Source organism: Ambystoma mexicanum, chromosome 6q (assembly GCF_040938575.1).
Source record: "Ambystoma mexicanum isolate Mex_15411 chromosome 6q, UKY_AmexF1_1, whole genome shotgun sequence".
Taxonomy (NCBI): domain Eukaryota; kingdom Metazoa; phylum Chordata; class Amphibia; order Caudata; family Ambystomatidae; genus Ambystoma; species Ambystoma mexicanum.
The window spans coordinates 1673157639-1674311071 of record NC_090937.1 but is presented as its reverse complement, the minus strand read 5'-3'; the positions used below and the strand labels follow the sequence as shown (position 1 = coordinate 1674311071).

Sequence of the window (1153433 nt, the reverse complement as noted above, 5' to 3'; positions counted from 1 at the left end):
TAGTTGGTGTTCGTCTTCTTCTTGAAGTTGGAGTACTGGCAGTGCTATCAGGTCCCCCAGGGCCAACATCGCTAGTCCTGCCGGTAGCATTTTGGAGTGGGTGTGGTTGTGGGAGGGGGTTGGGTGTGCAATTTATGTGTTTTCAGGCAGTATAGCCTCCACCTGTGGTGATTCATTCCACCTGTGCAAGCTGCAATCCCCTTTGGGCGAGCACGTCCCGCACACAACGCTGCAATTTGACGCATGGCATCTTGCTATTACAATCATGTATTTAATCCCGATGGCAGTGAAATATTGGTTTATATGTTCATTCTGCTATGGTCCCATTGTTTCACATACTAACTTTGCAGTCGCGAACAAACTTGTGAAGGGTCAGTGGAATGTAGTACTCGATTAACGGTGGACCCTCATGCAGCACTGTACCGAGGTTCACCGACGGGCGGGGCGTCCCATTTGTGAGTGAAGCCAGTTGCCATTTTCACACACTGCCGCACTACATGGATGAATATGTGATTTCAAGCGGTCACAGATGCCTTTTCGACGTGATGTTGCAAATGAGGAATTCGAAGGACAGCGCTTTCGGTTTTCAGCTAGCGGCGAGGAGACGCCCACAGGTCTGACTGCAGATATAAAGTTCTATTGTTTAATGTCCTTCGGACAGGGGCCATGGCGAGAATGCAATGATTGATATGAATAGTATGGGATGCGCAATAGCGTAGTGGACGATAAGGCCGGACGTTCCCAAATACATGTTACTTCACGACACTGAAATTCCGGGCTGGAGCACAGTGGATTTTGCAGACTGCATTACGCACAGACTCAATGGAAATTTCACATGTTATGTGAGTAAATAATCAGGCGTTTTCATACCGGGATGAGGGAATGATGTATGGATGCATGGACAGATGATTTAATTGAGAGTTTGCCATGTACATGGCTTTTTGGAATCTATCCACTTCCCCTGCGCTATGTGATGCAGAGCTGCCATAGTGGGACCATCGTCTATCTGCCCTTGTTGAACCCTCCCTGTCTCGACGCGCCTTCAAACACTTGTGTCTATGCACGTTACTAATCCCATCTAATGGATTCTGTTTTAACAGACGCATGCACACAAAGACTCGTTTGTAATGGTGTTTTCACCTCGATTTATATAGTTATGATTCGCAAGTGATTTTTGGGTGGGAATAATCCTTTTGAGTGGGCTAGCATGCATATGGCTGTAGATTTAGTGTGATCATTGAAGTGAGTAATTCAAATGAGGTTCTGATGCCCATTCTATTCTTTTTCATTTCATTTGGGTGACAGGTATCTCCTCCCCTTTTGCCGCTGCCATCTGTATGCCACTCCTGCAGATGGCTTTTACTCCTGACACCTGCTGCTTCGTGTTAATCAGTGGAGCACCATTACGATCTTATGGGACGATCGCCAATGGGCCACATGCCCTTACGCAGTACTAGTGGCTAGGAGCAACATATCGACCTTTCAGCTGGACTAGTGCCTACCTAATGGGACGGCCCTGCGGTTCTAGGCGCTTCCATGTTGCCTTTTTGAACGTGAATGTAGCCCCTGTGTACCATGAGGGAACAGGGCGTCACACAAGAAGAAGCGGGTCATTTATTGCGGATGCAGCCCACAATAATGATATATATTTTGGAGTTCATGACCTAATAGCTGTATGGGCTTGATGATTTTGTTGTGCATTAAATTTTGATTATGATATTGACCGTGTAGCGTTATTCTTTGCAAGTAATGTAGCATATTCCTATTTGTGGAGCGATGTATTGTGAGAAGATCTGCATTGGGTTCCGGCTTCTGAGTATAGTTGCGTGGTACTGTACTGGGCGCGTTTGCCTACGAAGCCCAGTGAGGTCAGGGATAGGGGCTGCCATTATGATTGTTTTAATGATGTCATGCTCAGGGGCGGGGGATTAGCTTTTGTGTAACAGATGCCGGTCAGCCAGGTGGATTGGTGGAATGATGTGATTATCAGAATATGGCTGGTCACAGGTGCCTGTGTTTGCGTGCGTTTCTTGGAGGGAGACTGAGGTCATGTCCATTGGAATAGCTTCTGTATTCGTGCCATCTGTGCCCTGCAGCTCCCATTGGCCCCTCTTGAGATGAGCCTGGCTGCTCAGTCACTCTGCCAACTTGTGTGGTACATGCTTATGCTGATGGTTGGTTTGTTTACTGGCAAGAGTACAGGGCTGGTGCAGTCGCCCTCAGGATACTGCTTTGAATGTTGCCTTACACTGGTGTCAAACGATGGGGGCCTGTTGTTGTTTTGTCTCATATTTCAGTTCATATTGCTGTACTTGAACCTTCATATGCCTGTGCTGCATCAGTACGGCAATGGTGACATGCCAAATATGGATGGCCACTCACAAGGCACTTGGAGCCCCTACATTCATTTGTTCGTTGGCATGCATGGGTGACTTGTACATTTCACTGGTTGCATTGTGTGACTTCATTGCACCTACGAGGAGTTGTGCAATGTGGCCAGGAAGTGGTGTACAGGCACTCAGTAGGGCCATTTACGGTTGGTTCGCGTTGCCGTACTTCTCACCATGGCGGAATGGTACTTTCCGCCATGCTTGATGGCGTAAGGTAAATGTCCGCTAGGGTCAGAACTCGCGTACCGTTGCCCGCCATCGTTTTTCGATTTCCGCCAGGGTCGTAATGAGGGCCTATGTAAGTACGGACCTAGGCTTACCTTTCTGTCCTTTAAACGTTTACTGTGTATGGTTACCTTCTCCTTTCTGTTTCCCGTATCAGCTTTCCCTGCTTCCCAGTTACGGACCTGAAAGCGCATTGCCTTTTCGCACAAAGTAAACTTTCTCGCTCTTTGAGAATTCTTCCGGGTTTATCCCGCACTCCAAAATATTTCATCCCTCGGATCCAGCCGAGGTTCAAAGAGCAGAGTTGGTTTAACCTCTTTCATCCCTCTCGTTTTAGGAGTTGCTCTAATAATGTTTCCTCCTTTCTCAGCCAACCTTACGTTTCTGCAGCTCCCGGGAAACATCGGGTAACTTAACTGAGTCACAGCTCAGAAGTTGTTCCATTCCTCACTACAGGTATTTCTCGCCATAATAGGTACACACACTCTTTCACTCTTTATCTTCCGTTATAACTGTTATTTCTTGGTAGGAAATTTTTCCGAAACCTGAATTCACAAATCATCAAATTGTAATATTCTGGCAAGCTACAAGGTGTGGATCTCATCCTGTTTAATCTCCTTTTTCTCTGCTTTCTACTATCTAAACCTATACTCATTACAGCTCACTGTTTCCTTTTCATCTCTTATATTAGACACTCTGGTTGATACTATCTCGAAGCATAGCTACTCAGGAAGACATCCGAAGCGGACGAATTGACAGACTACACAGGGTTTTCTTCCCCCTGAGGGTTTCCCTGGGGTCTTCCTCTCCGTCCGAAGGGTTTATTGCCACGGAGGGGGAGGAAGGTTTCAGGGGAATTTCTATTAGCATCACCCATTCTGATCCACGAGTATAGACTGGTTCAAGGATTCTTCTCTGTTGGTGAGTCCATGCTAAAGATTCATTCCTTGTCATTGATACTGATATTATGTAATATTGTAAGCACATATCATTCAACTATTTGAATCTTACAGCAAGACAGGGTCATTTTAGGGACCTTGGTCCAGGATGTCCATCATGTCATCTTGTTGGAAATTTTGTGAAGCTCTACTCCTGCCCATGTACTCAGTGACCCTGTTCATCAGATTTCTATAACCTGAATCAGCATGGTCTGATGGGTCAGGTTTACTAAACTCCAACTCTGGGGATGTATGAAGACCGCTGGCAGAGTGGAGGGAGTCACAGAGATCTTTCAACTTAGACTCAGGATCTTCAGGCACTTCTCTAGTGCCAAACCTCACTTCTAATGGAGAACCATCCTCATCTGAAGCGCTATACTCCTCATAAATGGAGGAGATTGACTTAAAATCAGCCTTCTACGGTACAGGTTTGAATATTTTTTCTTGAACTGTTAAACGCTTCGATGGAATCGAAGACACCGTCAGCGGTGTCGAAGGCGTCTTCGAGAAATCTCTCGATTTCGGAGTCGACGCAAATGGCGTCGACAAAATCGTCGAAGGTTTCGACATTTTTTGTTTCTGTCAAGGATGGCACTCTATTTAGAGCGGCACAAGACACCCAGAAAGGGTTTGGGTGGTGTGCTAAATAAAGTGGACAGATAGGAACACACACAGTGGAAAGGAAAGGGAGCGAAGAGTGGGCAAGAGTAGCAAGGGAAAGGATACAGAATGAATACCCTCTTGGGGTGTATGCAGATGTAGGAAAAGAGTATTCCACGAACCTTGGAAATACTCTAGCCTTCTGCACAGTTTGCTATAACAGAGGCCCACGCTATTTGCTCATGACTTGGAACAGCAGCTATGGGTGTCTGTGATGTAGAAACGAGACAAGGGAAGGGGCAGAGGTTGACTGATGGGAACCAGCAGACAAGCTCTGTACAAAAGGGTCTACAAACAGTACAAGAGAAGATACAACAGACAAATCCAGGAAAGGAGATAATAGCAAAATAGCAGAAGGATATGAAGGGAAAGTCGAGTAACAGGATATGATGGCAGAGGACAGAAGGGTAGGTGGAGAGCTCAGAGGAGCAGGAAGGCAATGTGTAAGCCCACAGGAGTGGGACTGTAAGGTAGAAATATCAGAGGAAAAGGGCTTAGGGCAACAGAGTAAAGCAGACTGCACGGCAAGGATCCCAGAAGGGCCGGGCAGTAAGGAGTGAACCCTGAGGGGCAGGGCCGCCGAATGTAAAAGGTTGCAGAGGACTGTAGAGGGCTGCTAGGCCGAGGACCCAGCGGGAAAAAAGGTAGGGGGTAGGCAGCGGAGCGTGATAAGCTGCAAGTAGGAAGCCCAGAGGACAAGGGCTGTTGGCAGCCGGAGAAAGGTAGGCTGTAGAGCAGGGAGCCCAGAGGACAAGCGCAAAGGCAGCCGGAGAGAGGCAGGCTTTAGAGCAGGGAGCCCAGAGGACAAGGGCTACGGCAGCCGGAGTGAGGAAGGCTGCAGAGCAGGGAGCCCAGAGGACAAGGGCAAAGGCAGCCGGAGAGAGGCAGGCTGCAGAGCAGGGAGCCCTGAGGACAAGGGCTAAGGCAGCCGGTGTGAGGTAGGCTGCAGAGCAGGGAGCCCTGAGGACAAGGGCTAAGGCAGCCGGTGTGAGGTAGGCTGCAGAGCAGGGAGCCCAGAAGACGAGGGCTAAGGCTGGAAAGCAGCAGAGCGTGATCAGCTGCAATGTAGAGAGCCCGCAGGGCAAGGGCGGAGGCTGGAAGGCAGCAGAGCGTGGTCCACTGCAGTGTGGAGAGCCCGGCAGGGCAAGGGCGAAGGCTGGAAGGCAGCAGAGCGTGATCCGCTGCAATGTGGAGAGCCCGGCAGGGCAAGGGCGGAGACTGGAAGGCAGCAGAGCGAGATCAGCTGCAGTGTGGAGAGCCCAGAGGAGCAGGGCTGAGAGGCAGGGAGCCTGGAAGGCTATGGCTGGAGGCAGCAGGGTGGAGCAAGCAACAAGGCAGGGAGCCCAAAAGGCTAGGGCTGTAGGCAGCAGGGTGTAACAAGCTGCAAGGCAGGGTCCAAGCAGGAGTGAGGGTAAACAGCATACAAGGAACCGAAGACAGACGCGAAAGGTGGAGGAAGGACTCTCAATGCAAGAGGCTGAGCCACTGCAGGCAGCAGCCTTTATACTGCCTAGCCCAGCACAGAGGCAGGCTAATTGGTTTCACCTGGCGAATCACACCTGCAGGCAATCGGCCACCTCCCTTTCTGTTCCTGGGCTGGTGGAAGCAGGACCAGACTCTAAGGCTTCTGGGGGGTGTAGTTCCATAGAAAACCAATAGGAACGGCCAGGAAACAATGCTTGCGGCCAGGTGCATTATGGTATGCGTAGTTAGTTGACAATAATCATTAAGCAGCAAAGTCCAAATGGAGCATAAATGGATGTGCCCATGGCGCAGGCATGACAGTATGCCCCTCTCCAGGCCCCTCTCCAGGCTCCCTGAAGACCGACCTGTAGGAAGAGTGTCTTTTCCACAGTACAAGAGTCTTACTCCAAAAAGACACATCAGGAGGCACCAGAAACGAGTTGTAAGGTGAGAGTCTTGAATGACGGAGCCGGTACCAATGTTCTGAACCTTTGATGTAGAATTCAGAAAAGATGAAGTCTTTGGAACACCGACCCCAACTGTGTGTGCATGAAGAGAGGAACTGTGAAAAACTGCTGCAGGCTCCAAGATAGATTTTGCCTTGACGGGCAACAGTATGATGCTGGAAAGTGGAGCCATAGGTACAGCAGAGTTGGTATCTTTAGGATGGTTTTCCAAGACATCCGAAGTAGTAATGACAACATTAGGGTTAGCCATAGAGAGTTCAGAGGATACAGCAGCGGTGAGATCTTGGATGGCTGTAGGGGGTATCGATGCTGTAACAACTAGGTGTGAGGGAGCCATGAGAGAGCCAGCGGGCTGGAAAGCACCTGAGACTGGTAGAGTAGAGTCTGGCAGTCTTAGTGCTATAGATATACCAGCAGGAACACCTGGAGTAGTAGTTTCAGGATTCACAATAGCTATAGCAACCTCAAGATCTGTAGCAGGGACTTCAGGAGTCTCAAATGTGTCCGGGGGTTTAGGAACCACAGCAGCAGGCAGATCATGAATAGCAGTTGGAAGTTCGAGTGCTATAGCAGCTACAGACAGATCAGGTGTTGCAACTACTGGTAGATCGGGTACCACAACCACTGGCGATTCAGGGGGTATCGAAGAAACAGAAGATGTTAATTGCTCGAGAGTGATGTCTGATAGCACAGCCACACTTTGGCAAGCCCCGCTTGCCACTTCTGCATGCTCGGTGTGAACTGTGCCAGTCTCTTCAGCTGCCATTGTCATTGCAGAGGAGGTTGTAGGTGTGAGTACTGGACGATAGGCAAGGGTGAGGGCGGAATCATCCTTTGACTCAGAGGGATTTTCAATCATTAGACAACCCTTGTCTTGTGGTGTAATGACTGTGTGCGTGATTTGACCCACCGGAGGAGTTAATTCTTTTCTGTCAGTACAACAACCTGAGTTTCTGCGGCTGGAAGGGGAAAGAGCTGTGTCAATCTCTAGAAGGGATACATATGCTATATTTAGGTCTTCCATCTGCTTGGTAAAAGTCTGTATACTTTTCTGTATGGCAACTCCAGGCCTTATCATGTCGATCTCTAAAGATAAGATGTCAGGTGTTGAACATATTGTCAGAAGGTCTGGTGACTTGTGTCCCTTCATAAGATTCTTATAATACAAAGAAACAAAGTCGTCATAAAGGTCTTCGGTCTTTCTTTTAAGGCGTAGGAGTTGTTCGTGTAGCAGGTAAGTATCATTAGTTTGATCGAAAGCTTCAGAAGCTGGTGTGGCAGAAAATTTGGTTGTAGCAATGGGAAGACTGACCTTAGGGTTATCGTGGTTAGTAGATATTGTGGAAGTATTAAGACAACCGATGGTTAGTATAGGTCTTTTGTACCCAGAACCAGATGCACAAACCTCAGGGTAATGACTGCCTTGTCCTGTCAAATAAGGGTTTCCAGCATTCTGGGGAGCTTGCCAAGCTGAACTTGCGCATATTACACTGGCAACGGCGTATTCTGGTTTAGATTCTCTCACAATGAGTGATATGTCCTTAGCTGTTGCGGTGTTAGAAGGCTTATCAGAAGACGCAGGAGAGTTTTCCACTGTTTGGTCTAACAAGGTCTGTAAGAATTCATTATCTTGCTGTAGCTCTGCAACAGATAAGGACTGCGGATCATAGTCGCAAATGTCATAATAATTGTACATGGAAGAAGGGTCAGCTAGCCAGAGAGTATAGTATCGTGCTTGTAAATCTTTGTTTGCTAAGGCGAGTCTGTCCTTTAGACTAGGTTTCTTGTCTGCTGTCTTTAGGGAAACCATAGGTTTATGCAAAGGTTTCTTAACTCGAAAGGAAAGCATCTTAGGTCTGTGTGTGCCTTTCCGGCCAATGAAATAAGACATTTTTGGCTCTTGCATTCTGTCAAGGATGGCACTCTATTTAGAGCGGCACAGGACACCCAGAAAGGGTTTGGGTGGTGTGCTAAATAAAGTGGACAGATAGGAACACACACAGTGGAAAGGAAAGGGAGCGAAGAGTGGGCCAGAGTAGCAAGGGAAAGGATACAGAATGAATACCCTCTTGGGGTGTATGCAGATGTAGGAAAAGAGTATTCCACGAACCTTGGAAATACTCTAGCCTTCTGCACAGTTTGCTATAACAGAGGCCCACGCTATTTGCTCATGACTTGGAACAGCAGCTATGGGTGTCTGTGATGTAGAAACGAGACAAGGGAAGGGGCAGAGGTTGACTGATGGGAACCAGCAGAAAAACTCTGTACAAAAGGGTCTACAAACAGTACAAGAGAAGATACAACAGACAAATCCAGGAAAGGAGATGATAGCAAACTAGCAGAAGGATATGAAGGGAAAGTCGAGTAACAGGATATGATGGCAGAGGACAGAAGGGTAGGTGGAGAGCTCAGAGGAGCAGGAAGGCAATGTGTAAGCCCACAGGAGTGGGACTGTAAGGTAGAAATATCAGAGGAAAAGGGCTTAGGGCAACAGAGTAAAGCAGACTGCACGGCAAGGATCCCAGAAGGGCCGGGCAGTAAGGAGTGAACCCTGAGGGGCAGGGCCGCCGAATGTAAAAGGTTGCAGAGGACTGTAGAGGGCTGCTAGGCCGAGGACCCAGCGGGAAAAAAGGTAGGGGGTAGGCAGCGGAGCGTGATAAGCTGCAAGTAGGAAGCCCAGAGGACAAGGGCTGTTGGCAGCCGGAGAAAGGTAGGCTGTAGAGCAGGGAGCCCAGAGGACAAGGGCAAAGGCAGCCGGAGAGAGGCAGGCTTTAGAGCAGGGAGCCCAGAGGACAAGGGCTACGGCAGCCGGAGTGAGGAAGGCTGCAGAGCAGGGAGCCCAGAGGACAAGGGCAAAGGCAGCCGGAGAGAGGCAGGCTGCAGAGCAGGGAGCCCTGAGGACAAGGGCTAAGGCAGCCGGTGTGAGGTAGGCTGCAGAGCAGGGAGCCCTGAGGACAAGGGCTAAGGCAGCCGGTGTGAGGTAGGCTGCAGAGCAGGGAGCCCAGAAGACAAGGGCTAAGGCTGGAAAGCAGCAGAGTGTGATCAGCTGCAATGTAGAGAGCCCGCAGGGCAAGGGCGGAGGCTGGAAGGCAGCAGAGCGTGGTCCACTGCAGTGTGGAGAGCCCGGCAGGGCAAGGGCGAAGGCTGGAAGGCAGCAGAGCGTGATCCGCTGCAATGTGGAGAGCCCGGCAGGGCAAGGGCGGAGACTGGAAGGCAGCAGAGCGAGATCAGCTGCAGTGTGGAGAGCCCAGAGGAGCAGGGCTGAGAGGCAGGGAGCCTGGAAGGCTATGGCTGGAGGCAGCAGGGTGGAGCAAGCAACAAGGCAGGGAGCCCAAAAGGCTAGGGCTGTAGGCAGCAGGGTGTAACAAGCTGCAAGGCAGGGTCCAAGCAGGAGTGAGGGTAAACAGCATACAAGGAACCGAAGACAGACGCGAAAGGTGGAGGAAGGACTCTCAATGCAAGAGGCTGAGCCACTGCAGGCAGCAGCCTTTATACTGCCTAGCCCAGCACAGAGGCAGGCTAATTGGTTTCACCTGGCGAATCACACCTGCAGGCAATCGGCCACCTCCCTTTCTGTTCCTGGGCTGGTGGAAGCAGGACCAGACTCTAAGGCTTCTGGGGGGTGTAGTTCCATAGAAAACCAATAGGAACGGCCAGGAAACAATGCTTGCGGCCAGGTGCATTATGGTATGCGTAGTTAGTTGACAATAATCATTAAGCAGCAAAGTCCAAATGGAGCATAAATGGATGTGCCCATGGCGCAGGCATGACAGTTTCTTCCCCAGTGGAGTCGATTCACGCATCGATGCTTTCGACACCTTTTTGTCGGGTCGAGCATGTCGAAATTCTGATTTACTACCTTCCTGCGTCGTCCAACGGAGCGACCAGGGTCTGGCTTTTGCAAGACTGTTTTGAGGGGGTCAAGGCCACATTCTCAAAGATTTGCATCATCTCTTGCCTAAAGGCATTCCATTTACTGGGAGAATCCAACCTAGTCGGCCATCGTATAACCTCAGGAGAGGTACCCGATGATGAAGAGTGAGACCTGTGGTGTCTCTTTTAAGTCTTCTTGGAAGAAGACGATGAGGATTGTCTGGATTGACTCCTCGATCGGGACCTATTTGAATGTCCATGTCGAGTAGAGTCCTTCAGTTCCCCAGACTTTTTATATTTCTTTGAAGAAAACTTCAAAGCTTCCCTCCCCACTGCTAATTTACCTTTACGTTCCCGGAGGGCTTTCTCAGTCATAGACTGACACGACCTGCAGTCCTCGGTTTGGTGACTGGAATCCAAACACCAAAGGCAGTTACGGTGAGGATAAGTTATCGATATTTTCGCCCCGCAGTCGTGACATTTCTTTAAACCCGACTTTGGGGTCGAGTGGTCAAAGAAGAAGACATTTTTTCAGAAGAAGAAATGAAGCGCACCGTTATCTCGAAGCGAAGCTATCGGAAAGGTGAAACTGAAGCCAACAGGTGTGGTCCGAGCTACTTATAATACTGATGACGTTGACACGCTATGGCAGCCCTCGAGGGACATCGACGCCACGACATCATGCAAAGCCCCCTATGCCAAGAACATTTTTCCGAAGCAGCAAAGGGGAGTATTGATATGGGTGTCCCCAGGGATTCCCATACAGGTGGAACGCACACTGGGGGATACACAGTGGAGGACAATAGCCATAGTTGGACAATGGGATGGCCAGGACATCTGGGTGGTAAGTTCATATGCCCCGAATGTAGACAACAAGACTTACTGAAGGAATTAATGGGTTGCCATCGTACTGGGCTGTATATATAGGGAGGTTATTTTTATTGCAGCCAGGACCCAGAGTTGGATCGAACAGGGAGAGGGGGGCAACAAAACCACAGGCGCAGACAGTATTGCGGCAGGTAGCAGAGAAGCTTGATTTAGTGGAACTATGGAGGGAGACACACGGGTCTGAGAGGGGATATTCCTACCACTTGAGGGTTCACGGTTCATATTCCAGGCTGGACTACCTATTTGTGGGTAGGGATTGCTTTCACTGGTTCACTGACCCGCAACATTTGGATAGGACCCTGTCTGACCACTCCCCACTGGTTGCTAGGATGGAAAGCATGGAACATCAACCCGGATTGAGACTATGGAGGAGGAGGCAGGGGTCCATGGGAGATGCAGCTAATATGCATGCACTGACGGAGGCCAGTGCCTCTTTTTCGAACTAAACAAGGGTTCGGTGACAGATGTAGGGATACAATGCAAAGCGTTTAAGGGGAGTATGCATGTCCCAGGCGGTGGGGGATTAGGCGATCCCTAGATAATTCCATTAAAAAGCTGCAAGGGGAGATTAGACAGTTGGAGGTGGATCTGGCGGGAGAGCAGCAAGTGGGGGACTCATTGGAGAGAAAATAAGTGCCCATTGGGGGGCGTTAGAATCACTGGCACGGTTTGACCAAGGCAGGTATACAGAGCAGGTGCATGGGGAAGGGGATATGGCGGGCTGGCTTCTGGCATGGTTGATCAATCAAGAGAACACAAGTGGGACGATTACTCAGATCCGGAATCCGATGGGGAGCTTGGTATCATCACAGCAGATAAGATACATGAGGTATCTTGGGGTTATTATAGACAGCTGTACTCGACAAAAGGGACCTATGCGGATCAGAAGGCCTCAGAGAATTGATGATGTGTTCTTATCTAAAGACATGTTTGATAAAGACATGTTTGATAATTGCAGCCATTTTTCCATAGAATCGAATAAATGTAATGATCATGATATGCTTGTTGGGGTCTTTCGTAATCAAAAGCCAGGGACCATTAAGGCCCTCCCTGGATCCGTTTTAGATAATAGTACAGATTGGCCAGATTTGAAGGGGGTGTGGCTCTTAACTGAACGAGGGTCTATTAAGGTTACTAGGGAATGCCAATGTACCAGAATCTAAGCCTATCTACAATCCCCTTACATTTGTTAAACTTCTTTGGTCTATTAACCCACCGAAAATAGAGGGTGAACGCGGTAAAAGTAAAGTACACAAAATCGTTTATTGAGCCCACGAGCATCAGGAAGAGCTAGCTCAGGAGGGAAATAAGAATGCTGAAAAAGAAGACTTTAGGAACAAATTCAAAAAAGCACGGTTAAAACACAGGAATTGGTCTAAAACACAGAAATATCAGCGACTACAGCAGAACGGGAGCTAATGCTTCAAGCAGTGGACAGGGCAAACTCCATAAACTTCTGGTCTCTCATTAACTCTCCGGGCTTCTGGCAGGTACAGTGACCACCTTTATATACCCCATTGAGGTATTTCCCAGCTATACTGTGTGATAGAATAAAGTGGGAAATGAGTTGTGATCTGGACCATATAGAGGACATAATAAGGAAGTGCTTGGCTTCTAAAGCAGTGGCCGAATGGGCTGACAAATCAGATTCTAAAATCAAACTCAGGGCTGTGGTCCAAAATACTATTTAATCTTTTTAATAAGGTAATTCATTCTATGACCATCCCTGAGTTACGGCGAGAGGCTATAGTTATCCTGTTCGACAAGAAGGGTGATCGGGCAGATCCGATAAACTATCGCTCGATTTCCCTTCCATATGCAGATACTAAAATCTTTGCTGGCATAATATTGAGGGAACTGGAATTAAGGGCAGAAAAGGAGCATATTCTATCTAAATGCCAAACAGGGTTTAGGCGGGGCTTGTTAACCTCTTTGAATGGTTTAATTGTGAGTTCGGCCTCTAGCAGGTCTTTTGTGAAAGGGGTGCATCCTTTGTTTGGTGAATGTATTGATCTGTCACAGGCTTTTGACACTGTAAATAGAGTTCGCTTGTGGCAGAAACTCGGACAATGGGGCCTCCCGCCTCATCTTTAGACCGTTATAGTTGATCTCCGCAATCAATCCCATTTAATAGTAAGGCTGAACCTGCAGGGCCATCTGTCTGCACCTAACCCTTCTGGTAGGGGAGTTGGGCAGGGTTGCATAGTTGCCCCCTGCCTCTTTAACTTTTACATGGCTGATTTGGCAGCTCACTTAAATCAACATGGCTTAGTGACACCAAAGAATGGCTCAGGAAAATTAAGTTGGATCCCCTATGGGGATGATCTTGCCCTGTTTGATCATACTCCTTAGGCGGAGAGCACAGGGCAGAGGCTATCTCTCCCTGTATGCAAGTAGATTTAAGGGAGACTCCGGAGACAATGCTAGAAAATAACAGATTAAAGGTACATACCAAGCTGTTAGCTGAAACAGGTATTCTCAGGAACTGCAGGAGCAGGCTGTAAACAAAGAGACAGAGAAAAGGCAAAGACAAGCAAGTACACTGGGCAACACGGTACCAGCAGGTACCAGCAGATTACTCTTAAAAACAGTCATACAGCAACATCATGACTTGGGTGTGCCGAGGAAACTGTTGTACTCAGTGCAAGGGTAAAACTGAAAGACCATATACTGAGGCAGGTACGACTTCAACGGACTATGTGAAGGCAACAGAAGTCTTCCCTTATCTGATCTGAACGGAGACCAAACCAGGGTCAAACTGTAAAACGGATTCAAGTGGAGACACCACAGTGGACCAAGATGTATACAAGTAGAAAGCAGTGTTGAAAGAAATAACAGGTACAGGACAGGATAGTATATCAGAAGTTGGAACAGGCAGGAAGCAAGGCAAGGAGCCCAGAGGAACAAGGCAGAAGGCAGAGGAGTGTGGCAAGGCTGCCAGGCAGGGAAGTCCAGAGGAGAAGGGCAGAAGGCAGCGGAGTGCGGCAAAGCCGTCAGGCGGGAGCCCAGAGGAGCAGGGCGGAAGGCAGCGGAGTATGGCAGAGCCGTCAGGCGGGAGCCCAGAGGAGCAGGGAGGAAGGCAGCGTAGCGCGGCAGAGCCGTCAGGTGGGAGCCTAGAGGAGCAGGGCAGAAGGCAGCAGAGTGCGGCAGAGCCGCCAGGTGGGAGCCCAGAGGGACAGGGCGGAAGGCAGTGGAGTGCGGCAGAGCCGTCTGGTGGGAGCCCAGTGGAGCAGGGCGGAAGGCAGAGGAGTTTGGCAGAGCCGTCAGGTAGGAGCCCAGAGGAGCAGGGTGGAAGGTAGCGTAGTGCGGCAGAGATGTCAGGTGGGAGCCCAGAGGAACAGGGCAGAAGGCAGCAGAGTGCGGCAGAGCCGTCAGGTAGGAGTCCAGAGGAGCATGGCGGAAGGCAGCATAATGCGGCAGAGCCGTCAGGTGGGAGCCCAGAGGAGCTGGGCAGAAGGCAGCGGAGTGCAGCAGAGCCGTCAGGTGGGAGCCCAGAGGAGCAGGGCGGAAGGCAGCAGAAGAATGGAGAGGGAGCTCCAAGCATCAACAGCAACAGGAATCAAAAGGCCAAAAGAGGATTTCCAGGAAAGGTCAAAAACTGGTAACAGGAGCACCAGCACGAACTCCCAGTGGAAGCAGTTGATTGACAACTGCTTCTGTTCAAAGTGAACTTATAAGGGCCCTCCCAGCCAGCAGGCCAGCAGGGTGGAGCTGATTGCAGACTCTGGCAGCTGTTTTCAATTAAGTCCAGCCCTGGCTTCAGTAGCCTGCAGCAGTAGCAGCAGTGGATTCTAATCAAGTGCTCTCCAGCTCTCTGCAGCCGAGCCGGCAGTAGCTTGGAACAGGTGAAGGCAATCAGGCCCTCTGCAGCTTTTAGTAGCTTGCTGCAAACAAATGTATTTAGTATGCCTCCTCCAGCCCTCTGCCTTTTGGACAGCATACATGTCCCAGAATGCATCTGCTGGTTTAACCCAAAAGCCGGAATGGAACATGCAAATAGATTATTCCAAAACTGCAGCGGTAAAACAAGGAAATAAAGGAAGAGGCGCATGTAGCAGTGCTGGGTGGCAGGCGAGCAGGATCGTGACAGTAGGTCCCCAGGACCTGCTGAAAGCTCTCGAGTATTAAGCACAATTAAATGATCTAAAGATCAATCCAGCAAAATCTAAAATAGTCGTATTTAAACGACCACTGACAAAAACATCCTCCTATAACTGGTCGTTACCGGGGCATAAGATATCTGTGGAAAAGGAACTCACATTTCTAAGCTTCAATATAAGATCTTTTCCGTCCTTAAGCTTATTCAGGATAGCCATAGAAAGCAAGCTAGTGCAACATGGCTACCAGACGAAAAAACTCAGGTTTACTGTAGGTTCACATATACAGTGAGTACTCTAAGAAGGGAATCAAACTAACAAACTAAAGGGTCTGTCAGAATGTCTGTAACTAAAGAAAGCACCATCCTGAGTCAAAACCTTACCTCTATCCCTTACATTATAACCACAAAGTCGTAATAAAAAGTAAAGTTGTATGAATGAATCCCTTCTCCTGGTGTTTTAAAAGAAAGTCTCTTCAGGACTTCAATCAATACAAGGGGAATGACTCCCATCCCCTATGCTTGGCTCACACAGTCCCAGACGTGGTCAGGGGGAATTACTCCCTTCCCTGGCTTACCTGGTAACATTCAAGCTGGATCCAGCGGGATGACTCCCTTCCCCTGGCTTATTTGGTAACATTCAAGCTGGATCCAGCTTGAATGTTACCAGATCCCTTCCCCTGGTTTATCTGGTAACATTCAAACTGGATCCAGTGGGATGACTCCCTTCCCCTGGCTTATCTGGTAACATTCAAGCTGGATCCAGCGGGATGACTCCCTTCCCCTGGCTTATCTGGTAACATTCAAGCTGGATCCAGCGGGATGACTCCCTTACCCTGGCTTATCTGGTAACATTTAAGCTGGATCCAGCGGGATGACTCCCTTCCCCTGGCTTATCTGGTAACATTCAAGGTGGATCCAGGGGGATGACTCCCTTCCCCTGGCTTATCTGGTGACATTGAAGCTGGATCGAGTGGGATGACTCCCTTCGCCTGGTTAATGGTTTCAGTTATGATCAGGGGAATGGCTCTCTTCCCCCGTCTACTTAGGTAATGTTCGCAACAGTTCCAGGCTCTCCTTAGTCCGTCAGTGGTCTTTTCTCTACCACTGTTTCGACGGTTCCTTACTCTGATATTCACCTTGTACTTATTTGGGTCCCAGACCCTGTTCATTCCCTCTTTCTTGTCAGGCCCACTTGGTACACTCTCCTGCCAAGTACTGCAGCTTATTTGATGAAATCAGTTACTTTTGTTTGGGTCCCAGACCCTGGTTTCTATCGTTCTTTATTCAGGCCCACTTGGTTCACTGCCCTGCCAAGTACCCCCCATGACTCGTATCAACGTAGGCTTCACCTCTATTCGGGTCCTAGAACCTTGGTTTTTTCCCTTCTCACTAGACCCACTTGGATGACTCTTTTCGCAAGTACTGCCACGAAGAAGCGAAGAAGATGCTTTTTATCTTAATCCCCGTGCAGTTTGTCGCCCGCACCTCCAAGACCCTGCCGGTCCCTGTGAGGTGCTTGTTACCTTTGTTGGCTCTGAGACTCTGGACCAGTTCTTCCTGGGTTCTTGCGTCTTCTCGCCAGGCTACTCAGGTTTTTCTGGGTTCTACTGCTCTCGCTCTGCGTATCTTCTACCTGGTCTATCCACCAATGGTGTGGACAACGTTACTGGACCACTCGGTCTACCTCCCAGAGGTCGCACCACCGTCTGCCAGGCTTCAGTCATGTCCTTGACCTGCTCCACAACACCTGGCGAAGAACTCCCGTCGTCGGCCTCTTGCCTTTGCCAGTGCCCTGCTTTCGGCTTTCCCACGGTGTCCTCCGCATCTCCTCTTTTGTCAGCTTGCATGTATTTCTCAGGAAGTCTCCCCAGGAGAAGTCTATATCATTCCTGTATCTTCTCTGAGCCACTGTTCATGGCTCCTGGTGGCCACCTCATCTCAGTGCTGGCCTTGCTGGTAATCTTCATGCTTTGGGTGATCTTTTTCGTGGCAGTACTGGAGTTAGTCATCCTATCTGTATTGTTAGCAATCGTCTTTGTCTCAGTAGAAATAACTGGTATAATGTTACAATAAAAAATAAAAGTATTATCAAGGGGGTTTGGTGGAAGGATGTTAACAGTCTTATCTCCAGGAGTGGAGTCCCTCCCCATGAGGTCCTCCCGTATTAAACCACCCATAGGGGGAATATTGTGTCAAGCCTGTCAAATACTTGATCACTTGATCGACAGGTGTGTGGGGTCTTGACCGTTGAGCTGGTGCGTCGTGAAGCCAGGTTTTGAAAAGATGACTGTGCAGGAGAAACCAACCCCATGCTACCCTGAGATGTTGGTAATCAGGAATGACTGAGCATTGGCTTCCCACACCATGGGTTCACCTACTGGTATTTCAATAGTATGAAGACAGTTTGAACACTGAACTGGAAGGTAAAATGACTCTGGTGTGTATTCAATGTAGCTAAAAGAGCCAGAGCAAGAAACAAGAGTCAAAAGGCCAATAAGGTAGCAGGCCGTGCAACAAGAGAGGGTTGCTGAAGGAAACCAGGAGGGAAGGAAAATGAAAAAAAGAAGGAGCCAGGACTCAGGGAAAACAAGGCAGGAGTAGAAATCAGAATTGGCAGGAAAAAGAAACATAAGGCAGAGGCAGGGAGGGGGAGGCAGCAACGGACTGGAGGCACGGCCAGGAACAATCGGAGTGACCTGAATGGAGCATTAAGACGTGCCGTATTCCAGGCGTGTCAGGCTTTTATGGAGTTTGGTCTCCATGGCAACATCACAGGAACATAGTCAACGTCCCAGAGGCACAGAGTGCACAGCGTGACATGCTACGGAGTGGCCCCCACAATTGGCTAGCTGCCCGGCGACCCAAAAGACCATAGAACAGCCGCATGACGGGATCGGAAAGAGGAGCACCAAAGTGGGAGAGTGGGTACAAGCGCCTGGCCCCAGAGGGTAAGTGGTGACCTCTGGGTGTGACATATTGGGTAGCGGCCTCACCTCCCTAGCCTCATGAGAAGGAGCTCCCCCCTACAGAGAAGTGACGGGACCTAGTGAATCATCTCAGCATGCAGGAAGTCTCTCTTTTTCTCTCTGAGAGAGAGAGAACAAGAGCAATGCAATTAAGGTTCTTTAAGAAATCGGTGGACCCAGTAGCCTACTGACTATCACAGAGGAAGAATACAGCCCAGAATTCATATTGACCATAAATTGCAGCAGGACGAGAGGGCCATGGGAACAAATGAGGATAAACGACACAGAACTGAGCATGATGGTAGACACAGGCTTACCATATACAATTGGAGATACTGGCGCTTATACCACTGAACTCAAGGGCTGCATGGAGAATAGAAAACCCACAAATGTCAGATCAACTGTCTATGGGAAGAGTCAGACCACCATTTTGGGTTGCAAATGACTTCATTTAAGCCTCAAAGATAGGTGTACTTACTATTGCTAGGAATGGTTCCTCCATAGTTGGCTGGGAGGAGCAGTCATCCCTACAAATAAGGATACATCCTGGAGAGATGATCCCAGTATTGTGTGTTATTGCACAGGTCTTACCTTTCAAGGAAGGTCTGGCAAAAGCATTTCCACATGTCTTTAGCAACAAACCTAAGAGATTCAAACATTGATCGTCTTGAAGAGGGGTCCAAAATCATCATACCAATAGGGACGAAGGACACCCTACAAAAAGAGCATCACAAATTGTGTAATGGGGATATCACCGAACCCATCGAGAGATCCGAGTGACTTGCCCCGATAGTGATAGTTTGCCAACCTGACAACACCATCAGGATGTTTGTGGACCTGAGACACTTGAATGCCAGCATATGGGTTGATAGGCACCCCTTACCTGACATCAATTAAATGCTAATAACCATGAAACCGGCAAAAACCTTCATGACCCCACATTTGTCCTAATTTTACCACAAGGTTGTCTTGGATGAAGGATCAAAACATCTAACCTCGTTTGTGACACCTTTAGGAGCGTTTCTGTTTAAATGCATGCAATTTTTCCTGGCATCTGCGGCTGCTGTTTTCCAAAGGCTAGATGGTGTGTGCTACTTCCAAGATGGCATGCTGATAGCGGAGATGAGCAAAGAGGAACATGATGCCACGTTGCTAGATGTCTTACAGACGATCCTAGAGCGAGGCCTCAACCTGATGCTAGAGAAGTACAAGATCAGGGTGCCTGAGGTGACACATTTAGGACATGTCATCAACTACGATGGGATAAAACCGAAAGAAAAATTGGTGAAAACAATATCTGGTGTGCCTTCACCAGTCAACTAAGAACAGTTACCCTCCTTCCTAGGGATGACAGAATATTACTCTAAATGTATCCCACACAAACTGATAAAGCACAGAATATGAGCAGTCACCTAAAGAAGAATGCACCATTGATATGATCAGAACAATGTCAAAAAGAATGTGAAGAAATCTAAGGGTTTGAAATGGAATCATCACCTTCAAAATGTTCATGCCGGCGGCAGTCCGTGGTTGCCAGTAGCATGGGTTTAGGTAGTGTGTTTAAACAGATTCAAAAGGCAGTGATGTGACAATTGCATTTACTTCCTGTGTTCTTAATAAGTTGAAGCAACATTCCTCAACCATTGAAAAGGAGGCTGTGGGGGTACAGTTGGTGTTGCAACATTTCAGGACACTAATATGGGGCCTACCAGTTAAAACAGACTATAAGCCACTGGTTCACATTATGTGCTCCAGTCAGACCTTTTTTGACATCTCCCAGGATCAATAGATGGCTAGTTGACATCATGCAGTATGACGTGAAGGTGGCGTACACCCCAGCAAAACAGAATGTCGTAGCAGACTGTTTTTCAAGACTACCTTGTAGAAGTGGGAATGAAAATGTGAATATCATAGAAAGCGCAGACGAACTTGGAGAGGATGTTATAGCAAGAATTCGGCAATATCAAAGGAGGAGTGGATTGGTGCTTCAAAAGTGGGTATTCAAATGAATCGGCTACAACAGATGGTCTTGGATGGATGGATGATAGAGAAGGATACATTTCCAGGATATGTGCAAGTCTGCAATGAGATTGGGTAGAGTTCAGGGTACTTACTAAGAGATTTATGCCTAATACCGGCGGTGTGCCCATGGAATAAGATTCTGCAGCTAGTTCACAAGGGCCACTTGGGAAGGAATCACAGAAAACAGCGGCTGAGAGAAAAATATTGGTGGCCAGGGATGATGAGATGAGGCAGAGCAGGCAGTAAAAGAATGTCAAGCTTGCGCTAACAGTGACAAATCGACGAAAACTGGCAGAACTCATTTGCAGCCGTTTCAAATACCCAGCTCTGTGTGTAGTAAACTTGCAATGTATATTGTCAGGCCATTTGAGGCATTGGAGAGCTACTATTGGTAGAGTGGGTAGTTGTGCAAGAGACAGTTACTACCAGAAAAATGGTCAAATTCTTAGAGACTATGTTTAGCAAGGAAAGTGATCCTTAAGAGATTGTGACAGACAATGGGGTGCTGTTTGTCTCAGAAGAAATGCAGGGGTTTCGATAGATCGAGGAATAGGACACAGGCGTACTTCACTGTACCACCCTATAGAAAAGAGGTTAGTGGAGAGCATGAATGGATTTCTTAAATGCACTATACAAGTGGTGCTAGCAAATTCTTGCTGTGGAAGGACATGTTGAAAGAAACCTTGAAATGCAATCAAAGTGGCTCCTCATTCTTCCATAGATGTTGAAGCTTTTGTGATGATGAGGTGCAGAGCAGCTTGCAACCAGTTGATCCATCATGGTGAAGAGGGAAAACCCGAACGTCCCTTCCCTCCCTATGGGCCCCCCAACCGGAAGAAGCACCACCGACAGAATAACCACCGACCGTATGAGCTTGCACCAATCCCCACCGTTCCCACCACAGGCACGCACCACGAACGGTCACCGGCCAACTGACCATACAACCCTGCGGTGGTACGAACCCAACCCAGAGCAAGCGAGGATAAACAAGACCGAGCTGGAGACGATTGTATGGACTGAATTGACATCTCCACAAGCCATACCGCAAGTGGTTAGAGACTTCATGGCGATATAGATACGTTGGACAGTAAGCACACGTGCGATCCGCACATTCGGGACACTCACACACCATTCTACATGAAGAACACAAGTATACAGTTCTATGAGCTAGAGGACAGTGACATATACATACTGTCTGCATGTTTATTATTTTGCCACGTAGGCTCGCTACAACACTGCACAAATGCAAGATGCCAAAAGAGTTTGTGTATATGCTTGCAGATGTTACACGCTATTAACCCTATGGAGGGAAAGGAGCACTCAAGGGACCTGACCGACCATGACATGTCTCAACCTATGGATAATTATGCTGGATACACAATCAGAGCCAAAGTAGGCCTTCGAAATATCCAGCAAACCCGAATCATCTCGCAGAAACCACAAGCTGCAAGATGCTGTGCACGCAAAATAGCCCTAGCAGGGATTGCAGCAGCCAAGGCCATGATGTTGCAAGTGACATTCCTCACCCACCGCGCCAAAGGTGGCACCGGCGGTAGTACGGAATATTCCAAGCAAAATACAAATCAAATCAAAGTAATTCGGCCTCACCGGCGGTCGCCTCACACGTGACACGGCCGAACTAACGTAATGCCAAGGCTTGGAGGCTGAGAAGATGCAGCCATCCCACGTCTGGGACTGAGCTCGCAACAAATTGCAACAATCCAACTACGATATGCGCTGGGAATGGAACGCTCCCATTGCATTAGTAGTAGCACCCCATTGTTACAAACTGTCACATAGTCACACCTTACAGATACACAATGTACGTGACCAGGTGTCTTGCGGGCTGGGAGCAACGGTAGTCCCAGGCTTGGGGGCCCGTGCCCTGATGAATGAGGACACTGGGGGTTAGGGGCTGGCAGCGGGACCTACTAGCCAATCATCGGGTTCTCTAATGTAACACTTTTCAAGTAGCAATTTTTAGGGATGATCCAGGCACACCACCTGACACAGCAGTCACCACTAATGTCACACACTATATGTTCCTATACTGGACCTACCACTCTGAGAGCCAACCTGGAGTGGCGTTAGGTTCGGGGAAGGACCTTGCTGAGTGACGCTGATTGTGACATTACAGGTGCACAAAAGCGGCCTGCTAGCCAGAATTCGGCGAGATGTGCCTGGACTGGATAGCTCCAAGTGTATGATCTGTGCTTGTTTGATATAATAAAACGGCAGTAACCCTTGCTCCTTGTGTGGACCTTGACTCCTTTGGGACTCGAGGTACGGCTCTGCCGACCCCAGAATCTACCCTAACAAGTTGGAGGCACTGCTGAGATCGTTTGTGATGTCAGCTCAGCCAGGTGCTGTCCCCTCTGGCGTCGGACCTTGGAGGACTGCGGGACCCTCGGGAAGTGCGAGAGTACCGGACTGCACACCCGGAGATTGGTCATAAGGCACAACTTCAATATCATCCCGCCTGCTGTTGGCGAGTGTCCAGAAGCAGTCCAGAGGGGGCGAGACAAGCCAAGAGAGAGAGGGGAGTCAGTGGCCGAGCAGCACCGGCAGACGTCGAACTAAAAGTAAGGGTGGTCCATACAAACAGCAACAAACTATTGTGTGATTGGGGGGATGTGTAAATAAGATGGAGGGTAATGCAACATTGTAATAACCTTCGGTACCAAAGTGGTGTCTGGAACGTGCATAATTGTAGGGAACGGAGCAGAGGTAGTCCCTTATTTGTGTTAGTGAGCATTCCGGGGGCGGCGACAGACTCCCATGTGATAGGTCTAAACAGTGAACATATGTGTAGGGGTGCGGTTTTCCTATGAGTCGAACATTGTAGCTCAGTGAATAGATGTGGTTTTACTATGAGTTGAACGTTCTAGTTCAGTGAATAGATGTAGGATTCTCGTAAGAGTTAGTTGGAGCTATCTTAGAATCCGGAAGGTGATTGACTGGTTAAGTTTCCATGGTGAGAAAAGTATCACACGTCTGGCGACGCGACGGATGCAGCTTAATCACGAGACAAGTCGGTTGATGAAGTATACTCCACTCCAGGGCAGGTGGGAAGACAGCTGTGGGAATTGTGGATTATAGATGTGGGATTTAAATAGTGGGATTGTTGTGTAATACGTGCACTAATTGGTTGTTTTTGAAGTCTTAGCTTGGTGATGTCACCCATAGGCCATTGCATTGACACTGTGTTATCAACGAGCACAAGGATAGCGGCTCGGTGCTGAAAGTACTGGGCAGGTGGACAGGCGAACTTGTGCGGAGAGCGTCTGCGTAGGCATCGAAGGGGTGTGCCGGACAGCGGCAGCCCTAGTGAAGGCGGGTCAGTACAAAAGTACGCCCCGTGCAAGGTGTGAGGCCGCAGGGGGCCTTAGGCATCGAAGGGGTGTGCCAGACAGCAGCAGCCCTAGTGAAGGCGGGGCAGTACAGGAGTACTCTGCACAAGGTGTGAGGACGTAGAAGGCCATAGGTATCAACACCTGAAATCTTAACCTTAACTGTGTAATAAAATAAGTGTTTACCCTTGTACTGACAGCGGAACATCGAAATCCTCAACTCGAGGTCAGGTAAAGGTACAAGCAAACAATGATGTAACACGGGGCGGGGGAGGGACCTCATACAGCAGCCACGGGGCACTAATGACCCCGATTCAGCACATTTGTAAAACATTGCCCATTTATAAAGACAGAATAGTAAAATACAGTGTGGAATGGACTAAGGGTACGGATGGGAAGATAATGGTACCATGGCCGCCTAACGGCAGTTTCTCCAAGGACGTGCTGCAGTCATTACTTACCTACACAACACATACAAGGGGAAGAAGTTAGCTAACCGTATGGAAATATTTGAGTTCTGGCGCATGTCTCAGGGGTACTACCCAGGGATGATGAGTGTACAGGAGGTAAAAGAAGGAGGAGGGGAATTCTTGTGCTCCACCTCCTGCACCTCCCAGCGTTGTCTCAGACGATGCAGAGGAGGGGGAGGAGGAGGAGCAGGGATTATACGCAATTAGAGAACTAAGAGAGGTTGCGGAGCCTCGCCATTTGACAGCGGCTGAAGGTTACTCACATACAAATCATCCCCATATGCTCCAAAAGCACACACCCCCACCCCCCAAGCAAGATGGGGCGAGGGCAGAGGCAGACAGCTCAGGCCTTGAAGGAGACGGGCTGCAGCATGCGAAGAACAAATTTGCAGGTATTGGCCCAGGTGTATGGATAGCAGCACAAGTGCTCTTGAAGTTACAAGGGACCACTACAGGAGAGGCCGAACGGGTAACTAAGGCAATAGGGGAGTGGGAGCTGGGACAAAGATGCAGGGGGAAGTCAGTGCACGACGTAACAAAAGGTCATTTACGGGAAGAAGAGGAAGCAAAGCTTGAAGCGCAAATAGCGGAATTGAAAGAAAAAAGGAATGTGCTAGTAAATCAGCTAGAGCTAAAGGAACTGGAAAGGCAGGAGCAGTTGGAGCTGGAAAAGAAGGAGAAGGTAGAAAGGGAAAGAAGGGAACATGAGCCACTGATAGAAAGGGAACAGAGGCAAATAATAGAGAGGAACACGACGGAAGGGAAAAGCAAGGTGAGTACGGAGATGAGGGGAAATACAATAGAAGATGAGGAAAGAGATGAAGCTGAATGAGAAATGGCATTCTGGAGGCGGAAGATATTTTCAGAGAGAACACGTAAGTACAAAGAAAGCAAATTGAAGGAGTTAAGGTTGGCAAGAGCAGGGGAGCACAAAATCAGAGGGATGAAGACGAGAGCACCCCAACGGGTAAGCAAAGAAATAATGGTAGAACTGGATAGGAACAGGAGGGGCAAGACAGAACGGGAAGAGCAACAGAACAGGCAGGCATCAAAGGGATACATGGGGAATAGCACAAGACCAGTAGAGGTGCATACGAAGGGGTTCAATGTCCCAGGCGAGGGAGTAAGGAAAGAAGACAACACAGGTGTCACGACCCTTGCCCAAAACCCTCTCTGGCAAACCCATTGGCCAGGTGGAGTCAGGACTCGGGCCTCTAGAGCCTGGCATCCTCTTCAAAAGCCCTCATTGGGCCAGTCCTGGCACCTATGGCGCCAGGCTCATACACCATGAACAACAATGTGCTTGGGAACTACTTTATTGTATTGTCAGCCAACATGGAGGCATCCACATAGAACCAAGCTATGCGGTCTAGTGTTTTGGGTGTGGCAGGTCTGGAACTACTTTCCCTGGTACTACTTTACCTAGGCTATATAAACCACACCCTGACTGCAGAACATGCTTTGTGTAACTTTGCAGCTTGCAACGTGACGCTCACCGTGTCCAGCTATTCCCTCGAACCTCGGAGAAGCAGAACCTGCAAGGAGACAAAAGGAACATCATTAGCCGCAGCATCTTACCTGCAGTCTTCATCTTTAAACACTCGCAGCTACTGAGAACAGCTTCCTCGAATCTGCACGCCTCCCGGAGAGAACGACCTGAAAGAGGAAGATAGAGACAACATTAAAGAAAGCTGTAGAGACATTTACAAATTACGAACTGCTCAAAAGGCTTACCTGGCTGGTCGCCTCTTGGCTGGCACCACTCCGGACATTCCACTCGCGCTGAAGAACACGCGACCTACAAGGAAGGAAAACACAGGTTAGCAAAGGCAAGACTTTGCAGCGCTACGCATAGCGCTTACTTACCGCATCATAGCGCTCTTAATGCGCCATCATTTACCAGCAGGGCTCAACCAAGCCAGTTCGCCGCGCTGAAGCTCCGCATACCTAAGGGAGAAAAAAGAGACATTTTAAACAAAGAAAGGCATGCAGGATAGCAACAAAACTAAAGAACAGCAATAAGACCTACCTGAACAATTTCAAACGGGCCGGCGTCAGTGAAGTAACTGAACCGCACTCGCCCATGAAAGAGAACGCACTCCTGCAAAGAAGGCAGGACGGAGAGCACGCCTAATTCTACCACAAGGTGAGGAGAGGGCACCAGAGGGACTGAAAGCATACAGGGGTGGAGGGAGGATACTTACCCCAGTCGGTCAGTCTTGAACACAGTCCTGTATTTTCAGGCAGAACCTTCCCCGCAGACCACATCAGGGCAAAGCTGAGAAGCATACCAGCGAGTAACCCAGCTGGGTGGTGTCCCTGTGGATACCAGGTGAGCGTAACATATCACGAAACCTACCATAACAAATCCACCTGGGCACCATGGAAACATCAGAAATGGACCAATTAGCCCAATTACTAGGAGAGCATTCTGACCGACAAGAGACCTAATAGTGACCAAAGAACACACTGAAGAGATTAGCAGGCAATCAAAGGCAGGACAGATGCCTCTACCTGGAAGCAATCCAAAGATGCAAAACCCTGCCGTACCACCCACTCCGGTACATGTTACCTAGAACAGTGCCCCTGGCACCACCAGAAAGGTTCTCAGGCGATCCACTGAAGTATGCGGCATTCATCAATCAGTGCCGCCTTCATTTTCTTTGTAGGCCTGGAGCATTTCCAAACGACCAAGCTCAGGTAGCTTTTCTCTTATCATACCTGAGTGGTAGTGCAGCAGATTGGTCGGTGCCATTGGTAACCCATGACGATCCTCGATTAAATGACTTTATGGGGTTGCAGAGAGAAATGGAAAAACATTTTGCTCGCCATACCCAGGAACAAGCAGTAGACAATGAACTCTTGTCCCTCCGACAGGGGAATCAGGACTTGTTAACGTACATTGCTACCTTCAACAGACTGGTTGCCGAAGCTGGGTGGCCAGAAAACAAAAGAACCACGTTATTCCATCGAGGCTTATGAGGACGTCTTAACCCAGGTGGTTGATCCACTCAGAGACTGTGCAGAATTCATAAATCTGGTCATGCAGCTAGACCACCGGTTGCAGGACCGAAAGGCTGCCCGGTCTAAGACGGACCCTCGGACCGTGTATGTTCGACAACGTGAAAACACACCCCATGTACCTGAAAATGCTGTATAACCCATGCAGATTGGAGGGATACCGCCTCCATTAACAAAACAAAAGCGGGACAAAAGAAGACAACAACAGCTTTGTTTGTATTGCGGGAAACCAGGACATTTCCTGAAGGACTGTCTAGTAAAACCCCCAAGAAGAACAGTCGGGCCACAGAGAAGGATGAAGCTAAGGAATCGGTAAACTACCAAGCTCGACAAACGTAGAGGTCAGTTTCGTTGAGTGAGAAGAAAGAGTTGCTGACCTCGCACTTTGCAATACCAGTGATCTTAATTAACCACCAACAGTCGTCAAGAATGCATGCGGTTGAAGCATACATCGATAGCGAAGCAGTTGGAAATGATATTGATCAAGAACTGGCAGCAGAGATGGGGCTTCCTTTGTGTTCTAAGCCAACTATGGACAAGGTAACCACCGTGGATGGGACAGAAATCGCTTCCGGACCCGTAACCCAGTGCATAGCCATGGTAACCTTGCTGTGCCAGGATGGACATCGGGAGTCTATTTCATTTGATCTCATCAAGGCACCTCAGTTCAGGCTAATACTAGGGATGCCATGGTTGGTTGCTCACAACCCTTTGATAGACTGGCGGGCACGAAAATTAACCTTCCCCGGTGACTGCTCCCCTGCCTGCTATTACCAAGAGGAGAAACCCGACGTCTGTATCCCCATGACTCCCGGAGCGACAGTATCAACCCTGGGAGCAACTAATACCTTGCCAAGTGAATACCATGATTTCCAGGATGTTTTCTGAAAGGACCAAGCCAATACATTGCCGCCGCACAGGCCCTATGACTGTCAGATCGACGTTGTTCCTAGTGCACAAATCCCTTGCGACAGAATCTACGCTCTCACAGAACCAGAAAACCTTCATTTGAAATCTTATTTAGACCAGTACCTTGCAAACGGATTTATCCGTCCTTCGAAGTCCCCCGCAACCAGTCCTTTGTTCTTTGTACCGAAAAAGGAAGGAGACTTGAGAACCTGTATTGACTACCGTGCATTGAACCATATCACTGTGAAGAACCGCTACCCCTTGCCACTTATCCCTGAGATGCTAGACCAAGTTAAAGATGCCCAGATTTATACCAAATTGGGCCTTCGAGGAGCGTACCACCTGGTCCGAGTCAGAAAAGGAGATGAATGGAAAACCGCCTTTCGTACTAAGTATGGCTTGTTTGAATATCAAGTCATGCCTTTCGGGTTATGCAACACTCCTGCGGCATTCCAATATTTCATGAATGACTTCTTAAGGGAGTTAATTGATGTGTGCGCCTTAGTGTACATAGACGACATCTTAGTATACTCAGACTCGGAACAAGATCATGTCAGGCACGTTCGTTCAGTCTTCACCAAGCTCTGTCAACATCGCTTGTTTGCAAAGCTTGAAAAATGCTTTTTTCACATCACCGAAGTAGAATTTCTTGGTTTTATCCTTACTCCAGGAGGCATCACAATGGACGTGCACAAGGTAGATGCCATCTGAAATGGCCTTCACTGACGTCTCTGAAAGGGGTACAAAGCATGCTGGGCTTTGTGAACCTCTACCGCCGGTTCATCCCAGACTTCTCTCAGGTTTTGCACCCAATCACAGTACTATTAGGAAAAAACAATAAAAAGTTTGCTTGGACCGAAGAAGCAGAAGAAGCCTTCCAGGAACTTAAACAAAGGTTTACCTCTTCTCCAATCCTGCGACATCCTCATCCAGACCTCCCTTAAGTCGTTGAAACTGATGCGTCCAGTCTCGCAATGGGGGCTGTCCTTTCACAGAGAGACCCGGAAACCGGCCAGCTACATCCTGTGACCTTCTGGTCGAAAAAGTTCTCACCTCCAGAGATTAATTATGCGATCACGGACAAGGAACTCCTGGCTATCGAATCCACCTTTAAAGCCTGGAGGCACTACCTTCTGGGGGCCAGACACACCATTACAGTCATCACAGACCACCGAAACCTGCAATATCTCAAAACAGCCAAGGCCCAGTCCTTGCGCCAATTACGGTGGACCCTTTTCTTCACCGAAATGATTATGTAATCACATTTCGACCAGAAGTCAGAAACGGAAAGGCGGATGCCTTATCTCGCATGGGCATAGATGAAATAGTATATACAACTCCAGACCCAGTACCTATTACACCTGAAGACAAACTCTTGGGTATCACAACAGCCTTAACACAAGCAGAACTACGAAAAGAAATCCAATGGACAATGAATCCTGATGCCTACCTCGCATGGCAAACTCAAGGAGAACAATATACGATCAAGGACCACCTACCCTTTTTTAGGGATCGCCTGTATGTACCCAAGAAGGAATTACAACAGCATATTATTTCAAACTATTACGATTCACTTATTGAAGGGCATCCTGGGATCGCCAAAACCCTAGCTAAGGTGAAAGAGAACTTTTGGTGGCCTACCTAGCGTAAGGACATCATTCAGTATATTCAGTCCTGCGGTGTCTGCGCACAAAATAAATCATAGAAACAAAATCCATCTGGTCTCCTACAACCATTGGACGTTTCTCCAGTTCCATGGAACGCTCTTTCCCTTGACTTCATCACTGATCTACCTCCAAGCCAAGGGTTTAACACCATCATTGTAGTTGTGGACTTATTCTCGAAGATGGCCCATTTTATTCCTCTCAAAGGCCTCCTAGACGCAGCCACTTTAGCAAAAGTGTTCCTGGAGGGCGTGGTTAAGCTACATGGCTGTCAGGAATAAAGGCTGGTGCCGCCGGGGAGTAACTAAGTTTGCTTATTAAAGCATTGGTAAGAGACCTACATTTCCCAGCATTCCGGAGAGGACCTGTAGTTCAGCGCAAGTTGCCGCGCGTTGCCAGCTGCAAGTAATGAAAGGCAGCATAAAGCCAACACGCTGCCGCCCGCAGGTGTGGCTTATTTTGTGTTCCTGGATGGGTGCGGTCGGAGCGAGACGTGAGCGAAGCTTTCCTTACAGCCCGTAAGATTTTGGAGCAAGACGAAACTAGCGGACTGGCTGGCAGTTGATACAGCGTTTTCTTCAGACTCCGAGTGGTCCTGTGGGGCCGCTCGGAGATCAGATAAGTAACGGGCACATTACGCTGGTAAATACTGGGAAGCAGGATGAATGCAGGCGTGCTGGCTGACAGTGGTTACAGCATTTTCTTCAAACTCTGAGTGGTCCCGTGGGGCAGCTCAGAGCTCAGATAAGTACTGGGCACATTACGAATTTACAGCAAAGTGTGTGTTTTCAGTAAATCCTTGTTAAGGACTTCGATGCTTAATACTCGTGTGTTTAAGGGCACACGGCAGAGTGCGGACAATGTTTAGGGTTGCTAAATCAGTAACATACAGTACAGAACATTCAGGGTTAGGGGCTGTTGGGGCACAACAGTGATCTGGTGTCCTTGTCTGGGCATGTACATTATGGTTATATGTGTTCAGTGTTGCTTCAGCTTGCCCAACGGGCCATGTGTCATGTATTTCATGTATGGAATCTAATTCCATTGTTTGTGTTCATCTATGCTTGCTATATGTTTATCTTGTTACATGTTCACACGTATTAAGGTGTGTTTATACGATTTGGAGGTAGGCAGGAGACAAGATTGATATCGCATACCCTATGTGTTTGGTTGAGTACAAGAACTAGATAAGGAGGTTTTTCCCTGTGCTTCACCTTACCTATCCACCTTAGGAGTTCCCTAACCCTCTATCCGGTGTTCCTACATCCCTATCCTATCCACATCCTCTTCCTAACTCCTCTTCCCCCCATTGGCTGCCACGTGGTGTCCTGTGTATATATTCAGGCGCCTGTGCCAACCACGGGTGGAGGGTCGAATTCATTCGGCTTCTGTGGTTCGGGGGAGAGTGTCGATTTCTCTCCTCCATTATTGTGTGCATTCTGACATAATAAGCCACCCCCATATTGGGATACTAAAACCACCCAAGCCAAATGGATACGACTCCTCCGCCTTTAGCCGATGTGCTAAAGGCTCTTAAAGATATTCAGTTAGAATTAGCACAGACACGCCAAGAGTCAGACAATTTAAAAGTACAAGTACAAGGTTTGATGGCTCAGCGAACTCCCTTGGAGGGGGCTAGTGGGTCTAATGTTAGAGAACCATCTACTAGTCAAAATGCTACCGTTATTGCTCAATCTTCTAGTAATATACCGTTAGCAGCACCTGAACGGTTTTCTGGTGATCCTCGGAAGTATATGATGTTTCTTACACAATGTAGATTGCATTTTCTGTGTAAACCCATGGCATTTGAAACCATTCAGGCCAGAACGGCATTTGTAATATCATACTTGACAGGGGATGCGGCGGCCTGGGCAATGCCGTTGGTTCAAAAGGATGATCCTTTGCTGTATAGTTGGGATGGGTTTTTGGCAGAATTTGGAAGGTTGTTTGATCGGCGGGAAGTGTCTTTGGCCCAAGATAAAGAATTATTAGGGTTGAAGCAGGGTGCTAAAGATTTGGTAACGTATGTGACCCAATTTAATAGATTGGTGATTGAAACAGAATGGCCAGAGGCTAAACAAACAGTGTTATTTTATCAAGGATTGGAGGATGAACTAAAGGATGCCATTGCTCAAGTGGAGCCGCAACCTAGAACATGTACAGCTATGATAGATTTGGCATTAAGACTAGATCACAGATTGAACGAGAGAAGGGGTGAAAGAAAAAGACCGGAGGCCGTCTCGTTTGTGAGACTAGATAGAAGTAGAGGAGGAAGATTGAGTGAGGTGGAACCCATGCAGATTGGTAGTATCAGAGGACCTTTATCAACAGCGGAAAAAGAGCAGCGTAAAAGTAACAATCTATGTCTCTCTTGTGGACAAGCAGGGCATTTTATCCGCAATTGCACCTAATACTCCTCAGAAAGGGGGCGGGGGAGACAAGAGCAAGAAGGAAACGGTAAAAGAGATGGGCCGGCCTTAGGGGAACACAGGTGTCTGGCCCGAGTGAAGTAAGGTTCCCCACACGGTTGGAAGCAAAACCTCTCATTTTTATATATTGGTGACATTGGCCCTCATTACGACCCTGGCGGAAATCGAAAAACGATGGCGGAAATGCAATACCGCCATCGAATAGCGCTCGGTGCGATTATGACCCGTCACCGTAAAGTACGATGCCATTAGCGACACCGTAGTGAACGCCAACGCTAACTGCACCAAGTACGCGCTCGCGCGCCATGCAAAACCGTAATTACCACCATGGCGCAACGGTACGCGAATTCTGACCCTAGCGGACATTTACCTAACGCCATCAAGCATGGCGGAAAGTACCATTCCGCCATGGTGAGAATTACGGCATCGCGAACCAACCGTAAATGGCCCTACTGAGTGCCTGTACAACACTCCCTGCCCACATTGCACAACTCCTCGTAGGTGCAATGAAGTCACACAATGCAACCAGTGAAATGTACAAGTCACCCATGCATGCCAACGAACAAATGAATGTAGGGGCTCCAAGTGCCTTGTGAGTGGCCATCCATATTTGGCATGTCACCATTGCCGCACTGATGCAGCACAGGCATGTGAAGGTTCAAGTACAGCAATATGAACTGAAATATGAGACAAAACAACAACAGGCCCCCATCGCTTGACACCAGTGTAAGGCAACATTCAAAGCAGTATCCTGAGGGAGACTGCACCAGCCCTGTACTCTTGCCAGTAAACAAACCAACCATCAGCATAAGCATGTACCACACAAGTTGGCAGAGTGACTGAGCAGCCAGGCTCATCTCAAGAGGGGCCAATGGGAGCTGCAGGGCACAGATGGCACGAATACAGAAGCTATTCCAATGGACATGACCTCAGTCTCCCTCCAAGAAACGCACGCAAACACAGGCACCTGTGACCAGCCATATTCTGATAATCACATCATTCCACCAATCCACCTGGCTGACCGGCATCTGTTACACAAAAGCTAATCCCCCGCCCCTGAGCATGACAACATCAAAACAGTCATAATGGCAGCCCCTATCCCTGACCTCACTGGGCTTCGTAGGCAAACGCGGCCAGTACAGTACCACGCAACTATACTCAGAAGCCGGAACCCAATGCAGATCTTCTCACAATACATCGCTCCACAAATAGGAATATGCTACATTACCTGCAAAGAATAACGCTACACGGTCAATATCAGAATAAAAATTTAATGCACAACAAAATCACCAAGCCCATACAGCTATTAGGTCATGAACTCCAAAATATATTTCATCATTGTGGGCTGCATCCGCAATAAATGACCAGCTTCTTCTTGTGTGACGCCCTGTTCCTTCATGGTACACAGGGGCTACATTCACGTTCAAAAAGGCAACATGGAAGCGCCTAGAACCGCAGGGCCGTCCCATTAGGTAGGCACTAGTCCAGCTGAAAGGTCGATATGTTGCTCCTAGCCACTAGTACTGCGTAAGGGCATGTGGCCCATTGGCGATCGTCCCATAAGATCGTAATGGTGCTCCACTGATTAACTCGAAGCAGCAGGTGTCGGGAGTAAAAGCCATCTGCAGGAGTGGCATACAGATGGCAGCGGCAAAAGGGGAGGAGATACCTGTCACCCAAATGAAATGAAAAAGAATAGTATGGGCATCAGAACCTCATTTGAATTACTCACTTCAATGATCACACTAAATCTACAGCCATATGCATGCTAGGCCACTCAAAAGGATTATTCCCACCCAAAAATCACTTGCGAATCATAACTATATAAATCGAGGTGAAAACACTATTACAAACGAGTCTACGTGTGCATGCGTCTGTTAAAACAGAATCCATTAGATGGGATTAGTAACGTGCATAGACACAAGTGTTTGAAGGCGCGTCGAGACAGGGAGGGTTCAACAAGGGCAGATAGACGATGGTCCCACTATGGCAGCTCTGCATCACATAGCGCAGGGGAAGTGGATAGATTCCAAAAAGCCATGTACATGGCAAACTCTCAATTAAATCATCTGTCCATGCATCCATACATCATTCCCTCATCCCGGTATGAAAACGCCTGATTATTTACTCACATAACATGTGAAATTTCCATTGAGTCTGTGCGTAATGCAGTCTGCAAAATCCACTGTGCTCCAGCCCGGAATTCCAGTGTTGTGAAGTAACATGTATTTGGGAACGTCCTGCCTTATCGTCCACTACGCTATTGCGCATCCCATACTATTCATATCAATCATTGCATTCTCGCCATGGCCCCTGTCCGAAGGACATTAAACAATAGAACGTTATATTTGCAGTCAGACCTGTGGGCGTCTCCTCGCCGCTAGCTGAAAACCGAAAGCGCTGTCCTTCGAATTCCTCATTTGCAACATCACGTCGAAAAGGCATCTGTGACCGCTTGAAATCACAAATTCATCCATGTAGTGCGGCAGTGTGTGAAAATGGCAACTGGCTTCACTCACAAATGGGACGCCCCGCCCGTCGGTGAACCTCGGTACAGTGCTGCATGAGGGTCCACCGTTAATCGAGTACTACATTCCACTGACCCTTCACAAGTTTGTTCGCGACTGCAAAGATAGTATGTGAAACAATGGGACCATAGCAGAATGAACATATAAACCAATATTTCACTGCCATCGGGATTAAATACATGATTGTAATAGCAAGATGCCATGCATCAAATTGCAGCGTTGTGTGCGGGACGTGCTCGCCCAAAGGGGATTGCAGCTTGCACAGGTGGAATGAATCACCACAGGTGGAGGCTATACAGCCTGAAAACACATAAATTGCACACCCAACCCCCTCCCACAACCACACCCACTCCAAAATGCTACCGGCAGGACTAGCGATGTTGGCCCTGGGGGACCTGATAGCACTGCAAGTACTCCAACTTCAAGAAGAAGACGAACACCAACTACTACAACAACCGGCCGCACAGAGGAGACGCAGGAGGAGGAGGAGGGCAAGGCAGGGCCAGCAAGGCCCACCAGCACAGCCACTACCACCACGCAGGCAGCCCGCAATCCCACGCCTCCGAGCTCATCCGTTCAACCTCACTGATGAGCAGATCCACACCCTCTACCGTTTGGACCGGGACACCATAACCGCCATTGTGGACATGACTGACACACGCTGACCTTGTCAGCATGATAGATACCCCAACCGCCATCCCACCCCTACTGAAGGTGGTGTCTGTACTCCACTTCCTGGCCACAGGCGCCTACCAGCACACAGTCGGACAGTTGCATGGCATTTCACAGCCACTGTTGTCACGGACACTATTGCAAGTGCTCAATGCCCTCCTGAAGCACGCAGACGACTACATCTCTTTACCACGCTCGGAGCATGAGATTACAAACAAAAAAGTGGGATTCCATGCACTTGCCGGCATACCGGGTTGCATTGGTGCCATCGACTGCACCCATGTGGAATTGGTTGTCCCACATGCCATGGAGGTCCAGTACCGCAACCGAAAACAATATCATTCTCTTAATGTACAAATGGTGTGTGACTCCAACGGGATCATTACACATTGTTGTGCCCGATTTCCTGGATCAACCCATGATTCTATGGTCTTGAGGAACTTTACAATACCACGCTACATGGAGCGACACGCAGGGAACAGATCCTGGCTACTCGGTGAGTCTCATTTCATGAATGATAATGTGGGGTATGTGATGCGGCAATGACCTGGCAGGAAGGGGGGGGGATGCGTACATAGCAATGTCATTCCACAAGCATCCTTTATTGTCCACATACAGGTGATGCCGGGTATCCACTGAAGAGATGGCTCCTTACACCACTCCGGAACCCACAGAACCAGCATGAGGAGGACTACAACCATGCCCACTCACGTACCCGTGTAGTCATAGAACAGGCATTCGGCCTACTGAAGGCTCGTTTCCGCTGCCTCAGCAGGTCTGGCGGGGCACTCCTGTACCACCATGAGAAGGTTGCAAAGATGGTCATGGCATGTGTCATGCTACACAACATGTGCGTACGTAGAAATGTGCCCATGCCCCCTGACGCAGAACTGCAAGCACCTGAAGATGGTCATGATGAGGGTGGGGATGTGGCAGCACCTCAAGGAGTCCGCGAGGCACAGGAGGCCCATGGAATTCGTCAGGATATCATAGATTCATGCTTCTAGCACTCACGCCTGGTGGCTGATACATGGACACGGGACTTGTGGCACTGTGTGTGTCTGGAACATGCACAATATGGACTGTACGCCTATAAAGGCCTCGTACACAAAGATCAATGTCCACACATCTCATTGGAAAGATTGTGAAATGTTTATAGCATATGTGAAATTATGTTACACACCCCATCGACCCGCCACCCAAGAAAGCCCAACACACCCTCTCCACCCTCCTACCTCCCCCCCGAACACCAGTGTCCAAAGATGCTCATTGTCAGTGGGCAGACGCTATTGCAAGCCCCCTCTCCGGGTATCAGGGGCACCCCTGCCTGTGGAGCGCAGGTTCCTCCCAGATCTACGTTGGGGGCTGCCCTGGACGGAACTTGCAACGGATGATGTCTCTGCCTGCTCACGTCCATGCATGTCCCTAAGGGTTTGTGATAGCTCAGTGAGCACACGGCGCACAGCGGCAAGTTCAGCACATACGTCTTTGGACGTCGCATGCAGTTCCCCTCTCAGGCTCTCGGTGCTTCTCTCCATTTGTGCCCTTAGTGTCTCTGTACTTCTCTCCATTTCTGCCCTAAGTGTCTCAGTAGATGTTTCTATGGCTGCCTTAGTACCCCCACATTCATCAGCATGCTCCTTGAGGAGCGTGGGCAGTTGCTGCTGTTGCACGATCACCTGGTCGAGGGACTGTTGCCTCTGCTGGGCCATGCCCATTTGCGGTGGTGTCACAGAGGGGCTGATCACCTCATGTTGCCTTGCCACAGGGCTTGTGGGGGATGGCCAGTCGTCTTGTGGGTGCCACTGCGTGGTATCCTCATGGTGTACGGGATGAAACAAACAGGGGGATTGAGACAGGTCATAGATGGATCCTACATCGACAGCACCGTTTTCTGTGTCGGAGCATGCTGCCATTAATGCAGTGTCACCTATGGTGCTGCTGCCACCAGAAGCAGTGCCTTCTGTGGCATCCATTGGGGGGACCTGTGGTGCTGCTGTTGTGGGCATGCTGGCTGCTGGGGTGCCTGTTGAAGTCCCCTCCTGTGTGCTGCCACTTGATTTGTGCTGCTGCCGTGTCTTGATCCGTGCAACTGAGGTGGAGGGTCTTTGGCCGTTGGTCTTGGCCCTCTTTGCAGGTGTGCTGGTAGGGGTGTTCTGAAGCTCGTCGTTTGAATCGGACCCTGTGGTGAAGTAAAGGAGGGCGAGCGTTATTTATGGGTCTGTGGAAATTGGAATGGCAATGTATCACATGCATTGGGGTGGTACCTGAGGGTGATTTGGGTCAGGGCCTTGGAGGTGGTTTCATTTTTGTGTGGATTGAGGATGCAGTTATTTTGCAACCTGCAGTTAGGGTGTGCATGCTGCACGTGTAGAGGGTGTTTTTAGGATTTTTAATTATTTATGTATTTAATGTGACTTTTAAAGTGCGCTATCAGGCCAATGTATGTGGACGTTCTCCTGGACATGTGTTTCTGTTGCACTATGTGGACACATGGTACTTCGCATGATTGGACATTGTGGATTTAGCATTGTTTTATTTGGCCCACCTACCTGATTCTTCGGCTGTCTGCACTCCTTTCTCCATCCCTCCGACTCCCTCTATACTCTCCATTCCAATGGTGGAGGCACAGATTTCTTCCCAGGGGGTCAACTTGATGGGTGATTCCGATCCTCCCCCGGTAGCTGTGGCAATGTTACGGTTGGCTGATAGTATGCTCCGTACGCGTATCCGCAAGTCGTCCTGTCGCTTTCTGCATTGCTGTGGGTTGCGGGGTGCGGTCCCCACCGCACTTACCCACTGTGCCACCAGGGCCCATGTGGCCTTCTTGTTCGCAAGTGCCGTCCTGGTCATTTGCGTCGAGAAGACGACGGCAGCATTCTCCTGGAGGGTCTCTGTGAGCACGGTGAGTTCCTCATGGGAGAAGTGGACCTGCCGCTTGCGGTCGCACGCTTTTTTCGCAACTTTTCCCATTTTTATTGTTTTCACTAGGGTGGCTAACGGGTTGGGATGTGTCTCAGGGTAGGATTTTTAATGGTTGTGTTGGGATTCTGCTTTTGTAGGTGTACGGCGTGCTGTTTCCCGTTCTGGCCCCATGTTTTTGCTTCCGTTTCCGTATATTTACGGTCACCGTATTTTGCGATTACCGCTCATTACGGTGACCGCTATGATGGGTGGCGGAATTGCACCTAGGGCGCCATACAACGGCGGTGAGGGGCGTTTTGGGGACATTTCCGCCATCGCGGACTTTGCACTTCCGCCATGGCGTAGTGCTCGTGCCCGATGGGTCAGAATTAGCCGCACTTTACTCCGTCGTGCAATGGCGGAAACGCTATTTACGCTATGGCGGTCAGGTCAGTTACTTTCCGCCAGGGTCGTAATGAGGGCCATTATGTTTTGCGTTGTCCAAAAAAGAGGTATGGGCAAAGGTGGATTCGGGGGCTACGGGAAATTTTGTAGATATTACTTTGGCTGAACATTTAGGATTACCTGTGCAAGACAAGGAGAGGGTGGAAGGTGTGCAGTCAGTGGATGGGTCCCCATTGATATCCGGACCAATTCGGAAGCAGACTGAGTGATTGGAGATGATATGTGCAGCAGGTCAGAGAGAGGAAATCACATTTGATTTGATAGCAGCACCTCAGTTTGGTGCGATCCTGGGAATGCCTTGGTTGAAAGAACATAATCCAAGAATTGACTGGGTAAAGCAGAGGTTGTGGTTCGAGGAACAGGAGTGTAAGGAACATATGTTATCAGAATTGGGGCCGGCAGCATTGTTGGTGGAAAGGAAACTAGATGTGCCAGTAAAAGGAGCGGTGGAAACAGAGATCCCTGCCCAGTATATGGAATTTGCTAAAGCTTTTGACAAAAGAGGAGCGGAACAACTACCACCGCATCGACCTTATGATTGTGTTATCGAATTAGAGGAGGGGGCCAAGTTGCCTTGCAGTCGGATATATGCTCTCACTGAAACTGAAAACAAACATCTCAGAGAATATCTTGATGAGATGTTGACTAAAGGGTTTATCCGACATTCAACTTCCCCTGTTTCTTCCCCCCTATTTTTTGTTCCAAAAAAGGAAGGCACGTTACGAACATGCATTTATTATCGTGCACTAAACAACGTCACAATTAAGAATAGGTTTCCTTTACCTTTGATTTCTGTCTTGTTGGATCAAGTACGGTCCGCAAAGATTTACACTAAGTTTGATTTGAGAGGTGCCTATCACTTGATAAGAGTTAAGGAGGGTGATGAGTGGAAGACGGCCTTCAGAACTAAGTTTGGGTTGTTTGAGTACCTTGTAATGCCATTTGGCTTATGTAACGCTCCGGCGGCCTTTCAGTTTTTTTATGCAAGAAGTATTGCGAGATTTCATTGATATTTTTGTTATCGTTTACATTGACGACATTTTGATATACTCAGATTCCACAGAACAACATGTTGGACTTGTACAGGCCTTGGTGAAGCGTCTGCAGGAATACCAACTGAGTGTAAAATTGTAGAAATGTGTATTCCATGTAAAACAGGTTGAATTTTTAGGATTTATTTTGACTCCAGCAGGAGTGGTTATGGATCCCAAGAAAGTGCAGGCAGTAACTGAGTGGCCTTCCCCGCAGTGCATTAAAGATATCCAATCGTTCTTAGGGGTCGCCAATTTTTATCGGCATTTCATTAGTAATTTCTCCAAGATAGTCTCTCCTATCACACAATTACTTCGGAAGGCAGTAAGATTTGTTTGGAATTCTGAGGCAGAAAACGCTTTTAAAGAATTAAAGAAAGCCTTTACTACAGCACCCGTGTTAAGACATCCAAACACTGAGAAAGCTTTTCAGGTGGAGACAGATGCTAGCAATGTGGCCATAGGAGCTATACTGTCACAGAAAGAGGAGGATGGAGTATGGCATCCAGTGGCATTTTTCTCTAGGAAATTGACCGGTTGTGAGCAAAATTACTCCATTACTGATAAGGAATTGTTGGCCATTCGGGCAGCCTTTCTAGAATGGAGACATTATTTACTAGGGGCACGGCATCAGGTGGTGGTGGTAACGGATCACAAGCACTTGCAATATTTTAAAACTGCCCAAACCCTGAGTCAGAGACAACTGAGATGGTCCCAGTATTTTAATGAGTTTGATTTTGTGGTAACATTCAGACCACGAAGTAAAAATGGGAAGGCGGATGCTTTATCCCGACAACAAAATACAGACAATCTAGTAGAGGAAGTCAAAACAATTATTGCCCCAGAAAAAGTTATTGGAGCAGTCACTAAACATTTAACTGACCAAATAAAGAAGGTGTTGTCATCAAGTCAAATGCAGAAGTGGAAGAATATGGATGCAACACGAATGGTGCGGGAGGGGTTGCCTTACCATAATGGGCATTTGTATTTACCCACCAAAGAATTACAAGAAAAGGCATTGTATTGGTGCCATAATTCTCCTTTAGCAGGACATGCCGGGCACAGGAAAATGCAAATCATGTTAGAGAAGTACTTTTGGTGGCCTACATTAAGAAAAGATGTGGAGAAATATTTATTACATTGTGAAAATTGTGCGCGTAACAAGTCTGAGCATGTAAAAAAGAGAGGGATCTTACAACCATTGGCCACTCCTGAAAGAGCATGGACTCACCTGTCAATGGATTTCATTACTGACCTACCACCCGATAATCAGTTTAATACCATTTGGGTGGTGGTAGATTTTCTGTCCAAACAAGCCCATTTTGTTCCATGTGTTGGAATTCCGGGAGCAGGCAATTTGGCAGAGTTGTTTTTGCAACATGTAGTCAGATTGCATGGTCTGCCAAAGAGCATTGTGTCGGATAGGGGCTTGCAGTTTACATCCAGGTTTTGGCGTGCTTTCTGTCGGATGTTGGGAATCATTTGTGCTCTGTCCACTAGCTATCATCCACAAACCGATGGGCAGACCGAAAGAGTGAACCAGACATTGGAGCAATACCTGAGAGGTTACCTGGGGGATGGCAGAGAATCGTGGGTGCAGGCACTGTGGTTGGCGGAGTTTACATATAATAACACTTTTCACAGTTCTTTGGGAATGGCACCTAATGAATGTTTGTATGGGCATGAACAAAACATGATACCAGAACAACTACCAAACATGGAAAATATGCCAGCTTTGCAAGAGCGAAAACAGTTGCTTCTTCAAGTCAGACAGAGGGCACGCACAAATTTGGAGAGAGCCAAAGAAGCATATAAAAGACAGGCGGATAAACATCGACAAAAGAGTCCGTAGTATCAAGTGGGGGATCGAGTTTGGTTATCAACACGCAATCTTTCATTGGTAGGATCACGTAAATTTATGCCTCGGTTTATTGGTCCTTATGAAATATGTAAGTGTGTATCAAATACTGCTATGAAATTGCGTTTGCCAAAAACTGTGCCGGTACATTCGGTATTTCATGTATCTTTACTTAAACCTGCAGCTCCCGGAATGAAGACCAAACAGCCTCCACCCATTGTACAAGATGGACAAGAGGAATGCGAGGTTAAAAGGATTTTGGATGTGAAAAGGAAGAAGAAGCATCTATGGTATCTCATTCAATGGGTAGGTTACGGACCAGAAGACTGTTCATGGGAACCAGGAGAGGCCGTACATGCCCCCAGATTGGTGAAATTATTTCATTTGAGACATCCGGCAAAACCCGGTCCTGGAAAGAGGCCTGGAAGAGGAGGTAATGTCAGGAATAAGGGCTGGTGCCGCCGGGGAGTAACTAAGTTTGCTTCTTAAAGCATTGGTAAGAGAACTACATTTCCCAGCATTCCGGAGAAGACCTGTAGTTCAGCGCAAGTTGCCGCGCGTTGCCAGCTGCAAGTAATGAAAGGCAGCATAAAGCCAACACGCTCGCGCCCACAGGTGTGGCTTATTTTGTGTTCCTGGATGGGTGCGGTCAGAGCGAGACGTGAGCGAAGCTTTCCTTACAGCCTGTAAGATTTTGGAGCAAGACGAAGCTAGCGAACTGGCTGGCAGTTGATACAGCGTTTTCTTCAGACTCCGAGTGGTCCTGTGGGGCCGCTCGGAGATCAGATAAGTAACGGGCACATTACGCTGGTAAATACTGGGAAGCAGGATGAAGGCGGGCGGGCTGGCTGACAGTGGTTATGGCATTTTCTTCAAACTCTGAGTGGGCCCGTGGGGCCGCTCAGAGCTCAGATAAGTACTGGGCACATTACGAATTTACAGCAAAATGTGTGTTTTCAGTAAATCCTTGTTAAGGACTTCGATGCTTAATACTCGTCTGTTTAAGAGCACACGGCAGAGTGCGGACAATGTTTAGGGTTGCTAAATCAGTAACATACAGTACAGAACATTCAGGGTTAGGGGCTGTTGGGGCACAACAGTGATCTGGTGTCCTTGTCTGGGCATGTACATTATGGCTATATGTGTTCAGTGTTGCTTCAGCTTGCTCAACGGGCCATGTGTCATGTATTTCATGTATGGAATCTAATTCCATTGTTTGTCTTCATCTATACTTGCTATATGTTTATCTTGTTACATGTTAACACGTATTAAGGTGTGTTTATATGATTTGGAGGTAGGCAGGAGACAAGATTAATATCGCATACCCTATGTGTTTGGTTGAGTACAAGAACTAGATAAGGAGGTTTTTCCCTGCGCTTCCCCTTTCCTATCCACCTTAGGAGTTCCCTAACCCTCTATCCGGTGTTCCTACATCCCTATCCTATCCACAACCTCTTCCTAACTCCTCTTCCCCCCATTGGCTGCCACGTGGTGTCCTGTGTATATAATCAGGCGCCTGTGCCAACCACGGGTGGAGGGTCGAATTCATTCGGCTTCTGTGGTTCGGGGGAGAGTGTTGATTTCTCTCCTCCATTATTGTGTGCATTCTGACAATGGCTTCCCTTCGGTTCTTGTCTCTGATCGAGGCAGCCAGTTTGTTTCAAACTTCTGGAAAAAATGCTGTGCAATGGCGCAGATCGACGTTCGGCTATCTACCAGTCACCATCCCCAAACGGACGGCCAAACCGAGAGAACCAATCAGACACTCGAGCAATATTTACGTTGCATGCTGCACCACGAACAAAGGAATTGGAAAGACTTACTATGGATAGCTGAATATGCATATAACAATTCTTTGCATTCAAGCACGGGACAAACGCCCTTCTATACCCTTCATGGCAGACATCCACGTACCTCTGAACTAGACCTTCCAGCCAGCTTGGAAATGCCAGCAGTAAAGACTCTACACACAACCATTACTCAGGCTTTCAAAAGGGCAAAGGAATACCTTATTCATGCCAAAGAAAAACAAAAGATATTCGCCACCCAACACCGGAAAAAGGCCCCTGATTATCAAGTAGGAGACAAAGTTTGGTTAGCCGCTAAATTCGTACCCATCAAGGTTACCCGGACCTTTCATCCCAGATTCTTAGGACCCTATACCATTAAGGCAATTATCAACCCAGCAGCCGTGAAACTGGATTTACCACCTAATCTACACATTCACCCGGTATTCCATGTGTCCCTCCTGAAACCAATGCAACCCGACACACAGATTGGGACACCACCTGAGCCCATACTTGTTGACGGAGAACCAGAATTCGAAGTCAAAGATATCTTGGACTCTAAATACTCTAGGACCAAGCTATATTATCTCGTCGATTGGAAAGGATTTGGACCACAAGATAGATCCTGGGAGCCCAGTGGGAATATCCATGCACCACGTCTAATAAGGAAATTCCATCGGAACTTCCCAACCAGACCTGGGCCAGACAGAAAGAACACCATGGTAGGGGCCTTCGGTCGGAGTGCTGTCACGACCCTCGGCCAAAACCCCCTCTGGCAAACCCATTGGCCAGGTGGAGTCAGGGCTCTGCCCTCTAGAGCCTGGCATCCTCTTCAAAAGCCCTCATGGGGCCAGTCCTGATATGATATGATATGGTATTTGTAACGCGCCTATACACAGGTGTTTCAAGGCGCGACGAGGCAGGGAGGGGAGGAACAAGGGGAGACAAAACAAACGATCCTACTAGGCCAGGTGTCATTCAGATTGCGCAAGTGCAGGGGTGGGGGAGGGGGGAAAAGTGCAAGGGGAAGGGGAGGGGGGGAAGTGCAGTAAAGGTAAGTGGCGTAAGTAATAAATAAAAAAGGGCCAGCTAGTGGCAAGTGCAAGGTAAGTGCAGAGCAAGTGCTGGGGAAGGGGGGGGCTGTAGGGATACAGAGACAGTCCCGTAGTGCAGAGGGGTTCCAGGGGATCAGTGACTGGGATCAGGACTGAAGGCAGTTTAGAGTGGTCCAGTTGCAGGATCAGTGCAGTTTAGGGAAGAATTAATTAGCTGTTCAGCAGGGGAGAGGGAGAGAGAAAGCAGAAGCAAAGAGGAAGGTTTTGAGGTGCTTCCGGAACCGGAGGTGGTTCTCCTCAAGTTTCAGGGAGGCAGGAAGGCTGTTCCAGAGGGAGGCCCCTGCCGCGGAGAGAGATCTACCCCCAGCTCGTTGCTTCGAGAAGCGGCTGACCATGAGGGAGTTGGAGGCGGATGAGCGAAGGGCTCGGGGAGGAAGATATTTGGGAAGAGAGAGTTGAAGGTATTTAGGACCCAGGCCCCAGAAGGCCTTGTGGACAATGCAGAGGGTTTTGAACTTTATCCTCGCAGCCACTGGGAGCCAGTGTAGAGATTTCAGTCCTGGAGAGATACGGTCCCTGGGCTTGAGGCCAAGGACAAGTCTCGCAGTTCTGTTCTGGATGAGTTGCAGAGGGCGGAGAGTGGAGGCAGGCAGATTAAGATAGAGGCTGTTACAGTAATCCAGCTTCGAGAGAACCAGGGCTCGGGAGACAGTGAGCTTCTGGAGGAAGGAGAGGAAGGGAAGAATACCTCTGAGGAGGTGCAGCTGGTAGTGTGACCTCTTGGCGACGTCAGAAATATGAGGAGAGAAGGAGAGTGTGGAGTCGAAGATGACCCCAAGGTTTTTTGCCTTGCAGGTAGGAGCAGGGAGGGGGCCAAGGGAGGCAGGCCAGAGAGCTGCAGGGAAGGAGGGAGTGGGAGTACCGATGAGTAGAATCTCAGTCTTACTGGCATTAAGGCAGAGGTCATTGGCGGCACACCATTCTTGGATAGCAGACAGACAGAGATGAGGGAAGGAGAGGGGGAGGCTGAAAATGAGCTGGGTATCGTCCGCATAGCACTGGAAATTAGGGCAGAGAGCGGCGATGCGGTGGGCAAGGAGAGCCAGATACTGGTTGAACAGCCAGGGAGAGAGATTAGATCCCTGGGGGACACCACAGGTGGAGAAAAAGATGTCAGAGAGGAAGGACCCCAGTTGGACCTGGGAGGGTCGATTTGAAAGGAAAGAGGTCAGCCACGCCAGAGCCTGACCAGTGATACCCAGGTTTTCCCGGAGACGGTTGAGCAGGATGGCATGGTTGACAGTGTCAAAGGCAGAGGAGAGATCGAGCAGAATGAGAACACACGGAGTGTTGGAATCGAGGTTCAGGAGCAGGTCTTCACGGATGTTCAGAAGAGCAGTTTCCGTGCTTCTGGCAGCTCTGAAGCCAGATTGATGGTCATGAAGACTACCAACAGATTCAGCATGGAGGTTAAGCTGGGAGATGGCCAGTTTCTCCAGGAGCCTTCCCAGGAAGGGAGTGATGGAGATAGGGCGATAGTTAGCCGGGCAGGAGGGGTCGGAAGAGGGTTTCTTGAGAAGAGGGTGCCTATGGCGCCAGGCTCATACACCATGAACAACAATGTGCTTGGGAACTACTTTACTGTATTGTCAGCCAACATGGGGGCATCCACATAGCTTGGTTCATGAGAACCAAGCTATGCGGTCTAGTGTTTTGGGTGTGGCAGGCCTGGAACTACTTTACCTGGGCTATATAAACCACACCCTGACTGCAGAACATGCTTCGTGTTACTTTGCAGCCTGCAACGTGACGCTCACCATGTCCAGCTATTCCCTCGAACCTCGGGGAAGCAGAACCTGCAAGGAGACAAAAGGAACATCATTAGCAGCAGCATCTTACCTGCAGTCTTCATCTTTAAACACTCGCAGCTACTGAGAACAGCTTCCTGGAATCTGCACGCCTCCCGGACAGAACGACCTGAAAGAGGAAGATAGAGGCAACATTAAAGAAAGCTGTAGAGACATTTACAAATTACGAACTGCTCAGAAGGCTTACCTGGCTGGTCGCCTCTCGACTGGCACCACTCCGGACATTCCACTCGCGCTGAAGAACACCGCGACCTACAAGGAAGGAAAACACAGGTTAGCAAAGGCAAGTCTTTGCAGCGCTGCGCATGGACTTACTTATCGCATCATAGCGCTCTTAATGCGCCATCATTTACCAGCGGGCTCAACCATGCCAGTTCGCCGCGCTGAAGCTCTGCATACCTAAGGGAGAAAAAAGAGACATTTTAACCAAAGAAAGGCATGCAGCATAGCAACAAAACTAAAGAATAGCAATAAGACCTACCTGAACAATATCAAACGGGCCGGCGTCAGTGAAGTAACTGGACTGCACTCGCCCATGAAAGACAACGCGCCCCTGCAAAGAAGGCAGGACAGAGAGCACTCCTAATTCTACCACAAGATGAGGAGAGGGAGCCAGAGGGACTGAAAGCATACGGGGGTGGAGGGAGGATACTTACCCCAGTCGGTCAGTCTTGAACACAGTCCTCCTGTATTTTCAGGCAGAACCTTCCCCGCAAACCACATCAGGGCAAAGCTGAGAAGCATACCAGCGAGTAACCCAGCTGGGTGGTGTCCCTGTGGATACCAGGTGAGCGTAACAACAGGTGACCTCACAAAAATCGATCTTAAAAGTGTAACGGTGCGCTATCCACTCCCACACATACTAACATTCTCAGATGGATTTTGTAGTGAGAAAGAAGAAGACAGTGATGATGTAGAAAAGGAAGGGCTATGCAAGCTTTATATTACGCGAACAGGCACTGGAATGTCATGGGAATGTTGGACACAAGATGAGAGGGACGGGGACAACACATTAGCAGCATGACCAGGGACACAACTGTAGAAACAGCCCCACCCACACCCTACACTAACAGGCTCCGAGACCTCCCAGGGCACAGAAGAGACTAGGCAGCAGTAACACACAATAGTGGACACTCATGCCAGCGGGACGGGCACACGGGAACACGGGATGTCCCACACGGGTCACGCAATATCGACGTCACAGACATCATGGCAGACATGGAAGATGAGAGTAGGCCTGTCCAGATATGACAGTATAGATGCACACCTGAAGAAAGGGCTGAATACTCACAGATGCCACTATTAGAGGGTCAAGGCCCCAGTACGTACCCTGGAAACACACGGATAAAGAGAACATTAAATACAGGTTGCCATTTTTAAGTGGGGGAGCAGGGAAATGGATATACGAAATTGAGAAATTGATGGCAGGACACAGACTGGAAGTGGGTGATGTCAAGGGGTTGCTAGTATCCATATTGGGTGATGCAGCAGATGACATTTGGAGAAAGGCGGGGGTTCCGTTGGGTCACCACCACAAATACTACACATGACGGTTCACCATTTGCAGAATGCAGACATGCAGTATGGCAGGCACTAAGGACACAATACCCTGAGACATCAGACATAGGAGCAATTACGTCACGCAAGATGTGTGACAATGAGGATCCTGTTAGTTACATCCAAGAGATTCAAGAGCTTTGGCGCCTTGAGATCGGGAGCCGTGGGATAAAACACTAGCTATCTTCTATCATATTTTAATACAAGTATTACCAGAACCGGTGCAGAGACAACTGAAGAAACTGGTGGGGATGGAAAATAAAGCATGGTCGGAGATACAACTTACAATAGTACACCATTGTAGAGTATGACAGGAGAAAATTAAACAAATGGCAGAGGACAGAAAAGCAGATGAAGCTAAATTGGTCCAGAAGTAGCTATCAAAATATGCTCTAGAAGGGGCACTCATCACAAGGCCAGCCCCAAACTCAGACAGCAGTATCACAACCCCAATCTCAACTTCAGCAGCAGCAGCTATACAACCCAGCCCAGCAATACACACAACACATGGGGGGATATATGGGTACCCTTACTTTACTCCAAACAAGCACCTGTAAACATATTGGGATGTGACATGATGAGCAGACTGAACATGGCCATCTCCTTTACTGACAGGGGCGTAGTGTGCTCCACACCAGGCATCCACATGCTCACAACCAGACAAATACTTCAGGCTTATTACGGTAAAAGTGTACAGAGGGGCGAGCTAGTGTACCCCGAAATATTCCAGTACGGGACAGACATGGCATTGGCATGGCTGCCCGGGAATGCAGGGATGGTGTGGAGAAGGCCAGGTGAGTACCTCTTTAGGCCAGAGACACCAACGGACGAGAAGGAAGGAACATCTGTATCCATAGACATAGAAGGAATTGTAGCAAGGGAAGATTGGATTGCAGTGCACGTCCGAGACTCGGAAGGGTGTAGATTAACACAAGTATCAAACGAGGAACCTTTCTCGCAAGAAAAGTGTGAGAGTGAGATGATGCTGGGGATGAGTGTATATGTTTGGTTACGTTTGACATGCAGAGAAGTGGCGCAGAAAATGCCAACGGCACTGGAAGCACCCCTCCCTGCACCACCTCCCTTCTGCGAGGAAGATTTGGCAAAAGTACCCAGCTCACTATGGACCACAAGTCCCTATGATGTAGGGTGTATCAAAAGCAAAGGAGGAGTGAAAATAAAACTGAAAAAAGGAGCAATTCTGCCCAGAGTAAGACAATACCCCCTATTAAAAGAAGCAGTTGAGGGCATTTTTGAGACAATAAGTGCCCTCATAGAAAGAGGCATCCTAATGCCATCAGAATCCCCCTACACCGCTGCTGTGTACCCCATTTGCAAGGCAAATAGGGGTTTGTTGTGTTTTATATACGATTTATGACCTCTCACCCACATAGTAGAAGCAGAATACCCAGTAGTTGCGAACCCGGCCACAATACTTTGCGAATTCCAGCTGAGGCTACATGTTTTACCGTGATGTACCTAAAAAATGCCTTCTTCTCGATACCATTAAATCCAGAGTCACAGGATCTAACAAGCTTCATGTACCGCAACACAAAGTGGAAACACACTATACTGCCCCAAAGGTACTGTGACTCACCATCTATTTTTAATAGGGTGATTCAGATGGATCTAGGCAACATTGAGACAGAAAGTACGATTTTACAATACGTGGATGATATTCTCATCTGCAGCACAACAGAACCAGAGTGCCTCTAAAGGGCAGGAACATAGCACCGAAGAGAGGACAAGCAATACTCGACGCTCCCCAACCAAAAACAGTACGAGAGCTATAACAGTTCCTCGGCCTATGCAATTACTGTAGAGCATGGGTCTTTGACTACAGCACATACACATGTCCTCTACTTACAGCCCTCAAGGAAGCACAAAGGGGAGGGTAAAAGCTGGGATGGTCGCGGGAATTGACAGATGCATTCCATGAGCTGAAGGAGGCAATATCGATGGCCCCAGCCCTGGGCACCCCAGATTACAAAAAGGAGTTCTTCATCTTCTCACATTCTGATGGGATGGTCATGAAGGCAGTACTCACACAAAAAACAAGCATGGGTCACACACCAATTGCATACCACAGTAGACAACTAGACCTTTAATGACAGGACACTTCCCTTGGGAACAACATTTCTGCTGCAGCTTTCGCTGTAGAAAAAGCATCATCCATAACTATGGGGTGCTCCACCACACTTTATGTGGAACACGCCCTCTTTGCGATTCTGCACAAGCCAAAAAGCACACTGACAACACAGAGAGCAACAGGGTACGAAATATTCCTGTCACAAGCAGAACTAAAGATACTAAGGTGCAAAATCGTGAACCCAGCCCACTTCCTGGCAGAAGAATATGAAAAAGGAGGCTATATCCATGATTGCCCCTTACATTATTAAAAATCGTCTTAACACAACTACACACATACATCGAAAGAAGTGATTGCTGCACGCATTGGGAATCATGGTTCTGTCCATGTGTCCAACTTCATCGGTAATTGAATAACATGCCAACAAATCACTGCCGTCCACACACTAAGAGTGATAAGCGGAGTAATACCCCGGCCGTAAGGCCCATTTCTACACCTCCACATCGACTATGTTGACATGATCAACATATGTCAAGGCTACCGCTACATGATTGTGGTGGTCTGCCCCTTCTCAAGGTGGATAGAGGCTGGCGCGTGTTCCCATGCTGATGCGTTAAGGGCAGCCACATTTCTGATTAGGGAGGTATTCCCAAGGTGGGGCATCTGCGAGATCCTGCGATCTGACAATGGTCCTCACTTTGCAAATGAATTATTCCAACACATAAGCACCCTGCTAGGGATAAACACAAGTTCTCATGTGCACATCACCTGCAAGCGAATGGTGTCTGCGAACGCCTCAATGGACTTCTGAAAGAAAGCATAGCTAAAACACAACAAAGCACAAAGAAAAATTGTCGGTACTGCCTGCCTTTGGCTCTGTTCGAATTGCGGCACAAGCCACACTTCCTTCCCAGGCATAATGAGGGGTTAGGTGCTCGAGCGCCGTGCTGAACATCACTATTGTGACAACATCAAGAACAAAGTAGTGCGACAATAGAGTGAGCCAGGAGAACAAAAAAAAAACTTGAATACATAAGGGAGAAGGGAGTGCTGTGCTTACTTATCCTGGCTTCCATTCAAAATGTGCCTGCTCTGTGCCCTTTTCTTGCCACCTCGGCCAATCCCCCTATACCATGGGAGCAGTGGACTGGCTAGTTTCAGGTATATCTGAGGGCAATCGGTGGAGCCAAATTTAGTGATGACTGGAAAGAGGCCTGACCAGCAGGTGTCATGGTGGTTGGCAAAGACTTTTATTGAATTCAAAAACCTAGCTATCCCTAATTCTAAGAAGGGATTCCCTGCGTCAAACTAAAAAACGAAGGCTCTGTCAGAATGTCCGTAACTAAAGAAAGCACCGTCCTGAGTCAAAACCTTACCTCTATCCCTTACACTATGACCATAAAGTCTTAATCAAAAGTAAAGTTCTCTCACCAGCAGAACGACTGCCAATACCAGGGGATTGATTCCCTTCCCCTGGACCTAACCCTAACAGTTCCAGGCATAGCCAGGGGGAATAACCCCCTTCCCCTAGCCTCTCTGGTAATATATAAGCTGGATCCAGGGTGACTGACTCCCTTCTTCTGGAAGGGAGAATAGTTTCACTAAAGTTCCAATTGTGTCCAGGGCTAATGACGCCCTTCCCCTGAATGTCAGTAGCAACACATTTCTAATTGTGTCCAGTCATGATTCCCTTCCCCTGGATGTCAGTAACAACAATGCTCCTGTTGTGTTTAGCGGGGAATGACTCCCTTCCCATGGATGCCTAGAAGTTCCAGTTGAGATTAGGGAGAATGGCTGCCTTCCCCAGTCTTCTTAGGTAACTTTCATAACAGTTCCAGGCTCTCCTTAGCTAGTCAGTTGTCTTTTCTCTACCACTATTTAGAGGGTTCCTCCCTCCAATATTTCACTTGTACTTGTTTGGGTCCCAGACCTTATTCACACCCGCTTTCTTGTCAGGCCCACTTGGTTCCCTCTCCTGCCAAGTACTACCACGAAAAGGAGAACCTATGTGCTCAAATCGGTTACTATGGTTGGAACCCAGACCATGGTTCTATTCTTCTTTCTTCAGGCCCACTTGGTTCACTCCCCTGCCAAATAGTCCCATGAGGAAGATGGCCAGTATCAACATAGGCTTCACCTCTGTTCGGGTACCAGACCCTTGGTTTTCTTCCCTTCTCACTAAGCCCACTTGGGTGTCTCCCAAGTACTGCCATGAGGATGATGCTTCTTATCATGATAGACTTCACCTTGGTTTAGGTCCCAGACCATTTATTGTCTTTCCTTCTCACTGGGCCCACTTGGGTGACTCTCTTCCCAAGAACTGCGACAAAGAAGATGCTTCGTATCTTTATCCCCATGCAGTCTTTCTTTCTCCCGCACCTCCAAGCCCCTACTGGTCCCCGCAACATGCTTGTTACCTTTGTTGGCTCTGGGACTGCCAGCCGGCTCTTCCTGGGGCCTTGCGCTTTCTCACAGGGCTGCAGAGGCGTCTCTGACTTTTGGCGCTCTCGCTCCACGTACCTTCTTCCTGGTCTCTTCACCAATGGTGTGGGCGCCGTTACTGAACCGGTCGGTCCACCTCCCAGAGGTCGCGCTACCATCTGCCAGGCTCCAATCACGACCTTGACTTGCTCCACAAGACCAGCCAGGCGAAGTACTCCCATCATCAGCCTCTTGCCTTTGGGAGCGGACTCCTCATGGCTTTCCCACCGCGTCCTCCATGTCTCCTTCGAACCTCCAAGACTGGAATGTCATTCGTACTGGTATGCAGCACTCTTTCTCAAAGTCCTTTGTCAGTTTTTATGTTTTTTCAGGACTGCCCCACTGTCTTGAAAAGGGGAAAATCTTCCTCGGAACCAGCCCTTGAGAGCAAAAATTACCCAAATCAGCCCAAAATACAGGTTCTATTGTGCCGAGCAGTGAACTCATGCTAGTGACAAATGACACCTTCAAAATGTTTACCATTTATTAGAAAAAAGCATAAACAGTAAAATTTAGCAGCATCTTGGGATTCAAGTTAGAGAAGATTACAAAACATAAAACTTAGAGAAATACAAAATATAGAGAAACATAGAACTTAGAGAAACATAGAGAAACACAGTCTTACGCCCCTTCAATCAGCACTGGAAGACCCTGGCCCTCATAAGCTAGCTGTTGCCAGCCCCGCTCAGATGACAGCGCTGCAGGGTGCCGACAGAGCATCAGGTTCCGGACACTCGATCTTGCTCGAACCAAGTCCACGGATTGATCTCCCACCTGATCCATGTGGGCATGCATTTTTGTAATCTCGTGCTGTCAGTCCATGACGCACAGTTCCAGAACTTTCCCTGTGCAAAATATAGGCTTGCTCATGGAAAAACCCAACTCTCTCTGAGATGCTCCCTGCTCGCTCCTACCACTCCCTTGGAGCCCTCTCTGCGAAAGCACTGGAATGTCCTTATCAGCATGTGGGCAAGGCCGTACCAGGCCTTCTCAGGGACACAGGATTTTTTATGAAGCCATGCAGGGCTACAGTTAGAAAGGCAGAATATTCTAAGAGAAGCCGAGATGAATTAACCCCATGTGAGCAAGCTCTAAAAGGCATGCATTCATAGCTTAGTGTTCATAGCGCTTAAGATTGGCTATCTAAGCACTATATAGGTGCCATAATGCTCCAAACACTCCAATAATGTCTCTATTAGCTACAGAACTGGGGCCTCCACCCTGCCTGTCTATCTACAATGCATAATGTGACCTACCACCCCTACTAGGCCTGCATATTCCTTGTAGCTCACTACTGCGTAATGGAGGTGCTTCAACAGATTACTGTCAGCATTTAGCACATACTTTCAATAAACTATTGGCTTTCAGCGGCTAATGCTGTCATCTAAAGCCCTGATTGGCAAATTGTCACTTTTGTGTATCACGACACCCACAAAAGTCTATATTGTTCCTGTATCTTCTCTGAGCCATGTTTCATGGCTCCTGGTGGCCACCTCGTCTCACTACAGGCCTTGCTGGTAATCTTCATGCTTTGGGTGGTCTTTTTCGTTCCAGTATTGGAGTTAGTCATCCTATATGTATTGTTAGCGGCTTATAATTTCGCTCCCCCTGTGGAGGAATCCTCACCATACTTTGCAAAAAAAGTATATGGCCGGCTCTACATTTTTTCACCAAGTTGCGTGAGATTTCGTAGGGGGGGGAGAGTTGGTAAAGTTATAGGGGGGTCCCACATTTTTTCTACTTCCATAGACTGGGGAAAGACTTTGCGCACGGCTACAGCCCGAATGGCTGGATGGATTTTCACCACATTTACGGCAGGAACGGGGGCTTGGGTCAGAAAGCGCGCCTTTGTGTGTTTGGTGGAAATCTGACTAGTAATTTCTTTGCAAAATACTGAAATGCACATCCCAAAATATTAGTGATTCCCTGTTCAATCTGCGGACAGAAGTGTCATTGGAACGTGGTACGGCGTGGTGTCGGAGATCTTTGGACGCGGCCGGTGGTTGGCTGGAGGGAAGCGTGCTGTGCGTCAACATTTTTTGAGAAAGCCGCCATGGTGTATCAGCGGACAGTGCGGTGGCAGAAGGGTCTGGAAAATGTACTGTACGCATTGTGTTGACGGCAATAAGGGAGGGAACGACTGGGCAAGTGAGAAGTGGTTCATGTGACATATGTAGGCGAGTATTTTCTGTGGTGATTGGAGGAAGCTGTCGCAACGGTCCCATAGCTTCTGCCTTGACCTGTTTCTGGCGACCTCTTTTCGTGGTGAGTGATGGCAGGTCAATTGCAGATGGGGAGTGAATTGCACATGACATAGGTTGGGTGGGAGCGAGGGTGGCAGTCCTCTGCGGATGGAATGCGGGAGTTGGGCACATGAAGGCATGCATGGGTGATTGAAGGTGTGGTGGATCTGTGTGCATGTCCAAAGCCCGTAGGCCGTAGGCTGTAGGGCAAGCACTCAGGAGCTTAGGGCTGCAACATATGCACCGCACGAATGCATGTTTGTCTCTGCATCCGGTACACAGTGGTGCTTGCACAGTGCAGTGTGTGCAGATTGGTTGCAGTAGCATCAGTGCTGCAAACTGAATGTGGGTAGGTTGGCAGTGACACAGTACTTTGTGAATGGTAGTTGGTACCCCCATAGTATGTGGATGAAAGTGCATAGGGGTTTAGGAGAGAGTGTTTTGTTTGTACATTGTGTTAACTGTTGCAATTTTTTTCTGCATAGCTCCATGGTGGTGCGCAGGTTGGGTAGGACTGCTGGTGGTAGTGGTGTTTATGTGGATGGTCGTCGTTGGTGAAATGGTGACATGCATGGTGGCATTACGTTGCTGAAGGTGTATTCAAGGCCTATGCTGTGTGCAGATTTGTTGAAGTAGGCTGAATGTTGTGAAAGTGTTGTGGTTAGTAACACAATACTTTGTGAATGGCTGTGGTAAGAGGTGGTGGAGGATGTGGTATGTTTGTTTATTCTGGTAAGTGCAACCTGTTTTTGTGATTGGGTGTTTTATGGTGTACCTCCCATAGGGAGTTGGGGGAGTTGGGGTGAAGTGCTGCTACCTACGTATGGCACGTTTGTGCAAAATGTTAGCTGCCCACATGGCCATTATGTCAACTGTTGCAATTTGTTGCTACATAGCGCCATGGTGGTGTACAGGATGGGTAGGAGTGTTGGTGGCAGTGGTGTCTATGTGGATTGTCATAGTTGCTGATATGGAGACATGCATGGTGGCATTACTTTGCAGTGAGTGTGTTCAAGACCTAGACTATTGGATGAATGGCCGGAGGCCGTTGGCCATGCATTCAAGTGCCTAGGCCTTGAAGACACGCACAGCAGTAATGCATTTTTCAATGTGCATCAGTTAGAGGGTAGTGACATGTAAGGAATGGGTGTGGTGCACATTTAAGCCGTTATAGGCCACTGCTGCAAACAGATTGTGTATAGGTTGGCAGTGGCACAATACTTTGTGAATGGTAGTGGGTACGCCCATAGTATGTGATTGAAAGTGCACAGGGATGCAGTTGAGAGTGTCTTGTTTGTACATTATGGTAACTGTTGCAATTTGTTACTGCATAGCTCCATGGTGGTGCACTGTGGTTGGAGATGCTGCAGTAAAAAGTTATGCAGTGTGGGCACTGGGTGCAATGCTTGTATACTGTCAGTATGTTACAGGGTATGGTTGAAGGGCAGCTTATATGTGCTTGGATAGTGTGCTGTGTGCACAATGCTTGCAGTATGGGAAATGTTGTAAACATTTTGTGGTTACGTTGGCAGTGAAACAATCCATGGTGCCGGAGACAGTGTAATGTTTATACATTATGTTAACAGTTGTATGTAACGATGTCCATGCCCATTGCAGTGTGGTGGTTGGTTAGGAGTACTGGTGCCAGTGGTGCATATGTGCATAGTGGTAGTTGGTGACATGTTGGCATGTATGGTTGAATTACAGTGGGGGGAAAGTGTACAAGGAGCACACCCACTGGAGCAATGCAGGTTTGGCAGTGTATGAGGTACAGGGTGGTGATCTTTGGAGAATACGTGTGGAGCACATTGTCGACGTGCTACAGCAGGACAAGTGAGTTGCAAAGCTTGTATTGTGCATTCTATGGTTGTGGTGATAGTTGGAACATGCTACAGTATTTGGTGTGCGGCAAGAGATGGTGCAGTGAGAAGTTGTGTAGTGTGGCCACAGGGTGCAGTGCATACATAATGTGAGTATGGAAGTGGGTATGGTTGAAGGACAGCTTATATGTGGTTGTTTACTCTGCTGTGTGCAGATTTATAGAAGTAGGCCCAATGTTGTGAAGCTGTTGTGTATAGGTTGGCAGTGACACAATAGCTTGTGAATGGCAGTGCGTAGGGGTGGTGCAGGCTGCGCTATGTTTGTGGCTTCTGGTAAGTCTGACACGTTTTTGTGAATGGGTGTTTTATGGTGTAGGGAGTTGGCTAGAAGTGCCACTACGTATGTTAAAATTGGGCATAATGTAAGGTGCCCACATGGTCGCTTGCTTGGATGTATAGTCTTGTGGTGGGTGTGGAAAGGGTTGCAATGTTGTGTGCATGGCCAAAGGTGTGCTGGGTGCGTCTTAGGATGTTGCAGTGGATGCTGCAATCGTGCATTCTTTAGCATATGTTTCTGGTGGAGGTGCGTTTGCCGGAAGTGTTTAAAGGTAAATATGGAGTGGTGTATAGAAATGACAGTGTGCAATGCAGAGGTTTTTTATGTGATTGGTGCATGCGTGTTTTAAAATGTGACAGCACCCAATGGGGGAGTGTTGCAAAAGGTGACCGTGCAAAGGGAAGAAGTATTGCCTGAGCTTTACTGGGCTGTGGTCCTCACTGTAAATGGGAAAGCGCACGTGCACATCCTGCCATTATGAGCAGGGTGGAAATGGAAATGGAATTGTGGGAAATAGGCAATTAGGAGTTTAGGGCATACCATTTTCTCCCAATACTTGGTCGTGAGGGTGGTCGAGATGGAGAAATGCACAGTGCTTATCATCGGTGATACCTTTGTGCGCCATCTGCACAGGTGTTGCGTGCAAAGAGGCGTTGCTGGTAATTTTAGGTTGGAATGTAAGAGATATTCAATTCAACACTACAGCTAAGTCAACGCCTAGTCTGGAATACTGAATGAAAACCCTTATTGATATAACTTTATGTCCAGTTCATGAGTTCTGGATGACTACCCCTGTATAACACCCCTCTCTTAGAATCCCCCTGACCCCACTGAGCCAAGAAGTAGGTTTGTTTTGCAAATGTAAAAGATTTATTTGAAAAAATTAAACAATTTATAGATATATCACACTTTGATAATAAATTAATAATTGATAGCACACTTAGGCATATGAGCAGTAATTAGCAATGAGCAATCCTACAATAGCACAGTTCTGGTGACTTATGACTAGGAACAGGGGAATAAAGTATCAGAGAATGCTTTAGGGTTTCAATGAATTGCACAGATGAAAAAGAATGCAGCACAGAAATCGACTTGATAGGACTTCACTAAAAGACAATGTAATCACTTTTCTTTGAAAATTCACCCCCCCCCCTTTATGCAATATAAGGAGATGGAAAGGAGAGCACACAGTTCTCAGAAATGCAATCAATACAATACGAAATTCAGTTCCCCCCCAGCAAGCTTAGAGGAAAACAGGTCGGAGTTTTAAACACAGGCCCAAAATGCTTTGGAATGTGGTGGCAAGGAAGTGAAATGCGCCAAAAATGCCTTTAATTCCCTCTAGAGGTTCAGGGTAGGTGATGGCTACTTTATATTGTTCAGGCTCGGGTTAGCAATGCTCTATGGATGATTAGCAGATTGCAAACGAATTTTTTTAACGGAAGGCAAGCAGCTGCAGATTTTTACACGTGACTGAAATCAGGTCAAATCGTGAATCGCGGTAAATATTTCCGAGTGCGTGTCTCGTGATTACAGAACATCTATAAGGAGTAGCACTATCGTTTTCTGGAAAGCTTAGAATCTCAGCTTCAAAATGAAAGTTAAGTTTCGTTCCTAGCCCAAACGGTTCCGGAGTTATGAACGATTTAGTAAAGGTAGATATTCAGATTTAAAACAACTCAAAATGACAAGTGACAGCGTGCAACTTTGGAATTACAGATGACAGCTCGCAGCTTAAGAATGACAGGTGACAGGATCTCTAGGAGACAGTTCTACTTAAGTTAAAATAGCTTGCATTAGATTATTTTAACTAAGGGATCGGTTCTGCACAGTTCTGCTAGGTACTCACAATATAATTTTAAAAGGAATGGGCCTCCCCACGGATCTGGTCAGGTTTTGGACTGGACTCCGGTTCTGGTCTCGGCACTTCACAGTGATCTGGGTCAGCTCTCTGGTTCTGCTAACAGCGATCTGGGTCACTCTGGATCTCTGGCCTCTGGTTCTGGATACTGCTCTGCTTTCTCTGGGTACAGCACTGCTTCTGGATCTTTCTGCACAGCTTTCTCTGGACCCAGCGCTGATCGGCACGGCTCCTGGATGCTGCTACCGCTGTTAGGTCTGCTGGATGCTGAGGCCTACTGAGAAGAGTTCTCAGTTTGTGGGTTTAGGCCCTTGCTTTGAGTTCTGAATCAAGTTCTTTGGAGTTTTAAAGTCTAAGGGCCTCATTATGACCCAGGCGGTAAGTTACCGCCTGGGTCGTACCTTTACCACCATGGCGTAAACTATGTTTACGCCATGGTGGTTGGCGGACTTACCGCCCCATTCCGAGGTTGGCGGGGCGGTAAGTCCCCATTAACCCATTTACCCTTCCCCATTCCCATTTTTGCCCCATAGGGCATAATGGGAGTGGGGAAGGCGTTAATTACGCCACCGTAAATTACGGTGGCGTAATTAACAACAAGGTCCCTTAGCGCCATGGATTTTAACACCTGCTAAAAGCAGGTGTTAAATCCTCCATGGCGCTAAGGGACCTCGGAATCAGGCAGTAAGGGTCGGCGCTGTTTACGCCGCCGTAAACCCCTTACCGCCTGGGTCGTAATGAGGCCCTAAGTGTTGAATCTGGGATCTTCTGGATGTTGTTGTGACTGCGTAAGCTGTAGAACCCCTTCGTCTTCCCGTCCCTCCACACTCTCCTCACCTGAGTCTTCAGAGTTGCCTGCGTTCTGTAGATTGCGCCGGCTCAGGTAGTCCCGTTCTCTTTTAGGTAGCACTTGCCTGTCTCGGTGAGAAGCCACAGTGACAACTGAATATACAGCTGTCCTGGGGCCCCTTTACCGGGAACAGGCCGGACAAAAGGGAAAAAAACCCACACGTGGGAAAAACCCTTAGGATACTTCTGGCAATGAGGTAGGTGAAGATCCAAGCTTGTAACCAGTAGGACTGGAAGCAGATGCGAGGTCCACAGGGTTGAACACAGGAGGGAAGTCCAATGCAACACCAATAAGAGGTGAAGGAAGCCGAAGCCACAACCGGCCCAAAGACTGAACAGGCGCGGTAAGAAAGTAAAATACAGGAGAGAAAACAACGGACAGAGAAAAAAGGGAAAACTGGAGAGCCGCGAGTGAAAAGAGCGGCAAAGAGGAAAAAAAAAACGAGACTAGAAGGAGAAAGCGAAAAAGTGCCGAGGGATCGGCAAGGAAGAGGCTGCAGAAAAGAAGGCCACCGCTGAAACTTAAACGGCCGTCAGGTAAGTAGAAGGAACTTTATCCCAAGGAGAAGAGAAAAGCAAGCAGAGAAAACCCGCCGCACGCCGAGGCGAGCAGAGGGCAAACGCTGGAAGCGCAAAAACCAGAGCCGCTGGAGCGAGAACCAGCAATAGGTTGAAACGCAGCCACTGCCGGGCTTGAAGGGCAGATAAACTCCCGGCAGTGCTGTGATTGGCCATGACTTGATACCAGACACAAAGAAGGGACTAAACCTCTCTACCTGCCGGTTAGCCTCCAACGTGGAAGGAGCCGCCACCCGCGGTAGCGATTGCGGATGACAGTTGTATGGTCCGGCAGAGCGCGTTGCTGCAACTGGATTTGAATCCCTACCTGTCCCAGCAGTCTCTTTTTATGTGTTTTGAAAGTGGGTGGAGAGGCTAGCTTTCTAGGCCCAACCCCTTCAGAGTTCTGATAGGTTGGAGAATTCTTTGCGTTCTCACTGGAGAGCAGGATTGTTTGTCAGAATGATGTCATTTAATGGATTGCAGAAAGGACACTCCCCTGTCAAATTTCACACAAATCTATATTTGATCAAAATACACATTTCTCAAATACATAGTGGTTTGTCATTGCATGTACATATTACCTATCACATGAGGTATACTCTGTTCAAACTCTGCTCTTCCTGAGGGCTTGCATTCAAAAATGGCAACTTATTTTCGATTTTAGTGGGTTATGCAACCTTGGTTCTTCATTAAAAATTATACACATATACACGGCCTGTCCTTACATACTCCAGTAAATTCCCATGTCTCTAGCTTAAACACAGAGTCTGTAGTATCCATAAATAGCGGGGTTTTGCCCCAGAACATCACACAAATTGGAGTTTGGGCTTGAATCGAAGGTACATTTTTTAAATGAAGGCTCTCAAAGTTATACATTCCTGTCATTTGATTACAAAGAGTTATCAGTGTTTCTGTAAAATATATATTTTGCTTTCAATTCAGTTCTCAGAGTGTTGGAGTCCGCCTCCAAGACTTGGGTGGGTCAGTGATCACATGTGTCTTCTGGCAGGCAGGCCTTTGTTGACAGGAAAGAGTCAAAATCAACATATTCTATTCAAGTGCGAGAGCCTTTTGTGTGGTCTCCAGGAGGCTCCCAGCCAGTCTGCCTTCTATCAATCAAGAGGTCATGTGAGATTCTAACTCCTGGTGTGAATCTCTGGAGGTGAGAGGTTTCCCAGCCTTTGGCCTGTTAATTAAATCAGATTGTCTTCTGGGAACAGCATGTGGTTAAGATTTTAATTAACTCCCAGCCTTTGATGTAAAGGCCTCTCCTGCAACTCCTGACATGCAGTTTCCCTGTCAGAGTTTAGACCGCTAGCGCCGCCCTCAGTCAAAAGCGGATACTGCATGCATTTTTGGGATCTTTCTTGGATTAATGCATTCCAAACAGGAATGGTTCTTACATGGTAGTAAATAATCCTTGCTTAACATTGTTTTGATTGGGCTCCTGACAGTAAAATGGTTATGTGGAACCCCACAAAAGGGTTGAATCTTTAAAGTGATCCGATGAGCCACGATTTCAGCAACTTTTTGACATCAGTAACAGTGGATTTTGTTAACAAAGATCTTTCTTTACACTGGTGGGTGGCAAGTTAGGTAACCATTTTGGTGTGCGCACAAACTGCGTGGTTCTCCTGGATTCTGGCGCACATGTGGGCTTTTTGGCCATCTTGGATTTTCTAAGCCCACAGCACCAAATGTTGCAGCATGATAGCTCAAACGTGGGTCAGGACACCCAACAAAGCCCCCCCACCCGACTGCACTTTAAATCTGAGTCGATGGGGAGTCGGGTGCACAAAAGGTGATGACCCACGCACTGGTATGCCCGCATAGTCTTCTTCCAATTCTGCAAATGGCACAGTTCAGCATCTTTTCCTCCATCCGGTATTGATCGATCGGTTCTCCTCGCCGGTCCTCATGGGAATATTGGGCGGTACCCCGGGCCCCTTGCGTCTCTGCTCCCGGTCTCCGGATCGTCCTCCTTGGCCAGTCTCCACATTTTCTTTCTCCTAGGACGACAAAGGAAGAGCGGCAATACCTATTCATGGACATTTCTCCCCCACCATTGATATAGTGGGGTGGCATATATATTTTAGAACTCAACAGATATGAACATGCACATTTTTTTAAATTAAGAAACACAGAATTTGATAGGTTATATGTAGGATCTTTTAGGGTTGGAATTGAATTACTCTGGAGCGGTACCCTCTGGGATTGCAGAGGACTCCTCCAGTTGTTGCAGAGTGTGCCTGGGATGGCAACACTTCAACTGGTTGATGTGGACCCACTTGTCTTCCCCCTCTTCCAAACCGCCTTTGGGGAGGCGGATCTTGTAGGCCACAGGGGAGATCTTGTCTATAATCTCAAAGGGTCCTTTCCATGTAGGCAAACATTTCCTCTGTTTGGCCTGGTTCCTTTGGAAATTGTATAAATAGACCCGGTCCCCCACCTGATATTCCTTCCTGGAAGTTTTCAGGTCATAGTGGGTCTTCATACTCTCAGCTGATCTTTCTAGATTCCGCTGAGCATAAGCAAAAGCATGTTGAAGGTGTTTCCTTAAATTCTCCACAAACTCATGAGTTGTGGAGGCATTTATTAGTGTCTGCTCTTGGGTCCTGTAGAGCAAATGCTGCGGAAGCACCATCTTGCGTCCAGTCATCAACTCGAATGGTGACATTTTGGTTGCAGATGAAGGGGTAGATCTGATGGCCATTAGGACCAGAGGTAATCGGATATCCCAACTTGGCCCAGAATCTGCCACAATGGTTCGGTTATATCTCTCTACTGCCCCAGAAGAAGCTGGCCTGTAAGCAATGTGTAGCTTTCTCTTGACCCCCAGTATCTCCCACATCTTTGTAATTACTTCACTGGTGAAGTGGCTACCTCTGTCTGACTCAATCCTTTGAGGTAGACCAAAACGGGAAAAGATGTGGTTAATCATCAAGGCAGCTGCCGTTTCTGCCTTGCAGTTTGGGGCTGGGAGACATTCCACCCACTTGGTAAACAAGCATGTCACAGTCAACATGTACTTATTCCCCCTAGCAGAGCGAATCACTGGGCCTACAAAGTCGATTTGCAAATCTGACCATGGCAGTGTCATTCCCCTCTTTTGGAGGGGTGAACGGTGCGGGTGGGATGATGGCTGAAATTGTGCACACACAAGACACCCCTTCAAGTATTGGTCAAGGTCCTGCCCCATGTGTGGCCAGTATGCAACCTCTCTTAAGATTTCCAGTGTTGTGTGAAACCCCCTATGACCGGCGGTGGCCGCATCATGGGCGTGACTTAACATCAGGCTTCGGAATGAGGTAGGAACCACCCACTGATCGTGGCCAGCTTTGGATTTCCTTACCAGCAAACCGTCTTGGATTCGGAACATTTTTGGACATTTCATCAACACTCTTAGGTCCTCTTTCCCAATGTAATCGGTATCCGTCAGGGGAAAGTTCTCAGGGTCCTCAAGGTGTTGGTAAAACTTACCGATAATTGGATCCCCCTTCTGAGCTGTAATCAAATCAGCATCAGGGGTCTCCTTGCTCCATTGGGCAGTTGAAAGATCATTGTGAGCATTTGTCTGGGACCTAGTGATAACAGTGACCTGGATTTCCCCCAACAGGGACTCAATCTCAATTAGATCCCCTTGGATGGCCCCGGTTTTGGCCATCTGATCAGCTAAGTCATTTCCAGTTTTGTCTGGTCCCTCTACTTTGGAATGACCCTTGATCTTTTTCCAATAGATGGTCATCTCATTCGAGGTGACCAGATCATCAATGTTTTGGATCAACTTCCCATGTTTCAAGGGTTTGTTGTTAGCACATAACATGCCTCTGGTTTTCCAATTAACCAGGTGCTCCACAAACCCGTTCCGTACATCTGTGATTATGACCAGTTCGTTGAGTTGATGCTGGACAGCAGTGAGGATGGCCTGATGCACAGCCATCAACTCTGCCACCTGACTACTTCGGGGACCAATTTTGTATCCGGCGGAGGGTTCTGGGAACTCATTCACCCATGCATTCCCTACGCCGGCCACCAGTTCTTTCTCCCCGTTGTTGTCAACATGGTAAGAGCATCCATCCACATAGACAGTGGGCATTCCCTCACACTTGTCCTCTTCAAAGACTTTGTGTGGGGAATTAAGGTATGCCTCCGTGTTGTCCTTGATTTTTAGACTTTCGTCCTCGAGACTGTTTTCTCTGGCACAGTCACGCAAGTCAGCCAGACCTTGCGCGAGGGGACTCTTCTTGTTTTGGCCATATCTGACCTCCACAGGAAAGCCTTGCATTGACAGAATCCAGGAAGTAATTTGGGAATTACTCACATTTCCGGCCCGGATTCTGTCACTTTGGAGATATTGCAGAGGCTGGTGTGGAGTCTCCACTATGATGTGTTCCCCCTGGATAAACGGGCGGTAATTCTTCAATGCCCACACCGTTGCCAGGAGTGCCTTCTCACAGTCGTTGAATTTTTCCTCCACAGAGGATAAAGTTTTGCTCGCATAGGAGATTACTTTATTGACCTTGTCATGCTTTTGGTATAATACTGCCGTCAAGCACGTATTAGAGAACCCCGTCTCCAGGAAGAACTCCTTGTTTCTGACAGGGTAAGCTAGGCAGGGTGCTTGTGAGAGGCTTCTTTTGAGTTGTCTTACTGTCTCGGCTTGTTCTGGACCCCATTCCCACTTGACCCCCCCTTTCAGGAGATGAATCAGGGGTCCGGTGATCTCTGCGTAGCCCTCAATGAACTTCCTGCTGTAATTAGTCAGTCCAAGGAGGCTCCTTAGTTCCCGCAGAGTTGTGGGGTCTTTCAGTTTCTGAAGTGCTTCCACTTTCTTTTCCTGGGGACAGAGACCCTGAGGAGTAATCTCATGCCCCAAGAAATTAACACGGGTTCTACACCACTGTGCTTTCTGAAAGGAAAGTTTTGCTCGGCGGCCTTCAACTGGGTCAGAACATAACAAGTCTCTGCTATGTGTTCCTCCACAGATGAACTTTTGATGAGGACATCATCTACATAAGCCAGGTTACCCCTTGCACCCAGGTCGGGCATGGCCTTGTGTAGGAAAATGTTGAATTCATTGCCGGAGTTGAGGTATCCGAAAGGAGTCCGGGTCCATGTATACTGCTGGCCCCCAAAGGTAAAAGCCAGCTTGTATTGGTCCTCCCTACTGATCGGCACGGTCCAGTATCCATTGGTCAGGTCTATTGCAGTGAATACCTGTGACCCCTGAGGTCGGCGCAGAGCCTCCACTGGCCGTTTGGCTTCAATATTCCCAGCACCGGATTATTGAAGGTGCTGTGAACTGGACGGATTATTCCCCGGGACTCAAGGTTCTTAATTATTTCAGTAAGGGACTCCATGGATGCGAGAGGCAAGCAATATTGCTTCACAAACACTGGAGTCATGCCAGGGTCCGTGGGGATTGTTGTTGTGTGGATGTCGGTGCGACCACAGTCATATGAGTCTACCGCAAAGAGATCTTGGAAATCCAAGAAAACCTGTTTCAACTTTTGCTTTTCTTCCAGAGTCACACAGGCATCAGCTAGGTTGACTCTCTCTTCCACCATCTGCCTGAAGCCTGGAAAGACTTCTGGTTTGGCTATCTCAGCGGCCTCCTCCAGCTGGGTGGAGAAGTCCCTGGTCAGAGCGCTGATTTGGACTGGAGGCCCCAGGTGGGAAAGGCAGCCTTCATGAACCTGGAAAATCACCTCATCCCTCCTGAAGTCACAAGTCACATCTTCCTTACCATAAGGGCAGGAAGTGTACACCAGGAAGTTCCCCCCATGCCGGGTAAAAATCCTGTCTGGTGTTGTATTGTCCTCACTGTCACTGTCAAAACAGTCCTTGGGGATTGGTCCTAAGAGTTAATTTCCTAGATCAATGGAAAAATGTCGGTCATCAACCGCCATTCCAATAATGGTGCCTGCGGCTAGAGTAATACTCTTTAAGTCGCTGTTATCCACCTCTATTGGAATGGTGTCATGTTCTATGTTGACTAATGGAGTTGGGTTTACCCCCAACCCTTGCTGTTGGAGAGAAGCATTTAGATGAATATAAGCATCAGGGTTTTTCAAATAATGTCCTCTTTTAGCTTTCACTTCCAGGGAGAATTGCCGGGTCCTTTCTGGGATGGTGACTTCCTCTTTGATCTGAATTTCAACTGCATAAGGTAGCAATTGAGCTGACCTAAATGCTTTTTCTGGATCATCAAAGCCCATGGGATTATCCGCTAATCGGGACCAAGCTTTGAAGTTTATTAGGTCCAAACTAATGGCAAAGCGATTGAGAATGTCACTGCCTAAGTAAAAGGCGGCAGTGGCGTCTCGCACGACCCAACAATTATGGACTATGCTCTTGTTGCCAATGGAGATTTTGAGCATACACCTGCTTGGCAGGAGCTGTTTGGAATTAGGTGCTTCCAGGTCCATTTCCCATTTATCTATCAGTTTGAATGTGGGAATGGCTGGATCTTTTGGGAGTTGGCGGAACATGGCTTCGCTGATGAAGCTCCTACCGTTGTTCACACACACTCGAGCGAGAACAGAGTCCTTCCCATCATTTAACTGAACAGGGATGAACAACCGCTCTACAATTTGCTGAATATTAGCCAGGCTCTGAGCTGATTTCACATCTTTCTGGACTATAGCTGATTTCACATCTTTCTGGACTATAGGAGTGGGAGTTTCTGATTGTGGATTAGTAAAGAATTTCAAAGTGTTTCCTTCCAGCGTGGAGTACCACTTTAAACTGGAAGGAAGGTTGATTTTCAGAAACAGAGAGGACCCCCCATCACCAGTCTGCTGTCCTACTGCTATTACTGTCACGTCTGGAATCTGGTTGTTCTGGAAGTGAAATTCTACTTGGTCAGATTTTTGTTCAACCATGTGGCAGGTGCCGTTTAAACTAACATGGTTGACACTCTGTTTTAATTTTATTGGTCGGCTACTCTGGGTCCAGAGGACCTTGTTAACACAATCTATTAGAGGTGACAACCTTCTCAGGAGGTCATTCCCTAGTAAACAAGGGGTGCCCTCTGGAGTCACTACTATGACCGGGTGTTTCACCTTGTGTTGCCCAATTTTAATGTCCAAGTCTGCAGTCCCCTCAACGGGAATTACCTTCCCGTCAAAGTTCTGCAGTTGTCCAGGAAGAGAGGTGAGAGGAATACGGTAATTCTCTCCCCTTCCTGCATTTAGTTCATCAAAGGCCCTTTTGGACAGAAGGGTAGCTTGGGATCCAGTGTCCACCAGTGCCAAAATTGTACCATGCCCCTGTACTTGTACCGGGGCATAGTATCTTCCCTCCTTCTCCTCAAGGGGGCACAGATAATGCACATTTTTGGACAACTGGTGGGCTAACTTTCTGGTTTTGGACATTGCTAGCGAAGAGATTTGGGCAGAATTCTGTGGAGAGCCTTGGGAATCTGAAAGAAAAAGTTGGCAACTGGAGATCAGAGCCATCGTGGGTTCCCCTGGTTCTGGTTCTGGGCCGCCCCCCCCCCTCTTCTTGGAGGCAGTCACCAGGATGGGTTTGAACCAGGGGATTTCGGTATTGTGGGTTCTGGGATGAGATGATGGGCGGCGGTAGCTCAGTCTCCATATCTCCCCAGTCTGGATTGGAATCCCTTGGGACCCATTTTTCCTTGGGAGGAGTTCCCCCATCTCTGAAGGAGAAGGTCCTTTCCCCAGGATCCTCTGAGGATCCCTCTCCCTCAAATTGAAAGACCTGTACCTCCTCCACAAAGTGGGTCTGTTTGCATCCCTTGTTTCTCCTACCCCCCCTCTGCTCCTTGGGAGGCGGGCTTTCAGGGGCAGGAGATTTTGTTTCCGGTTCCTGTTTTTCCAGGGGATGTTTACAAGTTGGGAAGGAAGCTTCCTCCAAGGCTTTACACCCCCCTTCCCCTTGTGCCTCCTCCCTGGGAACCGGTGTGTTATCTGGGTGCTGCCCCCGTCATTGTTCTGGAGTACCAGGTCCAGAGTTTGGGGCATTCAGTGGTGGCACGCTCATCTGAGGGATCTGTTGAGCCCTCAGTATGTGACCCAGATCCCGAGCCATATTTTGGACCTGGCGCTCTAACTGGGAAACCCGCTCAGGCTGATACGGGGCTCTATTTTCTTCCCTGGGCTGATCCCGGGAAGGGTAGCTATCCCTTCTCTGGTAGTACCCCTGGTAGGGAAGATTTTGGTACCCCTCCACCCTTGGCCTCCCCTCTCCCGGATTAGGTTGTCTGGGCTCAGGGAATTGGGGAAAGAAGGGTGGAGGATTTTGGGGCTGGAAATTGGGCAGATACCTGGGGAAAAAGTTCTGCCCAGGATTTGGAGAATTTCTGCCCTCCTGGGGGAAGTTAGGAGGGAAGTTCCCCGGGTCAGGTGCTTGGCTGGACCCCCCCTTGGGCTGGAGGAGTCCACACATAACCCAGGATTGGTCGGTTTCCCTTGTAGCGGGGACTTACATAGTCAGGGGAGCGGGGGACCCCATTTGTGGGACTACCTCCTCGACTCCCTGTCTGTGACTGGCCCAAGGGCCTTCTGGGCTGTGAATTATTAGGTGCAGGTAGGTTTTTAGGCCCCCCCATCTCCAAATCCAAAACGGGGGTGACCTTTACCTCTGCCACCTTGGCAGCAGCAGGGGTGCTGTTGGTTTTGGGATTTTTCTGGGTATTGCTTTTATTTTCTATGGGCTTCTGCACCTCATAGATCCGGGTAGCCTGTTCAATGACCCAGTCTAAAGATCTTTTCTCATGAAAATCTCTCACGAGCTGGGTCATTATATATTTGGGCAAGGCATGGAAAAATGTATTGACAAATTCTCTGCTGTCTGTGCGCACCCTTCTGGTGGTCTGCGCAAAGGCACGTTTCAGTTCTTGCACGAATTCTTGTGGGGCCTGATCCTCCCCACATTGCAAATTGTAGGCTGCCTTGCGAGCCTCTTGAGGATTTCTGTGAACAGAAAATGTTTCAAGATGGCCGCCTTATAGGTGGAACATCTTAAATGATTTTGGTCCTCCAGCCCCGCAAAGAAACTGGAGTATTCTGGTGAGAAGGTCCACTTTACATATTGAATACAGCTTTGGCTGTCCTTCAAATGGAAAGTCTCCATCATTTGCTCGTAAAGCTCCAAGTGTTCCCAAACAGAATACTTGGCTTTCTTGTGATAAGGCGTGATGACACTCCTTATTGCCTTTATTTGCTTCAATGGGTCCTTAAGCAAGGCCCTTTTTTGCCTTATTGGCCTTTTTGGTTCGGGTAACCCTGGTCCATTCATCCTCTGACTCAGAGGCACTGCTCCCAGAGGTTCCTGTCTGATCTTCCAGGTTTTCCCGGATTCTGCGAGCCTGGGATTGGCTGGCAGAATGTGGGGACCTGGTCTCCTGTGTCCTGCGCCTTTCAGAGGAGTCTTCAGATTCCTCCTTGCTGCCAGGATTTGATGGGTACCCCCCCACTGACCTAACTGGGCAGAAGTTTTCAGGATGCCCTTAATGGGCCTATTCTCCTGGGGTTCCCCACTAAATTGCACTGTGCTTGGGTGCCCATACCCGGATGCCCGCCCATCCATTCCTGGGAGGTACTGGCCTATGAGCCCCATGCTTCTGGCTGGATAGTAATCTGCCATCCCTGTGGCCCGGTGCTCATGTGCGCCAGGGGACATGGGGGTGGCAGAGTCCAGGGACTGAGAGAGATAAAGGCCTCTGGTACTAGGGCTCCTGAGGTTATGCTCAGGAGTTTCCCTTTCCCAGCGAACCTGGTCTCTATCCGCCCCTGCTCCCTGTTGCAATGCAAGAGCCTGCGCTTTCAGTTCCTTAGTTAAGGCCTTACTAGACTCTATAAGTCGCTCCTGCATCGCTACCTGTTGTTGGAGCCTATCATTGTGCTGACAGAGAGCCTCATTTTCTCTCTGTGCCTCCTGATTGGTCCTGGAGTACTGGGCCAGTCTCTGCTGCAGGAGGGTTACCTCCTGAGCTGTGTCCCTATTGGCCTGCTCCTTTCTTGCCAGAGCATCCTCCACCCTCCTGGTGTGCTCTAACAAGTTCTGGTGTTCTTTTTGGAGGTCACCCAGTCCCTGGAGGGCTAGGTGATTTTCTTCCTTTCCTGACTAAGAGCCTGCATCTGTGCCGCCAGGTCGTCCCTTTGCCTTTGGAAGGCACCAGTTTTCTGGCGCTCTGGTCAAACTCTGCCTGGGTATCCAGGTCTTTCAAAATCAGTTTATTGCTCTCTGCCTTCTCCCTATCTAGGTGGCTTTGCAGGGTGACTACCTGCTCAGCACATGCCCTATTGAAGTCTAACTGTTGCTCCAGCTTTTTCTGGCTCTGCAGTAGGGAGTCCAAACCTTCTTGGTACTCCTTCTGCAAGGCCAGAAATCTGGTATCCTGGTCCACCTTTTCCTGTTGCAGCACATCCATATCCTCCTTTATTTTAGTGATGTACCGTCTGCTGTCATTTTCTGACTCCTGGCTCCTGAGCAGCCTCTGCTCAGAAGAGTCCAGATCAGATTGGGCCTTCTGTAGTGCCAGCAGTTGCCTACTCGCCAGATCTTGGCCTTCAGCACATTTGTCCTGCATGGCTCCCATATGTAAATATAAATATGCCGCTACCCTGGCAATCTTGTGGTGCTCATCCTTGGCCTTAGGGGCCATATATAGTTCACTCAGGGCCACATGTAGGGGACCCTGATCTCCCCATATATCTGACTCTGTTTCAGTTGACCTGTTGCGCGATTGCCTGCAACCAGACCGTTTGGTCCTGATGAGTCCACTCACCTCTCACAAATAGCTTATGTAAGAAGTGTTCTCTGGCTATTTTCATATCTACCAAGGTCGTCATTCTGGAATTTGAGTTCCTTCCTGACTTACAGAAGTTTGTATTTTATTTTTGCAAAACAGACCGTTTCCTTAGAGCTTTCCTTTGAGGAGTGCTTTACAGCGTAACACAGCGTGGTGATCCGACCGGATATGTGTATCTGGTCAGCTGGCACACTGTATTAATCTGCACAAGTGATAGATCTAACCCAAACGTCCGGCTCAAGCCCCCAATTTGTAAGAGATATTCATTTCAACACTACAGCTAAGTCAACGCCTAGTCTGGAATACTGAATGAAAACCCTTATTGATATAACTTTATGTCCAGTTCATGAGTTCTGGATGACTACCCCTGTATAACACCCCTCTCTTAGAATCCCCCTGACCCCACTGAGCCAAGAAGTAGGTTTGTTTTGCAAATTTAAAAGATTTATTTGAAAAAATTAAACAATTTATAGATATATCACACTTTGATAATAAATTAATAATTGATAGCACACTTAGGCATATGAGCAGTAATCAGCAATGAGCAATCCTACAATAGCACAGTTCTGGTGACTTATGACTAGGAACAGGGGAATAAAGTATCAGAGAATGCTTTAGGGTTTCAATGAATTGCACAGATGAAAAAGAATGCAGCACAGAAATCGACTTGATAGGACTTCACTAAAAGACAATGTAATCACTTTTCTTTGAAAATTCACCCCCCCCTTTATGCAATATAAGGAGATGGAAAGGAGAGCACACAGTTCTCAGGAATGCAATCAATACAATACGAAATTCAGTTCCCCCCCAGCAAGCTTAGAGGAAAACAGGTCGGAGTTTTAAACACAGGCCCAAAATGCTTTGGAATGTGGTGGCAAGGAAGTGAAGTGCGCCAAAAATGCCTTTAATTCCCTCTAGAGGTTCAGGGTAGGTGATGGCTACTTTATATTGTTCAGGCTCGGGTTAGCAATGCTCTATGGATGATTAGCAGATTGCAAACGAATTTTTTTAACGGAAGGCAAGCAGCTGCAGATTTTTACACGTGACTGAAATCAGGTCAAATCGCGAATCGCGGTAAATATTTCCGAGTGCGTGTCTCGTGATTACAGAACATCTATAAGGAGTAGCACTATCATTTTCTGGAAAGCTTAGAATCTCAGCTTCAAAATGAAAGTTAAATTTCGTTCCTAGCCCAAACGGTTCCGGAGTTATGAACGATTTAGTAAAGGTAGATATTCAGATTTAAAACAACTCAAAATGACAAGTGACAGCGTGCAACTTTGGAATTACAGATGACAGCTCGCAGCTTAAGAATGACAGGTGACAGGATCTCTAGGAGACAGTTCTACTTAAGTTAAAATAGCTTGCATTAGATTATTTTAACTAAGGGATCGGTTCTGCACAGTTCTGCTAGGTACTCACAATATAATTTTAAAAGGAATGGGCCTCCCCACGGATCTGGTCAGGTTTTGGACTGGACTCCGGTTCTGGTCTCGGCACTTCACAGTGATCTGGGTCAGCTCTCTGGTTCTGCTAACAGCGGTCTGGGTTACTCTGGATCTCTGGCCTCTGGTTCTGGATACTGCTCTGCTTTCTCTGGGTACAGCACTGCTTCTGGATCTTTCTGCACAGCTTTCTCTGGACCCAGCGCTGATCGGCACGGCTCCTGGATGCTGCTACCGCTGTTAGGTCTGCTGGATGCTGAGGCCTACTGAGAAGAGTTCTCAGTTTGTGGGTTTAGGCCCTTGCTTTGAGTTCTGAATCAAGTTCTTTGGAGTTTTAAAGTCTAAGTGTTGAATCTGGGATCTTCTGGATGTTGTATGGTCCGGCAGAGCGCGTTGCGGCAACTGGATTTGAATCCCTACCTGTCCCAGCAGTCTCTTTTTATGTGTTTTGAAAGTGGGTGGAGAGGCTAGCTTTCTAGGCCCAACCCCTTCAGAGTTCTAATAGGTTGGAGAATTCTTTGCGTTCTCACTGGAGAGCAGGATTGTGTGTCAGAATGATGTCATTTAATGGCTTGCAGAAAGGACACTCCCCTGTCAAATTGCACACAAATCTATATTTGATCAAAATAAACATTTCTCAAATACATAGTGGTTTGTCATTGCATGTATATATTACCTATCACATGAGGTATACTCTGTTCAAACTCTGCTCTTCCTGAGGGCTTGCATTCAAAAATGGCAACTTATTTTCGATTTTAGTGGGTTATGCAACCTTGGTTGTTCATTAAAAATTATACACATATACACGGCCTGTCCTTACATACTCCAGTAAATTCCCATGTCTCTAGCTTAAACACAGAGTCTGTAGTATCCATAAATAGCGGGGTTTTGCCCCAGAACATCACACAAATTGGAGTTTGGGCTTGAATCGAAGGTACATTTTTTAAATGAAGGCTCTCAAAGTTATACATTCCTGTCATTTGATTACAAAGAGTTATCAGTGTTTCTGTAAAATATATATTTTGCTTTCAATTCAGTTCTCAGAGTGTTGGAGTCCGCCTCCAAGACTTGGGTGGGTCAGTGATCACATGTGTCTTCTGGCAGACAGGCCTTTGTTGACAGGAAACAGTCAAAGTCAACATATTCTATTCAAGTGCAAGAGCCTATTGTGTGGTCTCCAGGAGGCTCCCAGCCAGTCTGCCTTCTATCAATCAAGAGGTCATGTGAGATTCTAACTCCTGGTGTGAATCTCTGGAGGTGAGAGGTTTCCCAGCCTTTGGCCTGTTAATTAAATCAGATTGTCTTCTGGGAACAGCATGTGGTTAAGATTTTAATTAACTGCCAGCCTTTGATGTAAAGGCCTCTCCTGCAACTCCTGACATGCAGTTTCCCTGTCAGGGTTTAGACCGCTAGCGCCGCCCTCAGTCTTAAAGGCAGGTACTACATGCATTTTTGGGTTCTTTCTTGGATTAATGCATTCCAAACAGGAATGGTTCTTACATGGTAGTAAATAATCCTTGCTTAACATTGTTTTGATGGGGCTCCTGACAGTAAAATGGTTATGTGGAACCCCACAAAAGGGTTGAATCTTTAAAGTGGTCCGATGAGCCACGATTTCAGCAACTTTTTGACATCAGTAACAGTGGATTTTGTTAACAAAGATCTTTCTTTACACTGATGGGTGGCAAGTTAGGTAACCATTTTGGTGTGCGCACAAACTGCGTGGTTCTCCTGGATTCTGGCACACATGTGGGCTTTTTGGCCATCTTGGATTTTCTAAGCCCACAGCACCAAATGTTGCAGCATGATAGCTCAAACGTGGGTCAGGACACCCAACAGGAAGGAGTGGACGCTTTCTGGGCCTGTCACGGTGACTGCAGTTTCGGCAGGATGGATCACCTTTACAGATATGTGGCGTCCGTCACGAACATGGACTTTGTCGTGGTGCACAATGAAAGGGTACATTTTGGTTACATGTCGGTTGGACGATTAATCCATCTCCTGAAGAGGTTGCTGACCGCAGTGATGCTTATTTTTCCTACTGCCAAGGTCGTTTTCTCATGCATAACACCAAGAGCAGTGTGGGTCCATGACGGTGTAATTTGTCCCCAGCCAGAGGTTGGAAGGTGTGCTATAAACAAAATTATGCGTCAGTTTATGTAGACTGCTGGCATGTTTTCCACCCACTATGATCTATCCCACTATGAGGTCGCAAAATATGCAGTGGTTCCATAGAAATGGTATTTATTTGAGCGCCATTGGCAATGCCGTTTTCTTTTACACTGTGCAAGAAGCATTAACCAGAATGTTGTACAAATGTGAGGAGAGGCAAACAGAAACGCATATGAAGAGAAAATACAAAAATAATTGCTCGCACGCATGTAACAAAAAGAAAAATAATTGCATTTATCCATCTACGCTGGAAGACTGAATCCCCTACCCAGTTTCATATTGTTTACCACCCCCCTCCAACTTCACTATCACGAAAAGGTAGTGGATTACGCTGTACTTTCAGGATTGCATGTGCCACATCCTGGGTGGCAATGTGGATGTATGCAGATGGAGAAATCGGGTATACTTTCATTGAACTTTATAGTGGACGTGCTTTGGAATGGCACGTCATTTGTAATGTAAATGTGTAACGGTACATTTCAACTGTTGTAGAGGAGTGACAATGTTCGATGATGGCGGCTTCAATGCGATTGGTGGATGCGTTTGTGCCTATTTACCCGTAACCCAATGAAGTAGAGCTGCAGAGAAGATAGGCAAAGGGAAGAAGGACTGCTCCAGTTTTACAGGTGTGTGGCCCACGCGCTACTTTGGAAGGCGCACGTGCCAAAATCTATCCTTTACACCACCATGCCCAATTGCCATGGAAGTGTGGGGTTTAGCCAATCAGGTAGTGTGGGTGTAGTTACCAGGAAGGGGAGGTGAAATGGTTGAACATTATACTCTGCGTACTGAGGATGGCTGACATGGCAAAACGTATTGTGTGGACTGTAGGTGATCCCTTTGTAATAGATCTGCACAACTATGCCCTGCAAAGACACTTTGACAGCAATTTTGGTTTGGAAGGAGTGGACGCATTGTGGAACGCTTTGTATGAGTGCAATTTCTTCGATATGCATGCACTTTGCAAAGACCTCGCCACGTTTCCAGTAGTAGATATTATCGGCATTCATTATGGCGGTATGCATATGGGTTACCTGCCTTGCTTAAATTTCTTCCGTAGACTGAGGAGGTTGCTGGATGTTGTGAGGATGCTTTTTACCGCCGCCAAGGTGCTTTTCTCATCTATAATACCGCAAAGAGTATGGCCCACTGCTCATGGATGTTGTTCCGAGCCAGACGCAGGAAGGTGTCTCATCAACAGATGCATGTACACTTTTTTATCCGCTCGTTCTTCTGCAACAATGACTTCACTACCTGTGGAAATGCTGAGTTTTTCCAAGAAAATGGCATTTTGTTGTCACCCATTGGCAATGCAGTTTTGTTTGCTCATCTACAGGATGCGGTGAAGAGTTTACTGAACTAATGTGTGCAGAAGAAAACACAAAAGCTACTAAAAACAGACAAAAAGGTGTTCCTTTAGAAGGATGAACACAAATAAAAACTCTTTTAAGAGTCACCCCTTACCACAAACTCCCCCTGCCCTGGTTTCAAGTTATTCCCCCATGCCCGCATGCAGCATGAAAGCCACATGCAGGGATTCTGCGGATGGCGGTTACGAAAATGGAACTGTGGGATTGTCCAATGAGTTGCTTAGGATGTGCGGCAATAGGAAGAGGGACTCCTGCTGCACTGGGGACTGGCCCTCAACATACTTGGGGACCCGCACGTGCCACATTTGACGCTCCTCACCATGCTAGCCTGTGGAAATGGGACTGTAGCGATTGTCCTATCAGGTGCTGCTCAGGGTGTGCGTCAGAGGAAAGTGCACCAATAGAAAGAAGGACTCCTCCTGCTTTACAGGGACGCGTCCCTGGCGGTACTTGGAGAAAGGCACATGCCACTTTCTGCGCTTGTGAGTATGCTGGCCAATAGAAATGGTACTATGGCCTTTGGCCAATCAGGTGCTTTGGGTGTGCGTCACAGAAAAGGGAGGCATTCACTTTCCTCATTACTTTGTGTACTGCGGCTGGCAAACATGGCAAGACATACAGTTTTCGTCATGGGTGATGGCTTTGTGGAAGATCTGTGCCTGTATGCCCTCCAAGAAGACATGTCTGGCAATTTCAGTTTGGAAGGAGTGGACGCTTTGTGGAGTAGTGTTGAATCGTGCTGTTTCGGCGGACTGCTTCTAGAATGTCGATGCATGGCCTCTTCGTCAACTGTACATGTAGCGATCGTGCACTGTGGAGCCTTCTTTATGGGTTACATGCCTTGTTCCCGTGTGTTCCGTTCACTGAGGATTATGATGAAAGCAGTGCAGCGCATTTTTCCTACTGCCAAGGTGTTTTTCTCAGGTATACCCCCGAGAATAGTGTTGAAGTATTCCAATGATTCCTGTCGCCAGTCAGAGGTCGGAAAGGATCTCGTCAACAGAAGCATGTGTGACTTCTTAAGTGCTGCTGGGATGTTCTACTGTGAGAATGAGAACATTGGTTCGTGATACATATACCTTTTCACCACAAATTGCATGTCTTTTTCGTACAGTGGCAATGAAATGTTGTTTTGCAATCTACAAACTGCACTGAAGAGCCTATTTTAAGAATGTGAGCTAACGTTGAAAACACACATTTACGTATGAAAACATCAAACACAGTGTTTCTAGGGAAGCACCTTTAAAAAGGTTTTTTAAAGAGCCACCACAGCTAACGACGTGCGCTCCCCGGGTTCAAAGTTATTCCCCAACTCCTGCACGCACCCAGCACGAAATGTCAGCGAATATCGCAATAATTGCAGGGTGGTACGTGTTACATACACCCCTTTTGCAGATGACGCCCATAGAAATGGGCCTACAGAGACTACGGGATTGGGTAACAAAGTTTGTGGGTGTGGCGTGTACAGACAGACTGTGCTACACGGTGTATTTGTGGACAGAAATGCAGAGGGTGCGGCTATAGCTGTGTGTTTCATGAGGCACAGCGTGCGGGTGTTAGGGGATTCCAACATACATTGACTGAAAGTGAATGGAAAACACTGTGCAGTGGCTACTCATTTTGCAATCTATGATGTGCATGTGTAGTGCTATGGAGTAGCTCCAATGAAGTACCTGATTTTGGTTTCTCTGTGCGACACTTTGGTGACAAGCAATCATGCCGATATTATTGTTGTTGATTGTGGAGGGAAAATTGCACAGCATGTTACATGAGTTTCATTGCCGTTTGTGATGAAGGAGGCACTTGCCCAGTTCTTGCGTTTATTTCCGATCTCTTCCATACATTTTTACTGCATTTTGCAGCCACCGATGTGGGAATGTCATTTTCTATTTGGTCCGTGAATGCAGACAGTGCGGGAACATTGCAAAGAAGTGTATTTCTGCCTTTCTTCGACATGTGCCAATGACATACTTCGCCCTTGGGAATATGACGTTTCACAGCATGAATACTTTTCGTCAGCAATAACGTTCATCTTAGTATGCCAACTATCCCGATTTTTGTACACCCCATCTACATTGGTTTTGTGCCCTTCTTGAAAGTATTCATATTTTTTTGTAGTTAGTGTTGCGCTGTGACTCTCTTGAAAACGCTCTGCAACATGTAAAAAAACCTATTTGTACAGCAAACCCCTTTCTAACGGATTCCACTGCAGTGTTTACCACACTGCCACACATCCAGCCCTGCATGCGTGCATTGGCAATTCCGTTGTTGATCTGTGAAAGGTGCTTTCTTTATTTACCTTTTGTTCCTTTCCCAGTTCATTTTCATTTATCATGCTGTTCTCACACACAACACAGAAGGAACAACAGCAAAGGTCAGGTACAGAAGGGACAGCACCTACCTGGATACTATAGGGGACATTCCGGGAGACAGAATTAATGGGAGGCCCTCACGTACATAGGCGCCAGTCATTGTAATGCTCTTGTAAGGACCATTCCCACGCACTTCGAAGTACCTTCCCTCTGTACAGTAGCACGCTTTAGTACATGCACACTACAATGCCCTTTGCTGTGTAAGGGTCTGTAGTGAGGCACATGGTTTGCTAAGGTTATTTTACTTGTTGCCCACAGCAGATGTGGGAAATGCTGTACATGAAAGTAGGCTACATAATTGTTGGAAGGGCACTAGCCTGCCCACTGGTCTCCTGTGCTTTCATTTCAGTTGTCATCACATGCAGTGTAAACACTTTATGCTACGCCATTAGTGTTAGGGGTAGCATTCACGGATATGCATACATTGTGGAATACAAGAATGTTTACAACAACGGGAAACACAGCTTCATTACGTGCAGCAGGAAGCCATTTATTGTGTGCGACCCATTCAGCTACAACGCTTTTCATCATGAGTGATGTCATGAATGAGATTTGTGATTCTATCTTTGATGTCATGGGTGTTAGTCCTTGCAGTGCACACTGGTGGCACGAATTATGGTTGCTTAGCTTACCATAACTGTCGAATTCCGTGGGTTTTTCGGTTTTACCTGTAACCATAACGTCCCTGTAAAAAACAAATAAATATATGAGAGAGAGAGCGAGAGAGAGAGAGAGAGAGAGAGAGAGAGGAATAAGAGCAACCAAATTAAGGCTCTTGAAAAAATCAGTGGACCCAGTAGCCTACTGACTATCACAGAGGAAGAATGCAGCTGTGAAATTATATTAACCAAAAATTGCAACAGGAAGACAGGAAGATAGGGCCATGGGAACAAATGAGGATAAACGACAAAGCATTGAGCATGATGGTAGGCACAGGCCACCATATACAATCGCAGATACTGGCAGATACTGGCACGTATACCAATGAACTCAAGGGCTGCATGGAGGATCTAAGACCCACAAATGTCAGAGCAACCGGCTATGGGAAGAGTCTGATCACCATTTTGTGTTACAAATGGGTTCATTTAAGATTCAAAGAGAGGTGTACTTTTTATTTATTTGTATTTATTAGGTGCATTATTATTTGGGTGTACTTACTGCAACTATTCATCGCAAAGAATTGGCCCTCCATAGTTGGCCGGGAGGAGCGGTCAGCCCTACAAATAAGGGGACATCCTGGAAGATGATCCCAATATTGTGTGTTATTGTAACGCTCACCTGATTCCCACAGAGTCGCTGACCCGAACTGGACTGCTACCGTTTCTTCTATCATGAGGCGCAGGGCCCGGAAGATGCTCTGGACGGGGCCTCCAAATTTGGATTGCCTGGCTTGTAGAGTAAGTTTTCTGCAGGTGGAAGAAAAGGGATTGATTACCAGCTGGGGTGGATATGTGTTCCCACCAATCTCCCGTTTCTCACTCTTCTTGACCCCAAACTTGGTTTCTGCGAGCTCTCACCTTAGGTATTGTAAAGATGAGCTCTCCATCCTGCTTCAGGTGCAGGGGTGCGTATAATCCAGTTACGTCACTGGATGGGAAATAGTTGCGGACACTGTTCCCATGACCTCTCTTGAGGCCTGTAACCCTTCCAGTCAATCAGGTAGAACAGCTTTGATCTGATGATCTTAGAGTCCAAAATGTTTTTAATCTCGAATTCAGGTTCTCCATTCACTTGAATTGGTTCTGGAGGTTTGGTTAGTCTGGTTACAGATTGCATGGGTTTCAAAAGCGATACGTGAAAAACAGGATGTATTCGCATATGAGCTGGCAATCCTAGTTTAACGGCCACTGGGTTTATTATGGCCGTAACTGGATATGGCCCCAGATATTTGGGATTAAAAGTGCGAGGTCCTTTGAGTGATAAGTGTTTGGTGAACAACCAGACCTGGTCCCCAATCTGGTATTGAGGGGCCTCGCTTCGGTGTTGATCTGCTCCTCTCTTGTACCTTTCTTTAGCTTGTTGTAAATGTGCAGCAGCTTCTTTGAAGGCTTTGGTAATAGCAGTGTGTAAACTGATCCACGGCGGGTGTTCCAAGATATTGAGGTGGATCGAGGTTGGAAGTTCGAGGATGAATTCCATACAAAGTGTAGAAGGGGCTTTGCCCGGTTCCAGAGTGAACGGAATTATTGTATGCATACTCAGCTATCCAAAGGATGTCCTTCCAGTTGCTCTCTGACTGTTGTAGCATGCATTGTAAATATTGTTCGAGAGTCTGGTTAGTTCTTTCAGTTTGACCATCGGTCTGGGGGTGATGGCTGGTTGAGAGTCTTACATCGATTTGAGCCAATTGACAGCAACTACGCCAAAAATGGGAAATAAACTGGCTTCCTCTATCTGAGATTAGTTTTGATGGAAATCTGTGTAACCGGACAATGTTTTCAAGGAATTCTCTGGCTAATACCGAAGCTGAGGGTAAGCCTTTTAACGGAATGAAGTTGGCCATCTTGGAAAACAAATCCACAATAACGAGAATAGTGTTGTTCCCGGAGCAGGAGGGTAAGTCTGTGATAAAATCCATAGAAAGTGTGTGCCAGGGAGATGGTGGAATGTCTAATGGTTGGAGAAGACCAGCCGGTCTTTTCTTTTGACCCTTGTTTTGAGCGCACACACCACAGGACATCACAAATTCTTTTATGTCTTTTCTCCACGAAGGCCACCAGAATTGTCTTCTCACTTTCTCTTCTGTTTTGGCAATTCCAGGGTGGCCCTCTATCAATGAATCGTGATAGCAGGAGATTACTTGCCTTTGCAAATCGGCATGTGGTAGGAATAATCGTCCTCAGAAATAAGGCAAGTCATTGTTTAAAGTGAAATCCATTCCTTTTTGTAGCCAGTTCTGCAAGTCTGTTGGGTTCAGAAATTGTTTAACTTTTGCCTCAATGTCCTCGATGGATTGTGAAGAAATCAGGCCCAAGATCTTTTGTTCAGGAATTATTGGTACAGGCTCTGGGTTGACAATGGTGTCTCCCATTCCAATCCGGGAAAGAGCATCTGCTTTGTAATTTTTGCTGCCGGGGCGGTAAGTGATCACAAAGTCAAATTCGGCAAAGAACAGGGCCCAGCGGAGCTGTCGAGAGGATTGAGCCTTGGCGGTTTTCAGATACTGGCCCTCATTACGACCCTGGCGGAAAGGGTTTTACGCCAGCGTAAAGCATGGCGTACCTTTCCGCCAGACTACGAGTTCCCGTAGCGCCATGGTGATTTTTTCGCCTGCTTTTCGCAGGCGGAAAAATCCATGGCGCTACGGGACTTGTTGTTAATTACGCCACCGTAATTTACGGTGGCGTAATTAACGCCTTCCCCACTCCCATTATACCCTATGGGGCAAAAATGGGAATGGGGAAGGGTAAATGGGGATTGGGGACTTACCGCCCCGCCAACCTCGGAATGGGGCGGTAAGTCCGCCAACCCCCATGGCGGAGTTGGCAGCTTTGCGCCATGGACCATGGTGCAAATTGCACCATGGTCCTCCGCCAGGGTCGTAATGAGGCCCACTGTAAATTCCGATGATCGGTGATCACCGTGATGGTGTGTCTGGCCCCAAGGAGATAATGACGCCAGGCCTTAAAGGCGGATTTAATAGCTAACAGTTCCTTGTCTGTGATGGCGTAGTTAACCTCAGGCGCTGAGAATTTTCGAGACCAGAACGCCACGGGATGTAATTGGTTAGTCTCTGGGTCTCTTTGTGAGAGGTCCGCTCCCATTGCTAAGCTGGATGCGTCGGTTTCGACGATATAAGGGAGATCTGGGCGTGGGTGCTTCAGTATTGGCGCAGAAGTAAACTTGGCTTTTAGCTCTTGGAAAGCTTGTTCAGCTTCTTCAGACCACTCAAAACGTTTATTCTTTCTTAAGAGAGCCGTGATGGGTTGTACCACTCGTGAAAACTCCGGAATGAATCTGCGATAAAAATTGGCAAAGCCTAACATGCTCTGAACGCCTTTTACAGAAGTAGGTGATGGCCATTTGAGAATAGCGTCCACCTTTCGCGAGTCCATGTGGACTCCTTTGGGTGTCAGGATAAAACCCAGAAATTCGACTTCAGTGGCATGGAAAACACATTTTTCAAGTTTGGCAAATAGTTTGTGTTGGCAAAGTTTTTCAAGTACTGTTCTAACATGATTTCGGTGATCTGCTTCCGAGGAGGAGTAAACAAGAATGTCATCTATGTAGACGACAAGACAGACGTCAATGAGCTCCCTGAGGACATCATTCATAAAATATTGGAAGGCGGCCGGTGCATTACATAGTCCGAAAGGCATCACTTGGTACTCAAATAACCCATATTTATTGCGAAACGCCGTCTTCCATTCATCGCCTTCCTTGATCCGTACCAAGTGATAAGCCCCCCGTAGGTCTAGTTTTGTATATATGCAAGCATCCTTCACCTGGTCAAGGAGTTCCGGGATCAGAGGCAAAGGGTATCTGTTTTTTACTGTTATCTGATTCAGAGCGCGGTAGTCTATACAGGTTCTGAGGTCACCTTCTTTTTTTGGCACGAAGAACAGAGCCGAGGATGCAGGGGACTTCGATGGACGAATAAAACCATTGGCCAAGTACTGGTCCAGGTACTGTCGCAGGTGAAGGTTCTCGGGCTCGGTAAGGGCGTAGATCCTGCTGCAAGGAGGAGTTGCACCGGGTAGTAGATCTATCTGGCAATCGTATGACCTGTGGGGCGGTAAGGTGTTAGCCTGTTCCTTTTGGAAAACATCTTGAAACTCTCGATACTCTAGCGGTAATTGCAAACTGTCGGCCGTTACTGACGCTAGGCCAATGTCTGACCGTAGATAGCAGGTTTGTGCACACTCTGGGAACGTTATCGTTTTTGCTCGCCAATCAATCTGAGGATTGTGTTTTTCCAACCAAGGGATTCCCAGAATTATTTGAAATTGCGGAGCCTTGATCACGTCGAACACTATCACCTCCCGATGCCCGTCTTGGCCTAGTAATGTCACTTCAGTAGTGGTATGGGTTACCGGCCCGGAGGCGATCTCAGTCCCATCCACAGTGGTGATGACATCTTTAACAGCTTTTGGGCAAAGAGGTAGGTTCATCCTGGAAGCCAACTCGCGGTCCACGTAATTTCCTATAGCTCCACTGTCCACGTATGCCTTAATTGCATGCAATCTTTCTGGCTGCTTCGGATTTACGAGGACCATTGGCATAATGAAGTGCGAGGTCAAAGAACTGGTTTTTAAGCTCGGCAAGTGGACCTCTACGCTTGTCGGGCAAGGTCGTTTCCCGGCTCAGACTTTTCGGAATTCTTGTCGGAAGCTCCTACGGTCTTCTTAGGTGGTTTTATAGGGCAGTCTCGAAGGAAATGTCCCGAGTTCCCACAATAGAGACACAGTTGTATTTGCCGTCTTCTGTCACGCTCTTTCTGGGTTAAAGGGCCCTTTAGAACCCCAATCTGCATAGGTTCGGTTCCATCGACACTTTTGGAGTTGCTCTGAGTCTTAGTGAAGATTCGGGTTTCAAACCTGGATCGATCCGCCTTCCTGTTTTGAAGCCTGTGATCTAATTGGACCACCAAATCAATATAATCCGAACAGTCCTGAGGTGGATTTACGACCTGGGCCAGGACGTCTTTGAGTTCGCCGCGTAGACCTCGGTGAAATAGCGTGATTCTTTTCTCCTCGGGCCATCCAGTTTCCACAACTAACCTATTGAAGGATGCAATGTAGGCTAAGAGATCCTGGTTGCCCTGTCGTAGGGAAAGGAGTTCATTGTCCAGGGCCTGCCCCTGGGAATGCCTTGCAAAAAGTCTTTCCATACTCGTCTGGAAGGCTTGGAAATTCCGAAGGATTGGATCATCTTGTGTAACCAGTGGAATTGACCAATCGGCGGCGCTGCCGCTAAGATACGAAAGTACAAATGCTACCTTGGTCTGGTCATTCGGGAAGGCCGCGGGCCTGCAGAGAAAGTGCAATCGGCATTGATTTATGAACACTACAAATCTTTTAGGGTCTCCAGCAAAACGTTCAGGTGGTGCCAGTGGCACATTTCTAGGTAGGTTGATTTGAACGGGATTGGTTGAAGTAACTGGGGTAAAATTCCCCCCTGGATTGGGCAGAGGGGTTTGCCCCGCTTGGCTCTGTAATAACTGTCTGGCAAGGTCGTCAGTTCGTTCCTTTGACACTATTAACTCTCTCCTGAGGGCGTTCGTCTCCTGGCGAGCAGCATGAACTTCAGCCCTTAATTGCCCCAGTAGCTGGGCCAGTTGATCTGTATAAGAAGTTTCCATAGCGCCTGGGTAGGAGATTATTGGTAGGCTTCGCGTTCTGTAACGCTCACCTGATTCCCACAGAGACGCTGACCCGAACTGGACTGCTACCGTTTCTTCTATCATGAGGCGCAGGGCCCGGAAGATGCTCTGGACGGGGCCTCCGAATTTGGATTGCCTGGCTTGTAGAGTAAGTTTTCTGCAGGTGGAAGAAAAGGGATTGATTACCACCTGGGGTGGATATGTGTTTCCACCAATCTCCCGTTTCTCACTCTTCTTGACCACCAACTTGGTTTCTGCGAGCTCTCATCTTAGGTATTGTAAAGATGAGCTCTCCATCCTGCTTCAGGTGCAGGGGTGCGTAGAATCCAGTTACGTCACTGGATGGGAAATAGTTGCGGACACTTTGTCCTTTCGTCTCTCCTGCGGTAGCCGTAAGTATGAGTGTCTTTTCTCCACAGGAGCCAGGGCCCAGAAACCTAAAGCAGGTAAGTCTCTTGGTGAGTATTTGTTCTCCGTGCTTAGTTAGTGCTCACCATGTATTCCTCTTATGCAGGTGCTGGGATGTAGCTGGCGTCGTGGCCGCGGTGGAGGAAGGTAAGTGAAAGAAAAGCGACTGCTTACTTCTAATGATTGTCTTTTTCTGCTTACAGGTGCCGAGATGCTGCCGGCGACACAGCCGCTGTCGCGCGTGATGAGGCACGTAAGTAAGTGGAAGAAATGTGGCCGCTTTAGAGCGGCCACCTCTAATGACTGTCTTTTTCTGTCTTTCAGGTGCCGAGATGATGCCGGCATCGTGGCCGCGGTGGAGTTCGGCGAGGCCACGGATGGGTGAGGCAAGGCGGCGCGGCTGCGAGCGTTTGAGAGCGCTGCTAATCTTGTAAGTTTCCTTTGCAGAATCTTCGGAGGTAGGATTGCTGAGGCCGGATTCCGGTAAGTATAATTTCTAATGCTCGCCTTCTCTTTTCTTGTCTGTTTGCAGGTGTTCCGGGTGCTGGCGGGCGTCTCAGGAGCCAGGATGCAGGAGCCAACTCGGTGAGTGTCCTGCTGCTGATGCAGAATAACGCGAAGCACGTGTATTCCATCGGGCGTGGTTTAAATAGCAGAGAAGTGCTTCAGGTGTGTGTTCTTCCACTGGCCCCACCCAGGTAAGAAAAGAGTTCCTGAATAGAGGAAATAGTTCCTCCCAGCCCTGATGGCTGGGGACTTCAGCCAGACTGGATTGTTCTGGGTAAGTATGCAGCATGGTCTGCCTCAGGTAAGTCCACCCAAGCATTATTACACAGTTTATCAATATGAGCCCAGCGCCTATGGCGCCGGGACTGAAGTCCTTTATGAGCCTGGCGCCAAAGGCGCCAGGACACGGTCCAAAGGGCCCCTGTAGGGGTCTGCTGGGTCCGGAGATGTGGAAGAAGGGTCTGCTTCCGGGGGCGCTGGGCCAGTCCTGGCTCCTCGGGAGTAGTGCTCATGACAGTCATGGCACAAGACCTACCATCTAAGGAGGGTCTGGCAAAAGCATTTCCAGATATCTTTATAGATATGACAACTCAAGAGTAAAGGGGCCAAAGCCACTATGCACAAAGTGAGTAACATATCAATAGGGACGAAAAACACCCTACAAAAGGAGCTAGACAAATTGTGTAAAGGGGATATCATTGAACCCATCGGGTCATCCAAGTGACTTGCCCGATAGTGATAGTACGCAAGCCTGACAAAACCATCAGGATGTGTGTGGACCTGAGAGACTTGAACACCAGCATATGGGTTGATAGGCACCCCTAACTAACATCAATGAAATGCTAACAACCATGAAACCGGCAAAAATCTTCACAACCCTACATTTGTTATCAGTTTACCAGAAGCTTGTGCTTGATGGAGGAACAAAACATCTTGGGGCTCCTTAAGGAGCGTTTAACTTTAAATGCATGCCATTTGGCCTTGCATCCGTGGCCGCTGTTGTCCAAAGGATAATGCAACAGCTGTTTGGAGGGCTAGATGGTGTGTACTACTTCCAAGATGACATACTGATAGCAGCAATGACCAAAGAGGAACATGATACCAAGTTACTAGGTCTCTTACAGACGATCCAGGAGAGAGGCCTCACCCTGAAGCTAGAGAAGTGCAAGATCAGGGTGGCTGAGGTGTCATATTTGGGACATGTCATAAACTACGACGGGATAAAACCGAAAGAAAAATTGGTCAAAACCATATCTGGTGTGCCTCTGCCGGTCAACAAAGAACAGTTACATTCCTTCCTTGGGATGGTAGAATATTTCTCGAAATGCATCCCACACTTTACTGTTAAAGCACAGAATATAAGGAGTTTCCTAAAGAAGAATCTGCCATTTATGTGATCGGAACAATGTAAAAAAGAATTTGAAGAAATCAAAGGGTGTGTTATGGAAGCACCACCTTCAACATGTTCACGCCTGCAGCACTCAGTTTGATAACAGTGGATGCCAGTAGCATGGGTTTAGGTAGTTTTCTTAAACAGATTCAAGAAGGCAGTGAAGTGACAATTGTGTTTGCTTCCTTTGTTCTTAATAAGTCGGAGCAACATTTCTCAACCATTGAAAAATAGGCTCTGGGGGTACAGTGGGCGCTGCAGCACTTCAGAACACTAATATGGGGCATACCAGTAATCATTAAAAAGGACCATAAGCCACTGGTCTACATCACATGCTCCACTAAGTCCTTTTTTGACATTTTACAGGATCAATAGATGGCTAGTCACCATCATGCAGTATGAAGTCAAGGTGGCTTACACCCCAGGGAAAGAGAATGTTGTACCAGACTGTTTTTCAGGAGGTGACCTGCGATGGAGTCCTTCCCATGGGAGGTGCCGAAAGGTGGGTCGGCATTTGGCAAGTGGGTTGGACACCTGGGAGGGGTCTAGCCCACAGTTGTACAGGCACCAGTGACAGGAGCCACTAGGAGACGGACCCGCACAGAAAACCAGCACCCTGGGGGAGTTATTAGTGAAGCACTGCTGGTGCTTGCGGCCTGATTCTCTCCCCCTAACAAAGCGGGCTGACAACAGGAGCCTGCCAGCAGTGGGCAAGGGACAACCTGCGGAGCAGTGAGAGAGAGCAGACTCAGCTCTCCCGTGCCTGCCTCAGCCGCAGATTGAGGAGACATCATCATAGGCACAGAGGAGCAGAGGAAGGTGCTGCGGGCTGAGGACATGTGCCGGGAGGAGAGGTAGCTGGAGGCCGCACACCCCTGCAGCCCCAGCATAGGGAGAGGGCAGACCCCCCGCTGTGTATAAAGGGGTCAATCCAAGCAAACGAGAAAGACAAAACTGCACAAGGTGCAAGGATAAACGAGGAGCAAGGTAGCAAGGTCCAGAACAGCCCACATGAACTATGGGGAGAGGGCTGGTGGCTGTAGAGAGCCCTCAGGCAGTGAAGTTGGAGGTGAGTGCCTGGGCGAGGGTCATTTAGGCCATAAGAAAAATATTGGGACCAAAACTACACAGAGATGGCCTGATGTGGAGGGAGAGCTGGTTGATGCCAAAAATGAAAGGGAAAACACCACTGGGGAGGCCAAACGAACCTCACTCACAGCCCCAAATGCGTAAAGCGAGCATGTGCTGTGCTCAGGAGATCCACTTTGTCCCGTGCTCAAAACATGGGGAAGGGAGACCCCTGCCAATCACATTCTGACTTATTTTTTGTGAACACTTCTTTCTTTATTGAGAACATTATCCCACACTTCTTTTTGTATTTAGAGTAAGGATTGGCATAGTATTTTTTAGTATAGGCCTTTTACTTTGACAAGATGCCACAAGGACTGCTTTTGTTTTCATTTGACGGTCGACGCTTGCTCTCATCTTAGATTTAGGTTTAGGTTAGGCGTTTTTCCACTCTGCATTTATTATTCAAGAAACACCCATGAAGTGTGATCACTTGTGTCTCTCTTTACTGTTGCCACCATGAGTTCCTTACAATACCCAGGAGCTTACCCAACCCTAATTTCGAACCCTGATATACATGTTTGTAGGTCATCTAGATAGGAGAACAACAGCTGGGATACAAAGGGTGTCACAATTACTTAAGGTTCAGCTTATGCAAATCATAGCAATCATCTTGAACTAGAGACAGTCATTATAATACTATAAACCACGTTCCTGGTAACAGAGATGTTCGACTTTCTAAAGAGCTTCGATCTAATGGTTTCTAGTTGTATCCTGTGGTTACCTTTAAGATGTAGTATTGGTGCGCACCCTTTGTAAGCCATATTCAGGTCTTCTTTTGGGGTGCCTTCTGGCTGGGTTTAGGAGGAGACAATGGGTAGGGTGGTAGGTTATGAAGGAAAAGAGAATGAGAGTAGGTTGGTGGGTGAGAGCATCTGAGGAAATGGCAACATGCCTGTCAAAACACACACTTACTTGGAGGAGAGAATCAACACTCTCCCCCGAACCACAGAAGCCGAATGAATTCGACCCTCCCACCGTGGTTGGCACAGGTGCCTGAAGTGTAACACAGGACACCACGTGGCAGCCAATGGGGGTAAGAGGAGTTAGGGAGAGGTTGTAGATGGCGAGGGGAAGTTAGGGAAACCGGGAAAAGGGTTAGGACAAAACCTAAGTTGGATAGGTAGGGGGAAGCACTGGGGAAAAACCCTTCCTTTCATATACCTGTATATCCTAGTTCCTGACACACTGTAACATTGACTACATGAATACCCAGTAACATAGATGAGGACACACCTTAATATGTATGCCCCTGACTTCAGAACAAACATAGACCACAAAACATGCACATGTAGTAGCAAGCGGGATGAACACAGGACAATGGAACTTTTCCCATCAATGAAGAACGAAACACATGGCCCGTAGGGCAAGCTTGCTGCTGCAATACATAAACACATAAATGCATGTCCTTGCGGTTTAACCAGACAAACTAATACACATCATCGCCCCTTGAGAGTGAATACTCTTGTCACCCTTAATGAGCTGTATTCGAGGAGAATATGCCCCAAAAATGTTCCATAATGTCCTTGTGTCTTATTACACAAAACCAATTGCTTTATCCCCAAATTCAGCCCTTCCGTGATTGCCAAGTATCAGCTTCATGCGAGAGAAAACATATGCATCATAAGCTCCCACCCCGCAATGCCTTCAGCACTTATCTGAGCTCCGAGGGCTCCGCGGGACTCCTCGGAGGATTAGTAGCACGCTGAAAATGCTGCTGCAGTTCCGCATGCAGCTCCGTGCGAGAGAACGCTCGAAACCTCGTGTAGCCTTAGGGCAGAGCTTCGCCGTCCATGGTTTCCTCAGCGTTTCGCCGACATGCTCCTCACGCCAACCGCTCCTGGATTCGTAATAAGCCACACCTGTTTCACTCGCCGTTGCTCTTTATGCTGTTTGTAATCACTGCAGCTGGCAAAGCGCACGTGACCTTCTTCCTGATTGTGCACAGAACTAGCAACCTCCCGTGGCTTGCTGGGAATTGTAGTCTTTGCCTCCAAAACTAGCCCAAAAGGATTAAGAGACAAAACGTGTGACTCCTGTGCGCTTCCAGCCCTTATTCCTCACATTACCTCCCCTCCCAGGCCTCTTTAAAGGACCAAGTTTTTGCGGATGTCTCTTATGAAAAAGTTTCAATAATTGCGGCGCATGCACCGCTTCTGCCGGTTCCCATGAGCAATCTTCCAATCCATAACCTTTCCACTGGATCAAGTACCATAGTTTTTGTTTTACTCTTTTAGCATTCAAAATGTGTTTCACCTCATACTCCAAATGTCCTTCTTTCACCATAGGAGGAGGGCGCTTTGTCTTTATTTCCGGAGCTGCAGGTTTAAGCAGAGATAGATGAAATACCAGATGTACCGGCAATGTTTTTGGCAAACTCAATTTCACGGCAGTATCTGATACACACTTAACGATGTCATAGGGACCAATGAATCTAGGCATACATTTCCTCGATCCAACCAAAGCTAAATACTGTGTTGAAAGCCACACTCTGTCCCCAATCTTATATCGTGGGCTCTCTTGCCTATGCTTATCAGCTTGTTTCTTTTAGGCTTTCTTGGCTTTTTCCAAATTTGTGCGTGCTCTCTGCCTAAATGCAAGAAGCAACTGTTTTCTGTCTTGTAACACTGGCATGGTTTCAACCTCGGGTAATTGTTCCAGGATCATATTTTGTTCCTGTCTATACAAACATTCATTAGGTGCCATTCCCAGTGAACTGTGAAAAGTATTATTGTAAGTAAATTCCGCCAACCACAGTGCCTGCACCCAGGACTCTTTACCATCTCCTAGATAACCTCTCAAATACTGTTCCAAAGTCTGATTAACTCTTTCAGTCTGACCATCAGTCTGGGGATGGTAACTGGTTGACAAAGCACAGTTGATTCCCAGCATTTGACAGAAATCACACGCCAAAATCTGGAGGTAAACTGTGATCCTCGATCTGAAACAATACTCTTTGGTAACCCATGTAACCTAACAACATTTTGTAGGAACAATTCAGCTAACTTGCCTGCCCCAGGAATACCAATGCATGGAACAAAATGAGCCTGTTTGGACAAGAAATCCACCACTACCCATATGGTATCAAACTGGTTATCTGGTGGTAAATCTGTGATAAAATCCATGGAAATGTGAGTCCACACTCTCTCTGGTGTAGGCAATGGCTGTAAGTACCCTCTCTTTTTGACATGCTTAGCCTTGTTCCTTGCACAATTTTCACACTGTAACAGATATTTAACCACATCCTGTCTTAGGGTAGGCCACCAAAAATACTTTTCCAACATTTTTCTCATCTTTCTCTGACCTGCATGCCCCGCCAAAGGAGATCCATGGCACCAAAACATCGCTTTTTCTTGCAACCTTTTGGTGGGTAAATACAAATGACGCTGATGATAGGGTAACCCGTGTCACACCGTACGTGCCGGATGACTGTCTTTCCATTGTTGCAATTGTCTAGATGAAACTGCATGCTTTATTTGGTCAATTAGTTGTTTAGTGATCGCCCCAATGACTTTCTCTGGAGAAATAATGGTCTTGACTTCCCCTATTGTTTTGTCTATGTGTTGTTGCCGGGATAATGCATCCGCCTTCCCATTTTTACTCCCTTGTCTGAATGTTACTACAAAATCAAATTCATTAAAGTACTGGGACCATCGGAGCTGTCTTTGACTCAAGGTGTGTGCTGTTTTGAAATATTGTAAGTTCTTATGGTCAGTTACCACCACCACCTGATCTCTCGCTCCCAATAGATAATGTCTCCATTCTAAGAATGCAGCTCGAATGGCCAACAATTCTTTGTCAGTAATTGAATAATTCTGTTCACAACCAGTTAATTTCCTTGAGAAAAAGGCTACTGGATGCCAAACCCCTTCCTCATCCTTTTGTGATAATATGGCTCCTATTGCGATATTACTTGCATCCGTTTCTACCTGAAACAGTTTTTCCGTGTTTGGATGCCTTAATACGGGAGCCGTAGTGAAGGCTTTTTTCAATTCCTTAAATGCCCTCTCTGCTTCTGGACTCCACACAAAACTGACTGCCTTCTTCAGCAATTGTGTAATGGGCGTAACTATTTTAGAAAAATTACTGATAAAGTGCCTATAGAAATTGGCAAATCCCAAAAAGGATTGGATGTCTTTGACACATTGTGGAGATGGCCAATCTTTGACTGCCTGTACCTTCTTAGGGTCCATGATCACACCAGATGGCATCAGCAGATATCCAAGAAACTCCACTTGCTTTACATGAAAAGCACATTTCTCCAATTTTACACATAAATGGTATTCTTGTAAACGCTGCAACACTGCCTGGACATGTTGTACATGTTGTTCAGGCGAATCTGAGAATATCAAAATGTCATCAATATAAACAATAACAAACATGTCAATAAAATCTCGCAATACTTCTTGCATAAAAAATTGAAAAGCTGCTGGGGCATTACACAAACCAAACGGCATCACCAGGTATTCAAACAACCCAAATTTGGTTCGGAAAGCCGTCTTCCACTCATCCCCCTCTTTCACTCTTATTAAATGATAAGCTCCTCTTAAATCAAACTTGGTGTAAATCTGGGCAGATCTCACTTGATCCAACAACACTGAAATTAATGGTAATGGGAAGCTATTTTTAACCGTAACTCTATTTAGAGCCCGATAATCAATGCAAGTTTGTAAGGTACCTTCCTTTTCAGGAACAAAAAATAAAGGCGAGGAGACCGGGGAGGTAGAATGCCGGATGAATCCCTTGGCCAACATTTCATCAAGATATTCCCTGAGATGTTTATTTTCAGACTCTGTGAGAGCATATATCCTGCTAGACAGTAATTTTGCCCCTTCCTCCAATTCAATTACACAGTCATAAGGACGATGAGGAGGTAATTTTTCTGCTCCTCCTTTATGGAAAACTTTTGCAAATTCTCTATACTGGACAGGGATGCCTACATCAACTGCTCCCACCACTTGCTCCGAGGATTCTCTTTCCGCCAACCAAGATGCAGATCCTACTTCCGATAACATATGAAACTGACAATGCTGACTCTCAAACCACACCATCTGTTTCACCCAATCAATTCGAGGATTATGTTTTCTTAACCAGGGCATTCCTAAGATTAACCCAAACTGAGGTGCTGCAATTAAGTCAAATGTAATCTCTTCTCTATGGCCGGAGGCACACACCATCTCCAGCTTCCCTGTTTGTTGCCGAATAGGTCCTGATATTAACGGCAATCCATCCACTGACTGTACTCCCTCCACCTTTTCCTTCTCCTGTATTGGTAATTTCTGTAACGCTCACCTGATTCCCGTAGAGGCGCCGGTCTTGACTGGGCGTATGCCGTATCTGCAAAGGTGATGTGTAACACACGGCTGGCTCTTTGGGCTGGACCTCTGTGCACTGTATGTCTGACTTGAAGGGTAAGATGTCTGTAGATAGAAAATATGGGATTAAGGAACTGGGTTATTGAATGTCTCTTTCTTCTTCCCTTTCTCTTCTCCTGTAGAACCCCAAAGGTTAACGCTCTCACCTTAGGTAAGTTAACGCCGTGCTCTCCATCTGCCTCGGGGCAGGGTGCTGTAACCAGTTTCTTCACTGGATAAGGGGAGCGGGCCTCTTGACTTCAGAGGACTGCTGTCCGTCGTTTACTGCACGAACGGTAAGTTTCGAGTAATTCTAATGTCTTTAAAGTCTTTAGTAATGATGTTTCTTGTTTTGCAGGGTTCTGGCGATGGCGGATGCCGGGCTGAAGTGAGTTGAAGATGGAGCCCGTGTGATGAATAGAAGCGCCTGGAAGCACGTAAGTAAGCGCTTGTTGCCTGCTTCACGATGCGCTCTAACTGTCTTTTTATTTTGCAGGTACAAGTTCGGAGCGGCTGCAGGGTGCCGGAATACCCACTGGGTTAGATGTGGAAAGGAGTAATGGCACGTGAGTATTAAAGTTCCCCAATGTCTTTAAACGCACCTTGTTTTGTCTTTCAGATGCGGGATGCAGCGCCGAAGGCCTCCGGAGCGTGCGAAGAGTTGGTAAGCTTTTGTCTTTCAGATGCCGGAATGCAGTGTGAAGACCTCCGGAGCGCACGAAGAGTAGGTAAGCCTTTGTCTTTCAGATGCCGGAATGCAGCGCGAGGCGTTGGTGACAGCCGATGGACCAGGTAAGTGAAGAGCTGTCACTGAAGACCGTAATGCTAACCTGTTCTTTCTTGTCTTTATAGGTGTTGCTGAAGACTGGATTCAGGATGGTAAGCCTTTTTCCTTAGGCCCAGGATCAGATGCAGAAGACACGATGAGCGTTCTGCTGCAGAGGATGCAGAATAACGCAAAGCAAGATTCATCCATCGGGTGTGGTTTAAATAGCCTCCTCTAGTGCTTAGGTGTCTCCTTCCACAGCCACGCCTAGGTAAGAAAAGAGTTCCTGCTTTCCAGAAGAGTTCCAGTGTTCTGAATCTAGGGAGTGGCTCCTGCCCCACCCAACAGGAAAAGTAGTTCCAAACAGAAGAGGATCAGAGGCTCAACTGGCAGGCAAGTAAGCAGCATGGTCTGCTGCAGGTAAGTCCACCCAAGCATTATGAGCCCGGCGCTTCCAGCGCTGGGACTGGGCATATTTATGAGCCTGGTGCCACTGGCGCCAGGACTGGGTCCAAAAGGTCCCAATTGGGACTGGTTGGCACTCGGAACCTGGGTTATGGATCTGCTTCCAAGAGAGTTGGGAAAACCCTGACCTTTTGGAAGCAGAGATCATGACAGTACCCCCCCTCAAGGCCCCTCCCAAACCGGGCTTCTCCGGGGGTTTTGGCTTGTCAGGAAATGTTCGGTGAAATCTTTTGATTAGGCGAGGAGCGTGGACATATTCAGCAGGTTCCCAGGATCTCTCTTGGGGGCCGTAGCCTTTCCAGTCAATTAGGTAAAATAGTTTAGATTTGGAGATCTTGGAGTCCAGAATGCTTTTGACTTCAAACTCGAGTTCGCCATCAACTAGGATAGGTTTTGGAGATTTAGTTAGTCGGGTTTGAGGTTGCACGGATTTTAATAGAGAGACGTGGAAGACCGGATGTATCTTCATGTGCGGGGGCAAGTCCAACTTGACCGCTACTGGGTTTACTATGGTAGTGATGGAATAGGGACCAAGGTATCTTGGGTTGAATGTGCGTGGCCCTTTTAGAGGTAGATATTTGGATGGATAACCAGACTTGATCCCCTACTTGATATTGAGGGGCTTCCTTCCGATGTTGATCTGCTCCTTTCTTGTATTGTTCTTTAGCCCTTTGAAGGTGAGAAACAGCTTCCTTAAAGGCTTGGGTGATTGTAGAATGCAGGTAGTCTACTGCTGGTGTTTCAAGATCTTGGAGGGGATCCAACTCCGAGGTTCGAGGGTGACTGCCGTACAAAAGAAAAAACGGGGTTTTCCCAGTTCCCGAATGGACAGAGTTATTGTAGGCATATTCGGCTATCCAAAGGATGTCTTTCCAAGTTTTTTCAGTTTGTTGCAGCATGCAGCGTAAATACTGTTCCAGAGTTTGATTGGTCCTCTCGGTTTGTCCGTCGGTCTGAGGGTGGTGACTGGTCGATAGTCTCACATCAATTTGAGCCGACCGACAGCAACTTCGCCAAAAATGAGAAATAAGTTGACTACCTCGATCCGAAATTAGAACCGAAGGAAAACCGTGCAGTCGGACGATGTTTTCGAGAAATTCTCGGGCCAGAGTTGCTGCTGTTGGCAAGCCTTTGAGCGGAATGAAATGCGCCATCTTGGAGAATAAGTCCACGATTACTAGAATCGTATTGTATCCGGAGCATGGAGGTAGATCGGTGATGAAGTCCATAGAAAGCGTATGCCAAGGGCGAGGTGGGATGTCAATAGGGCGTAAGAGGCCTGCTGGTCTTTCCTTTTGACTCTTGTTTTGGGCGCATACTCCACAGGACATTATAAAGTCTCTGATATCTTTTTTCCAAGACGGCCACCAGAAGTAGCGCTTGATCTTTTCTGAGGTCTTGACCATACCGGGATGTCCTTCCATTAAAGAATCGTGATAACAAGAGATTACTTTTTTCTGTAAATCTGTGCTGGGTAGGTATAATCGTTCTTGGAAATACAATAAGTTGTCCTTTACTGCAAAGTCCTTTCCCTGCAGATGCCAATTCTGTATGTCTGCTGGAGTTACAAGTTGCCTCGCCTTATCCTTAACTTCCTCTATGGATTCTGTGGCGATTACACCCAGAATTCTTTGTTCGGGAATGATTGGTACAGGTTTAGGGTTGATCAAGTGTTCTTCCACTCCCATCCGAGAAAGGGCATCAGCTTTACCGTTCTTTGTACCAGGTCGATAGGTAATTATGAAGTCAAACTCGGCAAAGAATAATGCCCAACGGAGTTGTCTAGAGGATTGGGCTTTTGCGGTTTTCAAATATTGCAGGTTTCGGTGATCCGTAATCACAGTAACGGTGTGTCGGGCCCCCAGCAGATAATGCCGCCAAGCCTTAAAGGCAGACTTGATAGCCAGAAGTTCCTTGTCAGTAATCGTGTAATTGATTTCAGGAGGCGAGAATTTGCGGGACCAAAATGCCACGGGATGCAACTGATTGGTTACCGGGTCCTTTTGTGATAGAACTGCCCCCATGGCAAGGCTTGAAGCATCAGTTTCCACGATGTAGGGGAGTTCGGGGCGGAGGTGTTTTAAGATTGGTGCAGAGATAAATTTAGTCTTCAAATCCTGGAAAGCTTGTTCCGCCTCGGTAGACCATTCAAAACGTTTGTTTTTCTTTAACAAGGCAGTGATGGGCTGGACTATTCGAGAGAATTCGGGGATAAACCTGCGGTAAAAGTTAGCGAAGCCTAACATGCTTTGCACACCTTTTACGGAGGATGGTGATGGCCATTTGAGAACTGCATCGACCTTCTTTGAATCCATACGCACTCCGCCAGGTGATAATATGAATCCCAAGAATTCAACTTCAGTCACGTTGAAAACACATTTTTCCAATTTAGCGAAAAGTTTGTGTTGGCGCAATCTTTCGAGGACCATTTTCACGTGTTTCCGATGTTCAGATTCCGATGAAGAATAAACGAGGATGTCGTCAATGTAAACAACAACACACACATCTATGAGCTCTCTGAGGACATCGTTCATAAAATATTGAAAGGCGGCCGGGGCATTGCAAAGTCCGAAGGGCATGACCTGATATTCAAATAGCCCATACTTGGTGCGGAAGGCCGTCTTCCATTCATCGCCCTCTTTTACTCGTACCAAGTGGTAAGCTCCTCTAAGATCCAGCTTTGTATATATGCATGCTTTTCTGACTTGGTCCAGGAGTTCAGGGATCAAAGGTAACGGATATCTATTCTTAACGGTGATCTGGTTCAGGGAGCGATAATCTATACAAGTTCTAAGGTCTCCTTCCTTTTTTGGAACGAAGAACAAAGCTGAAGAAGCAGGGGACTTGGAAGGACGAATAAACCCATTTGCCAGGTATTGATCCAGGTATTGTCGAAGTTGAAGGTTCTCAGGCTCGGTGAGGGCATAAATTCTACTACAAGGAGGAGTAGATCCAGGTATCAGGTCTATCTGGCAGTCATAAGACCTATGAGGAGGTAGAGCGTTAGCCTGATCCTTCCGGAAAACATCTTGGTATTCTATGTATTCGGGAGGTAACTGGGGAGTCTCTGAAGAAATTGCTGCCAGTGCAACACCAGGTGGGGGGTGACAAGTAGAGACACATTCTGGAAACTGGACCGTTCTTGCTCGCCAACCGATCAGAGGATTGTGTTTCTCTAACCAAGGTATTCCTAGAATATTCTGAAACTGAGGGGCCTTGATCACATCGAACACGATCTTCTCATGGTGTCCATCTTGACTTACTAGCGTCACCTCTTGAGTGGTATGCGTTACTGGCCCGGAGGCTATCTCCGTACCATCCACCGTAGTAATGACGTCCTTTAAAGCCTTGGGACAAAGAGTTAGATTCATCCTCAAAACCATTTCATGATCCACATAATTGCCGATGGCACCGCTGTCGACATAAGCTTCAATTGCATGTAATCGATCCGGATTATCAGGGCTAATGAGGACCATAGGTATCACGAAATGCGAGGTCACGGAACTGGTTTTCACGCTCGGCAAGAGGACCTCTATTCTTGTCGGGCGAGGTCGTTTCCCTGCTCAGAGTTTGTAACTTTGGTAACTGCAGCTCCTACTGCCTTCTTGGCAGGTTTCACCGGACAGTCTCGAAGAAAGTGCCCTGAGTTTCCGCAATAGAGGCATAATTGCAACTGTTTTCTCCTTTCCCGCTCCTTTTGTGTTAGAGGACCTTTCAGACCCCCTATTTGCATGGGTTCCCCGGAGTCTACTCCTTTGGAAGGAGTTGGCGGTTTGGAAAATACTCGAGCATCAAACTTGGAACGATCGGCCTTCCTGTTCTGCAGTCTGTGATCTATTTGAACGACTAAGTCTATATAGTCCGAACAATCTTGTGGGGGATTCACTACTTGGGCTAACACATCTTTGAGCTCTCCACGTAGACCTCTATAAAACAGCGTAATCCTTTTGTCCTCAGGCCATTGAGTTTCCACTATCAGTCTGTTGAATGACGCAATATAAGCCAAAAGGTCTTGATTACCTTGTCGCAACGAAAGAAGCTCATTGTCCAAGGCCTGCCCCTGTGAATGTCTTGCGAACAGTTTTTCCATACTGAGCTGAAAAGCTTGAAAATCATGGAGGACCGGATCATCTTGATTTACTAGAGGGATCGACCAGTCTGCCGCATTGCCACTAAGGTACGAAAGCACGAAAGCTACTTTAGCTTGATCAGTTGGAAAGGCTGCTGGCCGGCATAAGAAATGCAACCGGCACTGATTGATAAATACTGCAAACCTCTTTGGGTCACCAGAAAATCGTTCGGGCGGAGCCAGAGGTACATTCCCAGGTAGGTTGATCTGCACTGGATTCATAGAGGATGTAGAAGGAAGATTTCCCCCAGATGCGGGTAACGGGGTCTGTCCGGCTTGTGACTGTAGCAATTGTCTAGCGAGATCATCTGTTCGCTCCTTGGAAATAATCAGTTCCCTTCTTAGAGCGTTCGTTTCCTGACGGGCTGCATGCACTTCTGCCCTTAGTTCCCCAAGTAACTGGGCTAGCTGGTCGGTATCCGAGGTTTCCATAGCGCCTGGACGGGAGTTTTGTGGTAGGCTTTGCGTTCTGTAACGCTCACCTGATTCCCGTAGAGGCGCCGGTCTTGACTGGGCGTATGCCGTATCTGCAAAGGTGATGTGTAACACACGGCTGGCTCTTTGGGCTGGACCTCTGTGCACTGTATGTCTGACTTGAAGGCTAAGATGTCTTCAGATAGAAAATATGGGATTAAGGAACTGGGTTATTGAATGTCTCTTTCTTCTTCCCTTTCTCTTCTCCTGTAGAACCCCAAAGGTTAACGCTCTCACCTTAGGTAAGTTAACGCCGTGCTCTCCATCTGCCTCGGGGCAGGGTGCTGTAACCAGTTTCTTCACTGGATAAGGGGAGCGGGCCTCTTGACTTCAGAGGACTGCTGTCCGTCGTTTACTGCACGAACGGTAAGTTTCGAGTAATTCTAATGTCTTTAAAGTCTTTAGTAATGATGTTTCTTGTTTTGCAGGGTTCTGGCGATGGCGGATGCCGGGCTGAAGTGAGTTGAAGATGGAGCCCGTGTGATGAATAGAAGCGCCTGGAAGCACGTAAGTAAGCGCTTGTTGCCTGCTTCACGATGCACTCTAACTGTCTTTTTATTTTGCAGGTACAAGTTCGGAGCGGCTGCAGGGTGCCGGAATACCCACTGGGTTAGATGTGGAAAGGAGTAATGGACGTGAGTATTAAAGTTCCCCAATGTCTTTAAACGCACCTTGTTTTGTCTTTCAGATGCGGGATGCAGCGCCGAAGGCCTCCGGAGCGTGCGAAGAGTTGGTAAGCTTTTGTCTTTCAGATGCCGGAATGCAGTGTGAAGACCTCCGGAGCGCACGAAGAGTAGGTAAGCCTTTGTCTTTCAGATGCCGGAATGCAGCGCGAGGCGTTGGTGACAGCCGATGGACCAGGTAAGTGAAGAGCTGTCACTGAAGACCGTAATGCTAACCTGTTCTTTCTTGTCTTTATAGGTGTTGCTGAAGACTGGATTCAGGATGGTAAGCCTTTTTCCTTAGGCCCAGGATCAGATGCAGAAGACACAATGAGCGTTCTGCTGCAGAGGATGCAGAATAACGCAAAGCAAGATTCATCCATCGGGTGTGGTTTAAATAGCCTCCTCTAGTGCTTAGGTGTCTCCTTCCACAGCCACGCCTAGGTAAGAAAAGAGTTCCTGCTTTCCAGAAGAGTTCCAGTGTTCTGAATCTAGGGAGTGGCTCCTGCCCCACCCAACAGGAAAAGTAGTTCCAAACAGAAGAGGATCAGAGGCTCAACTGGCAGGCAAGTAAGCAGCATGGTCTGCTGCAGGTAAGTCCACCCAAGCATTATGAGCCCGGCGCTTCCAGCGCTGGGACTGGGCATATTTATGAGCCTGGTGCCACTGGCGCCAGGACTGGGTCCAAAAGGTCCCAATTGGGACTGGTTGGCACTCGGAACCTGGGTTATGGATCTGCTTCCAAGGGAGTTGGGAAAACCCTGACCTTTTGGAAGCAGAGATCATGACAATTTCCATTGTTCTGCTAACGCAATGTCTACAAAATTGCCCGTTGCACCAGAATCCACCATGGCCCATACTTCCTGTTTAGACATTGCAAAACACAGCGTCACCAAAATATACACATGTGAAGTCCTATTACCAATTGTGTTAGCTACCCATCTAGGGAACCTTAGGGGCCTGTCACCGGTGTTCCCCCTAAGGCCGGCCCGTCTCTTTTCCCGCTTCCTTCTTGTTCTTTTCACTTCCTACCCCTCTATTTGGTGTGTTGGGACAGGTACGTATAAAATATCCTGCCTGCCCACAGTACAAACATAATTTGTTCGCTTTACGCTGCTCTTTTTCTGCTACCGATAGGGGTCCTCTAACACTACCGATCTGCATGGGTTCCACTTCACTTCCCTTGCCTCCCTTCATCTTATCCAGTCTCACAAAAGAGGTCACTTCCAGTTTTTTCTTGTCTCCTCTTCTCTCATTCATTCTGTGATCCAATCTTAACGCCAAATCAGTCATAGCGGTACATGTCCCTGGTTGCGGTTCTACCTGAGCAATGGTATCCTTTAATTCATCCTTCAAACCCTGATAGAATAGAACCGTCTGTTTCTCCACATGCCACTCTGTCTCAATCACTAACCTATTAAACTGAGTCACATAAGTCACAAGATCTCTACTACCCTGTTTCAAATTCAACAATTCTTTATCCTGTGCCAAAGATACCTCCCGGCGATCAAATAATCTACCAAACTCTGCCAGGAACGCATCCCAATTATATAACAATGGGTCATCTTTTTGAACTAGTGGCATAGCCCAAGCCGCTGCGCCCCCGTTAAATAAGAGATCACAAATGCAGTTTCAAAGGCTGTAGATTTACAAAGAAAATGCAACCTACATTGAGTCAAGAACATCATGTACTTGCGAGGATCTCCTGAAAAACGTTCAGGGGCTGCCAATGGTACACTACTGGGAGGTTGCACGATTACTGTAGCATTCTGATTAGAAACTACTTCCCTGGGCCTTGCAGAAGAACCACTTGGCCCTTCCAAAGGGGTTTGCTGAGCCACTAAACCTTGTACTTGTGCCTTTAACGTGTCCGACTCTTGACGGGCATGTGCCAGTTCTACCTGAATATCCTGTAAGGCCTTTAGCACATCGGCCAAAGGCGGAGGTGTCAAATCCATTGGCTTGGATGGTTGTAAGTATCCCAATATGGGGGTGGCTTATTATGTCAAAACACACACTTACTTGGAGGAGAGAATCGACACTCTCCCCCGAACCACAGAAGCCAAATGAATTCGACCCTCCCACCGTGGTTGGCACAGGTGCCTGAAGTGTAACACAGGACACCACGTGGCAGCCAATGGGGGGAAGAGGAGTTAGGGAGAGGTTGTGGATGGGGAGGGGAAGTTAGGGAAACCGGGAAAATGGTTAGGACAAAACCTAAGTTGGATAGGTAGGGGGAAGCACTGGGGAAAAAACCCTTCCTTTCATATACCTGTATATCCTAGTTCCTGACACACTGTAACATTGACTACATGAATACCCAGTAACATAGATCAGGACACACCTTAATACGTATGCCCCTGACTTCAGAACAAACATAGAGCACAAAACATTCACATGTAGTGGCAAGCGGGATGAACACAGGACAATGGAACTTTTCCCATCAATGAAGAACGAAACACATGGCCCGTAGGGCAAGCTTGCTGCTGCAATACATAAACACATAAATGCATGCTTGCGGTTTAACCAGACAAACTAATACACATCATCGCCCCTTGAGAGTGAATACTCTTGTCACCCTTAATGAGCTGTATTCGAGGAGAACATGCCCCAAAAATGTTCCATAATATCCTTGTGTCTTATTACACAAAACCAATTGCTTTATCCCCAAATTCAGCCTTTCCGTGATTGCCAAGTATCAGCTTCATGCGAGAGAAAACATATGCATCATAAGCTCCCACCCCGCAATGCCTTCAGCACTTATCTGAGCTCCGAGGGCCCCGCGGGACTCCTCGGAGGATTAGTAGCGCGCTGAAAATGCTGCCGCAGTTCCGCATGCAGCTCCGTGCGAGAGAACGCTTGAAACCTCGCATAGCCTTAGGGCAACGCTTCGCCGTCCATGGTTTCCTCAGCGTTTCACCGACATGCTCCTCACGCCAACCGCTCCTAGATTCGTAATAAGCCACACCTGTTTCACGCGCCGTTGCTCTTTATGCTGTTTGTAATCACTGCAGCTGGCAAAGCGCACGTGACCTTCTTCCTGATTGTGCACAGAACTACCAAACTCCCGTGGCTTGCTGGGAATTGTAGTCTTTGCCTCCAAAACTAGCCCAAAAGGATTAAGAGACAAAACGTGTGACTCCTGTGCGCTTCCAGCCCTTATTCCTCACAATGCCTTACTGCGGGTGCTAGATTTGTGTCTACGACTAGGGTGTACATAGTCCATCCCTAAGTACGGAAGAGACTTAGTTGTGGGTTAGCTTGTGGTGTGCATATACTTTGATGTGTCAGTGAGGCTGAGGTCCTTGTATAATTATTGCTTATTCCCCCTTTTCCTTGCTGTAGTTGTAGTTAAGGAGGTCCAGATAGAAGCCTTTGATGTTTTAGGATTCCAGTCTCTGACAAAGTTGTATGGTTATTGTTGTGTTTGCGCTCGACGCATGTGGGTTAGGGCAGTGACACCCATTGCTTGTTCTTTCGTCCATTGAACATTCAGGTAGTATGATGTATGGTGTGGTGTTTGTACAGGGGTTTTTGGACCTCCATGTTTTGACCATTACTTAAGGTATCTGGTTAAATGGTCTTTAGGTAGTTTTCTAGTAGTTTCCAGATTTGTGTCAAGTTCTTGAGGGAGCTTGGGTCTCGGCATATTGTTTTGTCTATCCTTTGGGATCGGCATATCGATTTCCGCCACATTCTGCAGGAAGGCGGTTCTTGGTTTTCCCAGTGAGAGGTGATACATTGTTTGGCTGATGCTAACAATGTGTCTAGTAGATGAGTGGTCTTGAGGCTTAGTGGGCTGTCTTTATTAAGGGAGTTGATGCAAAGCTCCTTTAGTGTGGTATTCGGGCTCAGCTGAAGTATGTCCATGATGGACTGTGTTACCTCAGAATTTGGATAGACTACGGTGAAGAGGGATGGGGAAGACTGCCACCCTCTCCCCCTTCTACTAAATTCATGACAAGTAAAAAGACCCAGAAACACTGCAAGCACCCATTCTATTTCGGATCGATTCCCAGTGGTCCTATGTTTGGCGAGTACGTCGAGAGATAACCCCTCAGCCAGCCATACCCCCTCAACCAGTCCTACAGACCAGAGGCAGTGCAGATTTACCCTAGTGTTGATGAAGAGCCATAGGCCATGATCAAAGACACTTCAATTGACAGCCTGGACAAAGCACCAAGAAGCCATGTTGCTGACGTTGTTAGAGACACCACGACATAGCAGCGTTCGACATGAAGTACACGTGCCATCCGCACTTCGGGACACAAACACTTACACACTCAAATACATGAAAAACATGAGCATACAGTTCTATAATTAATGGACAGATACATATACATACTGGGCCTCATTACGACCCAGGCGGTAAGGGGTTTACGGCGCCGTAAACAGCGCCGACCCTTACCGCCTGAGTACGAGGTCCCTTAGCGCCATGGCGAATTTAACACCTGCTTTTAGCAGGTGTTAAAATCCATGGCGCTAAGGGACCATGGAGTTAATTACGCCACCGTAATTTACGGTGGCGTAATTAACGCCTTCCCCACTCCATTATGCCCTATGGGGCAAAAATGGGAATGGGGAAGGGTAAATGGGGATTGGGGACTTACCGCCCCGCCAAGGTCCGAATGGGGCGGTAAGTCCGCCAACCACCATGGCGTAAACGTAGTTTACGCCATGGTGGTAAAGTCACGGCCCAGGCGGTAACTTACCGCCTGGGTCGTGATGAGGCCCACTGTCATTGCTTTTATTATTTTGCCATTAGCCAAACCCAGCAGCGTAGAAACCACAAGAGACACGAGATCCTGAGCACAGCTTGCAGATGCTTACATGCAATGAACCCTATGGAACTGCAGGAGCACGCACAAGACCTGACAGAACCAAGTGTGACTAACCTATTGAAATGTACTATAGTATGGCCACTGTCTAAACCACATTATAAGGTTTAGGAAAAGTACAACAGGCCTAGGCCCCTCAGCAAGAGACGCACTGAGCTGAAATTCAGGTTGGCCAGAAAGCAGTAAATGTGAAACAGGACCCGCAGCCAAGGCCAAGAGATACAGATGACATTCCAATCCGCAGATGACAAGGTGACCAGCTGCAGAAACAGCTATTAAATCCTCATAATTCAGAGATGCACAGCTCAAATTCGTGGTCTCTGAACACGTGACGCGGCCGAGGCAGACAATGGACAGCGATCAGTGATCAGCGATGGGAAAGGAGCACTGGTCCCAGGCCGCTAGACACAGACATCGACAAGTCTGCAACAATGTGTAACAAGAGTTTCACTGATAAGGAGAGCACTCCCATGAGTTAAGGTGGTGTACACAAGTTACAATGCAGATATATAGTCATTCTTGTTACCTTGAAGAGGTACACAGAGAGTTGCAAACTCTTGCAGATCCCAGGCCTGTGGACCTCAGCTCTAGCCAATCACAGTCTAGTACCCTAGAGGTGGGTAGTAACGGTAAAGAACCAATGTTTAAGTCCACGACACTGCAACATTGTTATAGATAGTAACTTGAGGATGGACCAGGACAGCCACCTGACTATAGGTGGTATAATACTCAATACCCAATTGTGTGGCCTGATAGGTTTTCTGGTGAAGGGCCCAAGTTGTGATGTTAGGCTGCCAGAGCATGATGTGTATGGATTTTCCCTGTTCCCGTGCTCAGCCCTGTTGGTTTTGCCTGTAATAAACCACAGTTTGAACTTGCCGGTGACTGAGTCCTCTGTGTATCTTGGGAAGGAGGGAGTTGTGCTCTCCAAGTCCGCGGACTTCCAGTGTCCTTCTGGCATACCTGGGAGTTCGTCCCAACAATGGCAGTAAAAATGATGTGCTCCAGGGATCCTATTATTTCAGGATCTTTACATCTGCGGCACGATAGGTTGGGAATAATTTTGGCCTTGTGCATTCTTATAATTTATTTAATGGTAATTGTTTTAAAATAAACTTTAATAAAATAATACTACAATACATATAAACATTTCAAAAAAGACCTTCAATAACAGCATGTGCATATAAATAACATACATTTAAATCACATCACAACTACATTTCATAAACCGTTAAAAAACATATACAAGCGGAGTCAGAGCAGAGTCAGTTGCAGTCTCTGCAGGTCGGACTTTTCATTTGCTCCTCTACTTTCTGAGTCTGTTCTCACTGTCTACTACAGGAAGAAGAATACAAATACCCAGATACACCGCGGAGCGGCCGCGGAGTCAGAGCAGAGTCAGTTGCAGTCTCTGCAGGTCGGACTTTTCATTTGCTCCTCTACTTTCCGAGTCTGTTCTCACTGTCTACTACAGGAAGAAGAATACAAATACCCAGATACACCGCGGAGCGGCCGCGGAGTCAGAGCAGAGTCAGTTGCAGTCTCTGCAGGTCGGACTTTTCATTTGCTCCTCTACTTTCCGAGTCTGTTCTCACTGTCTACTACAGGAAGAAGAATACAAATACCCAAATACACCGCGGAGCGGCCGCGGAGTCAGAGCAGAGTCAGTTGCAGTCTCTGCAAGTCGGACTTTTCATTTGCTCCTCTACTTTCCGAGTCTGTTCTCACTGTCTACTACAGGAAGAAGAATACAAATACCCAGATACACCGCGGAGCGGCCGCGGAGTCAGAGCAGAGTCAGTTGCAGTCTCTGCAGTCCCTGCCAGGACTGGCAGAGACATGGCGACAACCTCTGACTTCCACCAACCAGGCACTTTAAATATTTCCAGCGAGGGCATAGAAGAAGAAGAAAACATGCGCCTTAGAAGCTCACGGAAACTCCAACTGTCCTCAAGTCCTCCGTTTTCCTCAAAACACCCGGTCAAACTCAGAACTCAGGCTTTATTGCCTATAAACACCACCTTGATGGGCACCTGCCCAACCATCACATCAGCCGGGTCTCAGCGTCAGAAAAAAGCGGCAGTGACCACTCAGAAATCACCTAAAAAGGGTCAATCATGTGTGGCTAAAACTCACATCCCCCTCACGGAAGTCACGAATCAACAAAAATCTAAAACCCGAGGAGTGAGTCATGAGGTCGAAGCTCTAGCCACAACGCAGCACATAACCGCCTCTCTGACCAAAGAGAACAACGCGGGAAGTGCTGAAAATGCGGGAAAGGTTCCGAATACTCAGCCCGAATACCCAGCCCAGCCCTTGCCAAGTTTCGTAGGCATCCCAGTGCGGCCAGTCGGAGGACCGACCGCGAGGTAAAAGTCTCCACAGGTGCATAGGCTCAACCAGGAAGAGGCTGTAGAGCAACAGGCAAAACCAACTAAACAACCCAAACAAACAAATTGCTGCATAACACAAGACCTCCCACTTACCGTGGAAGCTTGCACTGAGCAGGCGGCTCTTCGGGGTTTGGCGGGTTCCTCTTCCCACGACGCGGCTCAGGCGGGAAGGTCGGCGCCAGAGACGGAGGACCCGCCTCGATGCCGTGGTGGGGTGGCGGCACCCCAGCTGGCGGTGGGGATCCACGCACAGGTGCACGCGGGCGGCCTCGGGGACGGTGGTACCTCCGAGTCGATTCGCCCGAGGGGTGATTCTCCGGTCGGCTGCCCTTGCGCAGGCGCGTTCAGCGCCAGCCCGGACAGACTAGCTCCCCCGGAGTAGACTAGCGGCACTGCAGCCCAATCCGAGTGTTAGGGAGAATTCTCTGTTTAGGCTGAATTTCCTAACCTAGTGAGTCCCCCAGCAGCTTTGCTGGATTTTTGGGGTTTATTTTTTCTCCTGCCAGGAGTGAGACTCTTTTACCCTCACTCCTGGACATGACTTGAGAGTGTTTTCTGTGACTTGCTGTGTGCTTATGGGCTAGGGGGTAATTTTCCCCATAGGCCATCATTGGTTTTTGGAACGTGTGTTACACAGCACCCTCAGTGCAGTATCACAGGGGTGTCTTAGAGACCCCCAATCATAGACTCCACACCCTGGGACTGACTACTGTCTCCCTGGGTCAGTAAAGTTACCATTGACTTTACTAGTCTTAACTTAGGAACTTAACCAGTACAAACCATCTTACTGTGGAAGTACTGGTAGGGGCAATTAGATTGCCCCGGGGTCTGTTGTCGAGGGGGTACTGTCCCGTCCCCCCTCGCCGAGTTCTGGCTGGTGGCAGTGGATACCACGGAAATATTCCACCGGAATATTTCCCAATGGGATTTCCCATTGTTTTTAATGCACCACTTTTTGGTGCAATGTTATGATACCGCCGGTTTATTTATTTAATATAAATTCACTGGTTGGGATTCTTGCCAGAACTCGCCGCCAAAATGGCGTCTAGGTTCACTTCAGTAACCCTGAACCCGAGTCGAGCCTTTGTTCCACTTTTGGTGGGCTTCTGCACAGAAGCCCTCCAAAGTGGTGCCATTCTGTCTGGGTACCACAAGGGGTGTGGGAGGGGGTTTCGGCACCCTGGACTGAGTTGCCTTGCCAACTCATGTCGCACTCTAGTGTGATTGGCCCAAGTGGTGAGCCACCCCGCTCACCACTTAGCATGTTTGAGTGACAGCTAGGCTGCATGAATGGGGGTTTGCTGCATAAAAGCAGGGTTTTTGGGACTGGTTCTTCAGAAGTCGCCACAGGACCTAAGAAGCCGAAGAGGGAGAAGCCGAGCCGACCTGCCAAGACGACACCACCGGTGGAGCCCTGCGGAACCGTCTCACCACTTTCCCGACGACAGAGGAGATCTCCCGCCGGAGAGTCTTCTTCCCTTAACTGGTGGGGACAACCAGTTGCTGCCTTCTTTTCGCCGTCCCGAAGCATCTCGTGGCCGCCTTGCCTGTGCCAAGCACCCCGGCAACCGGGATACCACTTTTTACCTCAACCGCGAAAGAGGGGTAAAACCCTTTTTGTGCGGAAAACTCCACGGCTGGCCTCATCCCTGGTAGTGCAACGACCTTCAGCTGTCCTCCACGTCGAGATCACCTCTTCCTCTGGACGACGCCGCGACTTGCACCCACTACCAGGAACGACTACCACCGCTGGAGGATCCTTTCCACTTTTAAAGGTACTGTGTTCCGCCCGGCCTCCCTTGCCACCGATTGTACGGGGTAGATTTAGTCCTCGGCTCTCGAACCTGGGTAGGCCTGGGACACCCTAACTAAACTTTTCGGAAACGTAGTAAAACCTTTTCTACTCACCTGCAAAGACTTGTGACATTGTGTGATCTTGGGCATGTTTTCGCCTGGCTCCCTCTAAAGTGGGCCCCGAACTAATTTTCCTTGTTCCACAATTAACTGCCTTTTCTAACCTTATGTGAAAAGTGTTTTACCTTACTGCTCTCTTATTTCTGCCTTTTCCCTCCCTTTTTTTTAACTTGTTGGAGTACCATCTAACGTTAAGCGCTCACCTCTGCTTGGAAATAAGTGGTGTTAACTTAGAATTGTCCAACACATGATTAGGGATGTACATATGAGTAATAGTAACTGTGTTTTGACTTCCTTACCTTTTTCTGTGCTAGTGTAATTTATGAGTGTGTCTTTAATAAATAAGTTTATACTTTTACACCTAGCTCTGGTCAGTGTTTGCTTGTACTACTGGGCCTCTGTACCTATTGTGTATCCTCTGTATACTGTCTAACTCTTCTTGAGGGAAGTCTGACTGCTCAGCCACAGCTACCACAGTGAATCTGTGTGGTACAGACTGCTACCAAGTGGGTTTACTGCCAACACCTGTAGTCTTAAATCTTTTGCAGTGGTCCCAGAGGGAACTGCACAGGTTTCTGCCTAACACTGGTGTACAGCGGTGGGATTTGTATTGAGTATACACTTTAGAGTACTTTTGAGATACCTTAGTGCAACTAACCACAAAGCTTAAGCACAAGAAAGAAAAAGTCATTTTTAACCTGTCTACTATGGAAAGTTATAGTCAAGAGTCCCTTGCTACAAAAACTGCTGATTGTCTAAGACTTCTCTGTAAGCATAAGAATCTCATGACTAAAGGAAAGAAAATGGAGCTAATAGAAAGGTTGTTAGAAAACCAAAGTCTGGATGATGGTTCAGAGGAACTTATCACTCCAGCAAATGTAGAGAACAGCAATGAAATTGATATTGAACAAAGTATTGATGATCTTGGGTCAGAACCAGAAGAGGAGGATGAAACTGTTGTAGATGTTCCCTCCAGGCCTCTGTCTGCTCTACCAGCTGTACCTATTGGACCTTTGCCAGGTCCCACATTTAACCCTCAATACTTTGAACTAGAGAAAATGAAACTAGAATTAGAGCATAGAAGGATTAATGCTCAAACAGAACACAAACAACAAGAACTAAGGCTAAGGGAAATGGAGCTCAAGCATGAGTTAGAAATGAAGAAATTGTCTGTTGAGAATGCTTCTCTCTCTGGCTCCTCTAGAAGTTCCAGTCCTAAAAGACCCCGGATGCCTAAGGAATTGATTGGTATGTATGAGCCTAAATTGGATGTGTTGGATTGGTTGTCTCAGTTTGAATATAATCATGGGCTCCAGAATATCACAGGAAATGCTTTACTTACCTGGTTGTTCTCTAGGCTTCCCCCTGTTGCAACTGAGGTGGTAATGGAGTTGGGGGAGGAGGATAGGAAAGAGTATGAAAGTGTGAAACTAGCTTTAATAGCTAGGTTTGGGAAGACCCCTTCCCAGTATCTTAAGAGGTTTAGAAGCCTCAAAAAGCATGATGGTACCCCTTGGGCTACCTGGGTGTGTGAAGGGTTGAAAAACTTAGAGGGATGGATTAAGGGTTACAAAGTGAACACTTATGAAGGAATGAGAAATCTTGTAATGTTGGAGTCAATTTATGATGCCTGCTCTCCTGAGCTCAGACAGCACTTGGCTGATTCACAGGAATTAGATCCTAGGAAACTAGCTAAGGCTGCTGACTTGTGGGTTGCCAACAGGGCTACTCACAAGGATTCTGGGGTAACTCAGAAGAAGGATGAGGGAAGACAGCCTAAGAAATACTCCAAAGAGAATTCTAATAATTCTAATTCCAAAGAGGGCCCCAAACCAAACCATAAGGGTAAGCCACCGGGAAAACCACAGCAGAGTAGTATACCTTCTGGTGCAAAACCAGAAGGAGGTCAGAACAAGCCTCCATTTCAAAGGACCTTTGGGGCCTGTTATGTTTGTAAGGCTACTGACCATGTGAAAGGAGATCCCAGATGTAAGGGTACACCTTCAGGGGTCCAGCTTGTCTCCTTAGCCTTCGCTCCAGAGGAGGAAGTCACTATGGCAAGTGGAAACTTTCTGCTACTGGCTGATGAACCCACTGGAGTCTCAGCCAGTGTTTCTTTAGTCTCTCTGGGGTTGTGGGAACAACAGAATTTAGATGTGTATAATTCTATCCCAGATAATACTAAAGAGTATTATAAGGACAGTGTCCACGTGAATGGTCAGGAGACTCCTGCCATCAGGGACACTGGGGCCAGCATAACTGTGGTGGATGAATCATTTTTCAAGGCAGAGGATGTTGCTAAGGCACCCAAATGCCTCACCAAGTTAGCTGGAGGGCCTGTGCAGATGTGTCCCCAGTTACCAGTTCTCATCCAGTGTAATGATATGGCTGTGTAGATACCTGTCAGTATACAATGTGAGGTGCCAGGAAGGGTTCTGTTGGGAAATGACCTGAAAGCTCTTGGAGTTGTGTCACATACCCCCAGACCTCCTAGTAAAAGGTTACAGGAGCTCACCAAACCTGCAAGAGAGAAAACCCTGCGAGGTTTATCTCAGGAGATGATGACAGAAATCACTCCTCTCCCACTGGAGCAACTTACTGCAGTAACTACCAGATCAGGAGCAAAGGGGCAACCCAAGACTCCTAGAAAAAAACCTACAGCAAGCACTCCAGTGCTTCCAACAAGGACTTCCCCGAGGTTGTCCAAAGTTACACCTGTAACTCCACCTCCAGCTGAGGCTGAGAGGGAGGTACAACCCTGTGTGGTTGAACTAGACTCTGAAGAAGAGCTAGTAGGAGGCCCAGAACTTATTGGAGACCTGGACCCGGCTGACCATCCTGAGCTGCAGTCGTTACTGGCAGAAGGTGGACCCAGCAGGACAGCTTTCCGTAAGGGACAAAGAGAATGTCCAACTCTGGAGGGTCTCCGCCAGCAGGCAGCTTCTCAGGCTGATGGGCAAGAGCCTGGGAAGTATAGGTTACACTGGGAAGATGGCCTCTTCTACAGTGAACCAACTGAATCTGAACCTGGAGCCTACCAACGCCTGGTAGTGCCCCAAGAGAACAGACAACAGTTCTTGCAACTAGCCCACGAGATTCCTTTGGCTGGTCACTTGAGTTTCAAGAAGACCAAGGAAAGGCTCTCCCTCTACTTTTATTGGCCAAAGATGGGGGCTGAAGTAGATAGATATTGCAGGAGCTGCCATACCTGCCAGACTTCTGGTAAGGTTGGTTCCAAGAATGTGGCACCTTTAGTGCCCCTCCCAGTTGTGGGAGTCCCATTTGAGAGGGTAGGGATTGACATTGTTGGTCCCCTTGATCCCCCAACCTCCTCAGGCAACAGGTTTATCCTTGTTGTAGTAGACCATGCTACTAGGTACCCTGAGGCAATTCCTATGAGGACTGTTACAGCTCAGGCTGTGGCTAAGGCCCTCCTTGGTATCTTTACCAGGGTTGGGTTTCCTAAGGAGGTGATCTCTGACAGGGGGTCAAACTTTATGTCCAACTACATGAAAGCCATGTGGAAAACCTGCGGAGTCACCTACAAGTTCTCAACCGCCTACCACCCTCAGACAAACGGGTTGGTAGAAAGATTTAACAGAACCATGAAGAGCATGATAGGTGCTTTAGAGGAACCCCTTAAGAAGAAGTGGGACCTTCTACTGCCATGCCTTCTCTTTGCTTATAGAGAAGTCCCTCAGGAGGGAGTAGGTTATTCTCCCTTTGAACTTCTCTATGGCCATCCAGTCAGAGGCCCCTTGGCCCTGATTAAGGAGGGGTTGGAGAGTGCTCCTTCCCCCAAGCCAGTCAGAGTGACTGACTATGTGATAGGTCTCCGTAGGAGAATGTCACACATGATGGCAGAAGCAAGTGACAACTTGAAAGCTGGCCAAGCTCTGATCAAACATTGGCATGATCAGAAGGCTAACATGGTTGAGTTTACTCAAGACCAGCTAGTTTTAGTTATGCTTCCAACAAGGCAGAGGGCCTTGCAAGACAAATGGATGGGACCCTTCAAGGTTGTGGGAAAACTTGGAGAGGTCAACTATCTGGTGGATCTGGGCAAACCCAGGGAAGCTCCCCGAGTCTTCCACACCAACCGCCTCAAAGCCTATGTCTCTAGACCAGAAGTAGGAGCATTGCTTCTAGCTTCATCAGAAGAGGAGGAGGAGAGTGAAGCTCTACCTGACCTCCTGAGAGGCTTACCTTTGGACGAAAAGGTTGAAGGAGTTAATCTCTCTTCAGATCTGACCCCTGAGCAACAGGAGGAGTGCAAAGCTATGTTAAATCAGTTTGCCTCCCTGTTCTCACTTTCACCAGGCTTGACCCCTTGGGGACAGCATGAGATACTCACTGGTGACTGTCTGCCAGTCAAAAGCAGGGGGTATAGAATGTCAGAACATGTCAGAACCCACATCAAAGGTGAGGTCAAGAAGATGCTTGATCTCGGGGTAATAGAGCCCTCTACTAGTCCATGGTCTAGCCCAGTGGTGTTAGTACCAAAGGCAGGATCCAGAGAGTTGAGATTCTGTGTGGACTATAGAGCTCTTAATGCAGTCACCAAGACTGATGCCCACCCTTTGCCAAGGACAGATGAGTTGGTGGATAAACTTGGTGCAGCCAAGTACCTCAGCACACTGGACCTTACGTCAGGCTATTGGCAAATAGCCCTGACAGACCATGCCAAGGAGAAAACTGCATTTTCTACCCCAGTTGGCCTATACCAATTCAAGGTTATGCCTTTTGGACTGAAAAATGCACCTGCAACATTCCAAAGGATGGTGAACCAAGTTCTAGCTGGGATGGAGGACTTCTGCATGGCATACTTGGATGACATTGCAGTCTTCAGCCACTCCTGGGAGGAACATGTGACCCACTTAGGACATGTTTTGCAGGCTCTTGAGCAGGCCAATCTGACCATAAAGGCAAGCAAATGCCAAATTGGTCAGAGTAAAGTGGTCTACCTTGGACATGAGGTAGGAGGTGGAGAAATAAGGCCTTTGCTCAGCAAGATTGAAGCTGTGCAAAATTGGACAACACCTACTACTCAGACCCAGGTGAGAGCCTTCTTAGGCCTCACTGGGTACTACAGGAATTTTATTGAGAACTATGGGACCATAGCTTCTCCTCTGAATGTGATCTCCTCTCCAAAATTCCCAAAAAAGGTCAAATGGAATGAGGAATGCAATCAGGCCTTTGAAAACCTGAAGAAAGCTCTTTGCCAAGCTCCAGTACTCAGAGCTCCTGACTACCACCAAACTTTCATTGTACAAACTGATGCTTCCAATGTAGGTATAGGTGCAGTTCTTAGCCAACTGGATGAGAAGGGTAGGGAACACCCCATTTGCTTCATCAGTAGAAAACTGAAGGATCCTGAAACAAGGTGGGCAACAATCGAAAGAGAGTGCTTTGCTATTGTGTGGGCACTGAAGAAGTTTAGGCCATACTTGTATGGATCTACTTTTGTCATTCAGACTGACCACCAACCCTTGAGATGGTTAATGCAAATGAAAGGGGAAAATCCAAAACTATTGAGATGGTCAATCTGCCTCCAAGGGTTTGATTTCATCATTGAGCACAGGTCAGGGTGTCACCATCAAAATGCTGATGGACTCTCTAGGATGTATGTCATCGACTAGAGGTATGAGGTTCATCCAGGAGTGGATTAAATCCTCCTGTCCCTTAGTCTGGGGGGGGCGAGTGTTAGGGAGAATTCTCTGTTTAGGCTGAATTTCCTAACCTAGTGAGTCCCCCAGCAGCTTTGCTGGATTTTTGGGGTTTATTTTTTCTCCTGCCAGGAGTGAGACTCTTTTACCCTCACTCCTGGACATGACTTGAGAGTGTTTTCTGTGACTTGCTGTGTGCTTATGGGCTAGGGGGTAATTTTCCCCATAGGCCATCATTGGTTTTTGGAACGTGTGTTACACAGCACCCTCAGTGCAGTAACACAGGGGTGTCTTAGAGACCCCCAATCATAGACTCCACACCCTGGGACTGACTACTGTCTCCCTGGGTCAGTAAAGTTACCATTGACTTTACTAGTCTTAACTTAGGAACTTAACCAGTACAAACCATCTTACTGTGGAAGTACTGGTAGGGGCAATTAGATTGCCCCTGGGTCTGTTGTCGAGGGGGTACTGTCCCGTCCCCCCTCGCCGAGTTCTGGCTGGTGGCAGTGGATACCACGGAAATATTCCACCGGAATATTTCCCAATGGGATTTCCCATTGTTTTTAATGCACCACTTTTTGGTGCAATGTTAAGATACCGCCGGTTTATTTATTTAATATAAATTCACCGGTTGGGATTCTTGCCAGAACTCGCCGCCAAAATGGCGTCTAGGTTCACTTCAGTAACCCTGAACCCGAGTCGAGCCTTTGTTCCACTTTTGGCGGGCTTCTGCACAGAAGCCCTCCAAAGTGGTGCCATTCTGTCTGGGTACCACAGGGGGTGTGGGAGGGGGTTTCGGCACCCTGGACTGAGTTGCCTTGCCAACTCATGTCGCACTCTAGTGTGATTGGCCCAAGTGGTGAGCCACCCCGCTCACCACTTAGCATGTTTGAGTGACAGCTAGGCTGCATGATTGGGGGTTTGCTGCATAAAAGCAGGGTTTTTGGGACTGGTTCTTCAGAAGTCGCCACAGGACCTAAGAAGCCGAAGAGGGAGAAGCCGAGCCGACCTGCCAAGACGACACCACCGGTGGAGCCCTGCGGAACCGTCTCACCACTTTCCCGACGACAGAGGAGATCTCCCGCCGGAGAGTCTTCTTCCCTTAACTGGTGGGGACAACCAGTTGCTGCCTTCTTTTCGCCGTCCCGAAGCATCTCGTGGCCGCCTTGCCTGTGCCAAGCACCCCGGCAACCGGGATACCACTTTTTACCTCAACCGCGAAAGAGGGGTAAAACCCTTTGTGTGCGGAAAACTCCACGGCTGGCCTCATCCCTGGTAGTGCAACGACCTTCAGCTGTCCTCCACGTCGAGATCACCTCTTCCTCTGGACGACGCCGCAACTTGCACCCACTACCAGGAACGACTACCACCGCTGGAGGATCCTTTCCACTTTTAAAGGTACTGTGTTCCGCCCGGCCTCCCTTGCCACCGATTGTACGGGGTAGATTTAGTCCTCGGCTCTCGAACCTGGGTAGGCCTGGGACACCCTAACTAAACTTTTCGGAAACGTAGTAAAACCTTTTCTACTCACCTGCAAAGACTTGTGACATTGTGTGATCTTGGGCATGTTTTCGCCTGGCTCCCTCTAAAGTGGGCCCCGAACTAATTTTCCTTGTTCCACAATTAACTGCCTTTTCTAACCTTATGTGAAAAGTGTTTTACCTTACTGCTCTCTTATTTCTGCCTTTTCCCTCCCTTTTTTTTAACTTGTTGGAGTACCATCTAACGTTAAGCGCTCACCTCTGGTTGGAAATAAGTGGTGTTAACTTAGAATTGTCCAACAAATGATTAGGGATGTACATATGAGTAATAGTAACTGTGTTTTGACTTCCTTACCTTTTTCTGTGCTAGTGTAATTTATGAGTGTGTCTTTAATAAATAAGTTAATACTTTTACACCTAGCTCTGGTCAGTGTTTGCTTGTACTACTGGGCCTCTGTACCAATTGTGTATCCTCTGTATACTGTCTAACTCTTCTTGAGGGAAGTCTGACTGCTCAGCCACAGCTACCACAGTGAATCTGTGTGGTACAGACTGCTACCAAGTGGGTTTACTGCCAACACCTGTAGTCTTAAATCTTTTGCAGTGGTCCCAGAGGGAACTGCACAGGTTTCTGCCTAACACCGAGGACAAAACGCCTGACTCAGCTGAGGAATGGGAATTCATCCAAGACCCTAAACTTGGGCTTCTGACAAAGAAAAAGACAAGTTCCCAGAGACCCAATGGAGAGTCAAGTAACATCAAAAAACTACAAAAAAAAAAAACATAGGACAAATAAATGCCAAAAAAACTGGCCAAATGAATAAAACACAACAAAGAGCGCTTGAGGATGTTACCCCCAAAACCAGGATCTGCAACTCCATAAAAGAACTTTTCGCTAGACAAGGGAAAAGAAAGCACGATGTGCTTACGGAACTCACTGATGATGAGATACTTGATGCCCTGATCGATGTACAACCTGTAGTGAAAACAAGAAAGACTGCACCAATCCTAAAACCCAGCAGAACTCCGAAAATCACAGAAGAAAACTCAGCTGAAATATGCGCAAATGAGTCCGCGCCAAGCGAGATGAATGCTGAGAAGGGGTTGGTTGTACCCCCCCCTTTTTTGGGGCCTCCAACTACGACCCACCCACTCCAATCGCCCTTAAACAAGGACTGGGGAGCTGAAGTCACCGTCCCGCCACGGCCCAACGAATCAAAAAAAGTTGGTGAAAGCTTAGATTCCGCCTCCCTCAGCAATCAAATAACTTTTACGCCAGACCACCCGGAAGTCTTTATTAAATCTAAAGCCTCATTGTCCCACCATCCTAGAATATCCGCAGACGCAGATTGGCTGCTTTACGGCGCACATAGACCGGCAAGAAGATCTTCTCTCCCTCATTTCGTACGAGAGCCTCGAGAAACGAACCACCAGCAGGAACAGAGGGTTCCTCAAGACTCCTCCTTTGAGGTATCAAACAGAAACCAACCTGATTATTCTGGAAGGCAGAATGAATCCTTTACAAAAAAAACAGACCTAACGACGATAATGTCGGCTATAACAATTGGTTTATCACCATTTGGTAAACTTTACGAGTCTCTCAATGAGACAATGAGAGACCACACTACGTTATTAGCTATGTTGCACACGAAGCTGATTTTCATCGAGGGCTTCATCACTGCAAAAGAAAAGAGTCCCCAAACACCTAAAAATTGTTTCAACTTAGCAACTTCAAGTCCTAAAACGAACAATACAGCAAGGGCGGCTCCCAAACTAAAGATCGCTTGCGTTCATACACAAACTGATTCTCAACAAGGACCAGTTCAATTTGTATTTTCTGGCATTCAAGAAATCTCAGCCAACGAAGAAAACAGAAAACCACAGGCAGGTCCAAAAACCTCTGCTGTCGAACGAAGCCAAAATGATCAAACATGCATCATCATTGACCACTTAAATTCTCCTGATAACAGTATAAAAAGAGCTTCCAACGAAAAACAAAATTACCTGGCATTCGATCACCAGAAAAGTTCATCTAACTTTGGTGAAAAGTCTGCAAATAAAATAAAAAAAACTCCAAGAACTGCTGAAGATTTTTTAGCGGATCAAAGCGCAATGAATATTACCCTCCATCTTTCATCAGAAACACGAGATAAAATTCCCCCAAGAGCATGCAAACCAACATCGATATGCTATTTTGAAAAAGATAAACAATCAAAAAAACGCAGAAGAAAGAGTTCAACTAATACTACTCAAACTCTCTCGTGCTCAGACCTTCTCCAGAAAGAAGCTCCGCAAAAAAGTAAACTAGAACAATCATCCTTCAGGTATAGAATTTCTAAAGACAAACCGGAACCACAAGGGCCGGCAGAAATGAAAAAGCAAAGACATCAATCTCATCAAGACAAGATCAAAGACAACAGACCATGGGACAGAAACAGATTAGATCACAGTTCTCCCCGTAAGAGCAATAATGGAATAATTCTAAAACTGGAACAATCCGAAACAAACAGGGAATCTCTAACCTTGAATAGAAGCACTATTATGAAGATTCTGAAAAACACCAAAGACCTCAAACGTTTAACCCCGAAGGAAATCACGCTCGTGGAACCATACCACATTGCTAGAAAAGCTAAAGCTTTCATTCATATAAAGGAGTGCTCTAACGCTGCCTGAAGTGCCTTAAACCTGCCATTTTTCGCGGAGCGGTGAGCGGAGCGAGAGCAGAGGGAGAGCAGTCTTCTGCAGTCTTTCTACGCTTTCTACGCTGCCTGAAGTGCCTTAAACCTGCCATTTTTCGCGGAGCGGTGAGCGGAGCGAGAGCAGAGGGAGAGCAGTCTTCTGCAGTCCGCTGCTGACAGCTGAGGACAATGGAGGTGAAAGAGGTGAGAGAGACATTTAATCAGATTGAAATATCGGAGACTCAGTCTCACCAGTCTTAGCAACTCACTAATATCAACACTACGAACCTCCCTCCCCAGGAACAATTCCCTAGAATTCTACGAAGTTCTCTGAAATCAACCAAAAGTAATATCACAAACCTTAAATCTACGCTACCTATTCAAAAACATCAGCGTCTACCACCTAAAGCAACGATAGTTGTCTCTCCCGTTACTAAAACTTCAACAAATGCAGCGAATATTAATTTTTTCCCGACCCAAGCTCCAGGGATCACAGGGACCACAGGAATCAGTGAACAAAGACCTGAATATATCCACCGGCCTGTGGCCGGATTTGAGACAAGACTTCCAAGTACCTCGAACATTTCCTCTGAATCAATAGACTCGCAATCAACCCCCCTGACTGACACGTCTGTAAATGCTTCGGAAAATTCAGACTCAGAAGGGGACTCAAAAGTGAGACCAATAGAACTACACGCTCAAATCACTGAATCAAACAAAACCAAAAATATGTTACCAGACATACCTGTATCCCCGGTTTCTCCGGTGACATGGACTTGCAGGGGGAGACCCCAGGACGCATCGCTTTCCGATGGAGTACAGCTGCTTCTACCCTCTCACGCTGGCAATCGCAATCAGCCCCCTGCCCGGCAGGCTCTGCCTTCCCGTTTCGGAATCGAAACGAGTGGTGCTCGGGATTCTTCTGTCGGAGGACGGGCGACCCAGGCACCTGTGCACCCAGCCCTAGGCAGGGGGAGTGTGGCCGCGGGAAGCAGCACGAACGCTATCCATGCGGTGGATTCTCTGGGAAACCAGGACGCGAGTGTGGAGAAAATCGCGAGCTCAGAGCCCGCCCAGGACGATGTCGTCTCACTGCCGGTATCAAGGGGCCCCACTAAGGGATTCACAACGGACACACCGCTCATTACAAAAAATTCAACGTCAAGTACGGTGGCGGCCCAGTACCATGCCTCCCAAGACACATTTCTGAATAAAACAAACCCTCACTTGATCCCCCAAGAAATAGCCGGTGATAAGTGTCCCACACAGGGAACTGTGGTTGCAGAGGAGGTGTCGGTGTGTGGACTCCCAAAGAACTTGCCCACACATCAAAGCAATTCATGCGTAGTGCTGCTCATGGACTCGCTTTTGGATTTGACGAGTCCCCAAGTGGAGAAAGCCACGGCATCGGAACCGCAAACTAAACTCTCACAGGAACCTTCAAAACAAACCCAAAAGAGAAAGAGAACATACTCCTCAAATGTCAAAGTAAAAGGACACAGAACCAGAAAAACAGGGAAGTTAGCCCTACCGGCCCCTCTGTTGTCAAGTGCCCTGAAAGACTTTATAAATAAACAATTTAAAAAAAAACTAGAGCAAACAAAAGAACTATCAGATGCTGAAATGCTAGAGGCAATCCAGGATCTACCGCCGATGAGCAAATCACGGAAATTAACCAATGAAATGCCGGGTCTGCCAAATCAGGCACAGATACAAATAGTTGAAAGCATCCAATCGAGGGGGGAGAAAGAAGTCCTGGAACCCCCAAGAAACGAACGGTTAGCTGAAAGGGGTGAACCAAGTAAACAACTTAGGATTGATTCGAACAGTGAAAGAGGTGAAAATCTAAAAAGCACCAACCTAGAGGAGGTCACTGGTTCACCTATGGATAAACCACGCACGCCAGAGGTCAATCCGAAAGGGGCTTCTAAACCATCTAGCCCCAAAACCCTCGAACAGGACTTACAAACTTCGTCCACGCCTATAAAACTCCCAGACCGACAATCCAGTCCATACGTGATGTCTCCAGATATTTGTCCTCTGCCAGATCGTCGGTTTTCAGATGTGGAGACTTCTAATTCCGACGCTCTCCCGTATGTGATAAACCAACCACCCCAACAAACATCTCACCTTAGATCTCCCCCAAAAAATCGAAGACTGAGTGAAATTGCGACTCCAGGAAATAAAGACTCTCCTTCAAAAAAAACAGACCTCCCAATCATTATGTCAGCTATCACCATTGCTTTGGCCCCCTTTTGTAAGCTTTATGAAGCAATTAATGACTCATTGAAAGACAGTACGGTTTTAACCGCAATGATGCATAGTAAACTGATTTTTGTTGAAGGATTTATCACAGCACTAGACAAAAAAAATAAAGACCGTACCGATACTTGGGACGAAAAGCTGACCAGGATAGAAGACGTTTTGTCTCGTTTAAAACAAGCCTCTCCAGCTACAGTGGACAAGGAATCTCAGACTGATGGGCAAACTGTGCTTAGAGATCTGGCACCTGGCTTTATTAGGCAACCAGAAGAGCTTCCTCATATCACCACAACAGTGTCTAACCAACAGAAAATGAGTGAAATACTAAAATCAGTAACACCTGTAACTAAAAGTAAACCATTATTGAAAATTGTAAAGAGAAACGAACCGAGAAAAAGCGGAGATCAAACAATCTCGGCTCTGGACCCTCTGATGGTAAAAAGAAACAAACAAACAGAACGAGTCAAAGAAATCACGACTTTACCTGAGTCAACTGAAAGCGCAAATAACTCAGTAATTTGTACGTCTTCCTCTCCGAGATCGGTAGAAGAATTTATAAGCCAGAGCTCACTAATGGACCTAAGCCAGCACCTAGATGAAACTAAGATGATTCCAATGAACCCTAGGACAGCGAAAGGTGTTCATGTTCAAAATATCAAGCCTACTGATGTTTCTAATGCTCTGACACAAGAAAATAAACCCGAGGGAAAAAAAAAAAAAACAGAAAAAAAAAAATCCGAAGAAAAAGGACCGGAAAAAAAAAAATCTGAAGAAATGGACCCCATCGATGTTCCAGATTCGATAACTTGCAACATTCCAAAACAATCTACAGACTCAGTCCCTGACTCTTCTCGGAAAAAGAGTCCACTGAGAAACACCAGAGACGATCGTGCGAGACGGAGTGGTCCTTCCCTATCAAAGACACGTCTCTTTAAGATTGAGCAAACATCCTCAGCGGACCAGTATATGGTCTTAAACCGCAATATGGTGCTGAAGATACTCAAAAAGACTAAAACTCTGCAAAACTTAAAATCAGACGATTTCGTACTAATTGAACCTTACCACAGTAAGAAACTAGCAAAGGCGTACCTGCATATCAAACAACGAGTTTTGACAGATCTCTCTCAAGACGCCTATTTGGAACTAGCACACCTAGGTTTCAGTTTATCCGAGATCTCGACGTCGATCTAGAAAGATTCGGCAAGATACTCCCACAGGACTTCCCCAAAAAGGAACTATAGGTTCAAATCTAGAACCGAAGACCAATACAGACCTGGAAGAGGAGGCCAAAGTCCACAAACTCCAGCCCAGTGGCCGAATAAGTCAAGAAGAGACGAAAGATTTGACTACAGACAAGAGAGGAGACAAAACCATAAGTCTGTTCGAGATACAGATCAAGCCTCATTAGAACGCTTTCGCGACCAGGAAAGGAGACCACTACGGACTGAGTCTCCATTAGGAAGAAAAGCTACCAATCGAACCCACCATGAAACAGAAAATGAAACAAAGAAGGGTAAATGGAGCTGGTTCCGCAACATTTTAACACCAGGGCAAGCAAAATAGCAATCACCAAGGGATGCAAAGCCAATGTTAGCCGCATCCCATTCGTCTGTGACAACTCCAATAAGCAATACTCTAAGTATAGCATCTTGGAACACTAGGGGACATGTACACCTTACCAACTCCGAGAGCCATGATCTCAGCGAGTATGACATCATTTGCCTTCAAGAGACTTGGCTGTGCGAAAAACCGGCACTCGATGGCTACTCTATTGAAATATCACCGGCACACAAGGGACCACTTGGCCGCCCTTCATCGGGTCTACTTACAGCGACTAGAATTGGTTCCGGGGTAGCAATTATAAAGGTGATAAAGAGGACATACGAAATTCTGGCAGTCTTAACCGCATGGAATTCAAGAACTTCCAAGACTAAGCCCGAATCACAAGAGCTGGTAGCAATAATAAATGTGTACTGGAACCCCCAAAAGACTTCAACAGTAAACATGTGTGAAGAAGTAATTAATACAATTGACGAAATCTCTATCAACTACAAATCTTTCAACATCATGATCTGTGGCGATCTTAACTCCAACTGCGCGACGTCCAGTTCATATGAAAGAAATCGATCTACTAATTCAACCGCGCTAAACAGGGGTTTGGCCTGGAACAGAACCATGAAATCTCGCAATCTATACAATTCGGCTTCAGTGTCGATTTCGGAGTCCTTGCTACCGACCTGGGAACGGGTCGCATCTTCGGCAACTCTTGATTACATTTTCGTCTCCGACTCTCTACACCGCAACATTGTCTCCTTCAATGTCATCAAAACAAAGCACAGTGACCATAATTTATTACATCTCAAATGTAAACATCAGGAGACTCTTTCACAATTCTACGTGTCCGAAATTGAGACAAACTCACAACACACCCGTTTACGAATGATTGCCTCGGACGTCTCCAAACTTAACGACCAGTTCACAACTCTAACTTCAAATCCTATAGTGCAAGACGAAGTGGCTAGATCGAGCTACATTCCTCTCCTCTTGGCCTTTAAGAAACCAAGAAAAACTCCGAATATGATGTTCGTCGAGCATACCCACGAATACAATGCAACTGTGGTCACAAAACGCAGAACGTTAAGAAAACTAAGAAGGAAAGCAAAAAGTGCAAATTCACCATCATTGTGGGAAACTCTAAAAATAGAAACCAGAGACTACAAACAATGGCTGAAAAACTCAAGGAACCGTTTATATCAAGCTGACGCTGAACTAATGCTGAAAGCACTAGCTAACAAAAAAGCTCGTGCATTCTGGGCAGTGATAAATAAACCAAACAAGATCTCAAAATCACACATGATAAATCCAGTTTCAGAAGCAAACTGGATTACACACTTCTCAAATATGTTCCAAGAACCAGAAGCAAACAAGGAGGTTTTCATCAGAGCGGAGGACTCTTCATGGGTGGACTTGACAGATGTGAGGGATATCAACAACATAATAATGAAACTAAATTCATCAAGAGCAGCAGGACCGGACGGCCTAGCAAACTGTGACCTAAAGCAACATCCAGTCGAGTGGTCAAATCTTATAAGCGCGATCTTTAAACTCTGTATGGCAAAGAAAACAGTACCGGAATCATGGTCTCAAGCGTTGATCGTTCCCATTTATAAAAAAGGCTCCAGAGATGACCCTGTGAATTATAGGCCAATAGCTCTTCTGGACGTCATTGGGAAGATTTTCGCCTCTTCCCTTCTGTGTCACTTTCGGAAATGGGCGATCTCAGCAAACTGCTATGATCCTCTACAGACCAGCTTTCAGAAAAATGCAAGTACCAGCGCAAACATCATGTGTCTGACAATACTTAAAGAAAAAGTTCTGACAGGTGGCCCTCGAGTCTTCCTTGCTTTTGTTGATCTATCTCAAGCGTTTGATCGAGTGGATAGGCAGAAACTCTGGGCGAAACTGAAGACATGGGACTGTCCGAATACAATCTTAGAGCCCATAGTCAGCCTCCATAGAGATACCTCCATCAGAGTCCGCCTAAACAACGCTGGCCTCACATCGAAATACATCCAAACATGTCGAGGGGTAAAGCAAGGATGCCCCCTGGCCCCAGCTTTGTTTATATCATTCCTAGGAGATTTTAAGGACAGCCAAAACAAGATCAGATCATTTCCTCCCAAAATAGGTGCGACTCATATCCCAAGACTGCTGTATGCAGACGATTTAATCCTACTTGATCTGACCCAGGTTGGTCTCCAACGTCAATTGGATAATTTATCATCATATATTCAAGACAACAACTTGGAGATCAACAAATCTAAAACAAAGATAATGATTCTGCAAAAAAGGGCCATCAAAAAAAAGGAGCGGTTCCACTGGCATCTGAACGAGAAACAAATTGAAGTGGTGGATTCGTTCAGATACTTGGGAGTGTTCGTGGACAGCTCGAAGAAAGCGAGCAGTATGCAAGTCAATCTATGGTCAAAAACCAAATGTCTGACAGCACAGCTGAGAATGGTTGACCGAAAATACGGAAAGTTCTCCCTCCAACCGGCCATAAACTACTACAAGGCAAAGATTGTTCCATCACTGACTTATGGCATGGATGCCATACCCTCCATTCCTCCTCTAATTTGGCAAAAATTGGAAGGTTACATATGGAGAGCCGTCCTGGGTCTACCAAACTCAACTCCGATAGCCCCAATCAGGCGTGAACTTGGCCTTCTGTCATTGAAGGCAGTTGTGGACCATAGCTCTCTTCAGTTATATAGGAAAATTATCCACCCCGAAAGTTTGGAAATCTACCAAATAATGGCATCAGAACTGGAAAAGGGTTCTAATCAAACTATGAATAAGTGGGCTGAGGACCAAAAACAAAAATTACATCAAATTGTGTGTACAGAAGCAGAACTGAAAGACAACCCAACCAGGATAAAAACAAAACTGGAATGTTGGGACTGGATTAACACCATTGAGTCAGTATCCTCTTGCAAACTTCTTGAACACCTTCCCATGAACACCAACAAATTAAAAGAACCGATGGCGTATTGCAAGAAATATCCCGATAAATTACTGATGAGAACTTTTCTAAAAGCCCGTCTAAACGTCTTACCGACTGGAGAAATTTTAGCGATTAGAGCAGAGTCGGAGAAAACAAACTGTAGATTATGTACCAATCCCGAGGTCATTGAATCAATAAAACATCTGCTGATGTGCTGTCCTGCTCTTCATCACGCGAGGATTGCATATTTCTCCGCCTTGACGGCAACCTCCTTTGCAGGGAATGAAGATACCTGGTGGAAACGCCTAATAACGGGCGAAAAGACTCAATGGCACACGGCTGCCGCAAAACTTTTAAACTTGGCCTTGGAAAGAACAAAGGCGATTCCGGAGGTTGGCGCATGATTTCACCCACACTGAATCAAATTGGCAGGCATGCATTACTCACTACTTATCTAGCAAAACTAGGAGTGGACTCCCTTCAGTTGGACTGAAAAACGCTCTTGTAAAAATCTGTTTTCTTTATGATTAAATACAAGTAATAATAAAAAAAAAAAAATAGTTGTTTTTGAGGAGTTGTCAGACAGCCAAGTTGTTTCCACGATATTATGGTCACTTGCTTTTGCTCGTATCACGCTGAAAGATGTTAGGAGGTTTAGCAGGGGTTCAGAAGTAAAGATATAATCTATTGTGGCATTTTGATGAGCTCTTTTCCGTGTCGGTATTTGTTGCGCGTTTGTTGACTTTTGGGCTGCGTTGTATATGTGCCTCGAGTCCATCAATTTCACCCATTTTTGTCCTCTTGAGTCTCCCCGATGTGGCTCTTTTAGGTTGGTCGATGGTTTTTTCGGAACGGGACAAGACGCGTTTAGATCACCACAAATCGCAATCATCGTGATTTCTGTGTTTGCTTGAATGTCATCGATTTCAGCTTCGATCATCCTCAGGAATCTCTCGTCTGAGATTGCTTTCGGGTTCCAATATACCGTTATTACAGCCAATGTTGACTTTAAAGACTTTTTACTTGTCGGGTCTTTTCTTGACCATTCCACTTGAATAGATAGATGACTTTGGGAAAATGAGCGTTTTTTGGTTATCTCGAGGCCAAAGCCGCTTTTTACGTCACAGCGTAGAAAGCGTAGAAAGACTGCAGAAGACTGCTCTCCCTCTGCTCTCGCTCAACAACTATGGAAACAAGGGTCGAAATAAACAACCAAGGAAACCGGCTAAGGATGACAAAAGACCGAATTGTGGAACTTGCTGAATTTTACAGGCAAAAACTTGCTGGTGAAGAAAAAAACAAAAGCCAGCACACAATAGACTATCAACCCCTCTTGATCCCATATCAAAGTGACTATTCAAAAACAACCAGTAAAGCCCCACAAGGCTCACACCAATACAACAAACTCCTGGTTACAAAAAGAAGAGCACTTAGAAAACTCAAACGACAAGCCCAAAAGACAAACTCACAATCGCTGAGGAGGCAATTTAAAGAGGAGACCAAGAAATATAATGGATGGTTAAAATTCCACAGAGCTGACCTCTATCAGCAAGACGCCGAACTAATGTTAAAAAAGGTTAATGGAAAAAATTCTCGTGAGTTTTGGACCCTTGTAAAGGGGGCAGGAAATCCTTCAATCGCAGCAACAACAAATGCAGTAAGCGAAGAACGCTGGATACAACATTTTACTATGCTTTTCAAGAAACCTCTGACTCACTCGATTCAAACTTGTACCTACACCTGGAGTAGTACACTGTGGGAAGACTACTCGGACAAAGAGGACATCGAAAAAGCAATACAGACTTTAACCACTTCAAGAACGCCTGGTCCTGATGGGATATCAAATTTCGATCTAAAAACAAACCAAGAACCATGGGCATCTTTTATCAGCATACTCTTCAAAGAAATATGTCGTTCAAAATCGTTTCCTAGCTCATGGTCATCAGCAACGGTGGTAACAATTTTCAAGAAGGGAGAAAGATCCGATCCATCAAATTATCGACCGATCGCCCTATTAGATACAATAGGGAAAATCTACAGCTCATACCTGCTCACAAGTTTCCAAAAGTGGGCAAAAAATTCGTCATGTTATGACCCGTTGCAAGCAGGTTTCACAAAAAACGTTGGAACAACAATAAACATCATGCTCATAAGCATTTTAAAAAATCTGGCAAGGAAAAAAGATAAAAAGATCTATCTGGCATTTGTGGACCTGACTCAGGCTTTTGACATGATCGATCGAGACCTATTATGGGCGAAGCTAAAAAGATGGAAGTGCCCCGGCAAGATTCTTGAACCGATAATTGCACTACATGCAAAAACATCTATCAGAGTAAAGTTAAATCAGACCGGTACCCTGTCAGAAGAAATTACAACTGAAAGAGGCGTAAAGCAGGTTTGCCCTCTGGCTCCGGCCCTCTTCACGGCCTTCCTCACCGACCTAAAAGACTCCGAAGACCAGCCCAGAACTTTTCCACCAAAACTAGGGGGCACAGAAATTCCGAGGCTGCTTTATGCTGATGACATTATCCTGAGAGATCAGACCTCGATCGGTCTCCAACGGCAGTTGGATACTTTGAACACTTATGTAACTAAGAACAATTTGCTGATCAATAAAGAGAAAACCAAAATCCTGGTTCTTGAAAGAACAACTAAACCAAACCAAAAACCTAACCACTGGTCGATAGACTCCATAAAAGTGGACCAGGTAAAGGACTTTAAATACTTGGGGGTTTTGATTGACTCCTCCGAAAGAGAGACAAGTATGCAATCGAACCTATGGGAAAAGACACAGAAATTATCCTCCCAGGCAAAGGCCCTAGACAGAAAATTTGGCCGATTTTCTTTGTTGCCTGTAATAAAATATTACAAAGGAAAATTCGTTCCATCAATAACATATGGAGGAGAAGGTATGCCAACTATTCCGCCAAACATCTGGCCACAATTGGAAGCCTATTTCTGGCGAGAACTGCTACACCTTCCGAAATCGACATCCCTACCAGCAATTCGAAGGGAACTGGGACTGCTGTCACTGAAGGCAACTGTCGATTGGAATGAGATGGCCCTTTTTAGAAAAATCATTATGCCAGACTCCGCTCCACAATACAATATGCTTAAAGATAAAACAACTACAGGGAGAAGCGAAATCCTTGCAAAATGGGTGCTCAAACAGAAAGCCTCTCTGTTAAAGATCGTATGCGATGAGAATGATCTAACCCGAAATCCAATGCGGGTGAAGAAGAAGCTCCAAGAGCTTGACTGGATTGATACATTGGAAAAAGCAGCTGCCAATAAGCTCCTTGGCCATTTACCCATCCAACCCAAAAAACTATGAAATCTACCAAGTCTTCACATGCTTTCCGGACAAACGAAGAAGAAACATCTTCCTAAGGGCCAGGCTAAACCTCTTGCATACAAACGAGATACAAGCTTTAAGAGGGCTATCAAACACGAACAAGTGCCGTCTTTGCAAGAATACTGCTGAAATCGAAACAATAAGACATCTTTTGATGACATGCCCGAAAACCGTCTATCTCAGGAAAGCATACTTAACCCCGCTCCTGGAATCCTTTGTCCTCCGAGAGGAGGATACTTGGTGGTGCCGCCTCCTAAGTGGGAAAAAAACCCGCTGGACGATAGCAACAACTAAAATCCTAGAAGCTGCTTTGGAAAAATGCTTGAAAAACACAAATCCAACATCTTAAGGACAGAAGCAGACACAGCGACCGGAATACAGGAAAAAATAAAGAAGTAAAGTAACAAAGAAATAAAGAAAGAAATTATCAAATGAAAGTAATAAAGTATAAAGAACCAAGGAAATTAGAAACGGAACCACACACAACCACAAACAATAATGGACACAATTACGAATTAACAACCTTTGTAAAATCAATTTAATTTTGATAGCACACAAAGTAAAAAAAACAGTTCATAAACCTCACTTCCCCATTTGCATAAAACCCCAAGCAGATACAAATCTTAACACTGTGTGAAGGCACCCTGAAGCAAGACACAGACAACAGATTCAATCTTCAAATGAAAACACTTGCATTAAATTCGATGTCAGGATGGTGTAAGGCCTAACGTGCCCTATGCTAAGGTGGGATTTCCCTACCTTAAGAAACTAAGGATAGTGTGAGTTAGTAAGTTGCAATTGTTTATTCGTAATTGTAATTGTTTATTTCTAAAGCGCATATATACAAGTGAAATGCTTCAAAGCGCTTCAAGGCAGGAAGGGAACAAGGGGATATCATCGTCATTCTTAGGCCTTGAAGGATCCGAATGATCTAACAGCAATAACTAGCATATTAGGCTGGGGCATTTCTACTAGTATAAGTGCGTGACAAACAGTGAGGGATAAGGGTGGAGAGCGGGAGAGGAACATACAAGACAAAAAAGGTTGGTCATCAATGCACCTATGCATGCAGGGATAACCAGCTTGGGGGAAGGGGGGATAGAGGACAGGACAGACGAACATGCTAAGCCTAGTACATTCAAGGTCATGCAAGTGCACAGACAGAAGTGCGAGCGAGGGGGAGGGGGACAAGTGCAGCAGGGCCAGGGTAAAGTGCAGAGTGGGTGCCACTCTTATGGAATGTATTCCGAGTGCAGTAATGCAAGGCAGAGTGCGGAGGCCCGCTGACAAGTACAGGATTGGCAGGGGAGCCTGGGACCTGTGAGGCTCTGGAAGTGCACCACGTGACCAGTCAGCTGACTGAGCAGATTGGGGAAGGGAACGAGGGAGGGAAGTCAGGAGACAAGAGAAGGAGGTTAGCAAGGGAGAGGGAGAGAGAAAGAGGAAGAGAAGAGAAATGTCTTGAGGAGTTTCAGGAACTTAAGGAGGTCGGCTCAAGACAAAGAGAGGCAGGTAGGCTGTTCCTAAGGGAGGCACCTGCAAAGGATTAGGATCTACCTGCAAATCTCTGTTTGGAAAAACGGCTCACCCGCAGAAAGTTGGAGGATGCCGAGCAGAGGGCTCTGGAGGGAGAGCGTTGTAGGTAGTATTGACCCTGGCCCAGAAAGCTTGTGGACTATGCAGAGAGACTTGAACTTTATCCTTGCAGCCACGGGGAGCCAGTGGAGGGATTTCAGTGCTGGAGAGATGCAGTCCCTAGGCTTGAGGCCAAGGATAAGTCTCGTGGTTCTGTTCTGGAAAAGTTGAAGAAGTCGGAGAGTCGAGGTAGGAAGATTGAGAAAGAGACTGTTGAAGTAGTCTAGTCTGGAGAGAACAAGGGCTCTGGAGACAGTGAAACTCTGGGGGAAGGTGAGAAGAGAAGGAGAGAGTATAGTCAAAGATGACCCCCAGATGTTTTGCCTCACTAGTGGATGAGGGAGCAGGACCAAGGGTGGTCGGCCAGAGTGAAAGTGGGAAACCGGAGCAGGGGTCCCAATGAGGACAACGTCTGTCTTACTGGCAATAAGGCAGAGATCATTAGCAGCACACAGGACTGAATTTGCGCACAGACAGTCCGAGATGAGTGAGGAGGAGGAAGAGGCCAAGAGTAGCCTGAAGGAGAGCCCTGGGTCATCCGCATAACACTGAAAGTTGGAAGTAAAGGCAGAGATCATGTGGGCCAAAAGGGGCCATGTAGACATTGAAAAACCAACTTAAGTTCAACTTAAAAGTCTGTCTGTGTCCAAAAACTATACTTGCCCTTACAACTAAGCTAAACAATGTGTAGGGATGTCAGCACCAAAAGAAATAGTGTTCAAAATAAGGTTCTGAACTTCTTCCAGCTCTTCGCCTGTATTTCAGCCCCTTCCCCAAGTTCAACACAGTTCCAATAGGCCTCGGGTTTCCCTTCACCAAGTTCAACACAGCCATTTCCATTGGGCTTCAATAAGTGGCCCAAACCAACTTTGCAACCTTACAGGATTTTCAAAGGTTCACTTAACTTGTTCTCTTCATTACTTGATAGGTACAGCAGCTTCAGTAAATTAACTTCCTTGTTTCACTCCAAGTCGGGTTTACTCGGTCAAGGCGCAGTTGTCGGACCACGCAGTCCATCCACTGCAGGTCACACAACCGATAACCGTTGGAACTTTCCTATATTCACTTGCTCTTATTGGAATTCCTTGCTAACACAGGCTCCCTCTTTGAACCTGTGTCAATTGTCAAATTGCAGCTCTCTTGATCCTTGACAGCTTCTTGCCTCTGCCACAGCTTGACCTTCACACTGTTAATTTCTTGGGGTGCTTTCCTTGTCACCACCTTGCTTCCGCACATCACAACAGTGCATATCATTTGCTTTTCACGCCCTTGTTACTGGTTTTATTCGGTTCATACTTTCACATTGTCTATTAGTGCTTTTTTACTTGCTTTCTCTGTATTCAAAAATGCACCTTACTTTAATTTCTCTCAGGCAGTGTTTTAATATACTTTGCATAACTTTGCCTTAGTTCAGTATTCAATATTGCATAAAACAGTTTGCAGCTTGTTCGGTATTCCCAAAATGTTCCTTCAGTCTCTCGACCATCTTATCATGTGTTTTCATCTGATCGGCATCTCCTCATGCCCAAGCCCAGCCCCTGAAGTGCCCAAGTGTGACCATTCCCTTTCCATCTCTCACCGGTCTCTGTCAGCTCCTCCGGGTGCTTTCAGCTTTCTCGTCTGCGTGATCTTGCTCCCCGTTCACTCCGACAAGCAGCGCTCGTTGCTTCTGAACCTTCCTGCTGCTTTGGATGGCTCCCTGGAGTCTTTAGTGTTCCCCTGCTGCAGCGGGCAACACACGATACTGGATTCTGCAGGGCTCCCGACCTCCTCACGGGCTGACGCATCTCTCTTACTCTACTGCACCACTCAGTGATCCTTCCACCGGCACCTCTCCAGCCTGCTCCGTACCGGTTGTCGCGCCTCTCCCCCAGGCAGCTCTCTCACCCCAGGCAGCTCCCTCACCCCAGGCCACTCTCTCACACCAGGCAGATCTCTCGCCACAGGCAGCTCTCTTGCCACAGGCAGCTCTCTCTTTGCCATTTGCTGACCTCTCCTTATATACATCCCTAGTTTGAATCCAGTCCACTCACGCAAAGTCCAGTTTTACTTTCACCATGGTTAACAGTCCGTTCCGATGTTTCACCTAAAGTCCGTCTGAAATTGACTCAGCACCACATTTTCTTTGGTCCAATTTTCCAATTTGTCCAGAATTAGACCGACAAATATTTTAGTCTGCATCTAAAAGTGTGATTGGCCAATAATTGCTTGGTGACGATTCTAGAACTGTGAACACCAGGGACTGATTCAACACAGCTTGCAAAACGTCAGAAGGGGGGTGGGGAGAAGGCCCCCGAGGAAGGAGAAGATAAGATACTGGATCTGATAACTAAAGTGACCCTAGATGTTGCTGAGATCAAGGATAAGGTGTCTAAAGCCGAGGAGAGATATGTTGAGCTAACCTCAAATATCACAGAGTTGAAACTCACTTATCTGCGATGGATGATAAAGTGCTGAAAATGGAGGATCAGATAAGAGACTTACAAACCAAGAATGAAAGACTAGCTTAGAAGATTTCAGAGCAAGAAAATGTCTCTAGAAGAATCAATGTCAGAATTGCTGGCTTCCCAGAAAACATTGAAAGAGGCAAGTCTATGGACTTCATAGAGAAATCTTTGGTCACCTTGCTCAAGCTAGACCCGAAAATAAGATTGGAAATTGAAAGGGCACATAGAAGTTTAGGGTCAAGAACAGCAATTGGCCAGAGACCTAGACACTTTGTGGTCAAATTTCAGAGATTTCCTGCGAAGGAAATGATCCCAAGGAAGGCACGTGAGTTGAGTGATCTCTCTTGGGGTGGACACAGAGTTATGATTTTTGGAGACTTAAGCCGAGATGTTTTGGACAAGAGGAAAGAGTTTAACATAGCAAAAGAGAAGGCAAAAGTCAGTAATCTCAAGTATTATATGGTCTATCCACCGATATTCTGTGTTGTCATGGCTGGTCGACTATTTTCATTTAATGACAGTAAAAGCGCTGAAGCCTTCCTGAGTGATCTTGAGAAGGATCAGGAACCCATGGAAGCCATTGCATCTACTTCACAAAGGATTTTACCAAAAATAAGACAAGATAAAGGTTTTAACATTTGGATTACTGAAGTGTAGTGGTTTGGCTGATTTATCTACATTTTATTAGTCTGCATTTACTTTGTTTATTTTTATTTTTCATTCCTGTTCATTCCTGTTCTTGAACTACTTTCTTCAAATATGTAATATTATAGTTACCGGCATAGGCGTGCCGTGCGTACAGTTACAGCCGTTAATTTTGTTCCGGCTTGTTTACTTTTGCCCTGTAAACCCGGAACTATCAGAGGAAAGGCCCTAGCAGTGACGTGTGCTGCGTGCACAACGTTATCAGGAAGTAGTGTCATGATTTGATTTGGAAAAAGATAACAGATGGAGCGTCGTCATCTTGTGCCTTGCGCGGTCCGTAATCTAATACCGGTACATGTTTCGCCAAGAAGGGAACAAGCGAACAGTAAAAGGACGCGAAGCAGTTCATAATGATGGTAGCAGAGTATGTGGGGTGATGCAGGATTGTCTGACTTTGACCTGCGGTTGAGGGATGAGTGGCTCTGGGCGGCTCGGCTTCCGTCAGCTTTGGACCTGTGTGCGTGTATGCCAGCGCACATATTTCTGACAGCACCCCTGTCGGCCCACATCCCCTTGACGGGTAGTGGTGCCCCTCAGAGCACTCCTGACAGCTGACTGCCGGTCTGCCTGCCCTATGTTGCAGCAGATCTGAATTGGCAGCTACAAATGATTGATCGGCCCGGGTCCAAGGTCCGTATTTTTACATTTTCCCTGTACTGCTAAATCCACTTACTGAGGGAGAACAGCTACAAACCAGCCTTATTAGGAGTGATTAGATGGGCGCCTGCACATTGTCCATCATTAACCGTTGGGAGCTACTCGCTTCTTGGATCATGATCATGGTTGGACTAAAACGTGCTTCTGACCGCGCCTGTCTCAGATGCAGGCCCGATCTGTTATCCAATGTCCTGCTCTGTTGTATGGCCTCATCCTCATTTTGCATGTTGTTTCCAATTGTGATTGAATTGTCGGCTAGAATAAAATATGTTAGTGGCAATGACTGGGGTATGTTAGGCCATAGCGGGCTGAAGGTTAGATTATATGGTTATGGATGGCAGTGAGAATAGTAATGGTAGCATTTTCAAAGTAGGGATATGTGTGAGTTCTTGATAGTTATGCAATTCTGGACGATAATAATGACTTGTTGTGTTGGAGTAGGCAAGATACTAAAGGTAGGGATTGGATTTAATGCCACCAAGAAATGCATTCATGGTGGAATTCATTAAGTGGCAGTGGATGGGGGACAATGCATTTTTGTGCAGATAATGTCGAGTTCCAACGTGCTATGATGTTAGGATGATCAATTAATCATTTACAGGGGAACATGAAGTGATAGATTGAGGGGGTCAAATTAACATGTGCAAGATCATTGTAATAGGATATACAATGACTGCTATTGATGTAAGGTGAGGTGGATCGGAGGAGGGAGTAGTAATTGATAGGAGTTAAAATCTTATTATCCAAGCGAATGCTGGTTCGTCGACTACTACATACGTACGCAGAATCTGAAGACCTTATAAGATCCATTGTTTAATATCAGGCTGATGATGTGTCATACATTATGGGTAACTAAGGAGGATTATCAAAAAGAGAAGAGTGGGGGTAGACACTATCTTTGCAATGTACATATTTTTTTTAGGCACATCTTTGGAGCGATTGTAGTTTAAAACAGTAGTGATAATGTAAATATTGTAACTCAGAATCGCTCTGTTTGGATGCAGAGTGTTATGGTCAATTTATCTCTGATAGGTTTTATGAATATATGTGTAAGTGTCTATGTTTGGTGTTGTCTTGTGAGTATTGTGTATCCGTTATGTGAATCTCTGTATAGTCAAGAATGTACTATTAATTGGATACAAATGGCACTGCTTTCATTCCCCAAATTGAATTTGCAAGGGACATGATTCCAGGTGTGTTTTGCCAGGACAGTAAAGGAACATCTGGTGCTGGGTGTACAGCTTATGGAATTGGGAATACAGAAGGGAAAATGGGAAATATTAGGAAAACTGGCTACTAAATGGATGAATTGACGCTTTGTTCGTGGAACGTTAAGGGATTGAATAACCCCAGGAAAAGGAAGGAAGTTTTAATGAGACTAAAGAGGGAAAAGACGGATGGTGCCCGTCTGCAAGAGACCCACCTATTAGAGGAATCCAAAAATCTTATGAACAACACACTGTTTAATAAGACACTGTTAAACTGTTATGTTTCTAAATCAAGAGGAGTGGGAATACTATTTTGTAGAGGGTTAAACTTGAATGTGGAAAAGGTGGTTATGGATGATGAGGGGAGAGTGAATCTGGTTGCTGTAAAATATGAAGGTGGGGTAATTACAATAGGATCCATTTATGTGCTTGGGGGGATGTTTTTTTCACAAACATAATATCACTATTGCGGAATATGAATGGGGAACACACTATTTTGGGGGGAGATTTCAATTGTGCCCTTGATCGTAAGTTGGACCGCTCTGCACAATGTCGATATATGGCGGAGAGTACTAGCACAGCGTTTGGTGAACTTTTACATAGTCTGGATTTGGTGGATACATGGAGATCCTTGCACCCTGGAGAGAGCGAGTACTCTTTCTTTTCGCCGATTCATGACTTGTATTCCAGAATGGATTATTTTCTGACTTCTGAAAGACTTATCGAAAAGGTCACTAGTGTAAAGATAATGGAGAGGGGTGTCTCGGATCATTCTTTCATATTGCTGAAATTAGAACTGGGGGAGGAGCGGTCAGCAACATCACAATGGCATCTAAAAACATACATATTACAGGAACAGGAGGTACTTACATCTCTAGAGTCATTTATCAAGACCTTTTTTTAAATAAATATAGGATCCGCTTCTGAGCTAATGGTTTGGGATTGTTTTAAGGCAGCAATTAGGGGTGAAATTATAAATATTACAGCCCGCACAAGGAAAAGGGAAATTATGAAATTAAAGACGCTGGAGAGTAGATTGGGTAAATGCCAGAAAAAATATCAATTGACAAGAAGCAGTGAAGACAAAGTGGAGATGGATAGGGTAAGTGAGTCTCTGAAAAGTGAGATGGATATACAGAGTGAGAAAGGCATTTCCCTATGAAACAGAAATACTGGGAACAGGGGCACAAAGGTGATAGATTACTGCCCAACAAGTTGAAAGGTTTATTTGATAACTCCTATGTACAGAGGATAGTGACTGAAGGGGGAATAGCTAAGGTTAAAAAGGAGGAGATATGTGAATGTTTCAGAAAATGTTATGTATCACTGTACACAGAGGATTGGTTTCCGAAACCTGATGGATTGGAAGAATATTTTGGGAAGATCAACTTGCCAAAATTGTCAGTAGACCAAGCAATTGCTATTGATCAACCTATTGGCGAGGAGGAGATACTGAGTGCTATTGGCCAACTTAATACAGGTAAATTGCCGGGACTGGATGGGCTACCAGCAGGGACGTCTCTATAGGGGGGGCAAACGGGGCACGTGCCCCGGGCCCCCCATCCTGGTGGTCCTGAGGGGGCCCCCGGCCCCCAGTGCTGAACACGTTGTGTTTTTTATTTTTTATTTATGTGCGGGTGCGTGCAGACTGCACTGTAGCGCAGCCCCGGCCCCTGAATCAACATTGGGAATCGAAACCACGGCTTCACAGATCACAGAAGTGTGAAAATTCAGGAACAGGGCCCCTGTTCCTGAATCTTGACACTTCTGTGACCTGTGAAGCCGTGGTTTCGATTCCCAATGGCAATGTTGATTTTGACTGAACAACAAGTGGGGGAGGGGGAGGAGAACGACGCAGGACCACAAGCCGTGCGTTCCCCTCCCAGCCTCCCCCACCCCGCAGAGAATACGGCACGTGCCAGCCCAGTGGGAGTGCGCACTGGCACTGCTGCGCAGCTTGCAGCCTCCTATGTGTCTAGTATAACTGAGACGACGCACAAGACTGGTAGCGTTAGCAAGCAGAACCGAGGAAAGTGCCGTTGGTATCTTGTCCAGATACTGCTGATGTGAGTACAAATGTATTTCACTGCATAAGTGGTGGCAGTTAGGGTTGATTTCAATGACGGTTCAACTCTCCTCGTACTTGGTGGTCTTCCTGGCCCTCCGATTACACGTGTAGCAGTGGGAACGCCGGGCAATTGCTGTCATGCAGTTTGTTGCCTTTGCACCACAGTACGTTCCACTGCTTTGACTTGACTCTCTGGGATGACACCATCCACTTGATTTTTGATTCAGAGTTGGCAGTACTGTTGCAATGTTTTACTTAGTTATGCAGGTGCCGTAACTCAATTCCTTGTTTGCTTTGCTTTATTGTGTGTTGGTCCAGGCATGACTCGCTATGCTGAAGCTTCTCAAGCAGCCAAGCAGAGTTCCATTCCAAATGGTTAGACTCAGTCTTACACACAAGGCCAGGGGTAGGTAGGCTGTAGCACCTGCAGGACCGCCGGGCGCAGATTGCTAAAGTCGGGTGACATCTGCCAGGACAGTCTTGACATGACCCCCTCTTCAGCCGTTTTAAACCAACAATCGGGGTTCAACATTTTAAAATGCAGCGCCTAGATGACCCTGGGTTAGATGCGGTTGACGAATGCCCAAATAAATAAATAAAAATAAACAAATAAATAAAAGTTTTGGTGCAAAACTAAAGGTACAAATATTATTTCTAAATCGAACATGCCTTTGCCAAAGAAAGATGGACAGTGCATTGTCAGTTTGGGCCTGAAAGTGAGCTGCTGTAGTCTACAAATAATAGCGCCTTGAGAGTGGTCCAGAGCACAAGACAGGCAGCCATCAAAGAGTTTCTGAAACCAATCATACATGTTGTCTCACTTGACACATACGCGTGGCATGATCGTGACGTGCTTTGAGAGTAGAATGAATGTTCATGTTTCAAATATTTATTATAATAATCTTAGTCACCTAGGCACGTCCTGTTGTCAGTATTACATTTTCTGGTGTTGGATTTGTACAGCGCGTTCCCCAAAGCACTAAACAATGATGAGATTACAGTGCAAAGAAAAACTGGGGAAAATAGCATTAAATACAGTAAACATAACTCATGCGACCAGCACACAAATGAAAGATGAGGAGGATGGGGCGCTTTCAACGGAGGGTGGAAAACAGCGAGGGCGGGAGCAGGACAAGTGGGGAGTGGTAGCGCGTGCCAAAGGTGAGGAGTCAGAAGGCAAGAGGACAGAATATTTGAGGGGGTCTGAGAGAGACAAGCAGAGAAGAGTCGGGGAAAGTGGTCACCCGCAGTGTTAATTTGATTCTTTGCTTTGCCCTGTTTTGTCTTATTGAGTTGTTCACACATTCAGAATTGCAAATTTTGTTCCATTATGCATTTTAGTGCACTTATTTTTTTTTTCAGGAATAGACTGATAATGGTACGTGTTTATCCCATATTCAATCCGTTATGGAATGCTATTATATTATCTTGCCTTTGTGCGCAACTTCACGAATACTGCATTGCACCTGTATTCATCTTCGTTTCGTTATATTTACACTCGTTGTGTTGCCACTAATATGTTTGCACGTCTGCACATTTATATTCTGTACTTTTCGTCTTTATTTCTACGTTTATTTTATCGTATTTGCTTTCATTCTGTTCCCTTATAACATTTTGTTTAAACTGACACGTTGCGTCGTCATGACAACCTATGTTATTCGCCCAGGTTGTATCCAAATATGGCAGCACGTTATCTACTGCCCACCACGCATTCTATAAGGCGGCAGGTGCTGCATAGCGCTTGAAAGCGTAGCCGGCGCGCAACTGGGCCTGTGATGAATGGCGTAGTCTAGTGTTTGCTGAGCAGTCCAGAGCTTGCATGTCTGTGTGAGGAATGACTGCTATGGCGGGTCAGATGGCGGTGCTGCCGCGGATTGTCGGCACAGAGCCGCATTGACGTCTTCACGTGTGTACAGCCCGCCGTATAGAATGTAACTGGGTGTGCCAGTCAAGGGCGTGAAGCACTCCAATGTGCGTGCCAGCAGCCCCCTTGTATTTGTGTCACTTCCCTGCTATGAATGGCCGCTGTTAGAGTCAGTTCATAGAAATCATTCCATAAATCAGTAATAATAATTAGGCATTTATATAGCGCTACGAACCCTCAGGTATCTGAGCGCTGCTTATTATTACCCGGTGTGTGGTGCTCATTTATCGAGCTCGGAAGGAGTTAGCAGGCTCTGCACGGATGTCAAAGCGAGCGCTCTACTCGCTGTGCCACTTGACCGGCTATCCAAACAGGACTTATTTTTCATTTATAATTTATCCTCTCGCATACTACTGTGCCCAGAGTGAGGACTTTTGTAGCACAACAATAAGCAACCATTACATTCCCAAGGCCACAAATTCATATGACGGAATCGTCAATAAATGCATTTTAATATTTAAGAAGAAAAGGCACAGTGAATCAGAAAATCCAGACCTGCACAAGAAAAAATACTTCTGTGAAGCAGGATCATGTGTCCAATATTGTTACAACCAATTTAACTGAAAAAGTAACAGCCTCGTTAATTGGTGACCGTGCCTTCACTGGGGTCTAAAAACACAAATGCCGTTTGTATTAATTAATTAATGAATCATTACAGAACCAGAAACACTACGTTACTCAACAATCATTATTCAACCTCTACAGTTCATACACAATAAATACAACACATCAAAATAGAAACCATAACCTGTTGGCGCATACTTTAGGACATCCAGGATAAAACCTACACGTTTTAACTGGGGGGGAAGGGGGAGTTTCCACTAATAACAAACCCTTAAGCATAATAATAATTTGATAAAGGTGTAAACTCTAATAGACAGGGAACAGATGATATGGGTTCTCTGCTTTGGTCATAATCACACTTTTAAAACCCTTTTCTGCCTAGGGGTTGCTTGGGTACTGTGCACATGGAAAATACGCCCTACTTTATGTATAAAAATGCCGGGGAAACAGCAAGTTGTCACGGATGTAGGTGATTTTACCGAAAACAAGTGACGAAAGTGCAAAGTGTTCTAAAGGGACTATGGATAAGTGATCGAAAAGGTGATGTTTTTTAAATGATCCATAATGTGAAAAAAATAATTGTGTACTTATTTTTTAAATACTGAATTAATATTTTCGGGGGAAATCCTACATAACGTCCATGAATAGGCTGCGTTTAAGCCGTGTTGTAGCATACGTACTATCCGCTCGTCTATTACGCCGATACTAATGCATCTCGTGGATAGTTTGTCTTTTTCTCCTGCCCCATGTCTGTGATCCCGATCGATGAACAGTGTTGAAGACAACAACTGCTGTAACTCTGCAATTGTATACTGGGTGGAAATGATCGTCCTCGCCGACCGTGTGAGTGTATGCACACGTGGACAACATGTTAAAATTAAGAATATCGTTAGTGTATTCTCGTGTTCACCATGCAGTACGTTTTACGCTCTGTTAGAGAGTTGCTACGTGAGACGAAATAATGTGATGTTAATCTAATCTTGGTACACATTATGCGATGAGCACTGCAATTTTAAATTATGTTGGAGATCGCGTGTTATGTACACGAGTCAAAGTGACTGCGTACACCGTCAAGCTGCTTGCCCTTGAGCACCCACTGTCCCTATTGATAGCCCTGCTCTGGATTCTGCTAACAAGTAAGTAAGGGGTGGCACAAGGGCTAGCAACCTTATAGGATGGTTATTGATTGATGACTTTGAGTCACTAACGCCTGGTCCATATATGTCTTCGCAGGGAGGAAGCCTTAAGGTTTATTTAGACCCTCAGATCCATACCTATTGCAAATACAATGGGTGAGTGAGTTCAAATCACTGACAGTCTCACACAGTGTAAACAAAACCTACTGTAAATGTAACTCCTGAATCCAGAGTCACACACTACTGCTTCTCTACCTTCTTCCCACTTAATTACTCAGGCGCCACTCCATTTTCTTAACACTCCCTACATTTTGTATGCTTGCTTCCTTAAGAAAATCTCTGCCTCTCTGAAAGTTGCCTAGTACTGAAAACAAACGCCAACCACGTGTTCCCCTGAATATCTAATGTGGTCAAACTTCTTCAAAAGTGCAACGGTAGATCCACCTGGTCGATTCTCCCAGAATTCAAGCGATTCAAGTTTCTACCGAAAATATTTCCTTTGGCTTAGTGGCAACCCCTGCACACACCCCCCTCCAACCCCGCCCTGGACTGGAGTTTCTTGGAGATAAACTCCAAGCGTTTGGCCTCGAAAGCAAATGAGGTTTGGCTCTGGTTGCAATTCCGGCTGGGGCTCGCTGGCAGTAGTTCCTGGCAGCCTGTGTCAGCCAGCAGCATGTCAGCCAATGCACAGGGCTGGTACCTGCTTTAATAACAGATGTCCGCAGGTTCTGCCCTCACACCTTTGACCATCTAGCAATGCACGGAGGCAGGGCTCCCCTCCCTGTGCTCTGATGCACTGTCTACACTGCCTGTGGAGTGGACCCTCAGTAAAATGCATATACCACCACTTCATAGGTGTTGTAATGCTGGCTGTGCCACTGTACGCCAGTATTGCCATATTCTAATTCATGTCATGTTTTAAACTTCAAAGGTACAGTACTAAAATTATTTCCTTGTACTCTGCCTTTTCAGGTTCACAATCCACGAAAAGAGGATGCCACAAGCCAGCGGTTTTCAAGTCTATCTGAATGAAATGCTCTGAATGAAAGGCTCTGCTCCTGCTAAGTTAAGTTTTAGCAAAGAAAAAAAAGCCAATCAATACATGATCTCACAATGAGGCGTTCATATGAAAGTGGAGCTGCCAAAAGGAAAAAAGTAGAAAGAAAAGAGAAGCATGGTAATCAACAAAAACTGTCTTCCTTTTTCTCTGTACAGCCAAAACCATCTAGTAGTGATACTTCTATTGAGGAGCAACCACAAAGCGAAAGTGCGCACACTGAGGCTCATGCTGAGTCCATAGAAGAGTCCACTGAGGGGTTATTTGCTGCTCCCACTTCACCTAGCAGTGGACATCTACAAATAGTGGCTAAGCAACATTCCCCTGCACCAGGAGGAGAAGATGACGACAACCAGCCTGCAGAAATATTGGAAACTGCATCAGTGAGCAGTAGTGGTCATCTACAAATAGTGGCTGAGCAGCATTCCCCTGCACCAGGAGGAGAAGAAGATGACAACCAGCCTGCAGAAATATTGGAAACTGCATCAGTGAGCAGTAGTGGTCATCTACAAATAGTGGCTGAGCAGCATTCCCCTGCACCAGGAGGAGAAGAAGATGACAACCAGCCTGCAGAAATATTGGAGACTGCATCAGTGAGCAGTAGTGGTCATCTACAAATAGTGGCTGAGTGAATGGTTGCTATACTCCCCATCACAAGGTTCAGTTACTGCTTTGTCTGCCGTTTATTTTCTAGTACTGATTCCGCATTCAGTACAACTGGTTTTAATGACTGGAAGCATGCATCTTCCCGCATTCATGAACATGAACATGCTCCTGAACATGAAAGGTGCAATGTAATACTTTGGAAACGTCAAAAGGAAACTGGCCGCATTGACTCAGCATTAGCTGAACAGTTAAAACATGGACAAACCTACTGGCAGGATGTGCTTAAAAGAGTTGTAGCAGTTGTAAAGTTCATGTCATCGCGGGGTCTAGCATTCCGAGGAGACAATCAGATTATAGGATCACAGCACAATGGAAACTATTTAGGAATTTTGGAGCTGATCAGCCAATTTGATCCCTTCCTGGACGAACACATCAAAAAATATGGAAATGCTGGTAAGGGAAATCCATCCTATCTGTCAGCAAATATTTGTGAAGAATTCATCACACTGATGAGCAAAAAGGTTTTCTCTGCTATTATTTCAGAACTGAGAGAAGCAAAGTATTATTCACTTAGCGTCGACTCCACTCCAGATGTGTGTCACATCGACCAGTTGACTTTTACGGTGTGATATGTAAAGGATGATGCTCCAAAGGAGAGATTTCTGGAGTGTCTCCCAATTCATGGCCATGGAGCAGAGTACCTTGCAGATGTTGTCGTCCAGTTCTTGAAAGGGGCAGTGATCCCCATATCAGATTGCTGTGGCCAATCATACAATAATGCATCCAATATGGCAGGACAGTACTCAGGCTTGCAGGCAAGGATAAAAGAGATCAACAAATTTGCTGTTTATGTTCCCTGTGCAGGACATTCCTTGAATCTAGTTGGTGTCAAGGCTGCTGAGTGCAACATGCAGGTAGTATCTTATTTTGACTTTGTTCAACATTTGTACACCTTTTTTTCTGCTTCTACTCATCGCTGGAATGTGTTGGTGTCTTCTGTATGTCCAGCTCACAAAATTGTGAAGCGCTTGTCTGACACTAGATGGTCAGCTCATGCAGATGCAGTTAATGCTCTGTGTGATGGCTATGAAAGAATTCAAGCTGCTCTTGATTCACTGAGTAGTGATAAAACACAAACAAAAGACACCACACACGATGCACTAAGTCTTCTTAAAAAAATGGAGAAGCTGGAAACCATTTTTCTAACCATTGTTTGGAATGACATTCTGTTACGTTTCAATGAAACAAGCAAAACTGTTCAGAAAGAAGATATCAACCTCTCTGTTGCAGTTAATATCATCCAGTCATTGAAGTTGTATGTACAAGAAATAAGAGACATATTTAATGAATATGAAGTCAAGGCGAAGGCAAAAGCGCCAGAGGCAGATTACAGTGACCAAGGTAAACGTGTGAAACAGCAAAGCTCTCGTCTAACTGGCTTTGAAGGAGCTGCTAGTGACACGGTCCTTCAAGGACGGCAGAAGTTTCACACAGAAACATACTTGCCAATCATGGACTCAATAATTAATGAGTTAACAAGACGAGGTGACGCATACAAAGATATCAGCAATAGATTTGGTTTCCTCGTGAACCTGAGAGACATGGATGGAAAAGAAATGAGTGAACATTGTATAAAGCTGGCCTCTTACTGCCACCAAGATCTTGAGAAATCCAACCTAATTTCTGAATGCCAACAATTTAAGCATTATACATTTGAAAAGAAAGAAACCATGTCACTTTCGTGTATTTACAAGATAATAAACAATGATAAGCTTGGCACTGCATTTCCAAATCTAGAAATTGCATTAAGAATATTCCTCTCTATGATGGTGACAAATTGCAGTGGGGAGCGTTCATTTTCAAAATTGAAGTTGATAAAAAGTGAGCTACGAAATCGTATGCTTCAAGCCAGGCTGAATTCTTTGGCTCTGTTAAGCATTGAATCTGAAATGGTTCAAGAGATAGAATTTTCAGACATAATTAAGGATTTTGCAATACGCAAATCTAGAAGGAAACACATAGTTTAATGTGGGTGGTGTAGAAAGCACATCCTCACTGTCATCTCATTCTTTCTAGGATTACTTGAATGTGTTTGCTGTGCGGGCATGAACTGAAATCTCAAGTGAATTCTGATGTTTTGTTACATGCTTTTGTCATGCTTTTGTCATGCTTTTGTCATGCTTTTGTCATTTCTGTACTGCCTTATTTATTTCATGTTTTTCCAAGTGCTTTGGACACATTCATACAGGCAAAAAAGTTGATGTTGAACTGTTAGGTTTTCATTTTGTTTAATAAATGCTTGCTTAAAATCCTTTTCCTTTATTTTCTTACAAAATATATTATTCGAAACAAAAACAAAGTGAAATGTCCTTAATATAGCATCCTCTTGGGGAAACAGATCACAGATGTATAATGTTGATATTTTATTAACAACTAGATAATCCATTTAAAGCTTAGAGGAGTATCTGTTGAATTAGACTCGAGATATGGAGGGGGCATGGGTGTCGTGTCGCGGGGGCGACATGGGTTTGGAGGGGGGTGGGAGTAGGACATGGGTTTTGGGGGGCAACATCGGTTTTGGGTGTGTGGGGGGGCCCCAAGGGTGTCTGTGCCCCGGGCCCCCAAAACTGTTAAGATGGCCCTGGCTACCAGTCGAGTTCTACAGGGCACTAGGTCCTGAATTAACTCCATTATTATGTAGCGTGTATAATCATTTTATGACTGAAGGAATAATGCGCCCAATGATGCGAGAGACATGTGTCACAGTAATCGCTAGAGATCATAAAAAAATGAGAGAATTACAGGCCAATATCATTATTAAATGTGGACCTTAAAATATTTACTCGAATAATAGCGAATCGTTGGGACAGATAGATTGGTGGATTGATAGGACAGTCTCAGGTTGGGTTTATGCGTGGGAGATATGGTTATGATCACATCTGGACAATTATGGATGTAATGGGGCTTCCTGAGGAAGAGGTGAAGAACATGCTACTTATCTTTATGGATGCAGAGAAGGCTTTTGATCGTGTCAATTGGGCTTTCTTAGATCACACGCTTAGGAAGATGGGATTTGGGGAAACCTTTTTGAGAGTTATTAAAACTTTAAATTCATCCATTAGTGCAAAAATATGGGTTAATGGTGTACTCTCTTCTTCCTTTCCTTTAAGGGGTACGAGACAGGGCTGCCCTCTGTCGCCTTATCTTTCAACCTGGCATTAGAGCCTCTGATAGCTTATATTAGACAGGAGCAAGGCCTTCGGGGGCTTAGTGAGGTCAAAATACTATGTTATGCAGATGACATGACCATAATATTGACTAACCCAAAGGAGGGGGGATAAGCTAAAGTGCATGTTTGTGGAAGTGGGGTTCTTGTCTGGTCCTAAGATTAATTGGGATAAAACAATGGTTTTTCCTTTGGACGTTTCACAACCAAGGGGTGATTTAAATTCATGGAAATGTCAATGGAATGTAGGAACGATGAAGTATTTAGGTGTCCATCTGGTTCGTGATTTAAAGAGGATGGATACATCTAATGTATCAAAAATTATTGAGGTAAGGATGTATTAAAATAGGGCTGGTTAGTATTGTGGTTCTGGGCGAGGATCAATGCCATTAAAATGGTACTTTTGCCCAAGGTTCTCTATATCATTCAATCTATCCCACTAAGGTTCACTTAGAAGATTAATGGTCGCATTGATAAGTTTCTTTGGGGTGAAGGCAAGAGGCCTAAGATTCCAAGGTACGTCCTGATGCGAGCTGTGCAGGAGGGGGGCTTTGGGTACCCCAACCGGGAAAATTATTATAGAGAGTTTCTACTGAAGAAATCAACGCTTTATTTTGATGGGAGGGACAATGGCATACCTCTTAGGAAGATTATAGAGAGGGAATAATTCACGCTGCATGCTCTACAAGATGTTTATACGATGGGAAAGATGCCTAGTTTAACGTCTCGGGAGGATAGCTCAGCATCAACGTGTTTGTCTTGGAAGCAAAACGATAAAGAGCGACACAGGTTTGATTCCGGGTCCGCGCTCAGAAACTTCTGGGTATTAAGCGTGTTATAAATAACCTATCATATCATATCAAATTATAACTGCCAGATTGCCCACTATAGGAACTACTAGAGGGGCCCTGAGAACTTTTATGACCGCCAGGGGAGAAAATATTTGGATTCATTATGATGCCTCGGGAGGATAGCTCAGGGGCAACATGCTCACCTTGGAAACAAGACGACACTGAGCAACACAGGTTCGATCTCCGAGTCCGTGCTTAGAAACCTCTGGGTATTAAGCACGCTATAAATAACCTATCATATCATATAATATCATGCATCATTATGGCACAATATGGGGTTACAGATTGAAAATAAGACTTTGTGCTGGCGGAGCTGGGTTAAGAAAGGTATTTTTAGGATACGGGATGCGTGGAAAGATGGTCAAATGATTACTTTTGAGCAGCTCAGATGAACACTTGGGTTAGGGGGAAGAGAACGGAGGCATTATATGGACTTGAAGTCCCTTCTAGCTGAAAGACAGGGCATGTTGGATAGCCCAATGAGAGAGAGACCTATGGTTTGTAGCATCATTCAATCTTCTCTGTGTATGGTCTTGACTTATCTGAAACTGATGCAGATGGATAGTTCTTTTGTGAATGCATGGGAAAAACTGCGTCAGGCTTGGGTGAGGGGGCAAGGAAATACCTGTAAAGGAGTGGGATAACTTAATGAGAATTGGCAAACAATCAAAGATGGATTTTTGGCCTGAAATATGTGCAGCAAAGGATTCTATATGTGCGGCAAAGGATTCTATGTCGACTATACTGGACCTCTGTGCGGATGGCCAATTTAGGCTTGCCTGACGATGACATGTGCTGGGGCTGTGGTTTTATTGGGGGTACCTTATTTCACATGTTATGGGCATATCCAAGGGGGGTTGGGTTCTGGAATGATGTTTTGAGTAGATTGGATTTAATGCTGGGGAGTGCACTGTCAAGAACACCTTATTCAATCATTCTTTTGTCAAACAAAGAGAGAGGTGTAGTAGCTCAAGAATATGCTAAGTGGATCGACAGAGTGCTTGTGGGGGCGGCAAAGCACATTCTAAGGGTATGGAAGTCGAGGAAAAAAACGGAAGTGGAAGGATGGCTTTTGGACTTGCAAACATTTTCTGGTTATGAGAAAATCATGCTCAAAAAGCAGAAGCGAGAGGAAAATTACTCTAAGATTTGGGGATCTTTCAATGAGCTTTATGGCTAATATTGGCATTATCAACCGAATAAATGGATGTGACATGATGGGAGGAAGGTTTGCTAGGAAATGCTGTTATTTGTTATTTGTCGGTGTTTGTCAACAATGTGTCACCTGGTGTTGTTATACGTGTTAGATTGTTGTAGTAAAATAGAGGACTTGTACAGTAGATAAAGATAAGTATTGCAACTATCATTAATATCGCAATTAGACTGTTAGATACGGTATATCTGGTGTATTCCAAATGCTAACCTCTGATGTTATGAATAAGTTCATATTGTTTGTCTGATTTGTGTTTAAAATGATAAATAAAGTATTTTAAAAAAAAGATAAAGGGGATAACATGGACATTTTTCTATGATTTCAAGGTTTGTTTTTAGACAATATCCTTAAAAAGGATAAACAGTATGTTTGACCACGAATTTTTGAAAAAGCATTTGATAATAACTTTGCCCCCCCCGCTCCCCTGGATGCACTACAACAATTATTAATCCTTTCAATATCCTCAGATGTGAATTCAATAGACCATACAAAGCTTACCCAGTCCTGGCCCGCAAGAAAGACGTGAGCACAGTTACAATAAAGCAGTGAAAAATACTGTACCCATGCCGCCTGCGGGATAGGGTTGGTTTGAATCTCTACCTGGCTAGTCTCAGGGACTACATCCCTTCATCTGACCAAAATAGCCAACAGAATTTCTCTCTCCTGATAGAGTTCACTTTCTCTAGAGGTAAACTGAGAGTGCCCTGTAAAGTGTCTTACATAAATCCCAGAAATTCTATCGACTGGGCTGGGTTCAACTCTGATTTGTCCCAATTCTCTAGAAACCCTGGTTGTTGTAACAAGTCTGTCGTGCTCTTCACCTGCTCTGAAAGCCACTCTTTGTCCTGGCACATAATGTATCTATTGTCCAGGTATATGATCAGTCTGAAACCTTGCTGTCTGAGGTGTCCTACTACTGGCTTCATCAGCTTTGTAAAGTACCACAGCGCTTATGCTCGGCCGAACGGGAGGCATGAAAACTCTCATCTCCGACCTTTCCAAAGGAGTTGAAGGAATTGACATTGGCTCTGGTGTATGGTGACTGTCAGGTATGCATCTCTGAGGTCTATCCGAGCCAGCCAGTCCCCTTTCTGGAGTATGTCACTCAGTAGATGGATGCCCTCCATCTTGAAGTGTCTGTTTACTAGAAACATATTCAGTGTTCTGAGGTTGATCACTGGCTTGATCTTGCATTTGCCCTTCACTAAGAACATGTTGCTTACAAAGCCTCCTTGTTCTCCGACAACTGGTCTGATGGCTTCTCTATCTCACAATCTAGTAACAATTTGTCTTCCTTGCTGAGCCAGATCGGTCTTGGATGGTATTCTAGCATTCGTTATTGCCAAAAGTCTAAGAGGAAACCTTCTACAGTCTGTAAAACCCAGGAGTCTGAAGATATATCTCTCCACTTTTGTATATGCCATGACACCTTCCCCCCTACCAGCGGGATAAATGTGTTTTGTGTGTACTTTAGTGATAATTTATCTCTTACCCGTGGGGTTTTGTTGCTGATGCTTTGCGTTGCCTCTCCAGTGCCTGCCTCTACCCCTTCCTCTGAATGGGAAGAAGGGGTTGGCTTGTCGGTCGTCCTGTTCTCTCCAGTAACTTCTACCGCCAGAGAGCCCGTAGTGAGAGCAACGTCTGCCAGAGCGGCCTCTGCCTCTGCCAGCCCTGTCGAAAACCTTTGTCCCGAAGATCTTCTTTAGGGACGCTTGCACTTTATTTAGCGTGGCATATGAGCTAGCAAACTTCGCCATGTCTTTGAAGAATGTCTCACCGAACAATTTACCCCTGGCATCTGCTGCTGCTTCAGATGGGGCTAATTCTCCTAACTTGGAGTCGATCTTCATGACGATCGAGGGCCTTCTCTCCGTTGTGATAGAACTATTTGCATCACCCAAAAGGCAAATTGCCCTCTGCGTCCAGCCTGAGACGACTACTGTGTCGATATATTCCTTTCTCTTCTTGGCTTCCTCCGCCAGCTGCCATATCTTTGTGATTGGCCTTACTACATCGAGCAGTTTATCCCGGAACATCTTCCAGGAGCTGTCAATGCCTTTTTTATGGCTTTACAGTACCATCCCATGAAGGTCAGCATGCGGTCATCAATCTCCGGGGTCTCAGCCATCCCTTCCGGCACCCTGTGTCGGCGGCATTCCACCCTCATCTTGTTTCTTGCCTCTTTACTCAGTGGTACCCTCAGCCTACTCTTTAGATATGCTGTGATATTGTCTGGGGGTTCCCATTCAGAGGACCTCAGATGAATTAATGCATCTGGGTCAAATGTGTCCTTTTGAGGCTCCTCGCCAGTAGGCTTGCTCTTTTTCCTTCTGGGTCTTTCTGTATCCCCTGACATTGAGTCTTCTGACTCCTGTGTGCTCCTGTCCTCAGAATCGTTGCTGATTATGCAGCTCACCTCAGAGGATTCTGCTGAGCTATCCTGGCTGTGTTTGGCACATGACCTTACCTTTCTCTTGCCACCCCTTCTCCTATGTGGCGAACCCGGTGGGGTCTGGGCGCTATGTACCCTGCAGTTCTTCTTTCTTCCCACTTTTTCCCTGCGCTCCTCTCTCCTCAACTCTCCCATGCGCTGAGAGAAGGCCACAAGGTCTTCCATAATGTCCCTGCTCACTTGCATCGGGCCTCCATCGGCACTCATAACTCTCTGACAGCCTGGCTCATTCTGATGACACTTGTGTGAGGGACGGCAGAGTCCTCTTCAGAGTAATCCCTACTCATGCTGCTTGTCTGTGCCGTCTTTTGTTGCAGAATACTTGGGCTGCGCCTGTCTCTTTAATTGTCTTCGTAGCTAGGCAGGTCTGGTAGCAAGTACTTCCCAGTTGAACTTGGGGCTGTGCCCGTCTGTAGGGAGCTACTCCTCGGTCTTTGACCTCTGGAGTGATTGCAGTTTCTCCTGGGACTGCGCCCGTCACACGCACCTTCTTGGTTGCAGGATTAATAACCTCTGGTGTGCCCCTGCTACCAGCAGGTGGCATGCCCTAAATGAGGCTTTGTCGTAACTCTCTGCTGAGTCTTCTCTCGCCGCAGATTTTTCCGTCGTGACACTAATTGCACCAATAAATCATTCAATAGACTTTTCCCCTTTGAAGAGTAGCTTCCCGTGTCTACTTCCTCTGGCGGTTTTACGCAGAAGTAATGCTCCAGCACCGGAACCCCTTAGAGTCCTGTCGTGCTCTGAGCAAACTTCTGTGTTGTACCGCCTCTCATTGCCTGCTGAGTGCTGGAGCTGAGCCCCGTCACGCTCCTCATCTCTCGTGGATAAGCTCTGCTAACGGCCTTCATGCGCACTAATCTAAAAGCCTAAATAATGCGCACAGTCAATCATAAAACAATAAACATACGCATCAAAAGATAAAGTAAATTGACTTATCTCAGCTGTTCGAGCAGCAAAGAAAGAGGAAGAAGGAAAGAACCCAGGGTGTTTATATTGGACTCGAGGAACATGATTGGTCATTCTTCTATAAGGCTGTATGCCCACCAACATGGATTTAAAGGCTTTTGCAGGTTTACTGTCAGTTAGATGGGTTAAGGTTACTGCTATTCTCCTTTGTTGTTTTTTTCTGTATGTTTGCTTGTTTGCTGCTTTCTGCCTTTCTGCGCCTGACAGCACTGCCCCCGCTGCCACAGCTGGATGGGCAAGAGCCAGGGAAGCATAGGTTGTACTGGGAAGATGGCCTCTTCTACAGTGAACCGACTTGGTCTATCACAGGGGACTACAGAATACTTGTGGTGCCTCTTGAAAGCAGACTCCAGTTCCTACAGTTAGCCCATGAGATACCTTTGGCTGGTCACTTAAGTTTTAAGAAGACCAAGGAAAGGCTCTCTTTATATTTCTACTGGTCTAAATTGGGGTCTGATATAGATAAGTACTGTAGAAGCTGTCACTGTTGCCAAACCTCTGGCAAGAGAGCAGCCAAATTTGCGGCACCCTTGGTGCCACTCCCAGTGGTGGGAGTCGCTTTTGAGAGGCTAGGAATCGACATTGTTGGTCCTTTAGACCCTCCAAAATCTTCAGGAAACAGGTTTATCCTGGTTGTAGTAGACCATGCTACTAGGTATCCTGAAGGTATACTTATGAGGACTGTTACAGCGCAGGCTGTGGCTAAGGCCCTACTTGCTATTTTTACCAGAGTAGGCTTTCTTAAGGAAGTTATCTCTGACAGAGGATCCAATTTTATGTCCCACTACATGCAGGCCATGTGGAAAAACTGTTGAGTAATTTACAAGTTCTTAACTGCCTACCATCCTCAGATAAATGGATTGGTAGAGAGGTTCAACCGTACAATGAAGAGCATGATAGGTGCTTTAGAGGAACCCCTTAGAAGGTGGGATATTGCCATCCAGTTACAGGCTCCTTGGCCCTGATTAAGGAGGGGTTGGAAAGTGCTTCTTCCCCCAAGCCCGTGAGAGTCACTGACTATGTGATAGGTCTCCGGAGAATAATGTCACACATGATGGCAGAAGCCTCAGATAACTTGAAAGCAGGTCAGGCTCTAGTGAAGCATTGGCATGACCAGAAAGCCAACATGGTTGAGTTTTCTCAAGACCAGCTAGTTCTAGTTATGGTACCTACAAGGCAGAGGGCATTACAGGGCAAATGGATAGGACCCTTCAAGGTTGTGGGTAAACATGGAGATGTCAACTATCTGGTAGACTTAGCCAATCCTAAGGAGGCTCCCAGAGTCTTTCACACCAACCGTCTAAATGCTTATCTCTCAAGACCAGAAGTGGGAGCTTTGCTTCTAGCTTCAGCTCAAGAGGAGGAGGAGAGTGAACCTCTACCTTACCTACTCAGAGGCCAGCCTTTAGATGAGACCATAGAAGGAGTCAATCCCTCTTCTAATTTGACACCTGAACAACAGGATGAGTGCAAGTTACTGTTAAATCAGTTTGCCTCCCTGTTTTCACTATCACCAGGCTTGACCCCTTGGGGCCAGCATGACATTCTCACTGGTGACTGTTTACCTGTTAAAAGCAGAGGGTACAGGATATCAGATCACGTAAGATCCCACATAAAGGAGGAGGCCAACAAGATGCTTGATGCGGGGTAATAGAGCCCTCTACAAGTCCATGGTCTAGTCCAGTTGTTCTAGTACCAAAGGCAGGATCCAAGGAGTTGAGATTCTGTGTGGACTATAGAGCTCTTACTGCAGTCACCAAGACTGATGCCCACCAAGGACAGATGAACTGGTGGATAAACTTGGTTCAGCCAAGTACCTCAGTACATTTGATCTCACTTCAGGCTATTGGCAAATAGCACTGACAGACCATGCCAAGGAGAAAACTGCATTCTCCACCCCAGCAGGCCTTTACCAGTTTAAGGTAATGCCTTTTGGACTAAAGAATGCACCTGCTATATTCCAAAGGATGGTTAATCAAGTTCTAAATGGGATGGAGGACTTCTGCATGGCATACTTGGATGACATTGCAGTGTTCAGCCCTACTTGGAAAGAACATGTTGACCGCTTAGGATATGTCTTGCAGGCTCTTGAGCAGGCCCATCTGACCATAAAGGCAAGCAAATGTCAAATTGGTCAGAGCAAAGTGGTCTACCTTGGACATGAGGTAGGAGGAGGTGAAATCAGGTGATTGGCTTGCAATGTCCAAGCTGTACAAAACTGGGCCACCCCTACTACTCAAACCCAGGTCAGAGCCTTTCTAGGCCTCAATGGTTACTATAGGAACTTCATAGAGAACTATGGGACCATAGCCTCTCCCTTGAATGTGGTCTCCTCTCCCAAATTCCCTAAAAAGGTCAGGTGGAAAGAGGAGTGCACTCAAGCATTTGAAGGCCTAAAGAAAGCCCTTTGTCAAGCTCCAGTCTTAAGAGCTCCTGACTATAACCAAACCTTCATTGTGCAGACAGATGCCTCCAATATAGGTACAGGTGCAGTCCTGAATCAGCTGGATGAGAAAGGAAGGGAGCACCCCAATTGCTTCATCAGCAGGAAGCTGAATGAACCAGAAACTAGGTGGGCAACCATTGAGCATGAGTGCTTTGCTATTGTGTGGTCACTGTATGGATCTACTTTTGTGATTCAGACTGACCACCAACCCTTGAGATGGTTGATGCAAATGAAAGGGGAAAACGCTAAACTACTGAGATGGGCAATCAGCCTGCAAGGGTTTGATTTTACCATTGAACACAGGTCTGGGTGTCCCCACCAAAATGCTGATGGTCTCTCCAGGATGTTTGACCGACTGGAGAAAGGAGATTCACCCAGGAGTGGATTAAATCCTCCTGTCCCTTATTCTGGGGGGAGTGGGGGTGCGAGTGTTAGGGAGAGTTCTCAAAATGTGCTAATTTCCCTTACCTTTTGAGACCCACAGCACCTTTGCTGGATTTCTAGGATTTTATTTTTTTACCTGGGAAGAGTGTGAGCCTTGTTCCCCACTCTGTATTTTGATGTGTGTTTTACTGTTGTGTTCTTTGGTTATGGAGTTTTAAGACAACTCCATAGGCATCATCTTTTTCTGTGTGTCACACAGCACACAGCACCTTTCAGACTTCCCAAGGTTTAAATACCTTCTCTGGGACTAACTACGGTCTCCCAGAGCATGTAAAGTTAAATTGACTTTACTAGTCTCTTTAAATTTACAGACCCAGCACACACTATCTTCCAAGAGTGCTGGAGGGGTTGCCTAGCTTTCCCTGAGTCAAAAGACTCATGTAACAGACAAATGTTACCATTTCCTACTTTAAATGGCTGGTGGCAGTGGTTTAAATCAAACTACCATAATTTTTCCCGGCCGCTAACAATGTTAGCTAAAAATCAGGTCAGCCATGTTTTTCAATATGGCGCCCCAGACCTATCTGTAAAAACAGACTCTGGTCATCTTTTTTCGCCATTTCTTTTAGGAAAAGTCCTTTTTGTGTTTTTCTCTGCGCACCAAACCAGGTTTGGTCCCTTTGTTCATTGGCCTTTGGCGGGCTTCAGTGCTGAAGCCCTCCTCTGGCACCTGAGTGTCTAGGGTGGACAGGATGTGAGGGAGGTGCCCGAAACTCCATGTGCTTAGTCTCCTAGGAGACCTGAATGCACTCTGGCGTGATTGGCCGGCTGACTGTCCAGCAAAGACAGCCACCCTGCTGTGTGAGTGACAGCCAGGCTGGAATGAACGGGGGAAAACTGTTTAAAAGCAGGTCTCTGGGACTTGGAAAGCAGAGTATATTTTTTCAGGTAAAAAATATAAGTACATTTATTTTTAAACCATCTGTAAAACACAACACTTCTATCAATTCAAAATCACACGTAAAATATACTACAAACAACCAATTCTCTTGGCACAGACTAACTCAAGTACCTTCTGTTTTGGCGGACTGGTGTTGTGAAACAAAATACGTTACCGGGGATACACATGCGATCACTTTTTGACAGCTCAGTCGTATTAAAGAAACGCGTATCCGCGGCAAGAAATGTTACTGGGGCAAAAACACACTTAGCACCTGGGCTAACCAGAGAGTTGGGGGGAAAAATCATATGCAATACTTTTGTCAAGGCAGACAGAATCAGAGAACACTTGCTGACAGAAATTCAAAAGTCAATAGGCCGGAGCCAGTGTCAAGTGGAACCGGGTTCCTGTTGTCGAGGATCACACAGACAGTTCAAGATTCAACGTTGCCAGGAGTACTTAGATGTTGTCTTTAGAGGAAGCAAAAGTTATAAGAAGGAGAAAAGACCAGGGCAAGCCTTGGAAGAGGAGAAAAGGTATTCACCCTAGTTCCTCAAGCAGAACACAGTACCTTATTCAATGAAGAAGCTGGTGCCACGGAAGTTGTTCCTGTTGGTTTCCTGCAGACCCACGGTTCCCGGAGCTTCGGCAAGAAGGACGTCTGGAGGGGTCTGCACCACACAGGGATGAAGCCAGCACCAGCGACGGTGAATAAAAGGTGCGCTCCTTTAAAACAGGAGAGGCTCTTCACGATGGCTATCCGGACCACTACAGCAGTGTGCAGCGATTTCGACCACCAAGGGGATCCTCTAGCTGTGGAAGATGAGCTGGTTGACCCCACCAGGCTCAAGGGAAGAAGACTCCGGACTGGATCTTCTCTGGTCGTCGAAGGGTAGATAGCTCAGGACTGCAGCAGGGCTTCACCGGGACGGGGTAGTCGCTGCAGCTGACTTCTTCTCCGCTTCTCTTCCTTGTAGTTCCAGTGGTGACTCTTACTTCCAGCCCAAGAGTCCTGCCTTTTATGCGAAAATCCACCATTCACACTGCCTGGCTGTCAATCACGCAGCACGGGAGTTGTCCAGCCCGGACAACCACCTCAGCCAATCATGGTAAAGTGTGACTTGGGTTTCCTAGTATACCCTGTGCAGGGGGTAACTACACCCCTCCCTCACATTCAGCCCACCTAGACACCCAGGTGCCCAGAGGAGGGCTTCTTTGCAGAAGCCCGCCAAAAGACAGTGAACAAAGAAGGCAAACCTGGTTTGCTGCGCAAAGTAAAACACAAGAAGGACTTTAACAAAAAGAAATGGCGAATAAACCCAACCGGAGCCAAAAGAAAGAGTATTTGGTCAAGCGGGTTTATGTTCAAGGCTAATATAATAGCCTAAAACAATACCAAGTTTATATAGTATAATCGCGGTAGAAACGTTAGGGTAGATACCACTGCCACCAGCCAAGTCTAAATGTTAAGAGCAAAACAAGGCTCTAGGTGGTACAGATAAAAAAGGGCTAAGGATTAACCCTTTCCAGTACTCGATGTAAGATGGGGTGTACTGGATCTGTGGTTAAATGACTAGGTAAAGTTAATGGCAACTTTACCTTTTTCTGGGGGACAGTAGTCAGCCCCAGAAAATGGAGTTGGGGGGGAAGTCTAAAAGACAACCCTGTGTCACTGCACTGAAGGTGCTGTGTAACACCCAAAAGAAGGGGGCTACTGAAGTGGTGTACTCCAGAGTCCACAATCACAAAAACAGATGAAATACACATGGTAAAACATGGGTAAGAGTGGGGGAAAAGCTCACACTCTTACCAAGTGAAAATAAATAACTCAAGAAATCCAGCAAAGCTGCTGGGAGACTCACTAGGTGAGGGAAATTAGCCATAAAATGAAAATTCTCCCTAACAGGTGGGGAAAAACAACTTGCAAGCCACCTGGACACCGTCCCCATCTGGTTGAATTTTCATCCGAGTGCTGTTGAAAACCGGATAGCCAGAGGGAAGGAAACCAGCTTGTGCTCTTTAAGGCACTCACACCTTAAACCAACGTCTTGCTAAGCTTTTGGCCTCATCCCTGGGCAGTGCAGGAACCTCCCGACATCCTCCTTGTCCCCATGACTGAAGCTCAGGAACAGAGCGATCTGCAGGAACTGCCAGGAACAACTGCCTCACTGTGCAAACGCGGTCCGGAAATCTTTTCGCCATCGCAAAAGTTTGTGGAACTTTCCTCAACTTTGAAGGCTTGTCCTTCCCTCAACATTCGTCAAACTTTTCGCCTACCCAAATGTTTCTAAACGCCATGGCAAAGACTTAACCGTTTACCACTAGAACTGTGCTGTCCTATACAAAGACTCTGAACCATTGACTTTGGCCCAGGCCTATTGAGAATAATTGATGGTTGTAGTTAACTGAAACCCTTTGCCCTACCTATGAATGTATTTGGGCTGCCTATTCTTATAACCTTGTCTTTTTACCCCTTTATTAAGTATCTGAAGTGCCATTTTGCTCCCACTTAAGGGGAGCTAAACTTGTTCATTTACTTACCGGTTGTGTATTTGTGGTTTATTAGTGTGTGATATTGAGCTGCTTTTGCTAGTGTAATGTTTCCAAACTGACTGAGTAAATACATGTATATTCTTTTACCAAGAAACCTGGAGTGTTTGTTTGAATCACTGTATTGGTTGGTCCTTTGTGTAACTTGTTCTACTGCTCACTTAAACTCTTGAGATAAGTCTGGCTGCTCAGCCATCGCTACCATTTTACTGTGTAGAACAGGCTTGTACCAAAGGTGAAACTGTGCTTACACTTGTAGACTTAATTGCATGTAGTTTTCCCAAAGCGTACTGCATGTGATTCTGCCTAACAAACGTTCAACCCATATGGGAGCAAGCTGCCCAAGGCCAGGGACAATACCCCCGACTTTCCTGGAGCTCTGGCTGGCCTGCGTTACAGCTTCTCCCTCTGGGAAAGGTTGGGTACCCTGCCAAGGTTCCCTGGACCCTCTGCTGTGCTTGGGGATGGTCAAACCACATGGGAGACAACCGCCCAAATCCAGGGACATCACCCCTGACCTCCTGAAGCGCTGGCTGGGCTGAATTTCCCTCGGGGGAGGGAAGGGGACCCGGCCGGGGCTCCCTGGAGTTGCCGGTGTGCTTGGGGTGGTACACCCAAATGGTAAACAGATGTCCAAGGCCGGGAACATCACCTCCAACCGTCCTGGAGTTCTGGATGGCCGGTGCTACAGCATTTCCCCACCTCAGAGCCCTGGCAGTGTTCAGTTCCGACCCAGAAACTTTCCCATATTTGTCAATGAGAATCAGTACATGCCTTATCGAAGAGTCAGGTTTAGCGAGAAAGAGAATATCATCCATCCGTATAAGGAGCTAGTTTGAATTGTTGGTTTTGGACTTTGATGCCTGTGCTGTTCGTATCCAGCAAGGGTTTGAGTGCTAGGACATAGAGGAGTGGGTATTGCAGGCACCGTGTCTGGATCCTCTGCCGAAGGGAACAAGGAGGAGGTTCTGTTGTTGCTCGAGATTGAGGCAGTTGGGGTGTGGTATAGACATTTTACCAGATGTATAAAGGGGCTTCCGATGCCATTCCACCGCAGAGCCTGTAATAGTAAGTTCCATTCTAGGCGGTCAATGCTCGGCATCTAAAGCCATGATCAATCTTTTTTCTAGTTGGCGATTTGGGTGGGCCAGTATGTCCACTAAGAGTCTAATGTTTGCACTAGCTTGTCTCCCTTTTATAAAGCCTTGGTCATTTTTGATCATGTGTGGTAGTACTTTTTCCAGTCTGTTTGTTAGGATTTTGCCATATAGCTTGCAATCCATGTTAATTAGTGAGATAGGGCAGTAGTTTTTCGGCCTGGTAGGGTCTTTTTTTTCTTTCAGACAAAACAATGATATTAGCTTCTTCAAAAGAACCTTTTGGGGGCCATTTTTACTAAAGTGATCATATAGGTTTAGTAGTTTGGGTCTGAGGGAGGTTATGAAGGCTTGGTAGTACTCTAGTGGGTACCTGTCAGGGCCTGGAGATTTCCCTGTCTTCATGGTTGAGATTGCTTGCATAACCTCTGTGGTTGTTAGGGGGGTATTCAGGCTACTTAAGTCAATTTTCTCTGACCTAGCTCACAGGATGTTATCCAGGAAGTGAGCTATGTCTGCTTGTGCAGTGGGACAGTATGAGGTGCTTGAGGAGTATAGGGTGCAGTGAAAATCTGCAAAAGACTTGTGCTATCTCCCCATCTTTGGCTACAGTTTCCCACTTTTTATTTTTGATCGATTCTATATTTTTCCATTCTCTTTTGACTTTTAAGTGAGTTGCCAGGAGTTTGCCCGCTCTATTTGATCCTCTGTGTTACTTTGCCTTAATGTTTACCAGCGTTATATAGGCGGCCATAGTTGATTTGATATTGAATTTGAGCTTTAATAGGCTCTTAAGGGCTTTGTCTGAATTATCAGTTCAATATTTCCTCTCTGCCTGTTTGATTTTAGTGAGGCTGTTGGGAGTTCTATCTCCATTCACCTTTTCTTTGCTGAAACTTTATTTACCTCTGAGCGCAGCTTTGAAGGCGTCCCAGATAATTTTGGTGCTCATATTCTCCTTTTGATTAAGCGTGAAGAACTCTTCAATAAAGTTTAGTCATTTTTGTTGAATGCTGTGTCTTTGAGAAGTGATGTGTTGAGTCTCCATTTTTTGGGAGATTGGTTTGATGTTGTTATCTATCATGAGTATGATTAGTGTGTGTTGTTTCTTAAGTGGCTCCAGGGCAAAACATAATCAATTCTCGAGTAGGAGTGGCGTGTGTTATAGTAGACTGTGGAATTACATTCCTTCGGGTTCCAGAGTCTCTATATCTGTCAAATAACATGTGTTAATGTTAATGACTGTGATGAGGGATTTATGTGCTTCTCCCCCCCCCCTGAGAACCTTACATTAGATTTTCTATCTAGGATTGGGTCTACTGGGAGGTTCCAATCTCCTCCTGTTATTAAAAAAACAAGAAGGGGCGGTGTAGGCCTATTCTTAGATTGCTCTCAACAAAGGGTTCAATCTTTTTCCTTAATACTTTCCAGAAACCTGGCTCACTACATGTTCATTCTGTGATGTTCCTTCCCATTGATTGCAAGTAAGCGAAACGCCCATCTCCCTTTGGAGTCGGTTTCGGTGCATGTTATTTTTGCTTTAATTGCTGCTTTGATTAGTATTATAACTCTATTTATCTTTCCCTTTGTCTGAGAGAAAAGTCAGTATTCATATGGATTTGATATGAGTTATTTGGAGTTGGACAATATCAGCACATAGTTGTCTTTTGGTGGGGTTGTTTAGTCCCCTAATGTTTCATGAAACTATATTAAGACTCATTGGGTGATGTAAGAATGGCTGGGCCCGCTCCTCGCACCCCCACCATCAAGCGCTGCTTATTGCTGAAATCTGTCAAGCCTCTTCTCCTATCTTTGGTGTTCCTATGTTGCACACTACTGCTGAGTTTTGTTATATTGCTGTAGATTGCAGATTGTCCACAGGTAGTGTAGCTCTGTAGCAAAGCGCTCGTCTTGGAAGCAATATGACGCCGAGCAACACAGGCTCGAATCCCGCGTCCACGCTTAGAAACCTCTTTGGTATTAAGCGCGCTGTAAATCATCTATTAATAGATTGCACGTCTGACTGTGAGTATACCTGGGTTGTGGTTAGAATATCTGGACACAGGTTTACACTGCGGCTTGTCTCTACTACCTGCACAATGCACTCCCCGAGGTTAGTGATGGAATAGGATAGCCTTTGACTAGGACATAGACTAGTATCTAGATGTACTAGTGAAGGGGAACAATGGGATCATCAAGGTAGAAACATGTCAGCTTGCTGATACTCACGCAGGCTGTGAGAAACACAATTAACTTTGAGGGCACTAAAAGCCAAAAGACTGGAGCATTAGGGTGAGCGTCTCGACCTCAGCCTCAAACTGCTGAAGAAGGTTGCTTCACCCAAAAATCGTTTAATGAACTTGAGGGGATATAGTAAAGCAGTTTAGATATCTAATTGCACCTTGCAAGTGAGTAAGTATTGATCTTTGCTCTGTGGCTGTTAACTGCTGCTTCTGTCCTCTGACCCCTCCATGGCAAGCACTGGAGTATGGGCAGATAGATCTATGAAGCTTGTGTGGGATGGTCTGCTCAATATTCTCTATACACGGGTTGCATGCCTGTCTTTCTCGTGATTGTGGTAGGTTTAAGTGAGTTGTGGCAGTCGGAGTGTGTATATGTGAATGGAGTATGAATGGAGCGGAAACAACTGGTGTGTATTGTGTGTGCATGCTGCATGAAGAGTGAGAGTGACGGGTGTCTCTAGCTGATGAGTGATTTTGAAGTTAGAGTTAAAGGCACTCACAGTCCAAGCATTCACTCCTTGCCAGTCTTGTTCTTACCCCCCAAGATTATCTTTAATGAGCTCATTCCTAATGGGATACCTAAGAACTCGGACTGATTCCTTGAATCCCGTGAGCTTTTGAGTATTGTTACAAGTCTCAAACTGCTAGGAGAATTATCACAATTCTTAGTTCTTTTGAGCATGTAGTCCAAATGAGTTATTGTGGTGTCCTTAGATTCAGGGTTGGGCCTGGTTAGCTTCTGATAGGCCATGCTGGGTTTCCATGTTCTCTGGGTTTAGATTGTTCAGAAAGTGAGTCAAATATTGCGGGTCTTTCAATAGTCATTGGGGGTCATTACGAGGTAGGCGGTAAGGGGTTAACGGTGCCGGTAAAGGTGCCGGAGCTGTCAACCCCTTACCGCCTCATTACGAGTTCTGCTTGCGGGACCCGCGAGCAGCCCAGCATGCTAACAACGGGCCCGTTATTAATGGGCCCATTGTTAGCATCCTCCCCATTCACATTGAGCCCTATGGGGGCTCCAATGGGAATGGGGATGGGTTCCTTGAATGAGGAATTACCGGGCCTTCCAAGGTTGGAATGGCCCGGGAATTCCTCATTCAAGAAACCCGGGACCCGGTACCCAGTATGGGGGTAGCCATGCCGCTAATAGCGGCATGGTTACCTCCATACTTGGAATGACCCTGACTGTCTTGTCATTGTGAGTAGGGGTGTACTGAATAGTAAATTTACTATTTGTCCACATTTTGTATAGTTGGCCTGAGTATTCGGCTGGAGATGAATACGAGCCGAAAAGTAGGTTTTTGCTAGAAATGTGTCAATATATTCATAACAAGCCAAAACTGTTAACAGAACATAAGTGAAGGCCCAGCATAGAGCTTATAAATAGATCATAGCTGTAACTAAGATTTAGAAGGAAAGTTTTGGCACTGCTTGCTTTCATTGCCTAGTAAGAAATTCGGTAGGGAACTGTAGAAGTGTGGGAGTTTTCAATTGAAAATGTTCCAACACAACTCCAATTACTTAAACATTTGCATAATAGAATAGGCACTGCTGATAACAAAGAAACAACTTAAAAAGTAATTTCTTAACCTTTCCAAATCAATCCCTGTTCCATCAAGGAAAAGGTGAAGCCCACTGAGCGAAACAGTGTTCTATGCGAGCATGCTTGTCTCTCCTTGTGATGGTCCTTGAGGGAGACACTATTGTATTTGTATTGTATTGTATTTAGTTTTGTAGAGCGCCGGTAGCCCTCGGGCATCAGGGCGCTTAAACGTACACAACAGATACTATGTGACATACGACATTTAAAGGGTCTGCTAACCACCGGAAAGCCTCTAAGAGGCATCGTCACCCGATTTCTCATCTGAAAAGGTGAGTCTTCAGCACCTTCCTAAAGGTGGAGTGATTAGTTTCCAACCTCAGGGGTTCAGGGATGCTGTTCCACAATTTGGGAGCCAGTACAAGAAAAGATCTGCCCAGCCCGGTTTTCAGCTTAAACTTGGTCACGATCAATAGGCATTTGCCCCCTGATCGTAGATTTCTCCTGGGATTGTAGGGCACTACACTCGTTTTCAGGTAGGCGGGCGCTGTGCCATAGAGGCACTTGTGAACCAGGCAGAGAGCCTTGAACTTTATACGTTCTTCTACTCTCAGCCAGTGTAAAGAGAGCCTCTCTTCCGTAACATGATCTTTCCTCTTCAAATTTTTCACTAACCTGACCGCCTTGTTTTGGATCACCTGACAGCTAGAAAGATCCTTGGAAGAGGCCCCCAACAGCAGGGCATTCCCGTAGTCGAGTCTAGAGAGAATGATGGCTCTGGCTATCTTGCCCTATTTCCCTCATTCAGCAGTGGTTTGATGGCTTTCATCAGCCTGAGATAATAAGCTGTTTTTTTCTGGAGGAAACTGGTCTGGGCATGCGAGTCGACCGCAGCATCGACCATCATCCCTAGTGTCTTCACCTTAGGGACCACCTGAATTGTGGCGTTCTTGATTTGGAATGTGTTATACTCTGCCCCCAATTTTTTCAACTGACGACTGGAGCCAAACAACATCAATTCCGTTTTGGAGTCGTTCAAACACATCCAGTTTACCTGCATCCAGTCGTCAATGATCTTATAGACTCTGGTGATCACTTCACTGTCTGTGGTGTGATTCCTACCCCCTAACTCCAGTATGAGTTGGGTGTCGTCTGGGTAATTTGTGAACGACACTCCGGCTTGCACCATTAGGCTGCACAAGGTGCGCATATAGATGTTTAACAACATTGGTGATAAGCTGGCCCCTTGAGGTACTCCGAATAGGATATCACAAGGGTCGGAGAAACTGTTACCCCAGTGGACTCTCGCTTGGCGATTGGAAAGAAAGGACAGAAGCCAGTCAATGGCCCCCTTCGAGCAACCAACATTCTCTCTGAGAGCCTTGATAAGGAGGGGGTGATCCACCAGATCAAATGCGGCGCTAAGGTCCAGCAGCATCAACATCCCCAACTTGTTGTCATCCAGCATAGTCAACATCCGATTCTGTAAATCCAGCATGGCTGTTTCGGTGCCTTGGAATGCTCTGAAGCCAGATTGTTGCTGGTGCAGGATTTCCTGGTTCTCTACGAATTGTTGGAGTTGCTGAGTAGCTGCCTTATCCAACAGTTTAAGGATTATGGGGCGAAGGTTCCCGGGATCTTTGGGATCTAGGCCCGCTTTTTTTACCAGTGGAGTAATAGTGACTTTCTTCAGATCTTTAGGCACCATGCCCTCTTGAAATGAAGCGTTCACTATTCTCCGGAGGATGGGAGCAAAGATATCCTTGTGTTGGAGAATGATGCCGGGGGGCAGAATGTTTTCAGCGCAAGTGGTGGGTTTCATGTTGTTTAGCACCTCTAACATATCTGCCTCTGAGATGGGGTCGAAATTAAAGAGCTGCTCTCTGGCAGTAGTCTTAACTTCTATGAGGCAGTTCTCCTGTTTAGGAGAAGTTCTGGCCTTGATAATGTTTTGTCTCGCCTTTTCCGTTTTTGCTTCAAATGCATTTAGCACCGTATTACAGTCCTCCTCAGAAGGTGCGAAAGGGGGAGTAAGAGATGAAGGCTTTTCAATATTCTTCAAGATATTGAAGAGTTTACTTGTGTTGTTGTCAGCTTGCTCGATTTCTCTGTTAAAGAAATTAGCCTTAGCTGCCTTAATTTTGTCTTTATATTCCTTATCCTTCCCTTTCCAGCTCGCTTTACTCTCTGCCGATTTATCTGTGATCCATTTCCTTTCCAAAGTCCGTTTTTCCTTCTTCAGTGCAAGAAGCTCTGGAGTGTACCGTTTTTGGCTATTGCTAATTCTCCTAGTTAGCTTAGTGGTAAGCGGTGCCACGGATTCTACTAACTCAGATAAATGTTTATTATATTTGTCAAGCAGATCAATACAAGAGTCGTGATCCTGAAAGGAGCACATAATTTTGTCTAAGCAGGGCTTGAGCTGCCGCTCATTTACATTTTTGAAGTTTCTAATTGATACCTTGATATGGGGGTTATGCTTATGAGCATAACAGGGCAGTTTTAGGTTGGCCGAGATCAGGTGATGGTCACTCCAGATGCAGGGAGTTGTATTGCATTTTTGTATTATAATGTTGTGACCACACAGCCAGTCTAACTGGTTACCCTGAGGGGTGGTGGAGTCTTTATTAAAAACTGTGAAGTCGAGGTTATTCAGAGCTTTTTCCAGTGCTATGGCCCCTTTGTCCTTCTTATTGCCTCGCCAAAGGTTCCAATCTCCCATAACGACCGTTGACACATTTTCGGATCTCAATGTGCTTAGGTGAGAGCAGTATTCCAGAGAGAAGTCTGAGACCAATGATGGTGGTCTGTAGATAACTATCGAGTTAAGGCAATTGTTGGGAGAAAAAGTCAATTTGAGGTGCAATGCTTCGCACCCGCTGAATCCTACAGATACCTTGAAGAGTTTAAGGCTGTTCTTGGCAATAATAGCTACCCCGCCTCCCCTTCCCTGCACTCTATTATCATAGTAAATAGTGTAGTTTTCTGGAATGGCCTGCTCACATGTAGGTCCCACTGAGTCTTTGAGCCAGGTTTCAGTTATACACAGTATATCAAAATTGTGAGAGGATATCATGTCTTTTATATTGATAGCATGCTTGGTTAGGGAGCGTGTGTTAAGAAGCCCAATATTCAGGCTCATCCACTTCTCCAACTCCTCCCTGCGAGTATCGGTAAATGAGACCCCCTCCCCCTCGTGACTAGTGGCCTCCTCCCTCTCCCTCGGGCTTACTTGTGATTCTATGATTGGCGCCTGCATGTCCATCTCCCTGTTTACCTAGTCACAGGGTGCGCCGAGAGACCCTGAGAAACCCGTAGAGCAGGGTGGAAGTAAAGGTCCCTGCTCCGAGTAACACCAAACGTCCACACGTCCGGCCACGGACCGGCACAGACCGGCTTGCCCCTTTCACGCCGGCGCGTTCGCGCCGGGTTTGAACTAATGAGGCAGACAGAAACTACAAGGCTGCTGGGAAGTGTAGTTCCACTGCCCAGACAGCCCAAGTAGGGAAGTTGCAGTCAAACTGCGCAGAGTAAAATACAATTCAGTAATCACGTTATCAGCTTAAAATGAATGGCAACAATAACTATTAAAAAACAGTGTTAAAATTACCAGAAGCGGCAAAATACGGCGGATTTTAGAGTAGAAGGTTCTTGAAGAGTGAACTGGCTCAAGTGGTCTTTATAGACCGGCCAGACCGGCACAGACCGGCTTGCCCCTTTCGCGCCGGCGCGTTCGCGCCGGGTTTGAACTAATAAGGCAGACAGAAACTACAAGGCTGCTGGGAAGTGTAGTTCCACTGCCCAGACAGCACAAGTAGGGAAGTTGCAGTCAAACTGCGCAGAGTAAAATACAATTCAGTAATCACGTTATCAGCTTAAAATGAATGGCAATAATAACTATTAAAAAACAGTGTTAAAATTACCAGAAGCGGCAAAATATGGAGGATTTTAGAGTAGAAGGTTCTTGTGCACTGTGGGTTGTGGAGGGGGGAGGAGGGAGAGAGCGCTGCTTTCAGTGCAGTTACTGCAACTTAACCCTTTATGTGTACTGCTAGTAGTTGCAAAAACTCAATTACAGCCCTTTATCCCATATTTGCACGCTGGTTTGCACAGAGCCAAAGACCCACCACTGCTGGATTGACGTGTTTGTGTGTGCTGTGAATCACTCCATTCACAGAAATCCTTCAATTTGCTCTGTTAAGTTTGCTGTCCATAGATTCCACTGCCTGCAGTGAGCACAGGGGGCAGAGGAGCTGACTGTTCCTGGTTCCCGCTGTAGAAATCCTTCAAAGCTGCTGTGGTTTGCGCGGGAGCTTTCTGACTTCACTATCCAGCTCTCTTCAGACTTGACTCATCTGGGATCATTCCCAGGCCACCTTGTCGTTGTTTCAGAAATACATGCAGTAACATGTACTTCTTCTGGGATCTCTTCTGGGATCTTTGCTGACCCATGTTTCGTAGCATTGGACGGTCTGCACATCTGGTGGGGCAGCTTCCTGCATGCTTTGTCGGGTCATCCTGTGTCGATGAACTAGATTTCTAGGGTCAGAGAAGGAGAAACACATGACTCCTTCCACGGATGTCGGGGGCTCGGTGTGAGTGTTGTTTGTAGAGTGCAGAGTGCTCAGCGACGTCATGCGGAAACAGGGGCACATGTTGAGCTGCCTATTGTGTGATCGGGGCCAATCCAGTTTGGGTGTTTTTGTTGTTCACAACTTAAGCAAGTTTCTCAAAAAAAACCAGTCCCAAGCAGGAAGGGGGGGTCGGTATGTCAGCATCTTGATGTCCTTGTTTTTGTTTGGGAGGTGGGGGTGTTTTCTTGAGGTAATGTTGAGCATCCAGTACACTTTGTAAACCAGTTTCACCATTAGCCTAATGCTAATCTACTCACACGCCTCCATGTGTCCTTTGTGAAAAGGCCTTGTTTAGGGAAGTTACATTGCCAGCAAGTTCCTCCACCCGTCCTCCGTGTTATGTGACACTGGCAAGCAGTTATGGATTCTTTGCACACAGCATGTAATGTCCTACCTCTATTGTCATGCTTTGTTAGAGGTGTAGTCCTCTGTTTATTACTTTGTTGGTGGGCTGAAACCCACATGTGCAAGGACGCGGGGTTACCGCCTACAGTTCAGTTTGCGCCAGAATAGACAAGAGTTCAGGCGTACCCCGCTGTCTCCTGCTTCATTGAGTCAGTGCATCTCAGCTTTATTGTATATGCATGCTGCAGCGCGGCGCTTTGCAGAGTGACATTGATTGAAGTCATAACAATGGCGACGAGGACATATTAAAGCGGCACCGAGGCCCGGAGACAAACCAGCTGTTCCCATCCGTTGCATGCTGTGGAACGTCCGGATCGAGGCATCGAAGCTGCCAGAACTCATGCGTCATTAAGAAAACCCCAAGTAAGGAGCCACCGAGTTCACGGCAGACGCATTTGCACAGGGGCATATCCCTACCAGAACATGTGCTACGCGCATCGCATATTACACGCGGCAAAGAAAACAAATCAACACGCGTGCGTTCCGTTTGAGTCCAACAAACACAAAGACTCTAAAATGAATGCCCACAGGGCACACAGACATTTTGTAGCTGCCAAGCACGCTCCACAGAAAGCTTGTCAACAGGGCCCAACAAAATTTAGCCCAGCAAGCCACCAGAGCCACATTACCACACCAAGAAGATCACAAACATGTCTGAGCCCAACAATGACAGTGGAATCCTGAGCCCAACCTCCAGCTCCACACCACGCCACGCCACACCCCAGGAAGATAGTGGCTCAGAATCACTCCAACTACAAGCCCTGCTGGCATTTGACATGGCAGACACCAGCAGCCTAGCCCCCAGATGGGCTAGATGGCTCATGGAACTGCACATCTACATAGATGCATCAGGTGTAAGGGAAGAACGCCGGTTAAGAGGTATCTTACTACACTCGCTAGGCCCAGTAGTACGAGACATTGTGTTTGAAATGCCTGAATCCAACACAGACACATTTCAAGGTATTATTGACTCATTAAATGCCTACTTTGCACCGCTGGGAAATGTGGACGATGAACGGCACATCTTTCATACATCCACGCAAGAAAGTGGTGAAAACATGGACAACTTCGTGATGAGGTTAAGGAAAAGAGAGAAATATTGTGACTTTGACAGATATTCAACGGATGAAGCACTAAAATCTCAAACCAGAGCTGGCTGTGCATCGTACAAATTTAGAAAGAAACTACTTCAAAAGAGCAGAACGCTAGAAGAAATATTGCAACTCGCACGGGCTGACTCTGCTCTTGCACTACAGACGGAATCTCTAGGCAACATCAAAATTACACAGTCAGCCTCAACTGCATCTTTATGCCCCATCAGAACGACGAAGGACCCCATAGAGCAAAATAAATGCTATAGGTGTGGTTTCAAATTTCATGTCAGCCCATGCCCAGCCATCGGACACAACTGCGACAAATGCGGTGGAGAAAATCCCTTTCAGTCTGTCTGCAGGAACATCAACTTTTTCCAACCATCAGAATCAAGCAGGGACACGTGGAGGCAAGATCGCAATCCAAGGAGGGAAGGCTCAAGATCCTGCATGAGTCACTCGCCCGCTGCTTCCAGATATCAGTCTCAGAGCTCATCACGTGAACCACCACGAGAAGAGAAAAGGCGGGAAGGAAGAAGAGATTACACCAGCCACACCAGAACCAGACATAATTCACAAAAACGGCATTCCAGACAAAAGATTTGATATCTTGATGACTCCCCTCGCAGGAGACGTGAGTCGCAGTCATCTTCATCCAGTGGAGACCGGAAAAGGGGATATGTACATGCTATCCGAAACAGCGTAGATGCTGAATACAGCCCCACCCTGCTGCTACAAGTAAATGGACAAAACAGAGAATTCGTAATCGACACGGGACAAACCGCAAATGTAATAAATGATGAGATGTACAAATTACTCACCTACAAAAAATCGCTCAAAGAAGCAGACACGCTGATATATCCTTACAGGTCAAACAAGCCCTTAAATTGTCAAGTGTGTTCACAGCATACTGTCAATACAAGGACAAGAGTCAGAATTTCAAAATCTACGTCATAAAGGGCGAAGTGCCAGGTGGCAGCATTTGAAGTTTCAAGTCAGCAATCCAGATGGGACTTATTCAAATAATGTACCAAAAATGTCAGCATATACTACCAGCCCGAAAGGCATGGTGCAGAAAATGTTCCCCGCTCTCTTCACAGGCTTGGGAAAACTAAAGGACAAACAAGTCAAATTGCACATCAACCCGCAAATACCTCAGACGGTGCAGCATTACAGAGTCATACCTCTCAATATACAAAAACATGTTGAAGACGAAATCCAGTCACTACTGCAGCAGGACATCATAGAACCAGCGTCGGGACCAACCTCCTGGGTGTCTCCAATTGTACCAGTACCCAAGAAAGACAACAAGGACAGCATTCACATATGTGTTGACACGAGGGCTCCAAGCGTGGCCATAGAGCTAGAATGGCACCTTGCCCCAAGAATGACCGATATGATGCACCTACTTCACGGAACAAAAGTGTTTTCAAAGTTAGACCTAAATAAGGGATATCACCAGCTGGAGGTACACCCTGCCTCAAGATATATTACCACCTTCTCAACACACCTTGGCCTGTTCAGATATAAAAGACTCCATTTTGGGGTGTCTTCAGGTGCGGAAATCTTTCAAAATGAGATACACCAGGTAATAAAACACATCCCAATTTGCCTCAACTATTCCGACGACATTCTAATCTTCGGCACCACTCTAGACAGTCGTGATGATACCTTGAGGAGAGTCTGCATGGCTTTGGAAAACGCCCACCTCAGAGATCAGCAAATCCACCCTCAAATTCTTTGGACACATTTTCTCGAGAGATGGCCTAAAACCCGAACCCGAAAAAGTGCAAGCGCTAGTAGAGTCCCCCACACCCCCTTCAGTATCAGCAGTACGCTCATTCCTTGGCATGGCAAGCTACTGCCACACTAAATACAAGACTTTGCGTCGGTAAGCACGCCACTCCGACTTCTTACAGGAAAACGCCATGAGTTCCAATGGTCTAGCACATGTGAAGAAGCATTTCAAGAAATCAAAAACCGGATTGCCGCAGCTACGACCCCCACCTCGACACAGAACTAACAGTGGACGCAAGTCCCGTTGGGTTAGGAGCAATTCTAGCGCAATCCAAACCTGGAGCATCCCCAGATTCCCCGAGAAGAATTGTAGCATATGCAAGCCGCAGCTTGTCCACCACCGAATGCGCATACTCACAACCTGAAAAGGAGAGCCTGGCAGTAGTAGGGGCATGCAAAGATTACCACCTGTTCCTGTACGGGTGACCATTCACCATAATCACAGATCACCAGGCTCTCACCACCATCTCCGGCAAACCAACAGCCAAAATGCTGCCACGCATCGCCAGATGGGGATTGAGGCTACAGGAGTACTCTTTCAAAATAATTCATCACCCGTGTAAGGACAACGACCCAGCGGATTTCCTATTGCGGCATCCACTTCCAGCTCAAGATAAGCGACAATCAAATAAAGCAAATCAATACCTAAACTACCTGGTCTGCAGTGTACTACCAAAGTCCATCACCACAGCTCAGCTACTGGAGGCGACACAAAAAGACCAACTACTTCAGACAGTACAAGCGTGTCTGAGATCAAATCAATGGCAAAGCAAACGGAGAGATGAATACATCATACCTGCAAAGGAAGAACAACATTCCCGCACCTTCAAACTCATCCGCAACACTTTGTCCACGTCACCAGAGGGCCTGCTACTGAAGGAAAATAGAATTGTAATTTCTGCTGCCCTGCAAGACCAAATATTAGACATCGCACACGCAGAACACAGAGGCATCGTATCAACCAAACGACAACTCAGGACCAAGGTGTGGTTCCCATCAATGGATGAAAGAGTGGAGCAACTACTACGGAAAAGCCTAGCATGTCAGGCAGTGGCCCCACGCACCTTCCCCGAGCCCATCAAACCCTCTGAAATGCCCCTACAGGTGTGGGACGAAGTAGCAGTGAAATGTTCAGGCCTCTAACGAATGGCAAATACACCCTAGTGATCATTGACGAGATGTCACGATTCCCAGAAGTCCATCTGATCCACTCCACCAGCGCTCAGGCCGTCATACCCGCCTTAGATAAGACATTCGCCGACTATGGCATCCCTTCCATAGTCAAATCGGACAATGGACCTCCATTCAGTGGGTATGACTTTGCAATGTTCGCAGAACACCTAGGCTTCCAACACCGCAAGATTACACCGCTGTGGCCGCAAGCCAATGGAATGGTGGGGAGATTTATGGCAAATCTTAAACACATCCTCCAGATATGTTCCATCACAAATGGTTCATTTATGCAAACCTTTTCCACATTGCTACAGGAATATCGAGACACGCCCCACAGCTCGACAGGCGAATGCCCATCAGTCCTAATGTTCGGGCGTGTCATAAAAACAAGACTGTCACACAACCCACAAGCTAGGACAAACCCTGCCCACATTGAGGCCGCAAGGACCAAGGATCGAGAAAGCAAGGACAGGATGAAAAAATACGCAGACACCAAGAGACAAGCAAGACCAAGCTCAATACAGATAGGAGACCAAGTCTTGGTACGGCAAAACCAGATCACAAAGGATGCTCCTGTTTTCAAACCTGATCCGCTGACAGTAACCCATGTTCAGGGCTCCATGATAACGGCAGCGAGCCCTCAGGGCACAGTAACGAGGAACTCATCCTTTTTCAGGAAATTCCGAGGTGACAACACCAATGACAGCATCACAAGCACATCGGCAGATGACTCTTCAGACATAGACTCAGAATACCACGCAGAGGAAAGAGATGCCAATGACAGTGACAGCGATGGTGACGGGGCACGCACAAGGCTGTCCCCACCAGCTCACAGTCCATCCAAGAGGGTCATCAGAAGACCCACAAGATGGATTGAAGAACTCAATTAAACAAGTCCAGGTACATGTTAAAGTGACGGGGAGATGTAATGTCCTACCTTTATTGTTATGTTTTGTTAGAGGTGTAGTCCTCTGTTTATTACTTTGTTGGTGGCTGCGACCCACGTGTGGAAGGAGGCGGGGTTACCACCTACAGTTCAGTTCACCGTTAAAAATGACCTGTCACATTCTGACCATGAATTGACATGCTTTTTTGAAGCCCCACTGTGCCAACAACACCCCCTACCCGTACACACTAAACAGCAACCGCCCTCAGTAATGCACCGTGAATTCGCTTCTGCTTTTGGGAAGGGAAATCTCTCGGAGACGCTTTCTCTTTAAGGAGATGGGATTTTGAACTGGTACAGGTCTTTATAGTGGGTCGGTGGTGGGCTCTCGCCTACGACACGTGTCTAAGGCAGGGCCTCCCTTCGGAAGATGGTCATCCCCGGGGATGGGTAGGAGAGCAGTCTCGCTTTGAAAGAGTGTTTCCCCGAGGTTTGTGTGTTCACTCATAACCGCCTTTGCTATGGGAGTTAGAGAGTGCAGGAGAGGGGTCTTGCTAATGAGTGAGCATCCTCTGAGGTTTGAGTGCTAGACATTATGCTTAGATGGGGGCAGGCAGCCCGGGTAAGGTTCGCTCCAAATGCAGTGCTGTGGACAGTGCTGCAGTGCCCAGTCTCGGGATCAGGAGCACCCGGATCTCACAGACTGACACAAATTGAAACCAACGCAGGTGCAGGCTGAGATTTAAGGAGGTGCCAACCTATTTTCCCCTAGCATTGGCTTTCCCGCCAGTACACATTCACAGACCGGTGCACTCGAGAAGCCTGCTGCCATGCATGCGAGCACTTCAGCAGGTGGTATAGGGACTAGGGGAGTAACTTTGGCTTTGAGTAAGAATTCGAGTAAGTATTCGGCCAAAGCCGAATAGCTGTTTTCAGCCGAAATTTGGCCGAATGTTTACTGGAAGATGAAATTTGGTATACCCCTAGTTGTGAGTAATCTTGCCTTTTTCGGGGTGTATGATGCCATACCGGATTCCAAGCTGTTTCTTCGTTGGTCTCAGATCTTCCATTAAGTGTTTCAACTGACAGGAAGCCCCTTTCCACGCCCCCTGAATCCCTATAAATTTTTTGAACCCCCAACATTTTTATATACATTTGATAAGAGCCCTGATACTGGCTATATATACATATGATATATTGAACTCCCTTTAAATTTAATGGAACCCCACAAATGTTAATGGCACCCAAAATATGTTTATATACATTTATATTAATTGGATCTAAAATGGATCAGCCCATTGCCATAGGATATAAATAGATGATATCATGAAGCCCATGTGTTTGATTGCAATCGGAATAACCCTATACATTTGAATTAGCTTCATCACCCAGTAACATCAAATGTTCAGCCAAATTCTATCGAGTGGATTCATTCCTTCTTGACAGATAGGGTGTCTGCTATTCATTGGGGTGATGTCATCTCTGAGTATGCCCCCATAAGCTATGGGGTTCTGCAGGGGGCATGCATGGCACCTGCTGTGGCACACAGAGGTGTATATACAAGATAAGAGTACGTATTTTACACACTATGCTGATGGTACGCAGCTTTTGCTGAAATTGGAGGGAATATACGACCAGGATACGGCTATACTGAATGCTGTCTTTAAAACAATGGATGGCAAGCACTGGATGTGCCTAAATGGCGCTAAAACAGAGCTGTTCATATTTGGTTCAACACATATGAAAGATAATCTGGACACTAGACATGCGAAGCTCATGCGAAGCTCATGCGAGATGGGTGTAATATCAAAGCCCAAGTCCACGGGATAATACACAATGCGGACTAACACCTGGGGCGTCTGAAAAAATGAGACCTTTTATTTCTGCCAAAAACGCGGAAACATTCGCTCGAGGTACTATCTTATCGAGAATGGACTCCTGGAATGCTATCCGTATCATAAAACAAATAGCACGTGGTGAACACATTACTGTGCACTGAAAATCCCTTCAATGGCTTCCAATTATAGCTAGAAATATCTTTAAGACAGCTGTCTTAGTTCTTAAAGTGATGGATGGTTCAGCACCAGACTACTTGAAAAAGAGAATAACCATTAACCAGCCGAATAAAGCACTAGGATCCAGCAATATGAAGCTGGTGAACGGCTCCCGTCCCAGGAGGGCAAGGGCGAATGGCAATTCATTTCCTTGAGAATGGTCTCCCCCCAGCCCTGTGCATAGCGAGTGCTCTGCTATCATTCCGCAAGGTCCTGAAAGCACACGTGCTTGAACAATCTCTTGACAACCTACCCTCCAGGTCTCTCTAGTAGTCGTGTCCTGTGCTTTATGGTCTGTCTTTGGTGTACACCCTGCTGCCTTTTTGTGTTTTCGGCGTGTTATAAAATTAAATTATCAGCATGTATGAATAGATGACGGCAAAGAGCCCATACGTTTGATACCAACCAAAAATAATCTTATACATTTGAGTTAGCTTCTTTAACCATTAACATTAAACTTTGATATACATTTGATATAAAATGGACAAGGCCATGATTGGCGTGTGTAAATAGATGGTGTCATGAATCCCATGCGTTTGATTGCACCCACAAATAACTCTATAAATGTGAGTTAGCATTATCACCTAGTAACATCAAACGTTGCGGCCAGGCAATCATCCCGGCGGTATTAGATTCCCTGCTTCCCAGCTTTTGCACTTAAGATACTGTGTGATTGTGTGCAAATCCCCTTGTCTCCCGGGATCACTATTCTGCTCTCTTTCAAAACACAATGACCCAACAAGTAGGCTGTAAATGACCCAGAGGCACTACATTAATCTGGAAGTGGCCGCATACACATATATATTTTATATCCACTGAAAAAACATTGTTAAAGGGATGTTATGGTTAAGTTGCGCTACTAAAAACCTATGCAATTCAATGGAAAAACATTGTTACAGGGACGCTATGGTTACAGGTAAAACTGAAAACCCATTAGAAATTCGCCAGTTATGGTAAGCTAAGCAACCATAACTCGCACTACCACTGTGCACTGCACCCATGACATCAAATATGACATTACAATCACATGTGTGGCACCCTCTTTTTTTGTTCAGTGACATATGTACACCGGGTGCTTTTCTCCACTGGGAGTCAGGAACTAAAAATTGAAAAGGTACTATATTTGTTGACCTTACCTTTCTCATATGGTCTTCCACTGCTTCCCTCAGGGTTCACACACATGATAGGATACATATACATAGGGGAAGAAGCAAGCCTGAAACACAGCAATCACTTCTGTGCATGAAGATAATCAGGTAGGTTATGAACACTTTCTGCTAGTACTGTACTCTTGTGAAGCAAACAGCACAAAGGCATAGGGAGTACACCATAACGGAATGCACCAAGAAGTGCCGTCTGCCTTCAACAATCTTACCGCACTGCTACTTTACATGAGATCAAAGAACGAACAGGCAGAGTAAGGACAGGAAAGTACTAAGAGCAGAACATCAGTAGAATGTAGTAAGCACACTAAAGTGTGTCTGATAATTGCACAGGTGGTGCAGTATACAATAGTAGAGAAGCATAACGTTTCTTTTGTTACACAGCAATGGCAAGCACCTTAGAGTGGCTGGAAGAACATTTCCCTCATGACGCAATGACTTACGATACTAACCCTACTGGTACTCACAGTAGTGTGAAGCGTAAAGTATGTAATATATATTGCTACATGTACACCAAACACATTTTCTTTTCTGTAAGAGAACATATTGGAAAGGAAAGCAAGGCAGCACAAGCGGCACCCCTTCCACAACAGCATACGGCCATAGGAAAGGAAAGAAACTCTGTGCATAGCAAAATGGACAGCCTGGAAGCCAAAATGGAAGAATTGGTGAACAATTGTGCTGCCTTAAAGGTTGCGTACAAGGGAATATTATGGACAAAATAAAACAGCAATGGCAGACCTGCACATGTACCCATTCCCCATGTAAGAGCTCGCCATCCCCTCAAAATCTGTGTGATGGGAGACGTTATGGTGATACCTCAATCTCTTCCTCCCCTCACAACCAACTTGTGCAAATCCCCAATTCCTCACAATAAGTATCCACTTCTGCTACTCTTTCCCTTTCCTAATGGTGTGTATGAATATGTACAAGTAAACGTTAATAATTAAAATGTTGCTGAGTGTATATGTGGTATTGTTTTTTTTTTAAATGCCGTTCTGACTCAGCGGCCCACAGTCCTCAATGGAATGACCGCAATTAAGGAAAAGGTAGGTGTCCTACCGACACCGCAGCTGCCCGGCCTATCCACAATGACAATGGAGGCATCCGTACAACGCCAGCACGCTGCGCATGTCCATATGTGGTCCACCACCTACGATTAGGTGTGGGAGCGAATGTTTGCTTGTTGTGCAAGTACACGCATGTGTATCTGTTTCTCTGTGTCCTGGTAACACCGCCACTGTGCAGCATAGGCAAACGAATGTTAATTAGGTCGAGACGCCAACCCACGTCCTACAGGTAGCTATACAGATAAACATCCCACCTGCTATATCCTATAAACAGCCTGCGCCTCCCAAAATGGTCGGCGCATGTGTAGCGCACTATTATTCAGTAGATAAGTGGCAACTGTGTGCATAGGACACCTATGCACATGCGCACAACGTATTCTGCCCAAAACGCATCCGCCGGACAGCTGTCCAAAAGGAGAACAGTGGCGACGTCAACTATGAGACCGCACCCACACTGCACTTCGGCCCTTATTTCGGGGACACAATCCGGACCCTCGGACAGCGACAAAGTACAGTGTTGAGCAATGTACGGAGTGTTTTTCCAAAAGTGCACTCTTACAAACACATCACAATGTGCCGCTGTACATGTATGGATATTTTTTTTAAAATGTAGTAATTATATTAAGTCAAATATAGAGAAAAAAGAACAGAAAACAAAAGAGCATATAGTATCTGATTGCCAGTTCACTGCTAATCAATTATCGTAAACACCACTTTTTCATCTTACCAACAGAAATACAACATCAAAGACACCACAAACATCAAACCTCCCCTCCCACCACCCACCACCCACAGAATGGATTTTTTTGAACAATGTAGGCCTGTTTTCCGGGTGCAAGTTCTCCACAGCAGCCCTACAAAAGGCCACACCCAGAGCTGCTCCGCAATCTGTTTGCAGCTTTTCAGAATACAGTAGCAGGCCACATGAGTTTGCTTTGTAAGTGATGTTGGACCAGATCTGCTCTGCTACATTGCGTTTGCAACTAATAGCAACCATGTCAGTCCAGCTCAGTGTGCACAGTAATGGATAAAATTATGAACGGCCCTTCCTGTGACCCACACCCGCAGGTGCGATAGTCCCCACTGTCCCAATCTCATGTGTAGCATGCTGAAAACGGGAGTATGTGGTACATGTTTCCCCAAGGAGGGCGAGGGCCGTGCCCCAATAAAGCCAAAACATTCCTGTTAGGAAAGATTTCATAATTGTATACAATTTTCCAACCATGTGTACACTCCCAAACCTTTTGCTGCTGTTTACACACCATAGACTTTGCCAGAGCAGCACAGCCTTCAGCTGCACTCCTCTGGGCTTTCACACACTTTTAGTGGGGAGACTGACATGCCCTTAAGACAGTCAGTGCTGGGAGACTTTGTTTCCCTTAATATTTTCCAATGTTGTACTTTTTCTGCAACATGTAACAAGTACACAATGGGCCTCATTACGACCCTGGCGGTACGGAGTGAACAGCGCCGTGAAAGGTGCCGGTGCCGTTCACTCCATACCGCCGCATTACGAGTTCGTCTCGCGGGACACGGTAAGCACGCCTGGGAAAACCAGGCGTGCTTACCGGGTCCCGCGAGGGGAAGAGGGAGCAAACAACGGGACATCTCGTAATGGCCCGTTGTTTGCTCCCTCTCCCATTCCAATTCAGCCCTACGGGGGCTGAAATGGGGAAGGACCATGTCCGGGTCCTTGGAGGGACGAATTACCGGGCCTTCCGAACTCGGAATGGCCCGGTAAGTCCTCATTCCGAGGACCCAGACCCGACGCGATTTCGGTGTCAGCCATGCCGGCATGGTTACCGCTGAACTCGTAATGAGGGCCTATGTACCTTCCAGTACAGTGCACTTGGGTCTCATAGTCATTTTCCAAAGGCCCTAGATACTCTCGATGGACTTTTTGTGAGATGTGCAGATGTGTCATGGACAGGGCTGGTAGCAGCTACCTTTTCGCATTATTTTTAACCCTTTCCTGCCATGTTAACCACATTTGGCACAAATAGATGGCCTGGCTCCAAAATGGCCATGCCACGAGGTTCTTTGTCCTATCCTTTGACCATCTTGCCCCTTCACCTTCCCCAGGTCGAGTCGACCTGGTCAGTCCTTGTTTGGACATGCAGTTTCCTGCAAAACGCCAATCTTTCGCAGGCTTCTGCATGCCTTGTGTGTGCCTCCAGGATGTGGGCTGGGGTGTCTGTCCCCAATACACATCCTGGGTGCCAGAGAGTCTAGAGTGCTGTGAATGACTGGGACCACCGTGGTCCATGATTGGTCCATGTATGGAGTGTGTGTTTGTGCGCAGATCTCCCATTGGGTCCTCTCCGTTTTGGTGCAAAGGGAACTTTGGATGAGAGGAGGCTGCAAACACCCACACAATGTCGATCTCTGGATTTATCACTGAACGAAGGATAGGATCCAAGTATCCTGAAACTACGAAGCTGAGTCAAGAAACTGCTGGTGACCCACTGGAAGGTTTGGCACCCTGAGCCCGCTGTCGTCCCGTGAGACCCCTCTGCATCTGGTCATCCTAGAAGGTCTTTGACCCATTAGAATAGTGGGACCAACTATTCTCGCCACCTTCACCAAAACCTGCAAGTAAGCTTTCTCTGAGGTGTCCCTGGGCCAACCAGTGGACTGAACAGCTTACCCAGTTGTTTTGCTCTGTCACCGCCACTGTTTCGAGGAGGCCCTCGAAACTTAGTAAACTGCTAGACCTGTGTCCGTGGCAGATTCGCACCGAACTTCATACACTTGGCATTCCCAGGTCCGAAGTGAGACAAGTGCGCCTGGACCGGAGCATAGGCGGTTACCGTGTTGCCCTGCCGCAGCAACAACCTTTGCAAGTGCACTGCATTTGTGACCCTCTTGCCCTGAAGCCTGCTGCAGTGAAACCAGGTCGATTCATCCACGCAGAGCGGAGAAATTGCCACTATCCCGTTTGGGGATCCTCACTGTATCTCAGGAATTGAAAGCCGCAGAGACATCCTTTTTGTTGTGTTCGAACCTGCAAGCGAAGTGGACTGAACTGGTGAAGTTTGGGTCCGAGTGCGACTGGGTCCGGTGAGTACTTACAACACTAACTGGTGAGCGCTAGTGCCAAGACCCCTTTTTACGCACAAGTGGCCCTTGAGGGTCCCTCTCCTTTCCACTGCTAGTGTGAACTAGCGACTCTATCCCGCACTCTAGAACTGCCTCTGCCTTCAAGTGGAGGTCTTCCCTGAATAGTGGGAACTTATTCTTCATCGCCTCATCCACCTTCCTGAGCTGCTAGAGACCTCTAAAGAGACCCCATTTTGCCCATTGGAACAACCATGTGCGCTTGCATTGCATGTACTATCAAGCACACGGGTCCTCTCTTCTTAGGGCTTGGACTGCCTCTTAGTTAGGTGTGTTGTTTATGTCGAAGGGGCCAAAGACTATCTGCACTGCCTGTTTTCTTCCCATCTACGTTGTGGACATATTTCGGGCATTTAACCCTTTGGACCCTATTGGTCTTGTATATACATTGGGCCTCATTACGAGGTTGGCGGTAAGGCAAAAACGATGCCGGTATGGTAATACTGGCATCGTTTACCGCTCCGTTGTATTCCGACCCACAAACCCGGTATTAGAGGCACCCTAAATAACGGTGCCGCTAATAAGCGGCATAGGCACGTACACACGCCCCTTCAGGGAGCAAATACCGAGAAGCCGGTAATAGGGGGAAATCCCAACCCACGCAGACATGCAAATACCGGCATTGCGAAGCCGGTAATCACGGGTTGCACAATGCCGCCATACAGGCATCGCGGACCACCCGCAAACAGCAATCAGGATACAAGGCAACTGCCACAGGTGCACACAATCCCCACAGGTGGAATCAATGGAGGCTGGGCCAGTATAAAATGAGCACACCCACACACCACACCCCTTCCAACACCAAAATGCTACCACTAGCTGTTGCAATCATGGCGCTGGAGGGCATGCCCATCCTGCTACAACTACAGCAACAACAGTAACAACAACAACTACAGCAGCAACAACAGGTAGCACAGAGGAGACGCAGGAGGAGAAGGAGGGTGATACAGGCCCAGCAATTACCACCAGCGCAGGCAGCAGTGCCTCGTAGGCAACCACCAATCCCTCGCACCAGACCCAGCCCTTTCAACCTAACCAATGAGCAGATCCACACCCTGTACCAGTTGGACCGTGACACCATCACCACCATAGTGGACATGATACAAAACGACATTGCCAGCCTCATTGAAATACGCACTGCCATCCCCCCGCTACTAAATGTGGTGTCTGTGCTACACTTCCTGGCCACAGGCACCTACCAACACACAGTGGGCCAGCTGCATGGCATTTCACAGCCACTATTTTCACGCATGTTGAACCAAGTGCTGGATGCCCTCCTGAAGCATGCAAGCAGCCACATATCCCTACCACGGAATGCCCAGGAGATAGCAGACACCAATGTAGGCTTCCATGCACTGGCAGGCATGTCCAATTGTGTCGGTGCACTCAACTTCACCCATGTGGAATTGGTAGTCCCCCATGCCATAGAAGCGGTGTACCGCAATCGCAAGCAATACCACTCCATCAATGTGCAAATGGTATGTGACTCCAGCAAGATCGTCACACATTGCTGTGCCCGATTTCCTGGATCAACACATGATGCCATGGTACTGCGCAACTCCACGCTACCCCATCACATAGAGCGACATGCTGGACCACGTGCCTGGCTGCTTGGTGAGTTGCACAACCGTCCCATGGCAGTGCTTCGGGGCACTGATGTGTGGGGATTCATAAGGGGGGGAATACTGCACCTGGGTGGGAAAGGGGGGGGGAATACTGCACCTGGGTGGCAATAGACGGTGATTGGAGAATGCATGCAGAGCTAAACACTCCTGACCTGAAACATTAAACGGAACATGACACATCACTGGGCCACATATCACAAATAATGCATATCGATGTCAACAAGTAAGAGGCACAACCAGGCCACCATGGTGATGGCAAGCAATGCATGAATGAACAGGATGGCAACTGTGGCAATGTGGTCAGTGTGACCATGCATAGTGGAGAATGAACAGCATGCATTGGGGGCTAAACATGGTTGCTATAGCACTGCACATCTGCCTAAGCATGCATGATTACACCCTGCATCATCTATTGAACGCCATCCAGACTACCACACCTCATGACAGTATAGATTGCATCTAGGTATCATCTTTGCATGCGTACATGGACATGTGCATGCCCACACCAAATAGCTGTCGCCATGACTGTGCTCCCTGAAGGTGGCAGTTCAGAGTGACACACGCCTATTTATGTCTGCTTGCAGGTGATGGAGGATATCCCTTGAGGCCGTGGTTACTCACCCCTGTGCGGAACCCGCAGAACAGCCATGAGGGGGAGTACAATCATGTGCACACCCGTACCCGTGTTGTGATTGAGCAGACCTTTGGCCTGTTGAAGGCGCGGTTCTGCTGCCTCAGCAGGTCTGGTGGGGCACTCCTATACAGGCCTGAGAAGGTGGCAAAAATCATCATGGCCTGTGTCATGCTGCACAACATGTGCGTCCGGAGGAATGTACCACTGTCACCTGACATTGACATGCATGGGCCGGGTGAGGATGAAGGGGATGGAGACGGAGGCGAAGGAGCCCCCCCTGCCAGTACGTGATGCACGGAATGGCCATGCTGTATGCCAAGCACTAATCCACGAATACTTCTGAAACGCAAGGACCATGAAAGACATGTGCCAGTGACACAATGGCTGCATGTGGACATCCACACTTGTTTTGTTTGAAGTTCGCCACTGTACACCATCACACATTAAATGTACATGCACAAAATGAAGTATGTCCAGCCATTGATTTTCTTGCACATAACGGGTGTATTTGTCAGACACATAATAATGTAAACATTCCTTACAAACCCCAAAAATACCCCAATGAACTCCCTCACCCACCCTAGAAACCCCAAAAATACCCAAGTGAACTCCCTCACCCACCCTACAAACCCTGAAAAAAACCCAATGAACTCCCTCACCCACCCTAAAAAACCCCAAAAAGTACCCCAGTGAACTTCCTCACCCACCCTACAAACCCCAAATGTCCCCAAATGTACACCAACGATTGTTCCCTTGACCAACGTCTATTTGTCCAACGGCATTGTCTGGCCACTCTACTTCTTTGCCTTTTTGGGATCCAGGGGTGGCATGTCCAAGCGCCATGCACTCCTCTGGGTCATCCGCACGGGGCTTGAGGGGGCTGAGGTCGAAGGGGTCGTATCAGTGGACGTGTCAGTGGCCGGTCCCATGCCTGCTCCAAGGTGTGGGCGCTGCATTTGAGGCAGGTTGGACATCAGGGCTTGGTAACGGCCCCCAGACACTCCCTCATGGCAGTTGTGGACGCCTCAACAGCAGCAGTGTTAGCAGCGATGGCTGTAGCGATGGCCCTCATGGAGTCCTTCCCATCGGCAATATGTTGCCGCAGTAGGTCTAGCATCGACTCCTGTCGTGCCTCCACCCTCGACAGGCAAGCCTCAAAGGAGTCGTTGGTAGCGGAAGTGCTGGTGGCCGGGGTGGTGGTACCCAGGGTGGTGGTAGCCAGGGTGGTGGTAGCCAGGGTGGTGGATGGCGCTTGCGTGGGGCCCACGCCCAGGGAACTGTCCTCCTCGAAGGGGCATATGTCGGACTCTCCGAGGTCGGAGTCGTGGAGGCAGGGATCGTCGCTGCTGTCGGCCTCTGTATGGTGGGGAGGGTGGTCATGGGGCTTGGGGTGGGTGTGGTGGACACGACTGTGTCACCCTCGTTGTCCACATCAGCATCCGCAATGTCCGCGGTGGTTGGCGGTGCGGGAACGGAAACACCTCCCACTGTTGTGTGTGGCTGCTGCTGGACTCCATGTGTGTGGCCCACACTGGCTGCAGGTGTTTCCTGCTGGGTTTCTGCTCGGTCTGGCACACTGCCTGTTGGTCTGGGCAGTTTCTCGGGGTGGGGGGTGGGGGTGGCGGTGGTCCTTGTCCCTTGCCATGATGTAGATGCCCTTGCTCCCCTGTCCTGCCTGCCATCTTCCTCATCGGTGCCTGGGGGATAGAAGTGATTCAGGTCATCAGTGATGGTGTCATATGGCAGCGATATTCTATAGCGCTGTGATATGTTCATACATTCATGCATCCAATTATTACAGGGGGTGTGGCATTTGGTGTTCTGAGGGGCCATGTGGGCAATCAATGCATGGCTGGTGGCATGGCATTGGTATGGTGTCTGTGTGGTGAGTTACATGGGCACGGTCGAGTCATGTTGCACTTGTGTTGGGATTGGGATAAGCACTCAGCATGCATTTGTGTGTGGCAGGGTGTGGCACACATTCTTGACTGGATATGTTGATGTGGCCCTGGGACATGCATTGCCTTGCCTAGTCTCACTTCCACGTCACTTGTGCCACATCATGGTTTACCCTACAGGGATGTGATGGGTCACTCACCTTCTTCTGTGGATGATGCGGCGCCCATCTCCATCTCTCCGAATCCCTCTATAGACTCGGGATCTATGAATGAACTGGCTGTCTCCTCCCATGGCATCAGCTTCGCTGGTGAGTGTGGCCCCCCGCCTGTCGCCATGGCGGCCCTCCTGTTGACTGCCAGGATGTTCCTCACCCTGAGGCGGAGGTCGTCCCACCGCTTGCGACAGTCGCGCATTCCGTGGGGTGGTTCCCACAGCCGAAACCCTCTGGGCAACCTCCTGCCAGATTTGCTTCTTTTTCATCTGGCCAGCATGCTTCATGTCGTTAGACCTGATGATGTCTGCATGCTGGGCCAGGGTGTCTGCCAGCATATTAAGCTCAGCGTCAGAGAAGCGCTTTTTCCGCTTCCGGGGGGTCATCTTCCTGGTTGCCTTGGACATCCTGAGTATTTTCCGGCACAGCACAACAAAAATGGACTGGTGGTTGGCGGGGATGGCAATGGATTGTGTTTTTAAAGATGGCCGCCAGCCCATTTCCCGTTCCTGTGCGATGACGTAATTTCGGGGTCCGTTTTTTGCGAACACAGTATTACCATGGTGGTATTACCGTGCCGGTATTTAGGGGTTGGTATGAGGCGGTACCGTTATGGGCGGGTCCCGCGATGCCGGTATACAGAGGTTGGAGGGCCTTTAGCGGCATGGGGGAACGTGCGTGCTCACGCACTCATAATCACCCGCTATTAGCGGGTTCATACGAGCACGGACCTGCTCATTCCAGCATGCCAGTAATGAACCGGCTTTTACCGGGCTACTCGTAATGAGGCCCATTGTATTGATATTGTTGTGTTGGTTTAATTAGTATTGCTGTTGATTCGTTTACTATGGTCTGCGTTACAAAGGTCTTGTAATAAATGTGTCTATATTATTAATATAACACCTGTCTGGGGAGTAATTTGTCCTTTCTGTGTGTGCTCCTTGAGGTCTTTCAGTCACCCTCACCTCTCCTGAGACTTAGGGCCTCATTATGACTTTGGTGGTAAGGGCATGGCTGCCACCAAAACCGGGTCCGGGTTCCCTGAATGGGGAATTACAGGGCCATTCCGAGTTTGGAGGGCCCGGAAATTCCTCCTACAGGGAACCCAGGCCCGGACCTTCCCTATTCCCATTTGAGCCTCGCTAGGGCTCAATGGGAATGGGTGCGGGAGCTAACAACGGACCGATTACGACCAACCCGTTGTTAGCTCCCTGGTCCCCTTGCGGGACCCGGTAAGGACGTCTGGTAAAACCAGATGTCCACATCGGGTCCCACGAGGGAACCTCGTAATCTTGCGGAATGGGTTTAACGGGATTGCCACCATTAGCGGCTCCAGTTAACCCATTCCGGAAGGGGTTTTATTGAGGCCCTTAGTATTGACCGCCTGCAATAACTACCTTGATTGGTCTGGCTTGTATTTGTATTTGTATTTTATTGATTTATAAAGCGCCTTACGCCAAAGCGCTGTACAAAGAACAACATGATACATCAAACATGAACGATAAACTGTTGAAGCATAACAATATGAATCAATGAAACAACAAAACAAAGGAAAGAGGGGAGGTGGGAAAGGGTGATGGGACATGTTGGGGTGGATTGAAGGAGGAGGTGGGCAAGAGGGGGATAGGGAGGGAGGAAGAGGGGGGTAGAGGAGGGGAGGGGAGAGAGTCAGGGAAGGAGAGAAGAAGGGGGAAGTAGAAGGGGGTAGGGGATTCAGGGAGGAGGATGGAGAAGGAGAGATTTCAGAGAAGTGCGGAATGAAGGGAAGGTGGGGGAAGAACAGATGGCAAGAGCTAGGGAGTTCCAGTGTAAAGGAGCTAAGAGCTGGGAGGAGCGAAAACGGGAGGAGGCACAGGGAGGAGGAGGTGAAGTGAGAAGGGAATGGTCCTTGTCCATAGGTTAGCCTGTTCCAAGAAACTAGGCTGGCCTTCTGAACCTCTGCCCACCAGGTCAGAGTTCAGAAATCCATCTTAACAAATTGGTGTACAGCAGTGGGATAGGACTGAAGGTACTCGGTCATCCGATCCATGAAGCGCATGTCAGTTGAGGCTTTCGCTGACACCTTCTCGCCCCCCCCCCTTCGGCTGACTCCCACCCTGACACAGCCCTCTCCATGCTCTACTCTGCTATATCTGATACTCTTGATATCCTTGCCCCCGTCATGAGAATCCGCTTGAAGCCCAAAGCCAAATGTAACTCCTGGTATGACTCGGATCTCGTCACCCTAAAACGCAAGTGCAGGGTGGCAGAGAGGAAATGGCGTGCTTCATGTTCATCCTCTGACAAACTGGCCTTCCGCCTGCTCCAAAGGCAATACCGTCTCTCCGTTTTCACCAAGAAGAGAGCCCTTATCCAAGCCCGCATCTCTGCGGCATCTAACAACTCGGCCGAACTCTTTAAAATCTGCAAGGAGCTTGCCAACCCTGCTGCAGCCCTCTCTACCTCTCCTGTCCCCTCCCAGGCCTTCTGCACTGCACTGGCCTCTCACTTCATCTCTAAAACTCAGGACATCCTGTCCTCACTCTCCTCCTATCACCTCCCTCCCTCTCTTCCTCTTGCCCTTCTGCAGCCACTCCTCCTCCCTCCTTCTCTGCCTTTCCCCTTTTTTCTGCTGACGAGGTTTCCAGAAAGTCCGATCTATGAAAGTCTCGTCTAAACAGGTTCACCCCTGTTCTTCCAAAACTATCAAGGACCACATCGACTCCCTGGCTCCTGCCCTGGCTGACTTTTGCAACCACTAATTCGCCTCTGGAGTCTTCCCATCCCCCCTTAAGCACTCCCTTGTGCACCCTCTTCTTAAGAAACCCTCTTCTGACCCTTCCTGCCCGGCTAACTATCGCCCAATCTCCATCACTCCCTTCCTGGGCAAGCTCCTGGAGAAACTGGCCATCTCCCAGCTTAACCTCCATGCTGAATCTGTTGGTAGTCTTCATGACCATCAATCTGGCTTCAGAGCTGCCAGAAGCACGGAAACTGCTCTCCTGAACATCCGTGAGGACTTGCTCTTGAACCTCGACTCCAACTCTCCGTGTGTTCTCATTCTGCTCGATCTCTCTTCTGCCTTTGACACTGTCAACCATGCCATCCTGCTCAACCATCTCCGTGATAACCTGGGTATCACTGGTCAGGCTCTGGCGTGGCTGACATCTTTCCTCACCAATTGTCCCTCCCAGGTCCAACTGGGGTCCTTCCTCTCTGACATCTTTTTCTCCACCTGTGGTGTCCCCCAGGGATCCAATCTCTCTCCCGGGCTGTTCAACCGGTATCTGGCACTCCTTGCCCACTGCATCGCCCCTCTCTGCCCCAACTTTCAGTGCTATGCGGACGATACCCAGCTCATTTTCAGGCTACCCTCGGCCTCCTCCTCTCCTTCCCTCATCTCTGACTGTCTGTCTGCTATCCAGGAATGGTGTGCCGCCAATGACCTCTGCCTTAATGCCAGTAAGACTGAGATTCTACTCATCGGCACACCCACTCCCTCCTTCCCTGCAACTCTCTGGCCGGCCTCTCTTGGCCCTCTTCCTGCTCCTACCTGCAAGTCAAAAAACCTCGGGGTCATCTTTGACTCCACACTCTCCTTCTCTCCTCATATATCTGACGTCTCTAAGAAGTCACACTACCAGCTGCACCTCCTCAGAGGTATTCTTCCCTTCATCTCCTTCCCCCGGAAGCTCACTGTCTCCCGAGCCCTGGTTCTCTCAAAGCTGGACTACTGTAACAGCCTCTATCTTAATCTGCCTGCCTCCACTCTCCGCCCTCTGCAACTCATCCAGAACAGAACTGCGAGACTTGTCCTCGGCCTCAAGCCCAGAGACCGTATCTCTCCAGGACTAGAATCTCTACACTGGCTTCCAGTGGCTGGGAGGATAAAGTTCAAAACCCTCTGCATTGTCCACAAGGCCTTCTGGGGCCTGGGGCCTAAATACCTTCAACTCTCTCTTCCTAAATATCTTCCTCCCCGAGCCCTTCGCTCATCCGTCTCCAACTCCCTCAGGGTCAGCCGCTTCTCGAAGCAAGGAGCTGGTGGTAGATCTCTCTCCGCGGCAGGGGCCTCTCTCTGGAACAGCCTTCCTGCCTCCCTGAAATTTGAGGAGAACCATCTCCGGTTCCGGAAGCACCTCAAAACCTTCCTCTTTGCTTCTGCTTTCTCTCTCCCTCTCCCCTGCTAATTCTTCACTGAAACTGCACTGAATCTGCAACTGGACCACTCTCACCGACCTCGGTCCTGGGCCCAGCCACTCTCCACTTGCACTGCCTCCCTGGCAACCCCTGCACTGCGGGACTGTCTCTGTATCCCTACAGCCCCCCCTTCCCAGCACTTGTCTGCACTTACCCTGCACTTGCCACCAGCTGGCCCTTTTTTTTTTTTTTTCTACTTACTTGTACTGCACTTCCCCCCTCCCCTTCCGCTTGCACTTCTCCCTTCCCCCTACCCCTGCGCGATCTGAATGACACCTGGCCTAGTAGGATCGTTGTCTGTCCTCCCCTTGTTTCCCCCCTCCCTGCCTCGTCGCGCCTTGAAACACTTGTGTATAGGCGCGGTACAAATGCCATATCATATCATATCACATCATCCAGTGTTGCACACTAGTGAAGGAATTTCAAGTTATTCCTACCCAGGACACATAGTGAATTGTTGTAGTATAACTGAGAAAGGCCATAGACCTATCTAACATATGGAAACAAGTACCTTAATAACCTTAACTGCTTCTAAATCTGAAACATTAAGAAAGATGTGTGCTGAGAGGGGTTTACTTGCTCAAGGCACAAAAATGGAAATGAGTCAAAGAATCATGGAATGGCAAGAGTCCCAACTCAGTGCCATAGCTCCTGAGGAAAGTGCAGAAGGTGGTGGGGCTGCTCTCAATGGCAGAACTGAGAAATCTGTCGCTGCACTTATCCATGGGATCCATGAGGATTTAGATGATGTGTTGTCCAATGTTTCCTCTGCCAGTGCTGATGCTGAAGCCATGCTTGAATTCAATAAGCAAGAACTGCTGTTTAGGCAGAAGAACAAGTTACTTACCAACTGTAACGTTCTTTCGACTGGATGTTCCTTCCACGTATTCCTCATCTTATGATAAATCGTTATCTCCATCTTCGCTGGTTCGGAAAAAAAATTCTCGGCAGAGGGTGCTGTGTTCGAGGTTGTTGCGTCGATTGTCCCTCGACAGACTCCGTACTCTGTCGACGTCACTGATGGTATAAATAGCTCGAGCCGCGCCGGTTGCTTCAGTTCTGTTTTTTCAATGAACATATAGGAGGAACACCCAGGCGTGCCCCATGACAGATATATTCTTCGTAGGAGGAAAGTGTAAGAAAACGTAAACTGTACTGCGGGGTAGGATGGGAGGGTTGATGAGGAATACATGGGAGGAACATCCAGTCGAAAGAACGTTACAGTTGGTAAGTAACTTGTTCTTCGAATGGATTGTGTCCTCCCACATATTCCTCCTCTTATGATAGACTCCCATAGCAGTGGCAATTTTGGAGTTGGGAGTACTAATTACAGTTTTCATGGACAGAATGCAGAACTGCCTTGGCAAATAACCCCTCATTGGAGGAGACAGTATCCAAGCAGTAATGCTTGATAAAAGTATGCATTGTTTTCCAAGTTGCAGCTGAACAAATATCTGCTGCCGGGACTCCTCTCTTTAGAGCCGCAGAAGTAGCCATTCCCCTTGTAGAATGGGCTTGAAGCCCATCTGGTGGGTCTTTTCCCGCCAATCTGTAGCATTCAATTATGGCCAGAATGATCCAGCGGGATATGGTCTGTTTTGTTACTGATAAGCCCAGTTTATGACCAGTATAACCCCCAAACAGTTGGTCATCTTGTCGTACTTTAGACATCCTTGAGATGTAAAACCTAAGAGCCCTCTTGGGATCTAGTCTGTGCAGTCTCTCCTCTTCCTTGCCCACATGAGGAGGAGGATAAAATGTTGGTAGTACTATTTTTTGTGACAAATGGAAGTCCGAAACTACCTTTGGTAAAAAGAAAGGTTTAACCTTAAGGACTACCTTATCCAGTATATGGTGGTTTGCATGAGAGCCTGAAGTTCACTAACCCTGCGGGCTGATGATAGGGGCACAAGAAGGACAGTTTTTAGTGTTAAAAGCCTCAATGGACAGGAGTGCAGAGGCTCAAAAGGTATGCAAGTCAAGAATTTTAGTACTAAATTTAAATCCCAAGTTGAGACATGAAAAGGTACTGGAGGGTATACGTTAGTAAGCCCTTTTATGAATTGAATGATTAATGGTATTTTGAAATATGAAACCACTTCCGAGGTGCGCTTGAAAATGGACAGCGCAGTAAGGTATCCTTTTATTGTTCCTATCTGGAGCCCCAGATTGGCTAGATGTAATAGAAAAGAGAGCACTACTGGAGTGCCACATTGAAAAGGGTCCACATCCTTATCTTTGCACCAGTTACTAAACCTGTTCAGCGACATCGGTACAAAGATTTTGTTGCTGGCCTTCTGGCCGAAAGCAAGACTTCCATTACGTCATCCGGAAGATCCCAATCCTTGTATCTCAACCTCTCAGAAACCATGCGTGAAGGTTGAGTGTCTTGACCTCTGGATGGAGAACCCGACCTTCCTTTTGCGAGAGAAGATCCTCTCTTTGTGGAAGATGTATTGGAGAGCAGCTGGACATGTCTAGAAGGTCCGGGTACCACGTCCTCCTGGCCCAATCCGGAGCAATTAGGATCATGGTTTTCCTGAACTTTCTCATCCACATGATTACTTGGGGAATCACGGGGACTGGCGGAAACGCGTACAGCAGTGGAAAGTTCCACTCCACTATGAATGCATCACCACCCAGAGCTCCTCTTTGAGGAAATTCCCTTGAGCAGTACTGATCGCACTTCCTGTTGATCACGGTGGCGAACAGATCCACTTGAGGGGTTCCCCAAAGGGCGAAGATCTCTAGAAGGATTTCCTGAGCCAGCTCCCACTCGTGAGAGACCGTGCTCTGTCTGCTCAGAGCATCTGCCGCCGTGTTCTTCTCTCCGGCTAGGTGAATTGCCGATAGAGAGATTCCTTCTCATATTGCCCAACACCATAGCTGCATTGCCTCTCTGCACAGTGGTAGCGACCCTACTCCTCCTCTTTTGTTGAGGTAGTACATGGCCACCGTGTTGTCCGTCATTATCAGGACATTCTTTCCCTGTACAGAGGGCAGAAAGGCCTTCAGCGCTAGTCTGATTGCCCTCAGCTCCAAAAGGTTGATGTGAAGTTTGAACTCCGATGGAGACCAACGACCGCTGATTGTCAGATCCTTGGTGTGTGCCCCCCACCCCGTGAGTGAGGCGTCCGTCACTACTGTTATCTCCGGCCATAGTTGCCAAAAAGATTCTCCCTTGAGAATGTTGTTGTTGCAAGCCCACCATAGAAGATCCTGAGCAACTGCGCTCGGGACTTGCAGAAGATCTGACATATTCCCTGAGAACTGGGACCACTGAGTTCTGAGTGCCCATTGAAGGGATCTCATCCTCAACCTGACCTTTGGTACTAGGAAAATGCAGGATGCCATGAGGCCGAGCAACCTGAGAAAATCGAAGGCCGGTAGACGTTGGGCATTCTGGAACTTCGTTACCATCTGCTGGATGGGGAGAGCTCTCACTTCAGGAGGCGAGGCTTTTCCCGAGGAAGTATCCAAGACTGCTCTGATAAATTGGAGCTTTTGGGATGGTATCATATGGGACTTCTTGAAATGGAGGGAGGAGCCCAATTTGTGGAGGAAGTGGCAAGTGATCAAAAGATGTTCCTGAGCTTGTTTTGGAGAACTTGCTCTGATCAACCAGTCATCCAGGTAGGGGTAGATGTGAATACCCCCTCTCCTGAGACTCGCTGTCACAACTGCCAACAGTTTGGTGAAAACCCTCAGGGCGGAGGTCAACCCGAGTGGCAGAACCCGAAACTGATAATGAGAGTTGCCAATCGCGAACCTCAGGTACTTTCTGTGCTTTGGAAGGATTGGCACATTAAAGTAAGCATCCTGAAGGTCCAATGATACCAACCAATCTTGGGGTTGGAGAGCCTGAAGGATCTGAGAAAGAGTGACCATCTTGAACTTGTCCTTCCTGAGGAACATGTTCAAGTTTCTTAAATCCAATATGGGTCTCAGTCCTCCGTCCTTTTTTGGGATAATATGGGGAGTACCAACCCCTGTTCCTCTCCGCTACAGGAACCTGTTCTATGGCACATTTCTCTATCAGGGTTAAAATTTCCTGCAACAGGAGTGGGTCTGGAGTCTTTATGGAGTTGGCTCCCGGTGGATGATTCTGAGGCCTTTTTTGGAAGGGGAGACAGTAACCTTGAGCTACTGTTTCCAGTGCCCAAGCATCTGAGGTAATGCCCCGCCATTCCTTCAGATGCTGAGAGATCCTGCCTCCCAATGGTGTTTTGTGCAACAAGGTCTCAGAGATTTGGAGGCGGCTGCAGGAGTGGCTGAGGGTACAGATGCCGCTGCGGAGGCTGATTTTACACCTCTTCCTCGTGCTCCACGAGGGAAGTTTCTTTTGCCCCTTTGAGAAGCCTGTCCTCTTCCTCTATCAAATGAGGAGTAGTAACAAAAAGAATGACCCCTCCAGGAAGATGAGCCGGCATAGGGTTTTAGAGGCTGGCGCATGGAGGCACTAAGTGATTTATCTGCCGCTTTCGAGGTCTGAAGTTTTTCTAGGCTTTCATCAGCCTTACTGCCAAACAGCCTCGAGCCATAAAAGGGCATGTTGAGGAGTCTGGCTTGCATGTCTGGTGCAAACCCAGACTTCCTCAACCACGCAAACCTGCGTAGAACACTGCTTGCAGCCATGGATCTGCTGATACTATCAGCAGTATCCAGTCCAGACTGGAGACATTCCCCCATTGCCTCCTTCCCGTCTTTGACTATATTCAGGAAGCCTTCCCTTACCTCGCCTTCTGGAATATGCTCAGCCGCCGCCGAAATACAGTCCCACAGGGAATGGGTAAACCTGGCCAGAGTACAGGTGACATTTGTCGACTTAAGGGCCATACTGCCTGAAGTGAAAACATTACGTGCCCAAGCATCAACTTTTTTATCCTCTCGATCTGGAGGGATAGTGGGATATGCAGTTTGCTTTGATGTGGATGCTGCCTGAATAACTAGACTTTCTGGAGTCGGATGCTTGTTTAAGTATTCAGGATCCGTACCAGCTGGTCTGTATTTCTTGAGGAAATTACTATCTGCAGCAGCAATACTCTCGGGTTTTTCCCAGTTTTTCTCCACCCTCCTCTGAAGAGCCCTGTGAAAGGGGAGAACTGGATCTTTTTGAGGACCTCTGACAATTATATCCGTCATGTCATCTTGTTCAAAAACGGGTAAAGTGTTACCCCAACCCATATACTCAATTACTCTGGTCATAAGACTCCTGTACCCTGAGTGTGCATGTTCTGCAGGATCAGGTCTGGAAAACTCTAATTTCGGGAGGTGTCAATTCCACTGGCAGAATGTAGAGTGTCACTCAGGTCCCTCATTTTGGACTCTTGATCAATGAGTTCCTCAGGAACTTGTTTTGTGCCATATAAAACTCCAAAGGGAGTGACTTCCTCTTCCTCTGAGCCAGATTCCTCATAAATTGAGGACATGGACTTAAAAAAGTCTGACCTGGGCAACGGAGTAAATCTTCTTTCTTCCTCTACCATACGCGTCGAAGGAATGGAAAAATCCTTCGAAGATGTCGAAGGGATCTTCGATGACTTCGAAGATGACTTCGATACAGGCGTCGAGGTTATTTTTAGTTTCGATGCCGAAACGGTCGACGCCGATGGCGTCGATGAAGTCGTCGGAGCCTTTGATGATTTATGTTTTTTATATAGCACCAGAGAGGTGCTCGACTCTCGAAGAGTCCTCGACGACTTGTCGTCGACTCGAGTTTTACGAGTATCCTCGACACAACCGGTTTTTACCAAGGTAGTCTTAGACTTCCCTTTGTCATCCAATGGAGCGACCTTAGGGGTATGGCTCTTCCGAGGTTCACTCGAGGGGGTCGGGCTGCATTCTCGAATATCTCCATCATCTTTTTATGAAATTCTTCTCATTTTCTGGGAGAATCCGATTTTGTCAGACATCGAATTTCTTCGGTCGACTCGGAAGATGATGATGAGGGAGATCTATGTCTCCTCTTCATTCCTTTGGATGCGGAAGAAGAGTGTCTCTATCTACTCCTAGATCGAGATCTCTTTGAATGCCTATGGCATCCGATTCCTTCGAATCAGTCGCTTTCTTATGTTTTTTGGACATAGCCTTCTTAGAGGCTTCCCTCCCCACCGACAGTTTACCTCTCCTCTCACAAAGAGCTTTCTCGGTCATGGATTGGCAGGAACCACAATCGTCGGTTCGGTGACTGGAACCAAGACACCAGAGACAAACTCGGTGGGGATCCGTGATCGACATTTTCGACCCACAATCTACGCACTTCTTGAACCCAGTCTTGGGTGTCGAAGGAGTCGAAGAAGATGACATTTTCTTCACAGAAATCTCAAGCGCGCCGTTCTCGATAGCGAAGCGATCGGAAAAACGGAACTGAAGCAACGGGCGCGGCTCGAGCTATTTATACCATCGGTGACGTCGACAGAGTACGGAGTCCGTCGAGGGACAATCGACGCCACGACCTCGAGCACAGCGCCCTCTGCCGAGAACATTTTTTTCCGAAGCAGCGAAGCTGGAGATAACGATTTATCATAAAATGAGGAATACGTGGGAGGACACAATCCATTCGAAGAAGCTTGTATTTAACATGGCCAAGCTGAAGATAGAGCAGGCAGAAAAACAGAAGGAAAGGGATCACCAGTTGGAACTGGCCAAGCTTCAAGTTTATAATGGATCTAAGGGTCCTGGACATGGGTTTGGGTCCTCCTCTCATCCTCGGTTACCTAGAGATCTGCTCTGTGTGTATGATGAAAAGAATGACATTATGGACTGGCTGAATACTATTGAGAATGCATGTGAAGTTCAACAGGTTGACAATGCTGATAAAATTGCCTGGTTACTTAGCAGACTGCCCCATTCTGGCTGCAGTGACATTATGGAAATGTCAAAAGCTGAGAGAGCATATTTTGCAATGTTGAAGCAAACTCTCATCTTAAAGTTTGGAAAGACTCCTGCCCAATACTTAAAGAGATTCAGAGAGTACAAAAAGAAAGAAGGTGGTACTTGGGTGTCTTATGTAACTGAATCCTTAAAAAACTTGACTGGCTGGGTTGAAGGTTATAAGGGGTCCACTTTTGAAGGTGATATGCCGTGTCATGCTTGAACATATTTTTGCATCTTGTTCCCCTGAGCTTCAGCAGCATTTGGAAGATTCAAAGAAGATAGATCCTAAGAAGCTAGTCATAGCAGCAGATTTGTGGGTGTCACATAGAGTGCCCCATAAGGACAAGACTCATCCTGGTAAGCAGGAAAAGGGGAAAAAATCCAAAGATAAGGAGGGTCGGGAATCTGATAAAAGTTCCTCCCAGAAGGGCCACAAAAAGAAAAATAAGGGTAAGTCACAGGAGAACTCACAGGGTAGTGGAGGTCAGCCTCCAAGACAGAACTCTGGTTATAATAAGCCTCCCTATGTAAACAGACCCAGTGGATCTTGTTTTGCTTGTGGAGCAACTGACCATGTGAAGGGGGATCCCAGATGTAAGGTCAAAACCTTGGGGTCCACTCTGCTAATCTGGCCTTCTCCTCCTATAAGGAAGAAGAGATTACAGGAGCATCCTTCTCCCCAGATTCCTTCCCCAGTGGGATAGATTCTGAGGTAGATTTAGTGTGTCTGGGTTCCTGGGAGCCTAAAGTCCCAAAGGCTTATGCTAGGAGCCCAGATAATACCACACACTACTTTAAGGACAGTGTATTTATCAATGGAGTAGATACTTCAGCTCTCAGGGACAGTGGGTGTAGTCGAACTGTAGTAGACTCTACCTTGGTAGATCCAGAAGAAGTTGCCAGAGCTCCTCTGATGCCCACTAAGTTGGCTCATGTCCCACCTCTCCAGTTCCCAGTAATACCTGTAAATCTTACAATAAATGATACAGTATTTAGGATTCCAGTGAGCATTCAGAGAGGTGTCCCAGGAAAGGTCTTGCTGGGTAATGATCTCAGAGCTTTAGGGCTTGTTGGAGATATAGCTGAAAGACCCTGCACAATGTCTCAAACAAGGACAGCACTAGCCAAGACCACTGCAGTGCTCCAGCCAAAGGGGAAACCCAAGGATAAAGGAGTCAGAAAAACCAAAAGAGGGAAAGAGAATATTCCCCCAACTCACCTACCACTGAGGTGGAGGTAGTTGGTCAAACACCAGAACCTAATGAGGCAGAGGTGTTGCCTGAAGTATTTGATCTGAATAACCATCCTGAACTAAAAGACTTGTTAGTAGAAGGTGATCCTGACAGAGAAGAATTCAGTAAAGGCCAATGTGAGTGCCCATCTCTGGAAGGCCTAAGGAGACAGGCCTGCGCCCAGCTTGAGGATGAACCTCCTGGGACATATAGGATTAATTGGGGAGGTGGGCTCCTGTACAGTGAGCCTACAGAATGTACAGATGGAGACCGTAGGAGGTTGGTGGTTCCCCTTGCTGTAAGACCCTTCCTCCTGCAGCTGGCACATGAAGTGCCCCTTGCTGGTCACCTTGGAACCAAGAGAGCCAAGCAAAGGTTATCCATGCTCTTCTACTGGCCCAAGATGGGGGTGCAAGTAGAAAGTCACTGTTGGAGTTGTGCCACCTGCCAGTTATCTGGTAAGAGTGGATCGACAATCCAAGCTCCATTGGTACCACTCCCTGTGGTGGGTGTACCATTTGAGAGGCTAGGGATTGACATTGTTGGTCCCCTTGACCCCCAAACATCCTCAGGCAATAGGTTTATCCTGGTGCTGGTCAACCATGCCACGAGGTACCCTGAGGCCATCCCATTGAAGACTGTGACTGCCAAGTCAGTTGCAAAAGCTTTACTTGGCATATTTACTAGGGTTGGCTTCTCTAAAGAAGTTGTGTCTGATAGGGGCAGCAACTTTAAGTCAAAGTATATGCAGGCCATGTGGAAGGAATGTGGTGTAACCTATACGTTTTCATCCGCATATAACCACAGATGCATGGTCTAGTCGAAAGGTTTAACAGAACCTTGAAAAGCATGATTGGGGCTCTGGAAGAATCCCAAAGAAGGAAATGGGATCTTCTGTTACCATGCTTACTGTTTGCCTACAGAGAGGTAACACAAGAGGGTGTTGGCTTCAGCCCCTTTGAACTTCTGTTTGGTCACCCTGTAAGGGGACCCTTGGCCATAGTCAAGGAGGGATGGGAGATGCCCACTCCCCCTATTACTACCAACGCAGTAGACAATGTGCTAGGGATCAGAAAAAGGATGGTACTCCTGATGGGTCTGGCTAGTGAGAAGCTGAAGGCAGGGCAAGACTGGTGAAACATTGGTATGACCAGAAAGCTTCCCTCATCACTTTTACACCTGGTCAGAAAGTCCTGATCATGAATCCTATAAGGCCTAGAGCTTTGCAGGACAAATGGCCAGGCCCTTACACAGTGGTGGAGTCACTGGGTGAGGTCAACTAATTAGTGGACCTTGGAAGGGCTGGACAGGCTCCACAAGTGTTCCATGTGAATAGGCTGAAGGCTTTCATCCCAAAAGTTGAAATCGCTGCACTGCTACTGGCTTCAGATGTTGAGGAAGAGGAGTCAGAACCTCTCCCTGGCCTGTTCCAAAGTAGTCCTTCAGACACCTCCATTGAGGGTGTCTGTGTGGCCCCTCACCTGACTTCTGATCAGCAAGCAGAGGTGAAAAGTTTGCTTAGGTAGTTTTCCCCGTTGTTCTCACAGTCACCTGGTTTGACACTTTGGTGCAAACATGACATTGACACAGGAGACAGTGTACCTAACAAAAGTAGAGGATACAGAATGTCAGACAAAGTAAGGTTTTACATTAAGACAGAGGTCAACAAAATGCTGGATCTTGGGGTGATTGAACCCTCCAGTAGTCCTTGGTCCAGCCCAGTGGTTTTGGTTCCAAAAGCATGTACTTCTGAGTTGAGGTTCTGTGTGGATTACAGGGCTCTGGATGCTGTCACCAAGACAGATGCACACCCCTTGCCTAGAACAGTTGAGCTGGTGGATACTTTGGGTGCCTCCAAATACCTCAGCGCATTTGACCCCACTGCAGGCTATTGGCAAATAGCTCTTGCAGAACATGCCAACAGCTTTCTCAAGACCAGAGGGTCTTTACCATATGCAGGGAAATGCCTTTTGGGTTTAAGAATGCCCCTGCCACTTTCCAGAGGATTGTGAATCATGTGTTGAATGGGTTGGATGAATTCTGTCTTGCATATCTGGAAGATATAGCAGTTTTTAGTGCCACCTGGGAAGACCATGTGAAACACCCTAGGATTGTGTTACAGGCTCTTCAGAAGGCCCACTTGACCATAAAGGCCAGTAAGTGCCAGATTGGAAAAGGACCAGTGGTCTACCTTGGACATGAAGTAGGTGAAGGGAGGATACAGCCTCTTCCCAGTAAATGCCCAGTAAAGTACAAGTAGTAGAAGACTGGCCTACCCCCACTACTCAGACCCAAGTGAGAGCCTTTTTAGGACTCACTGGGTACTACAGAAATTTCATGGCAGACTATGGCACCATAGCAGCCCCTCTGACTGCTGTCACAACTCCAAAGAAACCCAAGAAGGTAACTTGGTCTGAAGAGTGTGATAAGGCCTTCAATGGCTTAAAAGACTCCTTGTGCCAGGCCCCTGTCCCCATGACTCCTGATTACCAAAGACCTTTCATTGTGCAGACAGATAATAATAATTAGGCTTTTATATAGCGCTACAAACCCTCAGGTATCTGAGCGCTGCTTATTATTACCCACGGTGTGTGGTGCTCATTTATCGACCTCGGAAGGATGAAAGGCTGAGATTGGCCCCGCCGGGATTCGAACCTGCGTTAGCAGGCTCTGCACGGATGTCAAAGCGAGCGCTCTACTCGCTGTGCCTCTGACACTGGGATCGGAGCTGCACTGTCACAGGTAGATGAGAAGGGTAAGGAACACCCTATTGGCTTCATTAGTCGCCAGCTTAAGGACAGGGAGTTCAGATGGTCCACCGTGGGAGAAACAATGTTTCTCTTTTTGTGGGCCCTAAGGAATCTGAGGCCCTACCTCTATGGGACCCACTTCACTGTGCAAACTGACCATAAGCCCTTAAAGTGGCTAATGTACATGAAGGGAGAGAATCCAAAGTTGCTTAGGTGGTCCATAAGTCTGCAAGGCTTTGACTTCATTATTGAGCATAGGCCAGGTGTCCAACATAGCAATGCTGATGGGTTGTCCAGAATGTTTAACCGACCTGAAAAAGAAACTCATCCAGGGGTAGATTAGTTCCCCCTGTCCTTAGTCTGAGAGGGGAGAGTGTTAGGAAAGTTGTCATAATTGTATGTAATTTTCCCTCCATGTGTACACCCCCAAACATGTTGCTGCTGTTTAAACACCATAGACTGACTTTGCCAGAGAAGCACAGCCTTCAGCTGCACTCCTCTGGGTTTTTGCTCACTTTTGATGGGCAAACTGACATGCCCTTAAGACAGTCAGTACTGGGAGACTTTGTTTCCCTTAGTCCTTTTCCAATGTTGCACCTTTTCTGCAACATGTAACAAGTACACAACATACCTTCCAGTACAGTGTACTTGGGATTGCAGTCAATTTCAAAAGGCCCTAGATTCTCTCGATGGACTTTTTGTGAGATGTGCAGATGTGTCATGGACAGGGCTGGTGGCAGCTATCTTTTCACATTATTTGTATCCCTTTCCTGCCATGTTACCGCGTTAACCGCGTTTGGCACAAATAGGTGGCTGGGCTCCAAAATGGCCATGCCACAAGGTTCTTTGTCCTGTTCTTTGGCCATCTTGCCCCTTCACCTTCCCCAGGTCAAGTCGACCCGGGTCAGTCCTTATTTGGACATGCAGTTTCCCGTGAAACACCAAGTTTTCATGGGTCCTGCATGCCTTTTGTGTGTGCCTCCAGATTGTGGGTTGGGGTGTCTGTCCCAAGGGTGCCAGAGAGTCTGGAGTGCTGTGAATGGCTGGGACCACCGTGGTCCATGATTGGTCCATGTATGGAGTGTGTGTTTGTGAGCACATCTCCCATTGGGTTCTCTCTGTTTTGGCACAAAGGGAACTGTGGATGAGAGGAGGCTGAAAACACTTATACTATGTCAATCTCTGGAGTTATCACTGAACGAAGGATAGGATTCAAGTATCCTGAAACTACGAAGCTAAGTCGAGGAACCTCTGGTGACCCGCTGAAAGGTTTGGCACCCTGAGCCCGCTGTCGTCCCAAGGGACCCCTCTGCATCTCGTCATCCTAGAAGTATGCGAAGATGCTTCGACCCATTGGAATAGTGGGACCAAATATTCTCGGCACCTTCACCAAAACCTGCAAGTAAGCTTTTTTGGAAGTGTCCCTGGGCCAACCAGTGGACTGACCAGTGTACACAGTTGCTTTGCTCTGTCACTGCCGTCATTTTGTGGAGGCCCTCGAAACTTGGTAAACTGCTAGCTCTTTGTCTGCGGCACCCTCACACTGAAATTTGTACACTTGGCATTCCCAGGTCTGAAGTGAGATGAGTGCGCCAGGACCAGAGCATACACGGTTACCGTGTTGCCCTGCCGCGGCAACAACCTTTGCAAGTGCACTGCATTTGTTACCCTCTTGCTCCTGAAGCCTGCTGTAGTGAAACCAGGTTGATTCATCCACCCAGAGTGGAGAAATCACCACTGTCCCGTTTGGGAATCCTCACTGTATCTCAGGAACTGAAAGTCGCAGAGACGTCCTTTTTGTCACATTCGAACCTGCAAGCGAAGTGGACTGAACTGGTGAAGTTTGGGTCTGAGTGTGCCTGGGACGGGTGAGTACTTACATCACTAACCGTTGACCCCTAGCGCCAAGGACCCTTTTTTACGCATGAGTGGCCCTTGAAGGTCCCTCTCCTTTCAACTGCTACTGCAAACTAGCGGCTCCATCCCTCACTCTGGAACTGCATCTGCCTTCAAGTGGAGGTCTTCCCTGAATAGTGGGAACTTGTTCTTCATTGCCTCATCCACCTTCCTGAGCTGCTAGAGACCTCTAAAGAGACCCTGTTTTGCCCATTGGAACAACCATGTGCGCTTGCATTGCATGTACTTTTGAGCACAAGGCTTCTCTCTTCCCATCTAGGTTGTAGACATATTTTGTGTATTTAACCCTTTGGACCCTATTGGTCTTGTATATGCATTGTATTGATATTATTGTGTTGGTTTACTTGGTATTGCTGTGATGCTTTTACTATGGTCGGAGTTACAAAGGCCTTGTAATAAATGTGTGTATATTTTTAATATAACATCTGTCTGGGAAGTAATTTGTAAGTGTCCTTGCTGTGTGTGCTCATTGAGGTCTTTCAGTCACCCTCACCCCTCCTGAGACTTAGTCTTGACCGCCTGCCATAGCTACCTTGATTGGTCTGGCTTGTCCAGAGGTTACCCTGTTCCAGGAAACTAGGCTGGCATTCTGAACCTCTGCCCACCAGGTCAGAGTTCAGAAATCAATCTTAACAATTCCTTTTTCCCTTTCCACTTTCTACTTTCCAGCATGCCGTCATTGCGTACTGTTACAAATGTCCACACGCATCCCCAATGACATTGAAGAGCTCTCCATGTAACAGTATCAGTTCTGTACAACAGTCCTCTGCTCACACACAACGCCCAGAAATGTTATTGCACAATCCCTCTGCCTCCACAGACCCATTTCCATGACCGCCATCCTGAAAATCCCTGGATGTGGCTTTCGTGTTGCGTGCGGGCGTGTGTCACACTCACTTGTGTCTCTGCAGGAGCGATGGACGAGCCTCCCTTGACCCAGAGTTTACACTTCCCCTGTTTCACCCGGAGGAATACCTGTCAAATACAAGGTGAACACTCAGACCTCAATTCACCCGATTCCCCAGGGCCCTTCCCTTCTCTTTACTGTGTGCTGTGATGTCCAAGTATGGGCTTACCTTGATCTTTAGTAGGGTGTGCATTCCATCCTGCATTTGCAGGGGCGCGATTCACTCATGTGATTGGTGCCAATGTCTGTAGGCTGAGATGCCAAATGCTCTTTTACCCCTTCACAGTGAGGCCGAGAGTTCAAGGTGGCAGTTTCTTCACTGGCTAGAAAGTCCTTCCCACAAGTGAACGTTGCGTGGAGAATGTTGAGTGTCCAAAATTGTCCGCATTGTCTTTGTTTGCCGGTATTTTTGTAGGTGTACTCGTAGGTGTTACTGATGTTGGCGTGTTAACGCTGTTCTTCTTTGTTCTTACAGGTGCCGTTGTAAGAGATAGCTGCGGCGTGGAGTAAGAACCAGGTAAGCTGAAGCTGAATGATCCGGAGCGGGTAAGCAGAAGTAGAATGATTCAGAGCAGGTAAGCAGAAGCAGGATGATCCGTAGCAGGTAAGCAGAAGCAGGATGATCCGGAGCAGGTAAGCAGAAACAGGATGATCCAGAGCACGGCAAGTGTGTTGCCGATACAGCTCACAGTAAGCAACACGAAGCACTGAGAGAATCTTGGTTGTGGTTTATTTGGCCAGCCACACCCAAACACTAGAGAGCTCATGAGTTATCATGCACTTCCTGTTTGGCAACCGGAAGTGGTAACCAGGAAGTTACTACAAACACTAGGAAGGAATGAAAGGAGGGATTTGTTATGGGTTCTTTGTGTGCCTATGCCAGGCCTGCCAAGCCTATACCCTGCTTGCCCCAACTACCTGCCTGATACCCATGACAGCGTGGGGGAATACATTGCTATCAGGGTAGGGGGAGTTTGATGTAAGGGGTGGCACTGAAAAGAGCCTTTTTTTGGTATTTTTTTAGATGCTTTTATTTGATTTTGTGTTTTCTTGTGCTCTGTGGGGATGGTCCCGAGGAGAACAACAAAGGAGACTGCCTAGTAGGGCACTCAGAGACCACAAGCCCTGGTGAGGCGGGGTCAGCGATTTCGGGTGCTAGGGAACACTATGAAGCAGAGGTATCACCTGCATGCAGTCCACCTATAAAGACAAGCTCAAAGAGCAATGCGCAAACAGGTATGGTGGACATGGTTCACAAGGGAAGCAACTCAGGGGCCGACTCAGTACATGTGGCCGCGGCATACAAATATCGTGAGAAGCCATCAGGCTCACGAACAGCACTGTATGCGGGAAGGACTACGGATCCCAGAATACAGGAGGGATGGGAGGAGAAAAGAGGAGGTTAAAAGCTGAGGAATGGTGGAGGACACTGCAGGATTCCAATGGTGATAGTAGGTCTGTGAGTTCCCGACCAAGAGGGCATCCATACTCCCGACCTGCTTTTGCCCGGAAAGCTACAAAGAAGATAGAACGCGTGGAGAAGTTTGTTTTGGACTGTGTTAAGGATCGTGCCTGGTCTACTGGCAATCTTGTAAATAATGGCGATTTTCTTTCATTTACTTTCTGGCTCTTGCGTGCTGCTTAACAGTGGTGGCTGCGGTGGGATGAGAAAACGCTGAAGGCAGATCCCACATCATGGAGGCGGTCATTAAAGCTTTATCTGAAGGTCAACAACAACTGCAGAAGCTACTCCAGGTGTAAGGGCATCAGGCCCAAATGGACAGAAAAGCACTTCAGCAGGCCCTGCAAATTCAAAGCGCTGCGCATGACCAAGGAAGAGAAGCGTTGAGGATCTTGGGGGAAGCTGTGGCTGCTAATTGAACACAACTTTCTATCCCACCTACTGTACTACAGAAGTACCAGGCTGGGGATGACCCTTGTTTTTTTTGTGAACCTAAACAAATTGCCTGTGCTGTACAATGGTCTCAGGAACAATGGGCTTTCTTTTTGGCACCATTACTAACTGGCGTGATGCAGGGGACCTATCAAGCTGCGAATACCACAGGGGACACGCCACACACTTAGCTGAAGAAGACAATCCCAGAGAGACTGGGCATGGATGATGAGTCATACCGGATAAGGTACTGGGAAACCCACCTCAAACCTGGGGAGAGCCCCAGACAGTTGTTTTATACGATTCAGGATCTAGCGGAGAAATGGTTGCAGCCCAGCACTGCCACCATAGAGCAAATTAAAGAGAAGATATTGCTGGAACAGTTTGTGGAAGCCCTACCTGTGCCAATACAAAGGTGGGTTAGACAGCACCATCGGCTGACTTTAAAAGAAGCCATAGACGTGGCAACAGCGTACCAAAAAGTTGCCGCACCTAGAACCTTTACGGTGCCAATGGGATGGTCAAGCAATGAAGGAACAGCCATACGCAACGGACCCTATAGAGCCACCTCTCCAGAACCCAGGGTCAGACCAGAGACCCGAACAGCCATAGGAAGTGGTCTGTCAAAAGCTCAGCCCCCACAATGCTTTGAGTGTGGGCAAGGGGGACACATTGCCAGATTCTACACCCGGAAACCAAGACCCGAACCCATGAAGATAGGGACAATTCTATCCCAGGAGTATAGAAGGAAGCGCCTGCCATACACAATCGAGGTTACGGTGGACGGACACCCGGCCCAGGCTATGATGGACAGTGGCAGCCGCCAGACAGAAATCCAGCCACATGTCGGGAGCCAAGAGGACAATAAAGTGAGGAGAATAGCAGTGAAATGTGTACATGGGGATGTTAAGGAGTATCCTTCCCGGGATATAACAGTGGGCATCCAAGGTGACCTAGTTCCAATAAGGGTGGCAGTTATCCCTTCACTCCTGGCACCCGTATTAATAGGAACTGACCTTCTGGGGTTTGAGAAATGGTTACAAGAAGCCCCCCTATGCAGGAACAAACATTTAAAGCACTTGTACACGAATTTACCCAACCCGAGCCCAGAAAAGGAAAACCAAGAAAATTGAGAGCGAGAACCTCTGCGACATCAGTTTAGTAGATTGGAGGGTAGAAGATCATATTCCCTCTTTTCGTACAGAAACTGGTTTAGATGAAATCTTGAAACGAGCCAGAGAACAAGCTCAAGAGGCAATAGATACCCCAAGGTCCACCCCGTATTTCAAAGAGAAACAAGGATTACTTTACAGGGTGACTAGAGATACAGACAACATGGAAATGGATCAGTTGTTAGTTCCGCAGTCCTACCAGAAAAACTTGGTTCAATTGGCCGGCCCATGACCACAACACGGGGGGTCATTTGGGAGAAAATATGACTTTGAAAAGGCTTCTACAACCTTTTTATTGGCCGGGAATATGTGCAGAGGTGATTAAATATTGCCAGGAATGTGCCACCTGTCAACGAACAAGTGCCCACATCCCAGCCAGGGCACTGTTGCAGTGAATGCCCATCATTAGAGAACCTTTCCAATGAACAGGGATGGGCATTGTCGGCCCCTTGGAGCCCAGTAGTAGAGGATACAAGTACATCTTGGTGGTCGTGGACTATGCTACCAGGTATCCCGAAGCCTTCCCGTTAAGGGGGACCTTCGGCCGGCAAATATGTGACGTTATGATTCCATACTTCGCTAGAGTAGGAATACCTCTCGAAATCATTTCAGATCTGGGAAGAAATTTCATGTCGGTGGTGATGAAGGAGATGTGTAAGACCCTAGGCATAACACATTTAAAAACCTCAGTGTACCACCCCAAATGGATGGGCTGGTGGAGCCATATAATCAAACAATAAAGCAAATGATACGACAACCTATGTGGCCCACAGGGTTGGGCTAGGACTGATTCATTCCGTGGGTTTTGATGATCCTACGAGACACTCCATAGTCATCTACAGGATGCTCCCCGTTTGAACTGTTATTCAGAAGACAACCAAGATCGATACTAGGAGAATTAAAGAATACATGGGAGGAGCAGGAGGAAGCTACCCTGACTGACTATGTAAGAACACCTTGGACACCTTCGAAATTATGGCCAAGAAAATCTCGGGCAAGCCCAAATACAACAAGAAAAGTATTATGATCAGGGATCCAGAATAAGGACCCTCATGGTCTGTGACAAAGTACTGGTCCTACTCCCCACCAGTAACAACAAGTAGCTGGCCCAATGGAAAAGACCCTATCGAATAACAGAAATACTAGCACCAGTAAACCATGAAGTAGAACAGCCGGATAGACAGGTAAAACGGCAGAATTACCACATCAATCTACTGAAATTATGGAAGGAGGATGCCACTACGGCGTAATGCTCCACCTTATTGCAGATGACGTTGTTGGAACAAATGACACCTAACGTGTCAAGCACATTACAGGACGTAATGTTGGGAGACCAACTAAGCCAAGAACAGATAACCAAGTTGTTCGCACATCTGGAACCAGTATCCAAGGTTTTGTTTGGGCTTCCCGGCCGCACTAATCTGGTATCCCATCATATCAGAACTTAACCAGGAAAAATGGTTTGTCTCAGAGCCCATTGAATACCGGAGGCCAAATGGAATGACAAAGTGCGTGAAGTAAATGAAATGCTGAAACTGGTCACTATAGTACCGTCTAAAAGCACCTGGTGTTCCATGGTGGCACAAACCGATGGACCCACAAGATTTTGTATGGATTTTAGCCAACTAAATGCTATATCTCAATATGAGGCATATCCCATGCATAGGATAGAAAAGTTAATTGAGAAACTAGGTTCTGCAGTATACCTAAGTACCCTGGATCTAAAGGCTACTGGCAGATACCCCTTAATCCGAAGGATCAAGAGAAGACCGCATTCACCACTCCACAGGGGCTTTTCCAATTCACAGTGTTACCCTTTGGATTCCATGGGGCTCTGGCCATGTTCCAGGCATTGATGGACCAGGTACTCAAACCGCACGGACAATATGCAGCAGCGTATCTGGATGACATAGTTATCTACAGCACAACTTGGGAGGGACACCTGGCCCATCTAATAAAGGCGATTAGAGCCCTACAAGAAGCAGGCCTGCGCATCAATCCAAAGAAATCTGGACTGGCTGCTGGAACACTCAAGTACCTGGGATATTCAGTGGGGGGAGGTGTGGTAAAGCCATTAATGGGCAAAGTGCAAGCTCTTCAGAAGCTACAAGTTCCTGAAACATGAAAAGGGATACAGGCGTTTCTGGGATTTGTGAAATACTACAGAAGGTCACTGCCACATTTCTCTTCTATTGCTGCACCCCTTACAGATGCCCTTAAAACCAACCGTCCCCTGGTAATCACGAAGGAGGTCATCCAGGCTTTCAAATCCTTAATTGACATGATCTCAAAACAACCTGTATTGGACTGTGCAGAATTTTCCAAGCATTTTTATTTACAGGCACATGCATCAGGATGTGGATTGGGGGCTGTCCTCTCACAAGGAACCGAATCCGACCTATACCCTGTTGCCTTCATTAGCGGGAAGCTCCTCCCGCATGAGCTACCGTATTCCACCTTGGAAAAGGAGTGCCTGGCCATCCAGTGGGCTGTGGAATCACGTAGATACTACGCGCTAACACTTCATAAACCCGGATAATAGCAAGTGGTGGCGACTACTTAACTCGTGCTTTGGACCAGCCCGGTCCCTTGAGGGGAGTATGTGGGGATGGTCCCGAGGGGAACAACAAGGGAGACTGCCGAGTAGCCGGTGAGGAGGGGTCAGCGAGTTCAGGTGCTTGGGAACACTATGAAGCAGAGGTATCACCTGCATGCAGTCCGCCAATAAAGACAAGCACAACAAGGAATGTGCAAACAGGTACGGCAGACACGGTTCACAAGGGAAGCAACTCAGGGCCGACTCAGTACATCTGGCCGCAGCATACAAATATCGTGAGCAGCCATCAGGCTGGCAAACAGAACTGTATGCAGGAAGGACTACGACTACGAAACTAACAAAAACCACTGGGCAGTAACAAACATTTCTGATCAAGGAAACACCTAATGCGGACACAAAAACCTGCCCAGCGAGGCAGTTCCCCAGCCTACCCGATGTGATCAATCGTACACACACACACAGGCATGATAAAAAAGATACCTGCAAGGCCCATGGGGGCCAGGAGGGGGAGGGAGAAGGGAAAGTCACGCCGAAGTCTCACTAGGCGGAGCTGGCTCTATTTAACAAATGTATGAACAGACAACTCGTTTGAAAAGCTTTGACTCTGTTCTGTGTTAATGTTTATGTAATGTGGTTTTCATGATGACTGGCATTGTCCAAAACTCAATAAAACTAAATAAAAAAAAAAGCAGCATTGAATGAATCAGTGTTGTTCTCTGTTTTCTCACGTTTGCACAGCCGGAGGACTCTGCAGGATTCAATGGGCATATTAGGGCATCCGTACTCCCGACCCGCTTCGGCCCGGAACGCTGCAAAGAAGATAGAACACATGGGGAAGTTTGTTTTGGACTGTGTTAAGGATCGTGCCTGGTCTACTGGCAATCTTGTAACCTGAAATAAAGACGATTTTCTTACATTTACTTCCTGGCTCTTGCATGCTGCTTAACATGCTCATATTGTTACAGTAATCTCTTCACCGCATCCTGTAGATGGGCAAACAAAACAGCATTACCAATGGGCGACAACAAAATGCCATTTGCTTGGGAAATCTCTGCATTTCCACAACTAATGAGGTCATTGTTGCAGAAAAACATCCCACCAGATGACAAAAAAGTATTCATGCTTGGGTTGATGAGACACCTTCCTGCCTCTGGCTCGGAACAAGATCCATGAACATTGTCCCATACTCTTTGTGGTGTTATGAATGAGAAAAGCACCTTCGCAGTGGGAAAAAGCCTCTTCACTACACTTAGCAACCTCTTCAGTTGACGGAACAAACCTAAACAAGCCACGTAACCCATATGCATGCCGCCGTAGTGGATGATGATAACATCGGCAGTCACAAAAGTGGCCAGGTCTTTGCAAAGTGCACGCATATCAGCAAAAGTGCGCTCATAGACAGCGTTCCACAATGCGTCCACTACTTCCAAAGCGAAATTGCCATCAAAGTGTCTTTCCAGGGCATATTTGTGCAGATCTATCACAGAGGTATCACCCAAAGTCAACACAATGCGTTTCGACATGCCAGCCAGCCTCACTTCGCAGAGTAATGTACAACAATATGACCGCCCCTTCCTCTGAACCACACCCACAGTACCTGATTGGATAATCCCCACAGTCCCTTGTCCAATGGCCAGCATGGTGAGAAGCGCAGATTGTGGCACGTGCGCTTCCCAAAGTATCGCATTGGGTATGGGTCAATAGGCACACATGAATCCACCAATGCCATCCAAGACGTTAGCATCTAACACTGTCAGTTCTGCACAACACTTCATAGGTACCGTTACAAATTCAGTTGCAAGTGTCCTGTCATTCGAAAGCACGTCCAGTAGATGGTTCAGTGAAAGATTGCAAGATTTGTGCATCCATATTCATCCCCATCACCACAGAATTGAGGTATGAAAACCTTTTCTGCAGTATGTTCACCACTGTGTTATAAGTGCCTTTGCGCACGGTATCTGTCACTGAGCGTCCATTACCTTCTTTAAAAGCATACTGTTTTTTTTCCCCCATCCCCTGCCATCAAATGGCACTTCAGTGGTATGTGCTTGCAATATTTTCATTTACCCATATCATACATTGTAATATCGAAACAGGAACTTTCTGCTTTCATTCTGACAATGTTACAAAATGTATTCCCCACTAACCCATCTCCTACATACATTTAAAAAATATGCCACCAAAAGCAGCACTGCATGTATCTTACCAACCTGAAGAAAGTTTCCAAAAGGTCACTGTCTGCACAGCTGTGCTTCTGTCTAGGCGGCACTATTGCAACAGGCTCTTTTTAAATCTGCCCGCTTCTACTTTCCGCCCTCTGCAACGCATCCAGAAGAGAACTGCGCGACTTGGGATGGTATCTCTCCTGCACTGAAATACCTGCAATAGTTCCCAGTGGCTTTGAGGAATAAGCTGAAAACCCTCTGCATTATGCACAAGGCCTTCTGGGCCCTGGGCCCTCAATGCCATCAACTCTCACTTTCTATATATCTCTGCGCTCGAGCTCATCCCTCATCCGCCCCCAACTCCCTCAGTGTCAGTCGCTTCTGCGAGCAACCAGTTGGTGGTAGATGTTTTTTTGCGGCTGGGGCCTCCCTCTGCAACAGCCTCCCTGCCTCCCTGAAACTTGAGGAGAACCATTGCCAGTTCCGGAAGCACCTCAAAGCTTTTCTCTTTGTGTCTGCTTTTTCTCCTCCTCTCCCCGGCTGACTGCCTGGCATACACTGATTCTGCACTGCTTACCTGGAGACTCTGTGATGTCGGGCCCATGCCACCTCCCCTCGCTAGGCAAACCCCTGCACTGCCTTTCTAGCAAACCCTGTACTTGGGGACTGGTTTCTGTATCCCTAACAGTTCCTCCACCACCTGATGTGTGCACTTAGCCTTACACTTGGCACAATCAGCCCACATTTTTACTTATTGTCATTTGTTCTTCTTCCCATGTACTGCACTTTCCCCTGCCCTCACCCATGCACTTGGGCGATCTAAGTCACACCTGGCCTAGTAGGTTTGTTGTCTCTGTCTCCCCTCTGTTCCCCCTCCCTTACCTCGTTGCGCTTTGCCAAACGTGTATATGTGCATTACGAATGCCATAGCAAACAAATGCACATCATATGATTTCATACACACAATGCTTTCATAACAGTAGGATGCCTGCCACTTACCTTGTACACTGCACAGGTTGTTTTTTTTTGGCAGTACCCCACTTACTTTACATTTCCACAAACGTTATTGAGCAGTGTCTTGTTCTTGACAGTTCCATTTCCATGGCTTCCATCCTGAAAACGGCTGGATGTGGCATGTGTAATCCTGAAACTACAGCGTAATCCACATATTTTTCATGCTAGGAAGAGGAGGGGGAGTGGGAAACAGGGTAGGCGATTGTGTCTTTAGTGGTCCCTCTGAAAAGGTTTTTTTTTCTTTGTTTTTTATGTGTTTTTGTTTCTGTTTGCTTCTCCTCCTTCAATTTTTACCAAATTATGGGCAACACTTCGTGCACAGTGTACAAGAAAAAGGGTATTGCCAATGGCGATCAAAGAAATGCCATTTACATGGAAGCAGTGTATATTTTGAAGATTCATGCTCTCATAGTGGGTGGAGAACATCAGTGCACATAAATTCAGGCATGCCTCCATTCATCAGACACCTTCCGAGCTGTGGCTGGGGACAAATTACACTGACATGGTCCCATACTCCTCTTGGGTGAATGGGTGAGAAAACGACCTTGGCAGTGGGAAAAATCTGCATCACTGCATTCATCAACTCCTTCAGGTGACGAAGCAAACGTCCACACGACATATAACCCAAATGTAGACCTCCATAATGCACCATGACAACTTCACCAGTAACGATAGAGGCCACATATCTGCAAAGGCGAACCATCCTGCCAAAACTGCATGCATTGAGACTGGCCCACAAAGTGTCCACTCCTTCAAACTGAAAATTAGCAGCAACACCTCTTTTCATGGCATACCTGTGCAGATCTTGTACAAATGTATCACCCACGATCAGCACTGTGCGTTTTTCCATGTCCACCAACCTCATTACACAGAGAGAATTGGGAGAAAGTAGTACCGCCCCTTCCTGTGAACCACACCTTTGACACCTGATTCCATAATGTCCAAAGTTCCATTTGCATGCCCATCATGCTGAGAATGGCATGATGTGGCGTGTGCGCTTTCCCCGCTACAGCGAGGGCTACACCCCCGTAAAGCAGAGTCAGTCCTTCTCCCCTCTCCACTGTTCTTTTTCCAGCACTCCCTCATTGGGGACTGTGAAATGTTCATGCATGCATGCAGCAATCACAGCTAAGAAGTCTGCATCCAACACTATCATTTCTGTACAGCACTCCATATTTACCGTTCAACACTCTGAGTACACATCGTGTGGGCTTCCAAAGCACCTTCCTTACAAAGGTGTGAAAAAAACCCACATCCAAAATTGTCCAGAGCGACACCCATCACGCCTTTGACCATGCACACAAGAGTCTACTGCTTGCCGACATCCACCCCGACATAATGGAGCCATGCATGAGAACATGTGGCCATAAACCACAATCCACTAACGTAACATAGCCAGCAGCACTTCTACCCAACTCCAGCACCATAACACAACGATGCAGGGAAACATGTAACAGTTAGCAGATTCCACAAACATACCACTGCCTCCGCCACCCCTACCCACTTCTATTCACAGAGTATTATATCACTGGCAACCAAACCGCACAATCTTCACAACATTGGGCCTACTCCCAGGAAGCTGCGCAAACCAGAATGTCCAAGCACATACAAGATTCACTTCAACCCTACCCTCTTTTATACTGACAGTGTTCCAACACTGCATCCAGTGGGCACACTGCAAGACTTTTCACTGCACAATCTGCAGCCATACACCGAAAACCGTTCTTACAAAGCCCGCACCCATGGAACCAACAATGTATGCATGTCAGCAGACTTCTGGTGCTCTATGAAGAGTAAAATGTGCTCCAAAACCATTCTGTGAAGGTGAACACCCTCTGAGAGATTCAGTCAAAACTGCATTGCTGTGGTGGGTGTGGTGTAGGCTTTGGCTTTTAGGTGCATGACCTATGGCCTTTAGCCATGCACCCAATAGTCTAGGCCTTGGCCACACCTACTGCAACGTAATCCAGCCATGCATGGCAACATGTCACCAAGTACCACAATCCACACACATACCCCAGCCACCGCACTCCTACCCAAGCTCTGCACTGTTATACAGCTATGCATAGAAAGATTCACCTTCTACCAGAATCTACAAACTTAACACAGCCTCCGGCACCCCTACCCACTTTCATTCACATACAATGGTGTTACTGCCAACCGAACCAACCAACAGTATATGCATGTCAGCTGACAGGTGCTCTATCAAGTCTACAATCTGTTCCACAACCATTCTGTAAATGTGAGGAGTCTCTGTCAGATGCAGTCTAAACTGCATTGCTTCAGTGGTGTGGGCAAGGCACAGACTATTGGGTGCATGGCTTAGGCCTACGGCCTTTGGCCATGCACCCAATAGTATAGGCCTTGCCCACACCCAGTGCAATGTAATGCAGCCATGCATGGCATCATGTGCTCACGTACCACACTGCACACATGTACCACAGCCACCGCCACTATTACCCAACCTCCACACCGTAATACAGCTATGCATGGAAACATAACACTGCCTCCGGCACCCATACCCACTTTCATTCACATGGTACATCTCCCAGCACTCTATTCAGTGCACAGAAGCAAAACGTCATACTGCAGTATAGTAGTCACCACTCTGTGCAATGCACACTATGTAATCTTATGCGATATGCAGTTTAGCCCGTATCCACTTTTATGCACACACTATTGAAGAATTGCGCCAACTACACACACTGCAGTATCCATGCACATAGAAGGTGCACTTCAACCCTACCCTCTTCGATACTGTTAGTATTACAACACTGCACTCAGTGGACTCACTACACAACTGTTCACTCCAGTAGCTGCAGCCCTGGAGTAAACACTGTAGGATGTGCTAAGAAGCACTGCACCCATGGAATCAACCATCTTTGCAATGCTGACGAACCACACACAGAAGGGAACAATGTGAAACCTAATTCCAACCACAGCACATAGTTGTCGCTGCAAGGCCTCCATCCATGTAACATACCGGAGAACACGCTATCTTACAATGTGCATGTCATGTGCAATGCACTCCCCTATTGCAATTGAGCTCCCATTAGTCACCACGGAAAGAGGTCTCTGCACCAGCTATCGAGCTGTAACAAGCCTGCCTGAATGCAGCACACAAGGTAGTCAGCTGTGCAGAGGATCGCGAATTGGCGCCTTATGCACAGACACTGCAGGAACATCAACATCTTCGTCCACCTATTGACATATCTCAGATGATTCACTTCTTACTCCCCCACCCTTTCCATCCCTTCTTCCCACCACCACATGGCGTAATATATGTTTTGCAATGCTATTCAGGTACCACCAGTCAGCATGGTAAGAGGTCGCAGCACAAGCTATTGTGCCGTAACGAAGGCTGCCTGCATTCACCACACATGGTAGTCGCCTGTCCAGGGACTAGCGAATTGGCGCAGTACACACGGATACTGTAGGCACACCGCCATATAATCCCATATCTTTGATGAACCACTTCTCTCTCCCCCATCCTTTCCATCCCTTCTTCCCATCACCACATGCCGTACATTATGTTTACCAGTCCCTTTCGGCACCACACTGGCAGCCAATGAGACTTTTGTCCGCGGAGCGAACAGGGAAATGGGTCAGCTGAGTGGAGCCAGATATCACAAATCTTTTTAGATGTACATTTCAGTTCTTTGCAACAAATGTGTGTTTTTGCTCATTGTGCTGCTTGAATGTTATATATAATTAAAAATCTTGACTGAGCGCTTTTACAAATTTGGTGTATAAGTCATATTTTCTTTAACAAAAAAATACCTAGAGTGTTTTTCTCTTTTACTATAACTTATTAGTGCCTTTTAGATGGATATATATATGATATATATGATAGTGTGCATGGGACGGGAGGGACCCATGCTAGGTTCCTTTTCTTACCCTTCTCATGTGGCCAGGGAAAGGCAGATGCTTCCTGATCCCAACCCTGGGGGTGGTGTACTGTGGGAGAATCACATGGGGGGGACAGGCCAGGAAGACTGGAAAACCCCCCTGTGTAACTATCCACATTATCCCACACTTCGACTGGGACGAGGAAGAGGACTGAAGAGTTATGCTGTAGCAGTAGTTGGTATTTAAGCCCAACAGCCCACACCTGAAGGAACCTGAGAGGCATAAAAAGCCCCTCAGGTGCAGGCAATTGGAAGGAGCTGGAACTGTGACTGGAGTGCGTGCAGTAGTAGCAGAGACAGAAAGAAGAAGCAACGGTGTTGGAAATACAGGCAGAAGTGGAAGAACCAGAGGGACGCCGGAACGTGGATGCAGCAGATTTCAACTGCTTGTTCTGAGAAGGTCCTGTTCCCCTGAACTCTGAGGTGCAGAGGCTGTGCAGCAGAAGCATGCAGGAAGGCTGCCTTTCTCCATGTGAGCCTAATTCCGGAGGTGCCATGCAAGAAACGTGTCGTAGACCGAGGCGAGGAGCTGTTGTAAAGCCGTGGGTCTCAGGAGCGAGAGGGGCTCCTCAATCAAGTTGCCGGGCATGATACACCTTCAACGAGAAGGGGTGTGGGTCCTAAGTGAAGCCAGAAGCAGTGAAAGTTGTGCAATACGTGGAGAGAACATCACAGAAGCCGGTGAGTCAAACCTGGCGTTCTGATCCCTTGCACCAGCACTGCTGGTAACAGTATCTAGGTTAAGATTCACTTGCGTATAAGCAGAAGCGAGTTGAAGTTCTTTGTTGAGTTCTTAACAAGGGGACAATTGAAAATCAGCACTTGTGTGTGATCGGCTAAATTCTCTTTCACTCGCATGAAGAGCAAACGCTGTGACAGATCAATGTTAAATCCTTAAACCTTGTAGACCTTATGAAGAAGTGATCGCGTGTGCCTAGTTTCACTTTTCAAGAGGAGAATAAACTTTCATCTGTATTCACGCAGACAACCATTAAACATGCTAGATGTAGTTGAAGCAAGAGCAAGCATTGCCCAAGCGAGAGTTTTGCCCTATTAAGACTAGAAAGCAGCCTTTTTCAAAGCCAGAAAACAATCTAACCAATTCTTTGAGCCCAATAGTAGTTCAACCTTGCATAATACAAGTATGCAAACATTACCTGAAGCCAAGAGAGTGGCACCAAGGCTTCTGGGTAATTATTTTGACTAACAGTTGGCAGAGATGTGAAGACAAAGTTGGAGAAGGGAGACTTGCTGCTTATAAATATTATTTGAAGTTGACACAACCTATGTTGCCTAAGGCTGTAAGAGAAAGAGAGATGAAAAGGCAAACTCAGGTTCTTGTGGCAGACAGACAAGAGAGGCAAAGAGGCAGCCCCTTTTGATGAGAGTGTGCAGTATCTCATGCGCAGAAAGGAATGACCTCAGACCCAAATAACCGGAAAGACTCAAAGAATATGGCAAAGTGCTACTTTATTGCCAGATCAAATAAAGTTGGGAAATCTGGCAAGCATAACAAGTCTCAGCTCACACAGACTTTATACTTCTATGTAGTCCAGCTATGATCTGAAGTAAAACAGATCCCCTTACTCTGCCCTCCATATTGAATTATGAGTGAAAACGTGTTCGCTGTTGTGACTCTGTGTTGATGTGGCCTCTTTGGTGCACTGTGTGACCTTATTGCCAAACTCTTTGTAATTTGAACCCATGAAATTTAAAATGTGCTGATATATTGTATATATTTTTCACATGTCTTTCTAGAATTCACCTCGTTGAATATTAAGTGGGGTATAAAGTCACTGATCGACTTGTGTGGAAGAAATTTGTGTCCTGAAAATGGCCCAAAGAATGAACACAAGGCACTAGGGATAGTGTCTGAATTTCCATAAGGCCGAAACATGTCGACATTTATCTGTAACACCCATATTAATTGAATGTGGGGTCACTAATGCAAACAAAGTAGTAACGACTGTACAGCTTGTTTGGCACACACCTTTTTTTGATTATGGTTGTTAGGTGCAATATACCCTGTTTGTCTAAAAGGTTTTAGAATATCCTTTTGAAAAAATTGTTTGTACTTGTGGCACTATGTGTTTTTTAATTATATACAATATACAATAAAACATGTTTTTGATTCTTCTTTTGTCTATTGGGTTCTGTATTTGTTTAAGTTTGTAAACACTGGTCTCTCTCAAACATTTGGGCATTGTAAAACGGGGGTAATCAGGCTTATCCTTAGTGTTATTTTTTCAGATTTAGTTCCCTTTAAGTTCTGATCCCACAAAACCAAAAAAGTGGGAACTTACCTGACTCAGGTTAGATGAGACATCAGCTATGATGTCATCATATGTGTTAAACAGTAAAACCTATCGAGGGGAGGGATATTTGCCAATGCTTGGCACTTGCAAAAATCTTCGCTTCTTTCTAATCTAAAAGAAATGTGCCCTTCATTCATAGCTTATCCTGGTTAACTCCCTTTGTACTTTTCAATTATGTCTTGCTGTGTCATCCTTAGTCTTAGAAAAACAGATATTCTTTGTTCCTCTCAGAAAGCTGTTTTCTGCAGCATTTCTGATTTTGTCATGTCCACCCGTGGCAATATTGGAAGCATTGGCGCCTCCATTATTGTGCCGTTATGTGTGTTCCACATAACACAGTGCGCGGTCTAGCTTATTTCTAAGGGTGTCCCGTCAAAGTTTCGAAAAAATAGTTTGGAAATACAATAATTTCGGAAGGAAAGCATTGAAAACTTTTTTAATGCATTTTTTTTAAATGTAATTTTTTTTTTTGGTTTTATATCGTAAAATTAGTGGTTTTTTCCCAAAAAACGGGGGTTTGGGGTGGGACCCCCCAAAAAAATAAAATAAAAAAAACATGCATTCGGAAAAAAAAATTCTGTTGCTTTTGAGTCGAAACTGTTATATTTCGACACTATGACTGTCGAAACTTTGACTATAAACCAAACGCCATTATTTACATGCCTCCGGGGCGTTTCTCGAGGCATTGCAACCGTTCCTGCATGCTGTTAAGCACGCTTGTAGGCTCGCCTCCCTAGCCCTTCATCCTCTTTGGATTCTTCCCTGCAATTCCTCTGGGCTACTTCTGCTGCTCTAATTTGGCTTCCCGACCACTCACGGTCAGTTTCTTTTTCTCGTGTACCGAAGCCTGCCGTTGTGCCTTCCTGCCTGTTAAGACTCTGGCTGGGCTTCTGTATCCATTTAGTGCTGCCACTGTTTGGCATTCATTCCTCTCTTCACTTGTGCTCTTACCTGTCAATACTTACCTTGGGCAATCCTGCTTCTTCCACTGTGCTTACTCTGTTGTCAGCAGTGGCAGCTCCTATTGATCACTGCACTCCCATCCTGGCTGCTGGAGGGGAATCTCCTCTCCTCCTTTCATCCACCATTAACCGGACACATCTACCCAGGAGCCGGAAATACTCCTTGAAGGTGGTTATACATAGCCCTCTGTTATCAACTACACTGGAAATCTGCAAGGAACCACCTCAGGTTTATTTAGACGCAAGGCTTTTTCCCTGGTTGTGGTCGGCTCCTCAGAGTCCTCCTGTGCCTGAGGTATCTACCACCTGGACAAGGTGGCCTCCGGGGGGTGCCCGCCCTTATCTCTTTGATAAGAAAGGAAAGAAGACCCAAAGACCAATGACTAGTAGAAGAAAGAAGAGTACTGAGTCTTCAGAAAGCGCATCCGAAGATCCAGGTGAGGAGGATCTGAGGGAAGGGTTCAGGGTTCCCATTTTGTGACAGATTACAACACCCCGAACCTTCAATGGCCTCCCTCGAACAATACCAGGATTTGGTAGCGGCATTAAAAAGGACTGACAGCTGAAGTCCAATCACTTAGAGCAGAGAATGTAGCTCTAAGGCAGCAGTTCGCTGCTCGAGATGAATCTCATGGCGACCTTCCTCCCTTGGCCTTCCCTTTCTGGAAGTATGATGGAAATCCAAGACAGCTGAAGGAATTCCTCAACGACTGTCTTGTATATTTCACCTTTCGGGCCAGAGGCTATGAGGGAAACCGAGCTATAGTTGGTTTTCTAATTTCCAAACTAGTTGGGAATGCATTGGCCTGGGACACTCAGTTCATTATCCAAGCGGATCCCTCTATGAACAACTACATATTGTTCACACAGCCCTTCAGGGCATGGTGTGATCGACTGGAGGTACAATACTCCACCTACGAAGTGTAGAGAAGGAGCCAAATAGCACCACCTCAAGCATTGCTCCCATGTTGCCTATATGTTAGGAACAAGAGTGTGAAATACGTGCAGTGCCCGTGAAGATACTAATACCAAGGAGAATCCTGGAAGAAAGGTTCCCATTGAGAAAACAATACCTGCATACACAACAATATGATGGCCATTTGAATGAAATCCCAGAAGAAGTGGGAAAAGTGAGCAAAAGGGAAGATTGGTGACGTCACATGAAGCAGGGCTGACGCACCCAGAAGAGATGAAGAGGAAAGAGAACATAAACATTAAATAGTTGTTAAGAAAGTGTCTAAGATAAGAAACATTTAGAGATCGAGATGAAGATGTTCATGCTACAAAAACGATGAAGATATCAAGTCCTTTTACACGTGTATAGATGCAAGAAATGCAAGCAGACAAAGTATTCTTAAGGCTAGCTATATAATGAATAGATTGCTGCATGCGTCAAATATATATATATAGGAGTGAATGAACTATGGATGATTCCACTACGCATTTTAGCAGAGCTGGACCCAGAGAAAGAAATGGTTTTCCAGTGTGTCGCAGTTGAAAAGCAATTGAATTACAGAGGTGAATCAAAGAAAGGCAAGGCTGGAACAGCACCAAGAAGCCAAGGCCGCTCTGGGCCTGAATGATCAGACAGTGGTTACAAGTGTGTGAAGAACAAACTCCTGTTAAAAAGACGGGCACGAGAACGACGAAGATGTCAGAGGTTCATTAAATAAGAGTATTTTAAATACAGCAGAACTCTAAAACATGGTCTTCAGTCACGTGGATGAGTGAACATAGATAATCATGACATACTACGCCAACTCCGGGAGACAGAGTATGCTATACTCCCTCTTTTTCTCAGGCACAAAGAACAAACTCAAGGCCAATCTTCAAAGGGCTAATTGAATGGCAGACAGCAGAGTGATGATGGATAGTAGGCTAATTGGTGGGAAGCTACTTTCAAGACCAACCCACTATCACCTGGGTGCCAGTCTGCGTGCTGCTGTCGTATGTGTACAAGTACTGACAAATACAATGATTATTGATGTTGGAATATCTTCTGCATCCCCATCCATCTCAAAGTATTGCTACCTCATCTTAAAGGGCTGGGTCGGTAACCCCAGTTAACATGGTAACAGAGAGGATGGTTAAAAATCTGTTGACCTAGTAAGCTTTGGGGTCTCGAAAATATTGGAAGTCCTCCACTATTTAGCTGGAAGGACGTGAAGCTCCCGGTAGAAAGCGGCAGTTAGTTTTCAAAAATCTTGCAAGTGCAGGTAGGACGGGCCCCTTGGTTTCAAATGGAATCCCTTCCCGATTTCCACAGGAAGCTGAGAGGACCGCAGGCTGAAGCGGCTGGTTGAGGAGGTGACGATCCCGAGAGTTGGAAGTCAGAAAACGTGAATGGTGAGTAGACTGAGTGAGGTGGCAAAATACGAATGGGTGTTGAGCAAGGGAAAGTGATAAGGGGAAATAAGTAACAGAGGGTTGGTTGGGGTAAAAAACTTGAGACGATGAGCGTCGAGTTATTAAGTCATTGACTTGAGATAAGGTGCGTCAAGTAATTAAGGTACATAGATAAAGGAAGATCTATATGATAAGCCAGAGACCTACATCAATGGATGTTTAGAAGGAGCTGTTTCAGAGTCCCAAGGTGGATGACGTAGATTACAAACAGAGTGTTCTGTTAAAGGGAACAGCTCACACTCCGTAGGAGTAATTTTAAGGACAAGAACAAGGAGGATGGACTAAGAGATATATGTGGGCAGGCCAAGTCTGTCAGTGTTGTATGTGTGTTTGAATGTTGTATGACATGTATGTGTTTAAAAAATAGTGAAAATTGAAGAAACGGGAAAGAAAGCACAGAGATTTGAAATTTAATTATTTATTTATTTAGTTGACTCATAGTGTTTAGTGAATAAAATAGATTGAAATAGAACGTGACATAAAAGGCTTGGAGCTGCGATAATTGGTGCACGCTCATATTGTATTATGTTTCTGAAAAGTATTTATGAAAGAGTAAAAACAACAGTGAGTATTGACAGTCAAGTGTGACTAGTCAAAATGGATGATATTATTCCACTTATACATCTGTGGACAAGTTGCCAAAACATGCACCAAAGCTTAAGCAGTACAGTGCACAATGGGTTAAGGGCACGGAAGATAAGATGTTCATGCCAGGGACATAAGGGGGATCACTAGCAAAAGCAGTTTTGCAACACATGACAAAATACTTGCATGCAGCATACACTGGAAACAAGTTAATAAAGAGGCCAGTGAGCTCAGAGCTCTGGAAAATGTACCAGGAGGAAAGAGAAGACCCACCTCCTGATCCAGTGCAAAGATTGGGTGAGGAGCCTTCAGCTCCCCTGCCGCGCCTAATGTAAATGGCGATAGTGTGAGACAGACAAACAATTCCTACCATGGTATAGCCCCGCGTGGGCGACCATACATCAGTCTTAGATAATCTTAGACAATCTCCTAGGGGGGTGTGGAACACTATACCCCCTGCTTTCGTATCTCAGGGCCTAGGTGCACTGTGTTACTCCTAGATTACTTACTCCTATGCTATGCAACATACTCCTATCTTACTCCTATGGACACAATAACATAAGACACAAAGAAAACACATGAATCGATACAATTATAACAATAGAATACATTTATTCATGCACAGCAAGGCATGATGCAAACAATAAGATAATGGAAATATTGAATTTGCACCTTTTATACTTTTGATGCAAATCTACCATGTAGTGAATAACTATAAGCCTTACAGGCTTCTAATGCAAGCCTGTGATTAGCTGGATCTATAATGTCTAATGCAATATACATATAGCAAGTGCCAGCATTCAGCATTCCTCTCCAATCCACACCATACTTCACTCTCTCTCTCAAGACAATCCCTGTCTGATTTCCCTTTCCCAAACCCAAAGCTATTTGTGAGTGTCTGTTCTAATCAATCAGTTTAGGCCATGAACCATACTTCCTATTGGAGCTTCCCATGGTCTCACCTCACCCTTCTCTCCCTTAATCAGCTCTCTTTTCCAAGTCTGGTCACTTGAACTGCCTCAAGCCTTTGCCAAGCTCTCGATCTCTCCCAAGCTGGTCTGTTAAGGCTGCATCAATGCCAACCAAACGCCTCTCTCAATCATCAAACTCAAACTCCAATGACCTCTTGCACCATCTAGCACCAGCAACTCCCCTCTCCCCGGGTTATACTGTGCAATGACGTATACAAATCCCTATGGTTACATTCGTTCTCTAAGCTAAAATGCCCCTCTGTCTATGTCAGCATTTCTAAATATGATCAATGCCTGAAAGTCTGTGTTTGCATGTACTTTCACTCTGTGTTTTGGTCATGTTCTTTGTCAATCTGACATTTCGGCCTATCTATATCATGGCCTTCTTCTGTCTGCCTGCAATACACCATCTACCATCTATTCCTCCATTCATTAACCATGAAATCCCTCTCTCCTTCTCGTGCATGCAAAGCTCTGTGTGCTGTTTATGGCGCTGCCTCCCACCTTTTCTGTCTCTGCGAAGCACACAAGCCATGCTGATAAGACCAGCATCCCTCTCCACTCAGACAAGGTTCATCTGTGCCTGCCAAGAAACTCTTTACAAATACTTTTCTTTCAGTGTACCATAACAACTTCGCACAGAACCAAATGGCGCTTCTTTGACTCCCTCCAGAAATGGCTTTATAATGCCAGCTAAATGCTTTCTAGCATTTGTTTTCTCTCACAAACCCAAGCGCTATCTATATGCTCAAAGCATATTCTAAGTGCAATGCATACGTCTCTCTCTACATGCATACATAAAACATAACAGTCTCTACATGTGTAACGTGTCAGTTCTTAACAGGCCTCATTCTATAAGCAAATGCAAATGCTACATAGTGGCAGAATAATGTGGATAGTGTAATGTTACTATTTCATGTACTAATCAGAATATATGATGGGTAACAATGTGCAATGTTCTCTAACAATAGGTAATGATGGGTAATGGTAACAAACCAGGCCTCACCATTCTATCAGGTTCTACAATAGTGTGAAGGATAACAGAGTGTACCCATTGCGAGAGCTTAAGGCAGCAATAGGGTACAGCAATGCGGCATGAGCCGTGTGTGCATAGAAGCGACGAAAGTCCAGAAAAGACTCCAGAAAGAGATGTGATTCCTAAGGTGAGAGATAAAAAGATGGAAAGGAGAGAAACATAAGGCTGATGAGGTAGTGCTCATACAGAACGAATAGATGGGCGGTCAGATTTTGCTCAAACTTGACGGTAAGAGCATTTAGGAAGTAAGACAAAAGGAAGATCAGAACGAACAAAATAAAAAAAGACAGTGAACGAGAGGAACGATTGAAAGAAGACAAGGCCAAAAGAAAGAAGAGACAAAGACGGGAACAGCTGTATCAAGATGAGCAGTTGAGAAAGAGCAGAGGAGCATAGGAAATATGATAACAGGCAGAGAGCAATAGAAGAACAGGATAAGCTAGAAAGAAAGAGGAGAGGAAGAACAGAAATTAAGAGATAAAAGAATACAAAGACGAAGGGATAAAGAAATACGTAGGGCAAATGAGAGAAGAGAGGTGAAAAGACAGGAAGAGGAAAGAGTAAGAGAGGAAGCCAGGAAACAAAGAGAGCTTGACGAAGAGATAGAACTCAAAAGGAGGCAAAGGGCACGCAACATTGATGCCATAGAGAAAGGGTTAATGGAACCGAATACAGTAGTAGCATGGGAAGACATAGTGGAATTCTTCCCGACGCGTGAACCAATGCCAGGTACGTCTAGAGCAAACCTAGAAGATAATTTTGACATAAGAAGCATTTGGGACAAAATCAATAAGGTCTATCATGATATGAGGACCAACAAAGAATCGAAATGAAAGGGAAAAAATTATCGATTTGAAAATATGCAGTCGCAAGGCAAAGAGAGAAGTTTGTATAATCTTGAACACAGAGCTTTGTCTTTGGACAGGCTAACTCTGAACAGGGATGAGAAAGAGGAAGTCACACAAGTTGGAGATAGGATATGTCAGATGAGGACAGAGAAACCTTCCGCGGGGAGGAGGGAGTTAATGCAAGTAGCCTTGATGGATGTTCTCCTACGGATAGAGAAGTAAGATGGTCAGACTTGGACCTACCCAAATTACGGACGTCAGAGTCTTTGATGCAGCCAGGTCGACCCAAAGGGCGATCCCACAGTGAGAGGGGGGACTCGCCACCTTACATGAGTAGGCTAAGGTCACTACCGGGAAGAAGACAGTGCAGAACCATTGTCCCTGCTATGGACAGGCAGACGATGGGGGATCAATGCGATTTTGGGATCCCACAGTTTCCTTTGTTAGAGAAAGGAGGGGCCAGACCACAGTATATACCTTGGCCACAGATGGATAAGGATCATTTAAAGTGTAAACTCCCTCGTTTGACTTCATGAATGGATACATGAATTAGAGAAAATGATAGGAGGAAACACGTTAGCCATAGGAGGCATTAAAAGTCTTCTAGCCGCTATCCTTGGGGAGAGAGCTGACAACATTTGGTCGAGAGCCGGATACGCAAGTGCCACTGCGCAGCACACTGCTCACGATAGAGCACCATTTAATAATTGTACAGCGGCAGTCTAGAAAGCGCTTAGAGTGAAATATCCAGATACGTCAGATATGGGATCTATAATGGCACGAAAGAAATGGGAACTGTGGGGGAAATTAATACCTGTATTTTACCATATATTTTGTCAAGAGCTGCCAGATCAAGTACAAAGACAGCTCAAGAAATTGGTGGGTATGGAGGTAAAACCCTGGTCAGAAATACAGCTGACCATTGCACATTATTGAGAAGAATTGAAGGAAGGATGACGTTAGGAAAGTTGAAGAAGCAAAGTTAGTGCAAAAGAAATTGTAAAAACACATCATAGTAGGGACGATGTTGACTAGTGGAGAAGGACCAAGATCACAGAAAACAGCAGGCATGCCACAGGGGAACAACCAGAGGCAGTTTGACTAAAGTAATAATAGATGCGTACCACAAGGTAGGGGAGGTTATCGAGAAAGAGGCTTCCAGAATAATCAGGGACATTTCCAGAATAACCAAGGTGGGTTTCAATATATGCAGAATGACAATAAGGGCATGCAGGAAGGACAAATTAGGAGACTCCCTCTTGCATATTGGACATGTGGAATGACAAGGCACCTAGCGCGAACATGTAGGAGCCAAGGGTTTGTGCAGAATGGGCAGTTATCAAGAGGGGGGACCGGTTTCCACCTGCATATAGCCAACAAAGTAGGGACGGGTTTGCTCGACAATGCAGCAAGCACAAGCACCGAGAAAGGAACAGGCTTTGCAACCACAGCATACACCGTTGAATCCCCTGCAAGGGCCGTCCCAACACTCACCCATGCAGATACAGCAGGGCCCAAACACATGATGGTTAATGAATCCTAGGATAGGGGGTGTTGCCATGGAGGGAGGGAATCCCTTCAAGGGCACGGGAATAAGCATGCACCCACAATAGGACAGCTCACTGGGTGACTTGATACGTTCAGTGCTATCTGTGACTCACAATCCTCAAGAGGAACTGAGGGTTCATATCACTATAGGAGTCACATTTTTTCTTTTTTGGTAGACACAGGTGCAACACACTCATATATACAGGAGGGGAAATGTATGTTTTTGGGAAATTCCATGAATGCTCAAGGTTTCACAGGAGCTGCAAGTAGATTGCCTTTTACTGAAAGACTATTAGTCTCTATAGGAGAATCTGATATGTCTGTGCCATTATTGTATTCAAGGCAGACACCAGTTAATATAGTGGGCTGAGATTTAATGACAAAGTTGAATATGACTATTTCTCTTTACTGATGAAGGCATAGTGTGTTCAACGCCAGGAACGCATTATTTCAACGTGAGTGAATTTATCATGGCATTTACAGGACGAATGGCCATACAAGGGGTACCGTTAGAACGAGAGGTCTTTTACTAGGGTTACGCATTTTGTTAACATGGCTACCTGGTTTAGTGGGCAAGACTGTGAGAATACCTGATAAATTTCTGTTCAGACCGAGGATACCTATGGATTAAGAGGGGAGACGAGTCTTTCCTTTAGAATTACAAGAAGCTACAGTGCGAGGAGAGTTAGCTATGCTTGGAGTTGATATTGATGGCAGGACACGGAGCACAGTGATTGCCATTGGAGAGGGTTACATGTTGACTGACGTCACTGACGAGGATATGTTCAGAGACCACCTGTCAGATGGTAAAGTAGTATTTGAAGTGAATATCACTTATTGGATGAATACAATAAGATGCAAAGTTCACCAGGAAATGATGATAGCACACCAACGTCCCACATTTTTTGATGAAGACATGGCGAAAGTGCCAGTTTCATTATGGACTACAGGCCCTTATGACGTAGGCCTATTAAAGAGGTTGGAGAAGTTAAGATTAAACTGAAGCCAGGAGCAATTTTGCCTCAAGCACGTCAGTATCCCATGTCTCGAGAGGCAGACAAGGGTATTTTTAAGACAATATCGGCCATGATGGATCAAGACATCTTAGGGTTGTCAGAGTCACCATGCAATACCGCAGTGTACCCCTGAAAAAATCGAAGAGTGGGTCGTGGCGTGTAGTGCAAGCCCTGCACCCAATTAATCAGATTGTAGAGGCTGAGTTCCCTCTATTTCCTAATCAACCAATGTTCTCATGTATTATCCCTGTTGAGGTGCAATATTTTACTGTGATTGACTTGAAAAATGAGTTCTTCTTAATCCCACTGCATGAAGATTCCCAAGATCTGACCTCATTTACGTTCAGCCAGACTAAGTTAAAAAGCACAAGATTACCCCAGGGGTACTGTCAGTCCTTATCAATTTTCAATAGAGTCCTGCAGATGGACTTGAGCAATATTGATTTGCAAAGTGTTGTGTTGCAATACGTAAATGACATTTTAGTCTGCAGCACATCAGAAGATGAGTGCAGACGTGACTCAGTTCAGCTAATGATTATTCTAGCAGAGAAGGGATATAAAGTGGACAAGGAGAAATTGCAGTATTGCCAAGAAGAGGTGTTATATATAGGGCAGTTAATTTTGCATAAAGTAAAGAAAGTTACACCTCAAAGGGCTGAGGCTATTTTGAAAATGGTGATGTTTATGTTTATTGAATTTATATAGCGCTTTCCGCCAAATCGCTTTACAGTTTAACAACATGTACCATAGTGAGAGAAGCATGTTTACAAACATGAAACAAGTCATTAGAACAATATGTAGAACAGTTTTCTACATTTGATGCCACACACGATAAATCACATGCAAAGGTTTTTGGAACTATGTAATTATGAATGGGTATTCAATTATAGTTCATATATCAAACCCTTGTTAAAGGCTCTGAAAAAGGCCCTGGCAACACAGTTAAAGTTGCCTGGACTGAGGAAATGGAGGAAGGGTTTGATGAGCTGAAAAAGGCAATTTGCACAGCTTCAGTCTTAGGGATTCCCAATTATGCTGAGGAATTCTTTTTGTTTTCACACACAAATGGCACAGTCATGACAGCAGTCATCACGCAGAGAACCACGTTGGGGTATAAGCCTCTAGCATACTACAGTGGGATCCTGGACCCAGTATTGAGGGGTCAATTCCCTTGTGAACAGTCTTTGGCAGCCACCGTGTTCGCCATAGAGAAAGCTGCCATCATAGTGATGGGGTGTTTCATGACGTTCATGATGTTATTTGTCGAACATGCTTAATTTGCTATTTTAGAGAAACCCAAAGGGTCTTCGACATCTTAAAGGGATTCTGCCTATAAGGTGGTCATATCGAATACAGCGATAAAAATAGTCAGATGCAAAATAGTATAACCTGCCATGTTTATAGCAGAACGACTGGCAGAAGACAAGCATGTACATGATTGCTCAAATTATGAGGAATTTTATGATCAGATCCCGAGAGTGAAGGAAAATGCTTTAGCAGCTGGGGAAATTCTCTTTATTGACAGTTCTTCAAAAATTGATCAAAATGATGGGCAGAGATATACAGGTGCCGCTGTGGTAAAACACAGGGCTAATGGGGAATTCAAAGTATTGATAAGTACACGACTACCGTCTCACTTTCAGCACAGACTGCAGAATTAGTGGCGATGATTGTTGCACTTGAGAAGCACGCATACCAGGAAGTAACGGTGTACAGTGAGTCCTCCTATGGGACATCGACAGTACACACAGGACTAGCACATTGGAAAAGGAGGGGCTACCTCCGAGTGGATGGCACTCCAGTGTAATACGCTGCATTATTGGACAGACTTATTAGAGCACTACAGCTCCCAGTAAGCATCACAGTCATCAAGTGCGCAGCGCACACTAAAGAAGCAGACTATATTTTGCACGGAAACCAAGCCGCAGATGAAGAAGCAAAACGAGTTGCATATTCAGTAGAAATAATGAGCTTTGACGCGCCTGATGTGAATGAAAGAATGGTGGTGATGATGAGTATGAACGAAAGTTTTAATAACTTGTCTAAAACCCAATTAATGGAAGTTCAGGGGGAAGCACCACAGGATGAGAAAGATCTGTGGACACAAAGGGGGTGTTTTTTAACCCCTTCCAAAGCATTGTGGCAACAGGAAAGCACTGGTAAACCGGTGATACCTGTAGCCTTATTAAGGGTGGCGTTGGAACAGCTGCACTACCCTGCGCATGTCACTAGAGAAAGCCTTGCAGCTACTATTGCAGAGGACTGGTTCATACCGAACCTGTTAGAGCATGTTGCATTTTATGTAGTAAATTGCATTGTATGTCGAAGGTTTACTACTGGGCACACGCTTTGCACAGTCATAGAAGTTATCCCGCGACCTAATGGTTCCTTCCAGCATTTACACATTGACTATGTCGATATGCTGCAGATCTGTAATGGATATAGATATATGGTAGTGGTAGTATGCCCATTATGTGAAGTATTAAGATCAGATAATGGCCCACATTTTGTAAATGATGTATTCGAGCAAATCAGTTCTCTTCAGCTTATCACCCGCAAGCCAATGAGATATGTGAGACATTCAACAGCCTACTTAAGGAAAGGATAGCTACATTGAAGCTTACATTGAAGAAAGGATGGTTACATTGCCTGCCTCTTGCATTATATGCATTGAGGAATCAGCCAGGCTCTGACCACCATCTTATTCCCCTTGTGATAGTGACAGGGAGGCGAATGAGGACTCCCCTCACTCCTCCATCGAGAACTAGAAGTGATGCCCAGACAACAGCAAAATTGTTAGGAAATTATTTACATGCCTACTTCACATGTATGACTTCAAGTGTCTCTGTCATTCCAGAACAGCTCAAACGGATGACTTGTCAGGCTCAGAACACAGATGAAGACCCTACAGCAACCAGACAAAAGGAAATATTATTACCACAGATTTTCCAAGGAGATCAAGTATTGATTAGGAACTTCGTCCGCAAGTGGCATGAGCCACGGTTTAACGGTCCTTTCGTTGTGGAAGACGTTACACCATCGGCAGTAAAAGTCTTGGGAAGACGAGCCTGGATATTCCTCGGCAACATGAAAGTCTACACCAGAGAGTCCCCCTCACCCCCACCCCATTCGGAAGCAAGCAATAGAGAAGCACTTCAGTACGTGCAGACTAGATCGATGAGGAGGAAGAAGGACGCAGAGACTGTTGAATAGACAGATAAAGAGTACATTGGACTATGGTTCTACCAAGACACTCTTTTTAAAGCTACTAAACAAGGAGTGAAAGAAAAAGCTATTGTTCTTGAGCCAAAGGAGCTTGCTAACATTTGACTGAGACACATTTAAGACTTGATCGAGAAGGGAAAGATGCCAGATCTGAAATTACTTTTCGACGACTGAAAGAGGGAAGAGTTCCTCGATTCCTTTCTCACTGAGTATATTTTTGGCGGCACCCATGGTAGTACCTGATGGCCACATTCACTGAATCATTCTTGCTGTTTTTCTCTTAATTCTTTGTCCATAGCCTGCGCTTGTTGGGAGAACTGTTAGCGTTCATCTGTTACTGCAAGATCCTAAAAATGCTACAATCCTGAGGAGATTGCTTGCAGCCATTATAGAGGAAGTTCCACAGCTTCCTGCGTATTGTTTAAAAATGCCCCTATCTTAGGAAAACGCTAATAGACTAGTTGGAAAGGTCTTTTATTTCTTGATTGAAGCATTCCCTCTTATTGTTAGAAGACAAACTGATGTTCTTACTTTTCTGAGAGATCCTAGGAATCTTGTGGCAATCAATCAATTGCTCTGTGACATCATAGAGCACGTACATTTATTTTCTGAGAGAACACAGAGAACATCCTGAATGAGGCTTTCAAGAGAATACATTCAGAACTTACTGTCCTTGGTCTTCTATTATTTATTGGAAATTGTTCCTCATTTTGTTTGGCATAAGGACGACTCCTTTGTGTTCATCAGGAACCCTATTAATTGTCCTGCAATCAGCCAGCTGCTTGAGGAGCTTGCGGAGCAGATCCAGCTACTACCAAAGTATTTTATGATGTTGTCCTATTAAAAATTGATTTTTCCTTCCTTAAAAAAGATTGAGAATGGGCAACATAGATAGTAATAACAACGTGGCCAACAACGAGAGTCCACCACGCAGAGCAATAAGCTATTTCTGCGTGAAGTGGGCCTACTGGTACATCATTTACACGTGTATCCTATTCATTGTGATTCTTCTCTCATTCACAGTACGTACTGTTTATTATATAGATCAAAGTAAAGCAAGGATCCCTGTGTATCTTCCTATGCAGAAGGAGGGTAGGATGTGGCAACTACAAGAAAACCGAGACTGTATGTAATTATCCCTACTCATGTAACTTATGTGAGGATACCTGATTCTATGGCAAGTGCCACTAGACATCCTTATTCAGGGAAGCGTCTTTTAGATATTGTTGCTGAGCAGCAGATAGAGATTCTTAGAGAAAGGCAAAGGAAGTGACCTATTGTTACTGTTTCTACACAAGTAGCACATGTAAAGACACCAAGTTCACTGACAAACGTTCCTATGATTCCCCCAGTAAAAAGGAATTATGCTGAGATACTTCATGAGATGATTAAAGAAACTCATGAGACCCAAGGCAAGTACTAGGGAGGATTGTCATAAACTGAATGATTACCTGGATAGTACAGCACATTTGGGAAACAACATGTGGTATCAACACATCAAAGAAGTTGGAAGGAGTACCTCAAAGGAGGTATGTGCACTCCTGCTTTATAATATGGGGAAGTCTAAGATTTTTATAGCTATTGAAATAGATGTCCAGACAGCACATTGTCTATCTCACATTGCACTCTGTTGAACAAGACATCAGTTCATGGGCCAAACAGCCTACCTAAAATGGGCAACTGAATGGACGGATCCAGAAGAAGATGACTATGTTCAAGACACACAGACAAGATTGAGAGCCCATACTAAAAATCATGTGATAAGATACGTACAGCCTGGAGTGAATGGAGCTGGAATCAGATGGGAAGTAAACAGAAGACTTGAGAGTCCAGGAAAAACTGCAGAAGATGTTCGAAGATGGAAGAATAGAGGCCAGATGCAGATTTTGGGATCAGTGCTTTCACCAGATGGCAGGGAGGAAGGTGTGGTCATCTGCAGAGCGTGGGTAGTCATGGGTTTCTACAAACCAACCATTGACATTGTACAGAATGGATGCAAACCTTTATGGCTGAGACTTGCTAAACTATTGACTTGGGTCGATGACAAAGGAGGACCTTTGCAGATAGTGCCTCTGGAAAGTGCAAAGCTGTGTTTCAGAAACAATGGCACAAGAAAAGTTGGAGAGAACCTGAATTGTGTTAGAATCTTTGACCTGCCAGGAATGAGCATTGGAACAGCAGCCAAAATGGATCACTACTGGGCTTGTGGATCCAGAGTTTACATGAAGCTTCCCACAGATTGGGGAGGACGTTGTTCTATAGTGAATGTTCATGTTCCAGCATTGGTGATTCCTAAAAGTAACTTAAACATTGGTGATTTTTCAAAAGCAGATGCTTGTCTGAGGAAGAAGAGATCTGTGGAGCTGCCAAATCGAATGAAGAGAGAAAACTGCTTCTCAACTAAGTCAATAGAAGCTTTTGACTCCATTCCATATGAGCACAGATTATTCAGAGAGACCTTGGCGATATTCACAATAATCTGCATGCCCAGGGTCCAGACATATGCGAATACTAAGTGGTTACCAATAACCAGATGGGCGCTGTTGCAGACAATCAACACTACCATGAAGTGATTTAATGCTATCATGGAAGAGCTGCGAGCCATACGACTGATGACTCTTCAGAACAGATACGTCTTGGACGTGATCATAGCCATAGATGGAGGTGTTTGTGCCAAAACTGGAGAATCATGTTGCACATTTATACCATCTCATGATGACAAAAATAGCATCTTGACAGAGGCCATAGAAATGCTGACCAAGCTACACGTCAAAATGGAAGATGAAGTGAAGACATTTCTGATGTTGGTTGGTTCGGATCATTCTTTTCGTGGGTTCCACAATGGATGGCAGATATGTTCAAGTTCCTTTGAACCCTGATAGTGATGCTGTTGCTTGGATTCTGTATAATCAGATTGGCTGTCTCACAATGCAAGAAGACTCCAAAGAAAGCTATAGGGATGAAAATCATAATTGATGTCGAATCAGGGTGGAAAACTAAAGAGCTAACAGATGAAGAAATCAGAGACTATGTATGTGAAGACCAGCATCCATGCACCTGAGGAAACAAAGTTTCTGTACTCAAAGAATCACAAGAAATATGTGGGGAAGTGGATCTACTGCAGTCCAAGTAGACAGTGCATGCTTATGACTTGGAACAAGGATGAGCATGTGAAATCAGCTGGATGCCTAAAAGGAGTGATACAAAATGGGTCCCAAAGAAGATTTTCTTCAGACAAGGATGTCAAGATGTGAAGGATGATGGGAGAGTGATCGATGAATCACCCATAGGGGGGAGTGTAGAGAAGGAGCCAAGTACCCCCACCTCAAGCACTGCTCCCATGTGACCTATATGTTAGGAACCAGAGTGTGAAATACGTGCAGTGCCAGTGAAGATACCAATACCAAGGAGAATCCTGGAAGCAAGGTTCCCATTGAGAAAACCATACCTGCATACATGACAATATGATGGCCATTTGAATGAAATCCCAGAAGAAGTGGGAAAAGTGAGCAAAAGGGAAGATTGGTGATGTCACATGAAGCAGGGCTGACGCACCCAGAAGAGATGAAGAGGCAAGAGAACATAAACATTCCCTAGGTGTTAAGAAAGTATCGAAGATAAGCAATATTTTGAGATCGAGATGAAGATGTTCATGCTACAGAAACGATGAAGATATCAAGTCCTTTTACACGTGTACAGATGTAAAAAACACAAGCAGACAAAGGGCCTCATTACACGGTAGGCGGTAAGGGTTTACCGGTACCAGTATTTTACCGGTACCGGTAAACCCTTACCGCCTTACTACGAGGTCCCTTTGCGGGTTGGAGAATTTAACGCCTATTTTTTGCAGGCGTTAAAAACCAACCCGTAAAGGGACCAGGGAGCTAATTACGGTACCGCAATTTGCGGTGCTGTAATTAGCACCTTCCCCATTCCCATTATGCCCTATGGGGAAAAATGGGAATGGGGAAGGGCAATGGGGGAAGGGGGAATTACCGCCCCACCAACCTTGGAATAGGGCAGTAATTCCCCTTTCCACCAAGGCGGTGCCGGTATTTTACCAGCATGGACCAAGGTGCTAATAGCACCTTGGTCCACCGCCGTCCGTGTAATGAGGCCCAAAGTATTCTTAAGGCTAGCTATGTAGTGAATAGATTGCGGCAAAGGCCAAACAAATATATATATATATATATATATATATATATATATATATATATATATATATATAGGAGTGAATGAACTATGGACGATTCCACTACGCATTTTAGCAGAGCTGGACCCAGAGAAAGAAAGACTTTTCCAGCGTGTCGCAGTTGAAAAGCAATTGAATTACAGAGGTGAATCAAACAAGGCGAGGCTGGACCAGCACCGAGAAGTCAAGGCCGATCTGGGCCTAAATGATGAGACAGTGGTAACAATTGTGTGAAAAGAGCAAACTCCTGTTCAGAAGACAGGCACGAGAACAATGAAGATGTCAGAGGTTCATTAAATAAGAGTATTTTAGAGGGGCCGCTAGAGAGCCCAACCGAGATAGCTGCAGGCCCATAAGCTGCATAACACCTAAATAAATCCGGTCTTCAATCTGGCGGTTTCCTAGCTGTGAACACCCTCAACAAAGAGGTGCCGTGAGATGAGCAGCCACTGCCTCGCAAAGAAGCAATCCTGAACGAAATTGGTGCAGCCTACGCTTGAAACGAGTGGTGAAACGCTAGCTGGGGGATCCCGTGGGTAACTCGAGATTGAGGAGGAGCTGCCTCGGACACATACTGTGCCTTCCCCTGCTGAACCATAAAGCCCTACCAACGGAGTGAAACATCTGCAACCTGACAATGGATTCCTGAGGACTACGGCTTGACCACAACACGTGAGGCATCGGAAGGAATGCAGTGGGCCCGGGCTGCTGGTGTGGGGCCTGGGAACGGTGTCGGGCAAGGACCGCTGGACCCCCCGTTGGATGCAGCACTGGGGCTGAGGCCAAACTTACTTTGACGGCACCCGGCCACAGCGGAGCGATTAATTGCCAACAGCACTCGCCAGAGTGACAGAGAGGCACAACATACCTGGTTGGGACCTGTACGGGCTAGTGAACAGCAGACCCATGGAATAGCAGCCCAACAAAAAGCGGGGACAACACCGGATGGAACAGAGGGCAACCCAGAGCCCCCGCTCTGACTCAGCTTGTTAAGGACTGACCAGCTGGAGACCCTGCAGCCCATCACACACCGTCGCCGCCTCAGCACCTCTCGGTGAAACCTTGATGGTACGACGGACCTAAGCCCAGCAATATGAGAGTGGCGGACCTGTGGAAGAACCCCCCAGGCACGTCCGAACTAACATATTCAGGCAAGAGGGTTCATGCGGGGGCCGGAACCTGACAACAACCAGGGTACGCAGGGCCGCAAGGAAGGAGGGAAAGGCGCAATGCAGTACCGGCCCGCCCTTGAGGGATCACTGAGGACAATCCCCTGCAGGGCTTGAACCAAACGCTGCATCGGTCCAACATGCTACATCACACTGGAGTCACCCTGGCATTCCTTGGCACGGCGGCACAGATCAATATGCAGGAGACACGATGGACCTGATCCAGCAAGCGAGAGGAGACGGCTGCAGGAGCGAACATCTGGACACAGGAGGACTGACATCCTCATCTACAATCAAGTAAGTCTGCAGGCGGGGGAACCCTTGTGAAAAGCTGGGACCTTAAGACACCCAGGGCATGCAGTACGGCGAGAAAGGTGGGAACTACGCCCGCATAATCAATCAAACCTGGTGGGTTACTGGGGAAACACCCTGTGAGGTCCGACTTGTTGGAGGCAGCTAACGCGAGGAGCGGTGAGAAGGAGGCAAGTGCTGGGCCCCATGGGCTGGCACATGTAATAGGGGCCACAACTCTGCTGGCGATATATACTGACCGACCTGTGGGAACCCAGATGCTGGGGGACAGTATTGATAATTAGCTACCGCTCTCATCACAGCCCGGTAAGGGAGCACTAGTGGAGGCAAGAGACACTCACACGGTCCAGGGGTGCAGCCTTGCGAGGAGGGCTAATACCAGGACTATCCCCCAGATTCAAGGGCTAAGGATCTTTGGAAGACATGCTGGCCACCCCTGAAACAGACTGCGGTAGGCATGAGGTGTGCAGCAACAACGGAACACACCGAGGAAAAGAGGGGCATGTAACTGGACATGGGAGGTGGGCAACTTACCCTTAAGGGCTAAGAAGCGTGGTATAACCATATTAGCGACCAACCTGCACTATTCGAAAATGCATGAACCTATCCGGCATGACGATCTTACGTGTGGTTGTCCCGCGGGGAAGCACCAGATCAACCCATAATCAACTGTTCTGAAAAATAAACCAGTGGAGGGGGGAACCACCCGAAGCCAGCAGGGGTGGGGCCACGTCACCTGTTGCTCATGACAGCAGTCCACTGGTACTAACCTCCTCACCATACAACCTGCCTGAGGTATGAATCCCTGACGAGGCGACGCCTAAAAGGAACACAACCCCATGCCTGGCAAACAACACGAGGACGCATAGCAAGGAACGGCTGACACCAAACATCTGCTGCCCCCAGGCCTCAAACCCATTCAGCTCCCCGGCTGAAAACTATGTCTTAGTCCGGGAAAGGGGGCAAGCCTGCACTTTTATACAACCTTGCAGGCCAAAACTAGCAAAGCAATGGAGGACTCCCCGGAATCTCGCCCACAGAAATGACCCCGAGATCCAGCTGTGGCATTTCAAGACATTAAGCAAATGTTCACCTAACTGCAGAATAGCATACAATCCCTGGATGGGAAGTTGGGCTCCCTCACCTGCAAGGTGGACCACATGCAGGTTCGCCTGGAAAAATAATGGCGAGAGGCTGGACGAGGCAGAAGGGAGAGTGGAGAGAGTAGAGGATGAGTCTGCCTCTGCTGCCAGGGAGATGACAGGGGTGAAGAGGGCGCTGAAAGAATTAAAGGACAAACAAGAAGACTTGGAGTCGAAGTCAAGGAGGAATAACATTAGAATCGTTGGACTGCCGGAATCGGCGGATCAGAAAAACATGGAGGTCCTGGCAGAAGACATATTATCGGAGGCACTATCACCTGAAGTATTCTCGACTCTATGCATTGTTAAAAGAGCACACAGGATACCAAGCGGGAGGAAACCAGTTCCAGGGGCACCGCCTCGCCCGCTAATAGTACGCCTGTTGAACTTCTGTGACAGGGACACAGCACTCTGCAAAACCTGCGAAAAAGTGACAGTCCTTTACAAGGGGGACACCATCAAATTCTTCCCTGACTTCTTAGACAAAGTACAGGCGTCCAGAAAGACTTTCATCAAAATCAAGAAAAGGTTGCGAGACAGAGGCATAAAATACGCCAAGATGTTCCCGGCTAAACTACGGGTCGAGCATGAAGGACAAGTGCACTTTTTCCAAACTCCAGAGGAAGCTGCTGCCTTTTTAGAAATGCTGCCAAGACCTCCTTGACTGCGAAAGAACAATGACTGATATAGCGTCCAGAGGGGTCCAATCTACCTACCTGCATGACACCATCTACGGAAAAGAGTCATAATTGATGGTCAAGGAAACCGTGAGTCTACGGAGATGTAAAGGAGGGTTGGTCCCACTATTACCCCTCAAGCGGAAGCTTCAGTTATATGTATAGGGTTGGGGGACAGCTGATTTGTTACACTTGTTGAGAAACTGTCTGGAAGTACACCGGTGCTGGCAGGGAAACAAACAACTCCGGCTCTAGACAGCGATAAGGCTGGGGTAAGGACCATTAATCCCTGCCATCAGACAAAATTGAAAGAGGCTTCACCTGTCACGCTGAAAGAATTAAAGGACAAACAAGAAGACTTGGAGTCGAAGTCAAGGAGGAATAACATTAGAATCGTTGGACTGCCGGAATCGGCGGATCAGAAAAACATGGAGGTCCTGGCAGAAGACATATTATCGGAGGCACTATCACCTGAAGTATTCTCGACTCTATGCATTGTTAAAAGAGCACACAGGATACCAAGCGGGAGGAAACCAGTTCCAGGGGCACCGCCTCGCCCGCTAATAGTACGCCTGTTGAACTTCTGTGACAGTGACACAGCACTCTGCAAAACCTGCGAAAAAGTGACAGTCCTTTACAAGGGGGACACCATCAAATTCTTCCCTGACTTCTTAGACAAAGTACAGGCGTCCAGAAAGACTTTCATCAAAATCAAGAAAAGGTTGCGAGACAAAGGCATAAAATACGCCAAGATGTTCCCGGCTAAACTACGGGTCGAGCATGAAGGACAAGTGCACTTTTTCCAAACTCCAGAGGAAGCTGCTGCCTTTTTAGAAATGCTGCCAAGACCTCCTTGACTGCAAAAGAACAATGACTGATATAGCGTCCAGAGGGGTCCAATCTACCTACCTGCATGACACCATCTACGGAAAAGAGTCATAATTGATGGTCAAGGAAACCGTGAGTCTACGGAGATGTAAAGGAGGGTTGGTCCCACTATTACCCCTCAAGCGGAAGCTTCAGTTATATGTATAGGGTTGGGGGACAGCTGATTTGTTACACTTGTTGAGAAACTGTCTGGAAGTACACCGGTGCTGGCAGGGAAACAAACAACTCCGGCTCTAGACAGCGATAAGGCTGGGGTAAGGACCGTTAATCCCTGCCATCAGACAAAATTGAAAGAGGCTTCACCTGTCACGGCTGGTTTGAGGGCTCACCTGTTTAGGCTTAGTAAGCTTCTTTCTTGTTGGATCTGGCAGCCCGCGTTTCCTGGAGGTGCGGGTCTCGTGGAGGTAAGGACAGGCTTCTTCAGACGCCACACTGTCCCTAGCAGTTAACCTAGAGTTCAGCGTTCAACTGATGAATTGTCTGGGCCGATGTGGCGGTCCGAAGGCAACTGTAGAAGTCCTGGAGGGAGAGCTGTGGAAGGTGGTGAGTCGCAGCTGCAGTCGAGGTCCGGAGGATTCTGGGAATCCTGGGTATTAGGTAAGGCAGTCCGAGGGCAACCGCGAGAGCAGTCCTGGATGAAGAGCCGCGGGAGGCGGTGAGTCGCAGCTGCAGTCGAGGTCCGGAAGTTTCCAGAAATCCTGGGTAGAGGTAAGGCAGTCCGAGGACAACCGCAAGAGCAGTCCAGGATGGGTAGCCATGGAGGACACGGTCACGGAGGTCCAGGAAGGCACAATGAGGTGTAGGAAATTCCTAGGAGCGAGCACGAGGAACAACACTCGAGCAAGGAATTGTGAGCGCATTGACACGCGCAGAACCGCAGGGGCATGGCGCTTATCTAGGCACGCTAGAAACTATACCGCTGATCAAGGAGCGGCATCCACCATGTTGAGAGGGTGTTGTGAGCATTCTGGCACATTGTTGAATGGACCAGGTGGTCCAAAGGGGGCGGTAGTGTGATTTCATGACATCACCAGCTAGCCGATTGATGGTGTTCAATATCCAGTTACTCGTCAAGACCTCCTCTGCCATTGAGGCACTAGCCATGCTAGACTACGGGGCAGCTGGACATTTTATGGACATCACATGGGCTAAGGAGAAGGGCATACCGCTACAGCCGAAGCCAGACCCTATACCGGTTGAGGGTGTAGATGGATCTCCATTAACCTCTGGTCCTATCATCCAGGAATCCTGCCCGCTTTTGGTGTTAATGTTTCATCATAAGAAACACATGTGCTTCAACTAGATTCATGCTGTCCACTTCGCTATCAATTTTGGGATACCATGGCTGAGACAACACAACCCAAACATCGATTGGTCTTCACACACCATCTGCTTTCAGTTCAGCTATTGCCACCAACACTGTCTCTCACAACCCATGGAAGACTCTCAGACAGGGGTACATGTATCCATGACCACCTCTGTGGTACCAACCATCCCCCTACAGTACCGAGATTGCACAGATGTATTTGAGGATGTCAACCCCGACTTTTACCACCACACCGAAGGGAGGATTGTGCCATTGAGCTATAGCCTGAAGCCACCATTCCCGTTGGAAGCATTTTTCTTTTGTCTCTACCCGAAAGAGGGGCATTGAAGGAATATCTGGACAGCAACCTTAAAACGGCCTGATAAGGGAGTCCATGGCCCTCATTAGGACCCCGGCGTTAAGCAATGGTACTATTAGCGCCATGGTTAACGCCGATAACTTACCGACTCCGCCATGGTTAAATGGGGAATTACCACCCCATTCCAAGGTTGGCGGGGCGGTAATTCCCCATTTACCATTCCCCATTCCCATTTTTGCCCCATAGGGCTCAATGGGAATGGGGAAGGCGGTAATTACGGTACCGCAAATTGCGGTACCATAATTACCTTCAAAGTCCCTTTGTGGGTCCCTACTTTAACGGCTGGTCCAGACCAGCCGTTAAGGTTGGGAGCCGCAAAGGGACCTCGTAGTAAGGCGTTAAGGGGTTAACGGCGCCGCAACCTTTTATGGCACCATTAACCCCTTAACGCCAGGGTCCTAATGAGGGCCCATGTCTCCTATGGGCGCCTCTCTAGTCTTCATCCCAAAGAAGGGGACAAGCGAACTCAGACCATGCATCGATTATCATGGCCTCAATAGTCAAACCATTTGCGACAGGTACCAGATGCTTTTTTATCATAGATGTATTGGAAGCGGTACAGGGAGCCAGTATTTTCCCCAATCTGGACCTCAGGGGTGCATACCACTTGCTAAGGATCCGAACAGAGGGCAAATGGAAGACCACGTTTTGGACCCTGTTAGGCCACTTTGAGTCCCAATTAATGCCATTCTGCTTGGTCAACGGCCCCTCTGTGTTCCAACGGTTCATGGACAAAGTGTTCGCCGAGCTACTTTTTTCTACAGCAGTGGTGTACTTGGACGATATCCTTGTCTACTCCTCCAACATCACTGAACACTGGCAGGACGTCCTTGAAGTATTATCTCGACTATGGACCCATCATCTGTTCGCCAAAGCAGAAAAATGTGTCTTTGAGGCCACCTCCGATATTTACTTTGGATTCATCCTCTCTAAAGAGGGTATACAGGTGGATCCTGGAAAGATCAAGGCCATACTGCAATGGCCCGAACCTAAGAACACCAAGGACATTCAAATGTTTTTAGGCCTAGAGAACTTCTATTGAAGATTTATTTCCAGGTTTTCGGAGTTAGTGATTACCATTACCTCTTTTTTAAAGAAGGGAGCCAAATTTGAACAGAACACTGAAGCCAGCTCTGCCTTTTGGAGGCTAAAGGAACTGTTTGTATCAGCACCCTTTCTGGTTCAGCGGATCAAGCACTCCCGTTTATCTTGTAAGCGGATGCATCAGGAGGTGCCATCGGAGTAGCCCTTCTACAAAAGGGAGCAGACGGATTTGAACATCCTGTGACAAACTATTCTTGCACCCTAAAACCCAGTGAGAAGAATTATGTGGTAATAGAAAAGGTACTTCTTGCTATCAAACAGGCCTGTGAAGAATGGCATCATCTCCTGCAAGGAAGCAGCCTTTCCATTCCGGGTAAGACCAGATCATCGTAACCTACAGGTTCTCAGTCAGATGGAGTGCAAACATTCCCGTCAAGTACGTTGGGTGTACTTCTTTACCCAATTCGACTTTGAAATAACCTACAGCCCGGGTAAGGAGAACACCGTGGTGAACGCCCTATCATGCAGTCTGAATGAAAGTGCCAATCATTACCAAGGACAAGAAAGGGTATTAGCAGGAAAGCGAGTCTTGGGGACTGTAAACACATTCCTACAGCAGGTCAAGATGACATCAGTGCCATCACCGAACCCACACCTTCCAGGACATCCATTGGTTGAAAGAAAAGGATTTTATTTCCACGAAGAGGCCCTGTTTCTACCGACGAAGGAGTTACATACGATGGCTATGTCCTGGTGCCATGACATAAGGGCCAGACTGCCACTACGGAATTGGTATCAAGACATTTCTGGTGGCTGTCTTGTCACAAGGATGTTAAGGCTTATGTAGCCACCTGTTTAGTATGTGCACGCAGCAAATGTTCTACAGCCAGACCAACGGGTTTACTACAACAAGATGAAACCCCTTTGGGACCTTGGCAACATATATCAATGGACTTTATTGTGGATTAGCCTCCATCTAAAAACCTGACTGCCATAATGGTAACCATCGACTTGTTCAGCAAGATGGTACACTTTTCACTTCTGAAAGGCCTTCCATCGACACCGGAGACAGCAGCCACCTATCTGAAGAACATAGTCCGTCTTCATGAGATACCCCTTACCGTCAGATAGAGGCACACAATGTACCTCTGTTTTCTGATCTATGCTTTGTAAACACCTTGGCATCCACCGAGCATTGTCCTCAAGGTACCACGCGCAAAGCAATGGGCAAACCAAATGCTTCAACGCCACCCTCTAACAATATTTAAGGTATTTTTGCAACCAGAAACAGGATGATTGGGCAGACCTGCTATCCCTAGCGGAATTCGCTTACAATAACACCAAACCCGCTGTGCTTGGGATGAGCCCCTTTTTTTGCACCTAAGGATATAACCCCAGACACATACCTGAGGCAGGTATTGCAACATCCAAAATCCCCTCAGTAGACCAATTGTTAGAAACAATCAAGAGCACTCACAAAGAAGTTATACAGAATTTGAAGACCAGTAAGGACACCTACAAACATTTCGTGGACAAGAAAAGAAGACCAAACCCTCAGTGGGAAAAAGGCACCAGGTGTGGTTCTCCACACGGTTTCTCCCCAGATGGATTAATGCAGGCATGTTTTCTGCTCAATTTATAGGGGCACTTCCCATTGAATCCAGGATAAACCCTGCAGCCTTCCACCTACTGTTACCACCAGAATTGAGAAGGATACATCCTGTGTTCCACACATCTCTTCTTAAAGAATATCTCCCAGATCCATATGCTCGCAGAATGAAAAGATAGACTCTTCCTGTGGACAAAGAACCAGAGGAGTACGAGGTCCCCAGACTCGTGGATTTAAGGTACAGGAAGAGAACTTTGCAATACCACGTACATTGGAAAGGATATTCAGCAGCCGAGATAATCTGGGAGCCTATACAGAACATTCATGCACCCCAGATGGTGCAGAGGTATCATAGACAACACCCCGGCAAACCCGGGAGAACCCTAATGAGGATGGGTTATACTGTCATGTTCCATCCGTGGCAATACTGGAAGCGTTGGCGCCTCCATTAATGTACTGTTACATGGGTTCCACGTAACTCAGTGAGCAGAGTAGCTAATTTCTAAAATAGCCACCACCATTATTTACATGCCTCCGGGCATTTACTTAAGGCGTAGCAACTGTTCCTGCATGCCGGTAAGCACGCTCATAGGCTCGCCTCCCTAGCCCTTCCTCCTATTTGGATTCTTTCTTGCAATTGCTCTGGGCTAATTCTGCTGCACTGACTCGGCTTCCCGACCACTCATGGTCAGTTTCTTTTTCTCTTGTACCGAAGCCTGCCGTTGTGCCTTCCTGCCTGTTTAGGCTCCAGCAGGGCTTCTGTATTCATTTAGTGCTGACACTGTTCGGCATTCATTCTTCTCTTCACTTGTACTCATACCTGTCAATACTTACCTTGGGCAAACCTGCTTCTCCCTCTGCGCTCATTCTGTTGTCAGCAGTGGAAGCTCCTATTGATCACTGCACTCCCATCCTGGTTGCTGGAGGGGAATCTCTTCTCCTCCTTCCATCCACCATTAACTGGACACATCTACCCAGGAGCCGGAAACACTCCTTGAAGGTGGTTATAGATTGTCTTCTGTTATAAACTATACTGGAAATCTGCAAGGAACCACCTCAGGGTTTTTTCAGCCTCAAGGCTTTTTTCCCTGTTTGGGGTTGGCTCCTCTGTGTCCTCCTGTGCCTGAGGTGTCTACCACCTGGATATGGTGGCCTCAGGGGGAGCCCACCCTTATCTCTTTGACAAGAAAGGAAAGAAGACCCGAAGACATACGACCAGTAGAAGAAAGAAGAAGACAGAGTCTTTCGAAAGATCATCCGAAGAACCACGTGAGGACGATCTGAGGCAAGGGTACCCAATTTGAGACAGATTTGCGGCCCTGGTTTGTCTCTGGGGTCGTTTTGACACGATCTGATGTCCATCTTTTCATCATGGCCGCTTTACTTACGTTATAGTTTCTGCTGCAGTAAGCTTCTATGTACCTCATCTACCTTGCGTTTCTGTATCTATACATTTGCTGAGCTTCATCTCACTTGTCTTCTCGGCATGGATGATTTCTCTTTATACTTGATTACTTTGTTACTTGGATTACACCTTCATTCTTTAAGTATTCTCATATAGTTTCTGTGCATCATCGTGTCTTACCTTTATGACGTCACTTTACTCTCATCTGTTTGCACTTACAGCTCTTCTATTCCTTAAGGTGTATGCTGAAATCCTTTCACCACTTCGAATTGAGGGTACACTCGATACCGTTGTCTGAGTGCATGACGTCTCTCGTACTCTCGGTGTGGTATTGGGAAGATACTTGGTACCATGCACTGAGTCATCCTGCTTTGCTTCCAGTATGACAGAGGTGAGGTAGCAGGCACTAGAGGTGATATCATCTGCTTTTCTACATTCCCCCCCCGGTCGAGTCCTCAACCACCTCCTCAATCTTCTTCACCTTCTCTTCACACTGTGCCTTCTTTGGGATCCATATCTTCGTCACCCCTCTTAAGAGACCTGCACTCTTTAGAAGCTCATCCATACTCCAACTCATATAGCAGCACTCGCTGGATGGTGGACAGAATACCCAATGTCCTATATATTTCTTTTATTCCTTATGATAATAGAAAACTTCATTCTCAGGGGCACCAGGGGACTTCATGGGTGCTGCTCTCGTTTTACATGTGTTCACCAGTTTGAGCATTTATATCGATTATTATCTTCATCCCGATAGCTTTCTTTGCTGTCTTTTGACATTGTCCAATGATGATTGCCATAATGAAGAAGCCTAGCAATACCAACACTAATACTGTTCCAGGTAGGTTGAAAGAATTCGCCATCCAGGTCGGAATCCATGAAAACATGGGCGAGAACCAGTCATCTCCTTCATTCTCTCTACTTCTTCAAGCATTTTCGTATGCAGGGTTGACAGCATAGTTATTGCTTCTGCCAGGGTACCATTTTCTCCATCATGGACAGGTATGTATGTACAGCATGAATGCATGATCAAGTATAAGACATACCTATTCTGGAGGGTAATCAATCCAATGGCACTTAATTCTTCTCGAATTGCATTGAATCCTTTTATAGTTGTGTTGATTGTCTGTAGCAGCTCCCATCTGGTTATTTGTAACCATTTGGCATTCACTGCAGTCTGAAGTCCTGGCATAAATATAGATGTAAGTATCATTGCTGTCTTGCCAAATAGTTTATGTTCTTCTGGATTACTGTCATAAACTTTTATTGATTTTGCTGAGAAATAATTCACTCTTTTCGGCCGAAAGAAGGTGACCTCTTCGTTCTCTGACGTGCATCCATTTTCGGAAAGCTTTCAATCTGAAGATCACATTGTGGAATTACTAATGCAGGAACCTGTATGATTACTGTTGAGCATATTCCTCCCCAATTTAGGCAGCTGCATATAAGCTGCATATATGCTCTGGTTCCACAGGCCCAATAGTGATCCATAAGTACAGCAGTTACACCATTCATTCCTGGTACTTTGAGTGTCTTTTTGCATCCTTAATATTCTACAACTAGAACTTTGCCTTTGTTCCTGAAGTATGTTGTTGCATTATTTATTTATTATGGACACCGGTCCTACTTCATTGTCAACCCATGTTAGAATATTTAGCCCATGACTTTAGGCATATGTTGTTTACTATTTGCACTATGCTTACTGATTCCTTCTTCAATAAGTGTGTAGTGCAAGATAACATTTCCTCTTCCCATCCTGTACTGGTAGCAACTCGTCCATATACCAATAGCGGAGGTCTCTCCCAGCATCTTGGTACTCCTTAATTTTCCAATTTGTCTCAACATTCCAGCCTCTTCATTTCAAAACTGGTGTTTATTCTCCATTCAGGGATGAATATATAAGCATCTTGCTTGATCAGCCTCTCTTTTACCATCTTTTGTGTTTTGACATAAGCATCTTCATATGGAAATAATCTCATTGATCGCCATCGTAGGGTTGCCCATCTTCCTTCAAATTGCTAGATGGCTGAGGCAGTTATCATGTGCAGCTATTTCTCTTGCAATTAATTTTCTGGCTGCGTTCATGGCATACAGGATGAGAGAACACACTTAAAAGCTTTCATCTGATGTTCTCTCTCCCACCTCCTTCATGTGCTCTCTCCCACCTCCTTCATGTGCTGATACCACATATTATTCTTTAAATACTCAGAAGCATCATGATATGAGTTTATATCCTCATTATCCTCTGCATCTCTCTTTGCTCGAACAATTCGTTCAGAAACATTAGGGAAAACATTGTCTACACCTTTAGTGGGGATAACCATAGAAGCATCATCACTTAATATTTCATCTCTATTATTAAGAGTCAACTGTCGAAAAGCTGTAATGAGAAAGAAAAGACAAATCATTGTACAAAATGACAATATAAGCGTCAATCCAAATGAACGTATTGGTCTTCTCATTGGAATGGTACCCCTCATACTCTGAAACATTCTCATTCTCTTTTTCTTTCAATGTGTTTTTATGTCACTTTTATCAAGTTCTTCTCTTTTTGCAACACATATAGCAGGATAATTGGAATGTGATAACTCTGAGAATGATAGGGCTGTTTTTAGGATTCTCAAATAATGTAACCGCATCCACTTCTTGTCTTACTAGAGCTGGGTAAGACTGAGAATATAGGTGAAAAGAGCATGCAAAAATGTACGCAATGTTACAGTTATATATATGCTTTGTTTCTTTAGCACATTGTTCCTTTTTCTTAACTAATAATTATTCTGAAATTGCTGTAACATTTCAGGTATTATAAAATATCTGTGCAATCTTTTTCTCTTGTTCTTGATTTATTATCTGTCTTTAGTTCAGCCCATTCACTTCATACTAAGCTTTAGGAAGTGTTAATTTGTTCCAGACGATTTTTTTGAATCTGTTGATTCTTTGTCCTTGCCTTTGGCAGCTGATCTGGACTGCATGCGCATAACTTCTTCTCTTGCTTCACAGTCAGCGGTTGTCGGAGGGGTCAGCTTCTCTCCTTTGTAGAGCTTTACGTCATTCAGGTGCAGCCAGTCCATTCTGTTATTTAGCAGAAATTAAGGATTTCAGACCCAACAGAATAGTGCTAGTCCTAGTAAATTTAAGATCTCACAAATATGTCATTACAGTCTTGGTCCATATTTAAATACTAAATCAACCAACATTCCAAATGAAAATCTATGCACCTTTCTCAGTTCATTCAACAGAAATGATATTATTCCAGTACTATCAAACACTACTCGGTCTTTATCGAGGCTTACACTGGGTTCAAGTAACTGTAATACGTACCCCAACATAATAAAAATATTTATTTATTTATATTTATATAGCGCGCAAGTAGCCCATGGGCATTGAGGCACTGTTACTTGCAAGAGCTTATTTACTGGAATAGAGGCATTCAGTGGTACATTATGAATTCCAAAAGGAATAGAGCAGATATTTTGGTTGGTACAGTTAGTCATTACAATACATTTTATGCATTAGGAACATATGATATGTATTCAACTGGTGCAATATATAATATTGTACCAAATGAAATGAAATAAATAAAATGAAATCATATACATCGAGCATGATAATAAATTCCATTGGTGTGGATATTGATTATAATCAAATAGTAGTTTTGGCCCCAAAATTACAAAACATTGAGCACAATTTCACACAAGGGACAAAAAAGCAACACAATGGCTTTCAGTCCAATATTGACGCATGTTCCTTAAATGCATGATTCTATTTAACATCCATGATCTTGTCTAATGTTGCCAGCATGAATTCTGGTTGCCACTCCATTCCCTCAAGAACTTGCAGAATCTGAGTGGAATCCCTGATGTAAGATGGTAGGACATGAACTTGTTCCCGGATTTTATTATCAATATATTCCCTTAATTGATCCCAACCTTTTCAACTCATTATAGAGTGCACTTATGGGAATCTGTCATATTCCTTATGTATTTTAGGCAGGGAATACATTGTTGGCATGGTTGGTTGTGTTCAGTTAAGGAACATGTTTTCCTCCTTAGTAAGGAGCCCCCTCATATGCCACTTCTGAGTTAATACAGTCAGTTTCTTGACCACTTCTTTGGACGGATTGCCCAGTAATTTAGCATAACATCCCAGTGTCTCAGAATTAGGTTTTTCCATATGTATGTAGTCCAATCTATTCAGAACAACTACATCCCACCTTTGTCTACCTCTTTGATAACAATGTGTTCATCCTGTGATATCGCGAGAAGCGATTGCCTCAGATTCTGACCTTTCTGTTAATATGTGTTCTCTGTTCTGTCCAAATGTTGATGTATTTCTAATGTAACTGCTTTATAAAAGGTATATATAACACTCTTGGGTGGTAATTGTGGATGGAATTTTGTTTTCAGTTTTAATTCTGAGATGTCCAGATTCCTTGGATATGCATTCAGTTCCTTACACATTTCCTCAGTGATTTGACCGTATCTTGACCTAGAGACATTAGCACAGCTGTATTCTCAATGTCAGAATTGCCAGGGTACTCTTAGGATTGTGTGTGACTGCTGGTTCATATGTCAATGCTTTATGATGAAAGTATTTCTTTAATTTCTGTTTCCTAATGAACTTGTAAAGATCAATTTGAAATTCCTTGAAGATAGTGCCTATAGTTGGTGCAAAGGATAATCCCTTGTTTAGTAAGGATAACTCGGTGTCAGTCATATTTCTTTCTGACAAATTGATCACAAGGTTCTGGCCTGCCCTCTTGTTGATTGCGTCCTGGTGCTGGATCTCGTCAGTCATTGCTTGTCTCTCCGATTACCCCCTTTGTGCCCATGAAGGAGTTGTTACTAGTGGCATACCTGGATCTAAATGGTCTTGAAACCTAACATGTTCAAGACTGTTCTCTGGTTTACCAGTTTAAACCTTTTCATCTCCTCAAGAGAGTCTTTTCTGGTGCGGTTGCTCCAAAGTGTGCACTCCCATTAACTGTACTGGGTACTGAAATGACCTGAGTGGGGATCCCCCTCATCTGAGCTTCCTGGTGAGAAGTGGGTGTACTGCTTCTAGAGGTACCCCTGCGATTTTCATCAAATTTAGATTGAAAAGACCCAATCCTTTAGGTAGTCACTGTCGTCCCTAAAATATTTACGGGACTTCCTAAGTTTCATCTAATCTTGATAATCTTTTAATATGGAGTACATTTTAGTATAATTCTCCCGTATCTATTAGAGCTTGGATCCTTCCATGTTCCGTTTCGGCATGCTGCACTAATAAGTACATCATTCTTTGCGTATTAGTTTGTCCTGCCATTTCTGGGCTAAATCCTGGTCCTCCGAATGGCTAAAATCTGGGAATATCAACACTCTCAAAGCCCCTGTTAGGCAGAGTTTCTATGCAGTACCCTTTGGGACCTCTACATACAACTAGGACTACAGGTGTAAGCAAAACCAACCTTTGGTATAAGTCTGTACAACATTTGTTTTGTGGTAGCATTACTGAGCAGCCAGGCTTATCTCAAGAGGGAATGTGAGCTGTAAGGATGTTAAACAGAGGTCTATAATTACAAGTATTCAAATAGACTCTTATACTCAAGGTTTCTTGATAAAACACTTATTAATTTATTTCAGAGTCAGTTAGAAAACATTCACTAGAAGGAGGCAATATATAGCACACAAAAATATACTTCAGTACTTCACAATATCAGGTTCTGAGGCATTTAAACTACTTTGAAGGAGGAGCAAAATGGCATTCAGAGCATTTGAAATAAGAGCAAAAAGGCATAAGTTAATAAAACGAATATTACAGTTACTCTTAAACAGTGCAAATAGTTTTAGTTCACCAGAGGAGTTGATTCAATGCAATAGGTTAGGCCAAAGTCAATGGGCTAAAGTCTTGTATAGGATAAACGGTTTGGGTTGTTAAACGGAAAAGTCTTTGCCAAAGTTCTTAGAAGTAATTAGTAAAAGAAAGGTTTACATGTTGGGTCACAAGCTGACTAGGCCTGCAAGTTGGCAAAGTTTCAAGCACTTTCGCAGTGAGAGGTAACAAGAGGGAGGACATTGGGGGATTCCTGCAAGGCACTGAGACTGTTAAAAAAAGCTGGCAAAGGCAAATCTTCAATTCCAGAAGCTGTATTCAAGCACACAAACTGGTGCACTTCTCCCTGACTATTAGGTTTCCTACAACACACTGAGGAAAATACAACCTGCTCCGAGAATGGTATCCAGCTGGCTTATGAGTTGATTGGTCCCACCAACTCAAAGGAGAAGTCGTCCTTGAAGGGCTTCTCAGTCGAGATGAACTTGGAGATTTGGACCGGCAGTAGGGCTTCACCGGGTAAACCAAGGGTCCAGGAGTTGCAGCAGCCGTCCTCTTCCAGCTTGTTAGGGAAGATTTCATAATTGAATGTAATTTTCCCTCCATGTGTCAACCCCCAAACTTTTTGCTACTGTTTTACACCCTGATCTAACCTTTGCCAGAGAAGCGCAGCCCTCAGCTGCACTCCTCTGGGCTTTCGCTCACTTCTTATGGGGAAACTGACATGCCCTTAAGACAGTCAGTACTGGGAGACTTTGTTTCCCTTAGTCCTTTCCTCATGTTTCAGCTTTTGTGTAACTTACTTTACCGCACCCTTGGGTCTCTAGTCATTCTAAAGGCCCTAGAAACTCTTGCTGGACTTTCTGGACTTTTATGAACTGTGCAGATGCGTCACGGACAGGACTGGTGGCAACTATCGTTTATCTTATGTTTTGAACCCTTTTTTACCATATTACCCGCGCTTACCGCGTTTGGCACAAATAGGTAGCCGGGATCCAAAATGGCCATGCCACGAGTTTCTTTGTCCTGTCCTTTGGCCATCTTGCCCCTTCACCTTCCCCAAATTGAGCCGATCCGGGTCAGTCCTTATTTGGTCATGCACTTTCCTGTGAAACCCAATGCTTTCGCTGGCTTCTGCATGCCTTGTGTGTGTGCCTCCAGATGTGGGCTGGGATGTCTGTTCCCAATACACATCCTGGGTGCCAGAGAGTCTGCAGTGTCCTGAATGCCTGGGACCACCGTGGTCCATGATCGGTCCACGTATAGAGTGAGTGTTTGTGAGCAGATCTCCCATTGGGACCTCTCCGTTTTGGCGCGAAGGGAATTTTGGATAAGAGGAGGCCAAGAACACCACTACCATGTCGATCTCCTGAGTTCACACGAACAAAGGATAAATATCCAAGTATCCTGCAACAAGAAACCGAGTCGAGGAGTTTGGCACCCTGAGCCTGCTGTCGTCCTGCGAGACCCCTCTGCATCTGATCGTCCTAGAAGGTCTGCAAAGACACTTCGACCCATTGGAATAGTGGGACCAAATATTCTCGGCACCTTCATAAAACCCTGCGAGTAAGCCTCTTCGGAAGTGTCCCTGGGCCAACCAGTGGGCTGACCAGCTTACGGAGGACGTTTGCTGTATCAGCGCCGTGGTTTTGAGGAAGCCCTCGAAACTTGGTATACTGCTTGCTCTTTGGCCACGGCACCCTCACCCCGAATTTCGTACACTTGGCATTCCCAGGTCTGAAGTGAGACGAGTGCGCCCGGACCGAAGTAAACGCGGTTACCGTGTTGCCCTGCTGTGGCAACGAACTGTGAAAGTTTGCTGCATTTGTGACCCCCTTGACCCGGAAGCCTGCTACCGCGGAAACTACACGGTGTCGAGACGTCCTGATTGTCGCATTCGAACCTGCCAGCGAAGTGGACTGTACTGGCGAAGTCTGGGTCTGCCTGCGTCGGCGACCGGTGAGTAGTCCATATCCCAACCGGTGGCCCCTAGTGCAGGAGCCCATTTTTACGCACAAAGGGGCCCACAAGGGCCCCTTTCCTTGCCACAGCTATTGCAAAATAGTGACTTCATCCCACACTCTCAACCTTCCTCTGCCCGCAAGTGGAGGTCCTGCTTAAATAGTGGGGACTTGTTCTTCATCGACCTTATCCACCTACCTGAGCTGCTAGTGACCCTCGAAGAGACCCTATTTTTGTCCATTGGCACAAGCGCGTGCCTGTACTATTGAGCATAAGGCTCCTCTCTTCGTAGGGCTTGAACTGACTCTTAGTTAGGTATATTCTTGATGTGGAACTGGGTCTAAAGATTACTTGCACTGCCTGTTTTTCTCCCCATCTAGGTGGTCTACATATTTCGTGCTTCTTAATCTGTTAGACCCCTCTGGTCTTGTATATGTATCGTGTTGATTGTGATGTGTTGGTTTACTTTAGTATTATTGTGATTCTTTGCTATGGTCTATATTGCAAAGGCCTTGTAATAAATGTGTCTCTATTTTTAATATAACACCTGTCTGGAGTAATTTGTAAGTGTCCTTGCTTTGTGTGCTCATTGAGGTCTTTCAGTCACCCTCACCCCTCTTGAGACTTAGTCTTGACCGCCTACCATAGCTACCCTGATTGGTCTGGCTTGTCCAGAGGTTACCCTGTTCCAAGAAACTAGGTTGGCCTTCTGAACCTCTGACCCTCCAGGTCAGAGTTCAGAAATCCCTCTTAACACAGCTCATCTTCTGTTCTTTCATTCTAGTGGTCAACTCTGCCTTCCAAGCCAAGAGACTCGTCTTTTATCCAGTTTCCTCCCATTGATTCCCGCCTAGCTGCCACTCACCCAGCAGAGTGGCTGTCTTTGCCGGACAGTCAGCCAGCCAATCACGCCAGAGTGCAAACCTGGTTTGGCGTGCAGAGACAAACTCTAGAAGGACCTTTCCAAAAAGAAATGTTGAAAAAAGAAGACAGTGACCTGTTTAAACAAAGGGGGCTCAGATGCCATCTTCAAAAACATGGCTCCCGCGATTTAACGCTACCGGTGTTCGCGGTCGGTAAAAATCATGGTAGTTTGTTGTAAAACCACTGCCACCAGCTATTTCGAGAGGAAAGGCCCTCTACTGTAAGATAGGGTGTGCTGGGTCTAGAATTTGAAAAGACTAGTAAAGTCAATTTCACTTTACTTTCTCTGGGAAACAGTAGTATATCCCAGAGAAGGTATTTAAACCTTGGGACAGCCTAAAAGGCTTCCCTGTGCCACTGCACTGAGGGTGCTGTGTGACGCAAATGAAAAGATGATGCCTATGGAATTGTCTAAAACGCCATAATCTAAGAACACAAGAGTAAAAACACATTCAAAATACATAAGAGAGTGGGAATAAAAAGCTCACACTCTCTCCAGTAAAAAAAATAATCAAGTCCTCAAAATCCAGCAAAGTTGCTCGGGGTCTCTAAGGTGAAGGGAATTAGCACATTTATGAAAATTATCCCTAACACTTGTCCCCCCCAGACTAAGGGACAGGAGGATTTAATCCACCCCTGGATGCATCTCCTTACTTCAGTCGGTCAAACATCCTGGAGAGACCATCAGCATTTTGGTGGTGACACCCTGACCTGTGCTCAATGGTGAAATCAAACCCCTGCAGGCTGAGTGACCATCTTAACAATTTAGGATGCTCCCCCTTCATCTGCATTAACCATCTCAAGGGTTGGTGGTCTGTCTGAATCACAAAAGTAGATCCATACAAGTCAGTATAAATTATTCAGAGACCACACAATGGCAAAACGCTCACGTTTTATGGTTGCCCACCTTATCTCAGTTTCCTTCAGCTTCCTGCTGATGAAGCAGATTGAATGTTCCCTACCTTTCTCATCCAGCTGGCTCAGAACTGCACCTATACCTGTATTAGAAGCATCTGTTTGCACAATTAAGGTTTGGCCTTAGTCAGGAGCTCTTAAGACTGGAGCTTGACAAAGGGCTTTCTTAAGTCCTTGAAATGCCTTAGTGCACTTCTCATTCCACCTGACCTTCTTGGGGAATTTGGGCGAGGAGACCACATTCAAGGGAGAAACTATGGTCCCATAATTCTCTATGAAGTTCCTAAAGTAACAAGTGAGGCCTAGGAAGGCTCTCACTTCGGTTTGAGTAGTAGGGGTGGCCCATTCTTATACAGCTTGTACTTTGCTAGGCAATGGCCTGATTTCACCTCCTCCTACCTCATGTCCAAGGTAGACCACTTTACTCTAACCAATTTGACATTTACTAGCCTTTATAGTCAGATGGGCCTGCTCAAGAGCCTGCAAAACATATCCTAAGTGGTCAACATGTTCTTTCCAAGTAGGACTGAACACTGCAATGTCATCCAAGTATTCCATGCAGAAGTCCTCCATCCCATTCAGAACTTGATTAACCATCCTTTGGAACGTTGCAGGTGCATTCTTTAATCCAAAAGGTATAACCTTAAACTGATAGAGCCTGCTGGGGTCGAAAATACAGTTTTCTCCTTGGCATGGTATGTCAGGGCTATTTGCCAATAGCCTGAAGTTGGGCCTCCTTACGACCCAGGCGGTAACCATGGCGCTAGTGCGGATCGAGGCAGACCGGAGGCAATCGTACCAAGGGCAACAAAAGAAACCTGCCTATATCTTACTTTAATAAAGAAAGATTTTCATAAATGAGAGAGATAATTATGAACAAAGGAATAATATATCAGAAATAATATCACAAAACACAGAATTTTGAATCTCTCCTGATGAACCACGTGTATTTCACGTGGGGAAACACGTGTTGAGAGGAAAGAATTATAAGGATGTGTACTGAGAGGAAATAATTATAAGGATAATTATAAGGATGTGTATCAATGTATAAAGAAGGAAACCGCATGATCTCAATGCAAAAAATAAATACTACTGAAAAAGTTATTTTGTTGGTGTGATAATACTGTTGGTGCCAGAAGCGTGCTCCATATAAGTGTTTTCAAAAAGCGCTATTTGTGCTATGTTTGCCTCCAAAACCTTACCGATTCCGCTATGGTGAATGGAGCAATTACTGCCCCATTCCAAGGTTGGCGGTAATTCCCCATTCACCATGGCCCTTCCCCATTCCCATTTGAGCCCCCATAGGGCTCAATGGGAATGGGGAAGGCGCTAATAACGGTACCGCTAATTGCTGTAACGTTATTAGCTCCAAAGTCCCTTTGCAGGACCTCTCCTTAACGCCTGGTAAAACCAGCCGTTAAGGGAGGACCCGCAAAAGAACCTCGGAATAGGGCGGTAAGGGATTACCGGCACCAGTGCCCTTACCGGTCATAATGAGGCCCGTTAAGTCAAATGTACTGAGGTACTTGGCTGAACCAAGTTTGTCCATCAGTTCATCTGTCCTAGGTAAAGGATGGGCATCAGTCTTGGTGACTGCATTAAGAGCTCTATAGTCCACAAAGAATCTCAACTCCTTGGATCCTTCCTTTGGCACTAGTACAACTGGAATAGACCATGGACTGGTAGATGGCTCTATTACCCCGAGATCAAGCATCTTGTTGACCTCTTCCTTTATGTGGGTTCTTACATGGTCTGACATCCTGTAACCTCTGCTTTAACAGGTAAAGAGTCACCAGTGAGAAAATCATGCTGGCCCAGAAGAGTCAAGCCCGGTGATAGTGAAAACAGGGTGGCAAACTGATTTAACAGAAACTTGGACTCCTCCTGTTGTTCCAGTGTCAGATTAGAAGAGAGATTAACTCCTTTTTTTAAAAAAATAAAATTTTATACAGTTTATTACAAACTTTTAAAAAGAAAGGTACACTGCAAAAGAAAATCCAATATTACAGGACGAGAGCCAAGTTGTATTATTTGAGTTCAGCTTGCACTTCTACAAGGCATATTTCATCTGTTGACATTCTTTTGGTTATTTGGATTATCATGTAATCCGCTATTCTTGGTTATACTGTAGCGCTGTCAGGGCTGTAGATGGTTAAGCCCCAAGATCAGTCCAGCACTGGTTTTATACTGAATTTTCCGTATTTGTTGTTGATCATTACACCCTGGGTGGTGAAGTGTTTGCATTTAGAGTGTATTACTTTTGCCATGGGATCATCATTGATACTTGAGCTTATCGTCACACCAAGGTATCGTGTCTGACTGACTCTCCTCAAGTTCCCAATGCCAATTTTCCATTGGAATTTGTCATGCAATCTTCTTTTTTGGCCACGTAAGTTTTTCAATTCCAGAATCTCTGTCTTTGAGATGTTGATTTTGGGACCATTTTTGATGATGTATTCTTGCAAAGCATGCAATTTTCGTTGTAGGCCTATCCGGGTTAAATCTGAGAGGACAATGTCGTCAGCATACAGGATCCAATTGACCAAGTTTCCATTAAGTCTAGGTGGAAACGATGTTGTGTTGCTGAGAGCATTACCAACCTCTGATGTAAAGAAGTTGAACAGTACGTAAGAGGCAACCCTGCTTGACACCTCGTTTGGTGTTTATTGGTTTTGACAGGGTGCCCTTGCTGTCAAGGCGAATTTTTATGTATGTGTCTGAGTACAACTCTCTTATAGTCTGAATAAGACCTTCAGGGCATTTTCTCTCCCTTAACTTTTTCCATAGCAGATCCCGGTTTACTGCATCAAAGGCGTGGGCTAGATCCACAAATGCTAAGTATATAGTTTGTCTTTTTTAATGGCCTCCATTTTTAGCATATTGATTATCATTAGGTTCAAGTTACAGCCCACACCCTTTATGAAACCGGTTCGTCTGACGTCATAGTTACCTGAAGCCTTGATCCATGCTATTAGTTGTTTTTGCAGCTGGGATGCAAACATTTTTCCGATTACATCCAATAGAGCGATCGGTCTATAGTTCCTTGGATCACTGCGTATTCCTTTTTAAAAAATGTGAACTATGACTACGCTCTTCCAGGATGCTGGTATTCTCTTTTCGTTTAAGATAATCCCAAATAACACTTCACAAAATTTTGCCCACTTCTCTGGGTTTTGTTTTAGTGTGCAGTTTGTCAGGCCATCCGGCCCAGGTGCCTTGAGGAGTTTAATCTTTTGATGTTCTCAATGATGTCATCTCTAGTTATGATGAGATTCCAAGGTTCGTCCTCATCAAAATGTATTTGAGCACAGATATTCTGTTTTTTAAAAAGATTAGTGTAATATGGGATCCATTGTGCTTCGTTTACCATGACGCTGGTTAGGGCTTGTTGTTGTGCTTCAGTTTTGTTTTTTATAGCCCAAAATTCTTTTGAGGTTTTATTCACCATACTTAATTGCATAAGCTCCGCGTCATTTTGGTACATAATTGCCTTGTGAGATTTCATCCAGTTGTTGTATCTTCTTTTCCGTTTTTTGATTTCATCTTTCATCAGGACGATGTTCTGAGTTTTTAGCACTCGGATGTTCCGACGTAGCTCGCGCTTCTTGGTTACGATTTCATGGTCAAAGCTGTGTAAGGGCTTAAATTGTTATTTTATGTTGGATGCCCTGATTTCTTTATATTGATCCAAAAATGGAATATAGTTCATATCAAAATTTCCTTCAATTATATATGTAATGTTGGATATTTTTTTTACCATTTAGTCGTAGTCTGTTCCGTCCCAGTTCAACTTCCACCTCGTGGTGATACAGTTAATTGGTGTTTAATTGAGCTGCATTTCTCATCGTAATGGTTACCAAGTTGTGATCGCTCTGTGTCATGTTAACTTCTTTTAATGATGATGCATTGTCAGCAATACAACTTGAGGCGAAGATGTAGTCCAGGACAGAAAGTTGTTTGTCACGATTCCACGTCGGTTGTGTGGGAATGTCACCAGGGGTGTTCCCATTTAGCATTCTCAGTTGCCTCATGCTCATTTCACGTTGCCAGTGGTCTGACATCATCTCAAGGTTATTTCGTTGAGTTCCTTGTTTCACCTTTTTGTTATCGTTCGAGCTTGGGGTCATATTCAAAAAGTCCAGGTTCCAATTGCCACATATGACAATTTGTGGTCCCTCGATCGTTGACATTAGTCTGTCTATGATTTCACATAGCCCGTCAATAAAAGCCCATGTCCCGGTGGCTTTGTGTTGCCAGTAGATGTTTATTATTAGCAGCCGTTGGTTCGGACCAATTTGACTGGTGTCCAGGGCTATAATTGTTACTTGAATGTAAGCTGATTTGTTATGAGTCTTTATTATTCAAAGTCCACTTTTTTTTTAACCAAGGTAAGCAACCCAGACTTGGGACGACCCTCATTTGGCTTAATGGCTATTTCATAGTCCGCAGTAATTGGTGTTGTTGTCAACCATGTTTCCTGTAGACACAGGATGTCCAGTTCAGTTAGATCCTTTGGTTGGTCTTGAAAAGGTGAAAGTGTCCCCTTGTGTTTCATGAGCCAATTTTTATGTACTCCTTATCAGCAATCATTGAACATTAACTGGTTTTATTTGAATTTAATGCTCCAGCTATCCAGTTCCAATTTTCTGCTAAATGGTTAGCTTTGTTCTGTGAGGTTTCTATGGTGATGTCATCTTCTTTATTATCACAAGGAATTGTGATTTTTATTTGTCTTTTTGGAGCTGACAATGGTTCCTCTTCTGTTTCATTTTCGTCAATAGACCTCTCAGGTCTGTTGTAGTGGGACACAGGGTATGTTGTGCCTTCGTCTTTTGTGATGTACATTTTTGTTCTCTTCCAGAATAACCTCTGCCATCTGAGTAGCTTTCTGCCAGATTTTGGAGTCCTGGTTTTGATTCTTTGTCCATAGCTATTTCAACAACTTTAAAGCCCAGCTGAATCAGAGTGATTGCCCCTTCAAGTATCTGTTCCTTGATGGCACCATCCTGAATATGCAATAGGACACGGTCGGTTTGGGTTTCATTTAAAAATTATATCATTTTTATGTCTTTCGATGCTACTGATTTCAGTCAGGCAATATGATGGAATAGGCCTATTACTTTGGTCCTATTTAAGATTAACCCAACGTCGGAGTGGTAGCTCTTCTCCAACATAATGCAATAATTGGAGATTGTCTTTTTTTCATGGGTCTTCTCATAGGATTTTGTTTGGTGAGTTACTGTTCGCGGATCTTCTCTCCAACTCATGTTGGAAGTTTTCAGAGGCTTCCGGAGTTCTCGTCATCGTGGCTTTTAATTGAAGAGCTTTTCTTTTATCTTCCATGGTAATAAACTTGATGGGGGCTCAGGCTTTGAGGCTGTTTCAGTTGTTTGTTTGGCTTTTTTAGGTTCAGGAGAAGCCTCCATTTCAACCAATCTTTGCGGTTGGGTTTTAGTGATCCTCAATGGCGTAAGACTTGAGGGCCCCACTGCATTCTTGGTGATTGGTCCAGGGGGGCACACTTGAGGCTCGATCTGAGAGTCCGACCTTTTGTCCTGTCCGGTTTATTCCTTGTCACTTATATCATAAGTCGATAAGTCCATCAACTCATCACTTATTTCTTTGTCATTTCCTAGAATTGAGTTGTTCCCCTTACTGATCGCAATTTTTGGGTTTTTTGCAGGCTCAGTGCTAGCTGTTATTGTTGTTCAACTTGTTGCACCACTTGTATGCATAACAAGGTTTAGCGATTTCAAGTTCCTTAGAAATGTCCACAATCCATTCCCATTTTGTCGTTTCGTGCATGTTAAGTTTTTAGTTTTCTTTTTGCACTTCCCTTCTTTTTGTTGGGAATCATGCTGTAGGATCTGTGAGACTTGATTTTTTTAAATAGAATATTGGATAGGATATTGAACTCTTCTCAACCGAAGTCCCTTCCACCGTGGCATCCGGGATCAGGGGGATTCATCTCTAGGCAGGTTCTCTGAAGCACTAATGTCCCCCGCAGTTTCCTTGAGTGTGGGGTCAACTTGGTTGTCGTCCACGTTTGTTATAACACTCGTTTCTTGTGGTTTTGTCATCACAACACTTTCGCACTCAACTGGTTTAATTACAACTATTTGCGTTGGAATAACAGGCTTACGCCAGTGTTGCTGCTCCAAGTTAGTCACTCTTGACACCGTGAATTCTATTGGAGAAGATACCCACTCCACGTTTGCAGGAGTCGTTAGGAGTCTGCCCTGGTCATTTGGGTCATTACAAGTGCATGCATCCACTCTTTCCCTCAAGCACACGCATGATCGTTTTCTTCCAGGACTACCGTTACTTGAGTAGCTTCCAATGGGCTAATTCCCTGTTGCTTTGGCAATGTTGTCAAAATGTGGTTTTTTTAGGATTGAAAGAGCTTCTCTTGGAACTCTGCTACTAATTTCTTGTCATCTGCGGGCAGCACAGTTGATCCTTTAGTAGGTCATTTGCTTTTTCCAGAGCTAAGAGATCATTATGCATCTGGATTTTCATTTCTCGCATTTCAAATTCAATATTAACTGTTTTTGAGTTAAGTAAGGCAATTAGGGTATTTTGATCTCGGTAGGTGTCATTAAATTGCTCATAGATTTTGATGAATGGAGCCGTTGCTATTGTAATGGCCGATGATATTTTGGGTGTCATTTCCGAACTAATCATCTCGGCTAGTGAGATTGTCGAGTGAGGGACATGCTTTGGTGGATGAGATATCCCACTGATTAATCTTCTGACTTTCGGGAAGACTCTTTCAGCAATTGAAGAGTCGGTCGAATTTTCCTCAGATGAGGAATCTCGTTCAAAGTCACTGTAGTGGGTGTAGTTATTCTCACCAGACTTCCTTACCTCTTCTCTGTCCCGATCATTTAGCATGTTATTATGCAATCTTTTTTGAGAGGACATTATGGGCCTCATCACGAGTTGGGCAGTAACACTGGCGCTATTAGCGCCGGCGCTAATAGTCCTACCGCCAAACCCCCGGCGCTATTAGCGCCGGATCACAGGTTTGGCGGAAGGGTTATTGCCCATTCCCCATTGGGCCCATTCGGGAATTCCTCACTCTCCATTGGGCCCAATGGGGAAAATTCGCGCTATTACCACTGGCGGATTTCCCACCGCCGGTAATTGCGCCGAAAATCGGCAATTATGTCGCAGATTTCCTCCCAGCTATGAGCTGGTGGAAATCCGTCAAAGCCATGATCAGGCGGACCCTTAAATGCAGCGGTAATAGCGCTACCGCCGCATTTAAGTGTTATCGCCAGACTCGTGATGAGGACCTATGTCTCTTTGAGCGCTCAGGTCCAAGGGCCTTCGTTTTCCTGTGCCACATGCAAACCCAATTTGTTCTGCTAGAGTCTGACTCAAGTTGTTAATGTCATAGTTGTAGTTTAGGGTGCTTGGATTGTTGCGCAGAACATTGTTGTCAGTATTCAACGATGTGTGTCTTTCAAGTGCTCCTCCATTTTGTACTTTTTCGTTGAGTTGCCTCAAATCTCGCAGTAGTTGATCTGCCACAGCCAATGAGTTCCTTCGTGTCTCTGCATGACTTCTGTTGTAAGATGAACGGCATTGGAGGTAGCAGTATTTTTTACCCATTCCAGTGAAGATGTATATCATTTTTCATTCAAGAAGACTTCATTTCGGTACTCATTTGGAGCTTGTGTTCTAACAGTTTCTTTGGAGGAATCACTAAGTGGCGTTCCTTTAGCCTCCTGTTGCAGAGTGCAGGGCTGTAAACAATCATATTGACTTATGTCTTTTCCTTTCCGAGCGTTTATGCCGGTCCACATGTGCCCTTTTGCACTATTTATTTCATTCTGGGCAGTTTCTGTCATGTTGTCATTAGAACATATTTTAGGCAAAATTGGGGCTGATCTCTTCTCGCTTTGAGAGGAATCCAATGACCGTGTTGCTAATTCAGTCAGCGAAGGCATTGACTTGAGGGGGAGTGCCAGGAGGTGTGCCTGCCTCTCGTCATGATCACAAGGCGGAGAAGATGGAGAGGACATGCAGACAATGATTGTGTTTCATTTACTTCATGTAATATAGAACATGAGCCTTAAAACTTGCTTAAGCTAATTGTGGAGAATTCAAAATGAAATGAGGACATAAATGTGGGTATAACTGAGTATTGTGATACATTTTGAGAATCAACCAGATATTGCTATACCTTTATAGCAAAACCTATAGATACTTATATCTGATTTATATGCATGTATATGAACAGATTATTTCTTGTCTCTTCTCTCCCACCTCCTATTAATCCTCCCCTATACCAACCCTGAATTTCTGTTTCTTATCATACTGCTGATTTGACTTTTATGTACATGATCATATGTTTTGGAATATGACTATTATTTTTTCAAATACTATATGTACACAGAGTTATCCTCTGCTGAAAATTACATACACAAATAAATGCCCTGATTTGAAAAACGCGGTTAACGTCGAAACACGTGTCATCATCAAGGGCGCTTTACATTACTTTTTCTATTAAACCCTGATGTGTGACACTAAGCTGGCGCAGATCCACATGAGTGTTTTTGTTAGCTTATACTTTTGGCGGATCTTGGGCTTTGTGACCGCCTCACTAAACAGGAGGCGGCAGTCAAGAAAGACTTTTTGAAGCAGGCTTCAGCCATTGGAAGTGGCATTCTAATTTGTTACGAAGTGAAAGGTGCCGCCAACGTAACCTGCTGTTAACAAAGCCAAAGTTTAAAGTAACGTTAGGCACCTGTTAAGAATGTACATCCTTTCTTCAATGCTGGCTGTTTGTTACAATGTTTGTTGGTAGTTCATGTTCATATTACAGTTTCTCTGGTTGCACGCATCATCACATGGACCTCGGAACCCGGCTGCTCACAGCTCGGGCGGTTCCCAGGTTCCATGAAGAGTCAGTTGGTGTGGGTATGCAGCTGGGGGTCGCTGTTTGATGAGACTTGGTTTACCTTGAACTTAATAAAGCCTTGTTCTAAAGTCACGACATGTACAGCATGTTTCTTCCCAAGAACTGAACATAACAGCACCCAATCGTAGAATGTGCTACCTGGAACAACACTACCCGGAACAACACTCACTAGGAGTTTCTGATCAGTAAAATCTCTTTTTTGCCCCAATCTGATGGGAAAAAACTAATAAAATATTTGCTGTCCATATTTTCAGTTTCATAGCGCAGTTAATTAAAGTTATTACATTTACAATGCAGAGTAACTCTTATTTTGGATCGACCTTAAAAGGATGAGGCCTACTTATTGGTTTTTTAACTCGAACATGCTTGTTGCATGCTCTTCCCAACAGTTCTGTGTAGAACTGCACACAGGCTAGACTTGCACGTTATTTTCCTGTGTTTTGTGAAACACGTGCACCCAAGAGTCATGAAAAGGTCTGGAACAGCGGCTCGTCTCAACCTAAATATAAGGAAAATCAGGCACCTCTTTCCTTTCAACACCGGCAAGCATCTCTTAAAGGGGTAGTTCAGTCAGAAATGTTATTGGCCCAATGGATCGGGCATGTATTTCAGAGCATACATCGATCATCCTTAAAATAAATTCCAATGCAACTTACCTGAGTTTTTCTCACTTTAACACATACGAAAAAAGGCTTGGATACCGCCATCTTGTGCTATTCTTATCAGTTGATCTGTTGCCCTAAGTTCAAGTTCCCTCGTGGCACTGATTCGGTTTGCCCGCCCCTAACGCTGACATCACTAGATGCTCAAGATGAGCTCCACCTATTTTAATGACGTTAGTGGCCAGGATAGCCAAGCGTACCCTGTCATCACCAACGTCATAACATTATCTCATGCAGAACCAGGAAATTAAACACACACATCGAACAATAAGCACAAAACTTTTGTTTTTTTAATAAAAATTATAGAAACATTTTAGTAGTAATAGTTAATTAAGTCCACGAAAACATGGTTAAGTTTTTCGAGCACAGTTCATAGCTAGCGAACTTTGCATCGTTCTAATTTTCACTTGCACACCTTTCTAGAAGCTTTAGGCTGCCATGTTGCCCCTTGTTATTGCAACCGCAAATGGACAGATTGTCGTCTGGCAATCGTCCAGGATGATCGTTATCACAGATGCGTTGTTGATGATATTGTCCAAATACTGTTAAAGAAGTGCTCGGCCAATAGGCTGTACCCATGACAAGGGCCCATCGGGATCATATAAATATGTAAACTCGAGAATGCAAAAATATATTTCAGTACCCACTTTATAGTTGAATATACACAATACATTTTTATGTTGGCTATAATTTTAAGTTACAATTAACATTTACAATGTGTATACTTTGCGTCATATTGAACATTCATCTGTCACAATGTTCATTATGTAGCACACAGCACACTTTCCAACCACACTTGCATACATATTATTTAAAATCTTGCTTACATTGTGTTTTGAGATTCCATTCTTCCGATTCGAAAAACAATTTTCTGAAATAGAACCTTTACTTTCCGGCACAAGCTTTCAGTATAGTGAATCTTATCACTTCTTTGTGGATTTTCGACCCATTTGGTCCTTCAAATTCTTAGTGCAGAGTAGTTAAGGACACATATGGGGTATTCAATGGGACCCTTCATCTAGCGTTCACAGCATGCCCGAGACTGTTTTGTTTTTGAAAATGCATGCCACAAAAATTAACAATATTAGTGGTGATCAGTGTACTGAAAAACAAGGAAATATTTAAAGTAAACCACATATGACAATATTTACTTCCATTTTAATGGTATCAACTCGCCTGCTCCCACTACATTTACGTTTTTCGTTTCAGAGATGACCATGACCAGAGGTGCGGTGCACACAGGCACGAATTTCCCTAAACGTCAATGGTGATCTGCCTCAGCTCTCCACTTGAAGAAGCGTTGCCCAGCAGAAAGTTGGAGTGAGAGGATCGAAGGTATCATGAAGGAGAGTAGTTTGTGAGAGAGAGCTGCAGGCAGTGTGTTCCCATGCCCCAGACAGCTTTGTGGATGATGCAAACCGTCTTGAATGTGATCCTTGAAGCAACCACAAAGGCATCATAGTTTGTCTGGCAGATTGGCTGGGGCCTGAAGGGATAATAGTGAGAGAGAGGTACAGGGATCACGGAAGAGTGTATAGGCACGAACAGTGGAATCGAGGTGCATGTTGAAGTCAACAAGGAGGAGTTGTTTGGAGGCAGAAGTCACAGGTGATGGTGTGACGTCATCCCATTCAGCAAGGAAGACAGACACTGGGCCAGGGGCTCTGCACATAGTGGCTAGGATGAGAGAGAGATTCAGAGAGACACCCAGCTTGTAGACAAGACTTTCAAAGGAGGAATAGCGCTGTGTGGGTATGAGAGATGCAGGGACCAACTCAGGGGAGATCAGGGCTACTCCACCGCCAGAAAGGTTGGGCAGAGGCTTGGAGAGGAGCTTGGAAACATAATTGAGGAGGGAGTGAAAACCAGTGACAGAGCTGGCATTAAACCACATCTCAGTGAGATCGAGGACGTTGAGATCAAAGTCTTCAAGAAGGAGGCAGATGTCAGTAGAGGCTTACTAGCTTCTCTGTAGATCTATTCCCGCAATCATATCAATTTCTGCATTGATGCAGGCATGCCTGGTTGTCCTCCACATGTGAGCCTCCACTGTAAGATGTAAATGTGCAAAGGCCACAAGTGCATGTCCATAATGCACATTGCCAATACATATTCCTTTGCCCGTTATTTCAATGTTGGCTACCACTGTGGCACATAAACCTTTGGTGTATAGCAATCTGCAGCCACATATCATGCTTCCTACTGTCCAGCGTGCTCAGACTTCATTTACTTGATTGAGACCAAAAAAGGGTGGGGGTCCAGGGAAGAAAACAACAATGATATGATCTGATAGGTCATTTATGACGCGTCTGTACACAGGTGTTTCTAGGTGCGACAAGACAAGGACGGGGAAGACAAAGGGGCACATAATAAACAATCTTACTAGGCATTGTGTCATTCAGATCGTGCAAGTGCAAGAGGAACGGAGAGGAGAAGTGCCAGTGGGAGGGGAGGGAAGATTGCAATAAGCAAGGTCGAGTAAGTGCTACCAGGGTGGATAGATCTAAGTAAGTGCAAGTAGGCAGGGGACTGTAGGTTTGCATATACAGTCCATAGTGTGCAGTGGGCCCGGAGGCAGTGCATGGGGCTATTGGTCATGAGGGAGCCTGGCCCCATAAGGTTCAGAGGGTGGCAGGGTAACCAGTTAGTGCAGAACATCAGCAGTGGAGAGAGAGAGAGAGAGAGAGAGAGAGAGAGAGAGAGAGAGAGAGAGAGAGAGAGAGAGAGAGAGAGAGAGAGAGAGAGAGAGAGAGAGAGAGAGAGAGAGAGAGAGAGAGAGAGAGAGAGAGAGAGAGAGAGAGAGAGAGAGAGAGAGAGAGAGAGAGAGAGAGAGAGAGAGAGAGAGAGAGAGAGAGAGAGAGAGAGAGAGAGAGAGAGAGAGAGAGAGAGAGAGAGAGAGAGAGAGAGAGAGAAAGCAGAAGCGTAAAGGAAGGTCTTCATTTGCTTCCGGAACCTGAGGTGTTCCTGCTCAAGTTTGAGAGGCAGGGAGGCTATTCCAGAAGGAGAAACCTGCTGAGGAGAGAGATATATCCCCCCCACTATCTGCCTGGAGAAGTACCTGACCCTCAGAGAGTTGGAGGTGGATAACCAGAGGGCTCGAGAAGGAAAGTGCTTAGGAGGAAACAGTTGGATGTAGTGCAGGCCCCGGCCCCAGAAAGCCTTGTGGACAATGCAAAGGGCCTTGAACTTGATCCTTGCAGCCACTGGGAGCCAGTGGAGAGTTTTCAGGGATGGAGACATACAGTCCCTGGGCTTGAGGCAAAGGATAAGTCTTGCAGTCCTGTTCTGGATTAGTTGCAGAGGGTGGGGAGTGGAGGAAAGCAGATTCAGAAAGAGAATATTGCAGTAGTCCAGCCTAGAGAGAACCAGGGCTCTGGAGACAGTGAGCATCTGGGGGAAAGTGAGAAAGGGAAGAGTCCCTTTGAGTAGATGCAGCTGGGAGTAGGGCTTCTTGGTGACATCCGAGATGTGATGAAGGTTTTTTGCCTCACAGGAAGGCGAAGGAAGAGGGCCCAAGGCGGGCGGCCAGAGAGAGACAGGGAAAGCAGGGGCAGGGGTCCCAATGAGAAGGATCTCCGTCTTACTGGCATTAAAGCAGAAATCGTTGGAGGCACTCCAATCCTGGATCATGGATAGACAGTCATGAATGGGCAAGAGAGGAGAGGACACTGAAGGGAGCCTGAAGGAAAGCTGAGTGCCATCCGCATAACACTGAAAGTTAGAGGAGAAGGTAGAGATCAGGTGGGCCAAAGGGACTGAATAGATGTTGAAAAACCAGGGTGAGAGGATAGAGCCCTGGGGAACGCCACAGGTAGAAAGAGAGGTGGCATGGAGAATGGGACCAAGTTGGACCTGGCAGGGGAGGTCCAAGAGGATGGAGGACAGCCACTCCAGGGTATGATCCGTGATACCCAGGTTCTCACAGAGTTCGTTGATCAGACTGTACTGAAAGCAAAGGAAAGATCAAGGAGGATGAGGACAGAAGGAAAGCTGGAATCAAGTATAGAGAGCAGATCTTCACGGGTGTTCAGAAGAGCAGTTTCTGTGCCTCTAGCAGCTCTGAAGCCTGACTGATGGTCATGGAGACAACCAACAGATTCAATGGGGAGAGTAAGCCTGGAAATGGCCAGCTTTTCCAAGAGTTTGCCCAGGAAAGGGGTGATGGAGACATAGCAATTCTCATAAGATGCTTCCCCCACCTTTTTCATGTGCTTATACCACATATTATTTCCCAGGTGATCTGAATTATCTAGACAGGTATTTATCCCCTGGTTATCTTCCTCTGCGTCCCTTTTATGTCATCTAGCATACCCATAAAGATCAAAGAATTTGTCATCATTTGTACTCACAGTACGGAAAACCATAGGAGCTCTTTCTTCAATGGGACCATTAGGATACTATAGACTGTGAAATGTAAAATGCAAAAAGATAAAGAGAATACACATGCAGATGTATATTATGCATACAAGACTGGAAACACATTTGTTGTGCCATCCCAACACTTGCTGTCTCTATAATCACATTATCCTCCTCACAAATCTTTTCCAATTTCTAATCAGGAACTGATGTTTCGGCATAATGCTGATGCAATGTTTATTTTCTTAATGAATTTCTAAAAGTTTGTTTTCAGCCTCTGGAATTTCTCTGCAAGTCTATGTACTTCCTGCTGAAACATATAAGGAGTGTCCACTGAATCCCAGTCTAAAAGAAATATGTGCTAATCACTTGCTGCTTTATCGTCCTTCTTCTTGGTCATCAATCAAGTCTGCACACATGGAAATTCTTCTTCTTGTCTTGCTGCTGGGTCAGCAACCGCTGGAGGGAGGGTCTCGCCTTTATAAACTTTCACATCACCTAAATGCAGCCAAGCTCGTCTTCCCGATGCCTTAACTGCAGAAGGGTAGACTTCCTCAACAATAAAGGGGCCATTAAACCTAGGTGCATGCCACTTTCTAGCAAAATGTTTAACGAGAATCAAGTCACCAACATATAACTTTGGTGGTAGCAATAGTTCACTGGGGTTGGTGGCTGTATTGTCCTCTTCCGTGTTCCTTGACCACTCCTGCCAATGTTTGATCTGATCTGAAATTAAAGAAACACTGGTAAGTAGTCATACATGTCAAATAATCATGCACCTCATCACCTAGAGTCTTCGCTACAGTCTGGGCATCACTCCTTACTCTAGATGGAGGTGTAAAAGGCATCCTCATGCAATGCCCTGTCACTAATACATGAGGGGTGAGGTGGTGGTCAGAACCTGGCTGATTCCGAAGGGCATATAAGGCTAGGGGTAGGCAATATAGCCTCCCTTCTTTAAAGTCAATTTGATCTTTGCAATCCTCTCTTTGCGAGGCTGTTGAGTCACTGACATATCCCGTTTGCTTGTGGATAATACGCAGAGGAAAAGTTGTGCTTTATGCTCAATAGAAGTCCTTTTTGTTCAAATTACTAATTTACAAAATGTCACCCATTGTTGGATCTCAGTACTTCGCAAAAAACGTTGCTGTACAAGTGGCATCGGGGTGTGTACATGGACCGGCTTTGGTCCACCCAGAAAAGGGACACACCACCAATCCATTATATGTCTGCAACCTATCGACATAATTGATATGTACATTCTGAAAAGTACCATTCGGTTGAGGTATTACTCCTCTGAGTGTATGCCCAGCAGTACACTTTTGACACACAATGCAATTCACCATGACCTGTGCAATGTGTTCCAGTAAATTGGGAACAAACCAGTCTCTGCAATGGTGGCAGCAAGACTTTCTCTGGTTATATGCTCGGGGTAATGCAGTTGTTCAAGTGCGACTTTCAATAATGCTGCTGGCATCACCGGCTTTCCAGTGCTTTCCTGTCGCCATAATGCTTCCTTGGGGGATAAAGAACACTACGTTTCCATAGTTCTTGCTCCTCTTGCCGGGCTCTACCCTTAATCTCTATTAGTTGTGTAATTGATAGCATATTAAACCCTTCTCATACCAACATGCTTCTAGTTAATAATTCTTTAGTATCTTAGTATCTTCAGTATCAAAACTTAAAGTGTCTGGGGAGTATGCAACCCTTGTTGCTTCTACGCCTGTGGCTTTGTTTCTGTGAGAAATTAAATCTGTTAGTTTAGTATGGGCTGAGCATTTTACGACCGCTCTGGCTACTGGGAGTTGTAGTGCCTTAATGAGCCTGTCCAATAAGGACGCATATTGCACTGGAGTGCTGTCCGCGTGGAGTAAGCCCCTCCTTTTCCAACGTGACAACCCTGCATGTATGGTTGACGTCACATAGGCAGAGTCATTGTACACCATCACTTCCTGCCCTTAATGGTTCTCGAGCGCAACAATAAGTGCTACCAATTATGCTGCTTGCGCTGAAAAGTGAGACGGCACACATTTGGGAAAGGGCATTGGAGAAGGGCTGTTGTGGCTGGCTGGATCCCTGCTCCCGAACTTTGCATTCTGTGTACTTGGAGATTGTACTGTGCTGGTTGTGCGGTTCATATCAGTGCTGCTCCCGTTTTCTTACGGCATTTTCGCACTGAACCCTGTAGTCCGTGTGTTGCTCCTGGCCAAATGCCACTTTGTTGACTGACATGCCCCCTCCAAAGGCTTTTATGGAAACCCTGTTTGCAAGTCACACCACACCAAGGCGTGCTCCTCAGGCTATTACTCTAACTTGTCAGAATAAACGTCCAATGCGCCATAGGTCAATATCTTTAACAACTGATATTCGAATATTCTATGCAGACAAAGTCTCTGATAGGTACAACTGCTCAAATTCAGGCGCCGCCGATAGATTTATGTACACCATCTGATTCTCTATTGGCAGCGTTCTCGGAGGTAAATCTTTTGGGTGATTTTGCGTTGCCATCCCAAAATCAACTCATAACTAAGGTGCAAGTACTTTCAGCTGTGGCCCCCTTCCTATTATCTCGATGTATGGAAAGGAAATATGGTTCTCATCATTATATTGAAGAGCAATCGGTTCTTCTCCCAGTAACACCAGGTAATGTATCGCCTAACACGAATGAATGTGATAATCCACCAGATTTTGAACATTTGTCACAATCACTGGTAATGTTTACGGAATCTCCACATACATTTTCAATATCATCAGTTTCCTATACACAGCCTACTCCGAGACGAGCTAGTCATGTACCTTCCCATATTAGTAACCCGGCGAGCGACAATATGAATGCAACAAGCATTCTGATTGGCTCTCGCCAGGTCCCTAACCGGCCGGGAATCCCTCCGTCGGGATTCCAGGGCCTTTGTCCCCGGCGGGGGGGCGTGGTAACCCCTCAGCCAATGAGGAGGCTCGAAGCGGGCCATCCCCGCTCCGAGCCTCCCCACGGCTGAGAGGCTGCCTTCGCCTCCCGCCGGGGACTCGGGTAAGTCTTTTTTTATTTTTTTTTAATTACCTTCCCGCCCGCCCACCCGCTCCCCCCAACTTACTTTCTTGATCCTGCGTCCCCGGTGGGGGACGAGGGAAGCCTTCAGCCAGGTCTCGTAGCGGGGCCATCCCCGCTCTGTGCCTCCACACGGCTGGGTTTTTTTTCCCCCCTCTTCCTCCCGCCCCACTCCCACCCTCCCAACCCCACTTACCTTCTTTTTGATCCTTTTTCGGGAGCGAACGCGCTGAGAACACTTGTGTTCCCAGCGCGTCCGCTCCCGATAGCCGCCATGGAAAGGGAAAACGGACTCCGTTTTCCCTTTCCATGGCGGTGGCCATTTTCTTTTTTTTTCTCCCGATACGCCGCAGCGCCCGAAATGGTGCAACGTTCCGGGACAAAAAAAAAAGATGAAAAAAAGCTTTGCTCGGGTCCTTCCCTATGGGCCCCGGGGCATTACCTGAGTCTTTAATGCCCCCGACGCTCGGGTTCTATTGCTTAAATAATGATCTAGCGACACATCCAATGGTTCTATCTGCAGAAACAACACTACAAGCTATGAATACAGCCTTGTTTTCACTGGCAAAATTGTATGAGACTCTCGACCCACGCTTGATAGACTAACATTTTTATTGAAAGAACTGTTAGAAACTTGCCGTTGGATTGCGTCATTATTGACGAAACTATCCATTCAGGTGAACCAATTGCTCTCCCTAAGTCTTTAGATGACAATTCTAATCCTATGAACTTAGGTATCTGTCCAATAAACCACTCATTTGCAAATACCAAAACCAATGGATGCATAATACAGCAGGGGAAAAATGAAGAAGTTATTACAGCCGATAATAGAATTCATTCAGCTGATCACTCGGTACTGGCCTCTGCTATAGCAACATGCAAAAAGCGGGGCCCTGCAGCATTTGCATCTTTGCTGATAAAAAATAATGGCAATCTAAAAAAACTATCATGACTGTAAAAAATTCCCCTATCTAAAAAACTAAAAATGAAAAATTTAAAAATTGCAAAAAACTAGATATACTCGGCAATTCGTGAAGCTGTTATCACTTCCTGACAGAGGCACCCAAGGAAGAGGTTCTGCCATTGTTAGGAAGTATGCTGCTCTTCCTAAGCACAAGAGCGCACTAAAACCATCAATCCAGCTATCCCAAAATACTGATGAACCTCTGCCTCATGTCTTGCAGTATGCCCCCTTGGATAATCTGGTTGATGCAATTTCTAAAGCAAGTGTTGCCCATACAATCCTGAAAAATGCACCTGCTTTGCAACTGAAAGCATTGAAAAACCCTTTTCATACTGACGTGACCCCCCTAACTGAGGCTTCTCCCGCATCTACCCTACAGTACAGTACAGTAGGCGCAACGCAAAGAAATCCAGAAATCTATAAGGTTATTGTTAAGAAGTGACTTGCAGGCTTTCTTGGTTACATCTTAGGTTTATTACAGGAACTTAAGGACACAGTTACATGAAGGATAAATACATGAGAGTATGGACTATATCAGCACTGGCCCCATCACCCAGGCAGGGGAGCTCTAACTGCCTCAGTATGGAACCTTCAGATAAACACTCCACCATCCACACAGTAACATTCCATGTGACATCACAGGGTCACAGCAAGACAGCATTACACAGACAGCCACTACATAACACATCTCCTTTCCTTACCAGACACACACACACAGAAGGTCACTACACAACACATCTCCTTTCCTTACCGGACATACACACAGAAGGTCATTACACAACACATCTCCTTGCCTTACCAAACACACCCACACACAGAGGCAAAACAATAAAGAGTTCCAAATTAGATGCAGCCTATCAGGTGTAACCAGATTAGTCGAAACGACCAAATACCACAGATCACATGGGACACTGGCCAGACATCCCAAGTCCATCCGCGTACCAGGCATTCGACCACTGATGACCCAAGACAGCATTACAAGAGTACTATGCCAAAAAGACTGTCTGGAGAAAACGCAGTCTTTGGCACAGCAAAATATAGGAATAATATCAAAAACAACGAAGGCGCTACCTCCTTTAATTATTTCTGGTAACAATCCAACGCGACACTAATCTACTATGTTACCAGCCCTAACCCGAAATGGCAGAGGCGCTACCTCTCGCACAACAGAATGTTCCACACGCTGAAGGCGCTACCTCCCTTGTGTACACTAGGGTCCATGCTCACCAGAGGCGCTACCTCTCTTCAATACAATTCTTCGCATACGAACCGGAGGCGCTACCTCCATCAAACACCCTTTTTGAGCCACACTCACCAGAGGCGCTACCTCTCTCACTCGTGACCCATATACCAGAGGCGCTACCTCTAGGTACTACTACAATGTCACTCAGACCAGAGGCGCTACCTCATGTTAATACCAATCGTGACACAGACACAACAGAGGCGCTACCTCTCACTATAATTATAGCGTCACACACAACAGAGGCGCTACCTGTCATTTTTCCCACAACGTCACTCACACCAAAGGCGCTACCTCTGGGTGACAACCTGCCTCATATTACCTTCATGCCCTTCTTTGTGCATCTATTACACAGTCAACCTTAAATCAGGCACAAAAACACTTTGCATTACACAGGTATTAAATGCATTGTTGTGACTGTAGCATAATGAAAATGCAACTCAATGTAGAACAAACATAAGCTTCAACATCTTTTCCCTACAAGTCCATGGCCAATTTTATGACCCTTAAAATGACCACATTAACCTAAAAGTCCATGTTGCTATAGAGTGACTAACATGCCTGAAAATCCTCAAAATGTTATGCTAGCTCATTCTTTCGTTAGAACTGCCAGCACACATCAATCACTACACACTTAGGTTTTAGCACGGCACACTTCAAACTGCATGTTAAAATAGCATAAACTTCCTAGGAGTCCATGGTCGAACACCCTTAACCTGCAAATCCTCCAACTGTAACTACTATCTCACACCATATGGCACAGCATTCACTAAAAATAAAAGCTACAACTCATGCAGGTTCGATACTAAACCACATTTCACTATGACATCTAAATGAACTTGTTCAAAGGATACATTTCTACTTATACGGTACTCAGAACCAGTTCCATATCTTCAACGCTTCAATCTTATCACTCGCCATGTTTTCCTCGCTGCATATGCAAACCATTCATTGTTGCGCGGAGAAACAGTTTGCTGGGAGAGACGCTTTTTTTTTAATACAGTAGACTTGTCATCCTACCACATCCGTTGGTTGCTACCAGACGCCCCGGAGAGAGAACGGCTTGATCTGTTGTGCGCAACAAGTTCATCCGATCCTTCTCCAGATACTGCTAGTCCACTCCATACGACAGCAAGACCCGCCGCCACGCCGCGCACCTGCGATGCTGCGAGTCCTCCCCCACGCGGAAAACACTGACTATAATCGCCTCCATTAATCACCACGAAATCCTGTGCGTCTTCCATACACACGGAACAGATTGATTACGATCCATACTGAACGCTGCCACGTGACACGTCACGCCATCCATTTCTGAACAGGTCCTTTACTCACAGCTCAACCGCTCATACCCATTCTGAGGATCTGAGCGTCGGACTGCTGGCGACTGCGCACCTTCTGACGACACCTTTGTTCTCACGAACTCAGATGGTGTTCCACAGCATCGGCAACTCCTTTGAGCCAGCTGTGACGTCATCACTACCTCAACAGGCAGATCACTTAACAGAGCTCCGTGGTCCCAACTGCCATCCATACACACGGTGAGGAGCCCTTACTTCTCGACTATTCCCTTTGTGTGAGACACAGCATGGGACATCTCGCACTTGAAAGGAGCATTTACCCCACGTAAACACACTGCCATTTCTCCTCTTAGACAACTTCCATTTCCACATGTCACTCTTCCTTATTTTAAGTCCGTTGTGATTCTTTCATTTAGGGAACTTAAGCAAATGGAATGACAGTGGCATGTTCCCCAAGTGACTGGCAAAGTTCCCTTTATACTACAGTATTCGTTAGCCCATGGAGTTTCCCTTCAATTAGGGAGCAGCGTGTGAAATGGCAGTCCCCATCTTCTCCAACCGCCTTATGACTTCCTTCTCCAACCGGCTTCTCACTTCAAGGGACCCTTAAGAGCCCAGCTCCTCCAGAGCTTCCTTCAATGGCCCTTCTTCTTTCTCCAGCCCCTCTTGATCCACCTCTCCCTCTGGCTAGTGGACAGCTGATCCCTCAGGATATGGGGCTTTCTTCCTCCTCCCCCCCATTAGCCCTGGGTGATGGGTCTTACTTGTCATGTGGGGGCAATGCTGATCTCTCTTTGTCCTCCTCTCTCCTGCACCCCCCGCAGCAGGCTCCTTCAAACTTCAGCTTCTTCTTGTGCGCAGATTCTTCTTTAAAGACTCCTCGTCGCCATTGTTACGAAGTGACTTGCAGGCTTTCTTGGTTACATCTTAGGTTTATTACAGGAACTTAAGGACACAGTTACATGAAGGATAAATACATGAGAGTATGGACTATATCAGCACTGGCCCCATCACCCAGGCAGGGGAGCTCTAACTGCCTCAGTATGGAACCTTCAGATAAACACTCCACCATCCACACAGTAACATTCCATGTGACATCACAGGGTCACAGCAAGACAGCATTACACAGACAGCCACTACATAACACATCTCCTTTCCTTACCAGACACACACACACAGAAGGTCACTACACAACAGTTATTTATGTCATGTCCCTCTTGTACCTTTCGGCAGCAAACAGAAGCCTTAACTGATATGTCTTGCCAAGCAGTGCCTAGCAAGTTGACGCAGACAATTACATGTCACCTCACCACTAAACATATGGGCCCAAAACATCTGCAATCTCGCCTAAATGCTGATGGTCTGCTCGGTAACAAATACTCTGAAACCAATAATCGCCCTAAAGGTAGACACAACAATTGCAATGACGGCACACATTTTAGTCTCATCCTACAATGTCGTGGTGGCAAGCATGGCTTTTTCAACCTTAACAGGTCAGCAGTCTTGAATATTCTAAACAACATTCCTTCCCTTCAAGATGTGTTATCTGCCGATATTGCTCAAATAGAGTTTATCCATGAATACGACAAGTCAGTGGTCAAAATATATATGTTGTCAGCTCTGGTTCGAAATTCCATTTGGCAAGCCGGACAGGAAATTTATCAGATGGGATTTATATTATTGAATTTAACTGAGGAGACTTTTGGAAATAAATCCCAATTGCAGAATACGAGAGCTGCCCATATGCAACCTTGGTTGACTACTCCCATGACCATCTCTTATTCTGCTGGGGAGAACAATCATTCATGTTCTGTGGCTTTTCCTCATGTTCATGCACAAGACAACCTTCAATAACAACCCAGGAACGCCCATAATTATACCTTTAAACTCACCTTGTGGAATACGCAAGGTCATAGGCATTTAACTTCATCCTCAGTGAGCCTTTTAGCCCATTACGATATGATACTATTGCACAAGCCTTCCCATATGGGAAAATCATCAACTCGTACTAATTCCATCCTCACATCCTTTGAGAGGCCGACCTATGGCGGGCTTACTTATTGCTATAAAGTCCTCTGCTAACTTCTGTATAGAATCTTGGGCTTCCCCCAACAGCAACTTGAAACTAGTCAATATCACTCACAATCACAAGTGTCTTGCTTGCCTTAACCTGTATTGGAAGCATCAGGCGATCAAAGACAATTGTTTTTATGAGGGTCTAGACATTTGTTTTGATCTCACTGCCAAAGATCCATCTATAGCCTATAAGATCATAGTTGGGGATCCTAACATGAACTGTTTCAAAGTGAAAGGAGGAAAGTTCAGTGAGTCCTCTAAGCGATGGACTCTCCTTATGAAGGAAAGAGGGTTCATTATGGTGAATGGTTCCATGAAGGATGATGTTCCGCCCAACTACACATGGCGACATGGCAATTATACCTCTTTGATTGACTATATATATATGTTGACAGTAATGTTTACTCGATCATAATATTTCGGAAATGACATGGGAATGGCCAGATAACGCCACCCAAGACTTGTCCCAGCGCTATGCTGTTGATTTGATGCTGTCCTCCAAGGGGAACCATTTTAGGTGGTCACTGTCGATCTTGGACGATCTCTTTTTGGCTGTAACATATCCTAAAGATATCCTAGGTCCTGAAATTATTTATCAAGAGGGGTCTTATGTGGCGGCCCTTCAGTAAAGAGTACCCCACAAACTACAACTAAGCAAAATCACATGCATGTGTATGATGAAGAGATCAGAGCTCACAAGGCGAATTTGAAATGAGAAATTCTGAATTTAACTTGTACTTCCCCTAAGGAAAAAATTAAACAAAGTAACAGTCTTAGAAACAAGTATAACAACTGGGTCAAACAACGTAAAGCTGCTATGCATCTCAATGATGCCAGGGTCATGTTACGCTCGATAGCATCCAAGAGTTCTGCCATGGTGTGGGGTCTGATAAAAACTGTAAATGTGAAATCTCAATCTGTGACTCAGATTAATGCAATCTCGGAAGAAGTGTGGTCACAATACTATTCCACACTATATGCAGACTCGCTTTGGGCTAATCATGTTCCTTTGCCACCTTTTGCCATGAACCCCTAGTTGATTATTAACGAAATCGATATTTTGGGTAATATAAAGAAACTAAGTGCTTCGAGAGCCCCGTGACTGGATGGGCTTTCAAACATTATCTTGAAGACCCTCTCTGAAGCCTGGGCCTGCCTTCTAAGAGTCATATTCTGCCAGACCATCTGCTCACAAAGAATTCCTCAGTCAACGCAGAAATCGATTCTCGTGCCTATATATAAGAAGGGAGACCAACTGAGCCCGCAGAATTATAGGCCTATAGCCTTATTGGATGCCCCTGGAAAGCTATTTGAGAGCTTAGTCTTGGATGACTTTAACAAATGGTCCAACTTGCTTAACATCAATGACCCGTTTCAAACTGGCTTCATACCGGGCCTAGGCACATCCATTAACCTGCATACTCTTCATGCCGTCAAAGAATATGAGATACAAATGAAGCAACCTTTGTTTTTGGCTTTTATTGATTTTGACTCTGTTTCTAGGCAACTTCTTTTCTCCAAATTAGTCACCAGTTCTTGTTCCATATATTTACAGCATTGGATAAGGGAATTTCATACTAACACTTCTATTCAGAACAGACTATCTATGGATAGCAACCTTACACACTGTATTAAAACATACAGAGGTCTGAAGCAGCACTGCCTGTTGGCATCATCTATATTCAACTATTTCATATCTGACATAGTGCATAGTTTTGCAGCGGTTACATCTGATTCTCCTCATCTGGGAGTCTGTGCAATCCCCTGGCTATTTTACACGGATGACCTTGTGTTGCTGGCGGAAACTCCCAGGGGGCTGCAGTCCCTGCTGGACACTTTGGGTGACTATGTGGACAAAAACAATTTAATAGTCAATACGAACAAATCTAAGATCATGATAGTTGCAACCCCACATGCAAAAAAAAAGGATTAATCGAGTCTTGTCCCTTCAACAGCGTCCTCTTGAAGTTGTAGAAGAATATAAATATCTGGGACTAAACTTTAATACCATGATATCTGATGCTCCTTACTGTGATGAAATTAAAGCAAAAATGAAGACTGTTTCTATGCAGGGCTCTAGATTACACCACAAGTAGGGCTCCTTTTCTTTGAAACCTTTCTTGATATACTATTGCCAGAAAGCGATGCCAACAGGGATTTATGGTGCGGAGACTAGGTCTTGGCGAGATTAATTCTTTTGGTCAATTATACCGAAAGCTATCTCTATATTTCTATTGAGATATGAATTGGGATTAACGTCTCTTTACACAATGTACATGTGGAAGCTATGCAGTTTATATCGGAAGTGCATCATGACCTCCAAAGAGAATACCATTTTAAATGTATTATCCAAATACAAAATGTAACCACTCATGTAACTATTTCAGTTTGGCGGACAAAAATCGAAGAGTTTCTGTTAGAGGCCGATGTTTCCAATGACTTATTGATATCCAATCCAAACCAAGCGAAAAACAAAATCAAGTTGTGGGATTGGATCAATACACGCTCACAATGTTTAGAACACAAGCATTCAAAAAGGGTTCCAGAATCTTATGTACTGTTATTCCTTGATTTTAAATATAGGGATCTTTTCATCAGGTTTAGATTCAATGTATGGCACACCAAGGATGTTCTTACTAAATGGAAACTAATGCCCAGTGCTGAGAATATCTGTCGCTTTTGTAAACATGCTGAAATGCCTGAAACCTTGCCTGATAGCTGCTTGTCCTGCGCTTCTTCAATCTAGGATTGTTCATTTTAAGCGTAATTTTGAAGCTTATAAGTTGTTGACAGCTACAAACTTTTGGATCATGGTATATAATACCGACATGAACAAAGTAAGAATTGCTGTTATCAACTTTTTACTGTCACTTAATCTTAAAGATGACATCTCTGAATTGTAACAAGTTTATTTTAAAGCATGGGATATAATAATTTGTAAAAAAATCTTGAAAAATGTATAGGTAAGAATTGTCCCTATATTATTTTTCTTTTTAATTTTGTTTTTAACTTTATGGTGTAATCAAATGGAAAAACTATTTAGATTTAAATGACAATTGTCAAAAATATTTTTTAGTTTTGATGATAATAGTTAACATTGTATGTTTGTAAATATATTGAAAAGTTGATTTATCAACTATAACAATAAAAAAAAGACGGTAGTCTTGCACTCGCCACTACCTCAAATTCATCATTTAACCTGTATCTTACAACTGCGGAGCATGAATGCCTCTTCCCACTAGCCTGGTCAATTTTCAAAGAACCATCAATAAAAAGAATTTCTCCTCCTGCCAAAGCATTCTCTTTCACACAGGGTATATCATCATATAATTCAACATATTTTGCACAGTCATGCACGTGGTCACCTTCTTCTACAGGTTCAGCCACAAACGTAGCTGGGTTCACTATTTTACAACTCACAATTTTAATGGCTGGATTGGAAATTATTAATTTATATGCCGAAGCTCTTTGTGATGTTAATGTGCCCTTGGGTTTTTCTAAAATGGCAAATAAAGCATGCTCCACGTAAAGAGTCATAGAACAGCCCATGAGTATACTTGTGGACTTATCAATTGCAAATGCGGACGCAGCCAAAGATGGTTGACACGGGAAGTGTCCCCTCATGACAGGATCCAAAATCCTGATGTAATATGCCAAAGGTTTGTAACCCAATGTTGTCCTTTGTGTGAGTACTGCTGTCATTACTGCCCCATTTGTGTGTAAAAACAAATAGAATTCCTCGCTGTAGTTGGGAATCCCTGGAGCTGTACAAATTGCTCTTTTCAACTCCTCAAATCATTCCTTCATTTCTTTCGTCCATTCTATTTTTTCCTTACCAACTTGTACTTTCTCTAATGCTTACAGAAGTGGCTTTGTATACGCGCTGTAATCAGAAACCCAGGCTCTGCAATAATTGCACAAGCCCAGAAACTGCTGCATGTGCCTCACTGTGGTTGGCTTTGGTGTCTTCATAATAGCCTCAGCGCTTCTAGGTGTCACTTTCTTTCCTACATGTGAAATCAACTGGCCTATGTACAAAACTTCTTCCTGACAATATTGTAACTTCACCTTGTCTACCTTGTATCCTGTATCCTACCCTGTACCCTTTGTTTGCTAATATAGTCATTAACTGAACAGAGTCTAGTTTCCATTCATCTTGCTCCTCTTGCATGGCTCTACACTTAATCTCTATTAGTTGCGTAATTGATAGCATATTAAACCCTTCTCGTACCAACACGCTTATAGTAGGACCCTGTTAAAGATTGACGGGACTCACAATACCATTGAGGTAAACAAGTATGTTTCAGTCTTTTCTCTAAACGTAAAGTAGGTCAGGTCTTGTGAGTCCTTATGCAGTGGGATCGACATAAAACACATTTTTCAAATCGATCACAGTGAAATACTTAGCTTCAACTTGTATACTACACAATATCATTGCACGATTAGGAACTAAAGGAAACTCTGCCTCTACAATCTGATTAAGAGGGTGTAAGAACTGGATAAATCTCCATGACCCCCTTTTACATTTTTTAATCGGATACACCGCAGTATTGCAAGATGATTCCGATGGTACTAAGATTCCCTGATTCATCAGTGCTGAAATAGTCTGGAATATGCCTTCTCGGGACATAGGGTATTGTTTTGCTCGGGGTAAAATTGTTCCTGGCTTAAGCTTAATTTTTACCTCCCCTATTTCCTTCAATAGACCTATGTTATAGGGGCCCGTGGTCCATAGTACACTTGGCACCTTTTCTAGATCTTCCTGGAAAAATGCTGTTCGTTGCCGCATTATCGCAATTCGCTGTGGGATTTCTCTTTTCTCAATCTTTTTCCAGTGTGTAATGCTCATAAACAACACCACTTTGTCAATATGTTCTTCTCTAAACATATCTTCATCTGCTATGTCAGTAAATCTGTATCCCTCTTCAAGAGCTAACACTGTTCACCATGATCTACCTTCGTCATCCATCTCTTCAATCATTGCTATCTCTCCTCGTACCGTAGCTGTTTCCAGTTCTATAGGAAAGGTCTGTCTGCCTTCCTCATCCATTGGGATTTGTGGTCTATATCAGAACTCATCAGGTATCCTCACACTCTTTCCTAGTAGCCCAGATAGCCATGCCAATAAGATGCTCACCCCATACAAGAAGACTTTCGGATCTACCGGTACTCCTCGTAGGGCCACTTGCCGTGTAAATGCCAGTATGAACTCTCATACGTTTAATAGGCCCCCCCTGGGCCTCATGGTTCACTTTTGCAGTTGTTATCCTGCGCTCTCAGTAACGTTGCTCCTTCCTCCACCCTCCGCACCCCGGCATCCATTTCACTGGTGTTCCATGTCTGGCGTTGAGCAGGTGATAGTTGCAGTGCAAGAGACCCTCCTAGGCCTCTTGTTTAATTTTTGCAGTTATCTTGCGCTCTCAGCGCTGTTGCTTCTTCCTCCTCCCTCCCCTCCCCAGCATCCATTTCCTTGTTGTTCCCTGTCCCTCCCACCTCCCAGCCCCCCCTCCTCCCCTGATCTTGCGCTCCTCCCCTGGTCTTCACTTTCCACCCGATGCAGAGCAGGTGAGATGATTCCACGCACTGAAGAACCCCTTGGGCCTTTTTGGTAATTTTCTGCAGTTGTCTGGCCCTTAGTCCCGCTGTTCACCCGTCTCCCTCCCAGTTCTCTTTACTTCCTTTCCCCAGTTAGTTTCCACCTCCATCCCACCTCCCAGCCTGCCCACCCTCACTGATTGGTCATTTCTCTGGTGTTAACTGACCCTCCCAGGCCAGCTCTCTACCAGGCAGACCTAAGGGTCCCAAGGCAAAGGGCGGCTCCAGCTAGTGTCTGCAGGTGTCAGGAGGGAAAACCAGTTGCCAGCCGTCAACCAGCAGTGACTTAGGAAGGTAGGACCGGCCCGGGTTAGGTTTAGGACATCACTCTACCCTGCAAACCTGACCATATAGCAGACTCTCAAATTCAGGTATGTTTTTCTCCTGTATGCAAAATTGCATTGTGAAGGTATTTAAAATTGCATTGTGAAACCTAGGCCTTTTCCCCCACTATTCACCACTCTCAAACGTAGGTGTGTTTTCTCCTGCTTTTAAAATTGCATTGTGAAAGTAATGCCGTTCTGTGGCTTTGCCCCCTAGCAAAAACACTCATCTAGTGAACCTTTCTACCACTATCTAAGCGCCTGTCGTCTTGTCCAATTGTCTCATCTCTGTCTCGTCTGTTTGCAACCTGCACTGTGTCCTTCCCTAGTGTTCTCTCCTACCCCTTCCCACTCCCTTCCTCTTCTCTCCCTACCTACTCTATGGTGATCTCTGGCTTTCCTATCTTTTCTAACTGCTTCTCTATCGACTATCCTGCCCTCCTCACTAAATCTGGTAGGAAGAAGTTTAAAAAGGACATCCTGGTCTACAACCCAGGCCTCCCTATCGCTGACACCTATACCAGTGCCTCCTCCAGGCAAACTTTCACTGACATCCTCTTTGTCGTTCTGTCACCAGACCTATGGACTCTAGATATGGTCTCTGTGCTCTCTCTCCCTTCTCTTCCTCTCCCATTAATGGTAGCACCCGGTGGAAGGCCCTCCTGGACCCCTTCTACTCCTCTAAGGTCATCATTAATGTTTACTTGAATGGTACTGTCTTGGTCCAAGGCCCTTAAGCCGACCTTCTCCTCTTTGATAGACGCTTCCCGTGCCTCATCAAATTCCTTTCTTCTCCTGCTGTCCCCTCTCTCCCCTCCACCTTCCTCGCCTCACCCTGCTGTCTCCTCCTTGGCTACCTTGCCCTCTCCTCCTTCCTCTTCTGCCCCCCCCCCCCTCGGGCTGCTGCTACACCTCTGCAGGGCATACTTCTGATTTGTACCCCTGCCCGGAAGTCTTTCAAGGACGGCAACCTTCTCCATATTGCCAATCTAAACTCTCGCTCAGATGTCAAACACTCCTCGGACATCTGCCGCCTCCTGGAGGAACTTGACCTCAATGTCCCCAGTCTCACTAAGACATGGATAACAGCCAGCTCTGTCACAAGCTTTGACACTCTCCTCCCTGATGGCTACAAGATCCTCTCCGTGCCCATATCCAACCGTTATGGAGGGGTTCTAGCCCTAATATTCCCTGAGTGGATTCCTGCCTCTGTCATTTCTACGCAGGCATACTCCTCTTTCGAATGCCTCGTCTGCAGGCTCTCTCTCTCCTGGCCACTCCTTTACTGTGGCTACCATCTTTCGGCCACCTGGTCAGATCTCCTCCTTCCACTCTGAGTGGGCGGACCTCTCCTCTTCCCTCCTGGTCTCAACCACTCAACTCCTGCTTTTTGGGGATTTCAACCTCCACCTGGATGCTTCCTGTCCTTCCACCTGACTCTTTTGTGACCTTTGCAACTCTCTCTCACTCTCTATTCTCCCCTCTGAACCGACTCACTCTGCAGGGCACATTCTGGATGTTCTGATCTCTTCAGACCTTCCCCTTTTTGGACCACTCTCACCACTCCTCTCTCCTGGAGTGACCACTTTCTCCTTTCCTCCCATCTCACACACTCTACCACTCAGGCCAAGCCAACTCCAGCATTGCCACGTACCTTCTCGGTTATCCGACCCATGAAGCGTGTGTCAGTTGAGGCTTTCGCCGCCACTTTCTCACACCCTCCCCCCTTGGTTGACTCACACCCTGACACAGCCCTATCCATGCCCCACTCTGCTATATCTGATACTCTTGATGTTCTAGCCCCTGTCATGAGGATCCGCTTGAAGCCCAAAGCCAGGTGCAACTCTTGGTACGACTCAGACCTTGTCACCCTTAAACGCAATTGCAGGGTGGCTGAGAGGAAATGGCGTACTTCTGGTAAATCCTCTGACAAACTGGCCTGCCACCTGCTCCAAAGGCGATACCGGCTCTCTGTCCGCACCAAGAAGAGAGCCCACATCGAAGCCAGCATCTCTGCGGCATGTAACAACTTGGCCAAACCCTCTGCCGATCCATCCTGCACGGCTAACTATCATCCAATCTCCATCACTCCTTTTGAGGACAAACTGCTGGAAAAGCTAGCCATCTCCCAGCTTAATCTTCACTCTGAAGCTGTTGGTTGTCTGCATGATTATCAGTCTGGCTTCAGAGCTGCCAGAAGCACGGAAACTGCTCTACTGAACACCTGTGAAGACCTGCTCTCCAAACTCAATTCCAACTCCACCTGTGTCCTCATCTTACTTGATCTCTCATCTGCCTTTGACACTGTCAACCATACCATCCTGCTCAACCGTCTCCGTGATAACCTGGGTACCCCCAATCAGGCCCTAACTAGGCTGACCTCCTTCCTCTCTGATCGACCCTCCCAGGTCCAACCTGGGTCCTTACTCTCCTCTATCTATATCTGTGGTGTTCCACAGGGGTCTAACCTCTCTCCCTGGCTGTTCAAACAATACCTGGCACTTCTTGCCCACTGCATTGCCGTTCTTGGCCCCAACTTCCAGTGCTATGCTGATGACACTCAGCTAATTTTCAGGCTCCCCACATCCACCTCTTCTCCCTCTCTCATCTCTGTCTGTCCGCCATACAGGAGTGGTGTGCCGCCAATGATCTCTGCCTTAATGCCAGTAAGACCGAGCTTCTTCTCATCAGCACACCTGCTCCCTCCTTTACTGTCACTCTCTGTCTGGCCTCTCTTGGCCCTCTTCCTGTTCCCACCTGTGAGGCTAAAACCCTTGGTGTCATCTTTGACTCCACACTTTCCTTCTCTCCTCACATCTCTGACGTCTCTAAGAAGTCACACTACCAGCTGCACCCCTCAGAGGTATTTTTCCTTTCCTCTCCTTCCCCCAGAAGCTCACTGTCTCCAGAGCTCTCGTTCTCTCTAGACTGGACTACTGCAAAAGCCTCTTCCTAAATCTGCCTGCTTCTACTCTATGGCCTCTGCAACTTATCCAGAGCAGGACTGCAAGACTTGTCCTTGGCCTCAAGCCCAGCGATCGTATCTCTACAGCTCTGAAATATCTGCATTGGCTCCCAATGGCGGTGAGGATTAGGTTGAAGGCACTCTGCATTGTCCACAAGGCCTTCTGATGCCTTCTGGGTCCTGGGTCCTTAATACCTCCAACTCTCTCTTCGTAAATACCTTCCTACTCGATCTCTTCACTCCTCCACCTCCATCAGGGTCATTCACTTCTCCAAGCAACTAGTTGGTGGTAGATCTCATTCTTCGGATGGGGCCTCCCTCTGGAACAGCCTCCCGGCCTCTCTGAAACTTGAGGAGAACCATCTCCGGTTCCGGAAGCTTCTCAAGACCTTCCTCTTTGCTTCTGCATTTTCTCTTCCTCTCCCCTGCTGATTTCCTGTTTGATACTGCACTGGTCACCTGGCTATCTTCTGATTTCGGTCCCAGGTCCCCGGCCGCCCAGTTACACACCTGCACTGCCTCCTGGCAACCCTTGCACTTAGGTCTGTATCTGTAACCCTACAGTCCCCCTACCTGCAGTTTTGGGCACCTGCTGTCTGCACTTACCCTTGCACATGCCACCTGCTGGCCACACTTCTTGTTATTGTTTTGATCCCATGTACAGCACTGCCCCATCTCCTTTCCCCTTGTACTTTTCCCCTCCCTTGCAATTGCACAATCTCAATGTCACTTGGCCTAGTAAGATCGTTGTCTCTGTCCTCCCTCTGTCCCCTCTCCCTTGCCTCGTCGCGCCTTGAAACGCTTGTGCATAGGCACGTTATGAATGCCATATCATATCATATCATATCACAACTCAAAGCAACTCACTGCCTACATCACACCATTCCTCCAATTCCAAATCCCAGCTACAAACCACTATCCACCTACGTCACACCATTCTCTGAGTCCCAAATCACAACTCTAACCCACTCACTGCCTACAGCACACCATTCCCTATGTCCCAACAACCCAACTCCAAGCCACACACACCCCTACGTCACACCATTCCCACTCCCAAATCCCAGCTCCGAGCCACTCACTACCTGCATCACACCATTTCGAGGTCCAAATCCCAACGCTAAGCCACTCACTGCCTACATCACACCATTCCGTTTCCCAAATCCCAACTCCAAGCCACACTCGGCCTACCTCACACCATTTCCTGAGTCCCAAATGCCAACTCCATGTAACACACTGCCTACATCAGACCATTCTAAGTCCCAGATCCCAACTCCAAGCCACCCACCGCCTGTGTGACACCATTCCCTCACTGCAAAATCCCTGCTCGAAGCCACTCACCATCTACATCACACCATTCCCTGTGTCACAAATTTCAACTCCGAACCACACACTGCATACCTCACACCATTCCCTGAGTGCCAAATTGCAAACTCCACATCACTGACTGTCACACCATGCTCCTGAACTTGACTTTGATAAGGCTGAAGAAAATAAAACATTTCCAAGATGGTGTTCTCATTCATGAAGACATGAAAACGTAATATGACCGCAGAGGAAGTACAGCAAACGTGAAAGAAATCGGAAACCTCTTTAAATAAATATCCACATCCTGCAGTATTCCACCTCAACAGCTGGGGTGGACTCGAAAAAGATCCTAGTGAAGAATTTAACACACGCACTTGAACCCCAAAACAAAGACTAGTGAACATCTTCCATGGGAATGGCAGAGTACTGCACACATTTAGGGAAAGTACTTTCTTTCAAGTAGGGGGATCCGAGTATTGCACTGTGTTAGGCAGAATCACATGCAGTACCCTTTGAGAACACTACACGCAATTAAGTCTACACGTGTAATCACAGTTTCACCTTTGGTACAAGCCCGTACTACACAGTAAAGTGGTAGCGATGGCTGAGCAGCCATACTTATCTAAAGAGTTTAAGTGAGCAGTAGAACAAGTTACACAAAGGACCAACTAATACAGTGATTAAAACAAACACTGACTCAAGGTTTCTTGGTAAAAGAATATATATTAATTTACTCAGTCAGTTTGAAAACATTACACTAGCACAAGCAGCTCAATATCCCATACTAATAAACCACAAATACACAACCGGTAAGTAGATGAACAAGTTTAGCTCCCCTGAAGTGGGAGCAAAATGGCACTTCAGATACTTAATAAAGGGGTAAAAAGACAAGGTTATAAGAATAGACAGCCCAAATACATTCATAGGCAGGGCAAAGGGTTTCAGTTAACTACAACCAGCAATTCAATTCGTAGGCCTGGGCCAAAGTCAATGGTTCAGAGTCTTTGTATAGGATAGCACAGTTCTGGTAGTAATGGTTAAGTCTTTGCCACAGAGTTTAGAAGAATTTGGCTAGGCGGATAGTTTGACAAATGTTTAGGGAAGGACAAGCCTTCGGAGTTGAGGAAAGTTCCACAAACTTTTGCGATGGCCGAAAAGATTTCCGGTCCGCGTTTGCAAAGTACCTTGTTAGTGAAGAAAAGCTGTAGCGGAGGCAGTGGTTCCTGGCAGTTCCTGCAGATCACGCTGTTCCTGAGCTTCAGTCGTGGGGACAAGAAGGAGGACATCGGGAGGTTCCTGCACTGCCCAGGGATGAGGCCAAAAGCTTTGCAAGACGTCAGTTTAAGGTGTGAGTGCCTTAAAGTCCACAAGCTGGTTTCCTTCCCTCTTGCTATCCAGTTTTCAACAGCACTCGGATGAAAATTCGACCAGATGGGGACGGTGTGCAGGTGGCTTGCAAGTTGGTTGTTCCCACCAATCTCAAGGGAAGAAGTTAACCTTGAAGGGCTTCTCTGTGGATGGAGTTTCAGGCAATTCGTACCTACAGCAGGGCTTCACCGGTCATCCAGGAGTTGCAGCAGGCCTCTTCCTTCAGCTCGTCTTTGGTTATTTCGTTCCAGTGGTCGACTCTATTTTCCAAGTCCCAGAGAGCTGTTTTTAAACAGTTTTCCCCCATTCATTCCAGCCTGGCTGTCACTCACACAGCAGGGTGGCTGTCCTTGCCGGACAGCCAGCCGGCCAATCACGCCAGAGTGCATTCAGATCTCCTAGGAGACTAAGCACAGGGATTTTCGGGCACCTACCTCACATCCTGTCTACCACAGACACTCAGGCACCAGAGGAGGGCTTCAGCACTGAAGCCCGCCAAAGGCGAACGAACAAAGAGACCAAACCTGGTTTGGCACGCATAGAAAAACACAAGAAGGTCTTTTCCTAAAAGAAATGGCAAAAAAAGTCGACTGGAATCTGTTTTTACAGATAGGTCTTGGGCGCCATATTGAAAAACATGGCTGACCCGATTTTAAGCCACCGTTGTTAGCGGTTGGGAAAAATCATTTAACTGTTACATGAGTGTTTTGACTCAGGGGAAGCTAGGCAACCCATCCAGCACTCTATTGGAAGATAGTGTGAGCTGGGTCTGTAAATTTAAAGAGACTAGTAAAGTCAATTTAACTTTACATGCTCTGGGAGACAGTAGTCTGTACCAGAGAAGATATTTAAACCTTGGGAAATCTAAAAGACATCCCTGTGTCACTGCACTGAAGGTGCTGTGTGACACACAGAAAAAGATGATGCCTATGGAGTTGTTTTAAAACTCCATAACCAAAGAACACAAAAGTAAAACACATGGAAGAGTGGGGAAAAAAGGCTCACACTCTTCCCAGGTAAAAAAAAATCAAAACCTAGAAATCCAGCAAAGCTGCTCGGGGTATCAAAAGATAATGGAAATTAGCACATTTTGAGAATTCTCCCTAACACACTCCACTTACACGTACATTCATTAATAACAAGGGACACCAGGCTGGCACGTCTTCTTTCTTTATTACTCATGCATTAACTGCTGGTTTCTTTTCTCTCCCCTCCCCTTTCCCTTCTCCAGCTCTCTCCCTCGCTTCCCAGTTCCCTCCCTCTTAAAGAGGCCATGGCCATTTCCACCATAACATCCCCCCTTCCTTATCACAGGAGTTCGTGGCCTACATCTGTTCGAAGAGGCATAGGGGCTGCGTATGGTTTGCTGGGGCAGATCCTGTGGTTCGCGGGCCTCCCCATCGGGCGCCCTCAGCGGCGGATCCTTGATTGGTTCCAGCCTGGGTTCCTCTTCTTCTTCCTCCATCGCGTATGTGTCTTTGTCAGAATCTTCTTGGAATAGCTTGCAGAAGAATGAAGCAATTCTGGTTATTTCTCCGCCTTCTAACAGGGCTGTAATTATTGGTCCTTCGACCTCGGTGTCCAGGAGCAGCTCAGGCCTATATCCTGTATCAGTCTTTCGTCGTTTTTTCTGTTTGACGAGTATGATCTCGCCTACTGGGAGTTGGTGTTCTTCCGTCTTTCACCTCCAATCTGTCCACTCCTTGGACTTCCTCCCTTTCTCTGCCCTTTTTCCCTGATCACTGCGTCTTCCGCAGGCGTGTAGTCTTCCAGCTGCGGTAGTCAGTTCCGTGGTTTGTATTTTCAGTAGGTGCTCATCCAGTTGTCTCATGCGGTGTGTTCCTGTAACTCCTTAACATTTGGGAGAAAGCAAGGAGCATGGACATCAAGCCTGCGGCTGCCTTCTGGCGTGTCCTCTTTATGGTAGCCATAAATCATTTCACCATGCCGTTGGCCTGCGGCCATAGTGGCGTGATCCTTTGGTGGTGGAATCCTAAGTGTGCTGCGAATTTCTGGAATTCTTGACCCTGGAACGGTGGGCTGTTGTCTGTTTTTACTGTGATGGGGACATCCCATTCGCTGAACAGCTCATCTATTACTGCCACTACGTGGTGGAAGGCTGTGGATGGAACATGCTTTACCAGGGGAAGCAGGAGTATTCGTCAATGGCTACCAGCAGATGGCCTTCTTCTTGGGGCTGTAGAAGTCCATTGCCACCCTTTGCCAGGGTCCTTCAGTTAGTGGAATTGTTTGGAATGGGTACAGGGGTCTGCTTGCTGCTGTTACTTGGCATGGTGTGCAGTTTTAGCGTGTCCTCTATTATTATGTCCATCTACGGAAACCTAACCTAGTTTCACAGAATTTTCTTTGTGTTGGTGACTCCCCGGTGGCCTTTGTGTGCTATGATGACTAATGCTTTCCTGAGGGTCTTGGGGGCACTAGTCGATTTCCTTGCAGCAGCATCCCTTGGTCTGTTGTGGCCAGTTCTCTTTGTATCTTCGCCATTCTCTGCAGGTGTCTTTTGTCCACCTCCCCATTCTGAAAGTGTTCTGTCGTCAGGTGTCGCCACCTGTTGGTATCTGTGAGCTGGATGGCCGCTTGGGTGGTGGGGTCAGTCCTGCACCTCTCGGCAAAGAGATACGTTGTGATGGCGGGGGGCAGGGCATTAAGAAATAAGTGCAGAATGGAGGCTTCTGCTTCAAGCTGCATACTGTTTTCTAGTGCGCTTACGGGGGTGCCGTGACAAGTAGTCCGCGTGGTTAGCCTCTCCTCAGATGCGTGGTGGCATCTTGATCTTGGGGTTATCGAAGAGGGAAAGGAGTGCCTGATGGTCCGTTATGAGGATGAATGTTCTTCCAAAAACGAAGTGGTGGAACGTCTTGCATGCCCAAACCGCAGCCAGGCTCTCACATTCATCCTGGAAGTAGGCTTGTTCGATGGTGGTGAGCGGTATGCTGGCGTACGCTACTACTCGCATGTCGGAGTTGTTGTTTGGGTCAGTTTCGGCTAGGATGGCGTCTAGTAAGACCGGACTGGCGTCAACTGTAATCTCAGTGACCCAATTCGGGTTGAAGGACACCAGTTGGAGGTTGCTTGCCAGTTCTCGTTTGATGGTGCCAAAAGCCTCTTGACATCTTCATCCCATGCAAAGTGGAGGTCCTTCTTGAGGAGCTGCCTGAGTGGGTTGATGAGTGTTGCATAGTGTGGTAGGTAACGGGGGCGCAGTACCCTGCCGTTCCCAGGAAGGACTGCAGTTCCGTCACATCCTTCGGAGCCTCCAGATTCACAATGGCACTGATCTTTTCAGGGTCTGCCTTAATTCCTTGGCTGGAGAATATGCGCCTGAAGAAGCACAGGCTGTGTCTGTTGACAGTGCATTTCAGACCATTGAGGGTGAGGCCAGCTTCCTGTAGGATGTTGCACACCTGCCTTAGCGAATCGTTGTGCTGGTTCTGGGTGATGCCAAACACTAAGATATCATTGTGACGGGTGCTATCAGCTGGCGTATTGTTTCCTGGAATATCTCGGCTGCCGACGGTATTCCAAAGTTGAGCCACTTGTAGCAGAACAGCCCCTCATGTGTTGTGAAGGTGCTTATGGGTCTTGAGGCGGGGTCGATGGCCAGCTGGTGGTATCCTTGGTTCAAATCGAGCTTGGAGAACCGGGGGGCCTGATTGAGTCTTACCAGCATGTACTCAATGTTGGGTCTGGGAAGTCTCTCCCTCTGTATTGCGGTATTGGGAATCCGCATGTCTACGCAGAGACGTAGGCATCTGTCAGATTTGGGAACTACCACCAGGGGGGACACCCATAGGGTGGGTCCATTAACTCTTTCAATTATGTCGTTTTCAAGGAGAAGTTGTAGTTCATGTGTCACTTTGGCCTGTAAATGAAACCCTATTCTCAGAGGGTGTTGTGGTACAAGGCCCACCGTGGGGTCGATATGGAGTCGGATGACGTTGTCCTTCAGCATGCCTATGTCCTTGAACAGTTCGGGGAACGTTGCTTTCAGTTCATCAAGGTCTAGTTCCCTTTGAGATAGAGCCTGCAGTCTGGGCATGTGGCGGGAGGCCCTGTATCATCTCGGATTGTTTGTATTAGATGTTAATAAACTGTAAATCGGTTGCCGTCTTGTAGCTGAGGAGACATCAACCCATCATAGGGCCATGTATGACGTGAATCATGGCGGTAACACATCGTCCTCTATGTACCAAGTCACAGCACAATTGGCCTTTGGATTGTAAAGGAAGTGTCGCTCCCCACTGGAAGATGCGAGCCTGGGACGGTTGCAGGCGGCAGGTGCTCCCCATGGTCTCGTATGTTATTTCGTTCATCACATTCACAGTGGCTCCTGTATCAATGAGGAACGGGGTGTGGAGTCCTCCTATTTGCACTGTCAGTTTCGGGACGGCACTGTCGTCGGAGGTGTCATAAATGAGCCAGACATATTCTTTGCTGTACCCGTCGTATTCGTAGTGTGGCTCCATAGTTGATGGTTCTTCTTCTACTGGGGGGTTTTCATATGGGTCATCTGTGGAATATTCTCGCCTGGATCTTTGGTCTTTCACCTGGCCTGGCTGTGTGTGTAAAAGGTGTTCTGGTGTCTCGGGGTGTCTGCAAGGTGTATCAACCTGTAGATTTTCGACAGCTCGCATGAACACAGATTGTGTTGCATATATCACTGTGTTTCTGTTGAGGTTGGTCTTCCCACTATCCCTCTGTGGGTATGGCTGTGAGTTGGGTGTTCTTGGTGAGTCATATCTCCTTTTGGGAATCGACTGTGAAGGTGTCTGTATGCCGGCAGCATTGGTGCTTTTTCCCAGCAGATAATTTGGAAGTGGTTCTCCTGACCGCACCTCATGCACATTTGGCCAATGGCTGGGCATTGCCCATTGTGGGGAAACTCAAACCTGTACCTGTACCATTGTCTTTCTGACGGGGCCCGGTGGTTGGTATTACACGTATCTTGGTGGGTTGCTGTACCCGGATATCGGGTTTGTACCTGTGGGCTGGTAACTATGGCGGCCACCGTGTCCGTTTTCTTGGGGTTTTCTATGTTGGCTGCTTGTGCGTCGACTCTTTCATACACCCTTTCAAGATCCGCTATCTCCTTCAGCGGGAGAGGTTTCTTTAGCAGGTGTTTACTGAGCTGCGACGATATGCACTCTTCTATCACCCTTAGTCTGATGACTTCATCATCATTGAAGTTAGCAAAGTCGCAGTATGTAATCTTCCTCTGGAGGCACAGTATGAATTGTCCAATTGTCTTGTGAGGTGCATGCGCACACTGGTTGAAAGTATATCTTTCGGAGTCCCTGTTGGGGAGGACTACCAATCGTCCTTTGATTGCGGCGGTGAGGAGTTGGTATGTGGACTTTTCTTGGGGAGGGATGGTTTTTATGATCCCTCCCTTTCTTTCCCTACACGATTCGTGAAGCTGTTCAGTTTGTTGGGTGGGTTTTGGTTCCCTACCGTTTTCATGAATTCTTCGAATTCCTCCATCCACTCCTGCCATCTCTGGCCTTGATCTTCTTGTGGTTCTAGGGTGAAAGGGTTGGGGTGGCGTAGGAATGTTACTGGGTTTCTGGGGTCTACACCAGCCACAATTTGTGCCGCCACGTCTGCTGCTCCTCCGTGGGTCATGGTGCCTGTTTCCTGGTGTGACTCTTCATGTTGTTGTGGAGTCTGTCACCCCTTTGTCTTAAAACTGTGTTGCCCAGCGTTGTCTTGCTTCCAAGACAAACGCGCTGCCCTGAGCTATCCACCCTCACAATCATACACTTTAATAAAACATGACCCCCCAAGATTCATTGGGTAGAGGATCAGGGCAGGGCAAGTGTGCTGGGGAGGGATTTAGAGGCCGCGATGCAAGGGGCAGGGTTAGGTGTGGAGTGCTTTGGGTGGGATCTGGGGCTATGATGGCAAGGTACTCTGGAGGTCACTAAAGCCGAGTGTCAATTAGAATGCATGCGGGATGGCATCATCATTGGGGGAATCTGGCGTTGCTCCCCTGGCATTCTAATCTAGATTCAAGCAGGGATGAGGAATAGCGTCTCATTCTCATAGGGCGAATACTCTTACCAGGGATACCACTAACATTGAACGGTTACTGTGAGGAATTTGTCCATCCGCATAGTGGGTGTGCACTTGCCTGTGCTTCTTTGATATTTTTTAAAGAAATCAAATGAAGCGAGATCAACTTCCGAAAATGTGTGGGGCTAAACTGCACACATTTTCCTATGCTCACCGCACAACAAACACTTAGATCTGTGTACTCTGGCAGGACACAGCCTACAGGTGCATACCTTCCTGTCATATTTATTTGGAATGTGACAGCCTGGAGTACATGAAAGCATCAAGAGGAGGAGGGCAACACCTTCCACCTGCCATGGCCAGCCTAATTAAATATCAAAGGCTCCATGGACCCGCCCTAGCCTTTGTTCGCCTGCTAGTGGTAGTGCATACTGATGAGAGTTAATTGAAGCAGGCCTGCAAGAGCCCTGGTTGCAGGACTGACAAAGGACAGGATTCCCAAAACCCTTTTGATGTGCATCTCTGCCAACTTGAATTCAGCTCCCACCCCTTCGGGTGAAGGGCAGTGAATGCCATGTCTGGGACAACTGTTTACAGTGGTCATCCCTTCAGGGGGACCCCATTCAGGAAGGTATGAGTATGTGATTTGATGGAGACAGAAAGTCTGTTCTCGCCATAACTTCAACTTCACTCCTTTACCTTTCCTGTTGAAAAGCACTCTAGTTATGATCTCACGCATAACAGAAGATTGTTGGTGGGGACCCAGCATTAGTTCATTAAGGTAGGCTCAGCCTTCACCAATCACTGGGGTCCATTTGGCTTTAAAAGAGGGTTGAGCCCCTCTCTTAGCAGATCATCTGAAGACTTCCTAAGGAGTAACAAGAAGAACTCATTTGGAATCTGGCTGAAGGTACAGACTACCATACAGCTTCTGCCAGTGAAGGAAGGCCGGGATTTCCAAGAGGGAAGCAAGATCCCTCACCCTAAACATCTCAGAGGGAACGGACAGAGAAACTGAATCCAGAGGATGCTCTAGCAGCTCCAGAACCAGTACCCTGCCAGCACACTGTGTGCCCTGCCAGGCTCTGCCAGGCTCTGCAAGCAAGCTTCCTAGGTGGTAAGTGCCAGAGAGTCTCTGAACCGAAAGAAGGACAGGGCTGTTGCCTGAAACACACCGACCGACCGCTTTAAAGGAAGACACAAGTCCAGGAAAGAAGCTAGGAGGAATGCACTGACAAAGTGTCCACTTTTAAGGACATTTTCAAGGCAGTTGAGCCCCTCGAGTTCCAACCGACTACACTGCTGACTTTTGTCATGTATGTGTGGCAAACAAGGGAACCTGCACACGGCCAACACACCTGAACTCACAGAAGGTGATGGGCACACACTTGTGATATCACCATAACATATGGGACCACAACAACCACAACATTTTCACCATCCTAAATTTGAACTTTGTTGTGCCCAGCTGCCATGTGTGTTTTCACCATCCTGTCTAAATTCGTACTTTGTTGCGCCCAGCTGCCATGTGTGTTTTCACCATCACCATCCTGCCTAAATTCAAACTTTGCTGTGTCCAGCTGCCATGTGTGTTTTCACCATCCTGCCTAAATTCGAACTTTGTTGTGCACAGCTGCCAAGTGTGTTTTCACCATCCTGCCTAAATTCAAACTTTGTTGTGCCCAGCTGCCATGTGTGTTTTCACCATCCTGCCTAAATTCGAACTTTGTTGTGACAGCTACCATGTGTGTTTTCACCATCCTGCCTAAATTCGAACTTTGTTGCGCCATCTGTAGCCTCCTCTTCCTTCATGTTTCTCCTACTTCTCCCCCCAGTCCACGCCTCTTCTATAATCCAGTTATATGTGTGTACTGTCACCCATCTGTTTTTTTTTCTTCTTTTTCCTACAGTGTTTTTCATGTTTTACCTGGCCCTGCCTAATTCGAATCTTGTTGTGCACAGTGTTTCATGTCTCCATCGGTCCATGCCTCATTTTGATGGGTATGCTGTCTGTGCCTCCTCTCCCGTCATGTCTCTCCCTCTCCCTCTCCTCTTCCCCCAAGGCCTCCCTCTCACACTCCCTACCCTTCTTCTATCCTCCTTGTTGCTCCTGGACACTTGAAACTCGTTGGCCTCACCATACCCATCCGATTCTCAGATCACCCCTACCTCTCTCTTTCCCTACCTACTTCTCCTCTTCTCCCCTCCCCCTCCATAGTCAATGCTCTTACACTATCAGAAATGTCATCAGGCCTAGTACGATAGTCTTCTGCTTGTTCCTCACCTTGCTACCCCTCTCCCCCTCATTTTTTGATCATGCTCTTGCACTATCTGAAATGTTGTCAGGCCTACTAAGAATGTCATTGTATTTTTCCTTTGCTCCCTTCCTCGCCTTGAAGCGCTGTGAAACACGGTGTGTATAGGCGCTATATAAATAAAATGTCATAAATATAAAAGAAAATACCATGAATGCCCCTTGTCTGTGTTGAAGTGCTGCTTCTCATCCTGACACCCATGAACAACCTCACCCAGGGCACCACACAGGAATGCAAAAACCTCCATGAAGTCCGCAGCTGACAAAAAACGGGTGGCGGCTCCCGAATATCGGGTGGGGGATCGAGTGTGGTTGTCCTCCCGCCACCTACACATCCCTGGCTGCCGCAAGTTGCTTCCCCGGTTTGTGGGTCCCTACCGTATAGTTAAAGTCCTGAACCCTGTGGCTCTACGGTTGTCTGTTCCTGCCACCTGGCGTATCCATCCGGTTTTTCATACCTCCTTGCTCAAACCCTGTCTAGGTCCTACCCGTCTCACTGCCCCTCCTGCCCCTGTCTCCTTGTCCTCTCCTGACATCTATGAGGTCAGTGCTATCTTGGGTTCCCGCCATATTCGGGGTCGCTTGCACTATCTCGTGGACTGGTTGGGTTACGGCCCTGAGGAACGTTCCTGGGTGCCCTCCAGGGATGTCCGGGCCCCCCAGTTGGTTGGCCAGTTCCATCGTGATCATCCATCCAGCCCACGGGGTCGTGGGCCGTTAGGGGGGGGCTCTGTCGTGTCTCCCAACATTCGCCACCATCAAGACTCACGTGGCCTACGTGTCCCTGCAGGCGAGCGGCGAGGGTCTCCTGCCAAACAGAGGAGACCCGTACATCACGGCCCGAGGGATCTTCGCCCTTTCCTTCACTGGCACCTCCCATGGAGGTTTTCACACAACTGGCGCTGCCGATTGGGCACACACAGAACCGCACGTCACGTGACAAGGCATCCACAACGGCCTTCGTCATCATCACGGGTCACGTGACACAGACTACTCACGTTCCCCTCCCGTGATGTGATCACGTGACCTTCCACACAAGCTAAAGGGAGCAGAGAAACACGGAAGCACCGCTTCACAGCTGCTTCCTTCACGGACTGCTTTGGCGTTTATTTGGATTTTGCTACCACGACTACTTGATCACGGAACTGTACACGGATTGCCTCATTCTTTATCCCGGATATCACGCTGTTTGTTTGCTACTGGTTACTTGACTCGGAATTGCTCACTGGACTGCCTACGGATATTCCCTTGAACACTGAACTTTGGTTATTGACCCCGGAACTGCCTATTGGACTGCTCACGGATTGTCCCACGTATTTGCCTCGGAGTTTTACATCACGAGTCCTGTCAGAGACACAATCGACCAGTGCCTGCTGTACCCCCACTACTCCACCACACATCTCAGGCCACCCTCTCCTTCACTTTCGGGTAAGCCCCTTTTTCTGCTATTCTATCATAAAGGCTTTGTTGTCCATTCCCTGTGTTGATTAACCCTCCGTTGCCTTACAGTGGTCAGGGGGTCTTTGGCGTTTCTGGTTCCTGATAAGACTACGTTCTCCACCTGTGGTTTCAAGCGCTGCACGGGCTGTGTTATTATTTCCTGCCTGGGTGGTGCTTGGGGTCGGAGGTGATAGGACTAATCTGCACGACCACCAAGGGCTAGACAGTTGGTTGGTCATACACATGGCCACCTGTTAGGCAGAAACCTGTGCAGTTCCCTCTGGGACCATTGCAAAAGATTTAGGACTACAGGTGTTTGGCAGTAAACCCACTTGGTAGCAGTCTGTACCACACAGATTCACTTGGTAGCTGTGGCTGAGCAGTCAAACTTCCCTCAAGAAGAGTTAGGCAGTATACAGAGTATTCACAATAGGTCAAGAGAACACAGTAGAACAAGTAAACACTGCCCAGGGCTTGGTGTAAAAGAGATATAATTATTTATTTAAAACCACATCTAGAAAAACACACAGGCACTAATAGTAAGCAATTCAAAAACACGGTCACTAAAAGATATACACTCCCTTAGAAGAATATTAGACAAGTCTTCAGTAAAGCCCCACTTATTTTCAGACAGCGGTGAGCGCTTAACGCAGATGGCACTCTAATAATTTGGTTTAAAAAGGGAGAGAAAAGCAGTGTATAAATTGAAACAGATCCCAACACTTTTTCACGAACACAACAAGAGAGGGAGGCAAAGTAACACTGTGAGTTTAGAGTCAGTAGGCCGGATCCACTTTAAGAGGATCAAAACGAAATGTGTCCAAGTTCACACGGTTGCAGTGCACGAGAGTCTTGTAAAGGTTCGAAAAGGATTTGGACCAAAGAAAAGGGACCAGTTAGAGGGTCAAGGCGGCCAGCCCAGTCCAGAAGGTTAAGGGGTTATTATTACCTTGTAGCAATCTTTAGAAAGGGAGGCCTGGAGGACACTGTACCTTAACGTGGTGAGAACACTCCAGCGGGGGCAGTTGTTCCTGGCAGCGGATGCAAGTCGGTGCTTCGTCCGGGGAAAGAGAGGATCTCGTCGGGGAGGAAGACAGGAGTCCGTTGCACTGCCAGGGAAGAAACCAGCTGCAGAGTTCTCAGGTAAAAGGATCGGCCCTTTTATTTGCGGTCCAGTGGTAAGTGGCTATCTGGTTGCCGGGGTGCTTGGCACGGGCAATTCGACCACGAGCCGGTCTGGGGTGCGAAGAGAAGAAGGTAAACTGGTTGTGCCCACCAGTCAGGGGAAGAAGCCTCTGCAGCCGGGAGATCTTCTCTGTCGTCGCGAAGTGGTGAGTCGGTTCCGCAGGGCTCCACCGGTGGTATCGTTGTGGTAGGTCGGCTCAGCTTCTCCCTCGTCGGACTCTCAGGTCCTGTGGCGACTTCTGAAGTTCCAGTCCCCAAAGCCCTGCTTTTATGCAGCACACCCCCATTCACTCAGCCTAGCTGTCAATCAAACATGCTAAGTGGTGAGCCGGCCGGCTCACCACTTGGGCCAATCACACAAGAGTGCGACTTGAGTTACCAAGGTAACTCAGTCCAGGGTGCCTAATCCCCCTCCCACACTCCCTGTGGTACCCAGACAGAGTGGCACCACTTTTGGAGGCTTCTGTGGAGAAGCCCGCCAAAAAGTGGAACAAAGGGCTCGACTTGGGTTGGAGTCACAGAAGAGAACACAAACGCCATTTTAGAATCGAGTCCTGGCAAAAAATACCAACCGGCGAATTAATATTAATTAAATAAACCGGCGGTATGTTCGAGGCTATGAGAATTAAATAATTAAAGTTGGTAGCCTCGAACAATGGGAAAATCCCGTAGGAATATATTTGCGGTCGAATATAAAAAGTAGTTTCCACTGTCACCAGCCAAAACTCGATCAGGGGGGACGGAGATGTGCCCCCTCGACTAACAGACCCCGGGGCAATCGAATTGCCCCGACCAGTACGTCCACAATATGATGGTTTGTACCGGTTTCTGTTAATAATTTGGGACTAGTAAAGCCAACAGTGACTTTACATGCCCTGGGAGACAGTAGTCAGTCCCAGGGTATGGAGTCTATGGTGGGGTGTCACTATGACACTCCTGTGTTACGGCACAGAGGGTGCTGTGTAACACACATAGGAAAAAACACATGAGACCCTATGGAGTAAAGGACCCCATAACCCATAAAACTGTCAGGCTGAGAGGTCCTGTATCCGCGGAAGCTGCTGAACCCCCGACAATCCCCCTGAGATGTATTTCCCAGAACTAGTTTTCAATACAGCTCTGTAAACTACACCCCAAAGGGAAAGGGGGAATGGGACAACAAAACAACACCAGGCAGACTGCGTCAAGGCTAATCAGTGCTGAACCTGCAGAGGATAAAGAATAACACATACACTTCCTTAATTCACTTACTTAACCTTATGAATGGGAAGTCATTAATCCGTAACTAATAATTGAGAATCCTATCTGGTTCTTCTCTTGAAATTTCTTAGAGAAGCGGATAAGAAGCTGAAAATCTCTCTTACTTGCGATACTTGAAATTCCCAGCAACTTCTTACATTAGGCAAAACTGGAAGTCTTAGTTCTTTATTTGTCTTTTTTCCAACATGCACTGGTAGTTCAATTAGATTGTCTTTAAAATGTTCTTTCTTGTCATTTCAAAACTTTTCAAACTATTTATAATTATCTTGAGTCTTTGAATCCTTGAAGAAAGAGGAAACACGTACTAACTGCACACGCAGGTTATTTCCATTAAAATTATCGATGAACTTCACATAGAAATCTTCCTGGTTGAAGAACACGCGCAAACGGATGAAGACGCGCGATCAAAATAATCCACGCGCGCAAAAAATCCACACGCGCAATAATTCACACGTGCAATAATCCACACGCGCAATAATGTTCTCCTGCGAGACACGCGAAATAAGAACACCCGTGCTATTGAGTTCAAACGCAACGAAGTGATTCTCACGCGCAAAATCACTCGCGATGGAAAAAACACACGCGCACTCTCATGGCACGCGACGAACAGATTCTCGCGCTTTGTACCCCCGCGCTAAAAATCACACGCGCTTTGTATTTCACACGCGCTTTGTGCACCCGCGCTTAAAATCACACGCGCTTTGTATTTCACACGCGCTTTGTACACTCGCGCTAAAAATCACACGCGCTTTGTATTTCACACGCGCTTTGTATTTCACACGCGCTTTGTAGTTCTCACGCAGCGTGTAGCTTTTCGCGCAAAGGATCACCCGCGCAATAAAACACACGCGCGTTTAAAATGGCACGAGACCAACCTCTACTCGCGCTCGGAATACACACGCTAGAAAGCACGCGCTCACTTGAATACGCACGCGACAGTCAAAATCTCGCGCTAAGGAACACCGCACTGGAAACACAAGCGCACTCGATAGTTCAATAGTTTTAGTAGAAACACTACTTTTAACGAATTTTCAAGGAGACTGTTATTAAGATGAACAGATTTACAGTAGAAATAAAGTCACTTATCTCCTGAGCGAATTCACAAAGATTTCCTGCTTTTCCTATCTTCAAAACGAATTCCTGCCAGCTGAAGACTTCTCCTGAACCCCCAAGAAAGTAGCCGCTCAACTGCTGAGATCTGAAGGATAAAATCCACCAGGCCTAATACTAAAGCAGGAGCAGCCACTGAACACGTCCTCTCAGATGGGGTTTTGATGATGAAAGGCACAGAGTGACAGTTTAGAATGTTCATTGTTGTTCAGCATTGTCTTCTAGCCAATCAGAGCTGTCACTGTGAGGCTCCATCTTGCCTTGGGTCAGAACCAGGATTCTGAATCAACAAGTTAAGGCCTAACCAACTATAATGGAAAACTTCCCACCCACACAAAGCTAATCTGAAAAGGATAATAATAAAAAGGAAACTTGAATAAGAGAAGGAAACCTGACAAAAACACATTAACAGTCAAAGGAACACCATAAATCATGTCCAAGAGTGGGAAAAAAAAGAGTCTCACTCTTGGCAGGAGAAACAAACAAACTCCAGAAATCCAGCAAAGCTGCTGGGGGACTCACTAGGTTAGGAAATTCAGCCTAAAGAGAGAATTCTCCCTAACACCACCTGACGTTTCTGTGCCCACACCATGGATGTGTGTGCCATGCTGCTTGCAAATGTCCATTGGCTGCCCTACTGACTACTCTGGATACCTGGGGTCGCTTGGGTGTACTGGTACAAAGGTGTAGTCGTGGGTGGCTGTGGTCGGTCACACCCACTGCACCCACTCATAGTGCCTGGCTGTCAGACATTCACACCGGGAATGGAGTGGTGGCCTAGTTACAATGCTATTTGCAAGGGGGGGGGGGTGACTCACCTGCAACCTCCTGGGCGCCAGTGTCTGCCTCCGCTTCTCCCACTCCCTCAATGGATGTCATGTCAATGAGGGTGGTGCACTGCTCCTCCCATGGTGTCAGCTATGGTGGTGGTCCTCCGCCAATCGCCATGGACTCACTCCTTTGCTGGGCCAGGAGCCCCGGACACGGACCAGCAGTTCATTGTTGTGCTTGCAGCAGTCCTCTCCATTCCTGAGGACACGGCTTGCCGCTGGGACTTTCTGTCTGATGGATGTCCAGATCTCGGTACACCGCTGTGAGCCCGTCTTTTTTCATTGTGGGCCATAGAGCTCCTCCTGGTGGGAAATGACCTCCTCCACCAGTGTTGCCAGTTCTGAGTTGGAAAATGTGGGTTTCCGCACTAGGTCCAGGGCAGACTTGCCCCTCACACGCTCCTGAGACATTTTTCATTTTTTTTGGTGTGGATGACTTCCAGGGGCTGCGATTTTGTGTGGCGTGAAAACTTTCAGGTCCCAGCACTCAAACCCAGCAGGAGCAGACAAAGAGTTCTCCACACACCTTAGTCCAGTCCTCCGAACAATCTTTAGATTACAACTGCTGAGGTGACCAGGCCGGGGGGAAGTGGACGTGGATAATAAAAAACAAGAACAGGTCCCTGTCGATAACCTCAGACTGCTGAAACCTTGCACCTTCAGGAACCTGACTAGCTCTGCTCAAGCTTGGAGGTAATTCTCAAGATCTGTGTGTGGATTTATGGCACAACTGTTTCTCTAGGTGTTCCAGAGCTAGGACTGTCATTAAAGTTTGTTTTTAAAACTACCTTTATAGATTGGTGCTTTCCACAAACAAACCGTTTGCTGCTAAAACAGTCTTTTAACTCCAGTGTTTTACTGAAGGAAGAATTCTTAATTAGCTCCTTCTTAGTAGATATTGAACTTAAGGTGCCCGTGATCCTTTGTTTCAAATATTGCTTTTTTCCTTTTGATAGTTTAAAGTTAAACGTTTTACTTTAGGAACTCCTTCTCAGATGCAATTCACAAGACACGTGACACTATTTTGATCCTTGTATTAAGTTGCTGCTTAACAATTTTCTGCTGGTTTATTTTCTCAGGAACCCGGACGAACTTTACCCTTTAACTCCTCCTTGCACGTTAACAACATCCAAAATGCTTTCTTTCAACTTTAGCGCTAGGTGCAACACTAGAAGACACATACCTCAGCTTGCTTCTGTCTTCCTTCACCCGACGTCTTAGACGCGACTAAACGTGCACCGTCTCTGCTTTCCGGTGAACTGCTGCTTCCTACTGTCTACCTCCTTAAGGAGCTTTGGACGCGACAATAGTCACAGGCACAACAAGCTCGGCCCTCCTCTGGCTCGCACACACTCTACATACGAATGGTTTTACACGGGTCATTTACTCAAAACCCACAGCAACGGATATAAGAACAAAGATAACTTGCGATTCTCTCTAAGCTCGTAACGTAAGCTGCTTGTCAAACCTTTTACCAGTACATTCTTGAAATGCTTTAAAACAGAATATACAGTTCAGAACCCATTTCATTTTCTTATTATACTGCTTCTTATGAAAAATAAATATTCTCTACTGACTGTACTGGCTGTACGCTCTGGCAATTGCTTTTCATCAGTGCTTCAGTTTTTCTGCAATTCTCCATTAGTTCAGGAGCTCTGGATGTGGTGACCTTCCTCAATCTTGATAGGAATGAAAGGCAGTTTAGAATCTTTTTCAAGATTCCAAATGACCTCATAAACACCTGTGAGCCTATCATTTCTGCTCTGGAAAACCACCATTTTGAGTTGGGGCAACTCCAATATCCTGAAAAGTGAATGTTAAGGAAAAGGTATACTAGCCCAATGGTAACTACACTTGCAAAACACTTCGATTCTGGCACCCTTTCTGCACAAAACACATTTGTTCCTCATTAGACATTTTCTTCTTGCAGATATACTAAATGGGAACCTGACAGACCCTGGATTCCCTTCTAATTAAATGCACAGGTAGAACACACACAACACGTTTAATACAGAGCAAGTGGGATCCCACTGGAGTGAGCCCCCACTTAGAGGACAGGCAATACCTAAACAGAGATATGTGTTTTCCTCCCTTGTCTCGGGAAGCTAATAGTTTTTCTGGCTATAAGGAGTCAAATTGTTTAATAAACTGCAATACCCTACACTGCAATGTCCTCAGCTTTACCAATCTTCATAGATTTTATAGATTTTAAATCCGCATTTGATGCAGTCGATCTGTACCTGCTGTGGGCTAAAATGCTCAAGACAAACTGTCTGGCGCACCTGCTAGAAATCAGAAAAGACCTCCATTGAGAAACAACAATGCAAATTCGTCTGAATCAACAAGGACTATTAACCCGACCGATCAAAACCACCCGAGGGCTAAAACAAGGATGTATACTGGTGGCACCTCTTTTCAACGCATTAATTAAAGATAGGGGCGCCCACTTGCAAAAGCAAGAGCATTCCCTCCTAAAGTAGCACATTTTCCCATCCAATGGCTACTTTATGCAGACAACCTTGATATGATATGGCATTTATAACGCACATATATATGCGTGTGTTTCAAGGCGCGACAAGGCAAGGGAGGGGGAACAAGGGGAGACAAGAGACAACGATCCTACTAGGCCAGGTGTCATTCAGATGACGCAAGTGCATGGGAGGGAGGAAGGGGGGGGAGTGCAGTACATGGGAAACAAATAAATACTGATATGTAAACGGCCAGCTGGTGGCAAGTGCAAGTGTAGGTGCGGACATCAGTTGGTAGAGGGATTGTTTGGGATACAGAAAAAGCAGTCCCCAAGTGCGAGTGTTGCCAGGAAGGCAGTGCAGGTGTGCAACTGGCGGGGGAGGGGACCTGGGCAAGCGATCAGAGGATGGCCAGGTAATCAGTGCAGAATCAGATAGGAAGTCAGCAGGGTAGAGGAAGAGAAAAAGCAGAAGCAAAGAGAAAGGTTTTGGGGTGCTATCGGAACCGGAGATGGTTCTCCTCAAGTTTCAAGGAGGCAGGGAGGCTGTTCCAGAGGGAAGCCCCAGCCCAAGAAAGAGATCTACCACCAACTCGTTGCTTGGAGAAGCGACTGACCCTGAAGGGAGTTGGAGGCAGATGACTGAAGAGATTGAGAGGGAAGATTTTTAGGAAAAAGGAAAAAAAGTATTGTCCTTATAGACCAAACACCAATACGTTTAAAGAGACAACTGAATGCATTACATAACTACTGCCAAATTAATAATCTTACAATTAATACTAACAAATCGAACATTATTATCTTCACACCGGGCAAGCGAAAGAAACTAAGACTTTACTAAACCTAACATCCAACTATAAATATCTCTGAATCTTAATAAATGCTACGCAAAATGACTCTCTATTTGAAGAAACCAGAAGAAAAACAATTAGAACTGCTACATCAGTTATTCCGACTCTTACCTATGGAATTGAAGCTAATATGTCTGGAGCAATAACAAATTGGAATTGATTAGAAGATATATTCTGGAAAAAATTACTAGCTGTTCCCAAAAGCAATCCTATTCAGATCTTAAGGTATGAACTTGGCCTACTATCTCTGCAAACGATAATTAAGCGGAAATCCCTGGCATTTTTTAGAATGATTATCTCTGGCCCGCAGGATTCTGTTTTAACCTATATGTCCTCTGCTTTTAAAAAAGAACTCCTCAATAGTATTGACTAATTGGAAGGCACAGTGTGAAATTTGGATGGATGAAATTAGTGCCTCCTGGCAAAGACTACTCAATAGACCTGACTCAGTGAAACTGAAGGAATGAAAACTTGACTGGTGTAGAACAATCGAAGAATGTCATAGATACAAAATCTTCACAAATTTTCTTTCGAAATAAAAGCTTTGAAAGAGATACCACGATAGGTACAGTATTTCCCGTGTCGTCACAACCGAAGGAACTTTTTAAGATTTCACTTGAACCTGTGGAAAACTAAAGAAGTTACAGCAAGAATAATTAATAACACAACCTCAATGCTCAACCTCTGCCGATTTTGTAATGCAGAAATTGAATCTCTACAACAATTGGTATTAGGATGTGTCAATTTAATCAAAGTGAGAAACACTTTTGTACAGAAACATTTAAAAGATTTTGATAATCCCTCAATGGACACAGTCTGGTCGCAGACTGCTGGAGGAGCACATACTTGTTTAATATTGGACACACTGAGATTTTTAGAATTTCTAGGGATCGAATCTTAACTCTAAATTTTAGTGGCGTCAGAATGTTATCATGAAAAAATTACTTTTTTAAAATCTATTGTATTTGATATATGTAATGTTTTATATTGATCTTATACATGTTTTTATATTTGCTATATCACATTTGCTTTTTTGTAAAAGGTTTTGAAACATAACCATATACACTAAATAAAAAGAAAAGAAAAGAAAAGCAATACACTATATTAATGTTTGGTATGGTATCCAAGCCTTTTCGGGCACTGTCATCAACTCAGACTGGCAAATGGGAAATAAGCTAATCTCCTGATTGAGTGGAAGACTTTCCCAATTAACATTGGACCTGGGAAGGAGAAAACTCCTTCTGAGAGGTGTGGAAAAGGGAAGTGAGCAGACAGGCAGCCAATCCAAGCCCACGGGAGGCTCGACAATCCTGCCAGCCCCAGTAGCAGAGAAACCTGGCCCACGATAATGTCCCGCAGTGGACTGCACCGGAATGGTAAAGGAGCAGCGCACCATGTACCTGATGCCAAAGCCCTGAAGGAAGAAAGCAGGATGGGACAATCCAATGCAGCCAAGGTGAACGCCTGCTCAGAGGAGCAACGCACAGAGACAGCAAGTATGCTGTCGCTCCAGGGAGCAGTGAGGAGGATGGAAATGCGAAACCATGCTCCACAAAGGGATAAAAGAAAAAATGCAAGTTAGGAGAAGCTAGACCATGTAATTGGGGGACAGAAACCAGACCCCAAAGCGGGGTACAAGAAACCGACCCCCATGGCGGTCTGTCAGAAGAGAGATCCCCAAGATGGGGCAACAGAAACCAAACCCTAGGGTGGGGTGAGAGTAACCTGAATACCTACATTTCACCAAATACCATTTCACTGAATGATAAATCTTCAAAGTTTTTTTTCTTTGAATTGGGTTGGGTAAGTGGTTACATTTTAAAACATTGATGAGGGTGGAGTAAGCATATAGGATAAGGTAGGGTAAAGTGTGGGGAATGGCGGTGGGTCTCCCGCACATAATAAAAAGAACATTGAAGGAAAGAAAATTGAAGATTTCACCATTAGGAGAATGGATTCGGTGAAACACATACATAGTAAGTAACCAAACCCCAAGGCAGGGTAATAGGAATCCAACCCCAAAGTGTTGAGGGTACAATCCAACCCTAAGGCGGGGTTAAAGAAAACAGAACCTAAGGTGGGCTGAGAGAAACCAGAGACCCGAGACCTCAGGAAGAGGTAACAACCAGAAGGTCGCTGAGTGGAGAAAGCACAACGAGATTTCCTTGTGGAGAGCCCAAAGAGAGTAATGTAGACTTATGGACTAGGGGGTACCCAAGGGTGAATGACGACCCAGGACTGAGACAAGTACATGGCAACCCAGGTAGAGACACACCAACGATAGACTGATACGCAACATGAGGAGGTGAAGGTGAAAGAGACCTGTGGTGCCTTGATTTGAACTCTGCAAAGGGGTTAGAAGGCAGCCATCATTCCTTTGTTTGGGCAAATACCCTTACTGTACCTTTTGTAAAAGTTAGGTTATTTTAGTTCAGTGTTAGGGAGAAGAATCAGGTCAGAACAGGTTTCTGGACAGTGGACATATTTGTAGAACATCCTGAGGAGCACTCTTTGAGACTCTGTTTCTTTTCTGTAAGAATAGGGTTAAGAAACATTGGTATAGCTTAAGATTTTGGTGTCAAAATGAAGAACTACTTAACACAAAAGGCCACCTTGTCTGTCCCCCGATTCTGACTTACCACAACAGTTGAATTCAAAGTCACACACACACACACACGCAGACGCACACACAAGTATGCACGCATGCTCACACGCACGTGTGCGCACACACACACACACACACACACACACAGATATAGACTGTAATCAACACAGTCATGTTTAGTGAAAGTCACTCATGCATGATAAGTGAAAGCTGCACCTATATATATTGAAAACACAATATGCAGGCGGGTTCAGAAAAGAATCATCCGATCCTTGAGGGCATTGTCGTTGGCCAGAGTCTACAGTTTATTGGTCTATACACAGACTACACATTCACAACATCAAGCATGTATTGGGGAGATACGTTGAGTATATCGGAATAAATGTTAGTGATTTAAGTGGTTGTTCTCTGACACTATACTTGATACTGGAGAATTACAAATGTTAAAACACACGTGCCCTATGTTAAATGCGATCTATGCAGCACTAGTGGTATTTAGAATGAATCAAATGTACAATGGAAATGTTTAGAATGTCTAATATTTTTTAGAATGGAATATTGTATGGAAAGAGTAAATGCTTGTATTGACTGATGTAGCAAGATTCATACAGGCAGTGTGATGACAAGGAATGAAGAGACTGAGCCAGTAGTGCAATAGTGGCTGCTATAGAGTGTTATCCATCTCTAACTCTAAGGGCGTTTCCCTACCTAAGGTAAAGAAACTCAGGTGCTAATCAGGAAGTCTGTGTGAGTCAAAACAAAAATGCACCACCCTGCTCACAAAGGCTCTTATTCTTTTCCTTTCACTACAACAAAACACCAGTATATAGTTTGAAAGTTCTGTAGATCAAGAAATAGCCACACCACCGCCCTTATGTTGTGCCCTGTTGAGCCATTTAATCTGATAGTTATCCAGCACCAGCAAGGGAAGACATACAGGTGGGTGTAAACCAAGACTCAGTAATAAAAAAGATATTAGAATCACTGGGTTGACTAAAATCATTTATAACAATAGCATTTTTAATTGCTGATCTAGCATTTATCATCTGCCTTCGTAACATCTGCAATGGTCACAGAATCACCAGGATAAATGTTTTGAAATCTAATTCTATTCAGAGCACGCTGTCGTGAGTCTCTAACATTTAGGCCTGTGCTGCAGTACCCGACCATCATAGAAGGAGTCAATAATACATGTTATCTGTCTTCCTGTAGGAACAGGTGTAAAGCAACTATACGCACCAGAGAAAAGACTGCGCGAAAGGAAAGGTTTATGGCGTACACCCGTATGCCACAGACTACCACACACCTGCTTGCCGATGTTGCATGGAATAAATATAGCATGAAGAACTACACCTCCCTCCCTTGGGAGTTGCAGTGCAATCCAAAGAAATGCATGCACCGTTCAAGCTTTCATATAACAAGTTGAGTTTATTTGGAAAATTCAAATCTAGGCGGGCAAACGTTCCGATACTAGAATGAAATGTTAAAACACCATTAAACTACTAGAGAGGCTTTTTAACATCCGAGGACGTCAATATCCTAAAACACAGTAATATAAATGAATATGCAATATTAAAATATCAGAACAATTTCAATTTAGTGCAAATACGATTTCAAGGCTCAAAACAAATTCTGTCTGTCAGCGCAATAGCATGCACGCTTTCAATTAACCACCAAACAGTTTGCAATTGCCTTAAATAGGCCACAGACCAGCTTGACGATGTTGCACCAGCGCTGTAGTGCCTGGTGGGCAAAAATATAGCAGGAAAAACTGCAACTCCCTTCCTTCCCTGTACAGAACGTCCAGCCACCACCTCTGTGGATCCTGTTCAGGTCTGTGTAGGTAGCTGTGTGAACGGATAGGGATAGCGGTTTCCGCGCAGTTGTTGGGCCATCCGGTCCACCCACTACAGGACATGCCAGCACGACTCAATCTCTGTCCTTCTGTAAGGTCGACTCTTGACCGACTGGTATGATGCTTTCCCTGCATCTTACAAACAATGTACTTCTGTTTAACAGGGGTGTTCTGCCACTACTTTTCTTGTTCAGCTTGCCACTCACCCACCAGCCACCAGTTTTCAATTGTATAGCGTTTGGTGTTCTGCTACCATGCGGGACACCTATTCTCTTCTACATTTCTGCTTTCCCCAAGGCCAACATCCCGTCGGACTGCGAGACCTCCTCATCACGTCTTGAAACAATTGTGTTCAGGCGCGTTTTAAATGACTTATCCTATCATATGAAATCATGAACCACACCATCAAAGTTTCTTGACCAAGCTTTTCGTGGCCTGCCTTTGAGTATTCTTTTTTGACTTTGATCTTTAATTCTCGATTTCTCTGTCCACCTCGACTGCTCTCTCTAGTACTCTCTCTGGTATCCTTTTCTGTACCCTTCCGCATTCGTTTGTTTCTGTCACACTGAAATATTAGGGTCAGCCCTGATGTAACACCCATTCCATTGAGTACAGATGCTCTGGTGTTTTTCCCTCTCGCTTGTAGCATTCTGGATTGATAAACTTTGCGGCCACCATATGGTGCATTGCAGCTATGCTCCAAGACTTGCTGATCATGACTCTAGATGTTGAAGAAGCATAGGATGCGAGCGTTACGTACAATGGGACAACATTTTTACCCTTCAGAAAGAACATTAAAGAAGGTAAATAATGTGTTCTCTTAAAATTGACTCCTTCATCCCACAGATTCCTGAACCGAGCAGTATGGAACTTGGAGGCAGAAGGAGAGTGTGGAACCAGCGCTAAACACTGCACAACCAAAATGGGTGACATGGCTGGCCAATGCATCCAGGCAATAACGTTCAGCAAACTCGTAGCCTGCCCAGTGTCAATTATAGGGATACCCCTTTGCAGAGCAGAGGTTGGCATCTGGCCTCTCCTAGAATGAGCCTGAAGTCTAGCAGACACTTCCTTGTTCATCAGAGCATAACACTCTGAAAGGCACAAAACAATTAACTTCTAAAGGGTTTGTTTGGTAAGGGCACTGGCCAGTCAAGTGTTAGCCTTTGGAGGAATGAGGAGTAGGATGACCTTCTTACTCAAAAAGGAGAACTCAGGAAGATTCACTGACAGGGCCTAGGGATCACTCGTGCACCTGGCAGAAGTAACCACAAGCAGGATGATCACCTTAAGGGTGAGCAAGCAGAGCAAAGATGACTGCATGAGCTTGAAAGGAGCCACCATCTAGAAGATAAGAACCATATTTAAATCCCATGCAGGAACGATTGGTGTGGTGGCAACATATTGGAGAAGCCTCTCAAAATCTACCAAGCAGTGGGACTATTAAAGAAAGGACCTTGTTCTGGGTCCTTTTGAAAACCCAAATGATATACAAGCATCCCTTAAATTAGCTAATCGGAAGGCCACGTTGAACCAACGAGAGTCGGAAATCAAGAACGGAAGTCAGACAAGCCAAAAGGTCCAGTCCTTCTCCAGACACGTGTTGTACTTACACCACGTACCGATGTAGAGAAACTGCATAGCTAGCCTCCTAGCCAACAAGAAAACATACAAGACCGTCTCAAAAAGTCCTACAACTGTCACTGTCTCTTGGTAGCCAAGGATGAAGCTGCTCAGGTTAGTGTGGAGGACCCTTGGTGGGAGGAACCGGGCAGATGAAAGGACAAGTGTAAAATGTCCAGGTACAATGGGGGGTCATTTCAAGTTTGGAGGTAGCCATGGTGCTGTTAGCACCATGGCTGCCTCCAAACCCGGGTCCGGGTGGCTGAATGGGGACTTACCGGGTCATTCCAACCTTGGAGGACCCGGTAAGTCCCCATTCAGTAAGCCATTCCCCATTTTCATTCGATCCCCTATAGAGCTCAATGGGAATGGGGAAGGCGCTAATTACTGGCCCGCAAATAGCGGGCCCGTTATTAGCTCCAAGGTCCCTTAGCGGGAGCCGCAAAGAACGTGTGGTCAAACCACACGTCATTTGCGGCTCCCGCTAAGGAACCTCGGAATTGGGTGGTAAGGGTTTACCGGCACCGGCATCATTACCGGTGACCGTTAACCCTTACCGCCCAACTCGGTATGAGGCCTAATGTCTTAATAGTACAATCTGCACAAAGGAAATCCATCATTGATAGAAACCTATAAACTTCATATATGAAGTCAACACTGATTCAAAGCTTAACAAAAATGTATGTGTGATACTGAAATGCCCAACATTAAAAAAACATACTTTAAAAAAAAGTGCATTGCTAGAAATTCCACCAAGAAAGTTGATTGAATAGAAATCTGAAAAGAAATGAAACTACACATATGCTGCACCCAACGTATTTCTTGACATAATGTTGGATGCACAAATTAATTTGAAAAGCAAACGTAATGAAAAACATTCCACACTGCTACACCCACATGGTTTTAAAACAGTAATTTATCGATTGACACAAGAATACCTGAGAACTCTACAGAAAATGTAAAGAAATTACTGGTAAACCAAATAAAAGAGAGTATAACAGCAATTGAATAAAAGCACGTGCAGCACCAGGTGATCCAAAGGAAGGCTTGCCTTGCTGACATCTGTAAAACATAAATAGAAGAACGTGAACCCTGTGCTTAGCATACAGAATGAAACAATTTACATATTGATTAAACTATTTTTCTACTGAATTCCACTGAAGGATTGCGCCGTAATATAAAGGTTACACGTTTCCTGGTCTCCATACTGGGACAGGACCGAAGTCTTTCATGCTGCCTGGCCTTGCCGCTCCAGGCTCCACCCCCTGTTCATTTCCCAGCCACCCTGGATTGGCCTAATGAATATCTACATTTTTCAGGGAAGATGGGAGGGGGTGTGATGGAAAAATATACAGCAGGTACACAATGTGACCGGGTCAGGGGCTTGATCTGTCAGAGGGGAACAGAGAGCCCTCACAACCTGGGGTAGATAGCCTAACAGGGCATAGGTCAGAGCCAGTACTACTCCAAAGTGTGCATTGCATATGGCTGCTGGTAGGGCTGTGCCTTTCACAATGCGTGCCAGCCTCTCTTCTGGCTAGAATGCTCTTGTCTGTTTCAGAACCGGTAACTTCCAGAATGCATCTAGGTGCAACAAGAAAAACCCAGACCGGAACAAGGGAAATTGAATCAAGAACCGAAATGGAATGGACTGTGGTTGTTCCTGCTAAAGAGAGAGGAGACACCCAACACTCGACCTACCACCACCAGACAGATCCAGGAGAAATGATGAGACAGCAAAAAGGCAAACTGAGAGTGAGAAGTGACAGCATGTGGTAGCTCTTTCCTTTCTCTTTTCTTGCAGCCAGGCCCAGTGGCCACTTTACCCCACAGCTGTTCCGAGGGCCACTGGCAATGCCAAATTTCCTGCGACAAGGCCTTTAATGTTGCCCCTGGTAAAGTTGCCATGCCCAGTTGACCGAATGTATCAACTGGGCATGGCAACTTTACCCCCATAATGGGGCAGCAGTTCTATTACATCTCTACTAGCACTCTACAACATAAATACCTGTACAATATGTTTGTTTGATGGGTAGTTTGGCATGATATACCTTGTGATGTCATCAGATGTCATCATTGTGCTCATTGTGCTCTCGTTTCCAATGATGTAATCAATGATGGAAAAACAGAGAATATATATATATATATATATATATATATATATATTATATATATATATATATTATATATATATATTTTTTTTTAATTCGGTTGATTTAGGAAACATTAAGTCCTTTCGAACAATTCCTTTTACACATTTCACATTGCCCAAAAGATCATCCAATCCCTCTATATATACAACGAAGATTACCCCTGCTAATAGCGCAGGGAGTCTTGATTCTATTAAAGACAAGGAGGTGAGCATTATGCTTCAACTTCTATTTATTCCTGTCTTCAGCGCAGTTTCAACAAAATCAAAACATTTCAACTTTTTATTTTCTTTTCAAACTACATTTCCCTTCCAACCATCCAACCATGTCTCTTCTGTAGTCCTTTCCGTGTCCCGTCATGTGACCATAGTCCTTCCTGTTCCTTCGTTCTGCCTCTTCCCTGCATGCTCTGAATTGCACTCTAACTTCATAAATTAATCCTGAACTTGCAGAAAACTACAGAGTCCTGTCCTTTGCTTCTGGGCTGTTCTGCCCTCCCTATGTCTGGATACAACCGTTCCTGCTGGTCCTTTTACTCCTGAGCTCTCGCTAGCATAGCTTAAATGTTCTTCTGGTCATCTCCTATCATCTTGTCCTTCGTGAAGACTCTGGTCACGAAGGATCCCACCAGCAGCTCTAGACAGTTTATGTGTAGTCAGAGTTCCTCCGCGCTCCATGTTCCTCCTGTGTCTAATTCTCTGCAGCGGCTCCTCAGCCCACCCTGCTGGCATATGGCTCTATTACCAGGTCGGGCAGGTTCCCAAATATGGCTTTCCCATTCCAGGCGTCCATATTCTGCAGCCATCATTTCAATTCTGTTTTGCACTTGCAGTCTAGGGGCACTGTCTGATGATATTTTAGCCCTTGCTGTAGGTGTTTTATTTTTAATCCCCAGAGAGCCCGATAGTTTACGGGCCCCAGAAATATTGCTTGAATAGGTGCTGCTAACAGACATACTATTCTCTCTAACGTCCTCAGAGACACCATGCTCTTGTCTAGGCATCCTCTGATCCCTCTCTTGATGTCTCTCACCTTCCTGGCTGATAATTTCAGCGTTGCTGTCCTGGTGTCTATAATGAAAACAAGGACGTCTATTCTCCTCGTCGGAGTTGTGTTGGAGTTCTCCTGATTCACTAGAAATCCCAGAGACGAGAGCAGATCCTTCACCCATCCTGTCTGATATTGGAGTCTTTCCTTGCTATCTGCTAGCAGCAGGATGTCGTCCAGGTATATAATCATGCAAATCCCTTTCCGCTATTGGTCTCATCCATTTCGTAAAGGCCAATGGTGCTGATGCTAGCAAAAAAGACATTGTTGTGAACTGACAGTATTGTTCTGCAAGGTGAATGCTAGAAAGGGTTGGTATTGCTCTTGTACTGGTATTGTGAGAGACGCGTCTTTTAGATCGATCCTTGTGAGCCAGTCACCTTGCCTTAGTGTATCCTGCAGCTGGTGTATCCCCTCCATCTTGAAATGGTGGTATGTCACCCAGCTGTTCAGCTCTTTTAAGTTTATCACAGGTATTACTTTTTCTGCATGGTTCGATAGCTCTCTTCTGCATGACGCGCTGAAGTTTGCTGTCTAGACTTACTCTCTCTGAATGGGCCATGTGTATCGGGTTGCGGAGGTGGGCTCTGGTGTGGCTCCTGTATAAATTCCAGCTGCAGCCCTTTAGCTGTCTGCAGCACCCAGGCATCGCTGGAAAGTGTGTGCCTGTTTCGCCAAAAGCGCTGTGCCCCTCCTCCCCAGTGGTGGGTGTGTAGTGTGTCTCACTTGATGGGAAGTTCTGTCCTCTTCCCGGCCCCCTTCCTCTGCGTCCTCTCGGGAATCGGCCCCTCGAGGGGAAAAGGGCATCTTATTATTTATTCTCCCAGTAGTGGGCTCTGCTCATTTGAGGACTTCCCGTGCCTTGGTAGTGACCGGCCGTTCGACCTCGATAACGGCCGGTCCTAGAAAAAACTCTGCTCGGAAATATTTTTCTAAAGGATTATTAGGCCTTCTCCAGGGAGGCGCACATTCAAACGAATCTCCCCATTTCTTTGCCAAACGTCTCCCCGAAGAGGACACCCTGGTCTGCCTCATCTGCCTCGTACGAGGCTAGATCTCCTAGTTTGGAGTCAATCTTAAATAAGAGGCCTCGCCTTCACTCCGAGGTGATGACGCAATTTGCGTTTCCCAGTAAACATACCGCTCTCTGAGCCCAATTCACTAGAATCAATCGGTCAACTTTTTCTTCTGTGTCTCGGGACCGTTCTGCTAGGTCCATCATTTTTGCCAGGTGTCCAGAGAGGTCGAGGACCTTGCCCTGGCAGCTTCTCCAGGACCTGTCTATTCTTTTGCGTGGGTATTTGGATGTCTTGGACATGAAGGCCAGCATTTCGGGATCTTACTCAGGTGCCTCTGCCACCTTTCCTGGTAGTTCTGGTCTTGGGCATTCCGCTCTCATGCGTTGCCTCACTTCTTTTTTGAGTGCTTTGCGCAGGCTCTGGGTCATGTACTTGGCTACCCATGGAGATGGTTGCCAGTCCGAAGATCTGGGATTTCTAATGTTCTCTGGTTCTAACATATCTGAGATCTCTTTGCTATCTTCTATGTTATACTCTTTTCTTAATTTCTTCTTTCTGGGGAGCTTCAAGTCACTCTCCTCTGTTCTATCCTTCTCGTCTTGCAAGGAGCGTTGGATCTCTGGCGACTCTTTCTGAGAGTCCAACCCTTCGTTTCTCATATTGTCTTCCCTTGGGTTGGGAGTCGTGAGGCTTGGCACCATGACTTATGCATGAATGCGTCCCTTCGTTTATGTAAGGTTAACCCGGGTCTCGGTACACCCTTTTGTTGACGTGCTCTCTGTATACTCAGTGCTCTTGTGTTTCTGGCTCAAGATGGTCTCTATGGTAGCCAGTCTTTCCTGCAGGGGTCTGACCCCTTGGGTCACTGCCTCCACTAGCGAGTTCCCAAGCACCTCTCTGAAAATGTGGGATAGGTTCTCTGCCTGCTCCTCCTCGCTCCACTCAAATTTTGACATCGTTTCTGTAGGTGGTTGTGCCTTTTACCTGTACTCAGGTCATGTGGCACGTCCACTGCTATGCTGTGGGGTCTTATTGTGTGGCCTGCACCTGTCTGGGTATGCTTATGGGAGCTTTCTCTCACTTTGTGAGAATCTGTAATGCAGCTTCTGCTGCCGGTCGGTGTACGGTCTGCGCCGTGTGTCTGGTCGTTGTAATTCTCCTCATTATGAGATATGCGGTCTCTCCCGTTCAGAGGGAGTTTTAATATATATATGATATGCGGTGCGCAATTCGGCACCAACATTAATTGGCAACCCGATATTTATTTGTATGCCTTTGTTATCTTAGTATCACTCAGTGACGAGCGTTGTGAATGCGGCCTGCCCCTCCAAGGGCGCTCTTTGGTGTCCGCATATGGCACTCGCTGCTGATACAGGCGTCAATGCCCTTCCAATGATGCTCGGAGCTGAGCGTTGTGACAGTGACACTGCCCTCCCAAGGGTGGGGCTGTTGCGTTTCCTAGCCTCCGCCACCCTGATGCACGGGGCCAATGTTACTCTCTGCGCAGAGGTCTGGCGTATCCCTGAACATTACAATAATACAGCACGGGACCACGCGGCCTTCGTTCCAATAATTATGAGCTTTCCCTATAAAATCTTGTTTGCAGTCTAGCGATGCCCTACGCCTTTAGGCTCCTCATGGCGTGCTGCAACCTTTGATGCACATGCTCAGCGCACATTCATAGTCGGTCACTCACACTGTTAACCTGCGTGCTCTCAGCTAAGAGAGAGAAGGAAAAGAAGAGGTAGAACGAAGGGACAGGAAGGACTATGGTCACATGACGGGACATGGAATGGACTACAGAAGGGACATGGTTGGAAGGGAAATGTAGTTTTAAAAAGAACAGTATTTGGGCAGTTGAAATGTTTTGATTTTGTTGAAACTGCTGAAGACAAGAAGTTGAAGCATAATGCTTGCCTCTGGTCTTGACATAGAATAATTTATAAAAAATGTATGCGTTGTCTTGAGTTTGAGCCATACATGGTAGGTAGAAGCCGAGATAACATATGATTCCCCACTATAGACCATGCTCCAAAACTGGTCAGAGCCATAATTTAAAAATTGTGCATATCTCTGTGTATAAAAAGCATTCAAAGCCTTACAGTCCGTAAGGACGTGTCACCCGGTTTCAACATGAACAAAACATGGCTGACAGTGGCACTCATCTCTATGAATCCCCCTCCATGCCCCTTTATTAGCCAAGAATGGCAGTAAATCAAATCGCAGGTGGAGTATGAATCTGATAAGGGCGGGAAGGTAAAGCATGACAAGATATTTTCGAGTAGAATTCACGAATAAACCTTGCTGGGAGTACACTGCATACTAACTCGGCGTCGCCAGTCTACTGAGACATGTAATACGATCATGGATATGAGACTTGCTACTCAACGCACTCAAATATATGGGGTCCTCATCCGTGTTAGAGCAAGGAAAATTGATATCTCGACAATGTGTACATCCCGGGATCTCCAATTCCTTGAACCAAGTGATTTTGGATCGTAGACTACTGTGGGCCAAAGTGGAGTATAGCAAGGAAGTTGTAGAGCTCCAATTATATTTGACAGAGGTTATATGTGATGTCATCAGTGTACTCATTGGCTGCATAATGGGGGCACAGAGTTATGGTCTTGTAGCCTCCCACGTTTGCCAAATTTCAATAGATTGTTTGTGTTGAGCCATCACCTTAATGTCACGTCAAACAAAGTTGTTTTACTGAATTTTAAAGTTTTTCTTTCACTACATCTCACACCACTGATTATAATATAGATTTTTCATATTAAAGAAGGTGACATACCAGCATGTTTCTAAGCTTTGCACCAAGGGATTTTCACCATTATGGGTCCAATAATGAGGGACTGGGACAGGAATGGGTGCAATATTCAATATTATTTAACGCACATTTCTAACAAGATTTTTTGTGAGTCCCTTTCATGAAAATCTTGTATTATTTTGTTGAACTTTTCTTGTGAGAATGCAGAAATGTTCCTGGTTTTCACAAAAAGCACTGTTGGAAACACTGAATGCCGCTAGTGCATGACTCTTGCAAATACGGTCAGTTATATTTGTTAGAATATAAAAAAGCATCAATGCATATGCCAAGCCCCCCACAACTTTTAATCTCCCCACATGCACCCTGAAGGCAAACATGCACTTCACTTCCTCCTAATATCATTGTAATTTCCCATCATTATGTCAATTGATATGTCATCTTTGATGTGCTAGTTGCTAGTCTGAGCAGTGCCTGGCGGGGCCACCAGTGGCCACCAGTTATGGTTGTGAAGCTTACTATAACTAGCAAATTTCTTTGGTTTTTCGATTTTGTTCTGCAACCAAAATGCCCCTTTCACGAAGAATGTTCACTTAATTTCAAAGGATTTCACAGGTATTTAGTCAAGCAACTTAACCAGAACATCCCTTAAGCAGAGCATTTTCACTGAATATATATAACACCAGGAAAGCTATGGTGAGTTTAAAAAGGCTTGAAGAAAAACCCTTGAACCCCCGTCCTCCATTTCAGAGCCAGATGGGAAATGCATTGTTGGCATGCAAACTTACACAAATGTCATGCTATTTTAAACATACCCTTCTAACATGAAATATGGATAGTTCTCAAAACTGCAGACAATTGCTTACTGGTTTCACCTTTATTAGGTATCAGCAGAAAAGTCTTCCGAACTGTCAATCTTGGGCTGGGAAATGCTCCCTACTCTAACAGGTCATATTTAAGTGCCTTTCTGAGATAGAGCCCAGAGGCATGGTCTTATCTCTTTGACTTCCTGCGTGAGCTAGAAGGGGAGTCTGGTCATCCTTGTTCGCCATCTCTTAACCATTCCTCTCTTGTCCACCCTCCTCTCTCTGCTTCCCTTCACACTCTGTCTCCTCGTCTTATCTATCTCTCTACCTTCTCCACCCTCATGATCTCCCCCTTCCCAGTACACTCCATCTCCGGGTTTTATCTCTCCCTCCATTCTCCTGTCTTGACCAGCTAGCCCCCTACTGGTCCTGTATGCTTCCCTTCAATTCTTACTCTCAACACTATCCTGGCTTTAGTTTCCTTCACCCTCCCGTCTCGCTTTCTTCTCCTCCCTCCTCCTACTCTCAACCTGCCTCCTACACTAACTCCAGAATTACCTCCAACTACTCGACCACTTACACTCTACCTACTTTCTACTCTCCCTCCAAAATTACTTCCAACCGCTCCTACCCCTAACACCTTACCTTTTCTCTCAAAAAACACTCCAACCTCTCCTCAAGAGATCCTCCAACTGCTAGACCCTCCTCTCCAGTCTACTGGCCCTTCTGTACCTGTTCTCTGACTGCCTAGAAGTTTCTGTTGGCTTTTTTCTAGCCCATCGCTTCCTGCCTAGAAGTTTCCTTCTGCTCTCATTGGCTTCCTGTGTCAGCAGCTCCCCTGGGTCAGTTATGGGGCCTCATTCCGAGATTGATGGTAGGTATGGCGCTATTTGCGCCATGACTGCCTCCAATAACGGGTCCGGCACGGGTGTTGTTCAATGGGGGCTTACCCCATAGGGCTCAATGGGGATGGGGAGGGCGCTAATAACGGGCTCGCGACTTGCAAGCCTGTTATTAGCGCCCTGGTCCCTTAGCGGGACCGTAAGGGACGTGTGCTTAGACCACACGTTCCTTACGGGTCCCCACCAAGGGACCTTGGAATAGGGCGGTTAGGGATTACCGGCACCGGTCTCCTTACCGGTGCCCGGTATCCCTTACCGCCCAGGTCGTAATGACCTCCTTGGTCTGAGCTATGGCTTTGATGGCCGTTACTTCCCATGTTGGTCTTCATAACTCCATTCATAGCCCAACTCCCTTTTCAGCCACCATCTTTGCCATGGGGTCCATTCGGTCACCAAGTTTGTTTGCTCTCTGTTCCCCTCCTGGATCAAGTATGTATTTGCCTATAGAGGTGTTCGGGAGTAGGAACTGTATTATATTCTGGAATGAAAAGGATGGCTGCTTTAACATTGCGTGATTCAAAGTTTAGTAAAATAGGACCTGTGAGTGAACCATCACGTGAGAGTGCCATGTAACTCATAACTTCTTTAACAAAGTTATTGCCAATATGTACAAGTGCATGGCCAAGTGTTAGACCTTTGGAATTGTAAGAGCGCATGCAAGAAAAACAGAGAAACAGCTGTGCAGAACATTTTATGAGTTTGTTCTCATTTGTTATTTTGACATTAAGAAACTGGTTATCATCTTGATTTGGATATGTCTTAATTGCTCCTCTCACTAACTCCATGTCCATGTCAAGGTTGCATCTTAAAATGACTCTGCAGTTGGGACGGAGAGTGAATATTTTTTCTAAACTGGCTGCGCTGGGTACCGATTAGTGCACTTGGTTTAGGCGTGTAGTGCCTTGCTGGCACATAGTCTACACACATGGCTGTATGTTGAAGCCCTTTGTCATTAAATGAGGTGCAGTCTTGAACGGTAGACATTAAACACACACACTGTTGATTTTGGTTTGTTAACTGGTCAATCGGTTGAAGACCTAATTTCTCCTTTCCATATAGTTTGTTGAAAAATCTAATATATATGAATGAATGAATGAATGAATGAATGAATGAATGAATGAATGAATGAATGAATGAATGAATGAATGAATGAATGAATGAATGAATGAATGAACGAACGAACGAACGAACGAACGTATATTCTGGTACGCAAAGCAAACCATAAAAACACAGCAATAATCAATCAACAACAATATTAAAAATAATCACAAATTTAAAAAATGTGTGCCACAGGCTTAAACCCAGTAAAAACAGCAACATGCGCAGATTTAAACCAACCTTAGTAAAACATTATGACAGCCCGCCACACCTGGACTGAGTCCGCCCATAACAGATAATAGAAGGATGACTTATAACATTGAAAACCTTGACCCTGCAAAACTGTTTTCAATGTACACGTTCTTATTAACAGAAAAATAAGACATGATTGATCCACCACCCCCTTGGACCAAAACAATACTGCTGCTCGCACATGAATACAATTGAAAAGGGCCCTGGTAACAACAATTTGCTTTGAGGGATTCTGAGCCCAACTCTGGTACTTCTGGAGACCAGGGGCCATAATCTTTTTGCTGCCCCCGTGGTCTGGAGTACACTGGTTTTCATGATTTTTACAACTTTAAAAGGTATAAGGACTGTCATATAAAAAAACTGGGCCACTCCCATACTTACCAACAAAGCCTTTACATACCTAAGCCATGGAATCCTCAGGTGGAGGTCTCTTGTGATCAGATAACTTATTAAGACTTGGGTCAAAAATACCTTTATATTGCCCTAAACTAAGCCTGTGATTTACAGGCAGAGAAGCAAGAAGGTCACCCAGAAACCATCATCCCAGTTCTTGGTGGGCTGCAAAGTCAGGTGTCGACCCGGGTAACCCCAACATACTCTTAAAATGAGTGTTCTCAACCACCTGTATAGACTCAGTCCTGCTGAAACAGTGCTCTGGGGACCCCTTTGCCTGCTAAAGCCAATTTAAATTTTCCACTCTAGGGATTTGCCTCCCCCCCCTTCCTAAATACAGCAGGACCCTTGGCGGATGCTTCCCCCTAGAGCAGACCATAACGTCTGCTTTCTTGACATTTATTCTTAGCCCCAGTCTGTCCATAAATTGGGATCTCATCTACAAGACACTCTAGGTTCATGCTAGCAAACCATATCATCTGCATAGGACAGTAAGGGCAAACAACAATTATCCAGCCTAGGAGTGTCTGGGGTGGATTTAAGTAAATGGTCATATAGACCAGGTATGTGCAAATAAAAAAGCAAAGTGGTTAGTACACAGCATTGATGCACCCCACCTTCTACATCGGAAAATGGAGTACAGTGTCCAGGGGCCTCAATCCTCGCACAAGACACTGTCGAGACATAAAGTCTCTCCATGAGATCCACCAAGATACCAGGGCAGTTCATTGATCTGAGCACACTCCACAACTTGCCACAATCGACCTTGTCGAAGGCAGTGCTCAGATCCATGAAGGCCAATAAAATAGGCTCCTCCTTAATAAATAAAGAATGTGCCGCCACCAAATATAGGTTCAGGGCCTGTTCTGCCATTCTGAGCCCGGTCTAAAACGTAGCTGGATAGGGGAGAGAGCCCTCCCCAAAATCTTAAAGATAGATTCTAGAAGAGAAATTGGTCTATACGACGATGGCAGGGCCCATGGCCCCTTTTTATATATTGGATTAATCACTGCGTGGGACCATGATATAGGTTGAGTACCACCTTCACAAATAGCATTGAACCCCCCAAAGTCAAAATTGGCGGTTCAGCCAAAAACAGATCGACATGTACATTATCCGGGCCAGTGGCCATTTTCCTAGCTTGACATTTCATAGCTGTCAAAATGTCCTCAACTGTGAAGATCATTTTATTTTCCCTCACAGAAGACACCTTTTTTGGACTGAGGGCTACTAACCGATCAATTTCCATCTCCTTCCATCTACCACTATATAAGAAAGAATAATGGCCCACCCAGTCCTGATCCTCAACCGTCACAAATGCGCCACTCTGCTTATATTCATAAAAGGGCCCATTGTTTACAATGTCCCTCTGCTCCCACGACTCTGCTTCAATTTCAGATTTTCTAACAGCGATGACTTTCTTGTAGGCCGCCCTGAAACACGCTTTGAAACACATTGGGCCTGATTCATGGAAGTGCTTTATAATGGCGCAATCCCATAGGAAAACGTTCCATGAATCAGACCCATTGTGTATAGGTGCTATACAAATAAACTATCATATTATAATTATATCATGATTAGTGGACAGAGGATTCTTCAGGGTTTTCAGCAGAAGGGACTTAGATTTCGTACAGGCTGCATTAAACTATCCAGGATGTAGCCTCCCCTACTTTCTACTAGCCTTCATGGTAAATGAACTGACCACAAAAGTGATGGGTGGAAGGTTTCGAATTAATCTAAACCACTGGCAATTGCTCTGGGCCAACCTTCCACACCACCGTTTTTTAGCCCGTCTGCGCCATTGCAAAAGGGGACCAGCCATGTGCAAATCAGTCAGCAGCTGCCGCCACCGAAGGTAGCAGCCCAGCCCGAACTGCTAGGCCAGGTCCCCTCTGCACAGAAAACCAAGCAACCCCAGACATGTTTCGGCCTTGTTGGACCTCCTCAGTGAGGTGCAGCCTGGTTCCCTGTGGCGCAGCGAGCAAGGGACCCACGTCTGGGCATACCCTCTCTCACAAGGAGAAACAAACTGACCACAAAAGTGATGGGTGGAAGGTTTCGAATTAATCTAAACCACTGGCAATTGCTCTGGGCCAACCTTCCACACCACCGTTTTTTAGCCCGTCTGCGCCATTGCAAAAGGGGACCAGCCATGTGCAAATCAGTCAGCAGCTGCCGCCACCGAAGGTAGAGGCAGAGAGATTAGTCAACAGTAGAAGAATTCAGACTGGATAACGCTCTGGTATGCATTGCTAGAAAGGATATTTTCAAATACCTGACTGTTGCTTACAACTATGTCCCTTTGCTGAGTCTCACGATCCGCTGTCTGCAATTTTACCCAACTCTCCCGGCCATTAGAGGAGGCCTCCGGCTTATAAGTGAACTATGTAAGGTTGCTTTAGCTACAGTGTTGAAGGCAAACACAGGCTAGTGGATGCTATATCTGGGTTTGCTTTCAGATTGGCCTGCAGGAGGCCGTTGGCATCAATTTATTCTGAGGTTGGGTAATTACGGCTTCTGCCTAGGAAATCAATGCCTTTGAACACTACTTGTAGATGGTGAGTAGTGGCTTCTTCATGGCATGTGTGAGGGAGAGAGTGATGAGCAAGTCAGTAAAGTCCCAAGGAAGGATGTGTTAGCGTTACGTGGCCTATATATTAGGTAGAATGTGGCCTCACCTATGGGAGAGAGGGGAAAGAGTCAAGAGAATGCTTTCAAATAGCTGATGGCGTCTACTTAGAGTCTGATGTAGGACCAGGATGACATGTGGAAGACGGCATGTCAAGTCAAATAAAAAATAATTTGTAAAAATCAAAAGCCTCCTGGCAAGTCCATTGAGGCCTGTCTCAAGTTGAATGCCTGAGCTGTTAGGGGCAAGAAAGTTCAGGACGTGGATATAAATGGGTGTCAGACAGGATTCAGGCTTCTTGTACCTATACGGTATAGGGTTGGTAATGATATTTATGTTAAGCCTGCATGTGAGATTGCTGAGTGGGTGTTGATGAGCATCGGCCTCTGTGTTCTTATAGGCAATGCTTTGGAGTTGGCATCTGAGGTTATGTTGGTGAGGTTGCAGTGGTGTGCATATTATCATTGTGGTGTGCATGATTGCATTTCCTTCTTGTGACCAGCACAGTATTTCTGTTAATCCTGATTTGTCTTTCTCAGGACTTCTTTACATCATGTATTCCCTATCCAATGTTCAAATTGTCTTTGCTGGTGTACTTCTCTACCAAGGCTTTCTTCTATGTACACACTTGCAACTGCCTGGTATACTCTCCTGCCAGGGCTTTTGTCAGGCAGAATTATATGCAGTACCCTTTGGGAACACTACACACAATTAGGACTACAAGAGGCAGCAACAATTCACCTCTGGTACAAGCCTGTACAACACAGTAAAGTGGTAGCAATGGCTGAGCAGCCAGACTTATCTCAAGAGCAAGTGAGCAGTATCAATAGTTACACAAAGGACCGCAATTACTATGATTCAAACACAGGTTTCTGAGTAAAAGAATATACATTTATTTACTTTTTAGTTGTATAACATTTCACTAAAGTAAAGCAGTTGAAAAATGACACACTTAATACACCACACCACTCCCAATAGTTTCTAGACAAGTTAAGCTCGCAAAATGAAGTGGGAGCAAAATGGCACTCTGTTAATTTAAAAGGGAGGGAAAGACAAAATTAGGCAGAAATGAAGCAGTACCAACAGGTAAGTAAGCAGGGCAATCTAGAAAGAGAAACTCCGGTGATAGGATCAAATCAAATAGGCTTACGGCCAAAGTCAATAGGACAAAAGTATTTTGCTCAAGATCACACGGTTCAAAGGAGTTCGCGGTTAAGTCTTTGCCAAGAGTTCCGGACGAAGTTGGTCGGCAAAGAGTAGAGAAAGACAAGCCCTCGGATTGGAGAAAGATTTCACACACTTTCGCCGCGGCTGAAGGAAGCAAACAACCATATTTTTAACAGTATCTTAAATGGAGAAGAAGCTGTAGCTGAGGCAGACGTTCCTGGTAGTTCCTGCAGGCTCACGGTTCCTTATAGTTCCTGCAGGCTCACGGTTCCTTAAGCGACTGTCGGACTGACACGAAGTAGGAAACTGGAGGGTCCTGCCCTACCCAGGGAAGAAACCAGCAGCAGAGCAAAATAACAAATAAAAGGTACGCTCCTTAAAACCCAAGCAGGGTCCGACCTTCCTGGCTATCCGGTCCACTGTAGCTCTGTACACCGAATTCGACCAGAGGAGGGAGTCCTGGCTTGCAGTTTGGGCTAATTGGTTGGTCCCACCTGCTCAAAGGAAGAAGATTCTTGGAAGATCCTCTCTGGCGTTGGAGTCTGAAGATTTGCACCGGCAGCAGGGCTTCACCGGGTAGTTCAGTCATTGTAGGGGTCCTCTTCTGTCAGCTCCTCTTCGGCTCTTTCGTTCCAGTGGCGACTCTGCTCTTCCAGATGCAGAGACCTGCTTTTTTATTTTTAAATTGTTTTTATTGCATTTTGTGAATAATACAAACATAAAACAGTGGGATTTGAACTGTGTCCCTCTCCCCGCCCTCCCTCCTCTTTCACTTCCCTCCCCTTCACTGGCTGCTTAATGATTATCACTGAATTGGTATGTCCTTCGCCTAGTCTCTCATGTGAACATGTCTAATATTCTGATTTTGTGTGGACACCATTGTTGCATATAGTCACTTTGTAGGTGCTCTAGCACCGGCCCCCAGTCTGTTCAGAAGTTTTGTCGGTCCCCTTGGATGTTATATGTTATCCGCTCCATTGCTATGAATTGCCATACCCTCTGCAGCCACTCTACCGTACCTTGCAGTGATTTCTGTTTCCATCTATGGGCTATTGTTACCCATGCTGCGATGAGGAGATCCCTAAAGTTCAACTTCTGTGTCTTCGTCAACGTCCTGTCTCTGGGGTCCGACATACCACACATCCACACCTCTTCGTTCAAGACTTCTGCCCCTTTAAATATCTCCTACATTTGGGTTTTTACCTCCATAAGTCTTTCAGTTTCGGGCATTCCCACCAGATATGTCTCCATGTGCCCGTCGACTCACAGTCCCGCCAGCATTTGTTTTGTTTCGTGTTGAACATTCTATGCAGTCTTTCTGACTTATAGTGCCATTGGATCATTATCTTCATCCATGCTTCTCTCTGTTGAATCGCTCGTGTCCATTTTGGGATTATTTGCCAGACATATTCCCATTGTGTTTTCATGATTTCTTTCCCCAGCGTTTTCTCCCATCTCTTCATATATTGCCATTTAGTGTCTTCCGTCTGGGCATTTATGAATTTATATAATGTTGACACACATTTGTTGTCTCCTGAATGTGTCATGATATAAGACTCGAATGGGGTTAGATCTCTCTTTGCAGCATGCGTTATTCTCGGGGTGGGGAGCCAATGATGGAGTTGTTCATATGTGTATCTGTCTTTTTCGGTTAGGCCTAATAGAGTGCTGCATTCCTCGAATGTTCTGATCTGTTGGTTTTCAAACATGTACCCCACCTTTATGCATTTGGCTTCTATCTACTTTCTGAAATTTTCTTTCTCTATGCCTGGTTTGAATTCCGGGTTCTCGAATAGCGGCATGAAGGGAGCCGGGAGCATTGTTAGAGTTTCTTTTTTTGTCGCCTTGTTCCATATTTCCAGCGCTGTTCCCATGATTTCACTAATTCTGAGATTTTTGTGTCTATGTTCGGGGTTGGTCCACAAACGTTGTTGTAGGCTTTTCCTTGCCACTGCCCTTGTGCTTCCCATATCTCTCTGAGTTGTTGGGAATCCATTCCTTCAGTACACAGAGTTGTGCTGCCTCGTAATATTTTCTAAAGTGTGGGAGCGCCATACCTCCCGCTTGTTTTGGGGCCGTTAGTGCTGTGTTGGAGATTCTTGGGGTTTTGTTCTGCCAGATGTATTTGTTTATCATTTGGGCTAGCATTTTGAAGAACGTGGGTGGGATTTTTATGGAGAGTGCCTGAAATTAGTATGACAGTCTGGGCAGTACTGTCATTTTTATCACTGTTATTCGGCCCCACCAAGAGATCGACAGTGGGTTCCAGCTGTCCAAGTCTTTTCTCACCTGTGTTATCAGATTCGGGAAGTTTCCTGCATACAGACCTTGTATTGTATTGGTGAGCGTGACCCCCAGGTATCTGATCCCTCCTTCCGCCATCCGGAGTTGTAGCTCCCCTGCTCGCTTCTGTATTTCCTGTTTGTCGCCCACCAGAACCATTAGCTCTGACTTTTGTCTATTTATCTTTAGGCCCGAGACACGGCTGAAGTTTTCTATCGTTGGTATGATAGGGAGTAGAGAGTTTTCCGGCTCTGCAGAGACATGCTTTTTATGCAGTTTTCCCCCATTCACACAGCCTGGCTGTCAATCACACAGCAGGGTGGCTGTCAATCACCTAGCTGTCAACACACCTAGCCAATCAAACAGGAGTCTGACTTGGGTTACCAAGGGAACCCATGGCATGGTTACTAACACCCCTCCCTCACATCCTGCCTGCCCAGACTTTCAGGCGCCTAAAGGAGGGCTTCTGTGCAGAAGGCTGCGAAAAGACGGTGAACAAAGGAACCAAACCTGGTTTGGCGCGTAGAAACGAACATGAGAAAGACTTTACCAAAAAGAAATGGCGACTAAACCCAGCCGGAACAATATTAAAATCGATATGGTCAAGTGGGTTTAAGTTCGAGGCTACGAAGATAGCCTGAAACAATACCATGGTTATTTAAGATAACCGCGGTAGGAAAAATCGGGTAGTTACCACTGCCACCAGCCAAGTCTTAATGGAAAGGGAGCAAAACAGGGCTCCAAGAGAAATAGACAAAAAGAGATAAGAATGAACCCTTTCCAATACTCCATGGAAGATGGGGAGTACTGGGTCTGTGGTTTAAAGAGACTACATTTAATGGTAACTTTACATGTTTCTGGGAGACAGTAGTCAGTCCCAGAAAAATGGGGTCAGTGGGAAGTCTGAAAGACAACCCTGTGTCACTGCACTGAAGGTGCTGTGTAACACATATTAAAAAGATGATGCTTATGGAGTTGGTGAGACTACATAGCTCAAGATTACACAAAAAGGTAAAACACACACAGCAAAACACAGGTAAGAGTGGGATAAAAGGCTCACACTCTTACCACGTGAAAAAAAAATCCTAGAAATCCAGCAAAGCTGCTGAGGGACTCAGTAGGTAAGGGAAATTAGCCATTTTGGAAAATTCTCCCTAACAGCTTTCTTCTATGCACACACTTGAAACTACCTGGTATACTCTCCTGCCAGGACTTTCTTAGATGCATACACTTGCAACTGCCTGGTATATTCTCCTCCAGGGCTTTCTCATTTATGTGTCCGTTAGGGAGAATTCTCCTTGTAGGGCTAATTTTCCTCACCTAGTGAGTCCCCCAGCAGCTTTGCTGGATTTCTGGAGTTTATCTTTTCCACCTGGTAAGAGTGTACATCTTTTTTTCCACTCTTACATGTGTTTTGGCCTATGTGTTGTTACTCATTGTGTGATCTTGGGCACTGGAGCACACCACTTCAAGTGCCCCTGTTCATGTATGGGTTACACCACACTTTTAGTGTAGTAACCCAGGGTCGTCTTTAAGACTTCCCCCCTGACTCCATTTCGCTGGGGCTGACTACTGTCCCCCAGAGAAATGTAAAGTTGCCATTTACTTTACATAGTCATTTTTACCACAGACCCAGTACACCCCATCTTACATGGAGTACTGGAAAGGGCTAATCTGTACACCTTTTCTGTCTGTAACTCCCTGAGCATTGTTTTGCTCTTTTAACATTTAGACTTGGCTGGTGGCAGTAGTATCTACCCTAACTTTTCTACCATGATTATATTAGATAAATGTGGTACTTTTCTTGGCTATTATATTAGCCTCGAACATAAACCCGCTTGACCAAATCGTCTTTCTTTTGGCTCCGGTTGGGTTTATTCGCCATTTCTTTTTGTTAAAGTCCTTCTTGTGTTTTACTTTGCGCAGCAAACTAGCTTTGCCTTCTTTGTTCACCGTCTTGTTGGCGGGCTTCTGCAGAGAAGCCCAACTCAAGGCGCCTGGGTGTCTAGGTGGGCTGAATGTGAGGGAGGAGTGTAGTCACCCCCTGCACAGGGTATCCTAGGAAACCCAAGATGCACTTTGCCATGATTGGCTGAGGTGGTTGTCCTGGCTGGACAACCCCCCCGCTGCGAGATTGACAGCCAGTCTGTGTGAATGGGGGTTTTGCGCATAAAAGGCAGGTCTCTTGGGCTAGATGTCAGAGTCGCCTCTGGAACTACAAGGAACCGAAGAGAAGCGGAGAGAACGACGCCTGCTGCAACTACCCCGTCCTGGTGAAGCCCTGCTGCAGTCCTGAGCTATCTACCCTTCGACGACTAAGAGAAGATCCAGTCCGGAGTCTTCTTCCCTTGAGCCTGGTGGGGATAACCAGCTCATCTTCTTCAGCCAGAGATCTCCGCCGTGGTCAAAATCGCTGCACACTGCTGTAGTGGTCCGGAGAGCCACCTGCTGAGCCTCTCCTGTTTTTAAGAAGCACACCTTTTCGTTGTCGCTGTTGCGGGCTTCATCCCTGTGTGGTGCAGACCCCCTTCAGACGTCCTCCTTCACAACGAAGCTCCAGGAATCGTGGGTCTGTGGGAAACCAACAGGAACAACTGCCAGGGCTCCAGCTGCATCGTGAAAATAAGGTACTGTGTTTTACTCGAGGAAACTGGGTGAACCCCTTTTCTTCATCTTCAAGGCTCGTCCTTGTCTTCCCTCCTTCTTATAACTTTTGCTTCCGAACATTGACAATATTCAAGTACTCTTGGGCTATACGGAATCGTGAACTGTCTAACGGTGTGATATTCGGCACAGGCCTCCGGTGTCATCTAAACCTGGCTCCGACATTCTGACTTTTGAACTCCTGTTTCTGAGTGTTTCTCGATACTGTCGGCCTAACCTATATATTGCCTGTGATTTTTGCCTCCAACTCCCTCTGGGTATCTCAGGTGCTAAGTGTGTTTTTGCCCCAGTAGCATTTCATGTCACGGATACGCGTTTATTTAGTAGACCAAACTGTCAAAAAGTGATCGCGACCGTATCCACGGTATCGTGTTTTGTTCATAACACTGGTTCATTCAAACACAGGGTATTTACCTTGAGACTTACTGTACAAAGTGAATTGTTTAGTTGTAGTACATTTAACGTATGGTTTTGTTTAAAGTTTAATAGAGGTGTTGGGTTTATAACTGATGGTTTAAAAATAAATGTACTTATATTTTTTACCTGAAACCTTGAGTCAGTGTTTGCTTGAGTCACAATAATTGTGGTCCCTTTGTGTAATCTCTGATACTGCTCATATACTTCTGAGATAAGCCTGGCTGCTCTGCTACTGCTACCACTATAAAGTAGTACGGGCTTGTACCAAAGGTAAAACCTGTATTGCCACCTGTGGTCATAATTGTGTGTAGTGGTCCCTAAGGGCACTGCACAGGATTCTGCCTAACAGTGTCCTTCTTACACTTTTGATATGATATGATATTTTATTTGTATTGCGCTCGTACAGAAGTGTTTCAGAGCACAACTAGGCATGGGAGGGGAACAGGGGAGAACACAACACACCAATAACATCGATCTTACTAGGCCCAGTGACATTGAGAACGCGCAAGTGCATGAGAATGGGAAAGGTAAAAAGTGCATAGAAGGGGAGAGTGGGAAGTGCGGAATAGAGGAGAGCAGACAAATAATAAATGAAAATAAATAGAAAATGGGGGCAATAAACAGTGGTGGTGCAGCCAGCAAGTGGCAAGTGCTGTGTTTAAGGTAGCAGACTGGGTAAGTCTGATAAGTGCAGAAAAATAAGAAAAAAGGGGGGACTGTAAGGGTACAGATACAGTCCCTAGTGCAAAGAGTGGCCAGGAGGCAGTGCGGGAGCGTGGTAGGGTGTGCAGGTACCTGGGCTTTTACTTTGCCTGGTATACCCCTACCAGGGCTTTTCACATGTGGGCACCCCACCAAAAGTGATAGTACCTCGATTATGCTTTATCTGCTTGGTATATTGTAGAGGAGCAGGTGAATGACTGCAGGAAATCCCGCCCCCCCACCTCCTATATGTTGGAAGCCTGAGACTGCATCATCTGGGATACCAACAGTTGTGCCAGTACTGCAGAAAATATTTGAAAGAAGGTACCCTCTGAGAAAACCCTATGTAATTCTGCATCTGCAAATGTATTCCCAAAGAAATGATAATCTGAGGGAGGAACTACCAGAAGGAATATGAGAAAGAGTAAAAGAGAAGCTGGTGACATCACGAAAGACGAGCATAACGCCCCAAGAATATTGGCTGAAGAGAATGCATGGATCTTATAGAAACTGATGACAAAGTTAAGAATCAAGTAAACTTTCATGTGTGAAAAAAAGATTGCATGTGTGTGAGGCACTGCAGAAAATGCAAGCCATTCAGTAAATGTACAGATGCAGCTAGCAAGTAGATTAAGTAATCTTAGAAGCTGGCTATACGTAGTTAATAGACTGCAGAAGTAGCCACCATTGTATAGAAGCTGGACATCAGTGTCATGCATTTAGTAAGCCAGGAACAATGGAGAGGAAAGGCTGAGAACTGTGTCGCAGCAAGAATTAGCTGAGATCGTGGATACGAATGGTGAGGCTGTCTGGCCTGGTAACAAAGCTGAAAAAACCAAGGCCTGTTATATGTTCTTCAAGGCAGTAATCGTGTGAAGCTGAATCATCCCTTGTTAAGGTGCAAAGATAGAACAACAAGCGTGCCAAGTTTTATTCATTTAAGACATTTAAATGCTGAAAAATGGACCACATGGTCTCCTGTCACATGAGCTTAGGAGGAAAGTAGAGTAGAGCTTAGAGTCCTAGAACAACGATAGTGCCTGCTCGCATTCCCTTATATTTCCAGAGACAAGAATACTCTGCAAGGCCAAGTTCAAAGACAATCTTCATGGCAGAAGGCATGGGTGATGAGAGACTTTAGGCTAATTGGGTGGGGAGGTAAAGTCAAGTCGACCTTCTGGCACCTGGGTCTGAGATTACGTGCTGCTAAGTGAACCGAATGTTCCAGACATGGCACAAGCGTGCGTACCAATTGTAGAAGGCCATATAAGGAAGGGCCTCATAGTTTGAGAGCCAATTATATACTGTGTACTTAATATTCTTGAAGATGACTTGTTTTAGAGGTAAGAATAAGTTGTCCACCTGACAGTAGATATCCAATCACAATCCCATCCCTTATAGAAAGTATACTTAGATGTTGCGCTTGTGCCTATCACATCCCCTCGTAGATTTTACTCATTTGCCACGTAGTGTGACGTCACTTATGATATTTTTGTATATAAATGTGTTTTTATAATAAATTCACTCAGAGCTTGAGCGAACTTCCGTTGATGTCCGTTGTAACTCCCCATTTTAGATAATTGATATTAAAACAGCAATCTTTGCCATCTTACTGAGTTGGTTCGATTATTTGGTGTCAGAGTTATTCTGCATCGCCATCCATTCAATTCATGTTATCCAAAGGGCTTTAAGCTCACGTGGTAGCACTGCAGATGGTTTAGAGATCGGGCATCCTCTGCCATTAGCCAGAAGATCACAGGGGTTTCATGTGGAGAGTGGCCGAATAGAAATAAACTTGCAAGAAGAACCAAGGCAGTGGGCAGGTCCCCCTTTGACGAAATCCATGCACGGGTTCCATGGCCGCTATGCGGCCAGAAGGTGAAGTGGTCGGATTGGAGGAGGAGTCGATACCGAAGGCCTCGAGTCAATTAACAAACAAATGGTGAGTAGACTAAGGGAAATGGCAAATGAAGGAAGTTGTGATCATTTTTGAGTAACGAGAAATATTGTGTGAAGAAGAGATAGTGCCTACAGTCCTAACTCAAGGGAGTTCAGAAGGAGACGTCTCAAACTCCAATGGAAGTAGAGTGAAATATATAACGCATGAACAGGTTCATGTAAGGTGATGTCTCAAACCCTGTATAGGGTATCAGTAAAGGCGAGAAAGAAAAAGGTGATCACAGTCTTTATTAATGTGTAAAAAGTTGACTAGTCTATATATTGTTTGTTGAGTAAAAATATTAGAGAGCGATAAAAGTTGTGAAGTCATTGAAAAAGGTTGAGGAGCTATGGTGACTACCTAGTGAAGAGGTTGGTACCAATCCAAAGCTAGAGATAGCTAATTAGGAAATTAGAGGCTTGAGCGACGATTGATGGTGGACACTCATATTTGTTTTTCAAGGCGTTGAAAAAGTGGTGATTTAAGCAAAAATATGACGTTTATTTAATAAGTCGAGTAAGTATTGACAGTGAATTGAGACTTTTCATTATGGGAGACACTCCTCTCATGCACCTATGCAAGACACTGCCAAAGCATATGCCCAAGCTTAAACAGTATAGTGCAGAATGGGTGAAAGGTACGACAGATAAGATGTTCATGCTGTGGCCACAAGGGGGATCATTGTCAAAAGCGGTATTGCAACACATGACCACATACTTGCACGCTTGCGTACATGGGGAAGAAATTAGAGAAAAGGTTAGCTATTCTAGAGCTCTGGAAAATGTATCAGGAAGTAATATTCTACTGAAGGACTGAATGCCAAAGCAGCTCTTCAGCCTTGTGGGAGTGTTTGCCGGGCTTTTAAAACGGCTTCTGACTTTGTTTAAAACTAGTGTGGCGACAGAAGAATTTTACATATAAAGGTTTCCCTTTTCTGCTTTTACTGGTGTTTACATATAAACAGACAAAACCCATACTGTTTATTGTCAGTATTAGTTTGTAAAGTCTGTTTGTCTCTCCAAACTGTTACTCACGCTTTGCAGCCGCACCAATGGTTCAAAACCAAGCTAGCAGGAGAAACAGGAGAAGCCATGTTTTAAGGTACAATTGGACGTTGGTTTGATGCGCAAGAACTACACATCACCAACATTCTTATTTTTTTTGCATTTCAATAAGTGGACATCATATTTTTACAGAGCAAAATATAAAATGTACCTAAAAATGGACACAATTGTGACAAAATATATGCATGGATACAAACAGAAATCTAGCAGAGAACCAGGAGCTTTGCATAGAATTGTCCTGACCTGCTCTTTCAGCAGCGTGGCCACCGGTTTCTGTGCCAGCGTGGCCGCCAGATGCACTTCCAGATGCGCTTCCTGTACCTGCAAGAAAGCACAAGGAGGTAAGTGCATGCATAAACACCTACCTTCAGCCTGTAGAAGACAGGTGTGAATACTGGACACCCTGATGCAGCCCTCCCTCCTTCTGAGGCCAATACTTTAAATACCATTAACATGTGTCATTATAACAAATATAAAAACATGATATATATATATATATATATATATATATATATATATATATATATATATATATATAATGGCAGCACTTGCACTTTCCAATAGGGTGCTGCACTCACAACAAGGTGATGTCGACATCACAGCCAGGACTGTAGCTTTACACTCACAGACATCTGCTTTCTGCTCACACCAAAAACGAATGCTGATAGCCCCCTGCCCACACATCTGCCAGCCAGAGGTTCAGCTTCATATTTGCTCTCCGGGTGCAGGAGTCTTTCTGTTATTGCCTGGCCCGGAAAGAGGGGCTGTGCATCTACATTTTTGTTGAAAAAACATGTTCGTGTTACATTATGTGGCAAAGAGAGGAAACAAATGACCCCTCTGCCCTGTTGGTGAGTGTGTGTTTGCTAGCTTATACCCGTCTATTTGGGACATGAAGCTGTCTTGTCTAGGTGCCTCCAAGGCTGGGAACATCATGCCATTGCAATGTGGCAAAGAGCTATACCTGGAAAGGGCCTTATACAATGAGAGAAGCTCAGATGGCACGCGTGTTATCATTGTTATAGTATATCTTTACAGTGTAACCCTAGCACAGGAGCAAGGGAGAGCAGTGCAGGCCAGAGCAAAACATTAGTAGCAAGAAGGTGACAAGCCGTCAAGGAACCATTAATTATCACTGTACAATATAGAGATTGGGGGAGTGTTCACAAACAACCATGTGTTCAATTCTTTCCTTAACTGAAGATTTCAGCAGTCCGTATTACCACCAGACTGCGTTTCCAGAGGACTGGAGCGTAGCATGAGAAGGACAGTTTCTCTTTGTAAGCTAGTCTACTTTTCACTCGATTGAGATGAAGTCTTTAATGTGGCCCTCAGGTAGGCTGGCGTACCAGCGCTAGTTGCTTCTAGATATGGGCTGAAGTTTCAGCATGTTTCCGCCTCGCCAACTGCATCGCCTGTATCCCCATCCTTCTCCTTAGCAGAGATGGGGAGCCCGTGTAATTCGCATGTGTGAGTGACGTGGTCAAATTTCCTAAAGCTGGTGATGGACCTGTTTGACCCAAATGAGGGTGAAGGTTTCCAGGTTCTCTCCCACATCGATGGGGGAAACACACTGCTATGTGGACTCTCACCCACAAATGTGGTGCCTTTCTAGGCTGTCCCCGCAGCCCACCTCACTGCAGGTTCCCACAAATATGACCACATCTCGGACTCCCTCTCCCCACCAGGATCCTATTCAAAACACCAACATATCTGCCAGCTAAACTCGCACCTCCTGCAGCAAATCCATCAAAGCTAGCCCAGAAGTTGTCCTTCTCCTGCCATGCCCAGACCCTCTGGAAACTTGATCGCACTGCATGTTCGGAATGCCCGCACCATCCTCTAGTTCTTTCATCAGCACCTCCCACACAGGATAAATCCACGTTTTTCTGCCCATCAGCCAGCAGTAATGCTCAAACCTGGGGTCCATATGCTGTACAGCGCTCTGATACTCTCAAGCACGTATGCACTATAAATGATAACATAAACTAAAAATAAGTGCCAAATATTTGTCCTTTTATTTTTACGCGGGTACCGCACGTGGCCATCACCCCGCCCTCCTGAGCTCCACCCCGCACCTCGCCCTTTAGTCCTTTTCTATCGCCAAATATGAGACCATTTAAGTAATAATAGAGGAAACTTATTAGAGGGGGCGGAGGGCGAGCATATGGCGAAAAGGGGACTATGGACTATGAGTAAGGTAATCACTACGGTGAGTAACTTTGTCATACCCCTACGTCCCGTCCCCTTTCCTCTATACTTGTGGGAGATTCCCAAGCACACTCCATAGGTAGTACGGGTGGATGGAAAACCCCTTCACAGGACCAAGTTCTTAAGAACAACCTAGCCAAATTGGGCATCAGCCCTGGAGCTCAGGTAAAGCCGTTGGGGAGACCCACAGAGCCGCCTTGGTGATGGACTCCCAAGGGACAGACTTTAGAAGGCAAAAGCAGTCGCTTTGCCATAGAGTAGATGAGCATGGATACTCTTCAGTGAAGAAGGCCTTGAATACTTTAGGCTACTGAAAAACAAGAGGCCATCCAGCGGGAAATAGTTGCTTTGGAAGCTGGTTTCCCCTTCAGGTTTCCGAATGTGAGAAAGAGTTGTGAGGAGCTTCTGAGCTTACTCGTTCTATCGAGGTAAAACTTCAGGGCTCGCCTGACGTGCAAGTTGTGTAAAACTCTCTCAGCATCAGATGCCAGTTCAGGAAAGAAGACAGGCTTGTTCAAATGAAAATCAGCAACCACCTTAGGCAGGAAGGAAGGATGAGAGCGAAGCACAACCTTATCCCTGTGGAAAGTGAGGAACGGATGTTTCTCAGAAAGAGCTTGAAGCTCACTTACCTCCTTGCTGATGTTATTGCGATCAGAAGGCAACCTTCCAAGAAAGGTGCTTAAGATCGATAGTGGCCATGGCCCTCATTACGACCCTGGCGGAAAGTGACTGACCGGACCGCCACAGCGTAAATAGCGTTTCCGCCATTGCACGATGGAGCAAAGTGCGGCCCATTCCGACCCATCGGGCACGAGCACCACGGCATGGCGGAAGTGCAAAGTCCGCGATGGCGGAAATGACCCCAAAACGGCCCACACTGCCGCCGTACGGCGCCCTAGGTGCAATACCGCCACCCATCTTAGCGGACAACGCAGTGAGCGCCAACCGGAAAGTACGGTGACCGTAAATATACGGAAACGGAAGTAAAAACATGGGCCCGGAACGGGAAACATCCCGCCGTACACCTATAAAACCACAAAATCCACACAACCACTAAAAACACTACCCTGAGACACACCCCAACCCGTCATCCACCCTAGCGAAACCAAGAAAAATGGGAAAAGTAGCGAAGAAAGCGTGCGACCGCAAGCGGCAGGTCCACTTCTCCCGTGAGGAACTCACCGTGCTAACAGAGACCCTCCAGGAGAATGCCGCCGCCGTCTTCTCCACGCAAATGACCAGGACGGCACTTGCGAACAAGAAGGCCATATGGGCTCTGGTGGCACAGCGGGTAAGTGCGGTGGGGACCGCACCCCGCAACCCACAGCAATGCAGAAAGCGATGGGACGACCTGCGGATACGCGTCCGTAGCATACTTTCTGCCAACCGCAACATTGCCACAGCCACCGGGGGAGGATCGGAATCACCCATCAAGTTGACCCCCTGGGAAGAAATCTGTGCCTCCACCATTGGAATGGAGAGCATAGAGGGAGTCGGAGGGATGGAGAAAGGAGTGCAGACATCCGAAGAATCAGGTAGGTGGCCCAAATGAAACAAAGCTAAATCCACAATGTCCAATCATGTGAAGTACCATGTGTCCACATAGTGCAACAGAAACACATCTCCAGGAGAACGTCCACACACATTGGCCTGATAGCGCACTTTAAAACTCACAATAAATACATAAATAATTAAAAACCCCAAAAACACCCACTACACGTGCAGCAGGCACACCCTAACTGCAGGCTGCCAAACAACTGCACCCTCACTCCACACACAAATGAAAGCACCTCCAAGGCCCCGACCCAAATCACCCTCAGGTACCACCCCAATGCATGTGATACAATGCCATTCCAATTCCCACAGACCCATTAATAACCCTCGAACAAGGGGAGACAGACAATGATCCTACTAGGCCAAGTGTCATTCAGATCGGGCAAGTGCAAGGGTAGAGGGGAAGGGAAAAGTGCAAGGGGAAAGGGAGAGGGAAAAGTGCAGTACAGGGTTAGTAAAATACACAATAAATAATAGGGCCAGCTGGTGGTAAGTGCAAGGTAAGTGCCTAGAGGAGGGGCTGCAGGATACAGAGACAGTCCCGTAGTGCAGGGAGGCAGTGCAGGGAAGAGTGGCTGGGCCAAGGGCCGGGGTCGGTGAGTGGCCCAGTTGCAGATTCAGTGCAGGTTCAGTGATCTTAGCAGTGGAGTGAGGGAGAGAAAGCAGAGGCAAAGAGGAAGGTTTTGAGGTGCTTCCGGAACCGGAGATGGTTCTCCTCAAGTTTCAGGGAGGCAGGAAGGCTGTTCCAGAGGGAGGCCCCTGCTGCGGAGAGAGATCTACCCCCAACTCGTTGTTTGGAGAAGCGGATGACCCTGAGGGAGTTGGAGGTGGATGAACGAAGAGCTCGAGAAGGAAGATATTTAGGAAGAGAGAGTTGAAGGTATTTTGGCCCAAGGCCCCAGAAGGCCTTGTGGACAATGCAGAGGGTTTTGAACTTAATCTTCGCAGCCACTGGGAGCCAGTGTAGTGATTTCAGTCCTGGAGAGATACGGTCCCCGGGCTTGAGGCCAAGGACAAGTCTCGCAGTCCTGTTCTGGATAAGTTGCAAAGGGCGGAGAGTAGAAGCAGGCAGATTTAGATAGAGGCTGTTACAGTAGTCCAGCTTCGAGATAACCAGGGCTCTAGAGACAGTGAGCTTCTGGGGAAGGAGAGGAAAGGATGAATACCTCTGAGGAGGTGTAGCTGGTAGTGTGACTTCTTAGAGACGTCAGAAATGTGAGGAGAGAAAGAGAGTGTGGAGTTGAAGATGACCCCGAGGTTTTTTGCCTTGCAGGTAGGAGCAGGAAGAGGGCCAAGGGAGGCCGGCCAGAGAGCTGCAGGGAAGGAGGGAGTGGGTGTGCCGATGAGTAGAATCTCAGTCTTACTGGCATTAAGTCAGAGGTCGTTGGCGGCACACCATTCATGGATAGCAGAAAGACAGTCAGAGATGAGGGAAGGGGAAGAGGAGGCCGAGGGTAGCCTGAAAATGAGCTGGGTATCATCCGCGTAGCACTGAAAGTTGGGACAGAGAGCAGCGATGCAGTGAGCAAGTAGTGCCAGATACTGGTTGAACTGCCAGGGGGAGAGGTTAGATCCCTGGGGGACACCACAGGTAGAGAAAAAGATGTCAAAGAGGAAGGACCCCAGTTGGACCTGGGAGGGTCGATTGGAGAGGAAGGAGGTAAGCCACGCCAGAGCCTGACCAGTGATACCCAGGTTATCACGGAGACGGTTGAGCAGGATGGTATGGTTGACAGTTTCAAAGGCAGAAGAGAGATCAAGCAAAATGAGAACACAAGGGGAGTTAGAGTCAAGGTTTGAGAGCAGGTCCTCACGTGGTGTGGAAAAGGCTACTCAGCCCTGAAAGGAATGTCCTTAGCACCAGACGTTGTGAAACATAGGTGTAAGAGAGGTAACTAAAATGGCCACCGTAGGCCATGCAGGCTGGGCCGCAATATTGTTGCCACCTGAAGAGAACTGCGTCACATGCGTAGCTGAGGCAATTGTCTCCTCAGGAGAGTCAGGGGACTTAAGTAACACTTAAGCCTTACAAGGATCCTCGGCAGAGCCGGTACTGGGTGGTCTCGGATGTTTAGTGGACATCTTTGAACCAGTCTCAAAATTAGCCTCCATGGAGGAACCTCGGACGAGTCGGTACCAGAGGGAATGCGGTCCGTGACCCCCCTCTTAGCCCCCTTGACAGAACCGGTACCACCACAAACCTGAGCGTGGGACGGTTGAGGGCAATACCGCACCGACAAGACCTTCTGAAAAGGCCTCCTGGATCTGTCGGTACAGACTTTAGCCTCCACAAGAGGAACCTCAGGTTTCAACCTGGTACATAAAGCTCCCTTGTTGGAACTCGGTACAGAAAGGGTACAGACCTTAGCATCCGCAAGAGGAACCTTAGGTTTCAACCTGGTACATAAAGCTCCCTTAAGAGGGGCCTCGAGTCGGGACTCGGCACAGAAAACTCCAGAAGAGGAGACCTCAGGGCATGCCCTGGTATCAGTGGGGAAAGCTCCAGATACGGAGACCTCTGTGCGAACCCTGGTATCCCAACACCCAGCCGAATTAAGCTTAACCTTAGCACTGTGAAGGTGAACCTCCGAATGATGTCCGGTACTGGCAGGTCCATCAGTACCCTCTGAGGAATCTCTGGTACGCCTGTTAGGCCATTGGGGCACCTCTGGGGAAATCCCTGGTGACAGAGCTACTAGAGCTTCTCCCGGCCGTAGAGGACCCCGGGAAGGAGTCCCCCTGCCGGGGTGCCCAGAAAAGTGAACTCACCGGGCGCTCCATCTCGTCGATGATAAGCCGCAAATGCGGTGGAGGAAAGTGCTGGAACACGACCTCCCACCGAAGAAGACGAGACTGGAGTGCCGGAACGGAGAGGGAGTCGCAGTAAAGGCACAAGTCCCAACGATGTTCCAGCCTAGACACTCCAGACAAACAGTATGAGGACCCGCCCCTGAGAAATGACGCTTGCACAAAGAACAGGAAATGAATTGCAGACGCTCCGGCATAGACAGAGGACTGGACACCGAGGAACCGGAGCAAGAAGGAAGGACAATGGGAGCCAAAAAGAAAAACTCCCAGCAAATCAAGTGCGCCCAGCCCCGACCGCGCCGAGAAAAAAACTGAAGGGTGATGCGAGGGGCGGAGCTCAGGAGGGTGGGTTTACGGCCACGTGCGGTACCCCGCGTAAAAATAAAAGAAGGACAAACATTTTATTTTTGATGCTTTTTGACAGAAGTGCTCTGATCCCGTCTCGAAGGACAGAATGTCCCACAAGTATGGAGGAAAGGGGACTTTGGACTAGGAGTAAGGTAGTCACTATGGTGACTAACTTTGTTATTCTAACAGTCCATCTTTGAATAAGTTGAAGAGAAATACATCTACCCTTAAAAATAACTAAATTGGTAAAAAAGATAATTTTGCCTAATGGGACTACACGCCCCATAATCCCATAAGTACTGGGATGAGGAAGAAGGCTGCAGTAGTCAGGCAATTGAGCCTAACAGCTCACACCTGAGAGAAACTTGGAGGCATAAAAGGCCCCCTCAAGTGCAGGCAATTGAAACAGCTCACACCTGAGAGAACCTTGCAGGCATAAAAAGGCCCCCTCAAGTGCAGGCATTTGAACAGAGAGAAAGGATCTGGACCTGTGACTGGAATACGCGCTGCAGCAGTAGTAGCAGAGGGAAGAAGGCACAAGGCTGGCAAACCAAGCAGAAGTGGGACAACAAGAGGGACGCCGGAATGTGGAGACAACAGATTTCACCTGCTTGTTCTGAGAGGGTCCTGTTACACCAAACTCTGAAGTGTAGAGGCTGCGCAGCGGAAGACACGCAGGAGAGATGTCTATCCCTATGTGTGCCTGATTGCCATGCTGGAGAACGAAGCGAAGAGCAGTTATCAAGAGGGGCTCCAAAAACATGTGGCCGGACCGGAGACACCTTTACAGAGGAAAGGTCTGGGTCCCTAAGAAGCCAGAAGCTGTATAAGTCATGGCAGAAGTCGTGGAAGAAGCGCGACACACAGACCAAGTGTTAAAGAAGCTTGTGAGTGAAGCACGATGCTCTAATATCTTGCGCAGGCATTGCCGGCAACAGTATCCAGTTCCTTATTCACTCATTTATGGTTTAAAGTGAGTAGAAGTTGTTGAATGAGGATGAAATACCTGAACAATGGAAATGTATCACTTGCGTATAATATTAAAGTTCCTTTCCTCACGTAGAAAGCAAATGCTGCTTATATCCATTGTTTTGCAAGACTGTTACATTTTTTTTTTTACAATTTTATTTGGTTTGGTTGCACATATGGGAAACAATACAATTTAACAAGAATAAATAGTGTTTGGATGGGTCAGCTGCTGCTGGTCCGCTTCCCTCTCCCTCCTCCTGCGCACCCAACCCTCCTCCCCTCCCACTTGTCCATCTCCGGCCCAGTGGCGGGTTGACCCCCTCTACACAAAACCAGGAGGTAGGAGCGTGGGTTTTGTGTAGAGAGGGGTCATTAATTCTCATTTCTCTTGTTTAGACATTTCCCCACTCCCGTTTGAGAATGGATCCCCCGACATTAAAAAATAGGGCGTTTATCTTTACTTAGAGATACCAGTGGCAGGTTGTCAGAAGTCTATTGTTCATAATCCAGGATAGGCATCCCCGACAACGTGACCCAGGGGAAGCACTGAGCAATAAACACAAGAACGAGAAGGAGGATCATGTGAATCAAACCATTGAATCAATCAACTGAATGAAATACTCATTAAGTGGGCGCTGGATGGGTAGATAGACCAGGTCAAGACGAATACATTTATTGATCAATTAATCTTTAATAATTTGCCTTTACTTACTTTCCATTTTTATATTTCTACCTTTTCTCTCCTCTTTGCCTTATTTTGGTTATGTAATTTTGGTTTTGAATATAGATTGGGCATTGATTAGAGATTCAAGCCGTCCTCTGATGCAATGTTTTCGAGTCATCTTATGCACAGTGTGTCCATTTTACACTTTAGGACGCCTACTAAACTTATATGCACTTTAATTGGATATGTGTTTTATGCTGTTTTTATCGTGATTTTTGTTGTATTATGTGTAATAGAATTGAATATGTGTTTATTAAAGATTAATTGATCAATAAATGTATTCGTCTTGACCTGGTCTAGCTACCCATCCGGCACCCACTTAATGAGTATTTCATTCGGTTGATTGATTCAATGGTTTGATTCACGTGAGCCTTGCAGAAGTCTATTGTTTAACATTGTTCCAGAGGGCCAACTGTGAGAAGCGGGGCTTGTGTGTTTGTGCTGGGAAGTTCCAGTCATACTCTAGTATTGGGGCCCATATGTTCGTGAACCTATGTAGTAGGCTTTCTCTGGCGGCAGTGACCTTTTCCGCCACCAGGATGTCCCAGATTTTGATCCACCATAGGGTCATCGATGGGCCCCCCGGGGTCTTGCATTTGCGGGCGATCGTGATTTTCTCTGCGAGGAGCAGTTGCGTGATGAGTTTAGCTGCTGTCCCTTTTCTTGGGTATGTCCCTTGAACTGGGGAGGCCAGAAGGACCACCTCTAAATGGGGATTGCAATTTGGGTGATGGATTCGATGGTGGAGAGACATTAGTCCCAGAAGGATTGGGTAATGGGGCAGTTCCACCACAAGTATAGGTAAGTGCCACGTAGTCCACATTTATGCCAGCATAGTGGGTCTAGTGTGTTCTGGAACTGGTGAAGACGCACTGGGGGTAATACCAGTGGAGGTGCAGCTTAAGGGCACATTGTCTATTCGTGATGCAAAGCGAGGAGAAGTGGCATCTTGTCCATATATCCACCCAGGTATGATCCTCAATCGATTGCCCCAGGTCTGTTTCCCATTGTGTCATGTAAGTGGGCCTGAGGGTTAGCATGTCCTCTTGCATTAACTTATAGAGGATGGATATCTTTCCTCATGCTGGTGGCCACTGCAAGATAAGTTCAATGGGGCTACGGGTGGCCCCCAGCCGGACCGGAAGGTGAATGTACCAATGGCAGAGTTGGGAATAGGAGAACCTATCTGTTTCAGCTAACTAGAAGGCTGTTTTACAGTTTTCGAACATGCAAGGATGTCCAATTTTAAACAATTGTGCTAGGGGTTTCAGCCAACCCCTCTTGCCCAGTTCCTAAAGTTCGTGGGGTGGGACAGTTGCTATTTGAAGGAGTGGTCGTGTGTCACTAATTAAGAGCAGTGAACGTTGCGAAGACAATTACCGAATACCTAACCTTGTTGATAGCATTGCTGAAACCTTTAACTTGTGAAAACTACATAAAGGAGTGGTTGCATGTACCTAATCGTGATTCACAAAGGAGGACTGAACTCTATCCTCCACTTTCACATGGGAATACAATGAAATGCCAATCTGTAAACTTTAAAAGCGACATCAAAGGGTGGTCGCATGTGCATAATTGTGATTCCTAAAGAAAGACTGGACTCTATTCTTTACTCTAACGTGGCATACCTTTCATATATAAGAAATCAAAGTGTATAAATTATTGAAGAAGAGAAAAACATTGCCCAAGCCAAGAGTCTCCCCATATTAATAGTGAAAACAGTCTTTCTCAGAGTTAAAAAACAATCTGACCGTACTGTGAAGTAATGTAACGCTCACCTGATTCCCGTAGAGCAGGGGTGCACAACTGATTTTGACAGAGGGCCGAAAGTACCTTACATGAGGGCTATAGTGGGCCGAAAAGTAAAAGTGGGCGGGGCGGTAGGCGGGACATGTCAGGAGGCTTTTTCAACCCCCAATTTGTATTAAACACATGGAAAAAGAATATGTTTTTGAGGGGTAACTATTTTTATTGCATTTCAAACTTACATTTTGTACTACACATTTTCCATTGTTATAATTTATTTCGATTTAGTTATTGCATGCAAACACTATGCCCCCTATCCCTCACCCCCCAAGCAAACACTATGCCCCCTGTCCCTCACCCCCCAAGCAAACACTATGCCCCCTGTCCCTCACCCCCCAAGCAAACACTATGCCCCCTGTCCCTCACCCCCAACCAAACACTATGCCCCCTGTCCCTCACCCCCCAAGCAAACACTATGCCCCCTGTCTCTCACCCCCCAAGCAAACACTATGCCCCCTGTCCCTCACCCCCCAAGCAAACACTATGCCCCCTGTCCCTCACCCCCAACCAAACATTATGCCCCCTGTCCCTCACCCCCAACCAAACACTATGCCCCCTGTCCCTCACCCACCAAGCAAACACTATGCCCCCTGTCCCTTACCCACCAAGCAAACACTATGCCCCCTATCCCTCACCCCCAACCAAACACTATGCCCCCTGTCCCTCACCCACCAAGCAAACACTATGCCCCCTGTCCCTTACCCACCAAGCAAACACTATGCCCCCTATCCCTCACCCCCAACCAAACACTATGCCCCCTGTCCCTCACCCCCCAAGCAAACACTATGCCCCCTGTCCCTCACCCCCAACCAAACACTATGCCCCCTGTCCCTCACCCCCAACCAAACACTATGCCCCCTGTCCCTCACCCACCAAGCAAACACTATGCCCCCTGTCCCTTACCCACCAAGCAAACACTATGCCCCCTATCCCTCACCCCCAACCAAACACTATGCCCCATGGCCCTGTCACCCCCAACCAAACACTATGCCCCCTGTCCCTCACCCCCAACCAAACACTATGCCCCCTGTCCCTCACCCACCAAGCAAACACTATGCCCCTATCCCTCACCCCCAACCAAACACTATGCCCCATGGCCCTGTCACCCGCAAGCAAACACTATGCCCCCTGTCCCTCACCCCCCAAGCAAACACTATGCCCCCTGTCCCTCACCCACCAAGCAAACACTATGCCCCCTATCCCTCACCCCCCAAGCAAACACTATGCCCCATGTCCCTCACCCCCCAACCAAACACTATGCCCCATGGCTCCCACCCCCAACTTAACACTATGCCCCCTGTCCCTCACCCACCAAGCAAACACTATGCCCCCTGTCCCTCACCCCCCAAGCAAACACTATGCCCCATGTCCCTCACCCCCCAACCAAACACTATGCCCCATGGCTCCCACCCCCAACTTAACACTATGCCCCCTGTCCCTCACCCACCAAGCAAACACTATGCCCCCTGTCCCTCACCCACCAAGCAAACACTATGCCCCCTATCCCTCACCCCCAACCAAACACTATGCCCCATGGCCCCCTCACCCAAACCAAACACTATGCCCCATGGCCCCCTCACCCCCAACCAAACACTATACCCCAAACACACTCTCAAGCATGCACCCATACAGACCCGAACCCCCCGCCCCCAACGCAGCACACACACATGCACCCATACAGACCCGAACCCCCCACCCCCCAACTCAGCACACACACATGCACCCATACAGACCTGAACCCCCCATCCCCCCCAACTCAGCACACACACATGCACCCATACAGACCTGAACTCCCCATCCCCTCCAACTCAGCACACAAAAAACATTCAAATACAAACATTCATACACATCCGACCCCCCCCACCCCCGCATCTCAACATGCACACAAAATACATTAAAATTCCAACATTCATACACATCCGACACACACCCCACCTCCGCATCTCAACATGCACACAAAATACATTAAAATTCCAACATTCATACACATCCGACACACCGCCCCCACCCCCGCATCTCAACATGCACACAAAATACATTAAAATTCCAACATTCATACACATCCGACACACACCCCACCTCCGCATCTCAACATGCGCACAAAATACATTAAAATTCCAACATTCATACACATCCGACACACCCCCACCCCCGCATCTCAACATGCACACAAAATACATTAAAATTCCAACATTCATACACATCCGACCCCGCCCCCACCCCCGCATCTCAACATGCACACAAAATACATTCCAACATTCATACACATCCGACACACACCCCACCTCCGCATCTCAACATGCACACAAAATACATTAAAATTCCAACATTCATACACATCCGACCCCGCCCCCACCCCCGCATCTCAACATGCACACAAAATACATTAAAATTCCAACATTCATACACATCCGACACACACCCCACCTCCGCATCTCAACATGCACACAAAATACATTAAAATTCCAACATTCATACACATCCGACCCCGCCCCCACCCCCGCATCTCAACATGCACACAAAATACATTAAAATTCCAACATTCATACACATCCGACACACACCCCACCTCCGCATCTCAACATGCACACAAAATACATTAAAATTCCAACATTCATACACATCCGACACACACCCCACCTCCGCATCTCAACATGCACACAAAATACATTAAAATTCCAACATTCATACACATCCGACACACACCCCACCTCCGCATCTCAACATGCACACAAAATACATTAAAATTCCAACATTCATACACATCCGACACACCGCCCCCACCCCCGCATCTCAACATGCACACAAAATACATTAAAATTCCAACATTCATACACATCCGACACACACCCCACCTCCGCATCTCAACAGGCGCACAAAATACATTAAAATTCCAACATTCATACACATCCGACACACCCCCACCCCCGCATCTCAACATGCACACAAAATACATTAAAATTCCAACATTCATACACATCCGACCCCGCCCCCACCCCCGCATCTCAACATGCACACAAAATACATTAAAATTCCAACATTCATACACATCCGACACACACCCCACCTCCGCATCTCAACATGCACACAAAATACATTAAAATTCCAACATTCATACACATCCGACCCCGCCCCCACCCCCGCATCTCAACATGCACACAAAATACATTAAAATTCCAACATTCATACACATCCGACCCCATCCCCATCGCAACATACACACACAAACATAAAGTAAAACAGACCCGACACACAAACACAAACAGACCACTTACCGGAGACGTGCTGGAACTGGAAGGCAGGTAAGCAGGAACGCTGGAATCGTACTACGGCTGGCGTGGTCCAAGGCTGAAATGCCTTCCGGCATCAAGCCTTATGGACCACGCCAGCCGTAGTGCTGGCCCTCCATTGGGTCAGCACACACACACTACGTGGCTCGTAGGAGCAACGTGGTGCATGTGTGCTGAGCGAATGACGGCCAGCGTTTTGTCCGGCCCGGAAGACAACAAAGACTTTCCTAATGGAGGGCGGCTGCGGGCCGCCCTCCATTAGGAAAGTCTTTGTGCCTCGCGGGCCGGACAAAAGAGCATGGCGGGCCGCAACTGGCCCGCGGGCCGTATGTTGTGCACCCATGCCGTAGAGGCACAGGTCTTGACTGGGCGTATACCGTATCTTCAAAGGTGATGTGTAACACACGGCTGGCTCTTTGGGCTGGACCTCTGTGCACTGTATGTCTGACTCGAAGGGTAAGATGTCTGCGGATAGAAAATATGGGATTAATGAACTGGGTTATTGAATGTCTCTCTCTTCTTCCCTTTCTCTTCTCCTGTAGAACCCCAAAGGTTAACGCTCTCACCTTAGGTAAGTGAACGCCGTGCTCTCCATCTGCCTCGGGGCAGGGTGCTGTAACCAGTTTCTTCACTGGATAAGGGGAGCAGGCCTCTTGACTTCAGAGGACTGCTGTCCGTCGTTTACTGCACGAACGGTAAGTTTCGAGTAATTCTAATGTCTTTAAAAGTCTTTAGTAATGATGTCTCTTGTTTTGCAGGGTTCCGGCGATGGCGGATGACGGGCTGAAGTGAATTGAAGATGGAGCCCGTGTGATGAATAGAAGCGCCTGGAAGCACGTAAGTAAGCGCTTGTTGCCTGCTTCACGATGCGCTCTAACTGTCTTTTTATTTTGCAGGTACAAGTTCGGAGCGGCTGCAGGGTGCCGGAATACCCACTGGGTTAGATGTGGAAAGGAGTAATGGCACGTGAGTATTAAAGTTCCCCAATGTCTTTAAACGCACCTTGTTTTGTCTTTCAGATGGGGGATGCAGCGCCGAAGGCCTCCGGAGCGTGCGAAGAGTTGGTACGCTTTTGTCTTTCAGATGCCGGAATGCAGTGCGAAGACCTCCGGAGCGCACGAAGAGTAGGTAAGCCTTTGTCTTTCAGATACCGGAATGCAGCGCGAGGCGTTGGTGACAGCCGATGGACCAGGTAAGTGAAGCGCTGTCACTGAAGACCGTAATGCTAACCTGTTCTTTCTTGTCTTTATAGGTGTTGTTGAAGACTGGATTCAGGATGGTAAGTCTTTTTCCTTAGGCCCAGGATCAGATGCAGAAGACACGATGAGCGTTCTGCTGCAGAGGATGCAGAATAACGCAAAGCAAGATTCATCCATCGGGTGTGGTTTAAATAGCCTCCTGTAGTGCTTAGGTGTCTCCTTCCACAGCCACGCCTAGGTAAGAAAAGAGTTCCTGCTTTCCAGAAGAGTTCCAGTGTTCTGAACCTAGGGAGTGGCTCCTGCCCCACCCAACAGAAAAAGTAGTTCCAAACAGAAGAGGATCAGAGGCTCAACTGGCAGGCAAGTAAGCAGCATGGTCTGCTGCAGGTAAGTCCACCCAAGCATTATGAGCCCGGCGCTTCCAGCGCTGGGACTGGGCATATTTATGAGCCTGGTGCCACTGGCGTCAGGACTGGGTCCAAAAGGTCCCAATTGGGACTGGTTGGCACTCGGAACCTGGGTTATGGATCTGCTTCCAAGGGAGTTGAGAAAACCCTGACCTTTTGGAAGCAGAGATCAAGACAGTACCCCCCCTCAAGGCCCCTCCCAAACCGGGCTTCTCCGGGGGTTTTGGCTTGTCAGGAAATGTTCAGTGAAATCTTTTGATTAGGCGAGGAGCGTGGACATATTCAGCAGGTTCCCAGGATCTCTCTTGGGGGCCGTAGCCTTTCCAGTCAATTAGGTAAAATAGTTTAGATTTGGAGATCTTGGAGTCCAGAATGCTTTTGACTTCAAACTCGAGTTCTCCATCAACTAGGATGGGTTTTGGAGATTTAGTTAGTCGGGTTTGAGGTTGCATGGGTTTTAATAGAGAGAGGTGGAAGACCGGATGTATCTTCATGTGCGGGGGCAAGTCCAACTTGACCGCTACTGGGTTTACTATGGTAGTGATGGAATAGGGACCAAGGTATCTTGGGTTGAATGTGCGTGGCCCTTTTAGAGGTAGATATTTGGTGGATAACCAGACTTGATCCCCTACTTGATATTGAGGGGCTTCCTTCCGATGTTGATCTGCTCCTTTCTTGTATTGTTCTTTAGCCCTTTGAAGGTGAGAAACAGCTTCCTTAAAGGCTTGGGTGATTGTAGAATGCAGGTAGTCTACTGCTGGTGTTTCAAGATCTTGGAGGGGATCCAACTCCGAGGTTCGAGGGTGACTGCCGTATAAAAGAAAAAACGGGGTTTTCCCAGTTCCCGAATGGACAGAGTTATTGTAGGCATATTCGGCTATCCAAAGGATGTCTTTCCAAGTTTTTTCAGTTTGTTGCAGCATGCAGCGTAAAAACTGTTCCAGAGTTTGATTGGTCCTCTCGGTTTGTCCGTCGGTCTGAGGGTGGTGACTGGTCGATAGTCTCACATCAATTTGAGCCGACCGACAGCAACTTCGCCAAAAATGAGAAATAAATTGACTACCTCGATCCGAAATTAGAACCGAAGGAAAACCGTGCAGTTGGACGATGTTTTCGAGAAATTCTCGGGCCAGAGTTGCTGCTGTTGGCAAGCCTTTGAGCGGAATGAAATGCGCCATCTTGGAGAATAAGTCCACGATTACCAGAATCGTATTGTATCCGGAGCATGGAGGTAGATCGGTGATGAAGTCCATAGAAAGCGTATGCCAAGGGCGAGGTGGGATGTCAATAGGGCGTAAGAGGCCTGCTGGTCTTTCCTTTTGACTCTTGTTTTGGGCGCATACTCCACAGGACATTATAAAGTCTCTGATATCTTTTTTCCAAGACGGCCACCAGAAGTAGCGCTTGATCTTTTCTGAGGTCTTGGCCATACCGGGGTGTCCTTCCATTAAAGAATCGTGATAACAAGAGATTACTTTTTTCTGTAAATCTGTGCTGGGCAGGTATAATCGTTCTTGGAAATACAATAAGTTGTCCTTTACTGCAAAGTCCTTTCCCTGCAGATGCCAATTCTGTATGTCTGCTGGAGTTACAAGTTGCCTGGCTTCATCCTTAACTTCCTCTATGGATTGTGTGGCGATTACACCCAGAATTCTTTGTTCGGGAATGATTGGTACAGGTTTAGGGTTGATCAAGTGTTCTTCCACTCCCATCCGAGAAAGGGCATCAGCTTTACCGTTTTTTGTACCAGGTCGATAGGTAATTATGAAGTCAAACTCGGCAAAGAATAATGCCCAACGGAGTTGTCTAGAGGATTGGGCTTTTGCGGTTTTCAGATATTGCAGGTTTCGGTGATCCGTAATCACAGTAACGGTGTGTCGGGCCCCCAGCAGATAATGCCGCCAAGCCTTAAAGGCAGACTTGATAGCCAGAAGTTCCTTGTCAGTAATCGTGTAATTGATTTCAGGAGGCGAGAATTTGCGGGACCAAAATGCCACGGGATGCAACTGATTGGTTACCGGGTCCTTTTGTGATAGAACTGCCCCCATGGCAAGGCTTGAAGCATCAGTTTCCACGATGTAGGGGAGTTCGGGGCGAGGGTGTTTTAAGATTGGTGCAGAGATAAATTTAGTCTTCAAATCCTGGAAAGCTTGTTCAGCCTCGGTAGACCATTCAAAACGTTTGTTTTTCTTTAACAAGGCAGTGATGGGCTGGACTATTCGAGAAAATTCGGGGATAAACCTGCGGTAAAAGTTAGCGAAGCCTAACATGCTTTGCACACCTTTTACGGAGGATGGTGATGGCCATTTGAGAACTGCATCGACCTTCTTTGAATCCATACGCACTCCGCTAGGTGATAATATGAATCCCAAGAATTCAACTTCAGTCACGTTGAAAACACATTTTTCCAACTTAGCGAAAAGTTTGTGTTGACGCAATCTTTCGAGGACCATTTTCACATGTTTCCGATGTTCAGATTCCGATGAAGAATAAACGAGGATGTCGTCAATGTAAACAACAACACACACGTCTATGAGCTCTCTGAGGACATCGTTCATAAAATATTGAAAGGCAGCCGGGGCATTGCAAAGTCCGAAGGGCATGACCTGATATTCAAATAGCCCATATTTGGTGCGGAAGGCCGTCTTCCATTCATCGCCCTCTTTTACTCGTACCAAGTGGTAGGCTCCTCTAAGATCCAGCTTTGTGTATATGCATGCTTTTCTGACCTGGTCCAGGAGTTCAGGGATCAAAGGTAACGGATATCTATTCTTGACGGTGATCTGGTTCAGGGAGCGATAATCTATACAAGTTCTAAGGTCTCCTTCCTTTTTTGGAACGAAGAACAAAGCTGAAGAAGCAGGGGACTTGGAAGGACGAATAAACCCATTTGCCAGGTATTGATCCAGGTATTGTCGAAGGTGAAGGTTCTCAGGCTCGGTGAGGGCATAAATTCTACTACAAGGAGGAGTAGATCCAGGTATCAGGACTATCTGGCAGTCATAAGACCTATGAGGAGGTAGAGAGATAGCCTGATCTTTCCGGAAAACATCTTGGTATTCTAGGTATTCGGGAGGTAACTGGGGAGTTTCTGAAGAAATTGCTGCCAGTGCAACACCAGGTGGAGGGTGACAAGTAGAGACACATTCTGGAAACTGGACCGTTCTTGCTCGCCAATCGATCAGAGGATTGTGTTTCTCTAACCAAGGTATTCCTAGAATAATCTGAAACTGAGGAGCCTTGATCACATCGAACACGATCTTCTCCTGGTGTCCATCTTGACTTACTAGCGTCACTTCTTGAGTGGTATGCGTTACTGGTCCGGAGGCTATCTCCGTTCCATCCACCGTAGTAATGACGTCCTTTACAGCCTTGGGACAAAGAGTTAGATTCATCCTCAAAACCATTTCATGATCCACATAATTGCCGATGGCACCGCTGTCGACGTAAGCTTCAATTGCATGTAATCGATCCGGATTATCAGGGCTAATGAGGACCATAGGTATCACGAAATGCGAGGTCACGGAACTGGTTTTCACGCTCGGCAAGAGGACCTCTATTCTTGTCGGGCGAGGTCGTTTCCCTGCTCAGAGTTTGTAACTTTGGTAACTGCAGCTCCTACTGCCTTCTTGGCAGGTTTCACCGGACAGTCTCGAAGAAAGTGCCCTGAGTTTCCGCAATAGAGGCATAATTGCAACTGTTTTCTCCTTTCCCGGTCCTTTTGTGTTAGAGGACCTTTCAGGCCCCCTATTTGGAAGGAGTTGGCGGTTTGGAAAATACTCGAGCATCAAACTTGGAACGATCGGCCTTCCTGTTCTGCAGTCTGTGATCTATTTGCACGACTAAGTCTATATAGTCCGAACAATCTTGTGGGGGATTCACTACTTGGGCTAACACATCTTTGAGCTCTCCACGTAGACCTCTATAAAACAGCGTAATCCTTTTATCCTCAGGCCATTGAGTTTCCACTATCAGTCTGTTGAAAGACGCAATATAAGCCAAAAGGTCTTGATTACCTTGTCGCAACGAAAGAAGCTCATTGTCCAAGGCCTGCCCCTGTGAATGTCTTGCGAACAGTTTTTCCATACTGAGCTGAAAAGCTTGAAAATCATGGAGGACCGGATCATCTTGATTTACTAGAGGGATCGACCAGTCTGCCGCATTGCCACTAAGGTACGAAAGCACGAAAGCTACTTTAGCTTGATCAGTTGGAAAGGCTGCTGGCCGGCATAAGAAATGCAACCGGCACTGATTGATAAATACTGCAAACCTCTTTGGGTCACCAGAAAATCGTTCGGGCGGAGCCAGAGGTACATTCCCAGGTAGGTTGATCTGCACTGGATTCATAGAGGATGTAGAAGGAAGATTTCCCCCAGATGCGGGTAACGGGGTCTGTCCGGCTTGAGACTGTAGCAATTGTCTAGCGAGATCATCGGTTCGCTCCTTGGAAATAATCAGTTCCCTTCTTAGAGCGTTCGTTTCCTGACGGGCTGCATGCACTTCTGCCCTTAGTTCCCCAAGTAACTGGGCTAGCTGGTTGGTATCCGAGGTTTCCATAGCGCCTGGACGGGAGTTTTGCGGTAGGCTTTGCGTTCTGTAACGCTCACCTGATTCCCGTAGAGGCGCCGGTCTTGACTGGCCGTATACCGTATCGTCAAAGGTGATGTGTAACACACGGCTGGCTCTTTGGGCTGGACCTCTGTGCACTGTAGGTCTGACTCGAAGGGTAAGATGTCTGCAGATAGAAAATATGGGATTAATGAACTGGGTTATTGAATGTCTCTCTCTTCTTCCCTTTCTCTTCTCCTGTAGAACCCCAAAGGTTAACGCTCTCACCTTAGGTAAGTGAACGCCGTGCTCTCCATCTGCCTCGGGGCAGGGTGCTGTAACCAGTTTCTTCACTGGATAAGGGGAGCAGGCCTCTTGACTTCAGATGACTGCTGTCCGTCGTTTACTGCACGAACGGTAAGTTTCGAGTAATTCTAATGTCTTTAAAAGTCTTTAGTAATGATGTCTCTTGTTTTGCAGGGTTCCGGCGATGGCGGATGACGGGCTGAAGTGAATTGAAGATGGAGCCCGTGTGATGAATAGAAGCGCCTGGAAGCACGTAAGTAAGCGCTTGTTGCCTGCTTCACGATGCGCTCTAACTGTCTTTTTATTTTGCAGGTACAAGTTCGGAGCAGCTGCAGGGTGCCGGAATACCCACTGGGTTAAATGTGGAAAGGAGTAATGGCACGTGAGTATTAAAGTTCCCCAATGTCTTTAAACGCACCTTGTTTTGTCTTTCAGATGGGGGATGCAGCGCCGAAGGCCTCCGGAGCGTGCGAAGAGTTGGTAAGCTTTTGTCTTTCAGATGCCGGAATGCAGTGCGAAGACCTCCGGAGCGCACGAAGAGTAGGTAAGCCTTTGTCTTTCAGATGCCGGAATGCAGCGCGAGGCGTTGGTGACAGCCGATGGACCAGGTAAGTGAAGCGCTGTCACTGAAGACCGTAATGCTAACCTGTTCTTTCTTGTCTTTATAGGTGTTGCTGAAGACTGGATTCAGGATGGTAAGTCTTTTTCCTTAGGCCCAGGATCAGATGCAGAAGACACGATGAGCGTTCTGCTGCAGAGGATGCAGAATAACGCAAAGCAAGATTCATCCATCGGGTGTGGTTTAAATAGCCTCCTGTAGTGGTTAGGTGTCTCCTTCCACAGCCATGCCTAGGTAAGAAAAGAGTTCCTGCTTTCCAGAAGAGTTCCAGTGTTCTGAACCTAGGGAGTGGCTCCTGCCCCACCCAACAGGAAAAGTAGTTCCAAACAGAAGAGGATCAGAGGCTCAACTGGCAGGCAAGTAAGCAGCATGGTCTGCTGCAGGTAAGTCCACCCAAGCATTATGAGCCCGGCGCTTCCAGCGCTGGGACTGGGCATATTTATGAGCCTGGTGCCACTGGCGCCAGGACTGGGTCCAAAAGGTCCCAATTGGGACTGGTTGGCACTCGGAACCTGGGTTATGGATCTGCTTCCAAGGGAGTTGAGAAAACCCTGACCTTTTGGAAGCAGAGATCATGACAAGTAATCTGACAGCAAGTGACAGTACCACATAATGCCTTACAGGCTCAAGCACTCATATACACACAGAGGGACAGCACATTTTTAGCTCAGCACACAGTGCCACATTACACGGGAGTGTCAGTGCTTGGGGGTAACCCGTTCCCATTTCCAGTGCCAAGCCAAAATGCCCAATAGGCCAGCCCAGAGAGGACATGTGTGTGCCAAATACTTTCGATAACTGAGGGCCCCAAAGAGGTACCCGAGGTAACAGTGAAGATTGGACAAAAATGTTTTTTAATTTTTGGTCGACACAGGATCCACCAAATCCTGCATTAAGGAGGGTGTCTTTCCCTTGTTGGACAAAGTAATGGACACACAGGGATTTTCTGGGGCTGTTGTAATGGTTCCTATTACAGAAGACTTGCCACAACAATAGGCACACAGCAAATAGGATACTTAAGACACACCAATCAACATATTAGGGAGAGACATAAGGAGCAAATTAAATATGACAATTTAATTCTCAGAGAAGGCCAGTGTATTCTCAACGCATGGCATTTTCTACGAGCTTGTTTGCAACAATAACACAAGCATTTTACACAGACAGCACCCTGCGAGGTTCACTGTGTCAACCTGAGTTATTCCTTTATGGGCTACAAGTTTTGCTAGGGTGGGTACCGAAGTCAGAAACACAAGGTATTTGGATTAGCCACAGAGTTTTTGTTTAAGCCAGCAGTACACAAAGAAACTGCGCCAGGAATGACACTCACAATATATTTGGAGGCAGCACTCACAAGTAAGGATATGGTAATTTTAAATAGTTTATGAGGCGGTCCGCATAAAACAGTTGTCCAAGGTTAAAAATCCCCATTGTCACAGGAAGCAGACAAGGGCGTATAATACGCACTCCACTCATTATGGTGACAGGGCATAATAAAAATGTCAGAATCCCCTTGCAATACGGCCATTTATCCTGTCAAGAAATCGAAAGGTGGGGCTTGGAGATTTATTCAAGATCTCTGCCCCTTGAACAATATAGTAGAAGCAGAGTTTCACTAGTACCAAATCCAGCCACCATTTTGTGTAATATCCCCACAGAAGTGATATGCTTCACAGTCATTGATCTGAACAATGCGTTCTTCTCCATTCTATTGCACCCAGATTCACAGTATCTCACCACGTTCGCAGACCCAGGTTCCAACACACCCGTTTATCACAAGGGTATTGCGAGTCACCTAGTGTGTTCAGCAGGGTGATCCAGATGGACCAAAGTAACTTGCAAATGCCCAGTACAGTCATCCAGTATGTGGATGACCTCCTGGTGTGCAGCACAATGGAGGACCAGTGCAGAAAAGACTCAGTGACACTCCTGACACTACTGGCAGGGAAAGGATACAAGGTAGACAAAGTTACAGTACTGCCAAAATTAAGAACAAGTTACTTACCCCTGGTAATGTTCTATCGACTGGATGTTCCTGCCATGTATTCCTCATCTTTGATATATTCAAGTCTGCGTGCAGCTTGCTTCGGAATTTTTTCATAGGGTCGGATGGCGTGCAGCGTCGAATGTTGGTCCTCGACGGCCTCTGTAGCATCCTTTGTGATGTTGATCCTGATTATATATTGGCATGCGCGCTGACCGCTACCTCAGTTCTTAGTTTTTACCCCTCCTAACATGCTGTGTTCCAGGTGGAGATAGTCTGGACGTTGCGAGAAAGGAAGGGGTAAAAAACAGCAATTCTAGGCTAGAGGGGATGGATGGGAGGGGGATGAGAAATACGTGGGAGGAACATCCAGTCGAAAGAACGTTCAATGTCTGTCCTGAGGAACTTGTTTAAGCATCTCTAGACCAAGATGGGTGGCACTCGTCCGTCCTTCTTTGGGATTAGAAAGTAAGGAGAGTACTAACCTTGCCTACAGGTACCAATTCTAAAACACCTTTCTCCAAAAGGGTGAACATCTCCCGTTGGAGGAGTGGATCTGGAACCAAGGTTGAGTTATTTTCAGGAATGGTAGGCAGTATCCGTCTGCTACTGTTTGTAATACCCATGCATGTATGCTTTGCAAACTCTGGACATGGTACGACAGTCTGCCCTCTAACACAGATTTGTGGTTGAAGGAGTCATTTTGCTGATCCACCTGCAGCTGAGGGTAACTCTGCAGGTGCTGAACGGAGAGTCCTTCCTCCTCTACCTTTTCAACGATAATTGACCTCTTTGAGGAAACTGACCTCTTCCTCTAGATATGGAGGAATAGAAACGAAAAGAACAACCTCTCTATCCTTGACCTGTAGATTGTGGTTGTCTGATTGCCGCCCCTAAAGATTTTGCAGCAGCTCTAGAAGCTTGAAGTTTTTCTAGACTGCTATTGGCCTTCTGCCCAAAAAGATAATGCCCGTCAAACGGCATGTCTAGCAGGCGTGCCTGAACATCCACTGAAAATCCAGATTTTCCAGTATAACCAGATATCACAACATTACAAATTCTATTTCTGGTGAGGTTTCCCAACTACTGCTTTCCTTTAATGTTTCCATAGGATTCTGCCTCTTATACTCATCTGAAATTAATTCTTCTGCAACATTTGGAGTTCTATACTCATACCCAAAAGGGGGCTCATCCTCTTGCTCCTCATCATCTTCAAAGATAGAACCCATCTACCTAAAGAAATCAGGTCTTGGAATGGGTTTGAGCTCAGGAATAGATTTTACAAACTTTACAAGCGAAGAATGCTGTGATGGGGTCGAAGGCGTTGAATTCTTTGATGGCTTATTCGAAACTGTCGACGAAAGCATTGACACCTTATGTTGCTTCGAAGGCTCAATATGAATTATATGCCTCGAAGGTTTAGGTGACAAACAAACATTTCGATTCCTTCGAAGAAGGCTTCAATGCTGTTAGTGAATGTTTCAAGGTAACAGACACCAGGTTTTGTTTGTGCGCTGAGGAAGATTCCTTCTGATTTATGTGGAGGAGCCTATCTTCTCTGGATCTTAGGCGCACAAGAAGGGGACACATTGGACTCCCTAACGGTCTCAATAGACGCCGAGGAGTGGCCAATTTTCTTGGACTCCTTTAGAGGAACACTCAGAAGAGTGTATTTTCTAAAAATGTCTAACATTTTTAAGCAGAAGTTTTCTAACTCTGCTGGAGTCTAATTCTTCTTTGGGAAACTAACACTTTCAGAAAAGGAAGATGAAGATGACGAAGACCTCCAATGCCATTTCTTATCATTTTTATGGGAAGAGGAAGACAAGCATCGTAAACCGGGCCTCGAACTATGTTTTGAATGTTTTTTAACAGGAGAGAAATCTCTTGAGTTAGAGGAAGATTTCCTCTTCGAAGTGGTAAGGGCCGGGGGATTTGGAGGAGGGCTTACATGAATCAGGTTTCCCATTCCTTTCCTGGAAGGCCTTAACCGTCATAGACTGACACGAGCCACAGTCACCGACCTTGTGGTCCAATCCCAAGCACCACACAAAAACATGGTGCAGGTCTGTAATCAACATCTTGGCCCCCATAGTCCAAACACCGCTTGAAGCCCGTCTTCAGTGTGGGGGCCATTCTCAAAGTAAAACGTAGTTGAATCGCTGAGGCGAATATCTCCCACGCACGCAGCAATACGGAATACACGGAACTGAGGTAACGGGTAGTGCGCGTGCCAATATATATCAGCGTCGACATCACAAAGGATGCCACGGAGACAGTCGAGGACCAAGATTGCACGACGCTTGACCCTATTAATATTTTTTCCGAAGCAAGCTACAAGCAGACTTGAATATATCAAAGATGAGGTATACGTGGGAGCACACAATCCATTCGAAATATGGATACAGACACACATTTCTCAAATTAAATACCAGGCAACCTGACCTGCTGTATGACCAGCTTGGCTGCCAATTTCCTTGCTAGATGGTGCTTTCTGATTAGTTCCTGTCCCTGCAAGAAAGCACAACGAGGTAAGGGCTTGCATAAACACCTACCTTGAGCCTGAAAAAGACAGGTGTGAATACTGGATGCTCTGATGCAGCTCTTCATCCTTCTGAGGTCAGTACTTTCAATACTATTAAATATGTCATTATTACAATCATAAAACAAGCATTGGCAATGCCAAAGGTTTGGGCTTTTGTGTAGGTATGGCACTTGCCAGGTACAGCCTTAGTGGTATTAGCTACCCATTGTTGGTAGCAGGTGCAAAATGGTGCAAGCACCTGGGCATCTAATAGCAGTACCTGGCAAAAGATTAAAATGTATGCACATGGCAAAAATGTTGGCCTTGCCAATACTTGTTTTTAACAGTACTTCAGTGAAGGACACACAGAGTGCTTATAAATTGAGTGGCTGAAGGCAGGTCTGGTAAGACATTTTTATTACACCAGCAGCGTGTTTACAGCTCCAATTAGTAATTGGCCTTCATTACAAGTTTACTGTTAAAAGGCCGGGGATTGCATCGCAACAGTATTACTGTTTTCGACAGTCCAACTGCCTGAATTATCGCCACATTACAGGTCCTCGAGTGCGCGTACACCGCCTGCCAGAAATGGTAATACCAGCACGACGGAATTACTGGCATCCACAGAAAATCACCAGTGTTTCTGGCAAAAATCTGCCCAAACTGCCATAATCACTGGCGCCGGAAATAGCATTATTGCAGGAACAGGAAGCTCACCGGCGGCCGTTTTGAAAACACAATTCACTTTAAATCCCTGCTGCCATCCACCAGAACTTGATGCCAAAATATGTCTGGGAGCAGGAAATCCTGAGTACCAGAGGTCCAGCTGGGGAAGCCGAAAGTTTACTGAGGCGGAGATGGTTGCACTTACAGGCATGGTGGTGCTGCACGCACAGGCCCTCTTGGGACTGGTAAGTGGAGGGCCAGTCAGAGGAGGAATCCAGCCATTTGTCAGGAGGTGGCAGACAAGTTCACAGCCATGGGGACTGTCCCACACCCACCACAGGACTGCCACAAGCGGTGGCACTTTTGGCTGAGGTAACAAAACCTCCTGGCCGCTCACAGGAGGGAATCTGCTGACGCAGGAGGGTCAATGGCACCCCTAATCCTCATGTCCTGGGCCGAGACGTGCAGCTCCATCATGCACATGGAGGGCATCGAGGGAGTCAGGGCAGCAGAGGCCGGAGCTGGGAGCCAAGGCGATGGTGGCAAGTAAAACAAACACTATGTACATACAAACGTTGAGTACAAATACATGCATCCCCAGGCAGACAAACACTGAATAGGGAAGGGAACAGGTCCAACACATGTCAGTCACAGCAAAAGGCCCAATCACACACACATAAAAGGGGATGCGGGCAGATGAGTGAAGGCACGCCCCTGAACGCTCACACCAGAAGGAAAAAAAACGCTAGGGTAAAAGGCCCAAGATACTCTTGCAAGGATAACAAGTATTTACTACTACAAAAATAGGAATGCACCAACAAAGAACCCTGCTGCCACAGAACGTTTTGGGGTTCATTGGCGTGGGAGATACATTATAACTAGGGTTTCCTGTTTTAGGGATTTATTGTATTTTACTTCGGGGGGTGTTTTTCCAGTGTTTTCAAAACATTTCAGCATCTGTATTTATCAGTGGTTTCCCATTTGCCCCCTTCAAAACATTATGGATAACTGTTTTATCCAGTGTAAACATACAAATATTCTTTTATCGTTTCATTATGAGCATAAGTAGAATAATGACACCCAGAGCACGATGTTATGAACACTTTCCGGAGAATAAAGATGAATGTGTTAATCCAGTAATATCTAACATTTCTGTAGTAAATCATGCAATTCATTTTCAGGGACTCTTTGCCCTTTCCTTTCTTCCTATGAAGACTTTGATTTGTGAAAACGACCTTCCCACATTCTAGAGACTTCTAACTTTAGCAGATAGGGCATAGTGTGCTAAAAGGATTTTCCCAGAAGCACTCACTTTGGTGGGGATAAGGATAATTTTGTCTGTCATACGAAATAAACTCCGAGCAGATAATAACTGTTTATCAAGTGCTGCTCACTACAAAATGAGAAGGGAGTCTCATTAATGTACCCCTTGAGACTTAACTGGAGGGGGTGAGCAGGCCAAAACAGTTTACCCAGTACAGGAATATCTGGGGATCCTATAGCAGAATGTTGCAAAGGCAACTCATCAGGTTAGGTGATTGTTGCTGAGATGTTACATATTTATACCTTCCTGTAATTCATATGGCTTCTTTCCTATTTCTGCTGCAGAATGTGTTGTTTTGACTGGGGATGAGCACGGCTCTCTCGCTTTACTCTGTGTGGGAACCTTTGTCCCCATAGCGAAAATCAAAAAGCTGGCACCCATGAATGTACGCACAGTAAGTGAACATATCTTAAAGTGAAATATGCATATTTAGTTCAATTGACCTTCCCCTTAGAAGAAAGGGATCTATACGATTACTGTGACCCCCATCACTGCAACCCCAAAATTGCGGACTTTTTTTATGTGGACACCCCTTTACACCACATATATATGCTGGGGAAGACCCCCTCACAGTCACCCCTAATTGCATTATATACCATTACCCCCCCATATATATGTGGAGTAAAGGGTAGTCTAAATTCGAAAGAGGTCGACATATTCGGAGATCGCAGTGATGGGGGCGCAGTAATGGTGTAATTCCAAAGAAAGTGTGTAGGACAAAAGAACATTGGACTTTAAAAAAAAGTAATGAACACGAGAAAAATAACCTCAGAGAAAATGTTACAATAAATATGCTGGCAAAGTATAAAAGGTGCTCACCTTTTAAACCCAGCAATTTGTAATGAAATATTCCCTGGAAAACAAAATCCAAATATGTGACAAGTGCTTTTTTTCTTGTGGGTTCACGTCTGCACTGGGAACTTGACAAACTGGGTAAAATCCTGGTAGCCAAATAATTGAGCAAACATGCCAACCTAAAAAAAAAACAATGGGTTGCGTCCGCCCTCTGAACAAAAGTTACACTGTCCACCCACATGTATCCTTTACTTGTGCCCTGAAAGCAGCCACAATCAGGGAAAAATAACTGCACCAGTCTCCAGGATTGGAACTCAGCAAACGGCAAACAATGGACTTTGGGTTTTGGAAGGCTTATAACAAAATGTAATATGTGAAAGGGTTACCCTCTTTGTGTTTGACAAATTCAGGGTTCATCTATGATGTGATGACAATATTACATTCTACCAAAAATTAACACATTTTGGTGTTAAATATGAACATCTGAAAATAATGTAGTTAGTTTAAAACTGTTCTGTGTGATATTGTCCTGATGGACGGAATATATTTAGGCAACTAACATGTGGTTTCTGAGTGCTTTCAGAATGAAATGTCCATTTGCATTTCTTCACACAGAAAGGTTAAGAGCATCTTGTCCAAAACAACCGTCCCTTAAATGATCCATCATTTATAAATAGCTACTAATTAAAAAACTCTCCTTGAAGAAACAAAAAGTGCTAAGCATCAGTTAAGGGGCCTGCAGCTTTTGATGGCCACTGGGTGCGGGTGCTCTAGAGAGCCACAGGAGGTTGGGAGGTGACCGTGGCACTGTGGCCTCACGCGAGCCTTGTACATGGAAGCCTCGCACAGCTTTCCTTTTAATGAAGACAGGCAGCTAAAACTTTTCAGCTCTTCTCCATACAGATACACATACACAGAGGATCTGTGGCCACAAACACTGAAAAATCCATGTTGAACCATTTTTTGTAAATAAAAATATTTGTCTGTGGTTAAGGGCTATTTTGAGGAATTTTAGCCAATTTTAAGATGTGAATCGGCAACCACAAAAATGGCTAAAATTTGTCTACAATTCCTCAAAATAGCTATGACCACATATGAATACAAATATTTTGTTTTACAAAGAAAACAATGTAACATTGAATGTGCAGTGTTTTTGAATGAGGACAGGGGACAAAAGGGGATGAAATGGGAGAAAGCAAATAAGCATACAAGAGGGAAGTAGGGCCCTGTTCCTATTGTCTGCCAAGCCCCCTCTCCAGCCACCCCTTCACTCCCAAAATTCCTCCCATTCCTGCTCACACTAAGGCACCACTGGGACAGGGGAAACAGTGTTTTTCAGTTTAAACCTAGGAGGCACTATTTCCTATGGGGGTCTTTTTCCGGTGTTTATCGAATTTCACTGAAAACAGGAAAGCCTAATTATAACCAAACACAGCATCCCTAGTGACGTCATCGTATTTAGTACAATTCTACAAAGTGGATTGGTGGCGGTCTATAGCTGTAGGGCTTGTTACATATGGGATGCCAGGTGATTGGTCCATCTTCATCTGTCCATCTTTGTTCACATGGGTGCTGCTGGGCTCGTCATCTGCAGTGAGCTGACCTAACAATGAATTAGCTACTCTGACACACAATGTTATTCATCTAATTGAAACAATGTACCTGGCAGATACAGTGATGGGCTAGGGGGAGAACTGAGGTCAGACTAACCTAAACACACTTCACTTGCTCCCAGACAGATCAGCAACCCACAAGGTCCTCCACCTTAGTTTTAGGCTAAATTTCTAATGCCACCCTGCACTTTGATGAACAAATCATGTGACTCATTTATGAAGGTGAGATAGCATTGCCTTCTGATCTTAGTGCTCGATTGAGGGGTGTAAAAGTTTCATGATCGGTGGTCTGGGATTGGATGGTGCCGTGGCATGCATAGGTCATGGGATGAAAGCATGGCAAAGCTGTATTTCTTGTGTGGGGATCATTGGGGACAGGAGGGCATTGCTATCTGTTCCGTGGGATGGTACTGCCAAGAGGCGCTCAGCTCAATTCTCATGACCTTGCAGGGCACATTCTTCCCAGGGCGCAATGGTCTGTAACTTTCTGAACAATGGAGGAGGATGTGGATTTCTCAGGCCTGGTCGGGGGGGGGGGGGGGATGTCTGCGCTCATGCAGCGATCCTAATACTAGCGCACAAGATAATGTACGCCAGGCTTGGGCTTAACTTCTAAGATGGCTGCTGCTTGACAAGATGGCGTTCACACTCACATCTACCATATAGTTTATAATTTGCAAAGGTAGCGGGCGCCCCTCTCCCGACAGAACAAGGCCTGATAACCTGTTCAGTGGTTATTAACCACTTGAGAGTTCGCAGCCACTGCTTTTACTCACTGTGCCTTTCACAGATGGGAAATATCCATTTGCATATCAGTCTTTGTCCTGCCCAGGGGCAGTCCAGCACCGAAATGCAATGGCAATTCCAACCTGAACGAGAGTACCACCAGCAACCCCATACACGTGTTTCACCCTTGTTGGGGATCATCAGTGAGGTGAAGCTGATGCCTCTCTAAGCACAGTGAGAGGGAGACCACGTCTGATTGCCCCCAGGAGACCTAGGGTTACCAATCCCAGGTTCCTTGAAATTTAGTTTGCAAAGGTAGCGGGCGCCCCTCTCCCGACAGAACAAGGCCTGATAACCTGTTCAGTGGTTATTAACCACTTGAGAGTTCGCAGCCACTGCTTTTACTCACTGTGCCTTTCACAGATGGGAAATATCCATTTGCATATCAGTCTTTGTCCTGCCCAGGGGCAGTCCAGCACCGAAATGCAATGGCAATTCCAACCTGAACGAGAGTACCACCAGCAACCCCATACACGTGTTTCACCCTTGTTGGGGATCATCAGTGAGGTGAAGCTGATGCCTCTCTAAGCACATAGTTTATATTACATGCACTAAGGTGATCGTGCACCCCTCTATATGTGCACTCCCTCCCCCTGCTCCATGGATGTGCTCTATTAGCGTCTGTTTCTTGTTCGTTATCGCCTATGGGAGTGGGACGACCCTCTCTCCTTCCCAACAGTAGCCATTCACAAGATAATATAACGCACTAGGCAAAAAAGGCCCAAGTCGATCTTGTAAGGATAACACATTTTAATCTCAAACACAGAGGAGAGCAACAGCAAAGTACTCTGCTGCTAAGAACGTTCTGCCCAAAAAGAGTACCAGCAGAGGCTTAAGAAGAGACACATCGTCATAGAAACGCAATGCCTAAAGTAAAACCCAGTGCGGCTGGTTGGTGTGCACCTCTACAGGGTCCGTGCCAGGTCATTGGTTCCAGCCGAGTCCGTCCGTCTTCCATCACGTGGGTGCTGCAGAGATCATCTTCTTCTCACCGATGAAGGTCAAAGAGCAAATGAACTACACTCCTAACATAATGCTACTTTATCATTATACTGTGCACCTGGCAGGTTTTAAGAATGGCAAACAAAGGAGGTTCTCGGGCACTCTAACCTCCACACACACATTTCACTCACTCCATATCGCGCCATCTGGCTCCAAGGTCTCCACCCTCGTTCTGAACTATAATTTATCCCTCCCAGCACCTCACAACACAAATCATATAATTGTAGCTCCAAGACGTGCAATGTCCGTCCTCTTTGAACATTTGAGGACTTGTTACTTTGGCGTTGGTGGTCAAAGGGCACCTGGTGCCATGGAATTCAGGGATCTTGAGGTTTAGTCAGTTATGTGGGCTATAACTCGTGGTTGCCTGGGGATGGGCCAGGTCATGCTTTTGCCAGTGTGAGATAACATGCACTCCAGGTGCCGGTCTATGATCGCGGCCTTGTAGGGCACATTCCTTGCAGATAGAAAAACATATTTGCAACACTTACACCAATGAATGAGCAATATGGCGGTCAGGGGTGTGGATTGTCCTCATGGGAGCTCGGGCATGGCTGGAGATTTACCTCGTCTCGCAATTAGTTCCTAGTGCATGAAATACAGCGTTCGCCGCGCCTTGTCTTCACCCTATGGTTACTAACATCTACACAAAATGAACTAACATTTATACAAAATGCACTAACGTCTATACAAAATGGCAGTCTCACTCGCGCATTGGGGTACTCTACGTGGGTTGATTATATAGTGGTGGGGTCCTACCAATTTGAGATGGCAAAAGGTGTCAAGGACTGAGTGGGCCTTAAAACAGCGGGAGCAAGCATTACACAAGGCAAGATGATGGTAAAAGGGGAGTAGCAGAGATTAGAGAGATTGCGACTGGCAGAGTGGACTGGGAGAGTGATAGGAGTAAACAGTGGGAACAGTAGAGGGCATTAGGACAGATAAAATGAGAGGAAAGGCTGTAAGTAGACAAAACAGTGGAAAAGCAAGCGGCAAGATGTTAGTAAAAATAATGTCAGAGAATGATAAGGCTAGTCGCCCACACAAGGGTGGAAGTACGGTGGATGGAAAACATTGGGCAAAGGGCATGCAGTGGGAGCAGGAACGAGACATAATGGCAATTAGTATGCCACAGAAAAGAAAGGAGTAGAATTTGCTCCCTTTTCAGGCAGCGTTGCAGGGACTTTGCCTCACTCCGCCAGGCTTTGTCCAGAACCATTTCTTCAAGTTCCGCGGGCCTGTGGCAGGGGGAGGGGTTAGTGACGATAGGCGGTTCAGGCACGGCTCCCACAGTGCTGCTTCGTAAGCTGCGGCAAGCGAGGGAAAGATCCATCAGATGTTAAGAAGCCCAATGGAGGACCCAGAGCAATCCTTGAGCAGCTGCAGCAGCGGCGGTTACTCGAGCCACAGCTCCCAGACTCCCTAGATCACAGCAGACAAGCACAGGAGTACAAGTCAAAAGATGACAGGCGGAATGAGATGAGGCCCCCTGCTGTCTACAGCTGCAGGCAGCATTGCAGGGATTATGTCCGACCTTACTGTCCAAATTACAACAGTTTGCCACACAATTTTACTCAAGGGCTGGATGCCAATGCCGCCCTTTATGGGAGTGTTTGCAAGACCTTTAAACTTGCTTCTTGCTTTGTTTAAAACTAGTGTAGCAACAGAAGACTTTTACATATAATTAAGGTTCCACTTTTACACTTTTACTGGTATTTACTGTAAGGAAGGCATGCTATCAACAGTAAGACAGACACAAGTGACCACAGTTCAAGGGTGTTTATTGAACTTCAAAAAGGGTTTGATAATCGCCTATCTAATCCTAAATCTATGAATTAGAGCCAGCTATGACCATCAAATAATAGAAAACGCTGTCCTAGTCAAGTCTTTCTAAAATAAAGATGGCCAATACTAGCCTCTAAATACAAATAGTGTGGGAAACAGTGTTAGCAAAAAGAAAAAGGTGTTAACAAAATAATATGTCAGGATGTTCAGGCCATTGGCCTCCCTTGCCCGTTACCAGCACGGCACAAGGCGGTACACTCGAGCATGGCACAATCTCTGGTTTCTGTAGCACGAAGATACAGTTCAAGAATTTTCATCAATGCCTTCTGTCCCCAAGTCTCTTTGCCTATCAAAGTCTCTTCATGCAGAGGGCCAGATGCAACAAAACAAACGATAAGTTCCTTTCTTCTTTCAGACTTTCAAAAGTACAGTTCTTTTCCTCTTTCAGATTTTGACAAGTACTTAATTCAGGTGATTCACAGTTCAAACTGGATCACCCTCAGCCGGGCTCAGATCTCTTTTAACACAATTAGTCTCCATCAGCTGAGCTCAGACCAACTTCAATTTACTTCAGAGGAAATTCTGTCTTCGGTAAATCATGGTTCACTCTGAATCCCCCTCAGACAGGCTCAGATCCATTTTAACACAATTAGTTCCCCCTCAGCCAGGATCGGACCAATTTCAATTTAATTCCACTATCGAAGACTTTCGAATGTGCACAGGGTTTGGCTTGACCCGTTGCAGGACCACTTTGATTTAAACATGTCTTCCCTTTAGTGTTTGTCACCTTTCAGTTGGATACCTAACAGAGACTTTCAACTGAGCACCTGCGTGGTGGCGGACCACTCTGTTCACGGTATACAATCTTAGCTTTAAAGTTCCGTCACTCATCTGCTGTTTTAATTATATTTGCATCGCCTGCCACATACGCTTCACACACTGTCCTCTTCAGTTTTCTCTATACAATGTTGCCGCTTAAAACCTTGGCTTCCACACAGGCCAGTCTGGTATCAGTCTCCCCAACTCACCAGCTGTGCTGACTTCACTAGAGAAAGTTTGTTGTAGGAGACAAGGACAGTACCACGGCGGCAAACGACCCAACGCAGGAGAGTTCCGTCTACCTCTGACAAACCAGGCAGGTTTCTTCAGCTTTGATTCCGGGTCTTTGTGTTTTTATTCTTGAAGAGACACAAAAGTAACAGTCTTTCTCTGAAAAGGTCAAGGGCACTTCCCTCCTTGCAACCCTCTTTGGTCTTGCCGTCTTTCTCCTTGTATCCATCTCAGAACTGCTGCTTCCTCGTGTGCTTTGTCTTGCTCAGAGTGTGCTTTTGTGCTCCGCCTTTTATCCCTGTGGGGAAGTGTGATGGGTGTCAGGTGTGTGTAATGATTAGTAATTGCCAGACCCTGCCTGACCATTGTATTGGGGCATGCCAGGTAAATGGCTTGGTTGTTAGTCCGTTTTCTCGCACAGTGCACTGTCCATGAGAAAGTGTTTGTGAGGGAAAAGGGGGTGGGGGCTGAGTTCCTAAGTATTCTATCTGGTAGGGTGGGGTAAAGGTGTTACATGGACATACTGTCATATATCGCCCATGGAAAGTATGGAGCAGATGGGCGCTATGGAAGAAGGACTAGACTCAGAGTCACTGCAAGGTGCGGTCTCTGCAAGGTGCGGTCTAGTCTTTCTGTTGTACTGCCTACAAGTACCTGAAAATGGAGAACACCTGTGCGTTGCAACTTTCTTGCTGCCTACGTGAGTACACCTCGCTTGTGCTCTGCCTCCAGTTGTTTCTCTGTGTTTCCTGAGCCTTCCTTCCCTGTTCGTCTGCCCGTGTCTTTCCGTTACCGCTGTTTGCGGTTTCCTCCTCCCGTTTATTCCGCTTACCTGTTTGTATTCTGCCTCCGCTGTTTATCCGCGCTCTGCGCTGCCTTCTAAATACTCACTCCTGCTTCAGCGTCTCTTCTGCCATCGGACGCTCTCTGCTGGGAACACTTCGTTGTTCAAGTTCTTTGGAGTACTGTACTGTTTGTGCTGTTCCGCACTGGATCGTTATTTCCTATTCACAAAGAACACTTACCAGTGCATGCTGGTTATTGAAGTACAGATACACGCCGACAACTTCCTGCCAACTACAGCTACACAAACTTCCAGGGTTTTTCGGCAAGGCTTTTCCCTGGTTTGGGGTGGGCTCCCCGGAGTCCCCGCTGCTGGGCTAATTGCTTATAGGCAAAGTGGCCTCCGGGGGAGCTCGCTCCTATTCCGTCAAACAGAAGAATAAGATCGTCAAGACAAAGACAGCCTGGAGGGAAAAGCCGGAAAGCTCATCAGACGAATCCGTAAAGACCCACACAGAATCATCAGGTGAGGAGTGGGCTAGTGGGAAGGAAAGTGTGAGTGATAAACCTACAGAATCTGAGACATACTGCATCTTGCCATCCGGTGTCCCACTTCCACTCTCGGGGGACCCCTCACCCAGGTGATCCCCCTGCACTGGTCCACCCCTGGGAACTGGATCCAAAAGTGATGGCCGTAACCTAGCCACCTGGATGACAGATCCCCGGGGACTAGCGGGTGAGGCACCTTCAGGTTTCTCAAATTGCGTATAAACAGACAAAAACCACACTGTCAGTATTAATTTGTAAAAAAGCAGATAAAAACGAAAATGAGCGTGGGCTTGTCTCTCCAAACTGTCAATCACGCCATGCAGCCCCATCAATTGTTCAATTCATTTTTCTTTTGAAGTGGTTTAAAAGAACAAGATAGCAGCAAAAACAGGCACAGCTAATGTTTTAAGATAAAATCGGAACTTGGTTTAATGCTCACAAACGATCCATCACCAAAACTCTTTTTTGCATTTGAATAAATGGCCGAAAACTAGTTGCATATCATATTTTATATGTGCCTAAGTATAGATAAAATTGTGACAAAACAAATGATAGAGACAAACATTTCTCAAATTAAATACCAGACAACCGGGAGGTTTGCATATAATTGTCCTGACCTGCTTTTTGGCTGCCAGTTTCCTTGCCAGATGGTGGGTTCGGCTTAGTTTCTGTCCCTACAAGAAAGCGCCACGAGGTAAGTACTTGCATAAACACAATACAGGACACTCTGATACAGCACTTCATCCTGAGGCCAATACTTTGAATACCATGAAATGTGTCATTATTACAAACATAAAACAAACATTGGCAATGCCAAAGGTTTAGGGTTGCGTGTAGGTATGGGAAAGGCACTAGCCAGGCACAGCCGTAGTGGTATTAACTACCCATTATTGGTAGCAGGTGTAAAATGGTGCGAGTACCTAGGCATCTAATAGCAGTGCCTGGCAAAAGCTTAAACCGTATGCACAAGACAGGAATATTGGTTTTGGTAATACTTGTTTTAAACAGTACTTCAGTGGCCTTGCCACTGCTTGTTTTAACAGGACTTCAGTGAAGGACACGCAGAGTGCTTACAAATCGTGTGGCTGAAGGCAGGCCTGATAAGGCCTATTTATTAAACCAGTAGCGTGTTTACTGCTACAATTAAGTCATTGGCCTTCATTACAAGTTTACTGTTAAAGTGGCAGTAATTCCGTTGCGCCGGTATTACCATTATGGGAGTCTGACTGCCGGAGACTGCCTGAATTAGCAGCACATTACAGATCCTCGAGCGCGCGCACACCCACTGCTGTAAACAGTACTACTGGCACAATGGAATTACCGGCATCCACAGCAAATCGCCAGTGTTTCCAGCGGAAATCTGATAGTAATAGTTTTAACTGCACCCAAACTGCTGGCAACACCAGCGCTGCAATTACCGTTGCTGGAAGTAAGATAATTGCAGGAACGGGAAGCTCGCCGGCATCATTTTGAAAACACAATCCACTTTAAATCCCCCACTTCATGCGGCCGTCCACCCAAACTGGATGCCAAAACATGTATGGGAGCAGGAAATTCCAAGCACCAGAGATCCGGCTGAGGAAGCCAAAGTTCAGGGCTGGTAACCGGAGGATCAGCCAGAGGAGAAAATTGGCCATCTGGCAGGAGGTGTCATACAAGTTCACGGACGGGGGGACAGTCCCGCGCAAACTACGTGGGATGACTTGCCGCTAGGGGTCCCAAACCTCCTGGCCACTCACAGCAGGGAATCTGCTACCATATGAGGAGGGACAGTGGCACCCCTGATCCTCATTCCCGAGGAGGAGACGTGCATCATGCACATGGAGGGCATCAAGGAAGTCAGGGCAGCAGAGGCCAGAGCTGGGACCAAAGGCGATGGTGGCAAGCAAAACAAACACCATGTACATGCAAATGTTGAGTCCAACTACATGCATCGCCAGGCAGAGAAAACTGAATAGGCAAGGGAACAGGTCCAACACGTGTCAGTCACAGCAAAAGACCCAATCACACACACACACATACCAGGGGATGCGGGCAGATGTAGCCATGCCTAAGCACCATAGTGAAAAAATCAGTGCTCCACAGCACCCCCAACAACATGCCACGGTCACGGTACTTGCCCCCAGACATCAGGAACAGACCAACCTGCCCAGGGTACTGGCCCCATGGGAACCTTTAAGGCCCCAAAGGATTCCATAAGTGCTTCCTGGACTCGGTCCTGGCGACGTTGGCACCAGGCTCATGCTGCCATCACAAGTAAGGCAGGTTTCAAAGGAAGAGAACCACATGCAGACCAGTGTGAGGCAGGCTGAAGGGAATACTTTACCTGAGGAACTACTTGCTAGGGTGTGGTTGGAGGGACTACTTTACCTGGGAACTACTTCTTGAAAGCTATATAAACCACGCCCCCTCAGAACAGAACACGCTTCGTGTTATTCTGCACTCCTGCAGCGTAACGCTCACCGTGTCTGTTAACTTCAGGCTTTTCTTCAGCCACACCCGTCCAGTTCTTCACGAGCTACCTGCAAAGGAAGGAAGAGAGAGAAGACAGAACAAAGCTCTTAATTGATGCTCCATCTCAATCGCTCTGGAGTTTCCGTTTCTGCTGAGCTGAAAAGGAAAAGACATCAGGTTAGCAGGTGCAGACCACATAAACTACATTGCTATCCTGTGCAACGCTAATACTCGCCAGAGGGCTGCTCATCCCAGCGATCCATCGAAGCACCATCACTTGATCGGCACCATCACTCAATCGCCGCTCCGGAGCTGCTGCACCTGTTGAACACAAAGAAAACATCGGGGAAAGGCCTCATTGGACATTTAACTCTTACGCAGCGCTTCTACTCACCTGAAGGCTGCATTTCCTTGCGGTCCCGCAAGGCATCACCATCAAGGCATCACTACGCAATCTCCGCCCCGGAGATACAGCACCTGCAGAATACAAAAGAACAGCAGGTTAGTTGCGCAGAAGAACAATATTGCATGTAAAGACTTTATCGCATAATGCTGGTGTGAAACTTACCTTGGAATCCAGCTCAACGTTCCTGGAAGAAGTTCGCTTCATCTTTTCGCACCAAGGGGAAACTTGTAAGAAAGGGGCACAGAGTGAACTTTTGGCAACTTGAACTCTTAAGCAATCCATACCATTGGTATAAAGACTTATCCCATTGAGTCACAGTTGTCTTGAACTCTGCCGGATCAGTGAAGCAACTAGATCCTTGAACTACTACGCACCCATGCATACAGTCGCAGGATGGAGAGTCTGCCATTCATAACGCTAAGGTGAGACATAGCAGAGGGTTGCACAAGAAGGCCACGGGAGGCGGGAGTTGGCCCACCTCCTTACGGTTGGGTAAAATTTCCTTTAACCTTTTAGGCAAACCTATTTACGTGACGGAAGAGGGAATCAGAGGGGGCACGAGGAGCCATTCAACATCGGACCGTCCAGTTCCTTTCGGCGTCCCTGTGGAGACCAGGTGAGCATAACAGCCACCTTGGCAGACCCACAGTCAATGTGCACTACCACCACCCACATGAAGGAGCATGCATCAGAGCAAAATAGACCAAAAAAAGAGCAGGACACACACAATGTAGCATGAGTGTAATGCAAGCACGCAGATATGACTCCCAGAAGACGAACAGCATGCTCATCATACAACAATAAGCACATTTTCTGACAGTGATGCGCCTGGACCGTCGTCAGCCCTAGCATGTGCAGGCGGACCTGTAACCACCACCACCTGCTGTACCAGCACCACCACTTCCTGCTGTGCCATCACCACCTCCTGCTCTGCCACCACCACAATAACCATCAGCTGTGCCACCAACACCAGGTGCCGCCAGCACCAACCCTTTAATCAGTGGCCCCACCGTCCCTCATGTGCCCTTCACACAACCATGGGCACACTAGCGACCAGTCCATCATGGCAGGTACAGAACAGAGGAGGAGGAGTACGGCGACCACACCTCCTACCCTACCCCGTTCAGCCCAGCAACACTGCACAGCCCCCCTTCTCTGCCCATGACCAGCATCTGGGTGCGTGACTATGTGATTGATTGATTGATATTGTATTTCTATCGCGCTCATACACAAGTGTTTCAGAGCGCGACAAAGCAAGGGAAAGGGAACAGGGGAGAACAAAAACAACGATCTTACTAGGCCCAGTGACATTGAGAACGTGCAAGAGCAGGGTAGAGGGAGAAGGGGGAGAAGTGCATGGAAGGGGGAACACAAGGAGAGTGCGGAGCGAGAAGGAAAAAACAAAAATAATAATAAAATAATAAATAAAAAGGCAACAAACAATGGGAGTGCAGCCAGCAAGTGGCAAGTGCTGGGTTTATGGCAGCAGGACGTGTAGGTCTGAAAGTGAAGGAAGAAAAGGGGAGGGCTGTATGGGTACAGATACAGTCCCCAGTGCAGGGGGTGGCCCGGAGGCAGTGTGTGAGGATGGCAAGATGAGGAGGTACCTGGGCCCAGAGGACAGAAGGTGGCCAGGTGCATGGTGCCGAGGGAGAGTAGAATGAACAGCGGACAGGGGAGGAAAAGGCAGAAGCAATGAGGAAGGTTTTGAGGTGCTTCCGGAACCGGAGATGGTTCTGCTCAAGTTTTAGAGTGGCAGGGAGGCTGTTCCAGAGGGAGGCCCCAGCCGAAGACAGAGATATACCCCCAGCTCGTTTCTTTGAGAAATGACTGACCCTGAGGAAGTTAGAGGTAGGAGGTAGAAGAGCGGAGTGCTCGAGATGGGAGGTATTTGCGGAGCGATAGCTGAAAGTATGTTGGACCCAGGCCCCAGAAAGCCTTGTGGACAATGCAGAGGGTTTTGAATTTAATCCTTGCATCCACTGGGAGCCAATGGAGAGATTTCAGAGCTGGAGAGATACGATCCCAGGGCTTGAGGCCAAGGACAAGTCTTGCAGTCCTGTTCTGGATAAGTTGTAAAGGGCGAAGAGTAGAGGCAGGTAGATTAAGAAAGAGGCTGTTGAAATAGTCAAACGTAGAGAGAACCAGAGCTTGGGAGACAGTGAGCTTCTGGGGGAATGAGAGGAAAGGAAGAATACCTCTGAGGAGGTGCAGTAGGTGGTTTGACTTTTTTGATACATCAGCGATGTGGCCTGAGAAGGAGAGTGTGGAATCAAAGGTGACACCAAGGTTCTTGGCCTTGCAGGTGGGGATAGGAGGAGGACCAAGGGAGGCCAGCCAGAGAGTGAGGGGAAAGGAAGTAGAAGGTGTGCCGATGAGGAGGATCTCTGTCTTGCTGGCATTAAGACAAAGATTGTTGGCGGCACACCAATCTTGGATGGCAGTTAGGCAATCAGTGATGAGGGAGGTGGAGGAGGTGGCCGAGGGCAGCCTGTAAATTAGTTGTGTCATCTGCGTAGCACTGGAAGTTTGAGCAGAAAATGGCAATACAGCAGGCGAGAGTTGCCAGGTATTGGTTGAAAAGCCAGGGCGAGAGGTTAGACCCCTGGGGAACACCACAGGTGGAGAGGAAGACAGATGATAGGAAGGACCCAAGTTGGACCTGGAAGGGTCAATCAGAGAGAGGTCAGCCAGGTCAGAGCCTGATCGATGATGCCCAAGTTATCCCGGAGACGGTTGAGCAGGATAGTATGGTTGACCGTGTCGAAGGCAGAGAAGAAATAAAGTAAGCTGAGAAGAGATGGAATGCTAGAGTCAAGGTTGGAAAGCAGATCTTCACGGATGTTCAGGAGTGCAGTTTCTGTGCTTCTGCCTGATCTGAAGCCAGACTGATGGTCATGGAGACAGCCAACAGAATCAGAATGAAGGTTTAGCTGAGAGATGGCCAGCTTTTCAAGGAGTTTGCCTAAGAAGGGGATAATGGAAATTGGGCGATAGTTGGCCAGACAAGAGGGATCCGCTGTGGGTTTCTTGAGGAGAGGATGCACAAGGGAGTGCTTAAGAGGGGAGGGGAAGGATCCTGAGGCAAAGGAGTGGTTGCAAATGTCGGCAAAGGCCCGAGCGAGGGTATCAATGTGGTCCTTGAGAGTTTTAGAGGAACAGGGAGGAACCTGTTTTGATGAGGCTTTCATAGATCGGACTTGTCTAGCGACCTCATCAGGGGAGAAGAGAGGAAAGGAAGAGAAGGAGGGTGGGGGGTGGCTGGAGGAGGGTCAGTGAGTACCGACGGAGAGAGGAGAGGGGGTGGAGGGGAGTGTGGACCGGATGTCCTGGGTTTTTGAGATAAAGTGTGAGGCCAGGGCATTGCAAAGAGCCTGAGAGGCAAGGGGAGGGGTAGAGACTGCAGCAGGGTTGGCCAGCTTCTTACAAATTTTAAAGAGTCCGGCCGAGCTGTTAGATGCCGCAGAGACACGGGCTTGAATGTGGATTCTCCTATTGGTACGGACAGAGAGACAGTATTGCCTTTGGAGAAGGCGACAGGCAAGTTTGTCAGAGGATGAGCAGGAATCCCTCCATTTTCTCTCAGCTGCTCTACACCTACGTTTAAGTGTAGCTAGGTCGGAGTCATACCAGGAAGTGCAATCGAGGACAGGCATGGGGCAATGACACACTTGCCCAGTAGCAGCTCACTGACTAGGAAGTGAAGGACTGACACCAGCTTCAGCAGCAGTGGTATGTTGTACTGATGCTGATCCTGCTCCCAATGTGCTCCTGGATGTGGTTCAGGATGTCATGCATGGTCCCCCTGTTTAGGCGGTACATGGTAAGTATCTGACTGTCATTGAAGGCCCACAGTGTTGCCCTTATGTGAGGGATGACGGCACGCCTCACCACCTGCATCACCTGCATCACCTGTATCCCCATCCTCCTCCTCCTCCTCCTATTCCTGGGATCCTGTTGCAACTGCTGCTGCTCCAGCACCGGCAGCTGTACATCAGCATTGAGCAGCTTTATGGTCCATGGTGGCGGCAATGACTGGCAGCATGGTTGTGTTGGAAAGTGTTCTTTGTAAAGGTGTGGCCCTTAAGTACTGTTCCTATGTATATTGGGTGCACCTCAGTGGAACGGGTGCAACTGTTTGGCCACAAATGGCCAAAATCTGCCGGCATTACCTGCACAGTTGTCCTGCATATTTTATTTATTTATTTATTCATTGGGTATTTATAAAGCGCCTATACACAATGTGTTTCAATGCGCAATGGTAACCGGTATTTACTTTGCCGGTATTACCAGATGAGATGAAATCCTAAATCTGAAGATGGGAGTTAGCTACGACTATCAAATAATAATAACAGAGTCCTAGAGGTGTCTTGTCAAAATAAAAAGGCCTTTACTAATAAACCTATTGCCAATCCTTACTTCTAAATACAAATAGTGTGGGAAACAATGTTATGCAAAAGAAAAGTGTTCAATAAGGGATATATATATATATATATATATATTATATATAAAACCAACCTATGCATCATCCAGGTATATATCTACCTATACATGCCTATACACAAGTACATATAACTGCAAACATATAAATATATAAATGTACATACATATCAATATATCTGCTTAAAATAAGTAAAGACCCTTATTGAAACAGATGGCGCAAGACTTCCCTTCCCATCTGTACATCATCCGCATGCTGCCGTTCGAGGCAGTAATGGCGGGCAAATGTGTGAGGCACCGACCATGCCGCCGCCTGGCAAATGTCCGTCAGCGGAATTCCTGCCAACAACACCGTCGAAGACGAAGTTGATCTTGTGGAATGAGCTCTCGGACGCCCTTGCAGCGGTTTTGCCGCCTTGGAATGACAAAAGGCAATCGTCGACGAGACCCATCGAGCCAGTCCTTGTTTTGAAATTGCCTTTTTCCCCCATGTGCAATGAAGAGTTGCTGCGTAGATCTGAGTTGCTGAGTCCGATGAAGATAACATTTTAGAGCTCTCTTCACGTCCAAGGTATGGAGGGCTTTCTCCGCAGGCGATGAGGGGGTCGCAAGAAAGCTAGGCAGGACAATTGACAAGTGTTTATGATAAGCAGTAGGAACCTTTGGATGTAATGAGGATTAGTCGACAGCACCACTTTGTCCTTAAAGAACCTTAGGTACGGCGGATCTACGACCAATGCTTGTAATTCTGAGAGCCGCCTAGCTGACGTAATAACTATTAGAAAAGCCAACTTCCACGATGAGAACTTCATCGACGAGGTAGCCATCGGTTCAAAGGGGGCTTTCATTAACCCTGCTAGCACCATGTTAAGACTCCACATTGGTGGAAAGCGCTTAATCGGCGGGATGTATGGAACAGACCCTTCATGTGGTGTTTTTTACCAGCCTGTCACTAAACAAGGGAGACGACTGCCTCTTCCTCGTGAACCTAGAGATGGCCGCCAGGTGTACCTTTATTGATGAAAAAGACAATCCGCTCTTCGCCAAGTGTAGCAGATATGGTAGAAGTTGTTCCGGAGTTACCCTTAGGGGTTGCACTCCCGGCTGACTTTGACACCACCCACAGAACCTTCTCCACTTACATGCATATGACTTGTTGGTGGAAGGGGCCCGTGCTGCCTGCAGGATTCTCCGACAATCCGACGAAATGCTCAGGGCACCAAATTCCGAAAAGTCAGGAGCCAAGCTGTGAGATTGAGACTGTCCGGATTGTGATGCCACACTGTCCCTTTGTTCCGGGACAGGAGGTTCGGAACCTTCGGAAATGTTATCGGTTGCTCTATTGACAGTTGAAGCAGGTCGCAAAACCACGGCTGCCTCGGCCAATACGGGGCCACTAGGATGAATCGACACCTGTACCTGCGTATCCACTGCAGGGTTCTCCGTATAAGAGGGAATGGGGGGAAGGCGTACAGAAACTTGTCCGTCCACGGGAAGGAGAACACTTCCCCCAAAAAACCCTCCTGTTGCCACCTTCTGGCGTACAGCTCGCACTTCTTGTTCACCTCCGTTGCGAAGAGATCCAGCGGAGGTTGCCCACACTTCTCGAAGACCTTCGATAACTGAATGCTGTCTATCTCCCATTCGTGTATTTGGTCCATTTTCCTGCTGAGGGAGTCCGCTTGCTCGTTCCTTACTCCAGGGAGATGGTGAGCTACGATGGTTATATCGTGCTTCAGAGCCCAATGCCACACCTTCTGAGCCTCGATGGAAAGGGTTCTGGACTGCGTGCCCCCTTGCTTCCTTAAGTAAAACATTGCTGTGGTGTAGTCTGTCAATATTCTCACTACTGACCCTTTGATGTGTGGTAGGAAAGACTTCAAGGCCCAGCCCACTGCTGTCAGCTCCAGAACGTTGATGTGCAGGAGTGACTCCCTCCGGGACCATCGACCTTGCGTTTGGAGAGTTCCCATGTGTGCTCCCCAACCAGTCAGGGACGCGTCCGTCACTATGGTCAGCCGAAACTCCGGCTCCTGTAGGGGTACCCCTCTGGATAGGTTCTGAAAGCTCTGCCACCATTGACGAACCTGCAGGAGCTCGTCGTCGAAGACGGTCAGCTTGTCCGACCAGAGCCCTTGGGCCTGCGTTCACCGGTCCGCCAGGAACTCTTCAACTGACCTCATGAACAGGCGGCAGTTGCTCACTAGAGGAATGCAAGACGCCATAGCGCCCAGAATCGACACATATCTTCTCACTGATACTCTGGTATTGATCCTCCACCGACTTGCTAACCGATTGAGTATGGTGATTCTGTCGACGGATGGCCTCAGTAACCCTGACTGGGTCTCAAACTGTGCGCCCAGGAACACTAAGCTTCTCGACAGCATCAACAAAGATTTCTCGAAGTTTACCGCAAACCCCAGCCGCCGTAAAAGGTGCATGGTGGCCTGCAAACTTGTGCGAGTTGACATAGGGTAGGACCCCCTCACCAACCAGTCATCGAGATATGGGTACACGTGATGGCCTTGCCTTCTCAACCTGGCTGCCACTGGAGCCAAACATTTTGTGAACGTTCTGGGAGAGGATTTTAGCCCAAAAGGAAGCACTGTGAACTGGTAGTGAGTCTGTCCTACCACAAACCTTAGGAACTTTCTGTGTCGTCGACGCATTGGTATGTGGAAGTACGCGTCCTGCAGGTCCAGAGACGCCAGAAAATCCCCTTCTTGAACGGACCGGATCACTTCCTAGAGCGTGAGCATCTTGAATTTTAGGCTTTTCAACGTCTTGTTGAGATCACGCAGGTCTAGAATGGGACGCCATTTTCTGTTTGGCTTTTTCACCACAAAGTATCGGGAATAAACCCCTTGATCCCTCTGCGATGCCGGAACCAATTCTATAGCACCTTTTTGTAGCATAAGTGCTACTTCCTGCTGCAACACGCTCAGATGGGGTTGAGCTAAAAACGCCGGTCGAACATTTGGAGGGTTGCTTTTGAATTGCAGGGAATGTCCATACCTTACTGTGTCCAACACCCACTGATCCGTTGTTATTTGCTCCCATTCGTCGACGCAGTGCGATACCCTGCCTCCCAGAACGTTTCGACACCCGTCATTGTTGGTCTTTGGTCTGCTTATCTCTCGTCGACAACGAGTAGCCTGTTCTCTTCCTGAAGGTCTGGTAGTCCCGGCGTCGTTTTGCCACCTGAGAAACCCGTCTGTACCCCTGCAAGGAGTACGCCGGCCTATTGAAAGATCTGTCTCTCGACGCTGAGAATTGGGAGTCCCCCGATGCTCCCCTAAAGGGACGAAAAGACCGAAAAATCCTTCCACTCTGGAGGGCCCCCAAGGAACACGCTGTGTCAGAGTCCTCCTTCATGCCCTTCAGGGCCTCATCCGCCTTTTCGCTGAACAGAAGGTCTCCCTCAAAAGGCATATCCAGCACCTTGTATTGCACCTCTGGTCTAAAGTTGGTGCATTTAAGCCACGCTTGTCTTCGTAGAACCACCCCATTGTTGACTTGATTAAACCCCAATTCCATGAGGTCCACAGCGATGTTTATAGCATGACTTGAGGCCTCCTCACCGTCCCGGATGAGTAACATTGCCGCCTTCCTATGCTCTTCCGGAAGATGCTCCAGCATAGGTGCCAGCCGGTGCCACATTTCTCTGTCATATCTGGCTACTATAGCCAGAGAGTTGGCCGCCTTCACTGTAGTTGCTCCTACCTACAACACCTTCTTGCGGAAGGCATCTTGTCTTCTGGCCTCATTTTCCAGGGGGGTCATGCATTTGTGCTGGGCCCTCGCTTTTCTCGCCGCCGCCGCTGACACCACCGAGTCAGGGGTTGGTTGGGAGGACAGACACTTGGGGGTGGATCCTGGGGCCTTAAATTTCTTCTCCAGCCGACCTTTTATTGCGGGTTCCGAGAAAGGGTGACGCATCGTCTTTAAACCCTCCTGCCACACATGATCCAGGATGGGTACTGAGAACACTGACCTCCACCTCTTTCCCATGTGGTCGAAAAGAAAACAGTCCTTTTTCTCTTCCTCCTGGACCAATCCAAATTCTGTACACGCTTTGCTCATCATGGCGTGAAATGACCCAATGTCGTCTGGGGGAGACGGCTGAGCTGGGCTCCTTGGGGCTTCTAATTCAGCCTCTGACTCCCAGGTTGGATCCCTGGAGGGGGATAATGAAACATTCGACAGGGTCCTTCTGTCCGAGTCTGAATCTAGCAGTTCTCCCTCCTCCTGGCGTGCACCTGTGAGGTCCTCACTTGCTGGTAACGTCGTAAGCACTGTCGGAGTTGGGCGACGGGACGGGCCCGGTTCGTCGATGTTCGATTTGGCCGGAGTTGCCACTTGAGGTAGTCTCTCGTCCAATGTTTTCAATAGGGTCTGCAACGTGGATAGAACCTCCAGCGATAAGATCGACTGCGGATTAAGAAGAGGGGTAGACACCGGAATGCTGGTTCCCCCGGAGAGAGGCTTGCCAATTCCTCGTAACTCGAGTTCTGCAGGGCCAGCTACCCTCTCACACTCTTCATCTCCCGAGGACACCGACAAGGCTGCCTCTTGCTGCAGCAAGGCCTCTGATAAAACCGGGTCGAATACTTCTGGTCGCCAGGCCTCCTGCGGAATCTCTGTCGACGTCGTTGTACCCAACTGCAGCCCAAGAATAGACGAGACCAACTGTGTCAATGGTAGATAAGGGGTCGAGGACTGCCCTGCCGTCAACGACGGTGGCGGTCGCGTAGGTCCCTGAGGCGTTCCCGCCTTTTCTGAACTTGACCTGCGTTTCTCCAATTCTCGGCTCGAGGCTGATCTATGGTGATCACCTGAGGAGGATTTCGACCTTTCCTTTCTCTCCTTCTTCGACGAAGATGATGATGACGAGGTTTTCTTTGACGATGACTCCTTTGCGGAATGGCTTCCAGACAATCCTTTCTCCGCCGGCCGTGGTTTCTTCACCGAGGGTTCCGCCGATTTCAAGCGGCGCAGGGCCCCATAGGATTTTGATGCTGAGGACACGCTGCGTGTGGAGCCTACCTCCGAAGGCGGGTATGCCCCGCTCCATCGCTCAACCATGCCACTAACCGCCGACTTTGGTCTTTAAGAGTCTTTTGGGAGAAGCCTTTACATATGTCGCACTTGTCTGCCGAATGGTGAGGATGTAGACAATATATGCAATCCATATGTCCGTCCCCCTCATACAATTTCTTCAACCTGCACGTAGCGCACGGGCGGAACAGAGCTTTTCCAGACATCAGGACGAAGCTCAACGACACAACCTTGACAAAACAGTAGACGACGCGAGGTGATCTCACTACTTTGGAGACGGTTGAAATCTGAAGGGAGCCGCGGGAGGGCGGGGGGGGCATTTATACCGCTACGTCCTATTGGGGCATGCGTAAGTGGCCCCTAAAAAGACGTAGATAGGACACAGAAGTGTCAGGAGTTTTTCCTATGGGAAACGGCTTTATAAGTGTACCGAGGGTTCCCAGTCTACAACAGGGAATATTCTAAGCATGTGAATCCATGAAAGATCCAATGCTGGAGAAATTATATGTCATGATATTCAGGCGGTTGGCCTCCCTTCGCCACGTTTTCAGCACGGGACAAGGTGACACACTCGAGCTTACCACAGTCTCTGGCACAAGGGAGCAGTTAAAACATTTGCATCAGGGCCTTCCATGCCCAAGTCTCTTTGCCTTTCAAAATCTCTCTTTCAGAGGGCCTGATGCGATAAACAAACAATCAGCTCTTTTCTTCTCAGGATTTCACACCCACTCAATTTCTCATGCATAATGCAGGATTCTTCAGCCTGGTTTCCTGGTCTTACGCTATCTATTCTAGAGGTTTCGTGGAAGTAACGGTTTCTTGTCAAAAAGGTCAAGGGCATTTCCCTCCTTGCGTTCCCCTTCTGTTTTGCCGTCTTTCGCCTCATGTTAAAATGCCATGAGGTGTGTGTGATGGTCAATAATTACCTGACCCTGCCTGACTATCGTATTGGGACATGACAGATATACGACTTGGGTGTTAGTCTGTTTTATCTCATAGCGAGCTGTCGGTGATATGGTGTTTGTGTTATGAAGGGGGTGGAGGGGAGTTACTAAGTATCCTACCTATTAGGATGAGATAAAGGTGTTACAGGGAACGGGATACTGCGCTCGCTCCACTGGTCCACTCTCAGGAACTGGATCCAAAAGCGATGGCCGTATCCTGGCCACCTGCATGAGAGATCCCTGGGGACTAGCGAGTGAGGCACCTTCAGGTTTCTCACAAGAGCGCTTTGAACAAACACTGGCAGGCTCTGAGTGCACAGTTTGATGGTAATGCTTGAATAAAGTGAACTCAAAGAGGTCCCACAAGGAGGTGTTTTGGGTGGGGAGGGGCAGGAACTTGGTGGGATTGACCATTGGGATTAGCTGGGCATGGGCAGTGAATGGGTGGGCAAATAACCAGCAATACCTACAAGCTTTGCATTCTTCCTCATGTGCCATTTCTCCCTAGCTGTACTCCAATGCCATCATTTTGGCATATAGGGCTCACAAGCAGCACCTAATAGCCCAAACTAAAAATGGTGTATATATAATGACAGCACTTGCACTTTCCAATAGGGTGCTGCACTCACAACAAGGTGATGTCTACTCATAGCCAGGACTGTAGCTTTACACTCACAGACATCTGCTTTCTGCTCACACCAAAAACGAATGCTAATAGCCCCCTGCCCACACATCTGCCAGCCAGAGGTTCAGCTTCATATTTGCTCTCCGGGTGCAGGAGTCTTTCTTTTATTACCTGGCCCGGAAAGAGTGGCTGTGCATCTACATTTTTGTTGAAAAAACATATTTGTGTTACATTATGCGGCAAAGAGAGGAAACAAATTACCCCTCTGCCCTGTTGGTGAGTGTGTGTTTGCTAGCTTATACCCGTCTATTTGGGACATGAAGCTGTCTTGTCTAGGTGCCTCCAAGGCTGGGAACATCATGCCATTACAATGTGGCAAAGAGCTATACCTGAAAAGGGCCTTATACAATGAGAGAAGCTCAGATGGCAAGCGTGTTATCATTATTATAGTATATCTTTACAGTGTAAGCCAGTGTAGGGGCCAGCTACCCTTGACCTAGGCAGGCGTGGGGACCGTGGCCGTGTGCTATCTGGCAAAACTATGTGGGAGCAGTCCATGTATGCTGTTGCACAACAACAGGCTGCTACACATGAGATGTTGGCTCAGGGCCTGGATAGGGTGGCAAATTCCATGATATCCCCAGCAAGACAGGTGGAGCACCAGCAGCAGGCATTGTGGTCCACATGCCGCTCACACAGGTGGCCAGCAACAGGAGCCGACGGGCGGAACTGAGGGCTCTGCATGCATCCTTGGCTGCAGAGGGCGGGCCAACAGTGAAGCCCTGAGGTCAGAGTATAGGTCCATCAGGACTACACTGGCTGCATATGAGATATGAGGCATCCAGCAGTAGACGGTCTGAACAGCAGATGCAACTGATGACTCGTGCCATCACAGAGGAACTGCGTGCATCCCATGAGGTGTTGAATGGAGACCTCCGGGACATCATGTTGCAGATGCAGATGCAAGCATCTCACTCCCGCATGGCAACTGTCATCGAGGACCAGACCAGGGCTATGCGTGGTTATCCACCCTTTCCACTACCACATTCTGATGCAGCACCAGATGGTAGCAACAGCAGCGATAGGCCTCCCACTCCATCATAGCCGTGTGGCCCATTATCCCATAGAGGGTTCTTTTTTGACATCCACACATGATGTGCCCCCTGCACCTTCTCCTTCCTGGGTGACCCCCCCCCCCCGCGGTCCCCTATGGGTCTTTTTTTTAATTCGTTTTTTGTCTATTTTGCATTTATGTGACAGTGTGTTGCTTTGTGTGGCCGCCAAGGGCATCCACTGTAAGTGCCAGCTGGTCCTGTAGAGGCTTGTCTCGTGTTGGTGTTTGTGCCTTGGGTATGATATGATATTATATGGCATTTGTGACGCGCCTATACACAAGTGTTTCAAGGCGCGACGAGGCAGGGAGGGGGGAACAAGGGGAAGACAGACAACGATCCTACTAGGCCAGGTGACATTTAGACTGCGCAAGTGCAGGGGTAGGGGGAAGGGAAAAAGTGCAAGGGGAAGGGGAGGGGGAAGTGCAGTACAAAGTAAGTAGAATAAAAAATAAATAAATAGGGCCAGCTGGTGGCAAGTGCAAGGTAAGTGCAGACAAGTGCTGGGAAGGAGGGGCTGTAGGGATACAGAGACAGTCCCACAGTGCAGGGGTTGCCAGGGAGGCAGTGCAAGTGGAGAGTGGCTGGGCCCAGGACCGAGGTCGGTGAGGGTGGCCCAGTTGCAGATTCAGTGCAGTTTCAGTGAAGAATTTAGCAGGGGTGAGGTAGAGAGAAAGCAGAAGCAAAGAGGAAGGTTTTGAGGTGCTTCCGGAACCGGAGATGGTTCTCCTCAAGTTTCAGGGAGGCAGGAAGGCTGTTGCAGAGGGAGGCCCCTGCCGCGGAGAGAGATCTACCCCCAGCTCGTTGCTTCGAGAAGCGGCTGACCCTGAGGGAGTTGGAGATGGATGAGCGAAGGGCTCGGGAAGGAAGATATTTAGGAAGAGAGAGTTGAAGGTATTTAGGCCCCAGGCCCCAGAAGGCCTTGTGGACAATGCAGAGGGTTTTGAACTTAATCCTCGCAGCCACTGGGAGCCAATGTAGAGATTTCAGTCCTGGAGATATACGGTCCCTGGGCTTGAGGCCAAGGACAAGTCTCGCAGTTCTGTTCTGGATGAGTTGCAGAGGGCGGAGAGTGGAGGCAAGCAGATTTAGATAGAGGCTGTTACAGTAGTCCAGCTTCAAGAGAACCAGGGCTCGGGAACAGTGAGCTTCTGGGGGAAGGAGAGGAAGGGAAGAATACCTCTGAGGAGGTGCAGCTGGTAGTGTGACTTCTTAGAGACGTCAGATATATGAGGAGAGAAGGAGAGTGTGGAGTCGAAGATGACCCCGAGGTTTTTTGCCTTGCAGGTAGGAGCAGGAAGAGGGCCAAGAGAGGCTGCCAGAGAGCTGCAGGGAAGGTGGGAGTGGGTGTGCCGATGAGTAGAATCTCAGTCTTACTGGCATTAAGGCAGAGGTCATTGGCGGCACACCATTCCTGGATAGCAGACAGACAGTCAGAGATGAGGGAAGGAGAGGAGGAGCCCGAGGGTAGCCTGAAAATGAGCTGAGTATCGTCCGCATAGCACTGAAAGTTGGGGCAGAGGCCGGCAATGCGGTGGGCAAGGAGTGCCACATACTGGTTGAACAGCCAGGGAGAGAGATTAGATCCCTGGGGAACACCACAGGTGGAGAAAAAGATGTCAGAGAGGAAGGACCCAAGTTTGACCTGGGAGGGTCGATTGGAAAAGAAAGAGGTCAGCCATACCAGAGCCTGACCAGTGATACCCAGGTTATCACGGAGAGGGTTGAGCAGTATGGCATGGTTGACAGTGTCAAAGGCAGAAGAGAGATCGAGCAGAATGAGAACACACGGAGTGTTGGAGTCGAGGTTCAAGAGCAGGTCCTCACGGATGTTCAGGAGAGCAGTTTCCGTGCTTCTGGCCGCTCTGAAGCCAGATTGATGGTCATGAAGACTACCAACAGATTCAGCATGGAGGATAAGCTGGGAGATGGCCAGTTTCTCCAGGAGCTTGCCCAGGAAGGGAGTGATGGAGATTGGGCGATAGTTAGCCGGGCAGGAGGGGTCGGAAGAGGGTTTCTTGAGAAGAGGGTTCACAAGGGAGTGCTTGAGGGGGGATGGGAAGACTCCAGAGGCGAAGGAGTGGTTGCAAAAGTCAGCCAGGGCAGGATCCAGGGAGTCAATGGGCCTCATTACACGGATGGCAGTAGGGATTTACCGGTACCGGTAAAATACCGGTACCGGTAAATCCTTACCGCCTTACTACGAGGTCCCTTTGCGGGTTGGGGGATTTAACGCCTGCTTTTTGCAGGCGTTAAAATCCAACCCGCTAAGGGACCTCGGAGCTAATTACGGCACTGCAAAATTGCGGTTCCGCAATTAGCGCCTTCCCCATTCCCATAGAGCCCTAGGGGGCAGAAATGGGAATGGGGAAGGGCAATGGTGGAAGGGGGATTTACCGCCCCTCCAACCTTGGAATGGGGCGGTAAATCCCCTTTCCGCCAAGGCGGTACCGGTATTTTACCGGCATGAGCCATGGCACTAATAGCGCCATGGCTCACCGCCTACCGTGTAATGAGGCCCAATGTGGTCCTTGATAGTTTTGGAGGAACAGGGGTGACCCTGTTTAGACGAGACTTTCATAGCTCGGACTTGTCTGGAAACCTCGTCAGCAGAAAAAAGGGGAAAGGCAGAGAAGGAGGGAGGCGGGGTGGCTGCAGAAGGGCCAGAGGAAGAGCCGGGAAGAGAGGGGGGGAGATGATAGGAGGAGAGTGAGGACAGGATGTCCTGAGTTTTAGAGATGAAGTGAGAGGCCAGTGCAGTGCAGAGGGCCTGGGAGGGGACAGGAGAGGTAGAGACTGCAGCAGGGTTGGCAAGCTCCTTGCAGATTTTAAAGAGTTCGGCCGAGTTGTTAGATGCTGCAGAGATGCGGGCTTGGATAAGGGCTCTCTTCTTGGTGAGAACGGAGAGACGGTATTGCCTTTGGAGCAGGCGGCAGGCCAGTTTGTCAGAGGATGAACATGAAGCACGCCATTTCCTCTCTGCCACCCTGCACTTGCGTTTTAGGGTGACGAGATCCGAGTCATACCAGGAGTTACATTTGGCTTTGGGCTTCAGGCGGATTCTCATGACAGGGGCAAGGATATCAAGAGTATCAGATATAGCAGAGTGGAGCATGGAGAGGGCTGTGTCAGGGTGGGAGTCAGCCGAAGGGGGAGGGGGGGCGAGAAGGTGGCAGCGAAAGCCTCAACTGACACACGCTTCATGGGTCGGATGACCGAGAAGGTGGGTGGCAGTGATGAGGGTGGCTTTGCCTGTGGGGTAGGGAGGGTGAGGTGGGAGGATAGGAGAAAGTGATCACTCCAGGAGAGAGGAGTAGAGAGAGGGACGGAGAGGGGAAGGTCAGAAGAGATCAGAGCATCAAGAGTGTGCCCTGCAGAATGAGTAGGCCCAGACGGGTGAATAGAGAGTGAGAGAGTCGCAGAGGTCACGAAAGAGTCCAGTCGGGGGACAGGAGGCATCCAGGTGGATGCTGAAGTCACCAAGAAGGAGGAGTTGAGTGGTAGAGGACAGGAGTGAGGAGGAGAGGTCAGCCCACTCAGAGAGGAAGGAGGAAATTTGACCAGGTGGCCGATAGATAGTAGCCACGGTAAGGGAATGGCTAGGAGAGAGAGAGAGTCGGCAGACAAGACATTCAAAAGAGGAGTAGTTCTGCATAGGAGTGACAGTGGCAGGAATCCACTCAGGGAAGATAAGGGCAACACCCCCCCCCTCCACGGTTGGGCCTGGGCACGGAGAGGATCTTGTAACCGTCAGGTAGGAGTGTGTCAAAGCTGGTGACAGAGCTGACCGTGAACCATGTCTCAGTGAGACCGAGGATGTCAAGGTTCAGTACCTCAAGAAGGTGACAGATGTCAGAGGAATGCTTGATGGCAGAGCGAGAGTTAAGAGTGGCAATGCGGAGAAGGTTGCCATCCTTGAAGGACTTCCGGGGAGGGGTACAGATTAGAGGTACGCCCTGCGGAGGTGTAGCAGAAGGAGGTGAAGAAGGAGCACAAGAGGGGGCAGGGAGGGAGGGTAGAGGCGAGGTAGCCGAGGACAGAGGAGGGGGGACAGCAGGAGAGGAAAGGAAGTTGATGAGGCGTGGGAAGCGTCTATCAAAGAGGTGAAGGTTGGCCTGAGGGCCTTGGACCAAGACGGTCCCATTAGCGTAGACATTAATGATGGCCTTAGAAGAGCGGAAGGGGGCCAAGAGGACATCCCAACGGGTGCCACCATTAATGGGAGAAGAGGAAAAAGGAGAGAGCACAGAGACCATATGAAGGGTCCATAGGTCAGACGAAGGCACGAAAAAGAGGATGTCAGTGAGAGTTTCCTTAGAGCAGGCACTAGTGTAGGTGTCAGCGATAGGGAGGCCTGGGTTGGAGACCAGGATGTCCTTTTTAAACTTTTTCCTACCAGATTTAGTGAGGAGAGCAGGATAGTCAATAGAGAAGCAGTTTCAGAAGATAGGCGAGATAGAGAGCACCATGGAGTAGGAGGGAGTGGGGGGGGGAAGACAGACGATGCGAGAGCACGCAGACAGGAAAGAGCGGCAAGTTTACCACATTTCAGAACAACAACAGTAATGCGTATTAGGTGCACAGTGAAGAGGCCACCTAAGTTTGGGAATCCTGCGAGGGGAGTAAAACCCTAGTTTACCACATTTCAGAACAACAACAGTAATGCGTATTAGGTGCACAGTGAAGAGTCCAGAAACATATGCCACTCCTAGTTTCCCCTTTCAATGGGCTTGCTAGGAGTGTAGCGTGTGAAAGTAACTTACACAGTGGCATTGTGCAGTCTCAAGTCGGACCTGTGTATACATCCCTAGTGGGATTCTTTATTGTTTGTTCAGTGCATGGTTGCCATAATTTTATGTTCGTACATTGAGATGCATCCTTTGTTCATGTTCGATCTTCATGTATTGCCTTGACTGTCTCCATTGTTGTTAGCCTTCATGCTGTATGGCCGTCCTGGGCCCCCTTTGGTTAGCGGTGTCACACAAATTTAGTTGGGTGGGATTTAGAAGGGTGGCATGTGCAAGTTACGACACATTGAGGCACATGTGCAGACAGGTTAACTCTCGGGTCCTGTGTTTCTGGTTTGTTGACCTGGCCAATTGATGTTCATGTGTACATGATTATATTGATGTGTGAGTTATTTGTGGAGTTTTAAGGTTGATTGTTGCACGCTTTATGACAGTAGTGTTGTGTGTTGGCCATTTATTTCTCTGTTTAGAGATTGCATGCCATGGCATGGTGTGTCAATGATAGGGAGAATTCTCTAGAATGGCTAATTTCCCTTACCTACTGAGTACCTCAGCAGCTTTGCTGGATTTCTAGGATTTATTTTTTTCACCTGGTAAGAGTGTGAGCCTTTTTTCCCACTCTTACATGTGTTTTGCTGTGTGTGTTTAACCTTTATGTGTTCATAGACTGTGGAGCCTCACCTACTCCATAGGCATCGTCGTTTTACTGTGTGTTACACAGCACCTTCAGTGCAGCGACACAGGGTTGTCTTTTTCAGACTTCCCAACTCTGACTTCGTTTACTGAGACTGACTACTGTCTCTCAGAACATGTAAAGTTGCCATTGACTTTCTTAGTCTTTCTAAACTCACAGACCCAGTACAAACTATCTTACATAGAGTTCTGGAAAGGGTTAATATGTATCCCTTTTTGTCTGTTTCTCATCAAACATTGTTTCGGTCCCTTTTCATTATGACTTGGCTGGTGGCAGTGGTAACTACCTTATTTTTCCTACTGCGGTTATATTATATAGCATTGGTATTGTTTTAGGCTATCTTGGTAGACTCAAACTTAAACCCGCTGGACCATATTTACTTTTATATGGTTCCGGCTGGGTTTATTCACCATGTCTTTTTAAAAAGGTCTTTCTCGTATTTTACTCTGCGCACCAAATCAGGTTTGGTTCCTTTGTTCGCCGTCCTTTCGCAGGCTTCTGCACAGAAGTCCTCCTTAGGCACCTGAATGTCTCGGGGGGACAGGATGTGTGGGAGGGATTTAGGACTCCCTGCACAGGGTCTCCTTGGAGACCCATGTCGCTCTTTGATCTGATTAGCTTTGTTGACTGTACCGGCGGTTCAGCCGCCCTGCTGTGAGATTGACAGCCAGGCTGTGTGAATGGGGGAGAACTGAATAAAAAGCAGGTCTATGGGGTTGGAAAGGCAGAGTCGCCACTGGATCAAGAGAACCGAAGAGAAGCTAACAGAAGAGGATCCCTACCATGACTGAACCTCCCTGTGAAGCTCTGCTGCGGGTCCAAATCTTCAACTTTGATGACAGGGAAGATCTGCAAGGAATCTTCTCCCATTGAGATGGTGGGAACAACCAGTTTACCAAACTGCTCGTAAGGCTTCCCTTCTCTGTTTGAATTTGCTGTACAGAGCTACAGTGAACCGGATAGCCAGGAGGAACAGACCCTGCTTGCGTTTTAAGGAACGCTCCTTTTATTTGTCGCTTTGCTTTGCTGCTGGTTTCTTCCCTGGGCAGTGCAGGACCCTCCAGTCTTCCTCCTACTTGTCAGTCTGACAGTCGCTTCAGGAACCGTGAGCCTGCAGGACATGCCAGGAATTTCTGCCTCAGCTACAGCATTCTTCTGCTTTAAAGGTACTGAGCTAATCCGGTTGTTCGTTTCGTCCAGCCGCTGTGAAAGTGTGTGAAATTTTTCGCCAATCCGAGGGCTTGTATGAACTGTGTGATACTCTGCAAAGACTTTGGTCCATTTACTTTGGGGCAAGCCCCTTTAATTTGATTTCCTCACTGTAGTTACTTTTTCAAGATTGCCCTGCTTACTGACTTGTTGGTGCTGCTCAATTTCTGTCTAACTTTGTCCTTCCCTCGCTTTTGAATTACTGGAGTGCCATTTGCTCACACTTCATTTTGAGCCTAACTTGTCCAGAATGTATTGGGTGTGGTGTAGTGTATTAGAATCGTGATTTTTCAACTGCTTAATAATAGTGAAATGTTTAATAACTGATGTGTAAATAAATGTATATTCTTTTACTCAGAAACCTTGAGTCATCAGTGTTTGTTTGAATCATAGTAATTGCTGTCCTTTGTGTAACTATTGATACTGCTCACTTTACTCTTGAAATAAGTCTGGCTGCTCAGCCATCACTACCACTTTACTGTGTAGTACAGGCTTGTACCAAAGGTGAATTTGTACTGTCACTTGCAGTCTTAATTGTGTGTGGTGTTCCCAAAGGGTACTGCATATAATTCTGCCTAACAAGTGACATGAAGTGTGAGAGGGTTTAGGTAACATACCAGCATTTAGATGTGTACTTTGTCATGCCGTTTCTGGCATACTCCATCTTCCATGTGTTCCTTTTGTGCACACCAGATTGAGATACTTTTAGTACTGAGGGATGCACACAATGTAGCACTTCCGAGGACACATTCTCAGGGTGTTAAGGTTGGCACAGATGACTGTCCCTTTGTAATCATCGATTGTCACCTGGAATGTGCCAGGTCTGTGTGCACTCTGCAGGGGTTGGATTTTAGGTGACAAATTGTGCCACAAGCTGGGTACGGGCAGCCTCGCCATGTGCCCTTTCCTCTCCCATGCGCAGCTGGCATGCATGTGGTTGGGGATGTGGGGGCACCACCATGTCCACCGGTACGCCACGTCATGTTGCAACGTTGTGCAGGACACATGCTGCCACAATGATCCTGCACACTACTGGGGGCACATTAGTAGCTCACCACCTGAGAAGTCAAGGGAGCAGAAGTGTGACTTTAGCACTCCGAATGTGTGCTCCACTATGCCTCTAGTTGTAATATTACCTGGGGTGGTGTGGTGGGGTTCTGTATTGGCGTCATAATGTATGTGCTTAGAGGGTAGTCACTGTCCCCTGTAGAGGTGAGCTAGGTTTCAGTAGTGGTGTGGTTTTATCTGTGTGAGACATGCATGCATTCGCAGGGCCATTTGTACTCACCAATGAGCCATGTGTTGCCATGCCTCCCAGCTTCCAGGGCCCGGTGTAGGGGTGACATTCTGAATATGAAACTATCATGGGTGGACCCCGGATAGTTGGCATAGACAGAGGGGATGATTCCCTTGGCATCACATACAACCTGCACGTTGATGGAATGCTAGTGCTTGCGATTAATAATAATAATAATAATAATTTGGCATTTATATAGCGCTACAAACCCTCAGGTATCTGAGCGCTGCTTATTATTACCCACGTGTGTGGTGCTCACAGATATGATAGATGTGCTCTGTAGCCCTAGGTGGACGTAGGGCCACATGGTTGCAATCAATTGAACCAAGCATTTTTGGGAAGTGAGCCACCCCGTAATTGTCCTCGACCACGGCCTGCCTTTCTGCGGGTGTTCTGTGCATGTATATGTGCCTGCAGACTGAGGGGCGTGCAGTCATGATTGCCAACACCTGGCATAGGCAGCGTGACTGCGTGGCCTGTGAAATGCCCCTGACAATGGCAGTGGTCCGCTGAAATGACCCAGTGGCCAGAAAATGCAGTACATTGAGCACCTTTTCCAAGGGGCTCAGTGCTTGGGAGCAAAGGGTGGGTGATGTGAGGTCATCTTCCCACACTATGACCTGGTGTAATATGATATGGGGGGAACCTATACCTGCCATAGACCTGGTCATCAGGCATCCCAAAAATGCTGGTCCTGGGTAGAAGAATGTATGCCATGGCTATCCTCCTCCTGCGGTGCCCCCCGATCACAGCTATATACGCGCATTTATGTTTTTGCGTGCTCTTTTTATGTATTGTTTTTGATGCGCAGTGATGCTTACGCCTGCTTTCCCTTGGCAGACGTGTTTCCGGGTTAGCGCGTCTTTTCCCACGTGCAGGAGAGCGCTGTTCAATTCCATGCATATGTGTTGTTAGCACGCGTGTGGGCGTTGCAAGAATTTTACTGTGGTACTTCCCACCTAATGCCCACATTTACGCTTGTTGTTCCCCATTCCACGCGTTCCGCTCCCTTTTTAGGTGACTGCGCTAGACGGTATGCGCCTTCGCTGGGCATCTCACGCAAGGCGTTCGGTGTGTCGCAGTGATGTGTTGGACCCGCATGGATTCAGCACAAGTCTCCGTTAAGCCACGCGCTAGGTGTTGCATGAATCAACACGTGCACGTGTTTTGCACGCTTGTGTCCGTTTTTTAATTCTATGAATCGGGCCCTTAGTATCTTTCAGAGGAATACACCCTGCAAGAGCGTGAGACAACACCAGGCTCCGTGCTGCGCCCATTCATCACCACTATGCTGCCAGGAGGCCTCTAACCCCCACCCAGCCAAGCCCAAAGCCAACCCCACAGCACTGACCCGACCCCCACACCCTTGCATTCCATGATCAGTGAGCGACCCGACTGTCCTAGCACAAATCAAATGTCCCTAAAAGATCTAAACATGCACAACTATTTCACCCCCAGCATGAAATATATCCTTTGTAACCCAAGGTACCGGGAGGGATATATTAAAAATCAAACCCAGGGTGGAGACTTGAGTGCGAGTGGTGCGGTATCAACAAACCCCAGAATGTGTGGGTCAGTGTGACTGTATTTCATCCTCTCTTCCCCCTGGCACCATTCCCCGCGCCGCTCAGGTCCATGCCACAGTGAAATAGTAAGTAGGCTTAGCATGTTAGTTTAGAGCCAAAGTGTATTTTATGAGTGCCCTGACCTTCACCAGCCTCCAGGATGGGCCCAGCTGACCCACGTGGAGCCTGACCGGCAGTGAAAGAACCAACCAATTGTAGCCTGGCATCCCCTATGGAGCAGGCCCATCTATATGATCTTGCCAATCAGTGATTACTGTTTTTACTGTATGTGATGACGCTACACAGCTTTGTAAGCTTCTGCTTGTTCTCAGATTAACCAGAACGTTCTTATGCAGCAGTGTCCTTTGATGATATTTGTATTCTGTACAATTAAATCTTTTTATCCTTGCAAAGCTTTCTCCAGTCGTATTTCCCTAGAGGGTTGTATTCACTCTGGAGTGTGCATAAAAAAAAGACTTGACTTCAACTCTCTGGGACGAGCTTCCCTGACACCCTCTCCCCACCAGAATCCTATTCAAAACACCAACATATCCGGCAGCTCAACTCCACACCTCTGGATGTTGTGGTATGTCAGAAGCAGGAGCTGAACACAAAGGGGGTATTTTGGCTATAGACTTATATTACATATAAAAACACCTAACTTGCCCTGGCTCTAAAGGGAAATACCTAGCTAAAGGAAAGATAACTAGGGGCTCATCGTCAGGATGAATGTCCAACCAAAATAACCTTCCTCTGTCCCCAAAATCCTCTTCTGTCCCTACCGCTAAGCAAATGAAATAACTAAGAAAGAAAGAAAGAAAGACAGGTCAGGAGGATGACTCCTTCCTACTGAAATAATGTGCCACAATCATGGATTAAATAACTAGAGAATAGTTGAATGTTAAAATGAAGGGCCAGGGGAATGACTCCTTTCTATTGAAATAGTGCACCACAATCATGGGGCAAATACCTACAGAATAGTTCAATGCTCAGATGAAAGGTCAGGAGGATGACTCCTTGCTACTGAAATAGTGCACTGCAATCATGGATCAAATAACTAGAGAATAGTTCAATGTTCAAATGAAGGCGAGGAGATCGACTCCTTCCTACTGAAATAGTCCCCAGAATCATGGATCAAGTAACTAGAGAATAGTTCAATGTTCAAATGAAAGTCCAGGAGGATGACTCCTTGCTACGGAAATAGTCACCAGATTCATGGATCAAGTAACTATAAAATAATTCAACATTCAAATGAAAGGCCAGGAGAACGACTCCTTCCCACTCAAATAGTGCACCGCAATCATGGATCAAATAACTAGAGAATAGTTCAACGCTCAGATGAAAGGTCAGGGGGATGACTCCTTCCTACTGAAATAGGACACTGCAATCATGGGACAAATAACTAGAGACTAGTTGAATGCTCAGATGAAAGGTCAGGAGAATGATTCCTTCTTACTGAAATAGGACACTGCAATCATGGGACAAATAACTAGAGAATAGTTCAATGTTCAAATGAAGGCCAGGAAAATTACTCCTTCCTACAGAAATAGTCACCAGAATCATGGATCAAGTAATTAGAGAATAGTTCAACGTTCAAGCCAGGAGAACGACTCCTTCCTACTGAAATAGTGCACCGCAATTATGGATCAGATAACTAGAGAATAGTTCAACGCTCAGATGAAAGATCAGGAAGATGACTCCTTCCCACTCAAATAGTGCACCGCAATCATGGATCAAATAACTAGAAAATAGTTCAATGCTCAGATGAAAGGTCAGGAGGATGACTCCTTCCTATTGAAATAGTGCACCACAATCATGGATCAAATAACTAGAGAATAGTTCAATGTTCAAATTAAAGGCCAAGAGGATGACTACTTCCTGCTGAAATAGTGCATCGCAGTAATGCGGAAAATAACTGGAAATAGCTCAATGTTCAAATGAAAGCCAGCAGAATGACTCCCTTATCCTGGTTCATCAAGTTTCAGCTGTGATGACAGTCCATAATACACTCTTCTGGTCGTGAACCTCCTTTCAGGCTTGACTCTGCATTCTGTTGCTTTAGTGTCTGTTTAAACAGCCAGGAGAATGACTTCCTTCTCCTGGTACAATGTTCTTAGAGATCTAACAATACTTTTCAATACTTTTCAAGAGCCCTTTTAGCTCCTTCTAAGCTCCTTTTAGGGAGATCCTGTTTATTCATATTCACACTTGAAGCACTTTGTTGTTAATCACAGAGACAAGGGAGATTACTCCTGAGGTTTTCAAGACATATAGTATTTCTGGATTTCTCACTGAGATGAGGGCATGTTAGGCAGTATCATCTAGAGTACCCTTTGGGAACACTCCACAAAATTAAGACTAAAAGTGTCAGTACAATTTCACCTTTGGTACAAGCCTGTACTACACAGTAATGTGATAGCAGTGGCTGAGCAGCCAGACTTATCTCAAGAGTAAAGTGAGCAGTACAAGAGGTTACACAAAGGTCTAGCAATCACAGTGATTCAAACAAACACTTACTCAAGGTTTCTTGGTAAAAGAATACACACTTATTTACAGTCAGTTGGAAAAACATTCCACTGGTAAGAGCAGCTCAATATCACAATCTAATATACTACAATACATGACCAATCAGTTTCTAAACAAGTTCAGCTCCCATGAAGTGGGAGCAAAATGGCACTTCAGTTACTTTAAAAAGGGGTAAAAAGACAAGGTTAAGAAGAATCAAAGCACAAATACATTCAGAGGTAGGGCAAATAGTTTCAGTTCACTGCAACTAGCAATTCAATTCAATAGGCCTGGGCCAAAGCCAATGTTTCAGAGTCTTGTATAGGATAGCACAGTTCTGGTAGCAAACGGTTAAGTCTTTGCCACGGTTGTTAGAAGTAGTTGGTCAGGCGAAAAGTTAGATGTTGGTTTAGGGAAGGACAAGCCTTCAAAGTTGGGAAAGTTTCACAAAATTTCACCGCGACCGAACGGAGTTTTGTACTGCACTTGCACAGTACCTTTTAAATGAAGAAAAGCTGTACCTGAGGCAGTTGTCCCTGGCAGTTCCTGCACATTTCGCTGTTCTTGAGTTTCAGTCATGGGGACAAGAAGGAGGACGTCGGGAGGTTCCTGCACTGCCCAGGGAAGAGACTACAAGCTTGGCAAAACGTCAGTTTAAGGTGTGAGTGCCTTAAAGACCACAAACTGGTATCCTTCCCACTGGCTATCCGGATTTCAACAGCACTCAGAAGAAAATTTGACCAATATAGGGACGGTGTCCAGGTGACTTGTGAGTTGGTTGCTCTCACCAAACTCAAGGGAAGAAGTTAACCTTGAAGGGCTTCTCTGTCGATGGAGTTTCAGGCAATTTGGACCTGCAGCAGGGCTTCACCGGGGGACCAGGAGTTGCAGCAGTCGTCTTCCTTCAGCTAGTCTTCGGTTCTTTCATACCAGTGGTCAACTCTGCTTTCCAAGTCCCAGAGACCTGCTTTTAAACCGTTTTTCCCCATTCATTCCAGCCTGGCTGCCACTCACACAGCAGGGTGGCTGTACTGGCAGGACAGCCAGCCGGCCAATCACGCCAGAGTGCAATCAGGTCTCCTAGGAAACTAAGCACAGGGAGTTTCGGGCACCTGCCTAACATCCTGTCCACCCCAGACACTCAGGCGCCAGAGGAGGGCTTCAGCACTGAAGCCCGCCAAAGGCCAACAGACAAAGGGACCAAACCTGGTTTGGCGCGCAGAATTAAACACAAGAAGGACCTTTCCTAAAAGAAACGGCGAAAAAAGTTGACCGGAGTCTGTTTTTACAGATAGGTCTTGGGCGCCATATTGGAAAACATGGCTGACCCGATTCTTAGCTACCAGTGATTGCGGTCGTGGAAAAATCATGGTCGTTTGTTAAAAACCACTGCCACCAGCCATTTCAAGTAGAAAAGGGTAACAATCCCTAAGACACTTATTAATGGAGTGCGAAGGAACCTGGGAAGTCAGACTGTTGTTGCTTAGGAGATTTGTGTCCAAAGAAGAGGGCCTAATATCAGTGATTATTTTTAGATGAGATCATGCTAACTGCAACAATAGTGGAAGTTTTGAAAAAATAATGCTCCACTCTCTCGTAAAAGGAAGACATCTGCCATTTGAAAGAGTGTTGTCTTGTTGTGACTGGTCCCCTTTGTAGCAATTTTGGCTTTTCTTGCTTTCTTTTTTTTCTCTTACCTGTTTGTTTTAAACATAGTTCTCTTTTTTAATGAGATTAATTTGTGAAAAAGCTTTTTTCTTTCTCTTTTGTAAATGTTTTTTCTTTTTAAAAACCAAAACAAATAAATAATAATATAAAAAAGGGTAACATTTGACTTTTACATGAGTGTTTAGACTCAGGGGATGCTAGGCAACCCCTCCAGCACTCTATAGAAAGATAGTGTGGGCTGGGTCTGTAAATTTAAAGAGACTAGTAAAGACAATTTAACTTTATATGCTCTGGGAGACAGTAGTCAGTCCCAGAGAAGGTATTTAAACCTTCGGAAGTCTGAAAATCATCCCTGTGTCACTGCACTGAAGGTGCTGTGTGACACACAAGAAAAAGATGATGCATATCGAGTTGTTTTAAAACTCAATATCCAAAGAACACAAAAGTAAAACACACATCAAAGCACATGAAAGACTAGGTAAAAAGGCTCAAACTCTTTCCAGGTAAAAATTCAAAAACTAGAAATCCAGCAAAGTTGCTGGGGGTCTCAAAAGATAAGGGAAATTAGCACAATCTTGACAGTTCTCCCAAACAGGGAGACTACTCCCCGTACACTATCCCCTTTTTGTAGCTTTGGTTTGATTACTCAGGCAAGGACGATCACTTTGGATGCTGCTTTTAGCTGGCCCCACTCTCATATCGGGTCTTCTGTGTTCCCTGTGTTTGTAGCGGGACACTTCACCATTTCTTCGAGGGACAGTGGAACACTGTGCCAGCCTCTGACTCCTTTCCTCGCTCTGTTGCGTCCCATGGTGACTCTGCATGCACCTTTGCAAAGGTGTCAGTACCCCTCTTGGACCAGCTGGTCTACTTCCACAAGGTCACGCCATTGTTAAATCCTCGCTCATTCGGGCTGCAGTGACCTCCTTCAGTTTACCCCTGGCGTCCACAGCAGTATGGATCAGCTTCCCCATTTTTCCCATCTTCTCGCCCCATTTCAAATCTATCCTGCTCTCCAGACTTCACACCTGGTGCTTCTTATTTCATGTAGTCCATCGCTTTTACAAATAAGCTGGGTCATCCCCCATGTAAGTCACAGTCCTTCGCCCATTTCTTTTGGCCCATCTTCATCCTTCCTAGTATCCTCCTTGTCTAAGTACTTAGTTGATGTACACTCAATATGCTTCCTTCAGTGCTCGTTCCAATAGTTTCAAGAAAGACTTGTAAATGCCCAGGACTTTTAAAGATTTTACTGTGCTCAACCTCTGAGTAAATATAGGTTGAAGAATCACAATACATAACAATAGTGCTTTCATATGGGCTGATAATACTTTGATGAGGTCGCAGGGGTGAGAGTGTAAAGGGGTTCATGAATGGAAAGGGAATCCCTATCCCAAGAAGGGGAGTCTCTCCCTGTGTGGTTCTCCCCTTTTTACCACCCCTATAGGGGTTACTGTGGAGCTGCCTCAAATCGACAGCCTCACAGGGAAGGGCTCTCCTCTGGGGAGAATTGACAAGATCCTGTGAATCATCATATACCCTTCCCCTCATGGGATTGCCTTTCCCATCTTCAGTTAGCGGAAAACCTAGACAAAAAAATCTACATTCCCTTGTTCCCTACCTTTTCTATGCTCTACTCTAAAATAAAATGGTTGGAGATCGAAAAAACAATGCATAATATAGGGTTTAGTGTCTTTTCTAAGGCTTAACCATGTATGACATGTTACCAGGCAAAAATGGTTCCCGTGAGATAATATTTCAAATAAGTTAAAGCCCATTTAATAGCCAGGGTCTCTAGCTCAATGGTGGCATAATTCACTGCATGAGGGAAGAGTTTCTACTTATATATAGAACTTGGTGTTCAACTCCTTTACCCTCTTGTGAGAGGAATGCACCAAGGCCTACTTTCGACAAATCTGTCTGGAGGATAAACTCTTTACTGAAGTCAGGGGGTCTAAGAACAGGCTTGTTGCATAACATGTGTTTCAAAAGGTCAAAGCTGGCTTGATCTTGTTTTTCCCACCGGAATCTCTGATGCTCTGTATTTTTCAGTTTATCTGTTAGAGCAGAAGTTACCCGGGATAAACGGACAATATTAACCGGTGAGCCCAGAGGCCTTGGAATTCCCTTTTTGTCTTCTTTGGAGATGTTCCCTGGATGGCGTTTTCGTCGTGGGTCTGGACTAAGCCATTCCCTACAAAATATTGCAGATATTTAACAGCAGACTGTGCCAAATGACACATTTTGGGATTAACGGTTAGTCCAGCTTTTTTCAGGGCCATCACGATTTCATAAAGGTGGCAAAGTTGTTCCGCCCACGTCTCCCTGTGGATTAGAATATCATTAAGCCGCAAAATAAAACAATGGGTCGCAATAGCTCATCCATCAGCCTTTGAAAGGTGGCAGCAGGCCCATGTAGTCCAAAAGGCAGGACTTTAAATTGAGACATCCCCTAGGAGTAGAAAAAGCAGTATTTTCTCTATCAAAGGGGTCCAAAGGCACATGCCCATATACCTTGGTTAAATCGATTGTGGACATGTCTTAGCTCATCCCAGTCTGTCAATGAAATTATCAATACTACGCATAGGATAATTGTCAAACTGGCCGATTAAATGCAGCTTACGAAAATCTATACTAATTCTCCACAACCCATCAGGTTTTGCTACCACGGCTATTGGCGATCAACAAGGACTCTCAGAGGGCTCGATAATATCCGCCCATGCTATCTACTTCTTGTGGGATTGTTCCTTTTCTGGCCTCCGGAATACGAAATGGTCTTAAATTAACCACCTGTCCTTGTGGGGTATGAATATGGTGCAAAAAATAAATGTTTGACCCTCTTGGGGTTGATAACAAAAGAGGAGTGTGCTCAAGGGGCCAATTGTAATGGCCTGTTGGCTTTAGAGTGGCAGAAGGATATTGTAGATTAAACCCATCTTGAAATGCCTTGTTTGGATATGGACTTTGCTTTTTTGGATCAACCAAAGGCTACAAAGAGTTGCCTAGAGGATCTGATCCAAGCAATATTTCAATGCCCTTTTGACATCCAGAGAATGCAAAGCCTCAAAGCCTTTCCTGCTGGTGAAGTGGCATTTTGAAAGAAATGTAGGTAGAGTGATGTTAGCATTCTTATGAAATTCAGATGGTACTTTAGGAATGAAATGCGGGTTAGTGGAGAGAACTACCTTGTCTCTCATAAAGTGCAGATACGGAGCATCAATAACCAAGGCTTGGAGCTCCGAAACACGCCTAGATGACGTGATGGCCACCAAAAAAGCCACTTTCCAATTTAGAAACTTGATGTGGGTTGTAGACATCGGTTCAAATGGAGGCTTCATCAGACCTGCTTAGACTAGGTTCAGGCTCCATACAGGTGGAATCTTTTTTTGTGGTAAAAGGTGCGGCAAAGGCCTTTTAAGAATGTTTGATTAGCCTGTCACTGTATAGCAGGGAAGATCTTTTTCGTGTAAATCTGGAGATTGCTGATAAATGTACTTTGATAGAAGAGACCGCCAAACCTTTTGTAGCTAATTTCAGCAGACAAGGAAGGAGCTGGTGACGTGTTATAGCTAGCGGGTGCAGACCAGGTTGTAGTGCCTGGTCCAATACAGGGCTATCAAGATTGTTTGGTTCTTCTTATGAGAGTAAAGGGAGGAAATGTGTAAGCGAACACTCTGTTGGAATCGTGCTGGCAAATTTTTGGCATTGTCTGTTGTTGGGGGTGGCGAAGAGGTCCAGAGTGGGGTGACCCCACTTTGAGAAAATTCTGGTTATCTGGATTTTGTACCTGCTGAGGGTATCTGCTTGCTTGTTCTATATCCCTGGTAAGTGGAAGTTCTGAATGGAACAAGTTACTTACCTGTAACTGTTGTTCTCCAGCATGGGTCTGGCATGGATTCACATGCTCATGAATATTCCCCGTCGTCAGGCCGGGAATCCTCGGTATAGAAAAAATCAGTATCAGTTTTGTTTCTGATCTGTCTTTCTCAGTAGTAACCAATCACTGGTCTCTGGGTCATACTGCCCCCCCCAGCCAATGACTGCCCTCTCCCTAAGCCCCACCCCTGGCAGCCATCCTCAGATTTGGTAGCACGTGAAGTGGCAGTATGACCAAGTGAAGAGCCGCAGAGGGGTAGGCGGGAGGGTTCGCATGTGAATCCATGCCAGACCCATGCTGGAGAACAACAGTTACAGGTAAGTAACGTGTTCCTTCTCCAGCATGGGGTCTGGCATGGATTCACATGCTCATGAATATAAGAATACATAGCAGTACACACATGCACAACCACGGGAGGTGGCACAAGGCTCAATATCAAGCAATACAACAACTCAACATTAAGCAACTCTTACCTCCTCACCAGGCTCACCTTAGGCGAACAGGTTGCACAGCACTGCCTGGCCGACTCTGGACTTATCCCTGGAATCCCGGTCGACGCAGTAGAATCTCGTGAAGGTGTGCGTCGGCCTCCACGTAGCAGCCCTGCAGATGTCACAGGTCCAAAGTTCACAAACAGCTGTGATGTCTTCCGGAAACTCTTTGTGCGGTCCACGTAGAACTTCAGCGCTCTAACTACATCTAGCAAGTGCAGAGTCCTCTCAGTCGGCGACGAAGGCGACGGGAAGAAAACTGGCAACATCAAGGGCTCGTTGAGGTGGAAGTCCGACTGCACCTTGGGCATGAAGGAGGGGTGCGTCCTCAGCACCACCCTTGTGTCGTGAAAAGTCAAGTATGGAGGCTTGCAAGACAGGGCCTGGATCTCTCCCACTCGTCGTGTAGAGGTGATGGCCACAAGGAATGCTGTCTTCCACGACAGAAACTTCAACGGCACTGAATGCATAGGCTCGAATGGGGCCCCCATGAGCCTAGTTAGTACCACGTTGAGCTCCCCGCCGTGGCAGGGGCCTTCACCGGCGGGAATGATCGGAACAGTCTTTCATAAATTCCTTCACCAGACGATGAGACCACAAGGACGCCCGTCCTGTAGTTCTGGTGTAACGTGAGACGGCAGCCAGATGTACCTTGATGGAAGCGTGGGATAGGCCAGCCTTGGCCAAAGACAGTAGGTACGGCAATACTTGAGGGGCCGTAATCCGCAGAGGGTTAATCTTCTATGCCCGGCACCAGACAGAGAACCTCTTCCATTTGTGTCCGTAGCACTTGAGAGTTGAGGATGCCCTGGCCTTTGCAAGAACCTCTCTGCAGTCGGCTGGGATGTCGTATCCTCCAAACTCTAGTGCTGCAGGAGCCAGGCCTGCAAGTTCAGCGCCTGGAGAGAAGATCCGCATCCGTCGGCAGCTTGACTGGTGTGGACTCTGACAAGTCCAGAAGGTCCGGGAACCAGATCTGCCTCGGCCACGCCGGTGCGACGAGGATCATCCTGCACCGGGACCTCTTGAGCTGGTTGACGAGCCGAAGTAGCAACGGCGGGAATGCATAAAGGAACAGGCCGTCCCAGGGGAATGAGAAAGCATCGCCCATGCTCCTCGGTTGGGGAAACCTGCTAGCGAACCTCCGGCACTTGGAGTTCGCCGCCGTCGCGAAGAGATCGATCTGGGGTTCGCCCCATAGTCGGAAGAGTCGGTCCACTTGATCCTGGCGCAGTTCCCACTCGTGGCACGAGCGCAGCTCCCTGCTGAGTGAGTCAGCGATGGTGTTTTTTATCCCTGCCAGATGAAAGGATACCAGAAACATCCCTTGGGCGATGGCCCAATGCCACAGATCCTGGGCTTCCTTGGACAGGGCAGGGTATCTGGTCCCGCCCTGCTTCTGAATGTAAAACATCGTGGTGGTGTTGTCGGTGAAGATCCTCACCACCCTGCCCTTGAGGGACGGAAGGAAGGACCTGAGGGCCCAGAACACTGCGCGGAGCTCCAAGATGTTGATGTGGAGAGTCTTCTCCTCCGAGCACCAAAGGCCTCTCGCGTGGAGGCCCCCGGTGTGCGCTCCCCAACCTTCCAGGGAGGCATCCGTCGTCACCGTCACCTGGTGGGCCGGGGCTAGGAAGCCTGTTCCCGCTGTCAGATGAGCGCGGACACCCCACCATCGTATTGCCTGACGGAACGTTTCGTCGAGCAAGATCCTGTCCTCGAAGCTGCCCGTCGTCTGGATCCAGTGGGCGTCGAGGAATTTTTGCAAGGGCCGCATCCGAAGTCTGCAATGGGGCACCAGATAAATGCAGGAGGACATCATTCCGAGGAGGGACTTGATAGACTCACTCTGGCCACGTCCGTGGCTAGTAGACGTTGCACCTTTCCTAGGATGGTCCTTATCCTTTCCTCCGACGGTGAGGCCTGCCGCGCCACTGTGTCGAGCTGTGCTCCCAGAAACAGGGCGACTTGCGACGGGACCAGGTGGGATTTTGGAAAGTTGATGGAGAACCCCAGGTCCGTGAGCAGCTGGGCGGACTTCGCAGTGTGTTCCACGGCGAGCTCCCTTGTCCTTGCCCGTATGAGCCAGTCGTCCAGGTAGGGGCAGACGTGGATCCCCTGCAGGCGCAGCCGCGCCGCCACCGGTGCTAGGCACTTGGTGAACACCCTGGGCGCTGATTTTAATCCGAACGGGAGGGCCTTGAACTGGTAGTGCCGCCCTTTGACCACGAACCTGAGGAACTTTCGGTGCCTCTTTAGAATAGGGATTTGGAAGTAAGCATCCTCCAAGTCCAACGACAACAGGAAATCGCCCTCCTCCAGCTGTCCCAGCACGTGCTGGAGGGTGACCATCCGGAACTTCTGTGCCTTGATGTATTTGTTTAGTCGTCGCAGGTCCAGGATGGGACGCCATCCTCCTGTCTTCTTCCTCACGAGGAAGTATCTTGAGTAAACTCCGGAGCCCCGAAGCCTCTTCGGGACGAGCTCGATGGCACCTTTCCGAGGGACGTGATTTTCCTTCCTGGCCACGGGAGGAATGCGGGGGCACCTCTTCTGGAACTCGAGGGCGTGCCCCAGGGACTTGGCATCCAGCACCCAACGGTCGGTGGAGATGGACTCCCACACGCCGACGAACTTCGTCAGCTGGCCTCCCACCGGGGTGATTCGGCGGGGGCCCGACCCAACGGACGGTTCAATCTTGCTTGGAGGCCGCTTTGCCTCCTTGGCGACGACAGCGGGATCTACCTGACTTGCCGCGTCCCCTGTAGGCCTCCTGCGACGAAGACCTTGCCGCTTGACGGTAAGTAGAGGAGCTGCTGCCGGCTCCCTTGGAGGCACCCTGTCTGCCTCCGGAGCTCCGAAAGGACGGCCGTCGCTGTTGGAGCACACCCAGTGCACGGGCCGTCTCCGTGTCCGTCTTGATCGCCGGAAGGGATTCATCAACCGCCTTGCCAAAAAGGCTGTTCCCATCGAAGGGCATGTCCAAAACCTCAGTCTGAACGTCCTGGCGGAAATCCATCGCCCAGAGCCATCCTCGTCGTCTCAGGCAAAAGCTGTTGCCCAACTGACGGAAACCGGTGTCGGTGATGTCCGTAGCCACCGTAATGGCGTGGTCCGAGGCAATCTCACCTTCTTGCAAGATTTCCAGGGCCTCAGCCCTCTTGGCATCCGGAAGGAAGTCCAACAGAGGGGCGATCTTGAAGCACGACTCCCTGTCGTAGCGGGATACGATGGCCAGGGCGTTGGCCGCCTTGATGGTCGTCGCTGCAGATGAGATGACCCATCGCACCCAGTTTCCTACCCTCGCCGTCCGGAGGGGAGGTTGAAGTCGAGGCCGATGCCCCCCCCGCTTTCTTCTTGGCCGCCGCCGAAATGACCGAGTCCGTGGTAGGTTGCACCCTAAGGCACAAGGGGGCAGCGTCAGGGACCCGGTATTTCTTCTTGTACCGGTCCCTCTTCGCAGGAGCCGTGGCAGGGTTCTTGAGGGGGGCGAGCCCCTCATCCCAGATGTCATCAAGAAGCGATACGGCGAGGACCGTCTTCCTTTTAGCCTTGCGCCGCTGGTAAAGGAACCCCTCCTTCTTCTTTTCCTCGGGGCAGAGCTGGAAGAGCTTGGATGCCCTGGAGATCATTGCATGGAAGGATCCAATCTCGTCGGGTGGGGACGCCCGGGCAGGGGGCGACGGGGGGCACGTTCCGTCGTCGCCTCCGTCGTCATCCGTACCCGTCGTAGTCGTGTCCATGCCTGTATCATCCCCGTGGGTAGTGGACCGGGGGGAAGGCAGAGAAGGCCGCAGAGGCGGGAGAGGAGGCCTAGGATGCGTCCTCCTCCTCTTAGGCGGTGGGCTCCCCGAAGGTCCTGGCTCCGGATCCTCCGTCGGGTCTGGCTCAGGCTCCTCTGTCGGGGGAAGGGGAAACCTAGTCCTTATCTCCGAGCATAAGGACTAGATGGCTGACAAAATGGCCGCCGAGGTGTCCTGCGGCGCCGGAAACGACGGGCGCGAGGGCTCTTGAGGAGCCTCGTCTGCGTCACCATCACCCTCGTCGTCGCCCTCGTCGGGATCCTTCCCGATGGGCTGGGTCTCCTCCACGACTTGGATGAGCTCCTCTTCAGAGGTCGTGTCCGTATCCACGACGGCCACCACCCCCCCCTTTCCAACGAGGACTTCGTGGGGGTCTTCTTGATGGGCCTGAAAGACGACTCCCTCCGGGGTGGCAGGGAGACTCTGGTACCTGAGGGCGCCTCCACTGGTGTAGCCTCCACAGGCTGAGCCAGGGCCGCGGCGACATCCTCAATCGAGGTCCTAGCAGGGTGAATCATGGCCAACGTCACCTTCTGTAGCCTGGGGCCTTCACCTTCAGGGGAGGGTCCGAGCCTCGCTCCCCCTCTGCCGGAGTCTTCGAGATCGACCGGGGCCTCTCCAGAAGCTTCGCCGTGTTCTCGGACTTCCTCTTACCCGAGCCAGAGCGTTGGCTCGTGGTCACTGGCGCCGGGGAGGGTGCGCCCTGCCTGGCAGCCAAGGAGCCCGACTGTTCGGCGCTCCCGGTGCCCGCGGACTCGCAGTGCTTAGCCTTTTGTTGGGCCCCCATCGCCGGAGCACCCTCACAGGACTTAGAAGACCGCTCGGACTTCTTCTTCTTCTCGCCTGGCGGGCTCTTACCTTCCAGCCAGTTGGTGAGACGGAGGTGGCGATCCGACATTTTTCCACAAAACGCGCAGTCCTTTTTCCTTGTGCGTCTTGTCCTCAAGGAGACAGTAGAGGCATAACGAATGCTCGTCCTCCTTGAAAACGTTCTGAAGCTGGCATCCAGGGCAGGTCCTGAATAGCTCCCTTTCTCCTGGGCCATGTCCGGGGTAGGCCTCGGAACTTCTGGAATCCTCCAAAAGCGTAACTCGACGAAATCTTCACCCTTGAGGGGCATAGAAAACTCAGAAATGGATCCCCGTTGATCGGAAGTAGAAACGGTGGAGCTTGAGGTTTTTTTAACCAAAAAAAATGAGAAAATCTCCTGAAAAAAGCGCAAAAACGCAGCAAAAGCTCAAGAGCTAAGCACGAGGACTCCCAACACTTGAACGTGCGGTAAAAATCTGAGGATGGCTGCCAGGGGTGGGGCTTAGGGAGAGGGCAGAGACCAGTGATTGGTTACTACTGAGAAAGACAGATCAGAAACGAAACTGATACTGATTTTTTCTATACCGAGGATTCCTGGCCTGACGACGGGGAATATTCATGAGCATGTGAATCCATGCCAGACCCCATGCTGGAGAACAGGATGTTGTTCGGATGGCCCAGCGCCAGATGGTTTGTGCTTCCTGGGATAAGGTGTCTGAACGAGTCCCACCTTGTTTCCATAGGTAAAACATTGCGGTCGTGTTGTTGGTGAGGACACGTACCACTGAGTTCTCAATAAGGGGCAGAAAGGATTTGAGAGCCCAGTGTATTGCCCGCAACTCTAGTACATTGATGTGCAGTAAGGTTTCTTTGGGTGACCAGAGACCTTTGACCTGGTGCTGGTCTAAATGTGCACCACATCCCACTTGGGAGTCATCGGTCACAGTGGTCAGTTGGAAATTTGGCTATACTAGTGGCATTCCTTTCGTGATGTTAGAGGGGTGTGTCCACCATTTCAGATTTTCTGACAGAGCCCGGGAGATCTTTACCTTGTCTGACCAGGAACCATGGATTTGGGACCATCTGGTTGCGAGGAATATTTGCGCTGGACGCATATGAAGGCAACAGTGGGGAATGACAGGAATGCAAAAGGACATGGTTCCCAGAAGAGCCATGTAAGAGCAGACCGTTTAGTTTAGTTTATTTGCTTGTATAGCGCACTGAACCCTCAGGTATCTGGGCGCTTTTGCTTGAATATACAACAATTGTTAAAAAATGGTAATATTATTACCAAGAATGGATGAACACGTACATTGGCAGTAAAGTGCGGTAAAGAACATGCAGGAAAATTGACTTGTGTTACAGATCAAGTCACCTATCTTCAATTTAAAAGGAGAGAAATATATACAGTAATATACAATGTTGTAAACAGTTGTGCATAGAAATATAGGGTGCGACCATCGCAGGCGGACACCTAGAGTTACATAGCTAGTCATGCGTCCTTTTTTGCGCATATAGAATGGGCATCTGTAAAGAGACTGAGGTGTAGTGGCATCATTAATTAAGCTGGGAGAAGAGCCAAGATTTTACCTTGTATTTGAAGGATGGAAAGGATGGTTCGACTCTTAATGCAGGGGGCTGAGCGTTCCAAGTCTTGGCTGCCAGGTTTGGGAAACTGGACCCTGCGGCTTTGAGCAGCTTGGATTTGGGGATATTAAGGCAGTGTCGGTAGTTGGATTGTAGGTCTAGAAGATTTTTCTTGAGAATTAATCAACTTGGTACTTAGGGGCCACGTTTGCCAGACATTTGTGGGTGATCATTAAGGTTCTGAATGTGATCATGTCTTGTATTGGTAGCCCATTGGTGTTACGTCTGGCTTGTGAAATGTGGTTGGAGCGAGGAATGTTTAGGGCCGATCTGAGGGCGTTGTTTTGCAACACTTGCAATTTGTTTAAGTTTCACTGGCTGGTGCCTAGGTATAAAGAGTTGTAGTAGTCCAGTTTAGAGAGTATAAGTGGTCTTGCCAGTGTGATACAACTGTTGGTTGAAAAGAAGGGTGTGCATGCGTTTATTAGTTTATAAGTGTATGCCGTTGCTGAGGCTGTTGCATTTGTTGTCTAGAGAGAGAGTGGAGTGCAGGCAGACTCCTAGCGTTTTGGCATGCTTAGCCACTGAGCAGTAGCTCGGTCTTATCGTCATTGAGACAAAGACCATGCTTGGCCATCCAAGCTTGAATTCTGCTGTATATTTCGTTTATGAGTGTAGTGTCTTTGTCATAGGAGCCTGAGAGGGTGATGAGCATTTGCGTATCATCCGTATAATTTGTGTATGATACGCCCAAGTCGTCAAAATGGTTGAACAAAAACTTTGTCAAGATATTGTGAAGGTTTGGGGAGACACAAGAGCCCTGCAGGACTCCACATGTGATTGGATAAGGCTCTGCTGATGCTGAGGAAGCAAACACCCTCATGGTTCTGTCAGAGAGGAAGGATTGGACCCATGCCGCAGCTTTGTGGGAGAAGGAGGCTGCTGTAGTTAGATGAGTAGCTAGGATGTTGTGGTCTTCTAAGTGGAAAGCTGCCGATAGGTGAGCAAGAGGAGTATGGGCGGCTTTCCACTGCCTTTATCTTCATCCATCTAGATTTAAAAATCCAGACGGGCTGTCTCTACCATGTCTGGGTCTGAACCCGGATTGCCGGAGGCCCAGTAGATTATTGGCTTCGAGATGGTTATGTATTTGGATGTAGGCTGCTTTACCTAGTATTTTCAAAAGGCACGGTTGTTATGGGTCTGTAGTTAGTAGGAATGCTAGGGCCAAGATTAGGTTTTTTGATGAGAGGCATGACCCATGCATCTTTGAGGTGATAAATGGAGCAAATTCCTTCCTTTATATTTGTGGCAGGGCAGATGTTGCCTTGGCATCAAGATGGCTTAAGGCTCACGATGATGGTTTCCACCTCTTTAGGCGTGACTGGGGTGAATTCAAAAAGATTGCACAGGTTGGAGGGCAAAGAGTGGGGTTCGCTTGGTTTGGCAATTGAAGCAAGGCTGAATCTTTTTGCTTCAATTTTCACTTGCAATAATGCAATTTTGTCTAAAAGGGCCTTTTGGATGTTGGCACATCAGAGGACGTCTTTGTTGGACAAGTCTGGTGGGGAGATAGGTGACTCCAGCTCTTTGTGGATGGAGAAAAGCTCTTTGGAGCTGGACTTGACATTTAGAATTCTATTATTGAAAGAGTCCCTTTTGGTTTTCAAAATAGCAGCTTTGTAGGCATTGGAGGCAATGTTGACGTTTCCCTTACTCAGGGCCAAGGTTTCTTTTTGTTCCAACTGGCTTCTGTACTTCTTTTAGTTTTTTGAAAAACGTTCAAGTCTGGTGAGAACCATTTGGTTAAGTGTGCTGGATGCTTAGCTTTTCTCCTTTTGTGTGGTGCTAATTGGTCTAGAGCTTGAAGTAGGTTCTGGTTATAAAGGTTCACCATCCGTATCTAAATTCTTGTGTGGGTTGGTGATATGCTGGCGTAAGGGGGAGTATATTCTCCAAGGTGATCAGGTGGTTATTTCTTGTTAAGGTGGGGGGAGCCTGTTGGTCAATATGTGGTGATCGACTGATGTCCTGGAACTAGAAGGATATGAAGTGGTTATTTGACCAAGCGCACAGCGAGTTTGAAAGAATGTATTTGTTGCAGTTAAGATCAGCTACCCGATCCAAGGTTCTGCCTTTGGAGTGTGTTGGAGCAGAGACATGATGTGAGAAACCAGGTTCTGTGAGAGAATTTTCTAAGGCAATGGCATTCGTATCTAAGCTCTCGTGTAAGCCAAGATTTAGATCACCTAATAGCAAGATTTGGGAGCTGAGTTTAGTGTTCTGGGTGAGGAGGTGTGTAACGTCTTCCTAGGAGGATATAGGGCTGGGTAGTCTATACGCAAGGTTTATAAGCAATGTACAAGGAGTTGATGGGGGTGTTTCAAGGAGAGGAGTTCTCCAGATGAGATAGGTTGACTATCAAATTCTCTAATGCCAAGTATGTTTTTGGCAATGATAGCAACCCCACCACCTAGACTGGTGGTTCTGTTGGCTCTGATGAGGTACTGCTAGCATGAGGGAAGGTCCAGCTGCTGGATGTAGCCACGTTTCTGTGAGTGTTAAGAGGTCTAGTTGATTGGCTAAAATAAGGTCTGCTATATCTACTGCATGAGCGATCAAAGACCTGGTCTTGATGAGGGATCCTTTGATATGAGAGTCTTCAATGGGCAAAGGAGATACTGAGAGGAAGGGCTTAGAAGCCTGTGCTGGCATAGTAATGTTTGTGCTAGTGAGGTCAGTATTGACTAAAGTATGTTTAGTCAATGGGGTCTTGTAGCGTTGGGTGTTCTTGATGGTGGTATGGGAGCCAAGTCTCGCAATTCTGTAAATGGTGGAACAAGATGTGTTAGGGGTGGGCCTTGTGGCATAGGGCAGTAGCCATCGAATCGGAGTGAGGGGGTAGTTGCTACTCTCTAAGTCTTTTGACTCTTGTTGCAGAAGGTTTGGCCAGATTGTGGTTTGTAAGGAATTGGGCTCCCAGAAAAAACAAGTTCTTCGAGGGAGCTGTACAGGCTTTTTGTATAGTTGATGGCAAAGCCCAATCGTTGTAGAAGTATATCTGTTTTGTTGAGAGATAATAAGGTTTGTTGGTACGTGGCTCCACGAATTAACCAATCCACCAACTATGGGCAAACATGATGGACTTGCTTTTGGAGGAAGGCTGCTACTAGAGCCAGGCTTCGTGAATGTCGTGGTTGCCGATTTTAGGCCGAATGGCAGAACCCGAAATTGATAATGGCTTTCGCTTACTGCGAACCAGAGGTATTTCTGATGCTTTGGTTGTATTGGCACATGTAAGTACGCATCCTTGATGTCGAGGGCCACGAGAAACTCCTTCGGCTGCACGGCTCTTATTACCTCTTGAAGCATTACCATTTTGAATTTTAGTTTTTTATGTTTTTGTACTGTAGCTATAGGTCCAAAATCGCACCATTTGCCATCTGGTTTTTTGACCACGAAGTACCTTGAGTACACGCCCGTTCCTCTCGCTGAGAGAGGAACCTTTTCGAATGGTCTTTTCCTTACCATGTGGCGTTACTAGTGCCGTAATGCATGATGGTGTGAGTGAGATACATTTATTGGGGTAATTGTGAACTGCGGGCGCGTGAACTCCAACAAGTGCTGCACTGGATAGCTTCTAGCACCCATCTGTCCGTAGTTATAGATTGCCACTCGTTAAGGTGGAACGCCACATTTCCTCCTATTTGACTGTCTTTGCGACAGTCATTGTTGTGTCTTACTCCAACAACCTCTCTGGGAGGTGGAAGATCTGCGCTTACTTTGCCCTTGGAAAACTCTATTGCGCTGTGAAGAATGGTAATCGTGCTTGTAGCCCTGAGAATAATATCCAGGTCTACTGTAGCCCTTGCTGTCTCTGGTGCTTGAGAATTTTGAGTTGCCTGAGACTCCTCGAAAGGAACGAAAGGGGTGAAAGGATTTCCTGTTTTGCAGAGCTGTTGGATATTTAGCGGTGTCTGAATCTGCCATCATGGCCTTAAGGGCTTCATCAATTTTGTCGCCAAATAGATTCCCACCTTCGCACGACATATCAACAACTTTGTGCTGTACTTCTTGGCGAAAATCTGTACAGTGAAGCCAAGCCTGGCGTCTGAGGACTACCCCATTGTTGATCTGTCTAAAGACGGTGTTGGCCAGATCAGCAGCTATATTGATGCTGTGATTTGATATCTCCTCTCCTTCTCGCCCCAACAGCATAGCTTCTTGTCTTTGTTGTTCTGGCAGGTGTTCTAATAAATCAGTGCCACATTTCATGATCGTATCATGTGACAATAGCCAGGGAATTAGTCAATTCAACTAAAGTGGCTCCATTGGTGAGAACTTTCTTAGCAAATGCAATCAATTGTCTATTGTCATTGTCAGGAGGAGTGGCACACTTGTGTTGTGTTCTAGCTTTGCGGCTTGCAGCAGCTGAGACCACTGACTCTGGCGTTGGTTGTGACGTAAGGCATTTTGGAGTGGCATCTGGAGCTTTACATTTCTTTTCCAATCTCCCTTTCACCGCTGGCTCCCTAAAGAGAGTTTCATGCTACGGAGTCCTTCCTGCCATACAGGATCGAGAATAGGAATGGAAAAAAAATGCATAGGATCCTTCTTTTCCGCATAGGATCTAAGAGGAAGAAATCCTTCTTCTCTTCTTCCGGAACTAGGCCAAACCCCTGGCAGGCTTTCGCTATCATGGACTGAAATCTCTGCACTGGCTCCCAGTGGCTGTGAGGATTATGTTCAAAACCATCTGCATTGTCCATAAGGCCTCCCAGGGGCTGGGGCCTCAATACCTTCAACTCTGTCTTCCTAAATATCTTCCTTCTCGAGCTCTTCACTCTTCCGCCTCCAACTCTCTCAGGAGCAGTCGCTTCTCCAAGCAGCGAGTTGGTGATAGATCTCTTTCCTCTGCTGGGGCCTCCCTCTGGAACAGCCTCCCTGCCTCTCTGAAACTTGAGGAGAACCATCTCTGGTTCCGGAAGCACCTCAAGACTTTGCTTCTGCTTTCTCTCCCCTGCTGATCTCATGGCTGAATCTGAAACTGCACTGGTTACCTGGCTACCCTCTGATCTCGGGCCCAGGGCCCCTCCCCACTAGTTGCACACCTGCACTGCCCCCCTGACAACCCTTGCCCTTGACAACCCTTGCACTCTGGGACTGTTTCTGCATCCCTACAGCACCTTCTAGCACTTGACACCTGTTGTCTGCACTTACCCTTGCACCGGACACCAGCTGGCTGCACTTTTATTTATTGTCTTTATTTATTTTACTGTTATCCTATGTACTACACTGCCTCCCCCTTTCTCCCTGCACTTTCCCTTTCCTCTGCACTTGCGCAATCTTAATGTCACCTGGCCTAGTAAGAGCGTTTCTCTGTCTTCCCTCTGTTTCCCCTCCCTTCCTCAACGCGCCTTGAAACACTTGTGTATAGGCGCGTTATAAATGCCAGATCATATCATGGAGTGAAATGCTGTCGTCCGGGGGTGATGGTTGAGCCGGGCTACCCGGTGTCTTGGTACGGATCCGTATCCCATGCGTCAGCTCTCCTAGGAGATGAGGAGGCAGTGGAAGTCGTATCTCGAGGGTCTGTGTCCTGGTCCGTGTCGACTAATTGACCCTCTTCTTGTTCCCTCCTTCATGGACTAAATGCATGCAGAGATGGGGTAGGAGGTCTAGGGGGAGATTGCCTTCTAGGGCATGTGCCCTGGTCTTGAAAGGGGTAAGATGCCTCTACTTGTGTAGGGATAACCTGTGGGTCTCCATAAGGATGGTTTGTTGGAGCCCGAGGTAGAGAAAGTCTGGCGTCAAGCTAACCCAGTAGAGATTGGAGGGTGGAAAGAACCTGCATGGATAGTAGGGATTGAGGATTTATGAGAGAGTATTGGGTTTGCATACCTACTGTTCCTGCCGATGTAGAAGGTAGAGAGGTGTCTGAGACCTTAAAGGTAAGTCCATAACCGTAGATGGTCCATGAATCGGAACCTCTGACATTTCTTCCTCAGGATTCGATTCAAACACCCCTTAGCATTCATACATTCATATGGAGGGGGCTCGAAGTCAGACGTGATCTTGTGCTGCAGAATAAGTTCTGGCATGACAATTGGGGACATTTCCAGGGAAGGCTGGTCGTGCTGTTTCGCGGTCCCAGATGAGGTTTTTAATATACCTTTATAGGACAATATATTGGTTTCTCAGCTGGTGATTTTTTCCTTGTCATGGATGGGGTGGTCGTTGACGGGATGGTCGTCATCGAGGTGGTGGTCGATGAGGTAGTCACCTTCGAGGAGGTCGTCGACTTCAGACGAGGCGTAGACAGTGACGGAAATGCTGCTGTGGTCGATGCCGTCGTAGACGGTATTGACGATGGTTTGGATGACTATCTAGTCAATGCGTGATGTCTTGAAGAGGACTCATGGCTGGAGGATGATCTGTGTGATCCTGACGAAGAAATATGTTATTTAGTGCTCGTTGTGGTAGATTTTTTTCACTGACGAGGTTGAGGAGGATGTCGTAGGCGCTCCAGTTTTCTGCTTGTCCGTTGACGACAGAGATTTCCGCGACGAGTCTGCAGATTTCGAAGATGGGTGCGAGCCCTTCTCTCTTGGCTTGTCTGACAGAGACTTTGACATAGTACTCTTAGAAAGTGCTTGGACCCTGTGTGGGACTTGTCACCACTAGACAGTGGTTTCTTAAGAGGCAAAGAGTGTTTGGCCTTGTCATGGCTCAAAGACGATTTAGCCTCACCTGTCCTCTGCTTTTTCGCAACCGGCTCCTCGGACTTAGACCTCTGTCGTGACAGCGATATCTTGTCAGAGGGAGTGACCAACAGAAGGACTGAGGTACAGATCCCTCTGTCGTTTTTGATCAGGCCACAATCTAGAAAGCTGATAAAACAAAGTTTATTCACAATTAATAAAACAACACATCTACATGTATCTGCCGGCATAACTAATATGCTCAGTCTCAATCTCACAGCGGATAACAACATTAACCGAAATAAGGTGTGGATAGTAGCAAATGTGATTAAGTGGACTATATTAATTATCAGCACATTTCATTGGTCGACACATTTGTGTTTCCAGCTCGGGGGTGACTCAAAGAAGTTTCAGTCTGAATGTGTAATCTATCCTCCAGGCTTTCTTCTGGACACTAATGCTTACAGCGATGTGATCTTATTGTGAAATCCCTTGGGAGTGGAGAGATTCCTCAAGTCTAGATAAAAACAAATAAAATATGGTGTCAGAACAAGACGTACATATAAATGAAAACTGTTCAAAAGAAGAGCGTAATGTTGGGCTCTTATGGCTGTGGATCACTACCCACCTACAATTGATACTTTGTGTCTTGGGCTATTTGATGTAGAACTGTTTCCAGTACAGTGGTGTGCCTTTGTTATTCTCTGATAGTTACTGCAGAGAGGGGCGAGACTGGACAGCATCCTCTCTGTTACTTATTGGCCAGTCTGCATGGTTTTGTTACATTGTCAATACACAGATTAGAGAACTAGTTGAATAGTACCTGATAGCGTAGTTGACCAGACAGTGCAATGAATTGCTGTGGCTGCAGTGGGTTGGCGATCTTTACACAGAATGTATTGTATTTATTTCATTTATTTATTACATTTGATTATACGCCCACACCTGGGGGGTATCACGGCGTAGGTTAAGAGGTTACTGTAAAGCTTTCTGATTACAAGATGTCAGGTGATAGTAATGACAGTGACATGGTAGTTACAGAATGAGGACAAGTTAGAATTTGTTGAATGGCCAGGTTTTTTGCAGTTCCTTAAAGTGAGTGTGGGAAGGCTCATTACTTATGTTCGATGGAAGAAAATTCCATATTCTAGGAGCTGCTACAGGGAAGCTGGAACCTCCTGTTCTTGAGTTATTGAAGCAGGGGATGAGTAGGTGGGTGCTAAAGCTAGATCTGAGAGATCTAGTTGATGTTTTGCGAATGAGGGATTGACTAAGGTAGGTAGGGGCGTTTTGGCTGATGCATTTGTGTGCGGTAGTGAGTGTTTTAGTAGTATCCTAGCTTGTATAGGTAGCCAGTGTACCTCTCTCCTAGTGTGTGAGATGTGGTCCCTTTTCCTGATTCCAAGCGCTGATCTTAGTGCTTTATTTTGCAATAATTGCAGTTTGGTTAAAGTTTTCTTAGTGGTACCTAGCAGGAGTATGATACAATAGTCTAACTAAGACAGAATAAGGGCTCTTGCTAGGGTGATGCAGTTCTGTGTAGTGAGAAATTGGCGACTAAGGGCAATGAGTTTAGCTGTGTACGGAGTAGATGAGGCAAGTGAGTTGACATGTTTACTCATGGTGAGACTAGAGTCTAGGTATACACCTAAAGTTATTTGTTATTTCAGAACAAGTTGTACAAAAGAAAGCTAACATCAACATATCCATTACATCAGGGATTTGCACTCAAATTACACAAAGCATATATTTATCAAACAATCAAATATAACAGCGTTAAGATTCATAATATAAAGTCCTTAATAAACTACTAAAAATCTCTATCCCACAGTAAATATCTTAAATCCAACTACAACAGATAATACAACATCAATAAACACAATACACAACACCATAAAGAAATCTCAACAATCCCTGACTATGTCATATAGAAAATGAGGCATGTGATTAAGAGTATTCGCTGTATAATTCATTAAAAGAACCCCAGAGTCGAAGATAATGCTCCTCTTGCTTCTGTTTCATTAACATTACTTTCTCATAGCAAGACAAAGTATGGACATCTAACAGCCAATCATCTACATTTGGCTTTTTCCTTGATTTCCAAACGTTTAATATTTGCTTAGTTACCACCACCAGTACCCTATTGATCCAATCTGGTCTTACTTTGGCCTTATCTCCTCTCTCTCTGCTTGATAAAAAACGTGTCAAATAATATGTACGCGCTAGCTGGTCCTCCAGTATAATGTCCAATCTACTAAAGACTTCACTCCAAAAGGTGGATACCCTAGAGCATGTCCATAGCATATGGGACAAGGTACCCCCATTAAGACCACTACCTCAACAGACATAATTATCCAATAGTCCTAATCCCATTCTTCACTTGAAATGTCCTTACCCGGGTACTCCACCCAAGCCTGGCGAAGTTTTTCCCACGCTTCAATATGTGAGTCTTCTATCGGCATAAGTCTCATGTACGTTGACACTGTACATGGAAGAGAGTGGATAACGGCACAGATCGCGGGTCTCTCCCTCATGGGATCCCCTAGCATTCCCTGCCGTTCCAACAAAAGAATGTTTAGTTCCCTATAACGTGCACGTTCCCTACCCCCAATCCCAAAGTATGCCCTAAGACGTTCAAAGGAAATCATATGACCACCTTCCCAGACATCACGTATCCACAATATACTTTTTTTGATCCAGCTTTGCCAACTTAAGGTCTTGTTAGATATCTGCAACTCTGCGGTATGCCATAGAGATGCATCGTAGTGCATCCAAATGTTTTCCCCTCTGGCTGCCATAACATTTTGTAAGGCTCCTCTGGTGATACGCATGGTCAGTAATCCCAATTTAGAGTTTGGCATCTTAGACATAGAGAACATGTCTCGTAGAGCATAAGGTGAGAATTGTTCGCTCTCGATAATCTGCCAGTAGGGGATATATTCGCTAACTTCAGAGAAACAGAAAGTTGATTTTTTTAGAACAAATCCAGCGCAATAAATCACTAGATTAGGGTGTGAAAGACATTATCAATACTACCGATGACCTTCTTAGCGAATTTCAGAGGTATGGATTGTATAATGTAAAGCACTTTCGGTAGAAGAACCATTTTAATGGCGTACATTTTTTCCCAAAGTCCCAACATTAAGCAACCCCATTTTGATATGTCTCCCCGGATTTTCTCCACAATTTGTGAACTATTGTATTCTGCCATCTTTTTCAGGTCATGAACCAAGTAAATTCCCAAATATTTCATTTTTCCCATCTCCCACTGGCAATTCCAAGAACCCATATCACTCCATGGATGTCCGACATCCAGAGGTTAGACCACTGTCTTTTTCCAGTTAATCTTGTGGCCAGACAATGGCCAGACAATGCTCCCACTTCCTCAAACATGCATTTCAACTTCTCGCACCCTTCCAGCGGGTTTGTCAAAATAATAGTCATATCGTCTGCATAACATAAGATTTTAATTCACTATCCCCAAATTTAAGTCCACGGAAGCTCTGTTCTTGCTTTATATATGCAATCAATGGTTCTATTGCTAAGTTAAATAGATATGGGGACAATGGACAGCCTTGTCTAGTACCTCTTGACAGGAAAAATGGAGAAGACATAACCCTATTGACCCAGACTCTAGCATTAATAGATGAGTTCTGTCATGATGTCTGCTCCCGGGGAGCCGGTTCAAGCCCTGCGTCCCCGAAAGCGGAGATCCAGTCCCCAAGGAAGGACCCAGCAACTCCATATAGGGGCCCTTTGGACAGTGTCCTGGTGCCTATGGCGCCAGGCTCATAAAAGACATCAGTCCTGGCGCCATAGGCGCCAGGCTCATTATGGAAGTGCTTGGGTGCACTTACCTGATGCAGACCATGCCCATCAAAGTCCCCGGCATCCTCGGCTTTGTTCTTCGTGCCCAAAAAAGAAGGCGACCTTAGAACTTGTATCGATTACCGCGCATTGAACCAGATAACGGTTAAAAACCGTTATCCTCTGCCTCTGATCCCTGAACTCCTTGACCAGGTGAAGGACGCTTGCATATACACCAAGTTAGATCTCCGGGGGGCTTATCATCTGGTACGAGTTAAAGAAGGCGACGAATGGAAAACTGCCTTCCGTACTAAATACGGATTATTCGAGTACCAGGTGATGCCTTTCGGATTGTGTAACGCGCCGGCTGCCTTCCAATACTTCATGAATGATATCCTTCGGGAACTCATCGATGTTTGTGTTGTCGTATATATCGATGACATTCTGGTGTACTCCTCTTCGGAATCTGATCACAGAAAACACGTCAGGGCAGTACTTGAAAAACTGCGCCAACACAAACTATTTGCTAAATTGGAGAAATGTGTTTTCCATACCACAGAAGTCGAGTTTCTAGGTTTCATCCTGACACCCAAAGGAGTCCGAATGACTGAAGAAAAGTGGATGCCATCCTCAAATGGCCATCACCTAGCTCTGTAAAAGGGGTTCAAAGCATGCTCGGCTTTGCCAATTTCTATCGCAGGTTTATCCCGGAATTTTCACGCGTGGTACAACCCATTACTGCGCTCTTGAGGAAAAATAAACGTTTTGAATGGTCTGAAGAAGCCGAGCAGGCCTTTCAGGATTTAAAAGCTAAGTTTACCTCCGCACCTATATTGAAACACCCGCGTCCAGATCTCCCTTATGTCGTCGAGACTGACGCATCCAGCCTAGCCATGGGAGCTGTCCTGTCCCAAAGAGATCCCGAAAACCAACCAACTGCATCCCGTAGCATTTTGGTCCAGAAAATTCTCGGCACCCGAGGTTAATTATGCAATCACGGACAAAAAACTGTTAGCCATTAAGTCCGCGTTTAATGCCTGGCGGCATTATCTGCTTGGCGCTCGACATACCATCACAGTGATCACTGATCACCGGAATTTACAGTATTTGAAAACCGCCAAGGCTCAGTCATCACGGCAGCTCCGATGGGCTTTGTTTTTCGCTGAATTTGATTTCGTGATTACCTATCGACCTGGCTGCAAGAATGGCAAAGCAGACGCCTTATCCCGAATTGGAATGGGAGAATCTGATACAAACTCAGAACCTGTACCAATAATTCCCGAACAGAGGATTCTAGGCATGACTTCGTTACAGACGCTTGAAGACATTCAAGCCAGAGTGAAACAACTCCTGGACCCTACAACCTTACAGGATTGGATACAAAAGGGATCAGACTTTACCATAGATAATGGTTTACCTTATTTCCAAGGACGCTTATTCCTGCCACATAAGGAATTACACGAACTAGTTATTACCGGTTATCATGATGCATTAATAGAGGGACACCCCGGTATTGCCAAGACAGAGGAAAAGGTGAAACGACAATTTTGGTGGCCCTCTTAGCGAAAAGATGTTAAATCTTTTGTGATGTCCTGTGGTGTTTGCGCCCAAAATAAAAGTCAAAAGAAAAGACCAGCCGGTCTCCTTCAACCTCTAGACATACCGCCAGAACCCTGGCACACCCTATCAATGGATTTTGTTACGGACCTGCCTCCTTGTTCGGGGTACAATACTATTCTGGTAATTGTGGATTCCAAAATGGCCCACTTTATTCCTTTGAAAGGTTTACCTTCAGCTTCTGTCCTAGCCAAAGAATTCCTCGAAAATATTGTTCGGCAACATGGATTCCCATCTGTACTAATCTCTGACCGCGGAAGCCAATTCATTTCCCACTTCTGGCGCAAATGTTGTCAAATGGCGCAGATCGACGTAAGATTATCGACCAGCCACCACCCTCAGACCGATGGTCAGACCGAGAGGACAAATCAGACCCTTGAGCAATACTTACGGTGTATGTTACAGCAATCTGAAAGCAACTGGAAAGACATTCTTTGGATAGCCGAATACGCATATAATAATTCGGTACACTCTGGAACTGGCCACAGTCCTTTTTATACTTTGTTTGGGCATCACCCTCGAACCTCAAACCTTGACTCACCTCAGAACCTCGGAATGCCTGCAGTAGAACTTCTGCATTCTACAATTACCCAAGCCTTCAAAGAGGCAACTACGCATTTACAACAAGCCAAGAGAAAATACAAGGAGAATGCTGATCTACATCGGAGTGAAGCACCTCCGTATCAGATTGGGGATCAAGTGTGGTTAGCTACCAGACATTTACCACTCAAAGGGCCTCGAACTTTTAACCCAAAATATCTGGGACCTTATTCTATTACGGCAATAATTAACCCAGTGGCTGTTAAACTTGATTTACCAGCTAGTATGCGAATTCATCCTGTTTTTCATGTGTCACTTCTGAAACCAGTGGTACCCGGAACCCGACTACTCAAACCTCCAGAACCTATTCTAATAGATGGGGAGCCTGAATTCGAAGTGAAGAACATTTTAGACTCAAAAATGTTTAGATCAAAACTGTTCTACCTAATTGATTGGAAGGGGTACGGACCTCAGGAGTGGTCGTGGGAACCCAGCGTCCATGTGCATGCACCTCGATTAGTCAGGAAATTCCACCGACTCTTCCCAGACAAACCAAAATCCCCGGAGGGAACAACCTTGGGAGGGGCCTTGGGGGGGAGTGCTGTCATGATGCCCGCTCCCGGGGAGCCGGTTCAAGCCCTGCGTCCTCGAAAGCGGACATCCAGTCCCCAAGGAAGGACCCAGCAACCCCATATAGGGGCCCTTTGGACAGTGTCCTGGCGCCTATGGCGCCAGGCTCATAAAAGACATCAGTCCTGGCGCCATAGGCGCCTGGCTCATTATGGAAGTGCTGGGGTGCACTTACCGGATGCAGACCATGCTGCAGGATCCCGGCCTCCTTGAGGCCTGAAAGGAACTACTTTACCTGTGGGACTAATTTACCATCCGGGCGTAGTCGGGGAAGGATACATACCTGATTGGAGGAAGGATACATACCTGGAACTTCTTCCAAGGCTATTTAAACCCCACCCGAACAGCCACACGTGCTTCGCGTTGTTCTGCATCTAGCAGCTGGACGCTCACCGTGTCTGCTCCTGCATCCTGACTTCTGCCACGCCTGCCAGCATCCTGGATCACCTGCAAAGGAAGAGAAGAAGAGAACAGAAGAAGGAAAAGTCCTTACCTGCTAAATCCGCATCCCGGAGACATCTCGCCGACAATCCTGAAAAGGAAGACTTTTATTTAAAAGCTCATCGCGTCGATCGCTGCAGCGCCGCATTCCACTCACCTTTACAGGGCGCCTCCATGTTCAGCAGCGATCATCCGGATTCGCAGTCACGCCCCAGCGCCTAGGGAGAAAAAGACCAGAACAAAAAGTGAGAGAGAGAAGGGAATAAGGAAAGCTAAATCTCCATGTTAAGACTTACCTGTTGATTCATTCCCTCTTCATTTCGGGTCCGCGCCGCATCCTGGCATTTCCCGACCCCAGCCCCTAAGGGGAAAAAGAGACATCAGCGTTAATGAGCGAATGAAAAGACATTACCAAAAAACGCTCATTAAAGACTTACCTGATTTCTACAAGGATTTCACCTCTCATCTCGGGTCGGTGCCTGTTCCCCAGCATTCCGTACCCCGGCCCCTATGGGGAAAAAGACACTAGCATTAGTACATTAATGCATGGACACAAGGGGAACCTCTTATCAAAAAACGTACCTGGAAGCCAAGCAAGTTTGGTTCTTACCAATCCGAAAATCCAGTGAAGTAACTGGATACCAACGCGCCCCTGCATCAGAAGCAGGATGGAGAGCTCGTCCTTCCAGACCCTAAGGTGAGACGCTACGAGGAATCACAGAAGGGTTTCGAGGAGGGTGAGAAGGGAAAGTGGGAGGCTGATTGCATTACCCCGCAGACAGTTAATCCCCTATTTTCGCCTACAGAAGGATACTTCTGCGAGCCAGACAAGCCAGATTTGGGGGCCCAGTCCAGTCCGTCTTCCGAACCCTGCGCATCACCTTTGAAGAGGTCACGGCAGCGCGAACCAGGCCAGCGCCTCAGTGGGAGTCAGGTGAGCGTTACAAGTTCAGCATTTTAATCAAAGGCCTTTTCCGCGTCCATGAAAATTAGAGGTGCATTTCGAACATTTTTCTTCGGGAGTCCCATAACATCTATTAGTTTCCTCACATGTCCTGGGAGGATAGCTCAGCTGTAACGTGCGTGCCTTGGAAGCAAGACGACACGAAGCAACACAGGTTCAATCCCCGGGTCTGCGCTTAGAAACCTCTGGGTGTTTCAGCGTGTTATAAATACGCAACTAAGACAAAAAAAACAATTACGCAACTAAATAAACAAAACAATTTCCTGTGACAGCGCCTTGATTCACGCAGGCTGTGTGAGCACTTTCAATATGAAAATTATTTTTTTTTAAAAACATGATCATACCCATATCTGCCCTGCATAAAGCCAACTTTGGAGTGACTAATCAGGTCTCCAATACACTTGTCCAGCCAGTTAGTCATTATTCTAGTGAATATTTTGAAATCAACGTTTAATAACGATATCGGCCTATGATTTTCACATTTTTTATGGTCTTTACCTGGTTTCTGGATCACCACAATGCAAGCTTCTTTCATTGTAGGGCATGCAATCCCCTCGGACATAAATCCATTATATAGAGTACACAAAAACGGTGCCAATACATGACCCAGTGCCCGGTAAAACTCAACCGGAAGACCGTCTAAGCCTGGTGATCTACCTGTATTAAGCTGTATGATGGCCATCATAATTTCTTCCCCCGTGATGGGTCCATCAACAGTTGTGGTCATTTGACAACCTTGGCAGAGTAATTTTATCAAAAAACCTATCCATGTCTTCAAACGCTGGGAGTTGATCGTCCCTAAATAGTGGCTCATAAAATTTCCTAAAACTCTCATTCATCTCACTTTTCTTAATTTGATTCTCTCGCCCATCACCTCTACTTTCCGAACAAAGGAGATGCCAGTTCAACCACGCAGCCTATTTGCTAATAGTTTACCGATCTTTTCTCCTTGTTCCCAAAATGTCTGCCTCATGAAAAACATGCCTCTCTCGTACTGGGAATCCATCTCCCGTTTAAGGCGTTACTTTAATCTCTCTACATCAGCCTTGTCCTTACTACTCCTTGTCATTTGGTATTTCTTCTGACAGGTATTTAACTCACTTTCAAGCCTCCTAAATTCAAACATTCCCTTTTTCCTTGTACAGGGTGTGATGTTCATCAGTTCCCCCCTAATCACTGCCTTAAAGCTATCCCAGACCATTAAGTTAGATGTAGAACCAACATTTATGTTACAAAAATTCGTAGTAAACTCTTGTAGAGACTCAATCACTCCCTGTTCCTGTAATATATAAGGCTTCGGGCGCCACTTAGGAGTTCCAGACCTTTCCATTCCCATATTTAGTCGCATCATCCTTATGGAGTGACCAGAAATGACTCTTTCCTTAATTTCTATATTGGAGACCTTTTCAACAAGTCTGTCCGAAATCAGGAAATAATCGATCCCTGAGTATGAATCATGGACTAGTGAAAAAAAGGAAAATTCTTTCACCCCACGATGCATAAATCTCCAAACATTAACTAAGTCTAGACTATGCAAGAACTCATTGAACACTTTGCTCGTGCTCTCCGCTGTGTATCTGCAATGGGCAGAGCGGTCCATTTTTCCATCCAGAACACAATTAAAGTCGCCTCCCAAGACCATGTACTCCCCATTCATCTTAAAGAAGTCACCCCCTCCAGTACACAGACCATAAATAGACCCTATTGTGATTAATCTGCCTTCATATTTGAAATCTATCAGAATTACCTTCTCATCCTCATCCATTACTGCTTTCTCCATGCTCAAATTCAGACCCTTACGTAATAATATTCCAACTCCCCTTGATTTAGAACTATGACAGTATAATAATGATCTAGTAAATAGACTGTTCTTAAGGCGATGCTTGTGCTCTTCCAATAGATGAGTTTCCTGGTCAAGGGCAATACCAATATTTTCCCTTTTTAATCTAGCCAGAACTTCCCTCCTCTTCCTAGGAATGTTAAGGCCCTTAACATTCCACAAACATATGTTTAAGTCACCCGTCTAATGACACTCTCCAAAACGTATCTAGCCACTAATCATAAAACAAAAAAGGGACTCATGTGGATAAACACCTGTCGTTACCCCCTGATTACGTTTGTCACACAATGAAACCACAGGTGTATACAATTCACAGTTATTTCACAATTGTACCCTTCGTGTAGCCTCATTCTAGCTTGCCCTCCAACATATCTAGCTAACTCCTATTGTTTTTCTACTCCTAGCCAGCGCTGGTGGATCGCTTATCTAGGGTGAAGGGATAGTAGATAAGGAAAACTTGCCCTATGCCTAACTAGTTACCAAGACGTAAGCAAGTGTTCCTTTCAAATTTCTTAAGAACGCTAACTCAGTGGGGGTCATTCCGAGTAGGGCGGTAAGGGTTAACGGTCACCGGTAACGAGACCGGTGCCGTTAAACCCTTAGCGCCCTATTCCGAGTTCCCTTTGCGGGTTGGTACTTAACGTCTGCTTTTTGCAGGTGTTAAAAAACCAACCCGCAAAGGGACCTAGGAGCTAATTACGGCACCGTAATTTACGGTGCCGTAATTAGCGACTTCCCCATTCCCACTGAGCCCTATGGGCCAAAAATGGGAATGGGGAAGGGCCCATGGTGAATGGGGAATTACCCCCCCGCCAACCTTGGAGTGGGGCGGTAATTCCGCCATTCACCATGGCGGAGTCGAAAAGATAACGGCGTCAACCAAGGCGCTAATAGCGCCTTGGTTAACGCCAGGGTCGGAATGAAGCCCAGTGTGTATAATCTGCTTCGCAAATGGAATTCTTCATAGTTTCATGTTTTACTTTGTTTCGCAGTACCACACTTTTGTATAAAAACAAAATCGGGGCCTTGTTGGCTCCTATTTTAAAATTGACTCAAAAAAGAAAAGAAAAAAGAATAAAGTTGTTGGTATTACACAGGACAAGTCTGCATCCATACTTTCTAGTCCGGTGTAATTTGACACTCACAGCCACTTTCTAACCACCAGGGAAAGAAAATGAGCAGATGTAACACAATTATTTCTTTTAATCAAAAATGCCCCTTAGTGCTATCTTTTTATGCAAAGAGGTCACTTATTGGCTGACCGGTTTCAGTGGTTACAGCTGGTTTCCCACTTTCTTCTGGGCCACAGCATGTGTTAGCATGCTGTTGTGATAGAAGGAATATCTTCATTTGCTACTGCTACTGTATTCAGCCCACCTGCAGATGGTACACAAGAATGGGGGGGGAGAGCTGAGAGACAGTCTACTTAGGTTGAGTATCTGGACTCTGAATAACATTAGTGTAATAATTCTAAAATCCCATTGTTGGGTAAGTGCCATGACTTACCCTCATTTGGCTTTAGTCTGCATCCAGGATTGTTGGTGATTAATAATGGGGATGCGTGGTAATTGCTGCATTCACGTGCAATCTCAAACAATGGGCCTTATTCCGAGTCCGGCGCTAACCAATGGCGGTAGTAGCGCCTTGGTCGGCACCGGACCCGTACCGGCACCGCCCTGGTGGAATGGGAAATTACCGCCCTATTCCGAGTTGACCAGGGCAGTAATTTCCCATTCCCCAGGGCTCTTCCCCATTCCCAAATGAGCCCCCATAGGACTCAATGGGAATGGGGAAATTGCAAATAACTAAAAGCAGGCATTAAGGACGAGGGCGCAAAGGGAACTCGGAATGTAGCGGTAAGGGATTACCGGCACTGGTCTCGTTAACGGTGACCCGTATCCCTTACCGCCATACTCGGAATGAGGCCCAATGTAATTTTTTTTTAATCAGGGCACAAAAGATCAGAATTCGAAGTCTTTAGAGGTCTAACTTTCACACGGCATGTATGCATGATGTTTTGTTATTTAATTTTGTTCATAATCTAGTGTTATTGTTGTATAGCATCGAGTCCCATGGGCTCGTAATGCTTAAGAAACATCATGGCATGCATACCGACATACATCGATCTAGTCTGCATCGATCTAGTCTTACCTGTATAATCAGTTTGCCTCTTGAACAGTGTTTCCAAAACCCTTGTAGTGTTCTTATGCAGAGTTTGTGTTTGGATTCCCTAGATACGACCCCCACGCATGCGCAAAGGGACGCAATCGATTAAAGGAAAGACTCCCACTTGGTAGTACCGCGTGGGTGCCATCTTGTAGCATCAGCTGAGTGTCTCAGTACGTTTACTTATATGGTATAAAATACCTTGAGAGTGCGTGATGCAAATGCCATATTGGGCGCACAGTGTGTGATCTGCCTGTGAGCATCTTTTTCAATTAATTCCGATCTCCTCCAGATCGGGACACTACAGGTCTCTCTATAATGGACATGTGTGGGGTCATAATTGTTTACGTTTGCGTTTAATATGGCCCACGCGCATGCACAATAGATGACATATAAATGGAGAGAGCCTACAGGTGTAAGCCATCCATGGGTGGTGTGATGTGGACACCTTCTAATCATATGAAAAAGCACCTGTATTTATAGTATATAGATTACATGCAATGACCCCTCGTGCTTACAGTGTCTTCTCGGATGCAAATGTATGCAAATGCCGGTCCCTGTTCATATGTACGGCAAAACTCAGAAGGAGTTTCAAGGGGTTTGTATACCCGGGACTTGCCCTGTGTATGTGTGCAGGACGTCTGTCTCGTGGGGCTATTCTCACTGTGATGGATCCTGTAAGTGTCAATAAGATGCTAGTGGAAACAGCTGCCATCATGTGAAAGTAGTATATGCCGATTTACTTATATGTTTGCTAGGATCTGCCAGTTGGTTTGTTCATTCAAGCCTTGTTTATCAGTTTGCAGGCGCATCACCCACAATTGTTCATGTTTGTATAGCATGGTGTGTATATTCCCACCTCTTTTCGGAATAGGTAATTTTTCAATAATAGTCCAGGTGAAGGACGTGGGGCTATGTTGTTTAACAATGAAATGTTTCACCAGAGGGGCATTTAGTTATTTTTTTTGGATGCACGATCTATGTTCTGCCATCCGCACTCTGATTGGGCGAGTGGTCTACCCACGTAACCTAAATTGCATGGACATTTGATTAAATAGATTACATTACTGTTGTTGCAGTTAGTGTTTTTTGTGTCCATGGGTATTTCCAACCAATATCTATGGTCGTTGTCCTGGCTGTACTAGGACATGCGCTGCATTGTCCACATGGGGTGTGTCCAATCAGAGAGGTTTGGTTCCATATAGTGTTGGTCGTTTGTTCTCTACGTTCTTTATAGGTTTTTTATCAATGTGTCCCATAGGTTCCTCCTTCTTTTCATGGCACAATGGGGTTTCTCAAGTGTTATTTCTCCCACATTCACAATGGGCCACAGTTTCAGGATCTCTTTTTTAAGTTTATTTGCCATCGGTGAGAAGCTGAGTACAGCAGTGATTTAGTCATTTGATTCTTTTCTTCTATTTTGCTGTTCCAAGGTGGTATCCCTTGATATATTTCTAGCTCTCTTTCTGACTTGTTTTATGGTTCGTCTTATTTAGCCACAGGCTTTTAGTTTCTCAGCAAGGTGTCTGGATTGTGCATCATAGTCCAAGGAGTTAGAGCAGTTCCTGCGGTAGCATAGGAATTGTCCAAAAGGTAAATTGGTCCTTAAGGTGACTAGGTGATAGCTCCCAAAGAGGAGCAACACATTTCTATCCGTTGGTTTGTTGAATACCTTGCTGGTTATCATGTCATCCTTGATCTGTAGGAAGAGATGCAAGACGTCAATGGAGTCCTGACTGTGAGTTTCACTCAAGGCTAAAAAATCTGTTCTGTTCATTAAGCCATGACAGAAAGTTTTTAAGTTCGATTTCATTGCCATTGAACACCATGAAGACATCATCGATATACCTGGTCCAAACTGCTATCCTGTCTGTCCAGATGTTGGGGATTCCATTCATGTTTTTTTCTTCAAAAGCCGCCACATATAGGTTGGCGAGACTGGGTGCGAATGTGGCCCCCATGGCGGTCCCTGATGTTTGCTCAAAAAAGGAGTCTTCATAGAGGAAGACATTATTGGTCAAGGCAATCTCTGCGAGTTGCATGATAAGGGTCACTGGTGTTTCTATCAATGGGGTTTTGTTCATAAGGACCCTTTCGACTACTTTGCAATGTTTCCATCTGTGATATCTTCATATAAAGTGACTCTAGAGTCACCAGATGTTGCAAGTCTCGATTGAAGGCTAGATCCTTAATGAGGTTAAGTACTGTAGTGGTGTCCTTTAAGTATGATTTCATTTAGCATACTTCTGGTTTGAGAAACTAGTTGACAAATTGAGACAATGGTTCCAATATGGACCCCATCCCTGCAACGATGGGTCTACCCGGTGGTGGTCTTGTGCATTTGTGTATTTTCGGCAACGCGTAAAATGCGGGTTTCCTAGGTGTTCTTTGGATTGAGAAATTCATATACATAACTGTGAATTGTATAAACCTGTCTAACCACCAATCTCCATCTTACCCCTTCGAGAAAGGACATAAGGAGTTGGGTAGTCTTCAGAAGCATTAAAGGAGGTTATCATGATAACCTTCCCAAAGAAGTAAGCCTAATTGGAGGTGCCTCTGCGTAACTATGCCCAGCCTTAAAAGAGCATTGACACATTAGAGGATTGTGCATCACAACAGTATATATAAAACAACACACAACTATTGTCAGGTTTCGTGGGATTTGGATGAATGAGGATATGATTAACATAGTATGGTTTGGGCCTTAACTTTCTGTGCAGAGTGTGGAGAGCTTCCCAAGTCAAAATGGAGAATTCCAAAAGGATCAGTGATTGGCCAGAAGTAAAAGAAAGGCATTGTCGGAACATTCTAAACCGCCTTTCATTGTCAGAAGCCCAGCTGGAAGGTCTTATGTTTGAAGCTCTTAAGTTTTAGAAAACTTTAGTTAGGCCTTTGTGCCTATTATTAGTTATTTGGACCAGGAAAGTGTTGGAGATTTTAAAAAAGAAACTTAGAAAACGTTCCGGTGAAAGAAAGAAGCAAGCTAAGTGATTTCATTATTTTTTATGGAATTTTATGATATTCAAGCAGGAGTTAAATATCAAAACTATTAATTAACTTGTTGCTGTTTTTTCTTAGTTTTTGTTTATATAGTAATTCTTTTTGTTCTTTCAAGTATTTATTTTTGAACTTCTAGAACTGTATTTAAATTAATTGAACTGCGTCACATTTTTTGCACCTGGCAAATTGGAGTGTGGAGGTCAGCTATTCATTTTAGCGTCGTGTGTTTTTTCGGCCGTATAGAAGTTTATTGAGTACTGTACCTTTTGTTCGGTAGCAGTGCTTTTTCTTAGCGTCGGACTAGCGTTAGAAATCTTACACTGTCTGCGCAAGTGACAGTGTGGTAGCCACGTGACTCCAAGACTTTATGTTTAATTTACTAACATTCTAACTAACCTGGCGCGTGATCTTCACTGGGCTGTCTCTTCAAGGATTAGTCTCTGGAACTGAGGAATTACTCCTTTCCTGTTTGGAGCAATTCATATTAAGAAGAGTGGAAGACTGTTCCTTTACGCATGCGCCCAAGCCAGTTTCATTTTTGAACTCAATTCCTTGTTCATGTGCGCTTCCATTTTAGAAGGAGTAAACAATATTTTCACGCATGCGCATATTCTGGTAAAAGGAACGCTTCTTTAACGAGCGATTTTCTTTGCAAGCAAAAGATCCAATTAATGAACACTTTTACACATTCAGAAAACAAACAATTTTAAATTGAATAGTTAGTGTCATTCTTGGAATTGTGTGGAAGATAGACACCAATACAAACTACATATATAATATTTCCAGCGGGTTGTTTTAGGCAAAAGACAGTTGAACTGCTTGAAGACAAACTCCTTAAACTGAGAGAGATAGCAGTTTTCTGCAAAACCAAATTGAAGAAATCAGTAAGAGCATCTAAGACTCTATTTTTATGTTTTCTTCAGTAGAATACATACACGTCCTCTACGTTATTCACAGAGGATAATCAGGTATGGTGGCGTGTTTATTTACTTAAATTTATAAAGAGAAGTCAGAGCCAAGGAATTCAAAGGTTAGTGACTAAAGTGAATTGTTGTTATTTTCACCAACAGGTTGGCAGATAAAGAAGCTGAGCAAAACCTGAAGTTTATTATTTTGTCCCATTTTCCCCCTTTCCCTTGGGGGTGCTCTCAACTGAACTGTTTGTTACCAGTTAAGAGGTTAGCATCCAAAGGGGACTGCGGGGGTTCAGCAGCTTCCGGGGACAACATCAGATTTGAGAAAGCCTGACAACTATGACATACACAGATAAACCACACTGACACATCACAACAGTATATATAAAACAACACACAACTATGACATACACAGATAAACCACACTGACACACCAATTGTATGTAAAGCACTACAGATTGCAACCCAGCAAAGTGATTCTTAGCTACAATATATACAAAATCATCACTATTCTGAACTATAATGACTCGAAAGCCTGCACCTAGAATTCCCTAACCCCAAAAGTATGTATCCCCCCATTATTAATAACAGTTCCTTAAGATGACCAGAATATCATAACCAAGCTATTCAACCTTTGGTGTTCTACTTTTCCTTGTATAATACATGGCGCAATTCTATATAAACTTGCATTATCTCATTGTAGATTGTTCGATTTCGCCAAAAGGTTAGTACAGCAATTCACCCACTGTATGCATAAATTAGATTCTCTCAACACCCCCATAACAGGAAGGCCGTATCTACCTAGCAAATCTGCAGATTTATTTCAGCATACAACACAGTGTTGCGCATTACCCCTCACCCTATGGCTGGCACATGCAGCCATTTAGACAATTAAATATATACACACTGAACCCACCGAAATCAACCCATCAACCTGGGACTAATTTCATATCAGTGCTAAACATCATTTGGTAACATGCACCAATAAAAGCGCATCTCCCAGCCTGCGGTTTCTCATTTTAGGTTGTGTGTAAGGGTATTATACCATATTCCACATCAAAATGAACATGACCCAACAAATAACATACATGACTAAGAGCAGTTAGTGCCAAGCCAAGCAGCCAGAATCCAATCCCATAGTAACAACGCACTTCAAAATTCTCTTAACGTTTCAAAGCCAGCATGAACTATATCTGTAAACTGACTCAGACAAGATGTGTGTTTTCAGCAGTCTGAGGCCGAGACATTTAAACATTTGGCAACGCTGGTCCCATCGGTTCCTCCAGTCAAGGAGAAAGCTGAAAAAACATGCAACAGCTGAATTGCTAATGCACAGTCATTCACAATATCAGTACAGTTCAGTTTTACTCACCATCACTGTGCCATGAATTCATTAGAAGGGCACGTTGCGGAGCCCGCTTTTCGGTTTTCACATCTCCTCCGCTTAATGATGCCAGGTAGAGGAATCATCTTAAAATGTACTCCGGTGAAGAGTGAAAACCAAACCCAAATATACACTGTACATGGAGAAACATGACTGAAGAGAAAAATGAGCCGTCATAAACATCAACTCAAACCTGTGACAGAGAGCATCATTTTCAAATGCCCAACCCGGTCAGCACAGTCACAGTTCCAGCACTATGTTCATGCAGTGAATATTGAATTTCCCCATTCTCAGCCGACCCGCGACTACCACGGGAGGGAAGGGGATCCCACCCCCATGGAACTCAGCCCTCTTACCACTCACATCACGCCATGCAGGCGACGTCCTGACCGCTTGGCATTTGCCTGTTCGCAAGCCAAGCTCGGCCACCTCAGCTCCAATTGTTCCAATCATACGCGTACATGCGTAGCTACATCCTCCTTCCTTCCAGCTGCATATCATCCGCTTGGATGTTGCTTGGGCCCTTCATCTAAGGTGCCCGTGCTAAAAAGTTTTGTCGGAAAACACGGAAAACGAAAATAACGGCTGCAATACTACGTAAAGGAAAACCAAACAAGTTTAACCTAGAAAAACATGAAAACATGTCGAATAAAAAGAAAAAAGAAAGTTAAATGGTTAAAAATAATCAATTTTATCTTGCTTATTTTTTCTTTTTTGAAAATTAAGTCTTTTGTGATACAGATGTAGTGGGCTCCATAGGTTATTGATCTTTTTTTTGGTTAGAAATAGAAATGTAGTGCTGGTGTAAACATTTCAATCAGGCTGGAGAGCCTACAATAAGGATCTCAGTCTTTTCGCCATTGAGGCATAGATTGTTTGTTGCCATCCAATTTTGGATGATAGAGTATATTATATTAATGAGAATAGAATCCTGTTCTTGATTGTCAGTGATTAGAATGAGCATCTGAGTATCATCTGCAAAATTGGTATAGATTACTCCCATGTCATCTAATGCTTCAAAAAGAAGTTTTGTGTAAGCATTGTAGAGAGTGGGGGAAAGCATTATCCTTGTGGTACGTTTAGAGATACTGGTATAGGGTCGGCCGCCTCCTAGCCGATGGCTTCTCTGGACGTGCATTTGTATTTTTTGTTAAAGAAATGTGTAAAGCACAGCTGAGCCCTGCGGCAAGTGGGCGCTAATCTTACAAGTTACACAGGCATGAATATACAGTCATTACATATGGTCATAGATGTGGTTCACAAATTACAAACAGATATTTACAAGTAGTACATATATACAGGAGCACTAATAACGAGGGTACAACAAGCATTAACACTTAAATAGCTAAATGAATGTTATGCAGTTCGCTTTATAGAGCGGACGGGTTGAGGTCCTGCTCATGGAACCAATCTTTGACCTTAATGCGGAATCGTGAGAAGCATGGTTCCTCTCTTATGGAGATAGGGAGTGCATTCCATTTCTTTGCAGCAAGGACTGGGAAACTGACTCCACCTGCACGTTGTTGGTTAAATTGTGGGATGGAAACAGTGCATTTGCGCAGTTCTAGTAGGTCGCATCGATGTATGACGTGAGAAGGTGTCAGATAGGTATATAGGCGCATGGTTGTATAGGCACTTGTGAGTGAAGGATAGTGACTTCAGATCTATTCTTTGCTTAATATTAAGCCACTTTATGGTCTGTCTAGTTGTTGTGATATGTTGTTTCCTAGGAATGTTGCATGCCAATCTCATGGCGTTATTGTGCATAACTTGCATTTTGTTGATGTTTTGTTGGGATGTGCCCAGGCACAGCGCATTGCAATAATCAAGCTTTGATAAGACTAATGCTCTTGCTACTGAGATGCTATTAGTTGTAGTCAGGTAGGGGCGGCAGGCTGTGATGAGCTTGCATGTATAAGCTGTGAAGGATGCTAAGGCATTAGTTTGTCTCGTAAGTGAGAGTGCTGAGTCAATATAGATCCCTAGGTTTTTTACATCATTGGCAACTTTAATAATATTGCTGTCGATGTTAAAAGAGGTAAATAAGGTCCCTAGTTTGTTCAATTTGGTTCGAGATCCAAGAAAGAGTAGTTCAGTCTTTTCGACGTTTAGACATAGACCATGCTTTGCCATCCAAATTTTTTTGGTGCTGTATATATCGTTAAGTGTCTTACTGTCTACAGTGTGGTCACTAGTGACTGGTATGAGTATCTTGGTATCTTCTGCAGAATTGGTGTACGTGATACCCAGATAATGAAGTATATCAAAGAAAGGCTTAGTGAACACATTGAAGAGAGTTGGGGAAACACAGGATCTTTGAGGAATCCCACAAGTTACTGGCGATGGTGGGGCAGATGCAGAGGGTGCAAAGATCCTCATGGACCTGTTGCTAAGGAAGGATTCAATACAAGCGTTTGCTTGGTCCGAGATAGAATTTTATGGTTCACTAAGTCAAATGCAGCTGATAGGTCAAGTAGTAAGAGTAAGGCAGATTTACCCTTACTTTTTAAGATCTGAATTTGTGTCTTCAAGTCAATGAGCGCCGTCTCTGTCCTATGTCTGGGTCTAAATCCTGATTGTCTCAGTGTCCTTCTTGGCCGATTCCACTAACTCCCGTTCCTCCCCACTCTCCTCACCTGATTCAAAGTCCTCTGGTTGTAGTTGCCTGTGAGAGAGATAGTCCTTCTCCTTTTTGTGTTGAAAGTATCTGTCTCGAGAGGAAACCACAGTGAGTGCTAAAGTATAGCAAACCTGGGGCCCCCTTCCCGAGATCAGACAATACGAAGGGAAAGAGCCTGTTCAGGCAGAAAAAACCCTCCGAGGAGTGCAGCGGTTTGAGAGGATCTGGAGCAAGCAGTGGTAGTGGAGTTCTTGAGGCAAGTAGCTGATGGGAGCAGGCGAAGCCGGACATCCAAAGCAAAGAAGGCTCCGGAGAGAAAGGGAGCCACCGGAAAGGGTACCAGGGCGGCTGAATGACAACGCAGCCGAAAGGTAAGGCAGAGGAGGCGGGCGTGGAAAACAGCGCACCGTAGAGCTGAGAAAAGAGGCGAGGCGAGGGAAGGAAGAGAGAGAGAGAGGTAGTCCGGGGAAGGCGGACCGAAAGTACAGATAAGTGACCGAGGCGGTCAAGGCTGGAAAACTAGCGTGTAAACCCAAAGGAGAGAGCTAGCGCAGTAAAGGGGGGTTGCAACGCGGCGATAGCTGGGAGAGGAGGAAAGAAATACTAACCAGCGGCGCCATGTTGGAAAACCACTAGACCGTAGGGTGCGTAACAGAGAAATCACGTAGCGGAACCTCCGCTCGCCCTTCCAGCGCGTAACCGCCAACGCGGATACAAACGCCAAACAGGACGGCGAATGACAGTATGCCCCCTCCTAGAGCGTAGGACCCCCGGCTTAAAGGGGAAGCGGGCATGAAACTGAGCCAACAACCGAGGGGCATGAATGTTGGAAGCCGGTTCCCACGAGTCCTCCGACCTAGGGTAACCCTTCCAGGACACCAAATACTCCAACCTACCACGGTAGTGGCGGGAGTCACGTAAAGTAGAGACCTCATATTCCATAGAGGAATCCACCTGAGGAAAAGGCTGGTCGGGAACAGCTCTCTGGTGGACGTCCGGAATGAAAGGTTTGAGAAGAGAGGCATGGAAGACAGGATGAATGCGGCGGAGGTAAGGAGGTAGTTTAAGTCGAAAGGAAACAGGATTTATTTTGGAAAGAATGGGAAAAGGACCCAAAAAGCGAGGAGAGAGTTTAGAAGGGTGAACCCATCGCGGCAAGAACCTGGTGGACAGCCAGACCTTGTCCCCTTCCTTCCATTCAGGGCAAGGCCTGCGATGTTTGTCCGCTTGGGTTTTGTTGTATTGACGACTCTTCTCCAAACACCTTCTGGCAGTGACGTGTGCATCAGAAATAGACTGCAGTACCTCTTCAGCTGTCGGGGAATTGGTGGGCGACGGAATGTAGGGAAGAAGAGATCTTGGGTGTACCCCATAGGTGCAAAAGAAAGGAGAGAGTCCAATGGCTGTATGAAATGAGTTATTATAAGTAAACTCTGCCGTAGGAAGCAAAGAAACCCAATTGTCCTGAAGACGATTGCTGTAGCATCTAAGGTACTGTTCCAATGTGGCGTTAAGGCGCTCAGTTTGACCGTTGGTCTGAGGGTGGAAACCAGACGACAGAGCGCGTTCCATACCAAGGCGAGAACAAAGAGCCTTCCAAAACTTCGAAACGAATTGGCTGCCACGATCCGAGATGATCTTGTCAGGGAGACCATGAAGACGGAAGATATCCTGGGCGAAAACCTCAGCCATCTCGGTAGCAGTAGGAAGACCAGGCAATGGGGAAAAATGAGCCAGTTTGGTCATGGTGTCAACTGTAACCATAATACATGAGCAGGAGTTGGAAACCGGAAGTTCTACAATGAAATCCGTAGAAAGCAAACCCCAAGGGCGAGAGGGTACCTCAGGTTGGGTGAGAAGACCCAAGGGTTTGCCAGTAATGGACTTAGTCATGGCACAAACCGGGCAACTGAGTATGTAGTCCTCTACATCTTTTTTGAGTTCCGGCCAAAAAAAAGAACGAGTGATAGATTCTGTGGTATTTAGCTTCCCACAATGACCTGCAGTGAGTGAATCATGACACCAAATTATGATCTTCAGACTTAGTGGACCGGAAGGTATGTATAAACGATGGTTGAGGTATAGCAAACCCTCCTTGTTGGTGTAGGATGTCTCTCCTCTGAGTAGCGGAACAGTACCTTCCGAAGCAACACCAGCTCGAACCTCTTCCAAAAAGGTTTTAGCAACTGTTAAGATCCTATTCCTGTGGAACATCGGCTCTGGGGTATGTCTTTTCTCCTCACATTTGGGACCCTTCCGAGAGAGTGCATCCGCAAGAGTATTGTTGGTACCAGGCAAGTAGGTAATTTGCAAATCATATTGGGCAAAGAAATATGCCCAGCGAGCCTGCCTGGAGTTGACACATTCCATATTCTGAAGGACCTTGAGATTCTTATGGTCCGTTCTGATGATAACGGTCTGCCTTGCTCCCATCAATAGATGTCGCCAGGTCTCACATACTTGTTTTATAGCCAGAAATTCTTTTTCCAGTACGGAGTAGTTGAGTTGGCTGGGAGTCAACGTCTTGGAGAGGTAGCAAATGGGGTGCTCTCGTTCCTCGAACACTTGTAGCAGAACCGCTCCAATGGCCATGGCCGAGGCGTCAGTTTCGACGATGAACTGTCTATTCTGGTCAGGATGGCGCAAAATGGGAGCAGTACAAAAGAGATTCTTGAGATTGTGAAAACTCAGTTCTGCTTCGGAAGTCCAGCTAAAGGGATTGTTGGCCTTCTTGAGTAAAGAAGTAATAGGGAGAACTGCTTCAGAGAAGTTTGGGATGAATGAGCGATAGAAATTAGAGAGCCCGAGAAACCTTTGGACCTCTTTGATCGAAGTCGGGGAAGGCCAGTCCAGAATAGCTGATACTTTGCTGGGATCCATGGCGATACCTCTTTCAGAAAGATGATACCCTAGATAGGGCACTGAAGTAGCAGCAAAAACACACTTCTCTGGTTTGACAAGGAGTTGGTTGTCTTTAAGTCTTTCCAGAACTTTTTGGACATGGGTTTTGTGATCCTCTAGAGTGCCGGAATATATCAGGATGTCGTCCACTATATGATCATGGAGGCAGACAATAAGTCTGAAAACATCCGATCCATAAACCGTTGAAACACAGCAGGAGCATTCACCAAACCAAAGGGCATTACTCGGTACTCAAATAAGCCGAAAGGAGTGCGAAAAGCGGTCTTCCATTCATCTCCTTTGGCGATGCGTAACAAATGGTAGGCATTTCTGAGGTCTAATTTGGTGAACCAACGTGCACCTTGAACAGCTTCAATGATCTCATGTATTAATGGCATAGGATACCGATCCCGGATGGTAACCTTGTTGAGGCCTCGGTAATCGATACAAGGGCGGAAGTCAGTAGAGTCCCTCTTCTTGACAAAGAACAAAGAAGCTCCGGCAGGAGACTTGGAAGGTTGAATGAGCCCATTCTGAACATTGGCATCAAGATAATCTTTAAGAACCCTTCTTTCCGCTTGAGTTAAAGAGAACATCCTACAGAAGGGAACCAAAGCATTAGGTTCTAAGTCAATGGTACAATCTTCTGGCCTATGGGGAGGCAAGGTCGCTGGCTTTCTTTCGACGAACACCTCCGAGTAAGGGGAACAGTACAGAGGTAGAGCATGAACCCCAGCCAGTTGTTTGGTAGACCCTGTAACAATCAGAGGAATACCGTCGTCAGAAAAACAGTTGAGCTTCCAGTAGGAGGAACAAAATTGTAGTTGATTGTCCGCCCAATTGACATGAGGGTTATGTTTTCTGAGCCATGTGATGCCAAGAATAACCGGAAAATGGGCAGCTCGAATGATGTCGAACCGGATTGTCTCGGAATGTTGAAATATGGTAACCGATAGGTCCTCGGTGGTGTGAGTAATGGGTCCTGAAGAGAGAGGAGAACCGTCGACCCCTTCTACCTTTTGATCTTCTTTGCGAGGCAAGGTACGGAGACCCATTCTTTTGGTCCAGATGATGTCGACAAAGTTTCCGGCGGCTCCGCATTCCAGAAGTGCGAGACACTCGACTGCTCTGCCGTTGACCTTTATAATAACAGGCAGAACCATAAGCCTGGAATCCTCAGGAATGTATGGAGCCGAAATAGAGAGAGAGACATAGGGACTGGTGGATGAATCAGAAGCCCCTCGGAACCAGGTCCCTACTGGCGCCGAGGGAAACCGTTTCCCTGATGTTTCTGAGGAAGTTCAGTACATTCCTTGAGGAGATGTTGATCCTATCCACAATAGGCACATAGACCTTTCTCCTTCCTTCTTCTTCTTTCAGCTGCGGAAAGAGGTCCTCTAGTAGCTCCAATCTGCATGGGTTCGTCTGAAGTATGGGAAGGAGAGGAGGAGACGGTGGAATCGGAAAAATGAACGGTTGTTCGTTGTTTTCGGCGTTCTGACCTTCGTTCCTGCAGTCTATATTCAATTTGTAAGGCTGCGGAAAGCAAATCCGGAAAAGATGGCGGCCTGGATGCTCTGGCAAGTTTGTCCTTAATTTCCTCCTTAAGGCCTCGCCGGAATATGGCAAATTGTGCCTGTTCAGACCACCCAGCACCCGAAGCCAATCTCTTGAATTCTGATATGTACGATAGAACATCCGATGACCCTTGTCGGATATCCAACAGGTCCTCGCAGGCGGTGTAAGTGAGTTCGGGTCTCTCAAAGGTTTGCTTCAACAGGGTCTGAAAACCAGCGAAATCATGTAAGATGGGATTAGCCCCGGTAACTAGCGGAGTGACCCATGCCAGGGCATTGCCGATCATGTTCGAAATCATGAACCCGATCTTTGTCTGGTCAGTGGCAAACAGCCGGGGCCTGAAAGTAAAATATACTAAGCAGGCCTCCAAAAACTCTTTGACCTTTTTAGGAGTTCCATTGAACTTCCCTGCCGAAAGAGCCATGACAGGAAGTTCTGGAGATTGTGGTTCGCGGGCAGTAATAATTTGTTTCAAGACTACATTCTCTGCCTTAACAGTTTGTAACTCTTGGGATATTCCCTGAATGGCCTTCCATAATTCTTGTATCTGCTCTTCTGCCGACATCTCTTCTGATTGGCGTTGCAATCTGTCCTTCTTGGCCGATTCCGCTAACTCCCGTTCCTCCCCACTCTCCTCACCTGATTCAAAGTCCTCTGGTTGTAGTTGCCTGTGAGAGAGATAGTCCTTCTCCTTTTTGTGTTGAAAGTATCTGTCTCGAGAGGAAGCCACAGTGAGTGCTAAAGTATAGCAAACCTGGGGCCCCCTTCCCGAGACCAGACAATACGAAGGGAAAAAGCCTGTTCAGGCAGAAAAAACCCTCCGAGGAGTGCAGCGGTTTGAGAGGATCTGGAGCAAGCAGTTGTAGTGGAGTTCTTGAGGCAAGTAGCTGATGGGAGCAGGCGAAGCCGGACATCCAAAGCAAAGAAGGCTCCGGAGAGAAAGGGAGCCACCGGAAAGGGTACCAGGGCGGCTGAATGACAACGCAGCCGAAAGGTAAGGCAGAGGAGGCGGGCGTGGAAAACAGCGCACCGTAGAGCTGAGAAAAGAGGCGAGGCGAGGGAAGGAAGAGAGAGAGAGAGAGAGAGGTAGTCCGGGGAAGGCGGACCGAAAGTACAGATAAGTGACCGAGGCGGTCAAGGCTGGAAAACTAGCGTGTAAACGCAAAGGAGAGAGCTAGCGCAGTAAAGGGGGGTTGCAACGCGGCGATAGCTGGGAGAGGAGGAAAGAAATACTAACCAGCGGCGCCATGTTGGAAAACCACTAGACCGTAGGGTGCGTAACAGAGAAATCACGTAGCGGAACCTCCGCTCGCCCTTCCAGCGCGTAATCGCCAACGCGGATACAAACGCCAAACAGGACGGCGAATGACACTCAGTCCCAACAGATTGTTTGGTTCCAGATACTGCTGTATCTGGAGGTAGGCTGCACGGTCCAGAATCTTTTGCAAAAAAGGGACCGTAGTAATGGATCTGTAGTTTGAGGGGTTGTTGGGGTCTAGGGAAGGTTTTTTTAATAGTGGGAGTACCCATGCGTCTTTCAGATTATTGGGTACGGTGCTTGAGCAAAATGAGGCATTAATGAAGGATGTAATGAAGGGGACAAGTTCATTGGCCGCCTCCTTGATCGCTTTTATTTAAGAGCAAGGTCATTTTATCTTGGAGAGCATTCTGTATGTTAGTGCACCATAAGGTGTCTTGGTACAGGTATCGGGTGCTGGGGAAGGAGATTCAAGTTCTTTCAGAATGTTAAATAATTCCTTTGTACTGGAATTGGCTTTTAATATGCGATCATTGAAATTGTCTTTTTTCGCCTGGACATTGACTGTCTTATAATTGAATGAGGCAGCAGTGAAGTTGTCCTTGTTAGACTCCGAAGGGGAGTTTTTCCAGGCAGATTCTGCCTTTCTTTTAACTTGCCTCAGAGTCTCAAGGTGGGGGGTGTACCACTTATTAATGTGAACGTGAGGTTTAGATTTCTGAAGTTTAAGTGGTGCTATGGTGTTGATGGCCTTGAGGATGGTTTCACTATATATGTCCACTAGAACTGATGGGTCTGATAAGAACAATTTGACCCATGTGGTGGCATCGTTAGAGAAGTGAACGTTTTTTGATAATACTAGGCATAATTTGTCATGGTCCACTAAGTTGAACGCAGCAGACAGGACGAGTAATAGCAGGATGCATGGGTTCCCTGAGTCTCTGATGACGTCCATCTGGATTTTTTTAGGTCAAGTAATGCTGTCTAAAACCAGATTGTCTATCGCCTAACAGGTGATTGTTTTCTAAGTGTGTTTGTATTTGGGTATATGCTATTTTGTTGATTATTTTGAGGAAGGACGGGGACAGTGTTAATGGGTCTGTAGTTGGTGGGAATAGTAAGATCCAGAGTGTTTTGTTTAGTAGTGGTATGGCCCAGGCTTCTTTAATGTCAGGGGGGATGGAGTTGGTACTGAAGGATGAGTTTATGCATTTGGTAATAATGGGTGCTAGAGTGGGAGCGCAGGTCTTAATTAGTTTGGCAGGAAAGCGGTCCCCTTTGCAATTAGATGGTTTGAGGGAGGCGATAGTCTTAAGCACTTGGTTTTGGGTAACCAGGGTGAAGTTAAACTGGAACGCTGATGCTTCGTTATCATTCGGGTAAATGGGGGTGGTCTCAGCAGTGTGAGCCAGTAATTTTCTTTTCATTACAATTTTGTCTTGGAGGGAATTGATTTTGGTGGCTAGGGCGTTCTGTATGGTGGTACACCAAGCTTTACTGGTGATAGCGGGGCTAGGAGGTGGGATGGGTGTTTCCAATTCTCTAAGAATTGAGAACAGTTATTTACTGTAGGAGGCAGCATTGGTAATGCGTACATTAAGGGTACTAGGTTTATGGGTGATGACTGCGAGTTTATATTTTTGAGAGATTATCTGGAGCTCTTTTTTGGACTCATTGGAGGGGTTTCTTCTAGTTAGATATTCTAATGCGCTTTTATTTCTTCTGAGTTCAATAAGTTCATCATTGTACCAGGAGTTGCTTTGTTTAGATCTATGTAGTTAAGACTGTCGTGGAGCTACTTCGTAATAGCAGTTTTCAAGCAGATGTGGTAGTGAAGGGAGATACTATCAGGATTCGTATTTGTTATGGGCTGTGCTTCTAGTAGTTCATTGATAACTGCGGTCAGGTTTTTTGAATAGGTGGTGGTGACGGTGAACCTTGGGCTTTTGTAGTTGATACGTTGAAGCGAATTAGAAAGTGATCTGATTAGGAGATTTTTAGGATGTCTTCAAGGGATACTTTAGTATTTAGGGTTAGAATCCAATCTAGGATTCTACCTTTAATATGTGTGGGTGTGTTACAAATTTGGGAGAAACTGCATTTCTTGTAGTGCAGTGTCGAAGGCTGTGGCTTTATGGTCACGGGAGTCGTTGAAGCCTAAGTCGATGTCTCCTAATAGGATGAATTTAGTCTTGGGTTTGAGGAGAGGGGTAATAAGTAATGGGATATCTAGATCCGGGTGATTCGAGGAGTTGGGTGCTCAGTAGACTATGAGGAAGTTAATGGTTGTTTTTGGGTCAGTAGATAGTTTAATGGCTAAGAGCTCGTAGCCGCTTATTGTATCTGTTCTGCAGGCTCTGAACTCTAACAAGGCTTTGGCGATAATGGCTACTCCTCCTCCCGTAGCATCTGAGTGGTCAGCTCTACGAATGGTGTAGTATGGTGGGATGGCTAGAGTCAATAAGGGAGCTGAGGCTGGGTGGAACCAGGTTTCAGTCGTAACTAGAAAGTCTAGTTGATGTTCCAATATGAGGTTGTGTTTGTTGATGGCATGTGCACCAAGTGACCGCACATTTAGTAGCGCACCTTTAAGGTGCATATTGGGAGAGGTGTTGTGTAGAATGGGTGTGGAAAGTATATCTGTACGAATTGTAGTCAAACGTAGTAGGACTGTGAAAGGTAGTTTCTCTACAAAGGAGAGGAAACAAATTATTATTCATATATTCATGTAACCACTCTGTGTGTTACATATTGCATATAGAAGTTTGATATGCCAAAAGGCCTGTGTACATTAACCGGCATGAACATTAATCAAGGGCTCTCACCAACACACAAGGCAAATTTCAATATATGTTGCAGAACACAACTGCAGAAAGAACAGGCAATTGCACTATAGACTAAATATTCAGTGAAACATGGCTACCAATTGGCAAAACTGCAATTACTCAATTGGATTTTGCAAAGTGTCTGTATAATGGGACAAAGATAGCTCATTTGCTTTGTGAGCTGGCTCGATTAGTATGGCTCGATTAGTATTCCAAGTGCTGGGCAGCAGTTGCTAAGCAACATGCATGCCTCTGTGGTTTCACAAGCCCGCTTGCGTGTGTTGAACAAGCACAAGCATTATGACCAAAAGGGTCTCGCCGGGAAGGGAGAAAATTCTCAATACCACTTGCGGGATACAGGTGTGTAGTTAGCCAGAAAATACATGAACAGCTGGCTCGTCGGGCAAGATCATCACTTACTTGGTCTACCGCTACATGTAGTGACTTGATCTGGTCTGGCAACTCGCATGCGTATTGGCAAATTAGCGGCTGGGTTTCTTTTTAGAAAATGCTTTATATACAGCGCTTGTGCTGGGCATAGGTTGCTAAGCAATGTGAACGCCTCAGTGAGGTCATGAAAGCAAAGTGTAGGTTTTGAAAAAAACAGGGCATTTTGAGGAATAAACCTGATTTGGAAGGGAAAAGAAGGGAAAGAATCTCAAAAACATGCAGAAGGTATGGCTTGTTTAGCTTGTAGAGCAAGCTTTATTGACAATGCTTGTGCAGGGAGGAGGTTGCCGAGCAAGGTGCAAAGCCTCAGCGAACTCGTCAAATGTATATTTTGAAAAAGGGCATGTCTGGGAATAAACCCGACTTGTAAAGGAAACAAATCTCGAATGGCATACAAATGGTGCCAGAACTTGGCCTTTGAATGTCAGATTATATGTCCCTGGTAGAGGGAATACTACAAATGTGAGGGGAAGGTCACACAAAGGGATTTTTTGCTTTAAAGTGGGACACCATAGGTTTGTTGGCTACTTAGTTTTTTAAGCATGATATAAAGGATTACATTAGCCTTGAAACAAGGATCCTGGGCCGAGTCGGTGCTGGTATATCTAGGATGTTTACTGAACTTCTTAGGAACTGTCCCAGAATTAGCCTCCAGTGGAGGAACCTCGGCAGAGCCGGTACTGGAAGTATGCTACCGACAGGACCCTCAGAGGATCCCTTGACTCCGTCGGTACTGGATTTATCCCCAAGAAGAAGAACCTCAGGTTTTAACCCGGGAGGAATAGCTCCCTCAAGAGGGGCCTCGAATCTTGGCTCGGTTTGAAAACTCCAGAAATTGAGACCTCAGGGCGTACACCGGTATCAGTGTGGAAAGCTCCAGAAATGGAGACCTAAGGCGAACCCCGGTATCCAGAGCCACAGATGAACTGGGATGAACCTTAGCACCGAAATGGTGCACCTCAGAATGACGTCCTGTTTTGGCAGGTCCTCTGGAGGAACCCTCGGAGAACACTCCATTGCGCGTATTAGGCCCTTGGGGCACCTCAGGGGAATCCCTTGTAACAGAGCTACACAAGCCCCACCCGATCATGGAATGCTCTCACCGAGCGTGGATGCTTATCGCTGTCCTGATCCGCTTGAAGCTCATCCAACGAGGCGGTAACAGACGACTGGTCCCCCACGTCTACACCTCCAGGTTTTAAAGTATTGTCCCAGTCCACCGGTGTCTTCTCTATAAAAAACAATGGGGCAGAGAAGGAAGAGATGGAGGAGGTCCAGAAGGAAGCGTCGGAGGGAGTGGCACAACCGGAGCCGGAATCAGAACAGCCGATGCCGTGGGTGGAACAGGAGGCTCAGTGTACATTTCCCTTATGAGATGCTTGAAATACGTCCTCATAGGCACAGAATGCATGAGCATCTGAAACTTCCCAAAAAACTCATCCTCAGCCGAGGGCTTAGGTGTTGGAAGAGGAAGAGGCCGCTCGTAAGGGGCATACCCACGAGCGCAGAAAGGATGGTTGCCAGAAGGGTCCACCACCAGCCAGGTCCACATAGATCAGTGAAGCAGAAACAGGAGGGGGCAAGACAGTATCAGGCAGCGTAGCCTGTGCACGCCAGTCGATGGAAGGGCGGAACAGGTTTTTGTTGTCCACGTGGCGTGGAAAAGGCTGCAGAGCCCAAAAGGAATACTCCCAGCACCAGACATTGTGAAAGCAGGTGTAAGGGAGGTATCCAAAATGGCCACCGTGGACCACGAAGGTTGGGCCGCCATTTTGTCCACACCTTTAGAGAACTGTGTCACATGTGGAGATGAGGCAATTGTCTCCTCAGGAAAGTCAGGGGACTTAAGTAACAAAAGGATCCTCGGCAGAGCCAGTACTAGGTGGGCTCAGATGTTTACTGGACATTTTAGAACCAGCCCCAAAGTTAACCCCCGATGGAGGAACTTCAGCAGAGCCGGTATTATTGGAATAATGGTCTGTGACTGCCCTCTTTGCCCCCTTGACAGAACCAGTACCACCACGACCCTGAGTGTGGGACGGTTGAGGAATATACCTCACCGACAAGATGTTCAAAGAGTGTCTCTCGGATCTGTCGGTGCAGATCTTAGCCTCAACAACAGGAACCTCAGGCCTAGACCCCCCCGGGCCTAGACACTGCACAAAGAGAGTAGGAGTCGCCCTCGCGAAACGACGTTCGCATGAAGAACAGGACACAAATCCCAGACGCTCCGGCATAGATGGAGGACTAGATGACCGAGGAACTGGAGCAGGAGGAAGGACAAAGGGAATAAATATAAAAATTCCCAGTGATGCTAGTGCGACCAGTCCCGACCGTGCGGAGAAAAAGACTGAAGGGCGATGTGCGGGGTGGAGCTCAGTAGGGCGGGGTTATACAATTTTCGATGCTTTTTGGCAAAAGTGCTCCGGTCCCGTCCCGAAGGACGGAATGTCCCACAAGTATGGAGGAAAGGGGATGTAGGAGTATATAGATTTCTAGGTCCAGGAATGGGATACGGCCCATGTCGCTGTGCATCGTGAATTTGATAGAATGGTTCTGGGTGTTCAACCATTTCAGGAACTTATTGAGCGATTCTAGGAAGCCCCTCCAGACCAGGAACACATCATCGATGTAGCAGTGACAACACCTGGGATGAGTATTGAAGATATTATTATCGTCATATATTGATTTAGCCTCTAGATTGTCAATGAAAAGGTTGGCTATTTCTGGTGCAAAAGTGGCTCCCATGCGTGTTCCATGGCACGGTTTATAGAACTTATCCTGGTATAGGAAAACATTCTTCATGAGAGATAGACTGCACTCTAGAATGAAGACTGTTGGTACTTCAACATTGCCCTTTTTGTTTAAATATGTCCTTAGGACCTCAATTAATTCCTCTTGGGGCATGCTAGTGTAGAGTGACTCAACTTCGAGGGTGACGAAGATGTCTTCTGTCTCAATGGTCACGTTTGCCAATATCTGTATCATTACCGTAGTATCTTGGACAAATGATCACATTTTGCCCACGAAAGGACAGAAGAATAAGACATTGTTGACAGATACCTGGCAGGAGAATATACCAGGTGGTCTGTAAGAAACAGATGAAAATAAGTCCTGGCAGTTCAAGCACCAGGAAAGTAGTAGTTAGATAAGCACTTTGACACTGTGGGAAGATACCAGGCAGGAGAGTAAATCAGGGGATCTACTAAAAGATTAATGGCAGGGGAGTATACCAAGAAGGCCATTGAAGTCACAGAAAGAAATGTACTTACTTACTTTTGCGGCACATGGCAAAACAAACTAATCAAAAACTCTAAGAAACCAGGCAAGTGGAAACTGTGAAATTGAACAAACAACCTTTTCCCTGTTAAAATCAAAATTCCTGGCGGAAAGATATAAGGAGTGTACAAAATAGCTCACAGGAGGATTTCTGATGGAAAAATACATCAGACAGTCTGATAAATATCAAATAGGTTTATACAAGAACCCTAGATGTAACATCTCATTGTGAATAATACCACTTTATGTAAACTCAGTGCCAAGAAACCTAGAAAGGGCTGAATGGTGTGGGACATATTCTTTGTTCAGAAACCTGCTGAATCACGTATAAGGAACCAAAGAAGTGGTTGGTTGACAGAGATATGTTTGCCATCCTTAAAAAGTGGTTGCTTGAACGAGACACTTTTGCCATCCTGAAGATGTAGTTGCTTGATAGAGACATTTTTGCCATCTTTAAAGAGGTACTGTTTCAAAAGACACTTTTGCCATCCTACCTGAGACATCCAGGGGAAGGGAATCCCCACTCTGGATCCTAGGATTGTTTATGTTGAACGTATCTACTTGTTTTTTAACACTTTTTACCAAACTACAGAAGAGACACTTTCCTTACATCCTTAGTTGTTCACTTCTAGTGTGAGGGTCAGATTAGTATATTTGGACACAAGGACCGTGTATTTAATTTTGACGATGAGACACAGACTGACCTTTAGTTTTAGTTTCCTAGGTGTAGTGCGTGTGCGAAATGAGCAAGAAAACATTGCGCCGATGCACGGCCATCTTGGATATTCTCTTCCATTCACTGCAATGAAACAGCAATGCAAGCCTACGTTTTCGTGGGCTCAGCAAGTAAACATGTGTTTGTGCAGCAAAAGACAAGGTCACATATTTATGTCAGATGGCCAAGCCAGGGAGAATAGGTATTGTATTGTCCACTGAAGGATATGCCAGAGAGGGAGCCGGAGTGCTCTGCAGGTACAGTGATAAGGGGTAATGCAAATGAAAGCAGGGAGAGAAGCTGGGGTTTTCTGTTTCTAGCTGGAATAGTCCACTGTTTTCACACCTCATGCTTATTGTCTGCTCTTCGGCCGAGGGCAGCATGGTAACACATGAGGGGCGGAGATCGAAAGTACCCCCATAAAGAGAAGAGGTTTTCCTCTTGTAAAAGCAGTTAGAAATGTGCACCCTGGGTGATGCAGTCTCGCTAAGAGGGAGGACGCTGTGCTCCAGATCCCGTTAGAATGAGCAATCTTTTTTCCTACCTGTTCTGGGACTAAGCAGTGTTATCGTGGCCGAGATGAAGGTGTCTTCAGCAACTATCTTAATAGTGATGCTTTTTTATCTTTTATGTATAACTGATTATGTTCATTTTCCTTCATGTATGTTATGATTGAATAAAGGGCCTATAATGCGCCATTATTATAAAAACTATAAACAACGTTGAAAGTGTACATTTTTGCCTACCTGAGTCCAATAACTGGTTTTCCAAGGGTCAGGGGAGCATAAGCGTGAGGTGTCACCACGTGGCCATGCTAAAGCAAAACAACTGGCGCTGTGAGCAGGGCCTAAGTGCTGACACTGATGCCAAAGATCCCTGCCAATATTATATACGCAAAAGATATTGGACTCTTGAGAGGCAAAGGTTTGGGAAGTGAGTACTGTGTGGTAAGGTATTAACGATAGGGACGTGTAATATCCATTTGGTAATGAAGGATAGGTCGTAATCTCAAAAATCCTGGAGGAGGGTGTAGGGGAGGACTGGTCCTAGACGACCCCCCTCGCCTGCACTTTCTCCCCAGGTGAGGACTATGGCTCTCTTGGGCGTCCCCTCATGCCACCCGGGCCCAGGTGGTGGAGGGCTCACCCACTGGAGACATTGCCCGCACGTATTAATTGCCCACACGTATTAAAATTTAGCTAGGCCTAGACACCATTTTGTCTGGTAAAGATGGTGTGAGCTCAGCGCACTGTAGCGCGGCCCCCACCCTTGGAGGGTTTCAGTCATCCTTGTTGCCGCAGCACCCTGGTAGATCCGCTGCGAGCCCGTTCCCACGAACCAGAAGGATATGAGCTAGTGTAATACACTAACATTGTAACAGTTCACCTCCCGCAGTGTATCGTATCATCGCTCCCAGCATGACCCGGCCAGCAGGCCTAGGCAAAATGAAATGAACAGTAAAATGGTCGTCACAGGCCTGACAATCCTCGTATATTAATGTTTAGACTACTTGCAAAGGATGCTTTCCTCTCATAAAATCCTTTATATTATAAAAGCCTGTAAGATGTATAATTAAAAGAGATCATGCCCCCATGATATAAGCAATGATGAGCATATACCATTGCAGTTGGATGCTAATAATAAAGGAACGCACCAGGAATCTATTTGTTACGTGTATTACTGAGAAACTTACATCCCATGGGCTCGCGCCATAACTGAACTAATGCTGCTAGAGTACACGAGAAAACGAATGTAACCAGACTGTGGAACTCATGTGAAGGATGCGCAAGAAATGCACTTGTTATGTGTGTATGTCTAAGCTTCTTATGTGCCACCACCGTCACGTACAGTGGCGAGTCATTTCCTATGTATTCCACCAACCCGACTACTACCTCACTTACTGCAAATATATATGCATATAATTAAATACTGTAGTTGTTAAAACATAGTGTACGAATACGGTGTTCAGACTGGGTATAATCGAGACACATCCAGCAAAGTTGAAATGCATGTTTTAAAAGGATTTGAATAAGTATTATAGAATGTTCAAATGTTTGATGTTTATACCTAACTCAGCAACACACGAGGGAGATACCTTTGTGAAATACTTGCAAGGCCATTCCCCCTCCCACCCTGTGAAGGCTGCCAAAGGCATGAGAGCAGAGACCGCGCCGCGCTGCTTTACCTCCCCCAACCAGACTGGAGCCGCTTCAAAGATTTGTAACCCCCTCTGTAGCACCCAAGGCCACCACCCGCCACCTGCATTATTTACAACACAGCAGTAAACCTCTGCCTGAACACACGCGCCCCCTCGTAAACCTCACAACCCACCGGACCACCTCAGACTTATGGCCCTGTGCAATCAAGACACCCAACACTTTGACAACACACAGCGGAACATCCATAACAACTTCTAACAAGGCAGAAAGACATGTACCGCCCGTGCCAGGCCCTGAAGCTTAGCCCCTCGACCTATGGCCCCGGTCAACAGGACACTGGTAACCATGCCCTGACGTATTGCCTCCAGTCCCCTCACAAGGTGCATTCCTCCTGTGTTGCATTAACCTGTTGTATAACCTATTGTAAGATTTACTGAAGAAGATAATGCTAAAAATGCTCGAATGACTGCGGTGTGCATGGCATAGGGCTAATAAGTCAGGAAGAGACATTCATCTCTGCCACTGGCCACGATGGCCCCACAACACCGCCTGGATGAACTCCGCCACCCGGCCAGGCCCAGCCCAACCCACGAGGCTGCCCAATGACGTCTTCCAGCCAAAGCCAACCACATCACAGCAGCACCTATAGTTAGTCGTCGCCACCCAATCCCCATGAACTTGTGCCCCCTATAGTGTGTAGGTTCTTATGACGTTTTTTTGTAAATATATACGCCTGTCTTTGCTATTGTCAGACAGAGCGCTCTCGGAGTTTGCAGAGTTCTTTGCATGCCCTATTCTGATTGATAAACTCCCATTTACGCTCACCCGCACTCTGTCTTGGCTTTATTCCCATCTTGGGAGAGTCCTTCATTGTCTCTCATTGCGGGGAGGATCGTGCTGTTTGGGGACGCTTGCCTTCAAGGGTAGTGAATATGACTGCACTTGAGGACTGTTCACAGCAAGAAATTGGGGAAAAAGTTAACAGATTGAAGCAGGGGGCCAGAGAACCCTTGCTAGCCTGGATGGTCAGGTTACTTGATGGGGGGCGGCGGCTCTTTATGTGGATGCGACAGACTCTCGCCATTTCTTACCGTTGATGCAGGAAGTCCAAATACAGGAAAGAAGCCCTCCTATGTTTAGGCCCTGCGTGAGAGGCTAAAGGGGGAGAGTCTCAAATGGCCTTGCTGCAATTAGCAACCCATGGATGTAATCGCAAGTATCCGATCGTCTCAGATTGGCCGACCGAGGATAAGAAACGGTATACGCTGAAAGAGGCTATCCAAAGAGTGAGGGAACATGCCATGAAGGAAGCAATCCATTTAGATGATCCCGAGCATATGGGGTTAGTAGCGTTATCTTTTTCAGACAGAAATACTATTATTCAAACTGCCCCCTGGCATATAAGAATGTTATAATGACCCTATTTGTGGGAATGACTGGCAAAATCATGGATATGGTAGTGGATGTTATCAGCCAATTGGCGGATTTAGGAGAATGGGAAAAGACAGAGGAAAGACCTCAAGACCGAGAGAGGGAGGGGCGAAGTGAAAGACGCACTCCTGGGAAGAGGATATGTTTTTAGTATTATTGAAAGATGGGGTGCCACAGGGAAATATTGATGGAATTGAAACAGAGGTAATGTATCAACTATACAAAAAGCAGGGTTTGGATGGGAAAGAGCGTTATAAATAGGCAAAATGGCAAGAAGTACATAAACCAGAGAGGTAGGAGGATGCTTTTGTAGTGTCTCTGTAGAAGGGAGATAATGTGTCACCAGGCATGTCTACACAAGCTTAGCCGACATATGCTGACTTGAGGAAAATGGTGAGTGCGATGGTGGAGATGGAATCAAGAAACATGCACTCAAAATACAAATAGGATGATGGTCAAACTCTGGTAACAAATGTCCAAATTAAGGTAGACATGTGAAAGTAAAATTATTTTGGCCATCAGGAAATGTACAGGAGGTTTACGCCTTGATTGATACCGTGGCAGAGGCCTCATTAATACATGGGACTCCTTCAAGGTTTAAGGTGTGACATTTCACGATTACAGGGTTGTGGGGCAAAGAGACCTCTGCCGTACAAACAAACATGGAGATGAAAATCGGACGTTTGAAAAGGGACACTTATCCAGTACCGGTGGTCCCAATTCCCGAATACATTATTGTATTTGATATTTTAGAAGGATTAACGCTCGGATTAGGAGGTAAACTTTATCAGTTTGGGGTCAGTGCGTTCACTTGTACCCATGTGTTGGTGGGACAATTAAAGAGGCCCCCAGTGCAGGTTTCCGATAGCCACTAAAATAGTCTCCATGAAACAATATCGGATTCCGGGGGGATAAAAAGAGATTTCAGAAAACATTAAAGGGTATGTGGAAGCTGGTGTGTTGCGTTCCGTAACCACGGCTTGGAACAATCCGATCTGGCCTGTTAAGAAACCAGATGGAAGCTACAGGATGACTGTTGATTATCGTGAGTTAAATAAACATACTCCTCTGCTAATACCAGAAGTCCCTGATGCTGTAACTGTTAGGGAGAATTCTCTCCAAATTGCTAAATTCCCTCTACCTTAGAGCCCTCCAGCTCTTTTGCTAAACTTTGGGGCTTTGAACTTTTCAATTCAGTTTGTTTTCTGTGTTTATTTCTTTGGATATGGAGTTTTAGACAACTCCATAGGCATCATCTTTTTCTTGTGTGACACAAGGATGTCTTTCAGACTTCCCAAGGTTTAAATACTTTCTCTGGGGCTGACTACTGTCTGCCAGAGCATGTAAAATTAAATTGACTTTGCTAGTCTTTTTAAAATCATAGACCCAGCACACCTTATCTTCCAATAGAGTGCTGCAGGGGTTGCCTAGAATCCCCTATGTCTGAACACTCATGTAACAGTCAAATGTTACCCTTTCCTCTTGAAATGGCTGGTGGTAGTGGTTTTAGAACAAACTACCATGATTTTCCCCGACCGCAAACACCGGTGGCTAAAAATCGGGTCAGCCATGTTTTTCAATATAGCGCCCAAGACCCCTCTGTAAAAACAGATCCTTTTAGTGTTTGTCTCTGCACGCCAAACTAGGTTTGGTCCCTTTGTTCGATGGCCTTTGGCGGGCTTCAGTGCTGAAGCCCTCCTCTGGTGCCTGAATGTCTGTCTGGGGTGGACAGGATGTGAGGGAGGTGCCCGTAACTCCCTGAGCTTAGTATCCTAGGAGACCTCTGTGGATAAAAAGGGGGGAGGGGTTTGAGGTAGCCTGTGTGCTAGATAATCTACCTCAAATTATTAATTAAAGTGTGGGCCTGCTGCGTGCTTCACCCCTGGAGCCTACCCTTCCAAAGCTCTGCAGAAATTTAAAGGTACAATTGATGCAGGGATGAGATCTGACGCGCAAGGGCCCTTTAATGCTAAATATTATTTCACAGACTGGACATAGATGCAACAGACAAGAATGACATGGATGAGAAATGTGTTTTAATCTTTTGGTGCACAGCCGACACGTGTTTCGACCCCCCCCAAAACAAAAAGGTCGTCTTCAAGGCGAAATTAAAATGGAATTGTAGTTGCCTGGATAGCCCAAATGTCGTGTGATTCATGAAGTCTAGTCAATACATGACTAAAGGCTGATGTCACTGGTTAGAGTTCGGAAGGTGTAGGGCGAATATATACGGTCTCACTAATAATGGAACAGTGAAATAGGCAATAAGCAACAGAGCAATAGCTTGAAAAATACGTTTGGATAAGGAAAAATTGAATAATCCCAGAATGCCGCGTAAGCCTTCTAGTTATCAAGCCTTCAAGCGTAATCAGATGTGTAAAGAAGTAAAGGGGTTAGATCCTGATTGATTCTCGCGAGGAGACCTAGGAGCACCCTGCTGGGTGAGTGACAGATAGGCTAGAATGAATGGGAGAACATTCTTTAAAAGCAGGTCTCTGGGACCTGGAAGGCAGAGTTGACCACTGGAACAAAAGAACCAAAGACGAGCTGAAGGAAGACGACTGCTGCAACTCCTGGACCATTGGTTTGCCGGTGAAGACCTGCTGCAGGTCCGAATTGCCTGAAACTCCCTTGACAGAGAAACCCCTTCAAGGACGGCTTCTTCCCTTGAGCTGGTGGGAAAAACTAGCTCGCAAGTCACCTGGACAACTTCTCCATACTGGTCGTATTTTCTTCAGAGTGCTGTTGAAAACCGGATAGCCAGTAAGAAGGATACCAGTTTGTGGACTTTAAGGCAGTCACACCTTAAAACTGACGTTTAGCCAAGCTTGTGGCTTCTTCCCTGGGCAGTGCAGGAACCTCACAATGTCCTCCTTCTTGTCCCCATGACTGAAGCTCAGGAACAGCGAGATCTGCAGATACTGCCAAGAGCAACTGCCTCAGCTACAGCTTTTCTTCATCCATAAGGTTCTGTGCAAACGCGGTGTGGAAATCCTTTCTGCCAAGGTGAAAGTTTGTGAAACTTTCCCAACTTTGGAGTCTTGTTCACTCCTAATCCGACAGATAACTCTTTTTCTGGCAAACTCATTCTAAGAACATTGGCAAAGACTTAACCATTTATTACGAGAACTGTGCTATCCTATCCAAGACATTGAACCATTGACTTTGGCCAAGGCCTATTGAACTGAATTGCCTCTTGTAGTGAACTGAAACTATTTTCCCTGCCTCTGAAAGTAATTGTGTTTTGATTCTTATAACATTTGTTTTTCTACCCCTTTTGAAAGTTACTGAAGTGCCATTTTGCTCCCACTTCAGGGGAACCTAACTTGTTCAGAAACTTATTGGTTGTGTACTGTGTTATAGTGTGATATTGAGCTGCGTCTTGCTAGTGGAATGTTTTCTAACTAAATGTGTAAATAAATATATATTCTTTTACCAAAAAACCATGATTAAGTGTTTGTTTGAACTACTGTGATTGCAAGTCCTTTGTGTAACATCTTGTACTGCTCACATCCTTCTTGAGATAAGTCTGGCTGCTCAGTCACTGCTACCACATAACTGTGTAGTACAAGCCAAAGCTGAGAGTGTGCTTACACCTAACAGTAACTCTGATAGAAAATGGATGGTTTACGGAAGGAAGGGTGGGAAATGAATCAACTAAAACCCAAGGTCTGGCAAAGACAGTGATTTTTCTGGGAATTCAATGGCATAATGGACATCGTGAAATGGTGCAAAAAGTCAAACAAAAGATCCTCAAGTTTCAACCCTGAGGACTAAAAAACAAGCACAGCAGTTTATTGGGCTATTTGGATTCTGGAGACAACATACACCACACTTGGGGCAGATTTTGGCGCCCCTTTACAAAGTAACACGCAAGAAATTCAATTTTGAATGGGGGTGAGGAGCAAGATGAGGTGTTCCAGTTAGCCAAAGACACCATTCAGAAAGTACTTCATTTATGGCCGTTGAGGGACAGAGAGGTGGAACTAAATGTATCCTTACAAAATGCATATGACAACTGGAGTTTATGGCAAAAACAGGACAGGATACGGTTGTCCATATGGATTTGGAGTCGGAAGTTGCCTGAAGCTGGTGACAGATATACTCCCTTTGAGAAGCAATTGTTAGCTTGTTATTGGACACTTGTGGATACAGAACAAATGACGGTGGGTCATGATGTATTGATCCGACAGGAAATCCCTATTATTCAATGGGTACTGAGTTCCCCTAAAACACACCGGATTGGGCGCGCACAAGAGGCAAGTACATTCAAGACCGTGCCAAGACAGGACAGGGTGGAGTAGCCAAATTACACAAACACGTGGCACGGGCTCTGTTAGACTTGGAACCCAAGGGGGAAGTGACCAGTAAAGAATCCCCTGTTAAATGAGGAAACCCATATCAAGAGCTATCGAGTGAACAAGTTGAACATGCATGGTTTACTGATGGCTCAGCCAAGTATTTGTGAGTAGAGCGACACTGGAAAGCTTTAGTTTATAATCCCAAAATAATGAAAAGGGTGTTAACTACCTCTGGCAAGCGGAAGAGTAGCCAATTCATGGAATTATATGCTGTATTTCAGGCTCTGAAACAGGAGACACCCGGAAGCTCTTACATTTATACAGACTCATGGTCTGTTGCCAATGGGTTGGTGATGTGGTTGCCTACTTGGCAGAAGAATGGATGGAAGATTCATGCTAAAGAAGTATGGGGAAAGGAATTGTGGCAAGACATTGCTGAGATGCTAATGTATACCACAGTAACTGCATATCAGGAAGACGCACATTGTGCAACAGATTCATTAGAACAGTGTTTCAATTCTATTGCAGACGAACATGTAAAAATGTCGATCATGGACACGAGAGCTGAGGAGGAGGATTTGGAAGGGATTGCTAAATGGGCCCACCAGAAGAGCGGACATCTTGGAGAGAAAGCTACTATTTGGTGGACACAAGATAGAGGAATTAACATTCCGTTAGAGATTGTGAAAACAATAATCCTACTGTTTCTCATGTGTCAACTTCAGAAGCAACAATTCCTCACATAGTTCAAGGCACATTGAAGCAAGGTAAATTGCCTGGTCAGATTTGGCAAATCGATTACATCGATCCCATGCCCATTAGTCGGTGATGTCAATACACATCTAGCATGATATTTGTATTTATTTTATTTATATAGCGTGCCTGGCCCTGGGGCATCGGGGCGCATTACTTAAAGGTTACAGGTTGCAAAGTATGCAGATCACATTAAGACATTGGGGGTCATTCCGAGTAGGGCAGTAAGGGTTAACGGTCACCGGTAACGAGACCGGTGCCGTTAAACCCTTACCGCCCTATTCCGAGTTCCCTTTGCGGGTTGGTACTTAACGCCTGCTTTTTGCAGGCGTTAAAAAACCAACCCGCAAAGGGACCTAGGGGCTAATTACGGCACCATAATTTACGGTGCTGTAATTAGCGCCTTCCCCATTCCCATTGAGCCCTATGGGCCAAAAATGGGAATGGGGAAGGGCCCATGGTGAATGGGGAATTACCGCCCCCGCCAACCTTGGAATGGGGCGGTAATTCCGCCATTCACCATGGCGGAGTCGGAAAGATAACGGCGCTAATAGCGCCTTGGTTAACGCCAGGGTCGGAATGAGGCCCATTGCATATTACAGACAACTAACATAATATGTACACAGTAATTACATGGGTACAGGTAAGATCAACATGGTACATTTACAGTGTATTATGCAGGATAATTTATACAAAATGTACAAAGTGATGGTCTAGTCGGCAAAGCAAGCCGTCCCAGCAAGTCAAGCAACTGGCAAGCAACGTGGTTAGCCTGGTATTTATGTGTGAGTGCTAGTGTTTTGAGTGAAATTCTTTGGGAAACCGGGAGCCAGTGTAGACTTCGCCAGGTGTCGGAGATGTGCTGTTTCCTGGGAATATTTAAAGCTGCCCTAATGGCATTGTTCTGGGTTACCTGTAACTTGTTAAGGTTCCTTTGACTAGTCCCTAAATATAGGGCATTACAATAGTCCATTTTGGACAAGATGAGGGTTCTAGCAAGGATGATGCAGTTAGAGGAGGTAAGGAATGATCGGCATGCTGTAATAAGTTTGCATGTGTAGGCTGCCGCCGAGACAATGGCATTGGTTTGTCTCGTGAAAGACAGGGTGGAATCCAGATAGATGCCTAGAGTTTTCATGTCATTAGATACATTGATGGTATTGCCATCAATGATGAATATTTGAAGGCTGGATCCAGTCTATTGAGTCTATGGTGGGAGCCGAAGATGAGTAGCTCTGTCTTCTCATCATTAAGACAGAGCCGTTGTTGAGCCTTCCAGGCTTGGATGACCAGGTAGACATCGTTTAATGCTTTAGAATCAACCAAATGATCACCAGTGATGGGAATGAGTATTTGAGTGTCATCTGCGTAGTTGGTATAGGTGACACTGACACCCAAATAGTCAAGAATACTGAAAAGTGGCTTTGTGAACACATTATAGAGTGTCTGTGAAACACTGGAACCCTAAGGGACACCACACAGTACTGGCAACGGTTCAGCAGAAGCTGATGGGGAGAAGACCCTCAAGTATCTGTTTGCCAGAAAGGACCTTATCCATGAAGTGGCTTCTTCGGGAGAAGTGGGCAGCAGATTGGAGGTGATGACATAGAATTTGATGGTTGACCAGATCAAATGCTACCGATAAGTCAAGCAAAAGTAAAAGGGCCAACTTGCCATTATCTTTTAGGTCTTCAATTTGGGTTTTTAAATCGATGAGGGCAGTTTCTGTTCCATGCCTATGTCGGAAGCCAGATCTTCTAAGGCCGAGGAGTTTATTATTAGAGCCTAGATATTCCTGTATTTGTAAGTAGGCTGCTTGGTCCAAGTTTTTAAGTAAAAAGGGTACTGTGGCAATAGGCCTGTAGTTGGAAGAGTTGCTTGGGTCTAAGGACAGTTTTTTGATTAGGGGGATAACCCACGCATCCTTATTTGAAGGAGGCATTTGTGAGAGTGAAGATGAACAGTGCTAATTCACGGGCAGCCTCCTTAATGATGGGGGCTGGGCAAGAATCACCTTGGAAATTAGAGGGTTTACTGATGATGTTTTACACCTCCGTGATGGAGAGAGGCGAGAAACTAAAAGGTTTAAAGGAGTGTGCGGGCGAGATGGTTTCGTCAGGGGGAGTGCTGTGCTGAGAGTCAGTGAGTAGGCTACATTTTTTGGCATTGATTTTGGTTTGTAGAGTGGAGATTTTATCAAGGAGCACTTTTTGGATATTAGTACACCATGTGCTGTCATTGCTACTGGTGTCAGGTGGGGCTAATGGTGATTCTAGTTCTTTAAGTATCTTAAAGAGCTCTTTGGTGTTGGATTCTGCCTGCAGGATGTGCTTGTTATAGGTGTCTTTTTTGGCTTGGAGTATTGCCTCTTTGTAGTTGAGGGAGGCTATGATAAGGGTGTTTTTATTCACATCAAAAGGATAACTTTTCCATTGGGCCCCAGCGTTTCTCTTTTCCTTGCGTAATGCTCTCAGGTGTGGTGTGAAACACAAGTTGAGGTGTGCACAAGGTTTAGATTTCCGTAGTATCATAGGGACGATGATGTTCAAAGCTTTCAGAATGGTCTGATTGAAGGTGTCGACTAAGGCAGCGGGGTCAGTACATGATACCGAAGCGTTGTTTAGAATGGGAAGGATTAAGGGGAGCAGTTGTTTCTCCCTTGTTATGTCCTTCTTATTTCTAGTGCAATGTTCTGATTAGAACATTGGTTGTTAGCTTTGATGCTGAAGGTTATCTTGTGATGATCTGACCGGGCACAAGGTGTGTTTGACACAATGTTAATGCTACAGTTCAGGTTGGCCAACCAATCAAGAGTTCTTCCTTTGATGTGAGTAGGTTCCTGGATACGATGGGCAAATCACAGATCCGTTAGTGTGCTGGCAAGGTCAAGAGCTTTAAGGTCGTAAGGGTCTTGGCAGCCCAGATTAAGATCCCCTATTAGGATAATTTGTGAATTGGGCTTGGTGTTTGCTGCAAGGAGGGATGTAATGTCATCCGCAAAGGTGGAGCTATGTCCTGTAGGCCTGTAGATGAGGTGTAGAGTGGCGGTTTGATTAGGTGAGATGGGCAGTTTGACAGAAAGTAACTCTGCAGAGGGGATCGGCTGATTAGGGATGATTCTGAGTTCGAGGCCCCCCCTTTGTATTGGTTGGAATGGCGGTCGCATCTAATGATGGATTATCCATTAGGGATAGCCAAGGACAGTATAGGTCCTGCTGCTGCATGTAACCAAGTTTCTGTGATAGCTAGGAAATCAAGGTCTTGGGTTACGACGAAGTCCACAATATCAAGTGAGTTAGAAAGGCGGGACCTGGCATTGACAAGGGCCCCTTTGATCAAGGTATCTTTGGCGATAGTGAGGTTACTGTCATTGGGAGTTGAGTCGACTTTGGGATTGGAATAGTTGGTGCCTAAGGACTCAGGTTTCGTTATGGGGTTGTCATGGGAGGAGCGTCTTTGTACTAGTCAAGTGATGTGAGCTTTGGGCTATATGATGAAATCTGTAGCCTAATCTAGGGTTACTAAAATGTAGAGTGCATGGTTGGCTGGGGGTAGATTTAGCTGAAAGGTTTTCCAACCATAAGGCAGGGGAGTTCACATATAGGTTGGGGGTTGCCTTATGGTCAGAGAACGTGATGTTGATAGTGTGAAGGGGCGTACAGATGGGAGAGTGGGGGGATAGGTGCTCATTAGCGGTGGTGTATTAGTGCTAGAGCTGCGTGGTGAGCAAGACATAGTGTGCAGTGACTTCGGCTTGGATTGGGGTTGGGGAGGGGTGCACGAGTTAGAGGTGGACCTGGCGGGAGATATTGTTGTGTGGAATGGCAGAAGTGTACAACATGAAAATGAGAAGTAATGCAAGTACATAGTGAGATAGAAAGCTTAGCCTGTGGGCAAAGCACCAATATAGGGGGCAATGTTCAAACAGATGAGATGCAAGAGGGCCTAGTTAGAAATCTTAGAATAGGCGAGTATAAGAGTACGGTGTATACAATGATAAGACTACAAGATACAGCGTTTATCCATTTACCAGTAATGGCAGCAGTATGAGTAACAACACATGCACAACAATATATGGATGGCAATGAGAGTTACTGAAGGTGTTGGCCAGGTATGGCTAGTGTTAAGACGGATTTCTGAACTCTGACGTGGTGGGCAGGGGTTCAGAAGGCCAGCCTAGTTTCTCGGAACAGGGTAACCTCTGGACAAGCCAAACCAATCAAGGTAGCTGTGGCAGGCGGTCAAGACTAAGGGGGTCATTACGAGGTTGGAGGTAATGGAAAAACGATGCCGGTAAAGGACTACCGGCATCGCATTCCGCTCCGGGCTATTCTGACCTAAGAACCCGGTATTAGAGGCACGGCTAATAACGGTGCCTCTAATAACAGCAAGGGTGCGGGCACGCGGGCCTTCAGGTCGGCAATACCGGGATGCCGCTAAAAGGAGGACATCACAAGTCAGGCAGACATGCAAATACGGGCATCATGAAGAAACTAATAGGGGATACCGGCATGCCGGCATCGCGAAGCACCCGTAAACTGCTATGTGCAGTGTTCCCAACTGCCACAGGTGCACACAATCAGCACAGGTGGAGTCAATGGAGTCTGGACCAGCACAAAAGGAGCACACCAACACACCACACCCCTTCCCACACCAAAATGATTCCACTAGTAGTAGCAATACTGGGGATGGTGGACATGCTTGCATTGCTACACCAGCAACAACAACAACAACAGCAGGCACCACAGAGGAGACGCAGGAGAAGGAGGGTGAGACAGGCCCAGCAAGTCCCACCAGTGCAGCCCCCAATCCCTCACATCAGAGCCAGTCCATTCAACCTAACCCCTGAGCATATCCACACCCTGTACCGTCTGGAACGGGACACCATCACCACCATCGTGGACATGATACACGACAACGTTGTCAGCCTCATTGAAATACGCACCGCCATCCCCCCTCTACTGAAGGTAGTGTCGATGCTCCACTTCCTTTCCACAGGCACCTACTAGCACACAGTGAGGCACATGCATGGCAAATCAAAACCCTTATTTTCTCGCATCCTGAACCAAGTGCTGGATGCCCTCCTGAAGCACACAAGGGACTACATATTCCTACCACGGACTCACCAGGAGATTTTGATACAAAGGTCGGCTTCCATGCACTGGCAGGCATGCCAAATTGTATAGGTTCCCTCAACTGCACCCACGTGGAGTTGGTGGTCCCGCATGCCATGGAGGTGGTGTACCTCAACCGCAAGCAATACCACTCCATCAATATACAGATGGTATGTGGCGCCAGCAAGATCATCACACATTGTTGTGCCGGATATCCTGGATCAACACATGACTCAATGGTCCTGCGGAATTCCACGCTACATGGAGCGACATGCAGGACGACGTGCCTGGTTGCTTGGTAAGTTGCATGACAGGCACATGGCAGTGAAATGGGGGGAGAGATGCACACACCACCATGGTGTCATTGTTGATGTGACAGCACTATGTCCACATCCCATAACACTGTGCCCCAAAGCATCCCAACAATTCCATAGCAATGAAGTAAGCTGGACACCTATCACAACATGCCAAACTTAAAAACACCCCACATCCCACCACACGTCCACCACCCATCATCGTACCTCACCCTCCGTAACACAATCCAGCAAAATGCTGTGAATATTCACTATGTAAATGTCTGCAGCAAATCACTACACAGGACAAGCATCCATGGGAGTACACTGAACAAAATCACCAAGGTAATCCACAGCTTGTCACAGGGCCGCCACCACCACAGAAGTGGAGCATATCACCATCGTAATAATCAGCGCTGAATACCTAATATTGCAGAGCCTACTGCCAACGCTGCCAGTTAGAAAATCACACAGAACACAACACATCACAAACACAGCGGTATACATCCACAATGCATGAGCAACATGAAGGGCAGAGTACACCGTGTATCATCTTGGAGATGCAACCCACACCATAGGTCCATGGCACAGAACACATTGAGGGCATTAAAATTGTGTGCATACAACCAGGGACATGTGCATGTGACCTACGATAATCTGCAGGCATGTGTGACTAGTACAGCTGTCCATCATGAATCGACAAACATATACCTTTTATTGCCTCTCATGCAGGTGATAGTGGCTATCCCTTGAAGCTGTGACTCCTCACCCCTGTCCGAAACCCACAGAACAGGCACGAGGAGGACTACAATCGTTCCCATACCCGTACCTGTGTGGTCATCAAGCAGACCTTTGGCCTGTTGAAGGCACGGTTTTGCTGCCTTAGCGGGTCGGGTGAGGCACTCCACTACAAGCATGAGAAGGTGGCCAAGATCATCATGGCATGTGTCATGCTGCACAACATGTGTATCCGACGGAACGTGCCCCTGCCCCCTGACATTGAACTGCAACCACCTGGTGAGGGTGCCCCTCTCCCTCCCCCCGCAACTCCCCCACACATGGTATCCAAGTTAATGCTTAATGTGTCAGTTGCCTTCATCAGGCTTCCCTGTCTACATCCTTCCACTTGGTGGCGGTTATGCCCCAGCGGCGCAGGGTGCTCGGTGACCTGCGTAGGTCGCGGGTTTGGGTGGAGCTTGATGAAGAAGGGGTGGCCGCTTGCTCCATTCTGGGGGCTGGATGTTCAGCCTCCATGGAATCTGCAATGCGGGTGATGACCTGCCTCAGGGCAGACATCTCCACGCATAATCTATTGGTGCTTTCCACACTGACGTGCCTCATGGACGCAGTGTTGTCGCGTCCCTCCTGCCTTGCTTGGGCACTGTCTGTGACGAACTGCCTCACTAGGGCAATGAGCTCCTCCTGGTGCTGTGATGCGTGTTCTGCCTGCTGCACCCCCGCCTGTACACTAGTGGAGGGTGCATGTGTGACATGGACAAATCCATTTGGGTCCTCCGTGGGACTCATGCTCCCTTGTACAGACTCCCCCCCCCAGACTGCTGCGGGGTGGTGTCCTGGTAGGAGTCGACAGGTGTGAACTCGGGGATGGGGCGGGACTTGGTGTTGCAGGTAGGTCCGAGGAGTCGTCCTCGACAGGCACACACACCTGGCCCCGCACGTCATCATCTGTCAGGGGTGCTGTAGCTGCCGCCTCCCCAACTGAGCTGTTCTCTGCAGATTGTGCCCTATCAACTGTCTCCTGTGCAGGTGTCACAGGTGCTGTGGGGACTCTGGTGATGGGCCTTTGCGGCACCAGTGCTGTGGCATCCTGGGCTGTTTTGGTCTTCATTGCCTGTCTTGGCTTCTCTGGGCCTTTGTAAGTGGAAGGCCTGTTGCCTTCAACCCTGGCCCTCTTCCGGGGTTTAGTCGCCTGTGTGTGCCTCTCTGTCAGGATCTGAGCCTGTGGGGGACCAAGAGAGGGATGGCATGAGTGATGGTTTGACAAGCATCATGCATACATGTGTATTATTGCTTTTCTACACATTAGAGGGGATTAGGCAGTGGAGTTTTGATGATCACGTTGCCTGCTATATGGGTGGAGCATGCAGGCATCCGTCGGGGTCACTCATGTTGGGGCGGGCGTATGCTATATGACATGCATTTCTGTTGTGGCCTGCGTGCAGTGTGACCTATGCCATTTTCATATATGTGTGGTGTGTGTCAGGTATGGCATTGCCATGCTGCGTGCATGTGCATGTGTCTGTGCTGCGGACGACATCTAGGCAGGGAATGTGTATGTATATGGTCATGAATTGCCTCTTTAGACAGACAAATTGGCAGACTATCATCATAATTTGCATTACAGTGTTTCCTTAGGACACTCACCTCCTTCTGCCAATGAGGTGGCACCACGCTCCATCTCGCCCACACCTTCAATGGCCTCTATGCCAATCGTGCTGGCGCAGATCTCCTCCCACCAGCTTAGCTTTATTGATGAGCTTGGTCCTCCACCAGTTGCCATGACCTGGGTCCTGTTTGCGGGCAGGATGTTCCTGACTCGCAAGCATCGGTCATCCCATCTCTTCCAGACATCCTTTATTGTGCGGGGGGTGTTGCATACCACGCTGACTCTTTGGGCAACAAGTTCCCAGATTTCTTTTTTCTTTAACACTGCCTTTCTCTTTAGGCTGTTTGCGAAAACAACCTTGGCATTGTCAGCCAGGGTCTCAGCCAGCATGGCGAGTTCATCCTCATTAAAGCGCTCTTTGCACTGGCGGGAGGCGCCTTTTCTAACTGCCTTAGGCATGATTTTCTTGTGGGATGTCTGTAGTCAGCAATATGCTCCAGGTCCTGAGTGCTGACAATGGCAATGGATTGTGTTTTTCAAGATGGCCGCCGTGCTCTTTCCCATTCCTGTGCGATGACGCTACTTCGGTTCCGCTGGTAGTGCTGTCTGTGCTTTCCATGATGCCGCTAAGGGCCCTTTTTTGGACTTTAACGGCATGCCGGTAATGTCGTCACCGGCATGGCGCAAAGCTTGTGCACGCGAACTCGTAATAGCCCTCTATTAGCGGGCTCTTTACTACACGGACGCAGTATTTGCTCCATGCAGGTAAGGACGTTCACTTACCTCCATCCTTGTAATGGCCCCCTAAGTCTCAGGAGGGGCGAGGGTGACTGAAAGACCTCAATGAGCACACAGAGCAAGGACACTTACAAATTACTCCCAGACAGGTGTATATATCAAAAATATAAACACATGTATTACAAGGCCTTTGTAACAACACACAGTAAAAGAATCACAGCAATCCTACTAAACCAACACAACACAATCAATACAAGATATATACAACACCATTGGGGTCTAAAGGCTTAAAGGCAGGGGTGTTGCTAGGTCTGGAAAAGACCCGGGGCTACGCTAATGTCAGAACTGTTGGGACTGTGGCTAACTGGCCCTTTTGTTTGTAGCTCCTGAGATTCTATCCAGGGCTACAACCAAAAGACCAGGGGCTATAGCCCACATAGCCACCCCCTAGCAACGCCTCTATTTAAAGGCACGAAATATGTTCACAACCTAGAGGGGAAGGAAAATAGGCAGTGCAGGTAGTCTTTAGTTCGCTTCAACATCAAACACACACCTAACTAAGAGGCAGTCCAAACCCTAAGAAGAGAGGAGTCTTGTGCTCAATAGTACATGTAGTGCAGGCGCACACGGTTGTTCCAATGGGCAAAACAGGGTCTCTTCAGGGGTCTCTAGCAGCTCAGGAAGGTGGGTGAGGTGATGAAGAATAGATTCCCACTATTCGAGGAGGGCCTCCACTTGAAGGCAGCAGTGATTCCAAGGTTCGGGAAAAGTTTGTTAGTTCACACTAGCAGGGGGAAAGGAGAGGGACTATCGGGCCACTCGTGCGTAGTAATGGATGGAGCCGCTAGGGGCCACCGGTGAAGGTTAGGGTTACTCACTGGCCCCAGGCGCTCTCCTGACTAAACTTCAACAGTTGAATCCACTTCTGTTGCGGGTTCTACTGCGGCAATATGACGGCTCTGCGGCTTTCAGTTCCGAAGATACAGTTAGGATTCCCAAACGGGACAGTGGCGATTTCTCCACTCCTGATGGATGGATCAGGCCTGTTTCACTGCAGCAGACTTCAGGGACAAGAGGGTCACCAATGCAGCGCACTTGCAACGATCGTTGCCGCGGCTGGCCAACACTGTAACCACATTTACTCTGGTCCTGGCGCACTCGTCTCACTCAGACCTGGAAATGCCAAGTGTTCGAAATTCGATGAGCCGGTGGCACAGAGCTAGCAGTATACTAAGTTTCGAGGGCCTCCTCGAAACGACGGCGGAGACAGTGCAAAGGTCCTGCGTAAGCTGGTCAGCCCACTGGTTGGCCCAGGGACACTTCTGGGAAGGCTTACTTGCAGGTTTTGTTGAAGGTGCCGAGAATAGTTGGTCCCGCTATTCTAATGGGTCGAAGCGTCTTCCCAGACCTTCTAGGATGACCAGATGCAGAGGGGTCCCACGGGACAACAGCGGGCTCAGGGTGCCAAACCTTCCAACGGTTCACCAGCGGTTCCTCGACTCGGCTTCTTAGTTTCAGGATACTTGGATTCTATCCTTCGTTCAGTGAGAACTCCAGAGATCGACCTGGCATGGGTGTTTTCAGCCTCCTCTTATCCAAAATGGAGAGGACCCAATGGGAGATCTGCTCACAAACACACACTCCATATGTGGATCAATCATGGACCACGGTGGTCCCAGTCACTCACAGCACTCCAGACTCTCTGGCACCCAGGATTTGTATTGGGGACAGACACCCCAGCCCACATCCTGGAGGCACACACACAAGCTTGGTTTTTCACGGGAAACTGCATATCCAAATAAGGACTGACCTGGGTCGACTCGATCTGGGGAAGCCAAAGGGGCAAGATGGACTAAGGACAGGAGGAAGAACCTCGTGGCATGGCCATTTTGGAGCCACGCCACCTATTCGTGCCAAACGCAGTTAACACAGTTTAAATGGCAGAAAAGGGTTAAAATTATATGAAAAGATAAGCTGCAACCAGCCCTGTCCATGACACATCTGCACTTCTCCAAGAGTATCAGAGGGTCTATGTAATTGACTAGGAGACCCAAGTGCACTGTACTGTAATATACATTGTGCACTTGTTACATGTTGCAGAAAAGTTGCAACATTGGAAAAGGACTAAGGGAAACAAAGTCTCCCAGTACTGACTTGTCTTAAGGGCATGTCAGTTTCCCCATAAAAAGTGAGCGAAAGCCCAGAGGAGTGCAGCTGAAGGCTGTGCTCCCCTGGCAAAATCAGACTAAGGTTTATGAAACAGCAGCAACATTTTTGGGGGTGTACAACTGGAGGGAAAATTACATACTAAATGAAATCTTTCATAACAGCTAGACAGAGACAACACAGGTAGGTCCAACTGTTAGTAACCTTCTGATGCATGCGTTAACGTGGGTCATGGGTGGGGAGATATGTTCACTGAGGAACCATAAGAGGATAAAAGTGACGAGTCTGGCCAAATGCCAAACTAGATGGCTAAAGATAGAGACATAGCAGTTGAGTAGTCGATACAATTAGGTGTCCAAAGTACAAATATGGTACAGCACAGTACAAAGTACAGTATTCAGGTTACTTGACGGTGTTACCATGTAAAAGAGCCACACAATTGAAAACAATCAAATTGTTAGATCAGGTAGCTGTGTTCTATGGTATTCCCTTGCAAATCCAAAGAGACAATGGTCCCGCTTGAAGGGGAAGTTGGATTCAGATTATTTTCAAGAAAAAGGAATCAAATGGATCGATCATGTTCCCTATCCCCCCGAGGCTTCAGGGTTAATTGAGAGAATGAATGAATTATTGAAAGCACAGTTGTGCAAAACTGGTGAGGGTACCTTGAAAGGGTGGCGAGAACGTGTTTCAGATGCTGCTCAAATACTTAACAACCATCCCATTGCGAACGGTGAGACTCCATTAATGCGCATGTTAACGCCAGCCTTACAATTCAGAATCAATAAAGTGGTGCAAACTCTATAATACTGAGAAATGTCTCCTGAAGCGTTGGCACCTTATCGTGCCACTCCTGATTCTGCTGGGGTGGATTTGTATGTAAGGGAAGAAATCCGACTTGAACCCAGAGGCATTGTTGTGATTGATACAGGAAACAGGGTGCAGATTCCGTTAGAACATATGGGATTAATTGCTCATAGATCTGGACCAGCCATGAAAGGCATTCAAGTGTTGGGAGGGATCGTGAATGCCGATTATCAGTGATAAATCAAAGTTATCCTCATAAACAGTGGAGAAAACATATTGCCTGTTTATAAGGGAGACCGAGTGGCCCAATTGATATTAGTGCCTGTGAAGTTATCCATGGTGAGGAATAGAGATCCACCCACAGTATTGACCATTCATGGGGATAAGGGTTTTGGCTCGTCAGACACAATGGTGCCAGGTGAAAAGGTATAGGTTGAAAAACCTAATGGTCCGCCCGTTCAGCAGGGAGGATCAAGTGGTTGTTGTGATGGAACCTGGAAAAAGAAAATTGACTCATATTCCCGCTGACAAATGTTATTTACGTGAGTGGTGTACTCCACTGATATCTTGTGTTTGAATTCTGATTTATAGATCCTGCGTATGCTGAGTGCTTGTGTGAGGCCCGATGGAGTGTCTTCGGGATCGTCCTGGGACATGCTGGAGGAAGTGGTAAATGTCTCCATTCTGGAGGGGATTTGGATCAAGACTGATGTACCTATCACTACTATTGAGCCAATGATGCATCCATTGCGGCATATCGCAGTGCTTTGAGGAAACAACCAGGACGAAAGCTCGATACTTTGCACCGTCTGCTCCTTCTACATCCTTGGCGCAGAATAATTATCCAACACTCGTCAGGCAGCCTGACTATATATGGGTTTACCTGGATCGACGAGTGTTGAACGTCTCACATTTTTGCATGTCGGATGTACATGACTCTGATACTCTGGTTTCCACCTGCCTCGTTGCGATACCAACGCCTGTTCCGGTGCTACAGAATGTTTTGGGAATTTTGCATAAGGATTCCTTGGTTGAGAATTCCGATGTGCAAAGTTCCTTTTCAGTGTATGAATATTGTACATTTTGTGCAGACACGGACCGCAAATGGAGAAATGTGGCAAGTATTATTACTCACAATATCTCCCCTGCCGATGTCTGTTATCAAATGACTTGTGATCCAAACTTTGTTGGCAAATGTCAACAGCTGAATATAGACCATGAGGAGAAAAGGACGGATTTCGAGCAGCGCCTGTGGGCTCGACTGACTTCTGTTTGCATTAATGTTTCCAATAGTATGTGGTGTAACTTCACTATTCTAACAGCCAGCCACCTGAGCCGTGTGAAACCTCCTGCTGGTTGGTTATTTTCCTGTGGGAACCAAACCTATTCATCTATTCCTGCTAATATTACAGGTTGTCCTTTCACTTTAACATGCCTCGGCTTAATGCTATTTCCTTTGTGCCCTGCTATTCGGAGGTCTACGCAATCCGCCTCCTATATCGCCCTATCTCTTGATTTTAATTCTGATGTACATCTGTTGCCTGAAACTGAATTGTTAGCATTTGCTGTTTCCTTAGTGGGGATTTGAGGGCTGGCAGCTGGGGGATAGAAATCTACGATCAGATTGGCTTGCCTGGTAGTTAAAGGGCTTAACAAGACTTTGCAGGCTTTCACTGAACTGTTGTTAGATGATAAAAACTTTAGGAAAGCTGTATTGCAGAATAGGGCAGTTATTGAGTATCTGTTATTAAAGCATAATCTGGGTTGTAACGCTGTAGAGGGGATGTGTTCTTTTGACTTGGAAGATCGTTCCCGTTCTATTGAAGACCATACTAAAGATTTGCGGTAAGATTTGAGCCTATAGCATTTGTCTACATACATGAGGAGGTAATTCTCCACGTCAAGTTCCAACAGCTCATGGAGCCAGGTCAATACAAAGCCTATCAGATCCTCCCCTTCTACACCCCTGGGGAGACACAAAATGCGCAGTTGTGAGGCTGCTTGATTGCAATTGGCCACCTTCTCTGTCAACTTGTCCATCTTACCCTCCAGCCGGGTCATCGATTGCTCTATTCGCCCCAGTGCTGCCATGACAGGGTCCTCGGATACAGACTTGTCCATGTTGCTTTGCCCACTGTTGGGGCAAAGAAATCGTTATATTCCACCACACTTTTCTATTTCCCTTTGCCAGAAGCCATTTTTCTCTGCCTCTTTCACATGTGGAAGCACCTAGGCTGTTTCCATGGATATTCCTGCCCACACACTTCGTTCAAACACCCCCAACCACATGGTGCAGGTGAGGGTGAACAAAACGAAGGATCTCCCCCAGTCTGCCGTGAGGTCCAGCTTCCAAACACACTTCTTCCTTTCCTTGGCTGGACGCTGTGCATGCTTAACTCCCTTACGTGCCGTTCACTTTGCTATGCCTTCCAGTCAAAATCCTACCGGCATGCTGACAGCCTAGCGCCGCACTCGACCACTGCCACATCCTGGGGCACTCAATCGACACCTTAGTTTGGCCGCTACTGCACCACAGTCTCAGCCGCCCCCAGAGGAAAATTCAACCTTTTTATTTTAATATAGATATCTGATGTTGAAAACACTACCACATTGTGTCTGCCTCTCATTTATAACCCCTCACACTCCTACACGGGCTAAATCCATGTTTTTCCACCCTGATGCCAGCAGTAATGCTCAAAGCTGGGATCCACATGCTGTACAGCGCTCTGATACTCTTGAGCAGGTATGCACTATAAATGATAAAAAAACAAAATTAAAATAACTTTCAAATTATATATGCTTCAGCATTGGGCTCCAGCGACTCTGATGGGGTCAGAGGCCTCGTCGGTGCTAATGAATAAGAGAAAACATACTTATTCATACTTGTCATTTGGCACCATCCAAATGACATATGGGTAGATACCTATTTCAGCAACAGAACCTGGAGTAGTGGGTTTTTAATTGCTTTGTTTGTAGCTCTTCCGTCGACATCTTGTGCTGAAGGTAGAGTATATTGCAGAACGGCCAGTCCAAGGAAGGTGCAGTTCCTCTGGTTGAAGGTTGCAGCATTTAGGAAACGAGGCAAACCTCAGAACGTGGACACCGTGGGTGGGTAGTTTCATTTCGAGGTTTGCTTTATACTCTTAGGCAGCTTTATCTTTCTCTATTCAGCTACCAGTTTGTCGGAATACCTGTGCTCTCATCTCTTTGTGGTCCAACAAAACCACCTCAGGGCACACAGGTCAAAGCTTGTGATAAGGCTGGTCCAGCCATGTCAAAAAGAGTGAGCATCATCATTGATTTCATCAGGTAGCAATGGGTCTGGATGTTACAGTCCTGGGACGTCAAAGAGTTTCCATCCGGTGTGTCTTGGAAAGTTGCTTGTTCCAGTACAGCTTGCGGACATCTGGTCTTACGGTCAGCATCTTCTTCTTTCTCTATAGATTTTACAAAGACCCTCCTAATTCATTGACATTTAGGGCTCAGGTTGTATTCCAATTTCCAGTTCTTCAGAGGGTTGCATTAATTCAAATATTCATTCAATCATATTATGATCCACCAATCGGTGGGTAGAGGGGGCGCCAAATTCAAATGCAACACTCATCACACTCTACATTTGGACTCAACCCTAAATGCAGCCTTGGAACTGCAAAGCCTGCAGAGGGAGAGACATTTTAAGCAACATGAGATGCCCAAACCATGACAGAGATCATGTGGTTTGTCATTGTAATACAGAAGACACAAGTATGCCCACCAGTTACAGTCTTTCATCTTTTTAATGACCTTTGATCCCTTAATCTGGTTCTTGATGTAGTTTGTAGTAATCTGCTTTCAGTGTGTGACATCACCTCTTGGAATGTTTAGGTGGAATGTTGGTGTGCAGGGTTCTGTGAGTGACGGTTGGAAGTGAGAGCGAGAAAAGGAGTTGAGAAGATGGGTGTGGGGGTGAGCCCGGTGTTTTCCCTTGTCATCTTGTGTCCCCTACCATCCCTGTGTCTTGAGGAAGAGTACTGGACATGGACAATAAAGGAACCTGTAACTTACCTGAAGTACTGGAGGTCCACTTTGTTACACTGGCGACGAGGATGGGATGGTAGGTGGACTTGGCGCTGCTGGGGGGGGGTGCAGCCTTCCGAAACACCGCCCCCGTGATTCCCCCCACACCCAGGGGGCCTGCATCCAGTTGGCCCGTGGTATTCCTTCATATGGAATGTAGCCCTTCATATGGCGAGTGTCAGCGCAGTTAGTAGCCAGGACGGGCAGTTCTGCTGTAGGATGGCGGCGGTGAGAAGTTAGCTGTCAACCTGGCTGGCGCTCCCCTGGCTCTACGGGGTTGAGCGCGGTTTCTGCACTTCCAGCCAGGGTGGCGCTGCGTGTCCCGGATGGACGGAGGTCCTGCACTGCTGTGACGGAAGGTGGGCCAGAGCTGTTGTTGACTGTGCTCTTGCACCCCACCTGTGGGCTCAGAGGCGGGTGTCGGTACGGAGAGCATGTCCGTTGTGCAGAAGGAATGGGAGGCGCTGCGGATGTTTACTTTTGTTTCCGACCCCGTGCCGAGGGAAGGCAGCATTGCCCGGATTGGCATCTGCTCTTGGCGCAGCTTTCGTGTTGCTCGTTGGGCATCCCAGGGAGTAGTGGTGACGTCGTGGCGGCCTGGCAGGTCTCTGGCCAGTCGGGAGCCGGCCGTTGGAATATCCATGGTGCGCCTTGTGGGCGTGGCGTAACCATGGAGTTTCTTCACTCTGACAGTGAGGCGGATCAAGGCATGACCGAGTCGACGAAATGTATCAGCTGTTTGGGGAATTTCGTGTGTTTTTCCTGAGGAGTTTAGACTGGCATTACTGGCCGCGGTGCTCGGTAGGTGGAAGTGCCGGTTCGGAAGGAGTTAACTTTAGCTCTGTGATGTGTTTGGACGGCGGCTACAGTTTTACTGGCGACGTCACATCTGGAAGAGGCGTTGCTAGCAAGTCATGTGTGCAGTGAACGCGCAGGGAACGTTGTCTTCCTTCGTGTCTCCCAGTCCTCAGCCATCCAATTAAACATCCGTCGTATTGCGAACATGGACAAGCTCACGTGACAGGAACTTTATGTTTCCTGCGTTCCTGGCCTCGTTTCTGTGTGTCAGGACCTCAGTACGAGGACAGAGCATGCATCGAGAGTAAACCACTGGGTTTGGTGTGGTTTTGTTGAATGGCAAGTTCTTTACCTGTCATTCTTTTGGAACTGCAGCGGTTGGAGAAAATGTCTTTCAGCAGCTTTCTTTGATACTGTACTGGGCAACAATAAGTTTGGAATGTGCCTGGTGTACGGCTTGACATGGGACTTTGGTCAGGTTAGTGTATCGGGCCGTGTGAGTGAGCATGGTTGCAGATTACATGTTGTGGCCCAATTTTCTTAGAGGTACCAAGCGCCCTTAGATTAAGTCTTGTGGGGGTCCCCTTAGTTAGTATGTTATTGAGGCCGTTGTTTGTTTCCTGTGGTGTCACTGTGTTGTGGCCCTGTGGGAAATCTGTACCCTAGCATAGGGCGCTCGGGGTGGTCCCTTTCTGAAATTGAAGGGTTGGTGTGGGAGGTTTGTAATTAAATGCTCCTCGGAAGTGTACTGATTAACCACTTTTGTGATTGTAAATGCCAGTGCTATATTAATGTTTCGCCTGCTGGATGGAACGTTAATGGGACTTATGTTAAACCCTAGTAGTATAGATTGGGTTGCATTCTTACTTAGTAAGTAAATTGTGGGGTTTTGAATTCTCATGGACTTGAGGGTGGTGGTCCATTTGTCAACTTTCATTGGGAACTCTGATTTCAAGCAAGCAACAGTGACATTGTCTATGCACATATTTTTAGTGCTATTTTACATCTGAGGACTTTGCAGGGGAGGTCATCATTAATCTATTAACATGTTGTGTACAATGTTTTCAACATGTGTTATGCAATGTTTTCAATCTTGAAATGTATTTTATGATGCCTGCATTAATGCTTATTGCTATGTCATGTTGTGTATGGTTAATGTTATCAGTGTTTGGTCCGAGAGTGCACGGTATGGGTGCGTGCAAGTGTTCTGGCGCATCTGAGGTCATGTGTTTTCAACTGCATTTGGTTCTTAGTGCCTGGCATTGGTTGTGCTAGGGTTGGTCACTATGTTTGCGTGGTTGTTGATCTTTTGACCTTTGGTTGCATCTACCTGTGTGGTTTCAGGTTAGGTGTATTGGAGTGAGGTGTGATTATGGTCTTTGGTGCCTGGTCTGTCCAGGGTGGGTCACTTTAGATGTTCTTAAGTGCCTGGTCTTTCCAGGGTAGGTCACTTTAGATTTAGTATCTCCCTCATTACTGTGGTTATGAGTGCCTGATAGTTCAGGTTTGGTCACTATGGCCTGTATGTTGTGGTCATTAGTGCCTGGGCTTTAATCAGGGTAAGTCACCTTTGGCGGAGTCTTATTCTCAGGACAGTTGTTGCTGTAGTGATACATAGCGTTGTTATCTATGATTTGATCGCTATGCCTGAGTGAGTGGAGTTTTTCTTACTGTCCATAGTGTTATCATATTGGACGAGGTGGTGTTCTATATTTTGCTTTGCCAGTGTGCTTCCTGATTCCGTGTCTGGTATGTCAGGTTGTCTCCTGGTGTGTTTGAAATGGATTTTGTGGATAGAGGGAATGGCCAACGGTTTTATGCAGAGTAGCAGGGTGGTGTTGTGGTTCTTCCCCATAATGTTGTCAAAGTTGTTTAAGTGGTCCCTCGGTTTGTTGGGCAATTGTTGTTGCTTCTTTTGGGGCGGTTGGTTAGCGCTTGGAGGGGCAGCTCTGAGACTTTGGGGTGGCAGACCGAAGTGGAAGGTGATTTGTGCTAAGGTGGCTAAGTTGGTTAGGTGTTAGTTGTGTTAGTGTTCGCTAACAATAGTTTTGGCTAGGGGTGGCAGCCCTAGGTCCTGAGGGGCAGCTCGGGACTGGCGTAAGTGCTTGATTTTTTGTTTTGTGGCCTCGAGGAGTGACCGAGGGGGTGGTGTTGTCTTGTTTTGGTTGCATTTCCTTCTTGGTCCGTTGGTGTCCAGTTAATGCTGTCCTTTTGTTGGATTTCCGTTTTGGTTTTGCCAGAGGTTCTACACATAGGCGGCCGCTGTGTTGTGGCATTTCTGGTAGCGTGGTGTCTTGGGGTGTTAAGGTCCCGTGCTGGTCACAATACCTTGTCATTCCTTTTTGTCTTCCCTGGAAAGCGTTGGCGTAGTATTTGGCTTTTGTGTTTCTAAGGGGGGGGAGATGTGTAGTAATCTGCTTTCAGTGTGTGACATCACCTCTTGGAATGTTTAGGTGGAATGTTGGTGTGCAGGGTTCTGTGAGTGACGGTTGGAAGTGAGAGCGAGAAGAGGAGTTGAGAAGATGGGTGTGGGGTGAGCCCGGTGTTTTCCCTTGTCATCTTGTGTCCCCTACCATCCCTGTGTCTTGAGGAAGAGTACTGGACATGGACAATAAAGGAACCTGTAACTTACCTGAAGTACTGGAGGTCCACTTTGTTACATAGTTCTTCTTCACCTGGACTTGGGACATTGGAAACCACCACCACTGAATAACTGACTCTCAATGTCACCATTTTCAATATCGAAGATGGTGGCGAAATTGAGGATTTCATCGTCAGTGACCATATCACTGGGTTTATTTTAAATGTAGAGGTGTTAAAATGATGATGGTCCAGAAGCAGCAACAGAGGTGACGTGTCACACTACTGTTTCTTGTGGGGAGGGCGGCTGCTCATTAGGAAAATACAGATGCCCAGTGCGCTTGGTGGAGGCTTGTTTGGCATTCAGCCCGATGCTAGATGATGTGTCAGGATTCCTATGCTATGCAAAACTACCTCACAAACTCTAGGCCCGGGCTACTCCATCTTTGCCCCGCCTGTGATGTCACACTGCACAATGCACATGGCACCACTGACATGTCCCGGCCCGGCCTGACAGAACAACAAGACCCCCCGCAACTGCTACAAGGACACGTTATATCCTCCACCTGTGCCTACTTGATTTCAGCCAATAGAACAGTGTGGCATTTGTTGATCAATGGACACAGTTGGCAGACATTACAGGGATTCTGGCAGGGATAAGATGAGGGAACCAGAAAATGGGGAATAATAAGTTAAAACAACCTTGCCTCCTCTCAAAACCTTTAGAAAATGAAGGAAAAGCCGACACATTTAATACAAAAATCTGATTTAATTACATTTTTAGAATTGAAAACTAGCTTCAAAAGACATAGCTGTGTCCAGAGATCCTTGCTCATACTAAGGGATCAACTCTCACTGCATGATTAGAAAACACCTCTCAGGTGAGCTGGTGCCAATGAAATACACTTTGAGTATACTCTTCGGACGAGCTTGAGCCTGAATGAAAGCAATTTGTATTGAAAATGCACGTTGCCTACCACAAATCTCAGGCATGTGTAATGATTTTGGCAAGTGGGATGTGAAAAAAGGAATCCTGGAGGTCCAGAGAACACATCTAGTACTTGTCCCCTAGATGCAGTGTTGGATGCCAAGAAGTGACACACAGGAGTTGGATGAGATTAGATGCAAAGGAAAGGATAACTGAAAATATGGAAGTTACCAGAGTGACTCCTGTACACCGAGGCCAAGGCCGCTTTCCTCCATACCGGAGAGGTGACCCTGCATGAGATAGAGAAGCTGGTGCACATGAGCAGTGCTGAACACTGCCCCAGCATTAGCTACCATCCCCCAAACCAGGACACATCTATGTTTAGAGGTGAAGCTGAGTCGAACTTATAGCGGAAAGGGGACTATAGACTGGGAGTAAAGTGGTCACTATGGTTTCACATACTTCCACATCCCATCCCCTTTATAAAGCACATAGTTTAACAGGTGGTTGATAAGTACTGCCTGATGTGGCATGCAAGAAGAAAGACTCGGACCAGAAGACATACTTTACTGCAGATTATTTAAATCAAAGAAAATGTCTTACTGACCCTATAGCTAATAGTTCCCTACCTAACAAACTAAGGGTGCCCGTCAACAGCATCCAGAGCCAGGACTCTTCCCATTCCTCCTGTATCTGTGGAGTAGAGTACTCTGAGGAACCTCTGCAATGGTGGCTCCTCTTCTTCTCCTTTGAGAAGTTGCTTTATCTGCGTGGGACCTGCTTCTTGTTCTATGGATGGGCATTATGACCTAGGGGTAAACCCTAGGTAAAAGAACTACAGAATATAGCAGGACAAGCTCTACATGCACAGTACCTTTATTGTATGTGTATCATGGCTTCCAGTGTAGTATAACCACATGAAGTCCTCAGCTTAAAATGTATACTGTCACTGAACAAGAACAACCACCCCAGGTGTGTGATGTCATCACTGATGTCATTGATGATGTCATGTGTGAAGTCATCTTTGATGTCCTGGGTGGTATTGTTAGCAGTGCATGGAAGTGGTGCGAATTATGGTTACATAGCTTAGCACAAGTGGCACATTTATTGGGTTTCTCGGTTTACTTGTAACCATAACGTCCCATTAACAACGTGTTTTCCCTGTGTTTGATATTTTTATTAGTGAAATTTAACAATAACGTCCCTTTAACAAACTTTTTCAGTGAATATATTTGTGTGTATATATATATATATATATATATATATTCTTTGAAAACATTTGTTAAAGGGATGTTATGTTTAAGTTGCACTAATAGAAACCTATGAAATTCACTGAAAAAGCTTTGGTAAAGGGGCGTTATTGTTACAAGTAAAACCGAAAAACCTTGCAATTCGCAGTTATGGTAAGCTAAGCAACCATAACTCGTGCCACCATCGTGCACTGCTAAGACTAACACCCATGACATCAAAGATGACATCACAAATGTCATTGATGACATAACATATGAAATTAATAATGATGAAAAGTCGGTAGAAGAGGTTGTATGTGGATGATTGGGGACCTCTCATGAACTATATATTGTATTAAAAAATGTATAATTTAAAGAAAATGTTCTTGTTAATAAAACAAACTAATAATAGATACACATAGGAAATGGGTGCAGCGTGCACCACAGAAGGGAATAGTTTCTTACCTGTAACTCCATTTCTCCAGCATTGGTATCTTTCATGGATTCACATGCTTAGAATGTTCCCTGTCGTCAGGCCGGGAACCCTCGGTCACTTTATAAATACGTTTTCCATAGGAAAAATGTCGACATTTCTGTGTCCTATCTACGTCGTTTTGGGCCGCTTACGCATGCCCCAATAGGACATAGCGGTATATAAGCCCCGCCCCCGCGGCTCTCATCAGATTTTAACCCCCCAAAGTAGGATGGGGTACATATAGTTTGCATGTAGGGGAGGCCGGCGGTCGCATGTGAATCCATGAAAGATACCAATGCTGGAGAAATGGAGTTACAGGTAAGAAACAATTCCCTTCTCCAGCATTGGATCTTTCATGGATTCACATGCTTAGAATAGATTGTATAGCAGTACTCCTGATTTTGGCGGTGTGAATGCAAACCAATAACATCCCAACCACATATTTTCTCTTTTTTTTTTAATTAAACTTCATCGGTTACACGCTAGCTTGAAAAGAATAACAACAACCATTATATATATATATATATATATATATATATATATATATGATACATTACTCACCGGAATCGTATTTCTGATGCTTGTATCTGCTGCTTAGATTCACATGCTGTGCATAGGCCGACATCTAGTGGAAGCTGCGGAGTATTACAGTTTGTTTTTCGAAACTCGAAAAGGGGCGTCGACACAGGGCGTGCCAGTAATACTATCCCTAGTGTGACGTCCACTGTACCCATGATCCCTCACGCGTCTAGGACCCTCAGATTGTATTTGTTCTGACATGAGGTAGCATGAGGAGTAGCGCGAGTACAGATAATCCAAGCAGATAGATACATAGATAGATAAGACTACAAGCATCCATGCGCCGTCTCTCAGAGGGGAGGAAGGGTGGGTCGCATGTGAATCTAAGCAGATACAAGCATCAGAAATACGATTAAGGTGAGTAATGTATCTCTTCTGAGGCTTGTGGAATCTGCTTAGATCACATGCTGTGCATAGATTAGCGAGCAGTGTCAGAAGAAGGAGGTGGGATGTGAGAAGGGTCATGAGCAAATAAATGTCTTAGAACCGCTTGTCCCACTTGAGTATCTGTCTTGGAATGGGTGTCAATGCAGTAGTGCTGAGTAAAAGTGTGAATAGAGCTCCAAGTAGCTGCTTTGCAAATGGTGTCAAGGGGTACTTGCAATGAAAGCCAGATTGGCCCCAATGCCTCTTGTAGCGTGGGCTCTTGGCGTGAAAGGCAGAGTTTTGTCAGAAAGAGAGTAACACAGCTGGATACAGTTAACAATCCACTTAGAGGTGGCACCCTTAGAGACGCGATCTCCCTCTCTGTCTGTAGCTAGGGAGACAAACAGCTGATCTGTTTTCATTCGCGGTCTGGTAGAGGACCGCCCTACGCACATCTAGGGTGTGTAGTTTCACCTCAGCCGAGCTTTGTGGGTCTTGGAAGAAAGCCGGAAGCTGGATGGACTGGTTCACGTGGAATTTAGAAATAAACTTAGGTGAGAACCTAGGGTGTGTAAGTAAAACCAGTTTATCTTTATGAACTGTAAAGAATGGATCCTGCTCTGACAGAGCCTGAATTTCACTGACCCTTCTTATAGATGTTATAGCTACTAAGAAGGCCGTCTTCTAAGTCAGGTGTTTGAGACTGCTTTTATGCATGGGTTTGAATGGGGGGCCCATGAGTTTAGATAGCACCATGTTAAGGTCCTATCCTGGTGGTGGGTTTGAAATAGGAGGGTGAAGTCTCTTTACTCCTTCCATGAAAGCTTCAACCACTGGTATCTTCCACCACAACACCTTGTTATGGGATGTGGTGTATGCTGACAGCACTGCCAGGTGTACCTTCAGGTGAGTTAAATACCAGTCCTGCATCCAGCAGGTGGAGCATGTATGTGACAACTGTGGAAGGAGTGCAATCAACTGGGTTGATTTGCTTATTCTGGTACCAGATAACAAATCGTTTCCATTTGTCAACGTAGCAGTGCCTCGTGTTTGGCTTCCTAGATTCTTTTAGGGTGTCCATACATCTCTGTGGTAATTTGAGATGCCCGAACTCTATGACCTCAGGAGCCATGCTGCTAGGTTCATTGAGTTGGGTTGAGGATGCACTGTTTGACCTTGGTGCTGGGGCAGTAGGTTGTACCAGCCCGGGAGTTTGATGGGTTCGCACACCGCTAGCCTGCGTAGGTGTGGGAACCACGGTTGTCTCGCCCACATGGGAGCAACTAGGACGAGCGCCATTGATTCTCTGTTCATCTTGTTGACCACATTCCTGATGAGAGGTGTTGGTGGAAAAGCGTACACAAACATCCCTTACCAGTTCATCCACAGGGCGTTCCCCTGGAAGTCTGGCTGGGGGAACCTGGATGCAAATCCTTGGCACTGTCTGTTTTTGCTTGTGGCGAATACGTCTATGGTGGGGAAACCCCACTGAGAGAAGATATCTTCTATGATTTCTCTGTGTAGACACCATTCGTGTTCCTCTGGGAGTGGATCTCTGCTCAAAGCATCCGCCAGAGAATTGAGATCCTTTGGAACATGTCGAGATGACAGGAAGATCTTCCGTCTGAGTGCCCATATCCAAATTTTCTGGGCAAGCTTGGACAGATTTGGCGAACCAGTCCCTCCTTGCTTTTTTAGGTAAAACATGGCTGTAGTACTGTCCGTCCGGATCTGCACTGACAGATTCAGCAGGTAGGGCTCGAATGCTTGAATCGCTCTGAATACTGCCAGAAGCTCTAGCAGGTTGATGTGATTCTGGGCCACTGACTGAGGCCAGAGACCCTGAGCTGTGTGGTGGAGGTGGTGAGCTCCCCACCCTGTCAGGCATGCATCGGTTGTGACTACCGCCTGTATCTCGGAATCGTAAAAGGGTTTCCCCTTGGACAGATTTTCTCTTGTCCACCAGTGAAGGCTTAGTACCAGTGTTGGCGAAACGACCACTAGATCGTCCCACTGACCACTTGCCTGAGACCACTGTTTCGCCAACCATTCTTGCATGGGACGCATGTGCAGGCGCGCGTGTGGGACCAGGTAAATACATGACGCCATCATGCCCAGCAAACGCATTGCTTTGCGTACCGTTATCTGGCGACCGGCCTGATATTGCAGAATTTGCAGCAGTATATTCTGAATTCTTTCCTCTGATGGAAAGGTCAACCCCTCCCGCGTGTCTAGGATAGCTCCTAGGAACTGTTTGGAGGTGCTTGGCACCAGTCTCGTTTATTGAGAAGCCTAATTCGAAGAGGAGGTCGATCGTCCTTTGAATGTTTGTTCTGCAAATTACTGGGGTCTCCCCCGTGATGAGCCAGTCGTCCAGGTAAGGGTACACCGGGATTGCCTCCCTGCGTAGGTGTGCTGCCGCCACCGCCAGTACCTTGGTGAATACCCTTGGAGCCGAGGCTATCCCGAAGGGCAGTACCTTGAACTGGTAGTGCCGACTATCCACCTTGAAGCACAAGTACTTTCTGTGCGCTGGGAACATGGAAATATGAAAATAGGCATCTTTCATGTCCAATGTTGCCATGTAATCCCCTTTTTTAGGAGGGGGATTACCTCTTGGAGAGTAGTCATGCGAAATATTTGGGGCTTGACATACTTGTTTGCAGGCCGTAAATCCAATACTGGGCGCATTGTTAAATTTTTTTTGGCACAAGGAAGTAAGTTGAATAAATACCCTTGTTTACCTGGTGTCCCGGGAAGAGTTCTATCACGTCCTTTGCTAGAAGATTGATGATCTCCTCAAGGAGGATCTTCTGGTGGTCCAAAGAATGTATTCTTTGTCGTGGAGGGTGGTTTTGGGGACGCTCTTAACTGTTCTATGCAGCATCCTGCGGACACTGTGGACAGCACCCATCTGTCTGACGTGATCCCTTCCCAAGCTTGGGTGAAGTTGGAAATGCGTCCCCCTACTGGGGATGTGTGAGAAGGGACCCTGAACAGAACGTCACTGTTTTGGTGGAGGCGTACCGCCGCCTCTACTGGGGCTGCCTCTACTCTTACCACGCCCTCTCTTATTACCCCTGTCATAACCCTGGGTAGACTGCTGGCTGTTGTTGTTCTATTGTGTACCCTGCCCCTGGGAATAGTTAGACCCTTTCTGGGAATTTTGTCCGTGTGGGCGACAGAAATTGCCATTCCCTCTCTGGTTTGGGGGTTTATTGGTTAGCTGGCCTAGGGATTTGAGTGTCTCATACTTGTCCTTGGCATTTTTCAGCGCATCCTCGACCGCCTTTCCAAACAATAGATCCGTCTCCACCGGTTTGTCTATCAATGAAGCCTGGGTTTCGGCTTTGAACCCAGACTGTCGCAACCAAGCATGCCTTTTGATAACAGTACCTTCTGCTATCAATCTGCCGGCGTTATCCGCGGCATCAAAGGTTGCTTTTAATATGCAACCGGACACAGCTCTTCCTTCTGCCGAAACTCGTGCCAATTGGCTTTTTAAGGGTTCTGGGGCGGAATCTATGAGTGCCGCAACTTCTTCCCACTGGTGGCAGTTGTAACTCGCCAGCAGGGTGGTTGAGTTGGCAATCCTTGCCTGCTAGGCGAAAGTGGAGGCTACTTTCCTGCCCAAGCCATAAATCTTCTTGCTCTCCTTGTCGGGAGGAGCTTCCGACGATGACAAGGGTTCCCGCCCTCTTACGGGTGTTTGTAACTACCAAGGAGTCCGGTTTCAGATGCCCTCTTATGTACACTGGGTCTGTTTGGGCTGCCCTGAAAAGCTTCTCAACTCTGGGGTTTACCGCCCTAGTGAGATAGGGATTAACAAGGGAAGGGTCTATCCTCCTTTGTATTGACTTAAGGATAGGGATGGCCTGGGCAACAGGTCTCCTTTCTCCCACTAACTCCTCGGCAAAGTCCCTCACTTCCTGAGCACCCTGGGTGTCAATGTGGAAGTGACTGCCGCTCTGGACAGCACTTCATTCAAGAGAGGCTGGTAATCGACAGGGGAGTCAGAAACCGGGGGTTCTTTATTTACCGGAGAATCTAGCCAGTAGGTTTCTGGGTTGTCCTCCTCCCCTTGGTCCTAGTCATCCCCATAGTAGCCCGTCCCAGTTTGTTCTTCCAACATGCCCAAATCTGGATCCTCATAAAGGGATGGATCTCCCTGATATTGAGAATAGGGCTGTATACTGAAGGGGTCTGAAGTAGGAGCTTCAACCCGGGACTTCTTACTTGGCGGTATAGGATCCTTAGTGCCTGAGGGAGTTGACCCGTCGGGGGTAAAAGAGAGAAAGTGTTCAGGGTTTTCGGCGTAGAAATCTGCCAATGATGACATCCTTGACATGACTCTGTCTATGTCATCAGTAGACCATTCTCTTGAACTGGGAATGATTCTTTCTTGAAGGCCTTTCCCTGTCTTATCTAGACTAGACCTACTGGTTCCAACAGGGGTCTTTGGGATAACAGAAGACCGAGACACTGTTTATGTGGGTTAGAATGTTTTTGAGGTGTGGAAGGAGGCTGAGACTGCTTCCTCTGTTGTTTTTCCCCTTCCCCGTGTGTGGAAGAGTGTTTATCCTGTTTTTTCGCCCCTCCGGAGCCTTTCGACGCCTGGCGCCAAGGTTCGGGGGTAGTGTCCCTATCTCTGGATAGTGGAGGTTGGGACTCGGGAGCAGCCATTGCGCGGCCTGTTGATGCCAACACCTGGAGTGCAGACTGGGGATAGAGGTCGGTTTCGTCTTCTGACGATCGAACCTCCATTACCTTGGGGAGTGAGGCACTTCTGGCAACAGTGGATGGTTGCCTGGAGTCATGCGGCGATCTAGATCGAGAACGCTGAGAGGACACCGATTCGGACCGTTCTCTATGTGCCTCTTTCCGAGTACTCGACGTGCGCATCGAGTCTCAGTTGGACTTCATGTGTTTTGTGGAAGTGCTGTGGGTAGCGCTTGTCGCCGGGGGTCTTCCCCATAGCCGCCCTGCCGGACGACCTTCCGAGGTCGGGGACTTGCGCTTGGCTGTCAAATGATGCCACATTGCCCTCGCCGTCCGAAAGCAGGGCGTCGCTGCCATCGCTGAAGGCGCCCTCCGCTGCCAGGGCCTCTTGACGCCTGGCGTGGTGGGCCCAACGCTTGATCGAACGGTCCTTGAGTGTTTTCGGTTTGAACCTACTACACGCTCTGCAGTTAGCCTTGGGGTGGTCCCTCGGTAAGCAGAGATTGCACGTGGCGTGCCTGTCAACCCAAGGGTACTTGCGGTTGCACTTGGGGCAAAATTGGAAAGGGGTACCCTCCATATGCACCTTGCGGCAGCGGGCTAATAAGTGTAGGAATATATAAGAATGTACCTATATACCAAAAGAGTGTAGAGTATGTCCACCCCCCACTCTCCCTACTTGCAGGGCTGAGGCCAGAGGCCTTCCGAGGCCCAAATCCATCGTGCAGCTCTCGACGTTCGATTCTTTCTCCGGGCCGGCGTCGAGTGTGGATGTGACTCGACGTTGGGGTGGAGAAATGGGGAAATATAAAATATTTTACCAAAAGTATGGCTAAGGCCAGGGAACTCTGCGGAATGTTTCTGACCAGTATGGCTGAAAAAAACAATCTGAGGGTGCTAGACGCATGAGGGATCATGGGTACAGTGGACGTCACACTAGGGATAGTATTACTGGCACGCCCTGTGTCGACGCCCATTTTCGAGTTTCGAAAAACAAACTGTAATACTCTGCAGCTTCCACTAGATGTCGGCCTATGCACAGCATGTGATCTAAGCAGATTCCACTAGCCTCAGAAATATATATATATATATATATATATATATATATATATATATATATATATATATATATATATACATAGATTAAAGGACATTCCCCTGAACAGGGCTTACCTCACTGAAACAGATGACGTAGGACTGTTCGTCCCATCTGTACATCGTCTGCATGCTGCCGTTCGAGGCAATAATGGCGGATAAATGTATGTGGCACCGACCAGGATGTCGCCTGACGGATATCTCCCAGCAGAATCCCGGCCCACAACGCCACCGAAGATGAAGTTGATCTCGTGGAATGGGCTCTCGGACGCCTTTCCAGCGGCTTCCCTGCTTTCGAGTGACAAAAGGCAGTCGTCGACGAGACCCATCGAGCTAGTCCTTGTTTTGAGATCGCCTTTCCTTTTGTCGATGGTCCATAGGCCACAAACAGTTGTTTTGTATTTCTAAATTGCTGAGTAAGATGAAGGTAAAACTTTAGAGCTCTTTTCACATCTAGTGTATGGAGAGATTTTTCCGCGACCGATGAAGGAGTCGCGAAAAATGTAGGTAGTACAATCTACGAATGTTTATGAAAGACAGTAGGAATTTTCGGTATGAAATGAGGGTTGGTCGCCAGCACCACTTTGTCCTTAAAGAATCTCAAGTATGGAGGATCTATGGCTAATGCTTGTATCTCCGAGAGTCTTCGTGCTGAAGTGATAGCCATCAAAAAACCAACTTCCACGATAAGAATTTCATAGATGAAGAAGCCATAGGTTAAACGGGAGCTTTCATTAGTTGCGTCAACACTAGGTTAAGACTCCTGTTTGGAGAAAACTTTTTAATTGGTGGAAATGTGCGGAATAAATCTTTCATGAAGTGCTGTATCAGCCTATCACTAAACAATGGTAACGAATGTCTTCTCCGTGTGAATCTTGAAATGGCTGCCAGGTGAACCTTTATCCATGAAAACGATAACCCACTCTCCGCTAAATGCAGCAAATACGGCAGAAGCTGTCCGGAGTTATATTCAGGGGCTCTAACCCTGGCAGATCTTCACACCAAATGCAGAACCTCCTCCACTTGCATGCATATGAAGTGTTTGTGGACAGAGCTCGTGGGGCTTGCAGAATTCAACGGCAATCCGATGAAATAGTCATGGTACCAAACTTCGAGAAGTCAGGAGCCATGCCGTCAGGTTGAGACTGTCCGGATCGTGATGCCACACTGTTCCCTTGTCCCGGGTCAGGAGGTTCGGAACCTTCTGAAACCTTACGGACCGTTGTTAGGCAGAAACCTGTGCAGTTCCCTCTGGGACCACTGCAAAAGATTTAGGACTACAGGTGTTTGGCAGTAAACCCACGTGGTAGCAGTCTGTACCACACAGATTCACTTGGTAGCTGTGGCTGAGCAGTCAGACTTCCCTCAAGAACAGTTAGGCAGTATACAGAGTATTCACAATAGGTCAAGAGCACACAATAGAACAAGTAAACACTGACCAGGGCTTGGTGTAAAAGAGATGAACAAGTTACTCCTTACCTGGTAACGTTCTTTCGATGGGATGTTCCTCCGACGTATTCCTTATCTATGATATTTGTATCTCCAGCTTGCTGGCCTCAGAACATTTTTTTCCCAGTAGAGGGCGCTGTGCGTCGACATCCATCGAGTAGGTGTTCTTCGACAGCCACCGTATCAACGCCGACGTCATCATGCCTATAAAAGCCCACGCGCAGCGTCCGTTGCTCAGTTCCGTTTTGTAGAGTAAGGTAGCTATTGCATAACTGGTTACTACCCTTGAAGAAGCGTAAGCTGCAACCACAAGGGAAATGTTACTGCGGGGATGGATGGGAGGGGCGATAAGGAATACGTCGGAGGAACATCCCATTGAAAGAACATTACCAGGTAAGGAGTAACTTGTTCCTCGAAGGGATCCTTATCTATGATAGACTCCCATAGCAGTGGTATGTGATTGGAGGCGGGAGTAAGAGATGCCATATTACTCTTTAAGAATGAACAGAGTGTAACACAGCTTTGCCAAATCTAGTCTCTTGATTAGAGGAGGAATCCAGGCTATAAAATTTGGTAAAGGTATGTGCGGACGACCATGTGGCAGCCGCACATATGTCTCGAATTGGTACCCCTCTTTGAAGAGCTGAGGAGGCAGCGATACCCCTGGTCGAATGAGCCCTTAGAATTTGAGGGGGCTCTTTCCCTGCCAGTTTGTAGCATTCCAGAATGGCTAAAATAATCCATCTGGAGATGGTTTGTTTGGTTATTGGTAATCCCAACTTATGTCCTGTGTAACCTACAAAGAGTTGGTCTGCTTGTCTAATTTTAGCAAGTCTACTGATATAAAAACTCAAGGCTCGCTTAGGGTCCAGCCTGTGTAGTCTCTCTTCCTCTTTCCCCGGATGGGGAGGAGGATAGAATGAAGGTAAAGTAATCTTCTGATTAATGTGAAAATCAGAAACTACCTTTGGGAGGAAGTTAGGCTTCACCTGTAGAACGACTTTGTCCTTGTGAAAAATTGTATGAGGAGGTTTACAAGATAGGGCTTGTATCTCGCTAACCCTTCTAGCAGATGTTAATGCTACCAATAAAACAGTTTTGAGGGTGAGAAACTTCAATGAACAAGAGTGGAGTCGTTCAAATGGAGCACCCTTTAGGAAGTTTAAAACTAGATTTAAGTCCCATATGGGAACTTGGAATGGTCTTGGAGGGTAAACGTTAGTTAGCCTTTTCATGTATTGTATTACCAATGGAATTTTGAAATATGAAGGCTCCTCTGCAGTGCACTTAAAGATCGATAGTGCTGCGAGATAGCCCTTAATAGTGCCAACTTGAAGGCCTGAATTTGCCAAATAAAGTAAGAAGGATAACACCGCAGGTGTACCACATGAAAAGGGTTTGATATTCTTTTCTCTGCACCGACTGCAAAATGTATTCCAACGGCAGCGCTATAGAGTTTTAGTTGCTGGCCTTCTGGCCAAAAGCAACACCTCCATGATGTCATCTGGAAGGTCCCAATCCTTGTACCTCAACCTTTCAGATACCAAGTGTGAAGGTTGAGGGTCTCGATGGCTGGATGGAGAACCTGACCTCCCTTCTGCGAGAGAAGATCCTCTCTGTATGGTAGACGAATTAGAGGGTGGATGGACATGTCCAGAAGGTCCGGGTACCACGTTCTCCTGGCCCAATCCGGGGCAATTAGGATCATGGTCTTCCGAAACCTTCTCAACCTCCTGATCATTTGAGGAATGACAAGGACCGGAGGAAACGCGTACAGAAGTGGCAACTCCCAGTCCACTACGAACACGTCTCCTAGAGCTCCTCTCGGGGGGAAATTCCCTTGAGCAAAATCTGTTGCACTTGCTGTTGATACTGGTGGCAAACAGATCCACTTGAGGTGTTCCCCAAAGTGCGAAGATCTCTTGAAGGACTTCCTGAGCTATCTCCCACTCGTGGGAGACTGTGCTCTGCCTGCTCAGAGCGTCCGCTGTCAATCTTATCTCTGGCTAGGTGTACTGCCGATAGAGAGATTCCTTCCTGAATTGCCCAAAACCAGAGCTGCATCGCCTCTCTGCACAGTGGCAGTGACCCTACGCCTCCTCTTGTTGAGGTAGTGCATGGCCATCGTGTTGTCTGTCCTGATAATGACATTTCTCCCCTGTACTGATGGCAGGAAAGCTTTCAGCGCTAGTCTGATCGCTCTCAGCTCCAATAGGTTGATGTGTAGTCTAGACTCCGATGGAGACCAACGACGCTGATGGTCAAGTCGTTGGCATGGGCTCCCCATCCCGTGAGTTAGGCATCTGTGACTACAGTTATCTCTGGCCAGGGTTGCCAAAACAGTTCTCCTTTCAAGATGTTCTCTGAATAGGCCCACAATTGAAGGTCGTGGGCTACCTTGTCCGGAATCCGGAGGAGATCTGTCATCCTCCCTGAGAATTGTGACCACTGAGTCCTCAGTGCCCACTGAAGGGATCTCATTCTCAGGCGAGCCTCTGGCACAAGGGATATGCAGGATGCCATGAGGCCTAGCAACCTCAAAAAGTCATAGGCTGGGAGACGCTGGGCATTTTGAAACCTGGTGACCATCTGCAGAATATCTTGAGCCCTCACCTCTGGTGGCAACGCTTTTCCCAGGGACGTGTCCAGGACTGCTCCAATTAACTGGAGTCTCTGTGATGGTATCATCTGTAACTTCTTTAAATTGAGGGAGAAACCCAGCTTGTGAAGGAAGTGGCAGACATAATCTAGTTGGATCCGAGGTTGTTCCGAAGAAACTGCTCTGATCAACCAATCGTCCAGGTAGGAATCGCTTCCCTCCTTAGACTTGCAGCCACAACCGACATTAGCTTGGTGAAGACCCTCGGGCGGAGGTCAGCCCAAATGGCAGAACTCGAAATTGATAATGAGATTTGCCAATTGCGAACCTCAGGTACTTCCTGTGCCTGGGATGGATTGGCACATGGAAATAAGCATCCTGAAGGTCCAGAGATACCAACCAGTCCTGAGGCTGGAGGGCCTGAAGGATCTGAGAGAGAGTTACCATCTTGAAATTGTCCTTCCTGAGGAACTTGTTCAATTCTCATAAGTCCAGGATGGGTCTCAGTCCTCCGTCTTTCTTTGGTATGAGAAAGTAGGGGGAGTACCAGCCCTTGTTCCTGTCCGCTACAGGTACCTGTTCTATGGCACCTTTCTCTAGCAGGTCTACAATTCCCTGCAAGAGGAGCGGATCCAGCACTTTCAGAGAGCTGTTCCCCGGTGGATGGCTCTGAGGGATGCGTAGAAAAGGCAGGCGGTAACCTTGGGCAACTGTCTCCAATGCCCAAGCATCTGACGTAATAGCCTGCCATTCCATCAGATGGTGAGTTAACCTGCTCCCTACAGGTGTCTTGTGATGGGAGACCTCAGAGTGGTTTGGGAGCGGCTGATGCAGTTGCCGAAGGTAAAGCTGCTCCTGCTGATGAGGCTTTCTTTCCTCTACCCCGTCCACCACGGGTAAATTTTCCTTGGCCTCTTTGAGCCGGCCGTCCTCTGCCTCTTCCATATGAGGAATAATAGCGAAAGGACCTTCCTCTCCAAGAGGATCCTGAGGGACGAAAATTAGTTTGGCGGATTGCAGCTCTTAGTGACTTGGCTGCTGCTTTTGATGTTTGCAGTTTTTCCAAACTGTCATCCGCCTTTTTACCAAACAGGGAAGAGCCGTCAAAGGGCATATTTAAAAGTCTGGCCTGTACGTCAGAAGCAAAGCCGGACTTTCTCAACCACGCATGCCTGCGGATTGTGGTACTTGCCGCCATGGCCCTGCTGATACTGTCAGCAGAATCAATGCCAGTTTGAAGGGACTCACACATTACATCTTTACCATCTCTGATGATATTTAAAAATACGTCCCTTTCTTCTCTTTCCTGGAGGCAATCAGCCGCTGATGAAGCACACTCCAAAAGAGTGTGGCTGAACCTAGCGAGCGTACAAGTCGCATTAATAGATTTTAAAGCCATGCTACAGGCCGAGAAGACTTTCTTAGCCATGGCATCATATTTTTTATCATCCCTATCCTGTGGAGCAGTGGGGTATGCAGATGTACTGCCTGATGAAGTTGCAGTCTGGACCACCAGACTCTCTGGAGTAGAGTGTTTAGATAGGTATTCAGGGTCAGCAGCAGATACCCTATATTTAGCTGACAACTTCTTGTTAACCGCAGGGATAACTTCAGGAGTTTCCCAGTTAGTTAAAATCTTTCTCTGTAAGGCAGAGTGAAATGGAACCACAGGATCCTCCTGTGGACCTTTATCCAAAATGTCAGTGAGGTCATCCTGCTGAAAAACAGGTGAAGGTGCAGACCAACCCATGAATTCTATGATTCTTGACATAAGGTTTCTATAAGGGGTTTCAGCATGTTCCCCTGGGTCTAATTTGACAAATCCACTTCAGGGGAAGTGTCTAAACCACGTGTTTCCTTTAATACATCCTGAAGGTCTTTCAACCTTCTTTCCTCAGGGTCAAAAGTCTCTGGTTCAGGTGATGAGGTCCTCTGCAGGTCAAAAGGCCTTTCTTGATCTGAGTCTTCCCTTTCCTCATAAATTGGGGTTAAAGGGGGGTGTTCTGAGTGAAAAGTGACAAAACTCATTTCTAAAGCAGAAGGAGCCATCATCACTGGCCTTGAAAAGGTCGATGTCGTCGACACTGATGTGAAAATCCTTGAAGGCGCCGTCAAAGGCGTCGAGAAAACTGGAAGAGTCCCTGTAAAACTCGAAAGGATCGGAACCCTGCTCGAGGATGTCGACGACGCTCTCGGCATCGTGTCGGAGGCTCTTGGCCTAACCGTTGGCTGTGGAGTAGCCGTGGTTTTTTCTTTTATCGGCGTCAACGTCGGCGTCGACGCCGGTGTCGACTCAATCGACAGCTGCGTCGAAGAACCCTTCGATAACGGCGTTGATGGCGCCGATCTATGCTTCGAAGGGGCTTTCGACGATGGCGTCGAAGATGCTTTACTTCCCGATGGCTCATGGCGCTTTCGGGTCGCCTCTTTCGCCCGGTGCTTCGACTCGCGGCGTTTATATTTTTTGGGCTTTTCACCCAGGGTATCACCCTCAGCTGAGGGGCTCGAAGATGCTTAGCATCTTTTTTCTGAATTCCACCCACTCAGCCTGAGAGCTGTGTTTTGTGGGGCAATGGACTCTTTCCGGGGAACTAGAAGACGACGACGAAGGAGATCTTCTCCGTCTCTTTTTCGAGTGTCTAGACCTCGACGAGTGGTAGGAGCCACTTCGAGACCTAGACCGAGAATGCTTTCGATGGTGAGGAGACAAATGTATCGACTCTACCGCGGAAACTTTCGAGGAAGTTAAAACTGACTTACCTCTCTCGAGCTTCCCCTTACGCTCCTTCAAGGCTTTCGCCGTCAAGGATAGGCATTCCTCACACTCCGAACACTGGTGTTCGATTCCCAGACACCACAAACAGATCCTGTGAGGATCCGTCAATGACATTTTCTTCCCACAGTCTCGTCATTTTTTGAAACCGGACCGAGGAGTCGTCGGGTTGGAGGAGGAAGCCATTGAGTACGAGTCAGTATTCTCGAGGAAATATGAATATATTTCGACTGACGAACTGAGCAACGGTATTCCGAGGCACACGCAGCGCGGAAAAACGGAACTGAGCAACGGATGCTGCGCGTGGCCATTTATAGGCATGATGACGTCAGCGTCGATACGGTGGCTGTCGAGGAACACCTGCTCGACGGACGTCGACGCACAGCGCCCTCTACTGGGAAAAAATGTTTTCCGAGGCCAGCAAGCTGGAGATACAAATATTATAGATAAGGAATACGTCAGAGGACACAATCCCTTCGAAATAATTATTTATTTAAAACCACACCTAGAGAAACACACAGGCACTAATAGTAAGCAATTCAAAAACATGGTCACTAAAAGATATACACTCCCTTAAAAGAATATTAGACAAGTCTTAAGTAAAGCCCCACTTATTTTCAGACAGCTGTGAGCGCTTAACGCAGATGGCACTCTAATAGTTCGTTTTAAAAAGGGAGAGAAAAGCAGAGAACAAATTGAAACAGATCCCAACACTTTTACAAGAACATAACAAGAGAGGAAGGCAAAGTAAAAACTGTGAATTCAGAGTCAGTAGTCCGGATCCGCTTTAAGAGGATCAAAACGAAATGTGTCCAAGGTCACACGGTTGCAGTGCACAAAAGTCTTGTAATGGTTCAAAAAGGAGTTGGATCAGAGAAAGGGACCAGTTAGAGGGTCAAGGCGGCCAGCCCAGTCCAGAAGGTTAAGGAGTTATTATTACCTTGTTGCAATCTTTAGAAAAGGAGGCCTGGCGGACATGGTACCTTAAAGTGGTGAGAACGCTCCTGCGGAGGCAGTTGTTCCTGGCAGCGGATGCAAGTTGGTGCTTCGTCCGGGGGAAGAGAGGATCTCGTCTTAGAGGAAGACAGGAGTCTGTTGCACTGCCAGGGAAGAAACCAGCTGCGGAGTTTCTCAGGTACAAGGAGCGGTCCGGTGATTCGCGGTTCAGTGGTGAGTGGCTATCCGGCCGCCGGGGTGCTTGGCACGGGCAGTTTGACCACAAACCAGGCTGGGGTGCGAAGAAAGAAAGGTAAACTGGTTGTGCCCACTAGTCAGGGGAAGAAGCCTCTCCAGCTGGGAGATCTTCTCTGTCGTCGGGAAGTGGTGAGTCGGTTCTGCAGGGCTCCACTGGTGGTGTTGTCGTGGTAGGTCGGTACAGATTCTCCCTCGTCAGATTCTCAGGTCCTGTGGCGACTTCTGAAGTTCCAGTCCCCAAAGCCCTGCTTTTATGCAGCACACCCCCATTCACTCAGCCTAGCTGTCACTCAAACATGCTAAGTGGTGAGCCGGCCGGCTCACCACTTGGGCCAATCGCACAAGAGTGCGACTTGAGTTACCAAGGTAACTCAGTTCAGGGTGCCTAAACCCCCTCCCACACCCCCTGTGGTACCCAGACAGAGTGGCACCACTTTTGGAGGCTTCTGTGGAGAAGGCCGCCAAAAAGTGGAAGAAAGGGCTCGACTTGGGTTGGAGTCACAGAAGAGAACACAAACGGCATTTTAGAATCGAGTCTTGGCAAAAAATACCAACCGGAGAATTAATATTAATTAAATAAACCAGCGGTATGTTCGAGGCTATGAGAATTAAATAGAGATTTTCTCTTCCCCTAGATGACGACGCGATTTGCACCCACTGCCAGGAACAATTGCCACCACTGGAGGATCCTTCCCACTTAAGGTACCGTGTCCCGCCTCGCTTCCCTTGCTACCGACTGTACGGGGTAGATTTAGCCCCCGGCTTTCGAACCTGGGTTAGCCTGGGACACCCTGGCTAAACTTTCCTAAGCCTCTCTAAACTCTTTTTGGAACTCTCTGCAAGACTTTCTAAGCCTAGTGTAACTGTGTGATCTTGGGCGCATTTGTGCTCTGCTCTTTATAAGAGTGGGCCCAGCCTTTGGACTTTGGCTCACCAGTGACTTTTTGCTCTTCTGCCTTGCTAACAGTGTTCCTGAATCTTAGAGTGATGTACCTTTCCATATTCTGTCTTTTTCCCTCCCTTTCATCAGTAGAAGAGTGAAAAAGCTCCTTACCATCAAATGGAAGGTCCAGAACCTTGTCTTGCACCTCCTTCGAGAACTTAGTGGCATGTAGCCATGCTTGCCACGAGGTATCAACCCCAAGCATCAGACCCCGAGCCGAGGTGTCTACGTGATGAGCCGCAGCCTCCAGGAGATCCTGGGCCAGGACCTTGGCATTGGAAAGGCCTCCTCTAAAATCCTCCAGCTTCTCGACCGGAATGTGCTCCTCAAACTCTGACAGACCTCTCCACATCCGCATGTTAGCTCCCGCCAAAATCAATTCTGCATTGGCCTGCCTGAGCTGCAAGGCCGAATTGGCAAATATGTTCCTCCCTAGGGAGTGCAGGAGCTTGTCCTCCTTTCCCAAGACCTGAGTAGCCGCCGCGGAGGAGGATGCTGCAGGTCTGGATTGCAATGTGGCCACAGCCACCACTGTGGAGGAGGGAGGCGGACAAGACGACAAGGCCACTTCTTCCGAGGAATGTAGTCTGTACCTCGCGTCAATCTTTTTATTGACAAAAAGTCCAGAGTGTGGCTTTTCCCAAACTCTCCCGACCTCGGCCAGAACATCCTTCTGCAAGAACAGGCCGGTACGCTCCAAAGGAGACAAGGTGAACGCCCCAGAAAGCACGCCCTCCTGCGGAGCAGGTGCCTCGGGCACCGGAACATCTAAGAAGCTCATCATGTCCAGTACCCGGTCATGGACAGCTCTGGTAGAGCGGGGCAGGTCCTCGTTGTCCTGATAGCCTTGAGGGTCATCTGACAGGTCAGGATCCTGCTGAACCGTGTCAGGCACTGCCTTGTCCACTGGAACAATGGTGGCACAGGCGGAAGCGCAGGCGGAGGCACCACGGGCAATGGAGTCGCAGGCGGAACCACCGTCGGAAGGGGCGGAGCCGGAGGCGCGGGTGGACATATCTCCTTGAAAAGCCCTTCGAACTATTCCCTCATGGGGTCGGTGCGCATAAGCGCTTGAAAATTACAGAAAAAAGCGTCCTCAGGAGATTGTTTTGGAACCTGAGGAGGCTTCTCATGAGGTGGACAAATGGAGGGACGTAATGGGGAAGGGTGCCACACCGGCCCCTCTGCCGACGTATCCACATAAATCAAGGGAGCTGCCCCCGTGGGCAACGAAACGTTGTGCGGAAGAGGCATCCGGTCGTTCCAATCATAACTCGGCCGGTAAGGATGCACACAAGGGACCTTGGGTTCACCCGAAGGACCAAACCCTACACCAGGGGCTGATGGCGTAGTTGTAGGGGTAGTACCTAAAATGGCTGCCATGGTCGTGGCGGGAACGGCCACCATTTTGTCCTCATCTGACGGGAACGGCGGCACGTGAGGAAGTGAGGCAGGGGTCACCGTAGATGGATCAGGGGTCTTAATTTTAGCCTTAACGTAAGGAACCTCGGCAGAGCCGGTACTATGAGGCCTGGAATGTTTCTGCGACATACCAACCACCAACTGAGCCTTCGAAGGAAGAGCCTCAGCACTGCTGGTAAAATAAGAAACTTTCTTCTTTGCCCCCTCAACAGATCTGGTGTCACCACAAGAGCGGGAACGATGCGCTGTCACCGACAGGGCCTTACCCGGCCCCTCAGAACTGTTGGTTTCCTTAGCCTCTGTACGAGGGACCTCGGTCCAGGTCCCGGTAGAAGCCTTATCGGCACGGGCCTCGAACATCCGTTCGGTAACCTCAATGCCAACCAAGACCTCGGGCGTACCCTGGTTTTGTTTTTGAGGGAAGCCGAAAGAGCCGCCTCAGAGCAAGCTCCGGTACCCCACGACTCAGTAGAACTGGGTCTACAAACAGCCCCCACAGGAGAGGCCTCTGAGCGTACTCCGGTGTTCACAGGTCCCTTACGGAGACCCTCGGAGAAAACTCCAGTAGAATTATTACGCACGACAGGCACCTCAGGGCGAACCCCGGTAACAGAGCAATCATCGCCCCTCCCGGCTCGAGAGGAACCCGGGAAGGTATCCCCCGGTCGGGGTGCTCTGAAAATTAAAGAACTTACCAGGCGTTTTTTCTTCTCGTCGATGAACGCCTGAAAATGCGAAGGAGGAGTTTGTCCGAACACCTCCTCCCACCGCTCCAACCGACGTTGAAGTGCCCGGACCGAAAGGGAGTCACAGTAAAAACTGGAGTACCAACGGTGTTCCGGACCCAAACACTCTAAACAAACAGGATGGGGATCCGCCCTCGCGAAGAGATGGTGACACGATGAACAGTCTGGAAAATCTAGTTTAAAAGACATAGGGGGTCATTCCGAGTAGGGCAGTAAGGGTTAACGGTCACCGGTAACGAGACCGGTGCCGTTAAACCCTTACCGCCCTATTCCGAGTTCCCTTTGCGGGTTGGTACTTAACGCCTGCTTTTTGCAGGCGCTAAAAAACGAACCCGCAAAGGGACGTTGGAGGTAATTACGGTACCGTAATTTACGGTACCGTAATTACCTCCTTCCCCATTCCCATTGAGCCCTATGGGGGCAAAAATGGGAATGGGGAAGGGCCCACGGTGAATGGGGAATTACCGCCCCACCAACGTTGGAATGGGGCGGTAATCCTGCCATTCACCATGGCGGAGTTGGAAAAATACCGGCATCAATCAAGGCGCTAATAGCCAGGGTCGAAATGAGGCCCATAGACAGACTACTAAACGAACGCTAGCGAGAGCCCGAGAGGGAAAAAAGGGAAGAAAATCTTTCGAGGATGCAAGTGCGTCCGACCGCGATCGTGCGGAGAAAAGGACTGATGGCCGATGCACGAGGCGGAGCCAAGGTGGGCGGGGTTACGGCCGCGTGCCGGTCCCCACGCAGGAAAGAGAGTAGGGACAAATTTTTGAAAAAAAAATGTGGATGCTTCTTACAAAAGTGCTCCGGTCCCGTCCCACAGGACGGAGAGATGTCCCATAAGTATGGAGGAAAGGGGACGGGACGTAGGAGTAAGATCTTTTCCAGACATTAAGGAAAAGACGAAGAAACAACCTAGCAAAAATAGTAGATGACGCAAGGTGATCCCACAACTTTGGAAGACTGTTGAAATCTGATGGGAGCCGCGGGGGCGCGGCTTATATACCACTGCGTCCTATTAGGGCATGCATAAGCGCCCCAAAACGACATAGATAGGACACAGAAGTGTCGAAATGTTTCCTATGGAAAACGTCTTTATAAAGGTACCGAGGGTTCCCAGCCTGGCGACGGGGAATATTACAAGCATGTGAATCCATGAAAGATCCAATGCTGGAGAAGTACAATATTTGTAATCTGGTAATATTGGTCAGTAAAATAATGAATGCAAGGCTATCACAATGTTGTCTAATGTTAAACTTGAAATTAATAGCTAACAATACAAGATGTACTACATATTGTTAGTACAAACAATACATATGAAGAGACACAATGCATTGGAATCTGAGGCACATAAAGGTAAACTCCAGTAAGGAGAAAAGAAAGAGTATCACTAGAAAATGACAATAAGATTAGAGGTTATTAGAGGTTATTATCATGTATACAAATGAATTGTGTTTGTTTTTTTTTTTGTTTGTTTATTTGATAATGCGCTTCAAGCCCTTGGGCAGCTGGGCGCAACAATACAAGTAGACTCGAAACTTAGTTACAATGCCTGACACAGGCTATTACAAAACAGTGGTAACTTACAACAAATGATACAGGTGATACAGTACATAGTGTGTTTGAGGCATGCGTATGTATATGCACCATCAGCTGAGGCCAAACCCGAAAGTACTTTAACAACATAGGGCAAGGTTAACGTCCAGATATAAAGCATCTTTTCAATTTTAAAATTCTTACTATCAGTGAAGAAAGCCACCAAGCCTAGATATGTCAGTGAACAAAAACAAGTGGCCTAGATATGTGATGTTATCAGTGATGTCATCAATGACATCTCCTTAGGTTTTTCAGTTTTACTTGTAACCATAACGTCCCGTAAACAAAGTGTTTTCAATGAATTTGATGGGTTTTTATTAGTGCAACTTAAACATAACGTCTCTTTTAACAACGCTTTTTCAATCAATTTCATGACTTTTTACCAAAGCACCCTAATATGCTATAACTTCCCAATGTAATACATACCCCCAATGTAGCAACATTTTTAACACTTCTGTACAGTGTTTGCAACATTTCCCACTGTTTTAGTGTTCACCGATGTTCGCAAACAGTTCCGCACTGTATTTTTAGCTGAACTGGGAAGTTTTAAAGTGAAACTTAACCCTTGCACAGCTCCTAGACTTATTTTTCTCCATCTGCAATGCAGGAGAAAGCACATCCTTCGAAGAATATAAGCAAAAGCGCAATGAAACAAAACAGAACAGAATTCTTCGGGATCAGAAATTCTTCGGGTTGCACCATTTGTAAAAACTGTGAAAACAGTTGAACCAAATAAAAAAAAAAAAAAATAAATAAAAAAAAACTGCTATTTACCTTCAAAAATCCATCAGCTATTGCCATCCCTTCTCCCCAGGAGCCATCACCACCACCACCACCACCACCATCAGCTGGAGGGCCAACACAACGAAAGAAGCACAATGATGCAGAAAACAATCAAGAGGACTAGGAATATGTAGAGGAATTGGCTACCTCTAGCACCTAGAAACAATCATGGGTGTGGCAGTTCTTTACCACCGTTGGGGGAGTACCAAAGGCTAAGGCTACCAAGGTGAAATGCAATGAGTTCATTCGCGGATAACCTGGACAGTACTCCTATGGGACCCCCTCCATGCGCCGCCACGCTAAATCCAACCACTTAGATGCTCAGACAAAGGCTGTTCCTTTCTCAGGAAGTAATAAGATGTCTTCCATCTTCCTCAACCAATCCTACCACCACACAGGCTACTCCTTTGGGGCAGAAAATCCCACCATCTACCTTGCAAGCCATAAACGTAGTTGTTGATCCATACCTTTCCAAAACAACAGTACTGTGTATATACTGCAACACACCACTCTGCACAGGGGAGGAATTTCGAAGTGCTTTTGAGGCTGTAATCAAGGAACATGAGGAACACTTCCCCTACCTTAAAACTAATACACACCCAAGATCTTCCCCTGTCTAACTTCCTCTTAATATCTGTGGTCGGTGTCCCTTCACTTGTTTCCCTCCCCCACCTTACTTCCTAACTCTCCTGCAAACAAACAAAAAACACAAAATGAAAAAAAACCCAAAAAAGGTTCCTTTACCAACTTTCACAGTGCAAAAATAGAAGTACAAAAAATAAGCTTATAGAGGCCATCAACTTTAACTTTTTCAATAAAGTAGTTTGACTCAATAAGATTTGCCCACATTTCCATTAACATTTTGTATTAGGCTAATGGAAGTAATGGACAATGGTATACTAGAGAAAAAGTAAAAAGCACCGAAAATGTTTCTGTCCCAAATACTTAATAACTATCCACAGCCCTGAAGTCCCCTTTACAGACTAGGGATCATTGAAACACCTGTATAGCACGTTTACACCATCGCGCACAAGACAGCCCTTCTACCCTCATTGCCTGCTTTCAAACAGTCACAGATCCATCCAGCAATGGCTTCCAAAAACTCTACATGTAACCCTATGAACAAATTAAACTTCCACACACCAATTGCCACTTTACAATGTTCTACAAATATTTTCCATCTGCATTTCCGTTACTTATAGAATACAATTCTATACATTGTGCAGTAAGATAAGTGTATTAATGAAAGGGGGAGTAGGGATGAACAAGTACTCATGCAAGGTCAGGAACGAAGAGCCAATGTGGGAGGGCACTACCTAACTGCTTGGCCAGAAGAGTCCCAAGGGAGGGGTGCACAGCCTCCAGACAGTTGACCTGCAAGGCAAGCGCAGGGGAGGTACTGCTCTCAACTAGGTGTAGTGCCTTGAACGCATAATGTTAATGAGGCACCAGGCCACCAGTCTCAGTGGCAGTGGGACATATTAGTAGAGAAACGACAAAAGGAAAGAGGCAGACAGAAGCAGAATTTTGAAACGGTTTTCAGAACTTAAGAAAGTCTGGTTCAAAGTCTAAAACTGGCAGGAACACTGTTCCAAAGGAAGGCACTAGCTAAACAGAGAGTTCTACCTCCCCGTCTCTGCCTGGAGAAGCGTTTCACAAACAGACAATTGGACTTAAAGAAGCAGAAGGCTCTGGCAGGAGAATATTTAGGGACAGAAACTTGGAAATAGCGTGGTCCCAGTCGTCAAAAAGCCTTGTGGATGATGCAGAGGGTCTTCAATGTCATCCTTACAGCCACCAGAAGCAAGTGTAGAAATTGTAGGGCTGCTGAGATACGATCCCTAGCCCTCAGGCCCAGCATAACTCTGGACGCCATATTCTAGATTAGCTAAAGGGGGAGGTTGACGAAGAGGCTTTTACAGTAGTGCAGCCTACAGAAGAGCAAGGCGCTTGAAACATTCACTGTGTAAGGGAATGCAAAGAAACGTAGGCTTCCTGCAAAGATGTGAATCTCAAAATGGCCCTTCTTCAAAAGGTCCAACTTGTGAGGAGTCAAGGAAAGGGAGCAGTTAAAGATAACCCCAAAGTTTTTGGCCTAACAGAATGGTGAGGATATAGAGCCCAAGGACAGCGGCCAGAAAGTAGAAAGGAAACAGGGCACAAGTGTCCCAATAACAAAAGTCTCTGTCTTACTGGCATTGGTTATAGGTCAAAGGATCGACTGCAACGTGTCGATTGACAAAAGGTTCGAGTCAATAGTCATTTTTTTGTTTTTTTTAATATATTGTTTTTTTTTGGGGGGGTTCCACCTCCAAACCCTGTTTTTGTGGTAAAAACCACTTTTTCTTACCTACACGGAAACCCAAAAATAAATATATAAATACAATTGTTTTTCGAACCTTTGGTTTTTGACCCTATTGACTCACACCCTTTGCATTCAAGCCTTTTGTAATCGATCCTTTGACTGGACACCACTGGCATTCACACAGAGATTGTTAGCCGCACACCATGCCTGGATGGGGGTAGACAATTGGGGATCAGAGAGGCCGATAAGAAAGAAGTAGAGGAAGGTTTCAAGCAAAGTTATGTATCATCAGCCTAAAACTGCAAATTAGGAGAGAAGGAGCAGACGAGGTGAGCCAGAGGGACGTGATACATATTAAAAAGCCACACCGATAGGATAGAACCCTGGGAGACAATGCAGGTAGAAAGTGAGGTGGTGCTGGACAAACAGATCAGTTGCAGCTGGAAAGATCAGTTAGCCAGGAAAGAGGTCCGCCAGTCCACTGCCCGGTCTGTGATACCAAAGGTATCATGGAGGCGTTAAATAAACAAAGAATGGTTCACTGTATCAAAGGCGTAGGACAGATCAATAAGCACTATCCTCAATTGTTGTACTACAATCAAAAATACCATATACACTTCAATTACAAAATTACACCATATTACAAATACTGTATACTCCCCTTATGCTACCTATAATACCTATACACATATTACTATAGTGCATGTGCCCCCCTGAAATCTGGCCACTGGCCACAACCACCACATTACAATTAAACCATGTAACAAGTATATCTTTCGAGGAACTCTTTCGGTGGGGTTGTCCTGTTGCTGGACCTCAGCGCCCTTGGTTATATTGCTGGTATGACTTTTCAGGGTCGCATGGAAAAATAACAACGGAGTCCTTGGTTCCTCTCCTCCGTTTGGAAAAATGAAACTCTTTAGGGTGTTACATTGGCTCTTTTTTATAGATGAAGAAAAGCTGTGTAGGTGATGGCGTGTGTGCTTTGAATTTTTGTGTCCATGGACGTTATTGGAATTGGTGGCGGATGGGTGGTCTGGGTGAGTTTTGTTATTCAAAGGTGTATTGTACATACTCTTTAGGGTGTTACATTGGCTTATTCCCAAGCGCCCACAAATAACTGAAAAGGATGACAAATAACTCCCTTTACAGTGTTCAGAAACTCCACATCTTGTGGTTTATTATGAGATATTCTGGTGCCCTTTGTGATTACACGTGTTTCGATGACTAAATCATCTTTTTCAAATCAGGGCTAGTTGCACTGTTTCCCACTAGTATTCTCAAAATGACATTTTGGCACGGGACGCAGTGAAGGAAAGCTGGATCTGGAATTTAACCCATGAAATTATTCACAATTCACAAGACATTAAGAATACTAGTGGGAAACAGTGCAACTAGCCCTGATTTGAAAAAGATGATTTAGCCCCAGTACACATTTGTCATTGCTCGGGGCCAGGCCCATTGTCCAGGCACCAAAGTTATATCACCATTTTCTGTACTTATATTTTAACACTTCCGGAAAAAAAAAGACAGGAAATAGTCATATAAGTTAGCCCCTACTCAAAAAAATCCATTTAGACTATCCACAAACATTCAAGGTTGGGTCTATAATGTTTGTGCAGATTCGTCAAATGGCAACAAAGTTATAAGCCATATAGAAATGTTCAGAACCCCGCTGTTATTTTGGCCCCCATTGACAAAACCCCACAAAACTTTGCAAAAACATCATCAAATCTTTTTGCAAATGTTTGTGCAGATTCGTCAAACGGCACCACATTTTTAAGCCTTTAAAAAATGTTGGAACCCCCACTCTAATTTCGCTCCCTCTTGGCAAAACAGCACCAAACTTTAGGGAACTATTCAGGGACAAAATTATGTTGCAAAGATTCATGCAGTTTCATTGAGTGGCGCCAAAGTAACAAGCCATCCAGAAACTGCTTTTCACCAACCCTGCAATGCAAAATATGTATGCATACCCCCGGGGGCGTGGCTAGCTGGCCATGTAGGAGGCTGGGAGACTCCGGAGCTCCTGTTGATCCAGCATATATCCTACTGACACCTGCCTTCCCTGCCGCAAAATCCTGGCCCCAAACACAGGATTGTGCGGGGGAAGACAAGCGGCGCGCAATGCATGCATCAAGTACATAAACGGCATTTGATTGGGAAAGATATTCCAGGATCTCACTTTCAGTGGACCCGAGGTGCGCCACTTAAAATGGCTGCTGAGCCCCATGACAAAGGCTCTGGAAGCGGGACAGCAGAGATGAGGACGCAGAGGTGCCCTGCAGCCACCGACTGAGGACCTGACAAGAAGGAAGACTCCCGCACTGGGACTGCACTGCGCTAAATAGGCAGTGCGCACGAGAGAGGGAGAGCGGGCGCCAGTGACACTTTCGTGCCCGAAGCATCCCGGGTGGAGGAGGAGGGACGGAGACGGGCGGTGCTGTGGCAAGGGCGGCGGGCGCTGCCTGCCCCTGCAGCTGGAACTCCTGGGCGGGTGCGGCCCGAAGACAATGCCGGGACTCTGCTGCTTGCCGCACGCATCCCCTCACTTTGGACGCGGGGCGTCCAAGAGGCTTGCTGCCGTGCCCGGCAGGGCAAGCGGGCGCCAGAGACTGCTGGAAGGAGGAGTGGCGTGGGGGCAGTGCCAGCGGCCCGCCCAAGTATAGGTGGGCCGCGGAGTGCCGGCGCGACCCAAGACCCGAAACCTGGGGCCCCAGATTGAGGCATTGTACGGAGCCCAGAACCCCCCCCCCCCTGCTGGGAGCAGGGGGAGATTTAAGGTGCCTCTGGTGAAGCCCCGGGTGTCCCCGCAGTGCGGGCACCCACAGAAGAAGCAGAAGAGGGGCTGACCCTCCCGGGACATCATTGCTGGTGTCACACAAGGGCTGAGCTCAGCAACCCTCTAGCCCATAAGGGAGCATCCAGCCCCCACAAGGGGCGGCTACGGCAGGCAAAGGCAAGCAGGACTGGTGATACTGTAGCACTGGCTGCGGGCACGCAGCAGTTGGCACAAGGAAGCCTCAGGAGTTAGTAGCCGGGAAGCTACAGTAGTCCAAGAGGCCACAAGGCGGTAGGAGCTGGGGCACTGAAGCACGCCCGGGGGACCACGATCTGTGCCAGCCGGGCCAGGACCAGTGACAGATCTTGCACCTACACGGTTCAGAGCCCCACCATGCAAGGGAGAGGCCCAAATGTACGCAGATCACATGGGTATTGCACGGGGTTGCCCCACAGAGTGACACCGCCAGGGCGGATAGCAATTGAAGATCACTGCCCTGGAGGCGGACTACCTAACTGCCCACTCTCACGAAGCTGAGCCCCTGACTGTCATGCGACGGAGCAAGTGGCGTATCTGGGACCGCTGGAAGAATGACCACCTTTAGATGTTCCGGTACGTTGTTTTGCAACGCGCCTTGCCGGTCTAGTCGTTGTAGTCGCGTCAACCCCCGGAAGTATTTAGCCTTGTACTTCCGTCCTTCTGACGCATTGCAACGTTAGGCTTTCCTCTGTTGGTAACGCTCCCTTGTGATTTCCCTTGCGGTTACTACCGCCATTCTTTCCGCTACCTTCTAGTCTCTCTCTCTCTCTCTCTCCATTCTACCGTTTTGCTGGCTTTCCCTTGCCCTTCTTGTCTATTCGCCTTTCTCCTGTGTTTTCGCTGTTGCCCTTTTCATGGTTTACACTTATTCGCCATTCTACTTACCGTGGAACTCTGTTTGCTCTCTGTCTTCTTGCTGAGCGGTCCACTTCCGGATTTCCTCCATCGGACGTACCCTTCCTGATTTCGGAGTCTCCATTCAACTGCATCTCATTGGAACCGTCTACGATTACATCCGATCCTGGGTAGGGGTTTTTTATGCCTCCGGCTTTTCCCCCTTAACAGACATGCACAGGGATCCGTCCACAGCCCACTATTCTAGTGGCACTGTGGCGTCCTTCCGAGCCCGTCCTTATCTTCTAAAAAAAAAGAGAGAAGCCATCCTTGAGGAGCAAGAAGAAGAGAGATTCCAAACCGAAGTTTAAAGTTGAGGAGGAAGGGGAAGGAGGGGAGACGGAGCTTACTTCCGAGAAAGAGGATATTACTGAACATTGTGATACTGACATTGGCATTACACCGCAACGCCCGAAGCAGGAAGTTTGTTTACCCAGCGGAGCGCTAGACATGGCGAACAAGCCCAACAAAACCATAGGGAACAGGCCACGATGGAGGACTACACCAAGAGCCTGCAACCAATGGAGGGTGCTCGAGGCAAGGACGGAAGCGCCCGGCAAACCGTATCACCAGCAAGGAAAGATCGGCATATCCTGGAGGCTATTGCAGACATGAAAGCTACGTGGGAGACTAAATTGGAGGCCGCCATGACCACATTGAAGGTGGCGCTGGAAACAAAAATAGATGCAATGCAAATAGACCTGAACCTCCTCTGACAAGATGTAAGTACAATAGCGGACCGCACAGGAGAACTGGAAAAGGGAGTAGAGGCCAACACAGCGGCTTGTGCTTCACACGCCTTAGAGATCCACGCGTTGCAACAGCAAGTGGGCAACCTGGAGAGCAGAGCTGAGGAAGCGGGGGGAAGAGCGCGAAGGAACAACGGATGCATTGTGGGGCTTCCCAAAGGAGAGGTGGGAGCGAACCCCACAGAGTACGTTGAATCCTTGTTCCTGCAAGAGATTGAAGGGGGCAAACTGACTCAGGGATTTGCGGGGCAGAGGGTGCACAGAGCCCTGTTACGGAGACCCCCCCCCAAGACTCATCATCGCTAAAATATTAAACTACCGCGACAGGGAACGGATACTGGAACACTTCCGCAAGGGAGGAACAATCCAGAGGGCATCCACCTCCATAACAGCATACCCTGACTATACTCTCCAGATACAACGAAGGAGATAACATTTTGGTGCAGTTAAGAGGAGGCTACGGGAATCGGCCACAGGTACATGCTGATGTACCCAGCTAGACTGAAGATATTTCACAAGAACAGAACACTGTTTTTCGACACCCCAGAGGAGGCGTCGGAATGGCTGGATGCACAAAATTGGAAGGAAGGGAAGACCAGAAAGGAAGCAGTGTGGAGAAATGACGCAGCGACCCGGCGAGTGAGGTGCTGTATAAAGATGCATCAATGGGACTTGATTATAGTCGTGCTAGATAATGGGAAGGCAGAGTATGATGACGCATGACAGGGAGAAGAGCACCCGACCTCAGGCCCCCTGAGATAGGTTAGTTTAGTTACCAATAGTGCAGTAACCTCCTGCTGGGTGCCCGCTACCGGTGTAGCCCTGTTGCAAGAGACCCACCTTATGAAGGAGAAACAGGAGGTAATTAAGAAAAAGTGGAAGGGCACTAGTGTGGGTGCCACCTACTCATGCCAGGGGGTGATTATATGGGTTGCACCTCAGGTGCCTCTTCAGATACTACAGACTGTGGTGGAGCCAGATGGGAGGATGGTGGTGCTTCAGGGACTCTTGGAGAACAGGGAAAGCATCATAAATACATACGTCCCCCTAATCCAGATACTGTGACTTACTACAAAACGCTATATAGGAAGATTAGTCCCCGCGCGAACAAGATGGTCATTTGAGGGGGATTTTAACTGCACGTTAGACCCTAAATTAGATAGATCTGACAAAAAATGTGATAAACCCACACCCGCAGCGAGAGCACTACGGGCTCTCATGAGGGATTTTGGGCTCGAAGACACATGAAGGCAGCAGCACCCGACAGCAAGACACTATTTCCACTACGCAGCCCCACATAATCTATACACAAGGTTGGATTACATGTTCACCACCCCCGGAATAACTAGGGAGGTGGTGGGCTCAGAATACAAAGCCAGGATACTGTCGGACCACTCCCCCATGGTCCTGGAGTGGAGGCATCAGCCCCCTAGAGCCAGAATTCCCACATGGAGACTCAGAGTTGAGGCCCTGAGAGATGCTTCATTCCGAGAGGACCTTCGGGAGGAGATAATTAGCTATTTTGAACTTAACACAGGGAGCGTGGAACCGGAAGGGACCCTGTGGGAGGCCCTCAAGGTGGTAATCAGGGGGGTGGCCATGTCCAAATCTAAAGGGCTCCAGAGAGATATAGTGCAGGAGTTGCAGGATATTGAAAAGAGAGTGGAAATAATAATGGAGAAAGAGGGGGCCTTGCAAGAACACGCGGAAGGGGCGAGCCAGCTGCAATTGGCGGGCGGAGAGCTATGGGACAGGCTCAGTAACCTGAATTATAAGAAATATATTGAACGGCAAAATGCTGGCGGGGACCAGAGGTGTTGCTAGGGGGGGCTAAGGGGGCTATAGCCCCTGGTCTTTTGGTTGTAGCCCCGGATAGAATCTCAGGAGCTACAACCAAAAGGCTAGCTAGCCCCCAATCCCAACAGTGCCAACATCAGCGTAGCCCTGGGTCTTTTCCAGACCTAGCAACACCCCTGGCGGGAACAAACCAGGGAGGCTGCTAGTGTGGCTATATAAAAACGAGGAACAAAGGCCTGCAATTATGGAGATAGTGGGGGAGGCGGGAGAGGTCTGCAATACCCAGGAAAAGGTGAACGAGAGATTCCTCGAATTTTACAAACATCTCTACGCAGACGTGGGGGAGGACATGGAAAGCACAACTCACAAGGTCCTAGAGGACATAGGATTGCCCCAACTAAGCACAGAAGATAGAGAGAACTTAGAAGCCCCAGTTACGCTGGAGGAATTAGAGGCAGTGGTGATGCATCTACCCACGTGCAAAGCCCCTGGCATGGACGGGCTCCCCATCGAGTTTTATAAAACATACAAACAAGAGATCCTTCCCCCGTTGCTGGCCATGTTGAACGAGGCATATGAGAATGGAAGACTGCCAGAATCCCTGAGAGAGGCGATGATCATTCCCCTCTTTAAGCCAGGCAAGCCCAGTGCGGACTGTGGGTCGTACAGACCACTGTCCATGCTGAACCAAAACATTAAGATCCTTACGACAGTAATCGCTAAACAGACTTAAGCCAATGATAAATAAACAAATACACCCAGACCAAACTGGATATGTTCCGGGTAGGAGCATATCCGACAACCACAGGAGGCTCCATCATATCATAGAGCAGACAGAGGGTGACCCAGACGAAATGGCAGTAGTCTCACTGGATGCAGTCAAGGCATTTGACTTGGTCCGATGACCATGGCTGATGGCGGCTCTAAAGGGATTCGGGATGGGACCTGGGTACTTGCGGTGGGTGAAAATTACCAGGTTACTCACCGTAGTGACCACCTTACTCCTAGTCCATAGTCCCCTTTCCTCCATATTTATGGGACATCTCTCCGTCCTGTGGGACGGGACCGGAGCACTTTGTAAAAAGCATCCAAATTCTTTTAAAAAATGTGTCTCTCTTCTCTTTCCTGCGTAGGCCCGGCACGCGGGCATAACCCCGCCCACCTTGGCTCCGCCCCACGCATCGCCCCTCAGTCCTTTTCTATCGCAGGGTCAAAGACCCATTAGCAATAACAGAGGAACCTTATTAGAGGGGACGGTGGGCGGGCGTATGGAGGAAAGGGGACTATGGACTAGGAGTAAGGTGGTCACTACGGTGAGTAACCTGGTAATACTCCTACGTCCCGTCCCCTTTCCTCCATACTTATGGGAGATTCCCAAGCACTCCTTACAGGAACTATGGGTGGATGGAAATACCCCTTACTGAAACAGGTTCTTCAGCACAGCCTGGCTGAACTGAGCGTCAGCTCTAGAGTTCATATCGAGGCAGTAATGCTTACAGAAAGCAGATGGGGAGGCCCAAGTAGCCGCTTTAGCGATGGACTCCCAGGGAAGATACTTCTGAAAAGCAACCGCGGCTGCCTTGCCTCGCACCTGGTGTGCATGGATATCTTTAGGAGGTTTCAGCTTTTGGACGGTGAAAGATTCCATGATACAGGCGGTAATCCATCTGGAAATAGATGCCTTAGACGCCGGCCTGCCCTGAGGCTTACCGAAGGTTGCAAACAGTTGGGAAGAGCTCCGAAGCTCAGAAGTCCTGTCCAGGTAGAACCTAAGAGCTCTTTGGACATCCAGGCAGTGTAGAACCCTTTCCGCCTCCGAGGCAGGGTTCAGAAGGGAAATCAACTGATTCAGATGGAATTCGGTCACTACCTTTGGTAGGAAAGCTGGGTTCGTCCGAAGGCTTGTGAAAGACCAAGAAAGGGTGCTCCACCGACAATGCCTGGAGCTCACTCACTCCCCTCGCTGTCGTGACGGCTACCAGAAAGGACACGTAGTTGAGGTCAACCGTAGCCATTGGCTCAAAGGGTTTATGGCACAGCGCCGTCAGGACTACATTTAGGTCCCGAGGCGGGTGCGGACTACGAACCAGAGGGTAGAGGAGTGTCAAGCCTGCAAAATGCCTCTTAACCACTGGGTTACTCAGAGAATAAGAGCATTGGTCTATAGCGAGATAAGCGGAAACCGCTGAAAGGTAAGTTCTGCATGACAGAATGTAAACACCCGACTCTGCTAGGGAGGACACGAAGGACAGCGCCTTGTCAATCGTAGCCACCCTTGGATCCAACTGCTTTTCCAAACACCAACGACAGAACCTGAGCCATTTACTCCTGTATTGAGATCTGGTCGAGGGTTCCCTGGCTGCCTGGATAATGCGCATGTTATCCGCAGACAAACCCAAATGCTCTAGAGCCGTGAACTCAGGCACCATGCCGCCAAGCTGAGCGATTGTGGGGAGGGGTGCCACATCTGCTGTTCCCTTTGATGAAGAAGATCTGGGGTTACTGGCAACCTGATCAGCAGAAACACTGACAGGTGTTGAAGTTCTGAGAACCAAAAACTGGCCGGCCACCACAGGGCCATGAGCAGAAGGGAACAGTTCACAGAGTTCTTCAGCTTCCCAATTGCTCGATGAACTAGAGGCGGGAAGGCGTAAGCTCTCATGTTGTGCCATGGAATCTCGAGAGCATCCCCCAGAGAGGAGGCTTTCAGCCCCTGTCTGGAGGCATACCGAGGAAGCTTCTTGTTTACCACCGTAGCAAAGAGGTCCACCTCCGATGTGCCCCAACGCAAGAAAATCCATAACAGGATCTCCGCCTTCAACTCCCACTCGTAGCTGACCACTGTCCGCCGGCTGAGGGCATCCGCTGTGACATTCAGCTGGCCCGGGATGTGCACCTCAAGCAGCCAGACGCCATGAAGCATGGCCCACTCCTATATCTGGATGGACAGATCAACCAAAGGTGCCCACCCCGCAGGCAACAAAAAATTGTGCGGAAGGGGTATCCAAGCATTCCGGTCATAAACTGACCGATAAGGATGCGCACAAGGCCGAGAAACCAGCCCTACACCTGAGGCCGATGGCACAGCTGTAGGGGTAGCGTTCAAAATGGCCGCCGCAGTCGTGGCAGGAACGGGCGCCATTTTGTCATCACCTGAGGGGAACTGCGGCACGTGAGGAAGTGAGGCAGAATGTTTCTGCGACATACCAACCGCCAAATTAGCCTTCTCAGGAAGGACCTCGGCGCTGCCTGTAAAAGAAGAATTTCCCTTCTTTGCCCCCCTCAACAGATCTGGTGTTGCCGCAAGAGCAGGAACGGTGAGAAACAACCTTCACCGATAAGGCCTTGCCAGACCCTCAGAAATGTTGGTAACTTTAGCCTCTGTACGAGGGACCTCGGACCCAGGTCTGGTAACAGCCTTACTCGCGCGGGCCTCGAACATCCGTTCGGTAGCACCAAGCCCCACCAAGGCCAGAGAGGGAAAAAAGGGAAGAAAATCTTCCGAGGATGCAAGTGCTTCCGGCCCCGATCGTGCAGAGAAAAGGACTGGTGGGTGATGCGCGGGGTGGAGCCAAGGTGGGCGGGGCTACGGCCGCATGCCCAGCCCCATGCAGGAAAGAGAAGAGGGACACATTTTTGAAAAAAATGTGGATGCTTTTTACAAAGTGCTCCGGTCCCGTCCCACAGGACGGAGAGATGTCCCATAAGTATGGAGGAAAGGGGACGGGACGTAGGAGTATGCTTTATAGCTCCCCCACAGCCAGAGTAAGAAGGGGGAAGATCATATCGGAGAGTTGGCAATTGAGCAGAGGTACGAGGCAGGGCTGTCCATGGTCACCAATGTTGTATATACTAGCACTTGAGCCCCTGGCTCTCTACCTCAGCCAACAGTACGGCGAGATAGGGGTGCGCACCAAAGGGGGACTGCACCTAATATCGCTATATGCAGATGATATGCTTATATACCTGCGCTACCCAGAGGAGAACCTGCAATACATCTTAGAAGTGATGGAACGCTCTGCGGCCTTCTCCGGCATAACGGTCAACCCCAATAAATCAACCATGTTTCCCTTGGGAAGATACAAAGGCATTCCACAGACAAACCTGCCCACTCTCGAGATAGCTTGACAGACCGAAACGTTTAGATACCTGGGGATTAACATCTATCATACGGCAGAAGCTGAGCACAAACACAACACAGAGAAAGCTGTGGAGGGCGTTAAAAATAGCATGGAATTTTGGGTCAAACTACCCATGGCTATGATAGGGAGGGTGGCCCTGCTGAAGATGGTGGTCCTGCCCAGGCTACTGCACTTCTTTACAAACATCCCATACATGGTGCCCAAGCTCTTCTTTACTAAACTGCACAGCCTGTGCAGGGGCTTCCTGTGGCATAACACAAGAAACAAAGTGGCCCTGTGGAAACTACAGAACACATATGATAGAGGGGGATTAAGTTACCAAACTTCGAGATATACCACTTAGCGGCGCAACTACAATATGTAGCCAGGTGGCTGGCGGAAGACGAGACGGCACAATCCAGGCTGCTGAAGGAGGAGAGTGCCCCTTATTTTTTACGAGAACTAATATGGCTTCCCAAACCAGAGATGCGGGGGAGAGCAAGATTGCTGACACTGGGCTGCGAGGTCTGGCACAAAGCCTGCCGGTCCATGGGTGTCCCGGCCCCGTGCTCCCCGCAGGCGCCACTTATGGCGCTATGCGGAGAAGACGTCCAACTCTGAAGAATGATCCGGAAATACTGGGAGCCAGTGGGCCTAGCCACCCTGGGGGACATCTGGCAGGAGGGGGAGGCCATAGATTTCCAAACAATAGTAGATGGAACCAGGGTACAGCTAGGACAGCACATCACATATAACAGAATTGTCAAAAAAGTGAAAGAAACATGGCCTGAAATAGAGCTAGCGGAGGTTCCGGATATGGCTATCGAAACTATATATGACATCTCGGAGGGGGGGCATGAAATATCCAGGATACATGAACTAGCTATGTCGAGAGTGGGAAAAGAGCTGCTCGAACTAAGGCGGGACTAGGAAGAGGAGGCAGGAGAAGCCATGCAAGACGGGCAATGGGAGAGGGCCCTAAAATATCACAAGAAGTCGTCTAGAAATGCCAGGTTACAACAAATTCAACTATATGTCACTCATAGAGCATATATGACCCCCCATATGATAGCGAAATTTGGAAATGCAGAGGCACAAAAATGCCCTAAGTGTGGAGAGGAGAGAGCCGGGATGATCCACATGTTCTGGGCATGCTCGGAGGTCGGGAAGTTTTGGGGGGGAAGTTAAACTCAAGCTGTCCGAGAAGGGGATTAAATTAGACACAGAATCCATTTGGGCATGCATGCTAAGGGGATTTACCAGGCCACGTAATTTGAAACATGTTTGCAAACTCAAAGACTTACCATACATCCTGGGCAAGAAAGCCGCTCACGGACCTAGAGTGGAGAGGTGGTGGGAGGACCTCCTTAAGTGGGCAGACGCGGAGACAATGGCATGGTACGAGGCGGCTAGCAAAGGGGAGGGTGAAGAAGCGGGACCACTGATGGAATGGAGACAAATGATAGCCTCGCTACATGGTTGCACCCGAAGTGACCCCAGTGACGAGGACCTGCTCGAGGACCATGAAGAGGACTTACCCTGAGCAACAGATACCGGAGGTACAAGGGGGAGTGCTCGAGTTTTTGGGGGAGGGAGGGGAGAAGACATTATAGAGACAAACATGTAATGCATATTGTGATACACATGTAACTGCAAATGTCGGGAGTAGAAGTCATATGTTGTTTGTGGAAAATCAATAAAACCTTTAAAAAAAAGAAAAATGTATGCATGCCCCCAAACATCTGAAATGTCTGCAGACATCGCAGGTCAGCCCCAGACAGCTGAACTGTTCGCGGACACCTGTTTTTTTGGCTTTTCAATCCTCATTACCCCTCACCTCTCCAGAGATTGTTTCATTAGTTTAACAAGTGCAATGTTGTGTTTTTTAATGTTTTTACTGCGCTATCTGCGGACACCGGAGGATATGCGCAAATTCAACATGGCGGGCGTTTCTGAAAATATGACGCACCTCATGTTTTTACTGAGCAATCAGTGGGCACGTTCGATGTCACCCGCCTGGACCAATCGGAGGCCTGTCCGCAAACCGAAATGGAAAGGGAGTCCACGGACCAAACCCAGATATCACAAATTGTATTGGACCTACTTTTTAGGCATTTAAAAAAGAAATGCTGGACTGATTCAGACCAAATTTACAAAAGCATGCTTTTGTGACTAAGCCCCCGCTCTTGCCGCAAATTTGGTGAAAATTCATCCAGCGGTTTGTGTGAGCAAAATCTTTTCTCTATTTCGTCTATGGGAACAACCACACATTTTAGGACCCCACCTATAGCTTTAAGGGATGAAACTTCACAGACTTTGCAAAATCAATCTGACGGGGCCATATACATTGTTTGCATAGTTTCATGAGGATTTGTCTGAGAGGCGAAGTTATAAGCCGCCCAAAAAGTACTCTTCCTATGGGTTGAGCAACTTAATCATAACTACAGGGCCGCTACTGCAGGTCTTGTTATATATATATATATATATATATATATATATATATATATATATATATATATATATATATATATATATATATATATATATATATATATATATATATATATATATATATATATATATATATATATATATATATATATATATATATATTCAGTAAAAAAGACTTTGCTAAAGTGACATTATGGTTAGGTTGCGATACTAAAAACCTATGGAATTCACTAAAAAAAGTTGTTAACGGGACGTTATGGTTCCAAGTAAAACCGAAAAACCCTTGAAATTCTTTTGAAAATTTTTCTTAGGGCAACTGAACCATAACGTCCCTTTAACTACGTTTTTATCACTGAATTTGATAGCTTTTTAGTAGGGTAACTAAACAATAACGTCCCTTAAATAACCTTTTTTCACTGAATTTGATAGGTCGTCAGTAGCGCAACATAACCATAACGTCCCTTTAACAACGTTTTTTCACTGAATTTCATAGGTTTTTACCAGGATACCCTTAGTTTGTAAACATGTGCTGTATAAAACATACTGAACCCGCGGGCACCATGTTAATGCGCAGAGCCGTCGCAGAGTATGCGTCTGGTCGCGGCAATGGGTGGCATCCAACCTGCTTAAATCGGCACAGATTCTCGTACATGGTGGTACCATTCAGCAAACACAAGGAACATATACAAACAGCAACATGTAAGTGAATTGCAAGGGAAAATAGAGTAGGTCCACAAACGGTGTACTTATGAAATAAACAGCACAAAGACATAGAGAGTACACCATAACGGAACGCACCAACAAGAAAAGGGACATCTGCATTCAACAATCTTACTGCACTGCTGCTTTACATAGGAACAAAGAACGAATGGCCACAGTAAGGACTGGAAAGTATTATGACCGGAACGTCACTACAACGTAGTAAGCACAAAAAGGTGTGTCTGATAATTGCACAGGTGGTGCAGTATACAATGGTAGATAAGCATAATGTTTCTATTTGTACACTGCAATGGCAAGCACATTAGAGTTGCTGGAAAAGAATTTCCCTCATGACGAAATCACTTACGATAGTAACCCCATTGGTACTCACCACAGTCTGAAATGTGAAATATTTAATATCTATTGCTTCATGTACACCTAACAGATTTTGCTTTTTCTTTAAGAGAACATATTGGAAAGGAAAGCAATGCAGTACAAGCAGCACCCCTTCCACAACAGCATACGGACACAGGAAAGGAAAGAAACTCTGTAAATAGCAAACTGTACAGCCTGGAAGCCAAAATGGAAGATATGGTGAACATTTTTGCTGCCTTCAAATATTATGTACAAGGACATATTATGGACAAAATAAAATAACACTGCTCGAAATGCACATGTACCATTTCCCCATTTCATAGCTCGCCATCCCCTCAAAATCTGTGTGATCATAGACGTTACAATGATACCTCAATCCCTTCCTCCCCTCACCACCAACTTGTACAGATCCCCAATTCCCCAAAATATTGATCCACTTCTGCTACCCGTTCCTTTTCCTAATAGTATCTATGAATGTGTGGAAATGAAGGTTGATATGTAAATTGTTCCTGAAGGTATACGTGGCTTTTCCTTTGTTTTAAAAATTTGCGAAAATGTGCTTTTGTGCGTTTGGTGGGAATCCGAGCAGCATTTTTGTTGCAAAGAACTGAAATGTACGTCTCTAAAAATGAGTGACATCTGGGTCCACTCCGTGGACTCATTTCCCTGTTCGCTCCGTGGACAGAAGTGTCATCGGCTTGCGGTACGGTGTGCTGTCAGAGGACTTTGGAGGCAACCAGTGGTTGGCTGGAGGGAAGCATGCTGTGCGTCAACATTTTTTGGCAGACACTGCCATGGTGTATCGGAGGAAAGGGCAGCGGTGGCAGGGTCTGTAAAATATACCCTACGCCATGTGTTGGCTGCAAGAAGGGATGGAAAGGGTGGGGGAGTGTGAAGTGTTTCATGCGACATATGTAATTAGGTGGAAGAAGACGGAGGTGTGCCTGCAGTATTCGTGCAATTTGCACCAATTCACGGGTACCTGGACAGGCTGCTACTTTGTGTGGTGAATGGAGGCAGCTGTCGTAATGACTCGATAGCTTGTGCCATGACATGTTTGCGGGGACCTCTTTCCGTGGTGAGTGGTGGCAGGTGAATTTCAGAAGGGGAGTGAATTGCACATGACATAGGTTTGGTGGGTGCGCGAGTAGCTGTCCTATGTGGATGGATTGCGGTAGTTGGGCACATGGTGGCATGCATGGTTGCATAAAGTTGCGGTGGGTGTGTTGAAGGACTAGACTAGTGGGTGCATGGCCGAAGGCCGTAGGCCATGCACTCAAGAGCCTAGGGCTTGAGAACACCCACCGCTTCAATGCATGTTTGACTCTGCATCAGGTAGAGGGTGGTGCTTGCATAGTGTGGTGTGTGCAGATTGGTTGGAGTAGGGCCAATGTTGTGAACATTATGTGGTTAGGTTGGCATTGACACAATACTTAGTAAATGGAAGTGGGTTCGACAATAGTATGTGAATGAAAGGGCAAAGGGGTGCCAAAGACAGTGTTTTCTTTGTAGATTTTGCTAACCGTTGTATTTTTTGCTGCATAGCTCCACTGCGATGCGCAGCTTGGGTAGGAGTGCTGGTGACAGTGGTGTGTATGTGGATTGTGTTCGTTGGTGACATGATGCCATGCATGGTGGCATTATGTTGCAGTGGGTGTGTTCAAGGCCTAGACTATTGGGTGAAAGGCCAAAGGCTGTAGGCCATAGGTCATGCACTCAAGAGCCTAGGGCTTGAGCACACCCATGGCAGTAATGCAATTTTGACTCTGCATCAGTTAGAGGGTGGGGACCTGTAAAGAATGGTTGTGGAGTACATTTCAGACGCCACAGAGCAGCGGATGTGAGCTGCCATGCGCGTATGTTTGGTTTCATAGGTGAGGTCACTGTTAGAACATGGGACAGTTTTTGATGTGTGGTTGGAGATGGTGCAGTGAAACGTCACACAGTGTGGGCTCGGGGTGCAGTGTTTGCATACTGTCAGTATGGAAGAGGGTATGGTTGAAGTACAGCTTATATGTGCTTGGATAGTGTGCTGTGTGCAGATTGGCTGGAGTGGGGGCAATGTGAACATTTTGTGGTTAGGTTGGCCATGACACAATACTTTCTAAATAGAAGTGGGTAAGACCACAGTATGTGAATGAAAGTGCATCGAGGTGCCGGAGACAGTGTTATGTTTGTAGATTATGGTAACTGTTGCATTTTACGCTGTATAGCTCCATTGCGGTGCAGAGGTTGGGTAGGAGTGCTGATGGCAGTGGTGCGTATGTGGATTGTGGTAGTTGGTGACATGCTGACATGCACTGTTGCATTACGCTGCGGTGAATGTGTGCAAGGAGCACACCCACTGCAGCAATGCAGTTTTGACAGTGCACCAGGCACAGGGTGGTGATCTTTGGAGAATGGGTGAGGAGCACATTGTAGACGTGCTACAGCAGCAGAAGTGAGTTAAAAAGTGTGTATTGTGCGTTCCATGGTTGTGGTGATAGTTGAAATATGCTACAGTATTTGGTGTACAGCAGGAGATGTTGCAGTGAGAAGGTGTGCAGTGTGGCCACAGGGTGCAGTGTTTCTATACTGTGAGTATGGAAGAGGGTATGGTTGAGGTGCAGCTTATATGTGCTAGGATACTCTGCTGTGTGCAAATATGTTGAGGTAGGCCCAATGTTGTGAAGATGTTGTGGTTAGGTTGGCAGTGACACAATACTTTGTGAATGGCAGTGGGTAGGGGTGGTCGAGGCTGTGGTATGTTTGTGAATTCTGATAATTGTGACATGTTTGTTTTCGTGAATGGGTGTTTTATGGTGTGCGGGAGTTGGGTAGAAGTGCTGCTACGTATGTTACATTTGTGCATAATGTTAGCTGCCCACATGGTCGCATGCATGGATCCATAGTGTTGTGCTGGGTGTGGGCAAGGGCTGCACTGTTGTGTGCATGGCCAAAGGTGTGCTGGGTGCGGCTCAGCATCTTTGTGGATGCTGAAATCGTGCATTCTTTAGCAGAAGAATGTGCACTGAGAGTGTTTAATGGTAAATATGGAGTGGTGTACAGAAATGATAGTGTGCAATGCAGAGGTTTTGTATGTGATTGGTACATGCATGTTTGAAAATATCACAGAACCCAATGAGGGAGTGCTGGTAAAATTCCAGTGCAAAGGGAAGAATTATTGTGTCTGATTTACTGGGGCATGACCGTCGCTTTAACTTGGAAAGCGCACGTGCCACACCCTGCTATTATGAGCATGGTGTGGTTGACAGGAAGGGGCGGTAGCATTTTTTCCCAATACTGTGTTGTGATGTTGGTTGAGATGGAGAGACACACAGTGCTTATCGTCAGTGATCCCTTTTTCGAGTTGGAAGGAGTGGACACTTTCTGGGGCTATCAGTATCACTGTAGTTTCAGCGGGATGGTTCGCCTTTGCAGATATGTGGCCTCCGTCACAAACGTTGATTTTGTCGTGGTGCACTATGGAAGTCTACATTTGGGTTACATGTCGTGTGGACGTTTAATCCGTCACCTGAAGAGGTAGCTGAATGCAGTGATGCAGATTTTTCCTACTGTGAAGGTTGTTTTCTCATGCATAATACCAAGAGGGGTATGGGCCCATGCTGGTGTAATTTGTCGCCAGGCAGAGCTCGGAAGGTGTGTTATAAACAGAAGCATGTGTAAATTTATGCAGACTGCTGGGATGTTCTCCACCCACTATGAGATCATTGTATTGTATTGTATTGTTTATTTGTATAGCGCGCCGGCCGTCAGGCATCATGAGGTCGAAAATATGCAGTGGTTCCGTAGAAATGGCATTTATTTGAGCGCCATTGACAATGCTGTTTTCTTTTACACTGTACAAGAAGCGTTGATCAGAATTTGGTAAAAATGTGAGGAGAGGCAAACAGAAAGGCATATAAAGAGAAAAAACAAATAAAAGTTGCTTGCAAGCACATAAAAAAAATAGGAAAAAAATAATAATTGCTACAGCCACGATGGAAGACCCAATCCCCTCCCCTACCCTGCTTGTAATTGCTTCCTCTGACCCCCACCCCACCCCCACCCCTCACTATCACTAAAAGGTAGCGGATTCCACTGTACTTTCAGGATTACACGTGCCACATCCTGCATGGGCATGTGGATGTATGTGGATGGAGAAATCGTGCATACTTTTACGGAACATTGCTTTGGCATGGCACGACACTTGTAGTGTGAATGTGTAACGGTACATTTGAAGTGTTGTGCGGGAGTGACATTGTTTAATGGTGGCGGCTTGGATGCGATTGGTGGATGCATGTGTCACTATTCAATAGTAGCCAATGAGGTGAATGGCAGTGGGTAGCGGGAAGGACTACTCCTGCTTTGCTGGTGCGTGGACCTCGCAGTATTTCAGAAAGTGCACGTGCCACATTCTGCTCTTCTCACCATGCTGTCCAATGGAAATGGGACTGTGGGAATTGTCCAATCAGGTGCTTGGGGTGTGCATCACAGGAAAGGGCGGCACATTTTTTTCCCATTACACTGTGCAGTGAGGGTGGCAGGCAGAGATGGACAGATGCACTGTTTTGGTAGTCGGTGATGAGTTTGTGGAAGATCTATTTCAGTATGCCGTCGAAAAAGGCTTTCATTGTGATTTCGATTTGGAGGCAGTGGATGCTTTGTGGTGCTGTTGCGAATTTTGGCGGTCTACATGCTGAATGTCGACAGGTGGCCATTTTTGCAACTGTGTATGCTGTGGTCGTGCAATATGGAGCATTGCGGTTGGGTTCCATGGCTTGTTCCTGTGTGTACCGTCAACTCAAGAAATTGATGAGAGCAGTGAAGCACTTTTTTCCCACTGCCAAGGTGCTTTTCTCATGTATACTATCACGAATAGTGTGAGACTATTCCAAAGATTGTTGTCGCCAGCCAGTAGTCGGAAGGGGTCTAATCAACCGAAGCATGTGTGACTTCTTGAGTGCTGCTGGGATGTTCTCATGTGAGAACGACAACATTGGTTCTCCATATATACACCTTTTCAAAGCTAATGGAATTTCTTTGTCGACCAGTGGCAATTATATTTTGTTTTCCAACACATAGGCTGCATTGAAGAGTCTACTGTAAGCATGTGAGCTGAACTTGTTGCGCTCTAAAACACTTGCGTACGAGCGCAATATAAATCAAATATCAATTCAATTCAACTACAAAACACAAAAATACTTAGGAAAATCACAAAAAATTGTGTTTCTGAGGAAGCAACTAAAAAAAAAAAAAAGGCATATTTCAGAGCTGCCACTACTAATGAGGTCTCCTACCCTGATTGAAATGTATTCCCCCACTCCTGCACGCGCAAACCTGGAAAAGTCTGCGTACATCGCGAGTGTTGCAGGTTTGCACGTGTGACATATGCCCCTTTTGCAGATGGCAGCCATAGAATTGGCCCTGTGGAGGACACAGGATTGGTCAATAATGTTTGAGTGTGGATTGCGCACACAGACTGTGGTAGATGGTTTACTGGTCGTGCAAAATGCAGAGGGTGCGTTTATGGCTGTGTGTTGCATGAGCCACGGCGTATGCGTTGTGGTGGAGTTCTAAATACATTGATTGACAGTGAATGGAAAACAGAGTCCAGTGGGAGCTCATTGTGGATTGTATCATGTGGATTTGCACTCGTATAGAGTACTTAAATTAAGTGATTGATTTTGGTGTGAGACATTGGTGACGCGCGATCATGATGATATTATCGTTGTTCATTTTGGAAGGAAAAGTGCACAACATGTAACATGATTTGAAGTGCCGTTTGCGCAGAAGGAGGCACTTGGCCAGGTCATGCGTCTGTTTCCGATCTCCTCCATAATTATTTATTGCATTACGCAGACACCCATGTCGCTGTGTTTTTTTTCATTTGGTGCAGAAATGGAGAAAGTGCAGTACATTGTGAAGAAGTCTATTTGTGCCTTTTTGACGACTTGTGCCAATGTCGTACTTTACAAATGGGATTCTGACGTTTCACAGCACAAAGAGGATTCCCCACAAATAGCGTTCCTCTTAATATTAGTGCATTTCCGATTTCTGCACGTGCTACACAAATTGCCTTGCTGCCCTTTTTGGAAGTATAGGAAAAATGTTTGTGCTAGGTGTTGCGCACTTGAGCTCTTGAATATGCATTGCAACACGTAAAACAATCCCTTTCAACAGCGAGCTATTTCTGCCCGATTCGACTGCAGTGTTTTCCACAGAACCACAGCTCTGTTTATTTAGCGCTCAATCTGTGGAGGGTATACGATGTGCAGCGCCCTGCCTGCCTTCATTGCCATGTACATTGTTGTGATATGATATGATAGGTTATTTATAACGCGCTTAATACCCAGAGGTTTCTAAGCGTGGACCCGGGGTTCGAACCTGTGTTGCTCTGTGTCGTCTTGCTTCGAAGGCGAGCACGTTGCCCCTGAGCTATCCTCCCAAGACAGTTGTTGGGAGTTGGCTTGTTGAACTCTGAAAGGAGCTTTCTTTACTTAACTTTTTTCCTTTTCCAGTTCATTTCTATTTCTTTTAGTCTTGTAACACACGCCACCGGAGGAACGAAAGGCAAGGGCCGGAACGGAGGGGCCAGCACCTACAGGGATACCATAAGGGACGTGCAGAGAGAGGGTAATGTTGGGTGGCACTCACATATGTAGCCGCCACTCATTGTCATGCTCCCGGACTGACTCTTCCCAAGCACTTTAAAGTAACTTCCCTCTGTAGAGTACTGCGTTGCAGTACATGTGCACTACAATGCCCTTTGGCAGGTAAGGGTGATGAGTGCAGCATATGGTCTACAAGGGTGTTTTAAAGCTCCAGTGCTGTACAGGAGTGCCCCTGTTGTAGGCCGCAGCCTATGTGGTGAATGCTGTACATGAAATTACCCTACTGCATTTTTGGCAGGGTAGTAACCTGCCCACTGGTGCCTTATGCTTGCATTGCTGTTCTCGTCACATGCAGTACGGACAGTTAATGGTACACCATTAACCGTAGGACTAGCATGCATGGAGATGAATTGTGAAATACAACAATGCTTACAACAAGGAGAAACGCAGTTTCAATACGTGCAGGAGGAAGATATTTAATAAGCGCAACCCATGAGGTTACAGTACTGTTCTAACCACCATTGATGTTCTTTGCTCTCCGAAGAATCTGCTGTTTGCTTACTTCTCTTAACATGCACTACTATGTTACTGACCAAGCCGCACCAGCTTTGCCATTTTGCAGACTCACTACAAACTGTCACACATGCAGTTAAATGTTATCTCCAACTCTACGACCCGCAGGCAAACCCTTGACACTTTCCGCGCAGTGCTCATTGCAGAGACAGTGTGTATGGTTCACGGGTCATGGAAAGGCAAGCAGCACATCAATCAAACTATTGTGACATTTAGCTCGCCCACCGTACACTCGAGATTGCTGTTGCTTGTTTTCCAGTGGGCCTCATACAGGCAGGCGTGATGCAGTGACAAATTGGTTTGTTTGCAGAGCAACCCACGTAGTCGTGAGCAGTACTTGAAATCTGGTAGCCTACCGTATCAATCCATAGGGCTGGTGACAGGGGAGCTCTTACCAGCACACAGAGGATGCCCCAAGCATGGACATAGTTGTACAATGGATAGACGTGCGCTCCCACAAGTAATTAAAAGTGCTTTAGAACATGGGGCCATGTGGTCAGTACTGCAGTCCTACGGATACCTGCATTGTGATTGCACATACGCTGGCCAGCTGAAGTCTGCATAGGAAACATCCACATTGCTTACCTGCAGCTATCTCGACTAGTAATGTGCAGCACAGATTCACCATGCTATGTTAACACAAAAAGAAACACCACTCTCAGTCTCACCAATACTTAACATGCACACCTTTCATTTGTAAGATACACTGGGCCTCATTACGAGTCCAGCGGTAGCCATGCCGGAAAAACCAGCAGGCTGCCGCTGGATCGGTGATACCATTCCGCCTCCGTGATTGCTGAATCACCGGGGCATTACACCCCGGTGACCCGGTAATTCTGGAGGCGGAATTCTGTAAATCCCCATTCCCATGGAGTCCCACAGGACTCCATGGGGATGGAGACCATGGAAACACTGGTTCCATCTATGACAGAGCCATTGTTTCCATGTCCGCCTGCAGGCGGGTGGTGTTACTCCCGCCAGGTCAGACCTGGTGGGAGTGACACCTCCCGCCTGCAGGACTCGGAATCAGCTGATCTGGAAACAACTGTGACGGCGGATTTACCAGTCCGGCTCACTTGTACTGAGGCCCACTGACACTATTAGGCAAGGGAAGGGGTAGCACAAATGGATAGATACACAGGGGAATTTGGGCTTGCCAAAAGTTTGTGAGGAGGGCAGACAAGCTATCAGTGACAAAACGTTCTTAACGGGACGTTATGGTTCTGTTGCGGTACCAAAAACTATCACCTTTACAGAGAACACTATGCTAAAGCAACATTCCAGTTACAGTGCCCTACTAAAAACATATGAAAATCACTAACAAAAAACATTGCTAAAGGGACGTTATAGTGAAGTTGCTGTACTACAAACATATCACCTTTACTGCAAACACTATGCTAAAGCAACGTTCCCCTTACAGTGCCCTACTGAAAACCTATGAAATTCACTAACAAAAAACACTGTTAAAGGGACGTTATGGTTAAGTTGCGCTACTAAAAACATATCCCTTTTACTGAAAAAACTAGGATACAGGAAGGTTCTGCTCACAGTGCCCTACTAAAATCCTATCAACATCACTGGAAAAACGTTGGTAAAGGGACGTTATGCTTCCATTGCCCTACCAACAACCTAGCGATTTCAGTGCAAAAACGTTTGTTATAGGGACGTTAAAGTTCCTTTACACTAACCACAACCTATCTATAGTATGGCTACAAGTAAAACCGAAAAACCCCACAAATTCGCCAGTTATAGTAAGATGACCAACCATAAATCGCGCCAGCACTGTGCTCTGCTAAGACTAACACCCATGACATCAAAGATGACATCAAAAATGTCATTGATGACATCACTGATGACATCACATGTGCATTTGCTTTTCATCAAAAGCCTGCACAAGGGATTCTCAATGTAATGTTGCCAGAAAACTATCAGAGGTCATTGAAGAACTATCATGAGATGGATAATTCATTACACAATGCATTGCTATAAACAGAGTTCTTTCCAGTGTAAGAGGCAACATATGCAGAAACGTAGGCATTGCCTGCAGCATCCACCATAGAGGAGCAATATTCATTTTTTTGCCACGTTGGATAGTAAAATGATGAATTCTCTTGTGTCAGAGTTTTGCGTAATGTGAAACATGTAATACGTAGCTACTAACGCCTCACTTACGACATATCTGTACTACTACACACACTCCATAAAGAGACTACAGCACACACAAATGCGCCCATATAGAGGGAAAGCGCAGTTGGCAAAAAAGCAGGAGTACTACCAGAAAGTGTTCATAACCTAACTGATTATCTTCATGCACAGGAATGATTGCTGTGTTTCAGGCTTACTTCTTCCCTTATGTATCTGTAGCACATGCTGTGACTGAACCCTTAGAAAAGCAGTGTAAGAACATATGAGAAGGGTAAGCTCTGCAAAAATAGTACCTTTTCTATGTTTCGTTCCTGACTCCCAGTGAAGAAAACCACCAGCCCTATATATGTCAGTGAACAAAAAAAGAGGAAGCCAGGCATGTGATGTCATCAGTGATGTCATCAATGACAAATGGGGATGTTGGGAATCTTTGATGTCATGGGTCTTAGTCTTAGCAGAGCACAGTGCGGGCGCGAGTTATGGTTGCTTATCTTACCATAACTGGCAAATTTGTGGGGTTTTTCGATTTTACTTGTAACCATATTACAGATAGGTTGTGGTTAGTGCAAAAGAGCTGTAACGTCCCTGTACCAAAAGTTTTTGCACTGAAATCGCTAGGTTGTTGGTAGGGCAACGGAAGCATAACGTCCCTTTACCAACGTTTTACCAGTGATGTTGATAGGTTTTTAGTAGGGCACTGTGAGCAGAACCTTCCTGTAGCATAGTTTTTCAGTAAAGGGGATATGTTTTTAGTAGCGCAACTTAACCATAACTTCCCTTTAACAATGTTTTTTGTTATATATATATATATACACATATACATTATATGCATTCATACATATACATATCTACATCTCACCCACCCTCAGGAAACCAGCACACAATGTTTTTTCGCCCCTTGGAAACAAAATAATACTACTTGCAAACATACATCCTTCACTTTAAATTACCAATACCAATATCATGACCACATTCTGAAAGCAACTGGCAAGGCTGGGCACGTGAAACATTTAAACCCTACTCTGTACTTCTTTCCCGACTTCAGCCATGGAGTACAGAAGGCCAGAAAACAATACACAAAATCAGTTACTCTATGCAATATCCATCGATGCTCCTTTCTCAGCGATCCATATGAGGTGATGCAATTTGCCCACATATAATCTGAAGCCGGCTCTTCACCAAAGAAACCGGACACCAGTCTGTGAACATATTTGCCTAATTGCAGTGGATAGCAATACTTTCCCAGTTGATATGTTTGTTGATAAGATGGAACTTGTAGGATGTTAATTAGAATCTTTGAATATTCAACACTGATAATCCTAGAACCACTTGAGCAGGTAATTTTGGTGAAGAGACCCACCGAATCTCTGCACCATGGAGTGGCTTCAACTGAAAGAGGTCTGACAGTCCATAATGGCCTATCCTTTGATGGCAGCCCCAGTAATATCCCCAGAACCTCACAGCTGACCTCTGTTAAAATACCACTATTAAAGCTCTGTAGGGTCTCGAGGAACATTATGTACACACACGCATATTACATACAAAGCTCTGCAGGGGTCTCAATGAACATTATATACACACACATATTACATACATTCATACATGTACCTATGTACATCTCACTCACCCTCAGGAAACCAGGACACAATGTTTTTTTCGCCCCTTGGAAAACATACCTCCTTTAGCTTTTTTATCTGTAGGTGTGAACGGCAGCCTGTCCATTGTATCACGTGTAGGATTTCCTAAGAAAGAAGAAAAGGAAAGACTTAGTACAATTCAATGATACTGCATTCTCAATTCGAAGCTATTCAGTTTCAAAGGTATTATCTCATCTGTACAGGTCTTGCCTCAGAGCAAGAGGTGACCTAACTGCAAAGGTAGATCATGGGCCTTATTACTAGTCCTTGAAAGCCCACCGATGAAGACTTCTACCCCGCATGGAGACGGGAGCCTGAGCAGACCTGGTGCACATGCATGAAGCAGAGCCCCGGCTACGCCCACCAGTCTGTTGCTAGCACCTAGGCAGGGGCAAGGAACATTGGGGATGGCGGGACTGGGAGTACAAGTAGCCACTACAGTGAGTCATTTTTAGATACACCTACATGCCAACCTCTTTCCTCCATACTGATAGGAGAGCTATAAAGCACATACATGAACTATTCACCTGGCTATTGACACTTTCAGGGCCATTTCTCCCTACATTTGGGCCAGATATGTGACAAAAGGCTTCTGTGTATACCCAACACGACTTGTCCTCTGTGAGTAAAATTGAGAGTTCTAAAACAAAGACAAAGCTGGGTTCTTTCCACATCAGACTGAGGGCCCGAAAGAAAGTTGGAACACAACTTTCTTGGATGATGTGATAATCAGAAACTATTTTGGCTCCCTATCAGAAAGGGCTTGCAACACGCTGCTTCTCCATGCAGAAGCAATTTCCAGGATGAATGCTGTTGACAAGGAGGTTACATTAATTTCTACAAAGCCATGGGTGCCAAAGATCTGCAGGCCAACGTGTTCAAGGCCATATTCAAATCGAAGGATGAGTGTGGAGGCCTGACGGGAGGATATAAGGTCATGCAGCTCTCAATATACTTTTTGATGAAGAGATTAGCAAAAGAAACTTCACACTTGTAGATTTGTAGACCAACGGAGTGCACTACTGAGTGCTGTTGGCTACCTGTTACCTGCTGTGGACTGTCGTGCTTGTGATACTGTTGTAAAGAGACCATTGAAAACTAACTTTTTGGGCTCATTTGTGTTTGCTGTGCTTGGCTCTGCCCCCTTTCCTAACAAACTGCTATAAAACAGGCAGGCCGCGTGCACCTGCGCGCGCACACCAACGGAGTGCACTGCTGAGTGCAGTTGGATACATGTTGCCTGCTGTGGACTGTCATGGGTATGCTTGTGATCCTGCTGTAAAGAGGTATACACTAAGGGACACCTTAAAGGGACTTACTACAGACCGGAGACGGAGGGACTAATAACTTAACAACAATATTTTCCTCTTTTTCCTCATTGTAGACTATTGAAAACTGACTTTTTGGGCTCATGTGTGTTTGACGTACTTGGCTCCAGCCCCTTTCTGCCATACCGCTATGAAATAGGCAGGCCGCGCGCACCATCAGAGTGCACTGATGAGTCATGTTTGCTGTTGGGTGGCTGGGCGGTGAGGGTGGGACGGCCACTTTACTTTGAACTGGTGACAATTCAAGTTGTTTTGAATCTTCCTGGTGTCTCTATGTCATCCGCCTATACTTTAAAACCGGCAATGCCGGGAGAGAGGACCTGCAGTGATGTAATGGTCTGAAGGTCACGTTGGAAACACTGAAAGAGCTAAGTAAGGGCAAGTTACCCGTTTTGGCTGGAAAGAAGGACCAGAGGCAGCAAGCTAAATCGCTAACACAGGACAAACGGGCCTCTGGACTAAACCTATGGGCCAATTATGGCGGGAAACACTCCAGCAATACCTGTTGATCAAAGTCAAAAGCTGCCAATGGACTGTACTGACATACCGGATATGTGCATCGCAGCAGTACTGTCGCAAACGGATAAGGACGTTCACTCGGAGCTAACAAAGAGTATGATTCCCCGGGTGGCTCTAACCACGGCAGGAGTCCCTCTTGGGGACCTGGTAAGTACACTAAAGCCCAGATTCACTGTGGGGGTGGTGAGGGGGTGGGATTGACTACTCCCCGCAGATGTTTGAATCGACACACAAAACAGCTGATACGCAGCAGAACAAAGTATCTATAGACAGGGAACAGGGTCAGGAGCTAAATGGAACTGTGGTAGCAGATTTAGTGAAAACGGCTGTGCCTCCCTCCCTTGTGGAAAGCAACTTGGCTTTTAGCGTGCAGCAGGGGTCAGAAGGGGGCTGAGTCCCCGAGCCCTCGCCCTCCTACCAGACAGAACCTCTCGCAGTCTTCAATTTTGTACCCAGAATCAACAGCATCCTCCCCCTCAGAACTGTCTGTGTCATTAATCAGCCCTAAACCCAGAAGACCATTGGATAAAGGCAAGGTAATGCACTAGCAGCTGATCTGATGCTAGTAGCTATGAATACTGCTCTGCTGGTACTGACCAAGTTATATGAAGGCTTGGATAAAACATGTGAGCAACAGCTGGGAATTACAAAAGAGATACTGATAAAAATTACCCAAAACCAAGAGTGCTTAATAAGGAAAGCAACAGGGGTAAAAAAAAGGGGGTGGTGGGGCACAAGTCTCGAGAGGAGAAAAGTGGATACCTACCAGATCCACCATTCACGGATGAACGCCACGAATGTGTACAACATCTCCCCAGTGGACGAGATCAAAGAATGCAGTAGCATAGGGCAAGATCCTATGGCGTAGGTACCAGCAGCGGTGCTAACTCCTGATCAGCTGCGATCCCCTTCAGCTCCTTTATCCCGCAAGCAGTAGGGCTCAAGCATCACATCTGCCCCACCAACTCCTACCACTGTACCGTCACTTGTTTGTAACTTGTCTTACCTTCTCCGGCCTGTTGCCCCGTTGCCCCTTCCCTCTCTCCTGCCCCCCTTCTCCTACTCTTCTAATCTTCAACCAACTGCAACTCAAACTGCACAGTTTCCAAATTTTAACATAAAGACAGGTGGGGCTAAACCACTACAACTTGCTAAGAAACCCAAAAACTAAAGGCTACCTAAGAAATCTGTGGCTTTTCTGCACAACTTGTCTACCCCGCCGAAAGAGAACGACCGAGTGAACACGCAGGGGGTAAGGGTCCATGATAGAAGGGCCGTCAACCACATGGAGGAAAGGTTGGTGTCCCATGACGAGGTTGAGGATTCAACAGAGGGGGCAACAAACGTTACGGTTTCAGGGGAAGAGTTAGGAGTGGACGGCCTATTAAGGGAGGAGGCCCTGCTTGACCTGACGGCTCACCCAGATCAAGATATATTGCACATTGACACAGACTCGCTGGAACATGACCAAACGAGAGATCAAGGGGAATCTGAGGAGACTGATATGGATGAGAGGGATTCAACTACAAACGAAGAATCTGGGGGAGTGGATGTGAACAGGAGAGAGCTAGATTACCATAGACGAAAATCAAAGAAGACGATTAAACTAAAGAGTGATGAAATCCAAAAGAGTAAACAATGGGGTAGGCAAGATTCAAACTAATGATAGCTCAAACATAGGGTAACTAGAAAGAGAAAAGTTGATATTGAGAGTACCAGGGGTAGAAGAGAGAATGATCAGATTTGATCACACTGAGTCATAGGGTATAACAATCACATTTTGTTTATCCTGGGTTGTAGAAAAGGACCTTTCCCCCAATATACCATGAACAAGTCAAGAGTCCTTAACCTTCTTTCTGATATACAGGGCTTAGAGGACATTCAATCTGTTGATACTGCCCAGGTAGAATTCCTGAGTGAGAAGAACCTGGCAAGGGCGAGACTGATCTTGCAGTCCATACTGGTATCAAATACCATGTGTAAAGCCAAACAAAGCCTCATTAAACAGGGCTTTGTGTTAGAACAAGAATATGATCAAGAGAGATCAATGAGTAGGAGGGGTAATGTCGCAGGGATTGAAGGAAGGGAGTAAATATACATCAAGGTTTGAGGGGGTCGATGAATGGGATGAACATGGAAGACAGGCTCTGTGGTTGACCTCTATAAAAAAGACAGGAAACAGCATGAGAGAAGTAGAAGAGGCCAGGAGAACGCTCAGGAAAGTTTTGATTATTGTGACCAGCTGAGGGGGTCACAGGAAACCAATCTATGGAAACTGGGAGGCCGGAATACTAGACGGTTCAAGCACCTCCTCAGTACCAAGTGTTAGGAAGAATTTTCTTTTTAGTGCTTAATTCCTCCCACCTTAAAGACCCCCAGCTCTTTTGCTGGACTTTAGGACTTTTTAATTTTAACCCTGTAGTGATTGAAACCTTTTTCTCACTCTCTGATGTGTTGTGACCTGATTTGTATGGTGACACACTGCACTGAAATACCTTTTCATGTGTGAACTACTGTTCCCAAGAATGGTAAAGTGAAATTGACTTGACTTAACTTTTCTCTTAGTAGGTCCAGCACACCCCATCTTATGTGAAGTGCTGGGTGGGGGGGTTACCTAGAAGCCCCTTATCCTACATTCTCATGTAACATTTTTTATGTTACCCTCACTACGTTAAATGGCTGGTGGCAGTGGTTGAATTTTTCCTACTATTGTGCTTTTCTACCGCAGGCTGAATCCTCCGCTGCAGTACAGCACCCATGGGTGACCATTTTGTTAAAATGGCCCTGACATCTTTTTTCACCATTTTCTGTTTGTGAGGTCTTTCTTGGGTTTTACTCTGTGCGTCGAAACAGATGAGTCCCTTTGTTTGTCTTGCCTTTGGCGGGCTTCAGCCCTGAAGCCTGCATCTGGCTCCATTGTGTCTGGAAGGACAGGATGTGAAGGATCCCAAAACTCCCCTATCCTTTGTCTCTAGGAATACCTGAATGCAACCAGTCCTGATTGGCTGGCTGGCTGTACTTTCAGGACAGCCATCCTGCTGTATGATTGACAGCCTAGGCTGTGCATGAATGGGAGAAACCTGCTTAAAAGGCAAGGGTTTTGGGACTAGAGGCAGAGTCGACAACTGGGAGAAAAAACCGACAAAGAACCCGTGAACGAAGCTTGCTGCATCCTCCTGGACCTTTAAATTGACGGTGAATCGCTGCTGCTGTGCTGAAACTCCTTTTTCAATTCAACAGAGAAGCTCTGGAAGGGACGACTTCTTGCCTTGGGTTAGTGGGACTACCTAACTAAGAGACAAAATTCACTGGACCATATTGCTATGATATGATATAGTTTGATATGATATATGATGATATGATATGATAGTTTATTTATATAGTGCCTATACACAATGTGTTTCAAAGCGCTTCAAGGCAAGGGAGGGAACAAGGGGAATAAAATGACATTCTTACAGGCCATGAAGAGTAAGGATGTGAAATTAGCTATCGTACTCGGCCTGACGACATTTCAGATAGTGCAAGAGCTAAGACATAGATAAGGAAGGGTGGGAAGGAAATGGAAACAGACAGGCGACTACCATACTACGCCTGACAACATTTCTGATGCCGGAGATTAACAAAAGCTGAGGGAGAGGGGTGCAGAAAGGGAGGGGAGGAACAAAATAAGTGACTAATGTACTAGGCCAGACGACATTTCAGAAAGTGCTGGAGAGGGGCAAGGGGGAGGTTTGAGAAAACAAGTGGGGGAGGGGATGGAGACAAACAAGGTTGCTATCATACTGGGTCAGGGACAATTCCGATACAGTACATGCATAGAAAACAGTAAGGGGAGGTGGGGACGAGGTAGGAAAAGGGAGAAAGTGAGGGAGGGGAGGAGAGAACAGAGAGTAAGCAGTGAAAATACAAATGCAGAAGTCAGTAGTAACACATAATGTTGTGAGAACAGCAAATACAAGCCAGGAATCAAGATGAAAACGGAAACAGCATGATTCAGGGCCACCATGAGTACAAGATGCAGGGGAAGTCCAGCATGAGAATTGAGAGAGGGTGACACACCGTGAGTCTATGAAGTCCATACAAGTCAAATCAAAGCATTGGCAAAAGGCGTTGATAGTGAAACCAGAATGTACCAGGACTGACTCCTGCAGAGGTAGGATGTAGGAGAGGGGAAGAGGGCTGGAGGGGGAGGGGAAGCAGGGTAGAAGAATCAAGCAAAACAGGCAACTCCTGAGAAGGGGGGCACAACAGAACATCACAGGGGGACCAGAGGTGGGGATGTCCTGTGGGGACAGATGGAGTAAACACATGTTGGTGCATGCTTACCTGCTGTCTGGGCAGGGGTTGGGGCCCTGGGTCCTCCTGGTCCGAACAGGCCCAAACAGGAATTGCCCTTTTATTCGTCTGCCCTTTGCTTCGAACACCCGGGCAAAAGACGCCCTAGATCTAAGAGTTAAGAGCACAAGGAAGAGGCAGGGCTAAGAAGGTGAGCAGGGCTCATGCAAGGTGACATAGATACCTTGCACCTGCTCCCCATCTGCAAAGGAAAAGATGCTGGAGGGCTGCTAAAGTAAGGAAAAAGAGCAGCAACCAGGAAGGCACCAGGTGGGCAGTGCCTTTCCTGACTGGCTGTACTTCTTTGCTGCGGCAAGAACCGAGTGGCAGGGGTTGAGAAATCCATAGTCGAGTGCAAGGTCTGAAATCCTACTAGAAGTTCCTGGAGTCTCCTAAGGACCCTCCAGAAGCAGGACAACCAGAATTCGAGTCCCCTCACCAGAGTGCAGGACCCAAGGAGCGAATGAAGCCCAACTGGAATCCGAGATCCGCCATGGTACTATTTACTAATCGCCACTGAACCGAAAAGAACCCGTAGCTGCAGATGACCTCCAAAGTGCCACCGCAGGAGCCCTCGAAACGTCCTCCCTCTTGTCCCCACGACTGAGGCTCAGGAACCCAGGGACGGCATCGCTCGGACAGAATCCAGCTGGCCCACTCTTCTTCAAACCAGAGATACTGTTTAGACTTGGGGTATTTACCTCATTGTTTTTTTAGCTGTGCTCTTCTCAGTTGGGAATTGCTTACTTTTAGAGTTGATTCCAACTCTCCTTTCACAGGCTGTCCTGGCTCCCTGCAGACTCTTCTTGCCCATTGACTTAGATATCGTTTGCTACTCATAGGTGGTAACTTGTTTTAGACTGGTACTGCAGGGAAAGGCTTGTCTAGATTTCATTGGAAGATTTAAGTGTCCTCACATTTATTGAGAAACTGTTTAACCTTTTTCCTTCCTCAAACCTTTCCTTTCTGCAACCTCAGAATCTGCAAAGTATAACTAGTGTGATATATAAATGCCATTACTGTCTTTGTGACTTTAGTCACCTCAGGGTGTAGGAATTGTGTTTGAAGCATATCCAAAGATTATCCACTAACTTGTTATGATCCTGAAAAGTGGTTTTAAAGTATATTTACATTGTTACATGAATTGCCTTAATAAAGCATGCTTATTTAAAACTGGATATTAACTAAATAAATAATTATTTATAACTGAAACCTTGAGTGTAAATGTTACTTGGCTACGTGTATTTTCGGATTCCAATTGTACATCTCTACATCTCACATTTACCCCTCTTGAGATAGGTCTGGCTGTTCAATCAGACTTATACCAAAGGGGTTACCTAATACCAAGCAGATAAATGTTGTGTAGTCTCACTCAGTGTGACTACATCAATTCTTACTTTTTTTTTTTAAACTCTTTTTATTAGGCAGCGTGGCAGCAGAACAACAGGCGAAACAGCGCCCAGCAGGTACAACTTGACATTACATATCATGATACAGTCATGCGGAGATTACACATTAAATGATTTGAAAAGCAGAGTTTACAAACGACATGTGGGGAGGGGAGGCCGACCAAAGTAATATGGGAAGTGCTCGCAGACTAGTGAGGTGAAGCAGGTGGAGGAGAAGTGACCGGAGTCATGTCAAGGTCGGACAAGTAGGAGCGAAATCTAAGCCAGATGTCCCTGGGCCTGAAATGGGTAGGTTGCATGCGGGACCACATTTCCTCGGAATCAGAGGCCCAAGTAACCGCTTTTAACCATTGGGCATGTGTAGGGGGGAAGGGGCGAAGCCAGCAGAGCAGGATGGACCGAACCGCTAAAAGCATGCAGAGGCCAGTCAATTTTTTGGAGTCACGAGGGAGACCAGGGAGGTCATGGAAGAGACACAGTGCAGGAGAAGGGTCAATGGGGTGATCAATCACAGCAGATACCGTTGAGCAAACCGCCCCCCAGAACTGTGAGAGGCGGGGGCAGGACCAGATCATGTGGATGTAGTCCGCGTCATCTTGCCCGCATCGAGGGCAGCTGGATGGGTGCTCACTGGACATGCGATGCAATCTAACCGGAGTGTAGTGGAACCTATGCAGAACTTTTAACTGAATGAGCTTAAATCGGGAATTAAAGGACACCCGGTGCGTGCGATCGCAGATATGTGCCCAGCGGTCATCCGACATTTCCACCCCCAAGTCCCTCTCCCAAGACCCCCTGAGTTTGGAAAATTCTGGAAAGGATCTGGACTGCAGCATGGAGTATAGCCTGGAGATTTTACCTTTCATGGGTGAGGGGGAAGTGAGTTCCTCAATGGCCGGGTCATCCGGAGGTAGCGCAGGGAATGTTGGATAATTACGCTTAAGGGTCTTACGGAGGGACACGTACTGGAGCCAGACTCCCCGGTCACTCCTCAGGGGTAGGGGAAGATCCGACCACTCGATGAATATGCCCTGATCAAACACGTCCCGTAGTAGCTCATAGCCCGCCTCGGCCCAACGGCGAACAGAGAGCGGTGTGACCTGGGGGACCCCCGGGAGGAAGTTCCAGAGGGGGAGGTTGCCGTGGAAGGCGCGGGCCACTCCAAGCAGCCTCCATGTCTTGGCTAATGCGAGGGATGTACAGGCGACCGGACTCTGCGAGTCCAGTACCTGGGGAGCGGGTTGCACAACCAGAGAGCGGATATCGCGATCGAAGACTGCAAGTTTCTCGAGTCGGACATGGGGGGGGGGTCAGCTGTATTAAACCAATGGGAGACATATTGGATCTGGGATACTAGCCAATATTTGTGGAAGTCAGGGGCGCCAAAGCCCCCCCCGGCCATGGGGGTGGATAGGGTCTCGTATTTAAGGCGGACCGCTCCCGAGTGCCAAAGGAAGGAGTTAATTGTACGAGTCAGGACACGAAAAAAATCTGCACCTGGCCACAGGGGTACGTTGGCAAACTTATAGAGCAGCTGAGGTAACACCACCATTTTTAATAGGCCCATTCTGCCCGCAAGAGAAATCGGGAGCTTGTCCCAAGCTAGGACCTTGGCGGACAGAAGTGTAAGGTATTTCCGGAAGTTCTCTTCAAGGGTTAGTGCCTGTTGGCGCGTTACTGCTATCCCTAGGTACGTGAATGTGGATTGGGCCCATGTGAATCCCAGAGTATCAGGGGGGGGGGGAAGTGCATTCCGTGAGTGGGAAGAGGGTGGATTTCGAACAATTTACCCTGAGGCCCGAGACCCGGCCAAAATAAATGATGTCCTCCAGCACCGGGGGCAGGTTGAGGGATGGAGAGCGAATGAACAACAACGCGTCGTCCGCATATTGGGAAACTATGTCCGCTCTCCCGGCTGTACGGAGGCCTCTGTGGGCGTGGCGATGGCGAAGCATGTCCGCGAAGGGTTCTATGGCAATTGCAAAGACCAACGGAGAGAATGGGCACCCCTGCCTTGTCCCCCTGGCAATCCCGAAAGTAGGAGAGCAATGGTCACCTGTGCGGACCCTAGCCGCGGGAGACGAGTAAAGTAGCTTGACCCAAGAGAGAAAGGCGGACCCAAACTTACAGCCCTCGAGAACCCGCCAAAGGAACTGCCATGAGACCGAATCGAAGGCCTTTTGCATGTCCAGCGTAGCCGCCACGGCCTGAGTCTCTGGGCTAATCCTGTCCATTATATTAAATATGCGTCTTAAGTTCAGGGAGGTGGACCTCCCCGGGACAAAGCCCGCTTGATCGGGATGAATGATGGCCGGAAGGATGGGAGCCAGCCTGAGAGCCAGGGCCTTTGCGTATATTTTGGCATCGCAGTTTATAAGGGAAAGCGGGCGATACGATCCACAATGCGAGGGAGGTTTGCCGGCCTTTAGCAATACTGTGATCGTGGCCTCACGCAGTGAAGGGGGGAACACACCTGTCTCGACCGACTCCTCCCACACAGCCAACAGGTGGGGGAGGAGAAGTGACTTATAGGATTTGTAAAATTCGACTGGGATACCGTCAGAGCCGGGAGCTTTCCCGGAGGATAGGGAATCGATAGCATCGGACAGCTCTTCCAGTGTGAGTGGGGAATCAAGAGAGCCCGCCGCTTCAGGGGATAGAGTCGACAGGGGAAGAGATTCGAGAAAGGAGTCGATTTCTTCCACTAATACCTCATCCGAGTTGGAATATAGGGACTTGTAAAAGTCAAAGAATTCCGTGTTGATGTCCCGGGAGGTGACGGCTAAGGAGCCATCCAGTCTCTGGATCCCGAGAATGTGTGGGGAACCCGTCTCGCGTCGGATCAACCTCGCGAGGAATCGACCAGGGCGCTCGCCCTCCCCGTATTTCCGCGCAATACCTGGGTTGTCCAGAAACTTCTGCTCGCGATCAGCCAGGGAGCGGAATGCATCCAACTCCACCCCAATGGCCGCTAGGGTACCCGGAGAAGAGTGAAGTGAACATGCAGCCTCCAGGGTCGAAAGCCTGGACTCACTCTCGGCTAGGTCTCTCCTGATCGATTTGAGGACTCCGTTTTCCTTGGAGATCGCAATCCCTCTAATATAGGCCTTGAAGGATTCCCATAGTATGGCTATTGTTGGTACCGAGCCTGCGTTTATCTCGAAGAACTCCTCAATAGAGTCCTCGAGTTCGGAGTGAAACTCTGGGTCAAGAAGGGCGAGGGGTTTCAGTTTCCAACAGCGGGACCGGTCTGGATCAGGGGCCCAACTAACGGTGATGGTCACTGGGGAGTGGTCCGACAAGGTTCTGGGTAAAATCATTAACTGTTTCACGTCTTTAACCAGGACATTGGAGATCACCCAGCGATCAATTCGGGAATATGAATCGTGGACTGAAGAGTAAAATGAGTAAATGCGAGAATCGGGATAAAAGAACCTCCATGCGTCCACCATGGCCAACCGGGGCAGAGATGATAATGTCGCGTAGGCTGCCCTGGAGAGATGACGGGGCTTGGTCCCAGACCTATCAAGGGCCACATCGAAAATAGTATTGAAGTCCCCCCCCCAGAGAATTGGAACCAGGGGGAAACCATCTAGAAGGGACGTGATCTGTCTATAGAACTCGGGATCATCAAGGTTGGGACCATAAATATTCAGCAACACCACTTCTTTCCCTTGGAGTGTGGAATGTAACAGCACATACCTGCCCAGGGGGTCAATATGTGAGGAGATGAGGGTGAACCGGAGACTCTTGTGAATAAGGGTCATGACCCCCCGACTCTGCGTAGAAAATTCAGTGAAGAATCTATGGGGGCCCCAGGTTTTGGCAAAACGTAAACATTGTTCCAGGCGAGCATGTGTCTCCTGCAGAAAAAGGATCTTGGAGCCGTGGCGCTCAGCCTGCAGCTGGAGCTGCCTCATCTTTCTATAGTTTCCCAGCCCCCGGACATTCCAACTCATAAAGGTTAAGTTCCCCTCCGCCATAGACGTGGTAGTGGTTTAGTCAAGAAAGGTGTCCAGGACCATTGGGTGAGTGCTGCACCCCCGTCCGCCCTCGCCGCCAGTGCCATTTTTCTGAGAATAACACCCCAACCATGTCCCACCCACACCCACATCCCCCTCCCAAACAGAGGAATGACAATCCCAAACCCCTTCAACCAAAACCAAACTAGAGGCATCAGCGCCTGGGGGCCTGTAGGCCGGGCTGACCGCTGCACTCCGGGCCGCAGCGGGACCAGTAGAGCTCAAGGTGCAACTGCAAACTTTGAATGTAACTTGGAGAGGGTGTCTTGCACTCAGCAGTATGGCACATCATTGAGATGAAGGGAGAACTTTGAGCAAGCCGAATCCGGGAAAGAGGATCGATGCGGTGCCGGTGTCGGGGAAGGGCCAAACTAGGCCGCCCCCTGCAGGGCCCGAGGGGGAAACTGCTGAGTGATGTATAGGAGAAGCACGTCAGCCCGGGAAGTGTTCGTCAATAAACTTGGAGGCCTCTTCCGGGATTGTGAAAAAGAACACCTGATTAGCATGTTCTATGCGCAGTTTGGCGGGGTAGAGCATAGCGTATTTAATGGAGTGATCTCGCAGTCGCCTCTTCACATCTTGGAAGGTCTTGCGTTCACGTTGGACGGCGGCCGAGAAGTCGGGGTAGAGATGAATCCTCGCACCCCCCAATAAGAGTTCGCCCTTGTCTCTTGCAGCTCTGAGTAGAGTGTCGCGATCCCGGTAGTTCAGGACCCGGGCAATGATGGGACGAGGCGGAGCCCCGGGTCTGGGTTTTGCGGTAAGGGCACGGTGCGCCCGCTCAATAGTGAAGTGGGGGGAGAGCTTGGGCGAATCAAGGAGAGACATTAATGTGTGTTCAACGAAGACCTCCATTGGCTCGTGCACCTCGTTCTCAGGAACCCCGATGATGCGAAGGTTATTGCGTCGTGAGCGGGACTCCAAGTCCTCGTTCTTCTTTTCCACCTCGAGGACTCGATTCGAGAGAGCGACAACTTCGGAACGCAGTACCCCAAGTGCGTCCTCGGCGGAACCAACCCGTGTCTCGACCTCAGACACGCGGCTATCGGTCCTCTCGATGTGGGCTTTAATTGAGGATATTGTGCCGTTCATATCGTCCAATTTCGAGTGTAGGGCAGTGAAACCCTCCCTGATAAAGTCCATCATGCCCTGGGTCTCGGGCGCCACCGCGGATGAGGACGCCACGGGGGCCCGCTCAATGGGGTCCTCTGGGGATCTCGTAGCTGCTTTCGCAAACATGTTGATGGAGCACTGTTTTTTTGCGCCCCCCCTGGTCATCCCGGCAGTGGTGATGGATGAGTAGGGTGAAGGGGAGCCTCCAGCGGTGCCAAGAGGAAGACAGGGGGGATCCCAGGTCTTGCAAAACAATAATCCAGGTAGGGTGTGTGACAAGCAGAGCAGGGGGTATCGTGGCCACGAGGCTATGCCGGAGAGATGTAGGCTGCAGGCTTCCGGCTGAACAGGAGTGTGTGGAGGATATTGACGGGCCCCTTCTGCAGAGTATCACTACGGGCAGAGCGGCAATAGCCTCAAGAGAAGTGAGAGGGGGGAAGGCCAGTTCCCAGTAGGGCCAAACAGAACGAGGGATTCCAGCCGAGGTAGACACAGTATGTGGCTGGTATGAGGCCCCCCAAGGGGGGGGGAGAGCAGGAGCTGAGGTCCGGGGCAGGAGGGCCAGAAGGGCAGAGCCCACCGGGCAGAGCCGGTCGTCGTTGCTTGTGGGTTTCAGATCCCCTCACCGCAGAGAGCAAGAACCACCATGGGGGGGCGGCCCCCGAGATCCGGGGCAGGGTGGCAGCAGGTCCGGTAGGTCAGTGGGGCCTCCCGGCTCGCACCCGAGGGCCACGCCGCTCCGGCAGCATGGGGTGCGCAAGTATTGGGGGGAAAGGTCCCCACGATCCTCCTGCAGGGTCTCCCGGAAGAAGAGTAGAGGATTCCCGAGCCGGGCTGAGGGTTCAGTCCGGCAGTCCACCAGGCATGGCAGGGGCGGCGCACCCCAGCCCGCCCAGCACCAGGGGGGATGAGTGCCTGGTCCCCCCAGCTGATCGAGGCAGTAGGCGGAGTTCGGCACGGCCCCAAGACGGACCGCCCGGCCGTGGAACAGAAGATCGCCTCCACAAGGGGGCAGCGCCGCTCGTATCCGGCCTCCGGTGGGGGAGAGGCTCCAGTGACCCCCCCACAGACCGAGGAGGGCCCCAGGTATATTATGCAGCAGGGGGGGGGGGGGGAAGTGTCACAGGTCCGACGTCCCTCCGGGGACACGGGAGCAGCCCGCTACAGACCCCCCCGTTCAGGTCTGAGCAGCCGCTAGGCCGGCGGGACACAATCCCGGCCCACGATGGCCCGCCGCCGAGGGGGATGAGGCACACCGGCCCCCGCCGATGTCCGGCAGATGCTGGAGGTGGCGCCGCAGGACCCCGGGCGGGTACGGCCACCCACCGCCCGGGCCCAGTCCTAGGCGCGTGGGAGCTCCGCAGGCGGGGGGATGGGTATTACGGAGTCGGGGATTGCCTTTCCCGACTCCGATTCGAGACAGGATCAGGGTCGCAGGATCCACGGAACCGCAGCAACAGGATCGTGTACCCCGTACACGGCTGCAATTAGGAAAGGTGCCGAGTGTCAGGAGTATAAGGTCCGCTCGCCGCAGAGCTCACGGATCAGGCGGCCATCTTGCTCGGCGCACAACAGCGCCCCCCTACATCAATTCTTACTTAACACCAACCAAAATCCGTTGATAGGCCTTGATATGGTGGTCTTACAGGAAACATAGCTGGTAGACCAGCCAGTATGGGATGGCTACATATTAACGGTAGTTCCTGCAATTAAAGCAAGCAAAGGCCGACCAACGGCAGCCTACTAACAGCATATAGGAAGTTTCCTGGATGCCCTTAATACTGTGGACATCACCAAAACCTTTTACACAGCCATCTAAACTAATAGTTGATAATGGGCAAGTGGTGATCCTTAATTTGTATTGGAACCATACGCCCAATTTATAGAGGGGGTGGATTATGCCTTGGATTTCATCTGCGAGGACAGAATTACCAGGTTACTCACCGTAGTGACCACCTTACTCCTAGTCCATAGTCCCCTTTCCTCCATACTTATGGACATCTCTCAGTCCTGTGGGACGGGACCGGAGCACTTTGTAAAAAGCATCCACATTTTTCCAAAAATATGTCCTTCCTCTCTTTCCTGTGCAGGGCCCGGCACGCGGCCGTAACCCCGCCCACCTTGCCTCTGCCCCGCGCATCGCCCATCAGTCCTTTTCTATCGCCGGGTCAAATACCCATTAGCAATAACAGAGGAACCTTAATATAGGGGGCAGCGGGCAGGCGTATGGAGGAAAGGGGACTATGGACTAGAAGTAAGGTGGTCACTACGGTGAGTAACCTGGTAATACTCCTACGTCCCGTACCCTTTCCTCCATACTTATGGGAGATTCCCAAGCACTCCTTACAGGAACTATGGGTGGATGGAAATACCCCTTACTGAAAAAGGTTCTTCAGCACAGCCTGAGCAAAGTGAGCATCAGCTCTTGAGCTCATGTTGAGACAATAATGCTTACAGAAAGCAGATGGGGAGCCCCAAGTAGCTGCCCTAGCAATGGACTCCCAGGGGACATATTTCTGAAAAGCAACCGCGGATGCCTTACCCCGCACCTGGTGTGCCTGAATACCCTTAGGAGGTTTCAGCCTTGGACGGTGAAAGACTCCATGATGCAGGCAGTGATCTACCTAGAAATAGTTGCCTTAGACGCCAAGGTCACAAAAAGCTGAGAAGAATTCCTAAGCTCAGACGTCCTGTCCAGGTAGAACTTAAGAGCTCTTCGGACATCAAGACAGTGTAGAACCCACTCAGACTCAGAGGCAGGGTTCGTAAAAAAGACCGGTAGGGAGATCGACTGATTCAGATGGAATTCGGTCACCACCTTCGGTAGAAAGGCCGGGTTTGTCCGAAGGACTAGTGAAAGACCAAGAAAGGATGCTCCACCGACAATGCCTGGAGCTCACTCACTCTCCTTGCTGACGTAACAGCGACCAAAAAGGACACTTTCCAAGACAAGTACTTGAGGTCCACCGTAGCCATTGGTTCAAAGGGTTTATGGCACAGCGCCGTCAGGACTACATTTAGGTCCCACGGCGGGTGCGGACTACGAACCGGAGGGTAGAGGCATGTCAACCCTGCAAAATGCCTCTTAACCACTGGGTTACTCAGAGAATAAGAGCACTGGTCTGTAGAAAGATAAGCGGAAACTGCTGAAAGGTAAGTCCTGCATGACAGAACATGAACCCCTGACTCTGCTAGGGAGGACACGAAGGACAGCACCGTGTCAATCGTGGCCACCCTTGGATCCAACTTCTTCTCCAAACACCAATGACAGAACCTGAGCCATTCACTCTTGTACTGAGATCTGGGCGAGGGTTTCCTGGCTGCCTGGATAATGCGCATGTTATCCGTAGACAAATTCAGATGCTCTAAAGACTTGAACTCAGGCACCATGCCGCCAAGCTGAGCGATTGTGGTGAGGGGTGCCACATCTGCTGTTCCCCTTGGTGAAGAAGATCAGGAGTTACTGGTAACCTGATCGGCGGATACACCGACAAGTGTTGAAGTTCTGAGAACAAAAACCTGGCCGGCCACCACAGAGCTATGAGTAGAAGAGAACAGTTCACAGAGTTCTTCAACTTCCCAATTGCACGGTGAACTAGAGGCAGAGGCGGGAAGGCGTAAGATCTCATCTTGTGCCATGGAATCTCGAGAGCATCCCCCAGAGAGGAGGCTCCCAGCCCCGCTCTGGAGGCATACTGAGGAAGCTTCTTGTTCACCCCCGCTACGAAGAGGTCCACCTCTGGTGTGCCCCAACTTAGGAAAATCCATGAGAGGACCTCCGCCTTCAATTCCCACTCATAGCTGACCACTGTCCGCCGGCTGAGGGCATCCACTTTGACATTCAGCTGGCCCGGGATGTGCACTGCAAGCAGCCAGACACCATGAAGCACGGCCCACTCCCAAATCTGGATAGACAGGTCCACGAGGGGGGGAGACTTTGTTCCCCCTTGCTTGTTGATGTAATACATTGACATCACATTGTCCGTTCTTAGGCGGACCACCTTGTCGACAATGAGAGGTCTGAACGCCCTGAGCGCTAGGAAGATCGCCAGAAGCTTCAGATGATTTATGTGGAGGAGCCTGTCCTGTGGCGACCAGAGGTCCGAGACCTGAAGAAGATCTAACTTCGCACCCCACCCTAGAAGGTGGGATACCCTGGAGTCTGTCGTGATTGTCACCGTGGGGACCGGGTCCTGAAATCCCACGCCCCCAGACAGGTTGCTGAGAGATAACCACCAATCCAGGTCCACTCTCATGGAATCCGGAATCATTATCAGCTTGGAATCCGGATCCACTGCCTGACGCCATGAACTCCGAAGATCCATCTGGGTCCGTCTCATTTTGAGACGAGGAAGAGCCAGTACACACGAGGCCATGAGGCCCAGAAGCCTCTGGAACCACCAGGCCGACATGCTCTCCGACTGCGCAAACATCTGACAAGTGGCTAACAGATCCGCCATTCTGTCCGCGTTCAGATACACTCTGCAGTCGATCGTGTTCCAACGCAAACCCAGGAAAATCAGGTCACGTGAGACCGTCATGGAGGATTTCTGCCAGTTCACCGACAGCCCAAGATGGAACAGGAGCTGAAGGAGAGACTGGAGATTGCCCGCTGCCGTCAGCGGACAATGGCTGCATAAGAGCCAGTCATCCAAATATTGATACACATGGATACCCTGGAGACGAAGATAGGCCGCAATCACCGACATCATCTTCGTGAAGACACGCGGCGCCGAGCTGAGGCCAAAAGGAAGCACCCGAAACTAGAAGTGCTCCTCTTCCACGAGAAGCGGAGGTACCTTGTGTGTGGATTCCAAATCAGGATATGCATGTACGCGTCCTGAAGATCCACAATGCTGAGCCAATCGCCCGTCTGTAAGGAAGAGCGTACCTGGCTGGGCGTGATCATCTTGAATTTCTCTTGGGGTAGGAAAAGATTGAACTGGGAAAGGTCTAGGATGGTGCGCAGGCCAGCCTGGTTGGGTTTGGGCACTGTAAACAGTCGGGAGTAGAAGCCCTCCCCTCGCTCCCCAAGGAGAACGAGTTCCACAGCTCTGAGGTCCAGAAGTTTCTGAACTTCGGCCTTGAGGGAGGGTGAGCCCGACAGCTGAAAAGGAGGGTTGAGGGGTGGGGTAGGGGGTAAAGATAAGCGGAAGCCCGCTCGAGCGACTGACAAGACCCATCTGTCTTCTGTGATGGTCTGCCACGCCTCCCACCGGGGTCTCGTGCGAGCGCAGAAAACACTCATTTGGAAGGCTTATCGGTGGCGGTGCCACCTGAACCTGATGAGGAGGCTGAGGAGCGGGAGAAAAACCGTGTGCGCTGTTGTCTACAGTGGTTATTCCCCGCAGGAGTATCCACTCTGCGAGATTTGCGGTCGAGGAAGCCCTTAAAACCAGAGGAGGGTTGACTTTGAGACAACGGTCTCTGGGATTTGAAAGGAGCTTTGACCAGAACAGACAATGATTTAGCCGTCTGAGTGCTATCCTTGGTCTTGGTGAGCTCTACATCAGTAGTAGAATGAAAAAGCTCCTTACCATCGAATGGAGGGTCCAACACCTTGTCTTGCACTTCCTTAGAAAATTTAGTGGCATGCAGCCACGCCTGCCGTGAGGTATCAAGCCCCAGCATCAGACCCCGAGCCGAGGTGTCTACGTGATGAGCCGCAGCCTCCAGGAGATCCTGGGCCAAGACCCTGGCGTCGGAAAGGCCTCCTTTAAAGTCTTCCAACTATAGGGAGTCAAGGAGCATGTCCTCCTTTCCCAAGACCTGAGTAGCCGTCGTGGAAGAGAATGCTGCAGGTCTGGATTGCAAAGTAGCCGCAGCCACCACTGTGGAGGAGGGTGGGGGACAAGACGACAGGGCCACCTCTTCCGAAGAATGTAGCCTGTACCTCGCGTCAATCTTCTTATTGACAAAATGTCCCTATTGTGGCGTTTCCCAGACTCTTCGGACCTCGGCCAGAACGTCCTTCTGCAGGAACAGGCCGGTACGCTCCAAGGGAGACAGGGTGAATGCCCCAGAAATCTTGCGCTCCTGTGGAGCGGGTGCCTCGGCACCGGAACATCTAAGAAACTCATCATGTCCAGTACCCGGTCATGAAAGGCTCTGATTGAGCGGGGAAGGTCCTCGTTGCCCTGATCGCCTTCAGGATCATCTGACAGTTCAGTATCCTGCTGAGCCATGTCAGGCACTGCCTTGTCCACTGGGGACAATGGAGGCAAAGGCGGAAGAGCCGGGGGAGGCACCACGAGCAAGGAAGGCGCCGGCGGAATCACCAGAGGAACGGGTGGAGCCAGAGGCGCGGGTGGACATATCTCCTTGAAAAGCCCTTTGAAATATTCCCTCATGGGGTCGGTGCGCATAAGCGCTTGAAATTTACCGAAAAAAGGCGTCCTCCGGAGACCTCTCATGAGGTGGACAAATCCAGGGACGTAACGGGGAAGGGTATCACACCGGCCCCTCCTCCGACGTATCCACATAAATCAAAGGTGCCGCCCCCGCGGGCAACAACACATTGTGCGGAAGAGGCATCCGGGCATTCCAATCATAAACCGGCCGGTAAGGATGCGCATAAGGGACTTTAGGTTCACCCAAGGGACCAAGCCCTACACCAGAGGCTGATGGCGTAGTTGTAGGGCTAGCACCTAAAATGGCCGCCGTGGTCGTGGCCGGAACGGGTGCCATTTTGTCCTCATCTGAGGGGAACTGCGGCACATGAGGAAGTGAGGCAGGGGTCTTAATCTTAGCCTTAACATAAGGCACCTCGGCAGAGCCGGTACTATGAGGCCTGGAATGTTTTTGAGACATACCAACCGCCAACTGAGCCTTCGAAGGAAGGACCTCGGCACTGCCGGTAAAAGAAGAACTTTGCTTCTTTGCCCCCTCAACAGGTCTGGTGTCACCACAAGAGCGGGAACAGTGAGCAACCACTTTCACCGACAAAGCCTTGACTGGCCTCTCAGAACTGTTGGTAGCTTTAGACTCTGAACGAGGGACCTCGGACCCAGGCCCGGTAACAGCCTTATCTGCGCGGGCCTCGAACATCCGTTCGGTAACAACAAGCCCAGCCAAGGCCTCGGGGCGCACCCCGGTCTTGTTGTTGAGGGAAGCCGACAGAGAGGCCTCAGAGCGAGCTCCGGTACCCCACGATTCAGTAGAACTGGGTCTACAAACAGCCCCCACAGGAGGGGCCTCAGAGCGTACTCTGGTATTCACAGGCCCCTTACGAAGACCCTCCGAGAAAACTCTGGTAGAATTATTAGGCCCAACGGGCACCTCAGGGCGAACCCCGGTGACAGAGCGATCAACACCCCTCCCGGACCGAGAGGAACCCGGGAAGGTATCCCCCGGCTGGGATGCTCTGAAAAGTAAAGAATTTACCGGGCGTTTCTTCTTCTCATGGATGAACGCCTGAAAATGCGAAGGAGGAGTTCGTCGGAACACCTCCTCCCACCGCTCCAACCGATGTTGAAGTGCCCGGACCGAAAGGGAGTCACGGTAAAAACAGGAGTCCCAAAGCTGTTCCGGACCCAAACACTCTAAACAAAGAGGATGGGGATCTGCTGTCGCAAAGCGACGGTGACACAATGAACAATCTGGAAAGTCTAACTTGAAAGACATAGACAGACTAGTAAACGAACGCTAGCGAGAGCCAGAGAGGAAAAATGGAAGAAAATCTTCTGAGGATGCAAGTGCATCTGGCCCCGATCGAGCGCAGAAAAGGACTGATGGGCGATGCGTGGGGCGGAGCCAAGGTGGGCGGGGTTACGCCGCATGCCGGGCCCCGCGCAAGAAAGAGAGGAAGGACACATTTTTGGAAAAATCTGGATGCTATTTACAAAGTGCTCTGGTCCCGTCCCACAGGACAGAGAGATGTTCCATAAGTATGGAGGAAAGAGGACAGGACGTAGGAGTATGACCACTTCAACACTCATTATGGGGTGATTTGAATATTCAGGCAGTCGAGTCCATAGATAGGAGCTGCTGTGTGCAATTAATGGAAGAGCGTAGTTTTGCTATGCTTAACAGCACTTTAAAGGGAGATGTGCCGATGAAACCTACATGGTCCTGTAAGAAGCAGTTGTCAACAATAGATTATATCTACGTGGATTTTGGGAGCTTCTTGAAGGCCAGGAGACGGCAGGTACTACCGCAGATTCACAGTGACTATAACTATGACTTGCAGATCATGGGGGCCCAAATAGGTTCAGATGGACAACTTCATCACTGAATGAACTTAATGCCTGCATTAGTAGAACAGGCCTGTTGGAAGACCCAGGTCGGGAGGAAGATGAAGTCTCTTATGAGGCAGCCTTAGCTCTATTTAAGGAAAATAATTCAGGGGGTAGCAAACAAAGCTTTAAAAATAGACATGTTTACCAATCTTATGCGAACAGGTTTCGTAGAACTGCCTGGCCAACTCTAGAGTGCTCTGCGGAATCCCTGTCGACGCAGTAAAATCTGGTGAATGTGTGCACCGATCTCCAGCTGGCTGCGCAGTAGATGTCAGGCAGCAGGATCCTGGGGAGAAATGCAGGGGTCGCGGCCGCTGCTCTAGTGGAATGCGCCCGGGGTCTGCCCAGGAGCGGTGTACCCACTTGCTGGTGGCAGAATTAATTGCAGGCCGCAATCCATCTCGCAATTGAAGATTTGGAGACAGCCTTGCCGGGCACTGTAGGTTCAAATGCAATAAACAATTGATCCAATAAACAGAATGACTTTGTGCAGGCCATATAGTACTTGAGGTCATGCACCACATTCAGCGTGTGCAGGGTGCGCTCTGCTAGACAGCGTTGTCATTGTGGAACGTCAAATAAGGAGGTTTTGAAGGAAATGCCTCTATCCCTCCCACCAGTCTCGCCACCAAAAAAGACGTCTTACACAACAGGTGCTTGATGTCACAGGAGAAAAGGTCCCAGGCCCCAGATCTCCGGCTCAGAATGTCCAAGTTCTTTGATGCTGAGCTCACCGTATTGGTGGACACAGTAGTTGAGCATGCAGAACTTGTCGGGCGCAGTAAGAGGAGAACTAGCACCCAGGGTATGAGTGACACACACACACGCACGCAGGCACGCATGCGCGCGCACACACACACACGTCAGTGGATGTTGTTGAACCTACCATTGCATATGCATGCAGACTGAACACATTTGGCAAGTACCACCAACACCACATACATGCATGGGCACCCATCAGAGCAAGAGCACCCAGGTACAGGGGGAGCTCAGGGCCCCAAGGGGTTACAAAGCGTGGCGCTTTAACCTACTTGCCATCGCACTCCATGCCCCCCTCAGCCCCATGCATCTCCTGGGGTGTTGATACCTCGGCCACCCTAACAACTCCTCCTTACTGCAGCAATACCGCACTGAACCTCTGCAGGGCGCCCGATAACGCCACACTTCTGCCGGGATTTGTGGGCCCAGCCATGGCCTCTAATCAAGAGCTGTGGATCCTCAGCTCCCTATGGTGTCACCACACCCCCCCGGCAAGCCAACCTGGGCAGAAATTCAGAATAATTCTGGGGTGATCCAGAACTGCACTTGAAAAACTAAGGGTATAGACTGGGGCTACCCTGGCACCCCAGTGAGGCTAACCATCGCAGATTTCACCTAGTCAGATTCACTCTGTGATTGTGCATTATTACACTTGCAGTAATCGTTTGTAAACAATCCAGACACGTGGGCATAGGGGAGAAAGAAAGCCCCTTGGGGTAACAAGGTAGCATTAGCCGCAAGACCTGGAACCTCAATCCAACCCCTGGCACGATCGCTGTATATCCTGGGCCCAACACCACCCCAGAAGGAGGGGTTAATGCTAAGACTATCATCACAACCCCCATACACGGTGGCTGCACGGCACAGGAATCCTACTGCGTGCCTCTCACTACTGCACTGCTGCGTCAACTCACAGGGCCTACCAAGGCCACAAGCCAAGAAATAAGAGAGCCCAGAGGCATCACTCCATTGGCCCAAGCACGCGGTCACAAAGCTACCCCTCGCTGCCAGTAACTCTGACAACCAAAAACTGCATCAACACGGCAGCCCTGGCGCACTTGAGGGCCCACGTCCAGCGGAAAGATACTGCCCCTGGCCGTCCCCCACACCGGGGGCATTTCTAAGAACCTTCTCAAACCAACTAAACACTGGAAGGATCCAGGAACACAACAACTAATAAACCCCTACCACTCAACCACAGCCACAAACCCCACACCACAGAATACCAACCCCATATCGGTCTTCTCCCCCTTCACCACGCTGCCTGGACACGGGGCGACATAATTCTACGAAAAAGCATTGGCGAGAGGGGTGAGCAAGATTCCTTAACCTGAAAAAGAACACCCTGTACTGCCTGCTTCGAGATAGCTCTCCAACAACAACCAGCGGAGATCGAACTACAGCGGGGGCCCCCCTCAGAGGTGCCGCAATCTCCAGAAGGTATTGCCATGGACAACCCCAAGAAGCAGGCAAGGATGGACCAATTTGCGCGGACAGACACGCCCCAACAACCACCATCTCCAAGCCAAAACCAAACATAAGCTCAGATTGATGTAGCAGCCCTAAACCAGACACTGCTGGCTTTAAAAAGCAGTACCGACAACCTTGGGGCAAAATTAGATGCAACCTATAAAGTGGACATTTCGGCCGTACAAAGAGACAAAGTGTGCGGACGTATGACGGTGGCAAAACAGCGGCTAGGGGAAGGAGAGGATAAAGTCGCCACACTGCAACGAGAAATGGCAGAAATACAAAAAACGGTCAAGAAGGTACTCGTTAAAAACGAAGACCTGGAAGGGTGCTCCAGCCGGAACAATATACGAGTAATGGGCATACCCAAATCCACCCCATTGATAATATGGAAAAGTTCATTGAGACCCTGCTGGGAGACATCCTTGACAACCCCCCCGCTCACCTCAATGTTTATGGTGGAACAGGAGCACCGATCACTCGCAGCGGGACCGATCCAAGGCGCCCCCAAACGGTCGATCATAGCCCGGATTTTCTGCTACAGAGACCGAGACACCCTCCTTAGAGCAGCCAGAGAAAAGGGAGAACTGAGATGGGGGTCCTCCACGATTCGGCAGTTCCTGGATTTCAGCCCGAGTGTCCAAGACCAACGCAAGACGTTCCAAAATGCGAAAAACATTCTGTGGAAAAAAGAGGAGTGACATACGCTATGCTATACCCGGCCAAACCTCGTGTTCAGCACGGAGGGTCCACTCTCTTCACCTCGCCAGAATCAGCAGAGCGGTTTTCCGGGAACCTCCTGGATCCAGTAGGATCGCCGGACCGCTCTCCACACCATTCCTGAAAGACCCCTACATGGAGATGGCGTGCAACGAACCCCGGATTCAGATACACCGATAGCTGGGGGTGGGGGCTGGGAGTGGGACCCAAGTGCTGCATTACTAGCCACAGCCACTGGGAGCGAATAAGCCCCCCCTAGTGCCCCAATACCCGCAGCCACTGCAGACTGTCAAATTGTTCAGAATGTTCAAAGTTAGTTTTGAAAGCAGGGAAAGGGAACTGGTAGGTTTATGTATCTGGCGTGGTTGGGTTGGGGGGTGTTAGGGAGAATTCTCATTCATTGGCTAATTTCCCTCACCTAGTGAGTAATCTATGCTAGATTTCTGGAGTTTATTTTTTTTCACTTGGTAAGAGTGTGAGCTTTTCCCCCACTCTTACCCATGTTTTGCCATGTGTCTGTTACCTGTTTTTGTGATTGTGGACACTGGAGTATAGCCCTCTTCTTTTGTGTGTCACACAGCACCCTCAGTGCAGTGACACAGGGTTGTCTTTTAGACTTTCCGCCGACTCCATTTCTGGCGCTGACTACTGTCCACCAGAAAAGGGTAAAGTTGCCATTAACTTTACATAGGGCCTCATTACGACCCAGGCGGTAAGTTACCGCCTGGGCCGTGACTTCACAACCATGGCGTAAACTACGTTTACTCCATGGTGGTTGGCGGACTTACCGCCCCATTCCGACCTTGGCGGGGCGGTAAGTCCCCAATCCCCATTTACCCTTCCCCATTCCCATTTTTGCCCCATAGGGCATAATGGGAGTGGGGAAGGTGTTAATTACGCCACCGTAAATTACGGTGGCGTAATTAACTCCATGGTCCCTTAGCGCCATGGATTTTAACACCTGCTAAAAGCAGGTGTTAAGTCCGCCATGGCGCTAAGGGACCTCGTACTCAGGCGGTAAGGGTCGGCGCTGTTTACGCCGCCGTAAAACCCTTACCGCCTGGGTCGTAATGAGGCCCATAGTCATTTAACCACAGATCCAGTACACCCCATCTTACATGGAGTATTGGAAAGGGTTAATTCTTAGCCTTTTTTATCTGTACCTCCCAGAGCTTTGTGTTGCTCTTTTAACATTTAGAATTGGCTGGTGGCAGTGGTATCTACCCTAACTTTTCTACCGCGTTTATACTATATAAACGTGGTACTGTTTTAGGCTATTATATTAGCCTCAAACATAAACCCGCTTGACCAAAAACTTTTTCTTTTGGCCCCGGTCGGGTTTATTCACCATTTCGTTTTGTTAAAGTCCTTCTTGTGTTTTACTTTGCGCGGCAAACCAGGTTTGCCTTCTTTGTTCACTGTCTTTTGGCGGGCTTCTGCCAAGAAGCCCTCCTCTAGACGCCTGGGTGTCTAGGTGGGCTGAATGTGAGGGAGGGGTGTAGTCACCCCTTGCACATGGTATCCTAGGAAACCCAAGTCACACTTTGCCATGATTGGCTAAGGTGGTTGTCCCTGCATGACAACCCCCCTGCTGCGTGATTGACAGCCAGGCTATGTGAATGGGGGATTTTCGCATAAAAGGCAGGACTCTTGGGCTAGAAGTCAGAGTTGCCACTGGAACTTCAAGGAACCGAAGAGAAGTGGAGAAGAAGATGGCTGCTGCAACTACCCAGTCCTGGTGAAGCCCTGCTGAAGTCCTGAGCTATCTACCATTCGACGACCAGAGAAAATCCAGTCCGGAGTCTTCTTCCCTTGAGCCTGGTGGGGTCAACCAGCTCATCTTACACAGCCAGAGGATCTGCAGAGCCTCTCCTGTTTTACGGAGCGCACCTTTTATTTACCGTCGCTGCTGCTGGCTTCATCCCTGTGTGGTGCAGACCCCTCCAGACGTCCTCCTTCTTGCCAAAGCTCCAGGAACCGTGGGTCTGCAGGAAACTACCACGAACAACTGCAGTGGCACCAGCTTCTTCATTGAATAAGGTACTGTGTTCTGCTTCGAGGAGCTAGGGTGAATCCCTTTCTCCTCCTCCAAGGCTTGCCCTTGTCTTCCCTCCTTCTTATAACTTTTGCTTCCTCTGTTTACAATATCTAAGTACTCCTGGCAACGTTGAATCTTGAACTGTCAGACTGTGTGATCCTCGACAACAGGAACCCAGTTCCACTTCACACTGGCTCCGGCCTATTGACTCTTGTATTTCTGTCAACGAATGTTCTCTGATTCTGTCTGCCCTGAAAAAAGTATTGCCTAGGATTTTTGCCCCCAACTCTCTCTGGTTAACTCAGGTGCTACGTGTGTTTTTGCCCCGGGAACATTTCTTGCCGTGGATACGCGTATCTTTAGTAAGACCAAACTGTCATTACTGTCAAAAAGTGATCGTATCTGTTTTCCTGGTAATGTCTTTTGTTTCACAACACCGGTCCGTTAAAACATAGGGTACTTACCTTGAGTTATACAGTACCAAGTGAATTGGTTGTGTGTAGTGTATTTTTCGTGTGGTTTTGAACTAATAGAAGTGTTGTGTTTTATAACAGTTGTTTTATAAATAAATGTGCTTATTATTTTTTACCTGAAACCTTGAGTCAGTGTTTGCTTGAATCACAGTAATTGTGGTCCCTTTGTGTAATCTCTGCTACTGCTCATATACTCTTGAGATAAGCCTGGCTTCTCCGCTACTGCTATCACTTTAACATAGTAGTACAGGCTTGTACCAAAGGTGAACTTGTATTACCACTTGTAGTCGTAATTGTGTGCAGTGGTCCTTAAGGGCACTGCACAGGATTCTGCCTAACACTGGTGTACAGGGGTGAGGATTTGTAAGTAGAGTGATTAGACGTGCTGCTATTGCTTGGGTTCAACTAATCACAAGGCTAAACACCACTAATTCTATTTAACTGAGAAATCATGTCAAATATGGAAAGCTACACTGAAGAGGGTCTCTTAAACTACACTGCTGAGGTTTTGAGAACCATGTGTAGGGAGAGGAGTCTCTCTGGTAAAGGAAAGAAATCTGAATTGATTGCAAAGTTAATGGGAAAACAAAGTCTGGAGAGTGGGTCAGAAGGGCCTACCCCTCCAGCAAATGTGGATACTGATGTTTCTGATTCTGAGAGTGTTAATTTAGAAGAAGTAGATGATTCCTTGTTAGGAAACCCTACCACTCCTTTGCCTGCTCAGAAAGCACAACCTCTGTCCACAGGGAACCCCACAGGTACTACACTTACTCCTGAGTTTATTGCACTTGAGAAAATGAGACTTGAATTGGAAGTGAAATGTATTGATGCACAAACTGCCATGAAACATCAGGAGTTAAGGCTCAGAGAAATGGAGCTGAATCATGAACTAGAAATGAAGAAATTGTCTTTAGAAAATGCTTCTCTCCCAGAGTCTTCTAGGTCTTCCAGCCCTAAGAGACCCCATATGCCAAAGGAAATGATTGGTATGTATGAGACTAAACTTGATATTTTGGATTGGTTAGCAATGTTTGAGTACAATCATGGGATTCAAGGTATCTCAGGGAATCAGCTGATTCCCTGGCATTTCTCTAGGCTTCCCCCTGTTGCAAGTGATGCTGTAATGGAGTTGGGGGAGGAGGAAAAACAGGATTATGAGTGTGTGAAGCTAGCATTAATAGCTAGATTTGGGAAGACCCCTTCCTAGTATCTTAAGAGGTTTAGAACCCTCAAAAAGCATGATGGTACCCCTTGGGCTACCTGGGTGAGTGAAAGTTTGAAAAACTTAGAGGGATGGGTTAAGGGTTACAGAGTGAACACTTATGAAGGTTTGAGGAATCTTGTAATGTTGGAGTCTATTTTTGATGTCTGCTCTCCTGAGCTTAGACAGCACTTGGCTGATTCAAAGGAGATAGATCCTAAGAAATGAGCTAAGGCTGCTGATTTGTGGGTTGCCAACACGGCTACTCACAAGGATTCTGGGGTAACTCAGAAAAATGGATGAGGGAAAGCAGCCAAGGAAAGACAGCAAAGAGAATTCCAATAATTCCAATCCAAAAGAGGGCCACAAACATAACCAGGGTAAGCCACAAGCAGAACCGAATCAGGCTATTGCTACCATCTGGTCCCAAACCAGATGGAGGTCAGAACAAGCCCCCATTCCAGAGAGCATTTGGAAAATGCTTTGTTGGTTAACTGACCATGTGAAAGGGGATCCCCGATGTAAGGGTAAACCTTCAGGGGTCCACACTGTCTCCTTAGCCTTCTCCCAGGTGGATGAAGTACCTATAGCCAGTGTAAACTTTCAGTTACTAGCTGATGAGCCCATGAGAGTCTCAGCTAGTGTTTCTTTAGTGTCCTTAGGTCTTTGGGAACAACAGAACTTAGATGTCTATAACTCAATCCCAGATAATACTAAAGAGTATTACAAAGATAGTGTTCTTGTGAATGGTCAGGAATCCCCTGCCATCAGAGACACTGGAGCCAGCATAACTGTGGTTGATGAATGTTTTTTCAAGGTGGAGGATGTTGCTAAGGTACCCAAACACCTAACCAAGTTGGCTGGAGGCCCTGTGCAAATGGTTCCCCAGTTACCAGCTCTCATCCAGGGTAATGACATGACTGTCAGATTACCTGTAAGTGTGCAGAATAACGTGCCTGGGAGGGTCCTGCTGGGTAATGACCTTAAAACTCTTGGAGTTGTGTTTAGTACCCCCCAGGCCCCCCAGCAGAAGGAAGCAGGAGCTCACAAGTTCTGCAAGGGAGAGAAACTTGAGAGGCTCTCCTGGGGACATGATAGAGGAAACTATCACCCCAAGTCCACAGGACTTACTTACTGCTATTGAAGGTCAGAAAGAGACACAGGGGAAACCCAAGTCTGCCAGCAAGAAACCAGCAAGCACTCCTATGCCCAGAAAGACATCTCCAAGACTGTCCAAAGTCACATCTGTGACTCCTCCACCAGCTGAGGGTGAGTGTGAGGTTCAACCCTGAATGGTTCAGCTAGATACTGAGGAATCAGATCTAGAAGATCTTACTCTGGTAGGAGATCTTGACCCTGTTGACCATCCTGAGCTGCAGTCTTTACTGGCAGAAGGTGGACCCAGCAGGGCATATTTCAGCAAAGGACAAAGAGAGTGTTCTACCCTGGAAGGTCTTTGCCTACAGGCAGCTTCTCAGCTCAATGGGACTGAGCCTGGGAAATATAGGTTGCACTGGGAAGATGGCCTCTTCTACAGTGAACTGACTGAGTCAACCCCTGGAGACTGCAAAAGACTTGTAGTACCTCTAGTGAACCGACTCTAGTTTCTGCAGTTAGCCCACGAGATACCTTTGGCTGGTCACTTAAGTTTTAAGAAAACCAAGGAAAGGCTCTCTCTCTACTTCTACTGTATGTATGTATGTATGTATTTAGTTTTTGTAGAGCGCCGGCAGCCCACGGGCATCAGGGCGCTTAAACATAAGCAACAGATACTACGTGACATACATTTAAAAGGGTCTACTAACCACCAGAAGGCCTCTGAGAGGCATCGTCACCCGATTTCTCATCTGAAAAGGTGAGTCTTCAGCACCTTCCTAAAGGTGGAGTGATTAGTTTCCAACCTCAGGGGTTCAGGGATGCTGTTCCACAATTTGGGAGCCAGTACAAGAAAAGATCTGCCCAGCCCGGTTTTCAGCTTAAACTTGGGCACGATCAATAGGCATTTGCCCCCTGATCGTAGATTTCTCCTGGGATTGTAGGGCACTACACTCGTTTTCAGGTAGGCGGGCGCTGTGCCATAGAGGCACTTGTGAACCAGGCAGAGAGCCTTGAACTTTATACGTTCTTCTACTCTCAGCCAGTGTAAAGAGAGCCTCTCTTCCGTAACATGATCTTTCCTCTTCAAATTTTTCACTAACCTGACCGCCTTGTTTTGGATCACCTGACAGCTGGAAAGATCCTTGGAAGAGGCTCCCAACAGCAGGGCATTCCCGTAGTCGAGTCTAGAGAGGATGATGGCTCTGGCTATCTTGCCCAATTTCCCTCATTCAGCAGTGGTTTGATGGCTTTCATCAGCCTGAGATAATAAGCTGTGTTTTTCTGGAGGAAACTGGTCTGGGCATGCGAGTCGACCGCAGCATCGACCATCATCCCTAGTGTCTTCACCTTAGGGACCACTTGAATTGTGACGTTCTTGATTTGGAATGTGTTATACTCTGCCCCCAATTTTTCCAGCTGACGACTGGAGCCAAACAACATCAGTTCAGTTTTGGAGTCGTTCAAGCACATCCAGTTTACCTGCATCCAGTCGTCAATGATCTTATAAACCCTGGTGATCACTTCACTGTCTGTGGTGTGATTCCTACCCCCTAACTCCAGTATGAGTTGGGTGTCATCTGCGTAGTTTGTAAACGACACTCCGGCTTTCACCAATACGCTACACAAGGTGCGCATATAGATGTTGAACAACATTGGTGATAAGCTGGCCCCTTGAGGTACTCCGAATAGGATATAACAAGGGTCGGAGAAACTGTTACCCCAGTGTAATCTCGCTTGGCGGTTGGAAAGAAAGGACAGAAGCCAGTCAATGGCCCCCTCCGAGCAACCAACATTCTCTCTGAGAGCCTTGATAAGGAGGGGGTGATCCACCAGATCAAATGCGGCGCTAAGGTCTAGCAGCATCAACATCCCCAACTTGTTGTCATCCAGCATAGTCAACAACCGATTCTGCAAATCCAGCATGGCTGTTTCGGTGCTGTGGAATGCTCTGAAGCCAGATTGTTGCTGGTGCAGGATTTCCTGGTTCTCTACGAATTGTTGGAGTTGCTGAGTAGCTGCCTTATCCAACAGTTTAAGAATGAAGTTTGAATTGGTTATGGGGCGGAGGTTCCCGGGATCTTTGGGATCTAGGCCCGCTTTTTTAACCAGTGGAGTAATAGTGACTTTCTTCAGATCTTTAGGCACCATGCCCTCGTGGAAGATGGGTTCAGAATTAGACAAATTCTGTAGGAGCTGTCTCACTTGCCAAACCTCCGGCAAGAGTGGAGCCAAGAATGTGGCACCCTTGTTGCCTCTCCCAGTTGTGGGAGTTCCTTTTGAGAGGGTCAGGATTGACATTGTTGGTCCTCTTGACCCTCCAACATCTTCAGGCAACAGGTTTATCCTGGTTGTAGTGGATCAGGCCACTAGATATCCTGAAGCCATACATAGGAGGACTGTTACGGCTCCGGCTGTGGCTAAGGCCCTACTTGGTATTTTCACCAGAGTAGGTTTTCCTAAGGAGGTGATATCTGTCAGGGGATCACATTTTATGTCCCACTACATGCAAGCCATGTGGAAAAGCTCTGGAGTCACCTACAAGTTCTCAACTGCTTAACATCCCCAAACCAATGGGTTGGTGGAGAGGTTTAACAGAACTATGAAGAGCATGATAGGTGCTTTAGAAGAACCCCTTAAAAGAAAGTGGGACCTTTTACTGCCATGCCTTCTCATTGCATATAGAGAAGTCCCTCAGGAGGGAGTTGGTTACAGTCTCTTCGAACTTCTCTATGGCCATCCAGTTAGAGGTCCATTGGCCCTGATTAAGGAGGGGTTTGAGAGTGCTCCTTCCACCAAGCCAGTCAGAGTGACTGACTATGTAATAGGTCTCCGGAGGATAATGACACACATGATGGCAGAGGCAAGTGATAACTTGAAAGCTGGACAAGCTCTGGTCAAACATTGGCATGACCAGAAGGCTAACTTGGTTGATTTTACTTAAGACCAGATTGTTCTTGTTATGGTCCCGACAAGGCAGAGGGCCTTGCAGGACAAATGGATAGGACCCTTCAAAGCTGTAGGTAAACTTGTAGAGGTGAACTGTTAGGGAGAATTCTCTTATAAGGCTAATTTCCCAAAACTAGTGAGTCCCCCAGCAGCTTTGCTGGATTTTTGGGGTTTGTTTTTTTCTCCTGCTAAGAGTGAGACTCTTTTACTCCCACTCTTAGACATGATTTGAGGTATGTCTTTGACTTGTTGTGTGCTTATGGGCTATGGGGTTTCTTTTTACTCCATAGGGTATCATCTGTTTTGCTGTATGTGTGGTACACAGCACCCTCAGTGCAGTACCACAGGGGTGTGTCACAGTGACCCCCAAACATAGACTCCATACCCAGGGACTGACTACTGTCTCCCAGGGCATGTAAAGTCACCATTGGCTTCACTAGTCCAAAATTGTGAACAGAACCAGTACAAACCATCATATTGTGGAAGTACTGGTAAGGGGTAATTCGATTTCCCCTCGGTCTGTTTTTCGAGGGGGCACTGTCCCGTCCCCCCTCGTCGAGTTTCTGGCTGGTGGCAGTGGTTACCACGTGAAACATTCCACCGGAATATTCTCTATGGGATTTTCCCATTGATTTTAAACGCACTATTTTTTGGTGCAGATACCGCCGGTTTATTTATTTAATATTAAATCACCGGTTGGGTCTTTTTGCCAGAACTCGATTCTAAAATGGCGTTTGTGTCCGTCTCTGTAACTCTGACCAAGGTCGAACCCTTTGTTCCACTATTTTGGCGGGCTTCTCCACAGAAGCCCTCCAAATGGTGCCACTCTGTCTGGGTTCCATAGGAAGGGTAGAGGGGGGAATTGGCACCCTGGACTGTGTTGCCTTAGCAACCCAAGTCGCACCCTACTCTGATTGGCCCAGTGGTGAGCCGCCCGGCTCACCACTTAGCATGTGTGATTGACAGTTAGGCTGATGAATGGGGGCTTTTCTGCATAAAAGCAGGGCCTTTGGGATAGGAACTTCAGAAGTCACCACAGGACCTAAGAATCCGAAGAGGGAAGAAGCTGAGCCATCTGCAGCGACGACACCACCGGTGACGCTCTGCTACAACTACCTCACCACTTTTCCGACTACAAGAGAAGATCTTTTGCTAGACGAGTCTTCTTCCCTTGAGCTGGTGGGATCAACCAGTTCGCTCTTTTCGCCTTCCAAAGAGGTCTCTTGGTTGAATCGCCCGTGCTAAGCACCCCGGCGGGCGGATAGCCAAGCTCAGCAGTTTTGACCGCGAATAAAAGGACTGCACCTTTTAATCGGAAACTCCGCAGCTGGTTTTATCCCTGTGCAGTGCAACGACTCCACGTCCCCTCCTCGACAAGATCTTCTCTTCCCCTGATCGGAACCATGAACTTCAACCACTGCCAGGAACAACTGCCCTCACTGCAGCTTCCTTTCTCTTTAAGGTACTGTGTCCTGCCTGGCCTCCCTTTCTACAGATTGCTAAAGGTGACCCTTAAATCCTTGGCTTCTAAACTGGGCTGGCTCCAGGCCTACTAACTATATCTTTTGAATCACCCCAACCTCTTTTGAACACTCTGCAAAGACTTTCAGTGCACTTTAAACCGTGTGATCCTGGGCACATTTCGCTTTGTTCCATTTAAAGTGGGCCTGGCCTATGAACTTTGGCTCTACAGTACAACCTGCCTTTCTCCCCTTGCTCTGAACTCTTACAAGTGTTGGGAACTGTTTTATTCTTCTGCTCTGCCTTTTTCTCGCCCTTTAACTACATTATGAGAGTGCCATCTTGGTTAAGCACTCACCTCTGTTCTAACAAATGGTAGTGTTTTAACCCTGACTTGTCTGATAACTATTAAGGGAGGTGTGTATACTTTACCTAACTGTGTTTTAACTTGCTTTTGATTGAGAGTGCAAAAATATGCCATGAAGTGCGTTTTAAATAAATAATTATATACTTTTTATACAAAGCTTCGGTCAGTGTTTGTTTGCTCTACTGTGTTTTGGCCCTATTGTGTATACTCTGCATACTGCCCTACTCTTCTTGAGAGAAGTCTGACTGCTCAGCCACAGCTACCAGGTAAATCTGGGTGGTGCAGACTGCTACCAATTGGGTTTACTGCTTACTCCTGTAGTCTTAATCTTTTTGCAGTGTTCCCCAAGGGAACTGCACAGGATTCTGCCTAACATGAACTATCTGGTGGACTTAGGCAATCCTAAGGAGGTTCCCAGAGTCTTTCACAACAACCATTTGAAGGCTTATGTCTCTAGACTTAACATAGGAACTTTGCTTCTAGCTTCAGGTCAGGAGGACCTGCCTGACCTCCTCAGAGGCTTACCTTTAGATGAGCAAGTGGAAGGAGTTAATCTCTCTTCCAGTCTCATATCTGACCAGCAGGATGAGTGCAAATTACTGTAAAATCAGTTTGCCTCCCTGTTCTCACTTTCACCAGGCTTAACCCCTTGGGGCCAGCATAATATACTCACTGGCGACTGTTTGCCTGTCAAAAGCAGGGGGTACATAATGTCAGACAATGTAAGAACCCATATAAGGGATGAGGTCAACAAGATGCTTGATCTCGGGGTTATAGAGCCCTCTACTAGCCCATGGTCTAGCCCAGTTGTGCTTGTACCAAAGGCAGGATCCAAGGAGTTGAGATTCTGCATGGACTATAGAGCTCTAAATGCAGTCACAAAGACTGATGCCCATCCTTTACCTAGGACAGATGAGCTGGTGGACAAACTTGGAGCAGCCAAGTACCTGAGAACATTTGACCTAACGTCAGGCTATTGGCAAATAGCCCTGATAGACCATGTGAAGGAGGAAACTGCATTCTCCACCCCAGCTGGCCTCTACCAATTCAAGGTAATGCCTTTTGGACTAAAGAATGCACCGGCTACCTTTCAGAGGATGGTCAATCAAGTTCTGAATGGGATGGAGGACTTCTGCATGGCATACTTGGATGACATTGCAGTGTTCAGCCCTACATGGAAAGAACATATTGAACACCTAGGCAATGCATTGCAGGCTCTGGAACAGGCCCATCTGACCATAAAGGCAAGCAAATGTCAAATTGGTCAGAATACAGTGGTCTACCTTGGACATGAGGTAGGAGGAGGTGAAATAAGGCCATTGCCTAGCAAAGTACAAGCTGTACAAAACTGGGCCACCCCTACTACTGAAACCCAAGTGAGAGCCTCCTTAGGTCTCACCGGGTATTACAGGAACTTCATAGAGAACTATGGGACCATAGCTTCTCCCTTGAATGTCATCTCCACTCCCAAGTTCCCTAAGAAGGTCAAGTGGAATGAGGAGTGCAATCAAGCTTTTGAAGGTCTGAAGAAAGCCCTTTGTCAAGCTCCAGTCCTAAGAGCTCCTGACTACCACCAACCCTTCATTGTACAAACTGATGCTTCTAATGTAGGTATATGTGCAGTCCTTAGTCAACTGGATGAGAAGGGTACGGAGCACCCCATTTGCTTCATCAGCCATAAGCTCAAGGATTCCTGAGACAAGGTGGGCAACAATTGAAAGAGAATGTTTTGCTATTGTGTGGGCACTGAAGAAGTTTAGGCCATACTTGTATGGTTCTACTTTTGTCATTCAGACTGACCACCAACCCTTGAGATGGTTAATGCAAATGAAAGGGGAAAACCCAAAACTACTGAGATGGTCAATCTGCTTTCAAGGGTTTGATTTCACCATTGAGCACAGGTCAGGGTGTCACCACCAAAATACTGATGGACTCTCTAGGATGTATATCATCAACTAGAGGTATGTGTAACGCTCACCTGAATCCCTCGGAGGCGCGGGTCTGGTCTGGGCGTTCTCCGAACCTTCCAGAGTCACTCGCAGGTCTTTGGCACCACCCTGGAAGGGCCCCCTCCTTACTGTGATCTTAATCCGGAGAGTGAGATGTCTGCGGGCAGAGAGGAAACGGGTTAACGTCTGCCTGACGGGGTTTCGGCCGTTTCCCCTTCCTGACACTCCTACGACTCCCCTAGGCCTCACGTGCTCACCTTAGGTAAGTAAATGCGGCGCTCTCCATCCTGCGTCTGTGCAGGGGCGCTGTAGCCAGTTACTTCACTGGACGATAGTACAGCCTTTTATTGCGGAGGTAGAGTCCAGAAGGCAAGACCGTCGTTAGCTGCACGAACGGTAAATGCCTTATTTGAGTCTTTTATTGTCCTTTCAGAATCTTGCCTCTTTGCAGGTCCGGTATGTTGATCCGGTAAGTGGAAAAGTCCGGAGTTTTTTGCAGGCAAGCAAAAGGTTCATCTGAAGTTAAATGCACTTTTAAATGTCTTTTTCCCCTTTTCTTTCAGGTCGCGGTGCAACCGGCGATGAAGACTGATGCCGAAGGATCGTGCCGGAGGACCACTTGAGGCACGTGAGTAGAAATGGAGTCCTGAGCTCTAATAATGTCCTTCTTGTATTTTACAGGTGCGGTCAAATGGCGCAGAACGGAGCTCGCGGAGACCGTGGCACAGGTAAGCAGATATCATGGAGTTATCGCTAACCTGTATTCTTTGTTGTTGCAGATGGCTGGAGAACGAAGAATCGCGGCACGGGGCCTTGGAAGGCGCAGACGGGTGGTAAGAGCAGCTCTGGTATTTTCTCGTGCTACTCTAATGTTTTCGTTTTCCTTTTCAGATGTCACGGAAGGCTGGAGCTGGATTTCAGGAAGGTAAGTTGAAGATTGTCCTGTTTTCAGGTGCAGAAGAAGAAGATCAGCTGGAGCCGACACGGTGAGCGTCCTGCTGCTATTGCAGAATAACGCGAAGCACGTGAAACCAATCGGGTGTGGTTTAAATAGCCTTCAGTAGTGCTTAGGCGTCTTCTTCCACAGCCTCCAGAGGTAAGAAAAGAGTTCCAGTATGTGGTTCTTGGGAGTGGTGCTGGCCCCACCCAGCAGTTAAAGTAGTCCCAGCAGGATTGGATGAAGAGTTCATCCTGCAGGTAGGAAGGCAGCATGGTCTGCAGCAGGTAAGTCCACCCAAGCACCAATCCCTTTTATATGAGCCCGGCGCTTCCAGTGCCGGGACTGGGTCCCTTTATGAGCATGAGCCTGGCGCCACTGGCGCCAGGACAAGGTCCAAAAGGCCCCTACGGGGGCCGGCTGGTGCCTGGAATGAGGATCATGACCCTGCTTCCAAGGATGTTGGGCTAGGTCTGACACCTTGGGGCCAGTGGTCATGACAGCACCCCCCCTCAAGGCCCCTCCCAAATTGGTCTTCCCCGGAGGCTTTGGTTTGTTGGGGAAGGTCCGATTAAATGTTCTGATTAGACGAGGAGCATGGACATTTTCTGAAGGTTCCCAAGATCTCTCCTGGGGGCCATACCCTTTCCAATCAATCAGGTAATACAGTTTTGACTTGAAAAATTTAGAATCCAAGATGTTCTGAACCTCGTATTCGGTTTCTCCGTCTACTTGGATTGGCTCTGGAGGTTTAGTCAGACGGGTTCCGGGTTGCATAGGTTTCAGGAGTGAAACATGGAATACAGGGTGTATTTTCATCCGAGTGGGCAATTCTAATTTAACTGCCACAGGATTTATCACAGCCGTGATCGCGTAGGGTCCTAAGTACTTTGGGTTAAAGGTGCGTGGTCCTTTTAGAGATAGATGTTTAGTAGACAGCCAGACTTGGTCTCCTACTTGGTACTGAGGGGCCTCTTTCCGATGTTGATCAGCACCTTTCTTATAAGATTCTTTGGCTCGTTGAAGGTGTGCGATGGCTTCCTTAAATGTTTGAGTTATGGTCGCATGAAGATGGTCCACAGCGGGTGTTCCTAGATCTTGAGGCGGATCTAAATTAGAGGTCCGAGGATGAACCCCATACAACAGGAAGAAAGGGGTTTTACCTGTTCCGGTATGTAGTGAGTTGTTGTACGCATATTCAGCAATCCAAAGAATGTCCCTCCAAGTACCCTCTGATTGTTGTAACATGCAACGAAGATACTGTTCCAGAGTTTGGTTAGTCCTCTCAGTCTGTCCGTCAGTTTGAGGGTGGTGGCTGGTAGAGAGTCGCACGTCAATTTGTGCAAGACGACAACAACTCCTCCAGAAATGGGAAATGAATTGGCTCCCTCGATCAGAGATTAAGACTGAAGGGAACCCGTGCAAGCGAACAATGTTTTCAAGGAATTCTCGGGCTAGAATGGAGGCTGTGGGTAATCCTTTCAGTGGAACAAAATGAGCCATCTTTGAAAAAAGATCGACAATTACTAGAATTGTATTATATCCGGAACGGAACAAGGGGGTAAATCCGTGATAAAATCCATTGAGAGGGTGTGCCAAGGGCACGGTGGAATGTCTATCGGATGCAGTAGCCCGGCTGGTTTTTCTATCTGGCTCTTGTTTTGTGCACAAATGCCGCATGAGGCCACAAAGTCTTTGATATCCTTTCTCCAGGACGGCCACCAGAAATGTCTTTTAATTTTTTCGGAGGTTTTGGCTACACCCGGATGTCCCTCTATTAAGGAATCATGATAGCAGGTGATGACCTGTTTCTGTAAATCATCACACGGTAAATCAAGTTTGCCTTGGAAGTATAATAGATCTTGTTCTATCGTAAAATCCTTTCCTTTCTGCAGCCAAGTCAAGGAATCTTCGGGAGTTATTACTTGCTTGATCTTCTTTTTTATGTCGTCAAGAGACATTGTGTTGATGACTCCCAAAATCTTTTGTTCGGGGATTATGGGTACTGGTTCTGGATTAGCTGCGAGTTCGTTAACACCTATTCGTGAAAGGGCATCTGCTTTTCCGTTTTTGACGCCCGGCCGAAACGTTATCACAAAATCATATTCCACGAAAAATAACGCCCAACGGAGTTGTCTTGAAGATTGGGCCTTGGCTGACTTCAAATATTGGAGATTACGATGATCAGTAATTACAGTGACAGTGTGCCGGGCTCCTAGGAGATAATGCCGCCAGGCCTTAAAGGCGGACTTGATTGTCAGAAGTTCCTTGTCCGTGATTGTGTAATTGATTTCCGGGGCCGAAAATTTGCGGGACCAAAACGCCACAGGGTGTAATTGGTGTGTTTCAGGATCTCTTTGTGACAAAACTGCCCCCATTGCAAGGCTAGATGCGTCGGTCTCGACGATATAAGGAAGGTCTGGACGAGGATGTTTCAGGACTGGAGCAGAAATAAATTTGGCTTTCAAATCTTGGAAGGCTTGTTCGGCCTCTGGAGTCCACTTGAATTTTTTGTTCTTTTTTAGGAGAGCCGTGATAGGTTGGACTATTCGAGAGAATTCGGGGATAAACCTTCGGTAAAAATTAGCGAAGCCCAACATGCTCTGTACTCCTTTTACCGAAGTCGGAGACGGCCATTTGGTGATACTATCCACTTTTCTTGTGTCCATGTGAACACCGTTGGGTGATAAAATGAACCCCAAAAATTCGACTTCCTTTACATGAAAGGTACACTTTTCCAACTTAGCAAATAAACGATGGTGGCGAAGCCTCTGCAAAACTGCGGTGACATGTTGTCGGTGTTCAGCTTCTGAGGAGGAGTATACCAAGATGTCATCAATGTAGACAACTACACAAACATCAATAAGCTCTCGGAGAACGTCATTCATAAAGAACTGGAAGGCGGCCGGTGCATTACATAGTCCAAAAGGCATTACTTGATACTCGAATAATCCGTATTTTGTGCGAAAGGCTGTCTTCCATTCGTCCCCCTCCCTGATTCGTACCAAGTGGTAGGCTCCTCTGAGATCTAGTTTTGTGTAAATGCAGGCGCCCTTTACTTGGTCCAATAGTTCGGGAATCAGAGGCAGCGGGTACCTGTTTTTGACTGTAATCTGGTTGAGGGCGCGATAATCTATACACGTTCTCAGGTCACCTTCCTTTTTCGGGACGGAGAACAAAGCTGAAGAAGCTGGAGATTTTGAGGGACGAATAAATCCGTTAGCCAGGTACTGGTCCAAGTATTGTCTGAGGTGAAGATTTTCTGGCTCAGTAAGAGCATATATTCTACTGCACGGTGGAGTGGATCCGGGTATCAGGTCTATCTGGCAGTCGTATGACCTGTGCGGAGGCAAGGTGTTGGCCTGTTCTTTCTGGAAGACATCACTAAACTCTTGATATTCAGGAGGCAATTGGAGGTTCTCGGAAGCGATGGCTGCCAGCCTGATGTCGGGCCGAGAATAACAAGTTTGGGCGCACTCTGGAAACCGGATTACCTTGGCTCGCCAGTCGATCTGAGGATTGTGTTTTTCCAACCAAGGAACTCCTAGAATTACTTGAAACTGCGGGGCCTTGATTACGTCAAACACGATTCCTTCCCGATGTCCGTCCTGGCAGAGCAGCGTCACTTCCACGGTGGTGTGAGAGACTGGTCCGGAAAATATTTCTGTACCATCCACTGTAGTGATTACATCTTTTACCAATTTAGGACACAAAGGAAGATTCATCCTAGCTGCCATATCTTGATCCACGTAGTTACCGATTGATCCGCTATCAATGAATGCCTTAATAGCATGCATACGATCTGGTTGGTCGGGGTTATGAGGACCATAGGCAGTACGAAATGCGAGGTCAAGGAACTGTTTTTTACGCTCGGCAAGCGGACCTCTACGCTTGCCGGGCGAGGTCGTTTCCCGATTCTTGTTGTTTTGCATCCTTTTCGGAAGCTCCCAAGGCGTTCTTGACCGGTTTCACTGAACAATCTCGAAGGAAGTGTCCAGACTTCCCACAGTAGAGGCATAGCTGTAACTGTCTTCGCCTTTCTCGTTCCTTTTGAGTTAAAGGTCCTTTCACGATGCCTATCTGCATGGGTTCCACGGAATCATTTCCTTTAGCAGGGTTTTGAGTCTTTGAGAACCCCCTGGTTTCAAATCTGGAGCGATCGGCCTTTCTATTCTGTAGTTGATACTCTAATTGAACTACTAAGTCGATATAATCGGAGCACTCTTGCGGAGGATTTACCACCTGTGCTAAGACATCTTTAAGTTCTCCACGTAGCCCCCTGTGGAAAAGCGTGATCCTCTTGTCTTCAGGCCACCTGGTTTCAACCACCAGTCTGTTAAAAGATGCTATGTACGCCAGGAGATCTTGGTTACCTTGTCTTAGCGATAGGAGTTCATTGTCCAAGGCCTGCCCTTGTGAATGCCGTGCGAACAACTTTTCCATACTGGCCTGAAAGTCTTGGAAGTTTTGGAGGATCGGATCATCCTGTGTCACTAAAGGAATGGACCAATCAGCCGCATTGCCACTAAGATAAGAAAGTACGAACGCTACTTTAGCTTGGTCAGTTGGGAATGCAGCGGGTCTACACAAAAAGTGCAAGCGGCATTGGTTGATGAATACTGCGTAGCGTCTAGGATCACCTGAAAAACGTTCTGGTGGAGCCAGGGGCACGATCCCTGGCAGATTAATCTGCACCGGATTGCTTGAGGTTGTATGTGGATAATTCCCTCCCGAGGTAGGCAAAGGTGCTTGCCCAGCTTGAATTTGTAGCAATTGCCTGGCCAGGTCGTCCGCTCGCTCTTTGGAAACGACCAATTCCCTTCGTAAGGCATTTGTTTCTTGACGAGATGCATGTACCTCGGCCCTCAGCTCCCCAAGCAATTGGGCCAATTGGTCTGTATCCGAGGTTTCCATTGCGCCTGGGTGGGATATTTGTGGTAGGCTTCGCGTTCTGTAACGCTCACCTGAATCCCTCGGAGGCGCGGGTCTGGTCTGGGCGTTCTCCGAACCTTCCAGAGTCACTCGCAGGTCTTTGGCACCACCCTGGAAGGGCCCCCTCCTTACTGTGATCTTAATCCGGAGAGTGAGATGTCTGCGGGCAGAGAGGAAACAGGGGTTAACGTCTGCCTGACAGGGTTTCGGCCCTTTCCCCTTCCTGACACTCCTACGACTCCCCTAGGCCGCACGTGCTCACCTTAGGTAAGTAAATGCGGCGCTCTCCATCCTGCGTCTGTGCAGGGGCGCTGTAGCCAGTTACTTCACTGGACGATAGTTCAGCCTTTTATTGCGGAGGTAGAGTCCAGAAGGCAAGACAGTCGTTAGCTGCATGAACGGTAAGTTCCTTATTTGAGTCTTTTATTGTCCTTTCAGAATCTTGCCTCTTTGCAGGTCCGGTATGTTGATCCGGTAAGTGGAAAAGTCCGGAGTTTTTTGCAGGCAAGCAAAAGGTTCATCTGAAGTTAAATGCACTTTTAAATGTCTTTTTCCCCTTTTCTTTCAGGTCGCGGTGCAACCGGCTATGAAAACTGATGCCGAAGGATCGTGCAGGAGGACCACTTGAGGCACGTGAGTAGAAATGGAGTCCTGAGCTCTAATAATGTCCTTCTTGTATTTTACAGGTGCGGTCAAATGGCGCAAGTTATCGCTAACCTGTATTCTTTGTTGTTGCAGATGGCTGGAGAACGAAGAATCGCGGCACGGGGCCTTGGAAGGCGCCGACGGGTGGTAAGAGCAGCTCTGGTATTTTCTCGTGCTACTCTAATGTTCTCGTTTTCCTTTTCAGATGTCACGGAAGGCTGGAGCTGGATTTCAGGAAGGTAAGTTGAAGATTGTCCTGTTTTCAGGTGCAGAAGAAGAAGATCAGCTGGAGCCGACACGGTGAGCGTCCTGCTGCTATTGCAGAATAACGCGAAGCACGTGAAACCAATCGGGTGTGGTTTAAATAGCCTTCAGTAGTGCTTAGGCGTCTTCTTCCACAGCCTCCAGAGGTAAGAAAAGAGTTCCAGTATGCGGTTCTTGGGAGTGGTGCTGGCCCCACCCAGCAGTTAAAGTAGTCCCAGCAGGATTGGATGAAGAGTTCATCCTGCAGGTAGGAAGGCAGCATGGTCTGCAGCAGGTAAGTCCACCCAAGCACCAATCCCTTTTATATGAGCCCGGCGCTTCCAGTGCCGGGACTGGGTCCCTTTATGAGTATGAGCCTGGCGCCACTGTAGGTACAGAGATACAGTAGCACAAGCAAACATTTACCAGAGCTTTGGTGTAAAAGTATATAATTATTTATTTAAAGACACACTTGTGAATTACACTAGTACAAAGAGAGGTAAATAAATTCAACACACAGTCACTATTATATATATACAACCCTGATTACTTATTAGACAAGTCTTAATGAAAAACACCACTTATTTTCAGACAGAGGTGAGCACTTAACATAAGATGGCACTCTAATAAGTTATTAAAAAGGGTGGGAAAAAGGCAGAGTTATGAAAGTACACAAATTTCAATACTTTTCAAAGAACCACAGTGAGGCAGGTTAGGCAAAGTCTACTGGAGAGCAAGGAAGTTCAAATGCCAGGCCCACACTTAGAGAGAGCAAGCGAAATGTGTCCAGGATCGCACAGTGGGGTTATGCCCAAAGAGTCTTTGTAAATAGTTCACAAAAAGATTGAGATCAAGTCAGGAAAAGTTAGTTAACAGGTCCCAGGCTAACCCAGGTTAGAAAGTCGAGGATTTACTGTCACCCCGGACGATCTGTCGCAAGGGAAGCCAGGCGGGACACAGTACCTGAAAATGAGAAGAACGCTCCAGCGGGGGCAGTTGTTCCTGGCAGCGGGTGCAAGTCGGTGTTTCGTCCGGAGGAAGAGGAGGTCTCGACGTGGAGGAAAGCTGAAGGTCGTTGCGCTGCCAGGGAAGAAACCAGCCACAGAGTTTCCCGGTTACAAGGTACCACACTTTTCTTCGCGGTAGTGGTAAACCGTGGTATTCCGGTTGCCGGGGTGCTTGGCACGGGCAAGGCGGCCACGAGATGGTCCAGGAAGGCAAAAAGATGGGCAAACTGGTTATCCCCACCAGTCAAAGGAAGAAGACTCTCCGGTCTGGAGAACTCCTCTGTCGTCGGGAAAAGTGGTGAGACGGTTCAGCAGGGCTCCACCGGTGGTGTCGTCGTTGCAGGTCGGCTCGGCTTCTCCCTCCTCGGATTCTTTAGGTCCTGTGGCGACTTCTGAAGTTCCAGTCCCCAAAGCCCTGCTTTTATGCAGAAAATCCCCATTCATTCAGCCTAGCTGTCAATCAAACATGCTAAGTGGTGAGCCGGGCGGCTCACCACTTGGGCCAATCACACAAGAGTGCGACTTGAGTTGCCGAGGCAACTCAGTCCAGGGTGCCTAAACCCCCTCCCACACACCCTGTGGTACCCAGACAGAGTGGCACCACTTTTGGAGGCTTCTGTGGAGAAGCCCGCTAAAAAGTGGACCAAAGGGCTCGACTTGGGTTGGAGTCACAGAAGCGAACACAAATGCCATTTTGGAACCAAGTTTCGGCAAAAAATACCAACCGGTGAATTTATATTAATTTAATAAACCAGCGGTATGTTCGAGGCTACTTTAAAAAGTGGTAGCCTCGAACAATGGGAAAATCCCATAGGAATATATTCACGGTCGAATATAAAAAGTAGTATCCACTGCCACCAGCCAAAACTCGGTCGGGGGGATTGGACAGTCCAGTTGGCTAAGGACTGCACCTATACCTACATTAGAAGAATCTGTCTGCACAATGAAAGTTTGGTGGTAGTCAGGAGCTCTCAATACTGGTGCTTGGCAAAGCGCTTTCTTCAGGTTTTCAAAGGCCTGATTGCATTCCTCATTCCATTTGACCTTCTTAGGGAATTTCGGAGAAGAGATTACATTCATTGGAGAAGCTATGGTCCCATAGTTCTCTATGAAATTCCTGTAATACCCAGTGAGGCCTAGGAAGGCTCTCACCTGCATTTGAGTAGTAGGTGTTGTCCAATTTTGCACAGCTTCAATCTTACTGACCAAAGGCCTTATTTCACCACCTCCTACCTCATGCCCAAGATAGACCACCTTACTCTGACCAATTTGGCATTTACTTGCCTTTATGGTCAGATTGGCCTGTCCAAGAGCCTGCAAAACCTGTCCTAGGTGGTTAACATGTTCTTCCCAGGATTGGCTAAAGACTGCAATGTCATCCAAGTATGCCATGCAGAAATCCTCCATCCCAGCCAGAACCTGATTTACCATTCTTTGGAATGTTGCAGGTGCATTTTTCAATCCAAAAGGCATAACCTTAAATTGGTATAAGCCAACTGGGGTAGAGAATGCAGTCTTCTCCTTGGCATGGTCTGTCAGGGCTATTTGCCAATAGCCTGACGTAAGGTCAAATGTGCTGAGGAACTTGGCTGAACCAAGTCTATCCACCAACTCATCTGTCCTTGGCAAAGGGTGGGCATCAGTCTTGGTGACTGCATTAAGAGCTCTATAGTCCACACAGAATCTCAATTCTTTGGATCCTGCCTTTGGTACTAACACAACTGGGCTAGACCATGAGCTAGTAGAGGGCTCTATTACCCCGAGATCAAGCATCTTCTTGACCTCCCCTTTGATGTGGGTCCTTACATTTTCTGACATTCTACATCCTCTGCTTTTGACTGGCAGACAGTCACCAGTGAGTATATCATGCTGTCCCCAAGGGGTCAAGCCTGGTGAAAGTGAGAACAGAGAGACAAACTGATTTAACATGGTTTTGCACTCTTCTTGTTGCTCAGGTGTCAGATTTGAAGAGAGATTTACTCCTTCAATCTTTTCATCCAAGGGTAAGCCTCTGAGGAGATCAGGGAGAGCTTCGCTCTCTTCTTCCTCTTCTGTTGAAGCTAGAAGCAAGGCTCCTACTTCAGGCCTGGAGACATACGCCTTTAGTCGGTTGGTGTGGAAGACTCTGGGAGCCTCCTTGGGATTGCCCAAGTCCACCAGATAGTTTGCCTCTCCAAAATTACCCACAACCTTGAAGGGTCCCATCCATTTATCTTGCAAGGCCCTCTGCCTTGCTGGGATCATAACTAGAACTAGCTGGTCTTGAGTGAACTCAACCATGTTAGCCTTTTGGTCATGCCAATGCTTGACCAAAGCTTGTCCAGCTTTCAGGTTATCACTTGCTTCTGCCATCATTTGTGACATTCTCCTCCGGAGACCTATCACATAGTCAGTCACTCTGACTGGCTTGGGGGAAGGGGCACTCTCCAACCCCTCCTTAATCAGGGCCAATGGACCTCTGACTGGATGGCCATAAAGAAGTTCAAAGGGAGAATAACCTACTCCCTCCTGAGGGACTTCTCTATAAGCAAAGAGAAGGCATGGCAATAGAAGGTCCCACTTTCTTTTAAGGGGATCCTCTAAAGCACCTATCATGCTCTTCATGGTTCTGTTGAACCTTTCTACCAACCCATTTGTCTGAGGGTGGTAGGCGGTAGAGAACTTGTAAGTAACTCCACAGGTTTTCCACATGGCTTTCATGTAGTGGGACATAAAATTTGACCCCCTGTCAGAGATAACTTCCTTAGGAAACCCAACCCTGGTAAAAATACCAAGGAGGGCCTAAGCCACAGCCTGAGCTGTAACAGTCCTCATAGGAATTGCCTCAGGGTACCTAGTGGCATGGTCTACTACAACAAGGATAGACCTGTTGCCTGAGGAGGTTGGGGGATCAAGGGGACCAACATTGTCAATCCCTACCCTCTCAAATGGGACTCCCACAACTGGGAGAGGCACTAAATGTGCCACATTCTTGGACCCAACTTTACCAGAAGTCTGGCAGGTATGGCAGCTCTTGCAAAACTTATCTATCTCAGCCCCCATCTTTGGCCAATAAAAGTAGAGTGAGAGCGTTTCCTTGGTCTCCTTGAAACTCAAGTGACCAGCCAAAGGAATCTCATGGGCCAGTTGCAAGAACTGTTGTCAGTTTTCTTGAGGTACTACACGCCGCTTGTAGTCTCCAGGTGCAGACTCAGTTGGTTCACTGTAGAAGAGGCCATCTTCCCAGTGCAACCTATACTTTCCAGGCTCTTGCCCATCAGCCTGAGAAGCTGCCTGTTGGCGAAGACCTTCCACAGTTAGACATTCTCTCTGTCCCTTACTGAAGTCTGCCCTGTTGGGTCCAACTTCTGCCAGTAAAGACTGCAGCTCATAATGGCCAACAGGATCCAGATCTCCAATGAGTTCTTGGCCTTCCACTAGCTCTTCTTCAGAGTCTGGCTCCACCATACAGGGTTGTACCTCCCTCTCAGCCTCAGCTGGAGGTGGAGTTACAGGTGTAACTTTGGACAACCTAGGGGAAGTCCTTGTTGGAAGCACTGGAGTGCTTGCTGTTGGCTGTTTCTTGGAAGTCTTGGGTTTCCCCTTTGCTTCTTTTTGTTCAGTATTAGCAAGTTGTGATTCCAGTAGAGTAGGAGTGATATCTTTCTTCATCATCTCCTTGGGAGTACCTCTCATGGTTCTCTCCCTTGCAGGTCTGGTGAGCTCCTGTAACCTTTTACTAGGAGGTCTGGGGGTATGTGACACTACTGCAAGAGTTTTCAGGTCATTACCCAACATAACCCTTCCTGGTACCTCACTTTGTATGCTGACAGGTATCTTCACAGTCATGTCATTACACTGGATGAGAACTGGTCATTGGGGAAGCATCTGCACAGGCCCTCCAGCTAACTTGGTGAGGCGTTTGGGTGCCTTAGCAACATCCTCAGCCTGAAAAAAAGATTTATCCACCACAGTTATGCTGGCCCAAGTGTCCCTAATGGCAGGCGTCTCCTGACCATTCACCTGGACACTGTCCTTATAATACTCTTTAGTATTATCTGGGATAGAGTTATAGACATCTAAATTCTGTTGTTCTCACAGACCCAGAGACACTAAAGAAACACTGGCTGAGACTCCAATGGGTTCATCAGCCATCAGTAGAAAGTTTCCACTTGCCATTTGTACTTCTTCCTCTGGAGCGAAGGCTAAGGAGACAAGCTGGACCCCTGAAGTTTACCCTTACATCTGGGATCTCCTTTCACATGGTCAGGCAAACCACAAACATAGCATTTACCAAATGCTTCTTTCTGGAATGGTGGCTTGCTCTGACCTCCTTCTGGTTTACCACCAGAGGGTACACTACTCTGACTTGGTTTCCCTTGTGGCTTACCCTTATTGTTCTGTTTGGGGCCCTCTTTGGGATTGGAATTATTAGAATTCTCTTTGGAGTCCTTTTTTGGCTGTTTCCCCTCATCCTTTTTCCGAGTTACCCCAGAGTCCTTGTGAGTAGCCCTGTTGGCAACCCACAAGTCAGCAGCCTTAGCTAGTTTCCTGGAATCTAATTCCTTCGAATCAGCCAAGTGCTGTCTGAGCTCAGGAGAGCAGGCATCATAAATTGACTCCAACATCACAAGATTCTTCATTCCCTCATAAGTGATCACTTTGTAACCCTTAATCCATCCCTCTAAGTTCTTCAAACTTTCACTCACCCAGGTAGCCCAAGGGGTACCATCATGCTTTTTGAGGGTCCTAAACCTCTTAAGGTACTGGGAAGGGGTCTTCCCAAATCTAGCTATCAAAGCTAGTTTCACACATTCATAATCCTTCTTATCCTCCTCCCCCAACTCCATTACCACATCAGTTGCAACAGGGGGGAGCCTAGAGAACAACCAGGAAAGTAACTAATTTCCTGTAATGTTCTGGAGCCCATGATTATATTCAAACAAACTCAACCAATCCAACACATCCAATTTAGGCTCATACATACCCACCAACTCCTTAGGCATCCTTAGGCATCCGGGGTCTTTTGGGACTGGAACTCCTAGAGGATTCGGAGAGTCCTCCCAGTCTGTACCACCCAGATTTACCTGGTAGCTGTGGCTGAGCAGTCAGACTTCTCTCAAGATGAGTTAGGCAGTACATAGAGTATACACAATAGGTAGAGATACAGTAGCACAAGCAAACACTGACCAGAGCTTTGGTGTAAAAGTATATAATTATTTATTTAAAGACACACTTGTACATTACACTAGCACAAAGAGAGGTAGATAAATTCAACACACAGTCACTATTATATATATACAACCCTGATTACTTATTAGACAAGTCTTAATGAGAAACACCACTTATTTTCAGACAGAGGTGAGCGCTTAACATAAGATGGCACTCTAATAAGTTATTAAAAAGGGTGGGAAAAAGGCAGAGTTATGAAAGTACACAAATTTCAATACTTTTCAAAGAACCACAGTGAGGCAGGTTAGGCAAAGTCTACTGGAGAGCAAGGAAGTTCAAATGCCAGGCCCACACTTAGAGAGAGCAAGCGAAATGTGTCCAGGATCACACAGTGGGGTTATGCCCAAAGAGTCTTTGTAAATAGTTCACAAAAAGATTGAGATCAAGGCAGGAAAAGTTAGTTAACAGGTCCCAGGCTAACCCAGGTTAGAAAGTCAAGGATTTACTGTCACCCCGGACGATCTGTCGCAAGGGAAGCCAGGCGGGAAACAGTACCTGAAAATGAGAAGAACGCTCCAGCGGGGGCAGTTGTTCCTGGCAACGGGTGCAAGTCGGTGTTTCGTCCAGAGGAAGAGGAGGTCTCAACGTGGAGGAAAGCTGAAGGTCGTTGCGCTGCCAGGGAAGAAACCAGCCGCGGAGTTTCCCGGTTACAAGGTACCAACCTTTTCTTTGCGGTAGTGGTAAACCGTGGTATTCCGGTTGCCGGGGTGCTTGGCACGGGCAATGCGGCCACTAGATGGTCCAGGAAGGCGAAAAGACGGGCAAACTGGTTATCCCCACCAGTCAAAGGAAGAAGACTCTCTGGGCTGGAGATCTCCTCTGTCGTCGGGAAAAGTGGTGAGACGGTTCAGCAGGGCTCCACCGGTGGTGTCGTCGTTGCAGGTCGGCTCGGCTTCTCCCTCATCGGATTCTTTAGGTCCTGTGGCGACTTCTGAAGTTGCAGTCCCCAAAGCCCTGCTTTTATGCAGAAAACCCCCATTCATTCAGCCTAGCTGTCACTCAAACATGCTAAGTGGTGAGCCGGGCGGCTCACCACTTGGGCCAATCACACAAGAGTGGGACTTGAGTTGCCGAGGCAACTCAGTCCAGGGTGCCTAAACCCCTCCCACACCCCCTGTGGTACCCAGACAGAGTGGCACCACTTTTGGAGGCTTCTGTGGAGAAGCCTGCCAAAAAGTGAAACAAAGGGCTCGACTTGAGTTGGAGTCACAGAAGCGAACACAAACGCCATTTTGGAACCAAGTTTCGGCAAGAAATACCAACTGGTGAATTTATATTAATTTAATAAACCAGCGGTATGTTCGGGGCTATTTTAAAAAGTGGTAGCCGCGAACAATGGGAAAATCCCATAGGAATATATTTGCGGTCGAATACAAAAAGTAGTATCCACTGCCACCAGCCAAAGCTCGGTCGGGGGGGACTGGACAGTGCCCCCTTCGAACAACAGACCCCGGGGCAATCGAATTGCCCGACCAGTACGTCCACAATAGGATGGTTTGTACTTGTTCTGTTCACAATTTGAGACTAGTTAAGCCAATGGTGACTTTACATGCCCTGGGAGACAGTAGTCAGTCCCAGGGTATGGAGTCTATGTTTGGGGGTCGCTACGACACCCCTGGATTACGGCACGGAGGGTGCTGTGTAACCCACATACCAAAAACACATGAAGCCCTATGGGGTAAAGAACCCCATAGCCCATAAAACACATACAAAGTCAAAGGAACACCTCAAATCATGTCTAAGAGTGGGAGGAAAAGAGTCTCACTCTTAGCAGGAGAAAAAAATAAACCCCAAAAATCCAGCAAAGCTGCTGGGGGACTACATAGGTTTGGGAATTCTCCCTAACAAGAACCGACTAGAGGTATGAGAACCATCCAGGAGTGGATTAAATCCTCCTGTCCCTTAGTCTGGGGGAGGCGAGTGTTAGGGAGAATTCTCATTCAACGGCTAATTTCCCTCACTTTCACTTAGTAAGAGTGTGAGCTTTTCCCCCACTCTTACCCATGTTTTGCCATGTGTCTGTTCCCTGTTTTTGTGATTGTGGACTCTGGAGTACACCACTTCAGTAGCCCCCTTCTTTTGTGTGTTACACAGCACCTTCAGTGCAGTGACACATGGCTGTATTTTAGACTTCCCACCGACTCCATTTCTGGGGCTGACTACTGTCCCCCAGAAAAGGGTAAAGTTGCCATTAACTTTACATAGTCATTTAACCACAGATCCAGTACACCCCATCTTAAATGGAGTACTGGAAAGGGTTCATTCTAAGCCCTTTTTATCTGTACCTCCTAGAGCTTGGTTTTGCTCTTTTAACATTTAGGGCCTCATTACGACCCTGGCGCTAATGGTTTAACGGTGCCGTAAAGCGCGTCAGCGCCGTTAAACCTTTAGCACCTGATTACAAGTCCCTTAGCGGGTTGGAGGCTTTAATGCCTGCTTTTTGCAGGCGTTAAAATCCAACCCGCTAAGGGACCTTGGAGCTAATTACGGCAACCGTAATTTACGGTGCCGTAATTAGCGCCTTCCTCATCCCCATTATGCCCTATGGGGCAAAATGGGAATGGGGAAGGGCAAATGGTGAATGGGGAATTACCGCCCTCGCCAACCTTGTGATGGGGGTTGTAATTCCGCCATCCACCATGCCGGAGACCGGCATGGACCATGGTGCTAATAGCACCATGGTCCAGCGCCTGGGTCGTAATGAGGCCCTTAGACTTGGCTGGTGGAAGTGGTATCTACCCTAACTTTTCTACAGCGTTTATACCATATAAACGTGGTACTGTTTTAGGCTATTATATTAGCCTCAAATATAAACCCGCTTGACCAAATACTTTTTCTTTTGGCCCTGGTTGGGTTTATTCGACATTTCTTTTTGTTAAAGTCGTTAAAGTCCTTCCTGTGTTTTACTTTGCGCGGCAAACCAGGATTGCCTTCTTTGTTCACTGTCTTTTGGCAGGCTTCTGACAAAAAGCCCTCCTCTAGGCACCTGGGTGTCTAGGTGGGCTGAATGTGAGGGAGGGGTGTAGTCACCCCCTGCACAGGGTATCCTAGGAAACCCAAGTCGCACTTTGCCATGATTGGCTGAGGTGGTTGTCCAGGCTGGACAACCCCCCTGTTGTGTGATTGACAGCCAGGCTGTGTGAATGGGGGATTTTCGCATAAAAGGCAGGACTCTTGGGCTGCCATGGCACCAGCTTCTTCCTTGTATAAGGTACTGTGTTCTGCTTCGAGGAGCTAGTGTGAATCCCTTTCTCCTCCTCCAAGGCTTGCCCTTGTCTTCCCTCCTTCTTATAACTTTTGCTTCCTCTGTTGTCAATATTTAAGTACTCCTGGCAACGTTGAATCTTGAAGTGTCCGACTGTGTGATCCTCAACAACAGGAACCCGGTTCCAGTTGATACTGGCTCCGGCCTATTGACTTGTATTTCTGTCAACAAGTGTTCTCTGATTCTGTCTACCCTGTCAAAAGTATTGCCTAGAATTTTTGCGCCCAACTCTCTCTGGTTAACTCAGGTGCTAAGTCTGTTTTTGCCCCGGTAACATTTCTTGCCGCGGATATGCGTATCTTTAGTAAGACCGAACTGTCATTACTGTCAAAAAGTGATCGTATCTGTATTCCCGGTAATGTCTTTTGTTTCACAACACCGGTCCGTTACTTACCTTGAGTTATACAGTACCAAGTGAATTGGTTGTGTGTAGTATATTTTTCGTGTGGTTTTGAACTAATAGAAGTGTTGTGTTTTATAAAAGATGGTTTAAAAAGAAATGTGCTTATCATTTTTTACCTAAAACCTTGAGTCAGTGTTTGCTTGAATCACAGTAATTGTGGTCCCTTTGTGTAATCTCTGCTACTGCTCATATACTCTTGAGATAAGCCTGGCTTCTCCGCTACTGCTACCACTTTGCCATAGTAGTACAGGCTTGTACCAAAGGTTAACTTGTATTACCATTTGTATTCTTAATTGTGTATAGTGGTCCCTAAGGGCACTGCACAGGATTCTGCCTAACAGGGGGGAAGTGTAATTGGGCATTGAGGTGACAATCATGTCCTTGAGGGCTCTTATGACTCGCACAGGTATACCAGAGTTGACAGATATCAATACCACAGCACATGTCCACACTATACGAATTACGATGTCCTCCAACAGGCTAATACTGGTTAAATGGCTACACCCATAGCAAGCAGGAGACCCGGGGCATCACTGGCTATTCTGTCCTGCAATGTTAGGGGACTGACCAACCAGAAGAAATCACGCATGATTGCCAACTATAGCAGAAATCATGGGGCGAATATTCTTTGTCTGAAAGCGACACACCTTACCAGGGACGACCCACTCCCTAGACGAGCTGGCTGGGGCATGCACAGGTACGACTCCTCCTACTTGTCACCTCCAGAGGAGTTGCACCTACATCCACAGAACCTTACAATATAGGCTGCACAATACAGATCCGAGATGAGGAGGGGAGATACCTAATACTGGCTGGTGAGATGTTCGGAGTCAAACTTTCATAAACATCTACATGCCCAACACTGACTCTCCTGAGTTCTTTCACTGTTGCGCTAAGCACATTCACAAATTCACTGGGTATGAGACGATATAGGCTGGAGACTTTAATCTGGCTCTCACTTTAGATATGGACCGATCTGTGACATCACAATTGACCCCCCTCAAGCGGCTAAAGCATGGGCTACCCTCTCACAAACCCACGACCTGATTAATGTATGGCGCAGCCTTCACCCTAAAGATAGGGAGTTCACTTTTTTTTCCAGGGTGCACGGGAGCTCTTCCAGGATTGACTATGTTATGGTCACAACCCCCATACTCAGAGCTGTCACGGAGGCAACCATTCTCCCACGATCCTTGTCTGACCATTCACCGGTAGTGGTCCGCTTTGTGCCTGCCACGCGCCCCCCTAACTTACTCCGCTAGCGCTTCAGGGCCACCGCCCTTGAGGACGTGGCGTTTAGGTCAGAAATGGAACAAGATATAGACACATACTTCCAAACCAACGAGGGCTCAGTCCCTGACCAAGGCACAATCAGGGAAAGTATATATATGGGGGTGCTGCATATCAAAAGAGGGTGGGGTACTGAAAGCGATCAGGAACTCCATGCAAGTCTTAGAAAACACTATACGGGAGGGGAAGAAAGGGCAAAATGTCTCGGACACCCCCAAGCTCTGCCATGAGCTTCGGGAGTATATGGAGAAACTCCTTGACATGGCAAACAGCGAGGAGAGGTTCCTGGGAGACCCGATACTGGCGGAGAGATACGGGGAGGGAGATACACCTAGTAAGACCCTAGCCTGGGCTATCCAAAGAGAATGGCCGACCACCAGCATAGCCGAAATAGAGGACCAGAATGGAACTGGTACGAGGGACCTGCAGGGGATCAACGATGAATTCAGAGTGTTTTACGAACGTTTGTATGCATCGCGTCCCACTCTTGGGCATGATGCATTAATACAAAACCTGGACGAAATCGCCCTGGGCTGGTTAAACCCAGACCAGGGGAATGCCCTCAATGACCCTATCACTGAGGAAGAGGTAGGAAACACAATAAAAGCACTACCTAACCGAAAGGCACCTGGCATGGATGGAATAACTGCAGAATTTTACAAGGCCTACGCCAACCAGGTGGTCCCCCACCTGCTGGCTATGTATGACAACGCCATGTCCAGCAGCACCCTCCCAGAGTCAACTAGATCAGCGCTGATAACAGTCCTACTAAAACCTGGAAATAGTTGCCAAGATACTTACAGACCATATACTTCCACACATTCCATCCCTAGTCCTACCAGACCAGGCGGGATTCATTCCCAGACGCTCCACCCAGAATAACTTAAGACGCCTGTTCACCCTTATGCATAATGTTGACCCAGAAACACCAATGGAGGCCTTGGACGCCGAAAAGGCATTCGACTCTGTCGAATGGCCTTTCCTATTCAAAGTGCTAAGGCGATCAGGTTTACATGGGTTAAACTACTATACACAGCTCACAGACAATCCGTATACACAAATGGCTCGACCTCCACGCACATATACCTCACACGGGGCACCTGGCAGGAAGGCCCCTTCTCCCCAGTCCTATTTGCCCTCACAATGGAACCCCTAGCTTGCCACGTGCGGGAGCTACACGCTCAGCGTGGGATCCGTGTACACACACACACCTCTCCATCATATACCTGTACGCGATTGTCATCCTCCTTTATGTTAAACACCCCCGCCAAAACTTACTGCCATTAATACAAGAAGTGGTCAGATTTAGGGAACTATCTGTACTCAGGATTAACTGCGGGAAATCTGAGGTCCTAGCCCTGACCTCAGTGGTGCAAAGGGCTGTTGTGGGCAACGATTTTCATTTGAGTCCACAACGACTACGCTACCTGGGCATTATAGTCTCTACCGCTAAACACAATGTATACAAAGACAACTATATCATGCCATTAGAGACACCAGAGCAAAAGGTAGAAGCATAGATTCTACTCCCAGTCTATGAGGCCGCCCGCATTGCTCTTGCAAAAATGGTAATACTCCCCAAACTACTGTACATATATAACAATGTACCGATATGGCCCCCTGCTTGCTACTGGACCCGTATTAAGAGACTGATGACGAGACTTGTCTGGGCAGGTAAGCAGCCCAGGATAGCCTATGACACCATGGCCCGGCCGTACGAACTAGGCGGTCTACAGTACCCTGACATATACCTCTATTACCTCGCGGCCCAAGCACAGTACATATCTAGATGGAACCCTCCCAGCCCCTATGCCCCACATGCTCTGCTGGCCAAAGCCATCGCCTACCCTAACCCCCTGATGGGCATGATCTGGGGTGACAGAGGGATGCCCAGAGGAGCGAGATTCATCCCATAGCAACGTCGTGCAAGGCTTGGGACCGGATAAACCAAATACTACAAACCACCCCCCACCTTTTACCTGAATTACCAGTGTATAACATAATAGGAATTCCACTCACACACGAAAGGTCCTTTGGAGAAAGGTTTCAAGCTCTGGGAGTACTCTCCCTAGGGGATCTTGTACAGGAAGGACGTTTTGTGCTATGGGAGGAGTTAAGCCCCAGGGTCGAGCATGATGCAGTAACCCTACTAAAATACTATAGGCTGCGGTACACTCTTAGAGTTAGAGTCAAATGGCCTGACTTTCCTCGAGCCCCATCACCTCACCTGGCACAGTGCAACGTGGTCAACCCCACATCTGCCTGGAAGCTGGGCGTCCTCCATCCATAAACTAGTCATAAGTGGGAGAGAGGTACAAAACCACATGGGAATCATCTCTAGATAAGACATTGAGTGAGGAACAGTGGAAGGCCATGTGCATCCAAACCCGCTACATATCTCTGAACTGCCGGTACAGACTAATCCACTACAAATACATTCATCAAACCTACTACTCCCCTCTCAATCTAAACAGATTATTCCCTGAGAGCCCATCCACATGTAGAAGATGTGGTGCTGATCGAGCGGACTTCTATCACGTAAGCTGGAGCTGCCCGAGAGTCAGAAACCTCTGAGCAAACATAGAGGGGGCAATGTCAGAGATGCTAACCAAGACATGGTTAGACCTGGTTAGACCTGGACCTGGACTCTGGCTCCTGGCCCTGACCAAAGGGGGTACCTTTACTGAAAAGAAGCTACTGGGCATGGCTTCGGCAATAGCTAGATACCTGGTGACAAGAACATGGGGGAAGGCCAACCCTCCCACATTCATGATATGGCTGGAATGCATGTACATCTGCGAACGTAGGGTAACCAAATATGAATCATCTCTTCCTAGCACCAGTCGCCCATTTGACTATTGGCCCCCTCTCAGTACCAAATGGACAAGGCTCAAGCGGAACAGTCCCCAGACTCCTCCCCGAGTCACTAATGCTGGAGACTGCCAAATGGAAAACCCGACGTTGAGTGAAAGGAACTTTATAAAGGTCACACCAGTCAACGTGAGAGTCTGATGGGGTGATACCTACACGATATGGGCGACGAAAGTTAATATTGGTTGCAGTGTTGTGAGTCATGGGAGCAGGGGGGGGGGCGAAGGGATACGTTGGGGAAGCCATGCACCCAGTTGGGTTATTGTACTTCATAAAAAATAATAAAGAAAGTTATACAAAAAATAAAAACAACAGTCTTACTAGGCCCAGTGATATTAAGAACGCGCAAGTGCATGGAAAAGGCATTAAGGGGGAAAGTGCGAGGAAGGGGCAGAAGTGGAAAATGGGCACAAAGGAGAGAAGGGAATAAATAATAAGTACAATAAATAAATGCAATAAATAAATAAATAAATACAGGCAGAGGCAAGTGCGTGATTTGCCAGATAGGCTATATCTGATAAGTGCAGAAGAACAAAAAGGGGGGGACTGTATGGGTATAGATACAGATTCCAGTGCAAGGGGTGGCTCGGAGACAGTGCCGGAGGAACAGCAGGTACCTGTGCCCGCTGAAGAATGGCGCCAAGAGAGAAAACAGATCTACAAGGGGGAAGAGGGGCAAAAGCAGAAGCGAAGAAGAAGGTCTTGAGGTGCTTCTAGAACCGGAGATGGTTCTCCTCAAGTTTCAAAGTGGCCGGGAGGCTGTTCCAAAGGGAGGCCCCGGCAGAAGAGAGGGATCTGCCCTCAGCTCGTTTCTTTGAAAAACGACTGACCCTGAGGGAGTTAGAAGTAGAGGAGCGAAGGGCTTGAGATGGGGGTTATTTACAGAGGGATAGTTGAAGGGATTTTGGACCCAGGCCCTAGAAAGCCTTGTGGACAATACAGAGGGTTTTACATTTAATCCTTGAGTCCACTGGGAGCCAATGAAGGGATTTCAGAGCTGGAGAGATATGATCGCAAGGCTTGAGGCCAAGGACAAGTCTCGCAGTCCTGTTCTGGATTAGTTGTAAAGGGCGGAGAGTGGAGGCAGGTAGCTTTAGAAAGAGGGTGTTACAGTAGTCCACCCTAGAGAGAACAAGAGCTTGGGAGACAGTGAGCTCTAAGGAGGTGCTGTAGGAAGTTTGACTTTTTAGAGACGTCAGAGATGTGTGCAGAGGAAGGAAAGTGTGGAGTCAAAGATGACCCTGCGATTCTTAGCTTTGCAGGAAGGGGTAGGAGGAAGGCCAAGGGAGGCCGGCAAGAGAGTGAGGGGAAAGGATGGTGCAGGTGTACCAATGAGGAGGATATCAGTCTCGTTGGCATTTAGACTAAGATCGTTGGCGGCACACCGATTTTGAATGGAAATTGGGCAATCAGAGATGAGGGAAGGAGAGGAGGTGTCTGAGGGAAGCCTGAAAATGAGTTGGGTGTCATCAGCATAGCACTGGAAGCTTGAGCAGAAAATGGAAATGCAGTAGGCGAGAGTAGCTAGGTATTGGTTGAAAAGCCAGAGCGAGAGGTTAGACCCCTGGAGAACACTGTAAGTAGACAGGGAGATAGAGGAAAGTTGCACCTGGGAAGGTCGATCAAAAAGGAAAGAGGTCAGCCAGGCCAGAGCCTGATCAGTGATACCCAGGTTGTTACAGAGCCGATTGAGCAGGATGGTATGGTTGACCGTGTCGAAAGCAGCGGAGAGATTGAGTAGGATGAGGACAGAGGGAATGTTAGAGTCAAGGTTGCAGAGCAGGTGTTCACAGCTGTTTAGGAGAGCAGTTACCATGCTTCTGGCAGCTCTGAAACCAGATTCGTGGTCATGGAGAGAGCCAACTGAGTCTGAATGAAGATTGAGCTGTGAGATGGCCAACTTTTCAAGGAGCTTCCCCAAAAAGGGAGTAATGGAAATGAGGCGATAGCTATCTGGACAGGAGGGATCAGCTGTAGGTTTCTTGACGAGAGGATGCACAAGGGAGTGCTTGAGAGGGGAGGGGAAAGATCCAGAGGTAAAGGAATTGTTACAGAAATTGGCAAGGGCTGGAGCAAGGGTATAGATGTGGTCCTTAATAGTTTTAGAAGAACAGGGATGAACCTATTTTGATTAGGATTTCATAGATTGGACTTGTCTAGCAACCTCAACCGGGGAGAAAAAAGGAAGGGAGGAGAAAGAAGGGGGTCGGGGCGGTCTGAGGGAGGGTCAGTTGGCTGTGAAGGAGAGGGAAGAGGAGGGGGGGCGGAGGAAAGGGAGGACAAGATGTCCTGATTTTAAGAATTAAAGTTAGAGGCAAGGGATTTGCAAAGAGCATGGGAGGCAAGAGGAGGAGTGGAGACTGCAACAGGGTTGGCCAGCTCCTTGCAGATTTTAAAGAGTTTGATGAAGGCTTGAATGTGGCCTCTCTTCTTAGAGCGGAAAGAGATACGGTATTGCCTTTGGAGCAGGCGACAGCCAGTTTGTCAGAGGATGAGCAGGAAGCCCTGCATTTCCTCTCAGCCGCCCCACACTTACGCTTAGGTGTAGCTAGGTCAGAGTCATACCAGGAATAAAACTTGCCTTTGAACTTCAAACAGATCCTCATGGCAGGGGCAAGAACATCAAGAGTAGCCGAAATAGAGGAATAGAGCAGGGACAGGGCTGTGTCAGGGTGTGAGTCAGCCTGAGATGGAGAAGGTGGGGAGAAGGTGGCATCGAAAGCCTCTATTGACACACACTTCATGGGCCGGATGTCCGAGAAGGTGGGTGGCAATCTTGGGGTAGGCTTGGCTTGGGGGGAGGAGATGGAAAGATGAGAGGAGAGGAGGCAATGATCACTCCAGGAGAGAGGAGTGGTGAGGGGAGTAGAAGGGTGGAGGCCTGAAGAGATCAAGACATCCAGTGTGTGACCGGCAGAATGTGTAGGGCCAGAGGGGAGGATAGAGAGGGATAGTGAATCGCAGAGGTCACAAAAGAGCGCAGATGAGGAACAGGGAGAATCAAGATGGATGTTGAGGTCACCAAAGAGGATGAGTTGAGTGGTTGAAAACAGGAGGGAGGAGAGGTCTACCCAATCAGAGAGAAAAGAGGTAATTTGACCAGAGGGGCAGCAGAGAGTAGCAACAGTGAGAGAGTGGCTAAGAGAGAGGGAGAGCCTGCTGACAAGGCATTTGAAAGAAGAGTAAGTCTGAGTGGGATTGATAGAGGCAGGAATCCACTCAAGAATCCAATGGCTTCTCACCCCTGGATCCCCCTCTTCTGGGCTCAGATCCTTCTCAAATGTTAGCCCTGTCGGTTTCACTACAGCTTTTATTCCAAATGGTTTCAACTGTAGCTTTCACAAATCATTGTGTCTTTTTAAACAGTTCACTGAGGACCTCCCTCCGTCAGGTTCACTCGTTTCAACACAATGTTCGTTGAGGCATCATGCTTCACCCTGTTATGCAGGCATCCCACCATCGGGTTCACATTTGCCAGCCACACAGTTTCTTTTACTTTCTCACTATGCAGGATTCACTTCCCTTAGCTTTACACACTGGTCAAAGACTTTCCACTGTACAGGAGATTTTGCGAGACCACTGTATGACCACTTTAACCTCTTCCCTTGCGGCTCTCCTACGGCCTTCTGGTATCGGTAGTTTCAACAATAGAGTAATCAACCAGAGTCTCTTGAGTGAACATCCACACTGTGCCGGACCCCTCTGCAGCTGGTTTTCCCTTAATGTGCCAATTGCAATTTTCGTTCAACACAATTTGGATTCTTATTGGTTCTCCCCTCTACACTCACGCGGTGCCGGACCCCTCTGCAGCTGATTTTCCCTTAATATGCCATTTGCAACTTTTGCTCAACACAATTTGGATTCTTATCAGTTCTCCCCCTCTACTAACCGGCTGTGATGAGCTGCTTGGCCTTTCTTGTCTCTGGAGGCAAGGATGGTACCACGGTAGCAAGCTTCTCATGGTGGAGGGCTCTGTGTGCCATTGACAACTGCTGCAACACACACTGGCTATTGTTCGCGGTCTTATGATTCCTTTCACAGAGGCTTCATGGGTCTGGGTCTGAAAGTGCAAAGTCGCTTCTCTTCTTTACACCCCTTCAATTCTCGACACCTTTCTCCTCTTGAACTGCCGTCTTGGGATAGCTGTGTTGCTGTGCGGTCTGCTTTGCTAGTAGTGTGCTCTCATGTTCCACCTTTTATCCCTGTAGGAAAGGAAAGGGCTGTCAGGTGTTTGTGTGATTCTGGTCAATTGCCTGACCCTTATGTTGGGACATGTCAGGTACACAGCTCTGGTTTTAGTCTGTTGTCTTTCGTGGTGTGCAAAAGTGTTTGTGTCGGAAAAGGGTGGGTGTTGAGTTTCTGAGTATCGTACGTGGTAGGATGGGGAAATGGTGTTATAACGAAGGGAGTGGTTGGTCAACTCCGAAAGGTGATATTTAAGGTTCATGAAATGAATAGGGGGATTATGGGAATGGTAGTGTTTTATCAAAGTATACTGGGAGTTTAGAAAAGAATAATCAGAGAGACATGGAGGAGAATGACTGGAAGTATTCGGGTAGGACACAGGAAAACAGGGATTCTGGGAGAGATAGTTTATGAGTGCAACAGGGTTTGGGTACCTTGAGGATGTCATGCATTACTTAGCTTAATAGCATTGGAGGTAGGAGTGGTACAGCCTACAAAGGTCTCAGGGATCTCATCCTCCTCTCCTTCTTCCCCGGTATAATACAGTGTCTCACCTGGGGTATTTCCCTGAGCGCAATGCGGGGCTCCCCCATCTACGTGATCCTCTCTCGCTTGTTCACCCCGAGAGTTGGGGTCTGAGAGAGCCTCCCTTCCCAGGCCACCTACATAAGGGATTCTCGAGGTCTGCTTCAGAGGATACCTTCAGGTTTCTCACACAGGGTATGTCGCATACAACATGGCCAATTTACAGATATTGCAAAACAAAGCTCTGTGTGAGGCTTTGGGTCTCCGCAGGTCTGACCACATCTCTATAAGTCGTCGTTAGGTCAACTGGCTCTTGATAAAAGCCCAGATTGACTTTAAAACCCTGCCTATCATGGACCACTGCATCCATAAAGAAGCCCCCCAGTACTTCAGAACAAATGCTTCGCAAGGAAAAAGCACTGCTGGTCTATCTGCTCTTCTAACCATTTCACCCCTGTCCTATGGGACCATAACCCTACCGGTCTATTAAATACTGTAGATGCCTCCTAATCTTTATTAAATCTAAAATAGTTTTTACTTCATACTCTTCCCCATTATCCCGAGTAATTACTGGAGGTGGGCTTTTCCAATTCGTGTTCGAAAAGTGGGATGTGCCTTAATAAGAGGTGGGAGTTTTAACCTAACGGTTACTGGATTGAAGACCTTCTCTATGTCACATGAACCAACAAATCGAGGGCTAAACTTAGCTCTCCCATTTAAATGCAGATGTTTGGTAGATAACCACACTTTCTCCCCAACTTGATACTGTGGTCTCGTCCTCTGTTTATGGTCAGCAAACTTTATATTTCAACTTGCTTTTTTCTCAATACTATGAATGCTTCAGCTATGTTTTTCCTCAAGGTATCCAACCTACCCCCTTCCTAAGGGCTAGAATGTTTTGCCTGGACAATTTTCCATTAAGAAATGTAAACACATAGCAAAAGAAGGATGATAACGTAGTTGAATCTTTTACAGAATTATTGCAGCTGAATTCAACAACCAAAGAAGATCCACCCAATGTCATGATCTCTGCTTCCAAAAGGTCAGGGTTTTCCCAACTCCCTTGGAAGCAGATCCATAACCCAGGTTCCGATTGCCAACCAGTCCCAATTGGGACCTTTTGGACCCAGTCCTGGCGCCAGTGGCACCAGGCTCATAAATATGCCCAGTCCCAGCGCTGGAAGCGCCGGGCTCATAATGCTTGGGTGGACTTACCTGCAGCAGACCATGCTGCTTACTTGCCTGCCAGTTGAGCCTCTGATTCTCTTCTGTTTGGAACTACTTTTCCTGTTGGGTGGGGCAGGAGCCACTCCCTAGGTTCAGAACACTGGAACTCTTCTGGAAAGCAGGAACTCTTTTCTTACCTAGGCGTGGCTGTGGAAGGAGACACCTAAGCACTACAGGAGGCTATTTAAACCACACCCGATGGATGAATCTTGCTTTGCGTTATTCTGCATCCTCTGCAGCAGAACGCTCATGGTGTCTTCTGCATCTGATCCTGGGCCTAAGGAAAAAGGCTTACCATCCTGAATCCAGTCTTCAGCAACACCTATAAAGACAAGAAAGAACAGGTTAGCATTACGGTCTTCAGTGACAGCGCTTCACTTACCTGGTCCATCGGCTGTCACCAACGCCTCGCGCTGCATTCCGGCATCTGAAAGACAAAGGCTTACCTACTCTTCGTGCGCTCCGAAGGTCTTCGCACAGCATTCCGGCTTCTGAAAGAATAAAGCTTACCAACTCTTTGCACGCTCCGGAGGCCTTCGGCGCTGCATCCCGCATCTGAAAGATAAAACAAGGTGCGTTTAAAGACATTGGGGAACTTTAATACTCACGTGCCATTACTCCTTTCCACATCTAACCCAGTGGGTATTCCGGCACCCTGCAGCCGCTCCGAACTTGGACCTGCTAAATAAAAAGACAGTTAGAGCGCATCGTGAAGCAGGCAACAAGCGCTTACTTACGTGCTTCCAGGCGCTTCTATTCATCACACGGGCTCCATCTTCAACTCACTTCAGCCCGTCATCCGCCATCGCCGGAACCCTGCAAAACAAGAGACATCATTACTAAAGACTTTTAAAGACATTAGAATTACTCGAAACTTACCGTTCGTGCAGTAAACGACGGACAGCAGTCCTCTGAAGTCAAGAGGCCTGCTCCCCTTTTCCAGTGAAGAAACTGGTTACAGCACCCTGCCCCGAGGCAGATGGAGAGCACGGCGTTCACTTACCTAAGGTGAGAGCGTTAACCTTTGGGGTTCTACAGGAGAAGAGAAAGGGAAGAAGAGAGAGACATTCAATAACCCAGTTCATTAATCCCATATTTTCTATCTGCAGACATCTTACCCTCCGAGTCAGACATACAGTGCACAGAGGTCCAGCCCAAAGAGCCAGCCGTGTGTTACACATCACCTTTGAAGATACGGTATACGCCCAGTCAAGACCGGCGCCTCTACGGGAATCAGGTGAGCGTTACACCCAACTACTCTAAGCCTGCAAATAACATCTTAAGATAATTCTCCAACTCCTGGTTGATCCTTTCAATCTGCCCATTAGTCTGATGATGATACCCAGATGATACCCAACTGGGGCCCTTCCAATCCTCTATCTTCCTCTCTATATGTGGTGTTCCCCAGGGGTCTAACCTCTCGCCCTGGCTTTTCAACCAATACCTGGCCTCTCTCGTCCACTGCATTGCCATTCTATGTTCAAACTTCCAGTGCTACACTGACGACACTCAACTCATTTTCGGGCTGCTCTCAGCCACCTCCTCTGTCTCTCTCATCTCTGACTGCCTAACTGCCATCCAAGATTGGTGTGCCGCCAATGATATTTGTCTGAATTCCAGCAAGACAGAGATCCTCCTCCTCGGCACACCTTCTCCATCCTAGAACCTCAGGGTCATCTTTGACTCCACACTTTCCTTCTCGGCACACATCTCTGAGGTCTCTAAAAAGTCAAACTTCCTACTGCACCTTCTCAGAGGTACTCTTCCTTTCCTCTCCTTCCCCCAGAAGCTCACTGTCTCCCAAGCTCTGGTTCTCTCTAGGTTGGACTATTATAACAGCCTCTTTCTAAATCTACCATCCTCTACTGTACGCCCTCTGCAACTAATCCAGAACAGGACTTTGAGACGTGTCCTTGGCCTCAAGCTCTGGGATCGTATCTCTTCAGCTCCAAAATCTCTCCATTGGCTCTCAGTGGATGGAAGGATTACATTTAAAACCCTCTGCATTGTCCACAAGGCTTACTAGGCCTGGGTCCAAAATACCTTCAGCTATCCCTCTCCAAATACCTCCCCTCTTGAGATCTTCGCTCCTCTACCTCTAACTCCCTTAGGGTCAATCATTTTTCAAAGAAAGAAGCTGGGGGTAGATCTCTGTCTTCAGCCGGGGCCTCCCTCTGGATCAGCCTCCCTACCACTCTAACATTTGAGGAGAACCATCTCCGGTTCCGTAAGCACCTCAAGATCTACCTCTTTGCATCTGCCTTTGCTCCCCCTCTCCCTTGCTGATCTGCTCTCTCTTGGCACTGTGCACCTGGCCACCCTCTGTCCCCTGGGTCCAGGCATCTGCTCAAACTGCCACCCTTCTGCACTGCCTCCTAGCCATCCCTTGCATTGGGGACTGTATCTGTACCCCTACATTCCCCCAGCTCCCATTTTCTTCTTTTTATGCACTTATTAGACTTACCCAGTTCTGCTGCCGTAATCACAGCACTTGCCACTTGCTGGCTGCACTACCCCTGTTTATTGCTCCATTATCTATTTTAATTATTAATATTTTTCTGATTCTCCTCTGCTCCGCACTTTCCACTCTCCCCCTTTCATGAACTTTTTCCCCTTTCCCTTGCACATGCACGTTCTCAATGTCACTGGGCCTAGTAAAATCGTTGTTTTGTTCTCCCCTGTTCCCCTCCCTTGCCTTGTCGCGCTCTGAAACACTTGTGTACGAGCGCAATACAAAAATAAAATATCATATCATATCATGTCATGACAATTGGACCTCTATCCCCAACTTCTTACAGAAGGCCCTACAAATGTGTAGATAAAATGTGATCTTCTTTCATAAACTATCTTTCAAGGTAATCCATGTAGTCGAACCACCCCTGTAGAAAACTTGCTGCTAAGTTTTTAGCAGTCACTTCCCCCTTGACCTGCCTTATCAACAAATCCACTATCAATAAAATTGCAGAACAACTCTAACCCGTGGGGAGATCAACAATGAAGTCAGTAGCAACCATATGGCCCTTTTAAAGGAGTAAGTAGCCTTGAAGGCTTCACACTATCTTTCTTGTAACAGGCACACATTTCAAAGGTCTTGTGTTTTTCAATTTAAATGGCCCTTTTTCCTTTTTGTATCTCTCTTTTATATCTATTTTTAGCTTATCCATTTATTCATATTTATTCTTTTATCTTCTCCTAGTTGGGGGTAGGGCACACACAGCTTCTCGATTAGCTCACATTTCCATATCAGACTATATTCACTACCACCAGTTCATAATTATTTCCACATTACCACGCATTGGATGTTTAAATGTATAGTTAATACATATTGGCATTCACTACCCGGATAGAATTTTAGGCGTATCTCCCATAAAGGTTGAAACACCTTTTTCTCATCATTTAGACACACGCACATACAGGTAAACAAACAAAATGGCCGCGGTGTGAGGTCACCCGCGACTGCTCTCACATCATCAAAACCAATCAGACACCAGGGCCGCTGTGTGACGTCATCACGTGCATGCGCGGGTGACGTCACCCGCGACTATAAATACTCGATCCACTCCGATTTTTCACTAGGAAGCGGATGGAGAGTCTCGGGTAACAACTACATCTGGGAAACCTGCTTTTCTGCTTTTCTTCATCTCAACTTGTAAGTATGGCTACTCAGCAACCACATTGACCCTCACAGCCAATGTTCTCCCTTTTTCTTAATACACCTTGCTTTCTCTTTTCTTAAATTACTAGATTGGGGCATCCTATCCACAGTGAAGCCTTAGATGACTGCCTGTGGAGTCCTACATTTCTTTTACACGTCAGATCTATTCTATTATCTCTTGCACTAATAAATCCTATTATACCACCCTTACTTTAATATTTATCACATAATCTATATACTCTATTACAACCTATGGATACTTTTTCTACCCTTTTTTTAAGTAAGTGCCTTTAGTATATCAGCACTTAGCCCAGTAGATCAGAACTATTTTATACAACCTTTCAGGTTAGTATTCAAGCCACCATCCAAAATGTTGCTATTATTAGGAAGTAATGGCATATTTAGGATAAGATCGGTTTGTCCTTTATCTTAATAGGCTCCCAGCATTAGCTAATCTCTTAATACATTTTTCTTTTGAGCAATGTAACTGATCCTGAAATTAAAGAATGAAGTAATGATGTACATAGACATATATATATGTGCTTCTAACTGGTTATTGAAGAACCCTGTTTTCTGCCTTAAATGTACATATGAATATTAGATTATTAATTAAAAAAAAAAATTCAGTGTTTATACTTAATGTAAAGAATACAGAACAGATTGCCCCTGATGAAGAGTGAAAATTGATACTCGAAACGCGTTGGGCCAGATTATACTTTGAATGTTTTTTGTTAAAAATCTGAATAAATTACTGTTTTTTTGATAAACAGATGAATTGTCAAGTATTCATTCAGACACTTCAGAATATTTTGTAGTCATAGCAAAGCTCAGAAACTTACTAAACCTAAGAGCCAAACCCTGTAAAAAACAATAAGGTTACTAGTTGTACCCTTAAAAACTCTATCCGGGCCACGGCCCTTGTTGATAGTGTGCAGGGGACGCGGGTTTCCTCAATCAGGAAACCATTTGTTCAATGTATTTTTCCAGCCTAGATACCAAGGCTGAGCACATCTCCCCTGCACCTCTCCCCTGCACTCGACTGTTCAACTAATTACTCAGAGCTATTCTCCTATACGAGGACTAGGTGTGCATGGTGATTATCAATCTTTTCATTCCTACATATCTGCCTAAGGGGAATATGCTTGGTATTTTAGGCTTAACTGTTATGCCAGACTGCATTGCATACCTCTCCATAACCTCCAGGATATATTGTAGATTTTCCTCTGGATACTTCAGGTATAACAGCATGTCACCTGCATACATCGATATAAGGTGTTGCTCTCCCTTAGTGTTGATTCCTAACTCCCCATATTGCTGCCTTAAGTACGCCACTAAGGGCTCCAGCGCCAAAATGAAAAGCATCAGGGACCATGGACATCCCTGCCTCGTACCTCTCCATAGTTGCCATTGTTCTGAAATGGTCGCTCCTGTCTTCACTCGCGTCATTGGTTTGCTTTATAGCAATTGCACCCACTTCAGGTAAGCGGGCCCAATGCCATACTCCTTCAAAACCGCCAACAGCCAGGGCCATTTAACCGAGTCAAAGGCTTTCACTGCATCTAGTGAAATGATTGCTATCTCCTGGGAGCTTCCTCTGTCCGTTCAATGATATGATGGAATCTTCTAAGGTTGTCTGAGATATTCGTGCAGGGAACATACCCGGTCTGATCCGGATGCATAGGTTTATTTATGATCAGCCTTAGTCTATTTGCCATCACCGCTGTAAGTATTTTACTATCCTGATTGAGCATGGAGAGCTGTCTATAAGACCCACAGTCCTTGCTCCATTTATCGGGTTTAAGGAGCGGGATGATGATCGCCTCCCTGAGGGATCCCGGCAATGTACCCGTATTAAACGCTTCATTCAGCATCTCCAGCATTGGGGGGGAGTAGGTCCTTGATACATGTTTTGTAGAACTCATTTGGGAGCCCATCTGCCCCTGGGGTCTTACTGGTAGGCAGGAGCTTGATGACGTATTCTAGCTCCAACCTCTGCATACAGTTTCCGGTACTAGTCAAGGAAACACTCATTAACCACCTCTTGGGTATTCCATGTCTGGCCATCCTCTCCCTTCACTTCTCTTATCGGTTGTCTGGGGTGTTCACTTCTCTACAACCAGGCAAGAAGCCTACCCGGTTTATCCCCTTCCGCATGCTGCCTCTCGACATATTTCCTATAGTTCAGATTACATAGTCTCTCCCAGTGGTCCCTACATTCTCGCTGCAGTTGGCGTGTATCTCATACTCGCATGTTAGATTCCAATTTCCTCTCTGCAGTCTGCAATTCACATATGATACCATCCTACAAACCTTGTGACTTTGATATTGCCGTTCCTCTCACCACCACCTTAAATGCTTCCTACAGTGTCCCAGCTGATTTCACGATGCCAGTATTGTATTTAAAATATTCATTTATTTCCGTTCTCAGATCCTCCCTGAACACTGTATCCTTCAACGCTTCAGCCCTCAGTCTCCAGGTCGGAATCCTCGCTCTAGGCAGTGAATGCTGCCATGCTACTATCAATGGTGCATGGCTTGAAAGGACTATAGCTTTGTATTCCGCCCGCATCATTTTCCCGGCCAGTTCTGTTCCTGTAAATATGTAATCTAACCTGTTATACAGGTTTTGTGGAGCAGAGTAGTGTGAATATTCCCGATCCTGTGGGTGGTACATCCTCCATACATCCACTAACTGACACCATCCTCCCATCTGTATCTACGTGTCACACCTGCGGTACAATCCGCACTACGCCATTTGCCTTATCCTTCTATGCAGGAGCAAAGACGGCGGAGAACGGCTCCCTTCTGGCAACGCTGGAGGTTGCTAGGGAAACAAAGGTTGTCGTCACGTAGTCACTTGACTGATCAGCTGACCGCTATGTTGCCAGCTGATAGTACAACACGCCCTTTCAGTTCCCATTTACCTTCCTTTAAAGGTGCCCGTAACGCCACACTAGGAGCTTCTGATTAGCGTTACTACTTTCATTCCTTACTGGCAAACTCCTTTGTGAAACTGACCTCGGATATCCTTTTTGACTACTCTTCTCGTCTCTCCCTTGTTACCTGGCTTTTGACTTGTTGGCTTCAGACCCGGACCGTTCCGACTACGATTCAGCACTCCACTCCTGGAGTTCTTCAAGGCGATCTCCGCCTGCCATCCTGCCTGCCCAGCGCAAATCCCATCTTCGAGCTAAGCAGTCCCACGTACCCAGCTGTCTCACAGAAAGTCATACCCTCGCCTGATCAACTATCCTGATTGGCTAAGACTTCTCCTCACCTGGTAAGATTGAAACTGTATCTTTTCTCTCTGAGAATTCTCCACACCCTGTGTCCGCTGTATCCACTAACTCTCAATACCCTACTGGCGATCGTTCACCATCAACATACTTGTACAATACATACCATCCTTATTTATGTTCTACGTTGGAAACTTACCTGAAGATCAGTGCAATAATTTGAACGCTCTGCTGAAAACATTGTACCAACCCGTACCTAGTATCGGCCCTCGTTTCGCCCGGGGAGTTCCCCATACTAACCTTCCTCTTTTCTTATTTTATCCTGCCGTTGTTTACCAATATCTGGAACATTAATTTAGGATACAGAGGGTAGGAAAAGGCAATTCCCTTATTATTCCTCTGAAAGCCTTTCTTCCTGGCCCTGGCTAATATAATGCTCCATTCTCTTTCTCATAGATTCTACCAATCACCTATCACCTGTATTTCAGGTATTAAGTCCTATCAGCAGATCTGTATTACATTCCTTCTTCCCATTTTTGGTTCTAATATTTTGTCCTTTCTTTGCAGCTTGGTGAAAGCGGTGTGGTTATCCCCGCTCTTTTGGGTAATTTATCATCTTGGCTGTTATCTAAACAGCGGGAAGGTCCATTACCAAAAAGAGTTCCCTCAGTGAGAGGGGGTCCGGTCTGGGTATTTTCCTTTCTGGGAATAACACCAGCAGTGACTGAAGATTCAAGACTCATTGAACAGCTCTCGTCTGGTCCTGAGCCAACACCCCGGCCAGTCTGCACGGTGGTGAGTCTAACACTACGGTGGACTGTAACAACTTAAACAGGACATGTGGCGCTAGCCATGTTATAACCCCTCTGGTGTATGCAGAGTACGCTGCCCCCAGGGTAGTGCCTTTCCAATTCTTAGCTACCACCTCCTGCTTCTCTTTAGTCAGGTGAGTTTCCTGCCGCAGAGCCACGTCTATTTTTTGTCTTTTCAGATACATCATAACCTTATTCCGCTTAATATAAATATTTAGTCCCCTGACATTCCAGGTCATTATCCTCACGTCTCCCATCCTATCCTATTCCCACTCTGCCCGCCTCCATTCTCACCCTCCTTCTCTTCACTCATGGTTTGTGATTGTGGGCCCGCTCTCCCTCCTACCACCTCCTTCCTTCACTACCTATCCCAACTCCGCTCTAATCCCCCACCCCCGACTTCCCCAAACTGTTTCCAAGCTCCATCCCTGGATCTCAGGCTACCCTGCATCTAGCCCCTTTCTCAGTGTCACTGATACTCAGTACTCAGCAGGGGGATTCCGCTCTATCAGTATCCCAACTAAACTACCTCCGAGGGGGATGATAGCATATCTCCTGGTGTCGCTAATCTACAGCCACACCTGCGTCTCCTGTTATAAGCTAACAGCATGTTGCAGTGTAAGAACATGTAAGCTCCCCTACAAATCTTCTGTACAATCTGAGAATCTTCTCATTTATAATCTAGCCCCAGTGTCAATATACATGCTGTACTTATCTCTTATATTATCTCTTTGTCCCACAGTGCAGAACTGAAAAAATACTGGTTCACTTCTCAGTACCAATCTCCGTCTGGTCATCCGCTACTGACGGGCAGTATATCGCATCCAGCCATGCAGTCACATCCTCTGTGATTAAAAAAAAAGTGCCTTTTTCTTATGGAACACTTTCATCTTTGCCGGGTACAGCAGCATATATCTGTAGCCCGCCTCCCATAACCGCCTCTTAACTGCCACATAATTCAGCCGCTGCCTATGCACCAAGAAAGTATAGTCCGGGTGCGCAGTGATGGTGGCTGATGCCCTGCATATTGTCCCTCCTTTGCAGAAATGCTCAAGACCTTCTCTCTGTCTTTGTAGTTCAAGATCTTGGCGATGATTGCCCCTGGCTAAGTGCTCCGCCCGATATCTCTTGCAGTAGCATATTCTCAACATTATTCGTCGGGTCTGATCCTTCTTCGCCTTCCAGAAGCCCCACAATGCGTATGTTATTTCGGCACGCACGCGGCATGCCCTTCCGCTTTTTCAGCTCTATTCCCAAGATTGCGCACCTGTTGTTGCAGCGCGTGGACCTCCTTTGCATTAGTCCTGCATGTGCTTGTATTGGCTTTCACTTCCATTCCAAGGCTTCGTTCTATCTACAATAGTTGGCAGAGCATCCTTCAGTTCTTCTCTAAGACTCTGATAAAACAAAGAGGCTTGCTTTTCTTGTAAGAATGAGGATTTGAACTGTGTGATGTAACTTACTAAATCCTTCTGTCATTGCCTTAATTCAAGCAATTCCCTGCCTACCTCTTATGGAAGTTGACCTCTGTCAAATTATCTTTTAAATTCTGGTCCGAGTTTTTCTTCAGGCTTGCCACAGGATGCAAGTTAAAAAGGTAGTTATATTAGGAATAGCTGGCAAAGTAGAGAAAAAAGACATATGTTCAACACAAAGATCTTGCACAAATCATTAGGTCTCTTGCAGGACTCTTTTACAGTTACTCACAGTCCTTTCAATATGCCTTTTGTAAGTACCTAAGTACAATAATTTCTTGATGAAGCAGAGATTTGATAACAGGTATTAATTACCCAATAGTCAGTCTTTTTCATAGGATATTTGATGATACATTGAAAAGGTTTAACTTAAGTGTGATGTGCATAGATTCTGCATCCAGTATGCATCCTGCCGTAGTTGCATGCATGAACCATAACTGCAGAGGAACTTATCTTCCCGCTGTTCTTCCGTTTAATTTGGAGACTCTTCCAACACAACCAAATTTCCAATTGTCTAGGCACACTGATGTCCAAATAAATATCATCAGGGAAACAATAAAGTATGCAACTCATTTTGCATAGCAGATCTAATCCTTAAATTATCACAGGATTAGAAGGCCAAAGTAAGAAAGCATGAAGTTCAAAAAGAGGGCCACAGTTAGAAGCAAACATCTTGGAGCAGGGTGAGGTCTAGATTGATCTCCGAAAACTCGCCTCATTTACAAATTCATTTGAGTGGGGAATTCAAGGGAATTCTGAAGCTTTTAGTGTTATTGAGATGTTTTGGTGTTAACTAAATAAGAGACCTTCTTGCCACTAACAGAGCGTTTTACATAAGGAGAAGATGGTTCAAGCAGATTCAATGGTACAATACTGTTACTCTCCCTCCGGCTATACTATTGTGGATTTAAGAAAGTAGGTGATGGAGATGGCGAAAGTAAATGAGAAAAGGGAAGAGGAGTAGATTTCTGGAGTGACAAGGCCAAGTCCTTGACCTTCCCTGCAGAAGGAGAGAACAGCTCGTTATGGTCGGTGAGAGGTACTGGGAAAGATTGAGAGCCAGCACTAGAGATGGGGATGCATTCCACAATCAGGACACACATACCTGTTCCCAGCCTTGTCTTGCCAGCATGTATCAGTGCGGAACCATGTCTGCAGCCTTGCCTCTGAGGACATCTACTCCCCAGTGTTCTTTTTCCATTGCAGATGCTGGCATTGAAACAAGAAGGGGGACCAAGAATTGTCACCAACCAAACAATGCTCCATTGCCATAAAGACCGGAGCACGGCGGCAGAGTCAACTGTGAGAAAGAGAAGCTGAGAGCAGCTGCATGGAGCGGAAGCAGAGCGTGAGGGACTGGCAAAGCTTGCTGGTAAACCTGCAACTAAAAAGGACAATCCACTAGACCACCATAGACTTGCAAAGTAAAGGTTCCCCGAACTTACCCAAGGGGTTAACGCCAATTGGCTACAAAACACAAATCTTGATATGGCTTTTCCAGCGCCACAAAATCTACAAGCCAGGGTGAATGGAGGGTGTGAGGGAACTAGAATGTGTGTCTGCATTTTGGCAGTATGACGGTGGGTAGGGTGGCTAATCCCTGCTAGCGACCCATGGTGATCTGGCCTGTGTAAGGGTGTTGTGGAGAGCTGTCGGGATAGTATGCTATTCAAGGAGATGGACTATGTGCTCAGCTAGACCACATTTCTGCTCCTTCTTGTGCTTTGCCTTTCTCAAGAGTGTGTCCCAGTGCTCCATCTTTTATCTGTGTGGGGAAAGTCAATAGGTATCAGGTGTATGCAATTGTAGTCAATTGTCTGACTCTGCCTGACTGTACTAACAAGACATATCCGTTGTAATGTTTGAGCGTTAGTCTTTCTTCGCTCAGACTTTCCCTTCCTCGGCTCAGTGTTTGTGCAGGAAAGGGAGGGGAGGTGGAAAATTGGAATATCCTAAAAAATAGGGTAAAGGTGTTGGAAAGGGAGGAATACTGTGTCTCACCATTGGGTATCTCACCTCCACTCCCAGAGGACCCAGGTGACCCACCCGCACTGTTCCACCCCCAGTGTCTGGATTCAAAGGCGATGGCCGTGCCCTGGCCATCTGAGCAAGAGAACCCTGGGCACTAGATGGTGAGACACCCTCTGGTTTCTCACATGCCCTTCCCCTAAGCGATGTGGACCTTCCTGTTCTTATCTAAGATTTCACTTTAATGTCCCGGAGAGAACAGGTAGATAGAGTATCCAGGGCCCATCACATAGGTTTTGCGTGCGTGATTGGCCCAAGTGGTGAGCCGCCCAGCTCACCACTTAGCATGTTTGAGTGACAGCTAGGCTGAATGAATAGGGGTTTTCTGCATAAAAGCAGGGCTTTGGGGACTGGAACTTCAGAAGTCGCCACAGGACCTAAAGAATCTGAGGAGGGAGAAGCTGAGCCGACCTGCAACGACGACACCACCGGTGGAGTCCTGCTGAACCGTCTCACCACTTTTCCCGACGACAGAGGAGATCTCCAGCCCGGAGAGTCTTCTTCCTTTGACTGGTGGGGATAACCAGTTTGCCCGTATTTTCGCCTTCCTGGACCATCTCGTGGCCGCCTTGCCTGTGCCAAGCACCCTGGCAACCGGAATACCGCGGTTTACCACTACAGCGAAGAAAACGGTGGTACCTTGTAACCGGGAAACTCAGCGGCTGGTTTCTTCCCTGGTAGTGCAACGACCTTCAGCTTTCCTACACATCGAGACCTCCTCTTCCTCTGGACGAAACACCGACTTACACCCGCTGCCAGGAACAACTGCATCCACTGGAGCGTTCTTCCCACTTTCAGGTACTGTGTCCCGCCTGGCTTCCCTTGCGACAGATCGTTCGGGGTGACAGTAAATCCTCGACTTTCTAACCTGGGTTAGCCTGGGACCTGTTAACTAAGTTTTCCTGACTTGATCTCAATCTTTTTGTGAACTATTTACAAAGACTCTTTGGGCATAACCCCACTGTGTGATCCTGGACACATTTCGCTTGCTCTATCTAAGAGTGGGCCTGGCATTTGACCTTCCTTGCTCCCCAGTAGACGTTTCCTAACCTGCATCACTGTGGTTCTTTGAAAAGTATTGAAATGTGTGTGCTTTCATAACTCTGTCTTTTCCCTCCCTTTTTAAAAACTTATTAGAGTGCCAACTTATGTTAAGCGGTCACCTCTGTCTGAAAATAAGTGGTGTTTCTCATTTAGACTTGTCTAATAAGTAATCAGGGTTGTATCTATATAATAGTGACTGTGTGTTGAATTTACTTACCTCTCTTTGTGCTAGTGTAATTTACAAGTATGTCTTTATATAAATAATTATATACTTTTACACCAAAGCTGTGGTCAGTGTTTGCTTGTGCTACTGTATCTCTGTACCTACTGTGTATTCTCTATATACTGCCTAACTCATCTTGAGAGAAGTCTGACTGCTCAGCCACAGCTACTAGGTAAATCTGGGTGGTACAGACTGCTACCAGTTGGGTTTACTGCCAAACACCTGTAGCCCTAAATCTTTTGCAGTGGTCCCTAAGGGAACTGCACAGGTTTCTGCCTAACAGAAGCATTCTTCCGATGAGCGCTTGAAGATGGAAATCGCTGCAAGGTAACCTTTTATTGTTCCGATATTCAGACCTCTATGCGCTAGGGTCAGAAGGAAAGATAGTACTTCTGGAATAGAACATAGAAAAGGATTAACATTCTTTTCCCTGCACCAGTTGCAAAACTTTTTCCAACGGCAACGGTACCGAGACTTTGTTGCTGGCCTTCTTGCCGAAAGCAACACCTCCATAACATCATCTGGAAGGTTCCAATCCCTGTATCTCAGCCTTTCAGATACCAAGCATGAAGGTTGAGTGTTCTGAACTCTGGGTGGAGAACCTGACCTTCCATTTGAGAGAGAAGGTTCTCTCTCTGAGGAAGGTGTACTGGAGGACAAATGGACATATCTAGAAGGTCCGGATACCACGTTCTCCTGGCCCAATCCGGAGCAATCAGGATCATGCGGTTCCCGAAGCGTCTCAGCCTCCTGATGACCTGAGGAATGACGGGAATCAGAGGGGACGTGTACAATAGTGGGAAATTCCAATCCACCACGAACGCGTCCCCCAGGGCTCCTCTCAGGGGAAATTCCCTTGAGCAATACCTTTCGCATTTTCGGTTGGTACTGGTTGCGAATCGGTCTATCTGAGGGGTTCCCCAAAGGGTGAAGATCTCTTGAATGCTCAGAGCATCTGCCGTCATATTCTCTTCCCCGGATAGATGAAATGCCGTTAAAGAGATTCCCTCTTGAATCGCCCAATACCAGAGCTGCATTGCCTCTCTGCACAGAGGTAGTGACCCCACACCTCCTCTTTTGTTTAGGTATTGCATGGCCACTGTGTTGTCCGTCATTATCAGGACATTCTTTCCCCTGACAGATGGCAGGAAGGCCTTCAGCGCTAGTCTGATTGCCCTCAGCTCCAAAAGGTTGTTATGTAGTTTGGATTCCGATGGAGACCAGCGACCGTTTATTGTCAAATCGTTGGCATGTGCTCCCCACCCCAGGAGTGAGGCGTCCGTCACTACTGTGATCTCCGGCCATGGTTGCCAAAAAGGGTTCTCCCTTTAAGATGTTCTCTGCACAGGTCCACCATAGAAGGTCTTGTCTGACCTTGTTCGTAATCTGAAGAAGATCCGTCATTTGACCCGAGAACCGGGACCACTGAGTCTTTAGGGCCCATTGAAGGGATCTCATCCTCAAGCGTGCCTCTGGCACCAAAAAATGCAGGATGCCATGAGGCCGAACAACCATAGAAAGTCGTAAGCCTGGAGATTTTGGGCATTTTGGAATTTTGAAACCATCTGAAGAATGTCTTGAGCCCTCGTCTTGGGAGGCAAGCTCTTTCCCAAGGACGTGTCTAATACAGCTCCTATGTATTGAAGCTGTTGTGAAGGTGTCATTTGAGACTTCTTTAAGTTGAGGGAGAAGCGCAGTTTGTGGAGGAAGTGTCAGGTGACTTTCAGATGATCCAAAGCTTGCTCGGCAGAGAGCGCTCTGATCAGCCAGTCGTCCAGGTAGGGGTAGACATGAATCCCCCCTCTCCTGAGGTGCGCTGCCACCACTACCATTAACTTGGTGAAGACCCTCGGGTGGAGGTCAACCCGAATGGCAGGAATTGAAACTGATAGTGTGAGTCGCCAACAACGAACCTCAGGTATTTTCTGTGCTTGAGATGAATCGGCACATGAAAATAAGCATCCTGGAGGTCCAATGACACCAACCAGTCCTGGAGTTGAAGGGCCTGAAGGATCTGAGAAAGAGTAACCATCTTGAACTTGTCCTTCCTGAGGAACTTGTTCAAGCTTCTTACGTCCAAGATGGGTCTCAGTCCTCCGTCCTTTTTGGGGATCAAAAAATACGGGGAGCACCAACCCTTATTCCTCTCCACTGCAGGTACCGATTCTATGGCACCTTTCTCCAGCAGGGATAGAACTTCCTGCTGTAGGAGCGGATTTGAAAGCTTCAAGGGGTATCTCCCTGGTGGATTGCTTTGAGGTTGCTTTAGAAAAGGAAGGCAATAGCCTTGGGCTATTATTTCTAGAGCCCAAACATCTGAAGTAATGGCTCGCCATTCTTGCAGATGCTGCGACAACCTGCCTCCTACAGGTGTTTTGTGATGCAAGTCCTCAAAGTGGTTTTGTGGCAGATGTTGCAGCCGCTGGTGGCAAAGAGGCTGCAGCTGGAGCTGGCTTAGCACGTTTTCCTCATCCACCACGAGTGGCTTTTCTTTGGCCCCTTTGACTGGCCATTCCTCTCGTCGTCCCGTATGAGGTATAATAACGATAGGATCGTCCCCTCCATGATTGTCCTTGCGCACGAAAAGGCTGAGGTTGCCTAATAGCAGCTCCTAAAGATTTGGCTGCTGCTTTTGAGGTCTGCAACCTCTCAAGGCTCTCGTCCGCCTTGTTGCCAAAAAGGTGAGACCCGTCAAAAGGCATGTTCAGGAGGCGGTTCTGTACGTCCGGTGCAAAACCCGACTTCCGTAACCACGCAAACCTGCGCATTACCGTGCTATTGCCCATGGGCCTGCTTACACTATCCGCAGTGTCCAATCCAGATTGAAGGGATTCCTGCATGGCTTCCTTTCCATCTCTAACGATGGCTAGGAAACCTTCCCTTTCTTCCCCTTCAGAGTGTACCAAGGCACATGTGGAGTTGGCAGATTTTAATGCCATGCTCCCGGCTGAAAATACCTTCCGTGCCCAACCATCCACACGCTTATCGTCCCTGTCTGGAGGGATAGACGGGTACGCAAGTTTGTTGGAAGCTGTGGCTGCCTGTATGACCAAACTCTCGGGAGTTGGATGTTTTGACAGATAGCCGGGATCGCTACTGGCTGGGCGGTATTTTGATGCTAGGGATTTATTTACCGGAGGAATAGAATCCGGAGTTTCCCAATTCTTGGCCACCCTGTTTTGTAAGGCTACATAAAAAGGTAAAACTGGGTCTTCAATGGGACCATGGTCCAATATGTCTGTCAAATCGTCCTGGATGAATTGGGCTGTTGGTTTAGCCCATCCCAAGTAGTCTACCACCTTTGTCATTAATTTACGATAAGATGGAATGGCATGCTCTCCTGGATCTGGTCTACCAAAATCATTCTCAGGAGAGGTGTCAATGCCACTTGCATTATGTAAGGACTCCACCAAATCCTTCATCCTGCTTTCATTCTGATATTAAGCATTCTGGGACACTTTGGGTGCCATATTCCAACCCAAAAGGTACATCTTCCTCTTCGGATCTCTCCTGACCCTCAAAAATTGAGGTCAAGGATTTGAAAAACTCCTTCCTAGGGAGAGGCTTGAAAACCTTCTCTGGGAGAGGTGGAGGAGGAGGTGTAATACTAGATTTTGAAGAAGATACATGTCTTGCAGTTTTCTCCTTCTCCTTTTCTAGCTGCCCTGGCTTGGTTGGAGCCTTTGGCGCCAATGTTTTCAGCGTCGACGTCGATAAAGGTGTTGACGGCGTCGATGACATCGTGGTCGTCGCCAGGGTCTGCTTCGAGGGCGTCAAGGCGGCCTTCGACAGTTTCCCCTTCGAGGTGTGGAAGGTCTCGGCGGCGTCTGTGACCTTAAACGGTCGATTCGACTCTTTTGCTCGGCGTCCTGCAAGGTCCTCTATCCTTCCTTTTACGATCACCTGGGCATCCGAAGAAGGCGCGGCCCGAGGCTTTGCTTTCTCAAACACCTCCATCATTTTGACCCTAAATGCTTCCCACTCTTCGGAAGACAAATGTTTTGTGGGGCATTTCATTTTTGGAGACTCGTCTGACGACGAGGTTGAGGGAGATCTATGGCGTAGTTTCTTCGACTTTTTCGACGAAGACGACGAGCGATGAGAATCGCTTTGAGATCTGGATCTATGCCTTTCACGTCGAGGAGATTTTTCCCCATGTGGTCTCGACTCAACGCTAGAGGCTTTCCGATCCTTCCGACCTACCTGTAGCTTTCCTCTCCTTTCTCGCAAGGCCTTTCCTGCCATCGCCTGACACTTCGAACAGGCCTCCATGTCGTGGCCTTCCCCGAGACACCACAAACACTCGCGGTGCGGGTCCGTGATCGACATTTTTGAGCCGTACGATTTGCATTTCTTAAAACACGATCTCGGGGTCATGGTCGGCGTCGATGACGAGGACATCATTTCTTCTCGTAATATTATATTTCCTGACAGAAATCGAGGCGCGCCGAATGTCCGAAGCAACGTACTGTGGAAAAACGGAACTGAGGCCAACGGGCACCGCACGTGCTACTTAAACACCCGATGACGTCACCCTCGACGGAGGCCCTCGAGGGACTATTGACTCGACGACATCGACGCACAGCGCCTCTGCCGAAAAAAATTACGAAGAGCAGCAAAGCTGGATGGAATACATCCGAAGAGCAGCAAAGCTGGATGGAATACATCTAAGATGAGGAATACGTTGGAGGACACAATCCACTCGAAAGTCTATCTACTGGACTTGTTGTTACATGGTTTATTTTGCTTTTGCTTGTAAAAACGGAACAAACCAACGGTTCTAACACCAATCTTTCAAATTAATTTATATTTGTTCCATCGAACTTGACAGGCCACATCTGGGACCCTGTTGTGTTTTACTCCGTCAATAATGCTTTTGTTTGTCGCCTTGATCTGTAACGTCAATTGTATACTTTTTGACAATTCGGTTGACCACTGTGATTATATGTCATACATGTAACGTTCGACTAAGATATGCGCCTGGTTGCCCTTGGGCCTGGTCTGCACTATACAAATAAAACAAATACAAATAACAGGCTGTATTAAGTGGCAAAGGATGTATATACCAACCCATTCCTCTTTCCCCGTGTTGGGGTAAATGGGAACACACCCAACAATTGGACCTATTCAAGATAGCATGAGTCATATTCATAATCAATAGCAATGTATTATTATCATACCCTTTTCTATGTTTCACTTCTTGTGAGGGGAGAGTACAAGAGAGCCCATGCACTGTGCTGCTCGTAGTAGGAGCATCGGTAGCAGTCAAAAGAGATTTCAAAGGATGTACAGTTTCTAGATACCAAAATATTGGGATCATTGTAATCAAAATGCAAAGCGGTATCATAATCATTAGCATATTATTCTTTCCGAACCAAGTCTTTCTAGGAACAGGGTTAGTCTCTATTTCTATATCATCAACAGCATTGGTGCAGGAGGGAGCAGAAGCGAAAATAGGCATTGTTTGTAATGTTTATCTCAGGAAAGAAAATTTCAATTCCGTCGAGGAAAAGTTCTACACCGCAACACACGATAGCAGCAAAGCGTTCAGGCCAGTTCAGGCTAGCCTGATTAAAGCTGATGTGAATTTGTACAGAGCTCCAAAAAGGCAGGAGCAAGTATCAATTTGTTTGTGTCGGTACAATTGCCCCCGCTTCTCTGTGAAAGGTTGCAACAGTCCTTCACTTTTCAATGGTAGCACTGGGAAAGCGCGTGTCAGAGCTTTCAATTTGATCCTGCTTCATACAGCTCATGCGCTCCTTTTCCCTAGGCCTCCGTTCCCACTTCATCCATGCTGGGAACAAAGGCAAAACACTTCCGATTTTTTGAACGTAGATTGTACCTTAAAGCTCCAGGTACAGTATAATCGATGAACAATGCACTCTCATTTCCAGATGCAAGATCAGTGCCAGCTTGCAATGCAATGAGTGATGATGAAGCAGCAATCGGACAAAGTTGAGGCACCTCTGGCCTTTCGATCTTTATTGCATCTCCCCAGGCCCTTTCTCTGGCTTAGGAAGCACTTCTGGCAGAGAGCTGGCGATGATATCTTTGTGATCAGGTGCAGCTGTCTTTCCTTCGATGTCAGGATCATCAAGATCTTTTTCATGTGGCAAAGGAAACCAAACTCTTTTTGTGTGTGTTGCGTGGATCCAGTGCTTGCGTCCATTCACTCAGACTGCAGTCTGCGTAGCCAGCAGTACCTGGAAGGGTCCCACCCACTGCGGTGCAAGTGAAGATTTTCTTTCACAATTCTTGATCAACGTCCAGTACCCAGCCGTTTCCGCCGAGGGGCATTCCAAACATTAGCTGGTCTCCCCATCAAGATTTTGTAAGGGGAGAGGTCAGTCCTCGCCTGTACAGTTGTGCCCATTGACAATAAAGCTAGCGGTAATGCGTCAAGCCATTTCAAATTGATCCCCGCACAGATTTTACTTATTTTATTTTTCAAGATACCGTTCTGATGTTCTACCAAACCGGCACTCATCGGGTGTCTGGCTGAATGGAATTGTTTATCTATCTGGAGACCTGTGCAAATTTGAAATATCACGGTCGCAATAAAGTGCGGGTCGTTATCTGACCATATGACACGGGGTAGGCCGAAACGGGGAAAGTATTCCTTTAGCATGGCTTTAGCTGTGGATATAGCTGTACAATCTTTCAGGGTATAGGCCTCTACCCAATTGCTAAATGCGCAGACCACCACAAGAACGTACTTATAGTTTTGACACCTTTCCATTTCTATGAAATCAAAATGTATGACTTCAAATGGCATCGAGGGGGGGGCAAAACTTCCTACTGGCGTCGCTGTTCCCTTTCCAATGTTATGTTGTAAACAAGTCATACATTTTGAATCAATCTTTCAGCAGTTCTTCTAATGTGCGGATTCTGCCATACAGAATCCGGGTGTTGTATCATTTTTCTCACACATATGTGTGTTGGACTGTGAGCCATGGTGATCATTGCCAGCACATAGGCATTTGGTAACATGAATCTGTTATTCTTCTGGTCCACCCAACAACCTTCAGAATCTAATTCTGCTGTACCCTCAGACCAGTTTTTTATTTCATCTACGGTAGCTTTTGATTGCATTTCCTTCACTGTTGCAATTCCATTTTCTATCATGCAAGGTACGTCTTCTAATCTTTTAATATACATTTTTGTGTGTAAATCAGTGGCAGTTTGTTTCGCAATTTTGTCTGCAAATGTGTTTCCCTTTGCAACATCACATGTTACTTTTTTATGCGCTTCACATTTCATTATTGCTAATTGGTTGGGAAGCGCAAGTGCTGACAATAGTTTCACTATCAAAGTGCCATGTTGGATTTTGGTTCCGTGTGATGTCAGGAAACCCCTTTCAACCCATAATCGACCAAAATTGTGTACCACCTGAAAGGCATACTGACTGTCAATGTATATGTTTACATTATTTTCGTGCACAAATAACTGAAACTCTTGTCGTAATTTGGTGTGCCCAAAACTGGAGCCGAACATAATACAGCTTTAAGCAGGTCAAATGCTTCTTGACATTCCATATTCCATGGCAAAGGTAAGGTAACATCTTTCCTTGTCAATGGCACTATTGTTTTCACGAACATAGAAGAATTAGCGATCCACTGCCTACAATATGTAACCATGCCAATTAAAGACCTGACTTCTTTCTGCGTATTTGGAATAGGCATATCAGAGATGCTTTCTATTCTTTCTGGTGTCAATCTCCTTCCCTCCTTCGAAAGAAGGTAGCCCAAATAGGCCAATGGGCAATACAGGAATTTCTGTAGCGAAGCTTTGTGTCCATGTGCTGCTAAATGTGTTAATAATGCAACTGTACTTTCTTTACATATTTCTTCTGTGTCTGCTGCTATCAACAAATTGTGGATGTATTGTAATAATACACAGCCTGTCGGTAGTTCTAGCATATCCAATTGTTCTTTTAATGCTCTACTGTAAATACTTGGCCTTTCAGTGTAGCCCTGTGGAATTTGTGTGAATGTAAATGAACGTCCTCCTAAAGTAAAAGCAAATAAATAACTGCTATTGGGGTGCACTAGGATACTAAAAAAAGCATTCTTCAGGTCAATGACACTAAAATACGAAGCGGAAGCTGGAATCATAGTCAAAATTGTAGTCACATCCAGGACTAATGGAAATTGCGGATCAATCACTTTATTCACTCCGTGCAAATCAATTATAAAACAGTACAATATGTCGTTACCTCCTTTCTAGTAAACCGGAAGAATCGGTCTATTGCAAGTACTACCAGAAGTTTCTTCAAATACGTTTCTTTTAATCAAATCTGATACAATGCATTTCAATGCTTTTTCTCATTCGGCCAAACTTTTATATTGCGGAATACGCGGCAATGTAATTCCTTCTTTCAAAACAATTTTCACTGCCTCTACTTTCAAACAACCAACATCATTGTTGTTTACTGTCCATATACAAGCCGGTACTTTACTGAATTCAGTCGGTAGTGGCTTAGATACAAATTGCGGTACAGGAGTCTTTTACACTCCATCCGGAGAACAATAAATGACTGCATTCAATTTCTTCAACAAATTTAAACCCAACAAATTTTCGCCACAATTTTTCGTCAAAAGAAATGGGTAAACTCTATGAATGGACCTAAAGTTATAGGTATTGGTTGTGACACTGGACTAATTACTGGTGTTCCTGAGAACCCTACTGAGACATTTTTATGCCCTGACAGTGGTATATCTGGAACTCGCTGATGGTCAATCGAACATTTTTGTGCACCTGTGTCCACCCAAAAAATGTGTTCCCTATTCCCAACCTTCATTCTACATAGGCCCCTTTCTGGTCTACGGGAATAGATACTGGTTCCAACCCCTGTCTCGGGCTGTCCTAGTAAAACAATACATCGTCAGATGTGAAGTCGCCAGAGTAATATGCATTGGTCTGTGTTATGCAGAAACCTGTGCAGTTCCCTCTGGGACCACTGCAAAAGATTTAAGACTACAGGTGTTTGGCAGTAAACCCACTTGGTAGCAGTCTGTACCACACAGATTCACTTGGTAGCTGTGGCTGAGCAGTCAGACTTCCCTCAAGAAGAGTTCGGCAGTATACAGGGTATTCACAATAGGTCAGAAGAACACAGTAGAACATGTAAACACTGACCAGAGCTTGGTGTAAAAGAGAAATAATTATTTATTTAAAACCACATCTAGTAAAACACACAGGCACTAATGTTAAGCAATCAAAAAAACATGGTCACTAAAAGATATACACTCCCTTAAAAGAATATTAGACAATTCTTAAGTAAAGCCCCACTTATTTTCAGACAGCGGTGAGCGCTTAACGCAGATGGCACTCTAATAATTTGTTTTAAAAGGGAGAGAAAAGCAGAGTATAATTTGAAACAGATCCCAACACTTTCACAAGAACACAACAAGAGATGAAGGCAAAGTAAAACCGTGAAGTTAGAGTTCAGAATGCCGGATCCACTTTAAGAGGATCAGAACGAAATGTGTCCAAGGTCACACGGTTGCAGTGCACAAAAGTCTTGAAAGGGTTCAAAAAAAGAGTTGGACCAAATAAAGGGACCAGTTAGATAGTCAAGGCGGCCAGCCAAGTCCAGAAGGTTAAGGGATTATTATTACCTTGTAGCAATCTTTAGAAAGGGAGGCCTGGTGGACACGGTACCTTAAAGTGGTGAGAATACTCCAGTGGGGGCAGTTGTTCCTGGCAGCAGATGCAAGTCGGTGCTTCCTCCGGGGGAAGAGAGGATCTCGTCGGGGAGGAAGACAGGAGTCCGTTGCACTGCCAGGGAAGAAACCAGCCGCAGAGTTCTCAGGTAAAAGGAGCGGTCCTTTTATTTGCGGTCCAGTGGTAAGTGGCTATCCGGTTGCCGGGGTGCTTTGCACGGGCAATTCGACCACAAGATGTCCTGGGATGCGAGGAAAAGAAGGTAAACTGGTTGTGCCCACCAGTCAGGGGAAGAAGCCTCTCCAGCCGGGAGATCTTCTCTGTCGTCGGGAAGTGGTGAGTCGGATCCGCAGGACTCCACAGGTGGTGTCGTCGTGGTAGGTCGGCTCAGCTTCTCCCTCGTCGGATTCTCAGGTCCTGTGGCGACTTCTGAAGTTCCAGTCCCCAAAGCCCTGCTTCTATGCAGCACAGCCCCATTCACTCAGCCTAGCTGTCAATCAAACATGCTAAGCGGTGAGCCGGCTGGCTCACCACTTGGGCCAATCACACAAGAGTGTGACTTGAGTTACCAAGGCAACTCAGTCCAGGGTGCCTAAACCCCCTCCTACACCCCCTGTGGTACCCAGACAGAGTGGCACCACTTTTAGAGGCTTCTGTGGAGAAGCCCGCCAAAATGTGGAACAAAGTGCTCGACTTGGGTTGGAGTCACAGAAGAGAACACAAATGCCGTTTTAGAATCGAGTCCTGGCAAAAAATACCAACCGGCGAATTAATATTAATAATAAACCGGCAGTATGTTTGAGGCTATGAGAATTAAATAATTAAAGTTGGTAGCCTCGAACAATGGGAAAATCCCATAGGGATATATTAGCGGTCGAATATAAAAAGTAGTATCCACTGCCACCAGACAAAACTCAATCAGGGGGGACGGAGACGCGCCCCCTCGACTAACAGACCCCGGGGCAATCGAATTGCCCCGACCAGTACGTCCACAATATGATGGTTGGTACCGGTTTTTGTTAATAATTTGGGACTAGTAAAGCCAATGGTAACTTTACATGCCCTGGGAGACAGTAGTCAGTCCCAGGGTATGGAGTCTATGGTGGGGTGTCACTATGACACCCCTGTGTCACTGCACGGAGGGTGCTGTGTGACACACATAGTAAAAACACATGAGACCCTATGGTGTAAAGGACCCCATAGCCCATAAAACACTTTAACAGTCAAAGGAACACCATAAATCATGTCCAAGAGGGGGAGGAAAAGAGTCTCACTCTTGGCAGGAGAAAAAAACAAACTCCAGAAATCCAGTAAAGCTGCTGGGGGACTCACTAGGTTAGGAAATTCAGCCTAAAGAGAGAATTCTCCCTAACAGTCTGATTATCAAAAACATTCCCACCATTTGTATTGTTTCGCTTTTGGTTCTGATTCTGGTTCGGATTACCTGTTAGGCGATCCTCTGCACACCAGTCCACTCCACATCAGAACACTGCGCACATTCCCCCAACATCTCCTCCCACGGTTCGAGGCTCAAGTGATTCGGTGAACCCAAAGAACCGAAAACACCGTACCAGCCTTGGTGTACGGGCTCGATTGCAACCCTTTCTGCATTGGCAATTACCTTGGAGAACATATAGCAGAAGGGGCGGCGTTACGTCTTCACGTCGGTCACGTGATCCAGTGTGGCGTTCCTCATGTGACCTTGGTGGACGTCACATGACCCAGAGACGTCACATGACCCAGAGACACACAGTATAAAGGTCTGAGAGACAGAATGCTCATTGCTTCTCAGCTGTCTTCAGACCCTGTTTGGCGTTACGAATTGCTCCTTGTTACTCTGATCACGGAACTCTACCTCGGACTCCTTCGGACACCCCTTTGTACCTTTGCTTGGAACTGTTTACCTGTTGCCGGATTTTGGACTTCACCTCGACTTGTCTTTGGATTATCCCTTGATACCTTGCTGAACTTCTACGCCATTTTCCCTTCTTGGGATTCAAGTCAAGCCCTCTCTCCTACAGGTGGCTAACCCTACATCCACGCTCACCTGCAGTTCTACTATTCCAGGGACCGCCGCATCATCTGAGTCTCGAACCTCCCTACTAGGTTACCTGTGTTTCCCCAACACCAGATAGGTAAGACTCTTTAGTTCCTATTGTTTACCTGATTGTATTGTAATTGCCTGGTACTTAACCTTGTTCCCTTTTGACAGCAGCATCGGTGTTCCAGAGGTTCCGTGGATCTGGGAAGACATCTCCCACCTGTGGCCTCAAAGGTCGCACAGCGGGTTTCTATTAGTTCCCCTGTGCGTCACTTGGGGACGGAGGTCTCATCGGTCTACACGACTCTCAAGTCAGAACATTACCCTAGTTATCTTGAAATTGTAGCGCTCTTTGATTTCTATTCTGTCTTTGTATCCCCGGACGACCTCTATTTTGTCTTCTCGGTAAGGTCCCATTTATATTCTGTATATGTGGGCACTGTGCTCGCCAATGGCCTTCATGTCTACAATAGGCACATTGATTAATCCCTATTGGACCCCCTTGCATATTGGACGTTAATGCAAATTGGACTCTGGACGGTGCATTCCCACCGCCCCTATTATTGTTTGCTACTTGCTGTAACAATACTCTTGGCTTCAAATTCCCTGTTTCCCTTTGTTCCTTATCCTTCTCTGAATTCACCCTGTTCTCATAATACTGGGCCATATGTAATACTTCACTTTGTGTTTTTGCTTGCCATGCACTTTCAGATGTCATTATTAAACTTTGAACCATCTATTTATCCAATAAACGACTACACACCAAAACCTTCAGAAAAGAAACTGAAGTAAATTCGACACTGTATCAAATCCTAAAAGAATATCAAGATGATATTAAACTGAGAAAACTAGGAAAATATTATCGTGATGACAGAGATTATCAAGAGGATCGAGTATACACGTTTCAAGCGAAATATAATTAACTCAGTAACAGACATCAAAAGAGAGTACTCCCAACACTTCACCATCAAGCTCTGAGGCGGAGGAAGAAACAAAAGCGAATGTTGAAACAACACCAGGAACGAGTAAACCAAAAGGACAGGGATTTCTGAATCAAATCAAACGGTACAAAAAAGGAAATAGAAATATTGCGACCAAACAGGTCCGTTTTCAGATCAACAAGGCACCAGACACCTCACAGAAAACAGTCGGAGCAGAGGTAGGAGAGGATCAGGAGGATCTAGAAAACCCAGACGGCCTAGACGCCTATTGACGTTTGACGCGAGCAGCAACGAAAGAAGCAGCCAAAAAACAAAAATAAATAATTTGGTGATGAACATATCCAATCAAGCACTAACTGAAGATTAAATCAGTGTACTTAACAAAGGCCTGTCATTTGCTCCAACAACAGAGTTTGAACCCATTGAAATTCACGTGGATCTTTTCAAATTCGTAAGAAAATTAAAACTTAAAAAATTCTTCGCAAAGCAAGTTGAAAAAAGCAAGGTTACATCTGAAACCATAACCAGGAGTGAGATAACCATTGAAGAACTAAACAACATTCACCTACTAAGATCCCTACAAGAACCAGGGGACTACCCAATGCACCAAACAATTCAAGAGTTAGGAATTCAACCAAAATGCCTAACATCTGAAGAATTGAAACCGAAATCCAGGTTCACACCACAACTATCACCGGACAACATGGTAGACGCATTCTACAAAGCCGTGACAGAAGATTTACATAAACTAAGAATGACAATTTCTACAAAATGAAATAATTTTCCCAAAAATCTTACAGTAAATGAAATTCTAGCAACACGCAAGTTACAAGCAAATAAAGAATTGGTCATTAAGGAGGCAGACAAAGGTGGCAACATCATAGTAATGAACAGATTGGATTACATTAAGATGGCCATGAACCACCTGGAAAATTCCAAATGCTATGAACAATTAACAACCAATCCGACAGCGAATATAATACAAGACTTGACAAGCCACATAAATGCCTGGCATCAACAAGGACTAATAACAGACGAAGAGAAAATGCACCTACGTGTAACTAAACCAACAATCCCAACCATATACTTTCTCCCGAAAGTTCACAAAAAATATGAAACCATTCCAGAAGGGAGGGCCATAGTAAGTGGCATAGGATGGGCAACGGAACCAATAGCACAATATTTTGACAATATAATAAGACCTGAAGTTACTAAGATTAAAGCGTATTTGAAAGACACAACAGCGACTATCAAAATTTTCGAAGAAATTCAATGGCAGGATACCTACTTGCTAGCAACATAGGATGTTAAAGCCCTGTATACATCTATTGAATACAAATTGGGCCTTGAGGCAATTGACCACACGTTTAAGAACAGATCTGCGTCCCACTTTAACTATGCATGTATGCTTAAGGAAATGCTTATGGCAACATTGGAGAATAATATCTTCATTTTTGACAATCAATTCTTTCGCCAAATTAGGGGGGTTGCAATGGGTGTTAAATACGCCCCGGCCCTCGCAAACATCGTGATGGGAATGTTTGAAGATTTATTCATATACCAACTACCGGACTTTCAGAACAAGGCAATCAAATGGCTAAGATACATCGATGATGTACTGATTATTTGGGATGGAACAACAGATGAACTAGAATCTCTATTACACCTAGTAAATGACAACCAATTTGGCCTGGAGTTCATTGGACAAAGTAGCAGGTCAGAAATCAATTTTTTGGATCTAACGATCTATGTATCCAATAAACGACTACACACCAAAACCTTCAGAAAAGAAACAGAAGTAAATTTGACACTCTATGCAACAAGTTGCCACCACAAACCAGTTATTCACAACATTCTCAAAGGGGAATTCATTAGAGCAAGACGAAATTGCACAGATGCATCCAATTTTGAGAGCGAATGTCAACTAGTATCAGATAGATTCAAAATTAGAGGATATTCAAAAAAATCAATCATTACTGCAAGAAAAAAGGCTAGAAGTATGACAAGACAATCAACATTGTCTCAAGAAAACAAGACTACACAACCAGACAACACCATTCACTTCATTACTGCTTTTTGTTCAAACAACAAAGAAATCAAGAAAATCTTAAAGAGAAATTGGTATTTACTAAAATTAGACCCACATGTATGTAAATATATACAAGATCATCCAACGATAATCTACAGGAAAGCAAAAACTTTGAAGAGCATGTTGAGTCCGTCCATGCTACCAGAATTAGAGAAAGAAACTTTGAGACCACAGGCTTTGCTGAAACAACCACAGTCAGGCTTCAGGAAATGCGGCTTTTGTTCAATGTGCCAATATGCGGCACAGGAAACTGATGTTTTTACAAACCAAGAAGGTGTGAAAATCAAAATTAAAGAGCAAATAAACTGTAGATCCAAATATGTGATCTATGCGGTGATATGTGTGTGCAATCTGGTATACATTGGGAGCACCATTCGAGAGCTACAAACCAGAATCAGGGAACACATTTCGGCTATTGGAAGTCAAGATAAAAACCTCCCACTGTCCGTCCATTGGCAGAAACAGCATCAAATGCAAAATAAAAAGACATAAGGTTTATTGGGCTGAAAAAAGTGAAGATGGGCAAACGTGGAGGCAATCAAGAACTATGCCTACGCCAGCAAGAAGCCAGATTTATCTGTCATTTCAAAACAGTGGAACGAGGACTAAATTCGGACAACAAAATGATTCGTTTTCTGTGATGAAACAGAAAAGAGTAACAAAAATCAGAACAACAACTGCATTTAACATAGACTATTTGTAAGGAAATTGTTTTCTTTATCATATTGTTGTTGTAATTTCTCAGGTGAGCTGTTGTCTATGAAGACTAATATTGTACTGAAACTGTTTTATCTATTACATTGTTGTTGCAATCTCTCAAGCGAGATGGCTTTATGCAGATGAATACTGAATGTTTTCATCAAGGTACAATCAGACAGAGGACAGTCTAAATTATCGATAAACAATTAAGGATTTAGATGACATAAATATATTGATCCTTTGGCTCATGTAGAGATCCCCCCAGACCAATAATTCAATTTAGACTTAAAAGACATGGAGAGGGTAATTGTAAATTTGATCTCTTGTTAATTCTAGAGATCTCCCCGATAAAGAAGACTACCTTAACCACAATGCACCACTCTCAACACTCCCAACACGGAGGTTTGCTAATACAAACAGATCCTAGAGAGGGATCAAACTTGTAACACCGCTTCCCACCCTCCTTACCGAATCATTTTTGATACAAATAGAAGAGATATCATAGCTTTCCAATTAATTATAAGAATCGGCAACTACTATGATCTGGTATATTATAAATAAACGTACGTAATCTTGAGCTGACGCGTTTACATAGCAAAGTCTAGGGATTAGCCCAAAATATGGCCGCCAAATACTAAAATACAGAAAGCGAAGAAGGACCACAGGTCTAAGGCTCCATATGAACAAGGAGCTGGTTCCAACTAAGACGGGACCCCCGACGCGTGAGTCGTGATAGAGATAATTTGCAGGTAAGCCCTAAGACCACCTGGATTAACAGAACAAGCACGTCTCCCACAGAGGCGAGCATGCTTCCTATCGTGTGACTTAAACAAACACGTTTGTTTTTGGGTAAACAAACTCACGGAAGTGGGCACAACCGTAAACATGACAATATAATCAATTGTTTGCGCTTTCACTCCCTTAAGAAGAGGGAGGACTATAACTTTCATGGTTATTGCCACCAATTTTATAATGAATATTCCAAAAAGTGTGAAATCGATGGAGTAGGTGTGCCTTTCTCCAGGAGCCGAAGGGAAAGACACATGTCCCATATTATTGCCATCACGTGTTGAATTAAGTGTGAAATAAATAGCGCTGACTTGGATTTTCCTCAGCAATGGAATACCGCACTATTATTAGAACACAGAGTGCAATGCAAGTACTAAATTAAAATGTAGGCATGAAACCGTGAGAAACATATTTACAACAAGAGATGGATAATGATGAGATAAATGGTCTTATCCCAGCTAACATCAGTATAAATGGAACATTTGTTTTTTTTCTATTTAGGAGGGATCAAACCCTAGGACTACAGTTACGTAATTCGATTATAAAAAAATATTTCCCGGAAGGGGGACTTCAAACTAGATAAGCAAGGGTAAGAGATTAATTTTGAATGTGTTTCATTTTGGATATATAAGCCAATACGGGTCTAACCTACTTTTTCGGCGACGCATTTAATTGTTTGACTTTTTCTTTTGCTTCACTATTACACGAGGTATCAATTGCTTGTCGCTTTACAGGTGTCTGTCACATTGAGGGATGTTTTTATAAGGCTCACAATAACAACCAGGTTCACTATCTCGTGTACACAACGTGTAATTAATTAAAAGATAGCAATCAGGTCACATGCTACTCAAAATGGTATTTTATTTCAACATTTTTTTTGTGTTTATGTTTTTATATGAAAACAGCCCGGATTTGATAAAGGCGCTAGTTAAACGCTGAAACACGTGTCATCCAAAAAGGGCAGAAACCATACCAAATAAACCAAAGATTATTCATATCAAGCAATTTGACTTTTGTGAATTTAATTTGCTACGTAAGGAGTTTGGCGCAATTAGGTGTGGGCACAAACAAACTTTTTCTCTTATTTTCAAAGTATTCTCAGTCGGCCGACTGGGTCTCAACGCCTCACGATGTGTGTTCCCAGACCTCGTGAGATGCGAGAGAGAGAGCAACGCTCAAGCAGCAGCATACATACATTACATATAATCTTTATGAAGGCAATTTAATCCGCCCACAAACACGTCATTCAGGCTAGGGTTCGGTGATTGACAATCATGACAATTATGACACGTTATGACAAGTCTTCATTCAGTATAAACATAGTTATTCTAGTAATGGCAGCAGAGACAGCTTTCTGTTATTGGGAACATAGAGCTATTGGTTCGGCAAAGATATCTTTGTTCTTAACAGAGAAACATTCCTTAGTACGTTATCTGTGTGTCTCGGTTCATGAGCTAAGGGTCAGACAGTTCTGAACCAGAAAATACCATTCTCCGCGAAGGAGCACCGCTAGGAGAATATAATTCACGGTTTAACTGCCTTTTACTACAGCGTTTGCAAGACAGGCCGGCACCTGGATTACTGATGGGATGCGGCTTCTGCTCGGCTTCAAGAACTTAGTGAGAGAGAAAAACAATGTATTTCTGCATAGTTTGACATTTCTGTCTGTGTTAGTGTTTCAGCGTTCAAGCTGTGGCATTGCACTGTGTGCGAGTTGGGAGCATAGAATACATTTGCAAAGCGTTTTGACAGAAAGGAAAAAAGCAAATGGCCGACATTTCACAAAATGGACGCCCTCTGGTTACACTGACGATTCTCTGACTGTAATGTGTGACACATGATGCGATTGGTTTCAGGCATACATACTATACATACTATAGGGTTGTTTCTGGTCTAACATCCTTACATAAGAAGCAGATAGGTGGTGAGTGTTGGCTCTTCTCTTTGTATTTATTCTTCAATTCTAGGTTCTGATCTTTTTATATCTAACCTACCCCTCATCGCCCACTCTTTGGGTTTAGAAAGTCCTCCCCCTAGTTCTGGTATATGTAGGGTAGAGCGGTAGGTTTATCTCTGATGCTTTCTATCTTCACCCCTCTCAGAGCTGCGCACTGCAGCTGGAAGACAGAAGACACATTAGACTCACACAAGCTATGAGAGCAAGCTGACCCCACAGGAAGAATCGGCAAAGCCAATCCATCAGAATGGAAGTAACGGAGCGGCGGGAGGAATATGAGGGGAATGCGGCAGGAAGACTAATCATACTCGTCACAGTGGTTGTGAACACCTTAAAGAAAGCAAAGAGTACAAAGGGACTCATCATCATCCTCCAAGGAGTTGTGAATACCTTAAAGAAGGTTAAGGACAGTTCATTAAGTCCACAGAGTGGTTGAAGTGTGATCCAAAGAAAGAAAGACATCTAGAGACACTGAAAATATCTGAAAGACATAAGGGTCAAAACCCTTTTGTGAGAAACCAAGGAACTGTATTGAAAGCCTTAAAGGGGAAGCAGAAATGGTGGAAAAATCCCCTAGAAGAATTTTATTCATATGGTTACCAAGAACTACATGAAAATAGACTTATATGGCTGGAAGAAGCCTGTCCACTAGAAGCACGCCATTCTCTTGGACACTTTTCTTTTCTTTTGATATATAACTAGCGGTTGGGTTTGAATAGGATAGCTTTTGGACGGAGGATGGATCATTGTTTTGGACTGCCGTACTGACTTCATGGCCCATAGCTCTTTTTTTTGTTAGGTATGGCAAAACTTTGTGATAGGACAGAGCTGCTTTGCCTCTCTGAAAAGGGGAAGGGACTGCACACCTCCTTGCTTGTTTAGGTAGTTCATGGCCACTGTATTGTCCGCTGTGATCAGCACATGCTTCCCTTTGAGAGAAGGCACAAAAGCCATCAGGGCTTGCCTGATTACCCACAGATCCAGCCTGTTGATATGCCACGGCTCTCCATTTGAGACCAAAGGCTGCTCACCTGCAGATCCCCACAGTGAGCACCCCAACCTTTCAGAGACGCATCCGTTAGCAACTTGGCTTGCGGCCACAGACGTCAGAAAGGTTCCCACGCCATCATGTTGTCTCTGCTGGCCCACCAATCTAGATCGTTGGCCACTGACCCTGACATCCTGAGAATATCCTTGATGGCACTAAAACACGGGGACCATTGCAGCCACTGCAGAGATCATATTTGTAACCTGGCCTCTGGCACCATAAAAATGCAGGGAGCCATGAGGCCTAAGGGGTGGAGGAAGGAGGCTGCTGGTAAGCTGTTGTGGATCTGGAAGAGTATGACAATTTTTCTGACACTGGCAACTCTCTCCTTGGGGTGTGGGGGAGAATCCATCCCTGCCCAAGTTTCCAGGACCGCTTTGATGAATGAGAGCCTCTGTGTTGGTGCAGTGTTGGACATCTAGAGGTTAAGGGAGAAGTCCAAACTGTGTAGCAGCGAGCAAGGGTCCTTGAGGTGAGTCGATACCTGCTTCGACAACTTCCCCCGGATCATTCAGTCATGGGAATACGTGGATGTCGGTTCTCCTGATGTGTGCCACCATCACTGTAATCAGCTTGGTGAAGACCTGGCATGGAGGTTAATCCAAAGGCGAGCTCCCTGAATAGTATTGGGCATCCACTATGAGGAATCTCAGGAGCCGTCTGTGCCTCTGGTGGATGGGCACATGAAAGTATTTTTCTTGCAGATCCAACAACACCAAACAGCCCTGGAGCGGAAGAGCGTGGAGAACGCCTGACCGTTTTGAATTTGTCCTTCTCAGGAACTTGTTTAAGAACATAAGATCCAAAATGGGATGAAGTCCTCCCCCTTTCTTAGGTACCAGGAAATACTAGGAATACCAGCCGATTTTCTCTGTTCGTGAGGTAACTTTTGTAAGGAAAGAATGGTACCAAATAGTAAGACAGACACAAGTGATTATAGTTCATGGGTTTTATTGAACTTCAATTGGGTTTGAAAAACACCTATCTAATCCTAAGTCTAAAGATGGGCTACGATCATCAAATAATAATAACGCAGTCCTAGTAGAGTCTTGTCAAAATAAAAGGGTCTATACTAATAAACACATTGGGCCTCATTACGACCCTGGCGGAGTGGGTTTACGCCAGCGTTATTCGCGGCGGACCCGTCCGCCCTACTACGAGTTCCCGTAGCGCTATGGAGCGTTTTCCGCCTGGTTTTTCCGGGCGGAGAAATCCATGGCGCTACGGGACCTTGTTGTTAATTACGCCACCGTATTTTACGGTGGCGTAATTAACGCCTTCCCCACTCCCATTATACCCTATGGGGCAAAAATGGGAATGGGGAAGGGTAAAATGGGGGATGGGGATTTACCGCCCCGCCAAGGTCGGAATGGGGCGGAAAATCCGCCAACCCCCATGGCGCTATCGGCAGCTTTCCGCCGTGCTCCATGGTGCATTTTGCACCGCGATTTCCGCCAGGGTCGTAATGAGGCCCATTGCCAATCCTTACTTCTAAACACAAATAGAGCGGGACATAATATTATACAAAAGAAAAGTGTTCAAGAAATTTATGTCAAGATATTCGAGCCGTTTTCAGCACGGGACAAGGCGGCACACACAAGCTTAGCACACTCTCTGGCTTCTCTAGCACGAGGAGATGCATATCAAAAACTCAACATCAGTGCCTTCTGTGCCAAGGTCTCTTTGCCATTCAAAGTCTCTTATTCCAGAGGGCCTGATGCGACACAACAAACAGTAAAGTTCCTTTCTTGTGAGGATTTCACATGTACAACTTCTCAGGTGATTTATTGTTCACCCCGGGTGTCCCTCTGCCGGGCTCAAGCCCACTTTAACACAAACCCTTCAATTAGTCTGCCTCCGCTGGGCTCGGACCAAATATATCTACTTTTCCAAACTTTCTTTACTTCAACAAAATGAAAGACCTTCGAATGGGCGCAGGATTTAATGACCCATTGCAGGACCACTTCAATTCACAATTCTTTGTTCTCTTCTTAACAGAACCCTTTTAACTTTCACTTCTGCCACCTCTCAGCTGGATTACTTACAGAGACCTTCGATTGAGCACCCACACAGTGCCGGACCACTCTGTGAAAGGTATTGTATCTTGGTTTTAAAATTCAATCACTCATTAGCAGCTCAACTTTACTTTAATTCTGGTGTCTCCAGGATTTAGTTTCCCTTCCCTTGAACTGTTTCTGGAAAAGGAATTTTAAATACTCTGTTTCACCAAAGTGATAATGAAAATGTATCTTTCCTGGGTATTCATTCCCCTTAAGATGAGAAGGCAAATGTTCTTTTTACAATATGGGTTGAAATATATTGAAAGGCAGTCTTTTATAGTTTTTAGGATGGACAAAGCAAACATTTTCAGTTGTAACAAAGGTTTGGTATAACAAAGATTTTTTTTCACCAAAACATTGGATTTTCTTGTGTACTCATCTGCCAGGAACTCCTCCACTGAAATATCCAATTTCTACAATGTCTTCATAGGACAGCTCCTTTTCAACACAACACTGAATTTCCTGGTACACTCCCCTGCCAGTAATATCCTCCTTTTGCCTCACGCAGATCTCCTGTTGTACTCTCCTGCCAAGTATCTCTTTCAAAAAGGTTTCACTACCTGATGCTCATATCAGGCATCTCTGCAACATTCACATTTATCTTAAATGTTCTCACAATTGCACCTTCTCAGTGGTACAAAATTATTGACTTCAGTTAGCACTTGCACCAATTTCCCCCATTATGGCATCCCTTATATGAGGAGTTGTTGAAGCTCCTTCTTTCAACCTCTCTTACAGTGTCTCTTGGCCATGCTGGTTCCAGGTTTCCTGCAACTGGCATCTCACGTCAGGCGAATGGTACAACTTCTGCCTCTTTGTGTCTCTTATAGTATCTTTTGGTTTATGGCAATGTTGGTTCCAGGTTTCCCCCAACTGACATCTCTCATCAGGAGATTTCCACTGTGTTTGTCCTCTTGTTCTGTCTATAATGTCTATAATGTATTTTATCTATTATTTTATTTATTTAATATACCTTCAGCCGAATGGCTTTGTATATACAACAATTAAAACCAAGTGAACATTGGGAGACCACCAAGGGGCGCAGACAGCATGGAAGCCTGAAGACCCCTGTGAACCTCCACCAAAGAGCGAATTTCCGATGCCTGCCCAGCCCGCACACTACCGAAACTCGCCACAAAGCAGGAAGAAAGGGTTAAAACCACTTAACCAAAGTCTGGTCTAAAACCAAACGAACCTTCAACACAAACACTGACTTGGCTGTGGTCCCCCCCCACCGAGAGCAAAGGGGACTCTGACACAGAAGCGCGGTGTCTGCCGCGAAACAGTAGAGGGCATCTTGCTTCATGCAGAGAGTGCACGGAAAGCCCGAGCATAGAGTTTGTAGAGCCACAGACCACGACAAACATCCAGCAACAGCACATGACAATGTCTCCCACCCCCAGAGCGGACCCCTGCTATCATTGCCGCTTCCTTCCCCGTTCGTAAAAACCAGGGCAGAGCCTACTGAAGAGACTCCTTCCTTTGCCAACGTGAGCCCGGGAAGAGCCATCGGAGAGAGAGACAGAGCACTCCCCAAGCGCAAACCGGCAAGACCTGGCACCAATAAGAACGTCCGCTCACGGCACAGAACACCCACCAGAGGCAAACACTGCAGCAGCAGCTTAATTGAATGCGGTAGCATATCAACGGTCCCAACAACCCAGCACGCCCCCCCTCCTTTTCCGGCATCTGAAGCTCCGCGCGGGCACACCATACTAAAAAAATGAAAGCCTCCCCTCGACTGAGGCCCCCTTGGCCCAGCACTGAATAAGGCGAAGAAGGTACAAAGAGGCGAGCCCCAGAGCCTCTAATATCAACAGAGTTCAGAACAAAGCCGCGTGAGTTCCAGGTGCCGCAAGTTGTAAGGGCCTGGAAGCGAGCCTTGGAGCAACGAGAAGCACACAAAGGGCTTCCCGAACCACCCTGCCTGCTCCGGTACCTCACAGAAGCCACATAAGGTAAGGAGAGAGGGGGGAGCCTGGGCCTAATAGAGACTTTTGCTAACCAGTCATCCACCCCAGAGCCTCCACCCCGCCAACACCGTCCTTTTGCCGTCACATAACTCGGCAGGCACAGACCAACCCTTCCACTCGCTGGCCTTCCCCTCCTCCCCAGCGAACCCCCCTCCAAGTTAAACATTTAGTCACGTTGCTGCTAGCAAGGGTCTCCACCTTTGAGCCCCAGAGGCGGCGAAGCCACAACAGATGGTCAAACAACCAAGGAGCATCAGAGGGGGAATTAGCTATCGAACAACCCACCCTCACAGGCACTAAAAGAAGAGGAGTGAAACCTACACGCACTCCACAGTATTGTATCACGGCCCCCCCATCCATGGGCCAGAGCCGGGGGGGTGAAAACCTGGACTGAGACACATTAAGGGATCGCACAGCCAGCCAGCATTCAGTACGCGTGACCCTCAATAAGTGGTCCACACGAAAAGCCAAGCAACGCAGTGCCCCGAGCACACAGAAAAAGTGGTAGTTTGACTGTCCACCAGACCCTCATTAATCACCCCGGAGAAAAAGCCAGCTGCTATCCAACAACCACATTGGTGGTTATCGAATCCAATCTTCCCAAGGAGTCGCATAGAGGGGTCCACAACAGCAACCACACTAAGCAGCCTAGGTAACCTGTCAAGATAAGCCTGGTCTGAGACCACGCGAAGTGGGAAACAAATAAGAGCACAGGTCTGGCACATAGACAACACAGCCGTCGCACCCCAGAGATACCAAAGGGAAGACACGCTGCATGCAAATCAAAGCCCCAAGACTATACAAAAACTGCAGAAGTACCGCAGAGATGACACAATTATGACTTCCCCCACGACCCAGGAAGACCCCCTAAACCCAGGGAGAGATCAAGAGGTCTCAACTAAAGCGGATATCCGTCTCCTATTCAGCAAATTCGAGCATTCAGAACCAGCATGACAGCCACAGTTACTGTGCTTCAAGACAAAATACATAAAGTGGAGGACAGAGTAGAGGCTCTAGAAAACTACCAGCAGTCTGCTGATATAACAGATGAGAAAGGAGAGTCGATGCCAAGAACTTGAACCAAGAAACCGTGACCTGGAAGCAAAAATAGACAACCTCGAAAATAGGGAGAGGAGGGCGAACATAAGGATCCAAGGCCTTAAGGAAATTCCCAATGAACGCCTGCATCACTGGAGATGAGAGTTAAAGACCTGAAAGCCTCCATTCTCCCCTGCCCAATTATACCATCACTGGAATTTGAAAGGGTTCATCGTGCAGGCGCCCCCCAGGCGGTCCCAGATCAATTTTAGCAAGATGCCATCATTACAACCACAAAGTGGACATTGCCACAAACTGAACTAAAGAGAGGAGGATTTCAATCCCCTCTCCCGAACTACAGAAGCAGAATGGATCGACCCCTCCCACTGTGGTTGGCACGGGCGCCTGGATGTTCGAATTACAGGTAGCCACATTGCAGCCAATGGGGGGAAGAAGGAGTTAGGGAAAGGGGATGGACAAATAAAGGGAAGGAAGGGAAGACAACAAGACAAACAAAACCCTACAATTCCTGACTTAGTAGCGCAAAACTCCTACAACCTGACCTGACTCTTCCTTCAGAAATTAGTAGAACATCACATTATTTTCATACTATACATAAGGGACTAAACATGACCTCTTGTATGTTAACAAACATGACTTAAAGCCACAACAAACAGATAGTGAGCAGAGAACACTGAGACACACACATGCCTCGAAAACATGGATTGTCACAAAATCACTGTACATAGAACAGCGCTTTTCTCCATGTGGGAAAAGCAATATGACTGGTAAATGCAGATTAGCAGGGTTGTTTTTCCTCTGTACGGAGCTTGTGCCTACAACTAGACCGGCGTTCAGTGGCCAAACCTTATCACATTAGACATAGACAGATAGAAGCCCCCATGCACCCATACTAGCATGATGAGGGCACACTTAACTCATGGTCCGGACATTTCCTTATTATGTCCGGACGTTAAAGAAAGAAGCGTTTGCTTTGTGTCACCGCCGCAGCCCGGCAAGAACAAATACACACATGAACACTTAACTGATGGACCGGGAGCCTCCTGCGGCTGACCCGGACCGGTAGTACATCGAGCTAATTAGGAAGTGTTCACCCCACCACGGCCCAGGGAAGACAGCTGCCTTGATGCCGAGCCAGCGTGACTCCTTCGCGCTACCCACGCCTCTCATGTTGCTGCTCCGCTACTGCTGCTGCCGCCGCCGCCCGTGCTCTTCAACATTAATCATCAGCAACTGAGCATGGGCGGGTGGCCGTTAAGAGCCAAAGCTTTAATTGCCAAGTGCCTGCAGCTGGGTACCAGCGGGCCCAAGAGACTACACATTCCCCATTCCTGCTGGGAATTGTAGTTTATGTACGCCGTACCCGCTTCCTCCTGCACCACAACCCTTGATTCCTGACAGACATCCTCCGAATAACGAGGGAACTAGACTCAATAGACTTTGATAACTCGAAGGTTAGAATTTTTCAAGACCTTTCAGCCATCACCCTGGCCCAGAGAAAAGCATGACGCCCCCTCACCCTGTGGCTGAGAGAGAAAGGTGTAAGATATAGGTGGAATCAACAGTTTGCCCTGGTCTTTAGCCACAAAGATGAGAAATACAGAGTAACTTCTGGAGAAGAAGCCAAGGGGGTGCTTACACACTTGCAATCAGGAATAAACACAAACGACGGTGAGGAAGTACCATACTCATCGGAACCCACACGACAGCCATCAGGCTCCGGGCGGCAGAAAATCAAATCTCGAGAAGGCAAAAAGTTCCAAAGACTGAACAGTCCATGACCGGAAAATACAAGAAGAAGGAAACACAGCAAGACGATATAAAGAAACAATAGCCAGGCTGGACACCAGAAAATGTAGACATTAAGATTTCGCATATGATCGACAGATGAAAAAGAGCCGACGCTTGGAGGGTTCAGGGGGTGGTACCCGTTGTGTGGCCCTATGTTTACCCTCAGGGCGTCTCCGCAGTTACTAGGCGTTTGTTTTCTCCTTTCCTTATTCTTTCCACTCACTTTCCATTTATATGTCTCACACTGGGGGGGGGGGGGGGGGGGCGGCGGGTGAGGGAACACATAGGTCTGACCGCAACACACCAACCATTAGCGACGCATTGGGCGGGTCTGAGAAGCCAATGCAACAAGGAAACTCATGGCGTACTGAGGTACTAGGAGCAGGCATAAAAACAAGTGAGAATGAGGGTTGATGCCATTAGGATTGGGTCCCTTAATGTCAAGGGGTTAAATTCACCACAGAAAAGGTCCATGTTGCAACGAACCTTCAAACATTCCAATCTCAATATTATTTTCCTCCAGGAAACTAAACTTAAACAGGGAAGTTTGATTTAAAAGGCGGCAACCTGGGAGGTTCTATATGGGCCTCAGGACCCGAAAAGAAAGGGGGAGTGAGCATTTTGGATCGCTCATCTTTGGGACTCCAGATATCAAGTGTTCGCAGAGACTCAAAGGAGAGGTTCCTAATAGTATAAGGATCCATTGGACTCACAATGGTCACGTTATGTGCAGTCTACGCTCCAAACACCCAACAAACTCCCTTCTGTGAGGAGCTCATGGCCAGTTTGGAAGAGGAAAGAATGGGACCCTTGATCTGTGGGGGAGATTTTAATCAGATAACTGACCCAACACTAGACTGGAAAGCATACCATCCAGGCGCTCTCACCCCCTGACCACCAATACCTTCCGACATCTCATCGCATCACACCACCTTATTGACGCATGGAGGGTAGTACACCCACTAGACAAAGCCTACACATTCTACTTCCTGCCACACCAAAGTACTCTCGCATAGATTGCATATTCATGGAAGAACACTTAGAGCACCTTATTACACAGGCCGACATCGAGGTGGTGGGGTGGCCTGACCATGACATGGCCACAGTCAATATTGACTTAGGGAGTAACGTAATGACAGATAAACGATGGACATGCAGGCTCTTCAGAGAAAACTTAGACGGAGAAATACAAGACTTCTTCACAAGAAACAACACTGGGGAAATCTCCCTTCTCCATATCTGGGATGCGCCAAGACTACAATAAGGGGTCTAATCATAGCCTAGGGCTCCTGGGTCAAAATAATAAAGCTCTTAAGAGAAACCCAGGTCAAACAAGCAATAGCAGAAAACGAAGGAAAAGCCCTTGCCAAAGACGAAGGAGACCCAGAAAAACACAGCCTTGAATTCAGAGACCTTAGACAGGAACTAAAAGAAATATGGGAAGGGAAAGCCCCGACCAGCTTAAAGTTTGTTAAACAAAAATACTTCGAAAGGGGAGATAAGGAGCACACACTCTTAGCAGCCAGGCTCCGAAAGGAGAGAGCCAATAGAGCGGTTCCAAAGATTAGGACCCCCCCAGACACAATCCTGGTTAACCCAATAGAAATTACGGCCCGATTTGCACAATATTATGAACAGCTCTACACCTTGGACACGCCTCCCTCCGCAGAAATCGCAGCAGCCTTCATGTCCAAAGTCACATTCCCGCCACTGCCAGAAGCAGACCAATACCAGCTTAATGACCAAATAACCACAGAAGAGGTTGATCAATTTCACACCTTAAGGCGGGTTCTACACCAGGCTCGGATGGATTGACCACCGCCTACTACAAGCGATTCAAGGGCGCTTTGGTGCCGTTCCTTGCTCCCCTCTTCAACAATATAATAGAGACCGGCGCAGCTCCTCCTTCCTTTACAGAGGCAAGGATCATAGTGATACCCAAAGAAGGGAAAAACAGACTAGATTGCGGGTCATATAGACCAATTTCTTTGCTGAACGTCGACGTCAAAATCTATGCCCGAATTCTAGCCAAGCGACTAGGCAGGGTTGTCCCCCGGCTGATACACAGCAACCAAGCTGGATATGTCACAGAAAGGCAGGGGGCAGAAAATGTACGCAAGACACTAGACCTTATAGCGTCCATCCCAGCGTCAGAGCCTGGGCCCACATTAATCTCGGTCGATGCAGAAAAAGCCTTCGACCGAGTAGAGTGGAGGTTCATGTCCGGGGTACTGCACAAAGCAGGCTTAGGGTCAAACTGGATCAGGGGAGCCCATGCGCTTTATATCAGAATACCCAAGCTAAAGTGGTCATTAACGGAATCGCATCTAAACAGTTTCAGCTCACAAGAGGGACTAGGCAGTGGTGCCCTCCTCTCTACATAAGTCTATGTTCTGGTTATGGAACCACTAGCCCAAAACATCAGACAGAACACCAGAATTAAAGGGCTTAACAGATATGACACAGAATACAAACTCGCTCTGTTCGCAGATGACGTTTTAGCATACGTCACGCATGCCGAGCAATCAATCCCTGCACTCCTGCAAGAAATAGAGGAATATGGTGCACAATCAGGGTTTCGTGTAAATAAAAGCAAAACGACAGTCCTCCTACTCAAGAGACCTGAGACTCCACCGTCACACCGACACTGTCTTGGGGCCTCCAAGTCACACAATTAGGCGTAAGGTATTTGAGGGTCACCATCACAACAAATCTCCAGGCGCTGTACCAAGCCAATTAAACACCTCTTTGGTCCGCAATCCAGCAGGACCTCGGCAGATGGAGCAAGCTGAAACTCTCCTGGCCGGGCAGGCTTACCACAATTAAAATGAATATTCTCCCTCAACTCCTCTTCCGTTTTCAATCCCTTCCGGTCCAGCTCCCGAGCACTTTCCTAAACATAGCAAAGAAAACCCAGCTAGCTTTCCTCTGGGACAATGGAAAACCGTGCATCGCCTACAAAACTCTGATCTTAGCTAAGGAGAAGGGCGGCCTCGTATACCCAGACATCCACAAGTACTACGCTGCCACCCAACTGCCTATTCCAGTGGATCACATTCAAGAATACAAAATCAAACAGTGGGTAGCCCTAGAAAACGGCCTCTTTGCCCCAGTAACACTGGGCAAATGGTTGTGGGCCCCCCTGAACGCCATCCTGCACAGAGAGAGGGAACACCTGGTACTGAAAGTGTTCAGGGCGATATGGAACAAAAGAAACCCAGGCATAAACAGAGTGATGACATGGCCATCCCCGCTAAGCTGCATATGGGCCCCCCCAGTAAGGGACTCCATTTCAGGACCCCTCTGATTCCAGCCACAGTACAAACTGGGTTTTGTTAGAGCAGGACAGATGTGGAGGGATGGATCCTTTCTAACAAAGACAAACTCGAGAACGCACAGCAGAGCCTAAGCATCAAACCCTTGCAATATTTACAGCTAAAATGAGTCCTTAGGGACTGTAAATGGAACGGTCAGCTACAACACCCCCTCACCCCATTTGAAAAAATAGTAGACCGACGCACAAGCACTAAAGGTCTTATATCGAGCATGTAGAGCGCTCTAATGGACAGGGGTCATCTTCCACCACCAAGCAGCAAGATAAGATGGAACATCGAATTGGGCTGGGTTGACACTCAAGCTGGTTGGGACGCCATATATAGAGCAGTATGGAAATCTTCCATTGCAATGCAATACAAAATGCAAAACAGTTGGCAAAAATGTATGAGGGTATCTCCCCCTACTGCTGGAAAGGGTGTGGGCTAATTTGCACCTATTGACACCAATGGTGGGGCTGCACACAAATACAGCGATACTGGAAGGAGATCCTGGGGTGGATCCACGACATAGAAGGCATCCATAGGGAGCTCTCCCCTCTCCTGGTACTTTTTGGAGTGGAAATGATTGAGGACAGGTACCTACTCCTCCCCCACATGCCCATAACTTTGTTAACGGCAGCTCATGTCTGTGTTACTAGTAAACGGAAGGCCTTTTCACCACCCGCAAAAGAGGAACGGCTGAGGGAAAGCAAAAGAAATATATGACATGGAAAGCCTAACCACACTCCTAATGGAGACACAAACCCACATTGACCAGCAATGGCTCCCGTTCTTACAATATCTCAGAGAAAAGCAGAAAACTGCAGAGTGAGCACTTGCCCGGTACCCCAATGGTGAAACACGAACCCAGCCGGAGGCAACCCCACACCCGAAGGGCTGTAAACTGACCATTCAGACACCCCTAAGTCACCAACACACGGTACAAACTACTGCAACCCACATGTGACAAACCAGCGTTTCGCGATCAGACCCTGAGTGAGGGAGGAGGGGGAATGGGGCTCTGTCTTTTCTGTTTCTTTTTTCTACCTCGGCTCTTCTAGCCTCTCTCCCGCCATCTACTACCGATCTTTTTAAGTGGTTAGGGCTGTTCTTCTCTTTTTCTATACTCTTTTATTCTAAAATGTATAACTGTGATGGCTAAAGTTTGCACTGTTAACTGTCGGAAGCATTTCGGCAGATGAATCTGTAAATCACAATAAAAATATATTAAAAAAAAACAAAGTGAACATTTACAGATATATGCAATGACTCTGCACATTAAAATGTAAATGACTGGATAAAATCACTAGCATAGAACAATTTCCTTGTTTGTCTTGAAAAGCACCCAAATTGTACATAATAAAAATTAAAACAATGTTCTTAGAAAAACCTCACATCTACACATAAATTCAAATGTTTACAAATTTACACACAGTAAGTTGAAGGTGGATCAACAGGTAACTCATTTTATTATAAACATACATTTCCAATAAAATTTAACAATGTAAAATATCAAATTGTTCCATATCTCGCTGATGTTCTCCAATTTGATACCATTATTATATGCGTTCAGGTAAGTTGTTCTCAATTTATGAAGGCTCTCACAAACTATTAGCAATGTTCAGCATCTCCTGTGCCACAAAGCCTGCAGCATCACGCATTGCGCGACATACCTAGATGCGCACCTTGATACATTAATGCTATACTGATATTACATTTAAGTCGCAGGTATTGTTTTACTATTAAGCTGCTTGGAAAGGCGGTTAAATAGGTTGGCGTTACTACTCGAGCCAAGATGTATTCACAGAATGAGGTACTATTACTCCCTGAGAATAAATTCACTAGATGTTCTTTTTCCTGAGCCACCGTAATTTTGATTTTAGGCAAGCCTTAATCACATAGACTGTCCCATAAGGCCACAACACCTGTCTTGCCATTTATTACAGAGTGTGAGCATCTGGCCAAAAATCACTATTGTATTGCAACTGTCGATTTCACAAAAAGCTTCTGCGAAGTGCCCCATCATAGTGCCATTCTCTAGTTTTAACAATTTATCACAAAACACAACTGACTACACAATTACATCAGCCAATATAGCATCAATACCAATTTCCAGGTACATATATTCTATAGGTAATGACGGTTGCATACAGAGGAGTTTGTGTGGTATAGCTGCCTCAAATCGTTTGAGTACCACTCCATATTTATGTCCCCATATTAAACCACATAGAACAAAATAGACTGCACTTTTGTCTGGTATAAGAGAAGGATTGTCTCGATGGAGATACCGCTTTGTTTTCCCATAAATTGGCGGATAATGCTCACTGCTCCGTTAAATTTGATTTTAGTTTCCTGCCAATGAGTATCCCACTTCATGTTGCTTTGTAGGTAGAGACCCAAATGCTTGTAAGTTGCGACACGCTCAAGTTGCAAGCCATTAAGTTTTAGCTTATGGCAATGCTGGTTCCAGGTTTCCCCCAACTGACATCTCTTAGAAGTCTGTCTACCTGTCAGAATGACCCGGGGTTCCCATATCTACTGGACCAACTCACTGGTATCTCCTGGAGTCTATGACCCGTAGTACTTTGCAGAGGCATAGTCTCAGCACCGCTGCTGGCATCATGGTTCCTTGCTGGTAAGGATTGTTTAGTTTGACAGCGAGTGGACAGCCTTTCTGCGGCTGCTGATGCCTTTGCAGTACTTCCCTGGTCCCTGTCAGTCTCCGTTCGGGTCTCCCACCACTCCAGTACATTTCAGTTCACGTGGCAGTCAGGGACCACCTCTTTCGTTCAGCAGGTTCACTCCCATGCGTCTGCCCCTCTTTGCGGCGTCGCTTCCCTCTCCGCAGCCCGAATCGACTTCTCCTTCAACTTTTCTCTTGTCTGCAGGTGTTTCTCTGATTTTTTTTTCCCACGCGGTTGAATGAATGAATAACCCGCATTTACCCCTGTTAGTACTGTTGATCTTCATGTATTCCTTACTGCTCTTCTTCGTCCTAGTACTTAAAGCTCTCTGGGAATTACCAAAGGATTACCATTGTGTTTTGCGTTCTTTTGTTGAACGCTTTTATCTACATAACCATCATCATCAACGTCAGATGTCAAATGAGTTTTGGAAGGGTTATGCACATGTAAAGGATGAATAAAGTTCTGCTTAAGATGTTTAAGTAGGGTTTAAGACATCACAATTAAAGGGTTCTGAATAAGGACAGCAGGCATTAGAAACTCTGGGGTTCGGGTTTCTTCTTAACAATCAAGGGAAGAATATTGCATCTCCCCTGTCAAAGCCATCACCTCCATCCCGGCAGCCATTGCCTCCCATGTGATCCAACCCCAGAATACCACCTCCAGGGACAGGATCAGGTAGCAAGTGCCTTCCCCTGGCCACATGGGAGGAGACTTCAGGCTGGGGGTCAGTGATGACTCAGCAGGATTCATCACACCGCCTGTACAACCAGTGCCTCACGTGTAGGGTTGCCTGAAAGAAAAGGTAGGTCCCCCCATGCTGGTTTGTATATTTTAATGAACTGTGAGTTCAATAGAGAGGTGGATCAATGCTTCTGCCTTAAGACAGAGATGTGGTTGCCTATGGCCGCATTAAAAAGCAGTCCCCTTAACTTGGTGGCCATCTGTCCAAAATGTCAGTCAGCTCATAAGCTGACAGGGTTTTAGCCAGGACACACAAGCCTACGGCATCGACCACCCTGTCGACCATAATGCGGTTTTGGGCACTAGCATGTCCATAAGGGCGAGCCTGTTGAGTGTCTATGTCGGGTGACATATCCAGCCTACTAGCGAAGGAAATCAAATTGGCCTGATCAGTGAAGAAAGTACTTGTATAAGGCCCTGCCTCTACGGGCTTGAAGCCAAATGGCACCTGACCCCCATTGTCATCAAAGATCGACTGCATCATCTCAAAAAAAGATAACCGAGATTGTGGGACAAAGAATGTACAGCTATCTGCACCAAAGCCAACAGACCGATACCCAAGGGTGCCGAAAGCAACGGCTTCAATGAAACAGTTGTTAAATCAATGGTCGGAGTTGAGCCCAAGATCCCGGACCCAACACGGTCTTCTTGCAGCTGGAAACCACTGGCCACGACTGGAGCCTAAGGGGCCTGCTGCATTGAGGTTCGCACCATACGAGCGGTGGCCATTTTGACCATTTGTTGCATTTTATCTTTGAAAGGCTCCCACTCAACCCTCAACTCACTTGGACTCAGTTGGTACTTACCCCGTACTTCCAAGGAGTCCAAGCCGTGCTGCTTTCTTGTGGGAAGAGGAGGATGAAGAGTGGCATCTCTTCTTTTTCTTTTGGCGCCTGTCCTCCTTTTTGGGAGTAGGCCCCTCCATCTTGTGCTCTGACGATCTGGTGGTCGTTCGAGCCAGAGATTTCGACAATATAGCCCCATCGCGAACTTCGTCAGCCGATCCCTCAGCTATTTAGAAGAACAAGTTCCTTACTAACTGTAACGTTCTTTCGACTGGATGCTCCTCCCACGTATTCCTCATCTTATGATAAATCGTTATCTCCAGCTTTGCTACTTCGGAAAAGAATTTTCTCGGCAGAGGGCCCTGTGCTCGAGGTTGCAGCGTCGACTGTCCCTCGACGGGCTCCGTACTCTGCCGACGTCACTGATGGTATAAATAGCTTGAGCCGCTCCCATTGTTTCAGTTCTGTTTTTTTGATGAAACAATAGGAGGAACACCCAGGCATGCCTCATGACTGATGCACTCTTCGTGAGAGGAAAGTGTAAGAAAACGTAAACTGTACTGCGGGGTAGGATGGGAGGGTCGATGAGGAATACGTGGGAGGAACATCCAGTCGAAAGAACGTTACAGTTGGTAAGTAACTTGTTCTTCGAATGGATTGTGTCCTCCCACGTATTCCTCATCTTATAATAGTCTCCCATAGCAGTGTCAATTTTGGAGGTGGGAGTACTAAATACTGTTTTCATGGACTGAGTGAAGTACCGCCTTGGCAAACAGCCCCTCATTGGAGGAAGCAGTATCTAAACAGTAATGCTTGATGAAAGTATGCATTGATTTCCAAGTTGCAGCTGAACAAATGTCTGCTGCATGAACTCCCCTCTTTAGAGCCGCAGAAGTAGCCATTCCCCTTGTAGAATGGGCTCGAAGCCCATCTGGTGGGTCTTTTGCCGGTAATTTGTAGCATTCCAGTATCGCTAAAATGATCCAGCAGGATATGGTCTGTTTTGTCACTGATAAACCCAGTTTATGACCAGTATAACCCACAAAAAGCTGGTAAGGCCACGAGAAGAACAGTCTTTAATGTTAGAAGTCTCAATGGACAGGAGTGTAGAGGCTCAAAAGGTATACAAGTCAGAAACCTAAGTACCAAATTTAAATCCCAAGCTGGGACATGAAAAGGTACTGGAGGGTATACGTTAGTAAATCCTTTTAGGAATTGTATTATTAATGAAATTTTGAAGTATGAAACCTCTTCCGAGGTGCGCTTGAAAATGGACAGCGCAGCAAGATATCCTTTAATCTGGAGGCCCAGATTGGCTAGATGCAATAGAAAAGAAAGCACCATTGGGGTGTCACATTGAAAAGGGTCCACATCCTTATCCTTGCACCATTTACTGAACTTATTCCAGCGACATCGGTACAAAGACTTTGTTGCTGGCCTTCTGGCCGAAAGCAAGATCTCCATTACGTCATCCAGAAGATCCCAATCCTTGTATCTCAACCTCTCAGAAACCATGTGTGAAGGTTGAGTGTCTTGACCTCTGGACGGAGAACCCGACCTTCCTCTTGCGAGAGAAGATCCTCTCTTTGTGGAAGACCTGTTGGAGGGCAGATGGACATGTCTAGAAGGTCTGGGTACCACGTCCTCCTGGCCCAATCCGGGGCAATTAGGATCATGGTTTTCCTGAACTTTCTCAACCTCCTGATTACTTGAGGAATCACGGGGACTGGAAAAATGCGTACAGAAGTGGAAACTTACACTCCACTACGAATGCGTCTCCCAGAGCTCCTCTTTGATAAAATTCCCTTGAGCAGTACTGATCGCACTTCCAGTTGATCGCGTTGGGGAACAGATCCACTTGAGGGGTTCCCCAGAGGGTGAAGATCTCCAGAAGGACTTCCTGAGCTAGCTCCCACTCGTGGGAGATTGTGCTCTGCCTGCTCAGAGCGTCTGCCGCCGTGTTCTGCTCTCCGGCTAGGTGAATTGCCGATAGAGAGATTCCTTCTCGTATTGCCCAGAACTAGAGCGCATTGCCTCTCTGCACAGGGTTAGTGACCCTACACCTCCTCTCTTGTTGAGATAATACATGGCCACTGTGTTGTCCGTCATTATCAGAATTTTTTTTTCCCTGTACAGAGGGCAGAAAGGCCTTCAGCGCTAGTGTGATTGCCCTCAGCTCCAATAGGTTGATGTGTAGTTTGGACTCCGATGGAGACCAACGACCGCTGATTGTCAGATCGTTGGTGTGTGCTCCCCACCCCGTGAGTGAGGCGTCTGTCACTCCTGTTATCTCCGGCCATGGTTGCCAAAAAGATTCTCCTTTGAGGATATTGTCGTTGCAAGCCCACCATAGAAGATCCTGAGCAACTGCGCTCAGGACTTGCAGAAGATCCAACATATTCCCTGAGAACTGGGACCACTGAGTTCTGAGTGCCCATTGAAGGGATCTCATTCTCAATCTGGCTTCTGGCACTAGGAAAATGCAGGATGCCATGAGGCCGAGCAACCTCAGAAAATCGAAGGCCGGTAGATGTTGGGCATTCGGGAACGTTGTCACCATCTGGAGAATGTGAGAGCTGTCACCTCGGAAGGCGAGGCTTTTCCCGAGGAAGTATCCAAGACTACTCCGATAAACTGGAGCTTTTGGGATGGTATCATGTGGGACTTCTTGAAAATGAGGGAGAAGCCCCATTTGTGAAGGAAGTGGCAGGTGATCGAAAGATGTTCCTGAGCTTGTTCGGGAGAACGTGCTCTGATGAACCAGTCGTCCAGGTAGGGGTAGACGTGAATCCCCCCTCTCCTGAGACTCGCTGCCACTACCGCCATCAGCTTGGTGAAAACCCTCGGGCGGAGGTCAACCCGAATGGCAGAACTCGAAACTGATAATGAGAGTTGCCAATCGTGAACCTCAGGTACTTTTCTGTGCTTGGGATGGATTGGCACATGAAAGTAAGCATCCTGAAGGTCCAATGGTACCAACCAGTCTTGGAGTTGTAGAGCCTGAAGGATATGAGAAAGGGTCACCATCTTGAACTTGTCCTTCCTGAGGAACTTGTTCAAGTTTCTTAAGTCCAAGATGGGTCTCAATCCTCCGTCCTTTTTTGGGATGAGAAAATATGGGGAGTACCAACCCCTGTTCCTCCCCGCTACAGGTACCTGTTCTATAGCACCTTTTAAAATTTCCTGCAACAGGAGCAGGTCTGGAATTTTGACAGAGTTGGCTCCCGGTGGATGATTCTGAGGACTTTTTTGGAAGGGGAGACAGTAACCTTGAGCTACTGTTTCCAGTGCCCAAGCATCTGAGGTAATGCCCCGCCATTCCTTCAGATGCTGAGAGATCCTGCCTCCCACTGGGGTTTTGTGTAACAAGGTCTCAGAGTGATTTGGAGGCGGCTGCAGGAGCGGCTGAGGGCAAAGATGCCGCTCCTGAGGCTGGTTTCGCACCTCTTCCTCGTGCTCCACGAGGGACATTTCTTTTGCCTCTTTGAAAAGCCTGTCCTCTTCCTCTACCAAAAGAGGAGTAGTATCGAAAAGAACGACCCCTCCAGGAAGATGAGCCAGAATAGGGTTTCTGAGGCTGGCGCATGGAGGCACTAAGAGATTTAGCTGCCGCTTTTGAGGTCTGGTGTTTTTCTAGGCTTTCATCAGCCTTACTGTCAAACAGCCTCGAGCCATCAAAGGGCATGTTGAGAAGTCTGGCCTGCACATCTGGTGCAAACCCCGACTTCCTCAACCACACAAATCTGCGTAGAACCGTGCTTGCAGCCATGGATCTGCTGATACTATCAACAGTATCCAGTCCAGACTGGAAACATTCCCCCATTGCCTCCTTCCTGTCTTTGACTATATTCAGGAAGCCTTCCCTTTCCTCGCCTTCCGGAATATGATCAGCTGCCGCCGAAATACAGTCCCACAGGGTATGGGTGAACCTGGCCAGGGTACAGGTGACATTGGTTGATTTAAGGGCCATGCTGCCTGAAGTGAAAACGTTACAGACCCAAGCATCCATTTTTTTATCCTCTCTATCCGGAGGAATAGTGGGATATGCTGTTTGTTTTGATGTAGATGCTGCCTGAACAACTAGACTTTCTGGAGTCGGATGCCTGTTTAAGTATTCAGGATCAGAACCAGCTGGTCTATATTTCCTGGGAAAATTACTGTTTGTAGCAGCAATACTTTCCGGATTTTCCCAGTTTTTTTCCACTGTCCTCTGAAGAGCCCTATGGAAAGGGAGAACTGGATCTTTTTGAGGACCTCTGACAATTATATCTGTCATATCATCCTGTTCGAAAACGGGTGAAGTGTTACCCCAACCCATATATTCAATTACTCTAGTCATAAGACTCCTGTACCCTGAGTCTGCGTGTTCTGCAGGATCAGGTCTGGCAAATTCTGATTCTGGTGACGTGTCAATGCCACTGGCAGAATGCAAAGTATCCCTCAGGTCTCTCATTTTAGACTCTGGATCTATAAGTTCCACTGGAACTTGCTTTGTGCCATATTCAACTCCAAAAGGAGAGTTTTCCTCATCCTCTGAGGCAGATTCCTCATAAATTGAGGACATAGACTTGAAGTCTGGGTAAAGAAGTAAACCTCCTCTCTTCCTCCACAATACTTGTCGAAGGAATAGAAAAATCCTTCGAAGTTGTCGAAGGAATCTTCGATGACTTCGATGAAGACTTCGACACAGGCGTCGAAGATGCTTTTGGCTTTGATGCCGAAGCGATCGAAGCCGATGGCGTCGATAAAGTCATGGAATCCTTCGACGACTTATGTTTTTTATGTGGCACCGGAGAGGTACTCGACTCTCGAAGAGTCTTCGACGCCTTGGCGTCGACTCGAGTTTTTCGAGTATCCTCGACACTACACGCTTTAAACATAGTAGTTTTCGACTTCCCTTTGTCTTCCAATGGAGCAACTTTAGGGGTATGGCTCTTCTGAGGTTTATTCGAGGGGGTCGGGCCGCATTCTCCAATACCTCCATCATCTTTTTTCGAAATTCCTCCCATTTTCTGGGGGAATCCGATTTTGTCGGACATCGAATTTCTTCGGTCGATGACTCGGAAGATGATGAAGGAGACATATGTCTCCTCTTCAGTTTTTTAGACGGGGAAGATGACGAGCGTCTCAACCTGCTACGAGATAGAGATCTCTTGGAATGTTTACGGCGATCCGACTCCTTCGAATCGGTTGATTTTTTATGTTTTTTGGACACAGCCTTAGCTTTAGAAGCTTCCCTCCCCACTGACAGTTTACCTCTCCTCTCACGAAGGGCCTTCTCCGTCATAGACTGACAGGAGCCACAGTCGTCGGTTCGATGACTTGAACCGAGGCACCAGAGACAAACTCAGTGAGGATCCGTAATCAACATTTTCGATCCACATCGATGCACTTCTTAAACCCAGTCTTGGGTGTCGAAGGTGTAGAAGAAGATGACATTTTTCTCTCAGAAAAACTTGAAGCGCGCCGTTCTCGATAGCGAAGCGATCGGAAAAACGGAACTGAAGCTGCGGGCGCGGCTCGAGATATTTATACCATCAGTGACGTCGACAGAGTACAGAGCCAGTCGAGGGACAGTCGACGCTGCAACCTCGAGCACAGCGCCCTCTGCCGAGAACATTTTTTTCCGAAGCAGAAAAGCTGGAGATAACGATTTATCATAAGATGAGGAATACGTGGGAGGACACAATCCATTCGAAATAATTTTCTGACAGGAACTGCAATCCACTGTGACATGGTCTGCACTGAGACACCACACGCAGATACTGTGTGGGTCAGTAATCGACATTTTCGAATTGCAGAACTCACATCTTTTGAATCCTGATGCTTTGGGAGTGGACATCTTGACAAAGCAAGTCGATTTTAGTAAAAAATATCGAATCTAAATTCTCTTGATGAAAGTTGTTCCAACGAGCAGCATGCTGAGCACACGTACAAAGGAACTGCAGTACAGGGCGTAGTGACATAGTATACATACGGCGGCCGACGTCATGTCCGAAGTAGACAAGAACCACGTTGAGACAAGATGGATGACAACCGAGTTGAGATGCACTTTGCCCCATGTCGAAACATATATACACATCTTAAGAGGTTTGTTTGTTTGTTTATTTATTTATAATGCGCTCCAGACCCAAAGGTTACCGGGCGCAGCAGAAATTATATGCAAAACTTACCATGTTATGTGAATAAAATTTACAATGAATAGAATTTACAGTATAGAATAAAATGTACAATATTACATAAATGTATAGTTACAAACTTACAGTATGTTTAAGTAGTTACCATGTACACTCAGGAATGTGGAGGAGTAATGATATAACAGTTATAGGTATAATGAAGGTAGCTGATGATCTCTATATGCAGTTGAGAGAGGTTAGGCATACAGTGGAATGGAGTCATATACAGTGTGGAATGGAGTCAAATACAGTGTCTAGACATTGTTAGCATTGATGTGTTTAATGAAGTTCCTTCTGAAGTGTGAGAAAGCTTGGTCTGCTCTTAGGTTAGGTGGCAAAGCATTCCACAGGTTGGCAGCTTTCACCGGGAAGCTGGTACCACCAATTTTGGCAAGTCTGAATCTGGGTACTACCAGGCAGTTGGAGTTAAGCATTCTTGTAGGTCTGTTGGACGTTTTTATTTTTATTTTGTCCGTCAGGTAACTGGGGGCTGCATTGTTGAGAGCCTTATGAGTTAAGGAGATAATTTTTAGATAGATGTTATTGTCGGTAGAGAGCCATTTGTGTTGCCGCCTAATAGAGGAGATATGCTCCCTTTTCTTCATGCCGAGTGCAGCTCTAAGAGCATTATTTTGTAATGTTTGGAGTCTTTGGGTAGTGGCTTTGTTGGCACCACTATAGAGGGCATTGCAATAATCGAGTTGGGAAAGTATTAGGGCGCTCGCCAGGATTAGACAGCTGTTATTGGATAAGAAGGGCTTGCCTGCTCTTATCAGTTTGCAGGTGTAGGCTGTGGTAGAGGCAAGGGAGTTAACCTGTTTAGTGAGGGACATGGTAGAATCGAGGTAGAAACCAAGTGTTTTTACTTCCCTCGAGACTTTAATCACATTTCCATCAATACTGAAAGCAGACTAGTCCGGGCCCAGTTTGTTGATGTTGGCTTGTGTTCCCAAAATGATCAGCTCTGTCTTATCATCATTCAGGCAGAGACCATCGGTTGCCATCCATGCCTGAATGATAAGATACACTCTGTTCACCAACTCCCTATCCTTGCTATGATCCCCAGAAAGCGGGAAGAGAATCTGTGTATCATCTGCATAGTTAGTGTAGGTGATACCTAGATTATCCAGATTGTCGAACAGAGGTTTGGTGAAGATATTATATAGAGTAGGGGAGACGCAGGATCCCTGAGGGACTCCGCATTTGATAAGTATGGGGACTGCAGCTGCCGATGGGGAGAACACTCCCATAGTTCTCTCACTCAGAAAGGATTCTATCCAACTGATGGCTTGGGTGGAGAAATGAGCGGCAGTGTCCAAATGTTTACAGAGGACCTTATGGTCGACAAGATCGAAAGCAGCTGATAGATCTAGTAAGAGGAGGAGAGCTGTTTTGCTCAGTTCGCTTATTTGGGTTGTTAAATCGATAAGGGCAGTTTCCGTTCCGTGTAATGGGAGGAAGCCCGATTGTCTGGCTCCTAGTAGCTTATGCAGTTCAAGGTATTTTTGAATCTGCGTATAGGCCACTTTGTCCAAGATCTTCAGAAGAAATGAAACTGTGGTAATTGGACGGTAATTAGTAGGGATAAGAGGGTCTGTCTGCTTTTTGAGCAGCGGGAGCACCCAAGATTGTTTTAGGTTGGCAGGGATAATGCCTGTGGAGAAGGACGCGTTAACAAGTCTGGAGATAAAAAGGTGATAGATCTCTGGCAGCGTCTTTTATTAGCTGTGCTGGGCAGATGTCACCTTTGCAGTTGGATGGTTTGAGGGCGAGGATGATTTTCTCTACCTCTAGTGTAGTGGTTTTGGTGAAGGAGAATTTCCTAGTTTGGGGATTGTGGATGTCATTAGTTGGTGGCATAGGCAGATTTGCGAGGTTAATCGAGTCTTTTTTTAGTTGGATTTTGTTTTGGAGGGTATTTATTTTGTTAGCTAGGGCATGTTGAATATCTGTGCACCAGGTCTGGTCCTTAGTGCAAGTGTCTGGTATGGCAATGGGTGATTCAAGTTCCTTCAGTATGGAGAAGAGTTCCTTCATGCTTGAATTAGAATTGGCAATACGATCGTTATAAGAGTTCCTCTTTGCCAGGCAAACGTCCTTTTTGTAAAGGCGTGAGATGGATGTTAGGTTGGCCTTGTTCTCATTGGTTGGGCATAGTTTCCAGTTAGATTCACATCTTAGTAAGGCATAGGGCCTTAAGTTCAGGTGTAAACCATTTGTTTTGGTGGGCTTTGGGTTTACTTGTGCACATTTTAAGTGGAGCAATTTTGTTCATAGTCTCAGTCATTATTTTGTTATACTCATGAACGAGAGTACTGGGGTCTGAGTTGACAGGTAATGCATTCAATGTGGGGAGGATGGCAGGTATGACATTATCTACTGTCATGTTCTTCTTGTTTCTGGTCAAGCACGATGGTGCCGTTGGAGCAGCTATGGGGGATGGTTGGGAAGGTAACAGGTTGAAGGACACTAGTGAGTGTTCGGTCCATGATAAAGGCGAGATAGACGAGATGGCTACTGTACAGTTAGAGTTGGCGACCCAATCTAATATTCTGCCCTTCGTGTGGGTAGGATTGTTGACTTTTTTGGGAAAGTCCTAGGGAGTTAATGGCGTTGGCAATCGTCAAGGCGTGCGTGTCCGCTTGGTCGTCAAATCCTAGGTTGAAGTCCCCTAGTACCAGCAGTTGTGAATTAGTTTTAGCATTGTTGGTTAGTAGCATATGCAGATCCTCTTCAAAGGTCCCAAGCGGGCCTTGGGATCTGTAGATTAGGTGAATGATTAAGGATTGAGTATTATTTATGATGAGTTTTGCAGTGAGGGCTTCACAAGATTGATAGGTTTGGGAAGGGGCTAGCCTTAGTGATAGATTTGATTTGGAAATAATGGCAATTCCACCTCTGCGGGTGCCCTCTCGGTCTTGCTTGCATATGGTATAGCCATTAGGGATGGCCAACATGAGTGACGGGCCTGCTGCCTTGTGTAGCCAGGTCTCAGTTATTGCAATGAAGTCCAAATTCGCCTCAGTGATTAAATCAGCTATGTCGAGGGCATGGGTGACTAATGACCTAGCATTGAGAAGTGCTCCTTTGTAGGAGTGATCCTTGGTTTCTGCTTTGAGTTGTGTAATATTTGTAATACTCTTGGCACTAGATTTTGTCTTAGATTTAGGTATTTGTAGTTTGGTTATGGCTGAGGTGGTATTGGAAACAATACAATCCTTGTCAATGTAGGGTTTCATTTCACGTTTTGGAGGAGGGAGGAGCCGTCTAGGTATCTCGTGAAGTTTGTTGAGTCTAGCTCGTAGTTTATTATTTCTATCGTTTGTGGAGCTAGGCTGGGAGTCATAGGCTGGCATAGCCTAGTGTTTAGGATCAGAGTGGACAGGGGTGTTGGTGGTAGTGTCAGTCGATAGGAGCGGGAAAGGTACTGGTCCGCCTAGGGGGACCCCTGTATGGCTGACCTGATTACTAGAGACACGGAGTATGGCAGTGGCCATGATGCAGTAGATACTAAGTAGACTTGACATTATTCAGGGCTGTCACTTAATTGGGACGGTAGGAGACGTGCAAGGTAGGAATTTCTATAGTGGGGAGAGGCAACCTAGTTGTTAGGTTAGGCTATGTAGGCAGGTAGGTGGAGGCAGGGCCGGACTTGTTAGTGATAATCTGACCAATCTGAGGCGACTATTCACCTATGTGCTAGACAAGGCAAAGGTGGTACTGACTAAACACATTAGATCAGGCTAAAAGCGACTGTGCACCTAGAAAAGGCAAAGGTAATACTGACTAAACACATTAGATCAGGCTGAAAGCGACTGTGCACCTAGAAAAGGCAAAGGTAATACTGACTAAACACATTAGATCAGGCTAAAAGCGACTGTGCACCTAGAAAAGGCAAAGGTAATACTGACTAAACACATTAGATCAGGCTGAAAGCGACTGTGCACCTAGACAAGGCAAAGGTAATACTGACTAAACACATGAGATCAGGCTGAAAGCGACTGTGCACCTAGACAAGGCAAAGGTAATACTGACTAAACACATGAGATCAGGCTGAAAGCGACTATGCACCTATGTACTTGAGACAGCTGCAGTAACAGGGCTTTCCGTGTGCACAATAAGGCTTCTAGGGACAGTATAGAAGTCAATGGGTAGTCCAGTGTAGCAGTCAGGGCGTCATGGAAGACCTGTAGCCTTATGGGTGTTTACAGCATCGGTATTCAGGTGTGGGCGATAGGCTGTGGGAAGACTTGTAGGATGTGAACTTTGGGCAGTACACATACCTCTTAATCACAGAGACAAAAGGGTGTGGGCAGCAGGGCACGTCTCAGCGCGTAACAGCTGCAGAACAGGCCTTGTCCTCGAGGGCCTTCTCAGAGGGGGGCCGGCTTCCGACTTCCGGCGGGGGCCTCGTGAATATGATTAGGAGCAGTTGCTTAGCAGCAACAAAGGCAGCCTCGTTTCCATGCCGAAACGGAGGATGGCCATTTTGAGATCAGGCACTCGGCACGGAAGGTAGAAGAAAACAGCTGATCATATGCTACACGCATCGGCAGTGCTGTAGCTCACCTGATTCAGCCGGGCAGCCTCTTCATGTACTGCGGCTGCGGTCGGGCCTCTGATTCTGGTAGTTAAGGTCGTCAGGGAGTGCTGGTACACAAGGTGGCACAAGGTGATGTGGTGGCTTCTGTTGAAGGGAGCTGAGGAGGGGCTCCTGTCCGCTCAAAGGGATCGTATGGAGTGAAGGGGGAGGGCGCAGAACAGGCCTTGTCCTTGAGGGCCTTCTCAGATGGGGGTCGGCTTCCGCCTTCCGGCAGGGACCTCGTGAATATGATTAGGAGCAGTTGCTTAGCAGCAACAAAGGCAGCCTCGTTTCCATGCTGAAACGGAGGATGGCCATTTTGAGATCAGGCACTCGGCACGGAAGGTAGAAGAAGAACCTTCTTGTTGAAATGAGCACCAGGTCTTGTCAGTGGTTCTGAACCAGATTTCCCTTGTCTGGAGAACTGTTAATGGCTTCCAGAGGGACATGTGGCTGTCTGGAGTTTTTCTTTTATGAATCTTTTTTTTCTTGGCCACATCCTGCTTTGCCAGATGACCCTGAGCCCCACCTGATGATCCTGCCTCAAAACGAAGCTGCCTGGGTCTGCAACACCCAGGACTATGCCTGCAAGTGTGGCAGCCATCTGGGTCACTTTGTATGACTCCCAGAGGGACTGCCTCCTTATTCATACACCCTTGGGCGTCCAGCCCGGGTGTCTGCAGCGAAGGGCCAAAAGCAGTAAGTGGCAGCTCCCTGCTGGGTCCGGAAAGGGCCTAGGGTCAGAACCCCTCCTCAAACCAGGGCTTCACCAAGCTCACCTTTTAGCTGACTTCTGCTTTCACACATAGGGATCCTTCTACCCATTGACTATCCATTCACCACAGAGCTTCTATTACCTCACAGGACGAAGGAACATTGTTGTTCTGGGCTCTTAACTTTCCTTTGGTAACCTAGAGCCACATTCTAGCCCAATTCAAAACTTATACATGTTTCTTCTCAGCCAACCATCCACCCTTTGCCTTTGCCCTTACTGTGACCTTTCTTCATTGTCTGCACTTGACTAGGTCTTCTCCCTTTCTTCATGCATCTTGACCTCCCTCCATTTCTCCTTCTACTCACTCTTCTCCTTCCTTCAGGCTCAACTTGGTGTAGCTTCTGCATCACTCTCTAGCCTCCACACCCTTTCTTCTTCCCCCTACATCCACACCCCTCAAATGAGACAAATTTTGCTCCCAGAATCTCCAACCTTGTTTATCCCACTTGCTCACTGCATAATACCTGCTCCTCTTCCACACGTCCTATCACTCTTTCATTTGGGCTTTGGAATGCACAATCCTTCTGCAACAAGTCTTTCTACATCACTGAACACTTTCATTCTTATCATCCTCAACTTTCACTTCTACCCTCATGACTCTGTTACACTTGCAGCTCTCCACAGTGGCTCTGCTACCTTCTTCCACCCTCCCCGCCCTGTTATCAATAAACACTGCCCCTCTGCCTCCTTCTGACATAAATTATTCTTCTTTTAAATACGCCACCATTCAATTGGTCCCTCCTGCTCCTCTCACTTTTCTGGTTCTCTATTTTCACCCTGGTCTTCTCAATCCCTTCCCTGACCTGACTTTTTTCTATTTGAATCACTTTCTGCCAACATTTCCATTGCCATGCTAGGGAACGTTAAGCTCCCAAAGCACTCTGCAGCCACCTGCCTTGAACTACACAAATACAAGAGCGTGGTATGACATGAGCCTGGGTTGATCTTAAACAGGCGGCAACTAATTGTGACTAGTCAGCATTTTGGAAGCATTTAACTTATGGGGATGATAATGTCTGCATGCATATATATCTTGAATATATGGACCATAACTCTGTGCAGACTATTCGAAGTATCTTAGTGTTTTTGACCCATGGGGTTGCACTTGCTCTAAATGCACACACAAAAATCAGGGAAGATGCCAGTTCCCGACGCACTCTCGACTGACTTGTTTAAACACGAACCCTTAACATGTGTTCCGATACTAAGTGCTATGTTTAACTATCATTCTTAATAACATTCCATCAAAATCTTGGCGAACAGCAGAAATCTTCCCTATTTATAAAAAGAGCTATCAGAGTGACCCGGTTAATTATCAACCCATATACCTCTTGGATATCCTAAAAAATACATTTTCAAAGGTTCTTGAAAATTGAGTAAATTTGTGGGCTGCCGAAAGCTGTGTTGTAAGTCATGTGCAACCTGGCTCCCGCAAAGGACAGGGGACAATTGAGCAGGCCTTTAGGCTATCTTGGTCGCACACAAATATATCATGCAGAAACGTGTGTCCCTTTACTTATTTGTCGACCTGAAATCGGCATTTGCCAATGTTAACTGGGACTTGCTGCTGTGGGGTGCACTTGATCACCAATGGCAATGGGGATTTACCACCACCTGCAATGATCCGGCGAGTTGCAGTAGCGCTATTTGCTCTGGGTGGTATCCCAGGGTAATACCAGCATGTGATGAGGGAAGACACCAACAGAGGTGAATATGGGTTCATCAGACACTGAAATGCCACCACTTGAGGAAGAAGAGGAAGATGAGGAGCAGCTCAACAAAACTTAGAGAAGCCCAGCACCAGGGTGAGCAAACCATGGTTACACCCGCTGCCCAACATGCACTACAGGTACAATCTGAGGACCATGACCCCGACACAGACACACAGCCTGGACAACCAGACACACCAACCCCTGCAATAAACAACAGCTCCCGCAATATACCATACACCAGCTGGGGAGAAAAATGCATCAGTACCAGCTGTGCACCCAACTAACCTCTATGCACGCACGCTGGGAGCTGGAGTACCCGCGGTGCACCCAACTAACATCTACGCACGCACGCTGGGAGCTGGAGTACCCGCGGTGCACCCAACTAACCTCTACGCACGCACGCTGGGAGCTGGAGTACCCGCTGGGCACCCAACTAACCTCTACGCACGCACGCTGGGAGCTGGAGTACCCGCTGGGCACCCAACTAACCTCTACGCACGGACGCTAGGAGCTGGAGTACCCGCGGTGCACCCAACTAACCTCTACGCACGGACGCTGGGAGCTGGAGGACCTGCGGTGCACCCAACTAACCTCTACGCACGCACACTGGGAGCTGGAGGACCCGCTGAGCACCCAACTAACCTCTACGCACGCACACTGGGAGCTGGAGGACCCGCTGGGCACCCAACTAACCTCTACGCACGCACACTGGGAGCTGGAGGACCCGCTGGGTACCCAACTAACCTCTACGCACGCACACTGGGAGCTGGAGGACCCGCTGGGCTCCCAACTAACCTCTACGCACGCACACTGGGAGCTGGAGGACCCGCTGGGCACCCAACTAACCTCTACGCACGCACACTGGGAGCTGGAGTACCCGCTGGGCACCCAACTAACCTCTACGCAAGCACACTGGGAGCTGGAGTACCCGCTGGGCACCCAACTAACCTCTGCGCACGCACACTGGGAGCTGGAGTACCCTTTGGGCACCCAACTAACCTCTGCGCACGCACACTGGGAGCTGGAGTACCCTTTGGTCACCCAACTAACCTCTGCGCACGCACACTGGGAGCTGGAGTACCCGTGGTGCACCCAACTAACCGCTACGCACGCACACTGGGAGCTGGAGTACCCGCGGTGGACCCAACTAACCACTACGCACGCACACTGGGAGCTGGAGTACCCGCGGTGGACCCAACTAACCTCTACGCACGCACTCTGGGAGCTGGAGTACCCGCTGGGTACCCAACTAACCTCTACAAACGCACACTGGGAGCTGGAGTACCCGCTGGGCACCCAACTAACCTCTACGCACGCACACTGGGAGCTGGAGTACCCGCTGGGCACCCAACTAACCTCTACGCACGCACACTGGGAGCTGGAGTACCCGCTGGGCGCCCAACTAACCTCTACGCACGCACACTGGGAGCTGGAGTACCCGCTGTGCGCCCAACTAACCTCTACGCACGCACACTGGGAGCTGGAGTACCCGCTGTGCGCCCAACTAACCTCTACGCACGCACACTGGGAGCTGGAGTACCCGCTGTGCGCCCAACTAACCTCTACGCACGCACACTGGGAGCTGGAGTACCCGCGGTGCACCCAACTAACCTCTACGCACGCACACTGGGAGCTGGAGTACCCGCGGTGCACCCAACTAACCTCTACGCACGCACACTGGGAGCTGGAGTACCCGCTGTGCACCCAACTAACCTCTACGCACGCACACTGGGAGCTGGAGTACCCGCTGTGCACCCAACTAACCTCTACGCACGCACACTGGGAGCTGGAGTACCCGCTGTGCACCCAACTAACCTCTACGCACGCACACTGGGAGCTGGAGTACCCGCTGTGCACCCAACTAACCTCTATGCACGCACACTGGGGGCTGGAGTACACGCTGTGCACCCAACTAACCTCTACGCACGCACACTGGGAGCTGGAGTACCCGCGGTGCACCCAACTAACCGCTACGCACGCACACTGGGAGCTGGAGTACCCGCGGTGCACCCAACTAACCTCTACGCAGGCACACTGGGAGCTGGAGTACCCGCGGTGCACCCAACTAACCTCTACGCACGCACACTGGGAGCTGGAGTACCCGCGGTGCACCCAACTAACCTCTACGCACGCACACTGGGAGCTGGAGTACCCGCGGTGCACCCAACTAACCTCTACGCACGCACACTGGGAGCTGGAGTACCCGCGGTGCACCCAACTAACCTCTACGCACGCACACTTGGAGCTGGAGTACCCGCGGTGCACCCAACTAACCTCTACGCACGCACAATGGGAGCTGGAGTACCCGCAGTGCACACAACTAACCTCTATGCACGCACACTGGGATCTATGCACGCACACTGGGAGCTGGATTGTCAAAGGAGCTTGCAGACGGTTGCAATGTAATAGCACAGCAAGCAAGGGCCACCAGAGATGTGGTGAGAGCATTCAGTGATGCATTGGGATGTAGGGAAATCTATTGAAAAGAATGCAAATGAAAATGCCACATTTAAAAATAAATATATGAATTGCATTCTGTGCTAAACATTTAAAAGAAACACATGTGAGAAAATATTGTGATGTCAGCAGCCCATGTTTAACAAAGGTGTATTGGCCCACAGTAAATAACAAGGCCCAGAATACATTTTTTAGTTGCATGAAATGTGATAGGTCAGAATCAGGACTCGGACAACAGGCCATGTTTTAAGAGTTGTATTTTTCTCTCAAAGTGAAACTTAACTCTATAGCTCAAACCCTATCCTATAACAGCAGCAAATCAAAATGTGTGCTCCTCAGGAGGTCAAGATGTCTCAAATTGAATAAAGTACTCTGTTCTGAATTCCACTCTAGCCTAAACACTTTCCCTGTCCCCTAACAGAAAACAATAAAACAACAAATCAAAGGCTTTAGGGAACTACCCAAGGAAAGGAATGACTGATGGCTTCTGATCCCCACCATTTCCTTCCAAGTGATACAGTTCTCAGTGGCTGGAATGTTATGCAGGTCTGCCAGCCCAGGCCTCTTCATCTTGTCCCCCTCAGGGTTTCTTGTAGTCTGTCTCCACTCTGGAGCCTTCCTCCTTAGTCCCCGCTCTGGGTTTCTCTCTCTCTGTTCTTTCCACTCCTAGATGTCTCCTGTCTCTCCCCACTACAGGGTTTTCTGCCGTCTCACTCTCCACCCTGGACATTTTGTAAATGTCTCTCTTTGCTCTCCTCACCCCACAGAGGGGTTTCTCTTTCTCACTCCCCATCCTGGGATGTGTTCTTTCTTCCCCCACTCTAAGGCTTTCTTTCTTCTTATTCCTCATTCTGGAGTTCAACTCTTTCTCACTCCCCACTCTGGGTTGTTATAGCCTCGCCGCACACTGAAGTTCTTTCAACATCTTCCCCACTCTAGCCACTGTGTATCTGATTGTTGAAGGGCCCACAGATTAATCACGTCTCAGTTCTTTCCATCAATATCCACCAATTTCCTAAGGAAATTGTTTTAAAGTCTGATTAAAATGCTCCACTAGGCTGTCTGCTTTTGGATGGTACCTGGAGGTTGATAGGGATTTTATGTTGTGCAGTTGTTTCACTTCCTGCAAAAGGCGGGGCATGAAGGTGATGCCCTGTTTGGTAAGAATTTCCCAAGGGAAACCCACCATTGATAGAAAGGGAACTAGATGTTTCAGAATATGCTGGGAAGTGTTGTTTTTCATTGGAAAGGCCTCTGGGTACTGGGAAGCATAGCAAGGATCAATAGAATAGATGTATTCACCAATTTGGAAGGTTCTAGAGGTCGTACAATGTCATTGCCCTTTGAGAAAAAGGGAGATCATTTACAGAGAAGTGCTGCAAGGGGCTCACGGTAGCGAGCAGGTGAGGTCTTCGGACAAATTTGGCATGAGGCAGCATAGGCTTTCACATCGGTGTAGATACCGGGCCAATGATATTTAACAAGAACCTGACCCTGGGTTTTCTCTATTCCTTGATGTCCTGTGGGTAAATGGGAATGGGCTAGCTTTACCCTATGAAAAAAAAAATCAGAAGCAAGCTGCAAGCAGACTTGAATGTCAAAGATGAGGAATACATCAGAGGATTCAATCCATTCGAAGGATCCCTTTTGCTGAGCCCCATTGTCTTCAGATATTGCTCTTCAAAGGCTTCAGCTACATTTTGATAATTTCTCTGGTGAAAGACCAAACTTATGGTATAATCCCAATCTATTCGGAATAGAGGGTTTAGGGTCTTACCAACCTGCCCAAAACGTAGGTTACCTCTTGGAGAGGTCTCCACTTCTTGTAGGCGAGGGGTCACAGCTCGCTCTAGGGTCCCTGAGCTATGGGATAGGCAGGTTTTATTTTGAAGCTTTGGGGCCCCGCATTGTATAACACTGTCTTCACTTCTCCACCTATAGTCTGGGTCGATGACACCAGCCGCTACATCTAGGGAGTGTTTCCAGCACAACTCAGAGCTTAGCTGTCAAACTGATATGGGTCCCTAAAGGTGGAGGAATAGCCAAGTCTACAGATATTAATATCTTTTCCCTGGGCGGCGGTCTCTCCACTACTTCCAGGCTAAAGAGGTCCAAGCCAATAGATTGAGTACCTATGTCAGGGAGTCTACCTATAGGGTCTCATTTTGTTATTAACATGTATGTCCACCCTGCTCATCCCACACTGACACAGACAAAGGAGGCATGATTCTTATACGTTTTACTCTCTCTTCTAGGTCTGTGTTTCTAATCCCTACTCTATACAAAGGAAAGTCAAATGAGATGCTTGCTGTGATATCATGATGGCGAAACAGACATGCAGTCCTGTAATCCAATTCTAACAACATTTCTTCCCCTAATACTCAAAAAAGAAAACATAAAACAACATAGACAAACTAAAAGGAGATAAAGGAGTTGCTGCTGGCTTCTGCCCCTACCCTTGTGTCTCTTTACCATAGGCCCTTGCCTATGTGAACAGTCCCAAGTGTACAGTCGTGTCCTGCAGGAGAGTTGTCCCGGTGTTCCAGCGAGTTCTTCCCATCTCTCTCAAATCAGTCCGTTTCTCCTCACTCCTGGGTTCCTTTCATTTTCATTCCCCTCCCTGGGGTTTCTTTCTTATATCCCCTCTCTGGGGCTCCACTCTGGGCTTTCTTGGTCCTCTCAACGCACTGGGGTGTATCTCAGCCTCTCTCTCCAACCTGAGGTTCTTCTATACTTGTTCCACTCTGGGGTTTCTGGCTCTTTCCCCACTCTGGGGCAGCTTGGTGTTCTCCCCAGTATGGTGCTTGTCTCAAGCTCTCCCCGCTCTGGTGTGTCTCAGATCTGTCCCTGATCCGGGACATTTCTCACTCCCTTTCCCCACTCTGGGGCTTCTCTGTGTTCTCCCCTATCCAGGCTTTTCTCACTCTTTCTCCCCACTCTTGGGCTTCTTGGGAGGCTTGTGTGATGTGTGTGGAACTCCTCTCGACACTGAGCCGTTTAACCAACTCATCTGCTCAAATCCTCATTGATCAGTGACTCCTCTTCCTTCCCGGTCTCTTGCTGCCGAGACCGGTGGCCAGTTTCAATGTAGGGCCTTTCCACAGGCCATCCAATACTCTCTTCTCTTGTTTGTTTTGCAATGCGGGCTGTCTCCAGCCACCCGTCTGCAAGGCCCTGCTGCAGTCGCTCCAGTGCACACCTCTGCCTGGAAAACCTCCTATGGCTTTTGCTCTCTCCTGCCGGCCACAACCCCTGTGTGGATGCAGACGCAGATCCTCCGATTTGATCGGTCCATTCACTTATGTGCCTCCAGGAAGTTGTGCTGTTTCCGCTTTGCTGTAGTTTCCCATAAGGATTGAGTAAAATGTGGGTCAGAAGCTATGCTAGCCATTAGAAGGGTCCTAGGTTTACCATACATCTTAGTTTCAATATTCGCCATAAAGGTGTTAGTGTCTGGGGAGAGGAGTATTGTTTTAAGTCCAGCTCTTGGTCGTTTTCTGTTCCCTAAGGCGGAGTTACCTCCAGAGGGATACCGCTCACCCTGTCCCCTTGGGCATGTTCAGTGGAACAGGATCACCTCCCTGGTCTCAAAGGCGGTGGTTCTCCATTGTGTAGGGATGACAAACATCATAGAATGTTGAATAAAATGCAATTCCAAGAAAAAAAATCAAATGATGGGGAATATATACCAATTCAACAGATCTAGGCCTTACTGTCAGTGAGCCAGCTTGATATAGTTAGACTCCTTTTTGTAACACGTGCATGCTTGCTGTCAGAATGTAGCTTTGAAACCTGGCTCACAGAAACCTTATTTACTTGCACCTAGCTAGCTCTAGACTCTACATATGTAATGTGATATGATAGAAATATGAATGATAGCATGTGCCACACTTAGATGAGACGGTGAACCTTTACCGGCGCCACACTTAGATGGAATTGTGAATTTTAGCCTGCGTCACACTTAGAAGAAATTGTGAACCTTAGCATGCGCCGCACTTAGATGGAACCGTGAACAGTAGCCTGCGTCACATCTAGATAGAAATGTGAATAATAGCATGTGCCACACTTAGATGAAATTGTAAATGTTAGCATGTGCCACACTTAGATGAAATTGTGAGCCTAGCCTGCGCCACACTTGGATGGAATTGTGAATTTTAGCCTGCATCACAGCCGGATAGAAATGTGAATAATAGCATGTGCCTCACTTAGATGAAATTGTAAATGTTAGCATGTGCCTCACTTAGATGAAATTGTGAACCTAGCCTGTGCCACACTTGGATGGAATTGTGAATTTAGCCTGCATCACAGCTGTACAGAAATGTGAATGATAGCATGTGCCAAACTTAGATGAGACTGTGAACCTTTGCCTGTGCCTCATTTAGATGGAATTTTGAACTTTAGCCTGCGTCACATCTAGATAGAATTGGGAATGCTAGCCCGCCCCACACCATGATGAAATTGTGAACTTTAGCCTCCGTCACATCTAGATAGAAATGTAAATGATAGCATGTGCCACACTTAGATTAAATTGTAAATGCTGGCATGCGCCACACTTGGATGGAAACGTGAGCACTGTTCTGCGTCCAATCTCGATGGAATTGGGAATGCCAGATTGTGCCACATTTAGGTGAAATCACAAACTTTGGCCTGTGTCGCATCTAGATAGAAATGTGAATGATAGGATGTGCCACATTTAGATGGAAACGTGAACCTTAGCCTGCGACAAACTTGGGGGAAATTGTGAACTTTGGCGTGCGTCACATCTGGATAGAAATGTGGATGATAGCATGTGCCACACATACATGAAATTGTGAACTTTGGCATGTACCACTCTTAGATGAAATTATGAGTGCTAGCCAGTACCGAATCTAGATAGAAATGTAAGACCATTCACGCCAACGGTGTTAACCAAGCTGAGGCTGCCAGCAGCACGTCGCTGCTCTCTTGCACTTTCCAGCTCGTTCCCACTGGCTCACCCACCCTCCCTTTCGGAGCCGCCAGGAGACCACTCTGGTGGTGATGGTGCGCGGTGCAGGTGTCCTTTAGCATTAACATTAGCCTACGTCAGACCCACACGGAATTGTGATTGTTAGCAATGCTTCAACTACTTAGAATTGCAGACATTAGCGTATGCCAGACCCACACAGAAAATGAATATTAGCGATGCTTCGCCTGCTCACAATTGTGGACATTAGCCTACGCCAGACCCACACAGAATTGTGAATGTTGGCTGTGCCTCTCCTGCTCAGAAATGTAGACATTAGGCTATGCCAGACCCAGATAGGTTTGTGAATGTTAGCTATGCCTCTCTTACCTAGAATTGTGAACATTAGCCTGATTGAGTAGACGAAGCAGAAAATGGACGGAGTGGACTGAATGAATGGGGCGGAATGGAACGAGTGGAACCTGCTGTAACTGCCCACACGTTGTATCACATTACACTTGTTCCCCATGTTGTTGCCATATGTCTGTATCCCCTATATATGCTATCTATCTGTATCCCCATATATATATATATATATATATATATATATATATATATATATATATATATATATATATATATATATATAAATATCCCATATATACCTGTATCCACCCTGTCGCTGCATATATGTATGTCACTATGTACGTCCCCACGGGCCAGCTCACGTGCCTGGTCTCAGGAGCTTTTACTGGTAACCACCATATCACACCACTACGCTTAGTCTCTACTATACACCATCATTCAACTAGAACACAGCTATATTCCTGATAATTCGGCCTAGCTGTTTACATACGAACACGACCCCATGAACACCTCATCACCCTAATAAAACGCAGCTAGCTGAGCACATTCCGGCCTAGCAGCTCACATAGGTGTTCCTCAGGCCTAACGCAGCCAGATCCCAGTTTGGGTGTCCACCCACCAGACAGCACACATCCAACTGATTTCCTCAGCACCACACCTATCGCTAGGAAGCAGCTATCATCCAACAACTTCACCAGCTGCACACATATCCGGTGTACACACGCACCGTACAACTCTCTCTCTATCTACTGACTTGAACTACGGTTCCCGAGGGCGTTCAACCTACCAGCACTTTGAGGTCATACCAATGATATATAAGGCGCTATATAAATGCCAAGTAACATAACATGTTTACAAAACCTGCTTGTCTTGCCACGAGGATTTGTGTGTATCGGGTGAATCGTCTTGAAACAACTATTGGTAAGACAATGTGCACTTACATTTAATAATGAGAGCACATCCGTGCTGATATGTCTTGAAGGCTGTAGGAGAGACTTGGCAATATGGCAGAAAGGCAACATTTGAAAAAGCAATATTTATTATGTTAATATACTACTAAATACGAGAGTTCTATCCCTACATTTGTTAAGTGTTCCAGGTTCCACTACACAAGCAGAGCTATCTAATATGTTGGAAAGGAGAAGATCCTAACCCACCCCCGCTCGGTAACTAAACCAAGTGGTAGCTAAAGGGGAGAGACACCCACACCCCCACGGCCCTTATCTGCATGATAAAACATAAGCAATCACATGAATAACATACCATGTGTCCCTGCCTGGAGACACCATTTTCTATTGAACTAAACGCCATCTTTGTTACTAGGCCCACAAATCATTCCTCTGTAAAACTCAGCTCTCCCATCCCCAGCTCTTCGAACAGAGACCCTGCCAGCTCCGCGTGAGCCTTGTTCTCATGCAAGTCCAGCCATTTATTGGTGTAATTGTTTAGTATCACTTCCACCGAATGTGCTCTCTGCAGAGCGTGAGACCGAAACAGGCCTCAGCCGAAGTGCCCATCCATATCCACTAAACTGCCCATGTCCCCGCAACCTCCACACCTCTAAGCTTGTGCCCACTAGCCCCGACCCCCCAATCCCTTTCATGCTGATACACATCCGTCCCCCTCGCACTGACCATTCCAGAACACCCACCATAGACTTAATCTTGTGCTGCAGTTTATTGCCCCAAAAGCAACAGACGTCTGTCCGTATCATGAGGCACCAGGAAAGGCAGACTGTAGATCAGGCCGCTGGGGTGCGCAAAGATGAACCCAGCTGACCACGTGCACCATGATCGACTGAGAAGCAACAGAAGCAACAACCAATGGAGCCCAGGCATCCCATATGAAACTGGGTTTGGTATATGTTCCCAGCCAGTCAACTGTTCTTTGCTGGCATTTTTACTATTATATGAACTTTGTCATCCTTGCAACTCATCTCTTGGTCTCATTCCCTGATGGGGTGTGTTATCTTTATTTTTGCATTGTTATGAGGACACGTGTATTGATGTTAATACATATAAATGACGATGAAATGGTGGGCAGCATATTATCTATACTTACTGCACAGTTTGTTCTCACACTTATCCCCAGCGGGACATGCAGTGCACGATGCGCCAGACGTATAGGGCTGGTGTGGATAATTTCCGCTGTAATTAAGAGAAAGAGTACAACTGTAAGAGATTACTCTGTCTTTTATGTAAGAAACAGTTACTCACCGTTCAACAGTAGAGATTACTTCTAGTGCATATTCCCCTTTTCCCCATAATCATGGGGCGTCCCGTGGAACGGGGGCAGGAGTTGAGATAGCACCCTGGCAGCAATTAATGATTTCTATATTTCTATGCACTTCCCTCGCCTAGGCATTCGTGCACAGGCAATGCCCCACATGGCTCCACTCTGCCAACCATCAGTCCCTTTATCTAATCATACTTGGTAACCTTTTAAGCAGGGAAAGAGGGAGGCAGTATGGAGGAAAGGGAAATATGGACTGTGATGATTCATCAGATATAGTCACTTCTCCCCAGGGGGATGCCATTTCCCCTGAAGCTAGGGAGGTGTGGCTGCTACCCAATAGCCCACCTAGGGGTGGTTTAATGCAGGAGGACCTCATGGGGAGGGACGATCACCTAGGTTACAGACAATTGAACATCACAAACCAACCTTTGCTAACCCCCTCCTCCATTCCAAGCCACTTCTTTGAAAGTAGTCCCATGCATTATTGTAGTACATGGGATACAGCCAAAACAGAAAGTACTGGGTGAAGAAGAGCACAGAAGACATGATTGTTGACTGTGCTAGTACTGGTACGAAGTGGCCCAGAGGAAGCATGAAGATCAAGGTGTCAAAAGAAACAAAGGACTTTGAAAATCCACCAGGGCGGGACAGGCAACAATGTATAAGAAGAGACGATGAACTAAAGACCTTGGGCCTCATCACAAGTTCGGCAGTAACGCGGGCGGTATTACCGCCGGCGGTATGAGCCCTACCGCCAAACCCCCCGGCGCTATTAGCGCCGGATCACAGGTTTGGCGGTAATGGAATTCCCCATTCCCCACTGAGCCCATTCGGGAATGCCCCATTCCCCATTGGGCTCAATGGGGAATTTTCGCGTTCTTACCGCCGGCGGATTTCCCGCCGGCGGTAATAGCGCGAATTACTGGCGGATTTCCCCCCAGCTCAGAGCTGGGGAGAAATCCGCCAAAGCCCTGATTTGGCAGACCCTTAAATCTGGCGGTAATAGCGCGACCGCCGGATTTAAGGGTTACCGCCAAACTCGTGATAAGGCCCCTTGTCAAGTCCAGTTGGGAGTGATGAAGACACGCCCACAAACTCCTGGCAGAAAAAATACAACCCGCTAGGGAAGAAAGGCCAAGAGATTCTTGCAAGGTTAACAAGTTTTAATCACACAAAAGGTAAATATGCCAGCAACGAACTCTGCTATTCCAGAACGTTCGGCCAAAAAATAGTACAAGCAGAATGTTATGAGGAAACACATTGTCACTAATGATGTTACATATATAGTATAAACCTGTGTGGCTGGTTGGTGAGACCCTATACATGGGTGGCCTGCTCCATAGGGGATACAAGGCTGCAATTGGCCCCAGTCGTTTCCGTCCGTCATTCATCACGTGGGGTCTGCTTGGCTTATCTATCCAGGGACTGAAGGTCGCGTTCCTCATAAGTTACTACTGTAAGACAATGCTACTCTATCATTATGGCCTGCACCTGGGAAACTCAGGGACTGGCACAGGACGAGGCTTAAGATCATGCTGATCCACACATGTTTCACTCAGTCCATATCACACTCTCTGCACCAAAGGCTTCCACCCTCACTTTGGACTATCATTTATTAGACCCTGTACCTCGTACTACAACATTTGTCATTATGAAATAAAGTTGTGTTCTTTTAGATATTTTATGAACACAGGGCATATGATTGGTGGTCTGAGGTCACCTACTAATGCGGAATTCAGGGATCTTGGACTGGGACAGTTGTGGGTGTCATAACTCATGGTGGGCTGGGTGTGGGTTGGAGGTCTGCTTTTGTCCATGCTGTGATAAACGTGCATTGCAAGGCACCTGATACTGTCTTGCGGCCTTGCAGGTCACATTCCTTCTTGGGATAATACGTATTGGCAACAGTTATAGAACAGAGGAACGTGTTTGTAGGAGCTAGCAGTGTGGGTCTCTCTATCATCAGCGCTTGGGCCTGTATTTACCACGCAGCCATGCAGGGGCGTAAGTTTCTACAAAAACTACAAAAATGGCACTTATATGTGTGCACTAAATCTATGCATTTGTAATATTGTGTTGTGCAGGGTTTCTTAGCACGCCCCCCCTAACCCCTGGTACATTGCAAGTGTAGTTATGGGATTTGCCTTACTCTAAAGCGCCTGGGGGGGAAGCGGTTAATCTCACTTCCCCCAGTGGCTCACTGTCTACAGAGCCCTAGTTCTCTCTAGGCTGGACTATTGCAACAGGCTCTTCCTCAACCTCCATTCTTCTTCCCTACTTCCATTCTTCTTCTGCAACTCATCCAGAACAGAACCGCAAGACTTACCCTTGGCTTAAAGCCCAGGGACTGCATCTCTCCGGCACTGAAATCCTTTCACTGGCTCCCCGTGGCTGCAAGGATCAAGTTCAAGACCCACTGCATTGTTCACAAGGCTTTCTGAGGACTGGGACCTACGTACTTACAACATTACCTACCTAAATACTGTCCTTCATGACCCCTCCGCTAATCTACCTCCAACCTTCTACGAGTGAGCCGGTTCTCCAAGCAGAGATTTGGAGGGAGTTCTGTATCCTCAGCAGGTTCCTCCCTCTGGAATAGCCTCCCGGCCGCCCTCTGTCTTGAGCCTGATCTTATTAAGTTCCGGAAACTCCTCAAGACCATCCTCTACTCCTCTTCCTTTGCTCTCCCTCTACCCTGCTAACTTTGCTCTCTGCTTTTTCCCCTTTCTCCAACCTCTTCCTTAGTTTGCTGTCTGGCCGCCTGGTGCACCTCAGAGTCTCACAGGTCCCCGGTACCCATGCCAGTCCTCTTTTGTACTTGCCTCACACACACTCACTGGACTTGAGAATTAACCCATGACAGTGGCTCTCTCTGCACTTACCCCATCCTCCACCGAGCGGGTGTACTTGGACCACCCCGCCTCTGTGACTGCCGTACGCACCATGCCTGAAGATCATCTGTCTGTTCTCCCTTGTCTTCACCCCTTAATTGCACTGGTAAAATGGCAGAATCGCTGTCAGGCCTATTTGCTGTATCTCAAACTGTTAAATGAAGTTTACGCACTTACTCTGCCTGTGCAGACTATTATCGTCTCCGAATTTTAAGGGCTCTGAGCGACTGTTGTTTTCCCCCTTATTCGCACCCCCCTTGAGCGCTTTGAAACATGTGCCCGTGTGTAGGCACTTTATAAATAAACAATACCATTCCAATACCAATTTCCTTCCCAACATTCCCCCCTTTTGTTACTTGTACAGTAACTCTGCAAACTTGCCCAAATTTTCTTTTCTTTCTGCGGCCTCATTAGGTGGAGTTCCTTTTATTGGCATCCAAGCTCTACATACTGATCGCAAACGTTCTCCTGCTTGTGCATATTTTTCGGGTGTGCATGTCATATAAATACTTCCCCCCATCCCCAGCTAGATCTACCCAAACTTCATTAAAATGTTCAGGGTCGGGTGGTGGGACAATGCTGGTGTGGTATAGGCGATCTACTTCATCTCCATAGTAAATAGGGAGAATTTGGGGAATGGCATGATCAGTATGTACTTCAAATTCAATTGTATTACGAGGTACTTTTGAAACGCCAATTGAAACCATGATCATTGCGCTATTAGACACTGCTTTGGCACAACATCATAGATCCACTTGCACGTGCGGAAGATGACCAGGATGAACAGGATAACAGGTACCAGCATCTTCATGGCTGCTCCCAGCCAGGATTGAGCCCAAGCGAGGTGATGTCAAACCAATCTCCCCCTTTGATAACAGCTTCTTTTTTCATGCAACCTCCCAGACCATGTACTGCCGCTATTATGTAAGACAAGGATCCGTTCTCTGCATCTTGTGAATCAATACGTCACAGATTTTGAAGAAAAAAAGATCTACCATGAGGATAACCCTTGGAACACCAAGATAGAACTATGGTCAAGATATATCGATGATGTACTGCTAATTTTTGTAGGCAATGAAACAGAACTCAAGTCCTTTATGAACTGGCTCAATGAACAAAACCCTTTCTTGAACTTCACTGATACACATAGCAAGAGTGCTATGCACTTCCGAGATCTAAATCTGGAAATACGAAATGAGACGATTGTAAGCACAGTCTTCAACAAACCAACAGACAGGAACTCGCTCCAGGCATTCAACAGTTACCACCCTGCCAGCCTTAGGAACAACCTACCTTTCGGTCGTTCCTGAGATATCGTAGGAATTGCTCCAACCTCAAAGATTATGACCAACAATCTAACCAGCTGACAACTAAGCTACTGAATCAAGGATATCCCAAACGCTTAGTGAACCAAGCCCGCAAGAGAGCTAAGAACTTACCAAAAGATGTGACACTGGAACACCACGGCAAATGGAAAGATACCAACTAAAAAATAACAGCCATTTTCAGCTCCTCTCCCCTAGCGAACAGAATCAAAAAAGAAGTCCTTAAATTATGGCACATCCTCAATATAGGAGAACAGACACTCAACACTCCAAGGTTCGCTATGAAAAGGAGGTGCAATCTATGAGACTCCCTCGTTCACACCTACAAAGAAACAGAACCAAAACAGAACACTCTGTGGAACCAAATTACGGCAGTGGGTCATACACCCTGTGACGCATGCAGTGCCTGTGCTACCACTAAAAGATCTACAAGCATCGATATAGGATGACACTACCCGTGGAACCAGAAGAATTTAACAAACTGCAACAGCAGTAATGTCATCTATATCATCTAATGACCTTGTCAAAAATTCTATGTAGGCATGTGTGGAATTATGCTCGGAGACAGGTGGATGCTGAAACAATGTTTTATTCACTGTTTGAAGGATAGCGTTATGTTTAAGGGAATTATTCTCAAGTCCTCCCGGTTGACTTCACCGGTGTCTTGGCCTTCCAAAATATAACGAGGTTAGTCCTGGTCTGGTCTTATCTTGAGGTGTCCGGATAGGCCCACCACTCTGGTTCTCCCCTCTCTCCTTTCTCCGTATCCTGTGGAATGAGAGCAACCCATTAGTTTGGTTTGGCGCCCTTTTATCATAACAGGAGGGTTCAAACCCCCTCCAATCACTAGGAGCCTGGGCTAACCCCCGTCTCATTGGTTCCTGGGACGTTGTCCCGCCTCCCTTAAAGGTTGCCGCCCCGGGCTGTCGCCCTTCCCGTTCCCCTTGAGGTGGTGAGGGTTCACGTTGGCCATCCAGCCGTGGCCACGTGGTGTAAGGACGCATCCGGACGATGGGCGTCCTTCTCCAGCCACATGAAGTCCCGGCTCTATCAGAAGGAGCACGGAGGCAGCGATCCGGTCGCTGCTCTCCTGCGTCCCGGCACCACCGCAAGCATGGCTCCCCGTTCCCCGGACCGGAGTGGAACCCGGGTGAGTGTTCCGCGGGCCCGCCGCGGCTGTCCGCAGCGGCTTCTCTCACGGCTTCGCCGCGGCTGTCTATAGCGGCTCTTACCGCAGCGCCGCCGCGGCCGCCAGCAACGCGGCTGTCCGCGGCGGCTTCCCCCTTCCTTGATACACCGGGAAGGGCGGGCATGCCTCCAGGGTGTCCAGCGTCTCCGGGCCCGTGCGGGCTGAGTGCACGCCGCGGCACCACCAGAGGCATGACTCCACACATCCCCACCCCGATCCCAGGCCGTTCGGGCCAGGGTGAGCATCTAGACAGATAATCTGCCACTAGCTGGAATCTGGCAGGTCTGTGCAACGTGATGAAGTCGAAAGGCTGAAGGGAGAGAAACCAGCGGAGAACACTCTGGTTAGTGTCCTTATGCTGAGCCAGCCACTGGAGGGGGGCATGGTCGGTATACAGGGTGAACCGGCGACCCAGCAGATAATACCGGAGCGAGTCAACGGCCCACTTGATGGCCAAGCACTCCTTCTCAATGGTCGAGTAAGCCGCCTCGTGGGGCAACAGTTTCCGACTGATGAAGCACACTGGTTGTAGATCCCCTCTGGTCTCCTGTGACAGTACAGCTCCTAATCCCTGGTTGGAGGCGTCTGTCTGTAAAAAGAAATGTTTCTGGAAGTCCGGACAGCAGAGGACCGGGTTTGACGTGATCCGTCGCTTCAGGTCCGCTATGGCGTTCAAGGCACTTGGGTTGTTGGTCAGATTGGGATTCCCCTTGAGTCGTAACGCGTCTGTCAAAGGTGCGGCCACCGAGGAGAAGTCAGGGATGAACCTCCTGTAATACCCGATCAACCCCAGGAATGCTCGTATTTGTTTCCTGTTGGTGGGAGTCGGTATATCGCGTATAGCCTGGGTTTTGGACAACTGAGGTTTAAGCACTCCTCCACCCACTATGTGGCCCAGATATTTGGTTTCGTGGGTTCCCATCGTAGTCTTCTTGGGGTTGATATGTAACCCTGCCCTCTGTAAATCAGCTACTACTAGTTCCAGATGGTCCAGATGCGACCCCCAGGATTGGCTGTACACGACAATGTCGTCCAGGTAAGCAGCAGCGTATCCAGCATGCGGTCTTAGTATGATGTCCATCAGCCTCTGGAACGTGGCGGGGGCCCCATGGAGTCCAAAGGGTAGAACCTTGTATTCGTATAAGCCTTGTGGGGTGGAAAAGGCAGTTTTCTCCCTATCCTTGGTGCGTAGGGGTATCTGCCAATAGCCCTTGGTTAAATCCAGAGTACTTAAGAATTGGGCTGCTCCAAGGCCCTCCAGTAGTTCGTCCATCCGAGGCATTGGATAGGCTTCGTATCGGGACACCGCATTTAACTGTCTGTAGTCCATAGAGAAACGGACCGAAACGTCTGGTTTAGGAACGAGCACTATGGGGGACGACCAAACGCTGACAGATGGCTCGATGATATCCATCCGTAACATTTCATCCACCTCGGATTTAATGATGTTCCGCCTGGCTTCGGGTATCCGGTACGGTCTAAGCCTCACGGGTGGTCCAGGGTCCGTTTTGATTACATGTTCAAGCACGTTGGTTCGTCCAGGTAAGGAGGAAAAGGCATCAGCATAAGGGAACAGTCTGTTCCTAATGTCCGTCTTCATTTCGGGGGAAAGGGTGTCACCCCAGTTGACTGCATCCAGGGTATGGGGAACAGTGTTCAGGATTTCTTCCGATTCGGGTTCCTCGATGCTCACAAAGGCGCCCAGAAGAGGCTCGTTCCATTTTTTTAGAAGGTTGATGTGATAGACCTTTTCTGGGGTAGTCCGATCGGGTTGTTGTACCCGGTAGGTCACTGGGCTTAGCACATCAATGATCTTGTAGGGCCCTCTCCATCTGGCTAAGAGCTTGTTGGTGCTGGTAGGTAGGAGTACCAATACCTGGTCCCCTGGGCTGAAGGCTCTCATCCGGCTCCCCTTGTTATAATTTCTTTCTTGAGTTGTTTGGGCATGACCAAGGTTGTTCTGGGCCAGTGTACGTAATGCGGTTAGGTGTTCCTTTAATTCCTCTGTATACTCGGTTAAGGACACCTCTGCCGTGGATTCCCACTCCTCCTTAACCAGGTCCAGTATCGTCCGAGGTTGTCTCCCAAACAAGAGCTCGAAGGGAGAAAAACCGGTGGAAGACTGTGGGGTGTCTCTTAACACCATTAACACCAGGGGGATCGCCCGATCCCAGTTTTTCCCGGTTGGTCCCGTCACCCTTCTTAGCATTTTTTTGATCGTCTGGTTATAACGTTCTACCAGCCCATCAGTTTGGGGATGGTATACTGAGGTTCTCAATTGTTTGATCTGTAGCTGTCCACATATTTGTTTTAGGAGGGTTGACATGAAATTAGTGCCCTGGTCGGTGATTATCTCGGAGGGTATTCCCACTCGGGCAAAGAACGGGATTAGTTGGTCGCATAATACCCGGGCCGATGTTCCCTTTAGGGGAAAGGCCTCTGGGTAGCGGGTGGCGTAGTCGACTACGACCAATAAGTATTTATAACCGCGGCTGGCTGGTTCCAGGGGTCCCACTATGTCCATACCGATCCTCTGGAATGGGATCGAAATGAGGGGCATTTTCTGTAGTGGTGCCTTGGCGGGTAGTACCCCGCTGGTAAGCTGGCAGGTGGAACAATTCTTGCATGTCGGGCTACCTCGCCGTAAATGCCAGGCCAGAAAAACCTCTTTAGAAGATTTTGTTGGGTCTTAAGGGAGGCCATGTGACCCCCACAGGGATGATTATGGGCCAGTTGTAGTACTATAAGACGGTGACTCTTCGGTAACACCAATTGTTCTTTTACGGCGCCATCGTCACCCTTATACCTCCGGTATAGGAGACCATTGCGTAGAAGGAACCCTGGGCCACTGGCTAGGTTGGGTTCCCCTTCCCGGGCTGCCCTTTCCCTGGCCACACGTAGGGTTGGGTCGGTTAGGGTCTCTCCCCTTATGGTGTCCTTGTTATCTTCAAGCTTCCAATCGATGGGTCAGGTCATATAACTGGCCTGACACCATGCCATCCGGGTCCGCCTTTTCCGCCCTGGTAGGGGTTCCCGGGAAACAGGGTCCGTTCCCGCAACATTGGGTTCGGGCGGGTTCTTCTCTTCCCTTAGGTCCCTTAAGGTTTGGTTGAAGTGGGGAAGGTCAGTCCCGATTACCACTGGGGTGGGAAGACTAGGTAGGACGGCAACCCTCAAGGGAGTGGAGGTTTCTTTTAAGTCAATTACTACATCCTTCATTGGGTAACACTTGGTGTCCCCGTGAATGCATCGAATAGGTACCGTTACATTAGACAAGCAGGGAGAGTTACTCACGGTTGGTGATATGGCCGTCTGCCTGCTGCCGCTGTCCAAGAGTGCACGTGATGGTCGGCCGTCGACACGAATGTCCACCACATAGGGTCCCAGGGCGCCCTCCTCGTCTATTGGGTTCAGGTAACCGATGTCCATGGGTTCAACCGGTCTTCTCCTGGGACAAAAACGGGCTATGTGGCCCCACTCGTTGCACTCATAACACTGCGGTTGCTTGTAACCAGGTGTCGGCATCGGGGCCTTCTCTTCGCTTCCTGGTCTCTTGTCCTCTGAGGGTTTCCACCTGAAGGGTAGGACTCGGCTACCCCTGATCACATGGGGGTCGGAAACCGGGATGGCAATGCGGGCTGATACTCCTGTGGGTGGTAGCCGGAAGTGACCTGCCTTCTGATACGCCGACGCTATGTCCACTGCTTCGGTTAGGGTGGGCCGATGGTGCTGCCTGACCCATTTCTGCATTTGCCCGGGCAGGGCTTCTATGAACTGTTCCAGTATGATTTTATCGAGCAGGGGTTGGTTAGCGGGGTTTGGAGCCAGCAACCACTTCTCGGCTAGGTCTTTTATCCTATAATACAGCTGGCGTGGGCTTTCCCCAGCCCTGAGTCTGGCTTCCCTTAGCTGGATCCGGTATGCTTCATCGTCCAGTCCTAAACGGTCTAGTACTGCGGCCTTGATCTCTCCGTACGGCGTATTGCCGTTGGGGTTTACCGCCTGGTAGGCGCCCTGCATCACCCCAGATAGTAGGGGGGCGACATATTGACCCCACCGGTCTGGAGGCCATTGCGCGTTCCTGGCTATGCGTTCGAAACTGGTAAAGAAAAAGGCAGGGTCCTCCCCGTCCCTATACTTCTGCAGGAGGGCCGAGGGCACCAGTGGTTGGTTTCTCGTATTGGCTACTGCATCTGTGAGACGGGTTATGGTCTCATGCTGTTTGTCCTGCGCAGTGGTCTGTATAGTACCCTGCAGCTGGATGGCCTGTTGAAAGGCTTGCCGATCCGCAGCTGCTTGTTGTGACTGGAGCTGCACCATCTGTTGCAATTGCTGTTGACCCTCGGTCAGGGTCTTTATCAATGCCTCCATAGCGCTGTCAGAATCCCACCTTCGTCGCCAGTGTGGAATTATGCTCGGAGACAGGTGGATGCTGAAACAATGTTTTATTCACTGTTTGAAGGATAGCGTTATGTTTAAGGGAATTATTCTCAAGTCCTCCCGGTTGACTTCACCGGTGTCTTGGCCTTCCAAAATATAACGAGGTTAGTCCTGGTCTGGTCTTATCTTGAGGTGTCCGGATAGGCCCACCACTCTGGTTCTCCCCTCTCTCCTTTCTCCGTATCCTGTGGAATGAGAGCAACCCATTAGTTTGGTTTGGTGCCCTTTTATCATAACAGGAGGGTTCAAACCCCCTCCAATCACTAGGAGCCTGGGCTAACCCCCTTCTCATTGGTTCCTGGGACGTTGTCCCGCCTCCCTTAAAGGTTGCCGCCCCGGGCTGTCGCCCTTCCCGTTCCCCTTGAGGTGGTGAGGGTTCACGTTGGCCATGCAGCCGTGGCCGCGTGGTGTAAGGACGCATCCGGACGATGGGCGTCCTTCTCCAGCCACATGAAGTCCCGGCTCTATCAGAAGGAGCACGGAGGCGGCGATCCGGTCGCTGCTCTCCTGCGTCCCGGCACCCCCGCAAGCATGGCTCCCCGTTCCCCGGACCGGAGTGGAACCCGGGTGAGTGTTCCGCGGGCCCGCCGCGGCTGTCCGCAGCGGCTTCTCTCACGGCTTCGCCGCGGCTGTCTATAGCGGCTCTTACCGCAGCGCCGCCGCGGCCGCCAGCAACGCGGCTGTCCGCGGCGGCTTCCCCCTTCCTTGATACACCGGGAAGGGCGGGCATGCCTCCAGGGTGTCCAGCGTCTCCGGGCCCGTGCGGGCTGAGTGCACGCCGCGGCACCACCAGAGGCATGACTCCACAGCATGACTACACGTCCAATAACGACAAGACTTGCAGAACACAGATCGTGCATACGCACCAAAAAATTGACTGCCCCGATGGTGAAACAATTTATATCTAATCAACTTGACCCATCGGACTTCACATGGTCAATCATTGAAAAGATGTCAATACCTAAAAGAGAAGGCAATATCCAGAATCTCCTTTACAGAAGAGAACAGCTATATATATTCCGTCTGAAGATAGATACAACCGGCCTGAATGAACCCACAAGCTGGCAAACTCTGGCGACCATGTAACCTAAGGTTGCCCAACCCATGACACACAACCATAAGAATTGAGACTGTGTGACACACTACTATACCTAATGCATACATGGCTTTGAAATTCATAATGTCTAACAGATTTCTATTTTCAGGTTATTACATGGATGAAATAACACACAGAGCACAAGCTCACCCCTATGCAATACAAGGGCCTACCAGCACATCTACAGAGACAATCAATACACGTAATGTATGGTACACTACACAGACTAGAAGAGTTGGGCTCTGCTACAGTGCACCTGGTATTAATCAGGCACACCCCATGTCATTTGTGTTTAATTTACAGAGAATATCATTATCTGTAGTTCGGAGTATCTTCTATTTGGTACGTTGCTGCATATGTGCTCTGAAATTCTATAATCCCTGGGGGCAGAATACCGCACACACAGGCTGCAAGTAGGGCCCGGATGCAACATTATTTAGACACTTTAAGATGGCGGCCTCAGCTCACCCGCCGGGCCGCCATCTTTGCTCTACTCTCGTGATGCCCTGAGCGTCATGGCAACAAGGATACAACTGATCTGACGAGCCGCCTCATTTTAAGACCATACGCAGCTCACCAGATCCTGCATACACTTTGTTGCAGAAGGTAAGACCTCCTTGCAGCCTCGCGCGTGCCCTCTCACTCTCCCACCTGCGGGGTCGAGCGAGAGAGACACCCGCCCACGGGAGAGCAGGCTTAATTATAATAAACAAGACTTATCGTAGCGGATCAGGTCTTGTTGTGTTGGTTCTTGGATGTATTTCATAAACGAGTCCACACAACTAGGGCCAAAAGCAGACCTGAAGCAGCATGTAGGCAGGTTTCCGTGGTGGCGATAAAGTCAAGATTTTGGGAAGTGATGAGGTCTGCGATATCGAGAGCATGGGCTGAAGGGATCTAGCATTGATGAGGGCTCCCTTTAACTCTGTGTTATGGAGGGCCGCTTTCTGGTCAGGTTGGGCCTGCGTAGGTGGGGGCGTGTTGGTAATGAGGTGTAGGGGTGTAATACAATGAGCGCGCGGAGCGTGCAGGAGTCTCGTTCTAAGTCTAAAATTCCTAAGTTGAAGTGAGCAAGGTTGATTCGGTGTGGGCTTGGTGGTGAAGCCACAAGGCAGGTGCATTGAGATAAGGGTTGGTGGAGTGGTTGATGTGAGAGTTAGCCATGATGTTATGAGTGGGCGTGCTGGATGTGGTAGAGTGAGTCGGAGGTATGGTAATATGGAGCATGATGGTGGGTGGCGAGCAGAAGTGATGTAAGGTGGGCACGAGTGTGGTAATGTGTGTTACACGGTGAGAGCAGGTTGTCGGCGTGACTGCGACTAGGTTTGCAAGGAGGAGGCTGGCAAGGAGGCGCAGCGGCATGTTGAGGCACTTGGCAAAATGTTATTGACAACAGTATCACGGCAGTACAGCAATTCAAGCAGCAAGAATTTTAGCAGTGTAATTAGCACTATAGATGTGAATACAGTATGAATACAATACGTAGTTTAGAATTTGAGGTATAAATGCAAATAAGGATATAGTAGTGTAACAATGGGGTGGTAAGTATGCACCATGGAACACAGCAGTAAGTTAAATACGTTAGTTGAATAGCCGTTACAGTCAATAGGTGTCATTAATGACTAGTGGAGAGTGGACGGTAGTAAATACTTTTTACAGGTCTGGTAAGCACAGAGGAGTGTTTAGTCAGTGGGCGTGCATTTCAATGATAAGAGCCACGTAGCATACTTGGGCAATTAGAAATGTTTTTTCAGTCTTACCAGACAGATGTAGAGGACGAAATGTTCAGGCCAGATAGTACTCGGCATCAGGCGTGTTTGGATCAGGCAACATATGCGCGTTAAGGAGCTTGTAACGGAGAGGGCATGGTGGGGGGGGAGTTAAAGATATTGAAAATGGAAATCTGCAGAGCAGCGTCCAGCGCCATGCCGCAGGTGCGGACAGGGGCAGACAGGAAGGGACCTTTGCCTAAGTGGGCCTTAGGCGTAGTGGGCCGGCTTCCACCTGGCCTCGCCGCTTAAGGCAGTGATATGGATGGTTGCTAGGCAACCACAGGCGATGCCGAATAAGCGTTAGGAGTGGCGGCCATCTTAGATAAAGGTGTTTAGCTGGAGAAGTCCTCGTGGGTCGGGTGAGTGAGGAGGACAAAAATTGCCAATCAGGCAGTGTGGCACTAATGGCAAAGCCACAGTGCCACAGTGCACCTCTTTACTGGCCCTAGATTCTTGGGTAGACATGGATGCAGGGCCCGTGCGGCTGCGATCAGTTGGATTCCAGCTGCTCCTGCAGCACGGTGTGACGCCGGCACCAGGGAGCAGAGCAGAGCTGCTGTTGCAGGGCTCTTGCCCTGATGAGTGGTGGGCTGAGGGGCAGACAGGGAGGGGCCTTTATCCCAGAGGGATACTCCATCATCAGAAATGACCGCATATCCAACCTCTCCAAAGGTGGCGGCGTCGCCTTTATCCACAGAGATAACGTTAACATGAGACCTATTCCCAACATTCAACTAAACTCTGCAGAATCTCTATCAGTCAAACTCTCTCTATCACCCACGAATACTGCATTACTGCACCTTATCTACAGACCACCAGGCCCTCTCACCTCCTTCTCGGATGACATTACATCTATCCTCACTGACAACACCAAACCTAACTCCCAAGTCTTACTACTGGGCGACCTCAATCTTGGCCTATCAGACCCCAAGGTTCCCCAGGCTGACGAGATTGAGGTGGAAGCTGTTTCTACCAGCTGTTTCTACAGCTGTTTCTACCAGAGACCTGCTCGGCGTTACTTATCTCTTCTTGCTACAGTTTGGATCTCGACCACGGAACGTTGCTTTGGACTTGTATTGGATTTTCCTCTGGACTCGACGTATCTTCTGGACCCTTGGAACTCTTGACTTCCCTTTCTGGCCCTGGTACTGCTCTGGATTACCCTTTTGTCTTGGCGAACTACGAACCACACAATTCCTATTTATCACGCTTTTGCCTCCTGAACCACTTGGGGTTCACTGACTATTGTGCACACTACCTGGACCTTGGATTGGCTCACTAACTGGTCACGTTCTTGCTGCAGGTGTGGGTTGGAGGAACTGCAGTACATCCCAGCCTGCTGTTTGTCTTCCCTTGCTGCCCATTCAGGTTTCCAACCAGTTCGACCATCGACGGGGTAAGCTTTGTCATTTTACCTTGTTTGCTTGCACTGCCATTCCTTTTAAAGTATACCTGATCCTTTGCTTTACAGCACTCAGGGGTCCTTCCGGTGTTACTGGTATCAGACTGACAGCGCCACTCCACACCTGTGGCCTCAAAGATTGCTAGGGCAGTATTCTATACCTGCTCGAGCGGTACTTGGGGACGGAGGTAGTTTATAGCTGCACGACCATCAAGGCTGACCACCAAGATCAGAACATCACCCCACAACTGAGAGTTCTGTGCAAAGAAAAATGCAATGCCGAAGCTCTTTGGAAAAGTCTCCCATGCGAGACTAACAAAGGCAACCTTCTCATAGCATCACTGAATTACAAGGAAGCTATTGTACAAGCAAAAAAAGAAACATACAACCTACGCATTGCGCAGGCAAAATCAAACACAAAGGAGCTATTCAAAATTCTTAAAGAACTAATATCCCCTTTGCCCATCTCTGATACTTGTAGTAAAGACAGCACTTGGTGCAACAATAGTCAAAAAGCCCTCCTCACCAAAATAACTACTCTACAATCTAAAATCAATGCTAAACAACATTTTTTACTAACCACCTCCCAAACACCACACCGGCATTTAAGACAGCCACCCCTTGCTTTACTCATACCCCGTTCAGCTTTGCGCCTCTCAGCATCCTAGAGGTTGAAAATATCATCAGTAAATTAAAATCTTCAAACTGCCAGGGCGAGTCCTGCCCTGACCCCATCATTAAGGAATCCCTGCATGATCTTGCCCCTTTCATCACCACCTTCATTAATTCCTCATTTCAATCGGGCATCGTCCCGGATACTCTCAGGGACTCCTGGGTTATCCCATTGTTGAAAACACCCACCCTTGACCCCTGTATACCATCTAACTATAGTCCCATCACCACTGTCCCTTTTCTACTAAAAATATTAGACTGAGCAGCCTACTTACATATCCAGAGATACCTAGAAACCAACAATCTACTTGGTAGCAGACAATCTGGATTTAGACCTAAACATGGGACAGAAACAGCCCTACTAGATCTCAAAACTCAAGTTGAGGATCTAAAAGACAATGGCAAATTGGCACTCCTACTACTTCTTGACCTATCAGCAGCTTTTGATTTTTGATTTGATCATCAAATCCTCCGCCGCCACTTGAACACAGCTGCCCACGTCTCGGAAAAAGCCACCAAGTGGATCAGGTCCTTCGTAGACAACAGACACATGAGAGTATTCTCACCTACCTCATCCGCAGATCCCACCCTGGTGCCGTGTGGAGTGCCACAAGGCTCTTGTGTTTCACCAACACTTTACAATGTTTTTACCAAACCATTGTTCTATGTACTTGATTATCTGGGTGTCACCTACACCAACTATGTTGATGACACCCAGATACTCATTCCCATCACTGGTGACTACTTGACTGATGCCAAAGCCTTGAATGACATATATCAAGTCATCCAAGCATGGATGGCCCAACATGAGCTCTGTCTTAATGATGACAAGAGAGAGCTCATCATCCTGGGTACCCAACAGAGACTGGACAAGCTCGCCCCACTATTCACATCCTTTGATATTGATGGCAACTCTATCTAAAGACACCAAAACACTAGGAATCTATCTTGACTCCACGCTCTCCCCCAACAGACAAATCAATGCAGTTGTCGCTGCCTCCGCTTACACATGGAAGCTTATTACAACCTGCCCACCCTTCCTCTCTACACAGAACTGCATTACTCTGGCCAGGACATTGGTTATGTCTAAACTTGATTACTGTAACGCACTATATCAAGGGACTAACCAACGTAACCTCAACAAACGCCAGGTCACCCAAAATAATGCTATTAGAGCGGCCCTCAACATCTCCAGATCTGCACACATCTCTGAAACTAGGAAGTGTCTACACTGGCTCTCAGTTACCCAACGGATTGCACTCAAATCCCTTGCACTCACACACAAATGCTTAAATAATCAGGCCCCCATCTACCTAGCCTCTCGATTCTCACAGTATGCACCCATCCGGTCACTAAGATCAGCCCAAACACATTGCCTAACCATTCTCAGATACAAAGCCGGTGGTGTAAGTTTCCCAGTTCTAGCCTCTAAGCTATGGAACTTACTTCCAATTACCACCAGAACCATATCTTCTCCAACCTTATTCAAAAAAAGAGCCAAGCTCTGGATATCTACCACACTTGACTAACTGCTACTCACCACTTTATTCTACACTCCTCTTCTTACTCATTGACAACTACCACCGGCCTACTGCATTCCCATGTACTTTATTTTTTGCATCACTCTGTACATGTATACTGCCTTTATGCCATTGTAACATTCATCATGCCTGTACTCCAATGTAATCTTGCCTAATCGCAACTACAACCACTGCCTTTAACTGTACCTGCTATTCCTTGTTGCTCTAAGATACGCGCCAGGATGCCTTCGAGCCTGGTGCACTATACAAATAAATAAAATACAAATACACTACACAGCGGGGCTTGGAAAAGATAAAAAACAATGCAAAACTGGTGCATAGATAAATACGCATAAATTATTTAATGTCTTGCCTGAATTTATATGGCATATATACCTGACTGATGTCTGGTTTCTGGCCCCTAGGTTACAGGGTATGCCAAGTTTCCATGTATCCTGTGGCTATGCCCACCATTGACCCTACCCAGAGTTAAGGTACCATGGTAATGGTAAGCCGCTATCCTGTTACTTTTGGCACAGTATAGCAGCTTGGCAGTTTATGATTGGAGATACTTTAAAAGGTATTTGTATCTTCTCCCCCCCTCCTGTCATCCCTGCAGATGGGCACAGTGTCAACAACTGCAGACAACGCTGCATGCAAAACAGATAAGGCATGAAGTTTGGCACCTTTTTGATAGCCCTGAAGAAAGTGGTACACTAGCAGCATTCCACTGAAACCGGTCGGCTGATAAACAATCCAGTCTAGTGAGAAGCAAATAATGTCACAGCTGAGGATTGTCTCTTTCGAATGGATTGTGTCCTCCCACGTATTACTCATCTTGTGATAATTTGTTTCGCCAGCTTCGCTGCATCGGAAAAGAAATTTCGGCAGAGGGCCCTGTGCTCGAGGTTGTGGCGTTGAATGTCCCTCAACGGGCTTCGTACCGTGTCGACGTCACCGATGGTATAAATGGCTCGAGCCGCGCCCGTTGGCTTCAGTTCCGTTTTTCCGATTGCTTCGCTCTCATGAACGGTGCGCTTCGAGATTTTCTGTCAAGAAAATGTCTTCTTCTTCGACCGCTTCGACTCCCAAGACGGGGTTTAAGAAGTGTAATGACTGTGGATCGAAGAAGTCCATCACCGATCCCCACCGTATCTGTTTTTGGTGTCTGGGCTCAGACCATCGGACCGGCGACTGTGGCTCCTGTCTGTCTATGACGGAGAAGGCCCTCCGTGAGAGGAAAAGTAAGTTAGCGGTGGGGCGGGAGGCGTCGAAGGGCTCTTCGAAAGCCTTATCAAAAAAACATAAAAAGTCGTCTGATTCTAAGGAATCGGAACAACACAAAAAACAATAGAAGAGATCCTGATCTCATAGCAGGTCGAGACGATCTTCTTCGTCTTCCTCAAAAAAGCTCAAGAGGAGACATAGGTCTCCATCATCATCGTCCGATTTGTCAACAGAATTGGTTCGATGTCTGACTAGGTCGGATTCCCCTTCAAATTGGGAGAGAATGTTGCAGGTCTTTGAGAACGCAGCCTTGACCCCCTCGAAGAAACCTCAGAAAAACCAGACCCCAGTTGCTCCTTTGGACGATGCAGGGAAGTCGGGAACTACAACGGTTAAACCTAGTAGTACCCATAGATCTCGAGCCGACAAGTCATCGAGAGATCCTCGAGGATCGAGTGCCTCTGCGATCCCTCATAAGAAACAAAAATTGTCGTTGTCGGGTGCAATTTAATCGACGCCATCGGTGCCGACAGCTCCGATGCCAAAGCCTGGTTCATCGTCGACGCCTCTGTCGAAGGCTTTGTCGAGTGTGTCGAAGGTTCCTTTGACTCCTTCGAAGACTACCTCGAAGAAAACACTGATTTCTTCGACAAATTATGAGGAGGAAGAGAGAAGGTTTACACCCTTACCAAGATCGGACTTCTTTAAGTCCATGTCTTCAATTTTTGAAGAATCTGGTTCAGATGATGAGGAGATCACTCCTCTTGGAGTAAAATATGGAACTAGACAAGTTCCAGAGGAACTCATAAATCCTGAGACAAAAAAGAGAGACCTATCTGAAACTCTGCCTTCTGCTAGTGGTGTAGACACATCACCCGAATTGGAGTTTGCTTCAACTGACCCTGCAGAGCATGCAGACTCAGGGTATAGGAATTTGATGAGTAGAATGATTGAGTATTTGGGTTGGGGAAGAGCTTCCCCTACATTTGAACAAGATGATATGACGGATATTATAGTCAGAGGACCCCGGAAAGATCCAGTTCTCCCCTTTCACAGGGCATTACAAAGAACAGTTGAGAAAAACTGGGAAAAACCTGATAGCATTGCTGCAGAAGACAGCAATCTCCCAAAAAAGTACAGAACTTTGACTTCTGACCCAGAATACCTAAGTAGACACCCTACTCCAGAAAGCTTGGTTATTCAGGCAGCTACTACATCCAGGCAGGCAGCATACCCAAACATACCTCCGGACAGGGAGGATAAAAAGGTTGATGCCTGGGCTCGTAAGGTTTTTACTTCGGGTAGCATGGCCTTGAAATCTACCAATGTCACCTGTACCCTGGCCAGGTTCACACATACCCTGTGGGAATGCATTTCGGCGGCGGCTGAGCATATTCCGGAAGGCGAAGAAAGGGAAGGCTTCCTGAATATAGTCAATGGCGGTAAAGAGGCAATGGGGGAATGCCTCCAGTCTGGACTGGATACTGCTGCTAGTATTAGCAGATCCATGGCATCAAGCAAAGTGCTACGCAGATTTGCGTGGTTGAGAAAGTCAGGGTTTGCATCAGATGTACAGACCAGGCTTCTCAACATGCCCTTTGATGGCTCGAGGCTGTTTGGTAGTAAGGCTGATGAGAGCCTGGAAAAACTACAGACCTCGAAAGCGGCAGCAAAGTCCCTTAGTCCCTTAGTGCCTCCATGCGACAGCCTCAGAAACCCTATTCGGGCTCATCATCCTGGAGGGGTCGTCCTTTTTGACACTACTCCTCTGTGGGTAGAGGAAGAGGACAGGCTTTTCAGAGGGGCAAAAGAAATGTCACTCGGGTGGACGAGCAAAGACTACAAAGCCATCTTCAGGAACAGCATCTATGCCCTCAGCCGCTCCTGCAGCCGCCTCCAAATCATTCTGAGGTCTTATCATACAAAACACCAGTGGGAGGCAGGATCTCTCAGCATCTGAAAGAATGGCGAGGCATTACTTCAGATGCTTGGCCACTGGAGACAGTAGCCCAAGGTTACTGCCTTCCCTTCCTAAAAAGACTTCACAATCATCCACCAGGAGCCAGTTCTACCAAGATTCCAGACCCGCTCCTTTGGCAGGAAGTTATAACCCTGCTAGAGAAAGGTGCAATAGAACATGTACCTGTAGCGGAGAGGAACAAAGCTGGTACTCCCCCTATTTTGTCATCCCCAAAAAGGACGGAGGATTGAGACCCATCTTGGACTTGAGAAAATTAAACAAATTCCTCAGGAAGGACAAGTTCAAGATGGTAACCCTTTCTCAGATCCTTCAGGCTCTCCAGCTTCAAGACTGGTTGGAATCATTGGACCTTCAGGATGCTTATTTTCATGTGCCGATCCATGCCAAGCACAGAAAATACCTGAGGTTCGCAGTTGGCGGTTCTCGCTATCAGTTTCGAGTTCTGTCATTCGGGCTGACCTCCGCTCCGAGAGTTTTCACCAAGCTGATGGCGATGGTGGCAGCGAGTCTCAGGAGAAGGGGGATTCACGTATACCCCTACCTAGACGATTGGCTAATCAGAGCACGCTCCCCAGAACAAGCTCAGGAACACTTGTCTATCACCTGCCACTTCCTCCACAACCTGGGCTTCTCCCTCAATTTCAAGAAGTCCCACATGACCATCCCAACAGCTCCAGTTTATCAGAGCAGTCTTGGACACTTCCTCGGGGAAAGCTTCGCCGCCCGAGGTGAGAGCTCTCCACATCCAGCAGATGGTGACAAAATTCCAAAAAGCCCAGCATCTGCCGGCCTTGGATTTCCTCAGGTTGCTCGGCCTCATGGCATCCTGCATTTTTCTGGTGCCAGAGGCCAGATTGAGGATGAGATCCCTCCAATGGGCCCTCAGAACTCAGTGGTCCCAGTTCTCGGGGAATATGTCAGATCTTCTGCAAGTCCCGAGCGCAGTTGCTCAGGATCTTTCATGGTGGGCTTGCAACAACAACATCCTCAAGGGAGAATCCTTTTGGCAACCATGGCCGGTGATAACAGTAGTGACGGATGCCTCACTCACAGGGTGGGGAGCACACACCAACGATCTGACAATCAGCAGACGTTGGTCTCCATCGGAGTCCAGACTACACATCAATCTTTTGGAGCTGAGGGCAATCAGACTAGCTCTGAAGGCCTTCCTGCCCTCCGTACAGATAAAGAATGTCCTGATAATGACGAAAAACACAGTGGCCATGTACTACCTCAACAAAAGAGGAGGCGCAAGAGCACTACCTCTGTGCAGAGAGGCGAAGCAGCTCTGGTTCTGTGCAATACAAGAGGGAATCTGTCTATGGGCAGTTCACCTAGCCGGAGAGCAGAACACGGCGGCAGACGCTCTGAACAGGCAGAGCACAGTCTCCCATGAGTGGGAGTTAGCTCAGGAAGTCCTTCTGGAGATCTTCACCCTTTGGGGAACCCCTCAAGTGGATCTGTTCGCAACCTCGGTAAACCGGAAGTGCGATCAGTATTGCTCAAGGGAAGTTCTTCCGAGAGGAGCTCTAGGAGATGCGTTTGTAGTGGATTGGGATTTTCCCCTGCTGTACCGTTTTCTCCAGTCCCTGTGATTCCTCAAATAACCAGGAGGTTGAGAAAGTTCAGGAAAACCATTATCCTAATTGCCCTGGATTGGGCCAGGAGAACATGGTACCCGGACCTTCTGGACATGTCCATCTGCCCAACAGTACGTCTTCCACAAAGAGAGGATCTTCTCTCTCAAGAGGAAGGTCAGGTTCTCCATCCAGAGGTCAACACGCTCAACCTTCATGCATGGTTTCTGAGAGGTTGAGATACAAGGATTGGGATCTTACGGATGACGTAATGGAGATTTTGCTTTCAGCCAGGAGGCCAGCAACAAAGTCCTTGTACTGGTGTCGTTGGAATACATTCAGTAACTGGTCAAGGATAGTGATGTGGACCCTTTTCAATGTGGCACCCAAATGGTGCTTTCTTTCCTGTTACATCTAGCCAATCTGGGCCTCCAGATAGGAGCAATTAAAGGATACCTTGCTGCGCTTTCCATTTTTAAGCGCTCCTCGGAAGAGGTTTCTTACTTCAAGATACCATTAATAATACAGTTCCTGAAAGGACTTAAAAATGTATATCCACCAATACCATTTCATGTTCCAACTTGGGATTTGAATTTAGTTCTAAAATTCTTAACATGTATACTATTTGAGCCTCTGCACTCATGTCCATTGAGGCTTTTAACACTAAAAACTGTCCTTCTTGTGGCATTAACATCAGCCCACAGGGTTAGTGAACTACAGACTCTCTCATATAAACCTCCATACACCACATTTTACAAGGACAAAGTAGTTCTGAAAGTTAAACCATCTTTCTTAACGAAGGTAGTTTCCGACTTCCATTTGTCGCAGAAAATTGTTTTACCAACATTCTATCCTCCTCCTCATTTGGGAAAAGAAGAGGAGAGATCACATAGACTAGACCCTAAAAGGGCCCTCAGCTTTTACATTGCAAGAATGGCAAAATTACGCCAAGACAACCAACTTTTTGTGGGCTACACAGGTCGTAAATTAGGGTTTGCGGTGGCAAAACAAACCATATCCCGCTGGATTATTCTACCTATATTGGAATGTTACAGATTAGCAAGAAAAGATCGACTGGATGGGCTACGCGCTCACTCCACAAGGGGAATGGCCACATCTGCAGCTTTGAAGAGGGGAGTCCCGGCAAAAGTATTTGCTCAGCTGCAACACGGACATCAATGCATACCTTTATCAAGCATTATTGTTTAGATACCTCATCCTGAAGTGAGGGATTATTTGCCAGAGCAGTACTTCACTCATGAAAACAAGAACTAGTACTCCCACCTCCAAATTGATCACTGCTATGGGAGTCTATCACAAACTGAGGAATACGTGGGAGGACACAATCCATTCGAAAAACAAGTTACTTAGCAACTGTAACGTTCTTTCGACTGGATGTTCCTCCCACGTATTCCTCATTGACTCTCCCAACCTACCCCGCAGTATAGTTTATACTTACAATTTCCTCTCACGATGCGCCTATCAATCACAGCATACACCTAGATGTTCCACGAGTATTTCCTCAAAAAAACAGAACTGAAGCCAACTGGCGCGGCTCGAGCCATTTATACCATCGATGACGTCGACACGGTACAGAGCCCGTCGAGGGACATTCGACGCCACGACCTCGAGCACAGCGCTCTCTGCCGAAACCTTTTTTCCGGTGCAGCGAAGCTGGCGAAACAAATTATCAGAAGATGAGGAATACGTGGGAGGAACATCCAGTCGAAAGAACGTTACAGTTGGTAAGTAACTTGTTCTTCTCTTTATATCTCTCTCAAAAAAAACTGACATAGATACATTATGAACAGCACGAACACTAAACAGAGTGACGTAATGTTTGTAAGAATCTCTGGTGGTTAAATGGGGTGCTCACTCTACTAACTGAAACAAATTATATAAACTGCAAGTATTTTTCACAGCAGTGATTCCTCTGCAAAGGTGTACAAAGTATCAACTTACACCAGATGAGAGGATGATTTTTCCATCCTTTTTAGACAACCTTTCTGTAAATTTTGTTCTTTTCTTTAGATTTTTAACTGCCTCTGCTAGACATAGGGCCTCATTACGACCCAGGCGTTAAGGGTTAACGCCGTCGTTAACCCTTAACGCCTATTCTGATTTTAACGGCTGCTTTTAGCAGCCGTTAAAATCCATGGCGCTAACCTGCCATGATGCTAATTACGCCACCGTAATTTACGGTGGCGTAATTAGCGCCTTCCCCACTCCCATTATGCCCTATGGGGCAAAAATGGGAATGGGGAAGGGAAAATGGGAAATGGGGATTTACCGTCCCACTCACCTTGGAATGGGGCGGTAAATCCGCCATCCACCATGGTGTAAACGTAGTTTACACCATGGTGGTAAAGTTGGCGCAATTAGCGCCTGGGTTGTAATGACCCCCATAGAACCTAAAATAAAAATTGAAACAATTCATTTGAATAGCAGATGACACATGCCTAGTTCTTTAACTCAGCATGCGCCTTTTATCAAAATACTGTTAATACAGGCAAGATAGAGATAATGACAACACATGTTGGTACATTTCAACTTGCAGAAAGGATTAACCTGTGTGTTTTTTTTTGGTGTGACAATATAAATACTTCCCCCATCCCCAGCTAGATCTACCCAAACTTCATTCAAATTTTCAGGGTCGCGGGGGTGGGACAATGATGGAGAGATATAGGCGATCTCCCTCATCTCCATAGTAAATAGGGAGCATTTGGGGAATGGCATGATCAGTATGTACTTCAAATTCAATTGTATTACGAGGTACTTTTGAAACGCCAATTGAAACCATGATCATTGCGCTATTAGGCACTGCTTTGGCACAACATCATAGTTCCACTAGCACGTGCGGAAGATGACCAGGATGAACACGAGAACAGGTACCAGCATCTTCATGATTGCTCCCAACCAGGATTGAGCCCAAGCGAGATGATGTCAAACCAATCTTCCCCTTTGATAACAGCACATTTTTCATTCAACCTCCTAGACCGTGTACTGCCGCTACTATGTTAGACAAGGATCCGTTCTCTGCATCTTAAGGAGGCAGGAATGTGCAACATTAATCCCTGATTTTTTGGCACATGCTTCCTTCCATTGCCGTCAGCATATTGAGGATGTATCGGTTTTGCATTGTCATCAACCTTAGGGCACGCAGCTCGACCTTTATGATGTTGAACCCATGCTCGGTGTTGTTTGCCAACTGGACCAGTTCCCAGCATAATATTTGCAGCCATTGTGCATCAGAGCTAATCAATCGATATTCTGCAGGTATCTACCCAAGCAGTGTGGTTCAGTTTGATGCTCTCTTCTGTCTTCCCAGTTTATCATATTGACTCTTCCTGGGTAGGATGCAAAATTCTGGTGGCGGCATTGGGTTTTGGTCTTCGAACAATGGGGAAACTGTTGCGGTTGTGTCAGGTATTGGCCCCCCTTTCAAGTGTTCTTCTGGAACTACTAGTAACACTGAGTGCAGCGTGGCCAGTGAACCATACCCCTCCATGATGGCGGGAGGCACAAGTATGCTTGTTGGCCGCAGACCCAGCAGTAATCCATCACAGCTGCCGTGCCTCTCTTCAGGTCTGGGATCAGGGGGGTCCTCTTGCATTTATCATTGAAACCGATAAAGATAGTTCCTTCACTGATAAAGCATAGTTCATAACTCTCCTCTCTGTACACTTTCACTGGCTTCTCCACTGCCACAATCCATGTCAATTTTGTGATGTGTTCTATCCATATGTGTGCACATGTTCTTTTCACAAACATCACCATTTCTTCTTCGACCTCAAGAGACCTTTAGCTAGGCAGCTGAGTGTTGTTTCTTGCCACTTGTTGTTTACGTACTTTAGTCCATCAATTACTAAATATGTTTGTTGCAATTGAGGTTTTTGGGTTGTTGCTGCATTGCAGGGCGTCTGGGTCCACAAGCTCTAGTTGCATGCTGTGTGCCTTGAAGGTGCCTTTTACACTACATAGCGCATGATGAACCAGGCATTGTGACTCTATAATTGGAACTTCTTGGAATCCAAGTGATTTGATCGAATGTCAAATTATCAAAAATGAAATGACCGAAAACAAAGTGTTCGAATGACCAAAAGTTCGGGTAATTTCAGACCCGATAATTCCGAAAAACACACATTCTCAAACACACACACACACAACATACCCATAACACTCCCACCCCCACCCCCTGTCCACACCCTCAGCACACCCCCACCCACACCACCAACATAAACAAACCCCACTTACCTTCTTCTTCACGCTGGTTCCTGCAGCACCAGTTCCCTTTCACTTCCGTGATCGGGAACCAGCGCTGCAGGGTCCTTTTTTTATTTATTTTTTTTAACACGGACGGCTGCAGGGGTGTCCCCCGCAGCCCCCGCTCACTATACCATAAAGTATAGTGAGCAGGGGAATGCAGGGGACACCCCCGCAGCCCCCGTTTGTTTTTCTTTTTTTTTTCACACCGACGGCTGCGGGGGTGTCCCCGCAGTCCCCGCAGCCCCCGCTCACTATACCATAAAGTATAGTGAGCGGGGCAATGCGGGCGACACCCCTGCAGCCCCCGTTTTTATTAAATGCTACCACCAAAGGATCGAACTTTTTTTGTTCAATCCTTTGGTGGCAGCATTTTTCGAACTTTTGGTCATTTCGCCCTTTTTTTTTTAGATCATTTCAACCTAAACCAACTTCCTGTGGTACTAAAACCTTGGGTGCCCCCAGTGCGTGCGGTATCAATGAGCATACATAGCAGTTACCCTTTGTTGTTTGCCCACTGCACTCAGGTCGGACTAACAGCTATTGGAGTGCTCGGAATGTCTAATATCTTCAATACCATCCAGGACTAGCCCATGGTATGCATCATATTTGGGTCTATGCGCTTGCCTTCTCATTCTATCATACTGTGATATATATCTCTTTGTTACTTTACTAATGCTAACATTGCTACTAATATTTGCGTTACAAATTTATTTTCTAGAAATGGTAGGAAATAAGATTAACATTTTGCTCATGCTCACACTCATTCTGCCAGCTGTGTTTGCTTGTGTGTGTGTGCTGACCTTGTTATTGCTTGTCTGGGAAGTATTATACATATGTACAGTACGGTTGCTAGTTCTGTTTAGCAGTGCCAGTGCACTTCCCTTTACGTTCCCACTCTCCCCCTCTTTTAGATGGCTTGCCCATATAAAAGATGTACCCCAATACATTTCTAGCTTAAACATCAATTTAGTAAATAAGAGAGCCGTAAAGTGAAGGCCATCTTGAATTCACAGTATATATATATTTTTTTTATTATTTTTATACGTTTTTTACAAACCTTTAAAAAGAAAAGAACATTTTAACATACATACATCCACCCTCCTCATCACACTGTATTCAGGATCGCCATCGCCATCTAACTTTCCCACATTTCATCAACTTTCTAGATGGTCAATGGTCCCCTATACATTTCCAAGTCGTCAGTAATCGAGATCAACTGGGAATCAATTATTGCTAAAAATTGAGTTAGCGGAATGAGCAATTTTGAATCAATGCCATTGAACATATGTCCCCACCATTCTTCCGCACACAATGAAGGGTGTTTAACCCCCCAAGGGCTCAATAACAATGATCTGTTGTTCCGAAAGCGGTTACAAAATAGCACTAAATGTTTCAAGGTCTCTGGTGCTTTAGAACAGAATCTACATCCAAGATTTATTTTTTTGTTACAGTTCCATGTTTTCAAACGCTCTTTCGTTTTAAACAAATTTAAGCGAAATAGCATAAAGCGTCTTCGAGCCTTAGGGTCTGGAAACAACTTGATGTATCCCTGAGGCGTATTGAAGGAAAGAACTTCCAATGGAACACTCGACATCAATTTTGCCATCGATCTTTCAATGCAGGTTTTCTCCCAGTCCATGCGCCAAATTTTCGTTTTTAGCAGCGACCGGGTTTTCATGCAGCAGACTGAGCTTAATGTCAAATTCCACCAGCAGACTTTCACATCTGTGCATCCACAAGGCCACCAAGTTCTGACCCTGCGACGAAGCAGTCTGGAGAAGTTCGAATTGCAGGATGTGTTCCCGCACTTGAGTTTTTCGATATAGGTTCAGCAAGTTCCATATAATCCTTGCATGTAATGAGATCAGGGATAACTCATATCTAATGCACGAGGTCGACGTCCCTCTCGGACGACTCAGCGCCTTTGTCCAAAAGAGGTTCTCCAAAGAGGACCATAACTCATGGGCACATCCCAGAGCGTTTTCTGCTCCGTACATAAGTACCGGGACGACTTTTTGCTGGTAAAACAACCGGACCGGCTCCAATGAGAATTTCCCAAATTTCTTTTTCATTAGCAGAGCTTGATTTGCTAACAGAGTGCATTTCCTTTTGGTATCTGCCACCCACGGGGCATCATTAATACAGGAACTTAACGTCATTCCCAGGTATTTGACCTTTTGTGATATTGACATTGTAATCCCACTCATGTACCATTTGAGTTTTTTTGCTTTCATTGAAGTGGCCCCTTTTAAATCTTTGAATATTAGGACTCCGCATTTCTTTGCGTTGATCAGCAAGCGATTCTCACCCACGTAGGCTTGAATTGCATTTAGTTTACGTTGCAAGCCGATCGGTGTTGGGTCCATGATCACCAGATCATCGGCATATAAAAGCCAGCTTACATGCGTGTTGTTTATCTTTGGTGGATAAGAAGTTACTGCATCCAAGGAGAGCCCCACGTCCGATATATACAGACTAAATATTGCTGCGGCAAGCGGGCACCCTTGTTTGACTCCCTTGTGTGTCCTAATAGTCGTCGACAAGGACCCAGTTTGATCAAGTCGGATCTTGACAGAGGTGTCTGTGTGTAGTTCTTGAATTGCCGCTACTAACTCTTCTGGACACCCCCACCTGCGGAGTTTCACCCATAATAAGTTGCGGTCAACAGTGTCGAATGCACTGGAAAAGTCAATAAAAGCCAGGTAGATAGCAGTATTTGATTTCAAGACTTCCATTTTTAACAGGTTAAGTACCAATAGATTCAGAGAACAACCCACCTGTTTTACAAACCCTGCTTGACGGGCATCAACATGCCCCGTCTCAGTAGCCCATGTTACCAGTTTTTGTTGCAATACAGTGGCATAGATCTTACCCAGGACATCCAATAGAGCCACTGGTCGATAATTTCCGGGTTTGTTCTGTCTCCCTTTTTAAATATTGGTACTATGACCGCCGATTTCCAAGATTCAGGGGATACTCCAGAGTTATTTATTCTTTTGAATAGAGTTATGCACAACTCGGCCCAGATCTCAGGATGTTGTTTGATTGTATAGTTATTTAAACCGTCTGGACCAGGCGCTCTCGAGTTGTTCGACTTCATGATTATAGAAATAATATCTTCCTTAGAGTATTCGATTGATCGCGGAGGAAACCTCAAAACGAGATTACTATCGGCCATCGTGTGGCCCTTGTATAGTTCCTCACAGTGGGAGATCCAATCCTTCTCCAACACCGGACACATTTGCAGGGCCTTTTGTGGAGCTTGCATGGTGTTAATGAGCCTCCAAAAGTCTCCTGAGTTTTTATTCTTAAGTGCTGTCAGCATGGATTCCGCATCATTTTGGATGGTCAGATGTTCATGGCCTTTCAACCAGTTTCTGTACTTCTGTTTGGCCAATCTAATGGTATCAATTCGGGAACACTGGTCCCTCAGGCGGGCCTGGCGAATTGCTTGTCTCATCTGCCTTTTGTGGATCTGTATCTCCTGATCAAACCAGTGTTTATGCACCATGTTTGGATGTTTGAGTCCAACGTTCTTGCTCTTAAATTTGAGCAAAAGTTGTGCGTATTCTGTTTTGGTGCTGCTGACAGTAAGCTGTTGCCAACTTAGTTACCTCGCGCATCTCTAATCGAAGTCTCACCCTATTCGATGTAACTAAGATCTTATGATTCCACCTTGAGGGGTCCTCTTTTGATTTCATAACAAAGCTTGTTGTCAGCATGTTATGATCACTATGAGTTTGAATCCTGACTTTAAAGGACTTTATTCGAGCGTGTATATTTCTCGAAGCAAATATGTAATCAATTATGGATGAGGACTCGGCTCTGTGCCATGTTGATGTTGGTCTCAGATCTCCAGTCGTGTTCCCATTTAACATTTGCATATCTCTGGCTTTCATTTCTTCCAACCAGCTCTCGCTCAACACCTTTAAGTTGTCAGTAGTAGCATTAAAGAGATCAATATTCAGATCACCACAAACCAGGATGTTCGCATGCTCCTTGAGCACAAACAGAGAGTCAAGAATCTCGGCATTTGGTCTATAAATTCTTTTTTCCCGGCCCTCAGATGATTCCAGTACACATTTAGAAGGATCATCTCGTCTGAAGCTTCGGGGCATCCATTGTCTCTTGTGATCGTGATTTCCTGTATGAAGGGAGACTGATTGATCGATTCTCCAATCCTAAAGCCCAAGGCCTTCTTAACTAAAGTTAATAGACCCGCCATAGGCCGTCCCTTTTCTAACTTCATGGCCGGATTGAACGCAACCTCATATTCACTTACAAGGGGCTTCTCACATAGCCATGTCTCTTGCAGACACACAATCGATAGTCCTTCTAACCAGTTCGTATTAAAAAGGTGCATGAAACCTCAGGTGTTCCATGAGGCCATTAAATACTCTTCTTGGCATTATTGTTGACTTTTTGTGTTGAGCGTTGATGCAACCCAAGCCTACTAGCAAGTTGAGTTCTTAGGACCCAGGCCATTAACATCCTTAGGTGGTGTTGGTCTTGGGTTTAGGCCTCCACGTATCGTGATACTTATGCCTGATTTTGAAGCCGCCAGAATGCTTACATTTTCCGCATGTTTGGATTTAGGATCTCCTTTTGCAGGTGTTTTTGATAGGTCTCCCGTTAATCCGGTATCGCGACTATTGGCTTTCTCCCCATCTCGTTGTTCTCTAAACAACACTCTGCTGTCTGATTAAGGCGTCGTAGTATGGTTGTTTGTTGTAGACACCTTGAAATGTCGCCGTTGCCTCTTTCTGCTCTATCAGTGTGATTCGCACTCTGTGCAGCCAACTCATATACTTCCAACCCTAATGAGAACAGCGCAACATTCGCTTCCATAATGGATTTAGCTATTAACGACAAGGTCACATGGAGAATTACCTTATCGTTCCGTTTTTCATTCGGAAATTCGACAATTTTCACGTCACTTGACTTGATGGCACGTAAACTTGGGAGCAGGTCAAATAAGTGAATGATGTTTGCGCGATTTAGAATCAGCTTATCCACAGGGTCGAGCCTCTCAATCAATAACTTAAAGACTGACATTGCTCCTTTAGCTTTTGTCGTTAGGTCTTTGTTCCTTTCGCGAGCATCCTCTCGTGAGATGACTTTTACAAGGGGTGGTTTTTCGACCCTCTGGGGGAACTCTCACCAGCTGATTCCATACGACCTGAGACAAGGCCAAAGTCCAGATCAACTTTTCCCAGCATATCTACGCTGGTTACATTCGATGAGGTAACGTTTACACCTTCTTGTTTAGAGCATAATTTCCGTCTTCTTTCGTGCATAGTCACAAATGGTGGACTTGTCGGGGCAGTTAGATCTATTGTCAAATTCTCTTGATCGTTGACAAACGGACAAATTCTAAAGTTCTTATCACGAGTAATTAGTGGAACGGCCTCTTGAAGCACTTTCCTTGGACTCAGATGCGTCCATGTTGGCGAGTTCATCACCTTCGGATCCTGAGCTACTATGGACGGGTTTAATTGGGTCGATCTAGAAGGAGCTTTAGGACCCATTTTGAGACCTTGAGAGTTTTGCCCACCCTCAGTAGACGAAGCCACCTGCACAGAACGTTGAGGAGCTGGAATTACTGAGCCTTCGTTTAGCAGCCTCTGGGCGCCTGGCAGCTCCGCCTCGAGGGCATCAGACTCGTCGTGGACATATTCAGGAGCTCTTCCGGAATGCTCTTTAGTGTCTCTTCATTCTCATCCATTGATTGCAGGGAGGTGCCTTTTTCAGGCTGTACCACTTTTATAGACTTTGAGTCCGTTTTTTTACAATTTTCCGTCACAATTTGTACAATCTTGATGTTCCTCAAGAATTTTCTGGCTCCAGTATTCTTGTTGTTTTTTCTTACCGGCATATTTTTAGATTTGTAGCTTTGAGTTTTGGCTCTGCTGGTTTCAGATTACTTGAAATGCCACCATAAATGGAGAATGTGTTGCGTTTTCCTTCACCGTGGGTGGTCATAGCCCCATTTACATCCGAAACATGTGGAGCTTCCAAGTTCGATGTAGTAGGAGTTTGCTCCTGAATAGCTAGCCGTTTTTAACAAGCTCTCGCTTGTTCAAATGCTGTGTTAAAAGAAATGTCAGCTATTGAATCACACTCCTGAGCAGCACTAACATCTTCGGCTTGTGAATTGGGTCTAAAGCCCGTCCTAGCCAAATTAGGGAAGGGTTCAGTATCTACACTTTTAACACCCAGGGAAACCCTTATATCATCCTGTATTATACATTGCCCCACTACAGGAATGAGGACCATGTTTGTCGATCCACAAGGCTCACCACCTACTGGAGTTGTAACCGTTTGTGGGCTAGGTTCCAACGACCCAGCCGTACGTTGTTTTGTTAAACGTTCTGAACTGTTGGTGTTCTGAAATATGGCCAATGCTTCGCGGGCAACTTCTGCTAGTAGTTTCTTGTCGGTTGCATCATTTTTTTTTTGTTCACTTGATATTTCAAGTGAGGTGTCTAAAGTTTTCAGAACTTCGAGCACCTTTCCTGAGGACTGGCAACATATTTGTTCCACATGAGAAACTTTAGAGTTCAATAAAGCAGTCAATGTTGTGAGATCTTTCAAGGAATCATTCAAGTTTTCATAAAGTTTCATATATGGGGCCAAAGAAATCGCTATTGATGAAATTAAGGCTGAGTGCAATTCAGAGGTTAACCCCAGATTCCTATTTTCCAACATATTAGCCCCGGAGGAGCGTTTTGTTGATTTCTGGGTCCTTTGAACTCTTCTCCTCCTTATTTTGGGAAAGGGGCGCTCGATGAATGAAGAGTCGGACAGGTCACAAGACCCTGATGTGATGAACTATGTTGTAGTACAGAACGTGTACTTTGATGTGTTGAGTTCAGTTGCACATGTTTTTGATTAGGTATCCTTTTTTGAGAATGCATCTGATTAAACGAGAAGTCATTCAAAAGGATTGGGCTTCCGCTTTGCATTGGGTTATGGCCAGGTGATTTCCTACGTTTATAAGAGACATTAGACCATACATCTTTAGTAGAGTCAAAAAGCTGCTCATTATGCCTTTTATGAGCAGATTTTTGGGTTAGCCCATGTTGTGAAGGCAAGTCTTTTCCTGCAGTATTTTGAGCCTTGTTCATTGAGATGAGATTGAGTAGTATATTATTTGCGTCTCTCGCGAACAGTCAAATACAGCCCGTTGACTGAGACTCCACACGACTCCGCCTCTGGAGTGTTGAGGAGATTCATCTTCTCGTGCATAGCCTCGCCGTCTGCAAAGTTGGTCAGCCTTCCCCCACTCCCACTCTCACCTGGCTTGGGGGTGTCCGTCAGCACGCCTGAGGAAGGAGAACAAGGGCACATGACAGCTCCGTCTTCCTCCGGCAACTTTGCAGGAGAGGCCGGCATGGGCCCCGGAAGCTGCTCCGCGACCTGCGTTCCGTCGCCGACCTGAGCAGCCACCCGCAGCACAGCGCCCCCTCAACACCCGGTCGTCATCAGACCGCGACTGCGACGCAGTCCCTCCTCTGCCATCACACACCCGAGAGTCGGCAGCAGAGCCGTCCGTGAGCTCGTCCAGCAGACCTGCGGAGCACGCCCCCGCACACAGAGCTCCACCTGCAGCATCACTCGCGGCCACCGGAGCCGGAGTCCTCACAGTCGCACCAGGTGAGTGAACCTTCCACAATCCAACTTATTTGTGGATCCCACTATTGCCCACTTTGAGGACTGGCGCACAAATTGGGGCGTATGTAGTCATTGATTCAGTATTATAGTTCAGGGTTACGGGGTAACCATTATTATTACACAAGCACTGGCGTGAATGCGCCATACTACCCCCACTTTCCTTCTCAAACACATGATCATCCCCAGAAATGTTTGTTTGTGTTTATGTCCCCTCCCTTCAATCCTTCAAAAATAGAGCAAAACAATGGCTTTATGAGCAAGACGAAGCTTCAGCCTCCTTTTTGTAAACACTCACTGCACGCTGTACCAATTCTATCATTTCTGTATATATTGGGTCGACTAACTACCTTGTAAATATATGTATATTTCTTTGCCTTATGTATATTTATACTTTGTAATATGTAACTGCCTTCCTGTAACTGCCTTTCTGTAACTTCTCATTGTAACCCTTCCAAACATGCGCCCTGATGCCCGTGGGCAGGCTGCGCAATATAAATAAATAAAACAAATAAATAAATAAATAAAATAAATAAATATGTTGGTATTATCGTCGTCGCATGTAGAAACACATGTGAAAAAATGACTTGCTTTCCTTGTTGTGGATTGTTTGGTAATATCAGCATCACATCCACCTGGTCTCTCGCGTCTTCTTTGGGCCCGTGTTCCGACTGCTTGCATGCTGTTGTCCGCCATCCCTGCCAGCACTCACCAAACAGCCTAACAGGCAATGAAGTCCAGTCCTTTCTCCACAGGGCTTACGTCACAAGGGCGAAAGAGGTGTCCTTTTAAGGTCAGCTGTCTGGGGTCCCTTAAAGGCACACGCACCTCTGTGTTGTAGGTAGAAACTCTCCGCTCTCTCTCCACTCGCCACAGCCTAAAAGGCAATGAAGTCCAGCCCTTTCTCCACAGGGCTTACACCACAAGGGCGAAAGAGTCGGCCTTTTAAGGTCAGCTGTCTGGGGTCCCTTAAAGGCACACGCACCTCTGTGTTGTAGGTAGAAACTCTCCGCTCTCTCTCCACTCGCCACAGCCTAACAGGCAATGAAGTCCAGCCCTTTCTCCACAGGGCTTATGCCACAAGGGCGAAAGAGGCGGCCTTTTAAGGTCAGCTGTCTGGGGTCCCTTAAAGGCACATGCACCTCTGTCTTGTAGGTAGAAACTCTCCGCTCTCTCTCCACTAGCCACAGCCTAACAGGCAATGAAGTCCAGCCCTTTCTCCACAGGGCTTACGCCCAAGGGCGTAAGAGGCGGCCTTTTAAGGTCAGCTGTCTGGGGTCCCTTAAAGGCACACGCACCTCTGTGTTGTAGGTAGAAACTCTCTGCTCTCTCTCCACTCGCCACAGCCTAACAGGCAATGAAGTCCAGCCCTTTCTCCACAGGGCTTACGCCACAAGGGCGAAAGAGGCGGCCTTTTAAGTTCAGCTGTCTGGGGTCCCTTAAAGGCACACGCACCTCTGTGTTGTAGGTAGAAACTCTCCGCTCTCTCTCCACTCGCCACAGCCTAACAGGCAATGAAGTCCAGCCCTTTCTCCACAGGGCTTACGCCACAAGGGCGAAAGAGGCAGCCTTTTAAGGTCAGCTGTCTGGGGTCCCTTAAAGGCACATGCACCTCTGTGTTGTAGGTAGAAACTCTCCGCTCTCTCTCCACTCACCACAGCCTAACAGGCAATGAAGTCCAGCCCTTTCTCCACAGGGTTTACGCCACAAGGGCGAAAGAGGCAGCCTTTTAAGGTCAGCTGTCTGGGATTCCTTAAAGGCACACGCACCTCTGTGTTGTAGGTAGAAACTCTCCGCTCTCTCTCTACTAGCCACAGCCTAACAGGCAATGAAGTCCAACCCTTTCTCCACAGGACGTAACAGTATATTTATGTACTTTATTAATATACAATGAATCATGTGACGTTGAAGGTTCCATTTCCATCACTCCTTTAGAGGAAGCAAAAATGGGGGTGGGGGAGAGAGCGAGAGAGATAGCAATATAGTAGAGAGAGAAAGAGAGAGAGAGTCGAGAGAGTAGAGAGGGAAGAGAGAGAAAGAGTTTTTCTTTTACTTAAAAGTGATTATGCTTTTAGCAGAAATGCATGTTTATTGTCTGAAGCATGTAGTCAAGTTGTTAATTCTGAGCTAGTTACTTTGAGGGAAGCTGGTATTTTCTCTAGGGTTCTGGTGTGGTATTTTGGGGTGCCCTACAAACATCAGAGAGGTGAATCCAATATCGAAGCCCCTTCACTTTTACTGCGAGAGGGGTGGAAAACACTACTTCATAGAGGCCAACTTTCAGTGCTATGCGGATGGCACTCAGCTCATTTTCATGCTACCTTTGTCAGGTCTGCCTGAAGAATCCTGCAGGAGTGACGATGGCCAACCAGACCCCCTAAGCCTGCCGGCCCAACAATCCTGTTATTATACAACTATTAGACTGGCAAACCCAAGGGGAATGGAGAAAATAATAAACGCAGAATCTTCTACTGTCTTTGTCTTCTGACTGTCTGACAAGATTTGGCCTGGTCAGTAGAGGACCTCCCCTTTTTAAGAACCACTACCACTGCCCTCAACTCTCTTCCCATACCTGCAGCCTAAGCCTTATTGCTTTTAGTCTCTTGATAATTGTTTGACTGTGTAACTGCTGTGAGAATATTAGATCAGACACGTTTGGCTCTGAACAACACTGTCTTTTCTGAACTCCTCTAGTGGCTTCTTCTGCTCTCACTCTCTCTCTCTTTAACCTTCAATTGAATTAGTTTAAAGTTAATTGTTTTTTCTACTCAGTTATCACTTCGTATATTCACCAATTACTCTTTTAAAACTACTATGTCAGTAGATCCTCATGCGGCTGAGCGCAGTGTCTTTTTTTTTTAGTCCACTTACTATGGATTTTCGGTCGGAGGAATTTCACTCGCTTTAGCCAGGAGTCTGAATTCCAGATACGTTTTTAGAATACGACTCTTTGATCTATTCGCACTTCTCACAAGACTGCCGCGGCCACACTGATGTTAACTGTTCTTCCGCAAAATGGCTGCGATGCACGTGTCACGTTGCAGGGTCCTTTACTCTAGCTCATGCTCAGACCGAAAAGCTTTGCCTCGCGCCAGCCCCGAACAAACTCTACAGTATCGCTGCCCGAAGCAACAGTTAGTAGAACTCAATGTTAATTACAATTAGTTACGCAACGGCACTCATTCGCTCGCTTAGTTAATATATTACACGCGCTTGGATAGTGAGTAAAAATACACTCTCTCTGCTCCCTCCACTGAATACAGCGCTTCCTATCAAGCAACTACTGTCGCTCCTCTCTGAATAACTTTACAGTTTTAAAATTAACAGTTTTCCTTTTACAAATCACTCACAACTTCATAATAGTTTTAAAATCTCTCAGTTAAGAGTTGCTTGGCACACAGCTTGATATAGATTTCTGCTGTCTCTGTAGATCTGCTTTCTCTTCCACTCTAGTATCTTCAAATGATCTCTGCGGCTGACTTCTTCTTATACCTTAAAAATCAGGTTGTGCTTAAAACCTACCACTAAAACAAATGGTCTAAAGACTTTCTATGGAACTTTAAAACTCTTTATTTACTGGAGCTAATAAAGGCATGCCCTTCTCTAATGAAAACTTAAATGAAAGGCAGTTTAGAACTCCACTGAGGATTCCAATGACAACACAATTGCCTGAGCCAATTACTGCTGTAATGTTGAGCCTCCATCTTGGCCTGGGAACACATAGGGCCTCATTACACGGATGGCGGTAAGGGTTTACCGGTACCGGTATTTTATCGGTACCGGTAAACCCTTACCGCCTTACTACGAGGTCCCCTGCGGGTTGGGGAATTTAACGCCTGCTTTTTGCAGCTGTTAAAAACCAACCCGCAAAGGGACCAGGGAGCTAATTACGGTACCGCAATTTGCGGTACCGTAATTAGCACCTTCCCCATTCCCATAGAGCCCTATGGGGCAAAAATGGCAATGGGGAAGGGGGAATTACCGCCCCACCAACCTTTGAATAGGGCAGTAATTCCCCTTTCCACCAAGGCGGTGCCGGTATTTTACCGGCATGGACCAAGGTGCTAATAGCACCTTGGTCCACCGCCATCCGTGTAATGAGGCCCATAGGCTTCCTGACATAAGGAATTAAGGAAAACACACTACAGCCCAATTCAGCCACCCAAAGTAAAGCTCACCCCAGAACAAGTTTAATATTTAGACAGACCTCCTTTACTACACCTCCTCAACCAGTGCCTGAACCGCCAGCTGTTACCTGAACCCCAAACAAAGTGATGAACAAAGTGTGGAACCCTGACAACCTTCAGCCACCTCTTCTCCTTCTCTCATCTCTGACTGTCTGTTTGCTATCCAAGAGTGGTGTGCCGCCAATGATCTCTACCTTAATTCCAGTAAGACTGAGATTCTACTCACCGGCACACCCGCTCCCTCCTTTCCTGTCACTCTCTGGCCGGCCTCTTTTGGCCCTCTTTTTGTTCCCACCTGCGAGGCTAAAATTCTTGGGGTCATCTTTGATTCCACACTGTCCATCTCTCCTCACATCTCTGACATCTCTAAGAAATCACACTACCAGCAACACCTCCTCAGAGGTATTCTTCCTTTCCTTTCCTTCCCCCAGAAGCTTACTGTCTCCTGAGCTCTGGTTCTCTCTAGGCTGGACTACTGCAACAGCCTCTTTCTATATCTGCCTGCTTCTACTCTGCCCCTCTGAAACTCATCCAGAACAGGACTGCAAGACTTGTCCTTGGCCTCAAGTCCAGGGATCGTATCTCTCCAGGACTGAAATCTCTGCACTGGCTCCCAGTGGCTGTGAGGATTAAATTAAAAACCCCCTGCATTGTCCACAAGCCCTTGTAAGGGAGGAAGGGTCGATTTACCCCCCCAGGTACATTCGGCACAAAAGAGACTTAATACTCATGCAATAGCGGGGAGATGTCCTGCTTGCCCTTCCCTGATTACAGTGGAAGCAGGGCTACTGCAAGACACATCAGGACTCCATTTTGTGCATAACTCAACAACATTCTTGGACTAGGCCGCACCCCGAGCCCTGCAAAGCCTTCTCTCCCCTTTTGCAGCGCTGCGCACTGCGTACACAGATAGCACCCACCCCCTCCCGTGTCTGAGCCACGCAGGCTTCTTTCTCACGGATGCTCTACCATGAATTGTGGCAAACCTCTGAGCTCATTGCCCTTTGTGTGACCGGAGATGAATTTCAATTGTGGCCCATTCGTCTCCACAAACCTGCTCTTGCTCATCTCACCCCCACCTTTGGAAGTTATTGCCGGCTCAACCTTTTGCCTCTCATTAATTTCTTTGATGTAGCAGATGTGTGACCCTTCCCCACTGACCATCTAGAGATAACTGGTCTCATGTCATCATATATCCTGCCTAAAACCAGAACATATCAATTCACTCACTGAAGCACTGGGGCGCCATGGCAAATAAATCTTAGATCAAGGCCACTGATAATGCACCTTGGGGGCAAGGACCTCGTACCCCTCACGACTACAAAGACCTGAGACTGGAATGTGTAAATATGTGTCTTCAATTTATAGATGTCCCCACATACTAGTACATGGTTTATATTCTGTATTATTAATTGCATGTCAGGAGATAGCATGTAGCTGAGCTAATTAGACAGAAGAACAAGTTACTTACCAACTGGTAACGTTCTTTCGATTGGATGTTCCTCCAACGTATTCCTCATCTTAGATGTATTCCGTCCAGCTTTGCTGTCTTCGGAACTTTTTTCGGCAGAGGGTGCCGTGCGTCGATGTTGTCGAGTCGATGGTCCCTCGAAGGCCTCCGTTGAGGGTGACGTCATCGGGTGTATAAGTAGCACGCGCGGCGCCCGTTGGCCTCAGTTCTGTTTTTCCCCCTTTTTTTGTCTGTGACCTTGTACTGTATAGATTGTGCTGGCAGACAGGTATCAGCCTTGCGAGATTTGAGATGGCAATAACCCGGAAAAATCTACAGAGGGGTAGGCTGGGAGGGCTATGAGGAATACGTTGGAGGAACATCCAATCGAAAGAACGTTACCAGTTGGTAAGTAACTTTTTCTTTGAGTGGATTGTGTCCTCCAATGTATTCCTCATCTTAGATAGACTCCCAAAGCAGTATTTTGTATATTTTATCTGGAGGAGGGGTCAGATTTTTTCTTTTTTTGTATATTTGCCTTTATATGGCAGAATAAAGCACTGCTTATCCAAAAGTTAGCTCCCTATACTGGGAAGCATCCAGGTTATAGAATTTTGAGAAGGTGTGTAGCGAAGACCAAGTTGCTGATTCGCAAATGGACCTTATTGGAACACCTCTTTGAAGGGCTGTGGAGGAGGCGATGCCTCTGGTGGAATGAGCCCTTAACCCTTCCGGAGTGTCTTTCTGGGCTAGTCTGTAGCATTCTGAAATGCAAAGTACAATCCAGCGTGAAATTGTCTGTTTTGTTACCGATTGACCCAGTTTCCTTCCTGTGTAACCTATAAACAGCTGGTTGTCCACTCTAAGTCTGGAAAGTCTAGGGATGTAAAAGCTTAAAGCTCTTTTCGGATCCAACCTGTGTAATCTTTCCTCCTCCTTCGAAGGATGGGGTGGAGGATAGAATGCTGGTAAAACAATCTTCTGACTTAAATGAAACTCAGATATTACTTTTGGGAAAAATGATGATTTAACCCTCAATACAATTCTGTCCTTATGGAACACAGTATAGGGTGGCCCAGAAGACAGTGCCTGCAATTCGCTCACTCTTCTTGCTGATGTTAGAGCAACCAAGAAGGCTGTTTTCCACATTAGTAATCTTAATGGACACGTGTGCATAGGCTCAAAACGAGCACACATTAAGAATTTTAGGACTGAATTTAGATCCCATATCGGTACTTTAAATGGGTGAGGAGGAAACACATTAGTGAGTGCTTTTAAGAATTGTATTATCAAAGGAATTTTGAAGTAGGAGCATTCTTCCGATGAGCGCTTGAAAATGGAAAGCGCCGCAAGGTAACCTTTTATTGTTCCGATATTCAGACCTCTGTGTGCTAGGGTCAGAAGGAAAGATAATACTTCCGGAATAGAACATAGAAAAGGATCGACTTTCAGATGATCCAGTGCTTGCTCGGCAGAATGCGCTCTGATCAACCAATCGTCCAGGTAGGGGTAGACATGAATCCCCCCTCTTCTGAGGTGCGCTGCCACCACTACCATTAACTTGGTGAAGACCCTCGGGACGGAGGTCAACCCGAATGGCAGGAATCGAAACTGATAGTGTGAGTCGCCAACAACGAACCTCAGGTATTTTCTGTGCTTGAGATGAATCGGCACATGAAAATAAGCATCCTGGAGGTCCAATGACACCAACCAGTCATGGAGTTGAAGGGCCTGAAGGATCTGAGAAAGGGTAACCATCTTTAACTTGTCCTTTCTGAGGAACTTGTTCAAGTTTCTTAAGTCCAAGATAGGTCTCAGTCCTCCGTCCTTTTTGGGGATCAAAAAATACGGGGAGTACCATCCCTTGTTCCTCTCCACTGCAGGTACTGGTTCTATAGCACCTTTCTCCAGCAGGGTTAAAACTTCCTGCTGTAGGAGCGGGTTTGAAGACTTCAACGGGTGTCTCCCTGGTGGATTGCTTTGAGGTTGCGTTAGAAAAGGAAGGCAGTAACCTTGGGCTATTATTTCTAGAGCCCAAACATCTGAAGTAATGGCTCGCCATTCTTGCAGATGCTGTGATAGCCTGCCCCCTACAGGTGTTTTGTGATGCAAGTCCTCAAAGCGGTTTTGTGGCGGATTTTGCAGCCGCTGATGGCAGAGAGGCTGCAGCTGGAGCTGGTTTAGCACTTTTCCCTCGTCCACCACGAGTGGCCTTTTTCTGGCCCCTTTGACTGGCCATTCCTCTCACCTTTCCATATGAGGTGTAGTAACGATAGGATCGTCCCCTCCATGACTGTCCTTGCGCACGAAAAGGCTGAGGTTGCCTAATAGCAGTTCCTAAAGATTAGGCAGCTGCTTTTGAGGTCTGCAACCTCTCAAGGCTCTCGTCAGCCTTGTTGCCAAAAAGGTGAGACTCGTCAAAAGGGATGTTCAGAAGGCGGTTCTGTACGTCCGGTGCGAAACCCGACTTCCGTAACCACGCAAATCTGCGCATTACTGTGCTAGTGCCCATGGACCTGCTTACACTATCTGCAGTGTCCAATCCAGATTGAAGGGATTCCTGCATGGCTTCCTTTCCATCTCTAACGATGGCTGGGAACCTTTCCCTTTCTTCCCCTTCTAGTATGTGCTCTGTCGCCATTGCAATGCACTCCCAAAGAGTGTACGAAAATTTTGCCAAGGCACATGTGGAGTTGGCAGATTTGAATGTCATGCTCCCGGCTTAAAATACCTTCCGTGCCCAACCATCCACACGCTTATCGTCCCTGTCTGGAGGGATAGACGGGTATGCAAGTTTGTTGGAATCTGTGGCTGCCTGTATGACCAGACTCTCGGGAGTTGGATGTTTTAACAGATAGCCGGAGTCGCTACTGGCTGGGCGGTATTTTGATGCGAGGGACTTATTTACCGGAGGAATATAATCCGGAGTTTGCCCTGTTTTGTAAGGCTACATGAAAGGGAAGTACTGGGTCTTCAGTAGGACCATTGTACAATATGTCTGTTAAATAATCTTGGACGAATTGGGCTGGTGGTTTTGCCCATCCCAAGTAATCTACCACTTTGGTCATTAACTGACGGTAAGATGGACTGGCATGCTCTCGCCCATCCCAAGTAATCTACCACTTGGTCATTAACTGATGGTAAGATGGACTGGCATGCTCTCCTGGATCTGGTCTACCAAAGTCATTCTCAGTAGAAGTGTCAATGCCACTTGCATTGTGTAAAGATTCCACCAAATCTCTCATTCTGCTTTCCTCTGAGATCAAGCATTCCGGGACATTTGGGGGACCATATTCTAGCCCAAAAGGTACATCTTCCTCATCAGATCTCTCCTGTTCCTCAAAAATTGAGGTCAGGGATTTGAAAAACTCCTTTTTGGGGAGAGGCTTCAAAACCTTCTCTGGGAGAGGAGGAGGAAGAGGTCTATTACATGGCTCTCAGGACAATACAGGTTTTGTAACCTTTTCCTTCTCTTTTACTGGCTTCCCTGGCTTGGCTGGAGCCTTTGGCGCTGAGGGTTTTGGCGTCGACGTCGATAACAGCGTCGACGGCGTCAATGACACTGTAGTCGTCGACAGGGTCTGCTTCAAGGGCGTCAAGGCGACCTTCGAAGATTTTCCCTTCGAGGTGTGATGGGTCTCAGAAGGCGTCGGTGACCTGGAGCGGTCGACTCGACTCGAGCGTTTTTCACTCGGCGTCCTGGAAGGTTCCCTATCCTTCCTTTTTCGATCACCCGGGCTCGAGGACGTGAGTGTCGGAGCGATGACGCTCCCGGCCGGCTTCCGAAGAAGGCGCGGACCGAGGCTTGGCTTTTTCAAACACCTCCATCATTTTGACCCTGAATGCTTCCCACTCTTCGGCAGAAAAATGTTTTGTGGGGCATTTCATCTTTTTTGGAGACTCGTCTGACGACGAGGTGGAGGGAGACCTGTGGCGTCGTTTCTTCGATCTTTTTGACAAAGACGACGAGCGATGGGAATTGCTACGGGACCTAGATCGATGCCTTTCGCGTCGGGGAGAATTCTCCTCACGGGATCTCGACTCGACGCTAGAGGTTTTACGATCGGTTTTTTGACCTACCTGTAGCTTTCCTCTACTCTCTCGCAAGGCCTTCCCCGTCATCGCCTGACACTTCGTACAGGCCTCAATGTTGTGGCCTTCTCCGAGGCACCACAAACACTCTCGATGCGGGTCCGTGATCGACATTTTTGACCCACATGATTTGCACTTTTTGAATCCTGATTTCGGGGTCGTGGTCGGTGTCAATGACAAGGACATATTTCGTTATTATATATTCTCACAGAACACGAGGCGCGCCGAATGTCCGAAGCAACGTATACTGCGGAAAAACGGAACTGAGGCCAACGGGTGCCGCGCGTCCTACTTATACACCCGATGACGTCACCCTCGACGGAGGCCTTCGAGGGACCATCAGCTCGACGACATCGAGGCAAGGCGCCCTCTGCCGAAAAAATTTCCGAAGACAGCAAAGCTGGATGGAATACATCAAAGATGAGGAATACGTTGGAGGACACAATCCACTCGAATGACCTCTTCTCGTAAAACCGACCTTCACACCACACAGATGAGCCCAGCAGACCACGTGCTGCTCGAAGTAACAGCCCTGCACCAGCCAATCACGTGGAGCCAGCCCATATACTGCCATACTGTATCTATGTTGTCCGCCAATCCCAATGCGACTTGATGTACCTATAGGGAATCGTCACTAGTGACGATTCTAAAGCATATAATGTACTGTATTCTGTATTGTGGTCATAGCGCTCTCAATGCAGCAGAGTCCTCTGCATGCATATACCTTTATAAAAACTACTTTCCTCACAACCATTCTCCTGGTCTCATTTGTTACTCGGGTGTGTCCTTATTACTTGTCTACAATTGGATTTTGAGGGCTGAGCACCTTCACTTGGAGACCCCGGCTACGTGATTGTGGGTGCCCCGATGAGACCCTTGTGCCGTGCAGCGAGATCCTGGGCGCCCCCATCAAGACGACTGCCACCTACAGATGACCAGTAGAGCGTACGCACCAGAGAGGTTCCAAGGTTCCCGGCTTTTGCAAAAACCCGACTGCTCGCCGGCCACAGCTTGATTGGGGGGCAACAGCCTGGTTGTGGATAGACCGTGAACGGAGGCTCTCGGATCACCTCGGACACGTGAGATTGGTTGCGAGAAAAATTAAAGGAAGGGAAATTAAAGGGGGTAAGGTTAAGTGTGTATGGGATTGTATGAGTGTTGTTTGGTGTGCTTTTCTTCTTCTTTCCTTCACATGGCCATTAGGTTTTTTTATAGAGGTAACGGAATAAAGAAGAGAATACCGGAACATAGCTCCGAAAGGGGGTGTAAGGCGGCGCCGCGTAGTACTGTCTCGACCAGTACAGGGATAAAAGTCTTGTATATTGAGTAGACTCCGGAGATATTAGCAAACTCTTTTTCTTGTACGACAACTTTGTTAGAGGTCGGCCCAGAAGGGGCCCAGGGAGAGGTGAGTGTGAAGGACGAATGTGGGGGAAGAATCTACCAAATTTCGTAAAGGGGTAGGGCTAAGAAACAAAAGTGTTACAGATATCTGTTTTATGTTTCATGTTGTTAGTGAAGTACGTCAGTCCGTCTAGGAGGTGTATCTGTTAAATGGTTTATGTTTCTTTGGTTTTGATGATTTCCATGAAGTCTTCCAAATTGAGCAAGGTGTAAGTGAAATGTTTTAAAAATGGTGATGTTATAGGTTTTTTGCCAAGTTTTATAAGCAACCTAAGGCCTGCCGCCATACTTTCTAGTGTTACTACCACACACGCATGCAAGTAGTGAGCAAGGTAGAATCGTGGGCGCAAATACACCTTTGATGCATATTTGTCAACACCTCCCTCTGAACACTGAATAGATAAAAAAAAGTATCATGACCAGTAGCTCACAGAGATTAAGGACGAGGGGTCGTCCCAAGTATAGCCGGAAGGGGGATCATTTGACAAAAGGGTACTAGATCTTGTGACAACATATTTGTTGACAAAAATGAAAGGGGAAACAACTCCAAAATACGAGGTCCTAGATCTCTGCAGGTGTCATGATTCCTGCCCCTCATGTCCCCAGCCCTCCAAGATGTCTGTCACGATTCTGCTTGCCTGCCTCCCAGCACCTTTACATGCCCCTAATCCTTTATTTCCTTGTTTTACCGCATTCTGGACTAATCTAATTGCATGTTCCATTCAGGATTTTGGATTAAACCAGCAGATGCATTCTGGGACATGTAGGCTGTCCAAAAGGCAGAGGGCTGGAGGAGGCATATTAAATACATTTGTTTGCAGCAAGTTACTAAGAGCTGTAGAGGGCCTGATTGCATTCACCTGTTCCAAGCTACTGCAGGCTCGGCTGCAGAGAGCTGGAGAGCGCTTGATTAGAATCCACTGCTGCTACTGCTGCAGGCTACTGAAGCCAGGGCTGGACTTAATTGAACACAGCTGCCAGAGTCTGCAATCAGCTCCACCCTGCTGGCCCGCTGGCTGGGAGGGCCTTTATAAGCTCACTCTGAACAGAAGCAGTTGTCAGTCAACTGCTTTCTCTGGGAGTTAGTGCTGGTGCTCCTGTTACCAGTTTTTGACCTTTCCAGGAAATCCTCTTTTGGCCTTTTGATTCCTGTTGCTGTTGATGCTTGCAGCTCCCTCTCCATTCTGCTGCAGCCTTTTGCCCTGCTCCCCTGGGCTCCCACCTGACGGCTCTGCCGTACTCTGCTGCCTTCCGCCCTGCTCCTCTGGGCTCCGCCTGACGGCTCTGCCACACTCTGCTGCTTTCCGCCCTGCTCCTCTGGGCTCTCACCTGACGGCTCTGCCGTACTCTGCTGCCTTCCGCCCTGCTCCTCTGGGCTCCCACCTGCTCTGCCGTACTCCGCTGCCTTCCGCCCTGCTCCTCTGGGCTCCTACCTGACGGCTCTGCCGTACTCCGCTGCCGTCCGCCCTGCTCCTCTGGGCTCCCACCTGGCGGCTCTGTCGCACTCCGCTGCCTTCTGCCATTCTCCTCTGGGCTTCCTTGCCTGGCAGCCTTACCACATACCTTTGCCTTCCGCTCTGTTCCTCTGGGCTCCTTGCCTTGCTTCCTGTCTGTTCTAACTTCTGATATCCTATCCTGTCCTGTACCTGGTTATTTCTTCCAACACTGCTTTCTACTTGTATACATCTTGGTCCACTGAAGTATCTCCACTTGAATCCATTTTACATTGTGACCCTGGGTTGGTCTCCATTCAGATCAGATAAGGGAAGACTTCTGTTGCCTTCAAGTAGTCCGTTGAAGTCGTACCTGCCTCAGTATATGGTCTTTCAGTTTTACCCTTGCACTGAGTACAACAGTTTCCTCGGTACGCACAAGTCATGATGTTGCTGTATGACTGTTGTTAAGAGTAATCTGCTGGTACCTATCCCAAGGGCTTTCCTTAATCCCTGGAGACCCCTTATCATATTCCAGTACACCCTTATTTCTGATCAATCCGTGTTGCCCAGTATACTTGCTTGTCTTTGCCTTTTCTCTGTCTCTTTGTTTACAGCCTGCTCTTGCAGTTCCTGTGAATTCCTGTTTCAACTAACAGCTTGGTATGTACCTTTAATCTGATATTTGCTAGCATTGTCGCCAGAATCTTCCTTAAATCTACTTGCATACAGCGAGAGATAGCCTCTGCCCTGTGCTCTCCGTCTAGACTTCTGAGAATGTCAGGCTGGAGCCAGGCCACGATCACCTACATGGCCCTCAAGGGCCTCTCCATCCCTCCAAAGACCCACTTGGAGTCAGACTTGGCGCTTGTGGCACCAGACTCACTCACTCCCATAGGATAACATTGGGTATTGGACTTGTAGTACAGTGATGGGGACAAGATGGATGCCTGCATATATTTCGGTTCCCAGAACTGCATGTGCAGTCTAGTCTTTTGGGTGTGGTTCAGCCCAAAGACATCTGGGATACCCAGAGACTATTTAAGACACGCCCAGACTGAAAAACATGCTTTGTGTTTTCTGCACCTGCAGCATGACACTCACCGTGTTCGGATCGGTCTCCAGTAGGCCTGCATCTTTCTTCTGCGCTCAGCTCCTGCAAGAACAAGAACACTGTTAAGAACAGCCTTACCTTGCGGCGCTTCTGCCCATCATTCATCGCTCCTTCTGTTCTGCGGGCATCTTCGGCGGTGTCATTCCCATCCCGGCACGCCGCTTCCTAAGGAAAAAGGAAAAGAACAGAAAAAAGGCATTAGTAAGCATTCAGCAAATCTTCGCTTATTTTTTAAAGACTGTACGAGCTTCAAACGCTTAACTGAATCCCTGCCGCTCTGGAGGAACTCTGTCTCCGGAACTTCTCATCCATCTGCAAGAGGGAAAAGACACTCCAGGTTAGCGTGGAAACATCTAGAGGCGCCGCATACCGCACTTACTCACCGCATTTCTTCTTCATAACTGGCATCCACGCTGAAAACGTTGCGGTACCTATAAGACACAGAAAAAGAACTCTGTTCAATACAAATACGAAAGGGTCGCATCACGCATCGTGCTCTCACTCACCTTCAGCGCTACTCATCTCAGCAGCACATCGCCGGCCATCATCTAAAAAAGGAAAGGAACGAAGTTAGAGAACTGTTCAAAAGCCTCATTATACTTACCTGTCGGACTCTTGCCAGTGAATTAACTAGGTAGCAAGGAGCCTGCATCAATCAACGCGCTCCTGCGCTGAAAGCAGAAGGGAGAGCACACTTTCCAAGAAAACAAGGTGAGCTGTGGATCAAAGGGAGGGGTTCAACCCCGGGGAAGAAGGGGTTCAAGCACACAGAGACAATAGGGAGTTTAACTCTGCCAATCCTGTGTTTCAGGCCCAGTCTCCAGTCGAGTAGACTCCAGGGAAGGGTTCGAGGTCGTCCAAGGGTTCGAGGAACAGGCTGAGCGACGTCCCCGTGGATACCAGTTGAGCGTTACAGAACACAAAGCCTCACATCAAAATCCATCTGGGCGTCATGGAAACGTCAGAAACCGACCAGTTAGCCCACATGTTGGGGCAGCTACGTTCCAAAGTACATGCAGCCAGGCAGGAGACCAACACCCTGAGGAGAGAGCTGATAGTAGCCAAAGAACGCACTGATGATTTAAGCCGGCAACTTCTCCAGTCACAAGCAGGGCATGCACCATTGCCGGGAAGTGTGCCCTCGATGCCAGCACCATCAGCCAATCCCGTTCAGATTACCCTTCCTGGGTTCCCTTGTCCCCGCCCGAACAATTTACGGGGGATCCCAAGAGGTTTGCAACGTTCATGAATCAGTGCCGCCTGCACTTCCTTTGTAGACCAGGGGCCTTTCTGAATGACCAATCACGGGTCGCTTTTGTGCTATCCTACCTGAGTGGTAGCGCCACGGACTGGTCTGTACCCTTTGTGGCCCAAGACGATCCTTTGCTGCATGACTTCAGGGGCTTTCGGCAGGAGATGGAAAAGCTGTTCGCCCGTCGTACTCATGGGCAGGCATTAGACAACAAACTTCTGTCCCTACGCCAAGGGAATCAAGACCTATTAACATACATAGCCACGTTCAATAGACTCGTAGTTTAAGCAGAATGGCCAGTGGAGAAGAGAACCACGTTATTTCATAATGGGTTGTGGGGGGAGCTCAAGGATGTTCTTGCACAAGTAGTGAACCCCCCGAAAGACTGCTCAGAATTCATTGAGCTTGTTGTTCAACTGGATCATAGGTTGCAGGACCGAAGAGCAGATCGAACCAGACCGCTGTAACGCTCACCTGATTCCCGTAGAGGCGCCGGTCTTGACTGGGCCTATACCGTATCTTCAAAGGTGATGTGTAACACACGGCTGGCTCTTTGGGCTGGACCACTGTGCACTGTATGTCGGACTCGAAGGGTAAGATGTCTTAGGTAAGTGAACGCCGTGCTCTCCATCTGCCTCGGGGCAGGGTGCTGTAACCAGTTTCTTCAGTGGATAAGGGGAGCAGGCCTCTTGACTTCAGAGGACTGCTGTCCGTCGTTTACTGCACGAACGGTAAGTTTTGAGTAATTCTAATGTCTTTAAAAGTCTTTAGTAATGATGTCTCTTGTTTTGCAGGGTTCCGGCGATGGCGGATGACGGGCTGAAGTGAGTTGAAGATGGAGCCCGTGTGATGAATAGAAGCGCCTGGAAGCACGTAAGTAAGCGCTTGTTGCCTGCTTCACGATGCGCTCTAACTGTCTTTTTATTTTGCAGGTACAAGTTCGGAGCGGCTGCAGGGTGCCGGAATACCCACTGGGTTAGATGTGGAAAGGAGTAATGGCACGTGAGTATTAAAGTTCCCCAATGTCTTTAAACGCACCTTGTTTTGTCTTTCAGATGCGGGATGCAGCGCCGAAGGCCTCCGGAGCGTGGGAAGAGTTGGTAAGCTTTTGTCTTTCAGATGCCGGAATGCAGTGCGAAGACCTCCGGAGCGCACGAAGAGTAGGTAAGCCTTTGTCTTTCAGATACCGGAATGCAGCGCGAGGCGTTGGTGACAGCCGGTGGACCAGGTAAGTGAAGCGCTGTCACTGAAGACCGTAATGCTAACCTGTTCTTTCTTGTCTTTATAGGTGTTGCTGAAGACTGGATTCAGGATGGTAAGCCTTTTTCCTTAGGCCCAGGATCAGATGCAGAAGACACGATGAGCGTTCTGCTGCAGAGGATGCAGAATAACGCAAAGCAAGATTCATCCATCGGGTGTGGTTTAAATAGCCTCCTGTAGTGCTTAGGTGACTCCTTCCACAGCCACGCCTAGGTAAGAAAAGAGTTCCTGCTTTCCAGAAGAGTTCCAGTGTTCTGAACCTAGGGAGTGGCTCCTGCCCCACCCAACAGGAAAAGTAGTTCCAAACAGAAGAGGATCAGAGGCTCAACTGGCAGGCAAGTAAGCAGCATGGTCTGCTGCAGGTAAGTCCACCCAAGCATTATGAGCCCGGCGCTTCCAGCGCTGGGACTGGGCATATTTATGAGCCTGGTGCCACTGGCGCCAGGACTGGGTCCAAAAGGTCCCAATTGGGACTGGTTGGCACTCTGAACCTGGGTTATGGATCTGCTTCCAAGGGAGTTGGGAAAACCCTGACCTTTTGGAAGCAGAGATCATGACAGTACCCCCCCTCAAGGCCCCTTCCAAACCGGGCTGCTCCGGGGGTTTTGGCTTGTCAGGAAATGTTCGGTGAAATCTTTTGATTAGGCGAGGAGCGTGGACATATTCAGCAGGTTCCCAGGATCTCTCTTGGGGGCCGTAGCCTTTCCAGTCAATTAGGTAAAATAGTTTAGATTTGGAGATCTTGGAGTCCAGAATGCTTTTGACTTCAAACTCGAGTTCTCCATCAACTAGGATGGGTTTTGGAGATTTAGTTAGTCGGGTTTGAGGTTGCACGGGTTTTAATAGAGAGACGTGGAAGCCCGGATGTATCTTCATGTGCGGGGGCAAGTCCAACTTGACCGCTACTGGGTTTACTATGGTAGTGATGGAATAGGGACCAAGGTATCTTGGGTTGAATGTGCGTGGCCCTTTTAGAGGTAGGTATTTGGTGGATAACCAGACTTGATCCCCTACTTGATATTGAGGGGCTTCCTTCCGATGTTGATCTGCCCCTTTCTTGTATTGTTCTTTAGCCCTTTGAAGGTGAGAAACAGCTTCCTTAAAGGCTTGGGTGATTGTAGAATGCAGGTAGTCTACTGCTGGTGTTTCAAGATCTTGGAGGGGATCCAACTCCGAGGTTCGAGGGTGACTGCCGTATAAAAGAAAAAACGGGGTTTTCCCAGTTCCCGAATGGACAGAGTTATTGTAGGCATATTCGGCTATCCAAAGGATGTCTTTCCAAGTTTTTTCAGTTTGTTGTAGCATGCAGCGTAAATACTGTTCCAGAGTTTAATTGGTCCTCTCGGTTTGTCCGTCGGTCTGAGGGTGGTGACTGGTCGATAGTCTCACATCAATTTGAGCCGACCGACAGCAACTTCGCCAAAAATGAGAAATAAATTGACTACCTCGATCCAAAATTAGAACCGAAGGAAAACCGTGCAGTCGGACGATGTTTTCGAGAAATTCTCGTGCCAGAGTTGCTGCTGTTGGCAAGCCTTTGAGCGGAATGAAATACGCCATCTTGGAGAATAAGTCCACGATTACTAGAATCGTATTGTATCCGGAGCATGGAGGTAGATCGGTGATGAAGTCCATAGAAAGCGTATGCCAAGGGCGAGGTGGGATGTCAATAGGGCGTAAGAGGCCTGCTGGTCTTTCCTTTTGACTCTTGTTTTGGGCGCATACTCCCCAGGACATTATAAAGTCTCTGATATCTTTTTTCCAAGACGGCCACCAGAAGTAGCGCTTGATCTTTTCTGAGGTCTTGGCCATACCGGGATGTCCTTCCATTAAAGAATCGTGATAATAAGAGATTACTTTTTTCTGTAAATCTGTACTGGGCAGGTATAATCGTTCTTGGAAATACAATAAGTTGTCCTTTACTGCAAAGTCCTTTCCCTGCAGATGCCAATTCTGTATGTCTGCTGGAGTTACAAGTTGCCTGGCTTTATCCTTAACTTCCTCTATGGATTGTGTGGCGATTACACCCAGAATTCTTTGTTCGGGAATGATTGGTACAGGTTTAGGGTTGATCAAGTGTTCTTCCACTCCCATCCGAGAAAGGGCATCAGCTTTACCGTTTTTTGTACCAGGTCGATAGGTAATTATGAAGTCAAACTCGGCAAAGAATAATGCCCAACGGAGTTGTCTAGAGGATTGGGCTTTTGCGGTTTTCAAATATTGCAGGTTTCGGTGATCCGTAATCACAGTAACGGTGTGTCGGGCCCCCAGCAGATAATGCCGCCAAGCCTTAAAGGCAGACTTGATAGCCAGAAGTTCCTTGTCAGTAATCGTGTAATTGATTTCAGGAGGCGAGAATTTGCGGGACCAAAATGCCACGGGATGCAACTGATTGGTTACCGGGTCCTTTTGTGATAGAACTGCCCCCATGGCAAGGCTTGAAGCATCAGTTTCCACGATGTAGGGGAGTTCGGGGCGAGGGTGTTTTAAGATTGGTGCAGAGATAAATTTAGTCTTCAAATCCTGGAAAGCTTGTTCCGCCTCGGTAGACCATTCAAAACGTTTGTTTTTCTTTAACAAGGCAGTGATGGGCTGGACTATTCGAGAGAATTCGGGGATAAACCTGCGGTAAAAGTTAGCGAAGCCTAACATGCTTTGCACACCTTTTACGGAGGATGGTGATGGCCATTTGAGAACTGCATCGACCTTCTTTGAATCCATACGCACTCCGCTAGGTGATAATATGAATCCCAAGAATTCAACTTCAGTCACGTTGAAAACACATTTTTCCAACTTAGCGAAAAGTTTGTGTTGACGCAATCTTTCGAGGACCATTTTCACGTGTTTCCGATGTTCAGATTCCGATGAAGAATAAACGAGGATGTCGTCAATGTAAACAACAACACATACATCTATGAGCTCTCTGAGGACATCGTTCATAAAATATTGAAAGGCGGCCGGGGCATTGCAAAGTCCGAAGGGCATGACCTGATATTCAAATAGCCCATATTTGGTGCGGAAGGCCGTCTTCCATTCATCGCCCTCTTTTACTCGTACCAAGTGGTAGGCTCCTCTAAGATCCAGCTTTGTATATATGCATGCTTTTCTGACTTGGTCCAGGAGTTCAGGGATCAAAGGTAACGGATATCTATTCTTGACGGTGATCTGGTTCAGGGAGCGATAATCTATACAAGTTCTAAGGTCTCCTTCCTTTTTTGGAACGAAGAACAAAGCTGAAGAAGCAGGGGACTTGGAAGGACGAATAAACCCATTTGCCAGGTATTGATCCAGGTATTGTCGAAGGTGAAGGTTCTCAGGCTCGGTGAGGGCATAAATTCTACTACAAGGAGGAGTAGATCGTGGTATCAGGTCTATCTGGCAGTCATAAGACCTATGAGGAGGTAGAGAGTTAGCCTGATCCTTCCGGAAAACATCTTGGTATTCTAGGTATTCGGGAGGTAACTGGGGAGTCTCTGAAGAAATTGCTGCCAGTGCAACACCAGGTGGAGGGTGACAAGTAGAGACACATTCTGGAAACTGGACCGTTCTTGCTCGCCAATCGATCAGAGGATTGTGTTTCTCTAACCAAGGTATTCCTAGAATAATCTGAAACTGAGGAGCCTTGATCACATCGAACACGATCTTCTCATGGTGTCCATCTTGACTTACTAGCGTCACTTCTTGAGTGGTATGCGTTACTGGTCCGGAGGCTATCTCCGTTCCATCCACAGTAGTAATGACGTCCTTTACAGCCTTGGGACAAAGAGTTAGATTCATCCTCAAAACCATTTCATGATCCACATAATTGCCGATGGCACCGCTGTCGACGTAAGCTTCAATTGCATGTAATCGATCCGGATTATCAGGGCTAATGAGGACCATAGGTATCACGAAATGCGAGGTCACGGAACTGGTTTTCACGCTCGGCAAGAGGACCTCTATTCTTGTCGGGCGAGGTTGTTTCCCTGCTCAGAGTTTGTAACTTTGGTAACTGCAGCTCCTACTGCCTTCTTGGCAGGTTTCACCGGACAGTCTCGAAGAAAGTGCCCTGAGTTTCCGCAATAGAGGCATAATTGCAACTGTTTTCTCCTTTCCCGCTCCTTTTGTGTTAGAGGACCTTTCAGGCCCCCTATTTGCATGGGTTCCCCGGAGTCTACTCCTTTGGAAGGAGTCGGCGGTTTGGAAAATACTCTAGCATCAAACTTGGAACGATCGGCCTTCCTGTTCTGCAGTCTGTGATCTATTTGAACGACTAAGTCTATATAGTCCGAACAATCTTGTGGGGGATTCACTACTTGGGCTAACACATCTTTGAGCTCTCCACGTAGACCTCTATAAAACAGCGTAATCCTTTTGTCCTCAGGCCATTGAGTTTCCACTATCAGTCTGTTGAAAGACGCAATATAAGCCAAAAGGTCTTGATTACCTTGTCGCAACGAAAGAAGCTCATTGTCCAAGGCCTGCCCCTGTGAATGTCTTGCGAACAGTTTTTCCATACTGAGCTGAAAAGCTTGAAAATCATGGAGGACCGGATCATCTTGATTTACTAGAGGGATCGACCAGTCTGCCGCATTGCCACTAAGGTACGAAAGCACGAAAGCTACTTTAGCTTGATCAGTTGGAAAGGCTGCTGGCCGGCATAAGAAATGCAACCGGCACTGATTGATAAATACGGCAAACCTCTTTGGGTCACCAGAAAATCGTTCGGGCGGAGCCAGAGGTACATTCCCAGGTAGGTTGATCTGCACTGGATTCATAGAGGATGTAGAAGGAAGATTTCCCCCAGATGCGGGTAACGGGGTCTGTCCGGCTTGTGACTGTAGCAATTGTCTAGCGAGATCATCTGTTCGCTCCTTGGAAATAATCAGTTCCCTTCTTAGAGCGTTCGTTTCCTGACGGGCTGCATGCACTTCTGCCCTTAGTTGCCCAAGTAACTGGGCTAGCTGGTCGGTATCCGAGGTTTCCATAGCGCCTGGACGGGAGTTTTGCGGTAGGCTTTGCGTTCTGTAACGCTCACCTGATTCCCGTAGAGGCGCCGGTCTTGACTGGGCGTATACCGTATCTTCAAAGATGATGTGTAACACACGGCTGGCTCTTTGGGCTGGACCTCTGTGCACTGTATGTCGGACTCGAAGGGTAAGATGTCTTAGGTAAGTGAACGCCGTGCTCTCCATCTGCCTCGGGGCAGGGTGCTGTAACCAGTTTCTTCACTGGATAAGGGGAGCAGGCCTCTTGACTTCAGAGGACTGCTGTCCGTCGTTTACTGCACGAACGGTAAGTTTCGAGTAATTCTAATGTCTTTAAAAGTCTTTAGTAATGATGTCTCTTGTTTTGCAGGGTTCCGGCGATGGCGGATGACGGGCTGAAGTGAGTTAAAGATGGAGCCCGTGTGATGAATAGAAGCGCCTGGAAGCATGTAAGTAAGCGCTTGTTGCCTGCTTCACAATGCGCTCTAACTGTCTTTTTATTTTGCAGGTACAAGTTCGGAGCGGCTGCAGGGTGCCGGAATACCCACTGGGTTAGATGTGGAAAGGAGTAATGGCACGTGAGTATTAAAGTTCCCCAATGTCTTTAAACACACCTTGTTTTGTCTTTCAGATGCGGGATGCAGCGCCGAAGGCCTCCGGAGCGTGCGAAGAGTTGGTAAGCTTTTGTCTTTCAGATGCCGGAATGCAGTGCGAAGACCTCCGGAGCGCACGAAGAGTAGGTAAGCCTTTGTCTTTCAGATACCGGAATGCAGAGCGAGGCGTTGGTGACAGCCGATGGACCAGGTAAGTGAAGCGCTGTCACTGAAGACCGTAATGCTAACCTGTTCTTTCTTGTCTTTATAGGTGTTGCTGAAGACTGGATTCAGGATGGTAAGCCTTTTTCCTTAGGCCCAGGATCAGATGCAGAAGACACGATGAGCGTTCTGCTGCAGAGGATGCAGAATAACGCAAAGCAAGATTCATCCATCGGGTGTGGTTTAAATAGCCTCCTGTAGTGCTTAGGTGACTCCTTCCACAGCCACGCCTAGGTAAGAAAAGAGTTCCTGCTTTCCAGAAGAGTTCCAGTGTTCTGAACCTAGGGAGTGGCTCCTGCCCCACCCAACAGGAAAAGTAGTTCCAAACAGAAGAGGATCAGAGGCTCAACTGGCAGGCAAGTAAGCAGCATGGTCTGCTGCAGGTAAGTCCACCCAAGCATTATGAGCCCGGCGCTTCCAGCGCTGGGACTGGGCATATTTATGAGCCTGGTGCCACTGGCGCCAGGACTGGGTCCAAAAGGTCCCAATTGGGACTGGTTGGCACTCGGAACCTGGGTTATGGATCTGCTTCCAAGGGAGTTGGGAAAACCCTGACCTTTTGGAAGCAGAGATCATGACAACCGGTCCCTCGCCCTATCTATGTGCGTTCAAAGGACAATATTGCCTGCACACCAGAAGGTTTAGGAGAACCAATGCAAATCGGGAGGGTCAGAAGCCCCTTGACTAAAGCGGAAAGGGATAAAAGGAGACAGCAACAGTTATGTCTACTGTGGAAGGTCAGATCATTTCCTTAAAGAGTGCCCTGTGAAGCCACCGAGGAGGACGGTACGGGCCACGGACAAGGAAGATACCATAAAGGAATCGGAAAACTCCCCAGCCCGGCAAGTGTAGGGGTCCACTTGTCGAACAAAGGAAGCGAACTACAGATCTCCCATTTTGCACTATCTGTGGTCTTGATCAATCACCAACAACCATCTCGGATGCACGCAGTAAGAGGATACATTGACAGTGGAGCCGTTGAGAATTACATCGACCAGGATCTTGCGGCAAAGATGGGGCTTCCGTTACACCCTAAATCAACCACCAACACTGTTACCACTGTCGACGGCACGGAAATAGCTTCTGGTTAAGTATCCCAATGTACTGCAGCTTTAACCCTTTTGTGCCAGGATGGACACCAAGAATCTATCGTTTTCGACCTCATTAAGGCACCACAGTTCCGGTTGATTTTGGGAATGCCATGGTTGGTAGCTCACAATCCTCAAATTGATTGGCGAGCAAAAGAATTGGCCTTTCCCGAGACTTGCGCCCACACATGTTATCGCCAAGAGAAACAACCAATAGACACCAGAACCTCCACGCTTGCAACTGTGGCAATCGGCACCCTACCAAGTGAATACTAGGACTTTCAAGATGTCTTTCAGAAAGAACAGGCTAATACCCTGCCACCACATAGACCATACGATTGCCCAATCGACCTGATACCCGGCGCACAAATCCATTGTGGGCGAATTTACGCACTCACAAAACCAGAAAACCAGCACCTGAAGGCCTATCTTTACAAATACCTGGCCAACGGGTTCATTCGTCCTTTGAAGTTTCCAGCAGCCAGTCCTCTATTCTTCGTACCGAAAAAGGAGGGGGACTTGAGAACGTGCAGACTATCGCCAACTGAAGCAGATTACCGTAAAAAAACGCTACCCCCTGCCACTGATACCTGAATTGCTTGATCAAGTCAAAGATGCTGTAACGCTCACCTGACTCCCACGGAGGCGCTGGCCTGGTTCGCGCTGCTGTGACCTCTTCTAAGGTGATGCGCAGGGTTCGGAAGACGGTCTGGACCGGGCCCCCAAATCTGGCTTGTCTGGCTCGCAGAAGTATCCTTCTGTAGGCGAAAATAGGGGATTAACTGTCTGCGGGGTAATGCAATCGGCTTCCCACTTTCCCCTCTCACCCTCCTCGAAACCCTTCTGTGATTCCTCGTAGCGTCTCACCTTAGGGTCTGGAAGGACGAGCTCTCCATCCTGCTTCTGATGCAGGGGCGCGTTGGTATCAAGTTACTTCACTGGATTTTCGGATTGGTGAGAACCAAACTTGCTTGGCTTCCAGGTACGTTTTTTTGATAAGAGGTTCCCCTTGTGTCCATGCATTAATGTACTAATGCTAGTGTCTTTTTCCCCATAGGGTCCGGGGTATGGAATGCCGGGGAACAGGCACCAACCCGAGATGAGAGGTGAAATCCTTGTAGAAATCAGGTAAGTCTTTAATTAGCGTTCTTTGGTAATGTCTTTTCATTCGCTCATTAACGCTGATGTCTCTTTTTCCCCTTAGGGGCCAGGGTCCGGAAATGCCAGGATGCGGCGCGGACCCGAAATGGAGAGGGAATGAATCAACAGGTAAGTCTTAACATGGAGATTTAGCTTTCCTTATTCCCTTCTCTCTCTCACCTTTTGTTCTGGTCTTTTTCTCCCTAGGCGCTGGGGCGTGACTGCGAATCCGGATGATCGCTGCTGAACATGGAGGCGCCCTGTAAAGGTGAGTGGAATGCGGCGCTGCAGCGATCGACGCGATGAGATTTTAAATAAAAGTCTTCCTTTTCAGGATTGTCGGCGAGATGTCTCCGGGATGCGGTTTTAGCAGGTAAGGACTTTTCCTTCTTCTGTTCTCTTCTTCTCTTCCTTTGCAGGTGATTCAGGATGCTGGCAGGCATGGCAGAAGTCAGGATGCAGGAGCAGACACGGTGAGCGTCCAGCTGCTAGATGCAGAACAATGCGAAGCACGTGTGGCTGTTCGGGTGGGGTTTAAATAGCCTTGGAAGAAGTTCCAGGTATGTATCCTTCCTCCAATCAGGTATGTATCCTTCCCCGACCACGCCCGGATGGTAAATTAGTCCCACAGGTAAATTAGTTCCTTTCAGGCCTCAAGGAGGCCGGGATACTGCAGCATGGTCTGCATCAGGTAAGTGCACCCAAGCACTCCCATAATGAGCCTGGCGCCTATGGCGCCAGGACTGACGTCTTTTATGAGCCTGGCGCCATAGGCGCCAGGACACTGTCCAAAGGGCCCCTACATGGGGTTGCTGGGTCTTTCCTTGGGGACTGGATGTCCGCTTTCGGGGACGCAGGGCTTGAACCGGCTCCCCGGGAGCGGGCATCATGACAGATGCCCAAATCTACACAAAACTAGACCTGAGGGGGACATATCACCTTGTGCGCGTAAAATAGGGGGACGAATGGAAAACCGCTTTTCGCACCAAAATACAGCTTGTACCAATATCAAGTAATGCCCTTTGGCCTTGGCAACGCGCCTGCAGAATTTCAATACTTCATGAACGATGTCCTACGGTTATTGATTGATGTCTGTGCTCTAGTGTACATCAACGATATTCTAGTATATTCCGCATCAAAGCAGGACCACGTTAAACACGTCCGATCTTTTTTTGGGGAAACTCCGTCAACACCAGCTTTACGCCAAGCTCGAAAATTGCTCATTCCACGTCTCTGAGGTGGAATTCCTGGGCTTTATTCTCAGCCCGAATGGAATCCAAATGGATGTACACAAGGTAGATACTATCCTGAACTGGCCATCCCCAAATTATTCAAGGGGGTTCAAAGTATGCTGGGTTTTGCAAACTTCTACCGCCGGTTCATCCCAGGATTTTCACAAATCATGCATCCCATCACGTTATTGCTAAGGAAAAGCAACAAAAAGTTCCAGTGGACAACAGAAGCTGAGGAAGCTTTCCAGGAACTTAAAGCAAGATTCACATCTGCCCCAATCTTACGCCACCCTCGCCCTGATCTCCCAAACCTCGGTGGAAACGGACGCCTCAAGCGTGGCTATGGGAACCGTCCTCTCACAAAAGGACACCAAAACGGGCCAGTTACACCATGTTGCCTTCTAGTCGTGTAAATTCACACCCCCTGAACTCAATTATGCTATCACAGACAAAGAATTCCTGGCCATTAAGTCAGCCTTTAAGGCATGGCAGCACAACCTCTTGGGCGCCAGACACACAATCGCTGTAATAACTGACCACCGGAACCTCCAGTACTTAAAAACGGCAAAGGCCCAATCCTCACGACAACTACGTTGGGCTCTTTTTTTTGCTGAATATGACTATGTGATTACATTTCGACCAAGGGGTGAAAAACGGGATGGCCGATGCCCTTTCCCGTATGGGGGTGGAAGAGCAAGGGTATCAGACTCCTGACCCAATAGCAATCATCCCGAGTGACAAGCTCCTAGGAATCACAGCAACCAGAAACTCAGAAAGAATTACATGAAGAAATCCAAAACCTGATGAGTCCGGAGCAATTACAAGTGTGGAAGGAGAACATTACATGATAAAAGATCAGTTGCCCTACTTCAGGAATCGTTTATTCTTACCAAACCAAGAACCACGAGAACAAGTTGTGACAATGAGACAAACAGCCGGTGTTAAAGTGAAAATTAAAGCTTGTCTTTATTCAGACTCAATAAGTTTGACAGCCAAGTCAATAACTCAAAGTCCTTTCTAAATAATTTCCTTCTTGAAGTTCTACTTGTTGACCAAAGTTTTCTGTTTCTCCTGTAGGGCACAGCATAAGGACCTCTTTCAAACCTTTTCTTCTTAGTCCTCATATGCCCAGGTGCTTCCTTTAGCTCCTGACTCCATGTCTGGTCCAATCTGTGAAGAGAACAAGAATGAGCACACTTTGTCATACTTTCAGGCTCCTTATATAGGCAGCACTTAACTGTCCAATCGGCGTCTACTTCCGGCCACAGACCATAAGAACCCTCCCAAGCCCTGTTCCCCTTTTCCTGGGAGTATGGCGTCTGATGTGTTTCTGCGGCTGGGTCTAGTGACCCCCTCCCGTTGCACCGGGAAGTATAGAGTGAGGGAAGGTATGGTTTGTATTTCCTTGTTTTTTTAAGATCTTTATGTTTTATGCTCCTTTGTGGCCGGCCATCAGAACTGTGTGCTTCCTCACTGCATAGCGGTCTCCCCTCGACCGCTCAGCGGTCGGAAATCCTGCCGCCATACAGTGTTTTCGTGGCTCGGCCTTCAGCTCGAGCCTCCCCCTCCCTCCGTCCTCCAGGGTCTGTGTTCAACACGCGGCTTCCCCCCAACCGCGACCGGCAGACCGCTTCCTCATGCCGGGAGCCCTGGAACACCCCTCGGCATGTATGCTTGCAGAGCCGCGGAGCCGCCACTCGGCACTGCATCGACTTCTCGCGGATGCAATATTCACCCCACGGCGTTCCCCGCCCAAACTCCCCCTCCCTCACGGTTACGTCAGGAACTGGTCTCTCCATGGGCTGCCCCTGCCATTCCTCCAAGGAAAGCTCTGTCATGCTCCTCTGGCCATGGCAAACTGGGTCTCGGTTTGGTGGGCTCCCCCATCCCTTCACTGCGCTGGCCGCTAAACGTTCCTTTTCTCTTTTTTCTTTGGGTGTTGTAGCCTCGTCTCCACCATCCTTGCGTTTTTCAAAAGGGAATAAGCTGTCTTCTCCACTGTCCATGGAAGTTACACAAGGGTATGGGTTGTTCAGGTCTTCACACAAGTCATGTCCGGTTATCATGATTCCTTGATCGAGGGCCACCCCGGAATCGCTAAAACCCCAGCTAAGGTAAAACGAAATTATTGGTGGCCCACGTGGCGTAAAGACATTAATTATCCAATTCATCCTATCTTGTGGAGTGTGTGCTCAAAACAAGTCATCCAAGCAGAAACCAACTGGGCTATTACAACCATTGGAAATGCCACCAGCACCCTGGCACACGTTGTCCCTCGATTTTGTTACTGACTTACCACCCAGTCAAGGGTTTAACACTATTCTTGTGGTCGTGGACCTATTTTCAAAAATGGTACATTTCATTCCTCTTAAGGGGCTCCCAAATGCTTCCACTCCGGCGAAGGTATTTCTTGAAGGCATCGTACGGCTCCATGGGTTTCTCTCAGTTTTGGTCTCAGACCGAGGTACTCAATTTGTATTCAATTCAACTTCTGGAGAAAATGCTGCTCTATGGCCCAGATCGACATACTGCTATCCACCAGTCACCATCCCCAAACGGATGGTCAATCTGAAAGGACAAATCAGACGCTCGAGCAATATCTGCGTTGCATGTTACACCAAGCTGAAGGAAGGTGATTCGACCTATTATGGATAGCTGAATATGCTTATAATAATTCCCTACACACCAGCACTGTGCAGACACCCTTTCATACCATGTATGACAGGCACCCACGTACTACTGAGTTGGATGTTCCTACAACCCTGGAAATGCCAGCAGTCAAAACCTTGCACACGACCATTTCTCAAACCTTTAAAAGGGCAGCTGAACACATACTTCAATCTAAGAATTGTCAAAAGAAGTTTGCTGATCAACACCGAGCAAAGGCCCCCAACTACCAAGTGGGAGCCAAAGTCGGGCTGGCGTCTAAACACGTGTCCATTAAAGGAACCCCAACTTTCCGTCCCAGATATCTGGGTCCATTCACCGTCACCTCTGTGATAAATTCTGTGGCAGTCAGACTAGCTTTGCCATCAAACATGCAGATTCATCCTCTGTTCCACGTGTCTCTCCTTAAACCTGTTCAACCTGGGACCCGGGTAGCAATGCCACCGCAGCCAGTGGTAGTCGCCGGGGAGCCAGAATTCGAGGGTCAAGGACATCCTGAATTCAAAGTACGTCAGATCCAAATTATACTACCTAGTAGACTGGAAGGGGTATGGTCCACAAGACAGGACATGAGAGCCTTGTGAGTACATCCATGAACCTTGCTTGCTTAGACGATTTCATCAAAACCATCCAAACAAACCAGGACCAGACAGAAGAGCCCCCTTGAGAGGGGCCTTGGTGGGGAGTGCTGTCATGATTCCTGCCCCTCATGTCTCCAGCCCCCCAAGATGTCAGGCTGGAGCCAGGCCACGATCACCTACATGGCCCTCAAGGGCCTCTCATCCCTCCAAAGACCCACTTGGAGTCAGACTTGGCGCTTGTGGCACCAGACTCACTCACTCCCATAGGATATCATTGGGGATTGGACTTGTAGTGCATTGATGGGGACAAGATGGATGCCCCCACATATTTCAGTTCCCAGAACTGCATGTGCAGTCTAGTCTTTTGGGTGTGGTTCAGCCCAGAGACACCTGGGATACCCAGAGACTATTTAAGCCACGCCCAGGCTGAGAAACATGCTTTGAGTTTTCTGCACCTGCAGCGTGACACTCACCACGCTCGGATCGGTCTCCAGTAGGCCTGCATCTTTCTTCTGCGCTCAGCTCCTGCAAGGACAAAAACACTGTTAGGAACAGCCTTACCTTGCGGCGCTTCTGCCCATAATTCATCGCTCCTTCTGTTCTGCGGGCATCTTCGGCGGTGTCATTCCCATCCAGGCACGCCGCTTCCTAAGGAAAAGGGAAAAGAACAGAAAAAAGGCATTAGTAAGCATTCAGCAAATCTTCGCTTATTTTTTAAAGACTGTACGATCTTCAAACGCTTACCTGAATCCCAGCCGCTCTGGGGGAACTCTGTCTCTGGAACTTCTCATCCATCTGCAAGAGGGAAAAGATACTCCAGGTTAGCATGGAAACATCTAGAAGCGCTGCATACCGCGCTTACTCACTGCACTTCTTCTTCATAACCGGCATCCACGCTGAAAATGTCACGGTATCTAAAAGACACAGAAAAAGAACTCTGTTCAATACAAATACGAAATGGTCGCATCGCGCTCTCACTCACCGTCAGCACTACTCATCTCAGCAGCACGTTGTCATTCCCGGACGCCAGCCATAATCTAAAGAAGGAAATGAACGAAGTTAGAGAACTGTTTAAAAGACTCATTATATTTATCTCTCGGACTCTTGCCAGTGAAGTAACTAGGCAGCAACGAGCCCACATCAATCAACGCGCCCCTGCGCTGAAAGCAGGATGCAGAGCACACTTTCCAAGAAAACAAGGTGAGCTGTGGGAGGGGTTGGACCCCGGGAAGAAGGGGTTCAAGCGCACAGAGACAATAGGGAGGTAAACTGTGCCTATCCTGTGTTTCAGGCCCGGTCTCCAGTCGAGTAGACTCCAGGGAAGGGTTTGAGGTCGTAAGAGGTCAGAACAGGCTGAGTGACATCCCCGTGGATACCAGGTGAGCGTTACAGGAAGATGTTCGAAGAAGTGCCTCCTGCAAATAGCACAGAAAAGGAAGCGCCACCTGAGGCAGTATCTGGCCCGACAGTAGGGGGGGAGAAAGCAAAGGAGGGGAGCCAAAAATATTGTACCCCCTGCTAACTAGACCTGCTGAAGGATATAGTGACCCCTCATATTTACCACAGCCAAGCACGCCCACAACACCCACGACAGCACCCCTGCCCCCTTATAATCCTAGAGGTTTGTATGGTCCCACATGCGCACCATCAGTAAGCCATCACCGAGCCATGAACAGTAGAAGACATGCAGGAACAAGAACATGATTGTGCCACATACAAGGGGGAGGGGGACGACATTCCCAAGGCAAGTGAAAACGCCCTAGGGGAAGGTGAGGTGTACTTTGTCGACGGGTCAGCATCGATTGACCCAGAAACAGGTGAGAAACATGTTGGTGCAGCAGTAGTGAGGTTGGAGGGAGAAGAATTTGAGATCATAGTGCAAAAACGACTCCCCGTACACTATTCAGCACAAAGGCAGAATTGATAATGCTACTTCAAGTTTTACAGACAGCCAAAGGATGCGCAGCAACAATCTTTTCAGACTCAGCGCATGTGACAACCATGGTACACGGCACGTTATCTCGATGGCGGAGAAGGGGTTTCGTGAGGGCAGACAGATCCATGACCTAATAGAAGCATTAGCAGAGCCCTCAGTAATTGTTCTGGTTAAATGCCAGTCCCATACGAATATTATGACATCATCTGATGCCGGCGCTGCTGCAAAACAGGCAGCATACTTTCGCAAACCCCAAGCAGTAGAGTGAATACTTAAAAAAAAGAAGGAAGAGGGGTATAACTCAGTGCCCATTTCACATATAATTGAGCTACAAAAATGTGCACCAAATGATGAGCAAGAGATATGGATAAAAAGAGGCTGTAAACCATCACCAACTGATCTCCTCTGACAGCAAGAAATAACAGGAAAAGTCGTAATGCCTGTAGAGCTATTACACATAGCATTCCAGCAGCTCCACTTCCCGGAACACACCTCAAAAGAACATATAGCCGCAGACATCCAAGAAGAGTGGTCTGTCCCAAACGTTTAGAAACACCTAACAAAAATGACAATAGAGTATATCACTTGCCAAACGTACAACTCAGGGATGACACTCAGAACCCTGCGGGGCACACTCCCTCGCCCCAGTGAACCTTTCCGGGAACTACACATAGATTACGCAGACATGGGGGAAAGGTGTAACGAGGTGAGGTACCTCAAAGCAGTGGTTTGTCCTTTTTCTCGCTGTGTGGAAGCAGGTCCTTGTGCATACCCAAATGCAAAATGTGCCGCCATATTTTTGGTAAGAGAAGGATTTCCACGGTGGGGCATTTGACTCATACGGTCGGATAATGGGAACCATTTTGTAAATGACCTTTTCAAGGAAATAACCTTCCTGTTAGGAATAAAACAAAAATGATGTTCAATTTACCACCTGCACGCAAACTGAATGTTCGAGACAATAAATGGCCTCCTTAAGAGTAGACTGTCTAAAATGTGCCACACCCTAAAGAGAAATTGGGTGTATTGCCTGCCCCTGTCTCTGTTCCAACTGAGAACTCAACCAAGCAAGGACCATCATTTCACCAGCACGAAATCGTGACCGGGAGACGCATACAAACACCACTGTCCCCAGTAAGAAGAGCGTCTGATGCTCAGAGAGCAGCCACAGTGCTGGTAAACAAGTTCAAAGAATATCTGAAACAACTCACAAGGGCAGTACGAAGTATAGCAAAACAGATAACGCCTTCATTCACACGTGAAGGGGAAACAGACACCAATACACCAGCGCCAGACAGTCCGACTTCACAGCTAATGCCCGGAGAAATCGTATATATTTGCAGTTTTGTGCTGAGATGGAACTCTCCAAGATTTCAAGGACCTTATGAAGTAATATACTGCATACCTTCTGCAGTAAAGGTTAAGGGCATGAAATATTGGATACACCTCTCTGAAGTGAGAAAAGCACATGGCAGCACAACGCCTGAGGGTGAACGGACACAAGAACAAGACAAGGCTGTACCATAATAGGGAAATGTTATTAGAATAAGTACAGAAGAGAAAATCAGTGATAGGGAGAAAGAAAAATAAAATTGTAAATACTATTACAAATGTAAAGCTTCTTAAGCATAAAAGGCAAAAAAGTAATTGAATGTGCATCTCTCTCTCTCTCTCTCTCTCTCCCCCCTCCCTCTCTATCTCTCTCTATATATATCCCTCTCTGTCCCCACTTCTATTAACTCTACTGCATAAAAAGAAAAGTATGAGGTATTTTATGCCTGTATGTGTACTTAACCCATTGTATTGCCCTCCATAAAAAGAAAAGTATGAGGTCTTTTATGCTTGTATGTGTACTTAACCCATTGTATTGCCCTCTTCAGGTTCAAATATGGCAGAAACGAGGGCCCTCAATGACAGCGCCACAGGCGTAAATAGCAGTAGGGGACATGTTAGCGTTACTAGAGCATACAGCTACGATTGCATTCTGTATTTCGCTGCGATAGTGTTTTCTATAATGTTATTCTGTTTAGGGTTGTACTGGAGCTTGACTTTTATTCTTGACGGGATAAAAGAGGGGTGGGATGGGGTAAAACTGGTGCAAGAGCGAACACACCTCATTTGGAAAGGTTTTAAAGTAATATGGGCCTATAATGCCTCCACAGATCTTAATCTTACCTCTTTGTACAAGAATCACACCATTAGAGCCCCATTGGTTACCTATTCTGGAATGAATTATGATAAAATGCCTTGAATGATTATAATGCTGAGAATTCAATGTTTGATGTACCAGTCCCGCCATATGTACACACGCAAACAACCAACAAACCTACCTCAAATGGTGAGCACACGTACTTTATGCCCCAAACCCAAACCCCACAAATGTATTCTATGTCACAACATTGGCAGAGCACTGTCCAACCTAATGATGAAATATGGTCAGGCATTTTTCCCATCCGGTATCAAAGATTGATGAAGTTGAACAATGATCTGGGGGGAATAGAAGGCAGAAAAGGAGGGTGGAACGTAAAAGGTACAACACTTACCATGGCCTGGGATTAGACGCAGTAGAGGACCCCCGCCACACTGATCAGTCCAACAAATGGTACTCTGATATGAGTCCCATTGCTAAACAGGCAACAAATGAAAGTTGCTATGTCTGCTCTTTGATACCCCACGCATCTGGGACGCCCAAGGTCCTCATCCAATGTCTTGTTCATCTGACTCTTTGTAGAATTTAAAGTACCTTCCAAGCGCACACAGGTTGGGAAAATTAAACCACAAAGTCAGCCTGTTAGCATAACATGTTACCAGAGGGATTTAAAGGTTGCCAGGTAGCCGGAGTATGCAATACATTGTGAAAGGAAACTCTCAGGATGGCATGTCATGCATTCCGGGACGTATACTTTACCACTTAGGATGGGTACGTGGAAAACACAGGGTACGCTGATAGCGCAACAATTTCCCAGAGGGTTTACAGGTTGGCAGGTAATCTGATAATGCAACCAGTTTTGTAAAGCAACTCTATAAGAAATTATTACTGTAAACTTTAAAATTCACCTATTTTGAGTCAAAGGGGTAAGACGGCTGGTCAAGAAGAAAGATTTAAGTGTATATGCGGCAGAGATCAAATCTATAACTTGGGCCTGACGGACAGCATAAAACCAACACCCACCAGGTGCTATGTCCAGCTCCAGAGGCCAACTAGTGCAGTACAAACATACCCATTCAACATAAAATAAGGTCAAGTTATGTGATGTTATGAATGATATATACCACGTGCAGCTACCACACAGGAGCAGGGAGAAGTAGACTGTGGTATGATCAGTTGCAGCGCCTTGGATGTAGCGCCTTATAAACCATGTATGTTTTACAGGCCCTTTTATCTTGAAGAAGACACTACCAGGACTGCGTTATCTTTGTTTTGAAGGTCGTAGCTTGCTCCCATCCTTAGATTTAGGTTTAGACAGACAATTTTCCAAACCCCTCTGAAATTCAATAAACAACCTTTAACTGTGATCACTTGTGTCTGTCTTACTGGTTAATATCATGTCTTCCTTATAATGCCCATAGGGGTTTTCTTTTATAACTTGTCTGCAGCTGGAGTTCGCTATAGTGCCTGATATTGGTTTGGGAATATGAGTAAACTGCACCCCCCAAAGGATGTGAGAATGATGATGCCAATTATCTCTGCATGTAGAATACAGTTCCTCACACTACCAACCCAGGCAGACTAAGGGGAAGCAAATATAATTTGGAGCCCCACACATAACATCGTAAATGATATATGTGCAGACATCGTACCTAAACCACAAGCGTCACTCATGTATACGAAACTCATAGGGAACCTTGCTGTGAATGCAACTGGAAGTATTCTCATCAGCGCATACATCCTGTCCAGTTAGAAATGCTGATGCCTGCCTGAAAAATCCTTTAATTCAAACACTATCAGCCACTGCAAGAGCAAGATCTGCTGTTGTGTAACTAATGCTGAGAACAAGAGGCACAAACGACTGCTTTATGAGTGTGCTCAAGATGATGATAAGCTTTTAAAATATGTTTAATGACCTTCAGCCAGGAATCTGTTAAGGAAGAATCACTGAAAGTACAGTGGTTTTAACTAGATTAGTCAAGAGGGCATTATCGTACATTCGGGATGCATAGTTTACCACTTAGGATGGGAAAATTATACCACAAAGTCAGCCTGTTAGCATAACATGTTACCAGAGGGATTTAAAGGTTGCCAGGTAGCTGGAGTATGCAACACATTGTGAAAGGAAACTCTCAGGATGGCATGTCATGCATTCTGGGACGTATAGTTTACCACTTAGGATGGGTACGTGGAAAACACAGGGTACCCTGATAGCGCAACAATTTTCCAGAGGGTTTACAGGTTGGCAGGTAACCTGATAATGCAACCAGTTTTGTAAAGTAACTCTAGAAGACATTTGGCCTCATTACGAGTTTGGTGGTAAAAATCTGTCATTACCGGCATGGCGATATGAATGTGTCGAAGTAGCCTTGATGCCACAAAAAGCGGCTGATTACAAGTCCTTGTGTACGTGCGTACCGGCATACAGGTAACGGAAGTACCGCCATGCCGGTAACATCCCACAAACCCCCTGATAGCGGCATCATGAAATGCGCTGATACTTCCTCCTCCATCGACATCCCCTAAATAACGGCACCGCTAATACCATCACCTTTATTACCGGGCCCGTCATTACCGGAACTGGATGGAATGTCATCCCGCAGGAACAGAAAATGCACCGACGACCATCTTCAAAAACACAATCCATTGCAATCCTCTGCAGACATGACCTGTGCAGGCAAAACCCCAAACACCTCTGGAAAAAGATGTCCAAAGCTACCCAGAAAGCCGCAGCTTGCTTGCGTAAACCGAGATTTAGCGATGAGGAGCTAAATATGTTGTCCGACACACTAGTGGAGCAGGCCGACATAGTATTTTGTGCTGACCTGAGGCAGATATGGGAGGATATAGCGCGAAAGTTGAGTGCGGTTGGCACCACCGCACACATCGTCAAGGACTGCAAGAAGCGGTGGGATGACCTGCGTCTGCGAGTACACAAAATTGAGTCGGCCAATCAAAGCCAGGGGCGGGCAAAAGGCGGGGTGTACACTCCCCCATAAAGTTAACAAGGTGGGAAGAGACCTGCAGCTCGCCAATTGATATTGAGGCCATTGAAGGAGTGGGCAGAGTATGGCGTGCCATCATCCGCTGATGAAGGTGAGTGACCCTTTTACGCACAACACAAAGTACAATGTTGTCCAACAAATGTGAATCTGATGAGAGCCACCATATGGCCCACCATACACACAGTCACATATCCCTGTCTAGATGCTGGCCCCACTACTGTCACATCAAAATGCATGCTGCATGCCGCTCCTATACCTAATACACACCCGATACACAGAATAACAGAGCGTCCGCAGCACGCAAGCCACAACACACCTGTAGGCCAAACAGCAACACCATGGTAAACATGTCAACACCTGAGGGATGCCAATACTACCCCCCTAATCTTGCATGCACCCTGTAAACCACAATAACAAGCGTGCAACGATCCACATGGCACAAACTGCACAAACACCAATGCATGCATGATGCAAGTACTCCCATCACTGATGCCCTGCCTCTCTCTGTACTCCACAGGCACGGATGCAGACAGTGACGGGCATGATGCTGCTGCACAGACCAGGACACCAGCCAAAATGTCCAGGGGTCAGGACGATGGCACCAGGACATCCACATCCAGGGCCTCAAGGTTGATCCAAGTGCCACACAAGACACACACCTGTGCCCAACCAGCTGCACAGCCCCCAACACATGACCAGCAAGCACCTACCTCTGCACCCCTGGAGACACGTCTCACAGGATGAGCCCACATCTGTGGAGACCGAGCATGACGGCTCACAGTCGGCAGCCACTAGTTCTGTCAGGGAGGCAGCTGCATACACACCACATAGTGCCGATGAGAACGATGGGCATGCAGAGTACACCCATGAAGGAAGCATCTTGTCGGGGGATGTTGTACGAACACCCAGCCTGCAGGACACACCACAGGACACCCCACAGGGCACCCCTCAACACGACCCTGAAGGCAAGGGCAGACATGAAGAGTGGGTTCCATCAGAGGACAGCTCCGTATTGGCCACATGAACGTCATGCAATGAACCATCCACCTCCACCGCAATACGGGATCTCGAGGGACGTTTGTCAAGGATGGAGGGCCGCCAATAGGAAATGCACAAACTTGTAAAACAATATGTTGCTGATGGGGGGGAACAAGCCGTGCCATGAGGGAGAACACTGTGGCCATTATCAAGGCCGTTAACTGTCATGATCATGGGTCATGCCCCTAGAGTTACCTCTAGAGGTGCTTGGGCCACAGTTTTCCATGCTTGGGCAGTGAGTAGGGAAAAGCCATGTCTAGGCTATGTAGCAGGAGACACTTCCTCATTACTCAATATGGCGCCCTAGTGGTCTTATGGGAAGTGACAGCGAAGGTCTAGTGGTTCATACTCTGCACATATAGCCCCTCCCTGTTTCTGCTCTGCGCTTCGCGTCGTTTGCTGTGCAGTGTACGCTTACTGCGGTGCCGGCTCCAGACTACAGTTCCCTCAGAATCATTCAGTGAACCCCTTTATCGCAGTGTTAATTCATAGTTTTGTTCCCTCTGTAGTTTCCTTTACCTCCCCAATCCCTGATGCAGCTTTCCAGTAGTGTATTTTCCCTCGTAATTCCTGTCAGCAGTTTAGGCTTTCGCCTTCTTCTCCTGTCCGCGGCTCTGGTGTTGCGTGCATTCCTGTCAGCTGTATCCTCATTTCGTTCCATTCCGGTCAAACTGTCGGGAGTTCGTCTTCCTGCCTGACAGCATTCCTCACACCGCAAGTATCGGCATTGGCGCGCGCACATTTTTGTTGTGTTTTCTATTGAAGGTGTGGCGCTCAATGGTTGCCGATGTAATTTCTTGATGAGAAGTTTTGTTGCAAGTTGTTATATTAATGAGGTGCGAGTTCAAGTATTCCAGAGTCTCTGCCATAGGGACTGCTATTTGTTGGCATTTCCTTTACAGAACACTCTGACATGTTATCTTTAGTATTGGGTTCCATGGCTCATGTGTTCCCCTTAGACAAGTTGTCTTAGAACTAGGGAGACAGTTGTCATCCTTAGTTGGGAAGGTATTCTATAATAGATAATTGCATTTCCTTGCAATACAAATCTTCCCTGTAGTATTTATAAATACATGGGTGTTTCCTCATAGTGACTAGTAAGAGTTAGGAGTTCCTTCCTCTGCTTGCGCGACTAGTAAGAAAGCTCACTTAAAGTGCTATTCCTGTTACTGGGAGGGTTTCTTTTCTCCCTTCCTTCCTCTATAGGACCTTATCACTTACCACTCTTACAGGATATAGTCTCAACTCCATCTACAGCAACAATATCATACATCGCCATTCTCCAGAACAAGTGCCCTTGCGTAGAAGCAGGATGGAGAGCCCACCAACAAATAATCAAAGGTAAAAACGCAAGAGTGTTAGGGAAGCAATATCCTAATAGGTAATCATTTGGAAAAGCATATTAAAGAATTGCTGCATGATTTCCTAGATTAATGGTGACAGAATTTGATGAACAGAGAGAGAGAGTGAGAGAGTGAACAACGCAAACTAAGAAGAGTACTAGGCTGACGTTCCAGAGAGGTGCTCCCGCAGAGTTTAGGAGGTAAGCATTACAGAACACGAAGCCGTGCTGAAACATACTCTGCCTGAGCATTCATGGAAACCACTGAGATGGATCAGTTAACTCAACTTTTGGGGGAACTAAGAGCCGAAGTCCATGCAGCTCGGACTGAGACCAGTGCCCTTAGAAGGGAGTTAGGGGTAAACAAGGATCGAACAGAAGAATTGGCTCGTCAACTATTACAGGCTCAAGTGGGACAGGTACCGCTACCATTAGGCAATTCCCAGGCTTCCGCTCCTACAGCGCCCCAGGTTCCCGTCCAAGTGGTGTTTCTTGGAAATATTCCCTTGGCACCTCCTGAGCGCTTTACAGGAGACCCAAAGAAATTTGCCGTATTTTTGAATCAATGCAGACTACATTTTTTGTGCAGACCTGGAGTGTTTCCCACAGACCAATCAAAGGTGGCTTTTATGTTATCTTATTTGGGCGGCTATGCGGCTAATTGGTCCATGGCCCTTGTAAATAGAGACGATCCAGTGTTGCAGAATTTTCAGGAATTTCAAAGAGAGTTGGAAAAACTTTTCGCTCAACACACTCAAGGACAGGCATTGAACAACGAGTTGCTGTCATTGAAACAAGGCAACAAAGAATTGTTGGCATATTTGGCCACCTTTAATAGGCTGTCGGCTAAAACTAATTGGCCAACGGAAAAAAGAACGACATTGTTTTATCATGGGTTGCGCAGCAAGCTGAAGGACGTTTTAGAACAAGTAGTAAACCCGCCAGAAAATATCACTGACTTCATTGATTTGACCATTCAGTTAGACCACCCGTTACAAGACAGTAGAACCGATCGTGCTCGCCAAGAAAATCGAGTGTATTTGGTACGCCCAAGAGAACCAGTTCCAAGACCAGGACCAGAAAACCACCCGGAACCCATGCAGTTGGGGGGTATTCGAGGCCCAATTTCTCAAACGGAAAGAGAGAAAAGACGTAAACTACAGTTATGTTTGTATTGTGGTAAGGCGGGTCACTTCTTAAAAGACTGCCCAGTGAAACCGGCAAGGAAACCTTTGGTCCTTCTTGTCTTGACTCATTCCTCCCAGACTTCGGAAAACTCCAGTGCCCGGCAAGTTTAGAGGTCAGCTTGTAGAGCATGGATAGGGTTTGAGTGACCTCACACTTTGTGTTTCCAATCATCCTTATTAGTCATGAGATTCCAACTAAAGGGCATGAATTGAATGCTTATATTGACAGTGGGGCAATTGGCAATTATATGGATCTTCATCTGGCTAGCAAATTGGGATTCCCCTTAATGGACAAGTTAGAAGCCGAGAATGTATCCGGGGTTGACAGCACTCCATTAGTGTCGGGCCCTGTAACACAGTGCACTAACAACCTGATTATGCTCTGCCAGGAAGGACACTGGGAGAGGATCTCTTTTGACCTGATTCGAGCTCCACAGTTCCAGATTATCTTGGGAATACCATGGTTGGAAAAGCATAACCCATTGATCAATTGGCGAACCAGAACCTTGGCCTTTGCTTCCGACTGTCAGGACTCATGCAGTTCTATGGAAGGTTCTGTGGAGATAGTGCAACACGAGCTGTCTACGGAAAACACTTTAGGTCTTATAGGCTCCTTGCCACATGACTACCAGAAATTCCAAGATGTATTCCAAGAGGAAAAACAAGCCGAAGTATTTCCCCCACACAGACCCTATGATTGCCAAATTGATCTAATTCCTGGATCCCAGCTTCCGTGCAGTCGAATATATGCATTGACAGAAAAGGAAAATGTCCATTTGAAATCTTATCTGGATCAGTATCTGGCCAACGTTTTTATCAGACCATCTAAATCCCCAGCAGCATCACCTCTATTTTTTGTACCCAAAAAAGAAGGAGAATTAAGAACGTGTATAGACTACCGAGCTCTAAATCAAATCACTGTGAAAAATCGATATCCTCTCCCACTCATCTCAACATTGTTGGACCAGGTTAAACAGGCGCAAATTTTCACTTAGCTTGACCTCAGAGGTGCATACCATTTAATTGACATAAAAGAGGGAGACGAGTGGAAAACTGCCTTTCGAACACGTTATGGGTTTTTTGAATACCAGGTTATGCCCTTCAGGCTGTGTAATGCTCCCGCTGCCTTTCAATCCTTTATGAATGACATTTTCAGAGATATGCTAGACATTTGTGTGGTAGTCTACGTAGATGACATTCTAATCTTTTCTGCTAACCCTTTGGAACATGTAAGGCATGTAACCGCAGTTCTCCAAAGACTCAAGGAAAACACCCTGAATGTAAAATTGGAGAAATGTCACTTCCATGTTTCTGAGGTTGAGTTCTTGGGGTTAATTTTGTCTGCACAAGGAGTCAAGATGGATAATAGAAAGGTTGATGCAATTCTCACCTTGCCTGCACCCACGTCTGTCAAAGGAATTCAAAGTTTTGTAGGATTTGCAAATTTCTTTCGACAGTTTGTGTCTCATTTTTTCAGGTTGGTTCATCCAATTACGTCATTGCTCAGAAACAATAGAAAATTTGATTGGATCACGGAGGCAGATGAGGCCTTTAAAAAATTAAAGGAAAGATTGACTGCAGCCGTAGTCCTACAGCATCCCCAACCAGATTTTCCGTTTGTGGTGGAAACAGATGCTTTGAATGTGGCTATGGGGGCAGTACTATCGTAGCGCAATCCAGACTCCCAATAATTGCATCCAGTGGCATTTTGGTCTAAGAAATTCTCCTCTGCAGAGCTCAACTATACTATTACAGATAAGGAGTTGCTGGCCGGGGGTACAAAATGGAAAGGCTGATGCCCTATCTCGTATTGGAAAAGGAGAAGAAGCTTATGTGCCCCCCATTCCTGTGGACATTTTTTTCTGGGGAAAAGCACTTGGAGTCATGGGTTCAATAGATTTGTCATTTGGGGAACTGAGGGAAGAAGTTAAAACCAGTATGACCTCCGCTGAATTGCAGCAATGGGAATCAAAAGGTGAAAACTTCTGTATACTGGATGGGTTACCATACTATCAAAATCGCCTGTACTTGCCCACACTGAGGCTGCAAGCTCAAGTGATCTCCAGCTACCATGGAGCCTTGCTGGAGGGTCATCCTGGAGTCACCAAAACCATGGAGAAGGTGAAGAGATCATATTGGTGGCCCACTTGGCGAAAAGATATACTTCAATTCTTGAAAACCTGTGGAAACTGTGCCCAAAATAAAAATCAAAAGAGTAAACCTGCGGGCCTTCTTCAACCGTTGAGTATGCCACCTGTGCCCTGGCATACTCTCTCTATGGACTTCATCACCACCCTACCCAAATGTGACGGGTATGATACCATTTTGGTGGTGGTGGTTCTTTTTTCAAAGATGGCACATTTTGTGGCATTGAAAGGACTACCTACAGCTTCGGATCTGGCTAGAGCATTTTTGGAGAACGTAGTAAGGCTACATCGTTTCCCTTCAATAGTAGTTTCCGATCGAGGAAGCCAGTTTGTTTCTAAATTCTGGAAGAAATGCTGCGAGCTGGCAAAGGTGGAGGTGCGCCAGTCATCATCCACAAACTGACGGACAAACCGAGAGAACAAATCAAACTTTGGAACAGTACCTCAGATGCATGTTACATCAGTCTGAAGACACCTGGTTAAATGTCCTGTGGGTAGCTGAATATGCCTACAATAACTCTGTACATGCCTCCACAGGTTTAAGTCCATTTTCTACCTTACATGGTCAGCATCCCCGGACGTCTGTTTATGATCCTCCCGAATCATTAGAAATGCCAGCAGTCAAAACTCTTCACGAAAAAAATGCCACTGCCCTTGTCAAGGCACGAGAACAATTGTTTGTTGCAAAAGAGGCCCAGAAGAAATTTGCTGATCTTAAAAGAAAGGACACTCCGGAATATAAGGTGGGAGAATTAGCGTGGCTGGCTACCAAAAACGTAGCATTGAAAGGGTCACGAAAATTCCTTCCAAGGTATCTGGGACCATTCACCATCAAAAGAATAATTAATCCAGTGGCCATGAAATTGACACTTCCCAAGAACATGAAAATCCACCCTGTATTTTATGTGTCTTTGTTGAAACCAGTCAGTCCAAATACCCGAATTCAAGAAACACCAGCTCCTGTGGAGGTTGAGACTGATCAGCCAGAATATGAAGTCAAGGCTATTCTGGACTCTAAGGTGGTGCGCAAGAAGTTGTTTTATTTGGTGGATTGGAAGGGATATGGTCCTCAGGATAGAACGTGGGAACCCCAAGAGAACATTCATGCACCTAGATTGATAAGGGCCTTTCATAGGAATAACCCATGCAAACCTAGAATAGGGAAATTCTGTTTTAGGAGGGGTTTTGGGGGGGAATACTGTCATGATCATGGGTCATTCCCCTAGAGTTACCCCTAAAGGTGCGTGGGCCACAGTTTACCATACTTGGGCAGTGAGTAGGGAAAAGCCATGACTAGGCTATGTAGCAGGAGACACTTCCTCATTACCCGATATGCTGGCTTAGTGGTCTTAGGGGAAGTGACAGCGAAGGTCTGGTGGTTCATACTCTGCACATATAAGCCCCTCCCTGTTTCTGCTCCGCGCTTTGCGTCGTCTGCTGTGCAGTGTACGCATACCACGGTGCCGGCTCCAGACTACAGTTCCCTCAGAATCATTCAGTGAACCCCTTTATCGCAGTGTTACTTCATAGTTTTGTTCCCTCTGTAGTTTCCTTTACCTCCCCAGTCCCTGTCGCAGTTTTCCAGTAGTGTATTTTCCCTCGTAATTCCTGTCAGCAGTTTAGGCTTTCGCCTTCTCCTGCCAGCGGCTCTGGTGTTGCGTGCATTCCTGTCAGCTGTATCCTCATTTTGTTTAATTCTGGTCAAGCTGTCGGGAGTTCGTCTTCCTGCCTGACAGCATTCCTCACACCGCAAGTATCGGCAGCTTATGTTGGCGCGCGCACATTTTTGTTGTGTTTTGTATTAAAGGTGTTGCGCTCAATGGTTGCCGATGTAATTTCTTGAGGAGAAGTTTTGTTGCAAGTTGGTACATTAATGAGGTGCGAGTTCAAGTATTCCAGAGTCGCTGCCATAGGGACTGCTATTTGTTGGCATTTCCTTTATAGAACACTCTGACATGTTATCTTTAGTATTGAGTTCCATGGCTCATGTGTTCCCCTTAGACAGATTGTCTTAGAACTAGGGAGACAGTTGTTAGCCTTAGTTGGGAAGGTATTCTATAGTAGTTAATTTAATTTCCTTGCAATACAAATCTTCCCTATAGTATTTATAAATACATGGGTGTTTCCTCATAGTGACTAGTAAGAGTTAGGAGTTCCTTCCTCTACTTGCACGCCTAGTAAGAAAGCTCACTTAAAGTGCTATTCCTGTTACTAGGAGGGTTTCTTTTCTCCCTTCCTTCCTCTATAGGACCTTATCACTTACCACTCTTACAGGATAGTCTCAACTCCATCTACAGCAACAATATCATACATCTCCATTCTTCAGAACAAGTGCCCTTGCGTAGAAGCAGGATGGAGAGCCCACCAACAAATAATCAAAGGTAAAAACGCAAGAGTGTTAGGGAAGCAATATCCTAATAAGTAATCATTTGGAAAAGCATATTAAAGAATTGCTGCATGTTTTCCTAGATTAATGGTGATAGAATTTGATGAACAGAGAGCGAGAGTGAGAGCGTGAACAACGCAAACTAAGAGTACTAGGCTGACATTCCAGAGTGGTGCTCCCACAGAGTTTAGGAGGTAAGCGTTACATTAACAGAAACTCCAAGCCGGTCCATGAGGGCTTTGCTACTGTTGCCCAGATTCTTGCAAGAATGGCCAACACCATGAAGCAGCTGTGTCCAGCGGCATCTGAGCCACAGCCATCAACCTCCTCCACTGCCAGACCTGCCAGCTCCACGCAGACCAGCCCTGTGCGCAGGTCCCTGCATAGCATGTAGCAAACTGACACACAACCCACTCCTCCGAAGAGGGGGTGGCAGTAGCAGGATTACCCTGCACGTGTTCACTGGCAGTGCATCTGGACACATGTTGTGCACTTGATGTGTGGGTGTGTTGGGGGAGGTGGGAAAGGAGAGGATGGAGGGTGTGTGGGGGTGTTGAGGGGGACGGGGAAGGCTGGAGGGGGAGTATGGGGGTGTTGGGGGGTAGGGGTGAGGCTGGAGGGTATGTGTGGGGGTGTTGGGGGAGGGGAGAAGGGGGAGGCGAGAGGGTGTGTGTGGGGGTGTTGGGGGCACAGGGGGGGAGAGGTGGAGGGTGGATGGTTCATTCATGTGGTAAATACCATCGACACAATACACCTGTTGTGTTAAAAAAATCACATGACTGGACATTGCTTCTTCAGCGTGTGTCAATTTATTGAATGACTGTGTACAGTGCAAATTCATCCCCAAACCCAGTGCCCATATTCCCCCTGTCACAGTGCCCAGGGTCCCACATCCATGTCACCCTCTGCATCCAGAGCAGCAGAAAGGAACAAGTTACTTACCTGTAACTGTTGATCTCCAGCATGGGTCTGGCATGGATTCACATGCTCATGAATATTCCCCGTCGTCAGGCTGGGAATCCTCGGTAAAGAAAAAATCAGTATCAGTTTTGTTTCTGATCTGTCTTTCTTAGTAGTAACCAATCACTGATCTCTGGGTCATACTGCCCCCAGCCAGTGACTGCTCTCTCCCTAAGCCCCGGCTCTGGCAGCCATCCTCAGATTTGGTAGCACGCCAAGTGGCAGTATGACCAAGTGAAGAGCCGCAGATGGGTAGGTGAGAGGGTTTGCATGTGAATCCATGCCAGACCCATGCTGGAGAACAACAGTTACAGGTAAGTAACTTGTCCTTCTCCAGCATGGGGTCTGACATGGATTCACATGCTCATGAATAAAAGAATACATAGCAGTATACACATGCACAACCACGGGAGGTGGCAAAAGGCTCAACATTAAGCAATACAAGAAACTCAACATTAAGCATCTCTTACCTCCTCACCAGGCTCACCTTAAGCAAACAGGTTGCGCAGCACTGCGTGGTCGACCCCGGACTCCTCCCTGGAGTCCCGATCGACGCAGTAGAATCTTGTGAAGGTGTGCGAGCTCCACGTAGCAGCCCTGCAGATGTCCATCAGGGGCACACCAGACAGGAACGCCATGGTGGCAGCGATCACTCTGGTCGAATGGGCTCTCGGACGGCCGGAGAGCGGTCGGTTTGCCAACCGGTGACAATGCATGATGCAGCCGGAGAGCCATCTGGAAATGGAAGTCTTCGAGAGAGCCTTCCCTTGATTCACAGACCCCAAGTTCACGAACAGTTGTGACGTCTTCCGAAAACTCTTCGTGCGGTCCACGTAGAACTTCAGCGCTCTAGCTACGTCCAGCGAGTGCAGAGTCCTTTCAGCCGGCGACAAAGGCGACGGGAAGAAAACTGGCAACACCAAGGGCTCATTGAGGTGGAAGTCCGACGGCACCTTGGGCATGAAGGAGGGGTGCGTCCTCAGCACTACCCTCGTGTCATGAAAAGTCAAGTATGGAGGTTTGCAAGATAGGGCCTGAATCTCTCCCACTCGTCGTGCAGAGGTGATGGCCACGAGGAACGCTGTCTTCCATGACAGGAACTTCAAAGGCGCCGAATGCATAGGCTCGAATGGGGCTCCTGTTAGGGAGTATTTTCTTTTTAGGCTGAATTAACTAACCTAGTGAGTCCCCCAGCAGCTTTGCTGGATTTTTGGGGTTTATTTATTTTCTCCTGCCAAGAGTGAGACTCTTTTACCCTTACCCTTGGGCATGATTTGAGTGTGTTTCTTTGACTCTAGATGTGTTTTATGGGCTATGGGGTCCTTTACTCCATAGGGTCTCATGTGTTTTTACTATGTGTGTTACACAGCACCCTCCGTGCAGTAACACAGGGGTGTCATAGTGACACCCCACCCTGGGACTGACTACTGTCTCCCAGGGCATGTAAAGTCACCATTGGCTTTACTAGTCCCAAATTGTTAACAGAAACCAGTACAAACCATCATATTGTGGACGTACTGGTCGGGGCAATTCGATTGCCCCGGGGTCTGTTAGTCGAGGGGGCACGTCTCAGTCCCCCCTGATCGAGTTTTGGCTGGTGGCAGTGGAAACTACTTTTTATATTCAACCGCAAATATTTTCCTATGGGATTTTCCCATTGTTCGAGTCTACCAACTTTAATTATTTAATGCTCATAGCCTCGAACATACCGCTGGTTTATTTAATTAATATTAATTCTCCGGTTGGTATTTTTTGCCAAGACTCGATTCTAAAATGGCGTCTGTGTTCTCTTCTGTGACTCCAACGCAAGTCGAGCCCTTTGTTCCACTTTTTGGCGGGCTTCTCCACAGAAGCCTCCAAAAGTGGTGCCACTCTGTCTGGGTACCGCAGGGGGTGAGGGAGGGGGTTTAGGCACCCTGGACTGAGTTACCTTGGTAACTCAAGTCGCACTCTTGTGTGATTGGCCCAAGTGGTGAGCCGGCCGGCTCACCACTTACCATGTTTGATTGACAGCTAGGCTGAATGAATGAGGGTATGCTGCATAAAAGCAGGGCTTTGGGGACTGGAACTTCAGAAGTCGCCACAGGACCTAAGAATCCGACGAGGGAGAACCTGAGCCGACCTGCTACGACGACACCACCGGTGGAACCCTGTTGAACCGTCTCACCACTTTTCCCAACGACAGAAGAGATCTCCAGCCCGGAGAGTCTTCTTCCTTCGACTGGTGGGGATAACCAGTCTGCTTCCTTTTTCGCTTCATGGAGCATCTCATGGACGCCTTGCCTGTGCCAAGCACCCCAGAAACCGGGATACCACGTTTTACCACTACCGCGAATCAAAGGGTAGTACCTTTTACCGAAAAACTCCACGGCTGGTTTCTTCCCTGGCAGTGCAACGACCTTCATCTTTCCTCCACGTCAAGATCTTCTCTTCCTCTGGACGTCGCCGCGACTTACACCCGCTGCCAGGAACAACTGCCCCCGCTGGAGGATCCTTTCCACATATGGTACCGTGTTCCGCCTGGCTTCCCTTGCAACCGACTGTATGGGGTAGATTTAGCCCCCGGCATTCGAACCTGGGTTAGCCTGGGACACCCTGGCTAAACTTTTCTGAGCCTAACTAAAACCTTTCTGAACTCCCTGCAAGACTTTTTAAGCCTGTCGTCATTGTGTGATCTTGGGTGCATTTGTGCCCTGCTCTATCCAAGAGGGGGCCCGGCCTATGGACTTTGGCTCACAATTCACTTTTGACTTTCCTGCCTTGCTTAAGAGTTCCTAAGTATTAGTGTGGTGTATTTTCTGACATTCTGCCTTCTTCCCTCCCTTTTACGTTAACTTATTGGAGTGCCATCTATAGTTAAGCGCTCACATCTGTCTGGAAATAAGTGGTGTTAACTAAGACTTGTCTGATAAGGAATAAGGGGTGTATATATAATAATAGTAACTGTGTTTAGAGTGATTTACAATAATAGTGCTGGAGTGTTTCAATCAGTGTGTTTTTAAATAAATAATTATATACCTTGATACCAAAGCAATGGTCAGTGTTTGCTTGTGCTATTGCATCTGAGTGCCTATTATGTATACTTTGCATACTGCCTAACTCTTCTTGAGGGAAGTCTGACTGCTCAGCCACAGCTACCAGGTAAGTCTGGGTGGTACAGACTGCTACCAAGTGGGTTTACTGCTAACACCTGTAGTCCTAAATCTTTTGCAGTGTTCCCAAAGGGAACTGCACAGGTTTCTGCCTAACACTGGTGTACAGCGGTGGGATTTGTATTGAGTATACATTTTAGAGTGCTTTAAGAGACCTTAGTGCAACTAACCACAAAGCTTAGCACTGAAAAAGTAATCTTTCTAACATGTCAACTATGGAAAATTATAGTCAAGAGTCCCTTGCTACAAAAACTGCTGATTGTTTAAGAATTCTCTGTAAGCATAAGAATCTCCTGACTAAAGGCAAGAAAATGGAGCTAATAGAAAGGTTGTTAGCTAACCAAAGCCTGGATGATGGTTCAGAGGAACCTACCACTCCAGCAACTGTAGATAACAGTATTGAGATTGAAACTGAACAAAATGTTGATGATCTTGAAGAAGAGTCAGAAGAGAAAGGTGAGGCTGCTGTGACTGTCCCCCCTAGGCCTCGGTCTGCCCTACCTGCTGTACCTACTGGACCTTTACCAGGTCCCACATTTAGTCCTCAATACTTTGAACTGGAGAGAATGAAACTAGAATTGGAGTATAAGAAACTTAATGCTCAAACTGAAAAAGAACTAAGGCTAAGGGAAATGGAGCTCAAGCATGAGCTAGAAATGAAGAAATGATCTGTTGAGAATGCTTCTCTCTCTGGCTCCTCTAGAAGTTCCAGTCCTAAAAGACCCTGGATGCCTAAAGAATTGGTTGGTATGTATGAGCCTTAGTTGGATGTGTTGGATTGGTTGTCTCTGTTTGAATATAATCATGGGCTCCAGAACATCACAGTAAATGACTTACTCACCTGGTTGTTCTCTAGGCTTCCCCCTGTTGCAACTGATGTGGTAATGGAGTTGGGGGAGGAGGATAGGAAAGAGTATGAATGTGTGAAACTAGCTCTGATAGCTAGATTTGGGAAGACCCCTTCCCAGTATCTTAAGAGGTTTAGAACCCTCAAAAAGCACAATGGTACCCCTTGGGCTACCTGGGTGAGTGAAGGGTTGAAAAACTTAGAGGTATGGATTAAGGGTTACAAGGTGAACACTTATGAAGGTATGAAACATCTTTTTATGTTGGAGTCAATTTATGATGCCTGCTCTCCTGAGCTCAGACAGCACTTGGCTGATTCAAAGGAATTAGATTCCAGAAAGCTAGCTAAGGCTGCTGACTTGTGGGTTGCCAACAGGGCCACTCACAAGGATTCTGGGGTAACTCAGAAGAAGGATGAGGGGAAACAGCCTAAAAAGGACTCCAAAGAGAATTCTAATACTGCAAATTCCAAAGAGGGCCCCAAACAAAACCATAAGGGTAAGCCACAAGGCAATCCACATGTCAAATCCTGAGGGCCACGTGGATTAGTATACCTCCGTCCCCAAGCACCAGTCAGAGAGGGGCAAAGTACTCGCTGACCGGTTATTGGAGCCACAGGTGGGGAAAACAGGAAACTCCAGGTCCCGGGTGGCTGCAAAGAAAATACCAGGTTAGCTAATGGCTACACGGTATTCACAACAAGCATAAACAAATAATAAGAAAGACCTACCCTGGAGGTAAATGATGAGTGACTTGAATCTAAGTGAGTTTTCTCCAAGGGTCAGATGAGTAGTCCAGAGGGGATAACGGGACCACAGGATCTAAAGGGAGAGGAGAGGGCTTGATTGTAGGTGCACAGTTCTTGACAAAGTTCCAAGAGGTAACTGAAGGTTTATCAAGCGCCAAATCCAAAGGTCAATCCACAAACAATCCAGGAAAACAGTTCAAAGTTCAGATAATCCAAAGTTCCAAGAGGTAACTGAAGGTTTATCAAGCGCCAAATCCAAAGGTCAATCCACAAACAATCCAGGAAAACAGTTCAAAGTTCAGATAATCCAGTAATACAGGTCAGAAGAAATCCAAGCGCCAAAATTTGAGGGTAATCCAGAAGAAAAACGAAGTCCAAAATCCAAGAAATTCGATAAGCATGAAGTTCAAAACACAGGAAACCGCTAAACGCCGAGAGATCAGCTGAGAAGCAATGTGTGGAAAGGCCAAGCCCCTTTTATTGCAGTCTTCCTGATTCGTTGGCCAATCGGGGACGGTTTCCTGGTCACATGATCTTTCACTTGGTCGCGTGATCCATTTTCCTGGTCACGTGATCTTTCACTTGGTCACATGATCCATTTTCCTGGTCACCTGATCTTTCACTTGGTCACATGATCCAGTGGTTCATTTGATGCCTGTTTCCTGGAAGCCATGTCACATGAACCCTTCTTCGTGACGAATCGCGTCGAGCGGGGGACCGCAGTATGGAGTGGTGATCTCCTCCGCGCTTGCAATCTCCAAGGCAAACCCCACTGCAGGCGTGGAAATCGACGCCAGGGATGCCTCAGAGTGTAGCGTCCCACTAACGATCGAGCAGAGGTGATCGCGGGAGGGGTCCATGTTTCTCTCCGCCGCCTGCTTATCACCCGGTCGTGATTGGGTGAGTCTGAAAGCATGACAGAACCCCCCCTCAAAGGCACACGTCCTCGTGGGCTATGGGGATTGTTCTTATGAAACCGGGCAACTAGAAGTGGGGCATGTACTTGATCAGCAGGTTCCCACGATCTTTCTTCCGGGCCGTAACCCAACCAGTCCACTAGATAATAAAGACGGCCCTTCGTGAGACGGGATCCAAGAATATCATTGACCTCGTACTCTTCAGAAGTACCTTTCATTACAGGGGAAGGAGGTAGAATGATACGAGTGGAGAGAGGACATGGTTTGAGAAGGAAAGTGTGGAACACAGGATGTATTCGCCAAGTGGTTGGCAGGGAAACCTTGTAGGCTACTGGATTGATGACTTTGGTAATACGATATGGCCCCACGAAGCGAGGATGCAGTTTACGACATCCGGGTACAGGTAGGTGTCTGGTGGAAAGCCATACCCGATCCCCAACTGCATAAGTGGGGGCTGTAGTCCGTTTCTTATCAGCAGCACGACACATAGAAGCCTGTGCTTACTGAAGATGTGATATGACCTGGCCATGGATGTCTTTAAGATGCTGTACACATGAGGAAACAGAAGGAGAGAGTAGGGGAGGTACATCTGGAATAGGAAGTGTGCGAGGATGCGGCCCATACAAGGAATAAAAAGGTGAATAGCCTGTGGATGAGTGGGGTGCATTATTGTAGGCAAATTCAGCTAAATGCAGTAGTTTGTGCCAGGATTGTTGATGTTGTAAGGAGAGACAACGGAGATATTGCTCCATGGTTTGGTTGACACGTTCGGTCTGCCCGTCAGTTTCGGGATGGTAGGAGGACGAGAAGCGTGTGTCAATACCTAGTTGTCTCGTAAGGGACTGCCAAAATCGGGAAGTAAACTGGGAGCCCCTATCAGAAATGACAATAGCAGGTAACCCAAAAAAACAAAAGACATGGCGGAAGAAGAGGTCAGCCAGGGCAGGTGCTGTAGGTATACCGGTGCAGGGAATGAATCGGGCCATCTTCGTGAAGGAATCAATCACTACCCAAATAGTATCAAACCCACTAACTTTAGGTAAGTCAGTGACGAAATCCATCGTAATTGTATGCCAGGGTTTAACTGGGAGAGGCAATGGTTGGAATAGGCCTAGAGGACGACCTTTTCTGTTTTTGCATTGGGCACAAATCGAACAGGAAGACACATAAGCCATTGTATCTCTGTTCATGGAAGGCCACCAACACCAACGTTGGAGCAAGGCCAGTGTGCGCTTCTGGCCGGGATGACCATTTATGGGAGCATCATGAGACCATTCTAATGCGATAGAGCGAGTATCTGGTGTTGGTAAGTATAATCTGCCCTGTATATATGGTAGGCCTTCATACAATTCTATCTCCCACTCCCGTAGTTGTTCTGGATGTAACTTGACCCATTGTCGAACTAAGGTTAGTAAGTCTTTAGTTAGCGTACAGAGACAGATGATGTGTTTGGTGTCCAGAAGTGTCTCCGGAAAGACAGGCAAAGAGACGCCCCCAGGAAGGCGGGAGAGAGCGTCCGCTTTGCCGTGGGCTATGCCCGGTCGGCGCTTAATGACAAAGTCATATGCTGCAAAGAATAAATGCCAGCGGACTTGGCGGCTATTGGTGCACTTGAATGTGGCCAAATCCTGAAGATTGCGATGGTCAGTATAAACCGTGACCTGATGTTTTGCCCCAAGTAAATGGTGACGCCAGACTTGGAAGGCATCTTTAATGGAGAGAAGTTCTTTCTCTGTGACTGTGTAATGGATTTCAGCCTGTGTGAATTTTCGAGAATGAAAGGGCAACCGGATGTAGGAGACCTGTGGAGGGGCATGATTGAGACAAGACAGCTCCCAGAGCATAGGAAGAGGCATCAGCTTCAAGAATAAAGGGGAGATCTGGATTGGGATGCTGTAAAATAGGGGCTGTGGTAAAAGCCGTTTTGAGAGCTGAAAAAGCATCTTGTTGAGAAGAAGACCAAACAAACGGGGTACGGGGGCTAGTGAGTTGAGTTAATGGGGAAGCCAAAGCTGAAAACCCTGCAATGAATCGCCTGTAGAAGTTGGCGAAGCCAAGGAATGACTGCACTTCTTTGACATTTTGTGGAATGGGCCAATCTGCGACTACACGGATCTTGGTTGAATTCATAGCCAAACCGCCAGACGTGATGTGAAAACCTAGGAAGTCTACTTCCTTGGCGTGAAATAGGCATTTTTCTGGTTTAGCGTAAAGGGAGTGTGTGCGCAGCCGATTCAGGACTTCTCGTACATGAGTGACGTGATCTTGGTGCGATTGAGAAAATACCAAAATATCATCCAGATATACCACCACGTAGTTATCTATGATGTCGTGGAATATTTCATTCATAAACCTCTGGAAGGTTGCAGGTGCGTTACATAGCCCAAAGGGCATGACGGTATATTCGAAGAGGCCGTATTTGGTACAAAAAGCTGTTTTCCATTCATCCCCTTTTCGGATGCGTATGAGATTATACGCTCCTCGCAGATCAAGCTTGGTAAAAATAGTGGCATGTGTGAGACGATCTAGTAGTGGAGTGATAAGGGGTATGAGGTATCTATTCTTGATCGTGATGTTGTTCCAACGGCGATAATCAATGCAGGGGCGAAGATCGCCTTCCCTCTTGGGTACAAAGAAAATAGGACTAGCTGCAGGAGACTGTGAGGGCCTGATGTGGCCTAAACGTAAAGAATGTTGTATGTACTCTTTAAGAATCAGGTCTTCAGATGCTGAAAGGGAGTATATGCGTCCGTGGGGCACAGGGACCCCTGGTTCCAGATCTATCGGACAATCAAAGGGACGATGCGGGGGTAAGTGTTCAGATGATTTTTTATCAAACACTTCCAAGAAGTCATGATATTGTGAGGGTATCTGGGCCGAAACCGAACCTACCACATGCCTAGGAGGGTCAACCTCCATCTGTGATTCTTGTAAAGATAAATGAGCTAATGCCCCGAGCGCTTGTGCTGGCGTCGTTGCCTGCTCTGGGGATAACAAACAATGTTCCTGACAATACAAGCATTCGAAAGAAATGGAGCTTAAGGACCAGTTAAAGAGCGGATTATGTGTGCGTAAACAGGGGATACCAAGGATAATACCGTATTGAGGGGTAGTTATCAAGTCAAAACTAAGGGTTTACTGGTGTGTGTCCTGCAATATGAGAGTAATGGGTGCCGTCTGTTGCCTGATAGGGCCCGAAATCAACGGAGAACCATCAACCGCTTGTACAGGTTCTGGATGTTTTTTATTTTGTAAAGGGAGATTTAGGGACGCGGCCAAAGCACTGTCAACGTAGTTACCTATTGCCCCTGAATCGATGACCAAGTGTACCTGGTGTTTAACGTTGTCAGAGGAAAACAAAAGTGCCGGAAGAAACAAAGGCCGGGTTGAATCCGACAATGAAGGGGGTATGTACGATTGTACTGGTAGGCTCGTCCGCGCCCCCTTATCTAAGGACGAGCCTTCAGAGAACCTGTTGTCTTTTGTTTGGGTCTTCGGGGACATTCCTTGACAAAATGACCTGACACTCCGCAGTAAAAACAAGCATTAGCCTGGCTGCGTCGTTCTCTCTGTAAGGGTGATATGGGACTGCGTATTCCCCCTATTTTCATGGGTTCGCTTGTTTGTTCTGTAGAGTTCGAGCTTAGGGAAAATACCGGATTCGTTCTCTTTGTTTCAGTCTTTCTTTCATTGAACCGGGCATCAACTTGTAAGACCAAGTCAACCAATTCAGGGTATTGAGTAGGTAAGATAGGTATGACGGAGAGGGCGTCCTTCAAACGTTCGCTGAGACCTTTATAGAACACAACTGCCTTTTTTTCTTCTGGCCAGGCAGTTTCGACAGACAGTTGGTTGAAGCTTGTTATGTATTCTATTAATGTGGTTTTTCCTTGGGTCAAATCTAGGAATTCAAGGTCCCGTGTTTGCGCTTTACGTCGTGTGTCAAAAACCTTAGTCATTTCTGCCACTAGTCTATCAAAATCATACAAAACGGGACTATTATTCTCCAACAGGGGATTCGCCCATGTAGCAGCAATGCCGCTTAAATGAGACAAAGTGAAGGCTGCCTTAGTAGTCGAATCAGGGAAGGCCTGTGGTCGACATAAAAAATGTAGCTTACACTGATTTAGGAAAGTGCGAAATTTACGTGGGACACCCTGGAATTTCTCGGGGGCCGCCAAAGGAAATGGGGTGGGGACATAGACTGGGGCTGGTGCCACTGCCCCTACAGCCGGTGCAGCCTGTTCGGGTGCATCTCCAAACTCCTCATCTGGTGGCCCTTAAGACAGTGATTGCTTGTACAAGCGCAGCCACCGGATCCCGGGTGGAGGTATCCATAATCCAGTGGTATACGTCTTCTCAGTCTGTCAAATCCTGAGGGCCACGTGGATTAGTATACCTCCGTCCCCAAGCACCAGTCAGAGAGGGGCAAAGTACTCGCTGACCGGTTATTGGAGCCACAGGTGGGGAAAACAGGAAACTCCAGGTCCCGGGTGGCTGCAAAGAAAATACCAGGTTAGCTAATGGCTACACGGTATTCACAACAAGCATAAACAAATAATAAGAAAGACCTACCCTGGAGGTAAATGATGAGTGACTTGAATCTAAGTGAGTTTTCCCCAAGGGTCAGATGAGTAGTCCAGAGGGGATAACGGGACCACGGGATCTAAAGGGAGAGGAGAGGGCTTGATTGTAGGTGCACAGTTCTTGACAAAGTTCCAAGAGGTAACTGAAGGTTTATCAAGCGCCAAATCCAAAGGTCAATCCACAAACAATCCAGGAAAACAGTTCAAAGTTCAGATAATCCAGTAATACAGGTCAGAAGAAATCCAAGCGCCAAAATTTGAGGGTAATCCAGAAGAAAAACAAAGTCCAAAATCCAAGAAATTCGATAAGCATGAAGTTCAAAACACAGGAAACCGCTAAACGCCGAGAGATCAGCTGAGAAGCAATGTGTGCAAAGGCCAAGCCCCTTTTATTGCAGTCTTCCTGATTCGTTGGCCAATCGGGGACGGTTTCCTGGTCACATGATCTTTCACTTGGTCACGTGATCCATTTTCCTGGTCACGTGATCTTTCACTTGGTCACATGATCCAGTGGTTCATTTGATGCCTGTTTCCTGGAAGCCATGTCACATGACCCCTTCTTCGTGACGAATCGCGTCGAGCGGGGGACCGCAGTATGGAGTGGTGATCTCCTCCGCGCTTGCAATCTCCAAGGCAATCCCCACTGCAGGCGTGGAAATCGACGCCAGGGATGCCTCAGAGTGTAGCGTCCCACTAACGATCGAGCAGAGGTGATCGCGGGAGGGGTCCATGTTTCTCTCCGCCGCCTGCATATCACCCGGTCTGGATTGGGTGAGTCTGAAAGCATGACACCACAGCAGAATAGTGTACCTTCTGGTGCCAAACCAGAGGGAGGCCAGAACAAGCCACCATTCCAAAAAGCATTTGGTAAATGCTTTGTTTGTGGCTCTACTGACCATGTAAAAGGAGATCCCAGATGCAACGGTAAACCTTCAGGGATCCAGCTTGCCTCCTTAGCCTTTGCTCCAGAAGAGGAAGTCCCAATGGTAAGTGGAAACTTTCCACTGCTGGCTGATGAACCCATTGGTGTCTCAGCCAGTGTTTCTTTAGTCTCTCTGGGGTTTTGGGAACAACAGAATTTAGATGTGTATAATTCTATCCCAGATAATACTAAAGAGTATTATAAAGACAGTGTCCAGGTGAATGGTCAGGAGACTCCTGCCATTAGGGACACTGGGGCCAGCATAACTGTGGTGGATGAATCATTTTTCAAGGCAGAGGATGTTGCTAAGGCACCCAAATGCCTCACCAAGTTAGCTGGAGGGCCTGTGCAGATGTGTCCCCAGTTACCAGTTCTCATCCAGTGTAATGATATGGCTGTAAAGATACCTGTCAGTATACAATGTGAAGTACCTGGTAGGGTTCTGTTGGGCAAGGACCTGAAAGCTCTTGGAGTTGTGTCAGATACCCCCAGACCTCCTAGTAAAAGGTTACAGAGCTCACAAAACCTGCAAGAGAGAAAACCCTGCAAGGGTTATCTCAAGAGGTGATGACAGAGATCACTACTCTCCCACTGGAGCAACTTACTGCAGTAACTACCAGATCAGGAGCAATGGGGCAACCCAAGACTCCTAGGAAAAAGCCAGCAGAAAGCACTCCAGTGCTTCCAACAAGGACTTCCCCTCGAATGTCCACAGTTACACCTGTAACTCCACCTCCAGTTGAGGCTGAGATGGAGGTGCAACCCTGTATGGTTGAACTAGACTCTGAAGAAGGGCTAGTGGGAGGCCAAGAACTTATTGGAGATCTAGACCCGGAGGACCATCCTGAGCTGCAGTCTTTACTGGCAGAAGGTGGGCCCAGCAGGGCAGCTTTCCGTAAGATACAAAGAGAATGTCCAACTCTGGAGGGTCTCTGCCACCAGGCAGCTGCTCAGGCTGATGGGCAAGAGCCTGGGAAGTATAGGTTACACTGGGAAGATGGCCTCTTCTACAGTGAACCCACTGAGCCTGAACCTGAAGACTACAAGCGCCTTGTAGTACCTCAAGAAAACAGACAACAGTTCTTGCACTTAGCCCACGAGATTCCTTTGGCTGGTCACTTGAGTTTCAAGAAGACCAAGGAAAGACTCTCACTCTACTTCTATTGGCCAAAAATGGGGGCAGAAGTAGATAAGTTTTGCAAGAGCTGCCATACCTGCCAAACTTCTGGTAAGGTTGGCTCCAAGAATGTGGCACCATTAGTGCCTCTCCCAGTTGTGGGAGTCCCATTTGAGAGGGTAGGGATTGACATTGTTGGTCCCCTTGATCCCCCTACCTCCTCAGGCAACAGGTTTATCCTTGTTGTAGTAGACCATGCTACTAGATACCCTGAGGCAATTCCTATGAGGACTGTTACAGCTCCGGCTGTGGCTAAGGCCCTCCTTGGTATTTTTACCAGGGTTGGGTTTCCTAAGGAAGTAATATCCGACAGGAGGTCAAACTTTATGTCCCACTACATGAAAGCCATGTGGAAAACCTGTGGAGTTACTTACAAGTTCTCAACTGCATACCACCCCCAGACAAATGGGTTGGTAGAAAGGTTTAACAGAACTATGAAGAGCATGATAGGTGCTTTAGAGGAACCCCTGAAAAGAAAGTGGGACCTTCTACTGCCATTGCCTTCTCTTTGCTTATAGAGAAGTCCCTCAGGAGGGAGTCGGTTATTCTCCCTTTGAACTTCTCTATGGCCATCCAGTCAGAGGTCCGTTGGCCCTGATTAAGCAGGGATTGGAAGGTGCTCCTCCCCTCAAGCCAGTCAGAGTGACTGACTATGTGATAGGTCTCCGGAGGAGGATGTCACACATGATGGCAGAAGCTAGTGATAACCTGAAAGCTGAACAAGCTTTGGTCAAGCATTGGCATGATCAAAAGGCTAACATGGTTGAGTTCACTCAAGACCAGCTAGTTCTCGTTAAACTCCCAACAAGGCAGAGGGCCTTGCAAGACAAATGGATGGGACCCTTCAAAGTTGTGGGAAAACTTGGGGAGGTCAACTATCTGGTGGATCTGGGCCGACCCAGGGAAGCTCCTAGGGTCTTCCACATCAATCGACTGAAAGCGTATGTCTCCAGACCTGAAGTAGGAGCCTTGCTTCTAGCTTCAGCAGCAGAGGAAGAAGAGAGTGAATCTCTCCCTGATCTCCTCAGAGGTGTACCTTTAGATGAAAAAATTGAAGCAGTCAATCTCTCCTCAGATCTGACACCTGAGCAACAAGAGGAGTGCAAATCTATGTTAAATCAGTTTGCCTCCCTGTTCTCACTGTCACCAGGCTTGACCCTTTGGGGACAGCATGATATTCTCACTGGTGACTGTCTGCCAGTCAAAAGCAGAGGATACAGAATGTCAGAAAATGTAAGAACCCATATCAAAGGGGAGGCCAAGAAGATGCTTGATCTCGGGGTAATAGAGCCCTCTACTAGTCCATGGTCTAGCCCAGTTGTGTTAGTACCAAAGGCAAGATCCAAAGACTTGAGATTCTGTGTGGACTATAGAGCTCTTAATGCAGTCACTAAGACTGATGCCCACCCTTTGCCAAGGACAGATGAGTTGGTGGATAACATTGGTGCAGCCAAGTACCTCAGCACATTTGACCTTATGTCAGGCTATTGGCAAATATCCTTGACAGACCATGCCAAGGAGAAAACTGCATTTTCAACCCCAGTTGGCTTGTACCAGTTTAAGGTAATGCCTTTTGGATTAAAAAATGCACCTGCTACATTCCAAAGGATGGTGAACCAAGTTCTAGCTGGGATGGAGGACTTCTGCATGGCATACTTGGATGACATTGCAGTCTTCAGCCACTCCTGGGAGGACCATGTGAACCACATAGGGCATGTTTTGCAGGCTCTTGAACAGGCCAATTTGACAATCAAGGCAAGTAAATGCCAGATTGGTCAAAGTAAAGTGGTCTACCTTGGACATGAGGTAGGAGGTGGAGAAATAAGGCCTTAGCTCAGCAAAATTGAAGCTGTGCAAAATGGGACAACACCTACTACTCAAACCCAGGTGAGAGCCTTCCTAGGCCTCACTGGGTATTACCGGAATTTCATTGAGAACTATGGGACCATAGCTTCTCCACTGAATGTAATCTCCTCCCCAAAATTCCCAAAAAAGGTCAAATGGAATGAGGAGTGCAATCAGGCCTTTGAAAAACTGAAGAAAGCTCTTTGCCAAGCTCCAGTATTGAGAGCTCCTGACTACCACCAAACTTTCGTTGTGCAAACTGATGCTTCCAATATAGGTATAGGTGCAGTTCTAAGCCAACTGGATGAGAAGGGTAGGGAGCACCCCATTTGCTTCATCAGCCGTAAGCTGAAGGATCCTGAGACAAGGTGGGCAACAATCGAAAGAGAATGCTTTGCTATTGTGTGGGCACTGAAGAAGTTTAGGCCATACTTGTATGGTTCTACTTTTGTCATTCAGACTAACCACCAACCCTTGAGATGGTTAATGCAAATGAAGGGAGAAAATCCAAAACTATTGAGATGGTCAATCTGCCTGCAAGGGTTTGATTTCACCATTGAGCACAGGTCAGGGTGTCACCATCAAAATGCTGATGGACTCTCTAGGATGTATGTCATCGACTAGAGGTATGAGGTTCATCCAGGAGTGGATTAAATCCTCCTGTCCCCTATTCTAGGGGGGCGAGTGTTAGGGAGAATTCTCTGTTTAGGCTGAATTTCCTAACCTAGTGAGTCCCCCAGCAGCTTTGCTGGATTTTTGGGGTTTATTTTTTTTCTCCTGCCAAGAGTGAGACTCTTTTACCCTCACTCTTGGGCATGATTTGAGTGTGTTTCTTTGAATCTAGATGTGTTTAATGGGCTATGGGGTCTTTTACTCCATAGGGCTTCATATGTTTTGTGATATGTGTTACACAGCACCCTCAGTGCAGTGACAAGGGGTGTCATAGTGACCCCCCAGTATAGACTCCATACCCTGGGACTGACTACTGTCTCCCAGGGCATGTAAAGTCACCATTGACTTTACTAGCCTTAAATTCTGAACAGAACCAGTACAAACCATCATATTGTGGGCGTACTGGCTGGGGCAATTCAATTGCCCTGGGGTCTGTTAGTCGAGGGGGCACGTCTCCGTCCCCCCTGATCGAGTTTTGGCTGGTGGCAGTGGATACTACTTTTTATATTCAAACGCAAATATTTTCCTATGGGATTTCCCATTGTTTTAGACTACTACCTTTATTTAATTATTTACGGTAGCCTCGAACATACCGCCGGTTTATTTAATTAATATTAATTCTCCGGTTGGTATTTTTTGCCAAAACTTGATTCTAAAATGGCGTTTGTGTTCTCTTCTGTGACTCCAACCCAAGTCGAGCCCTTTGTTCCACTTTTTGGCGGGCTTCTCCACAGAAGCCCTCCAAAGTGGTGCCACTCTGTCTGGGGTACTTAGGAGGGGTGGAGGGGGATGTAGGCACCCTGGACTGAGTTGCATAGGCAACTCAAGTCGCACTCCGTCCTGATTGGCCCAAGTGGTGAGCTTGCCAGCTCACCACTTAGCACGTTTGAGTGACAGCTAGGCTGATTGAATGGGGGTATTCTGCATAAAGCAGGGCTTTGGGGACTGGAACTTCAGAAGTCGCCACAGGACCTAAGAATCCGACGAGGGAGAAGCTGAGCCGACCTGCTATGACGACACCACCGGTGGAGCCCTGCGGGACCGTCTCACCACTTTTCCCAACGACAGAGGAGATCTCCAGCCGGAGAGTCTTCTTCATTTGACTGGTGGGGATAACCAGTTTCACTGTCTTTTCGCCTTCCTGACGTACCTCGTGGCCGCCTTGCCTGTGCCAAGCACCCCAGCAACCGGAATACCACGTTTTACCACGACCACGAAACAAAGGTACCACCTTTAACCGGAAAACTCTGCGGCTGGTTTCTTCCCTGGTAGTGCAACGACCTTCATCTTTCCTCCAAGTCGAGATCTTCTCTTCCCCTAGACAACAGCGCGACTTGCACCCACTGCCAGGAACAACTGCCACCGCTGGAGGATCCTTCCCACTTAAGGTACCGTGTACCGCCCCGCTTTCCCTTGCTACCGACTGTATGGGGTAGATTTAGCCCCTGGCTTTCGAACCTGGGATAGCCTGGGACACCCTGGCTAAACTTTCCTAAAGCCTCTCTAAACTCTTTTTGAACCCTTTGCAAGACTTTCAAAGCCTAGTATAATTGTGTGATCTTGGGCGCATTTGTGCTCTGCTCTCTCCAAGAGTGGGCCCACACTTTGGACTTTGGCTCACCAGTGACTTTTGCTTTTCTGCCTTGCTAACAGTGTTCCTGAATCTTAGAGTGGTGTACCTTTCCATATTCTGTCTTTTTACCTCCCTTTCTCACAACCTTATTGGAGTGCCATCTAGTTAAGCGCTCACCTCTGTATGAAAATAAGTGGTGTTTTACTGTGACTTATCTGATAAGGAAAAAGGGGTGTATATATTATAATAGTAACTGTGTTTAGAATCTTTTACAATAAGAGTCCTGGAGTGTTTCAAACAGTGTGTTTTTAAATAAATAATTATATACTTTGATACCAAAGCTCTGGTCAGTGTTTGCTTGTATTGGTGTGTCTGGGTGCCTATTGTGTATACTTTGCATAATGCCTAACTCTTCTTGAGAGAAGTCTGACTGGTCAGCCACAGCTACCAGGTAAATTTGGGTGGTACAGACTGCTACCAAGTGGGTTTACTGCCAACACCTGTAGTCCTAAATCTTTTGCAGTGTTCCCTAAAGGAACTGCACAGGTTTCTGCCTAACACCCAAGTAGCCGTGAACCCACTCAGGTGTGGCAGCCTGGCCCTGGAAGGAAACTGCCATCAAGAAGAGGAGTGCTCACCAGCCAAGTCACAGGTCCCAAAAACACGGACCTGGGAGCCCACGCTGGGGGCACCATGTGAGCAAAGAATGGCAACTCCCAGTTCTTTGCCCAAGTGCCCAAAAGTACAGAACTAAGAAAACACTGCACAGTTGTTTGTTGGGGGATACCCATAATAGTAAGTTATGTTTTTATAAGTATGTTTATTAAAAAAACAGCCTTTTAATTGCCACCACAAAACTAGTTTCTGTGTATTGTTTTATGTATTTACTGTGTAGAATGTATGACCCTTAGGACTAGAGATTCCACAGCTTATGAAGACAAGGAAATAAACAACATTTCATCTGCGATGCAAGGATTACACACTTACAAGGACCAGCAATGAATAAGGATTGGATGTAGCGAACAGCCTCCCTTGCAATACAAGATGTTTTCAGACTTCAGAACCACACACTAGCAGAGAAGAGAGACCCAGATTCATGCAGGTAATAACTCCAGGGCTTCTAATGGATGGGAGTGTGACGCAAGACTGGCCTACAGTCTTTCTGAAAATGAGCATGACAGAAGTCCTCAGGTCAGTCACTTTCCAAACCACATTACTCTTAACATAGGTCCAAATCACAGACAAGCACTGATGTCCCCAAAACCAGTAACTAGTGCCCAAGGAAAGATGGACCCTGCTATGGAATACAGCCAACTTGGCCTGGCAGTGTGGGAATTTTGAGTGTCATTTGAAGGAAGGTGTTTGGTCGAGAGTGGTGAGAGGAGTAATGAAGGCTGGAGGTTGGAGGGAGAGAGTCTGGAGACGTTTGGAGCATTGTTAAAGGTGGAGGAAAGTTAGAGGAGAGTTGTTGGAAAAGGTTAGAGCAGAGAAAGCTGTTTGCAAAAGTGGAAGAGCTGTTAATGGATGGAGGACGGTGGATAAGGTGACAAGTGTCAATAGGAGGTGAGATGTTGGGGTGTGGAGGAGGCAAACCATCAGAGAGAGATTAAGAGAGGGTACAGCTAGAGGAGATATATTGGTACAGGACTCAACAAGAGTAGGAGCCCAAATATCTAAAGGAAGTGACGTCAGAAAGCCAAATTGCTCAATGGCAGAAGGCAGTAAGTGATGGTGCAGTCGCCAGCAGTCTCAGAGAGCTTATGCTATAGAGGGTTGGCGAGGAAGTGTCCGGTGGACTAGTACCTCAGAGAAGGCAGGTGATCATATGACAGAGTACCCCAGACCTAATTCCCAAACCCCAATTCAGTGAGGTACTGCTGAAAACCCTGGTCTATTGCCTGGCCTTGCTGAAGGAGGCCTGCAAAGGTGACCTACCCCAAAGGACACCGGCCACAGAAGGCCCACATCCACCTACTCAACTGACTAGTGTTCAGGAACTCCTGAAACCAGAAGTAATAGAAAACCTTCATACCAGCAACTATTGTGAGAAACGTTTTTGGAATCCTGAACACAGGCACTATCAACGTGTTGTACAATAAATCCATTGCTGTAACTGCACATGCTATACTATATCAGCCTTTTGTGAGTCCCATCCAGCTACCCTGTCAAAGATGACAGAAAGGTACAGTCTAAGCCACACCTAGGTCCTTGTGGACTTCTTCTGGCCTGTGCATGGTGGGGATCACCTGGGGATCCTCTGCAGTCCGGCTCCGAGCCCAGCATCATGGCACGAGTCATGCCAACCAGAAAGATTGACGAGCCCAACCATCACAACCCAGGGAAAGACCCCAATCGTTTGCATTGAGTTGTATGTTGATATGATATGATAGGTTATTTATAACACGCTTAATACCCAGAGGTTTCTAAGCGTGGTACCGGGGATCGAACCTGTGTTGCTTCGTGTTGTCTTGCTTCCAAAGCAAGCACGTTTCTGCTGAGCTATCCTCCCGAGCTGTTAAATCCCATATTTAACAGCTGCATCAGTGAGTAGTCATGTAAATTAAGCATCTTTGCACTCATTTACAGCTGACTTAATCTGTGTCAAACATTATGGCATCTTATGTGGCAAGGTACTTAGCCTGAGCCCTGCTGGTTGTGAAGGAAACCATTCAGAATGATGGGCAACTGAGAAAGGTGGTTGGGGGACAATAAGGCAAGACTCATGTCTGTGGGGACAATGGACCTCCTCACAAGTTGGGCAGTGTGGTAAACATGAAGAAGTAATAGCGTTACCACTGCATTACCGCACCACCCAATCACGGGTTTTGGGGAAAAGTGAGAGGATTCACCTCCAGCGCTGAGCTGAAGGGGAATCCGTTGACTTCTCAGAACTTTTTGGTGCAATTACTGCAGTGCAAATTCTGCTTCAGTTATTGCGCTGAAAAATACCCCACTGAGTCCTAAGGACTAAAAAGCAAATAGAACTTCCACAGCCACTTGTAACCTGGCAGTAATAACACCGGAGCAAGTGACAGTAACGGTAATTGCACTGGGCAGTATCCCAGCGGATTAACCGCTGGGATACCGCCCAGCTCCTGATGAGGCCCAATGTCAGCTACTAAAAGGAGAATGAGAGATTAGTAGAGGAAAATATAGCATATTCATGAAAATATGAAACTTACGCTGGTCCATAGTTGCATAAAACTATCATATAATATTCACCATCAAAGCCCTTAACTGAGTCACATACATGAGCAGCGCATCCAAGTTTGTAAGTATTGCCCCAAACAACCTGCAAAAAAAAAAAAAGTTTAAATCACATAAAGAAGACATAGTGGTACACCTGAAAATGGTTGGTGCTAAATATTTGGTTCACAATCATACATTAGTATAAAGTCCTAACAGAAGAATAAGTTACTTACCACCTGGTAGCGTTCTTTCGACTGGATGTTCCTCCCACATATTCCTCATCTTTGATCTTTGATATTTGTATCATAAGCTTTGCTGCTTCGGAAAAATAAATTCCACACCAGAGGGTGCTGTGCTCAATGTCATGGCACCGATGTCCCTCGAGGGCTAACTTAAGAGCATCAACGTCATCCGCAGTACAAATAGCTTGAGCCGTGCCCGTTGGCTTCAGTTCTGTTTCTTCAATATCCTCAACTGAGACGTTGACCAGGCGTACCCTTAGACCATAAGCTCTCGAGGAACCCAGAGTGTAATTTACGTAAATTGTACGGCAGGGTAGGGTGGGAGGTCGATGAGAAATACGTGGGAGGAACATCCAGTCAAAAGAACATTACCAGTTGGTAAGTAACTTGTTCTTCGAATGGATTGTGTGCTCCTATGTATTCCTCATCTTTGATAGACTCCCAAAGCAGTGAAAATTTGGAGGAGGGAGTACCAATTAACCCTAATTATGGACCGTATGAAGAACGGCCTTAGCAAAAAGATCTCCTTGGGATGAGGTTGAATCTAAACAATAATGTTTCACAAATGTATGCATAGATGACCAGGTGGCCGCTTCACAGATATCCTGCACCGGGACCCCCCTTTGAAGAGCTGTCGAAGTTGCCATGCCCCTAGTGGAGTGACCTCTTAGCCCATCCGGAGGTTCTTTCAATTCTCCGATTGCCAAAATTATATATCTGGATAAGGTTTGTTTTGTTACTGTCAGGCCCAATTTGTGGCTGGTATATCCAATAAAAAGTTGGTCACTTTGTCGAAACTTTGCAAGTCTAGAAATATAAAAGCTGAGAGGCCTTTTTGGGTCCAGCCTGTGAAGCCTTTCTTCCTCCTTACCTGCATGAGGGGGAGGTTTGAAAGATGGCAAAGTAATTTTCTGAGACAAATGAAAGTCACAGACTACCTTGGGTAGGAATGAAGGTTTGACTTTGAGTATTACTTTATCTTTATGGAAAATGGTGTGAGGATGCTTATAAGAGAGAACCTGTAACTCACTCACCCTGCGGGCTGATATGATAGCCACTAGTAGGACTGTTTTTAATGTGATGAGTCTTAGAGGACAAGAATGCAAAGGCTTGCACGGAATGCATGTAAGGAATTTCAATACTAAATTTAGATCTCAAACAGGGACATGGAATGGGACTGAGGGGTACACAGTAGTGAGACCCTTCAAAAATTGGAAAATCAATGGTATCTTGAAATAAGACACTCCTTCAGAGGAGTGCTTAAAAATAGAAAGCGCTGCTAGATATTCTTTTATTGTACCAGTCTGAAGCTCCAGATTGGCTAAATGTAAAAGGAAAGAAAGCACCATAAGTGTGCCACATAGGAATGGATCCACATTCTTATCCTTGCACCAGTTACTGAACTTATTCCAACGACATCTGTACAAGGATTTTGTTGCTGGCCTCCTGGCCGAAAGCAAAATCTCCATTACGTCGTCCGGGAGGTCCCAATCCTTAGATCTCAGACTCTCAGAAACCATGCGTGAAGGCCGAGTGTCTTGACCTCTAAATGGAGAACCTGACCTTCCTCTTGCAAGAGAAGATTCTCTCGTTGTGGAAGACGTATTGGAGGGCAGATGGACATGTCCAGAAGGTCCGAATACCACATCCTCCTGGCCCAATCTCGGGCAATTAGGATCATGGATTTCCTGAACTTTCCCAACCTCCTGATTATGTGAGGAATCACAGCGACTGGAGGAAACAAGTCCAGGAGTGGAAATTCCAAGTTCAATACGAACGCGTCCCCTAGAGCGTCTCTTGGAGGAAATTCCCTTGCGCAGTACTGAATGCACTTTCAATTGACCTTGGTCACAAACAGATTCACTTAGGGGTTCCCCAAAGGGTGAAGATCTCTTGAAGGACTTCCTGAGCTAGTTCCCACTTGTGGGAGACTGTGCTCTGCCTGCTCAGAGCATCAGCCACTGTGTTCTTCTTTCCGTCTAGGTGAACTGCCAATAGAGAGATTTCTTATTGTATTTCCCAGACCCAGAGATGCATTGCCTCTCTGCACAGTGGTAGTGTCCCTACGCCTCCTCTCTTGTTGAGGTAGTACATTGCCATTGTGTTGTCCGTCATTATCAGGATATTCTTTCGCCGTACAGAGGGCAGAAAGACCTTCAGCGCTAGTCTGATTGCCCTCAGCTCCAAAAGGTTGATGTGTAGTTTGGACTCTGATGGAGACCAATGACCTCTGATTGTCAGATCGCTGGTGTGGGCTCCCCCACCCAGTGAGTGAGGCCTCCGTCACTACTGTTATCTCCGGCCATGGTTGCCAAAAAGATTCTCTCTTGAGAATATTGTCCCTGCAAGCCCACCATAGAAGAGCCCCTGTGGTCGGAACTTGCAGTCTGACATATTCCTGAAAACTGGGACCACTGAGTCTTGAGGGCCCATTTAAGGGATCTCATTCTCAATCTGGCCTCTGGCACCAGAAAAATGCATGATGAGTCCGAGTAACCTCAGAAAATCAAAGGCTTCTCTGAGGAAGTATCCAGGGCTGCTCCGATGAATTGGAGTCTTTGGAATGGTGTCATATGAGACTTCTTGTAATTGAGGGAGAATCCCAGTCTGTGTAGGAAGTGGCAGTTAATTCTCAGATGTTCCTGGGACTGTTCGGGTGAACAAGCCCTGATTAACCAATCGTCCAGGTAGGGGTAGACGTGAATCCCCCCTCCCCTGAGACTTGCCGCCACTACCGCTATCAGTTTGGTTAAAACCCCCGGGGCGGAGGTCAGCCTGAATGGCAGAACTCGAAATTGAAAATGAGAACTGCCAACCGCAAACCTCAGGTACTTTCTGTGCTTGAGATAGATTGGCACATGAAAGTGTTGTGCCGGAAAGCCCACGCACAATTAGGACGTGACTCCGGAGCTGCAGTCACACGTCTTCTTTATTCAACAATCTTACACGTACTGCCTTTCCTTCCTCCTCCCCGCTCCCACGTCATCCCACACGTGTTCTTGTCAACTGTTTCTTCTCCCCGTTGGGTATACTGATTGAACATATAACTAACATATAACATTTCTAGTCACAATTAGGCTCAATCACAAGTTTCTTGTTGAGGACGATGATCAGTGATGCAAAGTCCGGTTGGTCCTACGGGGGGATCGTCTTGATGAGCGTCTTGACTTCACCAATTTGCCAAATTCTCCTCACCAGCCGCCTTGATGCAGTTGTTAAAATCATCGAGCCAGTCTACCCACCTTAGGCCTTTATCCGCCAGCGGTGTCATGGAGAATGGTGGTGGCAACCGCCATGCAGTGACCGTGGTTCTTGCAGGGGGGTCTGGCATGGTAGGAGGTTGTAGAACAGGTGCAGCCGGTACGGCCGGTGCACTCATGATGGTACGTGTGACGGTTGAGGAACTTGTGTGTCATTAAGTCAGGCCCCGCTCGAGCAGCGGCTGGCAGGCGAGGATAATCCTCGAGTGGGTGGTCTCTGTCTATGCCCTATGCTAGATGCGGTTTGTTTCAGGTGTCCATAGGCCTGGCTGGGGCCAGTATGCAGTCCTTGTCTGCTGTCTTGGGCTGGTTGGGCTTTTTTTTTTCTTCTCCACACGCCGTACACTGCACATGGTGCACTTATGCCCCTGTATGGGATGTGCAATTAGGCCTGTAGCTGCCCTGGGTCTGGATGAAAGCACTGCTGTGGGAGCGTGCCACGTGGTTTTCCTCTTTGTTTTTTTTTCTATTCCCCTTTTGTTTTGCTTCCGTTGGTGGGGCCCACAAAGGGGATCCGGCCCGTCTGTGGGAGCGGTCCGGCCGATTGTGGCAATGCTTGCAGCAGAGGAGGCTCTGCTTTGTTTCCGTGGGGAGGGGGAGGCACCCACTTGCTGAATCCACGCTTGCTGCCGTGCTCCTGAACATGGCGCGACGCTGGACCGGCTGCTGATGGATTGCTGCGCAGCTTGGGGTAGCTGTCACCCTTGACAGGCACCAAGCGAGGAGTGTTCAGTCTGCTCCCTCACTGGGAAGCAATACCAGGATCTGGAACACGGCAGGGTCTCCGACTGTGAGGAGTGCACTCTGGGGGCACTCTCTTGTGGGACCATTAGATCAGCGGACCGCCTGGTGGGATCACCGCCGGCGTGGAGGAAGGACTATGAGTCACGAAAAACCGCCTCATCGCAAGTTGTTGGTCCAGATGGCCCACGCACAATAAGGACACGACACCGGAGCAGCAGTCACACGTCTTCTTTATTCAACAATCTTACACGCACTGCCTATCCTTCCTCCTCCCCGCTCCCACGTCATTCCACACATGTTCTCTGTCCCTGTCTCAAAGGGACAGAGTCCTCTAACAGAAAGGAAGCATCCTGAAGGTCCAATGATACCAACCAGTCTTGGAGTTGGAGAGCTTGAAGGATCTGAGAAAGGGTTAGCATCTTGAACTTGTTCTTCTTGAGGAATTTATTCAAATTTCTTAAGTCCAAGATGGGTCTCAATCCTCCGTCTTCTCAGGATTGAGAAAGTAAGGGGAATACCTACTGCAGGTAAATGTTCTATTGCACCTTTCACTAGCAGGGTTAAAATTTCCTGCTCAAGGAGCGGATCCAGAATTTTGACAGAGTTGTATCCCGGTGGGGATGATCCTGAGGCCTTTTCTGAAAAGGAAGTCAGTAACCCTGGGCTACTGTTTCCAGTGCCCAAGCATCTGAAGTAATGCCCCGCCATTCGTGCAGATAGTGAGAGATTCTGCCTCCCACCGGGGTCTTGTGGGTCCAGACCTTAGAGTGGCTTAGAGGCGGCTGCAGCAGCGGCTGAGGGGACAGTTGCCGCTGCTGTGGCTGATCTAGTACCCTTTCCTTGTCCACCACGAGGGAATCTTTTTTGTCCTCTTTGACTAGCCTGTCCTCTTCCCCTTCCAAATCAGCAATAGAAAGGAAAAGGACGACCTCTCCAGGAAGGTGAGCCTGAGTAGGAGTGTTGCTGAGGTTGTCATATAGACGCGCTAAGTGACTTAGCCGCCGCCTTGGAGGTCTGCAGCTTCTCTAGACTCTCATCCGCCTTGCTGCCGAGCAACCTCAAGCCATGAAATGGCATATTGAGTAGCCTGGCCTGCACATCCGGTGCAAAGCCCGGATTTCCCCGCCACGCAAACCTAGAAGCCATGGACCTGCTGATGCTGTCAGCAGTGTCCAGTCCTGACTGGAGACATTCCCCCATTGCTTCCTTTCCATCCTTCACAATAGCCAGGAAGCCGTCTCTTTCCTCGCCTTCCAGAATGTGCTGAGCCGCCATGCTAACACAATCCCAGAGGCTGTATACCTTGAAAGAGTACAAGTAACATTGGTTGACTTTAAAGCCATACTGCTCGAAGAAAAAATCTTGCGAGCCCAGGCATTAATTCTCTATCTGGGGGACTACAGGGATAAGCAGACTGCCTGGTGGATGTAGCTACTTGGACCACTAAGCTTTCAGGCATAGGGTGCTTAGTTAAATAGTCTGGATCAGAGGATGAAGGTCTATATTTTCTGGCAGAATCTTTGATTACCGCAGGTCCAGATTCTGGAGATTCCCAGTTAGACATGGCCTTCTTTTGATCTGTCATGTCATCTTGTTCGTAGGTAGAATTCCTGCTCAAGCATATTAGCTCCACAACCCAATTCATAATATTCCTGTATGCTGAATCAGCATGGTCAGCTGGGTAAGGTTTGTCAAACTCCAATTCAAGCGAAGTGTCTATACCACTAGCTGATTGAAGGCAGTCATAAAGATCAGACATCTTTGATTCTGGGTCAACCAGCTCCTCAGGAGCATTCTTTGTTCCTTTTCAACCCAAATGGGAAAGAATCCTCCTCAGATGATTGCTCCTCCTCATAAATAGAAGTCATAGACTTGAAAAGGTCTCTCCTTGGCAAATAGGCATAAGCCTTACCTGTGGGTTGAGGCCATGAATGCATAGGCATTGGTTTTGCCAATGGCATCGATGACGCTACTGCAATCGACGCTGTCTTCGATCGGAGAAGTTTCTCTAGACAGTACCCTCAGTGATTTCTCGCTGGATTTAGAGCATTTAGTAGTCTCTGACTTGCCTTTGTCATCTGAAGGATGAGCTGGGGCATGGTCTTTGCGTGCGTTCTTCAAGGGGCTAAGGCCGCATTCTCAAAGATTTGCATCATTGAGGTTCTGAAAATCTCCCATTTTCTACTGGGATCATGTTGAGTTGGACCTGTGATAACCCTTGTAGAGTCAGAAGGCGAAGAAGAAGATGGAGATCGGAGACGTCTCTTCTTAGCATTCTTCACAGAAGATGAAGATTTTCTCGACCGACTCCTTGATCGATGATCAAGACTTTTTCGACTTACGCCGGGACGAGTCCCTAGACTCCCCAGAGTCTTATTCCTCTTTGAAGAAGTCTTCAAAGTTTCCCTCCCCTCTGCCAATTTACCTCATTGTTCCTTGATAGCTTTTCCTATCATGGCCTGACAGGATCCGCAGTCATCGGTCTGATGGTCGGGACCCAGGCACCACAGGCAGACGCGATGGGAATCAGTGATGGACATTTTCTTCCCGCAATCCTGGCATTTTTTAAACCAGTTTTTGGGGTTGAAGGATTAGAAGATGAAGACATCTTGACGAAAAACTGAAGCACCATTTCAAATACACAAAGCTTTCGGAAAAACAGGACTGATGCCAACTGGCGAGACTAAAGCTATTTGTACTGCGGATTATGTCGATGCTCTATGGCAGCCATCGAGGGACATCGACGCCACGACATCGAGCACAGCACCCTCTAGTGTGGAAAAATGTTTTCCGAAGCAGCATTGCTGATGATACGAATATCAAAGATCAAAGATGAGAAATACATGGGAGGACACAATCCATTCGAAGTAAATAATTTGGTTCATGCAACTGTGATCATGAACAAACATGTAGAATGTTATATTGTAATCATAATTATTTTCTTTAAAATACATTAGAAATATGGCTTGTGCACCGCTTGAGCATCAACAGAATACCAAAGCTCTTAGGATATAATTGAAACACTTACTGATTTCTGACAGCTTTCAACAAAGTGTGCTACACACAAAGCCTGTTTCTGGGGCGCTTTCAGATTTCTTATTATTCGGCAGTAGCCCCTGACTGTATATCTCATTCCACTCAGGAAAGAGAGGTAAATGACCCCTTCAGTCAGTTCTAGGGGGCGGTGAGACTGTGTAATCTTCCTCTACACTCTCACAACCTTACCACCCCAACTATGCTCTGAGAGTCAATTCAATTGGTAGATGATATATGATTTACCAACTGAGAAAATGGAAAGCAGCACGCTTGAACAGAAAAGAAAAGGAATAGTGTTACTAAAGAACTATCCCAGTGGCTTGGTGTCTTCCCCCATTCTACCTCATTGTGGCTGCCTTGCTTTGATAAATTACATAAGAGTGATATGCAGCTGTGGTGTGGGAATTTGAAGTTTAAGGGAAGAGTGGATGGCATTGAGACAACAGATGTTCACTGATCCCACTTCACCCAAAATGGACAAGAAGGTCAGTGCTTTTAACAAAGTGAATAGGACTGTAGCCAAATCATCACGGTAGTAGTCACAGAGTGATTTGGCTTGTGTGTGGGTGTTTCCAGACCAGAGTCTCCCAATGGAAAAGGAGCAGGGGCAAGATCAGCTGATGCGAAAGAGGAAAAAGGAATTAAGGATGGAGCGTGGAGGAAGGTTTCATGACAGCAGGAGTGCCTGTCAGTCCTGTTAGGTGGGCCACAGATATAAGTGTGAGATCTGAGGAACAGTTACTTGCGTGCAGTGCTATTTATCCATCATGGTTACTTAGAGTGGACCAAATAGTGTATTTCGGGTTCAGCCGAATACCCAACAGTGGGTCAAGTATTCATCCAAACCCAAATATGGGTCCAAATTGATGCTTTATTTAACACATGTTTCAAACTTTAAAAACACACTTTTTGATATAGAACAACCACTATTTTTCAATTATTTCTCTTTATTTTAATCGACATATCACCTTTATTTAAAGAGGACAAGTCGGGTAAGAATAGATTAACAAAATAGCAGGATGTTGCATGTACCTGAACAATGAAGCAAGTTACTCAAAATGGCAGGTTACAAAAATACAAAGTGTTAAATTACAATGAAAAAAATGGATATTACAATTTTCAATTAACATTGCCAATCATTCAGTTGCAAGGTAGTTTTGGTGTGAACTGAGTATCAAACCTTCCTTACAGACCACTTATAAATATAAAGTATTTGTCCACTCATGATATGATAATAATATGATATGATTTGGTATTCATATGGCACCTGTACACATGTGTTTCTAGAAGCGACAAGACAAGGGAGGGGAGACCGAGGGAGGACAAGACAAACAATCTTACTAGGCCTTTTGTCATTCAGATTGTGCAAGTGCGAGAAAGAGAATTGTAGGGGAAAAGGGGGAGGTGGGAGATGCCAGGGAGAGGGAAGGGGAAACAGGGCAGCAATTGCTCTAAGTTCTACCAGGGCAGCGCAGCTCTGGGTAAGTGCAACGAGGCAGGGACTGCAGAGGTTACAGTTACAGCCCATAAGTGCGTGGTCGGCCCGGAGGCAGTGCAGGGGTGACCAATCAAGTGAGAGCCTGATACCTGAGGGTAGCCAAAAAAAAAAACAGTCAGTCCAGCAGACAGGTGGTCAGGAAGGTCTGCATGGCAGGGAGAGAGAGAAAGCAGAGGAGAAGAGGAAAGTTTTCAGCTGCTTCCGGAACTTCAGGTGGTCCGGCTCAAGTTTGAGAGGGGCAAGGAGACCATTCCAGAGGGAGGCACCTGCAGTGGAGAGAGATCTACCCCCACTCTCTGCCTGGAGTAGCGTCTGACCCTAAGAGAGTTGGAGGTAGCTTAGCTAAGGGATCGAGAAGAACAAGTTACTTACACAATGTAACGTTCTTTCAAATGGATGTTCCTCCCACGTATTCCTTGGTTTATAGTGATAATGTAGAAAGACAAAATGTAGAAAGTCAAAATGTCAAAAAATAAATGTAGAAAAAAAATGTCGAATTTTATTTTATGACGTTTTTTATTCGAAATGGGAGGGTTCCCCCAAAACCCCCCCCCTTTTTTCTTTTTTTTTGTTTTACCCATTTTTTTTTATTCCCGGAACCCAAAATAAATATATATATATTTTTCGACATTATTGTCATTCTACATTTTATTTTCGACATTTTGACTGACCACCGTATTCCTCATCTTAGATATTGTCTGCCAGCCTTGCTGCTTCTATGACATTTTTTTGCCAGAGGGCGCTGTCCTCAAGGCCGCCGTTGAATGTCGACATCATCCGTCGTATAAAGGACTCGAGCTGTGCCCGTTGGTCTCAGTTGTCTTATAGCAGCGCTAAGTGATTTTGCTGCCGCTTTTGAGGTCTGCAGCTTCTCCAAGCTCTCGTCCGCCTTGCTTCCTAACAGCCTCAAGCCGTCAAAGGGCATATTGAGTAACCTGGACTGTACATCAGATGCAAACCCAGATTTTCTCAGCCTGTGTAAAACCGTGCTAGCCCCATAGACCTGCTCACAGTATCAGCAGTGTCCAGTCCTGATTTGAGGCACTCCTCCATAGACTTCTTTCCATCTCTTACTATCGACAGGAAACCATCCCGTTCCTCACCCTCCGGGATGTGTTCAACCGCTGCATTCAAGCAGTGCCACAAGGTGTATATAAATCTAGCTAAAGTATAAGTTACATTAGTAGATTTAAGGGGCATACTGCCCTAAGTAAAGACTTTCCTCGCCCAAGCATCAATCTTCTTGTCGTCCTTGTCAGGTGGCATGGAAGGGTAAGCTGACTGCCTATTTTCGGTCGGAGCTTGAATCACCAAGCTCTCAGGTGAGAGATGCTTAGACAGATATTCTGGATCTGAAGATGAAGGTGTGTACTTTCCCACAAATCTTTTATTGACAGCTGGTAAAGATTCTGGATTTTCCCAATTCGCCATTACTCTTTTTTGAAGAGCTTTGTGGAAAGGAAGGATCGGGTCCTTCTGTGGCCCTTCATCAATAATATCTGTCATGTCATCCTGGTCGTAACTCGGGGATACTGTATTCCACTCCATGAAGTCGATAACCCTTCCCATACCCAGGTTCAGCATGGTCTGCAGGGTCTAGTCTTTCAAATTCTACCTCAAGGGAGGTATCTAGGCCACTGGCTGATTGAAGTCAGTCATAAAGGTCAGCTATTTTGGTATTAGGGTCTATTAGTTCCTCAGGAACTTCTCTTGTTCCAAATTTAACACCAGCTGATGTAATATCCTCATCAGAAGAGTGATCCTCAAAGATAGAGGACATAGATCTAAAGAATTCCTGCCTGGGCTGAGATGGAAGATGTTATCTGGTAAAGCTGGTGGCATTGATCTAGATTTAGCCATAGGTGTCGCTGTGGGTATTGGTATTAAAGATTTCTTCGACGTAGTCGTCGAAGGACGCGTCGAGTCGATGTTCGACTTCAACGATGACACCATTATGTCCTCTGTTAACCTCGATTTATGCACCAGAGGTTTTTGTTTTCTTTCATGAGGCGCTGGAGAATCTTCCTCCGAGGATGCCCTCGACTTTATATCGGATATTGCGTGTTTAGTTTTATATTTCCCTCTGTCACTCTTGGAGTGGACAGGGGCATGCTCTTCACATTACTTTTTTGAAGGGGTCGGGCCGCCTTCTCAAATTATTTTAGCATTAAACGCCTCCCATTTTTTAGGGGAATCATGCTTAGAAGGACATGAAATAAAACTTCTCTCAGGCGAGGAGGAAGAAGAGGACGAAGATCTGTGACGTTGCTTCTTCGATTTTTTAGATGAAGAGGACGAGGATTTCCTCGAGCAACTCTTCGATCGCCTTGACTCGTGTCGAGATTTTCTACTCGACTCTCCCGAGTCTTTTTGTCTTTTTGAAGACTTAAACCTAGCTTACCTTGGCGTTCCTTAAGAGCCTTATTCGACATCGCCTGACAGGAACCGCACTCATCAACCCGATGGTCAGGGCTGAGGCACCAAAGGCAGTTGCGGTAAGGATCGGTAATGGACATCTTCCTTCCACACTTCAGACATGTCATGGGTATGGCAGGAGTTGAAGATGAAGAAATTCAATGAAAGAACTGACGCTCTGTTTCGAAACACGAAGCAGAAGCTCGGAAAAACGGAACTGAGAACAGCGGGCGCGGCTCCAGTCCTTTATATGACGGATGATGTCGACAATCTACGGCGGCCCTCGAGGGACTACAACTCTGCGGCCTCAAGCACAGCGCCCTGTGGTGAACATTTTTACGAAGAAGCAGCAAGGCTGGGCGACAATATCTAAGATGAAGAATACGTGGGAGGACACAATCCATTCGAAGGAAGGTATTTTATAAGAGCGTTGGGTGTAGTGTGGGCACCGGCCCCAGAAAGCCTTGTGGATAATGCAAAGGGTCTTGAACTTGATCCTTGAAGCCACTGGGAGCCACTGGAGAGATGTCATGGCTGGAGAGATACAGACGCTGGGCTTGAGGCCAAAGATAAGTCTTGCAGTCCTGTTCTGGATTAGTTGCAGAGGGAGGAGAGTAGAGGAAGGCAGGTTGAGAAAGAGGCTATTGCAGTATTCCAGCCTAGAGAGAACCAGGGCTCTGGAGACAGTGAGCTTCTGGGGAAGGTGAGAAAAGGAAGAGTACCTTTGAGGAGGTGCAGCTGTTAGTGGGACGTGTTGCTGATGGCCGAGATGTGAGGAAAAAAGAGAGAGTGGAATCGAAGATGACACCAAGGTTTTTAGCCTCACAGGAAGGCGAAAGAAGAGGGCACAAGGAGGGCAGCACAGAGTGAGAGAGGGAAAGTGGGAGCAGGAGTCCCAAAGAGAAGGATGAGCCAAGCCTACTGGTATGAAGGCAGAGATCATTGGAGGCTCACCAATCCTGAATTGCGGATAGACAGTCAGGAATGAGCGCGAGAGGAGAGAAGGATGAGGGGAACCTGAATGAAAGCTGAGTGTCATCCGCATAACACTGAAAGTTAGAGGAGAAGGTAGAGATCAGGTGGGCCAAAGGGGCCAAGGAGAGGTTGAAAAACCAGGGTGAGGGGATATAGCCCACGGGAACACCATATGTGGAGAGAGAGGTGGCAGAGAGAAAGGAACCAAGTTTGACATGGGAGTGTCGGTCCAAGAGGAAGGAGGTCAACCACTCCAGGGCCTGATCCTTGATGCCCAGGTTCTCACAGAGTCGATTGATCAGGATGGTGTGGTTGACCATGTCAAAGGCAGAGGAAAGATCAAGGAGGATGAGGACAGAAGGAATGTTGGAGTCAAGGTTAGAGAGCAGATCATCATAGGTGTTCAGGAGAGCAATTTCCGGGCCTCTGGCAGCTCTGAAGCCAGACTGATGGCAATAGAGACAACCAACAGAATCAGTGTGCAGAGTAAGCTGGGAGATGGCCAGCTTTTCCACGAGTTTGGCCAGGAAAGGGGTGATAGAGCTCAGGCAATAGTTTGCCGGACAGGTAGGATCAGCAGATGCCTTCTTGAGAAGGGGGTACACAAGGGAGTGCTTGAAGAGAGAGGGGAAAGTTCCACTGGTGAAAGAGTGATTACAGAAACCGACCAAGGCTGGAGCGAGGGGAGCACCTGTTTGAATGGCACTTCATTGATCAGACTTGTCTAGAAACCTTGTCAGGTGTCAGAGAGAAAGAGGAGAAAGGAGGAGGAGAGGGAGAGTTGGCCAAAGGAGTGCAGAGAGAGGAGGAGGGATAGGAAGAGGAAGAGGAGATAGAGGACAGGCCGTCTTGAGTTTTAGCTGTGAAGTGAGAGGCCAGAGCTGTACAGAGGGCCTGGGAAGGAACAGGAGAGGAAGAGACTGCAGAAGGATTGTCCAGTTCCTTGCCGATTTTAAAGAGTTTGGGTGTGTTGTTACAGGCCGCAGAGAGACGCAGGCTTGTATATGGGCTCTCTTCTTGGACAGGACAGAGAGTCTGTATTGCCTTTGGAGCAGGCGCCAGGTTCAATTTTCAGAGGATGCCCCCAAGCCCTCCACTTCCTCTCAGCGACCCTGCGCTTGGAGGTAGGATTCAGTCGGATTCTCATGACAGGGGCAAGGATGTCCAGAGTAGGTAGAGCGCTCGCTTTGACACCCGTGCAGAGCCTGTTAACGCAGGTTCGAATCCCGGCGGGGCCAAACTCAGCCTTTCATCCTTCCGAGGTCGATAAATGAGCACCACACACCGTGGGTAATAATAAGCAGCGCTCGGATACCTGAGGGTTTGTAGCGCTATATAAAAGCCTAATTATTATTATTATTATTATTATTAGAGTGGTGGAGATAGAAAGATGCAGATTAGAGAGGGCTGTGTCAGAGTGAGGCAGCCGCAGGAGTAGGAGGAACAGAGGAAGTAGAGGCAAAGGTATCCACTGACACACACTTCATGGCGCCGAATGACCGCAAAGGTAGGTGGCAGTGATGAGGCGGGCTTTGCCTGAGAGATAGTTTCAAGTAACAGGAGGGTAGAAATTGCTCAGTCCAAGAGAGAGGAGTGGTGAGATGGTTAGAGAGGAGGATGTCTGGGGAGATGCGAACATCCAAAGTATTTCCGGCAGAGTGAGTCTGACCAAAGGAAAGAATGGAGAGTGAAAGTGTTTTGCAGAGGTTGCGGAAAAGCCCAGAGGTGGGTTTAGAAGCATCCAGGTGGATGTCAAGGTCTCCAAGGGGGAGAAGGTGAGAGGTAGAGGCAAGGAGCGAAGAGGAGAGATCAGCCCACTCTGAAAGGAAGAGGGAAATCTGGTCAGGCGGCCAAAGTCAAAGAGGCCAGCAGAGATGGAGAGGCCTGAGTAGGATGGACAGAAGCAGGGAGCCACCCAGTAAAGATCAGAGCTACTCCACCTCCGGGCTGGTTGGTTCGGGGCTCTGAGAGGATCTCGTAGCGGTCAGCCACACCCAGGTCAAGTTCTTCGAGGTGGTGACAGATGTCAGAGGAGTGTTTGACAGCATAGCGGAAGTTGAGAGTAGCTACATGGAGTAGGTTGCCTCATTTGAAGGACTTCTGGGTGGAGTAAAGCCTTGTGGTGCACCCAACAGAAGTGGAACAGAGGCCAGAGAGTGGGCAGAGAAGTAAGCAAGGGTCGGCAGAGGAACTATTAGGAGTAGCGGGAGAAGGAAGGAAATTGATAAGAAGTGGGAGATGCCTATCAAATAGGAGGAGATTGGGCTACAGGCCTTGGACCAAGACGCTGCCATTCAGATAGACATTAATGATGACTTTGGAGGAGTGGAAGGAGGCCAAGAGGGTCTCCCACCGAGTGCCACCATTAATCGGAGAGGATGAGAGAGAGAGAACCAAGATCATATGGGGGGTCCATAGGTCTGGTAAAGGGAAGACAAAGAGGATGTCGGTGAGAGTCTGTCTGGAGGAAGCACTAGTGTAGGTATCAGTGATAGGGAGGCCTGGGTTGGAGACCAGGATGTCCCTCTTGCACTTCTTCATTCCAGACTTAGTGAGAGGGATAGGACAGGAGATAGAGTAGCAGTTAGAGACGATGAAAGAAACGAAAAGCACCATAGAGGGTGTGAGAAGTGAGAAGAGAAGAACAAGTTACTTACCAACTGTAACGTTCTTTCGATTGGATGTTCCTCCCACGTATTCCTCATTTTAGATATATCCTTGCTGCTTCGGAAAAAATGTTTCTCTCCACCAGAGGCCGCTCTGCTCGATACTGCGGCGTTGATGTCGCTCGGAGGCATCTGTCGAGAGCCAACGTCATCCGCTGTATAAATGCCTCGAGCCGCAACCATTGGCCTCAGTTCAGTGTAATAGACTCGCAGAAAGACTCAGAGGGAAGAGCCCTATTGGTGAGGGGGATAATCACGGGAAAGGAAGTAGTAATTGTGAACTCTTACGCACCGAATACCGATGGTCCAAACAACTTTAACTGGGCGATGTCCCAACTGGGAAAAACCAATGCGGCAACCATTATATGGGGAGCAGATCTCAACACACCAATTGATCCCAGACTAGACAAATCACACAACACAGCGGGGAACCCGTCCAAAGCCAGTGCTCAAGTTCAAGAGATCTGCCAGACATTTGGTCTGACACCTGGAGCCAGCATAATCGTGACGCAAAGGACTATACTTTCCACTCTGTCGTCCACAACACCAGTTCCAGGATTGATTATATCTTGGCATCCTCCCACAGCCCATTCGTCTGGGGGACGACCCAAATCTGGCCACGCACCCTGTCTGACCACTCAATGGTCACACTCGAAGTCTCCCTAGCAAGCGCAACAGTTCCTGGACTCAACTGGAGATTCAAACATGGCTCTCTCGCCGACACAGTCTTTGCAGATGAACTACGCAACGAAATAGTGGCCTTTATCGAGACAAACGCTGGTTCTGTCGATTCCCCCAGCACCATCTGGGAAGCTCTAAAATGCTTATGCCTGGCCAAAGAAAACAGCATACTAAGACTGATCCGGAGAGAGCTCTCAAGTAGTGAGAAGCGTTTGAAAGATCTAGAGCGTCAAGTTCTCACTGCTCCAAATTCTCACACTCAAGCTGACCTAAAGGAGAAACTTCTGAAGTTCAGGCAAACGGCCGAACGGGAGATAAAATTCCTGGGTCATGGTCACCAGATCCGGCAATATGGGGAGGGACAGAAACCATGCACCTTGTTGGCCCGCCTACTGTCAATGGATAAAACCCCGACATGAGTTGAATGTGTCAAAGACGCTCAAGAACAACGGGTATATACTGAGGAGGAAATCGCTCTCACATTCCTGAATTTCTATCAGAACCTGTACAGTTCCAAAGGTAACTCAGATCCGAACTTTATACAGGAGTATCTTAACAACACTGAGCTATACTGAGTGGAAGCAGACATGCGAGAACCACTAAACGCTCCGATAACAGAGGAAGAAATTCTGAAACCAATAAAATCCCTTCCTAACTCCAAAGCGCCAGGACCAGACGGGCTCATTGGAGAGTTTTACAAAGCCCACGCATCCACCGTCGCCCCACTCCTGCTCCACGTCTATGAAGAAACAGTTGAGCACGGAAGCCTTCCCCCCACACTGCGCAAAGCCAATGTTCTGGTTTAGTTTAGTTTAGTTTATTATTTGTATAGCGCCGCATGGCCCTAGGGCATCCAGGCGCTTGCGATGAATACAACAAGAATAATACAACAGAAATGTACAAACCGATTACATATTTACAAATTTACAGTCTTGGTGCATGCTAGTAAGGTAGGGCTAAGCAGTTTACGTTTCTTTGGATAGAAGCCAAATTTTGGTGTTGTGTCTAAATCTGTGAAAGGAAGGTTCTGATCTCAGCTCGAGTGGAAGTGAATTCCAAAGTTTGGAGGCAAGCACGGGGAAGCTGGAGCCACCTGCTTTTTGGAGCTTAAATCTTGGGATATTTAAGCAATGTGTTTGAGCTGATCTGGTAGGGCGCGCTGGGGTGTGGTGATTGAGATTGTCGGATAGGTATCTGGGTGCTTGGTTAGCTAGGCATTTGTGTGTGAGTGAGATGGTTTTATATTCAATTCTTTGTGGTATGGATAGCCAATGGCAGGTGCGTCTGGCGTCCGAAATGTGTTCATGTTTGGGTATGTTCAGGGCTGCTCGCAAGGCGTTGTTTTGTATGACTTGTAGTTTGTTGATGTTTTTCTGACTGGTTCCCAAGTATAACGCATTGCAGTAGTCAACTTTGGAAAGGACTAGCGCTCTGGCTAAGGTGATGCAGTTGGATGGTGAGAGGTAAGGTCTGCTGGCATTGATGAGTTTACAGGTGTAAGCAGTGGCTGATGATATGGAATTGATCTGTCTTGTCAGTGTGAGGGAGGAGTCGAGGTAGATTCCTAGGGTTTTGACGCTGTTAGAGACGATGATGTTATTGCCGTCTATAGTGAATGCTTGATAGAGTTTGTCGAGTTTATTAAGTCTGGGTTGGGAACCTAGGAGAAGAAGTTCGGTCTTGTCGTCATTGAGGCATAGGCCATGCTTGGCCATCCATTCTTGGATAATGGAATAAATGTTGTTGAGAGGTACTACATAAAGCCGGCAAACCCGCAGATGAATGCGCATCTTACAGGCCGATCTCCTTAATCAACTTGGACAACAAAATTCTTGCCAAAATACTTGCAACACGGCTACTCCCGCTCATGCCCACCCTGGTGATTGGAGACCAAGCTGGATTCATTCCAGGACTCAGTACCACATACGGCATCAGAAGACTGTTTGTTGTCATGGAGGCCATAGATTCAACACAACAGGCGATTGCGGTACTCCTTGACGCCGAGAAGGCGTTCAACTCTGTTGAATGGCCATTCATGATGGCAGCGCTTAAACAGATGGGCTTTGGGAATTTCTTTATCAAGCTAGTGTCTCTGTTATATAACGACCCATGGTCATAGGTCACACTGGGTAACACTAGATCCACGAGCATATCACTAGAGCGTGGAACAAGACAAGGCTGCCCGCTTTCAGCACTGATATTCGCCCTTATCATGGAGCCTTTAGCTTCGAGATTACGAGAAAACCAACTGCACAGAGGGCTTAAACTAGGTTCTCACAGATTGATTGTTTCTCTTTACGCTGATGACGTCATATTGTATGTCAGTGACCCCCAAGAGAATCTTAACCCTGTAATGCGCGAAGTGATGAGATTCGGCCAAATGTCTGGGCTAAAAATCAATCATTCCAAATCAGTAGTGTTTCCCTTGACCCCCAATACAACTGAATTTATTGACGATCACGGCTTTAAATGGGAGCACTTAAAGGTGCGCTATCTGGGCATTTACATGTCACGGAACCATCATGAGATTTACAAAGATAATTATGTCACCACGCTAAACTCTATGCAAGAACGTATCCATAGGTGGAAATCATTACCGTTAACGATATTGGGCAGAGTACCCTTGATCAAGATGGTCATTCTTCCTAAACTTCTGTATTTATTTATAAACATCCTTCCCAAATCCTTTCTCCAGAAAATCAAGACAGCAGTTCTAAAGCTCATTTGGGCGGGTAAACCACTCGCGTCGCGTATAACACTCTGGTGTTGCCAACATCCAAGGTGGGTCTGGCGCTCCTAGATATAGAAAAATACTATTGGGCGCCCCAGGCTCACTTCCTGAGCTACTGGTACGCAGATCATTTCGTTCGCCCACACGTGCAAGTGGAACGAGCCCTGCCCTCACCCGACCTGCTAAGTGCTGTCATTATAAGCCAAATCCCAGTCCCATATAACACGCTTAACACAGTCCTATCTACATACGCAATCTGGAAAAAGATGGCGACCAAATACGGAGTAGACGTGAGATTCTCCCCTCCACTTCCAATCAGATTTATTCCCAGCATTCCCCTCACAAACGAAAAGTATTTCTAATATGGGCTGACGAGGTCAATGTCCACTCACTCGGAGACCTGTTCCCTGAGGGCACCTTTCTAACCCCACAAATGGCCAAAGATGGGGGGCGTAATACTTCCCTAGATGTTTTCCTCTATTTTAGATTACGCCATACCTTACACAAGTTATTTCCCTCATTTCCTAAAGAACCCCCCACCTGGGAGTTACTACATAACACAATTCAAGCGCAGGGGGAAGGGAGACAGGTTTCGCTGTTATATAAATCCATGGTAGCCAATATTGGGAAACCCAACACTAAAACCCAGCAAAATTGGGAAACTGCCTTTCAGGAGACGATATCCACAGAAGATTGGTCCTATATCCTAAACCAAACCCAAAAGGTTGCACTGAATTCTTGTTACAAATTAATACATTTTAACTTTGTACACCAAATATACTATACCCCAGTTAAGAAGCACAAACATCATCCAGACACATCGCCCCAATGCGAAAGATGCGCAGCTGCTCGTGCAGACTTCCTCCCCTACAACGTTTCTGGAACTCAGTCGTACAGATAACTGCTGACATCATAGGCGAACAGGTGACCCCGCTTCCGCTGGGGCCACTGCTGGGTCTCACTAAATACCTTCCAGCTGCATCACGTAAATTAGCAGCCCTTCTTCTGGTGCTGGCCCGGAGGAGGATTGCCATGTCTTGGGGCAGAGGCCCACTACCCAAACTTGATGACTGGAAAAGAGACATAACATACTGCCAGAATGTGGAAAGCGAATTTATAAGAACCCTACCGTTGCATGCACGCCCCCCAGACATCTGGGGACCATATATCGCATATCTGCTAAACAGTAATGAATCTGTAGGCTCTGATTCGTCTGGCATCTGAAAGGAGACTATGGAACTGAGATCCTCCACATCCCTCTGAACTTTAAATTTCGGACACTGACGAAGAATTAAATTGGGCTCTAATTTCATGCAGGGGTGGGAGGGGAAGGGGCGGCTTCGGGGGGGGAACAGTTAATGGGTAATATGAATTTATTTATTTTTTCTTTCTGTCTTCCCTTCGTTTTCTCCCAACCCTACTCCTTTTACACCTCCCCATTTGCTTTTCCTCAAGTTTTGATCGTGCACCTTGTTGGTGCGATTGTATTTCAAGGGTATGTAAAATTCCAAAATAAAGTTTTTTTAAAAAAAAGAATTAGTCACACTGAAGTAATTTTGCCAGTCTTGAAATATAGAAACTAAGAGCCCTCCCAGGGTCTAATCTATGTAGGCTTTCCTCTTCTTTACTTGCGTGAGGGGGAGGGTAAAAAGCAGGCAGTGTTATTTTTTGTGACAGATGAAAATCTGAGACAATTTTTGGCAAAAAAGAGGGGTTGACCCTAAGAACAACCTTATCTTTGTAAAAGACGGTGTGAGGAGGTCTGCTAGAAAGTGCCTGCAACTCACCCTGCGGGCTGATGTAATTGCCACTAGAAGTATGGTTTTTAAAGTAAGGAGCCTTAACGACAAGGATGTAAAGCCTCAAACGGGATGCATGTGAGGAACTTTAATACTAGGTTTAAGTCCCACACAGGCACTTCAAAAGGTATTTGAGGAAACACATTATTAAGACCTTTTAAGAATTGTGTAATCAAGGGTATTTTGAAATAAGATTCTTCTTCTGAGGAGCGCTCAAAAATGGATAGCGCTGCTAAATAACCCTTTATCATGCCAACCTGGAGCCCAGATTGGCCAAGTGTAGCAGAAAAGACAATATTGTGGGAATATTACACTGAAAAGGGTCCATATTCTTATATCTGCACTAGTTACTGAACTTGTTCCAACAAAAACCGGTGCAGATATTTAGTTGAGGTCTTCAGGCAAAAAGCAAAATCTGCATAATGTCAAACCAGAAGGTCCCAATCCTTGTATCTCAGCCTCTCAGAAGCCATGCGTGAAGGTTGAGTGTTTTGACCTCTGGATGGAGAACCCAACCTTCCTGTCTTGAGAGCAGGTTCTCTCTTTGTGGTAGATGTTTTGGAGGGCAGATGGACATGTCTAGAAGGTCCAGGTACCACGTTCTCTTGGCCCAATCGGGGGCAATTAGGATCATGGTTTTGCTGAACCTCCTTAGCCTCCTGATTACTTGAGGGATCACAGGGACTTGAGGAAACGTGTACAGGAGTGGAAATTCCCAGTCCACCACAAATGTGTCTCCTAGAGCTCCTCTCGGAGCAAATTCCCTTGAGCAGTACAGTTTGCACTTCCTGTCGACACTGTTCGCAAACAGATCCACTTGAGGGGTTCCCCAAAGGGCGAAGATCTCTTGAACGATTTCCTGAGCTAGTTCCCACTCGTGGGAGACTGTGCTCTGCCTGCTCAAAGCGTCCGCTGCTGTGTTTTGCTCTCCGGCTAGATGAACTGCCGACAGAGAGATCCCTTCTTGTATTGACCAGAACCAGAGCTGCATTGCTTCTCTGCACAGTGGTAGTAACCATACTCCTCCTCTCTTGTTGAGGTACATGGCCACCGTGTTGTCCGTCATTATAAAGACATTCTTTCCCCGTACAGCGGACAGGAAGGCCTTCAGCGCTAGTCTGATTGCCCTCAGCTCCAATAGGTTGATGTGTAGTCTGGACTCCGATGGAGACCAACAACAACTGATTGTCAACTCGTTGGTGTGGGCTCCCCACCCTGTGAGTGAGGCGTCCGTCACTACCGTTATCTCCGGCCATGGTTGCCAAAAAGATTCTCTCTTGAGGATATGTTCTCTGCAGGCCCCTCCATCGAAGATCCTGTGCTACTCTGGCTGGAACATGCAAAAGATCTTACATTTCCCTTGAAAATTGGGACCATTGAGTCCTGAGGGCCCATTGAAGGGATCTCATCCTCAATCTGGCTTCTGACACCAGAAAAATGCAGGATGCCATAAGACTGAGCAACCTGAGAAAATTGAAGGCCGGAAGATGTTGGGCATTCTGGAATGTTGTTACCATCTGCAGAATGCGGTGAGCTCCCTCTTCGGGAGGTGAGGCTTTGCCCGAGCAAGTACCCAGGACTGCTCTGTTAACTGGAGTTTCTGTGATGATATCATGTTCGACTTTTTTAAGTTCAGAGAAAAGGCCAGTCTGTAAAGGAAGTGGCAGGTCTTGGATAGATGCTCCTGGGCTTCTTCGGGAGAATGTGCCCTGATCATCCAATCGTCCAGGTAGGGGTAGACGTGAATTCCCCCTCTCCTGAGACTCGCTGCCACCACCACCATCAACTTGGTGAAAACTCTCGGGCGGAGGTCAACCCGAAAGAGCGAACTCAAAACTGATAGTGAGAATTGTCAATCGCGAACAGGTACTTCCTGTGTTTACAATGTATTGGCACATGAAAGTAAACATCCTGAAGGTCAAATGATATCAACCAGTCTTGGAGTTGGAGACCCTGAAGGATCTGAGAGAGTGTGACCATATTTAACTTGTCCTTCCTGAGGAACTTGTTCAAGTTTCTCAAGTCTAAGATGGGTCTCAATCCTCCGTCCTTCTTTGGTATAAGGAAATATGGGGAATACCAACCCTTGTTCTCCTCCGCTACAGGTACATGTTCTATTGCACCTTTCTGTAGCAGGGTTAAGATTTGCTGCAACAGGAGCGGGTCTGGATGTTTGGCAGAGTTGTATCCCGGCGGGTGATTCTGAGGTTTCTTTTGAAAAGGAAGGCAGACACCTTGGGATACTGTTTCCAGTGCCCAATCATCTGAAGTAATGCCCTGCCATTCTTCCAGATGCTGCAAGATCCTGCCTCCCACCGGGGTCTTGTGGGTCAAAACCTCAGCGTGGCTTTGGGGCAGCTGTAGCAGCGGCTGAAGGGGCCGTTGCTGGGGCAGGTCTAGTACCTTTTCCTCGCCCCGAGGAAATTTCCTTTGTTCCCTTTGACTGGCCTGTCCCCTTCCTTTTCCAAATGAGGAATAGAATCGAAAGGCACGACGCCTCCAAGAAGATGAGCCTGTGTTGGGGCATTGTTGAGTTTGTCGTATAGCAGCACTGAGTGATTTTGCTGCCGCTTTGGAGGTCTGCAGCTTCTCCAAACTTTCATCCGCCTTGCTGCCAAACAACCTCGAGCCGTCAAATGGCATATTGAGAAGACTTGCCTGCACATCCGGTGCAAAACCTGACTTCCTCAGCCAAGCAAACCTACGTAGCACAGTACTAGACTCCATGGACTTGCTGATGCTGTCAGCCCTGTCCAAACCTGATTGAAGGCATTCCCCCATAGCCACCTTTCCATTCCTTACTATGGTCAGGAAACCTTCCCGTTCCTCACCTTCAGGGATGTGTTCAGCTGCCGCGGTAATACAGTCCCACAGGGTGTATGTAAATCTTGCAAGGGTGCAAGTTTCGTTTGTATATTTTAATGCCATGCTCCCGAAGAAAAAATCTTTCGGTACCATGCATCGATCTTCTTATCATCCCTATCTGGGGGAATTGTAGGTTATGCCGCATTCCTAGTAGAAGTAGCTGCCTGAACTACAAGACTCTCAGGTGATGGGTGTTTACTCAAATATTCAGGATCTGAAGAACAGGGCCTGTATTTTGAAACTTATTTTTTATTTACTGCCGGAGTAGACTCAGCGTTTTCCCATGCAGTCGTCACCTTCCTTTGTAGAGCTATGTAAAAAGGAAGTATGGGGTCTTGTGGAGGTCTCCTCGAAAGGATATCAGTCACATCATCCTCCTGATAAATAGGTGAATTTCTGCTCCACCCCATCAATTCAGTTACCCTGTTCATTAACTTTCTGTATAATGCATCAGCATGCTCAGCAGGGTCAGGCTTTTCAAATTCATATTCTGGAGATGTGTCCAGACCACTTGCTGACTGTAAGCACTCATATGTCTTCATTCTTATATTGAGGGTCAATCAACTCCTCACGGACCTGTTTTGTACCAAATTTCACACCACCTGGTGAAACATCTTCTGATGAACCTCCCTCATAAATGGAAGACATGGTTTTAAATGTTTGCAACAGGAATGAACGAAGACGTCGACAAGGGCGTCGATTGCGTCGATGTTATAGGTATCGCCTTCGATACCGTCGAGGTAACCTTTGACACTTTTGAAGGAATTGTCAACACCGTTGAAGGAACTGGCAATGCCGTCAAAGGTACTTTCGACACCGTTGACTCTGCACTCGACGTAACCTTCCTGGAATGGCCTGTCGACACCCTGTGCTCGATCTCCTTCAACAGAGGCTTCGAGAAAGTCTTCGACGAGAATTTTAATGGCGGATGAGTATCTGATGCCATTTTATCGAGTACTACCCCCTCTCTCGCCGGATTTTCTTGTCTTAGATCTTCCCCTGTCACTCTTTGTATGAGCAGGGGCATGGCCTTCGCTAGACTTCTTTGAGGCGGTCTGGGCCGCATTCTCAGAGATCTTTAGCATAGATGTTCTGAAGGCTTCCCACTTTTTTGAGGAATAATGTTTTGCCAGGCATGTGATAACTTCCTCAGACGACTTCGAGGAAGAGGAAGAGAGAGACCGGTGTCGTCTTTTTGTTGCCTTTTTTGTTGGACTTCCTGGATCTACTCCTCGACCTAGACTTTTTGGGTTTGTGACGTCTTAAAGCAGACTCGTCTGAGTCTTTTTTCCTCCCTCGAAGAAAACTTTGAGGACTCCTCGCCCACGACCAATTTACCTCTCCGTTCCTTTAATGCTTTATGGGTCATCGATTGACAGGAACCGCATTCGTCTATACGGTGGTCGAAACTGAGGCACCAGAGGTAATTCTGATGGGGGTCAGTCAGCGACATCTTCCTCCCACATTTCTGGCATTTTTTTAATCCAGTCTTTGGCGTGGAAGGATTTGATGATGATGACATTTTCACGAACTGAAGCGCCTTTTTCGCTATCCGAAGCAAAGCTAACGGAAAACGGAACTGTAACCATCGGGCACGGCTCGAGGCATTTATACAGCGGATGACGTCGGCGCTCAACAGATGGAGCCGAGGGACATCGACGCGGCAGCCTCGAGCAGAGCTCCCTCTTGGAGAGAAATGTTTTTTCCGAAGCAGCAAAGCTGAAGGTAAGGATATATCTAAGATGAGGAATACGTGGGAAGACACAATCCATTGGAAAGGAGAGCCGCGGGGGCGCTGTTGAGCAGCCCAGAAGATGGCTGCTTCAGCTGGGAGGAGCTCCGGTCCCATAAAAACCTTCTGCTAAATAAACTCAGTTTTATACCACCGATTTGGCGCTAAAAGGTCTCCACATGCAGTAGAAGGACTGACAATCCTGTGGCTCCAAATTCGAACAGAACTGCTCATTAGGGTCGGTGCAGCACATCGCTGAAGGCTGAGGTGGCGGAGGGAGGAGCGAAGTCCGTCCAACAAATCCAGTTGAGCCAGCAGCCGGAGCCGTGCAGATTTGATGCAGGAACCCACCGGAGCACTCAGCACGGCAGTCAGCGAATTGGACGGGAGCCTGGTATCCACACCGAGACTCCGCTTCCTTTGACCCACTGCCGGATCACAGCAACGTAACCTGTGAGGGTTTCAAACACCCAAGCCCTTTTTAAAATGCGTAGGCATTTTCCCTGTAACGTGTAGCCGCCAATACGCGTGCCGAGGCAGCCCAGAGCCACCGTCAAACTGCCCAGATAGCAGATTACCTCTGAGCGGCCAAGAGCAACTGCATGCGTTACACTACGGGCTTGTTTGTAGTGCTTCTTATCACCCGACAGCCTCATTGAAATTCCAGCCAAGGGAATACGCGGCCCCCGCCCATTCGGGTGCTGCGTGGAAATCTCCCGAGTTGGCCGGGTTCCCACCCGTGTGTAGCCAGGCTGATATATGTGGACAGAGCCGGGCACCTGTGAAACAGCAACCTTCTCGACACGATGCTCAGGGCTGACCTACCTTGTATCACATGCGGTAGGAGCAGATACGGGATCCAGCGACACCAACATAAATCACACGCATGTTGAGTCGGGGTAGGCCCCATAATGGAAGTGGCCCACACCAAGAGCCAGCGTGTCACACGTGCTGGTGGGAAATCAGGCCCTGCGGCCCGCGCTTGCTATGGCCTCAGAGCACCCCCTTCAACCACTGTGCTGTATGCAGCATTTTCTTCCCTGCCGCTCTCCAGCGCACAGACTAATCATCCACTGAGACTGGGCAACAACCTATGCACAGCGAGCAACCATCGGTGATCCCTCCAGCTTGGAGACATGACTCCACAGCTGACCCCCATCCGTCAAGCGAAGCGTGGCCCCAGTTCACCTGATTCTCAGTAGCGCTCCATGTGTCAAAATACTGTAGATTCAAAGCAAGCAATCTCCCGACTACAGACCTTCTGCAACATCACCCTCCAATTCTGTCACCCTTCTCAACAGTCCATCAATCCCACCAAGTGAGTGTACCCACAAGGCACCATCCATCCCAATACGTCTAGAAGAAAACATGATGAAAGGGTCCGGTGGGAAGAAAAAAGGACCAATGGACAAATTCATCAACACCCCCACGAAGGCCTTTGGGTCTACAGATCTGACACCTATTAGCAAACATGCCTCAGCTTCTGGAGATACCTGCGACGCTCATTTATTAGCGGCAATGCAAAGTGGGTTCATGGCTGTCAACGTGAAGCTCAATGACATTGTGTCCACCATTGGTTCACTTCAATCTAAACGGGAGAAAGTAAGTGCCCGCATAAACGAGGCAGAGGCAAGGATTGGCGACACAGAAGACAAGGTTGACAGGCATGATCGGGATATTAATCAATTGAAGCTGGAGGTCAACAAAATACATAACAAATGCGAGGACATAGAGTCGTGCTCGAGACGAAACAATATTCGCATAATCATGATAACCAAGGCAGCCTGCAAAGGTCCTATGGAAACGTTTGTAGAAGATTTGCAAAAATCTTTGTTCAACCACACAAAGTTCTCCCCACAATTTGTAGTCGAGGGCGCACATCACGTCTTGGCTCCTGTCCCTAAACCAGGTGCCCCTCCATGCACTACTGTGGCAAGATTGCTCAATTACCGAGACAGAGAACTAATACTACGACTGGCTAGGGAGAAAGGCATGCTCCACCACGAGGCCTCAGACATCCATATTTACCCAGACTTATCTGCTAATCTACAAGCCCTACGGAAATAACATGATCCTGTTAAGAAACTATTGCGAATCGGACAAGTTCCTTATGCATTAATGTTTCCCGCCAAGTTCTGGATTCAACATGGTGGCCGTGCACATTTCTTCAAGAACCCATCTGAGGCTACTGCATACATAGAGGCGTCATTCTCTATTCCCCGTCCGCGGCGCGACTGCGACCATAACCACAGCCCGAGTCCACATAGCAACGAATTAGACAATGTGGATAATGACTGACCAACGCTGAAATCAACCAAAGCTCTCCTGTCATAAGATCGTACAAAGATATACAATACTAGTATAATTGGCACCGGCTGTAGACACTGCAACTAGCTGCAGGATAGTCACTGTTCACAGCGCACAACAGGAAATTTCTACTGATTTTTTGGGCTACATCGTCAAGTTGGGGGTGATGATGAGGAAGGTGGGGAGGATGTCTGTCGAGTTGGGGTTAGCGACGTACATGTACACTAAAAGTTAATGGGGTTGAAAAGGTCTGATGTTATATTTTTATGTTCTTTGAAAATTAGTGCAGACTGCCTCCCTAGTACACACTGTAACAAAATCTCTTTTATTCATGCAAGTGAGATATTCATTATGTAGCACATAAAGGACACTATAGGTGACAAGATCTCCTTCCTAACATGGAATGTTCGGGGCCTTAACAACCCTATGAAGGCAAGGACAGTATTGGTATATATTAATCGCCACTGACCAAAGGTGGTCATTATGCAGTGAGGACACTCGCTGAGAGATCTGCACCCAACTGGGGGATCCAGCGGGGCTACATGGAGTGCTCGTCTCAAATCTAGGGGGGTGTTGACCCATACACATTGTTCACTCCCATTCCAAGAAACCAAGCGCTGTATAAAGCCTCAGGGAAGGTTTGTTTGTTTGTTTGTTTATTTATTCATATGGCGCACCGGACCAGAAGGTATGAGGGTGCAAGCATTACAGGTATATTCTCAACTTAGTTACAATACTGTACATTATTTACATTATTATAGAAGGGTGCAGTGAGTAGAAGCAGTTACAAGGATACAGGGTAAAATTACAACAGAGTTACAGGTTGAACAATGTTGTAGTAGTTGCATGGTGCCATTATTGGTCTTTGTTCTTAAGCCACTGGATGTAGTTACGCCTAAATTGGTGGTAGGTTTGAGGTGCTCTGATGGAGGATGGTAGTGTGTTCCAGTGTTGGGCTGCTTTCACCTGGAAGCTGTTGCCGCCCATTTTCGTACGCTTGAATCTGGGAACAGTGAGCAGGTTAGCATTACTATTTCTGGTGTGTCTGTTGGGTGTGTATCTGATTATTCTGTCTGAGAAATATCGGGGAGCTGCGTTGTTAAGGCATTTGTGGGTGAGGGAGGCTACCTTAAGCAGGATTTTGTCCGAGGTAGTGAGCCAGTTGTGGGTTCTCCTAGTATTCGAGATTTGTTCTCTTTTAGGGAGGCTAAGCGCTGCTCTGAGAGCATTGTTCTGTAGGATCTGGATTTTATTGGTAATCTGTTTGTTGGTGCCTACATAGAGGGAGTTACAATAGTCCAGTTTAGATAGTATGAGAGCCCTGGCTAGAGTAATGCAGCTTTGGGTGGAGAGGAAGGGTTTGGCCGAGTGTACAAGCTTGCACGTGTAGACTGTAGTGGATGCCATGGAGCTGACCCGTTTATGGAAGGAGAGGGTGGAATCGAGATAGATGCCTAGGGTTTTCACTTCCTTAGCTACCTTTACAGGTTTGCCATCTATGGTGAAGCTGGAGTAGTTGAGGTCCAGTTTGTTTGGGTTTATGGCTAATCCCAGGATGATGAGTTTGGTCTTGTCATCGTTCAGGCATAGACTATGGGAGGCCATCCATGCCTTGATGATGAGGTACACCTTGTTCACCAAGGCCAAATCCTTGTTGTAATCTCCCGTCAACGGGATGAGGATTTGGGTATCATCAGCATAGTTAGTGTAGGTGATACCCAAACTGTCGAGTTCATCAAACAGGGGCTTAGTGAACACGTTGTACAGTGTGGGGGAGACACATGACCCCTGAGGGACCCTGCATATGATGGGAATGGGGTCAGCGGAGGCCATGGTGGAGAAGACGCACATGGATCTATTGCTTAGGAATGATGTGATCCAGCCTATAGCTTCTTGGGAAAAGTGGGCCGCCGAGTCTAAGTGGCTACATAGGATTTTATGATCAACAAGATCAAAGGCTGCCGAGAGGTCTAAGAGGAGCAATAAGGCAGTTTTCCCATTATCTCTGAGAGTGTCAATTTGGGCCTTGAGGTCGATGAGTGCGGTTTCTGTGCCGTGTTGGGGTCTAAATCCTGATTGCCGGACTCCTAGGAGGTGGTTTTGTTAAAGGAATTTTTGAATTTGTAGGTAGGCTGTCTTGTCGAGGATTTTTAGTAGGAAGGGGACGGTGGTGATGGGTCTGTAGTTAGTGGGTATGGCTGGATCGAGTGTGGTTTTTTTTAGTAGGGGGAGGACCCAGGATTATTTGAGGTTGTTGGGGATGGTACCAGAAGAGAAGGAGGCGTTGATGAGTTTGGTGATGAATAGAGATAGGTCTCTGGCCGTGTCTTTGATGATTTGAGGTGGGCATAGGTCGCCTTGGCAGTTAGAGGGCTTGAGGCCGAGTATGATTTTTTCCACTTCTAGCGTGGAGACTTTGGAAAAGCTGAAGTGAGTGGGGGGTTAGGGGGAGGGTGTTGAGGGATGGTGCGTGTGGGGGTGTTGTTAGGTTTGGCATTGGATAAAGTCTCTTGCTTGTTGTTAATTCTGATTTGGAGGCCTGCGACTTTATTGGAAAGTACATTTTGGATGCTGGTGCACTATTGTTTGTCTTTCTTGCAGGTGTCTGGGACCGGGATGAGTGTCTCCAGCTCTTTTAAAATGGTGAACAATGCTTTAGTGCTGGATTTGGCATGCAGTATTCTCAGACTAAGATTCTTGTTTGGCGAGGATTTCTTTTTTGTAGGTAGAGACTATTTTGTTGAGAATCAGCTTGTTGCTGTCAGTGGGAGTTTGTCTCCAAATTTGTTCCTTTTTTCATTTCTCTAATCTGAGGGCTTTTGGGTGGGGCGTGAATCAGGTATTCAAGTGTTTTATCGGCTTGGGTTTTCTCAGCTTTAGTGGTGCGATGGCATCTACGGCTAGGCGCATGCTATTGTTTAGCTTTCAACTAAGAGGTGGGGGTTGGAGTTGGCAGGGAGTTGGTTCAGTGTAGGTAGAAAGAGAGGGATGAGTTTTCCCGCAGTTATGTTTTTCTTGCTTCTAGTCGGGATGGCTGTGGCTAGGGAGATGTTAGCGATAGGGCTGGCCGCTTCGAGTGTGAAGGAGAGGAGGTGGTGGTCAGACCAAGGTTGCGGGGTGATGGCGGTGATGGAGATCGTGCAGTTGTGGTCTGCTATCCAGTCAAGAGTTCTCCCTTTGTTATGAGTGGGGGTTGACATTCTTTGGGTGAAGCCTAGTTCTGATAGTGAGTTATTAATGGCGGACGCTTGGGTGTCTTAGAGTCATTGTAGCCAAGGTTAAAGTCTCCTAAGAGGAGGTATTCTTTAGGTTGTTGGAGAGGATGGAGTTAAGGTCTTCCTCGAAGGAGCCTAGGGGTCCTGAGGGTCTGTATAGTAGGTGGATGGTGATGGTTTGGGAGTTGGTGGTGGGGAGTTTGGCTGTGAGCAATTCACAGGATGAGTAGTGATCGGTAGTGTCAGCTTTAAGGTTGAGGTGGGTTTTGGCGATTATGGCGAGGCCACCGCCTCTAGAGTCAATTCTGTCTGCTCGGAGGATGGAGAAATTCTCAGGGATGGCTAGCGCAAGGGCTGGGCCAGCTGCTGCATGAAGCCAGGTCTCAGAGATGGCTAAGAAGTCTAGTTCTTCCATTAGGATGAGGTGTGCTATGTCTGTTGCGTGGGCTACTACAGATCTCGCATTGGTTAACGCCCCTCTTATGGGTGTAGTGGCATGTTTACTCGTGGTAGGTGTAGAGGTATGTGATTCTATGGGGTAAGCTATCCAGTATAGATACAACGTTAGTCAATACATATGGCCCTAACTTGAATGACCCTGAATTCTATGGGCAAGTGATGGGAATCCTAATCGGGGGATGTCACTCCTGGATTATATGGGGAGGCGACTTTAATACAATCCTGGACTGTGCAGTTGAATGATCGCGAGTTACCCAATGTGATTTGACAAATGCTGGCTGCATGATATCGCAAATTGAGCAACACGCGGAATTGGTCGATGTACGGAGGGACTGAAACCCCGGCTTACGTGAATGTACCTATTATTCGTCAGTACACGGCGCACAGTCCAGGATTGACTACTGGTTGGTCCCAGTGGTGCTGATGGTGAGTGTGAAGAAATGCAAGATATATCGTAGAACCATTTCCAATCATTCACCGGTTTCAATGACAATAATATGGGATGGCCCCGGTACCACTCCCTCCCCCCAACTTGGAGAATGCCTCCCTCATGTCTACTAGACTCGATGTTTCTTGAGACATTGATGGACGGAGTCATAGGGCCTCATTACAACCTGCCAGTCCGGGACCGTGCAAAATCCGTGATGGCGGTAAAAACGTTTCCGTGTCCGCAAGGGTGCGGAAAAACCGCCCGATTACATGCTGTCGGTAGCGCGCACCACACGGACTCGGAGACGTTGTTACCGCCATCACGGAATACCCCACGGAAATGGAAATAACGAAGACACAAGTGGCGCAAAACCCGTTTCCGCCTCCGCCGCCACGGACACGGAACCGGAAATACCATGATCGCCAAAACAGGAAACAGAGAGGCGGCCATCATATAAAAGCACAATCCATTGCCATCCAGAGCCAGCACAAGCACAATCCTGACTCTGAGAAGCCAAAAGGGACCACAAGCATGTCTGCCAGGATTCCTGCTCAGAGGCAGCGCAAACAGCGCTTCAGCGAGGCGGAGCTAACCGTCTTGGTGGAGCACATTGTGGACAATGCTGAGATGCTGTTCAGCGCCGACCAACGGCGTGCCACACAGCAGCGGAGGAAGGAGGTGTGGGCCGAAGCTGCACGCAAGTGCACCGCTGTGGGCGTGGCGGTGAGGAGCGTGAAGGACTGCCACAAGCGTTGGGACGACCTGAGGCTGAGGGTACGCAACCTCATTTCCACGCACCGCCAACGCAGCAGTGGGACAGGCGGAGGACCCCCTTCCCCACTGAGGCTGCAAGCATGGGAGGAGCGTTGCAGCAGCGTCCTCCACCTAGAGGGAATCCATGGGATTGGGCAGGCTGAGGCAGGAGTGAGCCCACCTGCAGATGCCGGTAAGTGCCCAAACATGAATGCCACATGTAAATATGCAGTTGTGAGTACTGGGCCAAAGGACCCATTAACAATCCCCCCCCCAGGCAGTGCATGTGTGGGCCAAAGGACCCATCAACAATCCCCCCCCCCAGGCAGTGCATGTGTGGGCCAAAGGACCCATCACCAATCCCCCCCCCCCAGGCAGTGCATGTGTGGGCCAAAGGACCCATCAACAATCCCCCCCCCCCCAGGCAGTGCATGTGTGGGCCAAAGGACCCATTATGATCCGTATGGCAACCAATATCACTGAATGCAGACACCAGCAATCAGATGCATGTGACTAACACTATTCAATGTACAATCTTAATGACGCATGTGATGCACCCATCTGCCACCACAACAACACTAATTGCATGCCCTTTGTGTCCCCACAGCTGTTTCAAGTGACAGTGATACTGCACAACAGGCCAGCCAATCAGCATCGGCAAGTACACTAGCCACCGCCACCACACAGGAGGATGCTGCCGGCAGTTCTGCACCACTGGCCACATTACCAGCCACAACAGATGTGCAGCACACCACCACCAACATCCCCACCATCTCCACACTGGCTGAGTCCAGACAGGTGCCACAGGAACCTATCATGGCCACCCAACACAACACCGAAGGCAGCAGCACTGCAGAGGGGGCGGCCTGCAGTGATAACAGTGCCCCGCAAGAGCACTCGGAAACGGGGCCACAGGGGGAGATGCCCACATTGGAAGACCTGGGCTCCTTCCATGAGCTGGGGTTCAGCCCCACTTCACTGGGGAGTCCCATGAGGTCGCCCACCCCATCCATGGCCGAACTGAATGCCCGCATGCAGCGGATGGAGGACCAGCAGGCTACCCTCACCCAGCTGGTGGAGAGGCAGCTAGAGGAATCCAGGCTGCAGAGGGAGAGCTACAGCGCCTCAGTGCGTCGCCTGTCGAGGTCCATAGGACGCTTTGCGAGCACCATAGTGACCCTTGCACGCCATGTGCGGGAGGGCAATGACCACACCTCCAGGCTTGTGGAGGCCATGTTGGTTGGCCAACAGGCAAATCTGGCACGGATGCCCTCAATCCCTGATTCTGGCCAATCAAACACTACCACCCCATCCAGCTCCACTACTGCCAGTCCAAGGAGGCGCTCGAGTAGGCTAACGGGTCCCTTGGGCAAGGTTGCACAGAAGCGCACACGGAAGTGATGGCATGTGTGTGGGGCAGTGCAGGACACATGTGGACTACAAGGGTGTGAGAGGGGTGGACACGTTTGGGTGGTGGGGTAGGTAGTTTTGGGGGTTTGGACAATGGGCTCTGGGTGGGGGTGGGCACGTTTGGGTGGTGGGTGGCCCCGGGTGTACAGCTTCCCTAACCAATGCACCTTCTTCCCTGTTGTGATTACATCAATACATCACCATTTCAAATCAAGACATACATGTGTGGACATTGATCATTTATTTTGCAGTGCAACTATTAATTCATTGTCGTCACCATGTTTGTGCATTACTGTGAATGTGCTGTGACTCAAAAGTAAATGCGAATCAGGGCATCCCGTGCTCTCTGGCCATCATGTGCACCCCCAGGGGGAGGCGGTGCCATGCCATCCCCATCTCCATCTCCATCTCCATCCCCATCTCCATCCACATCCCCATCCCCATCCCCATCTCCATCCCCATCCCCATCTTCCTCATCTGCGTCTGGTGGCATTGGGATGTTCCTGCGCAGGCATATGTTGTGCAGCATGGCACATACCAGCGTGATTTTGCCCGTCTTCACTGGGCTGTACAGCAGTGATCCGCCAGATCTGCTCAGACAGCGGAAACGGGCCTTCAGCAGTCCAAATGTCCTCTCAATCATTCCACGTGTGCGGATATGTGCCCTATTGTATGCCTCTTCATGCCTGTTCCTTGGTCTCCGTACAGGTGTCATCAACCATGGCGTGAGTGCATATCCCGCATCACCTACATGGGATGTAGATGGGGGAACATGTCAGTGTTTGTGGCATCATGTCCTCATCTGCTGCTGTGCATTCTTGTATCATCATTCATTCATGCATATGAACCATGCAGTGTCTGGAGGTATGTTTTGGCCATCACGAGGAATGTCGCTGACTGCATATGGGCCTACACATTAACTTGCATGTTTGCTGTGCCCTGCGGGTGACATTTGATTGTGTGCATGTCATGGTGCGGTGCTGTCCACACATGGCAGAGTGACTCCACTGTACGGAAGTAGTAAATACTCGTCGTACCATTTGCACGCCTCTCGTGCTTTTTGGGGCAGTGTTTCAATTGAGGGTGGGTGTCTGCAGTGGCACAGGGTTCATGGGACAGTGACGGGATTGGCTGTGGCAGCGTGTGCACGGGCACATTGTGGTGCCCTGTCATGTCTTCCTTCATGATGTTTGGCATCCGCTGTGTAATTGGTAGATGGAAGGGGGGTGATGCATGTGCGGTCACAGCGGCACACTCACAATGCTCATTGCCTGGACACACACACACCACTCCGACAGGGTTGTAGCATCGTCAGCTGTACTCACCCAATAGCCATGTGCTTTGTCCGGCATAGCGTTCCATGTACCGTGGCAACGTGGAATTCCGCAGTACCATTGAGTCATGTGATGAGCCTGGGAAACGTGCGCAGCAGTGTGTAATCAGTTGCATGGCATCACAAACCATCTGGACATTCAAAGAGTGATACTGTTTCCTATTGCGGAACACCGCCTCAATTGCATGTGGTACTGTCAGCTCGACGTGGGTGCAGTCAACTGCGCCTATGCAATTTGGCATGCCTGCCATGGCATGGAAGGCCAACTTGGTGGCAATGACCTCGGGGAGGGTGCGGGGTAGGGCTATGTGTTCCGACACATGGCGCAACAGGGCATCCAGTACCTGTACCAGGACTTTTGAGAAACACGGTTGTGAAATGCCGTGCAGCTCACCAACCGTGTGTTGATAGGTGCCAGTGCCAAGGAAATGCAGAACTGAGACAACCTTCAAGAGGGGGGGGGGATGGCGGTGGGGGTGTCAATTAGGCTGCTGATGTTGTCCTCAATCATGGCGGTGATGTGCATGATTGTTGCACGGTCCAGCCGGTATAGGGTGTGGATCTGTCCTGGGGTGAGGTTCCAGGGTGAGGCCCTGATGCGTGGTATTGGTGGCTAGCGGCGGGGTCGGGCTGGCTGGGCAATGGGGTTTGCCATAGCTGCAGGGTTGGCTGGTTGCCGCCTGCGCCTCCTCCGCCTACGCCTCCTCCTCTGCGCCATTGCTGCCACCATGTGCAGTACTGCCTGTTGGTTGAGTAGGCCCAGTCCCAGTGCTACTAGCCCTGCTGCCTGCATGGTTCTGTGTTGTGTTGGGCTGGGTGTGGCCCTTTTGTAGGCTCCCAGTGGCCTGCTAGGTCCAGCTGGGCTGATTTGGTGCACCTGTGCCCTGATTCAGTTCAGCCGGCAGTGTATAACGCCATGTTCGCGGTGGCGGCGGTTCCGCCACCGTGATCACGGTATTTCCGCCATTTTTTTCCCGGTATTTCCGTGTCCGCGCTAGTTGTGATGCTCACAGTGTTTCGTGTTGCCGGTAACGGAGGGGTTTCCGTGCAGGCGGAATTAAGGGGAACCCTATTTCCGCGGTGGCGGTTTAGGGTGGTGCTATTACCGGGGCCGCGGGTCATGATTGCGCGGACATGCAAACGGTGCCGGTATGGTTTTACCGGCAGTGTTAATTCCGGACCGGAGTACTTGTAATGAGGCCCATAGACTTCTTCCAGAGAAACAAAAGATTAATTCCTCAATATTCTACTGTCTGGGAAAACATTTAAGGTATGGTTGAGGGGCAAGGTGATTTCAGTCTCCACTGGAAGTCTAAAAGAAACGAGAAGAGAATTAGGCAGGGTAGAAATAGACCTGAGACGGCTTGAAAATGAATATGGTACATCACACACGAGGGTGATGTTAGGCCTCATTAAAGGAAACCTGCTGAAATGTACAGAATTGGCGGACAGAGAAGTGCACTTGATGAAACAGCCCATTCAGGCAAGGCGATACATGGAAGCAGATAGACTGGGCCGCTTCCTCACAGGCGCAATCAGGTCAGAGAAAGGAGCACACCACATTACTGGGATTAAGGGACAGAGAGGTAACATACTCACCACACCTGAAGAAATCAACAGTGAGTTCCACCAATACTATAAGGCCATATACGCCAGGAAACACAACTAGTACTCAACCGACCACTCACACTCGATGAAGTTGCTGAAGCAATGATGGCCCTTCCGTCTGGAAAGGCCCCTGGCTCCGATGGAATAGGAATCAAACTATATAAAGAGCTCCGACTTATCCTGGCACCCAAGCTTCTGAATGTCTGGGAAGAGTCCCTTCAATCTGGTCAATTACCACCTACACTTTCAGAAGCCGGAATTACTGTACTGCTAAAAATGTACAGACCAGCCACCGAAATTTCCTCGTATTGACCATTATCTCTAGTCAACACTGCTACCAACAATTTTTGCCAAACCTTTCTCCGTCCGTCTCCTATCTTTCATGTCAACACTGGTTCATCCAGACCAATCTGGGTTAATCCTTGGATGCTCTACAGCATTTAATTTGCGCAGACTCTTCTGCATCATGTCCCAAATAGACCCAAAGGCCAAGGCCGTAGCTGCCCTTCTATTCTGTCTCTTGGCGGTTTCTCTTCGCAGTACTTCGACAGGTGTGATTGGGGGATCACTTCACACAATTTTTACGACTGTTATACACTAGCCCAACAGCCAGAGTTTGCACTTGTGGCACACTCTCACCCAACTTCCACATGGGCAGTGATACAAGACAGGGCTTCCCATAACCCACTTTACTCTGTGCATTGACGATTGAGCCCCTTGCACGTATAATATGATATAAACATAGTTATAGGGGTCTCCACATAGCGAGCCCACCACAAATGATATCCCTCTATGCCGACGATGCACTGTTATATATTCGTAACCCGGCACAAAACATCGACTACTGTAACGCCCTCTACCTTGGGACTAGCCAAAGAAATCTGGACAAACTCCAGGTCACACAAAACAACGCCATAAGGGCAGCACTCAACTTACCTAGACGGAATCACATCTCCAATATTAGACGTAACATCCAGTGGTTACCTATCTCGCACCGCATATCACTCAAATCACTTTTGCTCACACACAAGGCACAGAACAATGCAGCTCCTGCCTACTTAGTATCACGCTTCTCGCAACACACAACCGCTAGACCCTTGAGAGCCGTCCAGGTGCACACACTGGATATCCCCAGATTCAAACTACGTTCGGCAGGAGGGTCGAGTTTTCCGGTCCTTGCTGCCAAGCTCTGGAACTCACTTCCCAATGCCCTAAGGAACATTCCGCAATGCCACGCATTCAAAGCCAAAGCTAAACTTTGGTTCCTGGAACAAGACAGCTTGTAACTTATAACTGCACACAGCTCGTACCCCTATTTTGTAACCTCCGGGTACTGCTACTTTGTTGTTACAATCTATGTTACTTGCATCTGTAATGGTATACTGTATCACCCTGTTCTGTAACTTGAAACGTCCTCTCTGTAACTTGCTACTGCCTACCAAACATACGCCCGCAAGCCTTTGGGCAAGGAGCGCAATACAAATAAATAAAATACAAAATACAAATGACTCAATTGTTGGAAGAGATCTGCAAATTCACAACACATTCCGGATACCGAATTAACGAGGCAAATTCAGAATTGTTCCCATTGACCGACGCTACACACATCCCGACGGTCTTAATGGGAATCAGATGAGTCTGACACAAATTTAAATACTTGGGCATACTGGTCTCTCAATCACACTGGTTAATACTTGCAGTTAACCACAAGGCTTACTTAGACACACTGGCCACTAAACTGCAGCTATGGGCATAAGTTTCCTGTATCGTTATACGGCAGGCTCTCAATACTTAAAATGATTGTAGTTTCCAAACGGCTGTTTTATTTTTGCAATGTTCCGGTATGGCCGGGACATACTTTCTTTGATAAACTACGCTCCCTGGTAATTAAGTACACATGTGGAGTAGGTGTCCCACGAATTAAATGGAAGGGTTTGACCAAACTGTTTGATGATACCCCAATACACTTAGCCCTGGAAACATATAGTGCTTTGCCCACAAACTTAAAATGATTTATCCTTGCGGATCAGCACACTGACTCTTGTTCATTTGACCCGGTCCATACAACAGTAAATGCCTGGTTGAGACTGTTAAGAGACTAGGGGTGATAACACCATACTGAGAATTGGTTCCCCTGTGGAAATTCCCTGCACTCCCCCAACTTACGACAAAGATATCCAAAGTATGTGGGACGCTGGAGAAGAGCTGTCTCTACATGATCTCTTCTCCGACGGGACATATGTCACACTTGAAGACTTCATGGCCAAACTGGGCAATAACCCAATAAGATCTCTTCAATATTTTAGAATGAGGGCGCCGTTTCGTAGCCGTCGGCCCTTGTTCCCCCAAGAACCATGCGCCTGCAAGCCACTAGAAATTTTGGTGAACAGTAAAGACCCTAAGAGACTCAAGTCCAGACTATGCAAAACATGCTAGGACAATCAAACACCCATCAATAGAGCCAAAGAGAAATGGGAAAGAGATTTGGGTATAACAATACACGATGAGCAGTGGTTGCCCTGGTACTGCTTGACAAAAGGGATCTACCTAAATGCCTAATTTAGGCTAATACAATTTAAGATACGCAATCAATTACACTACATGCCTGCGCGTGTCTCGAGATTTGTGCCAGTGGCTAATGACGAATGCACAAAATGTGGCGCAGCAGCCGCAGACTCCCTACATATGTATTGGCCCACGGATTGCCCAGTTCTGGCAGTCTGTGGCTGAGACCCTATACGATATTCCTGAAATCCCCCCTACACTTTCACCCGAAAAATACCTGCCTGGGGACATTGGGAAGGTAACTGTGAAAATCTGTAGACTTTTCAATTTAGGTTGCTTAATTGCCAAAAAATGTATATTGAAATATTGGAAATCCAAACTTGCCCCCAGTGTCAATGAATGGTTTAGGAAATTGACCTATGCTAACGAAAGGGATGAAGGCTGCATTTCTTCGTCTGTACTCGGTTGTAAGCCCAAGGCCATATGAGAGCCAATTCGTAAATAGCTGCAGAAAACGAATGTCGATCAGTGAATTACGTTGTGATATACAAAAATGCATGCTTTGATACTAGCCCTCTGAAACTGGTACTGACAATTTAGGCTGATGCAATACCATGTCGTAATACTCTCGCTTAAGTATGTGTTTTGACGTTGCAAGTCTGACACTGTACTAAATATAGTTTTTAAAAAGAAAGAGAGGAGAGACGCACAGCCCCACGTCGCAACGCAGGAAGTACAACGGAGAGGGGCTGAGGGAGTAACGGGAGCTGCCACACCAGGGGTCGCAACAGAGAGCAGACAGGTGGCACACAACAATAACCACAGTTGGCAGGGACCTAGGTGATGGAGAGAGCCAATGGGACACAGATTCACAGATACACAGTAGAAGGGGACCTAGAAGTGGGAGAGAAGCCTAAAGGAGTACAGATTCACAGAATCAGCAGTAATAGACGGGGACCTAATCGAGGGAGAGAAGCCTAGTGGGGCAAAGAATCACAGATCAACAGTAACACAGTACAAGAGGACCTAGAAGTGGGAGAGAAGCCTAATGGGGCACGGATTCACAGATCAACAGTAATAGAGTAGAAGGGGACCTTGAAGTGGGAGAGAAGCCTAGTCGGAACAGAATCACAGAGTAACGATAACACAGAAGAAGAGCGGGAGATGCACATAAACAGTACGGCCAACCGCTAATGAGGGAAGAGCCTACGTTCGTATAAAGACAGAGTAAGAAATGTGAACAGGATTAAGGGAAGTATGCACGAAGGCTGCGTAGTTTAGTAGGGAGCAGCAGTGGCTTCACACCCTTCCCGCACCTTCCTTACCTTTCGGTCGCTGATGGTCGATGACTGCGTCGCATACCCGCACTCTGGACGACTGCGTTGCGTACTCGCACACTGCAACGCAACCCTTAGTCGCCAAACACCTGCAGCGCTCAACACCGCGCCTTGGCTTTCACAGGCTTTGCCATAGAAGGTTTAGTTGGCCCGTTTTAAAGGCCTGATGGCGTCAACGTCGTGTCATAGGATAGCGTGGTGTAATCGTAGCGAGCATCGATCAGGCAGCGTAACCCCCAGCGCTCAACACCGCGCCTTGGCGTTTGCAGGCTTTGCCACAGAGAGTTCAGTAGGCCGGGTTTAAAGGCCTGATGGTGTCAAAATCGTGGCGTAGGATACCGTGGCTTGACTGGATCCTTACCAACAATGTATCCCTCAAAATCTCCTCCATCTCATCTGTCACATGGTCCAACCACTGTCTCATTGAATTTGCCTTCCACATCATTTTCCCCACTCCTCCACCACACCAGCTCCCAGCCCAATCCTGGTCTACAATACTCGAAAACTCACGCATTAACTGCTCATGCCCACCCTTTCACCCTTGCTATCAATCTCACCTACAGCGAAGGTGAACCCAGAAGTCTTAGCTAACCATTACCACGAAAATCTCCTCCTTATGATTGACCATCATGCCCCACTCAAATCAAAGACACCTAAACCGCACAAAACCTTGAACCACTGGTTTTCGGCCGAACTTGTTTCACTTTGTTGAATTAAAAGATCCTCCGAACATCGCTACTGCAAAAAACCCACCCAAATCAACTTTATCTCTGCCTCCAAGACCTAGAAAAAAGCAGTTTTCTCCAACAAGGCCAACTCCTACAACACTTGGATTACTAACACAAGCTCTTCTTCATCCTACAAGAACTAGAAAACCCGGCCAATCCCAACTCCATCGCTAGATCTGACAAAGATTGGTGCACTACCATTCATAATGCTCTTGCCAACAAGTTCAACCTACTACATAACAAAATTAACGACAAGAAAACACAACTTACTTTCAGATCACCCACCCCTGCTAACAGCCCTACCTCCAACCCCCCTCCCACCCATGATAGCACCCCCTTCTACTTCACTCAAGTGTCAGAAGAGCATATGCTCAAATATATCTTAGCCCTCAAGCCATCAAACTGCAAGGGGGATGCCGGACCACCCCACATTATAAAACCTTGTGTGTCCACGATCTCTCCAATCATTACCAACTTTGTGGATGCCTCATTTAAGACCAACACCGTTCCTTACTGCATCAAGTCTGCCTGGATCAACCCTCTCATAAAAAAAACACACTTAACCCTGCCATACCCACTAGCTACCGCCCCATCACAACAGTACCCTCCCTGCTCAGAATCCTCAACCATATTGTGTACACCCAAGTCCAACACTTCCTAGAAGCTAATCACCTTCTTGGCTCAAGACAATCAGGTTTCCAACCAAACCACAACACTGAAACCGCCCTCCTGGACCTTAAAATACAGTTAGACAGTATCCGAGATTCAGGAAACCTTGCCATTTTCCTCCTCCTCAGCCAGTCTGTTGGCAGAGCATGTCTTCTTTTTTTTCAATCACGACATGCTCTGCCAACACCTGGGTTCCCACTTCCTCTCTTCTCTGCTGACGCCATTGCCTGGGTTAAACTCTTCCTTCGAGAACACACTTGTAGGATCTGCATTAGAAACTCGCCTGCCGACCCAATCCCAGCTCCTCCGGGAGTCCCCCAAAGCTCCTGCCTTTCTCCCACTCTTTACAACACCGATACCAGCCGCTCTTTGAAATCTTGGACTCTCTCAATATCACATACACTAACTTTGCCGACGATACCCAAATACTCATCCCCATTTGCAGCAAATACCTCGAGTACTCCATCATCATCAATAAGATCTACGCTACCATCCAAAACTGGATGGCATCCGACAATCTCTGTCTTAATTATGATAGGACTGAACTTCTCATTCTGGGCTCCCCCTACAGCCTCAGCAAGCTTTCGTACTCCTTTTCCTCCATTTGCATTGATGGTATCTCCATCCCTGTCCTGAAATAAGTGAAAATACTGGGGATCTACCTGGACACAGAACTTAACATGTCCAAACACATCAATGCTTTGGCTTCATCTACGGCATAATCGGCAAAGTTCATGTCCCTGTGCAGACACTTCCTTTCTCCACCGAACTGCCTTACCCTTACTAGAGCGCTCATTCTCAGAAATATTGACTATTGCAATGTCCTCCTCATAGGCACTTCTTCAACAAACCTATCTAAACTGCAACTCCTCCAGAATAAAGCCCTCTGCACAGAAATGGGACTGCACCGTTCTAGCCACATCATGGCCTCCAGACGTGAAGCCCACTGGCTTCCCATAAAAGCTTGCATCTAGTTTAAAACTGTGACTCTGGCACATCGATGCATTTGTAATGCCCCCCCCCCCTCAACCTGCATCTCACTGAAACACCATGCACATACTCTCTGCTCCTCGCACAGAACCTTGCTTTGCTACTCCAAGATTTAACAAATCCAAAGCTGGTGGCACTAGCTTTGTTGTCACAAGCCCTACACTCTGGAATGCTCTTCCACCTCGAATCAGGGATGAAACCTTTTACGCCACTTCCAAGAAACTTACCAAAACGTGGCTTTTCAACAAATATGAGTAATTACTTTGTCTCCTCTTATCACTCCCTCGCTCACCATATGATTGTGAAATGTCTTTTTTTTTCTCTTTTTCTCACTGCTTCATTGTACAAACGCTGTGATACCCCTGGGGCTGGGCGTTACAAAAATGTTATAAATAAATTAAATACATTTGTGTTACAACAGAGGTAATCACAAATAGGAAAGCCTGACATGATAAATTGCCCAAACCCCCCATAGCCCAAGAAGATCCAAATCTCAATCCTTGTCCATTAAACCCACCGCCTTCCCACCACAATAGAGGCTGTATGGGCAGTGGCCTCTATCCCTCTGTCAGCTCATCTATCACACTGTTCTTGCTAGTCTAGAATGGCCTGTAATGTTATAAACAGGTTCTAACAAGAGGCCAATAGACTGGTGTCCAACCCTATTGACCTATAAGAGGCAACGCAACTGTTGGGAAGTCTAATGATTTCCAAACATTCCTCCTACCCAATTCACTAACGGAGCATTGCTTTTGGACTATGTCACACAAAGCAAGGCATAAATTCGTTTTCAAAAATTGATTAGCAGAGTTTGCTAATTAACATTTTCTTGGTTAGCAAACCAACCCATTTGATTAGCAATGCTGTACCAATATTTTGAATGTCAACCGACATTATGTGTACCCAAAACATGAAATGAGCATCAATATAGCATTTCAGTCTACCGCTGAAGACATTAGTGAGATGAGCCAGGCCTGGCAAATTCTTAAAAATTCTGTTAGACCTGCAGCTCAAAGTAACTTAGTTTACCTACTAGACTAAAGAGAAATGCACCTGACCCATGACAACGGATGACAAATATGTAAATGAGCTTTCTGTAAAATGGTCATGTCACCACAAACCCACTTTATGTTTGGCACACTGCTGCCATCCAGAGGCCAGCCATTCACAGTGAAACTTTTATTTGACATTTACTGCTACCAAAGTAAATGTTAAATAAATGTTTCCAACTTCCCCAGCAAATGGTACTCGCACTTCATTAAAACTACTCGACTGGGCAAGTAGACTTTGCAAGCCCTGGATGAAAGTCTGTAAAATGTAAAATGTTAGCTGCATGAATAGACAAAATAAATAGATATGATAAAAAGGCTTTGAAAACTGTTTGGCCAGCTCTCCAACTCAGGTGTGAACATATAATGTAATCATGATCATTGAGCAAAGCGAGCTCTGGAGGCTAACTACGATGTATGGTATAGCAGTAGATCTGCAGATGTACAGTCTGGATGGAACTATTGCTCACTACTTTGCGGAAACATCTAGTTAGCTTGTGTATTCATTATGTAAGAGGAAAGAAAGTAAGAGACTAAGCAGAGTGGAAAGCATAGGAGGCAGAGAACTGGAAAAGCTATGTGGAATATTGCAGCTTTCGGCCATCTCACTTTCAGAGTAGCTGGTATAAAGCTACAGGGTGATAAGATAGAACTGCAACTAGTATGGGATCAGCTCATGGGTTGAGCACCAGTAACACAGATGTATGCAATGAGCACAGACCTAGGTTTCTACCAAGGCATTTGGCTGTGTGATCATGTACATTTTCAAAAGTGGTCACTCGTCAATGTGATGCATCCTCCGCAATTAAATGAAACCTAGTTGAAACTATGAGATTTTGATGCACTAACCTACATTTCTCTGTAAGGATTCGAGACAAAACCGTGTTTCAAAGTAGCAATACTGTAATTATACATTATGCAACAACTTACATTTTAAGGAATGGAATTACAGGACAGTCTTTAAAAAAAAGAAAGCTAGCACATCCTGGCCTTTGCCAAACACGATATAGTATCATGCCAATTATTTCTAGGTAATTATTTGAAAAAGAAAACAAAATCCTGTCTAGCACTCTCACACAGGCCTTTGACGCCTAAGATTGGAGGATCAGGTTACTGCTACCTTCCTTCTCCATTAGCACCATTTAAGTTACAGTGAACAAAGGAAAGAGGGTGGAGAGAGACCAGGGCAAGCGAGGAAAGCAGGGTGAGCTGTGCTTTCATTGAACAAAGTAACTTAAATAGCTAGCTTTGCTACACAAGTGTCTATTTAATTAGCAAACATACATAACTGTATAATAAATTGCTATGTGACACTGCTTATTTTATGCCCTGCAAAGTCCTAGCGCCTACCTCTCTAGACTCCCTCAGGGGAACTGAAGGGCTTTCCCCAAATGAAGTTCCTCTGAGAGTCCACTTAGGCAAGGGATGTCACTCCCATTACCGACATATAGATGAAACCTCCCTCATCCATGCCACTTCTCTCCAGTACACACACCACTGCAGTCTGATATTAAAGCAGAAATGCTGTCATTCAATGTTTAATTCCAGTACCTTTTGTAATCTGCACTACACATGCTCTTCCCTAAGATTTTGCATTGAATACAAACTATAAGGGCCACATTACAAGATTGGCACTGCAGGAAAAAAGTGGAGGTAATTCTTTTCCTGCACCGCCAAATTATAATTCTTTTGCGGGTTTACCGGTGGTGTAATTACTGTGCAGTAATCCTCCACTTTCCCTTCAAAAATCTGCAGTTTGCAACACAGTAATTTCTACAGCGGTAAATCCATCAAAAATCCCCATGGCGTCCTATAGACTCCAAATATGGAAATGACTTCCATGTGTTATTACATGGTAACTCCACAGGACCAAATGGCGGTAACTGTAATTGAGTTTACAACCGGAATACCACCAAATGCGTAATGAGGCCTGAAGTATTTGTCGCTTTTTCAGTCAGAATTCAGTCGACTACATATCCGAGGCCGATGCTCTGCACACCCCTTAAGGGCACCTTCATTAATATCCACCTGTGTGAGGGATCATAGAACACACATATATGTCAAGCACAGAAAGAAGTAAGCTAAACTGACTATTTGTGAAATACTGTAAAATAGATGCTGATTCCCAACTGATTAATAATTATTTACAATGAAAAGAGACTCTATTAAAATCATGTTGAATGATATTACACTGATAGGCAAAAGTGTAAAGAAGAAAAAGGTCAGCCTTCATTGGCATGCAATCATGTGGTGCAGGGACAGAGGAGGGTAGGTCGATGATTAATACTAATGAAGCTACCCCTGATGGAAAAGTAGGATTATCATCAAGTAATGTTTGGACAGAATAGCAAGCAGAACCCTACCCTGGAAGTGTAATACCTCTACCTCAGTACTCTCTGATCAAGGATGGGTGCCCCACCTGAGCCTCTTGAATAGAATAGCAGGCATAACTATACCCTGGATTGGTAATACCTCTATCTCAGTACTCTGATCAACACAAAAAATAATATCAACTCCATCAATTATCTCTTTCCAGAGGTCCTGAACCCTTGAGCAGACCTAAAGTAGATGCAGAAAGGTACCTCTGTCACTTCCACAGCTCCAACATAGGTAATCCGTCCTCAAATTCAATTTGTGCATCTTGACTGGTGTCCAATAACCTCTGCCAACTATTTTCTGTTTTATCAAACGCAAAGTTAAATCCACTCCTAAGTTGCTACTCACCTTAAGTATATCTTTCCAATCCTTATCTGTAAAATGTGTATTTACATCCATTGACCATGTAACGTTTAGTTTTTCTCATGCTGTAATATGCCCAGTTGCCATTGGCATGAAATTCATGTATGTACGCACATTGTACTCCTGTCCCACTAGCAGATGGCACATCTCTGGCTTATTACCAAATGAATCATTTGCCATACTTATCCTTTGACTAATTAGCGAAGTTAGTTCTACATACTTAGCCCGTTCTCATCCGCTTAGATTGTATTTACTCTGCAACTCTTTAACCTCTTAAATGCCACCGACGAGCCGGCTCGTCGGTAAAAACCGCTCCAGGTTGCCACCGACGAGCCGGCTCGTCGGTGGCACTTAAGGGGTTAATGACGGGGGAAATGTTGGGCGGGTTTTGCGGTGGGTACCGCGATTTTAAAAAAAAAACAGTGGCACTGGGGGGGGGACAACAATGGCACTTAAAGGGTTAAATTGCAACAGTCGGTTTCCATCCAGTATATCACTTAACGTCAATATACCTTTTTTGACCCAACTCTGCCAAAACAAGCTTTTATTATTAAACTGTAATGCCTCATTATGCCAAATAGATGCATCTGCGCTGAATCCATAATTTTGCCCATTCTCTTTAAACCACAACACTTGTGTGGTTGCCATTATCGGCCGTAATTTTTACTTCTTATTCACCAGCTTCCCCATAGTATATAAACCACTCAGATGATACGAGCGCACATTTCTTTTCCCATGTGTAACAAAACTGGTCCCCTAAAATTTTCATCTTTATAATAATACGAACTCTTTTTGAGCAGAAAAGCCTTACAGTATTTCACCAAGTCTGGGTAGCTGAAACCACCTTCTTCAACGTTCTGCATTAATATATATCTTGGAATTCGAGGTCTTTTTCCAACACCCCATAAGAAAGACTGAAAAATGTTGTCTACCTTCAGTAGCTGTTTTTTACTAATCAGCAATGGCATCGACAGGATAATGTATAATATTTTGGGCAACAGGACCATCTTAATTGCATTAATTTTTGCCCAAAATTTAAGTTCAACCTTTCCCACCTTTTTATAGAGATCATGAATTTTATCCATTACCTTATCCATATTATGTTGAATAATTTTATTCAAGTCACCAATTATGTATATTCCCATGTATTTAACACCTTCAGGGGACCATTTACAATTCCATTATTGTATGATGTCTCTGTTTATGTCCAGATAACCTTCCCACTTCCTCAAACATCTGCTTCAGCAGTGAACCACATATATCTGGATTCGACAGCAGAACCACCATATCATCCGCATAGGACAAAACTTTCATCTCTATTTTCCCAACTCATAGCCCTTTCATTTCTTCACATTGTCTGATGTATGCAGCCAGTGGCTCCAGTGCCAAGTTGAACAACAGTTATTAGAAACACAATATACTATTGGCTCTCAAACTATAAGGCCCTTTGTTATATGGTTATATGGTTATACAGTTGGTTGACACGCTTGTACCCTTCTGGAACATTAGTTTCTCTGGCAGCACATAAGCTGGTACCCAGGTGCTGGTTATGTGGACTTGAGTGCACCGCCCCACCCAATTAGCCCAATCTTTCGCATCACTCATGCCATCTGCCATTCAGATTGTCTTTGAGCTTGGCCTTGTAGTTGCTTCTCATCTCTGGGACTATAAGGGAGTGTGAGCATGTTGTTATCAAGGTTCAAGTCTGCATGCCTACTTCATTTTTCATCTTGGACTCACGTGATCGTAGACCGTGAATCGGCCCATTTTATAGAATTTAATTGTCTCGAATAAAGAACTTGGCACTCATGGTGTTCTCTCTTTGCAACTTAACAAGGGGGCCTCAGTGTTCTCATGTTCACTGTTCTTCAAGGACTGATAACCAGTTTTGGCTGCCCTAGCCTTTGACACCCAGCCAAGCAGTTTTCCCTTGGTCCGTCTTCACACTTCGGCTTATTTCTTTGCTGCTACCCACACAACTAGTAATCCTCCTATCTCCACGGGTCGAGCTTACTAAAGTTATGGCATCACATATCCAGATTCTATATACATATATATATATATATTTGTGGCACCGCCTGCAGTCTATTCACTACGTATAGCCAGCCTTAGTCTACTTGCGTTACTGCATCTGTACAGTTATAAAACAACTTGTATTTTCTGCAGTGCTTCTCAGATGTGCAATCTTCATTCCACACATGAACGTCTTCCTTACTTCGCCATCAGGTTCCATAAGGTCTATGACATTTGTTCTTTGACCATCCTTCTCAGTGCGTCACGCTCACCTCTTGTGACGTCACTAGTCTCTTCTTTTCACATCTTCACACTCTTTGGAGTCCTTCCTCAGGAGGCCACCATCTCTTCTAGGATACATCACATTGAGTTTTCTCAGTGGATACCTTGTCTCAAAGGTTTTTCGTGTAATGAGTACCATTACTGGAGTTGCACATGTCGCAATTTCTGGTTTCCAACATATAGGCAGAATAGGGGCGGGACTTCCTGCAGAGGCATTCAGCTGCTCCTCTACAAAGCATTACCCTACCCTGGATTGGTAATACATCTACTTCAGTACTCTTACTGAGACCCCACCTGGGCCTCTTCAATAGAATAGCAAGCGTAACCCTACCCTGCACTGGTAAAAATCTCTACCTCGGTACTCTTATCAAGGCACCACCCAGGCCTCTGGTTTAGCATCTGCATCCAGGCAGTAATGTCGACCAAATGTGTGGATGGATTTGCCTTCAGTCAAATGAGCACCAGGCCTGTGGAGGAAAGTCTTATTTGATTTCCTATAGCAGAGTACAATGCAAGATACAAACCATCAGGACATGGGTTGTTTCAAGGAGACAACCCCTTATTCATAAGGCTCTAATTGATGAACAATTGCTTCGACTTCCTTATGTCTTTTGTGTTTTTTCCATATAGTGACAGAGACCCCCATCTATCATCTAGTGTATAGACAGACCTTCCTACCTGACAGGACAAACTAGGAAAAAACACCAGCAGAGATCTGGTTTGTTTGAGTTGGAAATCCCAAATCAACATGGTGGGGGAGAATATGCATGGTTCCTAACTTGTCCCTATGGAAAACAGCGAATGGCTCATGGGAACAGAGTGCCTGGATCTTGCTCACCCTTCTAGCTGATGTGATGGCTATGAGAAAAGCTACTTCCTATGCTAGATTTGCGTCGGTCAGCCTTATGCAGGTGCTGAAAAGAAGGGCTCAAGTGTTTGGCGAGGACAATATTCAGCCCCTAAGTGAGAGAAGGTCACATCACTGGAAATTCACCTTCCTAAGACATTAAAGGAAATACGTAAAGTAATGGATAAAAGGAATGATTGTGAAGGAGATAGTCTATATGCAGTTGTAGCTACTAGATGCACTTGTAAAGAGGTTCAAAAATAGATCTCTCCAGATGTAGGAGCTAAGGCAGTACCTTCTCAACTGGGCCAGCAACTAGATTGTGACCCAGACAGTGGCTCCACAGGAAGAAGTATTTCCACTTGATAGTGTAGGAAGCCCCGGTGGAAGGCTTCATTGCTTCTTGCTTTCAAATGATTTAAATAATTATCTGGAAGGCCCAATGTTGGCAGACTGATAAAAAGTATTGCCAATTAGTCTGGGGACAAGGTTTTCAGGTCCCAGCTATCAGGTCCTGCAGAGATGGATGAAGATAACCCACCAGGCCCCCTAGGCTTGCTAGTAAAACAATTCTATGGCATGGCAGGAGGCTTCCTATTATGCATTACAATCTTTACTTCTGAAACCACAGCAGCAAAGAAAAAACTTTTACAAACAAAAGGTTAAAATAACAGAACTAAATACAGTTCACAGTCAATGCAAGAGAAGCTCCCCAATCCAAGATGGAGGACAGGTTATGCCCTGCAGGTGACCAATGGCAGGGACCCTCCTCTATATATGTCCTTTACTTTAATCCCAACTCTTTGCTGCTGACACCACAGCTAAGTCACTCCTTACAGTTGTGCTTTACATGCTAGTCAGTTGTTGGCATAATACTTTCTATATATTATATTGTACATCATTATATGGTGTAGAGTAGTGTTTTATTTGGTGGGAACGTTTTTTACTGCTTTCATTTCTATAAAATTCTTATTGTTATTATTGAGGGCCACGTGTGACCGCCGCTTTGTTCTGCGAAGTTTTGTTTCCTTTATTTTACAACTCCACCTTCGACGGAGTTGGTTTTCCTCTGTTCCGTCTGCCTAAACCGCGCAGGCTGGGTGGAAGCTTTTGAGCTTCAGGCCTGTCACGTGAGAGGTTGAGTGGAGGAGCAGGGCGCCCGCCCTCTCCGTGCCCAACACACGCAGGCATGTTGAAAGCTTTGCTCCAGGCCAGACGAGGGTTGGGGGGAGGGCCCTCTCACGTTAGTGAGGGGGATAGCCATTGTCAACCGACACTTCTGTCTGTAAGTCTTGTTACTGAACAATGTAATTGAATGAAACAATTTTGCAATTGGCCATATTTGCATGCTTACTAATTTATAGATAGGTCGGGCACAGTGGCACGTGCCTGTAATCCCCAGCACTAGGATGGGGATTTTGGTTTATATTACTTAATTTGTTATTTTTTTATTATGTTTTTCATCATGAATATGTTTAAGATTTAGGCGTACCACCTACCCCTGCCCCAGGTGCAAGCCTTTCAGAAGCTTTGCTTCAGGTTTCGCACATAGGGTGCGGTGGGGGCTTCTAAGGGCAATGTTGGTCTTGGAAGCAATACCACACAGAACAACAGGGGTGCAAGTACAGTGCCCGCACTAGAAACCCAAATCGTTTGGATTTTAAGTGCATTTTAAGATAATAATAAATGTATTTATGGCATTATGGCATTTTTCTAAGAAATATTGGCACAGCTGTTCGCCTTGCGATAAGGCACACCACGACCTGCAATACCCCTTGTGTGCTGCTGAGTGCCACACCCTGCTAGGGTGAGCAGCTTGGATGTGCGCTTGCGCAATATGTTTTTTCTCATGTTTCCTATGTTACAGCGAGAATATAAGACGTGTTTGAGGAACATTAACACTTGCCTGCTCAGTTTGTGGTTATATTAAGTGCAATCAATGAAACATTTTTTCCTTCTAATAAAAGTGAGAGTTAGGATCCAGCCATTGGTACCGCAGTCAGTCTTCTTTGGACACTGTTTGGTCAATCCTTATTTCCTCACTAGTCTCAGCTCTAGAGGCCTAAAAGATAGACCTTCCAACTAGTTTGTTCTTCTTGCCAGATCTTCCCTGTTACGGTACATTAGTATATCCATTTCGGTTACCGGACCACTCAGTCCATCCCTCCTCACCCCGCCCCCTCCCCACACTCCCACCACTGCCCATGGTAAGGGGTCAGAGAATTGAGTAGGAGTAATACTGTCAGTCCCAGTCTGTCCCGTCTTGGACTGGTAGCTGTTTACCGCAGTTCCTATTTCTTCTATTGATAACCCAGTGGTCTGGGGTTTGCCTCCGGAGAGGAGCAAGATAAACTTAGATCTCCCATTTCCTCCACAAAAAAGAGGGGTAACATCCTTCATCATATTTTTTCTTTATAAGGTGGCAATCTTCCAGGAATAGACCTCTTCATGGTATCTTTTTGGTCCCAAATAAAGGCGAAAGGCCCCAGAAAGGGGGTAGATAAACCCTGGAGGGGTTGTCAAGGCAAGTTATAGAATGTGTTGGGTCAGGTGACCCAGACTTTGCCTGTTGATGTGCGGGTCCTGAGGGGCTGGACTCTAAGATCGGTTTGCCTGCTCGGCATCGCTAAACGCCTTCATGTCTGCAGGATGACGTTCAGTCCTTTCCCATGTGACTTCATACCAATTTGTTGTTAGACAGGTGGCTTTCATTAAGATCTTGGCCCATCAGGAGAATAGAGCCCGATCCTTTGGCTGTTTTTCCCAGGACTCTACCCATCCTAGACAAGTCGCACCAAGAGGTGCGCACAATTACTCCTCTGCTCGAGGGGCTTGAGCCCAATTTTTGGTTAATTTGGAGAGGTTGTGCCGACAGGGGTCCTGCTAGACCTAGGGTGTCTCCTGTAATGCCTAAAGTGCGGGCCAGGTTTTTTCTCTATGGGCCGTTCACCTCAAACCCCCGGGGATTGTCGTAAGTTAAGGAGGGTTCATTTTGAGTACTTCCTCTGTCAGTTTTCCCTTGCCTCCTTCCCCAATGTTCGCCAAGGCAAGCAGAATTTGATAGTGTGGGGGTCAGTGGGGTTTCACCCAATAATTAACTTGCAAGTGCTAACATCTATTTGTGGCATCTTAGTTAGACCTGTGCCAGAGGGTTCCTGTTTTAATCCTTATCAGGAGTTTTTTCCTCTTCGGTTCCACTGATGGGTTTGTACTTAACAATGTCCCTCCTTTTCAGTTTGGCCTTTCCCATCAGCCCTCCCTGGTGCTTCTCCGAGTTAATGAAACTGATGGTATCTCAAGTTAGTTCCAAGGGGTTTCGGTTTCTTTTTTATTTGACAACAATTAGCAGTGTCCCTTCTACAATCATGGGGTTGTTTTTTGTTTTAAATACAATAGATTAAACCTCTGCATCTTTATCCTTCCGGATGGCAAACTCTCCTTCGTAGGGAAGTAATCCATCTTCTCCTCTTGAAAGGGATGTTTTATCCTTCAGTTAGCTAGCCTGGATGGGCAGATGGTCAGTTGCATCCGAGTAATAGTCCCAAACATCTTCACAAGAATGGGTTTTTCTCACAGTTAGGTCCTTCAGTGGCTCAGCTCTTTTTTTGTCCCCTCTCCGGGTGTCTTTCTGGGGTCAGATACCAGCAGATTGGGCTGGGGATGCCAGGATTGAGGTTTTTAACAGGCAGAGGCGGTCCACTTTAGTGAGGAAACTGCATTACAGCCTTCTGGAGTTGTTAACGGACTCTCTTGCAGTCAAGAGCCTTTCTCTAGGATCAATGCCAGACATCTCCAGGACAGGAGCAACATAATGTTAGAGGATTCTCTTTGCCAAGTTCTGGTTCTTTTGGGTTCCAATTAGGGGTTCTCTTTCCCTTGTGCCTTATTTGCTAGGATCCCCGCCTCTGCAGTTAGAATGTGGATCCCAGTGCACTACCTTTAGACTGTTTCCTCCGGGGTTGGTCGGTTCCATTTCGGTATGTTTTTCCTCCTTTGCCATGATAGCAAGTTTTTCTGATTCAACTGTGCATACAGTCGACAAAGCTAGTGTGGGCCTTCGCGGGGGTGGTTCCCAGCCCTATAGGAATTTATGGTGGGTATTACTGGCATCGTCCCTCTGCTCCCGTGGCCTATCTCTGTCCGACAGTTTTCTCTTATGAGCGGGTCCTTTGGGGAGCCGTCTCTCTTATTTATTTGAGCTTTTTTCATCTCTTCCTGGTGCTTCCAGAAGCTTTCACAGGACTCTATCTGGGTCATCAAGGACTTTGGGGCAACCGTTACTAAGCAAAGGTACCTTTCAGCTTGCAACCACTGGGTTAGTAGATGTGTGGCTCAAAATGTTCAGTTCCGTCTCTCACTTACAGTAGAGATAGGTAGCTTCTGGTGGAGTTGTTTTGAAGGGGTAACATTACAGGTAGATGAATGCATTTAACTGCCATTGTAATGCCACTATATCAACGAAACATGGTGCCTTTAAGGGGGACAACAGTGGCTAGGCAGTGCTTGGTGCGCAGGGCCTTCAGGCCCGTTGGCATTGGGGTTCCACCTAAGCTAGGTATTTTCTTGTAGGGGACCTTTACATCGTATACTCGCCTGTCTTTAATAGAATCTAAACCCCCCTCTCACGTTAGTGAGGGGGATTAGCCATTCTATATTACAAATGTTGTGTAGGGGAGGCCACCAGGGGGTGTGCAGATCTGACCAGCCTCAGCTGGATGCTCCTGTCCGAGGAACCAACAAATTGGGATTAGCCCCCTGTTTCTGCCACCCCCATATGTCCTACGGCCCGTGTGGTGTGACGAGGGACCCCCTGTGGCACCCAGAGGTGGAAAAAAAGTACAGAATCTGACCCATTTCGTGCAAAGAGCAGCTTCGGCGTCAGAGCTGAAACCAGTGAGGAGAGAAGACAGTATGCCGAAAATCAGACATCATTCGGAGGGAAGAGGGGCAGACCGGGAGAGGTGAGTCTGTGTCCCTCCGTGCCCCTGACATACTCTTGAAGCGAACAGTGCCGAGGTGCGAGCCCCCCCCTACCTGCCAGCTGGGCAGTCGGCGTTGGGTAGGGGAGACACTGAATGCTCTAGCAGGCAGCGTGTGAGCAGGAGGACACTCAGTGGAGAGTGGAGAGTGTAGGAGGACCACTCAGGTCCCGTCGAGGATGCCATGAGGGAGGAGGGAGAATCTGGGTGAAGGGCCACCAGCACCGAGGATCGGCTGCAGGGCTTAATTAGATAATTAGATAATCAGTTCCGGGGAATATCACACAGAGAGAAAGCGGCTCAGCAGTGGCTGGGAATAGGAGAGGCACTACAGAGACTGGGGAAACAAACACAAAGGAGGAGGAGGAGGAGGTAGCCGGAGTAGTGAGGCCTCAGAAAAGGGAGGTTCAAGGCCCCAATAAACGTGGCCTACTGCATTTGAAATTGTGCCCCGCCAGGGTTAGAAGAACCAGCACACAGGCTGGGGGGTGAAGCCTCCCAGCCGCACCATAGGAGAGGCTACCAAGAAGGGAACGCCATCTGCAGAGAGTTTTTTTATTTTGTTATTTTATTTTGTGAAAAAGAGTTATTTACACCTTTACAAATGTACATCTGTTGTAGGGCACTGCATACCCCATGCGATGTTCCGTGAGCCCCCAACCCCCCCGCTACAGACTCACACACAGAGACGTCAGCTCGGTTCGGGCTCCCCGGTCAGCAGTTGTTTAGCATTCTCCATTCAATTCTATCAGCAAGTGAGTCTAGACCCAGTTTGTGAATTAAGATAGGATTTAGAACATGGTTTTCTACACTTTTCTTGGATTTTATTCAGTGAGGGACCTAGGTCCAGCAAACACAAGTCCAATCCATACAGTAGAGTTGGCCCCCCCTTGAACAGATAATAATGGAGTAGAGAAAACTTACAATGACGATGGTATATCAATTTCATCTGCGCTATTAGTTGCACCACTTTAGTGTTGTTTGCCGCTTAATAAGTGAGTTACTATTTGAGAGTTGATAGCCCAGATGAACAAGTTACTTCTTACCTAGTAACGTTCTTTCGATGGGATGTTCCTCCGACGTATTCCTTATCTTGATAGATCATCTCCAGCTTGCTGGCCTTGGAATTTTTTTTTCAGTTGAGGGCGCCGCGCGTCGACGTCCCTCGAGCCAATGTCCCTCGACAGCCTCCATATCGGCGCCGACGTCCTCATGCGTATAAATAGACTCGCGCAGCGTCCGTTGCTCAGTTCCATTTTGACGTTTAACAATAGCTTTACATTAATTGGTTATTGACCCTGAAGGAGCGTAAGCTGTAACCACAAGGGAAGTTTTACTGAGGGGATGGATGGGAGGGGCGATAAGGAATACGTCGGAGGAACATCCCATCGAAAGAACGTTACCAGGTAAGAAGTAACTTGTTCTTTGAAGGGATTGTGTCCTCCGACGTATTCCTTATATTGATAGACTCCCATAGCAGTGGTGTGTAACTGGAGGTGGGAGTAAAAATTGCAATGTTTCCCTTTAAGAATGAACAGAGTGTAATACAGCTTTGCCAAATCTAGTCTCTTGGCGAGAGGAGGAATCCAGGTTGTAAAATTTTGTGAAGGTATGTGCAGACGACCATGTGGCAGCCGCACATATGTCTCGAATTGGTACCCCTCTTTGGAGGGCCGAAGAGGCTGCGATACCCCTGGTTGAATGAGCCCTAAGATTTTGAGGAGGCTCTTTCCCTGCCAGTTTGTAACATTCCAGAATGGCTAACATAATCCATCTGGAAATGGTCTGTTTTGTTATCTGTAATCCCAATTTGTGCCCTGAGTAACCTACGAACAGTTGGTCTGCTTGCCTAACCTAGCAAGTCTGCTAATGTAAAAGCTCAAAGCCTGATTTGGGTCCAGCCTATGTAGCCTTTCTTCCTCTTTCCCCAGGTGGGGAGGATGATAGAATGAAGGTAAGGTAATCTTCTGAGTGATGTGGAATTCAGAAACCACCTTTGGGAGGAAATTAGGCTTCACTTGTAGGACAACTTTGTCTTTATGAAAAATTGTATGAGGGGGTTTACAAGATAGAGCTTGTAATTCGCTCACCCTCCTAGCAGATGTCAATGGCACTAATAAGACAGTTTCAAGGGTGAGAAATCTTAATGAACAAGAGTGGAGTGGTTCAAAAGGAATACCCATCAGGAAATTTAAGACTAAATTTAAGTCCCATAAGGGAACTTGGAATGGTCTTGGAGGATAGACATTGGTTAATCCCTTCAGAAATTGTATTACTAAGGGTAACTTGAAATACGATGGCTCCTCTGCAGTGCGCTTGAAGATCGATAGCGATGCGAGATAGCCCTTGATAGTGCCAACCTGAATGCCCAAATTTGCAAAATAGAGTAGAAAAGATAACATCGTTGGTGTACCACATGAAAAGGGATCGATATTCTTTTCTCTACACCAGCTGCAAAATTTGTTCCAACGGCAGCGGTATAAAGTCTTTGTTGCTGGCCTTCTGGCCGAAAGCAACACCTCCATGACGTCATCTGGGAAGTCCCAATCCTTGTATCTCAACCTTTCAGATACCAAGCGTGAAGGTTGAGGGTTCTGATGTCTGGATGGAGAACCTGACCTCCCTTCTGCGAGAGAAGATTCTCCTTGAGTGGAAGATGAATTGGAGGGCAGATGAACATGTCCAGAAGGTCCGGGTACCACGTTCTCCTGGCCCAGTCCGGGGCAATTAGGATCATGGCTTTCCGGAACCTTCTCAACCTCCTGATCATTTAAGGAATGACAGGGACTGGAGGAAATGCGTACAGAAGTGGAAACTCCCAGTCCACTACGAACGCGTCCCCTAGAGCTCCTCTCGGGGGAAATTCCCTTGAACAAAACTGATCGCACTTCCTGTTGATGCTGGAGGTGAACAGACCCACTTGAGGGGTTACCCAAAGGGTGAAGATCTGTTGAAGGACTTCCTGAGCTAGTTCCCACTCGTGGGAGACTGTGCTCTGCCTGCTCAGAGCATCTGCCGTCAAGTTCTTCTCTCCGGCTAAGTGAACTGACGAGAGAGAGATTCCTGCTTGGATTGCCCAAAACCAGAGCTGCATCGCCTCTCTGCACAGAGGCAGTGATCCTACGCCTCCTCTTTTGTTGAGGTAGTGCATGGCCACTGTGTTGTCCGTCATTATCAGGACATTTTTCCCCTGTACAGATGGCAGAAAAGCCTTCAGTGCTAGTCTGATTGCTCTCAACTCTAACAGGTTGATATGTCGTCTGGACTCCGATGGAGACCAACGACCGCTGATGGTCAAGTCGTTGGCATGGGCTCCCCACCCTGTGAGTGAGGCATCCGTGACTACTGTTATCTCCAGCCATGGTTGCCAAAACAGTTCTCCTTTCAAAATGTTCTCCTGACAGGCCCACCGCTGAAGGTCTCGAGCCACCTTGTCCGGAACCTGAAGGAGATCTGTCATTCTCCCTGAGAATTGCGACCACTGAGTTCTTAGTGCCCACTGAAGAGATCTCATTCTCAGGCGAGCCTCTGGCACAAGGGAGATGCAGGATGCCATGAGGCCTAGAAACCTCAAAAAGTCGAAGGCTGGGAGACGCTGGGCATTTTGAAACTTGGTGACCATCTGCAGAATATCTTGAGCCCTCACCACTGGTGGCAAGGCTTTTCCCAGGGAAGTGTCCAGGACCGCTCCGATGAACTGGAGTCTCTGTGATGGTATCATCTGTGACTTCTTTAAATTGAGGGAGAAGCCCAGTTTGTGAAGTAAGTGGCAGACATAATCTAGCTGGATCTGAGCTTGTTCCGGAGATACAGCTCTGATTAGCCAATCGTCCAGGTAGGGGTAGACGTGAATCCCTTCCCTCCTTAGACTTGCAGCCACTACCGACATTAGCTTGGTGAAGACCCTCGGGGCGGAGGTCAGCCCAAATGGCAGAACTCGAAATTGATAATGAGAGCCGCCAATTGCGAACCTCAGGTATTTCCTGCGTTTGAGATGGATTGGCACATGGAAATAAGCATCATGAAGGTCCAGAGATACCAGCCAGTCCTGGAGCTGGAGGGCCTGAAGGATCTGAGAGAGAGTTACCATCTTGAACTTCTCCTTCCTGAGGAACTTGTTCAATTCTTGTAAGTCCAAGATAGGTCTCAGTCCTCCGTCCTTCTTCGGTATTAGGAAGTAGGGGGAGTACCAGCCTTTGTTCCTCTCCGCTACAGGTACTGGTTCTATGGCACCTTTCTCCAGCAGGTCTACAATTTCCTGCAAGAGGAGCGGATCTGGAACTTTCGGAGAGCTGTTCCCCGGTGGAGGACTCTGAGGAATGCATAGAAAAGGCGAGTAGTAACCTTGGCCAACTGTCTCCAATGCCCATGCATCTGACGTAATAGCCTGCCATTCCGTCAGATGTTGAGTTAGCCTGCCCCCTACTGGTGTCTTGGGAGGAGAGTCCTCAGAGTGATTTAGAGGTGGCAGATGCCGAGGGTAAAGAGGCACCTGCTGCTGCTGCTGCGGCTTTTGTATTTTTAACCCGTCCACCTCGGGTGAATCTTTTTTGACCTCTTTGAACCGACTGTCCTCTGCCTTTTCCGAATGCGGAATAAAAGCGAAAGGACTTACCTCTCCAAGAGGTTCCTTAGGGGCGATTTGGGTTTGACGGATTGCAGCTCCCAGGGATTTTGCTGCTGCTTTGGATGTCTGTAATTTTTCTAGGCTGTCATCCGCCTTCTTACCAAACAAAGAAGAGCCGTCAAAGGGCATATTTAAAAGTCTGGCTTGTACATCTGAAGCAAACCCAGACTTTCGCAACCACGCAAATCTGCGGGTTGTCGTACTTGCCGCCATGGCCCTACTGATACTGCCAGCAGAATCAATGTCAGTTTGAAGGGATTCGCACATTGCGTCTTTACCATCCTTAATGATGTTTAGAAACGCTTCCCTTTCTTCTCCCTCTGGGAGGCAGTCAGCCGCTGATGAAGCACACTCCCAAAGTGTATGGCTGAACCTTGCGAGTGTACAAGTAGCGTTAATAGATTTCAACGCCATGCTACATGCAGAAAAGACTTTCTTAGCCATAGAGTCGTATCTTTTGTCATCCCTGTCCTGTGAAACAGTAGGGTATGCCGATCTACTGCCTGATGCAGTTGCTGCTTGAACAACCAGACTCTCTGGAGTTGGATATTTAGACAACAATTCAGGGTAAGTAGCAGATACCCTATATTTGGCTGATAATTCTTGTTAACCGCCGGGATAACCTCAGGAGTTTCCCAGTTAGCCAATATTTTTCTTTGTAAAGCAGCGTGAAATGGAACCACATGATCCTCCTGTGGGCCTTTAACTAAAATGTCTGTAAGGTCATCCCGTTGAAATGCAGGTGAAGGTGTAGACCAACCCATGAATTCTTTAATCCTTGCCATTAAAATTCTGTAAGGGGTCTCGGCATGTTCCCCTGGGTCTGGTTTGGCAAATTCTACTTCTGGGGAAGTATCTAACCCACTTGCCTCATGTAAGGATTCTCGAAGGTCCTTCAACCTATTTACCTCAGAGGTAAATTCCTCTGGTTCAGATGTTGTGGTTCTCTGCAACCCAAAGGGTCTTTCTTGATCCGAATCCTCCCCTTCTTCATAAATTGAAGACAAGGGTCTGAAATAATCAAATCTTGGAAATGGCTTAAATCCAATTTCCATAGCAGAAGGGGCCAAATTTGTCGTAATTGGTTGAGAAAACGTCGACATCGTCGACGCGGACGTTAAAGGCTTCGAAGACACTGAAAAAGGTGTTGAGAAGATCGGAAGAGGCCTCGAAGAGCTCGAGAGGATCGGAATCCTACTCGAGGTTGACGATGACATTCTCAAGGTCGTGTTAGAGGTCCTGGGTTTGACCACTGGCTGAGTGGTAGTGACGGCTGTGGGTTTGTTCTTTATCGGCGCTGACGTCGGCGTCGAAGACGGCGTTGATTCAATGGACCTATGCGTCGATGAGCCCTTCTATAATGGTGTCGATGATGCAGATTTATACGTCGAAGGGACTTTCGACAATGGCGTCGATGGCACAGTGACTTTACTCAAGGGTTTGTGATGCTCTCAAGTAGTTTCTTTCGCCGGGTGCAGCAACTCACGGCGTTTCAATTTTTTCGGGTCTTTCACCCAGGGTATCACCCTCAGCTGTCTTCGAGGGGGTTGAGGCCGCTTTCTCAAAGACGCTAAGCATCCTTTTAAGGAATTCCTCCCACTCAGCCTGAGAGCTATGTTTTTTTGGGGCAGGTGAATCTTTCCGGGGAAACGGAAGAAGACAAGGAAGGGGATCTTTGACGTCTCTTACTCGAATGCTTGGATCTCGAAGAGTGCTGGGAACTGCTTCGACACCTAGAACGAGAATGTTTCCTGTGTCGGCGAGGAGACAAATGTCTCGACTCTGCCAAGGAAACTATCGAAGGAGTTCTAACTGTCTTACCTCTCTCAAGCTTCCCCTTACGCTCCTTCAAGGCTTTCACCGTCATGGACATGCAGTCCTCGCACTCCAAACATTGGTGCTCTGATCCCAGGCACCACAAACAGATCCTGTGAGGATCTGTCAACGACATTTTCTTTCCACAGTCTCGACATTTTTTGAAGCCGGACCGTGGAGTCATCGGTTCGGATGAGGAAGCCATCGAGTAAGTGTTGGTATTCTCGAGGAATAATGAAGAATATATCTGACTAACGAACTGAGCAACGCGATTCCGAGGCCACGAAGCACGGAAAAACAGAACTGAGTAACGGACGCTGCGCAAGTCTATTTATACGCATGATGATGTTGGCGCTGATACGGAGGCTGTCGAGGGACATCGGCTCGAGGGACATCGACGCGCAGCGCCCTCTATTGAAAAAAGAATTCTGATGCCAGCAAGCTGGAGATGATCTATCAAGATAAGGAATACTTCGGAGGACACAATCCCTTTGAAATGTCATCTCTCTTAATAGTTATCTGCTTAGTATTGACGTACCATCTAAAGCTAGGCAAATTCCTCTTCACTGTAAAGACTAGGCTGTTCGATATTTTCTGAATAAATAGTCAAATTATTAGACAGACAATATTGATGGAAGTAGTCCAGCTTATTTTGCAGCCCAAAAGGTGTTCTGTCAAAGAGGATGACATTGTCTGCAAAAGCCAACCAATTTATGCATTTGACAGGGAAGATGTCGTTCGCGTCCCTAATGGTGTCAATGTCTGCAAGGTACAAGTTGAGGAGTACCGCAGCGGGGTCACATCCTTGCTTAACGCCGACTTTGGTAGAAATAGGCCGGTAGAGTTTATACGAACCCTGTAGGAGGTCTTCTTATGCAGGAGCGCAATCAGCGCTACTATATGGGCCGGAATTCCATATGCCAGCATTTTCTTCCATAAGCAATTTCAAAGAACACTATCGAACGCTGATGAAAGATCCAGTGAGGCCATATATATATGGGCCCGTTGGATGAATTGCGCAATGACATCAATAGGTGTGCAAGGATAGTCGCATTCAAGGAGGTGCCCATTGCCTTGCGGAACCCAACTTGTACTTTTGATAAAATTGTCATAAAGGCTTCAAGATTGTTTAGTACGAGACGAGAAAATATTTTTGCAGCTACGACGATTTAGGCGATAGGCCTAAAGTTGGCAGGATTGTCCAAGGGTCCCTTTTTGTGAATAGGGATAATTATGGCAGTCAGCCATGAGGGAGGAATTACTCCAGAACTAAACTTCAGTTCAAAGCGGGTGAGCAAGTGCTTTGCCCAAAAATGCGGGTCATCCTTGATGACGCATGTTGGAAGCCCGTCTGGACCGGCTGTTAGGGAGAATTCTCTGTTTAGGCTGAATTTCCCTACCTAGTGAGTCCCCCAGCAGCTTTGCTGGATTTCTGGGGTTTAATTTTTCTCCTGCCAAGAGTGAGACTCTTTTACCCTCACTCCTGGACATGTTGAACTGTGTTATCTTGGACAAACCTTGTGTTGAATGGGCTATGGGGTCTTTTACTCCATAGGGCCTCATGTATTTTTGTGATGTGGGTTACACAGCACCCTCTGTGCCGTGACCCAGGGGTGTCCTAGGGACTCCCCAACATAGACTCCATACCCTGGGACTGACTACTGTCTCCCAGGGCATGTAAAGTCACCAAAGACTTTGCTAGTCTTGAATCCTGAACAGAACCAGTACAAACCATCCTATTGTGGACGTACTGGCTGGGGCAATTCGATTGCCCCAGGGTCTGTTAGTCGAGGGGGCACGTCTCTGTCCCCCCTGATCGAGTTTTGGCTGGTGGCAGTGGAAACTACGTTTTATATTCGACCGCGAATATTTTCCTATGGGATTTCCCATTGTTTTAGGCTAACACATTTAATTATTTATTTACGGTAGCCTTAAACATACCGCCGGTTTATATATTTATTTTTATAACTCCGGTTGGGACTTTTTGCCAAAACTTGATTCTAAAATGGCGTTGGTGTTCGCCTCTGTAACTCTGACCCAAAGTGGAGCCCTTTGTTCCACTTTTGGCGGGCTTCTCCACAGAAGCCCTCCAAAGTGGTGCCACTCTGTCTGGGGTACTTAGGAGGGGTGGAGGGGGATTTAGGCACCCTGGACTGAGTTACCTTGGTAACTCAAGTCGCACTCCGTCCTGATTGGCCCAAGTGGTGAGCCGCCCGGCTCACCACTTAGCATGTTTGAGTGACAGCTAGGCTGGGTGAATGGGGGTTTGCTGCATAAAAGCAGGGCTTTGGGGACTGGGACTTCAGAAGTCGCCACAGGACCAAGAATCCGACGAGGGAAGGGCTGAGCCGACCTGCTTCGACGACACCACCCGGTGGAGCCCTGCTGAACCGTCTCACCACTTTTCCCGACGACCGAGGAGAACTCTTAACGGAGTGGCTCCTTCCCTTGACTGGTGGGGACAACCAGTTTTCGCCTTCTTTTCGCTTCTCGAGGTATCTCGTGGCCGCCTTGCCAGTGCCAAGCACCCCGGCAACCGGAACCCCACCACTTTTACCCCAACCACGAAAGTCGGTACGACCCTTTAACCGGAGGACTCCGCGGCTGGTTTCTTCCCGGGCAGTGCAACGACCCTCTTCTTCTGCTCTTCAGCGAGAACTTCTTCTCCCCTGACCGACGTCGAGCCCTGCTGCCACTGCCTGGAACAACTGCCACCGCTGGAGGATCCTTTCCGCTTAAGGTACCGTGTTCCGCCTGGCTTCCCTTGCTACCGACTGTACGGGGTAGATTTAGCCCCCGGCTTTCGAACCTGGGAGTGCCTGGGACACCCTGGCTAAACTTTCTAAGCCACTCTACACTCTTGTCTAACTCTTTGCAAGACTTTGAATCCCTAATAACAGTGTGATCTTGGGCACATTTTCGCTCCGGCTACTCTAAGAGTAGGCCCTGCCTAGTGGCTTTTGCTCACCTGTGACGTTGTGCTTCTTTGAGCCTATTGCAAGTGTTCTGGACCTTAGAGTGGTGTGTTTAACCCATTTCTGCTTTTTCTCTCCCTTTCTTGGAAACTACTAGAGTGTCATCTAACGTTAAGCACTCACCTCTGTTTTAATTAAGTGGTGTTAACCTAGAATTGTCTAGATAGGAGAAAGGATTGAATCTACTTTCTTTGTAACTGTGTTTGAAGTGTTTACTATATTTTGCTAGAGTGTTTTTAACTTATGTGTATTTTAAATAAATAACTATATACTTTTGAAACCAAGCTCTGGTCAGTGTTTGCTTGTGCTATTGTATGTTGGTACATATTGTGTATACTTTGCATACTGCCTAACTCTTCTTGAGAGAAGTCTGACTGCTCAGCCACAGCTACCAGGTAAATCTGGGTGGTACAGACTGCTACCAAAGGGGTTTACTGCTCTACCTGTAGTCTTAAATCTTTTGCAGTGTTCCCCAAGGGAACTGCACAGGTTTCTGCCTAACACTGGTGTACAGCGGTGGGATTTGTATTGAGTATACATTTTATTGTGCTTTAGATACCTTAGTGCAACTAACCACAAAGCTTAGCACTGAAAAAGTAAAACCTCTAACATGTCAGTTATAGAAAGCTATAGTCAAGAGTCCCTTGCAGCCAAAACTGCTGATTGTTTAAGAGTGCTCTGTAAACATAAGGATCTCCTGACTAAGGGCAAGAAAATGGAGCTGATTGAAAGATTGTTAGCTAACCAAAGTCTGGGTGATGGTTCAGAGGAACCTACCACTCCAGCAACTGTAGATGACAGTGTTGAAATTAACATGGAGCAAAATGTTGATGATTCTGAGGAAGAGTCAGAAGAGGAGGGTGAGGCTGTTGTAACTGTCCCCCCTAGGCCTCTGCCTGCTCTACCTGCTGTGCCTACTGGACCTTTACCAGGTCCCACATTTAGTCCTCAGTACTTTGAACTGGAGAAAATGAAGCTAGAATTGGAGTATAAGAAACTTAATGCTCAAACTGACAAAGAACTAAGGCTAAGGGAAATGGAGCTCAAGTATGACTTAGAAATGAAGAAATTATCTGTTGAGAATGTTTCTCTCTCTGGCTCCTCTAGAAGTTCCAGTCCTAAAAGACCCCGGATGCCTAAAGAATTGGTTGGTATGTATGAGCCTAAGTTGGATGTGTTGGATTGGTTGTCTCTGTTTGAATATAATCATGGGCTCCAGAACATCACAGGAAATGACTTACTCACCTGGTTGTTCTCTAGGCTTCCCCCTGTTGCAACTGATGTGGTAATGGAGATGGGGGAGGAGGATAGGAAGGACTATGAATGTGTGAAACTAGCTTTGATAGCTAGGTTTGGGAAGACCCCTTCCCAGTATCTTAAGAGGTTTAGGAACCTCAAAAAGCATGATGGTACCCCTTGGGCTACCTGGGTGAGTGAATGTTTGAAAAACTTAGAGGGATGGATTAAGGGTTACAAGGTGAACACTTATGAAGGTATGAAGAATTTGTTTATGTTGGAGACTATTTATGATGCCTGCTCTCCTGAGCTCAGACAACACTTGGCTGATTCCAGGGAATTGGATTCCCGGAAACTAGCTAAGGCTGCTGACTTGTGGGTTGCCAACAGGGCCACTCACAAGGATTCTGGGGTAACTCAGAAGAAGGATGGGGAAAAACAGTCTAAGAAGGACTCCAAAGAGAATTCTAATACTACAAATTCCAAAGAGGGCCCCAAACAAAACTATAAGGGTAAGCCACAAGGGAAACCAAATCAGGCTAGTGTACCTTCTGGTCCCAGACCAGAAGGAGGTCAGAACAAGCCTCCATTCCAGCGAGCCTTTGGCTCATGCTTTGTTTGTAAGGCTACTGACCATGTGAAAGGAGATCCCAGATGTAAGGGTAAACCTTCAGGGGTCCAGCTTGCCTGGACCCCTGAAGGTCCAGGCAAGCTGGACCTGAAGAGGAAGTACATATGGCAAGTGGAAACTTTCTATTACTAGCTGATGAACCCACTGGAGTCTCAGCTAGTGTTTCTTTAGTCTCTCTGGGGTTGTGGGAGCAACAGAATTTAGATGTCTATAACTCTATCCCAGATAATACTAAAGAGTATTATAAGGACAGTGTCCAGGTGAATGGTCAGGAGACTCCTGCCATTAGGGACACTGGAGCCAGCATAACTGTGGTGGATGAATCATTTTTCAAGGCAGAGGATGTTGCTAAGGCACCCAAATGCCTCACCAAGTTAGCTGGTGGGCCTGTGCAGATGTGTCCCCAGTTACCAGTTCTCATCCAATGTAATGATATGGCTGTAAAAATACCTGTCAGTGTACAATGTGAAGTGCCAGGTAGGGTTCTGTTGGGTAATGACCTCAAAGCTCTTGGAGTTGTATCTCATACCCCCAGACCTCCTAGCAAAAGGTTCCAGGAACTCACAAAACCTGCAAGGGAGAAAACCCTGAGAGGGTTATCTCAGGAGATGATGACAGAAATCACTCCTCTACCACTGGAGCAACTTACTGCAGTAACTACCAGATCAGGAGCAAAGGGGCAACCCAAGACTCCTAGGAAAAAGCCAGCAGCAAGCACTCCAGTGCTTCCAACAAGGACTTCCCCTAGGTTGTCCAAAGTTACACCTGTAACTCCACCTCCAGCTGAGGCTGAGAGGGAGGTACAACCCTGTGTGGTTGAGCTAGACTCTGAGGAAGAGCTAGAAGGAGGCCCCAACCTTATTGGAGATTTGGACCCTGAGGACCATCCTGAGCTGCAGTCTTTACTGGCAGAAGGTGGGCCTAGCAGGGCAGCTTTTCGTAAGGGGCAAAGAGAATGTCCAACTCTGGAAGGTCTCCGCCACCAGGCAGCTTCTCAAGCTGATGGGCAAGAGCCTGGGAAGTATAGGTTGCACTGGGAAGATGGCCTCTTCTACAGTGAACCCACTGAGTCTGAACCTGGAGACTACAAACGCCTTGTAGTCCCACAAGAAAACAGACAACAGTTCTTACAACTAGCCCATGAGATACCTTTGGCTGGCCACTTGAGTTTCAAGAAGACCAAGGAAAGGCTCTCACTCTACTTTTATTGGCCAAAGATGGGGGCCGAAGTAGATAGATATTGTAAGAGCTGCCATACCTGCCAGACTTCTGGTAAGGTTGGTTCCAAGAATGTGGCACCTTTAGTGCCTCTCCCAGTTGTGGGAGTCCCATTTGAGAGGGTAGGGATTGACATTGTTGGTCCCCTTGATCCTCCAACCTCCTCAGGCAACAGGTTTATCCTTGTTGTAGTAGACCATGCTACTAGGTACCCTGAGGCCATTCCTATGAGGACTGTTACAGCTCCGGCTGTGGCTAAGGCCCTCCTTGGTATTTTTACCAGGGTTGGGTTTCCTAAGGAGGTAATCTCTGACAGGGGGTCAAACTTTATGTCCCACTACATGAAGGCCATGTGGAAAACCTGTGGAGTTACCTACAAGTTCTCAACCGCCTACCACCCTCAGACAAACGGGTTGGTTGAAAGGTTTAACAGAACCATGAAGAGCATGATAGGTGCTTTGGAAGAACCCCTTAAGAAAAAGTGGGACCTTCTACTGCCATGCCTTCTCTTTGCTTATAGAGAAGTCCCTCAGGAGGGAGTAGGTTATTCTCCCTTTGAGCTTCTCTATGGCCATCCAGTCAGAGGTCCATTGGCCCTGATTAAGGAAGGGTTGGAAGGTGCTCCTCCCCTCAAGCCAGTCAGAGTGACTGACTATGTGATAGGTCTCCGGAGGAGAATGTCACACATGATGGCAGAAGCAAGTGACAACTTGAAAGCTGGTCAAGCCCTGGTCAAACATTGGCACGACCAGAAGGCTAACATGGTTGAGTTTACTCAAGACCAGCTAGTTCTAGTTATGCTCCCAACAAGGCAGAGGGCCTTGCAAGACAAATGGATGGGACCCTTCAAGGTTGTGGGAAAACTTGGAGAGGTCAACTATCTGGTGGATCTGGGCAGACCCAGGGAAGCTCCTAGAGTCTTCCACACCAACCGACTAAAAGCCTACATCTCCAGACCTGATGTAGGAGCCTTGCTTCTAGCTTCAGCTGCAGAGGAGGAAGAGAGTGAATCTCTCCCTGATCTCCTCAGAGGTGTACCTTTAGATGAAAAAGTTGAAGGAGTCAATCTCTCTTCAGACCTGACACCTGAGCAACAAGAGGAGTGCAAATCTATGTTAAATCAGTTTGCCTCCCTGTTCTCACTGTCACCAGGCTTGACCCCTTGGGGCCAGCATGAGATACTCACTGGTGACTGTCTGCCAGTCAAAAGCAGAGGATACAGAATGTCAGAACATATCAGAGCCCACATCAAAGGAGAGGTCAAGAAGATGCTTGATCTCGGGGTAATAGAGCCCTCTACTAGTCCATGGTCTAGCCCAGTTGTGTTAGTACCAAAGGCAGGATCCAAAGACTTGAGATTCTGTGTGGACTATAGAGCTCTAAATGCAGTCACCAAGACTGATGCCCACCCTTTGCCCAGGACAGATGAGTTGGTGGATAAACTTGGTGCAGCCAAGTACCTCAGCACATTTGACCTGACGTCAGGCTATTGGCAAATAGCCCTGACAGACCATGCCAAGGAGAAAACTGCATTTTCGACCCCAGTTGGCTTGTACCAGTTTAAGGTCATGCCTTTTGGACTAAAAAATGCACCTGCCACATTCCAAAGGATGGTGAACCAAGTTCTGGCTGGGATGGAAGATTTCTGCATGGCATACTTGGATGACATTGCAGTCTTCAGCCACTCCTGGGAAGAACATGTGAACCACCTAGGACATGTGTTGCAGGCTCTGGAACAGGCCCAGTTGACAATCAAAGCCAGTAAGTGCCAGATTGGTCAAAGTAAAGTGGTCTACCTTGGACATGAGGTAGGAGGTGGAGAAATAAGGCCTTTGCCCAGCAAGATTGAAGCTGTGCAAAATTGGACAACACCAACTACTCAAACCCAAGTGAGAGCTTTTCTAGGCCTCACTGGATATTACAGGAATTTCATTGAGAACTATGGGACCATAGCTTCTCCACTGAATGTAATCTCCTCTCCCAAATTCCCTAAAAAGGTAAAATGGAATGAGGAGTGCAATCAGGCCTTTGAAAAACTGAAGAGAGCTCTTTGCCAAGCTCCAGTGTTGAGAGCTCCTGACTACCACCAACCTTTCATTGTACAAACTGATGCTTCCAATGTAGGTATAGGTGCAGTTCTAAGCCAACTGGATGAGAAGGGTAGGGAGCACCCCATTTGCTTCATCAGTAGGAAACTGAAGGATCCTGAGACAAGGTGGGCAACTATCGAAAGAGAATGCTTTGCTATTGTGTGGGCACTGAAGAAGTTTAGGCCATACTTGTATGGTTCTACTTTTGTTATTCAGACTGACCACCAACCCTTGAGATGGTTAATGCAAATGAAAGGGGAAAATCCAAAACTATTGAGATGGTCAATCTGCCTGCAAGGGTTTGATTTCACCATTGAGCACAGGTCAGGGTGTCACCATCAAAATGCTGATGGACTCTCTAGGATGTATATCATCGACTAGAGGTATGAGGTTCATCCAGGAGTGGATTAAATCCTCCTGTCCCTTAGTCTGGGGGGGGCGAGTGTTAGGGAGAATTCTCTGTTTAGGCTGAATTTCCCTACCTAGTGAGTCCCCCAGCAGCTTTGCTGGATTTCTGGGGTTTAATTTTTCTCCTGCCAAGAGTGAGACTCTTTTACCCTCACTCCTGGACATGTTGAACTGTGTTATCTTGGACAAACCTTGTGTTGAATGGGCTATGGGGTCTTTTACTCCATAGGGCCTCATGTATTTTTGTGATGTGGGTTACACAGCACCCTCTGTGCCGTGACCCAGGGGTGTCCTAGGGACTCCCCAACATAGACTCCATACCCTGGGACTGACTACTGTCTCCCAGGGCATGTAAAGTCACCAAAGACTTTGCTAGTCTTGAATCCTGAACAGAACCAGTACAAACCATCCTATTGTGGACGTACTGGCTGGGGCAATTCGATTGCCCCAGGGTCTGTTAGTCGAGGGGGCACGTCTCCGTCCCCCCTGATCGAGTTTTGGCTGGTGGCAGTGGAAACTACGTTTTATATTCGACCGCGAATATTTTCCTATGGGATTTCCCATTGTTTTAGGCTAACACATTTAATTATTTATTTACGGTAGCCTTAAACATACCGCCGGTTTATATATTTATTTTTATAACTCCGGTTGGGACTTTTTGCCAAAACTTGATTCTAAAATGGCGTTGGTGTTCGCCTCTGTAACTCTGACCCAAAGTGGAGCCCTTTGTTCCACTTTTGGCGGGCTTCTCCACAGAAGCCCTCCAAAGTGGTGCCACTCTGTCTGGGGTACTTAGGAGGGGTGGAGGGGGATTTAGGCACCCTGGACTGAGTTACCTTGGTAACTCAAGTCGCACTCCGTCCTGATTGGCCCAAGTGGTGAGCCGCCCGGCTCACCACTTAGCATGTTTGAGTGACAGCTAGGCTGGGTGAATGGGGGTTTGCTGCATAAAAGCAGGGCTTTGGGGACTGGGACTTCAGAAGTCGCCACAGGACCAAGAATCCGACGAGGGAAGGGCTGAGCCGACCTGCTTCGACGACACCACCCGGTGGAGCCCTGCTGAACCGTCTCACCACTTTTCCCGACGACCGAGGAGAACTCTTAACGGAGTGGCTCCTTCCCTTGACTGGTGGGGACAACCAGTTTTCGCCTTCTTTTCGCTTCTCGAGGTATCTCGTGGCCGCCTTGCCAGTGCCAAGCACCCCGGCAACCGGAACCCCACCACTTTTACCCCAACCACGAAAGTCGGTACGACCCTTTAACCGGAGGACTCCGCGGCTGGTTTCTTCCCGGGCAGTGCAACGACCCTCTTCTTCTGCTCTTCAGCGAGAACTTCTTCTCCCCTGACCGACGTCGAGCCCTGCTGCCACTGCCTGGAACAACTGCCACCGCTGGAGGATCCTTTCCGCTTAAGGTACCGTGTTCCGCCTGGCTTCCCTTGCTACCGACTGTACGGGGTAGATTTAGCCCCCGGCTTTCGAACCTGGGAGTGCCTGGGACACCCTGGCTAAACTTTCTAAGCCACTCTACACTCTTGTCTAACTCTTTGCAAGACTTTGAATCCCTAATAACAGTGTGATCTTGGGCACATTTTCGCTCCGGCTACTCTAAGAGTAGGCCCTGCCTAGTGGCTTTTGCTCACCTGTGACGTTGTGCTTCTTTGAGCCTATTGCAAGTGTTCTGGACCTTAGAGTGGTGTGTTTAACCCATTTCTGCTTTTTCTCTCCCTTTCTTGGAAACTACTAGAGTGTCATCTAACGTTAAGCACTCACCTCTGTTTTAATTAAGTGGTGTTAACCTAGAATTGTCTAGATAGGAGAAAGGATTGAATCTACTTTCTTTGTAACTGTGTTTGAAGTGTTTACTATATTTTGCTAGAGTGTTTTTAACTTATGTGTATTTTAAATAAATAACTATATACTTTTGAAACCAAGCTCTGGTCAGTGTTTGCTTGTGCTATTGTATGTTGGTACATATTGTGTATACTTTGCATACTGCCTAACTCTTCTTGAGAGAAGTCTGACTGCTCAGCCACAGCTACCAGGTAAATCTGGGTGGTACAGACTGCTACCAAAGGGGTTTACTGCTCTACCTGTAGTCTTAAATCTTTTGCAGTGTTCCCCAAGGGAACTGCACAGGTTTCTGCCTAACACCGGCCGATTTGGAGAACGTTAATTTGGAGATTGCCCAAATTAAATCCTTCAATGTCCAGGTGCATGTGGATACAATGGTCATGTGGGGGACGTCGGTTTCCTGTTCCAGTTGCCATGGAGGCAAGGCATATTTCTCCTTGAAGTAAACTTGCCAAGTGTCCCCATTTATAGCTGTGACCAAACAATTTGCTGGCATACACAAGGGATTTCTTCGAATCACCCATATTTCCCTTACGTTATGTTTGCATAATAACTCAATCATCTTCTGATTATCAAGACTATGGCGCGCATAACGTATTACTTTCAGTTTTGTCTTGTACGCAGCCAATATAAGGTTTTTAGATGATGTATGTGAAGCAGCAGTTAATTGCAAACGTTTCACAGCTCTAAGGTCGTGATTTTTTATGCGTTTCAGGACTGATATTTTGTGCAAGTATTTCAAGGAAACATGAGAGGTCGAATGCTTACAGGCAGTTTGGATAGCGTTATAAGATGTTCTTGAATCATCTTTAGGTTGATGGCAGTAACCTTTTCTATATATGATAATGATTCCATATTGTCTGCACTGATCAAGCTGTTCCTATTTCCTACATGTGCTTGGATTCCAACGGACAGAGAGGGCATATCTGTCACTTTCGACAAGGGCTGTTTGAGCCAGAGTATTGAGATGCTTCAATTGTCAGATTTCTTACAACTTCATTTGCATCTTTAACAGAAAATGAGGGCATGACCTGGTCAGGAATGATTTTAGGGGAGGTAGGCCCTTCCCTGTGTTCAGGTGGAATTACAGGAGCCAGAGTCAAATCCCCCTCTGTGACTGGGAGGCTTGACGCTGGAAGAATAAGTACTGACATAGATAGCAAGGAATTTTTGCTTGGAGGAAGCAATGGGAGTGTGACGTTTGAGAGTTTGCTGGCCATGTATTTAGATGGACCAGTAGGGGCTTCGCATATGCGGTTAGCACTTCGGAAATTGCGCCTCATGGTCAAGGTGATCCAATACAAGTTAGGTCGACACAAATGTCTTCGCGCCAGGGGGATAGGCTCGAGTTAGAATTTGAGCGAGCAGTTTTGAGGAATATCTATGCAATAGGTGTGTGCTTGAGTTTAAGGGGCATAAATCAGGACCTGACAGAACGTTAGGCACCCATTGACTGCTCAGTGGCCCAACGGTGAGCTACAAGAGTGTTTTGGCAGCAGTGGGAGAAAGCATGCAAAACAGATCAAAGACAACCCCCCCCCAAACTACAAGGACAGTGCCCCTTCAACCAGATTTGCCTACAATCAGGCACACTAAACACTTTTACAGAACTAACTGCAGATTTCTAGCAAATCCCGCGTCCATTTCAAAAGGGACTGAGACTGAAAAAAAAACACACCCGCCCTTACGGTAAATGGTCAAAAGGGCTAAAGGTCAACATCCCTCCTAATGAACGTTAGCCCAGTATGATTTAAAGCTTCAGGGCCAACAGTCACTCCCCAAAGGCTGGAACTGAGTGGACAAAAGAAAAACAAGAATCCTCTGTGAGATCAGGTTCCAGGGCACAAGTGCGAACAAACTCTCTTTGTAGCAGGATTTCAAGCAGAGATTTCTAATGGGGTAGAAGTGGGATCCCGGATAGAAACGGTCTCCCCTTCTTCGCCCAAAGAGGCAATTCCCAGGGGGGGCAATTACCCAAGGGGCTCCCCACCTCCTAACGGGGTTCAAAGGATCCATGGCCCACAGTCACCCACTAGGGCGAGAGCCAAGATAAGGTATACGGGGGGCGCTACATCTGGGGACAAACCGATGCACAGACCGGCAGTCACTCTCACTCAGGTAGAGGGAAAAGATTTCAATTAGGCAAGCACCAGGCTGCTCCTTCTCAACCTTTTGGGGTTCAGAGGCTCCAAGGCCTGCAGTCACCCCCTCAGTTGATATCCTTGCAAAAGCATTTATTGAAGGCTATACGGAAACAGCATAAGCACAAGGTCTACACTCACAGGTGCTAATTTCCACAGTCAGCCGCACTCAAGTGGAAGCGACAGTTTTCAGTCTACAAAACGCCTGACATCTGCTTCTCTACCTTCTGGGGTTCAAAGGCTCCGAGGCCCGCAGTCACCCCCTGAGATAGTGGCATTGCAGGAACATATAGGTGAGGCTATGGGTGCACAACTAGAACACAATGACCAAATTCACAGATACTCAAACAAACAGTCAACCACACTTCAATGAAGGCAACAGTTATCAGTTTTCCAAACACGTGACTAAATGTATACAACCTTCTCGGGTTCAAAGGCTCCAGGGCCCGTAGTCACCCCCTTCAAAGATATCCCTGCAGGTGCATACAAGACTGGCTGTAGGTGGCCGATGTAGACACAAAATCCAAGGTCACCATTTGGGGCTGGGTCTACCAACATGGCAGACCTAATAAGTGGCTTAACGCAGTTCACGGGCTGATCCTAGGTCCAACCACTAATGCAAATAGGGGCACGTATACTGTACTTGTGGTAGATGTCAGAAGGGTCCAGAGAAAGGCACACCACGTAATGAGGCGCCAATGGTTCAAAAGGTCATTAAGTCACTGTTAAGGTCGCCGCACTTTCCGTGGAGAGTACAAGCTTAACAGCAATACGGAGAGCTTAAGAGCCGGGAACAACAAACAGCGTATGGTGGCAAGGATTTGTTGAGCGTGTGCCATCAATGACATTCCCTTGGTAGTGAAGACAACGTTATGTGCAGCTGTGTAGCCGGGGCGTTTCAGGAAGCCAACACGTTATTAGAGGAACACCATGGAAAAGGTTCCACAGTTAAAGTACAGTGGTGAACACGTGCAGGAGCTGGTAGGCTTAAGATATACAATTAAGAGCTGGCTGACTTTTAAACGTAACAGGGCTGCTCCTAATGAGTCATCAACTATGCAACAGACGCGTATTGCGGGGGGAGGCAGGAGCGTAGAGCTTTGAACGAGGAGTCAGCTCACGTGTCATGTGGAAGCACAGCAAGTCCTATTAGCAAGTTCCAAGTAAGGGCGATCTTACCAGGCACTCCAAAAGCTGCAAAGAGGGTGGCCGCCACAGCCACGTCTCCACTCTCTCACCGAACACCTAACATACCGATGGGCACACCGGGCAGCACTCCGCGCATGCACAGTGTGTAAATAGGCTGGAGCTCCGGGCAGGCGAAATAGTAGAAGGACTAGAACGCAGTCTCAGAGTAGAGCGTAGCAAACATGCAGACAAAATGAGCAGCTCCTTCCACCTCGCTTCCACCTAACACACTGCTGGGCACACCGCAGTGGTGAGTCAGAAGACGAATTGGGGGATCCAGAGTGCCCATCTCCACCTGGGAAGGATCTGCAGAGGTGTGGGTGCCCAGGTCCATGCCTGGGGCGTGTGCCCGCCCCGTAGAGGACTCCATAAAAGGCCAATGGCAAAGGAGGACACCCACTGAAAGAGCATAGTACAAGGCAGAACGCAGAGAAGAGAGAGGGCCGGTGGGGCGTCCGACCTCCCCTCCTGAACCAGGGAGCCTTGGCGGTGTGAAGTGTAAAGGGCTAAGGTGAGGGCCCCCAGGGCTTCGCCTGGTACATGTGCCCACCTTGGCGAAGACCCAAGCCACAGAGAGACGAAGGCAAGTAGGGGATTGCAGAGATAGTTAAAAGCAGAGATAGACAAAAGTCGCCCCGCTTGATAGGGGGAGGGAGGGGAGTGTTCAACAGTCCGATCACCCCTCTCCACCACAGGCACCCACACAGCCAGACTCGCAGGAGCAAGCAAGAAAAGAGAAAGGAGTCAACTGAGGATGCCCGTGAACGGGGAGCAAAATTAGGTCAAGGAAGCAAATGAATGGAGGGGGAACTGACCCAGGAAACGATCCACCTGTTTAAAAGTGGTGCTGGGACACTTTGAATACCAGGAATTAGGGCAGGGAAGCAAAACTTCTAATCCCATCATGGCGGAAGAGGGGAGCGATGCCATGTCAACTAAGAGGGATATTGCATCTCTTCTGGAAGAGATTTGAGGAATGAGGGCAGACATCGTCAGCAAAGTAGATAGAATCAATGTTTGAATTGATAGCATGGACGAGAGGCTTCAGGCAGTGGAGACCTCCCTCGAAACGTTGAAATCACAGATGGATATGAAGCTGGCAGAACTTGAGAGAAGGGAAGGTGAGGTAGCCTTAAAGATGGATGATTTTGAAAACTGGGAGAGGAGAAACAACCTACGTTTCTTTGGAATCCCTGAGAAAGATGGTGAAACGGAAGCGGACCTTCGGAGAACCATCCATGAGGTGGTGAAGGTGGTATTCAGCGATGAGAACATGGATGAGCCCAAACTGGAGAGAGTACACAGAGCAGGAGCAACTGGGAGCAGCCAACGATCGGTCCTTTCACGTTTCCATAATTACCCAGTCAGACAAAAGGGTAAAGGGCTTGGCGCCCCTGGAAAGTGCGAAGGTGGCCATCTACCAGGACTTGTCGGCACTAACACTGGCGAAGAGGAGAATGTGTGCTCCCCTCACGAAGTGGCTCAGGGAGAAGGGAGAAGAGCGTGAGGTACCGTTGGGGGATCCCCTTCTCTAAATCCTTTGAAGTCGAGGGATACAACTACAAACTGGTAACCGAGGAGGGTATCATGAGGGTCATGGAGGAGCTGATGGAAGGCGATGGGGGGAAAATGGACGACAGTGGAAAGGGCCAAGAAGATAGACGGTGGTGCATAAAGGGTCCAAATAGACGTAAAGTCCCTGACTCCAGAAAATGTAGGAAACTGGGATCACCTACGGCGGGTCCTTCCTGAGCATTGGGATCTGCCGGTGACTATCAGTATTGAGTTTCATGATGTGTGAGACTGGGGGGTGGGTGACTTTATGATTGAATTGTATGTTGATTAGAGTAGGAAAGAGGGGGAGTTCGAAATAGTGATTTTGGCTGAGCCGGTCCACTGGTGATTCAATCTCATATGGGGAAATGACTCTGGGCAGGGTTGGAGGCCGATGTGGCGTGGGGGGAGGAGGGAAGGGGTGGGGAAAAGGGGACTTATATTCAGGGTGTGAAAGTTGTAATTCATTGGTGTGGTGCAAGGATCCGGTAAAGAGGGTCCAAACCTTGGAAGTGTCTCGGAGGAGTGGGAAGTAGTGTGTTCATTAGGGTGAAAGGATAGGTCTGGCCAGGATGATATGAGGATAGGCTCCCTAAATGTCCGGGGCCTGAACTCATCTTCCAAAAGATATATGGTGATATGTGAGTTCAAGAGGTCCAATCTGGACAGGTTGTCTCTACATGAAACAAACTGGAAGAAGGGGGGAACCCAGACTGCGATCCTGGGGGTTGGGGAAGTTGATCATGGCCTCCGATGTAAAAAAGAGGCACAAGTGGCAGTCTTGATATCAACCTGGGTGAGCTTTACAATAGATACAGTATTAACTGATCCCAATGGGAGATGTGTGTTTGCAAAGGGCCACCTACAAGGGGTTAAGTTAACAATTGGCTCAGTATACGCTCTGAATGTGCATCAATGCGAATTCTGGGAGAAGGTTCGAGACAAACTGATGCAATTTGTCGAAGGTCATTTGGTGGTGGGTGGGGATTTTAACATGGTTTTAGATCTGCAGAGAGATCGTAAGAGGATGGGAGAGGAACAACTGAGGAGGGGTTCCCCGAATTACTCGGAGCGGTTGAAAGGGGTGAACGAGGTCCTAGGTTTATGTGATTCCCTCTACCCGATTCCGGAAGGGGACATGCCTTTCAATTTCTATTATGCTGTCCACGGCTTGTTCTCCCGCATAGATCTGATCCTAGTGGATATGACTCTAAAACCTCAAGTCCTACAATCCCGGGTAGTGCCGATCCCGTGGTCGGACCACAACATGGTGACTATTCGGCTTGAAAGGGGAGGGAGCTAAAGTCACAGAGGGACCTGGAAATGTAATGATTTGCTGCTAAAGGACAAAGCTGTGCAACAAGAACTACTCAGGGGAAAAAAAGAGTACTTCCTCTATAAAGATACAGGGGAAGTGGGGATTCAGTCGGTATGGGATGGCTTTAAAGCAACCATACGAGGTACCCTGATTAGGATAGGTGCTGAGAAAAAGAGAGGGAGGAGAGGGAGGTCAAACTTCATAGGGAAATAGATGAGATTCAATCGGGAGGTGCCCATGGGCAATATATGTAACCCGCCAAGACAAGAGAACTCTGACGTTACAAGCCACAATTCAACACTATATTGATGCAGGAGACAGAAGAAACTCTTGTTCTTGAAACAGAAGTATCATGAGAAGGGGGACTGAGCAGATAGGATGCTCGCCTGGAGATTGAGGGATGAAAAATTACCAGGTTACTCACCGTAGTGACCACCTTACTCCTAGTCCATAGTCCCCTTTCCTCCATATTTGTGGGACATCTCTCCGTCCTGTGGGACGGGAGCGGAGCACTTTGTAAAGAGCATCCACATTTTTTTCAAAAATGTGTCCCCCCTCTCTTTCCTGCGCTGAGCCTGGCACGCGGCCGTAACCCCGCCCACCTTGGTTCCGTCCCGCGCATCGCCCATCAGTCCTTTTCTATCGCCAGGTCAAAGACCCATTAGCAATAACAGAGGAACCTTATTAGAGGGGACGGAGGGCGGGCGTATGGAGGAAAGGGGACTATGGACTAGGAGTAAGGTGGTCACTAATGGTCACTACGGTGAGTAACCTGGTAATACTCCTACGTCCCATCCCCTTTCCCCCATACTTGTGGGAGATTCCCAAGCACTCCTTACAGGAACTACGGGTGGATGGAAACAGGTTCTTCAGCACAGCCTGACCAAACTGAGCGTCAGCTCTTGAGCTCATGTCGAGACAGTAATGCTTACAGAAAGCAGATGGGGAGGCCCAAGTAGCTGCCCTCGCGATGGACTCCCAGGGGACATACTTCTGAAAAGCAATCGCGGCTGCCATGCCCCGCACCAGGTGTGCATGGATACCCTTAGGAGGTTTCAGCCCTTGCACAGTGAAAGACGCCGTGATGCAGGCGGCGATCCACCTAGAAATAGTTGCCTTAGACGCCGGCTTGCCCTGAGGGTCCCAAAAAGTTGAGAAGAACTTCTAAGCTCGGAAGTCCTGTCCAGGTAGAACTTAAGAGCTCTTCGGACATCAAGACAGTGTAGAACCCTTTCAGCCTCTGAGGCAGGGTTCGGAAAAAAGACCGGAAGGGAGATCGACTGATTCAGATGGAATTCGGTCACCACCTTCGGTAGAAAGGCCGGGTTTGTCCGAAAGACCAAGAAAGGATGCTCCACCGACAATGCCTGGAGCTCCCTCACTCTCCTCGCAGACGTAACGGCGACCAGAAAGAACACTTTCCAAGACAAAAAATTCCAAAACTGTAAATTTGCTGTACATACCCGATGTTCTTTTGTCTCTACTTGTCTACAGCACTGTAACCATAGCTGTACCCCTGTTTATTTGCAACATGTAACCTAAGTTTAACAATCCTCTTACTGCCTTTGCGCCAGCATACCCCCGGGTCTGGTGCGCAATATAAATAAACAAACAAACAAACAAACAAACAAGTACTTGAGGTCCACCGTAGCCATTGGTTCAAAGGGTTTATGGCACAGCGCCATCAGGACTACATTTAGGTCCCATGGCGGGTGCAGCTTACGAACCGGAGGGTAGAGGCGTGTCAAGCCAGCAAAATGCCTCTTCGCCACTGGGTTAGTTAGAGAATAAGAACACAGGTCTGTAGAAAGGTAAGCGGAAATCGCTGAGAGATAAGTCCTGCATGACCGAACATGAACCCCTGACTCTGCTAGGGAGGACACGAAGGACAGCACCGTGTCAATCGTGGCCACCCTTGGATCTAACTTCTTCTCCAAACACCAATGACAGAACCTGAGCCATTTATTCTTGTATTGAGATCTGGTTGAGGATTTCCTGGCTGCCTGGATAATTTGCATGTTATCCGCGGACAAACTCGGATGCTCTAAAGACTTGAACTCGGGCACCATGCCACCAAGCTGAGCGATTGTGGGGAGGGTTCAGGAGGGGTGCAACATCTGTTGTTCCCCTTGGTGAAGAAGATCGGGAGTTACTGGTAACCTGATCAGCGGATACACCGACAATTGTTGAAGTTCTGAGAACCAAAACCTGGCCGGCCACCATGGGGCTATGAGTAGCAAGGAACAGTTTGCCGAGTTCCTCAAGTTCCAAATTGCACGATGAACTAGAGGCAGAGGTGGGAAGGCGTAAGCTCTCATGTTGTGCCATGGAATCTCAAGAGCATCCCCCAGAGAGGAGGCTCCCAGCGCCCCTCTGGAGGCATACTGAGAAAGCTTTTTGTTCACTGCCGTAGCGACGAGGTCCACTTCCGGTGTGCCCCAACGCGAGAAAATCCATGAGAGGACCTCCGCCTTCAATTTCCACTCGTAGCTGACCACTGTCGGCCGGCTGAGGGCATCCGCTGTGACATTCAGCTGGCCCGGGATGTGCACTGCAAGCAGCCAGACACCATGAAGCACGGCCCACTCCCAAATCTGGATAGACAGGTGCATTGCTTGTTTATGTAATACATTGACACCACATTGTCCGTTCTTATGCGGACCACGGACCACCTTGTTGACAATGAGCGGTCTGAACGCCCTGAGGCTAGGAAGATCGCCAGAAGCTCCGAATGATTTATGTGCAGGAGCTTGTCCTGAGGCGACCAGAGGTCCGAGACCTGAAGGAGATCTACGTCGCACCCCACCCTAGAAGGGAGGAGTCCATCGTGATTGTCACCGCGGGGACCGGGTCCTGAAATCCCGCACCTCCAGACAGATTGCTGAAAGATGACCACCAATCCAAGTCCACTCTCATGGAATCAGGAATCATAATCCGCATGGAATCTGGATCCACTGCCTGACGCCATGAACTCCGAAGAGCCATCTGGGTCAGTCTCATTTTAAGACGAGCAAGAGGAAGAGCCAGTACACACGAGGCCATGAGGCCCAGAAGCCTCTGGAACCACCAGGCCGACATGCTCTCCGACTGCGCAAACATCTGACATGTGGCTAAGTGATCCGCCATTCTGTCACCGGTCAGATACATTCTGCAATCGATCGTGTTCCAACGAAAACCCAGGAAGATCAGGTCCTGTGAGACTGTCATGGAGGATTTCCACCAGTTCACCGACAGCCCAAGATGGAACAGGAGCTGAAGGAGAGACTGGAGGTTGCCCGCTGCTGCCAGCGGACAAGGGCTGCGTAAGAGCCAGTCGTCCAAATAAGGATACACATGGATACCTTGGAGACGAAGATAGGCCGCAATCACCGACATCATCTTCGTGAAGACACGCGGCGCCGAGCTGAGGCCAAAAGGAAGCACCCAAAACTGGAAGTGCTCCTCCCCCAAAGAGAAGCGGAGATATCTCCTGTGTGGATTCCAAATCAGGATATGCATATAGGCATCCTGAAGATCCACAACGCTAAGCCAATCGCCCATCTGCAAGGAGGAATTTCTCTTGGGGTAGGAAAAGATTGAACTTGGAAAGGTCTAGGATGGTGCGCAGGCCAGCCTAGTTGGATTTGGGCACCGTAAACAGCCGGGAGTAGAAGCCTTCCCCTCGCTCCCCAAGGGGAACGGGTTCCACAATTCTGAGGTCCAGAACTTTCTGAACTTCGGCCTTGACGGAGGGTGAGCCCGACAGCTGAAAAGGAGGGTTGAGGGGTGGGGTAGGGGGTAAAGGTAAGCGGAAGCCCGCTCGAGCGACTGACAAGACCCATCTGTCTTCTGTGATGGTCTGCCATGCCTCCCAATGAGACGCAATGCATCCTCCCACCGGGGTCTCGTGCGAGCGCGGAAAACCCTCATTTGGCAGGCTTATCGGTGGCAGTGCCACCTGAACCTGATGAGGAGGCTGAGGAGTGGGAGAAAACTCTGTGCGTTGATGTCTACGGTGCTTATTCCCCGCAGGAGTATCCACTCTGCGAGTTTTCCGGTCGAGGAAGCTCCTAAAACCAGAGGAGGGTCGACTGTGCAACAACGGTCTCTGGGATTTGAAAGGAGCTTTGACCAGAACAGACAATGATTTAGCCGTCTAAGTGCTATCCTTGGTCTTGGTGAGCTCTACATCAGTAGAAGAATAAAAAAGCTCCTTACCATCGAAAGGAAGGTCCAACACCTTGTCTTGCACTTCCTTAGAAAATTTAGTGGCATGCTGCCACGCCTGCCGTGAGGTATCAACCCCAAGCATCAGGCCCTGAGCCAAGGTGTCTACGTGATGAGCCGCAGCCTCCAGGAGATCCTGGGCCAAGACCCTGGCATCGGAAAGGTCCCCTTTGAAGTCTTCCAACTTCTCGACTGGGATGTGCTCCTCAAACTCCGACAGACCTTTCCACATCCGCATGTTAGCTCCCGCCAATATCAACTCAGCGTTGGCCTGCCTGAGCTGCAAGGCTGAGTTGACAAAGATTTTCCTCCCTAGGGAGTCCAGGAGCTTGTCCTCCTTTCCCAAGACCTGAGTAGTCATCGTGAAAGAGGATGCTGCAGGTCTGGATTGCAACATAGCCGCAGCCACCACTGTGGAGGAGGGAGGCGGACAAGATGACAGGGCCACCTCTTCCGAAGAATGCAGCCTGTACCTCGCGTCAATCTTTTTATTGACAAAAAGTCCCGAGTGTGGCTTTTCCCAGACTCCTCGGACCTCGGCCAGAATGTCCTTCTGCAGGAACAGGCCGGTACGCTCCAAGGCAGACAGGGTGAACGCCCCAGAAAGCACGCCCTCCTGCGGAGCGGGTGCCTCGGGCACTGGAACATCTAAGAAACTCATCATGTCCAGTACCCGGTCATGAAAGGCTCTGATAGAGCGGGGAAGGTCCTCGTTGTCCTGATCGCCTTGAGGGTCATCTGACATGTCAGGATCCTGCTGAGCCATGTCAGGCACTGCCTTGTCCACTGGGGACAATGGAGGCAAAGGCGGAAGAGCAGGGGGAGGCACCACGGGCAAGGGAGGTGCCGGTGGAACCACCGGCGGAACCACCGGAGGAACGGGTGGGGCCGGAGGCGCAGGTGGGCATATCTCCTTGAAAAGCCCTTTGAAATATTCCCTCATGGGGTTGGTGCGCATAAACGCTTGAAATTTACCAAAAAAGGCGTCCTCAGGAAATTGTTTCGGGACCTGAGTAGGCCTCTCATGAGGTGGACAAATCCAGGGACGTAACGGGGAAGGGTGTGCCACACCGGCCCCTCCACCAACATATCCCCATAAATCAAAGGAGCCACCCCCGCTGGCAACAAAACATTGTGCGGAAGAGGCATCCGGGCGTTCCAATCATAAACCGGTCGGTAAGGATGCGCACAAGGGACCTTGGGTTCACCCAAAGGACCGAGCCCTACACCAGAGGCTGATGGCATAGTTGTAGGGGTAGCCCCTAAAATGGCTGCCGTGGTCGTGGCGGGAACAGGTGCCATTTTGTCCTCATCTGAGGGGAACTGCGGCACATGAGGCAGTGAGGCAGGGGTCCCCGTCGATGGATCAGGGGTCTTAATCTTAGCCTTAACATAAGGAACCTCGGCAGAGCCGGTACTATGAGGCCTGGAATGTTTTTGTGACATACCAACCACCAACTGAGCCTTCGAAGGAAGGACCTCGGCACTGCCGGTAAAAGAAGAACTTTGCTTCTTTGCCCCCTCAAAAGATCTGGTGTCGCCGCAAGAGTGGGAATGGTGAGAAACAGTCTTCACCGATAAGGCCTTCCCAGGCCTCTCAGAAATGTTAGTAACTTTAGCCTCTGAAAGAGGGACCTCGGACCCACGTCCGGTGACAGTCTTATCTGCGCAGGCCTCGAACATACGTTCGGTAACAGCAAGCCCCACCAAGGCCTCGGGGCGTACCCCGGTCTTATTTTTGAGGGAAGCCGACAGAGAGGCCTCAGAGCGAGCTCCGGTACCCCTCGACTCAGTAGAACTGGGTCTACAAACAGCCCCCACAGGAGGGGCCACGGAGCATACTCCGGTATCCACAGGCCCCTTATGGAGACTCTCGGAGAAAACTCTGGTACAATTATTAGGCCCAACGGGCACCTCAGGGCGAACCCCGGTGGCAGAGCGATCAACGCACCTCCCTGGCCCGAGAGGAATCCCGGAAAGGTATCCCCCGGCCGGGGTGCTCTGAAAAGTAAAAAACTTACCGGGCGTTTCTTCTTCTCGTCGATGAACGCCTGAAAATGCGAAGGAGGAGTTCGTCGGAACACCTCCTCCCACCGCTCCAACCGACGTTGAAGTGCCCAGACCGAAAGGGAGTCACAGTAAAAACAGGAGTCCCAACGGTGTTCCGGACCCAAACACTCTAAACAGAGAGGATGGGGATCCACCCTCGCGAAGCAACGGTGACACGATGAACAATCTGGAAAGTGTAACTTGAAAGACATAGACAGATTAGTAAATGAACGCTGTGCAGGAAAGAGAGGAGGGACACATTTCTGAAAGAAATTTGGATGCTTTTTACAAAGTGCTCCGGTCCAGTCCCACAGGACGGAGAGATGTCCCACAAGTATGGAGGAAAGGGGACGGGACGTAGGAGTAAAGAGGAGGACCATCGGGGCGGAGGATAATGGGAGCTTAAACGACGCCCAGAGTATAGGGAGTGAATTTGTAGAGTGTTATAGGACCCTCTATTCATCGGAGTGGGCAGGGGACGAGTCCCAAATTGAGGAATTCCTGGATAGGCTACCGGTCCTGGGGCTCCCTGAGGATATTGCAAAAGCACTGGAGAATCCCATACCGTAGAAGAAGTAATGCAGGCCATTGCGGACATGAAGATTGTGACAGTCCCGGGGGAAGATTGGTTTACAATAAAGTTTTATAAATTATTCAGGTCCCTGCTAGCCCAGCGTTTGGTGAAGGTGTTTATGGCATGCTTAAAGGGGGATCACTTCCCCACACGATGATGGCAGCAATTATTGTTGCAATCCCGAAGGAGGGGAAGGATTCTACCAGATGCTCATCTTATAGACCGATTTGACTCCTAAATGGGGATGTGAAGATTTTAACAAAAGTATTAGGAGCGAGACTGGAGAGAGGTATGCCATTGCTAGTGCATGGGTGTTAGGGAGAATTCTCATTGTATGGCTAATTTCCCTTACCTAGTGAGTCCCTCAGCAGCTTTGCTGGATTTCTCAAGTTTATTTTTTCCATTTGGTAAGAGTGTGAGCTTTTCCCCCACTCTTACCTGTGTTTTGCCATGTGTATTTCAGCTTTTTTTGTGATTGTGGACTCTGGAGCACACTACTTCAGTAGCCGCACTCTTCTGTGTGTTACAAAGCACCTTCAGTGCAGTGACACAAGGTTGTCCTTTAGACATCCCACCGACTCCATTTCTGGGGCTGACTACTGTCCCCCAAAAAAGGGTAAAGTTGCCATTAACTTTACATCGTCATTGAACCACAGATCCAGTACACCCCATCTTACATGGAGTATTGGAAAGGGTTAATCCTTAGCCCTTTTTATCTGTACCTCCTAGAGCATTGTTTTGCTCTTTTAACATTTAGACTTGGCTGGTGGCAGTGGTATGTACCCTAACTTTTCTACCGCGTTTAATATTATATAAACATGGTATTGTTTTAGGCTATTATATTAGCCTCGAACATAAACCCACTTGACCAAATACTCTTTATCTTGGCTCCGGTCGGGTCTATTCGCCATTTCTTTTTGTTAAAGATCTTCTTGTGTTTTACTTTGCGCGGCAAACCAGGTTTGTCTTCTTTGTTCACCGTCTTTTGGCAGGCTTCTGCCAAGAAGCCCTCCTCTAGGTGCCTGGGTGTCTAGGTGGGCTGAATGTGAGGGAGGGGTGTAGTCACCCCCTGCACAGGGTATCCTAGGGAACCCAAGTCGCACTTTGCCATGATTGGCTGAGGTGGTTGTCCGAGCCGGACAACCCCCTGCTGCGTGATTGACAGCTAGGCTGTGTGAATGGGGGATTTTCGCATAAAAGGCAGGACTCTTGGGCAGGAAGTTAGAGTCACCACTGGAACTATAAGGACCGAAGAGAAGCGGAGAAGAAGACCGTCCCGATGAAGCCCTGGTGCAGTCCTAAGCTATCTACCCTTCGACGACCACAGAAGATCCAGTCTGGAGTCTTCTTCCCTTGAGCCTGGTGGGGTCAACCAACTCACCTTCCACAGCCAGAGGATTCTCTTTGTGGTCGAAAGCGCTGCACACTGCCATCTGAAGAGCCTCTCCTGTTTTAAAGGAGCGCACCTTTTACTCACTGTTGATGCTGCTGGCTTCATCCCTGAGTAGTTCAGGCCCCTTCAGACTTCCTCCTTCTTACCGAAGCTCCAGGAATCGTGGGTCTGCAGGAAACTACCAGAAACAACTGCCGTGGCACCAGCTTCTTCATTGAATAAGGTACTGTGTCCAGCTTCGAGGAACTAGGGTGAATCCCTTTTCTCCTTATCCAAGGCTTGCCCTTGTTTTCGCTCCTTCTTATACCTTTTGCTTCCTCTGTTGACAATATCCAAGTACTCCTGGCAACGTTGAATCTTGAACTATCTGACTGTGTGATCCTCAACAACAGGAACCCGGTTCCACTTGACACTGGCTCCAGCCTATTGACTTTTGTTTTCCTGTCAGCAAGTGTTCTCTGATTCTGTCTGCCTTGACAAAAGTATTGCCTACGATTTTTGCCCTCAACTCTCTTTGGTTAACTCAGGTGCTAAGTGTGTTTTTGCCCCGGTAACATTTCTTTCCGCGGATACGCGTATCTTTCGTAAGACCAAACTGTCATTACTGTCAAAAAGTGATTGCATATTTATTCCCGGTAACATCTTTTGTTTCACAACATCGGTCCGCTAAAATATAGGGCACTTACCTTGAGTTGTTCAGTGCCAAGAGAATTGTTTGTGTGTAGTGTATTTTCATGTGGTTTTAATTTAATAGAAGTGAAGTGTTTTACAAACAGATGGTTTAGAAATAAATGTATTTTTACTTTTCAACCAAAAACCTTGAGTCAGTGTTTGTTTGAGTCACAGTAATTGTGGTCCTTTGTGTAATCTCTACTACTGCTCATTTGCTCTTGAGATAAGTCTGGCTGCTCCACTACTGTTACCACTTTAGCATAGTAGAACAGGCTTGTACCAAAGGTGAACTTGTATTACCACTTGTGGTCTTAATTGTGTGTAGTGGTCCCTAAGGGCAGTGAACAGGATTCTGCCTAACAATGGGGATAAGGTGGGATTTATTATGGGGGAGGCAAGGCTCAGACAACATTAGGAGGACTATCGACCTGATGCATGGGGCACATGTGGAAGGCCTGGACGCATGTTTAGTGACACTGGATTCGGAAAAGGCTGTTGACAGTGTCAGAGGCGCTCTGGCTCCTGTAGTTTATCCGTGAAGTTCTTCCTGCTAATATACCACACTGATTGAACTAACAACCAGAATAGTGGATTAGCGGAAAGATGGAATGCCAAACGATTTCCCGGAAGAGCAGGGCAGAGGCAGATGCAACATGAAGCGTCTCAGAAGTACTGGTAGAGACACACATCCACTGCAAGAAAAGCAATAGTAAGAACAAAGCAATCCTTGGCAGGATGTATCTATAAACCCATTGAACACACCTCTAACCTGGTACTGATTGACAGTTCACTGGTATTAACGAAAATATGTAGGCAGCCGGGTTTGAATCTGAAATAAACCCAAGAAGGGGTCAAATAACCACCTGATAGAATGGTAATACAAGAGGTGTATTTTACAAGAAGCTTACCGTATTGGCAGTCCTTATGACAATGGAAGTTCCAGACGAGTGCTTGTGAGCAGGGTAGTTGATCCAGAAGATAGAACATCCACAAGTCCAAAAGCACCCTAACCCGACGGCACGAGGACGCCTATGCATACTATTAGGTAGTCTCTAGTCCGTGTACGCTCTGGTAGTAGTAAAGTTCCAAAGTCCAACAAATCCTAACAATTGGCAAGGTCCGTGAACAAAACACAACGAGGTCCCTAGAGCTAAATCATAGGCGAAGGCAGATCCTTGTACAGTCCATGGTCGAAGACAGGAGCGGGCAGCAAAGTACAATAGGAGATGGCAAAGCAGGTTTTTGAGCGGTCCAAGTTCCAAAACACAAACAGGCATTGAAGTTCAAAGGAATTGGCAGAGCAGGTTGTGAGGCGGTCCGTGGTCGAGTGGCCAGGTATTCATAAATGCAGGAAGGGCGATAAGCGAAGCAAAGCCAAAAAACAATCTGGGTCAATACACAGGAGAGCAGGACGAGGATAAAGGGAAAAAGAGCAAGGTACGAGGAGTCAAAGATAGTGCCACCAGAATACAAGATTCAGAAGCATCGGCTCACTGAAGAGGAGGAGCTTAAAAAGGCCAGTCACATGATGCAAGCAGGACGTAACTCAGCGTGCAAGCCGAGACCAGGAAGCACCGGCAGGACGCCAGCGTTTCCATGACAATTTCCAAGCTCCTGGCAACAGACGCCTTAAAGGGCCAGAGCTACATCTTCTTCTGTATGCATGTGAAGTGACAATAGCATTTTTATTAGACGTTCGATGCCCCGAAATTATACAATGCTGCCGAAGCCTGACAGCATCCTCCCCCAAAGAAGCCCTCACCTCTGGAGGACCACAAATGAGCCAATAACACAGGGGCATCAATGTTCCCTGCAGGTTCCCAAGTGCGGTCCTTTGGACTGTAACACTTCCAGTCCACAAAATAATATCTTCTGCCATTACGCACCTTGGTGTCCAGGATAGCACGAACCTCATATTCCTCAGAACCCCGCACCTTCACAGGCGGAGAGCGAGAAGGAAGTCAGGTAACAGGGAGGCATGGCTTTATCAGAGAGACGTGAAAAACTGGGTGAATCTTCCACGCTCTCTGGAGAACCAGGCAAACCACAGCCGGATTGATAACCTGTGAAACTTTGTAAGGACCCACAAAATGGGGAAGCAAGGGTTTCCGACCAGGCAAACGGAAATTCTGTGTCGACAACCATACTTTCATACCAGGATGGTATACAGGAGCCGGTGAGCGGCGGAGATCAGCATAAGATTTGGTCCGCAACTGGGCTTCCTGCCAGATGCCTTTTGACTTGAGCATGGGTGCCAGACACATCTCAGATGCAGGCAAGAGCTGCAAGATTATGTACCGGCAGATCTGGAGCCAGTACTGAAACCCAATCATCCTGCCGTTAAAAAGTGAGACAACGTAAATACTGCTCCATAGTGGCATTCAAACGCTCAGTTTGGCTGTTGGTCTGGGGATGATAGGCACTAGAATATCTACCATCGATACCCAATGAAGCGGACAAGGCCCTCCAGAAACGAGAGGTAAATTGTGCACCGCGATCCGAAACTACGATAGAGGGGAGACTAAACCTCTAAAAGACATGCCTCAGGAAGAGATCCACCAAACCGGGAGCCGTGGGAATTCCCCGACAAGGTACAAAAACCGCCATCTTAGTGAAGTAATCGATGACAACACAAATGGTATCAAAACTATGGTATAAAAATTATCTAACAAGGGCAACTCAACAATGAAGTCAATGGAAATGAACGAACAGGGACGTTTAGGTATTGGCATGGGTTGTAACAAACTAACGGGTTTGCAGGGTGGAGTCTTCAACTGAGCACAAACAGCGCAGGTGGCTACGTATTCTGCAACGTCCTTAGTCAGGACACCTTCTCTTCAGTACATCTGTAGTTTTACTGACACCAGGATGGGCAGCCAAGGAAGAATCACGGCACCACTGCATCGCAGTGCAACAAATGGCTGAATCAGGTAAATAGATTTTCCCCTGTTTGTAGGGTAAAGAGCGTACTATTTCCAGATCGTAAGCAGCCTCAAGCGAAGGACATAAAGTACCACCACACACAATCTGTGTAGGCAACAAGGGAGAACCAGTGATGTGGGTGTGTTCCTAAGGTCCATGAAGACGAGAGAGAGCATCCGCCTTGAAATTTTGGGAACCAGGGTGATAAGTAATAGTAAAATCAAACATTGAAAAGAATTCCAGAACGCCTTGTGGACAATGCAGAGGGTTTTGAACTTAATCCTTGCAGCCACTGGGAGCCAGTGTAGTGATATCAGTCCTGGAGAGATACGGTCCCTGGGCTTGAGGCCAAGGACAAGTCTCGCAGTCCTGTTCTGGATGAGTTGCAAAGGGCGGAGATTAGAGGCAGGAAGATTTAGATAGAGGCTGTTACAGTAGTCCAGCCTAGAGAGAACCAGAGCTCTGGAGACAGCGAGCTTCTGGGGGAAGGAGAGGAAAGGAAGGATACCTCTGAGGAGGTGTCGCTGGTAGTGTGACTTCTTAGACACGTCAGAGATGTGAGGAGAGAAGGAGAGTGTGGAGTCGAAGATGACCCTGAGGTTTTTTGCCGTGCAGGTAGGAGCAGGAAGAGGGCCAAGGGAGGCCGGCCAGAGAGCTGCAGGGAAGGAGGGAGTGGGTGTGCCGATAAGTAGAATCTCAGTCTTACTGGCATTAAGACAGAGGTTGTTGGCGGCACACCATTCATGGATAGCAGAAAGTCAGTCAGAGATGAGGGAAGTGGAAGAGGAGGCCGAGGGTAGCCTGAAAATGAGCTGGGTATCATCCGCATAGCACTAAAATTTGGGACAGAGGGCGGCGATGCGGTGAGCAAGAAGTGCCAGATACTGGTTGAACAACCAGGGGGAGAGGTTAGATCCACGGGGGACACCACAGGTAGAGAAAAAGATGTCAGAGAGGAAGGATCCCAGTTGGACCTGGGAGGGTCGATTGGACAGGAAGGAGGACAGCCACGCCAGAGCTTGACCAGTGATACCCAGGTTATCACGGAGACGGTTGAGCAGGACGGTGTGGTTAACAGTGTCAAAGGCAGAAGAGAGGTCGAGCAAGATGAGAACACAAGGGGTGCTAGAGTCAAGGTTTGAGAGCAGGTCCTCACAGATGTTCAGGAGAGCAGTTTCCGTGCTTCTGGCAGCTCTGAACCTGGCCTAGTAGGATCGTTGTCCATCACCCTTGTCCACCACCCTTGCCTCATCGTGCCTTGAAACACTTGTGTATAGGCGTGTTATAAATGCCATATCATATCATGTTTGCACCAAGGTGTCAAACCAGGGGACTGTGAAAATAAGCGGGAAAACTGCCTAAGCACATTTTTCACCTCTGCTTGTTGATCAGAAGTCAGGTGAGGAGCCACTTGGACGCCCTCAATGGAGCTGTCTGAAGGGCTGCCTTGGAACAGGTCAGGGAGAGGTTCTGACTCCTCTTCCTCAACATCTGAAGCCAGTAGCAGTGCAGCGATTTCAACTCTTGGCATGAAAGTTTTCAGTCTATTCACATGGAACACTTTTGGAGCCTGTCTACTCCTTCCAAGGTCCACTAAATAGTTGACCTCACCCAGTGACTCCAGAACTGTGTAAGGGCCTGACCATTTGTCCTGCAAAGTTCTAGGCCTTATAGGATTCATGATCAGGACTTTCTGACCCAGTGTGAAAGTGATGAGGGAAGCTTTCTCATCATACCAATGTTTCACCAGTGCTTCAGCTTCTCACTAGCCAGACCCATCAGGAGTACCATCCTTTTTCTGAGCCCTAGCACATAGTCCACTGCGTTGGTAGTAATAGGGGGAGTGGGCATCTCCCATCCCTCCTTGACTATGGCCAAGGGTCCCCTTACAGGGTGACCAAACAGAGGTTCAAATGGGCAGAAGCCAACACCCTCTTGAGGTACCTCTCTGTAGGAAAACAGTAAGCATGGTAACAGAAGATCCCATGTTCTTCTTTGGGGTTCTTCCAGAGCCCCAATCATGCCTTTAAAAGTCATGTTAAACCTATCTACTAGACCATTGGTTTGTGGGTGGTATGCAGATGAAAACTTATAGGTGACACCACATTCTTTCCACATAGCTTGCATATACTTTGACATAAAGTTGCTACCCCTATCAGACACAACTTCTTTAGGGAAGCCAATGCTAGTAAAGATGGCAAGTAAAGATTTGGCAACTGACTTGGCAGTCACCGTTTTTAATGGGATGGCCACAGGATATCTGGTGGCATGGTCGACCAGCACCAGGATAAACCTATTGCCTGAGGATGTTTGGGGATCAAGGGGACCAGCAATGTCAATCCCTACCATCTCAAACGGTACACCCACAACTGGGAGGGGTACCAATGGAGCTTGGATTGGTGAGCCACTTTTACCAGATAACTGGCAGGTGGCACATCTCCTGCAGTGAGTGTCTACTTGCACCCCTATCTTGGGGCAGTAGAAGTCCACAGATAACCTTTGCTTGGCTCTCTTGATTCCAAGGTGACCAGCAAGGGGTACTTCATGCGCCAGCTGCAGGAGGAAGGGTCTTGCAGCAAGGGGAAACACCAACCTCCTATAGTCTCCTTCTGTAGATTGTGTAGGCTCACTTTACAGAAGCCCACCTTCCCAATAAATCCTATGTGCCCGAGGAGGTTGACCCTCAAGCTGGGCACAGGCCTGTCTCCTTAGGCCTTCCAGAGATGGGCACTCACATTGGCCTTTACTGAATTCTTCTCTGTCAAGACCACCTTCTACTAACAAGTCTTTTAGTTCAGGATGGTCATTTGGATCAAATACAGGCAACACCTCTACCTCGTCAGGTTCTGGTGTCTGACCAACTACCTCCACCTCAGTGGTAGGTGAGTTAGGGGGAATATTTTCTTTCTCTCTTTTGTTTTCCCTGACTCCTTTAGCCTTGGGATTTCCCTTTGCTTGTGCCCTGCAGTGGTCTTGGACTGTGCTGCCCTTGTTTGAGACCTTGTGCAGGGTCTTTTAGCTGTATCTCCCACAAGCCCTAATGCTCTGAGATCATTTTCCAGCAAGACCTTTTCTGGGACATCTCTCTGAATGCTCACTGGAATCACGACTACTGTACCATTTAAAGTAAGATTTATGGGTATTACTGGAAACTGGAGTGGTGGGCCATGAGCCAACTTCGTGGGCATCAGAGGAGCTCTAGCAATGTCCTCTGGGTCTACAAAGGTAGAGTCCACTACAGTTCAACTACACCCACTGTCCCTAAGAGCAGGAGTATCAACTCCACTGATAAGCACACTGTATTTAAAGTAGTGCTTGGTATTGTCTGGAATCCTAGCATTAGCCTCTGAGACTTTAGGCTCCCAGGAACCCAGGGAAACTAAAACGACCTCAGATTCTGTCCCACTGGGGAAGAAATCTGAGGAGAAGGATGCTCCTGTAATCTCTTCTTCCTCATAGGAGGAGAAGGCCAGATTAGCAGAGTGGACCCTGAAGGTTTTGACCTTACATCTGGCATCTCCCTTCACAGGGTCACTTGCTCCACAAGCCACACAAGATCCACTGGGTCTGGTAAAATAGGGAGGCTTATTGTAACCTGAGTTCTGTTTTGGAGGATAACCTCCACTACCCTGTGAGTTCTCTTGTGACTTACCCTTATTTATCTTTTTGTGGACCTTTTGGGAGGAAGTTTTATCAGATTCCCCCACCCTCCTTATCTTTGGGCTTTTTCCCCTCCTCCTTATCAGGATGAGTCTTGTCCTTATGGGACACTCTATGTGACACCCACAAATATGCTGCTATGGCTAGCCTCTTAGGATCTAACTCCTTTGAATCTGCCAAATCCTGCTTAAGCTCAGGGGAACAAGATGCAAAAATATGTTCACGCATGAAAAGAAATGTCATACTCTCAAAGGTGGAGACCTTATAACCTTCAACCCAGCCAGTCAAGTTTTATAAGGACTCAGTTACATAAGACACCCAAGTACTTCCTTCTTTCTTTTTGTACTCTCTGAATCTCTTCAAGTATTGGGCAGGAGTTTTTAAGATGAGAGTTTAAGATGAGAGTTTGCTTCAACATTGCAAAGTCTGCTCTCTCAGCCTTTGATGTTTCCATAATGGCACTGCAGCCAGAATGGGGCAGTCTGCTAAGTAACCATGCAATTTTATCAGCATTGTCAATCTGTTAAACTTCACATGCATGATAAAGAGAAATGGGCCAACTAGACCAAATATGACAGCTAACTATTATTTAAATCATAATAGCTTTCTGTTTATTGTACACATACATATCAGGTTATGCAAAAATATATATGTTTGTGTTCATATAAAATGTAGCTCCATATACCAAACACAGCACATCCCTCCATACACAACTCATTCACACCTTTTTCATGCATTCATCATATTCACAAAAGATAGAAAACAGGAGTGATGTCTTGCTCATATCACAGTGGTAGGTGAAACAATTGTAATATTGAGTATCATATAGAATTGCCTGAAGGGCCATAGACAGTAATCAGGCTTCCCTTATTATTCGAACTTCACATGCATACTCAAAAGTATTCAGCCAGTCCATAATGTCATTCTTCTCATCATACACACTGAGCAGATCTTTAGGAAACCTTGGATGATAGGAGGACCCAGACCCATGCCCAGGGCTCTAAGATCCATTGCAAACTTGAAGCTTGGCCAGTTACAACTGGTGATCCCTGTCCTTCTGTTTTTCTGCCTGCTCTATCTTCAGCTTGGCCTCAGCATCAGCACTGACAGAGGAAACATTGGACATAACATCAGCTAAGTCCTCATGGGTCCCATGGATAAGTGCAGTGACAGATTTCTCAGTTCTGCCAGTGAGAGCAGCCCCACCACCTTCTGCACTTCCCTCAGGAGCTATGGCATCAAGTTGTGACTCTTGCCATTCCATGATTCTTTTACTAATTTCCATTTTTGTGCCTTGAGTAGGTAAACCCCTCTCAGCACACATCTTTATTAATGTTTCAGATTTAGAAGCAGTTAAGGTTAACAGGGTACTTGTTTCCATTTTGTTAGATTGGTCTATGGCCTTTTTCAGTTATGCTACAACAATTCACTATGTGTCCTGGGTAAGAATAACTCGAAATGACTTCACTAGTTTGCAACACTAGATACCTTCAGTCCTATCCCACCGCTGTACACCAATTTGTTAAGACAGATTTCTGAACTCTGACTTGGTGGGCAGAAGTTCAGAAGGCCTGCCTAGTTTCTTGGAACAGGGTAACCTCTGGACAAGCCAGACCAATCAAGGTAGCTATGGTCTGCGGTCAAGACTTAGTCTCAGGTGAGGGGAGGGTGACTGAAGGACCTCAATGAGCACACAGAGCAAGGACACTTACAAATTACTCCCAGACAGGTGTATATATCTAAAATATGAACACATTTATTACAAGGCCTTTGTAACTCAACACACAGTAGAAGAATCACAGCAGTACTAACAAACCAACACAACACAATCAATACAAGATATATACAAGACCATTGGGGTCTAAAGGGTTAAAGGCACAAATTATGTACACAAACTAGAGAAGGAAAATAGGCAGCGCAGATAGTCTTTACTCCCCTTCAACACCGAACACACAGCTAACTAAGAGGCAGTCCAAACCCTAAGAAGAGAGGATCCTTATGCTTAACAGTACATGTAGTGCAGGCGCACGCGGTTGTTCGAATGGGCAAAACGGGGTCTCTTCAGGGGTCTCTAGCAGCTCGGGAAGATGGATGAGACGATGAAGAATAGATTCCCACTATTCTAGGAGGGTCTCCACTTGAAGGCAGAGGTGATTCCAAGGTTCAGGAATAGAGTGCTAGCTCACACTAGCAGTGGAAAGGAGAGTGACCCCCAGGGGCCACTTGTGCGTAAAAACAGATGGAGGCGCTAGGAGCCACCGGTTACGGTTAAGGTTACTCACTGGCCCCAGGCGCACTTCAGACCAAACTTCGCCAGTTGGGTCCACTGCGGCTGCAGATTCGAATGCAACAAAAGGACGTCTCTCTGCAGCTTTCAGTTCCGGCGATACAGCGATGATTCCCAAATGGGACAGTGGCGATTTCTCCGCTCCTGGTGGAGGGATCAGGCCAGTTTCACTGCAGCAGGCTTCAGGGGCCAGAGGGTCACAGATGCAGCGTACCTGGAAAGCCTGCAAAGCTCGTTGCCACATCTGGGCAACACGGTAATGTTTACTCCGGTCCTGGCGCACTCGTCCCACTTCCGACATGGGAATGCTAAGTGTTTGAAATTCAGCCTCCTCGAAACGACGGCGGAGACAGAGCAAAGGTCCTGCGTAAGCTGGTCAGCCCACTGGTTGTCCCAGGGACACTTCTGAGAAGGCTTACTTGTAGGTTTTGTTGAAGGTGCAGAGAATAGTTGGTCCCACTATTCCAATGGGTCAAAACGTCTTCGCAGACCTTCTAGGATGACCAGATGCAGAGGGGTCCCACGGGACGACAGCAGGCTCAGGTTGCCAAACCTTCCAGTGGTTCAACAGAGGTTCCTCGACTCGCTTCTTATTTTCATGATACTTGGATCCTATCCTTCATTCAGTGAGAACTCCAGAGATCGACATGGTATGGGTGGTTTCAGCCTCCTCTTATCCAAAGTTCCCTTTGCACCGAAATGGAGAGGATCCAATGGGAGATCTGCTCACAAACACACACTCCATAAGTGGACCAATCATGGACCACGGTGGTCCCAGGCATTCACAGCACTCCAGACTCTCTGGCACCCAGGATGAGTATTGGAGACAGACACCCCAGCCCACATCCTGTAGGCACACACACACACACACAGGGCATGCAGAAGCCTGCGAAAGCTTGGCGTTTCGTGGGAAACTGCATGACCAAATAAGGACTGACCCGGGTCGACTCGACCTGGGGAAGGCAAAGGGGCAAGATGGCCAAAGGACAGGACAAAGAACCTCGTGACATGGGCATTTTGGAGCAAGGCCACCTATTTGTGCCAAACGCAGTAAGCATGTTTAAAATGTCAGGAAAGGGTTAAAATGACATGAAAAAATAGGCTGCCGCCAGCCCTGTCCATGACACATCTGCACATCTCCCAAAAAATCCTTCGAGAGTATCTAGGGTCTATAGAAATGACTATTCAACCCAAGTGCACTGTACTGTAATATACATTGTGCACTTGTTACATGTTGCAGAAAATTAGCAACCTTGGAAAGGACAAAAGGAAACAAAGCCTCCCAGTACTGACTGTTTTAAGGTTCAACTGTTGTCAGTTTCCCCGTAAGAAGTGAGCGAAAGTCCAATGGAGTGCAGCAGAAGGTTGTGCTTCTCTGGCAAAGTCAGACTAAGGTGTTTAAACAGCAGCAAAAGGTTTAGGGGTGTACAACTGGAGGGAAAATTACATATAAAAATGAAATCTTTCCTATCACACCCACTATAGAAGATATACCCAATTTAGGAGGACAATTCGATTTTATGACCATGCGGGGGAGGAGATCAGAAATGTACAGATTGTAGAGCATAGGGGCTGCCACACACCTCTGCTTTACCTCCAGATTTATATGTATAGAATCAGATAACGCCCCCTCATTGTTCCAACTACCCTTGCCGCTGTGCCGCAGTGTAGCAGTTTCAAAATGTGCATGATCCAGCTAGGGCAGTTCATAGCTCCAAGTTTGGCCCACAAGATCTCCCTATTCACCTGATCAAAAGCGCTGCGGAAGTTGATGAAAACAATATACAAAGTAGCATCCTTCCTACTGAGCGACGTATTGATCAAATGGTCCAGCACTCTTAGGATGTGTGTCGTGCTCGAACCAGGACTAAACCCTGGTTGAGCAAAGTTGAGCACCTAATTAATCCTATCCCAGTCTTCCAGTTCCTAAGTATTAGTGACATGAAGATCTTGCCCGTGACGTCCAACATGGACAGCAGCTGGTAGTTGGAGACATTACCCCGATCGCCCCTTTTATACACGAGTATAGAGACCGACAGCCGCCATGTCGACGGCACAGAGCAAGACCTGCAGGCATGGGAAAAAAGGGTTAATAACACCTGAGCCCAACTGTTAGGCTCCTTTTTGAGAACTGTGTTGGCCAGGCCATTCGGGCCCGGAGCATTTGATGACCTGAGTTTCGGTATAGCCTGTTTAATGATTCTGTGGCTCAGTGGTAAAGGCCAGGGTGCAAGGGGGAAATCGGTCACAGATGGGCAAAAAACATCACTGGAAAATGTATCCCTTATGTGCTTTACCCATTGCTCCCCAGCTATGGGGTTAAGAATTCCCGGCATCTGTTTCCCTCTGACTTGGGAAAGTAAACACCAGATCTTATGACTATCCCTACAGCGCATTACCCCAATAAACCTCTGCAACGATGCTCTCTGCTGAGACTGCTGATAATGTTGCAGCCAAGCACGAAATTTCAGCCTTACAGCTTTTATATCAGCCAAGATCTTAGTCATATTAACAGTATGGACAGCCGATAGCCTATGAGTTCTAATGGCACGTCTCATGGCGCGCTTTGATCTTGAATATTGATGTCGAAGGTATTACCGCCTCCCGCCTTCAACCTTATCTTCACGGGGGTTCCCCTCTTGAAAACTGTATGTTAGAAACTGTAACCAATCCTCAATTTCCTCAGGGCCTTTACCCCTCAGAGCCTGGGCTACACTAAAGTCTGTCGGGAAGGTGATAGTGACCATTCTTTCGATGTTTTTCTCGGTCCACCGAATCCTGTTCCCTGAGTGGGAGGGGATCATATCTCTGCAGGATCTAGGGTCATCGCCCCCCGTACCACTCACCCTCAAAGTCAGGGAAGCATGGTCACTATAGGTATTAAGGGAGATCTGCAGCTGCTGGACCTGCTTCTGTAGACACTCCGATGCTGCTATGTAATCCAGCGTAGCACTCTTCCCCCCCACTGACCATGTCACCTTCCCCTGTTGATCTCATTTGGTGCACCCATATAGCATTGAACAATTCCATTCTTTCAGGAAGTCCAGCCACAACTTTCCCTTATCATTAGATGTGCCCATGCGCATAACATAATGATCAAAACCATTGCCATGTGACCCACACCCAGCTAGATCCCTACATTTGGCATTGCAGTTGCTATAGAGAATTACAAGGATGCCCTTAACTCCCGCATATCGTGTGGACAATATGGAGTCTAACTGGTTACATATAACGACATTAAGGAGAGACCCCGGAGGGTCGTAGACATTGATTAACAATATTTCCTTATGGTCACCCCTGCCGCTCGGAGGAGAAAATTCTATGGGTAATATGTTACTTCCCAGATCGCCTTGGTGTACTATTTTAGTGTTACAAAAAGACCTAACACCAGTCAATAGGCCCCCAGCGGGGCGGCATCGCTCACTCTTGGTGGCCATAGTCTGAAATACTACATAACCATCCATTTTAATGTCAAATGTGACCCATGTCTCTTGCAGGGCAAAAACTTTGCTTGCAGTTATCACTTCATGTGTACATCCCTAATTTATCCAGTGGTTGAACCCCCTCTTGTTCCAGCTTAAAATGGACACAGGTCACTCTGAGGGCTTCCTTTGTGGTAGCTTTCGTTTCAACTATTCCCATCCTTCGTCATCACTAAACCTTTAGTGTATTTAAGGACTTAAGGGATTCCCTCAGGTTATTATCCAGAGTCCAATAGATGTTAACCATCTGATCCAGTAATACAGCTAGGCACCATTTCGACACATTGAAGCTTTTAATTACTTTCAGATTGATGTTGGGCCTAATTGCCAACATGATTCCCCCCCAAGGCACTCCCTCTCAGACCTTTTTCTGCTGGTTCTGAATACACTGTAAATCCATCTAGGGCAAAGGGCGCAGTAAGCCAGACTTCCTGAATACATAACAACGAACAGCTAGCTAATGTGGTACATGATTCAACTGAGATCCTAAGGAACCAGGACCCTCTGGAATTCCAGGACAAAAGGAAAAATCTGGCAGCCTGGCTAAAGATTGGATTTTAGTCCCTGCAATTTAGAAATGGACTCCCGAAGTCTCAAGGCTAGCCACCTCAGATCCGGGTCATTGTTCACCCCTGACCCCTGAGACAAGCTGCGCCTCCCCTGAGATTCCTCGATATTTCCTCCTCTACGCCCCTCTGGCAGTCATTGAGCGCGAGGATTCAAGAAACCCAGACTATAATTTAAGATATCATAGCCGAATGTATTGAAGGACTCTACTACCAGTAATACGTCATCGTAAACAGCACAAGAGGAGAAATATATGCGCAAACAATCCACCAATTTGATATCCCCTGATGAAATGAGGGCGAGGCGGGTGATTTCATTAAACAGAGCCAGAATTCTCCAATGATTTAATGAGTCCGGCACCCCATACATGAACATGTAGTAAAGTAAAACGTTAAGATCATCTGGATAGTGTGGTTGTCACCACAACACATCATCAAACTCTCTGTTATGGATGAATTTGACTGCTCTCACTGCCTCCCCCATGAGGGCTCCCACCCCAGGCTGCCCCCCCTGCCATTACCATCACATGGCCCCTCCACCTCACCCTGGGTTAGATTGTTACATGTTCTGCACCCTGCAACCCCTCCCCCCAAGGTGGACAGAGGAGGCCACAGCATTTTCTGTAAGCACAGTGGGGTTCCGGACTCTGCCCCCTATTTCCCCCTGAGTAGTAATGTTACATAGTCTGCCCACTGGTGCCCCTCAGACTGAGCCGAAGAAGCCAATTTGTTTACTGGTAGCACAGTGCAGTTCCAAACTCTGCCCACTGGGTCCCCTTTGTTCACATCGGGTGGAGAGGTTTACTGGCTGACAACGAGGCATCTAACCCTAACCCCCCCTCCTCTTGATCTCTCAGAATTCCACTCATAAGCAGTTCAATCTCTGTTGGCGCTTCGTTTGAAGGAATTTGCAGCAAGTTAAACAGTGACTGTCTGATCAGGGTTTCAAGATCCTCTGTAGGGGAGGGTTTTCCATTATTTATTTATTTATTCGCATTTGTTGAGCGCACAGCAGACCGAAGGCATTGTGACGCTTGTTGCAGTGTTTCTTAAACTTGGTTACATACAAATACTGCCCGTGGTTACATTGGACAATGATTGTGCTTTAATGATATACATACATTGAGCACGAGAGAGGTCCGGTGAACATGTTAGTTGAAGAGGGCTGTTTTAAGTTGTTTCCGGAAGGAGAGTAGTGATTTTTCAGCTCTGAGGGTTGTGGGTAGCGTGTTCCAGAGCTTGGGTGCAAGGTAGGGGAAGCATATACCTCCAGCCTTGGTTCTATAGATGCGTGGTATGGTAAGTAGGTTGGTGTATGTGGATCTGATAGTTCTTGTGGATTGCGATCTATACACGGTTTCGGATAGGTAGGAAGGTGCTATGTGGTTAATGCATTTATACGTGGTGGTGAGAATTTTCAAGGCGATCCTGTCTTTGACTGGGAGCCAGTGGACTGCCTTCCTAGCTTGAGTGATGTGCTCTCTTTTTGGTATGCTGAGGGCTACTCTGAGAGCGTTGTTTTGAGTGGTTTGGAGCCTGGAAAGGTTATTCTTGGAGGTGCCTGCTAGGAGAGCATTACAGTAATCCAGTTAAGCTCCTATGGTGGCTCTCGCGATGGACAGGCAGTTATCGTTCGTTAGGAAGGGTTTTATTGCGTTGATGAGTTTAGTGCTTAGTGCCGAAGCTGAGACTATGGCGCTAACTTGTTTATCCATGGATAGGGTGGCGTCTATGTGTACTCCTAGTGTTTTGACTGAGGATAAGACTGGGATGATGCAGTTATCTATGTTAAAGTTGATATATAGTGGGTCGAGGTTGGAGATGGTGGGTTTCTGACCTAGGATGAGGATTTCGGTTTTGTCCCCATTCAAGCCAAGGCCGTTGGTGGCCATCCAGGCTTGAATGGCGGAGTAGATTAGTTGAAAGGCAGAGGAGTCTTGATGGTAGTTTCCTGTCAAGGGAAGAAGTATCTGCGTGTCGTCGGTGTAATTAGTGTAGGTGATCCCCATGGTGTCTAGCTTGTCAAATAGCGGCTTGGTAAAAAGGTTATATAGAGTGGGGGCAGTACAGGACCCTTGTGGGACCCCACAGTGGATGATGGAAGGTGCTGCATGAGCTGTGTTGGAGAACATGTTCATCGCTCTGCCTTGTAGGAAGGAGGTTACCCAGGATGCAGCGTCCTTGGAGAAGTGTGCTGCATGCGTCAGGTGGCTAGTGAGTGTGCTGTGATCTACTAGATCAAATGCCGCTGAGAGGTCGAGGAGAAGGAGGAGTGCGGGCTTTCCTTTGTCCAAGATGTTTGTGATTTCGTTCTTAAGATCTAGAAGGGCGGTTTCAGTTCTGTGTCCCTTACTGAACCCAGATTGTCTCTTACCTAAGATTGCATTTGATTCAAGGTAGTGTTGGATCTGTATGTGGGCGGCCTTGTCAAGTAATTTTAGAAGGAATGGGACTGTGGTTATGGGTCGATAGTTGTTGGGGTTAGCGGGGTCTAGCGTGGGCTTTTTTAGGAGGGGGCGCACCCAAGCCTCTTTGAGGCTGTCTGGGACTATGCCTGACTTGAATGAAGCATTGATGAATGCTGTGAGGAAAGGGGCGAGCTGCTCTGCACAATCTTTGACGATTTTTGGGGGGCATACATCACCCTTACATTGTGAGGGTTTGAGATGTCTGAGGATGTTAATGACCTTGGTTTCAGAAATTTCAGAGAAGGTGCATTTGGGTCAGTTGCTATCTTTAACACTATGTTTCATCTGGGCGTGTGTATTCTGCTTGGGTAGAGTGTTGTAGTGGTGTGATATCTTTTTTTGGAGGAGGTTCATTTTTCTAGCATAGCTGATTGTATGGCTGTGCACCGTGCCTCGTCTTTGATGATCTCATCAGGGAACATTGGTGGTACCGTTAGTGCTTTAAAGATACTGAAGAGTTCTTTAGATTGGGAGTTAGCAGCAGTGATGCGGTGGTTGTAGGCTTCGGATTTTGCAAGGAAGATGGCATCTTTGTATGTTTTGGTTATGGCTTTGAATATCTCTTTTGTGTTATCACAGGGTTTACGTTGCCAATTTTTGAGCGCTTGGCGTTTGTCTGTACGCAGAGATTGGAGATCCTCTGTGAACCAGGAGTTGGAGTGGAAGGATTTTTTCTCTTTTTTGTTTTCTAAGGGGGCAGCGGTGTTGACGGCCCTTGTGATGGAGTCTTTGAATATTTCAGCAAGGATGTAAGGGTCTGATGAGAACGGAGGTTTTAGGCAGGGCACATTGAGGAGTGCGCTGATATTGGCTGCTGTGAGTTTTTTGGTGCTTCTAGCTAGGGTTGCTGCAGCTATAGTGGGCACTTTAGAGCACGAGGTGACAGGGATATCCAATAGGATGAGGTTGTGGACTGTCCATGGGAGGCTAGTGTTGGCGTTGATTGCTATGTTGCAATTGTGGTCTGTAATCCAGTCTAGGTTGCGTCCTTTGGCGTGTGTGGGTGCTGTGACTTTTTGAGAGAAGCCTAGGTTATGGAGGTCTTTGGCTAGGGATATAGCAGCTTTGTCCTTCGGGCCGTTGAGTCCTAGGTTAAGATATCCTATGAGGAGTGATTTAGTGGATTTTTTAATATTGTTTCCTAGGAGGTGATTAATTTGACCTTGGAAGTTTGTGGAGGGGCCAGGTGGACAGTATATTGTGTGAATATTTATGGTGCTGTTAGGCGAGAGAGCTAGCTTAATAGATAGAATGTCAACATTTCCTTCCTCTTGGTGGGCTAGGGTTCTGATAGATAAGGTTTCTTTATGGATCAGGGCAACCCTCCCTCCTGCAATCCTGTCTTGTCTGATGATAGCAAACCCTGGGGGTAGGGCTAGTGTGATGGCTGGGCCGGACGCTTTGTGAAGCCATGTATCGGTAATGGCTAGTATGTCTAGGTCATGTGTGGTTAGTAGGTCATGTACTTCTATGGCGTGTTCATTGAGGGATCTTACATTGATAAGTGTGCACTTGTATGGCGTAAGGCAGGAGTTCTTTGGGCCTAAGGTATGAGAGTTTAGTTTGGGTGTAGCGGTGCAGGGAGAGCAGGGGTTGATGCTTGGTGTGGTATATGTGGGCTTGCTGCTCTTGCACGAGGTAGTGTTCTTTCGATGGTGGGTGCATGAGCTAAGTCTGAAATTTCTGTGTGGTGTGTGTAGCGTGGTGGCCTGGTATTGGATGGGAGCAGTGAGGGCTCTGAGTCTGTCTAGTCTGAGGCTAGGGTTGGGTGTAAGTGTGGTGATTTCTAGTGCATGTGAAGGGGTAAGCAAGAGGTCCATTGTAGATGGGTGACTCTGTGTGATTTGGTAGTGGAGGTGAGGCTATCGGTTGTCAATGAGTGGTGTGTTTATGAGTGTTAGTATCGCACTTAATAGGCAGGTGAGGAGGAGCGGGGAGAACATACTGGGCTGGAGTTAGTTGGGCTATGCAAGTTAACACAAGACTGGCCCAAGTGGCGCTAAGCAAGTTAACACAAGACTGGCCCAAGAGCGCTATGCAAGTTAACACAAGACTGGCCCAAGTGGCACTAAGCAAGTTAACTCAAGACTGGCCCAAGGGCCGCTATGCAGTGGTTATAGTGGGTATCTAAGCAATTTAATCTGGTTTTGCCTTATGGGGAACAAGGCGGCTTGCATGTGCCATGAGTCCTTAACATTTAGCTGAACTTCTATGTGAGGTTGGGGTCATATGTTAGACCTAGTTCATAGGTGGGCGTGACTTACTGTCATTGTAGTGACTGGGAGCGTGTGTTCGCGGGAATCTTGGGTAGCAGGAGTCGTCTGGTCAGTCGCAGTTGTCGACCATGAGTGTCCCTTAGATCCGGTGTCGGCACGATAGATGCGGGCTCTCATAGCTCTGTGATAGTGATAAGGATGATTTATCAAAGCATGGGGGGTTAGGGGAACACAGAGCAGCGTCCTGCGCCGTAGCGCAGTGGCAGACAGGTGATGGCCTTTGGCTCACGGGCCTTCGGCTGTTGAGGGCCGGTTTCCGCCTCCGGTCCTCGTTGCCGGGGTAAATGCTGATTTGGTTGCTAGGCAACCGACGTGGACGCTTCGCGATCGTCGATCATGTCGGCCATCTTAGGGCAGCGCGGCTCTATGGAAGCCGTTGTTCAAGGAGCTGGGATAAATATGCACGAAGGTGCTAGCACAGCGGTGCGGGCACGATGAGGTAGGTATTTCAGCAAAGAAGACTGGATGTGCTGAAAGATGATCGGGCAGGCTGGCGGCTAACAGCTGGGTGCTGCGCTTCGCTCTAGACTGCTCCTGCAGCCTAGTGTGACGCCGGCATGCGGGTCTGCGTCAGTGATGAACCATTGTTCGCAACCACCCCTACAGCTTCAACATCAGCAGAATCTGATTCAACAACTAGAGATTAATCGTTTACAGAGGCTGTGATGGAGCTGGAGACAGAAGTATCTTCCACAACAACTTCCCCAGCCAGCAAGGAGTCCCCACCCATTAAGCTGATATACACTGGTGCCCCGTTTGACACCTGGTACTGGGGGGACCACAATAATATCTTTTATGCCCTTGTTCATATTATTTTTTTAGTTTGTTATTTTGCCTTTATGTTTCATGGCCTCGTTAACAGGAGACTGGAGCAGAGCCATACCCATCTCGTGGCACAGGCATGCCAACTTCTAAGGGCTCCACTACATCTTCCACTATGATCACATCCGCCTCCAGATCCTGAGTAGCCGCAACCTCTTTGTTAATCAAGTTTCACCAGGATCTGCTCCAAAGTCTTTTCACTCCTTTCTCAATTAGCGGCTTATATTTTTATTTTTTTTATTTCTGCCTTTCCTTGGCGGAGCCTGGCTCAAAGATGGAGTCTCGTTCGTAGAAGAAGGGATCCTCTGCTCTTCCTGCACTGATGTAGCAAGTTTGAGCTTCAACTTGACCTCAATGGATGCCGGCTGCCAGGGATAGCCGAAGAAAAATGAAATGTTCTTCCAGTACCTCCAAGGCCAATGCTGGACTCTCCTCACGCCCCTGGTTAGGTCGACAATCCTTATCGTACAAATTACAAGGGGGGGGTTGCTATTACAAAGTGTAAGCTCTCCTACATTCTGTACTTTTAGCAGGACTGACAAGATTGATCTAAAACACAGGATATTCTCCCTCACCTCATTCAGGATACTCTGCCCAATTCCACAGCCCTCCGCCACCTCCCCCATAGTCCCTTCAACTACTTGTATCTGGGCCCATGAAACAGTATCCTCCTCGTCCCCCATCTGATAAACAACATACTGGGAGAGTGCCATGAGGGAGATTACCCCCTCCGAGAAAATCAGTGGCATGTCTAAAAAATAATTATCCGTCACTATATCAATGGGCACGTTGACAACCGAACCCTCACCAAATACGCTCTCGACCTGCCTTGACCATGTAAAACCTTGTATGCAGACAAAAGTGGAATCTAGAAATTGTGAATGTGGAAAAAGAGTATGGGTGATGAAGCACCAGCTCTGCCTCAAAAGCTAAGGGATGCTTGCTAAAAAAACATGTTGGAGGAGCATGAACAAGACCAATCTTACCTGTGACCCCAGATTTGTTGGGAAAAAAAATACACTTGTGAGCAAAATGTGTTCTGCGACGGGCTGCATACTTTGCCTTATAGGCGTTATTATGGGCAGTGCATGCAGACTTGTCAGTAATGGAAAGAGAAGACCACAGGCAGCGCCAGTGGTTCTTATGTTTTAGTTCTGGTGTCTGGTACAAGGCACGAGCAGTGGCAGAGAACAAAGAGGAGACATGCATATCTATTTCGTCTCCAGGTGACTGTTCACCGGACCGGAAGTGTGGATAATATGACTGGTCTGGACAGGGTTGGGGAGGGAGACTATTAAGGTAGACAGGGAAAGAGAAAATATATCTGTCCAGTGCAGGGGAGCAATTACTTCATCCCTGTCTACAAACAAATCCAATGGATCCTCTGCAATATGTTAAGGAGCACCAAAGAGTGGATACAAAGTCACTTGCCATTCAGCCAATCAAAATGAACGAGAAGACGATGAGGACCTGGTGACGGACGGAGGTTTTAGCATAAAAGAAGCAATTCAGTGAAAGATTCTTTTGTAATATGCAGAAGCCTTATGTATTTTGATAAGGACCAGGATGGAACCAGTCATGATTTATATTTGGGCACAGTTGAATGTGCAGCATACAAACTACATTCAGGATATTTAAAGAAACTATTATATTAACATATCACAGATCTAATACACATTTGAATAATGCGATAAATCGAAAGATTGATTATACAATAACTATTGGATTAAAGAAACTGTTCTTCACTGTGAAATTTCCATACCTGTTTGTAGTGGCCGCATTCGTTGGTGCATGCTTGAGTAGAATAAGTGTAAAATTTGGTCTCATTATACCATGACTCAGTAGCAACAATTGTTGCTCCAGGATTCCCAAGCCAAAGGTTCTCCCCAACAACTCTAAAAACAGGGTGCAACACATGCGGATTGTCCAGGTCTGGATTGTGGGTAAAAATGCATTTTTCTATATATGTTTTGGCAATTTCTGATAGCTTTACGTCCCAGGTCTGAAAATGTGAAAAGAAAAATGAACAATGATATTCCATTTTATATTTAATGTCAGGTTTGCAGAGGAGTATTTCCACTTACACGTTGAGAATGTTGAATGGAAGAAACTTTACTTACTTGCAACAGAGGCAGCTGGACACAACCTGAAGAAAAGAGACGTGACACTTTAAGGCTGCTCCACTATTACCTCATTAAGCGTGGTGACAGTTCCCCCTCTCTATTATTTTCCAGGAGGGAGAATATACCAGGGAGGAAATACCATGGTAACTAGTGACTGTGCTCCTCGGCACGATGCTCAGTGGCTGGATAGGTGCTAAAAACACCCTGACTCCCATCATCCATGAATACATCAATCCATCCATCCAACCTCACAACTTCTTTGAAACTTTTTTGATATTAAAATTCCCTTTTTACAAAAAAAAAAATCCTCTTTCACTTGACATCTTTTGCTGGGTGTTACCTAGTAGTGGGTGTTTTGTTTAGCACTTTCAAATAAGTTTCACAATATATTTTTGCCAGGTCACGAACACACAGTTAAGGAAAAAGCCTCCACAATGCTGAATACACTTTCAACCCCAGGTTTTCTTAATAACTTGGTAACAAGTTGGAGCAGAGCTTCATAAAAAATGTGCAAGGATTTGCATCTTTTTTTCAGGAAAACATTGACGAAATGTGTAAAACCATAATAGATTAAACTAAAGTACATGATAGTTGTGATGTTTTGCCCCCTTTAAGAACAACATAGCTCAAATGCTCTGACCTGGTTTCCAGTTTATTTTCAGACGAGATGGCACACATTATCGCTACACACAACCTAGAGACACGCAGGTATAAGACCACGCTGTGTATCTGGACAGACCACTTCAGAGTATCATTCACCCTGTCCATGATATACCCCCAACAGAAAAGCACAAATGAGCAGAAGAGATTGCAAAGCAGAAACTATAAGAAAATAGAAAAGTCACATTTAGAACAGTGCATTGATAAAATTATGAGGGAGCACAAAGAGGAGGATTCCTGTGAGGCTCTCATCATAAGCTACTTAGCTACTTACATCAGATGGTGGATACAAATCTGTAAGAACAAACAGAAACCACCAAAAGTGATTCAACACTGAATTAACAGTGCTGAAGAAAGAAAAAAGGAGGAGAGAAAGCAAATAGCAGAAGAATCCTTCGCTGGCCAACAAGGAAAGTTGGAGAGAAATTAAGAAGACTTATAAAAAGAGAATTTGTGAGGCAAAAAAAATTACTTTAACGATCAGATTAGGTCTGTGACAAATTCCACCAGTAAAGTATTTAAAATTCTTAAATCTATCGAAAAGCCAAAAGCATTAGCCTCCACATTTACACCATCCCAGGAAGATTGTGATAAGGTCCAGGCAGCCTTTGCAAACAAGATTAAAAAGGCTAGGGATGCGAACGCAGATGCACCAATAACAACTAAGGCCCAAATAGATCCGCCCAGCATAAGAAAAACATCAAATCACTAGGAAACCTTCAGTTTCCATAAAATCTCAATTGAAGATATGATAGAAACTCTGTCCTCAATGAAACCGACTTCTTGCGCTGAGAATGCCCTGCCACCAAAAATGATCGTGGAGGATATAGATATCTTCGCCCCACTGTTTACAAAGATGGTCAATGCATCTTTTCGTGACAAATCAGTGCCAACAAGTATTGTAACCATAACACCCCTGGTGAAGAAACCAGATTTAGATCAAAGAGAACCAGGAAATCTAAGACCAATAACTAACTGCAATTTCCTACTCAAGGTGATGGTTAAGGTTGCCACGGACCAGCTGCAGTCCTACGTTGAAGTGAACGAGATTCTACATCACCAACAGTCAGGCTTCCGTGCAGCGCATAGCACGGAAACTGCAATGCTAGACCTACAAACACACATGCTGAGTATAATAGATCAGGGGAATACAGGGCTTCTCATTCCCCTAGAACTAAAGGCAGCTGCAATGAGCACTAGAGAAAGGGGCTCATTGCTCTGAAGAAGCTACCTGGTGGTTGACATCCTTCCCAACAGACAGGAAATCTAAGGTGCATTGGTGAGATAAATTCTCCTAGAAAACCACCATTTTTTGTGGCATACCTCAAGGAGCAAGCTTATCACTGCTCCTCTTTAATCTATATCTAAGGTTCCTCTGTGTAGTTCTAGATAACATCAGTGCTTACTTTACCAACTACGCTAATGATACTCAGCTGGTGATAGCGTTGAGTGGTGACTACACACAGGATATGACCAAAGTGAAGACAATTTATAACAGAATTGAATCCTGAATGAACAACAATTGGATGTGTCTAAATAGCAATAAATGAGAGCTGATGGTTTTCGGTTGCCACCAAACCCAGGCCCAACTGACTCCCCAATACGAGTCCTTCTACATCAAAGACTCCACATTTCAGGTAGTGGGTAAGGTGAAGACTCTAGGTATGTTTTTGGAATCCTCAATGAGTGCAGAAGCACAGGTTATAAATGTAAGTAAGAACTGTTCCAGCTTCTCAGAGCAATTAAACCCTATCTGAGTGAGGTAAACTGCGCAACTATCACTAGAGCAACTATACTGTCATGGCTGGACTACGGACACGCGCTACTGTTAGGGGTGAACAAACGGTGCACAGCAAAATGCCAGATAATCCAGAATAACGCAGTCAGCATAGTGAGACCGAAATCAAAGAAAGAGCATATTAGCAATGACAGAGGAGATCTGCACTGGATGAGTGTGGAAGACAGGATACAGTTCAAGGCTATGACACTGGTCCACCGATGTCTACATAGAAAAGCACCAGCGTACCTCAAGACAAAACTCACCCAATATGTACTGAGACGAGCCTTGAGATCCGAAGCACATGGCCAGATCACTGTTGCACCATACAAGAGATCAAATGGCTTAGGCAAAGCCTTCCCCACAGCTGCTGCAACCAAATGGAACAATTTTATGTTACATTTAAGACTTGAGTCCAAATACACCGCCTTTAGGAAAAAACTCAAAACCCACTTTTTAAGTGAAATCTGATCAGTTAGTTAGGCAGCTTTCTGGCATGGCCATGCCATGTGTCCTGTCACCCCGTAAATCAACTGCCATATGCCTCAATGTTGTGCCCGATGCCTGCAGGCTTACGGCGCGGTACAAGAAAGCAAACAAGCAAGCAAGCAAGCAAGCAAGCAAATAAATAAATAAATAAATAAATGCCTCATTTCAAAGTGGGATCTGACCAGCCCAGTTGAAAGAGGCTCAAGTTTCACCACTATTGAAAAAGGCCCATCTGCAACTAGCATTTCCTATTAATTTTAGGCCACTATCTTGTGTTCCATTTTTAAGTAAAATTATAGAAAAAGAAGCTACCTCCCAGCTATTACGCTTCTTGCAAAAGGGGTCCATTTTAGTCAACGTCCAATCAGGTTTTTGCACCATGCATTCTCTGCACTCGGGACAAACTGCTGGAACTCAAGGGCAATCCAGCACCTTAGATTTTATTAGACCTTTCTGCAACGTCTGATACTTTTAATCACAATATTTTAATTCAACGCTTAAACACAGTGATGAATATCACAGACTCCCCACTGCGCTGGTTGGAATCCTTTCTGAAAGGTAGGAATAAGGCTTTGCTTATAACCATCTTCCTTCTCGGGAACCACAGGGCTCAGCATTGTCCCGCTTGAGATAGAGACTTTTTTTTTTAAATTGTTTTGGTTTATTGGAAAAAAAAACCTTTACAATTCTTTTTCATGGAAAAATAGAAAGTTACATTTTGACATTAAGTTTTAAAAGAATAAAAACCACACATAAGGACCAGTCCCACCTTAAGCAAGTAAACACTTTACACATTACATTACAGTACGAGGAATCAAGTTCATGCAAATCAACAAAATAACATGCCACAAATCTGAGCTTATCACATGGCTGGTGAAACTGCTAAATACAATTAAGATAGCATTGTACAAACGAGATATTGGATTCATAAGGGAAACATCGGATTCCAGTCCTGAGGATTTAAGGAGCACAATCTGATTACAATGATCACATTTGTACATAACTATGGAACAACACAGTTTGTAATGTTCTCCACATTGCCCTTTAACAAAGGAAACGTTTGGATTGAATTCTATCTATTACCAGAGTATTACGTACTGATGAGATGTTACACAATTTACATAAAAGGCGATACTTCTGCCAATTTGGTCTCTATAATTCCAAGCAGATTTGTTAGATTAAGAATGTGTTTTTGGCTATGCCCTTCCATGCAGTGTTTCCATAAAAATTCCTTTGCAATATCTGAATTCGAATAATAGTACTCAAAGATTTGGGCGCAGGATTTCTCAAAGAACGGATAATCGATCACAAGATGTTTCAACGTTTCAGGCGCTTCAATGTTTTCACAGATGCAACACATTACTGCTTCTATACTTTTCGAATTACTAGCCCATTGTGTAGTTCGATCACGCGCTACGAATTGGTTTAGACGAAATGGCATATACGTTTTTCTTGCTTTAGCGGACGGGAATTGGATCAGATATTTTAATCTGCATTCCCATTTACCTCGAACACAATTATATTCCTTATAGGATGAATAAGTGGCCATTTCGTCCAGCATTTTACACCAATAAAATCTTTGGCATTTTTGTTTTGGCCACATGCACATAGAAGCCAGAGTTTTGTTAAAAGAAGATAGGATATTGGTTAATTTTGAGGAAACGCTGTTAAGCGATTTAATATGCGACTCGCCCAATAATTTATTCAATTCTATATAGAGCATGTTTTTAGGTGGATTAAACATTTTTATATAGTTGGTGATACCTCGCCAGATATGCATTACCGATAGAGGTAATAAGTTTAACTCATGCATCATTACATTTGGGATAGAGAGTGCCTAACCCAGAGCAGTTTTCCAGAGTTTACCCTGGAGGATGTTTAGAAAATCATCAAGGTCATAACAACAAATATCTAGGGAGTAGAGAATGATAGGTTCTATTTTTTTAAGGTAAAATTGCATTAAAGGTAAAAGAGAAAACATCCAATATTTGTGGAAAATAATTTTCATTTGAGAGGATAGGATTTTTACTTTTTGGTTGAGATAGTTTTTCCACATTTTTAAAGAAAATAAATCAGTCAGGGGATAACCCAAGTAACACATCATGGGAGTGTATTCTACTTTAGTGCCATTTAAGGACCAAGAGAAACGGTAAGGCTTGAGTTTTCCATCAGAGAAAATCAGGATGAAGGTTTGGCAGGATTAGGAGAGAGATTGTGAATGGACGCAAAGTCTGCGAATAGATCTAATTTTCTTTGAAGGCGAAAAGTGGTTCTATCAAAAAATAGCAGATCGTCCTCAAATCCCACCCAGTCTAGCTTGAGAGAACCAAGCTTTACTGGGAAACATTCTCCAGTCTGCCAGTTATCGTCTAGTCCCAGCAAATATAGGTTGAACAACACCGCTGCCATATTACAACCCTGTTTTACACCCATTTCGGTTGGAATTGGGTCAGTCAACGCTCTCTACTTGGTAAGGCGAAAACGGTAGTTAGTTTTTTTGTGTAGAAGGGCAATCAAAGCGACTAGTTGTCGGGGGATACCCATAGCTAGCATTTTCTTCCACAATATCTCATGTATAACGCAGTCGAAAGCTGCGGTCAAATCTAAGCTAACCATGTAAACCGCGCCAGATTTGGAGACAGAAGTTTGGGCCTGAAGATGACATAGAATAGTGGCATTTAACGGACAGCCAATAGGTTTTCTAAAGCCTACTTGATAGATGGACAGAAGGTTATGATCATTAATGTATGTTTGTAGTTGTTGAAGCAGAAGGAGAGAATTTTTTTTCGATGAAGTATCAGTGAGCGCTATCAGACGATAATTAGAAGGACAGTCAGGGGGACCCTTTTTGTAGATAGGAATAACTAAAGCAGAAGACCAAGAAGGAGGAATACTGCCAGAAAGCAAAATAAAGTCAAATTTAATTCTATGAGCCCAAAATACGGGGTTTGACTTGTAGACACAGGGAGGGACACCATCTGGGCCAGGAGCCTTGGAATGGTTAAGTTTACCAATGGTTCCGATGATATCTCGAATCGACCATCTATCATGTGTGCCTAGACACAACCAAGGCTCTCCCCCCTTTAACGTACAGAAACACTCAGGCATGTGATATTTGGTCTTAAAATAGGAGACCCAACTTTCTGCATTAATCACAGACTCTATTGTATTAACAGAATCAGAGGGAATGGAGCGCAAGGTACTCCAGATTTGCCTAGAGTCATGTTTCAGCAGATGATAGATAACGTTTTGGTTGTCTTCATAATGTAGTTGGTCCTTCAACCATTTTAACTTATTTTGGTAGCATTGTCCAACAGATTTAATTTGTTCAGTATGGTTTTCAGAAGGACAGGTTGCTTTAATAAGTTTTCTAACCTCAGAATATTTCTGCGCTTTTAAACATGAAACTTGAAGATCACATTTATGGACATGAGTGGAAATAACTTGCTCATTCTTTTTGGATTTATTATTTAGTTTGTGTAAATGAAATTGGATTCTAGAGGAATTTTGGTTATCCAGGTGAAAAAGAGAGGGATCCCCTGGGACAGAAAGCAAGGAGATTTCAGGGTTGCATTCATGGTGCTGTGTGAAGATGGAGCATACTCTAGGATTCCATCTCACTGTTAATGAATGCCGATCAGGTTCTACCAGAGATAGAAAAAGGTTATCATCAAAGCGAGCCATTGGGATGTTCAGGGTCAAGGAGATCATCATGTGATCTCCTAGATTCGGGTTGATTATCATTAGAGCATCAATAATAGAATATAACCTAGATGAAATAAAAAAAATGGTTGTTTAAAGATTTGCAGCCTGCTCTAGCCCAAGTATACTGGTAAGGATCCACGTGATAGCGAGGCGTCTGCATGTCCCAATCAAGAAAGAAGGTACTCCTCATTAGCCCATATTTCTTCGAGGTAGACGAATGGTTATTCCACATTACACTATTATAAGCACTTTTATTTTAGCAATAGCAATTCAAATCACCACCAGCGATAATTCTGGCTGAAGGAAATACAATCAGACCCTTTTCTATTACATCATTCATTTCATCTAGAATGATCTCAATTGGAGTAATTAGTTTGTATCAGAACTGGCAATATTGGCTACGGGTTTAGCTAGGTGATCGGCTATATCTTCGTCTTCACTCGATTTGTAACCCTCCCCTGTCTCTTCCTCCTCACCTGAATAGTCCAGTTTCTTCCGGCGGGTAAGTCCTGTGTACGGCTTCTTCTTTTTTAGAAGATATGGTCTACCTCGGAAAGAAGCCACCGTGACTCTCAGACAAAGAAACCCCACGGTGACTCCCCTCCGCGACAGCCAGAGGGGAAAAAGCCACTGGAACGGCAAAACGTGACGATTCTGGACGCAGTCAGCGCAGTCGTAGGTTGAATGATCCTTTGCCGAAGACCCAGATGATAGGTAAGGTTGGCGATACCGCTGATCGAGGGAATAGGAGATGGTAGATTTCAGGTAGGCACCCCTCAGGGTGGAGGACAAGAGTGAACGGAGTAATCCGAGGGCAGTGTCTCTAGAGCAAGAAATTCTCAGCAGAGATTCAACACGAGAACAGAAACACAGGAGAAGGCAAACAGGATACAGAGGAAGGGGGGACCCGTAAGGAACGGGAGGTGGAGAAAACAACAGAAAAAATAGCAAGTAGACTATCCGAAGGGAAAACTAGCGCAAGCAACAGGGTGATGAGTAAACACAGTTGCAACGCGCCGAACCGCCGGCAGCCGAGTGGTATATGTACAAACGGCGGCGGCCATCTTGGAAACAACTAGACCGCGTCTGATAGACGAGGAGGAACGTAATGGAACATTTTAATGGCGTCCTCGCGTCCACCTTCGCCACAAACGCCAGTCGCCGGCGGCCGTGACAGTATGCCCCCTCCGAAGGCATCTCCCACCCGGCCTTTCTGGATGTAGTCGGTGGAACTTGTGTAACAGTTGAGGAGAGTGAATATGGAACTGTGGTTCCCAGGTGTCTTCTGAGGAAGGATATCCTTTCCAATGAACGAGATACTCAAGACGTCCCCGATGATAACGGGAGTCCCGTATCCGAGAAACTTCATATTCCTCGGAAGCTGGAACTGGCAAAGTACCCAGTTTGGGGGATGCTTGTTTCCGGGTATCTGGCACAAAGGGGCGTAAGAGTGATGAGTGAAACACGGGATGTATTCGCCTGAGTACCTTTGGCAACTTGAGGCGGAAGGCCACCGGATTAACCTTTGAAGTTATCTCAAAGGGTCCAATGTAGCGGGGTGACAGCTTAGAAGGCCGAACCCATCGAGGAAGGAACTTGGTGGACAGCATGACCTTGGACCCTGTGTCCCAGGTAGGAACTTGACTTCGGTGTTTGTCCGTTTGCTCTTTGTAATGACTGCTAGCCTTAGAGAGGCTCTGACTGGCTGTGTTATGGGCCTCCTTGATCTGCGCAAGGGTATTCTCCAAAGTAGGAACGTTAGTTTCCTCCCAGAAACACGGAACTATGGACTGCGGGTTGTATCCGTAGGTACAAAAGAATGGGCTAGTACCTGTAGCCGTGTGGATAGCATTATTGTATGCAAACTCTGCTGTGGGAAGCAGGTCCACCCAGTTGTCTTGCTGTTTATTTATGAAACACCTTAAGTATTGCTCTAAGGTACCGTTTAACCTCTCGGTTTGTCCATTTGTCTGGGGATGAAACCCCGACGAAAGAGCTCTCTCCACGCCCAATGAATTGCACAATGCTGCCCAGAATCTGGAGGTATACTGGCTGCCCCCGTCTGATATTATCTTTTGAGGAAGCCCATGTAACCTAAAAATGTCCTTTAGGAATACGTCAGCCATGACCGAGGCGGATGGGATCTTTGTTAATGGAGAAAAATGTGCAAGTTTCGAGAAAGTGTCTACTGTTACCATAATGCAGGTACAGCCTCGGGATACCGGCAACTCCACAATAAAATCCGTAGAAATGCATTTCCAGGGGCCAAGCGGAACCGGCTCCTGTTGTAACAGCCCCATAGGTTTCGAGGTGGAATATTTGCTTTGTAAGCATACCATACAGGATTTAACATAGACTTGTGTGTCAGCCTTCATGTTCGGCCAGATGAACGCCCTTTGGAGAAGTTCCAGAGTACCTCGTACTCCTCGGTGACCAGCGGTCTTGGAATCGTGGCACCACTGAGTGACTCGTCTTCTAAGATTACTGGAAGGAATAAACAGTCTTCCGTGGATAAAGTGCAACCCGTCCTTAGTGGTGACCGGTTGGTTTCCCATAGTGAGAGCAGGTTCTTGGAGGCAGGCTCCTCGTACTTCATCCAAAAAGTTAGACACTGTAGATATGATCCGGGTACGAGGAAACATAAACTCCTTTCTGTAAGGGACGATAACATCGTCTCTGCGGGAGAGAGCATCAGCAACTAGGTTTTGAGAGCCAGGGATGAATGTGATGACAAAATCAAACTGGGCGAAAAAATGAGCCCATCTGGCCTGGCGGGTGTTGTAACACTCTTGCTGCTTGAGTATTTGCAGATTTTTATGGTCTGTACGTATCTGGAACGGGTGTAGGCTTCCTTGGAGCAAATGCCTCCATTCCACACAAGCCAATTTCATAGCAAGTAATTCCTTCTCTATGACTGAGTAGTTTCGTTGGCTAGGATTTAGAGTTTTTGAGAAATACGCCACCGGATGCTCTAGGTCCTCGACTCTCTGAAGAAGAACCGCACCTACGGCTGCTGCAGAAGCGTCAGTTTCCAGGATAAAGGGTAGTAGCTGATCTGGTTGTTTCAAAATAGGAGCTGCACAGAACTTGTGCTTTAAGCTGAGGAAGCTTTCTTCAGCCTCACTAGACCAGATGAAAGGGCCTGTGGATTTCTTGAGAAGGGATGTAATAGGAAGAGTGAGTAAGGAAAAACTTGGAATGAACTTCCTATAGAAATTCGCCAGCCCTAGGAAACGTTGAATGTCCTTCACCGAAGAAGGCGATGGCCATGACAAGATGGCATCCACCTTCCTGGGGTCCATAGTAACCCCCTTGTCGAATAGAATAAATCCCAAGTAAGACAATGAGGATTGAGCAAATGCACATTTCTCAGGTTTTACCAGAAGACAGTGACGTTGTAGTCTGCGCAAAACTTCCTTGACATGTCGGGTATGTTTCTCCTGGCTCCGTGAGAAGACCAAAATGTCATCCAGGTAAACCACTGTGTTAAGGTTAAGAAGGTCGGAAAACAATCGGTCCATGAATCTCTGAAAAATAGATGGTGCATTGACTAGGCCAAACGGCATGACTTGGTACTCAAACAACCCATAGGGGGTGCGAAACGCCGTCTTCCACTCATCTCCTGTTCTTATGCGGAGTAGATACGCATTCCGTAGATCAAGTTTAGTAAACACCACAGAGCCTTGGACAGCCTCTAGGATCTCTGATATAATGGGCATAGGGTATCGGTCTTTTATGGTCACTCTGTTTAACCCCCGATAGTCGATACAGGGCCGCAGCTCCTTGGTGTCCCGTTTGGGTATGAAAAACAGAGAGGCCCCAGCGGGGGATTTGGAAGGTCTTATGAGTCCGTTGGCTAAATTATCATCAAGGTAGCATCGGAGTACAGCCTTCTCCGATACTGAGAGGGAGTACATCTTTCCAAAGGGGACCAATGCTTGTGGCACTAGGTCGATACCACAATCCTCTGGGCGATGTGGAGGGAGTCTAATGGGGGTCTGCTCCTGAAAGACTTCGTTGTATTCTGAAAGACATCTTGGGATGCAATGGATTGTACTGCCTTCAACAGCAGACATGGTCTTTACAGTGGTGAATGTTGGTTCTGGAAGACATTCTCTTAGGCAAAAGGCGGAATGGAAACTTAGTAGGTTCTTAGACCAATCCACCGTTGGGTTGTGTTTCCTGAGCCAGCCTATTCCTAAAATGACAGGGAAATGGGCCACCCGTATAATATCAAACTTGATGATTTCAGAATGCTGGTGTATGGACACCTGTATCTCCTCAGTGGTGTGGGTAATGAGTCCTGAACATAAGGGTGTACCATCCACTCCTTCAACCTTTTGGTCCTCCTTTTTCTCAAGTCTTAGCAGATCCATCTTGTCGGCCCAATAAGTGTCAAGGAAGTTTCCAGCCGCACCACAATCCAGTAGGGCCTGCGTCTCTACCTCTCTATTCCGGAAGCGGAGTTTGATGGCTATCACCATGAGACGCACATCTTCGCTCATCTGAGAAGAGGCCACAGAAAGTGTAGTGTAGGAACAAGGCGTAGCCCCTCGATAGTCCGTTCCACTGACTATCGAGGGCGTTCGTTTCCTGATCTCCTTGGGGGCACATCGGGACAGTCTCTCAGCAAATGGTTGGCTCCTCCACAATATAAACAAAGGTTCCCTTCACGTCTCCTCTTCTTTTCTTCAGCAGTCAACGGAGATCTGGTGCTTCCGATCTGCATGGGTTCCTCTCTGGCGTGGCGCGATACAGGCGAGGAGGAGGCGAGGGGTATATCCAAGAAAGATTGTGGACCTCGGACCTTCTTCCTTTCGTTTCTTCGTTCCAACAGGCGGAAATCGATTCTTAGAACTGCAGTTTGAAGATCCAGAAAGGTGTCTGGGCGCGGGATCCGGGCAAGCTCATCCTTGAGCTCTTCTCGCAAGCCCCGGCGGAATATGGTATACTGGGCCTGCTCTTGCCAACCTGCCTCTGCAGCAAGTTTCTTGAACGTGGAGATATAGGATAGTAAGTCGGTACTCCCTTGACGTAAATCCAGCAGGTCTTCGCTAGCCACGTGTGAGCATTCGGTTCGCAAAAAGGTGTGTCGCAGCAGTTCCTTAAAGGCCGCGTAGTCCTGCAACACTGGGTCCGATAGGGATACCAATGGAGTAGCCCATGCCAAGGCGTTTCCCGTCATGTGCGTGATCATGAAACCCACCTTGGAATGATCTGTGGAAAAGGCGTTTCTGCGGAAGGTGAAGTGAATATTACAGGCCTCCAGGAATTCCTTAACCTTTCTTTCCGAGCCGTCGAATTTACCTGACACCAGGGGTAGTGGAGGTAAATCGGTTGTCTGTTGTTCTCTTGCAGCTACTCTTTGTTGGAGCGCCACGTTGTCAGCCTTTAGTGTTTGGACTTCTACGTTGAGGGTCTGGACAGCTGTCACCAGCTCTTGCAGTTGTTGTGGCGTAGCCATGTTTTCTGTTGGGCGTTGCAAACTATCAGAACTGGCAATATTGGCTACGGGTTTAGCTAGGTGATCGGCTATATCTTCGTCTTCACTCGATTTGTAACCCTCCCCTGTCTCTTCCTCCTCACCTGAATAGTCCAGTTTCTTCCGGCGGGTAAGTCCTGTGTACGGCTTCTTCTTTTTTAGAAGATATGGTCTACCTCGGAAAGAAGCCATCGTGACTCTCAGACAAAGAAACCCCACGGTGACTCCCCTCCGCGACAGCCAGAGGGGAAAAAGCCACTGGAACGGCAAAAAACCCCTGGATCCAATATAGACGTGAAGATTGTGGACGCAGTCAGCGCAGTCGTAGGTTGAATGATCCTTTGCCGAAGACCCAGATGATAGGTAAGGTTGGCGATACCGCTGATCGAGGGAATAGGAGATGGTAGATTTCAGGTAGGCACCCCTCAGGGTGGAGGACAAGAGTGAACGGAGTAATCCGAGGGCAGTGTCTCTAGAGCAAGAAATTCTCAGCAGAGATTCAACACGAGAACAGAAACACAGGAGAAGGCAAACAGGATACAGAGGAAGGGGGGACCCGTAAGGAACGGGAGGTGGAGAAAACAACAGAAAAAATAGCAAGTAGACTATCCGAAGGGAAAACTAGCGCAAGCAACAGGGCGATGAGTAAACACAGTTGCAACGCGCCGAACCGCCGGCAGCCGAGTGGTATATGTACAAACGGCGGCGGCCATCTTGGAAACAACTAGACCGCGTCTGATAGACGAGGAGGAACGTAATGGAACATTTTAATGGCGTCCTCACGTCCACCTTCGCCACAAACGCCAGTCGCTGGCGGCCGTGACAGTTTGTTCCAATAAATACAGATCAATAGAAGAATAATGGAGGAATCCTCATTATCTTTTAATGCAATAGCTAGGATTGATTCGGAGCTACTAATCTTTTTTGTGGAACACTTGTATGGGGTATTAATTAGTATCGCAAGGCCACCCGTAGGTCTTCCCCAGAGACCCCGCCTAGTGACCTGGATGAATGCAAAATAGCCCTCTATAATAAAGTTGTTTTGGTTCATAGATTCTTGAATAAAAATAATATCAGGTCTTTGAAAATAATTTAGGCTATACCATTTTTTGAAGTTGTTTAAACCGCATGGGTTCCACGAAATTATATGAAATTTGACCACGCTAAGAGTCTCTCATCCCTTTTGATTGATTTGGGGGTTGATCAATATTAGGATCCCTCCATGACATCTCCTTTAGTGCTGATACAAATGCCATAAACTGTTTCATGGTGCCAGCATCAAGATTAGATGGAACACCCTGAGTAGAAAAAGAAGACATACTTTCAACTACGGGAGGCATGGTTTCCAAATAATTCTTTGCTTCCTCGAGCGAGAAAAAAATGCAGATGGTTAAGCCAATGGATGCTAGATCTTCTCTATGTTCCCATAGCAGCTTCAAGATAAAAGGAGACATACATTTACAGACCATTCTGTTATTATTTATAGCTGCTAATTTCACCCAATCTGTCATTTGAACGTATAATCCGCAGGGCGGAATATCTTGAAAGACGGTCATCATAAAAGTACGATTCAGGCGAGCCTTGCTGTGACGTACTGGCTCGCTTTCCCACCCCATTACTGTAGCAGATTGTATGTCAATGAGATTATCTATTACTGAGGAGCCTTGCTGCCCCATTATTGTGGCAGCTTTTATCTCAGTGGGGTTAGAGTTTGCTAGTGGGCATTGTGGCATCAAATTCGACGAATTTGAAATGGGTATTATTTGCTCCACATCTTGTTCTCCTTCATTGGCAGACTTACATCGAATACACCATGTAAAGCAGATGCTTTTGAATCAGGCATGTTTGACCTCGAACCATTGGACATAGGAGTTTGTCTTTCCTAGCTTCTTTGCACAGTTGGCATGTTTAGTAGCCCTTTGCCCGTTATCTATACCAAGAATCACTTTCTCAGTCTTTTTTATGTTCAACATAGGATAAAAGTTGGGAAGAACAGATTGTTTTTGATTTAAGGACTCAGTATGAGGATTTAATTCCAAGTCTAGGTTTGCAGGTCCTTCATCCACGCAGACTGCCTCTTCCATTGCTTTCGTTTGAAGCTTCTTTGGGTTCTTTTTAAGCTGGTTCTGCTTTAAGGTCATCCATCACCTTGGATTCCAAGGCTTTTTTCTTTTCATGAGGATATTTTTTGATTGGTTGGGCAGTCGGATTGGATTCCGGAAGATTCAACAATGCCTTAGATTCTTCATTCAATTGGTTTAAATCGATTATGTTATCTCCCCCAGATAAATTGCAAATATCTCTCATGTGTGTATTGTGTTTGTCTATTTTGTCACATACTTGATTTTTTTGTTTTTTTTTTCTTGTTTTCCTTTCGTGTTTTCATTGAAAATACTGCGCTTTTCAGCACGAGCCAAGGCCCTTCTTTGTTTTTTGGTTTGGGGCATTGATGATGGTTCGGCGTGCTGTTGATCATCAGTAGTCTTTTTTTTCCTGTACCCTTTGACATAAGGCCCTCTCCACTTATATCGATAAGGTCAGTCAGTGCCGAGGGACTATCTGGGCATGCATCATCGTTGCCCATCATGGGCGGGTTGGCCTCATTAGTAGTTGGCATAGAGAGAGTTGCAAGAGTGGTTGCAATCTCAGTTACTAGGATGGTCAGAGCCGCAATGTTTGATGCATTGGTGTCCTCTGATTTTACAATCGGTAAGATAGTGTCCTTCTCTGTAGCGGGTTTGGGTGACAGCCCTTCAGTCACAGCCTCAGCGAAAGACTTGGTTTGAGTGGCAATGTGTTGGGAATTTGGCATCAAGTCTTTCTTATGAATGAAGGCGGAAAACATATTACATGAAAACAACATGCCCTCCATTTTACAGAGCTTACTTATAAGGTCAGACATTTGCATCTGTAAGATTTTTATTTCCTCATGTGTTTGCTAGTGACCTTTGTCTAATAAATTTAGGATCCGAGTCAAGACAGGGAAAGTTTCAAGGCATTGTTGTTGTTCATCTCTACATTTTTGTTGTTCTGTAAGGCCATGATTCAGCCGTGGCACATTTCCATGGTTTGTGGACTCATTGAAGTCAAAATGAGAAGCCCCAAGACCTTCAAGGCTATGTGAAAGTTGGCGTACCTTGGATCATTGATTTTTCTGAAATGGGAGAGCTGTTTATCTGAGTAGGGAGCCCTGCCGCACTAGCTATTCTCGGAGGAAGATTACCCCCTAACATTTGTGCCTCTTTTTGAGCACTGAAGTGGGGAGGCACAGAGTACGAATAAAATGGGGGATTGTTAAATAAAAAAACATTTTCAATCCCATATTTACTTTTATTGACTGGGGTGGAAGGTTCATGTGACAGTCTTACACGCTTTCCCAGTTCAAACTCTATTGCAGGTGCTAGCATGGTGAAGTCAGCGGTGTGGGTACCAAACTGCTCAAGTCCCATTTTTTTCTTGATCGCATCTCTGTCTAGACTGAGATCTAGGTTAGACTCTTCATTGTCCCAGCCTCTAGGGGAGATTGTATTGGCTTCTTTGATGGATAGAGACCCAAGTGCTGTTTTGAAATCTGTGGTTTTTCTGGCCAGTTTAGGAGTAGGAACCTCCCAAGCAGTATTCAAAGTGAGATTTTTATGCAAAGATTTTTCTTTAGAAGCCTCAATGGCTATATCTGCATGGACCCCTATTTTAGGTGGCATAAAATCACATTTTTCACTGACAACCGGCAAGGTACTTGACAATGGGAGAACTATTCCATCAGATACATGGAGAATACACAAGCCTTTTTCCTTAGCGCGCTCAGGGGAGGCTGGCACGATAATGCCTTTTAAAGCAGAATCGTTTTCTACCAACAAAGCCCCCTCATTTTGTGTCTTAGGGGGGCCATTCACATTTCCTAACTGGCGTAAATTTTCATGTGACTGATCAAAGGAAAGATATGTTTCCATGTCCTATTCCCGAACAGGCGGGATAGAAGGCATATCTGGATGTAATTTGGCCTCAATTTGATCAGCTTTTTTTTAGATTGTGTAGGTTTGCTTTTTTAACGCTGCGCAACCCCTCCGCCATGATTAATGGGCTTGAATGCGCACACAAATAGCTCACCTTACAGACGAAAAGCAGTCAAACCAAAAAACACAATTCAGGCACACAAGAGGAGGGTGCCCCAACAGGTAAGCGTAAATGGGGAACACCAAATTATCAATTGCGCCGGCCGCCCCAGCCGCCTCACCGCCTAACAGCCCAACAGCCCACTTAGGAAGCACTTTGGATGCGCACGCGCGATGCGCGCGCACCAGTGCTAATGTAGGAAGTGGGAAGTGGACAGCAGTGGGCGGGAGTGAGGGGGGCGGGTACAGAGGCGGGCCGGAGGCGGGAGCGGGAAGCGCTGCAGAAGAAGCAGAAAAAATGTAGGTAAGAATTGTGAAGAGGTGGGGAGGAGCAATACAAGCCGCGGCGAAGCGGCACAAATGCAAAAGCACCAGAGATAATAACACGGGAGCACAAAGTCAGTATTTACTTGGCAATGTCCAATGGCAAGTCCAATGTTCAAGCACAACGTGTTACAAAGTGCAAACACTCTTCCTCTTGGCAACTACTATTGCCGGCGCAGGCACAGGAGGAACATAGCGAGCAGCCTCTCCAGCCCAACAGCCCACTTAGGAAGCACTTCGGATAGAGACATTTGGGTTTGTGTGTCAATTATATGAAGATGACACAAATTCTGAATGACCTTCATAGACAGCCTAGTAGAGGCAGGAAGGTAACGGATTGTTTAGGAGCCATGCAGAGCTGGATACAGAATCGATTTTTATAACTAAATAGAAAAAAGACAGAAATGATCTTACCACGCCATAATAGAGAATCAGTTGCTCCATTTCCATTGCCTACCAGTGAAGGCGGTCTGAAGTTTAGGTGGATGCGGGAGTTAAAGCAGATCACTATCATCTATTTAATATCAATAGATGCAGGCATTTTCTTGAGATAGACCACCTGAAAGCCTTAGTCCAGGCAGTGGCTCTTTCCAGAGTGAAGTACAAAATAAAGCTATCCACTCCATCTTTGGCATGAAAAAATATGACCATATTTCTCAGGGGCGCAAAGAGCGGGGCTGGGTACAGATTGAGGATATGGTCAAGGACAATAGTGAAGGGAGCCACAGCAGACTATTTATCGTATATGGTGAAAGCCTATCAGCCAATTCCTGCACTGCTTGTGGTAGGAAAACCAAATAAAACATCTTTGGGCAGCAAGAGTTTGGCAGTCCTCGCTGTAGTTTGTGAAATAACCTACCAACTACACCAATACACAAAACAGCTTCGAACATCGTTTCGAACAATATTCCAGGTCTTCTAAAGTACCATAAACATTGAATCTTGTGTTCTAATGTGTTGCTTCATATTGCTCTTTTATGTTATTTATATTGTCTGTAGTTAGTATTTTGTTTTATATCTTAGCGCATTGAAACTAGTTCCACTGTTAATTGCTTTTGCACTGTGGAAAGATTGTTCACATTGTCACTTGCAATTTCTTGAAAGGGCATCCCAGGCCATAACCATACACCATACTGGATCCAATTTCCAATATTAGATAATATTAAGTGAAAGAAGATGCTAAAGGATTGAAGACGATTGAACTGATAGTCCTTCTATAGCGACATGGGGAAAAGATAAGATCCGTCATTCCAATGTGTTGCAAATTGGCCTTTTGCAGCAGAGTATCATTCCAAACCAGGAGCGACCACCACACACTGGGAGATGGTGAGCAGAAGAATGGTTCACTTAATTTGAGCAATTTGAGCAAAGTGCGGTCAAGGGGGAGCTGATGCGCACAGAGCGACTTGCAAGCCTCTGTGTGAGCTGCGTAGGCAATTTGGAGGGTCCAGCGTAATATTTGCATTAAAACGATCCAGTTTGCCACCAGAATATGCAGATAGCAGTATGAAGTTGCAAAGCACATCCTGATCGAGGATCAAGACTTCTGCTTCACATACAGAGAAAAACGACAAAACAAACATGCCCCCCGGGGCGGGTATTGTGCGGCTCTCAGAGTGGGCGGGAATAGCCGTGCAGTGGAAGTTGCAGCTGATTCTCGGAGGCCGTAATGGATTGGGGACATGAAAGCGGCTTCCCTGACCCGCCAACAAGACTCTCTGCGGTCCCAAGATGAGCCCCCACAATATTCTCCATTCCGGAAGAGCAGAGCGGACCCCCCGCCTCGAGGATATGGTGAGGCTGGAATAGCTCCAGTGGACAAGTGGGGGAGCGGCACTCACCTGAGGGTACCGGTCTCCCTCCGTACATCGCTCGCGGAGGGAAAAGTCATCTGCTCCAGAGAAGCGCTTTGCGGCGTGAAAGCAAAACTGTTCCACAGGCCTCGTCCATTCGGCACACTCGGCTTCATGAGGTGCACACAGAGACAAACAGCCTGGTACTAGAGGTGAGGTGTTGTCAGCACGGAGGGGGAGGTGTGGCATGCCTCGGCCACATTGAACTACAAACCCCCCCCCCATGCTGGCAGGTGGCAGGGCCCAGATTTATTTGCTATCTAAGGGCGGGGCAGGAGGAGTCAGCGGGCGCAGCAGCTCATCAACTGTTACGCTCACCTGGCTCCCACAGAGGCGTTGATCGGAACTGGACAGCTGAGGTCTCCACCAATGTGACGCGTAGGGCCGAGATGACGGACTGGACTGGCCCACCTAGCTTCGTTCGCTTGGCCCGCAGGAACACTCCTCTGCAAATGGAGAAAGGGAATCAACCACCCGTGGAGTTGAGCGTTAATCCCCCCACCCCCGCTGTTCTCCCCACAGATCGCCTTTGATGTCCCCTCTTATAGTCTCACCTGATGGTTTGAAAAGATGAGCTCTCCATCCTGCATTGAGCGCAGGGGCGAGTTGATAACCAGTTGCTTCACTGGCTCGAAGGAATTGGTGAGTTCCAGAACAATATTGACTCAGAGATTCCCGGCAAGATGCCGTAAGTATAAAGTTCGTAAGAGTTCAAATGCCTGACTTTCACTCTTGTCCGATTCCTTGCAGGTTGCAGCTTGACCCTAATGAAGAGTTCCTCGTGGCAACCAGTAGTAATCTGGTAAGGATTTGCATTTTCCAACACAGTTCGATAAAATAATGTCAATATGGAACACGTTGCTTTCTGAGCTGAGAGAAAGCATGAAGACTTGGGGAATAATACCTCCGGCGTAAAATATGGTAAGTCTTTTGTGGTGAGGAGGGTTCCCCTTGTTAGTCCCTTTGTTTCACCTTGCTGTCCTTTTGTTTCACCTTAGGGGCCGGGGTTCGGCGAAGAGGCAGTGGAAGCTGCGCCGACCCGTGAAGAGGAATAGTACCCCCAGTGGTAAAATCAGGTAAGTCTATGGGGGGGGGTAACTAATATTCCTTTGTGTATTCCCTTGGCTCACCTTGCTGTTCTTTTCTTCTCCTCAGGTGCCGGAGTACGGCGGGAACATGCAGGAGGATGCGGTGGAATGTGAAGATGCTGCGAAGGCCGGTGAGTTCAGCGCAGCGCTGCAGCAGGGGAGGCGACGCGCATAAAATAACTTCTTTCTTCCAGCTCGAAGGCGCGATGGATCGGGAATTCAGGTAATGATTAAAGGTATTGCTCTTGTTCTAACCTTTTCTCCTTCTTTCTCCCTTTTTCTAGGAGCTCCAAACTCGAGGCGGGCGTGGCAGAAGGCTGGATGCAGACTTGCAGGCACGGTGAGCGTTACGCTGCTCGTTGCAGAATAACGCAAAGCGTGTGCTGCTCTTCGGGCGTGGTTTAAATAGCCTCCAAAGTAGTCCCAGGTAAGTATTCCTCCCCAGCCCCGCCCGAGTAAAAAATAGTCCCTAAGTAAAGTAGTCCCTTCCAAGCCTATTTTGGCTTGGAGCTCTTGCAGCATGGTCTGCATCAGGTACGTTTTAATCTATGAGCCTGGCGCCTATGGCGTGGTTTGGGTCCCCGGGGGTAGGCATCATGATACCAACGCCTGCAGGGCCACGGACTCATCCTTCCAGAACGCAGCGTCCTGCCTCCCCTCCCCAGTTGCCACAACAGTTCCCCGAACCTTGAAATCCTTATCTCTGGCCCTCCGGAGAGGAAAGAAGTCTTCCGCCTTGAAGAGACTACTGCTACAGCAAGCGGTGGGGTGCATGGTGTCTCCCAATCGTAGGTCACGCAATCCAAGATAGTAGGCCAACACAAGGAGTACTGCTGGTGGAGAGTGCCTGCGCTCTCGTGGGGGCAGTTACAGATTGGAGGTGCCACCAGCTGTCTGGGCAACGAGGCCCGTGGTGAATGGAGACATCATGCACACAGCAAAGAATTACACAGTGACGCTCTCTGCTGATTGGCGCGGCAGCACGAGATATAACACCAACAACTCTGCGGCGCCCACGGACCACGGATGTACTTAAGGAACCCTGCACAGCGCAGAGTGTAGAACCACGCGCCGACTCACATGAGAGTGGGGTAAAACACAGACCTACATTGGTGACGCAGTCAGTTACATCCAAGGAGCAAGTCACAAGACGGGAGCTACTGATGCCATGGTGAGGAGACGCGCCTCCCATAAAAAAGCCGGGACGCACTGCCCCCTCTGCCATGTACGGTCCTCCAGCGCTCCAGATCAGATACTCGCAAGCAAGTCACTAAAACAGGATTCTCTGGCCCAAGGCCCCGACAATTGACACATCACCTCAGAGAGAGGGCGCACCGAAGAACAGCGAGCTGCACAGCGTCTGGGTGCTACCAGGCTTTCACAACTCTTGTGTCTCAACACCCCCTGGACACCTTCTGCTCACGAAACTGGCCTACATGTGGCGAGACCTCCCTGCAGCGCAGGATAATGCCTAAAGGCCCCCAAACAAAAAAGGGGGAACAACAGAAACATTTACTAAGCACACAGTCACAGGCAGGCAAGAGATGGCGATGACAATACCTCCCGTTGATCTGCAAGGAGTCATCACGGCCATGCAACAAGGGTTTGCCGCGATGAACAAAATGTTGGATGGCATCAATATCAACATCAACATAATGCAGACACAAATGGAAAAAAGCAACAGCATATTACTAAGGCTGAAACACGGATAAGCACAGTGGAAGACACCGTCGAAACCCTGGAAAACACTGTGACAATCAATAGCGAAAAGACTTGGGCACCATTAAGCTAAAGTATGTAGATTTAGAGGGGAGGTTGAGAAGAAACAACATATGCATCATGGGGGTCCCGGAGGATGCCTTGAAAGGCCCCATGGAACGAGCAGTGGAGGAGTTCTTGAAGGACATGCTGGGAGATCCATGATGTTTGTCATTGAGCGGGCGCACAAATCACTTGCACAGCACGATATGTATTTTTCTGGACTACACACTGCCGGTACAGCAAGAGAGACAAACATTTGTAGGGGTAAAGAAACTGCTGAGAGAACGTCAAATTCCTTACGCTATGTTATATCCAGCGAGGCTGCACATGCAGTTCAAAAACAAGACTTATTTTTTCACATTTCCGGAAGAGGCGGTCTCGTTCGTAGTGTCATGATCCATCGATCACGCCCCTTTTGGTCCTCCTGGTCCCTGGCACGTCGGTGGTTATTCGCTGTAGTACACCCAACATGGCCAAATTCACAGAACTCGGTCTATTGACCTTTACGTCCATGCAGCACGTTCCATAGAGGAACCACGCCCGAGGCTCCGCGCGTCTCAACGCTATCGTTTGCTGAGGCTAGACGTGTGTCGCAGTTCGTGCTCCTGGAACGGAGTTGCTACTCGAATTCCCGGACCCTTTCATTCTCCTTCTCCTTCCGCCCCCTTGTACCTGTATTCCATCAGCGTTCCGCGCAGACCGCTCTTGTGTGCGGCCTTCCTTCCTGGTCTTCCTGGAGTTCCGTGGTCCCGGACGAAGAAGCTGAACGAATCCTGGAATCCGACGACGGCTGAGCGGGCTTATACAAGACCCGAGCAGCACCGAAGAAAACCCCGGCGAAGGATCCCGCAAGGCAGCAAAAACAGGTGAGACAAAAGGAAACCTGTGACAGGTTGAGACGCCAACTGATTGAATTCGACACAGACATGGAAGCGGCCATCCAGGACCTTATGCGTGGCATGCAAGAGCTGACGACCGAAGTCAAAATTTAAAGGCAGAGAACGCTGCCTTAAAGCAATTGGTATTGTCCCGTGAATCTGCTACGAAAGAGAGTGTAATCCTGGGCGGCGTTGTTGATAAATATGATGGTTCCGCAAAGAGCCTTTGTGGATTCCTTGACTCATGTTTGGTCCACTTTACTTTCAAGCCTTATTATTTTTCTACGCCCAGGGCTAAGGTGGGCTTTATTATTTCGCATTTTTTGAGAAATGCCTTGACCTGGGCCACCCCACTGTTTAACTCTGGGGATTCTCTCCTGGATGATTTAAGAAGGCTTCATACAGGCCCTTATGACCATGTTTGACCGCCCAGAGCAGGTCTACAGTGCCCAGGAACGTCTACTCGACTTTCAACAAGGTTCCCAGGATATGCTCACGTATGTTACACGCTTCAAACAGTTGGCTAAAGAAGCGGATTGGTCCTCTGAAGCTTGTTGTACCCTATTTCGAAGGGGGCTAAACAAAGACATCAAGGATGAACTAGCCAGAGTGGCACTCCCAAGTTTTTATCAGGCCCTGATGGACCTTGCTCTGCAGATTGACTTTCGCATTCAGGAGAGAAAGGCAGAGAAAAAGAAAAGCAAGCTACCGCTCCAGAATAACTCCATTGGAATAACCTCGAGCCCTGAAGGTATTTCCACTTCGAGTAACGAGCCTGAACCTATGCAGCTAGGGGCATTCCGTGGACCCATATCCTCCCAAGAAAGAATGCGTAGGATCCATACCGGGTTGTGTTTGTATTGTGCATCAGACAAACATTTAGTAAGAGAGTGCCCAATAGCCCCCCCACGGCGCTCGGGAAACGCCAGCTCCCGATCCTAGATGGAGCACAGGTTCGGGAGAGAGATGCCTGCTCCACATCAATTCCATCCTTGAACTCTCCTGGACAAAATTCTTTGGTGATCTTACAGGCCTTTTTATGGCCATCCAAGAAGGAAACGTATCCCATCCTGGCACTGGTGGACTGTGGAGCTATGGGGATTTTCATAGACCATGAATGGGTTCTTAAACACCATATTCCTTACGAATCCCAGACTATTATGCAACCTGTAGAAGCAATTGATGGAATGCCCCTTTTTTCAGGACCCATAACCTTTCAGACCAAGGACGTCGAACTTGCCATAAACCACCATCGAGAAAGGATAAAATTTGACATCATCAAGTCGGCCCATTACCCAATGGTATTGGGAATGCCCTGGCTTCAAAAACACAATCCGTACATCAATTGGACAGCAGGTTCCTTGTTCCTGGGCTCAGAATTTTGTATGTCCCACTGCATAATATCAGACCTCGCTCCGACACCATCAGAAGGACCTCCTACGAATCACCAAGGTACAATCTCAGTCTCAAACATTATCCGGGTCCTGGAGATATACCAGGAATATTCTGATGTTTTCTCTTCTGCCATTGTCCAGGTGTTACCTCCCCATAGACCAGAAGACTGTGCTATAGAAACTGACCCTTCCGCTGTGATTCCCTTTTGAAGGATGTTCATCTTGTCCGAACCTGAAAAGAAAGCCCTTCGAGAATACCTGGATACTAATCTTGCAAATGGCACCATACGACCCTCTAAATCCACAGCAGGGGCCTCACTGTTCGCTATCCGTTACCCTTGATCTCGGACATTCTGGAGGCAGTAAGGGGCGCAGTTGTTTTCACCAAGTTGGATCTCAGGGGTGCCTACCATCTGATTCGTATTAGGGCAGGCGTGTTAGGGAGAATTCTCTGTTCAGGCTGAATTTCCTAACCTAGTGAGTCCCCCAGCAGCTTTGCTGGATTTTTTGGGTTTATTTATTTCTCCTGCCAAGAGTGAGACTCTTTTACCCTCACTCTTGGACATGATTTGAGTGTGTTTCCTTGATTCTAGATGTGTTTAATGGGCTATGGGGTCTTTTACTCCATAGGGCTTCATGTGTTTTTGTGATGTGTGTTACACAGCACCCTCAGTGCAGTAACACTGGGGTGTCATAGTGACCCCCCAGTATAGACTCCATACCCTGGGACTGACTACTGTCTCCCAGGGCATGTAAAGTCACCATTGACTTTACTAGTCTTAAATTCTGAACAGAACCAGTACAAACCATCATATTGTGGACGTACTGGCTGGGGCAATTCAATTTCCCCGGGGTCTGTTAGTCGAGGGGGCACGTCTCCGTCCCCCCTGATCGAGTTTTGGCTGGTGGCAGTGGATACTACTTTTTATATTCAATCGCAAATATTTCTCTATGGGATTTTCCCATTATTCGAGGCTACTATCTTTATTTATTTAATTACGATAGCCTCGAACATACCGCTGGTTTATTTAATTAATATTAATTCTCCGGTTGGTATTTTTTGCCAAAACTCGGTTCTAAAATGGCGTTTGTGTTCTCTTCTGTAACTCCAACCCAAGTCGAGCCCTTTGTTCCACTTTTTGGCGGGCTTCTCCACAGAAGCCCTCCAAAGTGGTGCCACTCTGTCTGGGGTACTTAGAAGGGGTGGAGGGGGATTTAGGCACCCTGGACTGAGTTGCCTAGGCAACTGAAGTCGCACTCCGTCCTGATTGGCCCAAGTGGTGAGCCGCCCGGCTCACCACTTAGCATGTTTGAGTGACAGCTAGGCTGAGTGAATGGGGGTTTTCTGCATAAAAGCAGGGCTTTGGGGACTGGAACTTCAGAAGTCGCCACAGGACCTAAGAATCCGACGAGGGAGAAGTTGAGCCAACCTGCCACGACAACACCACCGGTGGAGCCCTGCTGGACCGTCTCACTACTTTTCCCAAAGACAGAGGAGATCTCCCGCCAGAGAGTCTTCTTCCTTTAATTGGTGGGGATAACCAGTTTCACCGTCTTTTCGCCTTCCCGACGCATCTCGTGGCCGCCTTGCCTGTGCCAAGCACCCCGGCAACCGGAATACCACGTTTTACCACGACCGCGAAATAAAGGATACTACCTTTAACCGGAAAACTCTGCGGCTGGTTTCTTCCCTGGCAGTGCAACGACCTTCAGCTTTCCTCCAAGTCGAGGTCTTCTCTTCCCCTGGACGACGCCGAGACTTGCAATCACTGCCACGAACAACTGCCACTGCTGGAGGATCCTTCCCACTTAAGGTACCACTTAAGGTACCGTGTTCCGCCCGGCTTCCCTTGCCACCGATTGTACGGGGTAGATTTAGCCCGGCTTTCGAACCTGGGTTAGCCTGGGACACCCTGGCTAAACTTTTCTAAGCCTCCCTAAACTCTTTTCGAACTCTCTGCAAGCCTAGTGTAACTGTGTGATCTTGGGCGCATTTGTGCTCTGCTCTCTCTAAGAGTGGGCCCAGCCTATGGACTTTGGCTCACAAGTGACTTTTGCTCTTCTGCCTTGCTAATAGTGTTCCTAAATCTTAGAGTGGTGTACCTTTTCATATTCTGTCTTTTTCCCTCCCCTTCTTCATAAACTTATTGGAGTGCCATCATAGTTAAGCGCTCACCTCTGTATGAAAATAAGTGGTGTTAACTAATACTTATCTGATAAGGAATAAGGGGTGTGTATATTATAATAGTAACTGTGTTTAGAGTGTTTTACAATAAGAGTGCTGGAGTGTTTCAAACAGTGTGTTTTTAAATAAATAATTATATACTTTGATACCAAAGCGCTGGTCAGTGTTTGCTTGTATTATTGTGCCTGAGTGCCTATTGTGTATACTCTGCATACTGCCTAACTCTTCTTGAGGGAAGTCTGACTGCTCAGCCACAGCTACCAGGTAAATCTGGGTGGTACAGACTGCTACCAAGTGGGTTTACTGCTAACACCTGTAGTCCTAAATCTTTTGAAGTGGTCCCTAAGGGAACTGCACAGGTTTCTGCCTAACAAGGAGATGAGTGGAAAACAGCATTTGGAACACCCTTCGGTCATTATGAATACTTGGTCATGCCCTTTGGACTTGCTAATTGTAACGCTCACCTGACTCCCACAGAGGTGCTGGCCTGGTTCGCGCTGCTGTGACCTCTTCTAAGGTGATGCACAGGGTTCGGAAGACGGACTGGACCGGGCCCCCCAAATCTGGCTTGTCTGGCTCGCTGAAGTATCCTTATGTAGGCAAAAATAGGGGATTAACTGTCTGCGGGGTAATGCAATCGGCCTCCCACATTCCCCTCTCACCCTCCTCGAAACCCTTCTGTGATTCCTCGTAGCGTCTCACCTTAGGGTCTGGAAGGACGAGCTCTCCATCCTGCTTCTGATACAGGGGCGCGTTGGTATCCAGTTACTTCACTGGATTTTCGTATTGGTGAGGTTCCCCTTGTGTCCATGCATTAATGTACTAATGCTAGTGTCTTTTTGCCCATAGGGGCCGGGGTACGGAATGCCGGGGAACAGGCACCGACCGGAGATGAGAGGTGAAATCCTTGTAGAAATCAGGTAAGTCTTTAATGAGCGTTTTTTGGTAATGTCTTTTCATTCGCTCATTAACGCTGATGTCTCTTTTTCCCCTTAGGGGCCGGGGTCCGGAAATGCCAGGATGCCGCGCGGACCCGAAATGAAGAGGGAATGAATCAACAGATAAGTCTTAACATGGAGATTTAGCTTTCCTTATTCCCTTCTCTCTCTCACCTTTTGTTCTGGTCTTTTTCTCCCTAGGCGCTGGGGCATGACTGCGAATCCGGATGATCGCTGCTGAACATGGAGGCGCCCTGTAAAGGTGAGTGGAATGCGGCGCTGCAGCGATCGAAGCAATTAGCTTTTAAATAAAAGTCTTCCTTTCCAGGATTGTCGGCGAGATGTCTCCGGGATGCGGATTTAGCAGGTAAGGACTTTTCCTTCTTCTGTTCTCTTCTTCTCTTCCTTTGCAGGTGATCCAGGATGCTGGCAGGCGTGGCATAAGTCAGGATGCAGGAGCAGACACGGTGAGCGTCCAGCTGCTAGATGCAGAACAACGCGAAGCACGTGTGGCTGTTCGGGTGGGGTTTAAATAGCCTTGGAAGAAGTTCCAGGTATGTATCCTTCCTCCAATCAGGTATGTATCCTTCCCCGACCACGCCCGGATGATAAATTAGTCCCACAGGTAAAGTAGTTCCTTTCAGGCCTCAAGGAGGCCGGGATCCTGCAGCATGGTCTGCATCAGGTAAGTGCACCCAAGCACTCCCATAATGAGCCTGGCGCCTATGGCACCAGGACTGATGTCTTTTATGAGCCTGGCGCCATAGGCGCCAGGACACTGTCCAAAGGGCCCCTATATGGGGTTGCTGGGTCCTTCCTTGGGGACTGGATGTCCGCTTTCGGGGACGCAGGGCTTGAACCGGCTCCCCGGGAGTGGGCATCATGACAGCACTCCCCCCGATGAATGGAAGACCGCTTTCAGAAAACCATTCGGGCACTACCAATATCAAGTGATGCCATTTGTCTTTCCAATGCCCCTGCCATATTCCAGCGATTTATGGACCATTTATTTGCGGATCTACTTTTACACACAGTTATCGTATACCTGGATGACATCTTGGTTTTCTCTTTATCCTTGCAAGAACATTTCCATCACGTCAGTGAAGTATTAACGAGACTCCAACAGAATCATTTGTTTTACAAACTAGAAAAGTGTTAGTTCCATCAGTCTCAAGTAGTGTATCTTGGTTATGTAATATCAGCCAAGGGAATCGCCATGGATCTGGAGAAGGTATCTGCAGCGAGAGACTGGCCTATTCCCAAGTGAGGAAAAGATATTCAAAGATTTGTTGTATTCGCATATTTTTATAGGAAGTTCATCCTGAATTTCTCTTCCCTTACACAGCCACTAACCAATCTCCTGAAAAAGGGGAAACCATTCCAATGGGGTCAGCTGTTACGCTCACCTGACTTCCACCGAGGCGCTGGCCTGGTTCGCGCTGCTGACCTCTTCTAAGGTGATGCGCAGGGTTTGGAAGACGGACTGGACTGGGCCCCCAAATCTGGCTTGTCTGGCTCGCAGAAGTATCCTTCTGTAGGTGAAAATAGGGGATTAACTGTCTGCGGGGTAATGCAATCGGCCTCCCACTTTCCCCTCTCACCCTCCTCGAAACCCTTCTGTGCTTCCTCGTAGCGTCTCACCTTAGGGTCTGGAAGGACGAGCTCTCCATCCTGCTTCTGATGCAGGGGCGCGTTGGTATCCAGTTACTTCACTGGATTTTCGGATTGGTGAGAACCAAACTTGCTTGGCTTCCAGGTAAGTTTTTTGATAAGAGGTTCCCCTTGTGTCCATGCATTAATGTACTAATGCTAGTGTCTTTTTCCCCATAGGGGCCGGGGTACGGAATGCGAGGATGCTGCGCGGACCCGAAATGAAGAGGGAATGAATCAACAGGTAAGTCTTAACATGGAGATTTAGCTTTCCTTATTCCCTTCTCTCTCTCACCTTTTGTTCTGGTCTTTTTCTCCCTAGGCGCTGGGGCGTGACTGCGAATCCGGATGATCGCTGCTGAACATGGAGGCGCCCTGTAAAGGTGAGTGGAATGTGGCGCTGCAGCGATCGACGCGATGAGCTTTTAAATAAAAGTTTTCCTTTTCAGGGTTGTCGGCGAGATGTCTCCGGGATGCGGATTTAGCAGGTAAGGACTTTTCCTTCTTCTGTTCTCTTCTTCTCTTCCTTTGCAGGTGATCCAGGATGCTGGCAGGCGTGGCAGAAGTCAGGATGCAGGAGCAGACACGGTGAGCATCCAGCTGCTAGATGCAGCACAACGCGAAGCACGTGTGGCTGTTCGGGTGGGGTTTAAATAGCCTTGGAAGAAGTTCCAGGTATGTATCCTTCCCCGACCACGCCCGGATGGTAAATTAGTCCCACAGGTAAAGTAGTTCCTTTCAGGCCTCAAGGAGGCCGGGATCCTGCAGCATGGTCTGCATCAGGTAAGTGCACCCAAGCAGTCCCATAATGAGCCTGGCGCCTATGGCGCCAGGACTGATGTCTTTTATGAGCCTAGCGCCATAGGCGCCAGGACACTGTCCACTGCCCCTATATGGGGTTGCTGGGTCCTTCCTTGGGGACTGGATGTCCGCTTTCGGGGACGCCGGGCTTGAACCGGCTCCCCGGGAGCGGGCATCATGACAGCACTCCCCCCCAAGGCCCCTCCCAAGGTTGTTCCCTCCAGGGGTTTTGGTTTGTCTGGGAAGAGTCGGTGGAATTTCCTGACTAATCGAGGTGCATACACATGGTCGCTGGGTTCCCACGACCTCTCCTGAGGTCCCTACCCCTTCCAATCAATTAGGTAGAACAGTTTTGACCTAAACATTTTTGAGTCTAAAATGTTCTTCACTTCGAATTCGGGCTCCCCATCTATTAGAATAGGTTTTGGAGGTTTGAGTAGTCGGGTTCCGGGTACCACTGGTTTCAGAAGTGACACATGAAAAACAGGATGAATTCGCATACTAGCTGGTAAATCAAGTTTAACAGCCACTGGGTTAATTATTGCCGTAATAGAATAAGGTCCCAGATATTTTGGGTTAAAAGTTCGAGGCCCTTTGAGTGGTAAATGTCTGGTAGCTAACCACACTTGATCCCCAATCTGATACGGAGGTGCTTCACTCCGATGTAGATCAGCATTCTCCTTGTATTTTCTCTTGGCTTGTTGTAAATGCGTAGTTGCCTCTTTGAAGGCTTGGGTAATTGTAGAATGCAGATGTTCTACTGCAGGCATTCCGAGGTTCTGAGATGAGTCAAGGTTTGAGGTTCGAGGGTGATGCCCAAACAAAGTATAAAAAGGACTGTGGCCAGTTCCAGAGTGTACCGAATTATTATATGCGTATTCGGCTATCCAAAGAATGTCTTTCCAGTTGCTTTCAGATTGCTGTAACATACACCGTAAGTACTGCTCAAGGGTCTGATTTGTCCTCTCGGTCTGACCATCGGTCTGAGGGTGGTGACTGGTCGATAATCTTACGTCGATCTGCGCCATTTGACAACATTTGCGCCAGAAGTGGGAAATGAATTGGCTTCCCCGGTCAGAGATTAGTATAGATGGGAATCCATGTAGCCGAACAATATTTTCGAGGAATTCTTTGGCTAGGACAGAAGCTGAAGGTAAACCTTTCAAAGGAATAAAGTGGGCCATTTTGGAAAACAAATCCACAATTATCAGAATAGTATTGTACCCCGAACAAGGAGGCAGGTCCGTAATAAAATCCATTGATAGGGTGTGCCAGGGTGCTGGCGGTATGTCTAGAGGTTGAAGGAGATCGGCTGGTCTTTTCTTTTGACTTTTATTTTGGGCGCAAACACCACAGGACATCACAAAAGATTTAACATCTTTTCGCCAAGAGGGCCACCAAAATTGTCGTTTCACCTTTTCCTCTGTCTTGGCAATACCGGGGTGTCCCTCTATTAAAGTATCATGATAACCGGAAATAACTAGTTGGAAATAAGGTAAACCATTATCTATGGTAAAGTCTGATCCCTTTTGTATCCAATCCTGTAAGGTTGTAGGGTCCAGGAGTTGTTTCACTCTGGCTTGAATGTCTTCAAGCGTCTGTAACAAAGTCATGCCTAGAATCCTCTGTTCGGGAATTATTGGTACTGGTTCTGAGTTTGTATCAGATTCTCCCATTCCAATTCGGGATAAGGCGTCTGCTTTGCCATTCTTGCAGCCAGGTCGATAGGTAATCACGAAATCAAATTCAGCAAAAAACAAAGCCCATCGGAGCTGCCGTGATGACTGAGCCTTGGCGGTTTTCAAATACTGTAAATTCCGGTGATCAGTGGTCACTGTGAGGGTATGTCGAGCGCCAAGCAGATAATACCGCCAGGCTTTAAAAGCAGACTTAATGGCTAACAGTTCTTTGTCCGTGATTGCATAATTAACCTCGGGTGCCGAGAATTTTCTGGACCAAAATGCTACGGGATGCAGTTGGTTGGTTTCGGGATCTCTTTGGGACAGGACAGCTCCCATGGCTAGGCTGGATGCGTCAGTCTCGATGACATAAGGGAGATCTGGACGCGGGTGTTTCAATATAGGTGCGGAGGTAAACTTAGCTTTTAAATCCTGAAAGGCCTGCTCGGCTTCTTCAGACCATTCAAAACGTTTATTTTTCCTCAAGAGTGCAGTAATGGGTTGTACCACGCGTGAAAATTCCGGGATAAACCTGCAATACAAATTGGCAAAGCCGAGCATGCTTTGAACCCCTTTTACAGAGCTAGGTGATGGCCATTTGAGGACGGCATCCACTTTTCTTGAGTCCATTCGGACTCCTTTTGGTGTCAGGATGAAACCTAGAAACTCGACTTCTGTGGTATGGAAAACACATTTCTCCAATTTAGCATAAGTTTGTGTTGGCGCAGTTTTTCAAGTACTGCCCTGACGTGTTTTCTGTGATCAGATTCCGAAGAGGAGTACACCAGAATGTCATCGATATATACAACAACACAAACGTCGATGAGTTCTCGAAGGACATCATTCATGAAGTATTGGAAGGCAGCCGGCGCGTTACACAATCCGAAAGGCATCACCTGGTACTCGAATAATCTGTATTTAGTACGGAAGGCAGTTTTCCATTTGTCGCCTTCTTTAACTCGTACAAGATGATAAGCCCCCCGGAGATCTAACTTGGTGTATATGCAAGCGACCTTAACCTGGTCAAGTTGTTCAGGGATCAGAGGCAGAGGATAACGGTTTTTAACCGTTATCTGGTTCAATGCGCGGTAATCGATACAAGTTCTAAGTTCGCCTTCTTTTTTGGGCACGAAGAACAAAGCCGAGGATGCCGGGGACTTTGACGGGCGGATAAAACCATTAGCTAGGTATTGATCCAAATATTGTCTCAAATGCAGGTTCTCAGGTTCGGTAAGGGCATAAATCCTGCTACAAGGGGGTTGTGCACCGGGCACCAGATCGATTTGGCAATCGTACGATCTGTGAGGAGGTAACGTGTTGGCCTGTTCCTTTTGGAAGACGTCCTGAAAGTCTTGGTATTCCGGAGGTAGTTGCATGGAGGCAGAGGTTACAGATGCTAGATTAATCTTCAGGTTTTCTGGGTAGCAGGTTTGTGTGCAATCCGGGAAGGTTATTCTCTTAGGTCGCCAATCAATTTGAGGACTATGTGTCTCTAACCAAGGGATTTGTAACGCTCACCTGATTCCCACGGAGGCGCGGGTCTTGGCAGGAAGGTGTCTGTAACACGAAACGTGATGTGCAGGATTCGGTTGGCTTCTGGGGTCGACCCTCTCCGCACTGTGTGTCGAACTCGAAGGGTGAGGTTTCTGCAGGTGAAATAATATGGGGATTAAAGGTCTGGGTTGCTGAATGTCCCTATCTCTCTCTCCTCCCAGCTTGTCTGTTGAACCCCCCTCCCAGGTCAACGTGCTCACCTTAGATAGGTGAATGCTGGGCTCTCCATCTGCGTCTAGTGCGGGGTGCCGTTGCCAGTTCCTTCACTGGTGAAACGTGGGCCTCTTGACTTCAGAGGATGGGTACCTGTAACGCTCACCTGATTCTCGCAGAGGCGCCGGTCTTGACTGGGCGACTACCGTATCTTCAAAGGTGATGTGTAGCACCCGGTTGGCTCTTTGGGCTGGACCTCTGTGCACTGTATGCCTGACGTGTAGAGTAAGATGTCTGCAGATAGAAAATATGGGGTTAATGAACTGGGGTTATTGGGGTGTCCCTATCTCTTTCCTCTTCTCCTCTCCTGTAGACCCCCAAAGGTTAACGCTCTCACCTTAGGTAAGTGAATGCCGAGCTCTCCATCTGCCTCGGGGCAGGGTGCTGTAACCAGTTTCTTCACTGGATAGGTAGCGCAGGCCTCTTGACTTCAGAGGACTGCTGTCCGTCGTTTACTGCACGAACGGTAAGTTTCGAGTCATTCAAATGTCTTTAAAGTCTTTAGTAATGATGTCTCTTGTTTTGCAGGGTTCCGGCGATGGCGGATGACGGGCTGAAGTGAGTTGAAGATGGAGCCCGTGTGATGAATAGAAGCGCCTGGAAGCACGTAAGTAAGCGCTTGTTGCCTGCTTCACTATGCGCTCTAACTGTCTTTTTATTTTGCAGGTACGAGTTCGGAGCGGCTGCAGGGTGCCGGAATACCCACTGGATTAGATGTGGAAAGGAGTAATGGCACGTGAGTATTAAAGTTCCCCAATGTCTTTAAACGCACCTTGTTTTGTCTTTCAGATGCGGGATGCAGCGCCGAAGGCCTCCGGAGCGTGCAAAGAGTTGGTAAACTTTTGTCTTTCAGATGCCGGAATGCAGTGTGAAGACCTCCGGAGCGCACGAAGAGTAGGTAAGCCTTTGCCTTTCAGATGCCGGAATGCTAACCTGTTCTTTCTTGTCTTTATAGGTGTTGCTGAAGACTGGATTCAGGATGGTAAGCCTTTGCCTTTCAGATGCCGGAATGCTAACCTGTTCTTTCTTGTCTTTCTAGGTGTTGCTGAAGACTGGATTCAGGATGGTAAGCCTTTTTCCTTAGGCCCAGGACCGGATGCAGAAGACACGATGAGCGTTCTGCTGCAGAGGTTGCAGGATAACGCAAAGCAAGATTCATCCACCGGGTGTGGTTTAAATAGCCTCCTGTAGTGCTTAGGTGTCTCCTTCCACAGCCACGCCTAATTAAGAAAAGAGTTCCTGGTAAGAAAAGAGTTCCTGCCTTCCAGAAGAGTTCCAGTGTTCTGAATCTAGGGAGTGGCTCCAGCCCCACCCAACAGGAAAAGTATTTCCAAACAGAAGAGGATCAGAGGCTCAACTGGCAGGCAAGTAAGCAGCATGGTCTGCTGAAGGTAAGTCCACCCAAGCATTATGAGCCCGGCGCTTCCAGCGCTGGGACTGGGCATATTTATGAGCCTGGTGCCACTGGCGCCAGGACTGGGTCCAAAAGGTCCCAATTGGGACTGGTTGGCACTCGGAACCTGGGTTATGGATCTGCTTCCAAGGGAGTTGGGAAAACCCTGACCTTTTGGAAGCAGAGATCATGACAGTACCGTCATTGACTGCACGACCGGTAAGTTTCTGGACACCTTTAGTCTTTATAGTCTTTTATGCGTGGCACTGAAGCGCCTGGAGTTGCGTAAGTATGGCAGCGCTCTTACTGTCTCTTTCTTTGTCTTTGCAGGAGAAGATGCAGAATGAAGAAATCCGGAATTCGCCGCGTGCCGGTAAGTGTGACACTGCTGTTGTCTTTGCAGGTGAAGATGCGGCGTGAAGACTCCGGAATGCACAGCGTGCCGGTAAGTATAATAATGCTGTTTATCCTTGCTGGCGAAGGTGCAGCGTTAGACACGGCCGCTGCCGATGGATCAGGTAAGCAAGCACTGCGTGTGAAAGTTCGTTCTGCTAACCTGTTGTTTCTGGTCTTTTGCAGGTGCTGATGTTGCTCGGGTACAGGAATGGTAAGTAATTCTTGCAGGTTCAGGATTTCAAGAAGAAATGCTGGAACAGACTCGGTGAGCGTTCTGCTGCAGATGCAGAATAACGCGAAGCACGTTTCATCAATCGGGTGTGGTTTAAATAGCCTTGGAGTGATGAGGCGTCTCCTTCCACGGCCCCGCCTAGGTAAGAAAAGAGTTCCTGCTTCCAGAAGAGTTCCAGTGCTGTATCCAGGGAGTGGAGCTGCCCCACCCAGGTAAGAAAGTAGTCCCAGTTCACCGAGGACTTTTAAGAGTCTGGCAAGTAAGCAGCATGGTCTGCCGCAGGTAAGTCCACCCAAGCACCTTCACACCAATGATGAGCCTGGCGCTTCCAGTGCCGGGACCGATGCTTCTGATGAGCCTGGTGCCACCGGCGCCAGGACAAGGTCCAAAAGGTCCCTGTGGGGACCGGCTGGTGCCTAGGATCAGGGTTAGGGGCCTGCTTCCAAGGACGTTGGGGTGATCCTGGCTCCTTGAAGCAGTGATCATGACAGTATCCCCCCTCAAGGCCCCTCCTAAGTGTGTCTTCTCCGGGGGCTTTGGCTTGTCGGGGTGATTCAGATGGAATCTCTTGACCAGACGAGGTGCGTGGACGTGTTCTGAGGGTTCCCACGACCTTTCCTGGGGACCGTATCCTTTCCAATCAACCAGATAGTATAATTTAGACCTGGAAATTTTGGAGTCTAGGATGTTCTTCACTTCGAATTCGAGTTCTCCGTCTACCAAAACGGGTTCGGGGAGTTCAGTCAATCGGGTTTCTGGTTGTACTGGTTTTAATAAGGAGACATGGAATACTGGATGTATTTTCATATGCGTAGGTAATTCCAATTTGGCAGCCACCGGATTGATTATGGCAGATATGAGGTAGGGCCCAAGGTATCTCGGGATGAAAGTGCGGGGTCCTTTTAAAGGCAGGTGCTTAGTAGATAACCAGACTTGATCTCCTACAGCGTAGTGAGGGGCCTCTTTACGGTGCCGATCGGCTGCCTTTTTGAATTGAGCTTTAACTCTTTGCAGATGGGCAGTGGCTTCCTTAAAAGCACAGGTAATCTCCGAATGCAAGTGATCCACAGCAGGTGCTTCAATTTCTTGGGGAGGATCCAGGTTGGAGGTTCTAGGATGGTGTCCATATAATAGGAAAAAAGGAGTCTTCCCGGTTCCAGAATGAGTCGAATTGTTGTACGCGTATTCAGCGATCCAAAGAATGTCCTTCCAGGGGTTTTCTGTTTGTTGGAGCATGCAGCGTAGATATTGTTCTAGTGTCTGGTTTGTCCTTTCGGTTTGTCCTTCCGTTTGGGGATGGTGACTGGTCGAAAGTCTTACATCAACTTGGGCTAGACGACAGCAACTCCGCCAGAAGTGGGAGATGAATTGACTTCCCCTATCGGAGACTAAAACCGAAGGAAAACCGTGTAAGCGAACGATGTTCGCCAAGAATTCCCGGGCCAATACTGAGGCTGAAGGCAGACCCTTCAAGGGTATGAAGTGAGCCATTTTCGAGAATAGATCCACGACTACTAAGATGGTAGTATATCCCAAGCATGGAGGTAAGTCCGTGATAAAATCCATGGACAGGGTATGCCATGGACAGGGAGGGATGTCAAGTGGCTGTAATAGGCCGGCTGGTTTTTGCTTTTGACTTTTATTCTGGCCACACACACCACAGGAGATTACAAAGTCTCTAATATCCCTTTTCCACGATGGCCACCAGAAATTTCTTTTAATCTTTTCCATGGTTTTGGTAATGCCAGGGTGCCCCTCCATTAGAGAATCATGATAACCGGAGATTACTTGTTTTTGTAGTCTCTCACAGGGCAAGTGCAATCGTCCTCGGAAATATGGTAGGTCTTGATCTACTGAGAAATCTTTTCCCTTTAATTGCCAGTCCTGCAAATCGGTCGGAGTTAGGAGCGATTTCACCGTGTTCTTGATGTCTTCAAAAGATTGAGTGCTGACCAAACCCAAAATCCTTTGTTCTGGGATTATGGGTATTGGGTCTGGATTGATCAAATGTTCATCTACTCCCATCCGGGAGAGGGCATCCGCCTTTCCGTTCTTACTACCTGGTCGATAAGTAATTATAAAGTCAAATTCTGCTAGGAACAGAGCCCAGCGAAGTTGTCTGGAAGACTGAGCTTTGGCTGTCTTTAGGTATTGTAGATTGCGGTGGTCAGTCATTACGGTGACTGTGTGTCTGGCTCCTAGAAGATAATGCTGCCAGGCTTTAAAGGCCGATCTGATGGCCAAAAGTTCCTTGTCCGTAATTGAATAGTTGATCTCAGGAGGTGAAAACTTGCGGGACCAAAAGGCAACCGGATGTAGTTGGTTTGTGACCGAATCTCTTTGTGATAACACTGCTCCCATAGCAAGACTAGAAGCATCCGTTTCCATGATGTAAGGAAGTTCTGGGCGAGGATGTTTTAAAACAGGTGCAGAAACGAATTTAGCTTTTAAGTCCTGAAAAGCTTGTTCCGCTTCAGAAGACCACTCAAAACGTTTGTTCTTTTTCAACAGAGCGGTGATGGGCTGGACTATCCTGGAAAATTCAGGAATGAATCTGCGGTAAAAGTTAGCGAATCCTAACATGCTTTGAACTCCTTTTACAGAGGTTGGTGATGGCCACTTGATAATTGCATCAACCTTCTTTGAATCCATATGGACTCCGTTAGGTGACAATATGAATCCCAAGAACTCGACTTCTGTTGCGTTGAAGACGCATTTCTCAAGCTTAGCAAAAAGACGATGTTGACGCAATCTCTCGAGAACCTTTTTAACATGTCTCTGATGTTCTTCTTCCGATGATGAATAGACGAGGATGTCGTCAATGTAGACAACTACACACACGTCAATGAGTTCTCTAAGGACATCGTTCATAAAATATTGGAAAGCAGCAGGAGCATTACACAGTCCAAAGGGCATCACTTGATATTCGAATAGCCCGTACTTGGTGCGAAAGGCCGTTTTCCATTCATCGCCCTCTTTGATCCTTATCAAGTGGTAGGCTCCTCTGAGATCCAGCTTTGTGTATATACGGGCATCTTTGACTTGGTCTAGGAGTTCAGGGATCAAAGGTAACGGTATCTGTTTTTAACAGTGATCTGATTCAGGGCGCGGTAATCTATGCAAGTTCTAAGGTCTCCTTCCTTTTTCGGAACGAAGAACAAAGCCGATGAAGCTGGAGATTTGGAAGGACGGATAAACCCGTTAGCTAGGTATTGGTCCAGGTACTGTCTGAGGTGAAGGTTCTCTGGCTCGGTGAGGGCATAGATCCTGCTGCAAGGAGGAGTTGTTCCAGGTATCAGATCTATTTGACAGTCGTAAGACCTATGAGGGGGTAGGGTGTTAGCTTGATCCTTCTGGAAGACGTCTTGGAACTCCTGGTATTCGGGAGGTAATTTGAGAATCTCCTCAGAAGAGGTCGCCGCCAGTGAAACATCAGGTCGAGGATAACAAGTGGTAGAACACTCTGGAAACTGAACCGTCTTTGCTCGCCAATCAATCTGAGGATTGTGCTTCTCCAACCAAGGGATTCCCAGAATGATCTGGAACTGAGGGGCCTTGATTACATCGAACACTATTCTCTCCCGGTGTCCATTATGACTCAACAGCGTCACTTCTTGGGTGGCATGCGTTACTGGTCCGGAGGCTATCTCCGTGCCATCCACAGTAGTGATGACGTCTTTTACTGCCTTAGGGACAAGGGGTAGATTCATCCTTGACACCATTTCACGGTCCACATAGTTACTGATTGCTCCGCTGTCAATGTAAGCTTCAATTGCGTGCAAACGATCCGGACGTTCAGGACTAATGAGGACCATGGGTATCACGAAATGCGAGGTCACGGGACAGATCTTAACGCTCGGCAAGAGGACCTCTACTCTTTTCGGGCGAGGTCGTTTCCCTGCTCAGAATTTGTGGTACAGGTATCCGCGGCTCCTACAGTCTTCTTAGCTGGTTTCACGGGACAGTCCCGAAGAAAGTGTCCTGAATTACCACAATAAAGGCATAATTGCAGCTGCCTTCTTCTTTCCCGCTCTTTCTGGGTTAAAGGTCCTCTCATGCCCCCTATTTGCATGGGTTCCGCAGTGTCAGCTCCCTTATTCGAGGTCTGTGGTTTGGAAAACACTCGGGTATCAAATCTGGAGCGATCTGCCTTCCTGTTCTGTAGTCTATGGTCTAGTTGGACAACTAAGTCAATATAGTCTGAACATTCTTGCGGAGTATTCACAACCTGCGCTAGCACATCCTTGAGCTCTCCACGCAGACCTCTGTAGAAAAGCGTTATTCTCTTGTCCTCGGGCCATTGTGTTTCCACTATGAGTCTATTGAAAGAGGCTATATAAGTCAAGAGGTCTTGGTTACCCTGTCGTAATGAGAGAAGTTCATTGTCCAAGGCCTGCCCTTGTGCATGTCTTGCGAACAGTTTCTCCATGCTGGCCTGGAAGGCTTGAAAATCGTGTAAAACCGGATCATCCTGGGTGACTAAAGGGATCGACCAATCTGCAGCGCTGCCACTGAGATAAGAAAGCACGAAAGCCACCTTGGCCTGGTCAGTTGGGAATGCAGCTGGTCGACATAAGAAGTGCAGGCGGCACTGGTTGATGAACACTGCGAATTTCTTTGGATCACCAGCAAAGCGTTCGGGCGGAGCCAAGGGCACATTACCGGGCAGATTGATTTGCACTGGATTTGAAGCTGAGGCAGAAGGGTAACTTCCTCCTGGAACGGGCAAAGGTGTCTGTCCTGCCTGCGTTTGTAACAACTGCCTAGCAAGGTCCTCTGTTCGCTCCTTAGAAATTATCAGTTCTCTTCTTAGAGAGCTCGTTTCCTGGCGAGCTGCATGTACTTCTGCTCTTAATTCCCCAAGCAACTGGGCTAGTTGATCAGTATCTGAAGTTTCCATTGCGCCTGGGTAGGAGTTTAGTGGTCGGCTTCGCGTTCTGTAACGCTCACCTGATTCCCACGGAGGCGCGGGTCTTGGCAGGAAGGTGTCTGTAACACGAAACGTGATGTGCAGGATTCGGTTGGCTTCTGGGGTCGACCCTCTCCGCACTGTGTGTCGAACTCGAAGGGTGAGGTTTCTGCAGGTGAAATAATATGGGGATTAAAGGTCTGGGTTGCTGAATGTCCCCATCTCTCTCTCCTCCCAGCTTGTCTGTTGAACCCCCCTCCCAGGTCAACGTGCTCACCTTAGATAGGTGAATGCTGGGCTCTCCATCTGCGTCTAGTGCAGGGTGCCGTTGCCAGTTCCTTCACTGGTGAAACGTGGGCCTCTTGACTTCAGAGGATGGGTACCGTCGTTGACTGCACGACCGGTAAGTTTCTGGACACCTTTAGTCTTTATAGTCTTTTATGCGTGGCACTGAAGCGCCTGGAGTTGCGTAAGTATGGCAGCGCTCTTACTGTCTCTTTCTTTGTCTTTGCAGGAGACGATGCAGAATGAAGAAATCCGGAATTCGCCACGTGCCGTTAAGTGTGACACTGCTGTTGTCTTTGCAGGTGAAGATGCGGCGTGAAGACTCCGGAATGCACTGCGTGCCAGTAAGTAGAATAATGCTGTTTATCTTTGCAGGTGCAGATGTTGCTCGGGTACAGGAATGGTAAGTATAATTCTTGCAGGTTCCGGATCCCAAGAAGAAATGCTGGTGCAGATGCAGCGTGAAGAATCTGGAGTGCACAGCGTGCCGGTAAGTATAATAATGCTGTTTATCCTTGCTGGCGAAGGTGCAGCGTTAGACACGGCTGCTGCCGATGGATCAGGTAAGCAAGCACTGCGTGTGAAAGTTCGTTCTGCTAACCTGTTGTTTCTGGTCTTTTGCAGGTGCTGATGTTGCTCGGGTACAGGAATGGTAAGTAATTCTTGCAGGTTCAGGATTCCAAGAAGAAATGCTGGAACAGACTCGGTGAGCGTTCTGCTGCAGATGCAGAATAACGCGAAGCACGTTTCATCAATCGGGTGTGGTTTAAATAGCCTTGGAGTGATGAGGCGTCTCCTTCCACGGCCCCGCCTAGGTAAGAAAAGAGTTCCTGCTTCCAGAAGAGTTCCAGTGCTGTATCCAGGGAGTGGAGCTGCCCCACCCAGGTAAGAAAGTAGTCCCAGTTCACCGAGGACTTTTAAGAGTCTGGCAAGTAAGCAGCATGGTCTGCCGCAGGTAAGTCCACCCAAGCACCTTCACACCAATGATGAGCCCGGCGCTTCCAGTGCCGGGACCGATGCTTCTGATGAGCCTGGTGCCACCGGCGCCAGGACAAGGTCCAAAAGGTCCCTGTGGGGACCGGCTGGTGCCTAGGATCAGGGTTAGGGGCCTGCTTCCAAGGACGTTGGGGTGATCCTGGCTCCTTGGAAGCAGTGATCATGACAGGATTCCAAGAATAACCTGAAACTGTGGAGCCTTGATGACATCAAACACAACACCCTCCCGATGGCCGTCGGGACCAATAAAAGTCACCTCAGTAGTGGAATGTGTTACCGGTCCAGAGGCAATTTCAGTTCCATCGACTGTGGTGATGACATCTTTGCTGGTTTTAGGACGGAGAGGGAGGTTAATCCTAGAGACCAATTCACGATCCACATAGTTTCCAATAGCCCCACTATCGATGTATGCCTTTATTGCATGCAACCGCTTAGGCTGTTCTGGATCTACGAGAACCATTGGCACAATGAAATGCGAGGTCTGAGAGTTAGTTTTCAAGCTCGGCAAGCGGACCCCTACACTTGTCGGGCGGAGTCGTTTCCCGAAACAGAGTCTTCATGGTTTTTATCAGCGGCTCCTACCGCCTTTCGGGCCAGTTTTGCCGGACAATCTCATAGAAAATGTCCAGAATTCCCACAATAAAGACATAATTTTAACTGCCGCCTCCTTTCACGTTCCTTTTGAGTTAAGGGTTTTTTAACCCGTCCAATTTGCATAGGCTCAAAGACATCAACTCCCTTGGGATTAGCATGGGTCTTGACCAACACCCGGGTCTCAAACCTGGACCGATCTGCTTTTCTGTTTTGAAGTCTGTGATCCAATTGGACCACTAAGTCTATATACTCTGTGCATTCTTGGGGCAGATTTACAACTTGGGCCAAGACATCTTTAAGTTCTCTGCGTAGGCCTCGATAAAACAACGTGACTCTTTTATCCTCTGGCCATCCCGTTTCCACAATTAGTCTATTAAAGGTTGCAATATAGGATAGGAGGTCCTGATTGCCCTGTCGCAGGGATAGAAGTTCGTCATCCAGAGCCTGCCCCTGAGAGTGTCGAGCAAATAACCTTTCCATGCTTGCTTGAAACCTTTGAAAATCACGGAGAATCGGGTCATCTTGAGTAACCAGAGGAACTGACCAATCGGCAGCGCAGCCGCTGAGATATGACAATACAAAGGCTACCTTGGTCTGATCATTAGGGAAGGCCCCAGGTCTGCATAGGAAGTGCAAATGACACTGATTCATGAATACGGCGAATCGTTTGGGGTCCCCAGCAAAGTGTTCGGGTGGGGCCAGCAGCATGTTTCCAGGTAGATTAATCTGCACAGGGTTACTGGAAACCACAGAAGCGGGGTTCCCTCCGGAACCGGGTAGAGGAGTTTGCCCAGCTTGACCTTGCAAAAGCTGTCTGGCCAGGTCATCAGTTCTTTCCTTTGATATTATTAATTCCCTCCTGAGGGCATTAGTCTCTTGACGAGCGGCATGTACTTCGGCCCGTAATTCCCCCAGTAATTGGGCCAACTGATCAGTCTCTGAACTTTCCATAGCGCCTGGGTGGGAATTTGTAGGAAGGCTTCGCGTTCTGTAACACTCACCTGACTCCCACGGAGGCGCTGGCCTGGTTCGCGCTGCTGTGACCTCTTCTAAGGTGATGCACAGGGTTCGGAAGACGGACTGGACCGGGCCCCCCAAATCTGGCTTGTCTGGCTCGCAGAAGTATCCTTCTGTAGGCGAAAATAGGGGATTAACTGTCTGCGGGGTAATGCAATTGGCCTCCCACTTTCCCCTCTCACCCTCCTCGAAACCCTTCTGTGATTCCTCGTAGCGTCTCACCTTAGGGTCTGGAAGGACGAGCTCTCCATCCTGCTTCTGATGCAGGGGCGCGTTGGTATCCAGTTACTTCACTGGATTTTCGGATTGGTGAGAACCAAACTTGCTTGGCTTCCAGGTAAGTTTTTTTGATAAGAGGTTCCCCTTGTGTCCATGCATTAATGTACTAATGCTAGTGTCTTTTACCCCATAGGGGTTGGGTTACGGAATGCCGGGGAACAGGCACCGACCCGAGATGAGAGGTGAAATCCTTGTAGAAATCAGGTAAGTCTTTAATGAGCGTTTTTTGGTAATGTCTTTTCATTCGCTCATTAACGCTGATGTCTCTTTTTCCCCTTAGGGGCCGGGGTCCGGAAATGCCAGGATGCGGCGCGGACCCGAAATGAAGAGGGAATGAATCAACAGGTAAGTCTTAACATGGAGATTTAGCTTCCCTTATTCCCTTCTCTCTCTCACCTTTTGTTCTGGTCTTTTTCTCCCTAGGCGCTGGGGCGTGACTGCGAATCCGGATGATCGCTGCTGAACATGGAGGCGCCCTGTAAAGGTGAGTGGAATGCGGCGCTGCAGCGATCGACGCAATGAGCTTTTAAATAAAAGTCTTCCTTTTCAGGATTGTCGGCGAGATGTCTCCGGGATGCGAATTTAGCAGGTAAGGACTTTTCCTTCTTCTGTTCTCTTCTTCTCTTCCTTTGCAGGTGATCCAGGATGCTGGCAGGCGTTGCAGAAGTCAGGATGCAGGAGCAGACACGGTGAGCGTCCAGCTGCTAGATGCAGAACAACGCGAAGCACGTGTGGCTGTTCGGGTGGGGTTTAAATAGCCTTGGAAGAAGTTCCAGGTATGTATCCTTCCTCCAATCAGGTATGTATCCTTCCCCGACCACGCCCGGATGGTAAATTAGTCCCACAGGTAAAGTAGTTCCTTTCAGGCCTCAAGGAGGCCGGGATCCTGCAGCATGGTCTGCATCAGGTAAGTGCACCCAAGCACTCCCATAATGACACTGTCCAAAGGGCCCCTATATGGGGTTGCTGGGTCCTTCCTTGGGGACTGAATGTCCGCTTTCGGGGACGCAGGGCTTGAACCGGCTCCCCGGGAGCGGGCATCATGACACTAATACCCCGGCGGTATTCCAACGCTTCATGGATAGGGTGTTCTCAGACATGCTGTTTCTTTTTGTGATTGTCTATTTGGACGACATGCTAATATTTTCGAAGGACATTTCCAAGCACGAAGAACATGTAAAGGCAGTTTTACAGACCAGGGCCTTCTTACACCATTGGGGATAAAGTATGGTTATCCTCGAAGCTACTGCCCCGACATCTCAGACCGAATATGTTGGCTCCTCGATATTTATGGCCCTTTTCCAATAAAAGAAGTCATTAACCCTGTGGCCTTTCGACTAAAAATACCAGACTCCTGGAAGAAAATCCATCCAGTTTTTCACAAATCTCTATTGAAGCCTTACATCCAAACCACCCGGACTAACCTTAGACCCAGTCCTGTGATTGTCAATGACCAGTTAGAATATGAAGTTTCTCGAATATGTGACTCCAGATAGAGGCGAGGACAACTTCAATACCTGGTGGAATGGAAGGGCTATCCACCCAGTTAACGTACCTGGGAACCCGTCTCAAACCTGAACTCCCCCAGATTACTCAGAAGGTTCCATCTAATACATCCAGGCAAACCCGGTGGAACGAGTTTTAGAAGGGGGCATGCTGTCATGATCCATCGATCACGCCCCATTTGGTCCTCCAGGTCCCTGGCACGTCGGGGGTTACTCGCTGTAGTACACCCAACATGGCCGAATTCACAGAACGCGGTCTATCGACCTTTACGTCCATGCAGCACGTTCCATAAAGGAACCACGCCCCTGCGGCTCCGCGCGTCTCAACGCTATCGTTAGCTGAGGCTAGACGTGCGTCGCAGTTCATGCTCCTGGAACTGAGTTGCTACTAGAATTCCCAGACCCTTTCCTTCTCCTTCCTCCCCCTTGTACCTGTATTCCATCCGCATTCCGCACAGACCGCTCTCATGTGCAGCCTTCCTTCCTGGTCTTCCTGGAGATCTGTGGTCCCGGACGAAGAAGCTGAACGAATCCTGGAATCCGACGACGGCCGAGCGGGCTTATACAAGACCCGAACAGCACGGAAGAAAACCCCGGCGAAGGATCCCGCAAGGCAGCAAAAACAGGTGAGACAAAAAGGAAACCTGTGACACGTAGAGGCTAACATCCTCTTGCCAGATACTCAGCCCTCCAGAGAGACTGAATGAAGAATGGAGAATGGCACACTTCATCTGCAGAGCCGTCTAACAGGCCTGGACGGAAAGTACTGTAGCAGTGAGTAACCCTCGCAGACGCTGTCCTGATGACTGAACAGCAACTTGCGACAAGACTATGAGTATGTAGGGGGTTGCAGAATCCTGTGTATGATTGTTGGTAAATGGACCCATGCATGCAGAATTTGGTAACTCGTAACGCCCAAAGGTTTTCATGATGTGTTTTTGAAATGTGAGACTACAATGATACAGTGGTAAGCTTAGGAAAGTTTATTTATTGTGAGAGCCGGCACCCCCTGACACCACAGAAACAGACATCGCCAATGCGAGTGCATACATTTGTTTTTGTTGTGGTGAGGGGGTGGTGGAACAAATGGTTGGGACCACAAAGTTCAGGGTACTATGAGGGTGGGGGAGGGAAGGGTGAAGGGGAGTTGGGGTGAACATTTTCAAAATTGCAAAGACAGGAAACGACAGGTGTATAGGCCAACTCCCAGACTAACACGTGCAATACAAGAAAATACGACACACCCCAGTGGGGAATGAGACTACGAGAAGAGGCTGCGAGAGTTAGATAATTTTTATAAAATTGGCATCCAGAGAAACCTGCTGCCCAAGAACACTCTGGCAAACACTACAGTTACATGACAATATAAAGTAGAACAGCGTCATAGATGACGCAACTAACATAGGGTACTAAACCAGTGCAGGATTGGTCAGACAATATAGATACATATAGCAAGGTAGGCGCTGCTTCTTCCGGATTGGTTGCCCAGTTGGAGGGAGGGTGAACATCACGTGGTCCGGCTGCCAGCGTCCAGGAGGGGTGAGGGTCAGGTCACAGTGAGGTAGGTCGGGCCCTAATTAAGCTAACATAAAACACTAACATCAAAACAGGTACTAAATAATGATCACTACATTTCCTTTGAGTATATCATCACGCATCTATAAATCGAACATATGAATTTGCAACATTATTTACCGGGGCTTACATGGGGTACAAGTTCAGGGTCGTGGCCACTGAGATAACACTGGCTGTGGGGTAGGTCCAGTTGCATCAAAATAAACTATAAGGCTTTCTGACATTTGTTAGTTCTAGGGTGCAATATACGGTGACAGAGGTCTGGTGTTAGATGGGGGCACACTGGAGTGGGCTTCACAGCAGGGTCACGCGGCTGGTACATCAAGAGAATACTTTGCAGGGACACAGGGTTAAAGTGGCAGTAATTTTCCAACAGCGGGGGTGTGAGGGCACAAGCAGGTTTGTGGAGATGGATGAGTTACAAGGCATGGTTCGAGCCGGTTCACACACAGTACAGTGATCTCAGAGGAAGAGTGAGATGTTACATTTGGGGTATGTGTTACAATTATCTCCGGTCCAAGCGTGAGAATGAAGCTGTGAGGCTTTCAGTACATAGGGAAAAAAGGTGGGGGCCATGAGCGCAGTATGCGCGGCGCTGCAGAGGGGAGAGAAGCCTTTTTGTATTATCGCAGTGAGGCCTAGTCCAAAGATGGAGTCGAGGGTTTACAAAATGGAAACCAAGTGTCCTGCACAATGACCTTGCGTCTGCCACAGCCACTGGAACTGCTAGTGTGCAGATGAGCAAAATGGAAGCGTCCCCCATTATTGTAAAAGCAAGTGGTTTACATCGTGCTGTCTGTATGAGGGGGGTCCAAACAACCCCTCTCTCCCACACACAGGTAACGGCCACTGTTTCTTTGAAAACGGTAATGGCTGACACCAGTTTCCCTGGAATAAAATTGTTGAGTTGGAATGTCAGGGGCCTGGGCCTCCCTATGAAAGCATGTAAGGTGACCGCCCATGCAAATCGACAAGGTGCCCAGATACTGTACTTACAGGAAACACATTTTCAAGATGACCATGCACAAAAGTTCGCCCCTGGTTGGGGTGACACCGCTATTATACTTCCTCCTCCACTAAAGCCAGAGGGGTCATGATCCTTATACACAGGTCGCTCCCCTTCACACACTACGGGACGGAGAGTGATGACCAAGGCAGATATGTATTGGTGCATGGGAGGCTTGGGAACGCAGAAGTATTGCTAATGAATATTTATGGTCCCAATGTCGATGTCCCCATATTCTAAAACCAAGTGTTTCAAAAATGTGCTAAGTACCCAACAGCACAACTACTCTGTGGGGGGGATTTCAATACTATACTTGACACCGACCTCGAATGTATATCGGCCACTCCCAGACCCCTGACGAAAGTAGCCTGCACAATCCATATACGTATCAGAGATCTAGATTCAAAAGACGATTGGCACACACCGCACGGAGCGCAAAGGTCCTTCACCTTTTACTCCTCCGTGCACAATATGCACTCCCGCATAGAGCTATGGCTCATATCTAGCTCTGCTTTGAGTTGAGTAACAGAAGCGCAGATTCTCCCTAGGACACTGTCAGATCATTCCCCTATATCAATCACTATAAACATCCCCGATAGTATGCCCTAAATGGTGCAATGGCACTTCAAACCCGCGTCACTCTTGATACAGTCTTCAAAACTAACATAGCGCGGCATATCTCAGACTTATTTGATACCAATGAAGGCTCAGTGGCTAAGCAAGCTACCCTATGGCAGGCATTCAAAGTTTACATGCAGGGTATAGCAATGTACACTGAATTTGGGGTGCTGCGAGACATTAGGCGGGAGCTCAAGAGACGGGAAGAATCCATAGCTCAGATACAGTCAGAGTACTTGACTAGTCCCTCGCCACAACTTATTATGGAAATTAATACACAATTAGAGAACTTCCGTGACGCTGCAGACAGAGAGCTGTGCTACTTCAATTGACCTATGGCGGCTTGCAGATACAGGGAACAGGAAAGACCGGGCAAACTTCTAGCATGCCTGGTGCGTATGGAAAGAGGTAGCACAACCATCCTGTGCATCACTAGACAGTATGGAATGGCAGTAACGGGGCCGAGCGAGGTCAGCAGCGTGTTCTAGGACTTCTATAGTGCTCTATTCTCCCCCACAGCGTGGCTAGTGATAGGGAGATGGATGACTACCTTGCTGGAATACCCACAACACTGTTGTCCGAGGACACGCGTAATGCCTTAGCGACCCCTATAACATTTGACGAAATAAAGGAGGCAATAAAGGACCTTCCTGGTGGGAAGGCCCCGGGATCCGAGAGATTGGGTGCCAAATTCTATAAGGAATTTGCAGAGTCACTAACGCCCCCACCTCTTGGCGGTGTGGACTGAGGCCCAGGACACCGGCACTCTGACGGAATGGATGTGGGAAGCAGTCATCACACTGTTGCTGAAGCACAGGAAAGCACTTGAAGAATGCGGTTCATATCACCCGCTATCACTCATCAACACCGACGTGAAAATATCTGCCAAGATTTTGGCCTCCCGACTCAACCCAGTGATGCCCTACATGGTGCACAAAGATCAAGCGGGATTTGTGCTGCGGAGGTGGACAGTTTCCATTATATTATGTTGTTCGTGAGGAACCCTGAGAAATATCTCCACACGGTAATAGAGGCTGTCCAGGAGTTCGGGAAGTTCTCCGTTCTCTGACTGAACATAAATAAGTCAGAGATATTCCCGCTGACGGAGGACATGAGGCCACCAGGTGAGCTATACGGGTTGCGCTGGGTTCCCCCGCAGGTTAGATTTTTGGGGGTGGAGATGGCAGACCGCCAGCCTGGTCTGCGCTCTTAACTATGATGCATTTGCTGTGGCGATGTGTGCTAAACCCCATAGTTGGAGCCACCTGCCCATCTCACTCACGGGTCGACTAGCATTAGTCAAGATGATAATACTGCCCAAACTCTTTCACCTCTTCAGTACAATACCAGTTGGGCCTGGTAGGCCCGTTTTTGAGAAAATAACTGGCACCTGCTCCACCTTTGTGAGGAAGGGTAATATGAGGGCCAACTGGTGACGCATCACGCAACCTTATGAGCGGGGAGGGCGGGCTTGGCGGCTCTAGACTACGAGGGGTATTTCTTGTCCGCACAAGCATACTATGCCACAAACTGGGTAACAGACGCACTGTGAACCTCTTCCTTGGATTTAAAGGCACAGGAGAAGACAACAGCCGCGTTACTGCATGGGATAATCACTGGGAGGGGAAATAGCAACCACCTGGACCCGAAATTGGCCACACAGGAAGCATGGGCAAGATTAAAACAGCAACCTGGAAATGTTGTTATGTACAGTCCCCAAATTCCAATCTGGGATACGCCCTACCCGGCCCCGACAACTGACATATCGCTGTCCACGCACTGGCAGGAGATGGGTATCACAATTTGGAGACCTGTACAATGATGGCCTGTTCAGACCCTGGGAGGATATCAAGCTTTGGATAGGGGATAGCCCACTGCAGAAACTACAGTATATCAGACTAAGGTTGACAATAGCAGCAACATGGGAAGGGTTCCCACAAGAACCAGAGTCACATCCATGTCTCAACTACATAACCTCCATTTGGACGACCAAGAAAACTGCCTCAGCACTATATAGAATGGAACTGGAGACAAGGAAGGCACAGGTGCCTGATATCAGGGTGGAATGGGAAAGGGACCTTGGGATTACATTCACAGACTGTCACTGGTCACAACTGTGTGGCCTCACAAAGCAGGTGTCTCTAAACTCCAGATTTCGGTTGATCCATTGTAAAATACTAAATAGAGTACATCTCACCCCAGCTCAATTGAAGAGAATGTATGCAGCAGCTATAGGGAAATGCCCTAGATGTGGGAATGACGAAGCCAACCTATTACACATGTTGTGGTCTTGCGGGAAGCTTACTAAATACTGGTGTGGGGTCTGTGAAGCGCTTGAGGCTATGGTGGAGGAAGTAGTGCTCTGGGAACAATCAATGTATGTTTTGGATTATGTAGCTAAAATGAACACAACAAAGCTAAGCTTACTAACATTGGACTTCTACTAGCTAAGCGTGCCATACTCCTGAGGTGGAAGAGCGGAGCGCCCCCAACAACCGGGGACTGGGTAAATGACATGATATGAGCAAATGACCAGGAGAAAGTATACTCTAGCTTACGTCCCCGCACCAGTAGGCCAAGAGATGTATGGCAGGGATTCTGCCAATACCTGAACAACAGAATCGATACGGATAATGAGGAAACTGGAACAGTGTAAATTCTCCTCCATAGAATGTGCCTGTGTTTTGCTTATATAATGCTACCAGTGTAAATGTGTATTTGCTGAACTAAAGTTTCATGGTTGCTCCTGTGCAACTAAAATAAAGGTTTTAAAAAAAAAAAAGAAGTGCAGTAAAGCCCAGAGAATGAGGTTTTCACATATAACACCATTTTCCTGCAGGCTCACCTAGGGAGTAGGATCCTGTAGTAATTTGCTCTTTCTGCATCTCAAATGTAGCCAATGCATGAAGAGGTAGAGGCGATCCTGGCTGAACGCCACTATGGCAGCCTATTGATATGTAGACAAGCAAAAGAGGACAGACAGCCTGAGGATCATGCCAGAAAAGACCAATGCATCCACCAATGACAAGTGGAATTCAGGTACACAGTGGCATGTTTCGGCGCTTAGGGATGTTAGATTTGCGGTTGCCCTAGAGGACGTCTGCCGAACTCTTGTTTGCCATCAGTGGAAGTGCGCTACACAGGAATGCGCAAAGGGACACTGCAATGTCACCAGAAAGTGCATGCTTCATTGCGCTGTCGCTATGGACAGTCCGGAGGGACTAGTTCTTTCTTTTACCTTGCCTTGCTCTTTTTACTTAGCCCTGTCTGGTTCTTGAATTCCTGTTTCTCTCCTCCCTCTCCACCTTTTGTTCTGCTACCACGGTATCGGCCCGGCTTACCCCCCAACCTGATTGAGCATTCATCTTTACTTTTCACGCTCTCAGTGGAACCACTAGCTTTAGATGAAGCATAACATAGTGCTGTGCCTAAAAGGATTGTGCGCCATCTTAGCGGAACACTTGACCATTGTGAGCTGTTATGGGAGTAACGTGAACCAACATGCACTATTATAATGTTATTATATTATTATACTTGATAGGTGTCCCAGCCAAACAACTGCACAGGCTCCAGAAGGACCAAAATGCAGCAGTCAGATTGATTGGTAGTCTGGGGAGAGTAGATCACATCTCCCCCTTACAGAGGACACTTCACTGGCTAACGGTTGAGAACCGTATTAAATTCAAGGTAGCTTGTATGATCTTCAAGTGTTTAAAGGGATTGGCCACGGAATATCTAAGCAATACATTCTATCTACAGTCCAGTGAGGACACTTAGATCAAGGGATCAATTATTGCTAAGCAGCCCCTAGTCAGCATTCGTTCCCAGAGGTGACAGGAGATTTGCAGTATTTGGACCTAACCTATGGATCAGGGAATGTCAGACACTTGCTCAGTTCCGGAAGGCTTTGAATACCTTTTTGTTTAAATAATCACCTAGCTATCTGACAACCTCTAGGGACACAGTAATGGACCAACTATCTAGTGACTTCTTTGTATCTTTCTATTTACATTTGTATGTATGCGATTCCAAGTGTGCCCCAATAGGGTTAAGTCCACTGCAGGCGCGTTATAAATACAAAAAATCTAAATCAATCACATCATGCCGTTTCTTCCACTTCCAGCATTGAATAGAGACCGGCGGGCCGCTGTGACAGAATGCCCCCTCCCGACTGAGAGGGGCCAAGCTTCCATAGATCTTGTATGAGTAAGCAAGAAACATGGATGTGTGAGGCTAGCTCCCAGGTTCTTTCCAATGCACGCAGTAATGTAAATGGCCTTATCCGTACAGAGAATTGCAGATTCTGGAGACTTTGAATTCCTTCCCATGATTGTCAGGTTGTGACCTAGGAAAGGGATGAACGTAGCATACAAAACAGCCCGCAAGGTAGGGTTTAAGCAGAGACACATGGAACACGTGATGGATCTGTTTGCATGAGGAGGGCATTTCGAGTTTGTATACCACTGGATTTGTTTTTCTTAGGATAGGAAATAAACCCAGGAAGCGTGGGGATGGTACTTGATAGCGAGCCAAACCCTTGTTCCTAACGGACCCTCCATTGAAGCATTACTATGTTTATCTGCCTAGAACTTGGTCCTGGTACATGCCTTTTCCAGGTTACAATAATCTTCATTGTCGGTTTTAGTTATCTTCCCGAGCAGCAAGTCAAGAGTTGGCATTAGTAGGTTGGTCAACAGGAAATGGAAATATGCATGAATGCACTCCAGTTAAATATAAAAGGGCTCATCTGGGTGGCTGAGTGCACATTCCTCTGAGGGAAATTATTCCACCCAGTTATCATTTGTGGAAGTTGAAAAACAACATAGATATTGTTCCATAATTTGATGTAGTATCTCTGTCTGCCCATTGGACTGAGTATGGTATCCAGAGGAAAGTGCCCTCTCAATCTCAAATTGTTTACAGAGGGCAGGCCAGAAAACAGTAGGTGTACTGCTGTCCCCTGTGTGAGATAATGATAGCAGAAAGACTGTGAAGATGTAACACGGCCTTAAGAAAGACCATGGCCATCTGAGGAGCCATAGGAGGAGCGGTAATGCTGAAAACTATGCCATCTTTGTGAAAGTCGATAGTGATCATAATAGCAATGTATCCTTCTGACATCGGAGGATCGACCACAAAAGCAGTGGATGTGGTCTGCCTAGGCCCATAGGAACAGGGAGCTGATGTAACTTGCCTATGGGTTTGGATGGGATGGATTTATACCTGGTAAATAGAAACATAATTGTAGACATTGTGCAAAGGCCATCGAAACGTTTGTGTAACAATGTTGTAAGTAGTGGTGGTTCCGCAACAGCCAGCTATTTGACTGTCGTGGTACCAGTAGGAAACCATGTTGTAATTTTAAAAACTATGTTGTAATTTTGGCTTTGGCACAACCAGAAGTTTCCTCTTAAAAACAATTCCTTCAATTTGTCAACATTCGCTATGGGCAAAAGGTGATGAAACTGTCTTCACTTTGTCGAGGCAACAACTAATGGAAAACAGAAACGTCTTCCCGACTAGAATCTTCTCTGAGCCCATCCCCAGGATAATGGTGATGTTGTCACGATGTGGTAAGGTGTCAGCGATGAGATTGTTACTCTCTGGTGTATAGGTTATGAAAAAATCATATTGGGAGAAGAAATAGGCCCATCTGGCTTGACGGCTGTTTCTACACTCTTGCGGTTGTATATGTTGAGGTTTCTATGGTCGGTTCTGATCTCAAAATTATGAGCAGCACCCAGTAGTAAGTGTCTCCACTTGGTACAGGCTTGCTTCATTACACGTAACTCCTTTTCTATTTGTGACATATTCAGGGAATTTGTCCCTTCTCTCCAAGAGGGTGCCGCAGCCTTTGGGACTAGGGAAGTGAGCCTGCTACTCAATGCCTTCCCTAGGAGACAGGGCAATCAGGACACCACTGAGGGGGACCATCTCCCCTGGGGGCAATGCATGTCCAAGTAAGAATTCCAGTTCACCTCCCCTTATTGCAAAGTCCCAAGCATGAGTCAGGTATATGAGAACTGAACAGGGCAATTATGTATAGTGCCCCATTTAGGGAGAATTCTCCTTCTAGGGCTAATTTCCCCCACCTAGAGAGTCCCCCAGCAGCTTTGCTGGATTTCTGGAGTGTATTTTTTCCGCCTGATAAGAGTGTACATCTTTTTTCCAATCTTACATGTGTTTTGCCTATGTGTTGTTACTCATTGTGTGATCTTGGGCACTGGAGCACAGCACTCCAAGTGCCCCTGTTCTTATGGGTTACACCGCACCTTTAGTGTAGTAACCCAGGGTTGTCATTAAGACTTCCCCCTTGACTCCATTTAGCTGGGGCTGACTACTGTTCTCCAGAGAAAGGTAAAGTTGCCATTTACTTTACATAGTAATTTTTACCACAGACCCAGTACACCCCATCTTACATGGAGTATTGGAAAGGGCTAATGTGTACCCCTTTTCTGTCTGTACCTCCCTGAGCATTGTTTCGCTCTTTTAACATTTAGACTTGGCTGGTAGCAGTGGTATCTACCCTAACTTTTCTACTGCGATTATATTAGATAAACGTGGTACTGTTCTTGGCTATTATATTAGCCTCGAACATAAACCCGCTTGACCAAATCGTCTTTCTTTTGGCTCCGGTTGGGTTTATTCGCCATTTCTTTTTGTTGAAGTCCTTCTTGTGTTTTACTTTGCGTGGCAAACTAGGTTCGCCTTCTTTGTTCACCGTCTTTTTTGGTGGGCTTCTGCAGAGAACCCCTCCTCAAGGCGCCTGGGTGTCTAGGTGGGCTGAATGTGAGGGAGGGGTGTACTCACCCCCTGCACAGGGTATCCTAGGAAACCCAAGTCGCACTTTGCCATGATTGGCTGAGGTGGTTGTCCCGGCTGGACAACCCCCCTAGCTGCGTGATTTACAGCCAGGCTGTGTGAATGGGGGTTTTGCGCATAAAAGGCAGGTCTCTTGGGCTAGAAGTCAGAGTCGCCTCTGGAACTACAAGGAACCGAAGAGAAGCAGAGAGAACGACGGCTGCTGCAACTACCCCATCCCGATGAAGCCCTGCTGCAGTCCTGAGCTATCTACCCTTCGACGACTAAGAGAAGATCCAGTCCGGAGTCTTATTCCCTTGAGCCTGGTGGGGATAACCAGCTCATCTTCTTCAACCAGAGATCTCCGCCATGGTCGAAATCGCTTCACACTGCTGTAGCGGTCCGGATATCCACCTGCGGAGCCTCTCCTGTTTTTAAGGAGCACACCTTTTCGTTGTCGCTGTTGCCGGCTTCATCCCTGTGTGGTGCAGACCCCGTTCAGACGTCCTCCTTCACAACGAAGCTCCAGGAATCGTGGGTCTGCGGGAAACCAACAGGAACAACTGCCAGGGCTCCAGCTGCATCGTGAAAATAAGGTACTGTGTTCTATTCGAGGAAACTGGGTGAACCCCTTTTCTTCATCTTCAAGGCTCGTCCATGTCTTCCCTCCTTCTTATGACTTTTGCTTCCGAACATTGACAATATTCAAGTACTCTTGGGCTAAACGGAATTGTGAACTGTTTAACAGTGTGATCTTCGGCACAGGCCTCCGGTGTCATATAAACCTGGCTCCGACCCTTTGACTTTTGAACTCTTGTTTCTGAGTGTTTCTCAATCCTGTCTGCCTAACCTAAATATTGCCTGTGATTTTTGCCTCCAACTCCCTCTGGGTATCTCAGGTGCTAAGTGTGTTTTTGCCCCGGTAGCATTTCATGTCACGGATACGCGTTTATTTAGTAGACCGAACTGTCAAAAGGTGATCGCAACCGTATCCGCGGTATCGTGTTTCGTTCATAACACCGGTTCATTCAAACACAGGGTACTTACCTTGAGACTTACTGTACAAAGTGAATTGGTTAGTTGTAGTATATTTAACGTGTGGTTTTGTTTAAAGTTTAATAGAGGTGTTGTGTTTATAACTGATGGTTTAAAAATAAATGTACTTATATTTTTTATCTGAAACCTTGAGTCAGTGTTTGCTTGAGTCACAGTAATTGTGGTCCCCTTGTGTAATCTCTGCTACTGCTCACATACTCTTGAGATAAGCCTGGCTGCTCTGCTACTGCTACCACTATAACTTAGTAGTACAGGCTTGTACCAAAGGTAAAACTTGTATTGCCACCTGTGGTCTTAATTGTGTGTAGTGGTCCCTAAGGGCACTGCACAGGATTCTGCCTAACACCCCTTTAATGTGGATGGCTTGGTTCCTGACCTGTTTTTGTTGCTGCCTCTTTGTGAAACCGAGGACCAATGGAATCTTCCCCTCCATCTCAGGGAGGAACCTAAATAGAGCTGTGCATCAATAAAACAAGAGAACATTCCCCGGAGAAAGGGTCACGCCAGCTTGTGCAGCAGCACAAGGGAGGAAGCCTCTCCCTCGCCGGAGGATCAGAACCGGAGAGCCACACAGTCGGCATGGTGGGTGAAAACCCCTGGCAGCCCGCTGTGCAGAATCCTATGTATCCCTCACTGAAACCCTGCCTAAAGTGTCCTACCAGATGGCCAGAGAAAGGCAGACGCTTCCCTTGGGGGTGGTGTACTGCGGGAGGATCACATGGGAGGAGACACGGCCCAGGGTGGTGAGCCGATCACATAGAATGAGACGCAGTATTTGTCCTCTGAAAGAAAGTCCCTTTCTGGGTTGCCCGAACAGGTAATAGCATATTGTTATTATAATGTTGCTGACCCACATATAATATCTGTGACCCTGGTTTCTGTTAAATCTGAGCAAGTCTTATTAACCGAAATATCTTTCAAAGGTATCGCAGGATAAACACCTTCCTTATAACCAAAGGTATAATGTAATACAGCACTCTAAGGGAAAGATGGCGGTTAATGGACACCTCTCTTAAGGCTTTCGGATAAGCAGGGGTACACAGCAGGGGTGCACACTGTCATCTTTACTTTTGTCACTCTCAGTGGAACCACTAGCTGAGCAAATCAGGGGCAGGAAGTAAATTCAGGTGATCAACTATGAAGGGTCTGAGCATAAAATAGTGCTGCACGCAGAAAATATTCTTTTAGCCATGTCAAAGCCAGAGGAGTCGCTCCCACCGACACTTGATTTCTTAGAAAATGACAGAGCGGTCTCCGGGTTTAAAATAAACCTTGGTAAATGTGAGGCGCTGATTATATTCCAGGGGCGTGAAGGTTGCAGGATCTGCTGCGCATTTCTCCATTTAGTTGGACGACTAAGGCCATTCGGTACCCTGGAATATCTCTCACTGCACGTGCAAGGGCTTTGTATGACATGAACTAACCGCAGGCCATAGGAAAAATCAGGGGCAATCTGTTCAAATGGAGTTCACAAGAGTTACCACTGTTGGGCAGAGTCGCAGTAATAAAATGACCACACTACCAAAACTCTCAAACTTATTCCAGAATCTTCCCACATTGGTTCCAGGAAGGTACTAGAGAATCTCCAGGCAGATATAGATACAATTGTGTGGAAAAATCAACCTGCTACGGTTGCAGCCATGACACTATATAGGCCAAGGCTAGAAGGGGGTCCAGCTTCCCGAACCTTCAAAAACATTACCAAGCTGCGCAGCTGCGGATTTTGCCGGACTGGGTTGGTGCATGTGTTAGGGGCAATTCTCATAAATGTGCTAATTTCCCTTACCTTTTGAGACCCCCAGCAACTTTGCTGGATTTCTAGGATTTAAATTTTCACCTGGAAAGAGTGTGAGCCTTTTTCCCCACTCTTTCATGGATTTTGATGTGTGTTTTATTTTTGTGTTCTTTGGTTATGGAGTTTTTAGACAAACCCCATAGGCATCATTTATTCTTGTGTGTCACACAGCACCCTCAGTGCAGTGGCACAGGGGTGTCGTTCAGACTTCCCAAGGTTTAAATACCGTCTCTGGGACTGACTACTGTCTCCCAGAGCATGTAAAGTTAAATTGACTTTTCTTGTCTTTTTAAATTTATAGACCCAGCACAAACTATCTTCCTATAGAGTGCCTAGAATCCCCTATGTCTAAACACTCATGTAACAGCCAAATGTTACCCTTTCCTCTTGAAACGGCTGGTGGTTTTAGTGGTTGTAGTGTTAGAACAAACTATCATGATTTTTCCCAACCGCGAACAACGGTAGCTAAAAATCGGGTCAGCCATGTGTTTCAATATGGCGCCCCAGACGACTCTGTAAAAACAGACTCTGGTCATCTTTTTTCGCCGTTTCTTTTAGGAAAGGTCCTTCTAGTGTTTGTCTCTGCGTGCCAAACTAGGTTTGGTCCCTTTGTTTGTTGGCCTTTGGCGGGCTTCAGTGCTGAATCCCTCCTCTGGCGCCTGTGTGTCTGGGGTGGACAGGATGTGAGGGAGGTGCCCGAAACTCCCTGTGCTTAGTCTCCTAGGAGACCTGAATGCACTCTGGCATGATTGGCTGGCTCACTGTCCGGCAAAGACAGCCACCCTGCTAGGTGAGTGACAGCTAGGCTGGAATGAATGGGAGAAAAACTGTTTAAAAGCAGGTCTCTGGGACTTGGAAGGCAGAGTCCACCACTGGAACGAAAGAACCGAAGATGAGCTGAAGGAAGACGACTGTTGCAACTCCTGGACTGTTGGTTTGCCCGTTGAAGCCCTGCTGCAGGTCCGAATTGCCTGAAACTCCCTCGACAGAGAAGCCCTTCAAGGACGACTTCTTCCCTTGAGCTTGTGGGAACAACCAACTCGCAAGCCACCTGGAAACCATCTCCATACTGGTCGAATTTTCTTCAGAGTGCTGTTGAAAACCGGAGAGCCAGTGAGAGGGATACCAGATTGTGGACTTTAAGGCACTCACACCTTAAACCGATGGTTTGCTAAGCTCGCGGCCTCTTCCCTGGGCAGTGCAGGAACCTTCCGACATCTTCCTTCCTGTCCCACGACTGAAGCTCAGGAACAGTGAGATCTACAGGAACGGCCAGGAACAACTGCCTCAGCTACAATTTTTCTTCATCCATAAGGTACCATGCAAACGCAGTGTGGAAATAATTTCTGCTGCGGTGAAACTTTGTTAAACTTTCCCAACTTTAGAGTCTTGTTCACCCCTAAACCAACCTATAACTCTTTTTCGTGCAAACTATTTCCAAGAACATTGGCAAAGATTTAACCGTTTACTACCAGAACTGTGCTATCCTATCCAAGACACTGAACCATTGGCCCAGGCCTTTTGAATTGAATTGCCTCTTGTAGTGAACTGAAACTATTTGCCCTGCCTATGAAAGTAACTGTGTTTTGATTCTTATAACCTTTGTCTTTCTACCCCTTTAAGGGCCATTTTTCTCCCACTTCAGGGGAGCCTAACGTGTTCAGAAACGTATTAGTTTAGTACTGTAGTGTGTTGATGTGTGATATTGAGCTGCTTATTACTGTTGGAATGTTTTCGAACTGAATGTGTAAATAAATGTATATTCTTTTACCAATAAACCTTGAGTCAGTGTTTGTTAGAACTACTATGATTGCAAGTCCTTTGTGTAACCTCTTGTACAGTTCACAACCCTCTTGAGATAAGTCTGGCTGCTCAGCCACTGCTACTACATAACTGTGTAGTACAGGCTTGTACCAAAGGTGAGATGAGCTTACACTTGTAGTCTTAATTGTGTGTAGTGTTCCCAACGGGTACAGCATGTAATTCTGCCTAACAGCGTGTTCGACAAAACCTTGGAAACAGGTAGAGGAACAGGTGGTGGCAAGCCCCCTCGTCGGGATCGCCCCATTTGCCCCATTTGCCTGCATGAGCTCCCATCTGCGTCAAATACATTTAGAGTCTGGGATGCGGTTGCAAAGAGATTAGATTTGACTACTTTCCCAGGCATAGCCACCCTGATTCACCACAATAATAGCTTCACGCCAACATACGGTAATAATGCCTTTCCGGGCTTGGCAGGTGGGGGGCTGGGAATATATTGCACATATGTTTGAGTGTGGCAACATCAGGCTCTTCCCGGAATGCAAAGACACTTTGGAGTATCTGAGAGAGAGCGCTTCACATACTTTCAACTACGGCACTGGGTCCTCCAGGGAAGCAATACAATGGGAGCCACAAAACCACTTACTGCACTTGAGAGGCTAATCTTCACTCCAATGGGGTCAGCCAGCCTGATGTCACAGCTTTATGGCTGTCGGCACCTTGCAAATGCGGGCCAAACTACCTTAGTATGCGAAAGGGTGGCATAAGGATGTAGGCAAGGAGCTAGAACGGGTGCAGTGGGCTCAGATTTGGAAGGGGGCCACAAAAATGACAGTCAGGGCGCAGGATGCTGAACAAAACTATACAATGCTAGCAAAGTGATATATCTGCCCAGTCAGAGGGTCTCACATAGGGTGTCCAGTCATAATATCGAAAAAATAAAGTCGAATGACAAAAAAGTCGAATCAATAATGTCGAAAAAAAAAAAGTCGAATTTGTTTTTTTATTATTTATATATTTTAAGTAAAAAAAGGGGTAAAATAAAAAAAAAATAGAAAAAAAGGGGGGTTGGGGGGGAACCCCCCCATTTCGAATAAAAAACGTATTAAAAAAAAATTCAACTTTTTTTTTTTCGAGATTATTTTTTCGACATTTTGACTTTCGATTTTATTGATTTCGATTTTATGTCTAGGAACCCTCACATAGGACCCAGTGAATCAGGGCTGTGTTGGCAGTGGTGCTTGGCGGCAGGCACATCAGCGCCTCGATGCTTACGGGTTATGTGCGCTTAATAAATAAATGTTGGAACTGCCCCAAGCTGAGACCTTACTGGAAAGAGGTGGTAGATACTCTAAAGCAGATAATGAACCTACCAATTAACCGCTCTCTGGAACTCTGCCTGCTGGGCTGGTGGACTTTTCAACAAGCCAGCATAGCAAGCAAGCAAAGACATTCGATGCGGCTTCTTAGGCGGATGTTACTTGTGGTTAGAAACACCATCACCGCTCAGTGGAAGTCCATGCAAGTCCCCACTTTGGATGACTGGTTAAGAGGCATGTGGCGACTTCTTATTCGTGAAGAAATTACATATATGCTGCACTATACAATAGCATCCTTTTTCACAAAGTGGGACTTTTTCTACAATACATCAACAAGGAGTGTTCTTGTTCCCCTAGACGTAGAGCCTTTGGACTCCTGAACTTGTTGTAATAGACACTATTCTGTGATGCCAGACAGCGAGAGAATCACTACTCTGAAACTATGAGGGAGATGTGCTGTGAATGGGACCGTGAGTGGAGTGGTGCCGGGAAAGGGACACAGGGCGGAAGGAGGGGATGGGTGGTGGGGTTTGTTGCAAGTTTGAAATGAATCGATTGAGCTGTAATGTAATATCTGTTAAGACATCATTACCACGTGCACACTGTGAGTATCAGTGATGTGAGTCTACCTTTTGTCTTTGTTATTTTCTCTTGAAATCATTAATAAAAAGATTTGAACACTAAAGGTATAATGTAAATGCATCTAGTGAAAATGCCTTCAATACAATATCTTCCTCTGTAACAACTAATTCTAGCCATCAAACTTTTTATGATTTTAATTCTTTAATTTTTAATTTTCTATTCATCTAAAAGAGCTGAAGCAGACTATAAGGGGATAGACATCTAGACTAGTATACAAGAGAATAAGGGAGCATCGCTCCCACTTTAGATGCACAACACAAACAGCTCCACTTGTATCACACTATTTAAGCCTCCAGCACACACCTGATGACATGATTTGATGGATCGTAGATACAATGAGAAACTCTGCCAACAGCACAAGGGCACTCTTACATAAGGAATAATGGTTGATCCACAAACTGGGCACTCATTTTTTTATTTTTTTTATTTTATTGGCTTAAATTCAAACCTTTAAAATATTACACAAACAAGACAAAACAACAATTAACACTATTACTATTTGACCCCAACTATCCTCCTCCCTTCTCATATGCCATGTCATGGTATTACAAAAGGTTTCACATGGCCAAATCTTTAATGTTACTGCTCGTCCATAAGTTTACTTGACATCTTATGCTGGAGGCCGTTCAATTACATTTTTTAGTCTCTCTTCTATTACGGCCAAGAAGGAAGCCAGGGGCATAATTAATTTCATGTCCAATCCGTTCCACATTCTCTGCCACCATTCATCCGCGCACACAGTCTGGTGGGCATCGTACCACTGGCCCAGATGAATTGATCTTACATCCTTTAGTTCCGGACAGAAAAGCTCTAGATGCTTGAGGGATACCAGCTCTTTATTGCAAAAACGACAAGTGAAATTTGATCCAACGTTACAAGCACAATGGCTAGTCCGCTCTTTGGTTTTAATCGCATTTAGCTGGAATAACATGAATAGTCTTCTGGCTTTCGAATTTGGGAAGCGAATCAGGTATTTTTGAAGCACATTGTAGCTTCTTGCTTCGGCAGGTGAGTCTTTCATAGCGCTGGCAGAATGGCGCTCACTACATGTAGCGATCCAATCGGCTCGCCAGATCATCACTTTATCTGCCATAGGATTTGAGTGGAGAGTTTCCAAGCTGATGTTATTAGTTAGTAAGAGGTCTTCCCATCGTTTCACCCATTTAGAGAGAATATCAGGGCCTCTAGCTGACGCATTGTGAAAGATTTTAAATTGGAAAATTCCTTCCTCTGCTCTGGATTTTCGAAACAAAGCCAGTTGGTTCCAGCAGATCCGGGCATGCAGCGAAATTAGGGCGAGTTCATACCTTATGCAGGCTGTTGAAATTCTGAGTGGTAGGCTTAATGCCTTGGTCCAGAACCTATGTTCCAGTGAAGCCCAGTGATTCGACGGGCATCCAAAGGCATTTTCCGCACCATAGATCAGGATCAGGACAACTTTCTGTTCATAAAAGTTTTGCAGCGGTTGCATTGAAAAGCGCCCACATTTTCTGTGTATGACAACACCCTGACATGCCAGCTGACCGCATTTTCTCTTGGATTCAGCTACCCAAGGCTCATCACAGATGCTGGAGTTCAGAATCATGCCCAGGTACTTTACGCTTTTTGAGTTACATAGATGGTCTTGATCTAATGACCACACATATTTTGAGACCCTTGACTTTTGGCTTGTTTTTAAGTTCTCAAACACCAGCATTTCGGTCTTTGCTGTGTTTATCTTCAGGTTGTTCATGCTCACGTATTTTTGCACTGCCTCAAGTTTACGTTGAAGGCCAATCGGGATTAAATCTAAGAGTACCAAATCGTCGGCATACAACAGCCAGCTTATCTTCGATGTGTTGATTTTAGGTGGAAAGGCTCTCACAGATTGTATCGCCTCACCGATGTCGCTCATTTGACAGGACTAATGAGGAACTAACTTTCGGATGACCATATTGCTGATTTTTAGGGGCCTATGAGATGGGCCCAATTTTGAGCCCGATGTAAAAAAGATAGGGTTGCTAGCCTACTCCATTCAATGTCATGATGGGCAACACTATGCCTTGATTAACGCATAGATTAATGCTCTGACTCTGCAATAAACCTGCCCGACAGAAGAACACGATTGCATTGGCTGATGGCAACAAAGGCATATACAGCACAGTGCAATAGCAATAAACTGTTACAGCAGCCGTGCATCCTTATTGGGGGTTACACATACAGGATGCACAAAAGTGGGATTATGGTGCACTGTACATATTCATTTCAGTGCCAGGCAAATAATGTCTCACGGAACACTGGGTCGAGAAACCCTATTGGCAGCTGACAGACGCAGAAGAGCAGCGCTGTCGAGATCCATGACAATATGTTCCAATAAGATTGCGCACTCAGAAACACATTTTCGGGGGTAGGAAAACATCCATGCTCCAGATGGTGCTTACTAAATGCCCACTGGACACCAGGAGCGGTCATACACCGCAGACATTACTTATCCCTAAACAGTGCGACACGCGGCACTGGTTGGCAGGCAGCAAGGCACCTTTCCAAGTCCACACATGCACTTAGTCGAGTACCAAACTCGCATATTTAGCAAAATCTGTGATAGAAATTTCCCAAAACACTGTGGAATCTAAAATTCAATTTGAGTCAGAAATACATCCTTGCAACGGCTGGTGTAGACTTAATGCCCAAAGGATTTTGTGAGCAGTGGCACACCACCGACATTTACGACATTGCTTTTTCGTTACCAGTGCAATAAGCGGCGCCAGTTGCCAGGCAGCATGATCCCTTACTGAGTTCACGCATGCGCAATGTATATGACCATACTCGCATGCGTGCCGAAACCCACGACACAACCTCTAAAAATACAGTGGAATCTACAACTAACCTCGAGTAAGAGTTGCATTGTTGCAAAGCTTAGCGTGCACTTAATTCCTCATGGACTTTGTGAATGGTGGCACATAGCGGTTGGGATGGACCTGCAACCAGCGCAGCAAGCGACACTGGTTTCCAGGTAGTGTGATGCGATGCTCACGTTGGGCAAGCGCAGTGCTGACGTTGCCAATGGCAATGCAACACCACCAAACTAACAAAAGCAGATGAATGCGCTCGGCCCACTGTTTGTTGGTTTGTCGTGAAAGCAATCCACTGCTAGGACGCACCTGATCCGGAGACACGGACATCTCATAAAAGTAAGTTTTATTGCTTCCCGCTCAATCCCTATAAATATCGACTGGCTGTGAACACTTTACTGACACAGAGCCCATTCTTTTTATTTATCTAACCCTGCTACAGCTCAAAATATTAGATGGGAACGGCCAACTACAAGAGGGCAATGTTAACGGATTAAGATGAAACATTAACCAATGGACTCCGTTCAACACACACAATAAGCCTCAGGTATTACAAAAATCCTTTGTGTGTCACTAGAACCAGAATCACCTAGGTGGTTTAGGAATATACAATATAGAATCTAGAAATGAGTCTTGGCATTGCATATACATTCAAACATATGTCTAGCTGGCACATATAAGGCTTAGCAGCAAAGGCTGCACCCTTCTGGCGGGGGAGATAGATTGGCACACTTCTCCACCATACGGAAGACCCTTGCACTACCCAAAGCGACATCTCTCAAAGAACCCATGATAGCGTAAGAACATTTGTATAACAACATGGCTAAACTGCACACATGCACAATATTGCCTTTGGAACAACCAATTCTATATGATGATCATTGTTAATAGGTCACAAACAAGAGGCAGAAAGAAACAAGCCCACCACAAATTAAGAACAGGAGGATACACTTATTGAGCAAGGTTAGCATCACAGTGATTAGGTCACAGAGTATTAGAAGCTCTGACTCAGTGACTATTTTAGCCGTTCTAGATTTTAAAGTTTTCATCGTTGTTGCTTTCCATGGTCCCTATACAAGACACGGTCCTGAGGAAGGCGGTACAACCATAGGTCAACTGAAACGTCAATCCACGGATAAAGGAACATAATTAGTTGAAAAATGTTTCCACACGAGACGTAGACCTGAATGCAAATGAATAGTGTTTTTTTATGGGTTATTAGTGGGTTCAAGCTCACAAGGTGATGATAGGTGTGTAAACAGCATTTAGGGCTCACAATAGAAGTGTTTGCACATTTGTAACTGTGCAGGCAGTCCGACTGATATAAAAAATGACAAATACCAGGGGACGTATGATGAATATAATATGTTCATATGAATATGAAATGTGAAATATGTATGTTTGCACTATAAAAATGAAATGGTAAAGAAATGACCAATACATTGTACTTGGTCAGCTATTAAGAGTGAGTAAAGAGACTTTACTTTAGGCACTGAATGCAAAAAACTGTGAAATTGTAAGAAATAGGAAAAAAAGATGAAAGGTTGAGATACAATTGTGTAATTAACTGAATGGCACTGTCAAGTCCAGGGCTCTCAGCCCAACCTACTCCGTCTTCCGTCTCCCATTAACGTCCTCCCTTCTCCTGCCTCTCCTCCTTCTGCCACCCGCCTGTCCTCCACCGACAGGTATACCACATCCCTGTACCCCTCCTATGAAGACATTCAAAGGGGGAAACCAGCTTCACTTAGCTACCTTCAACTCTCGCTCTGCCATTAAACACTCCTCTGACATCTGTCACCTCCTTGAAGACTTTGACCTTGAGGTTCTCGCTCTCACTGCGACGTGGTTCACTGCCAGCTATGTCACTGCTATTCAAACACTCCTCCCTGAGGGCTACAATATCCTCTTTAAGGCCAGGCCTAACTGGTCCGGGGGAGGAGTGGCCATGATCTTCCCAGAATGGGTCCCGGCTACTATCATGCCCAGTCAATCCTACTCCTCCTTCAAATCCCTCTTCTGCTGTCTCTCCTATCCTCTCACTGACCCTGGCAACCATCTACAGGCCCCTGACCCAGTCTTCCTCTTCCTCTCAGTGTGGTCAGACCTCACCTATTCTCTCCTGGCCTTCACCTCCAAGCTTCTCCTCAGAGACTTCAATATTCACCTTGACTCCCCTGATGCGGCCTCTAGACTCGGCTGAAACCTCTGTGACTCTCTTTCCCTCTCCATTCTTTCCTCTAGTTCGACACACTCAGCCGGGCACACCTTGGATGCTCTCATCTCAGTGGACATCCCCATCTCCAACCTGCTCAGTACTCCGCTCTCCTGGTCTGATCATGCTCTCTTGTCCTCTTACCTGGACCTCCTGGGTCCCTTGGCTAAGCCCCAGCTCGCACTGCCAGCCTCCTTCACCATCATTCGACCTATGAAGCGAGTGTCAGTTGCTGCTTTTTCCGCCACCTTCATTCCCCCCAATTCATGCCACCGACTCTCACTCTGGCACAGCCCTTACTAACCTATATCTCCAACACTATGGACATCTTGCCCCTGTCATAAGGATCTGCATGAAGCTTGCCTCGAAGCACAACACCTAGTATAACTCTGACCTGGCCTCTCTGAAACGCAAGTGCAAAGCAGCTGAGCGGAAGTTGCAGTCATCAAGCACATACTCAAGACTTTGCCTGCCGCCTGCTCCATAGGCAATACAGACTTTCCATCTGCTTGAAGAAGAGGGCCTTAATCCAAGCCTGCATCTCCAAGGGAACTAAAACCTCTGCTGAACATTTTATAATCTCCCTCACCCGCTCTCAGGCCTTCCTTGGCCGCCCTCTCTCTTTCCCTCCTACTCTCCACTTATCCACCACACTGAATATGTTAGTTGTCTCCATGACCACCAATCCGACTTCAGAGCTGCCAGAGGCACGGAAACTGCACTCCTGAACAACTGTGAAACCTTGCTCTCTAATATCGATTCCAACTCTCCTTCTCATTTTATCCTTCTTGACCTTTTTTCTGCCTTTGATATGGTCAATCATGCCACCCTTATAAATCGGCTCTGTGATATCCTTGGCATCATGGACCTGGCTCTAGACTGTTTGATTTCCTTCTTCTTGGACTGACCTTCCCAGGTTCAACTGGGCCCTTTTCTCTCTTCCATCTCACTCTCCACCTGTGCTGTACCTCATGGTTCTATCCTCTCGCCTTGGCTTTCTTTTAACATGTACCTTAACCCTCTAGCCCATTTCATCTCCACCTTCTCTCCTAACTTCCGGTGTTATGCGGACAACATGCAGCTCTCCTTCAAGCCTCCATCCTCGGCCTCCTCCTCTTCCTCTCTCATTCCTGACTGCCTGTCTGCTATTCGGGCATGGTGCACTGCTAACAACCTCTGCCTTAATGCCAGTAAGACTGAGATCCTTTACATTGGGACCCCAGCTCCCTCCTTCCCTCCTACGCTCTGGCTGCCCTCATGGGCCCCCTCGCCTCACCCTCTAGTGAGGTAAGAAACCTTGGTGTCATCTTCAACCACTCTCTCTCCTTATCTCCTCACATCACAGACCTTGCCAAGAAGGCCCACTTTTAGCTGCACCACCTCTAAGGCATTCTTTCTTTCCTCACCTTCCCCGAGAAGCTTGATGTCTCCTGAGCTCTTGTTCTCTCCAGGCTGCACTACCTCAACAGCCTCTTCCTCAATATGCCTAACTCCTCCCTTCGCCCACTTCAACTAATCCAGAATAGGACTGCAAGACTTATCCTTGGCTTCAAGCCCAGGGACCACATCTCTCCAGTGCTAACATCTCTCCAATGGCTGCCGGTTGCTGCAAGAATCAAGTTTAAAACCCTCTGCATCATCAACAAGGCTTTCTGGGGCCTGGGACCACACTACATCCAACTCCTCTCTCCCTAAATACCTCCCTGCTATAGCCCTTCAGTCTTCTAGCTCCAACTCTCTGCAGATCAGACGCTTTACCAAGCAGACAGTGGGGGTAGATCTCTCTCCTTCGCAGGTGCCTCTCTCTGGAATGGCCTTGCTGCCCCTCTCAGACTTGAGCCGGATCTCCTTAAGTTCTGGAAGCTTCTCAAGACCCTCCTTTTCTCTGCCTCCTTCCCTCTCCTCATCCCCTGCTAATGTACCCCTCTGCCTCTTTGAATGGCTGCCTGACCCTTCAGATTCTTAAATGGCACTAGTCCCTCCCTGACTAGTCTACCCCTGCACTTGGTCTCACCGGATCCCTCCACACCCTACCTGCACTTGAGGAGAGCAGCCCCAGCAAGGCGAGCACCCATCCCCAGGGTCAGGTCATCACCCGGGCTCTCAGTGACTGAGCAATGCGTAGACTGACTTGGTAACTGAGTACCGCCTGGACAGGGAGACCATCACTGAGCTGCTGCCCACAATTCATGATTAAATAGGGAGCAGGATTAACATCCGCAAAGCCGTGGCCCCACTGGTAAAGCTGCTGGCAGTCCTGCAGTTCCTTGGGACAGGCACTTTCCAGCACTCCGTGGCCATGATGCATGGCATGGCACAATCAATATTCAGCGCACTCCTTGACCAGGCGCTGGATGTCCTTTTACGCCATGTCAACCAGCACACTGCATTGCCCACCACCCAGGCCCAGGAGAATGGCATGAAGGCACGCTTTTATGCCACAGCACAACTGCCCAACGTGATAGCAACCATCGACTGCACCCATGTTGCATGGATGGTGCCCCAGGCCCATGAGGCAAACTACAGGAACCGCAAACGCTATCACTCCATGAAGGTGGCCTGTGGGACTGAACTTATCATTTCCCACTGCTGTGCCCACTACCCTGGATCCGCCCACTACCCTGGATCCACCCACAACACCATGGTCCTACACAACAGCACACTGCTGGGATACGTGGAGCGGCACAGAGGACAACTGACCTGGATAGTGGGTGAGTACAAACCCAGCCGCCAATGCATGTCGAAGAACAAGTAGAAAAGGGGGGGGGTAGCCACAGGAAGCATTGCATGTCAAGAGGGGACACTGGCAGCACCTGTGCAGCACCTGCACCATCGACTGGGGGGCATCTAAGTGTGCATGCACACGTCTACCACACTAGGACACGCACATGTTGGTGGACACACATCGCTGCCAACACAATGGCACATCAGACCACATCAACCACAATGCACCTCGATTGCGCTGGACACAACACCCAACAGCATGTCCACCCATGCCACAGTCGTCTTCCCATGTGCAGTCAACCATCACACGCCACAGAACAGCCGCAACAACAACAACACAGGGTGTATGTACAGGACAAGTAATGCATTGCATGAAATACAAAGGATGCACACTCATCACACTTAACATTGAATGGTGCAAACAAGAATGGCCACGGCTCACAATGGCCAAATACATTGAGACTGCAGACCCATGCATGAGACAAATGACTGATGTCGGTATTCCACCCCATGCAGGTGACTCCAGATACCGCAGCTGACATGGCTGATTATCCCTGTGACCCACGAACACCATATGACCATGCCTACAACCATACCCACAGCTGGACATGCATATGCATAGAATGCACCTTTGGACTACTAAAGGCACAATTCTAGTGCCTAGATCGCACAGGAGGGGCCCTGATGTATGGGCCAGACATAGTAGGGAAAATTGTATTGGTGTGTCCAATGGTCCACAACATTTGCCTCAGGAGGAATGTCCCTCTACCCCCACGACGCTGACAGGCAACACCCAGGGGAAGAAGTAGAAGATGACCATGTGGCTGGAGCCATAGCAGACACACGCATGGATGAAGTGAGGGAAGGGAGACTGGCTCGACAGGCACTGATAGACAATTACTTTTTGCAGAGTGACCTGACCCAGTACACAACCTGCACATATTGAATAAAGGGCACACGTACACAATCATGAATGTCCTTGCAGTTCAACAGGCTTTAATGTGCCTTTTTCTACCCCATCCCCTCCTCCCGCAACCATCGCCAACACCCGAGCACACTATCCACCCTCCCCCTACGCACCACCAATATCCAAGCACACTATCCCCTACCCCCAACCACCACCACCACACCAGCACTTTAACCGTCTCCCCCACACACCATCAAAACCCCAGCACACTATCGCCTCAAAGCCCCACACCCACCTTCCCCTGCACTTGTGCGATCTGAATTACCCTTGGCCTAGTAAGATCGTTGTCTCTGTCTTCCCTCTCCCTTGCCCCGCCGCGCCATGAAACACTTGTGTATAGGCACGTTATAAATGCCATATCATATCAACCCAGCACACTTTACCCCCTCCTCCACAACCGATCACAGGTCACACCGGGTCCGGCTGTGAGTCCGGTACCCAAGCTGACGGGGAAACCCAAGGCATCCCAGCACAATATCTAAAAAACAACATGCCCATGTAGAGCTCACTCATGCCAACAATATGCATGGCGGTCATGAAGGCCATGCCCTCTTTCCCCGAGCCCCAGCATCTGGGGAGCATGAGCATAGCTGGCACTGGGACCGCTGCCAAGGTGTTCCCTTTTGGGATTCATGTATGGGGACGGTGGAGGATGAGGCAATTGAGGCTGCCATCTGCAGCTGCTGGCGATGGAGGACATTACTTTCACCCATCTGCTCCGCAAAGTCAGAGAGCCCCTCAGAAAACTCCTGCACCCGCTGGCCAAACCCAGTCAGGGAGGCTGTGCACGCTTCCACTACAGCCCTGGTATGCGCATTCACCAACGCCATCCTCTTCGGGGCTGCTCTGATGGCTCCAGTGACAGCCTTTACATGCTCGTTGTGGTGCTGGCTTGCCTCCATGGCATCGAGGCGCTCCATTACAGTGCTCAAGGCGGCAGTCGACTGGGACGTTGTCTGGCTCCGGGGTGTTTCCACGTCGGATCTGTGCCTGGCCCTGTAGGCTTGGGCAGAGTTCGGTCTCCCCAACTGGGCTCTCGGGTGTGATGGCTGGCCCTTTCTGCGTACTTGTGCCGTGCCGCGGCCGCATGCTGGTCATCAATGCAGGGGCTACTCATCCCTCCTCCTCCTGGTTGCCGGTTATTGCGGCTGTGTCCTCACTGTCATGCAGTGTGGTCTCCATGCTAGCCACTAGTAGGGCAGTGGGTGTGCCACTGATGTAGTAGGGAGGGGTGGGGTGCATCTTGCACCTGGGCATTGCCTGGTGACCCTTTGCGGGGTGGTGGTGCTTGTGGTGGCACGGGAGGGCCCACGTGTAGACAGCCCTGCCGCTTCCTCTTCCCCTGATGCCTCAGGTGATGCCTGTGTGTCTGTAGGGGACACAGCGGATGGTGTTAGGACACATTCTGTCCCGTGTTGCGGCATGGCAGTCATTACAGGTTGAGGGGTGTAACACAAAGCTGTTGGACTCATGCACGGGCCTGGCCTGCTTGCATCTGGTAGCGGATTGGGAGAGATGGGGCCCCATGCTGGAGGGGTGGCACTTGGGGATGTGAATTTGCTTTGGTGACATGGCAGGGGTGCATTGCTGGCATAGTTGCATTGCTGGCATAGTTGTTGCTTGTCTCGCATTCTCCTGATCCCCATGACCAGCTGGACTGTTGCAGATGGCGATGGTGGAGGCTGGTACTTGTCACTGCCAGCCAGGGGCTCTGATCTGCCCCTGCCATGGCTGTGTGGTATATTACGCTTGGATATGTCCCTTGGCTGCCCTCCCCACTGCTCTGCATCACAAGGTTGGCCTAGGTGCACTGGCACATGGGTGCAGCCGTAGCTGCCTGTGGTAGCTCCCACGCACTGCCCCCAGTCACAATGCTTGGCTCATGTCTATTTCCACAGCTGGTGGGCTGTTGTCATTACATTTTGAAGGGGGCGGGGAGTTTGACTCACTTTTTTCCTCCTGGGTGTCAGTGCCAGCCTCGGCTCCTCCAACTCCCTCTGTCCCCAAGTCGATCCTCCCAGGGCGTCAGGTTGAGCTGTGGTGATGAACCTCCCCCATGCTGTCTGTGTAATGCTGCACCAACATTCCCAAGACCCGCAGGTCATTCCGTCTTTTTCAACAGTTTTCCCTGCCCCAAAAATGCGTCCGACACCTTCTGGCTCACACCCAGCCAGATCTGGGTGCGGAGATGGGAAGAGGTATTTTTTTTCCTTGCCCATACAGCTCTGCATGGTAGGCCACAACCTCATCCACCAGTGCCTTCAATTCAGCCTCTGTAAATTTAGGTTTCCAAAGCCGATCTTGGGCTGCCTTGCTCCTTGCCCTCTCCTGTGACATTTTTGATGTTCAGGAAGTGTGGATGGCTTCCAGAAGCTCAGATTTTTAATGTATTGTGATTACCAAAATGGCTGCTGCAGTCTTTCCCGTTCCAGCCCGCCGGCGCTAATAGCGCACACTAATACCATGCGCTGATGGCACTGGCGGCGGTAGCGCTATTTTTGCTCATTTTTCGGGCAGTTGCCCAGTTCCGGGCGCTGTTTACATCAGGCTCAATTAGCATTACTGTCAGGGCCGTGTGCGCGTGCCTGCATACTTATGATGCAGCGCTATTTGCGCCACAGCTCCTCGTGGTAACGCTAATTCCACTCAGCAGTATTAGCGCCCGATTAACACCCAACTCGTGATGAGACACTTTGTGTATAAGCGCTTTATAAATAAATAAAGGGCTGAGCAGCCCCATAACCCATGCTTGGCTGACAATCAGAAAAGCCCTTGCAGGGGTGAGAGAAACTGAAGCAGGACTGAGCAGGCCCATAGCTCAGGCCGGGCTAACAATCTGAAGATCCCAGAAGGGGTGAGAGAAACCACATCCAAAACAGGACTATGCAGGCCCGTGACCCAGGCTGGGCTGATAATCTGAAGACCATGGAAAGGGATGAGAGAAACCGCAACCGAAGTAGGGCTGAGCAGGCAAGTAGCCCACGACGAGCTGATAATCTGAAGACCCAGGAGGGGGTGAAAGAAACCATAACCAAAATTGGTGAGTAATCCTATTCTAAGTCAAAACTGAGATGGACTTTCTTTTTTAAGATAGCATAGGTTTGGATAGCATAGGTTTGACAGAAGACAAGGTTTAGCTGTAAGACTGGCAAGTAGTAATTTGCTGTTTATTGGAGTAGGGAATTCATCTTAGAGGTAAGGCTTAGAGGAGGTTTTCTATAAAATAAAAAATCTTGTTCCAACATGTCCTCTTGTCCGTTTCCTATAGCTGGCTTACCACGTATTACAGGATAATTGCGCTCAGTCAGAGTTCAAAAGAGGTAGGTGTAGGGGAGGCATGGTATCGCAAGTATGACACAAAAACAATAGGTACAACTTGTAAAACCTTTATTGAAGTTTCTCTGGAGATGGAAAACTCCTACTCTGCCCTATAACTAACATTAGGAGTTGTCTCGACCATCAAACGACAAACAAAACAGTCCTATTGGAGTTTGTCAAATCAAAATGGCCCATGCTAACAAAACCTAATGCCTGCCCTATCTCTTGTACAAAAAAGTGTACAAAAGGGGAAATGTATGCGAAGGAAAGATCAGTGTTCAAATTAACAAAGGTAGCTGAATCAGCTGTCCTCCCCTAGTTAGACCCCACAGAGTAAGGCAATCCCTGTAGGCAGGATGACACACTCTGGCCCAGGGTTTCAACACATGAGCAGTTCAAAACGTGTTTCGAGGCCTGCCTGGCCTTACACGTTAAAGTGGCTCTTCCCATCCTTTCAAACAACGTTTGACAAAATGTTCACAATAGTCCCCCTCTGTCCCGCTCAGACCTCAAAACGAAAGTTCACGTTGGTCCCCCTCTGTCAGGCTCAGACCTCAAAACGAAATTCACATAGATCCTCTCTGTCGGGTTCAGACCTCAATACGAAATTCAAATAGATCCTCCTCTGTAGGGCTCAGAGCTCATCAAACAGCAAGACTTGCAAAGGGCTCCCTTTCCCAAGCTTATTAAACTTCAGGTCTCCCTCTGTCGGGCTCAGACCACTTTCAAATGTCAAAAACTTTCAAATGTATTGTCTTTCTTTATGGACCTCTGCAGGACCACTTCGACTAACAGTTCAAGGTTCAACCTTCACTCTCCCCTTTTCTAGGAATTAATTTAGCTTACTTCGCTTTTGCAGTTCATTTACTTTCTCATTACACACAATGCACCTTTCACTGAGACTTTTGAGTTGGCTACTTCTTTTCATCAGACCAGTCCATTACTCAGTACCAGTGATTTCACAGATGTCCTTATTTCAAAGTTCATTCACAGGTCTGCCTTTCTTCGGGTCTATCTCAACTATAAACTGCATCCGCTGATCAGGTTGAGCCAGAATGGGGCCGTAGAGAAGGACAGTCTAAGACTCATGAAGGCATTGTCAGCCCTTTTGTCCAAATTAAAGAAGATCCCTTTCCGTAGAAGCCTGGTTATAGAGATGTTTGCTATGAACCTGCGCTAGAAACTAGCAAGACATATGAACCGCTGAACATCCTTCACTGATCTAGGAATTGGCCTCCTTAGAACGGCATCAATCTTGAGGGGATCCATGCAGATGCATTGGTCGGGTAAAACAAAGTCAAGATTGGGCAAAGAAGAGGTTTCAAACGTGCATTTCCCTAGTGTCCCTTGGGGCCAGAGACCAGTAAGCAGAAGTACTGGCTACAATCCCAAAGAACACCCATAGGTTTTGAGAGGTGTCCTCTTGAATGGCCAGCCTTCTACTGGCTTGGGAGACACTGGGGCAAGCATGACAGTGGTGGACAGGACCCTGCTCAAGCCAGAGGACTATGTAGGTGCTCCTCTGAGAACTACCAGGTTAGCTGGTGGGCCTCCAAAATAATCACCTGTAGCCTTAGTCAACATTACGATTGGAGACAAAATGGTTATAGGTCAAAGGATCGAAAACAAAGGGCTTATGGGGGATTCGGGGGGTTCTCCCCTAACCCCCGTTTTCTTTTTATAAAAAACTTTTTTTGCATACTACACTTAAAAAATATATAAATAAATAAAAAACATTCGACCCTTTTTTTTCGATCCTTTTGGATTCGAACCAAAGGGCATTCGATCCTTTATTTTCGATCCTTTGGCTGGACACCGACAAAACACAGCGAAGCTTCCTGTCATGGTTCAGGACAACGTGTGTGCTAACATTTTATTAGGCAATGATTTGGTGGCAATGGGGATGATCACGGATGGTCTACCCATGGCTGCTGCGGCGGTCAACCGATCACAGGTCACACCGGGTCCGGCTGTGAGTCCGGTACCCAAGCTGACGGGGAAACCCAAGGCAAGATGCCGGAAGAGTAAGAAGGCCTTCTCTCTAACGGGGGACCCTTCTCTTTCTGCTGCTTCAGTAGCACCCACAGGGATTCATGCTCTGGACGGGCTGGGTCCAGTGGTGAACCCAAACTCAACTTCTGAGGAAGAAGAGGCAGAAGACCCTCCTGCGGGAGAGGTGCTCAACCCAGAGAACCACCCCGACCTTCAATTCCTGCTGGCTGAAGGGAGACCCTCTAGGTGCGACTTCTGCAAAGGACAGAGAGAGTGCCACTCTTTCGAGGGTCTGAGGAAACAGACCCCGTCCCAGGCACAGGGAGAAGTGCCTAGGACATTCCGGATCTATTGGGAGGGTGATCTCCTTGTTAGTGAGCCCACTAAGCCTGAACCTGGTGCCCTCAAGAGGTTGGTAGTACTCCAGGTTTACAGGCCGTTCCTACTGCAGTTGGCACACGAGGTGCCCTTAGCTGGTTATCTTGGTACCAAGAAGACTAAGCAGAGGCTCTCTGCCCATTTCTACTGGCCCTGGATGGGCGTAGAAGTGGAGTCGCACTGCAGGACCTGCCCCACTTGTCAGTTGTCTGGCAAGACTGGAGGCAGTGTCATTGCCCCACTGCAGCCATTGCCAGTGGTTGGCACATCATTTGAGAGGGTGGGCATCAACATTGTCGGTCCCCTTGACCCTCCCACTTCAGGTGGACATCGGTTTGGAAGCCACCCCTCCAGGTCCTGCCAAGCAAGTGGGGAACTAAGTGTTAGGCTTCAGACGGAGGATGACACAGATGATGGGCCAAGCCACAGTGAACCTTAAGGCAAGCCAGGAATTGAACAAATACTGGCATTACCTTAAAGCATCACAAACGGATTGGACTCCAGGTCAGGAGAGCCTTGTGATGGAGTCGACCAAGCCTCGAGCTTTGGCAAATAAGTGAACTAGACCCTTCAGGATCATCTCCAAGATGGGCAAAGTCAATTATCTGGTTGACATGGGAGTCCCTGGGGTAGCACGCCAGGAATTCCACGTCAACAGGCTCAAGCCTTTCCATAGGGGAGCAGAAGTCTCATGTCTCTTTCTAGCTTCAGAGCAAGAGGAGGATGAGAGTGAGCCCCTTCCTGATTTGCTCCAAAGTAACCCTCAGGATGGCTCAGTGGAGGGATTGCATCTCTCTCCAGATCTGACTCCAGAGCAGCAGAGGGACTACAGGGCTTTGCTCCAGCAGTATGCACCTCTGTTCTTGCTGACACCAGGCCTCACCCTGTGGTGCAGGTACGAAATTGACGCTGGTGACAGCATACCTGTCAAAAGCAGATGCTATAAAATGTCAGACACTGTGAAGAACCATATCCAGGCTGAGGTCGCCAAGATGTTGGACCTGGGTGTTAATGAACCCTCAAAAAGTCCCTGGTCCAGTCCAGTGGTCCTTGTCCCCAAGGCGAGTTCCCAGGCAGGTACCAAGGATTGGCAGTTCTGTGTGGATTACGGAGCGGTCAATGCTGTCACCAAATCTGACGTGCACCCATTGCCCAGGGCTGATGCGCTTGTGGACACCATAGGTGCTGCAAAATTTGTGAGCACCTTTGACCTTACCTTAGGCTATTGGCAAATAGCTCTGACGGACCATGCCAAGGAAAAGACAGCGTTCTCAATACCTGAGGGACTCACCAGATTAGGGTCATGCTTTTTGGGTTGAAAAATACACCTGCCACCTTCCAGAGATTGTTCAATCATGAACTCTGTGGGCTGGAGGCCTTTTGTGTGGCCTACCTAGACAACACTGCTGTCTACAGTTCCATCTGGGAGGAACACTTGACTCACTTGAATAAGGTGTTGCAGGCCTTGAAAAGGGCTAACCTCACTATCAAGGCCACTAAGTGCCAGATAGCTCGGGGAAAATCACTTATCTTGGTCATGAGGTAGGAGGGGGTTGAATCCAACCTCTCCCCAGTAAGGTACAGGATGTACATGACTGGGAGCCTCTACTATCAAACCCAAGTGAGAGTTTTTTGGGCCTCACTGGGTATTACAGTAACTTCATGGCGGACTATGGAACCATAGCTGCCCCTCTGAGAGCAGTGACTTCTCCCAAGCAACTGAGGAAGGATAATTGGACAGAGGACTGTCAGAGGGCCTTTGCTGGCTTGAAAGAAAGTATGTTCAGGGCACCTGTGTTGTGTGCGCCTGATTACGGCAAACCCTTTATCATTCAGACTGCATTCGACCCTGCCTGCGACACCGGAATTGGAGCTGTCGTGTCTCAGTTAGATGACAAAGGGAGGGAACATCCGATCATATTCATCAGTAGACAACTCAACATTTCTTCTCAACAGTAGCCCACCTGTTTCAGTATAATTTGGAGCCTTAGGCGTTTTAGGCCTTACTTTATGGGGTCTAACTTCAAGGTCCAAACAGACCATAAGCCCCTGAATTGGCTTATGCAGATGAAGGGTGAAAACCCAAAACTGCTCCAATGGTCCATTAGCCTGCAAGGGCTAGACTTCACCATTGAGCATAGACCAGGGAAGAGTCATGATAATGCAGATGGCCTTTCCAGCAGGTATGTTGACCGTCTGGATGAGGGTGTCAATCTCGTGGGAGATTAAACACCCTACCCTCAGTCTGGGGGTGAAAACTGTGATGCTGGAAATGCACCAGCGGGACAGGGCCTCTGTATCCTCGTCTTTTATTGCTTTATCATGTATGTTCTGTCTTGTTTTCCGCACAGGAGTTCATGTGGGACTCCTGGTGGTGCAGCTCTTCCTCTTTTTGGTTTGGTGTACAGACGCTTGGGAATCCCTTATGGCACCCATGGGTGGGAGTACAACCCTGTACTCCTAGTGTAGGTTTTTGGGCACCTGTGTGTGGCCCACAGCTCAGTGTATGGGCTGGTGGCAGCTCCATGCTGAATTTGACAGGTGCTCTGAGTATCCTCCATTTTGTATACCCAGGCCTTGAAATTGGAATCCGTTGATTACTGATAGGAAACAAGATGGCCCCTGTGGCCTCTTGCGTTCTATCGCCTGCTACCTTGTTTCTTGAAGTGTTACGCTCACCTGGTATCCACAGGGACGCCACCCAGTCGGGTTACTCGCTTGTTTGCTTCTCAGCTTTGCCCTGATATGGTCTGCGGGGAAAGGCTCTGCCTGAAAATACAGGAGGGCTGTGTTCAAGACTGACCGACTGGGGTAAGTATCCTCCCTCAACCCCTGTATGATTTCAGTCCCTCTGGCGCCCTCTCCTCACCTTGTGAAAGAATTAGGCGTGCTCTCCGTCCTGCCTTCTTTGCAGGAGCACGTTGTCTTTCATGGGCGAGTGCGGTCCAGTTACTTCACTGACGCCGGCCCATTTGATATTGTTCAGGTAGGTCTTATTGCTGTTCTTTAGTTTTGTTGCTATCCTGCATGCCTTTCTTTGTTTAAAATGTCCCTTTTTTCTCACTTTGGTATGCAGAGCTTCAGCGCGGCAAACTGGCTTTGTTGAGCCCCGCTGGTAAATGATGGCGCATTACGAGCGCCATGATGTGGTAAGTAAGCGCTATGCTAACCTGTGTTTTCCTTCCTTGTAGGTCGCGGTGTTCTTCAGCGCGAGTGGAATGTCCGGAGTGGTGCCAGCCGAGAGGCGACCAGCCAGGTAAGCCTTTTGAGCAGTTCGTAATTTGTAAATGTCTCTGCTGCTTTCTTTAATGTTGCCTCTATCTTCCTCTTTCAGGTCGTTCTGTCCGGGAGGCGTGCAGATTCGAGGAAGCTGTTCTCAGTAGCTGCGAGCGTTTACAGATGAAGACTGCAGGTAAGATGCTGCTGCTAATGATATTCCTTTTGTCTCCTTGCAGGTTCTGCTTCTCCGAGGTTCGAGGGAATAGTTGGACACGGTGAGCGTCACGTTGCAAGCTGCAAAGTAACGCGAAGCGTGTTGTCTTGCTCGGGTGTGGTTTAAATAGCCCCAACAAAATAGTCCAGGTAAAGTAGTCCCTAGGCTGCCACACCCAAAACACTAGAGCGCATAGCTTGGTTCTTAGGAACCAAGCTATGTTGATGCCTCCATGTTGGCTGATAATACAATAAAGTAGTTCCCAAGTACATTGTTTTTCATGGTGTATGAGCCTGGCGCTATAGGCCCGAGTCCTGACTCCACCTGGCCAATGGGTTTGCCAAAGGGGGTTTTGGGTGAGGGTCGTGACATGAAGTCCCAGGAAGCCCTGACTCTGTCCCTTCCCATTAACTGGCTGCTGGGTGGAAGTTCCATATATGGTATTGTGGGGAAGTCCAGGCCAGACTGGCTGGAGCCTTCCCAATGACTGTATGTTGTGGGAACACCCGTGGGGTGGGACCTGGGTGAATGGAGTGTGTGACCAATACGCATTTCATGTTATGGGTGTCTAGTATTTGGTGTTGGACACAGTGACTGAGACAGCCCTACCTGAACCTAGTATGAATGCAGTGTGGAGTGGTGAATGGCAGGTTGCATGTCCAAATCCATAATGCTGTGTTCTGAGTGTCTGGATGGAGAAGACTGGGCTGAATGCACTGTGAGCCTGATTGGCTGCCTGCCTGAATACCCTTCTGGATGATTGGTTGTCTGAGTGTGACCCAGCAGAGTGAATAGGAGACCAACAGTATATCTGGGGACCTCTCACTGATGGAAAACGTTTAGAAGCTGAAGTTCATACTTGATGCTTAACCTTGAAGCCCGCTGGAAGAAGAAGAATTGCTGCTGCTGTCCTTTGCTAATCTGAAAGCTGCATGACTGTCAAGGACCTGATCCAAGAGAGGACCTGGCTAGGAGTCCTCTTCCCGAGCTACGAGGGACCACCGGAACCAGCTGATCTTTGCCAAAGCTCCCTGAACGTCAGCCCTCGAAAGGCTGCCGACCGGAGAAGAGGATCGCCGCGGAATCACGAAGTGAAGTGCCCGGACATTGAGGTCCATCACTGTCGAAGACCGCTGTCGCCGAACAGAGCTGCAGTACTCCTCTGCCAAAGACATTTGATTCAAGGACTCCCTTGCTCATCACCGTCGACTGCTTTTATCCTGCTGGAGAAAGTCAAGGTCGTCGACCGAGGAGAAACTGCCTGTGGGTTCGCTGCCACCTGAAGACCTCAGAGACGCTGACGAAGCTACCGAGAGCCAGCTGTGGTCACGTCCCGATCACCGACGCCAGATGCCAACGACTCGATACCTTGCTGGGCCAAAGTTATTCATAGACTCTTAGCAGCAACGATCTATTGTTGTCTAAGTGCACCGCACGCCTCAGTTTGCAGGATGTTTTCTACCGATCGTCAATGAGCACTACAAGAACCGATGCTGCTGCTTCAATGACAGAGTTCACCTTTTTCTTCACCGAATCTCGACGACCCGTGGCTCCTGCCTTAAAGGGAGTACACTCAAAAAGGGCCCGTAAACGACCCATCGAAGAACTCTACGAAACCAGGTACTTTGGGGTTGTGGAACCTTTTATAAAGGAATCAAGACTTCATTGAGCATAATTGGACCGGGCTTGTCAAATACGCTTTATTTACAGGTTGCCCCAGTGGGGGGGGGGAATCCTTGCACAGAACTGTCTCATGGTAGTGGGATAGACTGTTCTCCATTGCCTGATTTAACTTGCTTTCTTTCTGTGGTCGATCGTTGATTCATTTTATAATCTGATTTGTATGTTAGTTGGGGCTGTTAGCCGTGGACGCATTTCAAGGGAATCAATATTAAGAGTGGTACCACGTAGATCTGTATATATTTGCCATTATAGCATTGCCAGAGTACAAAGTGTGTTATTGTGATTGTGTATATAACTTTGAACCTTATTTATATAAAGAACTGTGTTTTCACTAACATAGTGTGTGGACATTCCTTTGTGGGTGTTTGGGGACTACACTGTACTTAAGAACCAGCCTGCATCACCTCCTGAGAGCTAAGCCTTGATTGCTTGACCACGTTTTACCAATTAGAGAATTTTGGCTGGGGTGCTCTGTACCTCGACACCGCCATATAGGGAGCAGGAGTACAGATAACCCCCCCTCCAGTCTTTACATAAGGTTCACAGTTCCAGGGCATGGCTCCCTTCCCCGGGTTGCTGTTCAAGATTTCTCAAGACTCCAAAAGGCAAAAGTACAGTATAAGGAGGACTCCACCAGAATCCACAGAGCTAGTAGAAGCCAAGAAGCAACATTAACCTGGCTGAGAAAAACCTCAGGAAAAGGGCAGATAATGCTGGCAGCCTGAACTCATAGGGAAATAATACAGGATCCAGTGAAAGCACAGATGATGAAGAGTGATACAGTCAGACTGAGCATCTCAATGCCTTTCCACAAAGGATACTTCTGGTTTATGTTATTTGTGAGATTAGGGATGGACCAGAAAGAAAATGTTGGTTTTTATTAGATATGGCATAGCCAGAGAGCTATAGGACGCATTAAGCTTAGGGTATGGCCCATCCCTTGAAACATTGTGCTATAGATTAGGGTTTCTCAAGAAAGGGGCCTCATTACGACCCTGCCTGTCCGGAAACAATGGTGGCGGTAAATCCGCTGCCACCGTTGTTTCCCGACCGGCTGATTCCGAGTTCTACAGGCGGGAGGTGCCACTCCAGCCACGTCTGCCCTGGCGGGAGTAACGCCCCCCGCCTGCAGGTGAAAAATGGAAACACCGGCTCCGTCATAGACGGAACCAGTGCTTCCAATGTCCCCATCCCCATGGAGTCCTATGGGACTTCATGGGAATGGTGATTTACGGAATTCCGGGGTTGAAATGCCCTGGTGATTCCGGACGCGGAATCGTATTTCAGGTCTCCAATATAAGTTTAGAATGAGAACTCAGTGATAGGCACCTGTCAGATATATCACACATTTGTGTTGGGCCCCTTGTACACATTTTATATAAGACGACATCATACTGAATTGTCACTCTGTTAGGTGTCACACTGTTTGGCGTTAACTCCTTGACCTCCCCAAATCAATTCCTATTGAAAGAATGCGCTTGGAAATGGGGTTGGTCTCTCTTGAGTTGCAGTTTAAGATGAGACGGGGTACCCTACTACTTAGGTATTGGAAGGAGCCTTGATGTCCCTTACTTGATCTTTTGGTATGGGTAATGCGCCAGGATAAGCTAGGTAATGCTACCAATGGTCGAAATTGTCCTTGGTTTCTTTGATTTGGTGGACTGGTCCCCTGATTGGGTATTGCATTCTTTCAAATTAAAGATGATCTGGCTATTAAAGTTAAGTCCTGGGATTGGGTCGTAAATTTCTCGCATTTGGAAGGTCTGCGTAGTTTTGAGAAGCACTTTGAAGTTGTATACATGTTTTTGACTCGGCAGACTTACTTATTGAAACGTCCCTTGGTTTCTGTGCGAAGATTTTATCTATTGCTTAGATGTAATCTACTACCCACTCTTTCTGTTCTGGGGCCCGACAAGGAATTTCCATGGAAGGTCGAACATGCCGCAGGTGTAAAGATCCTTTGGAGTGTGAGACGGCTAGGCATGTAGTGCTTGTCTCGGTATGAAGAGGTTACATTTCAAGTTTTGTGCATGTTATGTTCATAGTTCTAAAAGTTTGGTGGAGGATAGCTTCTGGCATTATAGTCTTAATAATGAATTATAGAATCTGCAAACTGGGAGCAGAGTATTGTCACTTTCGAGTGGCAGGCTGCGATATTAAGACTAAAGAAAATGTAAAAACCCTAGAGGTATATTTGGACCAGCATTTGAATATGAAGGCACATGTGAGTGGGTTAGTCTCCTCAACTGCTTATTATATTAAACTGCTGGTGCAGCTTTGTCCCTATATTTCCCAAGTCAACTGTGAAACCATAGCACAAACTATTATAGGGTCAAAAATTGCTTACTGCAGTAGCCTACTGGTTGGTATCTCCAAATTAAAATGTGCTAGATTGCAAACAGTGCAAAATGGTATTGTCAGAGTAAGTTTAGGACTCAAGAGGTAAGATCATGTGTCCAAAGCAAGTTACCAGTAGAGGCAAGAATTGAATTTCACCTCCTTCTAATCACCCATAAGTCTCTGATGGGCTCAGGTCCGTCACACCCGAGTGAATCACTGACATATAAATTTAGTACTAGGTGCTTGAGGTCGAGTAACACAAATCAGCTATAAATTCCATCTTGTAAACTGACAGTAATTAAGATATGTGATTTCTCTCTGGCTGCTCCTCCAGTCTGGAATGCCATCCCACCAGATTTGAGGGAAATTAGGTCCACTGCTCAGTTTCGGAAAAAGCTAAAGACATTTCTATTCAGATAGATGGTCTGCTATTTTTCTGTGGGGACTGCTACTTCTGATCTACCCAAGTATGCTTTTATAGTTCTGATGTTTGTGTTATTTGTTTTATGTCATTTGCGCTGGTAAGCCTCAAGGTCATTTGGTGCGCATGAGAAATCTATTAAAGTTAAGTAATTTGTGTAATGGAAGCTTCATGATTGCCTCATTTTATGTCTGGAGTGGCTGGTTGAAGAAAATAGAATTACATTCCTAAAACAAAGGATGTGTTGTTTTTATGTTTTTATGTTCTTATATTTTTATGTAAAAAGAATATTTTGTGATTGATATGTTTTGTATGTAAATGTGAAATAGTTCTTTATCCAATCCAGAAAACCTGGTCTTCGTCACAATAATATATTTTGTTTGACCCAAATTCGTATATCAGTTAGTATCATTTACTTGGCCTCAGCACAGCCCCAGAATGCATTGTCAATTGTAACAAATGACGCACCAAGGACATTCACTTCTGCATCTTTTATATACTGTCATGAGGGATGGTGTTTTTACAGCGATTCTTTACAAAGATACTTTTTGGACTACTTTCCTCGGTTAGTCCAGAAGGGAACTTGTTCTCTCTTTGCCTCCTGGGTTGAGGACTCTACCATGTAGTCTTCTGTCTTCTTCTTGGGTGCCTTCTCCATCTTCTTGATCAGGGCTTCCATCCTTCTCTTGTGTGACTTCCTTTTGCTTGAATTAGGGAGCTGACCCTTTATTTCTCTGCCCCTCCACTGTGCTTCTTTTTTTATGGTCAGGGCCTCTGCCCTTTCCAGTAGTGCATTCCCCTTTGGCAGAGCCTTAGCTTTCACCTTCTCTTTCTCACCGATGGCTTCCCCCTTTTGCTTTTGCTCTGCTTTTATTTTACTTGGGCTGTCGGGAGGTCTCTATTCACTACCTTTCTTCAATTATGCCTGTATTGGCTGCCTCTCCACTCCTCTTGTGTCACCTGTTATCCTCCTCGCTGGTCTCTTGATTTCAGACTCTCTGTCCAGCAATGCTCCTCTTCCCTATGGGTCTTAAAATCTGCCTTTTTTCCCCACTTGTGCAGTCTGCCCAGCAATCGTCTTCCTCTTCAACACTAGTACTATTCCTCCCTCTGCTCTCTACCACAAGCCCACTTGCATGATTGTCCTGGGAGCTGACCATTACATAGTGCTTGGACAGAATCGCTTCCATCTTATCGGCTGTAGGAGTCGCGTGACCAATCCAGGCATGCTCAGTGGCAGAGATGCTTTGAAGTCCCAAGTTAATGGGGAAGTTCTTTAAATAGGTCAGTAGCTATCTAGAATCCCACTTTAGTCTGGGTTTGTTGCTGGTTGGGAGGAGCTGGTAGTTTATTCCCCCGTCCCATGCTCAATGGATTCGTTCTACTGAATTTTTATTTTGGTGACCTCTTGTGCCAAAGGAGAAATGACTCAAGTAATTAATGTTGTCCTGCTCTTGGGGGGTGTGGCTAGCCAGCCATGTAAGAGGATGGAAGGACCTGGAGCTCCTGCAGATCCGACAAATTCCTGAGTCTGCCCGCCGGCAGATTGCACAGAAATTATGCTCAGAACTAAGGCCCAGCTACATAAGATTGTGGGGCATGTAATGAGCCATGCCAGGCTTGCTACAGACCATCTGACAAGAATATATTTGCATTTTGAGCTTGCCGAAATGCTCGCGATCCCGCACCCAAAATGGCGCCCAGGAGAACAAAGTGTCAAGATACAATTTAGCAAGCTCAGCGCAGCGTGGCGCATCAGAAGAAACAAACTGTAACTGAGGAAGCTGCCAGCCAGAGGAAGCTGTGGAAAGTGAGCAGGCCATCGAAGCCAGACAACTTTAGCATACATGCAGATGCGGAATAATACTTGGAAGACACACGGAGTGCGCTTGTAAGTCAGCGGTATGAACAGCTGAGCGAGAGGAGACCGAATGGACCCGTAGCCACATTCACCGTTCTTTGCAGTGGATGGGGCAGTATCACAGAGCGCAGTGAAAGCTGGGTCTCTGTGACAGCAGTCGGCCCGGATGGCGGTGCGGCACAGAGCAGAAAGAAGGACACCCATATGGCCCCCCACAACAAACTAGCCAAAGGAGCGCCGCTGGAAGAGCAAGACTGCGCCAAAGCGGGCCTGGAACAGTAAACAGAACGAGCTGGCCAAAGCGCCCGCCCAAAGGGTGAGGAGAATAATGACAGATGCTAAGTGTGCTGCACCCGCGTTGTGAACAGCGGAGGCACAATACCTGTGTGACATGAGAACACACATCTGTTGCGGAAGCTATCCGTAGTGACTCTCCAGGCAAGCCAAAACCGAATGAACTAACATCAATGATCCTGCATTGCACCGGAGTGCGTCGGCTCACATGAGAGCTTCTGCCAGGAACGTTTTCTTTCTCGAAACGCACTTTACAAATAGCAGGCTGCGTGTTGTCTTGGGCAGCTTGAGTGCAGAACTGAAGACAGTAAGAGAAGTGACCCCCCGGGCACGCAGAGATGGGAGGAAGAGGCTGGCATACTATACTTGGCTCCCCCCTCACAACAACCACTGTAGCTCCTATAGGCGGTGATCGAAAACAACAAAGGGGTCCTTGCACCCAAGGGTCAGTGCATGGAACTGGCAACACGGGTGCAGATAGACCGCCACCCCCCCCAGGAGAGCGAGTGAGAACAAGGCCACACCAAGCCCAAAGACGACACATAACCCACCAAAAAAATCAAAAGAAAAGAGAGTGAATAGCGACTGAGACACGAGAGCACACTGCCAGACACGTCCCGTAGAACCACTAGCGAATGATGGGACGCCTTGACCCACAGTGAAGCAGTCCGGTGCCCCAGGTAGAACCAAAATCCACCGGGTCGCCGCAAGCACAAGATACAGACACTGGAACTCCGGAGGTTGTAGGCAGCATAGCAAGGGACGTGGGGATGGCAGCCAAAGCACTTAAACCGAAAGGAAAACAGCCCACTATGGATGAATATGCCAAAACTCCAACACATATGGATAAAGTCAAGATCAAAGAGAGGAGCTCACAAGCAGACTCAGCACCATTGAGCAGCAAACAACAGATCTTGAAGGCAATAGCGGACCTGAAGGTTACCTGGGAAACCAAGCTCGAAGCAGCAATGACAAGCCTCAAAACGTCGCTAGAACATAAGATTGGTGCAGTGCAAGTAGACATGACCCTTCTGCGACAAGATGTGAGAGCGATAGCAGAGCAGCATAGGCGTTCTGGAAAAGGAGGTACAAGTAAATACTACCACCAGCAAGTTGAATGCTTCTGAGATCCACACACTGTGCCAGCAAGTGAGTAACCTGGAGAACAGGGCAGAGGAAGACGAAGGACGAGCCCGAAGAAATAACTTACGCCTAATAGGGCTCCCGGAAGGCGAGGAAGGCCTTAACCCCACAGACTACATTGAAAACAAACATGCTGCTGCAAGAAATAGACGGAGGGGCCTGCAGTGGAAAGAGCCCATCGGGCACTGATGCGGAAACCTTCACCGGGAGCCCCCCGACCACCCCGAAGCCGATCATCACCAAAATACTAAATTACCGGGACCGGGAAAAGATTCTACAACACTTTCGGAAAGGAAGCACGATCCGGAAGGCATCAACAAACATAACGGCATACCCAGACTATACACTCCAGGTGCAAAGACGCCGACTGAACTTCAGAGTGGTGAAAAGAAGACTATGCAAGGCAAAATATAAATACATGCTGATGTATCCAGCAAAACTGAAAATATTTCACAAAAACAAAGCCTTATTTTTTGAAACCCCGGAGGAAACTATGGAATGGTTGGATGCACAGAATGGCCCGCTGGAAACGAGCGACCAACAAGACGGCGAAAAGGGAAAACGAGGCGGCGGTCAACAAGATTGAGGTGCTGTATAAACAATGACATTGGGACTGGAATATAGACTTGTGCTTAGCAGCCAGCACAAGAGCAATGTAGAAGACGGGCAAGCATATACAAGCACTGACGCAGGAGATAAAGTGTACCCAACTCGTACCCCAGTATATAGATTAGGTTGATTGCCATTAGAGTGGCAACCCCCTGCTGTGTCCTTGCACCGGGCTAGCCAAGGCAGGACTAAATGCGGGGTCGCCTGAGATCCATGGATGGAGCTGGGCAACTGTTGGGGAAGGGAAGTTGGGGCTGGGTAGGGAGGGGGAAGGGAAGAAAGTTGGGAAAGTTGCAGTGTTGTGGGTTGGGGTAGTTAGGGATGGGGAACAAGCCTACATACATGAGAATTGGCGCTTTAAGCAGAAGAAGGGTCACAATGGAGGAGGCGGGACAGGGTTGAACGATGAGGGGCCTTAAGGTAATTTCTTGGAATTTCAGAGGGCTCAATAGCTACCTAAAAAGGAACAAGGTAATGATGTACTTAAGGCGGCAGAAAATAAAAATAGCTTTAATACAAGAAACTCACCTTACAAAGGAAAAGCTGGGGGTAATACAGAAGAAGTGGAAGGGGACGGTTTATGGTGCAACGTATTCGGCCTATGCCAGAGGGGTGATTACCTGGGTAGCACAGCATGTCCCATTCCAGTTACTGCAATCCACTGTGGAAGAGGACGGGAGGATGGTGGTAATACAGGGGTTGGTGGAAAATAAAGAAATATGTATCGTAAACACATACGCCCCGAATCAGGACACAGTGTCATATTTCAAGACCCTATATAACAAACTGAGTCCGTACCTGGGGAGGTGGTGATCTGGGAGGTGATTTTAACTGCACATTAGACCCGAGCATAGAGAGGTTGGATAGTCAAGTAGATAAGCCTGCCCCTGCGGCTAGGGCCTTGAAGTCTTTGGTGACAGATTTCCGGCTAGAGGACACATGGAGGATACAACACCCACAAGTTAGACAGTACCTGCATTATTCCGACCCTCAGAATTTGTATACGAGGATAGACTATATGTTTGCCACACAAGACAGCTTGGTAGAAATAACACAAACTGAATACAAAGCAAGGGTTCTGTCGGACTACTCGCCTCTGGTTATAACATGGCAATACCGGCCCCCAAGGGCTAGGATCTCAACGTGCCGGCTTAGAGCAGAAGCACTAAAAGACAATATGGGCCTCATTACGGGTCGGGCGGTCCGGAATTAACAGTGGCGGTAAACCTGCCGCCACTGTTAATTCCGGACTGCCTGATCCCGAGTCCTGCAGGCGGGAGGTGATCTTCCCGCCAGGTCTGACCTGGCGGTTTGAACACCTCCCGCCTGCAGGCGGATGTGGAAACACCAGCACCATCACGAGATGGTGCCGGTGTTTCCACTTCCCCATTCCCATTGAGTCCTATTGGACTCAATGGGAATGGGGATTAACACCATTCCGCCTCCGTGACTCCCGGGACACCGGGGCTGTAATGCCCTGGTAATTCCGGGAGTCACGGAGGCGGAATGGTAATACGAGTCCGGCGGTAACCAGGCGGTTTTACCGCCACAGTTACCGCCGGACTCGTAATGAGGCCCAATGTTTAGGGAGGACCTAAGAGAAGAGATAACACACTATTTCAAAGACAATACCAGGAGTGTTGATTCGGCCGGTACATTATGGGAAGAATTCAAAGTAGTGGTGAGAGGAATAGCTATAGCCAAATCCAAAGGGCTGCAGGGAGGGATAGTTAGAGAATTGCAAAAAGCAGAGATCGAGCTAGAGACAGTGATGAGTAAGGGGAGCGGCACTAAGGAAGAAGCAGAAGCCATAAGCCAACTGCAACAGGAATGTGTAAGACATTGGGAAAGATTATGCAACCTAAACTATAAAAAATAAGTAGAGAGGCAGCATGCCGGTGGAGACAAACCGGGGAGGATGCTGGCCTGGTTGTATAAGAGCAAGACCCCCAGATCACTGATTAGAGCAATAACGGGAAGAAAGAGCAAATAGTAGACACCCAAGAGGGAGTAAACTTAGAATTGCTTGAATATTATAAACACTTTCATGAAGATAAGGGAGGGAGCGACAACAGGGAGATGATAGACACGCTGGGGGACATGGGCATGCCACAAATAAGCGCGGAGGAGCGGGTAGACCTAGATGCCCCAATAACATTAGAAGAGTTGGAAGTGGTGGTAGTGCAACTACCCACCAGTAAGACCCCAGGGGCTGATGGACTTCCCAGTGAGTTTTATAAAATGTAAAGAAATTAGGTGCTCCCCCCCGCTGCTAGCATGTTAAATGAGGCATACGAAATAGGGAGACTACCAGAATCCCTTAGAGAAGCGATTATCATCCCACTCCCCAAACCCAATAAGCCTGGCAAGGATTGCGGATCATACAGACTGCTATCGATGCTGAACCAAGACAGCAAAATGCTCACGGCGGTGCTGGCGAACAGAATGAAATGGGTCATAAGCAAACCAATACACCCGGACCAGACCGGATATGTCCCACGCAGGAACATCTCTGATAACCTTAGAAGACTACACTGGGTTATAGAGCACACAAAGGGAGACTCGAGCGAGATTGCAATTGTATCACTTGATGCAATAAAAGCTTTTGACTCGGTCAAATGGCCTTGGGTAAGTGCAGCCTTGACTAGCTATGGGGTGGGATCGGGGTACCTCAAATGGGTCAAACTAATGTATAGTGCGCCGCTAGCCATAGTCAAGACAGGAGCGATCATCTCGGAGATATGGCAAATAAGTAGGGGCACCAGACAGGGATGCCCATGGTTACCATTGTTGTACATATTAGCAATTGAACCATTAGCGATATACTTGAGACAGCAATATGAGGAAATAGGGATCAGCGTGAAAGGAGAACCGCACCTAGTTTCGCTGTACTCAGACGATATGCTGCTGTACTTAAGCTATCCGGAGGAAAACCTCCAATATATACTAGAAGTGATGCAAGGCTTTGTGGAGCTATCCAGCATTGCAGTGAATCCCAGAAAATCATGCATATTCCCCTTGGGTAGGTTTGTATGAGTCCCCAGTGAACAATTGCCAGTCTTGCCAATACCAAGGGAGACAGACTCGTTCAGCTATTTAGGGATAGACATTTACCACACGGTGGAGGCAGAACATCAACACAATACGGAGAAGGCAGTGTAAAACATTAGCAATAGCATGAGGTTTTGGACCAAGCTCCCCTTGGCAATGATGGGGAGGGGAGCGCTGTTGAAGATGGTGGTACTGCCGAGGCTATTACACTTCTTTGGGAACATACCATGTCTGATACCAAGGTGGTTTTTTACTAAGCTACAGAGTATATGCAGGGAATTTCTATGGCACGGAACTAGGAACAGAATTGCCCATTGGAAGCTGCAGAACACGCATGACAAAGGGGGCATTAAGTTACCTAATTATGAGGTCTATTACTTGGCCAGTCAACTACAATATGTAGCCAGGTGGTTATCAGAAGACCCGACCTCAGAATCGAGATTGTTGGGACGAGAGAGTGAACCGTTCTTCCTGAAGGAAATAATATGGCTCCCTAAACTACAATGGAAGGAGCGCTCAGAGATGATGATACTGGGATGGAAAGTTTTGGCAGAAAGCTTGTCAGGACATGGAGAACCCAACCCCATGTTCCCCGCAGGTGCCGTTAGTGGCACTGACGGGAGGAGATGGGCAATTAATGAAAATGATCCGAAGGTACTGGGAACCACTGGGGATAATAACAGTGGGAGACATATGGCAAGAAGGGGAAATAAAGGAATCAGGAGGAAACAGGGCTACAGGCAGGACAATATATTGCATATAATCGAATGATACGGCGGATCAAAAAGACGTGGTCCGAAATAATACTAGAAGAGCAACCTGATATAGCCATTGAAACAATATATGACATAGCGGAAGGAGGGCACGAGATTTCCAGATTATATGAGCTATTGATGTCCAAGGTGGGGAAGGAAGTGGTCCAATTAAGACATGACTGGGAAGAAGAAGTAGGGGAACCCATGAGTGATGGGATGTGGTAACGAGCGCAGGGCTATCATAAGAAAGTGTACAGAAACGCAAGGCTACAGCAAATACAACTATATGTAACCCACAGAGCATATATGACTCCCCAGAGAATAGCCAAATTTAAGAACACAGAACAACAAACATGCTCCAAATGCGGAGAGGAAAACGCTGGGATGACACATATGTTTTGGGCATGCCCGGAAATTGGGAAATTCTGGGCAGAAATAGCTCAACGACTAGACGAGAAAGGGGTCAAATTAAATGTTGAATCAGTGTGGGCATGTATGATAGGAGGGTTCCCTGGACCTCGCCAAATGAAGCACATAAGCAAATTGAAGGATTTGGCATATATACTTGCCAAGCGGATAATTGCTATGGGATGGAAAGCATGTAACAGACCAAGGGCAGAAATCTGGTGGTGAGACCTTCAGAAATGGACTGAAGCAGAAACAGCAGTATGGCAGGAGGCGGGGGATAAAGGAGGGGAAGAAGAAGCAGAATCCCTGATGGCCTGGAAACGTCTATTAGCCACTCTGTATGGGCCCGCCCAGGACTGGTCTACAGACCAGGACTCGGCGGAAGATATGGGGGAAGAGAAGCAAAAGGAAAAAACTGCAGTGGAGGACGGAATGGAGTAGGCTCAAGTTGGAGGGTGGGTAAGGGGGTAGGCAGTAGACATTGAGTGACATATGTAAAATGTTGAAATATTGTGACATGTAATGCAAGTTTTGTTGTTTGTTTGTTGGTTGTGAAAATTAATTAAAACTATTTTTAAAAAACTAAATGTTGTCCTGCTCTTTCCGTGGATGATACTTCACGATAAATGTTGTTAGGCTGTAGGGCCTGGAATTGGGGCATTACCCATGCATTTGTGTCTTTGTTCCAGGCTAGCAATACAAGGGGGGCTTGGTCTGTAATCAAAGTGCAGGGTTCTAAATTGGTAGGGGCTACTAGCTCCCGCTTTATCCAAGGTGAGGCAGGTTAGCTTTAAACCAACAATTATCAGGAGCTACTTTTGGCTTTCCAAGCCAACTGGTACATTACAAACATGCATATAAATACTCACCATAGTGACTACCTTACACATAGTCCATAATCACCATTCCTCCATACTGTTGAGACATTCCGTCCTGCGGGACGAGACCTGGCACATTTGCAGCATCAAAAAATATTTGTGTCCTTCTTTTATTTTTATGCAGGGCCACCGCCTTTCGCCTTCCCGAGCCCCGCCCAGCACATTGCCCTTCAGTCCCATTCTATAGCCAAAGTCAAAGGACAAATTAGCAACTAGAGGAAACTTTTTAAAGGGGAAGGTGGCGGGCGTATGGAGGAAAGGGGACTATTGACTAGGAGTAAGGTAATCACTACAGTGAGTAACTTTGTTATACTCCTACATCCCGTCCCCTTTCCTCCATACTTTTGGGAGATTCCCACACATTGACCTACGAAGAGAGTGGATGGAAATTGTTTACAGAAAAGGGTTTTTAAGCACTGTCTGGGCAAACGGGACATCAGCCCGGGAACTGAGATCCAGACAAGTAGCTGCTTTGGCAATGGTTTCCCATAGAACATACTTCTGAAAAGCGACAGCCGCTGCTTTCTCCCGCACTAGATGTGCGTGGCTGCCATTGGGAGCTTGCCGGCCTTGTACTGTATGTGCCTCTAAGATACACAAAGCCATTCAACGCGAGATGGAAACTTTGGAGGCAGGGGTTCCTTTCGAATTCCCAAAGGGAACAAAAAGTTGAGAAGAGCTTCTAAGGTCCCTTGTTCTTTGTAGGTAAAGCTTGAGTGCCCTCCTAACGCAAGTTATGCAGGACACTTTCCGCATCTGAAACCGGGTTTGGAAAGAAGATCGGCAAAGAAATTGATTGGTTGATATGAAATTCTGAAACAATATTTTAAATGAACGAATGAAGTGTGCGGAGCACCACCTTGTCCTTATGAAAAACCAAGAAAGGATGCTCAGTAGAGAGGGCTTGCAGCTCACTTATTCTTCAGGCCGATGTAATCGCTATTAAAAAAAGCAACTTTCCAGGTGAGGAACTTGAGTTCTACAGTGGCAGTGGCTCAAAGGGCTTATGAAAGAGAGCAGTGAGGACCACATTGAGATCCCATTTAGGAAAAGGTGGCTTGACCGGAGAAAAAAGATGAAGAAGACCTACAAAATGTTGCTTTATGACCAGATTTGCAAGAGTGAAAGAGCAACTATCCGTGCTAAGATAAGCCCGTGGCAGACAAATAAGTTCTGTTTGACAGAATCTGGATGCCCGTGGTCGCTAAATGTGACAGGAACTACAGGACACAGTCAATAGAAGCTAGACGAGGGTGAAGCTGCTTGGCCAGGCATCAGTGACAGAATCGAAGCCACTTGCTTTTGTACTGCGCTCTTGTTGAAGGTTTGCGCGCTGGCTTAATTATAGGCATATTGTCTTTGTCGGGAAGGGGACAGCCCTGTCCTACGCCCTAAGCGCTTTAGAGTGAGGCAAGATGCATTCAAAGCACTATGATGAGCCTAGGGATATGGGGGGGCGGCGAAAGAACCACCTCCCAATACAAAGAACCCCACTTAAATATAATTAAATATAATAAACCCACATAGTGTAGCGCAGGACGCGAACAACGTTGTTATTTTGCGTATATATTAGTAATCATAGGTAGAAGGTAAGGCCTGCGCGGCGAATGCAGCATTGCATACACTAGGCCCACATTTTAAGACAAGGGAAATCTCCGGCCATGTCCGAGCTTCCATGAGGACAGCCATCACCCCCAACTGCCACAATTCCTATTCATTGCTCTAACAGTGTTGCAAAGATGTTTTTTTTACTCAAGAGAATGTGACTTATAAGGCCGTGAACACAGACCAGTGCCAGTTGTGCATGTTATCACACTGGCCAAAGCATGACCCTGTCCATCCCCAGGCGACCACGAGTTATAGCCCATATAACTGACTAAACCTTAAGATCCCTGAATTCCATGGCATCAGGCGCCCTTTGACCCCGAAGTAACAAGTCCTGAAATGTTCATTGAGAACGGACAAGGCACATCGTTGAGCGACAATCGCATGATTTGTTTTGCGAGGTGCTGGGAGGGATAAATTATAGTTCAAAATGAGGGTGGAGATCTTGGAGCCAGATGGTGCAGAAGGGAGTGAGTGAAATGTGTGTGTGAAGGTTAGAGTGTCCCAGAACCTCCTATGTGCCCATCTCAAGGCCCGTCAGGTGCACAGTATAGTGATAAAGTAGCATTATGTTAGGAGTATAGTTAATTTGTTCTTTGACCGACGTGAGATGATCATTGCAGCACCCACGTGATGGAAGACGGACGGACTGGGCTGGAAACAATGACATGGCATCTCATATGGAGCAGGCTGATCATTTATAGGCGTACACCAACAAGTCGTGCAGGTTTCTATTGTATGTATTACATCATCTATGACAATGTTTTGCTGAATACGATTTTGCTCTTACTACTTTTCCGCAGAACGTTCTTGGAGTTCTTTGCTGTTGCTCTCATCTGCGTGTGAGAGTAAAACTGTTATCCTTACAAGACCAACTTGAGCTTTTTTTCCCTAGCGGGTTGTATTCTCTCTGGTGTGAGCGGTCAGGGACTTGCCTTCATCTTCTGATAGACTAAACTACTGTGCTAGGGATTTGGACTCAGGAACCATGCTTCTAAGCTGAAGGATTGGGGGGGAGGGATGCCGCACCTGTTGATTGTTCTGATGCAGAAGACTGGGGATCTGCGGCAACCAGATAGGGCTGCGAATGGACAGGTCCTGAAGTTCTGAGAACCAGAAACTGGATGGGCATCAAGGAGTTATAAGCAGCAGAGCGCAATTGTTCGCACTCCTGAGTTTCCATAGCGATCGATGAATCAATGGCAGAGGAGGAAAGGCATACGCTAGCATGTTGTCCCACGGAATCTCGAGCACATCCCACAGGGATGATGAACCAGGTTCATATCTGGAGGCATAGCACAGAAGCTTCCTGTTGGCTGATGTTGCGACCAGGTCCACCGTCCGAGTGCCCCACTGCAAGAAAAGGTGGAAAAGAACATTCTCGCTGATCTCGCAATCGTGGCTCACCACTGACTGACGGTTGAGGGAATCTGCTGCAATATTGTTCCGCCCCGGAATGTGCACTGCCTGTAGCCAGATATTGTTTTGCACTGGCCATTCCCTAATTTGGATGGCCAGATTGACAAGTGGGGGAGCCCTGGTGCCTCCCTGCTTGTTCACATAGAGTATAGCTATCGAATTGTCTGTGCGTATTTTCCCTATCTTGCCGACAATGGAAGGTCGAAAAGCTTTCAACGCCAGGAACACTGCCAGGAGTTCGAGGTAATTGATATGAGACTTCCTGTCCTGAGGTCTTAAGTCAGAAACCTCCAAATGATCCAACGTGGCCCCCAAGTCCAGAAGGGAGGTGTCTGTTGTTATTGTAACTTGCAGTAAAGGCTCCGAAAAGAGACTCCCACTGAGAGGTTGGCGGGAGTTGACCACCAGTGAAGATCTGCCAGCATGGGTGATGGGATTGATATCAATTGGGAGCCCGGGTCTGAAGCTTGAGACCAATCACTCTGTAGCGTTAGTTGTGTGCGCCTCATCTTTAGCGTTGCCAGAAGAAGAGCCAGAACACATGAGGCCATGCGGTCCAGAAGCCTCTAGAACTACCAGGCTGACCTGTGGGAGGAGTTGAGAAACAGATGGCAAGTGATTGACAAGTCCATAATCCTGTCCTCTGTAAGAAAGATCTTGGCTTTGATGGTATCCCAGCGACAACCTAAGAAGATCAGGTCCTGCGGTTTCCGCCAGTTACCGACAGCCTAAGTCGGAATAGTAGTTGGAGAAGGGTCTGGAGGTTGTGTGCTATAGTGTGCAGACAGTGACTCCGAAGGAGCCAGTTGTCCAAATATGGATAAAGGTGAACGCCTTAGACCCTGAAGAACGCCGCAATGACCGCCATCATTTTCGTAGAGACCCGTAGTGCTGAATTCAGACCAAAGGGGAGGACTTGATATTGGAAGTGTTCCGCTCCTATTGAGAAACGAAGGAATTTGCGGTGTTGGGGCCATATCAGGATATGCATGTACGTGTCCAGGAGCTCTAACACGCTGAGTCAATCACCCCTATGAAGGGAAGATCTGATCTGGTTGGGCGTGATCATCTTGAACTTTTAATGGGGATGGGAAAGATTGAAGTTGGACAGGTCTAGAATAGTGTGCAGGCCAGCCTGGTTGGGTTTGGGCACTGTGAACAGACAGGAATAAAATTCCTCCCCTTGTTCTGAAGGATGGACACGCTCTAGCACCCTCAGGTCTAGGAGCTATTGCACCTGGGCCCTGAGAGAAAGAGAGTCTGCTGTAAGGGGGGTTCAGAGGGTGGGGTATCTGGAAGAGGAAGGCAAGAGCCGACCGGGCGACAGATAAAACTCACTGGTCGTCTGTTATGGTCCTCCATGCCCCCAGATGAGAAGAAATCTGTCCTTCCACTGGAGACTTATGGGACCAAAAAGAAACATCATTTGGTTGATTTGTCGGAAGCAAGGGCACCTGAAGTTGAAGAGGAGGCTGAGGATCGGGAGAAAAACTGGCCTTCTTGTCTCTGTTGTTTGCGCTGAGGCCCGCTGGAGGAGCAATCTGCTTGGCGTGCTCTTCGGTCCTGAAACCCGTGAAGGATCTTGATCGGGATTCCAATTTTTTAGTGTAAGATATTTTGCACGGCGCATGTTTTGCTAAAACAGACAAGGATTTGGCCGTAAGCGTGCTCAAATTTGTTTTGTTAAGTTCCTCATCAGTGGAGGAGTGGAAAAGATCTTTACCCTCAAATGGAAGGTCAAGTACTTTTTCTTGGATCTCTCTTGCAAACTTTGAAGCGTGGAGCCGCGCCTGGTGGGAAACATCAACCCCGATCATAAGGCCTGAGCTGAAGTGTCCACATGATGGGCTGCAGCCTCCAGTAGATCTTCAACCAACACCTTGGCATCAGACAGTCCTTCCTTGAAGTCCTTGAAGACCTCCAGCCTATGCTGAGGGATGCAATCTTGGAATTCTGGGAATTCTTTCCATAACTTGAGGTTGGCTGCTGCAAGTATGACCTCCGTGTTAGCCTAACGTAACTGAAGCGCTTCATTGGCAAATACTTTTTTCCTGATACCGTTGAGGATTTTGCAAAGAGGTGGTGGAGGAGGAGGAAGAAGGTTTTGAGTGCAGAGAGCATAGAGGAAGGAAGTGGGCAGGAAGCTAAAGGTACTCTTATGGCTGGAGCTTTTAGCGAGCGTCAATTTTCTTGTTGATGTGATGCCCAGTTTGAGGTTTTTCCCAAATTCTGCATGCTTTTGCGAGTACATCCTTTTGCAAAAAATAGACCTGAGCGCTTTTGTGACTTTAAGGTCAGTACCCCATAAGAGCTCCCTCCTGCAAGGCTGGGGAATCTGGGGTCGGAATTTCTAGCAACGCCATTAACTCCAGCACCCTGTCATGAAACACACTGATAGAATGGGGTGGGTTATATCTTCGTCCAACAGCCACGCGTCTTTTTTGTTGGGAACTGAAGGCTGATCCGCCAGACGTGATGTTTCAGGCACTTTTGCTCAGGTGGCTGCGCAACAGGAATTGGGTGCATCAGAGAAAGTGGAGGCAATGGAGGCAGGGGCAGCACTGAAGGAGGAGGCCCTGCTGGTAGCTGAAGAGGTAGTTCTGGAGCCTGCTGAGGTAGTGGAGGAGTGGGCTGAGGTTCGGGAGGCTTAGAGTACATATCTTTGAAGTGGTCCATAAAGTAGGCTTTCATCGGTTCCGAGTGCATGAGGGCTTGGAACTTGCCGAAAAACGCATCCTCCGGGGATGGCCTAAGCTGAGGAGTGGGCAAAGGCCGACCCAAAGGCCTGTATCCCCACAACCCATTGACACAGGCTGCCACAATGGTCCCCCTCAGGCTGAGGCCCGCTGGAGGAGCAATCTGCTTGGCGTGCTCTTCGGTCCTGAAACCCGTGAAGGATCTTGATCGGGATTCCAATTTTTTAGTGTAAGATATTTTGCACGGCGCATGTTTTGCTAAAACAGACAAGGATTTGGCCGTAAGCGTGCTCAAATTTGTTTTGTTAAGTTCCTCATCAGTGGAGGAGTGGAAAAGATCTTTACCCTCAAATGGAAGGTCAAGTACTTTTTCTTGGATCTCTCTTGCAAACTTTGAAGCGTGGAGCCGCGCCTGGTGGGAAACATCAACCCCGATCAGAAGGCCTGAGCTGAAGTGTCCACATGATGGGCTGCAGCCTCCAGTAGATCTTCAACCAACACCTTGGCATCAGACAGTCCTTCCTTGAAGTCCTTGAAGACCTCCAGCCTATGCTGAGGGATGCAATCTTGGAATTCTGGGAATTCTTTCCATAACTTGAGGTTGGCTGCTGCAAGTATGACCTCCGTGTTAGCCTAACGTAACTGAAGCGCTTCATTGGCAAATACTTTTTTCCTGATACCGTTGAGGATTTTGCAAAGAGGTGGTGGAGGAGGAGGAAGAAGGTTTTGAGTGCAGAGAGCATAGAGGAAGGAAGTGGGCAGGAAGCTAAAGGTACTCTTATGGCTGGAGCTTTTAGCGAGCGTCAATTTTCTTGTTGATGTGATGCCCAGTTTGAGGTTTTTCCCAAATTCTGCATGCTTTTGCGAGTACATCCTTTTGCAAAAAATAGACCTGAGCGCTTTTGTGACTTTAAGGTCAGTACCCCATAAGAGCTCCCTCCTGCAAGGCTGGGGAATCTGGGGTCGGAATTTCTAGCAACGCCATTAACTCCAGCACCCTGTCATGAAACACACTGATAGAATGGGGTGGGTTATATCTTCGTCCAACAGCCACGCGTCTTTTTTGTTGGGAACTGAAGGCTGATCCGCCAGACGTGATGTTTCAGGCACTTTTGCTCAGGTGGCTGCGCAACAGGAATTGGGTGCATCAGAGAAAGTGGAGGCAATGGAGGCAGGGGCAGCACTGAAGGAGGAGGCCCTGCTGGTAGCTGAAGAGGTAGTTCTGGAGCCTGCTGAGGTAGTGGAGGAGTGGGCTGAGGTTCGGGAGGCTTAGAGTACATATCTTTGAAGTGGTCCATAAAGTAGGCTTTCATCGGTTCCGAGTGCATGAGGGCTTGGAACTTGCCGAAAAACGCATCCTCCGGGGATGGCCTAAGCTGAGGAGTGGGCAAAGGCCGACCCAAAGGCCTGTATCCCCACAACCCATTGACACAGGCTGCCACAATGGTCCCCCTCAGGCTGGATCGAAATAAGGCAGAGAAGCGGATGTTGGGGGAAGCGCAACTGTGTGCAGAAGAGGAAATCTCGAGTGCTAGTCGATTGCCGGCCAAAAAGGATTTCTGCTATCCAAGCTAGGCAACAAAAAGGGCGGCTCTTCACCCATAACCGGCCCCCCACACCGTTGTTGATTTGGAGGGACCCGAGAAATGGCTGCCTCCAACTGTGAAGGTTGGGTCGCCATTATGTCACCCTCTGAAGAAATCTGCATCACAGGCTTATGTGAAGCCATTGTCACCACATGTTTATAGGAGCTTTTGAGTCCATTTTAGCCCCCTTTGAGGGAACCTCGGCAGAGCCGGTACTGGAAGACCTGTGACATTTTTCTGCATTTTTGGCATCAAGATAAACTTTAGTCCTCTGGGAGGGATCCTCAGCAGGGCAGGTACTGGAAGATCATTGGCTCTTGGCCGCCTTCTTTGCCCCCTCAGCAGGAATGGTATTGTGTTTAGCCCCCCCTGAGGGGAACCTCAGGCTAAAGCCTGGTGTTAAGATCCCCTGAATGAGGACCCTCAATTCCGCTGGTTCTCTTTTTAGCCCCAATTTGGGGATCCTCAGGAGTGGCCGCTGTACCTTAAGAACCTTTACGGGGAACCTCGAGAAGAATCTGGGTATGTTTAGCCCCGGACTGGGGATCCTCTGGAGTTACCTGGTAGAATTAGTCCTGGAAACAGGGAACTTCAGGGGTGACCCCGGTAATCTTAGCCCCTTGACGAGGAACCTCAGATGGTACTCTGGTATCCAGATTAGATCCCTTTCGGGATACCTCAGGGTGACCTCTGGTAAGGTTAGAGCCATTAAGGCTCCTCCAAGCACTGGACGATCCAGGGAAGAAGTCACCAGGCCGGGGTGCCCTAAAAAGTAAAGTACTTACTGGAAGATTCCTCTTTTCATCGATGAACTGTTGAAGGTGTGCCAGAGGAAGCTGTTAGAACACGTTCTCCCACCTGACGAGCCTACGATGAAGTGCCCGAAAGATAGCGAGTCGCAGTACGGACAGGAATCCCACTGATGTTCCGGGCCTAAGCCCTCCAGGCAGAGGGAATTAGGATCCGCCCTCACGAAGTGACGTTCACAAGAAGAACAGGATACAAAACCCAGATAGTCCGGCATAGACCGACATGAAGATGACAGTGGAACCGGAGCAGGAAGAGTTGAAAGACAAGAGGAAAAAAACAAATCTTTTGGAAAAAGTTGTCATTCTACCGCAAGTGCATCATGGCAAACAACGAGGGAGGTTTTGCAGTATTAAAGAAAGCCTTGATAAATAACACAGAACATTCACTAGTGGAGTGGAAGACGGTTTGTAGGGCAATTCTGGTAAATGTGTGCGTATTCGAAGATGCCCTAATTGAGAACCCAGTCCTAGTGAAACGGAACTTATATGATATGGACATAATTGAGACGTTGGAGGCCAGAAGTAGCTTCAAACTTTATGGCAAAAGCCTTCCAGAACTAAGGGCCCTTTGTACAGTCACTAGTTACTTATCAAGATTTCCTAACAGCTCCTTACGCAGGCAGTATATGTGTTTTCGATTCAACTTGTTGCCGACAAAAGAAGTGACTTAGCTAAGAAAGGACAAAAATCTGCAAGACTTTTCTTGGAGACTGTGCAAAATCATCCTGGAATCATTGTACCATCTCACTCTATTTTGCCCAGCCCTGAAAGACATAAGGATCAAGTGGATAGGGAGGTTCTTTAACCACTCACTGACTATCTGCAGAAGACTGGTGGGTCCTTCTCATACAAGGGTAACGGATCTCATTACCACTGGCGCTGCTCACCTTTTTGAAGGAAACTTTCTTAGCAATTGAGGCAAGTGGTCATTCTAATGGTTGATTGTGGGGATCCTTCAGTTGGTTCAGTTTGGGTCAGATTAAAAGTGTTTCTGAAGGAATTAAATAGTTTAGCTATATGGGTTTTGTCCTTCGTAAGGAGAAATATGATTTGTGAATTGTATACATTTTTTCAGCTGAAAGGTTTAATTTAGAAATCATGTGCTAATAATAATAAAAAATTAAAATCCCCACAATGCAAGTGCGTCCGACCCCGACATGGAAAAAATGACTGAAGGGCGATGAGCTGGACGGGGCTCAGGAAGGCGGGGCTACAGCCACACGGGGTGGCCCCACGTAAAAATAAAAGAAGGACAACACTATTTTTGGATGATTCAAAAGTGTTTCGGTCATGTCACGCAGGACGGAATGTCCCAAAAGTATGGAGGAAAGGGGACGGAAAGTAGGAGTATAAATGTTCATGGGCAAAACGTTAGTGTGCATCTCACGTGTACATTAGACTTGTGGTGCACTTTGACTCGCTCTTGATTTCCCAACGGTAGCTCCTGCCTACTGGGTGATGCTCGATACCCAGTCCCCAATTCAGTCTCAAGGTCATTTTGTTCCTGTGGAAAGAGCTTCCTATTGGTGTCCCTTCCCATAATATATATTTGGGACTTTGAAGGCATCCTTGATAGAGCTTTCCCCCACGGTGGCTCACTGGGAGTGGCCGTCAATCCTATGGCCCTCAGGTGTCTGGTGAGCTTGTATTAATGGAGCATATGTTCAGGCCATGTGTTACCAAATATTACAATGTTGTCCAGATATGCGCCAAAGAGGGCCTAATGACGTTTAAGCAGGAGGACCATAAGCCTCTGAAAAGTAGCCAGGCCTCTATGCTTATGCATTCGATCTGATCATTGCATCAACTTATAGGGGAGCGCAAATTATATCCAGTATTGATATCTATTGAAGCTCTTCTCAACTTTTGTTTGACCCTTATTATCAATATATGTATGCATTGTTGAAAATGATTGCCCATGACTGCTGTTAGCCCAGAATTGTGAATCTTTGACCTGCGTTTATTAATTCTACAGCTAACTGCCCATTTTGTTTTCCCAACATAACACTTATTGCTGCATATATGACGTCTATCGCATTGTTAGTTTTACATTTCATAAAGTGTTGTAAATTCCAGATTTGTCCTATATATTCCAAATCTAAAACATGTTTTGTATATTGGCATGTTGTAAAATTACCACCCACTACACAGTCAAAAATTAGCTTACCTACTAATCAGGCTTAAAATATCCTTCGGAACCACTTCTGGCTTCATTATGGCATGGAATATTTCAAAAGTGGTTTGTTCAAGATGAGCAACACTGGCTGCAAAATATGCCTGTTTCGCAAGACCAGATTACACAACTCTGATGGCTAAATGTCATTATGCATACACGCCTATTCATTTAAATATTTTTTATTTTTGCTAACTAGGCTTTCCTCTTCTATTAATCTTGCCAATTGACATGACCTCGTCAACAGTCTAGCTGGATAACCTATTTTGAATGTATGAATCGCAAAGTGAAGTACAATTCCTTCTAATAGGGCCTCATCACGAGTTTGGTGGTAACCCTTAAATGCGGCAGTAACGCTATTACGCCGCATTGAATGGTCCACAAATCACGGCCTTGGCGGATTTCACCCCCAGCTCTGGGCTGGGGACAAATCTGCTGCAATTTTGCCGATTTTCGGCACCAATACCTCCGGCAGGAAATCCACCGGTGGTAATAGATTGAAAATTCCCCACTGGGCCCAATGGGCACTAACCGTTCCGCCAAAGACGTCATACAGCGCTAATAGCGCCGGGGGGGTGGTGGTAGGGCTAATAGTGCCGGCGGTAACACCCCCGGTATTACCGCCCAACTCGTGATGAGGCTTGTGTTAGACTCTTTCAGATGTGGAAATGCAAAGTTGAGAGTAGTATTTCTTCTATCTGTTGGTATTCTAAAAAAAAGAGCCTCCTACAAGTGCCATTTAAAATGGGGTTTCTTTTTTTACTCGTAGTGGATGGCATTTTCAAATTAATAAGCATGTTCATCCACACCAGAAAATGCTCTAGTTCTGCTTTCGTATTTCTCCAAATTATTCATATATTGTCGCTATCGAAACACATTGTTCTCATGTAATGTACTACAACTCAAATTTGGCTATAAACAAACAAATGACGCTGCTTTCCCTGCGTCACTTTCTCTTGTTGAAAAAATAAGTCTTTGAAAACTAAAGAGTTCTCTTGTAATGCCTCTTTCGTTAATTTCAGCAGAAATCCACATGGTACTTGATGTGGTCCTGATCTGCTATTCAAGTTTCCTTCCAAAACAATTAAGGCCTGATCTTGGGGAATGTGTATATAACTATTTAATAGTTAGATTAATCGGCCAATCTGTTAAGGGATTAAAAGTCGAAATCTTCCACTAACCTTATCATTTATTATTATAATCATTATTATATATTTTTATAGCGCAAACATACCTCGAGGGGAACAGAACACTGTACAGGTCATAAGGAAAAAAACGGATGACACGAATTTAACAAGTTATAAGTAAACAATAGTGTATGTATAACGTTTATTCGAAAAGCTTAGCTGGAACCTACAATAATATTTAAAAAAATTAAATTACTGCACACAATCAACACAAAACACAGTACATTCTATTAAAACTTCAAGCTCATCCTTCAATTGTCTTTTCCTTCAACTCAGGCCCTTTTGAAGATAAAACAAAAGGAAAATATCAGCATCATCGATAAGACGGAAAATATCAGCATCACCGATAAGACGGAAAATATCAGCATCATCGATAAGACTGCTAACCACAGGGGCACGGTGCAGAGAGAGAATACAAAGGGCCTTATCACGAGTTTGGCGGTATTCTTGTCATAAATCTACCATAATACCCCCCAACAGAATGACTGTTACCGCCACTTGGTCCCTTGGGTTTATCACAGGCCTACAAGTGGTGGCAAGGCAGTGTTAGTCCCCATTTATGGACTTTTGGAAAAATCCTCCACTTTTCATCAAATAGTCGGCATAATTACCACTCTGTAATTCAGCCAGTGGTAATTTCACCAAATTTGTAATTTGGTGGTGCAGGAAAAGTGACTGTAGCAGAATTATCCCACTAATTCCCGCACAGCCAACCTCGTAATGAGGCCCAAAGTCCTCTAGCAATTCCCTTTAGCAAATTGTTCTTATTCTCATTGATGATTTCAAAACCCATAACAGTGACCATGCAATCTCAGAGACCATGCAATCTCAGAGACCATGCAATCTCAGAGACCATGCAATCTCAGTGACCATGCAATCTCAGTGACCATGCAATCTCAGAGACCATGCAATCTCAGAGACCATGCAATCTCAGTGACCATGGGCCTCATTATGGGTCGGGCGGTCCGGAATTAACAGGGGCGGTAAACCCGCTGCCACTGTTAATTCCAGACCACCCGATCCCGAGTCCTGCAGGCGGAGGTGTCATTCCCGCCAGGTCTGACCTGGGGGGTTGAACACCTCCCGCCTGCAGGCGGACGTGGAAACACCAGCACCATCACAAGGTGGTGCTGGTGTTTCCACTTCCCCATTCCCATTGAGTCCTATGGGAATGGGGATTTACACCATTCCGCCTCCGTGACTCCCGGGACACCGGGGCTGTAATGCCCTGGTAATTCCGGGAGTCACGGAGGCGGAATGATAATACGAGTCCGGCGGTAACCAGGCAGTTTTACCGCCGCAGTTACCACGGGACTCGTAATGAGGCCCCATGCAATCTCAGTGACCATGCAATCTCAGAGACCATGCAATCTCAGTGACCATGCCATCTCAGTGACCATGCCATCTCAGTGACCATGCAATCTCAGAGACCATGCAATCTCAGAGACCATGCAATCTCAGAGACCATGCAATCTCAGAGACCATGCAATCTCAGAGACCATGCAATCTCACAGACCATGGGCCTCATTATGGGTCGGACGGTCCGGAATTAACAGTGGCGGTAAACCCGCTGCCACTGTTAATTCCAGACCACCCGATCCAGAGTCCTGCAGGCGGAGGTGTCATTCCCGCCAGGTCTGACCTGGCGGGTTGAACACCTCCCGCCTGCAGGCGGACGTGGAAACACCAGCACCATCACAAGGTGGTGCCGGTGTTTCCACTTCCCCATTCCCATTGAGTCCTATGGGACTCAATGGGAATGGGGATTTACACCATTCCGCCTCTGTGACTCCCGGGACACGGGGCTGTAATGCCCGGGTAATTCCGGGAGTCACGGAGGCGGAATGATAATACGAGTCCGGCGGTAACCAGGCGGTTTTACCGCCGCAGTTACCACCGGACTCGTAATCAGGCCCCATGCAATCTCAGTGACCATGCCATCTCAGTGACCATGCAATCTCAGAGACCATGCAATCTCAGTGACCATGCCATCTCAGTGACCATGCAATCTCAGTGACCATGCCATCTCAGTGGACATGCCATCTCAGTGGACATGCCATCTCAGAGACCATGCCATCTCAGAGACCATGGGCCTCATTACGAGTCCAGTGGTAACCGCGGCGGTAAAACCGCCTGGTTACCGCTAGACTCGTATTACCATTCCGCCTCTGTGACTTCCGGAAATACCAGGGCATTAAGACCCTGGTGTCCTGGGAATCCCGGAGGCGGAATGGTGTAAATCCCCATTCCCATTGAGTCCCATAGGACTCAATGGGAATAGGGAAGTGGAAACACCGGCACCATCTCGTGATAGTGCTGGTGTTTCCACGTCCGCCTGCAGGCGGGAGGTGTTCATCCCGCCAGGTCAGACCTGGCGAAGATCACCTCCCGCCTGCAGGACTCGGGATCGGGCGGTCCGGAATTAACAGTGGCGGCGGGTTTACCGCCACTGTTAATTCCAAACCGCCCGGTCTGTAATGAGGCCCCATGTAATCTCAGAGACCATACAATCTCAGTGACCATGCAATCTCAGTGACCATGCAATCTCAGTGACCATGTAATCTCAGTGACCATGCAATCTCAGTGACCTTGCAATCTCAGTTATCATGTAATCTCAGTGACCATGCAATCTCAGAGACCATGCAATCTCAGAGACCATGCAATCTCAGAGACCATGCAATCTCAGTGGCCATGCAATCTCAGTGGCCATGCAATCTCAGTGGCCATGCAATCTCAGTGACCATGTAATCTCAGAGACCATGCAATCTCAGTGACCATGCAATCTCAGAGACCATGCAATCTCAGAGACCATGCAATCTGAGGTTTGTCAGCTTTTAGCAAAAACACCACAGCTGGTTAACATTGGGCCTAATTACGAGTTGCCCGGTAAAACCGGGTTCATTACCGGCATGCCAGAATGAGCGGGTACGTGCTCGTATGGACCCGCTAATAGCGGGTGATTACGAGTGCGCGAGCACGCGCATCCCCCCATGCCGGTTGTGGCAATACCGCCAATGCCGCTTAAGGGCCTCCAACTCCCCTATACCGGCATCGCGGGACCCGCCCATAGCAGTACCGCCTCATACCAACCCCTAAATACCGGCATGGTAATACCGTGTTCGTCAAAAAACAGACCCGAAAATTACGTCATCACGCAGGAACGGGAAATGGGCCAGCGACCATCTTTAAAAACACAATCCATTTCCATCCTCCATAACCACCAGCCGATACTCGGAGAGCACAGTGGAAATCCATAGAGGATGTCAAAGGCTACCAGGAAGACTACCCCCCGGCTGCGTAAACAGCATTACTCAGACGCAGAGCTCACCATATTAGCAGACACTCTAGCTGCACACGCAGACACAATACAATCCCACGACAAGAAGCGGGAGGTACAGCAACAAAAGAGGCAAATCTGGCAGGAGGTAGCCCGCAGGGTATCAGCCGTAGGTCCCACCCCGTGCAGTGTGAGGGACTGCAGGAAGCGGTGGGATGACCTCCGGTTGAGGGTACGCAATATCATGGCCACCAATCGGAGGGAGGCCATGGCCACAGGCGGGGATGCCCACCCCCCTGCCAAATTGATGCCCTGGGAGGAGACTGGCAGCAGATTCATCAGTCCTGAGTCCATCGAGGGATTATGCGAGATGGAGATGGGTGCTGCATCAACCGCGGAAGGAGGTGAGTGACCCTGCAGATCTCTGTAGGGGAGACCATGAAGTAGCACAAGTGAAGTGGTAGAGAGTCTAGGCAAGGCAATGCATGTCCCAACACCCACATGACCATACCCAAATACAGATGGCGGGTCAAAAGCTGCCACACTGAAATGCATGACTGTGACCTACCCACCTCTGAGGAGTCCAGTCCCGAAAATGCCATCCATATGACTGCATAACCCACCACTCCAGCCCCCTCCAGAGCCCTGGAGACACGATTGTCGATGGTGGAGGCCCAACAGGAGGCCATGTTAGACCTACTCCGCCAGTACATAGCAGACGGGGAGGAAACCAGGCGGGGTATTGCCACAGCAATTGCAGGGACCACAGCGGCCATCGAAGCAAACACAGCTGCTGTCAATGCATCGGCTCGGCTAATGAGGGACTGCCTGGGGGCGGTGACACAGGTGCTGACCTCAATGCTGCTTCATATGCAGCGGCCACAGCTTGCAGGAGGTGTGGAACCTGCCAGAGAATCACCTACACCTCCACACCAGCTTCATCTGTCCCCACCAGCCCAGTGCGCCACACACGTAGGAGTGCAAGGCACACTGAAATGCCGCCTCTGGACAGGAAGAAGTCCCGGAAGTAGTGTGGGGGAACAATGGTAGTGGGACACAAGGTTGGGGGTGAAGGGGTGCATCTTGTGGAGTCTATTGGGGGTGTTGGTGTTTGTTGGGGGGGTCAGGGAGTTTGTTGGAGGGGGTCAGGGAGTTTGTTGGGGGAGTCTGGGAGGGGAGAGTGGGCACATTTTTGCTGTTGTAAATAATACACACATTGTAATAAGAAAAATCCATGGCTGGACATTGTTATTTTTGTGTGCATCCATTTAATGTGGTACGGTTTTCAGTGCCCAACTCCCAACATTCCCTGTGTGCATGTCCACATTGGCCCAGTGTCTGACTGACACAAGTCTGTCATAGTCCCTGTCTTTCAGAAGTATTTGTGAATTAGTGCTTGGCGTACAGCATGGCCATCCCGTGCATCACGTACTGGCAGGGGGGCTACTTCACCTCTGTCCCCATCCTCATCATCCTCACCCGGCCCATGCATGTCAATGTCAGGTGGCAGTGGTATATTTCTCCGGACGCACATGTTGTGCAGCATGACAGGCCATGGTGATCTTTGCCACCTTCTCAGGCCCATATAGGAGTGCCCCACCAGACCTGCTGAGGCAGCGGAACCGCCCCTTCAACAGGCCAAAGGTCTGCTCAATCACAACACGGGTACGGGTGTGCACACGATTGTACTCCTCCTCATGGCTGTTCTGCGGGTTACGCACAGGGGCGAGTAGCCACGGCCTGAAGGGATATCCTCCATCACCTGCAAGCAGATTCAAATAGGTGTGTTTCACTCTGAACTGCCACATTCAGGGAGCACAGTCATGGCGGCAGCTATTTGGTGTGGCCATGCACATGTCCCTGTAAGCATGAAAAAATGTTATCTAGGTGCAATCTATACTGTCATGAGGTGTGGTAGTCTGGATGGCGTTCAATAGATGATGCAGGGTGTAATCATGCATGCTGAGGCAGATATGCTGTGGTAGTGCAACAATGTTTCGACTCCAATTCATGCTGTTCATTATTTACTATGCATGGTCACACTGCCCTCATTGCCACACTTGCCATCCTGTTCATTAATGCATTGCTCGCCATCACCATGGTGGCCTGGTTGTGCCTCTTACTTGTTCTCATCGATATGCATTATTTGTGATATGTGGCCCAGTGAAGTGTCATGTACCGTTTGACTGGTTCAGGTCAGGAGTCTTTGGCTCTGCATGCATTCTCCAATCACCGGCTATTCCCACCCAGGTGCATCCCCACACATCAGTACCCCAAAGCACTGCCATGGGACGGTTGTGCAACTCACCAAGCAGCCAGGCACGTGGTCCGGCATGTCGCTCCATGTCACGGGGTAGCGTGGAGTTGTGCAGTACCATGGCATCATGTGTGGATCCAGGAAATCGGGCGCAGCAATGGGTGATGATCTTGCTGGAGTCACATACCATTTGCACATTGATGGAGTGGTATTGCTTGCGATTGCAGTACACCGCCTCTATGGCATGGGGGACTACCAATTCCACATGGGTGCAGTCGATGGCACCAACACAATTGGGCATGCCTGCCAGTGCATGGAAGCCTACTTTGGTTTCAGCTATCTCCTTGGCAGGGATATGTGGGTGCTTGCGTGCTTCAGGAGGGCATTCAGCACTTGATTCAGCATGCGTGAGAATAGTGGTTGTGAAATGCCATGCAGCTGGCCCACTGTGTGTTGGTAGGTGCCTGTGGCCAGGAAGTGTAGCACAGACACCACCTTTAGTAGTGGGGGGGTGGCAGTGCGTATTTGTATGTGGCTGGAAATGTCGTTCTGTATCATGTCCACTAAGGTGGTGATGGTGTCACGGTCCAACCGGTACAGGGTGTGGATCTGCTCAGGGGTTAGGTTGAATGGGCTGGGTCTGGTGCGAGGGATTGGTGGCTGCCTACGAGGCACTGCTGCCTGCGCTGGTGGTAATTGCTGGGCCTGTCTCACCCTCCTTCTCCTCCTGCGTCTCTTCTGTGCTGCCTGTTCTTGCTGCTGTTGTTGTTGTTGTTGTTGCTCTTGTTGCTGTAGTTGTAGCAATATAGGCATGTCCTCCTGCGCTATGATTGCAAATGCTAGTGGTAGCATTTTGGTGTAGGAAGGGTTGTGGTGTGTAGGTGTGCTCCTTTTGTACTGGGCCACTCTACATTGCCTACACCTGTGGGGGGGGTTGTGGTGTGGGTGTGCTCAGTTCATACTGGCAAAGCCTCCTTTGACTCCACCTGTGGGGATTGTGTGCACCTGTGGCAGCTGCCTTGTATCTTGGTTGCTGTTTTCGGGTGGTCCGCGATGCCTGTTTTGCCGGCATCATGCAGCCCGTTATTACTGGGTTTGCGATGCCGGTATTTGATGTTTGCCTTGGCTGTAATTGGCACCTATTACCGACATGTCGGTATTTCCTGCCTGAAGAGGCGCGTGTACGCGCCTATGCTGCTATTTGCGGCACAGTAAATAACGGTGCCGTTAATACCGGGTTTGTGGGTCAGAATGCTACGGAACGTTAAATGATGCCGGTATTTACATACCGGCATCATTTTTCCCTTACCGGCATACTTCGTAATGAGGCCCATTATCTAAAATTGAAGGGTTTAAGAAGTGAGATCAAAAAGTGCTGACAGGGTGTCTTGTAGGCTGTGGTAATAGTAGGAGATGCAAGCCGACCACCATCGGGAGATGGAGGACTTTTATAGACCCTTGCCCACAGCGGTGTGGAAAAACGCCACAAACAACTGAGATGATATGCTGAACCATTTGGTCCGGGCAACAGAATAAGTCAAAGCATGCATAACATCCAAGGGAAGTGGCGAGGGTTCCGGCGAAGTAAAAGGAGAACCAAAGAAGACAGGCAGGAGCAATGGCTCCTTAAGGTGGAATGACAAAGGAAACGTGTGCGTGATGCAGGGATTTGTGCATAAAAGGACCCTGGCCTTATGCAACACGAGGTAGAACGGCGTGCAGGTTAAATAAAGATTGGATCTCCCCCACTCTTCTGGCAGAGGTGATGGTGAGAAAAAAGGCAGTCTTCCTCGAAAGAGTAATGCTTCAAAGGGAAGCCCCATTAACTTGGAAAGTACAATGTTCAACTCCCAAGCAGGAGCTTGTGACAGCATAACAAAAGTGTGTCAGAGGCACGAGTAAATCTGAGCATCACAGCCAGATGCAAGGATACCGCTGGCCAATGACAATTGGTAAGGCAGAATATCTTGAGCCTGGAAGTTGAAGGTAAGCATGGTATGACCCGGTAAAAAGATGTAACAATACAAGGAACTGCTTCTGCTGTCACCAGTCTGTTCCTAGGCACACTGTACAATACCCAGCAAATCCTTAGAGGATGACTAGGGCCAGAAAACACAAGTACCCCGTTGTGTGGTACAGTAACGTTCTTTGCGCAATGATAGAATGTTACCAAAAGTGGCAATGAAGTCGAAAGACTAAGAGAAACAAGGTTTCTCAGTACTGACTGCCTGAAGGACGTGTCAGTTTCCCCGTAACAATGAGCAAAAGCACAGGGGAGTGTAGCTTTTGGCTGTGATCAAACTGGCAAAAGTCAGGTCAGGATACTGAAACAAAAGCAAAAAGGGAACGTTGCCTTTAGAGAAATCTTTCCTACCAATAATGCACAGTGTTAGGTTACAGAGCCATCACCAAGGTATTATGTGGTGTCTGGTCGCAGATATTAGGTTTCATGTGTAGGTTTCAGGCTAGGGACTTGTACTCACAATCAAGAGTGGAAAAGAAATCAGGTGTGGGGTTATGCCTCAAGGTGGTATGTTATTTGAACATATTTTTCCCTATTCTTTCCCAGACCCGTCCATTATATTTTCCTAACACTCTTTCTGGTTTGTCTAATTTCCCCTACACTATCCACAATCCCTCGCTGACCATCTTCCCCCCCCATTGGCTGCCGTGGCTGTGGAGGGGCTGTTGATTATTCCACACTACCCTACGTGCTGACAGGCCATCAGAATGAAGGACGCCGTATTGTGGTGCAGGACTGTTCTATTGAAAGGGGGTTGAAGACTGGGGACAGTCTGCTGGAATCTGCCAATAAGAGACAGAAGAGCTCCAAAAACCAGAATTGTCTCGGCCATGCCAGGGCAAGTAATATCAGTTTGTATTGATATTGTCTGAAAGCAAGGATGACCCTTGGGATGAGTGGAAACAGAGAGAACGTGTAAAGAAACTGTTCATCCACGGAACCATGAAGGCGTTTGCCTGCCTACCGGCTTGGAGGCACCTACTGGAAAATGCACAGCATTGTGTGTTTTCCTGGGTGACAAAGAGTCCTCTAGAACTTCCCACATGTTGAAGATTATAATTATTATATTTCGTTTTTTTGTAACATGCTTAATACCGATGAGGTTCCTAGGCACAGACTCGGCATTCAAACCTGTGTTGCTCTGCGTCGTCTTGCTTCCAAGACGAGCATGTTGCCACTGTGTGCCACTGAGCTATACTACCCATGTCAATGAGGAGTTACAACTCCTGGCAGAAGCTAAATTCCATGAAGATGTAGTCAGCACCTCAAATCATAATTGTGTATTCCCGGCAGATGGAAGAGAGCAGGAAATTCTGTGTGTTGTGAGAAACCTGAAGGTGTCTCCCTGCCTAAACCTCGAGGATGTGTCATCCAGGTGGCCATTACACGGCCATCGCTATTGGATCCTGCTCTTGGGAGTGGACCAGTGAGGGAGGATCACCTGGATGGGGGTCCTCGGGAAGCGGGAGTGGGATACTGATGGGTGAGAGGTGGTACCCCTCTTCCTTAAACACTTTTTCCCCATCCTCTCACATGGGAAATTCCAAACCACTGCCCACCCCCCTTTTCCACTGCAAACACTTTCGCATAACACAATGGACAATGGACTAACACTAAAGCTGTTTATCTGACATGTCCCAATACCAGAGTCAGGAAAGGTCAGGCAATTGATCAGAATCACACACACCTGATGGCCCTTTTGTTTCCCCACAGGGATAAAAGGTGAAGCCAGAGAGCAGTGTATGAGAAAGGAAACACGGCAGCGAGCACGAGGGTGGCGAGGAGAGAAGTGACCTTGCCCTTTTCGTCACAGGCCTGCGGAACCTTAGTGGAGGAGAATGTAAGACAGCTAACAATAGTTGAAGTGTCATGCTGCAGATGACAACGGTACACAGGACAAGTCTATGCTGATAAGGCGGAGCAGAGGAGACTCCTGCGCACATGGTACTGGCCTTGACTCCAAAGAAGCCGACAGCCAAGCTGTTACTCACAACCGGTGAGCTGAGGGGAGAATCGATAAGACCGGACTGTGTGAAGTGAGAATCGCAAAGTGGCAAGTCGTGAAACAAACCTGATGAACTATAATTGAATTGTAAAAGGTGTAAAGGGGAGACCAACGGCAGAGGGATACTGTTGCAAGGGAAGTGAATCCTCTATGGTGAAAGGGTCCAAACCTGGATGAGGTGAGATCCGGGATGAAGCTAAACTCAACACTGACAGTCGAGAAAAGGTCTGAGCCCGAACGAGTGAGATGCAAGAAGTTAAGCTATCACCCAAAGTTAATAAGAAAAGAATAAGAGAAGAAGGGAAGTGAATCCCATAGCTGTTTGATAAAGGAACTGAGATATGCAGCATTTAGAAGGGTCAGCCCAGAAGAGGGGAACCCAGGGGTGAAGCCATCACCCTATTTTGAACTTTGGAACACGATTGAGAACGGTCAGCCCAGCGAATACTGGGAACAAACTTCATTTGTTAAAGGAACTTTTCTTTTGTTGTTTAAACCCATCAGGCCCATAGGCAAGAGACTTTCAGAGGAAACAAGATTTGCCATCGACGGTCCTGAGAACTGCCACTGGAACGGTTGTTTCATGCCAGAGAAGCCCGAGACTGTACTGTGCTTCACCAACTCCACCTAACCCTGTGTTCAAAACTTGGGGAAGGAAGACCCAGGCAACCGCATCCTGAAATATTATTTGAGAACACTTCTTTCTTTTCATGAGAACTATCCCACACCCCTTTTTGTGTTAGTTGTGAGGCTTGGCAATAGGTTTCTTAGTATAGGCCTTTTTTGCTTTGACACAACACCACTTCATTTGATGGTTGACATTTGCTCTCATCTTAGAGGTAGGTTTAGATTAGGCGTTTTTCCAACCTGCATATCACATTGCATCCTTCAATAAACACCCTTGAACTGTGATCACTTGTGTCTGTCTTACTTGTTGTCACTGTCAGTTTCTTACAATGTCGGGCCCATTTCCAGAGAGATTCCGCTGAGAGAAAGGGCCATCAAGGCGTCGCCTTGTTCCCGTATATAAAACATGGTGGTCATGTTGTCAGTGAACATCCCAACCACTTTCCCCTGGAGATGAAGGCATAACAACTTCAGCACACAGGACACTGCTTGAAAGTCCAGGATGTTGATGTTTAACAACTTTTTTGTCTTATGACCAAAGGCCTTTGGTGCAGTAGTTTCTTATGTGGACTCCCCAGTCCTCCCAGTGTGCATCAGTCGTGACCTTGACCTAATGGATGGATGTTGCTCCCTGGGTGAGGTTGGCGAGTACGGACCACCAGTGCAGGGCATCGTGGAAGGGGCATGTCAGGAGCACTTTGACATCCTAGTGACCAGAGAATGGCTTCAAACCAAGTTGTGGACTGATGTGAGCAGCTTCCTTGAGAGCAGGTGGGTTTTCGCAACAATGGACTTGCCCCTATTTACCTACAGGGCAGCAGTGCAGGATAATGCGTTCAGTTGTGCACCAAGGAAAAACATTTGCTGGGAAGGAGTCAAGCTGAATTTTCTGTAATTGTTGGATGTTTAAAGTCCAGAGGAAGGGACAGCGCCCTGACAAAACAATTATCGAGGTATGGGTACACATGGAACACTGGTGGAGGTGAGCTGCTACAGGTGATACGCATTTGGGCCTTGAAGTGATTGTGTGGTGCTGCCGCAGTACATTTCAGAAATTGCCTGTGGCGACGATCAATAGGGAAAGATGACACAAAATATCCTTGCTGCAACTACACAAGAATGCATTGAAGCGTGACCATCCTAAAAGTCTGGAATCCAATTAACTTGATCAGGAGACAAAGGTCTAATATTGGTCCCCCACCGTCTGCCTTTTACTTTCTGAGGAAGTGCCTTTTTTAATCCCCCCCACCAAGATGAGGCTTGGTGAGTAATTCCCATTTGTGCCCCTGCTTTACTTTAAAAAAAAAAAAAAAAAAAAAAAAAAAAGGCTTTTTGTTTTCATCTGTGATCTCCTTGTGCATCCACAACACCATGGCCCTGTTTCGCCAGTCCATTCCTGGTTCCTCGTACTAAACTCCCACCCCCCCACTCCTCCCCTGACCCGATTGGGCATGCTGCCATGTGGAACGCCATTGATGGATGTAGTACAAGCCAGCACTTGGCGCAGCTCACTTTCCCACCTGGATGGAGGCTTGGTGAGTACTTACCATCTGTGCTCCCACTTTACCTTTTTTTAAAAAGGCATTTTGTTGGAATCTGTGATCTCTTTGGGCATCCACCGCATCCTGGCATGTTTCACCAGTCCATTCCTGTTTCCTCGTACTTCCCTCCCACCTTCCATCCTATCCTTGACCCTGATTGGGTGTACTGCTCCTCTTAAGGGATCCCAGCAGGGCATCCCCACTGCCCGTTGCAACCCCCTGTGGCAAAGGGCAGTTGCAGCACCAGAGGGTGTTTTCCGGAGTTCGCCGTGGGAGCATGCAGCACAGCCGTCAACCAGCAGCGACTGTCAAGGTAACAAAGTGGATAGGGGGAACAGCCATTACTGCTCCACAGCTAATTGCCCCTCCTCTCTTATCACTGCTAGGTAATTTCTTGCTTTCTACTACCCGTCACAGTTGTTGTTATCCATATTCATATCTGGCTCTAGGCGAACCCTGGGGCCTACCCTCCTCCTAGGAAGGTCGAATCTGGGTGTTTTTGTATTGCTGTTGTGTTTAAAACTAGGCCTTTTTCCCACCGTCTAGGAAAGTCGGATCTGGGTGTTTTGCATTGCGCGTTCAACAACTCAACTTCAACAGTCTTAACTTGCCCGGTCTCTGCGCATCCATTAGGCTTTCCTCTCTCGAGGTTGTGGCACTTGTTTTCTGTACCTCTCCATCATTTTCTGTGGCAAGCTCTGTTGCCCCCCTCTTTCCACCCCAGTCTTCCATCTACACAGTTTCCTGTGTTCCCCTTGTGGAATGTTACCTGCGTGTGCTTCTGGTGTGCTTCTCACTGTGTGAACCCTTTCCTCCTATGCATCAAGTATTGCGCAGCTTTGGGCTGTGATTCTTCTCCTCTCTCTTACGCTCTCCTCTTTCCTACTCGCTCCCTCTATGGTGCTCTCAATTGCTCCCATCTTCTCAAACTACTACGTTATCTTCTATCCTATCCCTCTCACTAAGTCTGGAAGGAAAAGGTTTAAGATGGATATCCTGGTCTCCACCCTAGGCCTGCCCATCGCTGATACCCACATCAGTGCTTCCTCCAGACAGACTCTCACCAACATCCTCTTTGTCATTCCCTCTCCAGATCTGTGGACACCTCATAAGTAAGGTAAGAGAGTGGATTTGTCTATCATTACCTACTCCTCTGAAACCTACTGTTGTCCTATCTGGCGTCCTGTTGCCAGTGAGTTAATCTGAGCTGCACTCCTGAACCTATTATCACGGTGCTGCGCACTTGTAGCCCACCTGAACCCCATTTAGAGCTGTTCAGTCTGTATAACTAAAGAAACACTGACTGAACGTGTTAACTACTGCGCGCCATGGTGCTGCCCCATGCCGTGGTTTGAATATCGCCATAGCCACTTGGCCAGCAGGTGCTCCAATCCAAACTTTGCAAAGTTCTCCTCTTCTTCTCTGCACATGTTGTCTCGAGGGCCCCCAGTGCCGTGCCTCCTCCAACTAAACTAACTCATCTTGGGCAATCTGCATATCCGCTACACTGTGACGGTATATACCTATGTCAAAACTGAACTGTAGCATATTGTGTCTAGTATTTAGGTGAACCGTGCTGCTAAATTGCTCCTACTTGCTGATACACTGCATTTTTAGCATACATTGTGTCTTGTATTTAGGTGAACCGTGCTGCTAATGGTTCCTAACCTTGCTGCTAAATGGCTCCTACTTGCTGATACACTGCATTTTAGCATACATTGTGTCTTGTATTTAGGTGAACCGTGCTGCTAATGGTTCCTAACCTTGCTGCTAAATGGCTCCTACTTGCTGATACACTGCATTTTAGCATACATTGTGTCTTGTATTTAAACTGCTCCACCCATTCACACCCTGCTTCTTAGCACATACTATGTTCCTATGAACCCAGATAAACCCTGTCGCCAACTGCTCCAGCCCACTGCCCAGTATGGTATTCTGATAGTCCACCTTATACAACTATGTATCTGCCAGCTATCTACACAGTCCTACTGTTGACCATCCTACACTCGCTCATCATGTTAGACGTCAACTTACCTCACACTCTGCCTTCCCTGGTGTCTGCGACACTCCTGAACTGTGACACTCCTGGCCAATACTTACATCCTAGCTACAGGTCCCCTGAGACAGCTACCTTTGTATCACTACCATGTGCTACACTTAGCAGAAACCTTAGACTTCGTGCCAGACTAACCTAACTGCATAAACCTCGCCGTAGGTCTCTTCCTCCCACCAACATCAAAACTAACTATCAGCAGGTTAGTAAACTGAGCCCCACTAGGCCACCATTGCCACCCCCTACACCCAATTCTGATGACTACCCAACTCTTAATAATAAGCCTAAGCTACCTAATACATCTACTACTAAATCCCTCCAAGATACAGATGTCACTAAGACCCCATCCATTGCAGGAGCACTCCTGAATGTGAGATCGCTCGTCGCCCATGCCCTTGACATAGCCGACCTTATTACAGAAGGCAACCTCGATTTTCTCGCGATTACTGAGACATGGCTACATAATGCTGCAGGACCTTCGCTTATGCTAGCCATCCCTGACGGTTACACGATAGTCAGACAAGACCGTGAAGGTGCAAGAGGTGGCGGTATCGCCATTATTTCCAAAATGAGCCTCTCCCTCAGACTAGTCCCCACCCAATTGTTTCAATCATGCAAAACTTTATCTGCCAAATTCCAGATAAATAATAATCAATCACTCACTATTCACCTATTATATAGACCTCCAGGCCCTTTAGGCACCTTTGAAGAGGATCTCCATAACTTACTCACTAACACCTTCAAACCATGTTCTCAACGAATTCTTCTTGGGGACTTTAACCTAGGCTTCCAAGACATTACGGATACTAATGCTTCAGTGGTAGCCAACACGATTCACGCACTAGACCTAACCCAAAAAGTTGACAAGCCCACGCACTTGAAGGGGAGAACGCTAGATTGGATAGTAGACTGCAATTGTGCAGCCACTATCTCTTCCATAATGTCCTTACCCTGGACAGACCACTCACTGGTGTCCTTTAACTTAGCCACTTCCAGACCTAACCATATGGCCCCTTTACTGGCGCCACCATGTTTAACCAGAAATAAAAAATGCATTACTGCAGAGAAAGTTATCCCAGCCATATTACCCACCCTCAACGTACTATCTGAAAATCTAAATCCTAGCACCTTAGTGCAGGAATTTAATAACATTATGCTCTCTACTCTAGATAAACTGGCACCTCTCAAACTTAGATCAAGCAAACCAAAAGCTCATCTAAACAAATGGTTTACACCACAGCTAAGAGACCTACGTATCCTGAAAAGAAAAAGTGAAACCATTTGGAGGCTCTGCCCTTCAATTGATAACAAAGCTAATTTAAGCTCTTTCTCTGCGCTATACAAAAAAGAAGTTTGCCAGGCAAAACGCAACTCATACGACTATCGTATAGCCAAATCCAACTCTAGTATAAAAGATCTCTTTTCCATACTAAAAGAACTTGAGTCTCCAATTGCCATACAGGACACCTGCACCAAGGACAAATCCTGGTGTACAGATATCCAACAAGCCCAGGCAAATAAAATGATCACACTCCAAAATAAAATTCAGCAAAAAAAAGAAACACTGAAAATTCAGGACCTGCCTAAAATGCCCCACACCAATAATTTATGGGAGCACAGGAATACCTTCCACTTTTCCAAAATGACTACCCTGGAAGTAGAAAAAAATCATCCTTTCGCTCAAACCCTCCAATTGTAAAGGTGACATATGCCCAGCACAACTAATAAAAGATGCTGCTAGAGAATTATCGCCCTGCATTACTAAACTGATTAACGCATCCTTTGCCTCAGGCACCATCCCGGTCAACCTTAAACAGACCTGAGTGCTCCCCCTTCTTAAAAAGCAGACCTTAGACCCCCTCATCCCTACTAATTACCGCCCCATCACCACAGTACCGTTTCTTCTTAAGATATTGGACAAAGCTGCATACAACCAGATTCAAAAGCATCTAGAACTACATAACCTCTTAGGAGAGAGACAATCAGGCTTCCGTCCTTTACATGGAACAGAAACTGCCCTAATTGACTTGAAATCACAAATGACGAGCTGAGAGACAAAGGAAGGACAGTACTCCTGCTACTTCTGGACCTCTCAGCTGCCTTTGATTTAGTGGATCATAAAGTCCTCAGTAATCACCTGGACTCGGCCGCTCACTTCTCCCCGGAGGCCATCAGATGGATCAAGTCATTCCTGAGCGAAAGAACCATGAACGTCTTCTCTCCCTCAGCAGCGGCAGATCCCGCCCCATCTCGTGTGGTGTTCCCGAGGGCTCTTGTGTCTCCCCAACTTATAACATCTTCACCAAGCCCCTGTTTGATGATCTGGACCATCTAGGTATCACCTACACTAACTATGCAGATGATACACAGATCCTCCTCCCGCTTTCTGGGGATCACATGAAGGACACGGAATTGGTGAACAAGGTATATCTTATCATCCAGGCATGGATGGCCACTCATGGCCTCTGTCTGAACGATGATAAGACTGAGTTGATAATCCTGGGTACCCAGGCCAATATTAAAAAAACTAGGCCAGGAATTCTCCTCCTCCAACATTGATGGGAATATCATCCAAGTGTCCAAGGATGTAAAAACCCTTGGATTCTATCTTGACTCCACCCTATCACTTGATAAACAGGTAAAATACCTTGCCTCATCTACGGCTTACACCTGCAAATTGATAAGAGCTGGTAAACCGTTCCTTTCTAACAACAGTTGCTTAATCCTGGCCAGAGCCTTAATACTCTCCAGAATTGATTACTGTAATGCACTCTATTCTGGAGCCAATAAAACCATAATTCAAAGACTACAAACATTACAAAATAATGCCTTAAGAGCTGCACTAGGCATAACCAAAAGAACCCACATCTCGTCCGCCAGACACCAGACACCATCACAAATGGCTGACCATGGACAACAAAATACAACTCAAGATGCTATCTCTGACCCATAAAGCACTCAATAACTCCGCCCCTAGATACTTGATAGACAAACTAACTGTTTGACAATACCTAACTTCAGACTCACCACGATCGGTGGAAATAGCTTCCCTATAAAGGCTGCAAAAACTTGGAATTCACTGCCACAAGACCTGAGAGGGGACCTGCCCTACCTTTGCTTCAGAAAAAATGTCATTCAACTCCTCACCTCCACAGACCTTAACTGACCTGTGTCACCTACCTCCCACTGTAATCATTCGCATCAAACCAGACTATATATGTCTATAATTCTGATTGACCTTACCTGAATATTGTTTATTTTGTAATTATCTGTGATCTAGAGACCTTTAATGTACATTGCATATCATTCTTTGTTTTAACCATGTAAGCTTTGCATTTTCTTACTGCTGCGCCCTGTTACCCTTGAGTCTGGTGCGCATAAAAAGTGAATAAAACAAACAAACAATAAGGTCTCTTCTCTCTCTCTCCTTTCTCCTCCTCTCCCATTATTGGTGGCACCAGATGGGAGATCCTCTTGGCCTCCTTCCACTCCTCCTTAGCCATCATTAATGTCTATCAAAATGGTATGGTCATGGTCTAGGGCTCTCAGCCCAATCTCCTGCTTCATGAAAGTCACCTCCCGCGTCTAATCAACTTCCTCCCTTCTGTTACTACTATCGCCTCTCCAGCTCCTTTACCCCCTCCTTCCTCCTACTCTGCCTCCTCTGTGGCCAGTATACCACCTCTTTCTACTGCCTCTGCCCACTCTCTGACCCCCCTGCCACTTCCACTGGGTATACCTTACTCATGTACCCCACCCGAGGAGTCTTTTTAAAGTGGCAACCTGCTCCACGTAGCTACTCTCGCTCTGCTGTCAAACACTCCTCTGACATCTGCCATCTCCTCGAAGACCTTGACCTTGATGTCCTTGCTCTCATCGAGACATGGTTCACAGCCAGCTCTGTCACAAGTTTTGACACTCTCCTCCCTGAGGTCTACAAGATCCTCTCCAAGGCCAGAACCGCAAAGTGGAGTGGCCCTGATCGCTCCTGAATGGGTTCCTGTATCTGTCATTCCCACACAGGACTATTCTCCCTTTCAATGCATCTCCTGGCCTCTCTCCAACTGTAGCCACCAGCTACAGGCCACCTGGCCAGGACGCACTCTTCCTTTCAGAATGGGAGGACCTCACCCCTTCTCTTCTTATCCCTTCCTCTCATCTTCTCCTTCTTAGAGATCTCAACATCCATCTGGACTCCACCTCTGGGCTTTTCCGCAACCTTTGCGACTCCTTCTCCCTGTCCATTCTACCCTCTGGTGCGACACACTCTGACGGACACACTTTGGATGTTCTACTCTCCTTAAACATCCGCCACTCTAATGCTCTCACTACTCCTGACCACTTCCTGCTCTTCCCCCATCTGATGCTTCCTGTACCCCAGGCAAAGCACACCCCAGCACTGCCATCTTCTTTCTCAGTCATTCGGCCCATGAAGCGTGCATCAGTAGCCACCTTTGCCTCCACTTTCTCTGCTCCTCCTACACCTTTGGCTGCCACCCACTCTGACACATCCCTCTCCAACCTACATCTTTCGATCTGCAACACCCAGGACATCATTGTTCCTGTCATGAGGATACGTCTGAAGCCTACCTCCAAGTGCAACTCTTTGTATGATTCCGATTTGGCCGGCCTGAAACCTAAGTGCAGGGTAGCTAAGCGGAAGTGGTGGGCATCGGGCGCCTCCTCTGGAAAACTAGCCTGCCGCCTGCTCCAAAAGCAATACAGACTCTCTGTTGTCGCCAAGAAGAGGGTGCATATTCAAGCCCGCGTCTCTGCAGCTTCTAACAACATTGCCAAACTCTTTTAAATCTACAAAGAGCTGGCCAATCCTACTGCAGTCTCCGCCTCTCCTGCCTGTTCCCTCGCAGACCCCCCGCTCAGCTATGGCTTTTCATTTCAGCATTAAAACCCAGGATATACTATCCTCACTTTCCTCTTCCTCTCTCTCTCACTCACTCTACCTCGGTCAGGCCCCCTTTGGCCGCCTCTGCCCCTCCTCTCCTTCTTTCCTCTCTCTCTCTCCGATAACACCTGATGATGTTTCTAAACAAGTCCGATCTATGAAAGTGTCCCCTGCTGTTCCAGAACTATCACCAACCATATTGCTTCCCTCGCTCTAGCCTTGGCCGATTTCTGTAATCACTCCTTCGCCACTGGATCTTTCCCTTCTCTCTATAAGCACTCCCTTGTGCACCCCCTTCTAAAAAAGCCTTCTATCTATCCTTCCTGCATGGCAAACTATTGCAGATCTCCATCACTACTTTCGTGGGTAAACTCCTGGAAAAGATGGCCATCTCCCAGCTAAACTGAATCTGTTGGTGGTCTCCATGACCATAAGTCTGGCTTAAAGGTAGCCAGAGGCACGGAAACTGTTCTTCTGAACATGCGTGAAGATCTGCTCTTTAACCTCGACTCAGCTCTCCTGCGGTCCTCATCCTCCTTGACCATTCCTCTGCCTTTGATCCGGTCAATCACGCCATCCTGATTAATCTATTCTGGGGGCAAAGCCGCGTTCTCGAACACCTTCATCACACTCACTCCGAATTCCTCCCTTTGAGCCGGGGTACTGTGTTTTGAGGGACAAACAACCCTTTTGGGTGCACTAGATGAGGAAGTGGACGGCAATCTATGGCACCTCTTTTTGCTATGCCTCGAAGACGAGGAATGATGCAACCCACGTTGCGAACGGGAACATTTAGGTTTTTTATGATGAGGAGATGAAGGCCTCTACTCGTCAGATGATTTATGTTAGGATGGGGAGAGAGATTTTTGAGGCCTACCTCTCTCCATCTTCCCTCTGTGCTCCCTCAAGGCCTTGGCGGTCATCGACATGCATTGGTCGCACTCCGAACACGGATGTTCTGCCCCTAGACACCACAGGCAGATCCTGTACAGGTCTGTCATGGACATTTTAGCACCACAGTCGCAGCACTTTTTAAATACGGACCGAGGAGTCGACAGAGCCGATGAGGAAGCCATCTTGGCGAAAACTCGAATAATTTTCTCAGGAAACTCAAAGAAAATCAAAGAATCACATGGAGCCAAGCGTTACGTTAACGAAGCTGTGAAGCGCAGGAAAACGGAACTGAGCCACAGGCACCGCGCAAGCTACTTATACCTGCGATGACGTCAACCTCAAGACTGAGGCTTCCGAGGGACATCAACTCGACCAGTCATCGACGCACAGCGCCCTCTAATGAAAACAAATTCTGAGGCAGCAAGCTGGATATTAGGACATATCAAAGATAAGGAATACGTGGGAGGACCGAATCTATTTGAATGGAATTTTTTCGTGATCCATGTTTGAAAGCATGTTTTCTTTTGATGCTTGAAAGTTCATTCAATGGATAAGTAATGCGTTACGATTTGCGGTATAAAAATCAATTCTGTAAAAAAGTTATCAGTGTGTTCATTCCACTAGGTTACACAGGTCTTTACTCATTATTTAAAACAAGAATTTACAGACAAAAGGTGTGTAATACTTGCAATAACTATTTATATTTTTTTATACAGATCTTACAGACTTTTCAAAAATGCCTTCATGTATCATTATCGGTTGCCGTTCTGTGAGCCATGCCAAAACTCAGGGCACAGTACTGCATGTATTCCCGAAGGATAGTGATTTAATAAGAAGATGGATTACAAATTGCGGTTTTCCAGTGGATGAGATTGAAAGTAGAGCCCAGGCTGTCTTGGGAGACATGAGGGCCAATCGATTCCACATCCACAGCCTGCACTTTACCGACAATATGTACAATGAAAGTACACAAAAAAGGGTCAACCCCGAATTCTTCACAAATTGCTTCCCAGTGCAATTCTGACTCAATTTTGGCACACGCTGGCTCAGGTGAGTAATAGACGATGAATTTGTTATGTGCGTTGGTATGTAGGACAGTGGTCTGTATAAATATGTATTCTCTATGATCTCTCTATTTATTTAAAATACTGTATTGAAAAGGTAACTTCATGAACGGTTTAGAGTTTTCAGTGTTTATTTCCGTCCATGTTGTATTATTCAAGTTTCCATAGTTACCAGAATCACCCGAATTTTAAAATGCTTCATATTAGTATACTTTATTCCCACTTTCGGGGCCCTCTAATAAATCAGTGAAATGCAACCTTTATTAAAAACTTCCATAGTGCCCTTTAAAAGTCACCTAATGTTTTCAAAATGTGCTGATTGACATGTCCTCACCAGTGACAAAACCACTGACACATCTAGTATCCCAATGGTGAGCCCTACCGACTTACACAAACTGATATTTTAGAACATTGGGTGTGGCCACATCTATCTTCTATATAAATAAAAATGTAAATGTTTGTTTGTTCAAAATCTTAAATCTCTGAAAGTTCTTCACCGATTGCTTTGAAATTTTGACACTACGTTGCATTCGAATAGGCGCATGTTTTTATATACCTACTATAAATAGATGTCACACCTGTGACAGGTAAAAACATACTTTTTCTGAAAAACAGCGCCCTCTGTTGAACGTAAAAGCAACCCACGCTGTACTAAACATTTTACTGCAAAACAGCGCCATCTGTTGGACGTAAAAGCAACACACGCTATGCTAAATATTTTACGATTCCATTTTAATGTTTCCGTGGCTCAAATACGTGCCGAGGAAGCAGCAGAGCGACGTGCGTCCAGACAGGATGCACGGTTGCGAGCAAGGCGATCGCGTTCTCCAGCTTCAGATCTGCTTGGTTCTCAACAGAATGAACGCGACAGGCTAAGAGTGTCTGGAAGACATCAACGACAAACAGCACATCAGTGTCACACACGACTCCGTGCTCAGCAATCACGCGATTACAATCGCCTTGCATTCCGGTACAACCCAGCTGATGATTATAGTTTGAGCCGGCACCATGACTGAAGTGTGTTCTTATTGCAAGGATCTGAAATTTAATGGAGAAACTAAAGGAATGTGTTGCACCGCTGGGAAAATTAAACTGCCTCAACTTGGAGAACCGCCAGAGCCATTGTGAAATTAAACATATTAGAAATGTGCACTTTCTCTTTTCTTTCTTTTCCATTTAACCAGACTAATCCACAGCAACGCGTGGCTGGGGACAGCTAGTTTCTAATACTAATTTACCTTTTCCATTGTTCTCCTTTCTGACAATGTACTGAAAATGAAGGAGCAAGATTCTGCATCAATTACTTTTCCGGAGTCCACATCAACCTCACTTGCCTATCAAGTAATTATATTGTACTAGTCCTTTATATGCAAATGAACAATACATGCATGTGTTATGCTGTGATGGCTCCCGGTGGGGGGCCCTCCTGGCCCCCTTCCACTCCTCTAAGGTCATCATCAATGTTTACCTTATTTGGGACCGTCTTGTTCGGAGGCCCTCAGGCCAACCTTCTCCTCTTTGATGGACGTTTCCCGCGCCTTATCAATTTCCTTTTTTCTCCTGCTGTCCCTTCTCACCATTCTTCAACTTCCTTGCCTCTCCCCTTTGCCTCCTCCCTGGCTACCTTGCCCTCTCCTCCATCTTCTGAACCCCCTCGGGCTCCTTCTAAAACTCTGCAGGGCGTACCTCTGATTTGTACCCCACCCCAGAAGTCTTTCAAGGATGGCAACCTTCTTCATATTGCCACTCTCAACTCTCGCTCAGCTGTGAAACACTCCGCTGACATCTGCCGCCTCCTGGAAGAACTTGATCTTGATGTCCTCGGTGTCACCTCTTGTCAGGGTTCTCTTTGACTCCTCATTTTCATGTCATGGAGCAGGCACACGCATGAGGAAACATTCCCGATTCCCCAGTAGATTCAACAGTATACCTAGAAAGTCGGAATTCACATTATGTCCTCGGAACTCTTGTTCGTCCAAAAGGAGGCGTCCTTTCAGAGAACGCTATGGGTTACCCTGTAAACACTGGCGCCTATTGCATACATGTTGGCATTCAAGTTTACGGTGGCACGTTGTGCGTGCGGTCAGCTAATCTGTATATTAGCGCCGCCCCACGGCGCTGCTTCTGAATTTGTCATTTCTAAAGCTTCGTACTTTGTTACCTTGTTTCCCTGTTCCTCGATCCCTGTTCTGCTCTTGGAGTTCACCTGCCTCGTCCCTTGTCCTTGCCTACTTGATATCTGTTGTCGACTCGGAACGCCTAAGGACTGCAACCGCTTAAGCCCTTCTCGTCTTACCTGCTCGCTGCCAAACCGGAACGTTTATTGGACTGCCTTTGCCTCATCCGTCACGTCTGACCTCCTGCTGCCAAACCGGAACGTTTACTGGACTGCATTTGCCTTATCCTGCTCGTCTTACCTGCTCGCTGCCAAACCAGAACATTTATTGGACTGCCTTCGCCTCATCCCTCACGTCTTACCTGCATACTGCCAAACCGGAACATTTATTGGACTGCATTTGTCTCATCCGTTCCACGTCTTACCTGCCTGCTGCCACACCGGAGGACTCTAAAGAACTTAAAGGACATTAGCGCATCGGCACTAGGATCAAACTAATTAGGTGTCCTCGTGCCGGCGGGAATAGGAGACAAGACTTTGTGCTTCCAGAACGGCCACGTAGTTACAGCAATCTCCTCTTCAGAAATTAATCAGAACTCAACACCAGTCCACTGGTAAGCTGCTACTGTCTGGTCATCCCTTTTGTTTTGCTACCTTGTATTAGTAGTAATAGCTCCATCTCTTGTTTCAGGGTACCCCCCAATCTAGCTTGGAGCTTATCGGTCCCAACTACCATTTTTGCTTGTGAGTATCAACTCATAATCTTGCCTTAGCATTTCATTGTCCTGAGTCATACATATTAACACTTGGTTACTTTCTCTTGCAGCCAGCTGTCTGGGCACCAGTGTGTACCAAATATTTTCGGGCAATACTCACCTCAATCTGTCCTTTTGTACTCTTGAGGGGTATATTGTCAGAAAGACTCAATTGCATCACGACGTGTCAAGCCACTATTACTGGATTTAGTTCTTGGGCGCTGACATATTCAGAAGCCTTTAAAATGGAAGAAGCCGCTGACCACCTGGCGGCTTTGTCCAAAATGGTGGCTGACCTCAGGGCCGAAATGACAGCAGCACATGATGCTACTCAACGTCGTATCAATGAGTTACATGCTGGCTTGCAGTCAGGGGCCGGAGCCCCTAGTTTGGGTGCGGATACTGCTGCAGGAAGGGCTCAATCTAGAACCGCGTCAGGCCCTGTATACATGGCAGCACAGTTTCCATTGGCTCCTCCAGAAAGGTTCTTAGGGGATCCTAAGAACTTTCGAACGTTCATTAATCAGTGCCACCTACATTTCTTGTGCAGACCGGCCTCCTTTCCGGATGCTACTACAAAGGCAGCCTTTGTTTTGTCTAACCTTGGGGGGTACTGCTGCAGTATGGGCCAATCACCTGCTGGAACAAAGTAGCCCCCTGCTTTATGATTGCGAAGCACTGATTACGGCCATGACCCGTATCTTTGATACCAGATATAAATCACAGGCTCCGGACCTGGAATTGCTTTCTTTGCAACAAAAGAATATGTCCCTTCTGGATTATTTGGCTAGATACAATCAGCTAGTTGCAGAAACAGCCTGGCCAGATGAAAAGAAAGCTGCCTTGTTCTATAAAGATTCCAAAAAAAGGTAGCAGGCGCTCTTTTCCAGAAAGAACATGGCATGATAACCTGTTCTGAGATGAGAGTTGGCAGCACACGCTTTTTGCTCACTGTACCTTTCACAGTTGGGAAATACCCATTTGCATATCAGTCTTTCTCCCGCCCACATGGCCAGTCCAGCACCAAAATGCTATGGCAATTCCTCTCTGAACAAGAGTACCAACAGCAACCCCATACACGTGTTTCAGCCTTGTTGGGCCTCATCAGTGAGGTGAAGCAGCGCCTCTCTGAGCACAGTGAGCAGGGAGTCCACGTCTGGTTGCCCCCAGGTAACTCAGGGTGACCAACCCCAAGTTCCTTACAAATATTTCAAAAAAAGGTAGCAGGCACTCCTCTCCAGAAAGAACACGGCATGATAACCTGTTTTGAGATGAGAGTTTGCAGCACACGCTTTTTGCTCACTGTACCTTTCACAGATGGGAAATACCCATTTGCATATCAGTCTTTGTCCCGCCCACATGGGCAGTCCATCACCGAAATGCTATGGCAATTCCTCTCTGAACAAGAGTACCAACAGCAATCCCATACACGTGTTTCAGCCTTATTGGGCCTCATCAGTGAGGTGAAGCAGCGCCTCTCTGAGCACAGTGAGCAGGGAGTCCACGTCTGGTTGCCCCCAGGTAACTCAGGGTGACCAACCCCAAGTTCTTTACAAATATTTCAAAAAAAGGTAGCAGGCGCTCCTCTCCAGAAAGAACATGGCATGATAACCTGTTCTGATTCAGATGGAATTCAGTTACCACCTTCGGCAGGAAAGCAGGATTCGTCCGTAGGACTACCTTATCCTTGTGAAAGACAAGAAGGGATGCTACACCGACATGGCCTGGAGCTCACTCACCCGCCTTGCTGACGTAACGGCGACCAAAAAGGACACTTTCCAGGATAGGTACTTGAGGTCCACCGTGGCCATAGGTTCAAAAGGCTTATGGCAGAACGCCGTCAGGACTACATTTAGATCCCACGGCAGGTGCGGACTACGAACTGGAGGGTAGAGGCATGTCAAGCCTGCCAAATGCCTCCTAACCACTGGAATACACAGAGAGTAAGAACATTGGTCTGTAGAAAGATAAGCGGAGACCGCTGAAAGGTAAGTTCTGCATGAAAGAACGTGAACACCTGACTCTGCTAGGAAGGATACGAAGGACAGCACTGTGTCAATCGTAGCCTCCCTGGGGTCCAACTGCTTTTTCAAACACCAATGACAGAACCTGAGCCATTTACTTCTGTACTGGGATCTAGTCGAGGGTTTCCTGGCCGCCTGGATAATACGCATGTTATCCGCAGACAAGTTAAGATATTCTAAAGACTTGAACTCAGGAACCATGCCGCCAAGCTGAGCGATTGTGGGGAGGGGTGCCACATCTGCTGTTCCCCCTGATGAAGAAGATCGGGCGTCATTGGTAACCTGATCGGCGGATACACCGACAGGTGTTGAAGTTCTGAGAACCAAAACCTGACCGACCACCACAGGGCTATGAGTAGAAGGGAACAGTTCACCGAGTTCTTCAGCTTCCAAATTGCTCGAAGGACTAGAGGCAGAGGCGGGAAGGCGTAAGCTCATGTTGTGCCATGGAATCTCGAGAGCATCCCCCAGAGAGGAGGCTCCCAGCCCCCCTCTGGAGGCATACTGAGGAAGCTTCTTGTTTACCGCCGTAGCGAAGAGGTCCACCTCCGGTGTGCCCCAACGCAAGAAAATCCATGAGAGGACCTCCGCCTTCAACTCCCACTCGTAGCTGACCACTGTCCGCCATCTGAGGGCATCCGCTGTGACATTCAGCTGGCCCGGGATTTGCACTGCAAGCAGCCAAACACCATGAAGCACAGCCCACTCCCAAATCTGGATGGACAGGTCCACGAGGGGGGGGGAGACTTGGTTCCCCCTTGCTTGTTGATGAAATACATCGACACCACATTGTCCGTACTTATGCGGACCACCTTGTTGGCTATGATCGGTCTGAACGCCCTGAGCGCTAGGAAGATCGCCAGAAGCTCTAAATGATTTATGTGGAGGAGCTTGTCCTGAGGCGACCAGAGATCCGAGACCTGAAGAAGATATAACGTTGCATCCCACCCCAGGAGGGAGGAGTCCGTCGTGATCGTCACCATAGGGGCTGGGTCCTGAAACCCTGCACTCACCGACAGGTTACTGAGAGATGACCACCATTCCAGGTACACTCTCATGGAAGCCGGAATCATTATCAGCTTGGAATCCGGGTCCACAGCCTGACGCCAAGAACTCCGAAGAGCCATCTGGGTCCGTCTCATCTTGAGATGAGCAAGAGGAAGAGCCAACACATACGAGGCCATGAGGCCCAGAAGCCTCTGGAGCCACCAGGCCGACATGCTCTCAGACTGCGCAAACATATGACACGTGACTAACAGATCCGCCATCGTGTCCCCGGTCAGGTACACTCTGCAGTCGATCGTGTTCCAGCGAAAACCCAGGAAAATCAAGTCCTGCGAGACCGTCATGGAAGACTTCAACCAGTTCACTGACAGCCCAAGATGGAACAGGAGCTGAAGGAGAGACTGAAGATTGCCCGCTGCTTTCAACGGACAAGGGCTGCGTATGACCAGTCGTCCAAATACAGATACACATGGATACCCTGCAGACAAAGATAGGCCGCAATCACCGACATCATCTTCGTGAAGACACGCAGCGCTGGGCTGAGGCCAAAAGGAAGCACTCGAAACTGCAAGTGCTCCTCTCACAAAGAGAAACAGAGATATATCCTGTGTGGATTTCCAAATCAGAATATGCATGTACGCATCCTGAAGATCCACCACGCTGAGCCAATCGCCCATCTGCAAGGAGGACCGTATCTGGTTGGGCGTGATCATCTTGAATTTCTCTTGGGGTAGGAAAAGATTGAACTGGGAAAGGTCTAGGATGGTGCGCAGGCCAGCCTGGTTGGGTTTGGCACCGTAAACAGCCGGGAGTAGAAGCCCTACCCTCGTTCCCCGAGGGGAACGGGTTCCACAGCTCTGAGGTCCAGAAGTTTCTGAACCTCGGCTTTGAGGGAGGGCGAGCCCGACAGCTGAAAAGGAGGGCTGAAGGGTGGGGTAGGGGTAAGCGGAAGCCCGCCCGAGCGACTGACAAGACCCATCTGTCTTCGGTGATGGTCTACCACGCCTCCCAATGAGATGCAATGCGTACTCCCACGGGGTCTCGTGCGAGCGCGGAGAACCCTCATTTAGCAGGTTTTTCGGTGGTGTTGCCACCTGAACCTGAGGAGGAGGATGAGGAGCGGGAGAAAAACCGAGTCTGTTGTTGCCTACGGCGGTTATTCCCCGAAGGGGTATCCACTCTGCGAGATTTCCGGTCGAGGAAGCCCTTAAAGCGAGAGGAGGGTCGGCTTTGGGACAACCGTCCCTGTGTTTTGAAAGGGGTATTAACAAGGACCGACAAGGACTTAGCTGTCTGAGTGCTATCCTTGGTGAGCTCTACATCTGTTGTAGAATGAAAGAGCTCCTTACCATCGAACAGAAGGTCCAACACCTTGTCCTGCACTTCTTTTGAGAATTTAGTGGCATGCAGCCACGCCTGCCGTGAGGTATCAACCCCCAGCATAAGGCCCCGAGCCGAGGTGTCTACGTGATGAGCCGCAGCCTCCAGGAGATCCTGGGCCAAGACCCTGGCGTTGAATAATCCCCCCTTAAAGTCTTCCAGCTCCTCGACCGGGATGAACTCCTCAAACTCCGACAGACCTTTCCACATCCGCATATTAGCCCCCGCTAACACCAGTTCGGCATTGGCCTGCCTGAGCTGCAAGGCCGAGTTTGCGAAGATTTTTCTCCCAAGGGAGTCAAGGAGCTTTTCCTCCTTTCCCAGAACCTGAGTAGCCGTCGTGGAATAGGATGCTGCAGGCCTGGACTGCAAAGTGGCCGCAGCCACCACTGTGGAGGAGGGGGGCGGACAAGACGACAGGACCACCTCTTCCGAAGAATGCAGCCTGTATCTCGCATCAATTTTCTTATTGACGAAAAGTCCAGAGTGTGGCTTTTCCCAGACCCTGCGGACCTCGGCCAGAACGTCCTTCTGCAAGAACAGGCCGGTACGCTCCAAAGGAGACAACGTGAATGCCCCAGAAAGCACGCCCTCTTGTGGAGCGGGTGCCTCAGGCACCGGAACATCTAAGAAGCATATCATGTCCAGTACCCGGTCATGAAAAGCTCTAATAGAGCGGGGCAGGTCCTCGTTGTCCTGATCGCCTTGCGCGTCATCCGACAGGTCAGGACCCTGCTGAGCCGTGTCGGGCGCTGCCTTGTCCACAGGGGACAATGGGGGCAAAGGCCGAAGAGTCGGGGAAGGCACTGTAGGCAGGGAGGCGCCGGCGGAACCACCGGTGGAACGGGTGGAGCCGGAGGTGCGGGCGGACATATCTCCCTAAAAAGCCCTTTGAAATACTGCCTCGCATGAGCGTTTGAAATTTACCAAAAAAGGCGTCCTCCGGGGACTGCTTTGGAACCTGAGGCCTCTCATGAGGAGGACAATTCCAGGGACATAACGGGGAAGGGTGCCGGCCGATAAGGATGCGCACAAGGGACTCTATGTTCACCCAAGGAACCAAGCCCTACACCTGAGGCCGATGGCATAGTTGTAGGGGTAGCACCCAAAATGGCCACCACGGTCGTGGAGGGAACAGGCGCCATTTTGTCATCGCCTGAGTGAAACTGAGGCACGTGAGGAAGTGAGGCAGGGGTCCCCGTCGATGGATCAAAGGTCTTAACTTTAGCCTTAACATAAGGAACCTCGGCAGAGCCGGTATTATGAGGCCTGGAATGTTTCTGCGACATACCAACCTCCAAATTAGCCTTCCCACCAAGGACCTCGCCATTGCCGGTAAAAGAAGAACTTTCCTTCTTTGCCCCCTCAACAGATATCTGGTGTCACTGCAAGAGCGGGAACGGTGAGAAACAGCCTTCACCGGTAAGGCCTGGTCAGGCCTCTCAGAAATGTTGGTAGCTTTAGCCTCTAAAAGAGGGACCTCGGACCCACGTCCGGTAACAGCCATATCCGTGCGGGCCTCGAACATCCGTTCGGTGACAGCAAGCCCCACCAAGGCCTCGGGGCGTATCCCGGTCTTATTTTTGAGGGAAGCCGACAGAGAGGCCTCAGAGCGAGCTCCGGTATCCCACAACTCAGTAGAACTGGGTCTACAAACAGCCCCCATAGGAGTGGCCTCAGAGCGTGCTCCAGTATCCACAGGCCCCTTACGGAGACCCTCAGAGGAAATTCCGGTACAATTATTAGGCCCAACGGGCACCTCGGGGAGAACCCCGGTGACAGAGCGATCAACGCTCCTCCCGGCCCGAGAAGAACCTGGAAAGGTATCCCCCGGCCGGGGTGCTCTAAAAAGTAAAGAACTTACGGGGCGTTTTTTCTTCGAGTCGATGAACGCCTGAAATTGTGAAGGAGGAGTTTGTCGGAACACCTCCTCCCACCGCTCCAACCGACGTTGAAGTGCCTGGACCAAAAGGGAGTCGCAGTAAAAATAGGAGTCCCAACGGTGATCCGGACCCAAACACTCTAAACAAAGAGGATGGGGATCCGCCCTCGCGAAGCGACAGTGACACGATGAACAATCTGGAAAGTCTTGTTTGAACGACATAGACAGACTAGTACACGATCGCTAGCAAGAGCCAGAGAGGAAAAAAAGGAAGAAAATCTTCTGAGGATGCAAGTGCGTCCAGTCACGAACGAGCGGAGAAAAGGACTGAAGGGCAATGCGTGGGGCAGAGCCAAGGTGGGCGGGGTTACGGACGCATGCCGGGCCCCGCGCAAGAAAGAGAGGAAGGACACATTTTTTAACATATTTTTTTGGATGCTTTTTACAAAGTGCTCAGGTCCCGTCCCGCAGGACGGAGAGATGTCCTATAAGTATGTAGGAAAGGGGATGGGACATAGGAGTATAACTGAAACCAAAGGTGTGCTTGCCAAACAGATTTCACAATGGGACAACTACTATTTGAGGCACAGCGTGGTCCAGTCAATATTCAGGCTCGTGATGCATTTGTGCAGTGGCCGGAAAATTAATGGAATCTCACCTGTGAACCGTACAAAGTTACCATGGAGCATTGCTACTTTGTACAAAATCGGCCAAATGAAACTGAAGACAATGAAGATGCATTGCAACTGCTTGCAATTGACACAATCTACACCCTCTAAAAATGTTCCACCCAACACACATTCATTGTTACCAGTTTCTCCAATTCATGCAGAAATATCACAGCCTGAACTAACAGAGGCAATTGACTGAGGAATTTGCTCAAGATCTCAACTTCAGTTTGCCTAGTTTGGGGGAATTGTCCACCAGTATCGAGTCGCAAAACACAGTAATGCAGGACGATTGGCTAGTAAAGGAGCAAAAATACATTGTATTCGACTGCTGCTTGCTAGAGATTGTACAAATGATTAAATGAGATCATAAATTCAGAGGGAACTTATACAGGAAGCCATTGGTGACTTTCTCTTGTGAATTACTAGGAACCAACCTGAAAATCCAGGCAAGCTGTGCCAGACTCCATAACACATTTTCATGGTCTGCTTCATTGATGCTCGGCAAAGTGTCTGCTGGAAATGTACTTTGTTCAGCAGCTTTACTGTTCAGTGGATCTACTTTCAGTAAGATTTCCAGTTTCTGTCAATTTGTGCGACATGAGTTCCTTGTTAAAACCCGGTACTACAAATATCAGAGGGAATTCTTGTTCCCCGCTATTAGACATGCCTGGAACCTCAAACAGATGTCAATGGACAGTACATTCTCTGGCAAACGTGTCAGGCTAGCTGGCGACGGACAGTGTGACAGTTCAGGATTTTCCACCAAGTACTGTACTTACCACATTCAAGAAATGGAAAGTAAAAAAAAATTGTACTTTCAGTGATTGTGCAGATGTCTCAATCTACATTGTCTGTGGCCATGGAGAAATATGGTTTCATTAAATCCATCGAACATCTGGCATCCAGGGGAATGCAAATAGACCTGATAGCCACTGACAGGCACATTTCAATAGCCAAGGGCATGCAAGAGCAGTTTCCACACATTTGGCATCAAATTGCAGCTGCTGTTAAAAAAAGGGTTTGGGGGGCCACCAGGGGGTGCGCTGATGTTGGGTCCTCAGCGTGATTTTCCCACATATCGGGCCGGTATAAATGGCTTGGGCCCCCACTTACACTGCCCCTCCCCCCGCCCTAAAGCCAGGAGATGCGGTGAGGCAAACCCCCTTGGAACCTTTGTCAAAAAGAGAGGCCGGAATCAGGAGAGAGAAAACGAACGTTGAGAAGGCCGCCTCCGAGTTCCAGGCTGAAGAGGGACACGGCTCGCTGAACCAAAGGAGACATGACCACGCATAAGGCAGAGCAGAGGAACTGGCCTGGGGAGCGAAGGGAGGTGAGTTTATGCCCCCCCCCTACGCGGCCACCATCTGTGCAAAGGAGGACCTGTCAGCTCCCACCCACCTGCTCACACTGTGCGGCAGCCCGCGAGGCACAGAAGCTCCGGCACGCATGGGGAGGACCCCAAGGATAACAGTGTCAGCCCTGCGGGGGACCCTAGAAGGCACGGGGTGGGTTGTGGAGCGAGCGCCAAATGCAATGTGTCTCATCACTCAGAGAAGGAGGAACAGTTCCAGACTCCTGACCATGCAGGGAGCAGGAGGAACCCCACGCCACAGGCCCTGAATGGAGAGAGGATAAGCCCAGGAGAGGGTCCATCATGCGAGGTTGCTAGGCCCCCCCGCCTGAGAAGACAGGAATTGGAGGCTCTGGTGGGCGCACTGAGTTGGCAGTGAGCAGGGGCCCAGGGGGCTGGAGAGGCATACCCACAGCGTATTGTGGAGCTGGGGATGGGCCACAGAGTCACACTGAGCCAGGAAACACAGGGTTCCCCCTGCCCCACAGCGGTGGCACATCTTTGGAAAGGGCCGGTGCCACAGAAAGGAGCTGCATCTTGGGTGTTGATGTGCTTCCGCTGCATGTAAAGGACGACTGGAGGTGGAAAAGGCCTCGAGTTCAAGGTGCGGGGTGGTGAGGGCCCCCGATATCAGGTGTGTGCCCGTCCCCCATGCCACAGCGAAGTGCAACGACTGGGAAAAGAAAGTTCTTGTTTGGGAAAGACTCAGGTGAAGAAGGCGCCAGTCACCAGCTCGTGCTTCGAACTGTCTGAAGGCGCCCGAGGGGAGACTCACGGTGAGTGCAGGAAGGAGTGCATGGAGGTGAAACAGAAGTTGGCCACTTTCAAATATAGGCCGGGTGGCAGCAGATCCGGACCCACAGTGCAGACGGACATGGCCACCGCCCCGGAGGAATCCGCAGCCATGAAAAAAGATGTTGCAGCACTGATGGAAGAAACATCAGAGCAGGGTTGATAAAATTACCCAAAGGATAGACAAAATGGAAGAAAGACTGGAGGAGGTCGAGCACAACCAATATTCTCTCACACCCTAGAGACACAAATGGACATGCGGATGTTGTAAATGGAACGACGAGAGGAAGAGGTTAGGTTGAAGCTTGATGACTTGTAAAATCAAGAAAGGCTTAACCACCTCAGACTTTCGGAATTTCGGATAGAGATGGTGAGACGGAGCTAGATCTGAGGAGACCACTACATGAGGTTGTAAAATTGGTCGTCAGGACGACAGCATTGACGAGGCAAAGATCGAGCAGATCCACCGGGCGGGGGGCACAGCGGAAGGCCCGAAGTCAGTCCTTGCTCAGTTCGACAACTACTCTGACAAGATGAAGATCCTCAAGAAAGCGAAGAGGAGGGGCCCGGTCATGTACGGCGCATCCAAAGCAACGATCTTCCAAGATCTATCATCCCTGACCCCCAACCAAGAGGAGGTTGTGCTGATCTCTGACTAAGTGGCTCAACAAGAAAGGAGTGAGATATATTGCCATATCCATCGAATTGGATGGGCAAAAATATCAGATGAAGTTAGAAAATATAGGAAATTGAACACATCACCAGTGGCAGAGACTTGATTTACAGCTGGAGCAGATAAGGCGATGACACAAGACTGGGGAGGTCGCTTTCACGTTGTAAGATGGTGATGTATGACTAGAAGGATTCCCATCCTACTGTGTCCGGCTAAAGTCGCTTGATTGGTAGGGGTATCACCAGGCGGCGGTGACCGGTCGTAGCCAGGATAGTTGAAGTTGAAATTCGGTGCGGGGAGGGAGGGAATCACTCATGGGTAATGAGGTGCATTCGACTCAGGACTGGTGGGGAATTGGTCCTGGCTGGTGGTCCAATCCTAACTTGGTGAAGTTAACCGGGAGGAGTCGGGTGCCCTATTGGGTTATTAGGGGGGAGGAGGGAACACTGGGGTCGGGGCTACAATACAGTTCTTTTTGAATTCAGGATCTTCGAACATAGGGGGTAGGATTCATTGGTACATACCACCCGGAAAGCTAAGGGGCATCATAGGATGGGGAATGGCAGGATGGCAGTAGTTCCATGCGATATGGGTGGATGCCACTTACGGATTGGGATGTTGAATGTGAATGGAATTAACTCTCCCACGAAAAGGTCTTTGGTGGCCAGGGAATTTCCACAAGAGCCGACTTTGACATATTGGTCCTCCAGGAACCCAAATTTGCTAGAGGGTCCCCGGTAGGGTGCTGAGGCCGGAGTACTGGGGCTTAGGCCCCATGAGGAGGGCGGGGTGTGAATTCTCCTGAGTTAAGGGCTGAGAATGGAGGTTTCAAAGGTTTGGGCAGATGAAGAAGGTAGGGCCCTCCTGGTTTCCGGGACCATACAAAAAGTGGGGTTCACATTCGCAACAATATACTGCCCGAACCAGGGACAATTGAGGTTTTTGATGAAAACTCTACCCAAGATAATGCTTGAAGCTACGGGCCATAGTAAAATGGGGGGTGATTTCAACATTTGGGCAGACCTTACACTTGATAAGACAGACACAAGAGTGTGGGTGCAAGAGGTACCGAGAGTGGCATGTGGGGGAAGTCCAGGAAATGTTGGAAGCCTATGGGTTGGGGCATATATAGAGGTACATGCACCCTTATGAAAGGGAGTACACCTTTTACTCGGCCCATCAAATTGATTATATGTACATCTCAAGTGGTCTTTCGGAGGAAGCCTTAAACTACGAGATCCTCACGATTACATGGCCAGACCACAATTTGGTATTAGTGGACCTGAACTGGCGCGAGATGGTACCCAGGGGTCTCGATGGAGATGCAATGATTCCCTGTGGAAGGACCCGGTATTCCATGCGGACCTGACAAAATAAATTGGGGAGTTTATTAAAACAAACAATACAGGCGAGGTCCCGAAGAGAGTCGGGTGTGGCGCGGGGAAGGCGACTTAGAGGGGTCCCTGCTCAGGGAGGTGGCGCAGAGGAAAAGAGGGCGGATGCTAATTGAAAATGAAGTGAGGTCCAAGATCGCCCAACTAGATAGGAGGGCCAGGGACAACACTGAGGAGCGGGAGGAAAGGGTACTGGAAGTGCAGGAGAAAAGGGACGAGCTGAGACTCCTGGAGAAGGGCCAAATTATCAGCAAGCTGCAGTGTCTGAAACAAAGGTTTTATGAGAAAAGAGACAAGGTGGCTGCATTACTGGCTGCTAGGTTGAGGGGACAGCGAGACGAACGGTGTGTGGAGGCCAAAGAGGCACAGATGCAGGCACGGGTCGCGGGCAGAGGACCATGAATGCAGGCAGAGAGGATGCTGGAAGTAAGCCCTGGTAATTTACGAGCAGCGGAGTTCATGGCTCAGAAACCAGGGGCGGGGGTGAATGAGGCGTGCAGTGTTTCAACTATGAGGCGATGACGGTGGCCCATCCAACGCGCATTTCTTGAGCCTTCCCAGGCTTCAGTTAAGTGGTTGTCACGAATGTATGCTTATGTTCGTTCTTATGATTTCGGCACCTTGTTTGAGCCCGCTAGGCAACTGGAGTTAAGCTGGCCTGGAGGGTTAATTAACAAAACTGTGGAGGCATATTTCTTCCAATACGGGAGAGGTTTTCATGAACTAATTAGTTTCATTTCCGAGCGGCCTGGAATTAGTACCACATGACAGAACAGAACTTTGCAATATTGTGTGTGCCACTTGCTCTTGCCATATTTTTGTGTGCAAACTGACTTATGCGAATATGAACTGTGTTCCTAGAATTTTCTCCTGAACAAAGAGGGCGAATTCAGGGGAAATTACATATGCTTTCTGTTTGTTGCTAGTTAAGGCTAGGTGGGGTCAGGTGTTGGCGGGAATACTCTCTAAAATAGAAGGGCGTTTTCATGAAATCACGGTGAATCAGACAAGTCAGGAAATGGTGCTGTATGTCCTCTACCCTTTTCCCGGTTACCCTAACCACCCCCTACCTATCCACAACCTCTCCCTAACCCTCTTCCCCCCTTCGGCTGTCTCGAAAAATCAGCTGTAACAAAATCAGGGGCTCGTGCCAACCAAGGGTGGAGGGGTCACTTACATTTGGCTTCTGTGGCTAGGAAGGAGTTGTGTCATACTACAGGGGTGTAGAAAAATAAAAATCTTAAAGATTCTTTATTAAACTTGGTCAATGAAAACTTAAATGATGCAGTAAGTTGTTAACTTACTGCATTGTTTAAGTTGTCATCAACCGAGTTTAATAAAGAATCTTCCTTACAGCCAAATGATGAGGGTGAAACGCATAGTGAATGATCCTATAGCGTGTGAGAGAGAGAGATTGAAAATATGGGCCAGAGATTTGCGGCGAGAGGAGATAAGCCAACAGAAATAAGTAGAGCGATAGAACGGCTAACAACCACAACCAATAGAACAACAGTAAAAGATAAAACTGAACCATCCATAGTTTGTTTTCTGTAATTTACTACAGAGCAACAAAATCAAGTCCGCAATCAAAAAGAATTAGTGTACATTGACAAACGATGCGAGAGTGGAACATCTTTTCAAGGAAACCCCAACATTTGCTCACAAGAGGAGCGCTAATTTATGAGATAAATTAGTAAAGACTAGACCTGGGATGAAGAGACCTGCAACTACAAGAATAGGAACGTACCCATGCCTACATTGTAGTAACTGCAATTTCATAACGAAAGGAGAGACTATCAACCATCCCCGTACAGGAGAAAAGGTTAAATTTAAGAGCTATGCTTCGTGTGATACACCAAATACCATCTATGGGATCAAATGTCCTTGCGGCATTTATTACGTGGGACAATCCAATTACACTGGAATGAACATAGATCTTGCATACGGACGACTAATGTTAATTCAGCAGCGGCAAGACACTGGAATCAGATGAAACACAATGTGAGCCAGATAAGGATACAAATCCTAGAAGTAGTTAGACAACAGGGAGCACATGAAGATCTTGGGAAACGATTGAACCAACAAGAGTCTTACTGGATTGATCGCCTTGATTCCCTCAAACAAGGGGGATCAATGAAGAGAATAATTTTCTGTGTTTTTTGTAACTGTTACAGATATCTTTGTGTATATTTTGTATATTCAGAATGTTTGTGTTATTTACACAGGCTTACTTGTTTTTTGATATTTTGCCATAGGCCTTGCGTTAAAAAAACTTTGATATGATAGATAGGACTAGCTACATAAGATAACTTTTAGATGAGAGCAATCAGAATACCAGGGTAACATGAAATTGTCCCAGATAGGAAACTCTTTCCTTGTGGGACGTAAGGAAGTGTAATCCACTGCCTGATCATGCATACCCGACAATAACCCGTTTAAACTACCAATGTGACAAGGATTAGTAATTGGTTCATAAATACACTATACCCTAAATACATATTATATATTAAATATAGATTGTACTCTAAGGAGTAAATCACCCTGCCAATGTGATATACGTACATCCTTAAATGTATTTGATAAGTAGACACTTGCACAGATGTACATACACGCTTACAGTCTAGAGGGTAACTTAAAGAGCATCACAATAGAGGCAATTCAGAGCCACTACAATGAAAGGATGCGCGCGCATTCATATGTAACATCATAAAACTAATCCCGCGCACATGCGCTTAGGTACCCTGTGATCGTAATTGCATTTGTACGAATTATCAGGTTAGGAATCATGATGTGGACATTAGGTTACTTTACAGAGCTTCAAGAACCTGATATGAAAAGCAATATTTGATTTAAGTAACTCATAGTGGTAGGGGGCAGGAGTACGTCGGGTAATATTTCCCGACTACATCATGTGATGGACCGAGTGAAATTGCAAAAGCGTGACATGGCCATAGCGTTGTTTGACGCTATGAAGGCGTTTGATTCTATGGAATGGAAGTGGTTATTTCAGGTGTTACGGGAGTTTGGATTTGGGGAGAATATGACTAGATGGCTTTCCCTCCGATATACGAAATCACGGGCGATAGTGAAGACTAATAGCTGGGTTTCAGAGACGTGGGAGCTGGAGAGGGGAACTAGGCAAGGGTGCGCAGCTTCCCCAATCTTGTTTGCCCTGGCCTTATAACCACTAGCAGCGTTTCTACGGCAAGAGATGGGTGAGGCTTGAATCGAGGTGGATGGGCAGAGGCATATTGTATCCCTATACACGGACGACTTGTTATTATATATAGGAGACCCCAGATTATATCTTCCGGACCTCTTAGAAATCCTGAGTAATTTTAGAGCTATGTCGGGGTTCCGTATAAATCCGTATAAATCGGTCCTATTCCCGCTTGGAGGGTTGCGAGGTCGCTCAGTGGAGGAACTACCAGAGTTAGGAATAAGATGGGAGCCGGAGTCCTTTCGGTATCTGGGGATCTGGGTGTTCCATGACATGGTGGACACATTTGTGCACAATACGGGGGGGGGGCGTTGTCCAAAATAGGGGACTCCATCCAGTTTTGGAAGGATTTACCACTCTCATTGATGGGCAGGGTGGCGTTATGTAAAATGGTAATTCTTCCGCGGCTGCTCTATTTTTTCACGAATATACCGTATGTGGCAAAGAAGGTGTTTTTCAAAATGTTAGATGTTAAGGTCAGAAAGTTGCTTTGGAACTCGGGCAATGAGGAGTGTGGTGCCCCACACATTTCTGAAGTTATTTGGAGCCCCCAACTCCTGGCAGTCCGCCACACACCCGTCTGTCTTCACCTGTCTTTAGACGGCAGCATGTAGCTGAGCTTGGAGGGAGGTCTGTACAGCATCATGGAGTGTCCACACAGGGCTCAATAGGCGGTTAAGCGTTTGGTGTTCTTTCACTCGCCTCGTAATTTTTATTGGTCATCGTGCTTCAGACTGCTGGTCTGTTTTGTTTAAAAAAACCTCTAAACAGTCATGCCCGTTACAAGGTTTCAATCGCTGCTCAGCTTGGACCAGGATATTGTCTGATCTCTAGAAGCAGATTTGGTTTCCACATCGGTGCCCCGCAGCACTCAGAAGGATGGGGGGCAGGGTGGACTTTGTGGCTCACTCGTTAGACTCACCTCAACAGGAATGTCATGGGAAAAGCAGTCGGCTCTCTGAGGTCTTAGCCCTAAGTGTAAAAAGGCGACAGAAGTTACAGGCAGAACAGCGCCTACTCTCTGAACTTCTGAGTGAAAGTCAAAACCTTAGCTGTGCTATTATGAATAGTGCTAGAGTGGTAAGTCCTCCTTCACCCTCCTTTATCAACGAACAGCATCAAGCACTGGAGACTATGGCAGAACTCGGTGGGGAAAAACTTGATCTGTTACGTGTCCAGATAGTTACAACTCAGCAAACAACAATGGGGGAAGCACATGGGTTTCAAGACACCAGAAAATCCTAATGACGGGCGGGGTATACATAAGGCACCCGATAATTGGTTGCCTTTCAAGGTCCAGATGCTGCAGGACTTAGCGGCCTACCTAAACTTTGAGGATTTGCGGTCCTGGGTGACCTTTGTCATTCACACACTTCTAGTGCCAACACTGTTAACTCCGCAAAAGCCTTTAAAATCTGTTCCAAATAGAACTAATAAGTTCTCTCAAACCGCATCTCGCCATCATGGGATGCATCAGGAATGCCAAACAGATTCAACCGATACTGTCCAGCTGGTATTGGCCTCACAGGAGAAAGCAGTTGCTCTTGCCCCTTGTTCTGTGTTTGAAGGTCCAACAGAGGGTATTTCCCACTCCATTAAGCCTGCTGCCTTACCGGTTTACACACAGTATAAGGATCCACGCCAAAAAAAAAATCATCTATGGCAAAAATTACTGACCCTAATCTCAGGAGTTTTGTTCTGGATCCCCATAATATCATTATCACCAACCAGGTTAGTTTGAATCGAATGAGGCTCTTAAAAACAAGATTTTAGCCTGGTTCAATTTGAAGGTGGCACCAAATTGCATAAGATTGCAGGGCTTTGGGGTACTTCGGAGGATCCAGATTGAGGACTGGTGCAGCTCAGATAACACAAGATTGTGTTGTCGTGGGCTGTGGCTCCAGCAGTCTACCTTTGTTCCTGCACAGAATAGCCAATTTGAGTCATTTATCCCTGTACTCCAAGCTGAACATTGTTATGAACTGATATGTCCTAAGTACTCTGTTTTGCCGGCCTCTGTTGATTTTCGATCTGCCTCTCTACACTTTTGTTATTATATTACTGTGGGAGGTGGTCCCAGCAGCTCATCCGTATATTGGATTAGAATCTTTATCCCTCAGTACATGTGCTCTATTATGTTTAGAAATGTTTTTGTGCTATTAACACATTTTTGTAGTAATAGATGTTATGACGTGTAGTTTCTAGCCCTTCCCAATGTCTTTCATTAGCTCAATTGTTAAGTATTTGCTGTTGTTTCCTCGGTTACTTTTTGTTTTGTCTGTGCTTCTATGTGGTTTGTTACCTGTATGTTTTGTTATACGCTCTGATGCTTGCGGGCTTTCCGCGCTTTATAAATATACAAATAAATAAATAAGTACGTGGGACGATGGGTCTATTGTAATCCGAATGGACAGTGCAACTACATGACATGGAGTGTAGATGAACATGTAATATCCGCTGGGACCATGAGGCGGGTGATGAAGATCTGGACTCTTAGGAAACACTTGTTCAAGAGAAAATATCAAGATGTGGAGACCATTGAAGAGGTGGTTGATGACTCGACCAGAGAGGGGAGTAGAGGAGCAGCTGTATGCCTCTGCAGGGAATCCCGCCCCCCTACATCCCGTAGGTTGGAAACCTGAGGCTGCACCATGCTTGACACCAGCTTTTGTGACCATACCACAGCAAATATTTGAAAAAAGGTACCCACTGAGAAAACCCTATCAAATTCCCAAAGAGACGACAATCTCAGGGAGGAACTCCCTAAAGTAATATGGGAAAGAGTGAAAGAGAAGTTAGTGACGTCATGAGAGACGAGCGTGACGCACTGAGAATACCGACTGAAGAGAATGCATGGATCTTACAGAAACTGATGACGAAGTTAAGAATTTAATAAACTTTAATATGCGAAAAGAAGATTGCACGTGTGTGAGGCACTCTAAAAAATGAAAGCCGCTCAACAACAGTACAGACACTGTAACGCAAGTAGACTAAGTGATCATAGAAGCTGGCTATATGTACTGAATAGTCTCAGGCGAAGCCGCCACTCTATAGAAGCTGGACATCAGTGCCATACATTTTAGTAAGCCCGGACCCATGGACAGAAGGGCCGAGAACTGTGTCGCAGTAAGAATAAGCTGGGACCATGGGCGCGCATGGCGAGGCTGTCTGGCCTGATACCAAAGCTGAAGCAGCCAAGGCCGGTTATCTATTCTTGAAGGCAGTAAATGTGAGAAGCTGAATCATCCCTTATTAAGGTGTAAAGAAAGACCACCAAGTGTACCAAGTTTTATTCATTTAAGATAATCAAATGCTGCAAAATGGACCAAATCGTGGTCTTCTGTCACGTGAGTCAAGGATGGAAACAGAGTTGAGCGTGGAGTTCTAGAACAACGATAGTGCGTGTTTGCACTCCCATATATTCCCAAAAACAAGAATACTTTGCAAGTCCAAATTCAAAGACAATCTTCATGGCAGAAGGCATGGGTGATGAGAGATGATGGGCTAATTGGGTGGGGATGTAAAGTCAAGTCCACCTCCTGGCACCTGGATATGAGCATACCTGCTGGTAAGTCAACCGAATGTTCCTGATATAGCACAAGCGTGCCAACCATTTATACAAGGATGTATAACGAAGGGCCTTATAGTTTGAAGACCAATGATATGCTGTGTACTTAATAGTGCTGAAGATGACATGTTTTTAGAGGTAGGTATAAGTGGTCCACCTGATAGTAGAAAGCCTATAACAATCCTAGTCTTATATAATGCATACTTAGATGTTCTCCTTGAGCCTAATACAACCCCTCGTAGGTTTTTCTCATTTGCCACATAGTATGACATCATGTATAACGTATTTTTTGTATAAAAGGATGTTTTATGTGAAACTCACAGAGAGCTCGAGCGAACGTCCGTTGATGTCCGTTTTAACTCCCTGTTTTAGATCATTGTTAATAAAACAGCAACCTTTGCCATCTTCCTGAGTTGGTTTGATTATTGGGTGTAGGAGTTATTCTGCATCCCCATCCATTGTATGCACGGTACCCAAAGGGCCATATGCTCACGATGTTCGCTAGCTAAAACTTGTATGGCAAAAAAAATATTGTTAATTTTGTGTGCTTAATATGCTCTTGTGAGTGTTCTTTAATAAATAAATAAAAGCACTTGTTACATTGCGGACTATTGATGTTTTTTTAAAAAATAATATTTTGCTATCCTATTTGGCCTATGCCCTTGCCAGATCCCCCTGTCCTCAAACAGGCGTCCTCAACAATACCACTGTTTGACCTATTACATATAAAACCACCACACCACTCATGCCCTCAACTGGGTGTCCAAAGGCTTCTTAACCTTCAAGCTAGTACATAGTTAGTGCCTCGCTGGCAAGCTTCTCCTTCCCTATTGTGGGTATATCCAGAAGCCCAAGAGTCTCGTCCCGCACCTGCCTTCCATCACTCCCCTCAGACCCCAACAGGTCTATCTCCCCACCAGCCAGCCTGGCTGCCACTCCGCCTACTGACCAGGATGTTGTGCTCAAATGAGCACTTATTAATGTACGCTCCCTCGGAGCACATGCCACTGAAATCCATGATCTCATCATTGATAATCACCTTGACCTGCTCGCAACAACTGATTCTTGGCCCCATAGTGCCTCCGGCCCTCTGCTCTCTCTTGCCCTGGCCCCAAATTACACTTTATTTAGGGCCGACTGAATCAATTCCTTAGGAAGAAGGGTAGCCCTCATTGCTAAATCATCCCTCCTCATCAGAAGCTCTGCCACTCCCCATCACGGCTAATGAAACACTGCTTCTTAAACTTTCGCTTAACCCGCAGACTACTTACAGCATCCTTCTCCTCTACCTTCAACCCAACTCAGCTAGCTCCCCAGAGGCCGAAATCGCCCTCCTGATTACTCCTTTCATCAAACCTGCCCCTAAATGCATCATACTTGTCAACTTAAATCTGGGGTACAATGATCCCATGAATCACAAAGCAGCACATTCTCTCCAGGACATGAGTTTCACGGAACTGGTCACCTGCCTACGCATGCCAAATGACGCATCCTAGACTGGGTTCTGACTACCAATACCACTATCAGCATTTCCATCATCAGTCCAGTGCCCTGGTCAGATCATCATTTAATCAAATGTAAACTCTCCCATGCTAACCTCGTCCCAACCACTGCTCCTGTATTCAACCACATCATGCGTAGAAACATTAGGAAGCTCACTAATGAGATCCTTAGGCCCACCCTCTGTCGAATCCTCACTTCCGCCCCCTCCATTATCGAATGAACCTAAAGGAATTGCAGATCCCTACCACCAGAGCCTCCTCTACACCATAGACCAGCATGCCCCCTTGAAATGTAAAATGCCCAAACCGCACTTGCCCTCCAACACCTTGTTCTGGGAAGAACGTATTACCCTTTGCGGAAATAAGAGAGCGTTCGAACATTTGTTCAGAAAGCACCCTACCCCGCTAATGGCTCTAAACTCACCAATGCGACCAAGATATATAGGAAAGCAGTTGTCTCACACAAAGCAAACTCCTATGACACTAAAATCTCCAATGCAAGCTCCAATTTAAAGGGATTATTCACCATCATAAGAGAACTGGAAAACCCTGTCCCTCTGACAAAGCCTGGTCCACTACTATTCAGGACACCATCTGCAATAATATCAACCTTTGCAACAAAATGAACACCAAGAAAACACTTCTAGCCGCCAAATCCCCACCTCCGACCACCTTGACATCCCCTGCCCCTCCTGACTCTGCCTCATTCCCCTCCCCGCCACACATATATACGGTCAAATTGGGCAGCCCAAATTCAGTCTTTTGGGATTTGTTCTTTTCTTCCTCCATCTTTTTGAGTATTACCCCTGAATGTCTTTCTTGAGCCATTTTGAAAATTCTGTCCCTCACTCCCTCAGTGGAAACAACGTGTCACCTCTCAAAACCATGTACCCCTTGAGATGCAGCTCATCAAAGATCAAACTCACGGAATCTGGAATCAACCCTTTCCTTATCTGCTCACTCCTGAAACCACTTTCCAATATCTGCTTTATCTCTATCATAGCGTTATCAGCAACCATGGCATCTTTCCACTCCTCTTCTGACACTACCTCCTGATCAACATCTAGTATCTGATCACCATTCTCATTAACATCTCCTCCACCACAATGGTTAATCATGAAAGACATGGATTTATCCTTTCTAATCCCCACTAGCTATATCCACCTAGGAGGGACTGTTTTTGAATAACCTACATCAGAGGCTGCTGACTATACCCATATGCCAGGGGGTAAGTTTTACCACCTATTTTATTAACCATTCTTTGAATATTCCCGGATCTAAAACCAGGGAATGCTAAAAATATGTATATATCCTATAGGGGCAACTCCAGAGCATTGTGAAAATAACAGTGAATCTAGTTCCATACCGCCTAACCAGGGTCTTGGTGATAGCAATAACTGGAGAAGTCAAGGCAAACCATCACAGACTCCAAGGTAACTCTAACTTAGAGACACTCTTGATTACAGTTAGGCTGTACATAAGTAGAACTTGTATACTGTCTTGTTTCTTGTTAGAAGAGACTTATATATATCCTTTTAATAGTTAGCTTATTTTTATTGTTGTTTTATACTGCTTGCAATTGAGATCGTGGACACCCCGAGTTATTACATATTAGAATTTAGACCAAATGATACCCTGATACAAAGATGAACATCCGGATGATTATTACTATTTGAGAGGTTATGGTAACATGACAGAATAATATCTATTCAGAGAATATTATCTGATTATAATATTATGTTATAGGTGATTGAGGAGAAAGAAAGAAAGAAAAAAAGTTGGTGAACAACTCTTGAAGAAGGGGTCAAATCTAAACCCCGAAACGCGTCGAGTAAATGTATCATGTTTTTGACATTTTCCAGACCGATATGTGAACCGTACATCTTAGTACATATGTAAGGAATTTGTCTTTGAAACACAGTTTACCCATGAGGAAAATTTGTTACAAAAGAAAGATGTGTACAAGCCTGAAGTTTTACATACTACACTATCTTCAAAGTACATTTATTCTAGTATGCCTCTAATACAAAAATAAATAATTTGATGTACCGAAGTGAAATAAATAACATGCGAGTTATAGCAATAATTGATTTGAATACACAATTTTCTACAAAAAACTGGTTTCCTAAGAATGTATTCACAGCGATCATTGTAAATGTAACAAATATTGATTGTATTTACAATTGAAAGGGTGTGCAGGGGACGGGAGAGTTCCATAAATTTTATGGACATACGTTGGTTTCACATAGATTAACACAACCCAGTGTCAAGGTTGTTTTTTTCCCCCGGCACCCCACGAATTATCTTATAAATACCACACACAGTTGAACAATGAGGTGTGCTCTGTGCAAAACAGGATTTTGTAATCATGAAAGACAGCCAGCAGCCTTATTCCTAATACCCGGGGCATACTCCACATCCCAGGTGTATTCCTGCAAACCTGCAAAACATTTTCTTATCCTGAACAAGACTTTGTCCAATCCTTTCATGGTCATTAGTTCTTCAATAGTTTGTTGTCAGAGCGAACAGAAAACCTGGCACCCCACAAAAAGGGTCTAAACTTCTCAATCGCCCATTTGACAGCTTACAAAACTCCTTTTCTATAGTGGAATAATGCCTTTCTTTTTTATTTTTAATTTTTATTTGTATTTTTCAGTACAGGAGTACATTTACACAAAAAAAGAAACGAAAGAGAGAAACAAAAAAAAGGAAAGAGAAAGGAACAAGAAATAAAAAAAATATAAAGAAATTAAGTTCCAATTAATACAATGTAGGTAATGTAAATAACAAACATACAAATTATCCAAAGACCTTAAATAACACTAGCACTCCAAAGGAGTTATACAAACAAATTAGATTCCAGTTTATTTAAACATAAAATGGTCTTCAAACATTCTGAGTACTAAGGCTCCAGTGACCAGCATAAGCACTTCGGACATATAGAGTAAATACATAGATAAACATTTGCCATTTCCTGGAAGTCCACAAACTCCATTAAAAGTCCTGAAATACGATATATAAGACCTTGTTCCAATACCTTGTCCAATTGAAAATATCCCCTCTAAAATCCTAGCCAAGGTTCCGATGATTGACATTGCGGGGTGGTCATAAGCCTGTACCATTGGTTCTGACTAATACCTATGATGTTGAATAAAAACATTTTTCGAAACATTTAATTCTTGAATCTAAAGAAGTTGAACAGTTCGTTACAAGGTGGAAATTTCCTTCCTCAACCCCCATGTTACACACTCTGCAATTCCTCTTACCATTAGGAATGCCCATCTTTGCACCAGCATATTGTAGAGTAGGAAGGCATTGCAGTCTGACCCTTAGGTAACTGTTTTTCTTATTTTTGAAGAAAGAAATTACACTAAATAACCTCTAGACTTCGTAGTTGGAAGGAAAAAATGTTCCTTCCCTGAATAAAACTTCAATCTGCCAAAATCTTGTATGTCCATAATTCCATCCCATCTTTTGATCTTTGTCTTCCGTAGGGCATCAGATTCTATGCCTGACAGCTCTACATCTTCCCTCATTCTTTCACAACATCTTTTATATTTCCTTAAGTATGGATTTACATCAAGTAAAGTTTGAGCCATTACATAGAATCCCAGTGCAATCATTCCTGCTCGCTCCAGGTTGCCCAACAGGGAAAGACTTCTTCCGGTATATTGTGCCCACCAAGACATCAGCTCCAATTCCAGTCTAATAACACTAATCGGTACTGAATTTGGGAGTCCCAACACCCTCTTGATAATCCTGGCCTCAAGCATGTCAAAATATTTCCTGTCCCTAATGTTCAGGAGTTCAAATCCATAAAGGATAGTTGGTGAAACTTTGATTTTATAGAACTCAATAAAAGGATTTCATGAATAGGCACATAACTTTCTTTTTATGACCATCAGAATGAGATAAACATATGTATTTTTTTGTCTAGGCGCGCTTCCAGATGTTCACGATGCTTTACTACTGAGATTATAAATCCAAATAGCATATGGTTTAAACTTTCGCAATCGATAAGTTACCAATTTCCAGGTAAACTTCTTTGGCTGTTCTCGAGTCGTGGCGGTCATAACATATGGATTACTTGAGTTTATCTGCAGGCAATTTTCATTTAGGTATTTTTCGTGGCCTTCTAATTGCCACTGTAGTCCCAATTGCGTGTAATCCATATGTATTAAATGGTTGGCATATGCTTAACACCTTATTTTTAGACTGGAAGAATAGGGTACAAAGCCACTCCATTCCTTGCTTTTTGCCCACAAATCAGTTTAGTAAAGATTGAATATTGTGTGGGCAACCACACACCCTTGATGTATGCCAGGTATTTAGAGGAATCTCTTTGGATAGTACGGCCCGCATATTGAGTCTAACTTTGGTTGAGTTATTTGAATATAAGAGTTGCATTAGTGATAGAAACTCACGATCAATCCCTCACTTTGCTAATTTAGCCAACAACACTGCTATGTTGATGTTATCATAGGCAGCCGACAGATCGACTGTGGCCACATATAATGAGCGGCCTCTTGGTGGACCAATATCTGACAGACAGGCTGTCAAAGTGATCCCACTCACTAGAGTTCCACTACCTCACGTAAACCCAGTTTGGAGAGGGCTTAGTATATTTGAGTATGTTGCCCAACAAGGGAGTTTACCGAGAAGCAGAGTCGAAAATAGTTTTGAGGTGGTATCAATCAAGGAGATGGGTCGATATGATGCCCGATTTTCTCTATCCCCTCATTTAACGATGGGATCCAATGTCGAGGAGGTCCAGGAGATAGGGCAGTTGCAGTCTGTTACAATATGGGTAAAGAGATGGAACAGGATATCCTCTCGGAGGAGTGATTGGGAGGATCATTTAATAATCCTTTTAATAAAGCCATTTGTTACTCCATCCAGGGCAGAGGCTCAGGAGTTATTCAGTTTGTTAATTATAAACTCTATGTCTCCCCGGTAAAAGACCAGTGGGAGCTGCAAGGAAGTCATGGTGGCAACAGTAAAGACAGATACAAGTGATCACAGTTCAAGGGTGTTTATAGAACAATGAATGCAGGGTGGAAAAATGCCTAACCTAAATCTAAGATGAAAGCAAGCGTTGACCGTCAAAATGAAAAATAAGGCAGTCCTTGTGGTGTTGTGTCAAATGAAAGGGCCTATACTAAAAATAAATATTGCTAAGTCCTTACAACTAATTACAGAAAGAGTGTGCGATAGAGTTTTCAAAAGAAAATAGTGTTCACAAAATAATATGTCAGGATGTGATTGCCAGGGGTCTCTATTGCCCATATTTTGAGCACGGGACAACGTGGAGCTCCTCAGCACAGCACACACACAAGCTTTCCCCAGCACGAGCCGACAGTTCGGTATCGGCTATCGGGTTCTTTGATGGTCAAGTCTCTTTCACTAAAAGTCTCTAGCCTTCGAGGGCCTGATGTACTCAACAAACAAAAAGTTCTGCTCTACATATCTCTCGGGTAATGGGTTCAGCTCTGGGTCCCTCTGCTCCGGGCGCAGACCCTCACGAAGTTCCTTTTTGGTCTACACTTGAGATGATGGTTCCTCACCTCTGGGTCTCCCTCTTTTGGGCTCAAACCCATCTCGAATATCAGCCTCCCTCTGCTGGGTTCACTATGGCTTTTAAACAAGAAAAAGTTCTCTTCCGAATGCACGCTAGGTGATGGCTTCACCCCTGGGTCACCCTCTTCCAGGCGCAGGCCGCTCTCGAATCGCATCCTCCCTCCGCCAGGTTCACCATGGCTTCCTTCTCCTTCACAAATTCTTATGTCATTTTAAACAGTTCTCATGGGCATCTGAAATATCTTCTCACACCACTTTTTAGTTTTATATGTTTATGTACGCATATGATTAATAACCCACCTGTCACATCATAAACCACTTCATAACATATGCTTTCCAGTGCATCCTACAAACTTCATTCTACTACATTATAAAATTATAGTATCCTGGCTTCCCAGTACATTCTACATTCCATACCTATAGCCCATTTGTACATATAAATAACAATGTAAAACAGAACACCATTGAATTACTAATGACTTACACAATAAAATACTACACAATCCCTGTGCCGGGTCCACCTTTGGCAACACACTGTTTCTTGGGACTTTAGACTTCGTCCATCTTTATCGGCATCCCTCCTCCGGGTTCACTCTTGGCACTTTTCACTTTAGCGGGATTCACTCCCTTTTACGTTCTGAAAGGTTTTCTCTTTTGATGGGGGATTCACTTCCCTTGCTTTCTTAACAGTTTGCCGGTCAAAGACTGTCGATGTACAGGGATTTTGCTAGATCTCCTGTATGACCACCTTGACCTCTTTTCACCTCTTATCAAGGGCTTCTGGATAAGGTAGTTTCTACCATAGGGTAATCGTCCAGAGTTTCCTGCTTGAGCACCCATGCGGTGCCAGCCTCCTCTGTTGCTGGTTCCCCCCCCTTTCGTCAATCGTATCTTACAATTCTTCAAAGTTCAAATTAGCCGTTGGCTACTTTTCGTTCACCACAGTTCGATTTCTTATCGATTCTCCCCACGACTCACCGGCTGTGATTAATCGCTTGCCTTTCTTTATCCTTGGAGTCAAGGTTAGTACCACCGAGGCCAGCGTCCTTCCCCGGCTTGGATATCAGCGGAGAAGGGTCTTGTGTACCGTAGACAGCTGCTGCAACACACGCTGGCTATTGTTCGCTGTCTTATAATTCCTTCTGCAGAGGTGTCAAGAGCCTTGGTTGGAAAGGGCAAGTTCGCTTCTCCCCTTGTCACACTCTCTGTCTGCGCCGTCTTTCTCCTCCTCTTGAACTGCCGTGCTGAGTTAGCTCTCACGTCATGCGGTCTGCCTTGCTCATCCTGTGCTCTTGTGTTCGACCTGTTATCCCTGTGGGGAAGGGAAAAGGCTGTCAGGGGTGTGTGATTCTGATCAATTGCCTGACTTTGGCCGACACTTGTAATGGGACATTTCAGGTAAACGGCTCTGGTGTTAGTCTGTTGTCTTTCATGTTGTACGAAAGTGTTCGTGTCGGAAAAGGGGGGGCAGTGTTTTAGAATATCCTACGTGGTAGGATGGGGAAAAGGTATTAAAGGAAGGGGGATACAGCATCTCACCCATCAGTGCCCTACACCTACTCCCCAAGGACCCCCCATCCAGGTGATCCTCGCTCACTAGTCCACCCAGAGTAACTGGGTCCAATAGCAATGGCAGTGTCCTGGCCACCTGGATGACAGGTCCCTGGGGATTAGCCAGGGAGACACCTTCAGGTTTCTCACAGAGATCACTCCCCGGGAGGGTATCCACACTCATCTGCCTCACCGCCTATATATCGTTAGCCTTGTATTTATCTGTAAAATAGTCAACACAAAACTCTTCCTAGACTCGAGATGACTGACAATGTGATTGACTATTACTTTGTTATTCAGGATCTACCAAATTGTACGAATATCATGGGTGGCAAATGTACTGAATAGTTCTTGATTTTTGCATATATATTTCCCCCTAGTGTATGTTCTACACCCGGTTATAAACTGCAGCTGCAACTTTTTTTCCTTTGCTTTTTCTTCACAGGATTTTAACGGGCGTTTCCCTAGGCGCCTGACCTCTTTTCTCATAAGACTATTTCGCTCTTGAATTGTTCCCAATCAAATACACAGACTTTCCCGGACACAGAAATCTTAGATTGTACCTGTTTACAGTTGTATCCCTGTTTTCTGAGTCTCAGCAATATGTCAGAGAATTTCCCTGGGACTGTATACACTAGCTTTCCCTCCATAGGCAGACTAAACCACCATTCCGAGAGGTCAGAGATTACAGTCTCTAAGTTGGCACTATATTGTGCCAGCATGTTGCCCTATTCAGAAACCACCTGGTTGGAGCTCTACCGGCTCACTAGAAAATGCCTGGCCTACAACAAGATGTAGCATTGCATGATCGCTCAAGGTGATTTTTTACTATATTAGATTCAACCAAATCTTCCAATTTAAGATTCTTTACAAAGATATAATCTATGATAGATTTAGAGAGCGCGTTTGGCCAGGTCGGAACCAGAGCCGTGGAGAGGGACCCCCCAAACAGCACATTCGTTTGAGTAAAGTTCCATCTAGACAGGAAACTGGACCATACTTTACCTCAGTTTGCTCTCCTAGGTAGATGGGTGAGTGGCACAATACCAGAATCGGCTGTCTCGTGCCAGCCCCCATCGCCAACCTGGCACCTACAGTTCAAGTCCTCAGCCATTTCGTGCCATTTCCTTCTGCATCTTTAATCAATCTTGAGGCAAATGCTACTGTATACTCACTCCCATGACTTCTCTGGGTGAGAAATGCTCCCAACCCGATTGCTGGTATATGTAGTTAAAATGCTCCTCCGCATGGGGTTAAAATTACTTCGCTTCAGAGCTTTGTTGAAGGCTATCTTGACCTCTTGAAAGTCTGATTCGCAATCAGCATCCCACTGAAATGTACCTCCCTTTTCTACCAACCTCCTTATTTTGTGAGTCCAAGAAGTGTGATTTTTTGGATGAATTTTGAAAAGTACTCCGCCATTCCAAGGAATGACACAATCTGCTCCTTACAATTAGGACCGGGGAAACCCAAAATATTGTCAACCAACCCTTTCTTGGGGTGGATACCGGACTCTGAAATCTCATGCCCTAAATACTGATGTTCTGTTTCGTGGAATTTACATTTATCTTTACCTATCGTCAAACCTGCATTTTTCAAAATGTCTAGCACTCTATTCAATCTCTCATCATGTTCTTCCATACTCTTGCCATACACCAACACATCATCCTGAAAGCACAACACCCCTTTCTCATTGTGAAACAGCTGGTTCATAACATGTTGAAACAAAGAAGCAAATGACACTGGACCAAAAGGCATACGCCTGCGGTGCACTATCCCTTCTGGAGTAATGAAAGCGATAATGTTCCTAGGAGATGGATGCAGTAGAATCTGATGAAACGCCGATTTCAAGACCAAAGTACTCAGCACTTTAGCTCCCTTAATGGACCCCAACATCTCAGCAATGTTCGGCAAACTATGTCTATCCAGGATAATACACTTGTTGCCAGACCATAAATCAGTACTCAATCTCAACTTCCCATTGGGTTTACGAACGACCACCAACGGAGAAGCCCACTCTAAGGAATCAACTTTCTCGATCACTCCTTGTTTTTCCATCAACTCTAACTCTTCTTTCACTTCATTCCTCAAATGTATGGGAACATTCCTCACTTTGTGCACTATTGGTACAGATCCCGCTATCATTCTGATCTCTTGCCTGTATTTTCTCTTTGGTCCCAGCTTCTCAATAAACAGTGGGTGTTGTATATTACGTTCTTCAAACTTGGTTTCTTTTCCTTCCACTGAATACACAGTCTCCTCCGCATTGGGTTAAAGTCTTAATCATTTATGTCGCAACCCACTCAGTAATGGGTGGGTCCCTTTACGCGAGATGTACAGCTTCCCTTTAGCTCGTCTGTCCTTGAATTATAGCATTGTCCAGAACCATTCTATCAATGAAATGCATTTTCCAACATATGCAATGGGGTTAATGTCAACTTCATTCAACTGCATCTCTTCTTCCATGTGGGGACCAAATAATCTCATAGACAACGTCCTTCCCCTGAACTTTAATAAGAGTCATAGGTTTGTCGGCATCTGCATCTGGTATCTTAAATGGTTCCAATGGTATCCGACACATCCTCCACTAGATATGTGCATTTGTGGATTCCATCTTGCTCCTGCAGCAGGTGGTGAAATGCCCCCTTCTGTTGCATTTCTTGCACAGTTCCTTAAGACCAGGACATTTATCACTTTTTGTAAAGTGGTATAAGATATCACATCGGAAACACTTGTTCCGTTCCCCCTCTTTTCTTTCCTTGATTTTAGCAGGCTTCTTCTTGAGAATCTGCTTTTTTCTTTCTCGTTTTTTACCCTCCATCGGCTGTGCATTCTCCACTTTTTTCACTTCCAACTCAACTCTCTTCTCCACTTTTTTGACATACTACTGAGTGTGTTCAACTTCCTTAGCACCTCTTCTAAAGAGGGATTGTTCTTGGACTACAGAGCCTTGCTTACTTTGTTGTTGCTGCATTCCAGCATGAATTGGTCCTTCAACCTTTCTTGCAAGGTGCAATGTGTTTCCAAAATCACAGAACGCTAGACCACTCAAAGTTGTTATATATTGCTCCACTGACTCACTGGGTTCTTGCTTCCTCTTTCCAAAATGGTAACGCTCCAACACTGTGCTTACAGACTTCTCATAGTGCTTGGCTAGCATTTTTATGCTATCAATCCATAGAGACAGTATCTACACTAAGCCTTTCCGGCACAGTGCATTTCCAAAACATTCAATCAAAATCAGGACTTGTCTAAGTTGTCTGAGTCATCATCTACTCGAAGGTTCTCGACTTTCCCTCAGTTTTCCTAACTTTTCATCTAGATTCTTTCCTTTGACTGCAATATCATGGAACACTGTGGAATACCAGTCATGAAAGTCTAATCCAATTGTGGGCAAACCGTTTGTTAGGGAGAATTCTCAGAAATGTGCTAATACCTTAGAGATCCCATGCTCTTTTGCTGGACTTTGAATTTTGATCCTGGGGAGAGCAAGACCTTTTTCCTACGCTCATGTATTTTTATGTAATTTGGAGTCTGACAAACTCCATATGCATCATCTTTTTGCATTGTGACACACAGCACCTTCACAGCACCTTCATTGCAGTGGCACAGGGAAGTCGTTCAGATTTCCCAAAGGTTTAAATACCTTCTCTTGGTTAAACTACTGTTTCCTAGAACAGTGAAGTGAAATTGACTTTACTTACATTTGTAACTTTCTAGTTCCAGCACACACTATCTTACAATTTGCTGGAGGGGTTACTTAGTATCCCCTTTGTCTAGTTTCTCATGTACCATTTTTATGTTACCCGTGCTACAATTAATGGCTGGTGGCAGTGGGTTCATTTTTACTACCATTGAGTGGTTCTATCACAGGCTGCAATTGCAGCTGCAGTAAAGCACCCATGGGCGCCCATTTTGTCACAATGGGCCCGGTCTTCTTTCTTCACCATTTCTTGTTGGAAAGGTTCTCCTTGAGATTCACTCTGCGTGCCAAACCAGGTGTGGTCCCTTTGTTAGTTTTGTCTTTGGTGGGATTCATTGGTGAAGCCCACCTCTGGTTCCAGAGTGTCTGGCAGGGCAGAAAGCGAGGGAGGTTCTCGAAGCTCCCTGTGCTTAGGGCTTCATTAGGACCCAGGCGGTAAGGGGTTTACGGCGGCGTAAACAGCGCCGACCCTTACCGCCTGATTCCGAGATCCCTTAGCGCCATGGAGGTTTTAACACCTGCTTTTAGCAGGTGTTAAAATCCATGGCGCTAAGGGACCTTGTTGTTAATTACGCCACCGTAATTTACGGTTGCGTAATTAACGCCTTCCCCACTCCCATTATGCCCTATGGGGCAAAAATGGGAATGGGGAAGGGTAAATGGGGATTGGGGACTTACCGCCCCGCCAAGGTCGGAATGGGGCGGTAAGTCCGCCAACCACCATGGCGGAATTGCAACCTTAGCGGCATGGACCATGGTGCTAATAGCACCATGGTCCTCCGCCAAGGTTGTAATGAGGGCCTTAGTCTCCTTGGTTACAGGAAAGCACCAAAAGGTGATTGGCCGGCTGGCTGTCCTTGAGGACAGCCACCCTGCTGTGTGAGTGACATCTAGGCTGAAAATGAATGGTAGAAACCTGCACAAAAGGCAAGGTCTTTTGGACAGAAGGCAGAGTCGACCACTGGACGAAGGAATACGAAGAAGAACTTGGAAGAGGCTCTTGCTGCAACTCCTGGACCGTTGGTTTGCCCGGTGAAGCACTGCTGCAGTGCTGAAGCTCTGTATTCACCTTGAATAGAGAAGCCCTGCAAAGGACGACTTTTCCCGTGAGTTGGGGGGACCTATCAACCCCAAGACAAACTCATCTGGAAATCCTCTCAGAGCTGGCTGTACTTCCATTGCTGCTGCAGGGACCGATGGCCAGGGAGAGGAACACCAGAATCGAGTGTGGTGTCTTTAAGTCAGACCCAAGCTCCAGGAAGATCCTCCGGACGCCTTTGAAGCAGGACTAACCAAGCCTGAGCCACCTCAACAGAGTGCTGGACCCCAGAAGCGAGGAAAGCCCATAAGGTATCTGAGAACCGCGGTGGTGCTATTTGCGAGAAGCTGAAACCGCTAATTGAAGCTAATCTGAAGTTTGCCCATTGCTGCCATCGACCTTAGAACCGTAGTGCAGGAGTCCCCAGTCGTCCCCCTTCTTGTCCCCACGACTGAGGCCCAGGAACAACAGGATCTGCAGGATCTACAACAGGATCAGAAGCCAGCTGGAACCAATTTCTTCAGACCTAAGGTACTGTGAACTAAGGGGTATTTACCTCTTGTCGTGTAGCCTTGATAGCTCTCAGTTGAGACCTGCCTTGGCTGCCTTTTGCAGAGCTGCTTACAGCTTTGCCCTTCACAAGCCTCCAAGCGTGTGGCTCGACAGTGATTTCATTTTCTACAAAGATTTCTAAAACATTGTGCAATACTTTTGATTTACCTTCAAGAAGTTTTTCAGCTCCCCTAGACTTTGCTCAAGTGACATTGGCTGTCCTGGCTCCCTGAAACACTCTTCTAACCTCTGACTTTGTGTTTTATTTATCCTTCCAAAAAGTAATGCATTCTTTACTTGTGTAGCTGAGAAAAGGTTAATCGACATTGCATTGGATGGTTCAAAAGTACTTACCTGCTTAAGAATATTTGTTAACCATTGTTTTATTCCCTGAACTTTTCCTTTTGATAACAAACTCAGTATTGCCCTATATGTACCAGTGATACATCAATGTCCACTAGTTATTTAAGTCACCTCAGGGTGTAGAAAGTGTCTGTGTACCATCCCAAATGGGTATCCACTGATTTATTGAAACTGAGAGTCTGTATTTTTGAAGTATATTTTGAGTGTTATATAATTTCTCCCTTCTAAAGAAGGATTATTCAAACTTACTGTTAAATGAATAAATAAGTGTTTAATCAAGAAACTTTGAGTGTAAGTGTTTATTTGGATACTTGCATACAATTTTGCCTAACACTGACGGCAAATGGTGAGGATATAGTGTAGAGTTGTTCAATTGAGTACTTTGCGTTCAACTAATCCCCCACAAGGCTAACCTCCATCAGAACAGCAATTGTAACATGCCAAATATGGATAACTTCAGTCAGGAAGCCTTGATCATTTTAACAGTAGATCAACTGAGAGAAATGTGTAAAGTCAGTAATCTTACTGTGAAAGGAAAGAAAAATGAATTGATTACAAGGTTGTTGAATCACCAAAGATTGGGTAGTAGGCCTGTAACACCTACTAACATAAATGTGGAAATTGATAATAAGGATGAAAGTTCAGAGTCTAACTCTAAAGTCTTAGAAGAGTCAGAGGAGGCAGAGGAGTCCCAGGGATAGGAGCACCTCTTTGCCTCAGCCTGCCCTTTTGCCTCAAACCATGCTCGCTGGGACCCCACAAGGTCCATCATGAGTCCAGAATATGTGCTATTATTGCAAATACTGTACTACAATTCAGATATTGGAAAATACATTCACTTAACGGTTACGAGCTCCTTTTTCTCAAACTCGCCACTGACCCCAAAACAACTATCAATTTCTTTATCATTTACAGAGCTCCCAACAATGCCAACCACCCCAAAGCAGACATCCCCCTACTTACCTCCACCTCCTCAAGCCCAAACACCAAATTCAGTATCCTAGGGGATATCAATCTTGGATTTAATGACCTGCGAGACCACAAAGCCAAACCACTTCACTTAGCATTGCAAGAAATGCAGTTCACACTAAGGGCCTCATTACACGTTGTGCGCTAAAAACTGCAAATTAGCGGCATGGCGCTATTAACGTGTCCGCCCTCGCAAGAGGGCGCTAATGGCGTACCATTACGAGTACGCGGACACGAGCATAGCGCCATGCCGTTAATGACCCTACCGCCATGCCGCTAAAGTCCCCAAAAAGTAATTTACCGCCTTCCGCGAAAGTGCAGATAGCACCTCCGCCCTCGCGCCATTAGCGGTCACCGCTATTAGCGGTGACTGTTAATTTGCGGAACCGGAAATAGCGTCGTCGCACAGGAACGGGAAAGAGCACAGCGGCCATCTTTAAAAACACAATCCATTGCCATCCTCTGCACCCTGGACCTGTTTTAAGTTGGGAGCTGTGCAAATTCATCTGGGACACCTGCATCATGCCCAAAGCTCTGAAGAAAACCAGCGCAAGGAAAAATATACCAATGAGGAATTGGTCATGTTAACACAGACCCTTGCAGAGCATGCGGAGGTAGTCTTTGCAAATGACATGCGCCGCCCAACCTTGCTGAAGAAAAAAGCCATCTGGGAGGAGGTAGCTCTCAAAGACAGTGCTGTGGGCACCACCACGCGCACCGTGCGCGAATGCAAGAAGAGGTGGGACGACTTCAGGCTGCGGGTGAGGGGCATCCTGGCTGAGAACCACCGCATTGCCAGTGCCGGTGGAGATGGCTCACCAATCCGGATGAAGGAATGGGAGGAGACATGCGCAAACATGATTGCCGTTGAATCCATTGAGGGAGTGGGCAGCATGGAGATCGGCGTGGCTACCACTTCAGATGGAGGTGAGTGTACACATGACAGGATGCGGTGTGAATGTACTGTTACCCCCATATGTGAGCACAGACTCCTCTCATGCATGGACACACATCCACACATGCATCCATCCCTCACCATGTCAGTGTCAGACCCAAACACACACATGCACACATCACCTGAGACAAGTCTCAAACACACCCATGCATGGATGAGGCACTGAACTGGCACATCACCTGCATCCACAACCACTGAGTCCCAATGGCCACAACTGCATCATTCATGTAATCTTCATTAAGTATATTGAATCGCAACCAATGATATCCCCCTTCTCGTCCCTGACAGGCTCACACACAGATGGCGAGGATGCCGCTAATGCATCCCAGGCACCAGCTACGAGTAAGAGGCCAAGGGCACAGGACTCGGAGGACACCCCCACAACATCCAGGGGTAAGGGGGGAAGGGCACACCTGACGGGTAGGAAACATCGTCATAGTGCCACTGCCAGGGCAGTAGTAGCTGCACCAGAAACTGCAGCCCCACCACCGGTGGAGAACCCACTTGCACCAATGCCTGCCACCGAGGGCCCACCATCAGCTGCGGCTAGCTCCGCTGGTGAGGCAGCCGCCACTGCCCCCCCATCCGATCCGGAGGACACCCTAGGCCAGCACATGGAGATGCACACCCCAAGCCCCCCTAGAACCCCAGAGCCAGCCCCAACCCAGACCCCTGGGTCTGATGTGACTTTTGAGGACAACTACCCTCCAATCATGTCCCCCATGTTACCTTCACCTGCTGCAGTGGGTGCATCAGAGGGCACAGCATCCAGTGCAGGGTCACCCAGCACTGCCCCCCAACTGACCACCATCCTGCAGCGACAACATGAGCTGACTGTGCTGGTTGGCCAGCATGTCGAGGAGGCTGCCCGACTCAGGGAGAACATTGTGGAGACGGTGAGGCACTCCACTGAGAGAATGGATGCAAACACCGACAGGCTATGCAATGAGATAGCGATGCTCAGGGAGGTCCTTGTTCGCATGGCCGCACCATGGACCGCCACTTTTCACAGCCAGCCCAGTCTGCCCCATCATCATCTTCGGGGTCGAGACAGACAAGCCCCCTCCGGCGCTCTACACGCACCACCAGGCGCACAACTGACCATCCCCAAGATGCTGCAAGACAGTAGCAAATAGGGTGTCAATGGAGATTCCTCTGTGTGCATTGGCCAGGGCAAACATGCCACATGAGGGACTGTTGGTGGGGGGTGGGGGGTAGGGTGTTATGGGTCTGTTGTGGGGGGTGGTGGGAAGGGTGTTATGGGTCTGTTGTGGGCAGTGGTGGGAAGGGTGTTATGGGTCTGTTGTGGGGGGGGAAGGGTGGTGGGATGTTTTTGGGCTTGCACTACTACACCTTTATGTCACTCAATACACTGGTTTCTGATCAAAACACAGGCTTGGACATCTTCATTGTGTGTGTGTACTTTATTGGCGACAGGGTCCATTGCGTGCTTCAAAACATACACCAGTGCATTACCCCCCATATCCATATGACAGTACAGAAACATGATCCTCAGAATATTTGGTTGATCAGATGCTGTCTCACAGCACGTCCCTCCTGGCCATCCCCTCTTGCAACACCTGCATCCCCTTCACCTCCGTCCTCATCACCATCATCATCCTCATCAGGTGCTTCTATTTCAACGTCAGGGGGCAGTGGCACATTCCGTCTGATACACATATTGTGCAGCATGACGCATGCCATGGTGATCTTGCCCACCTTCTCATGTCCATACAGGAGAGCACCACCAGACCTGCTAATGCACTTAAAACGTGACTTCAAAAGTCCAAAAGTCTGCTCGATCACGATGCGGGTACGGGTATGTGCACGATTGTATTCCTCCTCGTGCCTGTTCTGTGGGTTCCGTACAGGTGTGAGGAGCCAGGACTTCAGGGGATAGCCCGCATCACCTGTATGGGGGAATGAACGGGGTCCTGCTACTGTTCACCTCAAGATCGGCCTGTTCACATCACACAAATCGACATTGCATTGTGATTCAAGTACTGAATTGACAGCATACATGCAGATGGTCTGTGTGACAGCAACGTGCAAGGGGGAGGTCGACGCTGCAAGTAGAAATGCCACATTCATGCCTCCAACAGTAATTGACATGTCCTGGGTGAGGCCAGGTCTTGGGTGTCCCTGGCCCATCCAAATTAGGTAACACACTGCTAGTGTACTGACATCCTGACACCGATGTTGCCATGCTGTGAAGCATCACTTCAGTGGTGCCATAGGTGTGTGGTTCAGTGCTATGTCTAGGGGTGATCCCTTTGCATACATTCAAGGGCGCGTTGCTGGATTGATGTTGTGCTGCACTGATTCTGTATTACGGTCTTGACGCCATGTTGCTGATTTGTGTAATATGTGGCATGGCATGATGTGCAATGTGGATGGATGTGTGATATTTTGCAACCTGCATTGTTCTCAATGTTGTGCACCTTCAAATTGCATGTGGGTTCTTCTCAAGTACCTCGTGGCCTTCCCTGAAGGACATTGGCGTACATCTGTATGTCCATTTTCCCTACGGACGCCAGTCAACACCCAGTTGGAGTATGTATCTCTCCCCCCTCCATTCACACCCAGTTGGAGTATGTATCTCTCCCCCCCCTTCACACCCAGTTGGAGTATGTATCTCTCCCCCCCCCATTCACACCCAGTTGGAGTATGTATCTCTCCCCCCCCATTCACACCCAGTTGGAGTATGTATCTCTCCCCCCCCCATTCACACCCAGTTGGAGTATGTATCTCTCCCCCCCCATTCACACCCAGTTGGAGTATGTATCTCTCCCCCCCCCCCCCAAATCACGCTGCCATGTGCTTGCCCTGCTACTCACCAAGTAGCCACGAACGCTGTCCGGTGTGTCTCTCCATGTAGCGTGGGATAGTTGAGTTCCGCAGAACCATGGAATCGTGTGTATCTGGGAATCTGGCACAGCAATGTGTGATTATCTTGTTGGCGTCACATACCATTTGGACATTGATAGAGTGGAATTGCTTCCTGTTTCAGTACACTACTTCATTGTGATGTGGGACCACCAATTCCACATGGGTACAGTCGATGGCCCCGATGCAACTTGGAATGCCTGCCAGTGAATAGAAGCCAACTTTTGTGTTTGCAATCTCCTGGGCAGTCTGTGGCATGGATATGTGTTCAGGTGCATGCTTCAGGAGTGCATCGAGTACCTGGTTCAGCGTGCGTGAGAATACTGGTTGTGAGATGCCATGCATCTGTCCCACTGTATGCTGATAGGTGCCTGTGGCCAGGAAGTGGAGCACACTCGCCACCTTCAGTAGCGGGGGGATGGCAGTTCTGATGTCTATGAGGCTCACAATGTTGTCGTGGATCATGTCCACAATGCTGGTGATGGTAGCCCTGTCCAGACGGTACAGGGTGTGTATCTGCTCAGGGGTCAGGTTGAATGGACTGGCTCTGATCCTGGGTATTGGTGGGTGCCTCTGTGGTATGATTAGGTGCCGTTGTGGTGCCTGCTGTGCCTGTCTTGCCCTCCTCCTCCTCCTCCTGCGTCTCCTTTGTGCTGCCTGTTGTTGTAGCAGCTGCGCTGCAATGAGGTCCTCCAGGCCATGTAATGCTGCCAGTATTGGAACCATCTTAGTGTGGGGAGGGGTGTGGTGTGCTCCTTTTGAGCTGCCACAGTCTCCATTGCCTTCACCTGTGCTGATTTGATCCACCTGTGGCAGGTGGGAACACTGCTCATTTCCCTTAACAGGTGGTCCGCGATGCCGGTATTTGCACCATGGCGGTAAGGGGTTTGGGGGGATTTACCATGCCGCTATTAGCATGTGCACTGGCCTTGTGATGCTGTGCTAATAGCGGCATGGCGTAATTAACGGGATGGAGGGTCGCGCGCACGCGGCCTGCCCGCTATTAGTGGCACCGTAATTAGCGGTGCCACTAATAGCGGTATGCCGGGTCGTGATCCACATGGGGATTTAACGTTACCGGTAATACATTACCGGTAACGTTAAATCCCTACCGCCATCCGTGTAATGAGGCCCTAATTGTTAACGCTTCAACCCACGCTAAAGGTCGAATAGTAGACTGGATCTTAACCTTGAATACTAATCTAACTTTGGAAAGCATATCGGAAATCACTTGGTCAGACCACCACTTAGTCAGTTTCAATGTTTCTACACCTAAAGCCCAAAAGGCACCCCCTTCCCTCACCCAAACCTATCATGGTGAGAAACACCCGCAATCTCACACCTGAAAACATTGTCCCCGCTCTGTCCAAAGCACTTGAGACACAGACCTACACCACCAACAATCCATATACAGCATCACCATCATCTACCATACTTGCATGAAAGCAACTATCAATGAACAGCCCCAAGTAAATCCAAAATCGCTAGCTCGAGCTCGACCAAACGAAGCAACCTCTGGTTTAATGAAGAACTCATCGTTCTCAGACGAAATAAAAGTGCATTAGAACACCTCTAAAGACCCAAATAGACGAACTGAGAGATCAAGGTAAGACGGCACTACTCCTCTTACTTGATCTCTCAGCTGCTTTCGATCTGGTGGATCACAAGGTCCTCTGCAAACACTTGGACACCGCTGCACACTTCTCCACGCATGCCACCAAATGGATTGAATCCTTTCTGAGTGAGAGAACAATGAGAGTCTTCTCCCCCTCGGCAGCAGCCGACCCTCTTCCTATCACGTGCGGCGTCCCTCAAGGCTCCTGTGTTTCACCAACCCTATACAACATATTCACTAAACCCCTCTTCGATGATCTGGACCTTCTAGGTATCACCTACACTAACTATGCAGATGATACACAGATTCTCCTCCCGCTTTCTGGGGATCACAGCAAGGACAGGGAGTTGGTGAATAGGGTGTACCTCATTATTCAGGCATGGATGGCATCACATGGCCTCTGCCTGAATGATGATAAGACTGAGCTGATCATTCTGGGCACGCAGGCCAATATCAACAAACTAGGCAAGGACTATTCCACGTTTAACATAGATGGCAATAGCATCAAGGTTTCGAGTGAAGTAAAAACACTAGGCTTCTATCTCGACTGCACCATGTCTTTTGCCAAACAAGCTAACTCCTTAGCTTCCACGACAGCTTATACCTGCAAATTAATAAGAGCAGGTAAACCTTTCTTATCCAATAACAGTTGCATGATCCTAGCGAGAGCCTTAATACTATCACGACTTGATTATTGCAATGCCCTTTACAGTGGCGCTAACAAAACCATCACCAAAATGCTACAAATCCTACAAAACAATGCCCTCCGAGCTGCCTTAGGCATAAACAAAAGGGAACATATCTCCTCCACTAGACAATACAAATGGCTCTCCACCGACAATAAAATCCACCTAAAAATGCTCTCCTTGACGCACAAAGCCCTCAATAACGCTGCACCCAGTTATCTGATGGACAAAATAAAAATAAAAATCTCTAGCAGACCTACAAGAACTCCCAACTCCAACTGTCTGGTAATTCCAAGATTTAAACTTGCCAAAATTGGCGGCACAAGCTTCCCTGTGCTCGCCGCTAAATGGTGGAATGCCCTGCCACAGAACCTTAGATCAGACCAACCATTCCCTCACTTTAGAACGAATCTTATCAAACACCTCAATGACAACAACATGTAAGGTTTGAACGACTTTAATTTGTGTCATGTTATTTATCTGAATGTATATATGTACCATCAAAATATATCACTACTGTACATTTTTACCTATGCAACATTGTAATTTGCTGTAACACTGTAATTTCTATGCAACATTGTAAGCTTTGTATATTCTTTTCACTGCCCCCGGTTACCCTCCGGTCTGGCGCGCAATACAAATAAATAAACAAACAAACAAACCTAACCAAAAAAAAAAAACACCTCCCAGTCCAATAATGATCTCCAAGCAGCAACCGGAAACTACAAACTTGCAGTCATAACCCACAAAGCAAACTCCCTGAACATGCGCATAAATAATGCTGCCCCCAATAGCAAAGAACGATTTACTATTATCAGAGAACTAGAAACACCCATCCCTTCTTTCATCCCCACTACCTCTAGCAAAGCCTGGTTCACCACTATCCAAAATGCCCGTACCTCCAAAATCAACTCTCTCAAAGAGAAAATAACAGCTAAAAGAAAACTACTAGCCAACGAATATGAAGATCCCCTCAGCTCCATGAACGCTGATAAGACCTCAGTCACTCAGTTCAGCTTTACCACTGTCTCCCAAGACCAAATCCTCGATGCCATCTCCTCGTTAGAACCCTTCAATTGTAAAGGAGAAAGCTTCCCTCAAAACTAGTCAAACTCAGTGCCCCCAAGCTTACACCCATCATTACTAATTTCATAAATGCCTCCTTCACCACTTAATCAATCCCCACAAATATTAAAGAAGCATGGGTCACGCCACTGCTGAATAAATCAACCCTGGATCCCACTATACCCACCAACTATAGATCCATAAACCACGGTCCCCTTCTTACTGAAAATAATTGACAAAATTGCATATTCCCAAGTGCAAGCATATCTTGAAAATAATCATCCATTAGGTGATAGACAATCTGGCTTTCACCCCAAACACAGTGCAGAAACAGCCGTATTAGATATAAAAAACCAGATGGACTCCATAAGGGAGAAATTGTGTATTTTACTCTTACTCAATTTATCTGCCGCTTTCGATCTGGTGGACCATGACAGACTCTAACGCATTATCTAAAAACTTCCACTTCTCCTCAAATGTGACCACTTGGGTTAAGTCGTTCCTATCAGAACGTACTTCAAGAGTAGCTATTGACGACGAAGCGGCTGGCCCAATTCCAGTTCCACTGGGAGTACTGCAAGGCTCTTGCCTCTACCCCACTTTATACAATACCTAAACTAAGTTATTATTTGCAGCACTAGATGCCACGGGAGTTATATATACCAACTTTGCGGCTGATACCCAGATCCTCAACCCAATCACGGGGGATCTGGAGCAAGACTCCATTCTCATCAACAAAATGTACTCCCTCATACAAAACTGGATGGCCACTAACAGCCTATTTTTGAATGCTGAAAAGACTGAGATCCTCATGATAGGCTCCCCGGCTCATCTAAAAATGTTTCACCTGGACTACACCACCATTATCATCGACGGAACTCCCATTCCGTTATTAAAACTGGTCAAAACACTAGGCGTGTACCTGGATTCCAATCTCACCATGAATAAACATGTCAATACCCTTGCCTCCTCCACCACTTACATGACTAAACTCATTGCCCCCAGTTGACAATTCCTCACTCCGCAAAACTGTATCACCCTACCAAGAGCTCTTATATTCTCTAAGTTGGACTATTGTAACATACTCCTGCTAGGAACCACCAAGAAAAATGTGCTAAACTTCAACTGTTGCTAAATAAAGCACTCAGTTAGCGCTTGGAATAAAAAAAGGGGTCCACATCTCGCAGACCAGGAGAGATCTACACTGGCTACCAATGCAAGCAAGAATAATACCTAAATCCCTTACTATCATGCACAAATGCATCGCCCAACAGGCACCCATTGTATGGAAGGAAAGGTCTGACTATGACTTGTCCAGCAGCCACCTATGCACCTGTGGCCAGGGATGCAGAATGTTCTGTCCCCTCGCAGAAACCACATTTGTTGATATATGCTAAGGATAACCCCTGGCGTCCGCCCTAGGTATTCACCCTCCTGGGCCCCACCCCGGCCCTTCTTATCCCACCGCCTCTCTGATGTATATCATGTGTCCCCTGACTGGAAAGCAGTCCAGTTCACTGCAACCTTGACTGACCATGATAGCCATATATTTACTCTTATACTAACATATCATAAAGATGTCACCCTGCCTCTGCCCCCCACCCTGATATTGTTCTTAAACCCATGAAAGCTGCTTACCTTTTGCTGAACCTTTGTACAACATTCTTTAGAATAATGAACGACTCACGCCCAGAGTTATGTGTTATGTCGCCTGTGATGTTAGAATAAGTAGGATTTACATAGCATCTTGAATTACCATGAACAAAGAGTAAGTGTGTGAGGCTACAAGGGCAAATGCTAGCATAGATGAAGATGTATCAATCAACCATCCTCGGACTAAAAGCTCCACCCTGATGAGTTCAGCTGACCTACAAGCATCCCCCTGGCACCACGTGGACCTCCGCCAATCCCAGTGGACCGAACATAAAGATCTTATAGTATCTAGTCTTCACCACCCAATCCCCACAACTATGTGCCCCCTATAGCGTACGTCATTATGATGCAACTTTGTAATAAATGTGAATGTTTGCTGTTTTAGGGCAAAGCGCTCTCGGAGTTTGCAGAGTCCTCTGCTTGCCCTATATTGATTTAGATAAATCTTTACTTTTAACTTCACCCGCACTTGGTCTTGGTCTCATTCCCACCTGGGATCTGTCCATCATTGACTCTCATTTGGGGAGGTGTAAATGCCTTTTTGGGGGACGCTCACGTTCACCATCTACCTTAATAAATGTCTAGCCCCGGAAAACAACAACCAGGCCATTAGGATCAGGCTCTAGCACTCACTTATTTATCTCTCGTTTCAAGAACTCCAGGGCGGGGGCAGTCAGCTTCCCTGTAGCAGCACCTAGAATCTGCAATTCGCTCCCTCTGAATATCAGCAATGAACCATCTCTTCCCCGCTTTAAGAAACTGATTAAAACCTTGTCAATTAATAAATTCTAAACAAGCAATGCCAGGGTACTAACTGTAACCACACTGTACCTAATCGTTATGCCTATATGCACACAAATGTGTCACCATGCCCACTGCACGACTGCTGCATCTGTATCTGGATAACTAATTTGTTTTAACTATGTAATTTGCTGTAGTCCTTTGTAACCAGACAAGATTGAAACCCTAACCATGTAACCTATGCCGTGATACCTCCAGGTTTGGGCGTATAACAAATGAAATAAATAAATGTGTATCTTGAAAAAATGAGACTTGAATTGGAATTTTAAAGGTTGCAAGCTCAAGCTGAAGCCAAACATCAGGACATCAAGCTCAGGCAATTGGAAATGCAACATGCTCTTGAAATGAAAAGATTGTCTCTTGAAAATGTTTCCCTCCCAGAGTCCTCTAGGTCTTCCAGTCCCAAGGGGCCTCGCCTGCCTAAAGAAGCAGTGAGTATGTATGATGTGAAACATGATATTTTGGATTGGTTGGATGCCTTTGAATACAATCAAGGGGTTCAGGGTCTCACTGATTGCTTGGCTTTTGTCTAGGCTCCCTCAGGCTGCAACTGATGCTGTAATGGAGATGAGGAACTTGGAAGACGGGAGTATGAGAATGTGTAAAGCTAGCCTTGATAGCCAGATATGGGAAAACTCCTTCCCAGTACCTTAAAAGGTTTAGGGCCATGAAAAAGACTGATGGTACCCCTTGGGCTACCTGCGTGTGTGAATGTTTGAATAACTTAGATGGTTGGGTTAAGGGTTACAGAGTAAACGTCTTTGAAGGAATGAGAAATCTATTTTTGTTAGTCTACTTTTGATGCCTGCTCTCCTGAGCTTAAAAAACACTTGGCTGGCTCGAAAGAAATGGATCCCAAGAAGTTAGCAAAGGCTACTAACTTGTGGGTTGCCAACAGAGCCACTCACAAGGATTCTGGGGGCACTCGTAAAAAGGATGAGGGGAAGCAGCACAAGAAAGATGGAAAAGAGCCTTCAAATTCCAACCACCCAAAAGAGGACCACAAAACATAAGAAGGGTAAGCCCCAGGGGAAACCAGGTAAGTCTAGTGAAAACTTTGGTGCTAAACCAGAGGGAGGTCAGCAGAAGCCCCCATTCCAATGAACATTTGGTAAATGTTATGCTTGTGGGTCAACTGACCATGTGAAAGGGGATCCCAGATGCAAGGGTAAACCTTCAGGGGTCCACACTGCCTCCTTAGCCTTCATCCTGGAGAATGAAGTTCATATGGCAAGTGGTAACTTTAAAGTGTTGGCTGAAGACCCCACTGGAGTCTCAGTCAGTGTTTCTTTAGTGTTCCTGGGTGTGTGGGAATAGCAGAATGTAGATGTGTCTAGCTCTATTCCAGACAGCGCCATAGAATACTGCAAGGATAGTGTACTTGTAAATGGACAGGAGACCCCTGCCATTAGAGACACTGGGGCCAGCATTACAGTAGGGGATGAAACTTTTTTCAAGCCTGAGGATGTTGCTAAGGCACCCAAGGCTCCCACTAAATTTGCCGGGTCCCACTCCAGCTCTCATCCAGTGCACCAATAGGACTGTGAGGATTCCTGTCAGTGTCCAAAGTGAGGTGCCCGGAGGAGTCCTGTTGGGGAATGACTTCAAGACTCCAGCTGGATGGGCAAGAGTCAGGGAAGCACAGGCTGTACTGGGAGGATGGTCTCCTTTGCAGTAAGCCTATTGAGTCTACACCAAGGGACTACAGAAGACTTGTAGTGCCTCAGGTGGTGAGGTCTCAGTTTCTACAGTTAGCCCATGCGATTCCTCTAGCTGGTCACTTAAGTTTTAAGAAGACCAAGGAGAGGATTTCTCTTTATTTCTACTTGCCCAAGATGGGGTCTGATGTAGAGAAAGTCTGTAGAAGCTGTCACACTTGTCAGACCTCTGGCAAGAGTGGGGCCAAGAATGTGGCACCCTTGGTGCCTCTCCCAGTGGTGGGAATTCCTTTTGAGAGGGTAGGCATTGACATTGTTGGTCCCCTCGACCCTCCCATATCTTCAGGCAACTGATTTATATTGGTTGTTGTAGACCATGCTACCAGGTATCCTGAAGCCATACATACCTAGGAGGAATGTTACTGCTCAGACAGTGGTTAAGGCCCTCCTTGGTATTTTTAGCAGGGTTGGTTTTCCTTAGGAGGCTATCTCCGACAGGGGGGCCAATTTTATGTCCCACTACATGCAAGCCATGTGGAAAAACTGTGGCATGACCTACAAGTTCTTAACAGCCTACCATTCCCAAACCAATGGGTTGGTAGGGAGGTTTAATAGAACTATGAAGAGTATGATTGGTGCTTTAGAGGAACCCCTTAGAAGAAAGTGGGACCTTCTACTGTCATGCATTCTCTTTGCTAATACAGAAGTCCCTCAGGAAGGAGTTGGTTTCAGCCCCTTTGAGCTACTCTATTGTCGTCCGGTTACAGGTTCATTGGCCCTAATCAAGGAAGGGTTGGAGAGTGCTCCTTCCCTCAAGCCAGTTAGTGTCACTGACTATGTGTTAGGTCTCCGAAGGAGAATAACACAAACGATGACAGAAGCTTCTGATCACTTGAAAGCAGGTCAGGCTCTGGTTAAACATTGGCATGACCAGAAGGCTAACATGGTGGAGTTTACTCCAGACCAGCTAGTTCAAGTTATGGTGCCTACAAGCCAGAGGGCCTTACAGGTCAAGTAGATTGATCAAATAGGTTGTGGGCAAACTAGGAGAGGTCAATTACTTAGTGGACCTGGGCCGTCCCAAGGAGGCCCCTAGGACCTTTCACACTAACCGCCTAAAGGCATATATAGCCAGAACAGAACTGGGAGCTTTGCTCCTAGCAACTGATCAAGAGAAGAAGGAGAGTGAACCTTTACCTGACCTTCTAAGGGGACAGCCTTTAGATAGGAAAATAGAACAACTTAATATCTCTTCTGATCTAACTCTGCAACAACAGGAGGAGTACAAAGTTGTGTTAAATCAGTTTGCCTCCCTGTTTTCACTGACACCAGGCTTGACCCCTTGGAGCCAGCATGATATATTCACTGGTGACTGTCTCCCTGTCAAAAGCAGGGGTTACAGAATGTCAGCCCATGTAAGAACCGACATAAAGGAAGAGGTCGAGAAGATGCTTGATCTTGGAGTAATAGAACCATCTTCAAGTCCATTGGCTAGTCCTGTTGTGCTAGTGCCAAAGGCGGGATCCAAGGAGTTGAGATGTTCCTCGGCACATTTGACCTAACATGCATTTTCCACCCCAGCATGCCTCTACCAGTTTAAGGTTATGCCTTATGGACTAGAAAATGCACATGCTACGTTCCAAAGGAAGGTGAATCCTGTTCTGAATGGGATGGAGGACCTCTACATAGCATACTTGGATGACATTGCAGTGTTCAGCCCCACTTGGGAAGTGCATCTTGATCACCTTGGATATGTTTTGCAGGCTCTTGAGCAGGCCCTTCTGACCATAAAGGCAAGCAAATGTCAAATTAGTCAGAGTAAAGTAGTCTACCTTGGACATAAGGCAGGAGGAGGTAAAATAAGGTCATTGCCTAGCAAGGTACAAGCTGTACAAGACTGGGCCGCCCCCACTACTCAAACCCAAGTGAGAGTCTTTCTAGGTCTCACTGGTTACTATAGTAACTTCATTGAGAACTATGGGTCCGTAGCTTCTCCCTTGAATGTAATCTCCTTACCCAAATCCCCCAGGAAGGTCAGGTGGAGTGAGGAGTGCACTAGGTCAAGGACTTAAGAAAGCCCTTTGTCAAGCACCAGTCTTGAGAGCTACCGACTACAACCAATCCTTTATTGTACAAACTGATGCTTCCAATACAGGAATAGGTGCAGTTCTGAGTCAGCCAGATGAGAAAGGCAGGGAAACTGAAGGACTGTGAAACAAGGTGGGCAACAATTGAAAGAATGTTTTGCAATTGAGTGGTCTTTGAAGAAGTTTAAACCATACTTGTATAGATCTACTTTTGTAATTCAAACAGACCACCAACCCTGGAGATGGTTAATGCAGATGAAGGGGGAGAATCCTAAATTGTTAAGATGGTCACTCAGCCTGCAGGGGTTTGATTTCAACGTAGAACACAGGTCAGGGTGTAATCACCAAAATGCTCATGGTCTTTCCAGAAAGCATGACCGACTGGAGTAAGGAGATTCATCCGGGAGTAGATTAAATCCTCCTGTCCCTTAGTCTGGGGGGACGAGTGTTAGGGAGAATTCTCAGAAATGTGCTAATTCCCTTCTACCTGGGAGACCCACCAGTCTTTTTACTGGACTTTAGGACTTCCAATTTTTATCCTGGGGAGAGTGTCACCTTTTTCCCACTGTCTCATGTATTTTTCTGTAATTTGAACACTATGTTTCTTTTGGGTTTGAAGTCTGACAAACTCCATAGGCATCATATGTTTACATTGTGACACACAGCACCTTCAGTGCAGTGGCACAGGGAAGTCTTTCAGATTTCCCCAAGGGTTAAATACCTTCTCTTGGTTAAACTACTGTTTCCAAGAGCAGAGAAGTCAAATTGACTTTTTACTTACATTTATAACTTTCTAGACCCAGCACACACTATCTTACAATAGGGTGCTGGAGGGGTCACTTAGTATCCCCTTTGTCTAGTTTCTCAAGTAACATTTGTATGTTACCCTTTCTACAATTAATGGTTAGTGGAAGTGTTTTACTTTTTACTACCATTGAGTGTTTCTACCGCGGGCTGCAATTGCAGCTGTGGTAAAGCACCCATCGGTGCCCATTTTGTCAAAATGGCCCTGGTCTTCTTTTTTTGCCATTTCTTGTTGGAAAGGTCCTTCTTGAGATTTACTCTGGCAACTAAACCAGGTTTGGTCCCTTTGTTTGTTTTGTCTTTGGCGGGATTCACTGATGCAGCCCGCCTCTGGCTCCAGCATGTCTGGCAGGGCAGGAAGCGAGGAAGGTTCCGAAACTCCCTGTGCTTAGTCTCCTTGGTTACAGCAATGCACCCAAACATGATTGGCTGGCTGGCTGTCTTTGGAGGACAGCCACCCTGCTGTGTGAGTGACAGCTAGGCTGCAAATGAATGGGAGAAACCTGCATAAAAGGCAAGGTCTTTTGGAAAGAAGGCAGAGTCGACCACTGGACGAAGGAATCCGAAGAAGAACTTGGAAGAAATGCTTGCTGCAACTCCTGAACCGTTGGTTTGCCCGGTGAAGCCCTGCTGCAGTGCTGACGCTGCAAATTCACCTCGACTAGAGAAGCCCTGCAAAGGACGACTTCTCCCCTTGGGTTGGTGGGACCAATTGACCCCAAGACAAATTCATCTGGAAATCCTCTCGGAGCTGGCTGTACTTCCATTGCTGCTGCAGGGACCGATTGCCAGGGAGAGGAACACCAGAATCGAGTGGGTCATCTTTAAGTCGGACCCGAGCTCCAGGAAGATCCTCCGGACTCCCTTGAAGCAGGACTAACCAAGCCTGAGCCACCTCAACAGAGTGCTGGACCCCAGAAGCGAGGAAAGACCATTAGGTATCAGAGAACCAGGGTGGTGCTATTCGCGAGAAGCTGAAACCGCAAAGTGCTGCTTATCTGAAGTTTGTCTATTGCTGCCTCCGACCTTGGAACAGTAGTGCAGTAGTCCCCAGATGTCCTCCCTCTTGTCCCCACGACTGAGGCCCAGAAACAACAGGATCTGCAGGACCTACAACAGGAACAGAAGCCAGCTGGAATCAATTTCTTCAGACCTAAGGTACTGTGAACTCTCTTGTCATGTAGCCATGCTAGCTCTTAGTTGAGACTTGCCTTGGCTGCCTTTTGCAGAGTTGCTTGCAGCTTTGCCCTTCACAAGCTTCACAGCTTGTGGCCCGATAGTGATTTCATTTTCTACAAAGATTTCTAATACATTTTGCAAGACTTTTTACTTACCTTTAAAAAGTGCTTCAGCTCCCCTAGACTTTGCTCAAGTGACATTGGCTGCCCTGGCTCCCTGAAAGACTCTTCCAACCTCTGACTTTGTGTTTTAACTATACCTCCAAAACATCATACATTCTTTACTTGTATAGCTGTGAAAGGGTTAATCGACATTGCATTGGGGGTTCAAAAGTTCTTACCTGCTTAAGAATATTTGTTAACCATTGTTTTATTCCCTAACCTTTTCCATTTTGACTCAAAACTCAGTATTGTCCTAAATGTACCAGTGATATATCAATGTCCACAGTATCCTAGTTATCTAGTTATTTAAGTCACCCCAGGGTGTAGGAAGTGTCTGTGTGCCATCCCAAATGGGTATCTACTGATTTATTGAAACTGAGAGTGTGTATTTTGGAAGTATATTTTAAGTGTTATATAACTGCTCCCTTCTAAAGAAGTCTTATTCAAACTGACTGTTAAATTAATAAATAATTGTTTAATCAAGAAACCTTGAGTGTAAGTGTGTATTTGGATACTTGTCACTGTGAAACTTTATGTTACAACCATACAGCTCACATTGACCCCTCTTGAGATGAGCCTAGCTGCTCAGTCACTCTACTAACTTCTGTAGTAGATGCTTATACCAAAGGTTGGGTTAACTATTGCCAAGAGGACAAGACTGGTGCAGTCTACCACAGGGTATTGCATACAATCTTGCCTAACACCGTTGAAGAATTATTGTATAATAGCACTGAAACAAACATGGCTGATGAGGTGTCCGGTGTTCAATGGCTATGCAGTGTACTTTCAACCAGCTAAAAGGGGTACAGTAGGACGACCTTTCTGTGGGCTATTGACGTTGGTACGGTCCTCTGTTACCTCAGGAATTATTACATCTATGGACATAACATTTGGCATGTTGGGTATGCACAGGAACATTGCTTTTTATTTATTTATTCGTAATCAGTTCATAAATTAACTTTTACAAAATTAATCAAATACAAATTCATAATGATATATGACAATATTTCCGGACAGTAATGTAAGAAGCAATTGTTTAAGAATAAGATTAAATCTACTTCCTCTCGGGGAAGTGCTTGTTCAGCGAAGACAAGAGGAAGACACACACACTCTATGTAAAATATGTGAGACTCCCTTAAACCAAACCCTGAGGCACCTGTTAATGGAGTGTGAGAAGAACTTGGAGCTTGAGAGATATCTGAACATTTTTGGAACAGATTGATTGCCGGTCATGAAACCCTTCTGACAGTCTCCGTAGTTGAACTGCTAAAACAATGTAGGTTTATTCACTAAACTTTCAACCTTTATTCTGAACACTGACTCATAAAAAAATGACTTTGAGTAAAGAACCATAATGAACAAGTTACTTACCTGTAACTGTTGTTCTCCAGCATGGGTCTGGCATGGATTCACATGCTCATGAATATTCCCCGTTGTCAGGCTGGGAATCCTCGGTAAAGAAAAAAATCAGTATCAGTTTCGTTTCTGATCTGTCTTTCTCAGTTGTAACCAATCACTGGTCTCTGGGTCATACTGCCCCCAGCCAATGACTGCCCTCTCCCCTGGCAGCCATCCTCAGATTTGGTAGCACGTAAAGATGACCAAGTGAAAAGCCGCAGAGGGGTAAGGAGGGAGGGTTTGCATGTGAATCCATGCCAGACCCATGCTGGAGAACAACAGTTACAAGTAAGTAACTTGTTCCTTCTCCAGCATGGGGTCTGGCATGGATTCAAATGCTCATGGATATAAGATTACATAGCAGTACACACATGCACAACCACGGGAGGTGGCAAAGGCTCAACATTAAGTATTACATAGACTCAACATTAAGCAACTCTTACCTCCTCACCAGGCACACCTTCAGGCGAACATGTTGCGCAGTTTCTGGCATCCAGTTTCTTTCCCTCGCCGTCCGGTGGGGAAGTTGAGGATGAAGCCGATGCCCCCCGCTTTCTTCTTGGCTACTTCCGAGACGACCGAATCAGGGGTCGGCTGTGCCCTCAGGCACAAGGGGGCGGCGTCGGGGACCCGGTACTACTTCTCGTATCGGTCCCTCTTGGCAGGCGTCGTGGACGGGTTCTTCAGAAGCACAAGTCCCTCGTCCCAGATGTCATCTAGCAGCAGCACCGCAACGACCGTCTTCCTCTTGGCCTCGCGCTGTTGGTAGAGGAAACTTTCCTTCTTCTGCTCTTCGGGGCAGAGCTGGAAAAGCTTGGATTCCCTGGCAATCATGGCGTGGAAGGAGCCAATTTCGTTGGGCGGGGAGGCCTGAGGAATTGGCGATGGGAGATCCGTCCCGTCATCACCACCGTCGTCATCCGTCCCTGTCGTGGCCATATCTGTTCCTGTGTCATCCCCAGGGACAGGGTATGGGGAGAACGGCTGAGAGGGCTGTGAGGGCTGAAAAGGCGGGCCGGATGAATCCTCCTCCTCTTGTTTGGAGGGCTTCCCGACGGGCCCTGCTCTGGGTCATCCGTCAGGGGTAGAGGCAATCTCGTCCTTATCTCTGTGCATAAGGATTGGATTGCCATCAAAATGGCTGCCGAATTGTCCTGCGGCTAAGGCTGCGACGGGCGCGATGGTTCCTCCACTGGAACCTCGTCGGAGCCACCCTCGCTCTCGTCGTCCTTCTCATCGGGATCTTTCCCGTGGGACCGGGCCTCCTCAAAGTTCCTGTCAAGGCCCTCCAAGACTTCAACCAGCTCCTCCTCGGAGGCTGTGTCCGTAATGGCCACCGCCCCCCCTTTTTCCACCGGGTCTTCACGAGGGTCTTCTCGATGGGCTGAAAAGAGGATTCCCTTCGTGGTGGCAGGGAAACTCAGGGCCCTGAGGCCTCCTCCACTGCGGTAGCCTTCACAGGCTGTGCCAGGGCCATAGCGACTTCCTCGATAGAGGCCCTAGCCGGGTGAATCAAGGCCTTCACACCTTGGTGCTTGCGGCCTTCACCTTGGGGGGAGGGTCACTGCCTCGCTCCCCCTCGGCTGGTTCCTTCGAGATCGAACGGGGCCTCTCCAGAAGCTTAGCCGGGTTCTCGGATTTCCTCTTCCCCGAGCCAGAGCGTTGGCTCATGGTTGATGGCGCCGGTGAGGATGCACCCTGCCTGGCAGCCAAGGAGCCCAACCGTTCGGCGCTCCCGGGGCGCCCTCACAGGACTTAGAAGACCACTCGGACTTCTTCTTCTCACCTGACGGGGTCTTGCCTTCCAGCCAGTTGGCGAGACGGGTCTGACGATCCCTCATAGTCCGGTCCGACATGTTCATGCAAAACGCACAATCCTTCTCCACGTGCGTTTTGTCTTCGTGGAGGCAGTAGAGGCATCTCAAATGCTCGTCCTCCTTGAACGCATTCTGCAACTTGCATCCAGGGCAGTTCCTGAACAGCTTGGATCGGGGTGTCGAGCTTCCCTTCTCCTGGGCCATGTCCGCGAGGTAGGCCTCAGAAACTTCTGGAATCCTCCAAAAGCGTAACTGGATGGAAACTTCACCCTTGAGGGGCGTAGAAAATTCCGAAACAGGTCTCCGTTGATCGGAAGTAGAAAAGGTGGAGCTTGAGGCTCGATTTAACCGAAAAATGAGATAAATCTCTTTGAAAAAGCGCAAAACACAATAAAAGCTCGGGAGCTATAGCACGAGGACTCCCAACACTTGAACGTGCGGTAAAAATCTGAGGATGGCTGCCAGGGGCGGGGCTTAGGGAGAGGGCAGTCAATGGCTGGGGGCAGCATGACCCAGAGACCAGTGATTGGTTACTACTAAGAAAGACAGATCAGAAACAAAACTGATACTGATTTTTTTCCTTACCGAGGATTCCCAGCCTGACGACAGGGAATATTCATGAGCATGTGAATCCCTGCCAGACCCCATGCTGGAGAAGATACTATATCTAGCAACTTGAAATACTGTAAGCTATGAATTTGTTTTTCTCAGAAACGAGACAACAGGAAATGAATTTAGAAATGGATATGCTATTGGGGTTGCAGTTCAGTAAAACTGTTTAATGTTTATGATTTGTAATTTTTTTATGTCGCAATTTTTATGTTATTTTGTAAAGGTTTTGTAAAACCAAATACAAATTTAAAATATATATATATATATATATATATATATATATATATCACTACAAAAAATCTTTGTTGAGGGGCGTTATGGTTAAGTTGCCCTACCAAAAACCTGTGTACTTCATTAAAAATAAAAAAATAAAATTCTACCTCCCCATTATGGTTTAAATTAAAACCGAAAAACCCCTGAAATTCGCCAGTTATGGTAAACTAAGCCCCCATACCTGCAATCACCACTGTGCACTGCTAACACTAACACCCAGAACATGAAAGATGGCATCACAAATGTTATTGATGGCATCACTGACAACATCACATGTTTAGACCCTTTGTTTTCGTTCCCTGCCACATATATATATGTACATTCAGTAAAAAAACTTTGTTAAAGGGATGTTATACTTCACAGTGAAACCAAAAAACACTGCACATTACCCCATTATGGGAAGCTCAGCAACCATAACTCGCAGCATCTACGTGCATTGCTAAGACTAACACCCAGGACATCAAATATGACATCACAAATATCATTGATGACATGCACGTAGATGCTGCGAGTTATGGCGTTCCAAGGACATTATACCTGGCCGTACCGCTTACAAACGAGATGAAACATGTTCGTAGAACACACCAGGTGTCCGGGATGGTTGTAAATGAGCAAAATGGGAGAGTGTTAAGGACACTATACCTGTCCGTATCGTCCACAGCCAAAATGGTGGCGTCTGTAGAACAGGCGCGGTGTCCGGCAAGTTCGTAGTCAAACAAAATGGAGTTGTCCTAAGGTCACTCTTCCTGTCCGTACAGTGAGCATATCATGTATGCACATGTGCAGTACAACCGTAAGTATAGCAAACAGTGCGCCTGTCCCTAACTGTCCGTCTCACTTGTGTCGCACTTTGAATTACTTTGAGAACCCGAACACTGTCCGTAAGACACTTGCGTGCATGCGCACATCTGTTACTCTGCATTTGCTGTCCAGCGGACTCCCATATCTGTCGCGGATGTGTTCAGGGCGTCATCATGTGACCGCACCCACGCTGAGCGTGTGGACTAATTTGTGCAGTTTGTGTGCTTCGGCAGCAGTACAAAAGAACATGTAGACACAAGGCAAAATGTTGTAGAGTGTAAAAATATCATTTCACATATCCCAGACAATAGCTTACCTGAACACTCGTGTAAAAATTTCGTACCGCTTTGGAGGGATGAAGACGGTCACGAGGAACAACCCTACACCCCTATAAATTGCCACACACCCGAGCGCATCTTCATTGTCCTTCTAGCTATAGCAGATTGAGGTGTATTGCCTTTACTGCTGTAGTGACCAAAAGGAAAGTAATCGGCATGGCTTCCATGGCTGCTGTTGCTTCATTAGCCTCTGCACCACCCCCAAACCCGCCACCACCACCACCTCCCCAAGGGCCTGCAGAGAGATATACGGGTGTGGATGTAGAGAGCAAGGAAGAAGAGGAGGAAGAGAATGAAGTGGAGGAACTCCGCACTAGGAGCACTCGCCGGGAGTCGTGGGTGCGGCGGTTGTTTTCCGTTTATGGGAACGTACCAAAAGCATGTGCGAACCTGGTGAGGTGTAACCAGTGCGAGGTGGTGCTGAGTCGCGGGAGACCTGGTGCGTACAGCTTTGGTACGACAAACATGAAGCAACACCTCACTTCGTTGCACACTGCAGACATTCGCAAGGTGGTGCCATGTGAAGAGCATAGTCGATTGAGTTCCTCCACAGCATCCTCCGAGTCCGATCCTCCCACCACAAGAGACACTCCTGTGGGGGACTGCCTCCCTCCAGCTGCCTCACAAGCCATTTGCAATACTGTTGACCCTTAACTTTCAAAGGTGCCAATAGTGTGTATGTATTGTGACGCAGTACTCTGCAGGGGGGCGAGTTTTCAAAGTGCTTTTGAGGCTATGGTCAAGGAGCACCAGAAGATCTGCTCCTTACCTAAGTGAAGCTCACCTTATATCTTTCTCTGTCCACTTGCCCTTTCTTATCCCCGTGGCTGGTGTCCCTTCCTTACCCTCCTTTGGCCTCCTCTCCTAGTGTGTCGTGTGCTGAGAACCAATAAACATGAAAACAACAAAAATTACAGAAAAGGCTCTTTTCAGAGCCACCTTTCTCAGTTTAACAATAGAACTATGAAGTGACCGTTGTAGAGCCCCGACGAAGTTGTGGAAAAGTTTGCGGACAGTCGTAGGGGAAAAAAAAGGAGGGTGCAAGGGGAGCAAACACTATGAAGTGTATGCTGGGTGTAAGTGGTGGCTCTGAAAAGAGCCTTTCGGTGGTGTGTTGTGTGGGTCAAAAATTGTGGATTGGAGAAAACGGATTGTCACATAGGTTATTGTGAATCCAAAAGAGGTTGCAATTCATTTTGTACATTGCAAAGAAAAATCTGATTGCCAGCATATGTGTGATGGACTCCATCTCTGCGGAAAATGAAAGAGCTGCAAAACGGAATGTTTTCATTGTGGAATGTGGACATGCCAACATCTCTTAAAAAGGCACAAACAGCCTTATTCACATTGTGTCTCGCTTTCTCCATTTGTGGACCAAAAGCAGAAGAACGCAGCCATATTTGTCTTTGTGCAATACGGGAAAAAAGTATTTGACAATGTGGAAGCATGTCCATGAGCTTCGCAAGTCCTTCCTTCATGGCAAATTGCAAAGAAATTCCAGAGACATGGCCTAAACTGTTTCCTCCGCAATGAATGATGAGTATATCTGGAGGATGCTCTGTCAGTAAAGTAACACAGAGAGGTACCAGGTCCAGCCACCTCATGCCACGCACGCCATGCCAGTGCACTTCCATATGAGGAAATCCGAGATCTGCAGATGGACTGCAGCTTTCTGCATGCACCTTCAACCAATGTATCCATCAGTCTCCCAAAATCCAGATAATCTGTTTGCGATCACGCAAAGCTATGGCTATGTGGTCTCCTGTCAGGGAGAAGACTGCCTTACTAAATCTCGCCGTTCAGATCACACCCACTCAACTTTATTGACCAATCCCTAGGTCCGCTCATTTTCATTTGCATGCGTCTCCACCCCAGAATTCCCGTTGGTGATATGCGCTGGCTGCAAACTACCGCCATGTCCGCGGACATGTATAGGATCAGAGCGTGACGACGGTACATTAAAGTATTATTCCCCTTTTTCCCCTTTAAAGTGGGCTCTGAAAAGAGCCGTTTTTTTAAATTTTTGGGCAGACACCTTACAGACATCTGTTATTTTGTTTATTTTTTTGTACTTTTTGTCCTTACTTTACTCCTACAACCATTACAAAACATTCTCTAAAGCAAGCCTTACGTTCTAAAAGAACATCGCATTTCCCCAAGAAGATAGCGCAACACCATCTGCTTCAAAATAATCCATATTACTTGGAACAATGTTTTCGTGGCTGCAGAAAAACATACCAGCGCGTAACATAAACGCATGCATGCCGTGATTAATGATACACCTCCCAATACTTTGATCTGGGCATTGTTGTCTCATTGTACTCTAGGGAGTAAACCAGAAAAAATTACTTTCGCAGTTGGAAGGACGTTCATGAGTGCTTCAACCAACTGTCCCAAATCTGCCAACAAAGTACGTGCAGTCACGTAGCCCAAATGGCAAGCACCGTAGTGCAAAATTACCACATGAGGAGAGGTCATCGTACGTATGTGTCTGCAAACTTGCAGAATTCCTGCAACATTGGCATCAGTCTCAGCGTTCCACACCACCTCCACTCCTCTCACATCGAAATGGTGTGCCACATGCCTACTCTCTGATTAATGTTGTAAGCCATGGAGAAAAATGTCTCCAAGCACCAAAACCCTTACCCTCTCCACCTCTGCCAACTTCAGTGTATGCACCGTCTTTCGACACAAAAGAGTAATACGAACATCTGATTGGCTGATGCCTACAGTCCCCTTTTCATGGAGGATTTTCTGTAGAAACCCGTATGTGACACGCCCTACCGGCGGACAAGCGTTGCCTACGTGCGGCACGCAACTCTTACCCAGTCCTTTCACCCTTTCCACAGCGGTAGCAAATCCAGTGCCTCATTGTACACAACTAAGCAGTCACACAACCATCCACCAATCACATTGGAAATCGCTAAATGTAACTCCGTCATCAACATTGCGCACTTCAAAATTACTGTTGATAATTCTGAATCGAAGTCGCATATCATTACTTCAGAAGCTACTGTGCAAGTGTTGCGAATTTCTACATACAGCTCCATGCATGCGCACATGCATGAGTATAGAGTACAGGTATGTATATTTCAATCGGAGAACATGTGCAACCTTTATGATTTAATTTAAAACAAATTAATGCTGCTAAATGTGCATAGGCAATACATACCAACGCTCCCCCTTTTAAGTGCAAGATGTCCGATTTATCATTCACAAACCTATACAAACGTTGCAAGGATGCCTATTTACAGCAAAACTCGATTTTGTATTAGAAAATGTCAGTTGTATACTGTGTACGGGCCACAGTAATGCCACTTGCAATGTAATCGTATGACAAAAGTAAGCGTTCCCGATTGCTTTGGTGCGATCTCTCTGAGGGTCTCCCGATTTTTCGGCATCGTGCTTTTAAATTGCAAGTAGAACATTTTTTCCCCATCTACTACTATGCCCGATCGCTTACAAACCTCTCTCCTATTGATAGAACACCTTATAAAAAACAAGGCATTTTCATAACCTTAAAAATGTTAGCAATTTTGAAGGACTTGCAAGTAACATATTCCAAATACTATGCAAAGCCTGCACAGAGTGAAGTGAAATGGGCACATGCACTGAGTTCAAATATGAAAGGAGAATGCTCTGACGAACAATGCACAATGAATGTGTGCAGTATCAGCACTGCTATCAACACACAAAGTAATTCATTTTGTTTTTTTGAATCGCAGTGAAGACTACTCCTAAGAATCAACAGCATCTACACTGCAGACGACATATCGGAAGAAACCTGGTCATTTTGCAAAAAAAGTAAGTACAGTACTACCTTCATATTGTAACTACTCCTCAAAGAGGCTGCATGGGTTATTTGTTTAATTTGGGCACCAAAGCAAACATTGATTTCTGAACCATTCTACCTACAAATATCCATTTATTGAACAAAGAATAACAGGCAGAATGGCTCACAAATCTCTGTGTTAGGAACTCAAAGGTTAGATTTAGAAAAGTAGTTGCTGTTGCAAGTTTATGGCATTTCGTTTATTAATAATGCTTCTCGTCACCACTAGCCCACTTTGTACTCTCATCTGAAGCACATTGTACTAGTATACAAACAGTAAAATAGCCTTCCCAAATCATTGCAAGAGTCCAATGCACATTCACACACCATAACAAAGAGCTTCCCCATCAGACTCATGCACGCATGTACACAGCACACATACATTATACAACAGACCAAAGGATACCTTCTTTTTTTCTCAACAGACACCAAAGAATGCCTACCAAAAAGCAACTCTGTAGAAAGGAACGCAGAAGTAGAGCAAATAAAAATAAAAGTGCCCGATCTAAGCATCCATCTGTTGTAGAGTTTGTAGAGAATGTTGGAAGAAACCAGCTAATGCAGTCGGTTAGCAAAACAAAAGAAGCTTCAACTACCGAAACTTTACGTCCTCCATCAAAATTTGTCACAAAACACATAAATGTTGGCAAAAGATCAACTACCAGTACAGATAACAATGCTCCTATTAATCCTGATAGTGTAACAAGAACCCATAGTAAAAAAAAGTATTTTATCAAAAATGTTTCATCACAGAGTCCTTCAGAATCTACTTAGAAGAGGACCGAAATCATCCTCACCCCATAAAACCTACCGTAGAAAGTTAATCCTTAAAGTTCTCGTGGACAGTGAAATCCTTCTGAAAAGGAAGTTGTTTATATTACAGTTAAATAGGATGAAAGCACTAACAAAACTAAGTACCAAACTACAAAAGAAACTCAGCAATAAACGGAATGTGAACACAAATAATTTAATGTTTGTGGTGGTGAATGGAGTCACACAACAACCACAGAACCATATTTTAATGAAGAAGCATACAAACAAAATCAAACAAACACAATTGCCATCCATAGCAGTGGACGTGGGTATGAGAAAATCAATACTACCATCATGGAACAAGAAACACTGCTTACAAATGTATCTCTGTAAACTCAGAATTACCTCTGGATTCAGCAGAACTACACCGTCCACTAAACAAATGGCCGTGCACATCAATGTGTGCCATTCCAAACAAAACTTTCAAATCTTTACGTCAGTTCCTCAATCAGTATGTAAAAGGTAAAAACAAAAGTAAAATGAAAGTGCTGCAAAGAACAAGCTACTTACCAACTGGTAACGTTCTTTCATTGGATGTTCCTCCAACGTATTCCTCATCTTAGATGTATTCCATCCAGCTTTGCTGTCTTCGGAATTTTTTTTGGCAGAGGGCGCCGTGCGTCGATGTCGTCGAGTCGATGGTCCCTCGAAGGCCTCCGTCGAGGGTGACGTCATCGGGTGTATAAGTAGCATGCGCGGCGCCCTTTGGCCTCAGTTCTGTTCCCCCTTTTTTTGTCTGTGACCTTGTACTGTATAGATTGTGCTGGCAGACAGGTATCAGCCTTGCGTGATTTGAGATGGCAATAACCCGGAAAAATCTACAGAGGGGTAGGCTGGGAGGGCGATGAGGAATATGTTGGAGGAACATCCAATCGAAAGAACGTTACCAGTTGGTAAGTAACTTGTTCTTCGAGTGGATTGTGTCCTCCAACGTATTCCTCATCTTAGATAGACTCCCGAAGCAGTATTTTGTATATTTTCTCTGGAGGAGGGGTCAGATTTTTTTTAATTATTTCTTTTTATATTTGCCTTTATATGGCAGAATAAAGCACTTCTTTTCCAAAAGTTAGCTCCCTAGACTGGGAAGCATCCAGGTTATAGAATTTTGAGGTGGTGTGTAGCGAAGACCAAGTTGCCGCTTCGCAAATGGACCTTATTGGAACACCTCTTTGAAGGGCCGTGAAGGAGGCGATGCCTCTGGTGGAATGAGCCCTTAACCCTTCCGGAGGGTCTTTCTGAGCTAGTCTGTAGCATTCTGAAATGCAAAGTACAATCCAGCGTGAAATTGTCTGTTTTGTTACCGATTGAGCCAGTTTCCTTCCTGTGTAACCTATAAACAGCTGGTTGTCCACTCTAAGTCTGGAAAGTCTAGAGATGTAAAAGCTTAAAGCTCTTTTTGGAGCCAACCTGTGCAATCTTTCCTCCTCCTTCGAAGGATGGGGTGGAGGTTAGAATGCGGGTAAAAAAATCTGACTTAAATGAAAATCAGATATTACTTTTGGTAAAAATGATGGTTTAACCCTCAATACAACTCTGTCCTTATGGAACACAGTATAGCGTGGCCCAGAAGACAGTGCCTGCAATTCGGTCACTCTTCTTGCTGATGTTAGAGCTGTTTTCCACGTTAGTAATCTTAATGGACACGTGTGCATAGGCTCAAAAGGAGCATACATTAAGAATTTTAGGACTAAATTTGGATTCCAGATCGGTACTTGAAATGGGTAAGGAGGAAACATTAGTGAGTCCTTTTAAGAATTGTATGATCAAAGGAATTTTGAAGTAGGAGCATTCTTCCGATGAGCGCTTGAAAATGGAAAGCGCCGCAAGGTAACCTTTTATTGTTCCGATATTCAGACCTCTATGTGCTAGGGTCAGAAGGAAAGATAATACTTCCGGAATAGAACATAGAAAAGGATCGACATTCTTTTCTCTACACCAGTTGCAAAACCTTTTCTAACGGCAACGGTAAAGAGACTTTGTTGCTGGCCTTCTTGCCGAAAGCAACACCTCCATAACGTCATCTGGAAGGTTCCAATCCCTGTATCTCAGCCTTTCAGATACCAAGCATGAAGGTTGAGCGTTTTGACCTCTGGATGGAGAACCTGGCCCTCCATTTGAGAGAGAAGGTTCTCTCTCTGAGGAAGACGTACGGGAGGACAGATGGACATGTCTAGAAGGTCCGAGTACCACGTTCTCCTGGCCCAATCGGGGCAATTAGGATCATGCGGCTCCGAAACCTTCTCAGCCTCCTGATGACCTGAGGAATGACGGTAATCAGTGGGAACGCGTAGAAATAGTGGGAAATTCCACTCCACCACGAACGGGTCCCCCAAAGCTCCTCTCGGGGGAAATTCCCTTGAGCAATACCTTTCGCGTTTTCAGTTGATTCCGGTTGCAAACAGGTCTACTTGAGGGGTTCCCCAAAGGGCAAAGATCTCTTAAATGACTTCCTGAGCCAGTTCCCATTCGTGGGATACCGTGCTCTGCCTGCTCAGAGCATCTGCCGTCATATTCTCTTCCCTGGCTAGATGAATTGCTGTTAAAGAGATTCCCTCCTGAATTGCCCAATACCAGAGTTGCATTGCCTCTCTGCACAGAGGTAGTGACCCCACACCTCCTCTTTTGTTTAGATAATGCATGGCCACCGTATTGTCCGTCATGATCAGGACATTCTTTCCCCTGACAGATGACAGGAAGGCCTTCAGCGCTAGTCTAATCGCCCTAAGCTCTAAAATGTTGATATGTAGTTTGGACTCCGATGGAGACCAGCGACCGTTGATTGTCAAATCGTTGGCATGAGCTCCCCACCCCATGAGTGAGGCGTCCGTGACTACTGTGGCCATGGTTGCCAAAAAGGTTCTCTTTTTAGGATGTTCTCTGTACAGGTCCACCATAAAAAGATCTTGTCGGACCCTGTTCGGAATCTGAAGAAGATCCATCATTTGACCTGAAAATTGAGACCACTGAGTATTTAGAGCCCATTGGAAGAATCTCATCCTCAAACGTGCCTCTGGCACCAGGAAGATGCAGGATGCCATGAGGCCGAGCAACCTTAAAAAGTCGCAAGCCTGGAGATTTTGGGCATTTTGAAATTTGTAAACCATCTGAAGAATGTCTTGAGCCCTCGACTTGGGAGGCGAGCGCTTTCCCAAGGACGTGTCTAATACAGCTCCTATGTACTGAAGCTGTTGGGAAGGTGTCATCTGTGACTTCTTGAAATTGAGGGAGAAGCCCAGTTTGTGGAGGAAGTGACAGGTGACTTTCAGATGATCCAGTGCTTGCTCGGCAAAACGCGCTCTGATCAACCAATCGTCCAGGTAGGGGTAGACATGAATCCCCCCTCTCCTGAGGTGCGCTGCCACCACTACAATTAACTTGGTGAAGACCCTCGGGGCAGAGGTCAACCTGAATGGCAGGACTTGAAATTGATGTGAGTCGCCAACTACAAACCTCAGGTATTTTCTGTGTTTGAGATGAATCGGCACATGAAAATAAGCATCCTGGATGTCCAATGACACCAACCAGTCCTGAAGTTGAAGGGCCTGAAGGATCTGAGAAAGGGTAACTATCTTGAACTTGTCCTTTCTGAGGAACTTGTTCAAGTTTCTTAAGTCCAAGATGGGTCTCAGTCCTCCGTCCTTTTTGGGGATCAAAAAATACGAGGAGTACCATCCCTTGTTCCTCTCCGCTGCTGGTACTGGTTCTATAGCACCTTTCTCCAGCAGGGTTAAAACTTCCTGCTGTAGGAGCGGGTTTGAAGACTTCAACGGGTGTCTTCCCTGGTGGATTGCTTTGAGGTTGCGTTAGAAATGGAGGGCAGTAACCTTGGGCTATTATTTCTAGAGCCCAAACATCTGAAGTAATGGCTCGCCATTCTTGCAGATGCTGTGACAGCCTGCCCAGCACAGGTGTTTTGTGATGCAAGTCCTCAAAGCGGTTTTGTGGCGGATGTTGCAGCCGCTGATGGCAGAGAGGCTGCAGCTGGAGCTGGTTTAGCGTGTTTTACTCGTCCACCACGAGCAGGCCTCCAGATAAGGTGCGTACTAGGCCTTTTTACGCATGAAAATCTTGCAAATACGACAGCTTTTTTATTTTCCTGTGTACATTTACACACAGGTTTAGAGCAGAGGGCAGTGCAAAGGTCAGGTTACTTGACAGAAACCAGAAGGCTTCTTTTGATTTTTATCTACATGGATGTAATTGCAAGCAACCTCTGAAACAGAATGTATTTCTCTGAAGCTGGCTAGGTTTTTGTGATTTCAACATTTAAATATATACAGGAGAGATCAAATGGCCAGACCTTAGAGAAATAATAAAAGGTGTATTCTGTCACAATGCAGAAAGCTGCCGTAGGGTAAGGATTTCCATACAGTTTGTGCATGCGTTGCTGGATGTCGCATACATTTTACTCTCTTGCAAAGGAGAAAAGTCATTTTTACTCTCTTAAAATCACATTTACTCTCAAAGTTTAAAAACAGGGAGTAAAATACTCCCACCTCAAAATCTTATCTGGAGCACTGACCACGAGTGGCATTTTCTGGCCCCTTTGACTGGCCATTCCTCTCGCCTTTCCATATGAAGTGTAGTAACGATAGGATCGTCCCCTCCATGACTGTTCTTGCGCACGAAAAGGCTGAGGTTACCTTATAGCAGCTCCTAAAGATTTGGCAGCTGCTTTTGAGGTCTGCAACCTCTCAAGGCTCTCGTCAGCCTTGTTGCCAAAAAGGTGAGACCCGTCAAAAGGCATGTTCAGAAGGCGGTTCTGCACATCCGTAACCACGCAAATCTGCGCATTACCGTGCTAGTGCCCATGGACCTGCTTACACTATCCGCAGTGTCCAATCCAGATTGAAGGGATTCCTGCATGGCTTCCTTTCCATCTCTAACAATGGCTAGGAACCCTTCCCTTTCTTCCCCTTCTGGTATGTGCTCTGCCGCCATTGCAATGCACTCCCAAAGAGTGTATGAAAATTTTGCCAAGGCACATGTGGAGTTGGCAGATTTTAATGCCATGCTCCCGGCTGAAAATACCTTCCGTGCCCAACCATCCACACGCTTATCGTCCCTGTCTGGGGGGATAGACGGGTATGCAAGTTTGTTGGAAGCTGTGGCTGCCTGTATGACCAGACTCTCGGGAGTTGGATGTTTTGACAGATAGCCGGGGTCGCTATTGGCTGGGTGGTATTTTGATGCGAGGGACTTATTTACCAGAGGAATAGAATCCAGACTTTCCCAATTCTTGGCCACCCTGTTTTGTAAGGCTACATGAAAGGGAAGTACTGGGTCTTCAGTAGGACCATGGTCCAATATGTCTGTTAAATCATCTTGGACGAATTGGGCTGGTGGTCCATCCCAAGTAATCTACCACTTTGGTCATTAACTGACGGTAAGATGGACTGGCATGCTCTCCTGGATCTGAAAAGGTTTTGGTGGGGATGTGTGTTAGTACAACCTCTTCTGTTGGCGACCTTACATTAATTAGTAAGGCTTTTCAGCCATGTCGCATCCCTGTGGCCTGAGTTGGAGGAACCAATCCCCTACCTCCTTGGTTATACAGCAGATTTTGGAGTCTGCCACTTAAGGATTGCGCCACACATACAAAATCACAGAGCCCTTTATTCCTGGTTTACACGTGTTTCGGCTGCTCAAGAGCCTTTCTCAAAACAATAAGGGCAACAGCAAAAATGTCATAATCTATATACAAAGTTATTTACATATTCATAGATTTGACCACAGAGGACAGAAAAAACATAGGGTTAGGTTTTAGTAGATATTTGTAAGAAATTCAAACAGTTAAACATAGATTTTTGTTTTCAAAACCATATATATATATATATGAGTGGATATATTCATCAGTTTAAACACAGAATATAATAAAAAACAACAAAAAACACATACAGTAAACGTACCACAAAGGTAAAATACCACACAACAATTTCAACATGTGTTAAAAAGGAGTAGAAGTGGTAATTAGGCTAGCCGAGTAGAGGAAAATGTGAATACAAAGATCATTTGTTGAGCAGTATGCCCATGTACTAGACATAGTATAACTAGGTTGTAGCTTTTTGGCACATCATAGATGACACTGTTGAGTAGCTAATTTAATATGATTTTTACAGCTAATATGAACTACTTACATTAGAATTGTTAAAGTGTTTGCAATATGTGCTCTACAAACTAGCTTTGTTGTAATATGGTCATATCATTAAAATGCTTGCTCATATTAACGAGAAGAACAAGGGGAAAGAAAAGAAGAGATATGGGATCATGGACCGACTTAACAATGTAGGTATGTAAAATATGGTTTTTCATTTAAACGCAATGTATAATAAAATTAAATCTTAATAATGCACCTAAAATATATTAAAATTAAAATACAGGGTCGAGCACGTACTTACGTGGGCAATTAATAAGAACTACTAAGGTGTTTGTAATACACGGCCCTGTGTCTCACATTTTGAACATACCGTTCTAAAATGGCCACCATGTAAGAAGTAGTAGAAACCAAGAAATGATCAATTAGGGAACCATGGCAACAGTATACAAAACTGGGCAAGACTCGCGGGACGGCTCACTATTGTTGCCAAGCAGACGCGAGGAACTTTGAAGTTAGAACATTTGAGGTAAGGAGACAAAAGAGGGTCTCTAGCCGGGGGTAAAGGAGATGGTTTTCCACGCCCGTATTTTTTCGGCACCTCTCCTGGATCTGGCCTACCAAAGTCATTCTCAGGAGAAGTGTCAATGCCACTTACATTGTGTAAAGATCCCACCAAATCTCTCATTCTGCTTTCCTTTGAGACCAAGCATTCTAGGACATTTGGGGTACCATATTCTAGCCCAAAAGGTACATCTTCCTCATCAGTTCTCTCCTGTTCCTCAAAAATTGAGGTCAGGGATTTGAAAAACTCCTTTCTGGGGAGAGGCTTGAAAACCTTCTCTGGAAGAGGAGGAGGAAAAGGTCTAGTACCTGGCTCTGAGGACAATACCGGTTGTAACCTTATCCTTCTCTTTTTCTGGCTTCCCTGGCTTGGCTGGAGCCTTTGGCGCCGAGGGTTCCGTGGTCGTCGATAGGGTCTGCTTCGAGGGCGTTGAGGCGACCTTCGGAGATTTTCCCTTCGAGGTATGATGGGTCAAGGACGGCGTCGTAGACCTCGAGCGGTCGACTCGACTCAAGCATTTTTCACTCCGCGTCCTGGAAGGTTCCCTATCCTTCCTTTTTCGATCACCCGGGCTCGAGGAGGCGCGAGTGTCAGAGCGATGACGCTCCCGGCCGGCTTCCGAAGAAGGCGCGGACCGAGGCTTCACTTTTTCAAACACCTCCATCATTTTGACCCTGAATGCTTCCCACTCTACGGCAGACGAATGTTTCGTGGGGCATTTAATCTTTTTTGTAGACTCGTCTGACGACGAGGTGGAGGGAGACCTGTGGCATCGTTTCTTCGATTTTTTTGCCGAAGACGAAGCGCGATGGGAATCGCTACGGGACCTAGATCGAGGCCTTTCGCGTCGAGGAGAATTCTCCTCATGGGATCTCGACTCGACGCTAGAGGTTTTTCGATCGGTTTTTCGACCTACCTGTAGCTTTCCTCTCCTCTCTCGCAAGGCCTTCCCCGTCATCGCCTGACACTTCGTACAGGCCTCCATGTCGTGGCCTTCTCCGAGGCACCACAAACACTCTCGATGCGGGTCCGTGATCGACATTTTTGACCCGCACGATTTGCACTTTTTGAATCCCGATTTCAGGGTCGTGGTCGGCGTCGATGACGAGGACATATTTCGTTATTATATATTCTCACAGAACTCAAGGCGCGCCGAATGTCCGAAGCAACGTATACTGCAGAAAAATGGAACTGAGGCCAACGGGCACCGCGCGTGCTACTTATACACCCAATGACGTCTCCCTCGACGGAGGCCTTCGAGGGACCATCGACTCGACGAAATCGACGCACGGCGCCCTGTGCCGAAAAAATTTCCAAAGACAGCTAAGCTGGATGGAATACATATAAGATGAGCAATGTCCTTGTAGTCCTGTGTATTTGCGCACTGGACAAATATCCATATTTCGAGTGGATTGTGTCCTCCAACGTATTCCTCATCTTAGATGTATTCCATCCAGCTTTGCTGTCTTTGGAAATTTTTTCGGCACAGGGCGCCGCGCGTGCTACTTATACACCCGATGACGTCACCCTCGACGGAGGCCTTCGAGGGACCATCGACTCGACGAAATCGACGCACGGCGCCCTGTGCCGAAAACATTTCCGAAGACAGCAAAGCTGGATGGAATACATCTAAGATGAGGAATACGTTGGAGGACACAATCCACTCGAAATATGGATATTTGTCCAGTGCGCAAATACACAGGACTACAAGGACATTCATTAGCCTGCATTTCTGGGCCTATTTGCAAAAGCACCTTCCATGATATCAAAAGGATATCAATACATCATTCAAGTGTAAGAAATCTAGTGTATAAAATATACTATGCAAAAACTCCAGCTTCAGAATTAGGCAATTTAAATAACACTCTTCTGCATGGTACACCCAAACACTTACAAGAAGAAATTGACCGTATTCAGAGAAAGTATTTTGGAAGTGAAAGCCACTTACAAATGCAAAAGTTTTAGAACATAGTAGCAACAATTCTGCAAACAGCAACCTTCTATTACACACATACAGAAAAGAAATAGTAAAATGTAAAAGGTCATCGGCTTAAGTACCAAACCATGTATGTGTGTGTTGCCGCAGAACGTTTTACAAAAGGAACACAAAAATTGTAGACATAGCATAAGAAATAGAAGACAATGAAGACTCTAAATGGTTTGAATTAGCTCTCTACCTTTTAGCAGAAAACAAATATGAACTGAACGCCTAATATGTTGCAGTTACTGTACTACAACATTAGACAACAACCACACTGCTTCACATGCTATTACAAATAATTTGGAATTGTTCCCACTACCAAAAATCCTGCAACAACTCAATTTGTATGAGAGCATAAAAATTCAAACAGTTCACCCATTTCAAGCAATTATACATCTTCATCCAAAAACAGCAAAATTACCTTCCTCTGAATTGGTGAAAGGCATTTGTGGCAAAGTAGTTTATTTGCCATTAGATCTAACGGAAAATTTACACACTCTAGGAGTGCAACGTTCAATAGAGCATTATTTAATAGTCTTGGTAAATGGTGTACCAACAAAGGACAGAATTATTTGGCAACAACTGATGGACATAAAGTTAGACAAGCATTGCAATATCTAAAAGACAATAACGAGTACTACAAGGAAATAAATATTAATGAAAGCTTAAGGGAAACTGAAATAATTCAAGAGCCATCAGAAACTGGACAATTCGAACTTCTGGATCCTGCTACAGTATCCACTCTTTTGGACCATTACACAATTCATTCATTACATTCCAATGAAAGCATAGATGATGCACTAGAAACTTACCAAATGCGACAAACCAAAACGTCACCAATGAGTATATGGGAAAAAAGTATAGAAGCACGTGCTTTTCCACTGCTATTTCCTACTGGCAAAGGTGGAAGATACGATGATAGACCCACCCAGATTGGGGCATCAGAATACCGCTCTTTACGAATGTATTCGCTAGATACAAGATTTAGACAAAATGTGAAATACATATTCCACCTACACTAAGAAAGTGAATTAGCAACATTATGTTACGGAGTTGCACACATTTTGAAATGTGGAACCCACTTTCAAAATATGTCAGCTACGCAGTTAATACAAAAAGTACAGGAAAAAGATGAGGTTTTACAATCATGTATAACAAATTTGTTTGCAAACATGCGTGGTACAAAGGATTACTGGTTCCGACGGCACAGAGACGTGTGTTGTATGAAACCTTGGACCACCGACTTGGTTGTTACGCTAAGTTCTGCAGAATATGCATGGGAAGATTTACATGACTTCCTACGCACAGCAAACAGCAACAAAAACAACATAGATATATTAACACCTGGGGAACTTTGCTCTCTAGATCCAGTTAATGTGTCAAGATATTTCCATCATCGTTTCATTGCCATGCTAGTCTTTATTTGCAATAAAACTGTTCCTCCCCTTGAGAAGTGTAACACTTCTTTTGGAGAAAAGAATATCAAGCGAGAGGAGCTGTAACGCTCACCTGGTTCCCTCGGAGGCGCTGGTCTTGGGCTGGGCGCTGCAAACGTCTTCAAAGTTAGGCGTAGGGTTCGTTTGGCTCCCGGATTTGGCCCCTTGCTCACCGAAAGCTTGACCTGCAGAGTGAGGTGTCTGCAAGTGGAAAATCAAGGTATTAGTGGCTGGAAGTATGGGAGAAGTTCTAGCCCCTCTCTCCCTTTCTCCCCGTGGTACTCAGATGATTGTTGTGCTCACCTTAAGTAAGTGAATGTTGAGCTCTCCATCCTGCGTCTTGTGCAGGGGCGCTGGGTCCAGTTACTTCACTGGATGTGAGTTCCGCCTCTTGATTGCAGAGGGAAGGTGAGAGCGATGCCGCCGTTTTGCTGCACGAGCGTGACTTGTAAGTATTAAAGTTCTCCTTGGATTGCTCTTTTTAAATGTCTTTTTCCTTATGTCTATGTCTTTTGCTTTTAGGATGCTGTCGATGCCAAAGAAGATGCTCTCCCAGATTCGTGGCAGAGAGCGTAACAAGAAGATGGTGAATTCGAAGGCACATAAGTAGGAAGACTGCTTTAGGGCCGTAGAATGCACCTTAATGTCCCCTTTTGTTTTTACAGGTGCCGGAATGCAGCGCGAACAAAGTTGGAGCAAGCGCAACACAGGTAAGCAGTATTGTAACTGAACGTTACTAACCAATGTTCTTTGTCTTTGCAGGCCCGATGCCGGACGCGGAATGCAGAAAAGAAAACGACTTGGATGCTGCCGATGGCTCGGGTGAGTTGAAGCGCTAACTTTGCCTTTGTCTAACCTGTGCCTTTTGTTTTGCAGGAGCTGCTGAAGATTGAAGATTGGTTCCCAGCAGGTAATTTTCGTAACTACAGGATCCGGAGCTGAAGATTCGCTGGAGCTGACGCGGTGAGCGTCCTGCTGCAGATGCAGAATAACGCGAAGCATGTGGTACCAATCGGGTGTGGTTTAAATAGCCCATAGGAGTACTTAGGTGTCTTCTTCCACCGCAGCCGCGCCCAGGTAAAAGAGTTCCTGCTTCCAGAAGAGTTCCAGCATCAGTGATCCAGGGAGTGGTGCCTGCCCCACCCAGAAAGAAAAGTAGTCCCTGTTAGAAGAGAGTAAAGCATCATCTGGCTGGTAAGTAAGCAGCATGGTCTGCTTCAGGTAGGTTCACCCAAGCACTTTTACACTTGATATGAGCCCGGCGCTTCCTGTGCCGGGACGGGTCCTTACTATGAGCCTGGCACCACCGGTGCCAGGACAAGGTCCAAAAGGTCCCTATTGGGACTTGCTGGTGCCGATAAGGCATGTTATGAGCCTGTTTCCAAGGGTGTTGGGTAGGTCCTGACTCCTTGAAAGCAGTGGTCATGACAGCACCCCCCCTCAAGGCCCCTCCCAAATTTGTTCCCTCCGGGGGTCTTGGTTTATCAGGAAAAGTTCGATGAAATTTCTTAACCAGACGGGGTGCATGAACATGTTCCGACGGTTCCCAAGATCGTTCCTGGGGGCCATAACCTTTCCAGTCAATCAAATAGTATAATTTAGATTTGGAAATCTTGGAGTCTAATATGTCTTGTATTTCGAATTCTAGTTCTCCGTCCACGAGAATAGGGTCTGGAGATTTTGTCAAACGGGTTCCAGGTTGCATGGGTTTCAGTAGTGAAACGTGGAAAACTGGATGTATTTTCATATGAGCAGGTAGGCCCAATTTTACCGCCACTGGATTGATTATGGCAGTGATTGGGTAAGGCCCCAGGTATCGTGGATTGAAAGTACGCGGTCCTTTTAGGGGTAAATGTTTGGTGGACAGCCAGACCTGATCTCCCACAAGATATTGAGGAGCTTCCTTTCGATGTAGATCCGCACTCTTTTTATATTGTTCCTTGGCCTGCTTAAGGTGAGATGTGGCCTCCTTAAAGGCTTGAGTGATTGTCGAATGCAGATGATCTACAGCGGGTGTTGCAAGAGTCTGAGGTGGGTCAAGATTTGAGGTGCGAAAGTGGATTCCATATGAAAGAAAAAACGGAGTTTTTCCTGTTCCGGCGTGGACTGAGTTATTATAAGCGTACTCCGCAATCCAGAGAATGTCTTTCCAAGTGCCCTCTGATTGTTGTAACATGCAGCGTAGATACTGTTGCAAGGTTTGATTGGTCCTCTCGGTCTGCCCGTCGGTCTGGGGATGGTGGCTCGTCGACAGCCTTATGTCAATTTGGGCTAGACGACAACAACTCCGCCAGAAGTGAGAAATAAATTGACTCCCTCTATCTGAGATTAAAATTGAAGGAAAGCCGTGCAACCGAACGATGTTTTCGAGAAATTCTCGGGCCAAAATTGGAGCTGTAGGTAACCCTTTCAATGGGATGAAATGAGCCATTTTCGAGAATAGGTCCACAATCACTAAGATTGTATTAAATCCGGAGCATGGTGGTAAATCTGTGATGAAGTCCATGGAGAGAGTATGCCATGGATGTGGAGGAATGTCTATTGGATGTAGGAGACCTGCTGGTTTCTCCTTCTGGCTTTTGCTTTGAGCGCACACGCCACAAGAATTAATGAAGTCCTTAACGTCCTTTCTCCAAGATGGCCACCAAAAATGTCTCTTTATCTTTTCCAACGTTTTGGTAATGCCGGGATGTCCTTCCATTAAGGAGTCATGGTAACAAGAGATCACCTGTCTTTGTAAATCGGTACATGGTAGATATAATCTTCCTCGAAAGTATAATAGGTTCTTATCCGTTGTGAAATCATTTCCCTTGAGCTGCCAGTCTTGCACTTCTACTGGAGTCAGAAGATCTTTAACTTTAGTTTCAATGTCTTCAATGGATTGTGCATCTATTAAACCCAGGATTCTCTGTTCCGGAATTATAGGTACGGGTTCAAGATTGGTCGTGAGTTCATCTACTCCAATTCGGGAGAGAGCGTCTGCTTTACCATTCTTGTTGCCTGGTCGGTAAGTTATCACAAAGTCGAATTCGGCGAAAAACAATGCCCAGCGAAGTTGTCTAGAGGATTGAGCTTTGGCTGATTTAAGGTACTGTAAATTACGATGATCCGTGATGACGGTGACTGTGTGTCGGGCTCCCAAGAGATAATGCCGCCAAGCTTTAAAGGCGGACTTAATCGCCAAAAGTTCCTTATCTGTAATGGTATAGTTGATTTCAGGAGCTGAAAATTTGCGGGACCAAAATGCCACTGGGTGTAACTGATTTGTTTCCGGGTCTCTTTGCGAAAGCACTGCTCCCATTGCGAGACTGGAAGCATCAGTCTCTACGATATAGGGAAGTTCCGGGCGAGGATGTTTTAGAACTGGAGCCGAGGTGAATTTTGTTTTTAGTTCCAGAAAGGCTTGTTCAGCCTCTGTAGACCACTCGAAACGTTTATTCTTTCTGAGGAGGGCTGTAATGGGTTGGACAACTCGAGAAAAATCTGGGATAAATCTTCGATAAAAGTTAGCAAAGCCCAACATGCTTTGAACTCCTTTCACTGACGTTGGTGAGGGCCACTTAATGATAGCGTCCACTTTTCTTGAGTCCATGTGGACTCCATTTGGTGACAAAATGAATCCCAAAAATTCGACCTCCGTGACGTGAAAAACGCATTTTTCCAATTTTGCAAAGAGTGTGTTTTCGGAGCCGCTCCAGTACTGCGGTGACATGTTTTCGATGTTCCGCCTCAGAGGACGAGTAGACCAGAATGTCATCAATATAGACAACTACACATACATCAATGAGCTCTCTGAGGACGTCATTCATAAAATACTGAAAGGCTGCCGGAGCGTTGCAAAGCCCAAAGGGCATTACTTGATACTCGAACAGTCCATATTTAGTACAAAAGGCCGTCTTCCATTCATCGCCCTCCTTTATTCGTACTAAATGGTAAGCTCCTCTGAGGTCCAGCTTTGTGTAGATACAGGCACTTTTAACTTGGTCAAGAAGTTCAGGGATCAATGGTAACGGATATCTGTTCTTAATCGTAATCTGGTTCAAGGCACGGTAATCTATGCATGTTCTTAGGTCTCCCTCTTTTTTTGGCACGAAGAACAAAGCTGAAGAGGCTGGGGACTTCGAGGGACGGATAAATCCATTAGCCAGGTACTGATCCAAATACTGCCTTAGGTGAAGATTTTCAGGTTCTGTGAGGGCATAAATTCGACTGCATGGAGGAGTGGATCCTGGAACCAAGTCTATTTGGCAGTCGTATGATCTGTGAGGAGGCAGTGAATTAGCTTGATCTTTCCGAAAGACATCCTGAAATTCCCGGTATTCAGGAGGCAGGTGAGGACTCTCAGAAGCAGTTGCAGCTAGTTTTGTGGGGGGCTGCGGATAGCAGGTAGGTGCGCATTCTGGAAACCGGATTGTCTTTGCTCGCCAATCAATTTGAGGATTGTGTTTTTCCAGCCAAGGGATTCCCAGGATAACTTGAAACTGTGGAGCCTTGATCACGTCAAACACGATTTTCTCTTGATGTCCATCTTGGCTTACCAACGTCACTTCCATGGTGGTGTGAGTAACTGGTCCGGAAGCTATTTCCGTACCATCCACGGTGGTGATGACGTCTTTCACCGACTTAGGACAAAGAGACAGATTCATCCTGGCGGCCAATTCACAGTCCACGTAATTGCCGATTGCGCCACTATCAATGTATGCTTTAATGGCATGCATACGATTGGGTTGTTCCGGACTCACGAGGACCATGGGCATGGTAAAATGCGAGGTCAAAGAACTGGTTTTTTACGCTCGGCAAGCGGACCTCTACACTTGTCGGGCGAGGTCGTTTTCCGACTCTGAACCTTTGGCACCCTTATCGGAAGCTCCTACTGTCTTCTTCTTTGGTTTCACTGGGCAATCTTGGAGGAAGTGCCCTGAGTTCCCGCAATAGAGGCACAATTGTAGTTGTCTTCTCCTTTCTCTTTCCTTTTGGGTTAGAGGTCCTTTCACCACCCCAATCTGCATGGGTTCCACGGTATCATTTCCTTTAATGGAGCTCTGTGGTCTTGAAAAAACTCGATTTTCAAACCTGGAACGATCGGCTTTTCGATTTTGTATCCTATGATCTAATTGCACCACCAGATCAATGTATTCGGAACAGTCTTGTGGTGGATTCACCACCTGGGCCAGAACGTCTTTAAGTTCTCCACGAAGGCCTCTATAGAAAAGGGTGATTCTCTTATCCTCAGGCCATCCGGTTTCAACCACTAGTCTGTTAAATGATGCAATGTAGGCCAGAAGATCTTGATTGCCCTGTCGTAGTGAAAGAAGTTCATTGTCCAGAGCCTGTCCCTGAGAATGCCTTGCGAACAATCTTTCCATACTAGCTTGGAAGTCCTGGAAATTATAAAGGATAGGGTTATCCTGAGTCACTAAAGGAATAGACCAATCTGCGGCGCTGCCACTAAGATATGAGAGCACAAAGGCTATCTTAGCCTGGTCTGTTGGAAAAGCGGCAGGTCTACACAGAAAGTGCAAACGACACTGATTGATGAACACAGCAAACCTTTTCGGATCACCTGAAAAGCGTTCGGGCGGAGCCAAAGGTACATTTCCTGGTAGATTAATTTGCACCGGATTAGAGGAAGCCGTTGGGGCATGGCTTCCACCAGGGGTAGGCAAAGGAGTCTGTCCCGCTTGGGCTTGTAACAATTGTCTAGCCAAGTCGTCTGTTCGCTCCTTAGAAATCACTAGCTCTCTCCTTAGGGCATTTGTTTCCTGGCGTGCTGCGTGTACTTCTGCTCTCAACTCCCCGAGCAACTGGGCCAATTGGTCTGTGTCTGAAGTCTCCATTGCGCCTGGGCGGGAAATGTTTGGGAGGCTTCGCGTTCTGTAACGCTCACCTGGTTCCCTCGGAGGCGCTGGTCTTGGGCTGGGCGCTGCAAACGTCTTCAAAGTTAGGCGTAGGGTTCGTTTGGCTCCCGGATTTGGCCCCTTGCTCACCGAAAGCTTGACCTGCAGAGTGAGGTGTCTGCAAGTGGAAAATCAAGGTATTAGTGGCTGGAAGGATGGGAGAAGTTCTAGCCCCTCTCTCCCTTTCTCCCCGTGGTACTCAGATGATTGTTGTGCTCACCTTAAGTAAGTGAATGTTGAGCTCTCCATCCTGCGTCTTGTGCAGGGGCGCTGGGTCCAGTTACTTCACTGGATGTGAGTTCCGCCTCTTGATTGCAGAGGGAAGGTGAGAGCGATGCCGCCGTTTTGCTGCACGAGCGTGACTTGTAAGTATTAAAGTTCTCCTTGGATTGCTCTCTTTAAATGTCTTTTTCCTTATATCTATGTCTTTTGCTTTTAGGATGCTGTCGATGCCAAAGAAGATGCTCTCCCAGATTCGTGGCAGAGAGCGTAACAAGAAGATGGTGAATTCGAAGGCACGTAAGTAGGAAGACTGCTTTAGGGCCGTAGAATGCACCTTAATGTCCCCTTTTGTTTTTACAGGTGCCGGAATGCAGCGCGAACAAAGTTGGAGCAAGCGCAACACAGGTAAGCAGTATTGTAACTGAACGTTACTAACCAATGTTCTTTGTCTTTGCAGGCCCGATGCCGGACGCGGAATGCAGAAAAGAAAACGACTTGGATGCTGCCGATGGCTCGGGTGAGTTGAAGCGCTAACTTTGCCTTTGTCTAACCTGTGCCTTTTGTTTTGCAGGAGCTGCTGAAGATTGGTTCCCAGCAGGTAATTTTCGTAACTACAGGATCCGGAGCTGAAGATTCGCTGGAGCTGACGCGGTGAGCGTCCTGCTGCTGATGCAGAATAACGCGAAGCATGTGGTACCAATCGGGTGTGGTTTAAATAGCCCATAGGAGTACTTAGGTGTCTTCTTCCACCGCAGCCGCGCCCAGGTAAAAGAGTTCCTGCTTCCAGAAGAGTTCCAGCATCAGTGATCCAGGGAGTGGTGCCTGCCCCACCCAGAAAGAAAAGTAGTCCCTGTTAGAAGAGAGTAAAGCATCATCTGGCTGGTAAGTAAGCAGCATGGTCTGCTTCAGGTAGGTTCACCCAAGCACTTTTACACTTGATATGAGCCCGGCGCTTCCTGTGCCGGGACGGGTCCTTACTATGAGCCTGGCACCACCGGTGCCAGGACAAGGTCCAAAAGGTCCCTATTGGGACTTGCTGGTGCCGATAAGGCATGTTATGAGCCTGTTTCCAAGGGTGTTGGGTAGGTCCTGACTCCTTGAAAGCAGTGGTCATGACAGGAGCACCACATATTCACATGCTGTTATGGATCAAAGTTGCACTGAAATTTGGTCACAACAGTGATCGCACTGTTTTGCAATTTATCCAAAAATATGTCACTTGTGAAATCCCTTCACAACAGACACATGGTGAGCTGCATGAGCAGATTTTACAATTTCAAAGACACAAATGTGCAAATATTGTCGCCACAAATACAAAAGCAAAGGTAAATACTACACCAAATGCCGCTTTGTTTTCCCTAGACCAGTTACACAAACAGGTGAAGTAAACAACTTCATGTCGACATAGTGTTAAAGGTAAATCACCTAAGAACACGTATTACATAAAAAGAAGGGAAGAATCAAAATATATCAATGATTACAATGCAATCATTGCCCTCTTATGGAATGCAAACATAGATGTGCAGTACATTGCAGACAATTCTACTGCTGTTGCACGATAGGTTACAGCCTACTTAACAAAAGCAGAAAAAAACAGAGCTTCAAGACCTCTGGGATGACCTGTCATCAGACAAAACACTATCACAGAAATTGTACAGCCTAGGCATAAAAATGCTTTCTCATAGAGAATGTGGCGCCTACGAAGCAGCAGATCGTTTAACCCGTACTGCTTTGTATGGTAAATCAGACAACATAGTATGGCTAAGTCTTGGTCCTGAAAAATCTAGAAAAAGAGTGCTGAAATCATATGAGGACATAGAAACAATTGCCAGAAATGATCCCAACAACCAAGACATTCTAAAAAACAATTTACTGGACACATACTCAACAGAAAGAACTTTATTACAGGTCTGTTACAACTTTTCAAATCATGGAGAAAAGAGGAAGATATACTAGAAAACTATGACTGCTATGAAGATGCTTTCAAAGCAAATGAAAGCACTATCACCGATGTGAACTTTACGCAGTACAAAACAATATTACACAATGAGCAGCAACAGGAAGAAGAACTTCAGGCCCAGCTAGATAAGGACTCTTCCGACAGTAGTCAACCTTCTGTAACAGGAAGTCAAGAACCACTAGGACGACCACTAATAGCAAATGAGGCTGAAGTAGCTATGGCAGAAGTGGAAAACACCATGTATCAGTATCAAGAAGATACAGAAGACTTAAATGTACAACAAGCAAAACTTAAAGATCAGCGCACCATTTTTGAAGACATAACAAAACAAATTGTACATGGTGTACAACACGAAAATAAAGAATGTACCTGTCAAAATTACAAACCTATACTGCTGTACCTGAGTGGTGAAGCTGGATCAGGGAAAACATTCTTAATCAAAATCATCAGCAAGTTCCTTCAACAATTGACAAACAACAAACTGTCAGCTGTTGTAACGGCCCCCATAGGTTTAGCTGCCTACAACATAGGCGGTGTCACTTTACACCGATTACTACTGCTTCCAGTAGAGCATCAAAATAAATTAGACTATTACAAACTTTCTGCAGAAGCTGCAATGGAATTACACAGAGTATTAAAACAAATGAAAATGCTACTAATAGATGAAGTGAGCATGGTCTCCAATTTAATGTTGACTTTGATTCACCTCAGATTGCAAGAAGTACTTAAAAGTAACAACGAAGAACTCTTTGCAGGGAAACACATTATCGTTTTCGGAGATCTTCTACAATTAACACCAGTGAAAGGTGAACCTATTTTTAAAACCTTAGGCCACAAACTCTGCCGGAGAACTGTTGGTAGCATAGGTAATGTCAACCTTTGACAACATTTCCAATACAGAGAATTAACTGAGAACATGCAGCAATCTGCAGATTTCACTCATGCCAACATCTTAAAAAGTATTAGAGTTGGTGTACTATCGCAAGAAGCACAAGTTGTATTGAAAAACCGCCACATTCATGCACTTTATGGCGATAATGCATGTGCAACTGATGTTATGGAACAAATAGAGCACAACAATGTCAATTGTATGGCCTTAATGCCAACTCTTGCAAGCTGTTTCAAATTGAATGAAAGAATGTTAAATAAAGAAATGCAACCAATAATGGAAATTAGTGCCACAGACAAACTACACGTACATGGTATGACAGTACCCATGTGTGAACAAGCCACAACAAGACTAAATAGTTTAGAAAATTCAATCTCCAACACAGCTGGGTTGGAAAAAATAATAAAATTATCCTTAAATTGTAGAGTAATGCTGAAACGTAACCTTGACGTCGAGCAAGGACTAGTTAATGGAGCCCTAGGTACGGTTGTTGGCTTTCAATCATACCCACGTGACAGCAACATTCAGTTTGTTAATATTCGCTTTGATAAAGTTTCAGAAGTGAAAAGGATAGGGCGCTCAATTGCTCGATTCCTTCTCTTCAAAGACATGTATGTACGTATAGAGCAATTTTCTCTAACTCTTGCATATGCAGCTACCATTCATAAATCCCACGGTCTTACCCTAGACAAAGCATTGATAGATATAGGAAACACAGTCTTTAAGGAAGGCATGAGCTACGTAGCATTTTCACGCTTACGTACACTTGACGGTCTATTGCTAATGATCTTTGATGCAAGTAAAGTGAAAGCTGATATTCCTTGCATTCTAGAATACAATAGGTGCGTTCACTGTACACCCCTCATCTGAAACAATATCCTGTTCCAGATAAAGTAAAACGTGGTAAAAGAAAACTAAATGAAACAGAAATGCAACAGAATCCAACAGCAAATTCCTCAAAGAAAAGAAAAGATAAAGTTTCAGCAATTACCACAAACAAAGAAGAACCCATTAGGGAATGTAAACCAGAGCCGTTGGAAATTCCGAAAAATGCACTCAGATACAGAACTAGCTGGTCCACGCAAATTTGCAAATGAAAGTGGGGTAAGTTGCTATGCAAATGTAGCAATGAATATTCTATTTCAATTGCCACCAATTGTTAACAATATTTACTTGCACAGTACAGACAAATTGTGTTTGCAAATGTTAGTGCTTCATAGAAATGCAACAAGCAATCCGGACAACACATACAGTGTTCATGGAATACGGCAAGAATTGGACGACTGTGCTGGAATGGTGAGATTCACTCTGAACTCACAAGAAGATCCGCAAGAATTTCTAATGTTCTTACTATTAGTATTGGAAAACAAAAGCACACCTGTAAATGAAATCTTCCAGATTTCGTACATGTGGAAACATACATGCACTCTCTGTAGCAATGTGATACGAGAAGAAACCCCAAATGTGCGATTTGTGTACGTTTCCATACCAAATTGTGAAAGCATTCCATTTCAGCAACTTGTACAGAATGCAAACCATGGCAGATTATGTACTATTTGCAATTCAGACAATCGCTCCACCTTACTGATACAATCACATAGTGCCTACATAATACTTATGCTTCTACATTATAATGCAGATGGTACCAAAAACAACAGCAAACTGACTTAACCTTTACAACAATAGGTATAATCTACCATGCAGGAACTACAACCAATACACTGCATACATTAAAAAGAAATGTGGATGGTTTGAATGTAATGATAGCACCATTACTCTAAAGCAAAGATTGCCAGCTAATCTTACAAATGCGTATTTAATCTTCTTAAAGCCAAACTTGAACAAATAATCTATACTTCAAGATTGCCAAATAATTATGCGAAAGACGACAGAATACGCCAATAGGTATCTAACTGCCCAAGAGGATATAACAATGACACAAATAAATGAATATCACAGATTTGTAGGAACAAATGCACAGTTACAGTACGCCTACAGGTATCTAACTGTTGTTAGAAATCGGCAGGAAGGCAACAAACATAACATTAATCAGAAAGATGAAGCAAACACTCAAAGGAAACAAGGAAGTAGTTAGTACCATAGGAAAACAAGGTTTTTTTTTTATCCAACAAGGTTTTTTTGCCCCAGACCCAAGGATTAGAAAAGCAAACACAGAAACTGAGCACAATGCACAGTACACTGGTTTGTAAACTAAATATGAGGGTAAAAAAAAAAGGTAAACTGTCTATTATGCAATGTAGTAAGTTTTCATAAAATGCAAAGACTAACATACCTTTTTCTTTTATCACAGAAATTAAAAAAGGGATACTTCCGCCAAGTACGAAAAGCATTTAAAAAATATAAGTGGATTCTGTACAAAGTAAGGAGTAAGTATATTGGCAGTCATTTTCTACACATGCGAATGTACACGTCTAATCTATGGTAGTAGTATGCTGCAGTGGCTGGAGGCTTGCCCTTGCATTTTCAGTGTCTAACCTATGACCTACGCCTTACGACCAAAGTACAAAGAGTATACTTCCTAGCCACAACCATTGCTGCATATCCAAACCATGTTCCTTGTAAATTAGCTACTTATAAATGTACTGTTGGGACCATCGTCTGCAGCAATGCAACCAAGACATTAGGGCGTGCACACAACTAACGCATTACACCACTCCCATATTCACTTATAACTCCACTGCTTATGACTTCAGTCTTGGGTGCATGGCCTTGGCCATGCTCCCAAAATGCTACGCCCTCCCCACAACCATCTTAGTGATGTTGCATAGTTCAAGTGCACCAATAGCTGTGATATGTTCTGGCCAGAGGCTTCACTCCTAGCTATGTACATGGGATGGGTGTGCAGTGCCTTGCACGTCCAGTACTTACAACTTTGTTGTTGGGTGTATGTCCTTCGGCCATGCATCCAAGACTGCACACACTCCCCACAATTTAGCAATCGATACGCAATAGTACTGGTGTATCCATGGGTGTGACATGCTGCGGTGGTTGTGGCCAGGGCCTACAGTCTTGGAAGTAAGGCCTTCTGCCTTCGGCAGACGGCCATGGATCCAAGACTCGAGGCCCTGGCCACAACCACTGTAGCATGTCACACCCATGACGGCGTACTAATGAATATAATAATACCCTTAGGAAAAAGTATTGCAATTATGGCATGTTGTCAATTTCAATGTTCGCTACCACTACGCGTCTCCTTACAACAGTAAAAAGTTTCCTGTGCACTGCATGGACTGAAATGCTACCGTTATTACACCCCTCATTTTTAGTGCGTCCAAGGTGGCCATAGAAAATACATCATGAAGGCTGACCCCCAGAACAAATGCATTGATCACCCATGTCCTACTGTTTGAACCTGTCCCAACGCTCTGTGACACAGCAAAAGAGTTTTATAAATATAGCATGTGTACGCTGGTTGTTGCTCCGCTATCGGCGGATCCAAGATGTCGGGCGCAGCCAAACAATCTGACGCAGAACACGTTTCGCAGCAGCCAATCGGCAGAGACGTTGCGTGTCCGCGGTCATGACGCGCGCCCATTAGCCAATCGTTATCTTAACCGCGGAGTGAACAGGGAAGTGTGACCACGGAGCGGACATAGATATCACTAATTTTTTGAGACATACTTTTTGGTCGTTTTTAAGAAAAATACTGCATGGATTGTCACCAAATTTACAAAAGAACGCTTTCTGGACCAAGCCCCTGTAGGGGAGGACTGGCCGCGAGGCCCTCCTCACCTGCAGCCTTCTCCCCAGGTGAGGACCATGACTCGGTGGCCGTCCCCTCATGCCACCCGGGCCCAGGTGGAGGAGGGGTCACCCGCCGACGACATTGCCCACACATATCCGTTCCCTGCATATACCAAAATTCAGTTAGGCCTAGAAGCCATCTTGTTTAGCAAACATGGCGTAAGTTCAGCACACTGTAACGAGGCCCCCACCTTTGGAGGGCCTTTCATTCATCTCCGCCGCCGCAGTAACCCTGGTAGATCCGCTGCGAGCGCGTTCCCATGAGAAAGTCGGGTATGAGCTAACCCGAGATGCTAACACTGTAACATTTTATCGTTCACAATGTAATATTGCACCCCGCATGACCTGGTCCGCGAGGCCGGGGTGACGGGAAAAAAGCTGAAGCATCACTATCTGAAGAAAGTAGAAAATAATTCAAGTATTGGTATTAACGAACTACCTCTGTTTAAACAGATCCTGTAAACTGTGAATAAACCATAAAGATGTAACGTTACATAACACCACCCCAGGTCTGGACTAGTGCTGCTATAACCACAGAGAAAGATGTCGACCCAATGTATAGCCTTTATCTGTATAAGTGTTCTTACAATTTTATGTAGAAACCTGAACTCATATATGTTTTCTTAATCACCTAAAGCAGCGAGCATCAATTTCTGTAGGCCATAACCTAGAACTACCTCGTGTAACGCCTAATGTACATAGAATAATCACACCATGTAGTAAATATAATGTTAGGTAACGAAAAGGTACTCGGACCGACTGTATTAAAGAAATGTGTAACGAAATTGAAATATATATATGTGTGTTTAAATAACATCAAAATAAGGCGGAACATTATAAAAGTTCTGCATTCAAAAGTTAGCAACGCACGAGGAAAAAACCTTTGTGAATATATGCAAGGCCATTCTCCCTCCCACCCTACCAAGCCTGCCAGATAAAGAAGCTAAGGCCTGTGCCGCGCTCCCTCACCTCCCCCAACCAAGCTGGAGCCGCTTCAGAGAGTCAGAGGCCCCGGTACCGCACCCAAGGCCACAGCCCGCCACCTGTGTTATTTACAGCACGGTAATAAACCCACGTTTGAATCCACTGATCTACCAGCACCCTCTCGTAAATTCCACAACCCTCCCCCTAGACCACCCCAAGAATCATGACCCCGTGCAAAGATGACCCCCATCACTGGGACAAGACACAGAGACCCCTTTATATAATAACTTCTAACGCGGCAGACAGACATGTATCATTCGGCTCAGGCCCCAGAGCCCAGCCCCTCGACCTAAAATACCGGTCAATAGGACACAGGTAAATCTCACCCCAACCGACAACCACCGGACCTCTCACGAGGTGCATTCCTCATGTGTTGCGTTTATTTTATAAGACAAACTGCTGAGCGATTTATTGATGAACTTAGATGTCGTTTCTTGAATAACTGCAGTGTGCATGGCCTAGGGCAAACGAGTCAGGAAAGGTATTCATCTTTGTCACAGGCTGCCCCAGCATACCAACACCGCTCGGATGACCTCAAGCTGGCCTGCCAGGCCCAACCCAACCCACGAGGCTGACCAGTGACGTCCTCACGCCAAGACCAACCACGCTGCAGCAACACCTATAGTTAGTCGACGCCACCCAATCCCAATTAACTTGTGCCCCCTATAGTGTGTAGGTTCTGATGACGTTTTTTGTATTAGAAATACGCCTGTCTTTGCTATTGTCAGACAGAGCGCTCTCGGAGGTTGCAGAGTTCTTTGCATGCCCTATTCTTTGGATAAACTCCCACTTACGCTCACCCGCACTCTGTCTTGGTCTTATTCCCACTACGGGAGAGTCCCTTATTGTCTCTCATTGCGGGGAGGATCGTGCTGAAATTGGGGGCGCTTCCTTTCAGTGGTGACCCCGATAGCGTGATACCTCCAAATTATTTTTCCTAACTCCTTTTTAACGACCCCCTTGTGGCACGAGAATCTCCGGTCGAGAAGGGATACGCACGGTGAGCCGGCTCCGGGAGGCTGCCCGCCAACGGCGACCGGCACAATAAGAAGTGCGCACTCAATGAGAAAGGGTACGGGATCCCGATTGGAAAAAAATCCCCTTTGAGTGCCGCTCACCGGAGCCAGGGGCTGACCGTTGAGTTACCGGTGACACTGCCTGGACGGACCCAGTTTCGGAGACTATCGGTTCAAGACGGGCACGTGAGTACTGAGTGCGAGCGACCGTAAAGGGGAAGGGAGGGGAAATTGTGAACAGAAGAACGGGGACAGGTAGAGGAGAAGAATAACGGGGGTCTACTAAAGACGGGTCTTAAAACTTTCTTTATCTTTTCTTTGCATATGGCCATTAGGAGTAAGAAATAAGTGAAGTGGTAGAAGTGACGGGAACCTAGCTCCGAAAGGGGGTGGAAGGCGGCGCCGCATAGTGCTATCTAAACTAGTACTGGGAATATATGAAGAAGTAAGAAATAAGTTATTGGTGTCTGGCAAAGGGAGACACCGGGAATATTTTTTAGTGATTGCTACTCTCTCTATTTCTTTTTTCCATTCCACGGGGCAGGGGGAGAAAGCGAAAAGGGTATAAGGTAAATATGCTTGTAGAAGAACTATAAAATAGGGAGCACATTTGTAGGAGTGGGGATTAAGTAGTGGCACGTACAGACGTGAACATAGTAACATTAGCAGAAAAACAGGGACAGCTGGCCAGGGAGGAAAGGGAGGAAAAAAGACGAGGTGTGAGTGGAAAAGCATTGTGAAGGGTGCGCGCACCGTGTGAGTGTTGGAGACGAACGGTTGACCGCGAGGTGGCGCCAGAGAGTGTTGACCATAACTAGTACTTGATCAGTTGCAAGCGGAATCACATGAGAGTGTATGGGAATGGGAAGGGGATGAGCTATGGTGAGTGAGAAAGAATTTGCGCAGTGAATAAAAGTTGGGTGATAATTTTTTGAGACGTCCGCTCTTGTCTGTGCCATAAAGGTATACATACACAAACCTACACCTAACTAAAAGTAAAGAAGGTGGACACGGCTGTGTTAGTGATTTAGAGGATGGGGGCCGAAACTCCCTTGTCACATATTTGTAAGAGCTTACCGGGATACGCTGAACGAATAAATAAATATCATGATCAATGGGTAACAGAATTGAAAGGGGAGGGTCTGCCCCAGATTTGGCCAGAGGGAGGGTCTTTTGATAAAAGCGTTCTTGATATGGTACGAGCATGCATTAGCCTCAAGTATAAGGGGAAACAATGGCAAAATAGGAAGGAGATATTAGACCTCTGGAGATTGTTTGAGGAGGTACCCCCACCCAAAGCTCCGGCACCAAATATTGATCTACCTTCCACCACAGATAATCCACTGATGATTCCAAGAGAGGAAAAGGAACAGCCAAGTACAGAACAACCTGCGGAGGTGATTAGTTTGTACCCGATATTACCTAAACCAGCCCCCGCAGCAGGATATAGCGATCCTACTTATGTGCCTCCCCCCACAACTGGTACACCACAAAGACCAACAGCCCCCCCGCCATACGAAAGCACCAGAGAGCGCGCCCAGGGAAGCACACAGAGGGTGGATATAGAAAAGCTAACGAGTGACTTAGAGTCGAGGCTTACTGTGGCAAGGGATGAACTCTCAAGAATAGAAGACATATGTGAGCGCACGGCGTGCGCCCCTACACAATCAGGACGCACGTCTAGAGCGTCGAGCGAAAGTAGACAAATTGAGGAAGGATGGAAAAAGGGGGAAATACTGTTCAGAAGTGAAGAAGAGCCGACACGAATAATAGAGATAGGAGCAGTAGAAGGGAGCATTGGTGATGTATCACGAGAGAGAGGGATCAGAGAGGACTTGTTATGTGATGTCAGAGGAGGGTTGGATGAGAGTGATAGGTTGAGTATGGCAGTGGGAGGGGAAAGCGAGGAAGTGGACGGTGCATGTTCGCTAGGGACTATAGACGACGAATGGATGGGACGACTAAGAAATAGGGTGGGGAAGATGGCGTCATTGGAGTCAGCAGCGACTAAGGAAAGGGAGGGTGCAACCGCAAAAGGGAAGTTACAACTTCCATTGATACACAGAGGGGGAGGGAGACCAAACTATATACCATGGGCTCAGATGGATAAGGCTAATTTAATGAAATTATTGCCCCAACTGTCAGGAGGGGCGAGCAAGTGGATATATGCATTTGAGAAACATACCGCCGGCATACCGTTGGCAGTAGGCGATGTGAAAAGCCTACTAGTAACCGCAGTAGGAGATCAAGCGGACAGAGTATGGGCTAAGGCTGGTTTCCCGGCCGTGACGTTGGACTGTGATCGCCATGATGGGGCTTCCTTTAATACGGTACGAGCAAGGGTGTGGGACGCACTGCGGGAGACATTCCCAGATACCCCCGATTTACAGTGAGTAATGCAATGTACAATGAATGACGGGGAGGATGCTATGGATTACATTCTCCGGGTGCAGGAGATGTGGAGAGCGGAAACGGGCACGCCCTGGCACCAATCCACATCTCTATTTTATTTTATCATTAAGAGAGGGCTCCCAAAAGAGGTGCAGAAGGCACTCGATAAAATAGCGGGCGTTGAGGAAAAGGGGTGGCCAGAGATCCAAAGTATAATAGTGCACCATTGCAAAAGGATCAAAGAGAGAGAGAGGGAAGTAGCACAGAAAAGGTTGGCAGACGAGGCGAAGTTGGTACAATCAAAACTGGTGAAGGTTGCAGCAGCGGTAGCAGGGCTCCCACTCATGAGGGAGGGAGATGAAGGAGAGGAGGGGCAAATAGCAATACAAGGAAGAATAGCAGCAAATTGGGCAGGACAAGGACAACGACAGTGGACTGAGCAGGAGCAGAACGGAGGTCCAACGTGGCAAGAGTGGGCCCCAAGAGGGGGAAGAGGTGGGTACAGGGGCCGAAGAGGAGGACAAGGGTATGGAGGAATGGGAGGAAATGGGTGGCAGGGTCCCAGAGGTCCACAGGGGAGCTGCTGGAATTGTGGGAGATGGGGGCACTACTCAAGAGAGTGCAGGAGCAGACAAAACAACGGGTTCCAGGAGACAGAACAGTACGGTCACCCCCACCCAGGAAGCCCCTACGGCCTCCCCATGGGACAATACCAACAACCAGAAAATGTAGGACAAAGAAGTAACGCACAACTACACGGACATCAGTACAGAACACAAAACCACCCACAGAATAATGACAATATGCAATACACGCCAGGTAACACTTTCGCCACAGTAGCTAACGGAGCGCCTGCTCCCGCACCTTACAGCGGGGTGTCAGTAGTTTCGGGGAACATTTTTGATCAAGGGGGGGCAATGAGACACCCCGCATAGGACAGCCCACAGAGAGCACTTGCGTGTCCAGTACTATCTACGACCCACAATGCATCAGAGGAACCATTGATAGGAGCGCAGATAGGAGACAAGCAGTTCATATTCATGGTGGATTCGGGAGCGGAGAAATCATGCATTAGAGAGGGCCGGTTCCCGTTATCTAATAGAACATTAGAGACGCAGGGGTTCTCTGGGGCTGTAATTGAAGTTCCTTACACAGAGGCATTGGATGTGACAGTGGGGGGTAAAACAGTGAAAGCACCCTTACTGTACTATGAACACTCTCCCATTAATTTGCTGGGGAGAGATCTCTTAAGCAAACTAAATATGACAATATCATTCACAGGGAGCGGTATCGTATGTTCGACGCCAGGCATATGCCCCCTCCGCATATTAGCAGTAATACACGGCCACACAATCATGCAAGAGATCAGAGGGTTACCAAGAAACGAGGAGATGTTTGTTGAGGGCATGAGAACATTGGCTCTCATAGTACCAGAACTAAAAAGGATGGATTGGAGGATTCCAGCCGAATTCCTCTTCCGCCCCATAGCAAGCCCCGACACTGCTCCCGGGTCAGTGTTATCGTTGGATTTACACGCAGTACACGTGTCAGCAAACAGAATATGTGTGATTGGCGTTGACATGGAAGGATGTGAGTGGCGGACAGTACTGTGTACAAATGCAAATATCCCACTGAGGGAGCTCTCGGACGAGGAGCTATTTTCTGACACTGAGACAGATGGCGAAATAGTGATGGAACTAGCAATGCCGTGCGACATTGTAGTTACAGCCAGAAAAACTCAAGTTGAATTAATGACAGTAGTAGGAGCACCACATGCATTTTTTGATGACGACATGGGGTTAGTACCCACTAACATATGGACAAATGGCCCCCATGATGTGGGGTTATTACATGGGGTTCAGCCTGTGGTAATAAAACTGAAACCGGGAGCAATTCTACCCCGGGTAAAACAATATCCATTGTCACGCGAAGCAGAAGAAGGGATCAGAGAGACACTAGATGCACTGCTAGCACAAGGAATAATAGTGCCCTCAAACTCCCCATGCAACACATGCATTTACCCGATTAAAAAGGCGAAGGGAGGTTCATGGAGGATGATATAGGAATTTACGCCCACTCAATGATGTGATTCAGAAGGAGTTCCCTTTAGTCCCGAACCCGGCGACAATACTGTGCAACATTCCGAAAACGGCATCCCACTTCACAGTTATTGACTTAAAAAATGCATTTTTTTTCGATTCCCCTAGCAGAAGAGAGCAGGTACTTAACAGCGTTTACACTAGGGGGGAGGAGGTTCGAACACTGCAGACTACCACAAGGATATTGCGAGAGCCCAAGCATATTCAACAGGGTACTACATGAAGATCTGGGGAATTTGTCTGTAGAAAGCACAGTGATTCAGTACGTTGATGATTTATTGATTTGTGCACAAACTGAGGAAGAGTGCAGAAAGGACTCAATAACACTCCTGACATTATTGGCCAATAAAGGGTACAAGGTGGACAAGGGGAAGTTACAATACTGTCTGACAGAGGTCCTATACTTGGGACAGCTGATATCAAAGGATGGCAAGCGGATCATACCAGACAGGGCACAGGCGATTAGAGCAGTTGGGGAGCCCAAAACAGTAAAAGAGATGCAGAAATTTCTGGGTATGTGCAACTATTGCCGAGCATGGATATTGGATTATGCAGCATACACAAGGCCCTTGTTACAGGCACTAAAAGAGGCACAGCAGGAAAACAAACACATAGAATGGACAGAAGAGATGAACACAGCATTTAACTCACTAAAAGAGCTGATATCAAGCGCTCCAGTACTAGCAAATCCAGATTATGGGGGCGAATTCTTCTTATTCTCACACTGCAAAGGAACACTGATGACAGCAGTGCTGACACAAAAGACATTGTTAGGGCACAAACCACTGGCTTACTATAGTGGCACCCTAGACGCAGTAATGCAAGGTCATTTCGCGTGCGAGCAATCCCTAGCTGCAGCCGCGTTCGCGATTGAGAAAAGTGCCACGATAGTGATGGGCTGTCCTGTGACACTGTTTGTGGAACACTCACTCTTTGCAATATTAGAGCGATCAAAGAGCACATTGACGACACAGCGCGCCACAGCATATGAAATAATACTGTCCAGCGCAAACATCCACATAGTAAGATGTAAAACAGTGAACCCGGCCACATTCATCACAGAGGCGTGCACCGTAGAGGACATGCAGAATCACAACTGCGCTACGTACACAGGTGACGAAGGTCAGGATCAAGTGATTTTTGAGAATGCCCTGAACGAGGGAGAGGTGTATTTCGTGGACGGGTCAGCATCAATAGACATGGAGACAGGAGAGAAACATGTGGGTATGGCAGTTGTACGATTAGAGGAAGATGAATACGAGACACTAGTGCAACACCGCCTCCCATCACACTATTCAGCCCAAGCAGCAGAACTAATAGCGCTAATAGAAGCATTGCATGCCGCCAAGGGGTGCGCAGTGACAATATATACCGACTCAGCATACATGACAACAACAGTACACGGCGGGTTGGCACGGTGGGGGCGGAGAGGGTTTCGACGAGCAGATGGAACACCAGTTCAGCATGCAGAATTATTGAAAGAACTGATTGAGGCCCTGCAAGACCCCACGGCAGTGGCCATCGTAAAATGCCAAGCCCACACCACAAATACAGATTTTATATCTTTGGGGAACGCGGCAGCAGACGCCGCTGCCAAAGAAGCTTCATATTTACAGAAAGGTGTAGTAGGAGAGTACATGTTGCACCACACAGCAAGCCAAGAGGTCCCCACAGGATACAACATGATGCCCACACAGGAAATAATAGAGCTGCAAGAGGGAGCTAGTGCAGAAGAAAAATTGCTGTGGACTAAGAGGGGATGCAGTAAATCGCCGACTGATTTATTGTGGCGACAAAAAAGTTCAGGCAAAGCGGTAATGCCAGTTACATTGTTAGAAATAGCATTTCAACAACTACACTTTCCCGCACATAACGCAAAACAACACATAATGGCGGACATACAAGAAGATTGGTTTGCACCATGCCTCCATGAACACATCACAAGGCTGACTTTAGAATGCACGACATGTCAGATTTACAACTCAGGTATGACATTGCGCACACTGAGAGGAACGATACCAAAACCAACTGGCCCATTCAGAGAGCTCCACATTGATTATGTAGACATGGGAGAAAGATGTAACGGGGCTCGCTACATGATTGTGGTTGTATGTCCATTTTCGAGGTGGGTGGAGGCAGGCCCCTGTGCGCGCCCTGATGCGAAGGGCGCCGCGAAGTTCCTAGTGCGGGAAGTGTTCCCGCGCTGGGGGATTTGCGAAGTTATTCGCTCAGACAACGGCACGCATTTTGTTAATGAACTATTCAAGGAAGTGACTACCCTATTGGGAATAAAGCACAAATTATGTTCGATTTATCATCCTCAAAGTAATGGCGTAGTGGAAAAGATGAACGGTCTGTTAAAAAGCAGATTGTCAAAACTGTGTTTTTCCCTTAAAAAGACCTGGATGTACTGCCTGCCTTTGGCCCTGTTTGAGTTACGAAATCAACCAAGTAAAGACCACCATTTGTCCCCGCATGAGATCGTCACGGGAAGGAGAATGCACACAGCGCATTCGCCTCTCCGTGAACGTTCTGATGCACACAGAAGTGCGGCGATATTGGGAGAGGAGTTCACAGAGTACTTGAAAAAACTGACACGGGCAGCGCGCGTAATTGCGAAGCAACTAGCCCCCCCCTCTACAAGAGAGGAGGGGAACACAACAGAAACAGAGACACTGCCTGAAAAACCATTACAACTAATGCCTGGTGACCTTATATATGTCAGAAGTTTTGTGCGAAGGTGGAATGCGCCACGTTTCCATGGCCCTTATGAGGTAGTGTTTTGCACACCCACAGCAGTAAAGGTGAAGGGCCTACGATACTGGGTACATTTGACAGACGTACGCAGAGCTTATAGCGCCGTGGAAGGTGAGGTACAGGACGAGGGACAGGCAACTGCGGACAATGAAGTTGTGCAGAATGAATGATGGGAATTTTGTGTGCATTAAGTGATGAACCTTGAACGCGACTGGCGCACGACAAGTGTACTGAAATAAATATGTGTATATATATATATATATAATTTTTTACAACTTTCGAAGGTTTTTGTGGTTTTTTTTGGTTTTGGAGAAGTTTTTTTTCTCTCGACTTTCCTCTTTATATATGAAATAATGTACGGATAGTAATGATTGTAAAGTTACCTTGTCTGTGGACACACCCCCTCCCTCACCCACTCCCATACTTTGCCGAAAAAATGTCACAACGTTATAAATGTTTACATGCTTGTACTTAATGCACTTTTATGTTTCAAACAGGATTTACTATGGCATCGAATGGGCAGCCTGCAACTAATAGATTTGTTAGATTTAGAGAAATGTTAGTAGATAGATTGACATATTCATACGAATGTGGTTTATCAATGTGTGTTATTGTGTTCTTCATCTCAATATTTTGCCTAGTGACATATTGGGTCATAGCGTTCATCTCTACCGAGATGAACGAGGGGGGAGGGGGGAGTAACACCACCCTTGCCCCTGGCACGAATTCAATTACAAGTATGAATATTAAAGAAGGTGATTTTTTGGTCTGGGATGGATCACGCCTTGTATGGGGTTACTACACTGCACCACCCACTGTTGCCCCGTCACAATCAAGAGATAAAGATATGAAAAATGACACAATGTCCCTACCTGAAATATATAACAGCCCCACTACCCTTCCCGCCCCGATACAAAACAGCGATTTGTTGTTTATTGAGGAAAATGGAAAAGTAATTACGATGACAGAACACAAGTTTCTATATGAAGAATTGGAAAAGGGGGGAGGGAATGAGAAAGGGGGGCCTATTCTTTCACCTATCGAAACTAAAAGATATAGGAGGGGGGAGAGAAGTAGGCGAAGAAGAGAGACAAGCAGGAGGGGGTATGATGAGTATTATGGGTTAGGATTAGACAAGATGGAAGACCCACGACACCCCCACCAAGCAAATAAATGGTATGCAGATATGAGTACAACAGCTAAACAGACAACCAATGAAAGCTGCTATGTCTGTTCGCTCATCCCCCATGCATCAGGTACACCCAAAGTGTTGTTGCCAAGAGAATTGCCCATTGTGGATGCCCAATGTCTCCTTCATCTCACACTGTGTAGAATAAAGAACACCTTTCAAGCACACAATGTCTCTTTCAAAATGCTACAGGACAACAAAACGTGCTATTCAAAAGCGTCTGGAGTGGTCTGTCTTAAAGAACCTTTCTTTGCAATACAAGGGACGCTGTTTTCCGAAAACAAATGGAAAGATGAAGAAGTACTGTGCAAAGCGGAAGCACTGAGAGGTGTCCAACCAGACAAGCTGCGGTGGATGGAAAAAACGTGCTTACCAATATGGAAAGAACACATCTCTAAACTAACATGGGTAACAGCGATGGAGAAACCCTTCAAGCTACAAAGTGAAATACAAAACGAACTATGTTTCAAGGGAGAAGGAAAAGTGGCAATGGGAACGAATAAAAACTGTAACAAAACTCTCACCATCCCAGACATGAAAAAAGGAACAGCAGCACTAATGGACACATACTGGGTATGCGGGAATCAGGCTTACTTGCACCTTCCCCAGGCATGGAGTGGCAGCTGCTCAATGGCCACTTTGCATTCGGCCCTTATGGTGATTCCAGAAAGTCACGTCGACGAAAATAAAAGGACGCAAGGAAACATGAACAAGGATGCGACATCTCCCACTGCAGAAGCGCACCTCTATGTCCTGTCCTCCGGAGGAGCTATCACGGAACAAGCGAGCATCAAACTACATATCACAAGCATCATCCGATTTATTGGCACAGATCCCAGACAGGTATCGCCTGTTCAGCTCCGTGGAAACATTTTTTGCCTCACTAGTTTCAAGTGTCCAAGCAAGAGCAAATGCAAAATGGCTCCAGATCACACGGTGGGAACTGATTCAGCTGGCCAATGACACTGAAGAAGGGTTCAACATAATAAAGGTGGAACTACGAGCTCTGCGACTAATGACCATGCAGAACAGGTATGTTCTGGACCTGCTAACAGCAATCGATGGAGGTGTTTGCCGAAAAATAGGAAGTGCGTGCTGCACGTTCGTACCTTCTGAAGACGCAGAAAATGGGTCCCTGTCCCACGTCATTGAAGCAGTACATAACCTGGGAGAGAAGATGAAGCTGGAAGGTGGGGCTAAAGATAGCTCATGGTTCGACAATATCTTCTCCTGGGTTCCCTCATGGCTTGGAATGGCGATGAAGTTCTTGATACCAGTTGTGGTGGTCCTCCTCGTGGTGTTCTGCCTGTGCCAGGTGGGCCTCCGATGTTGTGCTAACGCAGTCCCTAACGGTGCAATGATGATGGTGACAATGGGCAACTCTGGTGGTACAATTAAGGCGACACAAGAAGTACATGTACAGACAGGAACAGATAACACTCCCAGATACCAGTTAGTGCCTATGTGCCGTGATAAGTACATAGTAGATAAACTATGGCACACCACTATCAAAGAACCTCGAGATGTGGAACTGGAATGGTATGAGGAGGTCTGGGTAGACTTGGAAGAAACTGGTGACTGTATATATTTAACATGTACCCCAGATGAGTATGCTAGAAGAGGTGAGAGCTTGAGGGGGGTATGCAGAGCCTGGATGCCTAGAAAAGGAACACCTGCATGGGATGACGCAGTGATAGAGGAGCAAGAATGTAGAAGATTAGAAGAGCTAAAGAATTCGTTACTTTAGTAACGAAAGGGGGGAAATGTAGGGGAGGACTGGCCGCGAGGCCCTCCTCACCTGCAGCCTTCTCCCCAGGTGAGGACCATGACTCGGTGGCCGTCCCCTCATGCCACCCGGGCCCAGGTGGAGGAGGGGTCACCCGCCGACGACATTGCCCACACATATCCGTTCCCTGCATATACCAAAATTCAGTTAGGCCTAGAAGCCATCTTGTTTAGCAAACATGGCGTGAGTTCAGCACACTGTAACGAGGCCCCCACCTTTGGAGGGCCTTTCATGCATCTCCGCCGCTGCAGTAACCCTGGTAGATCCGCTGCGAGCGCGTTCCCATGAGAAAGTCGGGTATGAGCTAACCCGAGATGCTAACACTGTAACATTTTATCGTTCACAATGTAATATTGCACCCCGCATGACCTGGTCCGCAAGGCCGGGGTGACGGGAAAAAAGCTGAAGCATCACTATCTGAAGAAAGTAGAAAATAATTCAAGTATTGGTATTAACGAACTACCTCTGTTTAAACAGATCCTGTAAACTGTGAATAAACCATAAAGATGTAACGTTACATAACACCACCCCAGGTCTGGACTAGTGCTGCTATAACCACAGAGAAAGATGTCGACCCAATGTATAGCCTTTATCTGTATAAGTGTTCTTACAATTTTATGTAGAAACCTGAACTCATATGTTTTCTTAATCACCTAAAGCAGCGAGCATCAATTTCTGTAGGCCATAACCTAGAACTACCTCGTGTAACGCCTAATGTACATAGAATAATCACACCATGTAGTAAATATAATGTTAGGTAACGAAAAGGTACTCGGACCGACTGTATTAAAGAAATGTGTAACGAAATTGAAATATATATATGTGTGTTTAAATAACATCAAAATAAGGCGGAACATTATAAAAGTTCTGCATTCAAAAGTTAGCAACGCACGAGGAAAAAACCTTTGTGAATATATGCAAGGCCATTCTCCCTCCCACCCTACCAAGCCTGCCAGATAAAGAAGCTAAGGCCTGTGCCGCGCTCCCTCACCTCCCCCAACCAAGCTGGAGCCGCTTCAGAGAGTCAGAGGCCCCGGTACCGCACCCAAGGCCACAGCCCGCCACCTGTGTTATTTACAGCACGGTAATAAACCCACGTTTGAATCCACTGATCTACCAGCACCCTCTCGTAAATTCCACAACCCTCCCCCTAGACCACCCCAAGAATCATGACCCCGTGCAAAGATGACCCCCATCACTGGGACAAGACACAGAGACCCCTTTATATAATAACTTCTAACGCGGCAGACAGACATGTATCATTCGGCTCAGGCCCCAGAGCCCAGCCCCTCGACCTAAAATACCGGTCAATAGGACACAGGTAAATCTCACCCCAACCGACAACCACCGGACCTCTCACGAGGTGCATTCCTCATGTGTTGCGTTTATTTTATAAGACAAACTGCTGAGCGATTTATTGATGAACTTAGATGTCGTTTCTTGAATAACTGCAGTGTGCATGGCCTAGGGCAAACGAGTCAGGAAAGGTATTCATCTTTGTCACAGGCTGCCCCAGCATACCAACACCGCTCGGATGACCTCAAGCTGGCCTGCCAGGCCCAACCCAACCCACGAGGCTGACCAGTGACGTCCTCACGCCAAGACCAACCACGCTGCAGCAACACCTATAGTTAGTCGACGCCACCCAATCCCAATTAACTTGTGCCCCCTATAGTGTGTAGGTTCTGATGACGTTTTTTGTATTAGAAATACGCCTGTCTTTGCTATTGTCAGACAGAGCGCTCTCGGAGGTTGCAGAGTTCTTTGCATGCCCTATTCTTTGGATAAACTCCCACTTACGTTCACCCGCACTCTGTCTTGGTCTTATTCCCACTACGGGAGAGTCCCTTATTGTCTCTCATTGCGGGGAGGATCGTGCTGAAATTGGGGGCGCTTCCTTTCACCCCTATACCTGCCCCTCTGTCTATTTGCATATCCCCAAATAGAAGGCCATCATTGCCAAGGCGGATCTGTGTCATTGTCCCTGTTTGTAAAGCCACTAAGATTTGTAGTAGCCATTCATTGCAGCCAAGTGCCTGCAACTTATTCCATAGTAACTCATGGTTTACTTGGTTGAATGCTGCATGGAAATCGATAAAGGTAATATAGACTGATAGGTTGTTCTTAGTTTTGGCCCGCACCATAACTGAATCTAACAATAGGATGTTATGAGTGGTGCAAGAGCCTTGGCGAAAACCAGACTGAAATGCATGCAGAATGTTATGCTCACTAACCCATGCTTGCAAGTGATCCAACACGAACCCAGCGAAAACCTTTCCCGTGGAATCAAGTAATGAGAGTATACGGTAATTTTTGGGAAGCAACCAATCTCCGATTTTAAACACGGGCACATAAATAGCTTTTTTCAGGACACTGGGATGCGTCTTTCACGGCAGACCTTTCACAAACATGTTATATAATATACTGGGCAGAGAGGACCTGCCTTATCGCTATTATACACACCGTAAAAGTAACCTCCCAAATGAAATTGTATATTTTTTTATTAGGCTTCTTTGTTTGGCACTATCCCCTCATGCTAGATAAGTGGAGCAACCAGTAGGGATCGAGGCGCTGTTACAGGAATTGTAGGTTTTTTAGTTGCGTAATTGTTTTTTTCTCTTAGTTGCGTATTTATAACACGCTTAAATACCCAGAGGTTTCTAAGTGCGGACCCGGGGATTGAACCTGTGTTGCTTCATGTCGTCTTGCTTCTAAGGCGTGCATGTTGCTGCTGAGCTATCCTATCTACGCCTTGAACTGGGCTTAACTTCCTTGTGTGGAATGGCAACTCGGGTTAGAGGATGTCTATAAGTCCCGTTCTGGCGCTACATGTAGGCTACTGGCAGGATCTGGGCACAACTATGATGCGGAAAGGGTATTTAGGGTCCTTAAATACAAGGCACTAAATGAGAAACTGTTTGCAGAGATAAACTGGGTCCCAGATTTTAGTAAAAACACTCCCTATATCCATCTGGAAAAATCCTTCAAGAGAAAGTTTAATAAGTGGAACTGGTGTAAGAACTACACCCACCTCTCGAAGTTAAAGGGGTATGAAGCGGTGCCACGTGTGGTCCACCGTTATAGGAGGACTGAGCCTTATCTGCTTCTATGTCTTGACCCAGCTATAAGATTGTTTCTGCTGAAGCTTCGTACTAACCAACTGACAGTACTCACAATCACAGGACCACGGCTAGGCCTAGCTGTTGAAAATAGGTTTTGTCGTATCTGTGGCCTCAAGAATAATGCTGAAAAAGCTAGGCATGTGCTCACCAAGTGTAGCAAACTGGGGTCACTGTATATGTGTAATCTTGGCAGTTTTGTAAACAATTATGAGGGAATTCTTACTGACTCTTTTTGGGACTAATGCTTAAATGTAGACACTGTCTCTGCCCAGATTGCTTTGTATCGTGTGTCTGCAGGTCAAATCCTTTTTGGCTGTTTGACGGGCTCTGTCCCTTTTGATACAAATCTCAGCCCTCATGAAATAATGAAAGGAAGAAAATGGTGTTGTCACAGCATTTACTTTACAAGACCCATGAGCAGACACTTGTAAATGCTTCCACAATTCACGAATATGTGGAAGAGTTGAGGAAACACTTACAACAGGCATTTGCATTTGTGCAGCAGAATATGGAAAAGGCTGCTGACAGTGCAAAAACGTACTACCATATGAAGACATCTACAAAAGCGTATGAGGTAGGAGATATGGTTTATAAGTTTCATTTTGAAAAGGGCAGACATAAAAACTCTATATTTCTGGCAGCGTGGCCAGGGCCATGCAGAATAATAGACAAAATGTCACCTGTGGTGTACAGAATGTCTAAAAAGGAGATTGAGGTGACAGTGGAACAGTTTGTCCATGTAAACCAAATAAAACCTTTCCACCCCAAACATGAAGTAAAGAGGCTTGAGCGAGACCAGTTAAAAAAGCAAATTATAATAATAAGTGTAGAATGAAAGGTTGTCCTAGCTAGGGAGTTAAGGTATATAGTACTAAAATATGGAAAGTGCTAAGGGGTTCTGGTATGCTGATATAATGTGGGGAGGTGTGTATTTTTGAAATTGTTTTTGTTGCATGATATTATATGTATGTCTCTGATTTGTATAATGATTCATTTATTTTCAAGTGTTCCAGAGTGGCAGACGAGTGCCTATGCCTGAATGATGATAACAATAATCCAATTTTATTTTTCGGTGTTTCAGTGGAAGAGGGATGAAAAATAATCCATAATCACTTGGCACACTGCGCTTGCTTCGCTTCCAGCAAGGTATTAATGTAAATGCTTCTTAAAGCGGTATACACACACTCAACTGGGATTTAGGCCTAGAGTCCAAAGCGCAGCAAGGTCGGCGAGGCAAGTACAATTTCCACAATCTCGCCAATCACTTGGCACATGAACATTGTCTCAGACTTTCATATGGACCTCCTGATTTTGAACATCTATAGGCAACTTGGTATTGGTCCATTAGATACATTTCTTGATCATATGTCAAATACTATCAATGATTATTGACCAAGCAAGTCGAGAATAACAAATATGAATCATTAGATGTGGCTTCTATAAACCTCTCTGCTGCTTTTGACGCTGTAGACCGCACTATTTTGTGGAATAAGCTTTTGAAATGGGGGATCACGCAGGGTTTTCTTTGCGTTATCATTAGACCGTACTCCGACTCGAATATACAAGTTGTGTTGGATCACGAAGGCAACTTGTCAAAGAGTATACAAACGTATAGAGGTGTACGGCAGGGCCCCAATCTTGTTCAATCTATAGCTAAGTGATGTTGGGGACTCTCTTGAACCTGCTGCCTTTGCAACCCTCAAGATCAATAATTTGAAACTATTATGGTTAGCATACGCTGACGAGTTTCTGATATTCGATCAGACCCCTGTAGGTCTACGGCGTCTTCTGTTAAGCTTTACCTTACTATGCAAATGTACACAAGTTGAAAATGAATTCAAACAAATCGTATTGCACTTTATTCATAAACTGAGGGTTAAATCTTTCACGTGGCAAATTGTATACGTGATGCTGGAAAAAGTGAAGGGCATGGTATATTTGAGCTTCCTAATTACAATGAAATCAAATATATCCTTTACAAAAGATTGGTTGTCATCACTGGGAACAGCTTTGGGTAATTTATTTATTGTTCACTTGTTAGGTGCTTATACAGGAAGCAAATAGTGTTTCAACTAGTCAGAGTGGACAATAACTATGGAAGGTACTTAGCTTAGAAGTTCTATGAAGGACAGATTGTTCCCAAGGTACTCTATGGATTTAAAAATTCTTCCATTCTGGACATTAAACGTACTCTCTGGCCTAGAAGGCAGAATATGGAGAAGAGTACTTCAATTATCTCAGGGTACTCCATTAGCTGCTATGCGATATGAAATTGGCTTAGTATCACTTCGAAGTTGTGCCCAGTGGAAATACCTTACACTCTATTTTAAGTTTCTGAGGAAATTAACAAGGTGATGTTGAGCGGAAGGAAAATATGCATGCAGGAATTTTCAGAATCAAGTGACAAATTGCCTGTTGACTTGGGTCTGACAGTAGAACACCTCAAAGTGAACCCAGTAAGAATCTCCTCTATAAAAGACTGGTCCAACACAATAGATTTTTTTCATGCACACGAGTCACTTGCCCATTTACAGACCAATTTAAAAACTGTTGGAACAGTCGCCCCATATCTAGCAGTATATCCAAAAAGAGCAATTAGGCGACTATTATTCAGATTCCCAGATTAATCAAATTTTGACTAAAGAGATTAATACGCTTCAACATGGTAATGACTGACCAACGTATCTGTCGGTTTTGTGATCTATCTAGCGCTTTGAAACACATTGTGTATAGGTGCTATATAAATAAACGATCATATCATATCGATTACTGAGGAAACACTCGACCATCTGATAACGTAATGGCCATCTTCACAGGGTTTTAGGGAACAGCACTTTAAGACGCTTTTTACCTATTTTATCGACTATGACAACTTTGTTTGGCAGGTAGAACCACTTCTGCATTATTGGCATTTATGGGATTCATAAAATCTTTACAATTGGAATTATTTTGTTTTAGTGTATTAGTTTAAATAAGTGTCTCGCATTTTAAAACTGTGAACTGTAATATTAGGAATATTGAGTTTTAATTTGTAATTATTGAGACATGTAAAAAATTAAAACATTTTAAACTGTATAACAATAAATAACAATAACAGGGTTCGAAATTGAGGGGTGCTGGGAGCTATAAAGCTCCTGCTTCTGGCCTAGGAGGGCCTGCTTAGCTTGAAAGCAACAGCTATTAGGAGCTATTAGCTGCAATGTGTGCCTTAAAAACATCATACATGACATTACCTTTGAGTATTTGAGAATGCTAATATAGAAGAATTAGTACACATCTAGTACACATTTAAACACAATGAATCAAACATTATGTGCAACAAGTTAATGTGTATATCTCATTTGGAAGTTAAATTCATGGTGAGCTGGGTACTCGCTCCAGGATCGCCCGTGGTATCTCCTGCCTCCTTGGAGATGCCTGACACCCCGGAAATGGTTTTAGCTCCTGCTCATCGAATCTCAATTTCGAACCCTGAAAAAGTATCCCAAATGGCTGCACGTTCAATCATGTTCGAGGTGGTTTACTCTAAATGTTAATTTCCGATATGCTTCCTGTGTCACATACAAAGGATGTACCGTGGTGCTTTCGTCACTCATGCAGACATGGCAACCGGCACTGGATGCGTACAAGCCTAGCAGATTCAAAGGTCACAGTGCACGGATCACTTGAGCGCTTACAAAGCACAAAGCAGGACGAACACAGCATGCTCCCCAGAGGCAACGCACCAAAGTGCAGCTGACGAGATGTTCGACAAAACAGCAAAGCCAGCTCAGCACAACGCACGGTTCATTCACAGTGCCTGGCTACTCTGTGGGGGTGCCAGGTCCAACTAGTTTGTCGCCAGTGAAATGATGGCACTGGGTAAGAGATCTGGGTTGTATCTTCTTTATTAAGTAGCTTCTAACACCCCACCGGTTCGCTCATTCAGCCTCGCTCTGCCAACCGCCTCCCGTTCTCTCTGCGTGCTCCACTCTCCCCATTCCACATTCATAGATACACAGAGAACACTTGCCATGACCTGAGCGTCAGCTGTTTGATTAAGATTGGAAAGTCTGCTATTTCTTGTGATTGGCCATGACCTGTGGCCTCTCCCCGTGACCCCCTCCAGTGGTATTTTAAGAGCACTATCGCAAAGATCCCTGTTATAACCAGCTGCCTTTGGTTACACCATCTCCCATTCTATCCTCCCTCTCTTTCTAGCATGTATCTGTTGAAGTCCACCCGCCCTGAAATAATACTTCCCCAACTCTTCCCCTATCCCTAGTCGGAAACTCAAATGCAAAGGCCACCCCAGCACGGAATGTTTTTCAACTTCACCTCTTTTTGGAACGGTTATATTTGCAATGTATCATGCTATAAAACACCAAAATAACGACATACATAAATGACGGTCTAATTCCATAAGGCAGTTTATAAACGTGCTTTTATGGAATGATACATGTGATTTTCATGTATAATGCTGGCGATACGTCTCCGAGGATGATCAGATGTGGGCACCAATAATATGCAAGGAGGGAAAAGCTGTCACACACGGTTGAGTCAGGCTCATGATGTTATTTGGGTACAGCAAGTAAAAATGTGTTGCAAAATGCTTCCATGTACTTTTTGTGTTTTGGCATCTATTGAAAGGGGCACCCTGCAGAACCTATAGGGCATTCTGTATCCTTACAATGTTAAAGCACATGCTTCTTTTTTAAATGGACTTAGCATGAAAACCATGTGCCTCTTGTTGAAATGTCCTTACCATGAAAAGCATGCAACTCTTGGTTACATTTCCTTACCGTGTAAAGTATGCATGCCAATGTCTCTTGGTGGAATGTGCTTACAATGTAAAGCATGTACTTCATGGTGAAATGTTCATTGCATGTAACGTGTGTAAGTGCATCTTTGTGAGTTAAATGTCCTTATAAGGTTAAGCATGCTCCTCTTGGATAAATGTTGTGCCCCTCCACCCAACCCCTCTCGCATCCATTTCCCTGATTCCTCCCGCCTCCGACCCTCCCTCATCCCGATTAGCTGATCGCGCCAGTGCTTCCAGGCCTAGAGACCTGCTGCCCTCGCCGCAAGCCTCTTACCATCTGAGGCAGATGACTGCGTGGAGCTGCTGAGGAGCCCCCTCGGCCCTTATTTCCTATATTTGCAGGGTAGCCTTTGCGCCTGCAGCGCAGTTGTTGATCCCTTCCATTCCACTTGATATATCCTTATCCCCGCCTCCCTAGCCCTCCCCCTCCGGGCAAATATCTGCATGCCCCGAGGCCTTTTGCAACCCCCCAGTAGCCCGCTCCCACCCCACACCCTCTTCCGGGTTTCCCTTCCCTCCCGCCCAGCACCGCTCTCATTGGTCCCCCCAGCGTCCATCACTGGTCTCCCCAGGGCAGTCCTTCTGCTCGTGCAGCCCTGCGGCTAAGGACCCTAAGGCCAAGGGCGGCTCCAACAGAGGCGGCTCCAAGAAGTGTCAGCAAGTGCCTGCGCGGGAAGCAGTGGCCAGCAGTGGCCAGCCGTCAACCATTACCTACAAGGACCAGTAAGGTAGGAGTCGCCTGGGTCAGGACTAGAGCAACTACTCCACCCTAGATTCAGAGCCACTTACCAAACCCATAGTAAACAAGGTGATTACTCTTAACTGCATTGTGCGATATTTAGATTGCATCGATAGGCATCGATAGGCCTCTTCCCCACTATACAGGTCTCTCAAATTGAGCAGGGGTTCTGCCCAAAAAGCATTGTATGATATTTAGATTGCACTAATAGGCCTCTCCCCCCACTATACAGGTCTCACAAATTGAGCAGGGGTTCTGTCCAAATTGCATTGTATGATACTTAGACTGCATTGATAGGCCTCTATCCCACTATACAGGTCTCTCCAGCTTAGCAGGGGTTCTGTCCAAATTGCATTGTATGATATTTAGATTGAGTATCATACAATGCGATCTGGGACACAAAACCCTACTGGCTTTGAGGGACCTGTATAGTTGGAGAGTGGCCTATCAATGCAATCTAAACATCATACAATAAAATTTGGGGACAGAACTCCTGGTAAACTAGAGAGACCTGTATAGTGGGAGAGAGGCCTATCAATGCAATCTAGATATCATAAATGCAATTTGGAGACAGAACCCCTGTTAAATTTGAGACCTGTAAGTTGGGAGAGAGGCCTATCAATGCAATCTAAATATCATACAAGAAAACAGGAAATCCAAAGGTGGGGAGGGGACTAGCGATCATCCACAAGGAGCAACTGGCCATCAAAATAGAAGATCCACTAAATATCGATAAATGCGAATCCTTAATACTAGTCATACTGATATACAGACCACCAACCTATGATGCGACCTTCATAGACGCCTTCACGGAAGCATCCACCACCCTAGCCATCAAGTACAATCATCTGATCATCCTCTGAGATTTCAACATCTGGTTCGACGAAGAAACCACAACCACACAAAAATCCTTAACCGCCCAACTAGCAGCCATGAACCTACAACAACTAGTCAAAGCAGCAACACACTCAGCAGGGCACGCACTAGATGCAATCTTCGCCAACAAGGATTTCATCACCACGGCACCCCCAATTCAAATACTCTGGAGCGACCACCTCATCATTCCATTCATAATCACAACGGCCACTCAAACAAAGAAGCAACAAGAAAATCCACCGATCATGTTGATAAGAAATTGGAGAACTGTAAAAAACTCCAACCTAATCGAGATCCTGGAACTCAGCAAACCACAAGCAACAACCATGGAAGAAGCTGACCTAGATGGAAAAGTTACCCTACTCCATAGCTGGATCGCAACAACTCTAGGTGACATCACCAAAGAAAAGCCCTTTACCCCTTCACGTAAGCAAACAACAGCAAAATGGTTCACCCCTCTACTCAGCGCCAAGAAAAGAAAAAAACGAAAACTAGAATCTGAATGGAGGACCAACAACACCACTGCAAACAAATTGAAATTCCTGCAACAGATCCTCTCATATAAAAAAGGAAATAAAAAAGGCGAAGAGGAAACACTACAACAACCGAATCTTCAGAGCACCAAACGCCCAAAAAGAACTCTTCAAAATCATAAACGAATAAAAAAAAACACTGGGCTGCAACAATACACCAATTCCATCGATGAAACTAGGAGACCACTTCAAAAACAAAATAACTTCCATCCAACACACCATACAAAACAGACCAGGCGATCACACCTCATACCCCATCGACACTGATGAGGAATATCCAAACAAGCTACGAAGCTTCCCAGAAATATCAGTGGAGACTTTCGTCAAACTGGTAAACCAAAGCAACAAATCAGGCACAGGAATCTCCTCAGCCTCTCAATCTCAATGGGTAAAGTACCTCAGGCCTTCAAATCGGCTTACATCAAGCCGCTACTCAAAGACACAACAGGAAACGTAGAGGATTTATCCAACTACAGGCCCATTTCCAACATACCCTACATAGCCAAACTGCTAGAAACGTATGTCTACAAAATAACCCAAGAATTCATAGAAGAGCACTGCCTACTAGACCAGACACAAGTTGGTTTCAGACCAATGGGAGGAAAGGAATCAGCTCTCCTCTCAATATTGGACGACCTAAAGACTAACGCAAACTCGGACAACAGTACCGCCCTGATTCTCCTTGATCTATCCGCAGCTTTCGACACAGTCAACCACGACATCCTCATAAAGAGACTAGAAGGACTAGGAATAACAGACACCGCCCTACTATGGATCAAATCCTTCCTAACAAACAGAACCGAAACCGTATGGATGAAACCTTTTAAGTCCAAACCTAGAGACTCCACGTGCAGAGTACCACAAGGATCATCTTTCTCCCCGCTTCTATTCATCATCTACATGTACCTATTAATCAAACTCATCAAAAAACACGGCCTCACATGCTACAACTATGCCGACGATACTCAAATAATCTTCACATACAAGACACCCGAGAAGAAAACACTACACTAGAGAATTGCCTTTGTGATATATTCAACTGGATGAACCTCAACCACCTCAAAATCAACCCAGGCAAAACAGAGATAATGATTGTCTCAAAAAAGGGAGGAGACATCAGCTACATCCCCTGGCCAAGAGAGCTCGGCACCACACCAGCTCCATCATCAACTGTAAAAAACCTAGGGGTCCCGATGGATAACAACCTCACTCTAGAGCCACAAGTGAACGCACTACTCAAGAAATGTTTCTTCCTCCTGCGAGAAGCAAAAAGGATCCTATTGTTCCTGTCGTTCGACAACAAAACACTTACCATCATCGCTCTGATCATGTCCAGAGTAGATTACGCCAATAGCCTATACCTGAGCATGCCCGAACGGCTTTTGAAAAATATACAACGCATGCAAAATGCAGCAGCCAGACTCCTCCTCAAGCTACCCAGAAGAGAACACATCACACCCACGCTAAAAATACTACACTGGCTACCATTAAAACAGCGAATAAAGTTCAAGTCCATGTGCATCACGCACAGAGCAATACACAAACAAGGCGCAGAATTCCTAAACGATAAACTACACCTACAACAACCAACAAGAACACTGAGATCAAGCATCGACATCCGCCTGGAACCAAAATCCTATAACAGAAGAAAACTCAGAGGATCCGCTTTCTCTCACCAGGCACCGAAAACCTGGAATGACCTACCTAAGAATATACGGAACACAACAAACCACCTAGCATTCAGGTAACTCCTCAAATCATGGCTCTTCACAGCGTAAATACAACAGCGACGCACTAGAATGCCCACCCAATTAAACAACGATGAAAATAACACCACTCATCACTACTTCATCCCATTTGACATTAATATCAGCAACCTAGTGCATAAAAGGCCCGTTATTGCACCAGCCTGCCCAACGAGGAATAAGAGCAACATCACAGCGGAAGCCTTAGTACGCCTGGTGGCCCCTACTCTGAACGCACTACCAGCTACAGCTGACTTGAACCTGCTGGTCAATGCCTATAATGATTCCATGGCTAAAGCTATCGATATCATTGCCCCACTAAAAATGCGCAAAGGGAAACCGAAAGCGCACCTGACCACTTGGTACACCCCTGAGCTCAAACTTCTCCAACAAAAAAGTAAACTTGAAACACTATGGAAATCAGCGCCCTCAGTAGCTAATAGAACTAGTCTCACCAATATCACCATTCTCTACAAAAACAAGATCACACGCACTAAGAAAGAATCTCTTAATTCCAGGATCTCTCAGGCAGGCTCTAGCACTAAAGAGCTTTTTAACATCCTAAAGGAATTAGAAAACCCTATTCCTCACACAGATACCTGCACAAAGGATAAACCGTGGTGCACAGGGATCCAGAACGCCCTCGCGAACAAAATTTCAGGGCTCCAAACCAAAATTGAAAACAAACAACAACTTACTCATGGTCCTACTTCCAGTTCCACCCTTCCATCACCCACCGCCACCAGCTCAGGCTTTCCTTTCAAAAAGGTAACCATACCTGAAGTACAAAAAATGATAGCCTCCTTGAAACCCTCGAACTGTAAGAGGGACAGCTGCCCTGCACAGATCATAAAAGATGCAGCCAGGGATCAAACCCCCTTCATTACTAAACTAATAAACCTGTAATTAACCAGCAACACAGTCCCAAGTAATCGGAAACAATCTTGGGTCCTACCACTGCTAAAAAAACAAACTCTCGACCCAGATATACCCACGAATTATAGACCTATTACCACTGTCCCATTCTTACTAAAAATTCTTGACAGAGTGGCCTATCTACAAATTCAGGATTACCTTGAGACAAACCAATTGCTAGGAATTTGTCAGTCTGGCTTTCGTCCTCAACATGGGACGGAAACGGCCTTGTTGATCTCAAGAGCCAGATAGACGAACTCAAAGATAAAGGTAGGGCTGCCATCCTTCTTCTCCTAGACCTCTGCACTGCCTTTGACCTGGTTGACCATAAAATCATGTGCAACCACTTGTCATCGGCAGCACACTTCTCCCACTCTGTGGTTATATGGATCCAATCCTTCCTTGACAACAGGACCATGCGGGTCTTCTCACCCTTAGCAGCGGCTGACCCTATTGCCATTACTTGCGGTGTCCCACAAGGCTCTTGTGTTTCACCTACTTTGTATAATATATTTACAAAGCTCCTATTCGACAAGCTGGACCATCTGGGGTGTCACCTACACCAACTACGCAGATGACACCCAGATACTACTCACTCTATCTGGCAATTACAACTCGGACGCCAACCGGATCAGTGAAGTCTTCTCCATCATTCAGGCATGGATGGCCACACATGGCCTCTGCCTGAATGATGACAAGACCGAACTGCTCCTTGTCGGCTCACCTAATACCATCCCGAAACTCAGCCCTAGCTACACTAGCTTCACCATTGATTGTAACACCATTCCCATCGCCAAAAGTGTAAAAACACTTGGTTTCTATCTAGACACGAATACCAACCTCTCCAAACACATCAATATGACCGCCTCAGCCACTGCTTACACAGGTAAGCTAATTAGGGCCTGCAGACCATTGATTTCCCCTAACAACTGCCTCACCTTAGCCAGTGCACTCATACAGTCCAAACTGGATTACTGTAACAGCCTTTATGTAGGCATCGATAAACTGCAAGTTCTACAAAATAATGCACTCTGTGCCGCCCTTAATATTCCTAGGAGAGATATCTCGGCTACAAGAATTTCATGTAAATGGCTCTCTATCCAACAAAAAATAGATCTAAAAAGCATTTGCCTCACCTACAAAGCACTCAACCACCTAGCCCCGCCCTAACTAACCGATAAATTCACCTTGAGACAGAATACCAGAATTACCAGATCCTCCAACTCACTACAACTGACGGTGCCCAAATATACCCTTAAAAGAGCCGGTGGAACCAGCTTCCCAGTTCTAGCCTCACAACTGTGGAACACTATTCCACTGGATATCAAATCCACCCCCACCTTCCAACCTTTCAGAACTAAGGTCATCACCTGGCTACTCAATAAATAACCAACTATGTATGTATGAATGTATCCCTCACTATGTCTGCTTGCTACTTGCACCAACTGCATTCTTGTAAATTGTATATATGATGCACAAATGTACAAATGCTCCTCACCTATGCCTGTAACCTGATGTTTAAGCGCCCATATACCCCTGGGTCTGGAGCGCTATACAAATAAAATAAACAAACAAACCAATCTTGGTCGCTCCCAAAATGGACATACACAGAACCCAAAGAACGTACCCCACGCCAGACCATAAGATATTATGGGAAATAGCAGCAAAGAGAGGTCACCATATCCAAATCACATACTCAGACCGAGACGAAAACCCCTAAACGACTCATCCACTGCCTCCCGGCTGTACCCTAACTGAAAACCCCCAGCAGACACATTTAGATACAAAGTCTGTGAGAGGAGACCACAACACCAGCTTCAGCACCCAAGGAGGAGAATGGTCACCCAACCCACACTAATCAATCCATCAGCATTAGAACTCCTACAGAGCTCGCTAGACTAGAACGGCGAGGATGACTTAGAACACTTACAGAGCGCGTTAGAACAGCACAGGGAGCGCTTCACACAAACCTAAAGCCCTGCCAGGCGTAAACCCTTCGCCCACCCTGATGAGACTGGGAGGATTGGCGAGCGCCACACTCATACAGAGCTCTGATTGTTAGCATGTTAAACTTCATATAGCCCACTAAAAAAACTCAGCATTTCTGCAGACTTAACTCACTCAAAAATCTCACACAACCATCTCTCGCACAACAACCTGCACACACTTCACAACACCACAACTACACATAAGCCTCACCAACAGCACACGAGGACTAAGATCAATCCGACACTCGCACCAAAGCTCAGCACCTGGTGTATACCGAGTTGAAGCTGCCAACAGAACACCACTCCTCTCACTTTCCTACTCCCGCTTCACCTCTTAATCCATCCCACCTTCTCGTTTACAGATCCGCCAGAGCGCCTGGGGACCAACTCGGTTGGTGACGGTGCGCGGTACAAATACCTTTAACATTTAACATAAATGTCCTTACGTTGTAAAGCATGCAATCACAGCTCTTGGTAAAATATGCTTACCATGTAAAGCAGGTAGAGCAAGTGTCCCTTGTTGAAATGTCCTGTCCTGGTTGCCAACTTTAAGGGAGGAAACACTGAGAAGTGTACCGCAAACTACTCACCCTAGCAGGGTGTGGAACCAGGCGTATATGAGGGGCCACCTCGCAGCAAAAAACACAGGCAAGACCCGCCCCCGAGCAGGTGACGATACTTAACCTGGGAGAAAAAGACATCTGCCACCAGCCGCCCTTAAACAAAACTGCCAAGTTTAAGGGAGGAATACACTGAGCCAATGTACCTGAAACTGCTCACCCCAGCAGGGTGTGGAAATCAGCAGCAGACAAGGGGTTAACCTCGCAATAGAACTCGGGCAGAACCTGAAACCGAAACAGGGTATGGCACCTACAGTGAAGGCAAATCACCCATGCCGTGAGCCGCACTTAAATAAATAAATAAATAAATAAAACCAGCAGAATGGCAGCGTATGAGGCTCTTCCGTAGGCGAACTGGTGTAAATATAAGCTGAACATATCAAATTAAAACATGACATAAAATATCCACTTTTAAATATATATATATATAGAAATATATATATATAAACACATGTAACGACATATACATATAAATACACATCCATATGTGTACACTTGCAATGGCGGGCAGCGAACCCAGCTCCCTCAGTATGGTAAACCGGCAACCTTCCCCTTGAGCTATGTCGCTTGTGTGCTGAAACAGAAGCCTTCATATATATATATATATATATATATACTAAGGAATATAATAGAAATGCTCATTAACGAGCTACACCAACGAAATGAGGGCCTAGCAAACTGCCTCCCAGCCGGTTCCCAAGAACATACCTGACCTGTGTGCATTTGGTTTCAAACGCGAGCAGCGTATAAAAGAAAACCACACACACACACACACACACACGCGACGTGTGTGAAGAGAAATGAAACTACACGGAGCTGTATTGCCACCGTGACAAACATATGGGCAATGCGCACTGGACTTGCCATGTTATTATTACACACAAGTTAAACACCGAAGGTAGGATACGAACCTGTGTAACAGGCCATGTTATTACCCCAAGCTGGATCCTAGTGCAGTGAGCTATGCGAGAGAACCCACACTTCCCCTGAGGGGAAAGAATGTTAAAACACACGTGGGCAGGGCGCGCTGGCTCCAGAGACTGGAGGCAGCCGCGCTAAAATAAACAAACCTCCCCTGAAGGGAAAGAATCCCACGTGTCGCCGCCTGATATTTATGAGGCAGGTGACTGTGATTACACTGAACACGGCGAAAACGCCGCTCACTGCACTCAGCCAATTACTCATAGTACAAGAAAATACAACACTCTTTCACTGGTACAGTGCAATAAATCACTTTCAATATACATAAATAAAAGAAAATAACACTCTAAACTCCATAAATTCAACACGAAGTCTAGAACTATGAGGAGTGACTTAGCTTGTGGATTTCAGCAGCAAAGAAAGAGGGGTTGGGGTTAGAGTAATGGACATATGTAGAGGAGGGTCCCTGCTCATTGGTCCCCTGCAGGGCATGACCTGTCCTCCATGATGGTTTGGGGAGTTCCCCATACATTGACATTGAACTCTATCTAGTTCTGTTGTGGAAACTTTTTTGTTTGTAAAAGTATTTTCTTTGCTGCTGTGGTTTCAGAGTAAAGATTGTAATGCATAATATGAGCCTCCTTGTCTTTAATAGAATCTAAACCCCCATATCACGTTAGTGTGGGGGATTAGTCATTGTGGTGAAATATCCTTCCCATGTGATCATGCTAGTACAAACGTCTTGTTGAAATGAAGTTGTAACATGTAAAGCATAGGAGAAAATGCATTGTGGCTGTCCTGGTCATGTAAAGCATTCACGCACATGAATCTTGGTAAAGTGTCCTTAGTACATGCATCTTGTGTCCTTACCATGTAAGGTATGGGACATGTAATGCATGGGAGCACGTGTCCTTAGCATGTAAGACATGGGAGCATGTGCATCTTAAGTGTCCTCAGCATGTAAGGCTTGGGAGCACGTGCATCTTAAGTGTCCTCGGCATGGGAGCACGTGCATCTTAAGTGTCCTTAGCATGTAAGGCTTGGGAGCACGTGCATCTTAAGTGTCCTTAGCATGTAAGGCTTGGGAGCACGTGCATCTTAAGTGTCCTTAGCATGTATGGCTTGGGAGCACGTGCATCTTAAGTGTCCTTAGCATGTAAGGCATGGGAGCACGTGCATCTTAAGTGTCCTCAGCATGTAAGGCTTGGGAGCACGTGCATCTTAAGTGTCCTTAGCATGTATGGCTTGGGAGCACGTGCATCTTAAGTGTCCTTAGCATGTAAGGCATGGGAGCACGTGCATCTTAAGTGTCCTTAGCATGTAAGGCATGGGAGCACGTGCATCTTAAGTGTCCTTAGCATGTAAGGCATGGGAGCACGTGCATCGTATGTGTTCTTACCAAATAAAGCATGTCTGACGCCGGCGGTTCGACCATTGCACGCAATCGATTGTGTTCATTAAGCATCCGGTCTATGAAGACGGGGTCGTTGTAGGCGGGGGGGTCATTTTTATCCCACCACGTGTGAAAATCTTCCCGAAGGTAAAGTCCCCGCGGCAAGAGCGCGATAATCAGCAGCAGCAGCGGCAGCAGCGGGAGCCCCGAGGCGCGCATGCCGCCGGGCACCGTTAGGCTGAGAGAGCGGCCTCCCTCCCGCGGCCTCGCGGATAACGGCGCTCCAACATGGCGGCCACTGCCGGCCCGCCGCCGCCGCCCGCGTGGCCACGGAACAATGGGTGACGGGGTGACGGGGCGACGCGGCCCCGCGCGCGTACAATGGCCGCGAGGCCAGCAGGCCGCTCACCCCAACGCGCGCCCAAGAACGGCCGCCGCGCGCCGATCCCGCTCCCCTCAGTCATAACACGGCCGCGAGGCGGCCAGGAAACCCCGCCCGCGCCTCTCATTAACGGCCGTGACGCCTTCCCGCGCCTCTACAACGGCCGCGAGCCAAGAACGGCCACGAGGCGACCAGGCTCCCCTCATGACACGGCCGCGAGGCGGCCAGGAAACCCCGCGCGACCTATAACGGCCGCGAGGCGACCAGGCGCCTCATAAAAGCCACGAGGCGGCCAGGCCCCTCATAAAATCCGGGAGGCGAGCAGCCCCCTCATGAAAGCTGAGGCGGCCAAGCCCCTCATAAAATCCGGGAGGCGAGCAGGCCCCTCATAAAAGCCACGAGGCGGCCAGGCCCCTCATAAAAGCCACGAGGCGGCCAGGCCCCTCATAAAATCCAGGAGGCGAGCAGGCCCCTCATAAAAGCCACGAGGCGGCCAGGCCCCTCATTAAAGCCACAAGGCGGCCTGGCCGCCTCATAAAATCCGGGAGGCGAGCAGGCCCCTCATAAAAGCCACGAGGCGGCCAGGCCCCTCATAAAATCCGGGAGGCGAGCAGGCCCCTCATAAAAGCCACGAGGCGGCCAGGCCCCTCATAAAATCCGGGAGGCGAGCAGGCCCCTCATAAAAGCCACGAGGCGGCCAGGCCCCTCATAAAATCCGGGAGGCGAGCAGGCCCCTCATAAAAGCCACGAGGCGGCCAGGCCCCTCATAAAATCCGGGAGGCGAGCAGGCCCCTCATAAAAGCCGCGAGGCGACCAGGCTCCCCTTAGAACGGCCGCGAGGCGGCCAGGCCCCTCATAAAAGCCACAAGGCGGTCAGACCCCTCACCAGGCTCCCCCTAGAACGGCTGCGAGGCGGCCAGCCCCCTCATATCGGCCTCGAGGCGAGCAGGCCCCGAGTTCGTCTCGGACACGGTTCAGCAGTCACTGCAGTGTTATGCACCAGCCCCAAGGCGACCCCGGCCCGCGCGCCAACAGTGTTACCAAGTCAGAATGAAAACCTCACATAAAACATACGGATGCATGGTCTCAAAACTAAGAAAGTTAACATACATGTTGAGGTGTATGGCTTTAAACTGTAGGTGCATGGCCCCTTTAAGGGAACGAGTCATGACTCTGTCATGGCTCATCTTAATAAAAGGGGCTCTGCTGGCACAGGAGAGGTAGTGCAGTGGAGCCCCCTGAAGTGGCAACTTGTGCTTGTGTCCTTTGTTTGCCATGTGAACATGGCCTGGTCTAGCAGCCTCGGCCTGAGTGCCCCAGAGCCCTGAGGCCGCCGTCTGCTGGGTGCCCCCAGCAAAGGGAACACGTCCGATGACCCGGGCGTTGCAGGGTGTCCCCTGCTGTTGGTATACTGTGTGCCCGCAGTAATATTGGAAAGCAGGGCCCCGGCATCTGCTGCGGGCCAACATGGTAATTGGTGGCGGGCAGCCACATTAGCGATGAGGAGGGCAGTCCAGGTCCCCACACCTGGTTCGAGTGTGGGCTGCCTGCTGCCCATGGCGAACAAGAAGCGGCGTCGGCCACTGGTGCTGCGGGTAGCCAGGGTCCCGTGCTTTGTTTTTAGCACGGACCGCCTGGTGCCCATCAGGAGGAAAGTGGCGTCAGCTGCATGTGCAGAGGGAGCGGCGGTGGCCGTGGAGCAAAGAACAGCTGAGGCCTTGAGGTGGCCCCAACAAGAAAGGGCATGGCTGCCGAGCTCCAGGTGCTGCAGGCTCTCACAGGCCCTGTGCCCAAAGAGCATCTGGCGGCCTGCTCTTCAGTCACAAAGAAGAAAAAAAGCAGTGCCCGCAGCGGCTCCAGAAAGAAAAGAAAAAAGAGGCATGGCCCATGAACACCAGGCCCGCGGCGATGAACAAGAAGAAAAAAACACTGAAGCCTAGAGAGGGTCTGCATCCCTCATTTTGCACACAGAGTAGGCGGCCTCGCAGCGCTAGCTGTGCTGCCCAGAGTCTGGCCGTTCCATCCGCCCGCAGGGCCGATTACTCAGGAGCACAAGAAGAAGCCCAGGGCCTCATTAATCCACTAGTCTGCCATAAAGGCCCGTTTATCTAGCCCCTGCAGTGTTTCCTCATTTTCACCAGGGGTATCCAGCTGTCCGTAGTAGAGTAGGGGCTCTACAAGGAGTACTTGTGCGCCCTCAGTGACCACTACATTGCTCAGCAAAGCCTAGGGCCCATCAACAGTCAGCACTGACTGCAGCACGCCCAGCAACAATCATGGGGGTGAAGAAAATGAAGGGGCATATCGACAGTGGTCAGCTGGCACCCCTGCATCCATTCGATATGGTGGGTGCATCGGCCAGTCTTGGAACCTGGTGGACGGCGTGAGTGGAGAACCTAGAACTGTATTTTGAGGCGGTTGAGCTCAAGGATTGAGATAAACGCCCAAGGCTTCTGTTTTCGGCCAGCCCAGCTGTTCAGAGACTGTTTAAGACCTTGCGACCCAGAGACCAGTTGTATGACGCAGCCATTGCAGCACTGAACGAGTACTTTATGTCCAGGTCAACTGGGACTATGAACGGTTCAGGATGAGATGCGCGAGGCAAGAGGAAGGGAAGAGCCTCAGCGCATTTCATGGCAAGCTTCGTGGCATCGCGCTGCCCTGCGCCCTAGGCAACTTTGAGGATAACGAGATCAGAGCTCATAATTTACAGCTGGAGCTCGGCGAAGTTGCGAAAGCAGGTTCTCAGGGAGCCTGGAATGGGCCTTGACCGAATCCTAGAACTGGGCCACGTCCAGGAGTTGGCGGAGCTGCGTGCCTCAGCGATGGACCTGTCCAGGCAGCAGCTTAAGCTGGAGAAGCCCATGCAACGAGTGAACTTGGAGGAGGTGTCGGCCATAGGCAGATGGCAAGGAGGCAGGTCAACAAGAAGAGGGGAGTGGCCTCGAAGAGGGTCAGGAGTCACGATATGCCATCAGTGTGGATGGGACCTCCCGCCTATGTGTGGAAGGTGCGGAAAGGAGGACCATTTCGCACAGGTTTGCCCAGCCCCAACACAGGCCAGCATGATCGGGCCATCAGCAGGAGGCATGTCAAAGGAGGACACAGAGAAGAAGCTCCCCAAATAGTGGTAGTCCAGGTTGAAGAGGAGCAAAGGAGGAGACGGTGCGACTATGTGGAGCATGAAGATGAGGAGAATGTGTTCTTTCTGTCCTGCAGCAGCTCAAGTGGCCATTTCGATCCAGGCATCTTCTGATCCCGACGCCGGCCACAGAGCCTCCACTGGGTGCGAGGACTGTAATGCACCATAGTTTGCAGTGATTGAGTATCTGATAGGAGTGGTGTGCTGACTTCTTATTGGCCCGGTTAGAGGGTTGTGATGTTATTTTTGTGTGGTTTGGTTTTATTATAATGAAGGTGGGGTGTGGTGTATGGCCAACTTAACTGTGGGTGCATGGTCCCTTTAAGGGAACGAGTCATGACTCTGTCACGGCTCATCTTAATAAAAGGGGCTCTGCTGGCATGGGAGAGGTAGTGCAGCAGAGCCCCCTGAAGTGGCAACTCATGTCTGTGTCCTTTGTTTGCTGTGTGATCACGGCCCGGTGTAGCAGCCCCGGCTGGGGTTCCTCCAGAGCCCTCAGGCTGCCGTCTACTGGGTGCCCCCAGCCAAGGGAAAACATCCGGTGACCAGGGCGTTGCAGGGTGTTCCCTGCTGTTGGTATACTGCGTGCCCGCTGTAATATTGGAAAGCTGTGTGACACCGGCATCTGGTGCGGCCCGCACTGGTGGCTGGTTGCGGGCCGCCACAATACTTAGAGAAAACACAGTATGTTAGAACAAAAGGCTTTAATTGCAGATACTTTTTGGGACAATGATTAATTTCTTGTATGTATGGGATGTATGACGTGTATCCTTGGCTTTGCTGGTTTGTCGCACTCCTCTGGTCATTGGCTCCTGGAGTTCACCTTGCACATTCTGCTACAGAAAGCGGGGGAACTGAATTCTCCTATTGGATTGCATTGGGGTATAACATATTTGAGGCAGGAGAAAGTGAAAAGCAGTATCATTTTTTATAAAATAAATCAGAGGTCTCCTGCCCAATTCGAGCCGGTTGGCTTATCTGGGTGTGACAGTGTGAACCAGGCTGGGCTTTTCTCTTTAAATGCTTTTCCTGGTTCTTTTGTTCTTCCAATTATAAGTATGGATCTAAAAGTACCAGCATGCAAAGTGAAAATCCAGGTGCAGCACCTAATAAAATAGAGTTTCACAAAAGTTTAAAAACGAAACCCAATCTTCTTGCAAATCAAATGAAGAAACAACTCTACCATTTGTAAATTCTCTATCCCCCCACTCATTGAGTTTTACAGGCTAAAAGCAGTGCTGTCCATACTGCATGGCATGGACATTTTCTACACGTCCAAGGAAACAGAATGGGATATTCTAGAGGGGTGTATATGGAAGAAGGTTCTCAATCTTCAGTTGGGAGTCCCTATTACTGCTCTAAGGTTTGAGCAGGGTTTGGTCTCACTCAATCGATGTTATCAATGGAGGATAATCTCGCTTTATCAAAAAATATTAGCCCTCCCCAGAACGCAGTTCTTGTGGATCTGAGAGACGCCATGTGGGCAGCTGTATTGGGGACTCTCGCAAGCTTTAAGTATTATGCTGATAGAATCTTAGTGTGGGGCTCAATAAGCCAAGACACATTTTTTTAATCGGTCTGTAATGCTTACCCCTGCCATATGGCTCTCCGTGTTGTAGGTATACCGTAGTTCTATGTTCATTGTTCCTAAAGTTCAGCAGTTCATTGTTCCAAACTTTCCACACTGTCAGCATTCTAGTTCACATTGGTGGCACTCACTTTTGAAGTATTGCGGGTAGCAAAAAACTGTGCTTTTGTAGTAATACGGGTGACAGGAAACGGTGCATGTCTCTTCAATAGTGTCCACAATGACTTCCGTCACATCGTGGCAAATCTGTCATGATAATTGAAGGCAACTCATTTCCCATGGAAGTTGTTGAATGTATGCCATCTCAACAGAACAAACCTTACATGCTTCAGCCCTAAACGTATGACACTTAGGTTAAGGTCGCTGCTGCCTCGGCTGTATATCGGGATACCAATAATGTTGCTGCGCAATCTCAGCACTCTGACTCAGAGTAGCTGGAATCTATTTACGGGATTCATGCTTTTCTCATGGGCGGCTTTATGCGGCTTGCTCCAGAGTTGGAAACAGAGACAATTTGTAATAATAAATAATAATAATTATGCATTTATATAGCGCTATGAACCCTCAGGTATCTGAGCGCTGCTTATTATTACCCACGGTGTGTGGTGCTCATTTATCGACCTCGGAAGGATGAAAGGCTGAGTTTGGCCCTGCCGGGATTCGAACCTGCGCCAGCAGGCTCTGCACAGATGTCAAAGCGAGCGCTCTACTCGCTGTGCCACTTGACCGGCTACATACTAGCTCCTACAGGTAACACTAACAATATTACCTACACAGAAGCATTGGTTTAGTTCATTAAATAAACATCAAACTAGTGAAGGCAAGTCCCTTTACGCTCACGCCAGAAAGAATACAACCCTCTTGGCAAAGAAGGCCAAAAGATTGCTTGCAAGGATACCAAGGTTTAATTGTGCAAAATGGTGTCAGCAGTGGACTCTGCTGCTCGAGAACGTTCTGCCTGAAATTTCATGAACAATACATTGTAAGAGTCCACAGCATCACTAATGACGTCATTACATAGGGTCCAAACCCACACAGCTGATTGGTAAGACCGTACACATTGTCCTGTTCCATAGGGGATGCCAGGCTAATATTGGTTCCAGCCTCCGCGTCTGTCTTTTCCCATGTGGGTCAGCTAGGCTCATCTCTCAAGGGACTGAAGGTCAGGCTCTTCACATGTTGCTGTACACTAACGCTACTACTACATCATTATGGCATGCACCTGGGAGGCTCGAGATTGGCACTGGGGGAAGGGAAGGAATTTAATCTAGCTAACCCACACATTCGTACTTTGTCCATATTGCACACCTTCACAGCCAAAGCTTCCACCGTCGTTTTGATCTATAATGTTTCCCTCCCTGTACCTTGTACTACAAAGGGTGTATTTATGGGAAGAGGTGAAATGGTCGTGCATGTTCAGATCTTTTATGACCATTGGTTTTATCGCTGGTGGGCTGGGGTCACTCGCTATCGTGGAATGTCAGTGTTCTAGGGCAGAGTCATTGGTAGGTGACATTACTCTTGAATGGATGGTGGGGGTTGGGAGGTCGCAGTTTGCCTAGCTGTGATGAATGTGCTGCGAGGAGCCTAGTTCCGCCTCATGGCCTTGCAGGGCACATTTGTTATCTGGGATTACAAGTAATTGCAACAGTTAGAGGAACAATGAGAGGTTTCTGTGAGAATTTAGCAGCATGGTTCTTCTTTCCCCCATGTTTGGGTCTGCTCACGTCGCTTCCCTGAGCCTGTGTTTTACCGCACAGCCATGTAGATCTGCCTGTGTCTTCCATGACTACAAAAATGGCATCTCAGTATGTATACACCCTATGATTTTGTATCTGTTATTTCCCCAATATTATGTTAGTGCTGGGTGCCTTAGCACAGCCTTCTCCCCTCCTGATCTATTGCGCGGCTATCTATGGGATTCGCCTCACATTAAAGTGCCTAGGGGGGTGGGAAAGACTCATTTCCATCCCAACATCCCCCACTTTCGTTACTTCTACAGTAACAAATTCTTCCCCATATTTGTGCTCATTTTCCCTTCTTACCGCATCTTCAAATGGGGGTGTTCCCTTTATTGGCATCCATGCCCTAAACACACTTCGTAAGCTTTGCTCACACATACTCTTCAGCAGTACATGTCGTATAGACGCAGCCCCCGTCCCCTGCCAAATCTACCCATACTTCCTTAAAATTTGCAGGGTCTGGGGGAGGGACAATGGTCGTGTGGTATAATCGGTCAACTTCACCTCTGTAGGGAATCGAGACCATGTGGGGAATGGGGTGGTCCTTTTGTACTTCTGTCTCCTTTGTGCTATGCCAATCAAGACCATCATCATTGCGCTATTAGGCACTGCTTTGGCACAACACCGGAGACCCAACTGGCACGTGCAGAAAATGACCAAGATGAAGACGATGATGGACACTAGCATCTTCACCACTACTGCCAGCCATGATGGAGCCCAAATAAAAGTCATTGAGAACCAGTCATCATCTTGAACACCACCTTCCTTTTTCATTTTGGCCCCTAGGTAATGCACTGCAGCTATGACATATGACAGAGTCCCGTTCTCAGCATCTTCGGAAGGTACGAATGTGATATGATATGGCATTTGTAACACGCCTATACACAAGTGTTTCAAGGCGTGACGAGGCAAGGAAGGGGGAACCGAGGGAGGCCGGAGAGAACAATGTTACTGGGCCAAGTGACAAAGAGATTGCGCAAGTGCAGGGGAGGTGAAAAGTGCAGGGAAAAGGGGAGGGCGCAGTGCTGTACATGCGATCAAAACAATAACAAGAAGTGCGACCAGAAGGTGGCAGGTGCTAAGGTAAGTGCAGACAGCAGAGGACCAAATGTGCAGGTAGGGGGACTGTAGGGTTACAGATATAGACCGAAGTGCAAGGGTTGCCAGGAGGCAGTGCGGGTGTGCAACTGGGTGGGTAGGGACCTTAGCCCGAAATCTGAGGGTACCCAGGTGACCATTACAGTATCAGACCGGAAATCAGCAGGGGAGAGGAAGAGAGAAGGCAGAAGCAAAGAGTAAGGTCTAGAGTCGCTTCCAGAACGGGAGATGGTTCTCCTCGAGTTTATAAGAGGCAGGGAGGCTGTATCAGAGGGAGGCCCCACTCGAAGAAAGATAACTACCACCAACTCCTTGCTTGGAGAAGCGACTAACCATGAGGGAGTTGGAGGTGCAGGAGCAAAGAGCTCGAGTAGTAAGGTATTTACGAAGTGCAACATGCTCCCTATCATTTTGCACACACCATGTTCCATTGCCGTCAGCATATCCAGAATGTAGCGGTTCTGCATCATCACCAGCCTTGGGCGCGCAGCTCGACCCTTATGACGTTGAACCGCTGCTCGGTGTCGTTAGCCAACTGTACCAAATCCCAGCACACAACTTGCAGCCATTTGGCATTAGCTCATGCTTGTATACCTGGTAGCAATAGGGATGCAAAAAATGTCTCTGCTGCAATAGATAGCTTGTATTCTTGAGGTATGTCTCCGAGAAATGTTGATGAGTCTTTGGATAGATAGTTCCATATTCTCTTTTTACTCTGCAGCTGGCCATACGGCTCTTTCCCAGGGAGAATGTGAAAGCCTGGTGGTGGCAGTGTGTTTTGTTCTGCGAACGTTGGCAACAGGTGTTCTTCTAGGACTACTAATAGGGCTGAGTGTAGCGTAGTTAGCAACCAATAGCCCATTCGGGATGGTGGGAGGGGCAAGTACGCTTGTTGGCCACACACTCAATAGTAGTCAGTCAGTGCCGATGTGCCCCTCTTTAGATCTGGAATCATCACTGTTCTGTTGCATCGTTCATTTGACTTCATTCAGCCGACAAAGACAGTTCCGTTGCTGAAAAAGCACAGGTCATAGTTCTTTTCTTGGTGCACTTTTACTTGTTTCTCCATGGCTGCAATCCATGTCAGTTTCGTGATGTGCTCTGTCCATGTTTGTGTGCACGTTTGTTCCATGAGGGCCACAGTTATTTCTTGAAACCCCAAGATGCCTTCAGCTCGGCAAGTGAGGGTCGTTTTCTGTCACTTGTTGTTAACATACTTTACTCCTCCGATCATCAAATATGGTTGCTTTAGACAATTTGGGCCTCATTACGATTTTGGCAGTAGCCATGCCGCTATTGGCAGCATGGCTGCCGCCAAATCGGGTCCGGGTTCCCAGAATGGGGAATTACCGGGCCATTCCGAGTTCGGAGGGCCCAGTAATTCCTCCCTCCAGGAACCCGGGCCCAGACCTTCCCCATTCCCATTTCAGTCCTCATAGGGTTTAATGGGAATGGGGGAGGGAGCTAACAATGGGCCGATTACGACCGGCCCGTTGTTAGCTCCCTCTTCCCCTCGCGGGACCTCATAATGTGGCGGAATGGTGTTAACGGGTCTGCATCCTTTTGTGGCACCCGTTAACCCATTCCGCCATTCTTGTAATGAGGCCCTTTGTGTTTGTAGGACTGGCTTTACATTTCTGGGCATCCGGTTCGACAAGTTGTAGATTCACGTTCCGTGCCTGGAAATTGCCTTTTAGCCTACATAGCGCAAGATGATCAGGCATTGTGACTCTATAATCAGTATTTCTTGTGGTACTAGGATCTTGGGTGCCCTTTATGCATGCAATATTAACTAGCATACACAGCAACTACTATTGGTTGTTCATCTACCCACTGCACTCATGTCAGAGTACCAACTATTCAACCACATCCAGGCCTAGGCCATGGCATGCATCATATTTGAGCTTACACGCTTGTCTTTTCATTCTATCATGGCATGCTATATATCTCCTTGGTGCTATACTCCTACTAACCGTTGTGCTACAGCTACTATTTGTGCTGCAAAAGAGGTTTATAATTTTACTCGTGCATACAGTCATAGAGGCACGGGTGTTAATTGCATGGGACGTATTACATATAGTGTTGTGTTTAATGGTTCAGTTAAATTGAAAGGTGTGGTTTTGTTCAGGTTCCCCCTTCCGCCCTCTTTTATATTCCCAACAGTAAGGAAGGTGCACAAAATATCTGTGAAATGCAAGCCGCATTGGTACGAATGCATTCTATTAGAACTAATTACATTTCTATGGCTGTGCAATGAACAATTTGACGTTGAACTCTTCATCCTCTTTCTACCTGTAAGAATGGGTATGAGAGAGGGATCGGGCAAGGGGACGGGTTCAGAGGAGGAGAAGGGGGAAAGAGCGGATAGGGGGAGGCGAGAGAGAGAGAGAGAGAGAGAGAGAGTTTTGTTTTAATTTACAGAGCGTATGCTTCTAGCAGCACTGCATGTTTGGTTATTTTTGAAGTTGCACTTATATTGACAGGATTAAGAAATGTAAGTGAGGTAGACTGATTGTGTCAGTTTTAGGTTACTGGTGCATAATTTGGTGGTGGCCTGCAAACGTCTTAGAGGTCTATCCAATAACGAAGCCCTTCCACCTTTACTACGAGAGGGATGGAAAACACTACCTCATAGGACCCATGGAACCTGCAATTGTTTCCTTTGCTCACAAAACTTCTGACATGCACCATTTCCCCCGCCAACAGTGGATGAGCGGGTTCTGTGTCAGCCAGTGGACCTGCATTGTTTTGCGCTTTATCTGGGTTTGGTGGTGCGATTTGTTATGAGAAGCAATTGATCGCACGTGTTATGTTTGTCAAAAAATCCTCTCCCAGAACTGTTGCAGCTCTATGGGCAATTGATGCCCCATTTTGCAGGGGAAATGGGTTTTTGCATGCACCTGCCTCTCACTATCTCATGTGGTGAGCGGTGATGGTCCTTACTTAGTTGAGTGCGCAAATTGAGCAGGACTAGGTGAAGGCAGTGCACCCAGTTCTTTGTTAGGGTGGGGCATACTTCACGTACAAGGAATTCTGCTGCACACTTGGTGTCTGTGAGGGCACAAGGGCCAGCCTCAACCCACTGCAAGAAAGGAATAGAGTGCTTGGGATGACGGATATCTTCAACCGCATCCAGGCCTAGGCCATGGAATGCATCATATTTGAGCCTAAGCACTTGTCTTTTAATTCTGTCATGGCGAAATATATATCTCCATGGTGCTATACTCTTGCTTACCGTGGTGCTTCGCTACTATTTGTGCTACAAAACAGGTTTTTAATAGTTGGAAGTAGTATTTCAAACATTTTACTCGTGCATACATTCATATGGGCACTGGAGTTACTTGCTTGGGACGTATTATACAAATATACAGTCGTGTTTAATGGTTCAGTTAAATTAAAGGTGTGCTTTTCTTCAGGTATACCCTCCCCTCTCTTTTAGATGGCTGGCCCAGATAAACAATGTATAACAGTAACATAAAGAAGGTGAACAAAATGGCAGTGAAATGCAGGCTGAATTGGTTCGAATCGATTCTAATAGAACTAATAAAATTTCTATCGCTATGCAATGAACAATTTGATGTTAAATCTTCATCTTCTTTCTACCCGTAATGGGAATAAGAATGGGTATAAGAGAGGGACCAGGAAAGGGGAGAGGCTTAGGGGAGGGGAATGAGTCAGCTGGGGGACCCAAAGTATTTTGGGTGTCATCTGGGTGAAGCAGTGCGATTTGTTGTGTGACGCATTTGATCGCACGTATTAGGTTTGTCAAATACTCCTTGATCTCTTCTCCCAGAAATGTAGCAGCTCTATGGTCATCTGATGCCCTTCTCGCAGGGGAGATTGGTGTTTGCATGCGCCTGCCTGACACTATCTCATGTGGTGAGAGATGATGGTCCTTACTTGGCTGAGGTCGCAAATTGAACAGGGCCAGGGGCAGGCAGTGCACCGAGTTCTTTGTTAGGGTGTTACACAATTTAGAAAGCCTACTCTTGAATGAGCTATTTTTTCGTTCCACAACACCATTCGCTTGGGGGTGATAAATTGAACACATGAGATGCTTACGCCTAACAGTGCTGTGATTTCCTTAAAGAGTTCATTAAAAAAGTAAGTGCTGTTGTCTGATCTCAAAACATCACCCACACCCCATCAGGTGAATACTTCACGTACGAGGAATTTTGCTGCACAATTGGTGTCTGGGTGGGCACAAAGGCCAGTCTCAACCCATTGGGAGAACGGACACATCACCACAATATGATATAGAGCTCCGTTACATCTCTCAACCATGACTGCATAATGAATATGGAGCTTGCAGAATGGCCCGATGGGCAGCGTGCCTCGCAAAGTGCAGAGTGTCATTCCAGTAGTTAATACTTGACAGGTGGTGCATTGCACGACCATAGTTGAGAGGTGTTCTTGGAGATTTGGTATAAACCAATCTTCCTGTATGTCTGCTGCAATGTGTTGTTTAGAGCTGTGAGAGGACTAGAGAAACGCCCAAAGGCGGTGTGCAGTAGTTCCATGGGCATAACTACTTTTCCAGTGTATTGTTACCACCACAAGAGGTCAGTTGGTGATTGCACGCACCCACGCTTGAGCCACATCTCTCGTTCTTCCTGCGGTGACCTACACAGAAGTTCTATTATCTGTGTTATGGGCAAGGCTGTGTATGGGTTTGTGTCTAGCTCGTGGGGATAGCCGTGATGACATACTCGGCAGGTGGGGGCATCTGGAGTTATGTTGCTGCCTTTGCTGTAACAGTACGGCTGCATTTCCCAAAGAAATGTTGTCTGTGTTATTTGTGTGGGCTGCACATTTAACGTCATCCACCAAAGATGGTTCTGCCAGGGCGGAAATCAGGGTATTGAGTAACGCTGCATCTTGCACTGGTGATCCATCTGTCCGTCTGAAGCCCCTCCTTTTCCAGTGTGAAATACCTGTATGCAGAGTCTGAATAAATGGTGACATAACACCCCTTTGATACTCAAAGCACTTCTGCTGATTGTGCTGAGTAATGCATGTGTAGTCATTGTTAGGGAGAATTCTCTGTTTAGGCTGAATTTCCTAACCTAGCGAGTCCCCCAGCAGCTTTGCTGGATTTTTGGGGTTTATTTTTTTTTCCTGCCAAGAGTGAGACACTTTCACCCTCACTCCTGGACATGATTTGAGTGTGTTTCTTTGGATCTAGAGGTGTTTAATGGGCTATGGGGTCTTTTACTCCATAGGGTTGCATGTGTTTTTGTGATATGTGTTACACAGCACCCTCAGTGCAGTGACACAGGGGTGTCTTAGTGACCCCCCAGTATAGACTCCATACCCTGGGACTGACTACTGTCTCCCAGGGCATGTAAAGTCACCATTGACTTTACTAGTCTTAAATTCTGAACAGAACCAGTACAAACCATCATATTGTGGACGTACTGGCTGGGGCAATTCGATTGCCCCAGGGTCTGTTAGTCGAGGGGGCACGTCTCTGTCCCCCCTGATTGAGTTTTGGCTGGTGGCAGTGGATACTACTTTTTATATTCAACCGCAAATATTTTCCTATGGGATTTCCCATTGTTTTAGGCTACTATCTTTATTTAATTATTTACGGTAGCCTCGAACATACCGCCGGTTTATTTAATTAATATTAATTCTCTGGTTGGTATTTTCTGCCAAAACTTGATTCTAAAATGGCGTTTGTGTTCTCTTCTGTGACTCCAACCCAAGTCGAGCCCTTTGTTCCACTTTTTGGCGGGCTTCTCCACAGAAGCCCTCCAAAGTGGTGCCACTATGTCTGGGGTACTTAGGAGGGGTGGAGGGGAATTTAGGCTGCGGCTGGTTTCTGCCCTGGTAGTGCAACGACCTTCATCTTTCCTCCAAGTCGAGATCTTCTCTTCCCCTGGACGACGACGCAACGTGCACCCACTACCAGGAACAACTGCCACCACTGGAGGATCCTTCCCACTTAAGGTACCGTGACATCCTGGCTTCCCTTGCTACCGACTGTACGGGGTAGATTTAGCCCCCGGCTTTCGAACCTGGGTTAGCCTGGGACACCCTGCTAAACTTTTCTAAGCCTCTCTAAACTCTTTCTGAACCCTCTGCAAGACTTTCTAAGCCTAGTGTAACTGTGTGATCTTGGGCACATTTGTGCTCTGCTCTCTCTAAGAGTGGGCCCAGCCTTTGGACTTTGGCTCACCAGTGACTTTTTGCTCTCTGCCTTGCTAACAGTGTTCCTGAATCGTAGAGTGGTGTACCTCTTCATATTCTGTTTTTTTTCCCTCCCTTTTTCACAAACTAGAGTGCAATCTCGTTAAGCGCTCACCTCTGTATGAAAATAAGTGGTGTTTTACTGTGATTGTTCTAATAAGGAAAAAGGGGTGTATACATCATAATAGTAACTGTGTTTAGGATAAGTTTACAATAAGAGTGCTGGAGTGTTTCAACTGTGTGTTTTTAAATAAATAATTATATTCTTTGATACCAAAGCTCTGGTCAGTGTTTGCTTGTGCTATTGTATCTGAGTGCCTATTGAGTATACTTTGCATACTGCCTAACTCTTCTTGAGGGAAGTCTGACTGCTCAGCCACAGCTACCAGGTAAATCTGGGTGGTACAGACTGCTACCAAGTGGGTTTACTGCCAACACCTGTAGTCTTAAATCTTTTGCAGTGGTCCCTAAGGGAACCGCACAGGTGTCTGCCTAACACTGGTGTACAGCGGTGGGATTTGTATTGAGTATACACTTTAGAGTGCTTTAGGATACCGTAGTGCAACTAACCACAAAGCTTAGCACTGAAAAAGTAATCTTTCTAACATATCAACTATGGAAACATATAGTCAAGAGTCCCTTGCTACAAAAACTGCTGATTGTTAAAGAGTATTATGTAAGCATAAGAACCTCCTGACTAAAGGCAAGAAAATGGAGTTAATAGAAAGGTTGTTAGCTAACCAAAGTCTGGATGATGGGTCTGAGGAACCTACCATGCTAGAAAATGTAGATAACAGTATAGAAATTGATATTGATCCAAATATTGATAATCTTGAGGAAGAGTCAGACGAGGAGGGTGAGGCTGCTGTGACTGTCCCCCCTAGGCCTCTGTCTGCTCTACCTGCTGTACCTACTGGGCCTTTACCAAGTCCCACACTAAGTCTTCAATATCTCGAATTAGAGAAAATGAAACTTGAACTAGAGTTCAAGAGACTGAATACTCTGGCTGAACAGAGACATTAGGAAATGAATCAAGAACTAAGGCTAAAGGAAATGGAGCTCAAGCATGAGCTAGAAATGAAGAAATTATCTGTCGAAAATGCTTCTCTCTCTGGCTCCTCTAGAAGTTCCAGTCCTAAAAGACCCTGGATGCCTAAAGAATTGGTTGGTATGTATGAGCCTAAGTTGGATGTGTTGGATTGGTTGTCTCTGTTTGAATATAATCATGGGCTCCAGAACATCACAGGAAATGACTTACTCACCTGGTTGTTCTCTAGGCGTCCCCCTGTTGCACTGATGTGGTAATGGAGTTGGGGGAGGAGGATAGGAAAGAGTATGAATGTGTAAAACTAGCTTTGATAGCTAGGTTTGGGAAGACCCCTTCCCAGTATCTTAAGAGGTTTAGAACTCTCAAAAAGAATGATGGTACCCCTTGGGCTACCTGGGTGAGTGAATGTTTGAAAAACCTAGAGGGATGGATTAAGGGTTACAAGGTGAACACTTATGAAGGTATGAACAATCTTTTTATGTTGGAGTCAATTTATGATGCCTGCTCTCCTGAGCTCAGACAGCACTTGGCTGATTCAAAGGAATTAGATTCCAGAAAGCTAGCTAAGGCTGCTGACTTGTGGGTTGCCAACATGGCCACTCACAAGGATTCAGGGGTCACTCAGAAAAAGGATGAGGGAAAGCAGCCACCTAAAGTGAATCCAGAGAATTCTAATACCTCCCATACCAAAGAGGGCCACAAACAACAAAACAACCAGGGTAAGCCCCAGGGTAAACCACAACAGGCTAGTGTACCTTCTGCTCAACAACCAGAAGGAGGTCAGACCAAGCCACCCTTTCAGAGAGCATTTGGACAATGCTATATCTGTAAGGCTACTGACCATATCAAAGGGGATCCCAGATGCAAGGGTAAACCTGCAGTGATCAGCACTGTCTCCTTAGCCTTCACTCCTGAGGATGAAGTACAGATGGCTAGTGCCCACTTTGAACTCTTTGCTGAAGAACCCTTGGGTCTTCAAGCAACTGTAAACGTAGAGCCTATGGGTCTGGTTAGTCCCCAGAATAGGGTTGTGTATAACTCCCTACCTGTTAACTCTAAGGTGTATTATGTGGACAGTGTTCTTGTCAATGGCCAGGATACTCCTGCCAGGAGAGACACTGGGGCCAGCAGAACAGTAGTGGATGAAAGCTTCTTTCAACCTGAGGATGTGGCAAGAGCACCCAAAGGTCCCACTAAAATGTCTGGAGGCCCTGTCCAGATGGTCCCTATTCTACCAGCCCTCATTCAGTGTAACAACATGACAGTGAGGATCCCTGTCAGTGTTCAGACTGAGGTGCCTGGGAAGGTCCTGTTGGGGAATGACCTGCGAACTCTAGGAGTAGTGTCACATACCCCCAGGCCTCCCAGTATGGAGACCCAGAACCTAACCAAATTGGCTAGAGAGGCCACCTTAAGGGACCACTCTAAGCCTGTGGGAACCTCTACTGAGCCCCCCACTCCAAGCCCTGGTGTTAGTAAGTTGACCTCTAACCCAGGCACATTTCAGGCTAGTACAGTAGGGAAATGGGGGCCCCAACCAAGCTCCATCATTGTTCCCCCAGTTTCAGAGTCTGTGACTACCCCTGCTTCTGAGGAAGAGGTGGATAGACCTACTGGGCCCCTACCTAGGCCTAAGAGAACTGGTCATTCTCAATGCTGGTGGAAAACCAGGAAAGAAAAGTCTAAGGCCAAAAACCTTCAGACTGTTGGACCTTCTACTGAAGACCCCAACTCAAATCCTAGTATTAGGGGGGAAACTCCTAAAGTAGGTAAGGTTAGATCTAAGAGGAAGGGGAAGCAGGTACATTGCCTAACCCCAACCCCTCCAACCAAGAGGCCTAAGACCCAACCTGCTCCCACAAGAGAGATGGTGAGGAACCTTGGAGGCCCCTCTAGATCTAAGGGAACCCTTTATAAGGACCCCTTGAAAAAGCCTAACACAGGTTCAGAAGTTGTACCAACTTCTGAGGGACTGGTCAACCAGATCCCCTATAACTTTAAGAAGACTGATGTTCCTCAAAAGGTTTGTAGGTCATATAGCTTACAAAGAAAAACCTTTGATTGGACCATAGAACATAGGTCAAGGTGTCACCATCAAAATGCTGATGAACTCTCTAGGATGTATGTCATTGACTAGAGGTATGAGGTTCATCCAGGAGTGGATTAAATCCTCCTGTCCCTTAGTCTGGGGTGGGTGAGTGTTAGGGAGAATTCTCTGTTTTGAGAGAATGCCTAGGCAACTCAAGTCGCACTCCATCCTGATTGGACCAAGTGGTGAGCCAGCCGGCTCACCACTTAGCATGTTTGAGTGACAGCTAGACTGAGTGAATGGGGGTTTGCTGCATAAAAGCAGGGCTTTGGGGACTGGAATTTCAGAAGTCGCCACAGGACCTAAGAATCCGATGAGGGAGAAGCTGAGCCGACCTGCCACGACACCACTACCGGTGGAGCCCTGCTGGACCGTCTCACCACTTTTTCCCAACGACAGAGGAGATCTCCCGCCGGAGAGTCTTCTTCCTTTGACTGGTGGGGATAACCAGTTTCACCGTCTTTTCGCTTTCCCGACGTATCTCGTTGCCCTCTTGACCGTGCCAAGCACCCCGGCAACCGGGATACCACGTTTTACCACGACCGCGAGACAAAGGTACCACCTTTAACCGTAAAACTCCGCGGCTGGTTTCTACCCTGGTAGTGCAACGACCTTCATCTTTCCTCCAAGTCGAGATCTTCTCTTCCCCTGGACGACGACGCAACTTGCACCCACTACCAGGAACAACTGTCACCGCTGGAGGATCCTTCCCACTTAAGGTACCGTGTCCCGCCTGGCTTCCCTTGCTACCGACTGTACGGGGTAGATTTAGCCCCCGGCTTTCGAACCTGGGTTAGCCTGGGACACCCTGGCTAAACTTTTCTAAGCCTCTCTAAACTCTTTCTGAACCCTCTGCAAGACTTTCTAAGCCTCGTGTAACTGTGTGATCTTGGGCGCATTTGTGCTCTGCTCTCTCTAAGAGTGGGCCCAGCCTTTGGACTTTGGCTCACCAGTGACTTTTTGCTCTCTGCCTTGCTAACAGTGTTCCTGAATCGTAGAGTGGTGTACCTCTTCATATGTGTTTTTTTTTCCCTCCCTTTTTCACAAACATATTAGAGTGCAATCTCGTTTAGCGCTCACCTCTGTATGAAAATAAGTGGTGTTTTACTGTGATTTTTCTAATAGGGAAAAAGGGGTGTATATATCATAATAGTAACTGTGTTTAGGATAAGTTTACAATAAGAGTGCTGGAGTGTTTCAACTGTGTGTTTTTAAATAAATAATTATATTCTTTGATACCAAAGCTCTGGTCAGTGTTTGCTTGTATTATTGTATCTGAGTGCCTATTGAGTATACTTTGCATACTGCCTAACTCTTCTTGAGGGAAGTCTGACTGGTCAGCCACAGCTACCAGGTAAATCTGGGTGGTACAGACTGCTACCAAGTGGGTTTACTGCCAATACCTGTAGTCATAAATCTTTTGCAGTGGTCCCTAAGGGAACTGCACAGGTTTCTGCCTAACAATCGTTTCATTACTAGTGTCTCAAACTCTACTTTTTCCAGGTTCCATGTGCGCTACTGCTGCCCCAGAATGTTTCTGCCCTGTGTGCTGGTCGATTGTCACTGAACAGTCAACAAAGAGTACTTCACCCTCCTCCAGAGGGCTGTCTCTGGCCTTGGGGATAGCATCCTCCTCACCCTCATCAGTCATGTTGCTGCAAGTCCTCGTCTGTGCACGTTCTGTTAGGAAAGTGGCAGGGTTCACTGTTTTACATCTTACAACATAGATATGTGGGCTTGAGAGGATAAATTTGTACGCTGATGCCTGTTGGGCAGTGAGAGTGGACTTTGATCATTCTATGATAGCGGATACTGAGTTTTCCACGTATAATGTTACTGAGTACCCCATCACAATTGTGGAGCTCTTCTCGATTGCAAAGGCAGCTGCAGCAAGAGCTTGTTTGCATGCAAATTGTCCCTGCATCATTGAGTCTAGTGTACCACTGTAGTAGGCCAGTGGCTTGTGACCCATTGTGCTCCTTTGTGTTAGTACCACTGTCATAAGTCGGCCATTGAGTGTGAGAATATGTAGAACTCCTGCGTGTAGTCTGGTGTAGCGAGAACTGGGGCTGTCGAAATTACTTCTTTTAGATCATTGAAATTTTGGATCATGTTTGCGGTCCTTGCTATTTTACTGTTTTCTTTTTTTGCTTTTTTGAGGCCATGTAAGAGTGGTCTCGCATATGTTGTATAGTCCAGAATCCAAGCTCTGCAATAGTTACATGACCCCAATAATTTCTGCATGTCCTTTACTGCAACTGGTCTGGGCATGGCTGCCCTGTCCGGGATAATTATTTTGCCATCCGCAGAAATGAGCTGCTCTAGATAGAATGCTACATGCTGGCAGTATTAGAGCTTGGCCTTGTCAACCTTATACCCCTTACGGGCTAACAATTCCAATAGCACGATGATGTCCCTGTGACAGTTCTGTTCACTGTCACTGCACACCAATAAGTCATCTACATACTGAATTACTCTGCTGGGTACCTGGATGTTACCTACGTCTTTGTGCAGTATCCTGTTACATTTGCTGGGACTCTAGCAGCACCCTTGGGGCAAATGAGGATGTTCATAGCGCTTTCCACCATGTGTGAATGCTGTGAAATACTGTGAGTCTGGGTGCAGGGGTACCGAATAGAAGGCATTCTTTAAATCAACCACTGTGAAATGGGTCGCTTTATCGGAGATACTGCACAAAATGGAGTCCGGTTTTGGAAAAAGTGGAAATTCTTTCTGCACTACATCATTGAGGGTGTGGAGATCCTAGATCATCCTTCAACTGCCTCGTTGCTTTTTTGATGGGGTATATGGCCGTATTGCATGGTGAGGTAGAGAGTACTATGATCCCTTGATGTTGTAAGGCCTGTATCGTGTCTCTTATCCCCTCTTTTGCCTCCCTAGATAATGAGTATTTCTTCGCCCGGGGTATCACTGCTCCGCTCTTTAGTGTGATTCTTACTGGGGTCACTTCTTTCAGCATCCCTACATCGGGTGGGTTGGTTTTCCATTACTGTGTGGGGACCTGTTGTAACTCTCCTTGGCCAAACGGGGGTGGCGCAACAACAGCTATGAGGGGGTCCTGGATTCTCCAGTTCTGTACCATGATCTCACAGGGGATGCATATTTCGAGTATTATTTCCCCGTCATCGTTATTGGCCTTAAAAAGTTCAGCATCTGTCAACTCCTTGAGGCGTATAGTGGGATCAATGTATAAAACGGTGCGCCACTGGTTTCCCTGAGTATCTTACCTAGGACCACAATTCTTTTGGCAGACACCAGCAGCCTCTCTAGATCTAGGGACAGTATAGCGCCTGCCACTACTTCTGGGGACACCACAACCTGAAAAATGAAATCAGTTGGTACTCCCCAGCAAGTTTTGGTAATCTGGGGCATGGCTTGTGCGAGCCCTGTAATGCGGGGAAAAATGAACATTTCTTGGTTCACAAGGATGCCTTGAAATGGCGCCACTGTGCCATTGGAGGCACCGCTGAAGGCATTCGAGTTTCCCGCTATTAGGGAGAATTCTCAGAAATGTGCTTTCCCACTCTCTCATGTATTTTATCATGATTTTGAACATTGTGTTTCTTTTGGTTGTGGAGTCTGACAAACTCCATAGGCATCATCTTTTACATTGTGTCACACAGCACCTTCAGTGCAGTGGCACAGGGAAGTCTCTCATATTTCCCAAAGGTTTAAATACCTTCTCTTGGATAAACTACTGTTTCCAAGAGCAGTAAAGTGAAATTGACTTTACTTACCATTGTAACTTTCTGGACCCAGCACACCCTATCTTACAATAGATTGCTGGAGGGGCTACCTAGCATCCCCTTTGTTTAGTTTCCCATGTAACATGTTTTATGTTACCCTTTTCTCATTGAACGGTGGGTGGCAGTGGTTTCGTTTGAACTACCATGATGTGCCTTTACCTCGTGCTGCGTTCGCAGCTACAGTAAAGCATACACATCAAAATGGTGCCCAGTCTTCTTTTTTCGCCATTTCTTTGTGGAAAGGTCCTTCTTGAGATTTGCTCTGCACGCCAAATCAGGTTTGGTCTCTTTATTCATTTCACCTTTGGCAGGGTTCACGAGTGAAACCTGCCTCTGGCTCCAAGGTGTCTGGGGTAGGCAGGAAGTGAGGGAGGTGCCCGAAACTCCCTGTGCCTAGTCTCCTAGGAGACCCAAATGCACTCTGTGATGATTGGCCGGCTGACTGTCCGGCAAGGACAGCCACCCTGCTGGGTGATTGACAGCTAGGCTGGAATGAATGGGAGAGAACTGAATAAAAGGCGAGTCTTTTGGCTTGGAGGGCAGAGTCGACCACTGGATGAAGGAACCAAAGAAGAACTTGAAGAGGACACCTGCCGCAACTCCTGGACCGTTGGTTTGCCCGGTGAAGCCCTGCTGCAGTGCCGAAAGTTTCCATCGACAGTGAAGCCCCTGCAAGGACGACTTCTCCCCTTGAAATGGTGTGACCAATCAACTCCAAAGTAAGCCACCTGGACATCCATCTCGGAGCTGGTTGAATTTCCACAGAGTTGCTGCTGGAAACTGTTTAGCCAGGGAGAGGAACACCAGATTGTGTGCGTTGCTTTTAAGCTGGCCTAGAGCTTTTGGAAGATCCTCCGGACTCCCAGGAAGCAGGACTGACCGAGCCTGAGCCCCCTCAACAGAGTGCGGGACCCCAGAAGCTAGGAAAGTCCATCTTGACAGCCAGGAACCGCAGTGTTGCTATTTGTGGTAGACGCGAGGAGCTGAAACACTGAACAGCCACTGAAAGTGAAGTTTGCCGGTTACGAGTTTTTACCGTCCCAGTGCAGTGCAGGAGTCCCCCGACGGCCTCTCTCTTGTCCCCACAACTGAGGCCCAGGAACAGTGAGACCTGCAGAGCTGCACAGGAACAGGAGTCCTCTGCTGCATCTTTAAAGGTACTGTAAAACGTCTGAGAGAACTTACCTCTCACTGTAGAGTGTTTGTAACGTCTACAACCCACAAGTCTAATCAGATTGTGGCCCTACATTTGATTCTTCTTTTCATTAAAGACTCCTAAGAACTTGTGCAAAGACTTTTCCATTTACTTACCAGACGTGCTTCATCCTATACAAGACTTTTGCCCATTGACTTTGGCTTAGCCTACTGAACTGAATAACTCTTCTAGGAAAATCTAAAAGTACTTGCCTGCTTAAGAATATTTGTGGTCTCTTGTTGTTCTAACAACCTTTGCCTTTTACCAACTTTTAAGAGTATTCTAAACGCCAACAGTAAGATATTAATGTCCCCAGCACCCTTGTGACTAAAGTCACCTGTGGGTGTAGGTAGTGTCTGTGGGCCATCCCAAAAGAGTCTTTTACTGATTCAGAAACTCAAAGTGTACAGTATTGAAGTGTATTTGTGTGTTACTATTCTATTGCTCCCTTCTGAAGAAGCTTTTATAACTACTGGTAAATAAATTAATAAATATTTATGCAAGAAACCTTGAGTGTAAGAGTTTATTTGAATACCTGTAACTGAATCTTTGTGTAACTACACTACAGCTCACATTTCCCCTCTTGAGATAAGCCTGGCTGCTCAACACGCTACCAAAACTGTGTAGTATAAGCTTATACCAAAGGTTGGGTTGCCTATACCTGTAGTCAGAATTGTGTGTAGTGGTCCCAGAGGGTACTACATACAAAGTCTGCCTAACACCCGCTTGCTACATGTTGAAGCAGGGCTGATACTGCTGTACTACCTGTTGTGGGTGTCGCATGGAGGGGGGCCGGGTATCGTTGGGGGCAGCTGTGCGTAGGCTTCATGGATCTCATAATCTCATACGGTATTGAGGACATCCTGAGAGTCATCCCTGGGGGGTCTCTTGCGGTGTTGGGCCATCATTTTGCTGACTGTAGTTATACCCCATACCCTGTCTACTCTGGCATTCTCTCAAAACATGTCTCCACTTTCTGCATGTCCAACACTGCCCTGTTCCTCCTCCTCTGGGCCCCATCCCCCCCAAACCCACCTCCCCTTGATCCTCAAAACCCACCTAGTCCTCGCTGCTGTCATCCTTGCCACTGTGGACCAGAGAATTGTGGGTTTCTGCCCCATTGTCATTGCCATCTTTCAGTCCACACTGCAGCTATTCTGGCACCTGTAGCATTAGGGGCGTACCCTCCCTCCTCTGTCTGCTCACAGTTTCCATACATCCAACCCCACTTTGTTATCCCTTGGCTTTACTCACATGCGCCTCTCCTTGGGGCCGCCCTCCCGCTCCAAAGAGCAGTCAGGATCCTGCAAAGATGGCTCCTGCAGGGCCACAGGCGAGTACACGTTGTAGGTTGGCGCAGCCCTTCTAGAGAGGTCGCCTGGATACCTCCGCAGGTATGGGGGCGCTGGGGTCACTTTAAGCTCACGCCAGAAACAATACAATCATCTAAAGGAAGAAGGTGTCAGCAGAGGACTCTGCCGCTCGAGAACGTTCTGCCTGAATTTTCATGAACGGTACATTTTAAGAGTCCACAGCATCACTAATGATGTCATCACATAGGGTCTAAACCCACACAGCTATTTGGTAAGACCGTATACATGGTCCTGTTCCAAAGGGCATTGCATTCTATGATTGGTTCCAGTCCCCGCCGTCTGCCCTTTCCCACGTGGGTCAGCTGGGCTCATCTCTCCAGGGACTGAAGGTCAGGCTCTTCACATGTTGCTGTACACTAGCGCTACTACTACACCATTATGGCATGCACCTGGGAGGCTCGAGATTGGCACTGGGGGAGGGAAGGAATTTAATCTAGCTAACCCACACATTCTGTACTCTGTCCATATCACAGACCTTCGCAGCCAAAGCTTCCACCCTCGTTCTGATCTATAATGTTTCCCTCCCTGTACCTCGTACTACAAAGGGTGTATTTATGGGAAGAGGTGATATGGTCATGCATGTTCAAATCGTTTATGACCATTGGTTTTATCGCTGGGTGGGCTGGGGTCACTCGCTATCGTGGAATGTAGGGGTTCTAGGGCCGGGTCATTGATAGGTGCCATTACTCTTGGATGGTTGGTTGGGGTTGGGGGTCTGCAGTTGGCCTAGCACCGATGACTATCCTGCGAGGAGCCTGGTGCTGTCTCGTGGTCTTGCAGGGTGCATTCTTTCTCTGGGATTACATGTAATTGCAACAGTTAGATGAACAATGGGAGGTTTCTGTGAGAATTTAGCAGCACAGTTCTTCTTCTCCCCCATGTTTGGGTCTGCTCACGTCTCTTCCCAGGGTCTGTGTTTTACCGCACAGCCATGTAGATCTGCCTGAGTCTTTCATGACTGCAAAATGGCATCTCAGTATATATACACCCTATGATTATGTATCTGTTATATCCCCAATATTATGTTTGTGCTGGGAGCCTTAGCACAGCCTTCTCCCCCCTGATCTATCGCGCATCTACCTATGGGATTCATCTCACTCTAAAGAGCCTAGGGGGGTGGTAAAGACCAATTTCCATCCCAACACTAGGACTGAAGTAGGAATTACTGTGCAAAGCACTGTTACACCTGCTAGTTAATAATAAAGATTTGGTGCCAATGGCAGCTTCAGATGCTGCCCAGTAACCTGATGTGGTTGCCTTGTCTCCTCAAATCATGCTTGCTCTGAAGAAATCCTGGTGGTTGCTTCTGCGATTCCTTCTCCCACTATAGCTTTAAACCCTAGCGATATAATAATGGTCGCATTTAAAAAAATATATATAATTTGTTATTTTCATTGTGCCATAGTCCACAGGCTCTGGCTGACTCCAGCACCCTGGTCTATAGTAATGAAAATGGGATAGGATCATTGCAAGAGGAGCTTACTTGCCGATACCCTATGAAGTGAAAAAGAAAAAAGACCACAAATGCACCACAAACACGTGTACATAAAAGAAAAATTAAAACAAAGTCTTAAGATCCTCAAATCCAGATGTTAATGTTATGGTGCTTCCTGGTGTCTTGGAACCAGTACCATCCCTTAGCGTGGATTCCCTAGAAATGTCAGACAAAGAAAAACATAAAAAACACAAAGACAGACAGAGAATCTAAGAAGTCATCAAAAAACAATAGTATTCTCTCTTATCTTAATGATATGATATAATATGATATGACATTTATAACGCGCATGTACACAAGTGTTTCTAGGCGCGACTAGACAAAGAGGGGAAACAAAGGGAGGACAAAAACAATGATCTTACTAGGCCTTGTGTCATTCACATCAAGCAAGTGCGGGGAAGCGGGAGGGGAGATGGGCCGGGGGGTGGAGAAGTGCAGCCATTAGGTAGGTGGCTCATAAGCGCAGTTAGAAGGGACGGTAGGGTTGCTGGTACAGACCCTTAAGTAGCAGGGGGACCTCGGAGGCACTGCAAGGGCAACTGAACATGCAGGAGCCTGGCACCGAGTTCGGAGTGTAGCCAGGTGACCAGCATGCGGAGCAGTCAGTGACATCATCAGGGGAGAGGAAGTGAAAAATACGATCTTGAGTTGCTTCCGGAACCTAAGGTGGTTCTGCACAAGTTTGAGAGTGGCAGAGAGGCTGTTGTAGAGGGAGGCCGCAGACGAGGAGAGAGATCTGCCCCCCACTCTCTGCTTGGAGAAGTGTCTGACCCTCAGAGAGTTAGAGGTGGATAAGCGTCAAGCTCGAGAAGGAAGATGTTTAGGAAGAGAAAGTTGGAGGTAGCTATAGCTGTCACGACTGTGACCCAGAACCCCACTCGCATGGTCACATGCCAGGTAGGGTCAAGGTTCGGGGTTCATTTGGGGCCCCAAGGGCCTTGCATTGTCACCGGAGACTCTCCTGGAGTCGGTCCTGGCGCCTTTGGCGCCAGGCTCATATTTGGAATGGGACTTGAAGGGACTACTTTTCATATGGAGGCCTGCAGCCAACATGGAGGCTCCCACAGTCTAGTCCCTAAGAGAACCAGACTGTGCGGTGCAGTGTTTTAGGGTGTGGTAGCCCAGACTACTTTACCTGGACTACTTTACAGGGTAGGCTATATAAACCACACCCAAGCTAAAGAACGTGTGTCACGTTATTCTGCAGCCAGCAGCGTAACGCTCACCGTGTTCAGAGAGCAGCATCCGGCGTTCCTGGAATCGCGAACCTGCAGATGAGACAAAAGAACATTATTAGCAGTTCCAGCTTTCCTGCAGCTTTCCATCCTTCGATCCCGGCTGCTCGCGGTCTTCCATCCCGTTGGCAGCATCTTCAGGACATTGCGCTCACACCGGAACGAAGCACCTGGGGAGGAGAGAAAAAGGGACAACGTTAAACAGGTTACTCACGGCAAGCTCAGCAGTAACCAAAATCTCCGCACCTGGCTGGGCATATCTTGGCCGGTTCCGCTCCGGAAATCACTGCATGCCCAGAAAGACCATCGTAACCTGAAAAGGAATAAAGAATACAGGTTAGCTCAAAAGACATTAGCACACCGCACATCGCGCTGAACCTACCTTTCTTCATACGCTCCACATCCATAAATCCCGGCAGGAGCCAAACCCAAGCAGCGCACCCAGCGAACCTCCGCATACCTAAGGGGGAAACAATCAGGGAAAGACATTAATAGCCCGCAAGAAAGCAAAGGCCCTCAAAGACTACTATAATCAAACTTACCTCTTTAAAGACACTTGAACGGGTTGGCATCAGTGAAGTTAAATCGGTCGCTTCAACCCGCAGAAACTACGCGCCACTGCAAAGAAAGCAGGCCGGAGAGCACGCCAGACATCATAACAAGGTGAGGAGAGGGGTCCTTCAGGTCGAGTCCAAGGGGCTGGTGGGAGGAAACGAAATCTGAACCTAAGCCCAGTCCTCCTGTGTTTTTTTTAAGCCCACCTGCCATAGAAGACATCATCCGGAATTGAGTACATCTGGGGGAAATCCGGCAACTAGAGCACACAGGCGTCCCCGTGGATATCAGGTTAGCGTAACAATAGCTGAGCATTAATTGGCTGGTTCTAATACTCTGGAAAGTCAGCCAGTAAATCCTCATCAGGAATCCACCATTCCTTTACCAGAAGAAATTGTAATGGTTGAACCTGCTAAATCTCAGCTAATTCCTCTGAATGATGGCTGTGCCTCTGATCTCCCTTTTAAAACTAACTATTGAATTTGATGGCCTTTGGATGATGGCTGTGCCTCTGCCTCTGAACTCCCTGTCGAAGTGGACCATCGTATCCGATGGCCTATGTCTTTCTGTGACTCTCAAAAACATCTTACACCCAAAGCTGCGTTACAGACATGTATTCATCCTGTGAAGCCTCATATAGACCTGGAAAGTGCCTCACCCCAGCCAGAATCACTGGGAACAGATTCAAACTGTTTGTTTGTAGTCTTGAGGGTATATTTCAGGAGCACTCATTTTAAATAGATCAACAAATGTTTGGGAGCCCCTCTACGGAGAACGAACACAGACAAATAACCTGTTCTATGGGTAGGTTCCCACACGGGATGGTCTACAACCACGTTTTAGCTCACAGTACCTTTCACAGAGAAGAAATAACCCTTTGCATATCAGTCTGGTCCCACCCACCTAGGCAGTAGAGCACCGATATGCTTCTCCTCTGAACAAGAGTACCAAAAGCAACCACAGACACGTGTTCCAGCCTTGTTGGGCCTCATCAGTGAGGTGAAGCTGTGCCTCTGTACTATTTTGCAGCCCCTTAGCGGTCCGATCAAAGAATATCACATTGTCGGCAAAAGCTAAACAATGAAGCCTCAGCTGACCTAAGCTCACCGGTGAGATGCTAGGGAAGCTCCACAACTCATCAATGTCACAGATATAAATATTGAAGAGTGTGGGTGCCAATATACATCCTTGCCTTACCCCAACATAAGAAGGAATAGACCTAGAAAATGCTCCTTCCTGGGATAGTCTGCTTTTAAAGGAGGTATTCTGGTGAAGTAGCGCAAAGCGGTGTACACATTTAGATGGTATATTGTACTTCAATAATTTGGTCCACAAAATAGATCGTACTACACAATCAAAAGCGGACGACATATCCAAAGATGCCATGTAAATGGGGCCGAATTGATTGTGTTTAACGGCATATAATAGGTGAAGAGTATCGACACTCTCCCCCGAACCACAGACGTCAAATGGATTCGACCCTCCTACCATGGTTATTTTATTTATTTATTTAAATCTGTAGAGCGCACTACAGCCCGCAGGCATCAAGGCGCTATATCGGACCTTAAGAAGGCTTGAATAGGGGTTACAATGAAGCCGCCCAAGAGTACTTGTTTACAGTTTAGAGTGTTTACATAGTATCACAGAATACATGGTAATGCATGATTGTCATAATATGCAGGTTGAAACAGTCAGACAAAGAGGTTGGTTTTGATGGCTTTGCGGAAGGCTGAGTGGGATTCAATGTTCCTGATGTGAGGCGGTAAGGAGTTCCAGAGTAGTGGGCGACATTGGGGAAGCTAGAGCCTCCCGCCTGGGCTTTACAGGTTCTAGGTACAGATAGGAGGTTGGAGTAGGGAGATCTGGAAGGTCTGAGGGTGGCGGGTTTGGTGATTCTGCATGCCAAGTAGGGGGGGGACCAGGTCATAGAGGCACTCGTGAGTCAGGTAAGGGCTTTGAAAGTGATCCTCTCCTTAACTGGGAGCCAGTGGACCTGTCTTCTGAGTTCCGAGATGTGTTCTCTACGCGCAAGGCCGGTGGGGGATCTGAGTGCGTTATTTTGAACGATTTGGAGTTTGGCGACATTCTTGGCAGAAGTGCCGATGAGAAGTGCATTACAGTAGTCAAGCCTGGAACCAATTATGGCCCTGGCGATAGTGAGGCAGTTTTGCTGGGACAGGAAGGGTCTGACTGAGTTGATGAGTTTAGAATGATAGGCAGACGAGGAGGCTATGGTGTTAACTTTCCTGTCCATGGTCAGGTCGGGTTTGAGGTAGACACCTAGTGTTTTGATGGATGGTGAGACAGTGATGGGGATGTTGTCGATAGAGAAAGTGGAATATTGGTCATCCAGTTTGCTCAAGGTGGTGGGGGAACCAACTAGCAGGAGTTCGGTTTTCTCACTGTTGAGACAAAGCCAGTTTTCTGCCATTCAAGATTGGATTGTAGTGTAAATGGAATTCAGGGTGTTTTGGTCTGCCAGGTAATCACCCGAGAGGGGGATGAGTACCTGGGTGTCATCTGCATAGTTTAAAAAAAACTATTTTATTAATTTTGTTACAATCAAACAAGACACAACCAAACTTTGCAGTGCATGTCTCAACATTTAGAATTTACACATATTCTTCAATGTCTACTGCTTGTCATCTTCCTCAGGGGATTCTCTTCCCATGTCTTCAACAGAGTCCTGGCCACTCAACCAATCTTGGGTGGACCCGTGCAGTGTAGCCACTAAATGTCGCCAGGCTGTCAGGGTTCCTGCCTCTTCCTCTCCCCCTCTGTTACCCGCTTCTTGCCATACAGCTGTTTCGGCTTCGATCCATTTCTGGAGATCATTCCACCAGACTTCTATCCTGGGCTTGTTACATGCCTTCCATTCCATGGCTATTCTGCACTTAGCGAGTATGTACGCCAAGTCCTTTTATTTGCTTACATGTTTTAATTTACGCGACCTAGGGAATCCCCCTACCAAGCATGCCCATACTGATTCAACATCTGTCTTGATCCCTTTCTCTTCAAGCCTGCGGGCTACTTCTTCCCAGAACTTCCCAATTTCGGGACATGCCCAAAACATATGTGTCATGCCCACATTTTCTGCCTTACATTTAGGACATGTCTGTCTTCCTGCATTTTTGAACTTAGATATCCTCTGGAGTGTCATATATGCCCTTTGGGTTATATATAGCTGTATTTGCTGAAGCCTCGCGTTCCTAGATACTTTCTTATGATACCATTGAGCATGTTCCCATTTCCCATCACTCATGGGTGTTCCAGCATCTTCCTCCCAGTCAATTCTCAGTTGTACCACTTCCTTCCCCATTCTGGACATCAATAGCTCATTTAGACTGGAAATCTCGTGCCCTCCCTCCGCTATGTCATATATGGTTTCTATGGCAGCGTCTGGTTGTTCTTCTAGTGTGGCTTCCGACCATGTATCCCTTATCCGCTGTACTATTCTGTTATACGTTAAATATTGTCCTTCATGTAACCCCGTTTCCTCCACCAGCGCCCCGAATCCTTTTATCCCTATCTTGTCATATGTCCCCCATCGTTACAATTCCTACCGTTTGCCAGTGCCTTCTGATCGCCTTCAATAGCTGCTCATCCCCTCTCGCCAGTGCGACCAATGGTACCTGTGGGGAATACGGGGCTGGGTTCTCCATGGCCTGGCAGGCTTTGTGCCATACTTGCCACCCCAGTAACAACATTTTTTAGCGCTTTTTACTTTCTACTTCGGGCACCCATATCATTTCTTTCAAAAAGTATGGGGCGCATTCTGTTCTCAACAATCTCGATTCTGAGATCGGGTCTTCCGATAACCATTTGGCCACATATTCTAGTTGGCTAGCTAAATAATAGATCTCATAGTTCGGCAATTTTATGCCCCCTTTATCGTGTGCATTCGGCAGCTTCCAAAGAGCTATTCTGTTCCTGGTCCCATGCCATAGGAAATCCCTGCACAAGCTTAATGAATATTGGAAATTCCCAAAATAATGCAATAGCCTCGGCAATATGAGTCATCTGCATAGTTTGTGTATGAGATGCCCAGGGAATCCAGGATTATGAACAGTGGCATCATGAAGAGGTTGTAGAGGGTGGGGGCTGTCCAGGAGCCCTGCGGGACCCCGCATTTGATGGTGCTGGGGTTAGTGCTTGATGAGTCAGAAAAGACTTTCATTGCCTTGTCTATTAGAAATGAGTCGATCCATTTACAGGCCCTGTCAGAGAAACTGGCTACTGACGAAAGTTGCTGGCAGAGGGTTTTGTGGTCTACAAGATCGAATGCTGCTGAGAGGTCCAGTAGCAAGAGAAGTGTGGGTTTGCCTGCGTGTCTGAGATCGTCAATTTGGTTTTTGAGGTCAAGGAGAGCTGTTTCAGTCCCATGACGAGGTCTGAATCCTGATTGCCTAAGTCTTCGGAGGTGGTTGTCTTCTAGGAATTTCTGAATTTGCAGGTAGGCTGCTTTATCCAGAATTTTCAATAGGAAGGGGACAGTGGTGACGTGCCTGTAGTTCCCTGGGTGAGAAGGGTCAAGGGAGGGCATTTTTAGGAGTGGACAAACCCATGCTTCATTTAGTCCCACTGGGAAGTACCCAGAGCGGAAAGAGGCATTGATGAATGCTGTGATTATGGGGGGTAGGAAAGGGGCAGAGTCCTTGATGACTTGTGCGGGGCAGGCGTCACCCTTACAATTAGAGGGTTTGATGGAGTGGAGAAGTGAGATGACCTCCTTCTCACTCATATCCTTGAAGTCAAACAAAGGGGTGAAGGTGGGCTTATCTCCTGACATGTGGTCATCTTGAGCGCTGGAGATCAGTTTGGTGTGTGAGTATTTTGGCGTGTAAAATGGAGTTACACCATGCTTCGTCCTTCACGATCGGTGAGGGGGAGGAGGTGGGAGTCTCAAGTTCTCTGAAAACAGCAAATATTTGCCTACTTCCGGATTTAGCATTAGCTATCCTGGTGTTGTATGATGATGTTTTAGCATTAGTGATGGCAGTTTTATATTGTTTTGAGATAGATATGATTACCCATATGGCAGGGAACGCTTTGGCATGGGCAACCCCATTAGTATCTCAATCCGACCCAGGGTTACAAGATTTCGCCGCTTCCAAGACACTCCTACAACAGACATTCTTATGGACAGAATGTGCCTTTGTTGCCAGTGAAGACCTGTTGGATGTGCGCCAAGGTAACTCAGACCTGCTTACATTCATTTCAACCTTTAAGAAAGTAGCTGCCGAGGCTGGCTGGCAAGAATAGGCCCAATATACTATATTTCGTAGGGGTCTGAGAGAAGACTTAAAGGATGAGCTTGCTCGGATTCCTTGCCCTGAAACCTTTTCTGACCTTCTTACAGCAGTTCTGAGAATAGACCTTCGCATAACAGAACGAAGAATGAAAAGTAGAAGAACCGTAGTATTGCTTCCTATTCTGAAGCCAACCCCTTAATATCCTCACCTGCTACGCGCCCAGTCAGAGATGAGCCCATGCAGATAGGAACTACTGGAGCTCTGTTAACTCCAGAAGAGAGAAAAAGAAGAAGAGACAGGAGACTCTGCATGTACTGTGGCGCTTCCACGCACCTTTTGAGGGACTGTCCAGATGTTCCTCCTAGGAGGTCGGGAAACAAACGCCCTCGATAGTTAACCGAACGGACTATCGAGGGGCGTCCTCCAGTCCCTACACAACCCTTTCTGTAACCTCCGCAAAGATGTCAGAGGATTCGCGTCTCATGGTTGTGGCAGTTAAGATCCAGTTCAGAGGGAGAGAAGTTGACACACAGGCCCTGCTGGACTGTGGAGCTGCGGGAAACTTTTTAGACACCCTATGGGCCGATAAGGTGGGTCTAAAGAGAATCGCCAAGACAGAAGATCAAAAGGTGGAAGGGTGGTGTCATACACTCAGGGAAGAAACCCTCCTCTCTCACAGCTCTGCATACCCCTCCTGGAGATAGGGACGCCCAGATACCTAGCATAGCCAGAATGCCCACTACACAATCACCTCCTCATTGTGCCCCGTTACCTGTGGTGCGTGGGAAACGTCAGCCTCCGTGGCCTAGTGTCAGCCGCAGGAAACGGCTTATTTTGTTTTCCCGTTTTCGCTGGCAGCTGCCGTGGAGATTGCAAGCGGGCTGGAGAATACGAACGGGCTGGAGCAACCAATCGCACCTGCTTCCTGGTTTCGCGTCAGCGTCCCGATCACGTGTCATGTAATTAAATCACGTGATCGGATGTCAATGGACATAAAAGCCGGGTGATTCAAACGCTCGCTGCTTCACAGCTGTTTTCTCAGCTGTTTTCTACACTGTTAGGCGTTTGCGTTACAGATTTATTTTGTTCAAGACTTCGGCTTATGACACTCGGACTGGCTTTCTTGTTCCTCGAAAACTTTTACCCGGATATTGCTCGAACATTGATACTTGGACTTTGGCTAAACCGAAACGGACTGGCTTTGGATATTCCCTTCTCTGAATTGTCAACCTGGATCTTGACCCTCGGAACGTTTTTCTGACTGCATTTGGATTCCTCGAATCACGTTTTTGTCACAGTACTACGAAAGACTCTAGTCTCTCAGGTGATCTGCCAGGGTCTTTGTTTCTTCATTTGGCTTTCAGGATTGCTGGCGTTCTCTCGTACCACAGCTATGAACACCATAGCCCTTGACATTGAACTTAGGTAAGCCTTATTCTAGTACATATTACAGACTCAAGGTACTGTTATTGCTTGTGTTAACCCGGCTTTCCTCCCAACAGCTTTGGGGTTCTCGGCACTGCTGATCCTGTGAAATACCATCCACCTGTGGGGAACTCGGGAACGGAGGTCCATACTCTCTCCACTGCGCAGCAAGTCACCACAGACTGTGAAGCCCTTGCATTGCGGAGAGTATGGAGGGCGTGCCCGATGACCCCGTGGCTGCATTGGTATAGGCAATAACAATACTTTGGGCACACATGACAGCTGCCAATGCCGCCATACATCAGCGCTTAGACCTTATCCAAAGTACTCAACATCCTTTACCCGCTGATGCTGAGTTAGGTAATGTCCCTGCACCACCCCCCCATAGCACAAGCACAACCTGTTCAGTCTCCTCAGGTCCCAGTGTTCCTGCCTACGCCCCTTCCTTTGGCCACTCCTGAGAGATTCCATGGAGACCCCAAGAAATTCCGGACATTCATAAATCATTTGAAATTGCATTTTCTCTGCAAACCCCAGGCCTTCCCTGATCCTACCACCAAGGCGGCTTTTACTCTGTCTCACTTAGCTGGCACTGCTGCTGCTTGGGCTAATCCCCTACTAGAAAACAATAGTCCTGCTCTCTATGATGTTGATTTGTTGGTTACTGAAATGTCTCATGTATTCGACACCTGCCACAAGACCCAATCTCGGGATCTCGAGTTATTAGATCTAACTCAAGGGAAAGGGTCTCTCTTGGACTACATAGCCCAGTTCAATCAATTAGCTGCCGAAACATCCTGGCCTGAAACAAAGATGGCAGTAGTGTTCTATAAGGGTCTTAATAATCCCATGAAGGATGCTATGGCAGTCATCCCTTCCTTACCCACGACATACAAGGATTTAGTAGATCTCGCCCTCCAAATTGATGCTAGGCGTTCTGAATGCAAAATAGAAGCAGGGTTTACTAACACAGGTTTGACCCCCCCATCCACGGATTCTGGAGGAGAGCCCATGCAAATAGGCGGAATTCGCAGTCCGATTTCCCAAACGGAGAGAGAACGCTGAAGAACCGACAACGCCTGCTACTACTGTGCGTTGAATGGCCATTTTGTAAAGAACTGTCCCCGACGTCCTAAGTTAAAGAACCCGGTTTTTCGGAATGCCCAATCCTAGACCCGGGGGCGGGATCGAGCAGTTCTTCTTCTCCCTCGGACTCAGTACCATCTTTTGGGAGGGTCAGACTTGTGTTGGTTCAGGCCACCTTAAAACCAACCTCAGACATTGTCCATACAGTATCAATTGTTATAGACTCTGGGGCCACAGGTAATTATGTTGATATTAAGTTGGCGGAATCCTTGAATTTGCCACTGGTGACCAAACATCATCCAGAACCGGTACAAGCAGTGGATGGCACGGCACTAATTTCTGGTCCTATTCGACACCATACGGCTCCAATCACTCTGACTATACAAGACACTCATCAGGAGGTGATATGCTTTGATCTGATAGCTATGCCTCAATTTGGTTTAATATTAGGTCTTCCCTGGTTGAAACAACATAACCCCTTAATTGACTGGAAGTCGGGGCAAGTTCATTTTGAATCTGAAGTCTGTCAGAACGTTTGCCTCATCGCACCTGACGACAATGAATCTCCTTCACGCGCATTAGGAGCCATTGCACAACTCATATTACAGGAGAGAACTACCTCTCCCCTTGAGTCTCACGTAGTGGGAGTGGTTTCAACCGGAGTACCTGCGGAGTATCAGGACTTTCAGGACGTCTTTGATAAGGGGTCGGCTGAAACTCTCCCACCACATCGTCCCTACGACTGCCCCATTGACTTAATCCCTGACTCTGTCATTCCTTCAGGACGCATTTATTCATTGTCGCCCTCAGAAGAACAGGCAATAAAGGACTACATTCAGAATGCTCTTAGGATTGGCCACATACGCCCTTCCACCTCTCCGGCGGCCAGTCCTATTTTTTTTGTCCCGAAAAAAGAGGGCGATTTGCGCCCTTGTGTTGACTATCGCCGCTTGAACGCCGTTACCGTGAAAAACCGGTATCCGATTCCCTTGATAACCCCGTTGTTGGATAGGTTGAGTCATGCCTCTATCTATACTAAACTCGATTTTCGTGGGGCTTATAACCTAGTAAGAATCCGCCCCGGAGACGAATGGAAGACGGCTTTCTGTACACGGTACGGATTGTTTGAATACGTGGTCATGACCTTTGGGCTTTGTAACGCCCAAGCCACGTTCCAACGTTTTATGAACGAGATATTCCATGACTTACTGGACGTGTGTGTAGTGGTCTATCTCGATGATATTCTGGTCTTCTCCCGTAACATTAAGGAACATGTGCTACACGTCCGTGAGGTTTTGTCCCGTCTCCAATGGTATTCACTCTTCGCCAAACCTGAAAAGTGGCAGTTCCACACTGACAATGTGGAATTCTTGGGTTTCCACATATCTCCAGGCGGACTAACCATGAATCAATCCAAAGTCTGTGCAGTGTCGTATTGGCGAAAACCCAGTAATCTTAAAGCGTTGCAGTCGTTTCTGGGGTTCGCTAGTTTTTATAGGCAGTTTATTCAGGATTTTTCATCCCTAGTAGCCCCACTTACCGCCTTGACCAGTCCCAAAGTGCCCTTTTTGTGGTCAGATACCCACCAGACTGCTTTTGACGCCCTAAAGACGGCTTTCACCACTGCCCCTGTTCTGAAACATCCCGATCCCGAAATTCCCTTCATCGTGGAGGCGGATGCTTCTTCCTTTGCTCTCGGGTCAGTGTTGTCCCAAAACTGCCCGTTTACAGGCCACCTGCATCTGGTGGCATTTCATTCACGAAAGTTTTCTTCCACTGAACACCACTATACAGTCACAGAGAAAGAGTTGTTGGCCATGAAGGATGCTTTTCAGACCTGGCGACACCACCTTTTGGGGGCCAAACACACAATCACAGTATACACTGATCATCGTAACATCCAAGATTTAGCATCGCTTAAGTGTTTAAACAGTCGTCAGGTGCGTTGGCATTTGTTCTTTTCTGCCTTCGACGTCCAGATCAAACATCGGTCAGGCCTGTCCCATGGAAAGGCAGATGCCTTATCTCGTTCCCCTGGTGGGATCTCCTTGCCGGTCTACCCTGAAAGATTATTGGACCAGCATGTCATCTGCCTTTGCACGCCCCCTATGTCACTAGTACAATCTATAAGGAAATGGGTTTCTTTACATCCCAAACAAGTCTCCGACTGGAGTCCGGTGTTTCATAACGGCTCACCGTTCATCCAGAACAGGTTGTGGTTACCGACAACGGAAGCCCGCAATCTTGCCTTGGAATGGTCCCGCGACAATGCTATCAATGGGCATCCCGGGCAAGGACGCACTTTGGACCTTCTTAGGCGCTGGTGTTGGTGGCACTCCATGAAATGGGATGTGGAAGGGTATGTTAACTTCTGTGCGATATGTGCCCAGTGTAAGCACCGTCGGGGGCGCCCTGTGGGTCTTTTGCAGCCCTTGCCTATTCCACCTCGCCCCTGGCACACAACCTCAATGGATTTCGTGACGGATTTGCCCTAGACCAGGGGTTTCAACATCGTGAGGGTAGTGGTTGATTCCTTCTCTAAAGTAGCCCGATTCATCACATGTTCTGGCATCCCCTCGGCCCTTGCCTTGGCCAACCTCTTCTTCAAATCAGTCTTTTGCCTATTTGGGTTACCCACATTTATCATTTCAGACAGGGGATCGCAGTTCACGTCTCGTTTCTGGCGAGCACTCACAAAACTCCTGGACATTGATTCCCGTTTTTCTTCTGCCTACCATCCGGAGAGGGATGGCCAAACGGAAAGGGTGAATCAGGCCATGGAGCAATACTTACGTTGTCTCATTTTACAGCACCAACAAACATGGTTAAGGGTCTTACACCTCGCTGAATTCGCATACAATAACACAGTTCATGCTTCCACGGGGTTTTCTCCTTTTTATGTCTTGTATGGTCAGCACCCTCGAACCCTTCCTATTCCTGATATTGCGCTTTCCGACAACCTAGCAGTGGCCGCCTGTGCACGCGATCTGTCAGCCGTTCATGCTCAAACACTCACTCACCTTCGTGAGGCCCTGGTGTCTGCTAAAGCAGCGGCTGATCGACGGAGAAGCGTGGCGCCTACTTATGTGGCGGGTGACAAGGTCTGGCTTTAAACACAGCATCTCCGGCTGCCGGGTTGTCGTAAATTGCTTCCCCATTTTGTGGGTCCCTATAGGATTTCTGGGGTTGTTAACCCGGTGGCCTATCGACTTTCAGTCCCTGCTTCTTGGCGCATCCACCCGGTGTTCCATACCTCTCTCCTGAAGCCTTGCCCTCCTTCTACCCGCCTCCGACCTGCCCCTGGTCCCATTTCTGTGGGTGGTTCCATTGAGTACGAGGTTTCTGGCATTTTGGGCTCACGTTTGGTCAGGGGGGGTCTCCTGTAACTCGTGGATTGGGCGGGTTTTGGTACGGAGGAGCGGAGCTGGGTCCCTGCGGAGGATGTCCATGCCCTGAGGCTTGTTTCTCGATTTCACCGGGACTATCCCGCCTGCCCACGTGGTCGTGGGCCATTGAGGGGGGCTCTGTCATACACTCGGAGAAGAAACCCTCCTCTCTCACAGCTCTGCATACCCCTCCTGGAGATAGGGACGCCCAGATACCTAGCATAGCCAGAATGCCCACTACACAATCACCTCCTCATTGTGCCCCGTTACCTGTGGTGCGTGGGAAACGTCAGCTTCCGTGGCCTAGTGTCAGCCGCAGGAAACGGCTTATTTTGTTTTCCCGTTTTCGCTGGCAGCTGCCGTGGAGATTGCAAGCGGGCTGGAGAATACGAACAGGCTGGAGCAGCCAATCGCGCCCGCTTCCTGGTTTTGTGTCGGCGTCCCGATCACGTGTCATGTAATCAAATCACGTGATCGGATGTCGACGGACATAAAAGCCGGGTGATTCAAACGATCGCCGCTTCACAGCTGTTTTCTACACTGTTAGGCGTTTGCGTTACGGATTCATTTTGTTCAAGACTTCGGTTTATGACACTCGGACTGGCTTTCTTGTTCCTCGAAAACTCTTACCCGGATATTGCTCGAACATTGATACTTGGACTTTGGCTAAACCGAAACGGACTGGCTTTGGATATTCCATTCTCTGAATTGTCAACCTGGATCTTGACCCTCGGAACGTTTTGCTGACTGCATTTGGATTCCTTGAATCACGTTTTTGTCACAGTACTACGAAAGACTCTAGTCTCTCAGATGATCTGCCAGGGTCTTTGTTTCTTCATCTGGATTTCATGATTGCTGGCGTTCTCTCATACCACAGCTACGAACACCATAGCCCTTGACATTGAACTTAGGTAAGCATTATTCAAGTACATATTACTGACTCAAGGTACTGTTATTGCTTGTGTTAACCCTGCTTTCCTCCCAACATCTTTGGGGTTCTTGGCGCTGCTGATCCTATGAAATACCATCCACCTGTGGTCCCATGGCTCGCACAGGGAGTTTGTTCTACTTCTCTGTGGGGAACTTGGGAACTGAGGTCCATACTCTCTCCACTGCGCGGCAAGTCACAACAGGTGGATGGAACACCCTTGTGTTCTGGACTTATCACTCATACCACTGAAGAAATAGAAGTCTTCATTCAACAGCATTCAGAAAGAATGAGGTTTGATATTATCCGTGCTGCTCACTTTCCCATCATACTGGGTATTGGATGGCTCAGAAGACATAATCCTACCATAAATTGGACCAATAATCTTTTTTTGTTTTTTTTATTGTAATTTTTAGTTTATTCAAACTTTTATTACAAAATTGAACACGAAAAAGAGACAGAAAACACAAGAAAACAATGTCCTTCCTATACCTGTAGTTATTCACTTCATTTCTTCCTTCGGTACAATCTTTCCTAAATAATGAATCACCGCACAGGTTAGATGGACATTGTTGCTTGAGAGCATCATGAACCACCACTCATCAACATTGTCGTTTACGGGTGCATATTTTTCTAGGAACAAGGAACGTTCATGACTAGCACCTCACATTCCGTTATTAAATGATTCTTCTGAGACCTGACAGAATCTACAGATGTTATCCATTGTTTTGACATTATGTCTGGTCCAAAGCACATCTTTTGTGTGGTATATATTTAAACATAGCCTCAAAAATGTATTAGGATGATATCTGGAAGGAAATTGCTTTAGATATTTTGGTAAGTGATCTAAGCTATTTGCCGCTAGTCCTAAATCCAATGAAGTCTTCAAAACAGCTCGATTCTTTGAGTTCTGTATCCAACTCCACTGATGTAGTTTTTTTTTGGCTAATTGTGGAGTAGTCATCACTGTTTCCCACTTGATGTCAGCAGAGTCAACAGTTAACATTATTTTGTTGACCCAATAGCTCAGCAATCCTTCATGGGGTCTTTGCGTAGATGCTGCCAGAATTCTATACGCCGGAGCAGGTTCGTTCAAATGTATTTTCCTTATAGTTACGATTGATCTCCATAGCACCGTAGCATATAAGGAATCCAGGCCAAGCTCGTGTCTGATTGATTTTATTGAGACATGTACTGGGAGCCTAAGAACACGTCTCCAGAACTTGCCTTCTAATGTTTCCCAGCAGTGAAAGCTCAAATTCCACCCTGCTTCAGAGCCGAAGCTGATCGCTGGGACAACTTTCTGTTTGTAAAATGTCAACACTGGAATTGTTGTAAATTTGCCGTAATCTGCATGTATGCGGGCTCCCTGTAAGGCAAAGATGTCCATGCGATTTTTTAGATCTAACAACCAGTCTGACTCTCTTATTGAATTGTTGAAAAGTATTCCTAGGTAACGAATAAAAGAGACCTTTCCTATATTCTCGTGACCAATGGACCACTTAACTGCACAGTCTTTTTCTTAGTAAACACCTTGCCGATGGTCAGGATCTTTGTCTTTTTTTCATTTATTATTAGGTCATTTGCTTCACAGTAAGTTTGAAAATTGATGAGGAACCTCTGTATCCCAATTTGTGTGAGGTCCATTAGAACAATATCATCAGCATAAATTGCCCAACTAATGTGTTGCCCATTCACCTTTGGTGGAAAGCATTTGACATCTCCAAACGCTGATGAAATATCTGCAATGTACAATTTGAACAATAACGCTGCTACTGGGCAACCTTGTTTCACACCATTATTGGTGGGATTTTGTTTGTTAGTTCACCCTGAGCATGGATGTAGTGACGATGGTGGACATTTCCACTTGGACAACTTTCCCCACAATTTGGCTCGACTGATTGAGTCAAAAGCTTGACGCATGTCAATAAATGCCAAAAAAATCTTAGATTCTTTTTTCAGTGTGTACAATTTTAACAAGGTTAGTATCAGGAGGTTTACCTCAGTCCCCACACCTTTGGTAAAGCCTGTTTGTCTGCAGTCCATCAAACCTGCACCTTTAGCCCATCTCGTTAGTTTACGTTGTAAGCAGGTTGCGAATATTTTTCCAATGGTGTCAAGAAGAGCAATCGGGCGATAGTTTGCGGCGTCGTCCCGACTGCCCTTCTTGAATAACGGTACAACAACCGCTGTTCGCCATGAGTCAGGTACTTCTTTCGTTGTTGCAATAAGTTCGAACAGGTATGCGATGAAACTGGACCATTGCTCTTTTTTTTCTTTCAGCATGATATTAGTAATGCTGTCAGGCCCTGCAGCTCTTGAATTTTTTAGATGTTGAATTACAGCCGCAATGTCCACAGTATTCTCAATCACATCCCAGGTTACGGTGCTGTCTGTTATCTGAGCATTACTACAAGAGGGAGCAGTACCAAATACTTTGAGGAAATGTTCTTCCCATTTCATCTTCGAAATGCTGTTTGACTGCATTTCCACTTGATTCAGAGTGCTTTGATTTAGGATCTTCCAAATTTCTCTTGACTTGTGATTCAAGATTATATTTAACATTTGTTCGCCTCTTTCCTGATCTCTCAAAAAGAAGAAAGACTTCAACCAATTTCTGTATCTCGACTTCCTCTTTTTAATTTCTGGTTCTTTGTTATGTCTCTGTTGTATCTTGAGAAGTCTTATATCTTTACGTAACATCTTCTTTTCTTTGCACAAAGTACGGCTGAAGACATGTTTCTGTTCTTGAGACGATCTAACTCCTGGTTTGCTTATGCCGCAGAATTTTGTTAACATAGGAGCAAAATGTATTTTACTTCTTGGAGACAGGCTTCCCATCCGAATGTTTTGTGAAAACTTGTCTAGTTGGGCTGCATTGATTCTTAGTCTGTTCCCACTGTAATTGACATCAACGGCGGTCTCATAAACTCTCTCGGGTGTATATTTATCGCACATCCAGTGTAGATGCAGCGGATCGTGGTCGCTCTTAGAACATTTCTCTGGTCAAGTGGCACAGCGAGTAGAGCGCTCGCTTTGACATCCGTGCAGAGCCTGCTAACGCAGGTTCGAATCCCAGCAGGGCCAAACTCAGCCTTTCATCTTTCCGAGCTCGATAAATGAGCACCACACACCGTGCGTAATAATAAGCAGCGCTCAGATACCCAAGAGTTTGTAGCGCTATATAAATGGCAAATTATTATTATTATTTACATATTTCAAGATCTTCAATGTCAGCCCGCACATTATTTGAGATCCATATGTAATCTAAAGTTTTGTGCGTTGACCCACAATGCCAGGTTGACTTAGGCGGATTGTCACTCTTTGTCCTCCCATTCAACATTTCACATTCTCGGGTTTCCATAGCTCCACGCCATAGATGTCTTCTCTCTGCGTTGGAGTCAGGTGTTTCTTTTGTAAGCCAATTCGTCGGCTGGATGTCGTCGAACCAAGAACAATTTAAATCACCACATATGATTATCTGTAGTTTGTGACAATTCAACAGACTATCATCTATGACTGATGTTATTGATTTCAGGTAGCAGCTGGTTGAAATCATCTTCGGATTCCAATATGTATTTATCAGAAGTAACTTTTTTGGATCTTCAAAAACTGTTGGTTTAAATTCCATCAAAATCCCTTGAACAAATAGATTGGGCATGTAAGTTTCCTTTATTTCCCATCCAAAAGAATTCTTCAGCATTATTAGTAACCCCCGAAAATGGGCGACCAAGACGATTTTTCCCCACTGAATTTAATAGTATGGAATATCCATCTCTTGTTGGTGCTTCACGCAGCCACGTGTCAGGGTCCGAGTTGCCCATGTAGTATAGTGGACGAGTTCTTCCACCTGATGTACCCCTCTGGTACTGTCATCAGACAACCAGAGCAGCAAATCAGAGGAAAGAAAGGATACCAGATGAGACCCAGGTGTTGCACTAGGAGACCGCTTCCACAGGATCAATGTCGTAGAAGCCGGTGTCGAGAAGGCAAGACGAGATGCGTAGGACAGGAAACACAGTGAACCTACAAGCAAAGTGCGAGGTTAAATCACAATGTGCATATGCAGGACAACCACTCTTTCGGAACCAAAACGTAGTTTGCAATACTATACAATTAGACTAGATGCGTAAATGGTAGTACTAATGCTGTCCTAGTCAATACATATCTAGCCCCCTCCCCTTATCCAGGTTAAATCAAGAACAAGAAACCCCTTACGGGTTTACCATATTAAAGTCTGTGCAGTCTTTGGAAGTTCCAAGCAGAGAGGCAAGATGGGACAGGTCCGGTTTCCAGAGGAAAAAGAAGCACACCCTAACCCGACGGCACAAGGACGCCTAAGTACATTGAGGCAGTCTCTAGTCTGTGTACAGAAATCACTGTTCCAACAAAATCCCAAAATTCCAGGTATCCGAAGTTCATAACATTCCAGGTTCAGAAACGGCTGTGAAAGTGAAGAGCGCCACAACACGAGGGGCAAAGACAAGGCAGTTCCGTTAGCTTTCCATGGTCATAACACACATCCGGCAGGCACGTAGCAAGGGGCAATCAAGACGAAAATCCAACAAACAGTCCGGGTCAAGGCACAAGAGTTCCAAAAGCAAGGAGGGGGAAACAAGGGCAAGGAAATAAGGAATAAACAAGCAACCTTCGTAACGCCACTAATACAAATCAAAAGCACTGGGCAACAAGTGGGAGGTGCTTAAATACAGATCATGTGACAAAGCTACTCGGCGTTGACGGTACCAGGAACAGGGAAGGACGGGACGCCAGCGTTGCCATGCCAACTTCCAGGCACCTGGCTGCAGCGTTCTTAAAGGGCTATATGCGTATGGTCGTGGACTGATCGTACGTGTGGACATGACAGTATCCTCCCTCAAAGGAACACTCACCCGCCGGGCGGACCAGAAACGTGACAGAAGAACAGGGGCATGGATGTTTTCTGTAGGTTCCCAGGTACGATCCTCCGGCCCGTACCCTTTCCAATCGACCAGATAGAGGCGTCTGCCCCGTGGAACCTTGGTATCCAAGATCGCGGCCACTTTGTATTCATCTGACCCTTGTACTGTAATAGGCAGAGGGCGCGAAGGCAGTCTAGCCGCTGGGTGACATGGTTTTACTAAGGATACATGAAACACCGGGTATATTTTCCATTTAGAGGGAAGGTCCAAGCGGATAGCGGCTGGATTGATAACTTGTAAAACCTTGTAGGGGCCCACAAACCGAGGTAGCAGGGTTTTTCGGCCTGGAATGCGCAGGTTTTTTGAAGATAACCACACCTTCATGCCCAGAAGATACTCCGGGGCCGGGGTACGGCGCGCATCAGTATACATTTTGGTCCAAAGCTGGGCCTGCAGTAGCTGTTTTCTAACAAAGATATGATTGTCTGATAGTTTTCGCAGGCATCCAAAGGCCGTAGGATTGTGTGGAGGCAGATCAGTAATACTAGGCAAGGAGCGAGGATGTTGTCCGTAGAGGGCAAAGAAGGGGGACAAGCATGTCATGGCATGTAATGAATTGTTATAGGTGAATTCTGCCATGGAGAGAACAGAAACCCACGTATGCTGACGTTGAAAGGTAAGGCAACGTAGATACTGTTCCATAGTGGCATTTAACCGCTCGGTTTAACCATCAGTTTGGGGATGGCAAGCGCTGGAATATCTGCCATCAATACCTAAGGTCATGGTCAAGGCTTTTCAGAAACGGGAAGTGAATTGGGACCTGCGGTCCGTAATTATTACCGAAGGCAGACCAAATAATCGAAACACGTTCCTCAAGAACAGTTCGGCCAGTGTTGGAGCAGTTGGTACACCACGACAGGGTACAAAAAGTGCCATTTTGGAGAAATAGTCGATAATGACCCAGATAGTGTCATACCCCTCGACCAATGGAAGCTCCACAACAAAATCCATAGAAATCATTTTCCAAGGAGTGTCGGGTAAAGGCATAGGCTGCAACAAACCCACGGGTCTACCACGTTGATGCTTGCACTGAGCACACACAGCACAGGAGGCTACATAATTCTAAATGTCCCGAGCCTTAGAAGGCCACCAGCACCATCTTCTCAGAAGGTCTAGGGTTTTCTGCATTCCCGGATGCGCAGCCAGAGCAGAGTCGTGGCACCATTTCAAGGCTATATTCTGTGTGTCTGAATCAGGTAGATAGAGCTTTCCCTGTTTGTATGGCAAAGAACGGATGATCTCCAATCCGTGGGTAGAGACTTCTGGAAGACTGGTGGAGACCCATTTCTGGATCAAAGCCTTTAGGGCGGGACATAACATACACCCACACACTACTTGATTTGGTATCAACAACGCACCCTGAAGATTGGATGGTTCTGAAACTCTATGGAGACGAGAGAGGGCATCGGCCTTGGAATTCAAAGATCCCGGACGATAATTAATGGTAAAATTGAACATGGCAAAGAACTCATGCCATCTAGCGTGGCGTGCCTTGCTACATTTCACTGATTGAAGGGCTAAGAGGTTCCTGTGATCAGTGACCACTTGGAACGGTTCAGAGGTGCCTAGGAGATGATGTCTCCATATCATAAAGGCATCCCTAATGGCCAAAAGTTCTGTCTCAGTGATAGTATAGTTTCTCTCATAGGGTGTGAGTTTTCTGGAGTGGTAGGCAACTGGGTGCAAACCAGTGGTCTCGGGGCAATGTTATGTTATGTTACCTGAACTTATAGAGCGCACGGTCGCCCAGAGGCATCATGGCACTGGTGAGGAAGCTACTGACCAGGAAGAACAGTGAAAAGCCGGAGAACTAGAATAGAGTGGTTTTCAGAAATTTCCTCAAGGCCAGATGGTTAGATGTAGATTTGGGACAATGTTGGGACAAGATTGCTCCTAGGGCAATGTCGGAAGCATCGGCTTCCACAATGAATGGCAGGGATGGGTTTGGATGCTTGAGCACTGGTGCAGAGGTGATATCCGATTTCAAGGTCTCGAAGGCCTGTTGTGCCTCCTGATTCCACTTAAACTCGCGCTTGCTGCTGGTGAGTTCCGTAAGCGGGGACACAATAGCAGAGAACCCATGGACAAAACGCTGATAAAAATTGGCAAAGCCTAGAAATGATTGCAGGGCTTTTCGTGTGTTAGAGCAGGGCCAATCCAATATGGCCGCTATTTTGGACCGACTCATCTGTATCCCTTAGCTAGTGATATTATAGCCCAGGAATTCCACTTTGGTCACATGGAACAGGCACTTATCCAATTTGGCGTATAGGTTATTTTCTCTTAATCTTTGGAGCACACTAGAAACATGAGTGACATGAGTGGAGATGGATGGCGAGTAGATCAATATGTCGTCTAAATAAACGACTAGATACTGGTCCAACATGTTGTGAAAAACCTCATTGATGAAATATTGGAAGGTCGCCGGAACATTACATAGGCCAAAGGGCATGATACAGTACTCAAAAAGACCATACCTGGTTTTGAAGGCGGTCTTCCACTCGTCACCCTGACGTATACGCACCAAGTTATATGCCCCCCTCAAATCCAGTTTAGTGAAGAGTTTAGCTGAACCCAATTGGTCCAATAAGACCGAAATCAAAGGAATGGGGTATTGATTCCGGATAGTGACCGCATTTAGTTCCTGTAGTCGATGCATGGACGGAGAACCCCTTCTCTTTTGGGGACGAGGAACATAGGGGAGGCAGAAGGTGAACGTCAGGGTAGTATGAAGCCAGACTTCAAGGACTTCTCAATGTACTCCTTCAAGATTAAATCCTCCTTTGGGGTCAAGGAATATATACGCCCGGACGGAATCTTGGCTCCGGGGACAAGCTCAATTGGGCAGTCATAAGGCCGGTGCGGTGGAAGCACGTCCACCCTGCGGGCGTCAAAGACATCCCAATATTCCTTATACATAGGAGGAAGCACAGTGTTAGTAACCGCCCCGACGGTGTGAACATTTTCTGAGAGTATCTGACTCGGACTGACAGTGTTTAAGCGGGTTGTTAAGCAATTGTTTCCGCAATAGTCCGAGAAAAAACTAATCTCTCCAGAATGCCAATCCACAGAGGGGTTGTGCAATCTCAACCAAGGTAAACCAAGAATAATCATGAACTGTGGTGCAGCTATCAGATCGAACGTTATACCCTCCTGATGGCCACACTCCGTAGTCATGACAAGATCGGTTGTACGTTCTGTTACCAGACCAGATATTAGTGAAGAACCGTCAACTGCGTTCACCTCTTCAGGACTTGATTTGGGAACCACTGGTAAACCCAATTCCCTGGCATAAGAAGTGTCCACATAGTTTCCCGTAGCTCCTGAATCCAAAATCACCACCACATCTAATTTCTCAAGTTCAACAGCCGAAAGAGAAACCGACAAGCAGTAGGGGCTGTATAACGTGGTACCAACAGAGGAACCACCCGGCGTCTGGATCCCTTCAGTCACCGGGTTTTGGTGTTTCCCTGTTTCTTAGTGGGTTTTTTAGGACATTCTCGAAGCAGATGATCTGATGATCCACAATAGTAACATAAACCATTCTTTCTCCGAGGTTCCCTGACTTCAGCGGATAAGGGGGCCCTAACTGCCCCTATCTGTATAGGCTCACCTCTTCAGGACATGATTTGGGAACCACTGGTAAACCCAGTTCCCTGGCATAAGAAGTGTCCACATAGTTTCCCGTAGCTCCTGAATCCTAACTGCCCCTATCTGTATAGGCTCTGTGGATCCAGGAGAAGGTAGAGGGGTTGCAGGGACAACTGGAGGTGTCCCTTTCTTTTCTCCCTTCCTAGCTGCCAGCCAAGAATCGATCTGGAGAACCAAATCCAACAGTTCGTTGAAAGCCGTGGGTATTACGGGTACTGTAGCCAGAGTGTCCTTAAGGGAGTCTGATAAGCCTTTATAACACTAAGAGGCCTTCTTCTCTTGGGGCCACCCTGTCTCCGCCACAAGCTGATTGAACTTGGCTAAATACGATAATAGGGACATGTTTCCCTGCTGAAGACCAAGTAATTCTAGGTCAGTAGTCTATGTGGCGTAACGCGTGTCAAATACTCGACTCATAGCGTCGATTAAGGCATCACAGTTATAGAGAAGATGACTCCCTTCCTCCAGTAATGGATTAGCCCAAGCAGCTGCCGTTCCCCACAAGTGAGACAACAGAAATGCTGCCTTAGTAGTAGAATCCGGGAAGGAGGCAGGGCGGCACAGAAAGTGCAGCCTACACTGATTCAAAAAGGTTCGGAAAGCCTTGGGGTCACCATTGAAGCGTTCCGGTGGGACTAAGGGAAACTGGGCGGTCATATAAACAGGTTCAGTGCCGTGTTGTGGAGGCACCACACCCGAGCCGGAAGCGATAGCGGGGGCGGGAGCTTCAGCCCCAAGGGGTTGAAAACCTGCTTGCAACTCGTCTATGCGATGTTGCGTAGCTGTATGAGCCACCGTCATATCATTACGCAAATCTGCCACTAGTTGCATGATAGTGGCCAATGCCTCATTGGTATCCATAGTGAGGCTTCTGATTATGTCATGGTCCGAGTTGCCCACGTAGTGTAGTGGACGAGTTCTTCCACCTGATGCACCCCTCTGGTACTGTCATCAGACAACCAGAGCAGCAAATCAGAGGAAAGAAAGGATACCAGATGAGAGCCAGGTGTCGCACTAGGAGACCGCTTCCACAGGATCGATGTCGTAGAAGCCGGTGTCGAGAAGGCAAGACGAGATGCGTGGGACAGGAACACACAGTGAACCTACAAGCGAAGTGCGAGGTTAAATCACAATGTGCATATGCAGGACAACCACTCTTTCGGAACCAAAATGTAGTTTGCAATACTATACAGTTAGACTAGATGCGTAAATGGTAGTACTAATGCTGTCCTAGTCAATACATATCTAGCCCCCTCCCCTTATCCAGGTTAAATCAAGAACAAGAAACCCCTTACGGGCTTACCATATTAAAGTCTGTGCAGTCTTTGGAAGTTCCAAGCAGAGAGGCAAGATGGGACAGGTCCGGTTTCCAGAGGAAAAAGAAGCACGCCCTACCCCGACGGCAAAAGGACGCCTAAGTACACTGAGGCAGTCTCTAGTCAGTGTACAGAAATCACTGTTCCAACAAAATCCCAACATTCCAGGTATCCGAAGTTCATAACATTCCAGGTTCAGCAGAAGAAGAAAAACACTGTTCAGAAACGGCTGTGAAAGTGAAGAGTGGCACAACAAGTGGGGCAAAGACAAGGCAGTTCCGTTAGCTTTCCATGGTCATAACACACATCCGGCAGGAACGTAGCAAGGGGCAATCCAAGGCGAAAATCCAATAAACAGTCCGGGTCAAGGCACAAGAGTTCCAGAAGCAAGGAGGGGGAAACAAGGGCAAGGAAACAAGGAATAAACAAGCAACCTTCGTAACGCCACTAATACAAATCAGAAGCACTGGGCAACAAGTGGGAGGTGCTTAAATACAGATCATGTGACAACGTTCCGTGCTACTCGGCGTTGTCGGTACCAGGAACAGGGAAAGACGGGACGCCAGCGTTGCCATGCCAACTTCCAGGCACCTGGCTGCAGCGTTCTTAAAGGGCTATACACATATGGTCGTGGACCGATCGTACGCGTGGACATGACACCACGTTTCTTGTAAGCATACCACAAAGTTGTTTTATAGGGAAAAAGGAAGCTCTTGAAAAAGATGGGTAAAACCCTGTGTATTCCATGACACCAATCCAGAGAGCACCTTTCCATTTTGCGGGACTAGTTACTTCCGACGCTGCATAACCACTTTATCTCCCAGCTTAGTCTGGGGGGCCTTACCAGGCCCTGCAGGATGTATTTTAAATACCTCCTTTAGTATGTCTCTCCGCTTTTCATTTGTGTTGTGGTATGGCAGTCTTCAACCGAGGACGTGCTAACTGACCGCTGTTTATTGCACTCTTCTTTTTGGAATGAGACCTCAAAACCATATGAGAGAAGTTCATCTTTCGCTGATAGTAGTGTTTTTTCTACTGCTTGTGAGCGAATATGTAGGAATACTTGGTCAGAACAGGTCTCCGATATGTATTCTACAAGTCGGATAGCATCAGAAGTGATTGTGCGTAATGATGGAATTACATGAAGTAGGCGCATCACGTTCTTTCTGTTCAAACTTACTTCATTTCCGCCCGGGAAGATATTTTCAATCCAAATTTTCCCAGTCACTCCTTTTTGAGCATAGTTTTTCTCAGAGCGCACTTGAGGTTGATGGACAGTTTGTTTAGACCTTTGCGCTTCAGTTTGTCTTGGGTTTAAAGTTATGTTTGTCTGGTTTCTATTTTTTGGAGCCACCTTTGGTTGAGTATTCAGACGCCTCGGGACAGTTTTTAGAACCAAAGTTTGATCTGCATCTCCCTTGGGGAATTGTCTCAGTTTACATTTGTTCGCTCTACATCCGCAGGGCGAATGGTTTGAGGATTTAGTCATCGGAGTCAAAACACGTAAATTTGATGCAAGGGGGCCCTTATTTTCCTCTGTTAGGGATTCCTCATCAGCATCAATAGAGTACGTTGACCAATCACCGAGAGCCGGTGATTCCTTTATTTTCTCCAACCTGGAGATTTTTTTTTTGGATTGGTTTCCTGTCTCGGCTCCTGTCGTTCGGCTTTCTTCGAGGCACAATCATGATTGGCTTTATCCACTTGAGGCACTTGTGTCTTGTCAGTCGTCACTCGCTGAAATAGGTCCAGTTTGCGAGGTGTTGACAAATTTCGTATGAATTGTTTAGTTTTTACTGGATTTTGCTTACGCCAACATTTATTTGCACTGCCCTTCGTCTTGTTATTTCCATCGATTTTTTTCATGGATAGGTCCAATGTCTTTGCTCTACCCAGAAATATGATGAAGGTATTGCACTGATTTTCTTTTATGGGCTCATGCACTTGCACTGCCGGTAGCTTAGTGGGAATAGTTGGCTCTACTATCACAACAGGTGAAGTCAGTTCCTGAGTTTTTCCTCACATTTTAGATGAGTCTTCTATTCCGGCAGCAGTTGACGATGCTCTTTGAAGTGCTGCCTGTACAGATGGAGGTAGTGGCTGACTAGTAGTTCTTGTCTCTCCTGGTGGATTAACTATATTGTCTGGTTTTACAATGCCACTGGCATGCTGACCCTTCTGTAAATTGTTACAGAGGGAGTGATCGTACATACGATTTTTGTCCAGATGACAAAACCATTTCATGCATTCAAGAATGGCATCCATAAGGTCAACAGAGTTGGTATGCTCTTTCATTGCTAAATCACTCAATTTATGTTGCCATTGCAACGATAGATTTGCTTTCAATTCACTCTTTTGTTGCAATAAGGAGTAGCTGTGTGTCAGATTAGACAATTTATTGTCCACATTTGCCAGTATTACACCTTGATCCCTTATTGATTCATTCAGTGATTTGTACAGTTTTACGAAGGGTATCAATGCCAAGGACATCGCAGCCAACACATTGTTGTGTATCTGAATCAAGGCCACTACTGATATATTTGCCTTCTGAGTGTTTTCTCTTTCCTGCTCTTTTAATGTCTGCTCTTTGTCAGGCTGATTTGTTTCGTCCCCATTTGAAACCACTGAGTCTTCTCCATTATTCTGTGAAATCTCAGGTGTGGAATCATAAACATTTTGTAGCGCTGACTCATTTGGTGCTCCTCTCATGCCATTGGCAATGTCATTTACTTGCAGGTTTTTCAGCTATGGGGTGCTTGTTCTTTCTCTATTTTTAATTGAAAGGCGAGCTTCAGCAGAGCTGACACTTTTTGAACACAGGTTTGCATCCACATCACCACCCTCAGCAATCTTTTTATTGACTGGTTGTGTAAAGCTTTTGACCAGACTGTCTTTAATTTCCAGGTAATCTTCAGGCAAACGCTTGGTTTAGCGAGCCTCCCGCTTGGCAACGTTGAGACTCGATTTTAGGTGGACCGATATTTTATTCTGGGTAAGGTCGGTGCCTGCAGCTTTTGCTTTTAATGAGTCAATTTCAGGCCGGTGTGTTAATTCTCTGTTCAATACAGTACCATTGCTTCGTTGTGTGCCGGCGGTTCCAATTCTCAAAACGTTTGAAACGTTTAGCCTGATATCTGATTCACAGTTTAAGCTGCCTTTGGCATTAGAAATTCCCACCACGTGAATTTTTTGACATGACTCGTCTCGGCCGTCTGGAAAAGCAAACCCTGTTTGTTTAGATTGGAATAAAGGATGATTAGCAATACATGTGCATGGCATGCTCACTGGCGCTGAGAGTGGAGCCGTATCCTGGTCGGCTGAATGTAAGCTAGACACATTCTGCATTACAGCCACTGATTCGGCATGGGTTGGTACTCGAAATACTTCAGGTATCATAATGCATTTTGTCTGTTCGTCTTGAAGCTGGGGATCAAACAACACTTCTCTTAGTTCGAAAGAGCTTGTAGGCACTTGTATCTCCAACAGTTCAACATCCGTGATATCAAACGGAGATTGGAATTGTGTGGGATCGATGGTTATACAGTTTTGGAGTTCACATGGTAAATAATTTCTATCGCCGTTAAGGACAATGACTTCG

The 1153433-nt window shown here is 47.0% G+C and overlaps 1 protein-coding gene across 5 annotated transcripts; it reads right to left on the bottom strand.

Moving 5' to 3' along the window:
• Positions 1 to 309160: 309160 nt before the first annotated feature.
• Positions 309161 to 1101419, bottom strand: LOC138517032 (glioma pathogenesis-related protein 1-like). Of its 5 annotated transcripts, none has more exons than XM_069632543.1 (8): positions 1100936 to 1101418; positions 862222 to 862461; positions 755765 to 755834; positions 658070 to 658155; positions 526757 to 526822; positions 370807 to 370863; positions 334780 to 334857; positions 309161 to 312299 (listed from the first exon to the last, which is right to left on the bottom strand). In XM_069632543.1, the coding sequence occupies exons 1-8, from the start codon at positions 1101146 to 1101148 to the stop codon at positions 312141 to 312143; spliced, it is 969 nt and encodes a 322-aa protein (XP_069488644.1). In that variant the 5' UTR covers positions 1101149 to 1101418; the 3' UTR covers positions 309161 to 312140. The 5 variants fall into 5 exon arrangements, with proteins under 5 accessions (XP_069488644.1, XP_069488645.1, XP_069488646.1 ...); XM_069632544.1 differs by having other exon boundaries at positions 755725 to 755834; positions 1100936 to 1101413; XM_069632545.1 differs by lacking the exon at positions 370807 to 370863 and having other exon boundaries at positions 1100936 to 1101419.
• Positions 1101420 to 1153433: the final 52014 nt, after the last annotated feature.

What these genes read in the sequence shown, in the direction of transcription:
- LOC138517032 (XM_069632543.1), bottom strand. Translation starts at nt 1,101,148, where the DNA reads ATGCGCGCCTCGGGGCTCCCGCTGCTGCCGCTGCTGCTGCTGATTATC. An exon ending in AGATAAAAAAGCTAAAGGAG is followed by an intron (nt 370,864 to 526,756) that starts GTATGTTTTCCA and finishes GCTTTCTTGTAG; the next exon opens with GGACAGAAACTAAGCCGAAC. An exon ending in CCACGCTGCTGAAAGAGCAG is followed by an intron (nt 312,300 to 334,779) that starts GTCAGGACAATT and finishes TATGTTTTACAG; the next exon opens with ATGTCAGCAAGGCAAGCCTT.